Consider the following 1,063,106-nt stretch of genomic DNA (forward strand, 5'->3'; position numbering starts at 1 on the left):
AAATTTTCGAAAATACGGCGACTGAATTATACAGAAATGTACCTGTAGGAAAACTTTACGACCAGTTTGAAGTACCAACAAAAGAACGATCAGATCATCCAACGGAAGACACGCAAACGCGGTATAAACGGGAAAAAATATTGCTCTCAATTCGAGAGCAAATATAGTCAGGCGAGCAGTCGGCTCGAGCGTGCTTTACCTCCAATTAGCATCTCTCTTAATGACGATCACCGAGTTATACTCGCGCTCGCGTTACGTTCACCAACATACTTTCTCGTCTACCGTTCTCTTATGTACACATACTCTGTCCACGGTACATTACGCGCGACACATACGTTCTCGCAAATACGTTCGTTAGTAGAGGCGGTGGAACAGCGAAACGGCGACGGAGAGACGGGGAAGGGATCTATAAAAAAACTCCTTTCCCCTACTCGTACCCTCGCCCTCCCCATCGTAACCATTCTCCCTTTCGAAAACGCGTAACGAATGCAAGCAACGTGCACCCCGCTGCACTCTCGTTCGCCCTTCTGCTCTGTATATTTCTCCTGGATCCCCCTCCACGCATCAATCCCCACTAAGTCGCGGGTATCGCTTTATTTTTATCGTCGACCGGTCGGAAGGTAGGTGGCGTACGCTCACCACGCCCCTTTCCTTTCCGTCCCGCCAATCGGTCCCCGCTCGACCGGCCATTTTGGTCCATGCGGAGGCTGCGCGTTCGTTTCCCCTCTTTGTCTTCCCGCTGCACACGGTGTGACCTTCGGAGCGTGTGTGGGTGCGACGGAGGGAAGGATGCCGCGCTCGCGTGCTCGTTTAAAGCCGAAAACAGAGTGGTGGGGCGCGGAACGAACGAGGCGATCGGTGAACAGACTCGAAGCTCGTCAGTGTTTAGTGTTTCACCGAAATTTTTCGGAATTTCCGGACGCGAGATCGGTACGAAGGATCTCGGTCCTCGTTGAGACTCGTTTCGAAGGATACGGGAGATAATCAGGCGTGATAACGTTCCTCGATCGAGGAACGCGTGCTCGTTCGAAAAGCAGGAGAAGGCAGATCGGTTCTCCCTCTTCCGGTAAACGGAGCACGGAAGCTTCCCGAGAGGGTGAAGGAAGTCGAGTAAGCGGGTGGCTGAGTGGGAGGAACTCTCCGAAGGCAAAAGTAGCATAGAGATCTTGGAAACCGGGGCTGTTCCAGAAGCATCCTCCGAGCTAACCTTCATTTTTATCGAAGAGTCCGCGTAACGTCACCATTAAAATTCTTTGCCAGTGTTCCAACGGAGAGTCAAAGAGGGGTGAGAGGAGCCAGTTGGAGGACGGACCACAAGTCTGCACACCTATTCGTCCTATCTCTCTCTCACTCTGGTTGTTCTCCTTCCAAAGTTTCGTCCAGCTGCTGGCACGTCGGTGTTGCCCGCAAAAAGGACAGGCGTGCGTCCATCGGGAGAGAAAGAGGTTGGTCGCGACATCGGTAGGGTAAAGAAGGTTCGCGATATACCCTCCGTGGCTGGAATTCTTCCTTCTTTCTCGGACATCGCCGCTCCCTGGATTCTTCGTGTGTGTTCCTTGAGGGCAGAGGTAGGGGAAGCAGGATGGAAGGAGAGTAGGGACGCGAAATCGAGGAATACGCGAGTTCGTGCTCGCGTGTACGAAGCGAGGCGAGGCGACGCGTCGCGACGAGCATCCTGGGGATCAAGGGTTCGCGTATGTGTGCGTCGCTCGAGGGTGGGGATCCGAAGAAGGTAGGAGGACGAGTCGGGAGGACGAAGGCAGCGCTATCGAGTGGCGGTACCAGGAAGCAACCGCCGTCGTTCGTCGTCACCGGCGTCCCCGAGAGAGAGAGAAGAGTCCGCCGCCGACAGAGTATCCGAGATATCGCTGCTCTCGCCGCGAGATACATATGGACCCAAAGTGGCCAAAGTGAGTTTCACGCAACGATATCCGGTTCTGCGGTTCGCGTTCCGTCGCCGTCGAGACCACCACGAGATCCTGGTTGCCTTCAATCTCGACGGCAGCTACCCTTTAATCACGACAGCTAGCCAGGGTTGCGCGAACGAGTCTGATCGGTTTCAACGAACGATTTACGCGCGTCTCGCGTGTGTCACGACTGGGATTTTTCTAAAGGAACGAACTGCAAACTCGCGAGTGAACGACCGCCAGGCGAATTCCGGAAGCTGCGCTACCGTTTGCCAATTAACGACCCAGCAAACACCACGGACGGATATCGGGAGCAGAGGAGAAAGAACGGCAATCGGGGATTGAACAGGTAAGAGAACGGCTTGATAAGTTGATCAATTTCCTACCGATGATTCTCTTTGATATTTTTGGATTGGTCGATGAGATTAAATTTCATATAATATTAATATTTACACCCTGCGAAACGTCGGAATGATTTTCTTATAGAACACGGTTCAAAACTTTAATCTTATCGTTGAAAAATCAAACAATTGCATTCTGATTAATTGCAATTATAGGACTTTTACTCCTGCGTCATTTATCACGTTAATATTTTACGACAAATTAATTCTCTGCAGACCGATTATCTGCGTAGAATCTCTTGAAGTTTCGAGATTTTGAAAAATTGTTGACACACAGTGAACGCCGGAACATCTTGTAAATGTTTGTATATTCGTGCGTACAAATTCTTGTAAGACCGAGGACGAATCGTGTTTGATAACATTCCGTCGATCGGGCCATTGTAAGATGTCGGAAATACGAGAATCGGAATTTACTACTGTTTTTTTTTTTTTTGATTAAATTAACATTTGCCGTACTATAAGTAAACTGAAATATTTTGAAAATCAGAGGCATATTACAATGCAACCTTCCAATTATGTCTGCGTGATGTAAATATTATCGTTTAAGAATGATCGTGAACTAGTAAGCGAGAGCGAAAGCATTACCGAATGTTAAATTCATAAAATTGGTTACAAGAACGAAATCCAATTTGTAAGATACAAGGTGTTTATTATGCAAAATTAGGTATAGCTCTGCTTCGAACCGTGACACGCCCAAACGACGCGTTCGGACCCACTGAACGAAACTCGTTGCATTCTATTTCTGAAATAAAATATCATTTTTAGAATTTAGCAGGCGTTCGAACAACTATCAACGCTATTACTTATCCAGATTCCTTGCGTTATAATTTTTCTAACGATTTTGTACGTTTGAATTAGGTACTTATCACTAGAACCAACCCCTTACCTATAATTTTATTGAATTATAATTTTAAGGATCAACAATCCTTGCGTATTACTTATGAAAGTTCCAATCCAATTCGAAAATATTTCCTAACGCCTTCGCATTATCCGAAAGAATATCAGGGCTTATTAGTAGCCGTAGGTTTGTCGACCGATTAAAATAACGGAACGATAGAAATGGTTTGCGTAGGCTAAACGAGATCCTTTCATCCATCCCAAACGAATCATGGTAGCGAAACGTAGGCTCGTTCTGTTAATTGCGGCCAATTAACGAAACTGCCCTTCTCTCTTTCCCCGCGCGTTTTTAACGCCTTTCGGAGTCCATTCACGAACCGATGTCCGATTCTTTCGGAACCGAGCGAACACTCTGCGAAGCACCGGTAAACCATCGTACATATTTATCCGAATAACGCAACGTCATCTCCGCTAATCGTCATGAAAAGTACGCGCCTCCTTTTTGATAAAGACAGCCACCGCTTGTGGAAACGTAGAGCGTGCCGCGTGCGAAACACATCAATCTTTGTAATGATTTTTTCTACTAAAGTTATCTGAACCTTTGAAATCGCTAACGTCTTCTTGCTTCTCTATCAACCTTTCAACATCGCAGTATAATCCTTGGAGTAAAGCGTTCTCCTATCGAATAGCAAAATTTTCAGTGGAACAAACTTGAAAACGGTATGCAATTTCATGTTTAATCAGCTGAGACGGAGAGGAGACGGTGTCTATTTCGCGACGCGTGGGTATGCGATCCTCTGGGTATACGGTTGATTATTTTTGCGGTTTTCTCGTCCTTTTTACGGGACACTTGGCGCGTAGCGATGTTGGCCAAGTTTTTCGTGGCGAGAAGTGGCCGACGACGGGGGGTTTGCCGATATACGTCCCGTGTCCAGGCACCGAACGGACTGACGGACAAACGGACAATGAGAACGAGGAATGCCCCGCAGAGCCAGACATGAAGACGTCACTCAGAAACGGTAACGGCCAGGATGGGGTCAGGTTCGACCTGACCGTTCCGTGTTGCCTTCGCCTCGGAACCAGCTGCGTTCTCGAGCGAGTCGAGTGAGTCAGCGGCGAACCTGGCAGACCGTCCGTCGGACTTCCACGAGATACCTTTTCTGAAAATTTCTATGGAAACCTATGCTCGATCGAGCAACGACACTCTTCGTGCAACCGATAATGCCAAATCAAATATTTCCATACGGAGTGATACGCCTGCAAGTTGGCGGAACGAACGAAACTCGCTAAGATTTCTAGAAAAACTAGCAACGTAGGACGAATCATCGTTTTATCCCGTCGCTGCTTCGTAAAGTGGTCGTAAATTAAGTTGGCCGTCGGTGGGTCATGATTTACAAGCGATGACATCTTGGCCTATAGTCTGCATCGAGGATGCGCTATGGCACGTGTGGATATTTTCATTGATGTAATCGTGAGCCTCGGCGAAGTAGAAACTCCGAAAAAACTGCCTTGAAATATTTTCGGTCGGAATAGAAAGTTTTCTTCCATGAATAATTTAATTTGAACGCGTCGAACTGCTTTATTGGGAATTGTAGATAATAGGAACTACGAAATATGTTCGATACGTCGACTCGTAACCGTTCCTAAGGAAATCCCAGCTTCTTGACGAGTAGAATAAGCAAAGAATCTTCAGACTAGCCAAGTAGATCGGTTTCAAGAAGCAGGCACCTGTACGCGGCTGATGGGAGCATCCGAAAGGTTTGCAAATAGCTTTGGGTTGTTTCTCATTTTGGTCGATGATGAAAGGACGACAAACGGCTATATCCTTTGGATGGTACAGCAGCCTAGGTATACATCAGTCGAGCCTGCGTACTACGAAACACCATGGGACCTCAGGCCACAACAGAGACCCCCCGGTTTGACTAATAATCAGCCTCATTGTCGTCTTGAAAAACAGCCCTCCGCTTCCTGGGACCGAAACTCCACCCCCTCTTGCTTCCCAACGAACTGTCCTCGATAGTTTTCACTTCTTGCACACCATCCCCGCCACTTTTCTTCCACGACACCAATTAGTGGTTTCGTTGAAGCTCGCCGGGGGGTTCCGGTTATCCGGCAAAAGGTGCCAGGCGGAATTGGCTGCCTCGAAAACACCTGGACGCGGCACGTCGTTCGTTCTCCTGTTCCCGAACGGGCTTCAAACTCGTGCCAGAACTGGATTCGCGAAATAAAATGGACCCTCTAATCAGCGACGATATTCGGGACTCGCTCGACCGTGATAAAGCCACGAAATCAAAGAGAATTTGTCACTGGTTCGATGAAAAAACCGTTGTGACTGGTACAAATCATTATTAACGACCGGCATTGTGCCGCGATCGGCGTTATTCGTTTCGTTTGATATATAGCTTCGAGTCGATCCGAGTTAACAAATTGAAAGGTTCGGATAAATATTCTAACGCGAATATTCATCAACTCGAGCGCGTCGAGTTCGCGAAAAGAAACAGCGTCAATTAGGAGAACAAATTAGTTGTTTGCTCGGAAGCGGGGTCGACGCGAAATAGCCGCTGGTGTATCGAGCTGGTGAAAGGACTTTCGTGAGTTCTACGAGTTAGGAAAAGGTCAAATAAGATCGCGTTTAAACGAAGGTACTCGGTACTCCAGCGCACGGAGTAACGACAAGGATCGATTAGCCTTTCAATCGCGATTCGTGGCTTCCGGATACAAAAGTTGCTATCTTCTTCGAAGCTAATCGCTAGCCGCAATATTTTCGCAAGGCGTTGATACTGGAAGCAACGCGAATTACCCTCGAAAGCGACGACTTTCGTTCGAAAACATAATCCACACCGTGAAAGTCATGAAGCGATGAAAAATCGATTAGAATGACCCGACTCCTAATCATCCGGGAGTAGAAATAATTCGAGCAAAGAGCGGAGTGGCGCGGCGTCGATTTCGTGGATCGTCCTACGAATTCTGTCCGGTGTCGGTTCTCGTCCCGGTCGGTTTATAATAAGGCGCTATATGGAGGCTTGTGCAGGTGTAAGGAGGTGTCCCGGCACCTTAAGGCTTCCAGTAGGGTCGAACGGAGCGGCATATTTCATCCATTGTCGCCCCTCAACTCCGGCGGCGGCACTTTTCAACTTTTTATAGAGATTTTTATACCGCTATATCTATACCGTTCTACGCTGTCGAGATGCGCTCGAACGGACAGAGACGAGGATAAAAAAACGTATAACGATAGAGAAAGAGGTGAACAGAAGTAGGAGGAGGGTTTGCCACATCGCGCGGCTCTGAATATGAATATAATAATGAGAACGGGTTTCGTTGTCGTTCCGCTTCTCCGCTCTCCGTCCTTCGACCGCTTCTTCTTCTCCTCTCACGAGCTAGTCTCCGTTTATTTCGACCTTATATATATACCGATCTAGAAACACGTGCAATAGCAATAATAACAATAACAAATCGTCTCCTATCGAATTTAATTCTGTTCAACCGCCTTCTTCTGATACGAGCCGATTCTTGTCGGATTCCGCCACTCCTCATTGCACCAATGAATTAATAAAACAATGGCGATTGTATTCCGCGGACGTAGGTTGTTTCTTTCAGAAAATGCTCAATTAGTGATTACAATTATCGAGATATACGTGGTGCGGATTTAATAAATTTTCTGTCGCTCGAAACCGTGGGATAATATGACTGATATCGCATGGTTAATAGGATTGTGTTTCATTGAAACCTTGAAAGGTGCTATCGTAATTACTGTTAAAACTGATACTTCCTTTGGGAGTACGTAGCCTTCGAGCGTATCTATGAAAATCGTGCGGTTAATTTTTCGATTAAGAGCGCTCTATATACGGCTCGTTCGCGAACTTAGGATACATAGGTGCAGAATGATGCACGCGTGAAAGAGGATAAACACGTGCGAATATAAGATAGAAATTGGATACGTTCCACAAAGTTACACGGACGCGTGGGTTAAATGAATTTCAACCGATTAACCGATACCGGTAACCGAACCAGGAACGAAGGCAACCGCGACCGCAGCGTTGAAACCGAACTCGCTACCGAAACCATCCTCCCCGAGGCAACTAATCGTAATCATGCCCGGCAGATTGTAAAAACCACGGGGAATCCTTTCTTCCACGCTTCTCGGCTGCAGCAGTCACGGATTGCGTGTATCAAGCGATAGTGACGATAGAGGGAGTGAAGGAGAGAGAAGGTAACGCGTATCAAAGGTAAATAAGAAGGGGATAGAAATGAAGAAAGTACGGATTCAGAGAATGATAAGAAGAAAGAGAGAAGATTCAAGGAATGTTGTACACAAAGGTGTTGAGGTGGATAGCCGCGTGTACGCGAGAACGAAGAAAACGTCCTGAGAAAGGAAAAAAGGGAAGAAATGAGAGAAAAAGAGGTAGGAGGGAGGTGGAACCTTTCGCATCGGTGGGTGCGTGTAGCCAGATATCGATATATTACGCGAGCAGAGTGGTGTGCGTGCAAAAGGGTGAAAAGAAGGGACATATTTTATATTTATGGGTATTTGCCGCTACTGTGCTCTCGCGCCGGCGGCTTGTGGCACAGAGTTAACCGGCCTCTCTTTCTCTCTTTTTCTCTTGATTTCTCTGACCATGGCCTCTGTCCAGTGCTCCTATAGAAGCTTCCTTGTTCGTTCTACCCAACCGACCATCGTCGTATACCCAGGCGTTCCTCTCCGTCCGACACTTTGGTCGGCAATACGGGACGCACAACACAACCGGCGGCCAGACCATGTGTCATCTCCCATGCCATCCCATATTCCGTTCCTACCATGATATGCTCAAGGCTCGTTCCACGCTCACGTTGGATATCCTTTATGGGTGTGCGCGTTTGTCCCACATCTATATATAGACGCGGGGTGCTGCAACGGGGTACAGCCAACATCATAAGAACTCGAAAGACCAAAGATTTTTGGTCGACTTATCGAACTTGAGCTTACTCGACCTCGCCTGACTCGACGCGAACATAATTAGATGGGTGAAATAGTATTGAAGTAGAAAAGAATAAAAATTTATTCCAACTGCTAATACTTTATCGATGGATCACGCTATCAATGTCAAATCGAATGTATTACCATCTGTTACCAAGGATGCAAAACACCTGTCAGTCTGAGCGTAGAAAATATTATTAATCCCATTGCATATTTTATCCACCACAAATGACTCTGTCGATTTAAATGGACAAACTAAAATTTTCTCGATAAATTCTGAAACTCCTGTGTACACATAGGGAAACAGAAATGGAGATTGAACGGAAAGAGAATCGTAGCCGTTCGCGAAGCAAGGACAGATTTTTGTCTGAACATCTGTCCGTCCCTTTCATTTCTGATATCTCGATTCTCGCTAAAGCGACAAGGTATCCGCGTCGCATAACTTGCAAATTTCGAAGCTGACAATTCGATTGGATGCGAAGAGTGTCGTGGAAGAAGATAATCGAGCGAGTTTGCCGGTTCGAAGCGAAACGCGGTGCCGGCGCGGCGTTATTAGTTTCGACGGACAGGTAGTTTTTGTGGCTGGAATTCCGGAATACGGGACGGCTGGAAAGTGATTTACGTTTACGTTAATTTTCGAGCTGGAAGGCGAGGCAAGGTGAGAGAAGACGAACAGATAGAACGATTTCCTACGAGGACTGTACAGTTTGTTGGAATCATCGCCGCCACCTTCGTTCCTCTTCGCTCTCCTTTTTATTTCCACCGACCCTCTTCGTTCCACCGTCCACAGCCAACTTTTTACTTTTTTTCAATGCGTTTGCCGAAGAATTTACGAGCGTGGTTTGTGACTCGGGCCACCGGGTGCCTCATCCCTTAATTAAGGATTGTGCCACCGATTTGCCGTCCCTTTCGCGAATACGTCTCTTCTTCGCTGATCCTGGCCATGCCGATGACCTTGACCCTTGGGCTGAACCGAACCCGACCACCTTAACCCCTTAGCCCATCTCCATTTTGACCTCATAAAAAATCATTTGGAAACTTCGAAACGAATTATTTGTACAAGCTCTCTTGCGAAGTTAAGACGATGAAAGTATTTGCCCTCACTTTGAAAGATCTCGTCGAACAGAAAAACAGAAGAGAAAAGAAAATTCTGGCGGAAAAATTAATCGTTCCCGGTTGTTTCCGGTGCGTTCGCGCGTGAAACTCTTTCTCCCCTTACGATTCGACTCGTCGCGAATTATATCGCGGTTTCTTCGCCGGGTGTCTATCAACGGGAGCGAAAGAAAAAACGAGCAGAGAGAAACGAAGCGCAAGAAAGCGAGGTGGAGAGATCGTGTCGAGCACATTGCGTGGATCCTTAATGCAAAGCGACTATGGGCGACGAACCGTGAGCACCCCGTCTAATGCCTTCTAAAAGCATCCTCCGAAACCCGACGAGAGGAGAGCTGAAACGAGGTTGAAGCAGAAGCGGAGGCGGTGGCTTGGACCGGAGGAAATACGAGCAGCATTAACGTAGCGAACAGATTGAAAGAAAAGAGCGGGGCGAAGGTAGAAAGAACTCGAGGAAACCTGGCTCACCATTTCTCGCGATCACCGAAGAAAGAAAGTGGAGCAATGAAAATGGACGAAGATGATCTTTTCACCGCCGAAATATTAAAAATGCTTTATAGTTTTACTTCCAAACAGGCCAAATTCTACTGTTGAAAGGGTTAAACGATCGACGCAAAACACAACGCCCCCCGACCATTACGAATCGTTTTCTTTGGGAGTGGCTGAGCATTGTATCTTTTGCTTTTCAACGCAACCCGGTGCACCAAAGACCCGGAGAGGAGCAAAGCTAACGGTGTCGGACGTTCCGGAGCTACCGGATCGATAGAACGAGCTAATAAAGGAGTCACGCGTTCATCGCTGGCCCGTTTAATTAAACGACTCGGTAATACTGCTTCGGTGCCGGTGAAATAAATCAACATCTTTACGGCTTTGCGTTAGGCCAAGACCCGTACCTGCGTTAAAATATCGTTCACTTGTAATTATGAAACGCATCCGTTACGATCATTCCTTCTTTTTTCTCTCTCGTATTCATCAGCCGAGCGGTTGACTCGTTTTTTTAAGTATCGTTTCAATCGCGTTGACGAGCATTTGTCGAGTGGCTGGACGATTAACAGATAAACCGGATAGTAACATTTCTAGTCTATCTGGTCGCGATAAGCGCGACAGGAGAAAAAAATCAAGCGAAACGAAACGAGACTCGCGATTACGATCGAACGTTGCCCGTGGGACATCTGTCAGGGATCAAATGGAATTTCAAACTGTTTTCTTCGCGCAATAAACATCCGAGACATCCTAGAAGCTCAATTATCAGCGACTATGCAAAGTACAGAGCATCTTACTGAATCGTGTTTTCGAAAAAGAAACCTACGGAGGTCTGCGACCTCGGGCGGTGCAGAATCCCGCCCATAGTTGCGGTCGTTCCTGGCCGCGTTTTCGTGAAAATACCGGGACGTGAAAACGTTCGACGAAGCGTTAAGTGATGCAAAGTACAAAAAGGTGCATTGGTTCCATCTGCAAGGGGAAAAAGGGGACAGCGTGTCCTTCGAAATGAGGGAGAGAGGGAGCTAAGTAGAAGGCTAGCACCACAGGCGTCGGTCGTCAAGGGACGCAAGCTCTTCTAGATTGGATCTCCCTTCGAGTTTACATCGTTTTCCCACTAAAGGAACCGCAAAAACCTTCGTAATCTCGGCTGGTTTGTTCCGAGGATTCCGCGAGAAAGAGCACACTCTTTTCAACGCTTCTTCTACCTACCGCAACCTTTCAACCATTTTCTCGATACTCTTGGAAAAATTCTAAACGATCATTTACCATGAAATCGCTCGATTTATATCGTTTTGAAAGCAGAAGGCATAATTCTGGTGTACATTACAACAATTAGCAATTTTAATGTCTACGGAATTAGCGGTGCACCGCTTATCGCGCGTCGTGCTCGAGCAAGCTTAGAGAGTTAAAAAGATTCGTGTCCCCCGCCCCCCGAGGAACGTTCATCCACGAGGCTATTTCCCCATCAGCTTTCGAGAAACGAGACTCTCCCGGACAGGTTGACGCTTGAGATGGAATCTGCGTGTACGAGGGACGCCCGCAGAATGTATTCTACGTGTCGCCGGTGTCAAATGGTTAAAAGACTCGAGACACGCCTCGTCCGTGGAACACGATTGCTAGAGGGACCCTGGTCTCCGCTCTACCCTGACAGCCTTCGACTTCCGTCCTCTCATAAAACTATCGTGAAAAATAGAAGGAGAAGAAAAAGAAGTCGAAAAGTTTCAGAGGGTGGACCTGCACCCTTCACGAAAATTTTCGACTCTGTTCGCGTTGGATATAACCATCTGGACAGGTGGATCCTGGAACATTGTGAACTTTCAACGATCCTAACGTATCCGTAGCGTTTACAAGTCTCGCGTCACCGACGTGTCACTGTTTGCCTTTCCCTTTGCCTCGTCCTTTCGTTTCTTTCCTCGACTTTGTCATTTTTCAATCCAGAATACCGTACCGCGTTTTCGTGTACAGGGGGTATCGTGTTTCGCATTGATATTTACAGTAAAATATCGAAGCCGAAAGTTAGATAGGAAATTGAAGACGAGAGGAAAGGCGTTAACGAGTTTGCAACAAATTGGCGAGTGGAGGAGTCGCGATAGGGAGATGAATCTCGGGGGGTTGACGTTGCGGCCTATTTTCACGGTCGGTGGCAGCCGGCCCCCATTGTATCCCCGTACCGCGTACGGCGTTCGGCGTTTATGGGGTATTTGCGGGGGGCTTCCTGCGCGCAAAGATTAGCACTCCCAATGGGATTAAACGGCCCTTTTCTCTCCGGCGAATATCGCGCCACGTGTGTGCATGCCCGTCGAAACAGAAAGAAAACGCCGACTGAAAACGGTCCTTCCTACGGTCATGGGGTTCTTCGACGCCCCCTTAGGGATTTCTATCTCTCTATGTAGTTAATCACTGGCAAACGACTCGTTTATTGGTTCCAAGTTACCTAATACTCTCCAGTTCCAACCCCTGCCGTTAATAGAATACCGAGATTTTATCTAGAAATAGGACCGCGAAGATATCCGCGGATATATCTACTTCTTGAACCCTCATGCGAGTAATTGATTCTCTTTATCCGGATTCACGGACAAAGCTCGGAGAATTTTTCGATTTTATGATCCTTTTGCAGTTTAATTAATAAACCTTTAATACAGACCTTTGTGATATTTTTTCATTAGAACGTAAACAGTTCAGGGTACAGAGGATTGATTGATGCGCTTTATTTATCGATGATATACGAGATATCTGGTTGTCGCAACAAGTGCACGAAGGATTAATATACGAGCGAGAAAAGATCCACGCGTCCGGTTCTCACGAAGTAAAGGTCGAACTGGACAATGAACCTGAGGGCGTACGATTTATAGTCCTGCTAGAACGATGAATGGAAACCGAATGGATGCCCACCCTCTTTACTACGTCACAAGTTTTACCCCCAGAAACGGCGTCGAATTAATTTATATTTCCTGCTTAAGGTGGCGAGTCACCCCTCGATCAGGTGTCTCTCGGCTCGTTCCTCGTAGGAATCCATTTAAACAAGCGTAAAGTTATTCAGATTATCGAGTCGAACCTATGTCATTCCACTTCTCGTCCACTCTTATCTACCATCGTTCGCGGTCTGAGCTTTCATTCATAGGAATCTTAATCGGTCCGAGGAATTTCAATCTAAAAACTAACTGTTTTCATCTTCTTCCAACTCACCGAGGAACGGTGTTCCTCTCAGAACGTTTCAATTAACGCGCTACAAGTGGTATCTGCAATAATTTTCTTTAACGAAATCGTGCCAGACTTTTCGTGCTTCCGAATCGAACCCTTGATGTTACAATAGCCTGATCCTCATAAATCTTCGCAACGAAGGCATCAAACGTTTCACAAAACGGTTTCAGTGCATTTTCGTCGAATTTCCGATGCGTCCTATTAACAAAGGCATTGTCTCGTTGGAGGCTTAACGGTTCGCAAGTAGGGACAACAGCACAATCGAGTTCGATTTGACGAAGGATCGCGTTGGATATGTGTCAAGGTTCCGTCTTGGTTTTGTCCAGCGAACGAGTTTCCGCGAAAATGTCATCGGTCTAGGGGATTTTCGGTACTCATAAATTAACTGGCGTCGCGAAAGCATGTGCAGCAACCAGGGCGGACGTAACAACAGAGAATGCCAATTACCGCAAGTCATTGACGTTCTAATGGGGTTCTCCTGGTGGTAGAGAGGAAGGATTAACCGTTTGTCGAATACCATCGATTTCGATCCTCCTATTGGTTCGAAAGCTACGTACCAACCACCCCTCTATTCATAGGGCGGTGTAGCAAGGATCGCAGAGAGATTACGCTCGGGTTTTTCGGATTACTCGCTCGATATCTCCAGTTTCCACGCTTCCCTGCTTTCGCAAATTTCTCATGCCTTTGTTTTCCAAACCGAACGCTCGATTATAATTTACAATTCTTATTGTAAATAATTATTTACAACAGTTAGCGAGAAATTCGCAAACTCCCCCGAGTATTTGATTCTTCATTTTGAGATCTAGCCCTAGATCTCTGTTCGATGTTAATATTTTTTTGAACGATCTCTGGGGGGAGAGAATGAAATCTCGCGGTGAATAACAGGATTTTCCACGTTAATGACCTATCGTTTCTAAACGGATCAGATGAACATCTGTGAGACGTCTAACGCATCGAAGGAACTACGAGGGTTAAGGCTCGTATTGCTTCCCGATTATCCTGATTAAAGCTTAAGGGTGTAGTCTAGGTGGCCAATTCTAAAGTCACTTTGGTGAATTAAAACAATGGGGATAAACGAATTCGCAATACTCGTATCTTCCACGAACGCCTATTCACTATTTAACTAATGGAATAACGAGAACTAATATTCTTTAGAAACGTTCGTAAAAATCGTGCGTTTCGGTTTACACAAAACGGAAGTGATCGAGACGAACGTTTAACTTCCTTTATCCGCGCAGTCTGTGATTTTCTCGAAAAGGGTCGAGATCGAAATTTACCGTGAGATCGCCCAGCGGGTGATCCGACGCGATGTTCCTCGCACCTACGTATCTGGGAGCACCTGTGTTCACAGAGAAAGAAAGCTCGAGACGGTGGGTCACGAAGGCCCCGGAAAAGGAAATTCGCCTGGCCGACTGGCAACGTTACACGGCCGCGTATACGCAGAGGCGCAAGGCGAACAACAAACATCAAAATGGAGAAGACGAAAGGCCAGGACACGGTCGCGTTTTCAACGCTAGCATAGATGCAACAATAGAGACTTCGATCCTCGGATCGAGGCGGGCACAATGCCTCGCTGACGTGTTTATATAGCTGCAGAGAAGAGCGAGAGGCATAGGCGAAGATACACGTATACAAGGGGGGACCGTGTAATTTAGTTATAGATCAGTTTGTTACAATTTGGCGTTTCGTTTGTACCGCTCCCTGTAAACTCTGTTTACCCAGGCCCCGATGATCGACGAGTAAACGTAGTTTGTTTAGGAACTTTGACCCCGTCGGTCCCCTTTCTGACACGGCTCGTCCTTTTTCATTCTGACCCGGACCTTCCTCCTATTATTTCTTTTTTTTTATTGTAAGCCTATGTTTCTTACGCATAAACTGTCCGTCGGTTGTTCCTTGCGTAATTTTCATTGATACGAAAATAGTAACGAATAGTTCGCTTCGGATAAATTAACACGTTCGCTACTAGGATCTGAGAAGGAAATCTTTCACCACAGCCCCAGGTGTTTTTTGTTAGAATTTGTCCTTAATTGACATAGGTCTTTAGTATTACGCCTTCTTAATTAATATTTTTAATTTGAATATTTTCCCGCGGTTTTGAATATTTGAAAAGTGACACGACAACATAATAATGGCTTTTTAAAAATAAATCTTTAATTAAAATAAAGAGAAGGCACCGAATTAATTTGTACACCTATTAATTATCTCTAGACCAAGGACATCCTACATCTATTTTATTGTTTTTAGCTCAACAATACTGTTCATTTCCAAATTTGTTGCAATACGTTATTATAAACTGATAAAAAACACGCACCGTACATCTGCGGCGGCGGGCTCAAAACTATTCGTACAGTGGGTCACAAAATTATTCGCTCACCTTTTAAAACAGAATACCTAATTTGAAACTGGATCAAATAACTTGAGGTTTCTCGAGAAGCTATATAAATAAATTTACTAAGATATTTGTTTTTGTCGTTTTAAAAAATTACAATTTGTCGAAATCGGGAAAGAGATAGTAAAAGGCAATTTTTTAACTTTTTCACGTAAGCGTACAATGAAAATTTCATCGAGATCGGTTAATGCTCTTAGAAGTTACAAGTAATTAAAATTTTTGAAAATCGCGACTTTTCGTCTAACAATAAGAACATGAAAAGTCGCGATTTTCGGAAATTTTAATTACTTATTGGAGCGAAACTCCGCTATTAAACGACAGATCGGTATTTTTATGCCTGTTTAACTGAAAATCTAGATTATTAACTTTGACCATTCTTTGCAAGCCGATCGCAGTGGTCACTGTGAGTGTTTATACAGAATAAAATCAGAGATCGGTGATATCCTCGAGGAATGGTCACAGAAACCGATACCTATGTTAAGTCTATGAGAGAAATCGGAATTACGCTATAAACTAAAAAAGTTAAAAACTTGCCTTTTACTATTCCTTTCCCGATTTCGACAAATTGTAATTTTTTAAAACGACAAAAGCAGATATCTATAGGTTCTCGAGAAACTTCAAGTCATTTGTGTTTTAAACAGCATGCGAATACTTTCGGCGGTAGTAGCGAACGTGTTAACTAATTAACAGAGATTCTAGTTCGAGTCTAGTGTTCCACGATCGATGGATCATTCTTAGGATCCTTGAAACGGCGTATCTGGGAACGAAGTTCGCATAATAGCGAGCAAAGGCTGCAGGTTAAGGATCCTCAAAGGAGCGCGGCTATTCAAAGGGAGCAACGATACTCGAAGGATCGTCAGCGAGAAGCTTTAACCCTTATTGGAAGAAGATGCGTTTGTTCTGTTAGAGCTAGCTGGTCGGACAATATTTTACTCGTGTATTTGGAAGCAAATAGGTGTGTACATGGTAGGTCGCGTTAATCCGATCGAGATCTCGAGGAAATCTTTGCTTTTGCCAATTAGCCTGTAGTAGTTCGAGCAGAGAGGAAGAAGAGAGGCAGATAGGACAGTAGGGAACCGTAACGTAGCGTGATGGAGAAACGAGAAAGAGAAGGAAGGATGGAAAGCGATGAAGGATGAAAGAAAGCGGAGGCAAGGCTGTTCTTGGTGACTGCACGCCAGGAGAGAGGAGAACCCAGTTTAACGCGGGCTTTAACCAATTCAATTCATAGGCTCGGGTTAAGCCAGGATTTGTGGCTTAGCACTGATGGTGTTTGCTACCACCACGAGAGATTTAACTGTTTCTGCGGCAGACCGTCCTCGGACCGCTGCGCTGCCCAGGTAGATCTATGTGTTATACGTACGCGAACTCGGACACGAAACCATCGGTTTTCCACTGACAAACGTAACGAACTGCAACCTGTTTCCTTTGGTTAATCGTCGCTCGAGAATTAAGACTATCTTTTGGCATGAACACGCCGCCGGAAACCTCCCTTGGGCTACCATCGGGCGAGAACACGAATCCTCTAGTCGCGCCTTCTTAAGCCGATCGAATATTAAATAATTTCTATATAATAATGAAACTCGTTAAGCGAAGATGCCGGAAATCGATACGCGCATCGGTTTAAAATTTTATGTTACATAACGATCCCAGTCGATGGTTTTTATCAAGTTTCGTAAGTTTCGAAAAGAAGGAAAGTTGCGGTGAAAGTTTAACGTATAAAAGGAAAAGCGGGGTACTCTCACGAGTATAAACCGAGGAAGTGGACTGAAAAATGCATTTGTCAAGCGTTAATCAGAAGGGTAGTCTCAAAGGTTCGCGGTTTGATCGCAATGGCGGAACGTATCGAGGAGAAAAATATTCGTGCCATGCCGTCGCGATGGGACCTCGTCGAGGAGGAAGACGCGGTTAAAAGCGGAGCTTGGTAGAAGCAAAGCAAAGCGAGGAGAAAAGAAGAGAAGAGAAGCGATGGTTGGAAAGGACGGCGTGGGGTGGGGCGCGGTACGATGTGCCGTGGCACGCCAGTAAATATGTGCTGCCATGGCACACATATGTATCCGCACATAGCAGCCCAGTTGGGCCTCTAATGATGATCTACGGTTAGCTACCGCGCACAGCTTCTATAAACCTCCTAATTTCTCCTCTATAAATTCGTCGAGGAAGGCCTGGACCCCTTCCTTCTCTTCTACCGCGTGGCTTTCTCGTGGTTTTTACCCTCCACGAGTTCGGTTCCGACGCGACCGATCGTTCCCATCTCTCTTTCCCACAAGCCTCCACCTCTCGTAAATACGCGACTGTATTTAACGTCCTACCGGGCCCTGCCATGCCGTCTCCTCTGCGTTACCTTCTATCCGCGAACCGTCTATGCAGCAGCGCGGATCATTTATTATTTACCGTCATCCCGTATGCGTCGTCCCGAAGACACCCAGCGAAAAGGAAAAGATCCTTGGGGTCCAACAAAAGCGTGAAGAATCGTGGTCTCAGAAAACATGACCTTACCATTGCCTTTATTTTTCATCGAAACTCATTGTCACTTTCGACGATTGACGAAAGGATATCCGCGTTGGAATTTAAAGCGCGAATATATAGGCGAGGATATTCGGAAACGATCGGAAGAAATCCACGTGTTTGTAAACCGGTTGCACGAATGCTATCGGAATTTGAGTGAAAGTAATGAAGTGGATGAAGCGTCGGACACGATTGTGAACAACCGAGTCTAGATGCAAGGTGCTTCCGATAGAACTATAAAAGCTGATCGAGCGTTAATGAATATCTTCATCCGGCGAATGACGTTCTTCGGCTAATAACGATTTTATTGGTCGTCAATTTTACTTCTACCGTTCTTCATGTGAATGAATTCAACGATGCTCTATGTCGAACGTACAAATATTCTAATATTAATCATGAGTCAGATGATGAATTTCGAATGGTTTTCATCGCCTCGAAGTTTATCAAGTTTCGCACAGTGCGAAAGATAAAAAAGAAAAAAAAAATCGCGCAGCGAGTAAAGGTAATTTCGGTGGCAAGGTGGTAGTCCAGGTTGTTTTCTAGTCGCGACAATTCTGTAAAGAATTATTAGGGGCGCGGGGTGTTAAAGGATCAAATAGAGGCCTGCAGTACCTAAGAAATTAGTTTTCTTACCGTAATCATCGTGGCCGTAAAAGTTTTGAAACGAGGTAAAGTCGATTGCGAGGAAAACTCTGGCTACCGTAATATAACTTTTTATTGCCACCGCCGGACTGGCTGATTTTTCAGCAAGAAAACCAATACATAATAAAGTTCCTTGGACACCGTATTTCTACCGTAACGAGTCTTTTCACGTTCAAAGAGAAAGGTAGAAAGAAAGAAAGAAAAGAATACGAGGCTGACGCGCAAGCGCTTTACGTCAACGGTGACTCGATTACGCGACGTGACTCGGGACAGGCATCATCTAGAAACTGAAATTTCGATACGAGACCGTCGACAAAGTACGAGCCCTTCTGGTCCAGGAGGGCTCGAAGGGCGAATAGGGAAGCTGGAGGAGGGAAAACATCAGGGCGGAGCCTGAACACAGGAGGAGGAATAAAACGCGCAAACTCGATACACGCCTCTCTTCTTCTGCTTTGCTCGAAAGAGCAAACTACCCCATCCGGTTTTCCTCTTTTCACCTTTATATAGATTTTTTACCTAGTCGACCCTTCCCCACGTTTCGCCAGGCTTGCGCAAACTTGCTACGCAATCTCTCTCTCTCTCTTTACTCGTCTACGCTTATTTATTTTTCCCGACGCGATCAACCTTACGGATCGATTGTAATCGAACATTTAGGAAAGTGTCTTTATCGATACTAACCAAGTACGTGTACGAGATCGGATCAAGTTTAATATTCACATTTACGAATGTGATGATAAGTCAATTCTAATAATCAAAAGCTGTTCGAAACTATTCTATCAAATTCGAACTTCCTTACGATATACTTGCATCTTATCGCTACGGATGTTTCAGTTATTATTTTCACCCATTATATCCTATTGTTCTAAAAAAATTATGTATACATATCATTTGTGGTTACTGATCTATAATACGATACGGTAGTTAATCGCTTCTGAAAAATTGTGCTTTCTTACCATGCAGTGTCAAACGATGGCGTTGTGTTATTTGAAGATCAAGAGGCCGGGTCGATGACTATTCTTCCAGTAATCCAATATGAGATACATATCCAATATCCGGGTATATTCCAATTGCACACACACACACACACAATCACAACACAACATTATTGCGAATTTATTAACAGATATATACGGAAAACTTCGGAGCGCGGAGGACGTTGACACTAACGGGCGGCCATCTTGGATTTTTCGCAACTTCGTTACTTCGAAAATCACGCGTCCCACCTACCACCCCTTCGACTCACAATGGACTGAACCCACTTCGGTTCGCTGTTCCAATTTACACAATTATTGTATTTCGTCGTATTTTATCGTTAATGACGCGTTTCAGGATCCGTTGTTCGCGTAAGAAATGCAAAATTGACGCGTTGATAAAAAAATATTCATATGTAATCGGTTCATAATACGTAATCGGACGATCGCGAGGAGTGGGTGGATGCGCCCATTATGCTCTGATAGATTTTTGCATCTAATCAATATATATCGATGAATTCATGAAAATTATACCTATCACCGTATTCGTTGATCTTTCACGTTCTTTCAGATGGTAATGGGTGTATCGAAATCGTAATAATTCCAGTAAAAATAGTAAAACTCACGGAACCGAACATTTGCTGTGTAAACTAAATGCGCGGCGAGCAATGACTAACGATTTGGCGCCAATATGTCACGTTTTTTGAATTGTTACTTGGAAAAACGATAGTCTTTTTTGCAAGAATTTAAAAACTACTAAAGCATAATTAATTATACGCATACATGATAAAACTATTTTTCCTATAGTATAATTTTTTACTAATTTATTGTTCTATTAGAAGCAGTAATTTACTTGTTAAAAAATATTTTGAACGTTCACTGAATTAGTCCATTGCGCATCAAGTATATTCGCTCGAAAGAAGTTATTTATGAGGAAGTAATTGACGTTCACCGTTTCATCATTAATTTTACCGTAAATTACGCGCGTATTAATCGTGACAAATTTATGAACAACTGATTTTCATGGAAAGGAAGCTTTTAAGAAGGTTCGAACGCGTGTCAGAGATGCTGACAGGTCACAGATCCTCAGGTATACAAGGTATTAGCTATGTGAATTCTCCAAGACCGGTCACCGACACCCTGTAATGTTTACCGTGGTTAGTTAATACCCGGAAGGGCGTTAACAGACAATGCTCCGTTGAATAGCCAGCCGTTTAGGGTTTTTCCAAAGAGAGGTACTTCTGGGACACTGACCGCAGTCTCCCGCAAATCGCAATACTTTTGTGTTGTCCAAGCTTTAAAGAACAATAGGGAGAAAAGAAAGGGTCTATGTAAAGTGTTATTAATTCCTTGATTAGGGCATGCCTGTAGCACAGGTAGAAAACAATAGGGTCTACGTGATCGCTAGCGTTTTCTTAGACAATACATTGAAAAATTATTTTTCAAAATCTACACTACAGGGTTTTTACGTTTAAAAACCGGCTTAGTAGTTTTGTTGTAAATGGAATATTTTTATGCCATGAAATTCCGTCAGACTGTTTAGCTGTAGAAAGAACCTAACATACACGCATACCTCAATCATCCGCAGAATTATCGCGCGATATTTTCTGTATTGCGATGGTTCAGGTATGCAGAAGTAACCATAACATGTGCATCGAGACACGTGTGATGCCCATGCAACTCGTTGCACGAGAGTTCACTATCTCTCACTCAATTTGAGCCTCATCCGGCGTAAGCGGATCGACCAGGCTGGCCTTTTAACGTCGGGATAGTCTCGCCTCTCCAGGCTGTAGAGCATAGACGCCTATAACAAACATTATCCGCCATAATGCCCCCGTGTAAACATACCTACCAACGTGCATCGTCTCCTCTCCTCTCCTCTCCTCTCTACTCTCATCGTGCCATCTTTTTTCCGGACACGTCGCATCTTTGTCCGTTCGTGGTCCGTCGACCGGATAAAAACTTGGATGGTTTGTTTAGCCATTTAGCGTCTAGCGGGAAGTTAAGTTTTTCGGATAAGCCTCCTTTTTAGCATGGTACCCACTTCCCGTTTTTTCCTTCCGGTTTAGCACGCGCCACTACCCTCTTGTTGATTCGCGTCTCAACTTTATACAATTTACTCTGCTGTTAATCTATTTCGAACTTCCAGACAATGTTAACACCTCCCTATCGTATTGTAATCTAATGGGTACTAGAAATTGCAAGATCCTCCCACTCATAAGTGACACAATAGTCAAGGTGTTAATTCGTTTTAGATAATAATAAATGATATTAAAGAGTTTATTTAGATATTTAAATTAGAGATTCCTTATAGATTGATAAAAAAATTTAGCATTGACAAGTTTTTCGAATCTTCATTGGTCGAACGTTGTTCAGTCGTGAAAAGGGTCACCCACGGGTGGCCATTCATACGACTACCCCCCACTTCTAACAGACCCACTGTGAAATCCCCACCCCCGTTTTGGGGAAGGGACCGAGGTAGGGCCTGGAAAACTATTTAGGGATGCCACGGTGGGGGTAGGTCACAGTTTGACCGAATCCCTGCACGAAGCATGAGGTATTGGTGCAGGGTACCACCGGGATCTTTGTTGTAACGTGCGTTAGTACGGCATTAGAGACGGAACGTGCATCCCGGTAGTGCGCTAAAAAGAAAAAAAATTTTTTTTTTCTCTCGACTATTTCGGAGTGCGATTTGCTTTGATTGCAAGCAATACCAAAGACTGAAGGAATATATCTGTGATCGAGTGCTGTGATATACACGTGAAAATGAGACACTTATAGTTTGCAATTTGGATTTATACGAGTGAATGTCTGAGCATTTTGGATATTCTCCCTCATCGTGCAATTTGGTGAGTGACTAGAGTAACAACCCATTTTTTGAAAAATGCAAACCATCTCGCGAAAACAGTTTTTCAGATTGAAAATCATATGAAAAAGAAAAATGGGGATATACGCGTGTTTATCCCGCAGAGAAGCGTCATTCGCAACAATACAGGCGGTTTCTTTCGTGTTGACATCCATTGTGACAAGATTTTTCGGTCACAAAAAAAATGCTAATTTCTCCGTTGTACCTAAAGCGTGTCAACGAGAAGCGTTACCTTTCGTGTCTCACGTTCACGCGCCTTGTACAATGTATCTTGGAACACGAAAGAAAAGTCTAAGCGAATGTTTCCATTGTTGAGAAAAAGTTAGAAATAGAGAAAATTCTGTCCGTAGGAAATTCGAAGGGTCGGTTTGCGGCAATAAAGAGGAATGAGGGGGTAATTACCCCTTTCGGTCGTTCGTCGCTATAACCAATGGTCACTGCAGACATCCAAGCTTACGTTCATTTTAAAAATGGCCGATGTCGATTTTACGCGTAGTCCTAAGTTGTCGATCATTAAACGCCACGTCATAATTGACCTTGCCGTAAAGTAATCAAGCGTAACGGGGTTACGATAATGGTTACAGGTGCCGGAGTACAAAGGGTACGATCATAGAGGAGAAGGCAACGCGACAGTGTCGTCGGCGGAGCAGGCGTCAAAAGTGTCGGAGGTCAACAGGAAGCTATTCTCGCAGTCGAGCGAGAACAATCATCGGGAGGAGAACAGCTGGTGGGCGGCGGAGGCGGGCGTAGGTCAAGAGATAAGGGAGCGTGATAAGGGCGCAGCGGTGGCGGGTGAGCTGGCTTGCCTCGCGGATTACATGGCGGGGTACTTGAAGGCGGCGGGCGCCACTTGCGCCCCGACCGGAAGTCCTCAGTACCATCCCCACAGTCATCCGGCGATGGGTGTTGGTACTCACCCCCATCCACATTCTCACCCGCACCCGGGGGCACCTCACCCCGGGCTACCTTCACCCTTCGCCCTCGCTACTCACGGTCATCCGCATCCCCATCCACTGGAGCACGGACTCGCGGCTTTTCCGCAAGGTTAGTCTAAAAACCATTAGTACAACTTTTCTTTTTTCTTTCACATTTCAACCCTTTCACCGAGTACAGCTTAGACTGGATGTCCTTTTTCTGTATGATAAAACATGCGTCTATTAATTTTCTTTTATAATGCTAATAATTAGTCACGAAGTAACGTTGCAGATTATCCTTTTCTTGTCGTATAAATCATTTAAGGCTTACGATGGATAAGGTTGCAAAGGGTAGCGACAGTTTCATGTAAGTGGAAGTGTTGAGGAGAAATCGTGAGGTGGCGGTAGCTGTCGCTGGAGGATCTTTGTTGAAAATTTATTGTTCCTCGTTGTTATACTTTTCATACTTTAATCTGATTAACGAATAAATATAAGATCAATAATTTATATTTAATAACAGCACATAATAAAGTAGAGTGGAAACGTTTATCACTGATTCGACTGTTTAATGAGAACATACATATTTCACATGGATTAAGCAAAACGAACGTAAGCGTTTAAGTTCTCTTTGAATTGTTTCTTCTTCAAGTTTCTGTAGATGTTTAAAGGAAAATATTCTATCAATCACGAGTGAAAGCTTGATAGGATTAAATGGTGATTCGATTGATTTATTTGAAAGTCGTTAATACAAACGTGTAAGCTTTCGATCTAATTGTTTAGGGATGATGTACGTCTCTTATATTTCATGAATTACTACACGATACGTTATCTCTGTTGTTAAAGTATTTGCCTTGTCCGCCATACTAGCTCTTATTGATTGTCATGCAAATCGATGCATCGACTGAAGCCATACCAAGTCGAAGCAAACCCGGGGCTTCTTAACTATAGTCAGCCTGTATCATTCTCTGGCAGGCGTTCCAGTGCATTTCTTCTTCTCGATGTTACCTTCGCAGAATTTTTTTTCACTTCAAAATTCCTCATACATAATGAAACTATTTAGAATATCAGAAAACTTTTTTTAGCATCTAAAAATATTCAATTTTTCACATTGTTTTTGTAATACTACAAGGTGTGTCCTCAAAAATTTGAGCCCCTGATTAGTCGTTGCGATATCTGTCCGGTAATATGAATTATAAATAGTATTACTACATTCTTTGCATAGCTTTGCATATTTATTACTAAATATCTGTTTTCGCGAAACAACAAAATATGTTCATTATCCTTGAGACGCTGAAACATCTGCGAACTTTAAAACTTGCAGCAAAAAAAAACCAATGTTAGTTGTAGCAGCTGGTGTATCGGTTGAAAACAAATTAAATTCATAGGAAATTACTCGGAATTACTGTGGTAATTGACCGTATAACTTTTCAAGCGCTCAGACTTCAGTATTCGCAAAGGGAGAGAATGGGAAGTTAGAAGATAGAGAGAAGTATCGATGGGAAGGAGTAGAAATATTTTATTATTTTCTTCTTCTTTCACGCTTTCGTGCACACGTTCGTGCACACGTCAAAATCATACGTGTCGAAGCGTGGTACGCGTATCTTTCCTTTCTTCGTCGGTTTTCGCGGTTTGAAAAGGTCCGGGAGAAAGAGAAGGAAGAAAAAGGTGAAAGAGCGTAGAGAGAGAGAGTGGAGTAGTTGCAAGAGGGTGTAGGAGGAAGGGGCTGGAATGCCCCAGCGAAGAAGAGTAGAGAGAACCATGAGAGTAAGCCGCTTATCAGGGTGGCAGCAGGCAGTATAGGTCCAACCAACGCAGATAGGTGGGTTTCCATGGAAACACGGATCTGTCCGTTGGGTCCCTACGTACCCACGTCCAGCCGTCTATCCGTTGTAGGCGTATCCGCTACACGAAAAGCCGTGGAACGAGAGAGGAACGAATCGAGTGTTTCTCTGCCTCCAGCAAGAGGCAGCCCCGGAGGATGGAAGAGTCCTGGATACGAAACGCAACACGCGAGACAGCGAGGAAAGATCAAGCCGGTGAACGGGGATCTTGCTTTTATCGTTCGTTTACCGAGTAAACGCGATGCTCTCCTAGCCTCGTTCGTTGAATTTCAATTATTTCTACTTTTATCCAAGTCCACCCGACGACGCTTTTATTCCTGGGAATATACGATGTTTTAACCCCTCGTCTTAGTTCGTAAGTTCGCGCGAAAGCTGACGTATCGCGTCGCGTGCGAGTAAAGAGATAGTCCGTGTCGACTGTCGCGAGTGATTCGTCCCGTCGTACGTCAGTATTTATTTTATTACACAACCCTCGGGACGCGCTTGGCGCTGGCAAGAGAAAAAAACAGAAAGGTCGTAGGTTTGGACGAAGGGTGCGAGAAAAGATAGGAAGGGGTGCGGAATACGTTGTCGTTAACGCGACCGAGGTTTCTCCCCGATGTTCAGGGACACTGGCAGCAGCCAGCGGGTAGGTATATACGTGGGAATCGCGTCACATGCCTCTCCCTTTTACTCGTTCGACGACTACTATTTGTTGTCACAGAGAAATTGCCCGTCCACTTAACTTCCTCCGCCTCCCGGTGGGATCGCGATGCGTAAACAGACATCCACGCCTTTGATTTTTATTTCATATCGGGGGACAGACGAAGGGTAACACAGTAATTACCCGGACAACTGTTTCTTCTCGATTATGCTCCTCTTTCCATTCAGCGCATTTACTGGCATGTTAATAACCGTACTCTGGTGTTGATAATTAAGAACCGAACGCAAAAAAGTATTACACTAGCTGTTGGGAAAGATAATTGGAATCGGCTCTTAATTAGAGGACCGGTAATCGGCGCCATAAATTTCATCAAAAAATAACGAAAGAAAGAAAATTCTGACTAAAATGAGGGAGGTTAATAATTTGAAATTATTAAACTTATTAGTCGAATAAAACTTTTCAATAGTTCTTTAAGGTAAAATTGATTTTAAACATTTATAGTCGGATAAAGGCGGCGGGGTCGTTTGTCAGAAGGGAAGTTGTCGGTTCGATAGAATTCCAATCACTCAATTAGGCGTCAGGTTAAGGGTGGCACGTGCTACCGCACGTGTGCTCATCGTCGTTACCAAGTGGCCACAAAATATCGGGCCAAACAAGCACGCGCGAAAGCACCAGGGAGAAATCTTAGTCGAAATCGCAATAGGAACGACTCGGACCGATCGACGTGCGACGCGTGTCACGAGTAAATTGAGTAGGTGGGCTGTGTCCTCGAAAGAGGGATCCAAATACAGGTCCGCTCCCTAATTGCAGGATAAACACTCGACTCTGAGTGAAATATCACGTAAGATATCGATACTTTAACCTCTTTCCTGCCGTTCGCTCTCATTTTTCTCCAACTTGTTTCCATCCGCTGTGAGAAACGTTTAATTTCTTTTTCATCGAGGTACATCCTTTGAAAAAGGTTGCGCGTTTGATTTCTGATTCTTGTATCCTATTTGTGATACAATTTGCAGCTTTTAGAGGTAGTAGCTATGTTACACAAGGTGGGTGGATCAGGGGCCATCGAAGAGGAAGCGAAGGAAAAAGGCGTCGGTTAGAGGACGGTAACACGAAGCTTATCCGATTATTGTCCCCGGATGTGTGTATTGGTATTTCGTTACTTACTTATGTTCCTCTTTGCTAGATTACCAGGCAAGAACGGATAGATTCGAAGGCCATACGAGTTTCTCTCGGCTCGTTCTGTGTCACAAATTCGTACAGTTTTTACCGATGCACCTGCTTCCTTCTCAAATTCACAGTTTTTTTCGTTAGTTTAGTCCATTGTCTGAAAAAGAAATCTCGAAATATTCAGGATTCTTTAAAAAGGTATTCACTGGGTTATATTAGGGATTAAATGAGTTATATAAACTATGTGCGTGAGTCTATCGATCTCACCTTGACCGGATAAGGATTCGAAAAATAATTTATCGAGTCGTTTCGAGCGGCACTTGCAACAGCCACAAAAATGCATTGGTTAGGAGCATTCTTGTCATCGATTGGCAATGTACTCGCGGTTTTATGCAGCAATTTCATCGGAGGTCAAGCTGTAAACGCAAAGTCGACCGAAATGTTTTCGTAGCTGATGGCCTTTTAGAATTCCCTGTCCCATCGACAGCGGCACGTGCTATCATCCCACGGTTTCCCCATGAATAATCCGTCCCTCCGCCTACGTTCTTCGCCGTCTACCAGCCTATTCGCGTTTTAGCTTTTAATTAATTTTCGATTTTCTTCGCGAATATCGTCATCCTTGATCTTTGTCGCTGGCAGCTCGACTACCGTCGGCCTCTTGTATTCTATGAATACAGAAGTAACCCGAGTTTTCTCTTGCAAAACCCCGATTATTCTTCAACTTCACGGTATTACTATGGAAAAAGTAATTTATGATTCAATCTATGCGACTCGAGCGTTTCGATGAATGGTGAGAATTAATTTATCGCGTAATTACGACTGCTTTTTATATCCCGACTCACACGGTAATTGCTATTAATTTGTATCTTTTAATTCGACGAGCTACTCGAATTAAAATTCCTTCGCGTTATCTCAGTTATTTATTATTCGAGACTGCAACAAACGTTGCGAGGCGGCTGTACACGTTGCTCAGGCAATATATCACCGCCAGCACATTTTTAGATCGCTGTGTAGATAAATAAGCACCAGTCGTATAATTCATACTGCAGAAACTCTGCGTTAAAGATTTAGTATGACGATTGATTAACCCTTACAATCCAATACTTTCCACAATCAACAGAAATTTCGTTTACACTTTTTCCAGTTTTGTACTAACAATACGATTGCATCGCAATCAATTAATCCCTTCTATCATCTTGCCTTAAAGGCGCCACTTGGACGAGAACTCGAACGAAAGAAATAAGCCAGTGTGAAATTTCGTTAGCAGTCCATTGACTTTCAGAGATTCCATTCCAGTCGGTAGGTCGAAACACGAAAGCCCGCTCGCGGAAGGGAGATAGGGAAGAATCCAATAAACAGAAAACGAATTTGCTATTAGGGTCGCGTCTGATCTCGTTGCGGGCCAATGAGGCAAAGCAACCCTTATATCAACCCCCGGTTTCGTCTCGCGCTGACGATAATAAATCGAATCATACTTCAGGACTCAGCGGGTGTTTGCCGTCCCATTAGGGGTTGCTTAGCTGTAGCCGACTTTTTCGTCGAATCGACGCATACGAATTGATCGTTCCCTTTGTTTGAAAACTTTTTATGAAAAGTTTCAAGACTAGAACCACTATTTATAAAAATTTGTTGAAATTACTGTTGAAACCCTTATTGGAATCTACAAGAGAAACTTGTCCCGAAACCGTAATCGTTTCTCAGTAGGTCATCGCTTGAATCGTGAACAGTTATTTCTAGAACGCAACGGTTCGAATGGGTGACCGGCGATTCTCGAAAATCTGCTGGTATCGCAGAATTCGAGCAAACGAAGGGCTTTTCCTCGCGCCCACTCGACGCGGACCTGGTGGAAGCAGCCGGAAGACCATAATCGGAATTCCATTGTCTCGTTCGTTGGATAAGGGCCTGGCTTTCACAGGGGCCGATGTATAGCCGGCAAAGGCAGTCGTTAACGGTAGCGCCAACGCCCACTCGACAATCAAGCATCCTCTCTCGCATGGATCCTCCTCTCGTGTTCCTCTTTCCTTTCCCTGCTCGCAGCCACCGTACCCACCGCGTAACACTCAAGATACGGATCATAGATTCAATGATCGCGGGCGTGCCGTGGCCGACGGTAGCCGAGCAGCGTGGAATTTTACATTGTGCCAGGCTGCAATCTGCCTGGAGGATCTCTACCTGGGCTATACCACGCCGATAGCCCACTCGACCAGTTCGTTAGCCAACGATCGGACGTATGCATCATCGTCATCGTCGTCATCCTTTGCCTCCGCGTTCTTTCTTACCTACCGTTCTTAGCTTCGAGGGAACCGTTTCAGAAGCCACCACAAGAGATACGACTCGATACGAAGATGGAGGACGATCGTGACTCTCGCGGACCACTCCTCTCTCTCTCTCTCTCTTTCAATTTCAATACGTTTCATCGACGATTGTACTGCTGCTTCTTTTTACCTTTTTCCAATCAGTTATCTTCATAATTGTCATTTTTAACACTGTTCCATGGACAGAGGGATTTGAAAGAAGGAGAAGTAATATATAAGAATCGTACAATGTCTTCTATGTTCGGTTGCTTTCTCCTCTCCTCGTAAACCACTCTGGTTGCTTTTAATTCCTCTCCCTTCTTCTTCTTTCTTCGCCTTTCTTGCTGCTCCTGTTTGCTCGCTGAACCTACACGTCGCTTTCTCTTTTTATATCATATCCTGGGGACTCGATCGACTCGCCGTCTTGGAACAACGGTGAACAAAGGTCGGGATAAACTCCTGAGTTTATCCGCGAGGAAAGTGTCTCGTTCGAGAATTTTTCCTCTCCATAATCGCATGATTCATCGGATCTTAATCAACTCAATTATTAACTTCAAACGCATAACAGTCGTTCGAAACACAAACGTATGATTCGTGTATTTCTTATTTACATCGATCGCATACGCGACTAAATGCGTTAAGATACTCCTGTTTCATGGATCGCGTAGCAGCGAAACGTTCAGGCTGGTATCCACCATTCCTTTCGCGACTTTACGATCGAGCTTCCAACCGGGAGACACTGGCGAGGCGCAGTTTTCCAGGCTCTTCTTTTTATTGGTCGGAGCATTGTACGTTGGCGTGTTGGATAGCAGCATCGTTTCCAGAGGCAGCTGGGAACGAACCGCGACTTTGGTCCTCTGGATGGTCGTGTATTCCGGGGTGTACCCCTCCTCACCCTGCGCCGACTCTTTCTCTCTTCCTCTCGCTCCATCGTTCTGGCTTGTCCCCCGGTTCTCCTACCTTCCCTCCACCCACCCCCTGTGACCCCCCTCATAAGCGGATTACGTGGGTCCCGAAACGAGCCAAGCGAGGCTCGATGGCACGAGGAAGGTAGAGGAGGGTGTGGGTCATAGTGGGGAACTGTTCAAAATTACGCTATCGCGACCTCGCAACGCTTACACCCCTCTATACCACCCCCTTTTCCATCCTCTGTTCCGATGCCTTACCCTTCTCGAGTCGAACCAGGACTTCGACTCGTCTTCCTCCTTTCGACTGGCACGTTTTCGATGCGTCTTTCTTGCAACAGACCCTCGAGAACATCCTTCGAATGGTGCCGAAATAAAAAGCTTGCGGCTTTGATTATTCTTTGTTTTAATTTCGCTTTGCTTATTTCGTGTTTCAGGAATGAATCAGCGCAAACAGCGCCGCGAGAGGACAACGTTTACCAGAGCGCAATTGGACGTTCTCGAGGGACTTTTCACGAAAACGAGGTATCCCGATATCTTTATGCGAGAGGAGGTCGCATTGAAGATTAATCTGCCCGAATCACGAGTTCAGGTAAATGGATTTTCATTTCGAAGCATTCTCGAGGGTCAAAACACGATCGTGCTCTATTTCTCTCCCTCGATACTTTACTCTATTTTCTATCGATATTCCTGAAAAACGTAACGCTGCTGCGGCGTGGTTCGGCGGTAGCGGGGTAGCGAAAAGGGTGGCTATCGGTGAATGTATCGTCGAAATCAATTTCGCGGATTCGAGAAGCTCGTGGTATGTAATATGTAGAGGGAGTCGCAATCTCGACGGACGACGGTGACGAGTAAGAGAGAAAGAGAGAAAGAGGGAAGAAGGAGAGCAGAGTTTCGTGCTTCGGCAAGCGTGTACGAGATTTAAGGTATTTACACAACTCGGTGTCGCGCTCCGCGTCCCTCCGCTTTCGCCATTGTTCCCAGCTCCTGGCTATACATTGATAGATGCGTCGACGAGCTCGTTGACGCTTTTATTGCGGTCCTCGTAACATCTTTATTTCGTCCCGGGGTGTCCCGAAGTCACGATCGTGACGAGAATTTTCAACTCCGCGAATCCCCTACCAGTATCGTAATCCTCTATCAGCCAGGACGCGTTCTTCGCTCAACGATGGGAACGCGAAATCAGACTTCGTATACGTCCGCATTGATTGCAAGAGCAGTTTCTTATTAACACTTTAACTGGGTTACCTTGGTTAACCCGTAGTCGACGGAGTAGTCGTTTTATAATAGAGCCTCTCATGGTCGTACCAGGTATCCAGTGTTAATCTGCTGAAAATCGTCGAAGCAGTTTGAAAGTTAAAAGGACGGTACAGTAAAACTCCATTAATTTCCATGTCCCTCTTGAACGGTACACCTCTCAGAAGTAGTACCTTGAAAAAACCTGTCAGCTATAACATGCAATAAAGTTATCAGCCCCTCGCCGGCTTTCAACGCGTCCGAAGACCAGTGGCTTGAAATTTTCAACGGATAGCGCGTGTCTAAGCGGTATTTAAGCTAAACGGACAGAAATAGCGCGAACAAACCGAGACACCTCGTGGTAGATGATGGTCGATCGTTGTCGCCATCGCGGAGAATATAGGACAAAGCGAGGAAATTCCGCCCAACGGAGTTTCCACGCGAAGTTAAGCCTCCCTTCTCGGTGAATGGAGGCGCAACTGCAAAAGGGTACAACACACGTACGTATAGCACACGTGTGCACGTTGCGATGTACATTGTAGAGGCGTACCCACGTGAACGAATAATATGAACCGAGGGGGTGCAGGGAGCGACACGGGGGGATACGTGGATCTAAAAGTTTCCAAGGGAGAAGGAGAGGGCAGAGGTGTGTGTGTGTATAGGTAGGTGGAACACAGAAGCACGATGTATAAAGCACAACATATATAGTTGATTTGTTCCTGGATTATAGCCCTTCGTTCTATCTCGCTCGCGAGTTTCTATACGCGAGAGAACGACACAGCTGCGCGCGATGTTTGCTACGTTTCAATGCGCCAGCTCGTTCGTTCGTCGTTTACGATCGAGGAACGCGTCGAAACGTTATTTCTTTGATAGAGAAAAAGATTGGAGAAAGAAAAAATAGGCACGAGAAAGTCGGCAATATCGACCAAGAAAAGCCATCCAATGTTTTCTTCGCGAACAGGTTTGCCACGCATATTTATTCCACTTGAATTCTTCTCGACGACAAACTCGATTACCCCTAAACGCACGCGTATCTGGATTCATAAACGGCGTATAAATTATCCCAATCGATATCGTCAACGTTCTCGTACGGATAAAATTGAAGATATTGTTACGAGACTGAATCGATTCTTATCGATCGTGAAATAAGCGCTGCACGGTTACTTTTGACCCGCGACTGACAATCGTGTCACCCATATATAGGAATCCATCACTCATATTATTAGGAATTCTTTGACCTACCTAATTGGAAATACTCGTATTAGATACTTGAAATTATGGACAAAAATATAATGAAGTATTTTAAAGATAACATACATAAGATTTGTGAAGACAAAAGTAATACTTAATGAAATTTTCAACGGCTTTAGCGTGGCAGTCAAAGCGTTAAACTATGTCTTAGCACTTTGACACCTCGAAACGGCAAACATTCAGTCCGTTTGCATTCTACGTCCCTGTGGACTCGTGTCGTGTATAGAAAGATCTCGCGCGAGATCGTATTAATAGTGCAAATAAGAAAATATATTGATCATAACGAAACGTCAACGCAGCTGCTGCAACCCGTGGCCAATGGGTTGGTTTTCCGCGTCGGACGCCAACCAGATGGTGATGCAATTTACACCTAGCCATCGATACACACGAGTAAAACTCGCTGTGGTCGCCCCCGGGGGTTTCCGGATGGCACCACGGCCCGTTTGGTTGGTTTTTGGGGTAGCTACCACCTCGGCTTGTGTGTTGTTCCTCACGGGGGGTGTCGTTGTGCAAACACTGAACTGTAATGGGCGTTTTCTCTCTCTTTCTCTTCAGGATCGTTCCTCTTTTGCGGTTGACACGCAATATTCGCGCTTCACGCGTTTACGATCTTCGCACCCCGTCCTCGAGTGATCTGTTTGCAAAGCGACGATTTGCCTATCGGTTCGAGAGCAAGGAAACTGAGCAAACGTGTAATAGTTGCAAATCGATCGCTAAACTTTGATACCTACGATTTCGGCTCGACTCGGTTTTGTCGTTAATTCTCAGATTTCGTCGCGCGTATATCTACGTGGTAAGCCGTGACTTTTTAATCCCTTCGACGAGATCACGCTTCATCGCATTTGGAAAGAGTTTTACCCGCGTCGAGTGCTCGCGCCGTTCCTCTTTCGTTGTCGATTCGACCGACCAATACGAGATTCATACCGACTGAAAATCCCGTCTATATTCGCTTGGACGATTCGCGCTCTTCGCAACAACTGTTACAATGCCGTCGATAATAACAACAATGAGTACGGGTCTTGCTTTTAAAGGCAGGCATAGATTCATAGGATCGCACCCCTGGCCACATTGTGTGCCGGGATTACAGAGGATCCGCGAGGGGGAGTGAAAGGCCTCGGCCGGGGGATGCTTTTTGTCCTTCTTCTGTCCCTCGTTCGTGAAGGATGAGAGAAAGAGAGAGAATGAGAGAGAGAAAAATGATGGTTCCTTGCTCGTGTTTGTTGTTACGTTCGCGTTACGACACGGACGGCGTTCTTGGTGCGGGTAACCCCATAGATAACCCGCGGGAACAGACGCTACACGAGCGCGCACCACACACGGTTGGAAAGCGGGTCTAGTCGCTACGCTGGGCTCTGTGATTCGCGCATGCGTTAACAACAGATCCCTAGGGACACACCGACACACGGGCAAGAGGCGTGCTCCTATACGAAACCCTCTGAACCATCTCCCCCTCTCTCGGCTTCGTTGTTATTGTTGCGATTTAATGAAATGTTACGGTCGTCCGCCCGCGATTACTTTCCCATTGCACCGATTAACTCCCCATTGGCTGCGTCCCTCCTGACGGGACACCACCTTTTCTTCTCGACGATCCCTCGGGCGATGCTTTTTCCGCGAAACCTCGCTACCTTCCCCGCCAAAGACTCCTCTCCGCGTTGCTAATTACTTTACTAAAGCTGACCGATCTTTCGTTTGCCGCGCAGGTATGGTTCAAGAACCGTCGAGCAAAGTGCAGACAACAACTGCAACAACAGCAGCAGCAGCAACAGCAACAACAGCAAACCTCGCCGTCGAAAGGGTCGCCGAGATCGAGCCAGGCGCAAAGCAACGGGAACAACGGAAGCAAAATGTCGAGCAGCACGTCCGCGACGCCCAGCAGACGCTCTTCGCCGGTTTCTCCACCACGCGGCAAAGAAGCACCGGGCCCCAATTCGCCTCTGCTGTCGACAACGTCAACGTACCCGCGTCTCGGTGTGACGCCGACCGGCGGAAGCGGCGCGAACAGCGCCCTTACAACCCCGTCGCCGCCGTTGACCCCAGGTTCCAGCCAGCTACCGCCGTCCTCTTATCCGCCCCCCATGAACCAGATTCATCACGGCGAGTATGGTTTCGCTTGGAGTTCAGCGTCGCCCGGCTCGGTGAACCCGAGCCAATGTTACGCCGGGCAGACCTACAACGCCTACCAGAACCCGTACACCAACGGCGATTATTATCAGACCCAGATCTCGCACATGCACCACAGCCCGCAAGGGAACTACCATCACCCGCAGTATCATCACAACATGACGCTAACATCCTCGATGTCACACCTGACCAGCCATCATCTGAATCCAACAGGTACGAACGATATGGCCACATCCCCGTCCGACTCGGACGGCTACATATTGCCCGATCAAAAGTACCAAACGATGGTATAGCGGTCCACCAGGTCCTCCGGGATCTTTCAGCGTGGCCAGGAGAGCACAACCGCGGCCGGATCCTCCGCGGCTTACAACTGGCGTTTGTCCTCCGCGCCATCGTGCCCCGAGATCAGCGGTAGCATCGATTCCGACGATAATTGAGTTGGCATACAAACTCGGACGCTTTTCGTATCGGTTCGACGAGAAATTTTTTAGTGAACTGTGCAAGGATTCCAGATTCTCTGAGATGAAACAGCGAATCGTGTGGCGTTTAATTCCGCCAATGTTCGTAGACATTGCTCTTTGCGCGGTAACGATTGATATAATCGATGGTAACCGATTATTTCTTATGGATAACGTGCAACGCATCGTTCGATGAAATGTTCGCGATTTCAAGTTTCGTACGGTGAACATAGGTGATCAATTCCCGGTGAAACATTCAAATCGAGAACTATTTTATGTCGCAGGATAGGCGGTTCGAGAACGCGTCGTAAATAAAGAGCGTTTAGAGGATTAATAAACAGTTTCTTCTTTGTTCACGGCACGTTTCTCGTTCGTCTTGATCGCCTCCAACGCGATGCATTCACGCTCGATCTGAAAACACGTAAATACGAAGGGAAACATTTAGTAAGCATTTTCAATTGAAAAGATAAAAAAAAAATTAAAAAACATTTCGCATTTCACGACTAGTTTCGGGTGATTCGTCGACGAACGATTTGATCCGAGTGCTATTATTTAGCGAAAAATTCCTTTCCTTTTGCTTTCATTTAGAATTGACGCGCGACAATGCTTTCCCGTATTTCTGTTTTCTTTTCAGTCTTCCCTTCCATTCGATTCGCAATTATTTCGCGATCTCTCCGCGAAAAGGGTCCGGTGATAGGTGACGTCGCGCCGCGATCGATCACGATACAGTCACCACCGTGACCGACTTCCTGTCTCACAGATATCGCTTCGATCGAACCTAAAAGACAATCGAAAAAGAAAAGAGAAAAGGTGTAGGTATTCGACAAGCGTAGTCGTTCAAACGACCATATATAACCCGTCCAACGAGACGAGTCGGTAAACGCACGCAAATTCGCGTGTTCGATGCAGGGCCGACACGCAATTATTTTCAGTTCTTCAAACGCTTCGTTCAACGTCTATTTATCGTGGGTCGGCCCTGCGTCGTGCACGCGAATTTAAATGCATTCACTGATTCGTCTCTTTGAACGGACTATAGTATCAACCGCGAGGGTGCATTATTTCTTCCTTCTTTCTCATTTTTTCTTGGTCGTCGGTGGTCAACGAATTTTAGTTTCTGAAAAATGAAGAGACTCGTCGATGATACAAAGCTTGATCGTACAATTTTATCCACGAGAATCCGCGAGTAATTATCCGTTTTACGACGTTTCAATTTAATTTTCCTGAAAGCGGATCGACGAGTACTCATCACTGCCGTCATTAATTTTAGTATTATCGTTACGATCTTTATTCTTACGATTAACACTGTAATTGATAATCATTCATATCAAGTACGGCCAGTAGCCGGACGATTGTGTAAATAGCGAAAGCAAAACAGTGTGTTTGTACGAATGCGTGAGAACTGAATGATCCACGAGCCATTTTGGCGAAACCGCGATCAACAACGTGGTGAATTCTTCCTGAAAGATTGCGCGGACGAGTTACAACGTTCTCGGACGCTCCATACACCACGAATATTCTTTCTTTCTTCCTTTCTTTCGTGGCGGGGTATCAAGCTTTGCTCGTGTCGCGACTTAATCCGCGGGCAAAATAATAATTTCGGCAGCAGCTTTCGAACGAAACCAGTTTCGCTATCTTAATATGAGTGTTCGGGTAAAACGGATTGCAAAGGAAAGCAGCGTGTCGAAGGACGTAATACGTAATCGTGAGTGTATATTTCGTGTATACAACCCTAATGTATATTATTGTGGATTAGAGAATAAACTCAAGTTCAAGATATCAGTAACGTAAACGATAGCAAATGATCGTGTAAACCGTAATGATTATTGTGCGCACATAGACGTTAAGCTACTTTGTAATAATATGACGCAAAAAATGTACATAATTATCATAACTTGTAAGATACACGATTGGATTCTATCATGTGAGAAGAAGATCTTCCTACGTCAAAAATAAAACATCGCATATTATTAATAAATCAGTTTGTCCATTCATTGTTTTTTTCTTCTTTCGTTTTTAGTTCACCGAAATGTATCAAATGGAAACAATTATTAATTTTCAGATGAAGCCTAATTAACGGGAACGTTGAAACGTTATTGAACTCGTCTTATTTCGTTTCGGCGAAATAACGAGGCTTATATTGTAGATCGTGGCCTGCTATTAAATCACATTGATGTTCGCAAGATCACGCCGCCGCAGGCTGTAATTTTGCTAATGCACTCGAAATTAATTAACATTAAAGCGTCCCATTATTCGAGGGCGGTCTCGCGTATCGATCTCGAACCGTTAAAAGCCATATTAATTACAGACTCGTGGTCACCGTAATCGCTGGCTGCAATTTGCGTACGTGCTTTCCTTGCTTCGCGTTATCCTGTTTTCCGCGAAATTAAAAAACATTTCACGAGTAAAATGAACGAACCAATTTACATCAACGTTTCACGCTTTTTTCCCTTCCTCTTGTTCCAATTTGTAGCGTACTCTTCCAGATAATTAAAGGAATCATTATACCTGAATTGGAACTTTTCTCGCTGACATTTGACTACGTCTCATCGACGAGTTCGCTGATACGCCTCTTTTCTCCCTACTTCTTCTTCTTCTCTATTTCGCAGCATAACCGTCCCCCTCTAACTGCGCGTCCTTATCTCAAACTTTATGCTTCCGATCAAAACGCGTAATTAGTAATTAGCGGATGCACGAGTTTCTCTGCAGCACCGTTTGTTATTGCAAAGTGTTCCCTTTGATACGATCGAGCCCGGCTCTTAGTACAGAAAGGGGAGATGTTAGACAGATATAGAGGACCATCAAGTTCCACGACGGTCCATTAAAGGATCTATAACACAGGTGTACAAGGACATTGCCGTATGCGTGCGTCGGTGTTCGCCGGTGGTTGATAGAGAAGGGTAACGATGACGATGGCGATGGAGATGGTGGTGGGAACGGCGTATCTCCGCAAATGGCCTAAACTCGAGGGGCAAAGAACCCCGTGCAGCAGTCGAAGGCAGCACCGGGCCCGCTTGTGCCAGGCTAATTGGACAGATCAGGTACCTGTCTACCTTTTGACGGCGTAATCCGGCATCCTTTCTAACTCATCAAATTAACGGGCTATAACAAATCGGTCCGGGTCCAACCTAAGTACCTCTACGGGTCCTTTGATGACCCTTCTCGCATAATCGCCGCGCAAATCCTACTCGCGAGTTTCTCTCTTTAAAAGAGGATCCCGTCGATTCGCAGGCAATGCGTACACCAAACGAATTATCCGTATACACCGACTCAAATCCACCGAAAGTTTTCTTGAGCCTCTTACCGGCTACCGGATAGCGTACCAGAAAGCTAGACCGCAAATAATACCACCGATAAAACGATCCTTTAATTTACCTCGTTCAACGATCCTACGCCGGAGATAGGGTTTAGAAGAAGGAACAGTAGGAGCGTTGAAGATTTAAAGCAATATAGATTCTTTTCCCCTTTCAAATAAGTACGGTACAGGTGGATCTGACTTGTTCCATCACGGTTCTTTAGCAAAGCGTTCGCTCGTGTTCACGATTTAAAACGAGGGAGATAAGACACGAGTAATTAACGTTGATTTATGATGTTTCATTCGCTATCAGAGGGAAGAAGAGACGTTTAACGATGCTCGTGAACAAGGTTGGTTTAGCACGATACCTCCTCGAGATATCCCGACGACATTTTAGACGGGTTTGCGAGTGTCAACCGTTCACTTTCATCGTGGCGAAGACAATGGCCTTGAACTTGGCCGAGTGCTGCGGCGAAGAGTTAAAATCGGCTTGCGTTTAGCCGGATCCCATTATAACAACTCGGAGCCGGCCGTAAGCTTCATGGCTTGGTTCCGCTCACTGTGTCACCGGGCTAAGCCCCGACTTACCTACCTATCCTTGCCAACCTCTCGCTCTCTTACCCCTTTTCCTACAGTCTCCCTGTCTATGCCGGTTTAATACTCGCATTATGCCTTACCGATTTGCCACACCTACCGAAAAACTCGTCGGACGATCGTCGCACGGAAGCGTTTCCGAATATCGGAGGCTTCACCAGAATTTCTATCCGGTGTTACTTGGGACACCCTCGAACAGATTTGAAGGATAACGATTATGGTACTGTTTTCATTCAACAGATTTTTCAGCATTTGATATTTTTGAAACACAGGAGGCAAAGGGGAAATACGTTCACTGCAATTTATGTCTACGTTCCAGTTGATCCAGAATGACAAGAGAGGAAAAAAAGTCCATGTGACCTCCATTTTATTGTTTACGCGCATTAGATTTTTCACCTGCGCCTCGTTCTCGCGTCGAAACATCGACGAAGTAAATCATGCCATTATGCAGGTAGCTCGCGAAAAGTTTCCCGCTAAATATCCGACAACTTCATTTACAGGTGCCTTGTCGTATTTCAGTCGCTCCTGGGTGTCGAGTGACGGCGAACCGTATAAATAATGCACCGATGAGAATCGGTTTAATAATTTCGCGCGAATTTATTCATTAATTCGAATATCTCTCGCTGCGACAAATACTTGGACGACTTGAAAATCCCTGCACGGATTTTCCATGGAAAACGGTTGCGATTATCACGATTTCTCGTGAAATTAAGTGTAATAAATGGTGAGTTCAGAATTTTTTCGGTAATACTGCAAGCATATTCCTCGGCGTAATTATACCACCGATAGAAAGTTAATTTATGCGTACTGAAACGAAGGATCGAAGTATCGGAGCGGAGATTTAGCAACGCGAAGAGGATAAAGTTGGCCGATGAAATTTTCGCGAACGCCTGGAAGGGAATTCTTTCTCGATTGGCAATATCCGTAACGAGAGAGAATGGCGAAGGGAGTGGTGGATGATCGAAAGAATGGAAAGACGAGGGGGTAGGTGTAGAAGAGGGTTAGAAGGAGGGTCGGGGAGGATCGGGCTGGGATCAAAGAGGCCAGCTCGCGCTCCCGTAACTAGATTTCCCGTTCCCACTTTGAGGATTGCTTAATGCTCTATAAGCGGCCGTTTTAAACTCAATGAAATCGAATCAGCGACGAATCGAGATCGCGCCGCGCTGCAAATTCAATTGGAGACAGTTCTGCTAGTTGCTTCGCGTCCCGACTTCTACGCGCTTTGATCTTTTTCCACGCGTTCGAATCGGTCCGCGAGTTAGCGAGATATTCCTGATGCGTCATACTTTAATCGACCCAGCTATCGTTTTAATTAGCGCGATTGCTGACGCCAGTCGCCACGCACTCTAATTTGCATACGTCTCTTGTTGTGCTCCCACCTTGACGATCGATTGAGTTTCTTACTTGTTTTCCTCCTGTTCTCTTCGTATCATAAAATACACCTTTTTACAAACTGCATAATAACATTACGATGATCATATTTATGTTTTCTATAACTCATAATTTGTCATCTCTTTATCCTTTCGTACTTTGTTTCTATAATAAGAATAATAAGTCCGCGCTACATACATATGCAGTTATATAAAATTAATCTCCTAATACTTTCTGTGAAAAGCTCTTGCGATAACTTAGTGTAATGACGTTGCGTTGACAATCAACAGATTATGAAGCATCATAGCGATGAATAGGATAGTTGATAGCTTTAATGTGTTATTTGGCTGAAAATTGAAGCGACGCATCCAGGAGGAAGAAAATTCACCCGGGTCTTCCGCAACGATTCCTTTCAATGCAGTTCTCGATTTCTATGCTCGATGAATTCTCGAAAGTAGGAAGTCGATTCGCGCAACAAAGTCGAGGCTGGGAGGATCTTTTTTAACCTCTAGTCGCGGCTCTTTCGACCCAATTACGATCGGCGATCAGGCAGAGGGATCAGAAGCTCCGGCAGGAAGTCAAGGGGCGCGAACGCATTGTTAAGCTCCCTCTGTCCAAACATTCGGCTCGGCTCACGAGTAACCAACACACCTATTTCCCTTGTCTATTCGTCTCCCTCTATTTCCTCTTTCTCTACACGCCTTTCTCTCGTTCTCTGATCGTGCCACCCTCGGTAGCCAGCGCGAGAACCGTCCGCAGGTAATCCTAAAAAATGGACCGTCGGTTTCCGCCGCCATAGGCTATACAGCACACGTGGAGATTCCTTCGTCACTCATTCACACACGCACAGACGGACAGCCCAGAGCCACCAGTTCCTGTCGACTTCCTACTCGAGAAAAGATATCTATGAGACGAACGTTCGATATCGTTGGACAGAAACCATTCAGCCGGATAAAATGATATACGAGCTGCTAATTAATCGCGCGCCGTAAATCACGATAATGATCTTTTAACGATTTCGAGGGAGGATAGCTACTGATCTTTCAACGCTCGTAATTAACCCTTTCGCTACGGAAGATAGGAAAACAATTACTCGACAGTAATTTCTTCATTTTTTGCTGTCATTTATCTACATCATTCTTTTTATTATCTAAACGATGTACATGAAAGTAGACACGACGAATAATACGGCACAAAGCACCGGATTAGCCGAGCTGTAGAGGCAAAGGGTTAAACGCTTTCGTTTCCGCAAAAATATCCTACCCAAAAACGTATCTTCAGCTTTGCCGGAGAAATTACCAGGGTCGTTCAATATTTTCGCTGTTTTTTAAGAGCGCAAAGTCGAGCGAGAAGTTCGCGTCGGCGGAATATCTCTGGAAAAGGTACTTCACCCTCCAGCGAGCGAACCTTTCCCATTTTAAAGAACCCGGGGGCAGTTCTCGGCGCAGCTAGCAGAAAGGACCGTGTACGTGTAACGCGGTTGCACGGGAGAGGAGAGAGGAGAGAAGAGAGAAAATAAAAATGGAAAGAGTCTTTGGAAGCAAACGAGAGACAGAGAAAAGAGGGAAAAGATCAAAGATGGAGGGAGAGAGAAGAGAACTCTTCTCGGGCAAAGGATCTTCCCGTGCACGAGAAGAGAGAGCCGGGAGAGAGGGTCCTATAAATAATTAGCGAGGAGTCGCTCTCCGCTCGGCGGGCGTAAGCCGCTTACAACCCCCGTTCACCCTGCTCCTCGCCGAGCACCCACTATTCCCCGTAGCCCGTAGCCCCTTGCTCTCGCTTAGACTACCTTCCCTCGGTTCTCCACCGCCCGATTGCTCGCGACCACCACCCTCTGCCTCCTCCACCTCCACCTTTGCTTCTTCTCCCGGTGCTCCCTCAGTTTCTCTCCGCAACCGTAGATATTCCGGCCAGCCTCCCTTCTCGCCCTTCAACCTGCCAACCCTTCGTCAAGGGCTACCGTTTCTTCGACCTCTGTCCCGCAACAACATACTTGCGATGTTTGAAAAAATCAAACCGCTTCAATTATGGGAAGGTTTACGAATTTCAACCACTTAAGCATACTTTAACCCCCTTAAAGATGCGCCTCACGAATTGGTCGAAACCGTCCAGTCCGATTTCAGCAAGATAAGCAGAACTCCTGAATAAAACTCGAGCCGGATACACGGAGCAGCTTTGAAATTCCAACGACGTCGTTATTTAGTTCGAGTATCATTTCACCGATTCGGTAAGTAGAAATTAAGTTGCTTCGCGACATTACGAATCCTGACGAGATAATTGAGGATCACATGAATTTTCAAATAATTAACAAAGTTGCAGGGGTCCGGTGCGGTTCGTGTAATCCGAAGAAAGATGAAATTAAACAACGTATGCGAGGTAGAGTTAAGCGGACGCGAACACGAACTTTCATCAACCTCATAAAACTATCTTATCCCAACTCGAACATAATTTGGGTCAAAGTTGACCCTGCCACGGCGACGGACGCGGTAAAAACGAAGCCTTAGAACGCGACGATACACGGGGGTCTGAAAAAAAAATCGCGCGGTGATGATTGAACGTTGAAGAGCACCGATCCATTTTGCAGGCTACCGTCCAGATTTCCCGAGGGATTTGAGCGCGGCGCAGGGAAAACGGCAGAGCCAAAGGGAAGAGTGCGGGCTTCGGCTATTAGCGATCACAAATAGGCTATTACGAGGCCATTAATACAGCGTAGCGATGAGACAGACGCCGGTTCGGTTCGTTCGAAACACGAATCGCGGATAGCAGACTTCCATCAAAACCCCTGGCGATCTTTCTTCCACCCTCTTTCTCCTCCTCGTGCCATCTCGTTTCCAGCTACCCTCCACGGACCTCGCTGCTTCTCTGTTTTTACCAGCGACCGGTGGTGTAGGGTTTCCACGGCCCCAGAGACCGGTAATCCGAGATTCACTTTGTGCGTAAGGTCTGCGTGCACGTAAAGTCGTCACGGCGTAAGGGCGTATGCACGCGCGTCGCGACGCCCTGCTGTCCTCGTCTCTGTCTCGCGGTTCGTGGCTCGATCAGTGTACAGGATATCAAGTAAACGGTACGATAGAAAAACCACGAGTCGACAAGTGGGAAACAACGAGAGGATCGACGGTCTTAGAAAAATTCGTTCGAGTGGCGAACGGGAAGTTAATTCAAAGCAAATAAATGGGGAAAATGGGGAGTGGGAAAACGTCGAAAGGAGCAACGGACGAGGCAGGAATAAACGTAAGCTCGGCTAATCGACTAGGCAGCCACGGAGAGGTTGTGCCACGTGCCGACCGGCAAACGTTCCAACTCGCTGGCAAACGCCGCGACGTTGTTAGCCCAGTTAGTCAACATTGCCGCCTCCGATGTTAAGCCGATCCGTTGTAGCGGCGACCGACCAACTCGTCCCTGACGTCTGTCTACCGTCTACCTCCTGCCCTTCCTCAGCTACGCGGTTGCTTTCGAACATCAACCGAGCACACAAACGATTAACAGTAGATCTGCTCAACTGGCAACTCCCGGGCAACGAGTAGGGCAATCGTACCTTTCTTTCGTAACTCGAACGATTTTTGACTCTCGTCGACGCGTTAATCGTTTGACGTCTTCTCTCCGTTACGATTAACAGAATTAGTACAAATTATTAGCTGTACACCGTGGAAACGGCTCGTGTATTATAAAGCCTTTAACCCGTTTCAAAGCGCAGTAGGTTGAGTTCGGTTTGCCTCTCTTCCGTCTAATCATCCATTCACGCAGAAACAATCCTGCCGGTGCAGTGGAGGAAGAGTAGCAGCAAACGCGTGCCGCTCATTAGTATCGATTAACGGATTCGCAAACGATAAACCTACATCGCGAACGTTGCGATTAATAGTTTCTCTGATTCCTCCAGAGTTCCAGGACTTCCTGTACTTTTCGAAAATTTGTTATAAAAAAATCACGTACGATTCGATTCCTTTCTTTTTCACAAGTGGGCGACAGTGGGCGTCGTCTTAAAAATCGACCATAGTATGGGAGTGAAAGGAAGAAGGAAGAAAAGCTGGACGACGAGTCAGTGTCGCTTTGTTCGAAGGAAATCTTTCGCGTCCGGCGGAATGCCGGATTCTTCGGACAATGCAAGGAAGGAAGCGAGCGGAGGAGGTAGGAGCAGGTAGGTGAACGAGCAAAACGACCGGTGCAATCGTGTCTATGGACCGGCACCGACAGAACCGATCAAAAACTCGTTAGTCCCGCTTCGGCTTCCGAGATAATAAATGTGGGAACTTGGATTGCACCTTCGGAACACCCACTTCTTCGACCTTTATTCGGGTCCTCTTCCTGCCTCCGGTGTTACGCGATTTACGACCTACGCGTGAACCGGAACAACCCTGGATGCCAGGTCCATTAACATTTCGGGCTTCGTTTCTGAGGTATAAGAGATTAACTGTCCAGCTTCCGGCGCGTCCTTGAACATACAAATAGTTTGATTGTACATCGAGAGTTGAACTATTCTTGTTACACTTTCCATTTTCTTCTCCCCCTTATAAGAAGGAAACAGTGAACCGACGATCGGTGCGGTCTGCTGTCGAACTGGCTCGGGAGTATCCGTATTTTGACAGAGAAGAAAGTCTCTGATAGATCGAGGACTCGAGTGACTGTCGAGAATCAATTTCTTAGCGGTCGATCGTTATCTCGATTCCCGTGAGTATTACGCGGCAGAATTACGTGAATGGGCCGGGGGATTGGGGCCTCCGCGGGGGCCCCGTTCGAGGACCGTCCATTGTTTGGGAGAAATCGAATTACAAGAGGACGTCGATCGACCAGAGTAACGTAGCCGTGACTCGATTTCAATTTCTCCGATACAACACATTTTACCCTCGTTATCTCGCGTTCCAATAGCCGCGCGTTTCTTTTCCCGTGGATCTCCCGTGGAAGCACCTGCCGGACGAATCGTGACGGTGAATAGTTCCCGTGGGGTCGTCGAAGATGACCCGGCAAAAGCGGTCTCTCGCAGAAGAATAAAAGCGACACGTCGAATCCACTCGAGGATCCACCTGAACATGACTTTTCCTCTCTCGTGCCGATTCTATCTACGTTTACGCGATCAATCACTATCAATGGCGTTCGTTGTCGCGCGAGGATTCCATGAGGTCGTATAACGTGCGTAATGGAGTTCGTTCGTGTCGGTTCGGTCGATCGAATTTACATTACGACGGATGAATTCGAACGGTAGTCGAACGACGAAAGCACACGGTAGAGATCACCGATAAAGGATCCCTGGGATGATAATCCACGGGCATGGATTAACGACCACCGAAAGATCGATGGAATCCAATTAACATCGGTACACTGTGCGGGAAGGAACGTGTCTTCCGATCGGGAAAAATCCTCGGGGATGGTCGTTTCGATCGCAGACGTAGACCACGACGACGGCGATAATACCTCCCAGTAACCTCGAGACGTGTGTGACCCCGGGTAATTCATTGACTTAGTAACTCGGTGACTTTCACCGGTGATTTACACGAAAGCTTCATAAGCGGCTTGCCTCAGTTTCAAATTCCATACTCCCTCCCTCTCTCTCTCGCGCCGTCCCTCTCTGTTCTCGTCAATGAGCTTCTACCCTACACGAGACAGAAAGGGGAGGGGGGCTATTCGAAGTGGCGAAACGAGAAGAAAGCTAGAGGGAGAACGATAGGAGAGAGCATACCGAGTGATAGAGAAACATAGAAGAGGGAAATAGGGATGGGAGGGAGAGAAAGATAAGAGGAACGAGGGGTAGGAAACGTAGCTACGTAGCAAAGGTTATTTGCACCGAGTTGTCTTTTTTTTCAGTGCTTTTTGTTCGAACGGTTTGTCGAACGGCTCAGCCGGCTGATCTTCGGGATGATGAGCATGAACTACATTCTATATAAAGGCACGGGAGTATTTTAAGCCTCGTTCGAATGCGCTTTCGCGGTGTGCCACGTATCGATCGTTTAACCAGACTCAACCCCCTAGGAATCTCCAGCCTGTTCGCAGATTTTTTCAAACGATCTGGAATCTTATCGCGGATCTTGTCACCGCGCAGACAACGATCGAGCCGCGTTACAATATCCTCGCAGACGGGACACCTGCGTTTTTTAACAGAATCGAGACCAGACCACGAGTAATCCCCGCTTGTTACCGCTTGTTTCGTTCGGTGACGCGTGCAATAATCCTCGAGCGGTGCGTTGCGCTAATTAAGATCGACACGGCGAGTGCGCGAGATAACGAAGGCGCAAACGTTTACCCGTGTCGGTGGAAACGTTCAGAGATGAGGACGACGGATAAAATACCTTTACCTTGAATCTTGAAACACCGTCGAAAGGCGTATTTTTGGCGTTGCTCTACAAAATGATTTCGATGCGTCGGTGATAGGTTCCGGCGGCCTCAGCCACGTCAAAATACAATGTCTCGAAACGTCGTACCGGTCAGAGACGAGGAAAAAAAGAATCTTTGGAGGTCCGAAGGAGCGAACGAGCGAGTTAGCGCGTGTCACGTGCCGCTGACTCGCGCGACAAGTCAATTGGTCAATGAGGAAAATTGGCTAAGAGTTCATGAATGGGCCGGCGTGAATAAAGTGGCTGCATGTTAGTATAGGTTTATGGAAGCAAGCCGGTTTTAGCTACGCTAATAGCATAGTAATGCTGGCTGATCTTTTCGAAATCCCGTAAGAGCATTAACCGCTCGCACGTGAGCAAGTTAAATTGCTATGTTGTGGGTATACGCCCGGCTATGTAGCTATCACCTGGCTACAGGGTGTAACGAAAGGAGGAGAGTATCGTGGTCGGGAATCGACGCTTCCAAAGTAGCATAACGACGCCTGTCGAGAAACGGGTTCCTTTTTATTCTCTCCTCTAACCAGATTATAACCGCGAACGTTTCAAAGACGGACTCGACGAGAGGCTGAACAGACTAGCGAATGCCAAGTCGAACGAATCGTATCTCTTATCGAAAGCGACTTCATCGAATCAAATTCGTAACAATTTTGTCGAAAATGTAGTACAGCATTTGCACGATCGTTGAATCGGTAAACATCCCCGAGAGGAAACAAGTACCCTGCCCGTTCATTTTCTCGTAATCTATTCGCGCTTCTTCCTGGAATAGGCCGAAGAGGAATCATGGAGAAAGGAAAGTGAGCGGGAGAGGGGGAGGTGGGAGGGAGGAGGAAGAAGAAGAGAAGACCGGACTGGAATATATTTTTAGAGACGGACTGTACGTAACGCGGTGGTGAGCAAGCGTTGCCATCGCGGCTGGTAAGGTTGGTTCGCCTTCTCGATTCCAATTGGATCCCCACCGTGTCTCCTCATTGCCGAAGGTACCTCCCTAACCACGCCGACTTTTCACGAGCAGACGCGGTTCGGCATCGTTCGCTGCTTCGTCTCTCTTCGTCTTTACCCAACCGTGATTGCCTCTCTCGCTCGTCTTCCCCCTCTACTTTTTCGAGGGACCAGTTTCACTCGTCGACTGTAACCCCCTCGCCCTATCTCGCTTAGTCCTTCTCACCGCGCAAACGCGACCACGTCTCTGTCTCGCTCTCTCACGGCCTGACCAAGTTTTCCATCTCGTTCCGTTCGCGTACAGTCCGTCCTGGCTGCACCAATGGCTAAATCCCCACTCCTTCCCCGGTCGATCCCTTCCAGCCTCGAAATACCTCCCCTCGGCCCCTCCCCTCGAGCGAGCGGCGGTCCGGTCACCCGCGGCGAGAGCCGAGCGAGCAACCGAACGAGCGACCGTGCGCCCCCCTCGCGCATAACCCCTCGGCCAAGAGAGCGATCCGTAACAACTAAAGTTCTCGTGAAAAGTTGAGCCGGGCTCTCCTACGCCCTCCTGCTATAATAGCCGCGCTCGCTCGCTGCTCTCTCTACCTACCTAGTCTATCCCTGTCCATCTGTCCCGGGTCTGTCCCACATCCCGCATACGGAACGCCAGCCGACACGCCGCCGGAGCGCAGCTAGAGGGAAAGAGACAGACCGACTGACGGGACGGAGCGGAACGGCGGCGACCCACGGAGAAACGCGGTGTTAGAGTGAGAGGCTCAGAGGGAGACAGGAGGGTGATAGAGTGAGAAGGAGAGAGGAACGCGGCCGGATTAGGGAATAGAATAGTCATTATCGGTCTACATATCCGTGATATACTCTATCGGGCGTCCTCGTAGTGCAAAACGACGTGGCGCAGTAGCGACGAACGTGTGTGCCCCGTGCGACCCAACGACACCACCGACACCACCGACCGCATCACTGGATACACCTAACCTTTGTTTTCACCACCCTGTCGAACGCCACCGCCGGCACCGGTTCCATTTCGCCCATTCCTACCAGCCAGGATTGCACCGCACCGCACGAAACGAACAGCTCCGAGGAACATTCTACCCGCGAAACACGGGTAAGTACTTTTTTATTTATTTTTATAGTCCCTCCCGTCGAATATGTCGGAAGATCCACGGTGGTCTTCCTTGCGGGTGTGCGTTTCGTGACTGTCAGTTGTCGACGCGCGAGCTGTCCCTCTGATTTGTTTACGGCTCGTCGCGGATATATCGCGCGTATAAATCGTCGATCCGCGTGCTGAAGTTTTCAGCCAGGTTTAGAAGAAGATCCTGTTCAGAGATCGTTTCCGGTTTTCTTCCAACGGCTGGTCTAAGCATCGATAAAGATAGCTGAAACTGGCTGGACACGATTTACGTTCGAAAAACCTTGGGGAAAATATATCCTAAGCTTAGAAGATTTTCGTGATGTGTCAAAACATAAAAATCGAGAAAAAGTTTGGAGAATTCGAAGCTGATTAACGCGAACGTGGAATCCACCAGCGACGCATCTATCGATCCAATGTTTACCCGTTTCGTAACAGTGACTGGGCTTCCCTTGGCGGCTACATCGGAATCTCGTGATTTACGAGCAACCAGAATTCGCTGAAGCAACCGTTCTACGCGCGTACTTGGAGAAAATTGCAATTTCTTTCGTATGAAAAACAGTTCCTTTCGGAGAAACCTCTCTGCTATCCACGGTATCAATTTTTATTGAACACCGAATAGTCGGTATCTACGATTACTTTGTCGTGGTAAACGGGAAAAAATCGGGCCGTGCGAGTAGGAAGGGGAGACCCGACCAAACGAATCAACCAAATTCGGACGCTGCGGTGCGCGAAAACCTCGAAAATGCCGGCGTTTAATCGGCAAAGCGTACGCGGAAGCTTTCATCCAGCCAAAGAGGGAATATAAATTTGTGAGCGACCATACAGCTCCGAATACGCGTCGCAATATTCCCAAAAACCAAGAGAATTGTATTTTTTTTGCATTTCCCTTGCCTAGGATCACGAAAAAAAGTTCAACGAATTACAGTCGATTCGGAAATATCCACGTTTCGTTTCATAGCCGAACATAGAGAATCGAAACGGGTGCAATATTTCATAGGAAATTGAATGCGTTTCGTTTGTTGCTTTTCAAAGTAAACGACTCGAGAACTGGCTCGGTCTTCCGGCGTATATTGCAGCGACATAATGCGCGGAATTGAGGAGAGAAATTAATCCCGCGCGCGTTTTATTAATTATATTCGTGGGCGAGAGCTTTTTGTCAGGCCATCGACGAATCTTTGTTGTCACTCATCGGCTAAATAACCGCTCGACTCGCTTTCGGGAAAATTTTAATCCGCTCGTATTTCTTCCCCGCGTCAACGTTTTTATCGAGCCGCTCATGAAGTCGAGTGGAAAAAAGAATGGTTGTCGATACGACCGCCGGACATCCTCGAGATCGTCGATTTCGATGGTAAAACGACTGTATACCACCGATTCAATTTCAAATTTAAACTCTTCGTTTATCGTCTCGTTACAGTATTTCTTCCGTTTCGCGTTAATTAACGCGTCGACTGACCGCAGTAGAAATGGACGCGTATAGTCAGACGTATTCTACTTATTTACTCGCCCGGAACATTAATCTCAATATAAGAATATACTGAAAGAAACAACGATTTTGGAGGAAACTCGAATAACATTGAATGCAAAGGAATTTTCGCGGGAAGGTCGATTCGCGGCTGTGATTTTAGAACGAGGAGATTCGGCTCGAAAACGCCGGTGCCACGGCAGCGTGCCGGGAGAGTTGGCCAGCAGGATTTCCACGGAAATAATCTGCTTACGGTAATCTTCTTGGCTTGCCTCCCTCCCGGTTAAGGTCCGCCTTCCACGAGGAGGACCTTCGTCTCCTCGTCGCGTGTACGCGGTGGAGCGTCCTCGACGGGAGCGGAGAACGCCTCGAATCCTAGTCGGTGCCGGGATTTCGTACGTTTCGCGGAAACTCCATGCTTCCGTTTCATCGTTCGTTTTCAAACAGACCCTTATCGCAGTGTAATTGCCGGAATTGGCGAATTCAAACGCCTCCTAATCGGACAGTGTGTAATTCCTCGTGGAAGGAAGACCTCGAGTACCGAGTAAAACGTCGAAAAGTAATCGAGTTTCACGAGCTTCTGCGATTTTACTGTTTCGACACCCGATCGCGCGTGTATCGCTACTAAAATGGAACGAGTGTCGGAGGACAGGCGACGGTGGAACGACTCGCCTATCGTTTGAAAATTTCGAGGAAATTGGCTGGCAGGAATCGAGTGAGTTTCGTCGGTCGATCGTCGGTGTGGTTTTAGAGTAAAAGGGAGAGAATGAAAGCTGGAGAAGAAAGGAGACGGAAGAGAACTCGAAGAAAAGAAGAAGGCTCATCCCTGTCAGGAGGAGGGTACTGCAACCCTATTGGAATCTTTTTTTCTTCCAGCCAAGAATAAAAACTAACTACCCAAGTGAGAGAACAACCCTCGAAGATGGGTATATACGTACATATATACGTGTCTAGTTCGTAGCATTTCCACGGGAATTAAGTTTTACGCTCAATGAACGCGCAACAACGGCATCCCTCCGGCTAAATTGCATTCAATGCGAAGAGAACGTTTCCTCGTGACTACGCGGATGCCACCTCTTAAAGAAGGTATTCAAACCTACGAGATCCTGCTCTACCAGACGGTTCGCGGACAGCTTTTGTTCCGTGAAAAAGTCCACCCTCGACTTTGCGCCACCCAGACGCGACCTTCTTTCGACGAAATGGACGCGTTCCTATCCATTCGATCAATTCGATGCATCGCTGCTTCGACGCCACGTGACGCGTAAAGGTTTATTAATATTCATAGACGTCGACAAAATATGACCAGTTTAAAATATCGAGATACTTTGCGACAACCGGCAAGATGTAGGGAGGGAGTAGAATCGAGTACTTGATAAAATCGATTAATACCCTGCAAGAAGTTTCCGACTTTTCCCGGTACCATCGGCGCCCGGTACTCTCCTCTTCACGCACAGACTGTTCTACGTACGGGTACACGTCCATTGTAGACGCCAGGGAGCGACAGAGTGCTCTCCAGGAACAATGCGGTTGTGTGCAAACACTCGTGGAAACAATGCGCGGCCGGAACTTAACTTTCCACGTTGGCTTCGCCAGAGTCGCTCTCTCTCCTCGTGCACCACCGAATACAACTTTCCGGGAAATTATACCGCAGTCTACCTCGAAACTATCATCGAGAACTAGAGAATTCTATGGAAACCCGTCTGCTTTTCAAATACAAATCTTGCGTTCGTGTCGTGCCAAACATAGGGTTTTCCACTGCGTCGGTCAGCGTAATCGGCGATCTCTATCTCGTTGCAATCGAATTCGGAAAAACAACAATGAAAGCGTAGAGGCAGTATTGGTTCGTTCGATTCATAGATTGATGCACGCATCGACGAGTATCAGCGTATCAAATTCTTAAGCGCGAACGAGCGGGTGGTGCGCAATAATGGAGATTTAACAGTCATTAGGGACAACGTGCCGTTATATACGTGGATTGGTAACACAAAGTGTTTGTAGTAGGGCCAGATCGAATCGAAGGGCGAGGGTGGAAGCGCGGAATGGTCGGTAGTTGTAGCGGGAGATCGATTCATCGGGGGTGGAAAAGGCAGGCTTTCTCTTGGTCTTCCTCTCGCTTCTCGTATCTCTCTCTTTACGTTGTACAGCAGGCTCGTAGACTGCTCGAGGGCCCTCGAGGACCAATCGAGTGGCGACTTGGGCATTTTGTCCACACTTGGCGGCCCTGTAACAAGTGCATTGTCCTGTGCGCTGAACTGCACAAAAATAAAGAAACCTCTCTTGCCCGGCAAAGAGGTTCCTAGAGAATTCCTCACCCCGATTTCACAGCGGTCTTTTAATATCGCACCAGTGTAAATAAGTGCGCCAGCCACAAAGTCCTTCTCCTTCGTTCAACTACCCTTTTTGTTTCGAAAAGCACCCACCTATCCTCTGCCGCAGACCTCGAGATCAATTCATGATTCACGTTCTCGCGTGAACAATCTTCAGGTACTTAACTTTGCGGCTTCCGAAACGGCACACGTTAAGGTTTTAAAGTTTCTAGGCATTTCTTGAAAATTTCGCTGTTCGCCATTCGTTTGCGCGTTTTTCAGCCTCCACACCCAGCCGGTTGGCTTGTAACGAGTGCTTTGTGGCCAGCGTAAAGCGCAAGAGTGCACAAAGGTATAGGAGATTCGCGCCTGACTTGCTTCACGAGGACCCTCGACAGCGTAGCCGCCCTTTTCTTCGTTGGCCTTCTTTTCATAGCCAGCCAAATTTTAATATAGCCAGATCGGCTGAGGAGGCGTCACGGGGAAGCCTCGCGTTTTATGGATTCTCTTTCATCGGTCTGGAACTTCATTTCGCGGCAAGGATCCTCGGCGAAGATCGTAATTAAACGAGAAAATCATCACCGTTCCGTATTGTTTCGAGCTACCCGAGTCTCCTCGATTCTCTTCCTTTTTCGAAAATATCACCGAAGAGTACGGTGTACACCATGAAAATCGAGCACCAGTCGAGAGGATGTTTCATTCGTATCCGCGAGAAGGAACTTTCGCTCGAGTGCTCCGAGAAGTGCCCTTCTTTCATCAGGGAACTCGTGGTTCCGCTACACAGAAGCCATCGAAACGGAACAATGCTTTATTAAAGCGGGTTTATCGATGCGAAATTTCATTATGCGCAAGCGAACCCCGTTCGAAACGAGACCCACGAGCGTACCGCAATATTGCATCGGGAATGCAAATGAAAGTTGCGCTTCAAACTTTCGTCTCAGCTTGCGCGTTCGCGCGCTTCTTTGTCTCGCCTCGCTACCGATTGAGGTTCAATTATACGCCATTCTTTTCAAAGTTATCCGACAATTGTCAGTGTCGAAAACTAATTAAAACTGTTTAGCGTTTCCATTATTTTGTCCGTCCTCTGCAGATCGCGAATCGTATCGGAAATAAACGGCCACCTTCTGCGCGGCTGTCGTCATTCGATTGTTTTTCACGTCGCACATGTTAATTAACAACCGCTTAGCTGGTTTTAATCCGAAACATATGCCAAGCGGTGACCTCCCTTGCCCCTTTTGCCTCTAAGTACCGAAACGATATTCCCTTGGAACGACGACGGCGACGACGACGACTTGGAGGACGTCGCAGATGCGAAACGGGAGGGCAAATAAATTAATAAGGCCAGGTTGCGAAGGTGCGAGATCGAAAGCCGAGCGGTACCGGGCTCCGATAGAACGACGACGTTCTTGACTTTGTAATCGGAGAGGATAAAACGCGGCTTAAGCAGCGGCTAAAACGTAAAACGGAAAGGCTGACTCGACCGACGCGTCCAAGATCGGGCCCTTTTTCGAGCCGCTTCTCGGTTTTCGAGAGGACACGACGCGTTTTCGGAATTAACCACCTCGTTGTTCGTCTACGTGACGAAGCAACGGCTTCGAAGAGTGTCCGGGGAGTCGTGTTGCATCTTCTTCGGATTATCCGGCGACCAAGCCAGCTGCCAACCGCACCAACCTCGATCTTACATCCCCATCTTCCGCGATCGGTTTCGATATTCGTACGCAGGGAACTTTCCGTTAGCCGTGACTTCCGTTCCGTGCTTGGTGTCGCGTTGCGATTCTTCTAAGACAATCGTCGCGTCGGCCGAGAGGAAAATTACCACGTCATTCATCGAGTTAAGAATGTAAAAACGTTTGGCTTGGACTTTAAACTTTGAACCAGAGAAGTAGTAAACAAGTTGTGGGTCCAAAGTGTTCGAGCTTGAATATTAACGTGCAAACAACGGTCGACGTCGATCGCCAACTGACGCGTTTAAGTAGTGTAGGTAACCCGTGAGACAGAGATCATTCTGAAACTCGAAATTTGGCATCGATAAAATTGTTTGGAAATGCGCACGATGGAGTATCTAACCGGTACATTTGAATTTGAATTACAGAAGCAGAAGCGGGTAATTCGGTGGAGCGGAGGAGTTTCGCGTAGAGGCGGCCGCGAGGCGCGGGGGGGTGGTCGTGGTGGGGGCCGAGGGGGTGGTGATGTGGCCGAACAGCCTGGGCGGTACTTCCGGTTGCAGCGGGGGCGCCGGCGCCACCGATCTCGGGGGCCTCGCCGCCTCCACCACCTCGGCCTCCGATCTTTTCGGGCCCGCCGCATTCGGCGCGTCCGCGGCCGGGCCCTACGGTGCCCTTAAAACCAACCCTTACGTCAGTGCCCTTGGTATGCCACCGATCGAGGCTCTTCACACCACCATAGGCTACCCCGGTTGTACTCCTGCTGGTGAGTCCTACTACTGTGAGTGCCGTTCGTTATTTTATACTAATATTACTATCTCTATAAAAGAATATGTCTGTGATTTATTAAAAGTTTATTATAGTATATTAGAAATGTTGTTAAAGGTAATCCAAGAAAGCAACGAAGGGAACGAACGACGTTCACTCGGGCACAGTTGGACGTTCTCGAGGGACTTTTCTCGAAGACGAAATACCCCGACATTTTCATGCGGGAGGAGGTGGCAATGAAGATCAATCTCCCGGAATCGAGAGTGCAGGTATGTCGAAGCAACGTTTCTGTGTTGTTAAGAACGAAGGGTGCGTTAGCGAGAAAATAATAAATCTCAAATCGTGTTATACTTCAAAACAAATCTGTAGAAATGTATCAATTTCAAGGGTAAACCCCATCGAAGCTACCAACGCAAGTCTCAATTCCATTGCTAGTTAATGGTGTCTCGTTACCTAGGGGTAGCACTGTCGGCACGCGTAGACAGCATCGATTTACTGGACGTTCGTGTTTCCTGTGCCCCGACTGTTAACCGAGTTAGTAGTTCACCCTGTAAATACGAGAACCGTCGCTGTCCAGTATCAGCTTCTCGTTGAAAACTGTTCGATAAATTCCTGCGCTCGAGAATCTTTCTCAATACGAGCCGGTGTAGCTTCGAAAGAGGAAAGAACCGTGGCGATTCGTGGAATCGTTAACTTCCGACACTGTCACGAACGACTTCGTGTCGTCCGAATCGACTTTCGAAGCCGACAGGCAGCAAGAACGTGCCCGTGCATATTCCACCCTCATCAGAAGCGGAAAGGGCGCACCGCATCCGCAATTGCGGACCAGCGCACCTGGTCTCGGTCCTGTAAATGAATTGAATGGGTCCAACCAGACCCATAGTCTTCTGCACGTTCGTTGTCGACTGCAAAACCGGAGACTTCTTCTCTGTGATCGTGTTCTTTGACCCCTGTGCTGCTTTTCAATCAGCAGAATATAATGTATCGGTCAACACGACTAAGTTTCTTTTAATTCGATGCTACGAGAAGATGAGAATCATTTTCTGGATATTTATTTACCAGATATTCAGAAGTGATTTCACAAGCGATACTCGCGATCGGTAGCGTGTATACATATTTCAGCAGGTTGAAGATAGAGAATTCGTATTGAGTAAATAGAAATATAGAGCGGGGGTAGCAGCTTCAGTGGAAGAACGCGGGTTGCTCGTGTCGTTCCCCAGAAAATCCGTAGAAACCCAAGCTCACCTCTCCGCTTCTAACATTGATCGCGCAGGGCTTCTCTAGGCTCCTCTCCCTCTCCTCTTTGCTCTCACCTCACCTACAACCACTCTCCTCTCACTCTCTCGCCCTCTTGCCTCTTTATTCTCTATCTTCGTTCTTCCAATCGTTTGCTTCTCTCGCGTCCTTCTCCAGAGGTCGTTCTCGCGTTCTGGAAATCTAGCAGGGCGAACAGTGGATCGAAGGACGAGACAAGTTCGTCGGATGGCTTTGTAAAAATTTCAAATCAATTCTGGCAAAATAATTTGCTCTAGTTGTCGATGGCCGATCTGTTTGCTTTCCCGGTGATTTTGTCACGAACCAGTCGGATGCGAGGAGGTTTCCGTTCGCGTTACCGAAGCAGGCTTCATTGGTAATTGATAGTTGCGCCGGCGGTGCATTCCCTTATAATTGGCTATTACGCCAGCTTTGTGAAAAGCTTTGTACCGTTTCGTGCTCGTTTCTCCGAACAACCTCGCGTTTGATCGCAAAAACATGATTCGAAACCTGCGTAATTATTTTCTCCTTTTGTAGATTATACGTTTTTCGCGTGACTTTACACGGAGAACGATTTCTTCCCCATGTTTTATTCAATAATTGTGCCTGTGCGTAGGTGTGGTTCAAAAACCGCAGAGCTAAATGCAGGCAACAGCAGAAGCAGCAGCAACAGCAACAGGACAAGGCACCGAGGTCGAAGAAACCCTCGGGGAATCCGACCAACAATCCGCCCTCTGGAAAAAGTCCTTCGATTGCTACCACGCCCACGCCTGCCGCCGCGGTGCCTGCCACAACACCCCTGTAAATATCCATTAATATCTAGTTTTCACAGATAAACTTTGCCTTTAAGTCGTAATCTCTTTGCTTTAGATCATATTTCTAAAAAATTAGTATTTTCCAAGCGATAAACGACCCGACTATAACACCGTTCTCATTCTCTAACAAGTCCTTGTTCAAGGATTAAGTTCTGTTTAAAAAATCTCGTTAACAACAGTGCATAATCGTACAAGATATCAATCTATTAACATTCATTTTTTATAGTTGTAACTTGTGTGTGTAGAAGCGGAGGTACAGGTGGTTCAGCAGCCAGCTCGCCAGCTCTTCTCCGGGATTCCCCTCAGTACAAACCAGCGGGAAGCCTGCTTCTGGCAGCCAGTACGACCCCTCCGAGCGTAAGTTACCGACCGCGAACTCGTTTACCATCCGTCGATAAGAATGTCTGACCGTATTGCTTGGATTTCTCGTACAGTTAGGTGGAACGGTGTACAGTAGCGGCGGCAGCAGCAGTAGTATTTGGAGCCCAGCTGTGACGGAAAGCGGCGGGGGATTCCCGGGTGACCATCAGAGGTTAGCGTGGACAACAACCAGTTCCCAGCAGCAGTGCTACCAAAACTATTCTTCTTATTACACCAACATGGATTATCTGTCTCCCGCAACGCATCAACTGAACGTTGTGGTAAGCTCGGTTTCTCATTGCGCGCCAAAGTTGAAATTAGCTGTTCGTAAAACCGATACAGTGAAATCTCTCTAGTTGTCCCTTTGTTGCTCTGCTGACAGTGTCCATCGGTTTCGTTCTACGCCTATGTATTTTTCTAATCTAACTCTTTGATGAGAGTTAGAGTTTGGTAGTTTATAATAAAGCACTATAATTTTTTTAATATTAATTTTTTTACCTACGGATTTTTTATACATATTTACCAAACACGATATAATTTCGGTCATATTTACTTATTTTATGTACAAGGGAACATCCCCAATGCGAATTTTTTTTTCGTTCATATAGTCAAAATTATGTCATGTTTGGTCTCATTATCAGAAAATTTGTAGCAATATGTTAAAACAATTTATATGCAGAAAAATCTAAAAATAAGAAACTTAAACTGTTAATTTCTCAGCTGTTTCGGCTCTCATGCTATCCTTCTCTTTTACGTAAATCTTGTGTACCCTGCCCATATTGTCCACTTTCGCTTCTCAACTTACGGACAATTAGAGAGAATTTACTGTAAAGAGAAACGTCATACATGTGTTTTATCGACAGGATGGAGGAGGCAGCGGTTTGGACAATTCGTGGAGCAAAACGAGGGACGAGAGCGCATCGTCTTGGTTTTACAACAGCGCCGGTTGGGGCGATCGAAAGTGAACCTAAGAGTCTCGCTGATTGATGCAAAACATCAAGACTTTGGTACATATCATCGACAATAGATAAACGAACTCTGTGTCGCTGATTAAGCGACGTGAAACGCGGCCAAAGACAGTCTTCTTCGCGTTAATAGACATATCGTTACATTGCGAGCGTCGAGCTTCCGAATTCTTCGTTGCGTGATCATCGGGTGCGATATCCATTTTCTTGCGTTTGACGGAATCACGTAGCGAAATACTTTTCCTTATTTGTTTCGGGGATACAACTGCGATCAGCGCGATGTTTCGACGTGTTTCAAAGAGAAAAGTACCTATTTTATTTTTCAATCAAACTATAAAAACGTTGCTCGTTTCAGCCTTGAGAACTCTCGATAACCCCGTTGTTTAATAATCACAAATTTGTTTATCACTTATTTTGATTTGCAGCGAAATAGGTAAACACTCGACGCGTTTGATTTAGTTTCCCTTCGTTTATCGAAACGTGCAATCTGATTAGTTGTCGCGAAATGTTCACTTATTACTACACTAGTCATCCCGATGAAAATATTTCTGAAAGATAAACGATTTAAGACGGGAGCAGAATAAATTCGTGCATTTCGCGTTACGTTGCTTCGTCTTTTTCCGTGTGATACCGTTCGTATTCGTTACGGTAAACGTTCGTTATTGTCACGAATTTCTTTTGTAATTAATACACTGTGAAGAATCGATCGTTCGCCAAGAGGGCAGGCGACTTATTAATACCACTGATGTATATAATATAAATAGTCCTGCGTCGTTCGGAGAAATCAATGTAGTTAGCTGGAATTTGCAGGAAGCAACGAGAGAAACTGTAGATCCTTTTTGCTATCTTCGTTAAAAACATCCCAGCAAAACTTATGTACGTATACACAGGGTGATTCAAGAATAAATTATCGCGATTTGTGTTATTTTAAGAGTAGGAATATATATTTTTCTTCCTGTGTTCTTGTAGCACCTAAGGTATAGAACGATGGAGATTAATTCCTGAATCATCCTGTATACGAGGACAAGCTGATCATTTATGTACATATGTACCATTTTTCGGACGTATCTTCTGAACTGGTAAAATATTCAAGAAAACACTTCGATATTTGTTTTATCAATTGTAACGGACATTGATTCGATACCTTTGAGAATTATCCTTTCATCGTAATCCAAATTACCAGGGTATAGCTATCGAATTGAGGACTGTATTCGATCGGAACCGAAAAACGTCGATTAATCCTTTATATTTGTGGACCTGTACATAGGAAATACTCGCATCCGTGCTCGGGATGGGGTGTTTAGTTCCTCTTTTCATCGAACGAAATAATCATCGACATCTCCACGGACGCGAAACTTTGATTCAGCATACGTAATAGAAGAGACGAGGTGAAACATCAATATGTAAAGTGAGAAAAAGTATATAGTATAAATGTAGGGATGTAAGTAACGTGACTGTTTAGATTGTTATTATAAAATGCTATCGATAACGATACTACGACTATCGAGGGAGAGAACAACGACGACGTACGTGTCATAAGATATATGAAATAATATATTAAATTTGAATTGTAATCCTTGTCAACTTTTTCCCTCCCGAAAGATCCGAAACATTAAGAAACGCGTAGAGTTAGTAAATTTCAAAAATTCAAATTTTGCGCGCTTATCCGTGGGCGTGAACCCCGTCTGGAGGGGTCTCTAATATGGAGAACTACCCAAGTGTTACACTCACTTATTAATGAAACTTTGCCAGCTTTGCCAGCTAATTGTTTAAAAGATATTAACAAATACAGTTAGTTACTCCTTACATTCTGAAGTATGACAAACTCACACATACAACTCGCAATTTAGAGATCCACGGTTCAAATCCTTGGTTCCCAACATTTTTTTTTTTAATGATAATTTGTCTCTTTTTGAATAACTATTACATAAAAATTATCAATAAAAAAAAAAAAAAAAAATTGTTGGGAATCAAGGATTTGAACCGAGGACCCTTAGATTGCGAATCGTGTGTTTAACCACGCAGCGGGTCCATGACTCGGAATCTGAAGGTCCTCGGTTCAAATCCTTGGTTCCCAATAATTTTTTTTTTTTTTTATGATAATTTTTATGTAATAGTTATTCAGAAAGAGACAAATTATCATTAAAAAAAAAATTTTGGGAACCAAGGAGTTTGTCATACTTCAAAATGTAAGGAGTAACTAACTGTAATTGTTAATATCTTTTAAACAATTAGCTGTCTGCCCCCAAAAAGGGGTATAGGCATGTTCAGCTCGACGAGCTCTACAAGCTGGCAAAGTTTCATTAATAAGTGAGTGTAACACTTGGGTAGTTCCCCTAACTATATCGCCAAATCCGCGACGTTTGCAGCGAACGCGGTAATCGCAATTAATCGGAACTTCGTTTATTGACCTGGTTAGCAACAATAAATATCTACAATCGGTAAATTTATAGGGGAGTCCAGATTCAGGTGCCCTCTGGCGAGGACAGCCTGACGAAGGAGGTCGGTTGCGACCGTGAACCCTCGGCGAGCAGGGGTCGCTCCGAAGCGGCGTGGGTTAGCGGCCTTCAGTATCGCGCGTCGTTTCGTGGTGTTCGGTTCGTTCGTTCTCGTTCCTCGTGCAAGTGTGTTCATTTCTTTTGGCAAGCATCGAATCGAAGGGAATAGAATGACAGCGACGTGAAGCGTTTGGAGAAACGGGATCGTCTTTCTCTCGCTTTCACCCCTCGAGTGATTTTCGTAGCTGCGCGTTTCATCCCCTTTTGGACAGTGTCGTAAAGGATGCGGCGGCTCGAACTAGCCACGCTTATTCTCATCTGCATTCGTGAGTACACCATACACGCAAACCGATTCTTTTTCCCATGGTTTTCTTAGCCGGCTGCTCTTGGGTGCAATGAATCATGGGAACGGAGAAAAAGGAAGGCACGGAAAGAGGGATGCTATTATAGACGGAAACATCGCTCCGTCTCTCGGTCGTCGATTCGTTCACCCTCACGGTTCTTCAACGAACCTCCGCGCCTCTGTTTCCTTTCTTCTTTCACCGGCTGTGCTATAATTACGGTTAATTGGGCCTGACTGCTGCGACTACGAGACAAACGACCGCTTTCGATAATTTGCCTCTTCCATTCCCCAATCTATGTGTCGTAACGTTCAATCGACAGGTTTATGCGAGATTTTCTTTCCTTCCCAATTGCTTGCTACTTTCTAGACCACTTGAATATCTGGTTATTGCCTTTTTATCGATGTATCGCTCGATAATTTCGCATCCCTCGATGAGCCCCTTTCACCAGACTTGCTGGAAATCAAGTTGAAGCTCAGCCACGTTTATTCGACATCTTATATTCCAGCTTATTTGAAATATTTAAAGATGCAACAAATAATTTGGACAATTTTCACTTTGAAACTGATCTCAAGCACAACCTAGACTTGTTTGTCCGAGGATTTTTATTTATTATAAATAAATCTGGCTTTCGTTAATGAACCGTTCGATAATTTCGCGTCTTTCGATAAGCCTCTTATTCGGCAGACAAGATTACTCGAGAGTTTTTGTTTAATTTGCGTTTAATTGGTTGTAACTTTCTAAGCTGCTTGAATATTTATAAAGCAATAGTCGTTTTCGTTAATGTATCGTTCGATAATATCGCGTTCTTCGGTCAGGTATCTCGTTCGGTAGATTCCGAAACCAGTCGAGGCCCAACCCAGACGAGTTTTTTCATAAATTTGTTTTTAATTAGTTGTAATCTTCTAGGCTTCTTATGAATATTTATACGAAATACATTGCCATTTTCATTAACACATCATTAGATAATTTCATATCCTTCGATCTGCTCCGAAACCGACCTAGGCCCGAATTAGACACGTTTAATTAAACTCTCTTTTATTTATCTCTAATTGATTCCAGCTTTCTAAACCGCATAAATATTCATCCCCTTTACCATACTCCTCGATAAAGTAATTCAAGCCCAATTTTATCTTTTTGAACGATTATCTTTCACATCGCTACACCTTTCGCTAACTTGGCATTGCTGAATTCTCCCATTAAACAGACTCCGAAAACATCTATAAATCAATCAAATCCCCTGTGAGGGCTATCGAACGTCACATTGTCTCACTGCCAGAGTCGTATCGATGACCCTTTATCGCGATCGTCGAATCCTTTGAACCGTTCCAAAAATAAAAGAAGAAAAAAAAATGAAAAAGGAAAGGGAGGCTCATAGCTCCAATTTGCTGTCGGCCGAATCGGTCGTGCCGATCTCACGTGCACCGCTACGAAATTCGACTTCGGCATCGACGACGATGTTTCCAATAGCGGTGGCTGGTGGTGGTGATGCTGGCGATGGGTGGTTCGGGTGGAGGCTATGGCCTCTCTTCGCTGCCTGTGGATGCCGGCCGGCAACCCGGTGCTTCTCTTTCTCTCTCCTTTTGCCTCTCGAAGAGAAGAGAACCGGTTCGATAGCCATGCACACCTAGAAAGCGAATATACGCAGACTCGCGACGGTAAAGGGGGGCCATATTACGTATCCACCTACCTAATATCGACGGTAAGGTCGTATATGCGGCTACACGTGTAATTAGTAGTTCTACCTGCAGGGAGAGTAGAAATTGGTCGGCAAGGAATCTCTCCGGAACGTTTATTTATAACAAAATATAAAACGAGAACAAGTGTTTCCTATCAGATTCAGAATTTCTCGAGGGAAAGCAACTGGTTGGGTATCCTACTCGAATCAGATCCCGCGATTTATAATCTGGAGTAACCCGGTTGCAAAGCATCTTTCAGTTTTATTTTATTTATGAAATACAGCGTAATCGAAAGCGATGGTCGATGGATGGGTCAGAGTATTATCCCCTTTCCCAGCTTTGGCTCCACTTTTCCTTTCTCCGCCTGTTGCCCCACCGGCCACTTGGCTATTCATCTTGGTCCGGTGCTCCTAATTACACGTCTCGGGTTACGGATGAGAACGACCCGTCCCGTCGCGCCGTTCGGAGACGTCCTGTGCCCTGAAAAGGGGTACCAGTACACTCTGGTACTTTTTTTTCCACGTTGCTTCTTCCTCTCTCCTTCTCTCTCTTCCTCTCTCGCTGTAGGTTCTTTTTTACACTGGTTGCCACTAAAGGCCCTTTGTCCGTGGGCCGGCGTGCGCGGCTATTTTATACGCCGAATGTTATTCAGCCCCGGAGTTGCTCGGTGTGTGCAACCTCTTTCTCCGTTTTTTCTCTTTCTCTGTTTAACTCTTGCTCCGCGTAGCTGGTACACAGTACACAACGCGACGAAGACGCGGGTACGAGGGGTGCGGAGGGTCGAGGAGGTACCAAGAAAAATTGTATTAGCCCTTTGATCCCTTCGCTGGGTGGAACGGCTCGAAAAAGAGAGGGAATAAAAGCGGAGGCCACGCGTAATGCGGCTATTTACGCATAAAGAGCGAAAACGACGCGCGTGTTTTCCACGGAGCCACCGTGATACACACCGTGCCAGGACAGGTCACGCTCGCTTCGCTTCCTTCTGCGCGCCCCTTATCAAAGCTCCTATTCTCCTTCTTTCACCTCGCACCGCGATTCGCCGACGTTTTACGTTTTGCGTTTTCGTCACGGAAATTGTAATCGCTCTGCAGCTTCTTTTGTCGAAGCATCCGGCTAAGGAACGAACGGCTTAGGCGATTAAACAACAGGGTTTTCGTCAAAATTTAGTGTTCTATATAAAAAAGAACTACTCAAGAAATTTAGTCGATAGAACTCGTTTGAAAGGGTATGTCACCTGCTCGCTCGTAAATATTTGAAAGCCATCACCTGCGCTCGGCACGCATAGCGTTTATCGTCGAATATCCAAAAGTATTTATGGTATTTTCCCATGAAATAAACAAACAGATAAATATAGCAGGAAACGTCGAAGGCTCGTAAACGCGATAATCGCAAAAGAGTTCGAGAACGGTCACGGCGAACAGATAGACGGTATCGTTGTTTGATACCGAAATTTCCGTTCCCCGGCAGGAAATGGCTCATCTCTCGTTGCTTCTTTCTTTCTATTTTCCATCGAATTCGACGATGGATCGCGTGGGTCGTCTGAAAGAGCATAAAACGCTTGGCCGCGAACGAAAGCAGCGTTTGATGACCCGCGTGCAACGCAAGAGACGCGGATAATGTGCATATTTCGAGAGGCGACGAGCAGCTACCGATAGGCTTTCTTTGAAATTTGCTCGCGCGTTCTCATTATACCGTGCGAGACTGCTGGAATGCGCCGCGCCGAGGCCGCTCGATCGGCCTTTTCCGTTCGACGAAATCCCTTTGATTCCTTCACGTGAATGCCACCCTCGCCCTGTTCCCTGTATCCCTATTTCCATCGCGTTGCTCTCTCGATTTTTCAATTTTTTACACGAGTACCTCTCTATCGCTTTTCTACGTAGCGAGGTGTTTCCTTTTCTAAATTTACCAATCGTCCCTCTGTGAAAATTTTCATTCCTCCCACGTGAATGCTTCCGTTTGTTTCAATGCTTTTAATTTTTTTACAGTACGAACAGTTCTTAAGAACGTCACGTAAGAAACTTTACTTTTAACGACTCGCCATAGAGAATTTGAAGCGCGAGGGTAGCGATAATTTCGCGGTGTCCTCGCTTTTGTATTTATTACCGCGAAGCGCGTCAGAGTGGCGTCACATTTTTTTTTTCCTCGCTGTCAAAAGGGCGTCGGTACTCTAATTCTCGTCAAGTCTGATCCTCGCACTTCCCATCCCTTCGGTGTTTTCTTTTCCCTCTTCCTTGGCCACCTCTCCTTTCTCCATCATCATCATCTTCTTCGTCTTCTGCTTTGCCTCTTCTTCTTTTTTCCACGGTTTTTTCCCCTCCCCTCTCCTTTTTTTTTCCTTAAATAAGACCACGACTTACTCGCGTCTTGTCTCGACGCCCCGGTACGAAGAAAGGAGGCTCTCAGCGCGCATTCAGAATCGTGAAAAACGTCGTCCCGAGAGTGTGAATTTCACGGTGCTAGGGAGCGTCTGGAAGGCGGCACTGCGGACACAATTTGCGACGGCGTCGTGCAACGCCGCCGGTGGCCAGGACCCCGTGAAAATATTACGCAGACTCCGCGATGCCACGCTGAATTTTCTTCCTTTCAACGGCGTACAAACACGGTCCGCCGCGACTTTTGTACCGCGTCGCGAGTAAATCATGTCCGCGTAGCTCCCTGGCCGCGAGCCGCGATGCACCCTATGAATTATGTATCCGTGTGCATTAAACTCTCCGTGAACAGTCTCTAGTTTTTTCCCCTGACCCATCTTGCAGATGATTTTTCTTCGGTACGGAGAATGTTTAGGCGGTTTTGCTGTTATAACGCGGACGATCGACGCGCTTGTAGAAGCATTTGTAAAAAGAAGATTGCGATGTATTAGGAAGTGGCAGGTATCGTCGAGTAGTCGACGGGAAAGGCATTCGGCTAATGATTTTTCGGTTTTAACGAGCGAGTCGTTAGCGTGAGAGGTTCTCTGTGTAACGAAAGCGGTAACGAAAAGATTTCGACGCGTAACGAGGCGAGTTCCGCTCGTTGGGATAGAAGTTTGCCTCCTTTATCCTCGGCTCGTCGAGAGATTGCGCGTCGCGAATAATAACGTTGTCCAACAACCAATTCCTCCTTCGATATATGTACACTTTTCATAGGGTTCTATGCGCTGATTGTTTAAAAAGGAGAATTTATTCGAACGCGAAAAATGAGATGAAAAGTTGAAACTTGTTAGACGGTGTAATTAAACGTGAATAACTGCTACCGCGAAGTCTCTTCTTTCTCTTTCGAAAAAGAGGGACCTCTTAGTGCTAGCCGAGAAGAAAATAGCCTCGTTCGCTGCGCGCTTTGAAGTTCACCGGAAGCGGATCAACCGTGGAAGAAAAAGGGACGACCTTTGCGATGCGCTCCGTGGTTTACGAGTCGAACACCGTTGAAAATCATCTCGCGCGTGTCTCTGCGAAAGCGTGGACGTATCGCTGGCTAGCATCGCACACGCACGGAAATGCAGCGACGCACGGAAGCCGAAAAGTCGAGCCGTGCCGAGCCGAACCGCTTGTGTAAACGCCGTAAAGCAGCGCGAGCAGCTGCACACCCGTCCGACCCAACGAGACGTTTGCTTCGGGGAGGAAAGTAATCTCGAGAGTAGGTCGTAAAAGCGATCGTTGTTTACCCCGACGGGGAGGTTTCCAGGATCGTGGACCAACGATCGTGCGTTTTCTTTTTTTAGGATTCGGTTGCCCCTCGCGGATAAACCAAAGCATCGACGAAGAACCGTCCTGTGTTGTCTCTTCTTCGGCTGGTGCGGTCTGTGTACACAGTATTTGAAAGAGGGAGGGAAATCGGCTCATTACGTTCACGATCCGCTAGTGAACTTTTATTGCCGCTACCTAGCAGACCCGGGGAGAATTGAAGTTATATCAGATGATAGATTATAGTAATAAATGTGATGATTCTTCCTTGATCTTCGTGTGGTTATTTCAATGGGATAGTCGAGATTTTTAGGATAAAATTAGTATGAAACATAACTACATTTTAATGATAAAGAAGGAAATAGAGGTGAAATTTTACTGAGAATTACGATGTCGGTCGGTGGAACAGGCAGTGTCGTAAATTACAGGTTCCTTCGGGGCCATGTTTCTCTCACCGCAGAGTCTTAAGGGTTAATTTTCAGCCAGAGCGAGATAATGACAGGGTGTGCAAAGGACACGGTTGAAATTTGAAAACGATGGAAAGATCCGGTCGTCGGAGCGGAGGGTTTACCTGACCCGCCTGACCAGGCCCCCGAGCGAAGGTAAATAAAAGAGCGCAAAGGCCCGCCTGGGATAGATTTATGGCCAGGTATTATGGATTCGAACGGTCGTGGTTAACGGTTCAAATATGCGGCGCTACGAATCGTATGGGATTCGGGGTATCGCGAGGAAGGCGTGAAAATCGTTTCGAAATAGAAAGAGAGGTAACCTATATGGAACCTCGATTACTGGAACACCTCGTACATTTGACACTGACGGTGAAAGAGTTAATCCAAGCACAATGGTGTTTGCAAAATCGGTGGCGGTGGTTGTACGGTTTCGAATCGCGAGTCGATTTTCGCGTCGCGCTTTTCACTCGCTCTTTTTTGCGAGGCGCAGAAGCGGACCGAAAAAAATATGCTCAGGCAGATGATTCTTGTTGCAGCCTTTTTTTCCATCCCTCTTTCTCTGTGTATCTGTACGTTCTTCTCTGGCCGCGCGCGTCGAGCATGCTCGTACAATGTGGTTCGTTTAATTTGCACAGACGACTATTTGCAGCTCGTTCCCGGCGTTTGTTCGACAAAGTCGCGGGTACGTGAGCTTTTCCGCATACGTGCCGCTGCGAATCGCGAACGGGCGATTACAAAATAGCCAGACTGCTCGCTTTATCTCGACGGAATGTAACTTAAAGCGTTTCTGAATTCTCCGTTGATTCGTGTTGCGCGTGTCTGCCTTTGTTTCCAACTGCGAAGGTATTCACTCGTAAAGGGGTACTGTGAACGAAGCGGATTAATCAATTAACGCGTTACCTGCCTCGACGGTTTCAGGTGACATTCTTGATAAATAATTCATCCGTTAGTTACTTCCATTTTCTAAAGGGAAATAATTGTGGCTGAACATTAATTCAGTCTATCCTGAATACGACGACGTATATATACGGTGCTTGCAACGGAATGGTTATTGTATACGTTCTAATCTCTGTTCCGTCAAAGGATTACGTTAATAAGCGCACCTTACCAAGATAAACGCTGCTTTCGATCAAATTTACGATCGCTATACCTAAGCGAAATGGAAGTACAGAAACGTGAACGCGACTCTCCATGGAAAACACCTGCCGTACATTTCACGAATATCGTTCGCGGATTCTCGCTTCCCTTTGCTTTCCTTTTTTTTTTGCATTTTTTTTCCTTTTTTTACTTCCTCGACGAATCGTCGATATTCACGGCAATCGGTAAATTGTGCGGAATTACTCCAGGGAGATACATCTACGTTTGTACCTGGAAAACTGTGGGGAAGAGCTATCGCGAATCGATGTAAAATCGCGAGTGAAACGGTAAAAAAAAAAAATTGCATTAAACGGTGCATCGCGAAACAAGGAACATCGTGTCAAAGGAAGATTTTTATATCCACGGAAATCAAAGGATCTCGGTAACAATACTATTGTTTCGTGCTAATTATCAATCGGCTTAATGAGGCCTTCGATCCTGTTAGGACACATTTTAAACCGCTCCCTCGACGCTGTTTATCGCTTGATTGTATCAAACCCCTAATAATTAGTGGATTTTTAATCACGAACCGCTGACAGCCGTCTCGTTTCTCGTAATGTGTAATAAAATCAGGGGTGTTGGACTGGAAATTTCGAGATAAAATCGATGCGATGACAACCCTTTGTATCGTCGGATCTCTGTCTCCTGTAATTTGATATCAAACAGTCCGGATTTACAGTGAGCGTAATATATATTCTAACATAAAAAGTGGTTTCATTGTATCGTCTAACGTTTGATCGATTTGTTTGCACAGTGGCAGCGGTGTTCGGCCAGGATGGTGACCTTTATTTCTCGGTGAGCCCTGGAGAGCATACGGTCGTCGAGGGATCTCCAGTTCGTCTGAGATGCGAGGCGCAGCCGAGTTCCCAGGTCAAGTACTCGTGGAAAATCGACGGCCAACCGCTTGCACCGAGTCCACGGCGACACCAGCAGGGCGGAGACCTTCGTATCACTAGGGTCAACCGTATCCTCGACAGTGGAAACTTTGCTTGTGTAGCCACTCACGAGGAAACTGGATACTCCATCGAGAGTTCGCCTACCAAAATCGACATTCAATGTAAGTTACTTTTTTCTCATTTTACTTAGCGAATAAAAACTTTCATAACGAAATTGGTTTTCGGATCGAATGGCGAAGCGACGTACAATATGTATTGCAGAATACATGCACGTAACAGAATAATTACGCTTAAACTACCAATTAATTAGCGTTAAAATTTCCGAATGTCCTTAATGATCTGTTAACGGGATACGCGATTACTTTAGTAAATCGTTATCGAATAAAAAAGTTCAATCGTCTAGTTGACGCGTTTTATCGCGCGACACACGGTGGGTTTTTTTTAACGAGCGCGTACAGCAGCATTTAATTAATAACGCCCTCGACGAATGAGACCATCGAGAGATTATCGCGTAGCCGTGAAGAGAGGTCGGGAGCGGTCCCGGGTGTTCGTCGGCGACCGGCGTCGAAACCGACAAACCGATATAATCCTGCGTTCACGCTCGCGTTGGTTAATCGACAAAGTGCGTGAGCTTGCGGCTACGAGAGGACAGTTTCTGCGAGAGCGTCGCCCGAGGGAGTCGAAGCGACGCCAGGATAGATCTCTGGCTACGTTATTCTCACGGCACTTTTTAATCGCCCTTTCTCCGCAAAAGCGCAGATCAAACGTTTGCTGCGCAAAAATTACACGAGTCGAACTAAAGAGAGACAAACGAAACCGAACGGGGAACGAACGAGAAGGGAATCGAGAGTAGGGTGATGATATTGAAAACAGAAGGGATACGAGATGAAAATTATACAGAAAACGTTTTATTTTTTTTTAAATAAATAATGTTAGCAGGGAAACAAATAAAGGGTTGATAGGTTAACAGGAAAATAAAAATTCAACGGTGAATTTCGCCAGTTGTTTCGACGTATTCGCTGCGCCACCCCTTCCATGCCCCACCCCAATTATTCGCCAAAGCGACATTAATTAAGCAAGATAATTTGCTGTTGAACCGAGCTGCCCAATATGGCGTCCGTCGATGACTGCTGGTCTCCGCGCAGCCCGTTCGTTTTAATGATTCGAAAACGTTGAAGGGTTTCCGGCTACGAGAACGTAAATTCCACGACGACGATGACGACGATCTCGACGTCGAGACGAGTCGAGCGGGACCGAGAGTGAGAGTAAGACGAAAAGAAACAGAACGGAAAACGAAGAGGAAGAGGAGTGAAAAATATATAATGTTACCCGCGAGTTGGTACCACTTTTTCCCTCCGTTTTCTATTTGTAAAACGCAACAAAATGGGTGCTTTCCGCTGGCAGGACGAAGGGGAACGAATTAAAGGGACGAAATAAATGTACGCGCCAGCCAGGGTGGGGTGAGGAGGCGCGGATCGAATGAATAATGAAGAAATTTGCAAAAAAAATACAAGGAAAATAATGAAAGTACATATTATTAAATCGGGGAAACGTCGAGGACGGACGAAGAAGAGAGAAATAGTGTTGAAACGTTGGTCGCTGTTGCACGGGGGTTGTGCAGGGTGTATAAGGGTGGTGGGAAAAAAAAGAGAGAGAGAGAAACAACGTCAGGGCGTCGTTAGCGGCCCAGCACCTCGTTATCATGTATCGTTTCGTAATTATTATTACACGCTGCTGCCAACCCGGTGAAGTGCACCGAGCCACGAGTACATTTAGCGCGTGCTTAATACCCGTCGCCTGGCTCGATTCCTTTTGATAATTGCGATAAATATAATAATGATAATGACGATGGAACGTTTTCTTCGGGCCCGCCATCCACGCCGGGAGACGTTTTCCTGCCTCTTTCGCGTCGAATGAATTTTCGTCTAGTCGCCGTCTTTCTCATCGTCGCGTAATTCCGTCGAACTGAACGACCCTTTTCATATTTCCGATTCCTCCGATGCACTCTCCAACCGGGAAAACCACTTCCCACGGATAAAATGCCTATAACTTGTCTAACGTTTACTTCTGTTTCTCGTTTGATTAATTAAATCGCGTCTGGAAACTCACGAGATATCGATCTTTGCGTGTTGAATATCGATGGGGCGGTTTCAACGCATGCGATTCCACGAGTTTGATTTTAGTTTCAATTATGACATCACACATGTGAGTTCACTGACTAATTAAATGGAATTTAATATGGAAAATTTTGCGAATATTTAGAATATGTGTGGTATGTTGTTGCCACGCATTTGCGAATAAAACGGTTCCGTGAATATTTCCGCTCTGACGACGACGATGACGACGATATTAGAGAGTCGTTTTCAAGCTGTTTCGTTGAAATTTTAACAATTCCGAGCGATAAAGTTGGTCGGGACATCTTGTGTGTTTTGGAAGCGCATTCGTTTCAGTTAATCCTTTAGACACGCTTTAATTCCCGAAATCTCTCTGTGCATAGCGTATCCAGGTGCATTTTAATCCCATTAAATGGAACGTCCACGCGTATTTCCGAAATTCTAGCAGACATGTTTTTACAGAACAACGAAAATATGTTTTCCAGTTTCCACGGATTTTCGCGATCGTTGTTTACTATCTACTCACTATCATTTATTGTTATTCAGGAAAATGCCCTTATTAGTTTAATTTAAATTAGTAGCGCCGATAATCAAGTGAATGAAATATATGAAATTCGAGGAAAAGGATATTTATTTCCCATTTGCATTTTCCAGAACAGAAAATACGCAATTGAACGGACGGATTCCGAAAGAATTTCGCGATATCGAAAAGCGCGACGTCGGGGCGCGAACCCCGTGTTTTCAACCCTCGAAAGGTCGAGCGTCTGACGAGTGATCTCTCGAACACGCCTGGCGATGACGAGCTGGCCCGCCGCGCCGTGAATATTCCGCGCGTACCTCGCCGTGAAAACCATCCCTTTCCCTCTTTTAATTTCCAACCCCTCGGCTCGCGGCCACAGACCGGCCTACGAGGGTACGGAGGCGAACGGGGGGTAATAACACGCAGAGGAGGATCCTTTGTCCAAATAAAAAAATAACATCTCGCTTCGCGAGCGAGGAAGAGCTTGCTACTACCGCTGCTGTTGGTGCTGCTGCCACCGTTGCTGCTGCTACGATACGCGACAATGGATAGGAAGTTGTTCAGCCCCGAGCTACGAGAACGGAAAAGGGGGTTGAGAACGGCAGAGGGACGAACGACGGACTTACTAGTGGGGCTTGAATTCTTGCCAACGTATATCGTCGACTTTACACGAGATCCTATCTGATTTATACGACGCGTACGTAGAATCAAATGTTTTCAAGCAACATTAACCCTTTTCATATAAAAAATGTTTGCCTACGGTCTAGAAAAGCCATTGTTTATATATTGGAAAACCGAATGCATGCTGTACAAAAATTTAATATGTAACGCAGCTTTTCATTCTCATACAATGAACAATACACAATTCACGAGAGAACAATATGAAACTTTTCGCGTTTATATTATTTCATATAAACAATATGGTACGCATAAATAAATAAAATATATGTAGCATTTGGAAAATACGCAGTGTGTGGAGAAGCAGAAAATATATGGAGAGAGGAAATATTTGATGGAAACGTATATCTATTTAACTTATCTAAATCATATGTTGGCTCAGCAAAGAGTCTGCTTTGCTCTCCAAAGGTTAATAGCTTCAGATGTCACTGCTATCATGCTGTGCCCACCAGTTTGCCCGTGGGCATGGCTCATTCAGGCTTGCTCTATAGGCAGTTGCCCCGTCTCGCGAGCGTCTAAAGAGGGAGATCCCGCTATATTTTCGCGCAGATGTCGTTGAACGATGAAAAACATCCTAGCTGATTAATCTCTCCACTCGAGTGTCCGATGATTCGCGAAATTGAACGATTTAAAGGCTCGAGGAGCGAAAGTGTTAACGCGATTCGAGTAGACGAGTGGATAATGGGATCGAAAAGTGTCTGAAGCCAGCGTGAAAAATCTCTTGCCTCTGTCTCTTTAACTTGTAATGGGTCTACGACGGCGACTAACGACCGCGGGAAAGGTTCACGTTCTCGTCGCTCCTCGTTTACCATCTTCACCGGCGTAACGTCGTTCCCGGCCGGCAATTAGACCGCTCGCATTATACCTGCCTCCACAATAAGCCATCGTTCCGCCCGGAATCTCATTTCCTCCGACGTGAAAACGCCACTTTTTTCGATGAGCCACCGTTGCTCTCGGTCGACCGTCTCATCGCGCTCTCGCCAGACCGCGAACGATTCTCGCCGCGCGATATAAGGTTTATCTCTGTCGCCGGTTAATCGGTCGCTTTGAGAGTTCACCGTTCCACACGTTCATCCACCATCATTCTTCGCGTTAATTGCGACATTTTAATTGGCCGCTTGATGAGTTTCAATCGTACCAGCTGCGATTGTTTCTCTCTCGGAAGTTAATGAACTTTCCCTCGCCGCGGGACAACACACAAGGCCGCGTCTCGCCAATTTCGAAATTGCAACGTCTAACACGATTTGATGACATATGCAACGATCTAATAGAATTCCCTGTCACGTACAGCAACTTTAACGAACCCGACTAATTTGTATGTTTACGGTACGGAAAAAATGTTGATTGCACGATAAAGAAGATGATAAAGAAGGCCTCGTCGCGTATCCGCATTCTTACTTCGCTTTTGAACCGTACGGGCCAGTCGGTCGGTCGACCGCATAATGCGAGGCCAAATGGCAATTAGGCTTCCTGCATTGTACGCCACAACAATGCCTGTTTTTCAGCGGGTCCGCATTGACGGGAAGAACGCGCGTGCAGAGACTCCCTCCACTAAATACCACGATGAATTTACCGCTTCGCGTCAGGGGTGTGCCGTGATCCAGATTCGTCGGCATATTAATGACACCTGGACGATAAATCATAACGCGCGAGCTACGTTCAACGGCCGATGGGTTCGAAGGAGAAAGGGGGTGAATCGAGCGAATTAGGGGCCAGCACGATGAATCAAAATCGATGTTTATCAAATTTTATCGTTTCAATTAGATCGTAGAAATTGTAATTGATTGATAATCATCTCTACTCTTACAACGCGTTGAAAGCTCTGGTAAGCTTCCTACCGAAACTTTAAAACTTTAACAATCGTGCCCACGTTGTGTTCGTTCGCTAATAACTTTCACCCCTTTCCTGAGCAAATGTTTATCTCAGCCGTCTCTATTCGCAATATTCCGCCGGTGACGGCGAAAAAGAAAGCGAAGAAAGAAGGAAAGAAAAACACGGCGACACGGTGTAGCTTGAAATTATATCCCCTTTAAAGGTAGGAAATCCACGAGATCTCGAGGCAAGCCAACCATAGGGATTCTCTCTCGTTTTTTCCTTGTCCCGGACCTCTCTTTTTTACTCTTGCTCTCCCGGTCGGTCGCGCGCAGGTGGAGAACTCAATTCAGGGAGGGTTTGCTTGCATTTTCATTGTCTCGCCTCCGTGCGGGCTGCACGTCGCCGTCGCCGCCGCCGTCGTCGTCGTCGTCGTCGTCGACGTTGACGTTGTTGGCCCGTCACCAAAGAGAGAGAGTATGAGTGTGAGAGTGAGCGAGAAGGAGACGAGGGAAGAAGAAAAAAGGTAGAAGGAGGAGGGTAGAAAAAGGAAGAGTAAGGGAAGGTGGAGAAGCAGAGGGAAAAGGAGAAGAGGGCGGGGGTAAGCTAATCGTTGAACGTGCAGCCCTGGGCGGCTGCATTTTTTAAAAACACTACCACGAATACTCATCGCGAAACGAGTGCCACGAGAAACTCTTGCTTCACCCTGTCCCACTCTACCCTTCGATCCTTCCATTTTTTTCTTTCCTCCTCCCTCGAGCTCGAGGTGTATCTCGCTAGCTGTGCCTGTGCATTGTGCCGAATGAATTGCGTGAGCGTGTGCAATGCTTCGCGCCCGTGTCGTGCCTGCCTCTTGGGCTACTCTAGGGTCACCGTAGAAAAACCGAGTAAAATGCATACTGCCTTCGTTCAATTCATACTTTCAGCCTGTTTTAGTGTTTCATGTCGCTTTTCTCAACGTTTTCTATACCTTCCTAACCGAACACTGTCCCTTGCAACCAGGTTGTTGCACGCGGGCACTTCTTTTCTTTTTAATTAGAGCTTGCTCAGACTTTTTGTACATCGATACAAATACTGTAAGTTCATGGCTCGTGAATTTTAGTGCTCGCGTATGTTAAAAGAGAGAAAAAAAAAGAAATTTGTGCATGATATAAAAAAAGCATGCGGATAAAACGTCCTCCGTCCCCCAGGGGAATCGAGGCCGTTGGCCGACGTCAGCGTAATATGAAAAATATATTTCGCCGTGTCCCGTGAAATAACCAATTCCACGTGCTCGGCATTTCCCCATCCGGTTTTCAACATGGCTGTCCATTTCCAACCGTGGAAAATCCGGTTTGACGGTATTCGCGACGGTTCCCTCCGCGCCGTTTACATTGAACGGCCGAGCCTCGAGCAAGGAAATAAAACGGTCGCGCGTCGATTTTGCAGGTGGTTTTCCCGAGTGGAAGCCGTTAATTTTCTTTCTCTCTCTTTTTTTCTGTTCCTGTGTGGATGTGTATGGCATCGAGCTTCGAACCAGCTACGCAACGTTTCGTCGTGTTCTTTTTTTTTTGCAAGAGACGGCTCGTCGTTTTCGTATATATTCGACGGATGAACAGGTGTCTCTTTCTCCGTCGTGACGCGAGCCAACCGACGCTTAAATTGCTTGTACGTAGCAGCTTTTCTCCTTGCGAGTTGCACAACTAATTAGGGAAAAACGCGCAAGGTTAATTAGTAAGGAGCGTAATTAATGGGAAGGCCGGGATCTTGCGTGTTCATCGGTCTGATTCCCGCTTATAGGGTGGTTCTCTCATTTCCCTCGCGCTTTTTCTTTTTTCTTTCTTCTCCATGTATCTGTCCTTCTTCCTTTTCTTCCACCAGCTTTCTTTTTCTTCTGTTTCTCCCAGACCCACCCACACGTCGCATCCGTCTCCCTATCGTCAGCTCCTGCTTTTGGTCCAGCGCTCCTTTTTTTCATTTTTTTTTTTATTTTCATGCACAACTCTCTTTTCGCTGTGCTATTAGTCGCGTTCATTTGGCACGAGGAATGATTACTCCGGGGCTCCCCCGGTTAAAACGCCTTACCGTGCACACTTGGCCCCGATTGTTCGCCTCGATGACGGTAATTTGACAGACAGGGGTTGGCTGGCGTGCGCGAGACAAAAGTCGCGCGAAACAAGTCGACCGGGAACGTTTCGAAAGCGTCGGGGAAATCGCGAGACTACGAATCAAACTCTCCTCTATTTATTTCGAGTGTTGCGCTTTCAACGCTCGATGCAACAAAATTTAGCCACGCGACGCGTTTCCAAATTTGCCAGATCATTTTCGACCTTCCAGATACTCTCAACTGACTTTCAGCTCAAAAGCAATTCGAGAGCTTTGTACGACAAGTTGTCAGACACGATACGTTTTAAAATCAGTACAAATCAAACGAACGCTGATATTACTCCGATACCGAAGTAGCTCTCACAATACGTTTACGAGCGGACTTTAATTAAAAATCTATTGTTCAAAAGGTTGAAGCTATTTCTACGCTGCAAGCTGGTAATTGTAAGGCAAACACGGCAGCGGGTTTTCGAGAGAATCTCAACTCGCCACGATGAAGCATCGAGCCATGTTATTTGCCAAGTAAACGTTGCCGGTACATTTGAGCGCGTGTAAATCAATAAAACAAACTGTATACAGGTGTACGCTTTATCGGCCCTTTCAAATTAGCCAGCGATCTCGTTGCTTCAATGGAAACGATCAAAAGTTACGCACGGCGCGTAAGATCCAGAGAGAAGTTTAAACGAACTGAATAGAAAAAATCTAACACGGATAAAAAATCGTTCGATGAAGTCGCGTATCAGAGTGGTGGGTGTATTTCTGCGTCGACTGGCAGATACGCGACACTATTTTCAACAATTTTATCCGCCGCCAACGCGACACTCGCTCGGAGGAACGAACTGGCAAGAGCACGCTCGAATCGATGCTCTTGCAACGGCGCGACGCGATGCGACGCGACGCTTCACGTCGTCTGGATTTTTCTATCATCTCCACCCCCGTTTTGTTTATCCCTTCCGATTCCCGTGAGAAGTGATGCTCGTTGTAATTGCAATATACGCCAGCCGCGGTGGGATTTCGTTTGAGAATAGCCGTTCGCTGTTAACGCCTCCCTGACCTTTTCGGAATCGGTCAAAAGGTTAGCCAGATTGGTCGAAAAATAATATCCGCTATTTTCCCTCGTATCTGTCTTTTTCTTTCGTTACTACCTGGCAACAGACGATTCTATTTCATACCATAGGATCGTTCTTTCACCTGTCGCTGACTTCTCGCGTATCGTTACATACGTGTATGTGACATAAGAAGCGTAAAGGGTTAATGTTTGTTGGGAAAAGGGAAAAAAGGAAAACAGAAAAAAATGGAATCGTTGCCCGGAGGATATGTAGAGGAGTATACTCGAAAGGTTACACGCGTCTAACGTGAGAGCCGGCTACGCGAAACATCGATCGTCGCAACGCGCGCATTGTTTGGCTCAATTTCACGCGAGCCCGCTAGCTCGCTAGCGGGCGTTCGACCCTCGAACTCGAGCACGGGCTGGGGACGGAAGTGATCTCGCCGTTTCTGATTTTCAGTCGCGACAATGGTCGCTTTTGTTCGACGATCTGGCATCGCGTTCCTGTCGGGATCCGCTCGGGAAAAAGGGGTGTCGAACCGCCTCGCCTCGACTCGTCTCGACAGCGCGAGCGTAAATCATTCGTCAAGGCGACGCGTCCAATTTAAAATCGAAACTCGAGTTCAGAGGACACCGCTATTATCGATGTCCTCGTTTTCCTTCTTTCGTTTCGCGTTGTTTTTATCTCGCACGGATGCTGTTGCATCGCGACGGAATCTCTTTTCATCTTTCGTATCGGGATAGACGACTTTTAAGAAGAAACCGGACAGATATTAAAAAAAGAACGTTGTGCAGTCACGTGATTTTTCTGCCGTCCCCAGGAGTTTTTCCACGGCAGGAGAAAAAAAAGCGGTAACATCGACGACGCATTAAACGCGACAGCCGATAAGGAACGGCTGCATTTTCAAGCGATCTGAACGCAAATGGATCGTTCGCGATCACTCCCTTTCGCCACAGTCGAGTAACGGTTGCAGGGCCACTGGGAGAGAGAGAGGAGATACGTCTCGTAATGATAGCAGAGGCTGTATCTGTGTGCCCGTTAATTCCCAAGGATCGAGATGCATCCATCAGCGAGTGATCTGCATCCATCGATGGATTCGTCGCACCGGCGAAATTAATGGCCTTCAAAACGCCATTCTGAGCTTTCCTCGGTTACACCGTGCAGCTTACACCTCCACGAAACGCATCTCAATGAACACATTGGTCATCCAACGTAGATAATAAAATCTACAAATAGGGGTAGACTAAAGTTACTTATATATTTATTTTTCCAGGGCGAAATCCGCTAATAAGCTTTAAGTATTGCTCGCCTAGGTAACCCTTGACTTTCAGATGACGGCTGACATCACCCTCATCTCGAGCAGGTTTGACGGTTCGAAAATAATTACCCCGTGCGTCTACCTCCCTGTCTTTTCGTCGATGCTCCCCTTGGAAACTAGCGTCGCCTCTCTCGTCGCATGGTTTTTGTATTCCTTCTGGGGTGGTTTCGAGGATTGGCACTCGGGGCACGTTCGCAATACACTCGCACCCCTTGCCCTCTCTCACCTCGCTTCCTTCTTCGCTGTTTCTCCCGAAATTAGATAATTCAAGAACGGTTCGAAGACTGTTGTTGCTTCTTTTTTTTTCTTCCAAGGAACGAGTCTAAGTTAAACGGTTTATTTCACCGACAGGTGGAACGTTCGAGCGAACATCTAAAGTTATCTCGTCAAATAAATATGTCACTGTCGAACCGTTCAAATTAAATATTTCCAGTATCCTGTCATCCGTTCTAAACGCTTTCGAACAACAACCAACTGTTACGGGTCTTCCTATCGACGGATATCGAGTATTGGAAGCACCGAAACGCTCTTGCATTTTTTATGACACCTCGTAAAGAAGACCAGATAAATTCTCTTTATGGTTTAGAAGCGTTCGAATACACCCTGTCCGTAGATACGATATCGGGCGTAGTCGATGACGAACAGCCTGGATTACCATGGGTAATAAAACTGGAGGAGTACAGTCGGTCCGTTTGCTTTCCGGAGGAACAGAATCCTCCGTACAAATCGTCGTACAAGAGATACTGATAACGCGTGAATTGTACCCGGCTCCCTCCGGAACACCTTCGAGAAGACGAAATGTAAATACCGTAAGACCTGTCTATGTGTTCGCAAGTTGGAACCAACTACGAGCTTAATAGACCCGGCTTAGACTAAAATATGGATTCGTGTTTACTCTTAACTCTTTGTGGAACGGCGTGTAATGGTATAAATATGAGAAAAATACAGAAATAAAGAAAATATCGCAATGGTATCGTAAAATGATAAATGGAAACAAATAACGAGCAGGAAAATGTTTAATCGTCCAACAATGAGAAGCACGAACAGACTATATTTCGAGGGTTACACGATCGATGTATAATGTATAAACAGCTTTGAAAGTCGAAGCACGGTGAAATAATTGCGAGGCGAAAAGTAACGAGGCGGAGACTCGTTCGTTAGTAAGTTCGTTCCTAAAAATCTCTTCCTATCGTCCGTCGCGTTCCCCTCGCTTTTTTCCATTAACAGAGCCACCCCCCGTATATCCCGCGAATCGAATCGAGTCGAATCGAATCGAATCGAATAGAATCGAGCCGCATCGAACTCGGCGACACGGAATTATCGAGCGAGAATCGATTTCGCTCGTTAACAACGCGACTCGGACGTCCGTGAATCTCTCCGCTCAATTAAAACGCTCCGCGTCTACGTCGATGAATCGCGGATAATTAACATTAAACGTTCTTTTCATGTCGCCGCTACGTCTCGATCTCTCGTTTCACCTCGAACAATAGTCGAGTTCATCGTTAACCCTTTTGCCACCTTCCTCTTTCACACGAAAAATCGTCTACTGTATACGAAACAGTAGTTGGAGATTCCGATTTATTCAATATTTTCATTGTTATAATGCTTTCCATACTCTACACCGTATCTTCTGCCGTCAAACCAACATTCCCTTATTTTCAAAGAGAACAATTAAATCGTGTATCCATTAAAATTTATTCCTTCTGAGAGCGAATCGTCGTGTCCCGGAAATAAAGATAGACACAAGGGTGTTCTCCTTTTTTTTTTTATCTCTGTTCGTCTCTTGTTCGTCGGGATAGACGAGAATTTTTGGAGCGAGGAAAAATTCCCGTTGGGTCAGGCTCGCCGTATTTCCCGAAACGAAGAACAGACTCGGCGACCCAGAGCTGGCAGACGAGGGCGGATAGGTACGGTTCTGGAGAGCCATAAAACTTTATGGTGCGTTTGCATCGACCGACCCTCCCTTCCCTTACCCTGCCTTACTACCATCCCCATGGCAACGACCGACCCCCGAACAGAACCACCCTGCATCCTTCTCTCCCTTTCTATCGCGATGTCTCTCTGTCTTTTCTCTTTCCAACTAACGCACTCACCCTCGATTCTCTTTCTTCGTCTTTTAGATAGGTGCTCGCAAGGGCACGTCAGCCTTTTCCTTCTCTCTCTACTTCTTCCCTTTCTATCCCTTGACACTATGTGCCACGGCTGATTCGAGCGGTAGAACGAAAAATCAGATGCTTATTCGGCTGATGAAAATCCAGGAAACTATTAATATGTTCACTGTGTTATCTGACGTACAGACCTTGTATTTTATTCATATCTACACATATGTACGATAGACATAAAAGCAAAAGTAACTTCATACAGTTGAGTTTACTTTTTTCGAATGAGATTTCTATAGTATTTTGCGAATGTACGAACCTTCATTCATGTTCACACTCGTTTCTTTTAGAGGGATCATTTCACACTCCACCTTTTTCTCTTCGTCGTACACTCAGCCTGTTACTCGTTAACACAGATCACCCGTTTGAACGAAATTTCGTTCATGATTTTAAATACTTGCTCTCTCTCTGAAATCGCCTGTACATCCTATGCTGCTCCTATTTTACTCCGTTTTACGGTTATATCCTTTACCGTAACACCGCACACGATGGCGATACGGTGTCTGCGATCATCTACGCTCCCAGTTAGCTTCCTCCTCGCAGTTTGCTTGGATCTTCACGATCCTGCTTGCACACATTCGATAGCGTGTAGACAACGTATTTCCTCCGCTTATCTTGCCTCGGCCGTGTCGCTATCGTTTCGAGTTCCACGAAAGAAGAATGCCGCGAGCGATACGGTTCAAGAGGAAACAAGATCAAAGGAAATCCTAACTGGAGATTTGTTTATTTTGAAAGCAATCGCTTATGACGATTTCCTGGCGATATTTACTGGCAACGTGTGTGCATAGGAATGTATACTTAGGCGACCATTTGCTTACGACACTGGGTCAGCGATTGGAGCACTGCAGATAATCACCACGTAAGGCCGGATCCACACTATCGGTTCGGTCACGGTCCGGTCTCGGTCCGCTCGCGGTCCAGTAAAATATAGTACAATGTAAATCTATGAGCGTATTCATACTATGCTTCCGCTCCAGCTCCAGTCCCGGTCCGGTCTCGATCACTCACGAAAAATATTTTCCGGGAGCGTGACTGTGTTCTCTCGTTTGAAACGCTTCATCTTGTATGTACATTTCCACCTTGTCTTTGTAGATTGTTCACATGATTTGTCTCAATTCTTTTCGCAATTTAAGATCGATTATTTTTAATAATATTATGCAGAATGCATGTCGTTAAAATAATTGTAGTGGCATTTTCAGGATCAGCTATGAGTCTTCTACAATAAACCCTGAAGGTTTGTGATAAAATCCCAAATGCACACTCGACTAAATTTCCTCCTCTGCAAAATCGATAATTAAATATTCTTTTTTTAATATCTCCTATACTTTTTGATCCTAGATAAGGCCGCATTAAATATTTCTTTAATGGAAATGATTCATCACCTAATATCACATAAGGTGCTATTGTATTTGTTCCTGACAGCGGAGAATCCTCGGGAACATTCAATTTGCAACTTTGTAAACTTTTTCCAAAAGCAGAGTTCACGAAAATGCCACCATCATTATTTTTTTCATATGAACCTATATCTACAGTAGTAAATTTATAATTTGCATCTACTAATGCCCAAAGTACAATCGAAAAAGACTTTATAATTGACTATTATAAATCGAGAGCTGCTCGAAAGTAGCAGTATGAGTACGATAAGATTTTACCGGACCGAGAACGGACTGTGACCGAACCGATAGTGTGGATATTCAGTGGGTGATTATATTATTATGAACATGTAGGAGGCCAAGACCGGGTCGCGGGAAAACAAAATGAGTCTTTTTACGAGAAAAGAAAAATAGTTTATTAAAATGATTCTCGCTACGAACGAGGACGAGGGCGAAGTCTAACTAACTGCGGACCGTCGCGATTTCTTTTTTTTATATGGGTTACCCCACCGCGATACTGCGACCCTCTTTTTTCGTTCTCGAAAGATCCGTAGATGTCTCGCCAAAAATCGTTAAAATAATCGCGTTACATTGTCTCGTAGAAACCGTAAGGGTACGTTTATGTTGGAGCGTCGATAAACGATAAGAGCAATGATAATAGCTGCGAAAAGATATCTCTGGTTTGTTTATAATAAGACAACTTCATAACGATAGAAGCGACGATAAACAAATACCTATCCATAATTTTTGCTATTATTCATAACGAAATTGACAATGAACATTGAAAAATTAATCAGCGAAGTGTTTATTAGATCCTAATCTCCCATAATTTATCTAAGATCAATCTGTTGTGATGATCACTACTTCTCTGATCCCATAATAGGGATCTAATAAACACTTCGCTGATTAATTTTTCAATGTTCATTGTCAATTTGCTTTCAGGTCGCCCACATGGTACATTTTGAAGATCAAAATCGCCAGATCGGAATTTCTCAAACCATCGACGTACTGTGCATTCATTAATTACATCTTTGCCAAACACTTCATTGACACTTCGAGCTGTTTGCGCTGTATTAGTTCCACGATGGAATTTATATTCGAAAATAACGCGAATTTTTTATTTATCCATGGTTTAGAGAATTTAATCTACAAAAGGCAGTTCGACAGATAATCACAAACCGAAACGTGCTTCTGAAAGTGAAATCAAAGTGAAATAATAGAGATATCAAGTGTCGAACTTAGTACTTTAGGTAATCGGACGTTTCATATTTAATGACCTAATAATTTGAAGAAAACTTTGCGATAATCGCCTATCTCTTTCCTATCATTCATTTTACGGCGTTCGAGCTACTTTCATTCATTCTCGAATAAAGAATTCCAAGAAAAATCGTACGAAAATCGTGCATCCCCTTCGTTTGCGTGTCGCCCTCCTTTTCTAAGCCGTCGAGCAAGTTACAAAGGCACCGGCACAGCGAAGAATTTTTTCGACCAGATGACGGATCAACTTTCACGCTGTCTATACAAAGATAGTTCGCTACTTACGACAATGCTTCTCGGAGTTACGCGAACATCCAGCGCAATGCTTTTTTTACCGGTTGTTTTATCTGATCTCTCGGCGCTTCGAGCTGTCTGGAGTTTTTTTTTTTTTATTTTTTCTTCTATCGCTACCTCGCTAGAGACACGGAACGCCGTATTCTTTTTTTATAGGCTTCCTGGAACTTGTTTCTTTCTGTTTCCATTGATAAGCTCCGGCGCTTAAAGGGTATAGGCATTTACAGAGCGTTTCTTTACGCGTAAAGAGGATATTTCAAAGGGAAATCTTTCTTAAGGAGAAAATACCAGAGAGCGTCGACTGGAGGTAATAATATAAGTAATTTTAGACGAAGAATGTCTTTTGAAGCTGTTAGGGTTTTTGGAATAAGCGTGAATAAGTGCGACACAATAAACTTTGTAGATTGATAGCCATAAATATTATATGTTTAAACAAAAAAGATTTATGATTAGTAGAAGCATTGAGAATTAGAATAAAAGAATGTATCGTAGAACAAAAGACGACTGTGTTTCCGAATGGTCCCACCAAAATTGAGAACTCAGATTCGGTATATAACCTAAATTGACTTCAAGAAACCGATTAAAGTTGGTTTTAGAGCTGGATGTCGAGATATCGTGATAAGGTTAGATTAGGTTAGGTTAGGTTCTGTGTATGCGCAGTATTGAATAGCGCATACGTAGTCCCAAAATTGTACAAAAATTTCTTATTACGATATCTCAAAAACGGTAAGACATCCAGCTCAGAAACCAGTTTTAATCGGTTTCTGGTAGTCAGTTTAGGTTAAATACCAAACCTGAGTTCTCAATTTTGGTGGGGCCATTCGGAAATTATACAAAATTGTACCACGATATCTCAAAAACGATAAAACATCCAGCTCTGAAACCAATTTTAATCGGTTTCTGGTAGTCAATTTAGGTTGTATACCGAACCTGAGTTCTCAATTTTGGTGAGGCCATTTGGAAACTATACAAAATTGTACCACGATATCTCAAAAACGATAAAACATCCAGCTCTGAAACCAATTTTAATCGGTTTCTGGTAGTCAATTTAGGTTATATACCGAACCTGAGTTCCCAATTTTGGCGGGGCATTTCGGAAATTATACAAAATTGTACAAAATTGTACCATGATATCTCAAAAACGGTAAAACAACCAGTTCTGAAACCAATTTTAATCGGTTTCTGGTAGTCAATTTAGGTTATATACCGAACCTGAGTTCTCAATTTTGGTGAGGCCATTTGGAAACTTATCCCCAAAAAGATATAAGATAGAACTTACGATTAATAGATGCATTGAGAATTAGAACAAAAGAATGATTGGAATGTATCATAGAACAAAAGACATACAGAATAGTGCGCGCAAGTCCTCCCAAGAGGGCATTCTGCGCTAATGAATAATCGTGATGATTAGATCCAACAGAAGTGTCGAAGCTCGGGCTTCACGCAACGATGGATTCTTTTCTGTGATTTCATAAAGAACTCGTTACTCGTGAGAGCCTGTTGCTGACTAAAATTTGACAATAGCTTTCCGAAAGGACTCGATATCTTAAGAGAAAAGAAACGAAATCGCTCGGAAGCGTTTTAGAGCCGTCGCTAGTTTGGACGTCGGTCCATCGGGGGTTCCCCGCAACGTGTCTGAAAACGAGTATAGACCGCGGCGGTGTCTCTGGCCGACACTCCTGTCGACGAATTAGCTCGCCTACCCTTTCATCTCTTTCCACCTCTGTTCCTCCCAACGGCCCGTTTTCTCTCGACTCTCTTTGCTCTTTCTCGCTTTTTTTTTTCGCGCCGTTCGCGAGGCTAACGTCCCTCGAGCGAAAGAACGAAGCTCGCCAGGTTCCTCGACGCGACCGTAATCCGCTAATAATTCAACAGAAGCTAGGCGGTCGGCTCGTTCCTTCCTCTCACCCACTCGTCCCGAAGCACGGCATGCGCTTCGGTGTTCTCTTTCTCTCGACCAAAGGTTTCCAGAGAAAACCGCGGTTTGTTTGCGCGTCTAGGATAAACACTGGCCTCTGTAGGAAGCACGGAATCGCTCCGGGAGAGACGCGTCACGCGAAAAACAGGACCCCGTCCTTTTTACCCTGATGTTGCTGCTTTCCTTCTCGCCGTTTCTCTCTTCACTGTCTGCTTCTATCCAACAGCTGCCGTCCGTCACCCCTTTGGCGGCATTCTTTCATGTGCTTTTCGGTTTACAATGTACGTAAACGATCTCCAAGGGGAGTGTGCTTTGTCTTTTTCGAGGGATATTAGATTTGAAACGGGACGCTTTTAGCTTCTCGGCCGATGCCCCTTTAGCGGGAATCGTTTCACAATTCGCTGAGGAAAATTATTCTTTCCGTTTTTATGTAACAACGTCGGCCTTTACAACGCGCACATTCAGTATAGAAGTACATATAGAAGGGTTTCGTTGTTCCCGTATAACCCTCGGGAGCTGCCTCGTTTACGCGCAGATCCGTGGAAAAATTTAATTCGAGTGGACCGTGATTTTGAAGGTCCCAGACAACCCCAGGTGAACTTAGGGGTGCTTGTCGAGAACACGGTCGGTATGACAGTCCTGCCTGCTTTACCAGTCCCAGTGACTACAGATGTAGAAGACTGGACATGCCTTTGTTTTCGTGGGGACATGATTTATGGGGTCCCAGACGCCCCCAGTCGGGATTAGATCTGCATGCAGAGAGCACAGCCAGTATGATAACTGGGGGAGGGTGGCGGGGGAGTGGCAGATTCCTAGCGACTAAAACCCCACGGCGACCGACACTGGCGCTAAAGGAGGGCTCTGGGGCCTTATGTATATTACTCCGGGGCCCTCCACGCCTGCCATATTGGTACCCATCTGGGTACCTAGCACGTGGCTGACACTGGGGGTCGCACCCTGTGCCGGCTTTTACTTGAGCCGCGTGCAAAGGCGTTTGGAGCCCCCACTCCCTCGCCGGGGGCCCTGTTGGCCCCACCAGGTTTGGTGGTGAAACTGTCATATCTAGTGTTAAGAGAAGGGCTGAATCAACCGCTCCTTGCTGCTCCACTTGTTGCTGTAATATGGAAAGGATGAGCTCGAGACATTTACTGACAATGAGTCATAGGGTATAGTTTTTGATATCGAAGCAATCTGGTATTACCAGTAAAATGCGTTAGACTGCTGTAGTGCGAAGTGTTTCACATTTTTATATTTTAAATTAAATAAGTCAGTTCCTTTTTTCAAAATGAGTATTTATCAATGCGTATAAAGTAAGTACAAGTTTATCAAACAATTATTTTAATAATTTTTCAGTCTTGTGCTAATTTTGAGAGATTTATACACCGAGAGGGAATTATATGAATAATTAAATTCTTCTTGGCTGGAATTGTGTAATTTACTCGTATTCTTAATCCTTTTGCTGTCGAAAGGATTAAACTCGGCTAAAATCGAGCCATTGCTGCGATCTTTTCACGCCCACCCACTAAGTACGCGGTTCAATATCGGTTCCAGATCGATCGCATTGCCATTTTTTTGTTCCTTTCCTCGCGGAAGAAAAGCCACTTCCGCCGTTTGTTTCCACAGCTGTTTTTCAGTCGCCCGAGGCTTTGCCATGGTAAAAACCCTCGAACTCGTAAACTATTGTTTCAGCCTCGATCCACGTTCGTTTTCTTTGGAAAAACCGTGTCTTTTGCGGGCTTCAGAACTTCTCTTTCACACAGCAAATTCTTTGATTGAAATTTTAACGCAAGTAGCGAGGGCCGTAGTGAGTTAACTTGGAGTTGGTCGAGAAGGCCTCTTCGAAAGCGATCACTTTTGCCGGTTGCTCTCCCGACTTTTCTCTTAACTTGACTGCTCCCTTTGACGCGTTCTCTCCTTTCGCGGCGGTTGGCTCGCGCTTTACAAGACGGAAATCGAGCGTGCAAACGGCTTCTCGTCCGATTTCCGTCGAACGCTCGATTAAGAATGGAACGAACGACGGCTTCTCCGTTCACAGGAAATCAAAATCAAAGCGCGAAAGTCGCCTAGGTGATCGGATCGTTAATCCAGCTCGTTGATCCGTGATGCGAACCGAGTCTCCGTTGGTTTACCACGATAAACACCGGTATAGAAGGTGCCGACGCTTTATTTTACTCTTCGAACAGACAAGTTCCTTTCAAATTTAATATTTCCAGATATTTTCGAGATACTTAAGATCGATGAGGATTCTCGTTGTGTATCGGGTTCCCCGATAATTAAGGGCTCGTCGTCTCAGAGTCACGCTCGAGTAATCCCGATGCGATTAATGTTTCCGGTACGAAGCCGGCACGAAGAAAAATTGTTCGATAATTATCGCGTAACGCGTCTCTACTAATTCGGTCGTGTCTGGCCACGGATCGACTTAAACCACTGTGCATCGTGTCTGGGTGGTCCGTGTGGTGGCGTACGAGACTCCCCCGGAAGATTACACGCATCTGTCGACGAGTTCTCGATCCGTTTCTGATCTCCCCCTCGGAAAAAGGAATATCGCGTTACATCCGACCAGGGCCAGACGGCTCGTTAGTACTCGACCAAGCTTTTTATTCCCCCGGGACAGAGCTCTTTTGATTTTCAACTATTTTCTCTCCTAAACGTTCTTGGAAATCGTTCAATGCGAATTTGGCCCCCTCCGGGATGCACGGATCGATAAGCAAAGAAGCTTAACCGTTGTTGAGCGCCATTGATTATCGCGTAACAATCAGGGACGTTACTCCGTAATACTTTTTTCATTTTCTTCCTCGTCTCGAATCTCGAACCGTAGAATCCACGAAAATTGTTTGGCGATCGTTCCGTCAAAGACGAGCCCGTGTTGCCGTTAGCGAAGGAAGTTCGGCGAGCCGGAAGAAGAAAGGGTCGAAGATTTCAGGGTCGAGCTTCGATCCAAGGTTGAGGCCTTCAGTGGGAGAGTTAGGTTGTTCTGGAGCTCGGCTCTGCTCGGCATGACACGGCACGCACGCGCTTTATTCTTCGCTGTTTACACGAAAGTTAATCTCGACTGGTTGGTTAGTGGATGCTGCAAGGAGCGAGAAGAAACGACGACGTTGGTGGGGATGCGGTTGGACGTTAGCTTCGTACACGATGATAATAATAAACGTTCCTCTCTCCCTCTCTGCTCCGGCAAGCTTCTCGCTCACGCCCTGTCGGCGGCGTCTTTGATCTTTCGCTTCGTTTGTGCATTTAAACACGGCTTTCCGAGTAGCGGAAAGAGAGGAACGGTGCTCGAAAAGGAGAGGGACAGGGAAAAGCCCGTAAAACGAGGAGAGAAAGAGGGAGAAAAAGCTAGTCGAGTGGTCGGGCAAAATCTCGTGGAGACCTCAGAGACGCAAAGTGAGTTTCGCGATTACAAACGAGCCCTTCTTGCGAACCTCGCCTCTTTTCGCCTCGCCTTCGTCGTCTTCATCTCTCTTACCATTATAACATCTTGTCCGACCGTTTGTCTCGTTTCTTCCTTGCCTCTTTCTCAAACCTTTATATCCATTCGCGATCTTTTACTTTTTTCTTCTTTTCCTTCCGAGCTTCCGAGCTTTGTCACTCTTTATTGTCGCATTGTACGCCGACAACGCGCGACAGCCCTCGAATATCTACCTTCTCGAGGATAACTCCTCGAGATTAATGCCCCTTAATGGACTCAATGCCGGAGAAGAGGGCGCGGACATTTTAACGCCGCCCTTTAATCCGCCCAGCCACAAGGCCCTGTTACTCCGCAAGTGGAAAGGGTAGAGGAAACAGAAAAGCGAAATCGTTGTATCGACAACGAAATGTGTTTTCGATACTCTTCTTCCTTGTTTGTCAGGGTTCTGTTCTTCTGTTTCTAAACATCCTTCTGGCGAGATTTCACTTTAACCCCCTCTCTTTTTTGTACCTATTATACGTCATTCTACTCAAGGGAAACGCTATTTGAATAACACCTTATTAGATCTTCAAATGGGTCTACATTTCGCTTTCTCAAAAAGTCGCGAAAGGAAAAGTGACAATGAAAGACATACTGAAAATAGTCAACTGGGCACTCGAAAGAAATTTATGTTGGGACCTCCAGCAACTTGTTTATTTGTAATAAAAGAGGCCAGTTATGCTTGTGACTGTGTCACAGATGCATACACTTGGATAAGATTTTATACATTAGTAAGAAAGTTTTTTGAGAATATCTCGGAAACTTGTAACTTACGCCAAAAACGACAATCATATATTCGTATTCAGCACATCAAAACGAGAAGAATGACGTATGACAAGTGCTAAAAGCTTCGGGGGTTAACGTAAAATTCAGCCATTCAGCATAGTGAATTATTAAAAATGATGGATTTTATTTTACGCAGAATCCGGCCTTAAAATGTTTCCAGCATATTATAAAATATACCCCGCACAATCTTCGTTGCTATCTAACGAAAAAGAAAGCGAGTGGATGGAACCACGTGCATTAACGGGGAAAGATTAATTCGCAAAGTAATCAGCTCGTAGTCACGGTGGTAGAAGGGATGGGTTGATCTCGAACGCGGATGGATCGTCGTCGCATTTCCCCGAGAAACTATAGAAAAGCTTAGCCTCTCGACGCGTCTCGTCTCGCCTCCGCTCGGCTCGAGTCGAGTTCGACGCGATAAAAAAAGCCGTCGACGGCAGAAGCGTCGTCGCGGGTAAAAGTAAAAGGATTGGACAGGCTGCGCGGGACCAGTCGGCTGTTAATAATGCCACCTCGGGGATGCGTTGCTCGAAGTAGTCGTCTCCATTTCACGGGTAACCAGGCATCCATGTAAAGTAAATTCCGTTCTCCCTCGTTTCTTCTTTTTTTTCCCTCATTTTTCTTTATTCGGTCATCGCGGTCTGCGTCCTTTTTCTCTGTGAATCCGTGCGTCGATCGGGGTGGTTCGAAAATCAAAGAAAAACCTATTGGAAATTAAAGAATCGAAACGATATACCCGCTAACGACGTGCAATCCTTTTCCTTTGTGAAGGCATTCGGCGTTTGATGAATAATTTTCATAACGCGAGATTCGTGTTTGATCGAAATACGATTGATTCGAAAGTCGAGACCTGTAATCGTGAAAGAGTGCTCCGTTTGGAAGATATCGGGGGAATCTATGGGAAACGGAAGGGAGAAATTACGTTTTCCGGCCCCGAGGAGGATGAACGATCGATGCAGTCGAAGGACTAAGGGTAACGAGTTAAATTAACGAAGGAAGCCTTATCGCGATCATGGTCTCCGGTAAACTGTCCGTAAGTTGCCCCCGATATCTGTCTCGAATTTCCTTACTCCCTGGGATCAATTCGTTATTGGCTCCTTCGTTGAAAGCTTACCCGTCTGCGGTTTCTGCCTTTGGAAATCTCAGCTCCTTCTGAATCTGCTGCTTGTCGAAGGTTACTTTCAAGTGGTTACCGCGATATGAAAAGGTACTCGTCCTATAAATTGTGCTTCGTCGAATAAGATCCTGGGCCAAGAATACGAAAGTAAGTCTGATCGATTTCTAGCAGGCTCATAGACTCGTCCGGAAGAAGCAGTTTAGGGAAGAAATTGAACGAATAAGAGTGAAACGAGTTGGTTAATTAGTTGTGAATCTTGCGATAGTTCTCAAACACCGAATTTCTTTTAACTCGACCACGCTCAAGAGTTATGTATATAAAGAAAAATCGATTTCCGAATTGGAATACAGGATTATATGTCCGATTGGGGGATTCCATCGTCGAGGAACGCAATGGAAAGCGCGATTACAGAGCGGAATTCCAAAACGGGGAAAGAGCATTCGTAGAACAATGGGAGGGAAAGCAATTGCCGACGAGCCGAAGACGAAGAAGGAGAAGAAGAACGAGGAGGACGAATCAGAGAGTGGAAGTTACTCGCCCTCTCTGAGAATGTCAAATCGATTCCATCCTCGTTCCTTTTTGTTCAAGAAGGATCGAGCGGCCTGGAAGAGAGCACGTAACGTAGCGAAGGAATCGGCCTTCCGAAACCCACGGATTTAATCGAATCGAATAAAACATCGTGGTCGATCTCGTCTGTCCTTCTCTTTTCTTCTTCTTCTTCTTCTCTTTCTTCTTCTTCTTCTTCTTCTGATCCTTTTCCTTTCCATTCTTTTTGCTCGTTTCTTGCGCGTTCGATTCGTCCTGCATCCACGACAGGACGACGTTCGATTCTCGAAGAAGAAGAAGGAGTAAAAAGGAAGGAGTACCCTCGGCGACGACTTTCGACGATGTCCTCCGGTTTGCGCGGAACAAACGCTCCGGGGCGTTCTTCTTCCTCCTTTTTTCTTAATTTACCCAGACTTTGTTGAAAGACGTCGGCAAATAACTTCGGCCGCGTTTTAAGGATTCATGAACCACCGGAGCCTTCTGCCTTTCTCGCAGCGACGTTTTTTTTTCGAGGAAAGGACGAACGTATATACTCACAGGATTCCCTTCGGCTCTCCTGGCTGTCGACTTTTTGTCCCTTCCGAACGACCTTGCTCTTAAAAATGATCCTTCTAGATCCAACCGCTGGATCCTGTTCTTACGGTCTGCTGTTATTTACTGGACAGCTTCTATGGTGCGGATCGCTGTTTTTTATTTGAGAGAAGGGTGTCTGCGAGACATCGTAAGGGTTTGGCAGAGTCGAATTAAAAAACTGAACACGTTACTAATTCCAAATGGAAATTGCAGATTTTGTAAAAAAGATACGGCAAATTAACGAGTTAGCGATGTCTCGCTACGTAGACGAGACGGGTAGTGGTCGAAATTCACCCTCTAAAAGTATTTACCAATATCGGATAAAATTTATACACATATCCGCGCGAGTGCAGAACGGCGCGGGGCGGCGCGGCGTGGCGGCGTCGGAGACCGTTAAATTATTCGCAAGACCGTAGCCTAATCGATCCGCGGGAATTTCTGTTTCAGGGATCAGCGAGGCGAGCGTGCAGTTGCAACAACCGAAGCTACCCTCGGCGGTCCGTGTCGGGGGCGAGGTTGAACTTCGATGTCACGTCGATGGATCTGGAGACATGAAATATGAGTGGTTCAAGTTAGTTACATAATTTGCTGCTATTTACCAGCGCGTTCTGAACTAACCCCGGGCCGACGATCGTTCGTGGAAAAGCCGCAGCTCGAAGGGGACGTTTCCAACCCCGAGCTTCGAACTAACTTTATCCTTCGCGTAACTGACACCCGTCGTTTACGTAACTACCCTTGAATTATCCAGCGACGTTTTCCTTTACCCCTCGTCGTCATGATTTTCACCTTTTGCCCCTGCCTCGCGTTCAACCCTCGTCGAGGGTGCGTCGAAAGTTACGCGAAATTCATTTCGCTTAGATTTAGATTTTGCCTATGAAAATAAAAAATCGCACACCTGTTCCACGCGATTCAGTATAGAAACGTTGAAACATTATTCGCAGAAACCTTGAGCCGGTAGTTAGAAGCGATCGAATCGAGATCAAGAAGAAGAAGCTACACGTGCACCGAGCCATTCCCGAAGACAGCGGAATGTACAGTTGCCTAGCGAAGAACGAGGCTGGATCTTCACCGAAAATGGAAAGCTACCCTCTTATCGTTTCTGGTAACGACACGGCAACGATAAAGGTCGTTCCTAGGAACCTGATCGCGAAACGAGGAGAACCGGCTGCGCTTCATTGCGTCTTCGAAGACGCGGATTCTGTTCAGTGGTACTTCAAGGACATCGGCCCGTTGGAAAGCGACGACGAGAGAACTGTCTTCGAGAATGGAACTCTGCTGATACACTCGGCCGAGCACAGGGACCAAGGTTTCTATTCCTGTCGAGGGGAAAGGGGAGACAGTAGCGTTGCTTACACAGTTGATCTTCAAATAGCTTGTAAGAGAATATCTCGAGTAATTTACATAAAGTAATTTCGTGGCAATAACAAAGCTGTCGAACAAAAATCGTTTATTACAGATTTAATGAACCTGTCCGCGGCTTCGTTCGAGCCCGTTCTACCGAACCAAGTGGCCGTGGTTGGAGAAGAACAGGAACTCCAAGTGAGCTGCTTAGAACCCTCCGGTCTTCCAGCCCCCAAGGTCTATTGGAGAGATCCCAAGGGACACATTATAAGCGATTCCGGGCCGGTGCGCGTTCAGGATAACACGCTTATCATCGCGAAAGCACGGATAGGCGAAGACGACGGGAACTATACCTGCGTTGCCGAGAATATGGCCGGGGAGACCGATATGGTTGCTCAAGTGCTCATCTCCAGTAAGCTTACTTCCTTAACTTTTATCCATTGTGTATACTATCCAACGATACGTTTACCTTCAACCGAACGCGCATATTTGCAGCACCACCGACTCTGATAAGTTCGCCGGAGAGTCTGAACGTGATGGAAGGTGATTCCGTGACGTTGACGTGTTCGTACTCGGGCATGGAACCGCCCGTGACCCACGTGCGCTGGCTGAAGGACGGGGAAGGTTTGAAAGAGAGCGGCGGACCGACGAGACACCGGGTGACCGACCAGTACGGCAACGTGACCCTGCATTTCAAGAGCGTCGAGCTGTCTGACAAAGGTAGCTACACGTGCGAGATATCGACGAAAGGTTTCCCTTCGATATACTCCGAGCGGGCTACACTGACGGTCGAAGAGAAGCTCAAGTTCTCGCCGCAACCGGTGGACAAGCGGCTGGAGCTTGGCTCGACGGCCAAAGTGCCTTGCAAGTCTCAGGGTGCCACTAATCCGACGGTGAAGTGGATCAAGGAAGGGACCGGTGAGGAATTCCCGAAGCACGTGCAAGATATCAATGGAACTCTCCACTTCAATGGCGTCCTCGAGGAGGACAAGGGTCGCTACACGTGTATAGCCAGCAACGCCCAGGGATCGATCAACCATACGATCAGCATCGACGTAGTCAGTAAGTGAAAACTCCTATCGCGTCTGATAACTGCCTCCTCGATTGCCATTTAAGAAAATAAAAAAAAAGGAATAGATTTGTGGGTATTTAGTTGAGGAGAAGAAAGGATTTCGTCTTTTCGGATGCCTTTAGTTCGAGCTGGGGACCGCTAGATGGCGGCGAGACATGATCGGTGACAGTGTTCTCGCAAGCGGTCGAAAGTGTCTGGGGCAGGAATCGTGTCTGACAGACGATCTCTCCCCTCTCCTACAGATTAATCATTTTGCAATCGTTTCTCCTTACAGTCGCACCGAAATTCACTATTCAGCCTCAGAACCCAACGGAAGCGATCGAGGGGTACCCAGTAATGTTGCACTGTGCCGCGGAGGGCGATCCTAAACCCACGATCCAATGGGACAGGGACTCTCGTATGAACAATTTGAATAACTCCCGCTTCGAGGTGCTAGGAAACGGAAGTCTGTACATCAAGGAAGTGTACCTGGGCGACGAGGGCAAGTACGGCTGCACAGCGGGCAACAGCGGCGGTCTGAAAAGGGAAGAGGTTCAATTGAACGTGAAAGGTGAGTACCTAGTTCCTGCGGTTTGTCTTCCGTTCCCGTAAAGGCAAATAGACAGGGAAATTCGATTTTCAGCCGGCGACACGTACAGATTCGACATGGATCCGGAAGTCGGGGACGACGGATCGATGATGACGAAGACGGTCACGATCACTCTGAGCGCAGCCGCAGCCTACATGGTCCTCGTGGTCGGTCTGATGCTGTACTGTCGTTACCGAAGACGTCGCAGGAAGCAGCAGTACCTCCAAGAGCAGGCTGAAGGTATCTATCCGCTTCGATCGCTCCACGAAAGCGTTTCAGACTACGATTCCGTTCTAACCGGCTCCAAATAACACGCTTACCATCGCGCAGAGAAACTCGAGAACGGGGAGGTGCAGGAGGAACAGACCGAGCTGAAAGAGACCGGCAACAGCAAGATGAACTCCAGCGCCGTGAAGAAAAAGGAGAACCGCGATTCCCATAACAAGAGCGACGGCGCGGACACCGCGCAAAGTCAGAGCAGCAATCAGTCGAAGAAGTCCAAGTCGAACTACGACAAGATCGCCGTGTCTCGGGGTAACTTGAAGGAATTGAAGCCTCTCGGTCGCGGTGAGTTCGGCGAGATTTACGCGACCAAGTACCAGGTGGACGGCGACAAGGAAAGCCTGGTGATGGTGAAGAGCTTGACCAATACCAAGGACGAGATGGCTCTGCAAGAATTTAAACGCCACCTGGATCTCCTGCACAAACTGAACCACGAGAACGTTGTGAAACTGATAGGTCTGTGTCGCGAAGAGGAACCCGATTACATGATCCTCGAATACACCGACTGGGGCGATCTGAAGCAATTCTTGATCGCTTCTCGCAAGGACAACAACTCGAGCCCGACCCAGGAAACGAAAGCTCCCCGTGCACCTCAATTGTCTGTCGCGCAGATCCTTTCTCTGTCGAACCAGGCGGCGAAAGGGTTGAAACACCTGGCGGACACTCGTTTGGTACACAAAGACATAGCCGCCCGAAACTGCCTGATCGCCAGTAACCTGACGATCAAGATCTCGTTGCCGTGCATGACCAAAGAGCCCTACCAACAGGAGTACACGAAACACCGGAACCAAGTGATCCCTCTTAGATGGCTGCCCTACGAGGCGGTCTACGAGGACGAGTACTCGACCAAGAGCGACGTCTACTCGTTCTCCTGTCTCGTATGGGAGATGTTCCATCAGGGCGAGTTACCGTTCAACAAGATGAACGACGAGTCCGTGTTGATCGCGTTGAAATCTCAGACACTCGCGTGGAAGCCTCACAAAGCTGCACCTCCTGCCTTGCAGGAGCTTCAGGTTCAGTGTTGGGCAAACGATCCACGAGACAGACCCACCTTCGACGAGGTCGTATTGAAAATAGGTGAAATCGTGGTCGACAGTTGCCTGTAGGTTGCTCGAACAACGCCAACGAGGCTCTAAAATCCGGATACACTGAGACAGGAGTAATTATTCGTTTGCGTAATGACGTTTAACAACGATAAACGGTTGGATAAATGTCATGGTTCGATCTCGCAACGATTACTAGTGTTACAGTAATTCGGTCGCGTCCATTAGGTCGGTAAGGATTATAATTTATTTCTAACTGAAGAAACATCCGCTCCAACGACTATGAACGTCGGATTAACGTAAGGATACACGGTACGGATCCAGTACACGCTACAATATTATACGACTAACGCAATATTATAGTCTATCTATTATCAGTGTAACGATATATATTAGGAATATGCAAAAGTTTTAGTCGTTTATTTTCGTCCGTTCTTATTCTCGATTTCTTTTCTATGAAACCAAATTTTCAATGTTCTTCGATGGATCTTTATTCAAATTTGAAAAGACTAAAACTTTTGCATACGCTTAATTATATTGGGTATATATCGATCACCGCACATCGAATACTCGTTAAGAACACCGCTACATAAATATATATTGTCGTCACGGCAAGAGATCGCAAGCTACGAAAGTATCAAGACCATATCAACGTTGAACGAACGACAAGTTTTTATAACCGCCTAATTCACGTCTGCCCTCGTTGTATTCCGTTAAGGTCTAAGGCTTAAGAATTATTTATATAGCGTACACGTTTGCGTCTGACACGTAACACATATAAATATATAAATATATATATATGTATAATATACAGGGTGTCCGATAGATTTCTTAACCACTTTACTAGTAACTGTCTGTGATTAGACGCTTCGACAAAGTTTCTAAGGAAAGTTGTTGGACACCCTGTAGATAGACGTGTGGGTGTACAGGGTGAATCGTGTAGTCGAAACGACGAGAATTTTTAACCCTTCGAGGACAGTGCAAGCACCTTGGACGTGTCGATACAATTACTATGTCTGTGATTTAATTTGATTATTGGATGGAAATTGAGAAAGAATTGAATGCTGAAAGGGTTACGAGCTCGGAAATCGTTTCGCACCGCTTGGCTCACCTTGTCCACGTACAAGAAATTAAAAGAAGAAGAGGAGGAATGAACGAAAGAACGAAGGAAATAAAGGCAGGAGCGATTGCTCGAAGAGGAGAAATAAAACGGTCTTGTATATACCGTGGGTATTCGTTATAAGTACAATCGCGAGATTCAAGTTTAATTATCCCGATGGATCGGTATGCTATTCTTCTGATTATCTTTGCTACACGAACAAGGCTGAAAGAAGATCGAAATTCTATATCGAGCACTACCTTAGAGCCTATTTTTGCATTCGGGGATGAATAGATTAAGAATCAGTCGTGTCGAACGTCCTCGAAACTGGACGATTCGACAGTCCATATCACGAAATTCGTACAACGAAGCCAATTTTGTTTCGTTTATTTTCATTTCGTACGATTTTTGTTTTCTTCATTGGACTTTCCATTTCGAGTTAGACAAGAGCTCGAAGGTTACAAAAGAACCCATTACAGAATCATAGAGAGATTATAGATCACGGTTAATCAAGAGCATTAAATATGCTGATACGATGACTATCATAGCTCACGCGAGGAAATACGTACACGTACAGAGCTGTCAACGTCGAAACGCAGGAGCAATTACTCCCAGAATTGGAAAAAGGAAAATGTTTAACACTCTGATTGCCACGTTAACGCGTTGGAAATTAATTTTATTCACAAATTACCTCCAGAGAGCAATTACTCTAAACTTCTTAAAAGTCTCATCAAATGGTAATTTTGTTTTTGATAAAATTAATTTGTTTTCGATGGTGTTTTGATAGAAATTCATCTGTCTGTGAAATGTGTAATGTGGCAGTCAGTGTTAATTGCAGTACCAAGTATCAGGATGTTGAAAAATGTGAAAGAAGATCGATCAGTATTCAAAGTATTCCTCAGCTCTGCACACGTATACGCATATAAAATATATAATGTATCATATACGCATCTAGATGTACGAGACGCTAAGGTAAACACTGCCAACGAGTAATCTCTGTAACGTTAAAGGTTCTCATAATCATAGCAAATATGACCATTCCCTAATTTAATGTACACCCCCTCCTTCGTCGTATCGAAGGCACCGTGAGAAGAGATCGAAGCTTTTGGCTATCGATTTCTTTTCCACTACGAGCCTACACATTTTGCAAGAATCCCGAACGTTGTCGTCGATTTTTCGAAATTATTTCTTTCTTTTCTAACTTTTCTCTGGAAAGGATGATCCAACGATCAAAAAGGGGTTAACACGAACTTGAAACACGAGAGAATAATTGATAGGGGGGATCGATCGACGAGCAACGTTCGCTTGCAAACGTCCTGAATGTTCAGATGCTTCCTAAATGTTCGCAGTAATAGGCCAAGGAATATTCTTGTAATATAAAGTACGTTAGGAACATACCTTGCAGCCACTTCGCTGACATTTCGTAAATCATTATTCAATTCTGACGAGTTCTGACTGTGTGCTCTCATATCATTCGCCGATCGAATCTATCCGGTGTTGCGATTGTCAACCCTTAAGTAATTATTAAACTCTTCCCTCGTGAATTATTTTCCTCCAGTGATTCAGTATTTTATATTTAGTTATCGATCACTCGAACGACAGGAGTATAAAACTTTAGTCTTATAAAGTCTTGAATTTTGTAATTTATGTCTGATATATTAATGAAAATTTCATTATTCTATGGATTGGATTTATTTCACGGTGTTTACGAGGCAAGGGGTTTAAAGAGGAGAACAAAGGGTTGGCAGAACACCCAGACTGAAAAAAAAGAAAAGAAAAGAAAAGGTGTTTTTTAACAAAGCGACCTATTATATACGTCTGATGTCTAGTCATACACGGTGGGAACGATATAAGCGAGCAGCGAACGCAAGATCCATTTTTAAAACGAAAAGAAAACGACCTCTCACATCCCTACGCGTTTTTGTAATCGATTTCTTTTTTACAGTATTTTGTAAATATTTGTACTTTTTTATCTACATCGTACTTACGAATCTTTGAAATAGTATGTGCTACGATTAAATAAAGGTGGACAAAAATGAAGATGTTTGTAATACTTACCCTCTAACGCGTACATTCCTGTTTCCTGTTGCGTCGTATCACATTTAATCTAATTATAATAATTAGATAATTAGGTTCGCCTGAGCCCGTAATATCGGGTTCTCGCACATCCCTATAATTATATTTTATTTCACATCGCATAATCTGCACCAAAGAAGGAGAAGAAGCACTGGAAAAGGACTGCAAAGGTTGAATAATGGCAACTGGAACAATAGCAGTCTGAAATGATGAAACATCGTCGTATTACCTAATCAAATTTATTTTTACTTAATATTTCGTGGTACAGTCTATGTCTATTACGATATATAAAATAACGTAGTCGTCGAATGTAAATAGGTAAAACGAAAGAACCGTTCTCGTAAACGCCGACTGAACAAGCGCGGCCGGAAAAGAAAATAAGTCGAGTCAGAGGCAGTCGTACTGTGATTATTAAATACTTTATGTATATTTATATTTATATATATATTTATATATATATTTCCGTATATGTATAGGAAATCAACGTGTATACGAAGAGAAAAACCGATAAACGCAGTTCGACGCGAAGAGTATGTTTTTTAGTAATATTTATATATTTATATATAAAGTCTAATGAATTACTTAATCCGTTACTTAGTACTTAATTCATTAATATAGTAGCAGCCTCACTCTCTAAATAGTACTAAATATAATAATGGTATTAATGCGGTAATTATCGTTAATATAGATTATTAACATTACAAATAATCATCGTCAGAATCGTATAATAAACAATAGTACAAGGTGTTTTTTCTGCTTTTAGTGGTTTCTTCTTTTTTCTTTTTTTGTTATTTTCTTTAAATGTTATCATATAAGTAATAATCACAATAGCGTATTCTGAAAAATAGATCAGGGTCCCGTGGGCAGAGAGCGGAGCACTTTGTCATTCCTCAAATCCATTCCCTTCAAAATATTCTCAACATTGAGACATCTTTTTTCAAATAAATCATATTCACGAGCGATCGTACCTTTTCCAATTTACCGATACATAAAAAGAATTTTCTGGTATCATTGAGAACCTTTTTAAAATCTATCGAAGAGAGAAAAACAAATCTCAAATCGAAGTTTTTGTTCCAGAAAAAAAAGAAAAGACTTTGAAATTCATCCTCGTATTTTCTCCCCTCACCGTGTGTACTTTTCCCTTCGACAAGCTCGGTTTTCCTCTTTTCAAACCTTTCGTTTTTCACTTTTCGATCATGTCTCTGCCGCTCTGCCTAGGGAACCCACTATAACAGGGCACTATGAACAGCAGTCTGCTGGCTAAGTGACTTTCCGAATCTACAATCGCTCCTCTTCATTCTCTCACCCTCGCTCGCCACCCTCTCATTCTATCTCACACTCTCCCTTTCTCTCTATCTTCCTCGATTAATCCTTATTCTCCATCTTTCGTATCCATTCTCCACGAGCTTTCTCTCCGGCTCGCTCTCCCTTCCTCGTCATACCCCGCATCCGGTTCTTCGCTAAGTTTTCACCGAGCTTTACTTCCCTCGCGAGAATCCTGTTCTTCCCTTTTCTTTTTTCTTTAATAGCGAACTATGTCAGGCATAACAGACGCAATACGGTAATGGAAAGGAGTCTTTTTTTCTCTCTGGCTTTCTCTTAGCTCTTTCTTTATGGCAAAGCAAGTGTCGCGAGACGAAAATGTCTTTGTCGTTATCGATCACGACACCGTCGCTACAGATTTCTTTCTTCTACCCTCTGGACCATCGTTTTCTTGCCGCGTAAATTTCAAGGTTTACAAGTTTGTAAGTACATAGGAGCAAAAATCGTATTTTCGAAGGTAAGACAAGGAAGCGGGAAAGCGAGCCATTCATCTCGGAATTGCACAAAAGCACTCGCCGCCAGCATGCTTCTCCTATGTCAGCATTCACACTACGTGTCAGCCGATAGTAAATCACTACAGTACCTTTTTTTCGCGTTATGATATTTTTTTTTTTTTTACTTTACTTTTTTAATTATCATTATCATTATTATTATTTTTTTTTTAAATTTGTTCGTTAATATTAGACGTGCCGTGTCTCTACCGTCAGCCTACTGCGAAAAAAACACTACTTATCTCTCGTTCTTTCATCATTTTCCATTCCTTTCTCTCTTTCGTTCTTTCGTTCTTTCATTCGTTCATCGATCACTCTCCTCTGCGTTTATAAAGAGTATTATTATAATATAATTATCGGCAATAATATACCGTCGGTATTAATGCAGTTATTATTAGTATTATTAATATTATCATTAATTATTATTCATCCTCCCGGTTACTATATATTCTTTTTTTAAAAATCGATTACGACCCCTCTTGCGGCGAACCTCGTGCCGAGAAGCGCCTTGAACAAATGGAATTTCTCGCGGCATTGGAACGTCGCGTGAAAAAATTTCTCTTTCTCATTTCTCCCATACATTCTGATTCGCATTCTCTCTTCGTCTCGAATCGCGCAAGAGCGAAAGGCCCTTTTCGTTCCCTTTCCTCCTCGAATCGTGACTCCGTTCGTTCCATCGAGAAGAAGAAAATCAGATATTTCTGTCCCTTTGCGTCGCGGCCGTTTTAGGTAGCCCGTTTTTTTTTTTTTTTTTTCGCCGTACTAAAGAACCGGGAAGAAAAAGTTTACAAGACAGGGGAGAGTTTGCAAGAATTACGCGACTGAACGACTAAAAATTACGCCGCTTAGTTCCTTGTATAATTGACAGTGGATGTGCTCGGCCGAGCAAAGGGACAGAAATGTCAGCGCGGATAAAAAAGGGAGGCGAATTAGTCGAGATTGAACGGAGAGCAAGTTCGGCTGTTTCGTGACGGACGAGGACGTAAATTCTACGATATTTCACGAGTTACGCGAACACGCTCCAAAAAGGAACCGCAGTGTCGTTAACAAAGCGCTACGAGTATCGACTAATCGGCCTCGATTTTTCTTCATTCTTTTTTACAGGTTGATCAAACGGGCCAGAGTCGCATATTTCGAAGGATTTTTCCACAAAGCTCTTGCTCTTTCGTACTTTGTTACTTTCATTCGCATACTCTCTTTCTCTCACGCACACACATACACGTACGCACACACAGTTTCGCGGTTTATTTTGTTGAAAGGGTGGCGACACGTTCACCCCCTCTTGGTATGCCGCGCGCACACCCCTTGGCCGAATTTCTTCTTTTGTTTCTCTATCAGTTACAGTAAAAAATAGCGTAAACGGCACTGTATTAGGAAGAAGCAAAATACGTGTTACGTTCTCGTTACTTTGTCGTTGATAATAAATACCTATATAGTGTCCTTCGTTTTCTTTCTTTTTTTTTTCCCTTTCTTTCTTTCATCCTTTTTAAAAATCACCATCCGGCATTATCGCGATCTTTTATTACTTCCCTTTCATTTTTTTTTTTTCTTTAGTTAACAGTATGATTATTACTTGGTAGTTATCGGTAATTATTAATTAGCGTTAGATGCGGTAATCAGCGCAACGAACGAGAACCCGACAGTCGTAGTGAAACATATTTCATTCTTTTTACGGGGGTGGATTTCGTGCGTAGAAGAACCTAGGGCTCTCGTTCTTTTACTTAAATCCCGTTTCTTTCTCTTTTTCATTCACACTCTATCTTCTTCTCTGGCAAAACCAAGAGGAAACAAGAAGAAGAGAAAAGAAACGAATGTTCCGCGTACAATGTCAGACTATTTTATACGTGTATACGCATTCTCTCTCGCTCTCTCATTCCTCTCATCTAAATCGCTAACTTTTCTCGCTCGTGTTCTGTTTCTTTTTGTTTCTCACTTAATTACAAAGCGCGAAAAAGAGCGGTTCCGATCGTTCCGCGATCCTATCGATCGGTTTACCTCGCACTCTTAACAATTTCCCCGAACGATGTCACTCGTCCAAGGATTTACACGAAATATTGATCGACGGATCGCGAAACGATCGACACCGGAACCCTTTTTCAGCGATGGCTCAACGCTAGTAGTTAAATTTTTCATAACTTTAGGTACTAATGTGTTTCATCTTTATCATTCTTCCCCCCTTCGCTTACAATTTCGTACAACGTTTGCCTATCATGTAAAACTATGACGTCTAAAATGTGTTCGAATTAACGCTAGATCCTCGATATTAATAATCAAGATCGGATAAATTAATAGTCGTTAATAACCGTGTATGTATCCAACTAGGCTAGACTTCGACGGAAAAATATATTTATAAAAAGTTATAATATTAATATACGTTTCAAGCGTTCTATATATATATATTTTTTATTTATATTTATATTTATTTATATATTTATATATTTATATATATACCGTTTGCTAATCCTCTACTTATGTCTAAGCTTTCATCGTCAAATCTCTTCTCCCATACATGCTTGCGTTCTCTAATCGGAGACGTTCCCTATCAAAACGTGGACGCTCCGAGTTTCTACCTAATTTTTTTTTTTTTATCAATTTATAATCGTAATAATAACTGGCTAAACTTTTCCACGCTCAAGCACACGCGCATTCTCTCTCGTTTCCACCTTCTATATTTTCTTCCTTCTTCGCTTCATCTCGTGCTCTACCTTTAGAAATGTACAGACCCCAAAAAGGAAAATCAAAAAAAAAGAAGATTTCGGGCTCTTCTAAGCGATTGAAATGAAATAATGCATGAAAATCATCGCGTCCCGCTTCTCGCGACGCATCGACAACGGAAACTTTTTTTTGGGAAAGGTTTCTCCCTCGAATTCATTCAATCAACCATCATTGGAAGAAAAAAAGAAACAAAAATTCGCTCACGCAATAAACGACTCTGCGAATCAATCTTCTTTTTTCTTTGTTTTTTTTTTTTTTTGTATTTTGGATGGAATCCGTTCCTTATTGGCTTTTTCTTAAACAACACGAACGCGCGAGAGCTTCTTTGAACACGTTTAACATCGTCGAATTCTCCCTCCCCCGTTTTGTCCCTTTTTAACTTTTATTACAAGTATTATCAACGTTCGTTTTAATAATATTAAGATTATAGAATTCTGACCTCTTTACCACAATTTTCCCACCCTTATTTCCATTAACTTTGTCCCATGTTTTTATTGTTCCAAGCTGCTATCGTTTCGAAAAATATCTCTCGCAGCCTTTCATGCATTACTTGATTCCAACGTTCTCCGTTTCCCTCGATTTTTCGTTCGATCGTTTGAAATCGATCTGACCCCTTCGTTTACACCCCCGTTTCTTGCGGTTAAAAGTACGAAAAATAGCAAGTTTAATCTCGCAATGAACACATAAAATGGAGGTAAGTATTATTAGCCCCTTGCCTATAACGTTGAGCGGCATTCGCGTTTTATATTATACTCTAAAATAAATGCTATTCGTGGCGTAATTAAATTTTTAATTAAAATTCCAAATGCTGTTAGCGACGCCGACGGTTTCCAAAGAAAAATTATGTACAGTATTTCAGATATTCCCGTCGGCTCTCGCGTTTAAGCAACGAATTAGGACTGGGTTAGGTTTGTCCCGTTGCTATTAATAATAATTCTAGCGCGCTCAAGTGGAATAAAAATCGCCAGGCCAAGGGGTTAATTGTACAAAGGGGGCAGTAAACGTGTAAAGGATAAAAATTCGAAAAGGGGGCGTGAACGAAGGGTAAAAGAACTGCTGTGTTCGTTCTGAGGCCGTTTCATTGCCTTCGAACCTTTTCATGCGGTTCGATTTTGTGCGAGGGGCCCTTCAACCATCCCTAAACGTATTGTGCGCCTCTTCAATTATCATCATCATCATCATCATCATCATCACAATGACCAACGGGTGTGTCTAGTTTACGAGTAATATCTTTGGTATCGTGCCTGAGTCTTCCATTCGCGAAAAAGATCACGTAACAGGGATGTTTCAGTTGAACCTTAACCGGAATAAAACGCGAATCTCGTTTTCGTCGTATCAAACTTAGAAAAACGTTCGTACCTCGTCGAACGACGCGAGAAAGCAAGCCGTTAAAAATACGCTACCTACACCGGAGGTACATACAATCGGATATTTTTCTTTTCATTTTTTCTTTTTTTTTTTTGCAAACGACCAGAACAATGTCGGCTCGATTATACATGGCAGCTTTGAAACGTGTGAAATTTCCACGCCTTCAGTCTATACGCGTGTTCTATGTGTGTGGGTTCAATGTCTCTGTGTGTGTGCGTGTACGTGTAAATCGAGTTCCCTTCTATCGTCAAACTGTCGCTTCGCAAGTTGAATGCCAGATTTCTTCTACCCTCTTTTATTCAAATTTTAATGACACTTTTTCTTTCTCCTAAACCTTCCTGACAATTTTCAAACTCGCAGGAGCCCTTCATGGCGATTTTTTCGAAACCTGCATTCGTGGCTCGCGAAACCGGAGATAATTCTGTTCGAAGGAACGCGACGAATATTTGTACTGTGTCGACAAAGGAAACCACGTTCGATGCCGATCTAATTGTTACTCTAAGAACGGATAGAGGGACCCGCCCCTTTCGGGGAATCTTTTCAGTCTTACCGTTTCAAGGGGATCAGTGTGATAAGGGCGGGCCTTCGTTTTTCGATTCAGAACATCGATCTATCGATCGAGTAACCGATGAAATCGGTAACAACACTCTGCCAACCGATGGGTTAACGATAAATTTGAAATGAACGTTTCTTGTTATTCAGCTTTTAAGTACCCGGATACGGTTGGCAAAGTGATCAGGAAAAATCTAGCGACAAGCGTACCTGTCCGTTTGTTGTGTATACTCGGTGTATCGTGTGCGTGTCGAACAGGAAAAATAAAAAGAAAAAAAAAATAGAGTCATTCAGGTGTGCATCCCTCTTGCTGTGCACCGTCTCTTCATCTCGCTTTCTCAACCCTCTTTCTCTGAACGCCTAGAAAAACACCTCGTGTCATATAGTATATATCACATACGCGTTACTTCTAAACACACTGAAATAAGAAGCACTTTAAGATAGATGTCTACGTGTACCATCGGGCCCAAGATCTCTTAGATGGACTGATTTTTCTTTCCATTATCTCCCATCTGCCGCTCATATAACTTTTAAACCGTTGTATATGTTATTTTATCTTTTTTTTTTCTTTGTATATACGTATTATTTACATACAAGCCTCGTGTGCTTTCGCTCCTCTCTTTCTTCTTTCCTTCTCTTTCTCTCCTCTCTCTTCATGTTCCTTCGTCGAAGGAAGTCTCTCTCCTTGCTCTCCTCTCGTATATGTGCAGCCGATGAAATGCGCGTTTCCGAAAGGTACGACAAAAACTTAGGAATACTCTCGACGGTATCTGAACTGTTTCTCTCGGACCGCGGGTAAGAGAGTCTTGTTTTTCGATCAACCGAGCCATCCCCAAAAGGCAACGTGGCGATCTCCGCGATCGGTACAGGGTGCAACGATCGTGTCCCTACGGTCACGGTGTCTAGTCCGATAATAAATACACACGCATACACAAGTTTTCACCTTCCTCTATTTATCCGTTTCCTCGTCGACGAGCGAAATTTCCTCGTTACCTCGATCGAGCAAGACACCCAGATTCATCCGTTAACGCAAATTTCAAGAGGCACGCGATAGTATTACGCGAACAATAATGGCACTGTCGATCACTCGCGTTAAATATTACAACATTAGAAAAATCGCAAGTCGAGTCCGACGATAGTCTCTTTTAATTGACTTCACGAGAAGAAACCTTGCCGTAATACTATAGACGCGCTTTATTTTTCGGGAGGGAACGATCGATTTAAAAAATCGACGGAGATCGCGACGTCGCTGGTTATCCTGGCGAATTCTCTGATCGTAGAAACGCGGGAGAATTCTTCCATGTTATCCTCCCGTCGGTCGGGACTCTCGTCGCGCCGTAGACGACACCTGACCGTGTGAAATGCAACGAAAACGAGGACTGTAAGCGAACGTAACGCAAGGAACTGGCAACGAAACGGAAAAATTCGGGAACGTGTTAGAACGTGCCGCGCGCGTCTCGGGATATCGAATCGCGCGCGTTTAATTACAAAGGATCGCAACGAGCAGTAGGACCGTAGAACGGTGTCCCGGCTGCTGGCGTCGCGTAACAAGAAGCAGAGTACGACGGCGGCGGTGAGGAGGCCGACACCGACGACGACGACGACTATGACCGATAAATGAAACTGCAGGGCGGTGTTGGCGGCGGCGGTGAACCACCGCTCATGGCGATCGGTACGAGGGTGGGCGAAGGTGACGAGGAGGGAGGTGACGGAGAACTGGACGAAACGCTTGAGGGCGGCGTAGGTGATTCTAGCGCCCTCGGGCCCGCGAGCTCGCGATTCGACTGTCCTCCGGACGTCACAGCGCGACTACTCCTTCCCGCTGTCGTCGCGTTGTGCCGATTGCGTGCTGGCCGTCCTAAGCTCCGGTGACGGCCACCTCCCTCCTCGCTCGTTTCTCAGAGATAAACCTTCTTCACGCTACGGGTGGTCGCGAACCCGTCGTTGCGCCGATACGCGTCGCCCTGGTGGGACCGTAAGGTACCGAAATTATCCCTCGGACCACGGAACCCGTAACCGTCTGGAAATTGGAACAGCGTTTCCGTCGGTGTTGGTGGTGGTTTCCGCATCGTGCCCTTCGGGGAGTGTGACTTTGGAGGCTGGGGAACCAACACCGGCTCCGCGTACGTCACTTCCTCCTGAGGCAACAATTTTGGCTCTGGCGCTAACCTGCTGTAACGTAGAACCAGGGGTTGGTAAAAGTTACGACATTTATACACTTTCTACGATACTATGTCTTTTAAGCTAATCAAAAATTTAATGTTATCGTCGTATCGATTCCTTGCACGTTGCATAAGGTTACAGGATGGATTTTCTACTTTCATCCGTTAGAAATTCATGAATATTCGTAATCTAGTTACAAGTGACAGACATTTTAATCTATATCGGTTTCGATTACGGTTTCTATATTGGTTCTAGAATCAAGATTCGTATCAATTTTATAACGACTGAAATCATTACATATTACAGATGGGAATTATTACTATTTCAGGTTCCATGTATCTGTTCCATATACAGGGTGTTAAAAAATACCTTGAAGATCTGTATACCGCTGCATAGATCACGAAAAATCGAAGCGAAAAGTTCTGCAGCATTTTTCGATGGGATCACTAGTTTAGCCACATTTCGTTGTTGAAAATTGACCAATCAGCGCGCAGCTTGAGTGGTAAGACCCGCGGAGTAGGGGACGCTTACGCATGCGCTGAGAGTCTTGCCACTCAAGCTGCGCGCTGATTGGTCAATTTTCAACATCGAAATGTGGCTAAACTACTGATCCCATCGAAAAATGCTAGAGAACTTTTCGCTTCGATTTTTTGTGATCTATCCAGCGGTGTAGAGGTCTTCAGGGTATTTTATAACCATTTCATATAGAACCATTTCAACCCGTGTTTGAAAAAAAAAAAAACGAATTTCATCGAGACGTCGATGAGGAACCCCTTTTCGGTTTACTTTGATGGAAACTCACCTGTTCACGTTTTGTCGTTGCTCGAAATATTCGTACTCCGTGTCTGGGTATGGCAGATTGTCGTCCTCGTCCTTTCTGCACTTTCGGCCACACAGATAACCTGCCACGAAACCGACCAGCAAAGCTGCCAATGCACCAGCCACCACAGCCATTACAAGAGTTTCAACGGAGTACTGCGGCGGCGGTGAGTCTGCCGCGGACACTTCTGGACCTGTACCGATTGATCGTTTCACCAGTGAAATGCATGCACAGGGTGTCTGAGAAACAACCTTAGTCGTACGAAACGATCAACATACCTGAATTATCCTGTTCCTCGTCGTGCATGATGTTGATGATCTCTCCTCCGGGACTGTCTTTGTTGGGGATCATCGAGTCCTGGGGGAATTTATTCTGGTTCGCAGAGATGGCACCGACGCTACCCGTTTCCTTGCTCAGACTTTTGCTCGGGGGGCAAGAAGCGTGCAAACCAGTCGCGACGCTCTGAAGGAATCTGCTCGCATCGGTGGCTGCTGGTCCGACCAGGGCCCTGCACTTGCCCTCCACCTTGTCCCAAGCACAGTAGGGATCCTGTAAGGCCACGCACTCGCCGCACGACAAGATCCTGTCGCTGTAGCACCGGTGCAGCCTGAGGGCCTGTACCTGACTATCGGCTATCACGACCAGCCGGCCATCCTCCAAACCATCTCCAGCTTGAGATGCTCTCACCACTTTGATACCGCGCACCGGCACCGTCGGAGGAAACGCCTGTATCTCCTCGATCACCACCGGGCTGACCTTCAGATGAGTGTCAGCTGACTCTGCGTTTATCGCTTTGATCACCTTCCCGTTGTCGGTGCCGATGAACAACACGTCGTATGTTTTACCACCTGGCGTCTTCACCTGGGGATCCACAGCAATCTGCGTGAATCTGTAACTGAAAGCGCCAAGAAATCGTTAGGGAATCGTTTTCCATCGCAATCTGAGGAGGTAATAACTTGTCGCTAAGAGTAAACAGTGGGCGCGTAGCGTATGCCCGCAAGGAACAGGGCGTACAATCGAATCGAGCCCCCGGTGACCTGGTCTCCAAGTTTGACCACCGTACTAGTTATTTCATTAAGTAACGTCGCTCAAGCCCGCGAGTATAAAGCGTGTTTGTTAATCAGTAACGAGCCTCTGTTACTACTACCTTGAGTTTCAATACTTTAATCGACTGTGGACCTTTCTCCGTTGACCCAGCCTACTTACGAAAACTCGATAGAAATTCAAGTAACTTCGACAATACACGACCGACTTTGCACAGTGAAATTCAGAGCTTATAATGGCGATGATATTTGTTGTTACAAACAGTTTGCAATAAGTGTTCCAACTTACTGGAAGCTGGTGCGGATGACTATGGGCTGCCCGAAGAAGCTCGGCACCAGCTCGTCCATGAGGGAGTGCGTATGGATAAAGTTGAGGGTCAGGTCAGGCAATGCGTGAGAGTCGTTTACGCACTGTCCGGGTCTCGGTTCGGGTACCTTGCCGCTCTGCACGGGTAACCAGTTCGAGTTGATGGCGCTCTGCTCCTTGAAGTTACCCTTGAACGCGTCGGTGATGTCCTGCAAGGAGAATGCGCAAACAGCCGATCCGCTGATGCTGTTCACCGGTGTGGTGAACGTTCCGTATATCAGCTGGGCCGACGTATTGCCGTACTGACCCGATATCAGTTCCGTCGTTGATTCTGCAAATAATGCATGCCTCGTGATTTCGAGGCTCTTTTGTCTGCGTGGCCTCGTTCGCTCCGTACCAACGGACGTTTACGAGCTAACCCGTTGGGAGCATATATTTCCCAGCATCTCTCTCTTTCTCTCGAACGTGTTCCAGAGCGCCATAACGCTTAATACGCTCGCTCGATTCGAACACGCTCGTTCGCGAGCGGAACGAGACGAGACCAGAGATGTATGCTGACGGCAAACGATGAACTCGACGAATGTGTATACTTACGTATTTCATTGAAGTAGAAAGGAAAGTCTCCGGTGACGGAGCAATTGAGACGAGACTTTAGGAACGAGGTCCATCTGTTGCGGTATCGATGCGGACCACCACGGTCGTATTTACACACCCTCGCCACGCGAGAATAGACGGTCTGCAAAGAGAAATAGTATCGGTGAGAGAACTGTCACTTCGATCGACCAGTTAACCCTTTGGCTGTAACGAAGCTTAAGTAAAAATCGATCCTATGCAATTATTAGCAGGAAAAGGGTTAGAATTTATAATTAGACCATAATCACACAGTGCTGTCCGTCGGAGTAACGCGTAAAATGTTGCAAACCACACGGAGTGTAACTGAAACGTAGAGAATGTTATTACCAGATAAAACTTAATAATGCACTGTACATTAAACCGTAGTTTATGGTCGGGGTCGTGAGTTTTATGCGTGCCACCGTGTACTTGCAAGGAAAAAAAAGCAGAAATTCTTCCTTTGAATACAGAATCCTGGACAGCACTGGATTGAAGCATTGAAAATTGATCGGTTAGGTACTTACCTTGCCGCAATTGATATATTCCACGGCGGTCTCCCTGAAGAAGAAATAGACAAAGTCTCCCTGGGCCATGGAGCTGACAAAGTTCGGCGCTGCAATTAGAATGCGCAGGCATTACAACGTCGCTATTGCTATTACGTACGCGGTAAACAGGCGGTCGTAAAGTGGCCTTATGAATAAACGAACGTGGTAACTGGCCAGAGGAGCAGAATGGACGAGCTGCAATAAAGTGCAGAGATAACGTTCCACTGTAGCTGGGGAAATAAAGACGTTCCTTAGGAATTCAGCATCTTGATACGAAGGTAGGTCGATTTCTCGACGCATTCGAGAGGATAATCCTCGCTCGAATGGTTGGAACGATCGTGCGGCATGCGTTGTCGTTAGAATCAATCTTGCAAACGAGTCGCGTAAGAATATACGCGAGAACCCTTTTATTTTCTCGGTTATTCGAACGCGGTCGCAGTGAAACGACACGGTTCGCCTTCACCCTCTCCGCCCCTGTCTCACAATTTTTCTCTTCGTTTCCCCTTGTCCTCGTTGCACTGCTTGGCGGACACGAACGCGCGATAAAGTGGGAAAACTTTATCGATTTATTAACTTGACAGGGTTTTCATAAGCTTCTTAGGATTCATAAAGTAATATTAATCTCCCACGCCACATAGGTATATCCGACCGACCTGCCGTGCTCCAACTCATAAATTTTCTCCCGTTCTTCTCCTCTCTCCACTCTTTTCGTTTCTCCTCCAATTCCATCACGTCATCCGACTGTCTTTTCTTTCACGCCGCGTTTAACCGTGTCTCTATCCGAGACAAACTGCCAGGAATTTGTACAGGCCTAACGCAGTGACGAGAAAGTTTTAACGCCGCTTTAAAATTGTATAACCCGTGTCTACGGTTCGGTCGTCAAAGCGTTAATCAAGAGATACGCGCGAAAATTCAAGGAAAACGAGCGATGATAATAAAGATCGAAGCGGAGAAAGTTAATTGGAAAAGCGAAGCTTCGAGGGCAATCAGCGTATCGATTTGGTATTAGACGAATTACCCAGACGCATCAACGCGGAGATTTGCGGGTGATAGTCGCGGTTCGCGATCGGCTTTGTCACGATTTTTCGCGGTGGTGTGTTTCGGTTTGTTTCGTTGGTAACAAACGGCAGATAGAGGAAACAGAGGAGGGAGAAAGAGACGAGCAGAGAGAGAATTGAATTTTCAACGAACCGAGGGAAAATCAATATTATCCAGCGGCCAGAGAAACTTGATTAGCGTTCGTACATCGTTCAATTAAAATGTTCTAGCGAACGAGGGAAGCCCTGGAACAAGGCGACGTGTTCGGTTTATTGGGCTCTTTTGTGGGCTTGAGGTGATCTCGTAAAAATTTCCCGTTTCTTCGCGTCATCCCTCGGTAACCAAACTATAATTCTTTCTCGACGGTGGCTGGCTCGAATAAAAATTCGACCTTTCGACGAATTCGCAAGGGAGCCATAACTCGCACAACTCTTCGTCTTAATACAGGCTCTATCATGATACGTGGGAATAACAAATAAGAAGGCTGACTATTTCCTGCCTTTTATTAACCAATCTGGTATTTTAACGTTGCTTTTATTCTCTGTCACGCTTTTTAACGCTGTGACGATCGCAAGGTTAAATTCAATTTTTAAGGAAACAAGCACCATTAGCGGAAATAGAATCCGAAATCTCTGCATTCGCAGTCAGATCTTATCCATTACAGCATCGCTAACTCGCAATCGTATATACCTACTTTCACGACCCCTTTTATTGCCTAAGGGACCTCCTGATCCAACAATGTTAGAGATAAGAAAACACAAAAGCTCTCATAACAATGTACGATGTCGATGAAGTGCAAAGGGTTAATAATAACAATCGAGAAGGAGAAAAGGCTTTCAGGCAGAGTCGTTGAACCGTCGGACAGGTCGTTCTTTTATACGGATTAAAATTTCCCATCGTCGGTGGGTACACAGGAGACGTATGTAGCATATTTCGTGGTGAACGAGGGTGGAGACGCAGTGTGCTGCTTTGTCATTACACGGATATGGAGGGGAGGTCGTGGAGTAATCTCCGCGCGGCCGTAGTCTGCGAAATCCACGTACACGCACGGTTAATCTCGGAATTACAGCGTGTGGATTAAAGCCGGTGTGCGCAGGGTCGTTGCCGCGGCCGATCGCGACATTTCTGAGTAATTTCTCGCCCCGTGGCTCGGGGCCAGGGATTTTCAAAGTCGAGCCAGCCTCCAGAACTTCTCGTGTAAATACCGAATCGAACTGTCGCTCCAACTTTCGCGAGCCCCTGGCGAATATTGCGAACCCCGCTCTGTTCAAAGTCTCTTTATGTTCCGGGGATGTAGATATCCGCGCATGTACGCGTGGCACGCATCGTTTGCATAAATAGCGAGTAAACGTTTTCGAGATACACGACCGCGAATAGTAAAAGTAAGGTTGAAATCTAAGCGCAGGGGAGAGCGGGGACAAAAGTAACATTGTAGATAACTCGAAATCTATTATAGCTATTATCGTAAATTTTTGATATACAAAAGTACACACAAATATGTTTTAGCAACATAGATAGGAAATTAATATATTAGGTAGTGTCACACCCTAAAGTAACTTCTTTTTGTGTCCTAAAATTGAAATATAAATATTTCTTAGGCAAGTGCTTATGCTTTCTTTTAATCTTTGATTTGACTCGTTTCAATGTAATTAAGCGTCTCGTTAATGAAACTTTGTAATGTAAACCCAAAAACATAGTCGAGCACGTTTGTAACATCGGTAGTCGGGGTCGGTTGTAACGTTTCTGGTAACCAAAAATATAAAAAATATTATTTTTTTGTTTATATGAAATCCTACAATACGAGAAAACAAAATGAAAAATATGGGTGCCATGTAGTGAATACAAAGATTGGGCACATGAAACTAAAACGTTCCTTGTATTTTCTGCAGTTGCGATACCGAATAATTGACTAAAAATTTTGCCTTTTTTCATTTATTATTATATTTTAAAACAATAAATATTTTAGTTTTGTAAAGATAGATTAATTCCATGCAGTGTTACAATCTTAACACTTTCCCCGGTCTTCATTTTTGATTAATAACTTGAATATTATTTGTTATTATTGAATATTTGTAAACTGCTACAACTATGTAAGGTTTAGGTATAAAGATTTTTTTGTGAGTGTAATAGTTTTTGCTTGATAGAAGTTCAAAGTTAAATGTTACATTTGTCCCCGTTTTCCCCTACGTAATTCAGAAACAACTTATCTTCGGTAAAATTGTTTGTAATAAAACACTTTTGGGATAACTACGAATGGAACGTTTCGTGAATTTTTTCCCTCCGTTTCATCTATAGCGAATGAAAAGTTCTCCCCTATCGTTGATAGCAGGGGGTCGGCCAATATATGGAACGATAAATTTCCACTACCAAAAACACTTGGGCTGTTTACTCTGCATACTGGTCGGGACCGCACAACCCTTATTTCAATTTTTAATCGCGCGTTAACATCGACGTTTCTGGCTTCGATTCATCATCGCGACCCTTATCGTATCGTTTTCCAATAAGATGATTTAGGTTCTAAATGTTAGGGGACGCTCTCCGACCGCTTTTAATTTCAAAAAAGGTTTCGGGGATAACACGGTTTATATATCTAGGTGAGTCAGGCGGAAATTAATTTGATAAAGTAATCGGTATTGCGCTTACCATTCAGGCTCTTCGAGTCGTACTGCTCAGTTTGCAGGGGTTCCCTGTAGATGATGGGATCCATCCCCGCGAAATCTGCCACTGTACCGGTGTAAAGCTCCCCGTCTACGTAGACGAAGGTGCTGTTGTGACGTGGGTCGTAGGGACACCTTGCCTGTCCACCCTTCTCCTTCAACATCGTGTAATTGCCTGGCTGCACCGCGTAATCGCGACACATTGGCTTGAACGCGTTCGTCGCGCACACCAGCAACGTGCTCGTATCTGTCTTCACGAGAATGCGAATGTAATTTTGACAGTTTTCCTCGGGCGTGCCCTTAACCAGGCACATTTTTACGTCGCTGTCGGTCGAGTACCAAGTCAGCCTCTGCTGCTCGGTTAAGTCGGTCAGGCTCAGGTTGTGCACAAGATTTCTGAAATAAGAAAAAGAAAACTCTCTAATCGATGCATTCGTTCTTAAGTGAGAGGCACACGTGAGTAGACACTGTTCAAAATAGAATAACTTGAAATAACTTGAGGTTTTTTGAGAAGTTATAAAAATTAATTCACTAAAATATGTACTTTTGTTGAAATCGTGAAAAAAAAATAGTGAATAATAATTTTTTAACTTTTTTATGTAAGTCTATAATAAAAATTTCATCGAGATCGGTTAACGCATTTAAAAGTTATGAGTAGGGGAAGGGCGGGTAGCCCCGGACACTTGAATAAAATACAAAAAAAACATAGAAGCAATCAATTTTAATCAAATTTCTCTTTCAGGTAATAAATATAAGGTCTTTTTGATTCATTATATCTTAAAAAAAAAAACATATTTCTTAAATAACTTTAGAACAACAAGCAATAAACTGGAACCCCTGTTTTTACTCGGCCGAAAAAATGGCGGGTAGCCCCGGACACTTGAATAAAATGCAAAAAAAAACATAGAATCAATCAATTTTAATCAAATTTCTCTTTCAGGTAATAAATATAGGGTCTATCTGATTCATTATATCACAAAAAAAACATATTTCTTAAATAACTTTAAGACAACAAGCAATAAACTGGAACCTCTGTTTTTACTCATTCGAAAAAAGGCGAGTAGCCCCGGATACCTTCAGCGAAACTAAAATTTATATAATGACCTAATTTGCTTGGTGTGCATACAATTACTGGTTTGCAATTGTTTTTTAAGCACAAAAGCCATGTTGTCATATGTCATTTGTATTTCTATATGACGTAACAATAAAGATATAAAAATGTCCGGGGCTACCCGCCTTTCCCCTAATTAAAATTTCCGAAAATCGTCACTAGTTCCGTTATATAGACTCAATTTTCATTATAAAAAGGTTGAAAAATTGACATTCACTATATTTTTTCGCGATTTCAACAAATTGTAATTTTTTAAAACGAAGAAAATTTTAGTGAATTAATTTTTGTAGTTTCTCAAAGAACCTCGAGTTATTTAGTCCAATTTTAACCGAGCTATTTTGAACAGTATCTACTCACTTTTGCCTCTCACTGTATTTCTCTTTGATATTCACTCAACTACTTTGAATCAGCATCCCGACGCTCGCTCTGTTTCCCGACTTTCCCAAATATTTCTCCCGTTCGATCTACAATCTTTTTCCACCGAAGGATACTATGTACCGATCTCGCATTAATCACCGTGCCACCGTCCTTTTACTTTGTGCCCGTTATCGCCGGAATCGATCGGTTCTCCAGGAAACGCGGCACAGTTCCGTCGCGTCGCATCGAATCGACGGCAAAAACGTCGATCGAAAGACCGTGAGCAACGGAACCGCGGAGAACTCGAACACGAATCGTTTATTACAAACGGAGTAGGATTTATGAGGCGCGAGATTAATATTCCGAGAAAAGGAGAAAAGGAAAGAGAGAAATTTTCTAGATATCAAGCAGACTTTGGGACTTGAGACTCTCGACTTGCCGGATTGGCAAAACAAGAACTTGACAATTTTTGTTCTGTCAATTTGTATTGATGGAAGTTCGAAGGGACTTTATTTTTCTTCTATTTCTCCCTTTTTTCGACCTAAATATTCCGTGGAAACCCGCTTCAGGTTTCTCATTGCATATCGTGTTTTAATTACGAATTTCGTCTCCTCCATTCCGTATCAGAAACTTTTACAAAGTTCCTCGGCAGGAAGTCGCACTTACCCGCTGTGCCTGGGATTCGAAGGCTCGTAAAATAAAGCGTACAAAGAAGTTTCTAAATAAAGTTCGACGATCTCATTAACAGCGAAGAACAGCGTTCCGTAGCCGCTCTCGGCATTCATAGCCAGCAAGGAGGAAAGTAGAAATCGAGGGAGAAGGACAAGAGAAGGAAAAAAGAGAATAAGGAAGAAGAAGAAAATCTGTAGAAACTAGCTTTATCCAGGAAAATACTAGCCGTGTTTATTGTCGAATAACGGCCTCACTGTCAGTGAATATCAAATGGCTGCTTTCATCACATAAAAAGATCGTAAAATAGCACTTATGTCGCATCGATTTCAAACTTAAACTTTGATGATAAGGTTGTCAGTTACAGCAAGCAACGGATTAGAATGAAATTCGCCAATTTTCTTTGGATTTTAATTAACGATTACTACTGTTAATTATGTACCTATATTTGTTACATTATTCGGAACAATACACATCGAAAGAAGCTCGGTCTTCTATTGCAATACGCCGATCGCGAAAGCGGGCTCTCGAACCCGACTAGCAAAGAAGAAAGAGTAGAAGAAGAGGAAGAAGAAGAAGCAGCGGTCCTTTAATTAAAGCACTCGCTCAAAATGAATCTTCTATTTACCTTCCGCCGACCAGAAGATAGTTCCCGTCCCGTAGCATCAGCCGAAAGTAGTCTGTGTGCGTCTCGTTCCCCGTAAACCTGAACACATCTTCCGCACCTGGAAAAGAAAAGCAGAGGAACGCTCAGTTGGTTTTCCTTTCATCGTTCAAGGAGTTTGAGAAAAGAGGATCATCTTATTCGTCTAATTAGCTCGATAGCCATTCATCGTCCTTCCTCTTCGCGACAAACAACGATCGACGACCAAACACATTTAACGGATTAAAACTATCGTTTCTTGCGATATTGTTCGATATTATGCATGCAGAATCGTTCATTTCAAATCCGTCTCTTCTCGTTCGGTCCGGCCGGGAAAATTGCAATCAAGCCGTTTAGTCGATTCGGATGAAAAAAAGTTTGCTTAAATAAAACCTTTTGTCGCGTCCGCTTTGCAGACGGCTCGTTCTGGTCGCGCGAAATCGCGCGATTTCACGCGAGCCATCCAACCGGCGAGAACTGGTCGACTCGAAAGCGCTTCAGAGAACAAGCGCCACTGCTCCGAATAATTATCGATTTGACCGTGCAAAGCGTTCGACCGCGGTGAAAAGCAGTCAGAAGCAGACGCCGTAAATACGGCTGTAACGTTTCCACGTGGAAAACGTTTAATAACCGGCCATTTGATTCGAGCCGGTAGCCCAGAGCGATTTCGTTCTGATTTTCCTATCCAGAATCATTCCCCTACCCCTGTAACGTTCCCTCCGCTCTCCAGGGATTTCCTGTCCGGCCAGGACAAACGTAACGTGGGTCAACGTGACGTTAATTCGTTTCCAACGCAAGACGTATGATCCTTCGATAATGGTTCGCCTACCATTCAACGGTATTCCGCGACCCAAATTGCATACGCGAGACACCAGATACGGATCATCGATATCGACTGGTGTCCAAGGGTCGCGTTAATTGCACCCCAGACGTTACATGTTTCGGGCAACCGATAGATAATCGTCGCGCGCATTTCGTGACATTGTCCCCTTTGTTACACGACCGTCTCTATCGGATTGTCCCATTAAATAATGGGAATATACCGGGAATTCGGTGGCATAGCGATCGAATAGTTTGGATTTAAACTAAAGTAGCAATTAATTAAAAGAATATTGATTTATCGTTTGATACTCCTGTGGCAAACGTCTTGAATGAGGTCTCGCGGAGGATGTCCTCCCATAACGGCCCCCCTTTGGCGTAGCATCCGTTCATTGTTACCGTCGATGCTATTGCGTGCTTATCTCCGACCTAAATTGCGACCATCGGATAGGAGGGACCGGTCAGCGACATTGACTGACGTCGAAACACGGAAACAGCTCGATAATTATGCCGTTGGTAGCAGGATTAGAATCTCCTTTGGATAATTTCGATCGGATATCGTCGCTCGAGGAATATCCTGAGCCATTTAATAAACTGCTGTTAAACTTCTCTCGATTACCATTATACTTGCTTACGTAACCGTGATTCTTTACGAGGCGATAATCATCCTAACGCGGTGATTAAGACTTTCACGGCGCAACGGGGAATATCGTTCGAAAACTCGTCTAGCGAAACGAGCTGCCATCGTTTTCCAAGAGGACGACGTGGGAGGAGTCGAGGAAGGCGAGCAGCGAAAGAATCGATCGATCAGCCGAAGGGCAAAGGGGACCTTTGAAACTAATAGATAGGTAATTAGCGGATAATGAAGTAGCTTCCTGACGAGTGAAAAAGTGACCAATCATGGAGGGAGACAGATTCATTACCGATCGATCGGGCCTCTTTGTTCTTCCAAGACCAGGCTCGGAAGAAAACTTATCAAGCTTATCGATGCGTTAACGCGTTGTTTAAATTCAATTTTACACCCCTACTCAACTTCATCCCCTAAATTATTCGATTTGACGAGCATTTATCTCGAGAGGAGCGTCGCACAAACGATCGGTAACCGAGTAAAAAACACGAGTTTGTCGGATGAAAAATGATAGAACGCGTAAATACGCGTCTTTGCAAACGAAATAGCAGTTTGAAAAGGATAGAGAGCTACGGTTTCGAGGTACGTTCGGTCAATATTTCATGGTATCTCGAGCGAACGAGCGGGCGCGCGTTAGGCCGTCGCGGCGCCCGCGTCGGTGCGGGATTGTTCGTCGACCGCTAAAAAATTGACCGAAGTGAATTTATCTGGTGGAGCGTAGCGAGGAGGTGGAGGTTAGGCCACAAATCACGTATATAAGTTTCCCGAGGCGGTATGCCGTGCCGTGAAAGGGAGGCCCCGCGTATTCGGAAATATTGAACGCGTCCAAAGTTACGGCTCGCCCGTCAAACTTTGCCGATCGAACTTTCGGACGATCGTTCCACCATCGGCCATCCTCGTCGGCTCCTCCGAACGTCGGCTGGACCTCTATCAGAGACTGCCAACGATCAACAATATAATCACGGTGTCGCGTCGAGTAGAAAATTAACCCTACAGCGTCGATGAATGCGTTAAGCAAACGTAGTGGTGTCCAATAACGTATTTCGAATTGAAAAGAAACTTGTACATACAGTTGCATTTACCAGGCGGGACACAATTGGTCTACGGATAAGAACGCAGGATGAATGAATAAAAAGAGAGAAGTCAACACTTATCTCCGATCTGATCGTTTGCCAAGCAAGGGTACGCGCCATTGGCCATCAAGGGTTCTCGTAGCCGTTTCCGGAAGTGGATTACCTTCGGCGTGGCGGTTCGCCGCACGAGTGGATCCACACGAGACCCGGTTTACACACAAGAAGGAGGGGAGGAAAGAGGGTTAAGGAGAACGGGATATGGAAGAAGAGAGTGGCGTTATGTCGAGCGAAAGTCATTAAAGTTTCGCACGTGCCGGGGTGACGGTACGGCCAGCAACGACCCTAGGCCATTATTTTTTAACGGCCCCCCTGCAGCTACCTACTACCATCTCTCGGTTACCTACACACGAGCGCACCTTCACACGTACGCATACCGGGTAGAAGCGTGGTCTTCGACCCGCGGTTAAACCATGACTAATGAACGAGCCCATCAACCCGACCGACCCTTTGCCGCTGCTTTCATTGCGGTCAAAACCGCGCGAAAAAAATAATTCCGCTAGCGGTTTCGAATACAATGCCGCATGATCCACGTATCGTTATGGGGAATTCGATCATTCGATGATAAGGAGAATTTTTAATACTGTCTAGATTTCCATTTAATTTATAAAGTATTCATTCCAAAAATGGAAGAACAGCGAGTTGAAACTCACTATTTGAAGGATTATTAAAAGGAGAGGAATGTGTGATAAAAATGTGAGACTCGTTTTATCATCCATGCGCGAGCTACGTCACCTCTGGTAATTTAACTTTTAATTAAATTAGCCGGTCGTTGGTGTTCCACGTACACGGGTTTTCACGCGAACCTCGAATTTCTTTGACGAAAGCTGTCGCTGGAAATAGAGACGGTCGAGGAGAATTCTAAAAAATTATCCTACCGTGGAACGGTCACAGTGTTCTCGGCCAGTCATGCGAGCGTCCCCCGGCGACGCGCGGCGTCGCGTTACCAGAGCCTGCTGGGTGCACTTCAATTTCGTTGGGACAACACGTGTTTCCTTGGCTAAGGTACTTCTCGGAGAAAGAAAGAAAGGGCGAACAAGACAGGAAAGTGGACGGGGAGGAAACGGAAGTTGACAAGACAGAATGCAGGAGAGAAGAACAAATCTGACGGCGTTTCTCAAAGGTAATCGGGAAGGAAATTTTTGTCCCTCCCTCGGTGAAAACTGTGTTTGAGCGAGAAATTGCGCGAAGATTAAATTATTCGCAAAACGAAGGGTACGTCGTCGAGTTTCACGGTCAATCAACCGAGCAACAATAGAAACGCGGGTGCAGGATGTTTTATAATTAAATTTCCTTGACACGTTGCTTTTCATCGGTCGTAAAGATCAATCCTTCGATGCGATGAAATTTAATTAAACAAGAAGGAATGATTTATTCTCTTGCTTTCGAGCAGAAATACGACAGATTAGCCGAATCGGATGAAAACGATTCGATCTCGACGATGCAAACTGTTAGCCCGCTTAGGATACGTCCTACTCGATGCACAAGCACAGAATGCATCGAAGGACACGGTACGTCGACGCTGTCGAGCACGTAATTCCATTCTAAGGGATGGACTAAGGGATGAGAAGGGCATAGAGAAGAGCCAAACGTTATCGGAAGAACCTAACGATCCGATTCTGCCACAATACTGTTACCCTGTCGAAGACGTTCCCCGAGCGTTCTCTAGCCTCGTATTTACCTTTTATTTTCCCTCCCTCGTTTTTATCCCCCGCCTACCCTCCGCCGAGTTTACATCGCTAACGAGGGACACCAATCGAACTGTCTCGTTCGTGAATCGACTGGACTCGAACCTCTTTCCCTTTATCGAACCGTTGGCTGCCTTTTAAATCCGTTCCAATACCATGCGACTCTATCAGCGTCTGTCGCGAGCATTTTTCTAAACGTAACGTCCATCTTCTTCGATTTATTCAATTGTCAGTAAAGCTGTATGAAAGCAACTCGATTTTTATTTACAGCCAACGTTGCGTTCATACTTTATTACGTTTCCTTATTTATCGTATTTCTCGTATCTGTGAAACGACGAGATAGAACGGCACACCACGGAGCATTAACAAAAACCATTCGGATGATAGAGTCGATTTCCTGACGATCGTCGGGAAAATGGAAGCGGACCGGCTAGAGTTTCGTACCGGAATAGCATCGGAAGAAATGTGGAGGCTGCCATGGTAGCCGCCAGGGAGTACCTAAAAACGTACCGTACCGTAAAATGGCGGAACTTCGGTTGACGGGTTTGACCCTGGCATTTATCGCGTCGGTGCACATTTTCGGAACGTGTGTGTATGCTTTCGGTTCAGCTTCCAATGGGGAGAGATAGGTCGCGAAGAAAACGAGATCATCCGTCCTGGGAGCAGCTCGATCGTTAGCGCGACCCCTCGATGTATCTGCATTGTCACCCCGATAATGGGTTTCGATCGTGAACCCGATTGCCGCGGCTCTCGACGATCGAACCTACCTCTAGCACGCTCTACCTGGATAGACGAGTTTAAAGTGGAACGAACGAACGTTTTGCTATACTTGGACGACGTTCTTACCGATTGGAAAAGTGTAAATTGCATTTCAAAGTCCATCGCTTTACCAGTTGTTCTTCGTTTTCTATCCGCCCGTATACACGATGCTCGCTACCGTCTAACTTATTTCTTATCGCGTATCATCGATCAACGTTCTTACACCGTCACGATAGGGACAGGAATGGCAAGGGTAGCTACGAAGCTCGGCCAGGCGCTAAAATACGTGAACGTTTTCCTCTCGAAGCACCTCGATAATTTTTAAACGTCCAAGAGACGGCTTCGCAAGACGGTACCCGGGCGCCGCTGGCGAAACTGGGTCGGCTCTGAATAGTCTCCTTTCAAGAGATAGCTACGTAGAATATAGCGATTCCAACGCGGTGAACGTTCCAAGCAACGCATCCGAGAAGTTTCCGGCGAACGAACCACCTGGCATCCTTCGATTTTCCACCTTCGTAACGCCCCCTCGCAAAGGATCGTCTAAATAAATTAAAATCGTCCGATAGAAAGTGGGTCAATGGTCGAGCAGGGAATCGAGTGCAGCTAACAGCACAAAGAGGAGAGTTAACAAGAAAGATGCGATCGTGCGAAACAAAAGGCGAAGAGAAAGAGAGACGGAGGAAGCGGTTATTCGCGCGAGGAAAACATCGTTAGCTCATCGCCGTTGGTCATTCGCAAAGTTACACGAGCTTCTAACAAGTAGCCTGCCACAAGCAGCTGCAGAATTTCTGATTGAAAGTGGAGATCGAAGCACGGCCGAGTTATCCAAGTTTCATAGAAAGTGGGTGATCTTCAATTAGAAAGGAGGCAGCGAAATAAAGAAAGGTTGGATATCGAGGAAAAGCTGGATGCAGAGTTTGCCGACCGTGTCGAGGATAAGAGCAACTTCGAGTGACCTAGTTAACCCCGCTACATCGAGGATTTCGGTACAACAGAGGCATCCTTATCGGCTTCGATAAGTCAAGGATGAACGGGGCTCGTGTCTCGGTTGACGCGACGGGAAGCGTTTACGAGAATGCACAGGCTTGCGATATCGTTAACGCCGAATCAGCTTGGAAGCTTCAATCGACTCGTGGCTTGGCTAAGTGGATTTCTCGCGTCGATACGTTCGCGTTACATCGTATCGCACTTTCCTCCGTTCAATCGACACTCGGTTCAATTGAATCGTTTCGCAGAAATCCTCGGCCTCCTGACTTCTTGCTGTCGAACGAAAATAAACGTTTGTGCAAACATTTTCGTCGAACGTTAAGATTTAAATCGATATGCCACGCGTGATATTTTGCGATATTTTTACGACGTAAAATCGCGTAGAACGAGATGAAAACGACTTACCAATGGAATTTTATCCCGCGTTTAAGGCACCGAGTCTGATAACTGATGGATTAACAAGAATTTTCCGTCGTTTTAATGACGCCGGTTCGACGGCACGAACCTCGACCACGATTCGCAATAATTGGCGGACCACAGCCGTGAATCGTTCGCGAAACTGCATCGTCGTTGCCGCGTATAGCGTGCGGACTAACACAAATTCGGGATTAATCATTCAGGCCGAAATGGGCGCGCGGTCACGAATTTGCTTACGGTGGATCGAAGCGATTCTATCCAATACTCTTCATCTTCTCCCTCTGTTTCTTCCGATCGTAATTACTATCTATTCCCACCGTATTACGCTGCTTTTAATCTCTCTCCGTTTATTCGTGAACGAAAAAAAAAGGGATGAAATGATTTTCTATCGGGAAAGATTAAAAAGTGCGCGCATGTAACACGATCAACCGATAACATCGAAAACACATTAACGTCCCCATTCGCAGAAAGGTTATTAATTTGGTATCGGACGCTAAATAAAATGAACGCACTGGCGACTATTCGGATGAATAAATCTGAATATGATTAAGAGGGAACAGGCTAATTCGTCTGCTACAACGTAATAATTTATGGAGATCGTTTCACCGCAAGTTTACACGGTGTTCGTAGGAAAGCCACGTAACGTCGAAGGGAAACGCGTAATCCCCGTCTAAAGCAAATTCTACTCGTCGGTAGCTACGTGAAATCAAGCCGATTATCGCGAACCGCGTCGTTAATTTACGAGAAAACCAGTGATTTGGAATGAAACGCGTTAAAATGGACAGAGCAGAGATGTGGCGGTACAGCCACCGGTTGTCACCAAAGGGCAACTCGCGTTAAATAATAAACGCAATTATAAAAAGTGGTGCACGATTGCAAGGAAATATCCAAGCGTCGCGAACTTCGACGCCGTTAACGATCGCGGCAGCGTATTCTTAATTTGATCCGCGGTTCGAGAAGCATTTCATTCGTTTTTCCTCGTGTGCTCGAGAGACTTTATTTCAATTTTCTCGGCCGTTATCGGAGGCGTCGCGTTGCGCACGGAAAACCGGAAACGAGCTCGTTTCGCGTTTCGCGTTTCGTACCGTACCGTTCCGTTCCGTTTCGCGCCACCGCAGACCGTTTGCCTCCGTTTCGACGATAATGAATTTATGGCGACCGCACGGAACGTTCTGCTTGTTATCGAACTTTACTAAAATACCCGTAACGCGACTCGATTTTAGCGCGAAACGGGGCGGAAAGAAAAAGAAGAAAATCCCGGTCAGCTTTTTTCGAACGAACCAAAAACAATTGAGTATTCTTTGAAACAATAGCACTATGCTATTAATCCTCATACAAATCGTTAGGCGTCTCAGCAGCAAAGTTGTAAAAAAGCAATTTATTTCTCACCTTGGAGGTATTTTATCCAGGTGTTGGTACGACGGAAAATGGCCTCGATGTCGAGCTATTTATGGGACGCTTTGTTCCGAAGGAGAGGCGAACGCGGTCTGGAAGCATCGGAAAATCGAGCAAACATCGTCGCGAGAAGAAGGTGGACGATCAATCAAGCGTTAATCGACGAAACGACGCGAGGTGACGCGAGTTTTCGAATTCCCGCGTGTGATGGTAAACTTCAAGCTTGGATAACGAACGGCTCCCTGACGGGGTATCGATCGTCATCCGTCGTCATTCACCGGCACGTCTTTTCGAAGCCGAGGCCGAATGGGATCTCGCTTTAATTAATCAAGCCACCGAAGGTCTCGTTAAAGCGACGGCACAAAGTCCATTAACCTTTGCGCGTGTTAAATAGCTAACCCCTTCCTTTTAAATACTTCTCTCCAAAGAGTACCTTTTCCCCGAATTTCCCATTTCTTTCATTCGCTACTTTTCGACTTTAATCCGACACGAATTTCTCGTTGCAAAATAATCTCAATGACACTCTTGAAGTTTCTATCAACAAGAATAAATTATAATCGTTCGATCCAGGAAAATAAAAATCAGACTTGAGCGAAGCGTAGGAGGATGAGAAGACACATACCAGCTGTGCGGATGAATTCCGTTTCCATTCACGAGAGATGTATAGGCGCTAGGGATGTACGGGTACCCGATATTACGGATTCGGGCGGGCTCGGGCGGGCGGCCGATACATGCGTGCAGTCGGGTACAGTCGGGCTGATTCGGACGAGCTTCCGCGCGCCGCGGCCTAATTCTTACGTACTCCTTACCACTGTTTTATGTGGAGTTTTGGAATAAGATAATTTTTATATGGAAACATAATACTTTAATTTATTTGTAATGAATTTCATTCCATGCCACCTGTATGTTCATTTTATACAAAACAGATTTTGAACACGAGAGTTGTCGCGTCCCGCGGAAGCTCGTCCGAATCAGCCCAACTGAACCCGACTGAACCCGAAACAGTCGGGCTACCCAACTGCACGCATCGGACGCCCGCCCGACCCCGCCCGATGTTTCCCGAACCGACCCGACTAGTCGGGCCGCACATCCCTAATAGACGCAGAAGGTGCAATCAGGCAAACCGTGGTGACGCGAGGAGGAATCTTGTTTCGCGAGGAAGATATCGCGTGACCTTTACTCTGCTTGTCTCCAACCCATTCGCTCCGTGTATACTGCGCGGCCTCTGTTATGCGACCGTTGAATTTCAATTCGAGGAAATTTCAAGCGAACCCACCCCTGTAGACGTTGCGCCGCGGTGTACGCGACGCGAAATCCTGATCGTCGAGCAATTAGTGGGGCTCGGTAACCGATTCTGCTTACGATTCCTGACGAGCCACCACCGGCTTTCAGGGGATTCGCAAGGGAACACCGAAATTGATTCCACGCAGCACCGGCTGTCTCCGGCGTTCGTTAAAAAAGACCAGCCTTGAATTTTTTCCCGAGGATGCTCTGACGCGTGGAGGATAATTGTGTTTCCAGTTTCACGATGCTTAACAGGCAAGATTCTTTGGACAGGGGATGTTACGATCTCACCCTTTAATTAATTTCTTCAGTCTGATAATGGACCCAGGCAGTTGTAAAACGAGACGCTCTTTTCTTCGTCGAATCAGTTTATGTAGCGATGAGGTGTAGTTCGATTTTGCGATATAAACGATTTAAGTCTGTTCGACTTCCGGGCTGGCCCGTTTTAAACCTTACACGAGGCGAACGCGAACGTGTCGACAGCTCGAAGCGAGAATATTTTCTCTAGCGTCGCTGACACGACCGACAAAGTACATACTCGGAAAATAGAGAAGCAGTTCCATATTTTCCCGGGGAAATCACGAAAAATCAAGATCTCGCGATCCGTTTACGTAGCACGCGCCGAGACTGTCGTAGAATTTTCTCCGGGAACAAAGGGAAAACGGAGAATTTTACTGCGAAAATATCGCCGAGTCGAGGTTGTTCAGAGAGGAAAGGAGGCCGTGAAATAAAAGTATCGCGGGATCGAAAGAAGTGACCCCGACCGATACACGGATTTGTTTTATACCTCGTATTTCGTTATGTTTTATGGCCGTTTCAGTGGTCGACTGATAACGTAAAACGGTCGTATAAAGTTCTCCCTCTTCTGACAGGAGGGCGGGAAAGCCGCATACGGAAAGAAAATTCACACCGGCGGGAATAACACGCGACAGAAATTCCTCGATTATCGTTACGTTCCTCGCTGGTGTAGATAATTCCACCGGAGGGAGGAAAAAAATTCCTGGTAATTCGAGCTTAATTTAATAAGAGTCCTCCTCGTGGTTGCTGAAATAAAATGCAAATGCGCAGTCGATACACAGGCTGGCTGGAACATCTAAGAGGGTGCGCACCTGAATATTCCGAGAACTATCAAGATAACTAACAATGTTCCATGGGAAAAGTTGTTTGAAAAGTACAACTTGATAACGAGAGCCATTTTTATCGGGGAAGTAAGGGTAGGGATATTGCGAGAGTACTAGAAACCGAATAAAAATTCAGTTTGCTCAACGAGTGTATTAGGCGCTCAATTAACTACAGTGGTACCTCGGTATACGACCTTAATCCGTTCCTGATGTTCCCATAAGAAGTAATGTAAAAATGATTAATCCGGAATAAAAAAATTCCTATTCATATTATACCTACATTAATGGGATTGTAAAATAATTTAAACACTGTTTGTCATGAACAGCATTTAAACGATTTCCTAGAAGTTTATAAAAAATATTCACTAGTTTATTTAACATAAATGTAACCTAATGATAGATTCTAAATTAACAAACCAAATGGAATAAACTTTATTGCCTCCTGTTCTTACTTGTATGATCAGTCAGTTAATAATACATCAACTCCGAATATAATTGATTCTTAATTTAATTTTTCCTCAGAGATAATTATTTAAAAAAGATGCAAAATTCAAACAAAAAATGTATGTCGTATATCGAATAAAATTTGTCACGTCCAAACAGGACGTATTCCGAATTGGACGTATTCCAAAGCAGACGTATACCGAGGTACCGCTGTACTTCTTTTGCTATATTTTTACTTGCAAAACGCGCAACTATACAATCGCGTACAAATTTTAGCAAATTTCTCGTTCATAAATTACAGTAGGTCGAGCAACTTTAAACCTTCCTTGCACCGGTCTTTTCATAGAAACATTTATCAATATCTCGTTTACATCGCAAAATATTCAGATGTAGCCCATTAGACGTCTCAGGCTGTACATCCTGGCCGAAGAAATTCTCTATTCACGGTGGCTCCGTCTGTTTCCCATCCAGGAAACACGGGATAAACTGGCTCCCTATGCAGATGCAATTGAGCGTCCGCTGCAGGGAGCCATCGTTCCATGAAAATGCTCTTTTACTCTCTGTTTAGCTCCTTAAATTTTCTTCAACGATAGCGAAAATCGCGCGATATCGTTCGAATCGGGAGAAATTCGTGACGAGTCGAAGATTTGCTCGGCAAACGATATCGCGCGATGAAATATAGAAAGGGATGGAATATCGCGAAGGGATGCTTAAACGAGGGGGCCAATAAAACGGCTAAAAGCCGTGCAAACAGCTGGCAAATCAAATATCGAGGGAAACGCGATTATTTGCGAGTGCAACCGCGGTGGCAAACGCGATTCACCGACTGGATACGCGTCTAGGACGAGGTGGTTGCCGGGTTTTCACCTGGCGGAAGATATATACGCGCGGATCAACCGCCGGAAGCGGTCTCGCGAACCTCCAGATAGAACGGTCGCGCTTACTCGCTCGACGACGCGTTGATTTAACGCGACTGCGGTTGCGGATGCGTCGACGTTGCACCTTTCTATGTATCTTCCGTCGCGATCAAAGGGAACACCGCTTCTGGTGATACGGTATTGTCTTCTCATTGTGTCGCTCGTTTGGGTCCGCCCCGTGACAGAATGAACGACTGATTCTTCTTTTGTGTACCTACGTGGCAACAACGAAACCGCGCAAAATATGTGATACGTTCGCGAAGATCAATTCCTTTTCTAAAAAAATTTGATGTATTACCTGTTGTATACCGAATCATTCTTTATCGTACTTAAATAGCCTGGTTTTCTCATCATATTGGGTTCGCAAGAAAGTAATTTCGGTTTTCACAGACAGATAACAATATGTTCTTTTTTTAATGACGTCTGAGGATGTTCTGATTTTTCCGTTTATTTTAGAAGTCAATTGCACGTAATTTTGTTTATAAGTAGATGTTTAATATTAATTTTAACATGGAGCGTAAAAACGAATATTTTCGACATATTTGCTTTTTTATTTTTATAAAGGAAAAAAAGCTGCTGAGGCTCACAAAGAGATATGTGAAGTTATGGCGTTGATTGCTTAACAGAACTATCGAAGTTGATGATGACCAGATCAAAGCCATAATTGCATCAAATCGTCATGTAACTGTACGAGAGATTGCAGAGAGATGAAATGTATCACACACAACTATTGAAAATCACTTAAAATATTTCATACTTACTTTCTTGCCGACCCGATATTATCATACACCGAATTATTCACTATTGTACTTAGATAGTCCGGCTTTCTCATCGTATTATAAGTCAACCTTTAACAACAAATATCCCAAGTCTTTCTTCCTACTCCTAATGATTCAACCGAACTAGTTATCTTCAAACCTCGACCTCATGACCTCATTTTTCCTATTTTTTCGATTCTATAAAATACCCAGCACTTTTCCCTCCGCGTCAGATTTTTCCGAACCTACTTCTGTCACGACTAATATTGTACCTAAGAAACTTCGCTTGTATTTCATTTTGTGATTAAAATAAACATCGTGAGTGGAACACAACATACCGTACGAAAACGATAACAATTTCAGGCTTGCCGGGTTAAAGAATGAACTTTTCATGCGCGCCAACTTAATAAACGCGACGTCGAGTCGGAGAGCAAAGGTCGTGCGTCGCATCCCGCTATTGTACGTACCATTCCCAATTGCCATCCATGGCTCGTCTAATTGTCCCCTATCTCCGCGCCCTCGGAGAATACACGATCACTTACGTAACCATGCGCGCTCATCCTCGAGGGATCGCGAGCCCGATTCTTCTTCTTCTCCCGTCTCCGGTTGGAAATTTTAATTGGAGCTCGTCGTCTTTTCAAACGAACCAAGGCGGAGTATCTTCTTTTTTTTTTCCCGCCGTTGTCGCGATTATCGGTCGTGAGTTTCAACGCGGCGGGCCGGGTAGATTGGCTGGGATCGCAAATCGCGTAATGGCGCGACCGAGCCACCTCCTGGGATCCGTACTATTGAAGGATCTATAGACGCTCTAATTGGCTTCGGTTCCCCGTGGTCCAACAGGATAATTCGCGTATTCCTGTCGCGTGTACCGTTCCGATTATAAATTCGCCTCTTTTCTCGCTGTTCCTTGCTTCGTTTCACTCCGGCCCTCTTAACAAACGATCCCCAAGAGGTGAAATTTTTATTTGTACCGTTACAACGCGTAGACAATCGAACGAACATCGTTTCGTTTTCTCTTAGCAAATTCCTTAGGATCTCGCGAACCAGCCGAAAGTACCCCCGCAATTTCCAGGAATACTCTCACCCTCCGCGCAGGATGAAGCTGTTGACGATTAATTTACGGCGTGGAAGCAAGACGATCGCGGGAAGCGATAATACCGGATCCCGATGCGTCACGAGACAAGAGTAACTCGCGTGCAATTAACGCTTCGATCGTTTCACCAGGCTAGCTGGCTGGCTGGCTGGCTGGCTGGCTTTTTGTTGAAAAACGCGACGAGATTTACGACGCTTATTTCGGGCCGTTACACTCGGCTCGCTTCGACAACGAGAGAAATTTTTGCTCGGGTCGCGAGAAAGAGTAAAAGGCCGGGACAGCGACGCGGATTAATTGGCCGGCTAATACGGAATAACGCGTCGGGGGCCGATTCATAGAGCAACGCCGAGCTCTACGCGATAAATTAACAACAAGAATTATTATTGGCTGGAATAACCTGGCGATGGTCCGCTGGCGAACGCGATATCGCGCGATCGAGTTTGAAAACCATCGCATAATTTACTAACGGCGTTAAATTAACCGGGATAGACGATGACTGGCTAGGGACCGATAAAAACCAATCCCCCGGCCCTTCGAACCCTCCGCGTGCTTGCGTTTTCAACAAATTGCCATTCGTTTCGATCCCGTGCTTTCTCTATCTCTGCTGGGAATTCGGTAACGAATAAATGCTTCGATTAATTAAGAGTTTAGACGGTGTCTAAACTTATGCTTCGCTTTCTTTCTTCCCATTTCATGGATTTATTCCATGGAAGCGACGACGCACCAAGTGTGTCAAACGAGAAATGGCGATTCGGTATTCAGGACAGAGCGGAGCGGAGAGGCGTAGGCGTTTCGAGCGGTCAGAAAGCATCGAGTCGCGTGCGACGATAGGCTTGGCAACATCATCGATCGCGTCAAACGGTAATGCGGGCTAATGTACGCTCGGTGCACGCTAATGTACGAGGGGGAGGGCAAATTAAGGAGCTGATAAGCCTTATCGATCGAGGGGTCGCGTGCACGCGCCAACGGGACGTCGTTGTTGTGCCAGGTCGGTTCGAGGGAGCGAGAGAGAAATATACGTATGCGTGTAGGTGGTTGCCTTCTCGCATTCCGGAACCAAATGGCCCCGAATCCACGGAAGTTGCATCGTCTTGAAAATTAACGACCAGACGGAAAAAGAGTATAGCCGGTGTCGAAATATACTGCGGTACTTGAGATGGATAGAATTTTCGACTTTTTTCCTCGGTCTTTCCCTATCGCTGTATACGTGTGCATGTAGATATGCAATTTGTTGTTATGTACAGAGAACAACTCTGGTCGATTCTGAATTCTCCGACACGACGCGACGGGTCGGCGCGGCGCGGCGCGGGTGCGGTGCACTCTCTTGAAATTGCATCGGAATACACGGTGGACGCGGTGGGAATAAATGGAAAACTCGGCCGCCTAGAAATCCACGAAATTCGTTTTCCAGCCTGGACGTAGTTTGTTCCCGGTGGCTGGCTCCGCGGGAGCAATCCGAAACGCGAAATCTCCATGGGATTTTCTTAACCGAACGAGAGACTCGTCTTTCCGTGAAACAAATGTTGCCGGTTGAAACGTGTAAGTAACGCGAATAAAAGGAATTTAGTTCGACGATTCGTTTCTGCGACGAGACACGAAATGGAAATACCTTTTTTTAAGCAACGACAGAAACATAGAATTTCAGTTAGCTGACGTGCAGGTATTTCTCTCACGGCGCGTTGAGTTATAGCGACTCGATTTTTGAGAAACGAGCGTGTTCCAGGCTCCTCGATCAGGATTTTTTCGAGCGACACCGTGAAATCGTTGAAGCAGGCTCGCTCGTGCGGAATTAACCCGCCGCTAGCCGTGTCTGCGCAGCCAGGGTACAGAGACTCGGTATCGTTTCTTCGGCAGTGACGGTGATTGATGAGGCGAGGCTCGTCTCGTCTCGTTGCGAGCGAGCAGGAAAAATAAAGCCTTCGATCGTATCCGCCCGATTATCCCCGGCGACAATTTGACGTGTCGCGAGAAAAACTTGCCCGTCGATAATTGAGCGGCTGCCGTTCCAGCTGACACCGACCGACCGACTGATCGTTGCAGGGATTTACAAGGAAATCGTTCGTCGATGTCGCGACGAATCGGCACCATCGTTTCTTTTTTTTTTTTCGAATAATTATTTCAAATAATTAAATAAAGTGAACAACAACTATAAAAGCATCTGCGAGCGACCTGGTGCGATAAAAGCCAAATGAATTTTCAGCGTTGCGCTCGCGTTGAGCGGCGTTCTCGAGAAATAAGAGTATCAGGGAAAAGTTAAAGCGTAATCTGGACGCGTGTCGTCCTGCTGGAAGAGGCCGGCGTGTATCTGCCTTTTCGCGAAAACGTTTAAGCGTCGAAACGAACCCAACTGTGCACGATAATTTTCAGCATTTACTCGAGAATCTAGCGTGTCTCCATGGGACGGAACGAAGCGGCAGACGCAGCTGCTTCTAGAGTGCACCGTGCTTGGTGAATCAAGCGTGACTGTTTTCTCGAGAAGGTAATCGGAGTTGGAACGAGTTCGAGGAGAACACACCGTGTACACGCTGTGATAAACAGCAAACGCGACAAATACCTTCGGGACGATTATTCGTTGCGCCAGCCACTTATACGCTCGTTTATATCTTTTGTTTCTACCGTCTCTTCTCGGCGTTGCTCATTCACGCTCGAATGATTTTCGAGATAACGACCAGTCACGATTAATAGTGAAATATTAAATTAACGCTTTTGTCACCATCTTCCTTCCGTTCCGCACGCGTGTTTTATTTTCACTATCCTTCCTTTCATTCTCTTCCCGACGCTTCTCCTCGCTTTGTCACGCAAATATCGCGTGACACTTCCGTATCTTCTAACAAACATCGCACCAGTTCTTCAGGGTGTGTGCTCGATGAAATCCTCGCTAGTCGCTGACGAGTTCGTTCATAAAGATTCATCCGTCACCATGCCGCTATCGCTTGTATTTTTTAATCAATCACAGCGTCGTCGACGCGATAGAACTGTCTTTAACAGTAGATTTATCAAAGGGAGTCAAAATGACTTGTTTGGCATTTCTTATAATTATTATTCATTTTCAGTACATTTCGTTTTCTAAAATTTTCTATGACTTTTTGTAAAATATGCAAATAACTAAGCCTGTAAAACAGTTTTCCGAGATGAGTCATTTTTGACCCCCACAGAACGTAGGTAAACTTGTGATTTTTGCAGTTTCTTATATTATTTTTGTATTAAGTATATTAAGTATATTATATTAATTATATTAAGTATATTTTCGTACATCTACACTGTACAAAATTACCATAAGAGACATAATGACTTATTAATAATGTTGTAATACTTATCGTTAATAATGACTTATTAATTTGAAAAACAAGTCATTTTGATCCCTCCGGTAAATCGCCGGTTGTTCTAGTGTTAAACGAATATTATCCCCGCTAGCTCATTCGCGGAAAAATCAACCCTCTTGGGACCAAGTTCATCGGAACACAATTTGTATAATACACTTATCTATCTTACAGATAAGACAATTGTCCGGAGCAATTACCCTGATGCCTGTTTCTGGGATAGAGAACAACGACCGACGCTAATTGATCGTCAAACATGGTGGTAACAGATCTGGCTCGATTCGAAGCTCGATAATCGTTTCATCTTCGCGTGTGCAAATTGTATCGTTCGATCGAACATCGATTTCCTTCGTTTCCGCGTTTGTATCGGTTTCGGGAACGAGACCGGATGGTTTCCGCACCCACGCTACGGCAGAAATATTCCTGAAATGGGAAACGTCGACACGCGGCTTTAATTGCCTTTTCCCCGGCGAGGCATCAAATTCACGTCCAGCACTGTTCGGTCCAATTTTCGCGGTGGCAATCTTAACATCGAGATTAAACCGAACGGTGAATATAACCAGGTGCCGCTCGATCAAACGGGCACACCTGCAACGCGACACACTCGATATTTTCATCCCGGATTTCTTGCTATCGGCTCGACCCTACTCACCGTCCTGATATTTTATCGAAAATCGCCCGCGACACCGATTCGGCCGACTTTTAACTTCGACACTTTTTCAACCCCTAATCTTTGGATCTCGCCGAGACGTTAGCTCTGGTAAAGCTAAATTTTCTTCTACATCTCTGAACACTTTAAAGCAGGGGCGGGCAATTGTTTTGACTCGGGGGTTACTTTGTGGAAGCAGAGCTTTTAAAATGATTGCATTCATTAGTTAACTTTGCATTTCAGAGAGGTATTTATAAATGGTAGCATAAAAAATCAATGTATTGACGTGGAAAATACGAGACGAATCTTCGGTCGCGCACGGGAAGGAAATCTCGATTCAAGGCGGATTTTTCTGACTGTCTTGGCGAGCCACGAAAAAACTCTTAGCTATTTGCCCAGCCCTGCTTTAAAGTGATATCGATTGAAAGGCCCATTGGCCGAGTAAACGGTGGCCGGAAGGCAGGTAGGCTGTCGTGACAGGCATCATTGCGTGCGTTCGTTCGTCGTCAAAGTATCAGAACATCGAATCCGCTCGCGAGTTATACGCTGGTTGCTCGACGCCTGCCACTTGTTGATGCGAACAATCGCTAGCAAACGATTAGGTGCACTTTCTGTCGAACACGCACGCAATCGTACCAGCGACACTTTCCTTAGATAGCGATAGTCTGTGTCGCTTTAAGATACATCCTTTTAACGAGTCCTATACTCGCATCTAAGGTAATCGTAAACTTAGATCTAGATTACAGTTTCGCAGAAACGCGCTAAAAGGTAATGAATTTTAATTTCCAGGAACAATTTTCTACTCGTTTCATCAGAGGTAAATATCAAGTTCCACCGTCAATTCATTTTCCGGGTTGAAAGAGGAAAGCGAGGTCCGCTTTCAGCTCGCAAATACTCGTGGCTAACGCGAAGTCGGCCCAAAAACAAGATTTTTTCAGCGAAATAAGAAGAATGGCGGAAAGAAGAAGAAAGAAGGAAAGAAAGATAGAACAAGCAATCGTCTCGGTTCTCGGCGCCCGAAGGAAACGCTCTTCCGGAAAGCGTGGACGCAAACAAAGTCCCTTCAAAGCTCTCTCGTACGAGTCGAATGCGAACGCAAAGAGACAAAGGGTGCACTAGGCAAACATCCTTTGCGGATCGAGCTACTACTGTTCTCGAGAATAAAAAAAGGAAGAAAACGAGACTGAGTGTTAGGAACGGAGCCGCGAAGGTGAAAAGGAACGGGTCGAGGAGCGGCGTGGATGTCGCGCCGGATGTTCCTTGGAACAGGCAAATTTTCCATGAAACGCGATCAATTCCCGTCGCTAAGGTAAATGTTTTTGTCAATCGTGGAGCGAAAACGAACGGATTTCAGGAGAGCAGAAAGTTTTATAGAAAAACATCGAAGTAGAGTGGAGAGGCAGTGGTAACGCAATCTCTTTGAGAAAAGAATGACTCGTTCGGTCGTATCACGGAACTCGAGGAGAGATTTTTACGCTCTCTTTGGAGGATCCTGAAAAAGCCTCTGGTAGAAGCCGCGCTTCGGTTAGAAACTTTCTTCCGCTTGAGAAACTTTCCAATCCGGCCGACAACGTTTTCCACGATGTCCGAAACCGCGGGCGACGAGGAAGGGTAGGAAGAACCGACGCGACGGTGTGCCCGGGTCCAAAGACAGCCGGAAGCGGATGGCTCTGCTCGTCGGGGGAGGGGAAAAAAATTGATATTCCGTCGAGGCTGTCGCGTCTACGCACGAATCCGCTTTTCATCTAACCACGGAAAACGCACCCCTCTTCGCGCGTGTTGTCGCTGTACTCCTCGTTACGGGTCTCCCTTTTCAACCCTCGTCCCTCCTCGCAATCGTCGTCGTCCTCCCTCTCGTCTCACGATTGCCGTGTTTCGCGATTCGCAATTTACTCGAGTTCACGCAAAACGAGAGTCCCGCGTAGCACGTACCAGTGCCCTTTCCTCCCTTTCCTCCCTTCGCACCCCTCGAGTTTCGCGTACGCTGGTAATAATCGAACCTCGGACGACGACGTTTCGAGTGTCTGTCACCGATTTCTGCTTACGAAGCTGGCAAATGGAATTCGGAGGGAGCTGTTGATCGGTAATTTACAGGCACGAGCTTGGAAATTAAATGAGAACTCGGAAAAATCAGAATATCAGGTGTACCTAACGAACGTGGAGTCGCGTTTCGTGTTTGAAATAACAAGTAAAATATGGGAATAAAGTAAATTGCTCTTTTCTGTTTGCCGTGCTTTACCAGCAGAAATCCTCACCGGAGCAATTAACAATTATTCCTCCACTATCTATCAGAGATATATATTTTCTAAATCATCGCATCGAGCGTTAATCCAATTTCTCGGTCCAGGAAACTCGGAATTTCTGATCGCAACTAATTGCACGATATCAACTGGCGCGTTTCATCGTTTCACGATTCGTTGCCCGATTTTCCCGGTTTTTTTATACGACGAACCGATCCTGATCCTCGTTCACGGATCGCACTCTCCACGATTCTACGACTCCACGAATGCGAAACGGTGGTGCGTTCGATGCAGTCAACAAATTATCCCCGGAGCAATAAAAGCCTGCAAAGGAGCGGAACACTGCGAACGTCTTTACGGTCCATGATTCATGCTCCCGCGGAGCCGTAAAACGTTGCTACGCGTACAAGAAGAGACGGCTGCGACGCGCATGCAGAGATCGTCTTCCAGAGAATCGTCGAAAGTGCTTAACGACCGGCGGCATTTCCGACCGTTAACTCCTGTTAAAATGACGCATCTTCCAGGATGGTTTACGTCGCCCTCCCTTCGGTGTGCTTTGTCGTCTAATTTAGAAAGAGCCGCGGCAACGTCTGCGCCGACCAGATCAATGACGCACTTGTTAACCCTTTTACTACACCACTTGTCTTTGAAAAGCTTCCAAGTTTGAATATGAAATTATCGGATTATTCGTATTATTTCTTAAATTTCCCTAATTCCTCGAAATCAAAATCGTTTTTCTTACCTTCGTACGTTTCGCAAAAAATACGTCGCTCGTGACAATAAAGCAACCCCGTTCGATATGAAACGAGGGGAGGGAAAAAAGTAAGAAAAGAAAATGCAATTGGCGGGCAATCGCGCGTACAACGTTGGTGGTTTTATTTCGGATCCAGGACGAGGATAACGATCGCGGAAGTCGCGTCAGCCGTGAATCCAGAATCCTGGCGCGGTGGAGGGAAGAAGAAAGAGGAAAGGGAACAGGAAAAAGATAATCAGCCGCATAAAAATGCATCGAACGAACGCGTAAGTGGCCCGATGCTGAATACTTAAGCGCGACCGATGGTTCCGGAGGGTGGTGGAGCTAGCAAGCCATAATTTACGGCCAAGTTCGCCGTTGTAAGGAGCGTGCATACGTGTGTGTACGTGAGCGAAAAGAGAAAAAAACGAGGCAAAAATCGATCCTCGTAAATCGTAGCAGGAACGTCAGTAACACGTGTTACAAGGCTCGCGGTATAACGCCCGTCGATTACATAAGCCTCGTTTCGACCACGGAACCTGGACGCTTGGAAAACTATAGCCGAACGATCCTATCGCGCGTTCCTCTCGCGAATAGTCGCGTTTCCTCGGCACACGATTCGCTAACCCAACAAATTGAAACTTGCTCGTTTCGTCCACTTCGCTTCTCGCGACTCTGGTCGCGTGCAAAATTCATATTACAGGCAAAGAACAGGGGACGATTAAGTGGCACGTCGTTGATTGAAACGGGGAGTACGTTGAAAAGGCGCTAAAAGCCACCGGCCTGTGTGCACATATTGAAATACGCGGCCCTGTATCGTTATTTTCTTAACACACTCACCATCGGCGCAAATTTACGGTGTGACCAGCGATTTTACCTAACGTGACCACCTTGAATTATCCCGTTGTTAGCTGACCGATTGAATTTTTTCCCCTTTGAATAACATGCTTCGAGGAGGCCTTCAAAATGATTATATTACCTGTGTTCTTTCTTAGACTACTAACAACAGTGGTCACGTTAAGTGCTTCCTCTATTTCGTAAAGAAGGGAAGAAAGAATAATGTTCGAGTACATTCAGGATTCGTTTGTCAAAATTGTTCGATACCGAAAGGGTTAAAGGGAACATCATGATGGGGGAAGGAAAAAAAAACAAGAGATAAAATGGAGCAGGGCGGAGAAAGAGACAGTTCGAGTAGACACTAAATAATCTAGATAACGGAAGGACGGTCCTAAATTCCTGCAGATTTGTACAGGCGTACCGACTGATTAGATTGGCTGAAAGATTGCAGCAAAGCCCGAGGGGAGGTATATGAAGAAAGGAAGGAAGGAAGGAAGGAAAGGGATGAGAGTAGATGGAAGGAGTCTCCGGTGAATTTTCGGTTTCTTCTTCGTTCAAGTCGGCTTCCCCTAGCGTGCGGCTCGCACGGACGACGTTTTGATTAGCCTCGAGCCTTCGCTGGTTCGCATCGATCGGGACCGTGTACTTGGCAAGAGTCCTAGAAAACGGGGTTGCGACAGGTGAACGCTCGTCTGCCGCATCCCCCGTCACCTACACACTTCCCCGTCCCTCTTTTTTGCATCGTCTGGCCAGTTTGCCTAGCGACGCGAACCGCCTCGGTCCTCCCTTAAATAAAAAAACAGGAAACGGACACTGGCCTCTACCTCGATCGGAATCAATCTTTTAAACGAATTCCCAAAGAGGACGGATGTATTATGGATAGAATGGCTCGGACGAAACGGACGAATTCACCTTGTAACCTTTGTAACCTGTGGTAACCTAACCCCGTGAACGTGTACTTTTGAAAATAAAAATTCGAAACCCATTATTTTGATGGGTGTGGTTCTATTGTTAAAGTTTCCGAGCGATAAGAGGATAACAAGTGTAAAAGCGGTAGTTTCAGGTAATCCCATTTGCGAAGCAAGTACGATGTAAAAAGGCTGAGTTTGATTTATAGTCTGGAATAGAAATTGATAAAAACGATTGGTCATCCGACGATTTCTGGTGGAAAAGCTCGAGTATACGGGGGACAACGAGGCGATACAACGAGGGGATACAATGGCGACGCGGACGCACGAAGGGGGCTTATAAAAGCGATTTAAATAAGTTATACGAGCCGGCGTGCAGTTTCACTCGGTCAATTTTCCGGATGAGACAGGAGCCGTGGAGAGGAGAGACGACTGACGTGGAAACAAAGGGGAAACGCAAAGGGAAGTTTTGCGTCGAGTGCAGAAGCGTGTTTTATCTTCGAAATCGGATTTAAAAGCGGCGCCCGTTCAATGTTCCGCGCCAACGAAAAATTTTTCATTCTGCCTCTGATTTTGCGTGTTTCAAACGACCGATTCTTGACATCGGATCGTCTCGTAAAGGTAGAACAGATTTTTTTTTTTCCGCTCTCCAGAGATTTACGATACATCCGTCCGATCGTTTGAACATCAGATAGAATGGATTCATTGTAAACCTGGTCTACAGATTTCAGCAAGTGAAATCGCAGTTGCACAACGCACACGTTGTGTTTCTTTTTATCAAGAGTCTCGTTCGGATTGCAGGTAGATGGATGAACAATTCAGAAACGCAGCCGTACAAGGGTTCAAGTACTCGCTACACTTTATAAGGTGAAATTGGCGAAATAAAAGTAGGTAGCTTGTTGGAAAAAGACTATCCCCGGGCTAAATGTTCTTCCCTTTACAAGCAGAGGGGGTGAAAACCATCTCGACATAAATTTTCTCTCTCCTTCTATTGTTTCGTTAGTCGCCGAGCCTGCGACGACTGGGCAAGGTGGATAAAAGTTGAGAAGGAAACGAGCAGAAAGAGAATCACGGTTCTTGAAATAAGATGAAAAGCGATCGTGTCGCTGGGGAGTTTTCTTCGAGAGGCCGTTTCGCGTAAAGCATCGTTCCGGTTACGGAGTTGACGTTGGCTCTCGTTGAAAGCCATTTAGATAATAAAATGCAGTTGCACGGTGATAAGACACGGGTCGTTTGTTTACGGGCTCGTTCGCGGACCCTCTGTTCGCCACCCGCGCACGGCCGACAGTTTTATTCACACCGGGAAAACGACCGTGCCTGTTTACAACGCGATGGAATCCTTAAAACGGTTTACGTATCCGTACCAACGATCTCGAGAAACTTGCACGCGATGCCTTTACTACCCGCGGGCCAGACCGTTTCTATTTCTATTTCTATTTCATAGCTCGTTCCGACCCCACCGTACCAAACTTCACGCGATCTTTCGGAACCGACGAGTTAAAGGGTTACGCCTAGTTGGAATCGGGAAAATCACGTAATTTTCAAGATTTTTTTTTGCCGTCCTGATAAATATTTATTACTAGCTGACCCCACAGACGTTGTCCTGTTCAAATTTCAATAAATTTGTTTGTGATCGCTTTGTGAATTTGTGAAAAGCTATTGGAAATGTGTAAGCAAAGTAAAAATGAGAAAAAAACGTATTTCTGAGTGATCATTGTATCATTGTAGTAAATTGGATATTCAATTTGAGGAGGGGTACATTCAGAAGTACGCCAATGGGAAATTTTACATTTGTTCTTTTCCAGGACCGTAACTAACAAAACAAAAAAAGAATTACGCATATCCATCATTCGAATCGTGAGTTATGGTCTAGTTCTATGGTTTAGTTCATACAAAAATCCCATAGAAAAAAGCATTTCCATTTTTTCCTGAATTTTCCATTTTTCCGGGCAACTTTTCCAATTTTTCTTTCCCTAAAAACAGCATTTAATTTTTATTTATATAGATAGAAGATAGAAGATGAAGTGAAAGATACTATCGAAAAATACATATTTTAAAGTAGTTTGAAGATTTTCTCAAAAGTAAAATGTTAAAAATGAGGGAAAAACAGCTCTTCTCGTGGAACGCCCTTTACTTGCGGTGGCCACGATATCTTCCAAACCGCTTATTTGAAATCAAAACTAAAGAAGATTGAGTTAGTATATTGTACTGTTAAGGGCCTGACAGAAGGGTTTTGCGAAATTTTGACTTTTACCAAAATAACAACAATTTTACTGAAATGGTAAAATTTTGTTTTCTTTGCTATAAATAAAGAATTTTTCAAGGGAATTAAAAATCTTTCGTTCAAGCCCTTAACAATACAATATACTAACTCAATCTTCTTTGGTTTTGTCATTATCCTTCTTGTCAAATCACTGTTTAACATTTTACTTTTAAAAAAAGCTTAAAACTACTTTAAAACATGTATCTTTCGATGGTATATTTCACTTCATAGTAAATATTTATTAGGAAAATAAAATCTTGAAAATTATACGTAACCCTTTAACGGATTCTTCTTTATTTAACACAAAATACACGCAACGAATTTAAAAGAACAAATATTTCTTACTAATCTACCCATCAACCGTTTCCCCTCCGAAGAAAAGCCATTTCGAGTCTTGGTATTCGCGAAGGAAACGTCTGAGAAACACCGGACATCAAGCTAATCAGTTATCAGATAACGATAACGAGAGTTGTCCATTAGCTTGCAACTTTCTCGGACGGTCTATTCCCTGGTCGACAGTCTGTTAAAAGCCGCGTCGGTTTTTCCACTGTCCGCGGAAAACTAATTCTCCGTTCGCGTAATATCCTGCACCATCTTACCGCCTCTGCAGGGAAACAGGAACGGGAACGGGAACGAGAAGGTTTTTACGTCCGTGATGTATGTTCGGCTGGGAACCGTGGACGGCTAATTTCCTGTAGCTTGAAACTCGACGGTGATTCAGTTAAGCCGGGAATGACGGACCGTGGAAGACGATAGCCAAGTCTTTTGTGACCCGTACTAACGTTTCACCGTACAGATATCATAGTTAGATAATTTCAAGCCAGCGCAAAGTTCGATTAGTTCATTTCTATCTGCCGCCTAAGGCGGAGTAATTTGGCGCAAACTATTAGGAGGACGAAACAATTGTCTGGATCCCGACGGACCTGAACCGATCGAGGCCAGTGTTCGACAGCCGATCGATCGGAAATTACGGAAAAACGAGCCACGTAGCCGCTTGGAATCCGCCGCAATCTCGACTCTTTCTTCTTTTTATATTGGATCGACCCAGCTTTTGTCGTTCGGACAACTCCCCGAGCGGCAGCGTGCTAGCCGTGTACGATTTACTCGCGAACGAATTTTCAGCAGCAAGGCGGAGGATCCGGGGGAGGCCGATTAATTCCAATTCGAAAATTTATGCCGGTTCGCTCGAGGCGAGTAATCCCTCTATTTACCGTTGCCTCCTCGTTGCTGATCAAGAGCCAAAGAAAAACAGGAAACGGAGAATACGTTAGGCGAAATTGATTAATGCGCGGAGATAAAAGCATCCTGGGTTTATTGGTGGAAATTTATCAAAAACACGTGTAGACACCGGAAATCAAAAGTTAAATGTTAACTGTTAACCGCGTCTTGACGAATAAACTCGCGCGTTATTTTTATATCATCCCGCCTGTTCGATTCTCGTTTCGTTCGATAAATATTCGCGCCTAAAGCAGCGTGCGAGCTCGAAACACGCGTGTACCGTACCGCCGCCTATTTACAGCTCGCTTCGTTAACTCTGTTTGCTGGAAATTCGGGCCTACCGATTGCGTTCACGCTCACGATCATTCTCGTGGCGTTTGACAAACGTGGCGAGAATCGATTAACAGGATGGGGGAAGAGAGCGTCGAGTTTGCGTGGCAAAGTCTCTTCTAATCGAAAGTACGAAGCAACGATAATTAGAAGCCAGTGGAACAATACTGACACACGACCTCGTTATGAAGATTATGCGAACGGTAATTACAACATTCTCGGAAATTTTCCCTCTAAAATTGAAAAAACATACGATGATAAGGTTAATTCTCATCGTGCCAGACGTTACTTAAGCTAAATACAACGGGCGTATCTTTCTCTTTATCTGAAATTGACTGGAACTCGTCTTTAATCTGCAATTAACGCAAAGCGTCCAGGCTTAGGAGTGCTCCATCCACGAAAGGTTTGAACAATTCTCCATGGATGATGAAACGCTTTGCCATTCGTGAAGAAGATCCACGCGACAAACGTGCCGTCGAAAGAGAAACGTCCCTGTCCCAATTCGCAAATTGGATCTCGAGGAATTACGACGGCCACGGGAACGACTAGCCCACTTTTGCCAGTTAGACGGCTACCTTCCTCCTCTGGGGATCGTTTCGCGACGAAACGTTGAGCAATGAACCACCTGGAAGCCTCTAACAGCATGATATTCAAGAACATTGCCCCCTTTGCGTCCATTTCGACTAGGAGATATTCCCATCGAACGGCGTTATCACAGATTTCGATGTTTTATAAAGGAGATTCCAACCCCTCGTTTGTCGTTCGATACGTTAGTCGCGTGTCTTCGTGGTTGCTTGTACGAGATTGGAGAAGAAACAAGCTCAGGGGAGAATAATGTCAACCCAATTCGTAAATTGGATCCGTAGGTCAACGGAAACCCTTAGGCCAGCTTCGATCGTGGTTCTAACAGGCAACGAAGACTTTCTACGATTCAAAGCCGAGAATTTTGACCTAATATCTCGAATTTATATCTAAATTAAATGCGATGGGTTACGTAACCATTACCGTTTCTCAAATTTTAACGAGCTTCGAGTTATAAATTCACGTTAAAAGCGAACACAGCGCGCAACGATTCCTAAAAATTTACAACGCGCTCGTTTAATTTAATAAATCGGAACGATGGCTTGCTCCCAAAGTGACACCCTTAAATTTTAACGAGATTCTGCACACTGATAAATCACCCTATTACGAATTCTCCGGTGTAACAACCTATGCGATCGTTGAAAATCTATTACCCCTTACAGTGGCCCGGTGTAATCAAAGTAGAAGGAACCTTTCCACCAGCCGAAATGTCTGATTTGTCAAGAGCAGCCGGTGCACCAAAACTCCCGTAAGAAGTAAAACTGACTTTCATTAAAGTTTCGACTTGAAATTGATATAGAGTAAGTGCTACTTCCGCGGTACGTTTACGTCGTCGAATCGTATCAGACTTTTCCATCTGTCGAGCAGCTTGATACTTTGGGAGTGGTTCTGTTCGTTGGCGAAGAAACAGAATCGAGTACCAGCCAGGGTCAGTGTCAACTGGACCGTTCAAGGATGAAGATTCAGAGGAGATTTTCCGCGAAAGTCTTTGAGAAAGATGGCCCGTACAGCGACGTTCGAGGGTCACGTAAACCTTAGGGGTCGTTTCTGAGTGGCGTGCCAGCAGAAGGAAGGAAGAAAGGAAGGAAGGTTCGGACCGACGCGACGCGACGCGACGGGGGTGGCGCAAAAGGGGTGCCGATCAATAACACGCCGCGTCGCGGCGCTACTGTCGCTGCTCCGATTACCGTTCCTATAGTGTTGCGCGTATCTCTTCGTACGTGCACGTACAAGTACGTGGCTGCTCTTCGAAGAGACTTCTCCTTTAAAAGGCACGTAGTAACACGCTGGGGAACCTATTTTCCCCTAGCTTGAAATTGGAAGGGTAAAATCTAAGTGGCTAGGGAGAAGGAAGCTGCCCGTGGAAACGCGAATGAATTTATTAATGCTTTCCTCGGTCAGTTGTATCCAGAGCTTTGATATCCTTCGACACCGTTTCTCGTGCTGTTATATCGCAGCAAATTCTCGATCGAACAGTGATTCCCTAGATCGTCGGTAACCAGGTATCGGTTGCTTCAATTTTTTAACGAAAGTCGATTGTTGCCGAGCACCGAAACTACCCTAATCGCGTTACCCTATCGCTAGGAGAATAATTCGATTTCGAAGTGGCGAGCAGAGGCGACAGCGGTAGGTGCGCATTATTTTTCTCGCAAATAATCGATCGTCGTTCATACCGGCCTGCAAACAAGCCTCGAAAATTCAATTTCGAATTTTTCCACTCACCCCTCGGGTATTCCCTGTTCGTCCGGCGAGTAATATCGCTTCCGATTGCCACGGACAACGTTCTCTCGGCTGTTTTCGTACGTTCGTTCCGAGACCTGTAACCGACCGTCGGGTATTCCTGACCCGTTTCCGTTGCTCATTTCGTTCGAGAAATTACGAGGGAAACTTGTTCCGCTCAATTTTCCGCCTCGTACGTCGAGAAGTCATCGTACGAAATTCCTCCACCTTGCTGGGAATTCGTTGGAAACACACATGTTAGAGTAATCCAAAACATAACTCAGCAGTAGAGAACAAATTGTTTTTCTTTTTTTCACGGATAAAATTATAAATTGCAGGAACAGAACGCTTCTTTCCTCGAACTTGCCGCATAATCCTGTTCAGAAGCCTCCGTTCCGTTAGCAGGGACGTTAGCCCCCCGAAATTACCCTATTCAATGGGGGTGGTATAACGCTGCAGGAAAATCGTCAAGGATTCGTCCTAATCCGCGGCAGGCCAAGCTCGGCTCCCCAAATTGCATAATCAATATCTCCTGATTGCGACATTCTTAGTCCTCGCTCCAACTCTCACGATCAAAGGCGCTACGAGCACCACCGTCAACGCACCGATGACTTCCGGTTATCGGGGACACATTAGAGGATGGAAATTCACAACGGTCCAGAGGACTGAACGCACGATCAACGAGGATTTTCAATGTCAATCGTTTCATGGACATTTATTTTCTTCACAAGGCCTTTTGTGTTTTAACGTAAATCATAATTAAGTCAATTAAAATGAAATTCAAGAAATTGTAAATAGTATAATATGCAAGTAAACGAATTGTAAAGGCTACTGTTACAAAACGGTTGCATAACTTTCATTATATCGCAACGAATGATAATACAATTTATTTGTACTGATAATATTTCTTTGCAATTGTCAGTAAACCCTATTATGCTTTTTTCCCTGCTCTCCTTTCTTTACCGTTCAAAACGAAGCTCCATTCGGTGTCTTAATTAGCGTGGAAAAGCGTTACAATGAATTTCAGCGAAATTATTTCGATTCCATGGGAAAAGAGGAAAAATGTTTCTCGTACCGTGTAATAAATCGCATCGTTTGCTCTCGCTAACGCGATTAATTATTTTTACGCGTTAATTTTCCCGTGACAAACCGCGTTTCCACCACCAGACATGGAATGACGGAACTCTACGCTCGTAACTCGAAAGGTGCCCCTATATAATTAACAACGTTAATACCCTCGATTGAGCGACGAACCGTTCGCAGTCGCGTTATTTTCTCGATTACGTAGCAACAACTTGCGAGTAACGATATTTATGAACGTGAAATATGCAACATTTAACCTGCCACTTTTTCCATGTCGAGCACGAAACGTTCTTGATGGATGAAATAATAGAATTATACGGCTAATTATGTATTAATCGCGGAATAATTTCCAGCCTGATATTTCAATTTCGCGTTTAACGCTGCTATCTTGTCTTTCGTATTAATTATTGTATTGTCGCTAATTATTGTTTGCGATCCTTTTCGTGTATTTCATAAAGATCATAATAACCCCCCAGTGATCCGTGTTCGTTATTCTTTGCAGCGTGCTCCGTTTACTCGCGTCTCTTGCGTTTCATTGAAACTCTGCATTTAGATATTTCTGTTTGATACATCGCACGCCTTGTATCCTGCTGCCTTATTCAGTGGCAATCTTCCTTGAGAGGGAGAGAGGGGCCTATATATTTCAACGACTCAAAGGGTCCTCTTGAACTACCGAAATTTCCTCGAGGCAACGTTACGCGTCTCGGTTCGATGGGATTCATAAAGCAGAAGCGTCTCGTTACCCATGTATACGGTACCATAAATAATTCGATCGGTAGACAGGCCGAGAAAAGGGGACATACAACTCTGTGAATAAATTTCCTTGACAAACAACTCGTTCCCTTCCGCGTATTTTTAATAATTGTAACTGCTTCGACGAAAGTGCAACTTTATAAATGCTCGCGCTTGAAAATTTCTACTTTCGACCACGTATGTCGTCGAGGCGATGCTAATGGAGCGTGAAGTGATAAATGATAAAACGATATCGAGCGAACGTCGTTTCCCTGCTTCCAAGACAGACGAATATCGACAAGAATTCAAAAACTAACAACTGGGACGAATCGACTGACGCGTCGAAGATGAAAATCCTCGCGCTATTTTCGAGAAGATCATCCAAGAAGACTCCGTCTCGTTGGTTTGACAAATCGAAAGTCTCGTTTCCAGTCTGTTGAATCCACTTGCGAACGTCAAGCAGAAGGCAATATTTGTACAATTGATACGCAACAGCTTAATATCTCTTCGAAGGGGATTAGTTTCGCCGAACCCTTTTTCTAACAGCGAAGAGGGTTAAAAGGAGGGTTAAAAGCATCGACCAATCCTGCGGAGCGGAGTGCGTTTCCTCGAGGATTCTTGTCTGAGGAGGCTAAAAGTATGACCGCACACGGAAAACAGCGATGCTCGAGTTACCTACACATATCGTTTGACGTGTCAGGACGTTCTAAATCGTTACAAACCATTTACAAGGGGGGTTATACGATCCAGTCTGCGTTAACGACAGCCGGGTAAAATGGTTGGTAGAAACGAGCCAGCAGAGACTAGGAAGCGTGCAAATGAATATACATTGCTTTCGTGACGCGCGACGTCCCCGTGTACCGTCGTAATATAAATTTCGACACGGAACCGACGAGAGGCGTCCACGAGGAACGTTACCCCGACATTATTTCACTTTGTCCTCGAACCGCGGCTTCCTACACTCGAATTAGAGTTAATTAAAATACGAGAGCCACGTGTCGTTAACGCTACCGATAAAATCTCTACGTGCACATGCATATAACTCTCTCTCTCTCTATGTATACACGCCCACGCATCGAGTGTAACTGCAGAAATCGTTAATCGTTACGTAAAAGGGATACTGCGAAAACGAGCTATTCCATCGTCCATCCTACGCTAATCGCTAAGAGGATTAATACCATTCGCACCCAGGTATCGTTGCAGTGAAAAGCGTTCGATGGAGATACGATGACTCGACGTTCGCCGTTCGAAAGTTCTCTGGCATTTCTGCTATTCGAGATTGCGTGTCGAGAATTCTTAACAGTAAACGTACCGAGATTTAATATATACCCATTTGTACCGCAACCGATCAAATGACCTGTAGTAGTAAATGACGATAGGTTACACGTGTTTATCGAATTTAACAAATAAAAATATAAATAAATGATGTAAAATTAATTGTATACAGTGTGTATACACTTATTTCCTAAATTATTAAAAATACAAGAAATTGCTTTGGTGGTCATTGCATGGTAAGAGGGGGCAACATTTTGACGTAGACGAATCTTTTTTTGCATTGTTATTTTCAAAAATATAATGGTCAAGTTTGGTTTTTTAAATGGAACTATGTATTTTTCTTTCCATCATTTGATAGTGTTTTTGAAGTCGAACTACACTTGATTTTCATTTGTCTTCGAGATATTACGCTAACAAATGTAAAAAAGCGATAACATTTTATGCGAATTTTCTAATGAAAAGTTTACAACCGGTTGTGGTACGTTTAGTGTCAGGTATGCGTTTTAATTTTAACCAATGTAACGATACACGTGATACTGATTGTACGTGAAATACTTTTCAGTATTTCGTAGCGGAGTCTGATAGAAAATCGAAAGAAAGTTTCCAAGACTCGCAGCGGTGCTTCGAAGGCAGGAACGAGCTCGGTCGATGTTTATTCGATCGTCATTCTTATTTCGCGTATTATGCATTCCGCTCGCACGAGGTAAATCTCTTTGAGAAGCGTAGTGGAAATTGGAGAAATCTCGAGATGCTCGGCAGCGTCGTCGTACCGGCAAGTTTCCCCGGTTCGATGGAAAACTTGGGAATCGACGCGCGCCAAGCCCAGCATCCAGCATCCAGCATCCAGCATCGAGTATCGAGGAAAACTTCTTCCCACGGAATTTTCGAAAGCCCCGCGCTCGCCGCCCCAGGGACCGCGTAAATTTTCCAACTTCGCACCAGAATCGAATATAACCGAATAACCCAGTCACGCCGTTTGATCTCGAGAAATTCGAAGATAATTCCCTCAGCGACACGACCTGGCCCCTGTTCTATCCCCGGGAATCTCACCGAGAACCGATATTCTCCTACTCGCCTTCTTATTCCTCTTCCACCTCTGCCGTATCTTCGAATCTTATCGCGATTCTCTATGAAAATCTCTCCCGGAAATCGACTTTTCCCAACGCGATGGAAAAATACGATGCGACTATTGTTTCTCATTCTTTCCATCGACATACCAAAAAACCATTAATTGGTTACCCCCGAAAATCCTTGTTTACAACGTCAGAATTTTTCCTCTTCTCGTATAAGAGGCGTTGTACTTTGAAATAAATCCGAATGAAAGCGGAGATCAATTACGGGAAACTGGCGCGAGAGGAGAGGGTAAAACGGATTGAATCGCGTGCAAGGACACAGCATCGCGTTTGTCAACGTTTGGCAGCGTACCAGCTTCGTTCGGCCATCTTCGTTACCGTCAGTTCCTCGCTGTTTGCTGCATTTTTTACGATAATTGGCCGTGTCCCGGCCAAACGGATGCTCCACCGATAGAGGAAACTTGCAGCATCGTGTACTGCTCCTGCCCGGTTAAATTGAAAAAGGTCTCGAGATCTCGCAGAATCCGACGACCAGTATTTCCTATCGACTTACAAATCGGACGGGATGCACCGATTAACGTCGATTATCCAACTAATCGTCGGCGGGGCAGAAATTCCTGATGAATATCGAGATTTCTCGACGACTCTTCTCTCGGATCAGAAATTGAAATTTATACGATAAATATTCAATTTGCTGGCAGATGTTTTCGTTTTCTTTTTCAAAAACCTGATGCTTGTCCAGGCGATGTAAGAAGATGAGGCTGTGTTTCCGAATGGCCCCGCCAAAATTGAGAACTCAGATTTGGTATATAACCTAAATTAACTACAAAAAACCAATTAAAGTTGGTTTCAGAGCTGAATGTTTTACCGTTTTCGAGATATCGTGGTAAGGTTAGGTTAGATTAGGTTAGGTACTGTGTATGCACAGTATGGAATAGCGCATAGAGGGAAGTTACCAATATCGTACTAGTCTCCTAAATCGTACCACATTCAAATTTCGCTTAATGTTGAATAGCGGCACCAGCTAGCAACATCTTTTATAAGCTAAAACATATATATTCCTACAAATCAATGTACAATAGCTGTTCTAACAAATTTGAAAGAGCAGGTCAGCCTGATGTAAAATTTTAATCATGTTGCGCAGCGCTGTCTCTTTTAAAAATAATTTAATGATATTTCTTTTTACACACATATAAGCCTACATTTTTATGTACATGCGCCAATTTTCAAATCATGTTAAAACTCACTTTTAAATTAAATAAAACAAAATTATAAAAGAGCCTTCGAGTAGTCTAAATTGTACTGCGGCGTAGTTTTCCGAATCGTATCAGTGCGAATTAAGCAATTGATCAATATTTTAGATATTTCTTTTAGATTATAGCTATGTTAAAAAGAAAGTACGGACAGTGAAGTGCAAAAAACATGAATATAACAATAAAAAATACGGCTTCAACTAGTGCATCTGCAAATATTTCTGTATCGCTTAATGAAGAGGAATGGTTCTGCAGTTTGTGTGAAAGTTCAACTTGAAAATATAATACAATGTTTAAGGGTACATGAGGCCCGTGCAGGCGTGTCCTCAATGTTAAATAAAATCAATTTATTATTTATAATTCAGAGATAGGATTTTGGAAACCAACCAGTACGATCTAGGATACCGGTTGCTAAAATCGTACCTTTGTATCATTTTTTTACTAATGCATATAAGACATAATAACTGCTTTCAAAATGCAATTAACGTTGTCCACAGATTATTTAAATGATATTTTATAAAATTCTCAAACAGACATACCACAGCTTCATATTATGCATAATATCTTAAGTGGTACGATTTTGGCAACTTCCCCATACGTAGTCCCAAAATTGTACAAAAATTTCTTACCACGATATCTGAAAAACGGTAAGACATCCAGCTCTGAAAGCAATTTTAATCGGTTTCTGGTAGTAAACTTAGGTTATATACCGAATCTGAGTTCTCAATTTTGTTAGGGCCATTCGGAAACTTATCCGAAGATGATAGTATTACAGTTGTTTACATTTAACTAAATTTAGATGATGCTTTACGACGAAGCTTGGATCACCGATGTCGAAAATCACGGTAGCGAAACGGGGAAGAATTTCCATGTAACACGCTGCTAAAAATATTCTCGGTGTGTATAGAAGAGGGTAGCATCTCTCAAGAACAATCTCTCGGTCGTTTCTTCGCGTGCTAGCAGGTCGTAAAAGTTTTCAATTTCCCTTCTCTCGCTACTTCACGTTACAGCTGGTGCTTTTCTTTTCATCCACTTCGAATCCTTACTTCTTACATTTTTCTTTCCCCTCCCTCTCCCTTTCTCTCTTCTCTTGTGTTTGCCAACGAGACGCCGCCGTTGTTCCATTCTTTCTCTCTCGAATTACATTGTAAGTCCGAAGACCTTGGAAAGATCGTGTCGCAGGAAATCGGGCTGTGTCAAGAAGAAGAGCAACCCCGAGTCACCCTCTTACTTTCTCCACCGTTATTTCCTTCCCTCGGTCCGTTTCGTTGCTCCGGCTCCTCTTCAAACCGTTATCCGATGTCTCTCGAAACCGTTTCCTCGACCGAAACGATACCTCGTTCAGCGGCAAATGGCGGGGCAACTCCGTAGCTGGAGAACCTTTGCAAATTTCCACGTCTCCATCGAGCCGCACCGTTTCTTTCGACCAAACCTCGAAGAGGATGGTATTATTAAGTAAATAAGAGGACATTCTTGGCGTCGATGGACTCTGTCCAACGAACGCGAACTCGTCGTAACAATGGGATCGGTTTCGATACGCGTTCGCCGATTGTTTGCCAATTATTCGCAGGCCCATTAGCCGAACGCGAGTGCATTTGTTAGTCGGTCGAGCGTGCAGCTGCAGCCGGAAAGATTAAACTCGTTCGAAGTCGCCGGATCACGTTCCCCGGGCGTACGTAGCTTGAAACTCAATTTAACAAACGCCAGGCGACGTTTCCAGGACAGTAACAGCGTTTCCGCGAACCTCTTCGCCGAACCGTCTCTTACACCCCTTGTCCTCGCGACTCACGAGATTGGAAAAACTTCCATCTAGCCCATCTTCCTTTTCTCTCAGGCCCCCGCGCGCGAATGGTAAATTACGACACCGTATGCGGCGATAGAGAAAGGAAAGAGAAACATTCCGCGTGAAATAAAGGCTTCTAGAACGTCAGAATGACGCGAAATGTTTCCATTTCGGCTGCCTCCTCTTCGTTGAGAAAATCATGCCCGTTCAGTTGGTGGTAAAAAAATTCTCGCCAACGCAGCTGTCGAAATTGAAATGATTTTAAATCCTATCGGAGGAAGACGATGTTGAAGGAAAATTTCATGGATTGGCAAGAACGAGCTCTCTTGATGGAAGAAGAGAGCAAAGTCTCCGGTTGCACCGAGACGTCCGTGAAAGGAAAAGGCTTCGCGATTCGCTTCTTTTTGAAATAAAGAGAATATTTCCCGTCGAGCGTTACAGAGAAGCTTTCGAGGGAGGTTCGCCAGACTCCCAAGGGTTTCTATCTTTCCTTGCGAAAAGGGCGAAATTATCTTTACGAAAACGAGAATGTCTGGCTTTCTAATATCTTTGTCCGTTCATGGATTATTCGAGGATTCGGGCAAACTAGAATAGACACGGGAAAACGAGTTGAAACTCTGACGATGTTCGAGAGATCGATCGATGTCCACGAGATTCTGAACGATAGTTCTCACCGGTTCGAATTTACAACGAGCACCGTTAAATTAGTACGAAATTCGATTATATCACGATACACCGCTGCAAAGGCTCTACATCAATATTTATTTATTCGAACACGCGAAACACGGTACGAGATTTGGCGAGCCACCGTGATCGCCGCAGCCCTCACACCTCGGATAAATAATCGATCATATACAAATCATTTTTGCACCAGGAAAATCCCCGATTATCGACATTACCGGATCGACGCTCGAATTTAACGGCTCGTTATTTACAACTGGATTATCGGGATACTCGGATCGTTTTCGACGCGGGGAAAAAGGAAGGACGCGTTAATTTTCGAATTGTATACATTATGGAGTTAATTCCATGTGAATGATAGGCGCTTCCGTTGTGTGTTGTTGTCAACGACAGCGACAGAGAACAACCTCATACCCTGGTTGTTTGGGAAAATTTCCATCCGCCCAACGATATAATAAATCGATACTCGATGAAAAATAAATTGCAACGTTAAAAATCATCGCAAACAACTGGACGCTGACTCGATTACAATTACAAATTACAAAACCGTCTGGCAGTTTCTTCAGCCATCGCTGTTCGTTTAATTCGAAGAAAAGGTTTCTTTGCCACGCGATAGCGAACACCAAGCAAAATAGGGGGTTGGAAAAAACGAGCTGGAAGAACTGCCGGTGAAAAGCTTTGCATTAGCAGCCATGGAAAAAGCGGTTTCCTAGCAGGCTAGCAAACCCCGCTGCTGTTCGTCGATTCCCGAGTTGGTGTACATGGCCATTCGTTGAATTACTTCCACCGACGTAAAAACATCAATTCCCCGAAGTTACGCTAATGCTCTTGCAACTGAATAAAGGGGGCTACATTCGCGAATCTTCGAGGGTGCGATCGATTCACGCAGTCCTCTTTTGTACGCACAGTTTTCTCTCCCTGTATCCGTTTACTCTCTATACGCGCCGTTCTATACAACTTTTCCCGATGGTAATGCGAGAAAGAGTTGAAAATTTCGTCTCGGTTTAATCATCTGCAAATCCCAAACGAGAGTTTTCCAGTATTTCCAAGTATTTAATAGGGGCATTTCTAATTAAGTAAAGAAGTAGCTTAATTGATGGACCGGATCAGAAAGCAAAAAGCCACGACGACGCGACCGTCGGTTCTGTCGCGGAGTTGTGAAATTGTTGGCGAGTTTCGAGGTACGTAAAAGGGGTCAGCAGACGGTGGAAAGTTGAGGATCGTTCGAGGGCGAATCGAGAAGAGAATCGCACGTAGGATAAGTACGATCGATCGTAAACGTAATCCTAAACGTACGAAACTTGCGGTGTCGCCTGGCACGTCTAACCACGCCGCCTTCTCTCGATTCTCGGCGTCTTGATTGGATTCGTCTTCTTCATCCGATCAGTTTACCAGCTTTCACGAGTGTACGCGTATCCGTCGGTGTACCAGTGTAGGTGGGTGTCACGAGTTCAGGATGTCGTCAAACTTCCTGGCGTCGTACAAATTGACTCCGCCACGGATCCTCAGGAATTCGGTTAATTCCGGATGAAAGAGTATTCCGCGTGCACCAGTAAACCTTTCGTTGCCCTCGTTTCCTTCGAGAACTGCATCAAACGACTCGACAGTGTTCTTCTTACCGATCCGATGAAGATTTTACGAAACGATCGACGAACGGTAAACTGTAACGTCGATGTTTACGTCTAACTTTCATGTTTCCTCGCGCCTCTATTTCATTACTCGATCCCGGAAACGAGCTTCCGTTTTACAGGCCAGACTAACTTTCCGACGAATTGTGAACGCGTTCGCTGCTGCGGTAACTACTCCGATTTTGTTTGCATCAACGCGTTTTAGATTTTAAACGACCAATTAACTCTTTGACAGTCCCTGGTCGTCGAATTAGGACCACTAGAAATTTTCAACATTTTTCGTAAAATTAAAAGGCCTGTTTAAATTGTAATGATATAATTAATTAGCTACTAACATAATACACTACTACTGTACATAACACTATTAATACGTGTTAATAATTCGTATTTCCACCATTTGATGACAGCTTTATTATATGCTTTTTATATCTTCGTTATTTTCCCAAATATCTGTCATTTTTGTTTCCAACTCAGATAATATGGTGCTTGGAGAGTTGTAAAGAAGTCTTTTGTAATTTTATTTTCGTCACAATAGTAACAAATCTATTGCGATGATTTAGTAATAATTTGAATGACCTAAGACAATCTTCCATATATGACATACTATTATAGCCATAAAAGTGAAATTTTCATACGTGGTCCTAATTCGATGGCCAGGGACTGTAGAAGCACATATGCGTCCATAATTTTTTCCTTGTGTATCTTAATCATAATCAAATAAAAGTTATCAATGCATATTACCAATTACACGCCATATATTATCAGATTATAACGACGTGATAAAACAATGAAAAAAGAAATGCCAAATAAAAAAGAGAAATGATAAATACTATTGACTGAATTCTTATTTTGTACACACAGAACGTTTGAGCCTGGAGTACTCAGCAGTCGAAGGATTAAAAAGAAAAACGGAGGAGAATCGAAGAGAAAGTCGCGTCTTAAAATAATAAAGGACAATGTTATAAAAGCACTTTTTATCGACTTTCAACGACCAATAAATAATGTGCAATGCTACTCAACAAACAGCGTTGCTCCAGTTTCTCTCTTCTCCCGGTTCTCCTCCACCTTGTAACCACTCTTTCTCGACCCTCCTTAATCTCCCTCCCGTTTTGTTTATTCGCATCATTTATCAACTTCCCTCCGTGACAGAAAAAACACCTCAGTCGGAGAGCGTTGGAAGCGAACGAGACGCGAGAAGGGTGAAGAGGAGGGTGGTATGCACTCGCGTCTCGTCGGTGGTGGTTGGAAAAACGATGCAAAAGAAATTTCTTTTTTTTTTTTTCTTTTTCTACCAGAGTCGGTCGAGGCCAACCGTGTATACCAGCCAGAGGTTTTACCGTTCCCGGCTCTTTGCCTTCTCCATTTTCCTCTGTCCCACGGCATTAATAGAACCCGACGGTAGAATCGACGCGTCTGTGCCGATGGAACCTAATTTAACGAATACCTGCGCAACACCACCCTCTACTCTCACCCTCTCCTTCTCCACGGATGCTACGCGACTAGTCGTTGCTTTTTACGCGTTGCAACGCAATGCTTTTTCATCCGAAAACCCGGCCTTTCGCTCTTTCTCTACAAGTATTTCGTGGTTCTGCAGACGGATTCTATTGGTACCGATCTTCGTCTTCTACTAATGAGATAGCAGTGAACTTATTGTCGGATTTAGCGCTGGTGAGGCGAAAACGAATGATGGTTCGATTTGAATTGAGTGAAGATTATCAGTAGATATATAAAGACAAATGAACCTAGAAACATGAAATTCGGGTAGTGTATTCCTCTAAGAAGGGATTTTTAGAGATTCGACCCTTAAGAGTGTAAAAGGGGTTAAAATCTATTTATACGATAACTCAGGATTTTGTTCTAATCAACCTCTAAAAGCGCCAATCTAGATTCAGGGGTGAAAGTAATTATTTAAATTACGGACGGCACCTCCGATTTCGATGATTTTTAAATATGTTATAGAAATCAATATTTTGAACAACTTTTTTCTATACATATAACTGCCTTAGTTTTTGAAATACCAGAGATTGATCACTAAAAAACAGAATTCAAATTCTAGAAGTTTTTATTTATGAGCGGGCGAAGCCGCAACGGGGATGCTAGTCTTTGTATAAATGGTTACAACCCGAACCGGCTAGACTATGGACAACTAAATTACGATAAAATTTCGACTAAATGACTAAAGTAGGACCGACACATGACGACTGACCCCTTCGTAAGATTCTCCCCCCGATTTTCGACCTTGGGGCGGGGGTTCAGAAAAGCCCTTTTCACTCCATGACCTGGGAGAGGACCAGGTCTGAAGGACTTCGACGCGTCACCATGACCCTATTGTGGGGGTTTGTGAGCAGAGTGTGGCGCTCCAGGCGCCTTGGGCCTTTCCTATGATGGCCGTAAGATGTCGCGCGTGTAAGTCCATCCTTTCTCGCAAGCGGTCCATCACGGGCCTAGAACCCAGGCGTCTGGGTCAGGGACCGTCCACGTCAGCCCCACTGACGAGTTCTAATGAACGGCTCCCAAGATGAAATGCCATAATTTTTCCGCCGGCATCCTACTATCGTAAATTATCTTAACCTAAACTAAACGTATACGTACAGGGTCATCCTCTCGCTACGCTACCCGAAAGAAAGTGCCGCCACAATAGAATGTAGAAGTCGAAATCCTATTTCTATCATCACTTACTTGACGGAGGTGGCCTCTGCAGCGAAGACGGCTGTGTGCGAGAAAATGTGTTAAGAAAATATTCTGTTTTCCGCAGCGTTTAAATGGGACTCTTCTACTCATTAGACACATTTTCACGCACACAGCCGTCTTCGCTGCAGGGGTCAAGTAAGCGATGACAGAAATGGGACGTCGATTTCTACATTCTATTGTGGCGGCACTTCCTTTCGAGTAGCATAGCGACAGGATCACCCTAACTGTTATAATTGTGATAACTAACAAGGGACATTACCCAATCGACACACGCCGATTTTGATGCCCTTTGAGTATGATATAGAACTCAAAAAAATATTTGACACTGTAGGCGAGATAAGCTGCGTCTCGAGTATCGTCTACGCATAGCCTCTTGATGGTGACAGGCCATATATTTTGTAGATTGGCCGCGCGTAGTGCGTAGCGAATTGGTCGAGCGCTTCGGAAGGCACGTGGAGACGTTCGACAGTCAGTCGAACCAGAACGTTCAAGGAATAAAGATCAAAAATACAACCCTCGTCTTTTTGTCCTACAGCTTCAGAAGTGGGATCGTGCATCTTTTTGCCATTTTCTGAACGTTCATTATTGTTTGTGTCGTTGTAACAGTCACGGTTTCGTTTTGTCGTTTCCGGAAGCTTTGTGCGGACTGCTATCGGCGAAATTGATTTGAATTGGATATGTTCGACTCATTTAAATTTGGACTTGTGTGAACATTGAAGTGTTTGAACATTGAAGTTTTGAATTGAGGTGGTTGTAACTGAATTGTGACTTTGTGTTTTGACTTCCTGCGGTGATTTGGATATTTACTAGTCGCCATGGGTGAAGACCGCGTGCCATTTCTGAATTCGTGCACAGTGCAACAGTTGAAAGAGTTTGCAAAGCGGGTGGGCCTTCATACAAGTGGTTCGAAGGCCGAGTTGATTGCTAGACTTGCTGTCATTGATGAGGCTTCTTGGAAAGCGATACCAGAGGGTACCGGCCGGTCGGCTGGTCTATCAAGGTTGGAGGATGCGCCCGAATCAGCGGTATTTGTGTTGCCGGAAAATCGAGGTGAATCTTTTCTGCCGAGTAATGTGGATTCGGCAAGGCACCACCGGGATGTGGCCGGCGGTGAACGCAGTGATATGTCGGAATTAACGCGCCGCGAACTAGAGTTGTTGCGGCGGGAAAAAGAGGTGCTCGAGCGTGAGGTGAGAATGTTGCGAGGAAGCGTGGACGTTGCTACCCCCGTGACAAGTGCTGGAAGTCGGGTTTCGACGATCGGAATACGTGCGATCGCTGATCTTTTGCCGGACTTTAGTGGAGAAAAGGATGTGTTCCAAAATTGGAGGACCCAGCTTGAACTTCTTCGCACGACGTATAATATCGATGAACTATCAATGAAAGTGTTGATCTGTTTGAAAGTTAAGGGAAAGGCTCAGGCCTGGTTTCATTCGCGACCGGCGCATCTACAACTCGGAGTTGCTGAGTTGCTTGAGAGCATGGATCGCATGTTTAATCAGCGTCCAAATAAATTGAAGCTACGTAAAGACTTTGAGAGGCGTAAGTGGCAGCCAAACGAATCTTTTGCGGATTACTTTCATGCGAAAGCGATATTGGGAAATAAAGTGCCAATTGATGATGACGAACTTGTTGATTACGCTGTTGATGGCGTGCCAGATGTTCGTTTACGTAACCAGGCTCGTTTGCAACGTTTCAAGACACCGGAAGACCTGTTGGAAGGGTTCGAGAATTTGTCACTTGGCCCTGAACCGAGGGAATACGAATGCCGACGGGAGGAGAAGAAGGACAGTACGGAGAAGAAGGACAGTACAAAACCGTCTACGAGAGGAGCGGCTGTGTCGACGCGTCGCGATAATGGTGTACGGTGTTATAATTGTTCGGAGACAGGTCATTTTTCGAGTGCGTGTCCACGACCAGCGACGCGGGAAAGAGGGTCATGCTTTGGATGCGGCAGTACACAGCATAGGATTCGAGATTGTCCGAAGGGATCACCAAAACCACCAGCCTTAGGAAACACGACCAACATGGTTGAGGCGGATACGAAGATTGCTCCGTACGTAGTATCGTTGTCATACGCAGTGGCGGATGGACTTGGTAATGTTTGCACTTCTAATGTTGTCGCGATGATAGATTCGGGTTCTCCTATTAGTCTAATCAAGGAGGATTTTGTTCCTCTTCGCGCGCGAAAACCCATTGCTGAGAATAGTAACACGTTTTACGGCATCAACGGATCAAAATTAAATGTTTTGGCGTTATTCCCTACTGATTGTACTGTTAATGATGTTTCGTTAAATCTTAACTTTTATGTAGTACCCGAGGGCACGATGAATTGTGTCGCATTGTTGGGAAGAGATTTTATGGCGTCCCCTCATATTTCTTTATCGTTAAAAGAGACCGCAGTAGTATCTGAGGTAAATTGTAATCCTGTAGAGGAACACGAGCCAGCCGGTATGCTGAATGAAATTTTTCTTATTGATTGTGATGATGAAAAAGCAAGTGACGATCAGAATTTGAATATTAATCAACGAATCAGTCACAGTGTGTCCGAAAAACTTCGAGATTTGTTCACGGAAGAATATTTGAATAATAAACGCGTAGATCCTGCTCCGGATAATGTGGAGATGGTGATCAGTCTAAAACACGATCAGCCCATTAGCTTTCGACCGCGTAGACTAGCGTTTTCGGATAAAGAAAAGTTAAAAATTGTTTTGGATCAATTGCTGAAGGATAAAGTTATTCGGCCAAGCAACTCGCCGTATGCAAGTCCAATTGTTCTCGTTCGGAAAAAGAATGGTGAATTGCGGTTGTGCGTCGATTATAGGGAAATCAACAAGATCACAATCAAAGACAATTTTCCAACCCCACTTATTGATGATCATTTGGATCGTCTACGTGACAAGCGTTACTTTAGTTGTCTGGATTTGAAGAATGGCTTTCATCATGTGCGTGTCAATGAACAGAGTGTGAAGTTTACGTCCTTTGTGACCCCGCTTGGGCAGTTTGAATACATTAGGATGCCCTTCGGCTTGACGAATGCTCCACGCGTATTTCAGCGTTTTGTGAACTCGATATTTGCGGAATTGTTGCGGCAGAATAAGATACTGTTATACCTTGATGATATCCTTATTGCCACGGAAGATATCGAAGAACACTTTTGTATATTGCGAGAAGTGTTTGGACATGCGTCGCGTCACGGATTGCGCTTTAGGTTGGATAAATGTTCATTCTTGTTCGAGGAGATCACGTATCTTGGGTATGTGATTTGTAAAGACGGGATACGTCCTGGTAAGGATACGGCGGAAGCAGTTTTAAATTACCCTATGCCGCGGAACTCTAAAGAAGCTCATAGATTTGTTTGTCTGGCGAGTTATTTCCGTCGTTTTATCAAAAATTTTTCTAACATTGCAAAGCCTTTGTATGATTTAGTTAAGAAAAATGTCGAATTTCGGTTTGGTCCTGAAGAGTTGTCCGCGTTTGAGACATTGAAAACTTGTTTAGCGTCGCGACCGATTTTGGTAATCTATTCGCCGAAACTCGTGACAGAGTTACATTGCGACGCCAGCTCTAGTGGTTTTGGAGCTATTTTGATGCAAAAGCAATTAGATGGACTGCTCAAACCAGTATTTTATTTTAGTAAACGGACTACAGAGACAGAGTCTAAGTATCATAGCTTTGAGTTAGAGTGTTTAGCTGTAGTGTACGCTATTCAAAGATTTCATATTTATTTGTTTGGTATTCGGTTTAAGATTCTCACAGACTGTGATAGTTTTCGCTTGACGCTCGGTAAGCATAATGTTAATCCTCGCATCTCGAGATGGGCTCTATTTTTGCAGGCCTATGACTATACTATTGAACATCGACCAGGCACGAAAATGTCTCATGTCGATGCACTCAGTCGATGCCATGGAATACTTGTACTGGAAAGTAATAGTTTTGAACGAATTTTGTCGGTGAAACAGGACAAAGATGAGGGAATTATAAAAATTCGAGATCGGTTAGAAAACGAGGAGGATAAGTATTTTGAATTGCGTGATGGACTAGTCTATCGTAAGACGAAAAACCGAAAGCTATTGTTTTATGTGCCAGAATGTTTGGAAGATAATGTCATCCGTACTTGTCATGATGATATTGGACATGTAGGAATTGATAAAGTAGTAGATAATATAAGTCGTGTGTATTGGTTTCCGAGGCTTCGCGAGAAGGTAAGGGAGTACATTGCCAATTGTTTGAAGTGTATTGAGTTCTCGCCGACTAGTGGTAGACGCGAGGGATATTTGTACAGTTTACCGAAAGGGGATATACCTTTTCAGACGGTCCATATCGACCATTATGGACCACTTGAAAAATCTGGTCATGGGTTCAAGCATATTTTGTCAGTTGTCGATGGGTTTACCAAATTCACGCGATTGTATCCTTGTCGGTCTACAACCGCTGATGAAGCGATAAAGAGTTTGAGTGATTATTTTCGGTCGTATAGTAAGCCGAAACGTTTGATAAGTGATCGCGGAAGTTGTTTCACCTCTGCCAAGTTTGCGTCTTTTGTTGAAGAGTGGGCTATCGAGCATGTATTGGTCGCTGTAGGTACGCCTCGTGCAAACGGCCAAGTTGAAAGGTTTAATCGAACTATTACGCCAATGCTGTCGAAATTGATCGAATCCCCAAATAAGTGGAGTTACGCGCTGGCTCCTGTGGAGTATGCTTTAAACAATACGTTGTGTAGATCCACAGGTAGTACACCTAGTGAATTGTTGTTTGGAGTTGTACAATCCGGAAAGTCCAACGACCGGCTGCGTGAACTTCTTCAATCGTTGTCAACGGAAGAGCGAGATCTTCCTTCGATTAGAGACGCCGCTTGTGTAGCTATTTCGAAGATACAGGAGGAAAATTCGCGGTGTTATAATGTAAAGCGAAAGCCTCCCACTGTCTATAAAGAAGGTGACTATGTTGTGATTAAGAATTACGATACAACGCCAGGGGTGAATAAAAAACTTATTCCCAAATACAAGGGACCTTATGTGGTGAAACGCGTACTGGATTTTGATCGATATATTGTTTCTGATATCGACGGATTCCAATTGACTCAGATTCCATATACTGGAACTATAAGTGTGGACCAGATGAAACTGTGGGATGCGAAATAGTGTAAATGTAGAGAAGTGTTTGTTTTGTTTTATTGCGATTTTATATTTCTTGTGTTTTTTTTTTCTTTCTTCTCTTTTGTGTGTATTTCTTGTTTCATGTGTGTTTTTTTTTATTTAGTATATGCGTGTGATATTTAGTATAAATTGCGTTTTAATCTTGCGTTTTATGTTTTTTTGTATGAGTTGACCGGGACGGTCATATTGTCAGGATGGCCGAGACTGTAGGCGAGATAAGCTGCGTCTCGAGTATCGTCTACGCATAGCCTCTTGATGGTGACAGGCCATATATTTTGTAGATTGGCCGCGCGTAGTGCGTAGCGAATTGGTCGAGCGCTTCGGAAGGCACGTGGAGACGTTCGACAGTCAGTCGAACCAGAACGTTCAAGGAATAAAGATCAAAAATACAACCCTCGTCTTTTTGTCCTACAACACGTATTTTTTTCTATCGGCAATCATCCATGCTGAAGGGATGAAAATAGCCCTCAAAGTTGGGGTTGCAAAACATATTTTCTTGAATATCTCAGGAACTATTAGGTGTAGGCGAAAAATTAAAAATGAAATTTGTGTGTTTTAGAACAGCAAATTTTTCTATGTATCCACCTTTTTGATAAATTTATTTGTTTAAAAAATATATTGAAAAATAATCTATTTTTGTCATTTTTTTCACCCCTTCAGCATGGACGATTGCCGATAAAAAAAAATACGTGTCAAATATTTTTTTCAGTTCTATATCATACTCAAAGGGCATCAAAATCGGCGTGTGTCGATTGGGTAATGTCCCTTGTAAGCTTAATACTTGAAGATGTCCACTATCCTACATTATTTCATTTTACCGTTCTTTCGATTTCCATCCCCGGAAACACTGGTTTTCACGGTTAACGGAGCTTTGCACGAAAGATTGGGTCACGATACATGGATTCTGCAAAAAAATCTTGGCGCAAGCCGGTGTAAATACCCAGACGACTCGCAAATTCCAAGTGATCCGTGGAGAATCAGCAGCAGCAGCGATCGCGAGTTCGAGGGGTACCTCGTGTTGCCAAGAAAATCCTCGAGCTTTCGCAAAGCCTTGGGGAATTTCAGCCCCCAAAAACCTTGACAGCTGTTACGCTCTTCTTTTCCGCGTGTATAGAAAGATCTCGGCTTCTCTGTTCGAGAGAACGACAGCCTCGTTGACAACCGACGTTTCGTTTCATACAGTCTTTCGAACCGTTATTTCGCTCAAAAATTGAATGTTACCTTTATTGCGTTTATATCGAATGTACTACACGAACCATTTCACTGTTTTACTAAAATATGAAAATTCAGTTGGATTGAATAAATTCAATAAACAACAATAATTTTCAAAAAAAAAACTAACCCAGAAGTAGAAGATACGCATTACTAAACACGGCTTCAAGTAGTGCATCTGCAAGAGGAGTTTCTGTGAAAAAGTTCAACTTGAAAATATGATACAATGTTTAAGATGTTCCATTTGGGTACACGAGGCTTGTCAAAAAACACAAAACGTTATTATTGTCCTCGATGTTAAATAAAATCAATTTATTATTTATAACTCAGAGATAGATACGATTTTGGAAACCAACCAAATCGTACCTTTGTATCATTTTTTTACTAATGCATGTAAAATATAACAACTGTTTTCATAATGCAGTTAACATTGTCCACAGAAAATTTAAATGATATTTTATAAAATTACTCAGCTAAATTCTCAAACAGACATACCAGAGACATACCGTGCTTCACATTATGCATAATATCTTAACTGGTACGATTTTGGCAACTTTCCCCTGGTTAATTTTCAGTTGAAAAGCGTTCGGCCGCAAAGGATTAAATTACTAAACATTCACGTTTTAACTACGTTTTCGACCAATTCAACAAATTCCCGACAAAAAGGTTCAACATCAATTTTAACATCCATTTGTAAACCGTTGTACACCAGAATGACCCACTTTCAAGAGTCTGTAATCTGTGCAACAGCATCAGCGAGAAAATAGATCTTTCGCTGCACAATTTCAGTGAACCTTTTTCCAAACATTTTCCTTTAACGATTATTTATGCTGATAGCACACGTTAAAGACTCCGCGGAGTGCTACTTAAATAACCCGATTTTCTTTTCGACGCTACAAAAACGGCGAAAAAACCACTGTATCTCAACAAAGGAGTGAAATATTTATTCCCGGAATGATTTATCAGATCGAATTAGGCGAATTCGTCGCTAGAAGCTTAACCGTTGAAGCTTGCACGGGTCAAGCACGAAGATACGTTACATTTACGGCGAATTAAGTCTCCAGAGAGGTTTAAAAGGTTGCCAGCTATTGTTTGCTAGCGAGTGTACACGAGTGAAACGCGAGGAACAGGGAGGCAGGATAAAGAGAAGAGTCAAGAGAGATCGCCGATACGTGGTTAAACGACGCGAAGGTGTCTCGTAAAGGTATTTATTATCGGCGCGATTCGCTTGGAAACGTTCTCTTGCCGATCGTATTCGGCCAAGAATTGCCGTTAAAGCAGCGCGCTATGGTCGGTATAAAAAATAACAAATGGTCGTGGCGCGAAAACCGAGCATCAAAATTGCCCATCGTGGGTACCCGGAGAACGGGTAATCCTCGAATCCTCTAAGGACGAATCTGTTCGAACTCGGTGCTTAGATACGAGAAGGATCGGACATTTTTCAAGAATTAAAGAAGATTCTATTGAATCGGCTATGTACAAATTTGATCGAGTGTATTATTCCGTGAAAGCATCAGCGTCTGGCTCTTTGAACGAGCGGATGAATAGACGAGAAGCAAATTGGTACGTGTAGAAGGCAGTCGTTTGGATATTAGGCTCGCAAAGAAGGACTGACTCTATTCGCGGCTTGAATAGCTCAATTGATTAAAGCGATCGTCCGGCGAACGAGAGGGCAAATCCCTGCGCGGGTAAACCGAATAGCCCATTCTACTTCTTCCTGCGCAGGAATCCTCCTTTAGCGTTTCGACGGGAACAGTTTCGAGGAATTAGATTGGCGAGCAAAGGAGATCGTCGAAGAGAACGAAAGAAGCAACCCTCTTTTCTCTTCCTCTTCGTCGATGACGAGACACACAGGGTGTCGCGAAAAGACGTTCTTTTTTTATTAATAATAAAATGTCTATTGTTTAGTCTAAAACGACGAAGTTCATATGGATTCGTTGGTCGTGAGAGAGTTAGAACATAGAAAGAGGAACAAAAATTAGAAGAAGGATTTTTAAATCGCGATCGAGTGTAACGCGAGGCTTGAGCGAAAAAAAAAAGAAAGAGAGAGATCGTGGTTGAAAAACTCACGACCGGAAGCGGAGGGTGAACATTGTTTCCTGGCCGTGCATTCGTCGCGCTCTTTCGAGGCCTTAATTACCATGGGCTCGTTGCGCCGCTGCGAGGGAAAAAAAAAAATTCTTAAGAGCCGTTGAGAAATGCCACCGGGACAAAAATAGGCCACGTCCCTTTCGAGAAACCTTTTCTTTTCACCTGCCTGCAAGCCAAGAGTTCGTGGTTACGGGTTGCTCGGCTGCATCGCCGCCGGTTACATTTTCGACGTACATCCAGACCTATCAACTTTCTTCCTTCTTTCCTTTCTTCCATCATCCGGACAGATTCGAACATGACGATAAAACGATGGATGGTGTTCGGTGAATTGAATGAAATTATGCAATCGATGTGATTTCACTTTGGAAAGGATAACACGTTCAGTGCAATGCGTTGCACGAAAAAGGGGATGGAACCCTTAACGATTCTTCTCGAGACCAAGAGACAAAGAGGTCGATTTCGGAAAGCAGGAAGCAGGAAAACACGGGGACGACACCGAAGCACGCGAAAGTTTCCCCTCATCCGACACGCTAAGTTGCACGACAGAGTTTGCCAGTGTTCTATTCGATTTTCGCGACTTACGAGTAAACAGGCAAGTTTCTTCGAAACTCGTTTCGAAACGGTTCGTCGCGGCCCTCGTGTCTTGGTCAAAAGACTTTTCGATTTCCCTCGCCATAGGGAGATAAGAATTTTCACCGTTCACGATGTACATTTATTTCGAACCACCCTGTAGAAGGTGGAGGGATGAAACGAGGGGTCCGTGTGAGGGAGCGTAGGTGTACGCGTTGCCTGATACGAGGGTATCGAAGAAGGTATAGCTGAAGTTTCGCCACGGATAATATCGAAGCTGGTTAAAGGAACACGGGCGTGCTCTCCCGAGGGACGCTCGCCGCCTCTCGGAGAACGCTTCTCGAATACAAAGAGAGCGAAACGGGTTCGAAACGATCAGCCATCTCTTTCCACCGATCTCGTCCGTTCCTAAATGAGTTTCCTTGGTTCGGAAAAAGGGAAGAGATCGCGATACTAGCAAGTTTTCATTTAACCGGTTAAACGGCACATTTTTCGATCGAAAACGCTCCCTAACCGAATACCGACAAATTGCGAGTCGAATAAAGTGAAACGAGATAGGCTTTCCATCCTTCGAAATCGGCCATTTGATAGGTAACTACCTAGAAGCCACCCCCTCCCTCCAGCTATTGTACCGGCAGCTTGCGGACATCCTGTGAGGCGGTGTTGGCAAACTAGAAATTACGGCAGAAGGAAGTTACGCGATTTTAAAAGCCACAGAGCGGAGGTGGGGCTAGATAGATAGGGGCGATAGCTATCTTGGCTGACAGTTTCGGTTCATTGCTGTCACGTAAACAACCCCGCGCCATCGCGGAGGCCGCTTGCATGTCCGTGTAAAATTATCGTAAGAATCGCATGACCGACCGGCTGTGCAACGAAACTCACGAATCAGCGAGCTTTGAATTTTTCCAGCGACCTCGCGAAACGCGCTTGCACGGTTCCAAGACAAATGTCCCCGTCGGCCAAGTTTTGCCTTTTTTTCGGACGATTTCATGATTTCCAACACGCTTCAACGTCTCACGATTGCGTTATTTTATATCAGGGAATTTCTAAGCATCCAGTTGCAAAGATCCGACACCTTTATTCGATCATTGACTAATTGAACTCATCCATCTTGAATACGTTCGCGAGCACCGGGAAAGAAATTGAAAAGTTTTCAGCAAGTGAAATCAAGGAGATCGATACCGATCGGTTTTATCTTTTCGCACCTCTGAACGAGAGCGAGGCATTAAATTTCGAGCTATCGTAGCGAGGAATCCGGTTGATTAAAACAGAAAATACCCCCCGAGGAGGGCAAGAATCAATTCTTCTTTCTACGTCGGACCAGCGGCGAACTTTGCGGTAATTAATTTCCCCGCGTGTTGCCGTGTACCGGTGAAAAAGTAATCTACATTCGACCCGATGGAAAGTTGGACGTCGTTCTCGTGACTGTGAACGGAACGATTAACCGAGAAAGAAAAGGAACGGTGTCAATGGTGGAGGAACACGAACCGCGCACACCGAGGTATTCTTCGCGAATCGATCGGTTCCGCGACCTAATGCATTCACGTTGGATCGGGACGCAGACGTTTTAACCGCTAACTCAAACTTTCCTGACAATTTCGACGAGCCGCTTTCAAAGTTTCACGACCGCTTCGCCTCGCGTTCTCTTCCATCACCGCCAAAGGTAACCGTACGTTCACGTTCATGGTAAATTTCGATTTCGTACCTTCCCTACCACGCTTTTCTAACATTTTCCGCTCCAACGATTCCTTCTTCACCTTTAATGCAAATAGGTAATTTACAACGATGCATTTCGCAACCTCGATGACCAGCTAGCATAATACCCTGGTAACGTTCCGTTCCCCGATGACGCGAAAATTCGCGGCAAGTTTCCGCCAAGTTTCCACCGCCCGAGGGAAATTCGATTAACGCGACCGACTGTACGCCGGTAATTGACAGAAAGAGCCGCGACTCGGCTGAAAGTTACGGCTGAAATTTCGCAAACAAGGCCAAACGACGCGAGGACGAGGAAATCTGTCGAGATACACGCTGTTTCGAAGATATTCGAACGCACCGGGGAGAAAAAGATCATTTGCAAACTCTATTAGATTACGCTTCGACTTCGCGCACCGTTCGTACGCTTCTTCCAGCTCGCTTTTATTTCCTTCTCGAGGGTTCGACGTGGCTTTATTCGATCGTATCGAGCTAGGCAAATTGTCCTGCTTGCTTTTACATATTTTTTTTAAATACGCGTTCGAAAAAGGTGCGCGACGGTCTCGCGCGGGATTAATATTCATGTAATCAGAGCGTCCTGCTGCTAATTGCCTTATTCTCCGATATTAATTCCCCCACGGTTTTGCCGTGCGAAAGGAAAGAGAAGCGGATAAATCGAACGCTTGTGTATCGTATAGTATTTCGCTGTTACATGAAAATATTTTTGAACATTCTGAAAATTTGTCTACGACTCGCTTGAAATTCAATCACGCTCCTAAGACTGTTCGAGCGATAATGTAGGTACGCGTGTGTTTCGTGTATTTTCGCTTCCTGCCGCCGCGTCGCTATTTTTGATCAAAGGGTGATAATTGAAAAGGTTTTTTCTTTCTCGCAAATCCATCAGGCGAGAGGGAAAGAGAGATAGCCTTTGCCGGTTGAGCATTTTAACTGATGAATCCCCTTGCGATGTTGCGGATGGAAATAGTTGGCCCAGATTCAGCTGTAACCGCTCCACGGTAGATTATTAATTTTTCTCTCGACGCAGAAAGGATTCCCTCTTCCTCTCTCTCTCTCTCTGTCTGCTTCAACCCCTCTCGCAGCCAGCCGTCTGCTTACCCTTCCCTTCTCTACCCTTTTTTTTTTTTTTGCTTCTGTCGTTTCATCCATCGGCCTGCCTGTCCCTTTCGCGATGTCTATTTGATTTCACGAAATGGAAAATTGTAACCGTGCACGTATGTAGCAGGAACCGACAGACGGTTCACACGCTCGCCTTTTATCCCAATTTTTCTTTCCCTCCTTCGTTCCTCCGAATATTTTCACCGGATCGACACGATTCGTACCGCGCTATTTTCCTTTGTGCCCTTTCGATTTGCTCGCCGGAGTAACGCTAATTCGGTTTCATCCGGGAAATTATGTTTATTAGTGGAACGATAGAATAAATTCGGGTAAGGGTCGTTTTCTAAATCGCTGAGACTACGATAGGCAAGTCGGACCTCTCTGCAGGATACTCGAGAGCCAGATATAAATTTCCTCGATTAGAAGTTACTATTACGACACGGCATGCAAAGCCATCGTAATGTTTAACCCAGTTACGAGCGACGAACGATTAATAGCGACTAATTAAGAAGGCCGCTACCCCGGCTCGTCTAACCGGTATATAACGCCAAGGGGTTAATCAGAGTCTTGTAAACAGCCGACTGGCCGCTTATAATCCCGATTATTCACCGTTGTCCCCGTCGCTATCTGGCCCGTTTAAACGCCACCAAGTCCCGGTTAACCCCTTGCTATTATATCGCCGATATCGGCCAACTTTCCTAAACTATGGAACGCATAGTTTAAAACAGACGTTTAGAGGTTGCGTAAATTGTACTTGAAACGATCCTCTGGTAAATTATGGACGCGACGGTCAATAAAACGATTCGTTGAATTTAAAATTCAATTGCTTTTGTTAACGCTATCGATACACAAGGTTTACGAGGCAGCTGTTATAAATGATTGTTTTTGCACTGAGTGCAGGTTGGTTTTTTTTCATGATTGAAATATGAGAAAAGCCAACGAACAACCTGTTTTCCCGATGTATAATTTCATGATTGCAGCGTACACGCTGTATGCGTTCGCGACGCAACGTAAACTCGATTAATAATTAAGCGAATCAACTGTTAATAAATTTGCCCGTTTAATGCACGCCCGTACCGCGGCCCGTTGTATTTCACCCATTATCCGGGTCTTCCTGTTCGGAGCATAGTTAATGTCGCTCGTAGATATACCAGGCTTCCGGGCATTGCGTCTCCTTTTCCCAACGACCGAACCAATCACGATCACCGCTGCAAACAGCTAATTTGCTTGAGTGCTAATGATATCATCGCGAAAACAGCGACACTCTCGAACGCAAGATACGCCTCGATTCACAAGCACGTTGTTTCTCGTTGAAATTCTCATATTCCTCGTGGGAGTGCCAAAAAATATACAGATAAAGATCGGAAAGGATCTTCATCATTTTACAAACTGATGTATCATTTTCCAGCAACGAAGCGATTCGAAAAATTGCACGTTCGATAAGCCTGTTTAAGCCTCAAAACGGCTAACGACCGGTTCCCTTTCCGCCAAAACTTTTACAATCAACCCCGTTCCACGGTTACTACTTCGGGATCGTTCGTGAAAATGGGTCGAAACGAATTTCTTGAAACACCAGTTCGTTCCGGCAGAGAATATCGAACAGCGACGCTCGGTATAGAGGGCCCGTTTCCATGGCGCAACGTTGAAAACGGCGAACATAAAATTGCCTTTCGAAATTAGCATATTTATCGGGCTATTATTGGCGAAAAGAAAGAAGAAAAAAAAACTATTACCAAGGCAACGATAGAACAATTGACACGAAGGCTTTGGTGCGGCGAGCTTCCAGCGGGCTCGATCGACCGATCGAAATCGTTCTCGCGCGATTAATTCGATCGCGGTGCAATTTCGATCGGCCAAAGGGTGAATGAAACCGGGTCACGAACGATTTTCTTTCCGTTCCATCGGCCAGTCGGCCAAACGTTCCCTCTATGCGAGTGTTCGAAATTTGTTTTCGAGCCTGCGACAAAAATACAAGCCACCACCAACGGGGGGGAAAAAAAAGTTACACCAGCCCGGAAAATTGCGTTCAGTTAGAGTCCATGTACAGTAGAGGCCAAAAGTATCTCACTCGTCCATACTTTTTAATTATAAAATTTGATAGAGAATAAATATTTTAAATGTGTCTCCAATAAAAATATATAAAATCTTTCAACTCTGCGATATTGTATCATTGTAAAAAATAAATGGTTCTTATCTATTTGGTGTTTGGAACGATGGGTAAATACTTTTGGGCGATAGTGTATCTGGTTTTCCCTTTTGGTACACTGGATTCGTTTTTTCGTGACCCCTTCCATCGCGAATGGTTCAAAGCCCGTTGGATGAACGTTTTCTGTCGAGTTGCTGTTCGACGGTGGCCAACGAAACGAGAAACAATTCGTTTCGATTCCACTCTCGTCCGCCCACGCATTTCTCGCCGTTTCACGCTTTCCTCTCTGTGACTTTGCATCGCGTAAAAAAAAAAAAAAAATTCCCGCTACAAATCGATAGATCGGTTTATTCTTCTATTCTGACCATCACAATTGTTTTATTTTCACCTGTCCATCGATTCGTGAATTGGATGTTGGTTTATAAAGAGGTCAAACTCGCTACACCGATCGTCGCGTTAAACGTAATTAATTCATTCGATCGGCTACTAATTGTCATTAAAATTTTACACTTTTCGAAGCGCGTGTAATTTATCCGAATATTGTACGATACGACATACATAACTTTAAAAGAGAAGAAAAAGAGAGAGGGAAAAAGCAAACAAAATAAGCTATTAATGCCTTTTTGTAGCAGGATTCAGTGTTCTGCGATCAAAGCTCCAATTCTCGTTGAGCAAAGAGACAAAAGAACGAAACGAGCAAGCGAATTGAAAAAACCCGGTCGGGGTCGTATTTAGGCTTAGCAGAGCGTTCTTTCAGCTTGCGGTTTTAAAAGGGTCCCAGCAGAGAGGGTTCCAGGAGGTCTCGACCTCGTTTCCACGACATTTTCGTGTCTCGTGTAACGCGGTTGGTTGGCTGCCGTTTGGCCATATGGTAGACCAGTTTGACCCAAATGGTGAAGCAACCGTCCTCCTTATCTTAGCCTGTTCCTGACACCAAAGAGAGACGTACGGGCGGATGAAGATGTCGGAAGACTCGAAAGAAAGCAGAAAAACAACTGCTGCGTGGGTGGAGTTTGAAGTTAAAGAGCAAATCCACCATCGTTTCACGACCGATGAAGAAAGGGGCATTATTTTTCAATGAAAAGTCTCTGCGGGAGAAGTACGTGAAATAAATTCGATACACCCACGTCGCACGTGGTTGTTGCACCCTACCCTCCGCATACGCTAAACTCGTTTTACCACGATGCAACCCGATCGCGCGTTTACTTCCTTCCTCTTTGAACTTGTCTCTACGTCGGTGTGTGCTCGTGGGTACCGCAGCAGCGTTCGTTCGCTATTCAGACAGAGGAAGGTAGGATCGTCTTCCGCACCGTCAAGTGGAAACAGAAAGCTACGCGAAGAGAAGCGAAGAGAAGCGAAGAGAAAAGAAGAAAAGATGAGAGGCGCAACCGTGTCTGTCTAGAAGGGAACAACGGATGGGGCGGAACACGTCGTCGGGTTGCATAAGAGTTCACTCTCGAATGCGGTAATTGTATTGATTTGTAATCCACCAGGAATCCCACGATCCTACCAATCCCAGTAGCTCTGGCCTAGACGTTTTCAATCGTATTCACGAGCGTTCCATTGGAAACGCCATGTCAAACCCTTCGTTACGTAATGCACACTTTTTGTACTCGCGATACGCACGATTAACGGATTTCATTGACAGTCGAAATTCAATGGGAGACCTAATTTTATCGTTTGAATAGTTTGAAAAATGAACAGGTTGCGTTGCAAAAGAGCAGAGGCAGCTATGCGGTAGGTATCCCGAGTCTGCTCACTTTTGTTCCAAGTTCAAACGACCGATGAAAATTCTGTAAAAATCTGTCCCAACCGATGAAAATATTCCGCAATAACGAAAGTTACGGGAAAATTCATCCGCTCGGTAAAAGTATTCCCCTCCTGGAATTAGTTTAGATTCCAGGACGGAAGAATCTCAAACTTTTTATAAACGTTAAGAGGAGGAGGAGCGCAATGACGTCGCGGTACGATGAATTCCGGCTTCAGAGCCAAGCGACCGCGGAAAAGCTCCACGCCTAGCGCTGAAAAAAGAGACTTCTCAACGAACCGTTCGGCCCGGAAATCCTGGAAAACTCTTCGCGAACGTTACAATTTCATATTCCCAACGAACTAGCCGTGGAATCGTCGTCTTACGCGCCGCCGACCGTGAAGCGTAAAACGCTCGAGGAAAGAAGAACCGACCCGGGAAAACAGCGTATCGAAGCCTATCAAGCAACCAGTGTTAAGCTCTTCAACATCGGCTTCCTCCTTTATCACGGTCGCGCTATCAATTTATCTTGCTTCAATTTAACGTGTCATAGAACCACTGACGGACAATAGGATAAAATTACCCTTTGCGGTGACCAAAGATTTCCCAAAATGTTGCTGACATCATCGCCACCCGTTGTAAACTAAATTGCTGCGTTGGCTGTACGATAAAGCAATTGACTGGTAACAGCGAGTATAAACGAGCTGTTGGAGTTCGCGCAGACAGAAACATATGTTTCGAGTGGATTCGACTCCTGGTGCAAAGGAAGCCATTTAAAATTAACCATTTTATTACGTTCGTCGACATGCGGGCGGATATTGGTTAGAGTTGCTTGAGATCGTTAACCACCGTGAACGGTGCAAACATTTCGGGAATGTGTTCCGGGGAAACGAATTTTCTGCTAAACGAGGGAAACTATGAATCGTCTGGTAAACCCTTGTTCACTCGGAAACACAACGGCTCGTTATTTCGCTGAACAATTTTTCACCATCGATCAAGTAATTTACAAAATCTAAACTCGATAGGGACAAATAACTAGGCGGACGGTGATGGTCTGCAGAACCATGCCCGATGTCGCCGGAGTTAGATTTTAAGCTTATTGTTTAGGATTAGGGTGTGAATGAAAGAGAGAGAGACTGGTGACGAGGGTGCTCGTAGCAGAAAAAGCAGGCAGTGTGGATTGAACAGCCAAGGAGAGCGAAACAGAGTAGAATGGCGATGAAGCGTGTAACATTTCGTGATTAGCATAGTATATCATAGTTTATTTTATTTATCAGAAAACCTTCCAATCCCACATTAGTGCATCTATTTTGAGACAGCCTGTATTTCGTTTCAACCTTTACAACGGTGTCGGTTCCGATGCGATTTAACGCTGATCCCGTTTAACGAGCTTCCGGTAAACGAAGGAAATTCGCGTCAACGATGAAAACGTTTGGTAATCTAGGATCTCCGTCCATCTTGTCGCCCTTTCCCCGAATAAACGTCGCGTCCCGACGAACAGCGAGCTGAATTTTTCGCTCGTTTTCTGTTCCTCCGGGGAAGAAAAGTTTCGAAACTTGAATCTCGAGTATACCCGCGTAGCATCGATCAGAACGAAGCAGTTGAATCGATATGGTTTTTGTTGGAGAACAGAAGCAAAGGAAACGAGAGCCAACCTTAACATCCGAATCGCGTGTTCTGAACTTATTTAACACTGCAACGAGTCTGCCTCTTGCAGATTGTCATTTGGACGTTTCTTCGTAGTAGTTTGCAAGAATCGACAAGAAAAATGTCCTCTGTCCTCGCTATTTGTTGTCGACAAAGCTTCGGAAACGAAAACGATATCACGAAAGCACAGCCTTCGGTAATTTAATTTTAATTCCTCAAACGTTGTAATGAATTTTCAATGCTCAATAATCTATTTTGCATTTGTGTCACAAACTTTATGCGATAAAAACTAGAGAAATGTTGCTATTCAAAAATCATAGAAAACTTTGGTATCACCGTATAGGGATGTCGCAGACGAGAGAATGGCGTAGGCGATGGTGGACGTCGTCGACGTCGTCGACGTCCGTGAATAAGTATGACAGTGAACTTTATTATGCACGTCGAAGCCCGAGCAGGGCTGTCACGCGAGTTGGGATAACGGCGGTAGCGACACGCGAGCCTATTTCAATGGTAATAAGCCGGCGACCAATCATTGAGTATGCTAAATATGTATATGCACGCTAGAGAGGGAGAGAGAGCACGTCTCTCTTCAACTCTCTTGTTCCTCTCTGTCGGAATAGAGACGTGCCAATCAATTAGCGACGTAGCTTGCCTCTCGATGCTTGCAGCGGAAGCAGATGCTCGGCAGAGGACCAATGGGATTGACGGAAACCGCGGTTGCATTCTAAACAGTCGCCGATGTCTCCGCGGAATTACGCTACGCCACGACTGCGTCTCTAAAATCACGATGCGATACGTCATATGGATTTTGGCACGCCCATTTCACTTTACGCTCTTCGGTTTCAACGAGTCCTGCGTCAGCGAAAAAATCAGTGGTGTAGGATTAGTCAGGATCCGAATAAATTCCAAGTCTTTGATTATACATTTTCTGGATACATGTGAAAAAAGGTGGCACGGCTCGTTGAAGTGCAAACCGTTCGGTTTCGTTTCGGTTTGCACCCCCCAAAACTCAGGGGTACTGGCCGTTGCACAGTGGCGAATTTGCCCGAAACCGTGAACAAAATTAATATTTTAAAATGTGAGGTAAATTAATGAATAAATTACAATTATTACAATTGTGGAAGGATAATATACTTTTGTAATGAAAAATATAGTATTTTTATATAGTGCGACTTTAAAGTTACGTTTAAATTGTTAATTAGAATAGCATATCTTTTCTTATACGTGTAATATTAAAAAAATGAAAAGAAATGCACAATATAATACATTGATATATACAAAACAGGTAATATTTACTGATAAATATTCTTTCCCGTTCATCTTCTACTTCTTCTTCTTCTTCCTCTTCTTCTTAATATTTTTCATTTAAAAAGTACAGTATTATCCTTCCACAATTGTAATATTGTAATTTATTTCTTAAATTACCTCACATTTTAAAATATTAATTTTGTCTACGATTTCGGGCAAATTCGCCACTGTGCGTCGTTGTCCACGACCGAAAAGCGACAAACTACAGGCCCAGACACATGGACCTCGTGCCGTCATGGCCTCCAAATGCCATTAAGAGCCTACAGTGGCAAAACGAAAATGACATCGACTGTCGGAGCGTCGCGAAAGACGCGTGCAACGCGCGCCCCCTGTTCTCAACAAATTACTCGTACACCCTTAGAGGCGCTCTCTCATAATGGAACCTCTAAATCTCGAGACAATTCCTCGCCGTTTTCCGCTCGTTACGGCTTCGTTTCAGATAACAAGACCGTTATCTGTAAACAGACAGCGGGCGAGACCCGCAGGAGCTTCATCCCCCATAAAGATTCGTCAGCTTAAAATCTTGGCCTAATTAGTGGCACTCCCTTAGCTTAGCTTTGTACTCTCTCTTACGAGATGCGAATGCCGCTTTAGACAGGCTTGCCAAACTTGCCTTGTATGTGGGTCTCGGTTCATTTCGAGGGACGCATAAGGGTAGAGGCGGAGGCGAAGGAGCAAGTAACACAGGGAGAAGAGCTAGGTGGCGGATAGGTGGGTGCTAATTATCAAGATCTCTCTCCCTATCGTTGGCAAAGTTGGCTGCAGAGAACCGATTACGCTGGGACGTGAGTATAACTAACGGCCATTATTGTCGTGCAACTAGCTACCCTCTTTACGTGTATCGTCCCTCGACCCGACACCGTTCTCACGCGTAAAACCAGAACCGCGGCCTAGTTTCTCCTTCTTATTAACGCTTACGTCGCGGACGACGCATATATTCGACGTTGAATATCAGCTTGTTAATTGTAACAGCAGGAGGGTGCGTTAGACTACCCGTCACCGCGTGAAATTAATATCGTGGGATAATCGTTATAATTAGATGGATGGAAATTACGAACGCGAGATATTCTCAGATTATTCTTTTGTAATTTTCAACAATAAATAGACACGTTTCAGACGCGAAAGCGAGCATAAAGTTACGAGAGACATAGATTCCATGAAACGCGAGGCCGTCAAAGTGTTAATCACCTAGAGAACAACCGTCTGCTCGACAACAGGTAACAGCCACGGATGATACCGATGTTAGACGCTCGAAATAACCAGAGCTCGAGTTTCGAAACTTCGCTTCGGTCTGATCTACGTAGCTAATTTCCAGAAGCTAACGTTCCCGTCAGCCTCGCGTAGATCTGACATAGCTTCCGGGTTTCCGCTCGATAATGAGGCGGCGTTTGCATTTCTAAAGAATATTGCGCCCTGCCACGCCATTATAATGCTGCGTTTACAAGATTTTCATTAACGACGATTTTACCAAGGTTTCCCGATTTTTCTTAACCATTCGATTGAAATTTCACAATTTTAGTGAGAAATTCAACAATGAAAACAGCATTTTGTCTCAGACACCGTATTCTTTTATTTTCTAGTGTAAAGGGAGAAGAAGAAGAAGTTGGCACGAAGAGGAAATGAATTCACGGAGGCGAAACGGTCGATTCTCGCGGAATGCACGCAATTTTTAATCAAAGAGACTTTCCGCGAGCGATGTCGTTCGCTTTGGCGTCGACTGAAAACAGCCAAGAGTACCGCCAACGAAATAATAACATCATGGGTTCAGCGATAAAGGAAGAAGAAGAAAAAAGAAAGACTGCTCGAAAGGCAGTAACGCGACAGGAGGAAATAAAGCGAGGCCCATTTACGTCCGTGGAAAGCGCGACAACAAGAATGAGCGATGAAAAAAGGAAGAGAAAACGAGAGTGAGAGGGAGTAGACGAACGGGGAGCTGGAAAGGGATAAAATTAATTTTAAAAAACGTTACCCATGAGCCATTGCAGCAGGGTGCAACGCCGGGTCCCCCGTTTGTTCCAGCAGGTAATAAACGCTGCTTTCATCCGCGAGATGTTGTGAAGTTATTGTCCCACCTCTTCCTTCATCCCCCGTTCTTCCGTTACTCTGCTAGCCGTATAGCAAACCTAACTCCCGTTCCTTTCTTCCTTGATCTCGTCTCGGATGCTTCTCGCCTCTGTATACACGGGATTCGCAAAAATGATTTACGGTCTCCTCGGATCCTCTGCTTCGTTCCGCTCTGCTTCCCGATGTGTGTACGTGTGCGGGTGGCATAGTCTCGACGAGCAGGATTGCGATCTGAATGGGTTACACACGACGCGGCGACGCGACGCTTTACAGGCCGCGTAATACGAGAATTTATCGCGCGTATTACGTGCAAGCAAGCGTTGTTCGCGCGAGTTGCTCGCGAGACCAACGTCTTTTATTATCGGCTAGAAAACTGCTCTTGTGTATCGGCTCTCGGCTATCCTGGCTTTTGTCAGCGTTTTCGAGTGTTCACCCCCGGTGATCAATGTTATTCCCTTGGCTTCCGACGACGACGCCGTATTTCCTCTACCGTTACCGAGATACCAACCCCACTCATCCCCCTCGACAGATTTTGCCGAGGCAAGGATGTGTATTGTGCACTATGCACCACGTAGTCGCGGGGAATCGAGTGGACCAGCGAACTTTTGCCTCGATTATTTTCAATGCTCTTCTGGTGAGTCTAGCAACGCCGTTACTCGTTCCTTTGACGTCAGAAACCATTAACCCCTTTGCTCGCCTTGTAATATCGCGTCACGCTTGTATATAAACGACGTGTACCGTTTAAGGTTATTTTATTTAAAAAAAAAAGGGCGGAATAAATTGAATGCTGGTAACGAACGCGTCGAGCTAATTATCTGTAATGAACATTCTAAGGGTGAAATTTGCTGGCAAGCGAAAAGGAAACATAATTGGAGTAACCGATGCTCGAGGTGGTAGTCGGAAACGCAAGGAGGCAGGTCGCAAATTATGGATCGCTGTCCGACGATGGCTAGAGGTCCGCTCTTGCAAACTGAAATACCTCGGTAAACCAAGTTCACAATCAACGAGCGAAGGCATCCGTGGCAAAGCCACCATAGGAAAACTGAATACCGAACGGCAAGCCCCAGCGCTGCCCTGTCGTTCCTTCTTCCTCCCCTTTCAGCTCCGACGTCCATGACCTGTCCCTATATCCGGTTCCTTTGACACAAACATAATCTCTTCTGTCCTTTCCTTGTTAACGGGCTTCAACGACGGAAACCAGGTACCTTTGTTCCTCGAGACTGAGCACACAAATCTCGCGAAACGATTGCCGTAGACGTTTTTGGGATAATTGAATGGGAGGAAGGGAAAAGTATGCAACCCGGTGGAAACGGGAAATACACTGCCGACGACTCTGGTAGCGATTAATTAGAAGTAACTCAAACACGAGACATCGCGTTTAAAAGGAGAATAAGGAGAACGGTGTCACAGGGATGATAAAAGCGAAAAGGGAGAACTCGACTCGGGTATGCTCTAGAATCAGAGTACGAGCGACGAGACACGAATCGATAAAATTCGTTTCCACGTTATCGTAAAGTTCGATCTGCGATTATTTTCGAATAATCCTGGCAGCATTACTTCCGGTGAAGTGGCTACGAGGGAATATTCAGAGGATTAGGATGTCTGACAAGCACAGGTCACTCGTACGCCAATCTGCAAGCGTATATAAGCGGCGAGTAGCGAATGGCTTTCGAAGCTTATCGTATCCGGCCTTCCATCCGAAAAGTTCCGCTATAAATATAAAAGAACCAGCTATCCTCTTTCGATACATCCTCCTTCTTGACCGGAAATGGAAGATGGAAAAATATTTCACGGCTTTCCGGGGCTATCAGGATCCAATTCCACGCGTGTATCGAACCTACTTTTCCTTGAATGTTATCGCATCGATATTACCAGTGAATCGGTCACTCCCTCGACAGAGGGGGAAATTCTTTGAATAGGACAAAGGGTGGAGGGTAATGCCAGGGTAATTTACATCAGTTCGTCGATGACCAAATGGAATTGCGGACGTTTGAGTGGCGGAGAAATGACATTAAGCGTTTATGCAAGCCGTTGAGCGCCGTTAATATCCACGCGGTGGCTCTTTCTCCCGCTGTTAAACATTCGTCTCGCGCGTCGACTCGCGTCGAAGGTAATAACACGGCAGCTGCAGTTGCAAGCTCGTACAATAATTCTCGTCGTGGCATTACAGCCGCTCGTTTTTAAAGCATCGTCCCGACGAACACCATATTTCCATCTTCCTTCGCACATTGCGCACCGCCGACACCCTTCCCCAACCTTCTCGCCACTGTTACACCCTTTTCTTTCTCTTCTTTTCGCCAGTTCCCCAGCTTTTTCTCTTTTTCCTCCTCTTTTTTTTTGTCAACCTCTTTCATTGCGTCAAGTATTTCACACCGACTGGCAGTAACACGCCTCGGCGTGCTAGAAATCGCCGCAAATATTGCGTTATAAAGCACGCACTTGTCCGACTTTCTACCGTTCCTGTCCACTAACTTTCAGCTAATCGTCATTTGAACTTTTAAAAGCTTCTTTTACAATCGGATAAGAATTATTTTATTCGACGCGGTGATTCTTTAGGATGTGACGTGGGTGGATAATGATTGCTAATGTAGGCGTTTAGTGGAAGGGGAAGGCGGTGAGTCTCCCCGGACACCCTTAGCTCGGGTCGGCGACCGCCAGGTGGCGACGGGATTGAGTCTGTTCTCGCTAGTGGTCCCCCGGCATGAGTTCCAAAAATCGGGGTTATAGGCGTCTGGGGCAGGGATCGTCTGTCGTCAGCTCCACTGACGAGTTTGGCAGTAACAAATAATAACGTTTATTATTAACGCGCTGATGGTGCGATGCGTATGTAGTGCTCGTGGCGACTGTCCGGTACCTTCTGCCGTTTTTCCGTTGAAATAAAACGGTCGTCCAAGGGAAATAACCGTCTGCCTTCAAGGAGTAGCTTCGTTACCCTTGGCGCTTAGCTATTCCTCCGACCGAACCGAGGTTTTCGCAATCGTCACTTTTATTGCCAGCCCTCGAGTCCTTGAAAATATAAAGGCCCAGAAAACCTTTTCCCAAAAACGGCACAATTCCTTATTGAACAGCAAATGGAATTTGTAGAATAAATGCACTTACGTAAAAGCATTGGTGCACTGACATACAGATGCATGGAGCAGCGATATTTGTACTTCGAATATCGTTCTGCGAAGCTCGATCGCTATTAGTTACGTTTGTACACAATAACGTCAGTATCGCCTTAAGGACTTCAGCTTCGAAACAGAACCGTGCCTTGCGAAAGCGGCTCCTTCATCGTCAAGCCTTTATGCCACTATGCTATGCAGCTGACCTGGACAACTCGATGCCCTTAAGGCAATTACGTTGGTTTGCTACGGGCAGGTAAACCAAGTTTCTAAGGACAATAGCCGCGCGTTACGCACCATCGGACGGTTAGAAAGAAAACTAACCGAGGAAAACAATAAACAGTGTTTCTATTTCTCTGACAACTTCTGACGTGACGTGCTACCTGTTCAAAATGAGTTCAAAAGCATTGGTTTTGCAACCACTAACGAACAGGGCAACTGAAAATGTTGTGAATCGAAGCTCTGAAACACACAACGCCCTGGAAAGCTTTGATTAGCGTCAAAGCGACCTCGTTATCGAATCTGGCAACGAGGTGTTCTTTCTTTCGAAAACGATGCGATGCCCTCGTTTACGAGCAACGCTTTGAAAATGAAACCGAGTACCCTTGAAATTACAATCGCGGGGCAACCGTAGAAAAAAAAGGCGAATATGGAGCAGCGTGAAAAAAAAAGAAAACACTGTTTACACAGAGAGCGCAATCGAAAGAGCAACGAACCGCAGCCATTTTTTCGCGCACGTCTACTCTTTATTCAACGCGAACGGGAAGTGGTTAAAACGTTCGAAAAAGCTTAAATCAAATCCAGGCGATGAAAAAATATCAACGAGAACGAGCGATTCGATCTTGCTAACCTAGTAACCGGAACAAGACAAGTTGATTCGTCATTCGGCTAACCAACATTCATTACACGATGACATATTACGTTGTTGCATATCAGATGGCCGATTTCGAAACACACTAAGCCCGACACGATTCGATGACGTAAAGATATCGTCCAATACCACTCGCAGTATCGATTTGACGTTTCAGCATCGTTGAAAACGACTATTAACTGCTACGCTATGTAAAATGTCACGCGACGGTATATTGAAGATTCTCGAGAGGACCGAATGCAGAATTAAATCCCATCTCATAATATTTACCACAGCATGTAATTTATATCTCCTTCAATCGTGACCATACTGCTTTCCAAACTGTTCACCATTGTATGCACGGATATATCAGCGTATACCGTGGGTTGTAATACCTTCACCGTTTGCCTCGATCGACCCGAATTTTCCCGTACGGTCAACTTCGTGAGCGTGGCGAAATTCCAAGGTAGATAACGATCGGTTGGCTCGTGGAACAGCTATCGTCCTAATTAGCGGCTCATTGTTCGCGTCCGTGATCAAAGCGTCGCCACGGCAGAAGATCCCTCGACTGTTGTACGATCCGTGTGTGTCAGGGTCGTCTTCATCCTCGCAAAGGGATAACCTTCGTTCCGACTCGAATGCACCTCGAACTAGTTCAAGTTATTCCGAACGTTTTATCATACCGCGTCGGGAAACATTCTCGTTCGATAGGCAAACGGGGTTTGACGTTCGATAATAATGAATCGAACGATAATAATGAAACGCTCTATAAGAGGAGAAAATCGTGAGCGGAGGGAACAAGCGCGAAGTAGAAGGGGGTGTCGGGGGAGGTAAACGACAGAGCCGCGGTATGCAATCACGACGGTAATGAGAGCTGTTAATTATGAAATCCCATAATTAAATTAAATGTACTCGTCTACGTGTCGTGCGTGGCACTTTTGGCGGTCGTAAAACCGGCGATAATTTGTACCTAAAACGAGTTACGTGTTGTCGTTTCGCCGGCGGAACCAACGACCGCAGCCGGTAGAGAGTTGGACGAAACGAGCGACATTGTTTCTATTGTTAAATCGCAGGAATCAATGCGCCGTCATACGTTGCGCGTGTAATTAATGCTATATTAATTCCTCTGTTGACCTCCTCGATTGGTCCCGATTGGTTGCGATCGGTGATGGATAGAGGATCGATGTAAAACGTCCGGTGGATGACTCGTGTAAGAGATGATTCGATGGAGTGTAGCCAATTCGCTTTTGTACTTCCAGTGGGTCACAAAATTATTCGCTCACCGTTTAAAACAGAATATTTAATTTAAAATTGAACCAAGTGACTTAAGGTTTATTGAGAAGCTATAAAAATTAATTTACTTGTGTTGTTTTAAAAAATTACAATTTGTTGAAACCATGAGAAAAAATAGTGAAGGGTAATTTTTCAACTTCTTTATGCGAGCTTTCGTTGATTCAAATAAGCTATGTGTATGCTGAAAATTTCATCGAAATTTCATAAAATATCACCGAGAAGTTACAAGTAATTAAAATGTTCGAGAATCGCAACTTTTCGTCTAAGAATATAACTACTCACGTTCTTAGATGAAAAGTCACGATTTTCAGAAATTTTAATTACTTGTAACTTCTCAGTTCTTAACTATGACCATATAATCACATATCAAATACGTTAATTGCGAAGGTACTGCTTTATGAATAGGTACCATGTATGTATCTAAATGGGTATGCGCTCGTATAATATAATAATAATATTTTAAATTTTCATTACAGACTCAAATAAAAAAGTTAAAAAATTGCCTCTTGCTATTTTTTCCCGATTTCGACAAATTGTAATTTTTTAAACCGACAAAAGCACATATCTCAATATGTAAATTAATTTGTATAGCTTCTCGAGAAACCTCACGTCATTTGATCCAATTTTAAATGAAGTATTCTGTTTTAAAAGTTGTGCGAATAATTTTATGACCCACTGTATATTCGAGGATAAGGTATAAAAGAGGAAGGTAAACGTTTTAATAATGTTGAAAAAACTTCTAATTCACGGAAGGTGAAGTTGGAATGGCCAGGTAACGTTTCAAAGTTAAACGTTTCCAGCTTCGTGTATATAGCTACATAGCTACACTTTTGCCAGGCAAATCAGATACATTCAAAAGCAGGAACAGCAGTAGCAACACGCGAAATGTTATCCAACTCGGCTGTTTATCGTCGACACTACGCTTTCACCGTTTATTTCGCAATGACGTTCCGCGAATTCTAACCACCAGATAACCGTGTGAACTCGAGATAAAGCGTCGTCGAGCCGCTTGTTCACGTTCCAGCGAATTGTGTCGGTATTTAGTCGACTCGTTGACATTATACAGTTGGAACTCGATGAATCGAGACGTCTACGAATTCCCTAGCTCGATTCGCGTTTCTTCGTATTCCTTTGGGTAGAAACTTTTCCTCTGATCGTCGCGTCGCACGAAAAGCGGTTCGAACCGTTTTAACCGTAATTCCCTTGGTTCGAAGGGAAAGAAGGGAGGCTCGTTGTTATACTGGATTCTTTTACCCGCAGTATTTGACGGGATAATAAATTCTCATCTTCTTAATGACGGTCCCCTCCGATTTTTGTCTCGTGTGTCACAACACCGCACCCTGCCGCACAATTATTCTCGGAGCCGCCACGCCCTCACTTTACCGCCACGATCGCTATCCACTGCTTTAATTCTCGCGATATGCTTCAAAACGAAATATCGCCAAGGGAAAAAGTTATTTTTTAACCCTTTCATCCCTAAAAATTTGACTCAGAAAAATATCAAAACTCGAACTGCGATGACGAAAATATTTTATTATTGCTCTAAATCAATTAAAAAGAAAAGGTTTCCAGTTACCACGAATGTAGTTTAAATTGATTTTTATAAACTTTTATTATTCTTTTGCAGATATACGCGAAATAAATATTCTAACACACGCGAGCTTTTCTCTTACGTGTATTTTTATTTATATTTTATTTTTTATTTTTCATTTTTGTTACGGCACAATCCATTTATGCATTTTTCCACCGCGTGAAAAACGTAAAAATACACAGGGAACGAATACCTACTTCGCGCAAATTGAAGGATGAATGTATGTTAAAATATATAGGTATTACTTTCGGAGCGAACGTGTGACGAAATCGTTTATCAGCGACATACTAAAGCATATCAGGGATGAAATGGTTAATTATGTTTGTAATGGTGTTGATAGAGGGAACGACTTTCACCGAAGAACATCGTGTGAATTTCTTCGTCAAAGATAGACGCGTTGTCGCAACCGTTACTGATTCGACGACCAGCCGACGATGTTCGATCGTATCGAATCAATTAATTTTATCGAACGAACATTCGTGTCTGCTACCGACGGCAATCTACCTAAATGAAAATCGATTCGTTCTCCATTACGGGGTAAGTAGCGACGAGAAAACGAGGAAAGACGGTGGAGGAAGAGGAAGCGAGGGAAACGATCCAAGTCGAGAATACAACAATACCTATTAAGACGACCATCGTGACCGACCGCAAGCAATCTTCTTGGACAGGCAACGATTTCAAGGACCCACCCCAACGTTCGTTGCGTTTCACCATTGCACCTGACGTTATAATCGAACCTTTTCGATTTGTATTCCAGCCTGCTACTGGAGACACGATTGTTCAGGACAAAGAAACCTTCCAGACGCACAAGACTCGTGGAATTCTTACAATGTAGCGATATTTCCATTCGATGTAGAAAATAAAATGTCTATCGCGTTTCCAATTAACCCTCTGATCGATCGCGTAGTTACTATCTAGAATCCTGCATAGTGCTTTCAGAAAAATGTAGGCTACCCTGAAACCTGGATAGGTCACAAGAGCCTATAAGAAGTTAGCCCCCCACTTGTAAAATTCATAAAATTTGGCAATTGTGCTGACTTGTGCTGCGAATATTAAAATTGTAATATGAAAAATACGATGGAAAAGGGAAAAAAATTATTTTTTAGGCCAGCCTTCCACTTTCCTTGTATTTTAATTTTTCCAATTGTGCTAAATTGTACTAACATTGCCAAATTTTATGAATTTTACAAGTGGGGGCTAACTCCTAGTAGGCGTCACTTTATTCAAAAAGGAAAAAATGAAAGGGATATCCCGAATAGTTCCACCCTGAAAATTCCCATAAATCAAAATTCAGTGGAATTAAGGGCGAATTCGTCCGTGAACCCTTGGCTCCCTGTCATTACGTATGCCGAATACGCGAAACTTCATGGAACCGTAACGGAACGAATAAACTTTGAATATCTTCTATATATGTACCATTCATAGGTACACACGAGCATGTACATACATACGTATGTATGTATTCAAATCGCAGGAAACCAATATATTCCCGTTCCACGCGAGTCTCAGCCAAGAGTACAAGAATAACGACGAGGGATCGGTCGACACTGAAATATAAAGACGTAAATAAAAGGGCGCAAAAGAAACGTATGCCGTCAGCTGTCCAGAATTTCTCGAACCAAAATTAGACGTCGACGTATGTACATCGTGGGAAAAAAGTAACGTCTACGCCCTTCGATTACTCAATGTCGCGATTAACTAGCAAGTAACGAATAGCAAAATTTTTATAGGTATTTTTTTAAAATATTTCTTAAGGGGTTACGTCTAATTGGGATCGGAAAAATGTAATTTTCAAGATTTTTTTTTGCCGTCCTAATAAATATTTACTATGAAGTGAAATATACCATTAAAGTAGTTTTAAGATTCTTTTAAAAGTGAAATGTTAAACAATGAGGGAACGCTCGTAGAACGCCCTTTTCTTGAGATCACTTGCGATGGCCAAGATATCTTCGAAACCGCTTATTTGAAATCAAAACCAAAGAAGATAGAGTTATTACATTGTATTGTTAAGGGCCTGAACGAAGGGTTTAGCGAAATTTTAATTTTCACCAAAATGACAACAATTTTACATTTTACTGAAAAATCTGGTTCTTAAAGTGGTCAATTTTGTTTTCTTTGCGATAAAAATAATTTTTTTTAACGGAATTAAAAATCCTTCGTTCAGGCCCTTAACAATACAGTATACTAACTCAATCTTCTTTGGTTTTGTCATTATCCTTCTTGTCAAATCATTATTTAACATTTTACTTTTAAAAAAATCTCAAAACTACTTTAAAACGTGTATTTTTCAATTAGGACGGCAGAAAAAATCTTGAAAATTACCCGATCCCAACTAGTCGTAACCTCTTAAAGGATCATACAAAGATTTACCGTGCTTTGTATAAATACCTTGACATTCGCGCGTGTGTATTTCATTGCTGAAGAGTATTTTCAGCGGTCGTTATACTCGCTCGTCACGACCGTCAACATTCTTTCGCGACGCGCGTGCTATTACTTTTATTCGCGCGAAACGGCGCGACGGCCGAAAATAGTACTTGCAGTGAATACTGCTCCATACCTACGAGACGTTAACGAACTGTTAGGGCGTTTCCCTGACTTTTATGTCGCGAGGCTGAATTCACGAGACTTTTTCTTTAATTCATAATTCAATTTTTTACTCCTCCTTTAGAAACAGATGTTCGTTAGTTACAACGTATCAAAATAACTAACACCGCAAGAAATAATCGCAATAATGAAGTGGAAACGAAGTTAAAGTACCATCAGGATCATTATGAGAGGTCGGCAGAGTTGAAGATTTTACTTGTAAATTAATAAACATGGAGTAATTCGAAATTCCAAAATTGTCTACAAGCCAGTCGACTGTCTCTTTCGTAACTTTAACTGTTTCACGTAAAGCAAACTAATGTAGCCAGAGAACGAGATGTTTCCTGTAGTTCGCTTCTCCTCCGCTCGTTTCTCCATTTCCTCTGCTTCGTTGCGATTCATAGCAATTACAACAAATTAGCCAAATTACCCGCACAACCGACCCGGTAGCCAGTGTTTCAAGGTAAACGAAGACCTTACCTACGAATAACAATTTCGGATTAAGCGGAGGGCCAAAGAAAATGAAAGCTTGCCTCGCGAACTAAGATTTTCGAAAATATATAACGTGGAATATTATGTTATGCTTAGCGAAACGAAAGCGTTAGTTAGCTAGGAATTCTCGAATTAAAGATGTTTCATTCAATCCAAAGGAGAACCTTAGAAATACTCTGTTCACGAAAGGTTAATAAAGAATGGGTAATTAGAAAGACAGCTTTTCGAAAGTCAAACAAGGGTGAAAGGAAATTTAAATCGACTCCGTTCTGAAAGGGTAAAGCGAAATGGCCGTTTAACGAAGATCCGGCACAGTTTCAGCCGCGTCGTTTCCCTATGTCAATCAATTTTCGCAGCTTAATTGCTCTAATTACGTCTCACCCTACCTTTCGATTAATCCACCATCGTGTTGCCTCCTACGTTTCGATCTAGCACCTGGAAAACTACCGGTAAACATCCCGAATCCCTGGACCAAGCAGGGAAAAAAGAAAAATCATTCTTTCCAGCAATGTAAGCTTCCTCGAAATCCTCTCGTTTCTGATTCCAATCTCTGGAAAAAGCTCGGGTCACCGGATAACAACGGGGAAAACCTGATCTTGATGCATCGACGAACAGAAAGAGAGAAAAAAAAAAACACAAGAGAAGAAAGCAAAAATCGACAGGTTGTCTTCCATCGACGAGTAAAATCCTCGTGAATCCTCTCGCTTATCGATCCTCCGGCTGTATTCTAGGTCGCACCTCTTCTTACGGATAACAACGGAAATGCAAATGGTCGTTCCATTCCGGACGAACAAGTCCCGGCGAGTCTGCGGCACCGGAAACGCGAGCTTCATCCCCGTAACGAAATATGTCCGCGCCATTATTCGAAATCATTCCACGATTCCGGACGGAATCGTTTCTTCCGCGATGTAATCGTATTCCACAAGTCGGAGGTACACGCTCCTACTTTCATTACCGTACGCGTCTGAATACGAAATACTTCTCGGCTTTCATTGGATCCGTCTCCTCCTTTGTCTTCCGCTTTTCCTCGACCGACCAGACGTCACAGCGTCATAGTTTGTCCGTGGAATAATATTTTTATCTTCAGCTGCAATAGCTGTTCCTTGGAAAACTGAAACTCGGAATTAACGTTCCGCAGAGCAGAGTCTATTTTTAGAGACTTTCATAGCGGAAGGGTTAATTCCATCCGTGGACCGCCGACTGCTTCTCGTAATTACCTTCTAGCCGATGTTATCGCCTTTACTGCTGGCCAAGTACAAACAGGGAGAGCATCCTTGCGCGAATTGTCCTCTTTCGAAGCACGCTCCCCGACTCTTTTTACAGGTCTTAGCCGAGATAAGAAACAACGACCGAATTGACCCTCTTGCCCGACATTCGAGCGGTAAAAAAAGGCATGAAAGATAATCGCGACTTCTAAAAACACGATGCACTCACGGTATTACCTACGCAAGTATACGAGACTTCGGATCGTTGCTTTTTAACCCTGGAATACTACAGGGGGATGCTGCGTTTTCTACTCGTTTTTGTATCAGCTGTTACGATTTATTTGTGATTTTCATAAAGTCTGTTTGTGCCCTGACTGTCAACAAACTACCTCTGTTATTTACTTTTTAGTTAATAATGATTTCAATTTAGAGCTCTTAAATCAATAAACAATATTTACCTGCAAAAGAGTTAATTTTTTTCATTTTAGATGTATTTCTCTCTTGAGTTAAATTATTTAAGGGATTGTTTTAGGGTTAAAACGATGAGCTCAAAAATCGGAATTATATTATTTTAAAAGCTCATAAATAGCTCCTAATTCTGCCGCAAAAAACGATTCAATATTTTTATTATTAAGTCGACGTCGACTCAGCCCCCCCACTGAAATGTTTAAATTCCTGTTTAGTTTGACGAGCTCAAAATTTTTAATTTGCGAAATATGAAAGCTCATAAATAGCTCATAATTTCCATGTATGTGTTTTTTTATTTTTGCAAGGTGGGGGGGCTAGCTCGACAGACGTGAATAGGACGTATACCAAACCAACCTGTTCCATAAGAAGTAATGTAAAAAAGAAATCCTATTGATATTATACCTACATTAATGGGGTTGTAAAATAATTTAAACACTGTTTGTGTCATGAACAGCATTTAAACGATTTCCTAGAAGTTTATACAAAATATTCGCTAGTTTAATTAACATAATTAATTTGTAAAATATAAACGTAACTTAATGAGAGATTCTAAATTAACAAACCAAATGGAATAAATTTTATTGCCTCCTGTTTTGCGGTTGTAGTTTGTTATATGATATGATAATACATCAACTCCGAATATAATTGATTATTAATTTAATGTTTCCTCTGAGATAATTATTTTAAAATGACACAAAATTCGCACATAAAATTTTTGTCACGTCCCTAGAGGACGTATTCCAATGATACCACTGTATTCTAGGGTTAAAGAAGGAAGCGCTCGTTTTAGGACCCTCTCACAGTATTGTTTAAATAAATAACAACCTCATTTCATCGAAACAACTTGTTACCTACAATGGTAAAAATCCTGCCGTTCAAGGGATACAATGAACTTCCATAACCAACAGAAGGGATGATTGAAGCAAGAATGACAGTGGCATAGGGAATAGCCTTATGAACGCAAAGAATCCGAGATTCCCCTATTTTTCTCCGGATTCCTCGAATACCGGGCGTCGTTTAAAGGCAAAAATCCAAGCAACCATCGGACGCGAAATAAACTCGACTGAAATCGACGGTGAAACCGAATAATCACCCTTCCGTCTGTTCGTGGAAACGTGGTTTTCGGCGCAGTAATCCGCCAGGTGAAATTAAATGAAGGGGTTGGCGTGAAAAGCGAAAGAGAGTGACCAGCCGTCGAGCAGGCTGGTATCTTCTTAATTCGTTCCAACGTCCCTAGCCGCTTCGCGGCTTCATCCACCCTCTCCGTTTCCCTCTCTTCCTAGCGCTCGCGCGTAATTACATTCCCGATGATGTTATCAGTTTTATTGCCAGAGCTGAATGGTCGGGGCTGACCGGAGGGTGTATTCCACACCGAAGGGAGAGGACAAGGACCAAAGGTATCGCGGTGATAGGGAGTAACGGAGAAGAACTAAGAGGGGGTTGAAAACGTACCCCAGAGAGAGAGAGAGAGAGAGAGAGAGAGAGAGAGAGAGAGAGAGGAAGGGAGCACGACATCTACCGTTGCCACGAGGAAATTTGACTTTCAGATTGGGGTTGCGCGAGCCAACGGACAAAGAGGAAGGGGGCGAGCACGAGGTGCCCTAGCAAGAGTCGTTGTGTGTGCCAAGTCGGCGTTCGTGTGTCGGGGGGATGAGAATGTACGCTAGAAAAGGGGGAGGTGATTCAGCACGATAGGGATGGGAGTACTGCACTCGGGTCGTTAGAGCTCCTAATGAGACCTCCGTCCTCTCTCTCCTCTCCTTCCCCTTTCTGCTTCAGCTTCTCTTCCTCGTCTCCGCTAGTTTCTCGCTCCCTTACCCCTTATCCGGTAACCCCTTCTTCGGACTTCATCTACCCACCTCCTGCCTCTTCACCTTCCACGTTCCAGTTTCGTGTCTTCCACTCGCGTACCCTTCTTCCTAGGCATCTTTAACCCCTTTGTACTTATGGATATTTCCCGCCACCACGATGCGTGCTAGTACAAAGTATCATTATTTTGAGAAATTATGCACGTGGCAGGGCGGTATAATATCTTAACTGAATAGATATAACAAAATTCACACCCCTCTGAAAAAAGAAACTTCCTTCTGTATACCGGTGTAGCAGAAGCGAATTTCAGCGTTAAAAGGCTAAAAGGGTCGTTCTTGTTTCACGAAGGGCGCCCTTACCCCCGCGTCACGACACCGGAAGCGAGCCACTCAACGGGATTAACGAAAGAAAACGAGCACGGGTTATACCGAGCGAATCTTTCCTTTAATTTGTCGGGCGAACGCAACCCTTGGGCATAATCATTAGGTTGTTGCATACCAAATGACGGACTTTGGAACAAAGAAAGTCTGACACGATTTGATAACATAAAATTACTATAAAACAGCGCTTATGGGACCAATCTGGAGCTCAATACAATTAAAGAAATTCCGCGGTTTCACATGCACGCACACGTAGAAATGGAATATTTTCTTCGTCGCGTGACGTCTTTGCTCGAGGCAAACGCCACGTCGGTCCTGTTAACGCGCCGGGGGGTACTCGTGCTGAAAAGGGGTGACTGTCCCCGTTTACCCTCCATCCTCGTTTAACCGAGGGCACCTGTTTCGCCACTATCGTAACGCGATTAATGAAGATATCCCGATAACCTTTATTGCCTCCCCCCTTCAGGCCGAGTTAATGCGTCAGAAGCACCCCCTCTGAGAGGTCAGATAAGTCGAGATCGCAGCAAAGCTGCGTAGCCTCTCGCGGCTTGTAATTACAGGTGGGAGAGGGTGTGATAGGCACGCGTCGTGTCCCGTTGCAACGTGCGCTATGCACTCGTAGTAATTAATCTGTCGCCCGGATTATCTGTTGTCGGAATAATAGGAGGCTGGCGGTTCGCGGACATTGATAGGGCCAGGGATAATTAAACCAAGGATGTAAGACGTCGCGATCCGATGTACAATATTATAACAGCTGGCTGCACGTGTCGAACGCTTGAAAAAGGCCCGAAAATGATTTCGCTCTATTTTAATCCAGATTTTCATAGGTGAAAGATGATCGTGGAAAGTTTGAACCATTAAACAGACAGGATGGTAACGTTCCTCTAATTGTTACAGAGAAAAAGCTAGCATCGAGTTCCCGGGGATCCTGTTCCTCTCTGTAATCGACGCGGGGTCAAAGTACTCCGTAATTGTAGATCGACCGGTAGGAGAATAATCCTCGTTGAAAAATCCGAGGCATCGACCACGGATTCGTTTGTATAAATACCAGCCGGAAGCTGGAAGCGGAGAGAACAATCGGGTCATCGAGCATCAAGTCCAGGGCGGTCGGTGGCTCGATTGGATATTGAAATTTCGAGATCGATTTAATTCGCGATACTGTAAATAGTCGAGGGGATTTTCGTGACAATCTCCCGTGAACGAAATCTCCTCGTTTCATAACGGAATCTTTCTTATTGCCATGCCAGACCCGATTCCACGACGGAGAGAGAGTTTAATCGTGTATCGGCACAACCAATTTGTTCGCTAGATTAATTTCTAACGATGTTCGTATAGCCGAAGCAAACACGATGGCGCGGCCAAAAGCACGACTGTAATATCTGTGTTTCATTTTCGATTATACAGCAAACCGTGCTACCCTACCACCATTGCCTATACCACCGAAATAGTTCGTTGCGTTTCAATATTCAGCCGGAAACCAGCTGAACGCTATGCACCCGGAAACCGATTTCGATGGACAAGGTATAATCGACCAACATCCTGCTATCCCGAAGACGTCCTTCTATTTACCTCTGGAAGACATCAATCTAAAATACAATTTCGTGGAATTTTCTGGAACAAAGCGTATCTGAGCGATAACACAAGGGATCACGAATGTAATAATTTCATAGAATTATTATAGTAGAGGGAAATTGAATTTAATTAATAGGTAACATAATTACGATATAATCAATACAATCAATACAATCTTGTCCCGCTTTTAGTTCCAATTACACCGCTAAGTCAATTTTACATAAAATGTATTAATTTCACCACAATATTGGCCCGGATAGATTGTTAATATGTACTCGTGTTTGTAAATTTCATGTAAACACATATTCGTCACAGAATACACGCTGTTTTGTAATAATTACTACGTTGTATAATTTACATCAATTTAAACGCCGAGTACATTATTGTTCGAATGCTATCATGAGCCTGTGTACATACTTCCTTCTTCCTTTATCCATTCATCGTACGTGAGGAGGAAGCAAAGCGAGAAAACTTTCAATGCGATTCGATGAAACGAAATTTGTCCTTTTTCCCTTCGATAAGGTTCACGATAACGTTTGCTTTCTTTCTGATTCTTTTTCTTTCATTGTCACGGACAATTGCTGTCAATTGGGGACGGTAATCGTCCAGCCGAATGTGTGCCAACCACTTAAAGAATTAAACTTTGAATCGTATTGTACGATTGCTCTTGTGCCACGGTATGTACCGTGAATAAAAGTACCAAGCTACGCCTTCAAATACAAAGCGAAACAAGTTCGAAAACCTTTCTAACGTCCAGTTTGCAATTCGAATCTATCGGTCTCGATCGATTTCCCATTTCTACGGTGACCAAATATGTAGTACTACATACTACTGTTTGCTCGTGGAAATTGTAACTATTCGTCTGTTTACCGAATCTGTCTCGCTCCAGTGTTTTCGCAGAAAGATGGCCGAAGGAATCGCAGCGAACTGCGCTCGATTCTCGATATTTTTAAGTAGAAAAACAGAAATACATCTCGTAGCTTATATAAACTAGGCCGTCATCCGTTTCGTGGATGACATACTGGAGCGAAGCGATTGATTAGCAGTAAAAATTGCTTTAACAGAGTTGGGACACAATATGGGGTTAAAAGTAGTGTTTAATTAGTGTTTAATTAGTAGTGATCTCTGATTTTATTGTAGTCGCCGAGGTATCCGAAATACTTCGCATATGAATTCTATGACTAATTTTTAGCAAAAATGATTCTATTCACTTCTCCCGAATTCTCAACGGTTCTTGAAATATCGGGGTAATTAGTTGCTAAAGAATAAATTACATTGTTGTAACTAGGCAAGGTAAATTGATCTTTAGCAACTTGGCTGGGATTAGAAAAAAATTGATGATTTTCAGTTCGTTAATTGTCATCATTGACAGTTGTGAAAAACAATATGGAGAACTACAACTGGGAACGAGAGCTTCGACGGAGGATTGAGTTATGCATTGCACAAGGCGGTGGTCACATTGAGCACCTTTAACCCTAATCACTCACTAGGGGCCTGAAAGACCCCAATATCAACTTCAGAAATCTTTTTCTCAAAATATGATGTCTCTAGATGATAAAAATAAAATTTCAACCAAAGGTAATCAAAATTGAAAAAGTTATGAATTTTTGAATGAGAAAGTGGTCTTCTCTAATTTTTAAACTATCAGAACTTTTCTCAAATCTCCAATTATCTCAAAAATGTTTCAAGTCAAAATCTTCGGTACACCGAGTTACAGAACGGTCGAAAGTTGCTCAGGGTCCGTATGACCCCGTGTAAGGAATATGTGACTTTTTAGAGGTGTGAGTGATTAGGGTTAATAATTACACTGTCATTACGCTTTTATTAAAATAAACCACATTTTTTTCTATGCCCTCTAGTCATAACAGTGTAATTTACTCTTTAGCAACTACCCATACGACCTGGCAACTTCAAACCCCGATATTTCAAGAACCGTTGGCAATTCGAGAAACATGAATAGAATTATTTTTGCTTAAAATTAGTCATATAATTCATATACGAAGTGACCACCGTGATCGGCTTGCAAAGAATGGTCAAAATTGATAATCGAGTTTCTCAGTTAAAAAGTCACCAAAAAATCCCTATAGCCGTTTAATAACGGAGCTTCGCTCCAATCATAGTAAAACGGTAAAAAGTGGTTTCTGTTCGCTATCACAGAAACCGTGACTAATATACTTAACACCTCCCTTATCCCGGTTTTTTTCATTTTTTCGTGACAGCTACTCGGAAAAGCTCGCTTTTCCATGCCGGTTAAAGGAATGCTCAAGTGTTTCGTTTTAGATAGAGGCGTTGGTCGGCATCAAAGCGGAAAATCGAGGTCAGGAGGCGTCGTACGAACGTCGCCTGGTGAAAATTACAGGGACAAAAGGCAGAAGCGTGTTGAGTACCGGCCATTAAGAGTGTATATCTGAAAATGCGCTGAAGAAGCGGTCGCGAAGTTGGACACCGGTAACGCGACGGTAAAAAGGTCCGCGATATTTAGCTCCGTCGCGTCGAGATAAATCTTCTGGAGAGAAAGAGACGGTAGAAAGAGCATTTGAGTTCCGTGGAAGCGGCGACGCGTCATGAAATTACGAAACAAAACAAGAAGTAAAAAGCTAGCCGAGAGGAGGGCGCGAACGAGCAAGAGCGTTTCTTTGACGCAGGCGAAGCCATTAACGAGCGCGTTCGTACACGCTGACGCGCGTGCCACTAACGCGTTTATCGACTTATTAAATTGTCCCTCCATTTTGCTTTCGACACAGACTCTGCCTCACTTTTTGTTGTCGCCCGTTGTTTAGAATACTTCACTGGGGGGTTTACGACGCGAACGAGATGCGACATTGCTGTTTTTAACGCCCTCCGCGGTTCATTTTTATCCCTCGCCGCGTCGCGTCGCGGCCATTCTTTTTAAACTACGTCTTCGCGTTTTACTTTACAAACGATTATCCATTTTATCTTCGTTAATTATTACAATTCGTTACCGTTACAAAATACCGTTTCCTATGGTAAATTTAATCTTTTATATTCCAAAGTTATCACCCCGGTGTATAAAGTACACCGGAAATGATTATTAGAAGGAATGCAAGTAGGACTTTACGATGGGGTGGTAGAAATTCAGTAAAAGGGTGGCGTTGAATTCGCAAATGAAGAAAAAAGCAATGGCAAATAGCGTGGGTAGTAGAGGGAGGATAAGCGAAGAGGTTGCGACGACGTCCCTTTTCGGTTTCAAGAAAGATTCGAATTAAAATGCTAGCAGTGGCGTACACGCGGCGACGAATGCTAATGAGCTTGAGCACGCCACGGGCCTAGTAAATATTAATTACGAAATTAATAATCTCCGCTGGACGGAGACGATGCTTCTGGGACGGCTTTCCTTTGCGAGAATTTACGCGGCACACGTTCAAAGTATTTAACGGAAAAGTTATTTTCTTTGCTTTCTTCCGGACGCTGGACGACCGCTTCTATGTTTAACTTTCTACTTCAACCATCAGACATGCATTTTTAGTTAATAAACGAGACTCGTTTCAACCCTGATTTTCTCGTCGTTTACGTTGTCAAAACGGATTAGAATTTTGGTATTATAAAACGAAATTGTCAGTTTAGGAAAACGGAAAGATTAGATAAATTATCTTTTAATTTACATACGAACAACGTTGGATAACACGACTATTTTCGCGGTGCTAGTCAACTTGTTAAACAACATTGTAACGCTTCGAAATCGTTGACACAAACGATACAATCGTGAAATCCTTTTAACATTATGAACACGAGTCTGCTGCATTAATTATTTATTCAACGTAACAGCGGCGATGAACATTAGCGATATGCCGGCCACGTTTACGTAATACCTGCATCAAGCGAATATAAACGATCTTCCTGTGGGAGTTGTTGAATAAGAACGTGTTTCCTCGCCAACTCGAATCTTTATCAAATAAACTCTCTAAACGTATCTCGCAAATGGAACGATTATACAGATAAAAAAAAGCTTTAACAGGTACCTAATTTCCCATCTAATGACTGACTATGTTCAGCGAGAAATCGATTACCTTGCAATCAGTTACGACGGTATATTCTCGTAAATTATCGAGTTCCATCTCTGTCTGTCTGTCGGCACCTAGTGGCCTAGTGACATCGAAAAGGAAATAATGTATTAACGGGAATGCTATTCGCTGGCTGGGTTGGTTTGCAAGACAAAACGGTCGGCCAACGAAAGGTAACGTTTTCGTCGAGGTCTTTCGTGCCAATTATAGCGAAGCGTCGCCTGACGGAAATTACTTCGTTAAACCCCCCCCCTGCCGGTGTTCTTTCGCGCAGGAAATTCACGCCATAGACCGAGGCGAAAAATAATTAAAACTGTTCGTTGTGCTTTTGGCCGGCCATTCTCTATACTTCGTTATCGTGGAAATACGTATACCGATCGCAGAAAATTGATGGAGGCATCGTGATAACACAGATAGGAAGACAACGTTCGAGGGACGAACAAAGGGATGGAAGTTTTGGGAAAAATTGTTGTTATTCTATGGTCGCATAACAAAGCACAAAAGTATGGGCCAGGGTTTTCAGCTTTGATGTTCCAGGAATTTCATTGTTATTCAATCGAAGCGAAATATTTTAAATTCGATTAATCTTCTCGTGCGAAACAGATGCGTTCTTTTTTTCCCCATTTTTTTTTCCCGGAGAACCCCGTGATAAATTAATTGACACAGGTACACGTGTACGAGCGATTAAAAATAATCAAAGGCACACAACGGAAGCGAAAACGATCGACGACCGATCAAATTTTCGCGGGACAGAGCAGGAGGTTACGCGACAACGGATTTTCACGCTTTTACATCCTGCCTGTGAATTTCATTTCACGCGTAACGCAGACAGATCGCGTTTTATTTTTACCATGTTTCGACGAAAAAATAGCGGAAACAAAGGCAAACATTGTTCGTTACGGTTATTTTATACCCCGCCACTCTATCGATTCGATTCTTGCTTTATTATCGTTGCATTAATGCGTCTACTCTTCTGCATACGAGAATCAAAGGGTGATTGCACAAAAATTCGACTGATTTAATAATTCAAATACTGCAAAATTCTGCTCGTAACCACGGCGATGATGCCAGGAATTGTTTTCATTTTACCGAGTGAAATTCTTCTACTCCATACTCGTCGCCTGCTACTTATACTACCTATTCTTCGTTTCTCTAAAATAGCATCCCCTATTGCCCTAATGGTTGCCACACGATCCCCCCTGGTTTCATTGACCGACGACAGCCTTTCATCGATCGATCCAATTTGAAAAGGGCCTCGATCGAATTGTGCTACGCGGTGTCCGAGAGCGGTACCTGGACACAGTTACATCGTTGAATTTCCCAGCGGTCGCGACGTGCTACGCTATATAACAGAGGCTTTGGTTACGAAGGGTGACGCACACTAACACTGACGCGGCAGGCATTGTCAGGTCGCGGTGTACATGCATATTCACACGAGGACATGGTGCCACACCCTGCAACAGAGGATTTACACACGTACGCAACGCCATGGCCACTGCGTTGCACCACCATGCGGTCTGACCGAGGCAGATGCATTGGCTGAGAGAAGGAAAAGAGAGGGAATGCTTATGCCGCATCCAGTGTTGAGAGCTGAGAGAGAGAGAGAGAGATAGCTCTCTCCACACGCGGAAACTTTGCGGTGGAGTTAAGCTCCGCCGTTTGCTGTTTACCATTCGCCGGGACATACGAAATTCATCTGTCGTGACCACACGCATCGACGCCGATCGATATACGGCCGGCGATTTTCGAAATCGTGCCTCCTACATTCCCTTACCTACGTTTCCACCGTGTTTCAACTCTGTTTCAACGTGTACAGACCCCGGGCTATGTACAATCGTAAAAATTCCTCCCCTGCAAATACAACTAGAATACGTCGAGTAAAATGTTTACCCGCGGAGCTTCGTTTCATTACTTTTCAAGCGGTTACTGAATTAAATACAGTACTCGTAAAAAGGTAGGTAGTTGAAAATTGAGCAGACCGGAAAGAAAATTAAAACCGACGGAAATAAATGTAATTACGCGATGTTTACGTTATTAATAAGTAAAAATTCATGGTAGAAAAGGAAATTTTTGTAAACGAATTAAGATTGACTCGGTCATAGACTATGTGGACCGGAAGCAAGGGTAGACGAGGGAGGGAATAAAGAACGTCGGGGCTGGGACGATTTTTCGCTCGACGTTCTTCAAACTCGAAAAGTTACGGAATTAGGTCAGCCGAGTCGAAAAAGAAGGACAAACAAGGGTGCGAGGCGATTGGAAGAGGGCGTCGCAGCTGCTTCTAGCAACATCCTGCGGTAAACTTGTACAGCTGCAGCTGCATTCGGCAAACTTTCGCGTATTTCATCTCGTTCCTTCTTCGGTCATTGATCCTTTCCACGGTTTCGTCGCTTTTCTTCGGTGCAATCTCGCCTGATCAAGAGGAATATTTCGTGGGATCGAGCACGGTATTCGAGGAAAGGGGGAAGAGATCTTGGAAACACAGAGGATCGTTGGCTATCCTTCGTGGTCGCGTGTTCTGTCCCGAATGAATGTCGACCTTTCAGTTAGGGGTGACTGCTCTCGTACGCAAATACAGGACGGATATAGTAGAGATCCCGAGATTCAAACTCCCGTATTCCCGCTCGTTCCCTGAGAAATCGAATTCCAGTAGCCGCGCTCTTATCACCCATCGATTTCCACCTAAAAGCTTTCGATTCGGAAGCGAAAGGAATAGGAAGGAAAAAGAAAATCAGCTGAATCACTACGGGAAATGTTTTAATTTTCTATCTTTAAGCTTTTTAGAAATCCCAAACAGTGAAATTATAAGAAAAATTTTTTGAATTTGTGATGACAGCATCGCAAATAAGAAAATTATTTGACAAGGTTCAACGATTCATTCGAAATCTGAGAAAAATTTGAAACTCGTCAATCAAATTTCATTTCACGATTCAATGAATTTACCGGCAAATATTTATGGAAGCTATGGAAACGCGATCAATGCCGTCGTGTCAAAATGTCACTCAAAAACAACAGCATTTTGTCTTCGATTTGATAACCAGTGGCAAGAAAATTGTCCAAACCGACACGCGTCCAGTTAATTACCATTATAGCCCACAATTTCGCATGTTATTTACACAAAGGTTTGTAACGCTCGGCACGATTCAACGATTTTTAAATCTACGTGTAATTATCCGGAGCAATGTAACGATATCCCGTAACCAATTCCGTAATTGCCCATTTCTCTAATTTAATTATTAATCGAGCCGCATATTACGCGTTATATTTCCACCTAAATTGTTATCGAACCAGCTGGAATATGTTAGCATCAAATGCAGTTAAAATATCCATCGTTCTATTAAATTCAACTCGCAAATTGACATTAATCGAAGAACCAGATTTATCGCATCACAGAATCATTTAAAGAATATTTATTCAAACGAATCGTATTTTCTAAACTATCAAAATAATTAGTGTTCTATGAAATCCAATTGGAACATTTAGAATTAATCAAAGTCTAGCGTATGGTAGAAACTAATAAAGAATTTTCATCGAAATCAAGGATACCTCTTTGAAGCGAGAATATTATTTTTCGCTAATAATTAGTAACGTCGAAACAAGGGTCGAGCGTCGGTAATTAGCTGGCAGTGTAATCGAATTATTAATCGAACCACGATACGTGCTCGGTCTGGCTTGAACCGGGCGGGGGAGTCAGCCAACGCGACGATCGAATATCTCTACGCTTGTTGCTGTATCGACAGGGACACAGGTAAAAAACCATTGACGCGTAACTCGGTCGTACAAGCTCTGGCACACTTCGTTACGCCTAGTTGAATCGCGTGTACGTGGTCCTGCTGCCTCTGCCGATATAATGAAACGACACGTTCGTCGATGCGCGATAACAATTCGTCGAAATAGAGATAATTGAACTCTGATTTACGCGACCCTGACAACGCTACAGTATTTCCTTCGCAAAACTGTAGGTAGAAATTCGCTTTGTCCAGGCAGAAAGATATCCTTTTCGGAATATTATTCTTGCTGATTTGAGAACTCGCAAGCGTTAAGTATGACTTACACTTAGAGGGTAGAAAGGCAACCATTTACAGAGGCAATACCGTGTTATTCCAGCAATATTTTACAAACAGGAGAAAAACTGGAGAAAAAAAAAGAAAGAGAGATATCGAAGAACGCGTGGGACAGAGATGAAAATAGTGGGAGAAGCAAGAGGGTCGTGTTAAGGCAAACAGAAAAATGGAGGGAAAAGAAAGCTAAGGGACGGGGGAGAGCGTCGTGGCAAAAAGGGTAGAATAAAAGGCGACGGGGTTACTGAGGCTCGCGCGTTCATTTTCAAAAGTAGGTGGAATAAGTCAGCGACGCGAACGTGCTTGAAAAAGGTAGGGGAAAGTACGGCAAAGGGTTCCGTGTTTCTCGTCTTTCTTCTCGGGCTGAAAGGACCAGCTAGTTGCACGCGAGCAGAGACAATCGTTCGAAACAACATTATTACGACCGATCGATAGAGGAAACCTTTGCCGCCATTCGGACTCCATTTTTCACTATTTCGAAATCTCGAAATCCAGAGAAAAATGAAAATAACGATGCTTGTAATCCGCTCGAGTTCAACAGGCCGATTTTAAAGCCACGGCTCATGTACAAAAAATGCTGAGCACCAAACAGGTAAAATTAAAAATTAAAAATTAAAAATTTACTAGAGGATTCGAAACGCAGAAGAAATCCACATTGTTTGCGAAAGGTAAAACGCTGTAACGTTATGAAATATTAAGGTGTTTGAATGAATTAATAATTTGTTTCAACAGAAGATACTCATAAATGTGTAGTTGACAGAAAGAAAGAAATATCGTTAATTTATTTGAAATAAAATTAGCTTGGTAATCAAAATGCTAACATCCAGGTGAAACGTAATTCTCGTTTCACGTAGCCAGACCACCTTACGTTTTCATTCATTTACGTTCAGAGTTCATAATAAAATTTGGCAAACAGGTTTTAATTAGTGGAAAACCTTCGTAAAAGGAATTTTGCATATAGAGCAGTAGCGGAAAAATGATAAAAATTAGATTAAAAATTCAATTTCAATTTTTACGGATTTCTATAATATAGAAGTTAAAATATTTTTTCATTAAAATTATGTTACAGTATCAATCTTGATATTTGCTAAGCACACCTAATCAGTCGCTTGACTTCCAGGAAAGATAACGTAAAATGTATCACTAATCAAAGTATGATTGTTGTATTTATTTTGCTTATCATAAAGATTCAAAAGACCATGAAATGTACGCAAGCGTAAGTAAAAATTCGGAGTATTCTATACATTTACAAGCGTTAATTAGAGGATTCATCGCCGCGAAACGTGTCTTGCTCGAACGAACTGAGCTTTATCGGTCTTAAAACTGGTCGGGAGGACGTTTTCTCGTAAAACCCCTTGGGAAACATAAAACCGTGAAAAAATAATTTCAGAGAGATCGGTATGAACCGGTGGGGTCCACTGACTACGGCTCGATTAACCCGCGAGCAGAGTCCTTGCTGGTAAGTACACGCTCAACACTTTTATCCGGTCCGCTTAAACGTGTTATCTTTACTTTGAAGGAAAAATTGTATAATTAGAGTAAAAGTAACGTCGTTTCTCTTTACCCGACCATCCGCGTTTCTTCGCATGTAACCGTTGTATCGAAAGAACGATATTAATTTCAATTTAATAAAAGATGGGTGCATAACAAGGAAGGCAGGAATAAAATTGATTTTTAAATTTTTCTTTTAATTGCTTGCAACGAGCTAATTATCTCCTGCATCAAAATTGATTTTCGAAACCAAAGAAATTCAGCATTCAGCTAATTTTTATTTTTACAGACAATTCCGTACAAGTTCCATCGAAGCATCCACGTTTGAACGGTGCGAAAAGAAGAAAACTATGGTACTCGGTGGTTCCATGAGGATGTTCCATTCGGAGAAACAAGTCCGAGTGTTTCGAAGCATTAAATTCTCGGAACGGTCGAGCCACAGGGCGAGAATTATTTTTATCCCTTGGCGAAACGTCCGGGCGAATATAAAGCTAGGTACGCAGGAAAGTTAATTAAGTTTCATTATGTCTTTGAAAATCGGCCAGCGGTGGATGGAAAGAGCTCCATGGGAACGGTTTTCGTGAAATTGCTTCGCGTGCCACCGCGATTAATCTCATCCTCTGTTACGTGTGCTACCACACAGAACGGACAAACTGTCCCGTGGATCGAATTAAAAAATTATCCGTCTGTGGCCGTGTCTTGACTCGGAGAATTATTCAGCGCACGAATTTGCCGTGACGGAACCGATTTTTCAGCAAATTTCTCCGCTCTGTGGCTCGGCGTCGCACCCGAACCCACCCATCCACCCAACCCTCCACCTAGATATTTGTAAACTCGAGTGCATCTGGAATATAAAATCTCGGGAATAGGGGAGGAACGCGACTCGCGGAATCACTTTTACCCGCGAATTCAGGTAACGTACTCTGAAACGTAATATATGTTTATACGGCATACACAGCCGCCCACTTTGCTCGCGTGGTGCGCATGACGTGGATAAGCAAGTCGATGGAACTGTCGATTATTGTTCCGTTTTTCATCCAAGTCACATACGAAATTCTCGTCACTCCGTCGCGATTCTCACAGACGCGGCACGAGTAAAGAGACACGATTTTCAGGGAGAAATTCGCGAGACCGTCCGCACGGTCGGTCACGGTCTTCTAAATGAAAAGAATCGTTCACCGCAATTTACCCTGTCGAACCATCGATAAATCTACCAATTTCCTAGCATCTTTTTTAGGTCGTGGAAGGTCTATTAAAATCGTTCCATAGACCGTTTCCGCCAACGGGTTCGACGAGTCTCGGCGTGTTTGAAAAGCGCGTACAAGCGAACAAGGGCGAATCAGTTCGGTCGCGATGCAGGCCGAGTGAAATCCAATCGACACTGACAACACCAAACTCAAATATTTAAACAGAGTATCGCGTGGTTCCAACCTCCCTTAAAAATGCCATTAATCCGTGTTTAACTTCGATTAATTTACCGAACGGTCTATTTCACTTTTTTTTTCCATTTTATTTTTAATCAAGGTTGATTTGTTCGGTGTAAAATGAAAAGAAAAACGATACGTGCCGACCATAAATTCGAGCGCAACTGCATAATTAACCGAAGGATTAAGTGGCTCGCCGGCGAGAAAATATGAAAATTCTCCAATAAATAAGAGCATGCGAATCGAATAAGGTGCGACGGTTAGCCGATGAAAAAAGGAAATAAAAACACGGTAACAGGTTAATGAAGGGAAATTCAAATTTCACCGTGGCAGGCTCGTTAATAGTGATTTAAAGACAGTGTGTAACCAAAGGACTGGCAGAGCCCGGTCCGTTGGCCCTACTTGCTGCTCTCGGCCCTTGCCAAATATTTACACCGACCCTAACACGCCTGACGTCGTGAACTAATACCTTAGCCTGTAATTAGCGCACGCCGCGCTCCGGAGACTGATAATTATGCATCGAGGCGGTGCAACCACGTCGTTTCGTGTACAACGATCGAACCCTCCGGTACGTAACCGCCATTAACGATACATCGGAGTCGCCGCGACAGCCTGGCCCGCCATTCTTTGAAACCACGGAAGAAAAAGTAAGAAAAGAGAAAAAAAAAGTGGGTTGCTTTGTGGAAACGTTACTTTTTCTTAAAAATCCTTATGCATTTCATTCGATTCGTCTGTAAATTGTAGGAGTAAAGGAAAACGAAGAAAGAGGTTCTTGAAAAATCTCTGCGCTCCAATTCTGGAACGAAGCTCCGCTGGGAACGCGATTCTTCATTCGAATATCAGCTCTTTTTTTTATATATATATATATGTATATTGATATGCAACGTGAAAGCTCACCGACGCGAATCGTTCGCGTGTGCACGATACGGGCGATAAATTTTCACGGAAATATTGGTGAACGTCAATCTCGCTTGCCAAAACTCGGTCAGAAAATAAAATGCAAAGAGTCGGGGGAATGGGTAGCATATTGTCGGTATTTAGAATAGGAAAAAAGAATTGAAAAATTTCCGAGTTTATTTAGAACCTGAAATGCATGCACCGTCGATCGAACGACAAACCATCGATTGTTTTACGGTTAAACAATGATTACATAGTACTTACTTACTTAATATCTATGGAAAATCTTGAAAACTTCGGGAAAAAAATCTACACCTGCGTCTATAAGGTTTCTATCGAAAAAGAGATGTTCGTTGGCAAACAAAAGCGCGGAGAAGCCGATTCTCGATTCTGATTCGAGAATTCGTCCTCGAGGGATTTTCCAGGGGACAATACGAAGTTCCTTGGACGGGGAAAACGCGGGGACGAGAAGGAGAAAATTCGGGAACGATTTGGCACCGAGGCTGGCCTGGTTTCGTTCGACTTTCGATTGTCCTCGTCGCCGATGGCAAAGCTCCTCGTGAAAGACAAAAGGGGATGAGGGATGCTGGTCGAACTTGCACTCTTTTTTCTCTCTTTCTTCTTCTTCTCCTTCTTCTCTCCCCCTTTTTTTTTACCTGCCTCTTTCTTTTCCGCAAAGCGTCCAAACGGATCGCGAACCAATAAGTCAGGTTTCCAGCTCGAGTATATAGCTACAAAGTGAAACTTATGTTCCGGCTTTGTTCGCGGATCGAACCACTCGAAACGAAGGGTTAAAGGTTACGAGTAAAAACGAGGGAATTTCGTGGAACATTGGAAACGTTTGTCGACTAAGGTAACGGACGATGCCCGTTGGACGCAATTTCTAAAATTGCCGATAAAACAAACGCTTACGTTCACGTTCAACCGGTGAATAGACGTGTCTGTTCGTAACGATGACTCGTCGACGGAATAACTGATTGAATCGCGATATCAGTCCTCTCGTCGCGTCGACGGCAGTTGCTCGTTTAACGCCATGCACGATGAAATACTGCCGGGATTTTGTTCGTCAAGTCAAGATGCATTCGCGAAACTGTGCCGTCAAATTGAATTGCAACCTGTCGGCGAATTAACGCAATCACCAATTGCTTTTGAAATACTGTTTCTTTTCTCGATACCAGCTGAATACAATTCGTTTGCTTTGTGAATGAAATAGAATTTGGTTTATTGCGAATCAAACTTTTCCAACAAATTCAACTATGCAGCTCGCGATGCACTATGAGGCAAGGGAACAATGAATATATGTAACGCGCATGGCGCATGGGAATAATTTCAAATACGGAAATACTCGTCGGTGAAAAAAATGTGCCGAAAAATTCTCTAACGTGAAACACGAACGCGTCTAACACAGATAGGAGAATGACTATTTCTCCGAAACGTTTGCAGAGCGTTGGTTAATTATGCACTTGTACATGCACCGAAGAGCGGTCGTTGTACGCTGTCAGTTTTCTAAAGTTATTCGACGTAATAAATCAAAGCCGTAGCGGGAGAGGAGAGCCAACAATATTTTAATCCTTTGTGCCAGCGAGTGAACGCTCGAATTCGTCCGCGATAATTTCGAGGAAAAATAACCGCGAAAAAAAAAGTCGCGACCAATTCCATGTCGACGGACCAACGTGCAATTAAATCGCGTTTCGTGTTCGTTCCCCGACGTTTTTTTTCAAAGTTTCTCGAAACGAATGAATTCCCATTTCTGGACAAAGGGAACAGAAGAATAATTAATAATTCCAGAATTAGACGTGCATCAATCGTACCAGGCAGAGATGCTGCTAATTTTTTGTTCATTCAATTTCGTTAAATCATACGTTTTAATCGAGTTTATTCGCGACCACACGGGGGAACGATTCACTGTTTGAAACCGTAGAAATTTAACAATTTTCAATAGTTTTCAATTACAAGTGACATTGAAAACAATTGAAGCGGATTACCGAATACCCGCCGCGTCGTTGAAAAGGCATGCAACTCGAATCGCTTCGAAAAGCAGTTTTCAAACTTTCCGATTTTTAGCAAATTCTCAATCGATGCGGTAGAGATCAACCGTCCATCGGTAATTAACCGGCTAACTCGTTAAATTGACCTTCCACTATCGCCATCAATTTTTATTAAAGCGACCACGTTTTAAGGCACCCTTTCCGTCTTTTCCTCGCGGATCGATGAACCCTTTCAACCCAAAGGGCGAGCTACGTAAAAAGGAGGGCCAAGAGCAGAAGGAGCGGAATGAAAAAGAAGGAAGAGACGGTCAGTCGCAAGGGTAGGAAAAAAAAAAAAGGAAAGATGGGACAAACAGAGGGAAAAAGGGCAGCTAAGAAGACGGTCGTAAGAGGCGCACGTGCCCAGACAGCGCGGCGCAGATGCGACGTTCTTAAAGCGTTAAGTACACGCCACTATTTTTCCCTGGGATTAAAGTCGGAAACGAAGGAGAATCGCGGTGAGAAGAAAAAAATAGGTACGGGTACGAGAAACGTAGGATTTCGCCAGAGAATAGCCGGGAAAGCCCTTGTTGCGCACTATATTTTTATTAGCGAGCCCGACTCTGGACCGGACTGACTTTCTCGCTGGTACGCGTTGCTAATTTCCCAAATAACTGCAAAGTACTGGTTTAGAGAACGGAAAAGCAACATTTTAAACGTGCGGCTACGTGAAATAACGTCGCGTCGCGTTTGATTTCGGCAGACTTTAAATTTAACAGCGAGGACAGCTCTTAAAATTCCACCGAGCGATTAATCGTACAGCACTGGATTCGAGGAATTACCGACCTGTGTTTATTTTTTTTATTCTTTTTCGGCACGCCACCGTGGAACTGCACAAAATACGAATTGTCGCGACATCCGTGAAAATTACGGTAATAACATGGACGCATTTTTTTTTAATCCTTTGAAAGTGCATGAACCCACGTTGCCCGCGTTTCCCTGTACACGTTTCAAGATACGGGAAAATATTATACGACTTAACCTAAACAAAAAAATATTTTCCGCATACGCAGCTTTGTGCTTGCAAGTTTTACGCCCTCAAATGGAAACATTAATAATTTCGCGCATACGAGAATATTGCAAGTTTATTTCAGCTTCCCGGTCGCGTGTCTTTGCAGGAAAACTTGTGCGTAAATAAAGATCGCAATCGTTCGCAAGAAAGTGATCTTTGCAGTGTTGGTAAGCGGTGGAAACTGGCATTGTCGATTTTCCAAGGGAGCGAATAATCGTCTACCGAATCGATCCATAGAAACGAACAAAGCCCCGGCTCACACGCAAACTATTCGAGTACATACTCCGGCATATACAATTCGCGAATATGCGCATACCCCTATGAAAACTATGCTCGCTCGCTTTCCAATTAAGGAGTCATTGTTCCCCACCCGGGGAAGGTTCGCGGTCATGGCGTTCTTGAAGAGCATCGTGCGTGAAGAAAACGATAGCGGCTCCTCTTCCGCTTATCCCGTTGCTCGTACAATTTGCATGATGAGGCAGTAAAGCCGGATTGGGCCGGCTCCTCCTAACAGCGGACCCTTCTTCTCCCTTTTCTCCATTCCCTTTCGCCCATCTATCCAACGCGATTCGCTAACAGTTTCGTCTTTTTTTCCCCGCTCCTCTCTTTGCTTATCCCTCTACGGAAGCATAGTTTTTCCATAATCTCTTTGAACCGTTCCACGCGGCGCGACGGAAGAGATAGAGACGGATACGTACGTGTTCGAGGAGCGACGAGAAAATCGTGAGAAAACGACAAAATTCTATCGTCTCCGAGCACGAACGGGTAGCAACGACTAGGTATTGGAAATCGACCGACCGACGGAAGAATGGATGGAGAGGCTCGTTAATACAACGAGGCTAAGCGAGCGACCTTTCATCTGCGATAATTACAACGGCGCGGCGTCTTAATTACACCGTGGCCCGATCGAGCGAGTCGACGAAATCGAACGGCGAAACAAGCTCTCGATACGCGAGAAGAAATCTGTTAACGTACCGGAGAAATTAACGCGCGTTTACTATCAGCCTCGCGCAGACGGGTAATACAGGTAGCGGGTAAGTAGTACGAGTCAGAGATAACTCAGCCGCTATCTTTCGCCATCCGTCTTCCGAGGGTTAAAAAAGAATTACTTTTAACACGATAGAGATCCCTCTGTCCTCTCGCGAAACGTCCAACTTTAACCCCCCGAAAATGTACCCAACTCGACTCGACTCCGAAAAAAAAGGAGGACGAAAGAGCAGCGAACCCTAGTACAGAGGGAGTACAAATGGATCGTTGCTTAACACAATTTCGCGCGCAAAGGTCAGCGCGTAAAAGAGAGGAGAGGACGCGATGCGAAATATAATGCATCGTTCGAAGGGTGAGAATTAGTAGAATTTCGCATTAAGTCCACTTCGCGCGCTGCTAGAGTATATGACTATCGCAATACGTCAATCTTGCCCGGCTAAGCTCGCTGACAATTAATTCGACCATTTACTGCAGCAATATGAACCAAGCTTTAGGAATCAGCCGTCGGAAAAGAAAGTAACGCAAGACTCGTGGACCAAGGGGATCAGCATGGAGTGCTACCCCGTGGTAGATTAAATTAAGTGGATTACTAAAAGGGAGATGCACGAATTCTATCGATCCTCCGACGCCCTGCCGACGAATATACACGGCTGATCCAACAGCACGACAGGGAGAAACGGCAATATTAGAAATGGCAATCGAGCATCCTGGCTATCAACTACTACCACCACACCGCCCAACCTTTGTCCGGTATTATTCGGTGACCGTGTGCCTTCGAGTCACGCCAGAATGGACGTGGAACGATGACACCTCGAAATGCCACGGTCTACGCGAATTTTCCCGATAGCCGCGTGCTTTCGCGTCGCCTTGGCACGCAGCTAGAGGATCATCCTTCATTCTACCAACAGGAGAGACAGAATTCGCGCGAATCTGTTTCAATAATGGTATTCGACGCTTCCAATTCGGTTTGGCACACAGTCGCATCTTTGGCTCGTGAAACTATACGCCTATTTCTATGGTGCTGACAATGTCGGGAAATGTGACGAATCGAACGTGTAACGTAGCGTCTTGTATCCAGACAACCCTTGGGTCCGGAGGTGTTGGTTAACGATACCCCATCCGATATTGACCTCCCTAATGGAAAATATTGCTTCGTTCTAATTGGCTATCAAGTAACTTTCCTTTCTGTTATCAAACGACTTCATAAATTTCAGTCAGAATTCGTTTGGAAGCGTCGCGTTTCGCGATTGGCTATTTAAATGCAACAACCTAACACGTCGAGGCTGCAGTAGTTTTCTCAAAGGACCTAACACGGTTGATAAATTCGCCCACGACACTCTTGTCCGCGTTACTCTCGGCTCCTGACTGGAGCCAAGACGGTCAAAACAATCGCGTAACTTTCTAACAGCCGTTACGTTGGAAAAGTTCGAAATCATAAGAAAGTTTGTCCGCCAAAAGGAGAAGTGCTCCCAGCATCTGACGAATCGACGCTCCAATGACTCGATCCTTCCAGCAACCCTCCCTCACCACTACCACTACCACCACTCTATACGACATTGTATTAAGAATAAAGAAACAAAGTATGGGAGTAAGGTAACAAGCTTTAACACAAAGATGCACCTGATAAATTCTTTACCACGATAGAGGGTATCATCCTGCACGATTCAGTCTGCAGACCGAACAAAAGAGATCGAGACAAAGCGAACGCGAGGAACAGTGGGACGGGGAGGGTGGAAAAGGAAAAAACCTATGACCCCCAAAAATGTTTCTGAGTCGTCTGAGTCGTCTGAGTCGATGGCATCATCGTCGTTGCTTGTGCATAACTTCGTGCTCTGTTGGCTGTGCCAGCAGTCGGCAAGGTATTGATCGGCTGAACCCGCGAGGACCACATGGCGACTCGAGGTTCGTGCGACTTCGTGCGAAATCGCCACCCTTCGTGGCTAACATGGCGCCCGTAGGCGGTCACGTGGTCGCCACCCCCCTCGCACACACGACAACCCACCATCACCGACACACGCACAAGGCGCACTCGACCACCGCAAGGGATATATGATGCAGCCACCAATTCCTCTCCCTCTGCTACTCGTTTTCTCGCTCTTTCCCTCTACCCTCTGTCTCACCGGTGCCGGCTCCTCTTCGGGCACGGGCTTTAAATATTAGCACAGGTTCAATGATATTACAACCGAAATTCTAGTCGCGATAACGAGAAAACCTGGCCTGGCTTCGTTCGTACCTCCTGCGAGATTGGAAAAATTGAAAAAGAAATTTTCATTTGCCATTGTAAACACGAAGCGACGATTCATAACCGTCGTCGTTCTCGGATTTTAACAATTTTTAAGGCTGACTTCGAAGAGGGTCGAAACGTCGCTTGACGAAACAAACGAGCTATTTCTCCGTCTGATCTTTCACCGACTTGACCACTTTTATTCCAAGAATAATTTTTCTCGGACCTGCCAGACCGATGAACGTACTCTCCAAAGTTTTGCCGGTATTTTGAAACATCTGTCGTTCGTGTCACACGGTTCGTTTCTTTTCTAACAAACCCCCGAGTGTCGTAGCGGCTACGTTCTCGGCTGGTTTTTCTTTGGTAACCATCTTTTTCCCGTAGTTTTACCCCCGCAAGCTAGCTACTCTTACATTGCCTACGATTTTTAGGCGGAGCGTGTAGGTCGTTCGTACAACTGTTTAACGTGTTCGCCAACTCTTTTCAGGAAGAAACGAGCCAACTTTTAACCGCTTCCCGAAAACTTTGGCTTAATTAACGAGAGAAGAAAAAAGGTAAGAAAAGAGGTTGCAAATGTTTGACTCGCCTAAGTTGATTTCTTCGGCAACGGCTACGTAACAACGTATTTTATGCGAACATTACCATGCTATCACGGTGAAAGCACAAGTATCCTAAGAAAACAACCGACGTTATTTTATTAGGTCGTTCGGACCGTTCTATAGGATTTTGACTTCGCCAGTTTCGAGGAAGATTGTGTGTTCAGTTGGCTAAGAACACCGATTGTTTTCATTGCTATATTACTCGATCGTTTAATTTCGATTATTATTAAGCATTTCCTCTAGAAATAATTATTTAATCATGAAAATCCATGATCTATATTTAATTTTTAGTCCCCTAGTGAAACTAAATTCACCGGTAATTTGACAGGTGATTGACAAGAATAATTAAATTACTTCGTCAATGGTATAAATAATATTTTTAAAGGTCAATAAAGGTATAAAATAGATATAATTTACTTCAATTTCGGTAGAAACCTCGAAATTCAACAGAACGAGCTTATATGTTTTTCTGATACTTAAAATATTCATTATTCGAGTAGTTGAGGAAAAAATCCTATGGTAAAGGGTTGAATAACGTCTTCGTACACGATCGAGTTTCCCTCGGAACGCGATAAACTAATTCGATATCTGGTTGCGCGTCTTTTTCCTCGCCAACTCTCGTTTTACGTGCCTTTTGTCTGCTCCAGCAGAGATGCACACGAGAGAACGGTCGATCGTACGTGTATCGGACATCTCAAGCCACGATATTAGGAGAAAGCAGCATCGGAGGTAGACGGAGAGAACGAGAGAGACGATAAGAGAGAAGAGGCAGAAATGCAGACACACGCTCGCATACAAACACATCGAAAAGAAGAAGAAGAAGAAGAAAAAGAAGGGATGGTATGAACAGAGAGAGAGAAAGTCGTTTCCGAGAGCCAACGGTGGCCGACTCCAAGTACCCTCCGGACACCCTCCATTTGTCCCTAGCATTCCCTCCCTTGGCCTTCCGCTATCTCACCACTGACGCATCATCCTGCAGAACAGAAGGGAGACGAAGAAAGGGACGGAGAAAGGACGATCGATCTTCCATGGATGCCATTCGTACCTAGGACCGATTGAAAAGCTTCTGATTCGTGACTCGAGGCGAGAAATCCTGATTCGGTTAACGGCGGCTGGCACGCTCGACATCAGCTACGAAGCTGATTTTTAAATGCTCCACTAGGACTTTGCTCGTTACCAAAGCAATTTGTAATTCTTCTCGAACACGTTTCGAATCGCGTTCGATAATACAAATTTCTACTAGGAATCGTGAAAAACCCACTAGGAGGCTGACTATTTCACGTGTTCCAAACTACGTGACGTGGAAAAGGTGAGGCGAAAAACATGAGAGGGAAACGAAACGTAGCTTCAACTCGATTTAGAAATGATCGGATGGAAAATAAAGCGGTTTAGAGGAACGCTTGCCGGATGACCTCGTTTTCTTCCCCTTCATCCGGTTATTTATGTATCTTTCAATTTTCAACGATACAAAATTTAAGACCTCGCTCATTCTTGTTACCTGCCTTTTATCGCGGTATTCGCAACAAACAAAATAGTAAAAATAAAATAAAAAATAAAAAATTCTTGAATATTTTTTCGACATCCACTACCGATGATGACCATCGGTCATAAATCGAAGGATCGTCTCTGGAGTATCGTTCAAGATTACGTCGTGGGTTGTCGAGCGAATCGAGGAGGAAATTAATAACAGGAGCTGTATGCGTATGTACGAAACTGGCGTTCCTGGAGAAGGATCGTGTACACAGAGCTCGTGAGTAGACAGGATACGCGACACGGTGTCGCATCCTGTGGGATACTCGAGAGACCGATCGATCTCGCAGGACACGAGTCACTGCTCTGCGGCAATGACCGCTGGACAGCCTCGACCATATTTTACTTCACTGATAATCGTTATCAACGAAATCTGACAGAACTTTTTATTCGATTACCATCGAAATTTATAGAAAAAATATATAACGATTTTTGTAAAAACAAACCGCTGTATTATACTAGGATTACGAATACTTAACGAGGTAATCTTTGGGAAATGAGGTAGTTTTGAAAATCGCTAAAAGTTTCTTTCAAATGCAATTATCTACGGTGTTACATAATTCTGGCAATTATTCCCAAACGTATGCGGCATTCGAACAGGCTCATTTTAGAGGATCTCTTAAATTTACGACAAACCGGGGAACGATTTTCGGCGCTGTCGAAGTTAATTACCGTAGTACGCGGGTTGCGGTTTTCTATGAAATTTCCATGAAATTCGCAGACCAAGACTACCCATGGAGCGCGCACAGCAAGCTCTTTCCGGGTTAATGGGAGAGTTCCATTAACGGTCCGTAGGAAATCGTAATGGAAAAATTATTATCCAATAAATACCTTCCTACCGAGCATAATTTTACCTTGTGTGAGACACGGGGTTAACGACGATATCATTCAACTACGTAATCAAAGTGTTCCCTAAAAATTTACCAATTTCAACGTTCAATAAGCTCTTAAAACCGCTTCCATTCCCTAATTAACGCATGAAAGAAAAAAAAATTGGATAAGCCCTTTCGATTTCAAGGGAAAAACTCGAAAAATATGTTCAACGAATTTTCCTCTACCCAGCCTTGTTTCGATCAGATGCACCACGATTTGACTTGGAGGAGAAAAACGTATTTGTAGGGCGAATAAAATTCATCGATCGAACGGTAGACGACGATAATCGTCGTTATTTCGCGTAAACTTTTCACCTAGCGACCGATGGAAAAGCTTTTAAAGATCTTTTAACGATATCTTCGAAGAGGGAGCATGAAAGGGAAGTTGGATAGAAAGAAAGAAGAGGAAAAGGCGGTGGACAGTGCGCGGCGAAGGGAAAAGCATCGAACCGACTAGACAGAAGCTGCAAGTTTAGAAACGCAATAGAAAGAGAAACGAGGCGAGATGGAAGGTGGACCAGCCACTCGTATTGATCCACCAGATACGCTCGATTAAACCGCAAATTGCTACGGATTGGCGTAAGTTACAACCTACTGAGACTACTAATACCAAGCACCGTGCTTTCGTGATGCAGACCGGAAGTTCCCTGATAACCACGCTGTCTGAGGTTCGACCGGTCCTCACAAACAGGACGCTATTCGACCATTCCTCCTTTTCAAAGATTCCATCTGCCTGTTTGCGTGCCTTTCGATACGCTACAAACTACAAGATTTTAATCACCAAAAAGATTATATCATCGGCAGAAATCTTCGGGTACTTTGAAGAAAAGCCGTGTACAATCCCGCAAGAAGGTCGCACGGTCAATGAAAAATTCACTTCGAAACTCGATTAAGAACGAGTCGAGCAAAAGTCTGCGAAACTAAAGAAGCGTGTCAACCGATCTGTATATCCCGGTGCAGAAGTGGAAAGAGAAAAGACAACGGCGAGCGTACATTCAGCAATTACGTCAGAGAAAAATCGCGAGGAAAAATCAACAATGGAGAAAAACCAGTGTAATCGAGTTTGCGAAACTTGTTCTCCAAGCGACGAGATGTCACGTACGTTTTTCTCCATTTTCCTCTTTTTTTTTTCCTTTCTTCCTTCTATCTTTTCTACTTAGTTTCTCTCTGCTCTTAATCTTTCCAATTTCATCCTCGATGGCATCGTTTCGCCTTCCTCTTAATACCTCCACACGCTCTAATTCGTTGCAAAGAAACGCGAAAGATGCATCCGGTACGTTTATTCGCCGAGAAATGTTTTTTTTCCCCCGATCTTTGATGGACTGAATCGATTCGAAGCGATGCTGATTCAATTTGAAAACGTCGATTCTTTCGCGGCAAACTCCCTTTGCCACGTAAGTTCCAGAGATACGTTTTCTCTTGCACCGACGATGCAATTCGCTTCATCGAGTTTACCGTATCGCGGATATTTTCTAGAGAAACAACAACCTGATAATCCCCGTACGAGAATCGACTCTATAAACGATCGATGAAGAAGACTTGTTTACGACATAAACCATACTTTGCTGTTCCACCACATTACATGATAAACAAGGGAATAAATTCGTGCGGTAAAAGTGTGAAATGCCTGCAATTCGACGATTTTTCAAATTTTACAGCCGAGTTTCTTAAGAACGAAACAGGATCGAGTATTCTGTAATAGTAGCAATGCATCTTACATCAATTACCTCTTTTTATTTCAGTGAGATATTGTTCTATTTACTTGGAGGGTGGTTAGATTTGATTGGCGAATGCGCAGCGACCTTCGCATTAAACTAGACCGTACTACTAATGGCCCTTTCGTTCCACCCCGTTCGAGGGTGAGTTTCTCTCCCCAGGACTACGGCAGCCTCTACCCTGCTGCTACTGCTGCTTTTGAACCCAAATTGATTGGACTGTGAATCGTCCGGTTTGAATTATTCATACTTATCCGTCGATAAACCAATTTCTGTAGCGGACAAATCGAGGAGGAAAAGATCGGGTCGTCGCATCGTGCGACGCACGGACGACCAGCGTCGAGGAAAGAGCAGAATATGATGAATGTCAACGACGACGGTCGAATGAAAAGAAGAAGAAAAAAAAGGGCAAGTTTTAACCCCTTGTTTTATCGCGTCCAAATGCGGCACTGTAAATCAAATTTTAATTCAAACTCTGAATATACCGAATAAAGGGTGATGAAATAAAGCGATCGAAAGCAAAGACAGGTCAGTTAACTTTTGCGAAGGTAAGGATCATCGGACGATCCACGACACCATTTAATTTTATCATTCGATCCAATGACGCGGAAGATGGCTTCGAGAAGGAAAATAGACGGCTTTTCACGGCTGCTCCTATAGCTTTATCGTGCCACGATGACTCGAAGCGTCATAGGGAAAAAGAAAGAAAAAAAAAAAACGACGTTAACCGTCTCGTTAAACTCCTTTCCCGGGTTCCCTGGTTATCGACACTCCGTCGCCTTCCAGACGGGGGGCCTTTTAATTTGTAGGTTAAGGACACGCGAATAATTAGGCACGAGCCATCGCTTCCGATCTAATTACCCCCGGTACGATAAAACGAGCTCCATGCAGCGGTAATAGAATCGAGAGGACGAGCTCGAAACGGACGAGGAAATTATATTAACGCGTCGAAACTGTTGAGAAAGTTCGTTTTGGAGCGATCGCCGGGGCGGACGACGAGTCGATACAACTTTTCCCGACCACCTTCGCCGGGTCTCGATATTAAAAAAGAATCGGTCGAGAGGATAATAAAATCGGCAACTAATCGTGCCTGGCGAAGAATCGTTGAGAAATGACGCGAAAGCAATTCCATTCCAAGTTTTCGCGAAGGCAATCGCCTACCTCGAGTCAACACCGACGATAAGAGGACACTTTTGCCTTGTACACTCGAACGAAGAAAACCGCTTCCTTTCCCCGACGGAGCCTGCCGCTTTTGACCTTTTGCTTTTTCCCCGGGATCGGGTATAGCGAAAGGGGGAATCTCAACTCGACAAAAGATTCATGAACCCCTCTCGGCAATGCCAGTACGCTACTTATTCTATCGTCGAGTACACCACTCGAGGTTCACAAAAAAATGCGGGAGCGGTATGTACACGCGAACGATCCTCAAAGAGAAATCTTAAAAAGGGCCGACCCGGCTACCCTTCGTCTCCTATCGAATCAATCATTTCCAGCCTCGCGAGCTTCTACACCTACGCCAATTGTTTGGCATTAATACTTGCTGGATTCGCGTTCTTCAGCCTGTATTAAAATTCCATCAATAAGGGAGGGCTTTCGTGTAACCAGACGTCGATTCATCCTCGATGGGGTGTACATTGTACACGGGGAGTGCCTACCTCTTTAAATGCCACCAGTTTGTTATCACCCACTCGCAAATGTTTGGAGAAGAATCGAATAAAGGAAATACGACAATTTTTACAAACTTTCGCGAGCAAAGAATCCGCAAAGGGGATCTTTGCTTTCTCCTAATCTCTATTTGCTCGTCGGGGAGCAGTTAGGCGAAGGTTGCAAAAGTGGAGTAACTTTTCACGGGTTCTCAGGCAGGTGGCAGAGTCAATTGACACGATTCCCAGTAATTTTAGCCAGTGGTTAGAACCGAGGTCGGTCAGGTTATACGTGCCGGGGTCGCGTACACAGTGCTGCTGAAACTAATCATAATGTATCCTCATCGGTCGAGGGGGAGGGTCGCGCTGTGATTGGTCCGTTGCGGTATTCCTCGCTGCCAGATAAAGTTACCGTAATATGGATTAACTGGCCGCTACAGCCCATATTCCGATCCGACGCTCGCATTCGGCTGCAATGTAGTAATGAACTGGTAACCGGTGCTATTATCAACCGCACCGAATCCCGCACGATGTCTTTTAATACCGCGATGCTCGCATAAACGCGTAAACGATGTATTGGCCGATCGATCAAGCAATGTAACGCGAGTGCATCCGACGGACCAGTTGGAAATCCATCGTCTCGATCCTCCGCAGAGCTCGTATAACCGGGGTAACTGGATGCCCGTTGGGCAATAGCCATATGCCACGACGGCATTGCTTTCCCAAATAACTGGCTAATTAAGAAATTGTCAAATTCACGATGCAATCACCCGCGATACGAGTGACATAGGGGTGAACGCGTTAATTGAAATTCCATCTCGCGCGCCGAAGATGACTTTGATACAACCTGTGTCGGCTGTTCAGAATTTTTTGTCTCGTTGGTCGATAACGTTTCTTACAAACATTACCATTCTATTCGCTATAGTCTCGATATATATATACATTCCTGTCGCGTACGTGGGAGGGGCACGTGAATTTCATCGTTAAAACGGTTCAGCCACGCCGAAAAATTTCGTGCTCCATCGCGAGCAAACGTCAACCGATCGATCGGCATCGTTACGCTTATTTATCGCCAAGGGTCGTGATTTACATTTCGAGAAGGTTAACCCTTTGAGGTCGTACTCGCCCAAGGCATGAATACCCTGCTGGTTGAAATGATTTTGCACGGAACTCGGCTAATTATAAATTCGTGATAAAGGAAAATTAATGTTGACTCGGACTAACAAATGTTCAGAACGGTATCGTGACGTATAATAGTACCTGGCGTACTCTCGCGATCCCTCGAATATCATCGAGTTTTGACGTTTTAATTTTCGTGATTAATATTCGATTTTCATCCATCGATCATATTTCTCTCTTTCGATTTACATAAACGAGCAAATTTATTATATCTTTCCGGACCGTTGGCCTGGTCACGTAAAAACCATCGACGAACGGCGATATTTCAAACGAATTCGACGTCGAATCGTGTACTTCATGAGTGGCGTTGACGATCGTCCACGTACTGACTTTCAGTTAAAAAAATAAAAAAAAAAAAAAACGTAAAATATCTGCGAGCTTTTCGAACATCGTAAATCAAGCGTCGAATAGCGCGGCGCCAGCGGGGACGCGACGAGTTTAAAAATCGAAACCGCGGCGCCGAACGGAACGCGTTCGAGCTCGAAATCGGCCATCTCGACGAGCGTTACTTGTTACGGATAAAAGGGAAATCGTTGGCCTGAAACCGTCGCCGTTCCAATCTTCGATCGATCGATTACAACGCGGAAGCATTCGCGTGCACGAAAGCTGATTTGGGATAAAGACTGATAATCGCAAAAATGAAAAAGTTTCTCAGCGTGTGACTACTGACGTTGATAAAGCAACGAGTTACAGCATCGAGAAACAAATAGGAAATTATTGTGAAAGTTTTAACGATCGTTTTGCGAACACTACGCAAGAGAAGTGGAAATGAAAAGGTTAAAAACGAGTGACTCTCCGAGAGCCAGCGTAAAGAGGATTTAATTGGCAGGTAATTGGCTAACGATATTGCCGTATCTCTCCAAGTTCGGACCAAATAAAAGTAAGCATTAGCGGGCCGTGGAATCGCAATAAACAACCGTGGAAAATGCACCGTCAGCAAAGAGAAGGGAAAAGTCTCCCTCCCCTCTGTCTCGTGGCGATATGCCCCCCATAACGGCAATATGCATTTCCCGGTGATTACAATTTCGACTCTGCACCGTGGTGGTTTTCCCTGCCGTAGAATTAGCAGAAATTCTGGCTCGGTGAGCAAAACAGTACCGTTGCCGCAACGGCACTGCCGTATTAATAACACGTGCTTCCTGTAATTTCAATTTTATGTCACGAGTCCTGTTTCCACCGATATTGGAAAATAATATAGAAACGAAATTTGTAATTACCTAATCATCTACCCGAATGTCTACACCTCGTTAAAATATCATTAATATTTCTTACACACGTGGTGCCTCTTGTCCATATTTTTCATACTTTTCCTATTTTTATCAGAACGTCTTTTATCATCGATGGGAAAGAGAAAGAGGAGAAAGAACGCGTTTGAACAGCTGAAAATTCCATAGGTGAAGTAGAATACTGGAGAGAGAAACGCTTAGCGAGTAGACCCTAGTCTATCATTCGATCCTCTCGAGTCACGAAGCTTTTTACACGGCGAGCACACTATGTGTGTCACGAGGCATGCGATGGAACGATGCACTCGCTTCGTGGCAATTTATTTCGCTAAAATATCCAAGCATCGCTAGAAAGAATGATGGATGTTGGGCCGGGGCTACGAAACGCGCTGGGTGCCGTTAAGGTCGAGTGGCTCGAATGTGGGCCACTTTGTACCCTTTCGCGATTCTCCTCTTCTCGATACACACCACGGCCTTGACAACAGCGCATCGTATCAGCGAAATCTTTTGCAATCCCTCCCATCCAAGATACCGCCGATCGATCGTTAATTCTCTCATCACGTCGGTACATTTTAATTTGTCACGATCCGACTAGCGTTTCTTTTAGCAGACAAAGGGAGACGAGAGGCAACGTAATTAACGCGTCGACTACCACGGGAGTCGTTAAAGATTGATTTGTAGCGAGCAAGTGCTTCAAAATATTTACTGCCTTTACATTCCAACGCGGATCGCGAACCATAGATAATCGATACGCGTTCGCGAAACGAACTTCGTTTTTCCACGAAGCTCGATTTAATCATTTAAACGGGACACACGATGGTCGATAGCTTTATATATTCTTTCCTAGTATCGATGTAAGGGGAAGTTGTCTCTGATTAGGGTTTACAGTCACCATGTTGCACACAGAGCTCCCCTAAGGGTGAAATAATATCGAGCGGGGGGGAAGGTCCATGACCCTGCACCCCGTGCAACTTCCGTTCCACATTATTGTTCGAGTGTTTCCACCAGTGTTAAGCGAGAAAATAGAAAAGTAAAATGGTACTCGTATCTTGTGAATAATTTCTACCCTTATCCGATCGGCGAGCACCGTTCGCGCTCGATCCATAAAACGAGAATAAACGTTTCTAAATAAAGACTCGAGGAGAATAATCCAACTCTGTACGTTGAAGTCTTTCGAGCAGAGATTCGCGATTGTTATGTTTCTGCCAGCATCGCTCGGCCGTCGACCTTGTTTCGCGGACAAGAAACACCACGCAACAGACCCAAGAGGTATGTATGTAGTATCATGCAATGAATAAACATGTAACACTCACCCAGCTGGACGTACATCTTCGGCCTGATGTTTTCCTGCCACGCTGCAAGGACGAGGCTGACGGTGGCGACGACGCACCAGCAGGATAACACCGGGTGCATCCTCGTATCCAAGATGGTACGCCTCATCTTCTCTCGGCTGGTTCGAGCGACGCCGAAAACGTGCCAGGATTCGTAGTCTTCTCCGAGAGCGGATCACGCAAAGAAAGAACCTCGGGTTAACTCACGAATAATCGCACCAATCACCGGCACTCTTTACTTTTTTATTTCTAATTTTTATTCCCCGTCAAGCACAGACTTCGACGTGAAAACGGAAGGAGAAAGGACGTGTTTCTATCACACTCTCTTTTCCCTCCCTTTCGCTCCACTCACTGCAGTAGAACGTGCGAGGGTGCCGCAGTCACGTGCAGCGTGTTCCTCGTCGTTGTCGCAGTCGTTGTCCTCCAGCTCTGCTCACGCATGTTTCCTTGCGGACAACCGGCTTCCTGACCGCGCACATCCACGGCACCGAAGCTGGCGTGCGAGCACGCACCTCGACGTGTTCGAAAAACCGGCGAAAAGAAGCGGAAGAAAAATCGGCGAACTTTGGAAGCGAGAGAGAAAACGCGAGTATATACGCGATCGAGGTAGGACAACGACTCGGCGAACACGTGTGTATGTATGCGTGTGTCTCTCTCTCTCTCTCTCTCTCTCTCGGTACACTGTGCCAGTCTCACTTGTCCGTTAAAGGGACTACGCAAACGACACGACCCGCACCCAAGGACGGTCGCCGATACACTGGCGGCGCGCAGCACCCCGACAGGTGACGCGTCCCCCCACCAGACTGCGCGCCAGTCGCCGTACGGAGAGTCGGAGCGCGCAATCGCGATTCACGCACCTATATCGAAAGAGGATCGCGTGTGCGTACACTTGCGCGCACTCTGGTACACGCACACCTACGTATATCTCTTATGCACGTGGATTGGAGCAAGAGGCGCCGCCGGTACACGGGATAAGGGCCACTGGATGGAAAAAGGGGAAGGAAATCGAGAGGAGAGAAGGGACGCGGTACACGCAGGAGACACCGGGCAAGCGTCGATTTTCAACCCCGCCACCCCCGCGACACGATCACGCCGACGTCCTCGGCGTCGTTGGTATCTCGTCGATTCTACTGCAGCGCCGCCAATCTGCAACGAGAAAAAGGGATGCTAGAGTTTGTTATTTGTCCGAGGAACAATAGATTTTTTTTTTTTTTTTTTTTTTCGGAAACGACGTCGACCATCGATGCCGATGTCCCGATTAACTCTTTGAAGCTAAAAATGTCCGACCTTTTTGATACCTAAATATGCATGATGGGATGTTTTTTGTACCACCTCGAGAAATTAAAATTACTTGACACAGAGGTTTATGTTCAGACCCATCTACTTCAACAGCTCACTGTGTTCACCAATGTGTTTTAATCGATACCATTGATTAATGGGTGGGGCTGTTTATGTCCTAATTAATTCATTCATTCATTAAATGTTCTTTTCAACGTTCTATTTCTCTATTAATTATAATGAACCTAATTTGTTAAATATAAGAATAAAATTTCTCTGCAACATGGGTCTTTTTATTCTCTAAAATTCCGTGCCTCAAAGAGTTAAACGAACGATTGTTTCTTACTAAGGGAACACAAAGAACTTGCAGTCGTACGAAAGGATTAATTATGAATGCGGTATTCGAATGTAAGCAAAACATGAAACGTAACGTTGCTTGCTCTTTCTTCGGATCGTTCGATGATATGTACACGTTTCTTGACCCGAATTTCAGTGGAATTTCAATTTGCACTAGCATGGATTTTAGCACGCTTTATTTGCGCAAGGGCGCTGAGAGAGCGTAATAAACGTGTGGCTAACGATCACCTCGTTACGTTGCTCTGGTATACAAAGTTTTGCGAATGTTCGCGGAAAGATGACCTCTCTCCCGTTGGGTAACATCAAAACGCCGTGTTTATTTAATAAAGGCTCCCATCGACGTTCCTACGCGCTGATGATTTCCATCGGCGTTTTCATTTCAGAGGGAAAAAAGATTATCCGGTGCAATCAAGCCGCGTTTAAATTATTCCTTCGCGCACGGTAAAATTATCAAATACCATGGGAATTGGTCGAGACACGTGAAATTTTACGCCGCGCTAAATAAACGATCGCTAATATTTTTAACGATTATTACGATCGTGAAAAATGTTGCGCTGCCCGTAACGTACGATCAATTCGAATGAAAATTCTGTATTTTTATTTTCAGTAACCGACAGTAACTGTGTCATTCGTTGAACAACGTAAAACCTTTATTAAAATATGTATACGAAACATCAAAGAAAAATGTGTGTAATTTAGAATCAGGAACTTTATAGTTATATTTCTTTCACTTACATTTTCAAATGGAACTTTTGAATGGAAAAAAAAAAGGAACGCCGCTACACACGACAATCAATTTTGTGCCAACGATACGAATGAAAAATCATGGTCGATTTTTCCACAGAAAGTTTGGAACCAGCGACAGGATAACGACGTTATCCGAACACCGGTGGTGCCTGTTCGGCAAATTTTCCCTGTAGTTATCTGTATGCGGCAGTCGTTGCGACGTCGCCGACGTTGACGCTGTTCATTAATTTGCTGAATTAAAAGTAGCCAGAGCGTACATCGAACCCCTAATTCCTAGGCGCATGATTGGTCGTGTGCGAGTAACGGGGAGTGCATCGTGGCCAGATTTCGACGCGTTTGTACGATGCCAACCCTATCTACAAATACGTGTGTATCGCGTATATGTGTACGATGCTTTGCTACGTGCTCGCCTTTAAACGTTATTCGGTTGGAACGGTCAGCGATGCGAGAGAATAATGGACAATCGGACGCGACCAATGAAATATTAACGAAAACAAAAAGGAGGACGGGAAGCTTTTGCTGACGGCCGAGTAACCGTAACGACTTCTCGTTATAACTTCACTGTACATTTTCTGCAGATAAAAAAACTTAATCCCCCGTGGCTGTCTCTCGTAATCTCCTGATATCACGTACACCATCAGTCAAAAGTATGAAATCTTTTTCGAAATCCATTTTACAACACACAATAGATGAAATAGCGTGGGCGCAACCAATTTCTTGCAGGAACTTGGAGTAAAGAATAATTGATATAAAACACATAGAGCGGGGTCGGTAGTGTGGGAGTTATAAGCGGACTATCGCGCCCCAGGCGCCTTGGGCCTCTTTCCCGTGATGGCCGCAAGGTGTCGCACGTGTAACTCCATCCTTTCTCGCAAGCGGTCCATCACGGGTCTAGAACCCAGGTGTCTGGGACAGGGACCACCCACGTCAGGCCCACAGTTCCCGAGACGAAACGCCATTATTTTTCCACCGGCATCCTACAGTAGTAACGCGTTAAATATCTCAAAACATTGAATAGATATTAACATAAATTTTGGATATGTAATGAAAAATGATAATGTCCTAACAGCATAGATACGCAATAGACGTGTACATAATGAAGAACTAACGTTTCGATACCTTGAAGTGATCTTACTGATTTAAAATTGTAATATCAATACATACTCCCTTTGTAATTGCGTGGTTGTTCTTTTTCTTAATCTTTCATTTGATCTTTTTTTAAGTAATATTGATCGTTACTTAGCAATTTTATGAGACACATTCGTCAAAATTTATAATTTCAGTTGAAAACAGACGGGGTCGATTGTAACATTAGCAGCTGGCGTCGATTATAACGTTTTTAATGACCAAGCAGATAAAGAATGTTACTTTCTTCTTTAAATGGAACCATATACCGTAAGCATACCAAATGAAAAATGGGTGCAATTTATTGAATGTAAGCATTAGGCTCAGGAAGCCAAAATGTTTCCTATATTTACTACGATTATTATATCGAATAATTGGTTACAAATTTAAATTTATTTCGTTTATTATTTAAATTTTAGTTTTGTACAGTTAAATTTGTGTTACAACCGACCCGGGGTCAGGGGTGATTCTAACACCTTCTCCGGTCTCCGTGTTTTATTAATAACTTGGATATTGTCATAGAACGAAACTGCTACGACTTAATAATGTCAGGTAACTATATAGGATTTTGATATAAAGAGTTTTGTTGTAATTGTAACAGTTTTTTTAATCGTGTTTTAAAGAGGAAGTGTTATTTCCCGCCGCGCCGGTCTACCCCCGCGTATTAGTAACCAATTTCCCAAGCTCTTCGGTAAAACGATTCGAACGCGTGTCGTTGAATCGTTCGGGCGCGAATTGGAAAAGGCGAAGCACACTTTACATGCCACGTCGAACAAGCTTTTATTTCTCGACGGTTTTTATTTAAAAGCCGTGCAGCATACGCTACACCGATCAAAGAAGATACAAGAAGGAAGAAAGAAAGGAAGACTTTCCCCGAAGGGGGTTAGGAAAGGGTGTACTTCAAGGATCCCGTCGAAGGGTGCGATAGATACACTTGCAAAATCGTCCCACGAGACCGACATGTCTCTGTCCAAGTCGACGTTTCTTCCGTTGAACGTTACGCTTTCCATGAAAGCATCGGTGACAAGGGCGAAAGACAAGGGATGAAACCGATCGATAATTGAACGAGCGAAGAAATCTTCATGGTAAAAAATGCAATTACGTTGAATAGGATAAACGAAGACAAAGCGTCGACGAAAGAAAGAATTTTTGGTTCTCCGTAAATCCAATTTAGCTACGAATTAGTAATACAGAGACTCCATTATCCGAACTAATTGACCACCACGGGTGCGCGAACTGGAACGCTCATGCATTTTTTAGAACACGTATTACCATGATGCAAACGAGAAACAATAAAATTAACCAGTGACTTCGTTTGATTTCTGGATCTTACATTATTCAGGTGCTAAATCAAATAAATCCCATCATCCTAATAATAATTTCAAAAGACTTTTGCAAGACGCAATCCTAAGTTGATTCTCGTTTAAGGTGGATTCCTTGAAAGTTGCGCGTCCGAATTCCTATCGAATCGGTCGAGATTAATCCGCGTTTCTATCGTTGGCATAGGAAATGTAGGTTAAAAAAGTAAAAACCCATAAAATCGTCCTGAGGGAGTGCTTTCGTAAGAGTCGATTTTCGGCAGGGTGAACACATCCACACATATTCGCGGATAGAGTGGTAGTTATAGGAGGCAAGGGAAAGAGAGTGCAGGCAGTCTGTCGGTGTTCCCAGAAAAGGAAGGGCAGTTGGGAGGAGAGGAGAAGGAAGTAGGGGATCGATAGCCGAACAACGGGGAAAATCCCGATGGAGAACGCGTGGAAAACGCGGATACGTTGCTCTGGCACTCGTCACGAACCGATGAGAGAGGGCAAAAGTCGTGGCAGCCGGTCGAGCGATCGAAGGGCGTGGAACAAAACCCAATTAAGTCCGTCCAAGTCCAACTTCCGCCAGGCCGTTACATGAAAAACATTTTCTGGGTGAAACTGGTTAGGCCATTTAAGCTGAGTTCGCGTATACCCGCGTCCAGCTACCCTCGTTGAATACCGGCTTAAAACGAGCGAAAAAAAAAAGAAAAAATAAAGGAAGGAACGAAACAAAACAAAAAGGAAAAAATCTGGCACCGGAAAAACGTTTTCTGGATGGTTAGGCTCGTTCGAAACCTACGGAACGGAGTTCGCGTACCACTGGAGAATCCAACGTGGAAAAAGGAAATAGAAAAAAAGAAAAAGGTCGAATCAGACTGAAAAATCTATTGTTTCGATCCAACTGTGTGAAACATTTAAACGGAATTAAAATTCCACGTTTTCTTGTTCTTTGTTCCAACATCGAAAGCCCTCTTTTACCTTCTATAATATTTCAATTATCGTTCGACAGCACGTTCAGAGAGAACCACTGCCACGGGAATTTATGCAGCAGCATTTATATGTAAAATACATTCAGCGTGAATTATAAGCGTCCAATGGTCGTTTAAAATTTCCACGAAAATGTGTTTAACCGATCGGGGACGAAATGTACAAGTAGGTTAACAAATTTTGAATTTTGATCGAGTCTTTCAGTGATATCGTTGCAACGAACAACAGATATTATTGGAGGACCGCGATTCCGTTGTACAAGCAACATAGACGATCCGTCAAAGCTTCGTGAAAGCTTGTTTAACGTTGTACAATATTTACGTCGTTTTACTTATTGTCAAATATGTATGTTCCAGCAAAACGTATGAAAGCTTTTTTCCACGGAGTATATAACAGTGACCCAGAAGAAAGGGATCCGCCGCGAGATGTGCAAAGAGCTCCACACGCTCGTTTTCGACCGCACAAACGCTAAAGTAATCTCCCCTGTCACCTGTCGCTCTTCGACAAAATAGTTGATGAATCTTCGCTACGCGGAGAGGTTTTTATCGCCGCTATCCTCGGGGGATCCGGGCTAGGTATTCCTCCCGCTGCCCTTTTTCATTGCTCTCCCTCGTCATTGCGCTCCAAGGGTTCGACCTTCGATTAAAACGTGTCGATCTGAAGCGTTTTCGAACCATCCAATAGAATATTCCGCACGGATCCGTCTAACGTGACCGAGAAATACTTTCGCGATAATATTTGTTGCATTAATACTCCCACTAATGGAGTGCATATTAATTTGAACAACACCGGCGCCGATAAACAGAGTTTATTGATGACCGAGTAGAAAAGCTTCGACGATCGGTAAAACGAACTTTTCTCAAGCTTGTAATCAATCAACGAAAGACGGTGATAGATCGATCTCGATCTAGTTTATCGTACGCGTGAACTTCGAAACGCATCGAGTAAAGAAAGACAATGAACTGTCGAACGATGGAAAGACAGGAAGACGAACGGACTGCTCCTCGATAAATTAGATAAAAGCTTGAGAGTAAGTTGAACCGCTACGAGTATGCGTTGCGTGGAAACTTTTTCGTAGAATAACTACGACAAAGGATGAAAGTGGAAAAAGAAAAGGAAATCTTTCAAGCGGTGGATTCTTTAATAGATTGAAAAACTTTTTTCGCCCCTAAACTTCCTTGTTTCCGCGTAATCGAGCGGACCCCGGCTCAAAAGTACACTAATTAAGTCGTTTTGAATTAATCGTTGAGTAACGAGAGACGCTGGTTTTTTTGGGTCAAAGTGTTCTTTTTTAAATCAGACTTTTCCTACAGTTCACGGGGACGAAGATTTTCTGTACTTCAAAGATTTTGAAGACTGCGTCATGAAACCTGTGATTTAGCTATAGTAGGTATGAAGAAAAAAAGTTTAAGTAAACGAAGAAACGAGGGCAAACGAAACTTTTCTTTCAGCAACTTTAATGTTTTTGGGACGAACAGGAAATCTGAGTTAGTTACAGCTACACTGGTGGAATTAATTCTGGACACTTTGAATAAATATATTCAGAAAATGTATATTCTGCTATGCTAAATATTTTGATTGCAATCTATAATGTTTATACTTAATATTTTCACATGATTTCGTTTGTAAATGTTTAAAATTTTAATTTTAAAAAATCTAAACTGTATTGTTATTTCTGTTTTTGCGCCTGGCAACACGAAACGTCGCATGATGTGATTTTCTACCTCCTTTGATATGTTGAAATTGTAATTTTTATTGTATATTAAAAGTATGGCTGTAAATGGTCTTTTTACTGATATTCTTATATAAGCGACACCCTAAAATAAGAAAACAATGATTAGAATATAAAATATAAATGATTATACAAGAAATTGCTTTGGTGGTCATTGCATGGTAAGTGGGAGCAACATTTTGACGTAGATGAATTTTCTTTTGCATTATTATTTTCACAAATATAATGGCAAAGTTTGGTTTTTTAAATTATTTGATTTTCATTTGTTTTCGAGATATTGCGCTAATAAAGGAGATTTTTCACGGGAAAAATTCACTTCAGTGGAAAATATTAACAGGGGTCCTATTCGCGCGAGAAGTTCCGTTTGAAATGGATTCCACGGGCAGTCAGCGGGGCGGGCCCAAACTTCACTCAAACGACCCCTGCTGACATTTTCCACTGAAGACAATTTTTCCCGTGAAAAATCTCCAAAGTCAGCGCAATATCTCGAAAACAAATGAAAATCAAGTGTATGCAGGCAAGCTTAATGAATTCGACTTCAAAAACACTCGAAAGAAAAATATATAGTTCCATTTAAAAAACGAAACTTTGCCATTATATTTTTGAAAATAATAATGCAAAAAAAATTCATCTACGTCAAAATGTTGCCCCCTCTTACCATGCAATGATCACCAAAGCAATTTCTTGTATCTTTACTAATTTAGGAAATAATGGAGTGTTTCCAATTACGCGGGACACACTGTATGTAGATTAAATAATTTGAATAAATTAAATTTGAATTTAAGTAAAAATTTAAAAGTGTTCAGAATTAATTTCACTAGTGCATACGTCGTTAACAACTTCTCGGGTATTTCTATACATTGTAAAGTTACGAATATCCGTAGTTTAATGACACGTCAAAGTAATATAGTAATTGAAAAGCTGTAGAAAGTCCTATTCGAGCTGAGAAACACGCATGTAACATATCGTAAATCCCAACGGAGAGTTATACGTCATGTGTGTACCCTTGCGAAGATAGCCCCCGGATAATCTCCACGTCTATAGTTGCGTTCTGAGATTAGCATGGCCGCTAATTAGTCGGGGTATTACAGATTCGGGCTACTCGAATTGATCCGTCCGGTTTTATAGGTGTTGCCCTCTAAACACGTCAACGCTGCTTGTTACGCCAAATTGGATCCTGTCCTGCTTAAATTCACCCCGTCCTCGTCAATCACATCGACTAAGACGTAAAAATACTACGCCAAGTAATAATCGGTGCAACGAACTAACTCTCTCGTTGTTGCCCATATTTTGTCCATAGAGTAATTAATTCCCTTTTGGTCCGCGTTATCCTCTTAATGCCTGAATTATTAAACGTGATTTCGAAACGAGACAAGGTACGGAGTTTTCGTTGCACAGAAGGTATAATGAAAACTGAAGACAGAATTAGCAAGTACCGTGCTGAAGAATATTATCGCGGCTGGTAATTTTTTTAATGAAACCGTGTAATTAAATGCTGCAAGGGTTTGTTTAACTGGAAGATTTATTTTCGAGTAATGGGTTTCGAATCAGTTATCATTTGGAATTACAGCGAATACATTAATCGAGAGTACAAACGAAGAGAAGTTTATTCTCGGATCACCTATCATTCGAAATTGCAACGAGTACACTCATTGAAAATACAAACGAACGCGAATTTATTTTCAAAACACCCATCGCGAGAAATTACAACGAGTACACTCGTTGGAGGTGCAAATGAAGGGAAATAAATTACAAATTTCGAAAGTTACGTCCTACTATCGTGTGTACAGCGAGTTGACGATGAGTGTTAATTAATCAATTTGAAACGAGCAGTTTGTTTAAGAACAAAGTGGAAAATGGATCGTTCGAAAGGATACGAGACACGGTACGGAGCCGAACCGCGTGAAATCCATAAAACAAGCCTGCCATAAGGGAAGAAAAGAGGAAAGAAATCCTTTCTCAAGCGTTAGCGCGTGAGTGGCTCGCGTTCAGACGCGAGTTATGCTCGTGCAAAGTTCGCGCGCCTCTCTGTTCGGAGTGGAATAAGCGAGAAGGAAAGAAAGAAAGAAAGAAGCGGAAAACGAGCATGATTTGCGAGACAGGACAATTTCCGCTCGCGGAAACGTGTAACGCACGGAGAAGTTCTCGAACAGTTTCAAGAGAGATGGCGAGATAGACGAGGCCGAGGAAAGATCGACGAAAAGACTAGAAACGAAAGGAAGTTCGAGAGGTACGGTCGAAGAGGAAGAGGAAGAGGAAGAGGGTCGACTGGCAGGATGCTTGTTCGAGAGGGGAAAAAGCGCGCGTCTTAAAATTCTGAGAAATGGGTTAAGGAAGCTCCTCGAATCCACGGAATATAAATCATTTCCGACGGCAGTAATTCGATTCTCGCGCTTCTTCGAATCCCTCCTTGCTGCTTTTCCTCTTTCCCTTTGCCCTCTTTTTTATTCTCATTTCTACTACTCGACGAGCCAAGGGAATTATTCGACTCGCAGCAAATTTCCCCGATTTAGATGAATTTTATGAAAACTATCCGAACCAGTTACTCGATCAATCGGAATTTCCTTGAAATATTCTTAACGATTCGACCCGATAACTTGCCTTTCCGTGAAGATGTAGGTTCTCATCGAGGTAATAACTACATCCACGTAAACAGAGATAAATACGTAGAGGAAGCAATCGCCTCGAGGATTCGACGAATCTCGACTATCGATTTGTCCCAGTGACTTCGAAATGTCTTCGCGGAGCTAGAAGCGAAAGGAATTGTAAAAGGGGGTGGTAAAGAGAGAAAAGGGATTCGAGGGCGGCAGGGACCGTCGGAAATTTCAATTTGCCCTGGGTGACAAAATGGTTCGGGACGACGTTGCAACGCCACGCGGAATTTCTAACCGCACTTTTCCCTCTACGTGTTCGAACGCGAGAACGAGACGGAGAAGGACAAAAAAAAAGGAGAAATTGTGACCACCATGGTATGGTACACGATACACCCATCCACGGTGTTGAATGCACACACATGCATCTCGGTGAACGAAGCATCGGTCGACTTCCGTTGCACCGACTCGAAACTTCGTTACGTCGTTTCCGAGTTCCAACGGTGTTCCCTGGATTTCTACTCGATTTCTCTCCCCCTTTCCATTCCCTCGCCCCATCCCTTTTTCTTCCTTACAAGTACGCTTTTCAACCACCCCCGATCGCAACACCCCCATCTTCGCATTCCCCTTTCACGCGATCGACTTTCCATTCGAGAAGAAAAAGAATGTTTCCTCCGCGAAGCCGATTCAACCTTTCCAGTCCAAGTGGGGGTGGAATTGAATTTTAGCTCCGATACGTTCGAGCGATGATTTGCACGTGCAAATCCGTTTACGACGATTACAATGGCCGCCGCGCCGCGCCGGTAACAGATACGCGGGAACAAAAGGCAACTCTCGTATAAAAGCAAAACTCGTTGCAAGAGATGCTTGATGCAACGTGATTCTCTTTTTCCTTTGCTCTTTTATTTCTCCTTTTTCAAACGAGTTTGATCGAATACAATCGCAGATAGTATTAACTTCTCAACTGGATTCTAGAGAGATGCCGTGATTACATGAAATCTTATTGTATCGCTGCTTGTAATTTACCAGGAAAACGAGAAAAATTCTTTCTGTTCACCTTCTATTGGAACATAATAACATATCCATTAAACTCGTTCTTTTTACATTGACAAGGGGAACTACCCAAGTGTTACACTCACTTATTAATCAAACTTTGCCAGCTTGTAATTAGCAGACGGCTAATTGTTTAAAAGATATTAACAATTACAGTTAGTTACTCCTTATATTCTGAAGTATGACAAACTCACACATACAACTCGCAATCTGAAGGTCCTCGGTTCAAATCCTTGGTTCCCAACAATTTTTTTTTTTTTTTTAATGATAATTTGTCTCTTTTTGAATAACTATTACATAAAAATTATCATAAAAAAAAATAAAAATTTTTGGGAACCAAGGATTTGAACCGAGGACCTTTAGATTGCGAGTCATGTGTTTAACCACGGAGCGGATCCATGACTCGCAGTCTAAAGATCCTCGGTTCAAATCCTTGGTTCCCAAATTTTTTTTTTTTATGATAATTTTTATGTAATAGTTATTCAAAAAGAGACAAATTATCATTAAAAAAAAAAAAAATGTTGGTCGTCGTCAGCTCGACGAGCTCTACAAGCTGGCAAAGTTTCATTAATAAGTGAGTGTAACACTTGGATAGTTCTCCGTATGAGACGTGTTTCTTTCCGTGTATAATTAGTGTATGTAAAGACTGCAAGGCGAATCGTCCGAGAGAATAGAAAAAAACATGGTTCACGGAGCTTAATTTTAAAAAAGGATCATAGCAACCACGTTTCTAATAAACATAGACAAGGGTTTGCCAGACCTTTAGCCGTGAATCGAAACTTCCTGCCAACAGCAGAGATTCTCTGTGTTCTATGTCGGTAACAGTCTCGGTAGGAAAAAACGAAGGGAAGCTTACGTGTCGAGTCGGTAGAGAGATAAAAATAGAGAGATGTTCGAAACGAACGACGTCGTTGGCCGGAAACGTTCAACGCAGACTCGATTTTATACGCGCAATGTAGATCTACATGGCGATATATGAAATACAGTTAAGTTCTTTTAAAAATATAGCTACTTAAGAACCTTTAATTAGCAGCAAGATTGAAACCTCGCAGATTATCAACAAAATGCTTAACCCTTTGACTGCTGAGTACTCTAGGCTTGAACGTTCTGTGTGTTGTAGGAAAACTAGAAAACTAGATTAAGATATTTATTCCGCATCTTATAAAATGATGTAGCTCCTTCGACTGGCGAAGAACAAATGCCCTCAGCTTCCTCGGAAAATTCGTCGTGGCCCACCAACGAAACTTTTGAGTTCAGAGAAACGAATTGATCAGGCCTCTTATCAACCACCAACTATTTCGTCCTTCGTTTTACCACAGTGTATTTTTTATTCCATTTCATTTCTCAGTTTATTCTTTCATTTTTTTTTATTTTTTAATGTTTTGTCATATTATAATGTGATAAGATATGGTGTGTAATTAGTAATATGCGTTGATAATTTTTATTTGATTACAAGTAGGATATACAAGAAATAATCTATATATACGCAAATATGCGTCCACAGCTTTCACCGGACGCATATGTGCGTCCATAGCGGTGAAAGGGTTAAACAGAATCTTGAAACAAAGACGAATCGTATAAAATCGATTGAATTGCCGACGATCCGTATTTAACAGAAAATCCTTCGTTAACGAGGCTACTATCAAACGTCATCGATCGTTCCACGTTCCCAATGATAACGTTTCGATAAATGCGTGCGAATGTATCGTCGTTTCATGTCGAATTACGTGCGCGTAACCCATATACCAATACGAACAGGAATACGCGTATCACGGCTGCAGGAAGATTTATGTCGACCTATCTGCAGGAAATAAAAGCCTGGTCTGGGTATTAAACTTCGATTGGAACGATCAAGTAGGCGGTACGGGGGGTAAAAGAGGGGTACAGGTGGATGATTGTCGGTGACAAATTGACGGAACCGAAAATCAACGAACGTCGATGTGTAGAACGCTAATGCTTCGAAAGGACCAATTTCATCGGAGAGATTTGTAAATCGAACCCTTTCTCCCCCGAAAGATTGATTCGTGCTTACGAATTGATAGATACGTGTTTAGCTTCATTAACGATTCTTCAGGGAGGATTTTTTCTTTTATAGTGAGAAAAAATGACTTAATATTCATTTTATATTGATAGGAATTCAAAACGCAAAAGAAAATGGGGAAAATAATAAAAATGCACGAAAAACCATAACGTCCACATTTGTGCCCGTTGAGCGTTAATAGTAATTTATAAGTGAAATGATTTCATACAATCTAAATCTTATTAATCATAAATTTATCAATGGTGCCCACAACTTCTCGAGCTGATAAATTTCTATGCTCCAATGAAAACAGTTAGATCTTTGCGAACTTTTCACATCGCTATACATCTGGTTTTTCTGCACATGATCCCGTAAATCGCATGTGTTGCGTAGCAAACTTCTTTCGTATACACTTAGATTTTTTTACAAATAACGTAACTTTCTTTAGAAATTCGATGGAAAAACTTTTACCAGACTAGGTCATGCGACTCGTCACCCTAGCTATAATCTTTTCTTTTCGTCACCTGTTTTTGTAAAATTTTGTAAAATTCATTTATGTACATTAATGGCACTTGTCCCGTCAACTAAAATTAAAATAAAATAAATGTCCACGTATGTGGCCAAGGGCGTCAAGAGGTTAATTTTCAATTGCCTCTTTCTACCATATTCGTGGTTGTTTAATGTTAAACAAAGAGGGACTATAAAATTGTTTAAATATTACCCTGATCGGGGAACAGACTCGACTGCAAACGCAAAAATATATTTACCAAACATTTAGAAAACGCGGCAGGCCGTCACAAATAATTGTAGCTTAAATTAATAAAGAGGTGAAACATCAGTGACCATTCAACAACTCGAGTGCACATCAAAAATAAATTGAAATTGAATTCAAAAATTTTCCCTCTCCAGCCACGAGGTTATTCCAACAATTTTCCTGATTTATTTAAACAAAATTCGACTATTTTCGACCGATCATTCGTTCATGTCAAGAACAATATTCCGAGTCGCGGTGTTGTACAAGTGTACGGTGGTAAAATTAGTAGGAAACTTTCCTAAACGTATGAGAAGAAGTTCGCAAGCCTCTCTGCACTCCTACCCTCTCTCTCTCTCGTGCATTTGCTGTGTTTCCACAGCTATTTACGAACCTTCGAAGCACTTTGCTCGAATTAACCAGGAACACGCCTGGAGCGTAGCGAGAAAAACTTGGCAAGAAAATCCCGATGCATCCCGCAACACGTTACCTCTTAAACTGATCGAAAGTAGGCTCTTTGTTCCCGGTGTCGGATAAATTTTTACGTAACTTCCTGAAGTGACTGGATCTATCTAAAAGCGAGGTTCAAGAATGAACGGGCTCCCATGGAGAAAGGAACGCGTCCGGTCGAAGTCGGAGCGTGGAAAAAGGGCGTAGAGAATATCAGTATGGATGGAGGGTAAGAAAAGTGCATAGGGACGATCGTGAGTCATGGGACACCACATGTGCAATGGGAAGCACAGCTCGTAGGGAGGAGGAAGGACGAAGATATCGGTTCCCGATAAACCGCGTTTAGAAATGAGTAAATAGGGGAACTTTTTCTCGTACAAAATTTTGAAACAATCGTCCGACTATAAATAATAAAAGACTAAGGTGAGCATCGTGCTGGAGGATCGCGCGAAGCTGATGTACGCTCGGTCACGCGTCACACGGGAGCGGCTTCGAAATTTCTTAACGATGAATTATTCATCCGATCGAAAAAGGACTAGCTGGGGAAATAAAATTCTGGCAGGCAAGAAAATCGTTCCCTCGCTGAAAAGAAGATGATGTTCGTGTGATCGCGGACACGAGGAGGAGAGAAATGTTACAAAGGGGACCCACGCGCGACAGACGGTAGGCGCGGCCCTACGAAACCAAGAAAGAGAAGCCCGTACAGATAGAAGACGAGACCAGACCAGACGAAACGAGAGAAGATAGGTAACGAAGGAGGAGAAAGGAAACGCAGTCCAAGAGGCTGCAAAGCCGACGGTAAGCCGATATAAGCAGAGTCAATTTCCAGCGAGTGTTCGAGCGGGAGGAAAGGATTTTGCTTGCACGACGACGAAAAGGCAATATTCCGTTCCATGGCCGATCGAGAGCTGGTAGAACGAAAGGAGGAAGAAGGAAGAAAGAAGCGTGGTAGGAGAAAATAGGAGGAGGAGGAAGCACTACCTTTGTTCTTCGGGACTTACCTAGATACTTTTCAATAAAGTTACTTGGCACCCACCGGTCGCCACCACCGTCAAAACTTCTTCCTCCATTGGCAGAGAAATCGAAGGAGGGAAACGGTGGACCGTCTCCAAGTATAACGACCGATCGGTTCTGCGATTCTACCTCGACGAGAAGTATTTTCAGAAACGCGTTACGGTTATGCGCGATTTCGTATTCCTTGGATATCCGTGCCAGGGTATCATCCGGCCGCGACCATCGAAAACTGCGGTAACAGCTTCTGCATTCTTCGCGATCCCCGCTTCAACCCTTAAATATCTCGTTTGATTTCTTTCGAATTTAAGAAATGTTTTTTTTCTTGGCTGTTTTCGAAACAGCCTGTACAACGCGTGAAAGTTAGATGTATCGAGTGGTAACGAGTGCGGTACCGGACCGCCACAATAGTCGTCTCGAATTCTCCGCCGATCTTGCCGTATATCGGAGCATCGGGGATGTAGCTGACACCGAACGATCTCGTATTTCCTCCCAGAGAACGTTGAATATTTAAAAATTGTAATCCGCTGTTGGAGAAGCTGGCGCGATGCCTACGCTCTCTGCATTCCAGCTGAAAAATCGAATGCACTCGGTCGACCGAAATGCCGTGAAGAGGTCGCTAACGAGCAACTCCGGGAACACTGGAACCGAGACTGGTGCATGCAATCGTCGAAGATTATTTCGTCGTCGGAAAGTCAACGGAATTCCAACTTTCAAGCGCGAAATTCCGATCGTTTCCGACCCCAAACGCTTAGGCAGAGCGTGAACATTTTATCGAACAATAACGGAAGAACCGTCGACGAATAAAAACACTCGGAACGATTACACGATAGATATATCCTCGGAAACGTTTTTCGTTCAGCTGCGAGCATCGTGTACACGACCTTCTCGTCGTTCTTCAATTTTCAATGCCCGATCGTGAAAGCGGGACGCGTACCGAAAAATTCATCCGCGGAGAATATCGCGGCATTGTTGCGCGAGCACGCGCCCAACCTAATTTATCACGAAACGACGTATAAAATGTAATTTACCGGCGAAGATCATTTCGATATTAGAATATCGAGGGAACGCAGCTGTGATCGGCAGCGGAAGAAGGGCGTAAGATGAACAAACATTACAGAGAGTTTCAAACAAGATGCGAACTCCAAAAAGCGAAGGTTCCTGTCTCTTACGACAGCGAAGGTGTACAAGTCCCTCGTTCATTTATGCGATAGGACGTCTATTTTAGAATCAAATTAATAATTTTAATTTGTTTAGAATCTATGATGTTCATTGTCTGTTTTGAAACAGCTTGTATATCTAGAAAGAAGTAAACGCGCCTCGTATCCCTCAGCAGATACGATGCATTGTTGAATATTTAAAAATTCTAATATGGAAAAATCTCGGCGCATCGTTCGATGTTTCCAGAGCACCGTTCGACGAACGAGCGATCTCGCGGTGAAAGAGAAAAGAGGAGAAGACGAGGAAGAAGCAGATGCAGAAGAAGACGAAGCAGGGGCGTTTCGGTTTTCAGCCAGGCATCGAGGATGGAAATACGAGCGATGGTGGTTCTCTTGTAAATGCAACCTCGCCGAGAGAGAAAGAGAGAGATGGGGGAGAAGAGAGGAGAGGAGAAAAAAAAACACGAGTAAAAGAGAGAAGAAGAGGCTACCTTGTTGCGGCACGGTGCGCACAGCTTCTGCCTTGCATTCCGTGCATCCGTGCATCGCGGTGCATCGTGCAGATGCACTCGAGTAACGGATCCGTACACCGCGCCCTCGTTCAATGCACACGCCCCCGTACATACATACGGTTGCCATCGACTTTCCCGTCTGATTTTTGCTCGCTGCTTAACTTTTTCGAGCCTTTTCAATATCTTTTGCCGTCGCGGTACACACCAGCTTCTGCCCTCTATTTTCCCCCGACTTCTCTTCCCTACGCCCTATCTATCTTGTTTTCCTATACTCCTTTTCTTTTCGTTCGTACCACGATTTTAATCCTTTTAGTTCCGAACGATATCGCATAATGACGCGGCTGTTGGCTCTGACAGCGAGCTAATCCCTACTGGTCACGTATAATTAGTGAAATTAAACGTGGCCGGCATATCGAACCGACACGGCACGCCGGCGGAAGGGTTAATTACACACGGCGTTAATTTTTCGTTCGATAGGAAACACACGGAAAATGAATGATACCGCTCTCTGTGCCCCGGAGCCGCGTGGTAAATGGTACCAGGACCGTTGGAAATTCCCAGTAATTTTTACCCTTAATTATCTTTATTGAACAGGATGGATTCCGATCGATTCCGCTCTTTATTTACACGCCGTGAATTTTACCGGTGTACGTTTCACGCGATTGGGACACGAAACGATCTCTTCCGTTTACCATTTTATGCACGAGGAAACTGCATCGTCGCGGCAGGCGTTCTGTATTTCACAAAAGTGCGTTTCAATGTTTCTTCCCCCCCGATAAGAATTGCAGGTCACCCCTTTTCTGTCGCGTTAACACATATCAAGAACGTCCACGTAAACTCTTTCTACCCTCTCCGCTAGAAACCAAATTCTTCGATGCTTCTTTCTAATCTCAGAAGAGATTCCAGCTGGCGAATACATAAATAGATTTAACCTACGTAGAACGTGCACTGTATCATCGCGTTCGAGAAGCACTCGCATCGAAACGTACGACACCGAGGAGGAAATGGAAAATCCAAGTTGAAAAACGTAGATATCCCCTTTCTTCCGCGTAACAAGAAAAAGGAAGAAGAAAGAACAACATCACTCGATTCGACGAAAAGCCTGCCAACCGAGCAAAGTAGCACGCGTCGTATCGCGATACGAAGAACGACGCGACGCGTCCCGACGTACAGGCGCCTTCGTGTATACACTCGAGTCGCGACTCCGGGATACACACTGGAATAAATTGCACACGATATAACGACCGACTGCCAGATCATACACGGGCAATAAACATACAAATCTATTAACCGAAGGATACTTTGCCCTAGCCAAACACCCGACCAATAGATTTACAGTTGCTGATCAAATTATTAGAGACACTGGCATAAATTGATGATTTTACAGAAATATCATTAATTCTTAAATGAGAAACCGAGTTAAACGGAGTTTTTGTTATTTTTTTATGATGTGTTGATACTTGTGAAAGTTCTTAACTGGCCTGGAAATTCTTCGAAAATATCTGGAGATATTTATTATTAGTAATAAATGTTGATAGAAGTATGGGCTGGAAATAAAGCAATCAAAATGAATTGCTTAGAGGCAATAATTGCAGCAAAAGGCGGCGTTACGAAATACTAACATACATGTGTAAATATAATCTTTTAAACATATTTCTTTATTTTTATAAGTATTCTTTTGTATATTAATAGTGGAGAATTATTGATTAAAAACCTCAAAATTGTGGCTCTATTTCTACACAAACACGAAAACCCAATTTTTCATACCATGACTCTAATAATTTGAACACCCACTGTATGTCCGAACCCAACGCTATTCGCACCCTGTTCCCTTCCTTCGAAGACACGTTGTGCATCGAGACGCAACGAGTAAATTGAAGACAGGACGACGTCGGAAAACATTGGTCGAACGTCGATCAACTGGACAAGCTACACGGAAGTGATCCTTCGCGTAACCATTCCAACGTATCCGATTACCCGGGTACTTGTAACGTTGTTCGATCAATAGAAAAGAAAGGAGACACTCGGAGATACATTGACAAGTAACAAGCTAACAATGATCGCATACGCGAAGCAAATATACACTGCAAAGGACAAAGGAATTTCTTTCTGCCAGGGTTTCGATGTACAAAACGCAGGAAGGATCACCCTAAGCGTTAACTCAACATTTAACTTAAATTGCCCGGACATAAAGATTCGCGGGGCACGTGGCGCGATTTGCACGGATCGCAGGGTACGTGGAAAAGGGGGGCTCTAACAATTACCGGACGTTGCCAGTACACAAGGTGTACAGGATACACGTGGCGCAACAAACTTCGACATCACATTCCCTTCCCCGAGAAACTTATTCGTACAAATCTTCTTAGCTTTGGATTCCAAAGTTTCCCCGCAGCATACGCTCACCCCGAGCGTTCCCTCTGCCCTTCCCCTAACACCCCATCGAATCCCGGTTCTTTTCCCAAATAAATTCGGATCTTCTTTCCCGAATTCCGTGTACTTACGCGCGCTAAGTTATCGAGAAGCAGTCATAGCTCGTAACTCGTAATGTTGAAAGCAAAGTGAAAGAAACAGGGAAGAAAGACTCGATAAGAAGACTTCTACCCTTGGCTTTAACGCGAAATGAACGACGAAACGGATAACCGGTGGAGATTATATTATGCATCGTTAAGTACGGAGATAAGAAAAATAGCGGAGAAGAGCGCGGTGTTTAATTCGATCCCTTGTAAAGCGTTTGCACGATTTTCCTACGGGTCAGCAGGAGAGAATCGTACGAAGTCTGAGACTCGGATACCGAAACGATTGTGTGCGACTTTTCGCGCGATAAAGAACGTTTTAGAAGAGAAACTGGAGGAAAGAGCGAAACGCAAGGATATCGCGAGATTTTATTGAGACACATGAAACAGAGAAATGTATGGGTTGTTGCGGGGAAAGCGCACCGCCATCGTCATGGTTGCTGCTGGAAATCGTATCGCGGCACGATGAAATTCTAGCGAAAGCAGCAAGCTGGAAGGAATAAACGCGCGAGGGAGAAACGGAGATTCCGCGAGCGTCGTGTCGTATCCGGAAACGATAAATACAGCGTTAGGGGAAGGCAGGAGCCCTGCTTGCAACGTCTCGTTCACGGTGACGCACCTCTCGCGCAAAGGGCAACACATAATTACAGAGAGCGCTCGCGCAAAAGGAGTACGCTCATGGAATATACAGGCTGACTCATAACGCGAGATACATAATTGCATCGTTGGATGCAAGAAACTTTGAGAATCAACTTTGATACCAGCTCGTATTTAAGCTGAACGCGTTATGTGGTTATAAAAATTTCTTCTACCGTTTTCGTTTCCATCGTTGAAGTGGGTCGCGCGTGTTGTGATACACCCTGTAGAAGGTGTACGTGCACAAGGAGGGAAAAAACATCGGGGTGAATAGGTCTCAACGTACGCTCGGTGCTCCACAGATCTTTTGCACGAGCCTGCCCCACCCACCGCGCACTCTCGTTCCTTCTAATTTATTTAACGATAATATAATTAGTCATACGACGTTGAACATTTGAAATTTCAACGAGTTTTGAACGAGCTTCAGAGAAGAGCCAGTGAGAAGCAGGAAAAAACCGAGTTTTTCCGCGATTTCCTTTTTCTTTTTCTTTCAACGACTCGTTCCAGTTGGTCGGTTAAACCGCGCACCGTAAGTTTCAGCTAACTTTTCCACGAAATCTTGTCATTTTTCTACTCTTTCAACGAAATTTCAAGAAGCTATTTCGTTACGATTACGATACTTATTTTTTTATATATTCGGAATATAAAAATTTGCAGAGCTGGAACAGCAGCGATAAACATTTTCCAATTTTCGGCGAAAGTTGGAGGGTTGAAAGAATCAAGGGAAACAGGTAAACGTACGGTTGGGAAGATTTTATTGGCGAGAAGGACTGTGTACGTTGGTATCGTTAGGTAGGCGATGAATAAACCCATAACCGTAATCGGCTGGTTAGAATTTTATGGTTATAGCCAGCATATTTATGAAGTACGGGGAGTTAGGACTAAAGTTCAAGCTACGTGCAGGCGGGTCAACCGGAACGTAATCCCTGCAGCATCGTTCTCTGCGAATTTCAATAACGCGCGGGCGCGTATCGATACGAAGGAACCAGGCCAAACAGAGTAGGTACCATTTCAATCGATCGAAACGTTGCCGCAAACTCTGTGTATTTCTTCAAAGTCGTCCTTAGAAATTGAAAGAAGATATTCGCGAAACATTCGGAAATGTACCATTTGAAAAAATTTCATCCAAGTTACAAGGCGTTGAATAAATCGAACGATCGATCGAACGCGTGAGCCGACGAAGCAGAGAAAAGTGAACGGTTCGGTCGGTCCTATATCGCGTTTCGAAGCCAAACTATCGTAATTCTATGGGCAGAAATTAACGAAGCGACCGAATGGATACGGAATAATCCTGGCGGGGACGCAACGTGTGCCGTTCGAGATAAAGACCGGATCCTTTCTCGTTCACTGGGAAATACGGTAGGGAAGCCTTCACGGTGATTAAGCCGCGTCCGAAAGTACATACAGCGACGGTGGCTGCTCGCTCGGCTATTCGAAAGGACCAACGGGGGAATTCGGAACAGGGAACCAGCCGAAATATCGAGAAAATCGGTGTGCGGCTCAGCTCGTCTGCCTGAATTCTAACGTGTACATCCCTCTTTCTATTCCCCTTTTTCTTTTTCCGCTCCCTTTCATCCTCTCTCTGCACCGTATATACATATCCTCCTTTTCACCAAGACCGCCTTATCGGCAGGCATCTCTTTCGAAAATCGTTTGAAAGTCGATTTTCAAAGCTTTCGACTCGGCAACAATTTGCAAATTGAACAAGATACAATTCCCGTCGGTATCCGATACCGATATCGAGGCACCCAGTGTTTTCAGATGCTTTCGCCAACGAAAATATGACATGTCCACGAATATCTTCTGACCCGAACTATCCTGTTGGACTAGATTCGAGGAAAATCGCTTGGTATTCCTGCTCGAAACTCTTCTCCGGTATTCTCCGGTTAGAGCTTCTTCATCGATTTTTAGCTGGTGCACGGGAACCAGCTGTAAATTCACCAGGGTATCGTGATGCACGATCTAAGAACGCGATAAATCCTGTTACCGGTACCCGTGACTTTTCGTTTCTGCTCGTGTCGCGCCTTCGTACCGTGCAATTTCGATCCTTTAAAGCGACCTCTCCGCCCGAGTATATCCTTCCCTTTCCCCCTTTTCCTTTCGAAAAACGATCTCCGCACCTTGGACTGATATTAACGTCCAAAACTCGGCTTAGTTACCTTCCAAATTGCCGCGATTAATAAATATTCGATTTCGAAACGCGGAAATGTACGTTCACCGAGTGGTGTATTTCCTGTAATTTCTAAGGTGACAACGGTATCTCAATAGCTCGGAAATAAATCGAACGTATAGCAGAGACTTTCGTTGTCTCGGTTTTCCGGGCATGCATATTCTTCGATTTTCCCCGAGATACTCTTCGATCCAGGGCCTTCGACGCTTTGTAACTCGCCCGTTTGTTTGCCCGCGACAACAGGCGCGCTCTTCCTCTTCTACCCTCGTTTCCGGCTTTCCTTCTTTTTTTCCCCGTTCCGCTCGCCGCCCCTTTCCGCGGTCGTAACTTCATTCCTACGCGGAACAGGCAAATGTTATTTACGAGCAAAGCCGTCCTCGGTCGTCGACGACAGCGGAATCAGCGTTCTTGCTTCTCCTCCTTCGTTCCTCTGCTTCTTGGTCGTCGCAGTCGCATCTGGCCGACACGGCCGTAGGATTCCGATTGAAATTCCCTCTGTCCCAATCAAACTCCTATTTTCTGCGAGGCTCTTGTCGTTCGACCGGAATGGAAGTCAGCGCAGAATCGAAAAGTTGGAAGCCGTGGAAAAATGTAAACATTAAGCGAGGTGGTATTTCGTTTCTCTGACCAGACAAAGCGCGGTAACGAGAAGATAATTAGGAACTATCCGAGAAGATAATCGCGTAAACGGTGTTATTTTCCATCGATAGACAGGTGTGCGGGCAGATTCGTCCCAACAGACTCGTGGATCCGATTCTCCTGAGATCGCGCTCTCGGATCCCGACATCTCGCCTCGCGATATATTACTCCGTTGCAGTGTACGCGCGTGTATATATAGCTTATCAGAGGAGACTGAGGTCTCTCTCGAAAATGGATGCAATTCCAGGGGCGTACCGAGCGTTCCGCTCGCGTTTAGTCCTGCGATCTTCCACCCGGTCTGTACATATGTGTATACATACATAGACCTGGTCCAAACCTAATATCGTGTTTTGACCCCCCCTCACCGCCCCTTCCTTCCCTTTCGTTTCAGCCTCGCCTCACCCTCTAGCTGGCAGCGTAATCGTCCTCCTCATCCACTCGCCACCCCTGTCTCGCTTTTGTGCTTGCAGAGGACGACACCCACCGCCACTCCACCAACACACGAGTCTCGTGTTTACCGGCTGCGCTGCTGCGTATCGTACACACCGTCCCCGTGTGCACAGGGACAAAGTGTTAAAAAGCTCGTGTAACCGCAATGCGGATATCTCGCGTGCCTGTCGTCGCCGCGTACCTACACGGATCCCGATCACCGATCCTCGATCCGGTGCCCTTTTGTTTTCTTCAAATCCACGGGAACGATCGAACGCGAACACTTGGCGCACGCTGATTTTACCATTTTCCATTCGTTTCCATTCCTTTCACGTTCTCTTTAGACGATCTTCGTGGTACGCTCCTGCCGTGTCTCTTACCTGCTAGCCCGTACTCGAGAATGGGCTCTGCATTGTTACCTGCGACGGGGAGGTTAACGATGCTCGGGCGTTTTTGAAGAATGAAAATTTCACCGTTAACTTGCCGTAAAATCCGCAAATTCGCAAGACTGGCACGATCAGCCCCTAACCGAAGCGTGCACAAACAGGCGAATTCTCTGTTCGTCGTAAACCGAAAGCCCAGTTCTTTTCTAATTTCACCCCAACAGGCCGGGTGTAATCTTAATTTCAGAACGTTCCATCTACTGCTTTAATTACCTCTATCGATCTTCTTGACTAACGATAAGAGTACACAGAGTGAAAAAGAAAGTGTAAAGGGAGAAGGAAGGAAATCAACGAAATACGATGCAAATTCGCCTCTCTATATACCACGGGGTTAATTTCGAACGTCCAACGCGTTGAGATTCTGTCCTGGCAAGGTCTATGCCCGCAAGATTGGCAAGATAGGAAGGGGAGAAGTCAAGGAAAGGAATCGTCTTCGATTGATCGTGCGACCAAAGATGAAAACGACGTATCCCTGACCGGTCTCGAACGAGGGACTTTGATGGAACGACGAACACATTGATGCCGCATCCTCCGCGATACCTCTACCCCGAATCTAACAGAGTTTTTCTCGCGACAAAAAGAATTTTATCCGGCGGCAGACGGTTAACGCCAGTTTTACCAATCGATTCGCTCCTACGCGGCTGAATAGAAGCACTTTTTTACCAACCATCGAAATGGTTCCACGTGGGAAAAGCTTCTATAGCAACGATCGGTTCCACCTTTTTACCTTGATATATTCTTGCTTTTCACGTCACGATTTACAAGATGTTTGAAAAAACAGAAAAAAGAAAAACAATTATTATTATAAAAGAAGAATACTCTTTCGAAATGAATTCAAAATACGAAAGTGCACGAATCGACAGGAATACGGTCGTGTAAAAGGGAGGAGAACGAAATCCGAACGGTAATCTGATGGGTCCAGGTTGGAGGGGAAAAAAGCATAGAACGATCGGTACTTTGTATCCCTTTAAACCCGATTGAACGTAGAAGAAACACGAAAGAAGCTTCGGAAGAAGAGATGGAGAACAAACGGCTTAAGGTGGTGGCCACCCTCCAGTGTCTTGGCCTCCCCTTTGTCCGGGGAAGATCGCGTTATCGGTCGACAAAATATTGTTATCGTGCCGTAGCGATGGTTGAATCACTGATGCGAGAATACAGAGCACAAAGGGAGCGGTGCAAAAGGAAAGTCGATAATGATTGACCGGTGGCGAAGGTATACGTATATCGATGAGGAGCATCGGCGCGAACGGCAAAGCGAAACGGGTCGAGAAATCGTGGTGAAACGTGCTAGAATTCTCTGCCAACTCGCGACTATGTGCTGTGGGATTGCGACACGACCATTCCAGACTTTCCACGTAATCCAACTTCTACACCCCTCTCGACGTGTACGTCTTCGAGCGAGAAAAAAAAAGGCTATACGCGACAACCACCCTCGAACGAGCCACAGACACGTATCGAACGAATAATTTTATAGACCGCTAACGTATCGGGGAGAGTAAAGAAGACCATCCGCGATTACCTCTAACAAGAAACATCGTTCGATTGACACGCTTTGATTTCCATCCAACTTTAACGCGTTTACCGCCCCGCACTGAAAATGGGTATTTATTACGAGACCTATCGAAGCTCTAATTAAGAGCAGGAACAATTTTAATTAAAAATTTATTCATTTTGATAAAATTTATTAGCAAATTAATCTAATTTGCCACCTTGCAGTATTACTAAAAATAATATTTTTCTACCGTTTTCTTTTAATTATTCGAGTACGTGTAATTCGCGATGCCGGTCACCGATGACCCCGCGGCAAAATATGTTTCCTCCTCGAGGAAGCATGACCCGATTTCAGCCGACATCGCGTCAAATTAACGCGGTCAAACAGACTCCAAGTTACGTGTACAATTATCGCAAAGACAGAGAGAGTAACCGGCGAGGGAATCGGATGACACGTGTTTCGCTCGACTACGAGTTGCAACTTCGGAAACTGGATAGCTACGCGTTTAATTTAACGAAAGTACGTCGCGTAGAATCGTTGAAGCCACTCTGGAACCGTGCTTCCGGTGTGACTGAAGAATGCGCGACACTTTGGGCGCAGTTAGTTAACGTAACGCCGTTTATTCGTCGGTTGAACAGTTTCAGACTTAACCGTAGTTCCTCCGTTCTTCTTCCGAGATACCACGTTCCGTCGTTATTTTCACGCGAATGTGATACAATTTCATTTTCGAAACAAGCCGTTCCTTGGCAAGCAAATAAACGTGACCAGACATGAATTCGCCCAGAGAGATGGACGAGAGCAAACGTTCCACCGTTTCCGGGTATCAGAGAAACCGCTCGCGGTCGACCTCTTCCGGGCCCAATATCGATAACGAACATACGAGGAAAGCCTTGCACCGAAAACGAGGGTAAAGCTTCCAGATAAGACGAACGATATTCGAGAAAAACCTAGCTCCTTGTTACGAGACAACTCGGCTTTTAAGAAAACTTTCGAGGGGAGAAGAAAACGATCGAGAGGCTTGGTCGACACGATGGAAAAGCCGATACACGTTTCTACCCATTAATCTCTATCGGCACTGCTCGAAAACGGTTCTGTACAACACTTGCACCCAAAATCAATACCACCTTGCATCGTGTTCCCATCATTTAATCCTTTGCACCATAATTATTTTACTAGACCAGAGCTAGTAGGAAAATTGTACCCTTTGAACAGAACGCTAGGCATAGCTCGAGGCGAGCAACGTCACGAGTCATTAACACTTTAGCTTTATTTCTCCGATATTTATTATATAGTATTTTGCCTTATGCCCCAATCGTATGACTGCCGAGGCGTGGTTTAATTATGATTCGCTCTGGGCGGTGAAATAACTGCCCTGGAGGCATCCAATTGCCCAGGCCTCTACTATACTATGTACATCCTCTCTAACTATGTTTCCTCTATCAAAACTTTACGATAATGCGCAACGAACTAATAATACTTCTATCGAATTTTATTAATTTAAAGGTAGACTTTCGTTACGGCTACGAAACAACCGGTCATTAACCCAAGGATTAATATCTTCCTCTCGTAGTTTGATTTACAACTATCTATTAACCGAAACATCTGTCTCTACTGACGTTTGTTTTATCATCGAAATGTAGATTACTCTAAAAAAAGCAACTCGAGTTACAATGTATCCATTCACTGTTTCTGAGAATCGACTTAAATAATTGCACATGTACTACGCGGTGCTCGATTCAATGTGAACGACAGTGATTAACCCTTTGAATGCTACGAACACACATATGCGCCAGGTGAAACGCACATATGCGTCCATAGTTTGTCTCTTGTATATCATAATCAAATAAAAGCTATCAATGCATATTATTAATTACACGCCATGTGTTATCAGATTATAATGATGTGATAAAACAAATGAAATAAAAAAAAATTGATAAGTGTTATTGACTTAATTTTTCTTTCGTACACACAGAACGTTTAAGCCTAGAGTACTCCAAGGGACATTACCCAATCGACACACGCCGATTTTGATGCTCTTTGAATATGATATAGAACGAAAAAAAATATTTGACACGTATTTTTTTTTATCGACAATCGTCCATGCTGAAGGGGTGAAAATAGCCCTCAAAGTTGGGGGTTGCAAAACATATTTTCTTGAATATCTCAGGAACTATTAGGTGTAGGCGAAAAATTCAAAATGGAATTTGTGTGTTTTTGAGCAGCAAATTTTTCTATGTATAAATTTATTTGTTTAAAAAATATATTGAAAAATAATCTATTTCTGTCATTTTTTCACCCCTTCAGCATGGACGATTGACGATAAAAAAAAAATACGTGTCAAATATTTTTTTCAGTTCTATATCATACTCAAAGGGCATCGAAATCGGCGTGTTTCGATTGGGTAATGTCCCTTGTCAGTAGGCAAAGGGATAACACGAGAACATAGCGAGGACACAAAAATGTTGTCGATATATTCCTTCAATCAATAGTATAAAGTAGTTATCACCCCAAAGGCGATTTCGTAATGAGAGGGATCAAAAATACTGGAGGCTATCGGATCGGTTATACAGCGTCACGGTGATAAATAAGTGGAATGTTCTAAAAGTTTTAAGAGCAATTTCCTCCACCATTTATTCATCTACATTTGCTTGAAATACTTTTTACGTATAAATCATTTAGGTCGATATATTTCTACCAACGAGCATACACATTTTTATCAAAACTTAGTAAATTATAGAACAATTTAAACGGCATTTATGTATAATGAAACATCGTGTAAAAAGAAAAAAGTAAATTCCCAATTAGACACGGTGGCGTATTGGAGCAAATTGTCTGTCCTTAGTGCACGGTCTAAGAAAGCTTGTTAGGTTAGTGAAATGTGTGTTTGCTCGTTTCCCGACGAGAAAGCAACGATAACAAGAGCGCTCCGAAACGATTCTCGGTTAATGTCGCGACGTTAGGTTCGTCGACACCTTTTCGGGTATACCGTGTGCCTCTGCGTGCGCATACAAATATTTTATGCACGCGTAGATAGCCTTGGACCGTCCGAAAATTCGATGCCACCCCGTAATGAAGAGAATCGAATTGTGGCGTAAATTAGGCACACGCTTTCGGAATTTCCCTGTCGAAGGTGTTTCTCATTGGAATTATCGAGAATCGACTCATGAAAACCCGTCACGCGTCGAATGAATGAAAACTCGTTGGCATGCTCCATTCTTAATGCGATCCTCGTGTCGCTTCGAAATCAACCACTCCGAATAGACCGGAAACGAGGCTCCGTAGCTCCTTTTCAAAAGCTCCATCGAATAACGCGTTTATTTTGTTTTATTTAAAAATATACGAACGAGTCGAACGGGTATAAAATGCCCGTGAAATTTGTCCGTATCGAAATCGTCGATGTAACACTGCGATCGTCCAAGAGGGTAACGAACCCCGCGTCGGTTTTACGGAAAAACCGAGGCTCGACTCGGCACGGTATCGACGCAAGTAAACGATAACGTTCATTGTACTCACCGCAATGCAGTGACCTCCACGCTTGTATCATGCAGAGCTTCCCTCCTTCGTTGCTGCGAGACTCGTGAAACGGGGGTTGAACAAGGGCTGCTGCTGTCCGTGACAGGAACCACCGCATAACCAACAGTCACGTTTCTATCAGCACATCGGTTCGCAGAACGATCACTTTCTACACCGCACCACACGCGTCTGTGTCAAACGAACGCGACCAGCCACCGTTTACTTTATGATACAACACGAGCAGCCCGCAAGAAACGCGGAAACGAAAAAGTTTTTCGGCCTCGCAGGACCGCCGAATCGATGTGTGATGTTACACTTCCCAGCTGTCTTTTTTGATTCTGCGGATGTGCTCGCCGCTATCGCCATCTGACGGCGCTTGCGCCAACTCCCGTTTAAAATACCCCGCGAATATTCAAACTCTTGAAGGAGGTTGCGTATATAGTTATAAGTATTCTATCTGATTGTTTAAATATTTGCATCGGGATACAATGAAAACATTTATTCTAGAAATATATTGTATTTTACGGTGTAATTTATTTGTATATATATAGACTCGTTTCCGACAATATCATATAAGAACATAATTTATTGTAATCCTTACGGTATTTAATTATAGCATTAACGCTTAACCATTGTTAGGATATATATATATATAATTTCGCCATATTTTGTTAATAGTGAATAATCGCAAGAACTTAATCTACAAGCATTTTTTTTTGTTTGTTACATATTCACTTGTCGTAAGTGTCGTACAAATGCATACATCATTGTAATCGATATATTACAAGATACATGCTCTTATATTTACATACAAACTAAAGGGGAGATAAATCGCAAGTTAAATCGCGTATCTTTCTGTCAATACAGATTTATACACGAGTCGATAAATCGTGTCACATATTAAATAAGACGAAAAAATTAAGTCGCATTTTACCTGAAATTATAATGAAATCATTTTGCAACAGTGCTCTTAAAAATGATACATTAAAACACGATAATAAAGGCGCGATTATCCGGTAAAATACATGAACATAATCCAAGGATTGAATCGAAAAACAATTAAGTAAATATCGCGTGAAGCAGGTGACTAACAGACTAATGTTTCTACCCGACTACAATTTTGATTCAACAAGTGGAACAAAAATTCTACGGTCGTCAAAATAAAGTTACTCGATCAAAAATACATCAAAATAGATTATTCCATTTTAAATTACGTTTATAAACCATTTACATGTATATACGATACGAATGCTCGCCATAGTAACACGTGGAATACGCAAAATTCAAAGTAACCAGAATTTAAGGCCACAAAATTTGTCTCGTAATAATAATTATTTATTATCTAACGGGACGTATCTGTTTACAATAAAATAAGCTGTACAAACAGGATGGAATGTTTCGTTAGCTTTAAATGCTAAATACGTTTTTTTTGTTAGAATGCTTGTTACATTCTCGGAATAGTTATTATCGTACAAAGTAGGCATTTACAGGTAACGCTAATCACGGAATTTCCGGTTAGTTAACTTCGTGCGTTGTATAATATCACTTTCGATAAAGAAAAAATCTAATGTATTCATTCTTTCGTATATTGTCATATTGTACAATACATATGCAAGTTTCTTGTCTCTCATTTCTTTTATCTAATGCTATATACAATGAGCTAAGCACAGTATAATTTTCACTATCGATTCTCAGAAGAACGTACAAGAAGAATAGCTGTTGTTAAGGCAAAATTATTGTTTACATGTTACGTAAATAAACCACGTTAATTGTGTTTCTTACTCGGTTCAATTTGTGTATATTTTTAAATTAAACAACTTGTCTTTTATTTATAATAAAATAAAATTAATTAAATTACGTATTTTACAATGTCTCTGATTCTTCTTGCTACATCTTCTTACAATATAATTTCTTTTAAATAGTTTAAACAAATAAAATCACAACTTCGAAGAGATAATGCTACAATTTGACACAAGTTACGTAGCGTCATTGTATACATAACAATATTACAGATTTTGTTTCCACTGTACTAATGTGAATGTAGTCAAAATGTAACGCGTTTGAAACCCGTGACAAACGCAATGTAATATAATTTATACTGTTTTCTTTTTTTTTTTTTTTTTTTTAATGTTCTTTAATTGCGATTTAATTTTTTTCCTTTTGTAAACTCATCCATAAATTCCTTCCGTAACAAGGCATTTTTATCAACAGAGTAAGACAAGGAATTAATAGATTATGACCTTATCTTAAAGTTATTTACAATTAATATCAGATTAATATTTTTTTTTCTTCTGTAGTGAAAAACAAAGTTTTTCCCAAAGAACTGTTTTAAAAGTAAACAGTCAAAATATGAAATTACATTTAAAAAGTGAAGTGAATTAATAAATTGTAATTTATAAGTGTTCGAAGCAGGATTTGAGATTACTTCCAAAATGTTTTTTTATCATTAAATATACCTTATAATTTTAAAAGTGCATCATGCGTAAAATTGTTTTGAACTATTGATAGCGGCTAAGTAATATTTAAACTTTTTTTTTCTGATTTGTCTCAATATTGTAACTAGCAGTTAAAAGACATCTAAGCCTTCAGAGTGCAGAGAAAAGTTTATCCTGTTAAATAGTTTATCATATCAGACAGTATACATGATTGTGTATGTATATGTATGTATATATGTACATTATATTACAGATATCATCATGAAAAGGGGTATTTCGTGCTAATCCACTCCAGCAAAACCTTGAGAACCTTCAATTGCTTTTACCAATTTCTCCCTGAGTTGTTGATAACTTTCGTAAGGAGGAAGATCAATACGATTAAAACTGGAAAGGGAATATTGACCGTCAGATACATAGCAAAATCGTTTAGATATTTTTTCAACGATGTTTGTAAAATAAATCCGCTACACCTTCTGATCTACGTCATTTAATTAAAGTCAATTACTTACCAAGTGTGAGCTCTTGGATAATTGTCTGGTGTTCCCCACTTTTCAATTGTAAACAACTGTGGTCCATTGCTACCATAAAGTTCCTTAAAACCGTTCATCGGTACTCGAGACGTGCCAGTAACAAACTGTAAAAGCCTAGATCGCATTTCGTTGCTAAATGAAAGTACCACTCGCCAAAACCACTGAACAACAATATGATTTGCGTGATAGTCTCCTTTGTATAGCGTGTTCTGTTTCCAGTCTTTTACGTCAATATGTTGAATACCACACATCAGTAATTCGAGTTCGTGTTCGTCAAATATTTTTACCAATGTCGGCGGAATAAGAGCATTGAAACCTTCTAAGAATGCATTCATCTGTTCTTGTACTCTCGACACAAACCGCCACTGTATCACCAAACCAATATATTCGTCTTTATTTTCGTCTGTCAGCGATATATTAGCACCGTCTGGTTTAAGTTCTCTCTGAGAAGTATGACCAAAGCTTTCTTCGTCAACACAAAACGTCAATTCTAATTCACTAGGATCATTTTCTTTGATCCACAATAGCGAATTGTAATATTCGGAATCAACACTTTCCATGTCTTTTAAATCGATTGATTTACCCAACATCATTTTGTAAAATGGACGAATGAAAAATGCTGTTAAAAAAGAAAAATATTAGTTTCATTTATATCTGCAAATTACCAAGTACTTCATAATTTTAATAGAAAACAAATTTTACCATCTAACAGTTTTCCGTGATAAACAGCCATACCCGCTATTCGACCAATAAATTTGAAATAATTCAAGTGTTCCTCGTTACATACTCCCGAAAAAGGATTAATTTGCAGAGTATAATTATCCCTACGAACAATTTCGGTTATTATCGTCTGTTACTTCTTACACTTTACGAGCAAATAATAAATACACTTACGTAGCGGAATATTCAAACAATCCATAATAAGGATTGAACATTTCTTTAGACAAAAGGAAAAACCATTCTCGGGCTAGACCTCCGTAATCTAAGCCAACTTCCCCTTCAAACTCAACCCACAATTTTGTTTTCAATATTTCGACTCTGTTGACTGAACTAATTATACGGTAGGAATCTTCTAAAATGTATTTCGGCTAACTTTATTTTCAAACTTATTAGGAACATTGTTCTAAAAAACGAACAACATAATTATGATATTGTAACGATATTAGACTTCATTAAAATGATCATTCCATTGTATTTCGTACTTACAGGCTTTCTTAACTGGGATTTAAGATATTCGTATTTGCGTTTATAATCTCTTGAATATGGTACAGCCTGTATAAATACCATAAAATTATTCTGATATAGTTCTTGCAATGTATTATTTTAGCAAACGTAATTTTATATATTAGAAAATATCAGACTCACCGGTCCAGCAATTTGAGGATTAGACATACGAGGATCTTCCCATTGTGTTGTCCTCGTATCTATATACACAAAGATAAAATAATAATATAATAAAATTCAATACTTTGACGTGTTGTACAATTAAGAATTAACATAAACATACTATGATCAATGAAAAATATTCGTCCATCTGTGTGAACCCTCTCTTCCCAACCCTCAGGAAGAGGTCCAAGTTGATCTAAATCGCTTCGTGATGTCGTAGAAGGGGCAATGTGGTTAGGTATCGAACTTGGACGCCCCGTTCGAGGGTCGATCCATGTTGTTGTCCTTTCGTTATGATCAATGAAAAATACTCTACCATTCGGAGCTATCTGCATACCCCAACCAGGTGGTAATCCTTCGTCACTTGACACGGGAAGCGTCGGTTTTGGACTTTCAATCTAAATATCAAAGGATGATGAAGATTAAGATAAACGTTTTTAATTGTTCATACGAATATTGAGTGACTGTCAGATAACACTTTTTAACTAAGATCTCTACGCACTTGTTCGGACGATCGCCTAGACCCAGCGGGACTATCCACATTGTCGTCGCTCTGTAAACGTATTATTAACATATTTTACATCAAAATATAATTATGTATAAAATAAATACAAACTCGCATGATAATCACGCTCGTGTAATAATGTCAACTTATTGTGCAATAAGATGACTTACATCTTACGCACGTTCAACATTTGCCGATATATTAAGCGTTTACTGTTATATACTATTTGTAAAAATATTTTTAAGAAACAGAATTAAACAAACTCATGCAATATATCAGTTACAGAAATTTAAAATAAAATTCTAAATAAATATGCATATGAATTGTATTGCTGAAGGCATAGAAACCCTGTTAGCCAAATATTCCGGGAAAATAATCACATGCAAATGCATCGTGAATTTTCTGAAATATCAGTGCTAAGAAGCAAATATTTTTCTTTCGTTTTCAATATTGAACTTCACTGGTATAGTACGAACACGCATGTAAATGTAAATAAAAGCATTGAATAGAACTGAAAGTGAACATGTCTACGTGTTTGAGTACCTGGTCTTCACTTTCACTAAGGTAGCCACGTTGATCAACAGAATGTCCAGAGTCTGAAGAAGTATCCCCCATACCCCCTCCCCTATGATTCTCAATCTCATTATCTCTCGTTTCCGAATCTTCACCTTCCTCGCGGAGAACTTCACCATCCTTACACACACATGCACAAAATTGCTACATACTGCATGCTAAGTATTCTATTTGTTAAAAATTATCATATCTTTGAAATATTAGTATTTATCATTTTTTGTTTCTTTCACGATTCATGCATATCTAGCAATCAGTAAATCGTTAGTTACAATCATATTTTTCATTGCGACGTTACCGCATATTAACATAGGTATGTATAAAAAAGCATGTATATATCTGTAGTTGCCAAAATATAATACACTTATAAATATTGAGTAGGACTACGAATGTGTTCAATTGATTAGAGATTTTTTTTAACTATAACTTGTTAAATTCATTACACAACACACCTCAAGTCCTACACTTTTTGTGCGTGTGTGTGTATGCATCTATATACACACATACGTTTTACATATGGAATATAAATATTACTATAAAGATCAGATAATACACAGGGCACATATGTAAACAGAATATCATACTATAAAAGAATTAGTTACAATAACAAAATACATTCAAACTATTAAAAGTTAATGTACAAGAACTCTAATTATATAAGTCACATTTTTTCATTGTATTTATTGCAATTAAATGATTTAGCATTAGTATTACCTGATTAATTGAACTCCTGTGTCTGTTTTCTTCATCCGCGCTAATATGGAAACGTCGCTGAAATTCAGTTGCTGCTGTACTGAAATTTCTCTCAGATGTTGTATTTCCACTAGGTGAAGTAGTACTGTAAATATATTTTAGTATCTTACAAATATCAGTATTCACGTTCATAATTTATAGATACACGCAGTAGCCGCTCGACAATTGCCCGCTTTAGGAGCACTAAGAGAGAGCTTTTCTCAGAAACGGAGAATTATCAAGCGTCAATGACACGCGTGTTTGCTTCATATTGTTGTTTATCTGACAGTTATACATTCGGTGACTATCTAGAAGGCAGAGTGGGGTGCACGCGCATATGTGACTAATGCGTACAAATACGGCAAGTTTCTAACAGGGAATTACCTAGCGACTACTATCATTATGATTTGTTTTAAAAAGTATGTAATATGTTTTACATACGATTCTGTTGGACATTCCCATTGTGTAAATCTTGCTATATGATTAACATAATATGTTCTTCCATTTGCATCCTGTCTTTCTTCCCATCCTGGTGGTAGAGGTCTATTAAGGGCAACCTATAAAAATTGTTTAAAAATATTATTTATTATGAATATGATTTTTAAAATTTATCAATTTATCCATATTATATGTATGTACATCTGCAACCTGTTCCATTGGGCTATTATTTGGTTGTTGTACCATTTCCCACCCTCCTGAGTCAGTTGTAGCATCTCCATTATCATTGTCAACACTTGATGTATCAGAAATATATGCATGGTATACCTCCAATGTACCCTTCACTCTCGAACGCTGACTGGAATGATTACTAGCCATATCCTCGTAAGTTATTCATTTTGCATTTGCAAACAAAATATACAAAAGAAAATATTTTAATAAACTAAATAAAAAAACTGATATAATGCAAAATATTATAGCCTTCAGAACTCAAAACATTGCAGAGAAGTGCATGTGAAAATGATGGCAATAAAAGTTAATGAATAAATTAAGGATACAGATGCAGTTATCTAAGAATTCAAATTGCATAAAAATTCATAAACAAATCATTCTAAATTAGAAGCATATTAAAATACATATATAGCTCCAAGCATACATTATAACAGCACTTACCTACGGGGTCTTAGTAAATAACGTCTAGTAGGAATCGTACGACCTTCTTGTTCTTTAGGCAGGTTAATTAATGTTAATTCTATCATTCCAAGAAAATCATCCCTTGTCAATCTATTTTCATCAAAAACTTGTAATACTAATTTGTGATCAACAGGTTTAACCTGAGGATGAAAAGTAGCTATGTATTAAATCTCACATATATTTAATTCAATGTGTCACCAAAGTACATTATATTAATCTTACTCTAAATATAAACTCTTCCTCCCAAGTGGGATTCAAAGTTTTTTTCTTAGTTTTTGTGAGGGCAGAATCCACAGTTTGATCACCATTTATAGTATTTAAGTCAACACGTACATATGGATCGCTTGCACCAAAGATATCTTTCTTTGCTAATTGGTGTGCAGCGATCACTTTTAATCTCAGCTTGCTAGTAGCTTCATTCCTCTGTGCAAAACACAAAAACCCAAATATTATAATACAGTTAAATTGTGGTTATTAACCGAAACAATGACCATTTTATGATAGCGCATATCACTTTTTTTTATATAATATAAATTTATAAGAAAAGAACAGCTTCTTTTATGAATCATTGAAATGTCAAGTATTTTATTCAATTGTATGAGTAATTAGGTGATGATATTTTCCTGTCCGTTTTTGTGTATTTCACATAATAGAGGTACTTTTAATTATTTTATTACTTATTGATAAGATTGATTGGAGTTGCTCAAAAGGTAAACGTAATAAAAACAACTTGTATTGGAATTTTTAGTTAAATAAAAATCTACAACGTTAGCATAACAATCGTAAAATCAACAACTCTCTGGAAGTAACACCCTTTCTGAAGTCTATCAATCAAAAATCCAACCTGTACTTGTCAAACTGTCAAAATAGTTACGTACGGATTCTCCGTCAACTCCTGGCGGCGGATTATATCCGTAAACATGTTCTTCTGCCATTAACGTTATATGTAATCGATTTTTTTTTAATCGTCGACTGCTGTTTGTTACAATTTAGAGAAGTTCACAGTTTCTTATGTGCCATCAAGAAACCTATTTTGTCTTAACCCCTCTCCGTCACTATTGCATGAACGAAACGGATATGACATACTCCCGCTTAAAGATGGCTAACTTCCTTTCAAATATTTAAACATAACTAAAAATTTAACTCCTTCATTTTATCTACGTTCCAATCAAGAAACTTATCTTTATCCTCACGAAAATACTTGCCCTTTTATAAGACACGTTACTCTTGATTCTTTAAATTATATTAAGGACTATTAAAAAGGAACTTAAAGAAAAAAGTTGCATTTTACATTTAATGTTGAAATGAATAATATTCAATGCGCCTGCGAATATCTTTCCGAATTTTCCTAAATAAAAGTGTTTCGTCATTATACGCAATAAGTTGAGCGGCAATATCGAAATTACTTTTGATATAAGTAAAGTTGCTATTTAACATTACCATCATTTAACATGGAACAGTTAATGTGTGTAAAACATAATTTATGCGTTTTGGAATGTATTCTTAATGATTATCAAAACACTGTTTTAAGGGCTTTATATTAACAGACATATGAACATTACAACAATTGCATTTTAACGCTTACGAAGAAACATGATTATTCACATACCATAGGCTCTGTTAGCGAGACTCGTCCAGGTCTTGTATTAGCTTGTAGTACTCTAGATGCAGAACGATGCTGGCTGTTCCAGGTATAAGAACGATTCCTCTGAGGAGGTGATTCAACACCAGCATATATTGGGTAGGTCAAAGTACCTGGCATCTTATATTTTTAAATTCTGAGTACCTTCCACATTGATACAAATGTTCCTCACTATCGATTACATGTGTTTTAGTTTTGATATGTGATATTAATTAATAAACATAATTCCTAAACATAAAATAAGAATAGTTATTTTAAATTATGTTAATGCATTAAAACCAAATTCAAATAAATTTTGCAGCACTTTATGTATAATTGCATATGAATCTAACATTAAATGGAGTATCAATAAATAAAACTGATGTTATTATTCTTTGTTATATAACAACTATAATATAGATGAAAACATTACAATAGATACTTGATATTAAATAAATTAACGTTTTAAATATTTGTAACACAACATACAGTATTATTGGAATAATATTGTATATGAATACATACTAGTAACAATAAGATTTATGCAGAATCATTAAGCATCAATACAAGGTAACATAAAGTGTTAAACAAAATATGATTAATTGAATAAACACTTTTCAAGAAAACTTGGACAATTCACGATTAACTAATTATTCATATATATGATAATTTATATTGAAACTTTTAACAGAAAGAACATAATGCATGATCGTCCATAACTGAAAATCCACTTATTTCTGATGTGAACGTTAAATATAAAAATCTTTTGAGATAAGAAGTGCTTTAAATCATTAATATGATAACACGTACTTGTTCAACTACGAAATTAACTACTACATTGAAAGTTAGATAAACATACAAACAGGTAATTGTTCCATAAACTATAAATGATTCAAATAAAAGTCTATAGCAACGATTAAAAATAGAAATTACAAAGCTAATTATCTAACAAATAGTTTATAATGTATACTTATTAATGTTTCGAACAAGTATCGTTTCTTGATATAACCATATAATAGTATTACTTTGTGTTTTCATGATATGAAGATATTTAATTGATTATTTTATTCAACTTGCATTTGTTACATAGGTAGGGTGGCGCTCTTGAAGTTGTTAAATGTCAATCTTCGTCTGTTTCTGAGTAATTCGAAATCAGTACAAAAAAAATGTTCAATACTTGTATAGAAACTTCCGCTTCTAATACGTGAATACGTGACATATTGAACGTAACACGTATTCAAAATGTTAGTAAACATTCATTTGTGTTCGCAAATATGTATATGTTATTAATAATCAATATAAAATTTAAATAAAAATAGTCAAGCTTGTAAATAAAACACAAATATACTTTTAGATTTATTTTTATATATGATACAGGTTAAGTGGTAATAAATAAGTATTACTCCATCTTCATTATACTTGAATTTTTAAAATTGTTAAGATGTTAAGAAGACGAAATGTGAACATTAAAACTGTCAAGGAACTGGATGGATTTCCCAAGGTTCCTGAACCTTATGTTGATAAGACTGTAGTTGGAGGAACATGTAAGCTTTATGCTACATAATTTAATGTTTTGTTTATACTCAATAATAACATTTGATGTTTTTAATTTACAGTTTCCATATTTACCATATGTACTATTGCATATCTCATAATAGCTGAAACAAATTATTATCTTGATAGCAGATTGCAATTCAAATTTGAACCAGATACAGACATTGATGCAAAATTAAAAATAAACATTGACATAACTGTTGCTATGCCATGTGGTCGTATTGGTGCTGATGTTTTAGATTCAACAAATCAAAATATGGTAGGACATGAATCCTTAGAAGAAGAAGACACATGGTGGGAATTAACACAAGAACAGAGAGCTCATTTTGAAGCTTTGAAACATATGAATTCTTATTTAAGAGAAGAATATCATGCTATTCATGAACTATTATGGAAATCTAATCAAGTTACCTTATATAGTGAAATGCCAAAACGGTATGTGAATTATATTTAAACACTTATGGTTTTGTTTTAGAAATCCCATTTATATTATGATTATATATTTTTTAGAACTCATCAACCTTCGTATCCACCAAATGCGTGCCGTATCCATGGCACTTTAAATGTTAATAAAGTAGCTGGAAATTTTCATATAACAGCTGGAAAATCATTATCTATCCCCAGAGGACATATACATATTTCAGCATTCATGACTGATAGGGATTATAACTTCACTCATAGAATAAATAAGTTTTCATTTGGTGGGCCTAGCCCAGGTGTTGTTCATCCATTAGAAGGGGATGAAAAAATTGCTGATAACAGTAAGTTTATGTGACATATAGAAGGTGAATATGAGTTTTGTGAAATCTATTATTAATAAAAAAAAATTGTTTTTTTAGATATGATTTTATATCAGTATTTTGTAGAAATAGTTCCCACAGATATACAAACTTTACTAAGTACTTCTAAAACTTATCAGTATAGTGTAAAGGATCATCAAAGACCTATTGATCATCAAAAAGGATCTCATGGAATTCCCGGGATCTTTTTCAAGTATGATATGAGTGCACTTAAAATAAAAGTTACTCAACAACGCGATACAGTATCCCAGTTTTTAGTAAAATTGTGTGCTACAGTTGGAGGCATTTTTGTTACAAGTGGTAAGTACCTTTGTTTAAATAATTCGCGTTTTGTTGAAAATATTTTTAATACAACAAATTTTACAGGATTAGTAAAGAACATTGTTCAGTATTTTTGGTACATAGTATGCTGCAAGTTTCTAACGCCTAAAGAAAACAAAAATGACCAAATGTTTTCAACCCCAGTTGTTGGTACTAACTATCAAATACCTGGAACAATAAATCTATTAAATGTTCCAATACCAAATAACGTGGATATCATGTTTCAGGCTAAATAAAAGTAACTTTATTTTAAAATGAAAATGACAATGAATGATTTATTTGTAACAATTTTGTAAATAATAAATTAATAATAACAATTTTATATTTATGAATTATGGTTGTTTTTCTTAACAATTTGTATAATAGGTCTATTGCACTAATAATATTAATATTGTCAAAATTGTTTTGCGAATTTCTGGTTCCCCTAGTAGCAAATGGGAGAAGTAGCAGGTTCCCTCTCCTGTTAATTTCCTCCAATGAAATGGTTTATTAGAACAGAAAGTATAAGAAAGAAATGACAAGGAGATGAATGGCATGAATGGTAGTAGGAAAGTTTGATCGAACGATGACATTTTATTCACATTTATTAAATCAATGCATTAATGTTTTACGATATGCGTAGCAAAAGATTAGTCGACTGAAAATCTTCGCATGCGCTCGACCGAACTATTTAAGAGAACGAAATTTATTTCATTCTCAAATAAAATTAAGGAAACGTAAATTGTTTAGAAATGGCAGATATTAAACCAGATCATAAAGTTGAAGATACTGATAATTATGGAATGGGTAATAATGCGGAACCAAAAAATATGCAAGAATTGACAGAATATGTAAGTATAGGCCGATGTATTGTTGTGACATTTGTTATAACTCAATGTTACGATTTCTTGTTTATATTTTCATTTTTTATTTTTAGGTACAAACACTACTACAAAATATGCAGGGAAAATTTCAAACAATGTCAGATCAAATTCTTGGAAAAAATATCCTTTTTTAAGCCTTTTTTTACAAACATGCTTCCTTAAATAACCTCAAAAAATGTAATGGTTATGAACGCCGAAATGTTTATTTTATGAAAGTGAGAACTAATATATAGAAAAAAGAGGTTATTTAAGGAAATTTTATATTTACTTTAATATTTTTGTACTCGGAATGTTAATTATTATAACTATCCTTAATACAAAATACTAGATGAAATGGGAAACAGGATAGATGATCTAGAAAAGAACATCACAGACCTAATGACACAGGCTGGTGTAGAAGGAGGTGAAAAATGATCATATCTATTATAAGATTGATTTTGATACACAAACAAAAACATTTTTAATATTGGTTGATGCTATTGGTCAAGAATGATATCTAAAGGTTATTGATATGTACTTTTGGTTATAAAAGAAATAAATCACCTTTTTTGCAGTAAAGTAATCCAATCTAATCTACATTTTCTTTTTTCTTGTTAAATAAAAACAAGAGACATACTGTTAATTATACTTAATAATCATAGGCTTTGTTAAAAACTTCTGATACGCAGGAATTGGGGGTATTGCTTTAAATATAAATTTGCGTCGACCATCATGTTTAGAATGTGTTTGCAGTTTAATCTACAATTGTATAAAATATTAAATGGAATTAATGAAATATACATAATTACATAGATTTATGCCTGGTTCTCACAGGTTTATCTTCAATAGATTCAGAGTCTGTTTCTTCTGAACTCTCTTTATATTCCTCAATTTGTACAGATTCTGAAGAGTTGGTTTTTAAACTAGATTTTGCAGAATCCTATAAATAAATGTTCATTAATAATCATATATAATTATTACATATCAAGTTAAAATGAATACCTACCGTGGACCCGGTTGCACGGGTATCTAATTTCTGGGAAATGATGGGAGAAGAAGTAAAACGACTAGCCAAATTAGTTAGAGAATAAGCTTGTCTAAATGAAGTTCGTTCAACGGTAGCCAATCTTGCAACAGAATCCGGAACACGCATCACTTCACGAAATTCCTAAATTCAATCATTAAATCTATTAGTTTAAATAATAAAAATATCTGACGTATGTCATCCTCATAATACTAAACTAAATGTGGTAAGCAGAATAATATTTTACCCCATTCATACTTCCTCTCATTGTCTGAAAGTCCTGTGAGAAAAGTATCAGTATGATGCTAATTTAAAATCACCTATGAAACTTTAAAACTTACTTAATGCATAACAAAATTATATTTAATACGTCGGTAACATCTTACCTCTAGATCTTTAACTTCATCGATTTCAGTAACGTCTTGATAAGCTTTCGTCAATAACTCCAAAGCTTTTGCGTGAAAACTTAACTCGATAGCAACAAAATCTAACAGTAAGGTTTTTAAATCATGTAATTTCCTTTTTTCGAATGAATCAATTTGCTCCTCCAACCCCTTTACAACCCTTGAAACTTCGACGGAAGCTTTCATTAATTCCGATTCAGCTTGTGACTGTATTCATATTTAAGAATATAAAATACATTGCAAATCGTGAACAATTTAATATGAATATTAATATAAGGATACGATCATTTGTCTGTTTCTAGGATTTCTTTCTCTGAGCCTGTCCAGATGTCTTTTCCTAGTTAACTCTTTGTCTCGTGCCGCAAAGGTATTTTTTACGTCATCACGAGCATGTTTACAGATAGTTGCATATTGAGAAAGCGGAGCAATTATTTTTGCATCGAATCTTTGTACTTTGGCATCACTAATAACATAAAAAATTCTTTTTATTTACACATTTTCATGATTTAGCGAGACGAACGCGTACCTGTAGTCGCCTATCACCGAGAGAGTCGCTGAAAAGTTCGTCAATCCTGTAGAAAGTGATCGATTTATATTTTCCGAATGAGCGTAGGTCTGAATTACTTTTGCAATTTCATCGCCTTTATCGCGCAATCTGAAAGTATATTTACAAAGAAATAAAATAATCGATAGATAGGGGTACATATATCGGATTGCTGTTACCGACAAACCTTGCCGCTTTTCTTGCATATGCCGCAAACGTCACGCATAATTCTGCGAAATGTTTCTCCACGTTGGATATTCGATCCTGTACAAATTTCGCTTCTTGTTCCCTGACAAAAACGACAAAATAATGAACATAACGTTAAAACATACTTTCAGGTATTTTACAGCCGTGTAATCTGGAAATATTTACCATACACTGGTTTGGGATCTTGAACGTAACATCGTGTCATGTGTACGTATGCGTAGTTTTGCAATTTCTTTTTTTTTTTCTTAAATCTAAATCGATGTTCGTATGAAAGTGTACTGTTTCTACCGTTCCATTCGCGTGGACTGCCCCACTAAACAGTTTATCGTTGACAGGTGGTGTATTACGACCCGAAGGGAGGTCGATTTTAGTCTATACTAACCGGCCTTTGTCTACCTACCTGCGTAGTTAAGTAAAACTATAGTTTCTTTACACAATGTTTCGAAAGGAATATAGTTCTTTGACCCTTTGCCTGATGATTCATTTTCACGCGACTCCGTACATGCAATTGTTATAAGAACATATTCCAAGAATAGGAATGTGTATAATAAGGATTCAAAGAATGAAAAAAGCATTAAGAAAACTTAGTGTTTCGTCAATAAAATTTATAGCTTCTTTATTACAGCAAACGAATGACCTGCACCGCTACCGATACAAATTCCCGCGTAATCAAACGGAAGTGAAAGCTCTCCCGGAAATTTAACGTCTCTCGTATGACCGTTTCCGCAGTTTCCATGCTCGTTCCAACCCCAACACACAATCCTATCGTTCTCTGCAATATTAAACATATAATACATTAATATACACGTTGATTTTGAATCCTTTGATGAAAAGTAGTGGAACACCTGTTAAAGCAACGTTATGTTCTGAACCGACAGAAATCTGACGAATTTTCGACTCGTTTTCGCGCCACATAACCTTCCAAGTCGATGATCCTTCAAATTCTTTAACACCTAATTGTCCATACGTATTTCTACCCCATGAAAAAATTTGACCATCTAGAAATAAGTAAATTATCTTTAAAATAATACATGTTACCTATATAATAGATGTAAATTTGAATTACCACTTAATGCAACCGTATGCGACCAGCCACATTGGATCTCAGCCGGTGATTTAAACGGAACGTCTAATAGTTTTATTGGAAAGGATGTATTTGAGAGTATATCAGTATTTAAGCCTAATTGTCCATGTTTATTGTCACCGAAACCATAAAGATCCCCGTTTTCCTCTACTACAATAGTATGACGTTGACCACAGTTAACACTGTGCACATTTGTCAGAGTTGGAACTGTTTACGAAGCAGAATGAAACTCAGGCCATCATGGAAGAAAGGTTTCGTTTCGAAAATGTTTACCTTCTGTGAAAGTGTATGCGGCATTTAAAAGCGGTTCGTTCCTCGACCGACTTAGACCCAATTGTCCTCTATTACCTGCACCCGCTACCAGAACTTTATGATCCTCTGTTATTAGAGCAGTGTGCCTTAGGCCAAAGGAAATCCCTTTAACTTTTCGATCGATTAGAAGTTCAAAAGGTTCGTGCGTCCAACGAAGATTACTCAGGTGTTCCCCCAATTGTCCGAAACAATTCGACCCCCACAGAAATAAGGTGCCTTCTATTGTCAATGCCGCGGAGCAATCCCAGCCACATGCGATGTCCACGACAACCTTACCTTCAAGTTTATTACCTAGTTTTCGAAACGAAAGAACATCTTGCTGGGTAGAAAAACCTGCTTGACCTTTATTGTTCCAGCCGCAGGAATAAACGTTACCGTAATCGTCTAAAATTAGGGAGTGACCAGCACCGCCAACTATTTTACGTATTCTTCGAGGTTCTAACGAACATCTGGACAAATCAACTTCTTGGGGTAAAAGACATTCCTCCGAATGAATACCCTGTCCAAGTTGACCATGAGAATTGGCACCCTAAACAGCACATGATTTTTTTCTCTAAATGTAAACCTTATTTTGTCGAGTAATTTAAATTTATGATTACTCTCCACATTTTGAATGTTCCGCCAAGTCATGGAGTTTCTATTTGAATTTGATCTTATTGACTACGAGTTACATTTTATCAACTGTATCTAATTTATTTTGCAATTTATTGTGGATTTTAAATTATTAACGTGATTACATTCGAAAATAAAACGACTATATGTAAAATATAGAGTAAAAATGATTAGTACGTTACCCATGAAATTAAACGATAGCTCATCGTTATTTGTAGGTGTGCAAATTATTTCTTATAAAATGGTCGTATTTGATGTTTAAATAATATTTAAATAATAGAATTAAAAACATATCTACAACTTTAAGCTAGATAACTACGTATTAAAGTAAAGATTGAAAGACTCGCGAAACTGATAGGTTAACTTTTTGAGAATACGATGTATAGATGGCGGCAAACATGTTCATGTATACAATTTTTGTATTCAGTTTCTTTATTTAATTCATGAAAACATTGATTCTTTTATGGCGATGTGCAGAATTGTTATTTAGTTAACTATAGTAATTACAGTCATTAGATCAATCATTGATAGGACTTATACGATATGGAAGAACCTATCAAGTTTGATATCAAAGAGGTTAAGTCTGATCTTTCGCGCGCGATAAACGAATGTTCTCAACGTGGATTATTGCACACCACAAAATGGTTTGTACGCTTTTGAAATAAGAGTAAAAAGAAAATTGTTATTTTATTGCGGAGAGGGTATAAAAAGTAATTTTTATTTGTTTACAGGTTAGCAGAATTGAGTTATTCCTTAAAAGACGTCAAACCAAATGTTCATGACATTACCGCCGATGTTTATTTGCCGGATACAGAAGAAGAAGAGGATACGTATATTTTGGCAAAAACGTATTTCGATTTAAAAGAATATGATAGAGCGGCTTATTTTACCGAACAATGTAAAACTTCGAAAGTTAGATTTCTACATTTATATTCTCGCTACTTATCAGGCGAGAAGAAAAAGATTGATGACATGACTGTAGTGCCTCCGGATCCTTTGAAAAATGATAGTTTAAAATTGTTATGCGCGGATTTGAGGAAAGATCACTTGGATGATAAACTCGATGGTTTTGGTCTTTATCTCTTTGGTGTAACTTTGAAAAAATTACAACTTATCAGAGAAGCTATGGATGTGTTGGTCGAGGCAGTCCACAAACAACCAATGCATTGGGGATCATGGTTAGAATTAGCTTCTTTAATTATTGATAGAGAAAAACTGGAAAATCTATGTCTACCTGATCATTGGATGAAACACTTCTTTATGGCTCACATGTATTTAGAGTTGCAACTGATCGACGAAGGTTTAGCTTTATATTATGAATTACAGTCAATGGGGTTCAAGAAAAATGGATATGTGCTTGCTCAAACTGCAATTGCAGTACATTACAGGAGAGGTAGATCAGTTTCTAAATGATTGCAAATAGGATTCGTACCGTTATACTGAATTGGGATATTTTCATTTCAGATGTTGACAATGCGATAGAGACATTTAAAAGGATAATAAAAGAAGATCCTTACTGTTTAGATAATATGGATACATATTCTAATTTACTTTATGTAAAAGAAATGAAAGTTGAACTAGCATATTTAGCTCACAGAGCAACAGAAATAGATAAATACAGATTAGAAACATGTTGCATAGTAGGTAAGTTTCCTGTACCATCGAAAGCATCTAAATCGAAGACATTATGTTTCTATCTGGTAGAATTAATATTCTCTAGGAAATTACTATAGTTTAAGAGGAGATCATCAAAAGGCAGTGATGTATTTCCATAGGGCATTGAAATTAAATCCGCAGTATCTTTCGGCTTGGACGTTACTTGGTCATGAATTCATGGAGATGAAAAATACGAACGGTGCCATTCATAGCTATCGCCAAGCTATTGGTACGTAGTAAGAGAATTATCTTGAGTCAAGAGAAAATATTTATCTATTTAGCAATTCTTTTGTTTGTATAGAAGTGAATAAGCGCGATTACAGAGCATGGTATGGCTTGGGTCAAACATACGAAATTTTAAAAATGCCGTTTTATGCGCTCTACTATTATAAACAGGCTCAGCTTTTGAGGCCACATGATAGTAGAATGGTGCTAGCTTTAGGAGAAGCGTACGAAAAGCAAGATAAAATACAAGATGCGCTGAAGTGTTATTATAAAGCATGTAATGTTGGCGATATCGAGGGAATGGCACTGTTGAAACTAGCTACGTATGTATTGCAACTCAGGATTATTTAAGGTTTACAATTAAATACACGCTCGTATGCCTTATATTACAGATTGTATGAAAAGTTAGGTGAACATGATCATGCGGCAGCAGCTTATACCGATTTTGTGATGGATGAATTTAGAAATGCGGACAGGACCGATTTAAGTCACGCGTATAAGTATTTAACTCAGTATCACTTAAAACGAGAACAATTAGATCAGGCAAATCACTATGCCCAGAAATGTTTGCAATTTGATGAAACGAAGGAAGAAGCTAAAGCACTGTTGAGAACGATTGCTCAGAAAAGAGTAAAAGTTGAAGAAACTTCGATGGTGGTAATTGAGCACCGTTTAATGCATCTATGTAAGAAACGATCATTATCAGCGTATTTCTAATTTTACATCAATTACAGGTGGAAGATATGAATGAAACGGATCCCGTTATTGAACAAGGAGAAAGGCCAGATACCACACCAGGAAGTCAGTTATCACCGATGAACTTGTCATTCATGCCAACACCGTAAGATATGGGAACGATAGTGAATTGTTTTTCTCGCTTTGTACGTTGTATATATTTTTAATAAATGTTTAAAAATCAAATGATAAATTTCTTCATAACAAATTTTTATTCATGTTACTTTCTGTACAAACATGTGCTTTTATAAATGTATATTCTTTTTCTTTTTTTCTAGTATAACAATATCACCGGTAGTAGTTGTTCCTCAAAATATTATTTAAGATCTTCGAAGAACTAAGATTGACAGGTAAGTCCATAAATTCAGGATAGTCATAATAGAGATGTCTCATAGGCGAAGGTGCTGGCGGTACAATCGAACAGTTAGGACAATCGGGGTTTGGTCGTGGCACAATATAATGTTTGGAACTGTTACCGATGTAAGGCAATAACGGTGGATTCTGAGGTAATTCCGGAAAGCCAGGCGGAGGACGAGAACGCGTTCGAAAATTATTCGTATTATCCAATGAGTTCGTACGCGATCGTCCAATCACGATATCCATATCTGGGGTTGTTAACGCACGCTCGTCAAAACCAAGATCCGTCGACGACGATGATGTACTGGAACGTGATATTCGTTTACGTATAATTTTCGGCAATCCATCGTTGGAGTCTTCATTGTCTGCTACGTAATTCAATTCTTGTTCCACGTTTTTATCCTGAAAAAGAACAATAGCCTGTTAGACCAACGAACAAGAAATCATTACAACAGGAAAACAAAGTAGCAAACGTACCTTCATAATATTAAAGTGCAACCTGCGACTTGTACGTTTGTTGCAAAGTTTCGCGTCAATGGGAGTCATTTCAACATCATCGTCCGAAAATGCGCTGTCCGTTTGCGTGGCTATTTCTTTATATTTCACATCATTCCGTTTCGTTTCTTTATTCTTCGCCGTTGTCCTCGAAGTTCGCGATTCATGTTTACTCGGAGTGTCGTGCCGAGAGCTTCGTTTTTCTTCGCGAACTTTATTTCCACTCCTGCGTTCGCTTTCTTTCTCATTTTTATCTTCTTCGTGAGACACTTTCCTTCTTTTACTATCAATGCTAAAATCCGACGGTTGTTTCTTCTTATGCTCCTTCGCGTTACCCTCTGGCTTTTTCTTCGAATGAATCGCAACCGTGGAATTGGTCTTGTAATAAAGAAAATTATTCTGCATCGTTTTCTCGCGTTTGAAAGAGGACGATTTAACAAACGAGGAAGTAAACTCGTCCTCCGAGGAGGTGCATTGCTTTTGAAAGATCCGGGAAATTTCATCATCCACGGATGAATTGCTATCTTGCTCCTCGACGTTCATCTTCGAAGCTATATTTTCTTTGTTATTTTGAAATTGTTTTTCAGTCGCTCGATAATCCCGCGGTAGGTTCAGCGGGATATGCGTCTTGTCATAATGTAGCTCCTCCATTGATACATCCATAGGTTCTTCCGACGCCCTGTGCGACATAGTTCTATCGAGATTATCGTAATCTATCGACATGTTCATTGTCATTATGTTATTCGCGGTGCTCCATTGTTCACCAGAGGAATCAGAATCTTCTTCAGCAGTTACCATTTCGTCAGCGGATTCATCCTTGTCACGGCTTCTCTTTTCTTTCGAATTTTTCACACATGATACTGCGTCTTTTCTTTCATCCACCAAATCGCGATCAGACTTGGATCTACCAGACTTTTCCGAAGACTTGACACTGGTAGCTTCTCTCGGCGTCTTCTTTTCTTCACGCTCCTTTATTTTCTTCTCTTCTTTTTCTGCTTCATCGCGTTTGCTGCTCGGTTCTGCGGGCTTTTCGGACGCGATTGGTTTCGTGCTCGTTCCAAATATACAGAAACGTAAAAGATGCAGAGGGAAGAGAATGTATTTGATACCACTCTCGATGATGCCTCCGCTCATCGAATGAAGAACCTCGATCGATGGCATCATGTTTTCTTGTTTCGTTTTCAAATCTTTTCTTGGTATTTCTCGTGGGAACGGGCTGTACCGCTTATTGCTGGTCACGGTTTTCAACGAGTCTCGTACACTGGACGCCTCAGCTTCCTATTAAAATACCAATTTACACAATATTAGAATATTTCACGAAATACGTTTCTACAAACGTAATTTCGAACGCGTGGTTTTCAATAACAAGAGACACTCAGGCTAAGATTAAGTCTGCACGGGCGATTGTGGAAAATTAGAAAATATCGAGCATTGATTGTATGTATTGCATATGAGAAATTGTGATGAAATACGATTCGTGAATTTCGCTGGAACTCGGCGCAAGATAATCTTGTCAAAAGTGAACGTTTCATTCGAGCCGTGGATCGAGTTTATCGTTACGTAAATAATATTAAAATTCAGATAATTTGGAGAATATAATTAGCTTTGGTTTATCTATAATTGAATGACGTCACGGTGTGTGTACCAGACGGGGGACGTACTCTTCAAAGCACGTACTCTCTCTTCCAAACGATAAATATAATACTTGTGATTCACTTCGAAGGAAATTCTCGTGGCTGGATTTATCGCAAAACAAGCCAGTTCGAGCTAAGGTGCGATCATCGACGTTATCAATAAAACAATCACCTTTGATATCAGATCGCCGATCGTTCGTTACGTTCACTTTTCACCGTGTGTTTCTTTTTTATTTTCTCGTTCGCGAAAGCGTGTACTTACGTTATCGACTTCCGAGCACTGACGCCTGTTTCTTCTGCTTGTGCTTTTATTTTCCTTCGGCATGATTACTGACACTTCGCTCTTGCTATCACCACCGGACAGAAATACTCTGTCACTTTGAATCACTACTCGCTTTCTGGACACCGAGGAGTGTACGTTACACCTAGGAAATCACAAATGAAATGGAAATGCAGTGAACTGTGATTTTGTACGAAAGCCAGACAATGGTACCCCTGTATTATGATCGGTCGTTTGGTAAACGAAGAAAAAGAAACTTCGTGTTAGAACCTCAAAGGGACGAAGGGTAATTATCCCTTCTGACGACTATTGACCGTAGTGTTTTGTACTCTTACGCTTTCAGGTCAATTCGCTCCCTCGACACCTTACCGCTTATTATTAGACGCACGGGTTAGACCATGGTCTATCTGTTTTCATTTTTATTAAATAATCATTAATTTTATATTTTACACGGTTTACGTGTTTCAATTTTTATAAGACTAAATATCCGTCATCGAATGAGTGAAGTTAAGGAGGGAGTTTAAGATAAAGGGCATTGTACGTGCGACCTTTTCGATTGTACCTGCCATTATAATCTCTTCTTTTCTTTCGAGGAATTAGAATTGAAAATTGGGGTCGTTTAAAATTCCAGCTACATTGTTCTTGCAAGGTTTCCTTTTTTCGTGCAGTGAAATTGTCATGAAGAAAGTACAGCATGATGCATAATTTTAATGTCAAAAAGGGGGTATTTCGAGGATTTCGCAGTATTACAGAATTTTTCTCATGTACTTTGATGTGCTTGCGATGGTAAAATCTTAACGATTACAGAATACTGTTATAAGATGCAGGCTCACGCAAGCATGCAGGCACGCGAGAATGCACGCACGCTACCTACGCATTGCACGTGGCAATTGACAGCTGTGCACACCTGTATGCACACGAGCGTGAGCACGCAAGCATGCAGAGAGCTATTGCTTTATCATTTTACCACCTTACCATTCTTCATTATCTTTTAATTCATTCTATTGCAAAATTTCGTTTCAAGTATTCTATTCAAAGTGAAAATATCAAGAGATGGAATATTTCAATTAGCTACGTTGATAGAAAATGTGTTATGAGTCAACAATGTGTCACTTAAGTTTGTAATAGTAATATTATAGATTTGCTAAGTAGTAAGGAATATTTTTTTTTTAATACGTTTTTTTCCTTTACTCTGTTGTTTGATCTATCGGATTATAGCATAGAAGCAGACAGAGAGCCGCATATTATTCGTTCTATGATAGATCATACCTATCGCGCAACAAGATTTCGTTTGTACTGCGCATGCTTCGTCTGCGCAAGCGCAAAATGGCGCCGCGTAGTATACCCAGCGGTCTTATATTCTGTATACTCTTCGATCTTCGACGTTATCAGTTGTTTGAAGCAAGCTGCTTCTTTTATTATATATTTTTGTTCGCCGTGTATATGACCATGAAGATAGAAGTAAAACTAGAGGGCCTCCCTGAGCTGCGCGAAACAGGTATGTTTTCTCGTTGAACGAATAATAATGTTTCGATGGTGGTTTCTAAGGTCGCGCGCAATTCAACAGAGCATGGCCGCCATATTGACTATATTCTCCCAACCCAGCACCAAGGATGTTTGTGCGTGCCTGGCACGACTGCTGTTACATCGCGGTCGTTGCCGTCGTCATCGCTGTCGTTGTCATTCTCGTTGTCGTTGTTATTCCTGTTGTCATCGTCGACTTTGTTACTCTCGTTGAATTGTAATTGTCATTGACGGATTCGAGCGTCGTGTAATCCGCGACACAGTGTTAACATTTTTGATAGAATTGACACTTGCTGTCCGTAAGATATGTCAAATCAAATATGTCTAAAATGGAACAGTTTTTTAAACAACATCGCCACGAGCTTCGAAAGCCTTTGGGAAGAAGAAGGTCTGGTGGATGTGACATTGGCAAGCGATGGACAGTGTCTTACGGCGCATAAAGTGATTCTCTCGGCTAGCAGTCCTTTTTTCAAGAAAGTTTTCCAGGTTGACTTTCTACGTTATTTTCTTTTTTTAATTTCTTCGACCTTTTGACAATTGTCTCGCTGTCAATCAAAAGTCATTGTCAATCTATATTTAATTGATAAGACTTGATAGAGAGTTGTATAAAACAAATGTGTTGTACACTAGTTGAGGTTAACCTATTAACCAATGAGTTAACCTGCTAACCCATTATTCTAATCTCTATTGTTACAGACAAATCCCTGCCAACATCCTGTTATAATACTTCAAGATGTGCACTTCAGCGAATTGGAAGCGTTACTTATATTTATATATAAAGGGGAGGTAAATATAGAGCAGAAAAATTTACCAGCCCTGTTAAAAGCTGCAGAGACCTTGCAAATTCGTGGGCTTTCCGGGGGAGATATATTTGCTAAAGAATCGTATAAAAGATTAGCAGAACTAGAACAGGCAGTGGAAGAGAGTGTGGTAACAGCTAAGGAAGAAACTTCAAGAAAGAAACAGAAACTTAATAAACATCAAAATTCTATATTAGAATCAGCATTGACACCTAGAATATCACAGTTAGAAGGAACAGATGAGTCCACAACCAGTGATCAAGGTAAAAAAGAAGGGGATTATCCTCTTCCAAAGAACATGCTTCAAAATCCAATTTATCAGCGTTTGGAAATGAAAGTTAGTAACACTTGAGGATCTTTACATTATAGTAAATTGAATAGTAAACTAACAATTTAATTGATTATGTTTCAGATAGAACCAATAGAAACGGCAGTGGACAATTCTCAGAAACAGCCAGCAACAGATAAAGATCCAGCTGAAAGATTGGACACTGGTCAAAGCGATGGAAATCAAGGTTAGTGACAATTTCAAAATGAAGTTAGATTGGTATTTTATTTGCGTGTATTTTATGTGCTCTTCAACATTGCAAAATGTTATTGTTCATATGTGTTTTATGCAAGCATTACATCATAATGCTTATCCAATACCATTAAATGGTACTTGGTATTTCTATTTATGTTTAAATTGTTGTCAAAAGCAAACGAATGTGTATACAGATACAGTGCTCATTGAATTGTGCAAGAATTTCAACGGGTCAAGCTTATATCGTTAGGAAGCAGCAAATTTTTTCGATTTTTTTGCTCGACGTTATCCTCGACTGCTTTGTTACTGTAATTCAGTTAGCTTTGATCGTTGTTTCTTCGTTTATCGATATTGGTCTGGCAAGTATTTCTTTCATTTCTTTTGGTTTCGCTTGATGTTCTCAACGAATGGTTAGACGAGAGAGCTACATAGTTTGATATCTAGAGCCACTTGGCGCTGTACTTGTTCAATTGAATACACGCGATCCTGACTTCTAGTTAATCAAGATTATTGTAGACTTTTTTTTCTGTCGCGTTCAAATGCAAAACATATGCGTGCATGTGTGACATAGGAAAGAAATTCATTTGATACGCGATAGAGATCGATGGAATAAAAAAAAAAGATAATTAAATCTGATCGAGTTTTGCTTGATTGTTCGGTACGTTGCGAGTGTTGCGCGTCCAGGGGGATTCGTGTCTAAAGCAGGCTGTGCTCTGATGTGTGTGGCAGGGTCTGGGAACAGCCCTGCTGAAGACATTTCCGGTTTATCTGGGTTATCCGGCCTAACTGGATTCTCGGACGTGAAGCCGCTGCTGTACGCGTATCAGCAGCTACCTTACGCCGATCTTCTGCCAAGTCCGGAGATTATCTCAACCTGGGCATCCTCCCGACCGATGGATCATTTGGCCTGTGACCTTATGAAGATTCTCTTCACCCCGGAGGAGAGGATTCTTTGTAACGTGAACGGCAAGATGGGGAAACAGCAGTTCGATAGTAACAAAATACATTTGATAAGGGAAGTTCTGTTGCACTTTAGCGGTATTGCACCGAACAGCGTCGAATGGGAGGAGACGTGGAAAAATTGCGTGACTAAGATCGATACAAGCAATAGGGGTTTGAAAAGGTATCTGTTCCAAAGGCGGTCGGTTTACACTCAATGACTAGGGCGTTTCAGGTCAGGGGTCAAACGGAAACGTTTCCACTGGCTGGAATGAAGTCTTTCTTTCGCGACGATTCCTCGTTTCGATCTATCATAGATCGTGTTAGGATCGTGATGGAAATCGTTCTCGATGTTTCTCCGTATCCTTTCTTCTCTTGCTGAGCCGAACTGTTGAACGACGATCGCGAATTTTTTTCGTAGAGGAAATAGTATGACACAGATTATAAGAAAGATCGGACACTATTGGGGAATTCGCGCATAATATAATAGGACTTGAACTTAATGGACTTGACGCTTTTTCGAAGAATCGATAGATAGAACAGAGAGTTTCGATGTAAAGATCAGAATGTCTTTAAAGAAAGAGAGAGTAGGGAGACGGAGAGCGTTCCAGGCGTGGTCCAATTATCTATACGCTTCACGTTTTGCTTTCACGAGGCAAATGATCGTGCAACTTTAAATCCTTTCGTTTTTTCAAACGAGTCTAACATTGGTTTTTTCATTTTGGTATCGAAAGGTAAATCATTTTTTTCTTTTCTCTTGTACCTTGGGTCTCGTACTTTGAGCAACGTAACATTCCTTTCTATCGTTTCTTCACGATGTTCACGCGAATATGCACTTTCGTCGTAGACGATCCACAGTAACACGTGTATACTAATATTAAAACGCGATGTGTCGTAGAGGCACACGCGGGGTCTTTCTTACACTCGACGGCACGATAAGTATATACAGTTGCGTGCATAGATTCCTTCACCTGCCAGAGAGAAACTATCTATGTCTGTGACTGTACGGTCACCTGATCAACGTACGCGAGTAGCTAGATACATAGTTGTACGTGTAGATGCGTACGTGCAGACACCTGCAACGCACGCGATTAGACGTAGGGAAACGCGTGTTGCACGAAAAGACAACGCGTCCATCTGATCAGACATGTGCTTGCACATGATCACGACTTAACGCACAGGGTGTTAAGAAAGTAATAGTCATAGTTTACAGAGGTGAACTTTACCCCGGACCTTCGCCAGAGTTTCAAGAAATCTACACATAGGATCACCTAGAGTTACGAGACAAAGTTTATATGTATAGTTAGGTTTCTTTGCAGATATCTGTCTCTGCAAGTGATGGTTATTAATTACTTAACACCTTGTATATGTAAATGAGAAAAGGTAGCTGTTACGTTGAGAGTAGTAGCATAAGTTTAGGGATCCGTGGAACATAGGGGCACTTTAAATCGAACCCGAGATCCTTGAGTTCGTAGCTGGCTACGTTGTCCATTAATGTCTATGCCTAATTCCACGATTCCTCTTATCGGGTATCGGGGGTCCTAATCCCATGTAAGTTATGCTTGTAGAATATATTTAACGCGTGAACGCATCACGCGAAAGACACATTTGAAAAGTTTCTTTTCAACTGAACGAACAGATTTGTTTTACCTTGTTTGTTTGCCACCTCTTTCGTCGATTGATCTCGCGGAGAGCATGATACGCTTCGAATTGACTGTTCATTTGAATCAGATACGATTGTAGACGAAACACACACGCGACTGGTTGCAAATAAACCTATTTTACATTTTTAATCGTCTCGTCATTTCCCGGCGCTCTGTTCTCCCGTGTACGCCTTTGACTTACTTTTGTATCCCACTGGAAAATCGAACGAATAAACTTTGAGTATCCTGCCAATTCGTCGCATCCTTCATCCAAAGAAGACTCCTCGTCTATTTTTGCTCGAAAAGAAGACCCCTCATCCTGAAGATAGAAGATCCTGAATCTGCCATTCCTCGTCTGAACTCCTTCCACTTCCACGTCGAGTTTGATCGAACGAAGAAAATTTGAAGTCGCAGACTGGAATTACTTGCAGGATCTTCAAAGCCGAGCGCAACCGCGATCGCCGATGCTCGAGAGACATCGACGCCTTCGCCAGAGCCACGAGGATCGAGACCTCCGATAATCCTCGAACGAACTCCACCTTGGAACACCTCTCGAACCACAGAGGCACTTTATTCATCGAATCGTTCTTATTCGGAGCCAACGATGGATCAACAGGAATCTACAAACGTTTTGATGGAACAGGACTCCAGATTTCTCCGTTCCGTGTTTCCAACTTGTCCCGGAACTGCTGGCAGTTCAGACTTGCCGGAAGAGACAGTACAAGGTACTGCCGCGTATCCACCGTTTCCCTGTCCCTTCTGCGATAGGACGTACACGAGCTGGGGCTTCCGACGAAGACACATCAAAGCCGTCCACACGATTTCACCGTCGCTTAATTGCAAATGGTGTCTCCAGGTACGTACGTAAGATTAAGAATCTATAGGAAGCAGGATAAGGATATTGTTTAATAAGTTAATAATTTTTTTTCTAGGTTCTCCCTACGCATGCGGATTGGAGGCGCCATGTAATATTGGCACACAATCTTTCAGCTAAGGATGCTGATAATGGCCTGTTAATTTTAGGGGAAGCACACATGGTGCTCCAAAATGTGCGTCCCACACGGTTGCACGCCTTAGTTAATATAATTAAACAGAATTCTCAACAGAACAATAATCAGGATAATAATCCTCAGGCTGATAAAGATTGAGATTAATATTGGGTTGTGCAGTGGAGGACACTGTACAGGTTGTTTATTTGTTAATTAAATTTTCTATTAATCGGAACGCATCGAATTGCGTTTGTATTCGAACAAATTTATATTTTTATACGTTATTATAAAGGAGCATGCTGTCCTCGTTTTTTTGAAGAGTACAGAATGCTATTGCGAGTATTATAATTACCATAATTCCTCTGTGATTCGTAACGAACAAGAATATGGTTTATTGTTATCATTTTTTAAAATGTATATTCATATTGTATTGTATATACCGCTTTCATAGTCATTATCGACGGCCAGTATCGCGTTGCAGGGTGGAAAATATTTTTATCGTTGTACCGACTAAAATTTTATAAGACTAGTAATAAAAATGTTTATTATTATTGGTTGAGAATGTTGCGTTGCATATGGTACGAGAAATTGTAGGAACGGTTGGAAGGAAAGATGATTAGCCTCAGAGATGAAACTAGGGTGCTTTTTAACTCTTTATTCTTTAAAATTCTTGACAATCGTGCATCAGTCGGTTGAAACTTTTATAAATATTTAACTTCGTAAAAGTGAGAGGAGTTTCGTGCTTTGCAAATAAGTAGAACCGATCGTGCTGGGTGCACCTTTTCGATAATAATTCGATTTCATCGATGAATGTGAATTGCGTGCTATAAAAGGGGTACGGAAGCATCGTTTCGAATTCGAAATAGAAACTTGATCACTTTTAAGAGCACGACAGAATCGCGTATCGTCGTACTAATTATCAGGATGGTAACAGGAATCGTTTTCTCGTTTTGTCACAATTTTTTCGTAATCGTGCGAATGAAAATTTGACTGAATCTTAATCGAATGCTTATGTGACCGATATAAAAAGAGGACGATGAAATGCTGCGCGTCGGTAAGGAGCATTGCTAACTGTTCGAGAACATAGGGACGTCTTTGGAAATCTGATTCATCCGTGAAAAATTATTGTACATTGGACAAGAATTGCGGACATGACGGTCGCTCGAGGCGCAGATAGAAATTACAAAAGAAGCGTTGTATCGACGAGTCGTTCGTGTTCGTTTAGAAAAAGGAAAACCCAAAGAGAAAAGCACTAAAAAAATATACAATGTATGTACATATTTGTGGATAAAAAGAATCTCTCCGAGTCAGCAACGTTGGTGGATTTTGGGTATCAATCATTCAATTCGATCATACGAGTCGTGCATTTGTTTCCATCGGGACATCTACAGCAGGTATCTTTACAAGCTTCTCTTTCTCTTCTCCTCCTCCTCCTTTCTGTTTTATTCTTATGCGACATTCGCAATTCCAACTGGGTCCAGTTTTTCTGTCGTGGTTCGACACGTAAGAAGAGTTCTTTGGTTGTTTTGCCGAGTACCATCGTTCTAACAAATAAGTTTCCCTATTTTTCGGTACCGAAAACTTTCAAAAATTATTCGTATTGTATATTTCATTACCGGATTCTTAGTTGGTAATCGAAAGGAACGGGACACAGTTTCAACACGAATTGTGTTCGGAAGGAAACGTTCGTTGTTTACAATTCGGCGACGTAACCCTCGACAACGATTCCCGGAGCAATCTCCGCGGTGACACTCTCCGCAGTTGCTCTGCTTCGTTCACCCGTGTGGGCTCGATCTTCACCCCAAGCTCCTTCTTTCCCGTATTTCTCAGACATTCTTACCATCTCGTTTGGACTCCACTCGGCGGAGTCTCGGCGACTTCCTCCGCTTCTGTACACAACGTTCGACTCGTTTTCGCGGGTTCCACGGTATCCGGAACCTGGCAGTGGTGACGGGGAATAGCTATCGTAGACGGGGGTACGTTTCATCGACGCTCGATGGTGACTGGTTTTCCTCAGCATCGCCTGCAACAGAGCAACATCGACGTATCGTTTCAGGGGTGGTAGGTTGTTCAGATCTAACTCGATACCATATTTTTCGGGGATTGAACTTATTCATTTTCTCATACTGTAAGTGTAATAAAAATCAGTGCCTGATATTCTTAATAATCTGTATTATTCTGTGTCTGACTATACGTTGATATTTCTACTGTGGCAGACAGAGCATAAGTTGGCTGGGACAGTGAAAGTGAACGTACTCGGCGAGACACATTCTAATAACAATTATTCCGTATATCATCGTTCAATTTTTCAAAGTTTACAATTTGTTACTTGACGTTATTGCAACAAATTCCACGCACCTGAAAATTGAACGGTGGCTCGTCGTCGTCGTTACCGACATTGTTGTTCCTACGACCTATCATTTGCAATTCCTGTATCGGATTGACACTGAAAGGGGTAAAAGAGAAGGATTAGGGTAGTTTGTCGAACAATCGAGCGAGATACACTCGTAGGTAGTGTAATCGAACCGATTAACATTGCCGGCGTTTCTGTTAATTCTGTCCTCGAACTCCCATTCGTTGCTACCGGTGTCTACGTTGCTTTTACTTCGAGCGTCCGAACTGTAATTGTCGGTGCTACGCGTCGGGGGTGGTTGCGACTGATTGAACGGAATAGGCGGTGGCGGTGCGTGTTTTCTAGAGCGTATCGACCCAGTGCTATCGTAATTATTCTGAAAATACACACGGTCAGAGTATCGATTCCGAGGAGACGGAGAGAAGTTAAATAAACAGAGAGACGGGACGGACGAGTTAGGACAAATGTGGCCGATCGATGTCGTCGAACTTACTGAGCGAGGATTGTGAGCGTTAGCAGATGGTACGGGACTACGGTTGCTCGGAACTTGTTGATACCCGGCGTTACCCATTCTGCTTCGGGCTGATTCTTCCGGTGGACATCGGACCGAGATATTCGGGTCTCTGGAAAACGGAGTGTTGATCAGACTCTGTCCCTCGGCGCCTGAATTCGCCACTCGATGTGGCGAGTTCGTTGTTTGAACCTCGACGTCTGAAAAATGCAGAGCAATCCAATGGAGAGTGAGTTCTCTCCCGAGTGAGATAGTCGCCACTCGGCACAGGCAATCGAGATTTTTCTGTCTCAGTTTCTCTCGGACCGTCCTCGGAAGACCCAAACGCGCGCTTCTCTTAACCGTAAAACGATCGTACGCGAAAGCGGATTCTCGCGACGATAAACTTTTATTAAGTGACACTATACCCGGTGGGACACCTTGTTATTACGACTGAAAGAGAAAGAGAATCTGATGAAAATGCACCGAGTCGGACGAACTATACAGAGTGACGCGTGACAATTATACAAGCTGTCTCAAAGAAGAAAAAGTATGTTGAGACAGCCTGTATATCTCTAATCAGAGGCGCACTCTGTATCCATGATCGTCGGACTCGGATCGGATAAAGAAAAGAAAAGAAAAAGAAGAGCGAGAGACTTGATAGTGTAGGGTAAACGTATGTATGGAGTAAAAGAGTTGTATGTTCCTGAATATGAATAGTGGCGTACGATCGGGTATCGGTATCGATGCAGCTTCACGGGAATGAAACAAAATGTGATAGGCACCTCTGGTACGAGTGTTCCTGTTGGCCCAAGGCACCGTTTGTCTCCGTAATGGCGCGTCCCAGGCTTCGTGCTCATCGTCAGACGCCGATGACGCGGATCTGCGAGAACGTATTTCTCAGTTGACGCCACAAGCCTCCGCAGAAATTCTTAAGCGGCTTTTAAACTCGATAGAGACGGCACACACAACGAGAAAGGAGAGCGTGACTTGTTGTGCAAATTAAGAAAATAAAATTTTAAAAAAAGAAGAAGAAAAATACAACACGTGGAAGCGCGTGACAAAAGGACAAAGCAAGAAACGTCGATTATAACGACGCGTATACACACCACGGACTACACGAGGCTCTCTCTGTCGTTCAACCATTCTTTATTTTATTTCTTTTTTTTCTTTTAATATTCTATTCTTATTGGATAGAATAAGGATACACGGACACAAGACACGGAGAACTAACTACGCACACGATACGATATTCAAATGGTGAATGACGTCTAATGATGAGGATCGAAACTAATCAACGAATCAGGACGAGTGTCGTCTAAGTTTTCTTTCCGATCGATTCAGGCCCACTAGTGGACCTCTCTTTTTTTCTTTTTTTTTTTTACATCTACGACTAACTGAATAAAGACACTCACGATGGAAATCACGTAAAATCGACTCACCCCAGACCCATCCCCATGCTCGAATCCGGGATGGGTAACTCGTTATAAAAGTTGAAGGGTAACTTGTGCACTTCGGGTGGTCTCATGTGGCCTAAGTACACGGACGCGGAAACGTTTGGCTCCACCTTGTCTAAGGATATTTGATTATTCGTCTGCGTCAGACTTCCCACTATCGCTTGATTGAACAGATGAACCTGTTTAAGAGATTGGTATTAGAACGAATGTTAGATGTGTATCAAGGTTAACCCTTTCGCTACGACGGGCGACTGTAGTCGCTTTCCATAAGATACCATTGATGTACAGGGTGTCCCAGGGTGATTCTACATGAAAAAACAAATCGAAAATAAAGAAACAACTTTTTTCATTTGAGACTTCGTTCTCGAGAAAATTAGTTTTGAATTAGATGGATGGATCTCGATAGAAGTCATATGTCACTTATAAGTAGTACTAATATCATTAGTATCAACAATTACTTATTTCTACTTATGGATTTAGAGTGGATTTAAATGAAAATAAGACATGTAATTTAGTTACTAACTTACTTTATTAATGCAAAAATTGTTGGAAATGCTGCCTATTGTGCTACTAATTGTGATACTAATGATATTAGTACTACTTATAAGTGACTTATGACTTCTATCGAGATCCATCCATCGCTAAAACACGATTAGTCAAAACTGATTTTCTCGAAAACGAAGGCTCAAATGAAAAAATTTTTCTTTATTTTTGTTTTTTCATATAGAATCCCCCCTCCTCGGTTGTACTACCGATGCTGGGACATCATGTATAATACAACGGGCGACTATAGTCGCTCGCTCTCTTACACACTCTGTATCTCTCTCTGAACTTATAATTTCGATCTTCTCGTGTTTTCTCTGATTTGTTAAGAAATCATAAATCCCTCTTTTATGGGAAGTGTTTTTTCCCCCAAAAAACTGAAGGACAACGGTCCTCGCATAATTTTAGCGGCATCGTCACGGCAGACGAGCGTTACGAGCTCGTAGTAAAAGGGTTAAAGAGTATCGTACTCACTTGTTGCGAGAATTGCACGAGGTCTTGATACCGGGCTGCACGGTAACGTAGGAGGACTTGGAATATACTCTTCGATCTCCATTTGCTGCTGTAAAACTTCATCATGTCCATCATTTGCGGATCTATCGGGCCTTTCCCTAGTTGAGGCGCCATCTCCTTCCTCACTGCATGACCCCTGTATGCTGTATTTGATGAAATTACACATTTGGTCAGATAGTAATTTCGATGAAACGTTTACGGTACAGTAAAGAGTACGATGGAACACGTTCGATGAAAATCACTTGCTACTCTATTAGGCTCGTCAAAAATCAAATTCTTCTCTTTCCATTAATTACTATCCGTTCGTCCTACCTTTCTGAATCATTACCGCTGCCTGATCTTCCGACAGTTCCACCGACGCTTCTTTCTTCTTTATAGACGCTTTCTTCACTGAAACAATACCTGTTAAATTTCTCGTAACCAATGGAAAACGTACGAGCCATTCGATGGTAAAAAGAAAAGAAAAAGTGAGAGAAACGAAACGCATAATGTAACCGGCTCGTACCCAATGTTTTGTTCTTCTTCATAAATCGGTTTACCTACCGACTTCTTTCTTTACGGTCGACGTGATTTTCGATGCCATGCTTTTACGTGCTAAAAACGCCCTCATCATACATTGAACTTTTACTATCTTTTTCACCTGCGTTTCGTACAAACGCGACAGGTACTCCTCGTTGTAATACTTCAGAAACACTTTCGTTTTCCCTATCACCCAACCTTCCATTTTCAATCGGATCAATAATAATCGGCAGTTATCTTTCGTGATTTCGACGTTCTCGTCGAAATCGAACGCTAAGAATTGATATCTAAACATAAAAAGTAATACAGAATTATTGAAAAAGAACATCGATACTTGAGATACTCATTTACAACTTTTACTACCTTCGAAGAAATTCTGGAAAGCTTATTCTGTGCGGGTAGCCACGTTGCCTGGCTTTGGCAGTGTCGAGAATAGCCAACGCTCTGATTTGTTGCCTAACTACCTCGCGATAAAAGCCACGAGGTGCCCCCTCGAGATCCGATCTGATGCACCTGATAAAATGGATACCACCACTTCCGCTACCTGTCGATAGGTTCTTAAGGATTTCAAGGCTGGTGGATTTAAAGGTAGCCGCGGACGTTCTTATTTTCCGTGTCTGCGAGTATTGCCCTCGGGATGCGGTGTTATATCTCTGTTTGTAAAATAACAATCGCGAAGTGATCATATTTTTACGCTGTAATTCGTTCCCATTTCTTTTTTTTTCTACACCGTATTCGTTCTTCCTTTAGTACGAGAAGCAAGGGGTTAACGGAGGTGTAGAAGAGAGGAGAAAAAGGCGTTTCGCCTCGGGATCGTCTGTTAGATTCGTCAGTGTGGCTGACAACAGACGATCCCTGCCTCAGATATTTTTTTTTTTAGCACTATTCGGCTAAGGGGGCCCGGGCAGTGGGACTCATACCACCCAGAAGGGATGATACACCTGTCATACTGCAATTCGGAACTCCTATATATTCGAATTGCATGCGACCGCCAGCGAGAACACTGTCACCGATCATCTCTCGCCGCCATCTAGCGGTCCCCGACCCAAACTAAAGGCGTCCGGGGAGACGAAAGCCCCTCTCCCCCTCCACTAAACGCCTACAGAGGAGAAATGAAGAACCAGGCGTTTCTTACCTTCGGTTTCGCCGTTTCCTGCATAAGCGCGCCCCACTTTCCTTTGCTCGTCTTCTTATCAGCGACCTTCGGATGCTCGACGACGATGGTCAGGTTTCCGGTTTTCGTCAACTTGTTCGTGAACATTTCCTTCATGGTCTCGATGCTCGATTGCCTGAGCGTTTCGATCATTTCCGGCGGTATGAAGTCACGATTCTTCTCGGCCATTTCGCTAGCGTCGTAAATCAATTTGCCCGTGTAATGAGCTACGGTGAACTCGTGGGAGCTCGCTGCTTTTATGTAAACGTTCTCCGCTCGTTGTTCCAGTTTATTCATTATGTACTGATAATCGAGCATATGCTTCGACGCGTCGTCGATCACGCTGAATAAACCTCTGTCCTTGCTCATCAGATGATCTATCGCGTCCTTGTTGTCGTAAAAGTGTAAACGTTGAACGGGTATATCTTCTTCCTCTTGCTCTTGCTACGAACCAACGTCGTTGTTAGAATTCATTCGGATTTTTTACAGTTTCACCCTTCGAACACTTACCATTTCCCAGGCGAACACCCTTTGATTGTAATAACACTGCATCTGTTCGTTCATGGTGTTTACTATCAGCTGTTCCAATCGATTCACCGCGAAACACTCGAATCCAAACAGGTCCATCACGTTGATCACATATTTGTCTCCACTAAAAGATCAACACTGTTATCTGTTGTATTCGTAAAGATGACGAGTGCATCGGCAAACGATGACGAGAATATTTTTAACGAACGTTTCGCATGTGAACTCACAATAAAGTACGAGTGACCGTGAATTTATGATTGATGGTGTTTACTATCCAGTCAACTAATCTCTGGTAAATCGTGTTTGCTAGCACGTCCCTCGCCTCTTTCGCTTCGTCGCAGGTGTGCTTTTTACGCACCACGGCGCCACCGCTAATTATACAGTAATTTAGCAACGCCCAGACAAACTTCTTTTCGTCTAGATTCAGCAGTTGAGCCACTGTGGAGTACGAGCAAACGTTCGATTATTGATTTCGAATTATTTATTCCGTGTACTGTTCGGAGATCGTAAGTTGCCGTCCAATCAAATTCATTGACTTGCCTCTAGTCACACGTATTATGTTTATTGGCCGAGGCCCTTACATTCACAAATTTATCGCGTGACGAACGTCGTTAAGGACAGACATTGAAACAGAATGAGATGAAGCGATAGCGAGCGACGATTCGGACGCATTGACGTAGACGTAGATTCGGGGTTTATATTATTAAAAAAACTGGAGAGTTTTTACACTTTCCATAAATTTTGCATATGGAAATATGGAAATTTTACGCCTGTGCAACGTGACCGCTGACTTCTCAAGTTGCGGATTCCTAGAGGGGATGGAGCCAACGGCACAGTCGTTAAGTTTGTTGGTGCTCGGCAATTAACGATCTCCGAACAGTACATTAGCTCGTATACCTCTGTTAGCCGCGTCGTTGTTATCCATATCAGCCTCTCCGTTGTTACCTTCGACGAATCGAATCTCTCCCAAAGTCAAAATCGCCGCCATCACCTTCCATATCGTTTCACAATACTCATCCATCTCTAAGATTTTCAGATTCTCCTTCAGCTCATCGAACTTGACCACGTTCCCGCGTGGATCGTTCCTAACTTTAAACGATCGTTTCCTTTCCGTTCCCTTCTCGCTAATTCGAAGATACCTCATCCTTCTTCCGGCCGGTAGATTGTACTGTTTCAATTTGTTCATGGCGTCGAGACCGTCGTAAAAATAGTAGAACACGTGAAAATTCGATTGGTTTCTGTTGAGAACGTATTGAAAGCGTGACTAGCGTGTCGATTCGAGAAACTTACTAAATTAACCCTTTGCACTCGACAGGTTAACTAGATCGCATTTAAGGTTTGCATTAAGCTTACGGAAATAAGGCTAATAAAATTGGCAGAGTACTTTGAAGCTATTACCTTTCACTGGTTCCTCTGGAATCTAGAATAGAAGCAACGCAGGAAACTACAGTTCGGCTATTTCCTTAAAGCAAATAAAAGGACCTTCGAGTGCAAAGAGTTAAGAGTTTCACCCGCGATCTGGAAATCTAATTTCGTACAGGTGAATTACTAGTTTCAATTGTTCGAAATCAATCGATGGTCTGAGCAACGCGAACAGACATTCGAAAGATCTACCTGTCGCGAGTAGAAACACGCCACTTTTCCAGCTGATACAACCAAAATATGCCACCGGACGCTTTCCCAGACGATCCGTAGGTGGTTTGTATTTGCAACACGCATCTGGTTGAATTAGGATTTAACGGTGTCGCAGCGTTACTGAACGCGTGAAGCACCTTTATAGCTTTCATCAGCCTAGCACCGGTATCTTGCAGGCTCTGAAGTTCAACGAAACTCCTGTTCACGTGACGAATCGTTCGAGCGATGTTCCTTCAGCTTACCTTTCCCAGATACATCAGATGCTCTATGAGATACAACATGTTCGTCGTTTTTCCTGAATTACTCTCCCCGGCTAATAGGATGTGTTGAGGCTCTTCGTTGTGCAGCACGTCCTGAAAAGCGCTATCTCCTACCGAGAATATGTGAGGCGCGTTATCCGATCGAGATTTGCACTGATACTTCGTGTGATACTGCAAGAAAATGATAAACCTTAATTGACGTTATTCAAACCCTATCAACCTGAGGTGATAGAACGTGAAATTTCTCACATCAGACCCATAAATGTCCTGTTTCTCGTTCGGATTTAAAATCAACAGGATATCACCGATGAAACTATGGTAATAACCCTGCCGCAATCGTTCGTGCAGTTCGTCCAAAATCGTGTCCTCCGTGAGTGTCTCGAGTGCCGCGAGATCTTCCATAAACATAGGCTCCAGAGGATCCGTTTGATGGGTCTGAATCATAAAACAAAAAGCAGAGAGAGAGGTCGTACGTCCGGTAATAAAGATGTTTGTTTAAAATATTACCTTGAGGAAACCCTTTCGAACTATCACTTCCGGTCTCCTTTCCTGTCTACCTTTTGTACCCACGTCCATCATCAGTATCTTGATCTCTTTCGTCATCTAGAAACAATGTTGGTCGTTTGCCTCCTTATTATTTCGATTATTTCATTTTCTATGAAATTGTCATCAGTTACCAGAAAATCGTCCTCGGGTATGTCCGCTAGAAAAGGATGCTCGGCTATTTCCGCCATGTACGGTCTGTTTTCCGGATTCTTCTCGAGACATCTGAAAATCGTCAAGTCTTTCCTGCATCTTCTTTCAAACTTCTCGCAGCTTAGAACACTTACTCGGCAATGAAGTCGTTGAAATTTTGCGACCAATTCGAGGGTCTGTACAAATTTGGCGGGGGATTGCGAACGATTTGAAAGAGCGCTCTGGTTGGATGCATATCCTGAAACGGTGGTTTCCCGTCAGCTATCTCGATCGCGGTGATACCGACCGCCCAAACGTCTGCGCGGTTTCCATAACCGGCATCCGACGTGTTCCCTTTGCTCGCAGCCACTTCCGGTGCCATCCAACACGGCGATCCGATACACGTGTAACGTTTACCCATTTCACTTTGAACCATCCGCGACAATCCAAAATCGACCAGCTTCACTTCACCCTCCCTCGTCAGCACGATATTATTGCCACGTATGTCACGGTGCATCACGTTGTTCTCGTGCAGAAAGGCCATCGCCTGGTGATAGAAAACGATCGTTGATTCAGTCGTTTCGTCTATGGGGGTGAAGAGAATGAGAAACGGAAACGGAATCGGAATCGGATAGCAGGTTCGGTTAGGTTTTACGCTTTCCTCTAGACAGCGGTGGCTCGTTTTCTTCGCGAGCATTTATTTCGCGTGTAATTTGCCGGCATTAAACGTCACCGTGGCCTGATTTACCGCACGAGCGACCGTGGACGAATCGCTACTGGGACCATGGAACACGTACCAACGGGAACAAGAAGACGAAGGGAGGAAGGGGTTGTTGCGTGCACTTTACGAGAAAGGATGGCGAGACAGAGAGAAAGGGAGGAGATTCGAGAGGGCTAAGAACCCGGGAAGAAGCTATGCCCGTTACACGTGCTTGCAATCTTGTATAGAGTTCCAAAAGCAACTGTATCAAAATTTTTACCGTACCTCTTCGCACGACTCGAATACTCGAAGGAAGTTCGAGGGGGATCCCGGGTTCGCGAGGTTCCCACGGCAAGGATAATTAGCAGAACCCATCGATTTTACGCGATCCCATCGTTTTTGCCGCGGCGAGAAATCAAGCCGCGGGACCGCTACGATGCACCAACTGTACGGAACGGAAGGGAAACGGTGCACGATTCGAAACGGAAACGCGCGTTTTATCTTCGACACCGATGCGGGTTGCAGCGGCGTTTGACGAGCAAATGACACCCGTCCACTTCGCTGTCCAGTCGCAGTTTTTCCTTAATCGTTTCCTTTCTCTTTCTTACTTTTCCGCTGTTGTTTCTGTGGAATAGGATTACCTGGATCACTTCCCTCAAGATGAAACCTATATGCTCCTCGCGCATCTTCTTGTCCTTGGATAAGAGGCCGTGAACGAGGTCCATCACAGTTCCACCGTCGCAAAGCTGAAAATTATACAACGAAAACTGATAATTATCTGTTCCTCGTGTACGCGTGTCCAAGCATCGTATTGTAATTATAGTTCGTTAAAGTAATTTTCGATTTGCATTGCTTCTTCTCCTCGTCTTACCGACTGCTTGGCATTGCCCGTGAAATTGCGGAAGTAATCTAAATCGACTACCCGGAACGGAGGTCAATGTTCCCCGTGGTTTTATATAATTACTTGGCATCTCTACATCTTCATTTTACCGTTTCTATTTCTATCTCTTAACCCTTTCGCTGCCACGGTGGTCCCATGGGATCGGGACTTTTCATTTGGGCCATGGTGATCCATTAATTGTAAGAAAAATGTGCCATTGGCAAGATCGTACCGTTATTTTAATATATTTCGCAGTTCTTTGCCATTATAAAATTTTCAATATGAAATTTCTGGCCCACTGGCGCAAGTTCAAAAATTCAAATTTCGCATTTGTAGCGAAAGGCTTAACTGGAATCCGAATGTTTTAATAATTTTATTACTCTTTCGTCCTCATCGTACATATTTTCGATTGATCCCGAATGAATCGGAAGCATTCGGTACGAGCTTCGAGCAGACCCAGCAAGCACGCGATGCACTCCGGTGGATGCATTCTTTCGAGCCAAGGTGCATCGACTGCGGCACGAAAAGTTCGTCTACTGGCGAACAGTTTGTGTATACGTGCCCGTAAAACTTGCTCGTGATACGATATGAAATACCATCGGCGATAAATCTTTGCCACATTGTCGTTGCGTGTCGTTCCTCCTTTTACAACCCGCCTCTCGGCTTCCCTTTTTCTTCTCCGCGCTACTCTTACCTGCCCGAACGTTTGCACAGCTTTTTGCTGCAATCGATTGACTCGCGAAATCGTTACTTGCAGTTATCGTACACCTGTTTCTTTGTCGGGTTTCTTTGGTATCGAAGATCGATTCGTCAAATCACTCTATTAGCACCTTTGCGTTCTTAGATGTCAACTAATTGTTCCAACACTTTGGGATTCTTTGGGTTGAATGAGAATGGTTTAGAGAGAAACAGGAGCAAGTTTGGGAGATTGAGAGCTCGCACGCATTCGCGTTAAACGAAACATCGACGCTTTTGCTCGAGATAAGTAATAATATTTCGGGCTCACCGCGGAGGTCCACCCGTAAATTAGGTCCGCGACGTGCCGGGGCTCACCTGCGTACACGAACGAGTTTAATGATTGTTTAATGGCCGCGCGTGTCGTAAATTATCCGTGTATTCGACCGTCTCAAATGCTTGAAATTGCCTCCGGGTCCTGGCATGGCTACGTACAGCAACTCTTCCCTTCCACCTTGCCTTCCTTTTCTCTTTTTTTTTTTCTCTCTTTCTCCTCCTCCCTCCGCCCCCATTCTTCACAATCCCACACTCTTGTACCCTGTCTGTTCTCGATCTCGCAGCTTTTCTTTCTTTTTCTCTTCGAAGAATTACGATGTTAAAGGAGTGGCTGTTTTACGCATAGATTTCGAAACCGACGTTCAAACGTTCCATAAAATCGTCGATAGTTATGCCGATCGTGATAATGTTTAGATAATCGTCGAAATGTTTAGAGTCGACCTGGCTTATGTTCTCAGAAGATAATAAGATAATATGAATTCGAGCTTACCTCCATCACGAACCATATTTGATCGTACTCGGTCTTCTTGCCGGATCTCCTACGATAGATTCCATAAAAGTCTGGCAGATTAGGGTGGGTTGCGAAATCCCGAAGGACTTTGTATTCCTCGATGATCAGAGACTGCGATTCAGGTGTGAGCTTTTGCACCTTCACCGCAACCTTCTTGTTTCCTATAAAATGATGCCGGTATTATGGATGTCCTTTCGGTGGGGAAAGGGTATCGTACCTGCTTGCTGATCGATGGCTTCGTAGACGTCTCCACAGACTCCAGATCCTATGCACTCCCTGAGAAGGTAACGTTTTCCAGGGTCTTGAATACTATCCAGACGCTGTAAGGTATTTCTTCCTCGATCGTCGTAATTGTCATCGTCACCTCTGCTTCTTGACCGTCTCTGATCGGATCCACCCCTCCTGCCGTATCCGTATTCGCTCATCTTCGATCCTTTCAATCGCTACCTGAACATCGTTACACGTTTCATAAGTACTTCGAAATCGTTCATTCGATATGCAACAATCTAACAAACAAATACTTCGCTAACGTGAACAAACACGCGAGTCGCTGTAAAAATCGGGTGAAAACGAGAGGAAAAATTGTTATCGTTTCGAGTAGCGGAATAATTGGGTGTTCGATAGAAAGGAGACAGATATCTGTTGCGAAAGAGAAAAGAGCGTAAAGAAAGAAAAAGAGGAAAGAAAGCAGAATGGAGAAATAAAATTTAAACGATTCTGATTGAACCGGATCGAGGAAAAATAGATGAAAAACTCTCGAGGTTCTTTGTACTTCGCGATGGAAGGCTGATAACAAAAAGTTCATTAATTTTGTTCTCGTTTCCGGAACAGAGTGGATGGAGGCAGGGACACGAAGAGGTGGTCGACGTACGCTCTTAACGCTCGCGAGGAAAACCAGGACCTCTTTCCATCCGTTCGAACGTGGAGAGTAGAGAAGGTCGAGAATGACTCTTCGGAAGAGAATGCTCTACGGATTTTTTTACGAGAGGCCAGGTTCGGCCGGTCGAGGGCTTCACGGCACATCGGTACAAAGGTGAGTGCTAATTATATTCTTTCTCGAGTGCCGCGTGAACGAGTGGTAATCGCTAATTAGTAGCTAGGCTTCCTGAAAGCTTCTACGAGGGAAGCGTAAAGCCACCGGATCGTTCCGCTGGATATCCCGTTTCACTTTCGACAGATTCAAATTTATCAACTTTCTTATGGAACTAGCGTTTATCAGAAGCCAAGTTTTATTCCTGCTTTAGAAACGAACGATCGTATAAGTACAGACGAGAGTATTTATAACGCGTAGCTTCTATCGACTCGATCGTCAGGTAACACCGCGACGTGTGAGTACGACGGAACTTGCGGGATTTCTGTGGCTTTCCGTGTCGAACTTATCGGTGAACGAGGGAAAAAAATGCACGATAGAAAATGGACAAATTTATCGCGAACTAAGATAATTGAATATATCTCGGAGAATTATTAATTATTTTATTATAAAATGAAAGAAGAAGAATCGTTGGTTATAAAAATCAGAATCGATACGGCAAGCGCCAGTGGTATATTTCGTTTTACTATCCCGCGTCCCTGCTGGGTACTTGTAGGGCTGCGGAAACGCCGCAGGGTAACACATATCCCATTTATCGGATCCCACGGATTGCGTAAGAGTATTTAATGAGTTACGCGAGACCGTGGGTAACGGGTGGCTCGCTTAGCAGCTTTACCAAAGACACCAGCCGATCGATGAGGTTCTACTTTCGTAGACCTCTGACGAGGACCTCCTCATTTTCATTTGCAGTTGATAAGCTTCCTTGCCACGAAACCGTTCGCGCCAAGTGTCCTCGTTATTGGATCTTTAACAGCGTTCGTGCGATTTTTCGGCTAAACAACCCATCTTTAACATTTATCGAAGTGATTCTCTCTTAAAGTAATCTTCCCACGAAGCAATTCTAGCACCGAAGTTGTCTTTCATGAAGCAATTTTCACCCTGAAGTAATCTTCCCGCGACGAGAGAGTGATCCTTGATGAGATCTTCGTGAAAGATGCATAAACATGAGAACGAATCGAGAAAAACGCTTCGTCTTAGAGTCATACTCGTGTAAAATTCTGGAATCCTTTCTAATCCAATCGAAAAGAGACTTTCCCTCGATTATCGATCCCGAAGAAACGGAGTGGCTCGAATCCGCGGCCTCTGGTCTGCGAGAAAAGCCGTGGTGTGTCTGAAAAGGAAAAGAGAAGGGCGAGAAATGAGAGGATTCGCGTCGTTAGCCAATTCATTTATTCCCGGTGGGTCGGCGCTCGTCCGGCATAATCCGTCGATTTGTCGGCGCGGCGTGTCTCGTGTAATGCTGTTTCTTGCCGCTTGTAATCGAACAGGGAAAGGGTGAGGGAGAAAAAGAGAAAGAGAGAGAGAAAGGGTGACGCGTCACTGACTATATGTGAACGAAGGAAGGTAAGAAACTCAAGTTGATCCACGATGTCCACACGGTGCATCTCTTCTCTTCCCTTCTTTTCTCTTCTTTCTCTTCTGCCTTCTGCCTTCTGCTTCTGTTTCTGCATCTTCTTCCTTTTCCCGCTGGCGTTGAGCCGTGCAGGTTTATCGGTACGACAGGGCGTTAAATTATTGATGCCCGACCGCGCGTCGCGAGAAGACGAACGAGAAGAAAAGAGGGAGAAGAGCAGGGTGGTAAGGACGGGTCCCGTGATTTCAGAAAAACCTTTCCGTGCCACTCGGTCCATCGGTTCTTTCTCTTCGTCTTGGTTCCACTGTTGGCTCACTCTTGTCCTCTCTGTTTTCTTCTTCATCCTTGGCCTTGCTCGTCGCGTCTCGTCCAGGGTTCGAGCTCTTTAAAAGGGAAGAAGCGGGCGACGAAACGGTCGTTGTGGGAAAGTTTCGTCCGACAGAAGAAAACGAACGGACGTGGTGAAAGAAAAATCGAGCAGTAGCTCGTTTCTCTTATCTTCGATAAGACATCGCCCAGAGGGGACGGAAGAGGTGCGCGATGAGTTAGAAAGTTTCGAAATCGGTTGTGGGAAAGTTGATGTTCGTGGTTGGAGAACGGTCCCCGGGCCGGAATGTTAGCACCGCGAATCCCTGGGAAGAATCAACGGCGGTGGACGAGGAAGAAGAGGAAGAAAAAGAGTCGCAGTGGCCGAAAACGATCGGCAGCCGACCGGTTCGGACCGGTTGAAAAGGGTTCGACACTCGTTTCGCCGGAAAGTACGGTAAACTGGTGACAAGTGGTCTCGTTGGTGCCTCGAAACGCGCCTGTACGCCGGAAAAACTAGCAGGCGCACCATGTCCTTTCGATTCGGCCCTCGATGAAAAAGTTGCAAACTTGCGTTGCATCGATTAGCGGCCACGATATCGAACGTCCCTCTATCGATCGGCGTCGCGTCGCGGTCGGGTTGTAGAGACCGCGAGAGCTTTCCTCCTCTCTATTCGTCTTCTTGCACCACGGATATCTTTCTTTCAGCCGGTCTTTTTCCGAACGTTGCTGCTACCTTTTACAGATCGAAGATCGATCCTTTCGGCAGATAACAACGCGTTCTCTCCTCTGTTTGGCATTCCAAGGCGGAGGTGTCGCTGTTCTCGCGATCGATACGAAAAATCGCTCGTTCCACGCCGCTCGTACGTTATTTCCGTCAGCGGGTTAATCGATACCGAGAATCTCGCGGCTGTTCTTCTTCTTCGAAGCTCATGCAACATTTAACTTTCCGCTATATTCTTCTCCTGGACTGGCGCGGCTCTCGTCTCGCGACTGAACCGAGGCACTCGCGAGATCTTCTCCACTCCACCTTTGCTTTATTTCTTTCCCTCTTGTCTTACTACGATGTATACCGTTCTTTTTTTTCCTCTCCCCGTCTACCATCTCGTTGGAAATACCGATACGTCGGTAGAAACTACCGCGTGCTCGTCTCTTCGATCGTTCTTGCTCGATCGAGACACCTGCCTTGGATTTACCTCTGGTATCTCTAGACGAATCCTCCTGCCTTCTCTTCCTCTCTCTCCGTCGACGGATTTCTCTCTTTTTCCTTGCCCCCTGGCAAAACATACTGAAACACATGTTCCGGCACCTCCGTGACACGCACCGTGGAACGTAAAGCACCCCGCGGTATACACATCCTTTTTCTACTTCTTCCTCACAATTTTCCTCCATGTTTTTTCTTATCCCCTTCGTTCCTCCTTCTGTTTGCTCTTTTGTTTCATGGTTGTTAAGCGATACGAATGAATTTTTCTCACCTCCTTCACTGTGCACCATTGCGACTTACACGTATGGTAACAATTAAGTTATAGAGTAAAATAAAATAAACATTTTATCCGAATTGTATCGTTCGGTAGTTTGTTACGCGTCTTGTTCGTTTAGATAGATTTTTCACAAGGGGTTCCCGTCGATTCGCGTCATCGGTTTTCCAAGAGTCGACGGCGCCATAGAGAGAGAGATATATGTATAGGAGGTTCTGGCTTGTGTAACGTACGAAACGGAAGGGGTTTCACGAAAGGTGTGCAAAACACTTACTCGTAAGGGACAAGTAAGAGGAAGGGGTGGTTGGTGGTGGTGCTCTTAGCGTGGTTCGCGATGAAACTCACCTCTAATTAAAACGTCTGGCAGGTTGTGCAGGCCCTGCGGCGTCCACCCTCGCAATGTAAGAGCCGAGTTCTACGACGCTCGTGTAGGGCGGTAGTCACGATTGCGTCGAGGGGGTGCTACTGGGGAGGGGTGCTTGGCTTCCATGATCCAATAACGCCGACTTAATTAACTAACTGCTAACTCGCAAGCCTGTTAGCTCATTGATTTCGTTTCTCAGATCGTCGTTCAGCCTCTCTTTCTTTCTCTCTTTGTTCCCTTATCTTTTCTTCTTCTTCTCTTTCCTAATTGTATATTGGTACCGTTATTAGTGACGAAGTATTCTTCTCGAAGAAGAAAACATCAATAGACAAAGGGGAAAACATAGCAAGTTCCGATTTTCATTCTGATTCTCAACCATCCTCGCCGACTGTCATGTAAAGGGTTAATTAAGTTGAAATAAATCACCGTGATTCGTGTTAAACGCCATTGTTCCGCATTGGAGGAACTGGCGAACGTGTTGTGAATCGGGAATCGTCAAGGGTACGGGAATAATTGTCGTTCAGGTACAGGTATCTAGCGGTAAAAAGTGTCGCGTCGCGGTCCCGCTTCTAATCTCGTTGACCGGATCGATGCGCCTTGAAAAAGATCTCCCGAGGGTCGCGTGATAAATTAATGCGCTTTATCGCGGCTTCTTCAGGGTCATCCTGAAAGGGAACCGCGGTTAATGCGAATACGACGCGAAACGTTTCTTATTCTTCTTTGCGCGACAGTCCACACTTGAAATTAAAGGAAAATGGCATTATATTTACACGCGTCTGCGAGAGGAACGTAATGGTAATGTTTTGGATCACTGGTTATGATACTAAACGATAGACGGTATTGTGCGATAAAGATAAATAGGGTTGACTACTATAATATTAAAAAATGTTTGTAATAAAAAAAATAATAGCAACGCTTTGGATTATCGGTTATCGACATCGCGGCGAGCAGCGACCCGCGTAAAATACGATTACGAAAGTTCTCGTTCGATTTTGGTGCTAATCTAATCGGAATCCTAGTCACCGCGGTATAGTACGTAGAACCTAATTTGCTTTCGTTCGAATCGAATCGTTGAGCATTGAAGCGCGATGCTCTCGATCAGAGAAAGATAATTGTCCTCTGGGTTACCAATCTCCACAAAGAGACAGCACTTTCCTCATCGGCCGATTGAAAACGAAAGAGCCTCTCTTCGGATACAGAAGTCGATAGCGGTAGCATTTGAAACGCGAATTGAAAATGAACGCGTCAAGCATTCCTCTCCAGTGTTTCGCAATGCATCGTTGAAACGGGTCTTTTTGCTTGTTGGCACGTAAGCGGGATTGGCACAGATTTTTTTCCAAGGTTTTAACATGGGGACAATTTATCGTTCGATCGATAGAAAAAGAAGGTCGAACGAATCTATCGTGGCAAGGAATAATAGTATCGGAAAGGCTTCGGTCATCTGTAAATCTGTCTGAAAGAGTTACGCTCTCCCAGTGATTTCTGCGTAACAAGGGGTTGTGTTGTAATCGTTGCCTGCTCATCGATCTTCCCGCTATCAAACAACCCGTCAAAGGACGATGATGGCGCAAATAAATGGAACGTGATATGGTCGTAAGGAACTCTTTATTGTACGCGCAAATCAGTGAATTTGTATACAATCGCATCCATTCCGAATCATTTTCACATCGCACTGTTGCTTCTTCTAATAATACTGTGACGGAGGTGTTACAGTTGCTGTGAATATTCAAATTATCTACTAATTAAATAGATTATCCAACGTTATAAATAAATTACAGGCTCGCTTAATCTAGACGATTAAATTATATTACTCGCGCGGTTTCGAACAATTACGTCGATCGTTTTCTTCCGGAAAATCCGGTTGCCATCGCACGGACTCCCATATCGATAGCGCGCTAATTGTAAGCGCGAATAAAAAGTACGGTCACCGAATCGGTCCTTTTTTTTTAACCAGTCTTCTTCGGTGTTACAAAGTGCCCCGAATTGTTCCGAATTTGTTCACTTGCAAACGGTGATCCACTCTTCTACCGTGCAATTTTGACACTGCACGTAGCAACACCAGTGAAATTTGCATCTGCACATCTCGACGCGTCGTTGCCTGACCACGTTGTACCCTCTGCCGCAGCACAAGCTGCCGCATCCGTCGCCACCGGAACTGGTCTTGTTGCACCTGCGACCAGCGGTGCCAGGAATGTCCGCGCTGGGATCCCTTTCGCAGAAATTCGGCGATTTTTGGTAATAGAACAGCTGTTTAGCGAGATCGCGAGGCCTTCGCTTCCGTCCGCCACCGCGATGTTTCCTCTGCCTCTGTCGATCCGGCCTTCTTCTTCGCGAACCCCTCACTCGCGTCAATGGCGTTACGCTGCCGAGGTTGCTCTGGGCCACTAACACGGCGTTTCGGAAACGAACCTTCAAAGTTTTCCCAACCAGTCGGAAGTCAGGCGCCACCTTCCAGCAGGTCTTTAGCTCGCAGGAGCCGGACATGCCGTGACACTTGCAGCGCACCTGCATGTTGCTCGCCACCGCCTGCAATTTTCAAGCGAATGTAGCGTATTTCAAATGTCTCTTTTCCGCGCGGAGATCCGATTCTTCGGATCAACGAACGAACACGCGTGGAATGGTCAGAAAAGGGGCAGGAATAACGGCGGAGGAAGGGAAAGGGGGAAATTTCTTTTAAACAAAGAGGTGTCGCGTACAAAACAGTTAATGAGTCTACGGCTGGGTGGTCCAGCCCCGGGCTTCGTCTTAATAACGTCGAGGCGAGACCGAGCGTGGAGAGCCGCGTGGAGGAGAGGAACGGGCTCGCCTCTTCTCCTACTCCTCTCCAGCCCTTATTCAACGTTTTCTTTTATACTCTTTCTCTCTCCCGTGTTGCTTCTTTACCCGGTGTTCTAGCATCAACGTTAAAACGCGAAGAATCGAGGGAAAGGAAGAAAAACGTTCGAGGAAGATGGGTATATTGTCGCGGAATGAAATATTTATCGGGAGAAGGAGAGCAAGACTCGATGAAAACAAGGCTGTAAAAAGGAAGGCGAATGAAAGGGGAGATTAATCAAACGGCTTACCAAGCGACCAGCCTGATTGTTGTGGAGATTGACCGTCGACTGTATATCCCCGACCCTCTCGCGCGTGTCTAGGAACTGTCTCGAGAACTCCATGCCGTAGTCGAGGTTGTGAGAACATCCGCCCCACTTCCATTGCGTGCCCCTTGCCTTGGCAGGAGGCTTACCCTTGTAGCTGGACGGGTCGCATCCGCAGGAGAGCAGTCGTCCCATGCTGCACGCTCGTGCTACGCTGTGGGCCACCCCGGCTGCAGAGATCGCGAACGCGAACGCGGTTTCCCTGTAACCTGTCAGAAATCGAAACCTCTTTAGCCGTTCGTGTCGCTTTCGAAGAAGCCACCTGTTACCGCTACGGTAACGGAAGGAAGAAAGATGGAAGGGTAGCGATCGAGACGCGGGGACCGGTTAGCAAATTGCTGCTCGAAGAGTAATATACGCAACGGCGACAACGGCGATCGTCGATCGTTCCGAGCAACGAGAACGCGAAACAGCGGGACACCGTGGAGCCGAGCTTCCGTAGAAGGAGACTCGGTAGCGAGGATCGTTCGACGATTCGACCGACAGACAGCCATCAGACAAAGTTCAGAGGTAGATTATTCAGCCGTCCGTCAAAACAAAGCGTGGCCATCAACAGCGGCGGCCGGCGGGCATCTATTGACTGCATATATAAACGATCTCTCGGTGGGGTTCCCGTACACGCGATCCCAAACTCTAACCACCTTTCCCGCCAATTTTGCACCTACCGTCTTTAGTCGAAAGTTTAACGAGTCTCGAGCACAGTTGTCCCTTTCGATTTCCCACGATCGACGATTCGAACAAGCTCGTTAGCCACCCGGACGACAGAAAGTGTCGAATTTGAAGAGTAGAATTTGGAAATCCCTCGACCGGGGGAACAAAAGGGTTCAAGCTTGGACCAGTTCGATAAGTAATGCGACGTCAAACGCACTTTTTCTTCGCTACCTCCAAGGTCTGTTCGTCCCCGAAGCGTCGCGTCGCGTCGACTGGAGTCGGATTGACGGATGGTCGATCGTCAAACCGCAATGGTGGCTGTCAACTTACAAACGATACGACACACGGCTGTCCGCATCGGCATTGGAATACGCGCGGTTTCAACTGTCCCTTTCTCCTCTCGACTGCTCGACAATGCCCACACATTACTCTGCCTCCCGTTGCTACCTTCGAAAGAGCTACTCCAATCCACGAATACCGGGCGGTATTTGCAGTATTCATGAGAGACCGAGATACCGGGCAGAGACGACGCGCTAAAGGCACATTCGAAAGGATTTGTGGTATTCGTTCTCGACACCCGATGAGCCACCGGTGCTGTCGTCACGACGGCCCCTTTCGACAAGCATCCCTTTTGTTCTTTCCGTTTTCGGACCGTGTTCCCGAACGCGACTCGCGTCAACCTCCCGACGAAGAAATCGTCGTCCTTTCCAACGATTCTCCACAATTCACCGTCTCGTCGGGTTAGAAAGTTCCTCGAGGTTCTGTCTACTCTTAGACAGGACGTGGTAACGGTGGTACCGAGTCGCGTCTCGACGGATTTAACAGACAGGACGGATCCGTTTCAGCGAGAGAGATCAGACAGCCGGCGGTCGATTACGTCGCCCTTCGTCGATCGGAAGGAACCCGGACGACGTTAAAGACTCGACAGTGGCTCGATCGGTGGGTAAATTTTTTTTTGGGGAGATCGCTGTGTTTGATAGAAACGTCCCCGACGAGGAACGAGGATCGAGCGATCCTCGAGTCGAATTCTGTCGGACAAGATAGAACATTCGAAATATCGAATATTTCCTGTTTTATTTGATAAAAGAATAGCAACGCGCCGAGTGGAAGGAGGACCCCGGCTTTCAAGCGAAAACGGAACGAAAACGTCTCTTTATATGGGCTCGCGACGGGAGGGGCGGTTTGAAAGCTCGTGCTTTATACGGCTATTGGCAGCAACTGTTTTATAATGCAGATAACCATTCGAGGGCTGCAGCTACTGCAACTGCTGTTGCTGTTGCTGCAGTTCGGTGGTAAGAGGAGCACACCGGGGACTTCGTAATAAATCCTCCACCGGGAGTTGTACGTCTCTTCTGGTGGACAGTCGAGAGGAGAAAGGCTGTAGGTGGAACGAAGAAGAGGCGAAGGCTGAGGTGCACAGAGGACCATGAGCTGCCTCTTCTCTTTACTCTGTCCGGCTGTTGACGCAGGCACGCGGTGACGGATGGCGCACAGACTTTACCCTGCTACCCTGTGTCAAGCCCGAATCACTGTTTAGATAACTCAATAGATAGCGGTAGTTGGTACGAGGCTGGATACGTGTACAGGAGTACACGAAACTATTTAACCCTTTTCATTCTTTTCTACACTTTCACCGGTGAATCGAGCGAAAGAGAGAATCCTCCGTCTGCTTTCGAGCGAATCCCAGTTGTATTTACAAGCGCAAACACTGTCACCGCTGCTGGCGAACGAACGAACCTTGTATACCTTGACTCCGTGGGTAGTGGTTCGCGTTGTGTGGGCCTGTGGGACAGTCAGAAGGAAGACCGTTTCGTGTACATTTCATAATACATTAAGTCGTTTCGCCGTGGTTTAACGAATAACGCGGCAAAAGAGAGACGAGAGGGAAGTGAAGAATGAAGAAGGAAAGGAAGGAACGAGAGAAGACCGTGTCCAGAGAGATTTAACGATGCGCGTTCTCCTCGAGATACGTAGCAAGGCACGAATTTGACACGGTGGATTTCTCGAACGACCGCGTACCCTGCTCACCTGGCCACCGATGTCGTCTTTAAAAAGCTGGAACCGTTGGTAATGGTAAAGTACGGTCCGTTTCTCGGAAGCTGCTGCCCTCTGACTCCGGGCACGAATCTATTTTCACTTTCGGTCGCGTCGGATAATCAGCGGATCGACCTTTCGTTGAAAATCGGGACAAACGTTCGCCACGGTTTTCGCGGCCGGTTCGCTCGCTCGAAAGAAGTCGTGGAATCGACACCTCTTGTTGTCTGGTTTCGGCAAAATGAGCAACGGGGGAAAAGAAAAACGAAGGAAAAGAAAAGGTGTACCGATCCACGAAGGTAGATAACGAGAAGACAGACGCGGCGAGATCGTGGCCACGCAGGATGGAACTTAAGCTTTCAGGTCAGGTGCGCTCGATGTCGCGCTCTCGCGCACTCGTCCGGCACGATATATGTTTCCTCTTTCGACGCACGTACGCGCCACGACGAATTTATATGTCACACTGGAATAGGACAGTCGAAGGGGGCACTCTTCTTTTCTCGTCTGCTCGCATTCGTTCTATCTTGCTCCTTCGTTTTAACGTGGATTTGGGACAGGTTCTCGGAGCTGGCAGCGAGGAACGCTTAACCCCGTGTATTCTGATTTAAGGAAGCGCGCTCGTCTCTCGCCTACGCCGTTTCGTCGACGTCAACGACGTCGTAAAAGATTTCACCTTTCTCTCCCGTTTGCCCACTTCTCGATCCTCCGTGTCAGCGGCACACACCGCGACTTGCTTATGCCTAGAGGTGTGCGAGTACTCGAATTTCGAGTCGAACAATAATCGGTTTTGAAATCGACGAACTACTCGAAAAAATCGAACTACTCGAATATTCGAGCCCTCGTAAATCGAAGTTCCACAAGGGCTCGAATATTCGAGTAGTTCGATTTTTTCGAGTAGCTCGGCAAATTCAAGCGATCGACTCGGCTCGAACAATCGAAGCGAGTTCAGCTCGGCTTGTAAATTACGAGTACTCGCACACCTCTAATGCCCGCCTCTGCCCGCCCAATTATCAGCTGGCGAAATAATCTTTTTAATCCTATATCGCTCAAATTTTCAATATTTCAACTCCGTAACATTCGTCTATTAGATTACGCTCGAATATAAGTATAAATTTCGTGCTTCTCGTTTACCTCTCTGAAGAAGAACACTGCTCTGTTGAGTTCTACTGCTCGGCGTAAGGGACGAACAGTTCCACCTGTGCCACATGAATTGATGCTGACATTCGGATATCGCTATTTGCAGACCTTTAATCGCAGCCACCGTCACGTCCGGATTCCTGTGGCACAGCTCGCGTTGCTCCTTCGTCAGGCCTGGTATACCGTTGCACACCACGGCATTGCCGCTCACCCAATCGTCCACGGAGTTGCTCATTAAGCAGGTCGCGCTGTAAATCAAACGACATTTACCGATTAAACTACTCCCTTCGCTTGGAACGTTCCATTCGAGGATGGCTGATATCTCTCTCTCTGTTAAACGTTCGAATACTTTCAGTGATTGTGTAGCTTGCAGGGAATTCAGACGATTTCTCCGTAAATTTCTTAATTTCATACTACGTTCACGAATGATGTTATCGAATTGGTAATTTGCGATGGGATCTTTTGATCTGGCATAGTATAAATGTGATTTTAAAAGGCTTGAAAGGGATTTCTAATTGCTCGATAAGTTCTAAAAACGAATTGGTTGCAGTGCTTTCGCTCTCGTAAACTTGCATCCAGCCATCGAATCGTCTGCTTTTCTTTAGACTATTTTACGAGACTAAGGTCAAAGGTGCGATAACTTTCAAAGAGCGTTCGATCTCTTTCGTTCTGTGTTCCATCGCATCCTCGGCTTCGGTCGCTAACGCGTTACCCTTTTTCCAACCAGCCCCCTTTCGCATCGTGCCGATAACGCCATTCACGTCTCGGAAGAGTAGCTCTTAAAGCGCTATCTTAAGCGACAGCTTCTGCCTAATGGTGGCGCATTACGAGACACCGGGTGTTAATTAATTTCCAGATGGAAGAAGGTCAGAGAGGATTGCACCGAAGGGTGTACCGCAACGAAGGGTTGTTCCAAAAAAAGAGATAAAAGAGAAACACTCCATCGGGAGCGTACGTATCTTTGACAGGAAGAAGGATTTCGGTCGCGTAGCTAGTTTATTTCATTTTATTCGGTTCGTTCACGAAGTGGTCAATTTTTTTGCCAACGGTTCGTCTGGGTCTGGAACGATGTCAGAGGACGGGTGCAAGGTTCTCGGTGGGTCGCTGGTTATCTGCGGGTACAAATTAGCCGACGAGCTTCTCCTAAAGTAAAAGCTGTGTATAGCACCCGCGCGAACCAGGAAAAGAGAGAAAAGAGAGGAAAGGAGACGCGCAAAGGGACCTCGAGGAGCCGAGGAAAAAGAAGAAGAACTTATACAGGTTGCAGCAAAATTCATGATGTTGGATTGTCGCGAACGAATATTGGATTCGATGAAGCAAAGATATCGCAAAATACTACTTTTTCCAAGATAATTTGACGTTTAACGAAAGCTATCCATAATTACTGGAATCGTGTATTTCGTCAACAGTTATCTAATGTGTTATGAATTTTGCCGAAGCCTGTATATCGTCGAAAAGAAGGTGTCCCGTGAAACGTCGCGCTTCTACCCGTAGTGTGGGAAAGGACGGTGGAGGAGGAGCAAGATTTTAAGGGTCGCGAGGAAGGTTATTGAGGGCTCCCATTACCGATACACCGTTGCCACCGTCGCTATCTTTCGCGCTATTGATGATCTACGGGAAACAGATTAATGATCTTAACTCGGCGAAACAAATTACCGAAGACATCGGGTGTACCTGTGGCAGCCTGACCTGGTCGAAAGGATTCCTTCCTTTCGTTACCTTTCCCCTCCCCCGCTAGCTCCGTTCGTCGCATATCGGGCTTCTTTCGTCGCGGACACCTTTCTTCGTGAAAAACGAGCAGATCTCGTACGCGACGCAATGGAAATAATAAAAGGTAACGATACCAGGTTCGTATCTTTGGATCGTGTTCCCCGAACTCGTGGGAAATCGTCGAGCAAATCAAGAGGGTGAACTCGGCAACGCGCGAGACAGAGCGAGGAGGGAATAAGGACAGAGTGGCGTCCTGCATTTTTGCAATGATCCAAGGGGTCGCCGAAGAATCCAAGATGGCGGTAGCTGATGCACGTGTTTTATTTAACTTGTTCGCAAAGGGAAACGAGACGAGCAGAGGAGAAAGAGAGAATCACGGTACGGAATTTCGCATTTAATGGAGGTATACCCGCGGAGAGAGAACTCGTTACCAGAGACTCGCGAGAATTCCTGCGGTAGATATCGAATCGCTTCGGTTCTTTTATTTTCGCGCGAACCAACCTTCTCCGACTACTCTCGGTACCGTCTCGATATTCTGGATCGTCGATGAAAAGCATCGAAAAGACTTCCGCAAGTGAAATTTTTCGCGCGAACCAACGACAGTTCTATTATTCGACGAACCGTGATCGGTAGTCGAGTGTCGGGGTGCTAAGCGGTGGGTTGCGCCCCGTAAACTGGTTTATCGGAGCGTTACATCACGGGGCAGTTATTGGATGCGGTGATTCAATGCCGTTCCGTAAATACGCCGAAGAGCAAGCATGCTTGTATCTATACACGCGCGTTCGTGCATGTCGCTACGGTGTAAGTACTCTTCGGCCTCGTTCCCGGATGCTGTTTGCAATTATTTACGAGAAACCGCGTGGGCAGGAAGGAGAATAGGTCTGACGTTTGATCACGGTCGGACCAACGAGACGGCTCGACGAGCCGGCTCCTCTCCGAAGTGGTACACGCGTACTTAGCTACCTTCTATCACGAAGACACAACATTGTCACAGATAGTTGAGAATGTTTGTCGTTTCGCGTAGCGAGGACGAGAAGAGCGATTTGTATTCCTCGAAGCGGACCAACCGAAGAATTCCTCGCGATTCCTGGAACCGTGTTTTACTTCCGCGCGAGACCCCCGCCTTCCGGAAAACGTCACGATCTCTTCTGGTCCGTAGATTTCTCAAAATTCCATTTTCAGGCTTGAAATGATAGACAGATTATTATTAGAAATCTTTGAGCGTTAAACGAGAAGCGATGAGACGGCTTTCTCTACTTGCTTACTTAACTTCGGGGTAAGTCGAGGCTCCCTGAACATCCAGGGCATAAAAGAAGAAGAAACGTTTGTTCGCGCGAGAAAGAAGACGTCGAACGATCGTTCCATTGGCGAAAGGAAGATTCGATTAGAGCGTGCAACGCGTTCGACACAGTGCCCGGGCAAGATCGGGTACAGGCATAATGAAGATCGCAGCGGGATCGTTCGTTGTTCGTGCCGGCTGAAAGGGGCCCCTATTTGCACTTCGTCATTGTACTCTGGCTGGAAACCGTCGATACGGCCGCTCTGCCTCCACGAAACGTCTCTATTGACAGATTCTTTCCGGAATCGCAATAGGCGGAAAGGAGAAGTCGCGCGAAGTCGTCCTCGTAAATTATTCTCGACGAAATCAGACACGGACATGCTTTGTCTTTCTTAGCCTTTCTTTGTACGAGAATGATTTCAGATATCGGTTGCGATTTGTCGAGAATCGAGTCACCCTCCACGGTGTTCGAAGGCGTAAAGATTATTTTTCAAGGCCTAATTTGCCTCGTCTTCGCGATAGAACGTTCGGAATGGATGAATAAATATCCTTGATCAAAGAGGGCGAGACTAAACAAGACACGGCACGACACGAATCCCATCGCCTGATGCGGTGTTGCAATAACAAATCGAAAAGGATAAGATAAAAAGGTGAAGGAAGCTAAGGTCGGATGATATAAGTAGGTACGAATGATTTTACGATGCTGGCTTCGTAAATGTTTGCTGAAATTGAAGTTTCTTGTCTTACTAAATTATTGAGATGGTACGAATACTATGTTAGTGTGCGTATCGGGCTGTTTGAAATTGTTGAAAAGTGATTTGTACTTACCGACGATTCTCCAAGAGAATCAGCAAGAGGGCGATGGTGGGTCCGATTCTGATGGCGATCCTAGACGGTGGTCCTTCGTAGACGCGTCCTGATCGAGAAGGAGGCATCCTGTCATCGCCCCGAGGACGTCTCTTATTCTTTAGCGCGGTTTGCCCGCTTTAAAAAGAGTCGAGTGCGACCCCTCGTCCAAGGCTGCACACCCCTAGCACCCGAACGGAAGGACCCCTCGCTCGAGAGACCGGCGTGCCTCGTTTCTCTTTCTTTCTCTCCGTACGCTGTTCCTCCGCACGTTTTCCTTTCTTTTCTCCTGTTGTATGTTTTTTTTCTTTTCTTTCTTTCGAATCCCACACCTACCACTCTCTTCCTCTCCCGTCACTGGCGCGGTGCCTGTGATCAGCAGTCTGGCACGCGTCGAGGACTCCTCCTCGCCCCGGGCACCGGCGCTTCTGCTTTGACGTTCCGTACGATTCGAGAGCTTCCAGTTTCGTCGCTTCGAGGGGTCGCTCCGAAAAACTACCCCGTGACAATATCCTCGATGACGATCGAACGGTTCGTCGACCGACCGTCCTGGATACTATCAGCCACCTTTCTTCACCCTGCTACCGGAAGTTCCTTCCCTCTGCCACAAGGATTATAGCCTCTTGCGCGTTCTTCTTTGGAGATGAAAATACTGTCGGTACTCTTCGTCGGAAGATTCTAGTAGTTCTACGAGGTTACTTCACTGACACCGGTTCAGTTGTCACATCAGTTTGTCGCAATGGTTACCAAACGTGTCCCCGCAACCCCTTTCTCCGCGATGCGCGTGTCCCGTGGACATTCGACATCCCACGAGAGGAAAGAACACTTCCGAGTCCGAGAGAATAGACACGAGGCAGATTTTATCCACGGCCGACCACGAGAACGCGGTTCGATGAGGCATCCTTGTTCGCCGCTTCGTTTCTCAGCTTGCGCGGCATTCTGTCGACGCCGTTTGCAACCCTTCGCGTCCGCTGGTTGCCGTTCCGGCCGTCGCGTTTCCCCCGGTTCTGGTCCGCGACCGGTGTCGTCGGCCCACGAACGTCGTCCCGTACGTTCTCGCGAAGAAAGGAGAAGACCGATGCGATGGTGTACGCCGTACTTCCGGTGTGTGCACGCGTTCACAACGAAGTGTCAAGCTCAAATAAAAGAAAAGTCGCCCTCCGGGATCTCTTACTCCTCCCACGCACGCATCCCCCTCCTTTGGCGTTTGTGGTGTTCCTCTTCCACCGTTGCTCTTCTTCCGTCTCTTTTTCTCTCCGTATCTCTCCCTCTCTCTCTTTCTCTCTGTCAGACCGTCGGTCGCGTACCACCGCGGCTATCGTTTCGTTTCGTTTCGTTTCGTTTCGTTCGTGCAAACAGAGCCGGAACAGCAAACTTCCCGTGGCCGCGTCGTCGCGTCGTTACGCGTCGACGAGCGTCGCCGACACACCACCGAGCTGCGCGCACACGGCGCCGATACCAAAAGGGACGGCCGAGTAGCCTGCTTACCGATGCTTCCTCGAATTTCCGATCCACTGGGAACCGTGGCCGAGACGAAGAGGGCCGAACGAAAGGGGTGAGAAGAGCCGAAAGCGAAGAGAAAAGAAGCGAAGGAAAGGAAAGGAAAGGAGAGGAAAGGAATCGCGCGATGTCCGAAAGGGGATGAATCGAGATCGAAATCGGTGGAAGGGATGGTGGGGGAGAGGGAGAGAGAGAGAAAGAGAAAGCGAGAGGGATGCTCGACGCTGAGAATACGAGTGGACGGCGAGTGGACGGCAAGTGGACGACGCGTGGCCACGCACTATATCGTTAATCCCCGTGTTTCGTTATCCCGACACGCTACTGCGAGCCGAAGAAGAGATGGACAGAATCTGATGATTCCACCTCCGTTGAAGCTCGAGACGAGGAGCTGTCAGGGAGATCGGTCTGTCTATGATGAACTCGGTGCGCAGTGCGCGGCTACGGGGGCCCTCCTCGCCCTCCCATAGGGAGAGAAAGGAGAGATAGGGAGCGCGGTAGGCACCGAAGAAACCAACTACCCCCCCACCATAACCACCACCATCCGGACCACGACCACCACTACCCGACTACGACCGCCACCACCCTGAAAGATTGAAACCGACCAGACGAGGATGCACGATCGCGAGTTAAACTAGCAACGAAGAGACGGACCGAGACGGAGCGCTGAGAAAAGCAGAGCCAGAACCAGAGCCAGAGCCAGAGAGACCAACTGAGAGAGGCAGAGACACCACGAGAGAGAACCTATGGCCAGTTTCTGCATCTCCCTCTGTTTCCTCCCACTTCCGACCACCTTTTTCTTTCCAATTCTCCTTCCCTCTCTCTTCTTCGCCGTCTTTATCGGCCGTACGACCGTCTGAAAACGCCTCTTCGCGAACCAACAGGTATTTCGCGTCGACTCTTCAACTTTCCGCGGAGTTTCTCTGGTCGCAAGGTCGATCCTCGAAATTCTTCCTCTTCTTCTTTTTCTTCGGAAACGGATCCGTCGTAATTTACGACCTGATCGAACACGACCAACTCTGTATTACTTGCCCCTTCGGGGAAGGAAGGAAAGAAGAGGGAGACGGAACGGAACGGAACGGAAGGAAGGAAAGAAGAAAGGGAGGTTGCCCTTGATCACGTGGCAGGAAAAGTAGGAGGAGCGAACTTCCCCTACCTAGCATCCCCCAGAGGATGCTCAATCGGCATAATTGAGGTTTATCTCCGTTCCCTAACTCTGTTTTCCGCCTACTACTCGAGCCCGATTCTCCGTTCTCCTTCTATTTCGCTTCGTCTCCTCGTCTCTCCAACGTTGCTCGTTTCCGTAGAATTGTGCAGAAGCGCGCGCGCGAATACCGTCGAATCGAGCAAGGGTCGCGGTCTTGTCCTATCGCAGTTACTCTCGAACCGTTTCGAAACGATCGACCACCGCACCGGATCGCTTTCAACGCGCTTATCCGTTCAGTCCTCTTGCCCCGTTCAATCCCACGCAGCCAATTAGCCGAGCTTTCGGTGTAACGACCGACTCGCCAAGATCCCAAAGACCGTTTCGCGATTATCGAGGGTGGAACGCGTAAGCGTAAGGGAAACCGTACCGTTCCCCTTTCGATCCAAGTTTCCGTCCTCCATCCCCCTTGTCATCCAACTTCGGCTCTTTGTCCTTTTTTCATTTTCTGTCCTCTTGCTCGATCGGTCGAGCTCGGATTCATTGACGTGGTCGGTGAGTTGGCAATTAGTCGCAACGAGCCGGTACGCGCAGCCACGGGGCTACGGTTATAGCTTACCCCTGCCTGCTGCCACGTGGTCCAAGATCAAACGACATCCCGAATCAAAGCGAACTCGGTCGGGGTCTCCGGAGGAACGTCGGAGACGCGTCTCTTCGTTGATCATCGGATCGAAACGATGACGACGAACGAACGCGCAGGACTCGTTTGTCAGTGGCCATTAGAATTCACGTGCCAATGAACGAGAATGCGTCGCATTGCGTTACAGGGGTTCCAGGAGGATCGAACGTCGCGATTATCAGCCGGTTTTCTCCTTTTTCCAGCTTTAAAACAGGCACGCGGACCGATATCTTTCTTATTTATTCTTTTTCAAGTCGATGCGCGCGAGAACCGACGATTCTACGTTCCATTCGTTTGGTAGTGGACGCTCATTGCCGGGCCAGGTACCTCGATCCCGATAAGATCGTTCCTGCTTCCATCGGAGTTTCTCCCGTTTTCTTCGTTCCTCCTCGTTGCTCCTCTCTTTCCCCACGAATCGCTCTCCCTCTCCTTTTCAACGTGTACCCTCTGTCATCCTATCTGGGTGCATTACTTATCGGCCTATCCAGTGTCCTGACCATGATCTTGGCACGCGAGCACCGATACCATCGAACCACTCGATCATCCTATCGCCGTGCAATGCGCCCTCCTGCACTCCAGCTCGGAAGCCTAATTGGCCCGACGTTCGAAAAAAGGGGCTATGAAACTTTTATTTTCTCCTATCTCTTGTTGCCTTATTTTATTTTCCATTCGTCGCGTCGCGTGGAAAAACAGTGTAGATCACAATACCAGATTCTACACAGCAACTACATAGATTCTATCTATATACGTTCCCGACTCGATTTAACGCGCGCTTATAGACTCGAGTTTCCGAGAAAACTACCACCTTGCCTGGTGCACTCGACTGTTACCCCTCGGAAGGTATGAAAATCCCGATAAACGAATTATCTTTCAGCCGTAAAAGGGTATTACTTATTTATTCTCTTTCTCCTTTCTTTTCACTTGCTCGCATTGTTCGATCTGTTTTCTTTCACCGGACAAAAGTCGGAGCACACGAGTTTCATCTCGTCGATGAAAACGATCACGTACCGAGCGTGATAATCGATCGATCGTCCTCGAGACTCGTTTTCGCGGGACAACGGATCGATTTCGACGTTAATCGAGATGTCAAGCCGACCAAACAAGAAATCCCTAACGAGAAGCGTGGAAAAAGCTTCACGGTGCATCGATTCGTCCTGTAAATTGTACTCCATTCTTTCCTGCCCCGACGAAAGAGAGATTACTCGGCCGTTCGTCGAGAGAACCGTAGCAATTCGAACGATTCCGCTCACCATGGAAACTATGGTAGGCTGTGGGAGCCCAGCCCGTAGACGGAGAGACCTGTCCGGAATGTTTTAATAATATGCATTCCTGCTGGAACGTTGAAAGCGGCGCAGGGGTTGTATTGTGCCATCACCCAACCCCTTCGCTCCGCTTTCGTACAACTATGATATAATTAAGCAGGTATTTTCTTTTTTTCGGCACGAAAGAATGCGTCCTTGGGAACGACGGGTAACGCGATACACTTATGGAAGTAATATTAAAAAAAGAAAGGGAACAGGGTAGGAGGAAAGTCGAAGCGTTTTCGAGCCGTCCCACTTCCTACCGGCCCTCTTAAGGACCAACATTGTACTCCTCTTTGACGAACTCATCGGAGAGGACGAATTTACTTGTTGCCCGACAGGACCCGTCATTAACTATTATGTCGTAGACCGGCTGTGTCAAGTGAACGCAACACCCACCGCGTTCGAGAGATGAAAGAAAATGAGGAAGGTGCACGCACGTATCCGTCACGCCCCTCCATCCATTCACCGTGAACTCGATGCCTTGTTCTTCGCGATTATTTCGGTACAAGACGCGTACAACCATGAAAAGGGATCGGTACCACCGTAGAGAACGCACCGGAAAGGATACGAACAAATCTATAGAGGATGTTTGAAAAATTCTACTTCGAGTCTTCGAGTATCGTGTCATAGGGGAGAGTTGCCGAATTTGGACTGTCGCCTAGATTGGACCATCACCTTATATTACAAATAGATGTCGCAGTATAGGTAGTATATCTAACATTGATGTAAACTACGCTGATGCAACCTATACTGCGACATTTATTTGTTATAAGAGGTAATATAAGATGATGGCCCAATCTAGGCGACGCGACGGTCCAAATTCGGCAACTCTCCCCTACCTATTAACGCTCCCATCGAATTGCCCTGTTTGCTACTTTTCAAATCTACTCAAACGCTTAAAGGAGCGTCCATCGAGAGCATGTTTTTTTCTGAAAGAGAAGAATAGATATTTTGCAGCGACTATTGGAGGATGAGCAGCGAAACGGTCGAACAGATATCCGTTACAAAATGGTAACGCTCGATCGCACGATCAACGAGGAGATAGAATCCGAAGGCGGATGATCGGGCATCGTTTTCCGTTAAAAGCCACTTGTTGGAGTGCGCTCGGGCATGATCGATTTCCCGGCTAAAACGTAGCTCCCGGATAATCTGCTTTCGAGGATCATAGACGTTTACCGACTGTTTATTATTCGACGGGACGGGATTCGCCTTGCTCCTCGCGTCTCGCTGGAAAAGCAAGAAGAAACGCGTTTGTTCCGTGTGCTTTCGCGCGTATCCGGGCTCGCGCATCCGTGAAATGTCCCGACACTTCAAAGAAAATCCGAGCCAAGGGAACGAGTAGAAAACACCGGAAAAACATCGGCTACGTTTCTCGTAAAACGTTTCACTCGGGATTCTGTCGCGGACACAATGGGTGTCTCGATAGGGATGAGAGTGCTCGTTCATTGACAGAGGCCGATCCACCTTAAGTAATGACTTAAGAGGATAAAAGGATCTCGAGGAGATTTTGCTTTTCTTGGATGGTATAACGAGCTGCGTTTCTTCTTGGAAAACGATCAGATTCCAATAGATCGTTAATTAAATGGCGAAACGGAAGTATTTAAATTTTATCAATTAAAAATCCAAAGGATTTTGAAAGGATTAACACGAGCTGCTGCGAGCCATCGATAAGGGAGCATAAAATGGAAGAATCAGGAGATACTAAAAAGAAGAAGAAGAAAAGAAAAAGAAAAGTGAACATTCCAGGGTAGTCGTGGAGGGCAACGAATGGCGTATAGCTGAAAATAAGGAGCATCCAGGGATGAGGAATGGTTAGTCGAAGAGATAGAGGGAAGGCTAAAGAGGCGATGGGCCACCATGCTCGCCTATTATGGCAAAGGAGCCATGGGGATCCGAAGAGTGGCCCTCGACCAACGGCAATTGGAATAAATAAAGAGGGAAAATAAGATATATGCGCGTGGGTGTGGCGGCAGGCGGGACCCAGGCTCATTGCCACCTCCGAAGCTGTCGGATCTCACACTCCCTGTGGATCCGGCTATCTTCTCCTGCATATGTATACGGCTCTTTGGCTCGAGCCTATGGATCGAACCTTTCCTTTCCTTTCTCGACCCACGTCGCTTCGATTTTCAACAGCGCGTATTTTTAATTTCACGTTTCGACGGTAGGGCGGCTCTCATGCTGTGAATGTAGTTGAAACGAGTATATGACAGTAGAATCAGCCGTACTTAGCGAGACGATTACGAATGTAATACGAATTTAAAATGGTCGATATTTTTCATTCTACTCGTTCGTTAAGTACACTGTAGTTATACGCTGTTAAAATCGGACATTAATACTTTACACTGTTTAAAACCGAACAGTGTACGTATTATGTTAACTGATATATTCCTCCTCGTAATTGTCGGACACCCCAATGTGCTCGAAACTCTTGGCCCGAGTTGATTACGATCCTTTACGACCGGTAAATCACTCGATGTTTCTCCTCCTCCTTCGTCCTTTTTTCTTCCTCTTTATTCGCGAAACGTCACGATAACCCTAATCGTTGAAACCGGTAGTAAAACGATCGTTACTAGTCGCGACAAAGAAACCGCCACCTTCGAGAACAAACGAGCCAATAAAATCGTTTTATCGGTCTTCCCTTCCTTCCTTCCGTTTTACTCGACTTTCGTTGAGTATTTAACATACCGATTAAATGCAGACAACACTCCGCAGATACTGTGGAAAGTGTGGGTGGCAAGTTTATAAAACAGACAAGTGTATTAACAACTACGATATATTTATTTATGGTATAAAAATGTAGAAGAAATTAATTTAACGCTAAGTTAAGAAAGAAAGTATCGTATAAAAATGTTTGCGTCTAATTTCCTGACGCGAAGAAACGCGTTTCGTCTTCGAGATGGTAGCCTCTTCTTCCACCTCTCTCTGCGTGAGCCTTTTTTGATTCGCGACGAGCCACGAAGACAAGCGGATGGAAATTGATCGAACAAAGAAGTGTTAATTGCGTTATTATGGTCGAACAGCTTATCGAGGCTCCGTCCGTCTACCGAAACGATCGCGATGTTATCGGCTCCCATCGACCATTGTACGATTATTAAATACGATGATGCGGCTCTATTATCCTGGTATCGAGTCGATGCGATCGATTCGTGGATCAGAAAGATCGAGAGGATGCTCGTGATGGCGCGCGGTAGGTCCCTCGTACGTCCCACCCTTACGATGATTTCATCGCGGACAGATTTCTGTTGTCAGGTGATCCGTTATTCGAAGCATCAACGTCGAAACGCATCGACTGGCCTCTGTTGCCTTGTAAATACCAAAGTGCCTGCTTCTTACATTCACAATGTGATATAGAATTTATTCACTAACTAAGCTGATCAATTGATCGGCACATTAAAGATTTGAAAAGCTAGAAGTAGCGTAAGACTAATCGATTCCCAACACCACAGAGGAGTTGGCCTCTTGCAAAGTACGATCAGTTCCATTTATCGGAAATCGTTCATCTTCCGTTCGCTCGCAAGCAATCGCGTATTAAATTCTCTCAACCGGTCAGTCCCAGCATCGTCAGCGATAAATATAGTTACCAGCTAATAAACTTGCTTAATTATGTACACAAATTCGTGGATGTAGCGAGCGTAACGAAGCCGAGTTGGGCGGTGGTGGAAATGTCAGTGGCGAGAGAGATGAAAACAGGCGATAAAGGAAGGGGATAAAGCGAGACGGAGCGCAACGGCCAGCCGCACAAATGAGTATTTATGAGGCCGGCACGGCTCTATATTATGCCTCATTTCGCCGGAGGATCGATTAGCTCTAATCGAGATGTACAAACAAAACGTTAATAATAAACGTTCCTCGTTTCAGGTGCCCGCCGTCGCGTTGACTGGTTTCGCGAAAGGTGAACAGAGAGGAGACGAAGGGAGGAGAAGCAGCTAGAAAGAAATTAACCGGCTCCGCGGACCGAGCGTGTCCTTACGTACAGGTATGTGTTCCGCTTGTGTGCGCGCCCGAGTCTGCGACACGTGTTCCTCGCACGTGCTGCACGCACGTGTACGTGTACGTGAGCACGAGCGCGCCTCTCGCGATTAAACATCGATTAGTCCCCGATACGATGGAACGATCGAACGGTGAGATTCGCGAGAAACCGAACGACGTCCGATGAGAAACACTACTGACACGCAACCAGTTTCTCTGTTAGGTTATTCCATAATAAATGTCGATTTTCGAACGATATTTCCGGTGCTCGCCGCTAGATGGACACGCGTAAGTAATCTTCTCGCTAGTCCTCGCTCGGTAGTTCGTCACTGTACCCTGAAATAAGGACCATGATAGGATAATGGCTTAAATGGCTGGACGTTTTTAAGAAGAAAATTCTAAGAATTGAAAGGTATTTAACGAGACGGAAAAAAGGTAATAGGATTCGTGAAAGAAGTTGTTCGAAACCGATTCGAACAGTAAAACACACTCCGTTTCGCTTTAATAAATCCCTCGAGCAAGTCCCTTGGGACTCTACGGGTGGTTCGAGCGTCGAGGAATCGCGAACGATGGATAGGGCGAAGAAACCCGCGAGTCGTCGTCGTCTACGAACAGCGGGTGGTCTCCGGTTCGCTGAAAACGCGAAACAGGAACAACAACTTTGCGAACCATTTTATTACCAGCCGTTACTCGATAATGTTCAAGCAGCAATCGTAAAAATGATTAGACACTACGAATTTATTCATACGATATCTCTGCTTTTGTTTTCGAGTTGACTCAGATTCATCGGCATATTGAATTTGATCCCATCCTTAATTAAGACTTCACTGCTCGGAGATATGGACCGTCGTGTAAACAAATTGGAGGAGCTGAAACAATGACCGACTGTGTCTCGTAATCAGCTCGTGTGTTGTAAATAATTCGCGAATCTTCTCTGTCCCGAAAGTTCGACCGTAGATCCGCTGACGCGTGGATCGTTTTTCGACTCGTCTGGTCTTCGTCTGGGTTATTTCTGATTATCCCTTCCTATCAATTTTAAACAGCAAATCGATAGGTGAATTTTGCTACATTAGCAATCAAGGGTTAACAACGTTTCGCCGTGTATCGGCATGTTGCGGCGAATGGATTACTCCGCGGATCGGTCCAATCTGCGATTCGTCTCGGCCACGATGCTTGACCCTTTCCCACGCTACTGGCCGTTCGACGAGGGAAGAAATACTCTTCCAGGCTCTCATTAACCGCGTACAGAATCGTCGTAGTAATCTCGGCCTCGCGAAATGCTCGAGTTAACAAGCAGAAAATCGACGTTTCCCGCGAGAAAATCGAGCGATAACTCAATCCTCTGGCGCAGAGGTAAACAGAGATTTCGTAAGAGAAAAGAAAGACAACGCGATCGAGGGCACCTGTATGACGAAGCTGTTCTCGTGCGAGCGAGTTCGGAAACGCGGCGTGTAATGCAACCTTAAAGCTCACAATGAGTTGGCCACCTACGGACGCGGAGTCGGTGAAAGATGTTTCTCATTGTCTCCGTCTGCTGTGGGAACGAATTTTCGTCGAAATCCAACGAGATAAAGGATTTCATGAATGAAGAAGGTTGTAGATGTTCCTCGGATGGGATCCTTTCTATTTTTCTCGGTTTCTCTTTCACCTTCCCGGATCCTCCTCCCTGCTATCGTCTATTTTCTCTTTCACACGCGTTTGCGGCTTCCACGGAGCATCTTAGCGATCGGTTTCGAAAGGTGGAGCCTTTCTCCTCCTCGTCTCACCGCCCCCTTCCTCTCTTCGCTCTTTCTCTTTTCCACGCTCGCTACGGTCATTTCTTTTCTTCCCTTCTATCCACCGAAGCAGCATTATCTTATAATCGACCGAATGATTCTCCTGTCCGCTAGAATGGCACGACCTGCTGAGCACACGTTTCACTTCGTTAATGTCTGCCCGTGAGAGCGAATCCGCTCGATTTGATGACTTCTTTCTCCCGCAATCATGTTGGACGTCAACCGATGGAGCAACTTCTTCCGTTCCACGCGTTTTCACATGGTGTCCATCTCGAGCTCCGACTGTCACGGGGTTTCGGAAGTTGTCGCAATGTTCGTTCTGAAGGGAAAAAATTCGTAGGGGTGACTGGTTATCGGGGAAGCAGGGGAAGTCGAGAGGTGGTCAGTATCGATTTGCCTGGTACCCCGAACAATTCATTTTTGTATTCGTCTCACCTGATCGCAACGTGTGCGGTCCGTGACGTCATAATTCGGGGCCCCTTCGAGGCGTTCCGCCCCCTTAATGCGAGCCCCGACACCTCTCTCGACTCCGCGAGCCAGCACGCACTTTCCTCTTCTTCTCCTCCACCCCCTTACCCCGCGATTCTTCTTCTTATTCGCTTCGTCTCTTGCCGTTTCAACCGCGTCGAAGGGAAAAGGCAAGAAGACACGAGGGAAAGATGAACGAGGGTGAAGGAGGGACTAACCGCGGCGCGTTGCAGCCTCCTCCTCTCGCCTCTACCTTCTGTGCTCTGCAGCCTCTCGTACCCCTTTTCCCTTCTCGTAGTGACCGAGGATAGCTGGATGGTATATACACCTGGAAGGCGGCCAAGGGGGATATAATGGCTCGGTCGGACTTCACACGATGCCGACCGGTACGTCGGCCTCGAGGATGATGCGCGCCACGGACAGGGAGAGACGGGGACGAAACGTTCCTCGGACCTCCGGGGGAGGACTTTCGGTTTGATTTTGCGGAAGGATCGCTCGTATCTTCCATTCAGCTGCAAATCACTGGTGGCGAGTTTCAATAAAATTTGACGAACTCTGCGAAAGAGCATTGGGTGCCCCCGATTCACGAGGTGGGCGACGTGTGCGTGTCCCGCGACGGAACGCAGCAAGTGAAAATAGATGGAAGGTGGAGAGAAAAGAAGTAGAAGCGAGCGGAGAAGCTCGAGAGGAAGATTAGGGTACTCGAAGGCGTCGGAGAGAAGCGGAGGACAGTGGGGCATCTCGTGCAGAAGAGTCGGAGGGTGGGCACCGTTAGCCGGTTTTGTACGAGCAGCCTTCGCCGCTGTCAGCCCGCGGGGGCCTTATTTCAAGACCGTACCGAATCAGGCACGACAATCGCTCTAATATCCACACGAATGCCATGCCGGAGGCCCTCGTGTTCCAACAGGCCTTCCTTCTTCTTCTCTTCCTTTCTACTCTCTATCCATCTGTACTCTTCTGCTCGACCTAACTCACCACGAGTGAGAGATCTCTATTCTTTTTTTCTTGCTGTCGTTACAATTAATACTGGCGTACTAGATCAGTGAGAGATCGCTGAAAGAATCGTGAAACAATACGAAGCTTCAGGTTTTACCTGTATCCATTATATTCTCTTTGTCGGAAGAGAAAGAACGTTTTTCGATCAATGAAAAATCGAACGAACGATTAGCGATTGTTCGATGGAAACGAAACGATGGCCGGCGATAAGAAGAAACGATATACGATAACGAATCCATGGTCGGTGTACCGAACGCCAGGCAAGTATGCGGAAATGACGATTAGAGGACCGTAAAACGATTGGAAACCCAAGGGATACGCGAGTAAATAGAGGCAGGTTTCACGACAGGTTGGAAAGTAACGTTGAAAGTGTAGATAAGCCTCGAAGGGTATATATACACGAACGAATCCTAATCTCCGGTGGATGGCAATAAGGACGGCGAGGGTTTCTTTTACAATCGGCCCCGGGGGCCAATTAGATCCAAAGTTCTTAATCCGTTTATCAGCCGCGCCACGGTGCACGAGCCTCTTTCATCGGAACGGATAAAAGAGCTTTCGAGTTCCTCGCCGAAGATGCCTGAATCCAATCGCAATGGAATACCTGAGAACACAATTTATGCTTTAATCGACTCGCTCTTTCGAAACGGCAGACTTTTTCAATCTTCTTCGAAAAGAAGGATAAACGGACTGACTTCCACGGGTGTGATCGGAGATATCCGATAATTAACTCGTTACGGTCCTTTATCTTCAATCGAACGAAATGCATATCAAATATTACACTTTCGTTTTGAACAATCAGAAATAATTTTTTTTGGTGATTATTTTCATTAGTTTTAACAAAGGATACATTTTGTAGAAAATTAAGTGTGCCTAAAGTGGAAGAAAAATCCACGAATTTGAGCGAGGATATTTAGTCGATACGATCGTGCAGGCTCTGTGGAGGAACGAAGCCTTTGGATGGTGGCGCGGTACCACGGTATAATAACAGAGCACCCCAGCCCCGACTAGCTGATGACTTCATTGAACTGGTCCCGGTTGGCCCGCGGGTCCAGGACCTCCCTGAAACCGCCTGGAAATTATAACGCCGGCCTGCGGCCAGGTCCGCTTTTGATGCGGCCCAGACACGTTTCGAACATTTAGTGGATCCCTTCAGGCTTCCCTCGAACGGTCCCCAATCCTCCTCTTCTTTTCCCTAGCCTCGATACGTGTTTTTCGCGTCGCGCTTCCGCTTGTCACCACGCTTCCTCTCCCCGTTGCCACGCGTGCCCTGTTCCAGCTTCGGTTAATATAATAATGCGACGTATCGCGAGGGACACGAGCGTTTCATAAAGGAACGTTGGTCTATAAACTGGCGACTTACAAGCACGATCCGTTGAAATACAATCGCGAACACGCCCGCTCGTCTATCCGTGTTCCATAACCGGGGACGCGAACGTTGTTCCGTTCGCGGGATTCTTTCGGAACGGTCGTTGTTTTACATGGTTTAAATCGCCGGTCCGTGGACGATTCATCGTGCCAAAAGCTGTGAGAACGGCGCGGATAGACGTCGTGATCGGGTTTCGATCGTTGTAGGCCTCGTACGAGAAGAAAGCGGCAACGATCGCATAGCGGAAGAGGAACAAAGAGAACGGGCAAGGGACAAGTGGAGAACACGGGGCACGCGGAGTCGTTTAACCCGAACGGGTCAGCCAGGGTCGAGTTCCTCTTCCCTCTGTCCTTTCGATCGAGAACGTATCGATTCCTATGGGAAATAGAAAGTGGCCACGTGGTGCGTACGTTTAGTCTATGCGAAATTTACGAGCGAACCGCCTCGTAATTACCATTGTGGAAACTCGAAGAGAAGGCATCGAGGGACGCGGTGGAAAACGCAAGACAGCACGGCGAAGAGCGAAACTCAACCACTGCAGCTATTTTAGTTTAATTTAATTTTGCGTTTCAAAGAGGCGGAGGAAGAGAGAGCAGAAAAGAGAAAGATGAAAGCATCGAAGCATCTCGAGGCCAGTATGTACGAAAGACCCCGTGAGCGGCGTGTAATTGCTACGGAAGTTTAGCCGGGCATCTGTTTACCCAGTTGGATCGCGGCCTGTAAACGCCCATTTCGAGATCGTTCGAATCGGTTTCCATCTCGGCGCGAGCGCGCTTATTACCCGCGGAAACTGGCTGCCGATCGGTATCTGACTCGCATTAACGACGCTGCCACGACTGTTTCGAAACCGTTCGACACGGTGGCCTTCCATCCTTCGGTAATTAGGAACGAAACGTGAATCGTGTAATTATTAGTTTCGATATCTACTATATCTGAAAGTTATGCGGCTGGACGGTTCTCCTGGACGTTCTGATAAGGTGACTCGATGTCGAGATTGAAGATACCGTTGCTCGAGAGGACAAGCGAACGTAATTATCCGCGTTTAACAATTTCACTAGGTTTCCGTTCTTCTCCCTTAATTTACCTGAGGCAGCTGGATGCACGGTCCGAAGCTACCGTGGGTCGCCGTACGTCCGGCGCCGGCCTATCCAACGCGAAATTCTTGGTCGGAAGGTGGATGACGAGGAGGGGCAGAGGCGCAATAAATTGGCGAAACGTCAGGACGCATAAAAACAGCCGGATCCAGCTCGTCTCGCTGTTTCTTTGTCGTGGGACCGATGACACGGCATTGGTCCCCGGAGCAAACGCGGCTTTCGATTCCACCACTTGGTCACGAGGTCCCGCTTCGATCGTCTGAGACGCGGCCTTGCGAGATTCCCGGCAAAAACTGTTTGCGGTTCCCTTCCATTCTCTTCCTTCCTTTACCTCTCTGCTTCATCCCGATGTATCCTTTACAATGTGTTATGTCTCTTCGATTTCAATTCCGAATCCTTCATTTTATCTAGAACGTCCTACGAGTGATGTACGTTGTGAAAATGGTAAATTCTATTCGACTTCATTTTTGATAGCCTATAAACGGCAGAAGAGTCAAATGGTTCGGGGAACGATGCACGGCTCTATCGAAGCGGGTTCGTCACGCGTGCACGTCAGCGGGTCGATCATCTTCTTTTTTCCCCATCTCTCCTTCTTTCGATTCGTTCTCGTCATAATAGAAGAATCTGTTCGTCGCTGGCCGCTTTGGTCCGCCTCTATCGTTTCGAGGTGCACACCGGTGGCCGCCACCGGGCGGCACGCCGCTCGCTCTCGAGGTTCCCGGAGCAGGTTCTCAGGAATTCACGACTCATGCGACGACGACCGGGTGTCCGAGTGAAACGTATAATGGCATTTAACGAAGAGGAATCGTGGTAGCCGGGTCCGGCGAGCTTGCTCCAAATTGCTAGGTCAGGCTAATGTCGAAACGACGGCCGTGGACAGGGCCTGGTATTGTTCCGACACCCTTCTCCGTCACGATGGCTCGTGGGAACACGCCCGTTTCTTTTTTTTTCACTCTCCATTATCCTCTCGAGCACCCTCGCCTTGATATATTTTCCTTGCTCTTTTGGGAAAGAACCACCTTCTTTCTCGTTTCACCGTTTCGATCGGTAGACCGTGATTTTCATTTAGGAAAACTTTATCGAATCTTCTTGCGACGATGGGTTCTCGCGAATTAGCGTGTACCAGTGTCGGAGGAGGATGAAAAAGGGGGCGAGAAAAAAAGGATGAAAAAGAGGAGAAAAGGTGAAGAAGGTGGGCTAAAGGGAAGCTCTGCTCGTCTCTGAAAACTGGTCTGCTGGAGACGCGGTCTTAGCAGCAAAGAAGAGTCGAAGGAGCGGCATTCCCCGGTAATTAGTCTCACCCATAAATTACTGGCTATTCCGTGTCTGTGTTGGTCACAACTCGGTAACGTCCTCCTCCTCCTCCTTCTATCCTTCCGCTCGGTCTGCCGTCTATTTCCTTCGCAACTCTTTTTTTCGCATCTTTTCTCGTCCCTTCTTTCACATTTTACACGGTGCCCCTGGTACGGCACCTACGAAAATAAACGATCCACCTCGACGAATATTTGTCCGATCTTTACCCTGTCATCGTAGTCGTCGACGACGACGATCGAAGCGATCTAGGTGCCAGAAGGTCTGAGCCTATGGGAACGAGAAGGAACTCGTCTCTATCGTGGGTCCAACGTGGCTGGTCTTCTGATCCGGGAGGATCTCTCGGGACCGCCGAAGAGGCAGAGGATCCCGCTGCTAAATGAGCTGTAATACGGACCCCCGCTGACCCCCTTGCTTCTCACTCTTCTTTCGCCTTCTTCTTCCAGTCGGCCCGTTTTCCAGTCTGGTGGCCACCTCCTTCTTTCTCTCGAAACTACTTGCCCCCTCGGGTAGGATTCGGCGGTCATGATACGGCCACACCGGACGATTCCTTTTACCGTCACTCTTCCCGCTCCTTTTATCGTTTCTCGTCTTTCATCGTCGCTGTTATCGAATGAAATTCTTCGAGAATCTTTCCAATCGACGATTAACTAGCTGGATCGAAATCGAATTAAGTAGAGATGGAAATTCATTCGATAAGACTTTCGTATCGGTCGACGAATCTGTCGGATTACGTTCCCTCGAGCGCGAAACGGTTCTGGTCGCTTCTACGAAGTAACGGAGAACGGTCGTGACATCGAGACCGATCGCTCGGTCAACGAAGCAGTTGACCCGTGGCTCGGAGATACGAGCGGGCCGATCTGTCAATTAGGTCAACCGTTCTCCATGCTCGCTACCGGCGAACAGAGAAGCGGGGGGGGAAAAAGTGGAAGTACTCGGTAGGATTTATTTTCAGACGCTTACACCATTGTCATTGCCGTTTCGTTATCGTGCAGCCTGCGTTTGATATACGCAACGCGAAATGGATTTCGTTAGGGAATTGGAAGGATGGAAAGATAGCGGCGCGGTTGGAAGAAGCTGGTGCTCCCTCCGTGGGAGCCGTGGCGGCATGGCAGGTTACAAGAAGCAGAGAGGAGCCGAGAGGTTCTCGTTCTCGTAGGAGAAGTTAAAAGAGGAAAAGAGGGGCTCGGTTGCGTCTCGTTGCCGCCGAGTGGCGCTCACCTGCCTAGTCCGCAACAGTCTCGTACGGTTCGCTCCGACCAGGAGCCTCGTCGCCGATCACGGACCAACGATTCTCTTCTCTTCTCTTCTCCTCCATCCCCTACCATCGACCTCCTTCTTCGCTTTCCACCTCCGCAACCATCTCGCTAAGCCACGTGTCGTCAGCTTTTCGACCTACCCTCTATCCTTTCCTACCCTTTCCTTTCCATCACCTTTCACCTCCCTTCGCCCGTCCGCTTTGCCCTCTATCATCCCTCTGTCGTTTCGACGATAATCCAGGATAATTCGATCGAAATCGATCCTTTTCTTCGGTCGAGTGGTGCAGTGAAGGTGGTACAGGTGGTAAGGTGGTCTTGGAAGGAGAACAGAACAGAAGAAGCAAGAAAAGAAGAGAAGAAGAAGAAGAATGGTGGGGCTGCTGTCTTCTCTACTTCTTAGTACACTTTTCTGGTGGGGGTAAAGCAACACTCAAAGTTCGTGGTGACGTAGTTGTGGCAGGAACGCGACGCGTTTTTCTCCCAGGCCGGAAGAGACGATATCGTTGCTTCCTAGATTCGACAAAATCCTCGGCAACTTGTAGCGAGAGATAAAAGGGGAAGGTATCGAGAGTCGGAAGAAAGAGGTGGAAAGGCTATGAAACGGTAGGGGAAGTTTCAGAGTGGGGGTATATCTAGTTCAAGAGACCGGAAGCGGATGGTGTTCCGGATGTTTCTCGATTTAGTGATAACGAAGATACACGGTGCTTCCAAGAGCTTGCGAGAGTCAAAGCAAACCGAGAAATTTGATTGTTTTTCCATCGTTTGGTGTAACAGGCTGGAAAGAGAAGATGAGGATTCGACGAGTCCGATATTTGCATTTCACCGAAGCTCGTTCGCTTTGATTTCGAGACCGAAGAAGAAAGAAGAAGGCGTGGAGGAGGAGAAAGAGGAAGTAGAGGGCTGTAGCGACGCCGAAGAAGAAGAAGAAGAAGAAGAAGAGGAAGAAAAGGATCATGCTTCAGTGAAGTGTCGGCAGAAGCGAAGATACACGAGAAAGTAGTCGAGAGTGGACGGTCGAGGAGATCGGGTGCTCGATAAAGAAATTTCTCTCTCTCTTGAGATCGTGGAAAAAAGGATCTTTGAATATTCTTTAAAGAACACGTAGCAGTGATCTAAACGAGAGTGGCGTAATTTCACGGCGAGTTTCGTAGGTCAGGATTCGACAAGGTTCTTTCGTACGTCACAGAACGCGTTCGATTTCCTTTCGCGTTCTCGGTTGGAGAACACATCCGTCTTCCGGTATCCAGCGACACGAACGGCCGGGAAGGAAAGCAATTGTCTGAGGACTCGCACGGAGGGGCGGAGGGGATGGAGATGCGCCTCGTTCTCGTGGCGATCTGCCTCCTTCTCGTCACCCCCATCGCCGGCTCTTTCTGGTACGTAACGTTTACCATTACTTTTTTCATCTTCCGTTTTTAACACTACCACTACAAGCTCAGTCCAATTATCGAACTAACTTTGGTGGTAATTGAAATCAATTAAAATCGCTCCTTTCACGTTAGCGAGTAAACGAAAAGAAACTAGCAAAAACGGCGGTTGGCAATCAAAAACGTCACACTTTTACGTGGGTAATTACGTAGAAAATAATCGGTGTTTGAGCACCGGTAAACGTCGTTGCTCTACGAACGTGACGAACTAACGAGTGCTCCAGTTCCGAAGCACGTCATCTGGGTTATCAATTACGCGGCACGTTACCCACACGCGGAATGATTAATGATCCCATAAATCCACCTTTGGTAGTTGCTCGAGTTACCTCTCTGTCTCTCGTAGTAAGTAAGACTTGTCCAGAGATTTACGATTTCATTTCGATTCGCTTAAATTGCGCGGTTACCATTACCGGAAATTCTTCTTGACTGAAAATGCGCTTGGAATCCACTGACGGACCGTTCGAGGAGCCAAAGAAAAGGGGATGGATATCGAAAGGTGCCGTTTATTTTCAACATTATTTATTGCACCAGTCGTTCATCTTACATGTGGATTCGACAGCTGACTAACGAATGAAAAGAATACTTATTACAAGCGTAGAAAAGTGGAATTGAACACGAAAGGGTTGGCACACGGCGTGAATTCGTAACCATGTGACACGAGCTGTTCGTAACCGAGTTACGTATCTCGCGAGCTGGAACAGTAAAATATACGGTAGCTGGAGCGCGCGATGTGTACTCGAGTTTATTATGTAAATGTTTGGACGACGATATAGAGACCGTTATCGTCGTACCGCCATCCAAGGTTCCAGAGAGGAAAGCAGCTACTTTGCTGCTTCCTTTAAACCGCATTTTACTCTTCTCGTAATCAATCTTTGCGATTCTATCCTATTCCATCCCTTCCTCTGTAAATGTTCGACTCGAAGGGTATCATTTCCGCAGAGGGTGAAGGGTAGCCCTCGTCTATCTCCGTTTCTCCCTAAGGTCGAGTAAATATTTGTCAACGATTTAAAGGGGATTTCTGCGCGCACTCGACACTGTACCGTCGCACCTTGCTCGCTTACCTGTCCACACCGTCCACACGACCGAGTGTTTGATAAATACATTAGAAGGTTCGTGGTTTGTTTCGACGACAGGTATTTAACAGCTGTTTAAGTAGGTTCGGGGAACCTTTTTCCTCGTCAAGAGCCAGGTCCGCTCTCTTTTCACTTATTTTTCTTCTCGAACGTGTTTCGCTTTGATATTTCACGGACAATGCTTGCCACGATCTGCGTATAGGTTCGTCAAATCGGTCGCCTCTGGTGCTGCGAATTGGCGAACCGATTACTCGATCGAAACCGGATTCCCTTGATCGAGATTCCACGATTTCGTCGCGAGGAATACCATTCTATTCTCTCTTTCTTTCGATTCGTTTCACGGTAGCCAGGAGACACTCGGGCGAAGCTGAATCCAGCGAAGGACAAAGAGGACCGAGTGGAGGAGTAAAGAGGTAAAGAAGCGAGCGAGGACGGACAATGGTCTCGCTCGAAGCGTCACCCGTAAATCTCGTTGAGCGCGTATAATTTGTAAGTCGGCAGCAGCCCCGTTTCCTCTCTTCCCTCTTCGCCTTCTGTTTCCCGCTCGCGCGATTCCTCTTCGTCTCGCTGCCACGGACCCGCGAACCGTCTCGGCGCACAAAAATCGAGAGCAGTCCCCGAAGGACCCCGCGGTAGATTCGAATGCATTCTTGCGCCTCTCGCTCGCCTCTCTCTTCCTTCGGCCACGCTCGCATTCTTCCTCTCTCTGCGAACAAAGTGTCCGCTTCTGTCGTATTCGTTCGTTAATTTTCCATTTCCTGACCTACATTACTAATTACGGTCTCTGTTAAAAATTAATTAATCACGCGGACGAGTCTTTAGCGCGCAAGCGCGACAACCTAGACCAACGAGAAACGATCAAGTTCACCGTGTCTCGCTAATTATTCCCCACGAACGCGTCTCTACCTTCTGCCTTTCTCTTCGCCGCAGAAGCGGCCGAACCTGTCGGCCGTGTCGCAGGTGAAAAAGGTGTCTAGGTATCGAGCGATCGGCCACGGGTATCGTAACGACCAGTTTGCCGATAATGCGATAGCGTTCGGTCGGGTCGCAAAGTCGGCCAATGAGCCGCGCGGTGGGCAGTCCACAGCTACCTTCTCGCTGGTTGGACAACCCGATACTCCCACCCGATACACTCTATCTCACCTGGCCTCTCTCTTTCTTCAACCGTGCTTCTGTATAATCGTAATCATAAAAGGGCCCTGTGACACGAGCTCACCTGCTTCAACTTCGATCGCTGCAAAAGTCTGCGAATCTCTCCTGGTGATCGGGATCGCAATGTTTCGCAGCGTTCACTGCGTTCGTGTCATTTTGTAAATTAATTATTTATAGGTGAGATTGCTCCCTCTTTTCCTACGCCATTCCAGAAACTACGCCGTTCGGTGTATGAATGTTTGATCCCGATACCGGCCGTATTTCGGTCAGCCGCTGCTCGTAATGCTTATTTTCGTCGCGTACGTTACTCCAAGTTTCGCCGAGGATTAGTACCCTCTTGCGTGGCCGGTCGGTTTGTCTATTTGCGGCCGTAAAAGCTCGATCTTTTCGTTTGAGAAGGGATGTATGCACCGTTGGTAACACGGTGCCAACGTAAACACGGAAAATTCCTTCCCTTTGCAATCGTCAACGAAACTTCCGTCTTCTGATTTGCGATCTTGGAACAGGATAATCGTAAGATCATTTCAGAGACATTACTTAGGGGATAATCTGACATTAACTTGGAAGCCTGAAGGGTGCAATATAAACACCGTACAACTGGTTTCGTGGAGAACAACTGTAGTCGACAGGGTTAAAAGGTCCCGCAGGTTTTTTATTCAAGAGTTAAATGGCGAGCGGTGATTATCCGAAAAAAAGGAACACGTACGGTACGCAGGCTACGGTAATAGTTATCGAGGAACAAGAGCATTGTAGGTAGTTAACGCGGTTGGAACGCGTGTCCCGTACGAGCAAAAGCATGGAATCGATTTTCGTGGAATGTTAGGACGAGGGGGGCAAACGCGTTTCCCGACGCTAGACGTTCCCGACAGAAGAATTTCAAATTGTTTCGACGGCGCGTGCACGACGCAACCAGCTATGTATGGAATTTTAAGACCCCCCTTTCCAAAGCTTACTCTAATTTTATTAGTCCCTTTCCCGATTCGATCGGCTTTCATTAAGCGGCGTGCTTCGAATAATTCGTTAAACGCCAGTATGCTTAGCGGTATACGATTATCGGGAACCGGAAATAGTGTCGACTGTTCCTCGTTTTCTTTTCTTCTGTTGCTACGATCGAAAGGTTGGACGACAATCGCGCCACGAATTCCAGCAGCCTCCTCGGAAACGCAACCTAGACTCGGCTTGCACCCTGTAACCCTTGCCACCAATTTGTTCAGGCATTCTCGAGGCCAGTCGAATCGCCTTTCTTACGCGGGACGGTCCATCTCTCGCCGAATACAAGTATCGCTTCGGTTGCGCCATTCGAAGTTCCCATTCCGTTTCTACTGCGGCGACCAGTACGGAAATTCTGAAGCCTCGAGAAGCGAGGGGTATAATAAGAAATTATACTCGTGATTCGATGTCATCGATGTCAGCAATGACTTATAGATTAAGGGAACATATTTATCCCTCACGAGTTCTATGTTGTGACGTCCAACTTCCGTTTGCCTTTACTTTTTACTCGCACAATCCCTTCTATTTTTCTGCAGCATCGGATTCCTTTGCTCGATGGCTAAGGGTGCAAGCATTCGATCGGATTAGTCTTAATGTCCTTGAAGTCGAGGCTGCCAACTTCCGTCGTGTTTTCTTCCTATTCTCGAGGGTCTCGTTCGTACGGTGCGAGATATTCGAGGAATTCGCCGTTTGGTCCCAGGACCCCGTTCTTCTTCACCTCCTCCCGTACTTTCATCCCGCTCCTTCTTCTTCTTCTTCGTGGGTTCCTTTCGGCAGTCGGAGGACGATTCGTTCTCTCTTTCTGGCGTGTTTCACACGGGATTAGCTGGTCCTTTTCCAACTGCGCCTCGATTCGAACGCGTACAGAGAGCGACGAGGCGAGTGAGGCAAGCAACGTAGCTCTCTCGTCACTGTCTATCCGAGCAGACAGCGTGGAGCTGCCTTCGAGCAAAGTGAGTGCGTCTAATGAGGCAATAAATAAGTCGACCGCCCTAACCGGCCTTCTCCACGCTTTTCGTTCGCGACGACGTGTCCATCCTCCGGTTCCAGTTCTTTTCTTGCCTTCTTCGCAACCCCTTCTTCCTCTTCTTCTTCTTCTTCTTCTTCTTTCTACCTCGAAAGATCGACAGACCTCCTTCCCTGGCCTTTCTTCGATGTCCAAGAGACACCGAACGAACCGATTGTGTTCGTTATCTTCGGCTCGTTTGCTCGACTTTCTCTCGATTCTTTCTTTTCTCAACGCGTCGTGTTCGTTTCGAATCTTCGCTCCGTTCGCGTCGCGTCGCCTCGCGTCGGTTCCACAGGATCGGTTCGCGAAACCAACTTACTCGGAAACATTTACGGTTTCTTGACCACTCCAATTCCTCTCGCTGGAAACTGACCACGAGTCTTGCCAGGTTATTTATAGGCGAACGAATGATAGAAAACGAACCGACCGGACCGATCAGTCGAACGACGCGACGTGTTTCCATTAATAACGTCGTAACGTTATTCGCGTATCGAGCAACCACCAGATTTGAACGTTTATTTGAGTTGGATCGCTTAGCCGGTGCAGACGGTCGTTAACGAACCAGCGCAAATACTCTTTGCCTGTGATCCCTTTGAACCGCGGTAGGGTCGGAAGAGTAGGGCGGTAGAGAAGCCTCTGTTTTCATTTTTCATTTATCCCTTTCGAGTTTATCGCGATCGATTCACCGATCGGAATTCACAGAATCCTGACGATTTAACTCTTCGATGGTCGCGAGTTTCGGTCGAATTACCTTTTGACACTCAAAGTTGTCATACGTAGGAAGAGGTTGCTATGAGCAACCCGGACATGGAAAAGATGATATACAAGTTCGCGTCAAAAGCGACACTGGTGTCGAGGAATCGACTATTTTTAGGAGCACGCGTAAGAGTTGGTTCTTGGCTTGTCAGCACAACGATAAGGCGTTTGATGTACGCGGCTCGGCGAGAGTCGAGTGCCATAACTTTCGACTTCTTGGAAAGTACGTTTGTCCGCTGGTATCTGTGTCGATGGGCAGTGACAATGCTGACAGTGCTGACGAATCGCGAGTCACTGTCGCATTCCTCGCGGATTACGGTTATCGTGACGTAAGATTCTTGGAAAATTAATTTATTCCTTTGCTTTACGGATTTAACATTGGACGTTCCGTGGAAAGAAAAAAATGATTCAGAAAGTATTCTTATTCCGTGGAAGCGTGTCCGGTTCCGGTGACTCGAAGGTGGTGTTCTCCGTTATGGACCGTCGGGAACAAGGATCGAGTAAGAATATCGACGAGTCGAATGAAGTTCTTGCGCGTTGTTCCCTGCCAGCGAGTCCGATCGTCCCGTGAGACGTAACATGCGCCATATTTTGCTCGAGAACCAGAGCAACGTTTAAATCTTTTTCTTTTTTTTTTTTTTATCTTTCTCTCTCTCTGAAGGAACGAAGACCGCAACCGGCTTGATTCTGAACGTCTTTTAGCCTCGACTCTCGCGATCTCTCTCGCGATCGCGAGTTTCTCGAGAATTCCCCGTCGGACGTTCTTGTCCTCGCTGTTATAGTCGTCGTACGAAGCAGGAATCCTCGCCCAAATGACGATGTCACCGGTGCACCAGTCACTGTTACCCCGTATTACTTCTTCTTCTCGTTCTTCCTGCGGTTCGTGCGGAACGAAAAGCACCGGCAGCATCAGCGACGTATAGACGGGCGCGAGCGACCGTCCTTAACGGAATTATTTGCCATTAAGGTCGTTGCATTCCCGAGAGGCCGTCGTGTACGCGTCCTGGCATCCAACCGACGCAGAACTAATGATCTTAATTAACGTTTCGTAACCAAGTTCGCTCGGACTGTCCTTTTAGCAAGTCTCCTCCACTCTACGCGCTCCACTCGTCCTTCTTTTCGAAATTTTTTACTCCCAGCTCTTCTTCTTTTTCTTCTTCTTCTTCTTCTTCTTTCTGGTCTCGAAGGAGAAAACTCGCGGTTACCTTCGACTCCGTAATCCCTGTAGACCTTGCCTCGTCTTCGCCGCTCAATGGAGATTTAATTATCGTAATTCGCGATCATTTGTCCTGTTCGCGAGGTTTTTGATTCTCGACCAACGAGACGGCAGTTTGCCCTGGGGACTCGTTCGATAACCTTTTCGGTGCGGCGACAGTCAGTCTCGAAGCAGCATTCGTCTCTAATCGATTCGGTGCTCGTTTGTTTCAGGACCGTTGGAAATCAGGTGGTGATGGACCCGTTGCTCATCTGCAAGAAAACCAGGAGACTGAGGGGTAAGATGGCGGATATTTGCCGGAAAGAGCCGTCATTGTTGAAGGAGATCGCAAGAGGCGTGCAAGTTGGGACCAGAGAATGCCAATATCAATTCAGGAATCGACGATGGAATTGCACAACGATCAGGAGATCATTGAGGAAGATTTTGCTACGAGGTGAGTAGCGGCTTCAATCTCGTCTAATTTCGTTTTGATTTCGACGATGATCGAAGAGATTGATTGATTTTATATAAATCCTAAACGCTACTTACTGCTAATTGCTGCTACTTAAACTGCGGGACCCCCCGCGGTAATCAGCCTGCTCGATGTAACACTTTCGCGTGTTCGCAAGTTGAATATTGCGACACTGGTACACTTGTTGCAACAACTTTATTAGAAGAGAAAAAATGCTACCGATTCGAGATTAGGCGAACCAGATGTCGATTACACACTGCCTTTCAGGCGAGCGGTTCGATTCGTTACGATTAAATGCCGGCAATCGAACGGCACACCTTCGGAAGAAGTTGCTCCGCTTCGACGTTGATCGCTCTATTCGAGACAAATCGTATCGATGCTCGATCAGTGTTATTATATCTGATCTACCGTTCGTCATTATTTTCGAATTACGCTCGACGAGGTTGTCGCGGGCAATGGAAAGTTGCACGGACATCCTTTTTTCCTTTTCCTCCATTTGCTATTGCACAACAGTTGCTTTCAATAGCCATAGAAACAGTGCATGTTCACGGTATAACACTTTGTCAACCGGAAAGCAATTAATAAATATTCTGCTAGTAATTACTAAGAAATAACCAGTTAACCATTTGCAATCATAAATAGTCTTCTCTTAATAGTCTTCTCAACAGGATATTTTGCAAGATGTTTCGCTTAATATGTTTCAAGTAGATATCTGAAGAAGGGTTAAATAGAAAACGATAAGGTTGATTTGCATGAAAATAAAGTTGCCCGTGAGTGGAGCTATTTCGGTGAAGAGAGCCGCGTAAACGGTTGCGAATGTAAATGGAACAAATTGAAGGAGGGTCTCGAGCCTCGTGTCCGAAGAGAAATTCTCACGCGGTTGGGTTAGCGTTTTATTCGTGAACCGAGGAGAAGAGAGAACGTAGCTGTCCGCGTGGTTCGCTCAGTTAACCATCCGATGTATTAATTCCGGGTGATCGAGCACGACAACTAAATCGAAGACAGCGTGTCCAATAGGCCGAACTGCTCTCTAGGTTCCGCTATCAGATCGGTACCTTTTGGTAGCCTGACAGATTGACACTGTCCGTCGGATATTAGTGGCAATATGTTCCCTTAATTAAAGGCTTCATTGGCAAGGCGACCGATCCTTCGAACCGTTCCGTTTAGTCTCATCTCCTCCTTATTCGTCTCCTTCGTCTTCTTCGTCTTCTTTCAAAGATTATACCGTCGCGTCGATCCTATCGATCGTGATTCGTCGACGTCCCTGATCAACTTGTACGTACGGGACGCGTGGATTCCATCGTGGACGATCGATGATCGAATTATATCCGACACTGTCGACCATGCCTGACGATCGTTGTTCGACCGATCGAAGATTCCACCGACAGGATACATCGTTTTATACTCGATTCAACCTTCGACGTTCCATCAATGCAACGGGTACAATTTTAGCGCTACCAACGGCGCGTACAGGACGTCTGAAAAAGATTGGGCAAAAATGAAAACGATATTCAGATATCGATATGAAAAAGAGCACGAACTTACGAGACGACGCGGTAGTTAACTTCGAAAACGGGAACATCTTTATTCGCATGAATATGGAAGAAGGCATTGTGCGAGTACGCGCGTCTCGCCGAGGGTGGGCCAGAAGCTCGTATATTTCTTGTCGTAGACTTCCCAGGGCGAGCTGTCTTCGCCCGGGGGTCGCAGATAAATGACGACGTTCAGAATTGTCACCCGAAACGACCGGTTAACACATCGCCGCCCCTGTCATCGATCCGAACCGTCCAATAATGCACCCGGCAGCCAGGATTTATGTACCTGCCGTTCAACCTTTTCCAAACCTTCCTACCGTTCTGCGCCACAAACGACTTCATCGTTTCGAGGATCTAAAGGAAAATTCTACGGTATCCCGTGAATTTAGATCAGTGCAATTCGTCGAACGGGGGCAATTTAAATGGCAGATGGAAAATAGAGAAAGTAAATGAAATTTATGCAAACGCGTACTTTCGATGTTTCGAACGATGCTAGCTTTCAAGAAATTGCCGCGATAACGTCGGTAGCAGTGAAGGATCGTTAATTGCGAACGGTGTAACAGGTGACATGAACTTAACGATTTCACGACGAAGCATAATGTAATCGGACATTGTCGTCTTTACGACGAAAGTATCGTTTTTATAGGGTGAGTCGGGCTGGTAAGTGGCAGGTGGAACGCAAATTGGGTCCTCGTTGGTCCATCGTGTGCCGCAGTGGTTCTCCTAATTAGAAACTGTACAAGATCCTTTAAGCAGCATCGAAACTCGATTTTGTGAGTTCCAGCGTCCAAAGAGAACGTTAAGGAGGTATGCCTACCCAGAAGGCTCGGAAAAAAAGTTTTATGATAAATCCTTTGCTTCTTTTAAAAAGCACATTTTCACAAGATTCTAATAATTTATTCTTGTTACTTGGGCGTACTTGTTCCTTATCGAACGCTCGTAAATGTAAAAGTTTGATGTTAGTCGGTATTACGCGAAAGAAAGAATCACGGTGGGAGGTCGAGATTAACCGAGAAAGAAATAGAAAAAGAGAAAAATTCGTGGGAGCGTATCGAGGTAAGGTGGAACGGAGTAGGATCGAAAGGAAGCGAGGAAAAATTCCTAACGGGCACAAGCACATAGAGAAAAAGCGTGGTAGTAGGCAAAAGCCACGCTACCGTCGGCGCCTATCTTAATTCTCGATTGACGTTTATTTATCTGGCGACGTTTAATTTTTATGGGCGCGATCTGGCCGATAGGTTAGCCCCGCAGGTAGCTCCTGCTGTGTGGTCCGAAGAGAAGCACCGGAGGAGATTCGAGGTTAGACTGGTAGAACATTCGTGGACGAGCAGCACCTCTTAATTGAGGGGTGCCGCGTGTCGCGATAAGAGAAACACGGGCGTCAAAAACCCGTGGAAAGAGCTACCAAGAAAGGAAGAAGGGGAAACGAATGGAAAGGAGGAATTTATTGTCTTGCTAGGACTCGTTCATTCGTTGTTCCTTCAGGGTTATCCAACGTGGATTCCGAACGATCCCTACCGGATTCCCTTTGCTCGATATCTACACTCTTGCTCAAAAGTTAAACTTTTTCAATCCTCGATTAGCATGACTTATGCATTAAAAATGGATAAGTTTCCGAATGGTCCTAATTTTTGGACAATTTTGGGACTACGTATGCGCTATTCGATACTGAGCATGCGCTATTCAATACTGCGCGTGCGCTATTTAATACTGCGCGTGCGCTATTCGATACTGCGCATACACGGAACCCAACCTAACCTAACCTAACCTTACTACGATATCTCGAAAACGGTAAGACATCCAGCTCTGAAACCAACTTTAATCGATTTCTTGTAGTTAATTTAAATTATATACCGAACCTGAGTTCTCAATTCTGGTAGAGCAATTCGGAAACACAGCCTTAAAATTGTAACAGGATCAACTTTAAGCCTATATCTCGAATTTTTTTTCTATTCAACGTCTGGCAAGAATCTCATTCATTACGAGTGCGTATACATTCGTACGTCGTATTACCTCGAAAACATTCTTTTCGTCGACGTTTCTGGCCACTAACGAGGATGCTCACCTTGGCGCGTTAATAAACTCGCGTCTCGACTCGCGATTACTCCTCGTTTTCGCAACTCGGTTCCGCTCGCTTTCGATAATTGCTACGTAGAGATCTTTCTCGTCGGTTTCCGAAGGTGAACACGACATACTCGATTCGTCGATAACGATTAGCGGGTTCGATAGGGAGACAGGTATATCTTGATTCCCGGTAAAAACGTTTAATTTCTATTTTTATCGTGTTCAACTTAAAACGTAAGATATAAACGCACGCAATTTACTTATAAGACTGGTTGAACGTGAATAAAACACGTTCGGAGTTCCAAGTCCTTTCTTCGAGGTTCGCGACAAGCCGAAACGGGACGGGACGGGACGGGACGGGACAGGACAAGACGATAATGAGCGAGCTAAAAGCGATTTAGCGTCACGGCGCTAAGTGTTTTGTCGCCTCGCGAACTCGGTGCTAACTAATGCGGTTCGCAGAGGACCCGTATGCGTATCCCTCCTCCTCTCGCCTCTCACCTTTACCTTCTATCGACTTGTTCGTGAATTCGTCACCGCGTTCCTCCTCTGCTCGTTGAATTACCTCACACGTCGTTCGCCTTCTTTGCTCGTTTGGAAATTTTCCTTTGGCTCGTAAGGGTTAATAAACCAAAGGTGTACGTCAGCCACAGACGGTACAGTTCTTTTCCCGATTCCTCGAATTCTCGTGGACGTGACAGTTCGAACGGTAGAAGAATTTAAGCGTCAATAAGTTCCAGGATGTTCGGAAAGATTGCGTGGAATGCGATTGACACGGTGGGCCAAAATCACGGTGGGTCCGAACGAGAATATCTCGATGATTTATCCGTTGTACCACTCGAACGTAGAGAGTGGTGACTACGTAGTCGGCACCCTCGCCGCAGGAAACAACAATACACGAGCCATGAGCGACGATTATGGGGCAAGCGTGTCTTCCAGTTGAAAAGGGAAACCCCAATTTTTCTCGCTTCCAGCGACGAGCCAGCCATCGGCAGGAAGGAAATTGTCCGTGACTAAAGACGCCTCTGGTGTCTACTGTCAGCCAAGAACCCTTACTCTCCTCTTTCTTCCTCGTCATCGTCCACCATTCTTTCTACAGCGTCTTCACGCTTCTCCATTGTACCCCGAGTTTACCGGGGGTCGCATACCGATCCGCGTTCTCCATTCGAAACAACCGAGGAAATATTTTTCTAATCCCGGTTGTCACGCGAAACGGTTGCTGCTAATTTCTGAACAACGCGTTTGTTGACTTGCTAGGAAATCATTTACCAACGCGACGAAATTTACGGGGGGAAAAAGAAACAAAAACAAGGGGGTTTGCAGGCAGCGGAGTAACGGAGAAGAAGAGCATCGATACGCAGCCGGTATTCCGTACAAAGGATTGACAATAGCAAACAGTTTAATGTCCCGTACGTTTATTGTATCTCGGCTACCGTGGCTTTAACTCGCATCGCCGGGTAAAGTGGAAGGAGTGATGAAAGGAGGCAAGAGGGAAAGAAAGAGAAGGCCGAGAGGTACCAGAAGAGGAGAATCGGAACACCGGGACAGATCTGTTATTCTGTTAGACTCTGCCCGTTCCCCGGTGACATTTGAATGCTCGCTCGATTTTACATCGGCGAAGGGGAAGCCCGCAGGAAGAAGACTCGCCGGAGAAAACGAGGAGAACTTCTTTCCAGTATCCTTTGCGTTTACCATTCTCAGTCTTGGATTCTTGCTTTACTTTTCTTCTCAAATTTCCTTCGAACTCGTTACTAATTCCCTCTGCAACCTTTTCCTATGCAAGGGTGTGTACATATGTGTCCTCTAAGAAAGCGGGGGAAACGGAGCGAAGGAGAAACAGAAGGAACATATAGAAGAATCGCCGTAATTACCTTGGTATCTCGAAGTTGCAAGTTTGTTCAGTTGGCGACGTACGAAGAGGGATAAAGACGGAGAGAGAGAGAGGATACGAAGTAGAAATTCCAGCGAGAGAGGAGAATCCAGCAGTGATACCGAGCCGCTCAAAAATCTCGCGGAATCTCGGGAAAAGGCGAGTGGCCGTTGCCGCAATTGGTCATTGGGCGATTTTTGCCGGCATTCATGCGTCCGTTCTCGCTGTATTTATTGGAAAGGTTTCTCTGGTAGTATCTGCTATACACGGGGTTAACTAAACGCCGTATTCGACGCGCTATCTCCTTTCCTCTCATTTGATATTCTTCTCTTTATTTACGGGAACGGTGATGGCGATTTATCTTTTCCCCTTGCCACTGTCACGCTCTTTCTCTTTTCCACGAATCTTATCCGCAATTAGAGCGAACTCGACGAAACGACTGGTGTAACGCCGCGATTGGTTACCATCGATTCGAACTAGTTGGATTTACGGAGGCGAGCCGAGCCGATCTATTGCGCACGAATCGGCGCGGGGCATACAGCGCCGATAAATCGCGGGACGGTAAAACAAATCACTGGACGGGGACCGATCGATAGCATCTGGCCGCGTCGATCGACTTTGCCGGCGACATAATTCCTACAATGGCGGCATCGATGCACCGTCGCAAATTACACGCTTACATAATCCGATGGACCGATTAATCACACCGCGATTTACGAGGGATTTGTCGAGGACGCGGGAGCGCGCTAGCGGAGCTTCCATTCGGACGCGCAATTCCCTCGGATGATAATAAATCGGTCTATGATATCAAATTTTCTTCCACTACCAGGATACTAAATTATCCGAAAGTTTTCTGTTATTTACCAACGTTGGAGAAGCATCGTTGCGGTAATTTTCTATAAGGAAAACATGATTGCACGATCTTTCTGCCGAGTTATAGTCGGCGCGAGTAGCAAAAGGTTCGAAGATCCAAAGATCACGACTATTTATTTCATTGATCGTTTGTTGTATTTCATCGTGATCAATCGAAGACGCGCATACGTGTCCCGTTAAGCGAGCGATTCTTGTCGCAAAATGGGCAAACGATAGCCATACTCTGGCGAATGAATGCCTCTCGATGAGTCCTCGTCAGCTTGCATAATCGGCGAGCAAACAGATCGAGCAAAGACGTCGATCCAGGGAGCTTTCACGATTCTTCTTTCCTCCTCGCGGCGATCGTTGGGTGAACGAACCGCGTCTATCCTTCGTTTTCTAACAACGCAACAACACTATTTTCGGTGCAGCGAATCGCAACCGTTGCTTCGCGAGTAAACGCGAAAATCAGAAGCGACTTAACAGCAAGGGAGAACAGACGCGTTAAAGAAGAGAAGAAGGAAGAGAAAGAAGAAGAAGAAGAAGAAGAAGAAGACCACTCGCAATTAAACACGGCGTAAGTCTCGCTCCGAGGATAATGCCCCGGAATGCTGATAATTGGCTGAGCCGTCGGGACGACCCCAGAGACGATGGGTGCTCCGTGCACCTGGCTCTGGCATCGCACCGCACTGCAAGATCATCGGCTCGCGATCCCTCGTGTCTAATTGATTCCAAGTGATTTATATTACCTGCTGCCACGAACATTCTCCCCTCTCTACGTCACACGCTCCAATACGAACCGATTTCACTGCTTTATACGCGAGACGAATACTTTTTTAAGACCGATTCGAACACGACCGTATCGTATCCGTATCGTGCACGGAAAGAATGCTATATTTCTTCGAAATTGAAAATGAAAAAGATGTGTATACATGGATGTATTTGTTAAAAAGAAAGAGTTACACCTTCGAAGGCGATTGAAAAGAAGAGAAAGGTAATCCGGAAGCGGAAAGCAAGAAGGTAGATTGGGTTCAGGTGGAAAGATCGCGGAGCCGGCGCGGGTAGCCGGGCAAAAGGCAGCGGACGCAACACGCGGCGGGCATGGTTATACACGAGAGCTGGAAGACAGCAAACAGCCCCAGGGCCTTTCGCTCTCGAAGCCAGCACCGATATCAGATCGGCCGTATAAAACTATCGTATCGTTTAAATACGCACTGAAAGGTGAGGCGATGCATCGGAAGATACGCGGGCGGTGGCAGGCTACTTCTCTCGAGCTGCGTCCTCTCGTTCCGTCCGTCCGTTCGTTCGTCCGCGTGTCGATCCGTCGCGAAGATACCCGGTTGGAATCCATGGGAACCACGGCGAACCGAGCTTAACGCGTATAACCCCTTCCCAGGCTCGCGCCGCGACTCGCTCCCTCCGCTCTGCTTATTCATCTTCTTTCGCTACCCTATTCGTTTCCCCCTTTCGATCACTCTCTTTCTCTGGTTGTCTTAGAAATATTAGCTCGTCTCATAAATATCGTTGCTCGATTTCAAATAATTTGACGGAAGGCAACAAGTATCGCAAGCCCATTTCCTCCGCAATGTCCTCAAAGATCTCGATCCTCGATCCGCATTAGTATTCGCGGCTGGTTTTCGCTTAAACGTTCGAAAAGGATAATTGCCTGGCGGCGCGGAAACGCTTCGAGCGTTTCTTCGATTCGATCGCCGTCCGGCTCGACTCCATTCGACTCGACCGATCGCCGACAGATACGCTCTCGATACTTTGACCAGGATCGCCGATTCCCTTGGCTCGACGCACGCCCAAAGGAATCGGGTAATTGGAGCCGCATTCTCCGTTACGATTATAAGTTAATCCAAGGGTGTAACCGCTAGATTCTATCTTGTCGCGAATCGACCGATGCGCGAACTTTACAGAAGACGCGGTCTCTCGATGAAACGCGAACAAAAACTTATCCGGAGATTGCGCCAAGGTAGAGGAGAGGAGGGACACGCGGAAATAAGAAAAAAAAAAAAGGGGATCCAAGAGGATTTGCAAAACCCGGATGCTCGGGCAGGTGAGAGACAATGGGTGACAGGGAGACCCAGGACGGAGGCGGTGGTAATCCGCCGTTTTGAAAAGGGGTGGAACTCCGGCGTGCATTGTCCGCTTAATGATGGAGTGGAAACGTGACAGGTGAAACCGAATACACACGCCACCAAAATTCGACGTCCTAGCTCTTTCTCCATGGCTCCCAGAACCACGACGACCATCTTACCAACCCGACCAGTCTACCTCTTGAAACCCTCAACTTTCGAGACGTCCATCCATCGACGATTATGACATTTTCTGAGAGCCGTCGTTCCCGCTGATTCAGCGACCGGTCGATTTAACTCGCTTACCTAAATTACCTCCTTCGTAATTGCCTTGTTCGAGGGACGTCGAGTAATCCCGTTTCCTTCCTTTCGGCTCCCTTTAATTTACGGGTGCCAAGTGAAATCGCATCTAAATTTTCATCGTGTTTCAATGTCCGATACTTTCAGATACCAGGGAGACGGGTTTCGTGAACGCCATTACCGCGGCCGGAGTTACCTACGCGGTCACCAGGGCCTGCACCATGGGCCATCTGGTCGAGTGCTCTTGCGACAAGATGACACCGAAAGGTAAACAGCCTCGATTCCTTTTTATCTGATTCGCGAATCGATCTTGCGAACCATTGGAAATGCTCAGGTAATCGTCTGGGCAAACTGGCGCGTGCCATCGACATGGAGAAGAGTCTGCCTACGGAGGGTGACTGGGAATGGGGTGGATGCGGCGACAACGTGAAGTTTGGATTCAAAAAATCACGGGACTTCATGGACGCGCCTTATCGAAAACGCACCGACATCAAAACTCTGGTCAAGCTTCACAACAACAACGCTGGTCGCCTGGTAAACGCTCTTATCTTCTTTTCGCTGTTTCTTTTTTTCTTTTTAAAGAAACGCGTTTGGTTCGTGCGACAGGCTATCAGGAACTTTATGAGGACCGAGTGCAAGTGTCACGGACTGTCCGGATCGTGCACGGTTCGCACGTGTTGGCGGAAAATGCCCCCGTTCCGTGACGTTGGGAACAGGCTGAAAGAGTCGTTCGACGGAGCGGCAAAAGTGATACCGAGCAACGACGGGCACAGCTTCATCACAGAGGGCCCGACCATCAAGCCGCCCGACAGATTCGATCTGATTTACAGCGAGGACTCGCCCGACTTCTGCAAGCCGAACCGAAAGACGGGATCGTTAGGTACCCAGGGACGTCGTTGCAACTCCACCAGTCAAGGAGTAGACGGATGCGAGCTACTGTGCTGCGGCCGTGGCTACGACACCAGGATCGTCAAGGAGAAGATCAATTGCGAGTGTAGGTTCCGTTGGTGTTGCGAGGTCACCTGCAACACTTGTCTCGTCAAGAAGACCATCAACACTTGTCGTTAGCAATGATTGGCGCAATGGATTTTTAGGTAATTTCTGGTCCCCTCCCTGTTGTCAACGCGTGTTTTCCATCAGAGTATGTTTCATTTTTTAACCGTTTCGTTTCAGCCAGTCTATTTCTTTTCTTTTTCTATATTTCTGAAGATTCGTCCTCCCTTATCCTACCTTCCAGACTCTTATTCGATTACGCTGATCCTTCCCGGACCTGAACATCCTAAGAAAAGTGATTCGAATCCAGGTATTCTGTGGACTGACTGAAACGAAACGAGAGATTAATCTGGACCGCAAATGGTAAGAAATGTTCATCTTTCGACGTTTGATGATTTCGCGGTTAGGATAAGCGTTTGTAATATAGATATCGCGAATCGATTCTGAAAAAAGAAGGCTGCGTCTAGTTTTTGATTCGAGGAGCGATCATTGTCGTCGTTCGAAGCTTTCCAGGTATCTCCAGCTATTCGTTGAAGCGTTTCCGGTCGCGTTCGTCGCGCGTGGAACGTTCGTAGCTTTTCTCGCTTTTCGTCCAGTTTGTCGGCGAATTTTCTTTGCGCTTGCAAAATCTCTCCATGATTTTTTTTTTTTTATATTAATATTATTCTTTCTGTGTTTGTTTGTTTGTTTTTTTTTCTCTCTTGTAAATAAGACTGAATCGACGAAAGTTTATATTGTGCCAGAATAAAAAAGCGTGTACCCTCGGGCAAAATTCTCGTTGGTTACTTTCTATCGCGTTGATCGACCTTTGAGCTCGTTTGCAACGAGATCGCCGATTAATCACCGCCACCAGCTGTGACGTCTGTATCGGTTCAGACGTTTTTTTTCTGACCTCGATATTCGTCTTTGCGATCGATTGCAGGTAAGTGAAACGTTTCGTAATTAAACCCCTTCGTTAAGAACGCTTCAAACGAAAGTCGTACATCGTCGCTCGTTCAGGATACCAAAGGAGAACGGTCGATCTGCCGAACAGGGAAAGATGTTAGGAGGCCTCGTATATTACCGCGTCTTGTAGAACACAAGCTTTTAGCTGTAATTCGACCTTGTACATGGGAGAGGTCGCGCGAGCAATAAACAACCGGTGTCTACATCTCCTATAAAATAGTTTTACGGTTAAGGCCGGAGAGAGGAATTTCGCGTAACCATAAAGCCAGAAACGAAGAGGAACGCTCGCGCCGTATCGCGCGGCGCGTTCGCCGCGTTTCGGCGATAGCGGAAGCCATAAACTTCACCAAGAGAAATCTTTTTTTATCCCCTCTTTGACACGAGCTTCTTCGCTCGTCTCGCTTTCTTTGTCAGAGGTGAAAATTAACGCGGTCGGTTGGGTCCGGTATATTCGCTTTCAGAATTTTTCATCCTCCGGATCTCGTGTCGGCGTTAAGGGTCGCTTTTAACCCCTTCGTTGTAGCGTCCGTTGTCTAATAATCGTAAATCGATCGTTAAAACTCGCAGGAAACTTCTATTCTATTTCAGTTACGCCATTAATAATGATTAAAGAAGCCTCAAGAATGACGAAAGGAACAAAAGCTTGATTATTTCTAAAAAAAATTCAAGCGGACAAATAAAGAAATATCGGCGATAAAAAATTCTGGATGGAAAGAAAAAAGTAAGAACAACGATTTTTGATAATCATTAAACTCTTAATGTGCATGGCAAAAGTGGTTCGCAGGGGTCGGGTAAAAAAGTTTCGGCTCTTACACCCTTCGATTTAATAGGTTGACGCGGCGGAGAAGAGGTGTGCGCGCGAGAAGAGCTCGCGTAAAGGTCTCTTAATAGAGAGGTCGACCTCCACAGGGTAGAAAGGTGGTGAGCTGCAATTAGCCCCACCAGCCTGGTTGGACCGGACCGGACCGTCCGGACTCGATTAGCCCATGGCCAAGAGATTGGTCTGCTTTGGGCTGGCTGGGTGGTCCAACCGGGGTAATTTTCGGCTGCCGTCCACGTTCCCCTTTGAGGGAAAAATGGCCCCTCGAAATTGGACCCGAAGTTACCGAGCGCGTACCAGAAACCCGGCCCGTAACTCCTCGATCCCAGGACGCGTCCGCCATCTTTTCTTCTCCCTCTTCTCCTGGTTCTTCCCACGGGCGAAGGAAAGGCGAGAGGATCTTCCGGTGGTAATTCAATTTCGCCCGACAGACCCGATCCGTACCGGTTATTACGGGCTAATGAAAACATCGCCGCCACGGAGGATACCCGGGACCCATGGGAAGCGATGTTCGATTCGTTTATCGAGTCTCTCGATTACCGCATTAACTTGTTTATGAATTTTCTTTCTTCATTTTTTAAGAGAAGAGAGGATAAAGCTGGTACGCGTGAGAGAAACTCTCTGACGGAGAAGGATCGTTCGTTTGGCAACGCGTTCTTGGAACGATTAGACGCGGAACAATGGGGCCCGCAGAACGCACGTGAGTCGTGACGCGCGACAAAACCGCAAAACGCGAGCGTGATTAATCGTAGCTGCTCTGGAAAGAGAAAGAACAGTTCTTTCTTCGTTGCCTCGTTACCCTCCGACTGCTGGAGGAAACAACGATAAGGCACCGTGACTCGACGCGCGACCGACGAGCTTTTTTACAACGGGATCGTCGAAACGCTTGTTATCGAGGGAAGAAGGGCTCGAACGAATCGGCGAAACAAAGTTGCTCCTGGTACCGTGAGCTACCTATCGTTTCAAAAAATATCTTTACCTTTCAAAGACGCTTTCAGGTATCGGCACGATATCTAATTGGCAATCTTGCCTGGCTAATTCAATATCTCATTGTCAGTCGATATCCGCATACTTGCTACTTTCGTTATTAATTCTGAATTCCTACCGATGCGTGCATAGGTGGTAAGAGAGGAAAAGGGTTAAGAAAGATGGCAAGCAGCAAGTGTAGGTACAGAGGCAAGCAAGAAATCGAGGCGCCGGAGGTGGTCGGTCGTTCGAGCCGGCCGACGCCAATATTAATTAAACGATCCCATAAGCGCCTAACAAACTGGCTGTACGTTAGGCGGTTTATTGGGCTCGCCGAGCAGGACGTTAAAATGTTCCAATCTTAATTAGGTAGGTGTTTACAGGAGGATAATTCCACGGGCCTTAAGCCGGTGCACCGTTTACCGTTTCTACTGGACGCGGGCCACCGGCTACGAAGCTCCTCGTTGCTTCTCCTTCGGATATTCTTCGAAAAAGAATATATTCCTCTCGTGTCCTCTCCCTTTCGACGCTCTTCTTCGCCCTTTTTCTCCAATCCCAGCTACTCGAAGGACGAAGGACCGTGCCACGAGGTAGGTGGAGGAGGTCGTTGAAATCTTTACGGTTCTTCCAGCTTCTTGGAATTTCTTCGACCTCTTCTCTCTTCGTCTCGCTTCACCCTTCTTCCCTGGCATACTGGTCTTGCGTAATTAGCCGCATGTCCTTTTTTTTCCTCTCCCCCTGGTCCCCTGTGCGTTTCTCTGTCGAAAAAGCGACGGACGCGCCGGCAAGGGGCGAGTAATCTCCGCTCGGAATGCACGCTCTGGATAAGCTTCGTTCTTCGTTTCTCTTCCAGGTAATCTCGCCTTCTCCTTCGAAAGCATTGTTCTTCGCGACTGTGTACCTGCTAATTCCCGTCGATTCGTTTAGAGGCGTTTAGAAGCGGTTAGCGCGCGGTTACGACGCCATCTTCCGCGTTCCGCTCGGTCCGCGAAAGCTGGAAAATCCTGGAGCTGCTCGACCACCTTCGTTCCTCGATGCTTATCGCGACCGATCGGGGGGGCACGATTCGTTTCGCGAGTTGAATTTACGGGGAATTGCGGAAAATCAGTTAACGTTTCAGGAGGGATGGAAATTACCGTCCGGAGGGGCTCGTAATTTCCCTTCGGTCTGATGTTGATCGAGCCAAGTCGGGTCCGAGTGGAAACGAGTCGAGGCGTGTCGTAATTATCGGTCGCATAATATCGCTGGGTTTATTTTAAAGAATTTTTACGCTCGCGCGAGGAATTCCGTTTTATCTGCGAGCTACTCGAGCAAGTATGTTGCATCTGGTACCGTTTCGCCGCTCGCTTTCCGATTTATCGCCGACCAAAGACGAAATATAAATCGGATCGATGCATTTGCAAACTAGTCCCCAAGTTATTTCTTTCAACTATTTAACTTACCGCTCCTGTTCCCTCTTCCTCTTCTCGTTCAGCTGGGTCGCGACTTGAAAATCTCGATCGTTCCATCGGAAAACGCCCTCTCGTTCTCCGTAAACAGATGGCAGAGAAGGATTCAGCGAATCCGGAGGAAATCGCCGACCGCTTCGGTCCCGAAAAGGAGGAGCGGAACGAGGCTGGACGATAAATATCTCTGTGCAGTCGCGTTGCGAGCACACGACATTGTGGGCAATGGTCGTAAAGCGACGTGTTGCCAAGCCCTTCTCCTCATCCTCCTCTCTGCACAGACTCCGCCGTGTTTCCGATGCCAGATTATACGCGCTGGACCGTGACACCGACAACTTCATCCGCGGGGCGCCTCTGATTTATCCTTATTAATAAAACTTTAAAGTGCTGTTAACATGTGCCGGAGGGTGGCGGTGACGGCGAACGCGGCGCAGAGACCGAAGAGGAAGGAACTGGGCTATGGCTGGGCAAGTATTGCGCTCCGTAGGCGGCCGAAATTTCGATACACTCGCGTTTCGCTCGCAGTTGCAATGCTACCAAGCATACACGGACAAAGTACTGTATTTTTCTGGCAATTGAACTTCAACACCAGGAAGAGACAGAAAATAAGTCCAAAATACTGAAGTATTCTCACCCTAAGCCTATTAGCAAACATCGACCATAATGGGAGTTATTAAAATGTCTGTGATGGAACTTTAAGACCGATCGAAATCGTTTAAGAAAATCACATAAAATACGAGAGAGAAGGATTGGAAAAATATCGAGAGCAGAGAAGCTCTTTCGACTGGGTCGAAAGTTTCTCTGGCAAGCTGGAGCACGCATGGGCTCGCAGCAGGGTGTCCTGGTTCGCGAGGAGCGAGGGGCGAGAAGGATGGTCGTGGGGTCCGGAGGAATCGAGCAGCGCCTCGACGAGATATCAGGCATTATTAAAAGTACATAAACACCGCGAGGTAAAACGCGAATTATGGCCGTGGCTGGCTGTGAATTAAGAAGGGGCGACGACGGAACGATGAGAGTATCAGATAAACAGAGTCGTAGGGCTCACTTGCTACCTACCTCTTTCATTCCTCCTCTTAGAAGATTATCTCTCGTGCATAGAAAATTAAACTTAAGAAATAATTAAGGATTTAAACTTGAGAATCGTCCGCGACAAGTATTTACCTCCGGAGGTCTGCGCGCTCGATGGGTTAATAAGAAGTAGATGAAATCGCGAAGAAGGAAGAGAGAGACGGTAAGGGGGGAAGACACGAAGGAGTTTTCGAACAGAGGGATGGCAGAGCTCAGTCTAATGAAGCCGTTTTCGTGAACGGACCACCGTTGTCCCGCGTGTGGGAGCAAGAATCGTTCCTTTATCGCGAACGCTCGATCTGAGATCGACGTTCAACTCCGTATATCCGCTCGATCAGCCATCGATCCAGCGTGGAACTCGAACGTAATTCACGATCTCCCGTCGTCCGGTGGACCTCCTCGAGAACGATCCACTCCCGATGCCCTGCCGCGATTACGACTTTCATTTCATTTCAATTCCTGCTGCTTACTTAGACCCGATACTCGCGTTCAGCTAACAGCGCGTTAACTCCTTTGTCTTCTTTTTCATCGCGCTAGAACAGCTCTCGCCTTCCCTTTCGAGGCTCGTTAATCGCGAAACATTTTTCTCGCTCCCCAAAGCGGCGGTCGGTTATGAAAATTCACGAGGAACGGAGCGGCGCGGCGTGTCCCGTGCTTGTCCCCTTGGCTTTTGGCTCATGTCGCGCGTCCACCCACGATCAGGAGGATATGGATGCGAGCAGTTAGCCGGCGAGACGGGCCGCGACGCGGTTGAATCATCGCGAAATCTCGCGATAACGCGGCTATCCCTTGTCTTCATCTTCTTTCCTCGTTTCTTCTTAAACGAACCCGTTTCCCTGCTGTCGAGTATCGCGATTCACTCGAAATTGTCGTTACCGGGAATTGTAATTATGCCAGAAACTGCTATGTACATAGATCTCGCTCGTTAGATCGCAGAGAACAGCTTATGCCTAAGCAGTGATAATAAAAACGTCACGTTCCATAGCTATCTCCGTTGCTATACCTGTTTATAGTTGGAAAGTAACCGTAAGGCTATCGTGCCTTGCTACAGGTAGGTAGCTAATCCAGTTATTTACTTATCTATTTAGCCATTTATTTGCATAATACGAGCCGCTTTATAATTACAATGATCGATAGTAATAGGGAAGGAAAAAGGAAGAGTGGACTTGTCAGTAAGGCTATCTAACAGGCTTGTGTCTTACAATGTTGTTGGAGGTTCTTTCTTGTTTTCTTTTCACTTTCTTTTTATAGCGGTTGTTTTCAACCACTTTATTTTAAGTTTACACTTCAGTAGCGAGGGAAATTCTCGGTGACATCCGTGAGATTACTAATCTTCGCGATACCTTGAAATGTGTACACAAATGATTAAAGAAGAGACGGAAAGATCGCGCAGGTGCTCCGATGGGTCTAGCTGCAGCTAGAACGTTTATTGCACGAGGACCGATAGAAACGGTCCCTCCTCCGGACGTGTCGGTCCCATCCCATAAACGGCCCCGTTTTACGATCCCAACGGCGGTTTTCGCTGCACTTTTTGCCCGCTGACCGCTGCCTGAAAGCTTACCTACCGGTCAAAGAGGGGTTGAGGCGGACTGGACCCGGTCGAGAGGAAGCTTCTTCGTTGCTCGTCGCTCGCTCGATGGAACACCTACCGCGATAATTACGTGACATTTTGTTTTGCGACCGCAGGGGATTTTTTCCTCACCTCTGTTCCGTGCTCGCGCGTCGATCCAACGTTTCGAGGCAAACGTCGCACGGTTACCCGGCTCGCTCGTTTTAATTTCGTCTATATTACCCTTAAATTATCCCGGACGCCGACGTAGTATCCTAATTGTTATCGTTTCTGTCGGCAGAGGAAAATAAATTGTTATCGCGTCTATCCGAAAGAAATGGTAGACGGGAATTGTTGCGGTCGATTAACCTGGAATTATCGTGGCCGATTCGTGATTATCGGGAAATAACTCAATAAAGGGCCCGGTTTGATCGCGACTGCGTGGGTAGTCGATAAAATATCAATTTCGATAATGGCCGAAGAGATCGCGCGAGTAGCGAAATTCGACGATGGAGAGAGAGAGAGAAAGGTCAGAAGGAGTGGCGTGAGAAGAGAAGAGAGAAGGAGAATTTTGACGCCTTTCGTTCGTGGCGGCCTTGCGGTGTAATTACGAGCCTCGCGGAACACCGCGGTGGGTCCAATGTGGCCCTTTTGCCTTCGTTCCTCTCTTATTCTCTTTATCGCGTTCCACCGGTGCGGTGGTCCACGTTCAACTTCCCATTCAGCGCATTTCATATTTTCGGTATAAATAATTTGTTGTTTCGTAATATCCTCCATTTGCGGAGGATTCGCTACCCTCCATTCTTTCCTCTTCATTCCTCTTCCTGCCGATCGTACGTTTCTCGCGAACGGAAGAGCGAGGAGTCGCGAGATGGTTCGCCGTTCGATTTCGGTCGTTCATGCGTTCTCCGGAGTGAGAACAAAGAGGCAAGGATAGCCCCGGAGTCACCGATCCGAGCTGTGTATGCTAATTTACCAGGAATCCTTCTTCTTCTGCTTCTTCTGCTTCTGCTGGCGTAGCTGGTGCTGTCTCTCCTTCTTGCCTCGTCCAACGTCGGACAGAAGAATGAGTCCAGTCTTCGGATGACCAGGTGGTCCTCTCTTTGCGCGTACACACTCGAGTGCACTCCAGTTTTTCCCTCGCGTCTTCGTCCTTGCCGCCGATGATCCCAACGTCGAATCGAATCCTCCGTGTCCTGCCCGTATAATCTCGCTTTAGCTAAACAAACTCTTATTCTTCTTCTCCTTCACCTTCGTTCCTTCAACTTTGTGAGTCGGTCGTAAAAAAGGATCGGCTATCGAGGGGATCGACCTTCCGTTTTGACGCCTGAACCGATTCTGTTCGGTTGGTCGCAAGATATTTCCAATATCGTAAAACCATTAATTACCCAGGTGGACCTGGGTGTCGGTGTATCGGCGTATCGGCTTCGAAGCCCTTCTCCCCCTCTTCCTACGCTCTCGACTACTTAGGTGGCCGTAGCTGGCCGGGATGATGTATTTCGGCGTTTTTGCTCGACATTAATAATAACGTCTCTTGCTTCCCGACTGCTCGCTTCTCGACTCCGTGAAAGCACTCCCTTTCCTCTTCCTCGGTTCATTACCGGCCACTCTCGCTCCTCCTTCCTCTCGTCCCTCTTCGCGACCGCCTCGTGACTTTGTCGATTAGTCGCGTGTTTCTCCAGGCAAAGGGATTCGTTTTCCTGACGGTGTCTCGGACGATTCTCCATGCTACTCTCGGCCCGGCGGAAGAGGACGAGCCTCCACTGTAACCGCGTGGAAAATGGGACACGCGAGTGGATCCTGGGAATCCTGCGAGATTAGATTGCGGGTATCGCGGGAAGCGATAGAGAATATAAGGAGATACTTTTCACTAAATTCTTACAGTAGGTATACGTGAAATCAGCGGGGTGGTCAATTGGGAAGAATTAGCCGTAAAGGAGAAGAAACGAGGAGGATGGAGAAGGAGGCCAGGGTGGCGCGTTTCGCGAATTCCTGGTCGATGCCGTTCGAGTTGGACCTCTGAGAGGCATAGAAGAGGTAAAGATAAAGCTAGATAGGATAGGAATCTGGCTGTCGATGAACGCGTCTGAACACGGTGTACGGAGAATCGCGATCTCGTGCTTTCGTTCCCACAGTCGGCGGGGACGTGGATTCCGAAGGAGATTCCCTTTGCTCGTTCCGCGGAAGACGCGGTCGAAAGACGGTCGAGGGAAAGAGAAAGAGGTGTGTGTGCGCGCGCGCGTGCTAATTCGAGCAACAACAAGGGAAAGAGAGAAAGAGGGGATATCGGTGGAGCCGTATAACATGCCAAAACACCGATAATTCGACCGTGTGGTCCCGAACGTCAGCCGATATTCTTTCCCACGGATGGCCCTCGGTAAGGACGGACGACCAGATCCAGGACCACGGCCAAAGGGATTCCTGCCATTCCCCGGCAGCCTACGCTCCAGCGAACGCGTCCGCGGCCCACCTTCCTCCCAATCGCAAAAACGATAAATTAGTTGATTTACTCGCCCGTTTTTTATCGGGAATAACTCTTTGACCGGGGGAACCAGACCTCTTCGGCAGTGGAAGATTAGGGCAACAGGAAGCACGCCGTATACGTCTCCTTGCTCTTCCTCCTCTCCTCGTCGTTTCCTTTCTTCATCGAACTCCTTTCGAAGATAAGGTGTTGCCTTTCAACAGGTTCTGGACGCGAGCAATAAATTACACCTGTGTTGCAAACTTGATAGTAAAATAGGTGGAAGAATAATTGAGGAAAAATACAAGGTGATTCGACAGAGAGGAGAGAAAGAAGAGAAGGCTCGGTTAGAAGGATAAAATCGGGGCAGGAAGGCGGGCGAAACGGCACGCGGCGCGGCGCGTCGCGTCGTCGCCGATCACACGCGCGTGGCATCCCTGATGGGGTCCTGTTCACAGAGTGACGCGAGCCTCTGTGTCTCTCGGGGGCCCTCGATTGTCAACCTCGTGGACTGAATTTCGTATTCGTCGAGCATAATGAGCCAGATGCGAACGAGCCACTCGAAGAAGACGAATTCTCTCGCGAGACCGTGAGAGAACCGCTTCGCTTTTGCTCGTTTACCGTCTTTTTTCGTTAAACCATGCCGACCCGAGCCGTTTTTCGCGTCGCGCATTAAACGTATTCCCGATCCTGACAGCTTCCTCCTTCCTACCTCATTCTCTTTCTTATTCTCCCTCCCCCCCACCTGTTCCCCGCATATTTCTGATTGAATGAATTCGCGTTAAGACGTTTCTTTGGCCCCTTTCGAGGAGCGTTCTTGAATTAACCCTCGAACGATGGAATTTAAATTTAATTGTCATTCATTCAATTTCCAACTCTTCCAAGGTATTTGTAGAAAAATAAAAACTGTTAAATATCTATCAATGGTCCCACACTCTTTCGAGAGATAAGATGGTATCGTTTGACGGCAAGAGAAAATGGCACGCGTTGCTTTAGAAGCGACCGCTCGTAAACGCAGCGCCAACATTCGAAGAGCGAGTTTCTTCTTCTCGCGCCCGGCCCCCTAGAATTCTGAAACGTTCCCTGGCACGGAACGAGCTGCCCGCGCGTGACGGTATGCGTAATAATAGTAAAACTGAATGAATCCCAGCTCGGTCCGGTATATCTCGCCGGTTTTCGGGTCCGTCGTGTCCGTCGAGCTGAGGGGGGAAAAAGAGGCGACGAAAGCGGGTAAAAAGGCTGGCTGCTGAGGGAGGCGGTCGCGCTGCCGTTGCTCGAGTGACCGTGATGGAGACGAGGGGGTGGTCGGTTCAGATCAAAGCAGCCGCCGTGAGAAGTGGCCCGGCTGCTCGAGATTCTTGTCTGCCGGGATGCTGGGAGCCCCTCTCGCGGAGCTAAGAATTTGTTTTAGTATCACGGTGAACCTACCCCCTTCCTGCTGCCACCTGATTCCATCGCGCGCACGGCCCGTTGCCCGATCCTCCATCGAACCTACCGTCTCATTTTATTTTCCACCTGATCCGACTAGACCAGATTGCAAATTGACCGTAGAAAAATAATTAGTGGAAAAAAAGAAGAGGAGACGGAACCGTTGGTCCCAGGTGAAAGCACAGGATATCGATTCAGCCGGCGCAGAACTCGGCACGGAATGCGCTTACAAGTGAAAATGCCGATCGTTAGGAAAGAAGGAGACAGGCGGAGTGGAAGAGGGCAGAAGGAGCGTCGGAACCATTAGCGCGAATGCCTGTTCGTATGCGGTCAGAATCCTTTTATCCCGTACAGAGATTCCTGCGGGATTCCTTGGTTCGTTATCATCGCGTGCAGCACACGGCCAGGCCACGAAGTAAACGTAGGAGGAAGGAACGCGATGGGAAAGGACGGCGAGGAAGCAAAGGGAGAGAGTCGAACCAGTCTTATTCGAGGCACGGGCCTCCCACGATATTCGCCTGGCAAAGGAGTTATGAAGTCGTCCGGCTGGAGAACCAGTTGCTTGCTATATTTCGCCAGGCTTAGGCCCTCCTGCAACCCCCAACGCGTCGACGTAGCTTTACGCGCCACGACCCCGCGTCCTTCTGTCCACCACCGAACGAGCAATTCGTTCTGCAACGAAGAGAAAAGCACGGGAAGGGAATAGGAAATAGGATTCAAGAAATTCTCGTAAATCCATCAACTTCATAGTCGTCTTTATTTCTTCTCCTTACACATCCGTCTTTATAAATTACAAGAGTCGATTAAAAAACAAAAATAAAAAAAAAAAACACGTCTGCTGTGCGTACGAGTACCATAATCACCGTTTTCTCGAAACGAGAAAGAAGTCGAGCATCTAAAACACTGGGCTAACGATTTCTTCCAAGCCTGTAGGACAACGCCGCGCGTATCTGAGCATAAGGAACGCACGGAGAAGAGACGTATAAAAATAATTTACGAGCTCCAAACGCGGAGCGTCGGCTCCGTCTCAATTCGGCGTCGATAGTTTTATTTACAACGAGGTTTCTCTCGCGCGATATCAAAAAATAATATATATATATATTTATATAATTATAATCTATGTGTATATACAAGTACGCGAGCCGATAAGATCGGAATAAATAACGAATCTGATGAATCTCGCACGCGTGTAGTCGGTTAAGAAGAAGAAGAGGCACGCGGCGAGTTCGAAGCTCGTTGTTTCGAAGCGACAGAAAGAAGAATGTGAACGCATTCGCGAAAATAAAACAATTACCGTATGTACAATATTAAAAAAAAAAATAAAAAGAAGAATGAAAAGGTCAAACAACGACGTCGACCACGAAGATCCATCGATTTACGTCTATCGTCTTAAGGAGCTTACGATCGCGAACTGTCCAACAACGTTTCTCACCGTCTCAGTCTTCACATGGTCTCTCGATCGTTTCGCGTAATACTGGGAGACAAGGAAGACCCCGATCCAACGAGGCCCTCCGTCACGCGGCCGGTTAATCCGAACTGCGTAAAATCATTTCAAGTCGTATCGACTGTTTGGACTTGCATCGCGTCGATACAACATCAATACAAGGAAAATACAATCACCTTGATGCGTATAAGAGACTACGAACGCGTCCTTCGCCTGGAAGGAGGTAGGAGTCTCTTGATCGGAGGAAAAATAAGAGATCTACAGGCACGTGTGTATCGTCTTCTTGATTCGACAAAGTTGACACTTGACCTGGCAGCACCAGACGAAGGTGCAGGCGCATCTCTCGACGACCGTCACCTCCTGGGTTTTGTAGCCCCTGCCGCAACACATCAGGTCACATCCGTCGACACCGATGCTGGTGTCGTTGCACTGTCTACCATGGGTGCCCAGGATGCCGAGCTTTGGATTCTTCTCGCAAAACGGCGGCGAAGGCTCGAGGTAGACCAGATCCTTCGGACCGGGTGGCTTGTGCTCCGGGTTATAAGGTTTTAACTGGAAGTTGTACCGGTGTCGACGACCCAGACCCTCCCGGTGCCCGTGTACCGAGTTACTCGCCGAGTTGCTGACGATCGCGTTCCCGTTCCCTCGCACGCGATCCGAATTGCTCACCATCACCCTGGACGCGCCGTCGAATCGATCCTTCAGGTTGTCGCCGACCACGCGAAAGTTCGGCAACTTCATCCAGCAGGTCTTCACGGTACAGGAACCGGACATCCCGTGACACTTGCAGTCTTGACGCATCTCCGAGGACACGTGCTGGGGACACAACGGGAAAACGGATTATGACATCGTGCCGCCTCGTCGATTCTACGATACGGCGACCGTGATTCCTAGCGAATGAAATAAAAAAGAAAAGAATTGAAACTTACCGCTCTACCCGCTTCGTTGTTGTGCAGATTCATCTTCTCGCGGAGATTCCGTCCCCGTTCGCCGGTGTCGACGAATTCGCGGGAGAACTTGAAGCCGTAGCCGATGTTGTCGGAACAACCACCCCATTCCCAGTCCCTTACAGCGGATGGTGGTCGCGATTGGTGGGTATAGTCGCAGGAACACGACTGGATGCTGCCCTCGCTGCACGCTCGCGCGATGCTGTGAGTCACAGCCGCGCTGGTGATGGCGTAGATGAAGGCGGTCTCTCGACAACCTGCAACACCGTGCAAAAAAAGAAGAAAGCGTTAAGCTTTTTTTTATATAGTGAAAAAAATAATTTGTCAAACAGGAGAGATGTTTATTATTTGTAATTCTATATGGATTTAACGAGTTAACTGTGATAAATCTAATAGCAAGAAGAAAATGAAAGGACAGAGAAAACTTTTGCGGTGGCCGGTAACGTGGGAGGTGACGTCAGGGAAGAACGTCTCAATCCTTGGACTACCTGCGCGCGAGATCTGCTACGCGCAGGTGTGGAAGGAACCTGGGAGGACGTGCTGCAGCCTGGCCTGAGTAGAGAGAGGCCGAGACAGATAGAGAGAAAGGGAACACGACCTTAACCCCGAGTAGGCTGACCCGACAGCCACCTCGACCTTATCTGCATAAGGCGCAGGTGCCTGCCGGCACCTTTGCGACCAGCTAAAGCACCTTCGCGAGCCACTAAAGACAAGAGAGAGAGAGAGAGAGAAAGAAAGAGATTAAGGAGGGGTCGTTTCGCAAATTGCCACCTTTAAGCTACGTTCCCACGTGACGGTAAATCGGTCCTCTTACCGTCACGACGTTTGCTGCCATGACTTTCGGTGTCACGTGGAAGGATAATGGCAAGTTATCGCGTTCCACGGAGCGACAAACGGTATGATCGAGGGGACGGATGAGCCAGGTGAAAAAGCGTCGGTGGAGTAGCCTCGGAATGAGACGTCAAACCGAAGGGATAGGCCTGGAGCGGAGAGAAAAGAAAGCGGTGCAGCGGAGAGATAATCGACCGCGTCAAATTTCCAAGCGAGATCCAAATTCGTCACGAATGTTTTCCTCGTGAGTGCTGGCATCGCTGCCGGGTGGCAGGCGAAATGACGGAAGAAAGGAGCGAGACAGGGAAAGATGGAAAGAAAGAAACGATTTCCACCTAATCCCTGTCCAAGGTGAAGACCGGAGGCCAACGGTGGTCGACGGAAGCGACGCTTTCCAACCTCTGGGTAACCTGAGAGGAAGGAAGATTTACGCCGTTCCGCTCTGTTACGTTGTATCCTCGAAATTTCATCGGTTCCAGATATTATTCCTCATCATCTGGAACTGCCATGACCGAGAGGATTACACGGCCGGTTCGGAGCTTTCCTCTCGCGGATCATCGGAAACGAAGTTAACGTAGGATCGTTGGCGTTTCCTTGTTTGAAATGGTTCGAAAGAATTTTTCTCACGGAAACGATGAAAGGCCCGATGAAATCATCGCGACGTTCCGAGCACACATCACACGATCCTCGCGACTTTGAAGCGAAGCCGGACCCGTACACGATCATCTCCTTCGCTGAAGATTTTACGATCGTCAAACAGCCGGATGACGCAGAGATAAGGAACGTAACGAGAATACAGTTCTCGAGACGAAAAATCGTTATCGACGTGGACGCGAGTCGAGGAAAAGAAAAAGAAAGGAACAGAACCGAAGAAAAGCATAGGGATAATCTGGTGATGTATTGTTTGTCCTCGCAGACGGGGAACGCGCGACGACCGCTTACGACGCTTTGTCGTTTCCGCGCGCGATAAACGGTTTGACGTTCGCTTTATCGACTCGTGCAAATAGTACGGGCAAGGTGGAGGCGCAGCTCGTTGCCGCAAGACAAACACTCGGTCGCATCGTTGGGAAATTCCTTGCTCGCGTACCTGTTCCGCAAACCAAAGCGAAAAGTATTACAGTTAATACCGTTTGAAACATTCGGGAGACACCGCATCGAAAAAGAAAATATCCCCGACGTTTCTCACGCTGATAGATATACTTAGAAACGGTTTTAAGGTAGGAGTGCCTATTTGTATGTCACGTACGTTCTGAAATTCCAGAAAGATAAAAATCATCTGGAAATTGTCGATCCTCGAAAAACTGCATCCGACCGGTGGTCGAGCGCGTGTCTGCTGAATGCAAAATAGACTCGCTTCGAAATAAGGGGCAGAGGAGAGGCGGGTGCGAAAACGAGACCGCCATATAGGCCACGGTTCTGTTCGTGGTTCTGTCGGTGGCGGGAACCCGTAGCCCGAGCGTGGAAGCAAACAAGATGTAAAAATCACGGTCTGATGGGACGAGGCAAGGAGGAAGGATGCAGGAGGGCAGAGGCCCATTGGCTCGCGACTCACGTTTTCGCAAGAAATCGTGGCGTGCCGTCGACACATGTAGCCCATCATAGGCCGGGATTTATGGCGGCGTAACGCCGTGGCAAAAAGTCAACCTGGTCCTCCGTATAAGACGCGAGCCGCGCGTCGTGCGCCACCGTCCATCGATATCCAGCGAATTTATCCTTCTTAAACAATTATCAAATGTTACACACCGACTGATACACCAGTTTTTCCATACCGACCGCGTGCGTTGTTCGCTGACGAACCGTAGCCTCGCAGAATCCACGCGAAATCGAGGAAAAACGTGAACGCAGCAGCCGTGGGCTCGCGAGATTCGCAGTTTACCGAGCAATTAGCCTGAGGAACTTGGCTCCGCTTCCACGCGAGACGAACACGTTGAAACGGTGCTCGCGGTGTTGGAAAGGAGAGAAGATGGCCAGCTGAGAATGAAAGAGGAAGATGGGAAGGAACGAAAGCGAGGGTAGAGACCGATGCGGTAGGTGGCTGTTGGCGGCAAAATGATTACAGGCCGCGAACCTACTCACTACCAGCTATAATATCGAGTACAAACACCTCCAAAAGTATCGACCGGTTGGTTATTTTTCATCTTATGATTTTAGTCGAGAAGCGACGTTGTTGCAGCCAGGCAAATATTGAAATAAACGCTTGGAAGGAGAGAATGGATTAAGAAAAACCGATCGTTCGAGCGTGACGAAACGAATGGACATTAGCGAATCAAAGGGAGACGGGAGAAGAAAAGAACACGACGGGTAATCGTGTAATCGGGTAAGCCCGCATAATCCGGAAACGACCGTTTAGGTCGGCGCGCGACAACCAGTCTGCCAACGATCCCCTTCCACGATCTCCAAATACGACGAGTACGCGAGCGTATTACGGATCGACGATAGCGATCTGCGTTTCCCCTACAGAGCCCCCCCTCATCGCAGATCTAATCTACCCGCGGGATCGGTTCGACAAGACAAAAGATAGCAAGTTGGTAAGACGAACGAACAGAGGACGGAAGATAGAAACTGGTCCTCCTCGTTCAGCCAAGACGATCGCGAGGGGTGAAAGGTCGAGGCCCTCTTCGTCCGTACGTCGAGGAATTCCTCGTCGATGTCTCGTCTGTTTTCTACGTCAGGTAGAATCACACTCGAGCTCTCATCAACGCTTTACGAACATTATTCTATTTACATTATTGCCAGGAATGCACTTTGTGAATCTTAGTGGTTATTAGCATCAACCAGGAGCATAATCAATGGGGGTTGCACTCGTACAATTACTATATAGTGGGTGATCAAATTATTAGAGCCACGGTTTGAGAAATGAGTTTTTCGTGTTTTTGTAGAAAAGGTTTTTAAATACATTGAATAACTTTTAATTAATAATCCTCCACTAATAATATACAAAAAAGTACTTATGAAAATAAACCTTTTGCTGCAATTACTGTCTCAATTCATTTTGATTACTTTATTTCTGGCCCATACTTCTATCAAACGATCAACCAATGTACATTTATTACTAATAATAAATGTTCCCACAAATTTTCGATGGGGTTAAAGTCCGGAGAATTTCCAGGCCAGTCAAGAAGTTTCACTTTTTTAACTGTGTATCATAAAAAATAACAAAAATTCCGCTTAACTAGGTTTTCATTTAAGAAATCATCGATTTATGCGAATGGTTCTAATAATTTGATCACCCCCTGTAAGTATATGAACGAGCAAATGCCCGTATAATAATGATAACAATAATAATATTTTCTTTTAATTTCGAGACAAGCGATTGGAAATGAGAGATTACGCTTGATACGCAATGACCTAATACTCCAAAATGCAGAGTATGTATACAGGAGAAAAAGAGAGGCGTGTACTCGATGGTTTTAAACAGTTAGCACAGTATCGTCTAAAATTAGACCTTCCGAGGACTGGCGCTAAACGACCGGTCATCTAAAAATAGATTTTTCCATGCAAATACACATAAATTATCGGTTATTGCCTGAGTAATGAAGTTAACGCGTTGGGAAGAGGAAGTTCAGCCGCAAAAGGGTGCGGATGGGAAAGCAAGGGTTACACGAATTGCTGGTGAGAGCACCACGCGCGTGCGATCTCCTCCTCGTCTCTATTTTGTATCCCGTGATTCTTTTTTTTTTCGGTTTTACCAGCGCGATAAGTGGCCATATGGGGACACTGGACGCGACGAGGCGGGAGCGGGCCGAGCGAAAAAGCTCCTCTTACAATCGCCTGGACGAGATCTAAAAGAGCCGCAGGGGAGCCAGAAACTGGTACGAGAAGGTCCATTATCAGGTTGCAAAACATACATCTGGTCGGTGAGGGCACGTGCCCGGGGCCTTCGGACCAAGGGCACGCCCCTTTTAGATCCCCTCGTGCCTGTCCTCTAATGCAACCCCTGCTGCACACTCTTTCCCGACTTTCAATAATCTTCCGGCCTAACTGTAACAGGATCGGCAGCAAGATGTAACATTCTACGATCAATCTAAAAATCGTGGCCCTGAAAGCGTTCAATTGAAAAAAATAGAAACATACAGACAAAAGTTGACATCTAAAGCTTAATAATCTGTTCTAGCTGAGGGAAGAACGTTAGAGAAGCTTACGAATCAGTGACCGATTTACGATACGACAAATTATCGTGTAGAACTAACTAACCATGATCCAATTAGTCGTACTTTAATTATGCGGCCGAAAGGGATTGACGTTCTACGGTGCTTCACGAATCGATCGACTAACGATATTACCCAAGCTGAAACTCGAGCACGTCGCGTATAGTTTATTCGGCTGATCGTTTTGTTTACGATGACGTTATTAACGTAATCATCGAGAGACAACGTCTTTTCACCTTGATTATACTACGCGTTGGGATAAAAGCTCGTCTCGTTGTTGCGTCGTCGATTCGTATCGACAGATTGCACGTTCGCGATTTCGCGAGGACCCACGAGTGATGTCACCCTCTTCTCCCTTCCCTCTTCTCGATCCGCTATCGTTTCGTCTCTTTTCACGAAACTCGTCTCCTGTAAATCTCTATCGGGAATACCGGTTGTCGGAGACGACCATGGACAATGGGCTGTTCATTTTTTTTTTTTTTCAGAACGTGGAACGAGTCCACCTTATGGTCCGTTATATATCTGTACAGGTATACACGTATAAATCGTTTTATCGCGAATCTCCATTCCTCCGTGAGCAGCAGCTTTCGTTTGATGCGATCTCTCTGTTTTTCAACAGATTCGAATCATTTTTTCGATGTAGAAAAACAAATCAGCGAAACAGTAGAATATTTCGAAAGATAGAAAGAGGTAAACGTAAGAATTAGGTTCACCTAAAGTTGCGGATAGAAAGCATGAGAAAAGGTAGGAGGAAAGAGAAAGGAAAAATCTGATTGGCTCACCTCTGTCGACGATCTTTCCGAACAGATTTTTCCCACGCAGAAAATTCTTAGTGGAACAGTTCCATCGACGATTGCGAAACTGATGCTGGCACTCGGCGATCGCTTGGTTCGCACCCCTGGCCACCGCCATCAGCACTCCTGGGTTTTCCCTTGCCAGTCTTCGTTGCTTTCTCCTCAAGGTCGCGTACACCGTGGGATCCATGTGCAGGGATGCCGGAGACATCGGCAAAAAATTGTTCGGCTCTCCTGCCTTGGCGATTCCCCTGAGGAGAAGAAAAAAGATACGATCGAGATGGCTACTTCTAGCTCATTGGATGACCGTACGTTTCCTCGATACCCGGTCACGGTCTATTTACTAATTCTTAAATAAGAAAGCTTATTTTCCTAAAACAAAGGTCGGCCCTTATTTTCCTAGATCGTGGAGTCGAAGACCGGAGAAGGCGTTTGAGCCGAAACACTCGCTCGGATCCCGGCAGACGCGGCGCGAAAGACGCGTTTTCAAACACGCGTCGCGTCAGCGACGAGCTTTGACAGCGAAGGGCCACATTTTTGATCTGTTAAACGCGTTGCTTATCCGTCAATGTAGATACAGAGCGCGACGTGAAACAAACGGTGAAACTTTTCTCTTGCCGTTGGTACGCTCTATTAATAACAGATTTCCAATTACGTAAAGGGTTAAACGACAGGGGGAGGAAAAGGCGCGAGCCTCTGGTCGTTCGCTCGCACGAATTGGCATTTCTCCTGCGTTCGTCCGACGCTAATTTGGTTTACGCGTAAAAACGATACGGTTTGAAGCGCCTCGAGTAACAGCGGAAAGAGAAGAATAAAGAAAAAGGGAAGGTAGTAGGAGAAAAGAAAAGGGCAAGGAGACAGAGAAGAGAAAAGGAGCACACGGGAGAAGGATTAGTTCGAAAGACGAAACTGGTTCAACAGTTTCGGTCAACGGTAGCCAGGGTATATATATATATAAATCAAGCTGCCGCGCGAGTTCTGCCTGCGAAAGAATTCGCGTCTCGATCGATCGAGCGTCGCGCAGAAAAACGCTTAACAGCGCGCTCTGCTCGCGTCCCTTTCGTGGGAAGAACGTGCAAACTATACAGGAGAAACCGTCTGGGGATCGTGGCTTTCGGACCGATTCGAAATCCTCTTGCTCACGATCGCGTATTTTTTAACACTTTTACCGCCACCTTATCCATATTTGGATAGCGATCATTTTACGAGGGGCTAATTGCAAATCATTATATTGACACGGTAATTGAAACGACCGATGCAAAAAAAGGATAAATCCGCATTTTTATAGCGTAGCGCCGAGAAGGCCAGACTCGAACAGGAGACGGGTTAAACTATAACTACTCGATGGTTGAATGGAGCAGGGTCGAATCAAAAAATAGCTCGCGCTAGCAGGCATCGGATCGCTCGTCGTCGCGCACAATAAACAGCTAATCACTGTCGTTGGATCTCCGTCAACGGTCCGTTGTCAACGGAGCCTCGTGACGTCTAGCAGAGACAGGGAAGCAAGCAGCCAGGACCCGAAGGAGATCCTAAACGCGAAAAGCTAGCCAGCTGCGACCGAGATTTCCCGTTGACACTCTTTCCTGGCCGTGTAAATAAACCGAATTACGATGCGTCGCTCGTAAAAGCGTCGAGTTACGTTCCTTTACATTGGCCAGCAACAGAAACGTACTAACTGTATCTCGTTTACGGAGTAAGTTCCCTCGCTCGATAATTTCGAGGATCGTCGTTAGTTTCGTTTCGACCGGGCGTGTAAAATTTGGCGCGCTCCGTAACCGTGTTTGCGTCTGCGCGTTGCGGATGCAGGAAAATTTATAGGATGCATTCGATGAGCGGCGCATCGGACCGGTTAGGACGTGTCTATTGCTTGTAATTTACATCGGGGGAGAAAAGCTGAAAGATGATTCTCAAGGACTTGCCCTTTCCTTCTTCTTCTTCTTTTAAATCGTCCACGTGTTTCGTGCCACTACGACGAAAATAATTTATCGAGGGCTAATAGCGATCCCTTGCCAATTCGCGCGATTATCAGTGAATATAACTTTTTATCTTGAAACATGTAGCTTAGAGATAACGATTATTTGCACATTAAATTTCCCAATTTCAACTTACAAGTTATGCTTTCCAAATCGTTCGAGTGTTCAATCAGTGATCGATGTTGGTACAAGACCACCCAGAATCGTCGTATGTCGTTTCTTAACGCGATAAGTAATCCCCTATTACCGGGGAATATACGAGCGATTTTGCTCGCGATATCTAGCGGAGAAACCGCGACAAGCACCGTCGAACATAAATCCAGCCGAAAAGTCGCAATCTCCGAGTACGGCTTTCGCCGAGCGGCGATAAATTAATCCCGACCGCGAAATTCGATGGCAGCCCCGTCCGACGCGAATTTACCGTCGCATTAGATTAATTAATTCGTAGGTAATAATTACTCGACGTGCGTGGCCGTGTCTTAAATCAACGCGGTTGGAAAAGCCGTCCAAGAGCCGACTGATTTATCGCCGGCAGTTTATCGTTACGTGGATATTTCCGCGGCTATCTCTTTCGGTTGTTAAACGACCGCTCGCACACGTGTACACACGCGCGTTCTACCGTGCCCGGGACCATTATTTATTACCCGGCTAATGAAGTTAGCCATTATCTAATATCTATCCAACGTGTTTTCTTGTAGCCGCGGCATGCTACGCGCAGAAATCATTGGCGAATTGAAACGAATGGACCCGAAGGTTTATGATTAATGAATTAATAAGAAGCCGCGCACGGTCGTAGGTGCCACCGTTGGCTCGATAAGACTGCCTCTAGGAGACAGGTGTTAACGCGACTTGTAATTAACTGTCAAAGGTCGTGACGAGAATGCGAGAAACCCTACCGAGTCAACGAAATTACGATCTGTCGATTTTTTATTCTTTCAATCAAGGAAATCCACTAGATCTCTCGCGCTTATTTAAACGCGTCGAGTGCCATACTTCTGATTAATTAAATTTCCATTGGATAATAAAATAGAAATCACTTACCACCACATGGATCCTCTGCCACGATTCTTGTTCCTGGTGATCTCCGCGATGGACGCGTGGATCGCGACCGCGAGGGCGCCGATGATCACCCAGAGCCTCATCTTTCGTTCGCGATCGAGGTGGGGTTGTTCGCGTTTTCCTCTTTCCAGACTGTTCCTCGACGTTCTCCCCGGATACGATACACCACGCACACTGGATCGTCTCACTCACCGTGTTACGAACATCACACGATACTCTTCGCGTACGGTGTCGCGCACATAACGAGCGTCCACGCGTGTCTTTCAGAGACGTCTGACAGACAATAGTGACACTTGGAAGACGATTGACCGGGAACGACAGGCGGAGAGAACGAGTACAAGTTTAAATCATCGTCCTCGTGATAGGATGAACTAGATGTCCACTAAGATGGTCCGTATCGAAACGGAGCGGCGCGGCGCGTCGCGGTGGTAAAGAGTCAGCTGTCAAAAGCACGGGGGTCGCAAGAACCGTAATGCCGACAGGCCGTTGAGTGACTGTAGTTGGCAGAGCCGGAGCTGTCGACCTCGAGAGCCGGAAACTCACCCCCCGAAGGGCTTTTTTCGAGGGGTGGGTGTCACCCTTGCCGAGTTCTCGCCGAATCAGAGGTGGTGGGAGAGGCACGGTGCGGCCGGAGGATATACCTGGCAACCCTCCTCGACGTTTCGGTCCGTCGCGTCGCCTGGGTGGATAGCGGGCCGACAGGGACGCCGAGCGACCCGGTAAAATCGGTAAATCGGTAACCTTTACAATCCCGACCGTTTCCGTTTCCGTTTCCGTTTCCTTTCGAACGTTTCTCCGTACGATCCGGTCGCGTGGTAGCGAGTCGCACGACGCGGGCAATCGATCGACCGATCGAACGAACGTAAGAACGCACGAACAAGCAGCAAGCAGCGAAGGAACGAGCGTCGACCCAGTCGAGAGAACGCGCCAAGGGGAGAGACTCGTCGTTTCCTTCTCTTTCGCTGTGTCTCGGGGGGTACGGTACCGACTTGGAGAACCAATACCCTTCGACGGACAAGTATAGGCCTCGGCTAGCGACTGCACGCGCTCGTCCGCGGAAGAGCCGATCTCTCTTCAGTAGAGAGAACGGAACCTTCTCCCCTCTCCGCACCACTTCGCTCTTCTCGCCGTCTCGTTTCTTCTCCCCTCCTTGGACCAATCTTCTCGCTTCCTCTTCGCGCTTCCCTCGAAACCCTCTGTTCCTCTCTTCTCTTTTCTTCTCTTCTCTTCTCTTCTCTTCTCTTCTCTTTCCTCGATCATCTCTCTACTCACCGCTATTCTCTTCCTTTCCGTTTTCCTCGCTTCTTCGCTAGTCCATGCGACCAGCTTTCCTCCCCTCGGCCCACCGGAACCCCCCACGAACCGATCCAATCTCGCCCCGCCCCTCCGACCGTCCAGTCTCTGCCCTTTCTTTTTACACGCGCCGATTCTCGATCAACCTTCTTCCTTCCCCGTTTCGATTTTTATTCATACTCCCTTTTCGTTCCCCTCCCTCCGGAAATCTTGCCCCACACTCGATTTTCCTATTGCGAAGAAGAGGATCGAGCATTTCTGATAACTTCCTTTTTTGAGAGACGCGGCGGAACGTCGAAATCGATGAATGATTTACCTTGAGAATTGCTTTCATTCTATGATCGAAGCTGGTACAGGAAATGGAAGAAAGAACCCGCCACTTTCTGCCGAACGAGCATCTCTTCTCTGTTGATCGTAGACGAGCACGTGGTTTTCAAGGGGAAATAGTGGGCGGTCCCGGCGGATGCCACACCTCTCGGCATCCCCGCCACGTTTCTCGTGGTCATCGCGCAAGGAACTCTCGTCGATGCTCTCCCACTCTCTGGAAACCTACCCGGATATCGCTCTCTTTCTCTCTCCCCTCTCTTTCTCGCGTTTCATGCTTTTTCTTCGTCTCTCCTCCGTTTCTCTCGATCGTTCTAGCGTTTCACCTCTCTCCTCCTTTTTTTCCATTCATCCGCCGAGCGGCTCCTTCCTCGTTCCTCTTTCCCGCGCGCTCCTTTTCGTCGCGCCTCGTCCCTCGTCGGTGTCCGCTTTTCGACGCCGCGCCGCACCGTTTCCGTCTCCCTTCCTACGAACGTCGAGGGACGACGTCGCGGAGAATGCACGAATCGAAAGGTGGTGGTGCACATGCGTGTGTGGGAACTCGGCTCGGAATGCGGGAGTCGAAGCAGCCGTAGCCATGGAACCGCGCCGGGACGAGAAGCTTTTTCCTCTCGCGGCTGGCGAGATTCCGATTCCTCGCCGGCTGGAAAACCGCGAAATTCGAAGGCGTCTACGATCGCGAGGAGAAAATGAAAATTTTCGAATTTCAGAATGGCGAGAGAAAGGTAACGGGAGGTGGAGGAGGAGAGGAGAGGACGGTGGCGAACGCGAGGACGAGAAAAAGGGCAATTTAGCGGAGGCGTGTAAAAAGATCGGAGCGAGGGATATTCGGGAACGAGGTCAGGACAGTGGTCACGAGATCCCGGCGAAGAGTTACAGAGATTGATCGGCGTAAATCGTCGCCGCGACGAGAGCGCAATTACGTTTTTGTCGGCGCGCGTACGCTCGATCGCTGTCCTCGGGATCGCGCTTGAAAACTCGAGTAGAGAAAGACGCGAAGAGGTCGAGGAGTTTGCCTTCGGTTCTCCCGGGCAAAATCACGGGGGCAATTATACGCGAAGAATGCGAGCGTACGCTCCCGCAAAGCCTTTTCTCTCCCCGGCACCGCGCGTTCTTCTTTCGTTTGCCCACCGCTGACGGCTGAAAATTAATCGTCCTGCCGACGCGATAAAACCACGAGGAACGATGAAAAGTTTGCTCGATTCTTAGCCTTATTGTCTTCATAGCAAAATTCCGAAGAGGCATTATTACATTTAAGCTCTATATCTATAGAAAATTCGTATCAAGTTGAATATTTCGAATTCTTTCTTCGTCTAGAATCGAATCGATCATTCAGACGAGAGATCGGCTAAAGCTAACGCTCTTCTAATTGCCGCTAATGATCGGCAAGATGTTCTTTCGCGTTCCTTCGACGTCACGTCGAAATAATCACGTGAGGAATAAGTTGTTGGTAGGAGCAGGATCTGCCGAGAGGCAAGGGCTCGCGTGACGGACCGTGCGTCCGTCGATTACTCGCTCGGCTCGACGCTTACGGTAATGACTTAATGTCGACGAGTTCTACGATGTTGTACGACCGCGTTTTTCCACGTTCCACGGCAAAAATCGTCCGCTCGTTCCACGTACGTGGAGTACACACCTGATCCGAGAGCTTCGACGAAAATAAGCGTAGCCTGATGTCGTGGTAGTTCGGATTGGAGAATAAAAATAAGCGCAGCCTCGTTATCTCGCGCAGCCTGAATCTGGCGCGTGGCTTTTAGCGCAGATAACCCTTTCCTTTGGTAGACCGATTTATAGATGAACTTTTCCTGTCCTTCTCTTAGAATGGATCTCTCAGGACGTTCTACGAACGTTATCGGAGACTTAATCTACCGTAGGTTCTAGAAAAGTCAAACCGAAAAAGGCGAACTCGGTTCTAACGTTCGGAGCTAGAGGTGGGGCGTCGAACGGAAGATGGTGGTCCAGGCACAAGGAAACTAAACGAAAAGGAGAAGCGAGACCAGGCGAGATGGCTCGTAAATCTAAAGGCCCTGTTCAGAAGGAAGGAGGTTGAATAGGTGTAAATGAAGTTGCGGCCTCTGGCCCGCCGCAAATTCGACCGGACCACCCCGCATATTCTGTCTCCCGTGCGCGCGGCCACCATCTTCGAATCCCGCTCGCAAAACGTTTTGCAATCGTTCGCTTGCCCTCTTACCTCGATAACAATGTCCCCAGTTTTCTATTCGAAACGCGCACGGATTCGGTAAGACGTTTTCATTTCGAACCCTTAGCTCGGATAATCCGATTTCACAGTCGGCAATGGCGCGAGAGTACACGCGTGAAATCGATCTTTATCGAGAAAGATTTGCCACCGACACTGCCAGGCAGGTGGTTCCTTCCTCCACGAATCCTCTCCTTCGTGGAGGTCCCGAAACCCAACTGGCCGCCTTCCGCCAAGGGATGGATTAGCTTAATATAGGTTAACGTTCATCCTCATTAACTAACCGAATAAAGCGACAACAAAGGAAGGGGCTCGTTTTGTTTCGGATGATCCTACTCGGCTCCCTTTCAACAATTTTTCCAAAGCTTTTCAATCCTGTCTGTCCTCGCGAAAGATTATCGGGTATTACAGGAAACGTATACACGCGTCGTTCACGAAAAAGCTACAGTGAACTAATAGGGAGAAAAACCCGTTTTCTAAAACCAGTTATAAACAATAATCTGAAATTTAAATGGTCGCCATCACGGCAGCACGTCGATTCATTCTGTGTTCCGATAATTGATCCTTCGGATAACCGGTATTTGGATAATCGACGTTCTACTTTATTCTTATAGAAACGATCGGTGAGGAAAAAATTCGAAGGACTCCGTGTGGTTCGTTGGACCATAGAAAGAGAAGAAGTCCTCTTTCGCTTGAATTCCAAAGTCCGGTCGGCCGGATCAATGCAAAAACGCGAGCATCGTTGGTCGGACACACGGAATCGTCGAGCAGTTTCTCTCTGATTCAGCGAAAGGACTAGTGTATACAGCAGGATCGTTGGTAAGGTTTGAAATGGTTTCGGTGTGCGTGACGACCGTCTACGACCACCCGGGACACCTACCGGAGGATTTCTGGGCGGGGTGCGAACGCGTCGGAGGACATCAAAGAACCCCGCGAGAGCTAATTATTGTTTCTCGATGCCGGCCAAGCGGAACCGTGAACACGGTGGCGCCTGCACGATAGGCGCTGCCATTCTCACCCCCTCTCTTTCTCATTCCTCTCCTTCGTCTTCTTCTTCTTCTTCTTCTTCATCTTCTTCTTCATCTGGGTCCTCTGTTCCCAGCTACGGTCGTGGCAGTCAGCTTTCTTCGAACGATCGAGCCAACCGATGGAAAGAAGGATCAACCTCCTGCTTTCCCGAGCATTCCACCGGCCACCCTTAATTAAGAGAACGCCATTCGACTCACCGTCGATTATCCACGGTCCCACATTCCGAGATCTTACCAGGTCGACGTTCTTCGATCGATTCACTCGAGCTTCACGCAAATTTCATTGCGATTTCGTTGATTAGTGGTTGCGTGTTAAAATTTTCACGATCAGACTCTGGGTAGTAATTTTATTCTTCGCAAATATGATGTTTACATTTTTCTATTAATTGAGCTTTCGTGTACTTGGTACACGGTATCGTTTAAACATGAACGAGACCGCATTCCGGTGCTACGTTGAAAACAGAGATTTTACACTCCATAATTCCTAGCTATTGCTATTTAATCATGTTTACGATCGCATTAACGTTAGCAAACAACCTTTCACTCATATTTCTCTCCATAACACCTTCGCCCAATCATAGATCTACTCGCGTGTCGATACATTAATGTTCTTACAACTGGAAAGTGTTAAGCAGCCGATCAACTTGTAAATCAAAACAATATTCTAAAATCAATCAGGTTTCACTTATAATTATCGCACGCTCGATTAAACGAAACGTCGTCTCGTAGAATATTCCATGAAAAATGTAAAACTTGTACAGAGTTAGTCCGTTCTTTTTGCAAGGACGAAGAACCAGCAAGAAAAATGTTTCCAGGGAAAGTCGCAGACATTGGCGGATGAAAAGATTCGCCACGGAGTTCTGACCAGTGGCTAAGAAAGAACAGAAGAGGGCTGTTCGCGATCTTCCAAGGTGTTTCGTTCAACGAACGAAACGCCCCGTTTCTTGCCATCTTGCACCTTTTTCATCACCCCTCTCCCCTACCAGCCCGACGAATTCTGTTCCTCGCGGCGACTCGCGTTCAGCTTAATAAATACGTTAAGCCGAACGTGTGACTGTCCAAGCTTCGGGCTATAGCAGCGCGGACCTCTTCGACGAGAAAGAAAACGCGTGCCGAGTTGGCTTACCTGAAGAGGACCCATGGCCACCGACCAGACTCCCAAATGGAAAGAGAAAGAAAGAGTGAGAGTACCTGGAGCACACACCACCCATGGGGCTTGCACGCCGAATTATCCCTTCTGTTATGGGCAAACATTTATGTATTTATTGCCGGACAAACGGCTGGCATAATAACCTCACGGACGTGATCGATACGCGTTACTACCGCTTCGGCTCCTCCTCGCTCCAGGGACCCTACCGAGACCAAGAAAGAAAGAAAGAAAAAAAAAAGAAAGACCGTTCATGGATCATTCAGTCGTTTTTATTCTAACCTCGCTGCCACAGCGCTTTCGTTCTTCTCTGCTTTTTATCTTCTTCGTATTGCCAAAGTAAAAGTTCTTCTTTCGTCGATGTCCCAAAGGAATTCGTCAACTTTTCATCCTAATTTTATTGCCATCGCGTAGTTACCTTTTTATAGAATTATTCATCAAGGGGTTAAAGAGGGTGAAAATTGTCGAAAAAGCGTGGTGATCTGTTCGCGAATCGCGTAGCATCGAATAATATTCTCGAGGACTCGAATCGCCTGGAGGCCCCATCGTCAAACATAATGTTTTCATTAGGTCGCGATCATTATCTGGCCCGGGCGAACAAACGAGCGAATGCCAAGGGTGGTGATGGAAGGGGGCGCATAGCGCGGTCGTATTAAGACGAATGGTTCCTCCGGTCCGGTAATTAATTACGGCCTCCCCCAGTGTTACTAATATTAATTAATCCCGTTGTGCCAGCCAGCCAGAGAGTTGGCCCCAGCCTGGTTCCGTCCACGGGCCGTGCGACCCTCGCGATATTCCATTTCTTCCTTCGCGCCCCTCGTTCCTCATCTAAATTAAATATTAAGATAATGTCATTTGTTTGCGTACCTGCAAAAATGAGACAACCTTTTTGTTATTTGTACTTTCACCTACTCTACCTCTCAATCGTTGAACTTCTTTCGCCGAACGGGCCTTCGACCAGTAAATTCGTGAACACCGGTCCACTTGTTCCCTCTGCGAATCGACATTCGACACGCGTGCTCGCGCAATTATCCGGACGACGATACGATATGGAACAATAACGAGTCCTCGGGAACCGGTCGATAAATCTCGGGGCTCCCGTCGATCGACCACGTCCCTTCTCGTGAATCGTTCACCAAAGGGGAAAGAATAAGAGGAAGAGGAAGAAGGAGAAGAAAGAAGGGCGTAGCCGTGCCCGAAGGGAGAAAGAAATAGAGACGCGTCGACATCGCATTCTTCGCGTGACGGGACGCGTTAATATCGATCGTTCGATCCGCCAAGAAATGACGTATAGTCGAACGCAGCGGGCCTACCGATTCGCGGATGCAACCGGGGAAAAAACGTTTACGAGGCGGTGCGAACCGAACCGATCTCTCTGGAAAGATTGCGCTTCTTGTGCGAGGACGGTTCGCACGTGCCAGCGACGCGAGGCGACGCGACGCGTCGATCGTCTCTGTCAAGGGAACGGAAACGAACGGGTGCAGCACGTCACCGTGAGACACAGACGTCTTGCTTTCTATATACGCGACAGCCCAGCAGTCTTGAAAGGCAAAAATTATCGCACCCTGCCGATCGATCGAAGGTTCTTTATCTACCTGTTGCTTCGTTTCCACCATTTGCGAAGGAAATTTTTAATTTATCAAGCGTTAAGGTTTGAAATTTTTATTTTGAAAATCGTCTTCAAAATTTTTACTGCTCCTTTCAGCGAGTGTTCGTCGTCCGTTTCTCGGGGCAGAGCTCGATGAACGAAAACAGAGGGAAAAAAAGTAACGAACGCCGCCGTGGGCGCGCATTAATAAATCGGCGTGGACGCACGGGGCGTAGATCATCGTGTCGCGGGCCCAGGATCCACGCGGGGATCCATACGAGGTTCGGGATCCGGCGAAACAGAGAAGGAGGACGAAGGGACGAGGAGAGACGCTAGAGAACAGAGCAGATGAAGATGGAAGAAGAAACGGACGAGGGGTACGGAGGACAACTCTTCTTCTCCTCTTAATTGCCCCGATTAATTAGCCACCACGGTTTTCGCGAGGGCTAATGGCTGGTCGTACGTTTGAACGTGACCCCGTGGACACGCGGATATATACGTTTTAATAACGTTGCGTTAATCACGCGACACGCGAGGCGAATCGCGAGTGTGGAAGGATGCCTCGAGGCTCGAGGGGCTGTTTCTCCTCGACCCGTCGTCGCTTTCAACCGACCTCTCTCGACGAGCCAACCAACAATCGATTTCTCCAGCCCTCGACGAAATCTTGGATCACGAAGATCGTGATCGAGCCGCCGCTCCGATCGAACCACCCAGGATCGATCCATTAGCGCTCCGCGGGATGCGTTCCTCTCCCGTCATCGATATCTACGATTCCCACAGTGGGCCCCGGTGAGGGTCGAAGACCCCCTCGAAGCATCCGTTGATTTTTCGACCTGAGCTATCCACTTTATTCGAATAGAATATCGAAACTAATAGGATGCAGAAGTTCTCGGCTAATAGATGCCGAAACTCTCATTAGGCAATTCCCAAGTGATTACAAGACACACGGGTTCCTCGAACGATCTGACGCGCGACTCTGAATCACCGGTTTAGATTATCGTTCGTCACTTCCGCAAACTCGTTCGCACGGTCGGAACGTTTACACGAGAGTCGCCTTGACCAGTCATCTTCGTTAATGGTAATAAATGAATGACGCTTTCGATCGACCAGACTGCTCGACGAGCGATCGTGCCCGTTTCGACCGCGTTCACAGAAGGCGTCATCGGAATAGAAAGGTGAAAGAAAACGGGCTATCCGACAAAGATTGGCCACCCGCGAGAACCGTTGCCGTTAAAAGGCGCGTGAAAAATCGGAAATGCCCCGGGTACGTGGAATCCAAGGAACAAATAGGTGTAACTATGCTTCCTTCGCCACGGACGAGGTACGTCGACCCAACTGTTCTTCACGATTGTTCGAACCATTGGCCACCCGGAGGAGAGAGATCCACGCTACGTCTCGCGTCCACGAGGGTGCCAAGGCAATTTCAAGAATAAAGTTATTACAACGACGAGGGGACCAGTTGGCGAGTGCCAGGCCACGGTGTACACCGTTCCTCGCGAGTCCGCGACGAATCAACGACCGCCTTTGCGGTAGGTAAAATACTCGCGAGCGATCCCTGCTCCTCCCAAGAACTCGCCAGGATAATTAGGCGTCCTGTTGTAATTTCGGCGCGAAGAAACGCGCAAAACTTGTGCTCGACGGGCGGTTCTCTAGCGAGCCCTTGAAACCCGTGCCAAATCGTTAATAATCCCGGCTCCCTTGGACCGCGAAAAGAAAATCCAACTCGTGATCCGTGTTTGGCGAGTCATGAAACGGTGAAAAATAAAAGAAGAAAGAGAAATAGAAACGTCAGAGAGATCTGGAAGCTGTTTTTGTCGAAAGTCGTTCCCGTTCCCGGTGTCCGCGGCGACACTGGCATCGGTCCAGGGACGAATTCCGAATTAGCTATCCTCGGTGATTTTCCATTGAGACGTTCCTTTTCGGAGTGGATACGCGTACGCGTTGTGCTCCACCTTCGTGGCGTGCCTACAAATATTTCTTGAATTTGTCATAGCCAGGTGAGAAGGAGGAGGTGGAGGGGGCGAGTCCTTTCCCTTTGCACGACAGTCAGCCCGGATGCACGCTAGTTAAGAGCCGGTCAAAGGGGAGACTCAGCCTTCTTAAACTCGAGTTTAACCGATGACACCGGGTACGGCTGTGCGGAACCCTGCCGTCACCTACCTGGCCCATCAATGGGCAACCATGAACTAGTTGTCCCGTTCGTGTCGTCTCGGTGACAGTTTTAACGGGTCCATTCATTGGCGCACTCGAACTTACCGAGGGAGAGATACAGTAGTTGGAGTAAATAATGGAGATGCTTGTTCGTTAACGAGTTAATAGAATTGAAATTTCTTATCGTTTCCATTCTTTCTTTCACCGACTGTACTCGACTATAAAGTATCCAATTTTGGTAAATTAATCGATCGTCCGTGGATGTAATTTATCGAGTGATCCCAGACCGAGGTATCCCGAGTGTGGTCCGACCGTGGTATCGTTCGATTCAACCGCGACACGCCGATAAATTAATAGCGAAACGACGTTGATGAGGGGGACGATAACGATCGAATCTTGGTCCCATCCTCGTGCGAACGACCCGGTGGCAGACCGTTTCGCGAAATATCTCTCTGGCCAGTTGGAGTTGAGGTCCCATCGAAGACGCAACGGCGAGACAAAAGTATACCGAATAGAGGGGCGCGAGAAAGACGAACGAAAACAAAGTGAAAGAAAGATGATCCTTAAAAACAAGGGAGGAGGTGGAGAAAGAGAGAGAGTAGAAGAAGAGACGGAAAGGTGAAGAAGGGATACGACATTCCAGGTGCGCTGTAACCAATTTGTGAGCCGGACGATAGTGACAAATACACGATATTGCCATAACGTATCGTCGAGACACGACTATCGTTCGAATTAATAGTCACCGTCGCTGACTAATAGCCTCGTTAATTAACGATCCGCGGGGCCAGATTAGCCTAATCCAGCTTAATTTAGTGATCGTACCGCTCTGCTATCCACCTACCTGTCTCTCTAAGAACACCGTACGGACCTATTCTCCTTCCGTGCAGGTACAGTCCGTTTCACAACAGCGTACCCACGGTGTCTTGGTGAAAATTTATCTCGTACCGTACGATTTAACAATCTACAGCCTCGTCTCAGTTATCCCGAGCGAAAGCAGCGTGGCCGATCAACGATCCACCTCCCGAGATGGTAGCCGATCGCATCCTTCTTTCGTTTAACGCGACTCGACGTCCCCGAGATTGTGAAATCGAGACGGGCACCGAAGAAATCCGTAGCCTGGAAGCCGAAGGTATCCCGTGAAAACAAAGAAGACGATCGCGGCCCACTCTCGACCGTTTTTCCGCTCTGTCTGCGGCGACGACTAATCTCTGTCCCTCCTCTCCGGCTCTCGTATCTCGCGCGACAAGATTAATATACCGAGCGATTTAGTCAACGATCCTGGGGTTCGAGAAGAAGAAGAGGATAGAGTAGAAAGAAATCTTTCGGATCGACGCGACGCGTCAACAGGTTGGCCCGGAAAGTGGCACCCTCGATCGACTCGAGGGTTCGCACAACTCCCTCGAGGAGGCTCGACGACGGACTTATACGTTCAGAACGGAGTTGTTTAAGCGGTTGTACAAATAGAATACAAAGCGCCGTGCAAACAACGGCTAAAAGGTTTGAGTTGTAACGCGCTCGAACGCTCTTCACGCGGGCAAACAGTTATCGGGACTGTCGCGATCCGTCTTTGCCGCTCGCCCCCTCGCTCTTTCTCTCTTTCCTTTTCTTTTTCTCCTTTGCTTGTGACCATGTTCTACCATCGTTTCGCTGTACGGGCTACTATAAATTTCTGTTTGCTCTTACTACTTCGTGCCGTTCCCTTCGGGACGTGGAAATTCTTCTTTTCGAAACGCGCTGCTTCGTTTTATAACTCTCGGAACGCGTCGAAATATCATGCAACAAGAACTCCGTGAAACGCTTCGATCGAATGGTCTGAATGAAAAAAATATAATGAAATGGATGCACGGGAGAAAGGATGACGAGTAGAGAGGGAGAGGTATCATCGAGAAGGATCGAAAAATCATGGAGAGGCAAGGCCCGTGGCAAAACGCGCGTCCGATGTTCCATTATCGCCTAATTGGATGAAGATGCACATCCTTTTGTCCCTGGCAGAGACGAAAGCCACGAGTTTCGTGGTCTTGACCGGTTACAGGTGATTTGGTCTTTAGTGGGCATTAGCCAGGGGATCGGAGGCTCGGAGGACGGGTAACGACGAGTCGCGTTTAATTGTTTTGCCCCGGAGAGATAATTGGAGAGCAGCCAGTGGCTGTCGATTGGCCGTTAAGATGACTTAAGCATTCGCGGCGTTTAAGTGCTCCATTGTTGCACGACATCTTGCCGAAGTGACGGGCCTCTCGCAAGGGCGGAGGCGCCCTTTAAGTAAGAGTTAATCGCTACCAACCAACCCAACCCCCTTCTGACCCTTCTTTCTTCTCGCTTCTTCCCGCATCACGTGGCATTCTTACAAGGTCCTTTCCTTTCTCACGAATTCCTCGCGATCCTCTCTTTTTCATCTTCCTCTTCTCGCCGTAAGAAAATCGCGTACGCCATCGACGAGGGATCGTTTAACAATTAGATTAAGTATCCTTTGAGAAGCTGATCGTGACCGATCGATTCCAGATCGATCGGACAAATTGAAGAGGAGAAATGTTGTGACACAGGAGTTTCATAAACGACCAACGGCAACACGATTCGGACTCAACGACCCGTGAGAGCGTGAGATCGATTCGAGTGGTTCGATACGCGTCGATTATCGCCCGTTTGCTTACCGCGTATAATAGACGAAACGATCGTCGTCATCGATCATTCAACGACTCGATCCTCCTAGGCGCCGTTCTTCCTCTCGAGTACCAGAGAAATATTGTTATCGAATAGTTCATAAACCAACTGGTTTACCGCATTAGCTGCAAAACGGAAGGTGTTCCTTTGATTTATGTACACGTTAAGTATTCCGGAGGAATAACTTTCACCGTTAAAAAGATTAGATGCGATCGTCATAGCTTTTATTGCAGCCTCGGCCCTACGTGAAAGAAGATACACAGAGGGCCTCCCTTCTGCCGCGAATGTCTTCGATTTGCCTAAGCAAACGGAAGGGCCATAAACGCGTGCTTGGCCCTTTCGACCCGACATTAGCATCGCTATCGAGGAACCATCGGCCTGTGTGATTGCTTAATCCTGCGTAGCGCGGTCGAGCGCTCCTCCTGGGAACGAAATCCGGGCTTTCCAGTTGCTTCTCTGCTCTACCTCTCTCTTCTTCTCCCTTTCTCTTCCTCTTTTTTCACCAAATCCTTCCATCTCTGTTTCCCTACGCTAAATGTTTATCCTTGACGGTATCCATTCTTCTGTTTCCAGCGAAAAAATTCATCTACGATTTTAGAAGTTTCTATTTTTCAATTCTAAAAATGTTATAAGTATCATGATCGTTCTATCAGCTTGAACGGCTTCAGTTGGAAGCCGACCTTGCATCACGTTCCCTAGTCATTACCAGGTTTATGGATTTTCGTGGCCGAGCCGAAAGATCGTTAAAGTTATTTTCGGTGTACCGAGGCGCCGATTGCTGGTGGAATTTAAAGAGGACCTCCTCCACCTTCCGGTAAATATTTGCCAGCAACGTGGCCCGGAAAAACCGCACGTCTGTGTTCTCCGTGTCGTTCCTCAGGACCCGACGCTGGTGAGTGCACGGTAAATATAAAAGCCTTTGACCGAGTGAAATCAGTTTTCCACCGAAACAACCGGACGACTGATCCTCTTCGTCTGAAAACACTGACCATGGTCTTTTGTTTTCTTCCGAACCTCTCCTCACGAAATTATACGCATTATCTTTTAGCAGTGAGCGCAGATACAAAAAGATTGGACATGGAGGAGTTATGATTTTAGGGGATTCCAAACATCCCTAGATGAAATTCATTTGTATGTACCGAGCACAGCTGGTACGACAGTCTTGTCTTTTACCACACTTCACATTCGCAACTGAAGACACTATTTTTCTGGAAATCGGTCAACATCAGGACAAGACCGAAAAATTCATGTATTTTGGTAAATAAATCATTTTAGATAAGCAACCGAGTTATTATTTAATTCAGTGAATATCCTTTCCGAGTTATTTAAATAATTTACTTAATTTCATTTCTTTTCATTTATTTAGATAACATTCAAAAATTGATACTTCTTCAATAAATTATGAATATAACATATATACATAGAACTCAAACTTAATATCGTATAAAAAGTAAATAATCAATACAAATTTGCAGGATATTTACGCATAGAAGTTACAAAAATAATAAATTTAAATAAATACGACAATGATTTAGTTTTTAAATGGTTGCAAAATAAAAAATGGTAATTAAATTTTAATAGAAAGGTATAAAATTCGAGTAAGGGTAACTGGTTGCAGCAGCGGCGAAGCGGAACGTCACGGCTGATCGGGTATGACTGTCAACCGTTCGACCTAGGACCTAGAGCGAGGTGATAGCGTCATTCTAATCGCGACTGCCGAGGGATGCGGATCTACTTGTCAAACATATATATAGGTACCTTTAATTTATTTTCAGAGTTTATTTAATTAACTGTATTTATTTTCTTAGTTTATTGAATAAGCTTATAAGGGAAATAAAACTTATTATTTTATCCCTCTTTGTGGGCCAAGGACTATCCTTTCCAGTTATTTATTATTTTATCCCTTTTTTGGGCCAAGGCCGACCCTTCTCAGTTATTTGCTATTTTATCCGACTTCATGCGAACGGAAAGTGTGGCAGCGACTACAGATGCAAAAGACTGGACTTTGTCTTCGAGGGGTCATGATTTAAGGGGTCCCAGACACCCCCAGATGAGATTAGGTCTGATTGAGATGCAGAAAGCACAGCCGGTATGATAATCATGCCTGTTTTACTTGTCCATCTTTTGCCGCATCTCAGACTGACATCTGAAAAGACAATTTTCACTTTCTTTCACTCTACTTTTTTTTTTTAGAAATCAGTCAGAAGCAGCACAAGACTGAACAATTATTATAATAATTGTTTGACAAACTTGTATTCACTTCACGCAAATAAATCATTTTAAAAAAACAACCGGGTTATTGTTTTATTTAACCAATTTCATTTCTGAGTTATTTATCTAATGTCCGAAATTTCTTTTCTCAGTTATTTAATTGTCTTAAACCCTTCTATCATTTTAGTTATGCAATGTACTTAACCCTTTTCTTCAGTTATTTTGTATATACATCATTCAATAACTGTTTGATCTTTAATAAATTAGAAACATAATATACATGAAAACCAAAGCACAATAATTACTTCCCAATATGAGAAGCTTAACCCAGAACGAGGTACGACCTCCTCAGTCTTATAGCGACCGCCAAGGGGTGTGGATCAACATATACTTCTAATTTTCTATCGGAATTTATTTAATTTACTTTATTTTTTTTTTGCTTTAAAATAATCTCATCAAGGAGGAATGAAATTTATGATTTTATCCCCCTTCTGGGCTTCAGCTGACCACCCCTTTTATTTATTAATTGATCCTTCCTTCCTCACCTTCTCCAGTTATTTATTACTTTATCCCTCCTTACGAGCTAAAGTCCACCCTTTCCAGTTATTAATTATTTCATCTTCCTTTATGGGTCAAACCTACGCTTCGTAATTATTTATTATTTTATTTCTCTTTATGGGTCTCACGAGGCCCATCCTTCCCAGTTATTGTTTATCCTATTCCTACTCTTTATGGACAAAGGTCTACCTTTGCAGTTACTTATTTTCTTCATTCTTTTCATGGATCTCGCAGGGACTACCCCCAAATCACTGTATTCTTGTATCCTTTGTATCCCAGCCCTTACATCCCAGCATTTCTTATATTCCTGCATTCCTTACATCCCTGCATCCCTTACATCTTTGCATTTCTTATATCCCTCCATCCCTTATATCTTTGCATCTCATACATCCCTGCATCTCTTATATCGTTGCATCGCCCACATCTCCGCATCCTTTGTATGCCTGTAACCCATATATCTCTTACATCCCTGCATCTCTTGTATTCCTACACCACAAAAAGAACAATCGTGCGAAATTTAATTCAAATTTTCGCCGCCAGGGGGCGTGGTTGTTTCGAGAAAAATTTAGTTTAAATTTTGACCGCGAGGGGGCGCTAAATTTATTCGTCCTTTAGTTCCTTTTCTCGACACTAGATGGCGCTGTATTTTCGGAGAAATTTTAGTTCACATTTTGCCCGCCAGGGGGCGCAAAATTTATTTGTGATTTAGTTCCTTTTCTCGCCACTAGATGGCGCTGTATTTTCGGGGAAATTTTAGTTCAAATTTTGCCCGCCAGTGGGCGCTAAATTTATTCGTGATTTAGTTCCTTTTCTCACCACTAGATGGCGCTGTATTTTCGGAGAAATTTTAGTTCACATTTTGTCCGCCAGGGGGCGCAAAATTTATTCGTGATTTAGTTCCTTTTCTCGACACTAGATGGCGCTGTATTTTCGGAGAAATTTTAGTTCACATTTTGCCCGCCAGGGGGCGCTAAATTTATTCGTGATTTAGTTCCTTTTCTCGCCACTAGATGGCGCTGTATTTTCGGGGAAATTTTAGTTCAAATTTCGTCCACCAGGGGGCGCTAAATTTATTCGTGATTTAGTTCCTTTTCTCGCCACTAGATGGCGCTGTATTTTCGAGAAAATTTTAGTTCAAATTTTGCCAACCAGGGGGCGCTAAATTTATTCGTGCTTTAGTTCCTTTTCTCGCCACTAGAGGGCGCTGTTGCGGACACCGAAAGCGTCATTTCAAGGATGAAACTGATAAAGGGATGTAAGACACCGCAGATTGTAAGGAATGGAGTGTTTTAGGGGTGCATGGCTATAAGTGAAGCAGTGTTATAAGAGGAACAGACATTTGAGGGATATGGAGATGTAAAGGATTGAAGGGTATAAGGGATAAAAAGGTGTAAAGGGTAGAGGGATGTAATGCATACGGTGATGTGAGGGACGCAGGGATGAAAGGATGACAGAGGTGTAAAGGATGTAAGGATATAAAGAAGACAGAGATGTAAAGGATGCAGTGATATAAGGAATACTGGGATGAAAGGATGACAGAGGTGTAAAGGATGCAAGAATATAAAGAAGACAGAGATGTAAAGGATGCAGTGATGTAAGGAATACATGGATGTAAGGGATGCAGAGATGTAAGGAAAGCAGGGATGCACATGGGAGTAATAAAATCAACACGTTCGTCCTCCTAATGAGTTTATTCAATAATCTAAGAAGATAAATACAGTAAATTAAATGAACGCAGAAAATAAAATATAGATATATGTACGTTTACTAGGTAGATCTGCACCCTCGGCGGTCGCTATAAGACTGATGCTGTTTCACTTCGCTCTAGGTCGAACGGTTGATAACGGTGCCGCAGCCAGCTACCTTTACTCGAATCAGTGGCTGCAAATATATTTTTTTTTCTTTTACGTGGGGAAATCTTACATAAGACCCCCCACCGTCCATTGGGGGCGGGCAGCGGGGGAGTGTCAGATTCCTACTGACTAAAACCCCACGGCGACCAACACTGGCGCTAAACGAGGGCTCCGGTACTTTATGTGTATTACTCCGGAGCCCTCCACGCCTGGCACACAGGTGCCCATCTAGGGTGCCTAGCATGTAGCCGGCACCGGGGGTCGCACCCGGTATTGGCCTCTCCTCGGGCTGTGTGCAAAGGCGTCTGAAGTCCCCACTCCCGTCGCCAGCAGCCCTGACGACACCACCGGGTTTGGTGGTGAAGCCGTCATAATTAGTGTTGAAAAGGGTTGGATCAACCTCCCCTTGCTGCTCCTCTTATTGCTGTACTATGGCAAGGATCAGCCCGAGACTGAATGACGGGATATAGGCTTTGGTATTGAAGTAATCTACTATTACCATCAACGTGCGTTAGACTGTGGCAGTGCCAAGTATTTCGCATTTTTATACAATGATAGAGCAGATGGCGTTCGCCCTCAAGGCACAAATTTAAAACCCCTTCAAAAATCAGTGTCTCGAGATTACAGGGGTTTAACCATGTCCTTCTTCTTTTTATTGCTGTTGGCGCCTTCTATGTCATTATACTTTACCTTATTTTTATCCACCAAAATATAATGTATTTCGGTATTTCCCAAGATTATTATTTCGAATCTAAATTCTAAATTATTACTTGAAGGATTTACCGAGATATATAATTTAATGTTTCTTGTCCGTCGTTGGTAGACGAAAAGCGGGACGTTTTGAAATCGCGTGGTATGTCAAATAAAAGCGTAGGAGAAACAGAAGAGCTACATTTGTAACGAGCCTGTTCCACGCAGGTGCCCTGAAAGTAAAGCATACGCACAGGTACTCGTACGTATCCGATAATATTTGACTTGAACGAAAGAAAAGGAGGCGCGTCTGGTTTGTTCCTGTTCGAGTTCAAACAGACAGGCTTCCGCGGTCCTTACACCTCTTTCTCGCTTCTTTATCTTAATTCCTAAACAAAGGAAACGTCGAAAGAAGAAGGCACGATTCCTTATCTGATCCTCTTGTCACGTCTTGCCCACCCCCAGATTTGCTTCCGTGTTATTCTTTCGACCCTGCCACCTCGTTTTTACCTATCTCATCTTTCGAGAGCAAAGATTTTCTTTAAAATTCCAGAAAGACTAGGAAGAATGTTCCTTCGAATCCTCTTCAAGTTTCATTCAAATTTGAAATTTTTTATTTAGAACTCTTCGGCCCGCCTTAGGCCCATGCGCCAAAAATAAAAGCCCAAACGGATAAGACTAGACATCTATGAGGAGTTTTGAAAGGGTACAAGTTATAGAAACGAATTTACTTTACCAACAGTTGTTAAAATAACGTTACGTTTGTACCGACTGTGGATTATCCCGAGCACAATCGATAAAGCAGGATCCCAACTACCTTACCGATTGAAGGTAATGGTATACCATCATAAGATAGTCCCATTGATTTTACCGATTGTGTATAGATCATTTGAAATAGAATTCTTCTTTTGCATTATTTTCAAAATTATCATTTTAATAATTGTAAGTGTGTATAATAAAAGTGAAATGATTAACAAATATTGTGCTTTTGCATATTTGGTGTATATCAAAGGGACTGTACATTAATACTGCGATTTTACTGTTCTTTTATTCATCCCTTGGACAATAAAACGTGTGGAGAATTCTGCGATGGAAGCATTTTCCACGCGTCGAGGTAGGGCAACGACCTATATCCAAGCAGAACAATCTCTCCGCCTTCAGCTTCCGACCCTTCCTCCGGAGAATGATGGTAGTTTTACAACCCCCTTCTTGAATATCACGAAACTGCTAGGCCGAATCTTTCTTCGCCCCCTTGCGTTACACGCCCATAGAATCCTCATGGAGCGAACAAAGAAAAAAGCATTATATCAACGAGAAAACTTTGTAATCCTGTGCTTACCCTTTTTCTGGGTATCCAAATGGTAATTGACGAAGTATATCAAGTTTCTATGTTTCGAAAAGCAATTCAGCGGCTACCTTTATCATAATATATTACAATTTTTAATAGATGAGATCGGTAATTAGGAGATTCGATTCTTACTTCTCGTCCCATGAACTTGGAACTTATAATTATCACAAAATAACCAATTTCTGAGTAGAACGAAAGGTTCAGATCGATTATCTGTTGGAAAAAGCTGGCCTACAGTGAATCGAGATAAAAGGGAAAAAAGGGAAAGATGTGAGAAGCGGTGAACAGTTTGTTGTAGATGGATCGGTAGCCATCGGTCGGTGGAGGCGGGGTTGGTCTGGTTGCGAGAGTCGAGGAGGCGGCCACGTGGATCAATACCAAAGAGGGTGAAGCTGCCACCGCCACCATCCGCGAGTAGCAGTATGCTCGCGCCGCGGATACGCGCCGCACGCTCGAGCTTTCTCCACTCTTTCCAGTTCAACAGCGAGCCTTCGAACGACAACGTTCCGCGAACTCGAGCCGATCATCGACGTTTCCCTCCAATATCAACAAACCGTTCGTTCGAGGATTAAACCGATCAACCTTATCCACCTGGCCGCGAGAAAAGATGACACTCTGCCACGATCCCGAGGGAAAGTTCGAGGTCTCGCGCGTTCAACTTTCTCGGTGTTTGACCCTTGACTATATTTCCCACCGTCTGACACCTGTCAGGACCACTTTCGTGAAATCAAAACTTCTGCTTTTCCTTTCGTTTCCTTTTCTCTATGGTACAAATCTTGCACTTCGAGTTTGAACCCGTGTATAATTGACACGAAAGGGAGGAATGTTGTTTGCGTGGTTGGTCATGAAAACAATCTAGAAGATAAGAAGAATTTGGCCGGACTTTAATGTTTCCCTTATCTGATATCGGTAACGATAGACATTTGGTTAGATCGAGTCATTTTCTCACGAAAAATCTTGCCAATATTAAGATAGAGCTACAAAGAACTCGCTTTATTTTCTGTGCTGATAAGGGAGGGTATCGGCATTGTTGTTGCGGAGGGCGAAGCGGTCGATCGTTTGGTATTCCGATTAATAGCGGCAAGATGGAGATATAGAAAAGACAAGGGAGGGGCATATATTTGCGAAAATTCTTCAAATTCTTCTTAATCTCTCACCTCCTCCGGTATTCACTTGTCCCCCTGAACTCGTTCATAAATTCAATTCGTCTCGCTGAATTCTCACATTGTCCCGTTCTTTTTCGTTTCTGTTTGTAGCGTAGAAAGCAGTGCCCGTGGAGAATATGAAATGAGGTGGTAGTCGAGGGATATCGGTGTTTCCGATAGCGAGATCTCGCGGTTATTTCGATCGCGTGCGGGCATTCGCGCGGTGATGCAGGCTGCCTGATAGAACGTGATCGTTTGTCGGGGAAGAAACTTCGCGATCGAAGGAGGTTCGAGACTTCCTGTAAATCAGAAGGTGAGTAACCGATCTTCTTTGTTGTCTGTTTGTTGGGTCGTCGTTTGAATAACAACGATGAGAAAGAGAGACAAGGAAACATTGTCTACTTGGAGGATGAGAGAAAAATGGTTGATCGCCTGCTCGAGCGATTTCCCAAGTGATTGCTCTTCTATCCATGCTTGCATTAAAGTACTCTTTAAAACTGAAGGAGCAGCGATTCATCGTCGATTAAAATTCGTCTCGCGATTCGCGTTATTTTTACCGATGATCATCGAGCAATCGCGATAACGAGCGAACAGGTAAGGTAGCTCGTGATTGAATCGCAATTTCCCACTTTTCTCCGGTGATTACCAACCGTGAGAAGGAACGATGCAAATAAACACCTGGTTTCGCGCGCGTGCTGAATCGCTGTTTACCGGTTACCTCTGGTTTCGAATGGTTTCCGTCGGTTACACGGTATTTTTCGATCGAGGCCTCTCAGATAAATGTCGGGCGAAGTTTCTGCAGGTATAAGAACGACATAGTTACGACACACGCGGTCGACTCGGGCTGATTCGCCGACTACGCGACACGCGAGAGGTGTTCGTCGTGAATGAAGAACGCTGGCCCTCGGAAACGAACTGTTTGAAGGAAAGTTAGCAACCGGTTGCAAAGAGCAGGCAAACAAGCGGCAAGATATCAATTTCTCTGGGCAAACGTTTGCGGATTACGCGAGAATTGATTGCGCCTATTTGCTTAACACGCGTGGCGATGCTTACCGGCCTCGATTTTCTTCCCGCTCTGATCTGCCGATCTCCTGTGCCGAATAAAGGGATGATAGAAGGATATTGCAAGAAGATTTCGATCTTTAGTACAATTTTTGGAATCGTGGACCGATGTTGGACACTGAAATAAAATAAAACACCAGTTATTGCTTCAAATCTAAACATTCTTCGATATCGAACCGTTGATGATCAATTGTAGTCGAAACTCCAGTCGCCTTTGTTACATTAATCAGTTTAAAAAACGAGTGTGACTTGCATTTTTGGAAATCATTAAACCCTCTCCCTGCAATTATTAAATAAACAAAAAGAAATCTAAAAATATCACCAGAAGTAATTCAGTAACATTTCTTGATATATGTAAATGAAAAGCAACGATAATGATTTTATGGAGTCATGCGGCACAGAGTACACGTCATTTTCACTATCAGACACAAACCGGTGTTGACACAGTACGTCATTCCGACATAGCTAAGCAAATACAATTCAAGAAACATACAAACGAACAAACATTTGATACGTTTCAAAGATTTATAAAGTGGAATAATAAAAAAAATGGAAGAAATAATTGAATCTTCACTCGAGACTCTCATTCGATTCAATATTTCCTCCACAACATTCATATCTTCTTTTGGAGGCGGTTTCAATGATACGTAAACTTGAATAATGAAAAAGAAGAAAAAGCTACAAGTTTTATCGGCAGCCCGGTGGCCGAAACGAGGAGAGGAGGAAAAATCAAGCGGACAGAAGGTGAAATGAAAGTTCGTTTGAAGCGTTATCAGGCGTGTGTCGCGTCGTCCGGACAGCACAGGGCATCCTAATATTATCTGGGTGGAGTTTCGTTATCAACGTGGACGTGTAGGTAGCGTGTATTTACCGAGCAACCGTGGACGATAGGAGAGTCCAGCGAGCGGATTGCGCGATGACTGGACGGGTTGCCGTGCACGACTGCCAGCCGATTCCAGGATGGACGACCTTCGAAAGGCAAAGACCACTGTCAGTCAGCTGGTAAACAGTCGATCGGCGATCATCGCGGTGCTTAGACGTGCGTAAACGTGCGTGCGTGTAATCGAGTGACAAGCGCGACAGTGACGCGCTAGTGGGAACAGCCCTGTTCGTTTGCCAAAGAGCGTACAACGTGTGTATTCACGCCTACCGTTCAATTTGCTCGTTCGATCGTCTTCGCGACCATGAAGACCATCGTTGTTTGATCCATCGATCAGAGCGCAGGAACAACCCTGTCCGTTCGCCTCGAGGAGGTTTCGATCGAGGATGAATCGAAATAGCAAGTATGCCTCTGAAGATTTCGATAAAACCTCGATTCTGGAATTTATTTTTCTCTTTTTGCACTTTGAAATTAAATTTCTAAATTAAGATAAATTATTATTCCGTTCCCTCGGATTTTCTTCATTATTACCCTCTGGATTTTAAATCCTCTTGGCAGCATCGAGAAAAGAAAATCGTGGGTGGTGTTCGATTAATCTTTCCACTGCATTAGACGTGCATACACGACCTCGAAAATGAAGAAAATTAATTCAGAAAGTGTGAATAAAATGAACGCGATAAAGATTTTCTGCGAGGGTCAACATAAGGAGTCAACTCGTTCAGACAGCTTTCATTTATCCAGAGATTACGGGTGTACTTGAAACTTTTTAATAATTCATTTTTATTATCTAATATACTACAGGAGGTACAGAAGAGAAAGAAATGAAAGTTTTTAAAATTACCTTGTAACGATATTAGAACGAATTCAAAAAGACTGAGGTTTTATCTTCGACACGAACCACGAATAGGCTTTTTCGCTAACCAATAATTCGATCATGTTTCATGTATTTTTCATTGATTTATCGCTGACGTGCAATGAAAATGATCCAGACGCGTGATCATCTTATTACACGATGTTTGTTGTTGAAGCAGGAATTCAGGAGCAATCATGAAATAAGACATTCCTTTCGGTAACATCACGTGCAAACTGTTGATAAAAGTAAAAGACTAAACGATGTTGTACTTTAACCTTGCGACGTCATGCAATATAAATTAAAAAATGAATTATTATCTGAAGTGATTTCATATGCAATGGTTATCAATAGCGTTCGTTCGTAGTGTTCAACCATTTTCTCTGTTTTCACTAACGTAGGAACATGGTCTTCCATATGATCTCTGCTTATTCCTTTCTTTTTGCACAAATGATGAACGTGCCACTGACTTACAAATCGACGTTTATCTTTTATCGCTGTTATCTTGGCCTCCTTAAAGTCTGTTCGGTTGTTGCTTTCATTCTCGACAAGCGTTAACATGTCGAAATAAAGTAAAATTGAAAACTTAAAAATTCGTCCGCCTTTTTTATGTAATACCATGTGAAAAGGTTGTAGTAATTAAAAGCAGTCTGTACAGCAAACAAGTAGAGATAACAGGCGAGTGCTAAAATAAAAAAAAAAGAAGAGTCAAGTAATTAATAATTCAGAAGAGCTGAAAACAGTCTGATTTCATAGGAATCCTTAATATTTTTCTAACCAGAATATTGATTTTTCATTTTCAATCGATTCAGTAAATTGATTTATACTTGTAGCAACGAACGCTAATGTATCCTCTTGAATGCAAATGAAATCGCATAAATGACATAAAAGAAAAATAGTTGCAGCACAAAATACTATTTAACATTAACATAAACATGACGGTAATTACCATTATGAACAATTAATGTGTTGTGCACGTGCTGCTTCAAAACCTGCATAACTTCTATCATAGTTTTCCCAGTTTTCAAATCGTGGCTGACTCTATCTCACGCGTTACAATACTCTTGAAAATGATTTGCGTAACGCGTCGCATTGCGAAATTTTCCTCGCTTCTCGCCAACGCTAGAATAATTTCAATGTTAAACGGTGGCCCCTGATTTTCCTGGACAATGTCGGTCGCATGATTACGCGGTATCCGTGACAGATGGAGAAGAAGAGAAATTTTTGATAGCATTATTTTTAATTTAAAGAAGGCTGTAACGAAGGTGGATCGTCGGAATGTCAAGATCGCGACGAACGTCGAATGGTTCGGTCTGACCATCGGGATTACCAGTCGTCAAGTGGATAATTACCCCGTTATGATTATCTGCGCTCTACCTATACGCATGCTTTTACATAATAGAGGGCCCTGTCGCAGTGTCTATGAAGGGAGAGTGGCATAATAAACGAGGGGAAGACACGATAATTGTTTAATTGTCGGAGGTCACTCGGTGACCGTCAGAGGTATTCTTTGTTAAATCGTCGAAACATGAAAGAACATGAAAAGTTACTCATAAATTTACCGGTGCCAATTTAGTACTTTGAAATGAAAATTGCAAATGAATGTTCTGATAAAAACTTAAATGGCTATTGGAAGCTTTTCAAAACGGAGGACCGTTTCGTTGCTTATGCGGTTATACCCGATATGCATTTGCTCGCAGTATTTTGTACCAGCACACGAAATTTGTGGTGATCGTTAGGCCTGGGAGGTCGAACGGATGAGAACATTAACGAGCCACAACAACTTCGAATGAAAAAGTCCTTGTAATGCGGCATTTTTTGTAATTCGAGTCTAATCTATCGGTTTAGTCCGTGGCAAATTTCTGTCATCATTAAACGCGTAATTATCAAAGCAAACTTCTTTTGCAACCAATTAATTCATTAATGCGATAGAGATCGTATAGCCGTGGCACGTTTCGTTTCGTTTCAATCGCTTTCTGAATCTTTTCCATTGTAAGATAATAGGAACTAAAATGTGTATCAATGATAATCATTTCTAAAGTTAAGTGGATAATAATATTATAGTAATTATTAACCAACGTTACAAATTGACTTCAGTCAGGCATAAAGAAAGAAGGAGAATTTTTAATAATACTAAAAGCACTCTGGTAATTTGAATCAGCTAATTGAAGCTTTAGAATCGTTAATAATTCGTACTATAGTATACCCTAACTAGAAATGTCTGTATCTACTGCCTCTGACCAGCACGAACGCATTCACTGACAGTGAAAGTGGCCATGTGCAGTAAGACACGTTAAAAGCACTAATTAACCCCTTTGCCTATGATTTTTTCGATTAGTTGCGATTAGTATTTATTGGCGCAATTTTCAAAGAAATAAAGAAAAATGAAAAATAAAGCATTCAACGATCCTTGACTGAGCAAATTATAATTAGGATCAAACTGAAAATTCAGTTCAAATTTAACAGATTTGAACTGTAAGTTATTGTAGGGCAAGGGGTTAATTTTCAAATCGATACCTTACTCACATTACAGTTCGAAGATCCTCACGAACCACTCTGTATGTATTTCCATTTTACAATCAATACGTGACATGCGTTTAAGCGAAGTCTTGCATTCACGGAGAGCGCGAAATACGTTACGAATGTTCGCGATCGTGGAACGTCGACGTTTCACAATCTCGTCATGAAATTATCAACTATTATACATTGCGGGAAGGCCTGTATTCCATTGGAGAAACATTCCAGCATCGGAAGGAGGGATGCTTAAAGCAGCCATAAAATATGTTACGGTAAACACGGAATAACGAGGAGGCTTGCACAGCTGTTCCGATAACTAACGAGCTTCTCGTTTCCGTGGTTAACTCATTATTTTCATCGCAAAAATTCTCCCTATACCTCCGTTATATTATTTTTATTGTCGTTAACGATGAGATAACCGAAGAGTTTCCGAATCGTTTTGAATTAAACGAAAACAATAAGAATCGCTCGATTCTTCCTTGTTATTCTCTTTCGTCAATCGTGGTGTCGTTTCAAAATGACATCACGTACATTCCCTTTGGGCACGTTTTGCCCTCGCATTACTCCGGATTGTTCTTTCTTATGAAGCTAGAGTAACTTTATGATCTCCTGGAACGGAAGAACGATTCGAAATAAAACCCTCCGCCATTCCGCTCACCCTAAAAAACGACCGACACTCGAGCAATTGACTTTTCCTAGCGCGAACACGATTCACCTATAAATTTATCTGTCCCGAAGAATTATTATTATTATTCCGAACGCGGCGTCTGTGATCTTCATTAGCTCTGTACCGCTTTTGCTTTATCGCTAGAGACACATCTGCGTTCGGCGCAGAGCGAATCTGGTTTGTCGTAATAATCGTTCGTGTGATTATACACGTCGAGCGAATTGCACGCATCGCGTGCCGCTTGTTCGCGATCTTTATTCAAACGAATTATCACCTGCCTTAGAATTCAACGAAGCGAACGTTTCAGTTTTTCCCGTGGATCTGGTTAGCGGAGTTGAATCGCGAACAACGAGCGCTTCTTTGCGCGAACGGATGTCGCGAATTTTCACCTGGACCTATTGTCACGTGGAAACGATCCATTAGACACAGAGATCAACTAAATTGTTCTAATCGTCGGTGGTGATAGAAAGTAAAAGAAATAAAGAAGGAGACTGGTGCACGCGCCGCGGCACGAACAAAGTACACACTTCCTTTCGGCGAGGAAGTTTAATTATTATAAAATCGCGTGCGCGTCGCGCGGTAATCGCGAACGGACGAACCGAGTTATTTCACGATCCCACGCGGCGTTTTTCCTCCCAAACGTCTCCGTTTCAGCAAGCAATTTTGGGGGAACGATTTACATTTATTGGACACTTTACGCTCGAGCGTACTTAGTCAGCGTCGATGCTTCGTTAAAGTCGATGAGAAAAGCGCAGCCGTATTATCCGTCGAAATCATGGAACCGCTTCTCGATAAACGTCTAAAGTGAGGCTTGAGAAATTATTTCGTAAAGAAAACACGTGACTGCGAGCAGTCCAGGTTTGCGAAGATAGCAGTGATATCGAGATACTGATTTCATGAAATACTTGTATAACTCGTGGTTTCACCTGTGCGTTCAATTTATTTTCTAGACCGTGGATGCAGCCGGGTGTTGGACGCGGGGGTGGCGTGGCCCACACAGGTGGGACAGGTGACGACGAGGCTCCGAAAGATCCCGGTGTTCGGATCACTCATCAGTCTTACACCGAGAAAGACTACGAAGGTATCGACATTTATTTTTCTTTCTTTGTTTCTTCGATGACAGAGGAACGTTCGCTCTTTCACGATTACCTGTCACTTAAATCGGCCCTATATCTGTCCTCGCCTAGGTCAGCCGTATACACTCCTGAATCTGGCTTCGTTATTTGCTCAACAGAACGCACGGTGCTTCGAAAATCATTATTTCGTTCAGCCGTGTCGCTAGGTCACCTGTCCCGACTTGATCTTGAACTCTTCCAGCGAATCGAATCATACTTTACTTCGCTTTACTTTACTTCCGAAAGCAATGGTATATAAATTTAGTTAGCAACCTAATAAAATGATATTGGGAAAAGATCGTGGTTCTTCCTCTTTTTCTCTCTGTTACACGTCTGGGAGAGAGGATTTTTATTATCGATAATCATAGAGAAGTAGTGGAATATCGAATGGACGGAGACAGTGACGCTAACCCTCTTTCATCTGCTTCCAGGTCACAGAGCGCACACGGTGTACGTGGGCGTGCATCTGCCAGGAGAAAGGAGACATCGTCGTCACCACAAGCACCATCATTCCCAGCGTCAAACGTACACCACCGCCAAGGAAAATGTCGACAACGATAGACCGAGTGAGTTTCAACCAAATTCGATTTCTCTTCTTTCTTCGATCTTTTCGGGGATCGAAAAGCCCTCGATCGTCCAGACGTTTAATCCGCCAACCGAATCGTTGACGTCGTTTAATCGCGAAAGAGAAATTTCCTAGTTTCCATGGAGAAGAAAAACGGCGGATGATCGTCGAGCCGAGAATTGCGTGGCTCGTTGGAATCCTCGAGTTTCGAGTACCTTCTTGCCGCCGCGCCGCGCCGGTTTAAGCGGATCTCTTCGAGGCGACGCGAGACCGATTAACTGAGATTTTTCGTACAGAGGAGCAGCAACTCCACTCGAGCCTCGTGACCTACAACAGCGACATTTTTCTCGTTTCTATTCGCGGCGGTTATCGATCATGGGACGAGCGAGGAAAAGGGAAACAAGGAGAAGTTGAAACGTCCGGGCAGCGACCCATCTCGTCGGCAACGAGAGATGAGATTGCTTCTGCCGGCGAAATCGATCGATCGCTCCTCGAATTGTTGCTCGAATAGTTCGTTTCCCCGTCGAAACGATGGGCGTGGGATCCCATCTTGACGTTGCGTTCATTAGAAGGTAGCGAGTTCGAAAGTCGCAAACAGGAATCTTTTTCCTTTTAATTGATCAGCTGATCAAACGGAAAGGTTCTCTATTGCCAGCAAATAAAAAACGACCTTTCTGAATAAGAAGCAGTCGTTCAAAGTGTGATTCAGAATATTGTTTATCTTTGTTTCGTGAATTTTGTCAATTAATCAATTGGAGACAGATCTTCTATCTTATCGATCTGCAAACAGAACGATCGCTACAAATCATCGTTCGATTATCCTTTTCTTGGCTGATTCTTTTCGTTATATTAATTTCTTCGCAAGAATACAGAAACGTTTTATGGTGTGTTGTACTTTGAAGCGTTATCGAACGATACATGGCAGCCAGCCAACCACTTGTCACAACTTCTCCGGGTGTTCACCCTACTTCTAGCACACCGGGTACAGAAGGGTGACCGATATCGAGCTCCACCAAGGGTTTTCCGCCTTTTTCACCCTTCGTTTCCCTTAAATATCCTCTTTACTTTCATCCGTAGAGATAAACGTTCTATGGGAATGATCCCTAAAAAGAAGAGAATTTCAAATCGCAAGGTAGCGAATGGAAAGCTTTTGAATCGTTAATACATGTTACCGCCAGTCATTCTGTTTATTTCTACCTTAGTTCCAAGAATATCAACCGAATCGCCTCGGGCTGCATGATTAATACTTTATCGATTGAACGTTTGTTTAAATTTCAACGATCCTTGTAATTCTATAAATGCATCGATCGATGCAATTCTCCTATAGTAATTCGTTATAGTAATTAGGGTATTTTGCCAGAAATTGATCACTTTAGCAGGTGTTTGTTGTCTCGTTGCCGTTTCAGGACAATTGCTGGTGACTCGAAGGAGTCGACTATCTAGCATCTGCGATCCCGACGGCGAGATGATACGTAAGCCAGTCCATCTACGTACCAGAAATTTTCTCTATACTTTTTACCAAAACACACCGGAGACCATTCGTACGTGATACTAATTAGGGAAACTTAACGTGAAACCAATGTCATTACTATTTTTGCCAACAAACTCTTTCGGCACATGTTTGCCAAATCATTTAAACGCTTCGCGGAATATGCGCATAGCGATTACGTGAAAAATGAAAAATAAAATGTGTTAATTAAAGTAACACTTTTAATTACTTAATAGCAGTTTGTTCGGCGGATATATAATTCGAGACAATCTCTGTTTAACGTTCTGCTGCGATCGTGTTTCAGCAAGTTTAATATTTATAGAATCTTGAATACACGGCTACGTTTGATTACATCGTTTATCGTCGTTACATAAAATGCATCGTTGCATCTCACGCAGCGCGATGCATCAATCGATCGCGCGATTTATTCCCTGAAAATTCCTCGCGAAACGTTCCGTGAACGATTAATTCTTCTTGTTTAACCATACGAATGGTCTCGAAACGAGTATATTTCCAGATGCAATTTTTCAAACAGAAACGCAACTCGTCTCTATACCTTATCTGTCTCGATATTTTTCATTAGGCGTGTGCATGCGTCATCGATCATCGCAAGATTCGCACAATGTTCATTCCATCTGGCCGTTCGGGAGAACAGCTCTCCTCACGGCTCGACGTTTCATCCCCCTTTTGTTTCTCGAACTCTCTCGTATCCAAGCATCTAACGATATATGTGTATGCTCCGCCATTATTTGATGCTTCAACAGCTGGCGATAGATACTCCCCATCACGCTAAACACATTTAGAAAATGCACGAGCACGTAATGGAGTCGAATTTTGAACTTTTGTGATTTCAAAACACACAGGGTTTACAAGCGGCCAGGAAGGAGATCGAGTGTTTTTTATCTCGGTGTTTCACCACACAAATCCTCTCTTTCTGTGTTCTTTTGTATCGACATCTCGCGCGAATCCTTGACTCGTTGAATTCCGAAGGAAAGATGGAAAATAGATTTTCATTAGCTTCCTGAATCCATGCGGGGTTCAACGGGTTAAGCTTTCACCTGTTCGCGATGGAGGAAAGAGCGAAGTGTCTGCCTTTTCACAAATCAACGTCTGCGATTCCAGTTACACCGCCAGCCCAAAGGGTGCAGTTCATCCTGGGCGAGGAAGTCGGCGACGATGCCCACGAGTCCCATCCTCTCTTCTCCGAGATGGAGGAGCTCGTCAAGGATGGCGACGAGATGGAATGGAAGGAAACGGCCAGGTAATTTTACCGTCCACTTAGCTCGCAAACAACTCGATAGCACCACTTTGAGATCAATATCGAGTTTTCACTTATCATTGTATTTCATTCCCTTCGCTGAACTCCTTTTCCAGATGGATCAAATTCGAGGAAGACGTGGAGGAGGGTGGAAACAGATGGAGCAAACCCCACGTAGCGACTCTGTCGTTGCACTCGTTGTTCGAACTTAGGAGCCTGCTGTTAAATGGCACCGTGATGCTAGACATGGAGGCGAGCAGCCTCGAACAAATTGCCGATTTGGTTCTCGACAATATGATCAACAAGGGCTCGTTAGCCATTGAATCACGGGAGAAGGTAGTTTAGAAATTATCCCGAACAAATCTCGTCCTGAACAATCGATTCAATCGATAAACTTGTGCGTTCGTTAACGAAAAATCTTAAGTGAATTTCAAGGGTGTTTTCTTGGGTGCAGGTTAAGGAGGCTCTTCTAGTGAGGCATCGACACCAACACGAGAGGCGCAAAGACAACAACATGTCCAGGCTACCAATCATCAGATCGCTGGCTGAGATAGGGCGGAATCATTCCTCTTCAAAGAGTAAGTCTACCAAACATAATTAGATCATATTATTATATAAATATTTGGTCACTAACTCAACTCGAAGTTGAGTTAGGAACATGGTCGTATCGAGCAAAATACAACCCCTCAATTGTCCAGCACACTTATCCTTAATCTATTTTTTTTCTATTACCCCTTTTAGTTTTTTAATTTATTGTACCATTTTATTTTTATCAACTGCCCCATGTTTTATTAAGTTCTTTTTATTTATTTATCTTACCACTTGCCAAAAGTTCAACGGATGACACTGAAAGGGTGGAAGATGGCACACCGCGACCCACAGTCACCACGATCACACTAAACACGTGCGAAATGCTCGACATTTTCAGATGAAGACTGTTCATGTGGTTTGCATGCCTTGTTGACGTCAGATTTACAGGAGCGTCGCGTAGCCGTCGACGCGTACGCGCCCGCGGTCGCGCGCAGCAGTAGCTGTCCAAACTCGAACACCGCCCTTTTATCGAAAGAGGCGAAAGATCTAAAAGGGCCTTATCTACTGGTTCCAGGTATAATTTTAGGCCAGACGGCTAAGCAGCCTAAATCATCTTTGGGTTATGGTGCTTACGCAGCTTTCTAACATTTGCCCCACTAAAAATCTCTGTCCCAGTAATAACACCCCCATCACCGACAGTCAATTAATCCTAGAATACTATACCTGTATGTATATAATCCCATTAACACTATACTGGGAAACGGTATACTCCAAGTAATGTTAAGTAAAAGTAGGGTTTAAAGTTTACGTGGTTGAAGATTTATTAAAATGAAATCATTATTAACGCGTTGAACGCCAGGGGGGCAGGGCCCTAGGTGGCCGCCTAGTCTCCCTAGGCTCAGGGCCCCCATAAGACGATTTTACGTCTAAGAATGCAAAAAGAGTAATGTTTACAAGCTTTAATATTAATTTTATTAATTTATTTTGAGGTACCTTTTTTTATGTCATATATGTGAAGGGGCCCTTTTTCAGAGCTCGCCTTGGACCCCCGAAATCTCAGGGCCGGCCCTCACGGAGGTTACCGGTGATTGCCACCGCAAATTACACATTCTTGAATAATTAAAAGAAAACAATAGAAAAACATTGTTTTAAGTAATATTGCTATGCTACTAAAATTTGAAATTTGAAAATTAACTACTTCTCTTCTTAATAATTACAGCTTCGATACGTTCCGCAACAAATGCCGATTTTCACTGTTACGTTCAACGTGTTAACTAAATAGTAAATAACTTTTTTTCTATATTATAGTCTATTGACACACTACGGAAATTGCAAATAAATTAAAAATAAAAATTAATTTTCCTTATAAATCTTCTGAATTACATAAAATTTTTAATTGCAAATGAAAAATAAATCTTGAAACGCACTATCCCCCTGTAGTATTCTAGGGTTAAATGTATCGTAAGAGTTTAAGATACGTTTCTGTAGACTGTCGAATATTAAAAGAATCGCATTTTAAGCCCAAGGAACATGTGCTCCTCGAACTGATTACAAAATGATAACCAATTAAAAAGTTTTGTAACGACACGTGAGTTCTCGAAGAAGCTTAATAGTCGTGATAATAGATAAGACGGGTATTTCAAACAGATTAGTATCATCTGTTGAAATATTGTGGATAAAACGTAAATCTATATTGTACATACAGTAAATAGATCCTTATCAATTAATTCTAATTCTAAGATAACAAATTTATATCGACGTGCACTCAAAATTGAATAGTTCGCGTGATAATAAGAGTACAGATGATTAAATTGACACGTGTTTCTTGTTTCTCTGTCAGACGAATTTGGCATACCCCACGTGGTAGGATTCACAACGTGGTTCGCGATGTTTCAGCTAAAAGGTTAGATCGTCAGGTGGTTATTGTACCTCGAAATCTTACTGAATAACAAGCACAAATCCGTAATCTTACATATTCCTCTGTTTTTATTCTCTTCTTATCTTTATCACTGTCTTGTATATACTATCGAGTCAGACTCGTATCTCAAGTGTTATCGATTCAATCGTCACCTCATTTATTTTCATTCTTTTATAAACGTCTCGATGTTTAAAACTTGAATATTGCACGAAGTAACGATTATTCAATAAATATAATCTTACCAGATCGACGCGTTCGGCCAATAATCGATCATCACTACTGAAAACTCAAAGCAGCATCCGATATAAGAATCATATTTTATTCTATTTTATTATTTTTGATAGGATGAAATTTTCATTTTCTCGGAATAACGACGACTAATATCTGGAAGGTCAATAAATGACCGCGTTAAATAATAATATTCGAGTGCACGATCGTGAGAACGCGTAGGAGAACCTTTTTACGGTACTAATCACGAGGCATGATCTTACGCTGTAATTGTATAATATGCACGTGACTCAATGTGTACTTTGATTACTTGATACCGTACCGTACCTTGTACCGCTGACTGTCGCACACTTTTATAATCGACTAACATCTGTCTTTTCAGCATCCGAATTTCCCTTTTCACCTCACTTTGATCTAATTTGTTAGAACGTCGAACGAAGGTACCGGGTCGATTTCGTACGCCACTCTGTGAATTGCAACTCATTGCGCTCACAGGTGGAGCGAATGAAAACTGGTATACTTTCGTGCTAGGGCGATTACCCTCCACTTCGTCTCCTTCCTGTGTAAATAAATGGCTCCTCCTGGTGTATGTTTCATGCTCATTTTTAGTGGAGGAATCGAATTCCGCTCCGGCGATCGCCGGTGCAACAAGCCACGGCAGCGGGGCAGTGCTGAATGCCGGTAGCCGTTTCCTTGCCATACCCGGTAATCCCGGTAAAACTGCTATTATCTGCTTGCTTCTCTTCTCTTCTCTTAACACGTATAACAGGCCAGAAATCCTCTCGTCGACATAGATTTACTGTAGCAGCGATACGCTTGCACTATCCCGTATCCGCTAATACTCGGAACGTTCGAGGGAGTGAAAAGGAGATAAGTTCGGTTGTCTTTAAAATTCATCCTCGAGCGAATGTGTTAAATGTAACATTTCCTCGAACGTGAAAATCTCAACGACGAGAGTGTCGCGAGTTGCTCGAATCTTGAACGAAGAGCAAACGCTTCGAACGCGTTCCAGAAGCCTGACACGAGGTCGCTGAAAATAACAACGTGTATCGACCAACGATTATCCGGAGCAAGTAGAAACACGGAAAACAAAATCGCTTCTGTCGTCCATTGGTGCTGGTCAATCAATCGGAAAAATCTAATCCGCTCTTCCGAAGGACCGATCAACTCTTGACATTTAATAATTTAATGATAAAGGAGATAAACCTACCCTTTCGCTACAATTATATCAATCGAGAAATAACTCCATAAACTCTTCCGAACGTAAATTAATAAACGTCCTACAGATCGTTTCCTGAAGAAACGACTTTGCTCCACGTTATCCGACGAAAGGGTTAAACGGATCAAGTTGTAAGACTTCTCTAACAGTCCCGCGAGATTCCTGTTATCGGATTCCAGCAACTCGGAAACGCTTTCGACACGTGAACGAACGTGGGTCGGTGCTATCTAACTTTTAACGATCTCGGATAGCAGCGCGGTAATCGAGAGGAAAAACGTGTGTTCCTCTCGATTACGATGCCCACGCGATATCTATCCGCAAATTTACCTTGGAAAGACGCAGTAGGCGGTAAGCTAGATCTCTTTCAGGCCAAGAACCAGGCACCAATGGGATGGATCGAAGTCCAAGCAGCGTGTCAATTAGCAGAAACCACAGTTCGTCAGCTTTGGAGAACGGAGACGCGAATCACAGGGTTGGTAACTTCGATTCTTCTCCTGATGAAACTTACATTTCTTACTCGATGCATTTTCTTCGTTAGGCTAACATACACTTTATGAGGAAAATACCGGCAGGGGCTGAAGCGAGCAATATTCTCGTTGGAGAGGTGGATTTTTTAGATAAAACCCTGTCAGCGTTTATTCGGCTAAGCCAAGCGGGAATAATGGGCGATCTAACGGAAGTTCCAGTGCCAACAAGATTTATATTCGTCCTGTTGGGACCTACGGTAAGATTTACAACTCTATCCAGTTTTCGTTTCACTTCCGTTAACGCGTTAAACGTTGCCGATCAATGGAAAACTCTTTGACTTCAATTCCTTTCGCGAAGTAGTATCCCTGCTAGAGCAGCATCGATAAATTTCAAGCACTTCGAATCAAAATGCCAATCCTTCTTTCTGGTAATTAATGCTTTAACGAACCAATTGTCCATTGATTGCTTTGACTGTTCTCGAGAGGCCGATACTCGCTTCAATTTCTACTGGAAACTAATAGAAGCTTCGTTATCGTTAGCGAGATTCTACCAATTTCTCAACTTTCCGTTTCCGTTTCTCGTTTACTCGACGTTGCGAATCAGCCGATTATAGGCAATAAACCGTTCAGAGATTTTCAGATAATTAGATCATCGGTTCTAGCAATCTTCTTTTACGCGAAAATTGTTTCGGAACAGGGAGGAATCTCGGGTTTCCACGAAATCGGTCGTGCGATGGCCACGTTGATGTCCGATGAAGTTTTCCATGACGTGGCTTACAAAGCGAAGAATAGAAATCACTTGCTGGCTGGAATCGACGAGTTCCTGGACGCGGTCACGGTTCTACCTCCCGGGGAATGGGACCCTGCCATCAGGATAGAACCACCCGCAGCGATTCCTTCGCAGGTAAACTATCCTCCAGTGGCGGCTCGCGTATAGTTACTATGGACCTGTAACACCCTCTATTTCCACTTAATATTATCGATAACATTTAATACATTTAATGTTTATACTTGTACAATATATAATCCTTAAGCTTAATGTCAGTAGCCACCCCCTAGTTTATAAAAAAGATAGAAAAATCTTTGTATAGAACTGTGCGTTTCACAGTTCCAGCGGCGTGGTGTTTGCCCGTATGCGCATGCGCGCATAGGAAGCTGCGCGCATGCGCACATAGGAAGCTGCGCAGGAGAAAGAGCACTGCCGCTCCCGCAGTGCCGATTTTTTAAAACAAAGGCTACAAATTTTCTAGAGCAGCACCCCCATTAATTTTAGCTACGAGCCGCCACTGCTATCCTATTTACTATTCGGTTTCTCTAGGACGTAAGAAAACGGCCGAAAGAGGAGAAACCAAAAGAGGAATACGACGAAGAAGCGGACGAACAGAAACTGAGGGAAGAGTCAGGACTGTCGAGAACAGGAAGACTGTTCGGTGGTTTGGTCAATGATGTGAAGAGAAAGGCACCGTTTTACTTCTCCGATTTTAAAGACGCCTTGGCGATTCAATGCGTGGCCTCTTTCATTTTCCTCTACTTTGCCTGTCTATCGCCTATCATCACCTTCGGTGGCTTGCTAGGCGAAGCTACCGGCAAGAACATGGCCGCCATGGAGTCGCTGGTTTCCGGTTTCGTATGCGGTATCGGTTATGGATTTTTCTCGGGACAACCTCTGACCATTCTGGGTTCCACCGGACCTGTTTTGGTCTTCGAAACGATCGTCTACGAATTTTGCAAGTGGGTATTCGACTCTAAGCACGACGTTCCGGAGATACGAAATTTCATTATCATGGTTTTGGTAGAAAATCCGACTGGAATTACATGTCCTTCCGTTTCTGGATCGGCTCGTGGATAACCCTGATCCTGATCATTCTGGTTGCCATCGACGCCAGCGCCCTGGTGTGCTACATAACCCGATTCACGGAAGAAAACTTTGCCACCCTCATCGCGTTTATCTTCATTTATAAGGTAACGTTCCTCCTCGACCTTTCGAAAGAAATTCCTCTGGATAAGCACCAAATCAGTCAACTTCGGGCAGTTTAATTACGCAATTCTGTCCTTCTCGTACGAAACCGAGTTAATTGGATGGGACAGAACCGTGTGTGCTTCGCGAATTGCTCCATCAGCGGAATCGCCGGTATTTGGGTCACGAATCACGATATACCTGTGTCCGATCGAACCCGTCGGGCTTCGAGGGCGGAAAGAAACTTGGAAACTTCGATTGACCTCGATCTTGACAAGAAAAAAAAACAAATAATCGAATATACTTGGATTTATTAATTCTTAACTGGAACATTTGAACGTGACTTTATATAGAAACTTTCCATAGTTTCTGTTAACATTTTCACGAATCCTTTTTAGACTCTCGAACTCGTTTGTTTCAGGCTATCGAGAACGTACTATCGATAGGTAAAAAATACCCGATTAATACTCATGCCAACGACCCGTTCAGTTTCGAATGCTGGTGCAGGCCACCGAACGGCACTCTACCGTCTAGCTACGACAACGTCAATTGGACGGCATTGGATCCGAAAACATGCCAGGTTGATTTGATTACGTTAAAACTTTGAAAACTTTTCGATAAAGGGTTAATTATATCGTGAACCCTTTCAGAGCTACAACGGCACGCTTATAGGCGATGGTTGCAACCAACCGCACTACATACCCGATGTGTTCCTCATGTCAATTATACTCTTTATGGGCACATTCTTACTATCCGTCGAGCTGAAAGATTTCAAAAACGCTCTCTTCTTCCCATCAAAGGTACTTCTTTCGATTTTTATCTTCCAAGATTACCGATCGACTAATTAATCATATTTCGGACAGGTCAGACAGGTGGTCAGCGATTTCGCAGTAATAATCGCGATCTTCTCGATGAGCGCGCTCGATCACTTCGTCAACATCCCGACGCCGAAGTTGGAGGTACCTGTAGAATTTAAACCAACATTGGCCGATCGAGGATGGATGATCTGGCCGTTCCAAAGCAATCCCTGGTGGAGCGCCATCGTCGCCTGTCTACCCGCCCTCTTAGGCACTATATTAATCTTCATGGATCAGCAAATTACAGCGGTGATAGTGAACAGGAAAGAGAACAAACTGAAGGTAACCATACCTTTCTCTTCAAGATAATCTTTCCTATAGAAAATACGTGTAATATGATTTTCAGAAAGGATGCGGTTATCACTTGGACCTGTTCATTCTCGCGATACTGATAGAAATTTGCTCTGTAATGGGTCTGCCATGGTTCGTGGCAGCTACGGTGCTTTCTATAAACCACGTGAACTCTTTGAAGCTGGAATCCGAATGCGCTGCACCGGGAGAGAAACCGCAGTTTCTTGGCGTACGGGAACAACGCGTTACACATATATTGATCTTCTTGATGATCGGCTGTTCGGTGCTCTTGACGCCGATGTTGAAACACATACCGATGCCTGTACTCTTTGGCGTATTTCTCTACATGGGAGTCGCTTCCTTGAAGGGTCTACAGTTCTTCGACAGGATACTTATCATGCTGATGCCCGTCAAGTATCAACCGGACTACATGTTCCTCCGGCAGGTACCCTTGAAACGCGTCCATGTATTCACCGCGATACAACTGACCTGTTTGGCTGTTTTGTGGATCATCAAGTCTTTCAGCAGCACGTCCATTTTGTTCCCATTGATGGTAAGTCTACCAGGGCTGTAGATGATGTGTCTTTAAATTAATGCGTTTTCTTTCGCGTTAGCTCGTAGTTATGATCGGGATACGCAAGTCCCTGGACCTGCTGTTCACTCAACGAGAACTGAAGATCCTGGACGACGTGATGCCGGAGCCGAGCAAGAAGCACGCGGAAGATCTTCGCCAATTGGAGAGCGGCGAGGTTAGCACCGTCAGACGAATACTAAATGCCATCGTTTGCCGTAAATAACACACGGCGAGTGATCGCGTGGCGAACATCTGCCCCGTGGTCACGGTGACCGGATGCGACAGGATGACCGGAAACGCGGACAACGCGTGAACGACGGTCTCGGATATCACGGATCAGATGTTTATGGTTCTTTCGACATCTGAAATTTTACTAAGACATTGAAGAATCATAAATAAATCATCGCTTAACTGGAAATTATTGAAATAAAAATAGATGAATTCAACGAAGCGCGGCTTAACAAATCGATGGTTGTGAACTGTGAGCACACGTCAGTTCTTAGAATAGAAAAATTGAAACGCTATTTTCTAGATAAAAATTTACACTGAATATTAGTAAAGAAAGATGGAGGAGAACGCATCTGCTTCAGGGGAATGGATATTCGAAGCGAGCGCTGACCATGGCTTCGATTGACTGTGATTCGAAATACGATACACCGTGTAAAACATAACTTGACAATATTATATTCGTCGCTTCTCTTTGGCTAAGTCTAAATATAGAAAATTTTCTGTATACGAAGAACGACAACCGTCCTAATACCAGAGTGAAAATTTGTAATAGAAACGTGTCCCAGTAAAATTTCAGATGCCAGGACAACAGTAAAATTTAGTCATTTTCCACCTTTGCTACGAGTATCCTAGAAAATGATCCTCGACGTCGTCATTGTTCGATTCTCTTTCGAGCAAAGCAATAACGACGCAAGTGGCCCGTCAAATGTTAGCAATAATAAAGACCCTGTTTAGTTGATCGAATCTTGTTGTACAATAAATATGTTCCCTACGCGGCCACGGAAAACGATTTTCTCGTCTTTTAGTGCCAAATTACCCGAATCCAACCGTAGGCATTCGGTCCGACCAGTATTACATGTAAAAGTTACACAGGGTGACATAAGTGGCCACTGAAGGAGGTAAAAAATATTATTTTGTCAAGCAGTAAATCATTAATTACTGGAAAATAAATTCATTTTGTAATCTTTAAATAACATTTTTCGCTTCTTCCATGGTGTGTCATTTATGAATCACCTTGTACATAGTCGTCGAATAATAGCGTTTTGGATACGAAATTGTCTAAAAACACTTTCATAGATAAGCTTGTTTGTTGTACCGCAATTAAATCGACAATAGGTGGAAAGGAAAACACCATAACTATCGAGTACATTTATACAATTATAAAGTTCGAGTACCGTAATAGCGTTAATTTCTTCGGCCTAAGAGAAAGAGATTATTATTATTTTCTTTTCGATTTAACGTGACAACCCGCGCTAAATTATGACAGTGGCAATTAATTTGTCCATAATCCCGCGACACAGACATGTATGTACCGTTTCGATGTACCGTCGAATACTAAATTTATTGCCTACCATCGACGTATGAAAAATACATTGTTATTTAAGAACACACACAAATCTCTCTGTAATCCCAACTCTTCCTTGTGCAGCTCTCGATCGACACAGTACACGAGCCGAACACAATTTTATTCGCATAAAGAACGAAATAAAAATCGAATCAAATTCTTATTAACCTGTTAACCGATCCAAAAAGAACTCAGACTATACAGTTTTTGAGAGAGACAAAGAACGTAGAAAAAAACAAATTCCTAGAAAATAGAGGACGATCAGAAAAATTGATGAGGATGCCAGATGAGAAACGATTACCAGTGATCGTCGAATGCTGCGGCTCACATCGGTACGTGGCCACAAGTGCACGTCCATATAGTTTCTCAAGAATCAAAGTTTCTCAAATTATGCGTCTCTATAACCCCATCGCTAATAAAGATACACATATCATTAAACGCTGAACTTTCGATCTCTGGTGCACTGCGATGAACTCGTTGCGATTTCGAGCCATAATCGCATGGATTACTAACAGTATCACTGACACTTTAATTCCATAATCACGAAAAAAATAGAATAATCCGCATGACTGATCCATTTAAAGGAAAAAGGGAATTGCTTGTTCTATTTTTTTCGTTCCCTTAACCGATCGAAAAGCTTAAGTATCCAAATCGGTAGTGGTGAGAGTATCTGCTGAACTTGATGCATGGCTTGATTCGTATTTCTGAAAATTCTAATACAGTGGACGGTGAAACTGAGCGTATATGGTTTGTCCCTTAGGAACAGAACGAGTCTATGGGGTACGGGCCAGCTGGGAACATCCAGATTTCCTTGGCGAACGGGAATATCATGAAGATTCCGATGACGAGCATCAACATCAGCGAGGAGGTGAACAAGACGGGCATTTGGCAGCAGGTGAACGAAGGCAACGAGAAACCGAAACAGACCAAATTGATCAGGTAAGTGTTAGAATACACTTTTCTTCTCGTTAGAATCGAAATAAACAAAATTTCATTATTTTTCATTCAGCACGGGGAAACAAAAGAAACATTCGAAGAAGGAGAACTCGTTGATGGCTGACGAGACTACGAGGCTAACTACGATGACCGAAGAGGACGAGGATGACAGTGGGATCTCTATCAAGGTGACAAACGTAAATGACTCTAAATTCTAACCACCATCACCATCACCAAACCAAGTCACACAGCAAGAGCACCAATACACGGGCATGCAACATAAACCCTGTACGCTACTGTGAGTAAGATTATAAAAGGGGGCTGCACGGAACCCTTAAAATACGGCCGTCCTCGCAACAACGACTCCAGTTTACTTAACGCTATCTCGAACTTCCGGTTGTAATATAGAAGAAATATTCGACAACAGGTGGGAGATTTTTTTAAGGGTGATTCTAGGGGTCAAAATAAGACGAAAATCAAGAATGACGAAATAGCATTTGTGGCTTTGTTTTCTAGTAATTAACGTTTAAAAATTCGAGCAAAAGGCGCCTGAAATATGCAACCTGCCCAGCACCGACGACTGAACATCAGGTCAGCAGGGGTCGGTACAGTCATAAACAAGAATCGAAGCCGAATGCGACAGTACCGAGAAACAGAATACAGAATACTCGCTCAGGACCGAACAGTTGCTTATTACGAAATAGGTATGCTATTCGGCTTGACGAATGAGAAATCGTCCAACTTACGTCACTCGTAGAAACGAGTAAGAGATCCGAGGTAGCGGCAAACGGATCTCTCACTCATTTTCGTGCCTTCCACTTTGCGGACGACTTCAAACAAAGAAGAGGGGATAGCGAGTTGCTTATTTCGAAGCAGAGACCACTTGCTTATTTCGAGGCAATCCTGTAGCACGAGGTAGAGGTGTGCGAGTACTCGAATTTCGAGTCGAACAATGATCGGCCGGTCGAGCCGACTCGATCGCTTGAATTTGCCGAGCTACTCGAAATCGACGAACTACTCGAATATTCGAGCCCTCGTAAATCGAAGTTCCACAAGGGCTCGAATATTCGAGTAGTTCGATTCTTTCGAGTCGAGTGTTCGACTCGGCTCGAACAATCGAAGCAAGTTCAGCTCGGCTTGTAAATTACGAGTACTCGTACACCTCTAGCACGAGGTAAATTTCTATTATTCAATGATTTTTGGTTATGATTATACCGACCCCTGCTGACCTGACGTTCAGTCGTCGGTGCAGGGCAGGTTGCGGGTTTTAGGCGCTTTCTACTTTTTTACTTATTTTGATCCCTAGAATCACTCCTTAAAAAATCTCCCACCTGTTGTCGAACACCCTGTATATCTCCGACACGAAGGAAATGATCATTTTTGCATGGATCGTCACCAAAACCTGAACATCTAAATGTTAGTTTGCACTTTTCTAATTTTCTCGATGTGCATGTGTATTCCATTTTCGAGCGTGCCTCTCCGCTCACTAGTCAATATTATCTATCTTGATAAGGTAATTCACGTGTGATATAGTTTCGTATACCGTAACTAAGTTCAATTGGAACAAACATTTCCCATCGCGTTTGTATCTTATCTTTCCACAAAGCTATGCCACGAGTCTCGTACTCTGTCAGAATGTTTCAAACGTTTGTATTCAGTTGAAACGATTCTTCGAAGCGATTGTTAATCAGGAAAGTACATCTCTACTGACGTTGTGTAACTTCTGTATTGAATAAAAATGAAATTTTTCTATTGCCCGGAGACACGGAGGTACGGATTCGTCCTGAGCTATATATAAAACATTTGATTTGATCGTTTCAGGTAGACTTGATACGATCGAAGGAAAGCATCAGCCCGTTAACGATTAACGGCACTACCTCGGCCGAGACTTCCGTCTAACGAAAGCAACACGGTTCAAAGGAAACGAATCCTCGAGTCGTGAAACAATTCCAAGAATTTCCATTTCTTTTTTTTTTTCCATTGCGATTAATCAATACAGAGTATCTCTAAAGATATATATGTACGCTACGTTTAAATCTTTTTCAGATACCCTGTAGAGATAAATAATTATCAAATGATAAAGGATGCGTGCGGATTGTAACTGGAGATACACGAGGGACAATTAACTTTTTATTTCACGGTAAATGAAATCGGTTCGGTGTAATTAACGAGTGCTACTATCGTTGAATATCAAGGTGAAACCGACACACAACCTTTCATTCGATGAAAATAACGCACACCGTTGAAATTAAGATAGAGAACGATTGTATAGATTTAAGGTTCGATCGTCGTCGGATTGTCGAATCCTTAAGTCTACCGTTGTCAGTGTGCAATATTAACGTGTATTTATTAAATTTAGCTAATATAGAGTCTGTGACCATGATAGATACGCCAATGGAAACCCCCTTCGATATTTTCGACGTTTCCTTCGAGGGATGTTTTTTGTCGAGGAACTTTGAAACGCATAGAGAAATGCATCGAGAGGGTTGTTTGATATTTTCACGAATACTCGTATTAGGTAGACATTTCTTTGTCAGCTCGATTGCTTTCCATTCCTTTCTTTAGAAGGGTTAAAAAAAAAAGCTTTTGATACGTCAAATACCGGCCAGCAGTGACAATATTTATTATAAAGTATACAGAATGCCGATCACCCTGTATACAGCATCTTTTTTACGTAAGAACGACAGAGAAGATACGTTTATCAAAATGAAATTTACGGGGGAAAATTTGAACGCGGTGGGTAGTCAAGAACTTTTTCCTTTTTACCGAGAGAAAAATATTTAACGCGGTCCCTTGAAGGATGTCATTTTTTCGTTCGTTGAAAGTAAACGAAACGATCAGATTTTTATCGTACTGCAAGTCTTTCAGATAGAGAATGCAACGATTTGGATAGTTGAGGATCGTTGCGCAAACTAATTGTTATTTTTCTTCTCCACCGATTTCCTCGCCGAGACAGACTAACGGAGAAAGATCGGTGAGAGGAGATTAGCAGAGGATATTTGATACGATATTTTTCAGAGGACGCGTTATCGTGTTATTAGCTGTTGAAACAATTGTTCAGAGTTTTGTTCGTCGATGAACAAGTAAACGAGTCATTGTGTAATGCCAACGTGTCGTAGAATTGTATATTAATGATAAAGAGAAGAACGTGGTGAATTAACCCTTGGGGGGTGGAGTACCCGTTGGGGGTTGACAAGCCAGCAAGCGAACGGTATTCCGGTAGAGTGTATATATTTTCGATCTGCATATTTTTCGAGAATCGCTGACGCGTTGGTTGCGATTTTTTACCGAACATCGGAATTCACCATTTTAGCAGACCTAGCTTCGCGTACGATCAATTCTTCAATCCGGAATACCGTCGACAAGAACGAGGCTGTTAGCGAAGATGCAAAAACGTAGAACGTTAACCCTCGAATGGTGGAAATTTTACGTATCGGAAAGATTGATGAAGAATCGAAACTCTGAGCAAAGACACGCCGTTCGAGGATTAATTTACTTTTAAACGTATTCGTTTGATTTTCATTGCGTCATAAAATAAGTGTGCGTTACGAATAAGTTTCATGACGATCCACGTAAATAAGAAAGTGACCACGTAATGTTTTATAGGATAATAGAAAATACTCGTATTTTAGACGCTTTAACATCCGTGATCACAAATAGTACGCGTACACGTGCGAAGAAACGAAGAAACTCAACAATGTTAATCAGCCACGATCATATAATTCGCTGCCATGCATGCAATCGATGTATTATTATTCCTCTTTGACGGAATTGCTGATAAATTCTGATTAAAAAGATAGAAGAAAGAAAGAAGTACGATACTGATCATCATACCGCTACATTTCATCCTTGTCAACTTACTTCCAATATATTTTAATACAGGGTATTCGACAACAGGTGGGAAAAATTTTAAAGGGTGATTCTAGGGATCAAAATAAGACGAAAATCAAGAATAACGAAATAGCGTTTGCGACTTTGTTTCCCAGTAATTTATGTTTAACAATTCGAGTTAAAAGCGCCTGAATACCTGCAACCCGCCCAGCACCGACGACTGAACGTCAGGTCAGCAGGGGTCGGTATAGTCATAATCAAAAATCGAAGCCGAATGCAGCAGTACCGAGAAACTGACCAGCACGAGGTAAGTTTCTACTATTCAACGATTCTTCGTTATGACTGTACCTTCCCCTGCTGACCTGACGTTCAATCGTCGGTGCTGGGCGGGTTGCAGGTTTCAGGCGCTTTTTACTCGAACTTTTAAACGTTAATTACTGGAAAACAAAGCCGCAAATGCTACTCCATTATTCTTGATTTTCGTCTTATTTTGATCCCTAGAATCACCCTTTAAAATTTTTCCCACGTGTTGTCGAACACCCTGTATAAAGGCGACCTTCTTGTTGCGTGGGTCTACGTGGGCAAACCCAAAGAATAACCGATGTGGCACTTACCGCACCAATAGGGTCGTATTTATGACTTGCCACTCAAACCGAGACGTATCTACTGAAAATCGGGAAATTTGTAAACGTTATATCTTGAAGACTAATTAAAATCGAGTGTATATATTAAAGCCTAATGAATTCGTCTTGAGAAGCACTATCACATGATCTGGAAAAAAATATATGGTTCCATTTAAAAAACAGAATTTAACCATCATAACTCCTAAACTAATAATGCTAAAGATTTTTCACTTCAGCTAAACATGGGCCCCATTTTACCATGCAATTTCCATATCAACAATTTTTTGTATCATTAATAGTTACGGAATAAGAACTCTGTGACAGTTGGGCAGAGACACCCTGTATGTGCACTTTCTAACATAGACAAATTTTCATTCTTTTTTCTTTTAACAGTCGGTTAAATTTTTCCTTCGCTAAAATGTTATTGTTCATTACAATTGCACGTGTAATTGCAATTACAGTCGATCGGTTCCGGTCCACCCATTTGAAACTGAATTAGAATCACCAAATACGTCGTCGTCGTACTGAGCACCTAAGAAAAAAAAAGAAGAAATAAAATAACAAGATCGATAATTATTGATTAGCTCACCGATTGAAAAAGGGTGTTGTCTAGAACAAAGTATCCAATGGCCGTGAACTTGATCTGCCGATGCAGCAACTGAAGCGAAAACAGTTTGAGCTAGAAGAATTTATACGAAATTACCAATTAGTATAAACATAAATAATTAAAGACGTTTACCTCGGTTCTCGCTTCTCTATCGATCGAATAATTCAGCAATGCATGCACGATACCACCGGTTCGTCCGATCTGAAACAAAATTTACCTAAAATCAGATTTACTTTATTCGGTATTTAACGTGCTTTTCTGTTTGACCGAATAAATAAATTCAAAGATAAGCTAACTGGCAATTTCTCGATTCTTCTTACCTCGTTCTCCAGTTTCGTCACTAGGGTGGTCAACAATCCGAGCGGATACAGAGTAAAGATTGTCCAAATCACGCTATTCAGTACAAGCGACGTATTCATCGTTACATTATCGACCATTAACGGCGCGAAAAAGAAATACACATCGTATAATAAATTGAAGAACAAGAAGGAAGTCCCGAGAAGAATGGGCAATGAATAAAACTGCGAAACTTGAACAGAAATATCGCAGAGGAGAGCGTGAATGCATCGGATGTTCAGAAGAGACTGAATCCCGGTACTGTTAATAAACACACGACGGCACCGATGCAAACAATTCGCGTCCCCGGTTCTATACACGTAAATATTTTGGATAATTTTGTTTAAGTTCGCGTACATTACGTGCAACACGATCAGCACGGAGTAATATTGAATAAAGACCCAGCTCACAAAACACATCGGACCAATAGTCGCCACCCACGAGATTGGGTGGCTATGAAATGTTACATAATCGCAAATTAGAAGAGCAAGAAATATTAGTAATTCGAATAAATAGATAGATAATAAAATAAAAACGATTCGTTTACGATTCACCGGTTCTCGGAGCCGATACAATTCCTCCAGGATTTCGACCAAACTGTTTCCAAACTTTACGAAAATCGATTGATTCACGCAATACCATAATAATATTATGAATGTAATTACACTGCCTAATACTGCTACAACAATTCCAATAACTGTGGTTACAATACTTCCGCTCACGTAATCTTCGCAATATAAGACCGGTATTGTGAAGTAATTCGATACGATGATCAAACAGGCGATTGATACGTTGTAACATGTTCCTAATTTGGTAGAAACGAAGTATAGAGTTCTTTTTTGATTCTTTTTCTTTCGACTGATAGTGATCACGGAGAATGTCGCCAGACCGATGAATTTGAAGTAAAATAAGGCGAATACAATTGCACGACACATATTTTTAGATAGATACTAAATGAAGAGAGAAACAAGTTGAGATATTATGAAACTTTTAAGCTGATGACATTCTAATTTGGTTGCCATCCGTGTAACAAAGTATATAACAACTCTACCGTTAACGATACAAAAAGTGAATGCAATAATTTCAATCCTTCCTTTGGTATCACGTATGGATAGCATCACATCGCGTGCTGTTGACTTTGCACGCAGCACTGCGTGATCGTTCAATGCTAATCGATTAAAAAATCCTGATATTAAAATAAAGCGATGGAAGCTTTCAGGATTCGGTAATAATCTGTAGTAAATTTTTTATTCAAAATATTTATACTTCTTGACACTTAAAAAATAACTATATAGTTCACATAAATCGCTATTTAACCGTACACTTCTCTTCTTCTTCTTCGAAAGATGCACGATAAATCTTATCGTAACTGCTTAAAAAGACATTGACCAACTAAAAATGTATAGGAAGTAAAGAAAGAAAATAGAAAATATTTATATAGGATGTTCGACAACAGGTAGGAGATCTATCTATGGGTGATTCTAGGGATCAAAATAAGGCGAAATAGCGTTTTGCGACTTCGTTTTCCAGTAATTAACGTTTAACAATTCGAGTAAAAAGCGCCTGAAACCTGCAATCTGCCCAGCATCGACGTCTAAACGTTAGGTCAGCAGGGGTGAATGCAGTCATAATCAAGAGTCATTGAATAGTAGAAATTTACCTCGTACTATTATTTTCTGGGTGCTGCAGCATTCGGCTTCGATTCTTAGTTATGACTGTACCGACCCCTGCTGACTTAACGTTCGGACGTCGGTGCCAGGCAGGTTGCAGGTGTTAGGCGCTTTTTACTCGAATCTTTGAATGTTAATTACTAGAAATCAAAGCCGCAAACGTGATTTCGCCATTCTTGATTTTGGTCTTATTTTGAGAATCACTCTCAAAAAATCTCACATCTGTTGTCGAACACCCTATATGTATGTACCTACACTTTACCACTTCCTAACATAGACGAATTTTCATTCTTTCTTCTTTTAACAGAAGGTTAAATTTTTCCTTCGCTAAAATGTTTTTGTTTATTACAATTGCACGTATGATTGCAATTACAGTCGATCGATTCCGGTCCACCCATTTGAAATTGAATTAGAATCACCAGATACGTCGTCGTCGTACTGAGCACCTAAGAAAAAAAAAGAATAGGAAATAAAATAATAAGAACGATAATGAACGATTAGCTCACCGATTGAAAAAGCGTGTTGTCTAGAACGAAATATCCCATGGCCGTGAACTTGATCTGCCGATGCAGCAACTGAAGCGAAAACAGTTTGAGCTAGAAGAAATTTTATAAAATTCACAATTAGTCTAACGATAAATAATCAAAGACGTTTACCTCAGTTCTCGCTTCTCTATCGATCGCATAATTCAGCAACCCGTCCACGATACCTTTGGTTCGTTCGATCTGAAACAAAATTTACATGAAGTCAGATTTACTTTATTCGGTATTTAACGTGCTTTTCTGTTTGACCGATAAATAAATTCCAAGATAAGCTAACGTGAAAACAATTTCCTGGCAATTTTTCGATTCTTCTTACCTCGTTCTCCAGTTTTGTGACTCTGGTCGTCAACAATCCGAGCGGATAGAGAAGGAAGATTGTCCAAATCACGTTATTTAGTACAATCGACGTTTCCATGATTACATTATCGACCATTAACGGTTGGAAAATGTAGTACACACTGTATGACAAAGAGATCAACAAGAGGAATGTCCCCAGAAGAATGGGCAATGAGTAAAACTGCGAAACTTGAGCAGAAATATCGCAGAGGTGAGCGTGAATGCATCGGAGGTTCAAAAGAGACTGAATCCCGGTACTGTTAATAAAGACACGACTGCTACGATGCAAACAATTCGCGGCATCGGTTCTATGCACGTAAATATTTAGGATAATTTTGTTTAAGTTCGCATACATTACGTGCAACACGATCAGCACGGAGTAATATTGAATGAAGACCCAGCTCACAAGACTCATTGGAACAATAGTCGCCATCCACGAGATTAGGTGGCTATGATATGCTACATAATCGCTAATTACAAGAGCAAGAAGTAATACTAATTCGAATAAATAGATAGATAGTAAAATAAAAACGATTCGTTTCCGATTCACCGGTTTTCGAAGCCGATCCAATTCCTCCAGGATTTCGACCAAACTGTTTCCAAACTTTACGAAAATCGATTGATTCGCGCAATAACATAATAAAATTATGAATGTAATTACAGTGCCTAATACTCCGTGAGCAATTCCAATAACTGTAGCTACAATCGTTTCGTTCGCGTAATCTTCGTAATATAAGATCGATATTGTGAAGTAATTCGATGCGACGATGAAACAGGCGATTGATACGTTGTAACATGTTCCTAATTTGCTCGAAACGAATAGAGTTCTCTTTTTAAGCTTTTTCTTTCTACTGATAGTGATCACGGAGAATGTCGCCAGACCGATGAATTTGAAGAAAAATAAGGCGAATACAATTGCACGACACATATTTTTAGGTAGATACTAATTGAAGAGAGAAACAAGTTGAGAGATTATGAAACTTTTAAGCTGATGACATTCCAATTTGGTTGCCATTCGGGTAACAAATTATATACCAACTCTACCGTTAACGATACAAAAATGAATGCAATATTTTCAATCCTTCCTTTTGTATCACGTATGGAAAGCATCACATCGCGTGCTGATGACTTTGCACGCAACACAGCGTGAACGTTCAATGCTAATCGAACATTAAATCCTGGTATTGAAATAAAGCGATGGAGGCTTTGAAGATTCTGTAATAATCTGTAATACATTTTTTATTCAAAATATTTATACTTCTTGACAATTAAAAAGTAATCTTATAATAACTACTTAAAAAGACATTGATCAACTAAAAATGTATAGGAAGTAAAGAAAGAAAATAGAAGATTTATACAGGGTGTTCGACAACAGATGGGAGATTCTAGGGATCATAATAAGACGAAAATCAAGAATGACGAAATGGCGTTTGCGGCTTTGTTTTCCAGTAATTACCGTTTAAAAATACGAGAAAAAGCGCCTATAACCTGCAACCTGCCTGGCACCGATGACTAAATGTTCGGTCAGCAGGGGTCGGTACAGTCATAACCAAGAATCATTGAATAGTAGAAATTTACCTCGTGCTATTTTGTTCCTCGGTATTGCAGCATTTGGATTCGATACTTGGTTATGACTGTACCGACCCCTGCTGATCTGACGTTCAGTCGTCGGTGTCAGGCGGGTTGCCGGTTTTAGGCGCTTTTTGCTCGAATTGTAAAACGATAATTACGAGAAAACAAAGACGCAAACGCTATTTCGTCTTATTTTGATCCCTAGAATCACCCCTAAAAAGATCTCCCACCTTTTGTCGAACACCCTGTATGTACACTTTACCACTTTCTAACATAGACGAATTTCCATTCTTTGTTCTTTTAACACACGGTTAAATTTTTCCTTCGCTAAAATGTTAATGTTCATTACAATTGCACGTGTGATTGCAATTACAGTCGATCGGTTCCGGTCCACCCATTTGAAACTGAATTAGAATCACCAAATACGTCGTCATTGTACTGAGCACCTAAGAAAAAAAAGAAGAAATAAAATAACAAGAACAATGATCATTGATTAGCTCACCGATTGAAAAAGCGTGTTGTCTAGAACAAAGTATCCAATGGCCGTGAACTTGATCTGCCGATGCAGCAACTGAAGCGAAAACAGTTTGAGCTAGAAGAAATTTTACAAAATTATCAATTAGTATAACAATAAATAATCAAAGACGTTTACCTCGGTTCTCGCTTCTCTGTCGATCGCATAATTCAGCAACGCGTGCACGATACCCCCGGTTCGTTCGATCTGAAACAAAATTTACATGAAGTCAGATTTACTTTATTCGGTATTTAACGTGCTTTTCTGTTTGACCGATAAATAAATTCCAAAATAAGCTAACGTGAAAACAATTTCCTGGCAATTTTTCGATTCTTCTTACCTCGTTCTCCAGTTTCGTCACTCTGGTGGTCAACAATCCGAGCGGATACAGAAGAAAGATTACCCAAACCACGGTATTTAGTACAATCGACGTTTTCATGATTACATTATCGACCATGAACGGTTCGAAAAAGTAATACACATTGTATAACAAAGAGATGAACAAGAGGAATGTCCCCAGAAGAATGGGCAATGAGTAAAACTGCGAAACTTGTGCGGAAATATCGCAGAGGAGAGCGTGAATGCATCGGAGGTTCAGAAGAGACTGAATCCCGGTACTGTTAATAAACACACGACGGCACCGATGCAAACAATTCGCGTCTCCGGTTCTATACACATAAATATTTTGGATAATTTTGTTTAAGTTCGCGTACATTGAGTGCAACACGATTAGGACGGAGTAATATTGAATGAAGACCCAGCTCACAAGACCCATTGGAACAATAGTCCCTATCCACGAGATTGGTTGGCTATAAAATGCTACATAATCGCTAATTACAAGAGCAAGAAATATTAATAATTCGAATAAATAGATAGATAATAAAATAAAAACGATTCGTTTCCGATTCACCGGTTCTCGCAGCCGATACAATTCCTCCAGGATTTCGACCATACTGTTTCCAAACTTTACGAAGATCGATTGATTCACGCAATACCATAATACAATTATGAATGTAATTACACTGCCTAATATTCCTTCAGCAATTTCAATAGCTGTAGTTACAATCGTTTTGTTCAGATATTCTTCGTAATATATGACCGGTATTGTGAAGTAATTCGATGCGATGATCAAACAGGCGATTGATACATTGTAACATGTTCCTAATTTGGTCGAAACGAAGTATAAAGTTCTCTTTTGATGCTTTTTCTTTCGATTGATAGTGATCACGGAGAATGTCGCCAGACCGATGAATTTGAAGAAAAATAAGACGCATACAATTGCACGACACATATTGTTAGGTAGGTACTAAATGAAGAGAGAACCAAGTTGAGAGACTATGAAACTTTTAAGCTAATGACAATTTAACAAACTATATACCAACTCTACCCTTAACGATACAAAAAGTGAATGCAACAATTTCAATCGGAATCTTCCTTTTGTATCGCATATGGAAAGCTTCATTAAATATTAATTTGCATCAGAAACGCTGTTGACTTTGCACGCAATACTGTGTGAACGTTCAATGTTAATCGAATAAAAATTCCTGATATTGAAATAAACCGATGGAAGCTTTGAAGATTCTGTAATAATCTGTAGTAAATTTTTTATTGAAAATATTTATACTTATTGACACTTAAAAGTAACCTTATAGTTAACATAAATCGTTATTTAACCGTATACTTTTCTTCTTGTTCTTCTTCGAAAGATGCACGATAGGTCTTATCGTAACTACTTAAAAAGACATTGATTAACTAAAATGTATAGGAAGTAAAGAAAGAAAATAGAAATTATTTATATATATTTTTCTGTTTTCAATGCACTTTAAAGGCATGTTGAAACGAAACGAAACAAAACGAAAACAAAGAACACAAGTAGGCTTCTTTGTCAGTGGACAAAGAAAGTATTTGCAATTTGTTTTTATTAACAACATCACCTTTTACAGTGTTATTTCTGCGACAAGTGTTTACAAAAGTACATTTATATCGTTTATGTCGTACATGTCGTGCTTAACTTAAGCGTAGACCGACTTTAAAAAAGCATCGGTTAACAGAAGTAGACGATTATTGTGCCTTACACCATGAAGAGATATGGAATCTAAATAAATATGCGGTTTAGTTTTTAACTCTTTTTGCCCGTATAAAAGTGTAATTTATAAGTTATGCTGCGACAATTCTTCACCTTCAAGACTTTTCATCCTAACAGATTTATATAAGACATGTTTTCCAATCTCAATACTCTCTTCAAATTACATAAAAATCTATCGACAAATCTAATAATATTTTTTAGCCGAAATTCATTCCAAGTTTGTTATATTTCTAATTTGTACAATTCCTTTTCGAATCAATTCAATCTAATTATGCCTTTAAAGTGCGATGAAAACATTTATAATCAAAACAACGGCCCATTAAATTCCAATAGTGTTTTGAAATCGCCGCTTCAAAACAATAAAGTTTGCCGTTCATCGTATCTACCCCAACATCGCAACTTTGATCTTTGTATATAGAGTATTGCAGTTTTCCTTTCTTTTTTTTACTTACATATATAAATATATACAGTTGGTATCTGTTACTAATGAAGTAGACAAATTTTATGTTAAACAACAAAGACATTTATATGGTGTTCGTAATTATCTTTCTGTTTTGGTGGTGCCTAACGACGCGGAAGGAATGGTGACCGTAAAAGAAACGTGACACAGAATAAAGGAAATAATTATGGTATCTAGTTTAAATTCTAAGTGCTCTATAATTAACTGATTTTTTTTTCCCTTCTTAACATGTCTGACAACAGAGTGAAGACTTATCGTTTATATCACGGGCTTCTTAGTTACAAGTATTGCAAGGAAAATGTATTAGAAGTCCCATTGAATGAAATATAGCATCAGAATTTGTCCAAGTGTGAAAAAGCGAATTGTTGTTTTTCTTTCTTGTTTTCTTCAGCTTCAAGACACTCGTATCGTGTAATGTACCACATTAGTACAGAAGAAAATAAAGATTTTCACATTGTCAGATACAAAAGATCACTATGTTACTTGGCCTCTGACTCTTTTGGAGTCTCGCTCCTTGTAGGCACTTCTGATTTAGCTTCGATAGCTGCATCGGTATCCGGTTGACTACCGCTATCATCCGCAGGCGAACCCTCTGATATGGCTGCATCTGTAATTTTGTTTTCTGAAATTATTGCGATTAAAATTGCATTCGAACTGCTACAGTGATGAATCACTATTTACCTGGACATGCAGGATCCGATATTAGGGAATATACTTTTTCTTCTGGCATATCCTTCGTCAATTCTTTGAAATGAACCACTTGGTCCGAAAATGATTGCCAAAACGATTGACCTTCGGGTATGGTAAACATAGCCTGCGTTTTGTTCAGTGAAAAAAAAAATATATAAACGATACAGCTTTATACAAATGGATTTGTGTATATGTACCAAATTATATTTACATCACACACCTATTAATGAAATGTAATTACCTTGAATTTGTTGTATATATGCTCAGCCTTTTGTCTAATTTGTTCTGCTTTTTGTTTGAAAATAGTCTGCAAACATAATTAAAAAAAAAACAGATATAAAAACGTAATTGTAGGCTACATATATGTACACGCCAATGACAATAAAAAATAATACCTCCTCCTCCTCGTTTAATTTCCAATCAGCTAAATTACCAATATATCGTCGCAACTGGAAATATTAACAGAAAAAATATATCATAATCAATAAATAATAAATAGTAATAACTCAATCCATGCTTCCTACCCTTTTGACGGTTTCCACGATATGTGGATGTTTTTTTAACATCAAAGGATCTATTGGTAGCGATAACATGTCATCCATTGCTTGCAAACACTTATCCGGATTTGCTCGATCCAATCCAAGATTGGACTTAATTTGAGCATCCAACTGTAAAAGTTGCGATTCTATACGAAGCCATCTGGAATTAATATTCATAATGAAAAATGTACAATCTTATCGAATGAATTCTTTTCCTATTACCTTAATTTATTTGTCTTGCGATGAAGAGCTCCATCTTTCGCTAACAATCGCTTTTCCTCGTCTGGAACGTGTATATTGAAATCTAAACAATCTTTTACTTGTTCTGGTAAAATTTCACCACTTTCCAATTGTGCTTTCAGTTTCATAGCATTTCTAGCTGTAGACCATTCCCATTGTTCTCGAGCTTTATCACTCTCGAAAGACTTTGGCTTATCCATATCCAACTTAATTCCAACATATTCACCAGCGAATGTTAATGCCAATAGGAATCGTCCCGCCGTGTCTGAGGACGTGGTACTGGATACTACGGTACCTTCCAATATGGGTCCTTCACCTAAATTATTTTTTTCTGTGAAATAAATCATACTTAAATCCTAACAATATAATTTTAACTACAGTTTGATCGCTTAATTACGGATTCTGGCAGCGGGAAAAAGTAGACACCTAAAACGGTTCAATACTAAGCGGTCGAGCTATACATAAATTACCCCTCGATACTCACTTTCCAAAGCAGCTCTCTTTTTATGAACCGCACTAGGTGTTGCTTGGTCACTGGTATCTTCGATCTTAACTTTAGGGCGACCCCTTGCATGTTCTGCAACACGAGTGAAATACATAATGAGTAGAAATTGAATACAAGCCTTCGTTCGAGTAATATTATTTGTAATACCATTCTTTTCTGTAGTGTTATCTGTTTCCTCTGAACTTGAAAAATCAGCGAATCGTTTAGGTTTAATTTTCCGTCCACTACGGCTAACAACTTCTTTTGGCGAATCCTCTCCTTGAGAGTCAGCACCAGTGTCCTGTTTCGAAGTGTCGCTCGTAGATGCGGATAAAGATTTTGCTTTTCCACGCCGTTTCTTTACCTCAGGTGTATCCTAATTATTTGGAATCTTTTAATTTTATGTATGTACAATAAATTACGTTTTTACAATGATATGCTTATACAGTTGTAAGGAATAATCGCACAAACTATTTAGCCTCTAAAAATGTCTGTCGGCAATTCCTAAATTACTATCGGAGTGCTCGAATCAATAATTGCCTCCTTCAACAATATTGTTGTGGTGAGCAAAAACTCCTAATAAAACCTTATACATCTGCATAGAGAAATACACATATATCTTATGCATGTACATATATATCAAAACATAAGTATATTACAGGGTTATTGGCAGAAGAAAGGGTTTTCCTTTTCATAGATTTCTTTTTCTCTTCTTCATCGATAACTAGGGATCCAGATTCGAGATCACTGTCTGCAGCACTAACTGTTGGTATATTCGTCCCAGTATCACCTGCTCTTGTTCCATCCACAATACCAGCTTCTTCATTAATGTAATAAACATTAAAAATTAGTGTGCTTATATACTCGTATGAAATACCACGTAAATGATCGTTATGTTTACCTTTAAGATCACTGAGATTTGCTGCTTTGTTTCTATCATTTTTAAGCTCTTGTTCTAATTGTATCAAACCTTCATGAAAATACTTTCTTCTGAGGGGTTTACCAAATTTTGCTTTATTCTCTGTGTACGTATACAGTTCTTCCACTTTACATACAGCACTGCAATAAAATGTTTAAATTTATGATAAATTTAAAATTAACCTTTCACTTAATTATAATTTATCGATTAATATTACTCACGTTTCTCCTGTGCCATAGAAATAAACACTGTATTTTGAATTCTTCGAATTCGGATCAATCACTTTTTCAACCTAAAATGGTATTAATGAAGAACATCTTACAATGCAATTTTTTATTTTAAGAAAGTAAAAAATTATTGTTGTTATTATGAATGATCGTTACTACAAATCTTGCAGAACTGATAAAAATATTTATCAAATTTCCAACTGTGCTTACTTTGGCTGGCCACGGTGGATAACCTCGAACTTTCGCAAATACTTTGTCACCCGCGAAAAACTTCTTCTGAAGCTTTACCATGTCGGCGGCAAGTTTTTACAAGTACAGGATCAAGCGACAAACGCTATCTTCCTACTTACTATGCGCAACTGATAGTATGACCGATTAATCTTTAAGAAACATCGAACAAAACATCATCAAAGCCACCATTTGCACGATACAATATCGAAAACACGCAGAATAAGACGCTGCGCGCCAATTCACGAGTCTTTGGTTACGAACGCTCATGAACTTAAAATTATGTAGATTCAAAACTTTTAATAATAAAATAAAACGTACAGCTGGTTATTTTTCATTGTAATGAACACCCACGCGTAAATTATTTTGTACGCTATAAGTATTCACTTCGTTGTATCTTTAAATTAGCAATCAGAAAAAAGGAATTCCTTCTACATATAATAAAAATTGATTCCGAGGCGATTTGCGTAACATATAACGTTGGCAATACCGATCATGATAACGTTTGTTATTTTATATAGTCTTTGCGAACACGTAAAGGAATTACAATTGAGTGGAATCGTTTTGTCTGTCAGATATTTTAATGTTGATACGGTATTTGTTTTAAAGAAACTTAATATTATTTTGCGAATACGTACGATGTTACTATTGATGTCAAATTTATTATTTCAAGATTCTCAAGCACAAAACTCGACAAATTTACTACTTAAGGTGTGAGTATGTTTCTTTTAATTTGCTTACAATATATTCTATGAAACTTTTCATTTTACGATTTTTCATTATTTGCAGTATGGTTTAAAGTACTTTATACGTATTTCCAGTATATAATAACTATAAGGATCTCAGTTTTTTCCAGTAATTATGTGGAACTATCTTGTTGTCATTGCTGTTGTGTACTGTCTAAATTCAGATCGTTTTTTATCTTGTACAAAAAATATATAGACAATAAAGAATATACCTAGTTATTGAATTTATTGTTATTTACATTATTTAAATCATTTTTTCGCTTAACAAAGCATAATTGGTGGCTGTTAGTATATTAGTAAATTTTATCCTGTATTTACTTCTCTGTATTTAATGGTACTTATATCATGTATATGTATTAATTGCGTATTTTGATAATATTTAAGCAGTTTTATAAGAAATCATTATGTATGTTTTATAATTATATATGTGTTATGCATAATAAACAGATGAACAAAGCCCACATATGGCAGTAATATATGTTAGTATATCTAAAGATGCCACTTCTTAAGGACCAACGCTTCTGTTGAAGTGTTTGAGTTCAAGAGGCCTGCTAGGGCACAATGAAAGCCATTGTATCAATTACATTCATCTTACTACTATATGGGATAAACTCAATACCCATTAATGCTGTTAGAATATGTGCTAGCAGGAAGAAGAATATTGATAATCTTCCTTTAAAACAAAATGCACTTAGTGTACCTGAAAATATACCCAACAACAGTAATGTGGTTCATACCATAGTAAGTTTTCAATATATGGTATATTAAACAATTTCCATTTATAAATAAATTGATCATTGAAAGAATTAAATAATCATATTTTTACAGAAGGATAATGATATTAAATTTGAAGAATGTACCAATTTCTGTCATGCATTATGGCAAGAAGATAAGACTGCAAATGGAACAGAAATTATCATTTTATCTCAAGGTATGTTAATGTTGTTTTTTACTTAATCAATTATTATGTATTTATTGCTACAATATTTAATGTCTAACAGGTTGTTGGAAACAGTCTGGTGAACAAAAATGTGAAACTTCAGAATGTATTGCTTTCCAACGCTCTACTAAAGCATTAAACAACACAAAGTTCTGTTGTTGCCATGGAGACTATTGTAATCTTAATATTAATAGCACCAATATTTTGTATTCTGATAACAAATTACAGAGCTCTGCCTCTACAGAAAACAATCAACCAAGTAAATTCAATAAATGTTATATAAAAACATTTCATATTAATTATACAAATGTTTCATAACATTTTGCATGTAAAATTTTACAGCAACTGAATATTTGGAACAACCAGATTCTGGAAGATGGATCCTCATTATAACAAGTGTTCTGCTATGCATGTTTTTAGTAATATCTATTGTAGTATTGATGGTGTATCGTGTATACCATACAAATATGTTAGCAAGATTAGGGAAACCACTTCCCTATTCTGATCAGTTTATCGATAGTACAGCCCTGAGAACTGGTACTTATACAGTAGATCATTTGAAACTTACAGCAATTGTAGGTATGTTCTTCAATGATTGCATTGTGGATGTACAATAAAAGTAAATATTTTTAATTGTTTACCATACCTGTATATTTCAGGACAAGGACGTTATGGATCTGTATGGCAAGGTAGTATGGGAGATCAAGATGTTGCTGTAAAAATATTTCCTTCTCATTATCGTAATTATTTTCAAAATGAACGAGATACTTATTGTCTTCCTTTTATGGAACACCCATCTCTATTAAGTTACTATGGTTAATATTAATAACAATTAATATGTTAATTAGTTTTATGATTTATTAAAATATAATACTAAATGACAATCATAATTCTTTAGGTGTAGACGAGAGGGTTAGTATGGAAGGCAGTGTTGAATACCTGTTGGTACTTAGCTTTGCACCAGGTGGTACTTTAACAGATTTCTTAAGAACTCATATAATTGATTGGAGTACGTTTTGCAAGATGGGTCTGTCTATGGTAAAAGGACTTGCTTACTTACATACTGACATACACAAAGGTGGTAAGTAAAATAAATTAAAAAATGTAGAATATTTTTAAAAAATTTTGTAATGAATACGTGGATTTTCCAGATAAATTCAAGCCGTGCATTGCACACAGAGATATCAATTCCAGAAATATATTAATCAAAGCTGATGGTACTTGCTGCATATGTGATTTAGGATTGGCAGTTCAAATATCCGGTTCTAAATACTACTCGAATGGTGAAGAGCAACATGCTGAATTAAAATCAATTAATGATGTAAGGCAATAATTCAATCGTGTAAATTGTTTAATTTTCAAAATAATTTACAGCATTATTTTACTAATTAAATTAGGTCGGCACTTTAAGATACATGGCACCGGAAATATTGGAGGGTGCTGTGAATTTACGAGATTGTGAAAGTTCTTTAAAACAAATAGATGTTTATGCGATGGGTTTAGTATTATGGGAACTGGTTTCAAGATGTTCAGATATTTATATGCCAGGATCAGAAGTACCTCCATATAGACAACCATATGAGAAAGAAATCGGTCTTCATCCCACTTTTGAACAGATGCAAGTGTTAGTTTCTCGTAACAAAGCAAGGCCGTTACTAGAGGGTAATTTAGTAGACAAACCTGGGGTACGGTTGATTAAAGAAACTATGGAAGACTGTTGGGACGCGGATGCAGAGGCTCGATTAACTGCTTTATGTATAGAAGAACGTCTTTCAGAGTTACAGTCTCATCGTGGTAAATATCTTCGTACAAATAATAACATGGCGACCTACTATTACAATCTCGAAGGAAAATAATTTATAAATTTTTAGTGACTGTGCACTTTGCCGATGGAAGTCCAATGGTAAATTCCCATTGCACTTTAGTGCCTTCAACTACAAACAGCCTTTACAGTGAATCTTCCCATCACGATAATGTTCACGTCGTTCAACAAACATCGCACACGGTGCAGGACACTTCAAGCAACGAAGGTGGTTTTGTTGAAAATTTAGTAACTCTATCACCTTCTGAAAGTATTGTCCACGAGCATAGTTGTAAGTACTTTATTATTGTCGTTGCGTTATTGATTCGGATATCAATTAAGTTTCAATTAACATATAATGTACCTTTATATTTTAGTTAAAAATTCAAACGAAGTAGCAATATATAACCATACTCAAACACTTCAACCTTATCAAGGTCGAAATCCCTGTATGGAAAGAAATCTAATGTTACAGTCAGATTCGTTTGAAGATCTAGGATGTAATGGTAATGTACTTGTTGACAAATCTATGAAACATGCATGCAACGATCAATACAGAATTGTATCAGAAGCGCAAGGACTCGTTTCTCATGATTATTTGAGTCAGCATACAACGCAATTAACGCAATTAAGACCGGCAACACCCATACCGTATGTTCAAAACGTTATTTCGGACGATGGTACATCATCGTATGGTAAACGAAAGCAAACGAATATGCATGAAATCTGTCCTCAAGAAAGTCCTAGGAAAAAGTTGTTTGGATGGTCTAACTTTAAGAAACTTTTGGTTAATAAAAAAATGTATCCATACAATAAGTATCAAATAGATCGAGAAGATTCCAAATCTAATTTACTAACAAAACAGAACGTGCAGATCAAAACCGTAGAAACAAACGTAACGATATCTCCAGGAGGAAAGTATGTAAACGGTATTATCAATAAGACACCTACTTTTCCCTCTTCATTGGACAAGAACGATAAGAATGCTATACAAATTGGAAAACAGAACTTTGATAATGAAAGTAATGCAAATTCTAGACCATCCACCTTGCCTCTTGTAAATTTAAAAAATGAGAAAAGTAAGAATATCAGTAGACAGGAAAGTATTGACAAGTTCAACGAGGTTTTTAACGTTGGGTCTAATGTGAATATATTAAAAGATCCTCACATGAGAATAAAAACACCAGGAGACTTGCCACCTTCTGTAAGAAAAGTTCGTGGCCGTGGACAATCAACTGCTAGATTCTCCCTCTACGATGATCGGATGATGTGCAATATTTTAAGTGAGGAAGATGACAGAAATGATAAAACTATTTGGAATTCAGTACCCCTTGGTATGGATCTTGGAGACAGCGATGACAAACATTCACCAGATAAATTTAGTACCAAAAACGTTACTTGCTTTTAATCGAATCTAATATTAATATATTTGTAAAACTTTTTAGAAATAAGCATAAACATGGCTGTAGTATAACTTCAGCTTCAATATATACGTATGTACAGAAGAAAAATACAAAGACAGATTTTATACTCTTAACAGAAATTCATTATAGAAATGCAATTATTAAGAGAAATAACATTAAAAAACAGAAAAACAAAATATACTCAATATTATTAAGATATAAAACGGGGTGTTCAATAATTGGTATTAATTATTTCATGTTTGTTAACACATTTTTGTGTTTAAAAAATCTTCGGACCTTAAAGTATCGAAAAATTATAATGAAACAGAATAATACTCGTAAATGTTATATCAGTGTTGGCGTCAATGTTTCATACATTCAAGTTAGTAACAAAAATTTATTAGAAATGTATTTTGATAAATCTAATAGTACACGGCGATTTACATTATCTACAAATATTTAAATTAAATTTTGCTGGTTTGATGAATTATGTGCAATTGTTTAAAAACAATCAATGTTGATTCATTTATCAAAGCATAGATTTGAAAAATCTGTTCTTAACATGAAAACTTGTTTTTAGTAATTAGAATTTGTTCCCTTGCTATAAGTTAAATAAAGATACCATTAAAATTGAGTTACATGCTTTAGAGCATAGGGAGAGGAATTATAGAATTATTTAAACAATAGCTGGTTTAATGATTGATTTAAAGTTCTAATTAAATATATTTGAACATGTAATAAGTTTTATAGGAAGGCAAAGTATACTCTAATTGATATGTAGAAGTGTGCATTGGATACAATAATTAATATTAAAGTAACTTAAACATATTTGTTATAAGTTACATAATACTTGTACTTTCCAGCCCCATAAGCTCAATGTAAATATTTGTAGCATACAAACATTTTAATGTGTGAAGTAAATCAGCTTGTTATGTTTTATTTTATCAAAATTATAATACTCTTATATTCATAATATGCTCTATTTATATTAAGATAAATATTATCATAAACTTAATATGAAGAAAATAATGAAATATACAAAGTGAACCAATTATTATCACTTAATTTTTTCTGAAATTACATATAAAGTACAACACAAATTTTTAAATAAAATTTGCTTGCAGCAACTGTTTCAAAGATGGGGTCTAAATAAGAAATTATTTAAAGAATGATACAAGATTAAAAAGATGAATTTTTATAAACATTTATTTTACAAATTTTTAGCAAAAGAATCTACCAATAAAATTTGTAGTTATTCGTTTTTTTGTACAAATTTTCTGAAATGATTATGGTGTTAATAATCATTGGCCCATCTTGTACAATTACGTGATACATAATAAACATTTTCTCTAAAATCATTTGTTGTTTAATTTTTACATCCTATATAATAAATAAGTATTAAAAATTGTGGTTATGGTTATAGTTCATCATCATTCATCATGTCCATGGTACTGCATGTACTGAATTCGTGAATCGCGCATTAAACCATTAAATGATATTTATTTAATAACGTGTGTTAAAAAAATAGTCATTATGTCAATGATAATATCTTTAAAACATAATATTAAGTTAAGTCCACTGTTGACTCAAAGTTCATACATTTGGAAGGTAAAAATTTTGGCCTTATTAATTTTAACCTCATCTATACTATTAAAAATACATGCATGTAATTAATATACTTTGTTATTTATTAAAACAAATAGAATTTACGACAGTCATCGTCGCATTCCAAATATGCAGAACACACACGGTTGGAAAAAATTCGAAACATTGGTATATCAGCTCACATTGATTCTGGGAAAACCACCTTGACAGAACGTATATTATATTATACTGGAAGAATAGAGAAAATGCACGAAGTAAGCAAAATATGATCTGAACATATAATGTGCTACTATTTAAAATATTTAAATACATAGTTGCTTTTCTGCTTTATTGTTATAACGCATAATAGGTGAGAGGTAAAGATAATGTTGGAGCAACAATGGATAGTATGGAATTAGAAAGACAAAGAGGCATTACGATTCAATCTGCTGCAACTTATACCATGTGGAAAGATCATAATATCAATATCATTGACACTCCTGGTCACGTTGACTTCACTGTAGAAGTAGAAAGAGCTTTACGTGTTTTAGATGGAGCTGTACTAGTATTATGTGCAGTTGGTGGTGTTCAATCACAATCAATCACTGTAGATCGACAAATGAAAAGGTATAAAGTACCCTGTTTAGCATTTATTAATAAACTAGATAGGTTGGGAGCTAATCATCGCAGAACTTTGGAACAATTGCAAGGAAAATTAAGACACAATGCTGCGTTTGTACAGTTGCCAATTGGCTTAGAAAGTAATAATAAAGGAATAATAGATTTAATTTATCAAAAGGCTTTGTATTTTGAAGGAAATTTTGGTGAAATTGTAAGAGAAGATGAAATTCCAGCAAATATGAGAAGTGGTATGACTTATTAAATGCAGATGCTTTATTTATTATTATAAATATTGTATCATTTTGGTTGACTCATAAATTTATATTTTCATATATAGAAGCACAAGATAAAAGGCAAGAATTAATTGAGAAATTGAGTAATGTTGATGAGAAACTTGGAGATATGTATTTAAACGAGGCAAAAGTACTTGAAACAGACATAAAAGATGCCATCAGAAGAACGTGCATAAGTAGAAATTTTACACCAGTATTCGTTGGAACTGCTTTAAAGAATAGAGGTGTCCAACCGCTATTAGACGGAGTTGTGGACTATTTACCAAATCCTGGAGAAGTAGAAAACTATGCTCTTAAACAGAATGAGTAAATTTTAATTACATTTCTATGTTTCTGAATCCAATTATTTATTGTTGATTGAATGATGAAAATAATCAATTTGTTATTTGTAGAGATGAAACTGTTAATATCCTATTAAATTCTGAAAGAAGCAATCAATATCCATTTGTTGGATTGGCATTTAAATTAGAAGCTGGCCGATTTGGTCAGCTCACCTACTTCCGTTGTTATCAAGGAATGTTGAAGAAAGGGGAACATTTATACAACGTGAGAACACGGAAAAAGGTATGTCTAATTGTTGAAAACGTATACTTAAGTTGTGAAACGTGTGTACGAATGTAATATTTTACAGGTTCGAGTTCAGAAGTTAGTAAGACTTCACTCAAATCAAATGGAAGATGTAACAGAAGTTTATGCCGGCGATATTTTCGCTTTGTTTGGTATCGATTGCGCATCGGGTGATACATTTGTTAGCAATGCTAATGTAGAGTTGTCAATGGAATCTATTTATGTTCCCGAGCCTGTGGTATCAATGTCCATTCAAGTAAAGGATACAAAATTGAGAGACAGTTTCGCGAAAGGTATCGCACGATTTACCAAAGAAGATCCTACATTCAGACATTATTATGATAGAGATAACAAGGTAAATTTGATAAATTAAAAAATATAGATGCAATGTACATATACGTTATGTTTGAAAATAATATGAAAAAAATTTGATGTAACACGCTTTAGGAATCTCTAGTTTCTGGAATGGGAGAGCTGCACTTGGAAATTTATGCTCAGAGGCTTGAACGTGAATATAATTGTCCTGTGATTCTTGGAAAACCAAAAGTTTCTTTCCGCGAAACATTACACTCGCCTTATGAATTTGATTTTCTTCATAAAAAGCAAACAGGAGGAGCTGGGCAATATGCTCGAATTGTTGGAGTATTAGAGGTAAAAATTTACTTCAACGAAGATATATAATAACTTCTATTAAATATATCTAATATCTAATATATATGAAAATATATTATATTTCAGCCTTTGCCACCTGAACAGAATACTGAAATTATATTCAAAGACGAAACGGTGGGAACAAATGTTCCAAAACAGTATATTCCTGGTGTAGAAAGAGGCTTTAGAGCTATGTGCGAAAAAGGGTACTACAGTGGTCATAAATTGGCAGGTGTTAAGTTCAGACTAATTGATGGTATGCATCATTGTGTTGATTCTTCGGAACTTGCGTTCTGTTTAGCCGCGCAAGGTGTGATGAAGGAAGCGTTCAATAATGCACCTTGGTATCTATTAGAACCGGTTATGTTAGTCGAAGTAACTGTCCCAGTAGATTATCAGGTAAAAATACATTCTGGGTACACGATAGTGCTGCAAATAGTATCTTGCGTTAATCTAAATTTCGTTTTTTATATAGGGAGTAGTTGTAGCCCAATTAACTAAACGACATGGTCTTGTAAACGATACAGACGTCAATGAAGGATGGTCTGTTTTAAAGGCAGAAGTTCCATTGAATAATATGTTCGGTTACATAGGTGAATTGAGATCTACTACTCAAGGAAAAGGAGAATTCACCATGGAATATGCGCGTTACACGCCTTGTATACCAGAAGTAGAAGAACAAATAGTAAGGGAATACCGAATAGCAAATAATCTGGAGAGTGTAGCGCAAAAGTCGAAAAATTAATGACTTTAAAACTACTAATTTAGGAATTATTTTGACTCGTTACGTGATGTATGAAATGAATGTGATGATGAACGTGAAACGATCGAATGTAAAAAGTAAGATATAATAAAAAGTAATTTATACGATATACGAATAATGTTAAAATTGAAAAATTCCTAAGCCTCGTCAGTGTTAAATCGTAAAATTAATTAAAAGTAACATGCAAGAAGTAATAATAAGTACTTATTTACTTATGAAGCAACTACTATAAATTCCAAATTTCGACTACGATTGCGATTGCGATTCTCGAACCTTAAATCGAACGCGTGTCTCGAAGTTGTTCTTTGCCTCGTCAGTGTTAAATCGAAAAATTAATTAAAAGTAACATGTAAGAAGTAATAATAAGTACTTATTTACTTATGAAGCAACTACTATAAATTCCAAATTTCGACTACGATTGCGATTGCGATTCTCGAACCTTAAATCGAACGCGTGTCTCGAAGTTGTTCTTTGTCTCGTCAGTGTTAAATAGAAAAATTAATTAAAAGTAACATGCAAGAAGTAATAATAAGTAACTTACTTACTTATGAAGCAACTACTACAAATTCCAAATTTCGACTACGATTGCGATTGCGATTCTCGAACCTTAAATCGAACGCGTGTCTCGAAGTTGTTTTTTGCCTCGTCAGTGTTAAATAGAAAAATTAATTAAAAGTAACATGCAAGAAGTAATAATAAGTACTTATTTACTTATGAAGCAACTACTATAAATTCTAAATTTCGACTGCGATTGCGACTGCGATTCTCGAACCTTAAATCGAAAAATCAATTAAAAGTAACATGCGAGAAGTAATAAGTAACTTACTTATGAAGCAACTACTACAAATTCCAAATTTCGACTACGATTGCGATTGCGATTCTCGAACCTTAAATCGAACGCGTGTATCTCGAAGTTGTTTTTTAAAATGGCGTTCCCTCGATGGGTAGCGCTGCAGTCGCATATGCATCCATGCGCGCTTTGCCGAAGTTCCTCGATCAGTAGCGCAGTAGCGCAGGAGCAAGTATAGGGTGGAGTTGGTGAGTGTCGAGTTTCTCGTAACATCTCGCCTCGTCGTCTTAAAAGACGAGTGGCTGGTAACGCCAAAGAGGATATTTGTGTCGTGCTTCCGCGTATACGTGCCCAAAAAATGTAATATGGCGATGGTCGCGTCGAACATGAGCGGCCACATACAGAAGCAGCTCACCCGAAGTCTTGAGCGAATCCTGGAGGAAGCACACTTGAGCGGTGAACTGAAGCTTAGCGGTCGAAAGCTTAAGGATTTTCCAAAAGTCGGAAAACCGGGATCCAGCAAATACAATCTTCAGGACACGGTCTTTGCCGGTGAGTCTTTCGCATAAGATATTCCTTTCCTTGACATTCCGATTCTAATCTACATTTAATTCTTTCATTTGCTACTCCATAAAAGACAAAAGAAACGTCATAGCGTTCTAATCTCGCCACGACGTTTCACGCGATACCAGATTGAAATTCTTTCGGAGTTAACCTCGAACACTCGTGTTTATGTCATATTCACGCGTGTGTGTCGCGCCGAATGTTATCCTGCGAACGTACACACCGCACGCTATACTTCTCGATTGTACCTATGCATCGATTTCATTCATCAATCGAGACATTTTGCGTTCGAAAGAAAAAAGAAAAATAATAGTTACTCCAAGATACCGTATGGTTTTCGAATAAGACAAATCACGATTCTTTCGCGGTTTACATGCATCAAAGTGTTACATAATAGAAGCCCATCTGTATTTACGGTGCAACGCACCAGGCTCATGATTTCTCGAAGCAGTAAAGGTGCGACGTATGGACAGGAAACAGGATGGCGAAGAGGTGAAGTAATAAAAAGTCTAAATACACAGTGACAGCTGCACGGCTATATACCGAGGAATGCAGTTTCCACCTAACGTCGAGTATTATTTTCAATTCTCAAATCACCGTGGTATTAATAGTTTACCAATTCTAAATCAATTCATCGGCATTATTTACAGAGGCACCTAGCCAAAAGAATGCAGCGCATAAAGTATCGTACTGTCCGCAGATGTTTGCGAGATGTTATCACGACACACCCGGTGTTTCCTGTTACCGCGATAACCGTGCATTCGACAGCGCTTGAACCACCGTCAACTGTTACGTGCGCAGAAGCGTAAGGAGGCTCCAACTTTGAAGACTGTCAATAATCTTGTCAAGTTCAAATAAGCGTGAACCGTCTGTTAATCAGCAGACTATTCGCTAGAAACTTTTTCAACGTTTTCACTTTGTGTCATTTCTTATCACTGTCGCGATAAGAGCCTGGCGTTCTATAGCGGGCGCCACCCCCGCTATGTTTTTAAAACCGTCCGTTGTTACGCGAGGAAGTACCACGCGACAGGAAATAATAACCGCGATCATCGTTCGTTATCGACGATAACCATTGAAAGAATATCGCAGCGAAAATCCTTATCATTTATGATTCAACCCAGATAGTATCGAGCTATCTGTGTCAGGACTGCACCCTTCGAGAGCGAGTTATCTCTCGCGGTGCATCGATTACACGATATCGTTTGCAAACACGATACAGAGCTATAAGCCAAGACGAGAGCTTAGAATAATCATGAAACATCGTCGAGAATCGGTGCACGTACCTCGACGCAAAGGAATTATTCGTCGTTGCTCAGGTGTATTTTAATCACGACTCCATCATGATTACTCGGCTCGTGCCAAAGGAACAAATAATTATGACGTTTCGTCGGTGCACCGATGGCTTATCGATTTTCGATGGCGATTCTTTTGCCGAACGAAAGGGAACGAGGCAATTTCGGCCTCGGCGTCGTTCGACAGCCGAGGGATGAGCCAGCGAAAGGGAACTTTTGTTACAATTTCGCCCTCGAGTATTATCGAGGCGATGCTCGTCGTGTTTTCTTACGAAGAGCTTGTACGAGGACGACAGAAGGGGACGTAACTTCATTAAGGAACCCCAGGTCAGTTCATGCCACGAGGGACGAATAGAGCGACGAATCTATGACACGCAAATAGAGCAGCGCGACGCATAGAGGACAACGAGGAGAACGTCGAGAATGAAAATTACGCGACCCTGTCTGCTCGCTATCTAAATTCTCATTTATTTATTTTTATGGAATAAACCATTGCATTGAATTCAATTGTTTTCCTCTTTTCATTCAACTACTTTCCTAGTTTTCCGTTCGCTTTGATATGCGTCGAGTAGACATCGAGAAAAAGGTCTGCCTATTGTCTCCGAATGTATATACGCAACCTCGAGTCGATCGATGAGGAAACAAAACGGTGCAAGGAAATAGGTTGGATACGTAGACAGGCTAGCTAAACGATTACTAGTCGTGGACAAATTGTTTCCTTCTAGTCGATTCAATGCAGACCGCTAACGAGTGTGTATCGCTGATTACTATAGCTTTTATAATTGCTATAACGTCAGCATCCCTTAAGATTCGCGCTCGTTAGGACGGCAGTGGAATCGCGTTAAATAGCAAGGGAAGCAGGGTATACCATTTCTAGCAACGGGGAAAAAAGCTTCTTATCGATTATGTCACGGTGCACTGGGCGCTTTCTTCGAGCAAGGGAAGAGAGAGAAGAAGAAAAGGGTGAGATCCTTTTATTCTTCTTTCTAACCCTCGTCTTTGTTCTCCGTTTCCGATGCATTACCTCGGCTCTGCTTCTCAGAAACGGAATATTTTCGCTGTACATTCAAATTAGTATCCTTAGGTAACGGTACCCGTGGTTCTTTCGAGACGTTGGCTCCGTTTCACGCGAAACATCTTCGCTGGTTATGACATTCCGGGCATTAGTTATAATGTGTCTAACGGCACGTGTTGCGCAAGAGGAACATACATATTCCAGATGCGTTTGTTAACCCTCGGACGATGAGTCAGCGAGACTCTTTTCATAGCGTTTCTCAGGAAACGCGAAGGGTTAATGTTAGTCCGTTGACGATTCGACCGGACGAGACCGGATCGACCTGGAGCGATTCGGGAAGAGGACGCCTTTCTTCTTCTCCCGACCGGTTCTCCTCGTAAGACACCTGTCGCGAACTCGGTCGTGATCGCGCGGAGGTAAGAAAGCCACGTGGAACGGAACGAGCGAAAGAAAAAGAAAGCTTCCACAGTGAATTCCTCGCTTCTTTTCATTACTCGCAATTTCTCGACCGGTCGCTGCTCGTAAGGGTGCAAAGTACCGTTTCCAAGGGGGGATAAAGCACGGATCTACGCGAGGAAAAGAAAACGTCGAGGGAAGAGTAGCCGGCATGGTTATGGGAGAGTCCCATGCAATGGGACTGGGTCTGAGCTAAAGATAGAGATACAGCAGCTGCCAGAGGCAGGGGTGCCAACAGGTCGATACTCCATAACGCGTTATATCGTTCGCCTTGCCTCCTCCTAGCTGCTGTTCGCTTATCTCCGCCAAAGGAGCACTCCTCCTAGATGAAGTCTTCTCGAGCGAGGGAAAACCGAGCGCTGCGACATGAAAACTTATTCGAGCAAAGTTGAACCAACGTATCTTGTTTTATGAAAATTCTTCTGCAGAATAACAGATGTTATTCGAGCAATCTGTCGTTCGACAAATCTGTCGTTGGTAAACCCAACGCGATTTGCGGCGCTTGATGCATCTTTGCATTCTCGTGTCTCTGGTCCGCGACTAGAGATCATATCGCACACGCTTCGAGAGTACTCGATGAACGTTCGCGATAGCTAGTATCTTTGTATCACCCGTGTCCTCGAGTTACCTCCTGTCTTTAGCTTATGCATCAACGTTCGTGATAAACGGCGAGGGCTTCTGACTTTTCCAGCGAAACCTCTTCTAGATAAAACTTACAACACTTATCTATAAATCTAGTTAAGATAAGTCTAGGTGTTAATCAGTTAATCGACACCTAATACGAATGTTCGTCGAGTATGAGATTGCCAGTAAAAGGAGACATTAATTAAACTCGTAGCGCCACGGTTTAGAACCTGAGGCGCTAATTAGCGACGGAAAAGCATCCGCGAACGAGGCAGGCGAAAGTAGTCGCGCGTAAGATGGAAGAAGATAGCTTCTTTGAAAATGCATCGTTTTGAAAATGCAACGGCGAGGAGTGTCGCGCGTGCAAGGGAACGTGTTAGTGCTGGTTTCGTTGGCGAGTTATAATTAGCAGTATCACAGGGCCGTCCTAAGCAGACCAACCGAGCCCACTCTACATTTTTAACAGTCCGCTAGTCGGGTCAACTTTGATCTAAATTATTTCACGTTGAAATTGGAGCAAACCCGTTCGAGCTCCGCCTCGAGGGTACCGATATAATTTTCTTTTAATTATTCGATCGTATTCGTGGTCAGCGGTGACCCGCGCCGACAGTCGACGTGTTAATCGACTGCCCCACGGTTCACCGTTACGACACCCTGACGTATCCTGTTCGGTAACCGCTGAAATTCGAGAGGGCTTTCACGGTCGCGACCTTTGTCGAGCGTGTCGAACGATCGGGTTCCCCGGGTGTCCCCGTCTCGCGTTCCACCAGTTCGCGAACTGGGTCACTCCGAAAACGATCAGCATCGGTTTGCCGATTCCCGCAAGACGCAAGCTCGACCCGTGAAACGTTCGTTCCAAGATAATCCGAGATGAACACCGGCGTCGAGTGCTCTGCAAACGTTATCGCGTCGAGGGTGCCGCGCGATATTAGAAAACGGCATGCCGAAGCGGAGCGGAGTGTACACCCTGTTACACGGCAACTCGACAGCGAAAGAAGCTTCGCCCGTGTTTGCCTGTTTCTGCCTACGCTGACTTCAACGTTCAACTGCCTCGAGAAATGGGTCAATTGTCTTTTTGTTTCCTACTGTCTTGAACTCTCGCATCCCTTAATTGATTCGTGGGTTGGATTGCAGTTTCCCGGGTAATTAATCTCGACTATTTTATCGGATAAATCAAGGTCGGAGAAGACGATAGGAAGTGTCCCGAGGTCGATATCACGTGGCGTTACAAAGTTATGGCCATTTTAAAAAATCACAATTTTCCAAAAATTTTCTGATTTTCTGGCCTAACCTAACCTAACCTAACCTTAACTAAACTAAGCCATTGGGTTAGGTTAGGTTAGGTTAGGCCAGAAAATCAGAAAATTTTTGGAAAATTGTGATTTAACTATACTAAGCTATTGGGTTAGGTTAGGTTAGGTTATTTTTTGGATTCAAAATTATCGGAAACTGCAATCTAACCGATTCGTGTGACAAGAAATTTTTGAATAAAAAATTAATTTGTTGGAATGACAAAAAAGGACAGAATTCTCGATCGACCGTCTTATCTTGGCACGATGGTCTCCCGTCGCGTTTTATCCGTCGATAAATTCTAGCCGCATTGCGGATATGAAACGCGTCTCGTTTCAACGTGTATTCGACTTCTTTCGTGAATACTTAAACGAACGGGCGTAATTTTCTTAGCGAGCTGTAAAAGTAAACGCGATCGATAACGCTCGGACAGGAAGAACGGGAAAGATTTTTCGTTAGAAAGCGACTAGCCGATGCGTATCAACATTCGAGACAGGTAGAAGAAAGGGACGGTCGCTAATTATCGTTCCAGGTAATCTGATTTGTCAGTTCGTGCACGCGTCTTACGTGGCACGGGTTGAAATTACCCGTCGACAGATACAGTTATTAGCAACGTGTTACGATTCCGGTACGACTTTCATTGCTATGAAACAATCGAATTCATCAATAGTTTCAACAACTTTTAATTGAAAACTCTCCGATGAATTGTTTTGAAAATTTTCAACAGCCATGTACCGAATGCCCGTCGCAGCTGTCTTACTGGAGCTACCGTTATAGATGGCTAATGAACGTAATTAAGTTGTTCATGGGTCGTCGTACGATAAGCTGACCGCGCTAGTTGTATAAGATAATTTAGCGAGGTTTGCATAGTAAATTCCTCGATGCAACCGGTCAACATAGAAACAAGTAGCGAACGCGAACTTTTAAAGAGAACGATGACGAAATATGGCCATGGTCAAATTAATGACCAGATCCACCTCCAGTCGTATGATTTAATGAAAATGACACGCTTATTTCTACGTATTTCTTGGCTGCTTTTTTACGTTACTAGTCACGAATCGTAAAAATATAAAAAGAAATATTTTTTTCCTCTTCATCTCTCTGAAAGACGGTATTTTCATGATTTTTTCCGCGGTACTTCATATCTTCTAGACAGTAGACGAGCCTTTTCTTTTTTTTTTTTTAATTTTCCCTGCTTTTTCCGCGAAACCGTTTTTCTTCTCCCAGACGGATCGGCTAAATCCTCGTGCTCGGCTTTGTTTGCGTGTCACGCTTTGGCTCTACTGCTTTTCTACTCGCGAACGCTCTCATTCCTTTTCCATTGGAACCTTTGAACCGTCTCCAAACGATCGGGTGCTTTTATACCTGTCGCGGCTGCTCGACTCCCCCGCAGCAACCCTAATCCATTCCTTCTTCCCTTTTCTTCCGAATCTTTCGCGGTAACCGCCAACTTGTCTAACGTTTTACCGTACTCGTTTAATCTCTTTGATTCTGCTAATGCACCGGTTTTTTCTTTACCTGCAGAAAATCACAGACGCTCGCTGCTAAACGGCTGGTTACATCTGATCAAAGCCAGTTTTTCTATCGATTCAACCGCGAATACCTTTCCTCGGAACGCACGCGTTTGCGTACCTTTCTCGTAAACTTCGCTCATGAGCGGGAATTGCGAGCGCGGATAATTAGTAGGCCGTCGGGCGATTAAGGTTAACCGAATCTGTATCTGCGTGGCTTCAATTCGAAGACACAGGTCGAATAATTCGCGTGAAAACAAATCCACGACCGCCGCGTTTAACATCGTTCTCGTTAGTCATTCTCGTTAGCCGAGTCATTGAATGCCAGCGAGGAAACTTTACGTGTTTTACCCACGATGCTGAAGCGGAAACAGTTGTGGGTAGAGCGACCGAAATAGAAGTGTGACATTCATTTCCTTTTTCGAAATATTTAATCAAATTAATGTCATTGTCCCGTAGCATTCGAGCTTACAGTCGCGATATTTAAAAACAGATACTTAAATGATGAGCATATCGATTCATCGACGATGACATTGTATAAAAGACACGAAGACAGGAGCATGTCATTCGGTCTAATGTCTCGGGGAACTAACTACGGACATATTCAGGGCTTTTGTTTCGTGGTTACGCAGCATGGTTACGGACAAAGGGAGTCCACGGTGCGATCGAGCCTGGCCCTTTTGCAGCCACCTTGAAATACCTTAGATTTTTGAGACTAATTTTTGTCTATTTTATTGTTCCGATTCGGATATAAAAATTCACTGAAATTCTTAGCCCTTTGACTGCTATGGACGCACAGGGTGTCCCAGAAAGAGTGTTAGTCCTTTAAGGGGGTGGTAGCTAGGGTGATGTTTGAAGCTTCGTTTTTGAATTATTAAGGAAAAACACTGGCCATTTTTATTAATTATACACCATGTATTATCAGATTATAATCATCTGATAAAACAATGGGAAAATAAATTGAGAAATATAGAGAAATAAAAAAAGAAAAATTATGTGTTATTTCGTGCACACAGAACGTTTAAGACTTCAAATTTTTAGATCCTACTAGATGCGTACTTTAGCTAACGAGAAATTTAAAATACCGATTAAAATTTTTTACCTAAACACGTACTACCCTTAGTAGTAAGAGCACACGAAATTTCAACTCGATCAGTCGAATAGTTACTGAAGAAAAAGGTACCGAAATGAGAAGCATTTTTACAAAATTTTGCTTCTATCAATTCATACGTCGAACCCAACTTTGCGAGTATGTATTTTTCCCCCACTTATGATACCCGAAAAATTGTTTCAATTATAAATTCTGATTCCGAATAAAAAGATTTTCTGACCCAACGAAATGCCCACTGCCCTCGAGATTCGAAGAGTTGAAACGTAACGAAAGGGTTACTAGAGACCAAACCCAGCAGGATAGAGTTAGTCATCCAACATCGATCATCGCGAGCCTGGTGCATTCGACGTGTTTGCATGAATTAAACTCGCGAGGAAACGTAGTAGGGACAGAAGGTAGGATAAAGAAGGTAGTATCGTGCAGCCGGTTTCCCTAGTCCTGCCGTCCGACCATGACAAGCTGCCAGCCAGTGCGTACGAACAGTGCGTGGTATTGTGCGTGCCGCGTGTTCAAGCGTGCCAGTACGCGTGCACGCCCTTCGTCTGCGTGCAATCACGCTTCGCGAACAAGCTACGCTTTTTCCATGACATTTCGATGTTTGCGTCACCGTCGCTTTCCTCCTTCTGTCGTCCCCCTGGAAGCATAGCTTTTCAGATCGGACCTTAGTCGGCAATTAGAAGGAATATTACAAATTGCAGCGAACGGGTTAAAGGGGTTGAGGGTGAAACGGGAACGATCGATATTTTTCACGAAGCCGTGCAAACTTGTTCAGCTGGTTGCGAAAAAAAGAGAGAGCCTCCTTTTCTTCCCCAGCGACTGGGCTTTCAATTATCGCAGCATCACGGAAGAGCAAATCCGTTTCCTCTCTCGCATCGGCTAGGAAAAGCACAGCTTCCTTCCTCTTCTCTTTCCCTGGCGAACTCGAACCACCAGTTTCCAGACCGCCGCCGCTCCAGGCAGCATCCTTGACCCAAAAACTAATATCCGAGGTGGAAAAAAGCGAGCGACCTGGGCGACGTCGAGGCGAACTCGTCGAAAGGTGCACAGGGTGTAACGAGAGCGTCTAGCAACGAGAGCATGCTCGATAACGAGACGAAAGATCGCGTTACAGCCACCTAACCCACCTAACATTCGAACCCGAGTGTATATTTTTCTGCGTAGACCTCGGTGCGATCGAATTCGATGCAGTTTCTTGCTCAATAATGCAACTCGTATATCGATTCGAGTTTCTTTCTTCCGTAAAATTGCTTGGAAACATATTTAATCGTTCGATTATATTTAATCCATGGCGTCGGTCATCGATAACCCTTAATGGCAATCAAGGTTCATGGCTCTTCGATGCTGTCCATCGAGTTCGATCGAGTATGCGAGTCGTGTTCGCACTCGCGTCCTCGTCGCCGGAAGTGGTAGCGGTCTCTTACAAAAGTACCGGAGTCGTACGACGTTCTTTCTTCCTCCTTTGGCTCGCGTTCCTTCTGCTTTTCGTTCTCTCCACCGTTTTTCTCCTTTTCGCCTTTGACGGGATCCCTCGAATGACACTGACGATGGTAGCCATCGGTTCAAGGACGAACAGCGACGAAGAAGCGTATCCAGTCGGTGCAGGATTCTTCTTTTTACCATCTTTCCCTTCTTATTTTCTCTTTTCGCAATGACTCGTTCGACGGTGTATTTGGAAAAAAATAAATTCGAAGTAGGCGTGCAAAGTGTCACGCTGGTTGCGACATCGTTTCACGGTGGACAAGAGAAAAATAATACGGACAAGCGTATACGAGCAATGGTAACACATTCTTCCAGTCGATCGTTAATCGTGTTGGCGTTTAATAACGTATCTAGAGTGGAATTAAATCGGTTTGCTGATCGCGTAGCTCGTTAGGAGAATTCCTAATACCTTGTTACCGATCGTTAAGGGCGTTCGTTGGCCGCTGGATGATTTTATTTTCCAGCAGGAAAGCTTACCGAGAAAGCGAGGGTGTGCGCCGTTCATGGGACACCTTGCGCTCTCGGCACAGCCAACCCCCTGAAACGATATCTGCTATGGGGACGTTATCGATCGGGCAAACCCTCTGTTTCCACGGTTTCACGTCAGCCCTTATGCGACCTCTTACAACCCCATATATCCCGGCAACGATAACTTAACGTAGTTACAGTATTTTCTCTCCGCGATTCGTACCGTATCCTGTTTCAGCCGTACGGACGTTCTTCGTTCTCGATCAAAAAATTACGGTCAATGTTCCAATTAGGAAACGGACCTCGCTTTCGCTGCTTTTCCATTTTGCACGCCTGGTCGTTGACCGTCCACGCTTTGTATCGGCGATAGTAGCCGCACGCGTTTCGTGACGCGACACGCCCAAACAACACCGGTACACGTTTCGTCGACGTGAATTTATGTAAAAGGCCGCGGAATGACCGCGGGCGTTTTGATTCAGACGAAAGCGATCCTCGAAGATTCTTGAAATTCAAGAATTTCGAATTTCCACTGATGTTTCTACGGCTATGCGAACCTGGCACCCGACTTTGAAAAAGCTAATTTTTTTTTACGGGAAATAATAGTATTTTGTTTGTAGCTTTATCAATTGATAAATAAAAATAATTGAACAAATGACTCGCACCTGATATTGAGATATCTCAAATTCACTTGGCCCGTGTTGATAGTTTGTAGTTGAATAGTTTAAAAGTTATAAGCAATTTATACGTCTATAAGAGCGATGCTTTCTTGAGTTATAAAATTTGTACACATTTAATTGTCTGCGTATTTATTTAATTATCAACTACAAAGGGAAATCACTACAAACAACTATAAATGATGCTAAAAAACACGGTCCAAGCGAATTTGAAATATCTCAATATCAGGTGCGAATGATTTTTTTACTAAACTATTGTTACTATAATCAACTACAAACAAAATACTATCATTTTCCGTAAAAAAAATTGTCTTTTCAAAGTCGGGTATCAGGTCCACAGCCGTTTCATCCGATTTCAAACGATCGTTAGTTCATCCCTCTACGAAAGAGCGTACTATTGCAATCAGATATAAAGAGTAATTCTATATAGAATGTTTTGTTGCAGTTGAACATTGTTCGTTCAGACAGTTTTCCCTGGAGCCGACTTGGCAGGCAAATTAACATGGAGATTACGAGGCGGACATTTTCCGCTCGTAGCATCGCATATACGTTCAGCTCTTTATAATTGTACGGACCGTCTTTCCGGAGTTATTGTCTTGCTAATATGCATAAGCAAGCGAGCGAACGGGCGCGCGATAAAAATGCAAACTCTTGCCTCGATCGACGGGATTTAATATTCCTCGTGTGTCTTGTTATTAGCTCGGAAGAAGGATTCAACGCGGATCGGTCGATCCGTGGCGCCTGTCCGTCTGCATAATTGTATTTATGGCGAAAACGCGAGACCCGAACAATACAGACAACGGGGAAAACGCAGACAATAAGACCACGCCCAAACTCCGGCGAATGTCACCGAGAAGTTTGTTGAACGTCACCGCGAATCCATAGCATATCGCGTATGGTATCGATCCCTCGTGTTGCTTGGACCTCGACCTTGGTCCTTGGAACTGGCGTCGACCCTTCCTGAAACACCCTATACCTAACCTAACCCATCGCCATGGGTTAATAACCGCTTCGAGTATCATTTGAAATAGAAATATCTATTTGCGAGACAGAGTTCGAATCCTCGTTGTACGATTTTCAGGTGTAAAACACCTTAGGAAAACTTTTTTTCTCGAAGTCCAATACCTTTCGATATCAGGGGTATTCGATTGCGCCAGTTCTTTAGAAAATATTTTATAATTTCATCGGACGCGATCCGGGAAACGATGACACAAAGCACGAACACAGGGGTTGCTATTTTCGTCTGCATCGTAGGAATACGAACGGGCCGACGCCCTTGCTCGACGATTATGCGATCGACCGTGTACCAATGGTTCCACGTTTTGCCTTCCACCCCCATGGACTCGTTCCCATTACCAGCGTGGGCGTGCACGAGGGAAACGCGACCGTTCCTCGATAAATAGCTGGCTTTCGAGGAATAACACTTGCAAATTATCCGGATAGAAAGATAACGAGCCACGGTTCGTTTCGGGAACAGTACCGACTAACCTTGTTCACGATCGATTGGCAATTTCCGTTTCGATCCTGTAAACTCGACCTTGGAAATTGAATTTCCGACGAACCGGAAATCAGGAATTAACGATTCGCTCTATATACAGAACCGTTTCTGGGACAGTTGGGAAAGTTCTTGTATTTGCAGGTGAATTGCCTCGTAACAAATAAAATTCGAACAAATGAGTATTTCGATCGATACACTGACAATGAGAGTTGGGAAAGTTTGAACGAGGGTGAAGTGTTGGTTAACCAGCTCCCGGAGGAATCGAAAACACACGGAGTGTAGTTATTGATCAGAAAGAAGGTTCGAAGGAAACAGGGATAGCAGCTAAGCCGCCCTTATCCTTCTCCTCGGTTCCGAGTCTGTACACGCACGTGACCGTCGCGCACCCCATTCATAAGAACCCCCCGACGAATTCGAACAGCACCCTAAAACAAGCGGAGTTCAGCTACGAGAATCCTGGCTACCCTCTCGAATTTATCGTGAACTTTCTTTCTTATTGTAGATCTCTCGAAGAATCGTTTCGCCGAATTACCGGAAGAGGTGACGGAATTTCCCTTCCTCGAGAAGCTGCACCTCTACCACAATGCGATAAGAATAATACCGGAAACCGTGGCGATGCTTCAGTCACTCAACTACCTCGATCTTAGGTCGGTAACGAATGGAAGAAAGTTATGCTCGTTTGGATCGTTGATGCGGGTCGTCGAAATTAACGAGCTTCCTACTATGTTTTCTTCGTAGTCGGAACCAATTGACGTCTCTACCTCGGGAGATATGCAGGCTACCGTTGCAAACGTTACTCGTCGCTCACAATAGGTTAGCGTCGTTGCCGGATGAATTGGGCAGAATGTCGGCGCTGGCCGAGCTGGACGCAGGATGCAACGAAATCACGAATCTGCCACCACGGATGGGCGATCTCGCCAGGCTTAGGTCACTGGACTTGAGGAGCAACATGCTCGTGCACCTGCCTATAGGTGGGTTCCTTTCTTGCTAAGTTACACTCACTTATTAATGAAACTTTGCCAGCTTGTAGAGCTCGTCGAGCCCCCTTTTGGGGGCAGACGGCTAATTGTTTAAAAGATATTAACAATTACAGTTAGTTACTCCTTACATTCCGAAGTATCACAAACTCATACATACAACTCGCAATCTAGAGATCCACGGTTCAAATCCTTGGTCCCCAACATTTTCTTTTTTTTTTTTAATGATAATTTGTCTCTTTTTGAATAACTATTACATAAAATTTATCATAAAAAAAAAAAAATTTTTGGGAACTAAGGATTTGAACCGAGGACCTTCAGATTGCGAGTCATGGATCCGCTCCGTGGTTAAACACATGACTCGCAATCTAAAGGTCCTCGGTTCAAATCCTTGGTTCTCTCTCTTTTTTTTTTTAAATGATAATTTGTCTCTTTTTGAATAACTAAAATTCTATATTCTATTTTGACTAATTTTAATTATTAATAGCTTTTAAACAATTAGCCGTCTGCTCACAGAACGGGGTATAGTCGTGTTCAGCTCGACGAGCTCTACAAGCTGGCAAAGTTTCATTAATAAGTGAGTGTAACACTTGGGTAGTTCTCCGTATAAGTAATCCACGAGAACCGACCGAACGATTCTTTAATCCTTCCGCGACTAATTAAAACTGTTCCCCCGATAGAACTGACGTACCTGAGACTCGTGAAGCTGGATATCAGCGGCAACCGCATATCCGTGCTTCCGAACGAGATGAGGAAGATGAAGAGTCTGGTCGACTTTCGGCTGTCCGACAATCCTCTGACCTCGCCACCTGCCTCGGTGAGCTGAAGCTGCTCCACCTTCGGGGTTCTAACGAAACGTTCGATTACACAGGTAGATGTTCGAATTGTTCGCAGTTATGCATTCGCGGGCGAACGCACATCTTCAAATACTTGGAGAGACAGGCGGCGAAACACGAGAGGGCTAGGGGGGGACGGGCGAGGAAAACGCCTCTGGATGTGAGAGGTCACGCGACATTGGACACGAGGGCCCATAGACGGCACAACGTGGACAGCGGTTACAGCACCAGCGACGGCCTCGACAAACGTTGGTCCCAAGAAATTCACAGCGCGGTTAGTTTCCTATTCCTGCTTCTAGCCTTATCCTTTTCACTTCGCTTCGTTTACTTCTACTTTTCTTCCTGGCTCTACGGCAAGGTTTTCGGCTATGATGAAGACTTCTCGGATCCTTACCTGTAGATAAGTTTTCATCTCGAGTAGAAACCATTCCCTATCCACGAGAATTTCCCTTCTCATTTTCTTCCGATCTCGGGGCTGGTCCGAACAGTTGTATAGAATGAGTGCAAAATAAATAAACGTTTCTGAAACGCACGCATCCGAGCAAGCACCCCCAACCACACCGGTCGACGATTTCTCGTAGTACCTCCTGGTGGACACGTTTTTGCGCGCAGGTGCACGACGGTGAGATTCGGGGACTCTGGCGACAAGAATGCTCGCCCCTTTCGATTACCCTGCCACACGAGAACAGCGTGAACGGATCCTGCAGCGGAACGTCGACGCCTAGCACCATCTCACCTGGCGAACACGCGTCTCTCGAGGACGAGCTTGGAAAGGTAAGCTTTCCGCGAAGAAAACATACGATAAATCCTCTTCCCCGCTTGGGATTCTAACCGAAGCGTAACGAAACGATCATCTCCAGACTCGCGTGTGATACAATTTCTATATTTAGCGAGTGAATAGAAGACCCTCGACAGCGATATCCGTGTTGTCGCGAGACAGCGACGAGCTTGGCCGTCGTTCAAGCCTCGTTGAATGACCTTAACCCATTGAAAGAACTCGCTGGCAACGGCTCCCGCGATTAACGCGCGAAGCATCCGACGCGACCCGACGCGTTCACCTTTCCCTCGAAAATCTGTCTCCTTTTTATCTTCTCTTTCCTTACGCAACTCTGTTGTTATCGTTATTGCCGCAGGCGATGATACTGCACGATCAGTTGGAAAAGAGGAGACTGGAGAGGAGCACCTCGGAGAACGGCGCCGACGTCAGAAGACCGATGACCTCTGGCCTCTATCACGCGTCAATTACGCCACCCGGGTAAGCGAGCTGTTAATAAACCGATGAGAGAATTCACCGTGCACTTGCCTTCTTTCCGTGCTTAAAAACACACTCATTATTTCCCCCTCTGTTAATTGTTCCGTTCTCTTTCACAGTCCTTTAGAATCCGCTCACCTGAATCAAACGTCATCGATATCGACGAACACGCAATCGGTACAACCCATACAAACGTCCGCCGCGAACTCTACTTCCTTGTTGAACGGGGATGAAAAGAGGCCGCTGAATCACATTCAGACGTACAGGTACGTTATTCTCTATAGATCTCGGTATCCGTGAATTCGATGTTTCATCGTTTCCTAACTTTCAGAGAGTACAAAGAGGCGTTGAGACAACAGAGGGCCAACGAAGGGCCCAGCGTGTACAGGCCTCGAGAACAGGTAACACCGCCAGGCAACGAATCGCAGAACAACGAGACCGATCCGCAGATGAACAAGGACGCAGTCGGTCTGACCGGCAAGCAAATCTTCAACGAAGAGAACGCGAACAAGAGACCGGTACAGAAAGTAACTCCCTCGCGTATCAATTATCAAAACACGCCCATCATCAATGGTAGTAATAACGAGTACAATAACAAGAACGGCAAGTACTTGGAGCAGCCGTACAAGAAGCCCAGCTCGCCGATCAAAACTTCCACGAGCATTCTGTCGTCGAGTACCAGTCCCGGTCACGCGCCTAGACTAGTCAAGACTGCCGTCGGTTACGTGGATGGTAAACATTCATTGAATTCCCAGTGATTCTACTATATTTGGTATTTTTTAAATACGCTGCTTTCGTTAGGTAACAAGAGCCCTAGTAAAAATGGTGGGAGTCCAAAGTCACCCAGGTCGGTTACTTGGAACAGCAACGTGCCAGAGAAGTACTCGTTCACCATGAGAAGAGAATTCGAACGCGCCAAGGAGGAGGCTGATTTAATTGAACAGCTTCGAAACGTGAGTATCCGGTGTTTGAGTTGTAATATGAAGTTGTGGCTAAACTCAGAGTATCATTTCAGCATATAGAAACAAGGTTGAAGATGGCTCTTCCGGAGGACCTCGCCCCCGCGTTAACTGACGGAGTCGTTTTGTGCCATCTGGCGAATCATGTGAGACCTCGATCGGTAGCAAGTATCCACGTTCCTTCGCCAGCTGTTGTGAGTGACTTTTATTTTTTATATCTCATTTTATTCCTTTCAAATGAATCTAGAAATAAAGTTTGGTGTTCTTAATTGATAGCCCAAGTTGACGATGGCAAGATGCAGGCGTAACGTGGACAACTTTCTCGAGGCGTGTCGAAAGATTGGCGTCGATGAGGTAAGAAGAAATGCACTATTACATCCTGTTATTATTTCTTTTTAGAGAGCCTTCGTGCTTTGTCTCTCAATCGAGCGTGAACGCTTCGACGTGAAAGAATATTACACGTTTTCCTCTTCTGTTTTTGAACCGTACTCGGTATAGACTTTTGCGAACGTTCGTGCTCGTTCGTCGTTGAACTCGAAATGATTCGAGATGAAAAATGGGAAATGATAGATCTGTGTACGATCGACGACAAAACGACAGAATTGTGACTAACGCTTCGTCGGCAGCCGGTACGTTTGTCCATGACGTTTCCAACAACTACACTAGTCAGTCCCCGATTTCGATTCAGTCGCGAGGGTGATCGTACTTTTTTACATTCTTCTTGCGAATCGTATACTCGAGGAATGGAGCGAAGAGGAGCTTTAGTTGCATGCGCCTAGATTCGTGTCTGCTTTTGTGTCGCTCGTTGCTTCGTCTGAACGTGTTCGTCCCCTTTTTTCCCCTCCAATAATATCCTGATTGCGCTCTGCTCTTTTCAAATTTTTCGCCACGAGTTCTAAGCTTGACCCGAAGAAGTCAAATATACTACATAACGTTTCAGCTCAATTCCACGATCCCAAGATCCCACGTTTCAAGTCGGGTTAAACGTTCGCGTCGAAGATCACACGTAGCTTATCGTTGACGTCGAGGAAGGTGTGGCGATGGTGTGCTTTAAAGGGGAAAGCGGGCGGCACAAAACGTGTTCAGAACAAGCAACGACGGTGGTAGAGACTTGGGACTGAGTAGTATCGTTGTTGGTGTTGCAGGAGGTGTTAATGGACGCGGACGCAATCATGGACGTGGGTTACATGGACGCGTACGGGCTGGAGGCTCTGGCGCGTCTCGTCTCCGCTCTCCTCCTTCTCCGTGACGAAGGAGAGAAAGATAACGAAGAATCGGCCCCAGGTTCATCCCATACGATTCAGGATCGCGTTTTGTCCGCGATGCTTTTCGCCACATTCCTAACGTCCCTCGTTCTACTCTATCTATTCCCCGTTCCCGATTGAAATGAGCGACCAAGACGAGAACGCACCAGAGTGCGATACGATGGGGACGAACGACGCTCGCAACAGAAAAAACACCATCGAAGATCAGATAACCACGATATACGAGGATCGATCAAATATCAATTCAGATGTAGTATCCATTAACATCTATGCATTTTACCATTGAATCGTGGATTTAACGAGGGCGTAGAAATTCCATTTCATCAAAATTATTCCGAGGTTTCGTTTATATTTGATCGATCCTCCTACTCGAACAGCACGTATTCTCTCATCTGCCGATTAGCGTTCGATCACTGATCGGTGATGCTGGCCGAGTCGTCGAGTCGCTCGATTGAAAAATAGAAAACTGCGCGACGCTCTTCTCGCGCTCTCGTACGCTATTTAGTACTTCTAGAGCGGCACGATATTTTTTACAAAGTTCCTTTTGTTTTTTCCTTTCCGCTCGCCTTCTGCTTTGTCGAGTGTCGCGCAGCGTCGTGCCATTCGTGCTGAGAATCATCGAGTCGTTTTTGAGTAAATCTTAAAAGACACGGTTTCTTTTTTATTTAAGTAATTCAGCAAGTCATTCAGACGGGGCTTCATTGAGCTAACGCAGTTTTGTTTAGACTTTTTTCTTTCCAGAAAAATATATCGTTTCGTACCCTTAAGATAAACTCGATGATCGTTCGCATCGAGTTAATCGTTATCAAAAGCATCTGAATAGTTCCTTTTCATTTGTATTCCTTCGTTGGAAAAATGAAGATACTTTGGAATTTATTTAACCCCTTCGATAAGCGTTTCTTCGTAAGCTACAGAGCTTTGCTTATACACTCGCGTGCATAGATGATTGCGTTTAATTAAAAAAACAGGGGAAGAAGATGGTTCGGTTGAATTGCAGTTTCCCGGGTAATTGATCTCGATTATTTTATCGGATAAATCAAGGTCGGAGAAGACGATAGGAAGTGTCCCGAGGTCGATATCACGTGGCGTTACAAAGTTATGGCCATTTTAAAAAATCACAATTTTTTTAAAATTTTTCGATAATTTTGAATCCAAAAAATAACCTAACCTAACCTAACCCAACTTATCAGCTAGAATAGCTAGCCTTTTAATTAGCTTAGCTTAGTTCTCCGCAGCTAGAAAAGCTAGTCTAACTTAGCTTAGCTTAGTTCTCTTCAGCTAGAGTTTCTAATTTAGATTAGCTTAGTTTTCCTCAGCTAGAAAAGCTAGTCTAACTTAGCTTAGCTTAGTTCTCTTCAGCTAGCATAGTTAGTGTCTAACTTAGCTTAGTTCTCCTCAGCTAGAACAGTTAGTCTCTGCCTTAGCTTAGCTCTTCTCTTAGAGAATAGATAGCTTCTCCTTAAGTTAGCTCAGCTTAAATTGATAGAATAGATTAGTTTCTTCTCGAGTGAGAGTTAGCTAGATACTGCCTATTCATTTGACGCAATGGCGCAAAAATGTTTCAAATTTTTGGAAAATTGTGATTTTCTAAAACAGCCATAACTTTGTAACGCCATGTGACATCGACCTCGGGACACTTCCTATCGTCTTCTCCGTACTTGATTTATCCGATAAAATAGTCGAGATCAATTACCCGAGAAACTGCAATCTAACCGATGGTTCCTCAAAGAAAAGTCATCTATGCACAACGATTTGATTAGAACAAGGCTGTAGCTTTATAACAGGGTTGTTCGTTTCTCTGGCTCTATATTTATAGCGCTTCTAGGTTTCTCTTTTCGCGCGGTAGCCCGAAAGAAACGCTTAAAAGCCAGCGAACAAAAGTATTCGTATAGTGTTTAAGAAGTATCAGAAGGCAGCTTGGTCGTACATTTTAGTCCGCTTAGTCCGTAGGAATCGCTACGTAGTTTGTCATGTAAGTAATTCCGTTCTTTTTCTCTGTTTTTCTATCGTATTTATCCGAGAACTCGAGGAAACTTAGCTCGCCTCGAGTTTCCGATTGTTCTCGCGCGACGCAAGAGAACGCGAAATCAAATAGGCGTAATCAAAGCACGCTCGCATATCAAAAATCGAATCGCCTGTGTATTGTACGTACTTTGAATCGTTCGTTCGAATCGCTAAATAGTTATGATCGAAGCGAATCTGTCGAAGAAATAGTATTTTACTACCGCAAATGGATGGTGGTTGAAAGTCGAGATAGTTGGTGTCCAATATTCGTACGAGAAAGTACACTGCCATTATTCTCAAGTACTGTCTTTAAGTTAAACGAAAATTTCTTAACAGGGATACTAATTCGACAGAGTATAGGATATTCTTTTTTTCTTAATTCAATTTTGTTATTTCGAATTTTCTCGACTAGTATTGAGGCATCATCTAGTGTCGTAGATGGCGGAGTTCAAAACGAGATAAAAACAAAATGAGAAAATGAATCATCGTGTAATACCTCGGATGGGTAGTATTTTTTTAACGTTCGACCAATGAAAATCGCCTACGGCTCTTTCAGGATTGATGGGTCTGTGATAGGTAGCCTTCGAGTACTTACAGGATTCGCAAACAAGGTGCTAGAAATCTCTTTCGTTTCAAAGATTTCCTATTTTGGTACGTAGCTATCGAACACGCACATTCGAACATCAAAGAGAACCTCGATTCGTATACAAATACCTGTATGAAATTTCTTTTTCCTGTTCACGAGTTCTCACAAACAGTATTGCGTGTCCCTTCCTGACGAAACTGCGGCAGACGATCAAACGAATTTTCTTTTTCCCTTTTCTCTGTCTCTCTTTCTATATCTCTCTATTTCTTGTACAAGAAAAATAATAGTTTTCGTTAGGAGGGAACGAACACATAAAACGAGAGCACTGATACTTCACCGACCAAGCAATTCGGTCGTAGCCTAAGATAATCTACATATTTTCGTATAATCGCGATTCGAGAAGGAAACGCGTGTACTAAACCCGCGTTGTATCGTTTAGAACTTAACTTATTCTACGCATGTATATTCGTACGATTTAAGGATCATTGCCTACATGATAAGGATTCGAGGAGGAACCGATTTTCGCTTCCAAATTTCGCTCCACATTTAAACACGACAGACTTTAAGATTCTTCCATAAATTCGTGGTATTTTCATATCGATCGCTCGGTTAAATTTCTCTTCTCCGAAACTGTGCACGAATTTATGGGACCGTCTAATATTTTCTCCATGACAGTTCGGACGGTGCCAAACACGTCGCACATCGGATCGTTCTTCTAGCAACAACCATTTAGAAAAGATGTAGCGAACGTGGCCAAAATATACAATCTCCTGAATTGATTGAAAACGCACAAAGGAATTTTCACGGGATTCTATCGCTATCGGTCTACAATAGTTGCATAGAAATTTTTCTTCTATATACAATATAACACAATGTTGATTCTTTTTATAAAAAAGTTACTTTCACTCGTAACACAACCAACGAACACAAATGGCTATACTCACGAGTACAATAACGCGGAAAGATTGAAAAGAATGCAAGGTGAATATTCTCACTTCCAAGAACTTCAGTTCATTAGATTTCATTGTTGCATTCGATCCGCGGCGAAAGGTTGATTAATTTCTAGTCCTCGTAAGGTTTAAGATCTTCTAGTCAACTGGAATTGTTTTCTCTTACCTTATTCTCTCCACTAATTTATTACAACGCATTTCGTGTACGACAGTGACTTAATTTTTCGCTTCTCTGTAATTACTCTTCCGTCTTGACGACGATAATTCGTTTGTCGTATCAACATCGTACCATAAGTATCTCTGACAAGTCTGAAAGACACTGAAACGTCGCGACGATCGGGTCAGTATTATTTTCTATTACGATCGTGCAAGACGTCTGGTCTAATTAACCCCTTGCCTTACGATTTTCAATACGTTTAATTGGAGTCTTAATGAAAACTTGGCTATTCCATAGGTACAGTTTGATTTGGGGCGATAATTTGAGACACGATGTTATAAGGCAACGGGTTCGTCGCAACCGTAAAGACTGTACTTTTGTTTTATTAATTTATCTTCTTGTTCTAATGTCTTCTTGTGCTCTGCCGCAGCGTTTTTCTTATTATTTTACCGGTTATCTCTTCCATAATAAACTGCGTTCATTAACACCTCGATTGTCAAAGTGAAAAGGAACATGTGTAGTCAGACACACTGAAATTCTAATTCATGGCAATCGGTGTGTTAAAAGACGCAGGTATGAAGAAACCGAACATCAGATCATTCCGTTCTGTTTAGCTTATGTAATTGTATAATTTTTTTAACTAACATGAAAAGAAAGAGAAAAAGCGTATATATATATAAAAATAGGTATATATATATATAGATAGATTATATTATATATATTATTATATTGTATTATATCATACTGTATTGTATGAACACAGATATATAATACGTTGAAGCTACAATTTCTCTTTGGTAGTTTTCTTTGTTTTATATTTTTGTTTTGAAAATTGTACGTAAGCTAACTTATCGCTAAATTAAGAGCTTTAAATCGATAGCTTTTTTCGAAACTCGGTGCTTCATTTTTATCGTATCTTGTTGTTTTCTAAGCTTAGAAAGAGAGAAACGCGTTTCGTTCATCAGGTGTCGAAAGGCAATCGTTTTGAAAATAAAAATTTTCATTTTCTACGCCATTTGAACGATACTGCTGCTATTATCGATTGCTTTAAACATCGTACTTTGTAACATCGACTGTACGACTAATCTAGCGATTGTAATACTATTTCCACTGATAATAAAATATTCTTTTGGTAAAAATCATGCCACTATACGAGGGATTCCCAATGATACTAATTACCGTATAACTTTAATTGAGAGAGAACATCGAATGCTCAATACCGCTGCGTTAATAACAATCAAATTAACGAAGCATGCACGTGTACCTATCATTTTCAGAATCTCGTGTGCTGTGCTAGCGACGTCCTGGAAGGAGGTCGAGGAGTTGTTCGAGTAGCGGTCACGGTATCAGAACTGCTGAGGTTCCATCAGTCACGCTCACCGTTGCAGACCTCGTCCTCTTCGAACGTGCCGAATCACGTGCCAGCTTAGCGCCAGACAATATAATTACCACGATACACTTCGATTAAGAAAGAAACAAACGAACGCTGCCACGTTTTCCTCAGTGATAGTAGTAAAAAAAAAAAAAAATTGAGGAAGAATGGATCCGCGAGCAGCTTTCCTCTGTCGGAGGTCGCGAGTATACTGGCGTGCAAAGATGCCTTCGCTCGGTAGGGGAAGCGACGAGTCGAGCCGAATTGTGGCGAACTCGACCGAGCGCGTCGAGACGAGTAGTGGGGGTCTGCGCTTGGTTAGAGGAAGCGACGGGGCGGGCCGAATTGTGCCGAACCCGACCGAGCGCGTCGAGACGAATAGTGGGGGTCAGCGCTCGGTTAGGGATAGCGACGGGACGGGCCGAATTGTGCCGAACCCGACCGAGCGCGTCGAGACGAGTAGTGGGAGGTCTACGCTCCGCTCCGATCCGAGGGAACCCATCTATGCACGCGGCTGTACTAGTAGCTTCAAGCGTTTTGATGTGACTCTGTTTCGTGTACATCTTCGATTAATTTACCTTGCAATAAGAAACGATCCGAAGCACGATAGAAGCCTCGTGCAAGAGTTAATCGAAGACACGATACAATTTTCTATTTACTATACGAGTTCAGGTATTTCGAGACGGTCAAGTCTTAGATCATGCGACTCGATTATATGTACCAAAACTTTTGTATCGGAAAGACAACGTATCTTTGTACGGAAAGAAAGAGTAGCGTAATGTAATTAGGTTAAAATCATAGCTGAGTTCGAATTGAAGAAGAGTGGCTACGTAGCGCGAACAGGACGGTTATAAACAGTTAATAAATATCGGGGAGACTTTCTCGTGGCAATGAAAAAAGTTCCTACTCGCGTGTAACTGCTGTGGTTTTTTATTTCTTAGATGTAAGGTATACTTAGACGTATGATGTAAGAATCAAAACGCCTGTAAATCGGGCGATTCAGACTAGTTATTTCCTCTTCGCAATCGTTCGAAAGCATTATCTCCGTCAAGATAATTGTTTTTAACGATCGAGAGGTTAAAGCAACGTCAAACTTTTATTATTAGGTCACTTCATAAATCTTTAGGCTTGTTTTTAATAAATTCCAATTGTCCTATTGTTTAGAAATATCGATAAATGATTAATGAAATTAGTTTTTATTTTAATAAATTTTAAATTAGCTGATTTATTAGAATGACTGTATTGATACCATCTTCGATGATATTATGATTTATGAAATGACCCGACACGATGTGTTCACACTTATAGGATTCTCGAACTTTTTTCGTTGTTCTGTCATCTACAATCCTTACGAAATGTCTCCCGTATCTATTAACAGCCGTATATCCGTGCATTACAACTGTCTGTTCAACGAGACGAGTCAATAAACGTATACAAATGTGTTCGAAGCAAGCCTGACTCACAGTATAAACCTCGAAGAACTGAAAACAACTGTGCTCCGGCCCTGCGTATGAATTTGTAAACATTTACTACCTCGTCTCGTTGAACGGATTAAGTCACGAGGTGCTTCGATATCGTAACGCGAAACAATAATTGATCAACTAAAATCAAAAAATTTCTGCGTTCGATTGGAACGAAGCTGTCGAGATTCTTTCGACGTTCAAATATCCTGCAATTAATCTATTATATTCCCGTGTATTGATTATCGTAACATCGAGCATGCATGTGCCATCGAGAATCAAAATCTGTTGTTCGTTCGTTCCAAGATAATTCTAATAATTTTATTTTTCCTCTCGAAGGGAAGAAGATAAATTCCCGTTTTTAGTCTCGAAACAACGCGCGCTATCCGCAGCGGGCAAGATAGATTTCTACTCGAAATGATCAATAAGTTAGGTATTTTATCAATTTTTCTGCATATTTCAGTTTCGAACGACGCGTATTCGGATATCGAGCTGTTCTTTACCGTCGAATGATCGATTCCAAGTGTACTGCCAAGATTTAGTAATAATTCCCGAAACGATAACCCCGAATAGTTAGGTGCTAAGCGCAATATCGTTAATTGTAATTTTCTGTATCGTCGCGAACTTCGGTTTTCATTATCCCACCCCCAATCCCCCTTTAACACTTTGACTGCCGTGTCTGCTTTGATTTATTTTTAACAGATATTTCATTCTTTCCGTTGGTCATACTTTCAAGTACTTAGCTAGATTACGTACGATCGGGTAAGTAAGAAAGTTCCTCGTGAAATACACGGATGGTGTGTGGCAGTCAATGTGTTAACCCTTTCGCTGCGAACGACGTATATATATACGTGCTCGAGAATTAATTGTTAATTATAAAGGGCATATTATAAACGGCCATCCATCGAGATGCCAAACGAATTGATATCGATCCACAATAGAAAGAAATCTTTTGTAAGAACATTCAAGTAAGCAGCAAGTCAATTATGTATCGAGTCTCAGCGGTAGATTTAAGACTATAAAACTATAAAGAAGGGAATGTTGCAGTGAAAGGGTTATGAAAGTGATCATGTATAAAAAGGAAGACGAAGGATCTCATGCGTAGTGATCGGTGAGGAATCGAGCGTTTTGAGTTTTCGGTGTCTCGTTGATCGCAATTTTCTTTTCTTGAAAAATTGTTTTAGAAAAAAAAGAGGTAATTAATTAAATGATTAATTCTGAAAAGGTCGACGAGACACCGATCCTGGAGGATCATACCGTATGTTCATATTTATGGTGCCAAAGATTGTATGCATTATTTTTTCTCTATCTCTCTAGATAAGCAACAGCATTTTGGAAATTCATTTTTTAAAAATGACCATCCATTTCCCTTATGCAGATTGTAGCCGATCCAGACTACAATCTACACGAGGGGACAGACTGGACCGAGTAGGGTGTCATTTATTTATCTTCTGTCACATTTATTTTATTCGATCAGCACTTATTGTTTATAGGTATAGGCGAAATTTTGTAACGTTCGCTCAAAACATTGCGTTCGTGCATTTTCGAAAGGAAATTCGCTGCTAGAACGACTGGCCATCGCTTGGAACGTCTCGATCGACATTTCTTTTCGCAGTATTAAGTAAACTATCCCACCGATGAGAAAAAGAATCTTTTAAAAATTATCCTTAATTCTCTGCACTGGTATAATTAGCGCAAATCAATAAGGATACTTCCGAAAAATCAGCTAATGAGTTTATTACAAGGGCAAAGGGTTAATATACCGAAAATTTATGTTTATCGAAATCAGATCGACTCGTTTCAAACGCTTTGATCGCTCGATCGATACCTAAAATACACCGCACGTAATACATTTAAAGATTAACGGATACAGTGTATAAAATAAATCGAGAAGATCATCGTATATCTGAGTTTACTTTTCTGAAATATCTAAAACCTTCCAAAAATTCCACATTTTACCAAATCCAGGAAGTGGCACTCGTAATACTTTTTCTCCTAATTATGTTCTCCTGATACAAAATTTTGATTTCGATTTCGTAAAGTAATAAAAACTTAATATTCTTTAATTTTACTCGAAAATCGTAGAGCAGAAAATCAAATTTTTCGAATTCCCAACTAAATGGAGAGGATCGTTCAATTTCCATAAGACTATCAAATACAGCGATCTCAGCTGCAGGTCCGAGGATACTCGTTCGAAGAAGCCTGCCGATCGCGCGGAATCCACGCTCTCCACGTCGCGGATAGAAGCGGTGGAAACGTCGTGGGTGGACCGCGATAGGCGGAGTTGTAAGCTCGAGAAAACTCCATTTTGTTCGAGGAAGGCGGTCTCTCGATGTTCCACCTTCCCCTCTACCAGGTGTTACCCACCTTGCCACACGATCTCCTCCAGGTGGAGGGAACTCGAACGCGAACATTGCCGAACAGGAGTTCGCGATACGCGTGTGCTCGCTGCTGTCCGCTTCTCGTCTCTCTACTTGTCGTCGCGTACCGCCTTTCTCACCTGTTCCACTCTCACGTCGGCAGATTAATCGCAATCGTGTGAACAGTGCCGTATCACTCGAACAACCGTACCGATCGGTGAACCATGAAAAGTGACGTTTAAGTGAACTGTCAGCTATTAGAATGGAAGATTGCAATAATCGAGTGAACAAGGATGATAAATTGAAATGTGGAAGGTAACCACTGTTGATTTTCTAAGAAACTATGGATCAATTGTAGGAATTGAAGATGCAGCGATCGAGTGAAGAATCTTGAATACCTTTCCTGAACTCGATCGAATTACTCTTATCAAAGACACTGCAACGATCCTACGAGCAAGAAACGACTGATCAATGACACGGAATCAACGTTACGCCAGTAAATTCCTCGTGAAGTAACCTCGGCAAGTAAACAATAGAAAAACCGTCATCGAAGGATTATCCGCGGCTCGAACACAAGTTCATTGATATTTCCAAGTAACGCGACACAGGTCGATACGTAGACGAGTGTATCGATCGGTGTTAGTCGATCAGACGAGTATAAACCTCGCGTTCGTTCAGTTTGCAATGATACGTGCCGCTGATAACGATAACGCGCGAGCATCGCCCGGTAGATCCGTGAAAGGACATCGACTAGCAAGTCGAAACAAGCGAATCGATCGAACGAATCGCGTTGATCGATCGATACGATTCGATCCGCAACTTAATTAAAAGTTACTTGAGATAATTTCGCGGATAAACATCGGGTTTCCGGTGTGACGCGGCAACAACAGCCAGTTTCATTGAAAAGACCGGCAGATAAGGAAATATCGTGCCGAGATATCGGTCGGAGGTGGTGGTATAGATCGAGAAACTGTATCGATCGTGCGGCAAATGCTACTCGGACTTTGGTTCCCTCAGAGAAACTCGACGACGCGTTTTCGAACACGAAAACGAGCGATATTCCGTGTCACGTTGGACTTGGCTTGAAAATTAGACCGTTGATGAAGAAACGGTACAAATTATTCGTGGACAATTGGTTGATTACGCGCTACGCGATGCGAAAGATGAAGAGGATGGTGCGATTCGAGTGCGTACTGTGAGAAAACGCGCGTTTTTCCTACTCTGGCTTCTTCGTCTACTTTCGTTTCGATCCGTTTCTGGCTCGATAAAACTATGGATCTTAGTACGACGCCGAGAAGAGCGACGGACGGAGTTGGTGATCTTCAAAAAACCAGGGTTGCCAAGAGTGTCTTCAGCATTAGGAGTCTGGTTGACGTCGAGGAGGCGGAACTTCCGGTGACTGGGATCGAGGATACTGACAGAACTCAAAGTGAGTTTATCACATTCAATCTATTTTGTTTCCGCGAAAGGCTGGGTTTCAATTTGGAATTTTAAATTGTATACAGTTTGTATATCATTGACAGTAAAAATTCCCAAAGTTTCTTATCGCGGTTCAATGATCCTGCTTGATACCATCGATGATACCTGTTTGCTATAATACACGCTTTCGAACTAATACTTTTATATCGGCTCGTTTAAATATATATTTCTAATTAATTTCAGGCGTATCAAAACACATGACACATGTATTAATCGCAGAGAACACTTAATTACATCGCTTAATTTATCAAAAATAAGATATATACTGATAACAGCCAACAATTGGATACAATTCATCAAATATAATTAATCGTATCGATCAACGTGATAACGATTAAGTACATTTGCAAAGAGACAAGTAATCATTATGTAGAATCGCGAGTAGAGTAATTAATTAGGTAGATCTCTTAAAACGAGTTAACCTTTATCGGAATGGGATCAATATTTTTTTGCATTATCAATTAGAGGAGGATAGTAATGAACGTGTTAATAAGTGTATCATTGAATCGGTCCCACTATCATCAACGACAATAAAACGTTACCGAACGATTCTCCTTCGGGACGATCCGGATCAGAAGGATCATCAAAAATCGATCCGTGCGATCGCGATTTCCACGAACAGATCGAGCCCCTGTTCCGACATTCCACGATCGAGAAACGCCAGTTCGAGCAAACTTTTTTGCGATCGTGTGCCTTTTGTGCACGGCTGCTTCGGCAAGGAACAACCAGTCCTTGTAGAGCAATCGAGTCAATTAAGGCTCACTTATGCTCGGTAAATTGCGATAAGACGACGATTAAGTTGAAATTAGTTCCCTGGCCCCCCTCCGTGGATCCGGCAAAAAGTGTATCAATGTCGTTATTGCCGACACGTATCGAAGCTAAATTAATACCCGTTCCCGATCCTGCCAATTAAACGTAACGCGAAACGAGCAGCCTTTCTTTGCGCGATCCTCGCAACGGGTTCGCGGTCCTCGATCCTCTTCATACTAAATTCAAAAATTATAATCATCTCTAACTTTGCTACAAGTATTACTATTTTTCTCTAGCATTCTGCATTTCGCGACGATCGCAAAAACCTGGAACGCGACCCGGCCGAGTTTCTATTGTACATTAGTTGGTCGATATGCAAAACAGGCGAGCAACCATCGACGATAACTCGCATTACTAGACTTTCCTCTCGGAAAATAAATAGCAAATTACCATTTAGCCGGCGGCGATAAACCGAAACGAGCTAGAACGATAACGGAATCTCATTCTGCGGGCATAGCGTATCACCTCGTTATCGGGTAATTAACAAAATAGCACGGTGATTAACAAATTACGTACGCGGGCTCGTCCCTCCTGCATATTGATACGCGTGATCACCTTCGTTTCTATCTGACCGATCGGTGCTAATCCACTGCGGACTAATCTCACTCGGTTCGATTTTGTTCGATTCGACCGAACCGAACGGAACCGCATAAATAATCGGAAACCTCAAGGAAGACACGCAATTACCAAAGCGATGGTAAAATAATTGTACTAACAAAGTACTAGCTAATCGTTCTGAAATTACGAGCTCGTTATCTGAAACATACTACCTTACGTTATCTACTCTTTATTTTGTTTTCGTTCTTTACTTTTTACGTACTTAGTTGCGAGCATGTTCGAAAAATAAAATTACCAGTGTTTAAACTCTAACGTAAGTATCTCTTATTATTTACAATGAGTGAACATTCCTCATAAGTTACACTGGTGGAATTAATTCTGGACACTTTGAATAAAAATATTCTTCATTTCATATTTCTGCTACGCTAAATTGATAATGTAATATTTTTATTGTGATCTATAATGTTTATATTTAATATTTTCACATGATTTAGTTTGTAAATGATTGAAAATTTTAATTAAGAAAAATCTAAAGTGTGCTGTTATTTTTGTTTCTGCACCTGGCAACACGAAACGTCGCATGAAAGAATATCCAACGAAATATTAATTTCTTTCTATCTCCCTTGACGTGTTGCAATTGTAATTATTATTGTATATTAAAAGTATGACTGTAAATAGTCTTTTCCCTGATTTTTTATATAAGCTTCGCTTTAAAATTAGAAAACAATGATTGGAATATAAAATATAAATGATTATATATTAAATAATTTGAATAAATGCGAAAAGTGTCCAGAATTAATTCCACTAGTGTATTTACATCTTGAAGAGTTCGTCGTGTTTACTCCAGAGCAGTTGAATCGAAGGGTAAATTCTCGCCAATGAGACGCATCGCGTCTATTGGCTTGAACGAAGAAGGGTCGTCGGATAGAGGGTGGTTTCTATCGTCGAATTCGACCACCCTCCAAAAAGAAATGGCGATGGACGCTCGTTCATGGATTACCCTGAAAGTCTTGACAAAGCAGCCCTTAATTTCAACCATTTCCCTATTTGCCGAGATTTAAAATGTCGCGAAGGGTAGGGAGATGGAAAGCTTCCGGTGTCGGGAACGACAACTACGGTGGCGAGTGTTAACAACGGGCGAGTTGATTGCGAAAAGCAAGGAATGCCCTTCTCTGAATAACTCGCGCGCCGCCAAAGCCATAAATAACCGGTGCTGCAGTTTTACGCGTGCGTACACGATAGAGGAGCGTGGAACCCGGTGATTGGTCGGCTCGGTAGAACCCCTGCTAATTGTGTTTTATTAGCCGACGAGCATCCGCGATCCTCGCTAACTAACTAACCTCCTAAACGACATTGTTATTAAGAGTCCTTACACTGTACCTAACAGACCTACACAGACGTTCGCGTGCGTAGACACGGTGCTCCCTAACCTTTCTCCGTTGCGCCTCGTTAAGGGCTGTTACCACGCTACGCCTCGAGAATCTCCGCTTCCATCGACCACCGTGAACCGGTAAATGTACCAAACCTTTGTCGAATTAACGAGGCCGTGATACTCTTTGACGAAAAAAATAAAATAATAATAATAAAACTGAGAACGATTAGAAATCGTACGATTGACGAAAGGGGAAGAAAAGTCGAAGGGGGCGGAGACGAATTCGTCGATTTCTTTTTCGTAGTGCCGCTGGCAGGAGGCCGTGCAGAAGAGGAGAAGGAGAATGAAGAGGAGGAGAAGGAGCGTAAAAGGGGCGAGGGCAAGTCTTATTACGGCGAAGCAGAGTCGGGCATGCTGGTGCAATCAAATAAATTAGCCGGAATTACGCGACTCGCGAACCGATGCTAGTGTAGGCGCTCGCCACTCGTCCTCGACCACCAATTAGCAGAGCTTTATCCTGCTCGCGAGCCTCGGGCATATTTCACCCAGGGCCAGTTTTACCCTATCGCTTTCCGAGAAATTCGTTCCTCCTCTCCGACTCTCAAGTTTGATCGTCGTGAGTTTTCGACGCGTGGCCGGCCACCATTTTCGGCTAATTTTCAACAGTCGATTTCGTTTATGTTGATTAACGGGGCGTGTACACTTAGAAAGGCTAAAAACAGGTCTATTCTTGTGACTTCTTTAAGAGTAAATTATACGATTTTTATCAAACGGCATTTTTGCAAAGTTATACGTATGCAAAAATTCTTTCCATCGTGTAATTTTCTTTCGATATGCGGCATACACGTTCTTGCATTACAGACTGTAAATTCCTGTTTCTTTTTGCTCGTACCGTTTTACTATCGAGTAAGATGGATAAGCTCCTCCCTCCTCCGTGTATTCTTTTTCTGTTCGTTCTATTTTACAATCGAGTATTAGCCGAGTAATGCGCTTTAATGGGCCACGTTCGGAGAATGGATGAACATAGCGTTCAGGTTCGCGTTCACAGACCAACTCGTTCAATTAATCCCTTCGTGAGCACAGCATCCGCCTGTGCTCGGAATTAATGGCGTCGTTTCATTTGAAGGAAGAGAGTTTTTCCTTTGACCGAGCCAATTCCGAGGCTGCGGAGACTTCGACGCCCGCTTAGGACGCGACGCGCCGCGCGAACCATAACTGGTCCGCGGTATTTGAAAAATTTTTTAATTCACCATGAATTAAATAATCACGTATCTTCGATACCCAATATGGCATAATAACAGCGCGATCGATTTTATACTATTTAAAAAGAAGAATCGAAACGAACAGAAGGACGAGGTACGTGATGGAAATGTCGGTAATTTACGAGGAAGGAGGGCAAGTTTAGGTCGAAGGCTGGGTGAAATCGAGAGTGAAACAGAGGGGATGAAGGGACCGGTTGCGAGTGAAACGAAGCTAGCGAAACAAGGGCGTCGGAGTCGTAGTTGGCGGGAGGGTTAATTGGATGGAGTGTTTGAGCTTGCAATTAGCGATTAGCAATTACCCGCTATCGAAATGGATGCTCAAAGAGTGGCGGTCGGTTCGAGAGGGGTGAGAGGATTCGGAAGAGGGCTGTCTCGAACCGACGGAGCGATTAATGAGCCAATCGGCTAATAACGCGTCACGCAAGAATACGCGGTAACCGTTTTGCTTCGCGATGCGTTGCCGTTATTATCGACGAACCTAGGACGGTGCCATTTGCAACGTCCCCGATCCCACGAGGATTCTCTTAGCCGCTTGCTTCGTTACTGTACACAATTTTTTTCGATTTATAAGGATCACCTGTTAACCCGACGGGGTTAATTGTTCCCCGAACACCGGCGTCATGTGTCGTGCGGTAAACGAGAGGGTACGATTTCACCCCTCGATCCGACCGATTATCCTCTTCTTCTTTTCTCCAATGAGAAACGATTCTTCTCAGGGCGTTTACGCATGTATGCGTGCGAGAGAAGAGAAAAGAAAGACGAGGAAAGGTGGTACGGTGTATGCAACCCCTTTCGATCAATTAGGGCTAATAAATGGCGTCCACGGCGGGGTCGTTCACGATGGCGACGGTCGGCTGAGAGCGAAGGGAAAATATTATTCGAAAGGGCCCCGTCAGCTCTGTGGGTTTATGCTATTAAAAATGTAAATATCTGCCGGCGGCTCGTTATCGGATGTAAATATGGCGGCAGGTCGAAACCAGATGGGCCCAGGGTTAGATATCCAGCTCCTTTGTTTCGTTATTTATTGGAATGTGGGCCACGGCTATAGAAAACCCACACGCAGAGGCGAACGTGTACAGGAACCGTACTCGTTTCTCCTTCGACCCGGCCTTCTAAACGTTTCAATCTATCGCTTGCATTCGAGGGATAACGTGTCCTCGGGCTAACGCCAATTAAACAATAGGATTCTCTTGCGAATCGCTCCAATTTCTCACGCGCTCTTTCTGCAAATTCGAAATGCAAGGGTAGCTCGCGTTAAATTCCGAGACGAAGGAATCTCGTCAACCGAGATTCAGAAACGCCGGCGCTTTCCCTCTCCTCGCTTTTTCAACCACCCCAGTTTTGATATACGACTCAATAAAACGAGACCCAAGGCGGGTCCCGAGTAAATATCAAACGTAGAGTGTTCACCTCGTTAGCTTGTTCTCCGGCTCGCAGAATGCATCGGCAGAGAAAACGAGAAGAAAAAGGAAGAAAATTAAAAAGTAGGCAAATCGTATTTTTCCTTTAGCTGTAAAGTCTTTCTATTATCAGTTCTGTCACATTAATATTAAACTCTCGTTAAAGAATAGGTCAGGAATAGAAAACAACATTACTTGTTTTTGCTTCAATTAACAGTATATTTTTAGATATACGCTAAATGATTCTCGAAGGCTCCGTAAAATTGCTCGAGATACCAGTTAGTTTATTTTTCTATGTATTTTGCATAACTTAGCGTCACGCGCGGAAATAATAAATTACGATATCTGCCTTAATGAAATACGACAAGGAATTAAACAGCTTACTCTTGATACCTTGCTGCGAGTCGACATTGCCCGCACCAAGTTGCTACAATGAAAGCATATAATACAAGTTACAGCAATATTCTTATCAGATCTCGTTGTGGGACGAGATTGCTTAGATTATCGGCAGGTGCGTGCCTTAATGACCGGTGAAATTACACCCGTAATTACAGACGGTCTAAAAATACCCGTAGAACGACACGATCCTCTGTAAAGATACCACGAAAAGTGTCGTTTTCAAAATATGATAATACCTTTCACGATACTGCAACCGTCGATTATGCGTCGCGCGTTTCTAATTAAACATTACCTGTTTTATCATAGCTATAAGAATTAATGTTTCTTGTAAGACTATCCGTGTTACAGCATTACATTGAAAAATTAATCCTCGATGTCCTTAACATTCACTTAACCAAGCCGCTTGTTTAACTTAGCAATTCGAAGAGCAAATTAAAGCATCGGATTAGAGGATCAATGCCGTCTTTTTAAGGGAGGCCTATTTTTACTGTCACAGTCATCGCGATAAAGAAGCCCGCGGAAAGCGTGTGCCGATCGATTTTCTGGCAAGATCTTTTTGCTGTACGCCGACACGCTTCGGCAGACCGAAGAGATTACGCTTCTTTCACCTGTTTTGCGACTGAAATATCGGATGCGCTCGTGGCTCCTTTGAATCGTTTCTTTCCTTCGATTCAATCTCCTCTCATCCGGTCGAACGGCAATGTTTGCATTTTTTTCGACAACGAAATTTTCTTTCCTCCTTTGCCAAAGTGAAAAAGTTCCGGGAGGATCTTGCTCGAAGCGTATTCAGCGCCTAGGCGACAACTTCTTCGACTCGTCAACCCATTAGACTCGCTTTACCGCGTAGATAAATTGAGCTAAAGAAATGGACTAATTTATGGTCTTAAGAAGGCAAAGTGGTCGTTACCGCGATCACGATAACGTACGGACAATGTTGCTGACACATGTTGTCCGAGTGCTTGGTTAATTCATCCGGTATCTGATTGCGCATGAAACGCTCAGACTCTTGACGCGATCATTTCGAACGAGCTTCGGTGATTTTAATCAAAAATTAACCCTTCAGCTACGTCTTCGGGAAGAAACATTATACTTAACGGAGGGTGAATGTATGTTCTTCCAGGTGGTTGAAGGCTACTTTGAAAATGAAGCCCTGGATCGCAAAGTGATATAAAGGACTTTTCAATGGTTGTGTTTCCGAATAGTCCCTCCAAAATTGAGAACTCAGGTTCGGTATATAACTTAGATTAACTACAAGAAACCGATTAAAGTTGGTTTCAGAACTGGATGTCTTACCTTTTTCGAGATACCGTGGTAAGGTTAGGTTAAGTTAGGTTCCGTGTATGCGCAATATCGAATGGCGCATGCGTAGACCCAATATTGTACCAAAATTTGTTACCACGATATCTCAAAAACGGTAAGACATTCAGTTCTGAAACCAACTTTAATCGGTTTCTTGTCACCAATTTAGATTATATACCAAACCTGAGTTCTCAATTTTGGGGAGGCCATTCGGAAACATTCCTTTCCAATTTCTCCTCACAATAAGAGAAGAAAACTTGCACGGTGTGCATTTGTTTTGAGACAGCCTGTATACGGCACACGTAGCTAAATGGTTAATCGCGTAGAATAGAGAAACGTTGCAGGTGTTGTTGTCCGGTCGGAAGGCAGCGTAGCAAGACGTTGCCACTCGTTTTATACGATCTCCGGTTCTCTTGGTCGCTCTGCCAATCTGTGTTCTCGGCTAACAGTTCTTTGCCGTTGCTCGTCACCGTCGTGCTCGTCATTAGTTCCGCGCCACGAACGAAGCATTCATCGCGGCGTCCTTCCACGACCGGCCGTTTCCCCGTCAGCCAACGCGACAAACAATGGGCCAGAAAAGGGTTCGCCTTGGACGAACGATCGCTCAAGAATGAAATTATTTCGATGGGGAGGAAGGAGACGCGAGGCGCCGGTAACCAGGTGTTTTCCGGTGAACGACTTTTCCTCGATACCTTTCCGTGATTTAGAAATCACTCTCTCTGTTTCGAGATACTCTTCGTGGCATGCACCCCTGTTAATACCAAGAATTCGTCCGGAAGGTCGGCGACGCACGGGTGACTTGGAAATCGCTTCTCTCCGTCTTCAGATTCATCTGCAGAGTCTGGGATTTAGAATCCATTAAGAAACACGAGTTTAACACGATCGTCGATTCGGACGCGTAGGGGGCTAAGGGTCGGAGAGGATGCTTGGAATGCCGATCGTTCGTCGGTGGCACAGGACAAGCATTCCTGGCGACAGTGGCCAGCGAGCAAAGTGTTTTCCATAAATTCGGTTAAGATAGCTGGCCCACCACGAAGCTGTCCCGCTATTCGTGCCCCGATAACACGGATCCCTCTGCTGACGAATCGCCAAGCAATTCAATCTACTTATCACCAGTGACGAGTCCTTTCTCCTATCAAAGGGATGCTTAAAATTCGATGGATCATCGAACAAAAGTATGTTTGTCAGCTCGCGATCACCGATATACCCGCGTTAAAACGTTGAAAAGTCACGTGGCCTGGCGAAGCCATTAGCTAGTACGGTCCTGATCGGTTAAGAGCAGCCACCCTTTCTTTCCCTTTCCCTTTCCTGTTTTCTTTTTCTTTTTTTTTTTCTACCAAGGTATTCCGCTATCTGCCAGACGGGTGCACGCACCAGCAATGAAGAGGCACTTACGATTAGACCTTTCGAAGGTCCACTTACGCGATGGTCCACTAAAAGTTGGCGCTGCTCGTAAATCGACCCGAACGCGAGCATTTCCTTGAAGAATTTTTCTGTCGGCCGTCTAGACGACTCACCGACAGCCTACCAGATAAAACGAGCTTCGATTTCTCTTCGCGACTACGGAATCCTGTGTATCGGATTAAGCGAAACACGGTTCGCTTAAATTCGTGCCCGGTCAGCTCGCCGCGTTATTCGTCGAGATACTAAATTAATAGATAACCAATAGCGAACGATTAACATTTTTGAATACCTAACAAAGTTATACGGCGAAGTGAAATTCAGGATTAAGTAATCATCCTGATTGACTGTCGAAGACTAGCCGACGATATCTCTAAGATGTTAATCCAATGCGAGAAACGAACGCATTGTAAAACAAACGACGGGGTCGTTTACCTGCGCGAATCGCTCTCGCCAGGCCATTACGGCACTTTGGCCGCTGGACGAAAGGTTTGATTTATACTCATTTTAGCGGACAATCGCGGTTGACGAGAATCATGGATCACCCCGGTTCTTTGGCCCGTATATTAAGATTCCTAATGACGATATCGTGGAAGCCGGTTAATACGGTTGTGTCCCTGCCACGGTGCTTAATGGATTCTCAGAACTTAGCTTGCATGATTAATTTTGCATCGATGGACCGGGAAGAAATGGTGAAACAACTTTTGCCGTTGTTTTCAACTCGACATTCTCCGCGTTGTTTCAGTTCGTTCACCCATGGTTTCACTAAAGTATCCCGGAAGACGCGTAGCGCAAAATGGTAAAGACTTTTCAATTTGGAAAGATTCTTGTTATAGGGAAATGGTAGGTTCTGAAAAATCGTACGAATAAGCGTTACCTGTACCAGGATAGATACGATTACAAGGGTACACGCAAACAAGACAAACGCAAACTAATTATCAATAACTGGGAACAGCCAGAGAGATGCGTCTCGCGTTGATTAGTCTGTGTTATTACCCGAATACCCGAGTAACTCCGTATCCTCCAATAAAACGGTTAATTATCGTCCGAGCTTCGGAACGTTTCATTAGTTACTCGCGCGTATTTCATGCATTTAACGAAAGAAAGGCTAGACAATTTTTATAGCTCGTTTTATGCGTTTCGAGACCAATCATGCTCTTAACGAGTGTTTGGGTGGTCATTGAAAAATGATCGATCGAAAATTCACGTGGATGTACGATAAATTTGAATTATTACAAAGTATTAAAGGGAAAGGGTAATAATTGCTCGAGGATCGTTCGAATTTCATTCGACTTCAGCGTCGATAAATCGGTTCGGCCACACGGTTCGGTAAAAATGAGAACTTTATTCGGTAGCAACGCGAAACGCCTGCTTTTTTCTCGGCCCCGGATACGTGACACGCTGTTCACAATTTCGGGTTTAACGAACGATACGACCGAGAAGCAACGAGAAACCGATCGAACCGATCAATTACGAGCAATTACACGACCGATCGGTCGAGCATCGAATAAATATTTCAGAATTCCATTCTTACGCGTTACGAGCTCGCATACCGTTCGATCCCGGCCCGCAGACGCCGCGACGCGGACCGAGCTCGCTACTTTTTCTTTCCGATCGGCACGATAATTATCGCGATTGCCACCGCTCCATACTTGCCACGCGAATTTTCTCGTATTCGGGTCAGATTCTCTCTTTCTGACTGCGCAATGAAAAACAGGCCACGATTGGAAACGAGTAGACAAGGAGATGAAAAGGAAATGGAAAAACACGAACGTTTTAGACGGAGTAAAAAGCTGAAACAATGAGTGGAACGAGTAAGCATTACTCTAGGAAAATTCATTTGATATACGTAACGACTGGCAATAAAGATTCTACGATGTAAGAAGCTTATTCGTCTGCTCGAACATTCCACGATCATTATTCTAACAGTCTAATAATCACGGAATAGAGCAGTATTTTCGTTATGATTAAAGAGACGACGACGCGTTATACGAGTTTAACCGTGAACAGTGGCATGGTATCGTAAAAGCGAGCTGCAGCCACGGTTACACGTGTTTCCCCGAAGCTACAGATAAAGTAAAAGGCCATAAAGTACCCGGCGTTTCGATTAACGAAAGGCGTAGATAAAATGTGGTAACTCAGTGAATGGGTGGAGCACGATGCGTACGAGTCATGCGTGTGTGGGTATACATGGTGTTTCACGATACGAGATCTCTTTGTTATTCGAAACGAGACAATTAACCCCTTGACATATGAATAAAACGGAATTTGATGGGTCCGAAAAATACTATTTAATTTGGCTCAATTGAACAGTTATGTGCGAGCTTAGAAACAGAAGATTTTATTTTGAAATTTGCATTCGGGGTCACCGGTGACCGGCATCGCAAATTACACGCACTCTAATAATTAAAAGAAAACGATAGAAAAATATTATTTTCAATAGTATTGTTATTATACTAATAATGTAAGGTACCAAATTAAAAGCTTGACATCTGAAATTTGAAAATTAATTATTCCTATTCTTGATAATTAGAGCTTTAATACGTCTCGTAAGAAGTGCCCATTTTCACTGCGACTCAAGGTGTTAATGGACAATAATTAAGTAACATTAGAAAATAATAAATTAGTAGTTCTGTAAAGTATGAAACATTTGCAAGACGTCAAAGTCTACAGTGGCATATGAAATAAATGACGTTTCCCAAACGACATTGTATGTCAGGGGGTTAAAAAATAATGTAAAAGTGAAATTTGTACACCGTTAGATTCTTTATCGAAAGCAGAAAATTTGTTGCTATTTTTTAAAACTCTTTTTTTATATCAAATCAACAGTTTAAGTGTTGTTTCATGAGACACTTATCTTGAAACATCTTGTAAAAGCACGTACGAGGGCGTGTAAATAGGAACGTACCCAGGAAAATCAAAGTGTCGCCTAATTACCGCAGCCCGGCTGATAATTACGAAACGCGCGATCCAAAGAGGGAACGACGAGCAATTAGGAAAAATATTACAAGTTTTACGAGTGCATATATAATTCACATATTGTACGACGGAATGAGCGGTGATTTTCTTTCTGTCCCTTTTTCAAGCGGTCTTATTTGTTCTCCTTTTTTCCAGCGAGACTGGACCATATTTCCCGAATCGTCGCGTAAATACTAATGTATTTATGATCCAGACTCGTTAATCGCTTCTTTTTCAGTTAAGTTTATTACACGGGATCGCTTCAGCGGCTAATATAAGTCGAACGCTTTCGTATCTATTTTCTCCGGGAGAACGAGTTAATTAAACTGCTCGGGACACGAGGCAACGAGCATCGTAGAGGCATAAAACGAGCGACAGCGGTGCCTAAAATCGATGAAAAATGGATCGATCGTATACTGTGACCGGTTGAAAACTCGACCACTCGATTAACTCTGTTTCTATGGAATGAAAAAGCAGGGCGCACGCCTTGACACGATAAACCGTGTCAAATTTGTCGGAATTTATTAAGCGTGCGTGTTTATCAATTCGGTTGAATTGAGCCGCGTTGTTTAAAAAGTCTGGAAATTGAAATTTCCAATGTGCATAGAGTTGTTAATACATCGTTAAAATCGAATAAACATGTCCCGCGGTGACATTCTCGAACTAAATGGTATGATTTGTAACTGTATGAATATTGAGCGGATCACTATTCAAAAGTCTTATGAAATTTGCTAAAATTCACGTATTAAGAAAATAGGCCACCTTGGACGGCCGAAATTCATATGTAAAATCAATATGTAAAACAATTCATTTGTTTCACACGTGTTCAAGAGTAAAAAGCAATTTCTTTTTTTATATTTTTATTACAACATGTTGGACTTAGGACACCGATTTCATCGGCGTTGTGGGGATCTCGAATATCGTTTGTCCTAGAACAATAAACTATAGACTGTCATTATCTGCATACTAAAAACTACAGAAATACATACGGAAATTTCAAAATACACATTTTTGTAAAAATGGTGAGCATTTGAAGAAACAGTTTAATTTTCAACCGAGAAATTTTGAACGAAAATGGCTATAATAAAAAAACTATTCGACTTATTGGAAAATCCGTATGTACTTTTATAGAGTAATATATAAAGAAGATTTTCTCAAAATTTGAATTAAATCGGACCGATAGTTATTGAGAGTTTGTGTAAAACAAACTCTTTCAAACAGAATTTCCATTGCGTTTACCATTTTTTAGGAAAAGAATCACAAACTTACATATGAATTGCGGTCATTCAAGGTGGCCTATTCCCTTAAAGCGGGTTTATAATAACCTCCTAATGGCTATTATCAAGGCGCGATCAGCGACTTTGCTCGTTACGTTAATTCAATCTATCGCATTCGATACCTTCCTTGCGAACATCTTAGCTAATTGCGCGGAACGTTTCGATCCTAGCTTGACGACATTCAGATTTCTTAATACAAAGAAAGAAAGACTGAAAGTTAATTTACCGATTCCTTTTTTCTAATTGCACCGCCATTTATGAATTACCGAAGTAAATGCGCCGATACGAGGAAATATCGTGCAGGATAATTATCAGTTCCTGTAATATCGTTAGTCAAGTTGACTTTGGACAGAAAGTGAAGCTTTTCACGGAAGTCAATTCGCTAAACGCTATCGGCGAAGGTAAATCAAAGCAGCTTCCGTATCTGGGCTAATCGGGTCGCGTGCTTTATTTCATTTCATTTAACGCGAATATAATGCCGCTTGGTACGATCCCATTGTGTGTTTTTCTAATGCGACCGTGTCACGAAAGTCTCGCGTAAAAATGTCGATGGTTGCGCACGATAGCGGGACCCGGTAATGACTAGCAGCGAGCGAATAAATTTAATCGTCCCGGTTACAGCAATTACGAATGTTTTATACAAAAAGCCCGTGTCGTCGAAGATTTCGCGTGATCATCATAACATCTTCATCGTGGTCGATCGTCGACTCGTCTAAGATCAGAGATAAACCGTCCGCGAGTGGTAAAATTTGAAAGGTTGGATTCTCGTTCGTTTTTCGCGTTTCATTCAAATCGAATCCTCGCGTGATAAATCGATTTCAATCGTTCGAAAAAGCGTTCTCGATCCTTTCGAGTTAGCCTCGGATGGAGTAAAAGTAGAATCACGGAAGAATCGTGGCGACCACGCGAAGATAACGTGTCTCGGAAAGGCGGTATAATTCAATTCGTGGCCGGTCGGTTGGTTCGGGGTATAAAGCGGGTGCAGAGGGCGGTCGAACAAGTGGAGGCAAATGAGATCCCGTTAAATTTGAGTTTAGTAAGTTAGCGTAAAGTTGGCGGAACTCCGTGGCCCGTCACGCGGTGCACCAAGCACCGAACACCGAGCAACGAGCACCGAGCAGTCGGCGATAGCGTACACGCGGTGTAATTGCAATTAGCATATATCACATTGGCGTGGCTCGAGCAGAGAGGGCGAACGCACGCGAACAACCATTGGCGTAACCATCGATCGTTTCACGGCGACTAATGTTACACACGCGAAAACCAAACCTCTCGTCGAATGACTGCGCGTTTTCACGTGAGTCACAATGTTTCCACAAATGCGGCCTTTCCTCGCGAAGTGAAAGCAGGGCGACTGAGTCACCGTGTTCTTGACTAGTTAGATTCAATCTGGATCGCAACTAAAAACCTATCGGCCGAAACCGGGTGGTACTTCTCCCACTCGCCGACAGAGGGATCCGCGGTACCAACTTTCTCGCTAGCGCTCGTGCACCTAACTATCCAAACGCGGATAATTCAGCGAGTTTATGCGATATTGCTTGCGCGATGAAGCACAAGCACGGATATAAGCGCGTTTGGACGATGCAATAGCATCGAATGTGGAAAAAGTCGCGGTTAAGATCTGCGCGCGCTGTAAAATCGCGTGGACGTGTGGCTAATTTATAGCGGGGTGACTTGATTAGCGCAACGTTGCGGTACAAAGAGGAGATTTCACGTGTACGGTGTAAAATCATGCCGGTTGACGTTTACGGGCGTACGTGTTTAACGTTGTTGCTCGCAAAAAAAAAGAAATATATGAACGAACGAGGGAAAAAAGGGAAGGAGTAAAAGACGGATAAGGCATCGCCATTTCGCGTGACAGTGCAACGAAGATCAGCTTATCGTGGCAACACTGTATGCTAACCCGCGCGGCCATCTTCGATGGCAATTACAATTAACAGCAAAACAGGGATGTCGTAAAATGCAATTAAATATTATTACCTTTCCTCTAATGGTCGCCTGGGCCGTGAACGCGAGCCATATGTTTTCTCGAACGTATCGACGAATATACTGTCTGTCATTAACAATCCGTTAACCTGCGCATCAACGCGAATCGGATGCCTCGTTTCGATCAACGGTTTTCTAAAGAAGCCGTCGTTAAATAGTTTGTTACGCGATTTCATTCTGCTTCGCCTTTATTCGCAAATATTCCTGTTCACAATTTTCTTCGATTTCGCGGCAAACGAACGGCGAGGAGAAAGAAGAAGAAAGGAAAGTGGATGTTGCGAGCTGTCGTCGGTCGGTTAATTGGAGAAATTTGTTAACTTTCCAAGAAAATTAAACTTTTGCACGAATTTTAAGACTCTAAATAATTTCTCGATACGTTGGTCCGCGAGATCGAAACATTCCTGCAGCGAAGAATAAAGAAGAGAGAAAAATAAATAGGCCTGGGCGTCACGCTTTCTTCTCAACACATTCTATATACCGAAGTGTTTTGTCGGCGTGTCGAATCAACGTCACTGGTCGCGTTAATGTCTTCACTTTTGTTCCTCCACGTCCATGAAAGACCCCGGTCTTCTTTCAACAACGTTCGGCTTCGTCTACACGAGATCAAGGGACACCTATCTCTGACGAAACAGCCATCAAACTCTGGTAACTCGCCCGAAAAATTCACGCTATTATCCAACCCGGTCTTTTCTTTACCTTTTTCAAACCCATCGGCACCTTTTTAAGGAAGATCGATTAAATATCGAACAAGATTTATCGCTTCGTCGCTTCGATGGGGGATCTAGGGGGCTCTTTAATGAGACTCGACGAAAATTGCTGTTCGAATGGCGATGTTGACGTTGAAAAGACTGTCCTTGATCGATAATTCGGTGACGAATATTATAATTGTAATCCAATAACGCAACGGATCGGTTGATAGCCTTTTTTCGTGCCGAAAAACGATTCGATTAACGTCGAGGCGGGGTAAATCAACGTTGACTTTATCGTTCGCGGTGATCGGGCGGACAGGTAAAATTCACGAAACCAAGAGAGGCGTGTGCTTGTTATTTCCGTAGTCGTCGTACCACCACCTCGTCGATTCGTTCGACCATGTTACAACACGAGCCTTCGATTTCGTGACGTACACCAATTTCCGGTATCGCTTTCTCTCTGCTTCGGTGCTCGACCGAACGAGTCATGGACCTTTCTAGCTCGCACGCATTTTTCCGGGGCTTTTGCTTCGAAGACGAGGAAAAAATGTAGGTGCAATTTTCTTTTTCGAAAATAACCTCGGAAGGCTACTTTTCAGTCTTCGCGATCGAACGAAGCGCAAGGGAACGATCGCGAACAGTGCAGAAAATGAAAGAGCAAATAAAAGGCAGGCAAAGCGAGCAGACGGAACGAAAGGAGAAGGAAAGGGCAGAGATGCTGAACAGTGCTCATTGGACGGTTGCATTTTATGCGCTGGACCGGCCCCTCCTGTAATTGGTCGCCACTCAATTGCCGCTCATTAGGTAACTGCCTGTTTTTTGCGCCGACTGCGACTACGGCCAGCAATAAAGCTCCAAGAAAAGAAAAAATGCATTTATCCTCTTTCCCGCTGACCTTTGTCGTCTCTCCATACTTTGTTCCGTAATAACGAGCCACTACCCCCTCGCTGCAGGGGAGACCGGGTATGGTTGTCACGCGGGTTGGTTGTCGCAATTGTTATAAAAATGAAATTAAACAATAGAAACGACTGATAACCCACGGCAACGCGTGGGCATATTGTTGCCTCCCCCTCGTGATCGTTCAGTTCGCTGTAGATTAGTATCAAGACAAGTAGATCGTTAATTTTTATACACTTGAAGTAAATTATTGCAATATCTTTTCCGTTAGGTAAGTGTATTGGTTTCTTAGTTTCGATTTAGTTTCTTAGTATCTGCAATAATTGATAAGTTTGCTACAACTACTTTTAATTTATTTCTAATGATTTAGAATACTTAATTTTATTATAAATATTTTAAAATTTAATTTTATATTTAATATTGTTTAGGATTCATAATCAATACAAAGAGTTACAGTTTTAATTTTTTTTTTTTAATATTTTTAATTGTAAGTTTAATTTCAGGACTGTATAGTTTCTTAGTTTCATTATTATTTTGTGTTCGAATTTCAGAATGGAACTTTAAATACAAAAGATTTTTATAAAGTATGTGATAACATTAATAATAAAATTGTTACTTTTTCAACTGAATTGATTTTTTCTTAATAAATTTGGTTATTTATATGTGTGACAACCAATAATTACTAAAGATAATGTGAATTAATTCACAATCTTATTGATAATATTCATAAAACTAATTTCTTTTATAAACATAGCAGTACCTAGTTTATATTAAACTATAAAAATAAAAAATAAAAATAAAAAAATGTGACAACCATACCCGGTCTCTCCTGTCGACCCTTCAGCGTTAAAAAATTTCACCGATGACGATGACAAAGTTTACTTAAAAAAATTTCTTGCAATACCGAACGTGTCAGACCGGCTAACGCTGTTCTTTCAACGTTAATTTACAAAACGTGGTTGGCTAGAGATTTTCATGATGCGAGACCGATTTACCAAGGGTTTCGCTGACCTCCCTGAAAGTCGCAAATCGTCCTTTGGCCCCACGGTTAACGACGAGGACGAACGACGAAGAAGAGGAAAACACAGGGAACAGGAATCAGAGACCGGAAACCGCGGCCAACTAATTTCACCATATAAAAAGAGGGCCGGAGCAGACGTAGTGTTCGAAGGTAGACAAAGAACCGCCGACCTGTCTTCTCACTAACGATCCAACCTCGTCGTCATTCTGTACGCGAACGGATGGCTGTGTGGTCGCTAGGAAACGCGAAAAATTAGCTAAAGCCGAAGATTAAATCCCCTTTTCTATGCTTACTATCTATCCATTTTCTCGCCGTATTATCAAACATAATCACTGGCGCGTAGGCATAATATCGAGGATATTTAGTTTCGCTACAGCTAATCTGATTTTTTCAAAGTATAATAGTAGCAGGAAAAAGTTGGACTGAATCCTGCACCATAGATCATGCAACGTGTAATATTCCCTGGGCATCGAAAAGCAAGGTTTCTTCTCGCGGAAGAAAGGCGCGCGAATTAATTGCTTCCATACCCGATGGATCGTATTTTACAGATAGATACAACCTTCCAATCCAGCAATCTTCTAGCCTCCTTGTTACAGATTGACACGGTCTGCTCGTAACTGAACTTACACGCTATCCTGATTGGCTATAAACGATCATTACCGAAGGAGAAGGTTACGGCGTGCCCTTTGTGACCACCGGCTGCTCGATAACGCAACATCCTTTGTTACTTTTGCGACGTGGAGGTGCGAGAGGGATGTCGTTAATGTTTGGAAATTTATTTAACCTTGCTCGTTCATATTTTACGCGTTCGGATGTGCCGTGTGTATCGTATAAATCATCCTGAACGTTTATTCTTGATATTATCGTCCCTGATATAATCCACGCGAGCATTACAGGAAAATTGAAAAAAGAACGGGTTGTATCTTCGAGCAAAACGAGTAACAGATAAGTTCCTCATCCATCATTGTAAGCATCGAAACCAGTAAATTTCCAGTCGAAAGACGGACACGATCGACAGGAAGATAAATAACAATTTTTAACACGAATCGATATAAATGTGTCGCATAGTTAACGAAGTAGAACGGTTAAAAAAATGTTCGACCCAGTCTGGAACGTGAGAAGAGAGTGATAGAGTAAAGAAATGGGGAGAGAGGGGCGGAGGAAGCAACAAGAGACGTCAGGTTCCTGTTAATAACCGTTATGGATGAGATGTATAGCAAGCTACATAATTACAGGTTTGGATACATTGCTTACTGGCCGGTGCACCCGAGCACGCCCTCTGTTCTCCTTCATTAAGACTCCCGAGGACGGTAGCCGCCTGTTACTCCTCCAGTTTTATCCTCTCCTCTCTTTCCTTCCTTCCCAGTTCCTTCTCTCTTTGCTTTTTAACGCCACCAACGAACGATTCGTCTGTCAGAGGAACTCGCCTCTTTCCACGCGTTTAGAACATTTTCGATCAACCTATTCCATAATTCCTCGGGAAAGAAAAACCGGCGAGCGAAACCGATTACCCGGACGGCATTCTAACGGAAACGACGATTATCCGAACGCTGTTCATCCGGTAAGAGCTGATTACCGCGAAGAAAGAAAGTAATTTGTCCGAATAGAATAACGGGCGAGAGGATGTTTATCGAGGTTGAATTTCGATAACAATTGGCGCAAGTTGATGACTTTAACAGATTTAACGTGCAGAGGGATCTAACCCGATCGGATCCGAAACGGATCCGTAAATTTTCGACGAGCGAATAAAGGACGAGAGAAGGAAGCGAGTCTGCCTATTAATAAGAAACGGCCGCGGCGTTTTCCATGCGGGATCGGATCGATTACCGATCTGGCCCCGGGTTGGTTATACCCCGGCAGACCTTAACTCCCCATCTTCTCTGTCCACCCTTTTATTCCTACTTTTCTCGTTCCCTCAGCTCGTAGGACTATCATTTGTTAAGCTGGACAGCTTAGCCCCGTCATTACGAGCAATCACACTTGATTATTTTTGTCTACAGAGTTGTACGACTTATATATGCGTCTTCGGTAAATGATCGTCCCTCGGTTAGGAGCGAACGAGCGAGGGATCACGGCCGGAACGCGATCGAACGTTCCGGCCCTCGATTTCCGTTTGATTGCAGGGGAATCTGACTGATTTCGAGCGCATGCGCGTGCAAATTCAAATTGGGGAATTAGACGCGGTTCGAGGAACAAAATCAACCCGTCATCTCGATATCCCTTTCCTTTTCCTCTCATTTTGATTTCTCTTTTTCGCAGTCCGCGATCTCTTATCGTAACCGCGTGCTCGTTTATCACGCTATCCTTCAGCATACTTAACATTACAAATAGGGTAACGTTAACTAAAAATTATGTAGTTGAATTGTAAGAGCGATTATTTATCAGCTTGTAAATTATTTATCAGCTTACGAAACGGGAACGACGTAACCGAAACGAGAATATTTTCTATCGCCGAAAGCGCTTCGAGCGCACAAAATGCCTTTGCATGATTATCGCGCCGTAAAATATAATTAGCGTTATCGTCCGGCAATAGGTATATCGTCGGTATGGCGCAGATAACGCTCGGGCTGTTTCGCGACGCGAAACGAGCAAGCGCACGAGGTTTAGCGCCCTCTTATCCTCGTTCCCTACCCGCGGTGAAAATCCAATCGCGCTTCGTTTTATCAGCGATCAATTTGATGGAAAATAAAGATCAAGGATCACCGAGAGGACAAACGTTTCTTAGAATTTCCCAGACCGCAAAAGGGTTAGTCGTGAATATTTGAAAACAGACGAGAAGTTAAACTTATTAAAAAGTCGGGATAAGCATAGCCACTGATCGATCGACAATGAGACACGCATCGAGAGCAATCTGGCTTCTATCAGACGAATAAAACACTGTCCCATCGTGGTGGCGGTTAACCTGCCGTGAAATTGCTAGGAGTCGGACTGACGCCAAGCGAATTCGCATAGTCACTATCGGCTCGTCTTCGAACCGGTACACGTACACGATACACGTTCAGACCCCAAAGGATCCGACATATAGAACCTCCGTGTTTGTTTAAGAACCATACCGATACTCTACCTTTTCTCCGCCCCCTACACCTCTCTCTTCCCCTCTGTTAAATTAGATCGCAATCAAGATTCTTTTCAACTAAATTATCCTTCGAACGATCTGGCATTTTTTTCGCGGCCGTCCTAGTTCTTCACCGTTTCAATTCCACTCCTCGATCCGTCGCTTCGTTTCAGAAAAAGAAAATTCTTTCCAACCCCTTCCGGGTAACTCTGATACGTTTCAAGTTTGAAAATCATAAAAATACGAACACGCGATTTAGCACCCTTAGACTCTTAGCAATCACAATCGTTTCTTTAGAACACGGAGGACCACGAATCGAAATTTTCTGTGAGATTCCATAATATTATGGTTCTTTGAATTATTTTTAAAGTCTATAAGGTACGATTGGATAGAGTGGAAAAGGGTTTCTCTTTACTGGAAAACATTGATCGTGGTATATGCGTGCCAGCCAGTCACCTGTTACCAGCTCGGTTGATTCGTAGAATCGAACGTTGAAATTAATTCGGTTTGCAAGCTGATAGCTTGTTAAATGGGAAGAGAGAGAACAAAGAAGGAAAGGACTTGTCAAGTCTCGTTACTAAAGAATGAATTACGTTAGGCGAAAAAGAAATGAAAATACGAAAAGTTTTATAACACCTCGTGTGTTCTGCCCTGTTAGCCTGGCAAGGTATCCTTATTATCCGCGAGATACGATACACGCCCATCAATTTGCATTTCCATTCGACAATTCGCTACGTTATCGTAGCCAATGGTAAGATGGCAACGATCATCGGGAATCGAAAGATCGTAATCGCATCTCGCGCCTGTAGAAACGGTTTGACCACAGGCCGACAGTTCTATCTTCTGGCCGTGGCATTATCTCGCGGCTTTGAACCGTGCAACGATACTCTTAAACGGTGGATTGGTTGTGCATGCAAACGGAATCATACAGGTAGGTACTACAGAGGGCTGTTAGGCCAATGAAAGTTCAAAGGAGCGCGTTCAATTCTGTTTTCTTGCCGCGAACCCGCGCCATCGTTCTACGTAATCTCTGCCTTGCGGTTTTGCTCGCCCGATCGTTTTCTTCCTTCACGCGGACAACGACTTGTTGTTGGTTTAGCGATATTATCGATAATTTGACAATCGACCACCACTTTGACCGCTATCGACACTTCCAATGCCCTGCTACCTTCCCACCTCGTCGTCGCTTTTTATCTTTAACGAGTCTAATTTGCTGTTACACAGGATGGGACACCAGTCTCGTCCAATGTAAATATTTGCATCCCGGCGCTATTATTTTTAGAAATATCAGGGAATATTGCAACGTTCAATTCAAGACGAAAACAAGAGTAACGAGATTAACTCGATATACAGGGTGTTAAAAAATATCCTGAGAACCTCTACACCGCTGGATAGATCATGAAAAATCGAAGCGAAAAGTTCTGTAGCATTTTTCGATGGGATCAGTAGTTTAGCCACATTTCGTTGTTGAAAATTGAAAAATTGACCAATCAGCGCGCAGCTTTAGTGGCAAGACTCGCGGAGTAGGGGGCTAGCCTCCTCTGCGCCTGCGCCGAGCGTCTTGCCACTCAAGCTGCGCGCTGATTGGTCAAACTTTTCAATTTTCAACAACGAAATGTGGCTAAACTACTGATCCCATCGAAAAATGCTACAGAACTTTTCGCTTCGATTTTTCGTGATCTATCCAGCGATATAGAGGTCTTCAGCGTATTTTTTAACACCCTGTATAGTTGATTTGTCTCGGGGCTATTCTTGCTGAAATACCAATACGAAATTAAAAAATAAAAGAAAAGCTCGAGAAGAGGTGCAGCTGTGCGCGATTCTTCTTCCTGTTAAACAAACAGGCTCGAGCCGCGTTCTTTGGCAAACCGCAGAGCACTTCCTTCGATCGCTTAACGAGATCCTCGGCTCTGCATCGATCGTGCTAGTTCGCACCGATTCCTCGTCGATTTTTTCGCCGAAACACGACCGCAACTTCTTCGCTGGCTCGTCGATTCGAAATAAATCAGCCAGCTATTCTCGGACGGGAATAAAACGAGATCGCGTTCGAGAAGACGAAGAAAAGAAAATTATTCGATAATTCAGTGAGAGGAGAGACGCGCTGCCTTTAAGAGTACTGTTTCCTTCCATTGGTGTTTAAATAAATACTTTTCCGAAGTCGTAAATCTACGTGGCCCATCTTTTAAGATTAAGAAACAATTACGAACAAGTGAAAAACGTTAGGGTAGATGGTATCTGTCGACGGGAAGGTACAAGTTAAAACCATTTCCCTTTCGTTCTGGCAAGCGTACCGAGTAAAAAGTCCACTTTCGCTAAGACAAAACACGGAAGAGTGGATTTTCTAGTCGGCAAAGATACGGGATGATTCGATAGTAAATAAGCGACGGAATTTCGGGGGAGTGGGGGCAGGGTAAATTCAAAGGATCCGGTTATTTTCGATAGCAGGTCGTTGCAGCAAGTCATTGGTTGCGCTCTGGAACAACTAACATCGAGATTCAAAGGCTTTTGTAGTTTGTCGACGGCCTTTCAAGAACGACCAAGGTGTAGATTAACCAATCAAACGGGTGTTGCTACCTCACAATGGTCGACTTAATGACTGTTAGTCGGATCCTTTATCGATCGTCCGATCTGATCAATGATCCGCTTTTTCTTTCATTTTCTACGTCATTCTCGGCTTCTTCTTTCGCTACTAACTTCTTTCCTTTCGTTTTTCTTTTTTCTTTATTATTCCGCTTACGGGTACCGTAGCTTTCTCCATTGGTAGCTTCACGATATCTATATCAGAATTCGATCCCCCTCCGGACAATGACAGTGCAATACGCCGCGGTGGAATCTGTTTATAGAGGGTTGTGAATAATGCAGTGGCAACAATATCATTAAGCGTTAATTTGAAATTATGCGACAGACATTGGTGTTCACAAGGGGAGACGGTCGACGGTAGGAAAAATTTTCAAGTACCTAAGTCTACTGTTTATTCGACACGGTGATTGCAACTTGGTGATAAATAAGAAAAAGCGTCGCTAATTGAGCCAAGCATGAAACTCGAAAACACGCGTTTTTCCGCGGTAACTCGAGGAAAGTATTCCGTAGGAAAAAGTTCGAGTAAAGTCGAGTCATTTAAACAACCCGCCTGCTTGCTTCGCAAAAAACTCTTATATTTAATTAACCAGTCACGATACCCTGGGCACCCACGCGTACTTGCTCGGAGGTCTTCGAGTTCGAATTAACTTCGGACTTTCTTACACCTCCGGAGAGGATCGTCGGGCGTATACGAGTAGAAGAGGAAAGAAGCGATGACGATGAAGCTCCGGCTGTGGCAACCTGGAGAACTCATCCGGCCGATGATTCGGCGTAATGGGGTAGCGCCGTAGGGGGCGTGGTCCTTGCTAATGACATCATCGTGACGCAATCGTTTCCTTTCAGTCATTGTGTACCCAGACACGGCAAGAAACAACACCGTGAAAACAAGATCACAATGGTCGATGGATCGTGGCCGTGGACGCCGACACGATACCCGTGAGACTCTGTTTCTTCTTCTTCTCCTCGTACGAACTGACACTCTTTCTGATACATACAAGCTTTCTCCCTCTTCGCATAATACGAAACTTTGCCACTCTTAATCGTTTAATCAAATCTATTATAGACTTAGAGAAAGGGTTGACCCGTTACCTTATAACGCGGGAACTTCGCTTCAGAAAGGAATCGATGAGATTGCTATAGCGAATCGCTTAATTAAAATATCATCGAACTCGAGAGAGATCCTTGCTCTTAAGGTCCAGCTGATCCGAATCTTAATTTCCGCCTTTGCTTTACCAAACAACTGCGATAATTTATCGTTTGTAACCGGTAAGATTGAGCGATAACGCGTTCAATAACGTTCAAACGTTGGACGGATCACGTGAACCGCCAGGAGGAACGAAAGTAGCTCGGGGGATAATTATTTGTAGCCGTGGTTAAACCGTATGTAATTTCGAGAGTCGGTAGCAGCAATCGATCATCGAGATCAGATACACGGAGCCACGAAAGGATAGCGGACCCTGGTCTCGATCGAGGAGGAGGAGCTACGTGAAACTGAAGATAAGCTCGCCGCATGGGGTACTCGTAATTATCGAGACAAGAACGGTCAATGATCTTTTCGAAGCAACTCGTTTCGCCCCGTCATCGATATCGCGCCACTAATTGTAAGATTCCGGATGTCGTGCGTTTTAACCGAGCCCTAGAATCGAGATCTAAACGAAATCTTCGACACGATCCGTTTGCTAATTTCCCTGTCGTAACGAAAACGATCCATCCGATTCGATCTATCTCCTTATATAAACCTTTCTCCAGACAGTACTAGACTGATCCCCTTTTCTTATCATTTTTTATCATCGAACGTCCATCTATTAACCACGATCAGGATCAGAAGGAAAGTGTCCGGTTGCCATTTTAACTTGCTCTCAAACATCGTGTCTCTCCCCTCTCTATCCATCTGAAATGGTACCCGAACAAGCTCAAGACTCTCAGGGCTGGAGAAGCAGGTGAGAGAAGAGTCTAGGTGTACCAGGATGAAGAAACGGAGGAAGAGACAAGGGGAAGGCGTAGCCATGGTAGAGCGTCGATTGGCGCCGCTACGCTCGTCCCTGGTTGGTCGAGCGAGAACAGTCGAGGCGGGTCGCGAATCGAAGGCGGCCGTTTCAAAACGACCGGTTCACCCAACGATCCACGGCAAGGTGGACGGGTAACCAGCACGAACCATTCGAAAGTGCTGGGGAAACAGTGGGGGTAGTCACCTTGCCGTCTCTTCCATCCAGGCTAACCGAGCGATGAAACGGCCCCACACACCGGTTCGCGCAGCCGCAGCGTACGCCTCTCTCTAGACCAAAGTTTTCTCTGGTGCGCGTCGATCCTTTATCATTTTTACGCTTTCCTTTTTTCTATTTGCACCCCAGTCGCTACGAGTCTGATGTGCTCTTTCGTTCGGACCCGATTTTTCCGTACGACCGCGTCCGTCCATGTTTTCCGTCGACTCTGGTGAACGAATGCGAGGTGCGTGATCCTCAAGAAACTGTTCAGAAATATCAGTGTCCCCATAGTTTGAGATCTGTGATCGAGGAGAGTAAGCGAGGTGGTCAGCCTCGTCCGGAACAATCCTGTCGACGAATCAAGGTTGGTAAAACGTGGAAATTCATCTATTCTTTGTTTCTATATTTCACCGTCACGTACAGTGACGTTTTTATGGTGTTCCTAGCGATTACATTCTGCATATCTTACATTTCACCATTGACCGTATCATGATTAATTGTGATGTGGTGATTTGAGCGGATAGGGTTCGAGCAAATAGAAAAAGCTGGGTACATTATGCATACTTTGCCTTAATGATTATACATTACGCATATTTTGTCTTTAACGACTAAGCAAATTGTAGTCAACTATGATTTATTATCCAAGTTTGCCATTGCTTCAATGTTAAAGCATTTCAGAGAAGTTGAAAAAGCATTATGTAAATTTTGCGTTTAACTTCGGCGCAAATTGTGATTAATTATGGTCCAAGTTTACTACTACTGTTGCAATATCGAGACAACGATGTACGATCAGAGAAATTGTAATTGCTTGTAATTGATGCAATTTAAGATTTGTAAGAATCATTAGTAGGGGGGAATCAGTAAGTCTCTAATTATCCGAATGTCCCAATTATAGTTTTATTATACTTCATTCCGATCAGTTCAGAATTTACGCTTTTTTTATTGGTATCACGGATTGTACAATGTTGCCGAACGTAAACCGCGTGAAATGCGATTAACGCAATTTTACACGTCCGAGGTTTATTGCGACACGTCTGTCGTTAACATACCTCTTGCTTTTATAGCTCAATAACTCTGTGTTGCAAACTGCCAGCCCTCCTTGATCCAGAAACTATTTGACGCGACCAATACGTGCCTAACTACTCCACCTTTTCTACCTTCCAGACTGACACAGCTGAACGACATAAAAAAAGTGAGCAAATTTTACTCTGCGATGATTGAAACGATGCATAAACAGTTAACGCAATCGATGTCATGTTCTATGAGTGGAGACAAGCATTATAAATGTAATTAATTATATTGCCATAAAGAATGAGCAAAGAGAAAGGCTTATTCCCTAGCCGTCGGATCTGATGCTTTACAGAATGCTTAATAAACTCTGTAATCTCAAACAAGAAATCTCAAATCCATTATTTTGACAGACTTCACTGAATACATTTTTCTGATGCAAGATAATCAGAAATCAAATAGAAAATAAATTAATATTCTTTTTCTTCTGTCAAATTTCAAGGACTATGGATTAGTTGACGATAATCAAATGAAATAAATTTGCAATTTTTTGGCACGAGTCTTTAGCCTCGCTAGTTGATGAGTAACGCGTTCTTTGGCACGTTCTCCGAGGATGCTTCTTCTTTCCCTCTTTTCTCCTGCGTGTCTCTGCCCCCCTTCCACCCCCTGTCCTTTCGGGAAGCTGATAGAGACCAGCTTTCTCGGCTCGTCCCATTAGCGTAATGGCTCTTGCTGTATAGTCTTCGCATTTAACCCGCCGAATTCTCGTTCATCTTTTCACCGAGGCATAATTCCTTTCTAATTCCTCCTCTTCCCCTTTAACTTTGCATATATTTTAACCGTCGCGTAAAACTCTCGATTCACCGCCCTCTTCTTTTTTCATTTTTCGAATCTACATCGTTCTTCGGCATAAATTTTCCTCTCGATTCAAGGATCCTTATCTACTTCTCTGGACATCCGTCCGGATACCTTCGACAAGGTGGTAAACAATACGAAGCACGATTCGAAGATATTTTTTGGTCGATTATCGCGAAAACAATAACTTCGACGAGTGACTGTACACAGTTTTCAGTGTACTAAAGTATAAGTTCCCGATACCGAGGGCAGGTTTTAATAAGAGAAGGATTGAGAGCTCCTCGTACCTGCACTACCACGAACCGGTGGGCTCTTTCACTGTCGCGGGACGAGTAGATAGCAACAATAAATAACTTGTCCCTCTGCTGGCTAAAAGCATCCTACCGATCCTCCTGGTGGCCACCTCCACTCCGGAGAACTCTGCTTATCGCCCCCCTTGTCCTTCTGCGTTTACCGCGATACCAATTTTCGCATCCTCTCCCTTCCACCCGCACCAGGTCCGAAAGAAACGTCAAACCTTCTAAAACTGTTTCACTTTCAAACTCGCCATTAACCCGATCGAATTGCATACATTTTTCTCATTTAATAATTGCCTCGACTGGCTATGACTCGAACAGTGTCAGGGAAAGCTTGATTAAATTTTTTTCACTTCGCTCCAGCAGATAATTCGCGTTCGCTTATTAATCAGGAAACGACAATATTCCCAATGTATAATTGCAAATTATGGTTCCCGATAAACACCTCCAAAAAATCGATCGTATTAATCCAGCAACGATAATAATCATTAAGGCTTACTCAGGATAATTACCGGTGACGATAACGTACCACTACCACAGATACGATTATAATTGTATCTTGCGAAGCGGATATTGTGCGAATCCGCGAAACGAACGATAATTTCCGAACCGCATATATATACGTCTTAGAGAACCTATTATTATTTTCAAACGGTATAACAGCTATTCGTCGAATTAATTTCATCCACGATGGAAAAGAAATTTATATTGAAAGTTCTAATAATTTAACTACTGGAAGTTCGAGACAACCCCTCATCTTAACAGTTTCAAATGAATTTAAATAAAAGTATAACAGCAATATGAAATTTCAGCGACAGATTACAGAGAGTTACACGGTAGTGGCTTAACGATTCAATTTACGACCGGCCTGAATATTAGATTTCCGCTGGAAAATGTGGTTTCTCGATATTGAGAAAGAGACCACAGAAAGGGAAAAAAAGGAAATAAGGTAACGCTTGCGATACGGTATTCCGAGAGACAGACGGAAAATAAAGCAACTGGAGCGGAATAGAAAAGCGAACGGAGCGAGAGAAAAAAAGATTAACGGGGGTTGTAAAAAGTTTACAGCCACGGTGACCGCCCTATTATTTAGAGGGATGATTCTTTCGTTCTCTGTTCACCTCCGAAGGGTCTTTGTTCCTTTCGTTCGAGCTTTCTCGCCGTTCCATCTCTATCGTTCGCGTAGCGACGAAACGCGCGCATTGAACTTAACAACAGGCTATCGATAACTGCCACTTACCAGGCTGCGTCACTTCCGGTTCCCTCGGATCGACCACTACCGTTTTACGAGTTTACAGTCCAGCAATCCTGTCCCGGGCCCTTCTTTGTCGACCGTGCACGCCGACAAACTCCGCTCCTCCGAGTCGATCCACCGTTCAGACCTGAAAATTAAATAAAATTGTATTACAATGATTATTCGATAGTTGCGATACTATTGCACCGCGATATTGTAATAATTTCAATACTGCAATAATTCGAGGTTTGCGAAAATTACGACGGTGTTGCAACCTGCTATTGTCATTTCTTTCGATATTGCAATAATATCGAATTGCGATATTATTGCAATTGCACCTTTTGTATTAACGCGTTGAATCGCTAGCGACCGGCACCGCTTGAATAATTAAAAGAAAAAACAATTAGTTTAAATAATTTTGTAAAATAGCAAATAGAAAGCTTGAAATTTAAAAATTAACTTTTTTTATTCTCTTTCGTTCTTCTTTTTCTATTCATTTTCACCGTGTCATTCAACGTGTTAAAGCATCGGTTTTGCAACGACGACAAGTTAACAGATTTTCGAAGATGCACGTGAGAACGAGTTCCTGTTAACCCTATCGACATTCTGGCCACGACACAAACTCGTAATTGTTGCGGTCGATGAACGAAGTACTACGCGGTATATGATGAAGAAAAAAAAAAGATAAAAAAGGAACAGTGATCGTTGGAGCATGACGAACAGCTTTATAGTGGCGTGAATTATTTACTCTCGCTGTTTTTCTACCGAATTATTATACGCTGTGAGCGCAACGCATAAAATCGTCGATAAGTTTTGCGAACGAGCCAACGGGGCACGGTTAATTGGAGCATAAACTTATTAAACTTACGGGGCCTGAGCGTGCACGAATCACGTATACGTTTATAATTGTTCGGCGAAAGGAATTGCTCGTTATCGTCAATCGTCGAATCGAAGAATGAAGTGAAAAAAAAAATAGAAAAGATTTTCTTCCAAGCGTGAACGAATTTCGTGCGAAACTAATCGGAGAATATTGTCTAAGGATGTAAAAAAAACTGGAGAACGGTCTCTTGATTTGCGTTTCGAGCAACCGAGAGAAACGGATATCGTGTTTACCTTAAGCAACGATTCAGGTGATTAATTGTCGATTAACTGATCTCTAAACAGAATAAGTCGATCGATCGGATTTTCGAACCTGTATCGAAACAACCAATCACCGCCGTGAATGACTAACTCTTTGCGGTCTAATTAATCCACTATCCCAATTAAGTGCTATTACCCTGAATATCTGTTAAATATCTACAGTATCTCCACGATATCTAAGAAACTGGAAAGTCTTTCTATCAAACAGAATATCTCAAAAGATTCGCCACGTTATTTCCCGTTCTAACTCTCTCCTGCCGTCGTGTTTGTTACAATGTTTCAAATAAGATCCACTACAGAGAATAAATAAAATCCAATTACACGGTGTACAATTTTCGCGATCCCACCGATAGTATCGCAACACCTGCCCCAATTCGTTTCTTCCTGTCGCCTCGAATAATTTCTGCAAAATTGCCTTCGATTCTAACCACTCTAATTTCTCCGTCATCTTAGAATACCGTGACGAAGCGACTCTGCGTCTCGCTTAATCGGCCGCAAATTTCTTACTATTATAGTTCCGACCAAGCATCTGCTGAGAACTATACGGAGGAAGAACAAAGCGACGTACAGGTGAGAAGCACAGGTTGTTACGGTTTCTCGTTGCAAACGAACAGGCTGCTTTCGTTGACAGCGTCTTCGAGGCGACCGAAAACGATGCAGGTTCCGTTTTGTTAACCGTCCGTCGCGTCCAGCTGCGGAAAAAGCGACGGGGACATGCGGGCGCTATCTTCCTTCTTCCTACAATTGTACACGTAAAGCTATGTACCGGGTGATTCGAAAGCAGCGTGGTTTTTAAACGATATCTTTGAAGAGCAGATATTTCTTTGGAGTATTAATATTTTTAATGACGGTAAATTTGTGTAATTATTTCAATGTCGAGAGGTTTTTGTACAAAATGAAGTATTCTTAAGAATCTGAGAAAATTTGTTAGATTGTTTCTGAAACACTCTATATATACAGGTACGTACGTGTCGGTAAGCGTTACCGGCAGCTTGATGGAATACTCAATTAGACGCGTGTTCGCGTCCGTACCCCTATTCGAGGTAATTAATAGCGCGAGTCGCTGAAAAATGCCTGCTTTCAGCTGCCACAGGCCGCCTAGTTGCAGATTACCGGTTATTAAATAAATTATCTTGAACAACGCGTCTCTGTGTGTGCCTGCGTGTCAATCGTGTGGTAGCCAGAGCTATTCGGACGGGTATTATTGAAAACTGGTAATGTCGTTAGACGATAACCATAATCCCGGCGTTCGTTACGACACGTTTGTCTTTTATCGATTACTTTGCATAAATTGCTGCGAAACCCGACATCGAAGAGACACCGTTTCACGTCCACATCGTTAGAACGTAACGTCAGTTGGTGCCAACCGAGCGGTGTCGATCGTGTACCGAGTCGAAGCTTGGAAAATGATGAGAGCCAGGCTCGCGGTTACTCGACAAATTGCTTTATGACAACGCTCGAATCCGCCGTCGCTTCATACGTCGGTATCTCGTAAAGTCGTGTTAATTTTAGCCGGTCGAACAGGCTCGCGAGTTTGGGTCTCGTTTACGAAAGAGGAAAAGGAGGGAAAGAATATCGAGTCCTATGATCGATCGCGCGATGATCGCGTTAATTAAAAGCGCCAATTAAATTTTTATTTCAACATTCTTTCGTCAATTAAATTAAATCAAACACGCTAAACGACGTTGATAATTAGCCTCGAGTAAATTGCGGGCATAACGAGTTTCCTCTTTGTACGAGCGATTTCAAGAGCCAGCGAGGATATCAAGAGGCATTAAGGAAATTTAGATAAGTTCGCGAACAACGCTAGGAGCGAAACGATGGAAGAAGGAGATGAGGGAACGAGGCGAAATCGCTAAACGAAATCACGAAAGTTGGTCGTAAGAAGATGCGAAACGGTAGAGACAGCTGATATACAGGGGATAGGCAGGGCAAAGGCTTGGACCAGGGGTTGTCATTAACTGGGAGCTCAACCGAGAGATAACCACTACCTGCCACCATACCGGCGCTCATTTTCCTCGCTACCCCCCCTCTGTATTCAGCGTTGTTGGCCGCTCGCAACTTGCTCCGGCACATTACAAAAAGCACGTGAGCTCGCTGCTGGCTATTTATTTCCGAATGGTGCATATCACTTTTCATAATGGGGCCCGCGAAATTAAAAGTATGCCCTCAGGCATCGAATCGTGCACGCATACCGTTGCATATCGTATATAACCCTCGCGAGACCGATACGCGCCCTTTCCCTTTTCTTCTTCCTTCTTCTACATTGTGAATCTTCGTCGAACCCTCGGGCTATCGATAGGTATAACATATTACCCGACGATGACAAAAATATTTAATAATCCTTAAAAATGATTGACCGATCTAATTTCTTTCTATCGTCGCAGTCAACACATAAATCGGTAATTTTATCCGCAACAAGTTAACGATCGTTCTTGCAAGCATTATTCAGAATTAGCCGATGAACTGAAATGAAGTTGTACGTCAAGTTGACAATTATGTATCCTTAAATGAATCATCGTTAATTCAATTCACGTTCCCGATAGCGGTTCCAATTCACGGGCTCGCTCAACACCTTAGTAACGAAGAAATGATTTTCTAACGCCTCGTTTTCCATACCCGTTTACGCCCAACGTTGGTATAAAAACACACGGCTGCTTTACCCGTTTCAACCGCGTCATTATTTGCAATTATCTTTGGTAACGTATGCTAATTTTCTTATTATGTCCGCAACAGTCTATTGAACGACACAGAAATCCGTGCATGCAAATGGTGGAGACTGTAAAAAACGTGTGTTCGCGAATGCCTGCCGTTCCATTGGAGCGAGCGAGATTATCGTTTTCCAATGTTGAATATGTAAATATGCATCGATCGTTAAGCGGCTCGATGAAAACAAGCTGCCGGTGTGTTAAACCGAGGCCGAGAGCTAATTCACACGTGCCAGTTTCCCGCGGGTTACACCTACCGTAAGCGAGCGTATATTTAATTGTACGAGGTGCCGATAGACGAACCTTACCAACACCGAGATGGATAATTTCTAATTAACCGAGCGAAGAAGCGCGCGAAAAATACCATCGGTTGCATCTCCCCGCGGATAATCAGCCGACGTAATTGCCATCGAATGAGACGCGATATCGCCGATATCGCCTACGTGTACCGGCCGAACCGACTTTCTTATCGCTTCCGCGTACATTCACGCGAGAAAATGGATCGATTCGCAGAAGAAAAGGATGAAATCGGCCAACTATCGAGGTCTTTTTATCTACTTGAAAAAGAGAAGATGGTCTAGCGTCTTTCTACTTGTAATTAGAGGTCTGCGAGTACTCGATTTATTCGAGTAGCTCGAATTTCGCGTCAAGCAATGATTGGTCGAGCCGAGTCGAGCGCTTGAATTTGCCGAGCTACTTGAAAAAATCGAGCTAAAATTCGAAGATACCGCTCACACCCTCGAGTGACCCACGCCGAGCACCTCGACTTTTGATTAGAGGTGTGCGAATACTCGATTTATTCGAGTACTCGAATTTCGAGTCGTACAATGATCGGTCGGTCGAGCCGAGCCGATCGCTTGAATTTGCCGAGCTACTCGAAATCGACGAACTACTCGAATATTCGAGCCCTCGTAAATCGAAGTTTCGCAAGGGCTCGAATATTCGAGTAGTTCGATTTTTTCGAGTAGCTCGCTTTTATATCAAACAATTCGTCGGTTTCGAGTAGGTCGGCAAATTCAAGCGCTCGACTCAGCTTGTAAATTACGAGTACTCGCACCCCTCTACTTGTAACCGACCGATAATAAACTTAACGCAAATTGAAAAGCAGTCCTTCAAAATTCCCCAATGATCAAACTTGTAGAACCTTGAAAGAAAGAAAACAGAGAATTTAAAATACTCCTTGCTCGGGTTGGATAACGCGATTAAAGGTATCGCAAGTTTTGTCGAGCGAGCGTTCCGCTGGACGTCTTCATCAAGGAACTACCAATCAGGATGTGTTGCCGTGGACAAAAACCGGACGATCCATCTAAAGAAAGGGGCAAACCAACGACAAGGGTAGCTAAGGGATTGAAAAGAACGAGTAAGAAAGGGCAAGAGAGAAATGTTGTAAAGAGGAAGACGTGGCTGGAAAGCTCTTAATGGGACCGTAGGCAAGACGAGGATCGAAGTAACGGCGTAGCATCGGACAGGGAACAATTACCGCAAAACGATGGGACGCGACGCGACGCGACGCTACGGCGAAGGCCGATCATACGGCTCGTTCGAGTGGAAATCGAAGCGTACGAAAGAGTAGCAAGAAATCTTAGGCTACGTCAGCTTGTCATCGCCGATGGTGCTCGCCTCCCTCTTTAATTCATGAAGCGAGAGCAAAAGTCGATAGACACCAGGATCGAAAGGCAAGAGATCTCGACGGTTGATCGGCAACCTCGATAATCTTCCAGCTTTTCTTGCCCCCTTTGACGAGCGTAGTTGGGGAATCGCCGCGGCCTACGATCTCCTATAAGGTTCCGACACGGAGGAAGAAGAAACTTTAGCCGATTCCTCGAAGCTTGCCACGGTTAGGTCGAACACCTGTGCGGACTTTTATGGAGGCCTTCCCACCCTGGCAAACGATAGGAAAAAGAAATCGTTCGTGAGCTGAGTGTCGCTAGAAATGATGCATTAAGTGCTTTCGTCGCTCACCAGAGAGACTCGTAAAAACCGCGATCCAGCGATCGAATCGAAAAATATTTTCATAGAAAAATTCTTTCCTTTATTCTGGATATTTCACGATCAGATATTAATAAACAATAATCATTTTAAAACAAAGAGACTGCTTCTTCGAACAGTATTCTTCACTCGAGACGAGCTGCACCGGTGTGCAGCGATGCGTTCAAACGCGGAATGGAAAAATAATGTCGGGGACAAAGTGCCCTTACTTAGTGTGAAACAGCGATAAGTCGTAAAAGCGTGCTCCGTACACGACTGCGTTACGAAAGATAGATTCTTCAGGTGCGTAATTCGGAAAATGACTTCATTATCAGTGGCATCGTCCGCGACACAGATTCTTTGTATATTTTTTCCAAAAGTTGACATCTCTACAATACCTCGGTGTCAAAAGGAAGACGCGAAAGGCCATGAAATTGTTAACGAAAAGAAAGGAAGGAAAAAGGAAGAAACATTCGTGGCACGTTTCAAGCAGCCATAGAAAACAGCAACTTTCTATTTCGATGCCCATCCAGTGGTTAGACGGTCGTTTGGTCGGCATCAGCCGGAGAATTCGTTGACCACCCATCGGCTATCGTGGTTTCCGCTGTCGCGATCGGAACGTTGTTCCCCCGGGGATCCAGAGAATTGACTCGTCGCGTGTGGATTCTTTCGTGAAAAGAAAAAAGAGGCAGGAGAGAGAAGAAACAAGCGCATAAGAAGAGACCGGCGGCTTTATGTTAAACGGATTAGACAGCGGAATGCGTTGTCTCGATGAATTGCTCCCGTATGGCCGCTAAACGATCACGTTCCGAGAACGTCAAGCAGGAATGTCAAGATACGGAGAATCGTGCTTCACGACCTGGATTATAAACTTCTCTTGGATTTAATTGCCCGCGAGGCTTGCTCGCTCGAAACGCGACGTCGATCGCGTTAATTAGAAAATAAAATAACGCAACGTCGGGCCAGATTGCTTTGTGCCGGAGTGATTGCGTGCCGCATGACTAACTACGAAAAAGTAATCAAATAAAGAGTCTGACAATTTGCAAGGTGAACGCGTGTATTCTCACACCGATGGATTTTTATTGTCGGACAAGTTGTCGACAGGCCGGTCAATTAGACGGTTGCAAGTTTCCAGGGTGCACCCGGTGAAAAATGTCTTCTTACGAGCGGGCGCGTGGCTCCGCAGCGTGCGCCAATCTCAGATAACATCTAAAAGGTTCTCGATCCTAATTCGAAGCCGAGACTTCCACGAGACCTTATTTGTATTTCGTACCCGAGCCGACATTCCGCGTCAGAGATAACATCCGATTATCCTATAGGGTGGCACATAATCGTCGCGACACACGCCGCAGGGCGCAACACCTGTAAAGTGTCGGTGTACCTTTTGCGATTCGCTTCAAATAAATTAATAACTCGGACGTTTCAATTGTAATCGTTCAACGATGACGCTGAAATATTTCAAAGAGGTAAAGTATCTGCTCCATTCAAGGACCTCCCCTCGTAGGGAGGAATTCGAAGGGGCATCAAAGGATCCTCCTAGAAATGGTCAAAGAGACCATTCCGCGCGAGGAAGTGGACAAATTCGAAGTACAGGAGACTGATCGAGTTGAATTCCTCCGCAACGGTGGTCGGTACGGGGGAAAAAAGATTCGAAGCGGCGTTTTGACCGCCACTGTCGAAGGACACGCGGGTATCTGTAGTCGAGAGTGGTCCTGAGGACTCGGATTAATCGGGGACAAGGCAAGCACATTACCGCGCGCCTCCAGATAGCAGTAGGATAGCGCCACGAAAACCACCGTGAAACTCCGAGAACCCGACACCCGGCTTCGTTGAAAGCCCGTGGTAGAGCGGGCCCCCGGCTTCTTGGCAAGAGGAAGAGAACAACGGACGGATAGAAAGAGATAGGTAGTAAATTGGTCCCAGGGACTACACCGAATCTGTGACGGGTTAATCCTCCCGGCTTCCACGAACCAGGAGAGAAGAAGTTGCCCGCGGGAGAAGATTAAAGAAAAGGAACTGCGGCCCACAGAGATGGAATTGGAATCGGAAACTTCTACCGTTGGGAATTTTTGCGACCAACGGACCATTTCTACGGATCACGATCTCTCGCCGACGGACCGACGAAACAACGTTGCTTTCTTGCCTAAGGACACATTTTCGATAAACGAATCGTCAAGAACGTCGACTTGGAATTTCAGCCGGTTAATTGCTGCGACGATCGGAGGGATGATTCGGAGATTGCTCGCAAGGGAATGGTAAGAGTTGCTCGTCCAGACTATGTTTATTCGAAAGAGCATGAAACGAGAAGTTTATGGTGCAATTTTTCAGTGCCATTGGCAACGGGTTCGAAAGTTATGGGACTTTGAAATTTTCATCTTAATTCGTGCCTTTGTCACTTTTACACTTAATTTTCACTTCATATTTCGATTTCTCATGTTTTCTAATCATTTGCACCTAAAAATATGAAAAATGGCATCCAAAAATTGCACCATAAACTCCTCTTTTCATGCTCTTTCGAATCCACTTTTGACCATTCCCTTGTCAGATACCAAGGTGATGGGTTACCGATCTCCAAATGATGGAAATGAAAAAAAACATCGTGGGAAAGCGTAGAGAAAAGAAGAAAATAGTAAAGCCGTAAGATCTCGGTGGCATAATTGCCGCAATACTAATCGCGGATATCTTCTTATTGTTAAACTTTACGGAGGGCTATAGCGGATATCCTGCATTGTACGGTTAACGACGATTCACGGCTACCTCGACTAATTATTCTGGTGTCGCGGGACCTCGCGTAGAATGTAAGGGGTCGCGGCAGGTTGTCGCCTCGATGCGCTTGGCAGGCTTTCGGAACGCGATTAAAAGGACGCATGTCGTCGCAAACGATGACAACGAAGACGACTACGACGACGAAGGCGATCCTTATCGAGCCGGCAATTGCGCTAGTGGTACTCTTCCTGAATCTACACGAGGATCTCGACACTGCCTGCTGAACAATAGACGTTCAGCCACCTGATGAAGCTATAATAGTTGCAAACCTGACGAAACGATCGACAAAAACATTGCAGTCGTATCCCATAATTAATCTATTATAATTAACAGAAAATAATGTCAAACGAACAAAGTCGGCTCGATGAGAAGAGAAATGGGATAATAATCAAGGTGGCAGCGAGTCGAGTACCGCCCCCGCACTAATGCGCTTTAATTGTGACCCTCTCCAACCCCTCCTCCTCTGTCGAACGCTTTGCCAGCGCGCGATACACGCGAGAGAGAGAAGGTGTACGCGCACGAGATGCACACACGAACGCGAAACTCGGTTGAGCGATTGTGACATCGGCTTAAGATAAGTGCAATTACGGAAATTGAATAATAATTGCAGGCCTCGGTCACCCTTCTCCCTTCTCTTTCCCTACCGTTCGTCGCGACCAGTTCAAGGGAATGAAAAAAAAAAAAGAAAAAAGTCTAATAACCCTGCTCGCCTCGCTAGACGCCAGGCGACGCTCCTCTGGCCTATCCGACGATCTCCTTAATTAGAATTCCGTTGGAAAGGCGAAAACAATGGCGAGGCAAGCTACGATAAGTCGCGAAACAGAGGTTTAAACACTCGATTTACAAACGACGTTGATGATTACTTCGTAAACCCCCTCCCTCTTAAGGGACAAGGGCAATGATCCATGGCATGAATTTCAGAATTCACGCTTGTTAAAGTAACCAGATATCCCTGAAACGATCTTGATGCTGTTGCGAGTGTTCTGTGCACAATACACGGTTACTCGCTGCGCGTATGATCGATGACTAGATAAAGTATCGACGGTGGTAGAGTAAATCGGTCCTTAACCGTCGCGCATAAATCAAACAAGTTGATTCACGATGGAAAAGAAACGAGGCTGACGATGTATACGACATAACGATGCGTAAGTGGATTTGGAAAACCGGTAGAAAACCAGATTACCACTTTCCCCTTCCACCCTTTTTTTCTTTTCCAACTCTCGCAACACCGCGTGGACTCTTTAATGAAGTGGCTCTCTGCTCGTCCGATAATTTACGAGCTCGTATTAATTACGGAAATATCAACTGCGAAAGTCGATTGATTTTACCACGAACGATCCATCGGGTATCATAATATTGGTAAATATAAAAGAAGCGGGGATACTTTTTGAAAAACGCATCACGCTTTGTGGCGTGACTGATTTAGGTAGCCATCGCGGTACGCAAAAACTCGTTAAAATCTGAATGGAGCAGCTGAGATGTTGCATCGACGCATTTTGCTAGCCGGTTGGTTATAAAGTTTTCAATTTCTTTTGTTGGCCAGAGAAGAGATCGAGTTAATGGGAGGAAAGAGAGGTCGGTACGCGAACAGGGATGCCGGCGTTCATCGGCAACGTACAAGCTGAAATTTGCCAGGCCGCTTGCCGCTTCCAAAAAGCTGCCTCATTTCTTGATTACACCGTCGGGTATACGCGTTCGACAATTATGCAAAACAGCCGTCCTTTTATTCGCGCCCCGCTGCACCGTCCCGTTGCAACGCTGTTATTATTCTCTCTCGGGGAGAACAAAAAACCCAGCGACGAATAACGTACTTCCGCCACGGAACTATAATAATTCCTCGTGACGCCCGGTTTCAACGCGCGCGGCAACAAACGAGACTGCCATCCTGGAATGGCCACATCATGCTTTTAAGCGGCCACCTTTATATCCACCTCCGGTTAACGCAATAAAATCTATCTTCCTTCGAAAAAAAACGTGTACAGTGATGGAATGAAAAAAAGGCCTATCGCTGAATTGATCTAACGAATAGAGAAAATGAAATTCGCAGCGAATCTTCTCTGCCACGAAACGGTATATGTATTGTTAAAAGTGTTTGGACAACGTTTGAAACAGAATACGTCATTTAAAATTGAACCAAATGACTTGAGGTTTTTCCAGAAGTTGTACAAATTAATTTACTAAGATATGTGCTTTTGTCGTTTTAAAAAATGACAATTTGTGAAAGAAAAAAATAGTGAACGGTAATTTTTCATCTTTTTTATGTGAGTCTATAATGATAATTTAAAATATTTTGTCTTTTGTGTGACTTGAGGTTTTTAGAGAAATTATACAAATTAATTTACTAAGATATGTGCTTTTGTAGTTTTAAAAAATTGCAATTTGTTGAAATTGTGAAAGAAAAAAATAGTGAAGGGAATTTTTAATTTTTTGTATGTGAGCCTATAATGAAAATTTAAAATATTTTGCCTTTCGTAGATTTCATCGAAGTTACAAGTAATTAAAATTTCCGAAAATCGCGATTTTTTTAAAAACGTGACTGGTTATCTTCTTTTTACACTCACTGTATCTACTTACATCATTTTGTAGACGTCGAAACAGCGTACTACCACGCTGGCGACGCGTTTCCGGCTAAGAAAATGTTAGAATGTTCATGGATTCTATATCGTTATGCAATCTGTTGCGGCAGTTAATGCGATTAAAAAGGCATTACGATTACGTTCAATTATTAACAATTACACGGACGGCAAGAAAAAACGTAATTACCCGCCATTAATCAACAATACTGTGGTCGCTTCTTTGCGAACCTCTTTATATATACATATATATACATACACCTGTTTTCGTTCTGTGTTTTTGTCTTTGTTCCTTGTTCTTTTTCAAACCTATCTTCCCACTAACCGTTCACGACGATTACCTTATAATTCGCGAATACCGCGAAATGTTTACATTGTGGAAAATAACCGAGGAAAACATAGCGGACAAGGACGAAGATAATGCTGAAAGATAGTAGTTATTTGTACATCTGTAATTATAAAAGTAGTTTAACTCAAAAATTAGAAAACATTGAATATATCGTTATTTATCGCTGCAGGAAAAGGAACGATAAAAAGTGCAAAGATATCGGTTTAATTTATGGTCATGCAAAAGTCGAGGTATAGTTTTTTAGATCATAATTACGTTTATCGTTTAAGTGGGGACGGAATAAATCTTTCTTGATGAAATACAAATTAATCAACGAATAGTAAATTAAATCAGAATGACGTAAATGAGCCTAGCCTCAAATACAATCTAGCAATTCTGTTTCTTTTAAAGAGGAATGTGCAAATTTATTGATATCGGCTAGATTAGTTGCAAGTCAGTAAAAAGCGAGATAGAAATTATGCAATCACACAAGAAAACGATCGCGTAGAAAAATGATCACGTAAATCGAGGAATATTTTAAATGAATAACTCGATGTTATTAATTTAAATCATTCATCAGAGAGTCTGGTACCAATTAACCATGATCGGTTAGATAATATACATCAGGCAATCTGAAATTTATCGTAAGAATTACAAATAATTATGTTTCCATTAAACTTTTTCAACGCCTCGTACAAGAACAATTTTCCACGCGCGACGGCCGTGATACGCCGAGTGTGGAGGCACAGCAACGATGCAATTTAGTAATTAATGCTAACATTGCGGATAATTAACTGCCGTAGATAATTGTAATTGTACTTAAGTCCTGTCGGCTGCAACTGTACTAGCAGAGAAAGAGGGAGAAAAAAAAAATGAGGGAACAGAGGTTGCCCATTGTCGAATGCATCCTCTGTCATCCTGGTCGTCATCGTCCACAGCACTGCCCTCGTTTTTTTTTTTTTTTTGTTTTTCGAGCAAGCATGTGTCTGTTCTAACAATAACAGCCGACAAAAAGAAAATACTATTAATTTATTTTGTAATCATAGAAGGTTCAATGAACCTAACCGATCGCAAAACGAAAACAGGAAAGCATATCGGCAATTTATGACGAGGCAAGTACGTGTTCCCGTGGCTCTGCGTATTTAGATGTAGATTAGGATGCGTGCAATTACGTTAGTGCGCTGGTAAATTGCACATCGGTGGCCAACGTGATTTATCGTGTGTACCACACGGCTTTCAGGATCTGCTTAATGATCGTTTGCTGATCACTATCGACGATCGACCGACAGAACGCTGTTCGGTTCGTCGAATCGACCTAGACTACGGACTTTCGATTAGCTCAAAGGATAAACCAATAGAGACACTCGTACCTACTGTTAAGCATCGAATAAAGAGAGACACTTTTTGTTTAACTATTCAAATTAGGACCCTTATCTCGTGAATTTATGTAACACGACGAATGCCATGTCACCCATATCTGAATGATACTTGAATTGTCAAAGGAAGCCATTATCTATATTATTAGGAATTTGGTTAATTATCTAATTAGAAATATTTTTATTAGGTATTTGAAATAACGGACAATGGAAATAAAATATTCGGAAAATAATAAATAAAATTTTTAAAAAATAACAATATTATCTAAGGAAATTTTCAATAGCGTTTACCTGACAGTCAACGTGTTAATATGGACATTGTTTTGTAACGGAACGACTTACAAAATTGCAAGCGAGTATCAAATTGGATAAACCCAACGTAAATTTTTCTCCACGGATTAAGAGGTACCTCTGGGTTTTTAAATGATCGATGATCGATCAATTTTCTACGCTTGATTGATTCTGCGAACATTAAATCGTTAATCAACGTTCTGCAACAAATAAAGTAATCTGCAAATTGCAATCGCTTCGAGCTGTTATTTTATCGTGTTTAAAGGCAAAAAAATACTGGCATTAATGTTACGACGTAATACACTTTAGATAGTAACTAAGAAACTTAATTATCTTTAAAGTAATACTGAATGTATTAAAGTGTATTAACATGTAAATATCGCTTTTTATCAGTCGACTTCGAGGAAACGCTATTTAAAAACTAACTTCAAGATAATTAACTCACTAACGTTTTAAACGCTTCATAAATAATGCATCCGAGTGACGGTCGAACGTATGTAGGCACAATTTGATTAATCAACTTTAAATCAATTGCACAATTCAAAAAACGTGCTAGGATTTAATTGCAGAAAAGAACTTTTTCAAACATATTACGCCGTATTAGTTGTTAGACTACGTAATTATCTACTAAAAAGATTTATGCTTACAGCCTTCTATACATATTATCAATTAGGTTGAGAAATCACATTTCGGTAAGAGGATTAATCGTTACGCTGATTCAGCTGGTGAGAAATTTCATCCATTAGCACCTTAATTGAACGTTATAATTGAACGGTCGTTGACAGTAAGCTCGTGTAATTAAGCAAGAGCAATCGTCACGTACAAGATTTCGATGCTCGAATTCGAAGCGCGTTTGTTCCGTTAATTCGAAAGCTGTCGTTCGCGCGCGTTCGACGCGTATCGAAATAAGAAAAAGATTAGTTCCTGCCGACTTAATTACACGTGTTACGATCGGGTTGAAGATAATTCCCACAGTAGGTAAGGCACGTAACTAATACCGAGTTAATACGAAAGCGAATATTAGCGAGCCAGGCAAGCGGTTCTCTCTATCCTTTTACTCGCCTCGGCTCGCTTCTCATCTCGCTTTCGCGATCTTTCAAAATCCCTCCACGCGAGCCGGCTCATTGTTCCAGTCATTATCGGGACGTTTATACGGGCTAATTAATTCAGCTGGGAAAAATTTAAACACCTGTGCGGGCGTAACCTGCATCCGGAAGGTAAATATCACGAGAGAGGGTCGAGGAAGAAGCGAAGGAGGAGCTTGAGGTATCGCGTGAGCAGCTTGCGGCCACAAAGGATCGCCGATAATTCGTAATTGCTTGTTATTATCGTGCCGAGAAATCGAACACGTCCATCCGTCGCTGGATCCTTGTCGCAGGATGCATTGACGCGTCTATTAACGAGAATTTGCAAGTATGATTCGATGCAGAAACACCTTCCTCGATGTAACGAACTCATGGCTCACGTTGATGTCTCGATTCCACGATTCTTACAGTATCAACCCATCTCTCCATCCGGAACAACCACCTCTTCCCATACGCTTCATTGTAATATCATACGTACGGAGGACAGGAACTTACGTGTACAGTGGTTCCTTTGGTATACAACCTTAATCCGTTCCTGATGTTTGGACTTATACCAAACCAACCTTTCCCATAAGAAGTAATATAAAAATGAATAATCCGTCCTCATGAAAAAGAAACTCCTATTGATATTATACCTACATTAATGGGGTTGTAAAATAATTTAAACACTGTTTGTCATGAACAGCATTTAAACGATTTCCTAGAAGTTTATACAAAATATTCACTAGTTTATTGAACATACTTAATTTGTAAAATATAAATGTATCCTATTGATAGATTCTAAATTAACAAACTAAATGGAATATACTTTATTGCCTCCTGTTTTGCGGTTGTAGTTTGTTATATGATATCCTTACTTGTATGATCAGTCAGTAATATAATTGATTATTAATTAAATTTTTCCTCTGAGATAATTATTTAAAAGAAGTCGTATACCGAGGTACCACTGTATTGTAAATACTTTAACTCCGATCGAGCCTTGGGTTAATTTATCATCGCGAGGAAAGACTTGCGGATACCAAAGGGCTTCCGAATATTAAGGATCGTACTTGAAAATGTCGAAACTCTGGTGCAATGCTTTTCACGCTACAACGTAAGTAACTCTGTTAATCGATTCGCGTGAGAAACGATCGCGAGTCTTACTTATCTCGGCATGTAAAATCGTGGAAAATTCTCGAGACCTAGGTAACGCAAGATCATCGTTCCAATACACAGTAGTTTGCAGCACTGTACGTCGACTTGGCCATTATAACACGTCCGCGAGAAACGCAAGCGGCCTCAATGAGTCGGCTAATTAGTTTATTACGTCGAGCTAATTTGTATGCTCATAAATCGCGATCTTATAATACATGAAACGCGTAATGTGCTTGACCAATATGCGTGCACGTACATTATCGTTCAAAAGTCTAAGGGCACTTGTTAAACACAGAAATCGTATGTGAAAGATGATGAAGTATTTAAAAGTGGAGCAATGGAAGCTGTGAAAATTCTTATTTTAAATCACGCGCTTCGAAAGTGAGATCTCAGCTACAGTGGCTCGGAAAAGTATTCGGACACTCTTTAAAACAGAATACCTCATTTAAAATTGGACCAAATTACTTGAGGTTTTTTGAGAAGGTATACAAATTAATTTACTAAGATATGTGCTTTTGTCGTTTTAAAAAATTACAATTTGTTGAAATCGTGAAGGGTAATTTTTCAACTTTTTTATGTGAGCCTGTATTTAAAATTTAAAATATGTCTTTCGTAGATTCAAATAAGTTATGTGTATGCACATAAAAAAATTGAAAAATTACCCTTTACTATTTTCTTTCACGATTTCAACAAATTGTAATTTTTTAAAACGACAAAAGATACAAATTTATCATACAATTTATTAAGTAATTAAAATTTCCGTAAATCACATCTTTTCGTCTAGGAACGTGACTAGTTCCGTTCTTGAACTATTTTAAATTTTCATTATAGACTCATATAAAAAAGTTGAAAAATTACCATTCACTACTTTTTTTCACGATTTCAACAAATTGTAATTTTTTAAAACGATGAAAATACATATCTTAGTAAATTAATTTGTATAACTTCTCGAAAAATCTCAAATCATTTGGTCCAATTTTAAATAAGGTATTCTGTTTTGAAGTGTCCGAATACTTTTCCGAGTCACTGTAGTTCTTAAGATCGCGACAAGCGTCCAATGACTTTTGAGAGGTAATGTACACAATGACTATAACATAGACACGGTACTGTGCAAATATGACAGAAATGACTAGCAGATATTGAAGCCGCTCTCTCGGAAGTCGTTCCATTCGAGGCATCTAATCGAGCGTGACGCATCTAATCGAGTATTCACGATACACTGTAACACCACGAAACGTATACTCGAAGATGAAATAAATTAACGTCGTAGATTTTCAATACCCGACGAGTCAATTAACGCGACCGGCAATCATCGCGTTATTTCTCACGCAAGATTATTCCGGCGAATAAAACACACCCTCGGCATCGCGACAGAATAAAAGTCGTCGAAAAGGTGAAACGCGTTTCGGTCCCGAGGAAAAAGAACAGCCATACGCTTAGCCTTTTCTCGACTGGCCAGGAACGAACAGTCGCTTCCTCCCGCCGTGAAATTACAGTGTTTACGCGAAATTAGATTTCGGTTTCGGTAATTTTCAGTTAATAACGAAGCGAAACCGGCCAACGAAACGAACGAGCATTAAGTGCGGCTTCGAACCCATTAATGCTATTATAATGTAAAAGGCTACCTACGTAACACGAAGAACCGAGCTGCGTGCACGATACTGTGCGTACGTATACCGTATTCCACGGCAAAAGGCAAGAAAAATGGAAGAAAAAGAAAAACTTTCCGTCGGGCTTAGATCTCCCTTATCGTTCGCATTACGTCCCAGGCTACCAACATTATAAACTCATTTCCGATAAATCGGCTCTCCGTTAAAAACAGCTGCTAATAAACCCTGCTCCGAACCGCTCTACCCTTTCCTCTACCTTTTTTTCATTCCACTCTCTAGTTCTTCCTTCGTAACGAGATTAAATTCATTATAAACTCTCGTTTGAACGGAATTTTAGAGAAACAATGAAAGACATTTCTAATCGAAGAATTAAACCTTCGAGGATATTCGATAGAAGTGTAATAGAAATTTGAAAGAAACCGGAAGGGTTAGTAAACCGTAGGAATTGGAGGGAAGCGATTAGAGATGGCAGGAAGGGATCGTTTCGCGCGAGTAAAATACCTTTGCAAATTGCGGAGAGAAATTATCAGTAGCAACTTGTAAGCACAAGGTAGAATCGGTTCGTTCGGTATGCCGAGGTATCGATCGCGCGTGAAAATGATTCTGGTCGTTACAAGCAAATCGAGTGCTGTTACACGATCACTCACAGCATCGAACGTGCCGAAGTGTGGGCTTGTAGGGATCATTAATGCAGCAAGGTCGGTGAAAGGAATGATAGCTCTGTCCTCTTCTGTATCCCTGTTCCGTGTCTCTGTACCTGGACGCTGGTGCATACGATCGAAACTGACTGAACGATCTCGATACGTAACCAGTATTCATAAAAGATATTAATAAATGGAAGAAAAATTTTGCTAATAAGTATGTCAAAGAATCTACAGATGTGTCAGGTACACGATTCTTTATAGGAACTTTCAACGTTTGTTTATTATTCCGCACAACCACGACCTGTCTGCAATGTTTCCCGTCACACGCTTCAAATAATTTGCACAGGCTGTTTCAAGAAAGATGTACAACGCTAGAAGAAAGCGCGGCTGTGTTTCCGAATGGCTCCAGTAAAATTGAGAACTCAAGTTCGGTATATAATCTAAATTGACTACAAGAAACCGATTACAGTTGGTTTCAAAGCTGGATGTCTTTCCGTTTTCGAGATAGCGTGGTAAGGTTAGGTTAGGATAGGTTAGGTTCTGTGTATGCGCAGTATCGAATAGCGCACATGTAGTCCCAAAATTGTACAAAAATTTCTTACCACGATATCTCAAAAACGGTAGAACATCCAGCTCTGAAACCAATTTTAATCGGTTTCTGGTAGTGAATTTAGGTTATATACGGAACCTGAGTTCTCAATTTTGGTGGTGCCATTCGGAAACTTACCCGAAAGCGCAAAATCCTTTTCCTTCAGAATTGAAGTTAAGGAGCTTTCGCGCATCCTTTTTAACACGACCTGTATATTACGTCAGTGCGTGCGAATGTCTGATTCTAGTTCTATGAAGGCAGAGTGGCTGTCGTTGATGTAAAGTGAACGGGTCAGGACGTTTGCAATTTTCATCGCTGATTTCTACCTTGCCATGCTATTTTTCGCGTCTGCGCTGAGGCTAACAGGTCGTAACATTAATTTCCCTAGTAATTAGACGAGCTTGATGCAATCGCGCCGCACTCATTTCCTGTCGAAAAGTGCCATTACATCGATTTCAATTACGTTACTGCTAACCCAGTTAATCTACAAATAATATCGTCTTTCTGGTCGCAGATCATTCAACACGAGGTGGAGGCGGAGGAGGAGGAGGAGGTGGTGGTGAGCAGGCTGTCCCGCAGACGAGTCCTGCGAGCAGCACGAGTAGCTCGAGCCAGGTGAATCAGGTGAGCGTACAACAGGTGAGCCAGCAAGCTCGGCAACAATCGGTGCCGCCACCTACAACGACGACACCTCAATCCACTCAAATGGGAATCTCTACGGAAGAGGTGAGGGCAGCCGAGGAGGAGAGCAACCACCCTAGAGCTGCGCCGACCAGTCCTGAAAGCGAAGCCGAGGTCGACGACTTTGCCCCGAAAAGGAAGCAACGGAGATATAGAACTACCTTTACAAGCTTCCAACTAGAGGAACTCGAGAAAGCTTTCTCGAGAACTCATTATCCCGACGTGTTCACCAGGTAAGTCCTAAGCAATTCTCGTTACTCTCGTTACGTATCCTATATGTGTACTTACGCGTTCGAAAACACTAGCGTGATTAAAGTTTCAAACACGGAACGATCATCGATCGTCGGACGCGTTATCAGGATCATCCTTCTTCGTCGAGAGTGATAGGAAGCTCGTGCACCTCTAGTCTAGACGATAGAGGAGGTGTCTAGTCGCGTTTGTCAGGTTCCAAGCTTCCCGTGTAACGGAATCAAGATACAGCAGAAACTCAACCGAGCCGGCTATTAGTTTCTATCTGGCCGAAATATTTCGTGACCGAGCTTCTCTCCGCTTTCGTACGGGGAATCTTTTGTAAGAGACGCTGATGGTTGGTACGCAAATTCCCTTTTTACCGCGTCAAAACGATGATTTCGCGTTATTAAGTTCCCGGCTGTCGGATCCAGTTGAGAGTAACATGCCGCCAACGGGGTGTAGCGTAATCTATAAGGCTAGACATTTTTTATTTCTTTCTTTCCCCGTTCCTTCCTTCGTGCCACGGAACACGCGGTAGGTAACTAATAGCGGTGTAATCGTTCGTAATAGGTCCGGTCCTACAGCCACGGTGTATGGGTTCTCGTAATTAACGAACCTTGGGGGACAAAAACAGGTACACCGTATGGTGCACCATTGATAAAATGAAAATTCATTAACAATTCTTTGGTAAACTATGCAACGAAAATGAAAATCCTTCGGGAGCAGAAAATATTCGGCAGACGCAGCATAGGGACACTTGGAGCAAAAACTTTAAGGGCTATCTCATTATGGTCGTGCCAGACGGACGAGTGGTCCCCGTCTTATCGAAAAATTCAAAGTCCGGGCTCGCGTTTCGAGATAAAGCCTAATGTCCATGGTATCCCATCCACCTGAAATCCGTAGCTGCCTCGACCTGACCAACTTCCATCCGTTCCTTAGGTTCTTATTTTAATTTTTGCAATTTCCAAACAGCAGCCTGACTTTTGCCAGCAATTTCATAGTAATCTACCGTTTCCTTAGTACGGATCATTTCCTTTCCCCGTCCACTCGCTGTTTTCATACAAATTAATCCCTTCTCCTGATCCCCCGTGTTCCTTCCCGCTTCGTTCTCTCGTGTTGCTGTATTAATTTCACACTAATTGGATTTTATGGTCGCTTAGGTTTATTGACTAGCTGACCGAGAGAGAGAGAAAGAGAGAGAGAGAGAAAGTAAGCCTTGCCCGATCTCGATGCATATTCATTAGCTGCTTTTACGGAAGAGTGCGTACACACGATCGGTTCGATCGAAATTTATTTCAGATACATTCCTAGCGACACTCGAAATTCCGAATTCGTATCACTGTTTCAACTTGGATTTTACTCAACGAGCAATGTTACTCGCGCGGATCTTTAAATCTAAAAGAAAGGGTTAAATAGCGATCGGTCGACCATCTAATTTCCTCGATCGAACGAACCGAAGAGATTCGTACGATGGAACATCGAGATACGCGCGGATGTTGGTAAGCTTTCGAACGTATCCACTTACTTTTACGAGCTCTTAAGATCTAATTTAGATTAAAATCGTGTGGCTCGAGCTACCGGGCCTCGACTAATCATCCGACCAAACTCTTACCCACCAAGAATACTCCTCCCTGTTACTTATCATCTTTTTTCCCCATCAATTTTTCTCTTTTTATTCCTCCACTCGCGTTCCCCTTTTGTTTTTACATGCCGATGGATAGATTCTAACCAGGAGAGACGATAAAAGAGAAAGAAACGCTACGCAGCGTTTTACGTATAAAATTTATCGCTCGTTCGAGAGTTAACCGCTTCGAAAGATCCACCTGTTTGAAAGGGCAGAACACGATTCCCGGTAAATCATTCCGAAGAATACCTTTATATCCGTGGGGTGGGTCGGTGGTGAGTTTAATAAGGATGATTGTTTCCAGTGATCCGTGGAACGGAACCAGTTCCACGGACCTCTTCTACTCGCTACTCTCTCGATCCTGTCCTTCTTCGCATCGTCCAAACGGCATCTCCCTTGTCCTTACCTGATTCTATCCTCTCTATCCCGGTCTTGTAACTTCTCCTGTCATTAATCGACCGACGACGAGTCATGCTCTCGATTAGAAACGCCGCCAGGCTTTCTTCGATCCGTTATACTCGCCTCTTAGCAAATGAGATTAGCGCTCTCGAAAATCACAGCACGCATCCGGACGTCCTCTAATTTTCGCTCTTTCTCTTCTCGTTAATCTCGTTACACGCCCGTATCCTAATCGGATGCAATTTCATTTTTTCCTTTTCTCTTATTAACAATCACAGAAATTGGACCCCGATTTTTTCATAAAAGACTCGAGAAAAATATCGACTTTAAGCTTGATGAAAATAAACCGATTCCTGTTTAGATCAAAACAAATCGTGTAAAAAGAGAATGAAACTTTTTCCTGGACCGTGTTAAATCAAAATCGGTGTATTTGGTCGGTGGTGTGTACCTCGAACGTGCGAAAGGTTCAGCGAAAAGGAGAGCAGAAGAAGAAGGAACGATAAAGATTCGATCGACGACAGTATAGCGAATCGGTAATCGCCTCTTCACGGAGTACGCGTGTTAAACACGCATTTCGCACACATTACACGATCAGCTACCGACTTTGCTCTCTTCTCTCTCCTTCCATCAACATCCAACCGATTAACCCTTTCGCTGCTAACATCGTCTATAGCCATCGGCTACTAATTCTGACTAGGCACAGTCGTGTTCGAATAAACACAATATCCTTCGAGCGTATATAATTAATTACGAATACATAATAAATCTTGATTATTTTCCCTTAACTTCTAGTTCACACGACACGTTTCGATTTTCCTAAGATCTCGTGGTTTCCGCTATCACGATCACCGGCAAATTAATTTCCGCTCGGGGGTCTCTTCTAGGGAAAGCATCATCTCTCGACGATATCGTCGAAATGGTTCGTAATGCCGTGTCATTCCAGCGGTAATTGCCGTTTCGAACGCAACGCGTTCTAGCCAACACACAGTCGCGAGACGTATGATTTATACCGAGATTAATGGCAAATTCCAAGGGTTGTTCCGTTGACCAACCCGATCGTTAGTGCCAAGATGGATTGCAACGCATTATGCACGGATATTACCTCGTAGCTACCAGCTTTTCTATCGTCTTACTTCTCTCGCCCGGATCTGGCACGGTCGCGTCGCGTCGCGAACCAAACGAAAGGATACGCTTCGCGATTCTACGAAAACCTTTCGAATCGACAACACCTAACGTTGATTTTCCTTCGATTCGATTCGATTCGAAATTTCCACGAATCCGAGGAGCTGCTCGAGCCGGCACGACGACGATTCCGAGCTTGGTAAACAATAATAATTAACGTTGCGCCACAAGGGACAATCACGAACTCGACGGTGCGCGGTGACTGGCTCGGTTCGACCTCCGAGGTTAATTAGATAATGTAATTGTCCGGCAATTACTCGAATTACTCGCGCGCCAAGCCTCTCTTTCCTACTACACCGTCACACCACACTGTATTGTACCGTATACACACAATAATCCTTGTCTATCCTTCTTTGTTTCTCGATTTACCTTGATCGCACACGCTATTATTCTGTTCTTCGTTCGATCCGCCGAGGATTTACGCAAACAACCGATTCGTAAAAGCCACGCTAATAGATCACCGTTCTATTTATTCGCGGTTTAATTGAACGAGAAAATATGGATTATACATATTCCTCGCGTCGAGCAATCGTTACTTCTAATACTTTATTTCTTTTCGTAACATTGATTCGTTATACGCGTTAGAAAAAACAACATGAAACCTTAATGAGGCGAAACAAGAAATCCAGTAACGAGTACTGGCAAGCAAGCTGATAAAGAAAAAAAAAAGAAAAATAAAAAAAACCTGTACAAGAAAAGCACGATCCTTGGCATTAACGAGGAGGAACGACGCGTAAGCGTCACGATGGAATCGATGTTTTAGAACGATCGGCGGATTCGATCTCTGACGAGCAGAAGCAATAGGAAGTAACAGGACAAGAGTCGAGAAGAAAATCACATGGTATCCAGATAAATCTTTAAAGACAGTTTCCTTGAAAGCGAATAAGCGAGACCCGTGGAACAACTTTATCTCCGAACAATTTCGACTTATTCCTTCATCTAAATTCAAATCCCTTTCGAGTTGCACTGTCCGTTTTCGAATAACTTCATTTAATAAATAACACGTTTGCAACGAGTAATACTATATCCACTAATAACCTGTATATATACTGTCATATCTATTTATAACCTGCAGTTGAAGTATGTCAGTAAAATACTGTTACCTCTTCTGATACAGGCTTTCTCAGAAAAGATGTGCACCGTAGAAAAATAGAAATCTTCTGGGATAAAAGAAAAGCGAATGCCTAATTTACAAAATGATAAAGCATTCTTCAAGAAGATTTCAGTTTTCACGTTGCATACCATTCTTGGAGATCTCCTCTGTATATTCCGATCTTCTCACGGGAAGAAGCAAACGTTTTTACGATACAAATGTCCCTGACGTCACTCGCGAGCTCGTTGGGCTCAATGATGGACGAGTCGGTGAAAAAAATGACGCGGCAATAAATCGTAGCGAGGATGAAAGAAATTGCACAAGATTCATCGCGGTGGCTCGCATGTTCGTCAAATGAAATAGTAGAAACTAATTTAGCTAGGTGCATAGACAGAGTGTACGCAACTAGCACATTTCCCATGGCAAGGACACATCGAACAACGGGAGGGGAGAAAGGGGGTAGAGGTAATAATAACGATACGGGAATCGAGGGTAAGCAAGTCGCGGCAGTGAACGGCGGGTGTAATTAGGGACGGCCGTCTAACCGCGAAATTTCGTGATCTTATTAAATCCAGAAGGACGCTCGTGAGTGTGGCGAAGAAAAAGGGAAAGGCTAAATTATTATTACTCGGCCAGGCCAAGGTGCTCGCTCCGATCTCGAGCATTCCTCGACATCCCGTCGAGACGACGCGACGATTTCATCGCCGATCTTCGACAACTTCTATGAATTATTTCCTTCGCGATTACCTTCTTTAGATTTCGATGAAAATTTGTTTTATGCAAATTACGTACAGTAGAATCCTATATAACGTGGATGAATTCGCGTTATAAGGAATCGCGCAGTACGATCATTTTTTTCGTATAACGCGAATAACATCTAAGGTAACATGTTTGGAATGATTATTGCTGTGCCAACTTTTAGCAAACAGAATGGTTTTAAAAAAAAAAAGTGACGTATATACAGCACGATTTAATTCAATTATTATTCTTGCAATTAATGTAAAATATAAAGGAAGAAAAAGAAAATTTTCTAAATATTTCTAAAGAAAATCTTTCAATAAATCAGGGTATTCAGTAATTCAAGGAAGCGGAGTGAACGACTGCATTCCCTGCAAAAAACTAAGATATATATGTGTTTTCAATTAAATTCGATCAATCAGAACACAATTACCTCAACGATACGTTCGTGTGTATCGATGGATATTTGAAATCGAAGCCAGTTTTTACAAATCATTTTATTCCTTTATTCAATATTACCAGATCTCCTGTTCAGTATATTTCTTAAACTTTCGATTCCATATTGAAAATATTTAGCTGTATTATCAATAAACTTTCTCGTCTTGGAAATATTTAAAAAGTAACGATCTCATAATTCATAAGGCAACACCTGAGCATTATTTCCTCATTATACGAGGAATCCTGTTATATGAAAACAATGGTTGCAATATTTTTGGCGCATTGTAGAGGAGTCTACTGTAATAAAATCAAAATCGAGAAGTGACTAATAAACGAAAAGGGTTCAACGCTTGCATTACTGTAGAAACAAAAGTGACACGAAAGCGAATGCAATCGGGAAAAATCTGTGTAATTTCAAATAAGCAGTCGCTGTAACTCTGTAGTCTTTGAATCGCAGCTAAACGCGAGATGATTGAAGCGATGATGATTGGAGGAAGCAGAAACAAGTAGCATAACAGCTTCTGTGCTCGCGCGATGTAATCACCAAGATTTTCTTGCGATTTCGAGGAACATCTGGGTAATTTGCGTGTGAGATCAGAAAGCCCGTGGGCCATTTACCAAGCGACGAGATCCCTTTTTACCTCGAACGTCGATGTGTAATAATCGGTCGATCCTTTTTTCGAGCCGCAAAAACGTCAGAAATCGAGAAACGTAACGCTTCCGGTATTCGTTCCTCCTTCCTTCGGGACGTTATTCGAAGAGAACAACTTATAATTTCGTGCTGACGTTAAATTTAATATTAATTATCTAGGATATTTCGAATATCTCCGCGAAACATGGTTTTAACCTGTATACTTTTTAATAAACACGAAGCAACGAGATACTATCTGCTCGTATACCAATTGAATAATTATGGAAATGTTACGGCGCTGTTGCACACCTGTGTCACGTCAATATTCATGCATAGCAATGATACTGATAAGTCGATTACGTCGAAAGACGTAATGCAATTAATTGACATCTCACCAACGTTCTAATTAAGTTAATGAACGTGCAATTATTTCTGTCGCTTGGAATTCTTGATTTCTTAACGCTTACGTTCACACTCAACTTGTTCCCGTACCTTTTTTTTCATCGCAAATCTAATCGTTCTCGTCAGACTAACTAAATAAGACAGTAATATTATTGCTCAGTTAAAATAGTTGCCTTCGGAATCAAACTGGAGCTGGTGTTTTAAATAGAAATTCAATATGTAATTATTTTTGTCCTATACTCGCAATGATATAATGATGGTATAATAAGATAATTATGTACTTCTACTTCTGAGTATACCTAATCGTCTGAATCTTTTTTCTTTACAGAGAGGAACTCGCCATGAAGATCGGTCTTACGGAAGCACGCATACAGGTTAGCACAATCGAACAATATCGAAATTATTATTGCAAACAGAAAAGAAAATTACATATTCTAATGGCTGTTTACGGGAAGCGATAAGAAAACGATTCGTTTTAACGAAAAGAGTTAAACTCTGCCCCCCTCCTTAAGAGGAAAGACTATTCGGCAAACGAAACGCGTCCGTCGAGAGTTGGCTGCACGAACAGCTGGCTAATTCGCTCAATTAGTTTAATTTATTCCCGGTATTTACTCGCTTTTTCCCTTCCCTTTGGCCACTCGTTCGCCTCTTACTTCGCCACCTCCTCTTTTCTCGTTGGTAAAACGCCTCTATCCTACGCGTGTCTCCGTCTCTTTTTCTCTTTGCCACGAAGGTCCTCGCTCGCCACTTTTCATTATACTTGCAAATCCATCGCGAATCGACGATTTATCCGAACGTTAAAGCTGTTATATACGAGCGTACACGCGACGAGAATTACTGTTTAAACGAATGACACGGGTACGATCGCTCAACCGACTTAATCATTTTTTGGAATCCTCACGAATACACGCGTGCACGTACAGGTTCACGCAATCTTATAGAAAATGTTCCTTTTCTCAACGAGACGCAAATCGTTTCGTGACAATTCAATCATCCTGCATTCGAAAAGATACGCGAATTATCAGAGAAATCAGACGAGATTAATCCCACTTCTTCGTGTAACAACTTTGATCCACGTACAAAATCGAATTAATTTCTATCCTATCGTGAAATATAATCGTTGAACAGGGAGGGATTCGTTCGGGGTGAGTGCTGATGAAATGTAGAAAAACGGAGAAAGAGAGATACGCGGCGTTTGCGTAATTAATGCAGCACGATTAAGCACGAAACGACTAGGTTCCGGCGGCGGATCGTGGTTGGGGTTTTGTTTTAAAAGCCGCAAGTCGGATGTTTAGCTCCCTGCTGGGGGCAATCCTGCTCACCGTGGGGGGTCCTGCCATCCGACCCCCCACACCCCGTCACCTTTAACTTCTCGTACGCGTAGCAACGAGTTTGCATATTCCGCAGTGGGTCTGACCGATCCTTCGATCCGCTCGCCTCTCCTATACATCGGGATTTTGGAATTGCAACAGGAGCTTTGACGCTCGGTTATATTACAAATTATACAAGGTATCCCAACGGAGGTTCTCCATGTTAAAACAAACCGAAAACTTCTTTATCACTTTACACTTGCGCGCATCTACCTATCGGTTAAATCTTAGATATTTGAAAAACGATCAAAAGAAAACCGATTTCATCAGGCGTGTATAGGTATCGATGATCTCACGAGTCACGAAATGCCTTCCTCCCGTTGGACAGTCGATCGAATCGATCATCGAACCGCACAGTCATCTCGAAATCTTACCTCTTCCTTCGTCTATGCAACGACCGGGCTGCATCATCTTCGATTATGTCGGGAGTGTCTACATCTCCGGGCGGTACTTTTGACTTCCTACCCGCTAACTCAAGAATCCCGTAACGCGGAACGAAAGTCCAATTAAGAGGGTAATCGAGAATCTTCAAATACACGGCATAATATTCTCAAAGAGGGTAGGTTATTGTCGAAAAGTGAGCCTTGTGGGCTCTGCCGTTCCCAAGCTTTTGCTTATTCCGGCGGTGGTAAAGGGCGCAAATTGCGCTGGAGATAAATCTACACCCCAGCAGCCACCACCCTCCAAGTGGCGCCGGGTTTGGATAAACTGTCCACTCATGGACTTGACAATCATCGTTTTCGGGTACGGAAGACCCAACACTTGACTCGTCGACGTAAGGAATGTAAAGAATGTGGGTTAGCCTTGCGCCCGTTCAAAGAGGGTGGGCTATTGTTATTGTCGAAAGTGAACTAAGCTTGTTGCGTATATCGGCGGTGTTAAAGAGTGCAAATTGCGCTAAAAATAAATCCACACCCCAGGTGGCGCAGGGTTGGTCAAATTTCACTGATGGGCTTCAAAGAGGATCGTGAATACGCTTTACTTCCCCGTGACACAACGTTGGGCTGCACGAGCTAAGGGTAACACACGACAGACAAACAAACATCCGGCGAATAAATTGCTTATCAAAAAGTTTTATCAAACGCGTGTCCAAGTTTGCAGTTGTCGAACGAATCGAGTCGTTCTAGTCGCTTCCTGTCACGAGGAGATACGCGAAGAAGAATTCGTCCGAGAGGAACCATCCAGAAGACTTTCGACTAGGTAAACGTCGAATCTTCGTCGTATCACGACACGAAATCGACTTAACAACCGCGACGGCAAGATCGTGGAATAAAACTCGGTTAAAGAAACGAAGGGAAAAAGGAAGTAGAAGAGGGAGGAGAAGTTCCGTTGAACTGATTAGAGCTGGAGTCTTCGAGGAAGCTCCGCGATGGAATGTGCTTGAATGATCGACGCATCACGAACGACTTTCGTTTCGATTACCAATTGTCTGAACGATGATACTCGGAGCCTTTCGTTGCAACATCGGCCTTTTTTTTCTTTAAAACGAAACCCTTTCTACAAACAATCCCGTGAAATTCTTCGAAGCACTTACGGTAAAATATGGGTCAATCTTCCTCGAGCCTATATCCATCCTGTTACAGAAGCTACTTTGGAATCTCATCGAAGCTTACAATTTCGTTCGAAAGGGAAATGTAGGCCAAGAGAGAATAGCGGCTAACGATTTTACGATGGCTAATATTTCATAAATTTTCGAGAAGAAACGCAAAGGTTCACAGGTAGGCGGACGAAGAAAAATGAAGGAGAAAGAAAGGGAGAAAAGAACTGCCTCTGGCTGGCAGTGATCTTTGGTTACCTTTCAACGTTACCAATAATAATACACCACGTTTGTTTCCTGAAAAAGGGAGGATACGTCACTTTAACCGGAATTCGCACTTCCACGGTTGGCCAACAACTTCCAACGAACGAAATACTATTTGCCTTCCGACCCCGGAATCGAACGGATAGTTTCCTGAAAACGGACTCGAAATCGATTCCTGAATCGCTGCTCAAGTTTTTTCTTCCTCGAACCGTATTCTCGCCTTTCGCGAGAAAAACCATCGTTTCATGCTTCTACTTTCAAACAGAAAACCACCCCCTTCCTCTCATGTTTCAGATACCTTGTATAGAAAGTTCCGAATGAAAGGGCGCGCGTAAATATAGAAATCCAGGAAGAAAATGAGAGAATAAAAACGTGTAAAAATGTTTGGTTACAGGTCTGGTTTCAGAATCGACGGGCCAAGTGGCGGAAACAGGAGAAGGTCGGGCCGCAGGCGCATCCGTACAATCCGTACTTGGGCTCAGGTGCACCACCACCGTCGGCGGTCGTAGCGCCGACCTTGCCGAACCCTTTTGCCCACCTGGGCACGTTCGCCCTACGGAAACCGTTCGACGCGTTTCGTTACCCACCTCTGGGTCACGGACCGGTCCTTCCCGGTAGTTACACCGCTCATCCCTATCATCGGGCACCGCCACCTTTGTTGCCACCTGGAATGCCTCTGCCTTACACGTCGGCCGCATCCTTCCAGAGCCTCTTGGCGAACATATCAGCCGCTCAGAGGCCAAAATTGGTGCGTGGCTCGCCGCCACCTCCGCCCCCGCCACCGCCAGCGCCTGCGATCAATCTGCCGCATCCACCGGTTCCACCGCCTCCGCCTCCACCGACGGCAAGTTCGCCGCAAGGTTCGCCAACCGGCAGCGTCGGCCTGCCGGACATCGACAGGCGGACCAACAGCATCGCTTCCCTCAGACTCAAGGCCAGGGAATACGAGCTTCACCTCGAGATGCTTCGCAAGAACGGCGATCTGATCAGCTGAAGAGGTTCGCGCGTACAAATACTTAAATATTTCCTCCCACGTAGATCCTCGCGATCGGTGCTTACGATTTTAACACAAACGACGTGCCCGTACCTCGACGTCGATTCTACGTTTCTCGACCTGGCTATCGATATCAATACGCCCACGCCTCGACGTCGACGTCGACGTCGACTCGGGGTATTACCTCGTAACTAGAAACCTCCCGATCGTTGTTTACGATTCTACCCTCCGTGTGTGTCTACCTCGCCACCTCGATCGCCATCTCTTGCCGCCATTTCCTTGGAACGCGATCATACCCAGACGCACACACCTCTCCTGTCCGCGCTTTCGCGTGTATCGTGCAAGATACCAGCCAAAGAACTTACTACCAAGTGGGCGGACATATTGTATACATTAATTAGGTGTACACCGCGAAGGAAGGTTGAAACGATAGGTATTCTTGTTTCTGTGATCGCACGTGCCTTTGTTACTCAATCGTAATCTTAAGAAACGTCGATCGTTTCGAATTGCATAATGGCCGATCTCTAAATACTCGAGACGATAATCGTTGACCGAACGTAACTTCGAGATACCTTCCATCGTCTCGTCGATTCGCTATCTCTCATGCAATCCGATAACATTCGACAAAAATCCAGGCAACGGAAATGATTCCTACGAACGAGATCAGGCGGATTCGTAGCTCGCGTCTGCGTTGACAATTCGGACGATCGTTCGGAGAACTTTCGTTAGTTCGAGTTTCCTGACGGTCGTTGGTATTGTCATTGCTCTTTAGCGTGGATCGCGAGCCAACGGATCAACTTTTACGACGTCGTTCGTTTTAGAAATGAACCTAACCGTATACCTGTTCATGTACAAACGAGTTTCTTCAACCTTCCTCTTTATTCTCATATACACGACGTCGACCATGCGCTCGAACGACAAATAACAGATAGAATAAGATGCTTATTTTTCGTGTAAAATACTGTATATAATTTACAGTACCGATGGAACGCCACCGGTGGATTACGATTCGCGGGAATGCATTTCAAATTTACAGTGACTCACATATTTGTTCGAACGGTAATGATATTTACGTGTACAGAATAATTATGTTTCATTGGTGATTACACAAACGTTGTACTAAATATGATGCTTCTTTGTTGACGCGCAATTTTAATTATTTACAAGAATGCGAACCAAACATGTGAGTCACTGTGCACGTGAAGATTCGTTAAACGTTTCCTACAAACGTAGAATATGCTGAATTTATGATTCGTGAGAAACGCGTTTCCTGAATTTTCACGAGATTTGAGAGATAATTCGCGAGATAACGTTCAGGAACCAAGATTTGTTTATAGCGAATTTTAAAGTAATTTTTTAGGTAAACATCATCGAAAGATGTCCGTCCAGAAGAGAATCTTGGCATCGCGACCACAAGTAATTGTTATCCGACGACGATCGATGTTACACGGTGTGGATAAATTAAAATGATTTGTTTTTTATAAAATTAAAAAAGGATTTTCTACGTCGCGGTCATGACCGTTCGATAATCGTTCGAAAACAACGCGTAATTTGTTTTACTTTTACACGAGCCATCATAGGCGTTTTAGATAAGGGAAACAGAAAGTACTATTTATAATTATTATAATTCTTGAATGTTCGACATTACGATAAGTTTTACGACTGTAATAAGCACGTTCTTAGCTCGTAAGTTGCTACCCCTGTAAATAATCAACTACGTATGCGTAACGTCTTGCATTTGTTTCATTTACGTCAGTTGCATACCGCATGACACGTTGGCGCAATTTTTTTCTTTTTGTTTTTCGAAAATTTTCTCCCACGAAATCGCGCCAACAGCAATTACAAGGAAGCATACGTTATGATCTCGAGAAGATTAGCGTAAGAGGCAAATTAACGCTTTGTCTGTCATTCATCAACAATCCTTAGGGAACTTTTATTTCTGATAAAAATCTAATCTATCATTCTAACGACACTCGTTTCGTTCCAATACTTAACGAATATTATTGATACATCGTTTCTCATAACGCAAGAGTGACAGTCGAGGTGTTGAAGTTGTAACTTTTAATTAAGGATCTCGAAAAAAGAAGAAAAAAAAAAAGCGGAGCAAACGCAACTTCGTCGACCATCGACGTTCATTATTGTACTTATACGCTCATTCCATCCCCTTTTCCCTTTTTTTTTTGCGACGAATAAATCACTATGACAAGAAAGTGAAAGAGAGAGGGCGAAAAAAAGAGAACAAGAAAACGAACGGCCTTTTTCATTATCATACGAACCCTTTCTATCTTCGATTATTACGAGAGATACACGGTAGAAATATTAATTTACAGGCTCGTCAACTTCCTGAAAAGAAGAAGAATCGAAGGAAAAAGAATAAAATAAGAAAAGGTGTGCCATTAACTGGCACATATATTATACACTGCTGGTGCGGAGTTTTCAAGAGGTTTCAAGTCTTTGCTCGACTTGACTTATGACAAGTAATTCGCGGTCGGGCACGCCCGTCGACGAGTTATTTAAATATTTTACAGTTTAATGGAGTCTCGGGGCCATTAATGCGCGTCAGCTAATTAGCGGCGTCTTGAACGCCTGGTTGGCTCGCTTACTCGCTTGCTGCAACCCCATCGGAGTGTTAACGATCCTCGAGGTTGATAAATCGAACGATTACCGACAAAACGATCCGCCGATCAAAACTGACGCGGTCTTAAAGTGTTCACGAACCGCGACCGTTCCTTCTTACACGCCACCACCACCGCAAAGGGTTAAGTAATATCGCGAACTCGATTGGAACTAAACGCGTAATGGACGCGCTTTAATCACACCTTCTCTGCACACCGTAACGTTCGATCGACTCGTTACGATCTAATTTCCTGAAAATATTACCTGCTGCGATATCTACTTGCCAGCTATAACCATCTCGTTTCCTCCTCTTCTTACTACTTTTCCATAGAACTAACATTCTCCTCTTTTCATTCCCTTTTTCTTTTTTTAAATGTAGAGCAAGAAGCGATGAACTTTGCGACTTTCTAATTATAATTTAACAAAAAGTTCCTTAATTACTTTCTTTTAAACCTAGTTACCGATCTCTAGCGCTGAAAGGACGAAGATTAAAGCAATCTGTTGAAAGATTTCACCGTAGGCATTTGCTAAAGCGATAATTGGAAAATCGACGGTAATCGATGAAAATTTTCACGAGAGAGTGGTTGAAAGCTGGAGAGAGGGAGAGGAGGAGGAGGAGGAAGAATATAGGCGTGTCTGAGTGGTGATGAACGCGTCGATCTGTGGATCTGGCACGATCGAGATGCAGACCACGCAGCCAGTCGATCCCGAATTCATCGTGTCCGCTTGGCCATTAGCAAATTACTACGGTGTAAACAGTATCGGCCCGGTGCCTGCGGGTACCTTCGGCTAAGTGCAACGTTCTACGTGTGCATACGTAGATGTTTATATAATACATCGATCGGTTGGATAGCGGAGAAAGCGAGTTAGTTAGTAACCGATCATTACGACGACGTTTTACACCGGCTCTAGCCACCTAATAACTGTCTACATCGGAACGAATTTAGCGATCGGTAGCAACCGGCTTCCAAACCGGCTACCATCTAAAAAAAAAAAGATCTGGAAGAGTTCCGTGAAGAATGCTGCTCTCGAAACAGTGATTTGTTCGACACAAATTTGCAAGCCGACATTAATATTTCGCGCTCCATTTATCCTGCACGGTAGATACTGAAATTGGTCAATGAATCCAGTCTCACTCCGGTAGAGTGTGTATAATTTTCTGGACCGGTGTGTCGGTCATTAAATTTTCATTTGTTTTTGTCTAATGGACACGCCACAGAAATTAATGGCCGATACTAAACAATAAAATAATCAAGTAAATTGCACCTGTTGAAGGATTTTAGGACCACCGTCGAGCAAAACGAACGGGGAATTTTCGAAAAAGAAGACACTGGTGTAATTGTTTCAGATTTTTCTATCGAACAAGTTCGTCGAATAAGAAATCCTCGGGAGCCGCTATATTCATCTCCTTTTAAATCCTCCTCCTTTTTTACCGCGTCCTCTCACGCGCAGCACGCGTAAAGTTTTATCCAGTTAACAATCCCTAATTGCAGGGTTTCCTGTAACTAACTCGGTTAACGTGGAGGCCCCCACGATGATTCTCCACCGTTACCTATCATCGCGATGGATGCAGATTAAACAGCCCCTTAATCTCAGCCTCTCTGCAAGCTCGCTCGAAACTTCTTCGACGCAGACCTCCCTCGCGCTCTCTTCTTTAATAGGGTCTAACGATAGGGAAACCGAACAGTTTACGACAAAATCGTCCATCTTCCAGCGGAGATCCGCGCGAAATTTTATACTAATCGATGATAACCGTATCGTCCGACGATTATGTCTCTTCAATTTTCTAATTAGATTAGCGGTTAAGTGTCGAAAGATTTAAATCGTGCCAATCGAGAAATTAAACCTTCGATCGATATTAAAATATACGAGTGATAAATAGTCTTTCTTTTGGAATTTCCTGCCGGATCGATCGAAACTTCTTTCGAACGATTGTACCTCCTCGGAGGGTTTAAAAGAGAGGAAGACAGAAGATGTACGGGAGAAGGAGAGACGAGAAAAATGAAGAAGACAACGACGAGGACGTCGACGAAATCGACGGTGGGTGAAGAGGGAGGAACGGCGAGACTCGGAGATGAGGGATGTACGGCGTGACGGTCTAATTGAGGCCTTCTTGATTGCATTTACACCGCTGCACGGCCTCCTGTATCCCAGGTATTCGGTATCAGTCTTCTGCAACGGATCCACCTGGTATTTCGCCCCGGCTACTCTTCCTCCTCTCTTTCGTCTCCTGCCTTTTTCGATACGTCTGATATTTTAGTTTCCCGTTCATAAATACAGAAATACTAAACGAGCTGTCCACGTTTACCAGAATATAAAACGAGTGTTCATAAAAATCCTGAAAAATTTTCAAACGCGTGCATCTCGATGAAATCGAACGATCTCAACGAAAGTTGAATTAAAACCTCGAGAAACAAAGACGCACCGTTTGAAAATCGGGCAAGGAGAAGAGAAAGAAAAAGGAAGATGGGAAGTTTTCGGAGGTTTACTGGCAGAATCTTCGAAGCATGGCATAAAACGCGCCAACGCTGCCATTAGTTACTGGCACGGTCGCGGAATGCTATCCAACCGGAGCCTTATTAAGCCCATTACCTCTTAATTTATTTCCTTATTTGAGAAAAAAAAGCACGCGACCACGAACATGCTGGCAGCGAGAAGTAACGATATAATTCCGGGCCGAGAGTTTCGTGGCATTTGCATTGGATCGGTGGATACGTAACCCCGCGGTGTGTCTACACGATTAAAGTTGCAGCCCGGTAAGTAATGAACGCCCACGATTATCCTTTCATGACTCCTTTCCTTCATAAATGACTGAAACTACCGAGTCCCGATACACGTATACAATGGCGAACGGTGTTGTTATTAGCCGTTCTGCGAGGAAGTAACAACAGCCAGCTCGTATGCAAACCTGTGGTCACGATATTGCTTGTGGTTTACGTATTCTCTATGAGAAAATACACGTTTCGTTGATGCGTCCTAGGGAGAAAACTACTCTGCAGCTATGTGCTTCTCGAAACGACGCTGATTTTTCTAAGCTACCTTATCTAGGTAAAACGAACCGTGTAGAAAATTCGGAAGCAAGAACGAACGAGCAAACAGATAAATATTCAAAGACCCAGCGAGAGGAACAGCAGCAGGTTGTGGTTTACGCCCTCGGTGGGAAAGATTGCTAGCTGAACAGAACTCGCGTACCACGTCCTTGTTTGCAATTCGCCGCGTGGTGTAGTCGTTATTAGCGTAAAGGGCCGAGTTAGCCGCAATCGCGATGGTAATTTGCGCGTTTGCCCGTCACTGCCGCCAAGTGGAATTGCGGTGTCGCGTTACCTTACGTGATAATGCGACGCACCATAAATCTACCCTCGATGCGGTATACGTACTGTACGTATGGACGGGGTAATAACGTGAGAGAGGCGAACGTGTCCACCGGACGCACTCGAGTTCTCCACTTGCTAGGAATGCAGCTGTGTAACCAGCGGATGATTCGACAGATTTTTCCTTCTTGCTTATTGGTTATAGTTTTCCACGAATTTCAGCCTGACGACCGAGTGTTTTCTACCGGGACAACTCTTCTTCTGAAAATATCGCGGTTTATCTATCTTCAACTCCACGTATCCAGGGAGCAATATTTTTTCTTCCCAAGCTGTTTTCAAATGTACGTTCAATCATGTAACTCATCGTTCGGCAGGTCAGCCGGAGAATTCGGGTGATTGTTCGTCGGTGGCTTCTTGAAATTAAGCGTCATTGTTTAAGAGTGAATTCATCTTGATTGTCGATGAGTAATGTCCCGCGGCAGCTACCCAGAGTGGCACGAGGATGGATCACGGCCATACACACAGGAGTCCTCGTGACTTCGAATCTGACTTCGAGTCTCCCTTGGCTGTAATGGTTACAGCTGAGGATTGTGGAGAGAGGATAGAGGGGAAGGTGAGGGATCGGGACTAAGAAGAACTGCCCCACCGGCACGTGAGAGCTCTTTAACGAGCATCATCAATAACGCGTACCGACGTTGAAGAGGAAACAAAAAGAAGCTTTCGAAAGAGAGTCACGGACGCTGGACAGCCGCGACTCGCCTTCGCTATAGATCCTGGTAAATGGTGTTAATTAGTAAATTTGATTTAAGCCGAAACGAAGCGACCGAATAGGCGGACAACCGTTCACCGAGGATGATGTACGACCTACGCGAATTACTCGTCGGATAGCTTTCCCTCTGGAATCTCGACTTCTCGTCGAGCCACCGAAACGATCGACGATCAACAACAAACGACGACCTTGCTACGTTGCGATTCTTTGCTCGTTTCTTCGTACAAGATCAAGATTACAAGGTCGCTAGAGGAAGAAGTTAACAGCACATATACGCTTTATCCTTTTGGAGAATTTTCAACGAGCTTACAATGTATTACCCACTTTTACGAGCCATGAATTAAGACGAATCAGAAGAGCGTAAGGTAAGCACGTGATTCGAGGCGGTGTACACCTGCAGAAAATTGAACCGATGCTTTTACTCGACGATGATGGTTCGTGGGACGGTCGGTTGAATTTTGATAATGACGCGTTTGCCACCGTAGGGGAACGCCGAGAAACCGGGAGACAGAAAGGGATAGAGGGGAGAAAGATCGGCTCGAAGGGAGAGGAGATGGCCCGTTAATCGACGGGCATTATCTCAATCACGTAAAACGGCAAAATTGCATTTACCTTTTTAAATGAATATTTGGCGGGAGACGCGCCGCAGCCGCCCGCTAAGTTAATTTACCAAGGAATGCCAGGTAACGCCCTGTTCAACCTACCAGCCGGCTGGACAAGTATTGTCCCGCCCTTCCGTTCAACCCTAAAACGCGTAGTCCGCGTTTTGTCTTAAAATCGAATTTCGAAAGAAGAAATTCTTTCCGATTGCCATCGAAAAGGAAAAATAAACGAACACTCTCCAGTAAAATTCCTTTCACCATTGACATCGAGTCGTAATCGACGCTTTCTCGCGACGATTTTACCAAACTGGTCGGAACGATCGAGATCGACGAAACCGTGGTTGGCTCGTTCGGAATGATGAGCAGCTCGAGTGTAAACCGGGCGAGGTGGGGCTAACAGATTCTTTGGGTCCTGCGTGATCCAGCCTGCTCGGTATCTCGGTATCTGATAATTGAAGCGGTAATTACGCGATGATTAACAGAGATGGCTCCCGCGCATCATACCTCCTACGGATCGTTCTCCTTCTCTTTCTCTGGTACGCATCTACCTTCTTTCTCTCTCTTCTCCCCTCGGAGGCCCTTCAATCAGAACCGCTCGCCCAGATCAGAGATCGAAGATAAGTTTGCGCGCGAGCACCCTCTTCCTTCTTTCACTCTACTCGCTCCATTTCTTTGCAATCTTTTTCTCTAGTCAACCATTTCACGGCTTACGATTCTCGATCGCGCGGAAGGAAAATAAATTTCCTTATAAATTGAACGTAGGAAGAATTAGAAAGGAAAATTCATTGCTCGAACGCGAACGTAGATTGGTACAAAGTATCTTTAAAGGTGCACAAAGCAGGTAAGAACGGAATTGGTTAAGCGATCGGGCGTGGCCGCGAGTCGACCGGTCGAGCAACCCCTAAACATTCAGTTAATTAGAGCTCTCTCCATTCTCCTCGTTCCTTACACCGTTCGACTCTGCCCGTCTCCGTTGCTCTTCCTCTCGGAGGGAACCCGTGGCCCTCCTAATAATGCGGACCAACCGTAATGAGGAGTAAACTAATTATTGGATGCCAGTTGGGCAGGACGATATTTCACGTTCTCGCTGACAGGCAGCCGATCAGGAGCAACAAGGATACAGAACCGCAGCGGGACGGGGCAGAGTGCTCGTAAACACAATTCGAAACGATGCCTAAGCTCTCAATCACATTTTTCTTTTTTTTTTTAAATTCCCTATGGTGCTTCGCGTCAATCACATCAACTACGATGATTCTAATACGATTTTTTAAAACTTGTCTTTGCTTATGTCTTTGGAAGAAAGCTTGTCAGCGACGAGATTCTGGTCGCAACGACGCGCGGCGCTCGGTCGTTGGTTTCGAATGAAATATCGCGCGGAACGAAGCGAATAGGTCGGTCTAATAGGAATAAACAATGTTATGAATTTAAACAGCCCAGCTTGGCGCCACCATAACCCTATATTATCAAATTACGGGGGCTTGTATAGTGCCCCGCGAGGTGCACGCCTCGCGCGACCAGGATGCGTCGTAAAGTCGGATATTAACGGTAGGAACCCACGTTCCACTCCTCTTGTCCTTTTAGATCCTATTCGCGATGCACCGCGGGGGGGTGGAAGAGGGGGGCGGTTCGTTCCAACCCGAACCCTCGATCACAATAAACAATTACGAAACGAGGATTTTTCGAAAATTTTAAACCGAACCAGTCGACCGAAACGAGTTCCAACGTAATTGATGCCTCTCTCACCCTTCTCTTTCGTACTTCACGCGAAACGTTTAACGCGACGTTTGATTTTCGATTAGCAGCTACGCGATACAAGTTTGATAACTGTAAGAAAATACAACCTACGAGTACTCCTGTCACAATTCGAATTTTATGCTACTATCGCGCCAGAAAAAAATGATAGAACGTCTACCGGTTGTTGCAAAAGCGCTGCTCGCAGGGGTTAATCACGGCCCGAATGATTATCCGACGCGTGTACATGTATCCATTAACAACGACAGGATGAAACTCTTATTAGACGGGTTATTAAGGTAAAGTGAATTATATTGCTCGATTTACGACGCAGCACGCTTAGCCGAATTTCTCGATCGGTCGTATTTCACGGTAATTAACCGGCGGGAGGATTCTTCGGAATCCCCGTCGAAAGGGCGCTGGTGGAAGCCTCGTATTCGTCGAATATTAAAGAGACCCTCTGAAACCTACCACTTTATGAATACGAAATGAGGGCGCGTTCGAGAGAGCAACGACGGGCGGACGCTCGAGTTCGACTACACTTGCGGGAAAAGTCCTTGGTTTCGTAATAAATTGGGACGGAATCGTAAAGAAGAAACAGCATCGAGAGAAGGAAGGAGGATAGAACGGAGCCAGGACCGTGAAACACACTGGCTGACGATCGTTAAAGAATAAAGAATGGTAATATTATGCCTCGCGGATGCTCCATCGGGCAGAGAACATCGTTTCGAGACGTCCTGCACGGTTTGCCCCTCGACGGTTTCTTCCGAGCGAAAGGCGTGGAAACTACTAAGTAAATTCATCGATTAGTCCCTGCGGAGGATAGATTAATTTACCAGGGAACTCTGTGAGAATTTTCGAACGATTTTTCGACAACTGTTTTCCTTTACCCTAGTCACGGAGGTCAGTTTACCGCTAACTCCTCGACTCGCTTCGTCTCGAACCAACCGACCGGACACGCCCTACAAACGGACCCCGGTGGTGGGCCCCCTCGATGAGAATTTTAATTTAATTAAGATAGACTCGTTATTAAGACCCACGTCCAACCGGGAGATTAAAATTCCTTCGTGATTGGGGAAGATCGTAAGTCATTCACAGAGGAGCTCGAGCTATAAAGAAAGGCAATGCTACAAAATGGCCAATTTGAAAAATGAATGAAAGAACAAAGGAAACGATCCAATCTATTTAATTATAAAAACAAATTCAAATTTTCCTAATAATGCAAATGAGTCTCGTTCGACGTTGTACAGGAATTCCAATGGTATTTTCTCATAAATAAAAAAGAACATAAAACCGTTCGAGAAAGATATTCTTAAGCATTCGAGAGAGCGTTTAAGAGTGTCTCGTCGTCGGTCGATCACCGGAGTCGTAATCGCAATCGTGTTACGGTGCTTGTCGTTCGTTGAACACGGCAAATACGAAACGTCAGTTTCGTGACAGCGGCAACATACTATCCGTTGTTGTGTACGATTGTGACCGCGATTCTCGACAAACGAAACGCACGATTAATTGAATGCCTCACGGCCACGCGAGATCCGCGTGGGCGGATCGTTGAACAACCAATTCGCGTTTCCCTCGCGCTCTCTCGGTAAGCGCAATTATTAACACGAACGCCCAGCTGTTCTCTAATGAACACGTCAAACGTGAATTTTCACTCGGCTAACGCGATCAGGAAATCGTGAATTTCAGTGGAGTCGCCCGAAGGAGTTCGTGTGATTCGTGACGTCTCTATCCGAGCAGAAGCTTTCAGAAATTTCACGTTAGCCAACAGGTGGCAAACGAAGGAAGATCATCGTCGCGTTTAAGCAATTCCAGCTTGATCGCTTACTTCGTTCGCTCGTTAACGAGCCAAACTTTCCTCTTCCCTTTTCCCGACCTCTAATTTACCGAAGTGCCCTCGTTTCCGGTCGAAAAACAAGGGATCGTTTCAACGATCCACCGTAGTTCTATTTTCACCTTCGATTCCAACGATATTTTTCGGGAAAAGTTCTGAACCCGTTGGAATGTCTCGCGGAGAGTCGAAAATGGCCGATACTAAGGGTACGGTGACTCTGATACTCCGAAACTGTTGTTATTTATGTGTTTGCTGAGGCGACACGGCGTGTGGGTGTCGAAGCCCGGTGAGCGCCACAGGAGCTCGTGGGCAACGTGCCGCGTGTGTCCGTGGACGAGTACCGGCACACTGTTCTTCGAAATAATCTCCTATTGGGAGTCTGACCAAACCTGTCCCTCAATTGAATTTAATCGATGATTTATTTGAATATACGTAATTGGTATCCTAATCGATTTCACGGCATTTGTATTGGTTTCAAGAAGAAGCTCAAAGTGCTGCGCCTAAGTCATTTGTATTTCAATCATTTTTCACCAAACAATTGATAGATTATGGAAATTATATTTTCTCTTTCTTATCTCAAAAGACCTGTTCAAGCTGAACGATCTATCCTTAAATCCGAACACGCCATTCGCGAGTTGGAAACGAGCCACAGGAAAGCGTGGCCGCGTTAACGCCACGTTCAGCGTGACGAGGCGTGTATCTTTGAATGGCCCGAGTCTCAAGCAGTGAAGGAAAAAGCGAATCGTGAATCACTGGACGAATTTGCAAGAGGCATCGCGTTCGCTTTGCAGGGGCGTGCATTTGAATAAGAACGACAGTCGTGCATCAGGAAGGCCGCAGCGGAAGGGGGCAGAGGAATAATAGGAAGGGTGGCTACGAGGGATACTCGAGTGACATCGTACCCGCAAACTACCACCGTCCCCTTTATATTCAAAAACATAAGCTCGCAAAGTTATTGGCCCATTCGGACCTCCTGCCTTCGCCGGACACCGTCCCGTTTCTCATTCGCGTGTCCTATAGCGTTACTTTGTGCCCTCCAATCCCACCCTTCTCTTCCTATCTTTCACCTCTCTTTCTTTCATTCTTCCCTCCTCTGTTTCCATTACGCTACTTGCGCTACGAATTTTTGCAGATTTGCTTGTCCGTTTTATTAGATATGACAGTCTAACAGAATTAAGGGAAAAATTATTGATCTCGCTTGGAAAAGTTTTATTCGCCCCTCGTATTGGCACCAAATCGTTTCGATCGAATAGATTATTACTCCCGAATGTAATTTCAAATGTATCGCGATTGTAAATCGACGACGGAAGTCGCGGCTCGAATCGATTCCTCTGCGTTTATTAATGGAATCACCGTACGATTAATATCATAAACAAGTGTTACGGAACACGACTCGAAATTGCTTTTAAATACCCAGCAGGAGCGCGGCCGTGTTCCCTTGGGCGGCCTTGGTAATTGCGCTCCTTCAAAATGTTTGCCTCGAAAATCGAAGCGGTCACGATAGAAACGCGGTATCGTTTCGCTGTTATCACCGCATGTGGCTCAACCACATCTGTCTTCGTTCGGTTTGTTTCTTTATTTCGGTCGTTTGATGCGTATGAACCGGTAATTATGAAAATGACTCGAGTCATTTGTAATACCGTCCATAAATATTATGACACTTGCAATTTCGGTCAAATGTATGTTATTTCAGCTGAATTATTCAATATAATATTAACATGAACACGTTTTTGCCTTCAATCATTTCTTACTTACGTGCCAAGTTTTTAATTTAATTTAATCGTATTGGCTTAAGTGATGAGTAATCAATAAAAAAAATCGTTCGAAATGAATTATCCTCCAAGGCCAGACGCATCTTTGGAAACGTTTGATTTGAAATTCAATCTCCAAGAGAAAGATGCATCGGTTCCAACGGATTTCTAAATTCCCGACTAGAGCAAGAATTCGCTTGGCTACCGAATAACGTGGAATATTCAAGATATTTGAAATATTCGCAACGGAGGAATAACTTAAAAATATTTATTAATGCAAGAACAATAGTCTCCTATACTCCTAGAATCAACAAAAATAAATTTCCTGCGTATTTTATTATTCTCTACCCTTGCAAACTACTTTTCGCGTGTTTGGAAACATCCTGTATAGAATGGGTATCGCCAAAGAAGGTAGGTTGGAGAAGAGTTCCAGGAGAGTAAATGACAGGCCCCGCTGACCGCCCCGGGCCCAAGAGATGATTATTTTGATTAATTTCTCCCGTCATTCGGTAGCCGAATCGTGCCGCCCGATACATTCGTGGAACACGATTCGCTTCTAATTCCGTGGTAATTGAAATCTATGCGAAATCTCGCGCAGAAAAGATGCGGCAAAAACGTCGCCACTTATTCGAATGAAAATAATTGATGAAAGGTACATACCTGACGACGTTACCGCTTGGCTCCACCGAGGATTCTGTACGACGAATCTCGTGTCTGGGTAATTCTGATCTAATCCTCCGATCCACCGGTGATTTCGGCTATCTTCCATAATCGAGCGGACCCGCCTTGCGCCAACCGAACCGAACACTGTAATGAGGTGGAATTAAGAGGAGACGTGACCTTCGCTAATCTATTAATTCATATACGCGGAGTTGTAGTCGACAGAAACGAGTTTCTGTCGCTACTTCTATCGCGCTGTGTTTTCTTGTCTTTTAGTTTTCTTGTTGACACGGATTAACACGTTCGCTGCCGTGTTATCCACGTCTGGATGACACACGACTTCCCACGCGAGTTAATCACCCCGTTTTATGAGAATTAATAAATTCTATTAATAAAGTCCTTACCTTTAGGATAGAGCAAATATTCGTCCTTTCTTCGTTTAACTTCAACTCTAAAGTATTCCATCTTCAGAAATACCATCTGAAAAAAAGAGAAAGTACAATTAAAACGAGTAGTGTAAGATTTTGAAAGGATAAATGAAACGGCATAGAAACATCAGACTGTTCCCATAGAGAAAGAGAAAAAGTTGAAAAGAATAAACGCGTATCAATTCGCAGCTACTTGTACGAACGATTCGATCATTTTCTACGCGTTAGCTACTCGAGGTTTGATAATCGTTCACGGTATAATTAATGAAAACGAATAGCAACAATTACGACCCGGTTCTAGACGGGGTTCGCGATATCGATCAAATTCACGAAAGCCGGTCGGCGAAGAAAATTGCTCACATTTCTTAGGATAGGGTTGCAGAGAGCAAGATGCATATTTCGTTTTTCGAAACCGGCGAGCATCAAGCTCGTGGGCCCTGAAGAGCAACAACGAAGAACGGACAGCGGATCCAGCGCTGACGCTCATTACGATGATTGGCAGATTCAATTAACGAGCAGCCGGGCTCCAGCACGGCGGGGTCGCCTCGGCTTAACCCCGGCTAAATATTATTAATAATAATCAGCTCATTACCGGCTCCATTAATTATCCGCCTGTATATACGGGTTATACTGCCTCCAGGAGCGCGCTAGATTCCAGGAGATTCGAACGATATTCCCGATAATCGATACAAAATATAATACATTCAAACTTTTTCGTCTTCTTTTACCCGCCATTTGAATCGCCTTCCAAAAGCGAATGTACCATTTTCTTTCAACTTTATCTCTTTAACTCTTTGCGGATAATCGACACATATGTGTGCCCAAATATAATTGTTAATAGTAATTTATAATTCCGTCCATAATCTTGATACAAAACATAGCTATAAACAGGACATATTTACTTTAAATTAATAATACTCTGTGCAAGTTTAAAAATGCTCCATTCCCAAAGAGTTAAATTTCTTTTCAATTAAAAAACGCTTAATTTTTTCAATATATAACCCCGTTTAACAAGAACTATAGACATCTTATAAAATTCATTTTCGTTAACGCTCAGTGAATATATTTCGGTTTCTTTTATCTTTCCTTTTCCGATTGTGAAAGCTATTATCACATATAAGAAAAGGAGAACCCGGGAACAACGAGTCGGCGTAAATTCCAAAAGCGTTTTATACGAGCAGCCTGGATATTGCCTTAAACGGCAGAAGGAAGGAGAAGAGAAAGTAGAATATTAATCCATTTAACAAACTCATTATCGATGAGATATATCGAACGTTTACCGTGCGCGTCGGCGGCGTGAACGTGCTCCTCCTATCCTGAAGGAACCCCGGTAATATTAGCGGGTTGGCACCCCTGCGGCTTGATTTACGGGCACGCACTAACGAGCCTTGGTCTGCGTCGAACGCGAAGAGGTGGTGCAGCCCGGTGCAGCAGCCCGATTCTCCAGCCAGGATGCGCCACCATCAACGGTGTCGCTCAAATTTATTCAGCGATTAAATAGATCTTTCAAAATCATTTGTAGACTCTTCTGTCGCGATGCTATTGTCTCTTCACTGTTTCGTATAGCTGCTTGATTGAAATTCTTTGTGACAAATAAAGATCCTGCACCATTTTATAATCGATGCCTTCGTCTTCGTAGATAGAGTACTTCACTTCAGGGGCGCGCAGTTTTAATTTCCAGCACCGCCATGTTTTCGAACGCTCCGTAACAGCGCCTATGTTCACAACGATGAATGCGCTGAAAAGAAAAGGATAGTCGAAAGGTTCGAATTCGATAATATATCGAACGGTTTAAAAGTTCGAAACGATCGGACATTGTCGGCCCCCGAGGGCTGATTGGTCCGTATTTGGCTGTAATTAAGGCACCGGCGGCGGCCATTAGCGACCGCGAAAACGAACAACATTGTTCCGCAAGACGAAAGGCTTGCCGTGTGCCGTTCGACACGTATATCAAATTACGCAAAGACCTAACCTTATCCCTCTTCGTTTCTTTCCACGTATCGTTTGCTCTGCTTGTTACACGTTTGTAACAAAAAAATTCAACAGCAATGTGTCTCCGTTTGCTCACCTGTCTGTCCCTTTTGCAGCTGTTATGGCGGGATAACCTAACCCACGAGAGCACGCCGTTTGTCAAAAAGTACAGCTCGCGTAAAAAGTTGGCGTTAGTTTGCACAGAGGGCACTCGTGGCTGACAGATCAGAACGCAAGCAACAATACCGTCCGACTCTGGTAATTGGCGCTATGGGCACCCGGTGGGAGCGTTTGACGGCAGAACGAGTTGGGACGCCGATACAGGATGAAGAGATTTACAATGTTCCCGGCCGTAAAATAATCAATAAAATCTGTGCAATGTAAAGAAACGGACGTGCGGCAGTGATTTAGTATGCGGAGCGCCGGCTATTCTCTCCTTCCTCCGACTGCTTTTCTGAGTTATTCTTAACGCATACGATTGCCTTGTCAGACTATCGTTTCGAAATCGACTAAAGCAACGTTCTAATCGCGTTATTAGAAATGAATCGATACATATCGATACATCGATACGTTAAATAATTATTCTTTATTTTTCGCCAAACACTTCCTGTATACAATGCTACATGTAATTTGCAATACAAAATGGAGGAGGTAACCATGGTTCGGTAATCAAGTCGTATGGGCGGATTCAGTGTGGGTAGAGCTTTAGGTTTTCGATGGGAAACATAGCGAATCGCCGCAGGGTTTGCAGCAGGAGCCGACTATGGTGACGAATTTACGAGCTCCTTACGAAGCTGCCCTGTTCGAGCATAGCAAGCAATAAGGTACGAGGCCAGAGGATATTCGAAACAATCGACCGAGAGGCCAGGACCTATCTCCACGCGAAATCCCTCCAATCAAATTTAAAAAGTGATTTACGACAGATCGCGTATCGACCTTCGTCTTTTCGTTGCTAATCGCGTTCATTTTACTTCCTGGTAGACGATTCTTTCAGGAAAACACTAGCACACCTATACGCTTCTTTTTATTCGCGCCATTTTTATACGTGATAACGCGGAATGTAAAATAACCAAAGTATTTGAAATATTTGAGGGGAAAAAATGAAAAAGAAAAAAGGAAATAGTATCACTTACAAGATAGGAAGGCAGGAAAGAATGCGGAGAATGTATCTTTTCCAAAAGCTTAAACGGACGAAGATTTCTTTTTGCCGAGTAGACGTCTTCTCGCGAAGTAATTATCCAAGATGGCGTCGCCGTTGATTTAGTTCTGTGTCATGGCGCTACCTGTCGGATAGCGCACCTTACGTTCAAATCAAGCCCGCGAAAATTCTTTTAAACCAGGCCTGAGCAACATCTTTCCCGCTGTCGTCACGCAATCCCCTCTACTACCCGATTCCCCCACTACTAATACCCTCTCACCGTGAGTCCTACATATGTATAGACTCCTAGTTCCCCTCTTCTCTCACGCTCCGCATGAGCATAGACAGCGTCGAAGTGGGGGAAGAAGAGGCATGCGGCTCGCCAGGCGCAAGTCGCTCAGGCCTGTTTTAAACAATAAGAAATTTTCAAACTAATCTTTGCCACTGTCGTTGAACGTTGGATTTTTGAAAGTGGATGTAGCCTTCTTATAAAGTGGATTGTCCCCCTAAATACCAGACAAGAGCTGTGAATGTATCAAAATTAAAGGAAATAATAAAAATTTGATAATTAGTTTACCGTCTCCCATTTCACAAGAGCTCGTTCTTGCTCGAATTTCGCGAATTCTCGTGCGTCGTGAATTGTCGTCAGTATTTTCCAAGCAACAAGTATCAGGAAACCAATGATTACAGTACTGGCCACTAAGCCAATAGCAACACCTAGGTTATAAACATTAAAATATATCTATCGCTATATAATTATGTATGTTTCTTTTACTGTGATGTAATTACCAACGACGTTAAGAGGCTTGGGACACGTTTTCTCTTTCTCAGCAAGAATATTGAATATTTTTATGTCGCCTCCAGTACCACCCCTATAATATTCATACTTGAATGCAAACGTGCAGCCTGCATCATCTTGCGTTCGACAAACATGAGCTCCAGTCTCTTGATCTTTTACAGGATCTTCTGTGATCTTTTCCACCTGTTTGTCAATTTAAAAAGGTTCTTCAAAAAATTGTATCTTTGCTGAGAGAAGCAAATATCGAAAATGTTTCTTACAATATCAATCTGATGCAAACATTGATCGCATTTTCCATTTCCAGCAAAAGACCCAGAATTATACGCCATGCATTCCACGCATTTTTTCAACTCTTCGCAACGTTGTCCAGGACACGTCTGAAAAATCAATTAATATCAACAATTAATAAATTGAAATGATTTTCAGTTTCGTGATGGAAATAGGAGATTTCTCACCGGGCACTCTTCGCAGTACTGTCCGGAATATCGAATATTGTCCTTTTCGTGACAGTGGCATATACCACAGATGCAATCACCGCGTCCACTGCAAATGTCCACGGTTTCGCTATTATCTGGTATACACGTGGTGTTCGTCTCTTTGCAATCGCACGTCTCACCACCCCATCCTGGCAGGCAATTGCAAGAACCGCACTCGCACTTGCCCCGCCCGCCGCAAACCTTAAATACGAGAATAGCATCGCATAATTCATCCACAGTTTTACGGAATAAGCTTATCTCAAATGTACGCTCACCAATCCTCCGCTTCGTTTGCAAGAGAAATTATCACACTCGCAGTATTTCCCATAGAAAAGTTCTTGCGGATTTGGACGCTTCGCGCAATCGCACACGCCGCACTTGCAGTCTCCGTGGCCAGTACAAATTTCATTGGTCTCGTTGTCAGGTTTACAATCAGCCATCGCAGCTGCGCTCTCGACTCCGCCCGCTTCGTCTCCCTCGCATTCGCACTGCTTCCCGTAAAAACCATCGTTGCAAGAGCATAGACCGCAAATCAGAGTGCCATTTCCTTTGCAATCTTCCGAAACAACCTCGTACCCCTACGTTATCATTCGATACGTGTGAGAAAAATCAAACTACAGCCATGGGTCCTGCGTGTCCCATGCAACGAGGAACGTGTTAATCGTAACGGGAAGCTGCTTATTCGATTATTCTTACCGGATGTCCCGGCCGATCACACGGACAATCGCATATAATGCTCAGGTCGATCGTCAGACTCTCGTTTATGCCTCTCGGTTTTATCTGCATGGTTTGCTGCCACTCGCTGGAATTCGCTGGACATTCGACCGCCTACGTTCGACAAAAGCATTTAATACCCCTCGTGATGTTGAATTTTATGGGTCTCGTTTGTCCCGACAAACTTAAGCGATTATGAATCTTCGATATACATATAAAATTACCCGCAACACCACTTCGAATTCGACGATGTTACCCACTCGTAATCCTCCGCATTCCCTTCGTTCCTTCAATTCGCCGTTTTCTTCCAAACATCGAGAGAAGTATTTAATATCGATCATTTTCGGAGCATCGTCCGTCATCGTTATAGTGTTTACCAGTTTCTGCAAGGATCGTCAACAATCGTGCATGATTATTCCTGATTAATATTTTAAAGATTTCATAAATTGGTTACGTTATACCTTGTACTCCCCGCTGACTAAGGCGACTACGTTTTGAGAATTATGCTCGAGCATTCCGATGGAAGAACCTTTGATTCGTTTACTCAATAATTGATACGTCACGTTCATCTTGCTTGGAACCGCGAAAAATATGTTCATATTGTGCTCACGTACTACCTTGTTAATCTGTTCTCAAGCGTAAACAAATAATGATGAGTGCAAAATTTCCATCATTGTCATTGTATGAAATAATAAAAGCAATTGTATACTTGAGCGACGGACGGATAATCTTGTAGAAGCGAATACGTATAAAATCCATCCTTGTCCAGGTGACAAAGACAGTCGTTGGGCTCGATGATTCCTGCTACCTGAAACACAATAGTTTCCGTTTCAGAGAAATTCTTTGAAAGTAAAGTTACTGTTTTTTTACGCACTCTGCCGTCCCCGGCGATATGAAAGCCGGCATCCGTAGAAAAGACGATAAGATGTCGGGCATTCTGTCGCCAACCGATTTCCTTAGTACAAACCATCACCTGCATCATTGCGTCCAGACCACCCTCTGGTGCGTCAAGATTGCCGGATACTGGCGCCTCTTGTACCCGGTTCTGTCTCGAAAAATCGTCGAACGGTATTAATATTATATGTACATCAGCATTGGCGAATATAATAATTTTGATCACTGCTAAAGAATAAATTACTTTGAATAGAGCAACGTTCTCGGTTAAAGGCATCTGATTCTTGTAACCATAAGGCGGTGCGCATGGTTGTTTGGTTCTCAAGACACACGGTGATTTTAGCCTGTAAAAACGTTAAGTTAAATAGAAAAATTAATGACATTATTTAAAATTGTAAATCAAAATTTCAAAGTACTTGTCTGGCTGTGTACTGGTCATCGGCAGTACTACTTTATCGACAAAACTACCGAATCCTAAACGAAAGTTCGAAGTGAGTTTCCGCATTGCCTCTGCCAGTCGAAATCCTAATTCTGATAATCGATCTCTATAGGACTCCATGGATGCTGATAAGTCCATCAGGTAATACAAGTCCACTGGATAATCCTCTGCTTGACTATACCTCAGGCTCAAGTGATACTCTTCGCCTATAAATTCAATATAATGTTCAATAGATTGTTGAGATAATTGTCAAGAAAATTGTCGAGATAATTTTATGAAAATCGTGAGATGGTACTTTCCTCGTCTGAGCCTTAATTTGACTTTTTGAGGCTGAATTTGAAGAGGAACCTTGCCCTTGGTCGACGATAATGGGCGATTTTCAAGTACGAGCATCGAACTCGTCTCATCTATCACGTCGGTTTCTCGACACCAGAGATTACCTTCCTTTAAAAATTTTTCTCTGCTGACACAGCGCACCAGGGAACCAGTGGCATTCTGGTTGGACACCTGAGTGAACAAACAGTAAATTAGTAGATTCTTAATTGATCTATTAATGTGTTTTCTCAGAAATAATTAATAATAAATATAATGATTACCGTTGTAGAGCACCAAACACATCGAGGAGTCTGTAGACAATTCCCGCAAGTCTGTTGAGATGCGCAAAGAATCTCCGCGTCTTTGTGTTCGCAAAGAACCAATGTATACAACAAACTCGAAAAAAGTAACACCGTACAAAATATCATTGTTTCGTTCTTTATGCCAATTTTTGTTTAAAACGAGCGAAGCGCCACAGTACTGGCAACATTGAAGGATATTGTGGCATCCCACGGAAATGACTCCGAGATAAAACGACACGGTGCGTCATTAGGTAACTATTTTCACTCATCAAGTTCTTATGATTCAAGCAAAGGCGATCGTTTAAAAAATTCCGTTTTCGATATACATGTAATTGCAACACAAACGTACACTTGTAATGCTATTCTTAATGTAAATTTGTCCTTAGTAATATTACTTTCATTAACGAGTAATTGTAAGAAATGAATAATATGTTTTAAATTGCATTTGCCTCTTGTCTAAGAAAAAATGTTTGACCTTCTATATACTTTTTTCTAATAATGCACAAGTAATAATAGTTTAATAATGTTACAATAACGTCAAATTCTTACTTTGCTAGACAATAAATTGTAATGCAGCGACATCTTTCAGCGACCATAAACAATGACGCAGGAAGTAAGTACCATCGTATGATAAATACGTAGTTCCGAAAATCATTATTTAAGGTCGTAGAGTGCGCACCAGAACAGCGGGTCAACCCCCTGTGGCTCGGGGGGATTAGAATACGGCCACGGTATCCCCTGCCTGTCGTAAGAGGCGACTAAAAGGGGTCACACAGACACGTGCACGCACACACATACGTACACACACATACACACCGATTCGGACAAAAGATGAGCTGACTCTAAAAGTATGGATTGAGTAAGATTTAAAAGTATGGACAAGTATGAGTCACGAAATTTTAAAATGCGCGGGGTTTGGTGCTGGCGGGGCTGTCAGCACATCCCCGAAGGCGCGTGGCCGATAGCGTTCGTTGGGCGATATGGGGACAGATAAGTCCCCAAAAGCGCCGGCCCCTTTAGGGGCGAAATTAGGGAGATGGAGAACAGCGAGTAAAAATGTCGATATTTCAGAACGTGAGAAACAAAACCCCATTAGTTGATATATCTATTCTATTCCCTCGTCTGTGGAAGCACCTAGTAATGAAAATTCGGTAGTAGTCAGTAATCACATCAGTCTGTCTTCGAATGATAATGGAACAGGACGGGGTATTTCAATATGTGAGGGTGATGGTAATACAGGTTTCGAAGGTCGGTACGATTCCCACTGTCGGTAAAGGCGTGCTCCTTTTACCTTTACCTTACCTTCACCGCTATCTCGTCGGTGACCGTACGTAGAGAGCACAACTAGATTTTATTTATAAAATTTTATCCCTCTTTATAGGCCAAGACCCATCCCTTTCAGTTATTAATTATTTTCTTCTTCTGTATGGCCCAAGACCCACGCTCCCTAACTATTTATTATCCTACTCCTCTCTATGGACTAACGAGGGGAACTACCCAAGTGTTCCGCTCACTTATTAATGAAACTTTGCCACATTGTAGAACTCGTCGCCCTGAACACGCCTATACCCCCTTTTGGGGGCAGACGGCTAATTGTTTAAAAGATATTAACAATTAAAGTTAGTTACCCCTTACATTGAGCAGCATGACAAACTAACACATACAAATGCTTAGCTCTGCGGTAAAACGCTTGACTCGCAATCTAGTTGTCTACGGTTCAAGTCCATGATTCACAACTTCTTTTCTCTTTTTTCGTTTTAATGATAATTTGTCTCTTTTTGAATAACTATTACAACTGTGCTATAATCATTGCATTTATTAATAATTAATTACATGTGCTGAAATTTTTTTGGAATTTAAGTTATCTTTTCTATCCAATACGTACATTAACACCCTTACCGCATTCAAAATTCGATATATCGATAGTTGGATCGATTAATCGATATTTTCGATATATCAATAGTTGGATCGATTAATCGATATTTTCGATATATCGATATTTTCGATATATCGATAGTTGGATCGATTAATCGATATTTTCGATATATCGATATTTTCGATATATCGATAGTTGGATCGATTAATCGATATTTTCGATATATCGATAGTTGGATCGATTAATCGATATTTTCGATATATCGATAGTTGGATCGATTAATCGATATTTTCGATATATCGATATTTTCGATATATCGATAGTTGGATCGATTAATCGATATTTTCGATATATCGATATTTTCGATATATCGATAGTTGGATCGATTAATCGATATTTTCGATATATCGATATTTTCGATATATCGATAGTTGGATCGATTAATCGATATTTTCGATATATCGATATTTTCGATATATCGATAGTTGAATCGATTAATCGATATTTTCGATATATCGATATTTTCGATATATCGATAGTTGGATCGATTAATCGATATTTTCGATATATCGATAGTTGGATCGATTAATCGATATTTTCGATATATCGATATTTTCGATATATCGATATTTTCGATATATCGATATTTTCGATATATCGATAGTTGGATCGATTAATCGATATTTTCGATATATCGATAGTTGGATCGATTAATCGATATTTTCGATTAATCGATATTTTCGATATATCGATAGTTGGATCGATTAATCGATATTTTCGATATATCGATAGTTGGATCGATTAATCGATATTTTCGAGATATCGATATTTTCGATATATCGATAGTTGGATCGATTAATCGATATTTTCGATATATCGATAGTTGAATCGATTAATCGATATTTTCGATATATCGATATTTTCGATATATCGATATTTTCGATATATCGATAGTTGGATCGATTAATCGATTAATCGATATTTTCGATATATCGATAGTTGGATCGATTAATCGATATTTTCGATTAATCGATATTTTCGATATATCGATAGTTGGATCGATTAATCGATATTTTCGATATATCGATATTTTCGATATATCGATAGTTGGATCGATTAATCGATATTTTCGATATATCGATAGTTGGATCGATTAATCGATATTTTCGATATATCGATATTTTCGATATATCGATAGTTGGATCGATTAATCGATATTTTCGATATATCGATAGTTGGATCGATTAATCGATATTTTCGATATATCGATATTTTCGATATATCGATATTTTCGATATATCGATATTTTCGATATATCGATAGTTGAATCGATTAATCGATATTTTCGATTAATCGATATTTTCGATTAATCGATATTTTCGATATATCGATAGTTGGATCGATTAATCGATATTTTCGAGATATCGATATTTTCGATATATCGATAGTTGGATCGATTAATCGATATTTTCGATATATCGATAGTTGAATCGATTAATCGATATTTTCGATATATCGATATTTTCGATATATCGATAGTTGGATCGATTAATCGATATTTTCGATATATCGATATTTTCGATATATCGATAGTTGGATCGATTAATCGATATTTTCGATATATAGATAGTTGGATCGATTAATCGATATTTTCCATATATCGATAGTTGAATCGATTAATCGATATTTTCGATATATCGATATTTTCGATATATCGATAGTTGGATCGATTAATCGATATTTTCGATATATCGATATTTTCGATATATCGATAGTTGGATCGATTAATCGATATTTTCGATTAATCGATATTTTCGATTAATCGATATTTTCGATATATCGATAGTTGGATCGATTAATCGATATTTTCGATATATCGATATTTTCGATATATCGATAGTTGGATCGATTAATCGATATTTTCGATATATCGATATTTTCGATTAATCGATATTTTCGATATATCGATAGTTGGATCGATTAATCGATATTTTCGATATATCGATATTTTCGATATATCGATAGTTGGATCGATTAATCGATATTTTCGATATATCGATAGTTGGATCGATTAATCGATATTTTCGATATATCGATATTTTCGATATATCGATAGTTGGATCGATTAATCGATATTTTCGATATATCGATAGTTGGATCGATTAATCGATATTTTCGATTAATCGATATTTTCGATATATCGATAGTTGGATCGATTAATCGATATTTTCGATATATCGATAGTCGGATCGATTAATCGATATTTTCGATATATCGATATTTTCGATATATCGATAGTTGGATCGATTAATCGATATTTTCGATATATCGATAGTCGGATCGATTAATCGATATTTTCGATATATCGATATTTTCGATATATCGATATTTTCGATATATCGATAGTTGGATCGATTAATCGATATTTTCGATTAATCGATATTTTCGATATATCGATAGTCGGATCGATTAATCGATATTTTCGATATATCGATAGTTGGATCGATTAATCGATATTTTCGATATATCGATATTTTCGATATATCGATATTTTCGATATATCGATAGTTGGATCGATTAATCGATATTTTCGATTAATCGATATTTTCGATATATCGATAGTTGGATCGATTAATCGATATTTTCGATATATCGATAGTTGGTTCGATTAATCGATATTTTCGATATATCGATATTTTCGATATATCGATAGTTGGATTGATTAATCGATATTTTCGATATATCGATATTTTCGAGATATCGATATTTTCGATATATCGATAGTTGGATCGATTAATCGATATTTTCGATTAATCGATATTTTCGATATATCGATAGTTGGATCGATTAATCGATATTTTCGATATATCGATAGTTGGTTCGATTAATCGATATTTTCGATATATCGATATTTTCGATATATCGATAGTTGGATCGATTAATCGATATTTTCGATATATCGATAGTTGGATCGATTAATCGATATTTTCGATATATCGATAGTTGGATCGATTAATCGATATTTTCGATATATCGATAGTTGGATCGATTAATCGATATTTTCGATATATCGATATTTTCGATTAATCGATATTTTCGATATATCGATAGTTGGATCGATTAATCGATATTTTCGATATATCGATATTTTCGATATATCGATAGTTGGATCGATTAATCGATATTTTCGATATATCGATAGTTGAATCGATTAATCGATATTTTCGATATATCGATATTTTCGATATATCGATAGTTGGATCGATTAATCGATATGTTCGATATATCGATAGTTGGATCGATTAATCGATATTTTCGATTAATCGATATTTTCGATATATCGATAGTTGGATCGATTAATCGATATTTTCGATTAATCGATATTTTCGATATATCGATAGTTGGATCGATTAATCGATATTTTCGAGATATCGATATTTTCGATATATCGATAGTTGGATCGATTAATCGATATTTTCGATATATCGATAGTTGAATCGATTAATCGATATTTTCGATATATCGATATTTTCGATATATCGATAGTTGGATCGATTAATCGATATTTTCGATATATCGATAGTTGAATCGATTAATCGATATTTTCGATATATCGATAGTTTCGATTAATCGATATATCGAAAATATCGATTAATCGATCTTTCGATGTATCGATAGTTGGATCGATTAATCGATATTTTCGATATATCGATAGTTGAATCGATTAATCGATATTTTCGATATATCGATATTTTCGATATATCGATATTTTCGATATATCGATATTTTCGATATATCGATAGTTGGATCGATTAATCGATATTTTCGATATATCGATAGTTGGTTCGATTAATCGATATTTTCGATATATCGATATTTTCGATATATCGATATTTTCGATATATCGATAGTTGAATCGATTAATCGATATTTTCGATATATCGATATTTTCGATATATCGATAGTTGGATCGATTAATCGATATTTTCGATATATCGATATTTTCGATTAATCGATCCAACTATCGATATATCGAAAATATCGATATATCGAAAATATCGATTAATCGATCCAACTATCGATATATCGAAAATATCGATATATCGAAAATATCGATATATCGAAAATATCGATATATCGAAAATATCGATTAATCGATCCAACTATCGATATATCGAAAATATCGATTAATCGATCCAACTATCGATATATCGAAAATATCGATATATCGAAAATATCGATATATCGAAAATATCGATATATCGAAAATATCGATATATCGAAAATATCGATTAATCGATCCAACTATCGATATATCGAAAATATCGATTAATCGATCCAACTATCGATATATCGAAAATATCGATTAATCGAAAATATCGATTAATCGATCCAACTATCGATATATCGAAAATATCGATTAATCGGTTCAACTATCGATATATCGAAAATATCGATTAATCGATCCAACTATCGATATATCGAAAATATCGATATATCGAAAATATCGATTAATCGATTCAACTATCGATATATCGAAAATATCGATTAATCGATCCAACTATCGATATATCGAAAATATCGATATATCGAAAATATCGATTAATCGATCCAACTATCGATATATCGAAAATATCGATTAATCGAAAATATCGATTAATCGATCCAACTATCGATATATTGAAAATATCGATTAATCGAAAATATCGATTAATCGATCCAACTATCGATATATCGAAAATATCGATTAATCGAAAATATCGATATATCGAAAATATCGATTAATCGATCCAACTATCGATATATCGAAAATATCGATTAATCGAAAATATCGATTAATCGAAAATATCGATTAATCGATCCAGCTATCGATATATCGAAAATATCGATTAATCGATTAATCGATCCAACTATCGATATATCGAAAATATCGATTATTGGAAATATCGATATATCGAAAATATCGATTAATCGATCCAACTATCGATATATCGAAAATATCGATTAATCGATCCAACTATCGATACATCGAAAATATCGATATATCCAACTATCGATATATCGAAAATATCGATTAATCGATCCAACTATCGATATATCGAAAATATCGATTAATCGATCCAACTATCGATATATCGAAAATATCGATTAATCGAAAATATCGATTAATCGATTCAACTATCGATATATCGAAAATATCGATATATCGAAAATATCGATATATCGAAAATATCGATATATCGAAAATATCGATTAATCGATCCAACTATCGATATATCGAAAATATCGATTAATCGATCCAACTATCGATATATCGAAAATATCGATTAATCGATCCAACTATCGATATATCGAAAATATCGATATATCGAAAATATCGATTAATCGATTCAACTATCGATATATCGAAAATATCGATTAATCGATCCAACTATCGATATATCGAAAATATCGATTAATCGAAAATATCGATATATCGAAAATATCGATTAATCGATTAATCGATCCAACTATCGATATATCGAAAATATCGATTATTGGAAATATCGATATATCGAAAATATCGATTAATCGATCCATCTATCGATATATCTAAAATATCGATATATCGAAAATATCGATATATCGAAAATATCGATTAATCGATTCAACTATCGATATATCGAAAATATCGATTAATCGATCCAACTATCGATATATCGAAAATATCGATATATCGAAAATATCGATTAATCGATTCAACTATCGATATATCGAAAATATCGATATATCGAAAATATCGATTAATCGAACCAACTATCGATATATCGAAAATATCGATTAATCGATCCAACTATCGATATATCGAAAATATCGATTAATCGATCCAACTATCGATATATCGAAAATATCGATTAATCGATTCAACTATCGATATATCGAAAATATCGATTAATCGAAAATATCGATATATCGAATTTTGAATGCGGTAAGGGTGTTAATGTACGTATTGGATAGAAAAGACATCTTAAATTCCAAAAAAATTTCAGCACATTTAATTAATTATTTATAAATGCAATGATTATAGCACAGTTGTAATAGTTATTCAAAAAGAGACAAATTATCATTAAAAAGAAAAAAGAAAAAAAAAGTTGTGGATCATGGACTTGAACCGTAGACAACTATATTGCGTGTCAAGCGTTTTACCGCGGAGCTAAGCATTTGTATGTGTTAGTTTGTCATGCTTCTCAATGTAAGGGGTAACTAACTTTAATTGTTAATATCTTTTAAACAATTAGCCGTCTGCCCCCATAAGGGGGTATAGGCGTGTTCAGGCCGACGAGCTCTACAAGGTGGCAAAGTTTCATTAATAAGTGAGCGTAACACTTGGGTAGTTCTCCTCGTAAGGCCTCCCTTGGCAGATGTTTATCTACCACCAAATCACTGTATCTCCGTATTCCTTGTATCCGTGTATCATTATAGCACTGCATCCCTCACACCATTGCCTTCCTTACAGCTTCGTATGCTTTACATCCCTGAATTTTTTATGTCCCTGCATCCTTTATATTTCTTCATCCCTTACATCTCTGCATCTCTTACACCACTGCATCCCCAACCAGTCTATGCCTTACATCTCTGGATCCCTTACTGCCCCTGCATCACCAACATCTATAAGTCCTTTATATCCCTGTATCCATTATATTTCCCTATCCCTTATATTCCTACAACCCTTATAATAAATATAATAATATATTATAAAAACTGGTTCGAGTAAAGGTAAGTAAAGGTAAGTAAAGGTAAGTTGGTTCCCTTTTTATTCGCCAGAGGGCGCTGTTTCGATATTGAAAATTTAGTTCAAATTTTTGCTGCTAGAGGGCCAGAAATTTTGCGAAATTTAGTTCCTTTCTTCGCCGCCAGAGGACGCTGATTCGACATCGAAATTTTAGTTCAGATTTTTGCCGCTAGGGGGCGCTATTTTCGAAAATTTCGCGAAATTCTCGAAAAATTCCTGGCCCTCTTGCAGCAAAAATGCAAACTAAAATTTTCAAGTCGAAACAGCGCCCTCCGGCGGCGAAAAAAGGAACTAAATTTATACAAATTCGCAGGCCTTATAGTCGCATAAATTTCAACTTAGTTTCAGGGAGGTACTGGGATGTATGGAATGCAGGAATATAAGTGCTACAAGGATGTAAGGGATACAGGCATGTAAGGGATGCAGAAATGTAAGGGATGTTGGGATGTAAAGATGGCAGGAATGTGAGGAATGCAGAGATGTAAGGGATGCAGCGATGTAAAGGATACAGGAATGTAAGAGACGCCGTGATATAAGGGATGTGGAGATATAAGGGATGAAGGGATGCAGAGATGTAAGGGATGCAGGAATGTGTGAGAAGCTGTGATGTAAGGGATGCTGGGATGTAAGGAATAAAGATATGTAAGGGAGTAATAAAATCAACACGTTCAGTCTCCTAATGCGTTTATTCAATAAGTTAGGAAGATAAATACAGCAAACTAAACGAGCGCAGAAAATAAAATAAGGGAAAGTACAGGTTTTGACTGTACCAACCCCTGCTGACCTGACGTTCAGTCGTCGGGGCTGGGCGGATTGCAGGTTTAAGGCGCTTTTACTCGAATTTTTAAACGTTAATTACTGGAAAATAAAGCCGCAAACGCTATTTCGTTATTCTTGATTTTCGTCTTATTTTGACCCCTAGAATCACCCCTTAAAATTTTGCCCACCTGTTGTCGAACACCCTGTATAAATTACTTCGGAGCCTTCGACGCCTGGCATACTGGTGACCAACTCGAGCATCTAGCATGTGGTCGACACCGGGGGTCACACCCGGCGCCGGCCCCTCCTCGGGCCGCGTGCAATGGCGTTTGGAGCCCCCATTTTAGAGAAACTTTGCAATGTATTTATTGATAAGGAATAGAAACAAATACTCTACAAATGCACCAAATTTATATAAGGTATATCAATTAATATATTCTTTTTTAACTAATCTTTTTTATTAAAAACAGTATATGTTACATAATATTTTAAGACATACATATTTCAATAAAGAAAACTATATATATAAACATAACTATAATTGTACTTTGACAAAGGTAAATATTTATTTTTACCATTCATTCGCTTAATATAACTAATATTGAAATAATAATTGTTAAAGTATCAACATCATTTACCTAAGTTTAATACTTAAAATTAATCAGTGTATTAGACTTATTTATCATCATTATCATTTAAAAATGCTGCATTATCGTATTGATGCATTTTAGCTTTCTTGTTTTCATTTCCAATCTCAGAGTTAGAAATGGTATTATTTCTTGTATCAGGTGTAATCCTTTTAGAATTTTTTGTACTATAGTCGGTTAATTTTTCAGAATTATGCTTCTTAGATACTTTCCTTCTTTTTGTTATGTTTGAAGATGTTTCTGTAGAAAAACTTGAAATATTATATCCAATATAAAATAAGTATTGAGTTTAAAGTGTAATAATTTGTGTTTTTAATATGATAAAATAATAAAACTTGATACCAGATGCTTGTAACTTTTTGCGGAAAAGTACTTCAAAATTAGAAGACATGCTTGGAGGGCTTTGAACATTGTGTATTAATCCTTGGAAAGTATTTCTTCTACTTGCAAAAAATATTTCATTTTCTGTTGCACTTTGCAACCCCTCAACTATATCATTCGCATGTTGATTTATAATTAAATCATCACTTGAATGTTTCTCCTAAAAATTAATATAATATATATTTTTATAGAAAAAAAAATAGTTAACTGTAAATTAAGTACTTAATGATAATAGCTCTGTTTGTTACATTACCTTATTACAACATGGTAGATATAGCTTCATATTAGCTAGTATGTGAGAAAAGGTATTGAATCTGTGTGCCAACATAGCTAGAAATTGGACAAACAATATAAAAACGAATGCAATAATAAAAAGACATCCAATTGGTTCTAAATGCATATAATTTCTATTTACATGTACCTGAAAAATCATGTAATTTATTATAATAAATAACAAATAAAAATATTAATAACATGTTTCATATTAATAAGAGAAAACTTACTTCGTAATTTTCAACATAAGAGATATTGTACTCAATAGCAAAAGGCCATTGAAGATACAGAGTATTTTTATTAAGTTGCAATAAAAAAATTGCTACCACAAATAGTGTATTTATCATAAAAAATTTTACGAGACTGTGATTACGTATACGTATCAAACCTTTAGCAATTTCTTTCTACAAACAAAATTTAATATTTAAAAAAATGGTAGTTAAATTTATTAACTTGAATAATTTATATTTTAAAACTCATACTTCTTTTTTCGGATCTTTTTCAATAGGATGTAAATACTTTTGAATTAGCAGTGTCCAAAATTCTTCTTCTAACGTGGGAAGAAAGTCTACTGTCCCATATTTTAAACGTTCATCTTGCAGCCAATGAGGATTTATCAAATAATTCGAATATTCGTGAGGCTGATTAAAATGTATTTCTTTTAAAACTTCACTTTCAGAATCTGTGCTTGCATTTGAATTTTCTGTAACTGCTGATTGTTCATCGAATGGTTTATTTCCTTCCACTTTTTTCTCTTCAACGATTTCCTCTGTTGTATTGTTAAGTTTGTAGTTGCTAGACATAAAATTTGATTAAAATAAAGATTACAGTATATGCTTTATTTTTCATTGTGATAATATTTTTTCAGTAACTTAATACCTTTCTATCTGTTTTAAACGAATGTTAATTTCATTTATAGAGTTATAAATAGCTGTTAAATATTTCTCTTCTTTTTCTGAACTTTTGTAAGTACTAAAGTTACATTTGAATAATTTACTTAAGGAAAATTTGGATTCATTGTCAGTATTTTCATTGTCCTGTTCAGATTGTGATTTATTTGTCATATTTTGTTGCTGTGTCTATAACAAAAAGTTTGTAATATTTGGATTATACTAAAAACTATTATAATTAACAAGCATAAGTAAAACAATAAGACAACATTACCTGTTGCACTTTAGACTCTCTGGTACCCCACGTAATATTATGAAGGTTGAAGATAGCAAAAATGATGAGTAACATATACATTGATGGTACAGTAATATAATAAAAGATTGCATTAGGTAGACATGATATTTCTTTTGGATGGAGAAAAGCTGCCAATATAAACTGACTGATTACAACAAAAAACAGAACAGTATTAGGTGCAAAATATCCATCTGCTGCTATTTGAATCATTATTCCAACCATTACAATAATCATTACTAAACCATATATAAGAGTGATAGCCTCAGCTACTATGAGCTGTAAAAATATGAACGAAGAGATAAATATTTATTGATAACTATTTGAATTTTTATAATTGTAGTAATTTGAACAATTACCTGAATGCGTACATCGAAAAAGAAACAGACAAACAAAAAAACAACAATTGGAATCAGATTATACCAGAAACTTGACCAGTTATCGATTTGAAAAGAAGTAACAAATGCACCAGATATCATTAAATAAATAAAAGATGGTCCTATAATGGTGCTACCTACACAAAAATAATAACACGTAACATTTGAATAAAGATATACATGTAGTTTTTTCATCATTGAACATAATATAAGAACAATGATTTAAACAAAGTTATGAAAGTTAATTACCTGTTAAAATCCACTGATAAACTATGTACAATAATGATATGTTATCGTTTGCTTTTCTGGTTTCCTTTGAAGTATTTAATAAATCAAAGGTATTAGCCATAGTTGATGGAATCCATCGTCGACGTTGAACATAAAATTCATTAAATGATTCTGGAGCATGTGTATAAGCCTCGCCAGCTGCACAATATTCTACCTAATTATTAATAAAAAATAATATTTCTATAAATTTAGATTAAAAATATCATGAATAAAATTTCGTATTTTTGCAATTTAAATTTTCGTACTTTACTACCAGCTTGTAAAAGCAATGTACAAAGCCATCTATCTTCTCCTTGATCATACTGGATATAGTGTTTGGGTTCTGTTGATTTAGTTGCATATTTTGCTAAGACATTATTTTGCATTAAAGCTTTTGCTCTAAAAAGGGAAAAACAACCTGGACTACAGAGAACAGAACCTGTTACATGTTCTGTTGATTTTTGAAGCCAGTGTCCAATTGCGTATTCAAATTTTTGAAACCAAATAACAGGACCTGTATATAACATGTATTATCTTTAGTAATAACTTTACATCTTTTACACGTCAAAGCATTTACAGAATTACCTTTTCCTACTGGATGTATTCTTCCACAAACTGCACCTAAGTCCTTATTTTTGTTCATTAAGTCTAATAATGATTTAACAGCTTTTGGATGAAAATCAATGTCTCCATCCAGTGTTAAAATATAAGTATTTTCTGCTATTAATTCCTTAGTATCAACATCTATTGATGAACCCATTAAGCGATAACCAAGAAGATAATACATATACATGACCTAAAGTAATTCAGTGATTAACATGAAATAAAAAGTACTGTTAATTGTTCTAATACTAATATCAGTAAATATACCTGGCTCCATCGTTTTCTATGTCTTATTTTGTTCTTATCCTTAAGATGTACAGTCAAGTCTGTTTTTCCAGGTAACTTCCAAATTAGCTGACCACCATAAGGTGTTGGACATTTAATTGGTGGTAAAGAAGGCATGTCAAGATTTTTTATATTTTCTTTTATAGTTTCCACAAACGTGGCTACATATTGATTTATTTGTGTTTCATTTTCATTGTGATCACAAGATCCTGAACAGCCATGCATGCAACAGAATGCATCATCAAAGAATATATGTGCTGGAAACAACAATTTATATTTAATTTTATTATATACTTATTTACATTAATAAGTTTACAAAAATTTAATTGTAAACATTATTTACTTTCAAGTTCGTAATAATCTCGGATTGCAATTTTATAATATTTTTGTGTAACTTTCATAGCACATTGATCTCTGTCCAGTCTTAAGATACTTCCAATCAATTCATTCATTTCGTCCTTGTCTTCATGCCACATAGTTGCACAAGCATAAATTTGAGTAATACAAGCATTTTGTTTATTATTTGTATTGTCTTTAGAGCTACCAATCTGAAAAAATTTTTATTTTAAAATTAACATTAGTAAAAACAAACAAAAATAAAAAAAATTCTCATGGTAAAAAGAATATAAAACCTCAAATTCTTCATTGGAGTTTGATAATACTTTTTCTTTAATAATACCATAACTTTCATGTCTCCTCTTATTTAATCCTATAAATTGGTCAATCATAAGTGAATCATAAGTTCGATTATAAAAGATCTTATCTGCAGCAGCAAGTTTTTCATTTTCGCCTAGCCAGAGTTGTATTGTGATCCAAATTTGTGATAACCACCATGATATCCAACACCAAACACGCCAATTAAACAGAAATTCTGAGATATTATCATATTTAGGCTCTTTTAAAAATAGATAATCTGGTATAAACTTATGGAAAACACATGTATCCCTTTCTCTCACAATACAGAGCACCGTTATTAAAAGTATAGTTCCTGGAGTAACTAAGCTGATTGGGAAAGCAAAGCCAAACTTATGCATTTGAGTTTTGTATGCAAATTTTGCTGTAATAATATAAACAATGTTTAATATAATAAGAATTGAAATTGAAATTTGTAATTTTCATTTTGGCAATATATACATTTCTGTTTTACCTGCTTCATATGTGAGAAAAACACAGAAAGTTTGCAACAAAAAGGCACCTAAAGGAGCAGAAGTATATGCAGTCAAATAAGCTACTTCAGTGTTGTTATTAATATGAAAGGTATTTGAAGTGGAAATTAGTGAAATTCCATACTCTCTTTCCCACATAAAAAATTCGTGAATTTCAATATTCTTAAAAGCTGAAATCACAGCAGCACTTAAAATAAAAATTAAGCTTCGCCAGAATGCTATATATCCTTGTAATATATGATAATTATTTTTCAAATCCACTTTTGTTGTTACTAACATCGCAATGAAACCTAAAATATTGAGTATATTATAAGAAAGCTATGTATAAAATAGATTATTATTACTATATAACTTAAAAGTAATTATATATTTATAATTATTCAAAAATTTATTATTACCACAAGTGTAGTGAGATATATAATTGCCCCACCACCGACAAGAAGATAACACAAGAGCTGTAGGAAGAATCCAAATCAAAGGATCATACGACTTATAATTTAAAAATGACTGTAAAAATAGTCCACAACCTTGGGCAAGTAATGCTAAAATATTACATGCTAATACTAATATAAACATTTTACTTGTAATTGGATACCTCTCACTTTGAGAAAATAAATCTGTAATAGAGAAACATAATGAAAATATTTTTTTTATAATGTAATTTGTTAATAAATTCACTTACTTAATAAGGCAGGAATGAAGAAAATACAGTTGGAAATTGCAGCAGCATCAATGGAATTAATTTGTGGAAAACAGTAAAAAATTAAAACTGCTAAGCCACTTGAATGAATTGTTTCCAGAAAAAAAAGAAGTGCCATACTTTGTTTTTTGGGCATTTTTACTTTTTTTTTAAAGAGATAATACCAAATTGCATACATCATGGTAAAACATTCTGGTATAAGAAACATAAAAATGATATGCCATGTCCAAATTACCCTGCCTCTTATAGAGTTCTGTACCAACAAGTCCTCCTCGTATCCTAAAATATAAAATATTATACATTTCTTATAGAAATTATACAATAAGATATTCTTTTATATGAATGTTATTTATACATTACTTCTATAATAATCACAAAACTTTGTAGATTTTTCCTCTTGAAGTTGTGACACAGCAAAAAGAACTATTAATTTAGCAATTAAAGCACTACACAAGACAGTGCAGAAAAGGATGCCATATATAAGTATTTTAATAATGCGTATTAAATTATCTAAAAATTTCTTAGTGTGCATTGATTCGCTCTTCTTTTTAATTGGGATACAATTAAATGCATCCCATGGAAGGGGTTCTTCTGGAGAACTAAAATTAAATAATTGTCATAAAGTTAAATAATCACTTATAATATTCACAAAAATAAAAGAAAATAGACGTTAATAAAAAATGAAATTCTCTTACTTATTTTGCGTTGTATTTTCATCTTCAGGTTCAAAGAAAGGATCGTTATAATTTTGAAAGTGAATAAACGAAGGTGTATTTAAAGCTTCTCCTTCGAGCTTTGACATGTTGGGAAAGAAAAATGATAACGAAAAGTTTCATCGATTCCCGAAATTTTCATCGGTGTATTAAGTAATATCGATAAAACTGATAAGATTTCTACCTTGTCGAAAATATTATCTCGTATTTACAGAAGCAGAAAATAGGAACATGTATGATTAGGAAATAAAAATAGTTTCTAAAACATCGTTCAGTTTTCTTTAAGCCTTTTAAATAATTAAGAAATGCCTGATTGCTACAAACAATGCAATTTTATGTTGTTTATTGTTGTTACAATTCTTCATAAGAAAAAGACCATATTAATCATTTAATATTATTTTTAAAATAGGTATAAATTTGTCAGTAGAAATATAATACAATCATATATCATAAAGAAACATTACAACTATAACAGCTTCTTTTCAGAAAAACATTCTGATACTACGAATATATATTTAAACAAAATTTGAAATTTACCGCTGTTTGAAATCGAAGTCGATGTCGAAGTCGAAGTCGAAATCGAAGTCGAATCCTGAATCGTAACATTCGATAAGAAATAATCGATAATGAATGATCTCGGAGCACCTTTCACAAGATAGATTCCTATCTGTGAACTACGCATTGTACTTGATTTGTCAATAATCGAGGATAAAATTAAATGCCGGATTAATTTGTTCGGCATAATTGAAATAAGTTGAAAAAGAAAAAGGAAGAGTTCAGGAACAATGTGGCGTGTCCCGAAATTGGTTTTTCGGGCCGAAGCCCTCCTTGTTCGGATGAAAGTATTAATACCGAAGACTGAAATGGTTTAACCGAAGAATACATTTCTCAAGTACTTCTCAGTACTATTCCAAAAAATAAACACGTCTTCTTCGGGGGTGAAGATCTGCCCGGTAATTCGTTTTTTCAAAAATGGCATCACAGAGTCAAAATGACACGAATGTAAGTTCAACTATTTCACCGGCAAATGGATCATCCGGATCATCGACGACCATGTCGGTCTGCACCACGAAGATGCAGTCATTGGATTCAACACCATCCTCTCAACCTTATCAACATTCATCGCCATCGTTATCACCATCACCATCACCGTCGCCGTCGCCGTCGTTGATGCAGCAACAGCAACATCAACAAATTCTGCAATCTAACAATGTAGAGGCAATTGACAAGAACTCTTCCAATACATTAAAAGTATGTTGTCATACAGACTTATTTCAGATTTTTTTATTTTGTTTATTAATTACACTATATATTAAACTAAATATTTACCGATAGTAATTGTAAACTTTACTTACAGCGCAATCCAAAAATGGAACTAAGCAAAACTGATTTATTAATATTATTAGGACATCTTGAAGGAGAATTACAGGCAAGAGATATTGTAATAGCAGTATTAAAGGTAATTTGTCTTTCTTAATTGATGTAATTAATCAAGAATAACGTAAAAATGCAAATAACATAGAATGTTATTCAAATGAAATGTACCTTTATGTTTGTTTTATAGTCAGAGAAATTGAAACACCTGTTAAGTACTAAATATTTGAGTGGAACTTTAGATCCACATGCTGCACTTGCTCGTGATGTAGTATTAGTAGGTGGTGTAAGCGAACACGAACCAAATCAAATAGATAAACAGGTTGCTACTTTAGAGGCACTCGTAACCCAACAAAGACGTATGCAATCTAAAATGACCAAAATTCTCAAAGAAGCTGAGCTTAGACATAGAGCAGTACGTACTGATTTTAATTAATCAAGTAAATATTTGAATGTTTTCTAAATCGTTACCAATTCTCCTTCAGGTTATTAAAGAACTGGAGGAAGAAAAACGAAAACACGAACACGACACCGCGCAGGGTGATGATATAACGTACGGGCTGGAAAAAGAGAGAACACGTTTGAAAAAAGAATTAGAATTAGAGAAACAAGAAAAAAAAAGACTGGAATTAGAAATAAAGAAAGCAAGCGATACTTTGGAGGAAGAAAAAACACGGCAAAAGCAAATAGTACTTCTTCTATTGGCCGAACGTAAAAAAATAATTATGAAATATATAGAAGAAAGGAAGAGGTCGGAAGATTTGGCGCAGATATTAAGCGAAGAAAAAATAAGAGTCGATTCTATGGCTGAAGGACTGGAAGAGGAAAGTAAGAAGTCGTTGCAAATGGAGGCAGAATTAGAGAAACAACTTGCACAATTTGATATGGAGAGGCAGCAATATAGGCAAGCTTTAGCAAAAGAGGAAAAAAGGGTTAAGGATCTCGAGTTAGAATTAGATAAACTTAAAAGTGAAATGGACATGTGGAAAGAGTCTCAAACACGAGGTTCTCCAAGGGGTGTGGGTACAATTCCACCACCACCTCCAGCAAAACCAGCTAACTTAATTGCTATGCCTACGGTTAGGCCCGCTAGTGCTCCACAGACAAGTATGTTATGTGTAAAAAACAAATATAATATTTTATAAAACAAATGATATTTACTTTGTTAAGCACCAATAGCAAATCATTGATAACATTGTTTTAATATAATATAATGATTATATTTTGTATGCAGTTAGAAGCACAGTACTGGGCACTGAGACACCAATGGTTAGTAGTAAAGTCGTTCAACCCACTGCCACGGTATCTAGTGTTCCTGTCAGCGGTCCAAGTAAGAACAGCACGTCCTACTCTAAAGTTGAAATACGATTTAAACAATTAAAATATTTCGGATATATCTTCTCTAAGAGAATATTTATGTCGCATGACAGCGGATGAATTAACAAATTACATTTTGACAATTAAATGAAAACTAAATGGTAAATGTAGTTCTTACTCATAAGCATGTTGTAATACTAAACGTCAGTACTGATTAGTACTGATTTATAATAATACAAATTTAATGATTTTATTTATATTACTATAAGAAATAAAAATTGCTTACTCTTCATTTGGAATTAATAATATATATTGTGTTTTAAAATACTGATTCGTATACTTAAGTTAGATTATCTATTTTTATGTAAAATAAATTATTTTAGTTTTTTAATTAAAAAAAAAATGAAATGTGTAATATATAATACTTCTATTATAGCTACTGGGATTGCTAGGTCAGTAACTCCTGGACAGGCATTACGCGGGGTCTCGTACACGTCCAATATTACGTCTTCTAGTGGAGAAAGTGCAACTTCTGAAACCCAGGTAAATTATCCTCATTTTCCTCCTCATTCTACTTTAATCTAGGTATATTATACATTACGTATTTATGCATACATTTATTGTAAAGATTTCTTTTTCATAATATAGCTTTAATAATATTAAAATTTCTTGTATGTATTATTTCGATATTTTATGTTAACTTTTTAATATATTATCATTTCTTATGCACCAAATTTATACACGCACTTTAAAAAGGGTTTTACAAATAATTTGATAATAAATGTATACAGATGAACAACGTATACAGATATATTTTTAATAATTGTACTATATAAAAATTCGTAGAACTTATTTTGAATATAACTTTGAAAAATACTAAACCAGTATATAAATATACTGTTCAGTATGTATCAATATATTGATACTATTTTAATAATTGGCAATCAATTTTATTTTCATAACAAACCAATAAAGCAGTGAATTATGTAGGATTTTCATTATGCTTAAACATACCAATTGAAATAATCATACAAATGGTACTTTAAGCATGCCGCATATTATTTATTATTACGATAAGTGTTTTAAAAACTGATTGAAAAAAAAGTTTATTAAATGAAACAGTAATGTTCGATACTTTACATACACGCCATAATCACATATGATTTTCTAGTCTTACATTTTATTAAATGTTGAATGCTATATAGAATATTTTTATTGCATGATAATAATAAATATAAATATACTGCATTATCTCTTTTAAGTAAGCACAATTACTGTGCTTTTTTAACTTTTCTTACTATGTTTAATAGATCATTGTAACAAAGAAAAACTGCTTTGGGGTAAAACTGGTTTCTTCTTTATTTTAATACGTGGGTATGTTACCGATTATACTTATTGTAATAATACGTCAAATGCAATAAGTATAATCGCTGAGTTAAAAAGAAAAAAATCGATGTATATATTTCAAAATGATAGTACGTTATAATCATAAAATACGTTCTATATTTTTATACAAACTATACAGATAAAATGTAAAATGCATGAGGTAATATTAAAAGTTTTTTAAATAAAAATAAATTATAAATATATGCAACATGCACCCATTTTTTTAGATGTATGTATTTTCAATTTGACATATATCTTTTAATTAATATGATGTTTTAGAATATATAAATATTATATATTATATACTGGGTGCTAATGCATATAGTAAAATTTATTTCATGGTGTACAGTTATATGTTTTATGTCATCATTTATTCAAATACAAAATCTCATCCTTTTAGTTTTGATTATACACACACAATTTTCATTATTTGTAATATACTGATTATACTACACTGTATTATTTTATATAAGTTAGTACACCATCAAATTTTAAACCTAAATTGTATTACGCTATTCTTATTTTGTACATAAGATTACTATTTAGTATGTACATTGATTATTTCCTTAATTAAAAATTGTATGCCACTCACTTTTGAGCCTTATTTACAAATTTTCCCTGCTTGCCCTCCTAATTGCAACCTTTATATTTGCTACCGCTGCTAACTTTACATGGTTTGGTTGTTTATCTGTTATTTTTCCAAGCTGTGTGATGTACTATTCTAACAAAGATAGTAGAACTTCTATACAATCCATTAGAGTAGAAAATTACAATTCTTTTAATTAAGTTTGCTATTATTGGTCTTTCTTGTTCATCAACAAAAATTTATCCTACTTTTTTATTTCAATGATTTCTCCTGCTACATTGCTATCAAAATACAAGTTCTCATAATATCGCTGTTACCAAAAATGAAATCAACACACCAAACATCGTCAGACGAAAATAATAAGCTTTGATTCTCATTTTAAACACATTCGTTGTTTCTTTGCTTTAGACTGGTGATTTGGTATAATACTTTCCTTTACCTTATTGTATTTTAAATGCAGCAAACAATATCTACACGTACCCATGGCGGTGTGATGTTTGAAAAGGGATAGCCTGATGGTTAAATCGGTTCTCCTGTCTATTCATTCCTCAGGCTGTAGAGAAACGTGTGGTTGTACCTGCTCCTGTAAATCCTGGAGGCACGGTAAAACTTATACCGTCAACGCAAACTGCAGGAAAGCTTGGTTTTAATGTTGGCTCTGGTTCGGCGGTTCAAGCATCTGGTATGCTGCCATCGAAAAAGCCACCGATATCTCGCGGTGTTCCTCCTCCAGTGCCACCAAATAAACCAGTAGTACCGCCTAAAAAGGAAGCTGCTTATCTTAGGAGGACTGAATCATCGCAAGCAACTCAGGATACTGTGAAACTTGGTAAACAAGCTGCGCCACATCCTGCAGCTGGATCTACTGCTCCTCAAGTACAACAGGCAATAGCTGCTCTTACTCAAGCCTCCGATGAAGAGGTTAGTAATGTAGCTCCCTTGTCCTGTTTGTCCAGAATTTCATTTTAATATCATACATTCTTGTATTATTAACGTCAACCATATTAACAGTTTCATCGGGTACTTAAGAAAGTATTACACTGCAACGTTGTACGTGATTTCTCAACCGAGTTTATTGCTCCTATTCATATTCAAAGAGTTCTTGAACAACTTTGTTGGGTAGCCGATGAATCAACATAGTAAATATATCTCTTCTTGATCTTTCTTTCACACGCAATTCAGAGCTGGTGAATATGATTTCAGACGAAACCACGTTGATTTAACAGCGAATAGAAAAAAAAAGTAAGCATTACTAACATTTAAGAAAGTCTGAAATAAGCCGTGTAACGTGATTAGAACACGGTGGCGTTGCGTGTTTGGAACTACACAACGGGGGATTCTCGATAACCAACGTTTCTGAATCAACGAAAGAAACGTACGTGCCCGAACAACATTGTTCATCGATTGATTTTACTTCGCGTATACCATAAGATACCCTTAAAACGATATCGCTAGATCTCGTAAGGATCTGAAGGATCCATTGTAGCGATATACAACCGGCGACAACATCAACAACTGGAGAACAATGCTTGTAATATTGTACTATAGACCGAGTGATTCGATCGATAAACGGATCATTTAAACTATTTAAGGTAGACACTGTAGATTCCGTAGTTTATTATCCGCGATCTTTCCGAATTACGTTAAAGTCATTAGATAAAATTAATGTCGTTGTAACGTGCTACTCGTAAGAAGGAACGATACTGTTGTCAACAGTGGACGTGAATAATAAATGTTTATGCAACAGGGAGCTAGATCGTGTAATATGTTTTAATTTAAACAAATAAACAGAAAAAAATACAGGATTACATTATAGGTAGGGAAAGATACGTAAGGGTCATTTAACGTTAAACACCATTCTTTAGTTCTTTTCAAAAATAGTTGAATGTTGAAGATTTTAATTCTTAACGCTTTCCCTTATGTTACTCGGAATATGTATATGACTATCGAATTACATTTCTCATGGAAAATTAGTTTAAGAATGTTTCATTGAAATACAAGGAATCGTATGAATTCTTTTGATACAATTGATTGACTTAATGTGAGATGGCCCAATAATACATGCTAACCACTGCCTTGCCTGACGTAATTGCGTGCATAACATACAAACGATATACTGATATTATATCAATACGCATTTCGATGAAATTTCAATGTTTCGAAACCTGTCGATTGCTCCTGAGAATATGCATTTCAAGTATCGCTATGAAAAACCGCTGTTTATCCCGACAATACTTACACGCAAAGTAGTATCATTGTGAAATTAACGCGACCACATAGTATTCACGTTGATGGCTCTCGTACCTACCGACAAAGATACTGCAAAATAAAATCGAAACATAGATGGTAATTTATTTTCTACGTCGTTTCTATGAATATGTCATTGATTTGAAGATAATTCCCGCGACGATGGGCCAGTCAAACAATGAATGTTGAATAATAAGTGATAGATCTGCAGTGTTCCGTAAGATGTGTTATATATCAGGGGAACGAGTGATTTCTGAATCAAAATAATAGGAAGAAATGTTCTTAATATTTTTATATGACATATCGTTCGTCGACAATTTCCTATTTATTACTCTTGTATACGTTTGGATGGATATATACATATACAATATACTTCAACGATTTTCAGCGATTTAATAAAACTCATAAAATATTTAAAAAAAAAGTATTGCAAACGGTGATCACGTGAAGATATTAAGAACGATTTTTCGGCTTGGAAATCCTTCACCCACCGAGTACAGTGCATCTTACGAAATTCCAGTACAAATTTCGTTCCCACAATGCAGAGTTTATAACAAGGACATGAATAAAATTATTCGTTTGTACACAGTTTCTCTTGTATAAATCATAAGTGGATGGAATTACAATACGTTCTCATAAACATATGAAACGATGTACACAAGAAAAAAAAAAAGAAGAAAAGAGTATCGAGTTATTTAAATATGTATCTTATCTCTCTCTCTTTCCTTTCGTATGCGACCGTGATTTCATGAAACGTGCGAAGATACAATTTAACTTGCAGCATGCGCACCGATTGTCTTTTCGCGAATTTTTAGATACGGTTTATTCGATTCGAAATTTATTTTTATTTTCCTTTTTTGAGAATGTTCGAGCCGAATACTTGAATAACATTATGCTCCGTTTCGCAAGGAACACGCGCAATCTCCCCCGATTTCCTCACTCTTTGGGAATACTGTAGAAGATTGAAAAGATTCGTGTAAAAAGTTCGTTGACCAAATTGAACACTAACGCGTTCGCCGTCGTGTTCCTCAGTACCCCCTAAAATTAGGGTGTCTCCAATAACCAGCGCTTCCAATATAATAGACAAAATTTTAATTAAAAAATTAATTATGTCTGACTACAAGCGTCCACTTCTCCTGCGGCACTCGATCTACTTATATTATCACGTGTCGTTCTAAACACAGTCATTTCTACTGCGCCGGCGAACGCATTATTTATTGTTTATTTTTTGCATTCTTCTTACAAAATTATAGAAAACATTTTACAAGAAGACAAACAGGAAATTCGTTTCATCCTCGCGGAGTAATTAGAAAACTCGGGAGAGCGTCCAGGTTAGAAGGGCAATTAAAACGGAAGGGTAATAAGAAAGTGTCTCGTTTACCTCTGACGCGAAAAGATCAAGTAGGAAAAAAAAGAGGTGTCTCGAGGAGTAAAAACGAAGATGAAGAAACTTAAAGACAGCAAATTAAAAAGGAAGATTATACTCGACTTGTACGCACACCATCTTGGTACGGTTGAAAAAAAAATGAAAAAAAGGTGTCTCGGTACTGAAGAGAAGAGAAAGCATTGCAGATAGCATCGGGTCACATAGGAAGAAGATGACCAGGTAGCGCGAGGGTTACAAGGGAACGACGTAGAGGAGGACAGAAATAGGAAGCAGAGAGGAAGAGAGAAGGTGAGAATGGGTGGGTGTAGATGGGGTCTGAGGATGGTAAAAGGTAAGCAGCTCGTATAGCGCCTGCGCTAGGTTCGCCCGGCGTGTCCTAACAGAGGGCAATGCAAGCGGGTAACAGGGGTTAGGGGACGAAGAGGAACGGGTTAACATCAGAGGGAGGATCAACTCTTAACGAGGAAGCGAGGTAGCGAACGGTATGTGAGAGTAACTGAGATCGTTTAATACAGTTGGAAAGGTGAATGGAAGAGAGGAATAGAGATAGCTAAACCGTGACAGTCGATGGACAAAGAAGCGAGGGATCGAGATCCTTGCGCGGTATGAGGTTTGCATGCCTAACGGACGGTACCTCAGTATCGTCCTACGTTTCGTTCGCGACGCGACCCTTCTCTCTTCACCAACGTCATCCGCGAATGCACCGGTGTATATTGTTGTTGTTTACCGGCTCCCTCGTATATCCCCGGTCAGTGAACACGGTGGAGAATAAAAGAACTTCGGCGTTGCGGGTGATGTGTACCGTTTGTCGTATTCTTGGTCCGTTTTTGTAAAAAAAAAAAAAAAAAGAAGAAGAAAGAATAGAAAAAGGAATACGAACATAAGTGATTCTTGACAGAGGAGATTATTCGGATAATTCGACCCACTTACGTACGTATAAGTTTTTTCGATTCGATAGATCATTGATTGATTACTATCGTTGTCGTTTCTATTATCTGTGTACATAGCGAGGGATTTAAGGCGATATTAAGAATTAGCGATAAGCGATACCGTGTAAGCAATATCTCGACTGGTTATCAATTGAATACATTTTCTTTTTTTATTTTTAAGTAATCTAGGATAAGGATTTTAATTTGTATCGGCATTTTCGCGCGTTATTCACGTTGATCTTAGTAAGCCGAGGTGATATATGATTTGGACGGTGATAATAATTGATAAGTACAATCGTAGTGAATTTAAATATTCTTATTGATTATACGAAAAGAATGATTCAATTTCCTTTTTCTTTATAATTTATGAATGAATCATTGTTTCGTTGAATTGACTCTTTTTTTATCGTTTGTTATTAATCCCAGTTTCATTGAACTTTGATTTATTAGATTGATATTTATACTACGAATTTTACATGTATATATCGTGAGAATGTTGTACATGATGAAATTGATAAGATAACAAATGCGGCATATTCCTCAATCACGAAACGCATAAAGAATCTTATTTTTTTTGGAATTTCCAAACGTCATTGATATTAATAACATCAAACGCGTAGGAAAATTAAAAATGTACCGCTGAATTATAAGAATATACGATATCAGAGTAAATCAGTTTTCAAATCCATTAACCAACCCTTGTTTCCTTTTTCTGATTCAAACTAATTCATTGGCATTATTTCAAAGTATAGAGTGGATGAAAATTACCTCCTTCGAAACATCGAAAAGGGATTTATTAAAGCGGAAGATCGTGTCCACCGGAAGTTCCGATTTATAATTAGGGCAATATCGACTTCGAAGCATGCAGTACGATTTCCTCTCATTCGTGCGTAAATGCTCGAGGAATTGATCGAAAATTAACAGAATAATGAGTTTTTCGTATTTCCAATCATTCGGAATCTATAATTTTTGTACAATGAATTTCTATAGAAAAAAGCATCGTTCAATGGAGTAGTGAACGTGTCAAAGATTTAGAAATTTAAGTTCATTTTTTTGTTTAATTGTTGACCTATTTTTCGTGACACCACCAGTGGTGACGTAAACAACGGTTTAAACGCTAAAACAATATAACACCGTCGGAACAATATAATTATGACTGTGATTAATTAAACATAAAGAAAAGGTAGTTCCCATGGTCGACATTGCGTTGTATCTCACGATAGAAGAAACACACTTCTCCATAGTGTGCCTCTTCAACGTCACGCACGCCAGAACCTATAAAATCCACAAAACACGCTTCCGAGTTCCGGTTTCCACGCCGCCAAACTAAATTCATTTTTTCTTTCTTTCTTTCTTTCTTTCTTTCTACGTTACATTATTCGAGCTGGTTCGCTAAGGTGAAAGCCGTGGTTACAGATTAATAACGTAAGATGTATTACTGTACTCGACGAAGATAGGATGAATTAGCATTCGAAGACGTAACATTTTACGTTCCTGAGAAATGAGCAGAATTGTTACCGTGTATTACGTAGAAAATATCATGCTCGTTGGGAAAACGAGAGATTATTTTCTTTCTGGTAACCATCCAGAGAAGACAAACCACCCTTCTACTTTGTAATCATTTTTCTCTAACTTCTGAGATTAATATTTCAAACATATTTTACTTAAAATTCTCTTTTTCATTTTGTGCCGTTTCAAATGTTGAGATCCCAATTGAAAAAATAGAATTCTATTTCAAAAGAAAAGGGGTAGAATTGACCTTGAAATATTCAAAGATTCATCCATAATAAAATCATTTCTATTGTATCTTCTTATGTCTCCACGAATAACGCAATATTCGCTAATTCCATAAAACATGTGACCAAGGGTAACAATTAAGACCACCCTCGTGGGTTTTGACACAATGGTCCACTAATCCTCCGCGTCCAATTAGTCCCGCAACGTATTTTTTTTTCTTCCAGTGAATATAATATTTCATAAGGATCCTAAGAAGAATAATCCTCATTATTTTATGATTACGTCCGTAATGGATAATCGTGGCAGCGGGTGCGATAGCATCTCAACAGGCTGTTCAGAAAGTACCAGGAGCAGCACGTGTGTTTGTAATTTCACTTATGTCATAGCTTCTTCGCCGGTATCACGCGAGAAAACGAGAGGACAATCAGCGTTTCTCTGCTATGAAAGAGAGGTCGTGGAAGTGTACATACAATCGCATGTGCGAAGAGAAGGCAAGTGTCCTGTGAGGTCGTAGGTAAGCCGACGTACGTACAGGTTCGCTGTTCTCCCGGCGAAAGTGGCCTCGTCTTCCGGATCAACGGCCGTTCAATAAATCCTACAAGTCGCTCGTTTCGCTTCCGTCTCCAGCGATGATGACACGCAACTCGATGAGTCCATTAAACTCTAGTTTCGTCTTCGCAACTTTCGGTTCTTTTCATTTTTACGAAAATATTCATCACCGCCGAAAAATTCATTTTTCAAGAGATATTTCTTAAATACAATACCGTGGTAATGTATTTCAGCTAAATGTGGTTATTAATAACCCGGGAAATTGGTCGGCTCGAATGCTCCTTGATTACCGCGGTAAAAGCAATCTTAAACCGTCAATTGTTTATCATTAGGAAAATGACAAGTCTCTTTTTCCTCTCATCAACGTTAATCACAGTGGCGTTGAACGTTTCAACATTTTTCATTTTTTCGAAGGAATAATTTTGGTCTGAAATTATACAGGGTGGTGTCAGAAATATTCTTAACTGATGGATATTGTTGGTCGGCTAGTTTTTCTATTAAATTTAAATACCGATGGATTGCAAGAGAAACGCATCTTTGATGGGGATCGTCTTGCGGAAGGCTCGCAATTCGTCTCGACATGACTCAATATCGGTTGCTAGTCGGTTCGCCGCTTTCTAAGATCTCTTGCCACGAGGACGGCAATCAGATTCCGTTCTGAGATATCTGACGATCTTCCCCGATGGTAAAGGCGTCGGTGAGTGGCCCCAAATGACCTTTCTTCTACAGTTGAGATCGTTAAACGCGGGCGGATACTCGTCGGCTTAGGGTCATCCTAGGACACGATAGCCGCGATACCGAACCGCGGTAGGAGTCTTATGCACTTCCGCTTCTCTCCCGCAGTGTTGAGTCTGGCTTCCCGTCACCGTCGCAGCGACCGAAAGTCTTCCACTATACACGTATGTGTACGACATATATATATTAGTGAACAGGATGTTTCATAAGGTGCTGCTCTATTACGATCCGACGTTCAACATTTCCTCAATTGAAAAACCAAATTGCCTCCTCTTGGGGTTCTTGTGTCTTATTTCTGACAAGAAACAGAACTGACGTTAAATAGCCATAATTCAAATTTCAAAGAGGAAAAGAAATTGATGAAATATTGAAAAATAATTAAAATTCTTCTCTAATAATTTATGTATAATAATTAATCAACGTTCTCTGTACCATCACAAGTGTGCTATGTTCTTTCGCATCACCGGAAGAATCAAGATTTATCGAGATGAAAGGAAGAAGAAGACACGAAGGAAAATAATTTAGTGCGAAAGGATTATAGCACCAAAAGTCAGTCACGAAGGGAACAACCAGTTACTATAGAACTCTCCCAGAATGAATACAATGCTTTACGTAAGATGGTACGCACACATGGGAAAATCTTCAAAAAACACGATGTTTCTTTAACGAAGTTCGTAATAACTTAAAGCACAGCATAGAATGTTAGAAATTTTATAAAGAGAGAGGATATTTAAAATTTGGCGACCAAAGTTTGTATACTTTTCACCTGAGAAACTGAGTTTCCTAGGTGGTTCTCCCTAAAAAAAAGAAAAAGGTTGCTACAGCGAAAAGGTTAAAGAGTACGTTTCCTTTGCTACAATGATAAATAGAAAGGGGAACTTCTCGTTTTACACTATAACAAACTGCTTCGAAAAATGTCACGGCTGATTCACATAATTAACTTCGCAATTATTCGCCTCGACGAAGCCGAACGAATGATAGGAAGAGAAGATCTTGTTTGTTTCAATTTCACAAATGATTCAGAACAATAGATCCAACAGAAACTTCTACATCGTTGGAAGATTAATAATAATCAACTTAAACATTGCAAACCCATTTTCATAAATAGGGGTATCAGTTGATCTTCTATTAAAGATAAATGAAGACAATTTTTCCATCCCTCTTTCCCATAGGACAATTATAGTTGCGCCACTGTCATAAATTATTAACAATTTAAAAGATGATTTATATAATTGCTCAGTTACAGTAACGTAGCAATTGAAGATAAATAGAAGAATTCCCTCATTTCGTAATAATATTTGACAAACCGTCACAAATCTTAATCTAATGATTGAGCAACCGATAGAAAAGTTGACTCTAAATTCGAACCGGTAATCCATCGTGCAAGTTCGTTGCAAGAGAGTCATTAAATGATTTCAACATCTTGATAAGATAATCGAGCACAACCTCTCAGACTGACGTGGTTAAGACAGTTAACTGTGATACAAGTTTTTTTCTAATACAAGATTAATAGGTATAGAAGGGATACTACAGACAGACTGGATCATAGAAAATGTATAGAATGATTTGCATTTATCATTGCCTTCAAACTATTCGAATAATGATTCTCGTTTAACCAGACAGTTCCATCCTTGTAAGCGATGCACGAACTTGTCGGTTCTACTTTCTCGATTGAATTTCATCGGGAAAAGTGATCTGTTTCTCGTAGCACGCAGCTTGCATTCGCGATAATATCAAGCAACACGATTCATTGGATTGTTAGTCGAACGCGATGCTCCATGCTATTTTGTTAGATTTTGATCAGTGACCAGTGCTGCGAGTAATTAGGAAGCAAAGGAAGGATAATAATTTTAAATAGCATTAAAATTATTATTATTATTCGAGATAGCGAATTGGAGCATTAGAAAATAACTGAAGTATATTTTGATTTACACTTTTATAAAATGAGAAAAAGAAAGATCGAACACCTTGATGAAAGTACATACTATTTTGTTAGATTTTGGTCAGTGACCAGTGCTGCGAGTAATTAGGAAGCAAAGGAAGGATAATAATTTTAAATAGCATTAAAATTATTATTATTCGAGATAGCAAATTGGAGCATTAGAAACTGAAGTATATTTTGATTTACACTTTTATAAAATGAGAAAAAGAAAGATCGAACACCTTGATGAAAGTATCTTTGACACATAACGAGAAGGGAAATCTGGCAAGGATCATCAAAGAATAATTAGTCGAGCTGATGTAATTAGCTTTCGTCGGTTCGGTTGTTCAATTTTCACGATTATCCGACAGATTCTCGGCCGACTTTCCCGTGTATCTTTTGGTAACTAAGGACGATACTTGGCTTGTTCGGTGTCGTTCGAGAAACTAGAAGGTTACCGGTTACTCCTGAAATAATTGCCTCCTTTGAATTAGCATTACAAAAGAGGAAGGCGGTACGTATGCGAGTACGCGCTCGTTAAGACGGCAAGTTTTGTTTCACTATCTGCCGGCTATTGTTTCAACATCGCCTATCCGCCTAGGCCCGGTACAACGAAGCTGCTTCCCTTCTCCGAAGTTGCAAGCCTTCGGTACCGATTACTGGAAATTCGAAATACCCCCACCATCTTAATATCCCATCGCGTCGAAACAACCGAATCTCTATACGTGGATCTCGTTGAAGTTTCGTGAAATTATGGTAATTAGAGATTACATTGGAGGCAACGTAATCGTTGCGAGACCGTGGACTCGATCCATAATCAGCTGAATCTCTTCGCTATGGAAAGCCTTCGTAGATTCTAAGGAAGATTTTTATTTATGGAAGAAATTGCAACCAGTCTTCAATTGTATGCACATTTCATTTTACATGAATAACGTACTACTCGATAGCGTTCGGATTAAATCGAAAATCCGCTTAAAACAAGCGGTTGCGAACAAACCACGAATCTCTCTTAATTCAATCGATCATCTTTGTTCGAATCGCCGCAAAAACCGCGGCTGGTTGTTCGCGGGAAAGCATAAAAATCCTCGCGGAAAGGGGATTCAACCCTCTCCCGGAACAATCGGAGATTTGTCAGCCGGCTGCGTCGGATAAAACGCGTTCGTTATCCGCGAGAACAATTGTCTGCCTCTCTGTTCGTGGAAATGAAAATTCATTAAATCGTCGGCGATTTTTGTCACGGTCGTAGACCGATCGTTGAACAGGAAAAATCAATCAACGAGAGAGAACGAGGATATTTGAAGATAAATATCGAGGGACAAAGAAATTTTGTCGTAATGATATCGAGCAAAAGGAGCAATTGAGACCGGGATAGAGTGAAAGTAACGTCATTATAATACTCATCACGGTCTGTCCAAAGGATTAACCATAAATTGCGAGTCGCATCAAATGCCAACCGGCAAACTTAATGACTACCGTAATCATTTTGAAAGTCCGGTGAATCGTTGAACCGTGAGAATGAACAAGATTATTCTCTACCGTTCTTCAGGGTTACGTCATCAAACGAGGACTGATGGAACGGCATTTGTTCTTCCTACAACGAGCCAAGCAACGATGTCCGATTGAATGTCAACGAGCCAGGGACACTGGCCTCTGATAGAGTACACGCTGGTTTCAGCTATTTAGCTTTAGCCGGTAATGGAAACCCCATTACCACGGCCAAGGGATTTGATTAGGATAATCGATTTCACGGGTAATCACGGGTTACGTTTCCCGCAGTGAATCCTGATGCTGTTTTATCGCGATCTAACGTTTTCTTCGTTAAGCCACCGATAGATCATTCGTCGGTGATGTTTATTGGTATCGTTTATACGGATGATAAACGTGGGAAATGGCACTTTCCGTTTAGATCGTCATGAAAGGACAACGAGATTACAGATAAATAGTTTTATTTCTTCTTCTTTTTTTATCATTACGAAGATGTCCCACAATCCATATCCGGATGATTTATTTATGCGATATTAATGGAAAGTTGGGTAAATTTATAAACACTTCGATTTCATTTATATTATTATTATTATTTTTATTATTTATTTATTTAATGAGCTGGTGGTACTCTTTACGTAAGAAAAGAAGAACATAAGACCTCCGAGGGGGGCCTTTTATATTTAATTTATATTTAATTCCGTGATTAATTTTGTATAATTTATGTTTGTTATAGAATCATGCACAGGGATACTTCGAGAATGGTTTACCTTGAATTAATCATATTTTTATGTAAGTATTAGAAAATGATTTAATAGAATCTTGAAGACACAGTGTTCTCATTCTTTAACATAGATATTATTCAAAGAATTTGTTTCTTTCAATTCATATGTGCTAGTCATCAAACGTTAAAGAAAGAAATCAGTCTAATAATTAAACGAGAAAACGCAAAATTATTCTCAGAATTTGATGTTTACGTGCTATTGAATTTTTCAGGTTCAATGGTTACTTTTATGCCTAGCAACTGTGAAACAGAGGTGACTATTACGACTACTAATTTCCACTAAAAGATGATAGAAATGTTTAGTATTATCTTTTCTTTATTTTTACTACGACTTTGTAGAGTAACTAATTAATCGTAATTAATTTTCTATCATTTAGAAAAGTGATCGAATAGATATGATAAAGAAATTTTTGTTCACCAGTTGCTTTCCTTTTCTAGTTAGAAAATAGCAATAGAAAAGCAAGTCTGCCGAAGTTCCTATCAGAATTGGATGTGGGGAGCGTAGAAACATCATTAGAAAACGAGGAATCGTTGAAGAAGATTGTTAAAAGACTAGCACCGGAGAAGAATGGCGAGTACCAAATTTATCAAGGTTCCAACGCTAAATTACTAACCGCCGAAATTAACTATTTAACCCTCTTCTGTCTTTCTAAAGTACTTTCTTTCGCCTTTCTTTCCTAGTCTTCTTCGGCAATGCGGATCTTCTCAAGGAATGGCTCAAAGGAGCGGGTATTATTAATAATATCGTACAAGTACTACATTAGCCGCTTTCTCTTTCAGCTTCCTATCTCTAAAATAAAGCGCATGCATTCTATATGTATCCTTTTTTCCTTTACATAGGTGTGACAACTGATCCAGTAATAGATTAGAAAATTGATCTCGTTCGATCAGCGAAAAGAAATTTTTTTTTGCAATTCAATTTGCACGAAAATTACAGTACCTCTATTATTTTGCTTTCGAACTATCATTCTACACGTATATTATTACCAGAAAATCATTGTACGATCGCGAAAGATTGAAGCGTCGAGAAGATTTTAAGACGAGAAGTAACGTAACAGGAACGTCTTTTCCCTTAGGCGTAACAGGCCAGCCTGGAGTCGACTTTCCAGCTCTCACGACAATTCCCGTCACATCGTTCAGCTGTCGCGGACTGAAAGGTGGTTACTACGCGGACTTGGAGACAAATTGTCAAGTAAGCGATTAATTGCTCGATACGTATCTCGATGCAACGTAATTCCTTGAATCAAATCGCGAGATTCAACGTCGCGACAACGTATCTGGTTGCGCAATAAGATAATTGGTCGCCACGATGAACGGGGATGTTCTATCGCGAGAAAATCTAGCAAATTTTTCAATCAGGATTATCGTCTTTCCTTTCAGGTATTCCACATCTGCGACAATGGCCGCAAGATATCATTTCTCTGTCCGAACGGTACCATCTTTCAACAGTCGCAGTTGATTTGCGATTGGTGGTTCAAGGTGGACTGCAGTAAATCTGCGGAGCTTTACGAGCAGAGCAGCGAGGAGTTAGAGGAGGAACGAAGACGAGCCGAATCGCGAAAATCGAAATTGGATTATCAACAATCGATAGAGAACGGTGGACAGCAGGATTACTACGACGTTCAGAATCTCAGTTACGATGGTAGACAGAATGGAAGAGTGAAAACGTACGAGCAACCACCGAAAGAAAATCAAGTGCAGTCTAATAGGGAGAGAATTAAATCATCCCGACACTTTGATTCCGGCAACGATTTCAGTCAAGAATCCAACGTTCCACGAGATGGTAATCAATTTTACGGTCCCAATGGATTCCACTCGGGTCAAAGACAACAATTCAATCAATTCACGAGAAACACCGAGGAGGGGAATGTTAATAGACACCCGACGACGAGCCAGGACTATTATAACACCCCTAAGAAAGCGCAAAATTATCACGTTACTAGTAGAAACTCGAATAACCAGCGCGACGAGAAGGGAGCACTGAAGAGATTGAAATTCAAGAGTTCTACCAGAGTTAATTCTGCTCCTACAGTTTCGCAGAGAGTCACACCAGCTTACACCGAATCGACTACGTTCCGTGCTGGAAATACAACCCCGGTAAAAGAATCTCAACAGGTCGCTGAAAGTGCAGCGTTCGTTGGTAATCGTGGAAATCGGTTTAACGAAAACACTGGCAATTCTCATCAGTATTACTATCAAGTATACTCCAACCGTGATTCTAGCACAAGAAATTACGAATCTACGACGACCTGGAGACAAGAGAACGATCATTATCCGACGCAGAGGAATGATTTTCAATCTTTTGTTACCACGTCTGTTCCTTATGAAACGACTCAATATGTGACTAGTACTCCACCCCCGTGCAATGACGACATCACCACGGAAACAACCGTGGCAACAAGTCCATCCACGTTCTCCGACACTCAATCAACGACAGAGCCATTTTTCCTGGCTAATAGTAATTACGATTATCGATCGAGCCAGGGCACCACTGCGAGTCGCAGCACCTTCGTCAGTTATTACGATAACAGTAGAGCGACTAATGAGAACATTAATACAGGGACGATCCCATCGACGACTCGTTCGTACATAACCACAGACACTTACCGTCAGAATACAGCGACTCCGAGTTCTTCTTACCAAAGATTCACTAGCAGTCCATTTGTAACTTCACCCACAGCCTCGGTTCGCGGTAGCAACTTTGGGCGCAGCACCGAGTCCCCTGTAACAAGAAACACCATAGACAATCAGTATAATAAATTGGAAGGGGATTCGAAACTCTCCAGCAAGAATCCCTCCACGGTTTCGCCAGGGTACAGGCAGAATTTCATCAGCACAACCACAGAGAAACCTTACAGAACTACGGTTTATCAGGCAAACGCAGTTACCGAAAGGGACCTGAGTCCTTATGACAGAAGCTTTACTTACAAACAGGGTAAAGTGATGTCCACTCTGGGCCCGTATGTACCGTTCACCAGGAACTATGTTACCAGTAATGCTACCACGTTGAAGCCCACTCCGTACACTCCTACAGTACCTGCATACACTTCGGCTAAGACCCTGGTACCAAAGCTGAAGTATCCTGCCCCGACCACCCTGAGCAAGATCAAACCAAGTCCACGTTTCTCCGAGAGGGAGCACGCGTTGAGTATGTTGAACTCCTTGAAGAATCTGGAACAGAAAGTGCCGAGTTTGTCAGAAACGTTGAGAGTCGATGAGAAGACCTCCAACGTGTCTTCCCCTCCAGCTCCTTCGACGTTGCACTCTTTGGCTCTGTATTTCTCTACAGCCGCTGAGAATTTCGAATCCAACGAAACTACCGATCCGTCTATTGTTTTCGACGAGGAGATAGAGAAGTCTGTGATCTCGAAAAAGAGTAATGGAACTGTGAAAGTACCAGCAGGACTACTTACCCCGAACACCATCAGCTCTTACGTTGAGTTGTTTAAATTAAACGATTCATTGGACAACGATAATCAAACGACTGAAGATCGTTTGGATAATGCTAGTGTTTATGGGGAGGATTACAATGATGATTTAGAATTGCAGCAAAGTGGAGGATCCCTGGACGAGCTTCGAAAGTCGAATAGCACCAGGCTTAGAGAATTGGCACAGGTCTTCACTCATGCTCTGTCAGCTTACCTGGTGGACCCAGATTCGTTTAAAAGGGTGCTCACTGAGATTAGACCCACTGAACCACCCTCGACTACTGAACAATGGAGGACGACTACTGCTCACTCTGTCACTGATCAGGACGAGGTCCTAGATTTCTCTGATGATAACGACATCAGGCAAAAATTGACTACTGATTATTCGACTACCTTTGAACCACCTACTACGATTCAGGATAATGTTTATGATTCCTTCAGCACGTTACCAAGTACTTATTACACTAGTCCTAGGACATTTATTCAAGACGTCTATGAAACTGCCACGAACCCTCCAACTGATGGCTATTTCGAGACCTCTGCGCCTCCAACGGAGGGCACCTTCTCTGCAGATCATCCTAGTTCTTTGTATACTACTGACTCGAGTATATTCTATAGTCAAAACAATGTTGTTTCACCAGTGACGGACAATTACGTTCCTTCCGATGAAAATCAGAGTCGAGTCGGTGGTTTTCAAAATAATAGCGTTACAATCACCACTGAACCATACGGGAACAAACAATCGTTCGTTACCACACCTCTGAACGATAATCATCTAGTTTCACCTACTTCGTCTTCGCCATCGGTATTTGTGCACATGGTTACCCATAACTGGAACAGGAAGTCGACCAGCAAGAAACCTGAACAACAATTAACTCCTCCGTTATTTGAAACTCATGCAGAGACAGTTCGTAGAGATAACGAGAGAATATCTACTTCTATAAATCCGGAAAGTTATTCGAGCACACCAATGACTGTACACACTGTACGTTCTACGAGCATTAATCAGGCAGTGGTGACTAATCAGCCTTACAGAAGCTCGCATCATAAGTCATTGATATCCGAGCCAAAATCTGTCTTTCCTACTTCAAGATCCAGTTATATGAAATTCCGAAATATTTATAATCGACTGGACGATCAAATTACAGAGAGACCAACGACAGCCAGAGTGACGGAGCCCATAACGACCACCTACACTCCTGAGACGACACCCTGTGCAAACGATGATTCCACTGATTCGTTTGAATCACTGAACGAAGAATCGAAATTATTGAACAACGATCATTGGACATCTTCACCAGCGGTCACTCGACTTTGGGAGACCTCGGTGTTCGTCGATCCTCAGAGAATCAATCATGGTTTGGAGTCTGATTTAGGCACCACCATCCCAGCGGATAGTTCCACTGGTAGTCAAGAGAGGCTGGATTACGAAGGTACTTCTCTTCAGGAAGACGTATCTGGAAGTTCAGAGGAATCATTCTTAGAGGAGGATCTACCCCTGACGCAAAGATTATCCAGGGACAAGGATTCACCTACAACCTTCTCTTTGCTTCCAACTTCCTTCACGCAAAATACGGTCACACCTAAGCCATTAATTACCACAAGGTCCAGTATCACCACCACCATAACTTCTTCCATCACGTCCACTAATTCCCTGCCTCAGGAGAGTCTCGTCACTTCCGCCTTACCATCCACTGTTGGGTTAAATGCAAACGGTACAGAGAATGAAATTGCTGAGAAATTGTTTGGGAAATTGAATGTTTCCAGTACCAATACCTTGATGAGGGTGATGAAGCAGGCTGATAATAACGAAACAGTCAGGCAATTGGTCCTCTTGCTGGTACAGCATTGTACTGATCTGACGAACAAGACGATGCAGAAGGAGAAGGAAGAACTGTTGAATACGCTTCTTAAACTACCTGTGAACGAGTTTGCGTCCGACGAGTCGAAGAATATCGTGGCTGAGATCAATCATCTCAGCTTACCTGCGGTTAGGCCAACCAATCAGCCGAGGAGCTCGATGGCCACGGAACCCCCGGTGACCACCTTCAGGAGTAGAAAGAGTCGTAAATTTCGTACGACCACAGAACATTCAGTGAATGTTGTGAGGAGATCGGAGACGTCTGAAGGGAACAATTCGTTACAGGAAGATGAGACTTCGGTGTCGGATAGCAGGGCGTTGGAACTTCTTCGCTCGTTGTACACGATAGCCACGAAGTGGGGCTGAAATGATAGGATATGGTGTGTTGTGTCGACGGGGTCGAGATGAATCTCTTTTGAAAGGTGTCCTATTTAAACGAACAATTATCGCCGTTTGTCCAAAATCAATTGATCTTTCGATTCTTCGGAAGTTTCCTCTGAAATCTTTAAACGTTTTAAAAAGTAATAATTAGAATAAGTAATCGAAATTTTAAATGAAATTGTAAATGCTGAGAAATCTAATTTTCTTAAAAGACTTGATTAATTGATATTGGACAAAATTTAAATGTACCAAAATAGAAATTAACACGTTCGCTACTATTTCATTTTATTTTGTATACTTCAAATCATATTAAAATTAAAGTTTATTGTCTAATTTAAAAGATTATAATCTGATGTTATGTAATTTTATTTTTTAAAAAAGGTCCAATTTTCGATTGGGTACTGGTAGCGAATGTGTTAATTAATAAACTAGATGATCGTTCACGTGGGTGATGGAAACGTAACACTTAATTATTGGAAGAATAATACCTTGAATTTCAATTTATAAGCACGAAATCTTTTAAGCTTGTACGCACAAAGTGACGAAACGACTACCGATCAATTTCATTTGGGTCACGTACTGTATAACATACGTGCATAATGAAATTCTTTGGAATTCTTTCGTTAAACTGTAAATTATACGTATGTACTTATAATTGCACCTGATTGTAACAGTATTATATTCCATATATTTACGTACACTGTATTATAATCGTTGTACATCGTTAAATAACTTAGGATTTTGATGTTTAGATTTAATTAATTATCTCCGTGGGAGATATAAAACGTATGTATACAGGGTGTTCGATTACAGGTGGGCATCCATTGAGAGGATGATAGCTGGGGTGATTCTGAATAACTTTTTAGTGAAAGAAAAAGTTGTTCAAAATCACCCCAGCTACCACCCTTTCAAAGAATGCCCACCTGTAACCGACCACCCTGTATGTGTACAATGGTCTATGGTTATTCCTTGACGAGGAAAAAAGTGGCAAAGTTACACTATAAACTTAAATCGCTTGAAATTGCTTTTCAATTTTGGTGCTGGTTTATTTCTTCGCGCTCGGGCGTCTTAAAAAGAAATGAATATTATAATTCAAACGGTACATCTAAAAGACCCTTGTACCATTTATAAGTTCAAACTTAAAATTTTTATTTTCAATATAAAACCAGGAAGTATTATAAAATCAGTTAACTCTGAGCACTCACGCTTTTTATTATTTCTGTTAATTAAGAATGCTTTAATTAAAAGTTAACAAATTAACACCGTCCACGCTCTTATTAATTGTATCCTTATCCAAAACCAAAAAAAATCACATTGCCGCCCGATATTTAATTTGGCACGATAGATATTATCGACATTATGTAAAATACATTTGTACAGAATGTGAATAAATAAAAAAGGGTTTTGTTAATGTTTACTGCCATCTCGTTTTCTCTCCATCCTTACCAGACACCTGAAATCTAACGAGACTATATCGAGTATTATATTGAAACGAATGAAATCATTTTCACGTAAGTATTCGTCGCTCATACAGCGATATAAGTAATCTGTGTTTTGGTTAAAGATTTCGGTTCGCTGCTCAACCATACGTGCTGTTCGATCCAATCCAGGTAAGAGTGTATCGCAGTGTAAACACCTGGAACTGAACTACCACAACTTTGTCCAAAAGCAGTGATTCCTATCACACTGTCCCCTTTCTCGGTTAACATTAATAAAGGCCCTCCGCTGTCACCTTGACAAGCGTCCGCTCTTCTGGTACTGTTAGGATCCATAGCGCAGATCAAATTCTCGTCGATGCCACGAGGTAATTTCAGGAATCCGGTATACTGTTCGGCGCATTCTTCTCTGTCCACGAGGCTGTAACATAAAAAAAAAAGAAGATGTAGCGTATTAAAAATATTATTAAAATTTTTAACCACGATACCTTAGACTAGGAGTTCTCATCAGTTTAACAGAATTCTCGGTATCGAAACTTGTAGCTCCCCATCCGATCACCACCAAAGGTGTCCTCGAAGTGATACTCATGGAATCTAAGGATCTGGTTTCGAGACAGATAGGTTTAACCGTATTCGAAACTTGTACCCTGGTCTTCAACTTCAAAATAGCCACGTCGTTATAATTCATACTGCGTTTGTATTCTGGATGGGATATTATATCACTGATGGGGATACGTTGCACATTTGTCGCTGAGCTTTTTATGTCTTCGCTTCCCAGTCGTATCTGCAATAATATACTTGTGTTAATTTATTTATAAAAATTGATCCTTGATAGGTGGGCCACAGGAAAAATTGCAGTAAAGTAAATGTATCATAATGAAACCTACTTCGACAGGTACTTTTTCGTTCACATTGTTAACGCAATGTGCAGCAGTTAGCACGTGTTGAGAGGATATTAAACTACCTCCGCAACTATATCTGATGGGTGACGGATCTTCTTCCAGATTATCGTTCTCGTATCCAAGTGCTACCATATATGGAAACTCGCCAGACTGGGCTTGGATACCTCCAAATATATGAAAAGACAAATCGTCTGGCTTCTTGTTGTCTATTGTTATATTAATGTCGTATTGTTGGCAGGCTGAAAGTTGCAGTAAGCAATAAAATAAACTCGCAAATCTCCTTCGATAAATAAACATGACGCGAGTCTACTTGAAGGATATGCATTGACATGATTGATAGCTTTTAAACGATCGTCAGGAAAACAACTCGAAAGGACATGTATTTTTTTATTATTAAAACGTAGGCGTGCCTTATATTTAAACGTTCTACATACCAAAAGAAAGGTCAACCATTTGGATTTTAAATTCGCTCATGCAAATGTGAGCAGTTTTTATCATGTGATTATCATACATTATCAAAAAATATTTCTTGCTTTGATTTTATTTAAATTTATTAAAATATTATGTATTGTTATGATATGAAATTATCCTAAAAATAATAAGAACGTTTCCCATACCTCGTATTAAAATTACAAAAAAAAGGATCTGCGAAAGACTTTAAAATAAATTTCCTTACGATCAGCTAATAACGACGATCGCCAGACTCCAATCAGCTGTTTACACACGTACAATCATAATTTCTCGAACGCGCGTGATTCTTTTTTAACACGGCATACGAGCAAGACAATTATGTCATAAATAACTGTAAATTTTCACGTTACAAGCGTTTTAATCTTCGGCTCCTTTAAAAATAGCCGGAGGATACAAAACTTCCGTATTCAACTTCGAATAAGAAAGAGAAAGATTCTTCGAGTAGATCCGCCTTTGGGATATTGATTATGCAGAGATAATGATTCAGAGATGTAATCAACGATCGAACGATGCATCTTTGATTTATACAGAAAAAAATGACGTACCAACGTCGGCTGGACGACGGGCTATTTTATCGGTGATATTTACGGGGCAACAAACGATCTCTGTGAAATCCTCGAAACCGCATCTTCCCGAGGAATCCGAGGTCCTCCTCCCTAGCTCCACTTCTGCCATTCTGACCGAACAATCGGGTAATCTTTTGCACACTCCTGGGTTACCATTTTCCAACGTGCACTGGCTGCCTTCTGCAGGAACAATAAGAAAGAGACGTGTTACACTTCAACAAACGGTGTTTGCACCAAAAGAAGGGGGAAAAAAGAAAATCAAATCGGAGCCTCGTTTTGCGCGGACAAGATTATTCGTGGAAGAAACTGAAATTCATCGCTATGCTACACGTATGACGTCACTCACGTATATTATACGTATTTTATCCTGCTTGCGGAATAACGAATTCGCAGGAAGGAGATGTTACTCGCGGATGAACCGCGACACACGCAAAAGAATCGTAATTCCGCGTGTCGTTTCGCGAAAATAAGGTCCCCGAGTAAAAGTAAGAAAAATGTACAGACAACGTTTCCATCGTCGATTCGGATAAGACCCGAGGGTCCAGAATCTCGATGGAGATTGATAATTCTAAGAAGAAGAGCAAGTTATTTACCGTACAGATCTTCTTCTATCGCGGACACTATGAGAACGATGGAGAATTTGACGAGGATGAATGATAAAAGAGCGTTGCACATCTCAAAGAGACGACGAAGGTGAGACGAACAGAGTAAGGAAAACAGGCGGGCGGTATAAAGCAATCCGCGTGGCGTGCAGTTCAAGACTAAACTGGCGGTCAACAAGCTAGAATGATGCGACCAATCAGATAGAAGGGAAAGAACCGTAGAAAGATTCACTCTCGTCGCTTATAATCTCTCTGTTTAGAAGACGAGACAAAAGCAACAGGGAAAAAAAATATTAATTCCACGTAAAATGGTACCGTCCGGTATACTCTGCATACTATCTCATTAACCCTTTGACGCGTTATATTCTCAATCTTGTAAGAAATATGAAATCAATTTGAAAATTGATATAAGTATAGTTTGAGATATAATCTCTCTGTTGAGAAGACGAGACAAAAGCAAAAGGGAAAAAAAATATTAATTCCACGTAAAATGGTACCGTCCGGTATACTCTGCATACTATCTTATTAACCCTTTGACGCGTTATATTCTCAATCTTGTAAGAAATATGAAATCAATTTGAAAATTGATGTAAGTATAGTTTAGTTTGAGATATAGTCAATTTTATGTAAATTTGAAATAATATTGAATAAATATTTGATTTAATATTTTAGGCACGTGTATGTTTAAATTAGAATCGCGATGAATTTTTTATGCACATAAGAATGATAGTAATTAGTAATTGACATTAATTCCATCCTGCTCTACTATTAATTAAGATAATTGACAGAGAATCAACGTCAAATTAGACAGTGGTTAATCTCGGTCCGAATGAAATTCTTACATAATGTTATGTTAGAGAAAATTACAAGGCTCTTATAATAGCCGTTGACGTAATCATTAAACTAAATATTATTATTTCATAGGCATTCGATCGACGTTTCAACAGTATTCGATGCGATCGATGAATCAATATTGAACAAAGTTTAGTATAATAAGCATTTTCAATTGAAGTTCAAGAGCCTCGCTTATCTAATTATACAAATCATTATAGATTTTAGATGTTTTATGAGAATGATGAAAAAATTCGGTTTCTGTATATTTTGTTAAATCTGTTTGAAAAAGGAAAAAAATGGAAATCCATCGAACAGAATGGAAGTCAGGTCATCCTCGGATGACCGTGAACGATAAGCATTTATTTCTGTAACAAAAGGCAAGTCTCTGTAAAAAGGTTTTACCAATACTTCCTTCCTGTTCGTAGTTTCTTTTGTATTTTATAAAAGTGATTTTTCCATAGAATCCTGTTTACTTGGCCACCTACTCGATCTTTAAAAATATTTCATTCTTTTTTAATGGCTTGAATTTATATCGAGAAGAGAAACATTGGTCGTTAAACTCGCCAAATTTTACGATAATTCATCTCAGGGTTTCTCCATAAAAATAGAATTCCAGGCTTCATCGGTAGACGACATTGGCCTAAATATCTCCCTTAAGATGCAACCGAATAAAAATAACTAAGTTCCCTCGACATGTATTGAAAATCATACGACTCGTATCAAGAACGAGAAAATTCCTGGCAATTTATTATTTTTCATACGATCCTTTTACTTTCCGGAACGGCTACCGTTTCACGATTCCCGGTGAATCTCTAAGCGTGCGCTTAACATATGCATGCGCGTATACATCTCGAGTACATTTCGTTTCGGCAAAAATATTTCACTCGCGGTTGAAACTCGCAGGAATCGCGAAACAGAAGGAAAACAAAGATAAAGAAAAAAAATAAATAAATGAAGGAAAGAAGAACAGAGAGAGATCGGTTAAAAAACGAGGAAGAGAGAGGTACGAGAACGAGAGCGAGAAAGAGAGCAGTTTTACACGCGTTCGCATTCAGTCTGCCCGCGGCGTTCGTGCCAGTCGTATTCCGTTGCTTCTTTCTCATTTTACAGCTTCCTTGCTATCCGTGCAGTTTCCTTCAGAATCGAAAATAATAATCGAAATCGAACGTGCGAAACGCGATTGATCACCGCACCTCCAACTCCATTGATAAGGATAACGATGCGCTTAAGAGTACGCGAGACCGTCATTGCGAAAAGGATGATAGGTAAGAATAATTGATTTTCTTTCCATCGAAATACAATCTATCGGAAACGTTTAAATTCCTCGAGTGATTAGATTCTTAGAAAAAAAATACCTCGTTTTGCTGTTAAGAAAGGTTGAAGTGAAAGTAACACGATCGTAGGCCTTGATCGAGTTGCCGAAATATAGTGTATCGGATTTTATTCAGAGCATTGTTTAATAGAGATACAGTAATTTCAGAAAGAATTCTGTACGTCGTTGAAATTGCAGACTGCGATGCGTGCTAGTAGTAACGCAAAGTAGAGTACTAAGAGATTAAATAGAAATGTGTCTGACTACACGTATCCCTTTCTACTGTGACGGTCAACGCGTTAATGCAATCAAATCATTAACAAGCGAATGAGAATATGGAATAACACTTTTGTTACAACAATAATGTAAGGTATCGCGCTAAAGGATTAATGTATTTCCAGTGTGTCGGTAAGCAAGTTAAATGGCAAGCACGCGAACTTCACAACCGCGAAAACTTAGAAATATTTAATCATCCTTACTGATAATTGGATGAGTTTTCTATTTTAACGTGACGGTCAAAAGTAGACCATGAATCGATGTAAAACTTTCCTTGAAAATCCTTCTTTGATAATATTCAAATTCGCGTATCAGTTTTAGCGAAGGAAGTCGTTGTTTTACATAGAAGATTCCAAGAAAATCCGTCCAGCTAGTGTTAGAACTGCGAAAAAATCTCGCTTAGAAATTACCATTGTTTATAGAAGCAAATGCATGTTTGACGTTGTAATTAAGACCCGTCGGATGGTTCGTTACCGTCTTAACGAATTAACGCGTAGAACTTCCGAGACGTGTGTTGGATGTTTTAATGTTCCGTTAACGTTTACTATCCGAAGCAAGGACAGGGCAATTTATTGCTTCAATGATATGATCGTCGCGCTAAATTGGGTACATTGCTGGTAGTTCTAATTAACGGCTCTCGGTAATGTATGCAGATTGTTTATCTAGTCGAGGAAAAACTTGTCTACCATCGATTAATTAAAACGTTCTGGTTCATTTGAAACGGGTCGGTACATTATGTCGTTGGCATTGATACGGGTTACGTAATAATCTTCTTTAACGGCAAAAACGTTAACCGTGTTACAGCTTTCGCGTGGGTGTAATCGTGAACTTGCACAGCTCGTAAATCGGATTCGAATGACGATCATGAAACGGAATTATAATCCTTCATCCGGTCGTTTCGCGTTAAAGACGTTCTAATTAAGGATTAGTCCAAGTCCAATTCGCGCGTTCGAGTCTAACATCTCTTAATTCTAATTGTTTGACAATTGCGATAGATAAAAATTGAAGAGAAGAAATTTTTTTATTACCAGAATTTGAATAACGATCGACGGAGGAGAATTCTCAAATGGATGAGTCTACAAAGGCAGCGGGTAGTGAGAAGAAGCCATCAGCTTATTTGAAAGTGACTAATTACCCTTCTAATGGTAACGATCTAGCGAAAATTCCTAAACGAAAGCTCTCGGTATTTTATCGATCATTCGATTTGATCGCACCGAGCGATCAGGATAAAGAAACAGAAACGATCGAATTTCGGCGAACATCCAGCAGCCCCTCCGTTCGGATCGAGAGGAGCCAAGATTCGGAGAACAATGAAATCACTCAAACAAGTTCTTACAAGAAAGCTTTCATCGATAATTGTCGTTCATTAATGGACAGTGATAAAGGATTGAGTAATTCTTCACCTGATCGACTCAGTGAAAAATGTTTGAATAATAATGAAATTTCTACGCCATCCGCATCTTCGACGTCGTTTAAACTACCCCAAGTCAGAGAAGGCACGATCGTCAATAATTATAATGTAATAACCGAAACTGCGATCGGGAAACATAAATTGAACAATAATGGAAATCGCAAATCTAAAGTAAGCTGTATAAGAGATGCTTAAATTTTTCTGATAACTCTTAACGGCCTGATATAAGTATCTTGATTATATACAGGGTGCTCGACAATAGGTAGGAGATTTTTTAAGGGGTGATTCTAGGGATCAAAATAAGAAGAAAATCAGGAATGATGAAATAGCGTTTGCGGCTTTGTTTTCCAGTAATTAACATTTAATTGTAATTCAGTAATTAAACGTTAATTACTGAAATACAAAGCCGCAAACGCTATTTCGACATTCTTAATTTTCGTCTTATTTTGATCCCTAGAATCACCCCTTAAAAAATCTCCCACCTGTTGTCAAATACCCTGTATATTTTCGTCGAGACCTTATTTTCATGATAAATTCGGAACTTTGATATGGTAATGAAACAAATTGTTTTCGTTTGAAACGTTTGCTGCACCGAAAATATTTTCCTTCAAGATACTCCGTAGACGATGAAGAAGAGATCTCATGGGATGATTCCAGAAATTGAATCATCTAGTAAAGATGAAATTCTGTGCGATACATTTTAATAAATGTATCCTCTCAAATTTAAGGAATTTACCGGAAATATCAAACTATAAATCTAAGTTTCGTTTCAATTTCTATAATCATTCCTAACGATGACTGATTAAGTAACAGTCCACATTCATCATTCTCCTGGAGGTTTATAATTAGCCACGATCGTTGGACCGTTAAGAGTTAAAAATAATTTCCTTTTTTCTCCTCTTAATGATAATTTTCTTCTTACCAGAGCACCGTTGATAGTGTCGCGATCGATTCTTCCGATTGTCGTCCTTCGACCGACGTCCAATCGAAGAAGAAACAAGATAACGATGAGCGAATCTCCTCGGCGATCAATCCTGTCCTTGAAAATCCACCGGAAACGCATCCAGCCCGGCCTCGCTGGAGCAACACCGGTAAATTCGTCGAAGCACAGAGTTTGTAAAAACCTAAAAATACAATAAAATGTATATTTGTTGGAGATCTATCCTATGGTTCGCAGATCTGGTTAAGATCAAAGATTCGGAATATCCCCGCTCGTTTGTGAACGCGTCGAGTGCTGGTCGTCTCGGAAAATATACATCAGTCGATGCCGAAATGTCGAGTCACGAGGATAGCTCGAACGGTTCGGATAGCGAGGACGATTCGATCGGAACAAGAAGCAGCATGCAAGCGGCTTCAACGCGAAACGATGACAAAAACGAGGGATCAAGATCGAAGAAGAGCAGCATCCTCTCGCACACCTCGGCCTGTTTTTCAATTGGTGAACCCACCGGGGAACCGGATTCGATCGATGATCGGAATACCGAGAAAACGGAGGATCTTGAAGAGATTGACACGAAACGAGCGAAGCGACAAGTTGGTAATCCTTCAAATACATCATATCTATCCTTAAAATGAATCAAAACCGAAAAGAAAAGTGTTACAGTTTTGTTATAGCAATTTGTATACCTCTAATTAATCCAATTTTTTTAATTTCAATATAGCATCAATCACTAATGAATTTTTCAAACAAAAAATTGGATCGATTGGAAGGTTTATTTTTATATTTTGCATACCAAGGCCGTAATCCTCTTCTTTTAGATTAATCTTGATTTGTGCAAGTGGTAGTCCAGTGATTAGTTATGAAATCTCAATTCCACTGATGCTCGTTGAACATACTTTGATCCGTGACAGTCGATCCTCGGGCTTGCATATTAACAGTTTCCGCTTCTAAAGTTAATCTTATCTAAGAAAAAAGGAAATGATAAATGTATTGGTGTTTGCGATGCAAACCTTCCAATATTGTCAGACATTCTAAATGTTATACGTACCTTGAATCGTTACCGTGCCACACGCCTTCGACTACATCTGGCGATCTATTCCGTCCGATAGGAAAAATAATATTTTCTCTGAAAGCTTGAAGAAACCGTCCAGAATATATATATATATACCATCGGGGAAATTGGACATAAAGCATTAGAAGGCATCGGGGAAAATTTTCCTTTCGTTTTCTTTTAGATCGCGTAATGAGATATTTATAGAGACCGAATACCGATGATATACTGTGTATTTAAGAAAAAATTATCCCCTCAAATTTCGTGCGTTCCTTTCGACGCTAGAGATTCTTCGCTGTGAGAAGATCCTTATCCGAGGGCGACAGCGAACGATATCACCGTGCAAGACGACACTGCAGATGCATCAGGCAAGAATTGTTCGATGAGAAAGAAGAATTTTCAGCTTTTCCAAGTTTCACCGACGGCAGGTTACGGATAATGGGATTGTCCAACTTGAAAGACGCCGACAGTCTGTACAGGTAAACACATTAATTAGGATCAAATGAAAATTTCAATTACTCAAATTTCTTATTCTATTTCCAGGGAAAGTTTGTCGGAAAACGAGCTCGAAGTAAGTTACAGGAAATGTAGCACGTTATTTTCTTTCATACAAAGCTTGAATTCTAAACGTGGATCTTTTTTAATTGCAGCTTAAATATATCGCGTTTTCGATAGGACTTAGTACTGATAGGATCACCTTGCATCGAAGAATGGCACTGTCGCTTCGTCAACGGGATCAATCCGAAAGAAATTTCACGGATGAGATACAGAAGATGCAAGAAGATATACAGGCATGTATATTCATTTTTCTTCTATTAACAATCACTTGATCGATATTGATTATGGATTTCTGATCACAGGAACTATCGCCACTATGTACAGATAGGGACTCGATAGACAGGGTTGAAAAGGTCCGTCGTCGGTTAGACACAGTTGCACGATGCGCTCATGGGGTATCTTGTGCTGCTGAGACACTTGGGGCTGTGTACCAAGAGCACAGAATCTCTAGAGCAGTTTTTATAGCTGATAAGTATCTTCAGATACTGCGCACTAGATGCGAAAATCTGGCTGCAGAAATTATGGAGACCAAGTAAGATTTTGCATAAGTACAAGTTTGCAATGTCTTCTATTGTAATACTGAAAAAGAAAATAAAATAAAATCTGTTAATATGTAATATTTTTTAGGAGAATCTTGTTGAAGAATAATATTGTAATAGAAGAGAATTCAGGAGAAGTTGGTGATGATCTACCCAAAATAAGATACAGGAACGGAGTACCATTTAATAACAGAACAATGGTTCAAATATTAACATAATATATCAGGAAATGCATACAGATAGCAATAACTTCTTCTTGATTATGTTTGTTTACAGATAGCTAGAAGAAGAGCAAGCATTGCAACAATTTCGCGACCACTATCTTCGCAAGATATGACAAAGGCAATATCTTTTATCTATCCATTTTTTTTCTCTCAATATTAAAAACTTTTATTCAAAGTAATGGTTTAAATATTAATGCGTTATTTTTGACTCGTCTTGTATTCAGGAAGGTCCACGGCAACGCAATTCGGTTTCCGGAAGAATGACCTTAAGAAGACCATCGTTATGCTCTGAAACGCAAAGCTGGGAGAGTGAAAAATTAAATCGAACAGAGTTCGTAGTATTTTTTTAAAATCTTTATAACGAAAGATATACTTAGAATGAAATGAAGAATAAATAAATTTATTCTGAATTGCAGCAGTTCAAACAGTGTTGCTGAATTACGAGACATTTCTGAGCAAACCGAGTCAAGGAGAAATTCTGCGGAAGAGAATAATAATCTTTTAAGAAATGACCAAAGCGATATCACCGATACCATCAATTGTAACATTATTACTGATGTAGAGGCTGAAGATCGAATGATTAATAAACAGAATTCATTCGTAGAATCCGATGTGACCAAAACTGTTGAGGAACAATTAACATTATGGTAATTAGTTTGAACAACTATGTGAATATAAAAAAAAAGTTACAAAAGGGTCTTTAATACTTATTAAACTTCCTGTTTCAGCATACAGATGGGCGAACTATTACCTAGAAATTTTGAAACATGGGGGCTAATGATATGGTCCCTGTTGGTCTTCGTTCTAGGATATTATGCAAGACAGATTACTTCGTGTTGATGTATGTGGCAGACTGTCCTAACTTTGTAATACACTGTAAAGTTTCAATAGGAAAAGTGGAAAATTAGTGTTTCTTTGTTATGGTGTTACAGTATTAAATAGTTCATCCAAGTGTAATGTTATTTACCAAAACATGCTATAATAAACAATCTGATTTATAAATATATCGCGTTTAATCTTTTATTTTTTATATATTACAAATTATCCACTGTCCCGATACAAACGAGCGAATTATTTTTATTATAATAACGTAATGAAAGAATACTTGAGCAGTAGGTTGAGTATATTTGTGGTGATTCTGTTTCAGGTACTAGATTTGATGAGTTACTGAAAAATAATGAAATAACATTCAAATACAATTCCATATTAATGGCATATCGAAGTTATAAATGTAAGAATTACCTATTAACAGTCTTAATGTGGTCATGCGTAGGCCATAAACGAATAGTGCCATCCAGACTTCCACTAGCAATATACTGTCCATCAAAACTCCAATCTAAATTCATAACTGTATCTTCGTGGCCTTTAAGCTCAGTTAACAATGCGTTAGTCGCCAAATCCCAAACAAAAATAGATTTGTCATCGCCTAAAGAAATAAAGCTATAATCAGTATTACATCATTATGTTACTCGTATTAACTGAACATTAAGGCAAATTATCATACCAGCAGCTGCCAAATACTTTCCATCTGGACTAAAAGCTAAACTGTAAATTGTCGACTGTGGCCCAATGTATACCCTTAATAAATTTCCATCGTCTTTATCCCACAACCTCACGGTCTTATCGGCCGATCCAGTTGCCAAATACCTCGCGTTTGGATGAAATTTTACACACTATGAGAAAACACGTTATGAAACTATATGAAATCAAAAAATAATTAGAAAATAGATATCAGTAGAAGATCTCAAAGAAATATGTAAAATATCATCCTTAAGTGTCTGTATGTTCAAAAGTGCATAATATGTTTATTTCTGTTACAATACATACATTTATATCTAAAAAGTGACCAGCAAATATACGCAATGGAAATATTCTATCTAAAGACCATAATTTCGCAGTTCTGTCATGAGAACCTGTTGCTACATACAGATTGAATACACTAAGGTCCATGCACCATATAGGATAATTGTGACCACTGTAACAAAATTTCTGAATGATAATAGTTTTACATTAAACAGTATTGAGATAAAATTTATATGGATATACCTGTAAATTGCGGCGCATGTGTAATCGTTAAGTCTCCATGCCCTCATATCCTTATCACTAGATACGGAAAGTAAAATTTCTGATTCTGGAATAAACCTTAAATCGTGAACAATATCGGTATGTCCTCTAAGTATCACTGCCCCTCCTTCAGTCCTTGAAATATACAATCTTATATTCTACCTGTTATTTATCTTAGAAAGTTATTTACAAGATTATAAAAACTTACGTTCCGTCAGTTGTTTCATAATATTTATCTAAAAATGGACTATCGGAAGCAAACGAAAAGGAAGGTTCTTCGTACTTTGGCTTAATTAATACTGTTTCATTTATACCCCATAATCTAATTTCTGTAGTACTAAATCCTACTGCTAATTTATCCATACTTGGTGGGATTACACCACTACTTGCACTGTAAGGATAAATGTTTCATATAATTCCTATTATTCCCCAATTTTTCACTACATATAATTTATTTTCAAATTACTTTTCAATAGCGTTATTCACTGCAAATATTCGTAGTGGTTGATGCGCATTATTTCGTATTAATCTTATTGCTTCTTGCAATTCTCTCATTTCACGGTCAGCTCCAGTACCTGATGGTTGCTCTACATATCCATTAATTCCTGTTTCACAACGCGAACTCGTTTCATCGCATCCGTCTGTATCCGTTTCAAGTACCTCCATTTTCTTAATTATTGTCACATGCGTGTTTATAATCTAAATAAAAGAAAATTTTATGTTATGAACCTAAATTAAGACATTCATGTGCTTCTGTAACAAGGCTAACTCTTCCTTATTACCTGCATTAATATAATGTGTCCGTGTTTTGAAAGAAATTGTTGAAGACATAAATGAGCAACATCTGACATATCCACTTTGTACTTCCTAGTTCTAAATGAATTTACCAAAGGTCTCAACTCAATATCCTGCACTGAAAATACACTGGATAATTCTTCTAAGAAGTCTTTTTCTGTTTCACTAATGAATTCATTTTGATGAGATTTCAAAAACTGAATTGCTGCTTGTCTGTTACCAGCATGTAGCATCTCTAGATACAAGTGACAAAATATAGGGTATAAAAGCCCTTTTAATTCCATTTTCAACTTATCATCGAGTATAATATTTACCCACATCTTTAATCTGGAAAAACACATCATTTCCAAAAAACAAATTAATGGAAGTAACAGTATACATTATATTACAGTAACAGTAAAGAAATATAACAAGAATTAGTAGATATACCGTTGATACGCTTGATCTGCAGCAGCAACATCGATGCTAATGGCACTGAAAATAATAGAGTTATCTTGAGATGTAGCACAAGCAGCAGTAGCATTCAAAGTCATCTCATCACTAGTTCGGCAATGTACCTGATTGCCTCTGCAGAAAATGTCGCTAGTCTGTAATTAATATTTAAAAGTTAAATAAAGGTTATGTCATATTTATATATTTTATTTTAATTACAATGAAATGTGTTGAATAAAAATAAGGACGTAACCTGCCTGATAATGACGTCGTTTCAAATATGATTCAATTGTAGCATTAATCAATTCACTTTTTAAACGTTTCATCTTTTTGAAATTACACCTTGGTTATATTCGGAAGATTTCAAAGATCCCACCATAAGAAAGATGTCAAATGACCAAAATCATTAAAAATACATAATTTCAACAATTATTTAAGATATGAATAACAGGTACATATTATTGATGTTTTGTCAACAATTAATAAAAACGACAATGAGTTTGAATAACCGCTAAAGGATATATGTATATTTCCATCGGTGTGTTAAACTAAGATTTGAATGAAATTTCAACCAGTCACATTCAACATACTGTTTTCGTCACGAATTTTTTCTTTTAAATTTTTATACTTTATACAATCTTATTTGCAATATACAAAATATAAACAAATAGTTGCCGCTCGTCGGTCATTCTGAAAATCTGAAGACAAGAATCATACCTTTTCTCTAGAACATTTTTCGTTGTTCTTGAATTACTAGATAAGTTTTAAATTACTTGTAAACATAAAATTAGTTTTTATTAGCAAATAATATAAAGTCAAAGTAGTATGTTTTTCATACAACATGTAAAACTTAAGTGGTAACTAATACCTATAAAGATATTTAATATTCCAACAATTTTAACTAGGAATATACATATAAAGGTTATCCTTTCGCTGCGCAAAGCGTAACAAAACTTTTCAAATAATTTTAAATTTCCTGTAGTATAGAACAAAAGGAATATGAAAACAGCTCGACAAAAGAAAGCAAGAAGACATTTAGGCTTTTTCATTAACAATTTCAAGTTTAGACCACCGTTTCAAGTTCTTATTGATGGGACATTTGCATTTGCTGCTCTGGAGGTTTGTTTAAGCTATTTTATTTAAATATATAATATGAATAATTAATGATGGAATATACGAAAGAGTTATTTGTTGCATTGATACCTTTTTGTACCCTTTTTTTAGAATAAATTTAACATACAAGACCAGTTATCAAAGTATTTTCAATCTGAAATGAAACTATTAACTACACCATGTATCATTTTGGAAACAGAGAAGCTAGGCTCCTTTTCAAAGGCAGTTAGCGGTGCTATGCAGATAGTGAAACAATATCCAATACATAAATGTGGACATGAAAAGAATCCAATAACTGGTATAAAATGTTTACAAACAATGGTTAAAAGAAACAATGAATCTAGGTATGGAAGCACTCATTATTTAAGTACAAGTAAATACCAGAAGGATATAATTTATATTATTTTAATGTATCATAGGTACATTGTAGCTACTCAAGATAGAGAACTCCAAGATATTTTGAGAAAAGTTCCAGGTGTTCCCATACTATATCTACATGGTAAAGCACCAACTTTAGAAGCACCTTCACAAGCAAATCGTGAATATGCAGAAAAAAGTCATAAAGAGTTAGGAATGACTGCGTGGGAGAAAGATAATATCAAAACATTAAAAGAAGCAGCTGGTATGACAGAACAAACAGAAATAAGATTAAAGAAGAAAAAGAGGAAAGGTGGGCCAAATCCACTTAGTTGTTTAAAGAAGAAAAAGAAACCACAGACAGAGACTGTGAGAAACATTACAGCAAAACAATCTAATAAAGTTCAGAAAAGAAAGAAAAAGAAAATAGCACCACATATTAAAGAAGTATTAGTAGCTGAAATAAAAAAATAAGCAAATTGAAAAACATATATGTTCTCATAATTAACATATATGTTTTAAAAATCTTTGTATATAAACCAAATATTGAAATTTATGCAAATAAATCTTATTTTTATTTATAATACAATTGTCTGTTCTCAATTCGTAAAATTAAAGTAATTGTATTATGGTATACTTATATAAGCTTATCCCTAAATATCAGAAAATGTGTTAATGCTTTTATATTTACGAAATGTTCATTATAAAATTGTTTACAAAATTTTTATACGATGTTTACTACGAAAAAACGTGTATACTTATTCAAATTACCATATTTCGAAATATTTTACCTTTCATATTTCTTTACATTATGAAAATACTCATTATTTAAAATAGAATCAATTATATTTATTTAACAAAGTACGAAAAATAAGTAAATGGAATCACTTCCTAAGGGAGACATACAATGTTCTTTAAATATATTACATTATCACTACAACATCTAGTCATATAATGAACACGTCGTAAATTTGGAATTAGGAACTTTAAAACTTTCTGTATATCGAAACATAAAATGAACATAAGTGCGTGTAAACTTCGTATTATTTACATCCTTTTTGTAAATATGCATGTATCATACGACATAAAGTAATACTTAAACAAAGGATAAATCTTAATCAAAATATGTCCAGGCATAGTACTATACATATAAATTAGGTACATAAAAAACTTGGAACTTAGTACTATGCACATCATAAAATTTGACATACAACTTATTATTAATTTTAAAGTATTTATTTTTTCATAGTAAGAAATATAGAGTATCTTGCTTTATTACATTACAGTTAAAGATATACCAGGATAAGTAAAACTATGTTTCAGCTAGAGGTAAAATAAAATAACATTGGAGAGAAATACTTCAAAATATACTCACAGTACTGAAACACAAAATTTAGGAGAGATATCTCTCTTAAAGGAGTCATTAAAGCTTACAAATTAAGATTGGAAGCTCTAATTAAAATTTTAGTACTACTTCATCTTCATGCGTATGAAAAGTTTAATGTGTATCATACAATATGTCATAAAATGCACCATTAATAGATTCTTTAATACAAAGTCAGCATTTAGAAGAATGAAGAAAGTGTACTTTAAACACTAATTTACACATGAAAATTCCATGTAATATTTGTTTTGTATGTAAGAATGTTGTATGAATTCAACTTAAAAAAGAAAAAAAAAAAATATCAAAATATAATAATATCAAGTCATGAGAGTGAATTTCGATAAATAAAGTAAAACTGTTAATGATAAATAAGCACTATTTTCATATATGAGAATTACTGCCAGTCTTAACATGTAGACAGGGTCAATATTTTCTTGAAACTAAATTATCTTTTAAACAAAACGAATATAAAATCTGACGTTATTTAATCAATGTGTTCTTTCTATTCCATACGTATTTGACATCAAGGATGTTGGTTTAAAAGTGCGCGTGCAGCCATAGTTAACATTTTCATACGTCGAATAGAACTATGATTTGGATTAGCCGCTATAAAAGCGGTTAATTGATTTTGTAAAGTTATTAATACAGTACCCATATGCTCTCGTGTTACCGGATCAGTGGGATCTAAATTTAATATTGCCTCTTCAAGCCACCTGTTGAAAAATTGAATAACGAAACAGATTGTTAAATATAGTTATACATTTTCAGAGAGTTCTTAATTACCTATGCTTAAGCTCTGTACGATGTCCTAAATCTGCTGATAATTGCTGTACAAGTGAAAGAATTACAGGTTGCGGTAAAATACACCTTGAACCCTGGCCTTGCCCTACGGGACAAGAAAATACTCTTGCGGGTTCCGTTCTTTCACAAACTAGCACTACCAAACCTAAGTCACTAGCACTTAAGGCTTGTTGAAAGGCAGCGTTTAACTGTCCTCTTTGAAGCAGAGACATAACTCGAGCCTGAGCATCGGCAACTGCAGGTACTGGTATAGCAGGTGTTGTAGCACGTGAACTATAAATCAAATTAATTTTATTTATTATCAGTTTTATACATTTTATTTACATGCACTTACCGTGCATTCGAAATTTCAGTCAGTTGTTGATTTAAATTATCTCTAATAGCATCACGAATGGTACGTATCGTTCCATCATGTAAAGCATTTAAACCTCTGTTCAATTCCGTTTGTAATTCTTCGCGAACTAATGCAGATAATGCTTCGCTTTGCTTTTCATTTCGTTGTTGGTATTGTTTGTTTGCAATTACCTCAACATTTTGAAGATCTATAAAACGAAAAAAGGGACGTTTTATATAAAATCGCATATTGAGATTTTATTTACAAGGTATTAGCCTATCTTACATTCGCGAGTACCCCTGATAAAGGCATCTTGAACTTGTTTAAACATCGTTTGACAAGCTTTTTCCATGCCAGGTAAAAGAACATTCGTAAAGGCTTCTTTAAACGCTGTATCTAACGCTGGTTTTGCTGCATTCGCAGCTGTCAAAGCGAGCGTATCTTTTACCTGAGCACTATTTATTAATTCTGTCAAATTTTCTTTCAAAAGTTCGTCCATTCTATCTGCATCTAATCTCAGTTGATGTTTCAATGGTTCTACCGTATTTTCGATGACCCGTGGTAAGGTGGTTTCAATTTTATCTTTAATCGTTGTTTCAAGCGTATTAAGGAACTCGTGTTGTCGAGCCATTTGACCGTATAACGTTTGTTCTAACGTTGCGTTCTGCTGTTGAGAAGCTCTTGCTAAAGCAGATTCAACTCGTGTCGAAATTGGTGTTTCTTGCCTCAGTCTAGTTACTTCAGCGCGTAATTCTCTCAGTTCTTGTCGCTGATCTTGAATCGTTTCCAAAATAGATTCTAATTTATTTATCAGTTCGAGCGCATTCAAGTCATTTGTTGTTTGCCAATTATTTTCAGCATCTCTTTCGGTATGCGTCGTCGATTTTGATTCGTCTTTTAATTTTTTTCTTTTCTCCTCTTCGTTCGTGAATCCATCAGTCTCTTGCATCGTATGCCTACTTACGTCTTTTAACAGTACCATTGGAAGATTAGGCCAATCTTCATCAGCGGTATTGGTAGCTTCCGGTTTACTTTCAGTTTCCGGTTCTTCGTCCGGTTTTGTAAGCGATAGGATTTCTCTTACCTCCCTGGACGGGCTACTACCACTGCTAGCAGGGGCTTGTTCTTCTAATTCGCTTGTAGCTAATGGAGGATCTGTTGCATTTAGAGCTTGCACTGCTTGCGCAAGAGACGGACTAACCGATAACACTTTGCCAAAGTCAGGACTGTTAGGACGTGAATCTAATTCATTGTTCTCTTTTTTAGCGGGTGAACTAAACGCATCGGGTGTCATTAGATTCAAACCAGCAGTATGATTTGTTGCCGCTTCAATCGTAGCTGATAGCGAACGATCTTCTTCACAATTTTCTCCTGAAATTCCATTGTGATTAACGGTTCCAATATCTGGTAATTCTTCGCTATAGTCCAATGAATCAGCGTGAGTCAGCGTGTCCATGAGGCAGTTACCACTCACTTGTGAGGCAGGTTTAAAAGCAATATGACACTCTTGTAATGACTTTGGTTGGACTAGGTACATTCGGATAACAAGTTGTTCCTCGATCTCTTCCTCGCCGGGACATAAATCTTCTAACGATTCACCGGTAGGACGTATTTTACGCAAACCAGCGTCGACAATTCCAAAACTCAATATCGGGTACGGAAGAAGGAACTCTGATATTGTACTTACAGATGCCAACGCCTCTCCGCTATCTTTTGTAAGACTTAATATGTAGAGAACTTTATTGTATATATCTGATAAAAGAAGGTAACCAGCACTAAGATCTAAGCCTGCTTTCAATATTGGTAGTTTGCCAGTAGAAGGTGTCGGAGCAAATTTGATGGTTTGCAAACAAGACCATAATTCACAAGACCAGATTTTTAATTCTGTATTATTGTCACATCCAGTTACAGCAAACCGCCAAAACTGAACACTATAAAACAAAAGTGAAAAAATTATGATTAATTTACTTTGACGGTAAAAGGGATTCAATAGTATTTTTTTTATAAGGTTTCTTACTCAGGTTGGTACGTTTTATGGTCATCTAGGAAAAATAAACAAGAGATAGGTCGTCCATCGTGCGGCCTCCATTGATGCAAACATTGGGGTTGCGATTGATTACCATGAGAATTGGTATGTAAGTAAACTTGAAAGAACTTCACCTCTCCATCAAAACTAGCTGTGGCTAAAGCTGTGCCATCTGGACTTAAAGTTGCTTCGATGATTGTATCAGAATGCTGATCAATTTCCAGCATGCCTCCATTTTCCTTTACAGCTGGATCAGTTGCCTATCATTCAAATAGTTTGATATTTTGTTCATTTTATATGGATTTTATAATCTGTAAGTAAGGTACACCATTCACCTCTATTGCTCTGAATCTGGATGTAACGGTATTAACTGACCACAACTCTACTTTGGAACCACGGGTTAGAATTAAAAGTTTTGAAACATCATCTCCGTCAGATGGTACATCTTCAGGAATATACGGACACCATATCACACGATGACTGGTACCAGTTATATCTTCTGCATCTACTTGCAACAATAAACTACACAAAAGTTCAGATGGTGTTGATTCAATGGTATGTATAAAAAGGTTTCCCAGATAGTCAACACATGCTAAAATGGCATTTGAAATATGCGCAAAAGCCAAGTCTTGTATTGCTGCTCTCATTCCTCTCAATAGTGCTCTTTGTTCCAATTCCTTGTATACAACTCTTACCATACCTCCTCCATTACTAACTACATAAATAATTTCAAGGTAGTACATTTTAAAATCATAAAATATTTATAATTCTAATTCAAATTTAGATACCTTTTATTCCATAAGCTAAATACTTTCCAGACATATGAACAGCCAGTAACTGTCCTGCATAGAAATTATGTTCCCATGTAAAATCAACAATATTTTTTAGCTTCACCTTTGAACTACCATGGTTGTGTCCCCCAGGTGAGGGAATAATGGTAACATATTTGCTATATAATTCTACTGAATGTTGATCCTCTTGTCCATTAAACTCTCTATAAGTATAAAATGATTAATAAAATCTTACATAAATTTCTCACTTAAGAAGAAGTAATATAAAATACAATGAAATGACTCTGTTATTTCTAAAAACTTAAGAAAATTGCAAAGAGGTATAGGAGGAACCATAGCTGCAAATTTTTATTTTCATATCGTTTACAATAATTTACGTGAAAGAAAAACAACACGCAAAAATATATCAAAATTATCAATGAAAATTTTTGCAATGCACAGTTGCAAAACAGGTAAGTTTTTTAATGAGTGCTTACACTGTTTGCTGATAGTGAAGATGCCTTAGGTTATCCTCTCCCGTTTTTATCATTTTGCTGATAGCTGCTGCGTAACCTAAAAAAATGCTAAAGTTAATGGAATTTTGTACGATAAGCGTACCGGAATTCGGATTATTCTAACCTTAGCCGGTGGCACGCCTGATAAAATGATATTTTGTCGATCTTACCTATTGTACATATATTTGCCGGATTGTGAATGCGTTTTTATGACGCGCTGCCTATTTTAATGAATGACGGATGTATTATCGGTTCATTTAGAAGAGTGAATAACGTGATTCACGGACATAATTCACTGAAATTATGAAAAGAGAAATGTCAGGCAGCCATCAGCCACTTGTCAGAAAAACGAACCGGAAGTATACCGGCGATACTTTGTATATTTCACGCTATGAGGCGCTTCGCACGATCTTCTCGACCGGTAACGATATTATCTTCCTTATTTTAAAAACTTTTGTTTTTAACTCAAATGAAATTATTACAATCTAAAATTAAAAAGAAAGAAGACAACATCGTTACCGATACCGATTAATTGTAAAAGAGCGATGATTTACAAATTTAAAACATTAAATAAGTAAAATCTTGAAAAACAAATAAACTACAAACAAATTCTTCAATTTACAATCGCAAATGTTTAAAATATTCATAAAAGAAACTGAAAATTGCCAATTATAGTTATTGTTTACTGTAATTGGCCTTCAGCCACTTTTTATTAAGAATATTAATGAAACGCCTAAACAATTATTAAACTGATATACCATAAGTGCCATTTTACGGCACTTTTATGCACCGACAAGAAACTATTAAACTAAAACGTTCATCGTAGACATTGGACACTTACATAATTAAAATGATTGTTTTTTATTTTATTTACTCGGCGAATGTCCAAAGCGGGCGCGTAATATGGTAATTCAATGGACGTCTTCCGCATAGATTAAATGGAAACTTGGAAGAGATCGAATATCGTAATGTACACTTTATTTCGTATAATACACTATAATAGACAGGCTTTTCTTCTTCCTATATGTGGATATCTTTTGGAAAATGGCAGTAGTGCTCAAACGTACGCAAGACCCAGTTAAAAGTGGCAGTAAATTCATCCAATACGAACATCATTGAAACGTCTTAACGATTACAATCCACAATTCGTGTTCGAAATCATTACGATGCAATGTTAATTTATTTTAGGGCGATCAAAATTTGCAAAAAGAACGAACAGAGAATTAAACTAAAAAGAAAAAAAAATGGCAAAGAAATGGTCCCCTATTTCAATAGAGACTTCCGTTGGAAGAAATCTAAAAATGCAAATAAAAAGGCGTCTGTCGAGGGGATGAGAGGTCATGGAAATGCAATCGAGCAGAAATTATAATTTCACCTTCTGTTACGTTTTAATCTTGCACGAGGAATATCCGTTACCATCGATCGCCAAGACATTTTTATTTCATCATTAAAAATAACAACGTTCTTTCGTCAACTTGTTGCTTTTCTTCTATCTGTCACGGAATTAAGTGCGCTTAGTAAGAAAAAGAAAGGAATAATTGACGAGCACTATTGTCGATCTTGATACGTGTTCATTTTCTATACAGGGTGAGCTGTTTTAACGCTTAAATGGACATGTACACTCAGTCCCATCGAAGTTGTCGCAGCCGCGGCGTGAATGCGTTAGCGCGCCAACTTCACTGCGACAACTTCGATGGGACTGAGTGTACAAAAGAAAACACTTGAGTATTGGTAAATCTATGGGAAAAAGATGTTAATATATCAAAGTGCATCTGGTTAATCGTCAAAACAGATTACCCTGTATCAGTGCCGTAACGAGGGTATGAAGCGCCTGTGGCAAGTGTCTAACTTGCGCCTCGCCGTAATCTAATAATGACAAAAAAAATTTTACAATAATGTATTTGTCAAAGTATGAATAAATAATCTATGACGAAAAACGGCCAGTGACAGTCGGTGTTGAATCACGCAAAGTAGAATGGTCAAGTAAAATAAAAAACACGCGCAACTCTCAACCAGTGGCGCCTTTTCGCCCCGCTCTCGTTACGGCACTGCCCTGTATATCGCGCGTACATTGATTAAAAATTCGAACAGAAGTTGTTCTTTGAATCAAGGGTTCGAAATTTCCTTACGGTTTCTCACTATTATCGTGCACCTTTTCATTTTTCTATTCTTTTTTCTTTTTTTTGATTGGGTCTTTTCTTTATACCATAACGTTATACAATGAGAAGCACACTGAGACACTGCGCCAATCCAATAGAAAAACAATATTTGTAATTATTGTGCCGATAGTATTCACAGATTCTGGACGAAGGGAGCACGACCATGTCCAATTAAATGTTCTCCGTCATGCTACCTCGTCCGATTTTTACGCTAATGGATAACGACTTAACGATTAAGACCTTAACACGGGTTGTATTCATTATACATAAGCGTAATATTTCGATTCGTCTAACGAGAGCAACTATATGTATCATATATAGTCGATCGTATAATCGCTAAAGGGAAGTATGCGTATATTTTTGTAAAGGGAAACGAGAATTTTTACGAAATCGTTATTATCAATTCCTACATGGTAAAACGATCTAAATACATGCTTGAAAATATTGACTCGTGAATGCTTGCATTTAGAACGCTCTTTCTCTATCACGGATATTATTTATTCTTTTGTTTTGGGCGAGATATATTGCATTTATTTCGAACAAACGAATCGGAAAGGTAATTAACACGTTGACTGTTTAATTTAGAAAAAAAGGAAAGAATTTGAAATAGTAAATGGAAGCGTTTCTAACAATAAACTTTGATACTCTCTATTTTGTCAACGCGTTGAAAGATAATTGGTACGCCCTTTATACAGAAAATGTTACATCGCTGGCTGAATTGAAACATTACACAAAGCTAAATGGTCATCGTTGCTAGAAGATAAGATTTATGATCATTTTATATTGTTACATGGATTTTCAACTGTGTGATGGTCCCTGCGGGATGTTGCTCAGAATCGTACTTCTTTGTTACACATTGTTCATACAAAAGCATGGGGGTGAAACAGACACATCTGCGACGGGATGATAAAAGAATCATCTTTTCAGAAGCGTGCTGCTCGATATTGCTACAAAGATTTATCAAGATACATTTACCATTCGTTACGAGCTCCATCGAATTGACATTTCGGATAAGTGTGAAATAAACGCTATTTGAAAGGAAAACGAATCAACTTATACATAATACGTAATTGCATTCTATGATCGTTTAATTCTAACGTCGGACGGAAAATTTGAAAAATGCTCATTCTATTGTTTTCGTTTTCTGTAACAAAGAACGGATGAAAGAAAAATATGGAAAATTGTAGTAAGCGTTTATAGCAGCTAACTGTGAAATGCGTGCTGAATGCAGTGAGAGAAGAATTCTACGAAAAATTCTGTAAATTCGGTACCGCAATACTGATCGTGCTTGACACGTTGGCTGAATTGATTTCCATTAAACTTTACAATATCTACTACGAGTTCATTTCTACTTCTCTATCAATACAATACATGACATACGAGATCTGCCTTCTATTAATAATTCACGATCGCAAAAGCGTGAATTTGTTAATTGTAGTGATGTTACGAATGGCCAACGTGTAAAAGGGAACAATAAATAAAAGAACAGAAATTTAATAAATCTGGAATCGAATGTAAAGCGTACGCATAATTTTCGTCACTTCTGATTTTGCGATTCATACGAAAGACAAATCAACAACTAAACCTTGCAGCGTACTATTTTTATAGCAACGCTGTATCACTACTGATATGCTCACAACGTATATTGCTCTGGCTTAGTAGAGCCACCGAATAAATAAATAAATAAATAAATAAATAAATAAATAAATAAATAAATAAATAAACCAATCGTACGTGATTTACATCTAAGCGGTTACGACTAAGCTTTCGTACAAAAATCCTAACGTTAAGAGAGGAAAGTAGAAGATCTTTGATGTTGGACGGAGTCGTGCAAAAAAGAGGATCGATCTGAATTGTTTCGTGCGCCGTTCGTTTCTTTTTACAAAAGTAAATGATTTGCAAGACTAGTCAAGGATACACAGATCAACGGATATATCAAAGACATAATAATAAAGTAACATACAACAGAGATACGCGTTTAATCCTTAATCAATATAAAAATTAAAGTTTTCATCATAATGATCCGTTTATCCTCGAGTTATCCTGCCGTTCTTATCGAGGAAACGAAACTCTTGCGATATCGCTACAAGTGTTGTGCGAAGAAAAGAAAAATAAATAGAGAAGTTATTATTACATTTAAATAGAAGATAAAATTACCTAAGAAATTATTCTCTTTTGCATGATACCGTACAATCCGTCGTGTCGGTGTAATTATACGCTCGACTTCGATACAGGCTTGTACTTGCGTATTTAAAGCGGTAGACTCAAGCCACGGATTTCGAGAAACGACAAAGAAACTTCGTCACGGGCGCTATTTCAGCATTATACAAAACGATCCATTAATTTTAATCCCCGCATCGAGCTACGCGAAAGCACGAAGACCGACGAGCCTACCGCTGATCCTAACTCTAAGACGAACGATGCTTTTTTTTATTATTATTATTATTATTATTATTATTATTATTATTATTCTCAAAAAATACTGTACACAAGAATACCTAAGTTACGTTGAAGCTCGCCCATCGCGATCGAACGAGCACCCAAGCTACCCAAGCTCAAGTACGACCGAACTGATGATACGCTTCCGTTTCCGTCTTTAATCAAGAGAAGGTAAAACATACGGGACTATGTTTGGATAGGAGAAACCAAGGTTACTTATTTCCCTCGGTTCCGATTTTAAAGTGTATTCGAGTTCACCTCTTTAAGAAACGGAAGAAGCCACGACCCTTTTCTGGCGGAGGTGCCATCAACATTGGTACTTGATTTTTATGCGTTATATGAATCTGAAACAGAGAACTGTATAAATTAGTATTTTTAATAATATTCTACTCGAGATACGAGCGACGTACAGTGCACGGTCCTTGCATCCATGGTTCACCATCGATTTGCATTGGAAAACGTTTGCCGGTGGTGATTGTGACGCTGCTGCATTGAGCCAGTCTTCTACCAGAATGACGAAGTCCTGTTTTCACTTGACCCATGTGCAAACAGTTCTCTAAACCAATTACCTCTATGAGATTGTCCCCGATATCTGTAAATATATCGATCACTCCACGTTTCTTCTTATCGGGTTTGAAATTATTCGGGTGAGTACCTTGTATCGCAGCCGTGAGATCGACAGAGTTAAAACTACTGGTGCTGAGCTCTTTGTCCGGTCGTTTCTTTCGTTTGCCAAGGCGATGCCTCGTGTGATGTTCACCCCAGAGATTCGAGCCTCCGTGAGTGAAAGGAATGTTCAGTAACGCGACTCCTTGAAGAGACGGGCCGTGAGCTAAGTCTAATGGAGTACCGTCGCACTGTAAAGAAAAACCGATTGATATAATTAAGAGAATATACACCAGTTTTGATTTCGACGTACAATGATTTCGAGATCTTCGTGAAGATTTTTACAGCTGGCAGCAAATTGTTCCGTGGTCGCGTACTCGAAGTACCAAAGTTTGTTCTTCATCCTGCTATTAAATTTCTCAGGATTCTTCTCCCTTTCCATATGGAATTTCACGCAAATCGCTGCGTCCACACCCACAGAGAAGTAATTATTTATAATATTGTACGGTATACTGTCTTGGTTCGGTTTCTTCTCGTCCTTCTGATCCAGCACTTCTATCTGCCAGCGATCCATCATCACCGTTGTTGCTTTCTCTATTTTCTGTAAATCATTTCATGACACAATATTGTATATGTACATTTAACATTAATGCTTCTACTTAAATTTATTTACTTTTAGAACTTTGTGGATAGCTTCACCCTCGTAACCACCGCCCCATCGCAAACACCTCGCTAGATCGTTGCCAGTACCCAGTGGTATGACACCGACAGCAGGTTGATGTTCGAACTGAACGCGATCTAAAGTTCAATAAAACGTTCTTTTATAAATTGATTTATCGAAATCTACCCTCCTCGAATCGTTAAGCGTACCCATTGTTTCCAGAACCCAGCCGACGGTACCATCGCCACCGCAACAGATCACCTTGAAGTTCTCCACGTCCTTGAACATCTGCAGACCCTGCATGGGTCCACCCACGGCTAAATTATGAACCTGACGTGGGTTCAAGATGTATTGAAACTTCCTTAACATGCGTTCCCCTTGCCTTCCTCCGGATTTTGGATTGATGAACACTAGGAGTGGTACCGTCTCAGGTGGTGGTGTGATTTGAAAGGACATCGCCGGTTGTTGGCTGGTAGCGCTAACAGATGTTAAAAATCCGCTCTGTTGATAGAAAAATATAATTTTTGAAAATAAAATTGCTATTTTGGTTAATGCCATTCTGAGCTCATTTTTCTTACAGAGCTGACGGTGGACGATTCTTGCCCATGTTTGCTCCCTCTTTTACTATCCCTGGATAATGATCTTTGCCTGTCCAGGACGACTGGACAAATTGCTGTTGGTGGAAGGATATGGACCGCGTGTTCACCGAGCGTGCACTCTGCTCTCACTTGTGACACGCATCTGTTGTGCAACTGTACAATCATATGATTTAAAACAGGATTGTCACGTAGTAACGATAATCACGGTTGGTCATAGATAACTTACAGTCAATTGACACCATCTGCAATGCAAACCAGTGATACCGTTGTAACTCTTGATAGTCTTTCTACATTTAGAACATTTGCCATGGCAATTGCCTTCGACCCAATGATGCACCATCGTCTGTGACGTTTTCTTGCTCTTCACGTAGGTGGCTATACAAGAGGCTGGCGCCCTTTGAACGCACCTTTCGTGGACCGTATACTTACAAACTGTAATTAAAAATAATCATCGTTTACTTAGCATTGTCGTTAAGATAGACCAGGAAAAGAATCGTTTGTTCGTTTAGGGATGAATTAAAAGTACCGTTTTGCTCGATAAACATCGAAGAGAATATTCTACGATTAAAATTCTTGTTCTACCACTGCAGAATCTCAACGATGAGATAACGTAAGGGAATTAATCCTATGCAAAATGTGTATTTGTAAAGATAGATAGAGGAAGCAACGAAGAGACTGCGATATCAAGGAGCTCGACGATACTTACAAACACAACAAAGACCTTTCTTGCCGAGACCGACTAACATATTCAAACAGAGATTGCAGTAGGCGGGTTTGCTAAAGTGTTTCAGCCTCCAGAGATGGTTCCCGTCCTCCTTTACGTGAGAATCCAGACCCAAAAGTACCAGCAACGGTATCGTCGTCAGACCACCCCTTTTCCACTCCTCCAAAGATACCGTGCCATCCGCGTCGTAGTCTATTTCTATCATCATGTCTTGCAGTATCTATAAATATATCGTTCATCAATTTCTCCATCTCTTTGGTTGTGTAAGCAAAGAGACTCGCGATGATATCATATATTTCTCCCGAAAAAGATACATAGAATTTCTTTCAATTTTCAATGTTACATAAAAATAATACTACCTAACGGGATGATAAAGCGTCGAATTCGTAGTCGAATAATGTAGATGCAAGGAGAAATCGTTGATATTCCAACTCACCGGTTTCAATTCCGAGACGTCCCATCCGAGATATTCAGCGACATTCATCATCTGATTGACGATGCAGTCCATCTCCTAGGGACACGTGATAATGATATTAAATGCGGGGATACGATAGATAAGGTATTCGAATCGATCTATCTCGTTTCGCTGACACACTTTCGCGTCCTGTTGCTACTCCTATCTGAATCTAATTTACCAATCTCATCGAATGCAAATATTGCAAAATCGTTCGCTAATTTCATGGATTAAAGTTCTAATCGAGACCAGCGATTTCATTATTTCCAGACTTCCTGCTACTCTTTCGCTGATTCTCAATCAAGCGTACGGTTCCTCGAGTTACATTTAATCTAGCTTTCAATTTCACCTTCCTCGATTTCTCCCATTGACGAGGAACGATGAAGTAATTAAAACAAGAGGGGCGGAGTGTGAAAAGAGATGCTCTTTTTTACTCACGTTGGTATCAAGAACACCGTTCCCATCCGTATCGTACAACCGGAACATGACTGGAAAGAAAGGAAGGGAAATGAATTAATGCGGGTCGAAATTGGCGTGCAACAAGTTGCAACAGACTTGCTAGAACAGCTTGAGAAAGGCATTGTCGAGAATCATTGTGGACACGCGAATCTAAATGCTGCAATCAGGATTATTCGTTCGTCGTCTGCAGTCACCGTTCAAACGTTCAAATTGGAAAGACAGATTGAAATTCTGACACGTTGCAATTATTAATTACTCACATTCAAGTTTGTCTTCCGGCCTACCAGCCTCCAGCAGGGAAAGATAGCACACGATATCTTTGAGGCTGACTTTAACCGAATGAACGTCTATCGTGCTCTGCTTTCTAACCAAATGTCTCATTTCTGTAAATTGAAGAAAAATGATCTGTAATAAAATTTTCAAAGGAGGGCGTTTAAAGGAGAGCGTTCGAAATTTTCTATTTTATTTTACAAGATATCCGTTAGGGGAACTTGTTGCTCCGAGCCAATACTAGTCTACGTTATTATTATTGCAGGAACTCCATATCGGCGGAGATTTGATCATAAATTTCTCGATCAACACCTCGGAGAGAAAAGTTGTTTCTCAAGAGAAAAGAGGGTAAAGTTTGAGATATTATTTTTAGAATTACAACGAAACGAGCTTTCGTCAATCGCGTTTAAGAGGCTCTACAAAGGTACCTGTTGCTTCTCTAACGATTTACTAGCCAACTATCGATGCACCTACACGAGTAATACTCTAATTATAACGATCGGGTGTTCCGGCACGTGCACCGTCATCTGATAGACGACGAATATTCTTAGAACGATATTTGTAAGCAGACGTCTGATGTGTGCATCGTAATTTCGTACGATTCGTAAGCAAATCAGCTGGACGCTCCAACTTGTAACAAACATTTGTTCCACAAGCGAGTTTCTCGCTGAAAGCATTCGTTCCGACACTTGATACCTTCGTGTTAGACGAACTGAAGCATAGACAAACAAACAATTAGTAATACACGATAATTAAAGGAGATGCAGTTGAATTTTCGCTGGTAAGAAAACGTGACTCCGCGACCATCGTAGTCTATATTCTCCAGTGCCGTTTTACGATTCTCCGGACACGTAACATCCGAGGAGGTAAGGAGAAAAAAAAGAAAGAGGGAAAGAAGGATAAAACGACTGGTCACGAGGGAAATAAAGCCGGCCGATCAATCGTTGAAGGAGAACGATTTATCTTTGGTACGAGCAACAATGCCGAAACAAATTCACCGAGTATTCTATTACTCTCCAGCGGTCCATTTTGTCTGTTCCGTGATTTCTCGACGGCGTTGTCACGATTTATTTCACGGGCTGTCCAAACGAGCCGCAAAATCTTGTTTCCGGAAACTGGCAGGGGATCGTTATTTTCCTTTGCGATATCGTTTCATTTTCTATTTGATATGTCACAGGCGAACCGCGTGGGAGAAGAGCGAAAACGATACCGTTCGATGTATTTTATTTCGTTTCACGGTAAATTAGGTATATGTAAGTGAAAAGCTGATTAAAAAATAATTGGAACACGGTAAGCTCGAATAAATTGTTTTTCCGACGAGCAAGAACCGTGGAAACGAATCCGATCGATCATCGGGCAGCGTACTTTTATTCAAAAGCCGAGCGCAATTTATTTCGCGGTGGCATCAAGCAACAGGATCACTGAGAACAATTAATTCAATTGAAACCATCGATGCTCACCGGATGACACGATTGATTGCTTCGCCGACGATCGAGTGTTACGAATAAACGAAAAATGTTGAATTATTCCACGATATGTTTCGCGCCAGTTTCTATTCCTCTCTGTAGAATCATCCCTTATTACTAACCGAGAGTACACCACTTTGAAAAGAATTATATTCCCAAGAGTGGTTCTAATTAACTCTATCAAGGGATTTCGTTGATTCTGTTGTTTGTACGGCAAATATTGGCCAATCGTGGCGAGTGTTGCTGACGCGAGTGTTGATGACATTTAATAAATTTTCCATTGCAAACGCACTGACTCGAGAGTTTCGAAATTTACCAATAAAATTTCACTGTTTCCGTTGATGATTCAATTTGCATTTAACCAGTTAACTGCAGAGTTTAGTTTTGAAAACTCCTCGCGAGCAAAGACGTGTATACACGTCGACCGCAGGGTAAATGCTTCTATTATAAATTGTTCGAAAAAAGTAAAGCAAAAGGAGAAAGGATTACATTTTTATTCTATACAAAATTAACAATACATTGTTGAAAAGATTATTATTTTTAAAAACTGAAAAATTGTCAAAAAGTAATAAAATTCATAAACAAAAAATTAAAGAAAGAAAAATAATTTTAAGAAATCAAAGTATACGAAACAATTCGGAGAATACCAGATGCGTTGAGTAAAATAGTTAATACATTGTATGGGGAATATCCGATATACCAAAGAGAATAATCAAACTTTTTTGTATAAAATACATAGCAGTTTTATTGGTAATATAAATTAAAAATGTCACCAAATGACATTTTTATTTCATCTTATTGAAATTTCGAGTTTTTATTGTCAAGAGTGCAGTTAACTGGTTAAACCGGTAGATCAACAGGAAAAAATTTTCATTTCTTTGAATTGCGAAGCATATTCGTGCGGATATAAAAATGTCCACTGACTCAGAGAAATTACCGCTATATTATAAACACCTGCACCTATCTCTCACCTTCTTTCAGCAGCGCACCAGATACGTTCGGTGGACAAATTCCACGATTCTTGAGTACCATTTTTAAGTGGCGTTGCCAGTAATCGACAGTCTTGGAGAACAGGAAGATAGTAAAATGAAGGACCGAAGATTGTTCGATGGATTTCGATCGACAGATGCCTCGATCGGCGATTGTTATTCTCTAGTACACGAGGACGGCACTTGTTGCTTTTCGCGTGACTAGGGAGATACTGAGAGCTTTAAGCAAGAAGAGTCGCGATGTACTCTACCCGAGACGTTATTTATACCGGATGATACCGGATCGCGTTATTTCGGGTATCGAACCAACACGCAAACTCGTCGGGGAACAGCGGGACAATCAAACGATGACGACGTTTCGGGAGGGCCAGGGTAAACGAAGACATCGTCTGACGTTCATCTTATTTTAGAAAATCATCTTTCAGGTCTTTGAAGTTTCACGATTTCGTCACCAACGATAGCCCCAGCCTTCAGAATTTTGTAAATAGCCGATCCAAATTTGCCCAGGTTGCCTCAAGGTGTCGTGACATTTAGCAAAGATCAACTCGTCAATTTTCGAATGGATAGACTTCCTGGATTGGGAAAGTGACAGAGGTCTAAACATTTGAATGTAATCAAAGCATTAAAGGTTGATCTTTATTACAGCTATCTGTCGCCTCGCGTGCGCAATATTTCAGAGATCTTCCCTTATTTATCAAGCTTTAGAGAAGCATTTGCGACCGTTGCACGTAAAACTCGACGGACCGTACTGGCTCGTATGTTTCCGATCGGTGCTGCACGTTTCCGGTCCGAAGCGTTATAATTCAACCGCGTTTACGACCACGTAGCCGCACGTGGTCCCGTGGATAATGCATCATCGTAAAAACCGACGGAGGTAGGAACGAAGCCCTTATCGTATCGAGAGTAATGCTATTCCTCTGGAAAAGAAGATTCCCAGCCATTCTCGTAGCTCGCATAAATTTTTCTAACCGGCAAAGGGTATCCCAGTGTCGCATCCTTCGTCTCGCCTCGTTCCTCGGCATCTCGGCCAACGACGTGGCAGTATTTTCAGGCTCGGTTTAACGATACACAAATTCGCCGGACCCGCGACGATTCCATCAGTATGGAAATTACCCGGAGAGATCCTCGCGGCTGAATTGAAATTCTACTTCGAAACTGGCGCGGTAATATCGCGGCGTTCACGGCTATCGAGAAATTTATCATCCCTTCCTTTTTCTAGCTTGCAGCCTCACGCAAGGGGATTCGAGGAGTATTATCCTGTTTCAGAAAGTTTCCATTTTAAAGCCGGCGCAGTGTATCTATTACGTGTACAAATTAATTCGATGCCTTTTCTTTATTTTAATTAATGATTTATTTTTAAAGAGCTATAGTAATTCCAATTATTGAAATAATCTTTATTGTTATTATCTCGTCTTGTCACTTTTCAAATGTTCAAAACCGCGAGAAGATATTCAAATTAAAAATAGGCACCGAATTAATTTGTACACCTAATATTTTTCTTTTTCTTTTGTTTTTTGTTAGTCTGGTATTTTTCAATTAAAAGTGCTGTATATTAATAAATTTTTCCCTCAATCGATGGCTACGATCTAATATCTTGGTAAAGATTCTCAAGATTAAACGGTGTAACGCAGAGAAATGGTTTCCTTCTAAAACGCAGCAAAAAACGTGACGTTTACAAGGGAAATAATTTTTTGCCAAGTACCATACGGTGGTACATGCGTCAAAAGTTTTTGTACTGTTATTCGGTGACGTAGGAAAAAATCGATTAAGACATCATCAAGCCACCGTAGACGCGTCCATTAAGTCGTACACGTTTCACCGGGTTTTACGATGTTGGTCCGCCCGTTTTATGGCATCGATTTGTTTGCCGATCTATATGTCGCGTCTCGTCGTAAAGAATTCTACGACGATCATACGGAGAGTTATGTTACGATCATCCCGCGACGTTTTGTCGTTTGCTAGAGATAGCCTATTGTCCTGGTATTATTCGCTTTACCTAAGCCCGGATGTTTATCGACATCATTCCACGTCATCTATCATTATGTTCCTACGGGTAAAAACAATTTATACTTCCTCCAGACGCGAGGCTAGCTGCAGCAGCGAGAATTCACATTAAACGCGTGATGTTTAAGAGAATTTCATCTGGAATATTAGAAAAGTTTTTCAACTGACCTACTCGGATTTTAATCGAAAAATCTCTGACGTAAGCGATTTCGAATTGGATATTCTCTAATGGATTAAGCTAACAATAAAAATAAATATTAAATTTTATCCTAGCTTTCTGTTAAAAGGAAAAATATTTCAATCCGTCTAGTAACTACGTTAGCCGATTCCACCCTGAGTATTGGCAATATCTGAATCGATATCGATGGCACTCGATACTTATGTACTATCCACGATATCTACTATATACATACTAGAATATCCGTCGAAGGATCCCCTGAAGAGCACACAGATTGGTAGACGCGTCGTTAATATCGAGAACTCAACCTACCTTCCAATTTCCCGTTGTTGACGAGCAGCGAATTGTTCGACTTCCTGGACGAATTCCGTGACATTTGGCTGTGGCTGGGGCTGCTGTCCGTGCTCTTCTTCTCCAGCACGTCGTGGCAGCTGTACGATGTGTGCTGTATCGTCAGTATGGGATGAACGCTTCCTTGAAGACCGATGAAACAAGAGGATATTGCCAAGTGACCGATCGAATGACCGAACGAAAGACGGAGGAGCATTCTGATTTATCGGCTATCCGATTCTCGATTTACTGACAGAAAGCAACGTTCCTAATGGACGCCTGAGGAGGGTCCACCTTGTTTGTGACCGCTTTTGTCCGCGATCAGGATCAATCAGATACACGAGTCGACGGTAAATCGACACTTGGATTTCGTGGGATGACCAAAGAAAATTCAAGCTGAGTTAACCGAGGGGCGAATTAAACGAACTATGGAAACTGATAGCGCGGATAGTGTTACCTTCCATGTGGAGGAAGATATTTATATTGGTTTATATTGGTCAAATAAATGGCACGAAATATTGACCTCGGTTTTGGCAATCGTCAACTTACTTCAACGAACCGCTGTTCTGTGCTTTTTTTCGAAGCCGCAGTTTCGATTACTATTCGCTATCCATCGGTAGAGAACAATGGGACTCTTTTGATGGACAGTGCAATCGCGAGGATAAAAAATTGACACCTTCGACGATTCGTGGCGAGATAATATCACCGAACGAAACCAGTAATCATTCCCCGTTGACCCATTTTGTATGGTCGATCGATTTTTCTCTGTATCGAAACATCGAAATCTAGGCTTTTAGAGATTCGTTATCGGCGAACAGATTTAAGAACGTTGCTCCGTCAGTGATATCGTTCCGAACATTTGTTTGTTAATTTAATTGAAATAAAAATAATGTATACGGTTCCATCTGAATTGAAACACACAGTGTACGCAGCTGCGACCATTTCGGTCGCATTAACCCCTTTTCACCACGGGTGGAAGTTAATATCGCATAATATCGCTGCAAATCCAGTGCTCGTGAAAAGATGATTCTGCATGTTCACGTGCATGGATATTGCGTTTACACTGTAAATACCTTTATCAAAGACCTAAATTTATCGCCGAAGGGCGTTCTAAATGAAGCCCTCCCTCCTCCACGTTTCAAGGATTAAGCTGCCACGTATGGCTTCACATTGGTGAAATTAAAAAAATTCATACGGCTAATGGAGTGGCGAACGCGTTAACAAAAGGAAAGGTCGGAGTTCAAGGGATGAATGATAATGACTTGGAAACGATCCAAGGTGGTATACCTGTACGAGGTTTGCTGGATGCTTCGCTTTCCGTTCTATGGTGTCCCAAAGCTTGGAGCTTCTCTGTGAGACCATGAATCTTATCAGCTAAGGAAGAACCACCGTGGCTTTCTGATGATGTTCCTCCGGGTAGACCAGTGCTGTTCACGTTGCTGCTGGATGTTGTATGAGATGTAATCGCGGCACAGGCGGTGGTCGACGATAACACAGCCATCTCCTAAAATAAACATTTCATTTTGTTAAACTTTTTCCTAAGTTTCGTTTAAAACAAAAAAGAAAAAGTACCTTAAAAGCCTTTCCATCGACTCCACGTGGCACCCTTTTGATGAACGAGAGAAAAAGGTGTCGCGAGAGTTCGTCAGGAGCTGCAACCTCGAGATAGGTGTCCAGAAATTTTCGAAATCCTTCATAATCGATATCCTGGAACGAAATATATGATTCATCAGTTGCACGAACGCAACGCTGTCGTCGTAACAGGATTTCAATTCGTAATAATCATGTTGTTCCAGCTGCAACTTCCATGAAAATTCGAGCGGATGATCAACAACGAAGCGTAGCCATCGGTAAATACGACGTAAGTTGATTATTTATGGTAACCTATTTGGAAACAGCGAGCCGTTTATTGGGCAACCGGATCGATGGTACTTAATTTAATTTAATCGTTCTCCCTGGGATCTGTTCCTGAAGCTTATTACGTACGAATTTATATTTAGCCCTTGTTGATAGGACGAGGTGAAAGAAATAGCAAAACGTGTCGAAATTGTTATTACAATATCGATACATTCCTAATTCCAATTTTTCAATTTTCAAATCGCAATCCATCGAAATTGCTATGATAGATCCTTCGAGTTTAATATTAATGACTCGAGGGACTGGATATCGGTAATTACGAACTCTTCGCGGATTATTCCGGACCCATGGGAAATGATATCGATAACGCTGACCTATTGAACCTGCTGTCGACGATACTGGACTCTTGGGACCTAATTACGACAATCTCAGACTTCTACGCTCTGGAAGTTTCAGAATCATAAGGACTATTTCAGATATTTTTAACACTAGATTGCCGGACAAATAGATCCGTCAAAATAAGTATAGCACATATGGATTTTTGGAACTAAGGAGTGGGAGGGAAAGGAATTAGTATTTGTATACATTTCATAATTCTATTAAAAACCAACATATGTTTTAAAAAAAATTATTTAAGTAAATGAGTCAAATTGACTCGCTCTTCCAAATCTTCCAAATTTTTGATATTTAGAATAGAATCACAAATTTGTAAGGGGGTAGTTTCATCCCCCAACTCTGTTCATTGTGAAAAAAAGGAGTTTATTAGTAATTTACTTGAATTATATTTTTACAAAGTTCTCAAATTTTTGGAATTACATTGCATATCCCTTGTTAATCAACCTAATCCATTGCTTTCCAAAACGCGAGACGAACGTGTATTAACTTGATAATAACAATGGCCGTCGTGTAATCAGCAATGCTGAACAGTTTGCTCGGACTAGCCAGACCACATCAGATCAACGCCTATTGTGTACGGATTATGCGGTGATCTAAATCTCGTTAACGCGTAAGCCTCGCCCATAACAAAGATGGAACATCGTTTTCGAACGAAACGGCTGTACGATCTGTCCGTTTCCGCTTCATCGTACGAGAAATTTTCGATCGAAAGATTAGGAATATTAAAGAGATTATCCCTTTGAAATTGCATTTGACGAAGGATTCGATTAAAGATTTTGAACGCCGATGATGCTACGCGATGCTGAAATGAAATTTCAGGGTTCAGGTGCTCCGGCACCTGGTTAACGAAGTAATTGCACTAATTGGCTCGATATTTCCCTCTGCTGGCATACCTGTTGATCAAAAGCCTGGAACATTGTAATATTACTCGAGAAACTTGTAACATTGCGATACAGTTACCGAACGAACGAAACTATTTTAATTTAAAAACAATTTCCCCTTTCGGAACTGAATACTTACAACAAATTGATTTTAAGGAGTTAATCCCCTTTTCAAGTGGAATATTTGTTTCGAATATTTTTTGGGTATATTATAAGCGTAGATGCTTTATTACAGAGTTACTCCTTGCTGTTAATTAATTGGCTTTCCACTAACAACGTTTCGCTTTGCGCGCACGCACGTGGATATTTAACATAATCGATAATGAGAGGCGCCTTCAAGCAAATTCCCGCGAAATTAATTAGCATTCATTAGTTGTCGTTCATGAATATCAATTAAACATGCTGGGCTGATTTAGTCAGTGTTTAGAGGAAACCCTTTGAATAGCTCCTTTGAATCGTTACAAATAATTAATTGTTCTAAAACAAGTTTATTATCTACACAAATGACAATATCCTAGTTTATAAGGATAAATTTCCTATTATTATTAATTACAATATGGGATCAAGAGAAGAGAAAATTATATAGCCTCGAGTAACGAACCACTGCTGCATTTAAAATCTCATGGTATTTAGGATAAAAACTCTGATTGACCTCAGCTTTCTTCGAATCAAGCGCAAAAGTTAATGAGGAAACAAGCTAACTGAAAGTCTCTAATGACCAACCCAGTTTCGTGTTTTATTTGACGAGGGACTCGTTTGAGAAAGACGTTTATCGATGTTCCTGCACCAAGGACGAGGGCGTTGCCTTTTACCCTTTTTTTTTTTTCATTCTTTTTTCTTCGCTCCTGTGGAACCCCAGCGCCACGGACGATAAAGCTAGAATGGCCACAAAGCGAAAGGGTGCAGATACTTGATCGTCAGCGGACCGATAACCAAACGGGTTCATTTTAACCCTATCACTACTACGCGTCATTTGCAACGTAACGGCTGTTTATATACCACGTCCGACTATTGTTTCCATATACTAAAGTAGACTATAGACTGTTTATTGCCAGACACTGTCCGAGCTATAAATGCACGCTTATGACACCAAGTAGCCATTTAACAATGGTATATTGCCAGCTAGCTACGTCGTAACGAAAGGGTTCAAGCGAAGGATTACCATGAAAGAAGCAATTTCAGTTTTATTAGCCAGTAACCAACTCGAATTCGTAGACGCGATCGATGTACCTTGAAAAGGTCATTCCGAAGATATAAAATTCTCTTCAGACTCTTTTATCCATTGATAAGCATTTAACCCTTTCAAGCGAACTATTCGTTTATCTTACCGAAGCTTCCACCGCAATCCTCTCAAGAAAACAAGAGAATAGGAGAAGGCATCTCAAGAAAGGTGTCTGGAGAAATTTAAAGAACAGAGAAATTCGAGAAAGAGAAACGTACTCTTTCATCGAACTTAAACGAAATAATAGAATCCTTCTAGTCAGTCGCGGATCGAGTGTATCCCGGCTTATCCCTGATACGACGGTACGAATGTCCCGGAAACTGGGTCACGCTCGTTGGTCGAAGGAATATCCGCATGAATGAGACAGGACACGGCCATTAAGCTTTGGGAAGAGACAGACAGTGGAGGGGGGATTCGCGAAGGGTGGTGGGACGAGGAACGGGGGTGGCTTTGAAGGGAGATAGAAACGAGGTCGTTCTCAATGGTCACGTAAGGGAGTGTTGGTGACGTCAGCGGGCCGATGACATCATCGAGAGGTCGTCATAACCCCGATAAGGTTGACGGTTATATGGGTCAAAGAAGGAAAAAGGATACCATTGTTGAATCGTGTAGACTTGATATTTTCAAATGTCATCCTCCTTGTCATTTCGACGTTCATTATTATACGTGAAACGGTAATATAATAATTCGAATATTAAAAGATGATCAAAGTGTTGTTGCAAAGAGAATTTTATAATTTTATTCATTCCGTACGGATATATTTGCTGAACCGAATGTATCTTTGTTCCGACGTTAATGAATTCATTAATGGGAGCCTTTGATATTGCGAACATTTGGAGTGAACGGTGAAAAAGTTGAAATAATTAATCTTATCAAAGCGTTAAATCCACGTTAAGCTGGAATCTCTCTAAATACAATGACAGAGGAATAATTAACAAAAGTTCATAGAAATTTGAATCCCCCATCTGCAACGTTTTTCATTTTATTCGCGTTTTGATGGTACGCGAAAAATAAAACAGACTGGGTACGCAAAAATATGCGGACGCACGGTTTATTTTTCCACGCGATATCCATGAACCGTTGTCTTTTATTTTTTCAAACGAATTCCGCGCGAGTAGGTGGGTAATCAGTTTTGAAAATCGAAAACAATGGAGGGAAGAAAGCTTTCATTCACCTGCGGCTACGAAACCTGCTCAAAGCTAACTCACCACCTGTTTACACGTATTATACGAAGCACACAGGCTCGATCATTCGATACGGGGGTGGAGCAGAGTGTCAACAATTCAGGTGCCAGGAATAACTCGATTGTCCATGTAACTGGCTATAAGGAGACCTTAAAGGTTGCCTGTCCCGAAGGTGGGTTGGTTTCAATTAAACCTCTTATGGAGAGGATCCACACCTTGCTCAAACATAATAAGCTTTTCACCTTCTACCAGCCTGAGACAGGCTTTCTAACTGCGTTGTTACGAGTTTCCTTCTCCTCTAAGGAGCATCCTTTATATTCTGTTCGGAGGACCGGTACGTGTACCATTTCTAGCTCGTAATTATGTTAGCTAACAAAGGAGATTCAGTTCTGTTGTATGTACAGAGATATCAATCGCTGTCTTGTCAGATTGAATTAATAATTCAAATTATCTGAAGTATAGTCACGTTTCTATATTAGTTTTTTTTTTCTTTATCATCCTATTTGATTTATTATTCGCATTATCTTCGGATCGATGAACGTGCTCTAGAACAATTCCAATACGAACGTGATAACGAGCCGAACTCCTGCTGTTCCATTTACGATCGAATCAATAAGCTCTATCCCCTGCTATATTTTCATTTTAAAACGAGCATCCTATTGTCGCAGAGAGAAATTTCGAATCACGCGTCGAATCGACAGAATCGTAAAATTCGGTGCACGTTTCGTGGGTCTGGGTCACGATTGACCTATTCGCCATCGTTCGAGGGTTAACAGTAGTTTTTTATTTTATTTTTTTACGATCGAATGGCAAGTAGATCGGTGCTATTGCAAGGAGAAAAGGAAGCGAACCTCGTCTCTCGCCAGTTCAATATCGTCCTGCACGGAAACGGTCGAGACACTCTTGGACAGCTATTAAATTTCGAACTCGATTGTCTTCGAAATGACGCGGCTTGAATAAAAAAGCAAGCCGGCTTTGCCCGGCGATTAAACCGAGGAAAATTAAACGGCCGTTCGACGGGCAAGTTCGTGAAGAGATCGAACGAAAAAGAACGGTGAAAAGGTAACGAGGAAAAGGCGAAAAGATGAAAGTTAGACTCGAGGTGTGTTTCGAGAGATAAGTTCACTCGACGCGAAACTAAATCCAGAGACAGATCAAACATTGCTTTCCCGTTGCGTTTAAAAACCACTGGATTCGAAGATCGATGCGTTGACAGACGAGTAACAGTCTAAACCATATTTTAGATTGATTAAAACAAATATAGACACCATTTGCGAGTGTTGCTTCCAGCCGTTTAGAAACGTTCAAATAAACTGAAATCGAAGGGAGAGCTTCGGACCAAGAATAGTCTGTATATCAGAATTTAAAAAGCTCGCTACGTAAAGCTCCAACGTTAAATCTGTCTGCAAGATGCTCTAGACAGACTCTAGAATGCTGCGTTCGTAGTACACTGTTAATTTTCGTTAACAGTTCTCATGGTGAAATGCGTCAAAGAAAGGATGAAAATTAATTGATATTTTTATTTCCAATTGTCATGTCGTGGGTATAGACCAGTGATCATCAAAGGGGTCGATATAATATAATTAGGGGTGGATCCGATCTAGAATAATGCTATTCGATCACAAATTTATTGACAGCAACACTATACGATTTTCGTTTGGAATGCCATTTGTAATTACAATATTCTCAACTTTTTTTTATAGAGGTGATCGATAAGAGAATCAGCAAATTTTTCGGGGTCAATGATTAAAAAAGTTTGACAGTCCCTGGTATAGACGAAGGATGTTTAATATTAATAATTTTCGAAGGTTAACGAAGGAAACTTACGTAAGCAGCAAGCAACCTCGTCAGAAAACCCGGATGCTGGATGAATGCGTGCGTGGAATAGTGCGTACTACAGCATATAACCGTCACGAAAGAAACAAACAGAGAAGCCCCTCTATTTTCGGAACATCAGCCGGTCCACTGTATATTTAGATGATACGTACCCGTCTATCATGCTCGGTACGAACGCGTGTGCCTACGCAACTATTCCCTTTCGAGTGACGCACTCGAGTAAGGGTGCCACTGACCTCCTCAATAAACAATGCACAGGAAACATGAATAACGTTTCATTGTTTTCTTTTTTTCCATTTCTTTAAATTTAATCCGTTCGTTCCGGGTGGTGCACATATGTGTACACACGCGTAATCCGATGATACACGTTGCTACCATATTCCTTCACTTTTCCCTCGGCGACAGAAAATTTCAACCCTTTAACGACCTTTAGATTTTAGCTGGTTGTAAATATATAACTAAGTGTACAGAAATGGTGTTTGAAATATTATGGAAGCTTATATGGGATATAATTTTCCACGAACGTGAGGTATCTTGCTGTAATCTTTGGTAGACCAAGCTAAACCGCTACCCATGGTGAGCGATAGCAACAATCGCGGTGGATTACTGGAATTTACCACATGGTATGCCGGCAATGAGTATTGATTAGCATTCGATATCCCACGGAAAATTTGACGCGAGATCAAACACATTGATCCAGCCGTTGGGATTAGCGGGATAAATTATTTTTACGTCGAACCGAGATTTTCTTCTTTCCTAATTAAACTTTCCATTCCGAAACGAGCTGTCGTCCTAAAGCAAACATTATCACAGCGAAAGGTAACGTGTATTTTCGAATATTCTCCGGTAACTAAAGATTAAACTCGTTAAAAAGCTGCATCTCAAACGTAGCGGAGAGTTCTGTGTGTCAGTAGCTCAACAAATACTCCTCCACCCTTAAGTCGTTGTAACGACCAGCAACCCGTTCAACTTCAGCCATTTTAATTGCTTCCTCCGACTTCATTTCTCTCCTCTGTACGGAATATTACGCTGAACGAGACACGGTTTTACTTTTCAGCCCATTTGTACGACTGTAAAATACGACGAGACTGGGGACACGTTCGATAAAACTGGAAGAATATCGGTTCACCGACCGGGATCAACGTGGATTCACGGTCTGAAAACTACCACGTCATTGTTCCCATGGTAACTGGATCGGGGTGAAACCGTGACGTCACTAGCTGCAGCTCAGGGTGACGAAGGTCGGTGCACCCGTTGCTGCATCTGGTGTGCATCTGGGCAATGACGTCACTGCATCGTTTCTTCTCGACAGCAATGCACGCGACCGTGCACGATCGATACTCGAAAATGTCATTTCAAATTTCCGATTCTACCCTGACATTTTTCAACGAGGCGAACAAAGGTCGAAGAATATTTATAATTAATAAAACGTGAAAATTGAAAATTTTGTATACCTCATGTTTTCTTTTTTTTGAGAAAATTACCAGACAAAGGGTTGGTAATAAGCATCCCCTTTTCGGTTTCAAGGCGATTGATTTACGGATTCCTGCCGATCAACCATTATTCGCAGGTTTTTTACGACCGACAAACGGTCCTAAATTCTTCGTCCGCCACTTCGAATTGTCCCGTACACTCGGCAGTCGATTTTTCATAAAATGAAGTTTGGCGCCACTCCAGAAAAACATCGTTTTCCACAGGGAATCTGTTTATTTACGTACGCGCAGCAGCGACGCAGCGTGAACGTATTCAAGATACATTTTCTTGCTTTTCATTAAACGCTTTTCGCACGCTGCGCGTTCGCTCGACGTTTTCCTCGCGACTGAAAGTCGTTGTCGTGGAGAAGCAATCAACGAAAGGATCCTCTTATTTTAATTTCGTAGCAGCACTTTAGTCGCGCCACTTCCATTCAATTCATTTGTTCTTACCGTCGATATAAAAGAGGAAGTTCAGTTCGCGATGAAAGAAATGAATTCGTTGAGACTTCGCGATCAGCAGAAGAATCGGACTGTTTCCAATTAGCGAATAAAATCTCGTTCTGATTCTGCGATTTATTCAGATTTTCTATGACCGATGCATGGATATTTCGAAACTTTTCTCGAATCATTTACACCATTTCAGGAAATTCAAAGGAGAAAATCATTAGATTACTTGGTGTCGTAACAGTTTCATAGGAAAAGAGGATCATTACGGCTGACCTACTTCTTCGTGCAGTACTTTTCTCGATATTTCAGTGTTTTTGGTCGATCTTGTTGTTCGATACTTTAATTGTTTTGCAAAGAAGAATTTCTATCCATTTATTCCAGATAAATGAGAATCAATCGAAAGTTAGAGAAAGGCATTCGTGAGTATTATGTAAGGAAACGTAGAAAGTCTAGAATGATTTCATGACAGAAAAGTATGATAAACTGACATTTATGATATATCAATTTAAAGCTTAAAATCTGAATAAAAATCTGCAATTGCGTTCGTTAAAAATTATTTCTTTCATTGCTCGCACAACGAAGTCGTAACGAAAGGGCCAAAAGGGAGGGCCGGGCCACTTCGAAACAGGATAAAGGAAAAAGATTAAGTTTTCGTCTTAAAAGCAGTGCTTCTAGCTTGCAAATATTTTCTTCGCGATCCGGTAGGAACTCGGTAGTACGGACGTATGCAAACAGGTAACGAAGACAGAGCAAGATAAACAGGCGGTTAGAAAGAGAAAGAAAGAAGACAGAGAGGAAAGAGCTGCTGTTACATCGCGGAATTGCACAGTAAATTTTGCTGAAGAGATTCTTCGAAAAACCCCTTCAATTTCTTTACTGCAGTAAAAAGAAAAATTTGCTTAGCCTGCATTTTTTCCTCGAAATGGCTACTGTAATCCCGTTTATATTTATTGGGTTATTCGAGATATTCGTCGAGTTTGCAATTATCATCTCCATTGCATTTTTAATTACAGTGAATACCTGATTTAAACTTGGACCAAAAGACTTGAGGATTTTCGAGAAGCTATACAAATTAATTTACTAATATATGTGCTTCTGTCGTTTTAAAAAATTACAATTTGTCGAAATCGGGAAAAAAATAGTAAAAGGCAATTTTTGAACTTTTTTATTTGAGCCTGTAATTAAAATTTAAAATATGACATTTGTAAATTTAAATATGTTATTTGCTGAAAATTTCATCGAGACGGGTCAGTGCAAATTTTAATCACAGGCTGAAATAAAAAAGTTGAAAAATTGCCTTTTACTATTTTTTCCCCGATTTCGACAAATTGTAATTTTTGAAAACGACAGAAGCACATAATCTTATTAATTAATAAGATTAATACTTTTGCACGACACTACAATTACGAGCAATACAACCGCACGAATTTCTGATAACCCCATAAAGATTTTATTTTCGTGTCACCATCAAACTTTCCTACGAACAATCCAATATTTCATCTCCTTTTTTTATTTCCCATACTCGGTATATCATACATATTGAACGAGTTTATATTATACCTCCGAAGCAGAAAGTTGCTCGTAACGATGGTCACCGTGTTCCTGGAATATCGTGAGACGTTTCGCTGCGACTGCACTTTCGTCGATGCGAAATTTTCACGGTTGACGCATTGCCGCCGGGACAATGCGAATGCTCAAACGGGTTTCTCTTTCAATACGAATCCCATTTATTCTTTCTTGCGATCATTTGAAATTTTATGGGAGTTCAGAGGGGCAGAATTAATAGAGGAGAATAATTAACGAGTGTTATCGTGAAAACCATATGTCAGCTTTGAATACGTGCTAGACGTATTCAGCTATGGCTTTTTATAGATCTCTGACGTTGATTTCCGGAAGCCTTAATTGAATTTTTTTACGCCAAACTCGAGCGTAAAAATTTCATATTCCCGAAGCTATGAAATTATCAAACGAGTATATCGATGTAATTCGAGATTCAAACGCGATTCAATTTCCCGGAAATTCGCAAACAAAAGTATTGAATATCAATCGTTATCCGCGGCCTTTGTTGCACTCGAGTCCTGGTTCAATTATTATGTTATTACAGAAGCAAGAGAGAAATTCATCGGAGAGTTCGCGGAACCGCGATTTACGCATCCTTTATTTGCAATTTCCATAATTCACGCATCCTCTCTGTCATCTCGTTATTTTCCTACTTCATATTTGCAAACCTCAACGAGAAACGCTCTACTGATCACTGTACCCGCTTGTCCCGTTTATTCGACCTTTTATCATTTTTGCCAGCTGTCCAACCAGAGTTTACCCAGTTCGTTAACGTGAAATTCGCGAACGAATCGACATTCCATATAACCCTATTACGGGATATTTTTCGTCTGGTCGCAGAATTTCGCGGAAAATTTTCCCATTTGAATATCCTGAACGAAACTTGACGAGTTCAAAAGCTAAAGTTTTACACATTTAAAATATTGATATTCCTTTTGAATAACACATAGTACTTGCGACCTAGTTCCTTAGAAAATTTAATCACCTTTTAAGAAGTCTGGTTATAAGGAATAATTACTTGTTTCGTATTGAATGGTTGATTTCGAAGCGTTCAAAGTCGAATATGATTTCATGACATAAAAGTATCACAAAATAGCGCTTACGATACATCAATTTAAAGTTTAAAGTTTGATAAAGATACCTCTATAAATGATTCATGAATATTATTAATACAAAATGGTCGATCCTGCGTCGATACCGGAGGAGCATCAGAAGGCGTCTACTCTGAACGCTTCTTCTTTTCATTTTCAGAAGCAACATAAGCTATCGCGATATACTTCATCGAGCGTGAATAACTTGATATCAGTGGCCATAATCGTTTGCGAAACGCTATGAAACGAGCCGAGGGAAGTGTAATATCCGTCGGCTGTTCATGTTCTGCCGGCGAGAAGTTGTTCCTTACAGGAAGAGGCTTTTGCATGTCCGAAGGTGATGTATGATTCCCTGCTCGCCTCGGCTTTCAACTTCACAACAACGTCCTTGCTTTTTCTCCTTGGCGACCATTTCATTTATACTCGATGAATAAAAAATACATGGTAATTTCCCTGATAGAAACGACGCTTCGTTTCGTTTGAAACAACTCGCGATCTTGAACGCTACTACTCTTGCGTCTGACCATTCATCGGTATACACCACTTGCCAGCCAAGCGCAAGTTTCGCGAACTTAGAAATAGGATCGTAAACATTTATGACAGTTTGCAAATACCAGCAACAAGATTTTTCACCAACTTCACGAGTCTCCTCCCGGGAAAGTCTCCTCGAATTTCCTCTTCGAAACTTCTAATATCTATGTCTTTGCTTGGCAAGTAGTTTCGGTAAAGGTACGGTCAGACGAGGGTTATTCAGCTTACTATCTCGTCCATAAACAGCAAAATATTTTCTTACTACGAGCTTTTTATATTAACAAAATAAACACACTAGGGGAAAATCAATAAATAATCTGAAATGTCCTTTCACTGAATCTCAACTTGAAACAAGTAGTACGTGTCAAGCTATAGTCAGACGCCCGCCAATACCGTCGCGCTCTCATCGATGGCACGCTGTCCCCGGTTCCCGGAGGCGTCGATAAATTATACGCGTACCGGAAGTGGAGCATATCGCGCGGTCAGAGCACTTTGCGTCATCCCTGTTCATCGTCGACGAAATTAATCGCGCGGCGAACCAACCAGCTACCGGATCCCCGAAAAAGATATACGTTATATAGGTACAATCCGGTCAATCCACCTTCGATAGGGTCCCTAGCACGATGACGCGTTCGCCTCCCTCCATCTCTCCCCTCTTCGTCGCATCCATGACGACCCTCTCTTTCTCGAATGCGTCACAGATGACGTCACTAGTAACTAGGCAACCGCACCCTTGCGGTCCACGAACACCCGCTTTTTCCTACCTTTCCCTCCCACCCTCCCCGTGTCCTTCGGCCTTTCATCCTCAAGGACGAACCTGGAGGACAGCCTCCTCGGAGAGTAAAAAAAAAAAGTCCCTCCCTATCGTGTATACTACAATTTTTTCGTTTTTAATAATTCATCGTGTCGGGTGTTTATTAATGCACGTTAAGTGCCATCCTGAAAATGGACGTCGCTGGTTAGACGCATCCCATGGAAAATTCACACGATGATGGATGGTTGATTTTCAAATTTCAACTTTTAGTTTGATACTACGTGTGTCGTATTATTCGAAAATTATGAGGGTCCGAAAAAATTCACTCTCTACAATTTAATATCGAATCAAGATAGCACGCCAGATTTCATTGCGACGATTGTATAAGATTATCCAAATTGAGTGTCGCATCTTCAAATTGAAATAAAACGCAAAGTAAGTGATTTTTGTATGGTTTATTTATTTTAACACAAAGTCTACTGTGTGACATTAATTATCAAAGAGAATATTATTCAAATGTCCTCCTTGGCTTTTTTCAGAGCCTGAAGCGTTTCACCCAATTTCCTATTATATTTTCATAGAACTGGAATTAAATTTCATCAATAGCGACTGTGATTTTGTTGCTCAGCTCGTCAATAGTCTTATGGAAAATTTACTTTCCATAAACCCCATAAAAAAATCGAATGGTGTTAAATCACCCGATCTTGGTGGCAATTGGTGTCTCCTCCTCATAATTAATGTCATAAAATAGATTTCGTATTAAAATAAAGTAACCATACAAAAATCAAACACTGCGTTTTATTTCAATCTGAAGATGTGACACTCAATTTGGATAACTCTATAATAAGCATAATAAGCAGTATAATGTAACATTATACATTAGAAATGTTAACGCAACGTGATATCAATCTTTTTCAAATAAAATTGCAACTGCACCTCTCGTTCCATTCATTTTTAACCACGTCGTGGATGAAACACGTTAGTTGTCACATAACAGTACGTCCTGTCGTTAAATCACAGGGAATATCGTTCGCGTCGATCGAATTCAGTTCATTCTCTTTTCTTTTTTTATTCTATTATTCTTGTTTCGCGATACAACGACGGGATTGCGATTACATCATCGGAAACGATACACCGTGATCGTAATTCTAGATGATATACGGCGATAGGCGATGCGCGTTCAAACTCTGAAGAGAACCGTTCTCGACGAGAATATCGCGTTCGCGTCTCGATATAGAACCTCTTCTTTCACCGTTCATCCTTCTTGTTTATCCTTGCCTACGCCCTGCTGTAGGCAACTGTTTCCACACTGGAAAATTCCTCGAAGGGTGGTCGAAACCCTCCCGAGATACGCGTACCTGTTTCACGAATATTCCTCTCTGTTCTCTTTCGTCGTCGTCGTCGCCTCGGAACAGAAAACAGAGGCTCCGAACACGAAATTCACCGGGACTCATGTTGCAAATTGCTTTCGTTAATGGTAATGTTTTATGCATAAGCTGGCGACGATACTTGGTTACACCGACGATATTCTATTGAGGCAGCGAGAATATCGAATACGAATGATTTTTACGCGATCACTGGTTATCGTTAAAGAGTCTGCGTCCGACAGAAGAAAAGAGAAATGTTTTTAATAAAATTTACAAAATTACTTATCCTTCGCGATATAGACACGACACATCAACGCGTGTTTCGTTAACGAGGCGAATCTTCCAGCATGAAAGGACATAATGTACGCTTGATAGATCGATATAGATATATATATATATATATATAAGAACAACAGCAGGGTGAAATAGCGTTTAATCGACGCGAAAGAGGGGCACAGAGAAATGGAGCAGAAGAAGGTCAGAGTAAGGGTCAAGAGCGGATATTTATTCTTCGCAAGAAATAAACCGTCTTAACGTAGGAATTTAACGCCACGCGTCTGATCGACATCTTTGCGAACCATCCATGGAAAATTAACGAGTGTAAGCTAATTAGATATCCATCGCGGTTATAATTAGAAGCTTGTGTACTTTCGGTGAATTAAAATTCCGGTAGATTTCAACGGAAGTCGAATAAGGAAGGGATAAGCTGCCACTTGAATAGGTCAGCTTTAAAAGCGCCGGTTTATTTCCCAGGCGAAAGGTATGCCAATCGTGGAATTACACCAATTCCGAGTCACGAGAACTTCCAGTTCCGCGTTATTACGTTTCCTTAGGACAATGGAATCGCGCCTTGAAACTTCACTCCAGGGAAATGATACGATAGCACGCATTCGAGTTTTCGAGGCGACGCAACCGATGGTTTATCTTTTTAAATTTGATCTACATTTCGTTGTACACCACGGGTCGGGGAAAACCGCGAAAAGAAAGCAATTGAAAAAATTCAGTCGAGCTCGAAGAGAAAAACATAGCGGAATATAAAGTCCAGGGAAATGAGGCGCGTTCCGAGAAACGAGGGAAACTTTTTCAAACGTGAGGTGAAAAATCAGAAAAATTAAATATAAAAACTTTCGTCCAAATGAGGGTACTTATTAAATTACATTTTTAATAAGGTTGCGCAAAGGGTATACTGTAATCCAATCAACAACAAACCGACTTCTTCTCGTGCTAAACTACTAATAATTTAATAAACAACAAATTCAACTTGGTCTCGTTTCACGCTGAAACTCTAACAACATCTAAGCGAAGATAAAGTACACGAACTCTCGGGCAAACTGATATAATCAATCAAACGGGACACCTTCAAACAACATCGTTTCCTATCACTTTAACCTTTTCTCACTAATTCAAACTGGACGATGGAAGTCACAGTAAACATTCGACCAATTGACCCGTGGCTGCTTCCTGGTCTAACCGGAAACGAACCTTTCCTCTTGATCATTCGGTCAATTAATTTTCTTAAGGAAGAAAGCTACTCTGGAAGACTCGAGCGATCGATTGACTCGAAGAGCGATTTTCTTGGAAAGATCATCCAAGATAAGCATTTCTTCTTAAAATACGGACAACTATCTTTCGGCGAGTACGCGAAATAAGCAAAACAGTTGTTTCCAGAAGCTGCGAACGCAGGCCTGTCTCGTTTTCGCGCGATTTTTCACACGATTGGTCTGGCGTGTGGCCAAAACAGAAACAGCGTTTCACGAACGATTAGTCAGAATCTTTCCGGCGTTTCGGCGAATCATTGCGGCCGAATATTTCCAGGCTAACCTCCAACAACTCGATTCTACCGCAATTATCGGCTCGATTCGTTTCCAATTGCTTTTCGATCAGGACGAATTTCCAAGTTTTCCTAGGTGGCAATTTTCCCGCCGAAATTCGCCCGTCCTTTGGCCACAGAAATTGAAAATCGTCAATTTAATCCTCTGATCTGATATTCGTTAATTAGACAAATTATGTAATGCCTGAAATTACTCGAATTATCGAATTCGAATACGATCGCGACTAGAAATCGATAGAAACTCCTTTCCAAGCGCTTCACACCTTGTACATGCCAGATTCGCGGTCCCTTTGTTCACGAAAATTGGATCCCCGATGCCCAACCTTTGCGTTCTGACGTTGCACGTCGAGCAAAAAGCCGTCGAGTGTGGTAACTTTTGTTCCTCGATTCTCTCGTTTCAGCGAAAACGAGATTTCGGCTCGTCGATTATCTTTCATCGATCTAGTTTTGTTACTACTCTTTTCATTTCTATTCGACGCTGTTGATTGTCCACTCCTGGGTTAGCAATTCTTTTTTTCCTCTTTTTTTTTCAAAGGAACAGTGTGTTTTATTTGTCGATCTATTCGAGTGTTTTTGAAAAGCTTTCGTCCTCTGAAAGAGAACGGTTTGTTAATTATGAAACTACATCGAGACTCTGAAAAGGCAACGATATTTTTGCCACGAAACAGCTTTAGAACTGTCTTGACTTTATTTTTTGTTCGCAGCAAACGAGACGAGTGGTTCTACTACGCGAGAAGAAGTTGGTCGCGATGGAAAAGCTGATTTGCCGTGTTCAACGGCGTGAACGACGCGAGCTGTAAGCTGCTTTGCCAGCCAACAGAGTTTCGATAGAGCCACTCGTAATTCCCTGGGGAATCATTATCGATGCGCAGAATGGTAGCGGTCGCTATGGTCGATATTCCGAACGGGCGTTTTCTGCATATCTGGCTGGTTAATGGCGGAAATATGCGAGCAAACGAGCCAACACAAACGGATCGTGCGATCACGACTTAACTCCTTGCTCCGTCAACCTAATTACGAGTTCTCCGATGAACATTCTTGCTCGAATCACCGTCCGTTCCTGATTTTCTAATCGGTACTTCGAATTTCTCGCTCCCTTCCCGATTCCCGATGTGAACCAAACGATGGAATAATTCAATTTTAACGAACCAATATCCGGCTTTCACCGATTTATCTCACGCGAGACGATTTTAACTTCATTTTTCAATCGTAGAAAATAAAGTTTCGAAAAATCCTAAGAATACGTCCGTCGACAACTTTTTCGCGAGGAAACTTTTCGGAAAGCGATCGGAATCAATATTCTGTTCGACGTCTCTTCACCTACGATAAACAACTTGTCCCGAGCCAGAAGTTAAACGAATTTCGGACTCTTTGAACGAGCGACATTCGTTCCCATGCTGTCGCGTCGATTTCAGGATGAAACTGGAAACGACGTGCACCGTCGTACTTATACGGACGCAGTTGCACACAGACACATAAATCGTGTGGTATAAACTCGCAATAACTCGCACCTGTTCACGTGGATCCAGACGTATTCCCACTGTAATAGCCACAGAAATAGTTTGCAGTTTTATGGGACGCACACCTCTCCAAGATGGTAAATACTTTCGGTTTATGTGCACGTATATTCCACGCTTATCGATTTTCGAATGTTCATTTTATAAGACGAAGATTTTGAAATTTTCTAGAAAACTTACCCCGTCCGGATGGTATTTCGGCGCACCACTGGGCGTTGTGTTTGATCCGCAGAATTCAGTGAGAACATCCTGTAGCTTTCGCGTGGAATCTGAAACAATGAAGTTTCAAAATGACTTTCTGCAGTGACAGTTTCCTGTTTACCCACATAGAGAGCACAATTTCAGGAGAAATCTCACGATTATTTCCGGGATCTCGGTAGAAAGTAGAGTGAAATTGTGAAAGAAATAGTGAAAAGTCTGCTTGCAATCGAAGCTAACGATTGTTCGATTTCTTCGAAATTACAAGTTTCGAGCATTCCAATTAGAAATTACAATTTCTCGGATCTACGAATTCCTAGTATTCCAATTAGAATACACAGTTATCCCGATTCTCCGCAAATCCAAGATACAAAACTCGATTATCCAAATTCTCAGCATTCTAATCAGAATCTCCAGCTGCTCCGTTTCTCCTGAGCGAATCTAACATCGAAATTGCTACAAAAAAATCTACTCGATAATCCGTGATCTGGAAAGCGGGAAAATCGTCACGTCTGCGCGTCCGTTTCTCGTAAAACCGGCTCCATTTCATCAACGATAATCCTCGGAAACCAAAAATCGTCTTTACCCATAAAATACACTCTGTCGAAGCTTTACTAGAGTGTCAATAATTCGCGGTATCGCTGGAAGCGATAATTAAAGTGATATTGCTCAATTCGTCGAGTAGCTATCGGTGCGAAACGTATCCCGGCGGAAAAAAGGAGATAGAAGGAAAGGAAAGGTGCACTTTGCTCGATTTATTGCCGGCTCGTTTATAAGGAAGAAAATTGCAAGAAGAAGAGGCAGGAGAGAAGGATAGAAGACAATCGATTCGTGATTCAGTTGTTTGCAGAGGAAACAACGCCGATAAATTGACTAATAATAGGAGACCATTGGCCTAATCTACCAGACTCGACGTCATAATGCACTTAACCGATAGGATATTTTCGGCCGGAGACTATTTTCAAGACGATTGACGAGAACGATGATGGATCATGCTCGTGCAACGTTGATTAACTGTTCTCGACAAAAATTGGAAATACGAATCATATTTTTTTTTTGAAGATCAAAGTAAAAACGAATCATAGATTTTTGGTACGCTCGAGCTGAGATTTCCACAGAAATTTAATTAACACGTTGAACGCAACTGTGAAATGGGGCATTTTTTGTGGAACGTATTAAAGCTCTAATTATTAAGAATAGTAATAATTAAAATAATGTTTTTCTATTGTTTTCTTTTAATTATTCAGACGTGTGTATCCCCATGGCGTTCAACGTGTTAATTAGACAAACTAGTACCACGAATAAAAATTTCTCCAGAAGGTGGTAATTATAAATAATTAAGTTTTTGTTAATGTATGGAATTAAACTGGCGAGGTACGAGGCTGCAGTAGAAAGTAGCGAACATAGTCAGACAGAATTCAATGCATACTACTTAAACGTCGCGTCGATTCGAAACATTGAAAGATTCATGAGGTATTGAATACGGCTAGGTAGCAAGACATTTCACCGAATAATACTTGGAACAGAGTATTAATGAAGCGGTGGGGAAAATACATCGGTGCGCGGAATTACGTAAGGGAGAGACGTTTTCGAAATTTCGTAGTTTATCCGAGACATAGTCACGCGTTTCGTCGCGACCAGAATAAATCTCGTTTTCCCTCAGACGACGTCATTCGAATTTACATAACTCCATAAACAATGAGCACGTCGTTTCATGGCTTTCCCTCGACATCTCTACCCTATTAGTCACGGGGGGATGTATTAAAATCATTAAAAGTAAAAGAGAGACGTTCTTAGAAGACTCTTATATCCTCGTTATCTGGCAGAAAATCTTATTATGCAAGAGTTTCCTCGAATCGATCACAACGAGTATCGTGATCATTAATTAAAAACGGTAAACCTTATTGTCTCTCTTCTGTTGATAAATGAGGTGCCGTGTAATTAGAAGACTTGAATTTTATCGTCGGTTATTAATCTCCTTCCACTACTGTATTTCATTAATAATTCTTTAAATTATAAGTAAAACGATCAAAAATGCATTCAAAGGATTAACGATTCACGTAACATCGTTACGAACCATCTGCTCGATGATTTATTTATTTCCGACACTTGTTTCTGCTCGACTTCCATTCGAAGGTGGAACAGTAGGTGCTTCACTTTTTACTTACAAGCTGCCAAGTCCTGGAGCTGTTGAAATTCCGCCGGTGAGAGCTTATCCCAGTGAAAGGCCATCCTTACTTCTGGTCTCTATCTCCCGCAGGACGAACGCCCAGTTGCTGAACGTTGAAAGTCGTCACCTGTCGACAAAAAGATATCCTCGTGTTAGAAAAAGCTTTTCCTTGTTTAGGGAAACGTTTCCACGTGGTACCATGAAAATTTTGTTCCAGCAAAACACGACACGAGTAAAATACTTCAAATCTCCTACAGTCGCTCATTCTAGTTTATAACGTTGCTAATGGGTTAATTTACACGTTCAGCATGTGCGTGGGTCTCCATGAAAATTTTACGATGAATTTTCAAGCTTCTTCGTTAGCGCACGAGAAGATACTTGCTTGAAATAAAAAAATTTTAATTAAGAATTTACTATGAACAACGATAGGGTTCCCGAGTACATTAATTAGAAACTACCTAATGTAATTTACTTCGCAATCGAAAGAACCTTTAAAACGAAATTACATTAGGCTGTACATTCATCTTCATTAAAGAGTCCACGTTCGTTAATTTTGTTGCTTCGTTATAAACTCACAATCAACGCAACTTCCTCGAATTTTATTTATATGAAATTTTCCTCCTGCTAAAAAACAATGTATGAAAATGCATAGTTCCATGCACCTCATTAAGCGCATAATCCGAGGAGATTGCTCGTCCAGCGTCAACAATTAACCAGCAAACATCGTCATTCGTTCGGCAAATGATTTATCGAGCGAACCGCGTGTACCAGTTTTCATTTCAAACTTTTTCATCCTAAAAACCCGATAATTCACGCATCGGAGATCAAAGGAAATCGATCAGCCAACAAAATCTTTCAAAAACATTCGTCGATGCAGACTTTGTGCCTGTTCTTTTTCATTTACTCCGCTTCTGACTTTTATTTTCCAAGCTTTATCTATAGAATCGGTAGCGAGAGATCTCGCTAACGGGATATCCGTTTTGCTTTCGCTGAAAAATTTCCACCGTTTTCTCTGGTATTTCGACGAAATGGGCCGAATCTCGTCTGTCGAATGATTTCTGACGACGATCGCGAGTACCGGAAACTAGGAACCTTGAATTTCGAGGAAAGAGATCTTACGAAGTGAAATATGTAGCGCGATCGTTGGGTGTCAAAGAGGAAATGGCACTCCCGGAATAAGATAGCGAGAGTTGTAGAGGAAGTGGAAGTTCGCAGGTTCACAGAAGAGGAGCGTTCTAAGGTTTCTCTTTTTGATGAAAAAATTTCTTTACGAAATTCGAACAGGATAATTTCGAAACGAAGAAAGCGTTAAACAGTGTAGGAAAGTAGTGCGGTTTTTCAGGTTTCCTACAGGAATTCCCTCGGAAGTGCAATTGTATTTTCTTCGAAAGCGTTAAGGAGAAGAAGAATGCTTCGGAAGTTGGAAACATTGGGTCGACACGCGGCAAGATCCGAGCAGGAAATTACAGGGAGGAAAATATTCCGAAAGTTCTCGCGTTTCGTGGGAAACACGGAAGTTTATCAGGGAATTCGAGGGAACGTAGATGTGGAACACGGAACAGTTTGTTACTCTTATCGTAAAGTTTTTCTCACTCGATCAAGAAACGTGTGAAATAAAATATTCTCCACATTTTTGGCGGAGTTTCGAGGAAATAATGAGCAAAGATACGAGCAACACCAAGTAGAAAAATATTTAGAGTTACATTGATACATATAGATCGAAGCTTTTAAATCATTGGCCTACATAAAAGTACCAAAAACTTTGTAGATTAATAAATCCAAATGATTAAGTATTTCACTACGAGTGAAATATCGTTTGTAGGAGAAAGTTCTTGAAAGAAAGGAACGTTCCTTGCAGCTGTTTGAAACATACTTGCACTAGGAAGAAAGTGGAAATGATGAGATCAAAAGGATCGATGGAGATCATTATACACTTTGATTCCATTTAATTATTGTATTTTAGTTGATTATTGGTTCGTGAAATTGAACGGGAAATTTTTAATCGAGTCGAACCAGGTGATGCTCTTCCCTCTTTCGTTTCCGGAAACTTTAAACTTTTTTTTTTATTTCATTCTCCGGAGAAGTAGAGTAATTTGAAAAACTTTTTATTCCAAATGCTAATGTCAGGTGATATCGTTCCCCGCGAAAGTTCGAACAACTATTAACTTATGATAATTTCTCCTCTGATCGATACGCCTGGAAGACGAAAAATCCAATTTTAGTTTATACATTTATTTTCACACGATACTCGATCGTATGATCCGAGAAAATTACGCGCTTTCTATCTCTCTACGAACAAAACACGTGGAACCTTTCCAGAAACGCAATTCCCTAATTGGTCATTAGTAAACGATTATCTTCTAATTGGTTTCAGTTTCAATGTATTAGCTTTATTTTGGTAACCACCCTCCGTCGCTTACGTCACATCCGTCCCTTTGTTCTCGGATGACTATTTCAGTAGCATTATAAGTTAACAAACGACAGAACAAAGGAGACTTCGATGTCGTTAATTGACGAATACCACGAAAATGATGAAAATGGAACAAAGAAGAATTTCTCGGAAGAAACAAGAGGTTTCTGTAAGATACAACCTCGGTTCGATGTCACTGTCACCTAGACGAAGACGATACATCATCCTGGTAATAGAAAATCCGTGGACGTTTTCCATCGTTGGATCGATGCTGTCGAAACAAATGCTGGTACGAAGCTTTGAAGCGGAATATTCAATTCTTCCATCGATTAACTCCCAACAATGTTACTTTATCACGGTACCACTGTTATTTTTTATTCTACCGTAGACCAGGAAGCGATAAGTCCATTTTACAAATTTTCAAGCCTAGCTTGTATGAAAAGGGTTCCACGTGGTTCTCAAAGGGTTAATGCTGGTCATATTCTTTCGAGGTCCAAGCTAATGTATTCTTCTTCTTCCGTCGGCACAAAGGTCGTATTAATTCGTTAGATTAGAGGGAATAACGAAGTTAACCCAGATACCAGCTTACACGACTGGACTTACTCTTCCACGATAATGCAATGCTAAGGTCGTTGATAACTAATTGCAATTATGTTCACGTCATGTAAATTAAGGGACACGCATTCCGGTTCCATAATGCATCGCGCAATATCCTCAACTGCGTTGATTTCACGGCTAAAATATTTCAATCGTACCGCACAATTTTCACTGCATTGTACGACAATTTCTCCAATTTTCGGTCAAGTTGATTGCATAAACGAGCCCGTTGTAAACTTCACTTTCAACAATTTCTATAGCAATTACGGTAGAACCGTTCCTCTTGTTTCGCGTAACGTTAAATTGAAGGGAAAAAAGAAATCGAATGGATGTTACTTTGGAAGATAAACGACTGTCTGAAGGGAACAATTACCTTCTATAAATAAACACGACAGGGAACGTGTAATTTAATTATTGTTTCCCCTAATGGAACTCTGTTGCTTCGTAGAAACTGTACTAATTATTCGCGCACGCCGCTGGTTGTCGCAATTATTTAAATTAGTCGAGTTAAGTGTTGACCAAATATGCGTTTCGCTAAATGGATATTATCGTACGTTTGTTTGTTGTTTTCCAATTATCTCCGCTCAAATTGATCTCAGCGTTATTACGCAATTACTATGAAAAATTTACCAACACTCTGAGTAAATTAAATTTGTGGAAATTCATGGTTTAATTCGTTCCAGCCACCTCGCGTGTTGCCGGCCACTAAAAATTGTTATCCGTAACATCGGCTTATTAATTACTCTCATATCCTTAATTTTCGGTAAACTCGTTACATTAAAAAAAATATTTCAATTTTCGATGGAAACTTGTTTGTAACGAAGGGTAATCGACAAATTGCAATTAGTTTAAGGAAATAAAGTGAAACGGGTTTCATCGATAGAGGAATCATTACACAAAGTGCCCACTGCGTCCAAAGTTCTATTGTTGCTAAATGGTCTCTCGACACAAGTATCTTGGCACTCCAATTAAAGTAGAGAGTGCAGCGATCAAACAAACTAGCTTCTCCGTCAATTTCTCGCTTTTCTGATGAGGCTAATCATCATTAGACCAAGATACTGATTAAAATATTACTGTACAAACCTCGGAATGATGGGAAATAACGAGTTAAATAAGAGTTCGGGGGAAAAAAATCAGCTTACTACTTGTTTCTCGGTAACAGGACCGTGGTATCGTCATTCGCATCAACAGGAAGCACTTCGAAAGCTCGAGGAGCACTATGCGATAGGTAATGGCCGTTAATAAACTGCTATTAGTCGGATTAACGAAGACGCGATATCACCTGAGGCGTTGTTCCATGATTACGAACCTGACGGAGTAATGTGCTGGCTGCTCGATAACAAAGATTCACTGTTTCGACTCTGTTGCCGGAACAATCGAATAACCATGAATGATTCCGCGCTCGAACACCTTCTATAGAACCGTTCTATGGGTCTACGGGTGCCATTGTAAGGTAAATGCAGAAAATCCTACCCAACGGACAAAGGTTTTATCCGGGAAATGCAGCGAAGGAGTAAGGGCTGATAAAGGGATGGACTCCCTGCTAGTAGAATGAAATTAAAATTTGCTGGATTAGGGAAAAATCCATTAGGCTCTTTTTCCCTTGGTTAACATTGTTCTATTGTACGATAAAGAAGAGAAGCGGAAATGTAAATGTGAAACGTTGTAAAATGTAAAATTTCGAGCTTTGAAATCTGATAAAATATGTAAATTCGTGGTAGAAATGAACTCTCCATCCCGTATGTGCATCGAATAATAAAATGTACGAAAAGTGAACATATAAAATGGTAAGCTTCTGTACGGAAGATTAGACTTTATATATCGTCCGATCGTCCAACGAGAGAGAATATAAAAATGTACTCATACTTCGAAGATATTCGATTCGTCAGCAGATATCTCTCCGTTGCTTCGATTTTAATACAAACTTCTGTTTTTTCCAATAACGAATCACTCGCGAAAATTTTTCAAAGCGACGAATCATACGGAAAACTCCGTAAAAATGATCTTCCAATGAATTACCATTGAAATAATTAAAACCGTCACTTGGAAAGTCCTGTCTACGGGATGAAACAAAGCCGAGATCGAGGGAAAGAAAGCAATCAAATAAAAGGCAGCGGTGATAATAAACAAGTTGGAAAACGATATGAAAAAGCGTGGCAGAGTGAAAGAGGAGAGGTAGCAGGATTAACAACAGATGAAAGAGAAACAGTCCGATGAACTGAACGAATAAATGAGAGCAGAAAAGGCAACTGAAAGAAGTAGGATGGTGAAAGGTGACTGCGGAGCGGGATAGCGAGCATTTAATTAAAAACGAAGGGCGTGAGCCTCTCTTGGATGTCGTCAGAGCGAACGTACGAGAACGAGTGGAATTTATTTACCAGCGTGAAAGTTCCAATGCACGATCCACGAACAAATTTCAGCCGAGACGTTATTCGGCTCGTTTCAAGTGCTAGCACGTTGCCAAAATGTGTGCAGATGGATCGCTATTACGGAATGAAATGAAAAATTTGTCCGATCGAGATGAAAAGAAAAAGGAAGATCATTTTTTTTTCTTTTTATAGCCGAATGGATAGAAAATTTAATCTAGATAAGAATTTATGCAAAATTTAATATCTCGCGCCGATTTTCAAAATTATTATCATTTCACGAATCGTTCGTTTCAATGTTGCGATTCGTGAAAATTCCGCGAGTGTAGCCACGATTTATCACCATAGCGAAAATACTTCTCAGCTATAAGCCGTCTCTTTTCGCAGAACAAAAATTCGATGATGCATAACACGACGGGCAATAACTAACGCGAATCTGAAATTCAAATAGGACTACGTGATCGCAATTCGAGTATCATGGTAGTTGGTGGTTGCATTAGAGATTTCTTGTTGTCCGGTCTTTGACGAAACGGAGGCTCGCTCATTTTTAAAGCGTTCCGCGTGAACGCTTTTGAAATTGAAATAACAAATTCGCCAGGGGATGAACGCCGCCGGTGATACTCTTTATTCCATCGTCGAACACGATTTCCCGCAATAAATTTATTTTCCAGCTGTCATAAAGCAAAAGGGAAAGTCATCCTTTCAAAGTTCCCGAGAAAATAATTTCTCGTCCATTTAATATATCCACGCGTCGTTAAAAACGAACGATTCCTAACTCTATCACTCTGCTTTTGATACAAACTGTTTCGACAATTACAACTTTGTCTGAAACATAATTCTGATAGCCGTGAAACAATCGCGTTGCCGTTGGAAATTTAATTTAGTGGAATAATTAAAAGCTAAGTAAGAAATTACGGTACTGATGCAAAACAGATAATTTAAAAAAAATTAATCCTTAATATTCTTGTCATCAGTTAAATACAACTCTCCTACTGTGATATTTAACGTCAACTTGAAAACCCCATAACATTCAATCTTATACAGTGGGTGATTAAATTATTAGAGCCACAATTTTAAGGTTTCTACATTGTGTAACTTTTAATCAATAATTTTCTACTATTAATATTCAAAAAAATACTTATAAAAATAAAGAAATACATTTAAAAGATCTTTTAAATTGAATTCTTTTCAGTGTACTTTCGATTTTGATTGCTTTATTTTTGGCCCATACTTTTATCAGATGTTCAATTGATTAACATTCATTATTGATAGTAAATGTTCCCACAAATTTTCGATAAGATTGAGGTCCAGAGAATTTCCAGGCCAATCAAGAACTTTCACTTTTTCAACCGTGTATCATAAGTTTACAAGCATTAATACACCATAAAAAAGTAACAAAAACTCTGTTTAACTCGGTTTTCATTTAAGAATGAATCATTTTTATGTAAAATCATCAATTTATGCGAGTGGCTCTAATAATTTGATCACCCACTTGCACTCACAGCAAGTAGTATAGTCAACGCTTGGTCAGACGTAACCTGCGCGGCTGACCATATACGCGCTATACTACTTGTTTGAAGTATTCGAGCACATTTTCCGCCTGAATCTTTACAGGTAATTAAAAGAACATTATTTCTGGGTCAAAAGAGATCCAGGAGCGTTAAAAAGACATCGATAAAAGACAAGTGGTAAGAACAAAAAAGGGGAACGCAAAGGAAGACCAACGCTTATATAACAATTTCCTTCGTTATCTGGAAAGGCTGGTTGCTTGGAGAAACGAGAAAATATCATCGTAACATCTCGCGCTGTCTTTTTCACGCGAAATCTTTTTAACCGACGAGCTGCCGGAAGTCTCGTTATGCATCGAGCCGGCAACATCAAAGGCACTCCGGTTGATAAAGGTGTGGGAGAGGGTTTAAGGAAGATCCGTGAGGGGCAAAGGATGCCTTTGCAGCGGCGGAGGGTGAGGATGCCAGGAAGGAATCAATACGTACTAACCGTCTGGAACGCGTTTCCAACCGGCATCTAACCGTGACAAAATCAAGGACTCGCTTTTCCATGCGATCCTTCCTTTCTCTTTCCGATTCCACTTTCCTGGAAATCACTTTGCGGACTGGTTACGTTGTAAATTGTTAATCTGCAACGGTAGAGAAATCCATGCTCTTTTCCAAACTTCAAAGATTTTCGTTTCGACATCTAAATAAGCGAAATTATAGAGCGAATGCTAATGTAGGCGACAGGTCATTTGGGTCTTAAGAGTTAGAGAATATTCGAAAATTACGTGGATTGATTAAATTTTACTATTGATTATCGTGTTATTAAATATAATAAGCGGCGATAAAGAACGTGTTAAATTAAAAATTTAGAAAATTCTTGGATTTTATATATTCAACCGAAACATTCCTGGCTATGAAATATTGTCGGAGATGAAAAAGAGCTTTCTGAAGTGCACGAGAATTTTCTCAAGGGTTCTGTTATACGACACACTCTCGAGGGTCTGAATATTTTCTCAAATAGTACAAGCTCTCGCCCGGCCTCCGTGAATAGACGTGCTTTAAAACTGAGACTATGCAGACTTTAGGTTCGAAATTTTAAATCCTCTTCGCGAAGGAACACATTTTCAACTTTCTTCCCCGAGCTCGTATTTTCGATGGCTTCTCCCCTCGAATCTTTCCAATCAGTCGTTATCCTCGTTATACGTTTAAAAACGAGTAAAAAGGGGAATTTCAAAAATGGTTGCAATATTTTTTATAACGAAGAGAGATCGACGTGGTTATTGTTGACCGCGTTTCCGCAAACACGTCAATCCGTGCGGAAATGGATGGCAATTAATAAAAAAAAAAAAGAAAATAATAAATCATAGGATGAAACAATCGCATACAATTTCTGTCTTTGGTTTGTTCTATCGTTTATTTATATTTTATCAGAAAAATGAATGGAAAACTTTCATCACCGAGGACCATCGTAGCGAGCAACGTGTGAAAGAATACTTGTCGCGTCTGACACGTTTCCCATATCAGAATACAGATACAAATTGAGGGCATTCCTTTTCGCGTCCGTACCGTGATCTTCATTTTATCGCAACCTTCGCGAACGTCCGTGAGATTTAGAAATATCGCCGCGAATGTATCGTTGTTGTCGAACAAACGTGAACGAATTACGATGTTGATGCAACGAATACCGGTGGATCCTTGGCGCCGGATATCGTCAGGCAACACGTATCCAAGTTCCAAGAATGATAATACCACGGAATCGATTCTCGGTTTGAGACAATGCAGCGAGGTATCATCGCAAACGTAGCTGTACGAAATAATACGGCTTAAGCTTTAACCCTTGAACACCGGAATCTGGGTCAATCGGGACCCTAACTTACAAAACGTATACAAGGATATTAATCTAAGGCTAAATGTATCATTTCTAAAGGAGCATTGTAAAATTTGGAAAATGAAAATAATATGCAATACAAAATTGAATTAAAATTGGGGCTCTCTCCATGGTCCGTCGTCCGAGGGTTTACTTTTCAAGTTGTAAACGACTATTCGAGAGCCAACTATGAAATTTAACGTAAATAAAAATATAAAAACCCAATGTTGGAGTATATCAACTGTTACACTACTTGAACAATACGTTTTCATAAAATCGTTTCATTGTTTCACTATTACAACATCAGTAGTGAATCGAGGACGCATTAATACCGAAGTGTGCTGTTCGACTGACGTCTATTTGATCTGTCATTCGCTGTTGCAACGAATTATTAACCATGATGACCGGTTTTTAATTGGATAACCGATCAAACGGAACGTGTTGAATGAACAAACAGAAACGACAATCGGGGGAATGCGACGTGTCACCGGATATTGAAATAGGATATTTAGTTATAATAATTGAAAACGACAATTGTATTGTTGAAAAATTAACAGTTTTAGATTTCGTTGTGTTTTAAGATACATACTTTGTTTTATCTCTTTCCACGAGCTTATAGTTTGATAAGAGTTCTGAGCGATAGTGTGCGAAGTGAAAAATGTATCGAGAAGTGGTGATATAATTCACAGTCGAAAGATATCGTTCACGTTCCTCTGCGAGTGCAGAATCGAAAAAGGAGCTCGATATTCAATGCTTGTACCTTCTCCCTTAACCTTTACAGCTGCCTTCGATTGCGCATTGTTCGCATTCGTCGCACCCCGTCCATTCTTTACGACAGAATCTAATCAAAATTTTTTCCAACACTAGCTACCTTACGAAAGTGTCAATTTTCCACCTCCGAAGGTAGCTGAAAATGATCAACATTCATAAAACTACTATATACAAAGAATAGAAAATTCATGAAATTAAAGTTTCGGAGAAAATATGGTAATTCGAATGAATTTTCCAAGCGGAAATATCTCATTTCTCATAGACGATCGATATAAGAAGAATGGATCGCGAAAGATAAAGAAGCGTGTACGCGCGAGCTCCATTTTTCGAGCTTATTGCCAGCGGACGCGAGCCGAAAGGCGAATCAGCGCCGAGGAAATTTACGATCTCCCAGCCGTAAAGCGATTTAACGTTGCTCGAACGTTGATACTTTCTTTTTTCCCACGAAAGGTCCACCGTGGAATTAGGTGAAGTATATAGAGAGGTTCCTACTATAATCAGGAGGAACGATAAGGGTTGAATGTGGGTCGAGGGAGGTAGGGAAAGCTCCTTCCAACCCGTTCGATGTCCTAATCTAGAGAACTTGCTCGATTTAGAGAGACTACTCGATGAAATGTTACATTTGAATCGAATGAAATTCAATGAAATATTCTTGTAACACTCGGTGTGACAATATTTTCATAAGATTTTATTGAACAGTGTAAATTACAGTGAACTCGAACGATGTACTTCAAATTTCCGTATAAATTATACTCTCTTCGCGTTTTAATGGACTGCAATTAGTAGCGTAAAGACAAGTTCAAAGACGCACCCCCCGCATGCATTAGCGAAATCCTCCATGGTCGTTCAAAGTTTCAGGAACTCGTTAACACTCTGACTAGCACTGTAGAATTACCCACGTCTAACGTTATTCGAGATAACACGGATTATTAACAATATCAAATAATCATTCTTCAACTAAGAATAGAGATTACAGAAACGATTAAAAGCGGCTATTTCCAAACTTGTCAAGAATATCGACTTAATCGCTCATCGAATTCTCATTAATCAACCCTAACGATGACCACCTCTCAAGCCCAGCTTACACTTATCTTTTTTATCTAAACGGTGCGAACGATTTTCTTCGGATTCCAGTTAGTCGATCCGTTTATCGCCGCGAATGTTTCTAACCGGTCTAGAGTTTCAATCTTCAGCGGGCAAATGGGAAATCACGAGGGACCTCGTCCAAAATTGGCCAATGGTAGAGAAAGACAAAAAAAAATAGGAAATCGTGGTACACGACAATAGGAGAAAGAAGGCGAAGAACGTACGACGAGGATGAAGGGATACAGATAAGGGATGTTCAGAAAGGAAGTAGATATTCGGCTGGGACGCGTTTATCTCCACGAGGAAACTTCTTTTCTCACCCTCTCCTCTCTGCTTTTCTCGCGTCGAGTTAAACCAAGCACGTTCGATCTAATGTTTTCATCTGTTCCTTTTCGTCTCGTCTCCTCTCGTCTCGTCTCTACGAGACTAGACTGTGAGAACATTTCGAATCTAGTCGAACAAAGAGGGCCTCGAAAATTAAATGATTCTGTACTGCCGTTAACAATTGCAATTGTGTAGCTGTTGCGAAATAGTATTTAAAATTTTATCAGTGAATCGAGAGCTAGCTAGGGAAAATTTCGAAGCAGGGGATGTTGTAACTGGTAATTCTGTAGGAACTCTGGAATATAATCCCATGTAATATCTTTTTGGGGTAGGAAAAGAAATATGATAAAATAACGAGAGCTATAAATTTCACGAGATATGCGGAAACGAACCTATGGTTTTTAATGAAGATTAAAAAAGCAAGGTTGAATTACGAAAGAGAGAAACATCGTCATTTCTGAAAGTAGTTTTACGTCATCGTTCACGGTTCGGGATCTTCCGTTTTGTTAGGTCCAAAAATATTTCGCTGCTCTATTTACCCTCAATTTACTGTTTTACGTCGATCGTTAGTCGTGTACGTAAGTAAACGCGAAACTTCTCTTGCGCGCAATCGGCGTCAGGTCTTCCGTGAATATTGCCATTGTTTATACACCATTGTTCCTGTGCGTGTGTTCGTAACACAAAAGCTGCATCACGGGGAAACCGTTATTGTGTTCTAATCAAACGGTTGCTCGGCTGCTCGCGTCTCGACGTTTTGTAACGTGACTCGATTTTCTGTGCATCATTGGCAAAAACTCGAATTCCTACATGACTGACATTTTCGAAAATTACTCTCCGAATGATATTCTCGTAAAACAATGGCTTATCATTAGACCGTTCGGAACAGTTGATAATTTATCAAAAGAGAGAAAATAATTTTCCCTTTTTAAAATGCTATTTCCACGTGCATACACGTAAGCAGAATATAAAAAAAAACCGCGATCACGTAACATCGTCGATCAACTGGATTTACAACATTTTTCATTTTCCTGCTTTCTCGCGATATCGGCCGGCTCTTCCTGCTATCCGGACGCAAAATGGATTTATGAAAATGTCTGCGCGGATATATTTACGAATTATCCTCGCCGAGATAAATAGCTCGCGAAAGATAAATTCATGCAAGGGGAAAAAATAATATCTCAGGGAAATTTCTTCGAAATTCTTCGAAAATCGTTGCATTAAATTCGGATTCGGAGATGTTCGTTTCGCGTCCTCGAAGGCGCGAATCCGAATTCCGGAAGCGGTCGGTCGTCGACGTTAATTCCGGGCTGGACCGATTATTATGCGGCTGTTTCGTGAAATATCGCCGGCCCACGGTGTATCATTTAGCTCGTGGCACGTCCGAACGAACGCAATTAGCGAGATTTATAATTCTCCTTCGGGATTGTTTATCCGCGATGCTGGGAATAAAATGATGTACCGTTCGGGTCGGCTCTCCATCATCTAATTGGACAGCATGAATATCGCCGACGACCCGTATGCGTGATATTACAACGTGGCTGACTCGTTAACGCTTTAGATGAAAATAACCGGAGGATCATTCGTTACGATCTTCGGGGAAACAGCAATTTTTCTAATTATCAAAGTTATGGAAACTTCATCCCCGTTGGATATTAACCTTCTGACCTAATCCTGCCACTTAGATATCGCTATAACACCTACGACGATCTCAAACGCTGATAATATAATTTATTCAGAACATCGTACGACGTGTTTGCCCATCCTTAATGACACGAGAGAGGACGCGTCGGTGGTGGAAACGTGTCCATGAAATCCGAGAACATCAAACTAGGCGCATCAAGCAGGCTAAACACAGGGAAACTGAATCGACTCGAGAAATCACGGGCCTGTCTGACACGTACACGTCATTCCCCTCATCATCGTGTATGCATATGTATGCTTCTCTTCGGGAACACGCATCAACGCGGTCTGTCGATGGCGTAAACACGTCCGAAATTTCGAGCTACAAGTGCAACGAAGCGACTTTCCGAATTTGGTCATTCGATCCCGACGCCCATCATGCGCGATTCTTTGTTGTTTGCTTCGAGAAAAGAACCTTTTTCCCAAGATTCAACGAGGGAGACGTTGGAACGTTGAGAACCATGAAAGGACAAACGTCGACGGAGCTTCATACGCAATTCATCGAGGTTTGGCACGGATCCAACATGAATTTTCATCGTTTCCAACCACGTAATGATGTGAAGTACTGGAGCTTTTGGTCCAGTGATATTTGCAATTGGTGTTCTAAACGAATTCTCTCGGTAATTATGACTAATCATATCGATGGTTATTGCTTTAACCCTTTTTTTTTCCTTTTTATCGATAACTCACCCACCGCATTGGTAAAATAATTTTTAATCTCACCTTGAAATAATCACTTTTTATCACTGATGGTGGTAAACATGGAAATTTTGTGTAAATCTAATCATTTCACGCTACAAAATATCCGCTCTATAGAAAATTATAGTGGCATGCTCGAGGCAGCGAGCGTCTAGCCGAGGGTTTCGTACAATTTCGAAACAGAATGACCTATTCCCAACAGCAAGCTCAAACATTCTGGCTCATAATCCTTCACGAAGCACAGCAAACCTGATTAATATTTAAACGGAAACCACGAGCAGCGTGTTGCGGCCGAATGAATGATTAATCGTAGTTAGATACGACTCGGAACAATGAGAGTCAAAGAAAATTAATTAAAAGGGCCACAGAGGGATTGTACAAACAGGTGTAATTAGAAGGGGGAACGGGATAAAAAAGGTTCTTTTCATGGAATACGTTTTCCTAGTCGCGTGAGACGAGATTTTGCTTCTCCTTAGCTTTTCTAAGGAATACTTTCTTTCAGAATTTTCTTTTCGACGATTCCTGTAGCTTTTGTCGTGGGGAAACAATGACACCGGAGAGTGAATAGACGGTAATTTTCATAAAACAATAATATTTTCATTGGAACCTGAATTCTGCGTCCATGGAAACTGAGATGAAGATAATTTGAATTTTTTCCCTGACGTCTCATTTATTATACAATGACCGATGATAAAAATGAGTGTCAGAATGGGTAATTTCTTAAGAGGAAACGAGCAAGAAACCGTATTCAGAGGTGAAATTAAACAAGCTCTAACATTTGGTACCCTGAAATCGTTCTATATGCTAAACAGATCACTGAATAAATATCGTTAACATACAATGCCGTGAAAAGATGCGTCGCGGAGATATAAATTAAAAAGAAAGGTTAATAAATTCATACGAAATTTCTGCGGACGAAGGAGGTAGCTCGCGTGTCGAAAGGCTTTCAATTATTAATAGATTGTAGCTATATTTCTTGGCTCATTCTTCTCGAGAAAAGCGAGCGTGAAGAAAAAGTACTAGACGATAAATCGAAGGGAAATGTTTGTTACTTTCTGAAACAAAACGAGATCGAACGACAACTTGAATTTTCTTTCAATTCCCATCGTTTCGTGCATTCGACTGGCAAATCTCGGCCGCGGTAGAATAATGCTACCGAGCCAGAAACACGTGAATACGTGATGCAAATTTAAGGAAACGCTCGTGGTGTTCGCGTATGACGGGGCCGTTTTAAAGAGCCAATTAAAAAGCGCGGACGAAATCTAACAGAGTTGCAAACTTGAACGTGCAGCCTAAGAGAGGCTGTGAAAGGGTCGTAATTCTTCGCGGTTTAACGAGCATGGCCAGAAGCGAAATTTCAAAAGCTTCAGCTCATAATGAACCTGCGCGCGCTGAAATTGCCATTCCTCCCGCGGAACGCGACTACCGACCAATTTGCTTAAAGAACCGTCGTTAGAACACAGAGTTCCTGAAAATATCCGTGAGCTTCAAAGTTACGTTCTACCTCGTGACAATCGCTTTTAACTGCGGGGCAACTTGCTGCTTTCAATTTGAATTGCAGTGAGTTCAGTCAAAGCTCAAAGGGTGACCCGCGAGTCGCCGACTTTGCGGACGGATTTCACGGAATTTAGGGTACAAGGCGGAGGGTACAATTTCTAAGTACACCGTGCGTCGCCGACTTTCCGGACGGATCTTTGGTATCTATAGGGAAGCACAGAAACTCGGTCACTGAAAGAAGATCTTCTAAGTTTCCTGTCTGCTCGAGAAAGGCAGGAAATGAAACAGAAAGCCACGAATCCAAGTACGTCGCGAACTCTTTCGACAAGTTTCTGTATATCTATAAGAAAAGGATAGTACGTGTAACTGAGCGAATACCGAAAGAAAATCTTTTAAGTTTCCTGTCTCATCTATTCGAAGAGAAAGAAAAAGGAACCTCCGAGTTCTATATTATGCTGAGCATTCTACTTTCCTCAGGAAAGTCAATATCGAGGAAAATAATGTTTAAATTTCAATTCAGACGACTCATTCTCCATTATCATTGGATTTATTCGTCTGGAAAAATCTCATTTGTCTATAGAATGATACTTCTAAACGACGTATAGTTATTTCTTTCCATAGCAATTGCTGTGTTGTAATGATTAATCGAAGTTCAGCAGGAAAAGCTGATTCACTTTCAATCAATGAATATTCTTGTTGGCGTAACGGCGTGACTTACAGCTCGTTAGGAACTTGTTCGTATCATGTTCGAGATTGGCTTGCGTGAAGTTTGATTGCTTTCGAAGTTCTCTATACCATGGTATACATGTTGGTATCGTGGAAAATCAGCTGCGAACAGGCATTCCATTTCTTCCATTTAAATCAATACGATCTTGCCGAACGATGTTACATCGTACTCGAGGCGTAAACGAACGGAATATGAAAACCTGGAAAATCCTTGAAGCTCAAAGTTTAAAGTCGTTTTAACGGTAAATCGTGTTACCATAAACGGACATAGATTAAACACGTAGCAAGTTTTACGATATAATCTCCCGAGTGTACCGCTGCGCGACGTTTATGCATTTTGTCGTATACCCCTAGGACTTTACTTCGTAATAAACTACACAAGTGCTGTCCAAGTTAAACTTCAGGGCTTAGCAACCTTCTCCGATTCTGTCTCCGTCAGTATTGTGAAGGAACCATGAATTCTGTTGGGTTTTACCGGAAGGATGCATAGCGTGTACGATGCCTACTTAAAATAAGACAAGATGGTTTCGAATCCTGACGATTCAAATTGTAAATAAATATTTGAAAGTTAAAAATGTTGAAATTTCATTTTACAATGAATTCTAGGGTACAGAGTATAGATCCTATCGGACGCACGGTACAAGAATGAAAATATTACTTTCCAATAACGTTCGATTACATAATCCTCTATAGATATAATGTATAACGTGTCAATGGATTGATACAAGGTCCCGAAGCGTTCGAAGTCTGTGTCAAACGATAGAGGAGATATGACATGGGGACCGCATTATTAGCGACAGGAAGCACAGGTTACATCCTCAACCCAAATCCCCGTGGAAGTTTCGTCACTCGATGCTGGGAGCTCGTTAAAGTGACGCGACCTATCTCTGGTATGAGACTTTCGGGCGATTGCATTAGTTACTATACGGCGAGCAACGATAGGGGAAGGTACGCGGTGTTCGCCCGATCGAATTATATCGTCACAGCTCGAATGACTCGAATCTCTGGCGAGAATTAACGCGTCGTGCACCGCTTCGCGAGATTTTAGTTTTCGAAGCTCTAACCAGAATCGTTTCGTTTCGAGCCGATTCGTTCACGCGAATCCTCCGCAAACTTTCCTCCAGCTTATCACTTCGTTTGAAACTTTTCGGCTAATCAGTGGAACGAGCAAACGATGCGGAGAAACAACGTTAGCGGAAAAACTACGACACAGCTTTGTTTCTAACAGGTTGATAAAACGAGAAGTTGAAACGAAAAGGATTTTCTTTTTCTATCGATAAATTTTTCCCGAATTCTATTAAACTCGAGGGAAACTTGAATGCAGTTTCATTAGTTATCCGAAGTTTACCTGAAGCATCGTTTAAACAATGGAATGCCTCTTTATTAGCAGCGCGCAACGGAGACAAGTATCGATAAGCTCGAACGGAGACCGCTACAACGCGTTAATTGTTGCATGATAATTAATTACGGTCAACGTAATCATAGCAGCACCGATGTGGTTCCCTGCAACCGTTACCTCTGGAAAATCAAGCATTCAACCGGAGAAATTTCAGCCGCATTTGCGGCTCGTAATGCAGAATTGAACGTGTTGTAATGTTCGATTTAATCTCGATACGTTTGCGGCTGACGTTGCAAATGAATTTAATTAAAATTTCCCTTTAATCCATTCCTACAGCAATTACGTCTATTTTAAGAGAGAGAAGTTTCTGTAGATAGTAACCGAGGCTATTACGCGATTAGCATAACCAATGCGGATCGTAACACGGAATTAACGTTTTCCTCGTAGGGTGATGAGATGCACTTAAACAGTTTACGGTTACCACTGCCATCGACGAAATTACGTAAAGTTATCAGAGTTTCCTATAACTGTTCACTCGGTAGAATTAAAGTGTCCTCCCACAGCAACTAAGGGTTTCAAGTTTTCAACGAGATTTTTAAGTATTTCGAAAGAGGACAAAGATTCCCGTTATTGAATGGTAATGTTCGATCCCGCGGGATAAACTTCGCATTGGCTACAACAAATCGAAGCCATCGGGAGAAGCCGACTTATCGAGAAAAATTTGATTCAACTGCAAAATAGTTTTCAACTTTCATTTCGTCCAAGACCGCAGGAATTCTGGAAACCGTAGAAGAAGAGAAGAATCGATGTCCCGGTGAAAATAATTCTCAACGCTTCTTCTCTTGGGATTATTCCGACGGTCTATGGCATTTGTTTCTAATTCAACGAAGTAAGTTACTTTTAAATGGAGAAAGAAGTTGAGAAATTTGCTTAAGAGATCTGTCGTTCGTGTAAGGGCGGAGGTAAACGGGCGACAACGAGCAGAAGTAAGGAGGAGAATAATAAGGAAGTGGGAACAGACGGAGGAAGTAGGCGGTAAACATCCACGCATCAATTCCAATAACCGTAACTCGACGATTCCCTTCCATCGCCGTAACGCGTTTCATCCCATCGGCCGATATCCTCGTAACTCGTCAACACACCGCTCTTCCGAGTAAATTTCCTCGCAAATCCACTTGTATCCATTTATCCCCGCCCCCTCAACGATATCCATATCGCGTCCCACGCGATGTAAAACGATCGATCAAGATTTCCTCGAACGCGAATGGCCAAGGAGACGAGTATCACCAAGAAATGATACGCTTCTGCTTCCGACTAAATGTATCCTTCGATCATAGCTACTCGATTTATAGGGTTCATCGCTTCTGATCCTCCTTATCAATAAGGGGTTAGACCACTTTTCAATTTTGAAAAAATTGAAATTTTTTTTTGTTTAAAAGATGCTTAATTTCTTAAAAATGATATGGCAAGAGATTATGGGTGGAAAAAATCTCTAAGTACTCGAATTTCGAATTCTGGCGCAGCAGACCAGGAGGGACTGCATTTTTCAAACTGGGCGGACTCATAAATTAAACAGATCATCACCAATCGATTAAAAAATTTAACAGTATATTCAAAATTAAATTCTCTATCGAACTACATAGGATTTTTTCATTATATTGCATAGTTCTTTTGTTATAAATAATTTTCTGGCGATTTTTTTCTTGAAAAATACACCAATTTTGCAAAAATCAATATATCAAAAAAATCCTACGTAGCTGTTCTCATATATAATCGAAAATATTTTGGTTTTTTATCCCAAGTTAAAAATTAAAGGAGCTGCTGGTCCGGCCGTTTAGCCCAACAATGCTGCAGAGCCCATATTTTGATTTGAATTACTATACAAAAATTAATTTTTAAAGTTTATTAGTTGTAAAATGAAGGCAAGCTTTTTTCTTATTAAATTCCCAAAATATGCCTATTTTTTCTTGCTCTAAGGCCTAACCCCTTAAACTAACGAAATTGAGGAGAATAACAGAGATCGTAGTGGCAACAAATAATTTTTTAATTCTGAAAATTACTTCTAATCTTATCTAGCGTTCTGGGTATCTGCATAAAGGCGAAGAGTGGCTTGCAATCGACGATGAAACGTCGCCGAGGTGGAGTGGCCGGTCTGAGTGGCCACTTAAAATCTTACGGTGACGGAAGCTTCGTACCGTCTCCGTAAATCGAATAAAATTATCTCTTCGAGACCCGGTGACAGAGGGAATTTTTGAACAAGGAATGGGGAAGCTTGCGACTTCGACAAGAAATCGAATTGTACGACCGAGAAATCGATCCAAGACGAAACTAATTGTAAATTATCTCTACTTGTTTAATTTCAATCTTGAAACGAGTGTTAGAGAGAATCGGAGTAAACCGCGAATGATATATAAATCCGCGTATCAAAATTCCATCGACGTGACATCGTTCGTCAACGTGTTAATAACCGCAATCGAATGTATATTCCAGTCTATCAGCATCAAATACGCTTAGTTGATGGCGCACAATCGAGCCAGCCAAGGGAATCAATAAAATGTCGCACAATGTATTTTCCCAATCCAGCGGGCGCAATTTAAGTACCACCATTGTCGAGCAACTGGCCGCGTTGCAGCATACAAATGCGAATCAAACGTTTTGGCTTGATTTACAATTAGGCACAACCGGTTCACCCTCGCCGATCGATCGTTCTACGAACGTGAAACACCGAGTACGATTAACCCGCTCGAAAGATATCGAATCGGTGTTTGATTGTACCGTGATTATGGCGTGACCGGATCGTCTGTATAAATCATGCTTCATTGTGGCACAACGACCAGACGATATTTCATAAGTGAACGATTGTTGGTGTGCACGAATTTGATCGCTTGTAGCGTGATCCAAGAGGGTGAAACGCAATCGGGAAGAAAATACTGATAAAATTGGAAATATTTAGCCGAAGAACTTGTATTTATTTCCCGTTACATGACTGTCCTATCGATAAAAATTTGCTGAGAAATCGTTCGAGAGGCAGAGCACAGTTCATTTTGCAATTTCTTCCTTCGTTATTTATCTCTGTCGACGGTGCAATGTCTGAAAATACGAAAGGCAGTGCACGTGGGATACGATAAAATTAACTTTCGAACTAATATCTTGGCAACCGACGACTTAGATCGCTGGAGGACCGAGGAAAATACAGCTTATTGCGGTACTCGCAAGTGTAACTGTACAACGACGCGCTTTAAAGATGTTATGAGATAAACTTCCGCGATAAATGACTAACAGAGGCACGATATCAGACCGGTTTTTGGCACGGGTATTTGCGAACCTATTCCACTTCAGTTATGATAACATTTTCTAGCGTCAAAAAACATAGTGAATTGTATTTACACTGTTCCAAGTTTATTTTCGAGACTGATGAATTTTCATGAAAATCAAGAACGCTCGAAATTGTAACACCTTGGTGACTTTATAATAATTGTGATACAAAATTGAAATATTGATTTGATTAAAATATCCAACAAAAAAAAAAAGAAATTCTATCCACATCGTTTCGAACGCTCGGCGGGCTTTAAAAACTGCAGAATTTCATCAGGAATTCAATTTATTTTTTTGGGCGACGAGATTCCGTGGAATTTAACGCGACGAAAGGAACGTGAGAAATGTTTTGGGAATTGAACCGTTTCGGATCGAGACATGTGCAGGGAAAGACACGCGTTCGATTCGTCGATCAAAAGGTTCGATCGTTTTCAACGCCTACATACGTCTCGAGATAACAGGAGGGGAATACAGCTGCAACGACGACGAATAAACACGATACAGGGAAACGGGCGAATAACGTGTCTGGCAAGGTTTCAAAAGAAAAATCTACGCGATGCAATCAGAACCCTTAAAGTTGTACGAGACAATCGATCGATAAATACCTATATTGCCTTTACCGCAAAATTTATTGTCAATTTCTGAACAAATGAATCGTAACGTTTCGATTCTTCCCGCTTTACGATAGATAAAATAGAGATATTTTATGGAAAGTAATAAGAAACGCATTGTCTGACTTATGGCTGACCTATACTGGTCCTCGTCTGACCTATCACTGATCTATACTACTTACTCCGTAAAAAAGCGGTAAGGCGCGAAATGAATACATTTTTCGGAATAAAAAGGCATAAAACAATATTACAAATTAGTCTATATTATAATATTAATCATAATTTATACTTAAACACTGCTGTAACTAGAATTTTTATCTGAAGGATGTTACATTATCTAGTGTTTTGTGTTGCTTAATTCCAACACAATTTTTATTTACAATTTCACAAAAATAAAAACTTCATTCGACTAAAATATACAGTGAGAGGCAAAATAGAATACCTCGGTTAAAATTGGACTAAATACCTTGAAGTTTTTTAAGAAACTATTAAAATTAGAATTTGTGGAAATCGTGAAAAAAAATAGTGAATGGCAATTTTTCAACTTTTGTGAAAAACATGACTAGTTTCGTTCTTAGATGAAAAGTCGCGATTTTCGGAAATTTTAATTACTTATAACTTTTAAATTTACGTTGATTGATCTCGATGAAATTTTCAGCATACACATAATTTATCTGAATCTGCAAAAGACATATTTTAAATTTTCATTATAGACACACATAAAAGAGTTGAAAAATTACCATTCACTATTTTTTTATACGATTTCAACAAATTGTAATTTTTTAAGTGAATTAATTTTAATAGCTTCTTTTAATAGTCCAATTTTAACCGAGGTGTTCTATTTTGAACAGTGTCTACTCACTTCTGCCTCTCACTGTATATTCCCAATAAGAATTTATAAACTAACAAATCTGTCCGCTTATTTCTCTTAACGACACAAGTTGTCCTGGTGTGTTCTACACAATTAGCATTAATCTCACGGACAACCACCAGGGTAACTTTAAACATAGTTGAAGTTCCATTAAAGTTAAGGTCAGCTTGATCGCCGGTGTCCACCGGTTGACACGTTCGGACACGCGTAACAAGCTGAAAGTTAGCAGGACAGAACAGGCGACGACAGTGAGTTGGCTCGCAACGCTGCTTTCTACAGGTGGTCGGTTGGCATTCACGATGTCAATGGCTCGTGCTCGAATATACCCGCGACAGCCTCGTTACGAAACTCTTGGCAAGAGACCGCGTGATATCCGAAACAGCCTGGCAAAAAGTTCGTGGCGCCGCGTTAACGATTCGAACTCTAACGAAATTTCAGGCGACCGTATAAGGGAAAAAGGCAACGAGGGAAAGTTCGCAATTTTCGCTCGGAAACGTTTGCTTCGACTTTCATTAAAGCAGCAATCAATTTTCAAACCGATCACCGATTCCATGGAAAAACGCTGGAAAATTGCAGATCAATATTCGAAAGGAGAAAGAATAAAGAAAAATTCGCGATTGCCACTGGGGTAGCAATCAATGTTCGAACTCGATTAACAATTCCGACGAGATACGGCAGAAAATTCGAGGAAAATATTTAAGAGAGAGAGGAATAAACAGCGAGGAGGTTGCTTGATTCCCGAATAAAGTGATGTCACACGAAGAAATGTTTATTTTGAATATAGAAGGGATTTCGTTCTCCGCCGGGGTAACGATCAATGTTCAGACTGATCAGGGGGATTAAAGGACGTAAGATCGTTGCAAAACAAACACAACATCGTGGCTGGACTGACATCGATCACGAAACAGTAGCTCGTTCATTCGAGCCGCAAATTAAACCAGCTCCGTCTACGAAACGTCGATCGGACGTCTTCTTTCCGTTCGCAAATAAACATCGACGGGATTTCGAATAAATCTCAGGGGGTGGAGCGATAGAAAAAGATTCCGAAAATAAAAATGACCATGTTGCAGATGTATACGCGAATTCCAAATGAAAAGATAAATTGTTAATTAAGCACGGAACGGTTGTTTGAAACTTTCTTCGTTCCACCATCGACGTAATTCCATGTTCACGATGGTTCTTGGTCACGAGTCCTGTTTTCGCACGTTGAACACATGGAAAAGGGATGAAAACGGGCGACACAAGCCGAACTTGCGTGTCGCTATGGTAACCAACCTACGTTGGTTGACCTTCGCTAGGGGATGATGTTGAGGGAAAACAGTGGAAAAGAGAAAATAGGGAAAAAAGTGTGACAAAGGGAGAAAGACGTGGAAGGAACAAAGGGGACGGAGAAATTGAGGGCAATGTTGAAAAACTTCTTTACAGCTCCAACAGGAAATTTTCAACTACCCTCCGTTCCCGGAGGCTTTGTTAACCACCTTGGATGGCATTTAGAAAATAATAATTGCTTCTGAAATAATATTGCTTTCGATATAAAAGAAGGAAATTAACGGTACGAATGCGGAAATTGGAAATGACAGGGAAGATACACAGGGAATGGAAGCAACGAGCGTACAAAAGCTACCAATAGGATTTACGAGAAATAAAAAAGAGAAAAGAGGATATGCAGTGAAAGATTGAAGATCCACGTAAAGATTGCTTTGAAGACGACAGCATAACAGGCGACTCAAAGGATTAGCAACGTTGGAAAAGTACATAAAATTTTTATACGACTTTTGTTGCTCTCTTTTCTGTCCTCTTAAGTCTTTGATCCCTCCGGCTAGACTTCCGTCAAGCTTCTGATTAATCGCGAAGCGGCTTCCGGTTGACAAGAATCTTATCGTGACGCTTGGATTACATCATCTAATTATCAGAGCAATTTTTACCATTTTAATTACCAGTTTATGGAACGACGAGGGGTAGAAAGCGTCGCTGAGAAATTTTGATGATTTCGAAAGATCAAAAGTGAAACTGCAAATGAGAAATTATTCTCGAAACGAAGAAAAGGTGGACGTTCTATACAAGTTGGTCGACCAACGTGGCACGATAATTTAACGGGAACAAACGCCCGTAACTTCGAAGTCAGTCGTCACCTCCGTTTCCCATGAATTTCGTTTTATCGCAAAACGCTCGTAAAATCGCTAAAATTAGCTAACATAGTATCACGCTCCTTTCGAGCGTCTACATTTATTCCTGTTCCCGGTAGCCCGGCGATATAACCATGGCAATGTTCGGAATAGAAACAATATCGTCATACGGAAATTGGGGTAAGGAAGGAAAGGGATTTTAGTGCGTATGCTTCTTCGATGATTTAGGGGAAGAAAAACAGGGGAGCGAATCAACAACCTGTTGGAACGTATCAGGACGTTTCATAAATCTTCGCGTCTGTTTAGGTAAATTTTATTCAACGGAAAACGAGAAACATCGCGTCCCTTTTTCCTTTTTCTAATATTGGAATCTTAAAGAATCTTGGATTTCAAGAAATAAATTAATCGGATACCTTAAACTTCCTTCCTAATATCTTCATCTGCTATTCGAAAATTAATATTTACAAAATTTTACGTCGAATTATTTTTGCAAGGATGGTATAATTACTAAAAAAAATATTGGATGGCTGAACTGCGCGGGGATTCGTTAAAACGAACGGGAACGAAAAACTTTTCCTCCTCGACGTTCAAACTTCTTTCAAGAGGAAAAGACGACAGGAACTAGTTTCAAACAAAGTTACCTCAAAACGGAAGTGCACGTACAAAAAGGAAGGATGTTACTTTTCCGACGATAATGCATTCGAAACCGCGAAATCCTGTCTTTCTTAAGGAAAAAAGAATATTGTACCATAATTTCTTGCTTACTCGTAAGCTTTGTTTTTAAATCTAACTATTCTTTAAAGTTGTTATTGTGTTATTTCCTATCATTGTAGGATTTACCTTTTTAAATATATATATATATATATATATATGTATATATAGATGCGTATTTGCTGGATTCGGAAGGTCGAAGGTCAAAAGGATCTCACCCGAAGGATCAGAGATAGATATCGAAAGCGCGACCTCGATAAGACTTGAGGCGCATAAACCAGAAAGGAATAGCGGAAGTTACAAGTGGAGATTTATCGAGTGTCTGTTTCGTTTGATTTCCGAATCGAACACTTATTGGGTTCAGAAATCCGTTTGTAAAAGTCCTACGTTTCCTCAACATATTTTAACCTTTTGTAACATAATTCTATCAATTTTCAAAACAAAAAAATACATAATGAATAATTGTTTTTAATTTAAAAAATTTAATCAAGGATACTGCACATTTGCAACATTTTTTAAAAGTGTGATTTTCATTAGATAATTTCATTTATAATGAAGTGTGCAACTTATGGTTGGAAAAAATACTATTTGCAATAAAATACAACAAAAGGTTATGAACCGTACTTTCTGCACTTGAGAATCTGTCATGTGGTCGCATTTTTATCGACGCAGTTTACTTAAGAATCCACGAAAATTGTTACCGGTAAATACACGAAACAAGTAAAAATGGCACAAATTATCGTAAACGAATTCGCATATTAAATGAAAGAAATAATAAAAGAGAATTATTCAAACTCACCATTTCTGCATCATCCCGTCGTTGACGCTTCGGCGCGTCCCTTACGTTTCCGGCATCGTCCTGGACCAGTGTCGCTTCCGTTGGGATGCAAAGTGCAGTTGCAGTTTCACACGACAAAGTAAATGTCAAGTTCTCGTCACACCAATCGTTGACAATCGTTCTGAAAACTGATATAAAGTAATCGGAGCACACGATATTCGAACTCGACAGACGACCACAATTACCGATCCGCACACGCGTGAGGCGCGAGACCGACTGGCCATCTGGTACGGTCTCAGACCGTCGCGCCGGCGCAGGCGCCACCTGTTCTCCCGACTCCATGCATCGCCAGTGACTACAAATCCAACAAGACTGGACTGGTTTTGAATTTGTGCTTCGAGAACGAACGCCATCTGTTCCATCCTGGTATAAAAAGCAGGAACACTTCGCGCTGTAACAAAATTTAGCAGAAATGAAATAAATTGATTAAAATGGTATTTGTGTTTCACGTTCTGAAATAGCAATGTAGGTTAAAATCTCATTTTCGCGAGCTGCTCCTAATCCTAAAGATTAGGTAAAACAACAGGGAAGCAGAACTAATTTTGAATAGAACTCAGCATGAACTCTAAAAACAGATAAAACCGTTATGATACTGATAAAAATGCAATAATGTTCAAGAAATTGTTGATATAATGGGAAAGTAATTCAGATTTTGCTGTTCCAATTTCATTGTGAATTCGTGGGGGGCAAAAATTTTCAACTCGCGTATTTTTGAAGAAAACGCCAAATTAATGCCAAAAATCAGGAATCTAGATATCCCTTCGAATTGTCTTTCTGTTTTTTGTACTTTTAACACCCGAAAAATAATTTAATTTTAATATTTTAAGGTAATTTAATCTCACCTGTTGCAGACGCGTGCCAAACGGACGAAGCTTCGAAGAAGAATGACGTACTGTGTCACACTTCGCGCACTTAATCTATAACGACGAATCTGATTGGTCGAAACAGAGGACGCCGAGATGGGACGACTAATCACAGCCACTGATAGAAAATAAAAATTGCTTCAAAACTTTAATACTAATTGTAACGGAACGTTCATATAATAAATACCAAAGAAAAAATCGAATAATGTACATAATAAAAATAAGTAATAGAAGGGAATTGAAGAATGGATGGAAATTTTAATTCAGAAATAAATAACCTTAATTAAGTTGAAAAAGCTAAATCATTTTTTAAAGTACGAATTATAAATAGAAAGCTTTTAAATTATTGTACATTACTATGGAACAACATCAATAATTTACAAGCAATCGTGTTTATTTAGGCCAATTTTAGAAAATTAAGTACATTATAATCGATTTTCAATAGGTACATCATTAATTTTATCGTTGTCCGTTCAAAGTCGCAATTCACTCGCACCTTCTATAAATTTAAAAATTAATTACATTACTAATTTTATTTAAATGAATCTACTAACGAACAAAAATATAAAACGTGACTAGTGAATCATGTAGTAATATGTACGTGCAAAGAAATATAACGCAGGAATGAAAGTAGATATAATGAATATACCAGGTAGTATTGGCTTGAAACAGAAATTACAATTTTATCAAATTATTCCAATATATATTAAATAAACAGAAAAAATATTACTCTTAAATATTATATAGATTACTTTTGCATATGTGAAACGTATTAAAAAAAAACATTTTTGATCAAATAAAGCTTAAAATACTAACAAGCACAAAAAATGATGTTTTATACATTCTTTGTATTAAATTATTTATATAATTATCTATTCGTTTTGCATGACATCTTTTTTTAAAATTATTTGGTACTTTTCTCCCAACATAACTGTTTACTTTGTACATATAATAATGAAACATTACGAAGACAATAATTAAATTTGGTGGAACATGTGAAATAACAATTTGTGTTAAGCACGAAACACTTATGCACATTGAGATATCTATAGCTAAATGGAAGTTCTGTAAATTCGGGATAATTAACTAAATAGATATGTTAGAAAACATATTTGTATAATAAATATCATTTTTTTCCTGTCATTTTACATTTGAAGATAAACAGTTTTTTATATTAGGAACAATGATAAGAGAATCCACATACTGCAAAGCTACATAGAATAATAAAACATTTAAATGCCACAATTATCATCAATACGCAATAGAAACATCTGTTGTGGTTTTATTAAAATAAAATTACTCAGGAATGATTTATAAAGAAACGATACAAAATTTATATCATATCCTATCGTAAGGTGATTGCAAAACATGATTCTCTTCCACGTTGTTTCACCAACTTAAAATGCTTCTGTCAGTTTAAAATATATCTTTCTTAACAATAGTACGTGTTTCGAACCTCGATGAATTTCTGTTTATGAAGTACAAAGTGTGTAAAAAAAGTCTTTTTCCATCGTTCCGCGAGTCTGTAAACTCTTCAACAAGAAACATGTACAGACTTTTTCTACATTTGTCATTCAATTTAGTCTAAATACATAACACATGAAAAACATTACAGAGACACCATGTCATGATTTTGTATTTGGTATTGCATTTCTCTCGAATCATTATAAAAGATTGAAATTGTTCTTGATTGCACAAATACATAGGGATGATTATGAAAGACCGTGGTTCGTTTCACCGAAACAAATGTTACACCTAAGCAAAAGTCTTTTGCATTTCGTCCACATAATTCCTTACATAAGATATGAAATCTACCAATGCAGCAGACATCGATTTGTCTACGAGTTTCTGTGGAATCCAGCCTTTTAAATTTGTATTAATAATCCACGTGAATCGGCAACTATTTGCTTGGCCAAGCAGCTCTTCCGCCGCCCAACAACTTATATTGTTTTCGGCTCTTAAATAAGAAAGTACAAAACATTTTTGACACAAGTCAAGAGATATTTTATATGACATAAGTTATTTTTAATCTTACCTAACATATTTATTACGATGTTGTACGGGGAAAGGCACCGATGTACCACTGCTAATATAATAATTACCGTACTGTGTACGATGTCTTAAAATAACGAAATCCCGAGCGCTAATAGTACCTCCGCCTTGAGGACCCGTTGCTTGGTAAATAATATCCGTATCCTCGTCTATATGCTAATGAAAAAAATTTCGTGAAAATAAATTATTTTAATTATTCTACTGTCACGTGCAACTCTTAGGCTCTCCCTAGACTAAAATAAGCCCATGTTCCACATATTAAAAAAACAAAATGTTACCAGTAATTTTTTCGATTCAACAACAAGTTTATTCCACGTCGGTAACGATTCAATGTCGTTGAATAATTGATCGGCAAGTACACTAGCAGGAGCCTCTACAAGTCCCTGTAAAAAGGGTATTAAATTATCCCGACATAATATGAAAACGAAACTCAGAACATTGAAAACTTACTACTATTTTAAAAATTTTCCCATCTATTTTAGGATGGTGCATATAAAATATAATATCACCGTTCGACAATATACTTTCGATCTGCCAATCTGTAGACAGTAATAAATCATGACAATTCTGTACCAACACGTTGGCTTTCCTCTTGTAGTCCTCTACCTAAATACAATTAAAAATTCTCGTCCATTTAAAGCACCCTCATAAACAATTAAGATTCGGGTGTACCATTTCTGGTGTGAGTCTCGGCAAAGGCTTCGAACCGAATGCTTCGTTCGCTCTCGCGCTTCCTGGTCTTCTTGAACTTTCGTCCTCGTGATCAGAGTGATCCGGTGAATCCATAGGGGTGAAAAATGTTCCCGTAGGTGGTTCGATGCTTGTATACTGGCGTGTCTCCGACGTGACGCCTCGTAAAAGCGGTTCTCTTTCGCTATTAGCGAAATCTAAAATCAGTATCAAACTTCTATTCATGATTGGAAAACAAAATGATTCTTTCTTTATAAAAAGCAATAATGTATCGTACGCCTAAGCCAATTTCTAGCATGCGTTTCTTGAGGTAACACGCGAATGTCGAAGAACCAAGCTTCCACCCAAGGCAATACGAAGGACGTAAGGATAAGAAGAACTTGAAATACTGGTTGACTGCATGTTGACCACTAGGGAAAAAGAGAATCATAACATAAGTGTTTCACTATCGAAATTCAATTTGTCAAACGTAGGAATGGAAACTTACATCGAAAAGAAATACTTTAGCGATTAAGAAGGCACAGGTCGTGGCAGTCGTCAACTAAAACAAATATCGTACCTCTTTTATAAAAACATAAACGGTACTAGAATATTCTGACGAAATTTTACCACTTACAGCTACGATGACCCAATGGTCCAAACGAAGCAACGCGTAGAAGAGCAACAACACCGTGAACCTGCAAATCGCTGCCATCTGAGAAGATGAAATCCGTAAAATCTCTCTGTTCACGTGGAACACGATGAAACAATTATCACGAATCGAGCGTGTTAACACGAATAATTACCTGATTAATCGTAATCGTATACACTTACCACTATATCGAACAAAGAAGTCTTTATGTGATAGTGGACTACTTGGTTCATGAAAGCCGATTCCAAGCTCTCGCCAGCGATCTAAAAATCATGATTACGATTAAGTACGAATACAATCGAAGATCGTTGAGGCGAAGGTGGACAGGATTATTTACCATCGTGCAAATCAGCCACATAAGAAATGTGAGCAGAATGTCGAAGGTGACGAAGAGGCAAAAGAAACGTCTGACGTTCGACATCCTCCCGTTTTGCATTGCGCCCGCGATAAGATCCTCGCTAAGAATGATATCCGGGGTTCGAGTTATACTTTGCTGAGTGTACGAGCTCCTCTGGGAGTTGAGAGAACCGGTCAACAGTGTCTCAGCTGCCGCTCTAATTTGCCTCTCGTCCTCTGCCATTCTACCAGCCTGCCTTTGATATCTGCGACGCCGATGGCCTGAAAAAATAAGAATTCAACACGGTTGGTAATTGCTATACGAAGATCGGTAGAGTTAGGTTACATGGACAATACTTATTGTTATGAAAACACACCAATTATCGCAAGTTTTTTTTCCTTTTCTTTTTCTGTTTTTTGACGCTGGAAACGATTGCATTGTGCCCGCGACGTTTCGCTATCTTAACCCTTAATGGTTAATACTACTATTAATATTAGGATTAGCAATTTTCTTTCTTTTTTTTTTTTTAAATATCTACATATCTACCGCGTACTTGATACGCGATAATAATAATAAATCAAAGATCTTACATTTTCAATGTTTCGGGATGACCTGGACACAGGGGTTGCATGTCGAATATTACTATATATCTATATGATAAAATACGGCTACGTCAATTTACGAGTAGATTAATTTTTGTACGACATATTTTAACAAAGAACACGAATTATAAAATTATCGCAAACACTTTTACAGGAATAACTGAAATGGGTTGATAAGGAAAATGGAAAAGTGGAATTTTTATAGCCGCAGTGCATAAGAGAAACATTTGAATGAATTCGATTTGTGTGAAAAGTGATTGTGTTTACATTCATAGATAAAAGCGTTAGATGTGTGTGCACTGATAAATGATCGATCAGTGTTACTAACGTACGAACAAAAAAAATGATCCAGCTTTTATATCTAAATAAGTAAAGAATATATTATCAAACAGGCGTAGATCACTTTATTGATGAATATAACATTAAAAAAAAAATCATTTTAACGATTAATTACAGACATTAAAGACAGGAATTTTATTGAGTCACATTTAATGAATTCTTTCGTTCAATTGATATACATCGTTTATTATAAATATAAAATAATAATGTTTTTTTTTATACAAGAGGAATGTATAAAGTGTATGGATCACAACAGCTGATACGGTCGATGGCCTAAACTCCTATACCAGTTTTTCGAAATACAGCCATTATAAAGTGAATCGTAGTCTTCTAGATCAGTGTATTCATATCGATATTTATAAGAATGATCTAATATAAATTAGAAAAATCAATGATAATGCGCTGATAACGATAGACCTCTCCTAGGATATCCGTTCAATTGACAGTAATGACATATTCTAACCTCAAATACAACCGAGATGCTTTCCATCTATTCAACATTAAAGACCGTTAATCTGTTGTACCATATCTTGAAGTAATTTTGTGGAAGACACCTTCAAATGGAATACATGTTTGTGTACATCGATAAGTATTAAACACAAAGGAGTTCGATCATAATAAAAAAGAACAAAGGTGCAGTGAATTGATGACTTTTGTTTACCGTTTAGCTCCTACGAATCCTCATAAATCCAATTGTGTTGGTAAAGAGCGAATTGTCAGTATATCGCACTCACGCATCATCCCGGGAGGAGCGATATTCAAAAAGATTCTTAATTTTCAATAGCACCACAAATATCACAATCGTTGAATGTAACAGGAATAAATATAAAGAAAATGCAGCTATGCATCTGCACGAGTTTCGAGTAAATTTTGCCTAGGAATGACGGTAGCGCCATACGAGAGAGCTGTGCATCGTGCCGTCTTCTTTACCGACAGTCTCACCTATGTTAATTTATTCGTAATATAAACATATCTGCGAATCGTATGTCCAAATGGGTACCAGATTAACATTCTGTGGGTCAGATGGAATAAAACGAGTACCCAGGAGATGATGTACAACCTCCAGTTAGAAAAAATTTGAGAACTACGATTTCGTTCATTTTTCACTCGCAAAAAACGTCAAAAACGTAAAACAGACCACAAATAAAGTTTCTCATTTTTGCTGTAGGGCGCAGTTCATTCGCAGCTCGTGTATGTGAAGCGGCCTCGACGCTTGCACCGTATTAAAATATTATATTAAATTGTGTGTTAGGTATCAAAAGTACAAAAAACAGAAGACAAAGTTGAAGAGAAGACCGGAGTCATAATTTCTGACATCATTTCCACATTGTCTTCAGAAATGCGTAAGCTGAAAATTTATACCCTATTTTGCCTACATAGATACGAATTAAAACAACATATTTCTCATTTATTCTGCTTTTATGATGATAATTTATTAAATACCATTAATATCTTATGTATTTTTCTGTCTTATTCCCTATATTTTGGTGCTTTAAATTGAAAAAAGTAATCTTCACTTTATTACAATATGGCGTCAATAGTTTTCAATTAACCTTTTCCTTATTTTAGTATTAAAGTTTCGAAGCAATTTGAAGTTTCTATCAATGGCTGTGATTGGTCGTCTGTTATGGCGTCTTCCCATTTAGACCAATCAAATTCATCGTTGAAAGGGTTGGTGCGCTGAGTGTGGTGGAGTGCGTCATTTCTCTTCGAAGCTTCGTCCGTTTGGCACGTGTCTGCAACAGGTAAGATTAAATTATCTTGAAATATTAAATTAAATTGTCGATCGGGTGTTGAAAGTCCAAAAAACAGAAAGAAACATCGAAGAGAAGTCTGAATTCTTGATCTTCGACATTAATTCGGCGTTGTCTTCACAAATACATGAGTTGAAAATTTTTGCTCTCGCCGCGAATGTACAATAAGAGTGGAGCTGCAGAATCTGAATAATTTTCTCTTTTATATCGTTAAGTTCCTAAACATTATCGAATGTTTTTCATATTGTTTCACACAATTTGCTGTTTTTAATTTAATAACGTCTTTTCTTCAGCATCGTAATATTGTTTCTGTTTAGAGGTGTTCGTGTACTTGCTTAGGTATCGGCCGATAGCAGAATATACCGAACATTGCCGAGTGTTGCCGAAGTGCCGACCGGTCTACGATGGGAAGGAAGGTCTCGCCATTGCTCTCTCGAGCGTCGAAGCGAGAAGACGTGTGGTGGTCGTGCTCCCGTATAAGCAATACAAAAGTATGCATAGTCTACTAAATAATTTGCATAAATTATCGACTTCGATCGTTTATTTATTTGTTGGTTAAATTTAATTTGCATAAATTTTTATTTTTTATTTGTTACAGATATTCATTTGATTTCAAAAAGGCGCCATGGGATACGACACCATTGATATTGGTTCGAAATATAATTTTGTAAAGGGTATATAATATAATTGGTAACGTTTTAATGCTTTTTTTTGAGTCATTGTTAAGGTTAAGCATGTTTGATATTGGTATCAAGGTCAAGGAAAAAAAGAATAGAGAAATTTTCTTTTGATCAATTAATAGAAAAAGAATAATTAATTTTTCATTTTATTAAATAATTTCAACTAATAATTTAATACGTGTGTTTTAAATTAGAACAAAATTGAAACAACGTGTATTCTACTGCAGATGATTGCTTTTCTTCAACAATTATTTAATTATATTTTCATTATTTTAAACAATTTGTTTTTATTAAATCATAGTAATTATATTATAATATACAGCTTTTGATGCAAGTTTAAATTAAAACAGAATCACGTTATTAAATCACATGCTGTTTAAGCATGGTTAATTATTGGACTTTGCTTATTGAAAAGAATTAGATAATTTATAAATCATGCCGTGATAGAATTTCCAACAATGTGTAGTATGCTTACAATCTTAACAACAAAAATCCTCTACTTTAATACAATAGTCTATTATCATTATTACAAACTGATGTTCTATCGATGTAATATTCATTGAAATAATTATCAACAATTATTTAAAACATTTCATTTCAATCTAGGATCAATATTCAGCTTTAACAATATTTGTGGTCGTCGAATATATTTCACGAACATAGATATTTTCATTTACAAGCCATTAATAACAGTATTTCCATTACGAATGCTCAGTTAGAAGAATGTTGTTTTGTTTTCTATATTTCCACCCATCCCCAACCTCCTCACTAATCTTTTCTTCCAGGAATTGTTGTGGCCGCGCGCAAGGCGGTCGGTAGAGTCAATGTTTGTACGAACATATTTCCAATGTTTTGATTTTTTCAAGGGTGAACTGGCCCTGAATAGAGTTGCGTTTGTACAGTTAGGAATCACGCGAAAGTAGAGTCAGTGTTTGCTGCGTATTATAAAATATTTTATAGAGCATCGCGGCTCTGATTTTTCTTTTTCCATCGTGAAAGTAGAGTCTATAATTGTTCGCCGGAAATTATCCACGGTCGCGTTAGTATTTTTATTTTTAATTTTTTTTTTAATTGCTCGATATATCCGGAATTAGAGTCAAAGCACCACTGAAGAGGAGTCTTGGGCGTTGCTCCATAAGGAAAGAGTGTTAGTATCTTATTACTTTATTTAATTAATTTTAACTGAAATAGAATAATTTACAATTTCAATACTTGATAATTGAGATTTCTTTTTAATTGCTAATATTTTATAAAATTCAATTTCATATATAATTTTATTAGAATAAAAATTGATAACTTGCAAAATTAACCGTAATTCTTTTTTGTTTTGTTACAGATGAATTTTTTGATTTTGCCAAGTTTCTGGATATCCTGATGATGGGTTTCTTCACGACTTCCGTCTTGGTTGTTGGACGGCAAGGAAAGAGTGTAAGTATCTTATTACTTCACTTAATTGCTTTTTATTAAAATAGAATAATTTATAATTTCAACACTTGATAATTGAGATTTCTTTTTAATTGCTAATATTTTATAAAATTCAATTTCATATATTATTTTATTAGAATAAAAATTGATAATTTTCAAAATTAACCGTAATTCTTCTTTTTTTGTTACAGATGAATTTCTTCACGACTTCCGTCTTCACCTTGACTTGACTGTCGGAAGAAGAGTATATCTGCGAACGGTGAGTCGCATGTTTTATGGTTCCTCTGGTGCCCAATCATGTCGAAGGACGAATGGTCCGAATCGACACGGGCTACCGGTTGTATACGTGATTAGCAAGCACAGTGACCATGGGTATGATTATACTCATGTGTAGTAATATTTTTATTGTTTCATTTAATTTAGTTCAGGCTAGGTCTTCTTGTACATCGCGTTTTAATATTATTTCCATTCCACATATTCCAATAGTTATTTGTGAAATACATGAATGCTCTTAAATGTTCTTAAATGTTCTTAAATGTGGAATATGAAATATTTTAATACCGAAACAATTTTATTTAGTTTGTCTGTAATAGAGAAGTCAAATACTATCTGACTTAGTTATTGCGAAAGTTCAAAGCAATATAATATTGATAGTAATATGTATACTGGATATACATATTAATGATGCTATTACATTGATTTAATTACATTTTGTATATTATAAATTCAAATATAATTTTAGAATTTTTTACGAGTAGTAAAATTTCATTCATTCAATACCGAAGATTAAGTTATTTACACGTTCATGAAAAAATGAACAATTTATGTGCAAGAAGACAATTCGTGACGGGTAGATTTCCAACTCAGAGTGATTTATTTCAACACATTTTGCGTATTCTTGAAAATTTACTCTGAGGAGGGAGTCGCCCGAGGATGTTTTATTAATTTTCACAATAAATTCTTGTTTCATTGGAAAGAATTCATAATTAGAGACAACAAATTCTATTTTATTAAAATTTTGCATTTCTTAAATTAGTGTTGCGAAAAATTTCCAGCGCGAGAGTAAATATGACGATGCACTAACTAGTATTCGGTGGGAATCCTTTTGGTTTTTAAACTCAATCCAATGTATTATTTAATTAATCAAATTAGTTACAAGGATTCCGCGGCATAAGACCGTGAACACCATCTCTGGGAGATATACCCATGCATTACTAGGCCTTTGCAGGCGCAGTTTTAGAATACGGAACATATGAAAATATGTTACCATATTCTAAACTGTAGTCTTTTGTCTATACTATGGGCGTCCGTCAATCTGACACCGTTGGATGCAACGTGTTGGACGGGCGGGTAGCGCTCTTAGCGAAGGGGTGCACTCTGTCCTGGCGTTACGACGTCCAGGCGGGGTGGGTGGTATGTAGCGTCTGGCGTAAGACTAGGGGGCGTGAGACCCTTCGTTGCCAGCTGATATTAGCAGTGCACCATGTTTGCGTCATAGTTGCTCTATTTTTTTTTTTTCAGTACTTGTTCTTAAAGCTTTATATTTACAAAGTCGAGTCACTTTTATTAAATTAAAATAGTGAAATATTAGCCCGTTAGATGTTTATGTACTAATCATGTTTGTAGATCAGGATTTTCAGATTTAACCCCTTCCGTGTTCATTGCCAAAGCCCATTCACGTGCCCAGGTGCTACTTGGATGGGTAGAGGCAATGGGCACGATGACCTAGTTCATAAGAATAATAATTAATAAGCGGCTGGCATTGTGTTAGTATATCGTGCACGACGTAATCTCCACATATGGTGTGTGTGTTTTTAGGCTGTGGGATTGCGTCGGTTTAATAACTTTTTCATTTACTTTTAATTTGAAATAATATTTTATTCAACAAGATGTACGATGAACGTATAAACCAAATACTATTGTTATCATTACTATTACCATGATTATTACCATTACTATGAAGTATTCTATATCAAAGTAGTTAATAAAATTTTGTAATTATCATTATACGCAATGATTGCTAGCCTTGCCAGACGATTTCAGTGAAAAATGGTACGTACCGTAGAGTGTGATGTGAGATGAAACTCGGGTGACGGAGGCGTCCCGGGACGTTCTCCCTAGTTTAGGCTCTTGCGCCCGGGTGGAGTGTATGGGGGTCGTGGAATGAATTTTTGTGAGAATGTGATTTTGCCTTTTTTAAATATAGCGTTAGGTAGGTAGGTAGTATACCTTCTGGTGTGTGTGATAGATTGTAAGTAGATAGGGCCGGGACAGGTTGTCACAGTCTCTTGGTCGGGTAGGCGCGATTTCGCGTGATCAACCTGTACCTGGAATATATTTGAAGAATTGACGATACGATCGATACGAACGGAGTATGCCGTTCGCCTTCTATCTATCTGTACAATTTTTCAAATTTTTGGCGACTTCATAAGTCGTCATACGCGGTCGCGATGGCACGAAACGCACAAGTTCTGCTCGAGCACGGCACGTGTGCACGAACAACGACTTATATAAAGCCCTTTTTCGTCCACGTGTCAATTAGAGTTTCGTGATTTTTCTTTTTTGTTGATTGTTTTTTTTTTTGTTTTACGAATTTGCAAGTCTCGAGCTTTAGATATAAGTTTCAGGTGGGTGGACCGCCCGAAGAAAGAAAAGGCTATATGCCGAAGCGCCCCGACAAACTGTCTTTCAAGAGGGGAACTACTAATGATTTCGCATCCTTTTGCAAAGAAGGATGGGAAATCATTATCGTTACTACTTTGTCACTGTGCTTGCCTGTAGTTGTAGTTTTGTAATTGCAGGAGAAGAGGGGGCCCGTGACCCCCATGATTTTGGGCAAATCGCGTTTTCAATTTAGTGTTGCGAATATTGACCACGGTTCAATTTAGTGTTGTGATTGAATATCGTTCACGGTTCAATTTAATGTTACGTATGCATGATTATTGCGATTTTTATTTAGTGTTGCGAACTTTAAATATCGTGTTTCTTTCTTGCATTGCTTTAAAATAGAATTTAACTTTTCAATGTTGATTGCTTTAAGATTTTTGAGAGTTTTGCTTTTTAATGTTCATTGCTTTAGTGTTGCGAGTAAAAAATTCACGGTTTGAGAATCCCCCCTTTTTGCATTTTAATTGCATGTCTATTAAAGATAGCGTTGCGAATGATATTAGCGCGATTGTTTCCCAGTGTTGCGACTTATAAATACGCGATTGCTTTGCATTAGTTTATAGAGTTCCCTGCTAATTAGTGTTGCGGTAATGAATATTCGCGTTTTGCATTAGAAATGCCCAAGAACGATCCAGTGGAGTTGCCATGGTCCATAAGGCAGCTATGGACCAGCTGCCGTGATACACCTTGGATTGGCTGTACCCCTTTTTTAGATTAGCGTTGCCTCTTACAAAATTCGGTAGATTTGAGTAGTGTTGCGTTACAGTTCGCGTTTTCTCTTTTTTTCTTTTTTTCAGCTTAGCGTTGCGCATAATGGAGCAGCCTTCACGCGTACGCTTTTGTACATATTATATAATTAATGAAATTAGTGTTGCGAGCAAAAAATTCACGGTTTGAGAATCCCCCTTTTCTGCATTTTAATTGCATGTCTGTTAAAGATAGTGTTGCGAATGACATTAGCGCGATTGTTTCCCAGTGTTGCGACTTATAAATACGCGATTGCTTTGCATTAGTTTATAGAGTTCCCTCCTAATTAGTGTTGCGCTAATGAATATTCGCGTTTTGCTTAGAAATTCCCAAGAATGATCCAGTGGAGTTGCCATGGTCCATAAGGCAGCTATGGACCAGCTGCCGTGATACACCTTGGATTGGCTGTACCCCTTTTTTAGATTAGCGTTGCCTTTTACAAAATTCGGTAGATTTGAGTAGTGTTGCGTTACAGTTCGCGTTTTCTCTTTTTTTCTTTTTTTCAGCTTAGTGTTGCGCATAATGGAGCAGCCTTCACGCGTACGCTTTTGTACATATTATATAATTAATGAAATTAGTGTTGCGAATGAATTCGCGATTGTTATTAAATTTTTTACTTTTTTGCATTTATTAAATTAGTGGAAGTAACTATGACTCACATTCGGTGGGAGTCCTTTTAAGGATTCCGCGGCTTGAGACCGTGAACACCATCTCTGGGAGATATACCCATGCATTACTAGGCCTTTGCAGGCGCAGTTTTAGAATACGGAACATATGAAAATATGTTACCATATTCTAAACTGTAGTCCTTTTGTCTATACTATGGGCGTCCGTCAATCTGACACCGTTGGATGCAACGTGTTGGACGGGCGGGTAGCGCTCTTAGCGAAGGGGTGCACTCTGTCCTGGCGTTACGACGTCCAGGCGGGGTGGGTGGTATGTAGCGTCTGGCGTAAGACTAGGGGGCGTGAGACCCTTCGTTGCCAGCCGATGTTTTGTCATAGTTCAGAATGTTTGCAATTTTGAAATTAGTGTTGCGTGTGATTTCGGTTTGTTTTATAGGGTTTGCTTAGGGATTGCTCTTATGGGCAGTCAAACTTTTCTTTTCAGGTTCCCCTGTACCCTCCCTCCCACTGCTCCGCCCCCATTCTTTTTTCTTCCCTTTTTTTAATTATGAAAATTTTGAGCATTCGGTTGTCGGAAATACTGTTAAATAATATATGAATTTATTGTTTTCAGAATATTATTAAATACGATAAAGTTTTAAATAGTACTTTATTCAAAGTTTTATTTAAAATGGAAATTCATTTTATTTTTTAGTGATTGGTGATAATTTATTTCAAGGAATATTTGTTCATTCGAGATAGCTTATTAAATTTTAATTCTACTTTATTTAAACAAAAGTAGTGGATAATTGTTGTTCGAGTTGTTCACTTTTAATTTTTGATCGCGATGTTTCGTTTCAAGCTTACAGAGAAGCTAATTAAATTACTTTTATAAATTTTCAAATTCTTTACCTGAAAAGCAAAGTCCACTCGCGATTTTCTTTTCAGTTTTTCCATTTACAATAAATTTGCATTGAAAGGTGTATTGAATAATATGATGCAATAAAGTCAAGTAGAGTCATGGTTGTATGTACGTATATTGCAGTAAAAGATAGTTGTTTCAATTAAAATATCGTGTATTGTTTGTTAACAAATGAATGAATATCAGATACTATAAAATGAAAAATAATTAATCGTTTTAAATCAAATCGCTTATTCAGTGACGATATATTTTTCTAAATCTTTTTATTTTCTTTATTTTGGTACTGAAATAAAGAATTGAATTGATGTTCCTTCTTTTCATTGGAAATGAGTCATTAACAATGACTCTAATTTTTTTGAATTTTGTGTACTAATGCATCTTCTTTCTAGCTATTAAACTTTTTGTCTTGATATGGATTTAATTAATAAGTTTCTGTTGCAGAGAAATATCTCAGGACGTATTTTGGTAATTAATCCTTTTTAGTTTGTTTCAAGAAGTATTCTGGTATTAAGGTAATACGAGTCTTATTATTTTCGGAAATTGTATCTCATCCTTTTCCGAATGTTTCAACAATTATTCTCGTATTAAGGTAATATGCGTCTTATTATTTTTGAAACTTGTATCTAATCCTTTTTAGTCTATTTCAGAAAATATTTTAGTATTAAGGTAATACGAATATTATTATTTTTGCAAATTGTATCTAATCTTTCATAGTTTATTTCAGAAAGCATTCTGGTGAGGACAACAAAATCAAGAAATTCATTGTATTTATTTATGTATATCCCTTTAAATTTTTATATAAACACGTTGTAAGTTTATGGTTTTGTAGGGTGACTTTATGGTCATTAAGATATAATCATTAAACACTGCAGTGTTTAATTTGGAAGCGTTAGATTTAAGTGAATTTTTAATAGAATTACGAGCGCTCGTATAGATAAGTATTCTTAGTAATATAAGTATGTAGGACAAATATGCAATTGCATATTATCAATTACAGATCTGTAATTAAAGTAAAAAAAAATGTTGAGGTTGAATTGAAAAATAAAGATATTAGTAGATAAGTAGATAGGTAGGTAGTGAATAAAAATAATGCTCCTTTTGTTGTTCGTTTGCACAACCGTCGAAAACGTTTTGCAAATAAGCATCAGGAGGATGATGTTATTATTATAAATAAAAAAATTAATTTTTTGCATAAATGGAGGGTGGATGGGATGAGGTAGGGCGGGTCTCCACCCGCAGCAACCTCCCCGTGGTGAGACCTGGGCAATCGTTATTATTTGATGACTAATTAATAACTGTATCATTATTTCTATGGTACATTTATTAATTATGCAGCAAATAATACGAGCGAATTGGCTGCGAAATTTATGTTTTTTTTCTTCTATTTAATCTCTCTTATATTTTTTTCAGAAACTAGGCTTTTGAGATTTTGAACTGTACCACATTGCAAATACAATTTTACGGAAAGAAAATTAATAATAATGAATGCATGGTCAGTATTGTTTAATTATATATTGGTCTAACTAAAAGCAAGTTTCTGTTTGGCCTAATTTGCGATGAAACGTGGACTGTTTTACCGACGTGGAATTCGGAGTTCGATCTCGATGCAGTATGATAACTGAGCTGGCGCTTAAATCAGTTTCTTTTTTTATCAAACATGGGCTGTTTTATCGACGCGGAATTCAGAATTCGGCCTTGACACTTGCTTGAAATTTTTATTAATTTTAATACAGTTATTTGTTTCATTATATTGATACAAAAGATCTTATGAATTTTCAATTTAAGTTTAAAAATGGTTTTGGTTCCATTACTTCGGACAGATGGCTGTAGTATTTCATGACTCGTCAAAGTGTCGTTTTTGTAATTATCGATTTTAATGATTTAAGAGTACTGTGATGTAATTACTTTTCTTGTAGCGTGATCACAGAACGTTCTATTAATGCCAATTACGCACAAAAGTTGCTAGTTTTTCAGAAAAATGAAATTTTCTGTTAATTTTACTGCTTTTGGGTAGATAGCGCTAGTAGTACCATTTTCAGAGCACATGATATAAATTTAAAAAACAAAAATAATACCCACACAAAGTTTCTAACAGTAGTATATTTTTTTTTTATTACATTTTAATTAAAAATACTAGAATAAATTTTTTTAACAATAGTAAAATAAATAGGATAAATTTCTTTAATAACACTAAAATAAATAGGATAAATTTCTTTAATAACAGTAGAAAAAATAAAATAAATATACAATTTAATGGCAGTGCATTGGTTGTGTCACCAAGATCATTGTTTTAGTCCTTTGAGAAACTGATAGACAAAGCTGAAATCCTTTTTCTCAAAACCATGAGCCATAAGAGCTCTATAGATCTGGTGAGCCAAAGAACCTAATGGAATACTAACTTCCGCTTTAGTTGCAGCAGTCTGTACCAATCCTAAATCCTTCGCAATCAAAGCTGTACCAAAACCACCCTGCAAATGAAACATTAATTCCTCTAGTTCGTGTGACTCGATTGTTTAAACAAATAAACTACGATCGACTACCTTATAATCGTTAGAGCTTGGAACATTGTCAAGTATACCGGGGACAGGGTTATACAACTCGGAAGACCAACATCTGCCCGAACTGGAGTTAACAATATCAGCCAGAACCTTTGGATCTAAACCGAGCCTGTAACGCGATTAATTTAATGAGGCGATTATATTTATCTCGTATTACCATGTCTGTCACGTATTACTTTTGTCCAAGATTGAACGCTTCAGCTGTACCGATCATGCTAACCGCCAAAAGCATGTTATTGCATAATTTTGCAGCCTGACCCATTCCAACGTCACCACAGTGCACCACTCTGGTTCCCATGAATTTCAAGAATGGCTCTGCAACTTGGAAATTTTCTTTCGATCCTCCCACCATAAACGTCAATGTACCATCTTTCGCTGCGTTTACACCTATTCAACAAACATTACTTTCGTAATAAAAATCATTTTGTTTTTAGTGATTATCGGTACCTCCAGACACTGGACTGTCTATGAAACGAGTTCCAGACTTCTCAGCCTCCTTGGCTAACGTTTGGGACACGAATGGATCTATAGTGCTGCTATCGATCAAAAGGGTATCCTTTTTTGCTGAACTGAAAGCACGAAGAAGAAGAGACTGAAGCACGTCTTAACTGATAATTTGATTGATAACACCAGTAGACGCCCCAGGAACCCTGAAGCCACTTGTTTACCTCAACAGGCCATTTTTAACGTTGTACACATCGAGAACATTTTGATTAGACGGCAACATTGAAACGACCACCTCGACGTCTTCTGCTAGCTCAGCAGGGTTCGAGGCTTTGTCTGCGCCAGCTTTCGTGAAATTCGACACAGCTGACTCGTTAACATCGTACACGACCAATTTGTATCCCTATTGTATCGGGAATGAAGCAAGTTCGATTTTAGAGGATCGTCGGATTAATTTTGTTAATCAAGTTACCTTTCTTAGGAGATTTCTTGCCATGTGACTACCCATGTTACCCAGACCGACGAAACCGACTCGCGAGAATCGTTTTTTTCCTGGAACACCAGAAACAAAACTACCCGTGCCAGCACGGACAATAAAATTCGACGACAAGCTCATTTTCGAAAATGTTCCACGCGATTCACCGAAGGAAACTAGAAATTTTTTAGTCTTGCGACGCGCGTACAATCACGAAGGCCGAGGAACTTGCTGATTAACGCTCACGTCACTCGGTACATTTGACAACGAAAGAGTACATCGACACGCGTTCCTTAACACTGTAGAAAGACTGTCTTATTCAAATCGATGCAAATTAAAATCTTTTCGGGTATGTAATGCTCGTTAGACAACTCGAATCGAAACTGAATCGAACTTGACGACACACTAGTCTTGTTTACCACTTAAGTTCATGTGTTATCGTACTCGTGTTCATGAATTCCACGGTATTGGCTAATTTTTATCGGCTAGATAAATTTTGTTAATTTTATTCGAACCGTCTCGTCTACTCTTGATCTGCAGGAATGTTGTTATTAATAAACAATACTGTATATAACGATGTTTTCTTAAGCAATAAAAGATATCGGAATTCAGTGATAAATTAAAAAATTCTCGAGGGCAACGTTTACGAGAGAGCAAGGAGATCGTATCGTGTATGATGTATTGCACATCGTCAAACGAAACTCGTTAGTTTTTATTACTCGCTGTAATTAAAGAGACTCTGAAGAATAGCAATTTTCGTATCACTTGAAGAATCATTACTGTTAGACATTCAAATTATTTAATACACTTAAGAAGAAAAGTACACAGGGTAAGGAAACATAAAAACAACAGAGACAACATTGGCTAACGATAAGAGCGAAAGTTGTCTGCTCGATTATCTTCGTTTCCCTAATCGCATGCTTGATTAATGATTCAGGCATCGCCAATTAAGCAATAACGAGACGAAAACATAACACTCGAAACTGGGCTAGTGAATTACATTTGATGTGTCAACTAAGAATTATAATTCTGTTTACACAGGCTTCTTTATCCTCACCCTTATCTGCTGGCAAACTGTACCTTGAACAATTATGTTTATGTACACATGACGGCTTAAATTGCACGTATAAACGTGTCCTACAACCTGTCTATACACCTGCTCCTACGATCCACCCCCTTTTCGTCCAAAGTCGAACGGATTCCCATTTCTAGACGGGATATCCTTGGCTTAGGTGGTGCATATTGGCTCCAAGTTTTTCGTCAAAAAGCAGCAATCGAGTGCTTTCATTTTTATAATTATCCGAGTTTCAAAATTTATAGTGTCGGTCATGGGAAGTATGGTATAAAAGACGAGTGACGTCATTGTTACATTTTCAAAGATTACGTGATTCATCATGAAAGTGTATTCATCGTTTCACACTCTCCCTTTATTTTTCTTTACGGTGATGGCTAAGAGGAACGATATATTCGTGTCTGAATACGAATCCTGGATTTCGAATGACGATTTCACGACGATAATTAAATTGTCGTTTCCTCTCTCGAAGTGCTGCAACATTTTCTTAAGCGGTTAGTAAGAGGAGATACATTTTTTATCATTCATTCCTATGGAAACACATCGAGTGTCTGTTTTGGAATTGTATTCAGATTCGATCGAAGATTTGGAAGCACTATTCAGTCAATTCAGAAGTATCTATCCACACGAGTACCTCTTGAAACGGAACGAATGTGACGGCTACTTTTTGCTCGGATCGAGTGACAACGAAATCATGCAATCCATATCAAAGTGATATTGAAAATGATATTGTATTATTCAAATCAGTGTTGGGTGAAGTTAAAATTTTTCATTTTTTTTTTTTGACAGGATGTCGTCGTTGCAGACGAAAAAGGAAATTTTGATTATCGTGAATAATAATGTTTCTGGTGATTCAAATATATTCGATGGTTCTATGTACGAAGATGCGAATGTAAATATAGTTTCTTTGTCCGGGATATGGAAATTATCAGAGAATTACTTGAAACCTCGAGTATTTACCAAACTCGAAAGGTAATTAAATTAAAAACAATTTATAAAGACGACTGTCGAACAAAGTTTTTACTTTTAAAAAAGGTACGAAGAAATGGTGCACGATTATAATAAAATCGATTTCCAAGGCAAAGAAATTCAAGTTTGCAGCATATACAGACCACCCATGACTTATTTTAATCGTACGATTAATAAAACAATCGACGGTTCGGAAGTCGAAGTTTTCATAATGGATGATGGTAAATTGCAGTGCCGGAATCGCTCGGCATCGCGTCGAAGCGTATTTGAGACAATATTACAGCAAATAAAACCACAGTTTCTTAACGGGCACCTTTTTAACATATATTGTTTACATTAAACAGGACACAACGACGCGACAGTGACGAACTTTTTTATTATTTTCACAAAAACCCGGTGACCGTTCCAACGACTCGACGCGATGTTATTTGAATTTCAAACAAAATCATTGTAGACGATTAACTCTCTGCGTTTTTTTGTAAAAAAGATTTGGAAAGGGACGGTATCGAAATGCAATTGTTCTTGATCATGGCAGAGAAACTAAATTTCACCTGGACGATAAGAAAACCAAAAGGAAACTATAGGTATGGCAGACGAATCAACGAAACAGTATGGCAAGGTGGTATGATAGAAATGTTGCGTAATAAACAGGTACAATAATATTATCAAAATTATAATGAAATAAATGAAACTAATTGATTTATAATATACATTCCAGGTAGACATGGCATTTGCTAGTATTTGGTTAACGTACGATCAGCATGCATTTATTAATTTATCAGAAGCTTGGTACCAAGTGTACCTACATTTCTTGGTACCTCGTCCACGTCGAACGACGAGCTTTTGGGCACTAACTAGACCATTTTCAGAAAACGTTTGGTACCTATTAGTATCTGCAATATTCTTGCACAGTATTTACACCTGGGCCCGTGCTTGGCTCGATCCAAAATTTCCAAAACGTAAGCAGAAAATGTGTATCGACAATTTCTTTTTTCTAAACCTTTGCCAATTTCAAATGTTCGCCTGAACTGGACGTAACAACGGCCATTTCGATCCGTGTCTTTCAGGGTTCCGAAATTTCCTAATTACTCTGACGGACCTAATTGGCTGTTTGCTGAGCAGCTCGGTGCCGAAAACTATGGCGAACAACAAACTACAGATACTTCTCTGGCAGACCGCTGGCTGGTTAATAATTACCGCTTATTGCAGCAGCCTCGCCGCCTGGCTCTCTAGTTCTGAATACGAGTCTAGGTATTTACTTATGTAATACATCGGAAACGTTATCGACGCAGCTAATTATCAGGAAGAAAGCAAAAAATTCAGCGTTCTTTGCTGTTTTTAGAATCGATACCATCGAACAGTTTCTCGATTCGAATTTACGCTGGGGAGAGATGGGACAACCGCCGCCGTTCCGTGATTACTTCGATCTCACGGTAGATTTCCTAAACTTATCGATTAAGATTAAAAGTAATCAAATAAACCACTTGAGTAATGGTTCGATAAAGCCCGAACAAAAGAAAACGAATATACTCGATTCTTGTAGGATCCATACGCGTCACAACTTCCAAGTAAATACATTAATATAGAAAACAACACGCAAGTGCAGGCGTTAATTAAAGAGGGCAATTTCGCGATAATAGGAAGGATCGTAGACACGAGCTTCTTTCCGGATGACTATCTAACCAACGACGATGTTAAGGTATACTTAATGAAATACCGAGTTTCATTCAAGATAAATACTTAATGTAATTCTATCATAGAATTACAGGATGATGAGGCACTCGGTGGGTCACTATTACGCTGCGTTTGCTGTTCAACCGTGGCTTTTGAGACCCATAAATAGGGTAAATTCTCCAGGCATTAGTACAAACACGTATTATCGTTATCCAAAGCGATTTGTCACGTACAGTAAAATCTTATCTGAACTTTATGTCACCTCATGAGCTATTATCATCGAAAACATTGTCGAACATTAGTCTAACAAGGAATGGTTTTTAGGTGTCCGCCTCCGATTGTTTTGATTTTTGGATATGTTTTAAAGGACCGACAAATTGGGAAGGCAGAACCTTTCAAGAAAGTGCAAAGTGCACGAATGATGGTTCGAAGAACTATATACGCACATATGATTAATTGTCTACTGTTTGTTAAGTGTGTAATAACTATCACTTTTTTATGCATCCACTGATCTGTTTCATGGCGTTAATATCGATTTTGAGTCATATGATATAACTCATGCTCGGCCGACAGAACTTTCTTGGTCATCTGATATATAGCTTGTAGTGTGACAAAAATAAGAGAAAGAAACAGATAAAAAATCGTTGCAAGAAAGTAACTGTATGTCATGTTTGGTATGACCGCGACCCGACGTATGCAAAAATGTAAGAGGCAAACATAGTATATAATACATTAATGAATTCAGAAACATATTTATGTTCGTTTTTGTTATTATGTAAATTGTGATTACTTTTAAAATAATATTATAAACAATTTTTTGTTATAAACATATAATTTTTTACAAAATTTATGACCAGCTGTTATATGTTCATAAAAAGCATGAAACTTTTCCTTAAAAAGTTTTCTTCTATCTGTGATAGTTCCCGAGATAGCTTATTGTAGCCGAAACTTTAGGGGGTCGTTTCACTTACTAAATATGAAAACGGGCCAAAATAAAAAAACACGTATACCTTATTTTTCGGTCTTTTAAAACATATCCAAAAATCAAAACAATCGGAGGCGGACATCTAAAAACCCTTCCTTGTAAGTTATATGTATAAGGAGAACTCTGAAAGTTTTGAGAATCATAGCATTAAAATTTTCGTATACTCGCAGCTGATTATTTACCATGAAATTGCCAGATGAGAAAGCGCACTGATAAAAACATCCAAATCTCAACGTTCGTGACATATCTGGCCAACTCCTCGCAGGAAGTTCGCGTTGCCTATATTTTTTCGTTTTTGTTGTAGATAATAATGTGGCTGAAGGAAACTGGAATCACTATCTGGCATTTACGCAACGTCATTCGCAGACGGGACAACTATAACCTTCGCGAAGTTCGCTTGGAGCATGACGGATATGATGGAAGCGTACAGGTGCTCGGATTGACTCCTCTCGGTGCTGGATTTTCGTTGCTCCTCGTCGGTTTATCGATAGCGACGTTTGTATTTTATTTGGAACTTAAACATGCCGCGAAATCGACCTCTGTCCGTGTGATTCTTCGAGATATCGATAATAAACGGAAGTGCAAGAGGCCAAAGTGAAAGACACTCTGACAAACTCGACTAACTTGATTTCCATAGGAAAGATGATTGTTTTCGTGGGTTCAAATTGAATTTTTAAGTTCATCTGATGTACCGTAGCGTTGAGATAACATAAATATTTAAAAGGTCAATCGTTATTGCAAAATAAAATCGTTTACAAGGATCTGAATTTTCAATTTAAAATATACTATCCAAAAATCATTATTCCGAATCTGCCGTCTGATCTAAGTCTGAAGGTCGCCTGAACAATTTTATTTAGAAAGTGATTAACACAGTCCAAGAGTCAAGCAATCATTAACTCAGCAGCCATGTTAACTTCCTACGTAGCATACTGATAATAATATCAGATCGTTACGCGAATGGTAATGACATCCCATTGACTGCGGGATGGAAATATACCTCGCCAGCAGATTAAATGACGCTTGCACTAAGTCAGTCAGTCAGTTAGCCACTGTGCACCGCTTATCACGGCTCGTGGAAGGCTTCTTTCTCGTCGAACAGATTAAACTTGAAACAAGTGATAAGTGTCAAAGGAATCTTTTAAATTACTTAAAAATTTGAATCAGTGAATTAAAAATACCAAAGTATCAAAGTCACGGATAAGTGACAGCAACTATCAAGTGTAATTTTTCACCAAACGTTGAAAGTTCAAATTGGATTTTATCATATTTGAATACTATACGCATATCAAAAAGTATTATAAGCGACGAGTTTTTATGTCAGCAGATTTTGCTTCGCGACAAACAATGGCAAAAAAGAAACATATCGATGAACGTGAGTGTCTTTTTGTAAGATACTCAATTCATTATGATTTCTGTATATAAAGTAAGATTAATCTAATTGTTGAAATAGTTCAACCAGCAACGGTGGACGAACATTTCAAACTGATCCTAGAAGATAGATCGGTCATCGACTCGAAATTCGTAAAAGTAACACCGGACGACCTCCCAGAATGGTTCGACGAAAGGTTATTTAAATTGTAAGTATAAAAAAGCAGCTAGATCCGTGAAATTCGATAATGTACATATGACCTGAAATTTCAAGTGACTCACGAACGTTCCAATTTTAGAGGTCAGGAATATTACCAGGAAAATTTGCTAGGATTCGCGACTGCACATTTAGCAGGGCTAATTGCGATATTGGCCGTTCCAGATATTCTAGAGGTAATCACGTCGTTATCAGTTATAGTTTCTCATAAAGTTCTTCAACCAAACTCAACTCGATGGCTGTGAACAATATTGTGCAATTGGTACAATCTTATGAGCCAGGTGAAGTGCTGAGTTGTTCCTTGAAGAGGTGTCCCGCATATTAGTGTTACATCCTGTGTACCCTTATTGTTAAATGTAGGCTTCTGCCAGCTATTAACCCTCAGTTTTGGAGGAACTCAGGGAGGAACCTGAGAGGGTCTAACATTCCCCTGTTCTTTTAACTAAAAAACACTTGAACGAATGAATGTCCACAGGTGCTCCGGTACACGAGGCAGAGCAACACCGTCTGCTTATCCTTCAAGCGATTCTCGGAGACGTTGCTGCTCATTTACGAGTTATTCAATGCCGACATGCTCGACCCGAATTCAAAGTGAGTTTTCAGAACGCATTCCGTGTTGACGATAAATATAATTGGTTACCTCTGTGCGTTTAAGGTGGTTCAAAGCGTTGAACGCGATACGATGGAAACACGCGAATGCCAGCAAGAGACGGATTCTGCAGGGTCTTAATGGCATCTACCAGAAGGATATGGCGATCACGCAGTTTGGCTTCATAGGGTTTGTCTTCGTGTGCCCTGAACACGTGGGACTGGCACATGGAACACAGGAGCAACGAATGGGCTTCGATCATTTCTGGCGCGTCACCGGTCATCTGTTGGGCATAGAGGATCGGTAATCAAGTGTGTGGAAATCGATAACCAGTAATCTTTATTTCTATTTTAATGACATTTTTTAATCATTCAGAATAAACATCTGCAGAAGAACAGTATTAGAAACAACGGAAGTATGCAAAAAGATCGCAAAGGAGATACTTGTGAAACATATGGAGGATCCGGATCCAGAATTTCTGAAATTGGCATCGAATGCTATAAATGGCATGTGGTATGCCGATGTGTCGATGAACGTACCAGCATTTTTTGATCTCACCTACAAACTGACAGGACTGAAATGTTAGTTTATCTTCTATTTGAAATTTCTAATCGCTTTACGCGAAGTTAAATGGACTTGTCTGTTTTAGATAAAGAACCTCACGGATGGTACTCTTATTACAATATGAAACGACGTGAATGGTTATTATACTTGTGCAGTAAGTGACTTAATATCGTCTCCTGCGGTTTGCTTAGAAACCACAGGACGAATATCGTTTTATTTTTCAATTAAGAGTAGATTATAAATTGACAGACTCTATTTTCCAGATGTTCCTTATATCGGTAAAGTTACTCGGGTCATTTTTAATTATACACTGATAGTAACTTATTGGTTCCTCAAGAACTATCCTATAGCTGCTTGGATAGCATTTGGGAAAAAGAATTCACAGCTTTGCCCATATCCAAAAATACAGTAATCTAATTTTCATATAAGTTGAATTAAAATTAGATTAACAATAAGATCGGTAAAAGTAAACATTTTAAATGAATGGATTATTTCCCGCGTATTTCTGAATTATGAAATATGATAAAGACTCGGCTTACCTTACGTCGATACTAATGAAATCATACGACGTAATCAATGTTAATAATTCCGATCACTAGAGTTCGCTCGATGTCTTGTAACAAATAAATTAATTATTCGAATGTAATTCAAAGCTGATTGAAAATTTTACAAGTTTAAGACTGATGGATTAATTTGGAAAAAGTAGATCGATCCTTACGAAGTCTGCATATCGAAATCCAAAGGTTTTAGAAATCTTAAAATAAAGGTAAATACTATTATATATTAATCAATGTAAGGAGAGGAGCGTAGATATTCATGAAATGGTGCAATGCCTTTTCATTCTAGAAATCCATCATCAATTTCCCAGTCGTTTCCGAATTAAACGCTTTCAAGCTATTTCCTCCTCCGCAGACGGTCGGTGGCCATCAAAAAATTGGCCATTCTATCTGGTGGCGAGGCTACCTCGATATCCCTTTCCCTGTCCAGCACCAACGATAATTATCAGTCGCAATTTGTCTGGCACTGTTCCCCGCCGTTCTACTCCACCCACGAACACTGCTCGAATCTCCGTTGGTTGCTTGCGTTCGTCCATTCGGCCTGCCATTATCGGATCTTTTTCGATGGCCAACGGCGTCCTTCCCCACCTTTTCGCCGCAGGATCGGCAGGATCATTTTTTACGCGACTCGCGTGATTCCATGTTCGCCAACATCTTCGATGCGAGCTGGTTAGGAGAGATTCTCGCGTGAGAAGCGAGCAAAGGTTCCGCACACCTTCGCACACAACGTCTAGGATACACAATACCACCGCAAAACCAACACACCTACGTATGATCGCGGTACGTGCACGAGGAAACGTACATACACACACCTGCTCGCTTAAGGTGCGTATTCACCGGTAAACGGTTCATGAATACTTCTCGCAAACATTTTGCAATATTAGTAATCTTTTCAGGTACGCTACCCTTTATTTAAATGTGTAAGCATGGGCACTAGGGCTCGATACTCGAACAGGTGCCCGTGCGTCGCCGACTTTCCGGACGAATCCTTGATATCTATCTGGAGAACACGCGATTCGTAGAAGGAAGAATTCGCGAGCTGTTTGCGAACACCGGTGGAGACGCACCTTTACATACACGTAGGAACGAAGGCGTATGTAACACGGTTCCCGAGTACATAATACACAGCCATATATCCTTCTGTCCCGTAGCTACTCTCCCTCGACCCTGTCGCCTCTCTTCACGGTTCCTCTCCTCGTTCCTTGGCTCACACCGGCCCTTGCTTTCCTCTCCGTCCCTCTTTCGCATCGCCGCAGCCAGAGGTGATCTCCCCTCTCGTCGTGCATCGCGGCGTCGGGTCCTCCTCGTTCCCTCTTTGCCGGCTTGCCACGACCTAAACGAGATGACTCGTCGCGAGAGGACAGAGGAGCGGCGTCAGAGGAGACGCTGCTGCTGCTGCTGGGTGCTGCCGTTACCGCTGCTGAAGAAGGAAGACGAGAAACCCGGGAAAGAAGGAGGGGAATAGGTATCAGAGGCCGTCCAACAGCGGAGAAAGAAGATGGCCCTGCGGCCCTCGTGTTGCACAAAGAGATCCGCGCGTCCGCCTCCTAAAGCTCGATCCATACTCGGTTAAAGCCCGTTGCGGACGAATGATTTTTGCCGAATTCCTGCAATCTTCTCGTGATATCGCAACGATTGCAATGATTACAATTCGATGATAAACGTACCGGAGCTGAGCGTAACCCCTTCCCTTTGAAATCGTTTTACCGCCTGTAATTCGGCTGGATTTCGCCAGGGATATCGATACGCGACGTCTACGCGTAATGGCCGCAAATGGATTACCCTGTAGGCAGACGTAAGGTACGAGCGAGAGTGCAATGATTCCAAGCAGTTCAACGTTTGAATACACAGAAAGAGAGTTCTACGAGTCGAGTAATCAACGCAGATTCCATTTGTCTCTGTACGCTTCGCTCGTTACGTCACCGCCACCTTTCATACGCGTACCTACACCACGATCTCTTGTAAAGTAGATGAAATATCGCCGTGCATCGTATCGCGATATTACTCGTTATCGATATACGCGCGAGCGATGCGAATGATCTCTAGGTGACATACGACAGCGACGCGAGAACACATCGTAATTTCGCATAGCTGCCCTACATTTTTCCTGGAACAATGAATTTTTCGTAAATATGAATTTGTTTCGCGATTCATTGGCGAACCATATGGAAATTTCAAGACTCAGCCGTCTCGAAACTAGGAAGAGAGACTCGGCTAGTGTGTCAAGGTTACAAATAAATACGCGTCGCTGCAGAAAGGGATCAATCTTCGTTAATCTTTCACGCGATTCGCGCGTTACGCAACCCACGGTTGTATATTACATCTGTATTTGCATCTTTGCACGGGTACAGGTCTCGCGGTATTGAATGTCTCAATGCCTACTCGATTCTCGAAAATATTTGTCTTCCGTTCAGCCATGAATACCGTATTTACGACCCCCGCGAACGCCGCGAGTTTCCTCTTTACGTGTGCAGCCATAGAAAAATACTCGAGCGAGTATTCGAGACGCGCGCATGCATAAATCATAGATCTTCCATTCTTCCACCACGATCCTACTTACTTTCTTACTCAGTTTAACCCTTCTGGTTTTTTTCAAATTCAACCTTAATATTTTCGTCATTTTAGAGCCAATTCTTGTTTCAATTCACGAGTCAGCTTGATTCGAGTGACAGTCGAAGCGTTCAATAATTTTTTCAATAAAAACTTGTTATCATTCGTGCGCTCCTTTCTGTAATACCAAGAACCGTATCGTCATTCGTTTTGATTACTCTAACAAGGGTTAAAATTAGAAAGATTACTAGGAGACTGGTCGAGTCTGGTGCAGAAGCTATTATACCAGACATTATCTCGCAGGTGTGTGTAGCGAGTAAGAAGAAGAGGAGCGACAGAAATTCACGTAGCCCGGTAAGACGAGAACGTTCCCTGGTCGTTTAAGCTTTCGCGAGTCGCGTTGATAGCCAGAGGCATTGCGTACGATCTCCGCGGCATGGCACGGCACGGCGTATCGCATCCACTCGGACGACGCGCCTTTTTTCCCTTCCTCTTCTCGTTCCTGGCCTCTTCCTCACCGCCTTGCCGTCTCCCGGTCCCGCTACTAACCCCTTCCATCCTCTTCACCATCCAACATAGCTCCCTCTTTTCCCTTTCACCCTCGCAACGTGTCTCCTCAGCTCCCCCCTTTTCCTTTTCTTCTTTCTTTACGCGTCGTGGTTCGCGAGGTACGCGACCGAACGAACGAACGAACCAAACGACTCCGACTCCTCTCTTTCTCTGGATGGGAAACGACTGTCCGATACTTTCGAGCCGGCGCAACGACGAGAAACGCGACAAAATGCGACCACCGCACGAAACAGGTACTCGGTGGCTCGATTAATTTTATACCGTTTACCGATTCGCTACGCCGACGTCGAGTCGTCGACGACTTCCCTCCGCAATGCTGAAGATTTTGTCATTTTAGACACATTCGAGCGTTCGAGATGAAGATTTCCATTATAATAGATATGCAAATGAAGAATCGATGGTGATTACCGATTCAACGGTTAATTGACGGATAGTCGCTAATTACCTAGGACGACGAGGTTAGACGAGTTGAGTTTACGCGTTAGTACTCGTTACCGCTTGTTACGTAATCAAAATAATATGAATGTATTTCAGTAACACAGACAGTTCGTTGATCTTCGGTGTACTCTATTAATATATCAGGAAGAAATTCTTGGCTACTTAGAAGTCGCATCGTCGAGCGTACCACGGCGTTCCGTATCTTCCCCATCGGCGTAAGTATTTCCGTGTGTTGTGTTAACGGATATCGGAGAAACGAGACGGAGTTTAACCAGAAAGGGAACGGCTTTTCTCTTTCTTCGGATAAGAAAACGAGCGTCCGCCAATGCTTTCGAGTCGGCGCAACGCATCGCGACGACGACGACGACGACGACGACGGAGGACGACGACGACAAAGTGCGAGCAGTTGTAATGAGTTTCCTCGAAGTCCCTCTATTTCCAAGATTACATCGGAAGAGAGATACAGTTGAATTCGTACGCGTCAGCTTTTTCTTCGTTTGCTCCTACTTTGCCGTCTGCTACCGCCAGATGTAAATAAGGAAACGCGTTACTACGCGACGGAACTAATTACATGTTATGATAGCTGAACGTGAATAATGCATAATACTGCCGCAGAACGTGGCAGTGAATCCTGTTGCGAAATTCGCCTCGCTTCGGTAGCTGATCGATTTCTTATAAAAACTACCACCGCGTTGCCCATAATATTTCTGTCAAATAATGCTCCAAAATTAATGACTTTTGTTTTTTTTTTTCCTCGAAAATAGCTCGACACACCGAAGAAGGGAATTGAAGAATCGAAAATTGATACTATTCGTGAAAGAATGAAGCCGAATGGAAAGGTAGACACCCGGTGGATCGGAAGGGGCTGTTCCCGAGCCAATTAACGTAGTTACAGGGAGCAGAGTTCGAGTACACTGGATGTTTTTATTACGATTACGACAAGAAGGTAACGAGGTAACTGCATCAATCTTATTCGCAGTTATCCGTAACAATAATCAACTTATGTTCGGAAGGAAGGAAGGAAGGAAGTAAAGTGGAAGTTTCACTTTGCTTTTCTTAAGAGCTACGTAAATATTTTCATCGATATCGAGGTTAACGAATGCAATTATACACGTGTCTCCTGTGAGAATCATTTCAACCTTTCGATATATTTGATTTAAACGGACATTGAACTAGTTTTAACTCGTTAATATTGTCAGCTATTGTTTGAAACCAGGCAAAGGATAATGAATTAGAAGACACCCGTTAGAAACCCTCGATTCTTCTTCCGGAGTTCGCACAAAAGAGCACTAGGCGAAAGCGAAATCAGCAGCAACGTAACTTTTAACGTAGGTATACTCCGGAGAAAATGCAGATTTTATAAATTAGAATGTTCTATCACCTAGTAACGATCGTTAATCAATTTTTCTTGATTATCACCGTGTAATAGAAAGTTCGTAGCACCCTGTATAATCGATGAAACGAACCCTTCGTGAATTCGTCGCTTGAGTCATAGCCAGAAAAATAGCAGGGTGCATCCAAATGATACTAACGATGTATGTTCTCTACACTCTGTTGCGGCTTTTCAAGCGATTCGAGCGTACTCGAACTTGAAATTTTATTCGAAAGCCAGAAGTCTTGAGAGTCTTGATCAAGACTTTCAAGACCTATCGAAACCTTACAAACTCAAGACCTGTCAAGACTCACGATTCACGACTTAAGACGTTCCAAGTGATTCGAATCCACATAGTATTGAAAAACTTTGGAGCGTAATCGACGATGGTAAAAAAGCAGAATATGTAAATTACATGGTACGTAAGAGAAAATGAAATAATTTGTTTCACAGTATTTGCATAAACGTTCGCAATTTATTCATCTTTAATAACACGTGTCGTTAATTACAGATTTGCAATTATGCGTAACGATACAACTCTTTCAAGAAAGTTAAAGTAGCTGATCGTCGTTAAACGTGAAAACGTAGTTGCACGATCGTTGCATGATCATTGGAGTGTTTGAAAATCCATCGGACACCCGTTAGAGGTTGTAGCGAGGGGAGGCGGGCCAGGTGGTCCGTCGGTGCGAATATCCATTATAGATTCGGCGGAGTGTAGCTGTCGTACGATCCGACTCATTTTCCGTGTATTCGTGCGGCGTATATTTCTGGCATCGATGAGAGAGAAGCAACCGGGTACCGGGTATAGGGTACGTTTCTGTATTGGTAACGATTCCCTTGGTGTTTGTGTTGCTGCCGGAGCCGGAGCCGGAGTCGGAGGTACTGGGGTTAGTTCGCGAGGGCGCCTGTGTCGGCGCTCGCGGCGCCACCGGTTCATTCCGCCATCGGCGCCCGCGACGTACGGACGTGAAATAACGCGAGCACGACGATTCGTTTGGGCGGACAACGTGAAGTTTAACGAACACAAAACAATTCAATCGCTATCGATAGACGGTCGTACGTTCATAGAAAGAAACAAGCACGCGTTGACGCGCGAGTGAATCCGTAGAGAAATAAATAAATAGTCGGCTTCGACAATAACGAAATTGCATAAGTGGTTCGTAGCGTGATTCACGGGTATAACTTGTGTGAAATTAGTGCGACGAAGAGTCTTCAGTGATAGTATAATATGTATAAAATCGAGATATAGAGCGAGAGAGCGTGAGAGAGTGAGAGAGAAAGAGATAGGGCATCGATTGTCCTTTGTGCGATCGTCGTTTAACGGCTTCTCGTTTCTTCGGGACGCCACCAACCCGGGAGGGACACGAACGGAGCCGATACAATATTTTTCCTCTGTTCCGTGCCTTTCTTCAGTTCGGTTCCGGGGCCCGAAATTGCCAGTTCTACGCCGTGTTTTACCTGCGCGTCCCTCACGCATACAACCGAAGGTCTTCTGTCGAAGGTCTCGTCCCGTGTGTTGGGAGACGTGGAATGATATTACAATTTCGTCGAATCGAAGGTGCAGCCAGGCTGGTTAGGCGCGACGTGACACGCGAACGGAGTATTTGACAACGGTAGGTAAGAGAACTACGGGTGAGCATCGACGAGAACCAAGCCGCTCTTTTAGACACGGGAATAATAAAATATTTATTTATTTGTGAAACACGCGAGTTTGTTTCGTTGTTCGTTCGTTTGATAAGTGGTGCCGGGGGGGAAAAAAACGCAACGGGGGGGGGGATCGTTGATACGTCAGCTTGTGACAGACGGTTGTGCATCGGTGAATAAGGAAATCGATAGATCGTAAATCGATAGGTGAGGTCGTTAGTGTTCCTTCGATCTTATTCGATACTGTGCTCGTCTGATTCTGTTGTACGATCGGGAAAAGTGCAAGGAAGATTCACGGTTGTTAAATACGACACACGAGGAGCAACGAAATTCATTAGGTAAGATACGATAATTCATGCACCACAATTAACAATGAACGTTAGGTTATCCCCGTAAATAATGTCATTGATCGGCTTCGAGGATTTTGAATTTTTTAACCCCTTGGGGACGATGCACGCATGTGTCCAAACATAATTGTCATAGTAATTTATAATTAATACACATTGCGTTATATTTTTGATAGAAAACACGGCTCGAAGTGTAAAAACTAAGATTTATAATGTATTCTTTGAAGAATGGGATTATTATTTTTTTTATTTTAAATTAATAATATTCTGTGCAAGGTTAGGAACGCTTCGTCCCTAAAGGGTTAATGAAAATTTAACAGAGTGTAAAAAATCATAGAAAAATAGTGAACTGAGAGAAACTATTTATGGGATAACCTAATAGTGCCAATAAAAAACGTGAAACTTGTTGAACTATTATCTAAATATAAGAATGATTACTATTGCCCATAAACAATATTTTATTGGAGTCAAGAAAATTTTAAAAAATCTTTGAAATAGTAGTCTGGACGTGTTTCTTGGAGTACCGAATTCCATTGTCCGATTCGTCGATCGCGTTCGAAACATCTGAGAGATTAGCATCGATGACGCTTGTGTTCGTTGCGATTAACGGTTGTCATTCTCCTCCGAAGAACACTCGAAATTTCTGGTTAAAAACGAACCGGGCATCGGTATTTCGTGAACATCTTTCGGAAGGTACCGTGGAATCGAAGGGTAGAGACAAAGAGATGTAAAGGTTGGGATTGAAAACGTGGGTCTTCGGTTCGGAGGATCGTGGAAACGTTGGAGCGTTCTGAACGCGATGCAACGGTGACGCAATTTTCGTGCAGGTGCAATTACCACGAGCAATCACGGGTTAACGTCAGCAAAATCGAGAGCCGTCGTCGTAACGGGTCTTCGTTGGTTTCGCGAGCGCGAACGCCGTTTTACCGTTAACGACCTAAATCGACGCGAAGAAACGAGATATATACGCGCCGTTTCGCGACTTCTCGCAGAGAGAGCACTTCTTTTCTTTGCGTCGAGTGCCGCTCCACTGGAGACCACCGACTGGACCTCGTTCCTACCGAGATTCTACTCTTTTCCACGCTTTTTCAGAATTTCGATGGAACACTTATGTTCAACGATATTTCGTTTGAAATCTTCGAAACGCCCATCGTTAGACTTCTATCCGTTTCGGAGCAGGGAAACGGCTATAGATTTAAATTCCGCAGGGTCAATTTGGACCTTAAATAACGGATCACTCGTCGGTGATATATTTTCGAGTGTTGCGAGCGTTCGAAGTAGCGAGGAAACGTGGCGGATCGGATTTTGAACAGAAATTGGCAGGTGTTCGCGAAACGTTCTAAATTTGTAACCAAATTTGCTGCCACGAGATCGGTTCGAGGAATTATATGTACATCGAATTGTACGTGTCTTTATCGATGGATAGGTAACCGTGTAGATAGCGAGGGAAGGAGGGGAGGATCGGTCAAACGATAACGCAACGGAAGGACGTACAAACCGAGATATAGTCTCTCATTCGGCCATGCTTAGCCGCGTTCTGGTTTTCTAGCAAAATTCCGGCCTCCGCGTCGTAATCTCGGCTCGGTTGCACCTTACGTCGATGACAAATAGATCGATAACGTTCGAGAAACAGTTATCCCGACACTCGATTGCCTTTTCACGCAGACGCTTCATTTCCGCGTTTCTTCTCACCGATCTGCCGATCTTTTCGAGCGTAACTTTGTGGTGAATCTTTCTTTCTTCTCTACGATCGGATACCAATCTCTATTGAACAAAGAAACACAAATTTCTCGTTTCTATTTTACATATATACATACAGAAATTTTTTTCCTTTAGTTATTCGTTAACGATCACTGTTAGATTCAGTGTTCGGGTATCAAGAAAAATGCTAAGCGTTGACGGTCAGAAGTATATTTCGGACAGAACGATCTCCCTTGGTCATTCAAGCTGTGTCGTGGCTGATTCTTTCGATCAGCCTACCTGGCTCGCTCGTGTACGTCCGGTTTTCAGTTTATTGCTGATCTTTGAACGCAGCTGAACGAAAAAGTAAATTCGTCGAGTCTCCTCGCTTTAAAATAGTTCTTAGTTCACGTGGAAACGTAGATTCACTCTTCGTCTTAATATTATATTAATTACCTACATAAGATAGCAAGTGCAAAGCATAACGCACGGTTGTTTTTATCTTCGATACGTGGCACCGATGACCCACGTATTAAAACCAGATACACACATGCGCGTGTTTTGTCTCTTTTTATCGAACTCGTTGAATTGATTCATTAGATATCGAGAGTTAGCCTAGTTATCGGTAAAATTTTCGCGTTCACCGTTGAGACGATAATGGTATCCGTTGGAAGATGATAAAGAGACAAAGAGGGCGTATTTTCCGTGCAAGGATCGATAGTCTTACGAAATCGAAACGTGACTAATGACGGAAGAGACGACGGTGTCGCCGTTGCTCGATCAACGTATGTAAGTCAGCGTTCGCATACGTGTACGGTTTAAATGGTCTTGCCAGCTGATAATTGGTTGCACGACAATTGCACAGAAACGTGGAAACATTAGATTCAGCGAATGTAAACGACGCGTTAACCCTTCAACGTTGATGAATCTCGTGACTAACCGGCGTAATCCGTGGAGCGCAATTAGCATACATGAATAAAGAATCTATGAATCCTTTAAGTCGGTTACCGAACGCCTCGTGAATGAATAAATGTTTGTCACCCAACTGGCCGTGTAATCTGAACTTTGCTATGGAATTCAATCGATTCGTGGAAATATCGCTAATCCCTGGCTGGCGATGATAAATTTTCTCAAAGTCGTTAGTTTCGGGGCAATTCAATTACCGAGAGGACTTATAATCACCGTTAGGGAATCGAGTATTCGTATCTAGAGATACGTTTCAGAAGATTTCACCGTTTTAGATAAATAGCTCGTCGCGTCGACCTTGTTTCATCGCTTGGCCCAGTAGTCGATACGAAAATGCGGCTCGTAACTGTGTTTCGCCAACCACGCGCAGTTTCCTCGAATAACACATCTCGGGAAAGATTGTTGGCTCGCGATCTTCTCGTTAAATCGATTCGCCTATGACGTGTGAAAGTAAGAAAAAGAAGAAAGGATACACCGTTCACTTGGAGCAGCCTTTTAACAGCTCTCTCTCTTTCAGCTGCCTCCGATCGTTGGAATTCGTTTTCGATTGGTAAAAAGACAGAAACGATAGATTAGCATGTACATTAATACCCCGTTAAGTATCGCCATTTGAAGCCGCGGCGCGACACTTATCCGGGGATAACTTTACGTCGTTTAAACGAACATTTACTGGAATTCTTCTAACGCAGAATGTATCGCGGATATACGGGAGCGACTGTTGCCGTTTAAACGCCCAGGTATCGAGCATAATTTTCTATCTGCCTACGACGCCCCGTAAATTGATCGAGGTTACATGTCGAGCGTATTTCGTTATACGAAGGGAAAAAGACTGGCGTATATACGGTTGGAACGATTCTCAGCCGCTTATTACGGACGGGGCTTCGTGTTCGGTCACGCAACGCGGCCTCGTGGTATCGTGGGACTCGGCTGTCGAATGAACTCGTTTTGCGAACAGAGAAAGACCGAGGGCTGCCGGTGGTGTGCGGCGGTGCTTGTGTCCACGTTTTCGATGGAAATCGATCGTCCTAGTCGTCGTTGAAAAACGTTCAACGTTCGCGCTCGCTACGACGAGGAGACGTTACGTGCTAGCTCGACCTTTTCCCCGAGCCTCTTATACAGAGCCTTCGTTCCAGGGGTGGCAAAAAGGGTCTCTCTCCATCTCCCTCTCTCTCTCTCTCTCTCTCTCTATCTCACCCTGGCCTCCTACCGACTCCTTTTTACCCCTCTTTTTCTCGAACGTGGCGCCTCCCTTTTCTTTCTATCTTCTCTCGTTTTCCCTCCTCTTTTCGCTCGCTAGCTCGCTTCCTTTCTCCGCTTTTCGTATCGTACTCTTTCTCTTTCCATCGGATGTCGGTCCGTCCCTGTCACAGTTCTCGTTCTTTGTCGCGCGCGGCTAACTCGCTCGCACGACGACGACGACGACGACGACAACGACGACGACGAGGAACGAACGAACGGGGCGAGTTCCCGAAATAATCGTGCGTATCGATCCTCACGCGGGGCGTGCAGGGTGAATTTATTCTCGTGCACGGGGAGAACGAGAGACTCGTACAAGCTCGCCTCGTTACTTAATCGTTCCGCGTTAGAAACGAAGGGTATTATAGCGTTGGAAACTATATAGCGAACCCGTCTACTCCCGCTCTCGTTTGCCCGCGAACTCTATATAACGCCCTCTTTGCCGATGACACACGCGCGAAACAACGCTTCGTGCAAGATATTCGGGATAATTGCACAGCTGCAAATAAATCGTACGCATCGTTTTCCTATGCGAAACGATGGAATACGCGTGTTGTGCATGCGTGGATTCTTTATATTTTTAACCCTAAAGTGGGCGAGTACGGTCGAACAGACCGACACGATAATTAACGTTAAATATTTTACTTGTTATTCAATCAATAGATGATTATTTTGGTGCAAGAATTATCATTTTCTATTGGTTAGGTAGTAGAACCAGACGGTTCGGTTTGGAAACCGCTGGCGCATCTGTGAAGTGTTATTTTTCCTCTCCACGAGACAAAGGCATTATCGTTCCTCGATATTCGTGGCAGCACCGGTCGTTAGATCCGCTTCGGAGCTGCTCCTCGTGACACACGGAAACGCGTCTGCTCTCCTCTCGTCCGTTTCCGTGTCGTGTTCCTCGCGAACGTGCCGTGTTTCTCCGACCAAACTGTATCCTAGAAGCGGCAGTGATCGTTTTAACGAAAACCTCTAGCCTCCTCGTGTGTCTGCATTCTGGCGCGAAGTCAGAACAGTGTGTACGTGCTGAAAATCCGGACTTTTTACCGTAAACCACTGTGAAAACTAGAAATCGCGTTGTCCCGAGATCGGATTTAGTTCCCGCGATATTTGTAACGCAATGTCGCGACAGTAAGAGCCGCGATTTATCGTCAGGTGAAAAGATAAGACGAAACGGAAAGGCGCGAGCCTAGAATTTCCTCGGCGCCCGGTGAATCAGACGAGAATTCGCGTGTTTACGCGAAAGTCGTTAAGAAACGCGATCCGCTTCGTCTGACGACTGGCTTTCCTTATTTTTCTATCCATCTGTATCGCGTGGTAACGAGCACAGACCCCCGTTGGATCCTTAGTCGATTCGATTTTTTCTTTTTTTTTCTTCTTGTCGTGGCGTCGCGGCGCAGAGAAGAACCCTTGCGCGTTTTTTTCGCGGGACATTGTTCGCGGCGCGCGTTTTGTCCGCACGTCAGCCATCACGGTGTATTGTATTCATTGTTTAGAGGCCGTTGGAGCTCTCTCGGCCGAGAAGACGAAGAGAAGGGCAGCAGCAGCAGCGGCAGCGGCAGCAGTAACACAGCTAAGCTAAGGCTCGTCGTAACGGAGTCCGGAGGAAAGGAAAACTCACCGTTCGCCGGCTTATAGACGGCGCTCGGCTTTCTTTCTTCTTTTTCTCTCGGCTTCCCCGTCTCTCCCCCCTCCCTCCCTTTCACCGGTCTCTCTTTCGGGGTTTGCACGAAATCGCGTGTCGCCGCTACCCGTACCGCGTAGAAATGTCGCCTCCTTCTGATCGCGACGTTCCGTGATCGCAGCTGTTCCTCCTTTTTATGCGGTTCCTCGGGAAATTCGATTTCTGTGCAAACCAGTGAAATCAAGAAGAAAACCACGGGCACAACGAGACGAGAAACTCGAACAACAACGTCGTACGAGTTGGCGAAAAAGGAAGAGCAGAGAGGGCAGAAGTGATAGAGAGAATCGTCACCGGCGAGAAAGTGAGACAGAGAGATCGTGTTTGCCGTAGAGGGAGAGAGAGAAGAATAATCAAAGTGGGAATACAAAGAGAGGGCAGTGAGAGAGGCTGGTTGTGCTATACAGATACACATGGATAGAGAAACTCGCGTGTGTAGAGACGTACGTACGGCCCACTCGGAGTAGGACAAAGGGCAAGTGCGAGACAGAGACGCGATAAAGGACGGAGAAGAGAAAACTGGAAAGGATGCGTCCGATTCGCCAGTGATCGAACGTGGGTCTCTTTTGGTGCGTGGGTGAAAGAGTAGTGTGTGGAGAAAATTGACGGAAGAAGAGGAAGGAAAAGCGGCGAACGGGTGGACGCTCACTTCCGGCGGACGACAACAAAGGTACAGAGAACAATTTCATTTATCAAATTAGTAGTACACTCAGGGTAGAGTCGCTTATGTCGTACTGGTCGTTAAAAAATCACGTATTAATCATTCGGGCGACTCTCCCCGTGAGTCAACTTTCAAATAAATAATACGAAAGTCGTCCTTGACAATCAGCTGGTTAGATTAGATTAAGTTTACGTCACGCGAAACTAGAGCAATTGATGGCGGGAGTTGCTTACGGTATTCGTAACTTTGCGTTCAAGTTATAAATGCCTGTCCCCCATGTAAAATGTATCAGCACGGTGCAAATTAGCAAAGTTGCTTTCCGAGCGTGCCGCTACAGGGAATTCAAATTAGGAAAGCATTTACATCGTTTAAAGCGATTACTTCCGAACGTGAATGCAGATTTCGGTAATGACGCGTTTAACGGTTAATTATGACGTATTTCGTTATTCCACCGGTTTCGTAATTATTTATCGTTACATTAATGGAGATTTCATAGGAAACGAGCCTACGACTCGATTAATCGATATTGAATTACCAAACAATCATCGAGATTTATGATCGGAGATGATGTCTCCGATTTTTAATCGAAGCACAACGTAACGAAAGGTTTAAGGAAATCTCAGGGGGAAAATTCGAATTTGATCCTCTCGTTCAAACGAATTCTTGCGTAGAGAAACGCGCTCGTAAAAGCTCGAGTTACAACGACGAGGCTATCGTACAGAGAATAGTTACACGGTTACGAGAGATTCAAAAGTTTTCCGTTTACCGTTAGTAATCCTCAGGACCGCCTCCGTTAGGGTCGTTCTCGACGTCGAGTGACCGTAGGCAGTTTTAGTATGTGCCATTAGACTGTGCGATCCGTAGACCCGGGTATTTCAGACCGATAAAATCCCGAAGGAAATAGCAGGTTATTTAACCGGTGAAATAATCGTTTTTAAACAAGCGTCTACTTCATTCCCGGCTTCAAATCTCTGCTTCGTTTATACCTCCGTAGAGTTGTACCAGTCGCTCTCTGTTTAATTAAATAATTCGTGTTATTAGCCGTAATTTTTGAACTATAATAACCGGTGTAAACTATTTTGATGAATACGCTGAAACGTTAGACGTTTCGGTCGAAAAGCGATTTAAATGACAATGACCCGGCAGAGTCAAGTCCTTTGCTCGCTGTACTCCGACCGCTACTCGTTCTCGCTATTATGTTAATGAGACGTATTGTCGGTAATCATGGCGGTACATCTTCGTTCTTTCGTTTAGCGAACGTTTGTCTCCTCACGATTCTTCGATTCGACTAATCTTGTCTTTGTAAACAGCTCGAGTAGTTAGGTCTTCTAAGTGCAATGCTTGGTACTCAATTATTCAGAGTTAAAAATTACATAGAATGTTATATAATTATCTTAGCACTATTCTATGTTATACATCCCCGCAATAAAACGAGTGGTACACCCATCGAACTTCGAATCACAGGTATCTATTTCCCGCGAAAAAAGGAAAAAAAAAAACAGGAAAAAGCGGGTGTGTAACGTGTTTCACGAAATTCGTTTTGTTTGCAGCGATGCCATTCATTCTTTCTCTCTTTTTTTTTGTTCCATATTTATTGCGTAATGCTTGAAATTTTTGTTACGGCCCGTAGTCACGTTGGTCGTTACACGGTAGCGCCGGTTCGAAAATCCCCGATTATATCGACGTCGTTATTCACGACGACACGCGACAGTTGCGTTGCCGCTCGTTACGTCTCCGTGTATCCATGGTTTTTAGAAATTTCGAATTTCCAACCGTTTCACACGTTTCCCTCTTATTTTCCTAAAGTAGATTTTCTTAATTACGCCAACACCCGATTTTCTGCAATCTACGTATCATAGAAATTTCGAAAAAAAAAAAAAAATTGATCCCTGTACGAATATTTTCTACGTCCAACGGTATCTCTCTGTTTGCACGTATATTTTCCGATCTGTTCCGCAAGGGCCGAGCGTGCACTTTTTATTTCCGGCGCGTTTAAAAACAGTACGAACGTGCTGACGGTGCGCGAACTTTTTCACGCAACGAAGAATAAATTGGCGCGGCCGAATGATTGCGCGAACCCTGTTCCTAGAACACGAGCTGTCGAGGAAAAATTTCTACCCGCATCCACGAAGGCGAACTATAGGAAGAGCCGAGTGTGTCACACTCGCAGTACCCTTCGTGATAATCGAATTCTCGTAACGGTTAACGATGTCTATCGATTCATTACGACATTAGATGTCGCCCCTCGCACAGAAAGGGGAGAAACGCGTTTACACCGAAGCTGTCGCGTGATCGATACCAGCCCGACCGATCAACTACCCTGTTATGCACAGCCTGTTTGACGTGCCCTAAAAAACTATAGGATCATCCACGAAACGCTTCATAATTTATAATACCAATTTATCCTTTCAATTTTCCTATGCCAATGCAATTGCATATGCACCGTTGCAGAATGCACTCCGCAAGATTTCTCGCTCGTTTCCAATAATCGCGAGTCTGGTGTTCACTTAAAATAATGATTATTCGATGCATTTATTGCATTGACCTTGCCGCTGGTACGACACGGTTCGAGATATCGCTGACGGATATTACACGGTACAATGGAACAATAGGGCGACGAGTGTGAGATCGTGATCGTGCACGTACGTAAAGGTATAATAAACGAGAATGTATTTAGCAACGCGCGACTCTACGGTTCGAATCACGGCGATACGTATACACGTGAGTTTGGTGAAACGTGGATGACGATGGTGAGCGGGTGGGCGTGTTGGGTCACTGGTCGGGGTGACAATGTTGCGCCGTTAAAGGGTGAGAAAGAGAAACGGACAGAAGGAACAATGGAATCCAGAATTATTAATGCACGGTTTAATTAATCGCTTGAAAAGTACGACCGTTAACGTCCTTACGCCGACCGTAATCTATTTTGATTAAGATTAATTAATCAATTATACGGTGAATTACTAAGTCTTGGTCCGCGAGACGATTGTGAATTATTTTTACATTTCATCGGGGAAAATCTCGTCCTTTATTCCATGGTAACAAACCAAAATGATATAATTTTTTACGCTTCCTAAGGATTACTGGATAGAAAAGTAATAAAGGTTTTCCATTCGATTCGTTTTTCACGATAACGATGCATCGTGCTCGCGGAATCCGTTTCGTGCACGAACACGACAAGTTTTTTTCGTTCTTGATGAGACGAGAAACGAGCGAACAGGAAGTCAAAGTGCAGTTAACGTGAGTAATTAACGTACACTCGTTTCTCGACATTTTAGCCGTTGCATCAAGTATTTTTCCTTTCGTGTCCGTGATGTTTTGCTTGCATTATTTTGCTATCTTATCGATACAATTAATAAAGTTGAGATTTCATTTAAAAGATTCAACAGCAACTTTGTCGAATAATAAGCAAGCATGAGTTGCGATATACGTTTCTTTATCGGTGTATCTTTGCTCAGTCTTCGTAGAGTGAGGTCTCAATTATTCGAATGAATATTATAATTAGAATAACGTCAGGTGGTGTGAAAATAATTATTTCGAAAATGAGAAGAGAGTGATTGTCTTAAAATTTTTTTGGGGAGACTGCTTGTAACTATACTATCATTTCAGAAATAATATAAAGAATAAGAAAGTATAGAGATAAAGATAATAAGTAATATACACATAATGTGTGTGATGAATTATATTTTAACATGTAAACCTAGTTATCCAGCCACTCTTATAATCAATTAATTCGGATAATCAACCTTCTACTGTATCATAACGTCCGACGTAACGAAGCCGGAGCTTAGAGATCGCGCTGTTTATCTAATTATCATATAATCTCTATAATACCGGTCACGCGATCGAAAGGAACAATTTAATTCGCTCAACCTGTGTAATTATCGGCGAACCTCGAAACTGGAGCGATTTAATTTCTCCGCCTGTGTCGAGACGGATGAAGCCGATAACGGAGTCGTCCGTTTGTTGTTCAAAAGTGATACACGCATTAGATTACGCGGCAGCTAGGCCAACACCTTAGATACACCTTGTTGTTTGTTCCCTTTGGCCATTTCTTAGATGCTTATTTGCGCGTGCAAAAGGTGATACTCGTGATTCTCTGCGTCAAGAAACACTGTCACTCCATAATTACTCTTTAACATTAGAATTATCAAACCAGTCAAAATGACTGGCTTCAAGCTTCTCATTTTAAATTATAAATTTTATCGAAATATTTTTCTTGAAACGTATATTGGCTGTTGTCGAGATAGAGAATGGATGAATCTTGCGGCTAGGTTTCTTTACGAATGTTCGTATCAAAGAATCACCTCTGTAAACCACGAGCATTACTTTTTGTTCACCCTGTAGGTACCTGCTCGCACGCGATTCCATATAAGAAGGTCGATGGTAACGCCTAACGTGCCTCCTGAAACTCGATACATGTGTGGCACGGATTCATGCCACACGAGCGGACACACGCACGCACTTACACGATCCCGTAAATGTTCTTGCCTTGCGTCTTTGTACGAAGCTCAATCACGCGCGCGCATACATACACGCGCGCACACATCGAGATCCTAGTTCGCTGGCAGCTGCTTGGAAAAAAGAAACCCCAAAGCCGCCCTTTTGCGGCCCTCCCAAAAGATATCCTGGCCCTCCGTGCTGCTATTCAAGCTTCGAAAACGGAAGAATACGAGGAGCGTTTGTCTTGGCGCTCCGCTCCGTTTCGAAGCGTGACAGCCGGATATTGGTAACCGACGAATGCGTGCTAGCCTACGGAAACCTCCGGAAGATCGTGAAACTCTGGAAAATCGAAGCTTTCTCCCTGCATTCGAGGCTCTTTTTTTAAGATTGAAAGTAATCCTTGTTTCGGAGCATTCTTGTTGCTGCAAGTTTTGCCGCTCGATAACGGCGGAAAAGGATCGAGAGCGAAAGCGTAACCGCAAAGCAAGCTGGAACTGTGTACAGCCGTGGTTTCGCGGATCGTTTCGTAGATAAAATACGGCTGAGGACGTAGCGAATGTAAAGAAAAGAAAAATCAAGCAGGGACCGACGTTAATTACGACATATCAAGCGTTGAACCAACGAGACTGACTAATGCTGCTATTCAGAATTTCTACGTTGTATCGGGGCATCTCGCGGTTCTTCTCCCATTGAAACAGCTCTCCGTTTTTCCTGTTCTCATTTTATTCGACCAGCCCCCTTGTTATTGATTAATGTATTCGGTATTCCGGATCAACGATGCGCCGGCTTTTCGCTTTATGTACTCCGTTTCCGCTTCGCCTGCCCCCTTCTTCTTCTCTCAATCTTATCGATTGTTTTACTCTTAACTGGCCATTATCTTCTTCCATGCTACGTTTCCTTCGCTTTGTCTCGCTTTTAACCGGCTTATTGCTTCGAACGACACGGTGTTAATTTCGCGATTAGCGTTTGAGATTATCCATCAGAAACAGAGTTTTCTCGTTTTCATTCAGAATTCTGCGCTCTCCGATGCGTTTCCATCGCTCTTCGTCCAAGTTAATCTAATTACCCTATTGAAGGGTTGCGGTACATCGCTGAGCAAACTGTTCACACTCGAACCTCGCTGTTATCTTATCAAACTTCTCTTCTGACACATAAATTCCACCGGCGATCATTGATCGGCAGCTTATCTCGTCGGTTCTTACGAATCGGTCCCCGGTGTCCTCGTGGTTGGAAGGTTCTCCCTTTTGGTGACACGGTGGGGGCGGCTTGGCAAACTTTCGATCCGTACAACGTGGTCGGTGTTGGATATCATCGTTCTCGGCTCGGAGTCAGCTCGTCCGCGGTACTCTGGAGTCTTCTGTTCGGTCGGCTTGTAAAAACTCAGGCATTTCGCTCGGGTTCTTGGTCGTTGCGCGAGGGACCAAGCGGACGAGAACGTGCGCGCGAGAAAGCAAGAGAGGAACATCGACTCGGTGAGTAGATGACGACGCAGTCCTGATCTCTCCTCTTCTTCTTCATCTTCGTCTTCTTCTTCTTCTTCTTCTTCTTCTTATCCGACTGTCTTTCTCATCGTGGGACTCATCTCTTTCTCGCGCTCGCACCGGGTTTCTGCTCTTCACTCGTTCTGTAATCTGTACGGCACGGAGGGCCGCGATTGGACCGCGGGAGGGGTCGTTGTGGGAAGGGACGAGGTACGAGCGAAAGATCGAGGAAGACAGACCGGGATCCGTGGAGCGAGGAAAAGGGACGCTTTGGATGACGGCAGAAGAGGTGGAGGAGGAGGAGGTGGAGGTAGAGGATAGCGAGGGAGGGAGGGAGGGTGTTACCGTCGCATTTCAGAGAGGACTTTAGCGCTCTGGATGGAGGTAGACTAGCTTGGTGAGCTGAAGAGACAGAGAAAGAGTTACGCGAAAGGCTAAAGACGAAGTAGGAGAGATTGAAGTTAGCGTACAACCGAGGGAGAAAGAAGAAAGGTGGAAGAGAGAAACGTGGCAAGAGGGATCCACAGAACCGACACGTCTCTCTGGCTATGCTGTGTATGCCGGCAGGCTACCCTGCTTCGCATTGCCTCCATCTTTCTCTCGCGTGTTCCTGTTCGCGTTCCAGGTTCGTCGTCGTTCCTCTTTCTCTCTCTCTCTTTCACGCGCGCGTTCTATCCGTTACTCTCTCTTTCTCTCTCTCTCTTTCTCTTTCTACCGCTCGTGCCGTTCTCGTTCGATCTCTGTCGGTCGTCGCTTGCCTCTGGTCTCTCCTGGTTCCTCTCCTCGTGCTCGTTCGTTCAATACTCTGTGAGAGAGTGAGGTAGGGGGTTTGGGAGGAGACGGTTACGAGGGGAGGTAGAGGCCAGAGGAAGAGAAGCGGCAGCTCTCTCGCGCAAAACCCGACGGACTCACGGAACACGATTCCATCGTTGGTTGGTGGGCTACGGATGGTTTGTTCGCACGATCGAAACCAGCCCGGCCAAAGGAGAGCCAACAGCGAGGATTGGGAGGAACGGGAGGAACGGGTGGCTAGCTAGCTGATACGGAATGGAACCGCGATCCCTCGAAACGCGGGCTATCGTTTCTAAATAGTTGACAAGCTCGCCAACCAACGGCTAATGTGCTTTCTAGGTCGATGGCCTGTCACATAGGACACTTGCCGCACCAATGTGCCCCGATTATCTTATGATATGTACCTGCGTTCTTTACCTCTGCATTCAACGGGACAACAATTCGCGTATCGAAATAACGTTACACAGTTTATCGCTGGAACACCCTGTATATCTACGCGTACATCGAGACCATTGTTCGATAGATACGTCCTCTGTATCGTCGCCAGGACTGTCGCGTTCGCCACCGTGAAAAAGAGAATGCAATCCATTCTACGACTCGTCCGGCACGGTTCCACGGTTCCACCAACCTCGATGATGTATCGTTAAACAAAAAGCACTCGCTCGTGTTTGTATACGGAAGTACCTTAACGGAGAACTACGGTACCGGTGAACACAGGCCGAGTTCAGTCAAGTAACCAGCGTAAAGTCGTTGCTTCGTCTACTACCTGTCGGTCTTTCTCCTTCCTTTCATTCTTTTCTCTCGTTTCTCTCGACGTACGCTGGCAATCGCTATAAACGCGTGTACACTTATCCGGCATACCTCCGCGTATCCATATACACTACTGTTCAAAAGCTGATCACTTGTATCATATGCATAATTGTATCAATTAACAGGTGTGACGCGAATCCAAGTTGTATCTACGTATACCGAGATACGCCGCATTCGCAGTGAATAATTATTTCTTTGAAAATTGTTTAACTCTTCCATTAACGAAGATGACCATACAATTGTTCGTTTCTTAAGGACAACCGATAAAGTCGCAATGATATTATCTTAATTATTAGAAATAAGTGTTTATTTCATTCCGCGTACGATGAAATACTTTTGAGAGGGTGTATGTATGTTCACACATTTACCTATCCGAGAGTCGTGACCTCCGGTGATCGATACAGAGTGCCGCTCATTTGCCACGAGCTGGAACGACTACTACTACTCTTGCTCTCTTTCTCTCTTTCCTTAAACCAAGCGAGCATCTCCCTCTCTCTTTATATCTTTGCTTCTCTCGCCCTCTTTTGCGGGCGGTGACGATCTTCCTACCGACACTCGAGGAATAATTAGGACGGGTTCTCGTTGTTAGCATGGAGATTCGTCGGCGAGGTTCACTTTCTCTCGCTCGCACCACGATTTTCCTCTTTTCGTCCTCGTTCAGGTAACAGAGTTGATGTAGTCTCGTACAGAAGAGGGCAAAGAAGAGAGAGAAAAAAAGAAAAAGAAAAGGGAACCCGGAGTCCCAGAAGGAACGACGAAAAGACAAAACGACAGAAAGATGGTCGGATGGTAAGGTGAAAGAGGAGGAGAGATATAAAGAGATGGAAGGGGTAAGATCGTACCGAGTTTCGGATAAAATTCAGCGTGCGGTCGAACCCGTTCTCTCCTCTTTGTCTCTCCTTTCTGGCCAAGCATCCTCGTTACCCCATCGGTTTCTCTCTATAGACCTGCTGCTATCCTCGACTCTCTTCATCGCATCGTAAAACGCGTTGCTCTTCGTGGCAAAAGGGACTTGTGTGCACTCGTTCCTTCACCTCGGTCTCGGCAGCGTGCGTTTTTTTCCAACTCGTTTCTCAGGTATTCCGCCGCTCTTAACGGCCGACTCCGACTCGAGAGAAGAGCGGAGAGAGCTCCAGGAGAAACGTTCCTCGCCTCTCCTTCCCCCTATTAATTTTCCGCAATTCGTTTTGTTCCCGGCGACCATCCGTGAGAAACGTTATCGTTATCCATTTCTCGCTAACTCTTCGTATTCTTCCATTTCGAATCCGATCGATCGATCGATGATTAGCAATAGCAGAGATTGGAAAGAAGAAAAGAAAACGCGTTGGCTGCTGTTTGTTTCTTCGAAATGCTTGGAACGTTGCTCGCGACCAGTATAAACGGTCATCAGAACGATTGTACGGAACTCGTATCCGCGAAACGAGAATTATATCTTACGAGCAACACGCAACGAGTTTCCTTGACTCGTTGTTTGATAGCGTCGTATAAACGCGGCGCCGTTTATGAACCATGGCTTGTGCAAGGTCGCCAGCATCCTCTGGCTCGATCTCGTCGACCATCGTTCCGCGCGAGATACGTTTAATCGAGGATTAATTGTCGGTGAACCGTGTCTTCGCGAGCCGTTCGATTCTGTCGGTATAATATTGATCTCTGTGAAAATTGAAAATTCCGATGCTACCTGCTGGCTCCAAGTCATAATTGAAACGAATAAAAACAGGGTATTTTATCACTGCATTCGGTAGCTGATTCATTGGTACACGGTTGCTCAAGAGCGAGAACCGTTAGCCGGTAGTGCAACAAGAATCAAGTTCATTGTTATCGAGAGATTGATCGATCGTCCGTTCAAGGATCGAGGATCGCGATTATTACTGTTAATCGCGAAAATACCACCCCCTCACGAGAGAGAAGGCAACGATCGAGCTCGTACGTTTCGGATAAAAAGCTCGATACCGAACGAGCGTGGAATTCCGTCGGTGCGCAAGATAATCTGCCTCTCGCGAGATTTATAGCGCGATATCGCGAATTTATTACCGGTGTCGTCGATTATGCACACTCGCGCGTAAAATGGTAAAACGGTAGGAAAATGGTAGAAGAAGCGGGTCAGCGGACGATACGAAACGGCATCTGATAAACGAGCGGGAACGAGGAAGAAGAGGGGAAGAGAGATCGTTTCGGAGCGTAAGAAAACGAGGTGAAATGAAAAAGGTGGGGGACATCCGGATGCGATGCTCCAGAAAGCAGCTACCACGGGTCCTCCCTCGATTGTCCATGCAAAAGACGTTTGTCGCAAGATCGTTCCACTATCCCCGCCATCTTGTTAAATTATTCCACTCATATCTATCATTTATATCGAGTGTCATGTATAACCGATGGTACAAGCAAAAATAAGGTGATCATTTTTCCATAAATTCATTTTGATTCGTGTTGATTGAACGAAAATATTTATCACCGAAAGGGTTAAGAATCAATGACGGAATGACAAAAGAAAAGGAGCTAAGAAGAAACTCGAGCGTGGTGGTGGCATTCGTGGCTCGTTCTTCGAGGCTGCATAATACAGCGTCGTAATGAAGTGCTGCTTATAAATAGTTAAACGATCACGAGGCTCAACTTCATTCATAAATCGTGAATCGTATTTCATATACTACGATCGTTCATTAACGCGTTGGGGGTCACCGGTGATATTAATATTATCAAATTGAAATATTACATTAATAAGATAAGAATAGTTTTAAAACAATCTTATTCCACTGTAATGGTCATTGTGTTATTTTTTTTTTTTTTAACGATCCCCAACGGTGTGCCGTTATGTAAATTGAGCATGTTTGCCGTAACAATTAACAACGTTTTATAATTGGACACTTCAGTTTTCCTAAACGTTAATTAGTTTTATTTACCTTTGCTCTCCGCGCGATAATTCCGGCGCGAGGATCCCGGGAGGGCATTAAATCGCGAATTTCACTGGGAAACGCGTTCATGGAAAAGTGACCAACTCTCGTTGCGTCGACTGGAAGATGGAGTTTTGTTATTACACCAATCGGTGGCTCGTAAATCCCGTACACGGTGATTCACGATTATAGATGTATCGTAAATCATTGGTGGTCAACACGGAATTTTCAAATTACCGTACATGTATATAATCGCGACACGGTGCCAACGATATTTTAACACAGATATAGTAGTTTACAAATTTTTGTTGCTTTTTTTCTCGTTAATTACACTCGTGAAAGAATCAGAAATTTCATTTGGAATGGAACTACAGTCTATCGCAGTTGCCAGAATCACGGTGCAGATCTATGGGGTGCGTTTCGCGATTGGAAAACCAGTCGAAATAAGAATTTTCGCGAATTTATTGTCCGCGACAAATGATTGGTACCTCCCGATTTGATTCTCGAGATATCCTGGCGTTACGTGAAAATCTCCACGATGACGTTACGTCGCGTGCTATCCTGCAAAGTTGTAAATCATTCGAACAATGAACTCGACCAGTAAACGTCCCACCTGGATGTAATTTATTTCCATAGAAGAACGATAATTAGTCGCGATGCAAACGTTTCGTCATGGAACTGTATCGTTTGTGATTTTTCTCGTACAAGATCGAGGGCGGATTGGTTAGCCTGTGTATCGATTTATCATTGTGGCTAGGCGAAAGGGAACAATTCGTAGGAAACATTCATCATCTCCCGTTGCCTTTCGATAGATTGCACCGATACCGACGGTGATGAATGTTTAGGTATCGATGCGAATAATTTGATTCGCAGAGGCGACGAATTAATTAATGAGCGTGTTGAGATACTTAACTCACTTTAGTGCGGGTCACGTTTCTACGAGTTTTCTCGGACAAACTGGATTTCGAAAGGCCAAGGTTGCTATTATAATTCATACCCACAAAATGTTTAGAAAAAGAAGGATGTATTCTGAGAAAATTGCAATATTAAAAAAGGAAAACGAAGAATAGCAGCGATTAGCAGAACGAATGATATAAGAAAATAATCGCGGTTAAGCTCTTGCTCGTCGGGTAAAAAACGATCTTTAATTATCGACCAAATTTGTCTGTGCGACGCGACACTGTTCGAGGACCACCCTGCCTCGAATTCCACGAGCCGTTTCCCCCTTAGCTTTTGGACAACCGATAGGAACACTTATCGCGTTCGTGCCGGTATGACCCAAGTTAGGTATGTACCCTGCTCCAGCTGCTCGAGAGAATACGAAGAATATCTCCTTTCTTCGTCTCCTCTTTCCTTCGCAATGCCCATTCTCGTTGCTTTACACATAGTCCGTCTTTCTTCCTCCGCCTCGCTCGTATGTTTACTCGTCGTTACCATCGTCGGGTCGTCGCCGCTTCTGTTCCTGCAGTGGCTCTTTATACTCCACCACACACATTCGTGAGAATGTGTACACACTCGCGCGATGCACGCTCGACCGCATTCGGATTAGTGTACATATGACTTTAACGACGAATGGTCGGGCGCGAGGTGTGCGCGTGTGCGTGAACTGCACGCGTGCATTGTGCAGATGCACTTAACCAGAGAAAGAGAGAGAGGAAAATGCGTTTAGCGAGGGCACGCGCGTTTCGCCTCTACATATGCTCGTCGATGTTTGGTCGTTTCGTGTACACAGGGAGTAATGGTAATTAGCGTGAAATCGCACAATTGATTTTTTCTGAAAATTTCATAGATTTATTTGTTTCATAAGCGATCAGTTACGATTCAAACAGTTTCTATTAAGGATTCGTTATTGGACGCTCAAATATTTACTACCACATTAGGTATTTACTTTGAATTCGCGTTTTACCAACAAATTAAAAGGCACACGCTAAAGTAGGTATGCGTTTGAAAGGGTACACAGTTGGTATCGCGAATCACGGACATGTGACACTCACAGGTCTATCAGAAGATCGTATCGTCTGACTTTACATGTTCTCCTACCTAGAAAGTCATCTCTCATCGCGGTCGAGCTTCGGTACACGTATCCACATATGTACATGCGCATACGTTTCGCTTGTATCACCCATGTATACGTATCTCGTGTGGTTGGTACAGCCTGTACACCGAACTGTGTCGGTACGAATCAGAGGAGAGGGAGAGAGAGAGAGAACGAGAGAAGGAGGGGTGGACAGGTATTACACGTGTTGCGAGGTGGAATTTTTTTAACGTATCGGGGCAGAAATGAACTTTCTCTTTATTGATTCGGATGGTCACTCGATAATTTTCAGTTTTTTATTATCCATGCTGAGAGAGATAAGTAAAAATACGAAAAATGATGCGGGAGGAAGAGTTTGCTAGATTTCTAAGACCTTTGGAGGAGTGGAGCAATCTTTCTCTCTAGGGACAAGTAACACGGTGGAAGGATGATCGACCTTGGGCAAGGTGATCTGAGATCGATCGCTGCGAGTTCCAATCCTGTAGAATGACGTAGGTGGAGGAGGTCGATGGAAATTTGCGAGTTTTCTTGCCAGTTTTTTTGCGGTTCGTCTGGTTTCAGCCGTGTTATGCGTTCCTTCGCATTCCTTTTTTTTTCCTTCTGACGTTACTCGATTCACACCCGTGACAATCGATTTCTTTTAACCAAAAAATCTCTTCCACCTGTAATCAAACGAATTTCTAATCCGTATTCAAGATCCAATGACAAATCGAGGGTACTTTGCGCCTAGGATTCAGCTAGATTGCTATAATCAATCAGAATCACCTTTGATCCGAGCGGTATTGCGTTTAATGAGAGAGGTAGCAGAGAGAGAGAAGGGAAATTCCAATTAAAAAGAATATATTTTGCGCGTATTTCACGCCAGTTTAAACGGCAGGCTGTCCGCGTTGCATAACAATAACAGCCTCCAATTTTATAGTATAGATTTTGCTTATTTTTTTTTTTTATTCCAGCCATTCGTTACGCAATGGTGTACCGCGTGACGTAAAGTACCGTGTTACAAGAGACATTTAAATCGTGATGTATCGCGTCGCTGCGAATCGGTATCGCGACACGCAATATACACAAACACAATGAAGAATCTTATCGGTCGTGTCCGCGCACTCGGGCACCGGACACGCAAGCTACGTCACTGTTTTCAAGTCTGAGCAAAATTTGCTATCGGTCAAATAACAGATCGTGCCTGGTGGATGGATTACCGATCATTTCGAACGATTTTATCAAAGTTATCAAGGATTTGGCAAGATTAAAATTTTCTAATGATCTGTAATTATTCAATGATCGAGTCAGTTGTAAATCTCCAACACTATCGGCCGTCGCTAGTTTCGAAGACTAATGCTCTCTTCGTCGAGCATTTCGAAAGCAGAATTCCACGAGTGGAGTTGATCGGTACCCCTACCGTTTTACCTGCGTCCAGGTTAACCCGAGTACCCTAAGGGTTAATTATACCGCCGCTAGGGGGAAAATATTTCATCATCCATCGTGGAATATCCCTTCGCGTAGAAGACCCACCTACCGGTGCTCAGATCCTCGCTGAGGTGACTATACGGTGACCGTTGTTGCTTTGAAACTCGGTTCGCCGAAGGGCAACGTGATTCATGATTGCCAACGATGATTCACAGCGGCATCGTGACGTTTCCTCGTTCGGACGCGTAGAAACGTAGCGGATGGTGAGAGGAAATGTCGTTGTGCTCCTTTTCCTTCGTGGCAGATCCTCGTCGATGATCGTGCAAGACGGTTCTAAAGGATATTCGCTCTTAACCATTATTCATAGGACACTTAAAGAAAATCAAGTTTCACTCTGATTTACTTGACTTGCAACCAAATCTCATCATTATTTATAAATCAGAAAATATTTTACTTGGTTCCAGTGGAAGTGATTTTGAAATTACCGAATAACTTGGTTATTTTCCAGAAAATTTTAATATAAAACTGAAATTTTCATTCATATCAATTATGATTTGTTTTCAGTTTTGCAAAGAATAATAGTTTCACTTAGAAACGTAACGTTCTCAAAGGTTCAGAGATGTTCGCCGTCTGAGAGCATCGTTAACCTCCTATTTTAACGCAGTGATTCACTCGGTGATCGTGGAAAATTAGAGGAAACTTGTGTACGGCAATTTGCACCGACAATCGTAAAAAATAAAGAATGGAAACAACGACCGAATTCCATGGTTGATGCGTAAAACAGCTGGTGCCTTGTACGGAAGCAATGTTTCTTCTCGTTTGCCTTTAATTGTCGCCTTCTTGTAATCTACACGATAATTAACCGGACCCTAAGCGCACCACGTCCTTCTCTATTTCTACGCGCCGCTTTACTTTTCTGGCTTGACGCTCGCTATTTTCGCCTAGGCTTTCGGTTTTCTGCACAGTTGTAGGTTGGACGTTGGCCCAGAATTTCGATAACACGCCCGACGAATAAATCCGAGTTCGACTCGGTGTCGTGTTACGAAAGAATTTCTCACGGTGAATCTTGAAGAATTGGCACGCTTCGATCGTTATTCGACGATCGGAATCGCGTAAAATTGCGTATCCAGAAAAGAAAAACGCGAACGTTAAATGTAACATACATTTCCAAGAGCGAAACGACGAGAGGAAAACGCGATCGTTAGAGTGAACCAGCTAGCTTACTTAACGATCATTTTATTTTCAAACGTTGCTTTCACCTGTCGCTATTAACTTCGATGATGTTTCCAGCGTTGCTTAACGAGCGCGATATAGCAAATATTGATTCGTATATTTCATTTTGCTTCCAATTCAACCATTAGCTGGGTACAAAGGTAACCAGTTGTTTTTAAGTTACAAATACTTGTTAGCTTTATAGATTTACTTTTGATTTACTATACTAACTACTTCTGACGTTAGTATCCCTCGACCGACAATTATATTCAACCTTTACTATCAAAAGGGTTAATAACTCGTGTCAGAGAGCCTGTGCTGCTTTTACACGCACGACTCCTGGCTTTATCCTTTCACGGCATAATTCAATTAGTTGTCCCGTCTAATTTCACAAAATTAATAATAAACGACCGGTTGCCAATATTTGAAGTACGCGGGTGCATGCAGGCATCGAAGTCGAAACAAAGGTTAATGACGTCTTCATGCAAAGAGCAAACGATACGAGGAGACGGTGTACGAAAAGCAAAACGCGGGGTAATGAAATTACAGTAAATAAGGAAGAAAGAGATGGAAAGAGGAGCCGGTGTGCGAGCAATGCGCGCCACGGGTCCTGGGTAATTTCGCTCGAAATTGGCGAGAGTCCCTGGCCAAGTATCGTTCGGAAGCCATTTTCGCGTTGCTTCGTTTCGTCGTCTCTTTGGCATCTCCTTTTGGTCCGCGTCTATCTACCCGTCTCTCTCGCTCTCTTTCAAACCATCCTGCCTCTCCTTACGCGCCGACCTTTTTCCATCTTTCTCACTCTCTTCCCAGTATCTCTGTCGGCTTTCGGAGCCGGACTGCAGGTGTCTGCATGCGCGGATCTCTATCTTTCTCTGTCGCCTTGTGTTTCCCAAAGCATTCGCGACCGTGCAAAAGAGGATAGATAAACAAGGATGGAGCGAGACGGTGTCCTATGGTGAAAGGAGGAAGGGTTGGAGAGAGCGAGAGCGAGAGGGGTTGTTGGAGGCGCTTCGGGCAAAAACGTAGCACGGCGATGGTGTCGTTGCTCGTGGACCGTGGCCGAAGAACGCCGAGTCGACTCGACTACGACTCTCTCGCTCTCGTCTCTTCTCCTCAACCCTTCGTACGCCTTCGTTTTTCCTGCTCTCCCGAGCAAAAGGGGAAAAAAAGCCGAGCCGAGCCGAAGAACCCGCCGCCGAACGTTATCCCGACTCTTGAGACAGTCGGGTGAAAACGCCATGCCGAACCGGGATGAATCGAAATTCGACCATTCCACCCTAACTCGAGATTCAGGGGGTGAAACCACCCTCGATATCCACCATCCCGGAATAGTAACTCTGAAACGACTTGGTCGAAGTGGAGCGAATATGAAAATAAGAGTAAACGATGATTTTCGATGGAAAATTTCATTCGACATCGAGCGGGTTGAAGGTGTTTCCAGGCTCGAAGGTTGTCGTAAACAAAGGTGTTCAATGCTGTTTTCCTTAAAATGGTAGATTCGTGATAAACGTCGAACTTCTCTGTGAGGTCGTGGCTAAAGAATGCTGCCTCGACTCGTTCTCCTCCTCCTGCTGTTCCTGTTCCTCTTTCTCGTCGTTCTCTTTGCTCCTCGTATTATATCGTCGAGCCGGGGCTACCGACAAGAACCAGAAACGCGAGCCGAAAAACCGTTCCAGTCTTGTCCTCTGGTCGTTTCCTAAAACCCGATTTCGTTCCCCTAATCGTTTCCAGCTGCCCAATAAACGAGGAACAGGTGAAAAGTGGAAAAAGGCATTTCCGATAAAAGCCGGTGTTCTTGAAATTATTCAAGAAACAAAATTCATCGACAAAGCCGTGATTTATGAACCTTGGCTGGGGGGGGAATATTTCAAGCAGAGCTTCTTTTGTGAGAGAAACGAGGACACAAAGTGTCTTTTATCGAGCTGGAACATCCTCTCCCTTTTTACTTCTTTTTTCTATTTTACTCCTTCGATTTTTCTCGATGAATCGACATTATCACGCGAGTGTGGTGTTAACTTTCTTGAACTCCGTGTACGAAACTCTGGAATTTTGGTATTAGTTGCAAATAGGACGGTGCATAATCATTTCTAACTGTTTTCGGTAATGATACATCACAAAAAGAGGAAGTTTCATAATTCTCTCATTTCTATTCATCGTTTAATCGTTTTATTTAGTTTGAGACACGTTAATGCCACGGTTTCACGACATCGAGGCCTCTCAAAGCCTACTATTTCGCTAATTCCACCATACCGTAGTTACGTAATTACACATCGGTTACACGTCGCGTTTAATTATGGTTACGGGACATAGGCGCATATACGCGTATGAAAGATCGAAGAAAATGGTTTTTCATCGGGTGAAAAGCGAGGCGAGCCGGATATGTCGAGTTGAGTACGCTTCCTTTGTGAATCGAATTATCTCCCGCGATACGAATAATTGCGTTTTCCTACCGTATACACAACACGTTTATAACCCTCTGCGTAACCATTATCAAACATATCGCTCAATTAATATCACGATGTCTTAATAATTTGCACAATCTCTTTCCCTCGGTACGCCTAATTGCAACGTCAGTTAACGGATCCTGTCTCTCGCGTCTGCTACAGTTCCGCTTCCTCTCCTAAGACATGATTAATGCCACCTTACGGATATACCATAGCTGATACGTTTTACCTAGACCGCGAATGTCGATCCATTATGCGGTGAAAGAAAATTATTCCGCTCCGTTTGCGAGCTATCATTTCAATAAATTCAAAGCTAATTAAGACATGTTAGAAGTATCATTTTTTCGAATACCTCCATCGATGAAATTCCTCGCGAATTTGATAAATTCGTGTTATCGATCGATCCTCGTCTGACTATCGTCAGGCACGTGATCGAGGCAAGGTAAGGCAAGGTAAAGCAAGCGAAGGCAAGGCAGGCTCGCATAATTTTTACGGTTCGTCGAGGGAGCCAGCCAGTCACGCAGACCAGAATGACGACAACCGGGTCTGGGTTCGCCATTATCCAAGCATTCGCGAAGAAACCGTACCACCGGCCATCAGACACACCCTGTATCTCAAGAACTCCCCTTATTCAGAGTCTGTGGAGTTATAGCGAGCGGGGAACTATATCGGTATCCTAGCGTGCGTTCAAACTGAGATCAATAAAGCGTTCCTTTATAGACTTCACTACACACGCTGTGTACAAGCTTGGCCAACTCTCCCTCTACCCGTTCGTTCGTTCGTTCGTTCGTTGAACGTTCTCTTTCTGGCTCTCGTTCGTGCACACACGTAAAGAGTCAGCTTCTGCCACCTCCCTGAAATCGCCACCCTCCCCTTTTCGTAGCTTCAAAGCGCAGCACTGGCCTGCTGCTGCTGCTGCTGCTGCTACATAGCAACCCCTCACCCGCCATCCTTCGAACCCTGCGCTGCTGGCAACTACCAAGCCATAAATAACCGAATGACCCACCGCGAATAAGAGGCGACATCGCGAGCAACTGCGATCCGAAGAGTTCGTACGATCAAATTGAAAGAATCATCCCTTTTCAAGATTCCCAATGAAGCCCACGGTCGACGAGTAGGCAAGTCTGTTTAATATTTTCGTTAGATATGGAAATAAGAGAACGTCGATTGAATATGTCAAGTGTACTAAAGCAAAGTTACCTTACTATATAAGGGATCCTTTACAATCGTTCCTCTTTCTTTAAGTCAATGCGTAGCCGTATACCGTTCTCTTCGTTCGCGTTCTGGAAATACACGCTAGTTACCCGAGGCTAGATTTACTTTCGGATCAGCAATCGTACAGAATCGGAATGTCGGTGAGCAGTGACTCGTGATCAATAAGGGACTTTGCTGCTGTTCGTTGCACCGAGGGGACAACTTGAATCGATCGAGTGCTCGATATAAAGAGAGAGAGGGGGAGGTTCGTGTAAGCCGTCTCGGACGATTCTTTTTCGACGTTTTCCACGATCGTCAGCCATCTTCCGATCGGCATTATGCTGCACCGGGAGTACGTAAAACGGTCGACTTGTCGATAGAAGGAATCGATTGCTGGACGTTCGACTCGTTGGTAGATGCCCTACCAGCTTGCAAGTCACCTGTAATTGCTGCCGTGAGTTTACTTCGGTTAAATGATTCAAAGAAATGAAGGAAAAACGAAATTAGCAATTAGCCGGAAAATCGAATAACGTTTGAAATATTTCACATTGATAATTATCAATATAGAAATCCTAATTTAAGCGAAACGTTTCGTTTCGAAAGGCACACCGTTCTCTTGTTCATTGAGCAGTAAATTTATTTGTAAAGTCGAGTCGAAGTTTCAGACGAGTCGGTACACTTTCCTCGACGCTGATTGGAGGTGCACGAAGGCACCGTTTCTGTAAATAACTAACATTTGCATCGTTCGCGGTTAGCCGCAACGATCTCGCGATCGTCTCTGCGAGCTGTTGGGAACCCTTCGTTTTAACGCCATCGCTGTGCACCTGTCTCTCCAGTTCTTCTCTTCTCCTTCTTTCAAACCTGGCGTGGACAGCCGGTTACTCATTTATATATTTCCTTCAACAAATTTTATTCAACGTTTTCACGGTGCTGGACTTTCAACACTTTTTTATCCGAATTTTAAATCCATCGCTCACGAGAGAAAGAATGTTATCTCTTAATTGCGTTTATGTAACGATGCACAGTTACAGAACGTAGGTATGTAACCTTTGAGAAATGGAGCGAATTTAGCGGGATTCCAGTAATTTTTGCTTGATTGCTCGTGGTCCGACATTAGAAGAGGCCAAAGGCGAGCTGGCGAGCATTCGAGACCGATTTCATCCGTCTCGTGGGACGTTGCCAGCGTGATACGCTCGAATTACCCGCGGTGTATTTCGTTTCTTACCCGCGAACAAAAAGCGTGCTCGGCTTCGGCCAGCTCGACTTATTTCGCAAGCGTATCACGCGTGCGACGCCGTAAGAAACGCACTTTCGATACCTAGACTCGCGTTCAACTCGCTGTAAAAGAGAAACGTTCGTGCTTCGCGAGCATAATCGTTTACTTTGTTCTATGAGAATGGCGTTGTTTCGTCCCTTCCAATATCGTAACGTTCGCAGAAAAAGAAATCTATAGAGACATTGTGCTGTTTTATCGCCGTTAATCTGCCTGATATCTCTTCATTGATAGCGCGTTTTCAATATCAAACCGACGGTATTCAAAGTTTCATCGGGTAGTTTTTATTCGGGTTACTCGAAGAATATATTCATAGAGCGGAATATTATATGCGCGGGGATTAAATTTGTCTGAGAACAAACTAGGAAAGTAATTGCACTGGAAAGGGGTTGGAAGGTGTGACACCTATTTCGTTCCATAGTCGTGTTAGGAATAACGCCTGGCACAGTAGCATTCATGGAGTCTGACGAGTTGTGTGTCTTTGACCCTTGCAAGCTTTGACCATGACACGATATAAACGAACCGACAGTGAGCGCTTATTATTGTGTCATGAAGGTTCGTGTGACGCGTTAGAACGATGCCGATGTCGTTGTTGCTACGAAATGCCACCTAGATTCTGCCATGAATTGATGTAACTAAAGAAGGAATGCGTCCGATTTCTCGGTGAACAGGTAGAAAAATAACCGAGATGCAGCGAAAATATCGAAGGAATTGTCATTTTTATTTTAGACACAATTTCATTTCAATCTGTTTCATGAAACGTATAAAACAAAAAGCGGCGAGTGAAAAAGGTGTATATTTTAAAGGAAATCATGACGTTTTATAGCAAACTGAACGAGCGACAGCTTGCGCTCATTACGAATTAATAATTCATTCACGATGGCCCCTTATTGTATTGGAAAGTAATTGTCGCGGCTGAAACAAAAGCGCGATTCGTTTTTGCACACAATTATCCAACTGTTTCAATCCGTTTATGATCGTACGAGCACTCGTCGCGTTAGAATGAAATAAAAGTATTCTTTATCACTGATAACGCGAGAAATATTCTAAGAGTCTTCTTCTTTCTTGAATATACACGTCATCCACGGCTTGTTCATACACCTCAATCATTCTTACAATCGTTCCTTAAATTTTCCTCGCAAAATAGCTTCTGTTCCCTTAGGAAGATCGCGTATTTTGTTTCCTAATTAACAGCTGTCGTAGAGGTGATAAAGGAGTGTTGGAAGGGTTGAAAACTGTGCCGGGATGTGGTTAAACCTTTAAATTGGGGTTTCTTGCAGGCGAGCAAGCCTGATATACAGTAGAACGGTGGAACGTGGGCCACGATAAAAATAAATTACGCGATATTTCTTTCCCGCTCTTCTCCGCGGGGACATTACATAGTATGTACGTGTATGTGTACATATATACATATAACTAACGGGGGTGGATTTCTCGGGTAACAAATTCTTTATCACCAGGGCATTGTCGTACGTTTTATTTCGGTGTCACTGGAGCAAATCAATGGGCGAACATTAAAAACGACGCCACGAGGGAAATGGCAAAGGGTCGTCCATAAATTTCTGTTTACCCGATTCGTGAAATATTCTGGCAGTTTTTGATATACCGTCATGACCGAGATCATACATAGGAAATCATTAGCTATCAATGTAGAAACGAACGGGAGTCGTCGTGTTTTTTCTTCGAATTTTCGCGGTACGCAATTTAAATTAATATTCGATCAGGAAAAAAGTGGTCGCGGTTGCGAGTGCTTCGTAGACTCGAGAAAAGCACTTGCTGGTAATTACACGCGGAAATTTGCGATACAGGAGGGGAAAAAAAAATAAACGAAGAAGAGGCGCGTTTATTCGGGTAAAGTAGGGTAAGAGTTGGAAGGCGGAGCAATTACTCAATCGCGTCGAAAATTGATCGCGCGAATGCGTCGGCTGTTTATCAGCTTTTTAATGAGACGCTTCCATGCCGCGTTCCGATTACTTTATTGCCAGCATTATCATATATTAATATGGCTAGCTAACGATCGGAAAATAAATCGACGGCTACGCGATTATGCGCTCATGAAAGTGATCTAAGCGCGGGGTAGGTATGCTTGCGCACGCGTGCGAAACCTGATTGCTCGGACTGAACAACAAACGATTTGACCGATATTATACGATGATGATGTATGCGTGTAGCATAACTATGATTACACGTGTACGATCATATTCATTCATAGTAAGTCGAATACTCGTGAAACGGAAATGATATACATACATATGTACATATATTGCGGGGACAATCGATTCGTGCCACCGCTTTGTGCGATACTCGATCAAATATAAACGAGCCTCCTCGCAAACATCATCATTTTGGTCGATATACATCATCGGGTCGAAGAATAAATTTTTCAGGGAAAATGGGTTAGAAATCTTTTGTAAAATATCGATAACAATATCAGTTCGAAACTCTTCAGATCATTATCCTCGGTGTTTCGTCTCGGTCCATACCATCGACGTCGCATCTTCCTCGACAGCAAGTTTCGCTACTGTCCAACATTTTCTCGTACTAATTAGCGGGGCTCCTTTATCTGAAGCATCGAAAGTTTCGGTGCTCTTGACAACCGAAGAGACTTCCGTTGGAACAACGACTCGTCTTGAGTGATCGGTACGATTATGACCATATCTCTTAAAGGTCCATCCATACATTGATAGATCAAGCAGGGGTTAAACTTTTGTCGTTATTTTAGTTCGTATCCTCGGTTTCTCCCGAAGTAATCGGAAATAATGACGAAACTCTATTGATCGGTGGTTCGACGATGCAGTCGCGTTCGAAACTCTGTCCACGCTCGAGTCGTCGATGTATAAATGGACCTTAAGCTTGCGTTCCATCCCCCGATATACCAATTCCACCCAGGCCGCTTCGCGATGGAACGTGAACTCGGCTCCGAGCCTTTCTCGTGTCTCATACACGCCAAGCAGAACGCGAGCGAGGATCGGTTAGAGTTGAAGAGGAGGAGCGACTCGGTAAAAGTGTGAGAGAGAGAGAGAGATAGTAAGAAAGAAAAAGAGCTGGATCGCGGGAAAGGAGCGAGAGAGCAATAGAGGCCAGGGAAACCGTCGAGCAGGAGGAACCGGGCCGTGGAGCGTATACAGACGCGAGAAAAAGAGGTGCTCTGACACACATATACACACAGATACTTGGACAGAGAGAACGGAGGACGCAGAACGAGAACCGATGCGGCTGTCGCGATGAAGAAGAGTGGACGGGGGCAGGGAAGAGCGAGAGAGATATGCGAGCGCGGGTTGGGTTGGTGGAGTGTCAGAGAACGAACCCGGACGGCGCTGATAGAAAGAGAGAAGCTGAAGTGATCCAGGCGGTCGGTAGGATAGTGGAAAAGAGAGGGTAGTCGTTAAAGGAGAAAGACCGCAGAAGGGAAGGACGAGGAACGAAGAACGAAGCGGGATCCGAGAGAACCGGGCGTAAAGCGAGAGAGGATCGAGTAGTACGTGCACCGAACGAAGAAACCTCGTGAAAGAGGGATCGAGGGCGTGAGAGAGAAAGAAATACAGAGAGAACCGGAGGGACACGGCCAGATAGAACTCCGAGCCTCGAAGAGTAGTAGCGCGTGCTCGCAAACTCAGCCCAGCACCTCTCGCACCGTGTGTCTCTCCCCGCACCCCTTCTTCGCTCTCCCTTTGCCGCCCACCAACGACTGCTTCGCTCCTATCCTCTCTACTATACAGGGTGACCCAGCCAACCTGCCATCAATCGGTCAAAAGGGGATGATTTCTAGTATAAAAATGAATTCAAAGTAGATAGTAACATTTTCGCATACGAGGCCTAGTTTTGGAGAAAAACCGCTTTGAAAATCGGTCAAGTACGCGGCTACCAGCTGGTAAGTCTTGTAGAAACGACAGGAAGCAAGTAATCTTATTATCCATGTGCGTGAACGCAAACGCACATGCAAAATGTGAAAACTTTATTCCGCATCTCTGACTTGCGTTCACTCGAGGAATCATCCCCTGCTCGTTAGTGTTTACCACGATGGCTGAGACACCCTATATACGTTCTTTCGTCTCTCAGCCCCGCTACGCGTCGTCCGCTTAACCAACCTCGTCCCACCTCCCCTCCTCCTCCGCTTCTATCTCGGTCCGCTACGCTTCTCCCGGTCCACCCACCGACCCACGAAACCGCTCGTTCCCGCGCCGACTCACCCCACGGTACACCGGCGCGGCGGCTCTTTCCCTATTACCCGCCTCTGCACCTTTCTCTCTCATCCTTCGTTTACGCGTCTTCTTTCCCTGTGCCAGAGAGAAAGAGTCCCTTCCTCTTCGCTTCTTCCAACCGATTCTCCCCTGGCTCTCTTACCTACCCTTCAAATCGCGACCTCTCTCCGTGTCACCGTTCCGATACGTTTTCGCGCGACCGTAAATCGCGACGTTTAATAGAAGAACTAGAAATCGCGTTGCGATGACATTGGATTTCGATGCGCAGGGGGTGCATCGTTGATGCACTGGATTTTGCATCGTCGTATTAACCCTTTCTATGAACCCACTCTCATAATCAACGGCACGTATGCTCATCTTCCACATACCATGGGTATCTTGTTCGTTGTCGTTACGCGTCTGTGTGTCGGTCGCGTCGCGCGCCTCCAGCCAGCGCCGCGACGGCTAGAACGACGAGCTTTATATTATCGTCGCTCCCGGCGATGCCGCGCGTAGCACGGGAAACCAGTAGCGGTAGCGACCGCCTGGATATCCTCTCCTCGCATAGCAGAGGTAAACGGGGGTTAGAGAGGGAAGAGAGAACGAGGCGAGTCTGGAATTTTGCGCAGCTCTGCGGGTCTCGATGGCTGGGAATATGGGTATTATCGGTGGGATGCTTTTTGAAAGCTGTGGCTCGTTTGGCCCTCCTTTCGCCTCCACCTCCACCTCCTCATCCTCGTACTACTACTACTACTACTCTTCTGGCCTGCTCTGCTCCGCTCTTCTAGAAGGTTGTAATTATTTACACGCGCGCGAGCGTGTGTATGTGTAGGCGTGTTACGCGGTTCCGTAGCTCCATACAAAAGTAACGCTGTCGGGCATGCGGCAAATCGACGCTTCGCTGAATCGAGAATCGACCCCGTGGGTGTGCGTGTGTATGCACGCTCGCGCTTCGCTAAACGAGATTTGATGGGCGCAGAGGAAGAAGGCGTGTAATATCGTTTCTTTTTTCGAAAATGAGATCACGACACCGTCTCGTTTCTTCGTCACTGACAGTGGCAAAAGTTGAAAAAAAAATTGAAGATTTTTCAGACGGAGCAATTACGACGCGAATGTAATGCAGCGGGGTTAAGATGCGCTCCAGGAGACATAGCCGAATTGACCAGGGTACTTTAGGAAACCTTAAAATCGCGGGACATACCGGGGAAACTATAAATAAGGCAAAGCACGTTTCCACACAGTCACACGCATAGTCGTACGCGTGTGTAGACGTTTGTGTAGCATGTGTGGAGAGGCGAACGCTAATTGTGGAAATTACTCTCGCTCGGAGGTTTCGAGTACTTTTGAAAGCGTTCCGCGGGAAGGCGGCGCTAAACGCAAACGCCGCAAACGTTAAATAGGAGTTCGGTTTGAACGCGATTCACTGACAGCCGGATTTAGCGAAGAGTTACGCGTTGCACTCGTTTTTCTTCGTTTAACTCGCCACGGTTATATGATTTTTACTCTGCTCGGTTAAACGTGCACTTTCGAGCTTCGTTTCTCGTTTGATTTCACTGGAGAAGCGTAGAAAACGTCGCGAACCGTGAACGAGCCTACTGTGCTCGCTTCTTGGGAACGTGTCAGACTGTCTTCTTATTGTATCCTTATCAATGAAAGGAAATAGGTCATACGTAAGTTGCACGCGTTAGATAACGCGAAATTCTCATGTGTGAAGATTAAATGCGTGGACCGTATTCGGTTGTACTCAGGATCTCTTCGGGATCACACGATCGAATTAGTTTATCAGATGTTTCTCGATGGATACTTAACACGTTACCGCGTTTCAACTCGCGATAACGGTTTTCCATGCTTCGTTTGTTGCGTGTAAATCAGCCGTTCCGTGGCCACGTATAATTTGTACGTTATACGCTCGATGCTGCTCGGCAACCCTTTCTATGACTACCGCTTCATCGTCGACGTGCACATACTACACACGCATCCACCGAGAACCCCTTCTTTAGCTGACAGTACTACCTACCTCGTTATCGTCTGTACGAGAAGGCACGATTGATGTCGCGTTTCATGCACCAACGATCGTTTATAATTCTCGATCGATGCTGAATGGTTTTACGTGGATAAGAATTACAGAATCTTTCTTTAATTTTCTCTAATCTTGATTTCTTTTAATTACAGGTGACGTTTACGATGACAAGGAGTCGGGTGAACAGAAGCGAATGAATGAACTACACGTCGTATTACCAGGTATTTACATTTCAAAATAGTATTTCTAAGTTTTAACGTGTTTCAAATCTACGATTCAGTAATTCTATGTAAGCGGCAATTTCTCGTTCCCATCGTTTTCTCTATTTTTATCCGTTATACCGTAAAATAAACCTCCCGTATAAACGTGAATTATCCACAATAGGCAGCAACTATTATATTTTCTCCGGTTATAAAGTTTCTCGCCTTGTTTTCACCTTCTCTTTAACTCTGAATCGTGTTTTCCGCGTTCGAAACGAGAATAATAGTACGTAGCCGCGTATTACGTTTCACACACGCGTCGAACTCCCATGAGTCGAATAATTTGTCGCGCGATGACGTCAGCGGACAGTTGTGTCTCTTAGGCGGCACCAAGGTGGCGTACCTGTGTATTTGTGATCGCCAGAGTGTGCGCATGCTGCACCTTGCGCATGGAAATACCTGATCGAGGAGAGGGTGCTCGCCAACTCGTTGGAATGAGTCAACCCAATGCGTTTCTTCAACGACTCTGCTCGTTCTTCGTTGCGTTGATCGAACGTTTCACCTTTTTCTCCTTCTCTCTTACACCTTAGTACGCTTTCATTAGTCTCCCTATCTTTGGCGCGTGTGCTCGAGGCATAGCTCGTACGCTTACTAACTTTCAGCCTCGGCTTTAAATTATAATATAACACTAAGGTCGAAGCCTAGGATTTCGTAGAAATCGATGCACACATTTCTAGAGAATTATCTCGATACTTTTTTCAATCGCATTTATGAAGAAGATAAGACGGTCTAAGTAGGAAATTAAACGACCAGGAGGGAGAGGCGTAAAGTATTTTATGGTTACTGTAAATTTTATCGGTTTATATCTGTACTGTCTTCGTTAGTCGTATTAATACAAGGTGATCTCCGACCGAGAGTGTGCGAAAGCGGCGCACCGTGGTATTTTAATGAACGTATATTGCGCTCGTTTCCGCGATACCATGATTAATAAAATCGCTCGAATCGTTTCGTTAAACCCGTTGCTTGGATCTCGGATGGTTCGATTGATCGTGCGAACTCTAGTCAGTTACTATTTCATCATAACGATTTTATTGCATCGATCTTGTAGGTACTTCTCTACGTAAGAAATTTAAATGCACCACTTTTTTACTAACCCCTTGATCTTACCGTATCGAATGATCTTAATCATTCTTATTTCTGTTACTTTTGTTTCACTTCCTACATAACATAAATCTCATTTCTGTTTACCTTTTTCGTCCCCGCTCTTATCTGCGTCCGTGTAGCGCACTCGAAGGATTTTAAAATTCGCGCCCCGTGCGCGTCACCGTCCAACTGGACGCGACGTGAATCGGTAACTCGGCTTCTTTTTCGAATATGTATTCCAGGATGAGATAAAAGCCGAAAGCATGAGTCACGACGGTTCTTCACGGCGATTCTTAGCCTCGGGGTAAATCCGGTATTACCGCTTTGCGTAACGATACCAGGATCGCGTTTTCGGCTGTCGTTCGATCGAATTTTCAAATGTCATTCAACTGGATTTGATTTCGATCCTCGTCCGTTTTCGAATAGTCGAAGAAAGGATAATACGATGGCTAATTTAAAAGGTAGAAGCAAGACTAGCATAACGTTAGAAGGTGTATGGGGAATGGAGGCAAAGCAGAGCGGAATCGCGTTGCGGACGCATGAAACGGTGTTAGCTGCGCACGCCACCGTCTCCGCCGGAAATTATGCCAGCTACTCCGTTTCTCTAGGTTCGGTGTAAACGAACCGAGGTAACGCCGGCCGGCCAACGTCGACTCCGACCATAGCAGTGCGGAACACGCCCCCAGGAACTGCGTTTCTCGTGGGCGACGGCCTGAAATATCGAGCGCCTTGGCCACGTACTTACATACATACATCCATACACACACGCGAAAAACGATGGAACCCGACTGTCCGGACAGAAAGAGAGAACCAGCCGTGTTCGGTTGGCAGCGGCTTCGAAAACGAGAAGGAAACAGGCAATCGGACAGGTTCGACGGGGAAGAAGGAATGATCGAGAGAGACTGAAAGAAAGAGAGAGAGAGAGATAAAGTAAAGGGAGAAGAGAAGAGAAGAGAGGGACAGCTTTCAAAGGGATAATTTTCTATCCTTCTGTGTCCCTCCTTTTGGTTAGGGAAAATCTCCAGCCGGAATATACTTTCCCGTTAACTCTGCACGACGCCTCTTGTAAGGGGAGAATCTGAAAACTACGTTTTAACGTTTACTCGATTCTGTGGTTGCCTGCCTGCTTGCCTGGCTTGCTCGCTCGCTTGCCTACCTGCTGACGAGCGTTTCTTGCGAAACGGTACGCAGTTTCAGCGCGACGAGTCGCCGCGACTGTGGACGCGCCGAACCGACTCGGTTTTGTCTTCGCGATAAATACCAAGTAGGATTAGAAGCCGCTTTCTTTTTCTTTTCTTTGTCTGCGGCCGTATGGTGAGTGTCGTTTAACCCTTCTCCTTTTATCTTGGCCCACGTGGATTTCGTTCGGTTTTGGACGAAGCACAGTGTTCTTCGGACTGTCAGAAAAATCGACAGGGAAATACTTCAAATACAACGTAATTGAATAATTATCGAAATCGAGCTACTCATTATCGTTTATCGGTAAGGTTACGTGGACGAAGCTCGTAGAGATCCGAAATCAGAAAGTTTCTTTTAAACGGCACGATCACGTACACGCGCGTAACATGGTCACGAAGTTTCGTGCAGAGATGAAAAGGGGTGGTTGGTGGACGGCGGCTTAGAGCACGGGAGAAAATTAGATGCCGGTAGAAAAGAGGGAAGAAAAACAACGGGTCGTGAAGTTTCGAGGGATAATTTTCCGCCTTCCTTGCCTGCAGGCTACGCGACGAGAAAATCTCGATCCTGAGCGTGCTCGGTGCTTGCACGCGCAGCTTTTATAGTTTCTTAGCGTGGAAAACGTTTTGCCGTTCAACGTAGGTTGACGCATCTATTATGGAACCACGGAACACACAGGGTATTAGTCTCGTTTTGTCAGCAATTTAATCACCGTCCGACGAAAACCTGTTATTAAAGGGTTATTAAGTTACAACATGTAACATTTACTCGATTACTCTTTGGCAAATGCGAGAGGCAATCTGCAATTTAGAAAAACAGTGATTATAGTTATTGATTGAGAACAAAAAATCACTTATTAAACAAAGATAAGAGTGATAAAAATTTCGTTCAACAGAGCTCGTTTCTTCTGATTTTAGTTTCGCCGCATTATTACTCGTGGTTAAGGGCGAGTTGCGTTAAGAACTCGGCATGAATTTTGATTTTAACATTTCCACCAGCAGATTTAACGCTAACGAGTCGGCTGAAAATTACACCAGCCAATTCACCTTTTATTCTACCCGCTTCACGCATTATTAACGCAAAGTTACAGATCGCGCGAATTTTTGCACGTTTCTGCATTGCGAGCTTCGAATTCGTGGGATAGCTTTGAATTTTAGAGAATTCTACTGTTCCCAGGGAAGAATTTCCAGGAGAAATATCTGTGACTTCGACAAATATTTCTATATATTCGCGACTTCAATAATTCCCTTTCGCGTCACCACTACGATATTATAAATCAAAATCCTTGCGGATTTCGTTCATTTCAAAGCGAATAATCGACGCGTAACTTCTGTATAACTATCCCGGCTCCTCCGAATCCTGCTCATCCGTGTTGGAGCCCTCTTTCGTCGAAGAGGGCAGCCTTAAAGCAGTAATTCGGCGGTGGAGAATGCAAAAGACGAGTCACGGCGCAGCGAGGAAGACGCGATAAAAGAAAAAGGCGACGATCCGCGAAAAGGAAAAAGATATCCGCGCGTAGATCGAGAAAGACCGAGCGAGAGAGAGATGGGAAAGGAGAAGAAGGAGAATAATTCGATGCAGACGAAAGAGAAGAAGAAGAGGACGATTCTTTTGAGCCTCAGCCAAGTTTTGTGGCCTGTTGGCCGGCTCGTGGAATCCAGTCGCAAGCGATTTCTCGTCTCTGCGCCTTTTAACCGTGCTACGTGTCGTGTTTGTGTGTACACGTGCAAGCATATGCTTGAGAAAGAGACGGAAAGGTAGGAGAGGGAGAGACGTAAGCAAGGAGAGGATGCAAGGTGCAGGAAAGAGAGAGAGAGAGAGAGAGAGAGGAATGGAGAAAATCGTACACGTTTATTACACGCTGTCCCTTGGATCGCGCTACAGCCGCTGGCAAGACGTTCCATTAACGTTGCTCGGTACCTACGCAATTATTATACTTCCTCGTGTCAGTGTTGTTTAATCGCCACACCATTTTCGAACACCATTCCCCGATATATGTATTTTCGATTGAAAATCAAATCTGCATCCCTGCAATACGCTGATCCACGCGTTATCGCTTGTTATCTGTCGTTATTGTTACTTGCTTTTGTATTCTTGAAAAATATTTTATTTTTTATTTTTATGCAATTCAATTTTACATTCAACCGTGTATTCAACAGTTTCAATCGAAAATTGACGAAGTGATCACTTGATATCTCTTGTTATTGTTACTTGTTTTTATATTTTTGTTTCTCGTATAAAAAGTTCACATTCATCTATTGTTGACTATTGTGTTTGACAAGTATCAGAAGCAGTTTCTTCTTTTTTTTTCAAAATTTTATACCATTAGATAATTTGTCTATTTTTTTTAAATTTCTTACATTTGAATGATATTGATCAATTAGTAATTATCTATCCATCTGAGAAAGCATCAAGAGGTCTTCTTCCATTCTTCTCTTTATTCTTCCTCGGAACATCTCGCTTTCTTTTAAAATATCCTCTTTAAGCATAAAGACACGCGATGTGAAAGTCTATGCCCTTTAAGCGCCGAAGTTTCATCAATGAAAACAGTGAACACGGTAAAGGCAGAAAAAAAACCGGTTTCAGGAAGCTCGTAAAAAAAAAGCTCATAAAAACCATGTCATTCTCGTGTCTCGAGCGAGCCGGCGATAGAAGGAGAGAAAAAAAGTGGACGCCACGAAGCGCCGAGAGATCATATGAAGAAACCGGTTAAAAAAACAATGTTCTCGATATTGGCGTAGCCTTAGAACCATTGTCGTAAGTATCCAATTATTTTCGAATATTCTGCCTGAATCTTTCATTCCTCCGAGGCGCTTCGAAAAAGGAACGATTCTTTCCGAGGCGATGCCTATGTATGCAGAAATGATGTATCGTAACTTTGAAAACAATGCGATACACGCGTCTCTCTTACTCTCACGTTCCATTCTCAATTCTAATACAGTGGTTAGTCGAGCGAGTTCTGATCAGATAACATCGCTCGATTCCCGGAACAATTACTTTCCTCGTTAATTGTTGCGCGAACCTGGAGGCTGCGTTTCTTTAAACCTCGACCCGGGGGAAGATTTTCCTTTGGGAATTTGTAAAATTTCCCAATTTCGGGGGTCTAATCGACGAAATTTATTCGACGCAAAATAAAAATTTCGGTCAGTCTCGATGACTTTTGTATCTTCATAGCCGGAAAGAAATGATTGAGATGTTACGTTTGGGAGTTTCGAGCAACTCCGGCAACTCGTTCAACTTTGATCGCGTATATTTTGCACGTCGAACTGTGCGCAACCAGGTCGCAGGCAGCAGAGAAGCGTGGCTCGTTGAATAATGCAGGTCGGCTGGAAATTCATTCAGGAAATCGGCACGTATCTCGTAACACAATAGGTCGGGAACGGCACGAGGGCGAGAAATCGTCGATCGAGCGCGACTCACGGACAGACAAAAAAGCGACGAAAGAATGGCGGACAATGCGGAAACGCCGCGCCGGCAGCCGGGATAGTCGAAGCTTAAGTGCAGCTGCAGTTTAGCGGCGGAGTACGCGAGCAGTCGGTCTCGTAATCGCGCGAGCGTGTCTCCGTACTCGCGTGGACGGATTCGTGAAACGTCGAACACGTTGCGTGCTCTTCTCGCAATGAGCTTTTCGAAGAAACCTGCCATTTCGATGACGCGTGTCGTTTCGTATTCTTATCTTGAAATATTTGGATAGCTTCAATTGCAATGTGTCATACGTTACTCATTTTCACCGCGATTGTTATACCGCCTTTAAAAGTTGAATGAAAAATAAATTTCAAATGTTCGGAATCGTCTTGTAATAAGATGGCGAGCCTGGAACGGGTTAAAGGAAACTTATGCCGCAGCGGGAAAGCCCCGTTCCACGGTAGCGTGCTTGCTGGCTCGTCTACCATGTAATCTCTGGAATATCTGCATTTCGCGCTGGAAGAAAAGTTACAACGGTAATCGCGGTTTTCTGCTCGCGTGCACGGTATTTACGAGTTTCTTGCGCAAGGGAAACACCACTCGCCTCCGGTCGATCCTCGATATATTAATTACACCTGTATGCACTTCTCGCGCACGACAGTTTGTTCTGTTTGAACGACAGTTATTGCATCTTTTAACGTTATCCGTTGAAAGCATTGCATGTAAGTAGGGTTTGTAAACTATTATTAAGGGTTCAACATTATTTTTTTTCTGAAACACAACAAATATTGCGGTCCGTTAATAGAAACTATCCTTCGTCTTGTACCTTGACAGTTTGACTAGTATTCAAAGCACATGAATTAAAATTATTCCCACCTCCGACCACGGTATAATAAATGAATATTGAAAGTCCCACTGTAGTTAGATTCTCAAAATTTTTAAACACGTTCACGTAATCGTTCACCTGTCCTTATCGATCTATCTTATCACTTGATTTTGTCGATATCGATGAAATCGCGCTGTCAGGAAATAGTCATTCAGTCGAGAATACCGATGAACAAAACAACGTATAAAATCATCGTATCCACTGAATTACGTGGTGAATTAATGTACAATTCCGTGGCGTTTACGTATCGTGAATTCCTCGGACTCGTCTTGGAAGAAGGAACGTTCAAACGATCGGGCATCGTGAATTAATCGGTCCAAGCCGAGTAAAAGAACTCTTCCGCGGTGGAACGCGGTTGCATTTGTATGCAAATCCGCTGTTTCCATTATCATTCACTGTCAACGATTAGAGAGGCGTGCAACGGCGAGAAAGTACGCGGCGAGCGTGTCCGTTCGCCATCGGGAAACGATTCTGCTTCTCTCCTCTTCGCCTCTTCTCCTCGTTTACGTGCAGCGTATGGAAAAGGAACATCAAGGTAAAATTTGTTAAAGATATCGCGCCGATTTTTTTTCTGCTTGTATTTCCACGTACGCAAGAATAATCCTGGCTCGTTCGTGGTCAGTTTCCTCGCGAGTCAGCTCGAAATTATTCCAACGGATCGGAGTAGGCGAGATAACGAGCGGTGTGCCCCGTTGACGTCATTCTCGTTCGCTGACATCAGCTGCGCTTGTGAACAGGTACGTGACGTATTGTTGATCGATTTGGACCACGTTAACCATCACACGGGAATATTCACCCTAATTTCGTTGATTTAGTTCGCATTTTGCGATTATCATTTTCCTTTCAACGAGTAAGCCTTTCAGATAGCACAGACGTGATTCACGATGCAATGTTCAATAGATGAAACTTTTTCTTCTGCCACGTAGCGCAGAATGTCGTATTTGCAAGAGATCGTAGATAACACTCGATGCAGAAGTAAAATACAGTTTAACAAAAACAGCTTGGTCAGTTTTTCCATTCATTCACAACACGCATCCATTTAGATCGTTCAGCGCATCGAAACTGTGAATCGTGTTTTCTAATCCAGCTCCATTAAACGTTTTCGTGTTTTTTAGAAATCGTTTGGTACATCGCGTACGATTTGAAATCGTGTTGAACACGATTGGGGCGCAGGTAAACATACAAACATTCGATTCAGGTGAATCAAACGTTCGTTCGAACGAAATAGCATGTATTTTACACGCGACGAATGAAACAGTGTATACCTATACAATATAATACACTATAACAATGAGATCTTTCCTTTTAGGATCACAACAATGAACGTAAAAATGTTAATTTCAAAAGGCGTGCATGTAATTAGGAAATTTTTGTCTGTGTTCGCGTTTCCAGTAATTGGAACCGGCACGAAGGAAAATACTAGCGACTATACTCTTTTTCCTTGAGCTCCTCTCATTCTTTTCCTCGAAGCGCCAGGTTATTTTTACGAGGGTGTTTCTAGCGAGTTAAGCGTGTTTACAAGCTGGATAGTTGCTCCTCGGAGCGTAGGGCTTCTCGTCGCAACGGTTTACCATGCGAACGAATAGGTTTCAATGAATTATCGTGTGAACATTGATGAACACATTATTCATCTCTTCGTTTTGCCATTTCTTACATAAATACGAAAATATCAGAAAAAACGCTCGTTTCGCGTCGGTATGAAAATTTAGAGAAATGTATTTCAGTGTTTTTCAAAGAAGGCTGCTCTATAATTTCCCCGGGAAAAACAGAAATTTATTCAAGCAAACAACGTTTGTTTCCGGATTAAACGGGGATAATACGAGTAGAACTTTTCTAGCATGAATTTATTCTCGTACTCTCGTCGTATATAATAATTGTTCACGCACGATCATTTACGTTCGTTTAATTTGTTTATTCGACGCCGAGGACAACAGGTGTATGTGTACAAATCGCGGAAGTGATTTATATAAGTTGTACAAATATAACGTCGGTGGTGTTCCGTAAATTTACATTTATTTAATATCGAATACATCGACGAGAAATCTGCATATTAATATTTACCCACGGCATCCAAGCTCACTCGACTGTTTTATTACGTGGCCATTAATAAACGGTCGCGATGTTAAAGAATTTAGTGATATCGGTAATGGAGATATTGTAATTTGAAGCGGATCGATGGAACCGCCACTGTGTGCTTTCATTGTCGCTTTTCTGCAAAATATTTTTGTTTTTCATCTCTCTGTTCCTTCTTTTTTTTTTTTATTTCCGTAAATTAATCGTCACACTACGTTCACGTTATTCGTACAATTTGTGTCGAATATCTCGCGTTAAATAATACCGTTTTATTTGGAAAAAATAACGGTCCATCGCGAGTATAAAGAATTCTTTCGCATATGTATTTTTTTGCAATATGGCGAAAGGATCGAACGGAAGGGAAGGATTCCAGGTTTCTTTTTCCATCAGCGTTCTTTCCTCGCTTCCGGAATACAGGACTCGCTTCGACGAGTCCGTGTTACGCCTGGTGATCACCTCTCGACGACGACGAGGACGAATCATCGTGAATGTTTGGAATTCAGACGGTAATCGATTCGCGGCCAAAAGAGAAAAGAAAATGGAACCGTCCTTTTAATCGTCCTCTTCTCGAGCACCCTCACCCTTTCCGATAATAACTCTTCGCTCTTGGGATCCTCGTTTCTTCCATCGATCAGCCAAAGGTGTCTGATTTTTTCACACTGGATTATCATTCTATGAGTAATCCTGCTTTATCGTCTCGGATAGGAAGTTGAGTGGAGGTCGGAAAATCGCGTAGATCTTTTGTCGTATGGTACGTTCGAATGGAATCATCTCGGTGTTGATTTTAAAGGAGCATGACGTCAGTGATCCAGCGTGGGCCGACCTCTCTCTTTCTGCGGCTGGTTCGATCGTGGAACGAGGACTGGCCTGGCAAAGCCTCCGGCCAGCTGTCGCCTTGCGATCCTTTCCATATAACGATCCTTTCCTTCGCTCTCGACATTTTTCATATAGACTCTGTCGACTTTCTACCGACTGGAAGGAACAGAGATAAAGGGAGAGAGAGAAAGAGAGAAACGACACGACACGGCGTGTGCCGTAACGAATTTTAGTCGAGCGCATCTCGTGCTCCTGCGGACGTGGCCGGAAAGAGAAGCAAGGATTTGCTATGATATCGTGAATCAGAGATCTGCCGGGGAATCGTAGCTGCTTCATGGTAACGGGCTTTCTTACCATTCAGGTACAAGCGATTCGTTTCTTTATTTTTTCTCTTCTTTGGAAGAATGAGATAGTTTTGTTTCTTTATTCTTACAAGGGAAGTAAAATCAGAAATTATTGTAACGCTCGGCTTTCTGAAATAAGGAAGAAACTCGTGCTTGAAATTTGTTAAGGTGATAATTGATAACTGTGCGCCTTAACATTTCATCTCAGCTAAATAAATAAATACATTAGGAACTAGGTAAACTGAGTCGCATAATGATAGAACGCGGTAACTTTGTAATTACATTCTCTACCGGTGTGTATATTCCACTGTGTGTAGAAGATATACCGCGGTTTTATCGACTTCCTCTGCAATGTACGCTGAAAAAGACTTTACTGTAATTGCTCGAAATACAAGCGCCATCGCTGCTTGTGTAAAGGGCTCTCTCTAAACATCGGTTCGTACTCGAAGTCTTCGCTTATACCTGCTTCACGTGCTAATTTCTTCCTGGTCTACGCGCCTAATGATATCGTTCGACACTATCAATTATCGTCTCTCCGTGGATTTCTCGTAGCCAAACCGAGGAAAGAGCAAAGGTTCGATCTGCTCGTGACCCTTTGCTTTTTCATCGATCACTTTGTCTATCGTTCGCTTGAAACTTACCGAGAAACGACTGGAAGGGTTAGTTATTTCTCACAGACAATTAACGAAAAGTTGGTACGGCATGCTCGCAGAAGGGTCGGTGCGCGCGCCAAGAGTTTTGCCAACGAAAAAAAGAGTCGCACTATCGACCCGACCTGTGTTCGATATTTAGGACGAGGCTGACCGGCTGCTGCCAAATTTTTTTCTTCCTTCTACCGTCAGTAAATTTCCGGGTAAACGTCGCTGCGACGCACACAACCAACCCCGTTTATCCTTTCGCGAAATTGTATATCAAACGGATGTATAAGCTGTCCTCAAACGTGCCAGGGTATTCTGTGAAAAACATGTCAACTCTGTTTAGATTCCTCGATCAATTAATTTTCTTCTACAAAGCATAGAAGTGATAAAGGAGTTCACGAAGATCGATGCTTCGTTTCTCAAATCATCCTAGAGAGCTCGATTCTCGCGCAGATATTCATCGGCAGGTGCAACAGCGACAAATTAATTAATGGTTTGGGTGACCGTAATTAAGCTTAATTAGTCAGACCCGTTGCTAGCCGTGTTTATACAATGCCAAAGTATCGAGGCAATCGGCAAGCTGAAAGGTAGCATTATCGTCCGGCATATCGATGAGGCCACAACTAATTTTTCGTTCTGTTACCATCGAACAACTCAGCGCAGGATAATTCGCTTGATTAGGAAGCTTCAATTACTCTTCGTTTCGATTACCGCTTAATTACGCACCGCTGTCCCTTTGGGATATTGTTCGTCTACTATTGTCCAACCTATATATAGGTAAGTAAAACCATGAACCGTTCTACTTACAGTGTATTTCTATAGATAAATGAATTGTATCAACGAGGGTTCTTCTTGTCTCGGTTACTCATTTATATCGAATTCGTGCTGGTCACTGGTGATTCTTATATCATTAAACGGGTTAAACAACAGAGAACCGGAACAACACGGGCTGATCGATTGTTTCAGGATGCAAAATCGTTACGTAAGCAGAGAAACAGAAGAGTTGTCGAGAGTTGTACAAATTATTTTGGGATCTGCGACGTGGTTCACCGCGGCAAAGTTTGCGCGAGAATACCAAAGTGTCAAAGTCTTCTCGTGTTTGGTTTCTCCGACGGGCAAAGGAAGAGAACACTAATTATTTAGGATAACAAAAGAAATGCTTAGATTCGAAGAGCAAGCTGTCGCATAGAATAAAATCTTTGCTAATAGGATAGGATGTACACATCCGATTGATCGACGTTCTAATTTGGTATTTCCACTCGATTAGATCCGATCGCTATCGTCAGATGCCATTCAACCGGTATTCTATTTCTATTGCGGCTGGGCAGGATAGTATTCGACGCCGCGAATAGAATACACAACGTCGATAGGGAAATCGAGATACCTTAAATAAGTTAGAAGGGTTCCCAGTTAGGATCGATCGATAGACCACGGGTTCGAGACACAGCCGAAAACGCAGCCGACTATCAACGGAACGGAAACGGAGCGAGGACCCATTTCGTTTCACGAAAATAATCGTCGTAGACCCCTTTTGATCGAGTTTATTTCCCTGCCTCGAGATGTCCCAGGAAATACGAATGATCTTCACAAATTTCTATAGGAACTCTTTAAAAATAATTCAGAGAATTGAGAGATGACCATTCTATTTCTTGCATCTCGATTCAAATTATTCTGAAAGCTATAGAGAACTATTCAAATACTTCGTAGACGAGTAGAATGGCAACTAAACGTTACGAAAATGGTGGCTGATCGATCTTTTCTTCTACCATGTTCCCGTCTCTGTCTGTTCGTTGCCTCTCGCTTTCAGCCTCATCCGCTGGCCGTGTAATTCGTATTCGACGGCAGTTGTATCCCGGATCGCCTGCAGCTCCAACGAAACGAACGAACGTGAACGTGTCCCTGTGTGTTGCCAGCACGTCGGATAGTTAGTCGATGATGTCGGACGGCTAATGCGCCGGAGGAAGTATCGACGTATCCGCTCTCCATCGCGAGCCCCTTGCACGTGTTTTCCACTACCCCTGGGTTCTTGCAATTTTAGAAGCGTGTGCAATGCTGGATGGTGGTTCCCGTGTCGTCTGGATGGCTGTGGTTGCCATCCACTCTCTCTCTCTCTCTCTCTCTCTCTTTGTATCGAGATCGACGACGAAACCGATGAGACTCGACGACGAGAGACGCGGGGATGCTTTGGAACACATTGGGGGAGGCTTTGTTTCAACGGCGTCGTTCAGCCAGACGGGTTTTCACGATACACCCTTTGCTCGTTGCTAGATTATATAGATTTTAGGCGTGTACGTAGAGTTTCGAAGGAGGAGGCTATTTAAAACGATTCAGTCATTGGCTTTTTATCGTTATCCTAATCGATTGATAAATGCAGCGATAATTTATTCTCAAGCTGTTGATATTTCTATCCAGCATAGACCATTTAACGATCCGTTGCTCTCGACGAATTAGTGGAACGAATTAAAAATACAGCGACAGGGGATCGAGCTGAGTTTGCCGCAAGTAGCGCGTATCGATCCTCCTCGGGGAAAGGCAGGGTGAAAATAGTTTTTCCTCGTCTCGACGCGAGTGGCAGTTTGACAGAGCACACCGGTGATATCTCCCGATGCGAATATTCACGACGAACTCGTCGTCGTGGTCGTTTATGCACCTAGAACTTACCACACATCGCTGGACCTGCACCGACCGATGCATCCTCTCGGTCTTTGACCTCGTTGCATCGAGACGGAACGGTGATAATAGATCCAGTCAAACGATTAGCTCATCGCCGATCTGAAACCTGATGCATTATGTTGAGCCTGGTCCAGATTAAGAATTATTTGAAAATTTATGTAATTTTCTATCGTCTTATCGAACTGCTGCATTTATTCAAATGCTGCAATGCAATTTAGTTTGCATTTTTGGTACCCTTCTTTAAAACTTAGAACAAAGGATGTCCAAACAGAGAATCCCCAGTAAGCTTAAAGCAATTTTCACACTTTGTGCGACGATTCTTATGTACATAAAGCAGATTCGAGCTCGAAAATAGCCGTGGATGAAGGAAATCGGTTGGCCGATTGAATCGAGCGCGTTAAGAATCGTTTTCATCGCGGTCGGATGGACGGAGAGGGCAGGCTGCTGGCTAGGAGGTATCGATCGCGGTGCGGCCTCCAATTTCACGCGATACCAAAGGCAGATAGCAGCGTGGCGAGGCGAAGAGAAGGGAAACGCTCGGTGGACGTGCTCAAAACGCCGTTTAGGAGCCTTAAACCCGGCATGGCTCGGCCTGGCCCCACCCCTGCATCTATCCAGTTCGCCAAACGTCGCTTGTTTTTGTTCGCGCGTTGCACCATGCCCCGAAACCCCCTCGATCGTACACGTATAGAACGTACACACGTACACAAAACGGGCTGTATACAGAGCTCGCGTGGAACAGCCAGCAGAGGACGAGCGAGCGATCTACGTGTCCCGACGCAGTGGCAGGACCCTCGTCGTCGCGGTCGTCAGCAAACCGGGGGGAGGTTGGGACACGGCAGGGGTTTGAAGGGGCCACGACAATGCCCCACCCCGTGTTCCGCTATCGATCTGTCGCAACGAAAGTCGAGATACCGGTCTGAAAGTATCAGCTGGACGGATAAGCCTGAATTATATTCCGTTGCTACACTGACTCTTCTCGTTTTGCCGGCCATCCCAGAGACAACTTTGAAATTGCACGCCATCGAATTGCTTGGGAGATTGCAACCTGCACGTTGCATTCGTGGGGGTGGAAGCGATAAATGATCGTTTGAAGGCGTTTGAGGGATGGTTGTAAGGACAGAGATTGCAGCTCTAATTATTAAGTTAATTTTCAAATTTCAAATTCAAACTCGCCCAAATCGACTGGAGCGTTATTTCGTGTCAGTGTGTCACAAAAAGAAATATTCTATAGACGGCGTCGGTTCTGGAAACCTCGAAACGAGGCTACCGTTTTCAGCGAGGCCGGATGATCGGAATGATCGTCGAGGCTGGTTGAAAGCATTGAAAACGTAATCGAGCGCCGTGGCGGAGAGACAGCGCGCAAAGCCGACAGCTGTACGAGTCCAGGCGTACAGCAAAGCGTGTAGGACGTTATGGAATCGACTTTCACAAGCAAAACACGTCCCTAGAGAACCTACATACGTTCACGCGTGAACAAACCAGGGCCTCGAGCGAGAACACACAGCGTATGCATGCACGTTCGATTCTTTTTTGGTTCACAGACACTGACATTTCTGCTTTTGCGCGAAGACTAGGCGCGATAAATACGTGCACCGATGGCATTTCGCGTTTCTTCTTCTCCGGCGAAAGTTCAGTAGCTTCGTTTATTCGTGGCGAGTTTTATTAGAAGAATTAACTTTGTTATGATTCCATGGTGAGGCAGGAAGTTTGTTTGATCCGTTAACTACAGGAAGACGAGTTAACTCGTCATTCAAGAGATCGATGATTCGGAACGTTAATTTGATCATTAATTTGTTAACTTCTTCGAAGAAATTTGAATTAGATGTAATGCAGGGATAAAATTTTAAAATCGTTTGATAACAGCTTGTTTCGAAGTCGAAAGAAAACTCGTGGAAAGAGAAAGAAAAAAAGGAAAACAAAGCAAAGGCTCGAGGATGAAAGAGAGAGTGAATGAAAATGGAAAGGGTAGACTTTCCGCAACTACACTTTATTCTTACAATTTCTTCGAGAACTGTTTGGCTTGCCTAAGCGTCGCACGCGAACTTGTTACCCTATGTACGGTACATAATATGAAGTTGGCCAAACTAATGCCAAAACTTCAGCCTGTGGACGCGAACGAACTCGCGTGTCTGCTGTACACGCGAATTTCAGGTTTCATTTGCAGAGGAAAAATTTCGTCAGGCAAAGTAATTAAATCATGGCCTGCAGAGAAATCAACTCATAAACGTTTCCAATTGCCATTTAATACCGTTCCATCGTGTGAAATATGATTCAATAAATTTTTTATCGTTACGGTGGTTAAAAATACCGTTATTAATTTTTACTCGCGGAAATACTTTTTTTAGAAAAATTCAACGCATTAAGTTTTTCACTTAATATCTTACATATGTAACCAAAAATTTTAAAAAGAAATCTGAAGAGAAACTTAACAGTTTACATTTGCATAATTTCTTTGTAGCAAAAGGAATAACAGAAAATGTGGGTTGTCCCTTTCGTTCATTTTATCTCGAGAATCTTTCCGAATGTAAACGTACGTACGTTTTTAATCCTTCATATCCGTATGTTTCTTTTTTTTTCTCTGCTGTTATATTAGTTTCATGATAAAACCATGCGAGTCAACTCGGACGTAATTACGTTCGCCGCGATATGTTTTTAATTCCATGGCATACGGGGCACCGCGTAGCCAGCGTCGTAACTCCATTACTATTAATTTGCGTGATTTTTCGTATCGGATTATACGCTGGCAACGGAGTTCGCGAACGTCACGAAAATCCATAGCAATCGGATAACACCCGCATCCTCCGACGCGATCCGACGCATTCGCGTTCCAACTCTGCGCGTGTTTCACCCGCACGCGTCATTAATTTAATTATACACTAATTTGTGAAATACCGACAGCTCCTTTTCCACCCTGTACTTCATCGTGCCAGGCATTAGTCCCGAACGGAGTCATTCGTTACTCGAGTATATTAATCTTTTGCACTTTTTCGACAGTCTTCGAACAGTAACACTGATTTATTTTGAAATTCCCTAAAATGTAAAAATTTTAATGGCAGCACTTGAGAGCAATCGATATTTAATCGTTTGAAACGCGCTAAGCCGGAGATTCGAGGAGAAGCGTATCTGCGATCTGGAACGCTGCTCGGGACTCGTCTTCGATCGTTCTACCCTATCCAGGTAACCGATTGCGTCACGACGCTTGAAATACGTTCAGCCGATTACATAGAAGTCGAGTGGAATCCGTCCCTAGCCGGAAGACAAAGAAGGCTGCTTCCAGAGCCCTCGATCCATGAAAACTCGAGACCCGTGTTCAAGGCCTGCGTATATGGAACGACTTCTAATCGCTCGCGACCCAGCCATCGATAAAATAGTGGACGTAACAAAATGGTGAAATCGTGTCTTTTTCGATGAGAAGAAAGTTTCTTTTTACCTACAGGTCTTCTGTAGACGAATGGAGATTTTTCAATAATACCGAACGTTCGGCGATCCATTTTAATGGACTTATTGATTTATTCAATCGACACATAATACGAGCTTCAATATTTTAGTTATAAAAAATACTAATTATACCTCTTTATTTCACTTCTAAATGATATAACAAACATACGATCATTAACACTGCCTCGTTTGAATTCATTAACTCGTTCATTTATCAATTAGCAACTCAGAGGTAGTATGAAAAATGAATGTGTATTAGCAATGCAAAGTAACCAATGACGATTAAACTTTCACAATTTGACACGCGTTTACCAACTAACTTATACTCTCAATAAGAGTGTTAATAACCATTAATGAGATTATCGGTTGCAGTATTATTGCTTGAATCGGTTCGAATTGCCTTTTCTAGAAATGTACGATGTAGTACGCGCGTGTACAATCGTTTCGACCAATCGATCGATCGATCGATCCTCTCCTTTCTCTCGATGGAAAATGTGGGACAACGGTGTGCGTTTACGGCGAAAAAGAGAGGGAGGGAACCCATATACAAAGGGGAGAGAAAGGATGGCGAAAGACGTGTCTCGGGGCCGAGAAGGGCAACAACGGTCTGATTTATAGGCAATACCGTCCAGCCGTTTTCACTGCGTAACTTCCGCCGGTTTCGTTCCATCTTGACACGCTGGAAGAGGAGTTTCCGGCTTTTAATCGACCGACCGATTCCTACCGCCTCGTTTCCTCCCTGTTGCTCTGTCCTTTGTGAAACGTGGAAGATATCGAATTCTTTTCAATCCTTTCGCGAATAGAACTTAGACGATTTTCGAGCAAAATATAATTTAACTGCTAGCGAAATATCACGAGTTTCATATTATAAATATTGTATCCTCGGGGAGACAAAGAATGTCGGTGTGGAGAAAAGGCGAAGCGTAAACGGAGCTCTCGATCGTTCTCTGCGACACGAGCGAAATGTGGGCCGTGTGACTCTTGAGAACTGGAACGTGCGTACAGGTGCGAAACCTCGTCGCGTTTTAAATCCGCAGCCCACACGGCTTTTCCTTCGAGTCTTCGAGGTCCGTTCATTCTTTTTCCTTTTTTTTCTTTTCATTTAATCGATTCGTTGAATTTTCAAGCGCCGCTGGCTTCGCCGTCTTTAGCCACGCTCGCTCGATTCCTGCCCGATAATTATTTTTAATTGCTGACCGATGATGATATACCTCTCCAGCTGGTCTCTCCTCTATCCTTGCCCGTTCCATGAGCCTCGTATTCCAACAAAATTCAATCCATCAACGACGCTGTTCCGTTCTGTTACCGTTTGATCGCGATGAGAGCTGCAGTTCTCTCGTAATCGCTTTTCTTCTATTCTCCAATGAGATACGTTCAAAGATAACAACGCTATTTTTCGCTGAAATGATTCCTAATTAACCATTTAAATCTTCGTCGACGACTTTCGATTCTCAAGTCCTTGGCAAAGAAAATCTTTTTATATTCCTATGAAATTCATTCCGTGTCCAGCGCCTTAACCGGAACAGGCTACCGCAAGAACTCAACCGTGCAGAAAAATCTGTGCAGCCATCAATTTCGTTCCTCCTCTCTTTTTTTTTTAACCATAACTTGGAAACAAAGTTGCCCGACAAAGAGCCGTAACTATAGAGGGGAAAATAAGAAGAAGAAGAAGGAGGAATAGAGAGGTAGAGGAAGGTAAGGCGTTGTTGTTTCGCGAAAATGGTCGATTAAAACTTTGAGGTCGGCCATTAGCCTTCACCCACATTGCTCAATCGCGAGCACTCGAGACGATTACGCCAAGACGTGTCCGATTGCTGCTAGAAGGTGTTGCTCGTCGAATTAATTCGTACTTATTACGGTGATTGCTTAAGCACCTCGATAATATCGTATTCTTGACAGGCGAATCGTTGCTCACCCTTTTAAAAGATGCAGTTACAAAAAGGATCATCATTCATCTCTTAACAAAATTCCAAAAATGCCACGTGGCAATCAGTTACAGCCGACCTTGGTAACGAAAACAAAAAAGAGAGAAACAAGTTTACAAAATCAAGGAAAATCGAGGCGGGAACACCGAATCGAGGCTCGAAAAGCCACTCTCGAGGAAGACACTGACCCAGATACTCGTATACATGGGGAAGGTCGTGTGTAAACACACATGTACACGCATCAGACCTATATATACTCATACATACGTTCGGATGAATAACGTAGCTGTAGTGCAGTCGTGTACGAACGTACATTTACACACGGTACGTACGTATAGGTGCCTCCACTCACACAATGGTCAGGCACATAAAATAGAGGGGTTATGTATTTTCTTCGGTCTCTCGCTCACGAGAGCCCATTTGCTTGCCTCTTACCTCTATGTATTCGTGCGTTTCCCATTTACGTACACGTGTAGGTGAACACACGCGTATCCTCTTTCCCTACTCGTCGATTACGTGTACGTATCTTTGTGTGTGCCAGCGTGTACCCTCGTAGCATAAGCCGCAGCGATGGGCTCAACACGCTTGCGAAATGTATTGAATTGTTTTGCGTTTTGTTCGATGGAGTGGATCGTGTCGAAATTTTTTATGGGAGACGAATTGCATCGATGATTTAGAATAGATGCAATCGTAGAATAGCTCAGATGGGTATTTTTTCATTTAATGTAGGTATAATTTAATTACAATTTTAAATGATTTATTTGTGGATTGATTTAGCACAGTTTACATCCTGCGATTTTGTTTGTAGATGGAAAAATTGCACGAAAAATGAAGGAAACTAGCAACACCCACCGCTAGGTGAAAGTACATGGTCACAGGTACACGTGCACGGGCGCATTTACATACGGTCCTTTAATAGGCACACGTGCGCGACGGTGTGCGTAAGTCGGCCTTTACATTTATGAATGGAATTGTAGTAGTGACGGCCGCTCCACGTACGTGCGTAAAGTTATATTGATGACTCAGCCTCTGTCTCTCGTTGCACTCGCGCGATGCATTACACTCATTCTCCCCGGGAACGTTGAACCAACCCCCCCTCGGGGGGGCATTCTCCCCCCACCCTTATGCATCTTTGTTTTCCTCTTTCCTGCAACAGCCTTATTTATCTTCTATTTTCCCTTGTATTGCAATTCCTTTTGAAAGAACCATTACAGAATTAATTTTTTTATTTTATCGTCTGTAAACGAATTCTAATTATTATTATACAAAATTATTAACCCTTAATTTAGTTACGCTGTTTAGTATCACTAATTTCATTGATACCACAATAGATTAATCGAAATCGGAACACTCTGTACACGGTGCATCGGAGTTGGACGACGTTGGATAAAGTTACAAGAGCATCAAATTACTGTGAACATTGATTACACTTGTTGCATAGAAATTACAGTTGAAACTTTAGGGAGAGTAAGTTTGCGTATGTTATAACGGATTGGCTGATTGACCTGAGCTATCTCATTTTTCAAATTCTATTTTTTTACTTGGAATATAAATATTATTTCGATGGTCCATCGATTTTACTTCCACGACAAAATCGATGATAGGAATATTTTTACGAATAATTCTCCGGGCGACAATTCACCTAGCTGAACTCCCCAAATTGCCATTCGCAGAAAAAGCGGCCGTTCGAAAGACTAATTGCATAAATGCACGTTTGAATCCCGTTCGAGAACAAACTACTTTCGTTCATTTTTCTCGACGCGTGTACACTGCCGGCAAAAAGTTTGCTTCTGCATACGTTATCCTTTAATCTTTTGTCAATTTTTTGCAAATAATAACATCTTACCGCTGTTAATATAATCGACAGATTGCTCAGATTTGAAACATTAGAATTATTCAAGATTTTCACCAAGAAAATTAACTATAGAGTGTCTTGAAGCTGCCTAAGTTAATTAAAATTGATGATTTTTAAATTTCCATTGAAAAACTTTCTAGTAGGGTATCTTAAAATTTGTAAAATTAATTATTTTGTTTAGAAAATACACTAATTCATCGTTTACACAATGATTTAAAACTTTTGTCTGGTAATGTATACCCGCGGCCACGCATTATCGTATTTTTCACGTAACGCGTTCGTCTAGAGCAGAACCGAGTCGGATTTGCATATTGTATGAATAATGCATAATGCCTGTAACAGTAACAAACGCCTTAAATTACCGTAACACTCGAATGTACTAGATAACTGATACTAATAACAATTAATCCCTCCTATACTTTCTTCTCGTTTTGATGACTCTGCGAATTATCTCACGTTCCATGGAATAAAGTACTGGGGTCAATTAACCCTTCCAGATTCTATGTATAGAAAAATAACCTTGGATCAATTTGCATGTATCCTTGATCGTGCCTTTTTATTTCTCTTTTCAATGAACACAAGTTTTTCGTCATCTGTAACTCGTTACTCTAGGTCAGTTATTTCGACGTGGTTATCTATGAAAGATAAGAGCACGGCTCGTTTAATTAACGACGGTCTGATAACCTTCGTCGTCGAAATCTTCGATCCATGCGATACGAAGCGTGGATTATTCTCAATGGCGAGAAGTCGAGGCAAAAGGAGGGGCCAATTAATTAAACAACCGCATCGGTTCGATATTTTTCCTCGTCTAGACGCGATCGAACTCGTACCGCAGCCTCGACGTGTCCCGGATCGCCGTTTCAATTAACGCAAATGAGTTAGTTCAGTGATTTGATTAGCAGAGTACTCGAGTTCCTATTGCTCATCCTCGCGATATGAACTCGTGTGACAAGAATATATCCTACAAATGCCTTGTTTCATTTTCTCTTCTTCATTTTATGTTTCTTATTTATATATTACTCGGATAAATAAACTATAAATAAATTTGTAGAATTATAAGCTCAAGAGGAATTAGAATGAGAATAATTTCTAACGGAGCAACATTTATATCAGGGCATTCGTGTTTCCTCGTTTCCGTGTAATTCACATACGGCACGAAATGACTCGCTCGTAAAGGTGTTTAATAACCACGCTTCACATTTAAATTTCTCTGTATCCGTGTGCGGCAGGAGATGTACAGTGTGTCGTCGGTGTCGGCCACTTTCGAATCGAGCCGACAACGAAGTGCTGCAAAATCCATCGTGATCCTCGTTGAAGGGTTCCGGAAGCGTGAATCGCGAACGTGTGTTTGCGAAATTCCCAGGGATTTCTTGTCGGTCGTCGTCGTCGCGCGAGAAATTAGAGCCCTTTCGCGTAAATTCGTTACGTGACGGTACATCGCGTTCCAATCTCCAACCTCTAGTATACTAATTTGGTTAATGCGACAAAATTTGGATCGTATCCAGACCTCGCTATTGCCTGTCCTTGTCGACACGCTCGCACGGTTTGTCGTTTGATTCAAAAACACACGAGACATAGACGCTGCATTTTCAGACTTCAAATTTCCAAAATAGCAAAATAGGGTCTTAGAAATTTGTTCCTTTCTCAATTCATTCCTCGCACTATGCTTTTCTATAGATATCAAGAATTCCTCCAGAAAGTCGGCGACGAATTGATACGAACTTTATCAATGATTATCTTAATCGTGTTAATTACAGCCTGTGTGTATTGTGATATGTTATATCTCTGAAACGTTCCCTCTTATCGCACGATATCTATAAAAAATCGTCGGTATTTTTGGTAGAAAATTTGAACGGTTTTTTGAAACGTAGACGACAGACGCCGTGGATAGAGTAATATTGATTTCGTATTAACGAACGCCGATACGCGGACGTTCTCCCGTTTGTTGCGCGACGACCATAGCTGGCCTTCGACAAATATTACCCTCGCTCGTTTCCACTTCGAAATCAATTTACTCGTTTTGCGGTATTACTTTCGTCGGTGGATGATGGAGGAAAGGAAGGAAAGAGAGAATATGTATCGTCGCGTCGATACGCCAGGGGTTTGGGCAGGATTTCGTGTTTCGAAGGCTGTTAACGAGCCGTAAGTTCGGGACTAGAATTTGAAGGACCGCAGACGAGATGTTTAGTGGAGATCCAATTGGAAAAATAATATACATTCTTAAGAATATTAAAATGTGAAAATGTGATGATCGCATGGTAAATATCGCGGCAACAGGATTAAGAACCAAGACGGTATAATGAGATTCTCGGAACGATAAATTGCAAAATACAGGAACGTACGTGTAATAAACCAGCGGCAAACGATTCGGTCAATATGCAAATACGAGTGAGATTTTCATAATGGCCGGTCTGTTTGCATCCTAATTGCCCGCGTAGTTATCGATGTAAGAAGTTCTTGTTCGACGACGATATTAACGGAGACCCGTATTTCTCTGTTTCAGGTGTGATGGAGCCTCGTGGAGCCGGCTTTTACTATGAGCTGAGGCCTCGTAATTAATCGTGAGTACCTTGCTCTTCCTCTCATCAAATAATCCCGTTTTCTCTTTTTCCTTCGTGCTAAGCATTTAAAGCGTTTCACTACAGCGAGGGTAACCGATGATACAATCCGATACTTGGAAGAAATAAGACTGTTAATTCGTAAAAATACAACTGTTTCCCTAACGTGACTTTTCGACAATTGAACGAAGGTGTTAAAAGGGTTATGTTTAATTACATTCAAGCGACAAGTTCGAGGATCCATTTAAAAAAGAACGTTACTTTCTCCACGTTGTTTGCTCGACGTTTATTTACCGAGGGAGATTTTACGAAACGTCGTTGCACGTTTTATTATGGAAGGTTTAAACGAGATGGGGGAGTCAAGGTCCCTGGGTCCCATGGATCCAAGTTCACATGGATCGCAAACGTCCAACTAAACAGCCTTTCTCTTTACCCTTGAATTATGTAGCATTGAACTGTACCGTGTAATTAACGGCGGTACACCGCGGCATTGGTCGAACAATACGACTAGATTCTCGACTATTTCGCTCTCGAACAGTTCCGTTATCGCCTCGACTAGTAGAAACTTTATATTCCAAGAGATTTTGTCGAATGAATTTGGACATTACCACCTCCCTCTCTAAATGTCGCGCCGCGAGTCTCAAACCGCGACACTTACAGAGGCAATTATTATATCAAAGAATGAAAAATCAATTTCCAATATAATTTCGCCATTTAAAATCAAGGTACGTACAACAAGCTAATGCAATCGTGCAAAGTGAATGCATTTACCAATCGCAAAAAACCTGCCAGCACTTCAAAGGCTGGCGCAGGCTTTGCTCTTAAAAGAAAAAGAAAAGCGACCGTTTCCGATCTGCCCGTCGTTCGATCGTTCATAATCGCAGGTAACCCGCGCCGCACACAGGTGACTGTTCGACAAAACCGAGGAGAGGAACACATACACCGTGGAAGCGTACGAAAGTCCCTGTTAGCGACGTTCCACGTCCTATAGCATCCATATAACCGTCGTATTCGTGGCTGTTAGGGGGTTGGGGGATGCGAACAGAGATAGATGCTACGATAGGTAAACGATAGAGAAAGACAGTGCTAGAACGTAGGAGAGAGAGAAGTCGAGGGATGGTTTTGCTCTGGTGGCTCTGTATTGATTGCTACTCCTCCTCCACCACCTCCTGCGACCATATCTCTCGTTCTCTCTTTTTCCGCGTTGGATCTCGCCTTGCTTGCTCTCCTCGTTCCCAGTACAGGGTGCTCCTGCTAAACTGATACACTTCTGTTATTTCGTAACCATCGATGGTCGACAAAATTGCACGGTGAAATAGGAAGAATGTTTTTGCGAAAACTAGTGTCTTTATTACCTTATTGCGTTAAGGGTGCATCACCCTTACCTGAAGCTCCAATTGTGTAGAATTATTATAGCAAAGTAGCGATAGGTACAGGGAAATTTTCAGAGGAAATTATCATTCATATTAAGATTTCTTTAATTTACCTAATTTAGAGATACTTGGATTTATTTCATTAGTTATTTAATTATCAGTTTAACTCGGACACCCTGTATATTTCTCCTTCTACGCGTACCTGTCTTTTTCCCCTCTCTCCCATCGTTTTTCTGTCCGCTCGTCTATCTCTCTCTCTTTCACCCCGACGTCTACACGTTACCCCGTATACGGTGCCGTTCGTTTGTCCCTCTGTTTCCTCCCCCATTCCTCGTGGGTCGCAACGCAAGCGTCGGCTCTGCTCCGCTCCGCTCCGCTTCGCTCAGCGAAACCATCAAGATCCGTGGTCCTCGTTCCCGTCGCGTATATGTATATCCTCCAACCCCCGAAGCCGGCGGCCAAGTCCGCCTGTAATTGACGCGGATGCGAGAGCAGCGAACCGGAGGCTGCGAAAGCGGAAGCGTACAAGAATTGATTCGGACTATGGATACGATAGGCTCCTTCTACGTTGATGTTTCAGACAAAATTAACTCATTTATGATCGTACATTTCATAGGATATATGACTCTCGCAATTCTATTGTCCTTTTTCTATGCGAAGAACTGTTGATTGATTTATAGGGTTATACTACTGAAAATCATTCATAGATACATTAAAATCATCGGTAATATTTTATTTATTTCATTGTTTATTTATATTTATCTATAATTTAGTTCATAAAATACACAGAGGATGGAATAACCTGATTTCACTACTTGATAAACATTTTAAGTAGTAAAATCAGATATTAGTCAGACATACCGGGTTTATTTTCAAATTCATTTTTCTAGTAAACGAAACTTCCTACGTCGAAAATTTATTCTCTAAATTTTACTTATATAAGGTCATAAAATATCCCTCAACCCGCGTTTACCATCTCCGATTCCGAAATTATGAAAAAAGTCCGATCGAATTCGTGTATGAATTTAACTTTGAAATACTAAAGACTCAAGTTACCTACGTGTACTCGGTAGTAGCTTCGTTATCAGACAAATTGAAGTCACTATACGGATCTGTTCTAAGTTAAACAAAGATTCAAGACTCCCCACGGTAATCGGTCATCTATTGGAAAACGATATTGTGTCAACACACATACTTGTGCACGCGTATATACGTTTGATATATTTCCCCGTTACTCGATTTACCCTCCTGTTTCATCTCGTTCCTCATTTTTATCCGCGAATATACTACAGTCGTATGAATACTTAACGGAATTGTATTTAGCCAGGCTAAGATCGGTCATAATTTAACGTGGACGGCAGAAGGTAACGTTTCTTGACAGCAGCCACCTCTAAATTGACACCTGTCAACGTCACCTGGCCGGAACGAGTATTCTAGTCGCGTGTGCATCGATGACACTATGAAACAATATCGTTCTACTCCTATTGATTGATCGTGTTTGCCTATCGTCGGCCTCTCTCGTCCACGTTGTCGCAGATTTTTTCGGTAATTATTAGTGGCGTTTTATTTTTTTTTCCGTCGCGGAAAAATTTTGAATCGTTTTTCAGCGAATCAGCGAGAAATAGAACGATGCTTTTGAAAGTGATTAATGCGAATCGTCGCGTTTCATCGATGATGGAACATTGACAAAGTTATACCAGTGGTTTAATTTTACAATGTTATATATTGGTTATTTGTTTTTTTATTGTGGAATGATAGTATAAAAATTCCAATAAAAGGGTTCATTGAAATTACTATATCAACGTATCGTTTCACGAAACGGTTTGACGCGAGCAAAGGATAGAAATCGACAAATAAACGTGGTCTTGATTAAACGATTGATATATACAAATAAAGTACAAATCATTATGCAAATAACCGAGGATGGAGTTTATCGGGTGCAACGGTAAAATAATATTCACTTTGTGCCCGCGTATCGAGGGTATAAAATTTTAATGGGTATAAAATCATTAACAAACGAATACGTATTGTTCTCACCCGTGAAATTTATCTCTCTCTCCTATGAATGAAACACATTACACGCTATATTTTTCCCAATTATTGTTTGTCTTTCAAAATATTTATTTTACTGTATAAAAATAAACGATTTGCGTTCGTTGTTTGATTCAATGTTTATTTAAAAAATTTTACATACAATAGAAGAGGACTTTAGTTAAATTAACTGAAAAGAATATTTTTTTTTGCAATCTTCTCTAACAAAAATGATCAAAGATTATGATGCACCGAGGTATCGTCTTTGAACCAGGAAAACTTTCATAGTCCTGTCTGGGTCACTATGCTCGCTTGGCAATAACCGATAAACTTTTCACGTAGCAAAAGTAAAAAAGGAAAAGAGCAGCTTTTCGTTCCTCTTCTTGCCATGTGTTCAGCAAGATATACGGAGACACGAGCCCTGTATCTATTGTATTTCCATATTATTGTTGCACGCTAGCCCAGTCACATTCGTGGCAAGCTTCATTTTTCTTTCCACCCTCTTTTGCCTGAGCATTCTGTTGGTTCTCCAAACCGTTTGAATACAAATTTTGGCATTAACTCTTCCTCAGAGTTTCACGAACCTCGCTTTGTTCTTTAAAAAATGCTATTTAAAATGATATAATCTTTTGATAAGAGCACCTTATCTTTTTCTAAGTTTCATTTTATGTAATTGCTGAAACAAAGAAGCTTTGTGCTAACTACTCGTGGGTACAAGAAATTCATTGCTTAACTATCAAACAGATGGTCAGAAGAAGTTAATACATTTGTCTTCTTTATCATTGATTTTACTACTTCCAAATGATACTATTAATAGCGTGCTACGTGGATGTTGAATTTTATGTGAAATCGAAAAATTTCAAGTCTCTGTAACAATTTTTCTTCTCTTTCCTCGCGTGTTCTCGTAACGGCAGGTATTTCCAGCTCGAAGAAGCGTGACACCGGTCGAGAAATCGATGCTCCTAGCTGCTGGGTCGGCTCTTCTTCTTCTCGAAACCTTCTCCTCTGTCTCCGTCTCTCTCGCAGACCGTAGTCTCTTCTTCGTTCTTATTCGTCGTCGTCTCCTCTGGCCAATTTACGAGCACCTCGGAGTAGCCGCGTGGCTGAAAAGCGGCTACCATTGCGCCTGGACGGACCCTCTCTTTCTCGATATTCCTCCCGGCTGCCGGGAATTCGACGCTCGTACACGCTCCGCGACTTTGCTATTCCTCTCACGGAACGAGCATCCGTGGAATATCGCGGACCCCTCGGAGAGTCGAATTTTTAGCAATTGAAAGGTACGGGGAGCGGAAATCGAATAGTCTTCTAAATACTCGAATATTAACCCTTCAAATCCTGAGGGTGAAAATTTGAAATAGACGGCGCGTAATGGAAAAATCTCGATTAAACACTGAATTAATATGAAAGCGTAAGACCGAGGAGGAGGAGCGAGTAGGTACAGCAAGCGTGTATATGATAATATAACGGTGCCAGTGGCTGTGCGGTGTCTAGCCTAGTAGCACCAGCCTAACCTGACTCAACGTTGTATTATATTTATACAACAGCTGGCTGTGAAGGTAGGGGGAGTGTGCCAGTCAGCTGATTGAAGCGCTGGAGGGGAAACGTTGAGAGGGGAGAACGACCTTTATTTAAAGCGCTCGAGGAAGCCTTTCTTCGACTGGTAAACAGTCATCGAATGAACATGCGAGACACCGAGACGTGCTTACGTATGCGCGTGACTGAAATATTAACCGTGGATTTTTATGTCTCCCTTCTCTTTCACTCTTTCGATATCAAGTATAAAATAGAAAGAGGAAGAAGACGCGTAGCCGCGTCGAGGTATTAGCATAATTAACTGGAATCCAAACGATTACGTAGACTCGACGCTTTTCTTTCCCCTGCTACAAACGCGTTGCCATGTATTTTTTTTCTCCGAACAACATATTGCGACCTTATTCTTTCCGAGAACTCGATGTTTCGAGCGGGAAACGAGGACACCAGCGATGCCTCCGCGAGTGGCACGATTTCCAATCGTTCACGTAATATGTTGCAATTTTGTCAATTCACTTTTCTTTGCAAACTTGTTTCCCTCTAGAAAGAGGTGCAATTTTTATGTACGATTAAATCTGAAATACATGTACCGTCGACATGAAATGTGTCGAAAACTAATAGATGGTTCGAATATTCAAACCGATTTCCCCGAATTTCCAGCTGGTCGCACGCAGCCCACCCTAATCGCATCTGAAACCACCCACGCGTCCCGTAAAATCGATTCCGTCCTTAAAATCTTGATAACACATATCCGCCCTGTAAACTCACCCCCTAATCAGCGACCCTCGTTCATCGCAACCCCCTAAGATGGTCCGCGCTAGCCAGAGCTGTATTACTCGGTTTCCCTCTGGATTTCTCCCTTCTGTCACGTGGTACCATCAGTTTTCCCGAAAAAAAAAAATGTTCACCACCCTCCTTGTTCTTCTTCTTCGTCCCTTACGTAGCGAACCGTCTTGTACCGTCTATCCACAGCATGGAAAGTTAACGGATCTAACGAAACGCTGATGCACGTTTTCAGGGGACTGGCATGGAGAAGGAGAACTCCGCATCGGGCGGAGGTGGCGGGGGCGGTGGAGGTGGCGGAGGAGGCGAAGCAGCGGCCACGGCGACTCCAGGCGCCACCTCCGCCTCCGAGAAACTCCAGGCGGACCAGGCCAATCCGTTGCTCGATCCGACTGCGCTGTTCGGCGGTAAGCCAATTTTTCTTCCCTTTTTTTACTCTCTCTCTCGCTCTCTACCCTTTTCTGCTTTTCTACCCTTATTTTGCTTCCTCTTGCGTACACCAACATGAAACTGTGCATGCTAGAACGTACGAACTTTTTAGCGTAACAGATACAGCTGATGGACAACGGTAACGAAGATATTAATTATAATTATTTAACACGGTGGAAATTTTCAGCAATTTTAAATTACGTAAATAGGTATTTCAAGGTTTTAGTGTTGTACAGAAGTAAAATTCAACGAAACTTCTCAAAGTTTCAGACCTTGAACAACCATTGACCTCAGTTTACGTGTAAACCACCTTGTACATTCAGCAGCTGTTCTTTCAGCAAGCCTCTCGTTTCCTGTTCGCGTTCACCCAAGACTCCTTCTAACGCTATTTTTTTCAAAGAAGTCGAAGCCCAACGTACTTATATATATATATTGTACATGTTCTTAGTGATGGAGCTCGAGAACGAAGTGCACTGTTCAGCCACTTACTTTAATTAGCACTACTTGCACGTTTGCAATCGAGCCCTTCAGTTGGTTAGCCTTTTCTACAACGATTCGAGGATCCTTCTGACGTTGTTCTCCTTTTTTCTCGGGCGTTGCTCGAACGATCAGACGACACAGTCCGCGATACACGCCGGTTTAAACCGTATTTCATTCGAGTATTTACTTTAAGCGATTTCATAGCGAACCGCCGCCAGCTTCTCGAGGACTACGTTAAGTTTCTAGATTCATCGCGGTGCTATTAACTAATTAAAGTTGGCGGTGTTATATCGCTCGGTCGTCTTCATTAACGGTATTTAACTTGACAATGTCAACCAGACGCGATTAAAATAACAGTTTTTCAGTCAGGCGTTTCAATTGCAATGCATTGCATTTCGATGCACCTCTGACACCGGGTAAAGGTTAAATGGCATTCCGAATGATTACTCGTTATTTTCTATTTCTACTATTGAGAAACAGTTCCTTCTCTCTAGCCGATAGTCGAGAGCCCAATTATAGCCCGAAGTAAATCAGACACCGCGATTTTTCGTACGGTGCCAATCGATACCCTGACTACATTTTCTTTCACGCTTCGATTGCACCAATCAAACCGATCTTGGAACATTCCCGATACATCCACCACTCGACACGTTAATTACTGAATCAGCATAGACGTTCGAATTACTCTCCTCCTTTCCCGATACCAGTATTTCCTTCTTCCTCGATCATCGACCATGAATCTCGAGTAATAATAAAGCAAGGATTCGAACCGATCTTTCTCCAATTATAGCTCCGGGGAAAAAAAGTAGCCGAAGATCGTAGAGAAGCACAGATATCCTGGCATCCGTTCGAATGGAAACGAGAACATCGTAGTCAGGGGTTGGCTCGTCTCTTCGGCCCAGAAAGGTTGTCTTCTCGGACTCTTCCATCGTTCTGAATGGGATTTCGTTTATTTCGTTGCCTCACCTCTGACCTCTCGCGTTCTCTCTGCCTCTCTTCCAGAACTGGTCGTATCTCTGTTCTGTCTTTTCAAGCGAAGCCTCTCCAGAGTGTTCTTTCTCTGTCTGGCTCGAAGAGTCGGGTTAAATTCGTGGCGCTTTGGGGACGCAAGAACGGACAGACACGACGAAACGTTTTCTCCGACCATCCCTCTCGGCATCATCCCCTTTTCGGTATCTCTTTTTCTCTTTCTCTCGCTGCAGCTCCTCTGCCACGATCTATCCTGTCTTTCTCTCCCTCTCTCCCTCTCTTTCTCTTTCTCTCGCTCTCCGCTGGTTCTGTATATTTATTGATTGCCACCTCACCTCGCCTACCATGGCCTCGGTCTGCGGCAGTTTCCCCTTCCTTCAACGAGTCCCTCGTCCCAGGCTCGTTCTGCAGCAAGCAGCACCAGCAACGAACGCGCCAGCATCGTGCTATGCCACCAAGAGAATCCTCTTTCCTTCTCTTTTCCTCTATCCTTCGCCGCTACGTTCATCTTCCTTTCTGTCTCTCCGTTTCGCTCGTTTGCCTCGTTCCTGACTAACTCCCTGTCCCGTTTCTCTGTTCACCATTTTCTACCCTCCTCTTTGTTCCTCCTTTTATCTCTGTTTCACTTTGTCGGAGAGAAACAGCCTCTCGCGCTTTTGCCTCCTACGCTCGATACAAACTCGTTGGACGAGGCAGAGTTTTCGTTTGAAACTACCCCGCAGGGGTGAGCACCGTGGCCCCGACACCAAAGCTACCTTCTTCCACCGATACAGCATCACTTTTCTATCGTTTGTTCTACGATTTTCTTTCCTTCTCTCCCGGATTTTTCGGCGAACTCGCGAGTTATCGTATAGAATTGATTTCATTTCAAAATTAAGCTGATTCAGGTAGATACTTGACGCTTTCAAATTAGAATAACGAGTACATTATTTGTTAAACCTGTTTATTTTCTTTTCATCATTGTCCGAACTGTGAACAGAGATTATTTTCTCGAGCAAAATCGAGAAACGTCTCAACGATGAAAGAAAGAAAATAAAAAAAAACATCCAGCCTCTCCGGATCTCGTTTATAACGTCGCGTTGTGCGTTGGACTCTCCCAGCGAAGTGGCGCTTCTATTTCCCGCGAACGACGCGTGGGACGACGAGGTTCGCAGCTTTCGTTTGAAGCTCCCCAGCTTCTTTTCCCTCGTCAACGTCATCTGTGTCATCGTCATTACCCATGCCTGACAGAACAACGCGCGCTCAGCCTGCGTATCTCGTTGCGTTTTCCGAGAAACCCGTCGATGAAATCTTAAGGAAGCATTCGATATAATTTTTCAAGACAAACAGACAATTTTTCTTTTTACTTCTTTTCGATTTCTAATTCCACGACGAAAACTTCGTCTTCTCCAGTGCACCGAGTTTTTGTTTGAAAGTGTTGTCGGGTAGTTTCTTCCGTCTTTACTTCCGTTTCCTTTTGCAACAACATCGTTATGCGTTATGGTGAAAGAACGCGCTCGAGAAAGTGGATGAAACGTCAACTTGGAAACAAATTTTTCTTGACAATTCTTCAGTGTTTCTCGAATTTATTTACGAAATAATTAGAATGTTCGAATGAAATTTAGCGTCTGAATAGCAGATGTTGAATTTTATTTCACCGACGACCGTGAACGGAGTTGAAAAATTCTCTCCTCGACTCGGGAAGCTCTATCGTGTTTCCAACGTTTCCTGAACGTTGTATCGCGTTTTACGGTCGCGGTCGAACCACGCAATTCCCGCTAGAGCCTCGTAATCGCCTCAAAGTTTCCATCGGAGGCGACGCATCGTTGAAACTGCTTCGCCGTTTGAACCGGAGTCGAGCGTGGGCGAGAGCGTACGCGTAAGCAGACCGAATCGAGCGTGACATTTGGTCAGCGTTCACAAGGGACACGCTCGTATACGCCGAGTCACGAACAGTGTGTGTACTCTTAAAAATGATCAACTGTAAAGTGTATTGTAAAAGAGAATAGACGATAGTAGTAAAGGTCAGTGTAGCAATAATTTTGATATAATAATTTTTAATGAAATTCGTAATAACAAAATTAAAATGAAGTATTTTTGATTGCACAGTTGTAGAAATTTCCGTAGACGCTCGACACGATCTTTTATGTAGAAGTGTGAGTAAATGGCGACCCACGCGTGGCCGTCACTTTCGTGCGAGTAACTGCTCGCTCTCATCCTCCTCTTCTACCCTCTTCGTCCGGTTTCCCCTTCGTTTTCTCTCGAACATCGTCGACATACTCGTTTGCTACTCTAATTTTCTTCCCTGAGCTTTTCCTCGTTTTGCAAGTCCGTACGTACACGCGGATCGTCTGTTTTTCACGTTTCATATGAATTCGCCTTTCTCCCGATGTTGCGCGTTTCGAATGCTTTTATTTACACCAGCAGAGAGTTTCTTCGTTAATTTCTTCTTTAGTTCTCTTCAATGGAAATTCATATTCCCGGGGCCATGTTTTTTGCCTGTTTCTCCCACGTCGACATGTTTTTACCATCGTGCCTTTTTTCCTTTTCTTTCATCCCTCTTCTCCTAGTTTTTACAATTTTTCACACACCTTCCCTTTCGTTTCACTTTCGTTCGCCTGTCCCCTTTTTCGCTCTCTCATTTTCTCCCTTCTCTCACTTCAGCCTTTAATTATCCTTTATTATCCACCACGGTGAACTGCGATGAAAATTTGAACGTTCCTATTTTCTCTTTGATTTTTCCTTTTTCAATTTTCTGAATCTTTCACTTTTGACCCTATTATAATTTTCTCCTCGTTTTTCGAATCCTCCAATTGTCGACTCGGCCTCATTTTCTTAAGCGCCCTCGCCATTTCTCACCTTTTTATTTCTCTACGCCCTTCTCCCTCCGTTCTCGCGAAATTTCAACCCCTCATTCCACTTACCAAGATCCTTTCTCCCTCGGTTCCAGCCATGTAACGTGTGCGGCTTGATAAATGCGTTAGGCGTGCCACGAATTCGATATAACAGCCATTCGAAAGATGTTCGATAAGAAAAAGACACTTGGTACGGTAATAACGAAAGAAAGGATAAGTTAGAAACTATTTTTTGTCATCCCGCTCTTTGTATTACTAAAGTGAAAGAAATTTGAAACGTTGTTGGAATGTACGTTTTATTTCTAAAAAGTGAACAGAATTAATAGCAGTACAGTAATACGTCATTTGAAAGAATCACATTAATTCAGGATAAACGTTGCACCGTCCTCCCGGTGCATAAATAGCGGTGTGCAAAAAACAAAATATCAATCGAATCTGGGCTGGATGCGGGCAAGCTTGCAGCCCTTTTAAACATTGAACCGTTGAATTATGGAGCGCGGTAATCCGCCGGAAGTTTCTCTTCGTGGGGAGATTACGTAGGTAAGAGCGATTCGCGATGGTCTGCCTCGGATGCGAGCTGCATAATGCAGCCTGTGACTTCGGAAACGTTAACTCGGCTTTCCCTCGATACTTCAGGATCTTGGTCATACCAGGAATAGCTTCTTCCCTTAGTTGACATAAAATGAAAATTCGTTAGATTTCCTAACTGGACTAGATTAATCCACGCTTTCCATCGACTATCTATCCTTTGATCTTCCCTCGCGCAAACGAACCCCCTGTACAATTATCGCCACGCATCCGTCGGTCGTATAGCTGCACACTATGTGTACACGAACAGTTTCACCATTAGCCACGTTAAACATAATTCACGGTCTCCCGTAGCCGCTGGATGAATCCACAATTACCACGAGCGACCAGCCCTTTATTACTTCGTCAAGCTGATCCTATGTTTATAACGAACTTAGCCGACGTCTTGGCTCGATTACGTCGAAAGAACGGAGCTTGTCGTCCGCGCGACGTCGCTTCGTTAACGAGAAATTAATTAGCACCGAAGAAGACCGGGGTTTTAGACACCGATCCCTCCCTCTTCGGCTCGATATCCGGTTCTTATATGCGTTCGGCGACGATTTCGCGGCGGTTAGAGGGAAACCGAAGTAACCAGCCAGAGAGGGAAGAAGGTTCGAGTAGACCGGGTCTCTTCTCGGTGCTTTGGTCGTCGCGTAAACGAAATTAAAGCGATTTGGAGGCGAGCCAGCCATCGCATCGCGGCGGCGACGGTCGCGCGCGCGCCAACCCTCGAGGCATTCCGATCCCTCGATCGATCCTCTTCCTCGAGGGACAGGATACACACGTACGCTCTCCAGTCTCCACGAGGCAAGGCTGAATCACGATTGGCCGGTTATAAGCGGAAACGTCGACGTTAAGGTGCGAAACGTACGGAGGGGTTGCAGGCAAACGGGTGGGATCTTGTCGATACACGTTTCGCCTATACGTGTCTTCGAATGATTCTCAGCAACGATGAGACAGTCTGTTAGTTATCAAGATATGTATTTAAAATGATTCAAATGACGATACGATCTTAGCAGAAGCTTTTTTAATGCAATCATTTCAAGGCCCGATGGTCAAGGTGATATAAAGGTTCAACAGTTTTATTTGTATCACGCGTTGAATACGATAAACGAATATACGGTCGTGTTAAATCTTGGATCTTTCATTCCGTCGCCTTTCCAAGCCGTAAGATTCGCGTCGTTTCGTGCCACGCCGTTGGTCCGAGCTATTTTCTTCTCGGCACGTTCCTCTCGTCGAGACTGCGAGAGAGATAAAGAGAATAAGAAGAAAAAAAATGAAAGATTCCCGGTCGTATATCCCTAAAATAGCAGCTGGAAGTTACGTTACCCTGTTCCGCAATAGTTTCTCCCTTGTTACTTTCGCAGACTATCGTAGAATTTAGCGAAACTTCAAGGTAACGTTTAATTAGCTACACTAACGAGAGGGTAAGAATCGAACGCGAAATACGACACGAGGATCGTCGCATCGAACGTCATCAATTAATAAGTACCGTTTCATTGAAATCAGCGTTACGTTTGCTCGCACAGAGGAATCGTACGAAAGGCATTATACATTAAAAGGAGCGAAATCAGGGACAATCCCGATTTCCGTCGTGGCGAGCTAAAGCAAGAGCCATTCGTAATTCCCGGCCCCTTTCCGTCGCGTTCTCATCATCCCCCCGTGCCATGGGTTATATACGCGTCTCTCTCCCTCTGCCTCGGTGGGAAACCCTCTCTGGCCTAGCTCCAACCCCCACTGGCCAGAACGGCGATCGATTTAATAACACGGCCATTTTCCTGGCTCACGGACCGAACACATTCTCCGTGACGACGCTCCTACGATCTGCACCGTGTTCTCTCCTGCATAGCTTGTTTAGTTTCTCTTCCCTGTTCGCTCGCTCGCTGATTTCGCTCATACAACAGAGATTTGTTGTTCGTCGAGGGTGGTCGTCGATTGAAGACCCACCACCATCGTACCGTGCAATCTCGTTATCCGACGGATTCAGCTTGCTCGCTGCTTTCTGTTTCGAGTTCAAATTCTACATCTCGAAGAGCTTTTTCTGAAAATTTTTCTTGGATTCTTAATTAGGTTACTTATTTAAGTGTAGATTATAACGATTGATTTGCCTGGAAAACGAACACGACCGGTATCGATGTTATATCCGATAAAAAAAGAGGGAAATAAATCGCGGTCGCCACGGCAGATGGCTTTTATACTGGCCTGGCCTGACCGGCTGAATCTGTCTTGGAATAAATATCAACTTGCATATACGCGTGATTCCAGCTCCCAATAACCGGTCACTCTACGCGGCAGACGTTTATTGCGCGATTTTAACGATTTTAACGCCGGAGAGCTTTCGGCGTGGTCATCGATTAGCGGAAAAACAATGCTCGTCCCGGCGGGGGTGGGTCCTTTATTAAGGTCCTCGGAAAAACAGGAAATTAGCGACGCGTCGCGACTGTCGCTTCCACTCGTCTAGGACGAGTTCAACATTTATTTTCACCTATGAATTTAAACAGAATTTTCAAAAATGAACTGCTTTAATCCTCTCGTTCTTTGCTCGGTTACTTGAATAATGAATTGCTATTAAAGCGTCTACGTTAAAGAGGAAAGCACGAAATACATAGGTTCACCCCGGTTAGCCTCATTAGGGAAAGAAATTTGTGACTGTATTAAAAGTTGATCGAAAAGGTAGATAATTTGCGCAATTATTTATTGACGAACCTATCATTCGCGATTAAACAGAAATTATTGTTCCACTTATGGGTTCTTCTTCTTCATTTATACAAGATGGTACAGGACTTTTTGAATGATTCTTTGAATTTGTGGTTTTTGAGACAGCCTGTAGACGCAGCTAGAGCACATTATGCAGCTGCTCAGTCGGTGAAGTAGTGGTATAAGCGAGTCGAGGGTTCAACGACCGGTATAAATTAAAGCGCCGCTTGGATTTCAATGCCACGGCCTTGCTCAAGGCCACGGTACTCGTAGAAAATCAACGGTACATTTGCTCTCGTGTTTGCAACAATATAAATTATACAAATAAACGAAGGAACGGATGGTGAGCAAATTTTCGATCGATTATCCTATCGAACCGCGAGAACGATTTCGATCGAAGCCTGGGTTGAAGCTGATACTTTTCTTCAATAATTTTGTCTATTCAGTTCCTATAACCAATTGAAACGATTGTCACGGTAATCCGTCGTTCATCGTTGAATCGATAACCCTTTGGTTTACTTAGCAATTCGCTATTTTCAATTTTTGTCCTGCACTGGTTGCCATCGTAGTCCGAAGCGGTACATTATCATAACGAGTTTCTCGGGTTGTTCAACAGTTTTATTTCGCTTGCATTTCGTTCTGGTTGCGCCGCGAACCAACCCGAAGACGCGACTTAACGCTTTAATTATTTGCCCGGCTCGATAACACCGTTCACTGGTCTCCTGATAATCCTAATTAACGGCGTAACGAAGACGGTTTAATTGGTGGTACGCGTTCACAGGCAGCGTTAATTGTTATTGCGGGGAAACGGTATCATCGTCAAGATCTGTTCGAATCTTGTGTCGACAACGATGTGTATATTCTATTTGATTCGCGCGGTTGGAACGCATCTCGGCCACCTGGATGGATCGATTTCATAAAACAAAGAAATCGTTTCAAAATTATTTATCAACCTGTATATTCATTTTTGTGAAATTAATTATTGCCATAGTTGATTAATTGATAGATTCGTGTATATTATCATTGTTCATTGCGGAAAGAAAACAGATAGAGGAGGCTGGCTATCAGACACGTGTAATTGAACGTCGACGATTCGGTTTTGATTGCAGCATATTGGCCTCGGGGCGACAGCGCAGCTTCGTCGCTTTTTGGTGGAATGCCGGGTGGATATGGGTTGGGAGCCCATCATTTGCCATCGGCTTATGCCATTCTCGGCCGAGGAGGTTCTGCTCCTGGTTTCGGAGGCCACACGCCAGCCTCTGCGCCACCACCACCCCCGTACTCCCACAGCAGCCTCGGCACCCTCAGCGTGGCTGCCAGTCAAGCTGCTAGTTTAGGTAAATTATCGTTTCTAACTTTCATCGATGTTTCTAATATAAAGCAAACTGGTTGCTAAGCGACGATTTATCGCAATATTAACGAAAACAAAAATCTAACGAATGATTGCAGGAATCAATCCTGCCAGTGCAGCATGGTGGACGATGGCCTCGCACTTAGCGGCACAGGACTACCTCGCTAGGTTACAAGGAGCGGCAGGACTCTCCGGATTTCCGCCTGGTGCCGAAAGCCTGCTGCCACCTTATCCTGCCTCTCTACTTAATCCCCCGTCCCTATCGTCTCACAAGTCCAGTAAGTGTAAGTATAACAAAAAAAAATTTCTTATTCTAATCAGCCAAGTGAGAAAAGCCTGGAAATTCGTACGTTTCGTTAAAAGAAATCGGATCGGTTCCCTCGATTGGCTGAATAAAAACGGATAGCCCGTAAAGTTTAAGGAAGTTTCCGTGACGATTTTCTTAACCAGCTAAATTCTGTTACGGCAAACCAAAAGCTAAGTCAAGCAAGAGTCACAAGACGACCCCGGCCAGCAGCGGTAGCTCGACGACGCCGAGCATGACAAGCAGCAGTTTGCCGGTGTCGACTCAAGCACCACCGGTCACGTCCTCTCATCACAGTACCCCGGTCAGCAGCACGCAAAATTCGCAAACGAACGTCGTCAGGTACGAGATTCTTCGTGTATGTGTGTGTGTGTGCAACCTCGTTAAATCGATTTCTTTCTTTTTTATTTTGTTTTCTTTTTTGGTCCATTATTTTTAACAGACGCCTGGCGTCCTCAGTGCACTTACATTTTGCCATTAATTATTTTTCCACGCTTTCCGATACTTGCAGTTCTGCGAAAGAGGGCAGGTGAGAGATTGTTAAGAATAAACGAACAAAACATATATATATATATATAAAATACACAGAACGAAATAAAATGAACCGAAACAGAGATGCTCCAACAACGAGATATCGATTTTTGTTGTTCGCTATTTCACCGGGTGAATTCATCCGTTACTCGTTCATTTAACTTTCATACGGTGCTCGTGTAACCGTGTAATTTCGTTGTTATGATTGCTCGATGGCCCTTAACGTAGGCGTCGTTTTAAACAATTTGTCCCTTTAACTAGTCCACCAGTCGCTGTATTTAATGTTCCGCGCGATTTTAAAAAATATATACAAAAACATACGCGTTCCGCTGTACGTCAACCCTTCGAGGACGTGGAATTAATTTGACGTTTTCCATGAATTCTTCAAAGGGTTGATAGAGATTTGAAATGCAATCGATTGAACTGTATAAATCATTTTATTTAGCGATCCTAGCAGTATATTGGGAGGTGTCCGATTACCTCCTGACACAGAGATCATCAAGTACACGTCGAGTATAGTCGGTCCGAAGGTTCCTGGGACAACGAACCGCGGAAGGAAGAAGACCATATCCTTGGACACGCCAAGTGTGAGTGTACACCCACCACCTAATGTACCTGCTCTTTCTGCTCATCAGACAAACACGACGACCACGTCGTTGATGATGGAACCGAGAAAATACAATCGCACGGCGGTAATTATCGTTTCTGTTTCGTGTACTTCCTTGGATATCGCTTTTCACTCCCTTTCGAATGTACATAATTTGCATAATTTTTCAGTAATATAATTGACGACTTCGTATCGCATATCATTAGGCGTACCAATAAGTAATTCATTAATTATCAAAAATATATATATGCCTGTTTAATTATCTGTTGTTCGTATAAAGAAATATGTCGAAACATCGTAACGTTTTCTCGTTGAACGTTCTTGCAGACCGAGTCGAACGACTACAGGGAGCCCGTTGATCGTGTAGAAGTGATCAAATTGCCAGCACACTCGACCAATGGTTCCGTTCTACCGGCGCCAACGTCTTACACGACCACCACCAATGCTAATAGCACCAGCGATTCGGATGCGCCGTTGAATCTCTCCCTGAAACCGTCGACGACGAGCGGTAGCTCGCCGATTTCTGGTAGTCAACCGCTCAGTCAGCTCAGTAATTTAAGTCAGTCGTTGCTTGCCTCCGACCGAACGTGTAAGTGTACTTTAAACAAGAGCGATGGTTTATCGAACTCTTAATTTTCTTCGTTTCATCGAGAATCGCGTTTATTTTTCGAACGACAGCAAGACGAAAGCCGGGACCGAAACCTCGAAGGGTGCCGCAAAATTCGGTACCGGTGCCGGCGTCGCCGAGTCCCTCGTTGGCGCAGCTGTTCGCCGCCGCGGATTCGCCTCAGCGACCGAGCAGCGGAAGCGAGGAGAGCGAGAGCGCGAGTACGACCCATCACAAGGATGGTCGACCAAGGAACCTGGGTCGCGGTGTGTCCAAGCCGAAGAAGAACACCGTTGCCTCGTTACTAGCTCAAAGCAGAGCCCTGGGGATTAAACCTACGCCCACGTTGGACCCTAGCGTGCCATTGTCTCACCAGGTCTCGCTATTGAGGTCGAATATTCTGGCTGCGCAGCTGCACGCCACCGCCACGGGTCAAGGTGACGACAAGAATCAGGTAAAGTTTGTCTTCGACACGATCCTTTTCAATCTGAAGATGGTGCTGTTCAATGGAATCGGAGAATCGTTGATCTTTGAATTCTAAGAGCGATTGTATCTTCTCCATAGACAGCATTCTCTATTCCGTTCTATTTCATTTGCAAATTTAGTATCTTCCTTCCTTTTTGTTATTCAATTTTATTTTGAAATTATTTGGTTTCGTTGAAAACCGCAAAAAGGAGAGGCCGCAGAAGAGGATCCGAACGACTGTCAGTCGATTAGCTTTGCTTTTTTACACTTATGATTTTCCACTAAAACCATGCTCCCTATATAGCGATCTTTGCAGGAGAAGATGAAGAACAAGCTGCTGGAGGCGTCCGGTGAAGAGAGCAACATGGACGTGACCAGCGAGAGCGGAAGTAACACGGATGTTGTGACGGACACTGACGACGACAACGTGGACGGTGTATCCAGCGCGAAGAGGAGAAAGGTGAAACCCAGCGAGAGGGATCTACAGGTTCCTCTGGAGCGTGGCTGGAAACGGGAGACTGTCATCAAGGGATTAGGGAAGTCGGGAGTGATAAAGGGTGACGTGTCTTATTACAGCCCTTGCGGAAAGACGTTCAGGAGCAGTCCGGATTTGGCGAAGGTTAGTGTCTCCGGGACACTTTGAAACAGTAAATTGGACTGGATTCAGGCTTTAACCCTTTCCAAGCACGATCAACTAACGTCTTAGAAAAGAAAAATCATATATCAGATTAGATTATTATGAAGAATTTTCTTTTTTTAATGACGAGTGTTCTCAACGATTTTCAGTTTTTGGAGCAACAGAATCCACCAGAGCTGACGACCGCAAACTTTTCCTTCTCCTCCCGTCCTCTGGTGGGCGAGTTCCTCCAGCCGACAATGGGCTTAGCGGAGGCGGAATTCGTTAGGTTGGGCGCGCAGGAAGTGGCGAGAAGATTGGAAGAGCTCAGAGCCGCGGGTGGTTTCAGGGACGCGAGAACAAACAATCAGTATGAAAGGGAGAAGCTCGCGTACGCGAAGAAACTCGCCAAGGAAGAAGCACAACGGCACAAGGAGCAAGCCAGGTAAGTTGATCAGTCTATCCTGATGTTCAAATTCATTTTCTAATCCCCTTATATGTCGTAATTCATCAGAGTTCAAGCAGCATTCTTACAATACTTTTATGTCATAGATTTTTACATTGTTGCAGGCTGATCAAGGAACAAGAAAAGTCAGAGAGGCAGGAAGCAGTGAGGCGAGAACGGGAGATTCGAAATCAACAGTTGCTCGAGGTAAGTTGACGCTCTTCTATCGCCGTATTATTTCCTTTTCACGTTTTGTCTCGATTCTCGTTGTTTCATTCACAAGGAATCTATTCTTTTACTCTATTTGGGATACCTATTACATTATTTTTTTTTTTGAAATTATTTTTTTGTATTTTGTCCACCTGTCGTGCGTGTCGCATGCTCTCTGTGTGTGTCGTATTTATATTATACATATATATATATATCATTATCTATATCTATATACGTATATAATGTATATACATCTATTTGTACATTTTATATATACATATATACATATATACATATACTCTTCAAGTGGATATTCTTGTAACCAGAAACTTTTTTATATACTCGCATATGTGAACCTTCCAACCTTTATGAAAGCACCCATTACGAATCCGAGAACCAACCAACGAAAACGTCCCAGGACACACGAAAACCAAAACCCTTTGAACCACCCCCATAGACAACCAAGAATCGCTAGCAATAGTGACAGGAGAACCCAAGCATGTCCTCCTTAAAAAAAAAAAAGATCTCTTTCTCCGAATGACACCACCCGAGCCTCTCACCCTTAGCTCCGCAAATTTTTAGTTTTGTGTACGTTCTTTTTTTTTCGTTTCCATCCTTCGTCAGTGAATCGAACTTGTTTTTTAGTCGTGTAACGGAGATCGTTTTTTGTGGCTGCATCTCGCTTCCGGGTCCTCCACTCGGCGAGAACCGACCCGAAAATCATTTGGATTTCTCAATGAGAATTCTAATGAATCGTGCAGCTTTCATAGAGAGAGAATGATGAGAGAATGGATGAATAAGGAGAGAAAGGAAATAAATTGTTGGAAAGAGAAATCGGGACCTAAGATGATGTCGATGTATCACACTTATCCTAAAGTGAACCAATGATGCTATTTTTCCAAATGATTATTCATTGGTTTATTGTGTCCCGGGGCATCGACGTCACCCATGGTTTTCAAGCTTTGTTGATAAAAAAGTAATAATGAAAATTCTATTTGCTCGAGATGTGTATAGTGATAGTGTGTGTAATGCGCGGTTGCTTTTTTTGTGTGTGTACGCTGTGTAGACAGTCACAAGAGTATAGATCGGTTATTGTTCGTGGCATAGTTATGTCCTCCGCCTGATTTCCATAGATTGACGGCGAATGATCTTGTGAAAACATAGATTGATCGATTTAGAAATCGCACAGAGATTAGATATTTGCTCTTCGAGGAGAAATCTACCTCCGTGGCTCTTTGCATCTTGAACAGAACTTGGCGTTTTCGATCGTACGCTCTTCGAATTCTTCTTAAAACCAGATACCATCTTCTGATCTTAAGAAAAATCTTCAAAACTTTTTCTGGTTTACGCTAAACGAATCGTAGAGCGCACGATTTTGAAAACAGATAAAGTGAAATAGACGGGTTTCGTCCGGAAAACTTCTCGCGACGATAAACAGCAAGAGAAATCCTACTTTATGATCTCGATGAAGATTTTTCAACGATCCTCGAGGATTTTTCCGTGACGAGAATGATTCGGCGAAGTAGATAACGCGAGCGTAGAAAACTTTAATAGTCCATCCGTTGTGATAGTTGTCCAAAGTTACCCGATACAGTACGGAAACGTCCCTTCGTCCAAATAAGACACATACCGATCCTCCACCGACAACCCTTTATTTTCACTCACTGTCACTCGTGTTCGCTCATTCATCCCCTCGCATTCACTTGCATCCACCCTCACACGCACTTGTACATCACATAAACGCGAACCACCCGTCCAGCCATGTTTTTGAAAAACATACACGCAACAACACAGGCCGTGCAGGGTGAGACGTTAGAGGGAAGAACGTCAATGGAGATGAAAAAAAAAAAAAAGAAAGAAAGGAAAATGATAGTGAAAAATGTAGATGTAAATGTTTGGTTGGTAAAACTAGACTGGGACGTGCGAAAATAGGGATGCCCATTTACTCTCGTATAATCGATCTTAATCGATCTTCATTCGTCATGAACAAACAGGGTTTCACTCTGTGCTTCAGAACACATAACTTTCTTTGTTATCTCACGTAACGAACGGTTCACGAGTAATTTAAAATAGTCGGATTAGATAACCGAGCTTGTAAAAGATAATAGGATAGATGAATTAGTAGCGGTGTATCACAGTTCTGTGTTTCGAGCCCCTCCCCATAGTTTGTTCTTGTTGCAACTTTCAGTTCGTAACGAAGCTCGAAAAAGGCTCAGCCTATCCTCTAGACAGAGTGACCACGCTACATACCCAACCACCTATCACAACCACCACCATCACCACCACAACCACTCTCCACCCAAGCTCTAAGCAATTCTCGAACGTCCTCCTCGAACGAAGGACGAGACGCGGTAATGAGCGAAGGGTGTCACTCGCGCACGACCATCACCCGACACGTAACGAAACGTCGATTAACACGATCGATTATTGGGCATCCCTAAACCTACAAACGCAGGGTCGAAAGCGGCTAGCGTTCACGATCAAGCAGAAAATGAAGATCATCCAAGAGATCGAACGCGGTAAGAGCAAGAGCGACGTGGCGCGCGAGCTGGGTCTGGCTAGCAGTACGGTGGCCACCATATGGAAGAATCGTGAGAGCATCGCTGAGAGCTGGAGGAACCGCGACATGATGCAACAGCACACCGATCGCGAAGAGGAGACGAAAAAATCCACCACGTCGAATTTGGTCTCCGTTACGTCCTTGGTGACCAACACGGTGCTAAGCACCACCAGCACCACCAACAGCAACAATAACACCGGCTTGCCGGCCGTCGTTGTGACACCACCCCAGGTGCAAGTGGTACCATCGCTGCCACCGCCACCGGCACCTCTCTCATTGACGACAACCGCCTCCACGACGCTCGTGCCGTCCTCGCAACCGACGCTGCCATCCACAACAATCTCCAGCACGTCGTCCACCGGCACCACAACCACCACCACCGCCGCCGCCAACAACCTCAGCATGGACAATACCCAGCAGGCCCAGACCCAGACGCAAAGTCAGGAGCTTCTGGAGGTAAGATGTCGTATGACCGCCTCCCTCTCGACTTCATCCCCCTACGATTCCACTCACCCCGAACCCCTTCGATGTTTTCTCGATTTCCTGTCGCTTTGTCGGATCGCCGCGAGTTCTCCTTTTTTTTCGGGGGGGTTATATAGCTATCGTCGTTGGGAGGATGTTGATCGAGGAGTGCTTTATCGAGGAGATTGAGCTTCGAATGTGAGCGATGCTAGGTGGATACGGAAGTTTAGAATGTTAGGAAGTAATTGATTGAAAGGTTCGATACGAGTAGGCTTCTTCTGGTGAACATTCTAAAATTCCTTCCATCCGCTATCGATTTATATTTCAAGCTGAATTTTATTTAAAAAGCACTCCTCAGGGATTTAAATTCTCCTGGTTAGCATCCTTTTCTGGACAAGATTCGTAGATTCAGCCCAGCTCCGGATAGTGCTTCGGATAGTGAAATTCTTTCTACGACGAAGACGTATCTCGAGGGTGTTCTTTTATTCCTCCCCCCATGCAAAATACATTTAGATGGGAGTAATTTACTCCGTTCAACACAATAAACTTGCTCGTTTCGAAGAATTTCGTTTAACGAAGACACCTTCCAGCCTTATGGATCTTTCTGCGAATCCTTTGTCCATTAGCTGGATCCGTCGATTAATTGCTTCCAAGGAATCTACTGTCTCACCTTTGCCTTCACAATCGATCTTCCATCGCGAGAAGCGCACTCTACGATCCTACATCGTCATTAAACCCTCCCCCTCTTCATCGACTTCATGTTCACTAACGAACGTTACTGTCGTCCTTGCGATTCGTTGGTACCCCACATGCTCTTGTCTCTTCCCATATCCCCTCACTTCTATATTTTCATCCGATTCCGACACGGGGATCGTGAGACGAAGGAGCTGTCGAGGTAAGACTACGATTGCCTGGTTTTCTATATTCCCCTTCAACCCTTTTTTCATTTAATTGTTATCTTTTTCTTATTTCTGTGATCAAAACCGTGTTACCCCCGACTCCTGTTTCATCCATCGCTATAAATTACAACCTTTACCCCGGCATCGGTAGATTAAGATTCACGAGACGACCCCAGAGGTAAGATAATATTCGTCTCGTCATTCTTCTTCTTTTTTTTTTCTTTTTTTTTTGTAATTTTTCGGTGTGCGTGACCATTGTACAAGAAACATAGGTATTTCTATTAACGTTTCGTTACACATCCTCTTTTCAGTTGATTTATTTTCCTCTATCCGCGAGACTGTAATGATTTCTCTTGGTTCTGTTTCGAATTAATACCTCAGATCAGGTTTTTTTTTCTGTCTTTCGTTTCTTCCTGGTAGTCGCTCTGCATTAATCTCGGAACGATCGGCTCATCTCGGTTCTTCGACAAATGTTTTTCCGCGAAACATCTTCCGTTTCTTAAGGAAATACTTGTTAACGATAGCTCGAGGTACGAACGATACACGAGCACCAGTAGTTCGCCACATTAACACCTTTGCGCATCACGTAGCGATCGAATGGACGAGGACACGCCACACGATACACACACGTAGGATCCAGGCACACAGAGCGATAACAGTGTAGTCCCTGCTGGCATACGTCGAATTCAGTTCGTTTTTCCTTTCTCTTTCGTTTCTTTTTTTTTTTTTTTAACTCCAAAATTGTAAAATCATAACGCGGAAAAGATTTATCTAACGGTAGCTTTCATACTTGGTGATTGATCTTTAATTAAATTTTCCTACGAAAGAAATTATATCAATTTTTATACGAATTTCTGGATTATTTTTGTGTCCGGAAAATCATACTCTTCCCTCGTAAGAAATTCAGGAAATTCGAGCAACGACGTGACTATATTCTGTTCGAAATCCATGAAAAACACACGAATAACAAACTTTTCCACGTACACAAATATATCGTAGAATACCTAGCGAATTTACGAAGATATAAACGACTATTGCAATGCTATCCTGTGCCTAGCTTCTCCTGTCACTATATACAAAGAAATAACAGCTAGCTACATGATTATTTCCAGCATGGCGATATTTCTTCATTTTTTTTTTTTTTCAAATTTTCACGCGTTCTACCCGAGTATCAAGTACCGCTTCCCAAGCAAATCAAACGCTTTTCTTTATCCTCTCGCTCTGTTCTCTTCCTGTTCCCGTTTTCTTTTTTAATTTTTCATTTAGTTTCTATTCTCGAGACCGAGAAACACATGTTATTATTATTATTATTGTTATGTATTTTAATATACCGCTAAGATCGCAGCTGGTTTAACCCTCGAAAGGAAATGGCGTTAAATCATTTTTGACCCATAAATGAATTTTCATTATACACGCTTTGAATTTAGACTTTTATAAAATATTACCTTATAGTATCTATTGTATAAAGAAGAAAGGAATGTGTTAAACAAATTTGAATCACTTAACACATGGGTGAAAAGTGAGCGAGTATCAGCTGGGCGAGGGTTAATCATGATTCTGTACTCGTACAGATCAGCACACTCTAATTAACAAAGACACCGTTTCATTATTATTATCATCATCAGCTTCAACCGATCTGATATTTTCCACACTGATCATACAATCACAACGATAATATGTGCATAACATAAGGCGAGTATATTTGCTTGGCTCCTGCATGATATTCTCTTCATCTTCTTTTTTCCATTCTATACATAATTTTTATGAATCGCTTCGTAACATTTTTTCTCTTTATCTCTATTGTTACTCTCGAATTCTAAACGATGTCTTTTTTACCATATGTATAAAGAAAGAAATATGCTGCTGGTTTCCACGTATTTATATAAATATTCTATATTATACGTATACATATTTTTCTATTAAATATATCGTACACTTTTTTATATATGTATATTTCTCGTGTTGTCTATATTTACTCTGGTAGTTGGTGAGAAAGCTTTTCAGTTGCAGTTCCACGATTTTTCTCTCTTAACAATTTTTAACTGTTTCCCCCTTTGTCCATTTTTTTCGAAGATTCACAATTCACGCGTCGTCGATTTGTTCTACACTTTGCTTGGCTGCTTTAATCTGTTCCCTTTTTTCTCTCTCTCTTTCTTTCTCTCGACGTTATGTCTGTATTATATACACGTTTTTTAATTCACGAGATTTTCTACGATAGCATGCCTATCTTTCTTCGTTTTGGGATACATGGTGGAGGGGATGAGTTTCTGCAACTTGAAAACACTTGTTTTTTGGTTTTAATGTACACGTGCTCTTCTCGTTCTTTGTTGTGTCGTTTCGTCGATCGAATCGCGAACTAAGAAGACACGTTTCGATTGTTATATTGTTCGTTTAATTAATTAAAGAAGCCTTAGGTTTGCGCGTTTTTCCCTTAACGAACATGTTTTCACTGAAGATATTGAAAATCGTTTAGCCGAATTAGACTTAGAGATCGTAGAATAATGCTTACATTTCTGTTTCCTGTGGACACCGTGTAGGCTTCGAATCGCGGATAAATATTAAATTGAATTTGAATGATTTTTACGTTTCTCACGTTTTTTCCCTTCACGAACACGCTTTTGCCGAAGATGTTAAAATTAGATATAAAGATCCTAGAATAATGCTTATACATGTTCGCTTTATACATGGTAGCCTTCGAATCGCGAAAGAAAAGTAGAATCTTCCTCGCGAAGAAAATTTCAGAGCGCTGAGAAGGGAAACCGGTCAGGAAAAATAATAGAATTTTTTGTATATATTGTTTTATTCAGCTTTTATTTATTAATTGATTTAGTAGATCTTCGATCGTTACACGACGATAAAGCTGTGTGCTGAATGGAAATGAATAAAATAATTATCAATTATTCAAAATACAATTTAAGCTCGGAGACTCTAAAGTCCCCAATTTTAAATCCAGAAATCAGGATCTGGAATTCCTGATTTTCAAATCCTTTTTCTATAAACATTTATCTAACAACGTTTGGAAAATAATCACAGCTTTATTTATCATGGAATCGAAAACAACGAGCGCGATTTAGAAAAACAGCAACGCGAAAATATCGAGGCTCCCTTGTGTCGAACGATAGCAATTTTTTAGTGGGAAAAAAAAACAGAAAGATCATTGTGTAAGCTTTTCATGATCAATTTGAAAAATAAAACAAAAAAACAATTATGACGGATGAGAGTGACGTGTGTATATGGCGTGTGCGCAGGCTCGGAAAAAACGGCAGGAAGAGGTGGAGAAGATACGACTGGAAGAGCAACAACGGAAGCAACAGGTAAATCCTAAAATCGTTGTTACACGCCGTATGCTTTCTATTTCTCTCTGTCTGGTACAATTTGTTGTATGAACTCTGTTTTACATTATACGACCCGCCATCCCCCTCTGGCCCTCGTCGAAACATAAAAATCTCGTCGTCTCTCGGCGAAATATTATTCTGCGATAAAACAACTTCCGCCTCGTTATTTAATTTTTTATCTTTCTCGGTGCAATTAAGCAACACCTGTTGTCTCTTCAATGCGACACAAATTGCAATTTATTTAATCGTATAATTACTAAAGAATGCTTTCAAGCTTCTTCTCTTTTTTATGTCAAAGAATTGTCCATTAATATTCTGAATTTTTATCGTATTATACTTGGTATTATGAGATTATACTTTTAACGTTGGTTGCTGTTATTAATTAACTCTTAAGAATGAAATAATTACGATGTACTTGGGTTAGTCTGAAAGTTTTGAGAATCGTAGCCAAAATATCAATCCTTTTATTATTATGTTACACTATTTAACAACTTCTCAAAACTTTTGGCATGCAACCATGTACGATATAATGTCCATTTGTTATATTCCTCTCGTTCGATAGCGAACCCCATGAATTCCCAACTTCGTTAGTAGTTGTTTAAAACGATAACGAATCTGGGTAACTGACCACGAGTATTTTCTGTGATTTCTCAGGAACGAGAACTAAAGCGGCAACAAGCAGTCATGCTGAAGGAACAGGTGAGTGCAATCGTTTCCGATCCATCGGATTATTTCCTCCTTTTCTTCCGACTGTCATTGGCTGTAGAAACTTAGAAACGGTGTGCGTGTGTGTGTTATCTTTCGTAGATATTTAGCCATCGTTTCATTTTGATCTTCGCATCGCTTACAGTTCATCTCGTTATACTAATCAGCCGCGAGAATCATTCAAACGTTCAGCTGATCACTTGTCTTCATTTATATTTTACATTCATTTAGCTTCTGTATTTGATATCAGGAAATTTAGTTAGCCTTAGTTTTGCTCGATTTTTTTATCCTCGTTCGCGTTTCATCGTGAGTTTTCGTGCGAAAAAGCTACACGACGGTGAGGAGATCCAAAAAATTGATAATTAGACTTTCTGAAATTTTTAATATCATTTCGATAGACTTTGCTAATGGGCGCTTGTTAATCTTGCAAGTAATTCCACGCGATTACCAATCCATTGCTAATTGCAAATCATTTTGTGTTTTTAATTTATAAACGTAGATCTCTCGGTTTACTTTGATTCCATTTAATTTTTGTGACACGGTTGTGAGTTTGGTCTTGACGTAGCAATAGCGTGTATAGAGTAGAATTCTTGCGAACAGAATTTTTGTTACAATTTTCAAAAGAAACAGAAAAAAAAAAATAGAAAAATATTCCTTCGAAGCTCTAAAATATAAAAATGATTTCTCTCTCGTTCGTCCTTTCGCGTCCCGTTTCTGTGACGCGATTCAATGACAGGCGAAATCTAGAAAGTGAGAGCGATATGCTGTTTAGTTTTTGATCGTGTAGAAGTAGTTTGAGCACTGGTGGACTGTGGATGTGTTTTGTGCCGCAGATGTACATGCAGGAGCTCACCAAGCAGCGCGAGATGCTCTACACCGTCGAGCTGGTATGTCTCATACCCAAATCTAAGTTTAATAAAAAATGAACCAAGACTCACTAAAACAAAATAAAACGGAATTTATCGAATTTCCCAAACTTTCGATTCGCCTATTTCATCGTCTTCTCCGTCGATCAAGTCGATGAAGGATCGACCGAATCCTCAAAATTCAATTTCCTGACGATCCCGAGAAGCAGAATACATCTTCGGGGGTTCATCGATCATTGATTAGAAACGATCGACAACGAGAAACTATGGAAATTGAGCGAGTCGAAAGTTGTGTTATCAAAGTTCGGTTGTGAACCGATAGTTGAAACTAATCTGCACCCGTCAGCTTCGTCGATTTCTCGTAGATCGATACGTTTATTTCAGAATTTCGTACGAGCAATCGACGATCGCTGCGTTCGTTTACACATTTATCCACGCGAGCAACATTAACAGATACATATACTGAGTGTTTCAGAAATGAAATTTTCCAACATGTTTGATAAATCATTCTGAATGAGAATTCGGATTCGGAACGATCTACCGAACTTGTAGAAAATTTGGAACACCCTGTGTATATTCGCTTTCCGAAGAATCCACGTTCACTAACCAGTCCCTCGGTGACAATGCAACAACCATGTCTCTTGTTCAGTCATTCGCATACAGCGTAGGCGCTTTATTCCACGCTTTTCGTTCACGCCTTCGAAAATGTCCGTGTCTCTCCCAGAAATATTAGTAGCTTAAGATATAGAAATAAATAAAATCTGGTGTCACTGTGCGGACGTCGATGCACAATCTGAAACATTGCACAGTGTGGTTGCGTAAATAACAGTTGCACGGTGTTTCAAATAAAAGAAGTCGATCCTTTTTTTTTTTTTTTTTTTTTATTTTTATTGTATCGGGTTGTAGCCTTTTCTGGAACGGTCGTAGAGTTTGTCGTAGCCCGTGCGTGTCAAAAGTTCTGCTTTTCAACGGGATTTACGAGATTTCTTTGTCGATGCTGCTGCATGAACATTGTCCACGATCTTTTCGTTTCGTCTCGTTGAAACTTTTCGACTGTGTTTAGGAGAGGGAGAGAAGGAGACAGCATATGGCGTTGGTACGTGCCCTGGAGAACCGTCGAAAGATGGAAGAAAGGGAGAAAAAGCGTCTCGAAGCTAGGGCCGAACGAATCGCGACGAAAGAGAAACGAGCGGAACAAAGAAAAATGGAGATGGAACTGATCGAACAGATCAGGAAACCTGTGGAAGACATGGAACTAACAGGTATACATTTTTATGAAAATCCTTTTCCTATTTTTTACAACATTCCATGACACCTTGTTTTATCTGCTTACAGACCACAGACCACTGCCAGAAATAAAACGAATACCTGGACTGAAATTGTCCGGCCAAGCTTTCGCGGACATCGTTATGGTTTTCGAGTTTCTGCATAATTTCGGCGAAACTTTAGGCTTTGGTGAGCCTCTGTCTATTATCCCTTACCCTATAAATTCCTCAGGAATTTTAAATCACTATTCGCTTTTGATATTCTAGATATGGACTCGCTGCCGAGTCTAAAGAGTCTCCAGTTAGCTCTGCTCAACGACGAGGAAGCGGAAGAAGAGATGCTGTCGGTGATGACCCACTTGCTGGTGTGCGCTATCGAGGACCCAGGTATCCCTCAGCCCGCTAGACACACGACGGGATTAGGGCAAAGCCTACGACAGGCTGACATAACGCACGCAAACATCAGCGAGGTGTTACGAATCTATTTGTACGCGAACGCAACCGGCGAGGTGAAAGCGTTGACCGGTGTCTGTCTTGAACGAGAACGCGACAAGAAGTTCGCCGATCATCATCAGAACGGCGGTGACTACGCTTCGACCTGTTCAGGAAAGAACGCTCAGTTCTACGAACACTTACACAACAACGAAACGTGGAGGATGTCCGAGAGGTTGAGGGACAAGCCGTTTTTGGCACTGAATCCAACGCACAAGGCGCAGATGCTCGCGTTCCTCTGCAACGAGTTGTTGCAGAACAAGGCTGTGATCAGGCAGATCGAAGGAAGCTTAGAAACGGTGGCGCAACTCAGGAAAGAAAGATTCGTATTGGACACGAAGATCAGAAAGTAAGTATTCTTTTGTATGTATCGAAGAGGTTGGACGTGAGATTGATGTTTTTAAATGATCTTGCGTAGGCTCAGACAATTGCACAGTCGAAAGGTGCGTATGGAAGCAGTCGGCGTGATCGTGAACAAGACTGGAGACACGATTACCATCGAGAAGAAGGAAGTTGACGAGGAAGGTAACACGACGTCGACGGCAGTGGGTACGACGCCTACTCCTGACGAGATTCATCACGAGGACGAGGTTGAAGACATGTCTGAGAACGAGAGCGAAGGGACTCAGCCTGAAGAGGTAGGATTTTATAATAGATATTCAATTAACACTTTGACTGCCACGCTAAAACCATTGAAAATTCCATTAGGTATTACTTTTGTCTTCACAAATCTTATGTATATTATTTATATTATTTACATTATATTAACTAACTCAAAGAATTTCTAATAATATGAGTGATGGATTCCTGTTGAAATTCAAGCATCATTCATATATGGGTTACGTGGCGCTAAAAGTGTTAAAATGACCCCACGTCTGTTGCGCGAAGGTTATTACGTTAATTGAAAAAATTGATTGTACAGGAGGAGGACAAGAATCTATCCGGCGAGGAACTTGGGAAAAAGTTGGACAAACTGTTGAAGCAATCGGAAGAACAGCTACAGAAATTGAACAGCTCTTCGAAGCAACTTCGAGCGCACATATTTGGCCAGGACAGGTACTGGAGAAGGTACTGGGAGCTGGCCTGCGCTGGTGGTATCTTCGTCGAGGCCATGGAGAGTGCTGAACCGGAGATCCTGGACCTGCAAGCCGAACTGGACGAAAAGTACAAAAACATGCCAACGGAGGAGGCGAAATCAGAGACGAAACAGGAGGACACTAAGTCGAATGCTGAGAATCGGGAGAACGAGGCTCCGAATGACGTTAAGGAAGAAAAGAAGTACAACTCGAGCGAACAAGAAGAAGATGTGAAACCGTTGTTGGATAAAACGAAATCCGAAATTGACGACGTTAATTGCAAGAAAGAACCTGTGCAAAATTGTGGTTCCGATAATTCGACGAACGTGAAAGAAGAGAAGAAGGTCGACGTGGATGGTTCGATGGCTGATGCGAAGACAAACGTCACTTCCGAAGAAATTAAACAAGAAACAGAGGTTGTTAGTATGGACGTGGATGTGAAAGAGGATACGAAGAAAGAAAACGAAGAGATGGACGAAGAAATGAAGCCAGCTGTGAAGATGATGGAGGATAAAATCGTCGAGACGATTCCAAATGGCGACAAATACAATCATGTTAACAATCTTCATAATGGCAAGGAATTGAACGGCACATTTATTTCCAGTAAGTATTTTCGAATTTATTTTACTAACTTGTCATTTACGTAATTTGCTATTTATTTCTTTATCGATAAATTATAGATTGCAGCAACGAATTCAATTGGTTTTCAATTTTACCTCGAGAAACTTGCGACACTCCAGGACCGAGTACCAAGCAGATATTTGGAATAGCTGAACCCACCGAGCTGAGAATACCAGTGTTCCCTCCGCCGGCTAGTCCAAATTACGACAGGTGCGATAGTCCAGCACCTTTGATTTTGACCCAGGACGAAGCAGTTCAGCTCGAGTATCTCAAAGTACACGGTCTACCTCCTCCAGGGGAAGCTAAACCAGTACCAAAGGGTATGTTAACAACTTCAAAACTTGATTATCGTTAATCAAGCTTGCGGATCGATCATTAACTCGTGTCACTTATAATCCGAGCAGATTTACGATACGGTTGGTGGAGAATAACAGACGTCGACACGTTTCAAGAACTGTTGGAGCACCTTCATTCTCGCGGTGTCCGCGAGAAGGAACTGAAACGTACAACATGGGCGACCATGGAATCCTTCCTAGCCGTGACAGGTAGAATCAACGTGGACCCTGGCAACGTATCCGCCACCGAACTGAAATCCACACCCGACGATCCTGATACACCGATCCCGCAACCGGACAACCCGGTAACATGGAGCGAGCAGGTCGCGTTACGGGTGGACGCGCAACTTTTGGAGCAGGTCGAGGCTCTCGAGGACAAAGTCGCGAACGCCAGCATGCAGGTCAAAGGCTGGAAACTTCCTCCGCGGGCTGGCACCGAGGAGGCCGAGGAGATTGAGAAATTGAACGAAATGGAGAAAGTGAGCGCTGTCGAGCAAGCGCGGCAAAGGTTACTGTCTTTGGAGGCAGCGATAGAGAGGAGATACTTGAAACCACCGTTAGGCGTTTGGTAAGATTATAAACCATGGCATCTTATAGGAGATAGGGTACAGCGAGGAATATTCAAAGATTAATGAGATATTTTTCATTTTTATTGAATTTACAGTACGGGCGATCCAAATTTAGCGGCTCTGAAAGCTGAACAGGCGGCTGCGGCTAACGCAAACTCGAGTAATTCGGATCAGAGCAATCAGGCGCCGGTGCCGCAGGAGGAAACAACTCCGAGAGGTCTGAACAACTGGAGAGAGGCAACAGCTCGTGCACACACGTCGGCTCAGCTCGCCATGGCACTGTACATGCTGGAGGCCAGCATCGCCTGGGACAAGAGCATCATGAAGGCTGTGAGTCTAACACCAGCTAGAAACTCGGTCTGCGTCAAGCTACGAAACCGCTGCGTCTCACTCAAAGCTACCACTCAGTACAATCAGCTATTGACTACTTCTCAGGCCTCTGTGGGTATTCGCACTAACTTTACTAACCGAAACTTCTCCTCTACCTCACACTCTGAAAGCTCTTTTTCTTCTATCCTTCCTATACAGAGTGTCTGTTTTAACATTATACAGGATTTTTCAGTCGTTTACAATAATGTAATAAAAGAGTATTATCTTCTCTTTTAATTACATCATTACGGATGATTGAAGATCGTACGAATTGTTAGAACGAATATCCTGTATATAGTGAACCACAGAGAGCATATCGCTTTCGATGATGATGACTGGCAAAACGTTCCTTCAAAAAGTGTCTAAAGTTAAACGAAATGCTCTTCGCGTGGCACCTTCCATGATGGTATATTCCAATGGAACGTCATAATAAAGGGAATGATGTGCGAATAATGCGGCAATCGATAAACGTTTTAACAAATTAATTGACTAACAACATTAATGGAATTTAAATGGTGGTTAGAGTTTAACGTAACGGTAGCATGCAACAGAATATGCCGCTTATCGTCTACTAATCTTTTTTTTTTTTTCAACGCTTTGTATTTTCCTTTTTTGTAGGGTGATTATCATTTTAATGCTACCCCATTCAATTTCATTTTTAATTATACTTTGAGCGATAACACGAGAACTAAGTATGCACGATTAAATATAAATTCCATTCCGTTTATTAAATATACCCTTGATCCTTAAGCTTTTATCCTCTATTTATTAATATACTTTGCATATTAACATTTATTGCATCGATGGTACATTTTTATTTTTAACGCTTGTGTGACAACGCTAGATCGTTAACACTTTGACGGTCGCTAGAATCTTTATAACATTAATTACAAAAAGGTGAGGTCGTCAAAGTGTTAGGATTAATTTGCTTCAATTATCGACTGAATTTTAAGACGGAAAGTTTTTCTTTCTCTGTTACAGAATTGTCAGTTCTGTCACAGTGGAGATAACGAAGACAAGCTGCTACTGTGTGATGGTTGTGACCGCGGCTATCATACTTACTGTTTCCGTCCAAAAATGGAAAACATTCCTGATGGTGACTGGTAAGCTGTTTGTATTATGAAACAAACCGGACAATTCCGAAGAATACTATTCTATTTTAATTAAACAATTACGAATCCTGTTTCAGGTATTGTCACGAGTGCATGAACAAAGCAACAGGGGAACGAAATTGTTTGGTATGCGGAAAGAGGGTTGGCAAAAATTTAGTGCTATGTGAACTCTGTCCACGGGCTTATCATACCGACTGCCATAATCCTGTTATGCCAAAAGTGAGTAGCTTATTCAATGAAAATATCTTTTCTATTAACATATGTAGATTAAAAATTGTAATATAATATACATCTTTTGAAGTTTCAACCCTTCCTCTCAAATATTCTCAGTTGTATAATATATTCAAATAACTTTACTATACTTCCAGATGCCAAGGGGAAAATGGTATTGTTCTAATTGCCACAGTAAACAACCAAAGAAGAGAAATAGTAGTCGAAGGAGTCATACCAAAGGGGGAGGCACCAGAGAAAGTGAAAGTTCTGATCATCCACCAGCTAGGTGATTACGTTAACAAAAACAAAAAACCAAACAAACATTGTCAACTCGCTGACTTAAAACAACGTATCTTAACGAAGTAACAGTAGATAAAGCAAATAATCTACGAAACAAAATGACTCAATAACATTCAACGAGAACGTGTAAAAAAAAAAAATAATCCATTTCCGATCGAATATGAAAACATAAAACTGCTTTAAAAAAAAAAACCCAAAAAAACAAAAAAAATACGAATGAACATAGACAAAGTACACTGCTTCTAAATGCGATTATTATTATCATACCGACTTACATCCTCGGCCCGTGTCAAAATACACTCGTCGATCATTGTTGTAAGGAAGTATTCGCATCATACAGGGTGTTCCACGATAGGTATATAAATAAATAAAGCTTCTACATGATATAAAGAAAAAAAAAAAAAAAGCAATCGTCGATAGGTTCGTCTTCGAGCGATTATTTTCTACCACCTGCGAATGATATTGTTGTCGGGTCCCCTCCTGGTCGGGGGACACCCTGTACTACTTTGTACAGCGTGTTACGATCATCGACTAAAACTAATGGGGAACGGGTAATTTAGATTGCTCGAAACTTGAACAAATGACCGAGCAAACCGGCGAGAGAGAATATATAAAACAGCGAGACTAAAATAAAAAGTAATATAGACAGGAAAGACAGAGAGAGTCAGAATGATGAAAAATATGATAAATGTTCCGATCGAGAAACAACGCGTGTGTGTGTGTAATAAATGTGCGTGGTATAATAACTTCGTCTCGAGCGGAGAAAGTAGAGAAAAAAAAAAAAAAAATAAAAATAAATCACGCTCTCGAGTCTTTATCGTCCAGAAGCTTTATAAAAATGACGGACAATACCTCCTGCGAAAAAGCGAAAGCTAAAATGGTGCAAATAATTTCTGTTGTTTTGCGTCGCAGTCCAACGCCGTCAACGGCATCGAACACGCACGTAGAGGACGTCAGTTCATCGGAACCGGCAACACCTACAGCCTCGCCGAGGAAGGAGGGCAACAATAGGACACTGACGAAGAAACAACAACGAGAGCTGGCTCCTTGTAAGGTGCTACTCGAACAGTTGGAGCAACAGGACGAGGCCTGGCCGTTCCTTTTGCCGGTGAACACCAAACAGTTTCCTACCTACAAGAAAATTATTAAAACACCCATGGATCTCAGTACGATCAAGAAGAAATTGCAGGACTCCGTGTAAGTTACACGCGTACACCGTCGACAGCTAGATTAATTGAACGTACATTCGATTCTATTTAGAAATGCCTCTTTCCCTAAAAAAAAACAAGTATAAAAAATCATCTATGATCTCTAGAACGCCTCTAACTTGATCGTCAAAGCTTCAAATCTGAAATGCCAAAATATAAAAATAAAAAAAAATAAAATTGGAATTATGAACATGTTCCAAAGAAGTGCTTCTCGATACACAGGTACAAGTCTCGCGATGAGTTTTGCGCCGATGTCAGACAGATGTTCATCAACTGCGAGGTATTCAACGAGGACGACAGTCCTGTGGGGAAGGCTGGACACGGGATGCGCAGTTTCTTCGAAATGCGTTGGACCGAGATTACCGGCGCACCACCTCCACATCCGCAAACGCATAGCTGAGGTTCGGTTCGTTCTCGTAACACATGCAACAGTTTTGCCCACTTCTATTACTAGGAGTATAGTGGCTCTTGGATAAATCACTGAGAGAATTCCGTTGAAGAGACTCGAAATGAAACAAGATCGAGACAACCCCCGTATCTCTCTCGTGCACGTTTGTTGGCCTCGTTCTAGCGGCTAACCGGACGACTTCGAAATCTAATAGTAATTAATAATAAATGAAAAGGAAATAAAATGAGATAGAAACTACGTAATAATGCGGGTAACATCCATCGTGCGCGTCGTTACGAGCGTTTCTTTTTCTCTTCGTTCGCCTCCACTTCCTGTAATATCTTCTTTATTTTTCGTTTCTCGCCCGTAATCGACGCTCGCGCGGAAAAATTCCTCGCATTCTTTAAACAAATATACACACGGTAAACCTTTACACACAGATAGACACGCTAATAATACTCGAGAACGGTACGATGAATATTTTCAACGGCTTCGTACTTCTTCTTTCCAATTTTTACCGACGAACTTTACGTTCAACGATCATTCTAATAGTCGGAAGTCGGAGTTTAATCTTGTTAAGGATAATCGTGTACGTAGGGTAAAGGAGGCACCGGAAGCTGCCGTAAACACACACACACACACACACACACACACACACACACACACACAGAGATTTTAACGTGGTAGAGATTAAACGTTTGTGATTCGGGGAGCTTCTTTAAGAAATCGACGCGATTTTATTAATTGTGTTTCAACCGTTGTTTCGCATCTTATTCGTTCATAAGTCTTCGACCTCATCCACCACCTCCCCTTCGAATTAATTAATTATGATGATAAATGAAAAATGCAGATGGTCACTGTACTTACCAAGTAAAGTTTTGCCTAAGCGAACACGAGATGTAATTTGCGATTGTATCATACAGGCTTAGTGCCGACACGTCGGCAAAAGAAATATTTTGCAAAAATAATGAATGTGAAGGAAACAAAATGCAGAGGTATACATATATAAATATATAAATATAAATATAAATGTATAAATATGAATATAGTGTACATGTATACTATATAGATAGTCACGTCACAACGCGAACATTCAAACCATTCACACACCGCGAACATCTTTGCCCGTTATTAAAGAAGAAAAATAAAAACGTCAGCACGATAATAAGGGGTAACCATTTGCTGTAGAGTAAGATAAAACAGAATGACATACGAAGTCAATCTTCCAATTAAGGACGGAGTTGATGCCATTCCACGGATTCATTACTCTTCGTTTCTCTTCTTTTCTTTTTCGTTTATTCGCTTGACTATTTTATTTATTTATGTTCGAACCATGATCGAGCAGAAAGGAATGATCCCAGCTAGATAGATATGATCGATAACTCAACGTGAATCTTGAGTAAAAAAAAAAAAAAAGAAGTAAAGAAAAGAATCTAAATGCATGTAAGCTTGGAATGTTCTGTAATTAGAAACGAGGGGAATATGTGTTTATAAGTTTAAGATTAATTATTATTCTATGTCGAAAGTGAATTTCCTAGCAAACAATATTTGCAATTAACAAAATTATTAAACAGATATCTGTTAAAAATTTGAGTATGTACATGTACATATATATGTATTCCTAAATCTTTTAATTATTTAATAATTTTGTGTGAACAATTTCCTACACACTTTCTCTCGTTCATGCAATGAAATTCTAGTTTTTAGCGTGTTTAATTAAACGCTGTATCATCAACGTTACATTGGAATTCGAATATATCATGTTTTTCAAAGCAATATCTATGAAATTCAATTTTATTGCGTGCTCTTCGTGTACGTTGAATGGCAGATTCGCTTTTTAACGACGAACTCGCGAATAATCGAGGCAAGGTGGACAGGCCAATGAAAATTTCGTATTTTTCGTTTCTCGAAATTAAAGGAACAATGGAGTTTTAATCCCTGACGGATGCGTAGGTGGTATGTAAAGAATTTCGTCGAATTTTATCCGCGTCCGAGTTCCAAGCGATAGGATCTCGTTTGTTTGATTGTTCGAAATAGCACACGCGACGTTTTTTAATGCGATGTTCGATTTCGATATAGGATTATAAGCAATTGTGTAATAATCTGACGCAAGTTCACCCTGTGGGGTTGACGATGATATTCGACTGTAAGGCATAACTTTTTAAACCGAACGAAATATTCTATGTATATCGTGCGTCAGGGCTGTTGTTAGAAACCATTCTGTCACGTATGGATGATGGTAATTGATAATTAGGATGGTGGTGTCGGTAGTGATTCTTTGGATAAATATAAGCCGCGGTACCTTCGTAAGTGTGACCATCGCTCGACGATTAAGGAAAAAGAAACGATTTGAAAACGCAGATAAAAAAACGTTAACGAAATATCTTGTTTTTTATGTAATTGATGTACATTATTGCTCGTAATAGCGTTTAGCTATGTAATAACGAAAGAATTCAAGTGGATATTGGGAGCGAATGAGAGGGAGAGAGAAAGTTGAGCGGGAGAGATTTCAATGGTTCGGCCGTAGTGATATGTGCTAAACATTCGTAGTATGTAAAAGTATTAGCTAGATTATAAAAATGCCGCGTGAAAACGATTACGATGTAAAAGATGAATTTGAGAGAATTGTGCGGGGTGCGGCTTGCCGACACGAAACGGATGTACCGTCGTCCTGGCGTCGATCCAAGAACGAATCGGATCGGTAAGATCGTAACGAGTAAAAGCGCGTGTATTTTTTCATTAGAATTCATCTTCTATCATTTTACAAATACACGAAATTATAGTGGTTCATTTTATTATATTAGTAAACTGTACATATATACGAGATACATTTTCTTCTTTATTTATATTTTCTGCGAAAAAGTACACTTTTGCTTACTTCCTCTATTCGCTCAGTGACAATCGTTAGTTTTCATAATGATAGATAACGGGTTATATATATATATATGTGTTAATTATGGTTTTGATACGAAGCGCAATGTCGGGGCATTTCACGATCTTACTGAACGTTCTTTGGATACACGTCGACACGAGCGTACTATGTGAGAAACCATTATACGTGTACGTAAAAATTTCTGCACCGCCTTGCACCCTCGTATAATATTATAATCGATGCGTTAGACATCTCATACATTCAGACACACCACCACCAACAAGAACAAGAACAAGAACAAATAATTTTTTAAGATTCAATTATTATTTAAATAGTACAGTTACATTGTTAGTATGAATAACGACGCTTTTTATACGAATTTTAGTTTTTAACGTCGATCTTATGATATATTATATGGTATAATGATAATGACAATGGTAATAACAATAACGATAAATGATATCGATAATGGAAATACAGATTATTAAAGAGAAATGGAAAAAAATGCGCAAATGAGAAAGAGAGATGAGAGAGTGAGAGATAGTGAGAATGAGAGCGAGAGAAAGATTAACGAAAGAAAGATAAAAAGTGAACGTGAGCGTGTGTTTAAGTTAGATGATTGTCTATAGTATAAACGAAGGCATGCGTTAGGTATGCCTCGATGCTATTTAAACAGACTTAATTAATGTATTGCAAATGAATTAATAAAGTGTAAGCGAAGCGTGTATCTGTACAGTGAAATTATTATTTTTTCTCTGTTTATTTGAATCGCTCGATATTTAACGATATCTTTTCTCTTTTTTTAATTTCATATTAGAATTTTATAGAATTTTATCGATTTCGTAATATTTCTTTATATGTAATGTTTCTGATTATCATTTCACTAGCGAGAGCAAAACTTACACGCATTTCAAATTTACCGCCAAAGACGGCCATATTGGTATTCCTACTTTCTCACTCCGGAGTATTATTTTATCTCTATCCACGGTGGACTGTGAACTTGTATTTGTGCGTACATGTCGCATGACTTTAGATATACCTATTATTCGTACCGGTAGAGAGGTTAAAAACGCTTTGACGTACTTGATGTTCCTACTTTTGCATTTATTGTTCGCACGTATATCGTACGTTAACTTATAAAACAGCATGCGATGACGACTCTTAGCCACGTTCGAAGATCTGGCAGTAAGTAAATTTTTGAAGTACTCTTTGATTCCATTGGCAACAGCGTACAACGTCAACGAGCTCCAATGAAAACTCACAAAACAAAAGACAAGTTGTAGGAATAACTTCGCTGGATATTTTAACCCCGAAGTATTACTCGATCAGTGTCATTTAATTATTGGTTATCAGAGCGTTGAAGCACAGTGTATCGTTCGATTATAGTTTACGTCATTCTACGAAATGACTATGCAAACAGTACTATTAAATGACATCATTACTCGATATGTATTAAGATTGTATATATTTTAATTGAAAGTATACATAAAAAATTTAAACATTAAAATATATATTATTCCCAATGTCCTTAATTATTAATATATGTATTTAATATTATATATAGATTTATTATTTATTATTCGATGACTTTTAAAGAATTTATACCTCGTATTATTTTATTAATATTGCCATATATTTTTCAGGAATTTTACAACGTTTGCAACCACACAAATACAATGCTTCCAATAATCTACGAGTATTCTTGCGAAACGAGGCGAGCTTTGTACCGAAGCGAGTGCTTATCGTGAAAAAATTGTCGCGATACTATTTTGAAAAATTGCGAGAACCAGATTTAAATGAGGAAGAGTTGAAAGTAAAATTAGAGGAAAGAGGATCTGATTATGATTTAATGTTGGCTAGTCATATTGCAACCAATGCTGTGAAAAATGAAGTAATTGAACATTTGAAGAAAATGAATATAGAGTATAGAGTAGTAAACAGGTATACTTTCATTGAATTATATATTCATTTAATTAATCATTAAATTTTATTAAATGAATGTATTTCTATTGCAGGGAAAATCTTAATCCGGAGAATTTCGTTTGGGCCGATTTAATTCTTCCGATCGGCGGCGATGGCACATTTTTATTAGCATCAAATTTAATATTTGATAATAAAAAACCTATAATAGGCATTAATTCATTCCCGGAGAGATCCGAGGGTTTTCTAATGTTACCGCCCAAATATACCAAAAGGATACCGGAAATTTTTGAAATGTTAAGAGCTGGTCATTATAATGTATTAATGAGACGAAGGATTAGAACAACAATTATGGGTGATAATATCTGGGATCCTCCATTTCACGCGCATGAAAAAGGTCGTGTTACAGGTTGCGAAAAGTAATACAATTAAATGCAATTCTTATGATTTTTATTTTTACATGTTACATGGGTGTATATTGCAAAATATTTTTTAATACTTGCAGATTTTATACAGAAGATTTACAGAAAGGAGCACCAAATAATTTACCAAAAGAAAGACGTTTACCGTGGTTAGCGCTAAACGAAGTAAGTTCCCCTCTATTTAAGCAACTTTGTGTATCATTATATAGTTCAACATTTTATATGTTTAACAGGTTTTTATAGCCGAGACACTATCGGCTAGAACAAGTTCCTTGTTTATAAAGCCAGACAATGAACCAGAGTTTCACTTGGTGAAAAGTTCTGGATTGTGTGTCAGCACAGGAACAGGATCGACGTCCTGGTATAAATCTATAAATAGTGTTAATTCACTAGTAGTACAAGAGATACTGAATCTTGTAGATGAGAAAAAACAATTTAGCAGTGAGGAAATTGACAAAATTTGTTCCACTTTTAATAGCAGTTTGCATGTTGATGCTGGTACGTATACATAAATAATTTATTAAATATTTAAAATCTTTGTATATTGTTTTACAGTAGAGGTACGAATGGAGAGTATAAATTTTTGTGTATATTTCAGAGGAATTAAAATTATGTTACGCTATAAGGGATATGATAGTAACCGATGTTTGGCCCATACCAAAGTCCATGCAACCACGTGGGTTGTGTAACAAATTAGTAGTAAGGTCACAGTGCTATGATGCAGGGTTAGTTGTCGATGGTGGTATAGCGATACCGTTTAATTCTGGAACTAAAGCAGTATTGGAAGTCCATCCCGAAGATTCTTTACGGGCATTAATTCTTCCGTCTTGAAAAGTTTGCTATCAGCGGAGCAATTAATTTAGATTAAGGCGTAATAAAGGGTAACCGTTTCTAATATATAGGAACTATACTTTTGTACATCACAATCTTTTATAACTTCTGAAAGGGCATATAATTTAATTTACTACGATTTTATTAAAACAGACGTTGCATAGATATACACTATATTTATGCGTGTAATCTGGTATGGAAGATAATAATTTTAAATAACAAATAGAATACTGTAATAATGTATTCAACAAGAATAAAAATGAAGGTTATAATTTTTAATTCTTTCCTTGTTAATACATAGCATGATTATAAATACTTAATAAGCTCTGCATATTCGAAGTCTTATTTTCATGTTTTTTAATTCTAAATCAACCCGCGCTGTGAAAGTAGCACACAAGCGCCATTTGGTGACAATCGACAGTACTAATTAAGCAAAAACCGTGACTACAGATATAAAAGTACTGAACATGCCTTTGTTCTTCAGAAGTTATGAATTTTGGGGTCTCAGAAACTCCCAGATGTTAGATCTGCATGCAGAGAGCACAGCTGGTATAATCGTTCCTGTTTTACCAGTCCCTCTTTTACCGCATCTCGCACCGACAACAGATACGACACAATTTTGACTCCCTTTGACCCTATTTCTTATAAATTATTTAAAACTATTTCTTTTTTCTTTATATTAATAGTTTACCATATGAATAAGGATACCATAGAATTTTAAGAATTATTGAAATTAGGTGGTATATATATCGTTATAATATATTTTTTTACTGACAGTGAATGTGCTATCACTTATTATTTTCTAAGATGTGTGTATGTGAACTATTGTAAACAAAGTGTAATTTAATAATATAATAATGTAAAGTACATTTTTTTGTAGGAAAATAAAAGAATACTAAAGCTTTTAAAATTTAAAACATTTTATTATAAACCTCGATCAAGTTAATAACTTTTATACATAATGCATACTTACAATTATGATAATAAACAGGTACAGCATTTACGACTATTTCTTTTAATATAAAAATAGTATTTCTATAAACCAGTTTACTCCAAATGTTATTGCCATTTATATATTAATTTTCTTACGTTATTTACATTAAAGTCTATTAAATCAAGATTCACTAAATATTAGAAAAGTAAAAATAACATTTCAGTTTCTTTACACCTTATCTTATATATATATATATATATAAAGCGCAAAGACGTCCGTCCGTGTCACTTTTCAATGTCGGTATGCAGATTATCAAACGTGCTTCGGGGTCCCTAGCACCCCAAGGTGATATCATGTCGATATACCGAGAGCGCCACAGATACACTGGGGTCCCTGACACCCCAGATGTCATAATGCCGTTATGCAAACAGTGTCAGCGGTGCTTCGGGGTTCCTGAAACCCCAAGATGATATATCGGTATGCAGCGATAGTTACTGGTGCATCGGGGTCCTTGGCACCCCAGATGCTATACTATTGATATGCAAAGATACTCATCAGCTTTCTGGGTCCTTAATACCCCAATATGATATCAGGTCGGTATGCAGAGGGCATCATTGGCGCAGCGGGGTCCTTAATACTCCCGGAAGAAATCAGGGCTGTATGAAGAGGGCACAAAAAGAATAATCATTGTCCTCTAATTTTGTTCCAGAATTTATGTAATTTACTTCATTTATTTTTTTTTGCTTATTAAATAAGCTCATCGAAGGTGAATAACATTTATGATTATATCCCTCGTCTAGGTCTCAGCCGAGGACCCCATTTATTTTACTTTTTCTAGTTATTTATATAATTTTATTCCTCATTATAGGCCAAGGCCATCTCTGTACTCCTTGCATCCCGGCATTCTTTTCATCCCTACATTTATTTCATCACTACATTCTTTTCAACCCTACATTCTTTTCATCCCTACATTCTTATCATCTCTACATTCTTTTCATCCCTACACTCTTTTCATCCCTATATTCTTTTTATCCCTACATTCCTTTCATCCCTACATTCTTTCATCCTTACACTCTTTACATCCCTACACTCTTTACATTCCTACACTCTTTTCATCCCTAGATTCCTTTCATCCCTACATCCTTTTCATCCCTACATTCTTTTCATCCTTACATTCTTTTCATCCTTACATTCTTTCCATCCTTACATTCTTTCCATCCCTACATTCTTATCATCCCTACATTCTTTTCATTCCTACATTCTCCTCATCCCTACATTCCTTTCATCCCTGCATCCCTTATATCCCTGCAAACATTATAATAAATATATTATAAAGGCTGCTTCGAGTAAAGGTAAGTAAAGGTAAGTATTTGCGCGAAATTTTGCAAAATTTAGTTCTTTTTCTCGCCACCAGAGGGCGCTGATTCGACATCGACATTTTAGTTCACATTTTTGCCGCTAGAGGGCCAGAAACAGAACAAAATTTAGTTCCTTTTTCCAAAACCAGAGGGCGCTGATTCGACATCGAAATTTCAGTTCAAATTTTTGCCGCTAGGGGGCGCTGTTTTTCGCAATGTTTTCGCGAAAATCTCGAAAAATAGCGCCCCCTAGCGGCAAAAATGCGAACTAAAATTTCGATGTTGAATCAGCGCCCTCTGGTTTTGGAAAAAGGAACTAAATTTTGCTCTATTTTTGGCCCTCTAGCGGCAAAAATGTGAACTAAAATTTCGATGTTGAATCAGCGCCCTCTGGTTTTGGAAAAAGGAACTAAATTTTGCTCTATTTTTGGCCCTCTAGCGGCAAAAATGTGAACTAAAATTTCGATGTTGAATCAGCGCCCTCTGGTTTTGGAAAAAGGAACTAAATTTTGCTCTATTTTTGGCCCTCTAGCGGCAAAAATGTGAACTAAAATTTCGATGTTGAATCAGCGCCCTCTGGTTTTGGAAAAAGGAACTAAATTTTGCTCTATTTTTGGCCCTCTAGCGGCAAAAATGTGAACTAAAATTTCGATGTTGAATCAGCGCCCTCTGGTTTTGGAAAAAGGAACTAAATTTTGCTCTATTTTTGGCCCTCTAGCGGCAAAAATGTGAACTAAAATTTCGATGTTGAATCAGCGCCCTCTGGTTTTGGAAAAAGGAACTAAATTTTGCTCTATTTTTGGCCCTCTAGCGGCAAAAATGTGAACTAAAATTTCGATGTCGAATCAGCGCCCTCTGGCGGCGAGAACGGGAACTAAATTTATATGTAGATATGTAAGGGATGTAGACATTTAAGGGATGTAGAGATGTATGGGATGTAGAGATGTAAGGGATTTAGAGATGTAGGGGATGTAGAGATGTAAGGAATGCAGGGATATAAGGGATGAAGAGATGAAAAGAATGTAGGGATGAAAAGAATGAAGGGATAAAAGAAATGTAGGGATGAAAAGAATGTAGGAATGAAAAGAGTGTAGGGATGAAAAGAATGTAGGGATGAAAAGAGTGTAGGGATGAAAGGAACGTAGGGATGAAAAGAATGCAGGAATATAGGGGATGCGGAGATATAAGGGATACAGAGGTGTAAGGGATGCAGTGATAAAGGGTTGGGCCTCATAAGGACCTCAAAGCCAAGGAAATAATAAATAACTGAGAAGGATGAGCCGAGGCCCATGTAGAGGGATAAAATAATAAATGACTTGTGAGGGTGGTTCCCGCAAGGACTGAAAAGATGAATAAAATAATAAATAAAAGGATAAAATAATAGGGAAGGCACACAGATGTAATAGAATCAACGCGTTCATGCTCCTAATGAGTTTATTCAACAAAGTAAGAAGATAATACAGCAAATGTAATGAACGCAGAAAATAAAATAAGGGTACACATACGTAAATATGTATGTTTCACAATTAGATCCGCACCCCTCGGCGGTCGCTATAAGACTGAGGAGGTTTCACTTCTCTCTACGGTTGACAATGGTGGTCAATTGGCTCTGGCGTTCCCATTCGCCGTTGCAGCGAGCTACCTGTAGTTAAATTACAGTGGCTGTAAATATATATTTTTTTTTTTACGTGGGGAAATCTTGCATAAAACCCCCACCGTCCCTTGGGGGAAGACGGCAGGGGGTGTCAGGTTCCTACTGACTAAAACCCCACGGCGACCGACACTGGCGCTAAAGGAGGGCTCTAGAACCTTATGTGTATCACTCTGGAGCCCTCCGCGCCTGGCACACAGGTGCCCATCTCGGATGCTTATCATGTGGCCGACACCGAGGGTCGCACCCGGTGCCTGCCTCTCCTCGGACCACGTGCAAGGGCATTTGGAGCCCCCACTCCCGACGCCATTCGCTTTCGATAACGGTAGCAACTACGTAAATTAATACCAAAGTGCCTCCTATGAATTAGGCATAATGACTGCTAGCTCGAGTGTCATGCTCAATGGTGTGGATACCTTTCCCACCGTTGGCTTTGACCGCCATTTTCCCTAAAGGGTCGCCGAGCGGGATCGAGGGTGTACTACAAGTGACAGATGTCGCTGACATTTACTTTCAGTCGGTGGATATAATCAACGGTCGTTTATGACGTCATAACTTACCGGCAGATACGCAACAACATTTATTTTCAGTTGCTGTTTGTTAACAATTTGTTATTGAGATATCTGACCATTGAATCTTATAAAACAAATCAGGAGCAACTTTTGGGTACCATAATATCTTTGTAAAAAGATGCTTTCCTATCTATTTTTCAGATCAATTCTTATTAAATGTAATATTTGCGACTAGAGCAATTTTATAAGATACAAATTATTAAGAAACATTAATATTCCACGCTAATATTACTTCGGTGATGCTACCATAAAATAAACCTAATTTACCGATGAATCTTCTATATTACCGGTACACTACACTAGAGCCAGCTTCCATGGAATCATTCTGCACGAAAATCTCAGCAAAGAAACATTTAATATACCTTTATTTATATTCCAAAGTTCCAGATGAAATTGTCTTAATCATTTTATTAAATAAATACATTCGAAAGAGTTGACGGAACACAGATATCTCGTTGCCTCTTTGACTAACGTCGTATCCCACCATTACTGTCAGTCAAGGAGTTTTTGTAGCTAGACGAGAACGAGAGGGCAGTGCAGTTTGGTGCGGCTGTGTGGCACCCGTGCAGTTCCGAGCTTTTCCTCTGGCGTGGATTTTTTCCCTGTTCGTGGCTGGTTGTTGTTGTTCTCGAGGAAAGTCGTAAATAAATTGTACGGCGTAAACGTGTCCAGGCGTCCACGATTTTCCGCGATCATACCGACACAAAAGACCGCGCGGATGTGTCGTTAGTGTTACACGTGTTCTTTACGTTCGTCGCAGTGTTTTGTGAAGAAGAGAGGCCAAGATACATACGCGGAACTTGGACTGAGAGACGGTGGGAAAGAGAAGAAAGACGACGAAGAAGAAGGAAGAAGCAGAAGATGAGCAAGACGTGCGCCCGCTGCGAGAAAACGGTCTACCCGATCGAGGAGCTCAAGTGCCTCGACAAGGTACTGTTACACATATATCCGACCAAATTTTCAGATTCATGTCTCTCCCAAGATTCATCGTTCGTTAACGATTTAATCGAACGATTCCGTCAGAGGATCAATATCTCGCAGAAAATTCTCTTTCACTTAATCTCCATTCCGTTAAACCTCAAGGTTAGTAAGTATCGTCCTACGGTAGACCGAACTGACTGATTTTATTTCATCTCGCTCAAGTTTCGCCGTGAAAAGTTTTACGATTATGTACAATTGTACGATTCCATAGTTAGAAGGTAAAAGATCGTAAGTCACATGTTTTTATTTCAAATATAATACCGTTTAAATTCGATACCGTGCGAAGTGTCTTATAAATATACAGTGTGTACATAGTCGACTCGATGAGAGAAACAATATCTGTATTTAAATGTCAATTAAATTTTTGCAAAATGTCATATTTTTATTTTAAAACCCCTATATTATTGCGCAAAGTGAACTTTGTTCAACGCTTTTAAATATAATAAATCTTGATACAAATACCAGAGATAAGATCTTTCACCGATACCATGATTATTTATCTCTACATTAAAATAAAAGAATGAAATTTAATCGGTGTATATGTTGTCGGCAATATATGAAAAGCAGTCTAAGCAATGTTGATCTATATCCTAATACAAACAATATTAATTTCCCCCAAATTAAAATTTTAATTTTACCAAATTATAGAATAATTATTTTACAAAATCCTTAGAATGTCTAGGAAAAAAATATACATATAATATAAAAATAATTCGGATATTTCATACTTTACCCAAAATCTCCAGGCAGAAGTATTATAACGCACCCTGTACATGAAGTTGTTTCATTGCGCAGACTAATTAATGGGTTCAATGAAATATCTTCGGGCACATCCTATTCTTAATGTTATCGTTCGTTGTGAGAACGGCTGGGGATTTTTTTGCCAACAGATCGTAGGATGTACCGTTCTCGTTTAGTTCCGCTTACTTGGAGGCGTCCTGTTCCATTCGGCATAATTGTCTGTCGTTTCGTCCGTCCACGCCAGCGTACAAGATACGCTCTGTTCTCCGGCCTCCGCTCCAGCTACGTTTTTCCCTCGGAGACGCTGCTTCTTTGTAACGTATTCTATCGTTTCCCGTTCGACTCGTTCCTAATTAACGTCGCTCTCGGTAATTAATACCGATAAGAGTATTCGCCGTGCATGTAGATATCTGCAAAGGACCGAGGGGATTGGAATTTTTCCGGTCAGGTGGAAATTATTATTTCTGCTATTCACAAACAATGGAACTACCGACTTTTAAGTCAGAAATAACGTAGGAAATTAAATAGATTAAGGATGAAACAGGTCGGATGGTGCAATAAAGCAGGAGGTGATTCCGTAAGCAAAAATAAATTGAAGAGAAAAGAATAAAAGTAGCTTAATAAAATTTATAATTTAAAATAGGAAACTTGAAACCAGTCATTTGCAATAGCAATTAGTAATAATTAGATGATAAGTATTTGGGTAAGAGGGAAGAATCGCTGCAACTCCGTATCCAGTGCACCTGCAAATCGGTGCATCCTCGGTGCATCCGCTCTCGAGCGAACCACTCGATTTTCAAGCCGGCGATCGTTCGCCACGGTATTATAGACAGAAATACATACCAGTCACGATTTATTTAACGCTCGTCCCGAGTTAACGAGCCTTAAATCACGTAGGCGGCATTCTAACGCCGGAAAACGAACAGGCTGCCCAACAGGCAGAAGAGAACCTCGGCCTCCTAAATTTGGACGTATCGAGATACGCGATCTCCACGTTGCTTTCCTCTTTCCAAATTCTCTTTCCAGCCTGGTTAATATATTTTTAGTTATATAGTTTAATATATGTTTAGTTTTCGGTTAGTTAATAATTTACTCGGTTCGCTCTAAAAGTAACGCAAGCTTTCGAAGAATCGAAAGAAAGGAATCCGTTAGAGGAAATCTTTTTTTCTAATTCCTCTAATTACAATTTACGTTAATCGTAGATTCCCAATTGAGGCAGATGGTAAAAAAGATGAATAAGTGAAGCAAGAGTGAAACGTGGAACGATTTCAATTCGAGCCTGGTCGAAGGCGAACCACTAGAATCGGATATACCGCGAATAATTATTTCTCTGTAAGATTATAGTCCGTTATCGTGCTCGCTGATTTTTCTCCTCTCTCTTTCTGGTCCCTCCGCATATCTTGTCTTCTCGTTGCCAGCTCGTTGTACCGTTCCTGTGAATGGCACGTACAGAGCCTCCTTTCTCTCTTTGTCTTTCTCTCACTGCCATCGCTGCTCTCCTTTTATCCGGCAGCCTCTGTTGCACTGTAAGGAAGCTCGAGCCGCCAGGCTCTGGACCATTTAACTCTTCTATTAACAACCAAAATGTTTATCATTCTTTTAAAATCCAAGTACTCTGTAAAACGACCATAAAAATAAGGGCTTCTCAAACTTTTCCCCTCAGCCTCCTTTACCCGAGCAAAATTCTATTTTTGCGTACTTCGTCCCGCTGCCGAATACGCTAAAGTGTACACGAAACAGCGTCTTGTTTCAATTTACACGACCCGCATACGCGCCAGACGCATCCTGCTGTTGCGGCAATTAATCCACGTCCCATTAACCGTAGAGGAACCGCTTAACAGTTCTTCTCTTTTTTCTCTCTTAACCACCCTCGGCATTGTTCGTGTACTTTTTAAGCGCGTGGCTATTAAATTAAGACGTGGTCCGCGGAGAGAAATAAACAGTATCCGTTTCCCTCTGGAGGAAAATTCAGAAGTTAAAGAGGGAGGATGGAAATTCTGATGGGGCTATGATGGTTCCACTCTGATGGATCTGATTCTTTGATAGAGTTAGGTGAAATTGTAATCGAATTCCAGGCTACACGTTGCGTGGGTCTGGCATACGATTGCAACAGGTGGGAGTCATTCGCAACCTGTTGCGCCTACACCGTGGCTCAAAAATACGTCCACCGAGCTAACGAACATACGTTTGTTCTTGTATTCGTAACAATTGAAACACATATGTGTTTCATTTGCACAGTCCGCAACATTTCCTTAAATGGAAACTTTCTATCGTTCCGCTTTTTCATTCGTTCGAAATCGAATTCAATTACGTTAGAATTCAATTGGATAACGTGAAATTTTTTTTAATTCAATCATTCGGTTTGCAGTATTGTATTATTAATAAGATATTAATGGCATTCGGTATTCGCTTTCTGTTCCTGTTTTGTAATCACTTGATTAAATTGAATTCGTGGTTCCGGTCACTGACCACCGTGACAGTCAACGCGTTACCCGAGACTCGTGGAACCTAATAATGTATTTTCTCTTTAATCCTCTAATGCATCTAATCACCTCGAGGTTAAAGTATAAATTTCTGAAAAACCTCGCATGTAAATACCTTCGAAAATTCCTGCGAGGCTATGGCCGATCACGTTCCATAGCGAGGTGAGGAAATTTCGAAGGAACAATCCTTTTACTTTCCAGGATCGTCCGTTGGAAATTTCTATTATGTCGACGACGCGATACGGCATCCGCTCGTTTCCCACTGATCGTTGCGAAAACGGGAATAATTCCGCACGAGTAACAATTACTAGACACCTTTTACCAGGAAAAAAAAGGACGCAACGAATGATAACGGAGTTGCGGAGAAACGTAAGGAATTAAAGGGATCCTCGTCGGATGTTGGTTGCCGCGGGATTAACGCGTGCTTCTCGACGCGTTTGATATTTAGAGAATCGCAAAGGTCATCCACGGGATCATTCGGCTGTCATTACAGGACGAGCGACTCTATTGATACTTTCACTTTCGACGAACGTTACCACGATTCGAGTGCGCGATACAATTCCCTCGCGCACTTTTACCAACGCTGATCTAATTTCACACGGCGCCACTTTCTTCGCCGGCCTCGAGCTGGCGAACTGTGCCTACCGTTCTGATACAGGTTGTCTCAAAAACAAATGTACACCGGCCTTTCCTAGGGAGAAATACAGAATGATACTATTACTGCAAATTACTGCAGTTATGAGTTATCGTGCATTCGGTGTTCTCCCTTTCCTATGTTGCAATTTTCCTCAAGAGTTTTAAAAAATACCTTGAAGACCTCTACACCGCTGGATAGATCACGAAAAATCGAAGTGAAAAGCTCTGTAGCATTTTTCGATGGGATCAGTAGTTTAGCCACATTTCGTTGTTGAAAATTGACCAATCAGCGCGTAGCTTGGGTGACTAGAGTAAAGGAGTAGGAGACTAGCCTCCTCTGCGCCGATGAGCTGCGCCGCTGAGCGTCGCGCATGCGCATACGCATGCGCAGTCATACTCAGTTGTTTCAATTTACTAAACGGTTTGATAAATTGTACATATACCATTTTCGTCTGTATCCTGTAATAAAGATTGATATCGAATATATCCAAAAAACCATAAAATTGCTGTCTTTACAATAGCAAAGAACGTTTGTATTATTGAAATAATTAATTAATTCCGTTTCCACTAGACTCTCGGCGCATGCGCAAGCGCAGCGGAGGAGGCTAGTCAATTTTTCAATTTTCAACAACGAAATGCGGCGAAACTACTGATCCCATCGAAAAATGCTAGAGAACTTTTCACTTCGATTTTTCGTGATCTATCCAACGGTGTAGAGGTCTTCAGGGTATTTTTTAACACCCTGTGAGTATCTATTTTGAAGTATCCTCTACACAGATATCGCGTTCATTATTTAACAAACGAGATTACGCGGACGATTGTTGCCATCGGCACAATCGCTCGCGATTGTGTAACGCCGGTGATGCTTCACCTGTTTTGGAGAACTGTTCATTCACCGTTTAAATGATCAAAAGAGGCTTTTAATAGTATCGGTCCTTGTGCCATTTCTATAGAAAATAATAGCGTAAAAATCGCCGCAAGCATTGTGGAAATAACGAAACAAAGGAGAGGAAGATTAATCGATCGGAATTCTTCACCGGAGATATCCAAATTCGTCGCGAAATATAAGTAAAAGTTCGATGACCATATTTGAGATTTCGCGTAACATTTACGGCTACCATAAGCAAAGTTTCTTGCGAAACAAGGCTCCGACTTCGACGGGGAACATTCCAAAAAGCGGCGAAAGTGCTCCTGGTAACGTTACATCGCGCGGTTCGTAAATATTGTCTCCGTGTAATCCAGATACAAACATCGTAATTGAGTAATCGAGTTGAATCACGCGTAACACCGGTTGCAAGTACGCAATTTTTCGATGAGAAACTTCATTGCCCAAACCCGCGTGGATCTCTTTTTGCCGTCGTTTTTACGGGCCGGATACTCGGAGCTCGATGTTTCAATCACGAATATCCGTGATCGATGATCGAAGAAGAAGAAGCAACAAAATTAGAACCAGTCTCCTGATGCTTATGCCTTTATCGTGTATGCAAAACGTATGCAAATTTCGCGATACCCATGTCAGAAGAAATTGAAATGCTCTAAACATTCGAGATACTTAAAATGATAATAAATATCGGGAAAGTTAATTTGGAAGATAAGACGACGATACGTTTAAATAATTGTAATTATAACTTCTACTGAGATAATCGGCCTTTAAAATTGCAACGATGCAACTTCTAGTTTCCAGCCTTAAACGGTTTAACGATGCAAGGACATCGATGCGAGGCACCTTAATCAATCAAGAGGAGATCGTTTTCGCGAGGGAAAAAGGAATCGAAGAAGAAGCAGCAGAGAAAAATAAAAACAGCCACCGGTGTAGCAGTTGGAGAATCGGCAAGAGTAGATTGGCAAGCGAGGCACGTTTTGATTTCTAGACGATGCAGGGTCGTCAGTGTCAGTCCGTGAGTCGAGTGCACGGAATGCAACGTCGAACGAATGCAACGGTACCTTATTTGTATCGTGCCGGCAATGTTAATCGCGCGACGAACACGCTACGAGGACCCGTACACCACGTGTCGCCTGTTGGCTCTCGTTCTTTCAATTTAGTTGCAATTAGTTAGCCGCGATTAGCGGTAATTACCCTGCTCCCGCTTTCGAATCAACCGAGAAACAGTTGGCTACTTGCTACAACCGGCAGAAAAATCTTGCTTATTCGATTACTCGGCTCTTCGAATGAATTCGTTTTGATATCGGCGCGCTGGGTATATTTAGAAAGTCGCTGGCAATATTGCTCAACTATCGGTGTAATTGCCTTTTTATCGAATAAGAGTGTTACGTGGTAAAATGCTATGAATAACTGCAAGAGATACGGAGCGGATACTGAAGAGAAAATGATATTATTTTTTATTTTTTAATCGAACCGAGTTGTTATGACATTGTAGCGGTCATCGGAGAAGCTCGCGACATATTCAAAGATACTGGGAACAAAGAGCATCCGGTGTACAATTCGAAATTGACGAGAGAAAATGCGTCGAAGAAGATGTAATAAGCGAGAGACAACGCATTCGCCACGACGAATAATTATAACCCTTTGTTGACCGCGATCAACGTTGACTCACATGATCGTGACTCATTTCTCTCTTTCCGGGTGAACACGAAGAGAGAGAAGCCTTCTTCATCTCCTGCGACTCGTTCTCCTTTCGATCGACCTTATTCGACATACGTCGACAGCCTTGCCAATTATCCCAGCAGAGACGTACGACTAGGACGGCCTTCGGTTATCTCTGGGTCAGCTGAGAAACGCGAGATCGATGCTACACGATCACTTTGTAGCACGTTTATTAGCGTTACGCTGTTAACAGGCCAAGGAGCCGAGCCGAACCGCATCAAAGATAATTAAACCGACGAGAGAAACTTTGCTGATGGAAAGCTTCGAATTTATCGCGCTAATCGCACAGTTGTTATACTGTTGCAATATTCAAATACAGGGTGTTAAAAAATACCCTGAAGACCTCTGCATCGTTGGATAGATCGCGAAAAATCGAAGCGGAAACTATTGATCCCATCGAAAAATGCTACAGAACTTTTCCCTTCGCTTTCGATAATAATAATAATAATAGGTTTAGGTTAGGGTTAGGGTTAGGTTTATGGGACCCGGGGATATAACAATAACCTATTATTGTTAAATGGCACTCTAATATGCATGGGACCCATATTTTTTAACACCTTGTATAATGGAAAGCAATAATTGCGTCTATGGACAAGATACCTACTCGAAAGTGTCGCCTGGATAACATTGCATCTCTGAGCGCATCGGTTGCATTTCTGAGCGCACTTTCTAGGTTCGAAATGCACGGGTATGCGTTAGGATGACGGCCTTCGGATATCTCTGGGTCAGTTGGGAAACCCGCAATCGATGGGACACGATCACTTTATGACACGGAGCTTTGCTCGTGATCGGAATTGCTAATGCCGTTCTCTTGGAACAGCTGTTAGCGTTCCGAGATGTTTCCTTGAGATCGATCGTGATCCAAAAGCAAAGTCCTAATTATAATCTGAACGATTCTGCGTAGTCGAGATATCGTTAATATTCTCGTTTTATTTGTTGACCCGATTGATGATCTGCGGTATTAAACGATTGGGTATCTCTCGGTTATCGGGCGATAAAAACGAACTTAATCCGTGTAAGTTAGGTCAGAGTGCATCCTCGGCGACACACGATAAATCGTCGGTACAAAACACAATGATAGGATAACCGTGCACTCGCGTTATCGTAAGATGCTACCGATGAGTAACAATGAAACAAAGGAGCCTGCGATTAGATCGCTTTTGTTTCGCGAAACAACGGAACTCGCAGTTTTTCTTCTGCGTGGGTGAGAATATCGCGATTCGGCACGGTTTCAAACGTGCATAGATATGTTTTGGAAAATAATTTTCAATCGTTTCGTTTGTTACAGGTATGGCACAAACAGTGCTTCAAATGTCAGGGTTGCGGAATGATCCTCAACATGAGGACGTACAAGGGTTTCAACAAACAGCCATATTGTGAAGCGTAAGTAAAATAAATGATATTTTTTAATTTAGATATCAATTCGCTGCGACGATTGATTCGTGGGAACAGAGTATTCTAATTGAAATTTCTGGGTTGGTTTTAGCTGACTACAAACAAGAGTTATCTTACATTCTCCACAGAATTCGCTTGCCTTGCAGTTTGCTAATTTATTAACTGTCACGACTAAGAAAGAGTAGAAACTTGAAAAACGAAAGATAAATTACAAAAAGATCGTAAATTTATAAGTCACTCGATTACGTTAATTACAAGATAAGAAAGATTTCGAGTTACCTACACTTTCTCCCTTCATTTGACCCATATATGGAGATAATTAAAGCCTCGAGCGAGCATAAATGGTAATAAGTTCGGTAATAACGAACAACTCTGATCGAAATATTAATGGGAAGAGTACGAAGATTTTATCTTATCTATTGATTAACGAGCCTATCGGTACACAACGAGATTACCTGGTAACCGGTTATCAGTTTTCTCATTTTTGCACAAATACCATCGGTGGAATAATTAGTGGAACGTTGTGGTGCAAAATTATAATCAGCGTTTGGTAACCTGTTAATTACAGAAACACGATCTACCCGACGATTCTCGATGCTGTTTCTTATAAGTGATAATTTTCTACATCTTTCCAAGCATAAATTTCATTCTTTTTATTTAACGCGATATTCAGAGAGAATTTCTTCGCGCGTTCGATAACTATTAACATTCACAAATTATCGTCTTATGATACCTTGAAATTGATTTCGAGTTCCGTTCAATTTCGTATCACTGACGTATATTAAAATAAATCTATGCTGAGGGGAAGGCCGAGGAGAGAGCGTGCAAGATTAAACGCTTTTTCGTGATTACTTCCCCACACTACTTCTACTGATTAATTTAATATTTGTGAAAGGCTTCGTTTCAAAAAATTAATTCTTCAGAATTCCTGACTGTGTTTCGATATAAATTCAGGTATCTTTATTTTGCAAATTTTGTTTGTTTCTGTTAGAAGTTTCACGATTAAATTGAAAATTTATTATTCGAATATTTTGTTATTTCCATTATCCGTTTTTTCAAATACCTAATAATATAGATAACGGCTTCCTTTGAGAATTCAAGTGTCACCCAGATATGGGTGTTAATCAGATTTCCTTAGCCCGTTTATTCGGCGTTGGAATAGGGACATCGATTTCCCATCGTATGACGAGTTAATTTACGATCGAGATCGATTTATCGAGGTTCGAGCGATCGGCACGAAGCGTTTTACCGTAAAGCAGACCCATCGGTGACTCGCGGAGTATTCAGATTGAGCATCTGCGATGACGAAATCTTTCCACAACGCGTTTCGAATCCACGTTTCTCCGCTCTCGCGAATTTATCTGCTGCGTGACCGGCTCGCAATTCCTTCGGACTGGAATGCAAAATTGTTTCAAACGATAAATTAACAATTTATAAAGCGTCGATCCCGGTTCAAACTGTTATCGATCAAAATTAAAATTGCAATCAACCGTGTTGCATTTTTCAAATCGCACCAGCATCTGCTTCGTTGCACTAAAAAAGAGTCACGCTACGAGAGAACAGTGCTCATTAAACTGTTCTGCATCTCCGTCATCTGTTCGAGCTAAGAACAACTGTACATCGTCCTTGTTTCTGTACGAAAGAATATCGATGCATCATCGATCTCTTATGGATTAAAGCAGATGCTGTTACAATTATTTCATGATTGGGGTCAATGTATGCCCAGCCAATTGACCTTCATTCATTTCTAATGCTTCTTTTTTAAATAATATAATAATTTTACTAAACGAGGGTTATTTCTTTAAAATTTTATTTATTATCCGAATATTTTGTTATTTTCATTATCCGTTATTTCAAATACCTAATTAGATAAGTAACCAAATTCCTAATAATATAGATAACGGCTTCCTTTGAGAATTCAAGTGTCACCCAAATATGGTATTCTTTGGTATTAATTTTCTAATGTAGAGGGATTCACATTTACCCAGAGTTCTTTTTTCCAACTGCAAAGGATTAATTGGTGAAATTTCGCAGTTCGAGTTTCGTATTCCGCGGTAGCAAGCAGCCAAGTGCATGTGTCAGCAATGCGTGTCGAATCAGACGATGAACTGAATAAGCAAAGCAGAGAACACATGTGAGTCGTGAGATTCATTCATTCGTCTGGTAGTCTATCCCCTTACTGCTGCCCATCCCTCGCCATCATTTCCCTTGCTCTTTATCTTCCCCCTTTCTCTTCATCGTTCATTTAATTTTTATGAGCCCGTATATATACGCGTTGTCTGCTGGACGACCTCCTTCGTACACGTCTCGTTCACCCCGGCTTGACCCATCGGTGGGTCACAAACTGAATTTCTCAGAGGCGATCTGTGTCACCCGGAAATCGAATTCATATCAACGGTTTAACATTTTTAATTTACTTTACTTTACTTTAATTTTCCCCGATTCGGAAAAAAGGGATGCATTTTTACATCCCGTTTACTTTGGGTACTTTTACTCTCCGCTTTTGAGCAACGAACATTTTCGGCCACGCGCGCTTTTCGAATCTCATTCTCTTTTGCATTTTACAATTTTTTGCTTGAGCTGTGTGTCCCCTTTTAGTCGCCTTTTACGACAGGCAGGAGTTACCGAGGCCTTATTCTAATCCCCCAGAGCCACAGGGGTCCATTTTTAATTTCTACTATGAAAATTAACCCTTCAACAGCAAACTTAGAAAACAAGGATATTGATCTAAAGTTAAAATTGGGGCTCTCTCCATGGTCCGCCATCCGAGAGTTATTTATTAACACTAGAACTACCGACGTTTGATGCACATTAATTACTAAGCTAAAAATAATACAGAAAATTAAATAAATACGGAATGAAACATAATTCAAGCAAAAATACCCTGATAAAATTTATAGTTTAAAATAAGAAACTGGAAAGCGGTTATTTTAACCCCTTTGGTAGTTCTAGTGTTAAGGATTGCCTTATAAATATTGGAGATTATTTTTTAAAGACTCGATATGTTATTTCCAGTTCCCAATAAAATTTCTAATAAATTTTCATCGAATTTTCAAGGTATTCGTGAATATCGGTTTGCGGAGCATCGAAGCGAACGAACCGTTCATCGTCCAACAGATGTTTCCCACGTCGTTGACCCGCGAAAACGATTTGAATTAAGCAAAACGGTTCCCTGGTGGATGGTACTGTTGCTTATATAAATGCGTGCGAACACTTGTTCCGGGTTCTGTTGTTGAGCGACGCGAGCTGAATTAAACAGACTTATCGTATGGCTAAAGGTAACACGTGTTCGGAGCCACTTTTGTTCCATCGATTCTACCCTTTCATTCTACACTTGTCTTACCGTTCACTATTTTCATTATCGTCTTTCAATATCACGGTACTTTGGTGACTATTCATTTTTCTCGTCGTTCATTAATTGAATAATTTAGTCATTAACGATGTGTTTCGCAACGGCGACGTATTCAATTAAACGTTTCAACGATGATTTGTCATTGTTTTTTTTTTTCGAAAAAAGACGACAGCTGGAAATAACGGTTCGAAGGATGACACTAAATTTACCACATTCTTAGTCACGAAAGAATTTCTGCGTTTTTAAATTTCATAAATTACCCGATTTCTCAGCCGTCGATGATGAATCATTTTTCACGATTCTCCACTATCGCGTCCCGACCGAATTTTATCCAGCCTCAGGGAAATGATGTCATCGTTGGATCGTCGTTGGGTTCACCACGAATGAGTCACTTCCTTTCGACTCGTTTTTCCCTATTTAGAAGAGCCTATTTTACAACGCGGATTTCACCTCTTTCGCACTCTCCATAATTACAAATTCTTAATCTACCCTAGTAGCACAAAATATTGAATACATATTTATGCAATATTGAAAAGAGATTGAATCTCTTTTTCATATTTAAATATACATACAATATTTGTTCTAGATTCGGAAAGACATATTTTTTTTCGAATATTTATAAAATATTTATTCTAGATTCAGAAAGACATATTTTTTTTCGAATATTTATAAAATATTTATTCTAGATTCAGAAAGACATATTTTTTTTCGAATATTTATAAAATATTTATTCTAGATTCAGAAAGACATATTTTTTTTCGAATATTTATAAAATATTTATTCTACATTCAGAAAGACATATTTTTTTCAAATATTTATAAAATATTTATTTTATGTCACGGAAAAATATTTATTTCCTAATATAAAATAAATATTAATTTAATATTGGAAACAGTATATTGTTTGCTAAGTGAAAAATAAATATTCATTTAATATTAGAAAAAAAATATTTTTTTTCGAATGTACAAAAAATATTTAATTTCTATTAGACATGAAATATTGGTTTCTACTCTCTTTTCACATCACTGCGTGACGTAATAATAATTGATAATCGATCGTTTGCGTTGGTTAGCAACAAGGCAATAATTTACGATTCTGTATTGTTACCGACGCCAATTTTCAACGTGCTGTGATACAGTGAGGATACAGGAAAATAATATATTGTTATTAAAACATTCATTTTATTAGCTGCAGAGAAGGTAAGTACATTTATGTATGTAATACCTATTTTTATTTCATGCTCTTAAAGTTTTCCGTATAACATTCAATTTGCAGTTACACAAATTTTAAAAATGTCTGAGAAACGTTATAAAAAATATAAATTTATAAAGAATCAAATAGCTTCTATCCAGAATCGGAGTCTAGACACAATAGAGGAATCTAGAATTATGCCAACTAATTCACCAGCAATCGCCAATCCTATACCTTTCAATCTAAATCAATCATTTGATCTTCAGATTATAAATAAACAAAATATAGAAACAAATTGTAATACTGCAAATAATCAACCTACCGACCTGACGAATTTAAAATTACTTAGTTTTTTAAAAACATGGTCCGTCGAAAATAAAATTAATCACTCTCAACTGAGTAATTTATTAAAGGGTTTGAAGGATATTTTTCCAGAATATGAACTTCCACGCGATGCTCGCACTCTGTTAAAAACTAAACGATCATCAAATATTGTGTCAGTCTTAAGCAAAACGAAGACAATAGCTCAGTACACATATTTTGGTATAAAAGAGTATCTATTAACGTTGCTACAAAATGAAAATGTATTTACTGAACTAAAAGAAACACTTATGTTTCGATTAATTTTTAATATCGATGGCATTCCGATTTCAAAAAGTTCGAACAAACAGTTTTGGCCCATTTTATGCAAATTAATATTAAACAATTGTACGGTGTCTCCTTTTCCGATAGCAATATATTATGGTAATGCAAAACCGAATTCCTTGGTTGATTACTTAAATGATTTTATACGTGAATTAAATGATATTTTAGAGCATGGATTATTTTACAATAATACTTATTTTAAAGTAGATGTTATATGCTTTACGTGTGATGCACCTGCAAGAGCATTTTTAAAAAATATTAAGGGACATACAGGTCGCAATAGCTGTGAAAGATGTACAGAAGAAGGTACATATTATAAAAAACGAATTATCTATGAAAACCATAATGCTAGTGCTCGGACACATTTTGATTTTGAACATTTCCGCGACATGAACCACCATCAAAACGATGAAAGGATACCTTTATTAAATATAATTAAATTAGATATAATAAAACATTTTGCTTTAGATTATATGCATTTATGCTGTTTAGGAGTCATGAAGAAATTACTTGGTCATTGGTGTAAGATAGAGTTTAGATTACAACAGAGAAACAAATTATCTGAAAGAATGGTTTCTGCTGCAAAATATTTACCAAGTGAATTTAATCGTAAATCACGACCCATATCGGAACTACCTAGATACAAAGCTACGGAGTTTCGTTTATTTCTCTTGTATTTGGGGCCAATTGTTTTGAAGGGAGTTCTTCCAAATGAGCATTATAAGCATTTTTTATTATTTCACGCAGCTATTAGAATTTTGCTACATAATAAATTACGTTTAAACGTAGAGTGGCTAAACAAAGCTCGAGAAATGCTAATTTTATTTGTAAATAATTCTTCTGCTTTGTATGGTAGAGAATTTTGTATATATAATGTTCATAATTTAGTGCACATTACAGACGATGTCGAAAATTTAAACTATTCTTTGGAGGAATTAAGTTGCTTCCCTTTTGAAAATTACTTGGGAAAGCTAATAAGCATGCTACGTAGATGGAATAAACCATTGGCACAAATAACAAAAAGGTTATCGGAAAATGGAGCACCTACAGTCATAAAAAATGTTAACGAAATAATTGTTAAAGTACAAAATAATAAAAAAAAAGTACAACTTCCTTATTTTGATTTAAAAGCTTATGGGTTTCGTGATTGTTATATTTTTGTAACGAATGATTATGTCCTGCAAATCACAAACATATTAGAAAATAAAATAGTTGGCAAATTATCAACAAAATTAGAAACTTTTTACAAATACCCTGTCGAATCCAAAATAATAGGAATATTTAAATTTAATAATTTCACAGATGAAATTATTTCATTTGGTCTGAATGAAATTGCGCATAAAGCATTTATAGTTAAATACCACTCGTACTTTGTAGCATATGAACTGCTCCATTTATATAATTAATTAGGTAGTATTTTATTATTAGTCATTAATTTATCAGTTATTATTATTGATTACTTTTTCTTCTTGAACGTTAAGTACACATACACACATATACACTTCTTCTGTTCCAAAACACTCTTATTGGTATAGGATTAATCCCAAAATTTTTTAGATGTCATCCAAAAAAGCATATCCAATTACACAAAAGCGACGTGCAATTATGTATGATTCCGATTCTGCGAGTGAAAGCTCAGAAATTAATCAGCCTAATACAGAAGCACCAAGTAAGTAGAAAAAAATGCCACTTATGTTAAATCTTACTATACACGTAAAAAAATCATAATAAATTAATATTAATACACATAAACGAAATAATAATAATAATAATAATAATAATAATATTTTGTGTCGTTGTACAGATACAAATATTATAACGTTAAGTAAAGAACCATTGGCATTGTTAAATCGTCAATATGTTGAACTGAAATATGACATTAAACAAATTTTAAATAAATTAGAATCTATCGAAAGACTATTAAATAACGTAGCAGTTACCGGAAGTAATTCTGGAACTGTGGATGGCGAAAAGTCTTTTTTAGACCAATTGCCACTGGCATCCGTTACCGAAATGAATAATTTTGATACTATGATCTCAGAAAGCTCTGAGAAATTTAACTTACTGGTTTGTATTCCTAAAAATCTATATCGATAAAATCATGATGCTGCATTTTTACAATAATAACGTCTTTTAATTTTCATCAAATAAATGACATACTTTTCAGGTACAATTACTATATTTAGTTGGCGGAGATACGAATAAAAAAATAATATATAACATGCTTCACAAACTAATGACGAACGAAGCAGCAACGTTTTATTCGGGACAGGGAAGAAAAAAAAAATTATCTTTTATTCATTTAAAATTATATGATGCTGTAACTGGTAAGTACTTATCATTTTTACGTTTGGTTATAATATATATAATATATAACTGATTTTATTTTTTATTTCACAGTAGCAACAAGAAGAAGGCAAGCGTCCATTACGGATGTTGAAATCAAACAAACAATATCTTTATTTTTGGCGACAGCTCAGTCAAGATTAAAATAATCTATTTAAAAAATGTTTACAATGTACACAATACAAAAATGTACACAAAATGTATACAATAAAATATAATGTACTATGCTTAATTGGAATAAAGGATTTTCATTTTCAGTTAAAATATTATTTTTCTAATCAAATTTTATCAGTTCAAATTAATTATATCATGTTTGATATGATTTGAACACTTTATAAGCTTAAAAAGTAAAACTCATAACAACAAATCTATATGGCTGATTGAGAAAGTACGTTATCCAGTAATCGGTAAGTCCCGAGATCGAATCCGGTCAATACTAATAAAAATTTCTGAAGTGGAATAATTGTTTGAGAGATTAGTAATGCACAATAAGGCATAAGAGTGTAATCTCAGACAACACGCGTGCAATTTAAAACGTTTTAATTTTATTCTTAAATTTTTTTTAGATTTCAAATAACTATTTAATATTATTTAAATATCTATTGAATATTATTTAAATATCTATTTAATATTAGTTAAATATCTATTGAATATTATTTAAATATCTATTTAATATTATTTAAATATCTATTGAATATTATTTAAATATCTATTTAATATTATTTAAATATCTATTGAATATTATTTAAATATCTATTTAATATTATTTAATTATTCAATTCATATTTTTCAAATATCCGTCTTACATTTTTTAAATATCTATTTTATATCCTATGAATATTTGGGTTATATTTTCTAAACATTTATTTTACATTTCTTATACATGTATACAATATTCAGATCCAATATTTTTTTCATGTTAAAAAGTGTGGCTTAAAAAATATTTGTTCAATATTAAAAAAAAACATTTATCCAATGTTTTTGTGCTACTAGGGTAGGCTTCTTACTCTAGAAATATTCCAGTTTAAAATACCGTCGAGGAAAAATGTGACTGGAGTGTAAAACGAGACACGACCAGCCACTGAGAACAAAACGAAACCCGAGAAGCGTAAAACAGTAATTGTTACACGTTTGCACGTGTCTCGCGGTGGATTTTAATTAAATTACCATCGAATATTAATAAATTGCCAGGTTTCAATTTTTATAGAGAATTTGTACCTAAATCGTACTAACAAAAATCACGAATGTGAAAGAGAATTTTCCAAGCTGAGTCGAAAGGCAGTTTCTGATGTGAGAACCGCACCGACGAAGAAAAGGACCGGAAGTGTGGCCGTCTGTCGCTCGCACAGTTTTAACTTGCAGCAATTTAACAGCTAGTGGTAAAAGGGGTGGCCAGCGTACCGTGACCCGACTGCACGGCTATGGTGAACCGACCTTGTCCCACAATGCACCTCTATAGGCGGTTCTTACCCGTCATTTTACAACCCCTTCTTAACCCTATCCCTTTTTTCCCGTTTACAAAGAAAATAAAGTTACCCAGTTGGATCAGCGTCTAAAGTTGTTACAATCTTTCAACCGAACGACGTATTTCACCGATATTAATTAACAAGCCTTTCCACCATAATTCCACAAGAATTTCTCTCGTCTAGAGAACCGCATACCGTCTTAATTACGCTAATCAACGCCCCTCTAGTCGCGACTACTTCCTAGTGTCGTGTCGCATATTCCACGGGCAATTAGTCGACGTTTCAATTGCTGCGTTCGATTCGATACATTTCAGTTCGACGTCTTTACCAAAGGCGAAGAAGAGGGACGAGATAAAAAGTGAGAATCTTGTTTCGGCCTTCGTTGGAATTCGAGTAATGCGGTCGAAGTAAGGTTTCGTTCGGTCGGTAGGACGACCCGGCTACTTTCGAAGCCCATTCGCGACTCGACCGCGGTTACGGAATCCAATAAGACCAGTCTCGGAAAATTTTCCTCGTCGATGGAAAAAATGGAGGCTTAAAAATGTAGAAATGTTGCTAATAATAAACGAGAGAAATTGGAAGCTCGAAATATTCAAGAAGAAAGTTCGACTCTCCGGACGACGCTATGAACACCCTGACAAAAACTGAAATTCACAATTTGGAAGTCTGAAGAATCCGAAGAATAAAAGTCGAATTTCGAGCAATGTTATTCAGGAGGAATATTTTAAAGTCAAAAATGGCTCCATGGTTAAAGGATAAAAAAGAAAGGAACTGTATACCGCGAGGAGAAAACAAGGGCCACACCGTCGCGCTGAAATGTCACGGATGTCGCAATGCAACCGTTCGCGTCAGCGAGTTGCATCCCGCCGAATGGCAGCGGGGAATTTTATGCAAATGCGAATAGTGACGCGAGGCCAGGAAATATCTTACTCGTTAAATAGCCCGGTAATGTGAATCGGCCCGACAAAAGGCTCCAAAGTTACACTTATGTGTTCGTATACAACGCATAACGACGCGTTACGTAATCTGGCTGGCACAATTACCACGGTAGACAACGTTATGGGCGCCGTACATGGAAAACAAACTCGTGACACAAATCTCGATTACGCTCGTGGCGCGAGGTGTGCGCCTCACCTTTGCGTCTCTAATCCTTTAACCATGGACGATGAAAATGAATTACAATTAAAAATAGCGTAATTGAATTTGCTGCTTCAGAATTTCCAAAGATTCAGAATGAATAATTAATAATTGATAATTATTCGAAATCTAGAGAAGCAATCGCCTAGATAGCGAACGAACCGAGTGATTCATAAAACGATCGAATATAATTTATTCACGCGTGCTAATGCAATGACTAATCGTCGAGTTGCTGGTCGCTCGTGAACGGTGTCGCGGATACACTTGAACCCTCGTCGCATTCTTATGCGGTTTTGCATGCGATACTTATCAAATAGAAACAGGCAGAAGGGAAATTCAATGAGCCGCAATCAAAGCGTAACTTACGATCAATTTATCACCCTGTATAAATAATAATCAATTTTCATACGAGACAGAGAGACCAGCACGTTCGTTTCGATTGTTCGAAATGTTCCTATTACGAATGATATGGAAGCGCAAATTTCTTCCTCCTGGAAATATTGTATATTGTTATGTATTCACTGATAGAACATATCAATACAAGCTGTTTACAAGATGCGATAGCGAACACGTGATTTATCAAATCGCAGTGCACGTGCACGTGCACGGAAAGGTGGAGCGAGAGACTACTCTTTAATAGCGTAAGAAGATTTCTAAAGTTACAACACATTCGCGTTTATTTGAATAATTCTTTTGAAATGAAAAATCAGATTTTTAGAAATTGTATTATTTTAAAGAAACGCTATTGCACGTGTGTACCGTGTAGAAACGATGCTATCTTTGAGTGATCCATGACTCCGAGGATCTATAAATCTACCACGATGGAATGGAGCCTTCAGTCGAGTCGAGGTCTCCTGTTAGATCTTTATCCTTCGTTTCGCTTACGTAAATGATCGCATATAGGTCAAGTTGAATATTTCCATTTTTAGATATCTTAGGTGCTACTCCTTAACACATCCACCATTCTTGTATTCATAATTCTCAAAATGATATATTAACAAAGTTGCAACGTTCCGCGAAAATTGTACTCGTGTATCTTATCACTATTTGCCACGTTTCAACGTGATATATCGTCACATGTGTACGCCACGCGTGTTTAAAAATAAAACTGTTTAAACACTCTATAATGCATTCATTATTTCACACCATTATCGTAACTGGTTTACAGATTTTCCTGTATTATCTTTATTTGCACATTTTGCATAATTCACGCGTTCTAAACAATTTATTCCACTTTGTTACACCTACCATATAATTTCTGTGCTCTGGTATGTTGTAAACGTTGAGGGAAAAGAAATCTTTCCAGATAATCTCAGAACGAAAATGTTGAATATAGAATTGAAAAATCAATATTTTTATTTTACCAGTAGAATCGACTTCTCACGTGGATCGAGCACGCGTGTACCTCGATCTCGATCTCGGTAGAGACTCGTATCGATTCGATCGAACGTTCTGTTCTGCAAAACGTTTCTATCCCGACCCGTTCGCAATCGGCCCATTAGCCGTTGCACAGATTATCCAGTTAGCGATATCAATTGCGACTCCTTTCTTACTTTCCTTCTCGTTCGATCGAAGAATCGTAGAATTAAACGAAAAACCGACACGATTCCGTTCGCGATTCTGATATAAATGCTCGGTTTCCTCGTCACGCCGTCTGAGCTTTCGAACAAATTTTTCTCACCGCAACTACAGCTGATCGGGAGAGTGTAATTACCTCTGTATTGTTGAGAACGCTCTTTTTTCTTCCTCTAAAGCGTATGCGCATTGATTACGCGTTTATCAAGTCGTCTCGCCTGCATTTCCTCTGTTAATTAATATGCCGCACCTCAGACAACGACCTTATAATTCCATTCCTACCCGATCTCCGCTACGTGTAACGCGCGTTATGCCATTGTGCAACGATAAATCGCGCTTTTATTTCCTCGTTGCGTAGAGAAGAGTCGTGGAAAGTTCAAGTTTGCATTTTTCATACCGTTAAATTTCATCAATATAAATCTTTCCTCTTTCTGAAATCCATCTTCAAATCCAGGATAGTATGTTAAATTATTATATAATTCATTGCTACATTACGCACAGTGTTGCATTGTTACACGGATCAGTGAATTCAAATTGAATGCAGAAAGAAAGTATGCAAGTATAACGAGGAAAGATATATAGCGCATCTGTTCTGCATTCATTCTGGCAGTTCTCGAATGATCGTGCAACACGTGAAATAATAAAAATAAATAAATTTTCTTTTAATGGGTTAATTATAACGGTTGACGCATCCATGTTCTCTTTATTCATAATGGTATCATTATCAAAGGATGTTCGCGATAAACGTCGGCGTCGTCGACCGCTTGTCGTTTCCCTCGAAACTTTTATCCACCAGGATTTCCATATTTTCTTCACGCAGGAAATGCTCGATGAAGAATCTCTCGAAAGGTTCGCAACGCGCGTTAGATGGCATGCGAGATCGTTATCCGTTTCCAAGATACTCCTCCGGCGATAAATTAAATTAACCAGTGGTATTGGCTTAACGCGTCGGTGCACCAGGAATTTGACACGTAATTAAGTTGAAATCGTTAGGATATCTCGGTTATCGGCGTCTCTGTACTCTCTAACGTTAATTAAATCAACGTATGTATTTTGAAAATTGACAAAACTTCAACGTAAAGTCGTTTCACCTCGATCGCGGAAGGCGAACCGGCTCGTTTGGAATTAGCGATTTATATACCGGAAACGTTCGCTCTTATTTGCCGGCGGTAATCAATTGCGTCACGGTATCGTTTCCAGACACATACCGAAGGCAAAGGCCACCACAATGGCGGAGACACCGGAACTAAAACGCATCGCGGAGAACACGAAGATCCAAAGTAACGTCAAGTACCACGCGGAGTTCGAGAAGGCAAAGGGCAAGTTCACCCAAGTGGCCGATGATCCGGAGACACTGAGAATCAAGCAGAACAGCAAGATCATCTCGAACGTTGCGTACCATGGGGAACTTCAGAAGAAGGCGATCATGGAGCAGAAGAGGACGATGACCGGCGAGAACGGTGAACAAATTGGTAAGTCAAAGGTTATCCTCTCGTTTCACGCGTGCCCTTTTACAGTTCCTTGTACAGAACCGTCTTGCTTTGTCGTTTCTAAATGTTTGGCGTTCGCACGGTGCACCAGGTGAACGGAAGTTATTGGAATATTGATATCAGAAATGTGCTAACATCCTACGATAGAAGTATCTAACAATTCCAACCTAATCGATCCTACTAACAAGGGGAACTACCCGAGTGTTACACTCACTTATTAATGAAACTTTGCCAGCTTGTATACCCTCTTTTGGGGGCAGACGGCTAATTGTTTAAAAGATATTAATAATTACAGTTAGTTACTCCTTACATTCTGAAGTATGACAAACTCACACATACAACTCGCAATCTATAGATCCACGGTTCAAATCCTTGGTTCACAACATAATTTTTTTTTTAATGATAATTGGTCTCTTTTTGAATAACTATTACATAAAAATTATCATAAAAAAAAAAAAAATTTTTGGGAACCAAGGATTTGAACCGAGGACCTTCAGATTGCGAGTCATGGATCCGCTCCGTGGTTAATCACATGACTCGCAATCTAAAGGTCCTCGGTTCAAATCCTTGATTCCCATATTTTTTTTAAAATGATAATTTGTCTCTTTTTGAATAACTAAAATTCTATATTCTATTTTGACTAACTTTAATTATTAATATCTTTTAAACAATTAGCTGTCTGCCCACAAAATGGGGTACATTTTACGAGGTCTACAAGCTGGCAAAGTTTCATTAATAAGTGAGTGTAACACTTGGGTAGTTCTCCGTATAAGCTCGAATAAAACAAACCATCATTTTCCTCTTCCTAAACGTAACAATAGTATTTCACAGAGAAAAGGTGTCGGTACAAATTGCTTTTCGCTTTCACCTAAACCACAGACGATAAATAACGAAGCTTCCCTAGATTTTGAAACGATCTTAAAATAGCGGCTAGATAAAGAATTTCTAGAGTATCTACGAGCGATGCTGCGGACATTGTCGAGAAGAATATCGCCATGCTTTGTGTATTGTTGAATTTAGAGTACGTAGAGTACACGGACGGTACAATCGCGCCTACATCGGGCGTGAACGCGAACCCACCGGTCGCGAGAACTGCGAATTCCCCGGTGCAAAGGACACCAGGTAGGATCGCCGATTACGATCCCCTTAGCGAGGCGAGGCCGAGCCCTTATTCCGCCAGGCAAGCGGCCACTACTGTCATTTATACGAGCGACAAGGGACCAGGTGAGTAATTATCCATTTTACCCGAAAAATTTTACTCTTCTTCACCCCAGTCAGTGTCTTAAAAATAAGAAGACTTTGGTGAACTTAGACACCTCTGATATGTTTCTGATAGAAACGAACGCATCGCGTGGAATCGTTTCATTTTTGTGCAAAAATGTAATATGTAACCGGGAAAGCTGTTAACGGTGGCTGGTCAGAAAGTATTTCTGTTTTGTGCGAACGCGTGTTGCATTTGTTCTGTTACCAACTCACCGACCACGTCAATTCACTGGTAACCACTTCCGATTTCTTATCCATTCACCATTTTATGTTGTATGGAACCTAGATATTCTGTTAACACGTTGAACGCCATCGGGGTCATCGGTGACCGGCTTCGCAATTTACACATGCCTGAATAATTGAAAGAAAACAATAGAAAAACATTATTTTAATGAAATGGCAAATAGAATGAATTATTATTATTCTTACTAATTAGAGCTTTAATACCTCCCACAAAAAATGTCCAATTTATAGCGTTCAACGTGTTAATCACTGGTGTTGAACAACACAAACTATTCCATCAATTTTATAAATGTTCTTTGGAAATAATTTCAGTAACGAATCCACCTACTAGAAAGATTGGCTCGGTGGCAGATATTGACCCTGTGAACGAATACTATGGATCGTTGACGCCAGCCACGAACAACAATCACGTTCCACAGCATCAACCTCCTCCACCACCGCCAGCTAATGTTGGAGTAAGTATTCCGAATGTCTACATATGGTAGAAAGAATTCTAAGAGACCATCTATTCGATTCTATCGTATTTCCATGGAGAATGATTAAAGAAAATCCTTATGATTCTATTTGCAGAGAGTGTACAGAGCAATGTACGACTACGAGGCGCAGGACCTCGACGAGGTGAGCTTCTGCGACGGCGATCTGATCGTCAACTGCACGGCAATCGACGAAGGTTGGATGACGGGGCTGGTTGAACGTACAGGACGACACGGCATGTTGCCCGCGAACTATGTCGAGCCGGCGCAAATTTAAAATGCTTTCTTCCATACCCTGCCTGCGCGCCGTCGTCGTGTTCGTTTCACCTCGACTTTGTCTGTTCGGTGGTCAGGCCACTTTTCATCGAAACGCTTCGAACGAAGAAAGTGGCGCAAAAGGAAAAAGCGACACACTCGAAGAACTCGATCTAACCCAGAGAACTTCTCGGAGAGAAAAGAAAGGAAGAGACGACGAACGATTCTTTCCCTTCCATCGCGTGCAATTGATGAAAAAAAGAATGTCGTTTCAACCGGTTCGCTACTTCGTCCAAAGATTTATATTTCAAAATAGCAATCAAATTTTTGTTTTAATGATAATTAGAAACAGGGATTGTTTTGTTTGCGTTTGAATATTGGCGATCGTAGCGAAAGGGTTGAACGAACAGGATGGATCGACGAGAAATTCTTCGTTATCTCGGTACACGGTAATTTCGGTACCGGCAACGATGGATTTAATGAAATTCGAACTTATTATAAACTTCCACACCGAGTGAGTGCCTTGCATCGTTTCGCATTTAAGCAACTAGAAAGTAATTCCAAGTTGGGACCAAATTCTACTTCACCTCTTCCACGAGGAATATATTCACTATCCTTCCACTGATAACAGTTTTTATGAATCTATCGATCAAACATAGCACACCATTCCGTTGCTTCGACAATTCCACGAAGTTGTCTTGATAGTATGATAACAAGGACTGGAAGGTTCGACATTCGTCTTTATTGAAATATTATTATTTTCATTTTAATATAAGCATCTGTAGCATGGATCTTCTTTAACTTGTAAGAACACAGTGTTATTTTTTAGACAGAAATTTTCTTTTACATTCATATGTTCTTTTCTTTTTAATTAGAAATACTCTTTCAGTCTTTGTTCATCTTCTTGTTGGTGAACTCTTGAAGTTCATTACAATATTTATTTGTAAAACTGAATAGTGCTTCCAGTATCTTGAATGTTAGGCTCGAACAGTATATCCAACGCATACACGTCTATTTTATATAATTGTGATTTTTAAAGGAGAAAATAACGATGTGCCTTACACGCGTGTTCACCTTTAATTAGGACAATCTTGTGTCGTGATTTAGAAAAATGAATATACACACGGCGTTCGCGGAATAATCGTGAAAGCGAGTCTAGTTAGGATAACACGACGAGGGAATGTAATATCGTTGATAAGAAAGTTTTCTTGCCTAGTTGCGAAAGAAAGTAACGAAAAGCATCGTTGGGAACCTTGATTGCCCCCTCTTTAAAGTTAATTAACGACATTAATCAACATTTACCTAATAGCTGTTAAGTTTTATCACGCGAGATTCGTTTAAATAATATGTTTCTTCGACTTTCTACGATCCTTTCAGTGCTGAAAATTATTACAATTCCTGCATAATAGAAAAAGAAGTTAATCATATTTGAAGATGCTCTTGCAATTAGCAACTCGTATTAATTGAGACTATGAAATTGATTAAGAAGCATAGTTTGGAAGATATATTTTTAAACGATCTGCTTTCTTAATTTCATACACATTTTCGTAAATAGAACAGTACTGAAAGGATTCGATAGCTTTTATAATATTCAATATGAAATATTTCTTCGCGATTGTCTCGATCATCTCGATAATTTTATACCCGCTCGATGTCCAATTAATGTACAGATAATATAGTGATCGCGGAAAAATTAATCGAGATCGTCGGATCGCTATTGCGAAGTATCTGAATTCTCTTATTCGAGTCATCCAGGTGTAATTCATCACCCTTTTTATATTTTTGGTAACTACAATTATAATTGAAAGTTTATCCGGTAGAAATTGATTGTTAAAATTAAAATTATTACCTGTCGAGATTTTTTTACACCTAGAGGCCTGAATTCATAAGGAACTGGACCGTGAAAGTTTTAAGAGAATTTAAACGAACCCTTCCTGTTATATTCTTCTATATTCTGTGAAAAAAAAAAAGAAATTTTGATCGGTTAAAAATCTGTGGTTCCTCGGATATCGTATCTGAATACATTGCATTTACCTGAGATGTGTGAACAGTTCTATTGCGAAAGGGCTGAGGATAATAAATAGTAATGTTGTTACGTGAAGCATTCACGCGACGTCGTAGTTCGACTTCGTGATAAAACCGCGAGAAGATATATTCATATTTTTGGAAACATGTTAGCATTATTATTATTATTATATTATTAATATTATTTCTCCTCTTTTTGTAATTATTAGAACCGCCAATAAGAATTTACGACTCACAATTGTGAAACATACAGAAATATATGTTAGCGTTGTTTAAACAGATAATATTATATTATGATTAACAGATCATAAACAATATGTTATGGAAATTCTTGCTTTCTAGTTATTATTATCCTTTCCTTGGTACTCTTCAGCGAAGGGGGTACAATTAATTCAAGTATAAAAAATGCACATTTATTGAGTGACATAAGTACAGTAAAAGGATAATGGTTTTAAAAGACCGATATCGCGACTGTTAAATGCAAATTTTTCATTTGGGTCCATATCAAACAGACTTGGGCAAAATTTCTCGACGTTTGAAAATTTCTTCCATTATTTATTTAATTAATACATAGGACCAGCACAAGGTTTAATGAATTCTGTGCGAAAATTCATGCAATGATACACAGAATCGAATTTGAGAATCTTGGAAAAATCCACGCTAATAATGCCCAACTCTGACACGAAGTATCTCGTGATTAATTTTCTTCCTGGAAAATTTCAACACTACGTGCCGTTCTTAATCTTAGCAATTTTCTATCATTTTCTTTACCTCATCGTCCCTCAACCGCTGGGATTTCTCTCACGATATTATTACAAAGGAATATGTATTGTTACATTGCAAATTTATTATCTGGGTGAAAATGAAAAGCTTCTTTTATTCAAAAGCAAAATCAGAAGATATCGCGTCGATATTCTAGCGTTTAACGTAATTTCAATCACTCACAAAATTGTACGAATTTCTCGAAAAGCAAAACAACACTCCATATAAAAGCTATTCGAAACACGTAGCAGTCTTGCAACATTACGAGACACAAAAGCAACGAAACGGTTCCGGCAAAAATGCGCGAAATTAGATTAAAATTTCATCTATGGACCTCGCTATCTATTCAAATAGCGAAACATTTGTTCCCCTGAACTTTGGAATGTATTATAAATTTACAAGATTCTTGCTAAAAAATTTCTTTAATTTCATTTGCATTAAATGCTCGAAGCGGCTGTTCTCGATTTTCTATCGAATTTCGATGAACAATCGTCAGACTTTTATTCTTTATCAATACTCTAACGATTTGGCTATCATTTGCACGTCTGACAAAGGAAAATATATCCTTAAAAAATTTGCTAAATATTTTTTCGTATATCGTTTGGTGGAGTGTTAACCGGTTGATTATCTCTACGCGAGTGTCTGTTCAGATACGTTGAGATTGTGGATTCATTGGCACAAAGGAAAGCCTTTTTGGGTGATGAGCAGGTACGATACAAGCTGAATTTCACGGTAATTGGCAAAAGGTAAGAGATCCTGTGTGTACGTGGGAATGTAATGCAGAAGAGAATATGCCTACACAGCGATACAGCATCGATATTTAATTGAATGATCGTGAAAATTATCCAAGAGAAGCTAATTAGATATAAGAAACACATTTGAACCTAATGAAAAATGGAATGGTACCATGAATTTTATGAATCATAGGAAGAACAGAATAATTCTAAATTCTGTTAAATCATACCTTCTTAAAAAACATATGTAGAATATATAATATAAATAGTAAAAAAGAAGAAACCAATCGCAATCATGGTTGTTAACCCTTTCGCTCCGGCAGTGTGCTCCGTCGGAGTGGCACCGCTGTACGCGCCATCGGTACCGCCGAATAGCGCCACTGAACAGAGCTCTGCGCCGCAAAGTGTGCATGTTGCGCTTAGGTAAACTGGTGTTCGGAAACCTTGAAAACTTAACAGCTTCTATCCAATTTCTTCTAATGATTCAAGGAAGATTTCCTGTTACGTTGTACTTTTGTACAATGCCGTCTATAGGCGACGCTCGTACACACAGGTCGTCGCGCGGATGCCGTCTATAGGCGACGCTCGTACACACAGGTCATCGCGCGGATGCCGTCTATAGGCGACGCTCGTACACACAGATCGTCACACGGATGTCGTCTATAGACGACGCTCGTAGCGAAAGGGTTAATTATCTGGAAGCTCGAAACAAAATGAATTTTTCTTTTTTTTGGGGAATGTAACTGGTTGGATTTGTCCAAAACCTGTATACGATAAATCTAAAAATTGATAAAGATCTATAAAACAGAGAGCTAGAAAAGAAAGGCCTTGAAAATAGCCTCAATTATTACAAATTTTGCGCAAACTATCGGACTCAAATCTACGTCCTGCTATTTAAATTTTCTATTTCTTACATTATCTCAATCAATTCCTCTTTCTTCTCTCTCGTCTCTTTAAATAGAAATTAATATAAAAATTACCATAATCTTACTAAAGTGTCACAGCAGAGACGGCCGTACCAAGGATCAATGTCTCAATTCATCATTTCAAATTGCCATTGTTAATTCAATGCTAGTCAGGATTTCCTTTCTCTTCGTTTCCTGATTATTTGGCTAGATAGAAGAATTTCAAAGGAAAGGTAGAAAATAAATGAAATTAATAGAAAAATCTATGAAACAGACTACTTCGAATATCCATCGAGCGTTTGACGCTGTGTAGGTGTCGCAGAGGAGACGCCTGGCGTCGCGTCCTCTTCGTCCTGATCGAGAAAACCAATGCTCTTCGTTTCGGGCGTCGTGCGATGAAGGGTCTGCGTGCTGGCAGTGTCTCTTAACGTAGCGTGATCTGTCCTTTGTTTCTCTTTCTTTTCTCGGTTTAAATAACATATAATATGTTTATACGCGTGTACGTGGCTGCTAATATCCGGCCAGGTCGGCGAACGTCTGATCCATCTCGTCGGCGATCGCTTTGTACTTACAGCGCTCGTTTACCACCACGTCTGCAACGCAAAAAAGGAAGGGAACAAGGTATTAGTCGGATGTGGTGTTAGAGAGATTGACGTAACCAGGGGTCAGGGTGGGCTTGACCATTCCGAAACGAGGACCGGTCCCTCTTGACAAAAATAAAGGCTATAATAAAATTAAACAACACCGGTGAAGCAATAAGACCTGGCCCCCACCTTAGAAAAAATCCTAGTTACGTCAATTAGATGCCCAATTAACAGTACCACCTGAATTAGTTTGATTAGAAAGAGAGAGAGTGTTATTTCGATTCAGTCGATGGAGTCTTGGTTGATTCAACTTAAGGTTTAACGTGGGTACAGTAAATGTTTGATGACTATTTCATTAGTTGATTAGTGATCAGGTCTCAGGAAGAATGCAGAACGCAGGGTGGTTCTGGAAAAAAGAAACTTTGCTGTAATTTCTTTGTAACTTTATTTCAACTCATAAATACCTAAATGATTTTTAATAATACAGTATCGTAGTATGGTTGTCGACATACAAGTAATAGAAAAAGATAAGACCGTTTTTGATTTCTGTATAGGGTTCAATCTTTTATTCGCCTGGTTTACAAACAAATCGACGATGCGATTACTTACCGAAACAACAGGTGAATCATTGCGAAAGGAAGAAAATAGAAAATTATGTGCTGTTTAAAAAAAGGAAAAGATAAACAGAAATGATATAGGCGAGAGAAGCTGGAAAATAAGGGTTGTTTGTCGACGAATTAAAAAGAAAAGAAAAGAAAGGAAATTGATTAGGAACGCGGAACGTAGTTCGATACGATAAATTACACGTAAATAACAAATTGGCTAAATTTGTTTTTGAACCATGATTTTTTACGCATATCTGGTTTAGCGTTTCTTGGTGACATTGAATGCCCAATTAACTTGGACAGCCGATGGACACGTACGATCGCCGACTATCAATTAATTCTTCTCGATCAACTCGGTGAAGGTGAGGTCCAGGTCGTCGCAGATGTATTTGTACTTTTCCTTCTCGTGTACAAGCTCGTCTGAAATGAAAACGGTGTATATTAGAATAATTCAAAATTAATATACCGATTGTACCACTGTTATCCTTAACAAATGAGATTTCGTAGAATCCCTTCACCGTTTTGTATTAAAAAATGAATATGATTCGTCGATGAAAATGTTCGTTCTTTAACTCCTTACGTGAAATCAAAAATAAAAGAAATATATAACTCTTTTAATGTCTAACCACGAACTGATATTTTTACTGCGAAAAAACCACCCTTAGAATTCTAAATTTTCCTCTCCAAAAATTCCGTGTAAGGAGTGAAAGTGAAAAATGCAAAAATGATGTAAAAGAAATAGAAAAATGATTTTTCGCAAGTAGAAGAGCTGTTAGAAGTTTAGCAGCCAAGTAAGTGGGTTAAGGAAGCTCGCAAGTAACTTACGGATTACGCGTGTTAAGAGCAAGCGAGATTGTGAGAAAGGTATCTGTATGATATATATATTTTTTTGGTCGAAGAAGCGTTAGAGGGGTTGGTTAGTGGCTCGTTAGACTCCATAGAGTTCCATGAATGCCTGATCCAAGCCATCTCCGATCTCCTTGTATTTCTCCTTCTCAGCCACCATTTCATCTGCAAGCATTCTCAATGTTATTCGAAGAACGTTCGTACTCTCTTCGATAGACTGTCTTACTCCTGTTCGAGTAGATTTAGCAAGATTTAAGCATTGAATATGGTTAATCTGTATCAGTATAAGCTGTCAAGGATCTTTGAAGCGTGTGGACAGGAAGCGGAGTTTGAAGCAGATTGATAGTTTTGGGGGGCTGATGAGTGGAAGCCTTTGTTTAGTTCTGATGAATTAAATTGATGTGTCTGTGCGTTATGATATTGTTCGAGTTATGATGAAATGAATATTTTTTTGAACGAAAAATAAAATGGTTTTTAAATACCTTTCATCGTACAGATTTAGTTCCTAGACTAGATTTATTCATTTCTAGACTAATTACTAAATCCTGAAATTTTTCTAATCAGTGATTCGAAAGAATTGAGGGAGCATAAAATAGAAAAATATTCTGAAAATACAAATTCAAATACAATTTCTTGGTATCTTCAAAAATAATAAAGATACATGGTCTGATCCTATGTAAACTAAAAGGGGAAAGGGGTCATGCAAAGCAAAAGGACTCTGAAGGAATTCTCGTAAAAATAGCATAGAAAAAATATACAAGCAAAGTGTACTCACCATTTTTCTTTGATACGTACCCCACTGATGGTCTTCCGGTACATCTTGTGGGGCATGCAACAGCTATACGCACACTCACGCATACACACAACACACAGAGCTCTCTAACACATCTTGGCAGCGTGTGTTATCGCGTAGACACAACGGAGTTAACAAATCCAGGATTAATTATTAGACGAAAAAACAAAACACGCAACAACAAAAACAAACACGCAGTAGTTTTTTTTTTTCAAAATTAAAATATATATTATAAACAGTTTTATAATAATAGCAATATATATATAATAATAATCATTATCATTACAATGATATTAGTGTTATTTTATCGTTCCATTCGTTTTTTGTATTAATATTAAGTAAATTAATAAACTAAAAAACTCTCAAGTGTAAACCCAAGTGATTTGAGTGTTTCCTATTTTTCAATAGTTTTTCGTTTTCCTCTCGCGGCATTCGTCGGGAAAAACGGGAATAACAAAAAATTTTCATAAATCGTTATTAACGGCGTAGGACACGTGGACTCCTAATTATTGTGCTTTCTTAATTTCTTGTAATCACACTATCTATATCTCTCTCTCTCGCATACTTACACACTTTATATACCTTTCTCTCTGTCTCTATCACTCGATTAATCGTAATAATTAATTTCCATTCGGAGGAGGATACGTATGTCTCTCTTCGGGTGTCTTTCAATAATCTCGCCTTTATCGAACCAGAAAAATTTCATGAAATTTTGCGAAGTGCTCAAGAAAACTCATCGTTTCTCGATGTTAAATAAATATTGCACAAAAGCATGCTTGGAATGTTGTGAAAGACCAGCAAGATCCTTTACTTGGAAAAATACCCAAAAGAGGACAATGTTGCAAGGATAATCGCTACAGGGACGAAACGCGTCTATTATCAGGCAGTTTGCACGCCTCGTCTCGATTCGGGCCGCGTTTTACAGCAATAAAGAGGAGAGATGTTTCGCGCGATATCAAACTATAATTCATCCAACGAGACGAGGCATTAAATGCGTATAAATTCACTCGAAGCAGGCTCGGATCAGAGTACACAAACCACGACCGAAACGTTTGAAGAACTGGAAACAACTGAGCTCCGACCCTGCGTGGAACTTATGAATTTGTAAACATATCCTGACTCGTCTCGTTGGACGGATTATAATGCAAGACGAAGGTACATCGCGAAATGAAAGTCCTTTGTCCCTTTCTTTCCTCCCTTCTTTTTTATTTTTTTTTTTTTTTTAATTTAAGCGACGAATATGTGGAGGCACGATTGGTAAACGTTGAATGAACGCAAAACACGTGTTTCGCTCGTTCGCATTCAATTGCTGCGTTTATTTTGGTGCAGGTTCACCTCTTAGGAATATTCTCCTGAATTAACCCTTTAATTATGGAAGCATGTGTTTTAATTAACTACACTCTTTCTTTTAAATCGTCGAGGATTAGTTGGAATTTTGGATTTCAGGAGCTTTCTTCCTTGAAAGGGTTCTCCGTCTGGCAGTGAGCGTTTGAGATTATCACGAATCAGCAAACGAGCGTGGAAGAGGGTAGAAAATATTATTTGTCTGGCGAACACACGATGTTATTATTTTAAAGCCTGTTTCCTACGTCCTTTATTCGCTGGATTAGTAATTGAAAAGTCACTTTCGTTAATCATCGATCCAATTAACACCTTCACAGCCGACGAATTCGAAAGATTAAAAGAACGCGATAAAAATCATTGAAGTTTTAATAAATAATTCCTATCAATCCTATAAATGTTATTTGATTATCCAACTTTCGATTCGTGAAAGGGTTAACAATATAATCGAACATGGTATTACCATCGAAGGCTATGAAATTGTTAAAAGTGTCCACAATACCAAACGGCATTACAAAAAGTAAAAAAGAATAAAGGAAAAAAAGAACACAATTATTTCCAGACGTCAAACAGAAAACTTCAAAATATAAAGAGAAACAAAAAAAAAGAGAAAAGAAAATACAAGACTTGTCGTTCCTTTGATAAAACCGCACACCAATCCTACCTTTCTACCACCCTCTTCGTCATTATCTTCTCCGTCGATCTACGCTTTTATATATATATCTCTCTCTCTTCAATTTAACGCGTTTTAGAACACATGCATGCAAGAAACACACGTATACACGCACACAGGCGATAAAGAAGCGCTGAAAATTGGGCGCTTGGTTTGATGGAGCGTTTACAATGGGAGATATGAGTTGTCTAGCCTAAAAAGAGACCGCGCGATTGTTGTATTCATTTTTTTTTTCCGGTTGTTGTCCGTTAAATGTTAATGGTGTGCACCACAACAACACACAAGAAAAGCGCTCGAGTTGAACAGCGTTTTCAGCTTTTTCTGTTTTTTTTTTTATTTCTATTATCATCCCTCCCCAGCTCTTATCATCTATATCTCCTCGACACGTTTGCGTGCCTATCATTTTTCCTCCCTTTTATTCTTTTCTACGTTGTCTTTTTGTCGCTGCTGTTGTTGTTCTACTCCGAAACGTATTTTCATTCGAATTTCGTGGTGTATATGCTTTTGTTATATCGCGTTTCGTGTATCTGTCCGCCCACGAGACGCGATCTACATGTTCTGGATGTCATGCAGGGTGGCCTCCATCTCCTCCTGGAGCAATTTGTTTTTCTCTCTCTCAGCGGCAAGGTCGTCTGGAAAGATTACTGGTTAGAGGGAGGCTGTACACCGCGTAATCAGCCACTATCGACTCTTGTCGAGGGTTCGAAAGAGACCACGACAGGGTAACGTAAGATACATGGCACACGCCAAGAACTCCTTGCTTTTTTATAGGTCATCGTGTTTGATGCTGTTAGGGTATTTCATTTTGAACACTGGGTTTTTGATTTTTTTTTTTCTGGTTTGGTGAGCGACAGACGTGATCTTCTCGTAGGGAGAAAAAGAAATCATTGATTTTGAAAATTATTATCTTGAGGAGTATTAAAAGGAGATCGATGTTTTGTTCTGTTTCTTCCTAGAGAATAGAAATGTGGATGAATTGTTGAAAATAAAATTTACATCTGAACCAATTCTGAAATGACTGTCGTGCAGAATTTTGTTAATACACAAGCGCACTCAGAGCAAACGGGGTTGTAAATTCAAAACAAGGTATGTTACGATTGTAAAACGGTGATGAACGAATTTCTGATTAAATAGTCTTACTTTTCAATAATCTGCTCCCTTTGCAAATCTCTCTCTCTTTCTTTCTTAATCTAACGAATATCTCTAATGCTAGAATCAAACTGAGCTAAAGTAGTTAATGAAAGAATATGAAATAAATTTCTGGATGTTTAATAAATTGAAGGTCTCCATTAAAATAATTCGCGAACGATGGTACGCGAAACGAATAAAAATGCCTGATGAATACGCACCTTCGAGCCTGTCGACCTCCTTCTGCAATTTCTGCACGGATCTCTCCGCGAACTCAGCGCGAGCTTCGGCCTATGATAACAGGAAGAAGACGTGTAAATATTTAAAAATCATTATACGTAATCATGTGATTTGTCGTCGATTTTAAAATTTCTACGTACACAGAGCAATTTCGTGCACAATTTGGACGTAATTTACAGAGGCATATTACGCATATGTAAATCAAGTTCAAATTCAAATGAAATAATAATTCATTGACTTTCCTTTAATATTCTTTTAAAATCGACGGGTTCAATCTAAGTATTAGTGAAACTCCACTCCATGCCATTATTTTATATTCAACGAATAATTTAGTAGATAATAATATTAGTCAATTATAAACACAAGTATAGTCTCTATCGTTAATTGAATTTTAAACACATGAAATGGAACGCTCAAACACGCTCGTACCTTATTACGTGAAATTACTCGACACAGATATCCTTTCATGGTTCATGGACCATTTAATTAATCGAATCAGACCGTTAACAAAGTTTCCTTCCCGTGATTATACTCGCATTGGTACTTATGCGTAATATTATGTAAAATTGATGTGTGACTGAAGAATAGAAAGAATAGTGTATAGTAAAAAGAGGAAAATACCGGTGCAAAAAGAACAATGTGTCCGATTGATGTACAAATAACAAAGCAAAATATGTATAAGTGAAAAATAAAATAAAATCGTGATGTTACAAAATACGTGTATAACGAAAGAGAAAGTAGACTGATTCTATGAAAAATTTGTACAGAAACTTTCATAATAAAAATTTCCTCGAAGTTCCTACTTCCGGTTCGATCATCGCTTACCTCTTTCAATTGACTATCCAGAATCTTCACCTGTCCCACGAAAGTCTCCTCTCTTTGCGTCGCCTGTGTTTAGTCAAGCGTAAAAAAAAAAGAGAAAAAGACGAGCTTTCGTTAGGTTTGCAAACTTAAATAAAAAAGATACATTCAAAGAAAGAAAAATGGAGAAAGGGGTCGGTGATGTACGAGCTGTTAATGATTTTTAAGTGAGAAGAAAAACGACGGATGTAATTTTCGCGACGACAAATCACACACACTCTTTGCAAACTGATTAGATGCAAATGAAAATACACTGTCAAAGGATCTGTACCTCCTTTAGACGAGAGGTAAGGGTCTTAATTTGGTTCTTGTACTCCTCCTCGCGCTGGTTGGCCTATGGGTTCAAGCAAGGTGCGAAGATTATTCGAATGTTCAGAGAAATTTTTCACGTGTTCATCCATCAAGTCCCGTGTTCACGCTTTTATTACTCCTTTAACCACGCTCGTTCCTCTCTTTTACAACGAGTGACACGAGCAAAAACCCTGCTGTCGCCAACTGATTTCGAATCACCGTGAAAAATCACCGGGACTATTTCACGCGTCGCTAGAGACGCGTTTTTCTTCCTTCGATTTCGTCTCGTCATACTACTTTCGCGACACGCGATTTTCTTCAAGATTCTTCTGAAGATTTCGCGACGAACAAATCGAGACGTCAACGCGACTGCCGCTTCAATTATTCAACCCTTTGATGACTCGAACATACAGTTGATGAAAAGTTAAAGGGAAATTGAACTAAAAATTTTCTTTCATCGCGACAACAGAGTGGAAATTTTTTAAAAGAAAAAGGTAACGCGTATTTGTCGCGGTTCTTACGAGAAATGAATTCGAAAGGGAAAAGAGAAAGTGAACAGGTATATATATATATATTTCGAGATTTTATAGGTACTTTTTGTACTGCAAATCGTTCCAGATACTTACCTTCTCCTCAGAGACCTCGAGGGACTTCAAGTTGTTGCCAACCACGCGCAGTTCCTCTTCAAGTTCGACGATCTTCCTGTAAAACGAGGCAATGGTTAGCAATGGACGGAGATCGTACTTTCGATTCCTACCTGAAGTGTTTTCTTTATTTATTTTTGGGACGATGAACAGCTGGTCGTTTTTATTTTATTGTGATATTAATTAAACTCGATAAATTAAGAAGTTATTAGAGACTTGGGTGTAAGAGAATAATTTTATTTAAAAGGTGAATTTTTGTAGAGGGCTACTAAAATAGAACAATCTTTAGGAAACTAATACAAAATGGAATAATTTTCAAATAATTTAGTAAAGATATTGATAGACGAATTATTATAATTAATTATAATCGGTAATTGAACAAATTTATCTTGACCAGCGTTCATTTTTGTTAAACAAGCGTAAAAGTTGAAGGATGAAAAACGGAAGGAACAATTCATGCACAAACTGAACCACCTACCCTTCCGAAAGTTCAGCCTTCTCTTCGGCACGCTCGAGATCCTGTTCCATCATGACTAGTTTTCTGGCAACCTGTGATCAACAGCCACACGTGTCATGCGACAAAGCAAGGATGTAAGGGCTTACAACGAAAGAAATTTAAAAAAAAAAATGAAAAAGAATATGTATGTTATGAACGCATGCAAAACATCTTCTCCATCCTCGGTCGATCTGCACGTCTTCTGCTACGTAATTTGAAATTCGATGAAATGAACATTCCTAAAAACCTGTTCTCTCATCCAACAGAATGAAACGAATCGGTAAACATACAAATATAAAACAAGGTAAAATCATATTAAAGATCACTTTTATTAACGTTTCATTCTGTTGGATAAAGAATGACGGAGGAGATCTCAGTCAAGAATCAAAAGTAATCTCGGAATTTTAAATAATAAATTTTCTAAGTACATAAAATTATTTTATGACTCAGATTTCCCCTTTGCATAAATGAATTTAAAAAAAAAGGTTATAAAACTAGCAACAACCCTAAAGGGTTCGCAAAAGAAAACGATGGCAAACTGAAAAAAGAAACACACATAACAGAAAACGAGTGTTAGATGACACTTTCACACGTGGTTCAGTTATCGTCAGTAACGAACAGGTAACACACGATGGGTGTGTGTATCGTGCCCTGGTGACGCGACAGGTGATTACAATGTGTGACGGAGAAAGGGGAAAGAAACTCGCTTGCGGGCAATCGATTTGGTTAATGCTCAAAAAAGGATGCCTGCTGTTTAAAAACGGATGCTTACGACTCTCCGGCCTCGGCACGTTCTTCAGCACGTTCTAGATCGGCCTCAACCATGGCCAATTTACGGGCGACCTGTATAAACCACACATACACACGGTTTCACCTTATGTTCCCTTCTGACAACCCACCCTAAGTTGTACACACGGTGTCCCATAATGACATAAATCGCTTCTGATTGAATTTCAGCACTTGGAAACAATTCAAATAGTTAAGTAGAAAATAAGAATTATTAAAAATAATTTTTCAAATAATAATCGTTTGAATATTTATATAAACCAAATTTGATATAAGTGGAAAATAAGGAAAAATAAAGAATATTTCTCAAGTGATAAATCCATCTCAAAAATAATTCCATTTATTATGAGACTCCTTGTATACCTCAATCTCTTTTGTTTCTTTGGCTCGCCGACATCTGGGCCAAGATCGACGATCTCTGGTCGTCGATCCACGGCCAAGATCGGTGATTTCGCGATGACTTTGCTCTACGACTGAAAATCTTTGCCCCTGGAAGACGTTCTACTTCCTTTTGCGTCTGTTCAGCTTCCTTTTCCATCGCTCGACTAACCGGTCTTTACTACGGTTTTTACAACGTTCGAACCTGGTCACGATGATTAGAAAGAAATTTGGATTCGAGCACCGTTCGAAGATGATTCAGAGGAAATATTCGTTTTGCAAAACATTTCGCACGATTAATCCGACGTTCTATTTTCAAATAAATCTGGCACGACGTACCGCGGGCTCGGACATTATTATTTCAAAAGAGAAACGCCCACTATCCTTGACCAAGTGAAACGAATTCGAAGAAGCCAGAGAGACGGAACGACGAAGCTACTTAAATCAGTTTTATTCCTTCGCAAATATTCTCTAGCTACTCGTCCCGCTCGGTTAAAGGGTTAATAATATTCCGGGATCTACCGTGCGTCCCATTCGCGATGGAATCGTAAATATCGAGGCAACGGAATACCAACTGCGAAGAGAATCGAAAGAATTTATTTTAATAAAATATTCTAATAATTTTTTTATTCAACTCTGTTAGAGTAAAAGGGGTCACCCATTGTATAAACCGATAAGTTTCGTGAACGACACCGAAAACGGAACAATACCATTTCGTGACCAGTTGCCGAGCACGTTCGGACAATCTCCATCGAGCAAACTTCCAGTCGTAGAACGCGTTTCGTGAGGAAAAGAAGCGAACCGATAAGAACGGAAGCGAGAAATGCTCGGTTCGCGCTCGTCGATCGGCACGAATCGATGCAACACACACGAACCGTTCAGGCCACCGTAGAGATCGAAGGTAAAATAAAAGTTCGATCAACAGATCGCTGCTGGAATGTACCTTTCGTTCGTCTCTACGACGACCTTTAGTTCTACGCATGCAATCACTCTCTCTATCGTGTGTAAACGTGACGCAACCCTTGAGCAAAGATGATTAGCAAAGATATGAAATAAATTTTGTTTAACCCTTCCACGGAAAACGATGAACATTCATACTAATATTAATGAGGTAAATTTAGACGGAATTCCTGGTTCGACCAGGGATTTGCGTAACGCTTAGACATTTCAAGAACTGGAGGGTCAACGATAAGCGATTACTGTCGTTAAGAGAAAACGGAAAGAACGAATAATCGTGACACTCGGTTAGCCTCGCCTCTCGTTGCTCTCGAGCTTCTGTAATAATCGTTAGGATGTAGTTAGATAGTGTTAGGATAAGCGAAGAGACTTTGTATGAATTAGAAAACACTCTGACACGGTGTCACTGCAATCAAATTGTTAATGAACTGCAAACAATTGTTAGTCGTCATACTCGGTGTTAACGTGATTCCTGGTGATATTTTTTTTTGTAACTTTGCTCGTTAAGGGGATAGGACACGTTGCTAGGTGGAAATTACAACGATGATTTCCTCTGTTGGACACGGTTTACACCTGAAAACCTTAACAGGTTTGCTGTCGCTTAATATTTGCAACAGGAAACTTGTGTTAAGTATTTTTATTTGACGAGAGAATTAACACTAGAACTACAAAAGGGGTAAAAATGAGTGGTTTCCAGTTTGTTACTTTAAATTATAAATTTTATCGAGGTGATTTTGTTGTAATGTTATGCTGGCTGTTATCAAGCTAAAGAATGAATGTATATATTAAATTATGCTTCATTTTTTATATACTTAATAATCTACATTATTTTCAACTTAAAAATAAGTGTGCAGCAAACGTCGGTAGTTCTAGTGTTAATGATCCTTGCAACTTCCACGCAGCCACGCGACAACCACCTACCATAACAGATGGACGGATTTTCATAGCTACGATTACGTTCCGAATTCCAGAGCTAAGACGATTAAAAAATGAAAAGGGAGGTGGTTCTTTGGACAAAAGCAGCACCATTTCATCGCGACGAGACTCGAACGATAATCTCGTTCGTATCACAACACAGAGTGTAAAACCATATACATTATTTGCGATGCCAGTTTCCGGTTTTACGAACCGAAACAACACGCGGACCCAACAACCACGTCCACCCTGATTCGCGGCATGATTTTGCTAAACTAAATCTTTATTTTAGAAACTGGCACTTGAAACTTATTTGTCGTTTTTACTCCAACAAACACTTCTTATTTTCTTTCTTTTTTTTTTGGAAATCACAGATTAAATCGCGGTCAAAACACGTGACACTGATGTTACATATCCGTACATGTATCACCACTATTTTCTTTTTTCTTTTTTTTTTTCGTTATTCCCGAACTTCTCTCTTTTTTTATTGTAAAAGTCGCGAGGAGAGCCACTGCACTTCTCTTACCCGTTTGTTAATCACTTTTCTACTCGATGTAATCACAGACGACCGATCTGATATCATTTTCAAAACACTTTTATCGAACTAAAACCATCAACTCTTTTTTTTTTTTCTATTATCAAATTTTTCTAGAGGCAATATTTCTTAATCGGGAACGCGTTAGAAATTCGAAGAAAGGATCGATCGATAAATCGAACGATTGATTTTTGATTAACTCGAAAGAGAGACAGGTATGGTGTACCGTGGCAGGTGTCACGGTGGTATTTCGAGCACACAAAGAGAAGACAGAGAGTTACGGGGTTAGGCACTATCTCGACTATCAACTAGGAACCATCGTCATCGTTATTATCATCGTTATTTTTATCATGATCATCGTCACTGCAGCCATCACGCTTGACAGTCGTGGGCTCGCGAACCTCATCGTATTTCTTGTCAGCTTCTTCAGCGAGGAACCTGGCCTCCTTCAGCTGATTTTCGAGGGCGTCCATGCGCTCTTCATCGGCCAAGCTGCGATTCTCGAGAATCTTGCGGGCTCTTTAATAATTACCACAAAGAATCGGGATTAACATACTTCGCGAATAAATAAATCGATCGAGATGATGAATTTCTATGTTACATTATCGCCGTACTCGTCCTGCGAGGACGAGAATTCGATGGGGAACTGGTCGACCGCTCTGCTCACCTGCTACCTGCTCGAAACCTGATTCCTGGAAGGATTTTACCTGCAACAACGAATTTCTGATCCACCCTGACAAACCTAAGTTTTCTTAAGAAATTTGGGAAACTTCTATTCTCGTTTTTGCATTCGAAGTTCGACAGAAAAAGGGCAAGGTAATCGGGGAAAATTTATGAAAGGAACCACGGTCCGTCAGAATGGCTAGAAATTCACTGTCGAAGGGACAGAAAAGATTTTCTTTTCAGTTTCGCTGGTACATGACCCACCTCCTCGTATTTTTTGTCCGCCTCCTCGGCGATCACTTTAGCGTGTGCTAGTTGCTGCTCCAACAAGGATACCCGGTCATCTTCCATATTGGTACGGTTTTCGAGTGCCTTGCGTATCCTAGCGATCGATTATCATTCGATTTTTAGCTTCGATTTGATCGCCGTTGAAAGAAAGATCATCGACATACCCGAAAGAATACGTTTCGCGACCCTACTACAATTACCTTCATTTTTCAAACACCATTATCCTTTCATCATTTTTTCAAACAAATAATCTACTTTGGACTTTTATACGAATTGAAAAAGTAATAATAATTGATACTATTTAAATCCCTCTCGTAGAAAATTAATTTCTATAGTTTTTTAAATAAATTTCTTCCAAAACGAATAAAAGTATAATTCTTCAACAGCATGTAACTTGTGCAATATCTGCGAACTCTCCGCTCTTATCACGCTCGTACCACGACAAAGTACCGCAAACGTGTTATCATCTTATCAAACCGCGATATGATCTATCCGCCATTTCAATGCGTTCGCGATCCAATTCAACGCAGAGATCTAGATTCGTTGTGGAACTTGAGAATCACTACTTCGACGATCGATAAATCGTTATCGAGACAAACAACAATCGAGCGGAGAATTCCGGGAAAGTAATCTCGAAGTTCTTTCAACGTCGAAAGGTTAGTCCTATCGATAACGCAATGTTCTTTAAACGTCAATTGATGATCGAGAGAAAGAGCGAGCAGTATGATCAATACACGTCATTTCTTCTAAAGATAAATCTCATTGATCATTGCATTCGATTAACTATATCGTATAAGGATTTATAGCTATCTAGGAATTCCAAAATTTTTAATTCTTCATACTTTCGTTAAATACGATACTTTGTATCAAAATTGTGCAAAAGTTGACAAATTGAAACGAGCATTTATAGGTGTCAATAATAGTAAACAAGTTAACTACACGATTTCCTGATACGTGGTAACGATTGAACACCCACTTCATGAAATTACTATAATAACTGCTCTGTCGGCTATCTTACGCTTCCGCGATACCTGTAATTACGCCTGCGAGCATGTTCGATCGTTAGATAAATAGAATTCGTTCAGCTTTGCATTCGGTGCACTATTAATTGTGAAACATTACAATGCAGTATTGTACGAACGTTTATAAATAGAACTGAATGGGTAATGCGTATTTTTTGGGGCTGCTCGCTCTTTCGACTCCATTTCTATGAATATCATTGTTAATTTTGAGCATCGTACGACTTTTGTTAAGGAAAAATTCATTATTGTAAAGGAATTTTGACATTCTTTATGAAAATGAAATAATTTTTGATTCTAATAATCTATGATAGTTGGTGTGACTTACACTTCCTTTACAATAACTTGATCCATCAAATAGAATAAATAACAGCCCCTATTACCTCTAAAGAAACTTTCCTCAATAAAATTCCTTTTCATTCACCCCTTTTTTTCCATGAAAGATTACACGTCCAACGATTTCAACCCGATCCGGTCATTATGAATCAAACTTTCACTGAATCGATAAAATCGTACACAAGAAAGGCTATTATCTTCCCCATTGAGAAATACAGCAGCCTCTTTTATAAATATCCGTTCAACGATGCAATTTAACGTACTTTCGCGTGGAGGATAGCGTGACGGATATTTATAAGATTTGCGTGGACGTACGATGCTCGTCATCCAGAGGAAACGTATAAAAATTTGGTGCATCTTTTACCGTTCGCTCTCATCTGCAGCCTGCGACGCCTCTGCTAATTTAGCAGTGGCGGTAGCCAGGCGTTCCTCGGATCTCTCGAGATCCTCCTCCAACAATTGGATACGACGATTCAGAGCGGCTACTTCGGACTCGGCCTGTAACAAAAAGCAGAAAATAATTTTAGTATGATAAAAATAACACTATTCATGATCTAAATTCTCTACGTTGAGTAACTGCAATTACTCTTAACAGTGCAGGGAATCAAAGTGATTGCAATCGCGAAACGACGTGTTTAAAATGAAACAGAAAGAAATTAAGATTCATAGGAAATAAAATAGGAGAGCGAATCAAGGTCTTCGCTTCGCTCGCATATCAATGACCTATGCTTCCTCGAGAGTCTCGCGTGCTTATTGCATCAACCGATTTAATTGAACAGATCACCAATTTTCGCAGCATCTGCTCTGTGCGCTCTGTTCTCGAAAGAGGAACGTTTGTCACGATCGTAAACAGCAGTTAAACATGCGTATTCGTATTCAATTAAAAGCACGGCTTAACGCGACGCGGATCGAATATGTCTTGCGTGAAACCCGATTCCGAATAATCTCGGTTAATTAAATTCATACGGGTTTCTATTCCACACTATGACGTGATCTCATGGAAGAACGACCATGCTTTCTTTACAGATCTAACTATTATTCGTTCATAGAATTTCTGTATAACAAACCGAAGGATGTAGCTAATGAATTTTGATGATAACAACTTAATTAGGCGTACACTGCATGGAATCGAGGATTTTTGTAATTAGGCTGCGTCTTAATCGCTGTATCTTTGTTGGAAATAATGATGATTAACTAGTTATTTATAATGATTATGTACCACCATTTAATTTGAACCGATAACAGCTGATTGCGGCGAAATGCTACTTTCATGTTTGTTTTGTTTAATTACGGTGATAATATCATGTACTTTTGTGTTATCAAACAAAACTTATCAAATCAGCCATTTGAAATGCGACGAGTTAAAAATTTCATATTTTCAAATGAGAACGAAGGAAATGAATGAAAATAAAGATAAAAATGATCCACGAAACGCAAGGGTTAATCGAATGATTCCTTAATTAAGACACGGAATTGAAAGTGGTCGTAAAAAATAGTCTCGTGGATGAGTTACGTCAAACGAAACGAAACGAACCGTGCGCCTTTACAAATGTAAATTACTTAACGCTCGATTACGCGTGTATTCGTACACTCGGCAATTCCAGGCCCTTGTCCTCGTTACCAGCTGCACCTGCGCCGATTGTGTACCGAGCGGATAAATCCTAATTCATCGCGCGAGTACTATGCTTTCATGCACGTGGTGCTCTTCATCAACCACGCATCAACTTCGCATCCGGATAATTCGACACGCCCGCGTTCTTGCTCGCGCGATGACGCGCGAAAAACGATCGCTAAGCACTCTCCACGATGACTAATTCGATGATGATTATCTTGTATAGCGGTGAAATACTTTCAACGCATTTTTTGTCGTCTCATAATCAAAAGTTTATCATTCGGTAGCTAAATTAAATGAATCGATGGAATCATACGATTGATGTATATCATATAACTGGCCTAAACACAACTCTAAATTTTGATAAGATAGATAAACATGTCATTAAGGAAAATTAAATTGGTACCGGAAGTGGAAGTATTTCAAAGATTCCAAGGTCAGTTTCATTTTTTCAAATGGAACTGTATATTTTTGAAAATGTCTATTGGTACATTTTATCATGCTCTACAAAAAAGTGTTAAGGTACTTGGGTCGAAAATTAATTAGTTCAAAAGTTATCTTAGGGAGATGAAGGTCTCTCCCTAAGATAACTATTGAACTAATCAATTTTCGACCCAAATACCTCGACACTTTTTTGTAGAGGATAAAAAGACGCTTCGATTGACAGCAAAAGAAATACATATCTCCAAAAAAATTTTTTTTATTCTCTGGAACATTCTAACTCATCATACGCTATACTTTCGGTCCCGTGTCTTCGTCACGATCAATTACCATATATCAATCGTACAATGTATTTAGAGGAAATCGACACGCCCACGCATACTGGCGAACAGGTAATGTTGGTAAGTATGCCAAACTTCCGGTAACGATCACCCTCCGTTGCCTCCACTGCGTTCCGTTAATTCGACACGATATACAACTATCGTTCGTGAATTATTCGACGAATCTTACTATCAGAAATTTCGGAGAAATTCGATGTACGTAAGTTGACACTCTTTCTCTTAACCAAGATAAAATAGATAAGACAAAGTTCGTGAATTTTCGACAATGTCATTGCAAACAGTGTTATTAAGAGCGAAGCAACAATTTACATCGAAACGTGACGATATTTAAATGTTTATTAATAAATCTGCCCTCGGTATGGGGGCAATCGATGATCCATTATGTAAACTGTTCAATAGACGGCCACGTGCTGTGTCGTACGTAAGATCACTTTCACGGTTCGCGCTAAATCTGTCTCTGCCTCGGAAATCAATGAACCGAACACGTCTGCGAGCCGTGGGTGAATCGTTACTGGAAACAATGTGAACGATACGGGACGTATCGTCGGTTATCATCTGGTTCTATTAGACGAAAGAGTAGGAAGAAAAAAGTAGATCATAGAACGGCAGTACACTTCATTGCTCGGTGACAAAAGCTTGTTAGTGAAGCTTCAATGAGCTTCTATCCATTGGCCTTTTAGGACGCATGTAACCACCATAAAGGTACACTGCATCCACGGGATACAGTGACATTTTTCTGAATTATTGCCAAGGTTGAAAAATCGTTGGGTAATCGGTAGGAAAATGGTTTCTGTTGGTGGCTGCCGATAATCTGATGGTATTCTGATTCCAATAAATTAATCTTAACCCATTTGCTACCACGATCCCCAAATGGGGATTTGAATATATATATAAAATTATATTAAATAAAATGTTGAATAAAAATTTGGCAGTTAATGGGTTAAAACAATTACCACTGGATCGCTACGAGATTATCTGAACGGTATCGCGTATTTACCATCATCGTCTACGTTTTTTCCCCCAACAAACTCATTCCATAAAATGGCACGCAATGCGCTAAGAACCGTCTCGGTTACTTCATTAATCGATAATTTCTCGGTAGCTTGCCACCGTAGACGAACAGGATATTAAAGTCTACGACAAGGTTTCCTAGACACCGGGGGTTAAAAAGGTCCCGAGAAAAAAAATAAATTTCGGTATCAACCTTGAGTCGCCTTTAAAATGTCACTCGTGTAAATAACAGCGACGATGCGTAGAAATGGTCGGCAAAATACGTTGTTCTAAAAAAGGAACAACAATTTCGGATGCGTAAGCACGCCTCGACGCATCGTCATCGTACTCGAATTTCCCTAGGACAGACGTTCGACGTCAGAATTTCAACGATTCGCATATTAGTGTCCTTGTACTTTTATTATAATAAAATAAACGTAAATAAAATTAAAATTTTCAACGATTATTCAAATATTAGGATTAACCCTCCAACTCTTTCATTCTTCAACGATTTTCGTTGAATAACCCTAGGTATCGAGGGTGTTTGTTCTAGCTCATATTCGATAGGATTAGGGTAGGCAAGTACGCACCAAAGTCAAACTAACGGGGTTTGAAAATCTTTAAGCTATTACTAACATTGGCATAATTAGGATTTTTTCTAGGGGATATAGATTTTTCTATTGCAAGGCGATAATTCTAACAATAAAATTGCATTCAGAAATCAATGCACGATCAATTGCATCGGCAATCCGTCTGTTTCTATGTGAACGTACACAAACGTCAGTCAACGTTAGAGCACGAGCGAAACGTTAGACCCCGGTTAATTCAGCGGTAGTTTATTAATTGGCCTAACTAGCCATACAACATTTTCAAATGCACGGGAGGATCGTTGGCGACCGTGAGGGTAGCAAGGTGAGTTTTCAAGCCGGTCCTCGTTGTATCAAGAATGTCTCGAGTGCGAGTGGAGTCGGTGTGTCCCTTCTATACACTCCTGCTTGCCCTCTCCAGAGCCGCAACCCACCAGCCTGACGACGATGTGCCTGACACTATACGGATCGATCCTATAACCGTGTGGACGCCGGCTACGTTGTTTTATACGATCATCGAAACGAGATTTCCTTCCAATTTCTCTATCGACCCACCGCCAGCTTTTCGAAACTAACGAGGGACGCGTTCGATCCGTCCGTCCCTTTCCTTCAACGCTATATACCCTCTCGCGATGCGATCGATGCTTTTCCAAACGAATCCCATGAAGTTGAGCACCATATTTCCGGTAAAGACAAGCCGCGAAATGTATAGTATGTGTTCGCGATGAAATTAACCGCACAAACGACCGAATCGCGAAACGACCATTGTTACCTCACCGAATGTACCGATTTTCAGCGATCGAATTTTTACTCGAGAGTATTTCGACGAAATTCACCTTCCCTCGTCCTTCGTTTCTGTTCCTGTCTAAGCGCCATGAAGGAATCAAACGAACATACGAAATACCGTACAGGTTATACGGGAATAAAATCAAAGTAACCGGGATAAAAGAGACTGAAAGAGAAAACTATCCTCGACGAGTATATTGTACTTATCGAGCAAGATGTTCGTGCACGGGGAAAACGAAGGTGGTCATGAAGCAACTTCTCACTCACTTCCTCGCGTCGTATCACTTCCACCTGCAGCCGCTTCTGATATTCCTCGCACTCGTCTTTGTACTTTTCCATTTCCTCCTTGGTTTGCCTCATCTTCTTCTTCAGCACGTCGAGAAGGGTGCCCTGCACTTGCGTCGACATGCTGCTAGAATCCGCGTGTGTAGCGTTCTCTCACTTTGTTACAAAAACGCCGCGATTACGTGTTTCGGACGCGGATCGAGCTGGAACTCGGACGACAGACGAAAATGTCGAGAATACGAGATAACCGGTAAACACGACGTACGAGAATTAAGTATGTCGTGGTACGAAAGGTAACCGGTACCCGTACGAGAGATAGAGTTTCGTAGACTCTGAGCTGTCGTGTACTGGCGACCACTGGCTGCTGTTGACTGGAAAGCAAGATGGCTGCCCCCGGCCTGGACGCGCATGCGCACTACCATTGTCCGCGCGTCAAATAGTCCCTTGCCCTTAACGATGCGCAATCAACGATATTTTGTCAAAACAATGAAACAATTAAACACGACATAATCATTGTTCGAATGATTTTCGTACGATTATGAATGGGGTTACGGTGATTGAGTTTAATGACTGTATGGTTTCCTTTTTACTATCCTGACCGCGTTACGAAGCTTGATGCGCACGCCAAGTATCGCTACGCCGATTGACGTGTCGTCGCGCGCAAAGCCCCGGAAATACCGCGCCCGTCCCGAGCGCGCCCAGTCATTCGAATGGACGCTGGACAATTCATACGTTGTTTCGCTTTTTCTGCTTTTCCATCCGCATCCGAGGGTCGATTCGCCACGACGATGATAATGTTCGATTACAAATGCAATCTTCCCTCCATTAATTGTTTCCCATAACGAATTTCTCAATGTTATTGTCTACGAATAAATAAGATGGACGGGTGATGCGTAAATCTGAATAAAAATTGAGTTCAATGGCATAACCGTTATAGGGGATTAAACGGTAAGCTTTAATGATAAAGAAAGTATCAAAGATGAAAACTGTCATTACCATATGCAAACCTTTAATACCAGGATATTAAAGTTGACACGGACTTTAAATGTAGACTGAGATACCTTTTATTAAAGTAAAAGCACCATCAAAAAGATATGACGCAAGCGTAATATTACCTGTCCCTATATAAGTGTACATTATAGTTAAATAAAATTTAATTCTAAACGTAATAATTGCTAATGTTATTAGTGTATCTTGTAAACGTATGGTATTAAAAATACTATACGTATTCTTGCGCACCTACATTTACGCCGACCGCAGCTCCACCTAGCGGCCAATGTTCCTACTTAAATTTAAACTGTATGCAAAGCCCGGGTTAACGTCGAATTAAGAACAATCAACGAAACTTGAATGCAATTCCAAGACAGCAGTCTAAGTTGCATCAGTTATGCGAATAATGTCGGTACAGAGGGCACCACAATGATTCGCGAAAAATCACTGAATGTGACACGTAAATATCCTAGATAACCGGTAACGGGGTTAATCTGTTTGAAAGGTCAACAGACGACGTAAAACGTGTTTCAAATTCGTATGCAATACGGTATGAACATGCGGCAATGGTGTTACATGCCGTATCGTCGTCGGTTTAAATGGTCGTAATAAAGCGGATTTGTGGGAGCACGTTCCGGGAGCAAGGCTTACGCAATGCCCTCTTGGAGTGCCGAATAAAAGACCTCTGGATCGGTGTACAGCCGTCACGTATTTTTAGAATGTTGACGAGTGTTACTCGTGTTTAGTTAACGTACACGTCAGCGGCGACAGTGCCGGGTGGAGTTTATTATTAAAAAGCTTTATCGAAATCTAAGGAATTTCCGAGAAAAAGTGAAGGAACTGAAAACATACGGTCGTTATGTTACTTTTGAGCCGAAGTGTACGGATAATCGGTGAACTGATAATACTTCCAACTTTGGAAGTGTTGCAATAACTTGCACAGGCACGTCATGTATAACCAAAAGGCGGGGCTTATTCCAAAAATGAATAAGTGAAAACGCACGTCGATGCACACTGACGCATAGGTTAATAATTAACAGAATATACGGGCTTTGAAACACTTGAATACTATTTATCGTGACGGGCAAAAGAATCACGCTTAGCCCATTGTCTTCGTTCAGTAACCCTAACAATAAGTGTTCTTTGTCGGCCGATCGTGGATCGTTAAGCCTCCGTAAAAGAAGTCCATTGCAGCTAGAAGTGCTCATAATGGTCGCTTAATTATTATTACACGGTCGCGACGAGTAATGTATTATTCATTGAACGCGCGATAACGCGAGCCGATTTCGATTTCCAGTTGGCAACGAGAAATTAAGGTCTTTAATCAGGCCTTTCTCTAATCAGTATTCTGGGACGGCCCAGTAATTTTCCAGAATGAATGTATAGAAAAAAAGAGCGTCTAATTAAAATAAAGAAATTAACAAAGACGCATGTTTTTATGCCTTCGATTGTAAGCAACATGTGATTTAATGATTCGTAACGTCATCGCGGGTAACCGCTAAGATCACCTAACCTAACTACGAGTATTTTTATCCGTTCTCCTCCATATAAGGTATCGAATTCATGAAGATCACCTCGTCCAAAGGAACGACGGTAAACTGAAGAAAGGAACGTCAGATAAGTTAAGTATCACGGATAACCCGTATTCGAGAGAGAAAGCGAGATTTCGATCGATAATTGCTTTTCTTTATCGAGGGACCTCATGACCCTTGAGAATCTACTCTGACCGACGTCAAAGTGCGCCAAGGTCACGTCATGCGGTGACCTTGCGTCATACAATACGGCTATGTATGTAACCCGGGTGCATCACTGATGTATCATGCGATACTGACCCGTTTCAACTGGTTCCCCATGATATTCTGCAATTCGTTCCTTATCAGACTGAATTTCATCATCGTGTCGCTGGAGAATATGGAACATCCAAAGGCCAATCCGGGATAATCGGCGCATCTTCGTTTTCGTCTTTCTCTTTCGGCCTGTACCTCGGCCCGTTCGCTTGGACATCTCAACTTAGCAAGTTCGGCAAGTTCCGGATCCTCCTCGACGTTCGTCGACTCGTCGTCGGAGTTGCCGTCACCTCGAGCCCTCGCGACCGCGTGCTCAGGCTCCGGTGATGTTTCTTTGCTTCTAATAACGATAGATTCGTCTCCGCATATTTTCTTCCCACGTGCTCTCGATCGAGGCTTGTCCGACGGTTTGATCTCGTAGCTGTCAAAGCTCTCCTTTTCGTTTCTTTCACGTACGGACTGTTCGCGTCGTTCGTCGATTACGTCCAGGCTACACTGCGCGAGCCTCTGTCGGACGTCCTCGTCTCTGTCATCGTTCTCGAGATTATTCTTTAAATTGTTCGCGTCTTCGTTGGTGGTTGCGTCTTTAGCGGGTATCGTTGCCGTCGGATCGCGTAGCCACCTCGCGCCGACGATCGTGGGTATTGTCACCGCCTGGGAACAGTCCGTATCAATGACATTGCTCTTTTCCTCGAGCCTCGGTGACGTTGCAGTAGTTGGTTGCTCGTTGTTAGCGATCGTCGTCTCTTTAACGATATCAGCAGGGCCACACTGCGCGGGTCCTCTGCTGGAAGCGTCGAGACGTCGGCGCGTAGCGTGTCGCGGATGATGCTGATGACCGCGACGTCTCGTGGTCGATGTAAGAGCTGGCTCCATACTACGCTATCCAGCTGCCAACCCTTTACCAATCTCCTTTGTACCACTATGTTTTTTTTTTTTTTTTAACGTGCTCTAAGCACCACCGTTACTACCACCGCACAAGGCACACCGCCATCTTGTCTGTCACTGTTCGTAACACGTTTCTCACCGCGCCACGCATACGTCCTTCTGACTATCCGTGTGTTGCGGCCGCACACATACCCTGGCAACAGCGAAACGCATGCACGAGAGGAGACACGCTGGTCTCCGCTCTCTGCACCGTCCTGGTCTGATTTCTATCTTGCTTTCTCTCTCTCTGTCCTTGTCTATTCCTCTATACGCGATTCAGGTTACCCCCCACCAACTCATCCTATACACCGACTCGAAGTTTGCCGAGCACCGCCGTACGAACGAAGCGGAAGCTGCGCGTACTAACGCTCGACTGGGCGCTCACTTCGCGGGGAATCCGACTCGTTCATCGTGGCGCGCATGCGCACTCGATCGACGCGGCATCTTACGGTCGGTAAACGTCACCGCACCGTCGGTAACAACACGATTACTGATAAGACTTTCGGCTTTACGAGTGTTCAGAAATAGTCTGGTTTATCTTGTAAATTAAATATTTTTTACTCTTCCCTCTCGAAATATTTGTTCAATGAATCATCTGATTTCCTTGTACATTCACCAAGTTTAAACTGTAAATCATCCGATAGGATAATGTACTTAAAAACAATTCGAAATATAAGATTTATAAGGGAAATATGTATCAACGGTTGACGAATAAATTATTAAAAATGAATAAATACAATCAATGACTTACGTTTTGTAACGCCTTGTCCTTCTCCTCCAGCTTAGCATTGACCTGCATGAGGGCCTCTTGAGTTTGATCGAGTTCATTTTCAATGGTTTGGATCTTTTTCTGCAGGGCACGAGCCTCTTCCTCCGCCTTTACGAAAAAAAAAAAAACAATTATTATATTAATAATTATGTTCAACTATTCTTGAAGAAATAACCAGAACGTTTATTTTTAAATTTCATGGCGTATCAAATGGATACCAAGACTCCAGATCTATAATTAAATTTTTTGAACGATCGCCAATTCAACATTAAATTTTTATTACAAGCCGGTGATTTCACCGCTATTTTTATTCTATCTTTTATTACCTCTTTTTTATTGACCCGTTTATCTACTAAATATAATGAGCCTAGATCTTTTGAAATTCATCAATTACCTTTTCAGCTCGCGCGTTCGCATCGCGAGCTTGCTGTTCGCAGAGCAACGCGCGATCCATCGCGTTGTCCTTCTCCAGCTTCATACCCTGCATCTTCTTCTTGATCGCGTCCATGGCTGCGGTTTCGTTTCTTCACTCGTCCACGAGAAAATAAAGGGAAACTTATCTGTAACAACAACATAACATTTTCTCATGCAAACTTATCTTCATCGACTTTTTAATTTTTTTTCCCCCTCTTTCTATACGGGGAATGCGATCAATTCACAAGGAAGTCAACGATCCGAATGTTCCAAGATTTCAATGACCGTGAGACGATCTATGGACTCAATTAACCGCGACCTATGTTAATTATTATTTGTTTTTCTTTCCGCTTTACGTGCCATTTCCTAGATACGATAATTGCCGTGGAAATTCCGTGGATCGTTCGAAAGGATTCGTGAATGTTCCCTATGCGGGCAGCATGCATCGAAGTATAATTAGCGAACGACCGGATATCCTATTTATAGAGGCAGGTTCTTGCTCAAGATGGCCCGGGCTCTGTACCCCTGTCCGTATATATAAAATCAAACGTCTTTGCTCGCGCCTCTTCTCTTCCTCTCTCGTGACGTCACATGCTCAGGTATGCGATCCTCCAGGACGAACCGAGGCGAAACGAAAGGATCCTTCGTTTTATGCGCTCGTTTTACCGTGCCGCGATACGGCGAGGAGCAGGATAGCCACGAACGGGTTAATTTTCTTCAGGGTAACATTCCAGCCATTGTTTTTGTCGATGCTGGATGATTTTATACAGGGAGGTACAATCTTGATACGTAAAAGAGAAATTGAAGAAATCATTTTTCTTTTAACTCTTTGACAGCTCAATTTGAAATGCACGTTGCATTCGTGTTACTGGATGGATCGCTGCATCCGTGCCGTTGCTAACCACCGCTCAAGATTTCTGACTCGCCGGTAATCAGAGATGGTGAGCAAGCAACGAAAGTACAACGGAATTCCAACGACTTCGAAGAAACAGAAATTCTAGACACAATCTTACCACTGAAATTATATTACTTTGTATCATCAGCTTCTACCGTTACTCTATGAACTTCGAACCCTTTTTAAATGAAATTTAATATTTCAAGGAGCGCTGTATTTGCTTAAGAAATACTGATGGCTTTTTGGAATATTTATATTTAAGGATGTTAATTGAATTCCGGGGTATACGATGAAAAACGTCGATGGAAGTATGGAAAATCACGGATTACGTGGTCGAAATAACATCGGTTGAAAAATAAGCGGAGCTGCCGGATTCTGAGCCGCGCGTATCAGAAGAGGGTTATTTTTACCCGCAAGTGGAGAGGGTGGTATCGTCGCTAGCCGAACCTTTTCGGGTTACGTGTGGCTGAGTTTCGTTACTCCATTCGGTTCGGTGTCTTGTTACGCTGCAAAGATCCTCCTTCTCTATGAACAAATATTATTGCGAATAACAATCTATAAATGTACGAGTTGAACGACATCCTTTTGAATTTTCTCCGAGCGGTGTCGGAAATTGGAACACTAATTTTGGCACGATTGAGAAACTAAATTTCTTCGAAACCATGTCGAGCCACAAATTATTCTCCGTTTTACGTCCTTCAACCTATCGCGATTTCCAAATAAAACATTACCATGTAATGGTACAAAGTCTGTTCTAGGATGATCAGATGCCTCGTTGTTCCTCGATTGTTTGCGAACAACGCTGAAGATACCGCGATATTTTCATTCGTTTGCTACGGGAATCGGTTATCAGTAAGCATTCTGAATAACACCGTCTACGGTATCGGTACTGTTCGTAAGAGAAATTCCTTTCGTCTACGTAGCGAGGCAAAGAGATCGGTAGTCTGGGACAATGTTGTCACAGCGGTTACGCGTGAATGCCTGAAATTTTTCATGAGTCACAACTTTTCTGACAGTATTTCGTTGTGCCTTCGATTACTCGACGATCAAGTGCTGCGGGCCTGGACTTACGAAACCACCGTCGAAATTCGCATAACGACAGGTCGAGTCGTTTTTCAGAATCGTCATCCTGGAATGCGGGCTGTTTCGGCAACGTTACGGCTACCGTTACAGAACAAGCGACTGAAATCCTTAGGAAAGAACTTTTAACGATCCTATGAGTTAGAAACAGATCAGAGTACGAGACGATAGAAATTGCTCGAATTTATCAGCTCCTCTTGATCTCCGAAGCAAATCTCGGTCTACCTGCCAGATGAACCAGAACGCAGAGGTTCAATAAGCACTATGCATTTAGAACGTAGAATTTAAAATACTTAAGAAAGGAAAGCTTTCGGTGATTCAATTAGTGGGAAGTGGATCAAATTTGAAACTACAGAGTCTGATTCCTTGCGAAGGAGATCATCTAGGTGAGAGACTAAGTGGAATGCAAGGAGTTCCAGCGCTATTCGATAGTATGAGATACTTATAAAAGAAGAACCTTGGATGATCAATGCTCGAGACACTTGGAATTTACCCGTTCCTTTGATATCCAAAATCAAATCCAGGTTTACCATCCGGAGCAACCGTAGCGAATCGAATCCTTGTTCCCTGGTCAACGGAAAGTTCAACCCTCTTCACTTCGCTGTCCACGAAAAACACCTCTCGATCACGTCACTTTCCTTCACTCACTCGTGGAGTCCTGCGAGCGGACTCGGTGAAACGGCACGAGACCAGTGGAGGCGACCGACGTTACGGACGAGAGGAAAAAGAAATGTATGCACATGTTTACTCACGGGGTAGGTATTCAGGTTCGTTCGTCGTCCGGGATGCGTTTGACTCGCTGGCTAAGTCTCGACTGGTCGGTTGAAAGCTTCGGTTACGGTCGCGTTCGTGGCTCCCACCTTTTCGCAGCTCGGAATCGTAAAAGACGACGGTGACGTTGTACGGCAGGAGGCGATTCTCTCCCTACCATTGGTTCACAGTGCCCCGATCAGAGTTTTCTACGTACGGGCCTGTGAAAACGTACACCGTCGCGAAATTTATCTTTAGAATCGGCGACGCTTCGACGCCGATCAACAGGACCCGGCTATTTTCATGTCCACTGGAGATCTGGTTAACCAACGTGTCCGCGAGAGACAATGGGCTCTTCTTTGGCTCCATTCTTGGGATTGTAGGATTCGTCTGGATTGGTGAGGGATGTTTCTGCTTGCTGGAAGAGGTTCGAAGAAAGCGTTGAATGATTTATGAGAGAATTTTCAGTGCAGAGGAAAAATAATGTGAAAAGAGACCACGAATATTAAGCATCATTAACATGGGATTACATGGTACAATTCTTTTGAATCGTTAGAAAGTAATCGTAATTTGATAGAGAAAGTAAAACAGCTTTACACAAGATCAGAAAAAAAAAGAAATTCACAGAGGATTACGATCTCGATTCCTTGATCTAATTTCCAATCTGTTCGTCCAGTTACCAAGATCAAAGTCATCGAGATTGTAACAAGGTTACCGAATACGTATATGCTCTCCAATCGTATCAAAATCGCAAAACGTGACAATTTAATATTCCAGAGAGAACAAGATTTTCTATTAATTTAAATAAATTGCATATGTAAATTACAGGTTTAAAAGAAATGTACGTCCAGTAGGAAAGACTCAATATTAGGTGGAGGTAATTTTGGCATTCGGGTTACAGGCATCTCACTCGATCTCCTTGAGTCAACTCGTGTCATGGTCAATTCGCAATGAGTCGTACAACGCTTTTAGCCTTCTCGCTTGCGCAATTTATTTCGAGATTTATCGAACAATTCGAGCGTTTTCCAAATTACAATGTCAATCTCGTTCAAAGTAAATCGTTGCTCTATTAAATCTTTCCCAACTGGATATGGACATTCTATTTTTCATTTTTAATTAATATAAATTGTCAAAAATTTTCCTCGACAACCTGTTCACGCGCGAAATTCTTTGCGTAAGATCGGTCGTCATATCCCATACGATCATCGGTCTGATTCACTACCATAAAAGGAAAAAGTAGGTAAGGGTCCCAGCGGAGCCTTGACTCATATACCGTTCATTCGAGTGTACGTTTACAAGCTCGCTTTTTAAACATCGATCACATTCTAAAAGTTAATTAATATGACGTCATAGACGAGTTATCTTATGGGAGTTCGTGTCATATATGGAAAGGGGTGGAATTCGATCGATCATAGATTTAATTTTCCTTGATCTTACATCACCTCCAGATTATTATAGCATTCATGTGATTAATAAGAAAAGGGATCCTTGAGATAATAATTAGGATGCTTATTATAACGCAGTTCGTCATTATTTAATCGTGTGTCCTTAATCAGTACTTACCTTATGCAGGATATATTGCACCGACGAGGTCGAAGCACCTTCTGTCCTAATTCTACTTCATCGACATAAGGCTTTATAAGTAAGTTGAGTCACCTTCTCATTAGGCCCCTGCTTTGTCATACGTTTTCATTTCTTCCATAGAACTGACCAACAAAATTTAACGTAAACAAAAAAAAAATTATAAACAAGGATCTAGTTGGTCTCTTCGAGCAAAAATACAAGTTTAATTGTGATCTAACTTTTCGATCCAAATTCTGTCTTCAGAAATGTATTAACAATCTGTGAATTTGATATCAATTGATCATAATTAAAACTTAATGAGATTAAATATACAAAAGTGTGAAGTTACCTTTAGTTCTATCTGATAAAATTAAGCAAGTGTGCAGGGGATGTCCAGGTAGTTGTTGGTTTTGTGTGATAAGGAAGGTGAGGACAATAACTGAAATCAATGACGAAGTCTATTAATCAAACGAATCTTCGATTCAGAAATGTATTAACAATCTGTAAATTTGATATCAATGATCATAATTAAAATTTAATGAGATTAATATACAAAATTGTGAAGTTACCTTTAGTTCTATTTGATAAAATTAAGCAAGTGTGCAGGGGATGTCCAGGTAGTTGTTGGTTTTGTGTGATAAGGAAGGTGAGGACAATAACTGAAATCAATGACGAAGTCTATTAAACAAACGAATCTTCCATTATTTATTAATATACATGACTTACTATTTACCCTTTGTTATTATACGATGGAGGATTGGATGTGATTCAGTCGAGAAATCGTGTTTGCAAACTTTATTATTACAACAATTATTGCCAGGAAGATCTGCTCCAAAGAGCAGAGCTAAATCTTTCGAGAAACAGACACGCGATTTCGGACGATCGTCCTGCGATAAATAAATAGAACGCAACAATAATTTATTCACCCTTATCGTACATCGCTGCGATCGTGCGAGCAACATGAGGTATCGGAATCCAGAGTGGAATCCCGAAGGAAATGCAATTGGTGCACGATCGAGCGTGCGATATAAATGCATTGGTGTACACGATGAAGTCCGACATCTACATATGTGTACAGATTTATATATAATATATTATATATATATGTATGAACATACATACACATGTACACAAGGTGAATCGTACAATTGAAACGAGTTGCAACTCTTATTTCGTTGAAAATTCGAAAAAAGAATGATGCAAGTTGCATTCTTTAAAAGTGCAACGATGCAACGAAAAAGTGCAACCTCTTGTATTGGATGTTGCATTTTCTATGCATCGATTTTCTTTAAAATTGCAATGATGCAGTGATATTAATTTGCATCTGTTTAATTTATTGCACCCTTGGAGAAAAAATGATGGACTCAATTTTCTTGATCATTTTGTTTGTTTAATTCTCAACGAAATTGGAGTAAGAGACTGTCTCAACTGTATGACTCACACTCTATATTGATTTTTTAATTTTTTTTATACATGCACGTAATATCATTTGATAAATATATACAGCAGTGATACACAATCCTGCGAACGTCGCGAGAGTCACTTGAATGAGTTCAAGTGCAGCGAGTTCTCGCAAATTGACGTTGATCGCGATTTCATCTCGATTACGAGCCACATCGATACTTCGCGATGTTTCACCAAACGAAATTTCACCCTTTATTTCGCGATATTTTCTACAGATCGTTTCGATCCAGCAGCCATTTAACGCGTCGAATACCATTCTCTATTATTCCATGTAAAAGCGAGACAAAAGTTTCAATTTCAAGAGCTACAGTTTTCTTTTAAATTATTTGATAAATTTTAGAGTCCTCAGCATTAGACGCGTTAAAGTTCATTAGAATCAATGGCTCGGATTAAAATTAAACTAAACGAAATATCTTCTATTTCTTCCACGAGAAAAAAATTATTTAGAATAATTTGATTTATGTTCTTAATTCAAATAATTTCATTTGTCAATAATCCACGATTATTATGCTAATCAGATGAAAAAGAAATTTTTAATAAAGACCCACGTTTTTAAATCGAACAAGCATGCAGAATTCTTTGATTGGACGATTGGAAACGAATTGAACATGCTGACATGATATTAATGTTCTAATAAGTGTACAAAGTGTACATTGTACACGCATAGCTAAGAAGTGAATAGCAATAATGCGTTAAGGACGGGAAAAATAATAAAAAAAAGAAGAGAATTCAAGGCGATGATGCCTATTGGTAAACGTATCGACGAGTTTCGCTGCGAGATTTCACGATACGCGAAATTATGAAAAAGAAGAATATACGTACGCGGTTTCTCCGGAGAAACAGTCTTAGAAATATCATGCGTTTACCAAGCGTTGCTTATGTTCGAGACAGAATCAGAATCCCACGAAGGGAAACTGAACATTCCTGGCGGTGCACGGCAGAGAAATAATAGAAAAATAAATAATTAAATTGTCTAGCATCGATTCGAGACGATTCGATCGCTTTCCACGATCACTTTCTTAATTTTTCCGGAAGAAAAATTGAAAATGTCCGGGGGAAAGCGACGGATATTAATTAAATGGTCGTCTCGATTCGACCTGTTATTTGTTAATATAAGGTGTTCCAATAATATCACTTTATAATATTTCTGTTAAGAAAAAAATCTAATTTTATAATTGAAAATGCTATAATAAAATAGGAGAAAATAAAGTTAAAATTAAAATAATTCCCTCTCTTTTTTCAAATGGAAAATTCTGAACGATGAGAAGACAGTGGGAGGCCGCGTGAGATATTTTCGGAACACCCTATAAATACGCCAATAACGCGCGTTCGCTTATATGCCTATGTCTGTTGAACTTACATCAACGTCCTAATGAATTTTCACGTAAATTCCGAGGGGGTGGAAGGGTTTCTAAATGCGCCAACTGCAAGGGTTCACAGGCTCCGCAGTCAACTCTCTCTTTCTCTCTCTCGTGCACACAAATTTTCGTTTCGTACTTTTTTCTTTGTATACAATTATCTTCGTTTCGCTTGACTACAGGTGGGTCTGAAATGGGTGCAAATAAAGAAACCAGGATAAGAAAAAAATGTCGATAAAAAAAAAAAAGAAATTAAAAATAAAGTGCGCCGAGGGTGGAGGGTCTACTTTTCCCAATAATCGATCGATCATTTTCAATAACATAAAAAAAAGTTATTAACACACAAACATTCGTACATACATACACAGAACAAAGAAATAAAAATCAAACGCATAGAATTACCCTCGTGACAACTATAACAGAAACAGTCGTAAGAATAATAGTAACTGCTTTATTTAAATAATATCAATAATCATGGTGATAGTAATAATGATAATGATAATAATCAGAATATTATGTATCGCCTGAAAATCTCGGTTAAGTTTGACAAGTTTCGTTTCGAACAATACAATCGAACGATCTTTCGTATTTCATTGAATGTCGATGTGTATTTTCGTGTATCCAGAAATGGAACGGTTGCAGGAATATCCCTAGGGATTTCACCACGTGAGACTAAAGTAGAAATACACTTCGACCCGAGGAAGCAATTAAAAATAGCCACAGGATGCTTTAGTTTCATTTAAAGTAGAATACCTTGTACAACCGATCCATTCTTCTTCGTTAACCCTTTAATAGTGCACTTATACCTAAAGTCATTTTTATAAAAAAAAAAAAAAAAGGAAAATAGAATTAAATTCGTGTCTAGTTTAATTAAAGGGTTAATTAGTCTAATAATCTGGTCCAACTTCACTAGCGCATACATTACCGTGTATATTTGACAAATTCCCAATGGCACGTTGATTCCACTAATAAATTATTAACAATTTAGAAACTTAATATAATCCTGCGAAAAATTTAACGAATACTGTTGAGTATACACTTTTGACGATCGAAACGTAACAGCTCGCAATTTTACACTCGAACCGATTTCTTCGACCTCTTTCCTCGCGAAATCGCGACGGATTCTCCTCGAAAATATTCGAGGAATATTTAAATATTTCATCCTGCCAACACGTTTGCACACGAGATTACAAAATTACACGAGAAGATCGCATATATCGTACACATATTGCTTTTCGTGAATTCTCTAAAACGCAAAGCTTCATCTTTCCCTTCGAACGATTGAACGAAACCGCGGTACAACGACGAAAAGGATAAACGAATTCTTAACGCAGTTAGTTAAGTAGACACTTAGACGCAAGGCTGATCTACAGTCACGAGAGGATTAAGATTGAAATTCTTCGATTATCTCATTTTTAATCGACGTTGCAATATAGTATCGTACAACGATCGAGGATATGATACACGATAAAAACGATTTCTTTTTTCTTCTTAAATATCAAAGGAATAATTCTTTCGGATGCTCTCACGCGATCACAGATCTCCTTGTCGACGATCCTGAATCTTGATTTCTTTAAAAACACATATGGACACACGCGTGTTACGTGATATGTAACGTACAGTGTAAAATTCTCTGAAAATTCTATTTTAAAAAGATCCTTCAATATCATGGAAATAATATACTAAATTTATTAATTATCACTTGGTTACTTTGCCTCAGCATAAATAAGTACCTCACGAGTATAATAGATTCACTAATATGAATACTTTCCATTAAGAAATTATCATTACATTAAACGATATGCTAAGCATAACATTATTCCTGTCTCCGTGTGCCCAAAACGCGATTATTTCTAAGAAATTTCAACGATTCTACGACATCGATTTCATCGTTTCTTCTCACAGCTCCCGGCGTTGGATGCTTAACACCCTTTGCATGTTCCTCATCATCGAAATGCGGTTCATACTGGCGCGTTTGAAACTCGTTCTCACTTGAGTGTACATCGGAAGGGACGATCTCTGTTCCACATCCTTCGCGTTGCCGTTCGTTCGTCTCTGAATTTGAGCACAGAAAATATATCAGTTCTCTGATTTATAAACGAGCATCGTTTTATCCTCTTTCTAATGGAAACATATTCGATGAACGGATGACTAGATTCGATTCTCTGTAAGTATCTTGTCGAGATGATGCTTCGAATTGAAAGCGATTTGTTAGGCGAAGATCGAGGGTAAGTATGTGCTTGTAAAAGAACACACAAACGGAACGAGAACAATGAAGAACACAAAGTTTGATTAACCGAGTTAATTAAGGACACAGATTAACACCTTTCGATCAGAGAGAAATTAACAACAGATTTTCTAGTAGACAGAAAGATTAACTATAAGTAATTTCCTCTTCGATCGAAAAGTGTCAACACTAATTGTGGTTTAAGTACACAAATTAACACATAAGCGACGGATCTTCGACAATTAACGTCCAAAGAAATGAATTTTTATCTGTTTTTTAATACGATTTCCTCGATCCTGATTCGATTTCATCTTAATCCTCCCTGAACACCTAATCGGAGAATGCTTCGAGTGCAAGCATTGAAATCACCCGCAAAATTCGAACGTACTTGCGATATGTTTGTTAAAAAAATATCACACTTTCAAGATCGCTAATAAACACGGGGTACCGTCCTTCCGTATAATGGCTACGATTTAACAATAATGATAATACACATGGTACTCCGTGGAAGAGTATCGAGTTAACAAAGCTACGAGTTTCAAGCTTCTTCCTTCTTTCTTCCCTCGGCTCGCGTGATCTGCGTCCGTGATCGAATTTCGATCGATTTAACCTTTGAAACGGAGAGTAAAGACGGTAGAAATTGACCAAAATTTATGAAAGTAAGTAAAATTTTAATAGACGATTGCTATAAGTCCTGAGAAATAAAAATTATGACAAGAAAGTTGCAAAAGAAGTAGATGAAGCTGAGGTAGTCCACAAAAATATTAGGAACAAAATTGATAGATGATACTTCAAGTAAACACCTGTTTGTCTATTAAAATTTTTCTTGCAAGAGAAACTATAAATTTGGTCATTTTTTTACCATTATCTTCTATCGTTTTCTTGTTGCAAATCTTTGGATAATTCTTACTCATTAAATGATCATACTGAATTAATTTGTACTGGATTACTCATTAAATTTGTACTGAATTTGTAATTCGTTTAGAAATGATTATCGAAACGCATTTATGGAGCGGTTTGAAAAATTCATTGCACTTGTATCTTCTCATAATTTCCTCCAAGTTTCAATGGTTAAATGAATCAGAAAAAGAAGACGTAATGAAATTAAAGTATAGAAAGCAAATGACCTAATTAAAGCAGGTAATAAAAATAAACTTTTTTTAAATTAAGAACACGGATCGATCACCGAGATGCGACTAGATTTGATAACCACCGTTTCCTAAATACAATATATCGACTGTCGAAAGCGCTTCATCGAGGACAATATAATTATATGTATGTCTGTGTGTGTATGTATGTACGTGTAATTGAACAACATTTTGGTTTTTCAAAACGTTCACGATAACTTTCACGCCTATAATCAGCAACGCGTTTACATATTTCTTTGCTCTGCGACTACTGTATATATGTATATATAAATTTTTATTTCATTCATATATACAAGGTGTTAAAAAATACCCCGAAGACTTCTACACCGCTGGATAGATCATGAAAAATCGAAGTGAGAAGTTCAATTTTTCAATTTTCAACAACGAATTATGGCTAAACTACTGATCCCATCGAAAAATGCTACAGAACTTTCCACTTCGATTTTTCGTTATCTATCCACCGGTGTAGAGGTCTTCAGGGTATTTTTTAACACCCTGCATATGTACGTACACGGTACCCATCAGAATTCCGTCAATCACTCTTGTTTATCGTACCACGTATAATACAATTTGCGCCAGCTGTTATATTTATAACATATGTCAGGGTGGCTAATGGATTCTGAACAATTCGAAACTTGTGAAATTTTCAGAAGTGTCAAACTTCAATTTAACTCATTTGCAAAATGGTACTTAAGTGAGATAATGACCCTAGAAAATTACCTATGAAATTAAATTTGAAAATTTGGAACAATTAACCACCATGACTACTGGAAATTTCAATCATTATATCTTCCAAGAATGTTACAATTTTGAGTAATGGTTTTCCCAATTACAGGCAGAATAGTTATTCATTACACGTACAATAAGCTTTCATGATTCTACCATTTTCATGATATACCTATTCAGAATTGATTCAAGAATTCAAAGGCCACTTTGATATATGCGGTATACACGTTTCATTTATATGTGTACATATGTATAGGTATATGTATAATTACGTACAGAAGACAGAGAGAACGTGAGACACATATAGATACATGTACACGATTGTTAGCTATATTATCGTAATAAAAACGTGACTGATGGTTGCACCCTAACTGGGATCGTAATTATTTACATCTATCTTCCATTCTTTTACACCTTTTCCCTTCGTCCACGATCCCTCTTAATAACGCGTACAATTAGCCGATAATAACAAGAGGTAATCGTTAATTACGATAAGAGGTAACGAGTGAATAAATAGTCTACGACCTTTCGTGTCGTGTAATTGAAACCTGAACGACTTCGTAAATGCCGATGATTCGATGACGATTGTTTCACACCGAGAGGGAGAATTCAAAGAATAAGATAAGAAATACACCAGGGCCGGCCCGCGGTTTATAAAAACTCGCGATTGAAACTAATAAAAAATTATCTTCGGTCATCAATAAGCCAAGACCGATTTACATCTCTGGCTATTCTTTTAATAGAAAGCGAAGTAGCAAACTCAATCAATTTTGATGACGCAATCAAAGATTTTGCGGCGAAAAAAGCGAGAAAAATTATGTAATATTCATTTTACAAAAAATATATTGTAATAAATAATTCCTTATTATGAAATTTAAGTATAGGATTTTAATGTGTATTCCGGCTCCACAAAATTTTTGAATCAGGCCCCGCAAAAGATCACGCCGGCCCTGAAATACACGATGTCGAAATAAAAATTATTTAAAAAAAGGAAAATTCACTCCTCGAAGTGTATGAATCCTGAACGAGTGTCGAGTATTATAGTCCACTAATACTGTAATAGGCCGAGTTTTATCACGATGTACGAGCTTCTTGGCCTTTGCCATTCATTCTTTCGCTGTTAATCGCGTGCGTACCTGAAGTGATAGCTCACCACGCATATAATTAACCCTTTGTACTCGTGGTAGCTTGAACTCAGTATATCAGACCCTAATAAATACTTCTAAGTACCCTTTGTATAAAATATAAAAAAAGAAATGAACGCAATTCTTAAGTTTTCAAGATTTTGCTACTAACTTTTGAATAAACAATGACACCTCCTTTTAATTAACAGAACATCACCCCTACTGTCATTGTCAATTTTTAATATCACAGAAAAAAATATTATAAAACTTAAATAAAATAATATCACATAACATCACTATGATAACTGAGAATAGACACACGAGTGGAAAGGGTTAATAAATATTCGATAATTAATACTCGATAAACTCTTGAATCGAGACGAATCTTATACTTAAAATGTATTATTTAAGTACAGGCTTGAGTATAATACAACTGCACAATGAAGCACATAAAAATGCAAAATAAAAGGAATGATTAATTTGTATGGTTAATATAATTAATCGAGACTCGTCTCGATTCGTGACCAAGTCACCCATTAATCCCTTTTTCCACACTCAGCATCAGTGATTTTCGCTGATTGCCCTAATTATTCTTTTATCTTTCTGATTTTATTCGAAGATTCGTCGCTACGATGGGGCAGGCCACATCCAAACTGACGACGGAAGTTAGAGGGACGAGTTGTGCATTCACTCTTGCTGCAGTATCTCCTGATTTGAGGAAATAGAGAAACCGTTCAGACAGTCTAATCTCATCGCACAGAACGTTCCAAAGCGTTTCGTTCACCAAGAAAAAAATTTTCTTCGTGAGATAATAATAAGTCAGAAGCCTTTTTGCAAGAATAATTATTACCTGCCTGTACACTAAAATTTATAAATAATAAAAGAATTTGAGGAACGCAATTGCAACCTTTCATTATCGGTCCAACCTTCTGTCTAAAAATGGAAATCAAGCTATATTTAAAAAAAAAAAAAAAAAAGATGTTTCTGCACCGGGAGAATCGTTTGAAATGCTTCGCTAGAGCCGAAGAATTCTCGTCGCGGGAACGATACTGGGTTAATATGGAATTACCTCGGCATTCTTTCGCGTGTTGCAAGCCTCTGACTCTCGTTTACTTATTCAAAAATGCACGCACTGGCAAACGCGAGAAATTACGCTGATTCGGGCTGTGCTCCTTCCAAGTTCTACGATGCGAACACATGCAGAAATTCGAGGATGCACTCGACCTTTCGTAACGAGGACAGAAAAGCGATTCGACAAACTTTTCATTGATTTTCACTCGAATCACATTTATCGAATCACCCATCTGTCCACCATCTCATGCAACTTCCTCCAAAAACTTCTTCACGAAAAATCAAAGACAAAGTCAAAGAACAATCGCTGAAGCATCGAACTATAATAGAATCAATGCAAAATGCTCAAAGAAAGTCTCAAACTTTTCATGCACCCTCTTCAAACGATCCTCGAGGAATCGTACAATGGAATCATCGCTTTGGAACGTTCAGTGCGTCACTGAATCGGCGGTTCTTCATGAATTCCGACACAACATGGACAGAGAAAAAGGCTAGACGATTGTATACCGACAAGAGTTCACCGTTCATCAGACTTTCCCGTCTAAGAGGACGACACGTTTCGTCGTCTGGGGGCTGTTTATTAGTTACAAAAACCCTCGGCCACTCGGAGAAACACTTACACGGTCCGATCGATCGGTTACGTATTATTTCATACACTTACCAGCTTGCAGAATCGTTCGACAAAGGTACCGTCGCGATCGTGAACCTGACTGAAATCTTATAACATAGGTCAAGGTGATATTTCAAGAGAATGGGTAATCTTCTTTTCATACAGGATCGTTCAAAACTCTATAGGACAATATGGAAATAATAAAGGAACCGAAGGTTGCTTATCATTTAACTGACTGAATGAACAGCATGGACACGTGTGAGGACACATATAGCAAGCAATGTTGAATGACAAGAAGGGAATTCACATTTCAGGACGGTACCTCTTCGAGTAACCGATCGTTTAATACTACGATTACCAACTTACCATTTCGGTGGTGAGACTGGCTAACGCCTCTTCCACGGTGGCCGCGATCCTCCCTCCGTCGTCGTGACGTTGGCTACCCCTGATCGGTGTCGTCGGGCAACCTAAAATTATCGTTAATCGTCATAGTGCTAGGATCAGCTCGGCCATTCGGTCACAGGAGGCCCGATACGCGTTTGCCTAGCGTGTACAGTGTTCTATAGAATAGAAATGTTTTAATCAAGTGGCTCGAGAGGACCATCCGAACGCATTGCATTCTTTGCTCATAAAAGCTTTATATACAAGGTGCACGTGATGCTTACAAGTGGTTCGTGACGTTTTTTTGAGTAGAGTGGTCCATTCGAGATGTCGGAGTTTCATCAAGACACATTCAACCCTTTTGGTAGCTAATAATTTTGATGAACACGATTTTAATTTCTATCCCAATTGTTAGTACTTTGCCTAATTACAGATAGCACCGAAAGGGTTAACAAGAAGAGGAAATAAAGCGTGCATCCTACTAATTGACAGTCTACAAGGTGTAAAGAAGCTATGTGTGACTAACTTGATAAGGCAGTGTGTAGCAAATAGAATGAAAATAGAGAATAGAATTGAAACTTATCTCGAAACGCATCGGTTCATCGACGATGCTCGTCGTTGGTTACGTTTCATTCGAAGGAACAATTAGAGAATAATTAGAGAACGTGTAACATAGGGGATTCAATGAGAGAGCGAGATTCTCGTGTTTTTGTAATGCTCGCTTTATTGTCGTTCCCGTTATCGAGAAGAAAATGTATTTTCGAGTGTTTTGACAAGATTGTTGGGTCACCTAGACAGGGCTAAGAAATGTTCGTTTCGATTGTACTTGTCAAAGAACAATTAATTGAGCGTACTGTAATTAAAGCAACGAAGGTGCTCGTCGATCTTTCATCAAACTCTCTTCAATTTCAATTATCTCTGTTCGTTGCATCGAGAATTTTTAAGACAACCACCTTCGTACGCGACAGAAACAAGTATAGTGTTATTTGTTCATGTATAGTTGAAGGATTTAAGAGCATTTTCTTATATTATAACATCCTCGACATGTTACTTAAAAACACATAGACGATAAGAGTCAATTTAGGCACTGAGTTTCTCTAATGCACATTACGTCCATTATTCCAAGTTCAAACTATCGCACGGATTCACTCGATCGACACAATCTGACAAACAAATAAATATTTACCTAATCACAACACATATCCCTCGTACAAACTAACGTTATCACAAAGTAAATCATCATAGTGAAATGATCAATCTGAATTTGCTCTAAATCCACTAACTTTCTTGATTAAGTATGACGGTATCGTTAGTATACAGAATGCGATCAATGGTTAGGTACTTAATCGTTTTGTGTTAGTGAGTCACGATTACAGGATTTCGATACTTATATGTATAAGTATGCGGAATGCATTCGAACCAGCAAACTAACTACGGCATAAGCTACGTTATCTCTTTTTACACACTTAATTACAAAGGAGGATATACTCTTCTTAATAAACAACAGATGATTATATTTCCCTCTACGTACAAACGGTTTAATAACCCTCAGTGCTTTCCAACTACACGGATTACGATGGTACGATGACTGAGAAACGATGTTCTCGCTCGCTACCTTACATCGTGGCACGTTAATCAGACTTCCGGTTGCTGGCGTAAGCGTCACGTTGATCGCCCGGTTCCCCGATACACTCGAAAAGAGATTTAGCAACAAGTTTCATTTACATTATTATCTTCATCCTGTTAGTAAAATTAATTACCAGGCAATAAATTTTCATTACGTCCTCGTTTTATACCAAGAAACCTAATTATCGTTTACCTAAGAACAATTGATTTCTCGTAGAAAATGATCCCTTTCATACTTATCATCGTATACTAGAAATTTCAGAAGCGATGTTGTATTTTACAGTGTCTCTACCGTAAGCAGCAGTGTTATAACCCGTGCGTCGCCGACCGTACGGCGACTCGAAGGCGACAGGGATGCACTATGCGACGTGTCGATTAATTAAGCAGGGATGCCTCTCGTCGGTTCGACGAAGTATTATTTAAAATTAGTAATTAATCCCAATTACACCCTTCACCAACATGAAATAAATCAACAGAGCAATCAACGAGACGATCACGCCGGACGCAAATCCTTTCGTTATAATTGTCGAAGAATAATCGAAGGAAGGGATCCTCGAGGCGCGTAAAAGGACCCTTCAGGAGTTGTAGTAGATACAGAGCGCGTAGGGGAACTTACCTGCGTCACCGCTGCTGGAGCTTTCGGTAAAGGACGGAGTTCCCTCTGTCCAGGTGGGCGTCGAACCTTCCGCGCTGCCCGCCGGTGGTGTCCATGTCAAACCACCCCCACCTCGACTACTTCCGCCACTTTCGACGCTCAACGACGACTTTGTTTCCCTACCACCGCTGCCGCTTCCGCTACCACTGCTTTCTAAGTGGACGTCGGATATGCTGAAACATCGATCAACCGTCAATTTATTAATTTTCTCTGTAAATGTAAAATCGTTCGAATTGATTCACTTACCTCACAGCGTCGTGATAAGTCTTCGTAAGAGTGACGTGGTGAGGGACCCTGTTCTGCTTGGACTGAGGGGTGCTCAGGCTACTCGTTAAGACGGTGGCCATAGCACCGTGTTGAAGATGACCACCGGAAGCCAGAGTTTGGTCGTTTGAGCGCACTGCATCGTCAAAGGGCGGGGGCGGGGTGGAACAGGTGGAAGGAAGGGTGCCACCTACAAAAAGCGCACTACAATTAGCCCTAATGAACACGATATGTGCTTGCTTCGTCGTCGGGGACTCTAAAGGGTTCACTCGTTAGCGGAGGACGGACCTTGCTAGACACCCGAAATTCAATGTTAACGAACAAATTAATAAGAAATCTTATTCGTGAAGTAATCGTTTAGATTTACCGCGTTAGGAAAAGTAGATCTAAAGATCATCATTAGGGGTTCGGGTATTACACTAAGCAATTCTAATATTTTTAAACTACACACACACAGTGTCTAGTTGCTATTTTTTATTACGCAAACTATAATACTAGAAACTCGTCGAAGTGTACTGTTGGTGATCTAGATCGTTTCGACGGGGGATAGGGATAAATATCGTTAGAAACAGATCTAGCACTTCCTATTGAAGTCAGTCCGAATAAGCCATTCTAATACCACATCTAACAACAATCTACTTGCGGTGTCTACTGAGGCGCGCAAACAGCAAAACTACATAGGCCAGCCATCTCATCACAAAGCAAACATGGTTCTAAAAAAGGTATTTTGCATTGTAACGAGTACACTCGTGTGAACGTCCCTTTATTTGTGGTACAGAGAGCACACCATACAGACACACCGATAAAGTTCTCATAGAATAGATGTAGAATTCAATTCCTTAATTAACGTTGCTAGATCTTACAAAATCTTTCGTCGAACCCTATTTCGTAAATACTTGTTTCGGTTCAAACGTGTCGCATCCTATTCTCTGTCGTATACAGAATAGAACAGATCGCTACGCATGCAGGAATACAGTTTCGAATCCGAGATAAATCAAACCAAATCCTTAGGAACTACTGTTATTACAGAAAATCGTGGAACTTCTGCGTGCCGAGTGTTTCGTGGTTCCGAAAAGTACCTCATCGATGCCATAAAATCGACGTTTCATAGGCATCGCAGAAGAAGAAACGAAAATGAAACACAATTAACGATATCAAGTGCACCCATCAATTACTTGTAGAAAATACTTAACACTGAACTAGCAACTTCTTATTTTTCACAGAAGTAAATACAACGGGGTAGAGAGATCGTTAAGAAAATAGATTTACAAACTGACACACACGTGAGATCGAGTAATGAGATGGAAGAGAACAGAGAATAGTGTCGTGTATTTGCGCATGCAGGAAAGAAATATTCATTTTCCAAACTCCAGGCTCTTCTTCTACGTGGTACGACTTCCATTTCATTTATTTTCGAAGGAAAATCTTTGGTCCCTCTGGATTCGTCAGAAAAATTGAAGGCACGTTAAAATTTCTGTGGAGATTTGTCGTAGCCATGCAAGAAGGAGGTGTTGGCTTCTGGAACGCTAGACGAAGCGACAGGTTTCAATATCTTAGATTTTTCATTACTCTTCTTCCTTATTTCTTCCAAAAATTCCGTATTCAATCTGGCACGATTGATAAATACGTCGTCGGACTTGGAAGGTTTTGATAGCGTAGACTTTTCACTGACTTTCCTCGAATCAATTTCCATTGCAGAATAAACAGCCTCGGCGCTCTTGCACTTTGTCGCAGTTCTTTCATCGACCTTCGTGACCAAGAAGAGTCTCTTATCAGTTTTAAGAACGACCTGATGATCCGTGTTCCCTTGCGCCCTTACATCACTGGTGGACTTTGTCAGACGTTCGCCAGTATTCCCATAACTGGTAGCCAAAGAGGTTTCTCCGCGAGTCTCTTTCCTCTTAAAATCATCGACCTTCCTCCGAAGCCTGACGTCGTCCATTTTTCTAATTGCACCAAGGGTTTGCATCTTCGATGACGGTTCAGGAGCGAGTTTCTTCCTCCTCCTAGCAGACTTCTCTTTGATCTTCCTCAACAATTTACTGTCCCTCCTACGCTCACTGAGCTTCAGCACATCGATCTTCTTTCCTCCGTTCTTCTCCTGTTTGCGAATGCATTTATCCACCCTAGAACCTTCGAACCTCGTCTTATCATCCGCGAGCTTCTTCTCGCGATCTGGCTCGGAGCGTCGAGTCAAAGTGGTGATGGTATTGATCGAGGCTTCCAGTTCCTTCTGTTTCCTCTTCACCCTCTCGTAATAAGTCTCCGAGTGTTTCTTATCCTTCCTGGACATCTTGTAATTCATCAACTCGGGCCTAGACTGGGGGTTCAGGAAGTAGGTGAACTTGGCCAAGTTATGAGCTCTTAAATTCTCAGCTGTCTGTTCTTCCAGATTCTTAGCAGTATCCTGATCAACGTTGCTCCTTTCTCGAGGATGTTTGAAGTTACCTCGTTCGGGCCTGAACGGGTACGGACTGGTCCTGATCACGTAGGAACCGTTCACCTTCTCCACGCTCACGAACTCCTCTTCCTCTCCGTACATATTCTCAGTCCAGTCGGTCCAACGATTAACAGGTCTTTCCTTTTCCTGGATACTTTGGAAGGCTCTAGGATTCTTCGACAGATTGTCGTATCGCGGTGGTAGATAGACTGGGGTCGACGCAGAGGCATGCAACACGCTGGCGTTGGTAGCGATGGATGTACGATGAGTGATTGTAAAGTTAGAGTTACGATAGTTAGCTGTGTTAGCGATCGCGGTGTTTGAGGTGGTCGCAGCGACGATAGAGGTAGAGTTAGTAGCCCGTCCGGGAAGAGCAGAGACGGTAGAAGTAGAAATGTAATCGGGTGAAGAAGGAGGATGGTGATGGTGGTGCAGGATGCTCGAATTTTCATGCAAGCGGTATCTCGTGATTATGGCTGCTTCGTCACCTCGGCTGGATGTGATCGAGGACGTCGATAGGGTGGCCGTTGTTCCGGGGCCACGGTGTTCCTCGGAGGACCTCGTGGTCCTCGATTGACCGGTGCCTCTCGGTGGAACAGGGGGCGGAATCTTGCCGGAGGGTACTAGATTCGGAATCGGTGGACTGGCGGCTGTTCGGCCCTTCAGGACGGCTGGATATGTTGTGACCTTGGCCGTCGGGGTCGGCTGGACTGGTTGCTCTTGATGAGGAGGAGCCGGAACGGCGGCCAAGGTCAACGGAGGTGGGCTCACCGTGCCAGCGGCGAAGTTAACCGGGGTAGAAGTGGCGATCGGCGCGGAACTGGTCGACATCACGGTGCTGCTCGTGCTGATCGCAGGGTCTGTCGGGCTCACTGCTTTGCGCCCGGGGTCGTTCGACGTCGAGGGGGTCGCGCGGTTCGTGCAGCAACGACGGTGACGGGGTTAACAGAGAGAGATAGAGAGAGAGACAGAAAGACGGGGCAGAGTGAAACAGACAAGCTGGATGAGAAGAGGTCGCATGACAAACGAGCTGGTGAAACGTTGCTTCCGAATCAGGAATCAAGTATTTACAAGGAACATTTTTCTTTAATCATTTGACGAATTGAAAAATTCTGAAGCAACGTTGCATCGCTCGCCAGATATCAAACATTAACACCTAATAAGTAGAGCAACGGGTGACAATGATCAAGACTGATTTATAGTGACAATGATCGAATCGATAGTGTCTGTAGACACCAGTCTAAAACCGAATATCAATATTCCTATAGCTATCTCACTCGTTGTCTGATCATTCGAAAATCTTAATTGAAACTTAATGAAACTTTCTTTCTCAAGATAGATCACGAAAGATACAGTAGGAAAGTAAGTGATCGTATGAGACTCACCAGCCTTCGTGGGTGACGTAGCATGCATTGTCGAAGTTCCGGTTGTCGGCACCGCTAAACCACCATACAACACCATGTACCATTACCGTATCACCATGTGCGCGACTCTCGATCGGACAGAGAAACTTTCGCGAGCATTTCATTTTATTTCAAACGCATCTCGTTGTCTTCGGCATGATTTGTAGATGAAAATGGAAAAGGTGAGAACATTTTTGTCGATAGCAAAGTCTCTCTGTCCAGTCACGGTTCGAGGATGTCTCGAAATAAAACAGGGATCCGAGTAAGGGACGTTCGAGGCAAACTGAGGGATTCAATGGTCGGAATGCAGGCATTCGACTGACATTCACGATAGAAAGCTGTATACGTTCTCTGAATCCGCGAACGGATTTCGAGAGGTGTCTGAATGGTTATTGGCAGCTGTAGATAAAACTACATCTCACGCCAGAATCCGATTATATTTTTTTTTCCTGTACTCTCGTCAATTCATAGAAAAAATCTTGAATTCTAATCACGAATAAATGTCATTAAATTTAACCCTCCTACTGTGTCTGAATTTTGTAATTAACGTAGGAGGATGAATTGCTCGCAAAATTTAATTAATCAAATTTTGTTTAATATCAACTGAATCGAATGCCTTGTACGTTCTGAAGAACGTTAAAGGAGAATTCGATTCAGTTGAATCGGCACGTTTTAGCGGACAAGATAGCGGATCCACTTATCGATACGAAACACGTCATTCGCACGTGAAAGCACGCCCGTTTGATTTTCGTTAAAGCGACAAGGTGTACCTTGGTTCTGGGAGATGCTCGCCGACGGGATGATTCAGAAGGGATATTTGGTGCCACGATGGATCGGGATGACGGTGAACGTTTTGGCAACGGGGAACGTGGGAATGCCGCATCTAACTTTACTGCACTGATCGCTGTGCCTGGCTACACACGTGAAATTCAGCGCAAAGCCAATAATAGAATCGTCAAATTTGTCGTTTCGATCATCCGCACCGATTTTCGGAACAAAAATCATAATGATCCTTTTTTATTATACCAGATATCTATCTTGCATTAACAGAGGATCGTACGTTAATCGATTAATTTTCTTCCAAAAATCGGTGAATTTCAGGTCACATGAGACCGCGTGAAGCGTACGAAAAGTATCCAGTAACAGAGATTCGAACAGTGTTCGATAAATAAATAAAATGTCCAAACTCACCGGTAGAATCGAAGTCTCCATCGAGGGGCCTAAGCGGCCTGGTTATGCTTTTCCTCTTCGACGGGGAATGTTTCAACGCTGAAACACAAATCATCGTGGAGTTAGATATTTTCTTTCCTGCCCGTGATTGGAACACCAAGAGGATTGACATCGATGTACTTATGGAAATCGGAACGATTAATTGGAAAAATTTCAGATCAATGCCTATCGAGGGGTATCAAACGAGTTAACGCTACAAAAGCTGACGTCAGTACCGTAGCAAGTGGTTAGATTATGCGTGAAACATTGGTTAGTTTGTTTTGAAAAAGTTTATCACCTGCAACATTGTTGTGAAACGCGTTCACGCGTCGCTACTTTATGCGATACTCTATTTTTGTACCGTATTTGTTGCAATTAGTACGGGAGGTTTCTCAGAGAAGATCATTGTATAGAGCTTCTTAACCCTTTTTGAAAATCTTTATCAAAGTGTTCATTAGAGAATTTGATATATTAACACTTTGACTGCCATCCATTAAGTATTACTTTTGTATATTATTTATATTTTTATCCATAATTTCAATTAAATAAGTCAAAGAATTCCTAATAATATGAGTGATGGATTCCTATTGAAATTCAAACGTCACCCATGGGTGCCGTGGGGCTCAAAGTGTTAATAGCACTCATTGATATTTCCATAAAAATCCAATTACCTCCTTCTAACTCGTATATGCTTACCTTTCTGCTATGACACCTAAAAAGGTTAATCGTTCTAATTCTAAATTAGACGTTCCCTGAGAAACCTTCTACAAATTGATCCTTGCTACGGCACTACTTGCCACGACTAGATCTAACAGTTCTCCTTCACCGTTTTGGAGCTACGCTTCTTTGATTTCTCTACTTTATCAAAAGGAAGAGTACTGTGAACTGTAACTACTGCGAACGAGGCTCACCTCACGATCTAATCGTCTCGATCGCGTTTCAAACGTATCCTAATTGTAAGAATTTAACACGTTCACTGCCCTGATTAAGATTTATTTAAGGTGCTTCAACTTTTAAACGTTATATTCAATTTCGAAAGGCGGTGAACGCGTTAAGAAGAATGATTAATCAAGCCGAAAACACCGAAAGCTTTCTATGCCCCTCGCGCATCGGTCAGATCGAGCGAGAGAGTCGTCGTCTAATTCGAGTTATACGATCGTGTGTGTCATTCGTGGATACGCTACTTTTCAATGTATGTACATGCCTCGGGTCAAATATGTATCATACAATTGAATTACGTACGTATAATGGACATCAAAGACTCGTCGTCTTTGGAGAAACGAAAATTCTCTGCAGCATATCTTTCTTTTTCTTTTTTTTTTTCTTACGTTTCTGTTATATTAATTCGCTGCATGATGTTCAGGTCTGATTAGAAACCGGACAACAAGGTTAACAAACCGTGTCTCGAGATTGCAACGGATCTGTGAAAAATATTCTGTCACTAGGCAGGGAAAACGAACAGAGTTTTAACGCATGTAACCAGGCGTTCTGCTTGTTGAAACGGATTTACATCGTTTTATTCTTGGAGGGTTTAACCCTTTAAGGGCGACGAACCCTTGTATTTACAGACGGTCGTGTAAAAGTTTCTATTTTCATAGCTTCTGAAGATTTCTCTCGAGATTTCCAACAGTGGAAAATTTTCAAACGAGGTTCGTTTTTCCTGCCTTCTTACAGATTATACAATTTTGGGCGTGCGGTTGGTCACTGCTTCCAACATCGGGCTGAAAAATCAATCGTGGCTAAAAAACGAGGATAAAAAACATCTTGGCTATGTGTATATATTCTAGACAAAAATATTCCCAAGCGAAAAATTCTGTGCGGTTCGAGGCTGAAAATTCAGACGCGACTGTATATTGGTTCTTCTCGAGAGAAGGCTGACCTAGATCCACGTAAAATATAAAAAATTGAAAAATAAAAAAAGAAAAAGAACGAGGGTCATCGATTAAAGTGGGCTGGTTATGTGTACTTGAAAAATCGTGAACGTGTCGAAGCTTAAGAGGAGAAAGAGAAAAAAGAGAGGCAAGTGTGTACGTGTGAAAATGATTGAACGAAAGAAGAGAATCTGAACCAGGCATACGGACAAGAAAGACATTGCAGAAGCAGTAGAACGGTGAAAAGAAATTTCTTTTTTCTTTTTTTATTTTCTTTGATTCGTTACAGTTTCACGCTTTTATATTTTTGCTGATCGCTCAAGGGATTTGTTACGAGAAAATATGGGACCGTTTTATTGAAATTTATGGTGGACCATTGATCGTTAATAATAAAATTATAATTACGTTACTGTTAAAAAAAATTAAAATGTCCCATACTTTTGAGGGAGAGTGTAAATTTATCTTCCAGTGTAAATTTATCCTTCGAGCGTGTCCAGCAAAAATATTCGCGTTAAATATAAGAAACGGGAAATGCAAACATCTAGAATTACATATGCATGAGGAAACGTTTGTGACCATACTTCAGAAGTGTATAAAAATATAGGTAGAAAGTTGAAATAGAAAATACAAATGGAGATAAGATAATCAAAGAAGCGTTGCAAGATGAAACAGTCGGATGCAATGTTTTCTATTCGACAAAGAAATGTTTCATCTGAAAAAAGAAAAGGTAACAAAGAACACGAGTAAAATACTTGGATGATCAAACACGTGAAATCAAACAAGAGGAAGAAAACGAATTCAGACAAACATTACAATGTAAATTATAAGCACATCTTTTGATAATATTTTAACATTCAAGGAATAACAATTCAAAGATTAGTTGATTGAAAAACGAAACACTGTAAGGAAGCATGTTTGCACTTGCTACCTTTCCTACTTACTTTATCGTGTATTATTTTATATCTAGTGTAATTACTATACAAAAGAAGGGAAATATTGGTTTCACATGCCACAGGACAGACACAGAAATTATTTATACAAAAAACAGATGATTTGTATCTGGTGTTTTAAATTTCTGAATAAAAATAGCAAGAGATTGTATTTAAGAAAAACAAAAAATTATCTTGACAGTACAAAACGAAGAAATAATTAAAAAAATCCTTTCACGCACTCAGAAACAATATTATTTAAAAAAAATAAAACGAAATCTGTTTGCAATAAAATGCACCCTATCACAGGATCAAAGAGAATAAAAAACAGCAACCAAAAAAATCAAACTAGCAAAAAGGTTGAAGACAGTTCAGGACACGAGGGATTAACAAGCAGAAACGATCATATATATGTATAAAAGAGAAAGAAAACAGACAAACATACGTACAATCATACAAAATGAACAGACAGACGAACAGACAGACAAAGTTACCTATGTAGCTGGTGACGAGGTTACGGAATTTGCGATGATTCCCCTTAATCTCAGGCAGGTCCACTTTTGGTATTCGATTTTCAAGTTTTCGATCGGTAGCAGGTCAGATCAGGTCATTTGGGGTTGACACGGAAAGAAGTGCACGGGACACAAAAACATCAACATTTAGCTAACTTCGTACTTCAACATCTCTCGGTATATGTACCGGATATTTATTAAAAAACGATCGATATCGATCATAGGGACTGCCGAGAATAAATAGCAACACAAAGAAAAGCAGGGTGTACGTTCTTGGTTTTAATATTTTCCTTTGAATAGAGAGAGAGAAGCAGTACTTAACCCTTGAATGGCGGAGCTGGGTCAACGTTGAATTAATGAATGATAATAAGGTCAAATTTTAGAAATTTTATAATATTTTAGTTACGATTGACCCAGCCATAGCTTTCCAGGGTTAAAAATCAAAAATGAACAAAAAACATGTAGTTATTATCATCAAGTACCATTTTGATTCTGTAAATGATAAAGGGTGTGTGTGAGTTATTCCATCCTACGAATTGTTTTTTTTTTTCTTTAAACTGAGAGGATTTTACGGGATTCTAATCACGATTATTCGAACAAATACCAGTTTCGAAGAGGTTTTTTTTTTTAAATTTAACGTTCCCCTTAATCCATCAACCGGTGACCTAGATATTTAACTCGTAAAAAACATGCTTGTTACTTCAAACGGTAACTCGTTAGTTTCGCCAACACGGATTCGGAATAATAATATATTTTTTCCACGATCTGGAATTCCATGCAGCATATCAGAACCGAATCAAATATTAATTTAACTTTGATCGAGTTTTAAAGCGACTCCTAACTGGTCGACACGCATCCTGCAAACGAGGCGATTTTCAGAATCTTAATGAAATATATTTAAATTAAACAGCAGTTTTTCCTCGATTCGTTCGAATAATCCAGATACCATTCTATAAAATAAATATCTAGCCTGAAAGAAATACACAAGTATAACTGAAGAAAGAAAACTTTCTTTCATAATTTGGAGAAGAAAGCAAGTCGATTGATCGTCTCGATGATCTTTCTGATCGATCAGAGAATCGTTAATTTGGTGATCGCATCGCAAAAGTCCACGCGATAGATATAGAGGTAGAGAAATATTAGAAAGAAAGAAACAAAATGGAAAATTATAATTAGCAATCGAAACCTTAAGTATCGATGCCCTGAAGTATCAGAAGGTTATCAATAATTTCGTTAGGAATTGAACGAATATTGATACCTTTGTAAAGTACCAAAGGGTTATCGATAATTTTATTATGTACGAGAGGAGTATAGGTATAATTATCGAATAGAAACTATATTGCTAGTCATAATGAATGATCACGGAAGAACGTTACATAATTGATAAGCTATCAATACTTCTCCACCTCTAGGCAGACGGTCGATTAGAACCCAAACGAACACAAACAACAAACACATCGCACGATACGCTATTTAAGACAGTACATAAAGTGTTAACGCGACGATAGTGCAGAAAAGAAATGAAAGAAAAGAGAAGAAACCAAGGTAAATGATCCCATAAATGATGTCCATGGCTACGACAAAGGGGAAGGTGAAGAGTTACAGTGGATGATATGGTACTTTGATAGTAACGAATAGCAGTAGCGTTAACAATAGTGATAACGGTGATAGTGATAACAGTAGCGGGTAACGTATCGATTCGTAAAACTTCGAGAAAGATGAAGAAAAAGAAAACGAATGATGGTAAATGTACGGGTAGGCTTTGTAAATGAAATGAAGTTGTAAACAGCGAAAATGTTTATTGCAAAATATATAAATATGTACATTGGTGTCCACGTTGAGCCGATAGCTGAATATTTTCACAATAAAACGAACGTGTGTCTACTTCTACTATCTTTCTCTCCCACACTCCCTTTCTCCCTCTCTTTTAATCTTTCTCTCTCTCTCTCTCTCTCTGACACATCCAAGCTGTATATACTAACTAGTTTTGCCAAAATATACTGAATTATTACAAGTCTTAAGGACTTCTCTACAATCGATAATAGATCGCACAAAATCACCGATTTCATTGTCTGCAGACTGGAAGTATATCGTTCAAAATCATTTTTATCTTAACGAATCAGATAAATGAATTTCATGCGATCTATAACATTCTTTCGATAACAAACTCCGAGATTACTCACTGATTGCTCTCGCGTGTTTCGTAAAATAAAGAGAAACCTCTTGAATCACGAGCAAACTACTCCGTATACTATTTAGGAACACGTGAAACACGATAGTTATACAAAAACTTTGGCACGTTGACATGTACACTATCGGTGAAAAATTTCAGACCACTAATTTTTAACACTTCAGATTTATCATGAGGGGGTTGAAAATTTATTCCTTTATTTAAAAAAAAAGTGAAACTTTCAATAGCACTAATATTATATCGATTACACAAGGTAGCAAATGGAATATTTTAATTGAAAATTGGGACAATTGTATAATGAATCACTAATTAAAATCGTGAATTAACCCTTCTTTAGATTAGAGGGCCATAGCAACCCCCACATTTTTAAACCACCTATGCTTTAATGCCCGTCAATATGATTATCTGAAAATTTCAATAATAACCGATAGTGTATATGTATGTATATGTTAAAGATTAAGGAACTTCGATAATGCAAATCTGACGAAAATCACTCGATATGGCAAAATAGTGTGCTCAGGGACGGCTACGTGTACACATGGAACTGCATTTACAGTAATGCGTGTTTTTTCCACAGAAACCTTACACCTATTATCAATACCCCTTATTTATGCATGATTCAGGTTTAACCAACTACTTGTGTGTTTCTTTCGAATATGCATCGATGTGCGTTTAGCAGAAATCACTCAGTGTGTCGCGACATTATTTGTTTCGATGCATAAAATACTCAGCTACGTATGTGGACACCAGTGGACTGGTCATTTTGTGCTCGTTAATGGGAACAATGGATCTACTAGTCTCAAGATGTATCGAAAATGAAATGTAAATGGAACTGATGAGATCGAATTTCAAACGAAAAGACAAATGGAACGAAAGAAACAAAACAAAATGTAATGAAATTAAAAAAAAGAAGAATGCTAAAATACATGTGCCGTGTTAGCGATTAGTTACACCAATACAAAACCCAAAAGTGACCAAATGACATTCAATAAAACCCAGGATATATTATCGATAGCGTTGATTATAATAAAGGAAATCTGCAGGTATCCGAAAAAATCGAAGTCTTTGATAGATTTTCTATTTGTATCAGGTGTCAGATCAACCCCATGCCTTGCAACGATTTCCAAATCAGAGAAAATGGTAAAATTTTAATTTACATTAAAATTGCCAAAGAGAAATTATGGGTTTCGGTTATCTTTGTCAATCTCAGCATTCTAGCTAGTAAAATCGTAAGGTAAGGGGTCAATTGTGCGATCAGAAGGAAAATTTCGTGGGAATCTACATGGTTTTCGGATATCCGCAAAGGATTTCATCGCATTCTCTGCAGTCACTTAATTACCTTAAGTCACTATCACGATTATTAGAATCTTTCTGGACGGCTAAAATTTGTCTGTTGATAAATCGTATGATGGATAAAACAAATTGGGTTCGATTTCGCTTCGAACACCGGTAAAAATGAAAATAAACGAACGATATGCCTAATCGAAATTTCGATCGGTCGACTTCCGATCTTGATAAATGGATCAACAAGATTCTGGATTTACATAATCGAATAATCCGCTTATAATACGATATTGATTTTTTTTTTTAATCATGCAACGCGTGATCAATGGAACATCACCGAATCGGATAAATGATTTGGAATACGTTCAGTGATATGAGATTATAACAAGGAAGCTAAAAAATATATATATGTAGCTCTAGCTTATGGCTTACAGCTCTATCCAAAATGGAATCTTAAGATCATCGTTACTTAGCTACTTAATTATAAATGGCAGAATCATGCGCGTAATTATATAAGTACCGTACTTTTTTTGAGCATTTCTTTTACCCTTGCAATTTAATGCTTCCAAACTCTCCTCCACCCCCATTATTCCTACAGTTTAAAATATGTTTCAAAGATTTCCTTTCTTTTCTTTTTCTTGTAAAAGATACTATGCGATAACATTGAATTTTTTTAATAGTTCAATCACAGTAATTGATGCTATTACTATAAACAGAAATGTATGATTAATCACGAATCATCTAGCGGATAAAAATACTTGTCGTTATAGAACTACTCTACTTAAAGCCTATCAATTTTCTTGTACTTTATGCTTATACGAGATAATATCCATATACCGATTGGCAATACTAGACGAAATTATCAGTCGTGATTATTCAACTCAAAATGAGAACACTTGAAGTAACTGATCGAAGAAAAATGTCGCTTACAAATTAGGAATGAGCCTTGCTCAGTGTTAACATTGAGGTCAAATTTGTTAAAAGAGGCTGATTAGGATGGTACTTACGTGACGGTATCTTCTTGAATACTGTCTTAGCCATGAAATCTTGAAAACGCTGCGCGTAAAAACCTGGCCGATGCACTGACACGGTGTCCTGTAAACATACGAAACCGTTCCATATTTTTAATTCACGCGCCAATAATAGCAAAAAGAAATAATATTCGCTATCGATGATCGCCGTGACGACACAATAAATCGGATAATATAGAAGAAAAATATTTGAATGCTACTTACACCATCGTGTATCATTGATTTCCATGTATGCTCGAGCTTTTTCTTGAGCCTGTAACTTTGCAAAATATCAATGATACCAAGGAAGAGTAACAGGCGTTCACCGCGAGCGTTGCGAGCAGGAATACCACCTGGACTGCTAGGAATACGAATGCAATTAAAATACGTCATTGAAGCATTCGTTTAATATAGAACTTGTCGGAAGAATGAAACGAAAACACGATACTCACGGTACATCGTCCTCCTCGTCTATCGGCTCGCTTTCAGCCTGAATACTCTCCATAGCGGTACTGTGCGCAACCAACCTTTGTCGGTTTATGCTTCGTGATCGATTCAAAGCACTGGCTCCTATTCTGTCCTCTCTGTCACGCTCTCTTTCAGCCTGAATGAATCCCGCACTCTCACCTCCAACTTCACCAACTTCTTCTTCCGCGCTCGCCGATAATCTCTGTTCCTGCTGCAACGTAAACATTACACTTCAGGGTTTTTCATTCAACTATAACCTTCCCGTACACCGTTCGATAATATATTTACCGCTTTTTCTCTCGCAGCCTGATCAAGGTTGTGAATACCAACGAGCAACGAATAATCCATGATTTTAAAGCTTTCCAACACCCGACAATCTCTCTGTATAGTTTTAACCAACGCGTTGTAAGTATCCGCTTCCAAAAAGATCCCTTCCGGATGGTGCTCCATGAAATCCAAATCCTTATACGTCGGAGAGGATTTGGATCTCTCTGATTTTGATGCCTGTATATCGAGGATATATTTAATTAAAATTCTAAGAGATAGTATTTGTAGTACTTTTAAAGGTGTTATATACCTTTCTTTTATACGTCGATCCTTTCAAATCATATTTCTGATGAAGTTTCACCGCCGACGGCAGAAGATTATTCATGGCGACTAATCTAACATTTTTACTATTACACCGATAGCAATACAACCCGAAGAACTTTGGCAATAACGTTCTTGGATTTTGATTTAAATTCTATGGAAGATAAAAGAATCATCTGTTGAATCACCTGTTTCGAGAAGTTAATACAGAGAACTGAAATACGGAAGTTTAGCTCACCATGTAATATCCCGGAAGAAGCGTTTGCAGAAACTCTCCTTCCTTGTGTTGTACAGTCTTTATGATAAACTCATCATCATCTGTTAGATAAAAGATACTTCCACTAGCTCCGGGGTTCGATAATTCGCGCAACGGAGCGCTACACATCGACATCTGAATATCGAAACGATGCGATTAGATAAAACAGCGTTACAAATAGAACTGAAATCATTTCGTTACGGCAGTACTCACTAAAAAGTCGTCAGGTTGAATGCCAAAGAGATCTCGGAAGTAACGAAATGCAATGGGTGCGTAATTCTTGAACTTAAACTCGGAGAAATGATGAGCAGGAGTATGGTTTGATCCCTCGCTCGGAAAATTCGTCGTCTCTACGGTCATGAAATCTTGCATCAACAAATCACGTTCCGGTTTGCTCGCCAAACCACCGACAGCATGCTGTATCCCCAATTGTATGGATCCCATGATTTGTGTCGTTTGGATCTGAACAACAACAAATCCAATAGAATGATAAGAAATAGTGAAAACTCGTAATCTTCTTCTGTAATCTTATCATTATCCTATGTTTTTAACGTGCAAAGAAATACAACAACCTTTTCTCATTTTATATGTTTCACCTTTTTGTACGTGATTTCACCTCCCACTCCAACTCTTCTGTGTCCGATCTTCCTCTCTCGCTCTGACTTGTTCCTCGACACCCCCGCAGGGGTTTTCGGTCCACCGGGGCCATGTTGTATTACGGAACCCTGTAAGAAATACCATACAATTATGGTATATCGTTCTGTAATTAAGTAATTAAGCTGCAACGATTCGGCACGCGATACCAAATCAGAATTACTTGATTCGAATTCACTTTGCCGCCCATAATTTTATACTATCACGAACACTTTAATATCAAATTTTACCAAACTTTAATCTCTTCCTCGATCAGACACCGTTTCGAATGCTCGACTAGACAACAAACACGAGAGGATGCACCGAAAGACTACACGGCTGTGCGTCATTCAAATGAATAATTACACAACTATTCTTGTCTCGCATAGTTCGCACGATGCATCTCGTTGCATTGCCCGTCTTATCTATAACGCTGGCCAACGAACAATGCATCGAACGAATCGTTCCCGCGCATTTTTCCTAGAAAGTCTCGTCTATATCGCGCTAGACCTGATTCGCGATAAAACGACCGACTAATCGATCCAGGTAACGTATAATCACGGTCTTCGTCACGAGATATGTCAATATAGATTAATTAACGCGTGTGAAATAAAAATAGAAATGATTTCATTAACAACGGCATTCGGTTGCAATTTGAATGGTAGAAGAGGAATCGATACCACGCGCCCTATATCGACTCATCAAACGATCGATCAAAGACAAATACGGACGCGATAAATCGTCGACATTCTAACGGTGATTCTTTTTTTATTTAAATAATTTCCTATCTGGCGAAGCTACCTCTTTTTAATTTAACTTCTACATCAGTATTGCTCTCGAAGTTTACACAGTGTTTTCTATCAGTTTAATTTGATCGCTATCTTATCTCTGTAATAACTTTCGAAGCGGTGAACCTGTAAGACGCAAATGGTGCGTCATAGATCTCGGACGTGATAAAAGCAACGGCAAAGTCTAATGCATACGTGCATTACATAAATAATAAGGATGATCTTTTATGTAACGTTCAATTAAAGGTCGAGGAAGGATTCAAACGTGTAAATTTTTATTTAACATCTACATGTAACTTGAAATTATTAATAAATATTTTATAAAATGTCTTAGGAAATTCGCAAAAAAAGAGCGATACAATCCCCGAGAAATTCTATAAATTTTTATAAAATGTGTTAGAAAATTCGCAAAAAAAGAGCGATAGAATTTATCCCCGAGAAATTCTATAAAATTTTATAAAATGTGTTAGAAAATTCGCAAAGTAATATATGAAAACGGAAGGGCGATAGAATTATCCTCGAGAATTTTGATAGTGCCTACGTAAATGTGTTCCTTGGTTATCTCTTATTCTTGCGACAAGTCAGAAACTGTGCAAGCGTAAATATTAACATTTCCATGCACACATAAAAGGACAATTGACTTTCCTCGAGTGTGTACGATCAATGAAACATGTAAGGAATTTCTTTCTACTTACGTCAAACGCTGTCACCTTATCCCCTGTAGATTTATCTGTAACATATCGGAAAGAACATATTTGTTACATGAAATAAGGTCACGTAACAGTCGGCTCGACTGACGACGATGTTACCTTACTAACGAAAGTTTCGTTTCTAATAGGAGCATATTCGGCGATAAGGGGATAAAAGAAAAACTGAAAAATTCGCATGCTTAAACGATTCGATGCACATTCCGGGAAAAAGATGAGAAAGTGGAACGTTAACCGAGTTCAAAAACGAAAGTTCTGCACACGCTGATTGCAATGGACTCGCTATTGACACATGTAAGTCTCGGGGTACCGTTACCGACAGGTTAACTGTACGAAAAGCTTCAGCCCTTGCACGAGGATTATTTCATTCAATTCTCCGCGTAAACTTTCACCGCGACGTTAAAAATCCTCAAGGTTCATTCACGTTCGGGCTGTTATTTTCGTGACAGTTGATTCACTAATGGAGCAGAGGGAGACAGAAAGAAAAGAAAGGGAACGATTCACCCTATAGCATCAATTAATCCAATTCAGGAACAAAGGAGATGAAAAAGTTGAAAGAAAATAATAATATTTCTCTTAGAATTTTACAATACTGTCGCTACAGGATTGAAAGGGGCGACACCCATCAGCTGTCAAATCGCGAAGTGGATTAACGAAGTAACCCCGAGCGAGCGTACACTTCGTTATCCGATTCTCGACTTAATCGACGTGGGGACATAACGCGGGCATGCGGAAGCGAAACGAGAATCCGATCGGCTACAATCGATCGATCACGCCTATTTTTCCGTCACACGAATCGTGACATCGGGAGAGACCGATCAGTCGCGTCTTTTATAGGTTAGGTTGCTGACACCTTGTCGGTAGTCGAGGATTCGGTATGCGAATAAAGGGCTACTCACTGTCCTCGTCCGTGGACTGTTCCGGCCTGAGATGATCCTCCGTGACCTGTGCCGGCCCAGTGAAACTTGTCTCGACCACCTCGATCACGTCCACATTGTCGCCCGAAGCCATTTTGTACGTGTGCGTGCCTTCTTTCGATCCAACGAGTACACTGACTCACGTACGACCACGACGACGACGATCTTCCTGACAGTTTCGCAAAGGCGCTTCCTTTGTCGTCGCTTTGCACGGCAGCATCTTTCGAGTTCGTGAAACACGACGGACACTTAGGGCGACGCGTACGTAACGCGCACTCCCTCGCGATACATTTTCTTCTTTTTCACTCGCGCGTAAATCGGTTCTCGTTACGATACAGAGAGAAAATAATGAAACTTCGATTCTATGTACACGGCCTCCAAAGGCTCTCCAGCTCCGGGCTGAGAACACCCACGAACCTCGAGAGCGCCTCCGGCCTCCCTGCTATTCGTCTATTGACCGGACGCCATCTTGCCCTCGATTCGATCGCCACCTAGCGGCGGATATCCTCAACTATATACCACACCGTAGGGACGCGTTTCCATTATAATCGCGTTTAATTTTAACGCCTTATTGCGCACGCTTTTTATCGAACGTTTCGATTATCGTTAACTATGCTCTTTAGTTGAAATTATGAGTAATGGGAACGAACGGACGATTTCTAAGAACACATCAAACGCTCGTTTCTTTTAAAGGATGTATTTACCTACAGTAGATCTGCAGATTCAAACGGTGCTCTTCCACCGGAAGATCATGAACATGACTCGATGACCGTATCCGGCTTGAAATAGATATTGTATCATGAACCACGATAAAAGCAAACGTAGAAAAGCAATGACGAAACGCTATGTTATATAAATAACAATGTAAATTTTGCTTCAACGGCTCTTTTGTCAATGAACTGTCGCATTTATAGTATTGGAGTCTATAATTAAACGCTCGTGCAATTTGCATAAATAAATTGAATGGATAAGCTTGTTTATATATGTTCAGTTTAATTTGCACATCACTTGCCCTCGGGAGAGACTAGGGAGAGATTAGGGAGAGCCTAGAGAGAAACAAACCCAGAATCTCTTGCCAGTTTGTGCAAATTACACGAGTGTAAACCAAGCTTAAGTAATTAACATTAAAATGCACGAGTGTTGTCATGAGTGATATGCAATGCATGACACGTTTTGTTCAAGTGAACTTAGCAATAGATATTATTCATGAAGTTGACTATGTCAGGCGATGAATCCGTAAATTACAAGTCGTTTTAAAATTAATTAGTGCACCTTTCGACGTCTCCTTCAGCGATGCAGGTAAAAGTAAGACCACGGGTCCTCTATAAATAAATCTCACGTGTACTTTTATCGATGGATTCTTGAAATACATTTCAGTTATATCATGGTTAAATTTAAGTGGCCTGCTGACAGGATTCAGTTGCAAAGAGCGATCTTACTGAGCATCATCGGTTTAATTTCATGCGGAATAATCAGGGGTCACCGGAAATATGAGCAAGAGGTTACTATTTTTCTTAATTTTCAATAACGCAAATTTAATCCCGTGGACAAATTATAGATCTACAAGTGTAGATGAATAATTAGTTCAGTTTCGGAAAAAATGCATACCAAACAGAATAGTCGGTATCGTACGGATCTAACGTGGTTATGAATCATCGTTCGATTTAATTGTTGGCAAGCAGTGCTATCCGAATGACTGGCTCTAACACTGCGTGTCATTAATTCATCGCGTCGACTCCGTTCATTAGGGAACACATTGATCGTGTAAAGTGTTTCGTATAAAAGGTTTCGCTTAATGCTTTCGCGGTCAGACGGTCGGGATTTATAGCGGTCAATGTACAATTAATTATCATTCTGTTCGATGAAACCTCGGAGACTTCTTCTCTACGTTCTCTATGTATTTTCCTCGTTCCACGTGCTTCTGACTCGTGTAAAATCTAACGCCCCGTCGTACCTTGCACCGCTGATCCGTGTTCAGATATCGGATGTTTATATCACGCGATGCGCTGTGCGTATTCAAACAGCGATTTATGCATCCTTCTCGTCCGATCGGTAATTAATAATATCTAACAATATAGATAACGGTACGATCGACATTTTCTTCGTTTACACGTGGAAGAAAATTTGACTGTATGCGCTTTCAAACAGCACTGCTAGCCATTTGGATAAAATTCGGTCAATGGGAGTTTAATGATAAAATACTCTTCTCGCATTAGATAAAGCATAATTACAACTCGAATTAATTAACGATGCAGACACATTTGCAACGTCCACCTCGAGGTTGTTATCAATCTCATCGATTTCACTTCGTTTCTCAGATTTTTCCTCGTCTGTGTTCGAGTTACTCTGTAGAAAAATCAACTATCCCGATGCAAACTCTGAGTATATTAATCGTCCTTTACCGCTACGGATCCCGCTAAACCTCGATGCCGGAAAGATCGCGAAATCGTTAGATCGAAATGAAACGCGTGCACCGACGAATATAACAGAGACCATTTCTTACGGCCGGCTAAATGGCAAGTATGCGAATTAAAGCGAGGAACACGATAATGCTCGCGTACCAGCGGCAAGAAAAAGCAAACAGAAGAAAAGGGAAGAGAGAAGGAACGAGCGTGGAGAACGTTTCCTGTGCCCTCGATCGAACGTGTTCCTGTCTGTTTCTCGCATTAGAATCTGTACATCTAACAAATGAGCCGTTTTCTCTGAATGAACTCCGGGTATTTCGTGATGATTTTGATGGTTCACAGTTACGAAGTAGGTTATTTGTTTCAGATACTATAATATCAAAGATCTAATCCAGTCTTTGACCTAAATCATCGAAGGTGGTTTGATCTTTGTTATGCAATGCAGCCTAAAAAGATTCAATAAATGGATACCGAAATCAATTTTAAAATATTCCCCGATAGACCTAGATACCTGATTATCAATCCACTTAATTTTTCCTTGAATTTCCTAATTCAATTCCATTGATGGTTTCCTGGAAGTATTTCATTCCTCTATCATCTTAAAACGTTTACGGAATGATAGAGGATGTTATCGTATCGTTCGGTGTGATTATTAAGTCTTCAATGCCTAATCAACGGTGACCTTAATTAGTTCGATAAAAGGATTACATACCAAAGGCGGTTTGGTCCGGGAATCCCAAGGGGTGGCTTGAAAAGCAGGCCGATTGTCACGCAACGCCGCCTCCGAGCGCGTCTTAAAAACAGGAAACTTTAATTACTCCGGTGAAACGAGCCTCGCGTTCTTGCGATACCGAACGGCCTAACCTTGTAACTCTTTTCCCTCTTTCTCGCCGAAGGTGGCTGCATACATGAGCTCGTTGGAGTATCGACAAGCGAAGGAGGCCAGCCATGATTACAGCGTGAAGAAGATGAAGAGGAACCAACAACTAGCAGCGCTCGACGATGCTCCTCCATCTTCTGACCGATCTGCAAGATGAAGAGATGACAGTTTTGGTGCTGTTCGATTGAATAAAAATTCAGAAAATTAATATAATCGGGTAGTTATTATTGTTTCCAGATGATGATCGTGATAAGGAGGTCGCGAAGATAAATTTCATTAAATTCTTCGAAAGATTTTGAAAAATTATCGGTAAAACAAGCAAATTTTTTATAATTATCCTTTAAATATAAAAAGAAACAAGAAAATTCAGAGAATCCTAGATTCCATAAAGTTTGCTTTGTATTTGTTCGCCAGACGTTTACGAAAAGAATTGATCTCTTCTCTTAACAAGATTCTTCTGTCTACAACAGGTGTTTTGAAAGATACCGCGTATCTTTCAATTTGTTACGAAAAGAACAAGTAAATTCCTTAGATACTCTTCTCCTTCTTGTAGCACAATGCGTCGAGATTTCAACGAAAACAATAGTTTCACAGGAACTTCGATCGGTTTCAACGAGTATCCAACGATCAGATATCGCGATATCGTAAGGTCAGGGTGGACATGATATTTCCTGTATCGGGCACAACAAAGGAACAAAGCCGACGTCAAAGCACGCGAAGCGTGTAAATTGAGAGAAATGACCACCTTTCGTTGATAGATAAACGACTGCATCGGGAACAAAGCTTTTTACATAATTCCGCGTCGAAAAGTCGAACCGTCCGAGTTACACTGAAATTATTAAAGCTAATTAATATTCTGAGTTCCGAGATTCGATGCTCCGGACAGAGACGAATGTTGTTTTCGGTTTAATTTGAAGGCAAAGCGAACGCCGATGGATCAATAGCACCGATGGTTGCGTTATAGTTTCCGTTCTGCGTGCAACGGGAACTTATCTGGACTGACGTGCGCAGTTAAGCGAATTTTTAATTGCCTTACGATACATAAGTACGCCTATAATTTATGATACCATGAGTTACCGTACTCTCAGCCATATTTTGCAAAGGAATCTCGATAAGCAACGGCGAGAGAGGTTGTCGAAATCGTCATTTTCTATCAAGGTTGCAGAGAAAGCACCCGCGATTTCAACGATCACCGAAACTTTCGATTATGAAACAGGTAATTTGACAATGAGAAATCGAAAGTCTCGCGTTCGTTGCGAGAACGCGAAATGTTCTCCGATTTTCGCGAACGGAAGAGAATCGTTTAATTGGTAAAATCGTGAGCGTGAATCCGAGAAATCTTTGACAGCCTGTTAACTGGATAATTACACAATTAACACAATTTCTTTCCTCTACTGTGTAACACGGTAATAGTATACACCTTTTTGCCTCGTATTATCAGGCACAAATAACCTGATGTTTGATTTTCCTTGACAAATGCTCGACGCGACAAACATCGCGCTAAGGAAGCTAAAAAACAAACGATTAAAAGCGATTCATCAAGATTATTATCAAATTCGTTTATACAAGTTCTAATACGACAATTAACATCTGCCGATTGATCGGGCCGAAATAATTTCATATCTCAACTCGATGATATGTTGGTACTTAGTCGGTTTACATAAGAGATAAAATTGTTTGTGAACAATCAGCCAGTACACGAAGCCAGCCTGGGGGGACTGCGATGAAAATGAACCGAGTTTCGTCAGTTTGACTAATTAAATCATTTATGATCACGCATCGTTAGTTCATCTCGTATATATCGCGAAAGTTGAACGGTGTTGTACGGAAGAGAGTTGAATTTAAAAAAAGTGATTTCTCATCGTGTCAATTATCAGTTACAGAGACGATTAAAAGTGCGCTCATAATGCCGCATAATCATAGAATCAGTGTAATTACCGTGTCAGACAAACATACTGACGGCGATAGGAATAATTTCAGTTACACAACAGGCGAAGCTGTAAAGAAGAAACCAGCAGACTTCGAGACAGCGATCGCAACCGCCGGTTATGGAAAATTTCAGTATCTTCTTCTTTTGACGATTATTCCCGTTTCATGGTCGAACAGCATCGACACGGCGAGTGTGGCCATTATTCTTCCCTCTGCAGAATGCGATCTGCAAATGACGTTGTTTCAAAAGGGCGTCTTGAACGCAATCATTTTCGTGGGTGCGTGTGATCATTCGCCACCTTCGTTCCTTTTTTTTCAATTGAATTTATTCAACTCTTCCAGGGATGGTTTCCAGCGGTTATCTATGGGGTTACGTAGCCGACGTTCGAGGAAGAAAAGTCGTCTTCATGTACGGCTATTTAGCTGATGGTATCTGCAATATCCTCTGCGGTTTCTCGCAGAATTTTTGGACGCTAGCTTTCTTCAAGTTCCTCAGCGGTTTTATGTTGGTGTTTAATCGCAGTGCAAGGAAGCGACGATCAATTTCAAATGTTGAAAAATAATTTCTTTTTAGAATAAGTGGCCCGCATGCATCGATTCTTGCTTATTGCTCAGAATTCTACGGGGTGAAGGAACGAGTTAGAATTCCACTCGTCATTGGTTTCTCCATTACTTTTGGAAACACTGTGGCAGCAGGTAATATACACACGAATTCTTTCGTCATCGAATTAGGACCACTAGAAATTTTCAGCATTTTTCATTTTCTATAAAATTAATTTTCGTATTTGTATCCTTTCCGGCATGTTTCTTATCATATGCATTTTATCTTCTGTATTTTCCCAAATATCTGTAATTTTTGTTTTCAACTCAGATAATCTGGTGCATGGAGAGTTATAAACAAGTCTTTTGAGTAGGCTCCAAACAAACACTCGCAATCGCCCACATAATTTTATTTTCACCATAATTTTAACAAATCTACTGCTATGTATACCTAATAATTTGAATGTCTAAAGACAATCTTCCATATATGACATAACATTCTAAAAGTGAAATTTTTGTACGTGGTCCTAATTCGATGACCAGGGACTGTATTCACATTTCTAATCTTCAGCCCTTGCCTGGCTCGTCATCCCTCAAACTTGGTCCATCGTCCTTTGGGACGGTGTTTTCGTCTACAATTCCTGGAGACTTTACCTGTCGCTCTGTGGAGTGCCAAGTTTGATCGGCCTCGTTTGTCTCTCCCGATTCCCGGAGAGTCCAAAGTTTTTGATGTCACAGGGTCGTAGGGAAGAGGCGTTGGAAGTTTTCAAGAAGATTTACAGAGTAAATTCAGGCAAACCCGCGGATGAATTTCCGGTAAGCGATCTTTACTCTAATTTTCAAGCATAAACTGTGATCTATTTTCGAATAGCAATGTTTATTGTTTATATTCAAGATACAATTGTTAGAGGACGAGACTTGTAAGAAATCGGCGAATAATGAAGAGCAAGATGGCAAGCTTAAAAAAAGAGTGATATTTTTTCATCCATATCTACTTCGACTCCTTTCGGTAACGACCATGCAATTTGGATCGATGTGGGTGTAAGTGTGTTATTTCGTTCAGATAATTACGAACTAATTATAAACTCGTGACATTAAAAAGCAATTAAAGTATTACTTATCTTCTTTTTAATCCAGACAAGGAGGATCATTTTTTAAGAAAGTTATTTTTCGTTTTGCAGAACAAACACTCTGCGCATGTGGCAGCCACAACTTTTCGCGATGATGGATGATTTCGATTCCCACGATCATAATTCAACAATGGGAAAACAATATACATTTTGCGAAATTTTGGATCTTTCTTCCGCCGGGAATGAAATTTCGATAACCACCGCGGATGGAGCAGACTGTGTAAACGTGAACCAATCCATGACTCAAAGAACACAATCGTTTGTTATATTTTCCTATATTTATTATAATTTATTATATTCCAGTCAGTCGTCAATGAAACAGTTTACATGAACACTGCCATTTCATCCCTCTTCGGATGCGCCTGCCTGCTGGTCGCGAGCCTTATGCTAAATATCTTGAATCATAAAATCTTACTGTGTAAGTATTCTTATCTGTGACGTAAGCAAAATAATATTCTCTCGATTTCACGCCAGGTTTCTCGCTTATCGGTCAAACGGTTTAATCGCTGAGTTATCTATTCCATTTGGAAGAATGATTTACAATATTTATTCTGCAGATATCTGTTATGGAGTATCGTTCTGCTGCATAGTGTGTTTATATTGGTCAACCAACGCACTGTTAACATTGATACTCACTGGCATGACCGTCGGATTTACAAACACTACTTTAAGTACCATCATCGGTGCGACTGTTATCCTCTTTCCAACTTCATTAAGGTTCACTCACGATGAATTAAAAAATTACCTAACTTAGGATTTATTAAATGACCTGAATAATGATTTTCCTTTGAAAAAAAAAAAACAGGGCAATCGCAGTTAGCTTGGCGATGATGGTAGGAAGAATCGGGACCATCGTTGGTAATCTTCTGTTCCCAGTTCTTCTCTCCTATGGATGTCTGGTACCCATGATCCAACTTGCACTCTTCACCTTACGTAAGTCTCCCAACGTCCATTATCTATCAGCAAGCGGTACATCGTAATCTCTTTCTGTCGCAGTTTGCATCGTTTTAACGTGGTTGCTTCCGCTGTACAAGGAGAAGTCGAAGAAATAAGGGACACGTGGATTGCGCGAGAGTTGTCGAAAGGATTTTTTAGTAATTGCGATTATAGCGCGTCTTAATCATTTACTATGGCAATGAACGCGTTCTAGTTTTGATTAAGAGCTATCGGAAGAATGGCAGAATGATTTTCTGTAAAGACGCCAAGGTAGAAGCAAACGAGGAGATTCATCGAAGCAAGAAAGCACGCGTTGAAAGAGCAACGCAAGAACTGCTGGTGTTACACAATGCCGAGGCACAGGTGGATACTTCCGGTCGGCCCACTGTTCACGGTCACATTTTCAACCGAAGAGGATCGATCGCGATCGAGAACGATGGATCGAGACTGTTCGAGGACGCGAGTCCGAAGATGTAAACCAGCGTGTGGATACAATAATATACTATATGCATAGAAGATGCACGGGGCCTTGGGTTTCACTTTCGACACATCCTGGAGAGCCCTCCAGCCTTCACCCACATGCTCGTTCTCCTCGATCCCGTATACACACCTTCGGTTTGGCTCTTTCGTGTGGACGCGACTTTATCTCGTACCCAGAATCTCGACACCTTCGCGGCGGCCACGCTGATCGAGTAATTACGCGTGTCCATAAGAAACTCGTACGCGTATTACAATGAGAGAAAGTCAAGGCGCCTCGATCATTGCGTTATACCGTTCTTTCATACAGACGTATTCATAATGCTTTCGATGAAGACGTTCTACAGTGAGAAGCAAAATGGAATACCTCGGTTAGAATTGGATTAAATAACTTGAGGCTTTTTGAGATGCTATAAAAATTAATTCGCTAAAATATGGATTTCAAGAACCACGTTCTTAGATGAAAAGTCGCGATTTAAGGAAATTTTAATTACTTATAATTTTTTAATGCGTTGATCAATCTCGATGAAATTTTTAGCATACACCTAACTTATCTGAATCTACGAAAAACATATTTTAAATTTTCATTCACTATTTTTTTTCACGATTTCAACAAATTGTAATTTTTTAAAACGATGAAAATACATATTTTAGTGAATTAATTTTTATAGCTTCTGAAAAAACCTCAAGTTATTTAGTCCAATTTTAACCGAGGTATTCTATTTTGAATAGTGTTTTGCCCCTCATTGTATTAATTATGTAATAGCGAAAAATTAATTAATATACTTTGCGTTTCGTGTAATTTCAAAGCAAACCATGTTAAGTAACATGGAAAGTATGCGTCCTTTATAAAGAACCTTTGTGTTCCATCGCGAATCCATGCAAAAACCATGGTGGCGCCTAACACGGCATTCCGAATAAATTGCTGAAGGAAAGTACGCGTGCAACGGTTCAAGAAAAACCGTCTTGCCATTGCCTTTACGTTTTTCCCTCGTTCGCAATGCGGTTAATTACCTTTTCATTGCCACAATCCTAGAAACTAAACGTTAATTGATAAGAATTTGTATCTTCAACTTTTTACCGGTCGATAAAATCGAATAAACAAGGTGTTACAAACTGTTTTCAATTAAACTGCAATTAATCCTGTCCCTTTCTTCTGCATCGTCAGTCGGATGCAAAACAATGACGTTTCTCCGGTGCGATTCGCCATAGGAATCAAGAGACGGCAAAGAAGGAACGAGGAAGAAATAAAACGGGGAGGCCGGGTGTCTTCTCGTGAGAGCGATCTCGTCAGTCAGTTTTCTAATAATTCTTTACGGACACGAAGACGTCGTATCGCGATTTCACGGCCGCTATTCGCTCGATCGTTCTTCCTCGAGAGAAATATAAAACGGACCCCGTGGGTACGGCCGACACCAGTCAGTCACATCGGAATCGTTTCACCCTGATACTGTTACCTTTTTCCACGAAATTCACGAATCACGGATACCATCTCTCTTTTATTCTTCTTCCACTCTACATTTCAATCGACTATTCAATTTCTTCTAATTAATGAAAATATCAGTGTTAAACGATCAAGTTCAAGCTTCTGGCAGACCACCCATAGGGCGACCCTTTCATTCATTCGTCGCGTCTTCAGGGAAAGAAATGCAATAAACTTGACAATTTCTCTTCGAAACAGTAGAAAAACGACAGGAAAGGTGTAAAACGACCTCCCATTGTTCGAACCATCATTTTTAGTACCATCTTTACCCTTTAATTTATAGTACCGCCGGATAGCTATAAGATTTTCGAATCTTCCTTCCGGTTTCAAAATAATATCCTCTTCAAAATACAAGGACTTCGAACAAAGCGATGAAATCGAAAGATAAAAATTCATTCGATAAGGGGTTTCTTCAATTTTTCTTCAATGTTTTTCATTGGGTGTGTGGTTTCTCCAGACGGTAAGCTCTTGCAAGGGTTAATTAGCATCAGATAGTTTTTCTCATTCAGCGGGTTGGTGGTCGAAGTCAGCGACGATTGCAAACCGCTCGAAATCGATTTGCCAGTGGTCAAAGTGGTTGCACAGAATTAACAGGACGAGTCATTGGTCGTTTCAATGGCTGAACAGTTCAGTAACCGGATGTTCGCTCGTACCCTTGAAAATCCATTTTCTTTAATGAATGCTGCTAATTGAATTTCGCACACTTTCGCGAAAAGCAAATCGGCAGAATTTTATCGAATGATTAGAATACATTTTCAAGGCGCTCTCCGAAGGAGGCTGCATCCAACTTACCCAGATATAACTCTTACGCGGTATGCGCACTCCGATGCATCGCATTACTTTTCATTTATGCACCTACCTATGTAAATGAGAGTATTATCTGGAAGTATCTACCGCTAGGTCGGATCCGCTATGCCTATGGAACACCGTGTGACTCTGCTCCTTACCGTTCTTGTTCAATTCTTTATTCCTCGTATTCCTTTCAACCCGACGTTTCCTTGTTCGCCTACCGTTGCTCCCTCGCGATCATGACCTCTTCCTGATCCTTGTCTTTCGTGGTTCCTGCTTGTGCTTTCCCTTCCCTGTGCACGCTACCAAAGCAACTCACCTCTTTGACTTTTATTTTCCTACCGGTCGACTTTCCTCTTCTTCGCTTCCGACGATCGCGAACGCGTCGTGTTTGCACGCTGTTTACACGCGCGCGGAAATCGTATAAGACGTGTGATTTTATTAGATAATACTCGATTTCCGGGGCGTCACCTTTGAATCTTACAACATTCAAACTTAACACCTTGATAGTTGATTACTTAGATGTAATCGATTTAGTATTCAATATTTGACACCCTGTATGTTTAACATTAAAGAGAAGATCGAGGATAATTCTTTGCACTTATCGAGATTCCCGGTCGCGGACGCGCAACTTCCGGTGACAATGACGAGGCAATCGGCGCGACAGGTCCTCGAAGACCACACCGACGAGCAACCAAGTGACGGACAAGCCTGCGAGCAAACCGTCACCCTGAAGAAACGACTCAATCCACGGATAAAATGTCGTCGCGATAACAAATCGAAAAAGGAATCTCGAAAGAGTTTTTCAACTCGATCGTTTCTCTCACGGTTTCCTTGCCTCGGAACCGCTAATCCTTTCGGACGTTCTCCTCAGCTTTTGATCGAAAGGGTAAGAAGAAACTGGCCGACCGAGGAGATCGATTATAAAGTCGACAACAATGCTGGGAATCGAGATAAGAGACGCGAAATAAATGCAACATTTTTCTCCAGACGATTATCGACTCCTTTCGAAGCGTCATTTCGCTTCGGTTACGCGTGTCCGGCATTGTCAGCATCGAATGCTAGAAACACAAAGGATTCAGCGAACCAACGGGCACCGATAGCACGAGATCAGCTGCTATTCAATGAAAGATATCATTGTCGATGTTAATGCGTCTTTGACCGTTCGATCGGTTGCTATTCCAAACATAACAAGTTACTTTTGCGATTTACTTCTTGCTGCTATTGTCTAGGGATAAACTAACGGCTTGCAAAATTGCTTCCACCGATTTGTTCGTACGATATTAGTATAACATACGGTTCCATTGAAATTCTACAAAGTCAAGGGGATAAAATAGGTCGGAAGCAAGAAGAATCAACGTCCTTGATTATCAGGACACAGGATTCGCATCAGGAGACGCCCTGGATAAGTTGAATTCGAGATAGCTAGCTGTTTTGCATAATCACGTTCGTTAATCGATTATTCACGAGTAGCTTTGCAACGGGTCAACGACAACGGTGGACAGGCGTGAACGATCGAATTCTTCGTGGGAAGCATCCGTTGTACCATGATGTGGACGTTGAAGTCTATACAGTTACACGGAGGTACTCGAACGGTAGCACACGAACAGCTACTCGAAAAAGATCCAAAAAGTACTTTCTAGAAAAGGAAATACTTTACGGAATAATGCTCTGTAAAGATATTTATTGAACTCTGTCATTCCTGTAATCAAATATCCCGAAGAAACATCCTCATTTTTCTCATAGTAATTTAATTTCGAATTAAAATAACGCGTTTTATCGATGAATGTAAATGGTACTTTGTACAGTCGTACATTACACTATGTAATTTATACATAAACGTCTTCCTGTACAGGTGTATATGATTACCAATGAAAAAGACAATTATCGATCGTTCGCACGATGCCAGAGCAACCGTTTAATACCGTTCAATGTTCCTCCATCATCTTTTTACCCGATTCGATTCAGATCGTGTCTCGCAGTTTTGCGTCCCGGACGATCAATGAACGCGTTTTCCAGTTATGCTTGATAGACGTCCGTGATAATTAACGCGTTGCATTATCGATAGGAAAATTAATAGGAAATTGCATATCACCGAGCACCGGTGTAAGAAGATTGAAGATGCGATACCGGTTGCAACGTGGCAATCTTTTGAGAAGCTGCTTAATTATGTTATTCTATGCAAAATTTCCCAGTGACCTTTAATTAATTCGACAAAATTGATTTGTGATCTAAGAAGAGGATTAACCGGGGGGGTCGAGCTAGTTTTCGCGCGAACAACCGACAAGGTAAAACTGGACTGAACTCGGTAATTAACTCGTTCGACTGGCGTCTGGTAAGTCAAACGTAAGTTCGTACATTTGAATATCTTCTAACCTGCTGCCGGCTCGTTCCGCTATAATTTACACCGTTGGATTACGATCTTCGCGTGGTCGCAAAACATTTCCCGGTATTATTTGAATTTCTATTTTGCTTAGCATACGCAACGCTCGAACAGGCTCGGAACAACTGGAAAATCGGGACATCAACGTTCCTCTATCTTCAAACGAGAAAAGTCGTCGAGTAGGTACTCGACTGCAATCTCCGGCTGTCACTCTGTCGTATCTACAGTAATAATCGTTACAGACACGATCTCTCCATTGTATCGCGCTTAACGATCAGCTGGTAATCGCTTCGAATCGTTTGAAATATCTACATAGAAATTACTCTTCAAAATTACTATATTCCAAATATTTTCATCCAAAATAAATTAGAGAAATAAAGACTCGTCGCTGAAGTTGAATGAAGAAAAAAAAGGATTGTACGCCACTTATGTCACCGGTGATATTTGGTTAACTGTACAGAATCGTCGTCACAAGCGATCCCCTAATTGCTTCGAACAGCTCGTCGACCGGTCGGTCGTGCATTGCCGGCTTTTTCTCATCGCGGAGACGCAACGGACGACAAACGAGACACGCGAATCCGACCGGGCGATTTACTTAATTACAGGGAACACCGTTAACGTCCAAGTACCGCTCGTCAACTTTCAATGTCGACCGGTGTCCAGGACCGTCGCAGCCTCTACCCTCCGCGAAATTTACGAGGCACGCTTAGAATTTCCGCGCTCCTTCCTGGCATCGTTCCTCGTTCTCCAGCGGACGCCACCGACTGGAAGCAAGTGTACAGTTAGAGCGGAAAGTAGATTTCACCAGCTCCGAATGGCCATCAAAGAGCCATGGAGCAAACAGGGAAAAGAATTTTCGACAAGGTCAGAAATTCTATGAAGCGTTAGACCAGTGCCAACCCTCGAGTGTTAATTAGATGGATCTCTAACGAAGAATTAATCGTGCGGAACGTTAACGAAAGGAGACGACGACCTTTCATTTCTTTGTCCCCGTGTTTCTGGTTCTGTTAAGCTAGGTGCCGATTGTGCGGAATACAACCGTGAGAAGAAAGAAACGTTATACCTGTTTAGAGAGGACTTTGTCGAGCACCGGCTGACTAGATTTAGATACTATCCACTCGCTGAGCGGGTTAATTGTCGAGCGTTGACCACTTCACTACCAACCGCTTGATACTTCTTTCTTTCTACCGAGAAAAATACCATCCGTGGAATCCGAAGAATTTCCTATTTCATTTCCAGACACGTTTCGCACTTAACGAGTGTATCCAATCTTGGATTCGAATAAATCAAGTACACGCGTTGCTTTTCGAAAATATCAAGGTTTATTCTTGAACCGTGACAGAATTTTGTCATTCATCCCTAATGATCTAGTAAAAAAAAATCCTTTGTCCATTTGGCAAAGGAACTTTGTCCTTTGACTCTTTTGACTCCAACTTCTTCCTTATTTAACCCTTTCAATACAGCGAAAAAATCAGTTCGAGTGATTATCTCCTCCAGGTGATTATTATCAAGATGAAATAACTTTTCTGCCTGAAAGGCTGAACGTCTTAGAGCAATGATGTTACAAGGTTCATTGATGGGACATCAAATTTTACAGACTGGGGCAGCATATACCCCGTCCGGTGTGAAAGGGTTGAGGAAGATCCTAATGGAGATATGACGCAACGATCATTAAGGAACACGTTAAACTGAATCAATTATTAAAATAATAAAGTTTCAAGTTCTGAAACGCTCCCTTTCAACGCTCTATGCAAATTAAATTTCCACGCAATCAGCAATGGAATCAGCAGGTTGACGATACACTAACAGACAATGAAAGAAACGCTACGATCCGTTGACGATACACGAGTACAGACGTTCCAGAATATCGAATCATCCTACGTTGTTAATACAGCGAAGTACAAGCACGATTGTTCGTGGTATCCGCACGGATCCGATTGGATCTACAGATAAGCTGTGGAGGGTTAATTGAAGAGCACGTACGTCGAACACCTTCGACCCGACGACCCATTCGATGACACGATCGTCGCTTCATTAAAAACCATCCTTCCCTTAATGATCCGTTTAATCAATGATGAAGTTGTACACGCGAAAGAACCAGTTTTCATCTTGGAATTGTCATATTTTTTTTCTCAAACACGTCTGTCTAGTTCGCTAAAGACTGTTAACGAGCCGGTTCGAAAAGTAACCAGGAAAGAATATCATTCATCGTGGCAAGGTGAATCTTCCTTCTGATACGACGATCATTGTCAGAGTTCGTCACGCTCGTGTGTCGAAGACCTTCGACCTGATGACCCCCTCTGGATGACATCATAATTCCTTTACGGGACACTGCCGCTTTGTACGATGCTTTCGGATGACATAAACATGAAAGAAGTGTGCGATGAAGATGCTTCAAGCAGGTAGAGTCACTACCGTAAGAAAGTATACGATGGACAAAATAGGCGATGAATGACATAATCATGAAAGAAGTATGAAGATTCTTAAAGCAAGTCGAGTAACTACCGTAAAAAAGTATTTTGTACGGAACAGGTAATTTGCTTTGTTTGCTGGATGCATCTTGGCTTAAGTGTAATTTAATTACCTGAAGATTCTTTTTTGAGTTTCTTTCTTTTTCTTTTTTGTTAAGAAGATTTTATGAAGGAGATTGTATCTATACCGATATTACAATGTTTTTAATATCTCAATAACACTTTGATTGTTCAAAATACTGTTGTAGCAAAAAACGAGTTATTAAGCGGAAACAATTTGTCGGTAGTGATCAACGAATTCGTTTTGTCTGGCTGATCTTGACAGTCGAATGACCACGAATTATGGGAGCGTGAGATGACCGCTGGTAAATAATGCCAATAGAAACAAGTTATAACCTTCGTTGTAAGAGCTGTGTTACGCTGGCGTCATACAATTGAACCGCAACGATACCGATCATTTTGCGGATCAGCGACTCTTACGAAATCGACTGGAAATAAGAGGTTTCATCGCAAAAACAGCCTTCGATTGACTACTCTTCAATAATAAAGAATACTCTAAAATATTCTCTGTAAAGCATACAAAGTAGCTAAGAAACTAAATATTCAATTTCTAATTAACACGTTGAACGCCACAGTGAAATTGAACATTTTTTGTGGGACGTATTAAAGTCCTAATTACTAAGAATAGTAATAATTAATTTTCAAATTTCAAGCTTTCTATTTGCCATTTTACATTATTTGTACTATAGCAATATTACTTAAAATAATGTTTTTCTATTGTTTTCTTTTAATTATTCAGACGTGTGTCAGGTGGGGCAGGTCACCGGCGACCCCCATGGTGTTCAACGTGTTAATTAGATTTCAAAAACGAAGCTGCAAATTTTAATTCTCCTGATTTCTTTTTAAATGAGACTTCTCTAATTTTTGCGATCTACAATCTTTTCCAAACACCCGGTATATCTTGCGAGTAATGAAAGGGATAAACGATCTTACGCTAATTGCATTCGATAAACCGCACCGATGTCTCGTGTTTTCTTTTTTCTACAACTTCTGCCTAGTGGCCGGTCGATCGACTCCGTCAAACCGAGCTGTAATTAACGATTTGCTGTAAAGGTACGCGAGGCGAATTATCGATTCAGGTAATCGATATCCGCGGAATCGATACGGTACTAGGATGTACGCAGACTGAACACCGGGGGTCGAAGGTTGACGGCAAGTACGTTTTCTATTTATTGGACTGTTTTATGCAAGCTCGATCGATCGATCGATGCATCCTTAATCGATATCAGCCCAACATCGAGCATGAATTTCAGTGGAATTTTTCTTTGTCATGATCGATCCACGATAAAACGATCCACAAATAATTTCATACGATACTTTGACTGAAATCTATACCCGAGCTAACTCGCAATTACTGTCAATAATTGATCAGTTCGAAAGCGATACATAGTGGTTTCCAATATAACTAGTTTCCATCGTTTTATATTAATATTAAACGTTTGCGCTTCATAGGACACGTAACAGATTTCAGAAAGATAACTTACTATTTCTATAATATAATATACCTCCATTAAAAGTGACAGGAAATGATCTCATAAGCGTGTTCGATGAATGCTGCTCACCATCGATAATCCCTTTAATTAACTGGAATAGCGAGTATAACTGGTAATAAATTATACTTGTCAATTAAACCGTAATCTTCTAATCAAAGGACTAATCTGATTGTTAAAAACGTTCTCGAAAATGAACATGCGACGGACTATCGTGCCATTTTTGGGAAAAGGTTTTCCCCTCGAAGGCAGAGGGTTATTTCCCCCCTTCCAATTTTCCTTTGGACAATTGTTTAATTTCGACAGAGAAACGGCAGAAGATACCGGACAGTCGCCACGAGCGCTATGCACGCATTGCACCATCAGCGTTTTAGTAACAAACGTTATTAGCCAACCCGCATCTAATTGTAAGATTGAAAATCTTGGGAAGGGTGCTAAAGCATTTAGACTTTCCGTCATTTTTGTACAGGCCAAACGGTAAGAATTATAGAAAAAATTCTTGTGCCATTGTGTTTAGTGGATCAAAATCTCAACGAATTGCCGAAATTTTTTTTTTGCCACTTCCGGTCTAATCGGGGTTGGCTTTAGAACGAATCTCGCTCTACTTTTACCTAACTATTTGTTATCAGTGTTTGAATCCTTACGCACCCACGTCACATCCTAAAAACATCCGAATCTCGTTAGTTCAGCCAGGCTCACAATTGGCTCTGGAAATTGTTGCTTGAGTAACTGACCGATTTAAGGATCGACAGAAAATACCAGCGTTTCGTAACTGTATTCCCGACTTTCGATGCGTTTTGCAACACGGCAAGAAGTTCCGATGGATCTCTCAGTTTCGCGGAAGCTTTTGCAACGATCGGTGCATCCCAAAGCCTCGTTCTACATTAATGCAATTAACACGCGGACCGGGGAAAACAACAAAGCCGTTCGGAGATGAGAGACGATCGAACCGTGACAACGAACGACCGTGAAATCGGTTCGACTCTCCCACGAATGGGACGAGAGATCGGTAAAGATCGGTTGTACCGATCCTGGATCCTCTGACAACCACGAACGACTTCATTGTTGCGATTCCTTGCTATCTTCGAGAAAGGCCCGATACTCTAAAGTGGTCAAAGACGTGGAATAATTTACGGCACATTGTATTTAACCTGTTCGCTTCTTCCCCCGTCATTAGTACGGTTTTCGTTACATAAACATGTTTCCACGTGTACGCCCACGCGTCGCGTTCCCGGTGTCACCGTGAATTCACGTGAAAAGAAAACGTGACGTGCGAACGAGGCTTAAGCCACCCACGCTTCGCGATGGAACAATGGTCGAGTGACACGGTAACAGGACCGGCGCACAGGACAACGCACCGTGTAGCATAAAACGGCGTGACGGAAGCTTGAAAATGCAGTTTAGAAGGGCGTGCGATGGAAAGGCACGATCGTTGATCCTCGAGGAGGATCGATTTCTCGACGTGGCGAGGATCGCGTGACCGTACCCTCCCCCGTCCATTACCCAGCTCTTTTATCCAATCGGTCAGCTATTGCCTCCCTTGGTTCCACCATCGTCTGGATTTAACCAGGGAAAACGACGTAACGGTGAATCCTTCGTGTCCGTCAAGGAAATATGGATTTCATTCGTCCCTTATTCGAGCCCTTCGACGAATCAACTCGAAGGATGTAATTCTATGTAGACCGTAAGATAAAGAATCGTTTTCATCGTAACGCGGTTCACCTGTTACGTTTTGTAACGTAAACGACGTAACGGTGAAATTCTCATGCCCGTGCGAAAGAAATATATACCTTAATTATTCCCCGTTTGATAAGTTTAACGAGCACCTCGCGCGAGATTCATCCCCGCGGATTTTTATCTGATTCGCTTATCGAGGAAAGTAGACGGTGGCCTGTTTCTCACTCGCATTGTTTCGAACGCGCTCGCTCGAAATGATTTAACGGTATCAACAGCCAGACAGAGACTGCCGGTTCCTTTTTCGTACCATTCTTCCGGAGCAAATGGAACAGCGAAAAATATAATTTAAAATCACACCGAGAAGTGTTAAATACACGTAGGGTACACAGGATCTTTTAAACTTATTTTAAGAGGAATCGTGGGAGCAAAGATAACAGCAGACTGGCATTGATGTAATGGACAAGGTAGCCAACTACAACCAGGAAGAGACGAGGCATTCGATTCTCGGTACTGGCACTCCCTATTTTTCACACAATTCCTACAATTATGATATTGGTACTTCATGCTTAGGTGATGTACACGTACGCGGGGCCGATACTTCGGACCCAATAATAAGAGGAATAGTGGGTGGAAGGATAACATCAGACCGGCCGAGGTGCAGTCAACAAAGTAGCCAACCTACAACGCGGAAGATCAGCTTTCGATAACTCCTAGCGTACCGACAACTCTTATTTTTCAATCTTCAACAAAATCTGCTCTCAAATGATTCCATGTTTCTTCCAGTCCGTGTTTTACGAGGCCGTTTCGTATAGAAATTCTACAGACCGGAAGCTTAATAGCGGAACGAGTCAAAGTAGGTATAGTTTATGCAAAGCGGGGTCAGACAGGGCTACGCGTGGTTAATGAGCTGTTAAGAGACGAATGGACGAGCAGCATCCGCGGCAAGTGGATCGAACTTCTCCGTAGACTAACCGCTTCAGGAAGGATCAGGCAACAGAAGCGCGGCTCACCGAACACGTCGGTTCAACTCCCTCGACTTTCGAAGCTAACCTTCCAGCTGCTCCCGTCTATTATCCTTGTCCGCCAGGACGCCGTAACCGCACGTTGTTCAACATCCTTTCTGGCTTCCACGTCGTCGTTGATTGCCCTAGCCGAGGGATTTTTGGCCGACTAACGCGCCGCGAACGAACGAGCCGGATCCCTTCAAAGTGAATTTTAAACCTCCTCCGCTTGTTCCGGATCTCAGGTTCAATAGGCCGTTTGGAATGTTAATTAGCTTGGCAATTAAGTAACGTGGAGTTACCAGAGTATTCATTCTGTAACACTTTTCTCGAAGGATTCTACGAATAAATGAATTTTCAATCTAAAAAAGTGTCATAAATCAGTCATCCTGTCTTCCATATTCCTGATTAGTTTCAAATAAAACATCAACTCCCTCGCAAAGAATGCTGATCCTAAAGAATATCAGACACCCTACAATTTGCGCAAAGTCCAAGGAGCAGAGGTGAAAAAGTTGGGCCGTGGCAGCGATGGTTTTCGAAAGGAATTCCTTCGGTGAACGGATAATGACTGAAAACGGTTTCTAAACGACAGAGTCGAATGGTGAAACGGATTAAGTCCGCGACTTGTATACGAGGTCCGAGAAGACATTGACGATCCTTCCGTTGTTTCGTCCCGTTCCAACTCGGCCAGAAGGAAATACCTGCTCCAGATTGCGTGGCGCGAAAAAAAGCTGACGTTTACGAGGAAGCGATTGTCGGTTCGAGAACGCTAGCGAGACGTTATCCTTGGCTCGCGTGCTGCCCGGAAGAGTTATTACGCTGGTTTCTATGGGGCAAAATTAAACGTGAAAACAGCACGCATCGCAATAAAGCCAGGATGGATGGGATCGCGTAACGTAACTCACCTGTAATTTCGGCCTCACGTTTCTACGCGTTGCGGTAGGCAAACGAGGCCACGCGTGAACCAGCGCCCTGCCATGAGAAGTCTCATTGACAGTGACACAGCAGCGCCGTTTGAACAATTGAAACCCTGACCTGCTACGAAGCTACAGAAATTACTAAATACCTGACTCGTTACGGGTAATTGTTTGTGTACGCAGTCGTTGAATGGCGTGCACCGTGTTTCCATTCGCTCGATTGCGAATAAAATTAGTTTAGGTTAAGATAATTTACGATTTGCAACACGTTTCCTCTCCCAGGTCGTGGAGTAAGAAGGGCTTTTTGAAAACCCTCCCTAAGATCGAAAATCGGGGGTGGTCGAGGACCTTACGAACGGGTCAGTCTTGATGTGTCGTTTGTATTTTACAAGGAGAGGGCGCGATCGATGGAAAACGGATTTTCCTGAAACTGCAGTATTTGAAGATGTCTCCAAATTTAATTTGGCAAAGCAGTAGCGCCTTTTTTTCGTAGCTTAGTTGTTTAGTCGTAATTTAATCTTCACTTAATTCGTTTCCGCCTCACCATCCTCAAATCCCACATAATATTATCGATCAAAGTTGCGAATGGGAAGACCTCGGGATTTTCAACATTAATTTCTATTATTTGACGCGATCCACTAATAACGCGTTTAACTAATTAACCACCGTAATTATCAAATTCCTTACGTAACGTTAAACATCCAAGAACGAAGTTAAACAGAAGCACACGAAGCGTTTCATGCGTCGTCGAGCCCAAAAGTTCGCACACCGAGGAACAATAGTTGCGGACTGCACCGAAGTGCAGTAACTGTTGCATTATGCACCTCGAGATGCAACGCGGCTATCGTGGGTTTCGATCGACCTCTCCCGCTAGAAACTACTTTTTAACACCCGATGCACTGACTGCTAATAATGGTGACAAAAAAATGGAAGCAACAAGGCTGGAAGACGACACGAGACACAGGTAAAATAAGGAATTATCTCATCGCCGCGTGTAACGATGGAACAGGATTCTGGCCGCGTGTTCGTCGCGGATAATTTGGCGCGGACAAAGGTTGGAAGTGAAACAAAGCAGAAGAACAGTTGAACTTTACTGCTGGGATTGCGCCTTCTTCTTTTTTATTCTATGACCGCGGTTCTCACGACAATTGCTCTTGCTTCGGATTAGAAATTCTTCAGCTGATGATAGTTTTACCGAAAGGAATTGTTAATTACTCATTTGAACCCTTATCGGTTCGGGTAATTAAAAGAAGAAACAGGAAGATAAACTTCGAATAACTGCATTCCGTTTGCAATTCGGAACTTAAATTTCAAATGTTCTATAGTAAATTAAGTAGACAATACTGAAGACTCTGAGTTGGTTCCAAGTGGGAACATTTTCTAATAAAATTGTATTATTTATTTCACGACCACACTCATTTTTAAGTAAACTAACAGTCATATATTTTTTTCCAACTCATAACAATTCATGCAACAGAGGATTAATAAGTAGTTTCAGCGTGTCTGACTACACACGTCCAATTCTACTGTGACAGTCAACGTCAATAAACCGCATTATCCTCCGCCGCGCTATATACGACTACTTCCACTGTGGAAATCAATCAGTTGGTTAGATACAATCACAGGAAATTATTTCCCCGAGATATTGAAACATCGTGGGATTGTTTTGACGACGAAGGAACGTGTCGATTCAAGATTCGCATTCAGAGGAAACTTAACCATATAATCATACGATAATGTTCACATACATTTTCCTTTCAGTGAATTTTCCTTTTAATTCGCTAATTGGCGTGCTCTATAAGTTCGCATAGCATATCAAATTTTATAGCTGCAAATAGAAGAGCATTTCCAGGGAGCAACGTTAATCGAGACGAGATTTATCAGTCTGTTTGACTTGTAAATTCGATTCACTTGCACTTCGATTTCTGTTTCCTTCTGTTTTTCTTAACATACTCACACACATGGTTGTAGCTTGATATTCTCTATACCAGACGCGATTCAGAATCGAAGAACTGGATGAACTTTCGATTCGAGACAACGTCTTGATCACGGCGAGCTCGGTCGAGTTACAGGCCGATCTTCGTTCGGCTCGTTTGACCCTTGCCCGTGAAATCATCCGTACTATAATAATTTATTGCTACCAGCCCGGTGTTGCTGGCCGGTAGGCGCCTTCGTTCTTCTCAATCTAGATCGCGCAGGAAGAAGCGATGTTTCTCCAGTCAGCCCTGGGAATCGAACCCGGAACCTCGCTCCTTTCTTTTTCCCTCCTGCTATCTTCCTTCGAACGTGAAACTGCCCTGTGAGTTATCCGGCCAACCATTTCTCCTTCTTCCTCTTCTTCCATTTCGCTGGATGCGTTTTCCGTTACGCGAATCCCATCGAAATTGGTCTTCATACATGGTAGCTCTGTTTTGTACTTCTCCAGTTACGATTGAGATACAGAAATAGGAGAGAAAAATAAATTTTCCAGCGAATATAACCGAGTATTTCTGTTTTCGTGTTTCCAGTGCATCGAGGGAATAAGAAGAAATCAACTGGCGCGATCCATTCGCATTTCTTTCGACTAGCCGACATTTAACATTCTAAGTCCGACAGTTTCTATGCTCATCGGTAATTAATCTTACCGTAACGATGAGCTAGCGTTTCCAAACGAAACAAGAGCACCGCGATTGGAATGAAACACAGTTAAATGTTTGATGAATCATGCGTTTTTCATCCTGCCACTGGTGTACGCATTACCCTCGTTAGATGCTGAGATTTTTCAGGATATCCATACGAAGAGCATCGTTTGTCATCGTGTTTTCGCTCCGTTGCCATTGTCGCACCATATAGATACCCGTATCATTAATTTCTCATCAAATTCCGATGATTAAGATCGCTTCTCTGTTTCGATAATAGAGTATTGAGATTGAAGATGTTCTACTGTATTTCAACGAGTTCTCGTAAAAATAGGAAAGATACATCGAGGCATAAATTCAGATGAAAACGATAGTGCCGGTTGAACGGGTCGAACTCTCACACCATCGTTCAACGTTATTCCTTTCGCGAAATTGCCTGCTGCGAGGAAGCTCCCATCGACAATTTCGTCAATTTCTATGGGTACCCGTACCGTTAGACGAAAGCAAACGTTTCACGGAAACGATGATCGTAAACGGTAGTCCTTTCCCGTTTCCTAAGCTCGCACTGATCAATTTGTAACAGTATCAACGATTCATCCTTTTCCCGGAGGATATTATTCTAATTAACACGAGCAAGCTCGTAAACGAGTATTTCCTCTGGTGTTGCTGTCCAAATAAATTATCCACCCAATCATAGCCCACTTAGGTGATTCTATCTCCTAATGAGATTATTACATGGACAAGCAACAGATTGAGAAATAAAAGTTGCCTCGTAATCGTGCAACACGTCGGTATCAATTATATCCTTTCGTTTCCTCGTGCTGCGCGAAACTAATGACGCGTAGGTCCTCGGTAACGTAACCAGTGCAATTAACAGGGATCCTTCGGCATGGGAAAAATCATCATCGCCGAAAGAAACTATCTCGAAATTATCCTTCTTTTATATCGCGCTTATTCTTTTTCTTTCTTTCGCTTCTTCAATGCCAGTTCGACGATTTCCCTGCAGAGGATGCGCTGGGTGCCGTTAGGCAAGTGCGAAACGGAATCTTCGCGGAAACGCTCCTCGAAGCGACATTAGTTCCTCACGAACAATGACCCTTTTTGCTATTCCTGGAAACGCGCACCAAGTTTCCATGCTTTGGGAACTAGAGTGTCAGGGAGGGAGATCCAAAATTCTAATTATCCAAGTAAAATTCTCTGGAATTTAATTTGACTCAGATATCTCGGGGAGGATGGAAAAGTGAATCGAAATAATTCAGGAATACAAAAAAAAATCGGCGCTCTGGAATGTTGCGCTCCGATTGGCCGTCGAAGCAGAGGGCTCTCGGATTGGCCCTGGACACGTTTCCCCACCTTCGCCTGGAAATTCACTTTTTACAGGCGTTATTACAAAACTGACTGGCATCTCCTAGACCATGTCATTACGGCTTAGTACTCCACACGGCGAGGATCCTCTCACGAGTACCCACCTCCACCACCATCACCACACCACCTCCACCTCCACCACCACCATCACCATCATCATCTCCACCACCGTCGTCACCACTTCTACCAAGCACCAAGCTCTTCCTCCACCAGCACCACCACCACCTTGGTAACCTCTTCTATTTCTACTACTCTTCGTCGTCGTCCTCCTCCTCCTCAACTTCCCACCTTTCGCAGCCGTGGAAGACGAGCAGCCACGCGCGGATATCCTGGCAGAGTGTTACGGAGAACGGAGAACAGTGGCACAGAAGGCTGGTTGCTCCATTTTCGTGTATCGCGTGCAAAGGAAAGCCGTCTCGTTCTCTCTTCTCTCGCATTCTCGATCGGCCCTACAGTCAGTCAACTTCGATCTGACTTTCGATTAAGCCGATCGGGACGCAGATCGATCGGAAGTTGAATAAGAACGGATAATCCGAAAGGGAAGATAATAATAATAGAAGAAGGAAGAAACGTTCGTCGCGCTCGAGGTGTCTGTCGTTTCTTCTTCCTAAGTGGAAGTGGATCCCGGTCGTGTGACGAGATCAGACAGTGGAAACGGACCGTTCGTAACACGGACCAACAGAAAACCGGTGGTGAACGGGTTTCACGCGGCTATTTTGTATCGGGATAACGACCGTCGAGACGTCCTATTACGTAGAAACGCTTTCGTTTTCGATAAAGAGAAACAGAGAGAGATATATATATAAAGAACAGTGAACACTGGTGTAATTCGTGAGAGACACTGTCCCAGTGAGTTTCCAGGCACTGGTTGCGGAAGGGTTCGAGGGCGAACGAGGGTCGTGCAGGGTCCGTGGAACCGAGCTGCGCGTCATGGCTGCCACGAGGATTGACTGGAAGATTAGATTGTAAGTGATTACTTTTTATTACTTCGCTCTAGTTGCTTTAGGGGACGGTCGCGGAGCGTCATCAACGGTGCACCCGCTAACTTTCTGCAGAAAGTTCGAATAATAATTTGAAAAGAACTTACACCGAAATAAATTATTTTCAACACTGGGAACCAGCGATATAAATTAATTACAACCGGGTAATTAAAAAAGAAAAGAAGCACATTGAAAAGAAAACCTGAGTAATTACAGCAAGGATTTTATTGAAGATCGTTTCTTCCGTTAGCAAGGGGATTTCAATGAAAGTAACGCGCGACTGCGCGATGAGATCGCAGAAAGACATCGTTCAGGCAAGGTTGAAAGCGCCTTAAAAGCCCAGAACCGGTGACTTGAATTGAATCTCATAACGGGAAGATTGTATCTTCAGCGTTATTGTATTCGAAAGAAAGCATCAATTATTATTTACAACGACACGAAAACGACTCGGTCTCTTGGAAGATCCGAGTCCTAGGGAAACAGATAGAGACAAGATACACGATGTTTCGCAGTGCTTCACGGTCGATGATTCCGTCTCTAATCGATTATGTATTTTTCATCCTTTCCGCGTGATCGAACTGTTTCGTACCGGTTGAGCAGATCGTGAAGATCGAACGAAAGCATTCGAATAGATGATATATATTTTTTTTTCTGATAAATAAAGAACAATCAACTGCAAACACTTTCCTAGTCAATATATAATAGTATGCAACTATTACGACATCGTTCATTTTTCAAATTTAATACCAAGTCTAAGCATAAATTTTCAACTGATTTACTTCATTCAAGATAAATGATGACATTATTCACGGAATGATTCAGTATTTCATGAAACATCAAACTCTATTAGATGCACCGTGTGCCCTCTGTAAAACGACACGTACACACGTCATTTTCCCTCATTATACAAAAAAAAGGGGTCTTCATCCACCGGTACATAATGAATGCATAAATAATCAGGGAAGGGAACGCGCTAGAAAAACACGCATAAATCTTTGATTATATTCGCGAGCAACCGCTTCGATTGGATAATAATTAGGTAATTATTATCGGCGAACGCTAGATGGTGTAATAAGTGGATCACGGAAACGATCGTTATCGAAAGGCAAGGGAAAAACTATCGATCGTAGCTCTGGCCTTGATCCGTTGATCGATCGTCGTCGATCGAAGCGTCGACCAATCAAACGGGACATTAACCACAACGCTGTGGAAGATCGAACGCTGGTTTGCATGGTATCGCGATCGGAAACGATCACGGATAGATCCAGCCGATCTAGCGGTGCGTGTGTCTACCTATAAATTATATCCACTCGGAGGGAAGCTGCGTGCTGCCCTGTAAGCCGGGTAATTAAAACGAACCTACGTGCATGTACGAAAGTGTGATACGCCTTGGGAAATTGAATCGTTAGTGTCTTGTAATCGCGCCTGATACTCTATGAGACTTGATTGAAATCCTTGTTTCTACGTTGGTTAACCGTGCGATTAGATGTTGATTGATTTGTTAATTGAGAATTAACACGCTGACTGCCATGGTACTTTTCAGGATTCCGGTGTAAAAAGCTGATTTAATTTAATCATATTATATTATTAAAAACTCCTATATAGAATGTGTTTTATTGAAAAAAAAAATCTTGCGAATTATCTTTTAGTTGGCTTGTATTATTTTTGAACTTGCACCACTAGGCCACAATATAAATTTCATATTAAAAATTTTATAATGGCAAATAACTGCGAAATATATTAAAATAACAGTACAATCAGTTTAAACAAATTCATGGCCCAAATGAAAAGACAAGCACCGGTCCCATGGTACCACCGTGGTAGCGAAAGGGTTAATAAATTTTCTGTTCATGTAAGCTAATAATGATTTTTTGTTCTCTTCTCTGTGGCTATCTATTCATATTTACACTGATAGACTACGAATTTCCTCGTAGCTGCACAAATATGGCAAGTAAACAAATTATGAGATAACTCGTAGTTGGCAGTCAACGTGTTAACAGGTTTAATAATTTGGCAATTTCAACGAGCGCATCGCAAATGATACAGTTTTCTAATCGTAGTACCTTCGATCAACACATCGTCCATTAGAAATTACAAATCATACTTCAGTGTAATTGAGCATGCATGCAAATCTCTCGACTACCTGTTACCGCAACATTGCATACGTTAAAAAGGGAAATCTCTTCCACGAACGCGTAGATGCATAGATGTGCATGATGCATGCACGGGTTATCTGAGATCATAATGCACCCTAGCACGATCGACACGCGAGCACTATCGAAGGGACAGAGATCCTTCCAGCGGCGATTCCAGTACCCGCCTAAACTTTCAAATGGTCAAGTACTCGAATATAACCCAGGAAGTTTCCACCTTGGGAATCATCGTTCGTCACGCGAATATGAAACTCCAGAAAGAGGAATCTTACAGATCATCAGAAACTTTAATATATTTTTCTCGATTAAACAAGTTTTCATCGTTCATCGGACGAGTACGAAGTGGAAGAAAAAGAAAACGCCTATCTGATCCTCCAAATCAACGAACAGCTCGATATAATCCAGGAAATTTGCCGATTACGCGTTACTGGAACGTTGTATACGTCGTGTCGAGAATCTTCGTCATTCATCATGCTTGTATGGAAGTTATCTCGAATCGTGATGCACCGTAGTACGGTCGTGTACTTACGCAGCCCGATACGCGAGCTCTATCGTACGTATAACGTAACATGCGCAGAGATAGGAAGACGAAGCGACGAATACACTAGGTCCGTGGTGTGTGGTTAATTTACAGCTAGTTCTTCAGCTTGTATCCTCCTAGTATCTCGATCCCAGTATCTCTGTCTATGACGTGCCTGTCAACCGGCGCGGGATCGTAATCCCGGAAGCGTAGCCGAGGATCGGTTCACGATCACAAGTTACAATCGATCCGCTCTTCCGCTCGTTAATTGATCTCGCTAAAATTCCTTCGAGTCTGATCAGGCTTCTCTTTATTTCAATTTCAACCATCCCTCTTAATCGATCAAACGGATTTACAATTGAAGGAAGAAAAAAGAATCTTGCATTCCATGCTGATGTAATTTCCTCAAGTTTTATGAGATTCGAAATGAGAACACGCGTTGAATTCGTTAGAAATAAGAAAATTTTTCGAATCCTTCAACTAGTCGGACACGGAAGCATCGAGTGTGGATCGTGGAATGCTGCCGTGGCTTTTACGAGCTACCTGTTCGATAAATATCGACGGCCGATAGTCATCTGGTGTAAACTCTAATTTCTACCGCGTTGCATCGTGTCCTCCGGACGAAGACATTCGAGTTTCGCTCGTGCACTGATGAAATAATCAGCACCTGTCGTAAATTGATGAGAAACCAGTTGACGTTTTATTCATTCTCTTGTTATAATTTACGTTTGTTTATTTATTCTCTTATCGAGAAACGCGTCTCGGGTATCGAATTAAACTTGATTTATATCTTGAAACATCGAGGAGCTATATTTATTCTGTTCATTTTTCATTTCCTCGTCTATTCAATGATTTCCATAGTTTCCAAGGTGATATTCTTACCGGAGTTTCAGTGAAAATATTTTTTGGAACTGTTCATTATTTCCGGCACGACGATTTTCATCCTCCTTCCTGTGGCTTTTGTTTCCATCGACACGATTTCTGTGTTCCGGACGATTAGTTTGTCGTTCGATAGCGCTTTTTGTTCAGATATTTACGAGGGAGGGAAAAAAAGCAGAGCAAAAAAATGGGAGAACGAAAGGATGAGATTTCGATCGGCTTCCATCTCGATTGGCACCCACCGCAACGATAACTTGCTTGTATTTCTTTCGTCCGGTCGTGACACGCCGTTTGTGCGTTTTGTCATGCCACGATGAAATCATTCTTAAAATAGCCGATCAGTAATTGAAATTGATTTTCTCACGGTTACAGGTGATAGGCGTGAAAAGTGACATTGATCGCATCAATCACTGGATAAATAAGCCAGGATGCTTATTGCAAGGATTATTATTAATTCGAGGATGTTAATTTAATTTCCTCATCCAGAAAAGATTTTACATCGTCTAGCATTGCCATTGTTTCTGGAAGAACAGTTTCTTCAGGGTTTCCGGCTCCTCTCTCTCGATGCTAAATGGACAAGGCCAAGAATCAGAGAGAAAGAGGAAAACTAGCTAGGAATCTTAAGTGGCAGTTGAAACGTGTATTTATAGGTCGGTTTTGCCTTGCAATTCCGCCGGCAAAATGTGCAAATCTTGACCGATCACCGTTTTACGTTATTCCCATCGGTTGCATCCGTACAAACACCGCTACCATCTTCCTCGTCTGTTGCCTGCCAGCTTAAGAAACAGCTCGGTCGCTTCTCTTCCAAAGAATTAAGATATCTTCTGGAAAACAATAGTAATCAGCTGGCTTGTCGTGCAATCAGTGCATTCCACGGTCAGATTCTTCAGGTTTTATGCAATCGCCGAGTTGAAGAACCTTTTTGCAAAGAGATTTTGCGGATGAATAGCGTAAAATTGCAATCAATTAACAAATGGCAAGAATTCTTCGATCTGAATATAGAGAGGACAATTTCTAAGTGCCGTGCGTCGCCGACCTTCCGGACGGATCCTCGATTATCTACACGAGCATGAGTTAGGCGAAATAATTTCCAATTCCTATAATCTAATTGCAAGTCAATTTTCAGTATGACAGTAAACGCGTTAAATTTCCGCGTGGCGAATAACGCATCCACTTTGGATCGTGTTCGTGTTGGCAATTTAAAGATATTGCCACTTGGCTCGATGCGATGTCTCGAGTGCAGCAGGTCTATCTGGCCATGAAGAATGGCTGGACGATGCACTTCCCGTAATATCGAATATCGGGATAAGCAGCGTATCGCTGCCCGGGACAAATGTGTATCCCGGCCCACGCTGGAATCACCGGCGACCACTCCTTCGTCGCTGGATCGTTTCGAGAGGCGAAGATCGTAATAAATCGACAGCAATGGATCTTGGCGCACAGGTGGACGTAAATTGATATGCATAACGGGGGAACGATCGCCGAACGTGACCGGACATCGGCGTATTACGAGTTCCACCTTATGACCCACGCGAGGCGGGTGCACTGGTCCAGTGAAATTGACGTCGGAGATCGTGACTCCTCGTCGGCGTGGTTGTCAACTAATTTATCGGGTTCACGATGATTCATTGCGCTTGTTACCAGCCTCTCCGCCCTTACAATTGATCGCGACAGCCGGTGACCTTTGATTTTTCAATGTGTATAAAAATAAAAAAATGAATTCCTAATATCTTTCACCGTACCAGATACGGTTTATTTCACCGCGCGTTACCGGAGGATTAAGCAGTTGTTTTCCATGAAACTAGCGGTACAATCGTTGCAACTATTACAGAATGATCAAGTGAATCATTAATCCTTCGAACGCCCGGCAATTGCTCGGTAAATAAGCCTGGGGATCCGAAGGAATTGCTCGGCTCCGAGTCCTTCGGGGGATAAAACGCGTTATTGTCACGCATGATCGTCGGATAGGTACGCGTGGTACATTAGGAAAAAATGGCGCGAATCGCTCGAGGTTTATCCTAAGGCCATCCACGTACCGTATCGCCTGGATACTCGAACGTTTCCGGTAATGATTCCGCCGTAGGAGGATTCCAGCACGACGCGACGCGCAGCATCGGTTGAGCGTGGAAAACGCGGTTAATTTGCTTCGTTGCATCCCGGCCGAGGATCGATCGCGTTCCCGACGTGCTTGTCGATTTCGTCGAGCCGATCGTCCGTTTATTGGGATCCTTTCGGCTGCTATTCGTAGCCGAGATAGATTGCCACTGTGGAAGAGAAATTCTGGAACGACGTGAACCGACGAACCGAGCGTTGAACCGGGAAAATCGCGGCTAATTTCCTTCGCTTCATCGATCGAATTCTTTGGATTGATCTTTGAATTTCATCGAGCACCGTTTGATTAACGGAACGGTTTAGAGAAAGGTGGATTCTTTGATGGATATTTCAGTGAGATAAGGAACAGACGTTCAGCGAAGTGTGTAATTTATTTTAAGAAGCTTGGATTACCGTAACGCGTTCTTTTGCTGATTATTTCGGATCATCGAGAGCGCAGAATGAGAAAAGAATCTCTGACTGAGAGCAGAGTGACACGTTTCGTCGTCTGTCATCCGTGGATGAGAGTGAAAAGTACCGTAACACTGGCTTTCGACTAGACACGAAATTTCACGTGGCTCTATTATAGTGCTCAACTAGCCGAGACACTGGCTGTGCCGTTAAATTCTACCAGGGCGACAAAATTCACTATGGCCAGTGTGATCACGATTAGATAAGACCCATTGGCTTGTTAAGCCGGCCAGACAATGTTCTCCAACGAGATCGAGTGTAATTAGTGAACTCTCTCTTATTGTTGAGGAAATTGAACAGAGGCGAAATATCGGTTAAACGTTATAATTTAACGTTGTTAACATGTTTATAAAAATTACCTCAGAATGTGAAAATTAATTTCAAAAAATGGCACCGTTCTCCAACGAGATCAAATGTAATTAATGAACTCTCTCTTATTGTTGGGGAAATTGAACAGAGGCGAAATATCGGTTAAACGTTATTATAAAAATTACTTCAGAATGTGAAAATTAATTTCAAAAAATGGCACGAGGTTGAAAATTCTTGCGCCTCGATTTTATAGAAAATGAAAGGAACGAAAGAGTTAACAGTAAAACTAAAGTTTCCCCCATAGCCGAAACTGTCGCCTGAACCATTTACGAGCTGTTACGATAAAACGCATCCGATTATGTCACGCCTACGTAACGCACGAGTTCGGTGTAAACGAACGAAACTTCTTAATTAACACATAACCGCTCGTAACCACGATGCTCGCCACGTGCACCTTGTAAATGAAGATAATGACGAGCGTTCCCGCCAATCTGATAAGCGTTTAATTACGCAAACAAGTCATCATCTCATCCCCGTTTCCTTTTTTTATTATTATTCTCTCTCCTCAATTCATTTGTCATTCTCTTCCCTCTGTTTTCCTTTCAATGCTTCGCACTTTGAAATAGCCACGTGAATGACACTTCGCGTAATTGCTTAGAACGGTGAATTTATCTTGATGCGTATATAGGGTAGAAAAACCGACAAAGGAATGTAATCTACTTTGCATAGAATAAAACGTACTTTTCATTTCTTTTATTACTGCTTATTCACTGTCTTGCTAATAAAATTGAACGAAGTGAGAGAGCATTTTCATGTTCGCCATTTAATGATTCTTCTTTCAAGATTATCTCAGTTAATTTAAAAATGCTTTGCAATTAATATCTTTATGAAAGAATAATAATAACGTTATCGCAGATGGAAGTTTTTAAAGATGTAACTGTCAGAGAATAAGCTAACCAAACTAATGGGAAATACCAAAGATATTCATTCGTAATCCCTGTTATGAAATATTAATTGCTTTGAAATTAATCTTTAAGGGCTAATAAAATTTTACGATCGGAAATAAACTTTTCCAATACCTTTAATCCACTCTGTTTCTAAGTTCAATTGCGAAAGAAACCTATAACAATAAGACTTCACTAGCCCTATTAGAAACCCAGCAGGCTTCTTCGAGTAACGAACGATTACGTTCCTTTAACCCTTTCTTGCAATCAGGAAGATGTTACCTCGCAGTCGAACTCGGGGCTCATCCTCGGCGTTCGGTATGGAAAAATCGTTCAAAGACTCCGCTACGATAATCATCGGCGATTCTAGTCGGTGTGGTAATTTCGAAATGGCCGAGAGAAAGAGTATGCAACCGAACAAAAGGGGAAAAATGGGAGAACGCGCGTGCAGGGAGGAATGGTAAGAGAAGAAGAAAGATAACACGGAAGCAGAGATAGAGAGTAAAGGAGCAACCGAGGGCTGCTTCCTGGACTGATTCCAGGTAGCCTGGAATACCTGGAAACCGACGGTGGTTGGATAATAGGAAAACAGTCTTCGTCTTTTTCTCTCTTTCGTTTTGCCTTCAGAACGCAAGACACTTTCGTAAGCATAAAACCAGCCTCCAGTTTCCGCTTCCTGCGATGATCCGACTCTGCTTACCATTTCGTGATTTTCCTTATTTCTTGCGCCCCTCGACCTGATCTCCGCGCCGACATCGACCAGATGATCTTGCACGAGCTCTCCGTGTCGAAGATCGGCCGATCAGATTAAAGGAATCGATCTCGAATTCCATGGAAACACGAAGCACGTGAAGGCTCAGGTATTTCTAGAGGACATGGGGGAGCTCGATACATCTGAACGCGATTACAGGCAATTTAGAGTTGCAGGGATAATTAAAATTACTCTGACGCTTTCGCCGAGCTTCTTCAGCTACGAATGCCATTTTGCTTTCCTTCCAAGCGTCGATTACACGTGTAATCGTTACACAGCAACTTTGAGGACGATGACTATCGAGTCGCTTAAGGTTACACGGTACTTGTTAGAAGCGATCACTGGAGGAAAATGAGATATTAAAAATTAAGGGTTGTTGGGTAGTCGAGTTTACGTTGGAAAATGGAACAATTACAGTACTCGCATAAATTGATGAATTTACATAAAAACGATTAATTCTTTCAAATGAATTAAACGTAATTAAACGGAGTTTTTGTTATTTTTTAATGACATATTGAACAGTTGAAAAAAGTGAAAGTTCTTGACTGGCCTGGTTAACATAGGACTAGTCAGGTTCTTAAGTGAAAAGTCACGATTTTCAGAAATTTTAATTACTTGTAACTTCTAATTTTCTAATTCTAATTTCTAATTTTCAGTATACACATAACTTATCTGAATTTACGAAAGACATATTTGAAAAATTACCTTTCACTATTTTCTTTCAAATTAATTTTACTATCTTAGCAAATTAATTTGTATAACTTCTCAAAAAACCTCAAGTCATTTGCTCCAATTTTAAATGACGTATTCTGTTTTAAAGAGTGTTTCCAATCTTTTTGACGATAGTGTACGTAAATTATTTTTATAAGTATTTTCTTGTATATTAATAGTGGAAAATTTCAATGTAAAAACCTTAAAATTGTGTCTCTATTTCTACACAGACACGAAAAACCTATTTTTCATACCCTGGTTCTAATAATTTAATCACCCACTGTACTTTGGAAATTCCTACCTTTCTAAAGGAATGATTACTCCTGCTCATTAGATAGAATAACTGAGTTTTATGAGAAGCTTTTCTAAAATACCGGAAGACTTCTTCCTGGGATCATCCCTTCGAGCCGCTTCGATCGTCCTTTTCGTTCATCCGAAGTACTTACGAGACCAACGCCGCGAAGGAACATCTTTTACGAGGGTCGACCTCCTCGATTCGTTCGCTTTCGCTTCTTGGCAGGAGGTTAGACATTTCCCCTGGAAAACCGCTCGTTAAAAGGCAAACGATCGGCCATCGTTCTCACTGTTATTTTCCACCGAGTAATCCGCGTCCCGCCGCCTCGATCATCACGAATAAACCGTTCACCACCCCCGGTCGCTTCTATTCCTTCAAATTTTACGACTACTCTTTCGCTGATTCCTATATTGTTTTTCCCCCGTTGTAAACGAGCCCCTTCGACTTCCTGATTGCACGTGTGCGAGTTACGACCAGGTTGGTGGAATAATTGAAAGAAGAAAAGACGAGGAAGCGGTCTGGTATTTTACTTGAAACGATCGAGGGGTTAGTTATGGAACTTTCGAATATTGCTTATAAACATTGGTCGTTGAAAGGCGCCATGCTGGGTGAATTAAGACCCATATCCATGAAATACACCTAAGAATTCATATCCCAGCGATTAAGGGTTGATGAATTCTATCGATGGAAAATAAAACGAGGGGAAAGAGTTGAGAGAAGGGAGGAAGCGATTGAAAGCGCGATGGGAATCTAGTTTCGCGGTTTCCACTCTTACTCGATAAGAATCGACGAATTTTTCGCCGGATACGAAACACAACACGTTCCCGTTACGGATTTACTACAAGCTCGCACGCCCCCGCGTACTCTAACGAACCATCGATCCTTTGTTCGACGGGAGAAATGTTTAATTTATGAAATTTCACGGTCGCACGAGCGCATCCCAACCCTGTTAACATCCGTGCATCAGTCTCTATTGAATTTTCCCTTACGGAACGCGAGTACCGCTTTGACACGCGGCATAAAAGAGAACGGTGAAACGTAACGGGACGATATATGAATCTATAATAGATTCCAGTGATTGTAAATTTTTTAGGCCACGCATGAAAAGGCAACATGGGATATATTTTAAAAGAAATTCCATTCTGTTTCAATGGAAATTCCATCGATGAGATGTGGCTGATTGATAAAGATATCGCAGGGAGGGAAATACTCTCTTTTTCTTTTCACAAATTTTCATAAATTTCTATAAATAGAACATTAACAGTCGAGATAAAAGCAAATGGGACTCTATCGAGTGTATCGCAACTGATAAACATAATACTAGGAAGAGGGATGGATAGTTTATGAATAGCAATTTACTATACATTGTAAGTATTACCTAGTATTACTGCTATTACGGTAAAGAAGCGAAATAACATAGAACGAGTTTATTCTGTGATTCACGCACCGTAGGATCGGGGTCTGCTTGCTCGTAAAGAACAATGCTGGAATCTTAATAGAGACATTCTCCGGTTCGAAAAGCTTGCTGGTGCCATCGTAGCTCGTTAAGAGACGACGATTAACACGAGATTCAGAATTATTTCAGGAAATTTCTATGGTCGAGAAAAGTTACCCGATCGAAGATGAAAATTTATTCGAGCCTGGAATAACGTATAAGGATAGATCGTAATGTTAATCCCGAACGAGCCACAATTTCTTCTTCAATGAGATTAGAGAGACGCTTCGAAAGGTTTCTTTCGACGAAATGGAAATTTCTTGTAATACCAGTAGTCGGGGCTTAAATTTAACGCGTTCCGAAAGATTAAACTCGCGTGGATCGATTCGTCGCGACCGGCATTCGTTTCGGTTATTACGGAAACTCCGCGTGAATCTCGCCTCGGGTTATTCTCGCCTTCTTCCGGATATTTTCATCTTCTTAACCATACGTCTCGACACGAGATGGGAAACTCGAGAGGCGAGATTCTTCGAAAATTTCCATCGCGATCGCTATGAAACCGAAGATGTTGAAAATTTTGTCGAAACGTGGTCTTTGTTTTAATTTTTGTCTTATCACTTAATGACTTATCAACGCGTTATCGTTTCTATCTGCCTTCCGCATCGACGTTCGATAATGCACTTCCTCGGCGCACCTTTCGCAAATAATTAAGATTTTTGTCCGGAGAAACGGCGATAAATCGCGCTCCTATCAATTATCGGACTCACGGCGCGAGATACGGGCAATCGCGTTTATCTTCCGGAGGAAATCATTCGAGCGTAATTAAGACCTTTGTTCCCGGCGAGGAAGTGCATTAACAAAAATAGAGATCCGTGGAAGGATAAATATGTCAAGTTCAAAAATTCTATCTTATATGCACCAGGGTTCTTAATATTATTTTTATCAAACTTTGTATCAAAGGGTTAATCCCGTTTAATAAATAAATAAATAAATTTCAAATATCCAGGAAGTGTTAGCTTTAGAAAGCTTCCCATGGATCGATGTTTCTCGCGTGTTTAGCCTCGCTTGAGAACCGAAATTCCGTTAAACTCTGGTGCATTATTCAAATTTCCCTGGAACCCTTCGAAGAACAACTGGGAAGGTACAAGCATGGATAACGTCGATTCGTCTTGGGGCAACGTGACACGGAAATCGTCGAGCGCGTCTTAAAGAAGAGGAATAATAAGGATCACGAGGATCCTGGTGGCAGGGAAGGATGGATCGTGGGTAGAACGGGACGAAGGTGGAAAAACCGTCGCTCGGCATGCAAATACGAAAGTGAGAGGGCCCGAACTGCATAAAACGAGCCGGGCGAGAGTGTTTCCTGTTCGCGGCCACCGAGAGAAACGGTGGGTGGCGAGGCCTGTCCTGAACCGTTAAGGTCAACGTACAAACACAAATTCCATCGTCTTAATAAATAATATTGAATTTTTAACATTTCTTCAAGATCCTTTAGTGTTAACCTTAGTGTTTCTCATGTCCGCGTTCATTTTTAAGAAAACGTCAGCCTTATCGTTGAGTTGTATCACTGAAAAAAGCAAGAGATTCTTAGAGAAGTTCTGCTATTCGAGTTCCCTCGTGACGCATTCGCAATGTCAAGGTTGGCCGGTTCACTTGCAAGGGGAAAAGACGTGGACCGTTCACTTCGATCCGCGGCCGTCATCGGCCAGCAGCTGGTGTTTCACGTCGAGGCGCAAGGTCGTTCCGTTACCTCGCGAGATTTCGAGGTCGTCTACGTCCTCGTCCCAGAAAGCAGCAGGGATGAGGATACGTTTATCTCGACGAGGATGAACCTGCTCCTCTGGTAACAGCATTCGCCTGATACCTGACAAGTTTACCGCGGTTCGTTTCGCGGCTCATGCAGTCAGCTGAACTTAGATAGTCTTTCTTCGTGAAACGTACATTTCAACTCTTCCTAGTTCAATATACTCCCCACTGAGAGTTGAACAGATTATTTTCTATCAATTTCATCGGAAGTTTCGCGCCTTTCAACGATGTCCAACGACTAATAGGACCGTGTCTTTGATCCTCCAAGAGATCTTTTCTAACGACAGTCCGTCTCTCCAGCCAATTTCTCGAGTCGCAGAAGTGCAAGCTCGTTATTTGCCAGCCACACCTGGCGAAACCAACCAGTCAGCCATCAGCGTTGATCGAGAAAGTCGGCTATCTTGGAAAAGAATTCGCTAACAATGGCGGTGGGCAAGGTCGATCCGTTAGTGGCTGGTTGCAAGGTCAGTCGTGACTCGATCCTGGGAGGAACGCGTCGTTAACGCGGAGGTTCGCTGTTAACGGGCAAAACCGAGAGGCTAACAGTATCCCTGCTATCAGGATCGCGGTTAATTTCACCTGGCGATTCGATTGATAGGGTGGCCCTCCGGCTAGCTAGGCCAATCTATCCCGTACAAATAACACCTACAGCACCGGTCAAAAGCAGGTGTGTACACCTTGCAATCCCGGCATTCGTCCCGTGTTCGATGTGCACGGAAGGAAATAAATATAGAGTGCAGAGGAGAGAAACGTGTTCTCAAGGTTGTACACTTCAGCTAAATGAATATCCTGTCGATCAATCTTTGAATTATCAATAAATGGTGCATGCTGGACTCTGTCTATTTATCCTCCGACCTTCGTCATTGGTCGGAAATCATCTAAGATTTCCAGTCCCATGGATTCCATAAGATCCCATGGGATTTATGAAGGTGGACTTAACCGATAAGGACTATAATTTGAAATTTAGGATTCCAGAACCTCCAGAGGTATTTCACACAATTTCTGCTGACGGTGATGATCGATAATGAAATTCAGAAGATGCTCAGCCACTTTTTAGCCCGACTGTAGATAGAGAGTGGAATTGTTTGAGCGAATGGTGGCAGGCCGTGGGCGATGCATTCATTAGCTCGGTTTACGGGCCAATAACAGAGAGCGAGCTGAGACGGCACAGTAACAACGTGTCAGTCGTTCTAACGGGTTTCCTTCTTTTACTTCTTCTTTGGCTTCCACTTCTTCTTCCTTCCCAGCGTCCTCCGCTTCTTCTTCATCTTTTTCCCTGCTACTCCTCCCCTTGGGCTGTTACAGCTAACCGACATTTTCGCTATTTCGTTCGCGTTACGCGTCCGGGAAGCGGCCCACTGACTCGGTTCCCGGTACCGATTTTTCGGTGAACCCATTAGAAGACGCTACAGCCTCGTTCAACGATATCTCCATTAAGCTTCGTCGACTTTAATCGATAACGGAGTTGAACGATGACAATAATAAATAAAATACACCGCGATCGATAGTCGCTGTTCGATCTACGGGCGAATAGGAAGTATCAATCGCGACGAATCGTCAACAGTATCGAACAATGGAGTCACGGGTCGTGACGCGATTACGAAGCGTGATTAACGACGAGCTAGCACGTTAACCAGAATCTTATCCCCTCGATACCATGATGCAGCGAACCTCTTTCACCATTGTCCAAGGTCAGTGATCTTGACCTCACAGTTGACAAGTGATCCGACGCAACTGGTCGAAACGTTAGACAAACGTTCCTTTACAAATGCGTTTCGTTGCAAGAGAGATCTATCGCTCGATGACTCGAACATTGCAAATAGGAATCGTCTTGGACTCGAACCTTCCAAGATCCTTTTGAAGAAAAAAGTAGACGATGACTTTGTAGAAGTTTCCCGAATAGAATTAAAAGGTGCTTAACAAATGAACATTTGGAACATCGTTTTAATAACGTCCGCAATTTTTTTCCTGCCACGTTCAACAAAGAGGCAGAATACTCGGTCTCTGCTTGCTCGTTGCCTTTGCAACCGGCAATTTCCAGGCAGAACCGGCGCTGACCATCGCGTTAATTGTCTCTTGGAACTAAATACACTCTCTTGTCTTAATAAATTGAATTACCCTGTTTTGACATCAAATTCCAGGGAGGAATTGAATCCTTTATTGTCGTATTCCGTTTTGCTCTCTTGGTTGAAATTTTTGGAACAGCCGTATAGTACATTGGGTTCCGGGTAAAAAAAAAAAGAGGATGGTGGAGTTGAATTGATCAACGTTACTCGTCCCACAATTCCGAATAACGAACAATCGCGTAAGCCGGTGCGTGAGAATGAAACTCGCATTGTTTTATCGCGCCTTTTCCGTTGCCCGCCGCCGCTGAATGTCATCGACCATGAGAAACGACGACGCGTTTCTGTTTTCCGCTCTGAATCGCGCGCCTCGCTCGGTGTCGCGACAACGAGGAAACGTTCGATGAAATATTAGTTTGACGATCCCCGAACGCATTATTGAATCAATGACTGCCGTGGGCGTCATCGCCGTCACGCTACAACTGATTATTTATATAAAACGTGAAATCATTAAAGTGTTGATAACTGTTATCAATGTGTGTCACAGCATACATTGAGATTTCTCCTGTGACACTTAACGCATTCCTGAGATTTTCAAAGAAATTAAGGCTTTTTGGTTTTGGAATTTCAAGAGATACCGATGGACTAAATTGAAGGTGTTCCTGGGCAATAGAGTGGAAAGATTTCTAAGATAAACAAGCTGTTGCACGTTTTGTTCGTTTAAACGATTTCCCAGGGAAAACGGGATCCATGCGAAATGATAGAGATGCACCACTAATTGGTGATTATTTCGTTCATTAGTTCCTTGCTAATTACCACCGCGGTATAATTAATCTTTCAGACAGACTGTGACCAAAAAAATATCCATATTGTAAGATGATCCAGATCTACGTTACCTGATTTACTGTCCCGGTATAGATAAAATAATTTCAGTCGCATTTACTATAATTTATAATTGTAACGATTTCAATGAACCGTACCGGTATCGAATAACCCCTGATAACTCGGGTAAAGAGGTAAGAATCGTGCAATTACGACAGGTGTAACGTGTTATTGTACCGTTTTGAACACCTGTGATTTCCAGGCGGTAATCATCTATCCAGTTCACGACCGAGGATTACGATTAAGATTAAGATATTAGAAGTTTTAATGATCTGTAATAAAAGTTGATCATTTTACTCGTCCAATAAGAAGTCCATAGAAAATCAATTGATATGAAATCAGTGTCGAAGGGTTAAACCACGGTGCATACTAAATCTCGTAATTACCACGTGTCACTAAAAAGAATACTAACGAGCATCCTCCGATACCCCGTTACTTTTACCATCCAGTCCCCATCAATCCTATTGAATTCCGCGGTTTAATTGCACGTTCCCTCGAAGAGAATGTTTTGCATACTGCAGGAAAGAACAGCGACATCACGTTAACATGCCGGGCGCCGTGGCAGTCGCGTGTTTTGTTCGCCGCAAAAGCGATTCGCGTTCTCCGGCTGATCTCCGGGTGAACAGTATCCCGGGCTTTTTCTCGGCGAACACAGCCCGCGGCCGTGTAGTACAAATTATTCGATATCGAAGCTGTCAAGAGGCGAGTGGTGTGTGGACAAGAAAGAAAGAAGATCCCGAGAGCGGTACAACCGGCCCGAAGACGGGTAAGAAACACGCTCATGAGACGTTCATGAGAGTGCGAACGATTTTTTTTCCAGCGAATCACCGGTGTTCGCATACGTGGGCAGATATCTCGCGCGTGCTTCTTGTCTAGGACCATTACGGAATATAAGTTAAATTATGATTACGATTTCAACGTAATCGGAAAAGTAATCGAACCTTCTTATACAAACGCGTTTGAGAAACAAGACGGATCGAAGGCAATTTAGAAAATATCCCCGGTAAATCCGATTTCTGGGTGGTACCGCGTTCCAACAGAGTCACGATTCTCGATCCAACGAAACACGAACAATGAGAAGACAGCTGGAGAAGCCGGCGAATATTATCGACTGGTAATTGCACGCTCCGTGGAATAATGCTTGCAAGCCGAGCCTCTGATAGCCTGTTTATCGTGATTTACTATCTCTCCTTCAATGCCATTTTTCGTCTTTAAAGGGGGTTTATGTTCCTTATTCGAACACACGGATAATGAAATTTTATCGAAATTAAGGTGAATAATTTGGACTTGGTAAAAAGTTTGCAGCGTTAAAATTCATATTTTAATCAATTTAAGAGAAATGAATCGATGAAAATTTTAATTTTTATATTGATTTGCAACGCGTGCCACTTGCGCGATACATTATTCAAATATGCGGTGCCATTTTCAATATTTCCTCGATATATCATCGGGACACGTACTAAGATCGCAGTCTGTCATCGGACACGGTCAATTAAATTTGCCGAAGGTCGTGGCGATCGAACCAGTCGTTCCACTGGGAAATAATAAACGTTGGTAACGCCTAACAGCTGGTGTCCTCCTAACGGTCAATGACAATTAGAAGAATTTCAAACAATTGAACGATCATTGCAAAAAACGCGATTCGTACAAAGTTGTTTCGTATAAAATGGCAGAAAATTCGAATTTGCTTTTACCTAGCATCGTACGAGGAGCCAAAGGCAAAAAGGAAGAAACAGGAGAAGAAGGAGAGTGACGGCGTGCCGCGGAGCAAGGATAACGGTCCGTTCCATGTGGCGCCCCGAGTAAATGTCCTCGGTTATTCTCTCATTATACCTGGTGGCTGTACATTGCGTCGATCTGACAGTGATTATTCGCCAGCTAAGAACCGTGGCGATCGTAAAAATGAAGATCTCTCTTCGAAACCCATCGATCTTCCATACAATCTCTGAATAAACAGTCGGCGATGCCCCAATGCCGATTAAAATCACAAAGGTAACGGAACGAAGCGACTGTCCTCATTGACAAAGATTTATGAATATTATCCTATGAAAATTCGAGCGACATACATAGAGTAATATAGAGTGGAAAATATTGAAGAAATTGAAAATTGATAAATCCCGTCGCGTTGGATAGCGCCATTTTCACGGTGCCAACGAACGCGTTAACATTTTCAATCGACTTTACCGTTACTCTCAAATGTCAGCGAGCCCCGGCTTCGAAACCAGAATTTATCAAATCATTTTCAAAGTATGCATATCGACAAGCTGTTTCATTTCACGCTCGCGTAGATCTAACAAGAAAGGTAACAAGTCTGCGACGAATGAAACTCATCGCGTAACCAGGATAGCATCCTTTAATTAACCATCATCAATTCTGTTTGCGCCTCGTAGCGCCTTCTAAACCGAACGTAATAACGATCCTTTGACAAGCGATTCGACCATTTTCACCCCGTCTAACAGGGTGTACAGGCCGATTTTACGAGCACGTTGCTCGTCAGTGTAACCAGGGGGATGATTTACGAACACCCGGTGTGCAAAGCAACGAGAAACGCTCGGGAGTGAAAGAAGACGTAGCGAAATTACCTTTCATTAAAGTAAATAAATAAATAATAATAACGAAGCGATAAATAACGAGCTCGCATGAAAGCGCGAGCATATTTTATAAAACTCTACCTTATGGACGATTATAGTTGTTAATAGAAATTTTATAATAGTAATTAAACAACTTCTCTCCCGTAGCTTATCTACAGATTTATCTGAGGATCTTGAAAAAAATCCTGAATGTCGAAGTTAAAATTGGTTCGGTGTCGAATCTGATAGACGGCGAATGTGAAACGAGCGAAGGTGCTCGCACGTGTCCGTTACGTCACGCGTGTAACATCGATTGCTTTCTTCGTCGATGCTTTTCCAGTCGATGCCGAGGAAGCCATCGACGTTTCCTCGATGGAATTCCAGAGCGTGTGCAAGCACGACAGCGTGGAGGACGAGGTGGAGGACTAGTCGAAGACGAGGCCATTGTTCTTCCGCGTCGCCTCGTTTCCTCGTCGTTGCGGTCGATCGCTCGGGATTAAATTTCTTGGCCGGTCATGCGACCAAGTAAATATACATTTCTTCTTATGTCTTTCTCTTCTTTTTACCCTTTCTCCACGCTCTTCTTCTTCTTCTTCGTTAACTTCATCATAAGCTGTATCTTTAATCGACGCTTGAATCTGACGAGCGAGAAATGGTCTCAATTTCAGATCGGTTAAATGAGCCTGATAAACTATGCATCCAAGAAGCTTTTTCTTCGTCTTCCCTGCATATCACGCGTTTCTGCTTTTTCATCCCATCGTCGAGCGGTATTCTGGCAGCGGAACGGAATTCCGTACGAAGATCGGTGATCAAAGAAGAAGGACAAGGTTGATACACAGCCTTGAGAATTTTTATCGTCGGGATGTTTAAACCGGTACAAGGAGTACAATCCGTAACTTAGCAATTTTATGCATTTGCATTTCCCTGATCAAGCGTCAGCTCTTCAAGCTATTCAAATAAGGATAATAAAGTCGTTCTTCCGGCAACAGTTCCGTGATATTCTCCATAAAATAACAGTTTCTTTATCGTAGTAGAATTCAAAATAAAGCGGAAATACCTTAGAAGCAGTGATCAAGTCCGCGAATACACCGATTCCTTAATTTATCTCGTAAAGTAACATTTCCATGAAGTCTCGTAGAAGAAGCAGATTGCTACTATTCCTCGGAAACTGGTCGTCAAGCTCGACAAGGCACATCCAGCTATTACCGTAACACCGTGTCTTCCCGTTGATAACTCGCCACGACGGAGGTTCGATCTATCGATCGTCGCGATAAGGGATCCGGTCCTTTTCCTATCGATTCACAACCGATTTGCGGAACCCCGATCGACGGTCATTTGCGGGCATACACATTGGGCAAGAATGTTGCTTGCCGACACATCTTGCCGCGAGGTCCTTGCTAACTTGCGATAACGGTTCGTTAACCCTTTCGCACTACACGAAGTATAGGTACGTTCGTGGAAACGGATCGTTGATGCAAGAAAATGGTGAAAAGAGAAGAGAAGCCACAGGCAACGATAAGCTAGTGAAGAGACCACCTAGGAAGCTCGCTGGGTGCCGAGTCTTATCAGACTGGAAAATATGACAGAAATGAACTCGTCTCTGTAACGAGGGAAAACAGCTCTAACGATGGAAGAAAATTCGTCTGGACGTGGCGCGGAGATTAATTTTCCTCGTGCTCGTCACGGGAGAAAAGTCGACTGTGTCGTGGAAAGCGAGATATCAGATGAGAAAGTTACCGATGAACATCAGTCAAAAACTGTTTCAAGAAACACTACCCTCCGACTACTGCGATTTCGGAGTCATGTTTGACTAACACCGATATTTCACTAATACATATTACTGTACCGAGCTGTACCAAACAGACAATCGCCCGAGGTCGAGAATTTCATCGATATAATATTAGAAAATGATTAATTTTAGATTACGTTAGAATTTTCATTGTGGATCACGGGAAAATGAAAATCTCCTGAATTGTAAGAAAAATTGTACAGATTCTATCTGGTTACTTCTTGCTTCTGCATTGTATGTTCTAGTTTTGTGGAGATATTCTTCGCCGATCATCACTTCACGTGATGGGTTAAATCGATCACCGACAAGTATCGAATCCCATGAAAATCGATTATTTACGTTCCCTTCGAATTTAAATCGTCTGGCCTGGCAAAGGCCGTTCCAGAAGCCGTCGAACTTGACGGAAGACTCCGACGAGGATTAAAACGAACAGGACGAGTCGGTCGAGTGACTAAGCCGACGACTCGCTGCTAATTACTATAGGATACTGATATCGAGTTAATTAACGAAAATAGGTGGCGATATCCGAGTGGTTTTCCCGTGAATGGCGAGCCGAGGAATTCGCAGGACGCGCCCTGACTTTGTCCCGCTATAACAGCCGGTAGCTAGGTGACGCGTGTATCCTGAATACTCGGTGAAGGTTTCAGGATGCATATAGAAGGCAATAGGAGAGGACGAAACGCGTTTAGCGGCTGCTGTTGCTGCTACCCGTTACCTAGTTATCCTAGCCCGCGGTTACGAGGATCGCGTTACGACCAGTCCCGTGTCTCATCAGACATCCTGCTGGTTGCTCTCGATCCGAGGATCCACCGATCAAAAATACGACCACATCGGATAGATGGAAAAATCGACTCTACGGGTACACCTGACGGGTTCTGCATGAAATTACGGCATTACGCAACGCGTCGGAACGTTTGTTCTACTAATCTTCGGACAGGTTTGCCTTCCTGCCTTACGGAATTTAGCCAGGGATCAATGGAGCTTTGAAATTTGCGTTATTTCAGAAATTTATAACTGGAATACGCGGTTCTTCCCTCGGATTCTAATGTACGAAACGGACCTCTCCGTTGTTTACGATCCTTAGGTTTATCAGTTAATTTAGATTCCCGAGATTCTGCTTTTTACTTTGGAAACTTCTGCTATCTCAGAAATTTAATCAACTGGAATATGGAATTTTTCTTTCCATTCCGATAAACGATGACACATGATTTTTTTGTTTCATCAATTTATACATCCTTGGACTTGAAAACTTACTATCTTTAGCTTACTGTTTAGATGCTTGAGATTCTTTTCCTTGTTTCTAATTTTGCAAACATTCTGAAATAGAAGTTGCAGGACTATGAATATCATGAAAAGTTTCACTTTGAGTTCTCGACCACTTTTCTCGGCCGTGATAATTTATCATCGTTTGCCCGCGGGCCGATAATCTTAAGGGTATCGACGTTTGCTCTTAGAAGCATATAATTTTCAGGCGAACTCTTACGGAAGCAAATTCCCCGACGTAGCGGTATAATTTTGCCACCGGATGAATAATCGACAATTAGATCGCTTAATCCACGCAATCCATAAAAGTTTTCACCTTCTTTCGATACTGATATTAATTATTATAAATCAATGTTTATTTATACATCTTCCTGAATTGAATTCGACAAAAGGAAAAAGATGTTCGTCGCAGCAGATCAAACACGGTTTAACGAGACCCGACTGGTGTACACCAATTTAATCCGAATCGATAATCCCCGGGGAATCTTCAGATTATTCACGAGAATCTCATAAATCTCCTTTGCTTATCGATTAATCGTACCAGCCTGATTGCTGGTAATTAGAATTTAGTTACGATCCTTATCCAAGCCGCCGACTTAATTGATCTGTCTTTGCATTTTAGATTCGCCGCGAGTTATTCGTTCGCTAATTAATTTCGATCGATGTGTGGGTAAGGGTACGGTGATTGTTCGCCGAAGGAATTTCACAAAGCTCACCGACTTCGATATTCAAAGCGAGAGGACACGATGGGTATCGAGAGATCCGTGGTATTTTATAGACCGTCGCGAATAAATGTTTCGTTACGTCCAACAGAGCAAACAAGTGGCCGGAGGAATTCTATCTGGCGGGAAACAATGCGACTTTCAACGATTCGGCGAACGAAAATCGTGCCAATTCCAAATTATTCTATGTTAGATAACTGTTCGTTGCGTTCCAAGGACATTATTTAACCTTGCTCCAATTCTAATGGATATTAGGCACAAATTAAAGGCTATCCGCCAGTCGAATAAGTAAGTCAATTAAATTAAATTAAATTTTATGTAGAATTTTTCAATAAATCAAAGTCCTAATTTCTTAGTGCTAGATTTATTCTAAGAAATCCAGCGATCGTTCAATTCTCAGTCGATCTAGATCGCCAGCAGTGCGATAGCCTGACTGCTGAAAAACGACTGGTTCGAGGGGAATCGAGTGTCGTCCACGTTTCGATTAATCGCACGGATCTCGCTCGAGGGAGCAGTCAGAGTTGGCAAAGAACGAAAGCACACGGTCATCGAGGGAATCGATTTCAAGAGGATCGCGCTTCGAGTAACGGCCAACAATTTGCCAATTGATTAACCGCGTTTCTTCCCAACTTCTTTCAATCGGAATTTCGAGCCCCGAGGTGATTCTGTTCGCTCTACATTTTCTGGCAAGTCTCACGACACGCTCCGGCAATTTGCCGAAGAATCGAGCCGATTATCGTGTACCTTTGTTTCAAAGGTAAATCCTCTAGTCTTATATACAAGCGTGAGAAACAATTTTATCTGTGACTTTTCTTTCCATACTTTTCATTGATCAAGAATGAAAGATGATATCGCGTTCGTGCATGGCTCCGATATCGCAGAAGACGTTCCAGCTGATGGACGTTTATTAATCAACGCGATAAATGATTAAACGTGATTCAATTTCTACGCGATTTCCTTATTTCGTCGAGCTACCCTCTTGAAACTTTTTCCTCTTTTCGTTGCCCTTTAGCCACCTCGTCTATTAATCAATTTTCTGATTAATTAACAACCGGTGCCTATCTCTGTTGAAACCCCTTGTTCCATGCATGCCGTTCTATCAACTATTTTTCGTCCTTGACCAACGCCGTGAGAAAACCTGCACCCTCTTTGCACCCATCTCGAGTTCAATGCACCTTGTTTATGATTGATTCAAGAAGATCGAATGGTGTTCGACGGAAAATGGATCGTCTATCCGATGATTTCATTTACGTCTCGTCATAGTTAACCATCGTACAACGATGAAATATACAGAAAATTTATTTATCCCTTCTCAGTATTCGTTCTACGATGACTCAGACTGTATTTGATCATTTAAGCCTGCGTTCTCGACATCGTTACACCAATTTCACGTAATATTCCTGCAAGTAGTATTTTCCAAGAGCAGCTGATTTGGTGTTACGCTAAAGATCGCGAAGCGAACCGATCCGGTCGGTCGGATCGTAAAGCGGCCGGTAAGTCTGTGCCTTCACGGATCCGAGAAGATGGTTTTACACGAATCGACGGCAATCGAGAGTCGGGGAAAATACTCGCTGAGAATTGCTACAATTCCCTTCTGCAACTATCAATTTCCCTGCAAACGGGCATCGGTGCGTTTCGTTTCGTTTTGTTCGCGGAGCGGAGGGAAGCGCATCCAAGCCGTGCGAATCGATCAGGCGTCTCCGTACCGTTAGAAGCGTGCCTTTTCCTCCTCGCCGATGCACCTGCGTCGATCGTTAAACGCAAAATCGCATCCATAACGTTTGAATCCCGATCTGAGATCGCGCTGCGAACGTCTTCTTAATCGACCGTTTACCGTTGCCAGAGGAAAACCTTGAGGCTTCAACTTTTCCACGTCACTTTCTGCGCAATCTCATCTCGCCAATAGACTGATACGATTAAAATTACTAATGGATTTTCCAAATTGGGGATTTAAAAAGAAAATTATAAATCTTCCTTTGAGCGACTTGAAACGTGGTCAGAAATATGGTGCTCTGGGAAAACGGTTGAATAGCATTGTTCGTAATTTATTGCCTGGTGATAAATTATTCCCCTGGCACGTGGATCGCTCGTTACCGTTTCAACCACGTATGGTAAACGCTCATTAGTCTGAAAGTAACGCGTGCGCGCCTGCATCGAGCCGCGTTTTCCGTTAACGACTACCTCGGCTCGGTTCTTTGTAATCCTCTCGACCGACCGGAAACGCGGCAACGCGAAAATGAAGCATCTAAGGTGCGGCGATAGCCGGTTGTTTCGTTAAACGAGTAACTCCTTTTGTTCCATCGAATAATCCTGTAATTAGTATTATCTAGGATACTTGCTACGGTCTCTAGGTCAAATTCAATCTTCAATTATACTCCCTGCGATCGTTGGATAATTTAAATTTCATTTTAGATCCTCTCTCGTTTCGGTGTTAACTGATTTACCCTGATGTTGCAAACCAATTGATTTCCCGATTAGAAGAAACGAATTTCGAAAGGATCGACAATGAAATTCGGTATCTGGGTTTACGAAATACCGTCGCGGGAGAAGATAAACGGCTACCGTGCAAGCCCCAAAATCATCCAACTGAGATTCGTTATTAATGGTCATTTCGCTCGGTAGATCATTGGCTGATCTCGCGATCGCACAGTAGATAGAGCCGTGCATTGTTCAGACGGTCGGTTTCCTGCGTAACAAGGCACGAACGAAAGTACGGCAAATTACGTTCACCACACGGCAACAAAGAGAAGAAGAAGAAGTAGAAGGAGGAGGTGGATGAGAAAGGAGATCGAGAAGAACGAACGATGCTACGAAACGTCCAGGCTAGATTTATCGTTGCGTAGATGCCGATGATGTAGATTAAAATAAACAGTTATAATATCCCGATCCTTGGCGTAACTCGTGGAAAACCGAGAGGCAGTGCGAGGAGGAAGGGTTAAAAAAATGCGAGCAGATAGATACAACGCGAAATGAGATAACCGAGCGATCTAACGTGGCTCTGACCTATTTCCCAGCTGATGTTAACCCAGGCCAAGATCGTTCCTTTATCACGCTGAATTCAATGGAGAGCGAATTTTCTCCTGGCACTTAATCGCGAGACGATCAACGATCATCATGATACTTTCCTTCGTGATTCTAATTACCTTACATTACCTCCCATGGGGGTTAGCTGTACTAACTTGAAATTTCTAATCAAATTGTTTCTATGGAAGCATGGGGAGGGTACTTACGTGGATTAAAAAGTGAAATTATATACTTGCACTCAATTTGCATACTTGATAAAACAGTGTCAATGTTAAACTTGTTTATACAGTGACTCACGAAATTAATCAAAATATAGGGACTGATTATAGATCAATAATTTGATCAATAATTTAAGTTATCTTAATAAAAAGAAAAGAAATATTAGTCGTATTTCAAGAAAACTAGGAACATTGTTATTATGTGATCAATTTCGTGAATCACTGTATATTATAGACACTTTGACAAGTATAACCCTTTGACTGCTGAGGATTCTAGACTTAAATGTTCTGTATGTACAAAATAAGAATCAAGACAATAATACTTATTACTTTTTTTGAAATTCTATTTCATTTCTCAGTTTATCTTTTCATTTCTTTTTCTTTTTCAGTGTTTTGTCATATAATGTGACGACATATGGTGTGTAATTAGTAATACGCGTTGATAATTTTTATTCAACACGTTGAATGCCATGGGTGTCACCGGTCCCATAATTAAGAAAACGATAGAATAATAATGTGAAGTGCCAAATTAATAACTTGACATTTGAAATTTGAAAATTAACGATTCCTATTCTTAGAGCTTTAATACGTCTCGTAAGAAATGTCCATTTTCACTGCTGCAGTCAACGCATGGTCGACGCATATGTGCGTCCACAGCAATCAAAAGATTAATATATCAGGTATCACTGAACCAATCGAACGTAACACAATAATTATCATGAATTACCATAAAGATGCAATGGCTCAATCTAATAACGAGGCAAATTAAAATATCCACAAAGTGGCACCTGCGCCTATTACTCCACCTTTCTACAACACCATGAAAAGCATCGTTCACCATCGTTCCAATCATGCTACTTTTGATACGCACGCTCGAGCGTACAAAATTGACTAGCCTCGCACCGCTACATCAGGCCGGAATATATTTCCCTGCTATTTTTCGCGATTCATTAGATAAACAACGTTGAAAAGCGGTCGTATCAATTAGCCTGCAGGCTGTAAGATCTTCAGAGGTGACGGAGCGTTTTATCTAATAAAAGGTAGCTCGGTTAAATTTATGACCAGTGCAACGTATACGGCCAAACATCCAAGCAATATCGCTGGTTTAATTAGTAAAAATTTGACGCGTCGAAGCAACACCTGCTTAAGTGGCGCCATTTATCTCCAGCTGGCTATCGGAGCGGTTTTACGCGCATACCAGCCTCCGGACTAAATTAGAGGAATCTCCCGTTAAGTATCAACACCGGGTACATTGGTTTAATGCGTACAGAAAAGAGGAAGAAACTTTATACTAACAGAGATAAAATTTCGAGAATTTTATTCGAATGTTTAAAAATGAAATTTACGCGAAGCTGATCATCCGGAGGCTGACGTTCGCGTAATAGAGTCTGATAATTGAATTCGTGGACGCGAAGGAATTTATTAAAAAAAGGAGAGAGAAGAACCGGAAAAGAAGAACGATCGAGGCACTTTGTGAGAAACCGAGAAACGTCATTTACGATTTCAGAAGAAGCTATTATATCGTGCGAGTTGACAAGAAATCCGCGATCGAAAGAAACTCACGGCTCGCGAGCTGTGCAACAAAAAACTTTAGATTTCATAGCACGTGACTGTATAATAATCACGACGTCTGAGCGAGAAGAAATTAATGAACCGATAATCATCGCGATACGTGTGCGCCCGATCGTTTCCTCTCAGCTGATTGATCAAATAAATTTCCACGAACGCGTACTAGATAATTTCTTGCGCGATTTTTGTTTCTATCCCGCCTCGAAACGCTCATTTACCGGGAATGCACGCCGATTCTTGGAACGATGAACTTGTTCGTCAGTGATTTTAGACTGATTTCAAGCGTGCAAATTTTATGAAATTGTTTGGAAAGATTGATAATTGAATGGTCAGGTGAAATTTGTTCAACGTGCTCGTGAGTCAATTGCAAAAATGTCTCAATTACTGTTTTCAAATATTCTTATGATTTAGGAGGATAGATTGATTGTATAATACCTACAGAACGAAGATATTCTGTTAACAGTTATCTCGCGAGCAAGTAATTATTCAAGATCATCCTTAGTTAGGTATACAAATTGCTTAGCGATAAAGCGTTAAGCATTAACACGTTCGCTGTTACAGGGAAAATATCTACGTTTAGTACGGCGCATTATGTTAATGATTACAAATGTTATCGTCGTTTGATTTTCCAATTTAATCCTTCAGTTTCTCATTGTAATTTATAGGGGCGATATTAACGTCCCAGTGTCATAAACTACATTTTTCATAAAATAAGGAAATATAAATGGGACGTTGATTTCGAATGTATCGATATTGAAAATTTTCATTTCCTTTTTAATGACTCGGTTATACTAAATTGGCAGTACTGGTCGCTAATCACCCCATTGACTGAAATATTCCTGTCGTTTATCTCACCTCTTGTAAATTATCGTCTACCTCGACTCAGATCGAGTGTAGTACCACTGAGAAAATGAATGAATTTTTCCAGTTAATGTTTCAATTTGCTATCTAGAATTGCCACTCCAACTCGAATGGCTCCCATATCTCGTTTGCTGTTTTCCTTTCTTTTAATTGCTTGATTAAACCGAGTGTAACCCAGATCTAAACCAGTCCATAAACACAAGATGTAATGTCTGAACCGATCCACTGAATCAACCGACCAATTCACCACGTTATTGTAAGATAACGAGTATCACAGCGGACTCGAGATGATAACAGTTCCTCCCGCGGTGCACGCTCTAATCCCGCGTAATTTATGTAACATGTAAATCGAAGGTTTAATGCCGATTCAAGGCAAGGCAACCGTTTCCTCGCGAGTCTAAGCAACTTTAAAGGTCCGCAACCACGCGTGACCAAACATTCTCTTCCGCGCTCGTCTCCGGCTCCGCATGAATTTATCGACGCCCGGAATTCATTCTAGAAGCCGTTGTTAGCCAATAAAATCGCTCGGTTATCGAAGAATTCATCGAACGATCGATACCCGCGATCGCGCTGCTAATCGTCCGTGATCCATTTTTCAACGCTTTCGATGTCTGCTTGAATTTATCTGTCTCTACTCTGTCGGATACCGATTAGAATTCGAAAAAGAACGTAAAATTCCGAAAGTCATGGATTTTTCCTGCGACTCAGAACAAGTAATCGTTTCTTTTTGAAATAACAGTAATAGAAAGTCTACCGAGTGGCAACGAGATTTACATTCTTACAAATTCCACCCAGGAATCGTAATGGCTACTTAGAAGAAGGAATTGCAAAAACTTTCTGTCCGCCTTTGAAGATCCACAAAAAAGTAGCTATATTCAATGAAAAAAAAAGGAAAAGGAACCTGGCAATTACTAGACACGGCATTCCATCAGAACTTCCAACAGATTTCCGCGAATCGTTCCGACCAATTGCCCGAAGATCCATCGTTGAACATGTAGAGCAACGTTTACGTGGCCAAGGAAACCCGGGTAACAGGACGATTCTTACAATAGAAGGCGAAGAAGGCGCACGCCTTGTGTGCCGCACGAGCAGGAAGACGTTGATTTGCCTTTTCTTTGCAAAACGAGTAGAAATCGAGTGACACGGGAAGTCCATGCATCCGGCGGCTATATAAATGTAATATGGTAGTCGTTATCGGCAACCCTATGAATCTTCTCCTTCTAGTTTCTTACTCATCCTTATTTTATTAACCGCGGCAGAGCTTTTGAGAAACGGCTGATAATTAACCAGGTAGGCTTCGGATGATCTTCGAGTACAAAACGTTCAGGAAGAGTCAAGAAAGGATATTTAATAAAGACCCACCTCAGCATCATTACCGTTGGTTAATAATACGCTCTTATTTTAATTTATCAGGAAGAAAATTCAACATCAGTTTGTATTTCAACAAACATGCTGCTCTGAAATCTCGAATGAAAGCTGATTCGTGTAAGAAATTAAGCAGAACACGGGTTACTTAATCGATTAAGTTGCTAGTTAAGCTAGTTTAATCAAAGACAGACGTATCAAGCACATAAATCTTAACGATACCTCGTACCACGAGAATTGCGATCGAGTTGCGAACAAGTTTTTGCTACCTCCTCATTAATATCTCATCCTTGCCGATTTCGATACCTCTTTGGCATGTTATATTGACTCTTGTCATCGGTCATTGATAACGATTGCGTCACACGTCTCAATTTTGCCTAATGAATTACTTATCAATTTTCTACTAATTTTAGAACGATAGCTTGGAACACCTCGTATATTACCCATTATTTCTTTTCCCTGGATCGTCGATGTTGCAGCATAATAATTATCGCGAACGGTGCATTAGGGTAATCTCGTTTCGCATCGAACCGAGTTAAAAGCAACGGTAACGGGTCTCGTGTATCATTCGTCCCTCTTCACCCCCTGTTCAACATTTTCCCTCGTTACTATCTGAATCACGCTCAGATATTTTTTCGTCTGTCGATCCTCGTTCGCGTTTTATTTCATTCTTTCGACGTAAGAACACGAGTGATAAAGAAGCAACAAGTAGACGTTTCTCGTTTTAATAAACAAGACACACCGGGTAAGAGGAAAATTGAATTCCACCGGGTTTCGATCATCATCATCCCCTTCATCCTGTCTTGATCGATAAAATCGCCGGGAAAATTACCGCGTGAAATCACGTTCGCAAGAAATATGAACTTTGTGCGCTCGTATAACTTGTTCACGGTCCGTTGACCAGCCGAACTCGTCTTCCGTAAACGAGGTCAGCGTCGTTTCGCGACCATCTTTAAACGCGAATGCAGATGATAAGTTCGCGTAATCGTTACTCCGTACCTCCTTGTAAATCCTTCGAATTTATGCGAGTAATCGTCGAATTCTATTTAGGCGTAGCCAGCGTTTAATCTCGAGAGAAGAATGCAACAGAAATGATCTCAGATCTTAGGATCTTCTGAACAGTTACAGTGGTACCTCGGTATACGGAATACGACATAAATTTTTTCTGTGAATTTTGTGTCATTTTTAATTAATTATTTCGGAGGAAAAATTAAATTAATAATCAATTATATTCGGAGTTGATGTAAAGATATCGTATAACACATAAAGTTTATTTCATTTGGTTTGTTAATTTAGAATCTATAATTAGGTTTCATTTATGTTAAATAAACTAGTGAATATTCTTTATAAATTTCTAGGAAATCGTTTAAATGTTGTTCATGACATAAACAGTGTTTAGATTGTAAAGTTCAAACATCAGAACCGGATTAAGGTCGTATATCGAGGTACCACTGTACTTTGCTATTTTATTAACCCTTCGAAGATGATAAGTTAGATTATATCTGATCTTAAAATTAAAAAATACCAGTTAGTCCCCCGGTTAACCCGAGGAGTATAATCGCTAATTCAATTTGATGACGAATAAGATTAAGGTCATCGTGATCGGCGAACGGTAGCCTCAAAGGTCGCAAGTTAATCCTAGATCGCTATTAACTTGTAATGATGCAACTACCTGTGTTGTACCGTCAACGACCCCGGTAAACGCTTCGAAATAGCGGCACCGCGTCGATCTACGTACAGATGAATACGTGTTGCCGATCGACGGATCGATGACCTTGAGCGATCGCACCTTGGATCGATCCTCGAAGAAAGTGCCGTTGCTCGACGCTTTCGTCCTCGATATTCATGTTGTATGCAAGAATTCGCGATGCACGCCATCGTTTATTTATTCGATTCATTCTGAAAGGTAAAACTTGCACCAACTGCATTCCTGTTTCCGAAAAAGGAAATATTTCGAAGCGAAGGCAAGTGCATTTCGCGAAACGCGATGATGAACTATAAAAGTGAACGGTATCAAAGGTTCCTGGAAGAACACCTTTTATCGTCATTATGGTACTTGCTACAGGTTTCAACCAATATCATCGATATCGCAATCGTAAAACTTTGTGCTTCCAGGTAATAATTACCGATATTACAGCCTTGTTTCTCCCGCAGTAAATTCTCCAATATGTTGAATGATTGGTGATGTACCGGACAGGTACAAGTGCAAGTATAATTTCTCTCTAACATCCTGATCGAGTACAATGCAGAAAAAGAAGGTCGATCCATTAAGTAATATCAATAACACGTCAGGAAAGAATCATCGCCGTGTACGCTCCATTTATCCCAGCGCACCTAGTGTCGATCAGATGCATCCTCGGTGCATCCTCGGTGCATTAACTGCAATCCAGCTAACGACTCGCTAAATCGTCAATAACGCCTGGAACATCCTGTCGACGCGTTCGATATATCGTACGATGTCTATCTCCTCGTAGATGGATCGAACTTGATCCATGCCGCGTATACCCGTCCGGAGTTAACATTCGAGGCAACGATGAATCAATCACCCGTTCATCGCCATTCGTTCACCCGGTTTCCGACTCGGGACGAGGCAGGGAAAACGCGAAAAATCCGATTACACGAGCCGCTCTTCCATTTAATTAATACGCCGCGCCGAGTACGGTGCCTGTTGCGTTGCGGGATGTTACCTGGTCGAGTGCATCTTCATTAAGCGATCCCCATCGCGTATGAATCACGATAATCGCGGGATAGACTGCACCCTGCACCATATTCGTCGGTTCTCTTCTATCTTTATTCCTTTCCCGGATCCAACGAATTTGCATCTAACTGCAATTAAGTACCGCGCGCTCGCCCCCCCGGGGACTCGGGAGATAAACGTTCTATCTCGTGAGAGAAATCCTGGATGCTGTTTTCTCCAGGATTTTAAGGTTTTTTTCATTTGCATTTAGGTTCTTTGGATTTGCGTTGCAAGGATAAAGCAGGAATTTTTGAAGAAAATTTATAGGTTCGATAATAGAGACGAGCGAGAAAGCAAATTGAACTGAACGATCATCGTGTTTCTGGTTAGTGGTATTTCTAACAGTACTTAAGACCTCGATTCCACCGACCGTAATTAAATCAGAGTACGAAAAATGTTAAATCCATAGTAATCTATCGAGACAGGAAGGCCAAATGGAACAGCATCGCGTTGAACGCGAAACAGCGATGCACGCGAAAAGATTGAAAAGCGGAAGTGGTGATCTATCGATCCAACCGGTGTATCAAACGACGCGAACGCGAATCGTTTAAATATTCAACCGTGCGAAATCCGGTAACCCATAAAAAGTTCATGTATCGTGATTAATCATTCATTTAATTAGCAAGATGAACGAGACGTTAGATTTGCCTGGTACGCTATGAATAATTCTATAAATCGCGTGCGATATGAAACATTAAAGTCACACCGGGGCCAAACACCGGCTTATTTAATCACAATATCGTGATTTAATGCCTCGAACAGCATTTATTAACGAGTTCCTTTTTATATTCTTCAAACTTTGAAAACCGACTATGTACGATTTGTATCTTACACGATTTCTTAGACGACGCATTACATTTTCGAATAAACGACAAGCAATATTTTATAAAGTACACGGATTTTACTGGTGTGGAAGGTAGTGGTATGCAAATAAATGGGACGAGTAAACAGATAAATAAAAAGAGACCTTGCAAGGTACGTGCTTTGCTTAATCAAATGTCACGGACTTGGACGAAAACGTGGATCGTCACTTTGGTGCATGATCCAAGTTTTCTAACGACTCGGTGATTGGCTGGTAGCCGGTGTCGCAGCAAGAGCAGACGATTCTCAGCGGACGGTGGTTAACCGCAAATCACGGATTGTTGGCCAGAGAGCACGTACCTTATAGCTACGTATTACCGTGCATAAACGCTGGGAAATATGAATTTATGTCGTCGGTTCGAGCTCGACTAGTTTTTTCCGTTCTACAGCTGACCGGCAAGAAATTTATGTAATCGCTCGTTTCCCCTAGGGATCGCGCGGGTGGATTTATCGCGATAGTTACCTAGATTCAAAGGTTGAATTCCATTTTCTTTCTACCTCATCAAAGATCGTTCTTGTTTCTTAAATTCTTCATTCTCACAGAAAAGTTGGAACGCTGAGAATCGAGGTGGGAATTGATTAAGAACGGTAAAAGAGCCTCGCTTCCCGTTCGCAGCCGAGTAATTAACATCCACAAAAAAGTGTGCAATTTTTCGTGATAAAAATTTCGGGAATGCGTTTTCAAACAGTTTATCGACTAACTTCTCCGAGTTTCCTGAGAATCTATAGAAATGATTTGAACTGACAGCTCGTTTCATCCGTCAATCAATATCCAGCGCGAGAGATTAATAGGTTCGAGCAATGTTTTAAAGAAATTGACGTCAACGCGAAAAAAGCCGTCGGATGAGTTTGTAAAAAGGAAAAACAAAATCGCTCATTAGTATATAAGAAGCAGCAAGTAATTTGCACAGAAACTTGATAAGCAAGCGTCCTCGCAATCTGACTTTCAAATTGCTAACTGTACGATATCTGAACTTTAGTTTCCTTGAAACGGAGCGGATCGCTCGCGGTTAGGAACGGCCGTGCAATTACGAACGTTTGTCCCGCGACGCGGATTCACGGATGTTCCTAGATTTTCCGGCGTGCCTGAGGCGACTGAAAACCTTCCAAGTCACCCGCTACCTGACGCCAACTAACGGAATTGAAAGACGATCGTCCCTCGATCTACCTTCCCAGTCACCTTCTTCCTCCACCTCGTCCTAGCCACTCTTTTGCTTCATTTCGCTCCGCAACGACGTAATTTCCGAGGGAAGAAGAAATTACCGGTCGAGGTGAACTCGGTCGAGACTCGAAGAGGAACGCGGTTTCTCCGGGAGCGAGATTTTCAGACTATCAGATGCAAAGTGGAGAAAATTACGTTCAGACTCGAATGCTCATTTTTGAGGATTAAAACACACGTTGCTGGAATGATTATAGCGTTCTAACAGCCTTGTTTTATTACCATCTAATGCTTCGTATATTTTATAGTAAATATACACATTTGCTGGGTAATGTATGCAGATGCTGATTTGATAAGTAAATGTATTCACCAGCAATGAAATTACGGATTTATCAGTAAAAGTAGACGTTTATATTGTTCCATAATACAAACGAGTTGGATAAACGATTAACACGATTCAATCTGCCTACGCATCGACGAAGAGCTAGAAGTCCGCGTGCAAGTTTGACTCGCGTGTTGCCCGCTCGACCCGGTGCGATGATTAACGGCCATCCTGATCCGCGAGCTCGTCCCACGCCTAACACCTTCCGTTCCATTTAGCCAGACCGGCAACCGGCGAACAATAATAATTAACCGGAGCGAACGGGACGATTTGTTGGCGTAACGCAAACAAGATAACCGTACGAAATCATTTTAACGAGATCTGAACCTTCGTTCCTGCGATTGAAAAGATTAAAGAAAATTTCTGAGTGGACTTCCCTTCCTCCGAGAGAAAAGTCACCTAACTTTTCTTCGGTGAAAATCGTGCAACTAACCCGGTCTCGCGGACGATCTATCGCGTGAGACGGAGGAACCGCAAAGGGTTAAAGCGGACGAGATCGATGTCAAAGAAACAGGACCCGTTACAGCGTAGAAAGGAAGTCGATGAAGTGCGACCGATGGAAGAAGGGCGGGGAGACAGCGGCTGTTAAAAGAAGAAGAAGAAGAAGGAGGAGGAAGTCGAGAAAGGTGGAAGAACGAATTCATCGGTTCTATGAGAACAGAGCTGACACGGATCGCAACGCGTTAAGTCTACCAGCTTGATGCCTCGAAGATCGAGCCTGCTCTTCTAGATCCTGCTGCATCTCGCAGGAGCGTGACTCATCTCGAATCTTCTTCTTCCTTTATACGCGTGGAAAGATCCCACGGGAACTTGTAAACACGGCGAACATTGTTCCTTTTCGGTCTAAAGAGTCTCCGCTTACGAGCGGTTTCGTATGCGGCCCGCGCGGTCCGCGCTGACGGATCGACGAGCATTCCCTCGATGCACCGCCGCGATTAGGCCAAGTCACGCGTGGCAATGATCCGATTATGGTTTCCCGCGATTCTATCCGGCCCCGTTGTCCTTCGTTATTATCGCGAATCCGAGGCCTGTTACCGCGCGAACGGACGTGCACGCCGCGAGTCTGCACGTTTCTTCTCGGGACACTCGAGGAATCACGTAGGGACCGGGTCCTTCGGGAAACGCGCGCATGGAATAACTTACAACGTCTCTCTCACGCTCTTGCGACATCATTGTAATAATAATTTCCTCTGTTGCAGATACGCGATCGTCTGGTTGCTGACGATGAACACTCTTCGATGTCAGGTAAACGCAATTAGGAAACATTATTAATTATCCATCGAACTGGGTATTCACCGTAGAAATTTTCAAGGCGACGAATCACGAGAATGCGGATGGCGACGGAAACGCGGATGACTCGGTGTTGGACGAGACGACCGAGGATTACTGGGCCGGAAGCGGATCCGGACCTGAAGAAGACGATGGTCTTCGTAACGAGACCAGAGAAGCGTTGACGCACGAAGCTAGCGATCACGATGCTGTGAGTAGTTTTAACGAAAATTAATTGATAAATGTTGGGATTATTTGGATGTAATAATTGAAGACAATCAGGTCCAGTTTCGATGGCTGGACAGGTGTAGGCGAGGGATGAGAGGAACGGAGACGGGATAGGTACATTCACCTAGGCCATCTGACCGATCATAGCTAGTCTAATGACTTTCGACACCCTAACCACGCGACCGTTAATCATCGCATGAGTGCTCGTATCACGAAGGAGACTGGAGACGGGAATCGTCGGCTTGAAAGGAACGCGCCGCGCCGTCCGCGGACGTCGAGTCGCGTTTACGATGACACGCACTGCGTTTAGAAACGGATTTAACCGGCACGTTGATTACCAACATTACGAGTAAAATTGGAGGAAAAGAAGAGGAATCTAGAGCGATTATACTGTTGCGTTTGTGGAAGGAAATGAGATGTTGCAACAGCTTCTAAGAGCAGAGTAGCTCTGAGGTTCTAGATATTGGAATATCTTGATAATTTATAGAGTATAACAGTTTATCTGGGCTTGTGGAGCATGCGACGTGGAAATCCTGTAGTTAAAACGTCAAAGTATCAAAAAGGAGAAATCAAAAATCTCTTTCTGCGAGCAGAGCTACATTTTACAAACGTTTCTCCAAAGGATATCTTTCGAAGAACCTCTAAGAGCATCCTTCGTTTCTCTATAAAGCCAACGAAACGATCCTCTAACTACTCTAGTAGCCCGTAAACGCTCGCTGCAGCCCTTTAACCGAGTTCCAGAAATGGCTGAAAGGTGGAATCCGTGAAAAGCAATAATTCCCGAACACGTTCGGTGCAAATAAAACGCGAGAACCGGCGAACGTTACGTGTCAGAGACGAGGAGGACAAGCTGGGAAGAGGATCCGTTCGAAGGCTGGCAAGAAGAAGCTATGTAAGAGCCGAGTTACAGGAAGAAAGGAAGCAAAAAGAGGCGAGAAACGAACGGACGAACGAAGAGGAGCATGTAACGACACGATTGTTTCCACTTGTACCGCGGCATATGGAGGCTGTTTGCTAGCTTTTTTGCTCTGACCAACGTTTACCACCAACCACGTGCCTTCTCTATTGCATGACCCACCGGAGTGGCTGACCACCTATCAGGGTACAGTGGCAGAAAATCGCGAGAGCAACCAACTTGTTTTTCTCTCTTACACTTGTTCGTCTCTATTATCCTTGCGGTAATTGCGGATGATGAATGAACATTGTTGATCTTCGTTTTCGTTTGATGAGATCGGACGGGGATGAGATAGAGATGTCTTTAAGAGCGTGATCGAAGAATTTCTTGTCGTGGTATCATTGCTTCGAGGGACGCGTAGTTATTGGTCATTCGATGAAATAAAAGTATCGGAGAAATTGCACTCTTGGCATGTCGATTTGAAGCTGAAAGTTTGATGAAAATATATAAACACAAGATGATTGGTTATTCGATGCAGAATATAATTATTCATCTCGATGCAAACAAGCCTGCTTTTAAAAACTTGATCGGCTGCGATCGAAGATGGAACGCGTTCTAAAGTAAGTGCTCGTGCATCGAGAGAAATCGAAGCAAGAAGATTCCTCCGGCGAGTTGCATCGGTACGACATGCGAAACCGTGTATTATCCCGACACGAGTGCACCGGCTGCACTTTCGAGCAGAAACGAGCTCGTAAAGCGTTAGTCACGCGCCCGATTGTGGCGTCCTTTTTTCACCTTTCTTTCGCCGCTTCGTCCTTTTCCCTTTGAAATCACCTTTGAAATTCCTTTGAAAAAATGCAGCTTATTAACGGAGCTTAAATTTGTAATTTTAATTAATAATTCTGTTTGCTTTCTGCAAAGGTGGTGTACGTAGGGGACGGTGCTGCCTACGTTCCAGTTCCTTCGTTGAAAGGACGACCCTTGAGCCCGAATTTGCAAGCTCTTCAGACTCTTCAGGGTCTGCAAGGACTGGCCGGAGGCGGTGGTACGGGGGTGGTCGGCGACGACGATTGGAAGAGACATCCGGAAACTTGGGATCGCGAGCATAGGAGGTACAGGCCAAACACCACTCGAGTTCAACGTAAGTATTCGCGAGTACTCTACAAGCCGAGCTGATTGTTCGGGCCGAGTCGAGCGCTTGAATATTGCCGAATTACTCAAAATCGAAAAAATCGAACTACTCGAATATTCGAGCTGAAAGAAGTTTTACGAGGGCTCGAATATTCGAGTAGCTCGCTTTTGTTTCAAACAGTTCGTCGACTTCGAGTAATTCGGCAATATTCAAACGCTCGACTCCTTCACCTAATCTTTTCAGCTGTCTTCGTTTGAACGAACAGAAACAAAAGCGTTCGGATAAATATCATTGTTTCGCCAGCTGTCACACTAAAAGATCATCGATATCCAAGTTCCCCGGTTCAGTTATCGTTGCAACAAGAAAGCGAACGCTTTCACCCTCGAACACCGTTACCAGCGTTATTATCTCTGCGGCCCGCAACGGGCAGGAAACGTTCGAGTCTCGTTGATCGATTGATCCAAAGGCTGGACCAACAAGTCCCGACACTCTGCCATTGAGGACGCGATGGATGGCGAATGGCTACCGTTAGAGTGGACGCAATTAAAACGGTGTTGGAAAGTCGTGTGGCGTACTCAACAGTGTACCTTCAACGCCTCTCGATCACCACTATCCGTGTCTGAATCTCTCTGTTCGACTCTCTTCTGGAACGCAGTTCCTCCCTCGAGGAATCGATGACCCGTGTCGACCGTAATTCTCCAAATTGCACAGCTGCGAAATGTTTTCCCGAATAAATCGAACCTCCGCGCTCTGTGATCGAACAACCGAGCTGCGTTGATTGTAAATGTATAATAAGAAATCAAGGACAGGGGGCAGGAGAAACGAGTTAACTCAAAGACTAGACAATTTATACGAAAGTGTACGAGGAGCGTTCGTGTTTGTCGATGATGAATTCAACGCGTTCTCGAGAGACGAGGTTCTGTACGTTCAATGAAGTCGTAAAGTCCTTCTCTGCGGGGTATAGAAGGCCACCCGCGGTATCGTCAATTACGCGAAAGAAGGCCCATTAGGTTTAATGTACCCTCCTCTGCACGCTCGATTCTACGACCTCGGGCCTCAGCTTCGTTTCATTTCTTTTTCGCCTTCTTCTTCTCTTCGTCATCATTTCCCACCTCTTCCGTCAGCTTTCTTCTTTATTCCCGTTTATTATTCGTTTGGATAAATAAAATTATTTAAAAAATAACGCGTACGAAAATGTACCTGCTATTCAATTAATAAACTATACATATAAGACAAGAGGAAATTAGGAACGAATTAAAGGGTTCGCGGATCGGCTGATCGTGATCGTGATTTCACGTCAAAAGAAACAAGATCACGCGAGTAATTAGAGAAACGATTCTTGACGGTGAGCAATCGTCTTCATGGAATAATCGCAAGAAGAAGAAGAAGCTTGATACTCGAACGGCTATTCCTATAATCGACTCTTAACCATCGGCCATCAGTTATCGTTTCTTTGTTCCGTTTTGTTCGCTATAATCCACCATCCCGCGCGTTTCCATGTAATGAGATTTAAATGGAAGTTGTTTGAGCTTTGACTAATCTTCCCTGTTTCGCTGATATACTTAAGCCTCGGCACGCTTTGTTCGCCACGAAGTTGTTATTACAACTGTACGAAATGATTTGGGATTGACTGTGAGAAAGCCGCTTTTCGAATCTTGCAAATTATTTAGCGCAGGCGTTAATGGGAAGAAAAATCGCGGACGAAAAGGCGAGTGAAAAATTCAGCTGGAGTACTCGAGCGAGTATCGGTCGTTGCGCAACCAGCTCCATTGTCTACGCTCGGACGTTTTACCGGCCGATGAACACAAAGCACGTATCCGCAATTGTAATAAGAGTGCGTGCATACCTCGAAAATACGCGTGCAACGCGTGTGTGCATCAGCACGCGCTAAACAGATAGAGTAACGAAGAGAGAGAGAAGAGAGGAGCGTAGTGCAACGAAATGTTGTATCATCGAGACTTACCCGAAGTGTGACTATCGCCAGTCTCCATCAAACGCCGTACATCTTCCACACTCCCGCTGGATTACGTCGTTTACGATGGAAACGGCTCCTTACCACGAAGAGCGCCTATAAGGGGACTCGGCTCGCTGCTTTACTTTCACTCGTCATCGGCGACCGGTTTTCCGCTGCTTTCCACCCGCCGGATGCCCGATTTTCCGACAATTTCGACACCGAAACGTCGCGGTTCCATCCTGAAGTCAACAAAATATCAAGTTGATTAGCAAAAGATCCCTGCTTAATTAACTCTCGCACGACGGACCATGAAGAGAGGCTGAATTTTAGTCTAATTTCGCAATTAATTTAAAAATCATACAGACTCCAATTCGGTAAAAATGAAAGAATTGCAATCTTGTTACAGATATCGAAGCGGAGTGCCAGGACGATTACATGAAGATCAGGATCGGTTTCAACGGCTCTTTCGCGGGGCTACTTTACTCGGCAGGTAAGAACCGCGAATCCTTCAGAAATTAACATCACGGACGAGCAAGGTGTACGTGATCCAGCATTCGTATTAAAAGTACGTGCTATCACGTCTGCGACCTCGCGATTCGAGAGCTCGCAATCATCTCGTCGTACACAACGGTCGAACTGTTACACGCTGACGAGCTAATAGTAGAAATTATCGCGAGATGATCTTTCCAAGCCCACCGACAAAGAATTTTCCTTTTTCCATGACGAGATCTCTTGCCGGTCTCCAGCATGGTCAAACTGTGTGCTTCCGTTATTTTGAAACAGGCACAACGCGTTGCTTCTCTCTGCACGCGATGCACCTGGAAATAGCTCGTTCTTCTTCACTATCGTTGTGATTTCAAACTATTCTCCTCTACGGATGCATCTCCGAGGAACAAACGATCGTTGTTCCTGATGCTCCTCTTCGAGTTCCTTCAAGAGCAATCGTATGTACATTGCCGACAATAAGTCACCGGACACAATTTAAAATCAGAATACTCTTTTTAAAATTGGAGCAAATTGGACTCGAGGTTTCTCGAGAAACTATACAAATTAATTTACTAATACGGAAAACTACCCAAGTGTTACACCCACTTATTAATGAAACTTTGCCAGCTTGTAGAGCTCGTCGAGCTGAACATGCCTATACCCCGTTTTGTGGACAGACGGCTAATTGTTTAAAAGATATTAATAATTAAAGTTAGTCAAAATAGAATATAGAATTTTAGTTTAGAATTATATAGAATTTTAGTTATTCAAAAAAAGACAAATTATCATTAAAAAAAAAAAAAAAAAATCATGGGAACCGTGGATTTGAACCGAGGACCTTTAGATTGCGAGTCATGTGTCTAACTACGGAGCGGATCCAGGACTCGCAATCTGAAGGTCCTCGGTTCAAATCCTTGGTTCCCAACAATTTTTTTTTTTTTTTTATGATAATTTTTATGTAACAGTTATTCAAAAAGAGACAAATTATCATTCAAAATAAAAATAATGTTGAGAACCAAGGATTTGAACCGTGGATCTCCAATTATAAAAAGAGTATTCTGTTTTAAAGAGTGATTTATAGACGGCAGTGTATATAGACACATTGTTCAGATAGAACATAGCAGAACTCAATTTGCTACCATGATACAGACTATTCTTGACAAGTATCCTTTTGTCATTTTTATCAGAGCTCTACAAGAATGAAAGATCATTGTTTCAATGAACCTCCTCGACTAGATAATTACCAAGCATTTTCCTCAAATGATAATCATAAGTAAGCTTTCATAGCTGAACGATCGTTGATAAAGCACGATCAATTTTAATTGCAGGCTACTCTTACGATCCCGACTGCATGTACGTTAACGGAACCGGCCGCGATTACTACGAGTTCTACATTCAGTTGAATCGGTGCGGCACCCTTGGCGAGAACACTCATCATCAGGACAGCAGAAAGAATCCTACGGTAGGTAAAACGACCAGCTTCCGACCGAATAATCCGGCCTTGTTCGTTACCAACTCAGCGTGAGTACCGGCTTCTTTTGACAAGGAATAATAATGATTAACATCTATGAAAAAAAAAATCTGTCTATCCCACGTATGGCCTTTAGAGATCGTCCACCTTCCAACTCGTGTCTCGCGACTCGACGTATTAATACGCGCCGGATCGTCAAGGCACCGCCGATGCTAATAATTCTGTTACCTGAAGCTTATGATTTATTAAACGCTCGTGAACGTTCCGTGATTTATATCGGTATTCAGAAACCCACCCCCGTACGTCTCAACTGCAATCAGTCGAGATTGAGGGAAGATGAAGCCCTTCGTTGATACATTTCAGATGAAATATTTTTTAACCCTTTGAAGATCTCTCATCCGACATCCTATCATTCTAATAATACGTTAAATTGAGTCGACACGTTACAGAGAGGTCAAATATATTTCTAAAGCTTCGTGGGAAGAGCTAGAGTAGAATAGATATTTATAAGTTTCATTTTTTTTTCTCATTCCAGAAAAACCTAATGTGGAACACCGTCACGGTGCAATACAACCCGTTGATCGAAGAAGAATTCGACGAACATTTCAAGGTGACTTGCGAGTATGGTTACGATTTCTGGAAGACCGTCACCTTTCCGTTCCTGGACGTCGAGTAAGTGAAACGAAAGCAAAGTGAAAATAGAGAACCTTTGAAAATAGAGAATCTACTTTGAGCTTTGTTCAGCATCGCTCGTGATCCCGATGTAGATGAGAACGGTATCATAATGTTGATCATGAATATCGTCGTTCCGCTACCAGATAACGGGTAGCTGGTTCTTCCAGAAGCCTTAACGCGGATATCTTCTTCCAGAGTGGCGACGGGAAATCCCGTAGTGTTCACCCTGCAGCCACCGGAGTGCTACATGGAAATCAGATACGGTTACGGGACCACTGGAACTAGAGTGGCTGGACCAGTTCGCGTCGGCGATCCTCTGACTCTCATTATCTACATGCGCAGCAAATACGGTACGCGGACGTAGATGCACGCATTTTCGCTTCACGCTCGTACACTTCTCGTCTCCCAAGAGTCCCGAGGCCTAATCGCATGGCGCTTAACGTAACATCTGCCCGGCGTTATTCGAAGGAATAACGGGACGAATAGAGTTACTCTTTTAGAGAAACCAAAATTAGTCCACCAGAGAGTTTCTCCTGATGCTTTTAATCCAAGCTTCACATTTAGAAAAGTTAGATTCATTTCTTGCCCATCAGATGGCTTCGACATCGTCGTCAACGACTGCTACGCGCACAACGGCGGAAACAAACGGATCCAGCTGATCGATCAATACGGATGTCCCGTGGACGATAAACTGATCAGCAGATTCCGTGGATCCTGGTCAGAAAGCGGACTCTTCGAGACCCAAGTGTTCGCTTACATGAAGACGTTCAGGTTCACCGGTTCGCCGGCTCTCTACATCGAGTGCGACGTTAGAATGTGCCACGGTAGATGTCCGGTGAGTAAAATAATTGTAACGATCGCTCTTTCAGAGATGGTTAAGCGACATTATTATTATATGTAATTGCAGAGTCAACCATGCCACTGGAGGAACGCCAAAAACGTGGCGAAACGTTCGTTGCCAGAAATCGGTGGTCCCTCAACACCTGCTACCAGTTTATCAGAGAACGTGAATCTCTTCCAATCGCTGCGCGTGCTTCAGGAAGGCGAAGCGGATACTGAGTTCTTCCAAAATTCCACCACTGCTTATCGAAGCGGTAAATTTATATCTTTCTCAGCTGCTCAGCTCGATAAGTCCTTCATTTATTAGCCAACCCGTTAAAATTGAAAATCTTGATCATTTAGTGGATCAAAATCTCAACGAATTGTCGAACAAATTTTCGTTTTTTGCCACTGACCGGAAAAAGCTGGAAAATTTTCTTTTTTTTCTATATTTTTCATTTCGATCGCTTTATTTTATAGGTCCCAGCGAATCTTCGGGCGACAGAGTATGCCTGAGATCAACGGTCCTCAGCACGATCATAGGAATCGGATGCGGCTTCCTTTGCATCATGGCAGGCACGATATTGGCCATGTGTTCGCGGATGCGACGACAGGCCAGGGAGAAGCTCTTATCCGACAGTATAAGTTACATGACCCACAAGGGTAGAATCAATTAAACGCAGCCTCCCCGAACGTACAAGCGAGTTTCTCTGTTTTCTTCTTCTGCCCGATGCTTCCACCGGTACCAGATTATCCGGGGAATCACCGAAGACATTTTCTCTGTCGATAAATGCGATACGACGCGGACTCCATCGATACCTTTTAAAATCGATTGATCGGATGATCTTCAAAATTACGCGTTCAAAGTTTAATTTTAAAAACAGACTATGGAGACAGGATCGTACCGATCGCACGATCGATGAATAATTATGGTTTTCGCGTGAATGATTCACCGTCGAGGAAGTAGGAATCTTTGAAGATCGAACTCTCGACAATGCTACTCGCTATCCTCTTTCCTTTTCCTCTCGTCGCGGATAAACCTCGTTTATCGTACGCACAAACGAGTTGCTGCCCGTCGATAATAATGATTCAACCGCGAATTTAGAAGTCGAGGATTTTGCCACGGTCTCGGTGTCGGGTGCACGATCGAGGAAAAAGCGTAATTCGAAAAATGCGAAAGCAGGTAAAGTTCGAATTCTTTGATTTTTCGTTCGTGCAAACGCTGCTACGCCGGATCGAAACGAATAGATACATAGGCCACTGATGAGATTCAGAGTACATTTAAGTATGGCTAATAACGTTACTCGCCATATTCAGGAACGAGAAAATTAACATTGCCTCGAGTTGCAGCTGAGCAAACAATCAATCGTATCCAATTTGCAAACTGATAAAACTTTCGGGAAAGGTTTACAAATCTTCACCTTCTTACATCTCTGATGTCGAATTATAAACGACAACATTTATTTTTGATATTTCGAAAGGTTTGCAGCTGCATTCTCGAGAAACAATTGAACCTCGATCGACTGACACGTTTTTTTTACCTTAAGTTTCTGAATGTTTGCGAATAATGCATTATCGTATGATATAGATATCGCTATTATAATAAACAGCTCTACAGTATCTAGGTTTATACTCATATGCATATGGTATATAACGCAGCGTCCAAATGTGTCTTCTAACGTTTAATTCTTTTTTTTTTTTTAATTTGTTTCGAGAAGCAGGAGTATCGCAGGAATTGCAACGAGCGCGAACGGCCAGTGAGGATTAAATAATATTTTGCGAGATCACCCCGTGCGTATCGGGGGAGCCAAAGAAACGTAGCTCAGCTCTCGTCTTAATATTTAACGACGGAATTTCGCGGTTCCCGCGCGAACGTCCTTTCGCCAACCAGTGAAATATTAATTTCCCCTCCTGGTCGTTCCGAAATTATTTCTACGTTCTCGTCAAGATCGAACGCCGTAGACATTTTCGTTATTCTATTTTTTTTTTTTTTCCAAATACTTCGCTCTCAAACGACAGATAGCAACAACATCCACCTGCTCGATCGAATTACTTGTAAATATAGTACGGTACGATACATGATATTTATAATTAAGCTCGAGTGTATCAAGGTTTCCAATAAACATTAGAAAGAGAATTAGAAATCTGTTATTTCCCTTTTTGTACGTGTAATAATAAATGAACGAAGAGAAAACGATTTTATTTCATTCGACCTCCACCTTTTCCATTGATCGTTTACAGGAAGGGAAAAACTAGCGTGACGAAAGGGGAGCCTACCTGGTCGATTTTGAAAAATTCGACGGGTCCTGGGACCACAATGGTCGAGGCACGGAACGAATCGTGTTTTCCAAACAACGTATCCTTCACCGATGTTTCGACGTCGATCTCAAAGATCGCCGCAAATGGCTCGGCTACGGTGAAAAGTGAAAATCTACGCAATATCTCATCCGCAAAATGGACCCGGAGACCGCCATTTATTCCTCGATCCTTTCTGGATAACGAAAGAAAAATGCGATAGATCGTCCACCTCTTCGAAGACCTACACATTTCTTCGACAAAAGATTGAAGAAATAAATAAATTGAACGTAACGTTTTTAACGAATTATGAAACGGGGCAATTAAATTCTACGTTGGTGATAAAAATAATTAAAGGTATCTTTGGTGGACTTTTATCAGAAAAGGGTCAAAGCGGAACTGGAGTTTGCAGCCAGATAAAAGGCAGCTCGAGCACAGTAACGAACTGTCTTTCGACGGCGAGCACGCGGCAATTAATCAAGCCGCAATAAATTAATTGCCGGCTGGGCAGGAATTAATTGCCACCCGGGCAATAATTATGGCTAACGCAGAAATAATTATCGTCCGCTATGGCAACGCGTCGATCTTCAGCCTCAACAGTTATGTTAGGAACCTGCATTTATATAAAACTACAAAATTAATCGGTTATTTGTCAATATGACTTAAGTACTTCTCGATATGCAATTATTTCGCGGAGTCCGTAGCAGTGATTCAACAATTATCAATCATTCTCTCAGCAGGAATCGTTGAGTTACGAATCGAATTATTAAAATATATTTTATTTTCATTCGAAACCCCTGGAAATTCTATATTTCTCATTTTATATTAGTGCGCGCTTCAGAAACAGTACTCCTTTCGCTATCTGGTGGTAAGCGGCGAAAGTAGTTCAAATTCGCTTTCATTAATTCCCGCCATTCACTGCTAGATGGCTGTACCATTTCAATTCCCGCAAAAAGCATATTCTGTTTTTTTATTTTAACGCATTAGTAGATCTATTTATTCATAAAATATGTCGTAAGCCTCAGTAGAATAACAGAATTGCAGATTCTATCAAAAACCACAATTTTCTATTTCATTGTTTTCGCTGCACATTGCCAGATAGCGCTAGTAGTGTGATTTTGAAACGCTCATTAATATAAAATTAAAAAAACATAAAAATAAGATTCAAACAGAAATTATATTGAAACACACAAGAACCAAAAGTACATTATTCAAAAATAATTCTCCACAGTTTCACTGCCTGTCTTTGCACGAAATTAATTTAAGAATATTTGTTTAATCTTATTCTCCACGGTATTAAAATCAATTCGAACGGAATCAACGAAGGTTTACGCTGAATTCTCTTGCGTCTCGAACCGTTTACGTCAAATATTAAATATGAATTTTATAAAAGGAGAAACTCGCTTGGAAGAATTTTTATATCTCCTCGGTTCGAGCAAGATTCAACCAAAAATGCACCTTTTGCCAGATAAATGGCGACTTTGAATACCCTGGAGCAACGCCTCAATATTTCAATCCTTCATGGTATCTCGCCGCGTATTCGAGCGTGTACTCCTGGACGTGGAACTTCCGGTCGGAGAAACGCATCGTCGAGGGCGCAGCAAGGGAAAGCCGAAGAGATATCAAAATGAAATCTGCTGAGCTAATAAATATTCGGTTATCATGGTTAATCGAGTTATCGTGCGATGCGAAGCGGCCAGGCGGTTTTGCCAGCTACCGAACGACCGAACCAAGAAAATCCAAGTAAAAGAATCGAATATTCTCTATAAATTTAAATTTTTAAACCGCAAATCGACGCGAAAGTGTCCAAAGAATTGGCACTTTTGTTTATTTATTTATTTCCTTTTTTATACGGGATAAAACTTACAATAATCGTCACTAGATTTCCAGATTTGGTAATATGCTAATTGTGTTCAAGTAGACTAACAAGTTGAATTTTAAATAAAGTGATCCGGAGAAGAAATCAATACATTGACAATAATGCTTCGCTAGATAACATATGCGGTTAATAGGATCAGAGAAAATTAAATTGGCGTTATAATAACACGGATAAAACAGAGTTTTCTGAGCAGGAATCGAGTTACGAATCGAATTTAATTTGAAACCCCTGGAAATTCTATATTTTTACGAGTGATACGAGACGTCCTGTTTGGGCCGTTAATTAACTTATAAATATAGAGATATTTCTATATTTATATTGAATCTTCGTAGTATCTTCACCAGCCTGAACAGATAATTTCGCGAATATCCGAACGGGTAATCGAGCTTCTAAAATTTCTAGCTTCTTCAAGTGCGCTTCCTAATCCTATTACAAAACGAGACACAGGATTACGATGCATTATTTCACGAACATCTCTGTACTGGTTCTGAAACGCAGTTGGGTATCATCGTATATCTGCATTGGTGCAGCAAAGTATGCGTGCACGCGTGTGCACTTAATAAAGTAGAGGTGTGGAGTTCCGCGATAGCGGCTCGCGGAAGTTATGTCCGACCGGAATCGCTGTTAGGTTTCTGTGCGGCAACGTTTGCTGAATTATCGTTGGCTAAAGGCAGCAAATAACCTCGCGACGCGGCCCGTGTCCTTCCCTAACCGTTCGCGATTTCAACCGACGATTATCTACGATTTTTATCAATTCTTTCCATCGAATTAGAAAAATTCAGGATCGTTTTTTCGATTAAATCGTTTCATTAAGCCGACAAGTTTCCAGTTTCTGATCTATGATCCAAAGGAGGAAGGTGGTTAGATAAAGTCTGATAGATGCTCCGGGCCAATTTCTTCCGTGACTTATCTGCGAATATAACTCAAGGACTCTCGCGTGATTTCGCATGATTACCGGTGCACGATAATGAGAACGTCTTGGAGAAAAATACGCCCGAGGATTCGAGTGATTCTCCTTTAATATTTCACCTAGAAGAACTAATCGCGATAGTTAACGATATTTCGCTGAGAAACATCGATTTCCAAAACTAGATCATCCGGTGTTAACTCCAATTTTCCATTACATCACGAATTAATCCAGCCGTTGGTCCCGCTCGAAAATCATAATCGCAAATCAACTGGAAAGGCAAATATTTAATCTTCTAAACGAGCACACGGTACGACACGAAATCGTACTCCGTTCTCGTTCAAACACGGGATATAATTAAAATTCAGCCAGATCAACCTAACCGATTCGACATAGGATCGAGGGTATCGGGTCGATGAATGAGAATGGCCGGTTACGAATTGCAGAGGTGCATCGGAGGTTCAAGTTGTCGGGTGCAACTAAGCGGAACCATCCTCTTCGAGGATACTAACGAGCGTGTGGACGCTCGTTAAGGCGAGAATGCGAGGTAGCGCTAACGAAATTTACGAAGCCGACTGGCGGGTAACGAGTTCGGGCTTCTTGGCCGCGTTTCGCCAACCTGCGACCAACGAGACTCTTAATCCCGCCATCTCAGGATTCGCGGGGAGGAAACGGGGACGAGGAATGCAGCATTTGCCCTCGATGAAAGATTTACTTCCACCAGAGGCTCTAAAATCAACACCACCGAAAGATTTCAAAGATTCATTTCAGAGAATTTATAATGATTTCCACTTGGAATTAGAATTCTTTGAAAAATCGTTTCAACAAGCGGTGCGAATGGATTCTCCGAGCGTGATCGTCATCGGTCGAAGCCACCCCCACCCTTTAATTCCCATAAACGACAATTGCCATCGAAGGAAGCCGTAAAAGCTTTTGCGCTCGCGTTCGCCGGCAAGCTGGACAGATACAATCCCGCTAGGATTCGATCGGATTAGCATAGGTTTCCGCGTTCTCTCGTGGAAAAGCCCCGTCGCGAAGCCGGAATTACTCGACGATAAATTCTGTACCGGCGACGAAACGCGTGAACCGATATAACGATCGAACGAGAATCAACGACTAATTTCCTAAACAACTAAGCCAGAAGATGTCCTCGATAACGATGCAGAAGTTCGTTAGATAATCATCTCGTTGCTGATGAAAGGCATTTAATTATCGTCGACGTCGAAAATTAGCCGCGTCACGAATCTTTCACAATTATTCCAGTTATTGGAGGAACGATAGGCAGCCGAGTGAAAGCCGGCCATCAAATTGGATCTGTATCGATCAAGATCTTTCGATCCGAACGAGACAAGGAAGTTAATGTTTACGTGTCACGGATCGATGTTGACGCACTTTTAACTTGAGCCAACGTACGATTTACGAGCTGACATATCCTTTTTCCTTTTTTCCTCTCCCGACCGGCCGTCCTATCCGTTGAAAGATCGGCCCATAATGAGGCTTAACGATCGCCTGAGAGCACGTTGACGCGCTCCCGAGGCTTCTCTCACGAACCCGACGAAAAATGAATACGTGATTCACGGCGCGCATGCACGCCACGCTTTTCGAGGGAGAAAAACCGGTGTGCAAGAGAATCGATATTCTCGCAGCCAAAGTACACCTCTCCTTGTACGCGTCGAACGTCTGCATCCCGGCTTTTCTTTCCTTTTCCTATTTTTCTTCGTCTTCCTTCGGCTAAGAATACCGGGACGCGATTGGAAACTACACCAGGGATAAATAGGCGTGAGAATAACCATCAGAGAAATTGGCAAGAAAAAATTGGCCCCCGATCGCGGCACGATTAACGAATACCGAGGGAAATTATTCAAATCATTACCCCTTCCCTCTTCCTGGCCGGTAATTCCGCGGCAACGATGAAATTGGATAGATAAGCCTGTGCTATGTCCCGAATGGCTATTGTTACAACGGCGTATTACCGTAATAGCTGCGATCATAGCGTCGTTGGCTCGCGCAATTGATTTATCCACCGACCGCGAAACGATCGCAAATCGGCCACGGAACGCAGCGTTCCGAGGGTGGAACGACAAGAAGTAAACGCGTCGCGCGGCGATGTGCAAGGAACGAGGGATGAACGCGTGAGAGAAAGAGGGTAGATCGAATTGGCCGAGACAAACGCGCGAGGAAAGCGGCGGAGTTTCGGGGCGATGAAAAATAGACGAAACGAAGAAGGTACCTGGATGGAAGAGAAGCTAAAGGTGGTAGGAGCTAACACAGCCGGATCGCCTAAGAGCAGATAGAGGAATCAGAAAGAACAGGCGGAACGTGCTGGGGACGAGAAAACGAGTGGTGTCTTGGTAAGAGAGACAAGGAGAATCTCGAAAGGCAACGCGATAAAAGGCTGGGTGGGGATAAATCGAGTAGCGAGCAGGAAGAAGACGAACAGCGTCTGACTAAAAAGGACAAGCGTACAAGGGGGCAGCGTACTGGATCACCGGCGAGCAGATAGAGGAGCCCAGAGGTAAAACGGAGAACGTTTCGTCCAGGTGGAAGGAAGAGGAGGTGGTATGCCGAAGAGAGAGGGTTACCCCGTAGGTATAAACACGAAGAGACTGGAGGTTCCGCGGTTCCGACAAAGTGGGGATGAACGATGAAACGGTGTACGTTGAAGAGAGACGAGACGACAGGGTGTTGGAGGCAAAAAGAGGAAGGAGAAGGTGGGTAACGAAGGGGGAAAAGCAGGTTCTGGGTTACCTATCAGCAGTTCACGTTCCACCGAGTGGTGGAAGGTTGGGCGGTACGGGTTCCCTTGGTTCTCGCAACAGCCGGCAGATGTCGAGTAGTCTCGTCCCTAGACAGGGTCTTCACCCCTGAAAAGGTCAACTCAGGGGCGTAGCGGTGGTAGAATCGACGCCCAGTAACGCCCATCGTCGACCCTCCCGCCGCTTCCTCGCCGCAGACGGTTCGCGGCAACCAACTGGACAACCAGCCCCGGCCTGGATCCACAGCGTCGCACAACGGTTCCGTTGAAACCCGCGTCTAGCAGCGCCGTGCAGCACTCCACCGTTCCACCGATCGTCGTCTGGGACATCGTGTCTTCGTCTATCCCTTCGGTATATCCGCCATTCCGACTCCTTGGCCTCGGTTTTCGCCTCGGTTTTCCTGGCCGTTGGCCGAGTTTCGTGCGCGTTCCCGTTTGCCCATCGGATCGACCACCGTGGCGCACAACCCGGTTTATCCCTAGCTTCCCGTTTCTATCGACTTAACCAGGGCAACAGCAACGCGACAAAGTGAGAGTGCGATGGATTATGGACGTCTCCGGAAGATTTCCAGCAAGTACGACGGATCGGTGATGCCCAGAATCCTTCATTCGAAGGACACGGTTCGTTATCGGTACCACTGTCTGTTGGAGCAATGAACCGGTGGATCGGGGTGCATTGATTCTTAGTGTATTTTCATGTAAAAGACTGTTCAACGGGAGAAATGGAAGATAAACTGGAGAATTATCGTGGTACTCCGTTATGAACAGGACTGAACAGTGTCCGTCGGAAAGAGACTGGGGAAAGAGTACCTAGTGCTCGAGGAGTAGAAGAATACCGAAGACCTGTGTAATCATTTCGGAGTTTCTATCGAGAGAAGTGCGTTCGATCGGCTAATTTATGACACTATGCAACTAAAATGTCAGAGGTATCTCGTGAACGTTTCAACGTTGGTTAACGATCGGGCAGGTATCCTGCTCGAAGATGATGCTCCCTCCAGGCAACATTAAACGGACGGAATCCGTCAGGTAGGTGGCTCCGAGCGAACTCAAAGTCGTCGAATCAACGAGTAGATTAAAAAAGGAACAACAAATTCGAGAGTCCTTTCCTGTCGCCATGGGAAGGTTAAAGTCGGACAAGGCCTAACTTCTTCGTGGAAGAGATTCGACAGACCCGAGGTGAACTTCCACCAGGAAAAGAAAGAGAAGTTAAAGAAAAGATGTCAAACACTCCACCGACGTCGTCCATCGGTTTAGACTCGTCCGATCTCCACGAGATCAGACAGAATCACCTGGCGAGCCGGTTAGAGATCGACGAGTCCGAGAAACGGGACCAGGTGCGAGGGAATGACGGCAACGAGCCCGACAGCGATTGCGAAAGCGACACCAGCGAGGTGTTGAGCGTCGGTAGCGAACCGACGCCCACCAGCGTCGTTGGGATACGTGGTTGCGGTTCGGTCAGGTACGACCAGGAATCGGCTAGCAGTCGGTGCGACTTTCGCGACGAAGAGAACACCAGGATATCGGCGACACCATCGCCTTCTAGCTCAACGAGCTGCAACGATGCGTTTTATCAACGTACGAGTAATCATATCCCAGCACCCAGTCCACCGGCGTACAGTCAACCACCATCCTCGCCCACGGCATCCTCCGTCAGATCACCGGCTTCCTCTTCGGCCACCGCCTCGTCCCCGGGTCGTCCAGAGGCTATCCCGGACGTCATAGTGCCCAGGTATCAGTCCACTCATCCTCAGCACTTGTTACCACGATACTCGTCCAGGGAATCCGACATTTCCGACTACCCGACGCGAGTTCAACACGCTCTCGGTCACGAAATCGTGTACCCGACTGTCGAGAGGTTGCACCGCACCCCTATCAGCGTTCCCCTGGTCACGAGACTGTCCTTGTCACCACCGTCGGCCATGACGGTGACCGGTCTGCAAGCGACCACCCCTGTCCTTCACCCAACGGCCTGCCGAGATCCTCGGGAAACAGCCTCGTTGATGCCTCACCCTGGTCAACACCTGCACCACGTAAACAGCCACGTTCATCTGCACCAAACCTCCCAGGTGCAACACATACCCGCGAATTCGGTGCACCAACATCGTCTCTCGGTTAATAAGATCCTTCAAAGGGAACCCGGTAGCCCCGCTTCACCCGGGGCGAGGGAAGAAAACGGAAGAACCATACCGGCGGCCAATGGCGTGCAAAACAACGGCATCAACAACACCAATCATCACAACAATCATAATAATAACAATAACAATAACCTGCAACATCAGGCTAGTCTGAAGTTCAGTATAGATAATATTCTGAAGGCAGACTTCGGCAGAAGGATCACGGATCCTATTTCTTTGAAGAAATCCAGACCGAAGAAGGTTGCCTCGAGACCGATCGACCTGACGAAAGACTTTTTAGAATCGTCCTCGGAAACGTCGGAGAAGAGCAGCTCGGAGACGACCTCGACGACTAACGCGTCGCCTGGAGCCGTGTCGAGCGGGAATACTGCATCGAACGCAACCGGACCACCTGTGACCGATCCTGGCAAGCAGTTACCCTGGCCTGCCTGGGTCTACTGCACCAGGTACTCGGACCGGCCCTCCTCTGGTGAGTTTTGTCCAGTCTGAACTTTCCGAATTTCTATTTACCGGACTAAAATATAAAGAATTCTCGCGAAAGTTGAAATAATTCTATAATTGTTATGAAACAACATCGGTTGGCAAGTATCACAGATAAATTTCCACCGAATGGGAAATAATTGTTGCTCAAAGCAAAAGGTCAGTTAATATAATCAACGGTATATGTTTTCTATGCTCGTTCGTGATTCTCGTTCAATTTATATTCCCATGAAAGTTTACGAAGTACACCCAATGTTCGATCGATTTTTTCCCCGACAATATAAACTGTTAGATACGTTAATAGGCGATTGTCCAATAAGCTGGTTCCCTATTAGAACAGCTTAATGGACGTTCATCGACTTATAAATATCTGTACCCCGAAAGAATGATATTTCACGCCTCGAAAGAAATAGCTTCACCGGTTATTATGTAAGTAAAAGGCTCTCGCTCTGTCACGATTCCGACAATTTTATTCGGATTATCGGTTGCTTATAATTTTTTACGAGCAACGCTTCGCTAATTATCCCACGGTTCCTAGCAAAAATCCTCTCGTGATCATATTGTTCCCAGAAATAAAACCAGTTGGAACGTTGCACGATTTCGATTCGCCTTTCAGACGAACTGTCGATTTTAATCAGGATATTAATAATTCATCGAACGTATAAAAAGCGTGGAAAATGAAATCGACACGAGTGGGATAATTCGTGGCTCTTTTATGAAGACGTTATTGTGTCGCTTCTTTTTACAAAATAAGTATACAATATTACTTATTAGATGACGTCGAGTAGAAACTGATGTTTCAGTAACTCAATCAAATTCTTACGTAATCAAGAAAAGTTACAAGTGTCCCTCCGCTCGTGGACGATTGTTACATGAATATTCATCGAGCTTTTAGCGGCATTCCTATCAACCGTGAAATCGATAACCCCGTTCGAACTTCCTTCCTCGACACGGTTGATTAAAGATTTATTTTGTCTCCCGGGAACGTCTTATTGGTATTGTTTCCTTGGTTTCGTGCGGATGGACGATCCTTTGAAACGACATAGGAAAACGTGTAATTACTTTACCTAGCCGACCGAGTGCCAGCTTGATGAATGGTAGAAAACGTTCCTTCGTGTTACTCATATCTGATATACGCTCATTGTCAGGAAACAATTGTTAAGCACTCGTAGGAATAAGCTGCACTCTGCCCCATAAATCAACCGCGATACGCAACCAACTATATATTTTCGCGGCTTTTGTATGCGAACGACAATTTCCTATAGGTCATTCAGTTGTCGTATTCTTATGCAAACCGTCGGTAAATAATCGCACCCTATTAGATCTCGCTTTTCTCTGTTTTCGAGCATGTCACACCGTCTAGGTGTGCAGCTTTTACGATTAGGCCTCCACGTGTTCGTTGAAAAATTATTACCGGCTGCATATACGATCGCGTTAGAAAAGAATTCTGGATAACACGAGCGTTGCTTTAAGCGTCCTCTTACAAGCCTATTGTATTTTAATGGTTTCATGTAGCAGAGGAAAAGCCGTAATGGGAATGCCACGAATTTCTCACGGATCATTTTTTCTCCTTCTCCCGGACAAACGCGCTTTCGCTCGATCGTTGTTGGAAAACGATTTACGCCTCTCTGTATCGATGGATCTTCCGGGTGATGGTACTTTAATTTCTAGGCAAACGGGTGCCCTTGTCAAAGTATTTCGTCGTACCGGTCTTGTTGCGATCTCTTCGGGCGAAATGAAGTCGTACGCTTGCGGTGGAACACATAAAAGTGCTAAATTCCCGATTAATAACCGGTAGTCTTTTTCTTTTTAAACGGGGCCGGTTCCAGCCGCCGATGTCTAGCCGCGGACAAACGACAATATTGGATCGCGTTCCTATTATGTCTTTACAGCGCGTAATTTCGCGGTCGACAGATAAATAGTCCGTTGAAACGGCCACGATAAAGCTTAATCACTGTTATTGCACCGGTCGTGCGGCTCGTGATATCGCATGGCCGAGACCGGACCCGGTCGGGTACTCTTTTTGCGGGGAACTCGCGTGCGCTAATATCCGGCCAACGGGCATCATTGTCAGCCGTTCATTTCCGAGGAAACGGGAAACACCTGCGACATGCACCAACGAATTTCCCTCGATTTTGCGAAGGAAAATCGTCGTAAAACTTTCGACGATTTGTGGTCTTGTTGAATTAACGAATGGAAATATTCGACGCGGTGTTAATGATACTTTATCGGCGTTCGCGCAACAGAAATCGCCTCTTATCACCGGGATAATTCGTTATTAATCTCCGAAGGAAATTTCAGAGCAACGCCAAGGGGTTGCAACGAGCGAGCTCGAATTTTAGCCCGGGTCGTTCATTGCGAGCGCAATTACGAGGGCCGTTTCTCGTGACCACCGCGAGAATTATGCAACTCTTGCGTGGTCATACAAATTGTTTCGCGTACGCGTGCCTAGGAAGAACTGGCACGATCGCTCGAGACTCGATTATCGTTAATGCTTACTGGCTGGATCGCGTGCCGGGGCGTTTCAGCCTTCGAATACCTCTGCGACGAATCGCGGCGACAGAAATTCAGTCGTTAACCCCTTCGTTGTGATTTTCATAAAATTGAAATATTTTAAACGGGGACGCGTATTTTTCTTTTCCAACTGGAACGCTTATTTTTTCTAATCACTTTTCTGACCGTTTTGAAACTGACACGGTGTCTAAAGGGTTCTTAAAAGTCCCGCTAATGATCTTGTCCCGTAGGAATATATTCGTTACCACCTTGGACGCAGCCGGCAATAAAACGAGGGTATCGCGCGTTACATCCATTTACGGAAAGTTATGGTTAATTAGCTTTCCGGGCTGAGTATGTGTTACGCGTACGGACGATATTTCCATTGGCAAAAAAAAGTCGAGCGCGAAACTGTTGCTTGAAATGCATTCGCCAGCGAGAAAAACACGGCAAATTCGTTCGTGGCAGCCATGACTCGCGATAAATGGCCGATATTAGTAACGAACGCGACAACCGGGAAACCGTTCCGCCGTTCGACGATTTCTTAACGAGGAGAAAGGACTTCCACAGGCTGCCTTTGATTAGAACGGAAACTGTAACGCGTGAAGATCTTAATTGGACGCAAATATCTGAGATATGAGAAAGGAATCACGACTGCTCTTCATCGAGAAATCGAAGCTCTTTAAAAAGAATATCGTTAATTCCGAGTTTGATTCGTCATTTACGTTTTATCGATCTCCAAGGAATTTCCATCGATTTATAGGCGTATTATTTTTTTTCTAATCACTAGGCTATAATTATTTATCCGATGTTTTAATGACATTACCATTTATACGATTCAATAAAATCAATATATTATTTTCTATGATACGAGGTTTCAACTCCTATTACTTATCAGTTTAATTTCTCGACTGTTTTGAACAATTTTAGATACAGTGTTCAACTGCTCGGTTGACAGTTAAAAGAAGAAGGTTTCCGAAGAAAGGAAACGAGATCACGTTATTATTAGCTTCGTGCTCGCGAATAGGATCCATACGGTATTGCATAATTAAAGGAGCGATCGAAGCCGCGGGCGATCGTCCGATAAAAAGGCAGCACGAGCTATATGGTGATAAATCAAGCTTTAACGAAATGTTCGCTACGAAATAAAGAGACATTAATTTGCAGCCTTGTTTCTCAGTCGTCGCTCTCCCCTACTAGCTTCTCTTTCCCTTGTTCCGCTGATTGAACAAGACAAGCGTACGCGCACCGTCACTCGAAGATCGACTGTAGTTTTCGAATTCATCTTTTAACCCGTTAAATGGAAACGACAGGTCGTATGAATTTTCTGGGTCAAACTTGACATTGACGAACTAGAACCACCATTTATTCTTAACTACGCGCTTAAAATCTTAGCCATTTGGAAAGATATCTAATCTAATAGGAGATCACGAATTTAATTTATCAGATATGATTAATCTATAATTGTAGATCTCTAATTTATGAATAGAAGAGAAGACAAAGAAAATAAAATGCGGTCCTTCGAAACGTATTCCCAAATGAATCTCTGCGTTTCTGAATCACCCAGTATCCGATGGGTAATTTATTTAATTTATCAGATATAATTAATCTCTAATTTTAGATCTCTAATTTTTGAATAGAAGAGAAGACAAAGAAAATAAAATGCGGTCCTTGAAAACGTGTTCCCAAATGAATCTCTGCGTTTCTGAATTACCTAGTATCCGATGGGTACTTCATTTAATTAATCTATAATTTTAGATCTCTAATTTGTGAATAGAAGAGAAGACAAAGAAAATAAAATTCGATCCTTGAAAACGTATTCCCAATTGAATCTCTGCGTTTCTGAATTACCCAGTATCCGATGGGTACTTCATTTAATTAATCTATAATTTTAGATCTCTAATTTGTGAATAGAAGAGAAGACAAAGAAAATAAAATTCGATCCTTGAAAACGTATTCCCAATCGAATCTCTGCGTTTCTGAATCACCCAGTGCCCGATGGGTACGTGTGTGTATAAGCGAGCACCATATCGGGTAGCCTCGTGGGATCCATCGATCTTATTAAGGTTAAATCGAAGGTGCCTCCCGTTCTCCGCGGCTGAACACGATAACAAACCCTGCTAGAGGCACGCACCATCCGTGTATAATAGCGGTTGCTCGTATCCCTGTGTGGCCTAGAGGCGGCTACAGAAACCTATGAATGGCTTCCGTTCGTTCCAGATATCGTAAAGTGTATTTTCAGATCCAAGAATCGCCTGGAACGATCGTTTTCGTCTCGCGTCCTGCTACAAATGGCGGCATTGTATCGCCGGCACGTTCGCGGCACGCAGATTTGTTAAGACCGGTGAAACTCGTGGCTGACACGCGACAAGAAATCTCCGAGTGATAAATACCAGCAAGATTTATCGAGCCCGTTCGACAGTGTTTCGAGAAGTAACTGGTAGACCGCTAATGGTGGGCTTGTTTCTTTCAACGATCGTTCGTGATCGTAAAATTGTGTTATTACATATTTCCCCTGGATCGATTTCCAGTACAGGATCGATCAGGTTCATTCGATATCTATCCCTTATTTTCCTTTTCTTTTACCACTGCTACGAGACGGTGTAGAAAAACACACTTCATTTCTGACTTTTATTACCGTTGTTGATCATTATTGCCTTTGACTTTGTTTTTATCGAATTATTGAATTTTCTTTTTTCAAATAATATTTGCGTTTCATCGTAGCAATTAAGGGTTAATAAGCTTCGTTGAAAATCAATTCTTACGTCTTTATCGCGACCACGTTAAAACGATCTTTTAATAGACTGTCTATTGCGACAGGCGTCATTCGATGACGTTAACGACGCTAATTATCCAACTGTCAGAAATTCCTATCGATGTTGAACAGCGAAGGAAACGGCTTTTCCGACAACTTGGATTCTCCATCCTCTCCGTGTAGTCGTTAAAATAAAATCACTTCTAACGACGTATTAACGACTCCTGTAATTATCGTTCTTGTCTGATCGCCAGCGTATCATCACGCGTGCCTCGAGCTCCGTCTCTTTCCCTCTTTCCTTCGATAGTTAACCGTGGAAAATCGGTTCTACGATTCGACGCGAGACACGAAACAATCGAAACGAGCTGTTCCGGTTTTAGATTAACACCGTCCACCGCCCATCAACCAGAGAAACACCGTCGACGACAAACGGAAGCGTAATGACGCGACAAGTGTCTACACGAGCGAATAATTAAGCAGCTGCTACTCTATGACCGCGCCACGGACAACTCTATTGTCAACGGCAATTAGGTACGCGGACTATAGTTTACGAAACATCTACGGATGTTTGTCAAAGTGGCAAAATAGTGGTAAATACCGAGAATCCCCATTTTAATTCTGGTTGACCTCGTTAAATCGAGTCGTCAAAGTCATTACGTAGCTGTCATAATAACCGCTAAAATGTCGTTACGTTAATCCGAAGATACGAGCGATTATCGCGAAAGGAATCGGCTACACGGTGAACGATCTCGAGGTGGCTTTTCTTCGAGGAACGTTTTCGAGGCTGAACCAAGGTGAAACGGTCGCGTTCATTGGGCGATTAACAAGCCGGTGGATCGCACTGCGGGGGATCCACTTGCTGGTCCCAGAACGTTGCTTCACCTTTCAAATATCCCCTGACTTATGGGCGTAACGCGCCACGGAGGAAACTTTTACACGGTCAGTAAACCGATAACCACCGCCGCATTCCCTTCTCTCATTCTCTCGCGTTCGACGCGAATAATACACGCCCGCAGATTATCTGCCATTCCGCTTGATTGCGAAATAAGGATTTTAACCCTTTCGTTACGGGGCAGCTGATATCTGAAGTATTATTTTCTAATGAACGAAGAAATGGAAAGCTTTCGCGCTTCGTCGGTAGGAAGGATGGGACTTTGATGAATCAGGTTGCTGCTTTCTTTGACGATAATTTGAACGTAACAGCGTGAACGATGCGAGCGTAATATTGCGTAATTAATAACGCCACGTTTCGAGCGTCGAGTTTCGAAGCGTTTAACTTTTAAATTAATTGCCAGCGCGTACAGTGCTTGTTACTAGCGCGCTTTTCCGCAGTTAATAAACGACGGGATAAACTTGGCGATGCCGCTAATGAGAATCAAGCATGACGGACAGACAGTTTGTAGGCAGAACGCAACCGTCCTCCTGTACACCTGTGTTCGATCGACCGTTTAGAAATTGAATTCGTTGCCGATCGTTCGTCCTGCGAAGGTAACGGAGGAACCCCATTAGTGAAAGGAAGTCGTGGCTCGAGTCGATTCTCGGTCTGCGAAGAAAACAGCATCAGAATGTCTACGACACACGGAGGGATTACTTCACGTTGAAATAATATGGCGGTGGACGATTATCCCGGCTCGATTTTCTGCCATTAAATCAATTAAGTTCCTTTAACGAGCTACCGTTTTCTTTCGCCACGCTTTTCTTTGCCTCTTCGCGCAACCTCGAACCTTCTCGCGCTAGGTATTAGCAATCTCGACGATATTTACTTCGACGTACCATTCTCTCTCGAAGAATTTCAGATTGATCGTTTGTAAACGAAATCATTTGAAACAATCAAATTGCGGGGGATAAACAGACTGGAAAGGTATCATAATTCGTCTCTGTAGGACATTCATCATAGGGTCGATTGAGTTCGCAGAAACGGATCATGCGATAGATAATTATTTCCCGAGAACATTTCACCGATCGTTTCACGGTTAATAACGTTTCAACGCTGGACAACGAATCGAGAGAAGCGTAGGTGGCCCCCGGAAGGAAGTTGATCGTCATTCGTCTTTACGAGCATACGATTAAGCGTTAGCCGGGTACATCAATCTCTTCAGGGTCGAATGACCCAAAGCTCGGGCAAGTTGATTACCTCAGTGCTCTGAACCAGACGTTAACAAACTCGCTGAGAAAATTATTTTTTAAAGAAAACTGGATCCATAAGCGTCAAGGATGAAGCAAGCTTTTCTGTATCGATGGAAAATTGATGAAAATTATTGGGAAAAGTACAATGTTCTCGAGTATAATATTCGTATGTAGTATAGAGTGGCCCCTCGTGGTCACTGAAACGAATAAATCACAGCACGAGGAAGCGTTTAAGCGACGAATGCGGGCCGGAAGTGGACCTGTCGTCGACGGGAACGACACGATGAACGCCTCTTCTCGTCTGCTTCGAGCGTTTACTTGGGTGACGGGTGTAGGTGTATTATATGATCCCCGTTGAAAAGAGGGAAGAAGGGGAGGGCATGGGGAGCTTACAAGCATGTACGTGGGTGGGCCGCCTCGTGTCTCGGATTCTTCTGGCACGAGGGTACTCCCTTAAAGCGGCCGAGACACGTGGCACCGTTCACAGATTCGGTAAATTGTTAACGAGATTTTCTGTCCGGCCGACCCCATTTTTCGGCTGACGTCTGTATTATCGAGAATCCTCCAGAAACACGCTTTCACGTTTCAGGAAACTAACGGACATTTGTCAACAAACCTACAGTGGCTGATGATTTTACATAAATATCATTAATTCTTAAATGAAAACCGAGTTAAACGGAGTTTTTGTTATTTTTTTGTGAAAGTTCTTAATTGGCCTAGAAATTCTTCGGACCTCAACCTCATCAAAAAGTGGAAATATTTATTATTAGTAAGGAATGTCAATTGATTGAACGTTTGATAGAAGTATGGGCTAGAAATAAAGCAATCAAAATGAATCGCTTAAAATGCCGAAAAGAATTGAGGCAGTAATTGCAGCAAAAGGCGGCGTTACCTTCTTCATAATCTTTTAAATGTACTTGTTTATTTTTAGAAGTATTTTTTATAATGTAAAAACCTGAAAATTGTGGCTCTATTTCTACAGAAACACGAAAAAGCCCTAATAATTTGATCACCCACTGTAAACCACCTAAGACATACTAATCCAACTCGTTATTTTTATTTCGTTTAATTCTTCACGGCCATCGAGCCGCTAATTGTACCCTCGTTGGCGACGTCTATATTATTATTGACAATATAATAAAGAAGTCAGTCATCGATAACGAACGACACCATTACGAGGAAGATCAGAATATTTATCGAAGGAAGAGAACAACCGGTCTGACGACTTTCACGGAGTAGACGAGCAAAATCAAAAATGTAAGGTATAGCCGAAGGTCCTGTAGTTTCGTTACGTGAACGCTACAACCACGAGCACGAGGTGCACGTGTTGCGTGCGTATTGTTAACGAGATTGAGGAAATTGTTACATGGAAAAAGCAGCCGAAGATGATACAGAGACTCGATGCTGAGCGTTGTTCCCTGCACGCGACCGTGTATAACAATAAAATGTAATAACGAAGAGAAACATGTAATTCGATTCTATGGAAGCGTTGCTATCGAAAGGAAACAAGTATGTCTTTGAAACGTTTCAATGCAAAATTTAACCTCGGAATACGAAATGAAGATAAAAAATTTTGAAAAAGAAGAGTCTTTGAAAAGACTCGCAATACGAAAGCTTTAAACGAGCGCTGAAATCGATTTAGACGATGCTTTCCCTGGTGAAAATTAATTTCGAACGAGGATGATCCGATCGCGAGGAAATCGTCGAGCAAATGACGGATGATACTTGTCGCGGCGAACGAAAGGAACACTTTAATCGAAAGGAAAGCTGCAACCGGTCAGGTGAGTTCGCGGAAGGTGAGACAAAAAGTCGCTACGATCAAAAATATCCGTTCACGGTGATCGTTAGCCGGTAGTCGGGTGGAAATTTGTTACGAGAAAATATAGTGAGCGATTCGCGCAACCGCAAGTACCCCGGCCAATATCGGTGCATCTCGTGCACGCGCATTATGCACCGACCTCGACGCGCATCATTCTGCTACTCGATGATACCTGATTAGTTATGGTGTTTGTAGAATCAATCATTCCTATATCTTTTATTTGATAATTAGAAATTTCTGTATTAATACACTAGTGGAATTAATTCTGGACACTTTTAAATGTTTACTTAAATTTCGCATTTATTCAAATTATATTTTATATTCTAATTATTTTCTAATTTTAGGGCGTCGCTTATATAAAAAAATCGGTGAAAAGACCATTTACAATCATACTTTTAATATACAATAAAAATTACCATTTCAACATATCAAAGGAGGTAGATAAAAATTAAAATTTCATTGGATACCCTTTCACCCTATAACAATACAGTTTAGAAATTTTAAAATTAAAATTTTCAAACATTTACAAACCATATCATGTGAAAATATTAAGTATAAACATTATAGATTACAATAAAAATATTACGGTATCAATTTAGCATAACAGAATATTCATTTTCTGCGCAAATATGAAACAAAGAATATTTTTATTCAAAGTGTCCTGAATTAATTCCACCAGTGTATATTCAACCGCGGCAGAGAGGTCAGATGTTATTGCTCGTTTAGCTTGTTTTACAAAGTCTTAATGCAATAACGCATACGTTATCGCTGAATTAAGAAACATCTTTAGAAGTCGGTTAATTTAGCGTGAACTGTTGCGCACGTATCAGAAAATTAGGATCAGATGATTATGCATGTAACTTCATGAAAGTGGGTATACCGTCTACCTCGTTGACTTGTGTGAAAAAAACATGAATGAAAGTGTACGTAAACACGCGAATATTAATAAGAACGTAACTACGATTTCCTCCAAAATAACTGCTCAAGAAGGATACGATGATGAGCGATCGACCTCATCCGCTATTTCCAACGATTAGCACCGGATCGTCTTTGCTTTCTTTGTTCATTCGACACGTATCCTGGTTGCTACCTCGTTCACATACTTTATTATTTCCTTCTCTTTCCTAAACCCTTTTTCTACTTCCCCACCAGGGTAAAAGGCTACAAGCTCGTTCAATTTCTCAACTTCATTCGTTCCGGGAACGAATATTTGCCATTACGAGAGCGCAAATTAAGCCGAAGGATTCTTGTCGAACGAACCGTATGCCCCATTGTTCTCACCGGTGCAACGAGTTGTCTATTGTACACGGACAATTCGCTAAAAGAAAAAAGAAAAAAAAACAGAACGGAGCCCGAAAGAAAGCAAGGGAACGTGGATCGCGATAAAGAAGACACGGATGCGTTTTAATGCGCTCGTTTAACGTACACCTGTCCCCGTGTGTCCCGACAATCGGATAAAAGAACCGCGCACCGTTCGCGAACGTGATAATTAATTTTGACGATCGTCTTTCTTATACTATAATTTACCCGCACGATCATCGTCGTGGAAGGTTAATTGTTAAACCCATTAACCGAGTAACATTTAAAAACTCCTGGCAATTAACCTTAGAAAAGCTGAGTCGAGTACAACGGTCATAAAATATTGAAAATATGTTATTCTTCTAATTCAGAAAATTTTCAAAAATTTCTTTTTTATCAAATGACTACGTACAAGATTCTTAATACTTATGATCTCTGGTCGGCGTAGATAATCGTTCGTACATACGCAGCTATTATCTGATTAAAGGTACTACATAAAGTTAATTACTTTATCAAACTGTTAAGTAGAATCACGTTGTTCGAAGTCATTGCAGGCGTATCCATCTCTCTCTCTCCTTCGTTCGCGGATCGACAAAGCCGTGTTTCAATTACCGTCTTTTGCCTACCGTGCATTGAGATATTAAATGAAATCCATAAATTCATAGACACGTCTCGATTAATCACGCTGGCCACACGAGACCGTGGAAAGTTAATTACACCGGCGGCCAAACGAGCGAACCAGCCAACGAGCGAGCACGAAGCGACGCGTAAGTGCACGATTATTTCGCGATTATCTAATACGAATTATCTGTTGTACGATGCCACGCATCGCGGATTACACGATCGTCAAATTATAATTATTATGTTCGTCTCGGTGAGCCGATCAACGTCCATGAAGCTCGTTAGCTTTTAAAGAACTACGAGCAGGCGATAAGAGAAATTTGTGAAAAATTCTTAAACGCTAAACATTTTATAAAGAGCTCGTCGAATCGGTCGTTGAATTTTTACGCTAATCCGCAAACACGTGGACATATTTCGCGAAGGGATAATAAAATAATACGCGCGTTCGCGGCCGCGTTAACTTGGTCGGGGAAAATTTATTCGCTGTACCAAGGCGGAATCCTTCCTGCGATCGCGTAATTTATTTTATGACGCTTAATCACATGGCTAGCGCCGTTAATAAAACACTCGAACGGATAACTATGTTGAGGATCGAGCTTACAGTTTCCTTGCGCGCAAAGAATCATTAAATTACCAATGCTGATCGCTTCGAATCACAAAGGGTCAAGAACATTTTCACGCTATTCCTGGAATCTGTCTTTCAACCGCGAACGAAAGGAAATGCAATAAAGAGAAACGTTTGAGTGGAAAATAGAAGCACCCTAGAGAAAACACCCTATTAACGTCATCGAAGGGGGCGCGTCCGGATGGATCCACCCTGACGGTTTATTCGCCAAAGCCCTTCGACCCACCCTCGATATTAATTACCAATTCATCCCCGTTAACCCTCGAAATAACGTCAGTGCTTAGGGCGACTACTAATCGCTCGAAGAAGGAGAGAGTGGACGGTAAAGTTCGAGCTGGGAACGTTTAACGGATATCTGACGAGTTCATTAATAATCGCCGGTAGATAGGTGGATGGATATAGCTCTTCAGGTATTCATGTGCTTAATTGATTCTCTTATGTAATTACAAGGATCCCTTTCCTCGTCTTGCTGTGCTATACACTGTATTCATCCTAACGATATCCATTACTTTTTCCATAATTTTAATATTAAAAATTGCCAAAATTCTTTTTCTTCGATAAACGATTACCATTATCTCCATTTTTAAAAACAAAGTTGGAATCATATTTTGAATAGAAATAAATTCGATGAGTGAAACGATAATTTTGGATTTTGACACTTCGAGTTAACACGAATTTCGTTTATTATTTCTAAATTATATCGGCAAATACAGCCATCATTCACGTTTAACACGATACGACTGTTTCGCGTGACGATACATATGTTTTCTCGTTGAAAATGTAATATTTTAGTTGGCAGAGAATATGATAAACGTGTGTCGGTAAACAGATAATATTGATGAAGGTTAACTTGTTAACTGCCGCAGTGGAAACAGCCGTGTGTATTAAGACACGCTGTAATTACAGTTATTCAGAATACGATTGTTTCATTTTCCAATTTAACACGTTGAATGCCACTGCGAAAATGGACGTGTGTAATAAGACACATCACAATAACTGTTATTAACAATTCAATTTGTTTGTTTACGTTATTAGCGTAATTGTAATGACAGTTCTCTAGTTTTCTTAATTATTCACCGCGTTAACGACTTTCCACTTTAGCTGGAAATTTTAATTCAATTCTTTTTCTACCAATTGCCGTCGCGATTGTAAAACAATCCGTAGTTGTTGTCGGGGGTCACGCGTTTCTACCTCGACGACAGCTAAGACGACTGAAAGATGAGACAGCCGAATGCAAATATCGTGGCTGGTGGCATGCAACCCCTATGTAAACCCGAGCGATTCGACTGGCGAGGGAAAAAACGGGCTACACCCTCCGCCTGGCTCGGGTATGTTTGGAATTCGATTGACATTGTGCAGCGCGACACCGGCGAAGGGTTGTTTTAATGAATTTATACGATCGAAGGGGAAACTCACCCTGGGGCAGTCGAAAAACCGACCAACCAACCCGGTTGACAGGTCAGAAGATCAGAGAACTTGAAATTCTATCGACACACGTTGTTTCGAGTGTCGAAAGAATTCTCGACCGAGACTTATCAACCCCCTTGTTTCATAATATCAAATCGCAACTCCAAGTGTCCTTCATTATTTAACTTCTTTATTATAAGATGACACGATAAAAAGCAGTCTGTCGTAGAGAGGTATAAAGAAGTTATTGGAACAATAAAGTAAAAGTGACGAAATATACGAACGGTGGGGAAAATAAAAAATTGATCAGCACTATAACCGGGTTAGGCGGCCTGGAATAAGGTGCAGGTCGATGATCGACCTTTCGACGAACCAGTGGAATACTCGTATCGTGATACCCGCTTACGGGCATAAATATCCGGTTGTCTTTACGTAACCCTGAGACGTTCGCGTGATTATTTGGAGAGGATAAAATTGACGAGCGTTCGTTAAGAGTCTGCTACTCGAACGTAAATTAATCCCGTTTATATCCGATCCGAATGTTAAGGAAATTTGTTGGGTTGCTTTCGAAGAATCCGAGTATCGGGCATTGAACGAGCTAGGAATAATTTCTCGCATCGACACCTCGAGGATCCTCGATCGCGTCAGCCCGCTAATAAAGCAAACTCTTGGCGCCAATTAAATTTTTCCAACGAACAAACGAAATTTCATTATTCATAATCAGTTGCTTACAGCTCTCTTAAATACAGCTCGAAGGTAGTTAATTACGACCGGAATGGAAACCCTACTATTATCGCCACTCATGCACCGGTCTATTACATTTTTCCCCGTAAGAATAAGTGGAGCGAAGCCGAGCTAATTTGTCCCGAGTCAGGAACAACGATTTTCTCACGTTTTACGACAAACTCGCGATGATTAACGGTCGACCAAACGAATGGACCTGCCGTGTTTTTGCCAGACAACACGCTACGATTGTTTCTACTTTATTAACTCAATTGTCTATGTTTGCAATGATAAAGTGTTCGAAGAATAAAGGGTTCCGCTTGCTCGGAAGCTACCGAAAATTAATATCCTCGAATCATCCGAGTTACGATGATCGGCATCAGTCAGTTGCACGGATTATCGAGTTTAAACGGAGAGGAAGAGAATGGTGGGGATGCATATATCCGGTTGGCGGAGTAGAGAGATTAGTAAATCCACATTATTAGCTTTAATGAGCCGAGACGCCGACCGCCTTCTTGCCTACGGCGAGATGCCGGCAAGGTGTGTGGCGAAAGTCGGCTGCAGGGTGGCCTCTTCCAACTCCCAATCCGTCCCTCAATGCTATTCATCGATTTGACCATCGATTGATCGCCAATTTTCCTCTCCCCGTTACACAAGTTAACACTGTTCCAGACTACCGAGTGTAAACCATCCGCGGAATCTCCTTGCCTTCCTCTTTTACATTCAGAAAATTTGATACTTTAGCAACTTTGTTAGCCTCCCCCATAAATATACGGTTCGCGGAAGGAGTGAATTTTTCAAATATTCCCAGACCGTCCAGACTTTATCCCGACGTTCTCCTGTTACAAACGAAACGATGGGAGTTGTTTGCAAGGCAAGCATGACCGAGTCTCGTTAATTACGTCTACCCGATGATGGACAGCGTATCTCGTTCGTTGGATTTGAAAAGAAAACGAGACGATTCGTTCGGATAGCTTCGAGCACCGAAAAACTGTTCGACTACTGCGTGGGTGGAATATGCAATTCAGAGTCGGGTTGCAATAAAGTAATGAGCCTCTATAAATAGCGGCACGAAGCCGCACGAAGGGAACCAACCATACAGGGAACCGTGGAAGCATGGATGAAGCAGCTTGACCGCGAAAGTCAAGAACATAATCATAGACCACGATCAGCCGAGTTCCCTCCACGTTTCCTCGGCCTTCCTTCGCCTTCTTCCACCACTTGCTTTTCTGTCATTCCTTTTACGGCACTGTTGATTGTTCGTTGAATTAATTTGATGCATCGCGCGCACGTTGAATCGAACGTGTCGACAGTTTGCTTCGTGTTCCACCATCGATGATCGTGTGCATACGCGAATCGAGGGACTTTAACACTTGAAATACCACGGTAGAAAAAGACGTATGCGATCAAACGCGAATGCAATTATTCAGATTTTCTAATTTAAATTTTCCTCTCGGTTAGAATCTTCGATAATTTTCCTTTTTTTCTTTTCTAATGCTGGACATCAATGACCTCACAGTCCTCGACGGTTTAAAGCGAACGTTTGTCGAAGACAAGCTATAAAGTTCGAGCGAATGCTAATGAGTCAAGCATTAAGGCTCTAGGCGAACAATAAAACGTCGTTCAAGTTTCACAATTAGCGACGTCGGAAGACAGGTGAAACGAGAAGCAACGCCTCTTCGATGTACGCGTGAACCAGGCTTAATGTTTCTCCTCCTCGCTCGCAACCATTATCGGTCGATCATCCTGTATACGGATCTCGAGTCTTCATCGGCAAGAAACGTTCCGCGCATCCACTCGTTTGTATCACTTACACGGACTGTCGCCTCTTCGAAATGAACTTCAGCCCGCGACAAATTCTCGCGTATGATTTATATATCCTCGAAGATTTATTTCAGAAGAGTGCAGCGAACCATTCTGTTCATTTATTTTTTATCTTTGTTCGAAATCAATTTGGTTCCCTAATAAAGACCGAGCTCGGAGACGTTTTTCATCCATTCTTGTTGCTTCGACAACTATGTAATTTTATGTAATTTAACCTTCTTAAACAGCTACCATTTCAACGATATTTTCAACATTCTGAACGAGCCAGTTGCGGTCTGTTTTCACTGACGAGCCGTTTAGAGGGAACCTCGTAATCCTGGACTCGCGGGGAAACGATAAAAAGCTGTCGGTTCCAGGAGGACCCAGGTTCGATAGGCCGGTCGTAGCGATAATTGTCGGAGCCAAAACTGACAAGTAAACCGCTTCTCGAAACAACCGAGCACTGGTTTGGGTCGTTTTAAAAAAGCATTCGATACCCGAAGGGATGCCCGTAAGCAGGTTCAAGGAAGTCTCCAATGACAAAGGCCACTTTACGGCCGGCTCTTTTCCACTCTCTGTAACGTAACGAGTCTTTTCTCTTCAAGTACGCTCTTCGTGTTCCTCTTCGTGGTCGGGGGCTGCTCTCTCTAACGACCAGGTACACCAAGATATCGTGCTCGATAATGGTTACTTTGGACCCCGACCTTATATAACCTGTTGTCCCAGCTGAGACTCCGCCACGACGCACGCGTATCCAACCTACAACGGCGCTTTTTATCCCCCGCCTATCCCTCTGTCACTCTTTCGATCCCTCTACCATCGATCTACAGTGAAACGGGTTTCCTGTCTGCATCAGGAAAATCGAAACGCGATCACCGATCGATCCCAGGGTTCTAATCCTCCCCCGTGGCACGCGCAAGTCACCCTCAAAGTTTTGACAATCCCAAAGTCGCGGCACATTTTCAACCCTGACTTATTTATACTCAGAATTTTTCCCAGACGATTTACAATCCGATACCTTATATTATCCATGATTAACAGGTAAATTACACGTTCGGAAAAGTCGAGAATTTCCCTTCGTGTCAGGGATTTGAAACGCTGTGCGTTGATGGGAACGAGCAGAGGAAGCGTTTAATTGAAATAAAATGAAAGCAAGGTTAATTCCAAGGTACTTTTAGATTCCTTTTGGGACGTCGTTGAATCCACATTCCGCGTGTCTTAGCGGCGAGCTGATAGAGCGATTTTGTCCGGTGCTCGGTTCAAGTATAGGCTGTCCGTCGAGACTTAACCGAATGAAACCAGTCCACCGGCTGACAGTGCAAACAGACCCACAATTTTCTCAATGACCCTGGTACTTAACCAAAGTAACCGTTGGCAATAAAGGACCGCGAGCTGGCGATTAAGTCAAGTATCACCCCCGGGGGTCTCCTACGTAGTCACCCGTAGTACGGAAAGTGTAGTGAACCGGGTGCGTTCGATCGTCGACAGGGAAACGACGAAACGAGAATTCTTACTCGATAAACAATCTTGATCCCCTATTAAACGAACCTTATCGTGCTTTTTTACGTCGGATTAATGCCGTCGTTTGTGTACCACCTTCTCATCTGGTACCTTAACAAATTTTCGTGTTATTTTCTACTTGGATCTTTTCGATATCTGAAAGTTTCTTGAATAAATTCTTACAAGATTTTGTTTTAACAGAGGCTCGTTAATTTCCCACGTAAAACTATCGAAAACACTTTGACCCGGCTTTGATCGCGCGGGTAATTTAAACGAACCGGTTCTATCGGAGAAAGAGAAAGCGACCGTTAAGCGAAGGAAACAATCTTTATGAAAAAGAATCCCGCCCCGTACGATATCGATAACGTCCGATATCGATTTATGAATGATCCAACCGGTTTATCGGGATCGATGCGCGGGATACAGAGAGAGGAGATAAATTTTCTACGATCCTACACGACTTTTCCACGGATCCTCGGCTGTGTCATTATCGTAACGCCCGCGCTATTAATAAAACCCGCATAAATAGCCCGGATTTATACACGAAATAACTGGTTTAATGTCATTGTATCTGGCATAAATTATTGACCGGCGTGGAAACAGGTTCCGAGACGCGACGACTCCGTTCGTTCGAGATGAAACATCGACGTTGAAGCAAATCGTTTCCTGCTAATATGACAGACGAGTCAATCGCGGCCAATGAGAGCGAAAATACGACCGGCGAGCGATTCGCCAGCTGAACGCGCGTGGGTTCCGTAAAACGCGGCGAGCTAAACTAAACGCAAGCCTGGCTTATCGGTACTTTTAATACGTTTACACTCGACGACATTCCGTCGTTATTTCTGGCCGATTTGCACGCGTTTAGCAAGGAAAATGATTCGGGAAAATTTTCCGGGGAAAAATTATAGAGAAGCTGAAAAATTACAATTCTGCCAAATTATGGAGTTCTCGATGATTGCACAATTGCTCCCTTTGTAAAATTTGATTACAGATCTTAGCTTCGCCTATTCGTGGCATTAATCGCGCGATAAACATAGTCCCGAATGAAAGAAACGCTAAAAAGGCTGGCCAACATTAGTAATGAAAACATTAGCTTAATTAAACGTGATTACTATTGTTGGCAGTCACGGAAACACGGATTAGCTTAGCTAATCCGTTGATCTCGTTTCTGCGGCCAGTTCCTTTCATTACGCGCGCGGTTTTGATCTTGTCATTGATATACAGGGTGTTCTTTAGTAGATGAGATCTGCTTTCTGCTCTGGCTTAGTGTATAAAGTGTTTGCATACACGAGAGACACGAAAATAACGATACTAAAGTCTGTAAACATGTGTTCAATATGAACTATGATATATCTGCTTGCTTAATTGGTAACATATCATTTGAAAATTGATTACTATTCCTCTTCGTTAATTAAAATCAAACTCTCTATAGGTAAGTTTCTTTGAAACTTTGTCCTTTCAAAGGCTTAATGTATAAAATATTTGCATTAACGAGAGACATAAAAATACCGATACTAAAAAATCAATTACTTTTTTTTTTCGTCAATGAAAATCAAACTCTTTATAGGTAAATTTCTTTAAAACTTTGTTCTTTCAAAGGCTTAATGTATAAAATATTTGCATTAACGAGAGACATAAAAATACCGATACTAAAAAATCAATTACTTTTTTTCTTTGTCAATGAAAATCAAACTCTCTATAGATAAGTTTCTCTGAAACTTTGTCCTTTCAAAGGCTTAATGTATAAAATATTTGCATTAACGAGAGACACGAAAATAACAATACTAATGTAAATTAAACATATGTTTAATATGAACTATGATATATCTATTTGCTTAATTGATAACATTTAATTTGAAAATCGATTATTTTTCCTCTTCGTCAATGAAAATCAAACTCTTTATAGGTAAGTTTCTTTAAAACTTTGTTCTTTTAAAGGCTTAATGTATAAAATATTTGCATTAATGGGAGACACGAAAGTAACGATACTAAAGTCTGCAAACATATGAACTATGATACATCTACTTGCTTAATTGGTAACATATAATTTGAAAATCGATTATTTTTCTTCTTTGTCAATGAAAATCAAACTCTCTATAGATAAGTTTCTTTAAAACTTTGTTCTTTCAAAGGCTTAATGTATAAAATATTTGCATTAACGAGAGACACGAAAATAACGATACTAAAATAAATTAAACATATGTTCAATATGAACTATGACATATCTACTTCCTTAATTGGTAACATTTAATTTGAAAATCGATTACTTTTCTTCGTCAATGAAAATCAAACTCTCTATAGGTAAGTTTCTTTAAAACTCCTTTGAAAAGAACCCTACTGTTAAACGAATCGCGATACAACGAAACAAGCCGTCCCGTTTAATTACTCCGAAACACGCGACGTATTTAAAGTGAACGTACCGATCGGTCAATCAATTCCTTCGTGGACAAAGAGAGGGAGAAAGAGAAGGAAAATTCAAGCGTGTACACGTGGGTGTGCTCACGCACGTGTACACTGTCAACTCGATTAGGCAGATTCGCCAAACTCTCGGCTGACTAATAGCGAGAGTCATTAGATCGCGACGAAGCTTGGCATTCCTGACTCCGCGGCGCGTAATAAAGCGGCATGTCTACCACACGCACACGGCACTGTATCAGTGCATCCAAGCTCTGTGTGTATGCAAGAACACACGCGAGCGCTATGTGACGAAGCGTTTAATCAGTGAGTTCCTTCGAAATTCTCGCGAACAGCTGCGAAATCTTGCGCGAACCACGCCTCGAATCTCGTAATCTTTCAATTTTACACGATACAGGTGTTTTCCTTTATTTATCAACACCTCGACGAATCTTACGATTGTAATTATTCAAGGAATTTTAAATGAAATTAACAATCTCTGGTACGTACATCCTTGCGAAGGATACGTTGCCAGTCTCGTTAGTTTATGATGGATAATAGAGGAAAGCTAATGATGTTACATCAGTGGCTAAGAAAGCTGGCAACACCTGCGCAAGATCGTCGATCGCGTTTCAAACGAAAGCGTTTCTAATCAATTAAACGGAGGACAACTGGAGCGAGCGAGAAAAAGCTATAGCCCCGTCACGAGAAATTACGCGATACCCTGTGATTAATGAGGCCAAAGAATCGATGATATCCGATGCGGGCTTAGAGGGTGGTCCCTGATCAGACATGGTCGGTCGAGTCGAATCGATCGTCAAAAAATAATCGCAACTCTTTGAAAATTTATTTATTCGAGTTGTATTTAAAACGGAATGGTAGCTAGACACGGTGATCGACCTCCAGCGAAGCGGACCGTCCGAAAATTTATTCGAACGCGGACACGAATAACGTTAAAACGCTACTCGGCTCGTGTTTAGAGAGTAGTCCTCGACGTCGGTAAGTACCGGCCGGAATTCAGCCGGCTAGATTGAGAGATATTCCGGCCATCCACACAGAGGTGATGGTCAGTGCGTACGTATATAAGGGACCGGTTGTATGGTGTGCGACGGCTGCCGAGCGCGAGAGAACGAGAGGGAACGAGAGAATATACGAGGGAAATAAGATAGAGGGAGAGAGGAAGAGAGAAGTTTTTCTGGTGGGGATAGGCCTCTGCGTGCGGTCCCTTCTTCGACGGACCACCCAAGTAGACCGGCTTACGCCGACTATACACACACCTCCGTCCCTCTCTGTTCACCTACACCTCTTCATCTACGTGGCCAGCCTACACCTACACACCTGCCAACAACACACGACCGCCAGCTCACGTGCACACGCGTCTACGACTCGATCCAACGGACCGACACTCGCACGGAAACGATCCGCTGCCATTTATGAATGAACCGATACATCCGATCGTCTGGCTTCTTGATCCTTCCGCCGGATAATCGCGGCGAAAAAGGGGTCTTTCTAAAAGAAATTTTGAACGAACTCTTGGAAAGCAACGAGAGAAAGAATTTTAGATCCACTCGCGTTTAAATTAAACGGAATATTTGATCGTATCTAAAGCGTAACGCGAATGGATTTTTTAAATAATGTTTGTATACTGCGAGTCATTAAAATCGGTGATATGGAAGTAGACAAATGCGAAACGAATTAGCGAACCACGTGACGAACATCATTCGCGTTACAACGTACAGATTTCTACGGTGGAAAGTCATTTTCGGAGTACAACGACCGCTTTCTTGGAAGTAAACCGAGCAGCAGACGGTAAATCATTAGCGGTCGAATGGAAATTTCGTGCCGTCTCACGTGGGACTGGTCTTAACAGGTGTTACGCGATTTTATAACGTTCGAGAAGCTGCATACCCTGCCGGTAGTAACGTACGGGTTTTACACAAGTGACCCCATGGACCTCAACGCCGGAGGTCGTTGATGGGCGAACGTCGTCTACGAACGTCTCGAGCAAACCAATCGTCTTTTACAGGACGCAAAGTCATGTTGGATGTCTTTCTTACATTCAAGAACTTCATCTAATCCGAAATCTATTATCCTATCTAATCGTTTTATTCGTATTTCGCTAGCTTTCTTACGTCATAATCTCACCAAAACTACGCAACAAGAATAATATCACAAATCAATTTGACTCACCAAAAATTTGTCTTCTCCACCTCGTCCGGCGTCGTAGCTTCATCGTGTCACCTTTTATTTCACTCACTGACTCAAAATAAAGTTAAAAAATTTATAATAATACCGGTGCTCCGACACGCGACAATGACCGCGTATAGACAATAAACAACATGGCGGAAACGGCGGGAAAAGAGGGAAACTGCGTCTTTTTTCCGTAAATTGCAGCGCCGCCTAGCGATAGAATTTATAAACAAACCACGTCTTCGCGCCAAAAAGTTGGCAATTGTTCGTGACGTCACGCGGTAGTCGCGAAAAATTGAGTACGCGAAACGTTTCGTGTCGTACTGTGATTTATAACGGGAATAATATCGCGAGAGTGTTATCGGTACGACGCGAAGTGTTATACTGACCTATCCTTGTTATTCGAATCTCCGAGAGCCGAAGCCATCCCCAGAATCAAAACAAGTTCGTATAATATCGTGCGCGGAACCACGTTGCTCGTCTCGTGTAAACTATACCGACGAATAAATCGTTCTCGCGAAGTGTTGTAGTGAAAATTTTTACTGTACCGATTGCAGACACGTAATTATGAGACTGAGGGTCATCAATCGAAAGGTAAGAGAACGTATTAATTAATCTGTGATTAACCCTCTGATTACGTAACATGTATATGTATACGCCTCGTGTCACTATTGCAACAAAATGGCGGCGTACGAGAAGAAAACGATATTGCGTGTTATATTATTGAAGTTACTATACATTATGCTTACTGTCAGTTTGTTAATACTTATTTTGATATCGTTTATTTTAAAAATTTATGTCGAAATAGAGGTCTCCCTTCTCGTACACCACATTTTCCATAGAATCTAAGGAAAATCTAGCATGCAAGGTATCGAACGATTCGTTAGAATCCATTATTGTCTTACAACATTCGATAACCTATAATGGCGGCTTCTGCCGACAAAGAATATCGGGTTAACGCAATCTCACGAGGGTTTCTCTGCAACTGTTTAACGAATTCTCGTGCTCGAGTTAATTACACCGGTGAATTTGGTTGGTCCCGCGAAACGGCTGTCTCGCAAACCGAGGGGCGGGGACGAGGCGAGAACGTCGTCACGATAATGAGCCATTAAATGATTGTCGTAGCGAGGGAACGGTTTTATTATCTCGCGGTCGGCAAGATAAGCGGCTACCGACAAAGAGGCCGCGAATATCCTGCGACGAACACTTCATTACGAACGTTCGATTGCCCGAAAACGCCTCGAAGGCAATTAAAACCGGTCTTAATTTTAACCCGAGAAACGTTACTCCGCTTAATGACCGTCGCATTCGGGAACCGATATTATCCAAACCGATTCAATTTTCATTCGTCTCTGCGATCGCGAAACTATGAAACTTTTAAATTTTCTTAATTTTAACGTTAATTAATTAACTTTCATTAGATCTTTAAATTATTGATTGCAATTTTGATTGATAGCAAACGAGTTTCTGTTATATGATTTACGAAGACAGATTATCATATACTATCAATTAGTGGAGGGATAGCAGTCATTCCTAATCATTAATGATTACTGTCGTCATTAATTTCTGAAGGATTACGTTCAATTACGTTTCAATATTAATAAATTTTTATTGTATTTAATGACATATCACGAATCAGCCTTGAATAATAAATAATATGTAGAAAAGCACAGGTCTCAGGGAAAGTTTCTCTCATTACGACGTCGTCAGTCAAAAAGTTGCAAACTAAACCGGAAAATGAAAGGGTTGTAACGCGTGTCGTCAGCGAAACTCGCCCTTTCGTCGTCGTGGGAGTTCGTTGTTCGACAACAGCATCGTATCTATGCCTTCTAAACCGGCTTTCAACGGTGTTTAGAGGCACTCCGAATTTCCCTCGTCTCTTCCACGGATCCGTCCGCATGAATAATTAAGAGCCGGGAGGTTGCTTGACACGCACGTTCCCCGTATAAATCCGGTTCGCCGTTTAAAAAGCAACAGTCTGCCACGAATGAGAAACGCGTTTGCCGCGATATGACAAAGTATCCCGGTGTTTTCGCGTTTCGAGCTCGCGAAATCCCGCGTTTCCCGATCAAACTTTTGATACACCGAGAATTTCACGAAACGTCGATCGCATCCGTCGACCTGTCCCTTGCTTAACGCGCCGGACGATTTATCGTTCAGATGAAATCAAGTTGTTTCGATCCCCAGGGAGACAAGGTTCGCAATAATTAACGCTCGGCTGTATCGATGAAGAATCGTACAATTTGTTATAAAGTGCCGGTAGACACAGGTAGCAGCAAAGAAGTAGGATAGAGACGAGGTACGGTATGTTTTCTCAAGACGTTTTGTAATTTACCAATGATTTCTCGAGGATGGAATTCCAGCTACGAGGCTTTGAATAAATTTGTCAAGTTTGCCGGTGAGTTACGGTTCTGACCGAAGGTGTCGTTCTGTTCCGTCATCGTTTAAACATTGCCGGATATCGAGGAGGAATCTTAACGGGGTACTTGCAGCTCAAGGCGAGCCTCCTTCACCGGTAGCCTCTTTAAATAATTATCGTTAATCTACCAATATTTGCATTCCGTAATTCTTACGCAAATTCTTTGCGGGGAATAAATTAAACTTCTCCGTCGCGGTTAACGAAATTGAAAAGTGGAATAATTGCAATTATATCGTGTCTGACCGCACACGATCCTTTCCCGCTGCACCGTTCAACGTGCATTAATTTCTATCGCATCGAATTCATGCTCGAACAAGTAGATGATTTACAAAAGGGAGTCGGAGCGAATTCGAGGGAAAAACTTGAGGACTTCAAAAGAGTCGCGCGAAGGTCCGAGAAACGCGCCCGCCTTTGCCATTCGTCCGATCGTCCCGTTAATATCGCGAAATTAAAAGCCCATAATTTATGGGCCGTTTGAGGACCTGGTGCTATCCCCTGAATTATGGCTCCCTTAACTAGACTTGAGTTACGACGAGCCACACCGAGACCCGTCCTCCTTCGACTCTTCTGCTCTTTGACTCGTCCTTCTCTTCTTCTTTCACTCTTCTCCTCACAGCCTCTTCTTGCTTCGTTCGCCCTCTCTTTCGAGTTCGAAGTGCGCTCATCTCTCGTGGTTCTCGATTTTCACCCACCTATTTCCGTCGTGCAGCACCTTCGAAACCGGCGCGCCGCGGTTGCCTTTAAATCTCCGCTCGGTTTCTTCCTTTCTTTCACCCCTTTTTTCCTCGCTCCCGTCGCTCCTTTTATCGTTCGAAGAAGTAAGCCAGCCTGATTTCTAAAGGTGGATTTACGAGCTTTGCGAGCTGCATCGAATCCACCTCGAGCCCTTCAAAACGCGACACCCTGACGGATATTTTCGTTAATGAATGATCCTTAAACCGTTTCGTTACGGCTATCCTGGAGAAAAAATCCTTCAAAGTCCTAATTTTTGATTCGTTAATCAATCACGATACTCGGATTAATTACTCTCTGACTTCTTTCCTTTCCGGCTACCGAAAGATCGTAAATTTCCAACCTTCCACGTGCGACCACTCCCACGGTCCGTGCACCACGATGCACCTGATTCGTGAAGAAGGCACCGGACAGACTGCCTCCCTTTTCCACTTGCCTCTGCGTGAAAGCTTAGGTAGATTTATGGATTCACCGTTCGAATGACGTCTAATTATCGTACACGGTAAATCATACACCCTAGTAATTCGAAGGGAAAATTGATTCCCAGTGCATACTTCAGAGTTGAACTTTCCTCTAAATGATCCTCGAACATTCTTCTCTATCGTTCTTCAAATTTATAAACGCGCGACTTGTTTGAAAGAAAGGACAGCACCTGTTTCGAGGAAACGTTCCATTCTCTCGACTTCAGTGGTTATCGATATTAGCCGGCCTGTAGATCGATTTTTAACTACTATACTTAAACAAATGATTAGTCGATCAGTGGTTAGATGAAAAAGGACCAGATTAGTTAACAGATGACCGGAAATAATACTGTGGCGCTTTTGTATTTTCTTATTGCTACCATTGCTATTCTTAGAAAAATTTCTTTTTTTCCAACGATTCTGCCTCGAGATGATACTTTTCGTTTGATAATCGCAGGAGAAAGTTCCGAAGCAGACGGTTTCACTTCGATAATATTCCTAAGACTTCGCGAGGAGTTACGGCAATCGATCGATGATTACCGATATGGCCGGCTCTCGTGAATCAAGCACCTGTAGGTCAGACCCATTTATGACCGATTTACACAACGCGGAATACGCGGTTCGTTCCTTACAGTCCGTCTGCTAAACTGTGCCACGCTTTACTATTATATGAACCCGCCACCGGTTGAAACCCATATTCGAACGGAGAACTTTTGCAATTATTTTGTTGCAACTTTTTTTAACGACAAAGTTAAATCATCGAGACGATAAAGCCGTCAACTAGGAGCATTGGTCTTTCAACTCCACTGTACTTTCACTTAAGTGCTTTGAACAACTGTGCTAGTCAAAATTCATTATAAGAGCCCGCTAATCAGCTCGGAGCATTCGAGCGGATAAGAAATAGAATCGTAAAGTGTGGTAATACAGGGGTACAATTTTCCCTCCTCTGCCCCGTGTAATAACGATCGGAACGGTATCGAATGGCTATCGATGATCGAAGCCTATTTGACCGGTTCTCACGAACCCGGCACGTGTACTAGCAAACCATTTATGCTCCTTTCTACACGATGTACAGCTGTAGACACGCGTGTCTTACGTGCAGCCACGAAGAGGAACGAGAAAGGGAAAGAGGGAGAAAGATGGAGGAGAGTGTACGTGCTCGGTCTGTCATACATTAGAGTTAATTAAGTGTGTTTAATTAAACTCGTTGCTCCCCTTTCGTACCCCACCTCTTGTCACCGACTAGAGGTACTCCGCGCTTCCTCAACAACCACCTTCCTACTTACGGTTCCTTCCACGTCTCTCCCATTTTCTCTCCTTGCACTCCGATCAGTTTAGAAGTGTTAATGATTCCAGATACTACTGGAATTTCTCCCGATCGTTTCACCATTACCGGCAGGGCGTGCTCGTTTTCGGAACGAGACATCTAGGAAGCAAAGAAACGCGATATCTCATTCCCATAGAAAGAACTATCGTCAAAGAGGTATTCTAGATGTAGGAAGTACAAAGAAATTCATTTTTGAAGAAATTTGTCGATGGCAAAATTGAATTTTTACTCAAATTAATAAATCTTCCTTCTTGTAATTTACGATTATACGATTTTCTCGAGTTTGCGAGACGTTTATTAAGCAGTAGCTTATTTCATAATTATCCCCGTGAAATGGTCGTTTGACGGAGAAGAGCTGAAAGGTGGTGGACGCGTGGACACGCACGATCCACGCGGGCGCATTAAAGGTGGAAGCGTGCACCGGGCGAAGTTATGCGAGTCGCCGGCTATGTCGGACCATAAGCGAAGAGAGGCAATTGCCTTTTACACATCCTCGTTCCCATTTTTCCCCTCCCACCCCGCGAGAGTGGAACGGGTGCCATTACGTCTCCTAAGAATCGCTTTTCGCTCTTCTGTCCGCGGTTCTGTTCCACTCCGGCCGATTGTTAACGTACTGTACGTGCCAGCCGTTTCAGCTTCGCGGCTATCGATCGACAGTGCAATACCGCTTCTTCAGGAATGCCGTGCACAACCGAACGAGAAAAACGGCTAACTGTTAATCGCGATGCGCTACCGAGTGACAATATAATTCAATTCCAAGAAGCGCAGTCGACTCGATTTAACAGGAATCCTTACTTCCAATCGTTCGTTTCCTTTTACATTCGTCTACCACCGCGGTGGTAACTATCTGTAATTTCGTTCCTTTTCGATCGTTTGTTTACTTTTCACATTGCAAACATGTGTGATAATGTATTATAATATAATTTTTCTACATTGACTAATTGCTTTGGTAATTAGATACGCAGGATGTTGTATAATTTATAGGAACAATGTTGCAAGATCGAGTTTCCAGACAGTTGATTACTATATAGGGAGTGAAACGATATCGCTTCGAGGAAAATTCATTTAAGGCGGCAGACATTTCTATTTAATATTCTAGTCGTTAGCATAGAACCGTGTTAGGCTATTTCTCGCCGACATGTTACACGGTAATTTCTTGTATATTATGCGTAGTAAAAGTATATGTACCGTGTTAAATTCTGTGTTTGAACTTTTTATGCGGTGAAAGTATCATAATTTTCTGAGCTTCGTTCTTTCACTTTAATATCCTTTCGAATTAATAGGAATTAGTAACGCTGATAATTTCGTTAATACGGTATAATAATTTAAATCAGTGTCTATGTAACTAATCGTATATGTTGAAAACAAGTTAACTTCCGGTTGCTGCTTTTAATCATCTTAATCGGTTACCATGAAATCTGCTTTGCTACTACAGCAATTATCGTTTCGTTTCGCAAAAAGTGGGTTAAAAACTTGTTGAAAGCTTTCGATATTTATTCCATAAGAAATGTGGTTGTAAAGATGAAAACTGTGGCAAAAAATGATGTATTTATTAAAATAATTCCCGGTGGACAACTTCTAATTACGACAATGTTACACATCGTTAAGCCAGTTGCATTCGGTTTTGCGCGCGATCGTGTCTCCTCTTCCTTAATTACGCTTGTTTAATTATACCCGAGTCTTTATAAAGTTGCAACACAGGTAGTCGTTAATAAGAAATAAAATAATCCTCCGGTGTTCCGTTTACTATCCGCGAAGCATCGCCAAGTAAATGGCATTTAACAAGAAACAAATTGTTTCGCGTTTCTTCTTCCAAGGCGATTATTGCTCGTAATTATTGTTTGTTCGAATCGATTTCGCAAGCGAACGCACGCAAACGTTTAAGGGATCGAATGTATATATATCTGATTAAAAGAAGAAGAGAGAGGGCTCGTTAAAAGGTCTCTGAAAATATTTATCAGCGAAAGGAAACGTTAGCGAGATTTAGTGTGTCCTTGCGAAAGGCTGAAAGGGCGAACCGCGACCGATGGCCAGGTTAATCATCATTAAGGCGGAAACCTGGTGCTGGTACCGGCCACCCTCGGGATCCTGAGTAACGATCGCACCAGTACGCGTCGCATTAGGCCTCCTGTAAATACGCGAACTCCTCCAACACCATGCTTAATTCCCCTTCTGATTGCGAAATATCGTTTCTTCTTCTATATCTACGAAATCAAGTATCCTTTTCCATTCAGAATACATTACGGTTCGTTTAAAAAATATCTTGAATTTTATTGAATAATTTTGAATAAAAAGAATATGAATATAAAAGCCGACAGGTAAGAAATCAAGACGTTAAAAACCGAGACAGAGAGTCGAAATTTATACATCGCTACGTCGCGTCGATCATCTGTTGAAAAAAGGAACAGGTCGATAGATCTATCCAAGAAAAATATATATAATCTTGCCCGATACTCGATTCGTACGGGTCCCATCAGTGTCGGGCCACCGCGTAGAAGTATCCCGGCACCCTCGTGATTTCATCGACGCCAGTTAAAAAAGTGGCATCGACGCTGACGAGTCAATTCATCTCGTTCTACTGACCTGAAACGTGGATGACGTCAGTTTGTATCCGTGCGAGGGCCAGCCAGTTCCGATCTATTCGAGGCAACGATCATGGATCGTGAGTCACGTAGCTGGACCTAAACACTTCCAGCAACGAGCCCCATCATTTTCATACCAGCTGGATTATTCATTGTCCCGATAATATTTTGACGGGCCACGATCAAGAAGAATCGTATCAACGTTAACGTTACTCGATCCTGATCCATGATCCGTAGGCTGTTGACGAAACGCTTTCTAAAGAAATTTACTTTCTACTTTTTAAGAATACGAAAAATTTCCATAACTCCGAAATCCTTTAGTTAAAGCAAAGTTTAACGAAACGTTTGACCCGTTTGATGGCGGACAAGCAGGAAGAGGAAAATCAGGCACAGAGCGTGTCAGGAGAAAGAAGAAAAGGAGAAGAATAGCGGTGGTGCCCGGCAGTTGCTCTCGCGGCGTCCGTATCGAATGCTAATTAAACGGGTGTCGACTGTATCAAAATACCTAACGGCTGGGCGAGCGTTGGAGGGCTAGAGAGGAAGGATCGGTAGAGAAGGGCCACGGTATAGTTTTCGGGGAGCCGTGGAGCCTAATGTATGCCAGTGGGCTAGCACGGTGGTCTCGCGGCACCGTGTGGGTGGTCCACGTTCTCTTGCCAAGGCACTCCCCTATGCTACGGGCACTGCTATGTGCACTATATACCCTTTCTCTCTTCCTCTTTCAATTTCTATCTTTTCCCTCTATTCGTCTTTCGAATTTCTTCAAATTTTCCATTCGCATCATCTGCGATGGAATTACCCATTCAACGTGTATCTAATGCAAGAAACTCTGTGTAGCATAAAAATGTTAACTTATGTATACATCTGAATTAAGTAAGCGAGCGAGCGTTAAACGTGATCCTTTACTTACCGCCGGTGTAGGACACGCTTACTCGCCTACCGTGTACCCATCGAGCGAAGCGTACAGGAAGAGAAAGAAGCACTGGAAGAAGGGTTGCCGAAGACGAAGGTGGAGGCGCACGTGTGGTCGGCGACGTATCGCTCAATTGAGCGAACGGTCGGAAACCGGTCGCCGGGTTTCGGTCCGGCAAGACGACAGCCGAGTGTCACGCTGTTGCCGCGGCTGCTGCTTTGACTAATTTGCTCGGCCCTTTCGAATCCTCGATATTTCGTCCGATTATAGCTTCATCTTTTTCCCATTCGATCTTTTACGAAAAGATTTGCACCGCGAAGGAGATCGTTCGATGAATTGCATCCCTGTTCGGGGTGTTAATGGAAAATCCAAGAATAACCGTCGCTCGCGAGTGGCGTGGAAAGAAAAATTAGCAGCGAAAGGGAGAAAGACGAAGCGCGAAACGGCAAGAATAGTTTCGCGTGCGTAGGTCGTGGCAGGAAAGAAAGAAGCGACGCGAGGGAGGTGGAGAACGACGGAGATAACTGGGCTGGGTTTTATTAATACGCTTGAGGACAAATTAGCCAGTTGATTGCACGATTTAATTATAACCGTCTCCCTCGGTCTCTCGAGCCGCCTCGAAACCGACTCTGAACGATGAAGAGAAAGAGCCGGTGGGAATAAGCGAGATGGAAGAGCGAGCGTTCGCCGTGGCCCTGTCGAGCTACGGTATTAAAACGTCCACTTCTTTATTAACGGAACGAAGGAACGCGTTCCTTCTTCGTTCTTTTCCTCCGTGCACGCGTGAACGAAAGTACCGATCCCGCGTTATCGGGTTATCTCGTCGAGTCGGCCAAGGACCTCCAACGACGACGATCTAATTTTCAGATCGAGATAACCGTGAACCGCGACTCTTTTACGGACGTTCGAATCTTCCTTTCCTTTTCTGCTCGCCGACCAAAATGGCAAACGCGATTCTCTGCCGCTGATAAAACCCAGGGAACCGCTAGATCCAAGATAGTCCGTACGTTTGAATTTTCCAAATAAAAATATGGACAGGGTTTTGTTTCATGGGAAACGAAAATTGTTGGACAAAGTCTGTCCAGCTAGTCAGCAGTTTTATTCCCCCGGGGGTAGAAATAGACACGAAAACCGGCGATCTGCGTGCAGTCTGTTTGCCGAGCGAAGAAAACACGGTGGAGGGCACTCGATGCTAAAGGTCCCACTAGAAACCTTTCGTGGAGAACAAGTTCGTCCGTCCGTGTCTCGTGTTATTCCTTTTTCACGACTATACATAGTCGCTATTCATCGTTCGTATAACCCAGGGACCTACACGATGGGAGCCGTGCCTCGTAATGAAGACGTTTCTCTAGGTTAGGGGAAGTTTGACGTTTTTATGGGTCAGCCTTGGTTCTTCTTTTTTTCCGGCCCCCCCGTCCTCTCCATTTCTTTCTTTCTACGCCACTCTCGCTGCAGCCTATTCCTCATCATCGTTCCCTGGATCCTTTCCTCTTCTCTGGATCTCTCGCGTTCCTCGAAAGACCGGCCCCGAGATACTTCGCCCAGCTCCGTTATTCACGGCTCTATCATCTCACTAATTCCGTAATAGGAGGATTTTCGGCTTCGGACTCGGACCCGGGGCCTGGCAAGTTAACGACCCGGGCAGAGGGGCCACGGTGCAACGACCTTGCACCGCTGATGCATCCTCCGGATACGCGACAGGGACAAATCGCGTCTTCTTCGCTGTCTCACGAAGGAAGCGAGCGTGATTTGCACGACTGCTGTGGCCCCGTCTTGTTCTTTCTTACAGCCGAACAACTTTTATGGAATCGTTACTCGACGATTTTACGAGGCACCGCTGTCGAATATGCGCAACAATGAAAGTATACGACTTTGCATTTTGAATGATGCGTTTCGATACGCTTCGTCTAGCGATGACACCGAATATAGAGAATTCGTTTCGTGAACACGTTCGTCTAAAATGTTGCCGTTCCTCGTTTAACCTCTCTAGCTGTTCAGCCGAAGGTGGATAATGTCGCCTCGTTTCAGAGAATGCCTCGTTTCAGCCGCAAATCGCGATTTCGCGCGCATCAACGGCTCGCTTCTTGCGCCGGTGAAAAACCAACATGGGCGTGGATCGGTTTAATCGATGCTAGCAGGCCATCTCCGCGAATCTCCCTTTCTCTAACGAGATCGTTCCGAGATCCTCGAGGAAACTGTTCATCGTCAGATCGTCGACCGATCCTTTAACGAGCAGACGCTAATGGGCCGTTAATGTACGCTGAAATAAACTCTGCTCGTATTTTTGTATCGCCCTCACCGATCCGGTTGGATTTACTTCGGACGGAATTCCCTCGGTTCCGCCTCGGAATCCTCGGTAATTGATACGTTAAACGCATTAATACGATGCTATTGAGGATGATGCAGGTAATTGCTGGTAGCGTAGGTACCTAGGAAGAAGCGTTCCCCGTGTAAAACGCGTCCGTAACGTCGGAACGTAGCGCAATTAAACGGCGATGCTCGTAGATCATAAAGGTTGCATCAGTGGGTGAACTTGCGCGATGATTAATGCGATCTATTATGAATCGAGCGTTTTATTCACGGTTCGGTCGCGTCCCGTTACCGGGAATAATGATAGGAGCCACGCAGGCCCGCTAATAGAACGATGATTATTGACAATCATGGGAACGAGGATAATTAACGCTCTGATCTCTGCCGAGCGATAATGAAACGGCGCGTAATAAAGTAGACGTGTAAGGTGACTGATACCGGAATTGCTCGGAGATAAACAGATTCAAATTGATTCATGGAATTAGCGATAACTAGATTTCATCACCGATCCAAGCGAATTGCTATGATTTACGTTGAAGCGATTACACGCTTTTGATTTTATCTTTATTCAAGAGAATCGTTATAATTTTCGAAAGATTCCAAGCTGGATCGTTCTTTTGCAAACTGATTCACCATCGTCTCAGGATACTCGGACCACAACAAAAGGGTTAATTTCACCCTAACCAGCCATCGAGAAACAAAGAACCGTTGCGAAGGTGTTGAAACCGCGAAAATCGAGAACGTCCTTGATCCTGAAATAAAACGATCCACTTGGAGCGATGATGGTGGTCCTTGAGGTATAAAGGCAGCTCGTTTGAAAGGACGCTCATTTTATTGGTGTCGCTCGATCGAACGGGCCCTTAAAGTACTTGGTTGCTTTGTTCGTTAGCGCGACGCCCACAGAGGAACGGAAGAGGATCGAAGAGGATTCGAAAGCGTCCTGCTTATTTGAAGAAGAAGCTCGCGATTTCATTCGCGTGTCCCGGTGATCGCGTGTCAATCGAATTTCCTTGTTCCTCTCGTTATTTCCAAGGGGAAATAATGTGACGCAACGGGTCGTTTTTGTACCCAGATTGCGTAGCGGAGGTCGGCTACCGGCGATACACGCAAATCGTGGAATCGCTGTCGCGAAATAGCAGCTCCTCGTATCCACGGTTACATCGTATATCCCGTGGAGATGGGATTTTTCCGAGCGTAAAGCCGCGCGTACCAGCCCCATAAACCGAAAGATAAAGAGGAAGATAAATAGAGGGGCCGAAGTTAGGTGGACCTAACTCAAAATTTTGCGCGCAGCCTCGCAGCGGAAGCAGTTTTATGGAGATTGCATTCCTCCTCTGCTGAAAGATATTATTAAGAGGTCGAGAGTTGCCTCTAAGAGCACGCTCCTCTTCGTTGTTCACCGACATTTAAGTCAAGCTCGGAGCGAATGAGCGAGAGAGAGATAGAGGAAGGCGAAGGCAGTTCCAAGAGTTCGAACAGGCCAAGAAGAGAGTTATTCGTCTGGTGAACCAACGTTCCCTTTCCCTTCGACGACAGCTCTTTTTTCCCTCGTTTCAGCCTGCGTTACGAGGTACTTTGCGTATCAAGAGAACCTACTTGCCGGGACCTGGAGAGCCGGGATCTACGAGCCGCGCGACGACCCTGGGTCAGCTGTTCGTGAATCCGGCGAACGTCTGGTCAGCCTGGAAAAGAATTTATCTCGTCGAGGTCGCCGCGGCCTGTCAAACGACGACCCCGAGGACGTCTTAACTTCGACGCCCGTCGTTCGACCGCGTCCACCTCTGTTTGTTCTCGTCGATGAGTTAAGAGGCGAAGGCTACCGTTCGCGGCTACTGTCGCCATGAATTTACGTTGCACTCGACGAGCACCGGGTTTGTAAGATGAGAAACGTGTTCCACCGGGCAGACCAAACACACGCACACCCACCCACGCGACCTCGATTTGTCCGCGTTATTTCGAAGATCCTCCTCTGTTTTCGCGCAAACGAGCGACCCCTGCAACGAGATCCCGCGTGATTCTTGGAATATACTTTAATGGATTCGGTGCACCCTAACGCGGCCATAAAAGTCCCTTTAACGTGGTCACTGTAGCAAATTCTTCGAGGCGTCCCCGAAATTCCACGGGAATTCCTGCGACGACCGGTCACCTAATACTCGGCTAATCCGGCTGCTTTCGTACCGCGATCGACGAAAGAAGATTATCCTGCACAGCTTCGAATTTGTAGCTACCGAGCATTCAATATTGTTGCTACGTGCGATCTCGAATTATCCTGCCACGGCTCGACGAAAGCTCAGAGGTAGAAAGTGTAACCAGTCGGATCAGAGCTTCTCTGGTTACAGGAGTTCATCCTAACCGAACCCTTTTTATCTCTTCTTAATACTCGAGGGAATTAGGGAATGCTTTCGAAGAAGACGGGGGGAAGTTTGTTCGTTCCTCTGTGCATTCTGCGTGGAAATCGCGCCGTTGAAAACGCATCTGCGTGGCGGCAGCATGCGTGTGGTACCAAGCGGCGTGTGGCGCCGTGCGTTTGTGCGTTCATGCGTGTCTCTGCTCGTAATCGAGGCTGCTCCAATTTGAGAGCCGTACACACTGCGCTTCCGTCGACACGCGACACAATGTTAACCGGCATGCAAAGTCAATGTATGCCTGCTGCTGCCTCTATCAGCATGCGATACTTTCGTTTCAACCATTTAACCGTCATATTCGACGATGATTATCTCCGTTTTCTTCAACTCTTGCGTCGATAATTACGTGATAATTATTGCGAAGCAATCGTCCTTTTTTGGTTACTTTACATCCAATATTCGCTATTTCGCCAGGGAAACGTCGTCAGGCTCGGTGGTGCTCGAGAATAATTCTGCAAATGTTCCCGATAAATCTTGGGAGGTGGCGTCTGTCTTTCTGCTCCATATCGTTTCTCTCTTTCCCCGTTCCATCCTCCACGGCGAGGATCCGCGTATATTAAATTCACCGTGGCCTCATATGAGCCACGAAATGAAGCGATTTCGCGGGACCACGTGGAGCGGTAACGCGCTTCAATTAAGCGAGCACCGTCAGCGTTATTAATCCCGAATTAATTCGCCGCGACATCGTATAACATTTTCGCTCTGCTCCTCGTGCGTTCCATTCGGAGAAAGGAAGACGCAATGTCTTTCTAAATAAACGCGGTCTGATGCTGGAAATTGCTACAACTTGTAACTATTCGCGAAAGACTCTTCTTAGAGATTTGTCTTTAATTAATGGCTCGTGAAAATTAATACGAGCGACAGAATAGTATCCTATAAGAACTCGTAATCCACTCGAAAATGGAATACTCGTAGCCTTCTCATCCGCGAATAATCACTTTGGTTCTCGTGTAAATGTTCGTCTTCCCCGAACCGAGTATCGCGATCGTCGCAATTAATTCTCGCGCCACCGCGCGAGAGATCGAACATTACGATCACAATATATTTCGTTGTTCGAGGCAAAGGGTAGCGAGGGATAGGTCGGTTCGTTGGAAAGTTAGTAGGAAATGAAGATGCTCGAGCTGGGACCATTGGCTCTCCCGCAAAAAAGGTCTCGGCCGATGCAAGTGTGCCGTGTAACAGGAATAAAGATGATATAGAGGCATGCGTTATTGCTTTTCTTTTTATTCGAGGGACCGACAGTAGCCTGACTGTCAGATGCTGTGGCCCTTGTTGCAGGGGACATTATTTGATAGCGGATCCACGGGACGACGGTGTTGGTGGTCCACCATGGCGACTCGAAACAATGAATTTACTTCATAAATCTCAATTCAGCCGGCTCCACCGGCCAATTAAACTTAATCTCACCGACCACCGTCGTGGGGCCATTTGCCTAAGACGTATCGACGTCGGAGCCCGGCGGAGAGCATGTCTCGATACGACTTTATAATTGCTCTTTCCTACAAATGGCTGACAACGACGAATGTTTCGTCGTTCCGTGTCTCTCGGAATAACAGCCTCTGGACGAAATTGCGCTGAATTTTGAAAGAAACCTTCGCCGGATAGGGTGCGTTGACCTAAGTTACCCGAGCGTACAAGACTCTTTCAGCGATCCGTAAGACAATTGACGATCTTCTGACGGTCCCTCGGACACGTAACTCTCTCTTTCGATATTGTGCAACGTTTCTCCATCGAGTAGAGCAAAAAAGACGCATAATGGACGCAGGTACAGGGACATGCGTCGACCCAGTTTACGAGTACATCGACGTTACGTGGCTAATTAACTCGCCTGAATTCGCTCGGAAGGACGCGCTCTCGGTGGACGTTGATCACCGTGTTGGGGCAAGCTTTACAGATGTAAACCGACTCGTTGGCGAAACGTTTCGCAATTGGTGGCTCGGTTTCGGAAGATTCGGAGACCCGGTGGCGAAAAGTCGTTTCTAGGAAACCGCGTTCCTCGATTCCCTCTCATGGAAGCCGCCCTCGTATTCGCGAATCGTGGGATAACTCGTCAGCAACTTCTTCGACATGGAAATGAGAAACATGCTGATGACACGTGTTGCTCGAGCCCGCCTTCTGCTGGAATTTCGACGAAAACACGCAACAAAGTTACGACTTTTATTCAGAGTGCTGAGAATAAGCACTGCATATATTTTTAATGATAGGAAAATTTGCGTCCCGATTCTTTTTCCGAGTTTCTACTAGTTCGCAGCAAACCTTCAACTTAAGAACAGCATTTCTGTTCGTTTTGTAAAAATATATACTTAGGTCAAACTCTGTTCTAAATATTCAACACAAAGACCATTCGAAAATTATGCAAAGAATTATATCAGAGTAGTTCGAGAGCAAGTTTTCAGTCGCGTGGTATGCATTTCCGGAATGCACTGGAAATACACGGGGATACGTAGGCGAGGTTTGAAACGTAATGAAAGAAGAATCGTTTGAATGGTGTATGTAATTCGTGTGACGAGGATTCATGAGGGAAAAGCGCGACAGTAGCCCGCGGCGGGTGACGATAATTAATAGCTTAATTTCAACCTATCAGGAAGTCATTTCTCACGCGACCGCCGGCGACGCGCGTTTCAACCTCGCGGGAGCTGTCTTCTTCGCGATGCTTCGCTCGACCCTGAGGATACACCTTTCCAAAAGCAGGCATTGCTTTTCTCTCGAAATTCAGGAACCCTTTGAAATTCCTAACAAACTCTTATCTATAATGATAACTTTTTCGTAATTTATTTAATATTTTACACGATTCGTTGAATTCCACTTTCTGTATTCGAAGGGACCAGGCACGGGACGGTTAATATAGACATCGTTCCCTGGAGGTTGAAGGTAAAAAATCGATCGTGACACGAATTGGCTGGCAGGTAGGCGATTATCAAGGTGGAAGAGGTTTCCTCGGGTTATCTAATCGCGTAATACGTTAAACGAAATTCTTCAGCGAAACTGAACGGCACCGGTCGCGGTGCTTTTGGCAGGCTACGAAATTAAGATGTATCGTCGGAATCTGGTGCGGGTTAATTTGCATCCGTCGCGACGCCCACGCTACCTTCCGCCTCCGCGTTCGGAGCCCACCCGTCTGCGACCCAAGCACACCCATTCCTAGTCTATTCGATTGTTCAGGAAATTCTTTAAAACTTCGACGAGCCTCGAACGATCGTGCACGATCGTTGTTTTTCGCCTACTAAATTATTTCCTGTCAGCTTTTCTTCCGTCGGTTACAGCGTCGTGCCCAAAGTACACGTTGTCCTCGGAGTCATTAAACAACCATCCATTGGGGAATGATTTAAAGCTCGGCAAAGATGTTTGCAGCAACGGAAAGCTGCATGAGAGTCGCGTTAAAAGCGGACCGACTGTTCCCGCTTAAAAATAAACGCGCAGGACAGCGCGAATCCGTTCGGTAACAACCGGAAACTTCAACGCAAGAAGTGCACGTGTCATCGTCCAATTCGTGGCCGTGATTTTTGTCCGCGACACGGACGATCGCGATTAATTGGACTATCAATGTGATGCTTCGTGACGGATTTAAGAGAGGACGAATTTAAAGCGTGTACGACGTCCAACGAAACACGGCAGCCCGCGACAGAATTTTATTCCTCGTTTTTCATCGCGTGACGATGTCCACGTGGTTCGCCGCACTGCAAAGAAACCATAAATAACGCGATGAATTTCAAAGGATTAGAATTTCATCTTAATTATTTAATTACACCCAGGTTGGATCAATTTAACGCGTTAACTGCCACGGAAACGTATCGAGGAAAATATTAGATTTTGATGGGTACAATTATTCTCGTAGATCAACGATTGATTGATTATCGGATTAGCCACGTTGCGTTTCAATCGCGCATTAATTCGATGCGAGACGGAGGAAAGGCAAACATCGAACGAGATGTGCAATTAGAATTCAATCTGTTCGAGTGGCTACGACTGCCGTGGAATTTTCTTATTAGCGACGCAACGATTTGTTTATCCGTCTCATTAACGCGATTTTTAGATTAACGATGATGAGCGGGTTGTACGCCCGAAGCGATATTCCAAACGTGCGGACAGCAAGCTTAATTGAAACCTGACGCTTCTTTCATTCGAACTTCGTTTAATAACGACGATTACACGTCCGCGTACGTGTTCAGAATCCGTACGAATAAAATTCCATGAAACCGAACTGTCCGCTCGTTCGAATGACTCTACGTTGCATCAGAAGAATAATTTCGCGGAATGATGATTGATGCGCCGGGTTAATCTGTTCCACGACGGTGCGAAAGATCAATCTTGATAGTGATTTCGTGTAAATGCGATTCGTGCAAATTGCTCGGAACAACTCGTCGACTGTCTCGAACGAGAACTCGTGGATTTTTCTCAAACCATGTTAAATGATTCCCACCTATGTGGGTGAATGATATTTATAAATTAAATATCATTATCATCCTCCTGTCGAACCATATATTATAGCCATTGTAATTGAAAATTTCAAGAAATTCACCGTGACACAGAACCCCTCTAATCGTGTCTTTGCTGTCCAAGGGACGATTAACCCCCATGAATGCAATGTTCGCGATGGCAATTCGCGATCGAATGGTGGCAAGGATCGGGTGGGTTGATTTTATGGCGACCAATACACACGGATTCGTGTACATGGACTACGTAGGCGAGGATACGCGGCTGGCAATCCCCCCATACGTTATATTAACACATTAGGTTCGCTCGCGTGCCAAAACCCCGTAAGCCGTAAGTAACAATAAGTAAGAGCCATGACTCCCCTTTCGATGCTCGCGAGATGAGAATCAGAGAAGGGATTTTCATGGAGGGTTGTTTCGTTGTTTCATGTACACGTGTACCACATAATCAGCTACTCATTGTCAGTACGATTCGAAGTATTTAGAAAGAAATAAAATGATTGGAAATTTATTTTCAACCTGGGAGACGTGGCTAAAATTGTTTCGTTTCGCGCGAGTAAACGTGTCTCGGAGCAAAAGGCTGGAGAATTATTGTGTCGTGTTTTGAAATATACACTCGTCGTTGCATTTACTCGATGCAGCCGGCTAGCGCACCTGCCAACGATCTTGAGAGTCATTCAACTCCTTTTGCAACTCCTTTTAAACCGTACATCCTCTACGTGTAACTTTTATTAACGAAATCTTAAAAGATCGTAAAGTTCGTCTCGTGTTATTCATTTAAATGTTCCAGTACTTTATGATTCGATCGAGTTGATTTGTATTGGTCGCACGTAAAGGGACTTTCTATCGATGAAAGAGAAAATGAAAGACGGTTGAGAACCACTTTGACCACACGCACACTGCTCGGTGGCTCCAATTAAGCGGGCAACATTAATTTCAACCACCCGGTCCGACCCCGCGGTTATCTCCTTCTCTCGTGCACCCGTCGTTTAGTCGACCCTATCTTCGTCTCCTCTCTTTCTCTGTTCGTCTTTGCTACGCTTTCTCGTTCCCTCCGTTGCCCTCTGTGCTGGCCGTTTCAACTCTCGTTTTTCCGCACGCAAACACACGCGATCGACACCGGCGTGCCTGCATTTTTATCTTCGGCTAATAAGTGGACGCTAATAGTTGGCTGCAATTATCGTTAGGTAATCTCTTTTACATTGTAACTTGGATTCAGTGACGATCAGCAGCCTTGTTTCTTTATAAGATCAACAGTTTTTTACGGGTTACAGGGATTTTGAAATTTTCAAAGTGGATGGTTAACAGTAATTAATAGCTTAACTGTAATTTTGTTGCGTAAATTATTCTTTAAATTACTATCCGTACCTGGTACACTCTGTCTACCTACTCAACACCATTAATCCTTAGGTGAAATCTGAAAGAGAAAAAAAAAAGTGTGTAGCTCCGTTGGTCGCGGTTTACCATCGCGTTTCATTTTATTTCATTGTAAGTCATTTGTAACGAGAGAGTTCAAGCATCAAACCGTGTTCAGTTCTACTTCTACCGTAGTCGAGCTCAACCAGTTACCTTTTTCTCGCCCCGTTTCCTGACGACTCTTTTCCCAGCCCTCGTAAGTAAGCGGAATCGTTTGAATGGTGCTCTTAATAAGCGCAAAAAAGGCGAACGCGGTCTTTTATGTCAATTTGTTCGTACGTTTTCTCACTTGCCGTAGCAGGACCGTTCGCGGGAAACGGATCGTAAGAACGGCAAATTGTTCCAGCTAGGAAAAACGCTTTTCGCGATACGCCTTTTGCAGGTGTCCGTTCTTTTTCCCTCGGCTCGTACGACTCGCGAGAATCGTTTGTTGTTCCAACGAAACTTCTATATTTATCCATCGGTAAAACGAAAGCCTCGTATTTGTTTCCATTCCCGTATACTCCTCGTCCTCTCGTCTCGTTTCACCTTCTTTTTCTCGTCTCCTCCTCGTTCCCTGGTACCATCTTCTTCGTTCCTCTTACCGTTGATTTTCACTCGCGAACCTAACAGCCCAAGCTCGCTCGCTAATTCGTCTCGGTCTCGCGCGAGCTTCTGTACACAAGCATCAGAAGTGGTTTACTTTGCCACGGGATCGACTTCCTTGCCACACGCTTCGGTGTCTGCTGGCTGGAAAGAAGGGAAAACGAAAGGGTACGAGAGTGAAGGGCGGTGGTATTTTTGAGATCATCGCACGGGAGGTAAAAAGGAAGATCGCATCGTCGTTTGTCGCAGGAGGTTTCGTTAAAATTATACTACTAATTCGAAATAGCAAACTGAAATGTCTAATTCCTCCAAAATTATTCCGATAATTTGAAATAGCAAACTGAGGCGCGTCAGACATGTCTGTATCTACTGTTACACTATGCGTCGTCCTATTAATAATCGCGTTTCAAATAATAATTATCCATGGATTTAGACTGGCGAACGTTAGTCCGTCGAGGATGCTCGATCGATTGGTCTCCCAGTCTTTTCTATATTTCAGTATATGCATTTTCGTCTGATATATCGTAACCGTTTCACTTTCCCTTTAGTCAGATGCTGGCTTATCTGATCCTGCGTCGGGTCGATAGTATGGGAATGCGGTGCAATTAGTATCTCATTAGACAGTGCGACTGTTCTAATTCCTCAGTTTCGCATTAGAAACGTCATCCTGTCGTGGAACGTAACGTGACATTCCCCCTTTGACTTCTCGTCCCCTCTTTATCTCCTTCGCCCTTCCGAATTTCGCAAGCATTCGCCGAGGAACTCGGTGACTACCAAATTACTGCTTCTGACGTTGTACGAGCGGAATGACGGTCCGATCGAATGCCAACAATTAACGCGATACACTGTTAGAGAAATTTTGATAATTAATATACGCGAGTATCCATCGACAGATTTCTCAGATGCGACGTCCAAATGGCCGCTGTCCAAAGTGTTCATTGAAGTCCCTCTCGTAGGCGGCAGTCATTTTCTAATATTACGATTGAAAAGACAACTCGAACGTCTCAATTGATGGAGCAGTTCTCTGTGTTACGTTTCTATTTCTGCGGCTTAGCAAACCATTATGATGTTACACTTTCCTTGCTCCCTCTACGGTAGCTAAGAAACACGGATTCATAGATAGCGAACGGACGATAGTCGACTCCGACGCCTACCAGCTAGTAATTTGTAATTACAAACGTGCTTAAATGGCCGAACGACACGTGTAAACGTCACGTCCGAACGTTATGTTCGAGGGAATGACGAGGGAAATCTTTAATTGATTTGTCCGCGATTAATGTCGAGCCATGGAATTTGATCGTTCTTGCATTTAATTTCGATTTATGCCGCGATTCCACGCGTGTCGATTACCATAATAATCGCTTCTGCAGGCTCCCGTGTCCGGCGACTATTTTAAATCTCCTTCGGAAATGAATTAATCATTAGCGATGATTATCGAGGTTCGTTCGAATGAAATTAAAGTTTCTGCATTGTCTGCCACATTCTTGACCCTGTCAAATTTCCATTGAACCGAATCGTTACGAAAGTTTAATTGGAAACAGAGAACACGTGTCGGAATTACGAAACTTTCTAATTCTTTCTGGCCATTGTCTCGTTATTGGAGGTTGAATCGGCTTTTTTCATAGGCGAATACCAGGCTTAAAGTTCGAGATTGTTGGAAACGACGTTTATACCGTCGTGGGAACAGCTATCGGTCGACATTGAATGAACAGTTATTCATCGTTCCTGGAGAACAGTAATCGCTATCGATGATGGTTATTAATATCTGGCTAGATAAATCCATGATCGACGATACAGACGCGGTACGCATTATGAGTTATTGTTGGAAAGCCCTGGCCATGAATTACACGTGCCATTAAGTTGAAGGGATTGGTCGTGTTAAACAATAACAGTTTATCAAGTCGAAAACAGTCATTTGCTGGAACGTGTCTCGATGGTTAGCGCAATTTTTGCATTGCGAAAATTTTCATCGATAAAAGTCAAAAGCGCGTTAATAATTTCTGTAAGTTAAAATCATTCCATTCCATCCGTTTCTACACAGATCCTACAACCAGGAAAAGCATTAGAACTTCGTAACACCGTCTCGATACAAGAAACAAGCCACGAATGGCAATATTTTAGTGGTTTACCGAGACGTAACGACTAGCTCGCGTTAGAAACACGAGTTCCTTTATCCACCATCTTCCAGCTGAGAGATCAGACGATTCGATAAGGTTGAACGAGATCGATATTGGTACGATCGATGATCTGACCGATAAGCGTCGCAATTTAATGTAATAATTAATAAGAACGGTGAACGGAACGTAGGAACAAGTCGGCGACGGGATCGAAACAATATGTAACATCGAGTATGCAACCCGGTGAATTACGTTTCGCCATAGGTGCAGATACGACCCCGGTCGTCTCGCTTATCGCGTATCTTTGTTATCTCGCCGCGGGAACGATGAATATCGTGGCATGGCGACGAAAGATCAACGATCTGAATGCACGACCGCGGGCCCAATCAATTGCAATGATACCATCTATTTTTAACGCTCCGTATGCACGAGCAATGCACGATCCGTGTTTCAAAGACGACGAACAGTGATAAGGGTGATCGTTCGCGCTCGTTTATTAACCTTACGATTCATGCGGTGTGCCCCCACGTAATGAGCGGTGTTGAAACAACCATTCAGATTTGCTGGAGGATACTGATTTACCTCCGCTGGGTTACAGAACCGTGTTCTATCTGTTCGGTTTCACATGAAACCACCGTGAAACTTCGTTTATTTGCACTCTGTTTGAATTAATAAATCAAACGATCGCTCGATCACGCTTTGAAATCGTTTCTTTAGTTGGGGAATTTGAAGTTGGATTAAAATTCGCTTCGACGAGAATTAGCCGCACGCTTTTTTCTCCTGATTGGTTCGCGCCAGAATCGGAGCAGAACGCGACTTTCCCACGATTGACGAACGACTTCGAGCGGAATCGTTTAAAAATTCCTTTGTACTTTCAATTCTCCAGCGACACCGTTCAAAATTGATATCAATTGATATCCGTTCAATCGTCATCGCACGAGCTGAGATAATGAGAGAGGGTTGTCTGAAGCCGGCTTTGGAATGAAGTCATTAATCGTCCTCTCGAGTAATATACTATTTGCGAATTTCCATTTCTCGTTATCCGTGAACGCGCGCCACCTCGCCGGACATCTGGCCGCGTTAAAGAGCGAAATCGTTTGCACGATTCGAATCGTCATTTCCGCTGTTCGCGCCAACGAATCGTTCGCTCCGCGACCAAATTGGCAGGCTGCGATTGCAGGGATGTAATTACGCTACCTCTCGATCGTTCCGCGACCACGCTTCCGAATGAATTTTATTACATCGCGTGCGGAATGACGATTCAAGACGGTGAATTACAGCAGCAGCTACAAATTGGAAGATTCGAGCATGAAGTATATGTTTCATCGAATCTGTTCCGAGCGACTTTGTCTACCGATAGACAGTAACGAAGAGAAGGATGAATAGAGAAAGAGAAGGAAAACCGCGCCTTAATGGAAACGAGCTAACGACCCGTGGAAACGTAAACGCAGTCACGTACTCGCGGGTAACGATCGACGAGCGGCCAATCAATGGTCATTATTTATGGTTATGGGTACGGCTACGGACTATGGCTACTTTTCGTACGCTTCCATGGGTTCCGGCGGACACCTTAACGAGTGCTCGTGGAAAAATGCGAGCGGCCGCTTGTAATCAGGAGAACACGCTTTAAGATCGAATGAAATCGCAGCATCGATTCTCTGGATCAATAAAGTCCAGTCTCTCCTCGTCCCACGGTTCGCTCGATCCGCTCGAACGCTTCATTATTGTCGTTCACCCGCCCGGATTCGGCACGCACCGCCTTTTTCCTCGAGAATTTCGATGGAGTACTCGCATGCCTCGAATACCTTGTTTCCGTTAAGAAACTTCGCTTCCTTCGAGAATTATACCCACTTACGATTCGAGAAGGTGATATTTTATTTTCCAATTCGAATGGAAGTAAAGCGAAGCGTTCGTTCCACGGGAAGTGTGAACGAAGGCGGACGAAGCGAGCAAAATCGTAAATCATAATCGTCGCTGCGCGTTAATTGACGTTGGGGATGATAGGGTGGTCGCGATAAGAGTAACCTTCTTTTTTTCTTCTCCTTACCACGCGAGAACGGATAATTGATTATTATTAATGAAATGCTTGTCAACGATCATGCTTTTTTAACCGGTGTGTTTTTTCTTTTTTTGTTCTCAGGACGAAGTAAGTAACGAGCCACGACAGTTAGAAGGCCTTACGCTCGACAGCTAGGGCGACACTAATGACGAAAACGGCATCGGAGAACGTGAGCTTTTTCGAAGCCATTACATATCATACATGTATTTTACACCCTTCGAGTGTGGAAATACCTCCCACTGGTATCGATCCTTTGATCGATCGCGTTTCAACGTCCTTTCGTCTCGTTTTCAGCTAATTCTAAAATTCATATACAAGGTGTTTCTGGTAATAATCTTCCAACGATCCGATGAAACAATAAATTGTAATATTAAAATTCGGAAAAATTGAATCTTTTTGAGATCGGTTTCTCGTTAGCTACCGGCGCGAATGAAGCAGTCGAGTCTTGTCGAAGCCTTCGCGGAAACGAACGGGAAACACGACCATCTAAAGAGTGAAATGTCATTCGAGGAATAAAGACTTCTTCGTTCCCATTCACGGCTTTCCGTTCTGTTTTTACCGAGCGTTCAGAATGTCGTCGGAAAACAGGCGCGGAACCGTTGATTGCGTCCCCTGGATCCACCCTTGTTACATTACATTTTATTATATTTATAAATAAACGAAAGGTGGACCGAAACGAGCGGGGACTCTGTTGTCGCCGATAACGAGAACCGATTCGACGCGTCTCGAAACTGTCGATCGAGCGATCGAACCGCGATACCTTGAGGAGAAAGAGAGCTCGTAATTCTGGGGAATCGAGGATCGAGAACGATCGCGAAGAGAAGTCGGGAAGGCCGGTTGGTCGGCCGTGTCGACGCGTTTAGCCTCGTTTGTCCCCGAGTAATGGCCGTAGTCATAACTCAAACGACTCGGTGACGACTCAGTGTCGCTTCTACTCGCTTACAGAAGAGCGAGAGAACGAGCCTAGCTAGCCGGATAGATCGAATTCACGGAAACGACAGGTCGATCGAGTCTTCACTCGAACGATCGCGCAACCATCCGAGAAGAGACGATATCCGTTCCGATCGTTCGGAGCAGCTTCGATGAGAACGCGTCTTTCGAGAGCATCGTTCAGACACGCGTTATAACGAGTACCTGGATCTTACGCGACCCCTTTGTTACGCGATACGTACGTGAGTTTGTAGTTTTACTATTTCACAACCAAACGGATAGGTGCATTCAGCTTTTGTAACGGATGACAGTTCAATCAAGTTTTTCCACGGTATTTATCGATTCTTTTGTTCGTAATTGGTAAGGCGACGTGTAAATCACATAGACACTCGGGATAATTTTTATTTTTTTTATTTTTTATTTAGGGTTTTTTGTCACATCAACTACAAGGAGTAGGTAAAACTTACATTATCTGTTCTATCAGTTTGGTATCTTTTATAAATTTAAGTAAGTCCTGCATTTTACTGTTTTTTAAGTTGTCCTAGAGTGAAGATTCTAGTTTATGTTTGTTGCTGGAGTTTTTAATAATCTGTAGGAGAGAGTAATTCTAGAATGGCCAATTTTAATTATTGAGAAGCTTGTTCTCTTCTGAGTAGAGTGGGGGTCGTTTTCAGGTCCTCGAAAAAGTTGTCGGTTGTATTTTTAATATGGTTAGGAGCCTTTTGTTTCCACTCGTCTTCCCACTGGGTGTTCAGTTTATTTTTTATTTCCCTTGTCAGATCTACTAAGTGTAATTTGTCTTCATTAATTATCCTTTGAGAGTTTGCTCCTTAGTCAGCTATTTTTAATAATAAATTTCGAGAAGGGAAAATCTTGCGTACAACCCAATACGTCGTTCCAAGGCAACTGTTTATAGAATCCATCGACTTCCATCTTGGATAAAATCGAGCCATTCTCCGTTCTGTAGGGGCATTAGCCTTCGTTTCTAATGCCGTACCGCCGACAGAACAAACATCGGACCTCTTAAACACCTGCGTGCCGTTGCAAAAATACGCGTCTGTCTGCCTTTTAGATCGACTCCGCGACTCGAAGCTGTTCAGCTCGCGGGTTTTCTCGAGTATGATCCACCACCTGTCCCAGTTCGCTTGGACAGCTCCAGTTGCTTGTTCCCTGGGTATCGTTAATGAATTCTTAAGCTCGCGCGCCCCTCACGTCGCGGCTCCTCTGCTCGTTTCACGTTCGTCGATGTTTGCTGGCAGACGTAATTAAAAGGAACGTGACGGGCAAGTTTAGTGGCGCTTTAAGAACAGGCCGGATCGTTGCACGTACGTGGCACGACGCAATTCATAGTCGTACGACTTACTTCGCGCGACACGAGTCGATCTTTCGTCGATCGTCAGGAGCTATCGATGATCTAACTATCGGTTATCGCGAGACCGCGATCGCGCGCTTGTAATTATCGTGAAACGCGACGCATCGGTGGAATATTAAAATATGCATTTCTTCCATGGAAATTGCTCTCTAGATAAAACAACAGGAAGTATTTAAACGTAATCGCGTAACTTACTTTGAGCCATGCAAGTGAATCGCAAGGGACCGTCGACGATCCTGTAATTGGTCGCAAAGTCGTGTTCACGCAACCGTAATTATCGAGCAGGCGATAAATTTCTTCCTATGGGAATTGGGAAAAATAGAAGCTTCGAAGAATAATGTTTAATATGTAAAACGACTCATTTCACGCGATACCCTTCCATCTTTCATCGCTAATTCGTCGCGTAATCGTCGTAATTAATATTTGTTTAACGTATTCGGTATGAACAGGTGATTATCTTGAGAAACACTTTTCATTTACCTTGAGAAGGGGAAAAAAATATTCTGAAACGTTGTCCCAATGATTCGTGCCACTCGCTACGGTTGAGTTTTGCAAGAACGATCGGTAAATTTATGAGGACTTGATACCGGCCTGCCTCTTACTCTCGCTTCGAGGAATCTATTGAAAACGCTCTCCTTCCTTGGCAAACCTTTCGTGGACTGTCAAACGTGTCCAACAATTTTCTCGGTGTGTCCGATTGTGTCACGCGAACTGAACCGCACGAAAAAGGAGAGAAAGAAAAATCGATCGCAGTGGATGAAAAGAATTATTCAGAAATCTACATGCACTAGTGGAATTCATTCTGGACACTTAAATTTTTACTTAAATTTCGCATTTATTCAAATTATTGTTTTCTAATTTAATTAAAAACCATTTACAGCCATACTTTTAATATACAATAAAAATTACAATTTTAAAATATCAAAGGAGGTAGAAAAAAAATTAATGTTTCGTTGATGATAATCGTCGATATGACAATAATGAAAAGAATCACTTCTGATTAATTTTTTCTGGAAGAAAATTTCTGATAAAAGTTTCTCAGAAGAAGTGTCAAACATTTGTTTCGCATTCTTTCCATATTATGCAACATCCGTCAAGTTGATCGTTCTGCTGTTGGCGCAAGACAGTCTCAAGTGTTTTTTTTTTTCATAGGAATTCCCTGCCAATCCAGTGATTGTAACCATTTCTAACCGTATAGTCTCTCTCGTCGTTGGCTGGCATGCGAACGGTATCGGTGCAATTAAAAGCAACGTGACGCGCGAGTCAAGCAGAGAAATTGAAAGACATCGATCGTTCGATTTCCACGATTCATTGCGCAAATTCGACGCGTTTGAAAAAGAACGGCAAGAAGAAGATCGGTCGTTGGAGTCTATTGTTGCTAATCTCGAAGACGGAAAGGGAGGAAGCGATGGTTCGTACGAAACAGCGCGTCCTTCGGGGATAAAATGCTTTCCGCCGTATCGCCGGGATGACAGGACAATGATGAAGCGGTTCGATTGTCCTCGATCCGACGAGTTTTTCCGTCCGTTCAGTTACAACTGTTAAATTCTCGGCAAGAAACAAATAGCAATCGCTCCAAGTGTGTTTCTGCAAAACCGGAACAGACGTTCTTTCGCGAGGGTGAAAGAAACCGTGTTGAAGCGCGAATATCTCGTGGGGCGTTTTTAAAGAAATCTCCGGAATTTTATTAATATTTCTAAATTCAGATTCTTCGTTTTCGTGCGCGCAAATGAATTGGTAGGAATAGCGAAGACAGGTGACGAAGGCATTAAGCTGAACATTAATCAAGGACCGTAAGCCGATGAGGAAAGGACAGAGGAAACGTAACCAGCCACTGTCTGACGTCTAACTCAAGGATAGGTTGAGAGGAAATTAGTGTTCGTTCGTGGCCGCGCGTCCTCGGTATGCCTGGTACTTTCGGCGATGTTACTTGGCGGAGGTGAGAGAGGGCTGGGCGTCTTAGCGTTATTGGTTTTACCCTCGAGACGCGCAGAGAGGGGTTGCTCCTTAAATGGAAGCCGTGGAACGACAAGAGAGAAACTGGAAGGGTCGAGAAGTGGGTTCCTGAATGCCTCTTTCCTGCCACCGACAACCAGACTACTTCGCTTAAGTAATTAGACTGCCGACCGTTCGTTACCTCAGTCATTTCTGAAAGCTAGAACGAGAAACTTCCCCCGCGCCATGGCGGGTCACGTTGCTTTCTTCCTAATTCTTAGTCTTCCAGATATTTTTCTGGTGACTATAAATTTCAATATCAACGCTCAAATCCTACGTGTAAAACCTTGTTCGATCGCGTTAGTCGTACATCCTCCAGTCACCAGGAAGATCAAGCAACGCTAATACCAAGCATATTTGCGGCTCGAGTTCGCGCGAGTGTTAAGTCGGCGAATAAAGGATTTAACCGCGTATGATGAAGGACGGTGTTAACTGGCCGGACGCGAGGTTTTCGCGTAATATCCAGCCGGGCAGATCAGTGTGCCCGATAACACCGTTGTTGATCGTTACGATTTGATTTATTTGCAATTACGTCCGCGTTGCGAGCGACCCTCGCGGCATCGCGTTTATCCGGTGAATTATTAGCGTGCTCGAGCGACCGGCAGAGGAAAATCCGGGATCGTTCAGTTTCGTTTCGTTTCCGACTGAAACTATTGGAATTTATAAACAACCATTCGATTTTATAGCTTATAGATACCAATAATCCGTCCGGAAAGTCGGCGACGCACGGTACCTTTCTATTTTATATTCCATCTTGTTTCAAACTCTTACACAATTTCGCCAACAAAGAAAATTGTTGAATTATAAAAATTCTCATCAGACGAGTTAATTCAGTAACCGTTAGTAGTCTCACAAAAATGACTAATAATCTCTTTGCCGGTTTCACCCACGTTCTGCAAAGCTTGTACAGCTGAAGTAGCGAACAATAACGCGTTTGATTTACGATAAAGTCGTGTACGTTAAGACCGCGTATCGGTGTCTGAAGGACTCCTATCAGCTTCGAGGATAAATGAAAGAAGGATCCATGAACTATCCTTCGTCCTGGTGAGGCGTTTATATCGTTTGAAGCGAGAGAACTCCTCCCAGTTCGAATAGCTCTCTTGTTATTGAGAAGCGTATCCCTCCGTAGAACGCGTCTACGCGTAGTGACCGGTGAAGAAAGAAAAAGAAACACTTAAAAGACCGGCTAGACAATAAAAGTTGTCGTAAAGTTTGTCACTGCGTACACGATGCCGGTGGTTCGTTAATTTCTCAGATTTATCGGCGCGTAAACTTGCTGAATCAATGTCTCCCCCGCGGGCCACCGGTGAACATTATGAATCGTTACGTAAGGCTAATCTTCGTTGCTTCACGTATCTCCTTCGGGAAGTACGAGGGAACAATTTAGAAAGATGTCGGCTGGAATGGAAGTGCGTCCGTTCTGTATTTTATTGTTCCCTCGAGAAAAATCTTTGATCGACGTGCAATTCTCGCTGTATCCTTCCGTTTCTCTACCATTCGCGTATACTTTGTCTTCTATCGTCTCAGAATTTATACACGGAATTATATTTTAAGGATAAATTATTATTCTCCAATTTGAGCTGATTTTCATTGAATAAAACCGAGACGAAATGGCGTACACCACCCTTGCACCCATTTATGGCTTGTAGATCGACTTCCTTTCGCACGCAAATGACGAAATTTTAATGAAAACTTTGGCAGATAGCAGCTAATGTTAGGATCCCACCGTGTTGCAGGTCCACGTACGAGAAGGGTGAAGAGATCGGACAATCGGGGCAGCAGCGGCACCCCCGAAGAGAAACGTCCGAGAACAGCGTTCAGTGGCGAACAACTGGCCAGGTTGAAGAGGGAATTCGCGGAGAATCGGTATTTAACCGAACGAAGAAGACAACAGCTCTCGAGGGATCTGGGCTTGAACGAGGCCCAGATTAAGATCTGGTTTCAGAACAAGAGAGCGAAAATCAAGAAGGCAAGCGGGCAAAAGAATCCGCTCGCTCTTCAACTGATGGCACAGGGACTTTACAATCATTCGACGGTACCATTGACGAAGGAGGAGGAGGAACAGGCGGCGGAACTTCAAGCGAAATGATGACAGTCAAATGGTTAAGCTTTAATTCAGTTAACGAAATCATTTATACTTTAGGCTCTTGAAAATTTGAAGGAGAAATTTTCCTTTTTAATCTGATAATTTAATTTTTGATCGAATGAATTTCTAATTGATCGATGTTTCTCCTTCAAAGAAATCAAGATCATTATTGCATTTTCAAAGTCTTCGTCGTTTCATTTTCGTCGGGATACTATAAAATCTTACGGAAATTCCTAGTCACTCGTTTGTATTTCAATCGAAAGACTGGGACGTATATTTGAATAAGTATCTAGTGCCACCGATTGGACGTTTAACGACGGTTTAGTCGTCACAGAGCTTCCCCGTTCTATCCGGACGAAATAGACTCGCGGTCGGAAGAAAGTTGTTTAAAAAGTGGAAAAAGCTCGCGGGTTAACGGAGTCAAGAAAGGCGAATGATAGCGATCGTGCACGCGGTGATCGTACCACGATAACTATCATTCCTCGGTCGTCGTTTATGAGAAAAGACTTGTTTGTTAGCACGCGCGTTCCTAACGATGAATAATCTCGTATTTAACCGAGGATAAGAAGGAAAGAACCGTTTCGATCGTACGTCACGATAACAGCGTGATAATTCGTGTGAGTCAGGACGGAATGGGTTTGTACAGTGCCATTTTGTACAGTTTTCTTGCGATCATTTGAATCGAAAAACACACAGTCGTTCTCTAAAGGAACCAGTATTCAGAACAGAGAGAAAGAGAGAGAAATTTCACCAAGAAAGTGTGAGATGAGAGAGAGAGAAAATGTGAGATGAGAGAAAGAAAGGGAAAGAATGAAAATCTAGTTCTGTTTCTTTAATTTATTGTAAAAATGTAAGATATCGTACAATTGCGATGTGCAATAGAACCTATACATATATGTATGAAGAGAATAGAAAAGCTATGTATAGGTATACAGATATATATATATATAAATATAAAAGAAGAAGATCATCGTGTAAATAAAGCGCAACTTTAGCGAGAACGTCGTCTCGATAGACTGTTTAAAAGTAACTTAGTTATTTATTTACCTATGCTAATAAGGAAGGCTCGATACAGTATCGAGCGGTCCATACGTTGTAAGAATTATTTAAAAATCGAAATTAAATATTCCCACTATCACGAGCCACGTATCGACACGCTTTATTTTTCTCATCGACATCCATCCTCCTCAGCCAATGCTCCACACTGAATACATTGGAAACTCTCCTTGCCTTTCTTGTTCCGACCCTGGTACATAAAGACACCGACGACACGGTCCTTCAGATAAACAGCCGATTAAATAATTACCGGCGGACCGAATTATCCAGGTAATTAACGGGGCAGTCCTGTTCAGTGCAAACCAGATATACGATTTTTCTTCTTCCATCGTAGACTTTGCCATTGAAGATAACGAATCAAGTTAGCAATAAATTTTCCTGATTTTACAATTTCTTTGCTTATCAAGAGGCACAATGAAAATTCAAATCCTTTGAAAATTCTAATCTTCCTAATTGGAATTTACCCTGTTTGAAAAGTGAAGGGTCGAAGAGTGGAAATTCGAGATAATCTTAACGGCAAGTTAAACAGTACGAAAGTAGAATGAAATTGAAGAGAGATTCGATGAGAAGAGAGATGAAAGAGGAGAAGGTGATCGGGATCTCGGGAGACGTTAACGCGGTCGACCAATGGGTGCTGTGAAAGCGGTACTAGACGCGTGCTAATTAACACCGGGGGAAGGAAATCAATCGAGCCAGATGTTTATCGAAATACATCGTCGACAAGAGAGAAGGATCGAACGGAGTTAAACGGAATGAGGAGAGAGAAAGATGGTGGAGGCGATCGTTGTCCGGATAAAAGGTTCGGGGCGGGTCGATTGCCATTCAGCATTTGGCGCATGCTTCCACCCCCGAGCCGTATTTCAGGCTCGTGCAAACCCCATGAAAAGCCCCTCCTGCTGGCGCGATATCGATTGATTTACAGTCGAAAGGTGGCCATCGTTGATATCAAACCAGCCACGCCTACGTTATACCGTAAACGCGATGCGTGTGTTGCACGGTGAGCGGTGTCGGTTAACGCACTTTATACATCATTTAACCTTCGCCAGTGCCGTTTCACCGACCCTCCCGTCTCTCCCACGAACCTTTGCTAAATTCCTCCTGTACAATCCTGTCTCTCGCTGATACAAGATAGCCCGACGCGACACCAATACGCCCAGAGAGAAGCTTCTCATTCAGAAAAATAGAATCGAAAGGACAAAATTTGCGTAAATATTTCATCTGAAGCCTAAATGTGGCGAGGGCAATCAGCTGCAAAAATTCCGAATTCCTGAAAAGCTAAAATCCTGTCGAGTTTAAAGATCAACGGCAGATGTGATTGACAGAGATAAATAATTTCCTCCCGTACCCCGATTTTTCTTTTTCGAGAACGAAACGGTCGGACGCTGTCGTTGACCAGAGATCGTCCAGGGATGTCGAAGGTTCACCGTACCTCTGGTAAGTGATAGGCCGCATTAACGTACAAGACACACCGGCCAAAGAAACGGACACCGTGAATAATCAGCGACAATTATTTTTTACAAGAACTTCCGTCGAGGGACGGACAGAAGTTGGTTACCTGAACGATCCTACGATATTTCATCGTCTCAGTAGAAATAAAATCCAACGTTCGTCAACGAAGAATTCAGACACGAAATTGATGAGAACCTCGTTCGGACACGAGCTTCCTTTTTACCTTAATCGATGGCTAAGGTAGTTCAGTTAGGAAAAATCATTAAGTGCCTTAACCTCTGATTCTCTCCTATTTTTTCGCTCTGCCCGTTACCTATTCGCTTTTCAAATTCCGAAGTGTCGCTGTCCGGGTCCTTGAATGTTGAAACGCTTCGTATCAGATCCCACGGGGCCAGGCTGGATCAGATTCCACGACCCCTGTGAATCGTGGCATCGATCGACGCCGAGCTAAGTGTAAACGCACTCGCTACCGATCAGAGATGCAATGAAATTTATCTCGGGAGTTCAGCGAAACAGCAGCTTGACGTACGATCGGGATAACAGAAAGGAAGAATAAAATGATCGTGTTAATGTTATTCGTCGAGTCCCCGATCCGCATGGAAATCCTCGATCCTCGTTGCCTGGGTAATGCCCTGTACAACTCGTATTCCCGATTACTTACGGGTCCGAGAGTAACCCAACGGCCGATACGTCCCTGTCCAGATTAGAATCGCGCCGACTTGACAGACTCGCGCTTCTGTCTGTCCGTCGAGGCTCGTGGAGGCTCTCGGCTCGGGTCAAGCACACCAGATCCATAAAGACGATTCTCCCGCCTCCTTTGTCCCGGAATCTTAACAAATGAGATACAAGCGGAGAGAAAAGTCGGAAGGGGGCACGCGAAGAGTCAGCCCAGGCCAGACATTAACCCTGTGACCGACCCGTTCGACATTCCTGAGCAACCGTGCGTCTACTGTGACGCGAGACGGGGACCCGGGGCCAACCAGGAATTATGCATCCGTTCGTTCGACGGACGTTCCAGCAACCTGGAAACCCTCGGATAAAACGAATTCGGGACAGATGTTGGACTCAGATACGATTCCGTGTCATCGATTGAAACGTCGATGACACGCGGTAAATAAATGCGGGTCAGATCGCTGCCACTTCGTTTCCATTTCGTTCGAAACGTAATCTGATGATACCAGAATCTGGATGTACGCTTTCAGAAAACTCTGAGGGTTCTTATTAACATAGTAGATCAGATGAATGAAACGGACAGTCTAGGTCCAGTGAACCGGTACCGCTCTATCTCGCGCCATAAATCGCGGCGCTCAATAAACTAACGCGGAAGGGAATTATTGAGAGTCTGCTAATCAGTCGTAAATAACGTCGTAGAATTCGAGCGCGATAAGCGTGATGGAAAAAGGCGAAAATGGTTTATAGATAAGGAGACGCGTTATCAATCGACGTTGCACTTACTAATGGTTGCATACCTCTCGTCGCGTTCCTGGCGTACCATCGGTACACGCGTGCATCCGGTATCCGTATCTACCCTTCAACTTTCTCCTTACTCTTAGCTAAACGTTCATTTCCTATTTTCAATTCCGGTTTCTCCCATTCGTTTCGATGTTCCCCTTTTGTCCCTGGATTTCGTCCGCGACAGACGGGATTAAGAGAAGGATAATAACTGGTGGCGGCCGTGAGAGATCGGTAGACTGAGATCTTCAAGGATGATGGTGGTTAGTGAACGGGGCATTAGTCGTACGGTAGCCGATGCGGATGGATACGCTGGACGTCAGTGGGGAGCCAACGTGGAAAGCAGAGTCGGGAGATCTGATGGTGACGGGTATTAAAATTAATGGTCAGCCGTGTACGCTGACGTGTCACCTTATACCTCCATGCGTCATTTTGATTGACCAATAAATTATCCGGTGGAAGGTCTCGCGCGTGGTCGGGGCATCGGTGTTTCTCGCGGTTCTTTGCGAGTTCGGGGTAAAAGTCTGGTTGGTCGTGCAATTTGTTGGTCGCTTCTCGCCGCGAAACGAAGGCATATTTCTACGAGACGGGGAACACGATAACAATCTCGGCGGTGATTTTCAGGGAACGCGCGCGTAGATGGCCGTTGCAATGGACGCCGTTTATTCCGTAGTTAATAAAACGAAAGAAAGTTTAAGGAACCGAGACTAACGTGGATCCCGAAATCTGAAAATCGAGCAAGGACGACGATCCGCTGGCTGAACCAGCCGATGGACCTCGTACGCGTAAATTGCACGCTATAACGTAACCGAAAGCGAACGCTTTGAATACCAAATCGGTACATAAGAGCGCGAGGGACGTGTAGATTCAGGCGATAAAACAGGGCCATCCGCTTATTCCCCGTGGATTAAAGTTTGCTCCCAGCTTCTGGGCTAAGAAGGAAGGAACAATAACGAACTGGCTGTCTCGCGGATTTCCACGAAACAGCTCGAAGCTCGCTTTAATGGCTCAATCCGTATGTTCCGGCAACTCGATGTGTGGGCCAGCGGGTCGATGGTCCCCTCCTGAAATTTTCTTCTGCTCCCGATCCCCATGGAAGGCGCGTTACCGGCCACCGATGGAACAAAACTCGGCCTCTGCCTTGTTTTTAGTCGTAACAGAGGCCAAATGACCGGGACACGGCACTCTCATGCATGAATGCAACGTCAGCTGCCATCCCAGGATATGGCGAACTCTTCATTAACCGTGCAAAGGGTTACTGCTTGGCCCCGAGTCGAATCCTTTCTGACTGTCGATGGTCACCCCGGTCGGTAATAAAATTAAACCCGTAGTAAAGTTAAAATAGGTACGTAGAGGATCGTTTAGAAAATTAGATTCTGAATCAAATACCAGCGCATGCAGGCTGCTCGTTAAGTCGAACGTAAAATTTGATGGGACGCGAAAATACGTGAAAATTTATGTTTCCTTGAGCTACTTTCTGCGAGCTTCAAATCATGACCCAGATGATTGCAAATATTATAAAATCAAAAATAACTAAATGGAAGATAAATTATCCGAAATTTCAAGGGGAATTCATTGGAAACTTGAATGGTAACCTTAGTGATCTCCAGTGTGAATAGAGATCGATATTGGTAAGACGATCCTCGAACGTCGATGATCCGATCCCCGATTCGGTGACTTTAACGAAAATTAAGTGAGATAGGTCCGGACGAGCCGATGCTTTTTGACAGCGTCTTCGGCTCGACGAGAATCGTAGGATCGGTATTTAGTTTCCTAGTGTCATGTCTACCTTTACGCGTCCTCGCCTTCGGACAAGTCCGAACTCCAAACATGTCTGCCCGTGGACACATCTCGCGCGTCACAGCTCTATTCGATGATCGGAACCAGTTTTCAAACCTTAGGCCAAGTCGAGTCACTCCTTACCATTTTCGGAGAAGAACTGACTAAAAAGATTCGATTTCTGAAACCCTTGGAAATTTGATAAAACCTTGAGTGAACCGTAATTCTTCAAGGTCTCGATAAATCTTAAGATTCAAATAAAATTGATCAGGAATCAAAGAATCGCCACCGTTGGTACCATTCTTCTTTGAAATCACCAAAGAGGATTCCTTCTATTAACCATAAACTGGTGAACGTTTCAATGCCAATTACCGTAGGATCGGCATATGGTATTCGTGATCTCGATACAAATCTGGATCTCCTGGAAAAAATTCGCGTCTGATCGAGAAACGAGGAGGATCAAGGAGGAATTCCCGAATCCATGGTAGCCGATAGGTGGATGAGTCACCCAGCTTCTTGGATCAGAGCGAAGAAGGTAAAGAGCCGCGCAACAGAGGGGCAAACGAGAGAAAAACGATGACGAGAGAAGCTGAAGAGAACCTCCAAGTGGTGGGGACATGATGGTAGAGTGGTGGTACCGGGTGGAAAGAGTGGTAAGGGAGAGGTGGGATTCGAACCCCGGGACCACACACGACGCTCCACGCGTCTGCGACTCGGTTACATTGCTTAATTGTAAACGGCCCAGTGGTTCTCATGCTACAGCTCTTTTCCACGCTTAAACCGAGCATATTTTTCAATTGACTAGGAAGATTGAAATTTTGAAATAATTACACTGAGTGTAAAAAGTGGACACCGTTTAAAACAGAATACCTAATTTAAAATTGGACCAAATGACTTGAGGTCTTTTGAGAAGTTATACAAATTAATTTACTAAGATATGTGCCTTTGTCGTTTTAAAAAATTAAAATTTGTTGATATCGTGAAGGGTAATTTTTCATCTTTTTTATGGGAGCCTGTAATGAAAATTTAAAATATGTGTATGCTGAAAATTTTATCGAAATTGGTCAATGCACTTAGAAATTACAAGTAATTAAAGTTTCCGAAAATGGCAACTTTTCATCTAAGAACGTGACTAATTATGTTTGGTCCAATTTTAAATGAGATATTCTGTTTTAAACGATGTCCAAACACTTTTTACACTCACTGTATAAATATTGCAAATATTCTCTAACAGCATTCAATTTAGAAATCTATCATATACCCTTTTTTGATAAAATAATACAAAATAAATTGAAGACATCATATATGTGTAACGTAGGTAGTAAATGTGTCAAGGTGATAGATAAGTAAGAGGAGAAATTAAATGAAAAACACTGAACGAAAGGATTTTGATTTATTCAGAAAGTAATCAACGTGTTAAATTACTTAAACGAACATCGAGCAGATGTTTAACGAAGATTTTAATCATAACCGATGACGATGACGGTGAAAGAATTCGGGGGATTGATAGGGGTCGAACGGAAGCACTCGGGATGATTACGAACAAGAGTTTAGAAGGCTGATTTCTTATCTGCGACATCATTAATGCCATCGATTGTTCCCCACGACGCGGCGGTTCCAACTAATTAAAACCAGAATCTCATCGAGCTACTTCGTTCCTCTCTTTTACATCCTCGCTTCCGCCGCTCGTGTTGACCTCACCCTTTCTTCTGCTTTTCGGCATTCCTCAAACGCTGTAACCGTCCCTCATTCCCCTATGTCTACTGTCCAACTTAATAGGCTTACATAACGCTACCGAAAAACAAGCCAATAACACAGATTTTATTTTAATACGTTATCAAAGACAATTGTTGGAACCTTCCTTTAAAATACTTTATCGAAATTCACGTGCCTTTTGTCATTCTATAGTGATAGGCAGAAATAAGTGACTACTGTTTAAAATAGAATACCTCGGTTAAAATTGGATTAAATAACTTGAGGTTTTTTGAAGAGCTATAAAAATTAATTCACTAAAATATGTATTTTTATCGTTTTAAAAAATTACAATTTATTGAAATCGTGAAAAAAAATAGTGAATGGTAATTTTTCAACTTCTTTATGCGAGTTTATAATGAAAATTTAACGCATTTAAAAGTTATAAGTAATTAAAATTTCCGAAAATCGCAACTTTTCATCTAAGAACGTGAATTAATTTTTATAGCTTTTCAAAGTATTCTATTTTGAACAGTGGTCGTTTGTTTCTGCCTATCACTGTATATAACACCTAGGAAAAGTTTAAATAGTATTAAAATAATTGAAACATTTCATACTTTGCCCAAAAACACCAGGCATTCTATAAAATGCTTGATTTTCATACGTAACCATCAACATTCATATTTCCGATCTCAGTTCTGTTTATATTTCGCGCCCGCGGGTTTCCAATAATCCGCGGATGTACATAAGAACCCCCCGCGTCCATGCGTATCCTCAACAGTCGTCGCTGATACCGTGTTGTCGTGACAAGTGCTCTTCGTAAACGCATATCAATTTTAATCGTTCGTTCACCAAGTTTCTACCTTCTTGAACAATTAATTAGTAACTATCTGTATTAACGTGCTCGTTAAGCACTCGCGTAATTAAGAAGTTTCGCAAATCGGATCTCGACGCTTGTTCTAATAACCCAACCCTAACCTAACTTTCCGCGTAATGTACCGCGTAATTAGTGTTTCATAGTGCAAAATCGGGAATACATTCCTAGTGATATAATATTAGAAACATTTATTGAACTTTGGCGACATCAAACAGGGGACGATAAAACGTGAAAGTGCAAGGATGGAGCAGCCTGGCTTTGAATCGAGGAAAACTACGATGCTGTCTGTGTCTGATGCAACCCATAGATTACGGATTCGACACGCGAGCTTCGGTGAGTACTCTTTACAACCTTCTGTTTACTGTTTACTGTATGCGCTCCGCCAAAGGGCATTACCAAGATGGTAAACATGGCCGCTCGTACATTTTCACGTGCTTATCGCACCATCTCGCTTTCCTTCTTAACTATTTTAAGGTATTTAAAAAGAAAAGGGTGAAATTCGTGTTGCTTTTAACACGTTGAACGCCATGGGCGCCACCGGTGACCTGCTCCGCAATTTACACATGCCTGAGTAATTAAAAGAAAACTATAGATAAACATTATTTTAAGTAATATTGCAGTAATATTAAGATAGAAAGCTTGAAATTTGAAAATTAATTATTTATTTATTCGTTACTAAACGGGATTAACCCTTTCATACAAAGTTTAACAAATATAATATTGAGAACCTTCGTACATATAAGATACAACCGGTGTAAAAACAAAATGGTACTAGCTGCAATCAGCATATTACATCACTAGATGTTAAAATCATCTGGGTATCCGATCGGGTATACCACCCGACAAAAATAAAATTTTATTTTTATATTTAATTATAGGATTTTTAGTTAAATTACCTATATTTATAATTCATAGAGGATTATTAAAAGCTAATGTAGAAGTTCCTGTTTTTGGATCAATAATTTCAGTTGCAGTTTATTACGCTTGATAATTTTTTTCCAAAATTTTTTAGAAATAAGAAAATATTTTATTGAAATTGGATTATTAATAAGTATTATTTGAAGCATAAGTTGTTTTCGACAAATTCTGTTTTATTACTATTCTTATGAATTATTACCATTCTTAGTAATTAGCTTTAAACGTCCCACAAAAAATGCCCAATTTCACCGTGGCATTCAACGTGTTAAAAATAATTTCTCTCTTTTCATCTGCGTTTGAAAAATATATTATACTACACCTTAACGTTACAATAATTGCGAATATAATAAGTCTCTTAATTCGTGCACCATGACGTTGGTTATTCCAAACGAAATTAATGGTTGATGAAGAGAAAACGGGAAGGCGCCGGCGCCTAATCGTCGGGTACCGTCGACGCAGATTCGTCGGCGGCATGAACGGGCGTATCAAGAGGCTCGCGTTTTGATATCAGCCAGGGCGAATGCGTTCGGGGTGGTTAGTAGACCGCGTGTGACCGGAGGGCCACCCATGTAGCCGTTGTTCGCTCGCATCTATCATGGAGCCACCTTCTTTTCTCGGCAGCTTAAGCCCCAATAAAAGCCCCCGGTTCGGGCTGTGTCTCCGGATCGAGCAAAAAATCGGCCATTACCTCGCGAGTCTCTCGAGCGGAGCCCGATGGATCCCAGTTACTCGGACACCTATCCGTTGCGTTCGTTCCTTCTCCAAATACATGCCATCATTTTTCGTCCAACCTTTATCCGACGTCGGTGTTTAGAAAATTGATGCCGCTTTTGCGTGTCTCGTTTCGAAAATTGAATTATAATACGGTTTGAAAGTATTCGCTTGTAAAAAGATGATGATGATGTCAATAAGATACCGTCAAGGTAAAGGTCATTGACGTAGTAAAACTAGAATAGACGAAGGAAAGATACATAATAAAAAGAAAGGATATCTTTGAAATATTTCCATAGCGATTAATAATCAATGAGGGGATAAGAATTCAAGGCTCCCAACAATGTTAAATTTCACGGTGAACGGCACCGTATAAATCTACCTTATCATTTCACGCCTTATCTTAATGTCATCCAACGTTCGAGTCACACGAAACTCTCGTTCGTAGTGCGAATCGTTTAAATCTAGAAGATTCATAATTACTCGCGTTTAGTACAGACAAGGTTGGCCGCGTTTCGATTCAATCTAAAAGTAGCAACTCGAGAACCCGACTCTTTCGATGGAAATTAACGATGCACGCTAATCGTTAGCAGGTGTTTCTAGCATCGAGGTTTACTAGCTCGTTGCATACCGCTTCGAAAAAGGAATCGTCGCGCTTTTTGCCCCCACCCTCCCGCGGTGATCGTTACACTCGCGATATCGTTTCCGTTGGTGTCGAGATCGAATGGTAGCATCGGGGTTAATTAGCGCTCTGCTCGACACACAGACACACGTGCCACGAGGAGAACGCTCGTTAACCCAGATTTTCTCGATACACTATATATAGAGTGTCCCCGTGAAACGATCATTTCGATCGCGATTTCGCACCGAACGCGACGAGCCGATTTCTTCTTTCCGCGAACATCGACGGTCCGCGAATCAATACGATTTCTTCGCTCACATCGCGACGGTTTGTCTTAAATTGCACCGCGTCGTTTGCTTACTTAGAATCGTGATTCTTCGCGGCGATTCAGCGCGAGTTGCTTAATTCGGAGTGAAATTAAACGCCGCTCTGACGTCCGATGCAATTATCTGCTGGCCTTCTTCTGCTCAATTCGTCCCAGGCCAAATGCGACTGTACACGTGCGATGCCGGTGTTTATAGTTAATTCGGATTGAGTCATAAATGCAGAAAAATTGTGGATAACCGATGGTCCTTCTAATTGCATCAATCGCAGATCGTCTGAAAAATTTTGCAGATTTACTCTTACGAAATTCTCCCGTCGTTCAATTCAATTGCGAATTCTAATTTCAGCCAGTTTCACAACAGCATCTTGTGATGGTCGGTTTCTCAAGATCGCGATCTATCGATAATCGTAATCGATCCCACGGTATCTTTAGCTAGTGGCGCGTTGGCTCGTCCTATCGTCTGCTCGTCCGTTCATCGCTTAATTATTACGGGCGTGCACATAGTACGCGTTGCGATATCGCATAACCAGCGATTTGCGCCGACGGAATTTATCACCTCCGTAATTGGCAATCGTTTATCCGCGCAGAACCAGTACCACCGGCGTTGGTATCCGCGGATTATCATCCGACGCCGTGTCCGTCGATCCGATCGCCCGCCCTCTCCGGATACCTTCAATTCGGATCGTTAATTTGCCCGGCATTTACATTTTCAATTACCCGTCTCGGGCGGCGTGTTCGCGTGCGGGATCCGCTCCGTCGAAAACCATCACCGTCCCTCTCCACGACCTTTTCAACATGAAACTATGGAAAAACGAGGGAAAAGAGCCTCTATAATCGCCCGTATCGATCCATCGATTCTTCTTTTTCAATACTTATAACTTTTCATTATCTTGTCGACGTTTCGTAAACACTGCGGGTTCGATTCCTCGGTGCTCGTCAGATTTTCGAAAAGAAATCTGTATTGAATCGTTTAGCAAGATAGGTTACGACCACCTGAATACGCGTTTAGAAGAGCATCCTTCTTCCCACGGTGCATTTTACGATGCTCGATCTGACCGGCCGACATTCATGAGAATTTATTAACGTCCATTTTCTGTTTAATTACCGGCGTGCGGCATGCACTGGCGAGGCGTTCCTCGGAGGCCAAACGCGTTCCCCTCTTCGGCATCGTCCAAGTTATCGAGTCCGAAACCGCCCGCAGACAGGATCCGTGTTTGACACGGAAACGTCTTATTCCCCTGTCCTCGTCGATTATCGATCCCCAATTGCGAAGGAAATCACGAAGATCTTGTTAGATCTATCGTGAAATCGCTTTGTAACTTCTTCAAACTTTTGTCAAAGAACTGAAGTTACGTAGTGAACAATTACTTCCCATTTATTTATGCATTCGGTTAGTTGTTACTCAACGATTATGCCATCCGAATCTAATAGTAATGTATTCAGATCGACTAGGCGCATCTGTAAGTCAAATAAAAGGATCTAGGCTGCGTTTTCAGACGCATTCGCGTTCAAGATCGCCGCTAGATCTTCGTCATTTCCCAACGACTAGAATCCAGCATGAATTTCTAAAGAAATCTCCGCGAGATTAAGCCGTTAAGATGATGGTACACGTGTAGCGTGGCGTGTTTCAATAAAAACGCAAGGTCCTTTGCGTCCGCGAGGTTCGTTTCAAGGATCGTTCCGGTGGATAACGCGCGAGTTTAAGGAGTCGCGGAATTTTCTCGTTGCGAGTCGCGTCGGGGTCCAGGGACGACGAAAGAAGACGCAAAAGAACAAGGAAGATGAACATCCCGATAAGTTTCTTTTCGGGGTCCGAGCCGTCCGGCATTCCAGAGACCGTGGCCGGACACTTTCTTAATCGTGGCCCGTCCGTTTGCATGGAAACAATTCGGCTACCGACTTAGCTGACTCCAGTGACATTCCCAGCAGCTAGGAAGGAAGAAAAGAGAAGCGGCAGTGATCCATGGGACCCCATGGGTTCCACAGGGTTACGAACGGCCCCGTTCAACGTACACATACGAGCGTATGCGGGCCTTGGCACGGGGCCCAGTTGGGTGGTCCCATTCCGCTGACGCGTTCACAACACCCATCTCTCGCTATTATACCCCTTGGTGGCTCCCTTACTAAGGACCTTATTAAATATTGCTACACGCGAAATCTCATTCCATTACCTTCCAAGCCCAACCCCCTCTGTTCCCTGTTCTTCAACAACGGTATTCGCGGTCAGATTTAAAAGCCGGAATGCGTCGCCCTTTCGTGCCACTCGTTAGATACGCGTGAGAATTTTTCGCCTCCTTCGATCTCCTTCTTTCACTCCTCGTTCTCGTCTTATAAGCTTTCTTATTCGTCTCTTGGGTATCGTCGATCGTTTCATAAGAAACCGCGATGTGAAAAGGTGATTCACGAGGGCTGAGAAGTAGAATATCGATATTAATTTTTTTCGAGTAGAATTCTATAGCTTTTACGATTAAAATTCTCTTTCAACGATCGCGAAAAAATGATTGCAACCTTGTCCGGAGGAGACGTCGCAGAATTGACCGCCATGTTAGCCGGCGACCGTCGCGAATTAGGGGGTTGGCATTTCTTTCAAGGCGCCGCACGTTATCGCGCACCTGAACGAGCCTTAAGTACTACCGATTACAGGTAATAAAAGCGTTCGAGTGTCATCCGGAGAACGTACGGGCTGTTCCCGGACGCGGAACGACCGCAAGAAAACTCGGTGCGCTCGTCTCTTCTGCTCGTTTGATTGTCGCGTCTCTGCGCGGCGTGGCGTCGCGTACACGCACCCTGCATCACACGGCCGCTGCTTCTTTTAGCTCTGCAAAGGGTCAGACATGGAACGATGCGGTTCGTTTCACGGTGGCCCCGATCCGCCTTCCGCGAAGCCATTTTCATGCTCGAATGACGCGCACGTGTTTTCGTATTTTACAACGGGCTCACCGGCATGCCATCTCCGGACCTCTTGACAACATGCTTTTTCGGATTTTCGCGTTTCTTTCTCACACGGCCTCCGATTCGATCCGTTTCGCTACCGATTCTCTCATTCATCGGTTCTTCTCCTGGAATTCGGGCCACTTCTTTCTTCCCCTTGGAAGTGATTCAAAGAACAGCCTGAATTAGAAAATTTTATCTGTTTAGTTGTAGAATGAAATATTCTCAAAGAGAAGCATCTAAATTTCAACACCCTATCGATGCAGATAACAACGCGGTGCTTTTAAAGTTGAAACTCATTCACCGTCAGAAAGTACAATATTCTTACTGATTAATGACAAAGTTCAGAGCGTATACGACTGTTCCTTCCCTGATAAGAAGCACCCCCGAGACTATGTATTTGAGGTCGTGTCCCGGCATCGGTGACTCTGTAATGGGGTTAGATACGGTGGCCGCGTTGGCTAGGTTTCGCGCTCCACGCTATCGTGACCCAGCAACCATCGTGATAGATCATCCCGTCGGTTCCATAAACAATAACTTACACTTCACCGACCTGTAAAACGTGGACAGACCCCGTTCTCCCTGTACCGTGCCACCCCCCGTCGTAATACGTAACGCAATATCCGTAGAAATTGATATCGAACGAAGGGAAACTATTTTATTTTTATTACTGTAGAAAGAGAATTAATTTGCAATATTGTTTTCTCTTAGAGAGGAGAGAAAACAGTGATAAGTGACTGACTTTCTGCATCTCGAAGGATCACTATGTATTACGTCTTCTATGATCATTTGTTCGGAAAGCTCCGTAGGCATTCTCCCTGGTCCGCGTATGATTTATCTATCAAAGAAATTGATTTTCTCTGCTCGCTGCGCTTTTTTCCTCGCGATTTATCGCGCCGCCGCGAGAAGAATGGACCGGTCCGTATGATTTCTCGATGAAAATTCGAAGTACTCGCGGCCGCGGGTATCTATCATCGAGCGGGCTTGATTAATGATCGGCCAAACTGCGTGCGCGCGATTACCGCATCGCCTTCCACGAAAGGATGATTCCAGTCCCTTCGAGAACTCGCGGAAAATCTCGCGAGTCGATCGAAAAAATCTTTCAGATAAAATTAGTGAAATTATTTGTGCGTCTTAAGTGGAGGGTCGCTTCGGAACGATTTGACGTCCCTTATTTCACAGACGTCCGTCCGTGTACACGGCGGCTACTTTGCACCAGCGAATCCTCGCGATCCGTTACTAATTATAAGCACGACAGTGCAATCAGGAACAAAGAGTTTCTTGCCCGTTCCTCCCCGTGGAAGTCTCGTTTCTTCCCCGTTGCTCCGCGTCGCCCGGCTGTATCCGTACGAGGAGCTTGTACACACGTACACGCGGAATGACTTACGAGCCTTAGACTCGGTTCCTATACCGCCTTATAACTCAGAAACCGGCGATAAATCTGATTCACCGGGGTCCTTTTTACTTCCCCTTTCGTTTTCTCCATCTCTGTCTTTCGCTGTGCAACGCGCGAAAATAATAATCGCCATAAATTATCGACGGAAATCGCGCTGGTTTTGCACGATCTCCGCTCGATGCATCGCTAACGTTACCAGACGATGCTTTTCGACGTATTAAAACCCATCCCCCCGTGCACCGTCAACCGAACGAGCTTTAATGCTTTCGCTACAACGTTCCCTTTGAGGACGCGTTGATTGTTGCACGCTCCGCGATCGCCGCGACACGCATCGCCGGCAACGATTTATTGTCTCGCACCGTCCGGTAAATATAAACGTTTTGCACCGTTGATACGTTTTAGTTGGCTTCGGTGAAAATAACGTCGCGACAAATAATTTAGCCCTGATAGAATATAAAGGGATAATTTTGGAACATGATCGGAACGAGGAACGTTTTATGTATACTGCACTTTAAATCATTCCTTTCTTCGGTTTTGTTCTATCCGAACAATGATTAATCATTCGAGATGAAAAAGAATCGAGTTAAATTGAAATTATCCTCGTGTCTCAGCTGTTCACCATACGAGGGTTAAGTCGTGACGATTATGGATAGGTATCAAGATTTTTACGAGGTATAAATCGGAGGTCACGACGAATAAATGTTTGACCGTTATTAGGGGACAGTGAAAATTTGTAATTCCTACCGGATTATCATAAATTACGCTCGATTTAATTGGCTCATCGCGTCGCATCCTTTCACGGTGCTCCGTGAGATTATTGCACCGTGGACGCGGGTCTTGTTATTAATTAATATTTATGAGCCCGCTTAATGATGGTCAACGAACGATTCAACGAGCCGGCAAGAGTCTTCCTGGTATCCTCGAGACCCAGCCCTGTTCAAGTTCCACATCAAATTGTTAATTGTGCTGAGAGAGCTGTGGATACTTTTAAGAATCATTAGCTATATAAAACTCTGATTCACGATTGACTCTATCATTGTCGTTAATCAAATCACCGAATGCAGAATCGTTCGGATAAACGAGTAAATCCACTTTGCGGTTCGCGATCGTTTTCACGATGCGTAAGCAGTAGGCAAGGGAGAGAGAATAACCCTCGAGGGGTGGCATATTGTTCGGTAACCTCAAGATGAATCCACGGTGAACCCCACGGGCCGAACAAATCCCGACAAATGGCCGGAAAAGTAAGCGTTGTATCGTGATCCAACGTTATCGGGCCGGCCCCGTTCCGCTGGCAACAGTCGGCTTGCGGGGGTGCGAATTACCGATGGAAAGGTCGGATTCTGCGGACGAAAATGGTTTCTATCCCTTCCGATTCTTCGCGGGGGCTGAAAAGGGTCGCACCCTCCGCTGTTAACAGCCACGCGGGAGAAATGTTTGATTAAATAACCGCGTCGATGAATTGAAACGAGCGATGAAGTGCATGACTTCGCCCTTTCGAGGGGGTGCATCGCAATGAGAAATGTTCGAGGGACTTTTTCTTACCGATTTCTCGCGCGATTCTTTTATTTTATTTCGTCCCGTTGAATAAGAGCAGCAGAATCAACCAAGTATCATTTCCATCGAACTTCGAGCAGGGGTTCAGGACAGTTCGGGTAAAATTTTCCTATCATGACGTTGATTACTTTTCGAGGCTCCTCTTTGGCACGAGCATCTTCCCTCGGTTAAGAAGATGATTCGACTTTGCCGCTTTTTAATTAACTGCCTCGAAGAACCCCTTGACGCGAGACGAGGGTAACGTTTCGGGACTTGAAGACGGAAGCTTGTTTCCTCGCTCTTTCGAGGGAACATTCGAAACAATTTTCATTATACCCAACCGTGAGAAATGCGCGAAACAGCGCTGTATGAAAATTATTCTTTACAATGACGTGTATACCCTGTGACACGGTTAACAGGTGCTGTCAGAGAGATGAAGAAACAACAAAATGATCGGGTGAAAGCGTGAAAATCACGCGTAACGAGTCGCATAAGACGTAGCGAAACTTTAATTATCAAGGATTCGTTTAGAGTAACCACGTTAATTCGCATTCATGAAGAAGCATGGGACACGGAGTTAGCGAGAAAGTACCGCAAAATAAAATTGCACGCCACCCTTTGGACAGCAGGTCGTCGCATTTAACTTTAGCGACTCGCGGGAAACACTTTTTACGAGCGGTACGTGTCTATTAGTCTCATTACCAACCGAGCGGCGAGGGTGGCTGGTACGAGGAACGGTGTTGGGGTGGAAAACGACGCCACCCGTTATATTACCGGGTGTTACGCTCCACCCTCGACACCGAGCACGAATAAGTGAGTCGAAGGAGCAGCTTCTTTCTACCCCCATCCTCTTCTCCCCCTTCTTCGCCTTCTTATTTTTCCTTTCTCCTGTAGCTTCCCCTTTTTTCTTCTCGTTCGCGATACCCAACCCGAGCAGCGAGAGGCTTTATTCTCGCAAGCCATTAGTTTCATGATTAATTAACGGATCAGGTAAATCAATTTTCCTGTACAGACGTACGTCTTAGTCTTGCCGTTCTCGACCGGGCTCTTATTATCTTTCTTGGACTTTTAATTTTACTCGATGCGTTGTTTCGTTCGATTTTTCCTCCGATGGGTGGCGTAAAAAGCTTCTTAGATTACAGCAGCGTTTTTCACCTGCTTAGAGTGAAAAAGTAATTGCGTTGTCATCGGTTATTGTTAAAAATTTCTTAGATTACAAGCATCTCGGTAGGAGGAAAGATTTGTCAGCCGTTTTAAATCGTGTCGACGGGGTCGCGTGAACGAACGCGCGGAATTTCGAACGGGAGGGGTTGTCAACCCCCGTTTTTCGGCTTCCAACGGCGGGGTGAGAACGCGTCGGAACGCTCGCTGGATGTTTATTTAACTCGAAGTAATTTGATCAAAAATTTAATCAAGTCGGATTTTTGAGCGGCACCTGAAAGCGTGACGAATCGGTCACGCCGTGGCAATAAAACTCGAAAGAATTCTCTCTTCGTCTTTCTCTTTTCGCGTTCGACCGTCTCCTTTCCTCCGCTATCCTCTTCCTTCGTGAAATACTTTCGTCGTTTCTCGATTTCGCTCCCTGTTGAAACTTGCGCCGTTCGAGGTCAGAAAAAATTGTTTGACTTTCCAACGAGGGGGACCGGGAATCGGGCGAATTTATACGCGTTTAATTGTCGCGGCGCGTTGCGTGCAAAGCACCGCTCGATCAGAATGGCCCTCGATTATCCCTCGAGTATGCGTTTCATTTCGCATATCGAAACCGCGGAAATTTCTCTTCGAACGTCGCGTGACCGAGCATCGAGGAAAAATTGAACGAATTAAAAAGCGTCGCGTAAGGGAGGCGAGCGGTGAATCGAAAGAAACCATAAAAACTTTTTATCGTAAATCGAGCATTCGTACGAGCAGAAGGAACGCTCTGCTTTTCGCGTGTTAAGGCGAAAAGATAATGATTTTTTTCTCTCGCGCCATTGGTCAGACAGATAGCTAGGGGTCGTTTGATAAGGGTGCGAAACACCGGTCCTGCTGTGATAATTGCCCCGAACTATTTCAATCGACCTTCCCCCTCGCCCCGTAAAAACGTCACTGTTTTAAGAGGAAAGTCGAATCGTCCGGTGGCTAGGGGATGAAAAAGAATATTAGCATGCTGCTCGGCAAACCGGGCTTTCCACGAAGCCGTTCCTCGTGCCGGACAGTTTTTCGCGAGAAGCGAGCGAACGGGGATGGTAACGAGGAAGGAAGAAATTAAGCGAGGGGGAGCGTAAAAGTTGAAAGGACGCGGGTGAGAAAAGGGAGAGAAAGAAAGAAAAAGTCGGCGAAGGATTCGGCTCGATTACGGGCCGTATTCTTTTAATTACCAGAGTCCTTTGGGGCAACGAAACGAAACGAAACATTTCCCTTTTAATTGCACGCTCTCCGGCCTGTACATTCCACGATCGTTCTCTCAAAGAATTTAATTACCAGCGCGTATGGCAGCCAGGTATCCGCGCCCCGTCGCACACTCGGCCAGAATCCCAAGAAACGAGGAAAACATTCAGTGTGCCATCTTTTTTTACTGAAAATCTCAAATAAACAAATGCAAGACAGAAGTTTGTTTAGGAACCGACCTAGTATCATCACCGTTGTTTTTCATTTTCCTCTCTTTGCCGCGGTTTTTCTCACCCCCTTCTCGCGAGTGCACGCGTCCGCCAGCAGATCCACCTGTTTACCTGTTCGCCGAGCGTGTCTCGTTCCAGCCCCGGTTACACAGTAACAATGCGTGCCGTTACGATCGCGAACAGCACCTGTTCCGCGTAAGAATTCCGCGCCCCATTCGAGCCGTGCGAACGCGCATAAGATTTTCTATCCCGCTCGAACAGCACGACCAGGCTGGCGGGTGAAACCAGCTTGAGAAAAAGTTAATTGTTCCGGTAAAAGGTAAATTATCGCGGATCTACGACGAAATCCACTTACGGCTTTCAATTGAATCCGCGCGGGATACAAGTTTTTTCATCGAGTCGCGTCGACGCGCGAAACTCAAGAAAGTTGTCAGGAAGCGTGCAACCGAGCACGTTCGAACCGCTTGGTGTCTATGTAGAAAGAAGGAGAAAGATTCTTCATTACTCTTAAGATACTTTTGTAAACCGATAATTAAGAATTATCATAATTATCAGAATTAACCGGTCATCTTGAAAAAATTCTTATTTATTTCTTCAGCTTAAGAAAGTTTAGGTAAACAAGTATCTGGAAAGGATGTATACGTTTAGATCATCATAATCTTCCTCTCATTAGTTATCAACAATCGCAGATATCGCGAGCAGGCTCTTGTGTTGCAGACTGTACCAGTTGGAGCGGTCCACTTTGCGGCCGCGTAGCTGCAGAGGGGCGAGCAGGGAGGGCAATCGGTCACTGATTTGGTCAGATCCATAAGGAGCGTGCATAGCGAGGAGCATTAATGACCCGACAAGCATTCCTTGCCCAGATGCCCGATCCCCTCTCGTTTCGTCCCTTAGCAATCTTCGTCTCTCTCCGACCAGCTGATCACCTTCTCTTTTTCTCGTCTCGTTTCTTCTTCGTTTATCTCCCCTTGTAACGCGTTACCTCTCTTTCTTCCACGTCGATTCATCCAGCTCTCTTCATCTTTCTCTCCTTCCGTCCCGCTTCACGAGTCTCGCGCGATCGCGTTGGGTGGTCTCTCTACTCTTACCGACTCTCGGTCCCATATAGCCGAGAGACGTGCGCACGTTCTACCATGTTCGGGACCTTCACGACAGACGAACCGAATGCAAACCTTTATGCCCTTATACCTTTAACGCGAGACACTCACGCACCGTAGCTAGCCGTGCGACGAAATCGCGAGAGGAGACACACGCGTGGGAGGGCGAAGCGACCAGATGCGTCCTCTTCGAGGATTCTTTTCCGTTTTTCATCGAAATTCCTCGTCAATGACTCGAATTAGATATTTTGGAACCAGGAAGTGGAGCTTTTGCTGTTTGACCATCTTTTCACTTCATACACCCATGCTAAAATCAATTTTCTCACTTAAAGTACAGCCTCGTTAGAGCCTCTTGTTTGCATCGCGACGAAGCAGCTTTTGTTCGGAAGAAAAATCGCTTTATTGACGTACGCGGAGATCGCGGATCCAACAGGAATGTCTTTGTCCGTGAAATGTCACTTGCAGTTTAACGCTACACCCTTCGGCTCGTACCCCCTTCGGTTATCCGTACACCGGAACCAATCGCTTCGTCAAGGTGATCTTCGACAATGCATTACGCACTTTTCTCGCCTGTGACATTTATCGATACGAGGCCTCGCGTAAACCATCCCCGAGACCTTTGCGTCTTGGTACTTAAGAATAACCATTTTTACTTGGGGTATGTAAAAGTTAGCGTCTTCGATGTTTAAGTAACAACGCGAAGCATTTTATCGTTTTAAAATAGAAATTGATTACGGAGTATTAATAAAGAAAATTGCGTTATAAACGATGAAATCGGTTCGCTTAAAAATATTCTACAAAGTAGAGCGGCGTTAAATTGCAGAAAACGAAGTAAAATGGAAAGGAACATTCATCGCTTACGAGATCGGTTAGATTAATCGCGGGGTATCTTCTTTTTGACTGCTCTAAATCTTTCTCTGCTCTGGGGAAAAATAGAGCAAACATGCCGGATTGCTCGGTTGCTTCACTACTGTGTGCAGGCGAATTTTCATCGAGCCACTCTTCTCGAGCCGCTATTTCAGCTCGTTAGGATAACGAGGATCTAATGTCGCGTTCACAGCCCGGCCAATTACGCGTTACGGGCCGAGGAGCACATCTTTCGGCGGATCCGCATTGCGACCAGCTTGTCCGGAAACCAAGATAACCACCGACGGTCTAACTTTGTAATTAATTGAGAGAATTTTACTCAGTTTTTTCTATAGTTCGAGGATTTCAATTCTCAAATTATTTTCACTCTAGCACGTGCGTTTCAATTAAAATAAATAAATGTTAACGACAAATGGAAATGCAAAACCGAAAAGAAACTCGAGCTAGCTATTTACATTTTATCTAACCGCAATGCAAATGAACGCGTTATCATATCGCTTAGTAAAGATATGATAGTTTAATTTTACAATTTGACACCTCGCGTTAGTAGCACAATATTAACATTTATTCGAGACTGTTCCTTCTGTTTCTAATTATTCGGACGCAATGAATCTTGACCGTTCTCATCCGGATCGAAGAATCCGAATGTTAGCGAGAGAAAAAGGTGGTGCCTTTACGATATAACTCATACGCGGGCTCTTTCACGTCGTTCGGTAGGTGCCGCGATGAGAGACACGCGTTCACAAAGCCTCTTTCTCTGCTCGTACGAGGTGATCTATTGGCGGGACATCTGCCTCCGTGTCGTCATAGAGACGACGCATTTACGGGCAGCTAAGTGGCCTTTACCCGTGGTTCCCGAAAGCGACGCGATAAATTTCGCTTCGCCTTCTCGGCTTTCGCGGACCGCCTTTAATTTGACGGGCCGGCATGGCGCTCGTTACACTCGTTAGCAGCGAGAACCAGAGTAAACGTCGCGATCCCAAAGCTGTACACCCTAGAGTTCTCCTCGAGAGCAACCAGGAATCCATTTTCGATGATCCATCAAATGGCCAGGTAGCGAGAAATATTTCTTTGTCCTGTGCGTTTGAACGCAGGAACAAAGACAACGCGGTATAAAGATAGCATCTCTCAATTTCATTCGTTAATCGGCACAGAATAAGTCGTCAATAACGTGTCGTTTATTCAATTCGTCGGCTCGTTAGCCTCAATCAATTAATATCACTCGCACTGTCGACGCCCATAAACGCTGGTTCACGTGGCACCGGGATCGGTACCAGTTTCACCGGAAGTTACTCGAACTTTTCCATAGTGATATTGTAATAAACAAGCGGCAAAGGCGGCCATTAATCGCGGAGGATCGCAAGGTGGTCCCGAAGCGGGCAAGAAGGTGAAATTTAGTGAGCCACTGGCGGAAACGTAGAGACCCCTAATGGCCATTCCGATGACTATGCTCCTCGACCACACTGTTAACTCCCTTCTACCATCCCTCTTGTCTTCTCTCCTGCTTGTTGCACCCTCTCCTCCCTCCCGCCCCCTTTTTACCCTCCGCCCCGCTTCTAACTCGTTTTCTCCACCCTGCCCGTGCTCTTGCCGTATATGCAACGGCGTTCCAGCAATTACGCATCGCCGCAGTTAAATACAATGGCCAGGACAACGACTCTGTAATTTATCCCCGGTTTTCGCCCACCATCCGTGCGTTTGTTTCCAACGTTGCAAGAGAACAACGCTTTTCGCTTCCTCCCTCTCCCTCTCTCACTTCACCCGTAACCGCCACGTTTTCCCGCGCGAACAACCCCCCTGGCCAGCGTCGTCCACCGTTTAAATTAATGATAATTAATAATGGAGAATTGTATGGACCCTGTTCGTCAACGGTGAGTTACGAAGTTTCTGCGGGAAAGCTCTGAAGATTTATTAGGAATATTAGAATTAGGGGTGGTTTTAAAGGGAAGAGGTAGATTGGTATTTTCTGTGGCAAGTGTCATTTGATAAAATGACTAATTAGGAGTGGTTAGATACTAATTGAGAAGTTAAAAAATGGAATTGAAAACAGGGGAATAATAAAACGGACGTTTCAAGCAGGAAATATTGAATTCGCAGTACGAGGGTGCATCGTCCTTTCCGTTCAATAAAGAGTGCACGTTCGTGAAATCGAATTTACCTTCGCCCGGCGAAAATACCGTTGCGCGCAATTACGAGGGACAATGCAACGGACCCCCCGATAGAATTACCAATTAGGGATCGCCACGTTTAAATACAATGACCAGCAACAACGACTCTGTAATTTATCTACCGGTTTCGGCTACCGTTTGCCTGTAGCGCATCCTCGCAACCCCTGGATGCTGAAAGCTCGTTGCGGTCTTCGCGTTCAAATTAACGGCAATTAATAACGTTCCACGCGTTCTGTTTATTCGACAACAACCGTCGAATGTATAAATTCCAGGGTGTTGAATTTCGGAGGCAAAGAAACAGCGAGTCTATCGAGTGACGGTAGAAATATTTCTTTCAATGATAGCAAAGTTATTTATCGCGCGAGAGGCGTTAATCACGGGCTCGCAATTACCATTTCGTGGCAGAACAAATGATTTTCATTTGAAACGCGGCGTGACTAAAAGGGTAAACGGAACAAATTTCAACGCGCCGAGGGAAAAGGCCAGTTTCGTAAATCTGTTGGCGAACAGACACGTATGGCGGTGTCTAACAGGTGCAGATATCTTTTATCTAATGCCGATCGCTACCGCCATGTGAGCGAACGCGTTTAACCTAGTCGAGCACTGTCATTCTCGCCACGTTCCATTTGTCGGTCGCGCTCGAGATACCCGGTGTCTCGTTAATTTCGGATCAATTAGCGCGTCACGGTGTGTCACCGCGAACGAGGCGTACCGTACATCTGTGCCGTCCCTCTCCTCTGTTATTCGGCCATGGAAATTTTATTAATCACCTTGCTCGGCTTTCGAAACCTCGTTCACTCTTACAACTCCACCGAACGTTGTTAAGATGAAATTTGTTGAAACAAAGTGACTCGCCGCAATACGGTCTTGAATTACCAAGAGAAATCTTGCCCGTTTATATTCGAATCGAAATTTATGATCTCGGTAATTGTGGATTTGTATTAGCCCGAGTAAGCGATTTCTTATTTCTTTATATTCTCTATTATCGATACTCGTACCCGTAGAAGAAACTGTGCAAGGAATCCGAGGACAGGAACAGAAGGCATAAAGAGGGAACGTGTATTTTTCATTCGATTTAATCGGTGGCAACATGTAAGCAGGTTACATAGATTATATCGACCACATATTGTGAGACACTGGTATATACGGCATGCTGTCCAAGTCTGTCTACGTAATATACATGTACGTATAATACTCGTACAATAATTAGGAATATACAGTGTGAGATCGTTTCGTATTCACACGCGACGGTGCGCACTCCTACCTACACAAATAATAGAATCTTCGCGCGGCGATTAAACTTTATCTCGTATCATACATATACACATTTACGACCAGTCGTATTTACAATTATGTACAGAGGAAATAAATTAATTTAAGCGTCTAAATCGATAAGAATCGTACCCAGCTCGGCTACCACAGTTCGATCTACGTAGATATACATAATCGATAAATACATAAAGGATCAGTCTGCGATTCGCGTACGATCGTACAACTTTTCTATCTAGCCGGTTACGATTTAGGATCTAAACTAGGTAGAAAATTATTTGGTAATCGCTGAACGCAATTAGAGCGTTCGCGAACGATGAATATTGTCGTACAGCGTTTCAAATTGCTTCGAGAGCAAGTAATTTCTGTTGATCACTCCTGATCGCTGAGATCGCGACATCAAACAACGGAAAGACAAAGGAAATTTCAAGTTACCTTGACGATATTTTAATCTTTTCCAATAACAGCTTTGCTATCTAGCAATTACGGGTTTCTTCGAGCGCTAATTAAAGTCGATGAAACGATGTTGATTTCAAGGTAACCTGAAATGTCTCAATACTCGTTTGTCTTTCATGGTTAGTGCGAAGGATTTCCGGTATCAACTTCCTCTCCGTCCTCGTCCACCGGTACCGTCGAGTGATTGTACAGACCCTCTGCCATTAGCTGAAGAGCGAGCGGATTTTTCTGTCCGCTGGCCTTCTTGATTTTCGCTCGTTTGTTCTGGAACCAGATCTTGATCTGTGCCTCGTTCAGACCCAAGTCTCTGGACAGCTGTTGTCTTCTTCTCTCTGTGAGGTATCGATTTTCCGCGAATTCCCTCTTGAGTCGCGCCAGTTGCTCGGCGCTGAACGCGGTTCGAGGTCTCTTCTCTTCCGGTGTGCCACTCTTGCTTCCGCTCTGCGAGCGTTTCACTCTCCTCGTGCGGGGACCTGTAACAGGAACATCAGTTTCTTGTTAATTTCACTTTTTCACTCGGATTCTCCATTAAGCGAAAGAGAGCTAAGTTTCTTTGAAGCACAATTCCGCTATCTTTGGATCGGCTTATCCGCAATTGGTGCATTAAACACCGTGCCGCGTTTATCTGTCGCGATAATCGCGTTCCAATCGAGGCTCGCATTATTGCACCGCCAAATTTGGCGCCCGCCACGAGCGGAAAACTCTCGCCCGGTGCGCGTTCTCCGCGATGAATATTCATAAAGCAACGAAACATCGAATCGTGGTATCGCGGAGCGACAAGGGATCGACTCGGTTCCCCTAACCGGTCGCGAGACGAATGGTGAAAACGATCGACCGCGGGAACGAGATACGCACGAAAACACGGGTACATTTTTGAAACGGTCTCGTTCGGTGTCTAATGAATCGCCACCGAAATTCCTCGATCGAAATCACCGGTCTCCTCAAAGTGGCTGGAACTAGAGATCACTCGAGCCGAGAAATTCCATCCGCAGGATACTTGACCTAAAATTCCTTGATTAAGATCCTATCATCCGCCATCGATCCTCGAATACTGTTTAATTAACGGGAAGTCTACTGGTGAGAAGCGAAGGTTCGAATCAGGATTCGTCGTAATTAGTAACACGATTGTCTGTCGATAAGGTCGAGGATCATCCACGGCTACCTTAGGTGCAATGCCACGAGTATCTGGGTTACGATGATTGCAGAGGGTAGATGGTGGACGTAGGTTTAACGGAACGAAGTTCTGCGAACGGGTGCAGGTGGTATCCAACCGTTCATTCGTACGATTATACATAAACGCTCGGCGGATTGGTTGTTGTAATAGTTAAGATCGCAGAACAGAGGACGTTAAATCGAGAATTGGAACGATGCTACAGGAAACTGGTTGTTTCTTTATGGAATCTGATGCCGGAACGCAGGTACTCGGTGGCTGTAATTGGGTGAGCTTTATGCGGCCGGACGATTTTTCGATACCGTCTCGCGGTTGATTTACATAGAAACTGGTTTCCAGATGTAACGGTCGCCAAAGTTAATTGATTAAGCGGATACGGAGAAATAGTGGTACGAGAATCGCGAGCTATGGCTACCTGCTCGCGCAGCTCGACTTCCTTGATAACGCGATTAACTAAGATATATCTGTCCGCGTGATTCAGTTCCAGCGTACACGGTTGCGAATTAATTCTTACGTCCGCGAGACTGTTCCCGTAAATTGGCGTTATTATTTCTTTCTCGTATGGTAATTGAACGACAGACGGATTGAAATACCTACCGGAAGACGGTCTGTCCGAGTATCTGGTGCAATAAACCCAGGCCGGCCAAGGGCTCTGTCCGTTGATCGCAGATTGGTTCGTAGTGGAATTGCTTGCACTTCCGGAGTTGCTGTCCCCGCTCAAGGAGTCAGTGCCGATGGTGGAGGACGCGGAGCCCAAAGAAGGAGCTCCAGTAACGGAGCTTCCGGTTACGGAGCTCCTATTGCTGGCTAGACTCTCGAGGCTTCCGCTTCTGCTCAGGCCACTGTTCCTCTGAAGCGGCGATGTCAGTCCGCAATGAGTGGAAAACAGTTCTCTTTCTCTGTGCACCGAGAAACTCGGTTGAGGTCTCGTCGGAGATAATCTATTCGAGGATAGACTTAAATCCCGCGGAAGTGAGAGAGGACTGTGTCGTGGAATCGGAACTGGGATCGTCGTTGAGTGTCCGGTCACCAAGCTCGTTTGTTTCGGGGCTTTCGTACTGAGAATCGCCTCCCTGCCAAAATCTGGCCTCAGAATATTCACGACACTGAATCTCAACGGTGTCTCGATGTCCTCCTTACGATCTTGGGGTTGTTCTTGACGGGGCACCACGTGACTCTCCGGAGAACGCACTCGGTGATGATGATGGTGGTGGTGGTGATGGTGGCTGCCAATCCCCAATCGAAGACCGTATGCAGAATCCATCGTCACTAGTGCTACGCTCATTTTTCGATATTCTAAATACTGTTTCGTGCAATTCAATTGTCTGTCTCGATTGTTGACTAATGTGGTCTGATTTAGGAGGTTCTTAACCTTCTGTCATCATATTTGCACGATAACACGAGGTCACACCTGTCACTTGAGTCATTAATCAAAGATCACTGGCCAAAACACTGTTCAATAATGATCGCACGTGTGGCACTATACTTTCTTCACTGTATCGTCCATAAACACGAACGGTTTCTTAGCTTCGTGTGTCATCGAATTTTGATGGTTCCTTTCCCGCGCGATCCTGTTTGGTACCGTTCACGTGGTAGCTGGGTGAAATGGTGAAACGGTCCCTGTTTGCCAAAACGGTTCGACTCTGGATCGGCTCCAAGAGCGGGAAGTCTCCTTAGTATTGGCTTTTCTCGAGGTTTCCGAGGACTCGTGCGAGTGCTGTGACGGGTCTGACTGGCTGTCCATCCGTCGCTCAGTGATGTCTAAACTAGGGGACCTGTGGTCCCTACTTACCGCTTTCCCCTCCGCTCCCCTCGCCCCTTCACTCCTCCTACGCCCCAGCCTGGAGTGCAGTGCACTAGACACCCTCGATTGTATCTCTATTAACTCTTCAGTCACAGGCTCCGCCTACTGGCGTAAGGTTCACCCTACTCCCTTCTTCTGGATCGTCCCCACCATCGGTGCCACCGATAGTAGGGGGCTGGGGCTCGAGTTTACTACGATCGATGCCGTTGCATCGTTCCAGTCTCGTTTCGACAGTGCTCTGATTTTTGTCTTATTCGTATTCTCTTCTTCTTTGAAAATTTCGGCTTCGTAGAGGTACTTTTGCGAAATAAAATTAGGGAGGTTTCAAGAAGTCTATCTATATTAAGTTTATCTATCTATATTATTTGGTTACTTTAGATAATACTTCATCTTCAAATAGCTTTAGCACTTCTGAAGAATATAATGTCAATTTTAAATAAACTAAAAAACTTAAGTGATATTTTTACGTAACTTGAAGGTTTCAATCGAAAAAACATAGGTATCTGCCCCACTGCGAACGTCAGTGGAAGCATTAGCTTCTCCCCGCCCTGTTTCGCTTCCCCCACCATAGGTTCGCCCGACGTTCGCGCCCACACTCTTGCCCCTCCCCGCCAGACACCGCCCACTTTACCACCCCTCCCACTTTCCGATGCCCACTACTCCATACTTTTGTTCCTCCCCACTCTGATTACCATCCAGAGGCAGCTAATTCATTTCTTCGAGTCGACGAGCGGTGTCTCGTCGATGCGGCGCGGATTTTATCGTTCGACGTCGAAATCGCTTTATAGAAGAATTTACTCCGGCCATCCGGATCCTACCGTCTCACCTTCCATCACCTCCCCCTTTTTGGGTGGGGCTACGCGACAGTTAACGAACAAATGTATTATCCGTACTGCAGCAGATGCTAGTTCACAGCCTCCCTTCGGCATCCGTTCTCTCCCTTCTACCCCTGTTTCTCTTCTTCCTTCCTCGTTCATCACGTGACACGATTTACGATCGTTCAATCGTTGCCTCCTTCTGTGTTTGTTCGAAGCTGAACGCGCGTTGGTCGTTGTTTCGCTGAAGGGTTGAACCCTTGTTGCTCGTAGTGGAATATAGTTACTTTACAACTTACTTCCACGAACGCGATCATGTAAAAGTTAACGAAGGTTGTTATACTTTTAATTCCCTCGGAGTCTAACTGGGTAGTTACCTACTCTTGATGCCGGTAAGTGAACCGTGTCATTGAGGAAAGCTTGAATTGCTATGATTTTGTTTTGTGTTCATGGGCAGTCCGACTGTGCAATTAACGTCATTAGAAGCGACGACGACACACTCGGTCATTAACCACTGAAGAGAGAAAATTACAGCCATTAACCCTTTTAACGTCTAATCGCCAGAGATTCTCTTCTTTGGTGGAAACGTTATTTGCTCACGACATGAAAGGAACAAACCTATGCATTAGGAGCACGCGAGATTTACAAGGAGCCGTCGTTAAAATCGTGGCAATTAAAGCTGGTAATAGAAGCGATCAGCCGGCAAAGAGGTCACACGCAATGCGCTACGTGTCAAATTGCAATTAAAGAGGATCTCGCGTTTAAGCGCGAATCGAACCGCGAACGTTTGCCGATTAATTACCGTTCGTTGAACTTAAAAATTAAATGCTCGCTTTATACTTCTCGCGTGTACGTTCGATATTCGTACTTCTTCAAATTAGAGTATTCGTTTCGTGCAATGAACAAGTTAGTAAAAGCTATTTTCACTTTATCATATTCGCAACAATGTGCAGGATAATGATAGGTAATCACCGTTGAGATAATCATCGTAATCGTCGAAGCAAAGAAGTGTATCGTGAAAAGTTGATGGTTGTAACGTTTTTGCAACATTTTCTTCTGATCGTGAACCACCTGCTTCTTGGCGAACGCGTTCGAGCACGACACATTCGCAGCGACAGGTTTCAAAATTTCATTGCTAACCACGCACGACCAGATTGGCCGAGCATCGAACAGAAGGCGATTCTTTTGTTCCGCCAACGTAAGGACGGGAAAAGAAACGCGTGAGATCGTTGTTACGGTCTACGGTTTTATTAATGACCACACCTATGGGATACCAGCTGCCAGGGTGAACCACAAAGCGAGTCGTTAGTCGCTGGCTGGATTCGTGCAAGAACAATAATAGAGATAGCCCCTATAAATAACCATAACGTGTCTATCCATCAATAGAGGCACCGTCTGAAAGCGTAGCCGCATTCTATGCCACTTTCCAGCTACACCGGCATCGACAGGAGGGGATAGAGATCCTCTGGACTAGTTTTCAACACGGTCTTCCTTGCCTTCTAAAAACACGTATGGTAATGCACTGTTATTTGTCAGATAGAGATTGATCGTGATAAATCGATATAATAATCGGTCTAGGGTTTTCGCCGTGGGGGAAATTAAATTACACGCTGGAAATTGGTGTTCGTTTAAGGCAGCCAATTGGATTTACGCAATCAGTTACTGAAAGTCTGTAAAAATACGTTGATAAATTATGTTTTGTTTATGCGAGAGATATCGATATTGCAATCATTTTTATTCGGATACATTTCGAGCTGGCTTTTCATTTCCATTCGAAGAAACGTAATAACAAATATGGAAACACTTGAAAAAAGTTGATAGTTGTTTCTTGCTACCTTGCAACGTTACCTCCAACAGATTTCCAGATTAATTGCGAGAAAAACAAATCCGCTCGTTAATTCATTCGAACCGTAGCCATAATCTTATGCAAGAACGATACGTTGACACTGTCATTCATCTCTCTACCGATGGTCCTTCGAATGTATTCCAACAAGAATGACTCATCGTAGAGCGAACTCAGGTAATTCGTTCGTTAGGATAAGTAACCCCGAAGGAATCGCAGTCGAAAAGGGAGAACGCCTAGAGCGAGACCAATCGCGAGTCTTGTACGTCGGGGATTGATTGGGTTTTTCGTTGGGCATGAAAAAGGAAGAGCAGGACGCTGGATCTTGCCGCGACGATCATTATTCCCCGAACGCGATTTGTAAACGGGTTCTATTTATGGCACTGCAAACTCTATAATCAGCCGCCGCAGGGGCGACGACTTATTTAGAATAATTAATGCAGGTACGACCTCGCGAACCGGTTGTCAGCCAATCGAACGCCGCGCCAACTCCCACCACCAGCAGGACAGAGGGGAAGCGACGGGCGTGGCCGGGACTGACCACGCCCCTTAGGGCTCGATCCGCATGCAACCTCGCGTGCAAACTCTTCACTTTCCCCTCTGTTCCTCCCCCCTCTCTACCCACACTTTTTCGAGAGCCCCGCGATATTTTCTGGAGCAGAAGCCTGCGCGTAGCCATGCGCAACCGGGCGAGATATCGTGCTATCTTTTTCGTGATCTCCCTGGAACCCCGTGGTAGTTGTCGGGTTAAATTTTCAAATCACAGGGAGGATGATGTCGTGCTTTTCGTTGATACAGTGCGATGAAACTGATTATGATTAGCTTTAAATCGCAGTGACACGTCATCGTGGTGTGGTGTTGGAATTTTAAGTACACATCATTTGTTTCACCAGATATCATTTATGCTTCCTGTTTAAAGAATTTGAAATTTCTATTCGTATCTTTTTATTTCTGCTACAGTCTTCGAGATACTCGATACTCGTTCTCTCTTCACGGCACCTATCATTTGAAAAAAGAGAGACGTACATCAATTCGAGCCGAAAGTCGTATGCATAATCCAATTGGCGAACGTGTCTGCCAGTCTGGCAAACAATGTAGCGGGAATACAAAGGGAGAAGGGCGTCGATAATAAATGCGGCCGACGGGACGCGTGAATCCAGATAACTACACGATCAATCGGTTTGATTGCAAAGTATCCGACGGCCAGGGTTATACATCGACGAAAGTGCACCTCCCTCGCTTTCCCTAGTCTGCGGACACACCCCTGTGCTACGCGAGACACCATCGATGATTCCCCTAATCCCGTTTATAAACACTCGACGACCACTCCCACTACCCCTGCTTGCGAAGGGATGATGCGGCTGGCAGCCCTCGGCAACAACAACATTGCCGCTCGTTTTCACGGCCTGTTACGCGTCCCGTGATCGCCGGACTATATTTATACGCCGGCTGAGATAATGTACACCCGGTACATGCGAAGATAACCGCACCCTGGGGGATGCGGTATGCTGCTTATGAACCGTTCTAACACGATGGGGAACCGCAAAGTGTGCTGATTTATCGGCGGGCATGTGATAAACGAGAGGAGCATGTTCCACGTCCTTCGGGATCCTCTATCCCTCTACAAGGGATGTTACCCCCCGTAGAAAGTGGCTCTTTCAGAATAGGAATTTATTTAGAAAATTTATATTTCAATTTGGATTCGATGTAACAATTAGGTAACAGAGTTTTCCAGAGTATAAGTACAGCAGTATAGCCGGTATAAGAAACATAAACGCTCATCCTCATTGGTACCACTTTGTTTCACCGTTTTCTTTGCAAGAACCATCCAATAATAAGACCATTCGAATGCGTGCTATGTCGGATTTTTTATCCCCCTTCATATACGTACGTTGAATTTTTCTCGTTCCAAAGAAGAGGAAAGCAAGTAGAATCGCCTCGTCAGAGATGGTTTTTACCCATCCACCCCTATCCAACATTCTACCGTCTTGTCCCGAAAGCAAAAAGGGAAGAATAAGAGCGTGGCGCGAGCGGAGCGCAGGCTAACCCAACAGGAGAACCAATTACCGGGCAAACTTTTTACTCGGTGCCCGTTAATCACATTAATCCATTTAAGAGCGAGCGAACGGCCCGTGTATACATCGGAGCAGCGAGCTAAAAACGCACGAATACGCTCGGCACCGGGTGGCTCGCGGTGCCCGGACGGGGCCGATGTAAAATTGCTACGTGTTCTGCGTAATCCAGCACCTCGGACCGTCCGAATATGGCGTTAGCAGGGCTGGCTGGCATAAGAGAAACCACGATGCCTTCTATTCTAATGGTCTTGCTTTGTAACGAGCTCCGCTACGTTCGACCAGAAACGTTCGCCACAAGTTAAGTAGACGAGAGAAGCGTGCTGTGCCCGTTCGCTTCTGATTCCGATTGCGACCGATCGGTTCCTCGCGAACACCGCACCTGGTCGATCGCCTCGATATTCGCCGTTGCTAGGTCGTACATTTTAGAAAAAGATGTGACAGAAAAGAAAATTAGCCGATGAGGTTCAGCGAGTGTTGGCGCGGACCATGGCAACCCGGAGAACAGGTTTCCCGTGTAACAGTGGAAGCATTAAGCCCGGAAAGAAGTTCACGGTTATGGTAAGCCGAGACAAGGGAAGTTTCTCTCATACTCTCTTGAGAGAGATTCGAAGACTCGATTAATTCGCAATGGAAAAATCGACCTCTTCGTTTTATATTAATTATCAAGCAGCCCTATTTTCACGTTCGATTATCCCACCGATGTTAGAGGATTTTTTTAATTGATCCTCGTTTGATGGACGAACCATCTGGCGACCGTAGGTACAGTTAACGTTCATCAAACGTGCATTTCAAGCTAACATAAAAAGCACGTTAGCACGTTGGACGTCCGAGACGAATAATGTTCGGGGGGGAAAGAAAGGAGACGAGTCAGAGTCTGGAGACTCGCAATCCCTCGGATTAGTTTCGGTTGAAAACGAGGCGCAGGTGTCGTCGCGGTTCGAACAATCGCGAAATGGCGTCCATGTTTCGAAAACACAATTCGTTCCATCCGGATTGTTATCACCGGAAAAGGCAAGGTTTGTACCTGGAAAGCCCATCGATTTCGTCACGGTGACCCGGTGTCGTTGAGCCTAGTCATTTTTCCAGAAGACACGATTTTCTCCGCGTCTGCCCTTCGCCCTTAATTTTCACCGTGGAAAATACACTTTCACCCTTAACGAGATATTTCTCTCGATGATCCAAATGATAATCGATCACATTCCATTGCATAACGTTGCATATTTATGTTTTCTTCTAAGGGGACGTTTGACTTTTCTCCCTTTTCCTTTGGTTTTCGCTCCAAGGATGACCGACGTCTTTACAAAGGGAATCTATGTCGTATTGTGCATTGCGGTGAGAATTCTTACGGTTCAACGATCGAGAAAAGGTAGTCGAAAGAAGGGTTTGTTTATACTGGGACCTTACAGGGGGTCTCATTGTTCCCTGTGACCAATTGCACACCAGGAGGTCCTCGACTTAGGGAGCGCTCTTCTTTTTCATTCTGAATTGAAAATATTTCGAAGGTGGCACAGAGAAATAGTAGGATATCCGTCACTTTGTCTTTTGAATAAATTTTCTATCAGCCACATTCCAGACTCGTATGATTGAGTATCATTTCATTCAGCTTTCAAGGCTGATCTCCGGTTCCTCTAAATTCGTATCTTTCCGGTTATCGACGAAGGCGAAACACGTTCGAGCAACTGACTTTTCTTGCATCGAAAGTGCCATTTGGGATTTCTCTGGTCCAACAGGAAGGACGTGGGGCGCACTTAGAGTGGAAAATACTTTCAGGTAGCCGTTACAGGTAGGCTAGCTGTGGCTATCCTGGACGAGGGGGGTCCGTTATCCTGCCGAGATAATCTGATTTCCCGTGACTGAGATGTCAAAACTGTGTCGTCCTTGACAACTTGGTCCAACTGTCCCTCGTCTCAAATTTCGAGGAAACATGATTTGCTTCGCTACCAAAGAAATCAAAAATATTGCCTTACAGACGATCCTTTGTTCAATGACAAAGAATTTTTAATTTTTAAAAATTTTTCTTACGTTATATTTACCATTGCCCCTATAAGGGTTAATTAAATTGTTCATCAAAGACTTTAAAATGAAAAATCCGAAAGCACAAGGAAAACAGACAGTTGTATCTTAAGATCTACCTGTGATTCACGTTAATCCTCGGTTCCTGCTTTCCACCATCTCCGTGTTTATCCATCTTCGGATTATCCGGCTTAAAAAGTCACAAGTCGTGTTTACGTTTACCCGGTACCGATGGAAAAGCCGATGTTAGAATCGTCGAACATCTTCGAAACTGACTTTCCGACGGATCTTAAAAATAACACTCGATTTACCTGCCATTTGGATCAACAAAGTCTTCTTCGGAGAGAACCGTTATTATATTCCATAGAAACTGCTTTTTCCAAAAGATTGCAAATCTTTCCATGAAATTTTCCCGCGAGAACCGTGAAGGATCTGTAAATGGATCTGTTTTGACGTTGGGGTCGTAAAGGGTGACGAGGCGTGTTCGGAAAAACAGCGATCGCGCGTTTAGAAGGCGAGCAGGGACGAGCGTGTCGAAAGCGGGCGAACCCCGAGCAAACAGGATTTGCCGATTAACTTTCGAGGTAAGCATGAACCTCCGGTGATTCCTAACAACGCGGCACAGTAGGTCAGGGCCGACTTTTTGACATCGACGGCGAAGGAAATGTCGACCTCGTCTGGAACGAATCTCGCGGACAAACGTACACCTTGCAGAACGTTTCTGAAATCCGTGAAAAAGGATCGTTCACGGTGGTTTCCAACGCTAGGATGTTTTACAACGCTCGTTTACAACGGTCGGCCTTGTTCCGCGGCGTCGAAACATCCGCTTTGCGGTTCTGAACTTTTTAACCGGTCTCCTTTTCCGCGGCTCGGTAGGTTCAGTAATCTGAAAAGTGAAAATTACAAGCTGGCGATTAATGATCGATGCTGATGGCGAACTCGAGCAAACGAGCAAAGGAATATTTCATCGTAGCAGGCTGATGTTAAATGTAAAGCTCGGCCGTACGAGCGAAGGAGGCGCGATCAAGAGGAGCAAAAGTCTCGGCTCGCGTGTCGAGCAATATTCATCGTCGGTCACGATACAGCGGGCGGCCTGGCGATGCCATAATGCTGCATATACGAATAAACGGGGCCGCTTAATTGAAATAGCGAGCACCATTCGCGAGGAAGAGCGCTCGAAGAAATCGTAATTTCTGCCGTGTACGGCGTAAAACGAAGCAACCCGGAATACCGAGGCCGTGATTCAAGCATTGAAACGAGAAAAGAGAGAAAGAAGGAAGACGTATTACGCTGCGAGACGCTCGACAAGAAGAAATTGCCAAGTCTCGACAAACGGAAAAAAGAAAAACCAGAGCAAAAGGTACGAGAGAAGAGAGAAGAAGACACGTAAGAAACGGGACGATAAATCGAATCTTTCCATGTGAACAGGCGTCTACATGGTAGTTCTGGTTAAAAAGTTTTCTAAGAATTAAAGTTTCATCAAATTTTGAAATATTTGCTTGCGTTTGGTAATTCGGTGAAATGGCCCCGGGATACCATCTATGGTACTGAATTTGGAAATCCAAAGAAGGGTTAATGATGAATTTAGAGTAGCTACACAGTTTTGGAAGTTCGTTAACGGAAGAATGTGAGAAAGAAACTGGTTGCCTGGATCCTGGGAATAACGAGTTGAAGAGAGGATTGCGTCGGTAACAATGGCTCGCGGCCATCGGCACAGGTGACGACGCGTTAATGTCACTTCGCGATCCTGCTTCGTGTTCTGCAAACACACTGATGCTTGTTGAATACATTATTCCTCGCGAGCGTAGGCGTCCTGTCGGAACGTTCGACGAATGGCACCTATTGATTGTAGAACGTTTATGGTACGGTGCTTTGGAGTAGAACCGAGGAAACTTTTCAGCGCAAGTTTTCAATTTCGAAAGAAAATTACATTCAGACAAATTTTACTTAACGAATGTCCCTTGTAGTTTCAATGGTCATTGATCAATTTAATAGCCGGTACATACATTCTGTGACAAAATAAGGCTGTAATCATGTAAATAACTGTTCTTGCATTTCCTGTTAGTCCATCTATGACACCAATGAAAAATAAGACAATTGTAATGGAATTTTTAACAGTGTAATAAATCCTCTGCAATCTCCTTACCAATCGTAATGGAATAGGATGAGAAATAGAGGAATTATTCTTGATTTCTATCTTCTGGATTAAAATTCTAAATTTCGAGTCATGAAATATCGCATCAACGATTTTTCATTGACCAGCGAAACCGTTACTGTCGTGGTACGTATTAATTAAATTCGTAACCGTGCCGCGAAAAATGGTACCCTTAACAAACAAGGTGAAATTCGTGACACTTTAATGTCGCCTTGTTTGGCCATAATTCAAAAGGAAATCTCGAATGATCGCAAACGTGTTATTAAATTGACGTCGATTTCATACTTTCGCCAAAATTCTCAATAATTGGCCATTAATAATCGTTGCCTTTCGAAAAGTGTCTCCGACGACGCACCTGCAGTTTCCTCGTTACGCAGTTTGAAATATTGTCAAGCAGTTTCTGTTCACCGTCGTTTTCGCTATCAAAATATTCGTCCAACGTGCACGAAGCTCGTTGTAACGAAGGTTGATGTAATCAATCGTAATCGCGTGTTACACGGTTCGAAAATAGCCTCGGGAACGTGTTGGATCAGGGCTATTGTGCGTGTCGTCTAGTTCCGGCCGCGGGACCACCGATGAAACCCGTCATTACGCGTGCACTTTGAGATTTCATCCGGCAAACGAAAGGGATTGGCGAAATTGCCGGTGGCGGGCTCGAGACGGCCAAGATCGTCCGGGAAACGATGCGGGACGAAGGCTGCTCGTTGAGGTTTCAACTGTCACGACATCGAAATATTGCTTTCTGTCCGCAACCAGCAGCGCAATCGTGTGCCCGCTGGTGCACGCATAAATTGTAATCCGATCACTCGAATACCGCCGTGCTATTTATCCTTTCTCAGATTTTCGATATACTTTCAATATTTGCATACCGTTGCAATTTCGCAAGAACATTTCACGAATATCAGGCAAATTTAATCGTTGAAAATTTGGTACATTCTCATTTTCAAGTGGACCATGTGGACTTCTGAAAGTCTATCCCTCACAATCCTCTCCTTGTACAGCAAGACACTAACTATGTAGCTGTAACAAGGTGTAAAAAACAGGAACAACTCGTTCAGATCGCTTTGAGGGGACTTGGATGTAAAAGATCCTCTGGCAAATTCTAGAAAGAAATTGAAGAAGACTCTGTTATTAAGTTCTGACGACCGAAAAGCTCCCTGGTACCTTGACGAGACTTTAGAATCAATTTCGGCAAACCTTCTCCTCTAATGTCCGAAGGGTTGGATAAGTTTGGATCCTTCAGTTGAGAGCCACTCGTCGACGTGTGTGGTCCGTTCTGGCGGCGAGGTGCCGACACTCGAAGCTTCTCCCTCTCGTTGCTGGTCTTCTTCTTCTTCTTCTTCTTCTTTCTTCCTCGTCGCGTTTTTTCTTCTTTTCTCTCCTCTGCCCTTCATTGTTAGCCTCTCGCTGCGGCAGGGTCTCTCGGTTGCTCGCGAAGAAGGTTCGCCGGGTCGGTGGAGGAGAAACGATCCTCTTCGTTCGCTCCTCTTCGCGCTCTCGAGCCTCGTCCAGCTTCCTTTCCCTCCGTTCCTCGTCCTCCCTGTTCCTCGGCTTCGTTCCTCCTCGTCTGGCTCGCGCGAGCGCGTCATTATACACCGGCACGACGCTCGGCACGAATCTACTTTAGGATGCCTCCTCGTGTCCTCCTTCGACTTGTCCCGTAGGACATGCTACCCTCCTCGGACCTCCTCGCTGACTCGGCTTATTACCGGCTATCCCCTTAATCCTGTCCTTGTTCCACTCGTCAGGATCTGGCCGAGACGTCGGTACGCTCAGGTGCGCTCTCGTATCTCGACGAGTTCGAAGCAACGGCTCCTGGATCCAGCTAATCCGGCAACGAAAATCGCTGGCAAAACAAGACGGAAAGGATCCTTTCGTTTAACGACGAAACAGTGCGCCGTTATTCGGCTTCGAAATCAAATCTCCTCGGCTCGAATCGGATGATACAAGTCTCCCAGAGGTCTAGTTCCGAATCAGTCCCGCGGATCTTGGAACGAAAGCCAGCGGATTCTAGCCACTCCCGAGGGGGACGAGCGGGACGATTGGAAAAAGCGGGAGACAGGGACCTGGGATCCATATCTTCTTCGGCTTTGGTCTCTTCCCTTTTGTCGCGGTTCTTTGTGAGCTTGTCCAGCCGTCGTTACGTCACGCCGCTACGACGTCCCTCTAACAAGGCGCAGTTTTTACGGGCTCGCAACATAATTGGCCGTTCATTTGCATAGATTCGCGAAGGCGCACGAGGGTACGCGCTCTATGAGGAATCTGCATTGTCAGCTTCGTTAACGCGTTGACAGTGGACATGCTATGTCAGGCGAATTTAGTATTTCGAATCGCCGGCTTGAAAATTAATAATTTCAATTTCTAAACTTTCACGGCGGTGAATGGTGTTGGATAAACCTTAGATGCAAAGAAGGCAATGGAATTCGATAGGAGGATCAAAGGGATCGACGTCGATAACCAAGGGGCTGTCTTTCTCGGCGCGAAAGGCGACGTCGAACGTTCGCCAGTTTTCTCTCAACGAGCTACGAATCGAGTTAATATTTTCCGGGGATGCTGGATAAGGGTCGGCGGGGGGGAAGGGAAAACAAATCACGGCGCGTGTCTGGCATACCGGACCCTTCCTACGTCGCACCCTTATGTAAAATGCCTAAGTGGCTCTCCCGTCGACACGCAGCCGACGAAAATATTTGTCGTCGAATCATCCCGAGGTCAAATTGAATTCGTGTCTCCCCCTCCGATCGAGAAACATCCTGTCACTTTACGATCATAATTACATAATCGCACGAGGAAATCCGTCGAACAAAAGAAGATCCATCCCGCCATTTGCAATGGAAAAATTCTAACTGGTCTCGCTACTTCGCAAATGGATTCACAGAAAATTTTTCAAGCCAAATCGATGTTGCTATCCTTCTTTTTCCACCCTTTCTTCTCTAAACATATTCCTCCCGTCTGGAGGATCTCTCTGCAACTTGTTCGAAACGGACGCGTCCATAGATCCACTTCAAAATGAAAAATTCGTGTCTGCGTATCGATCGATGGTCAACCGCTGACCAGCGGCTTCGTTCAGGAAAAATGTTGCCTGTCAGAGAGACTTTTCGAAACTTCGGGCGGTCCTGTTCGGTTGGAAAAGAAGGAAGGGTTCCGTTGGCGCTCAGGTGTTCGGAGGCTCATTATATTCGTAATAAACGCACGGCAGGCGTCGTGGCCCGCAGCAACGGCAATTATCCAGATCGACGTAATGCCAGTGATTAAAAGAACCTAATGAGCTACCATTAGAATAGGCAGCCGGCTCGCGTTTTCTTGCTCGACAGCCTCGAAACTCCGGTAGCAGTAACACGCTGTTCAAGACGAGATATGCGGACGAACGAGTCCGCATAATTAACTTGAATCGTTCAGGTAGACTGATGTGGAACCATGTTGGTTCTTCGGCTTCGAAAGAATAGTTTGTGTTCGGAGTTTCGGCGAGGAAAGGGTTCACGAAAAATTAGAGAATAGAAATTAGTTATCGTTAATTTGAGAAATTTTTGCAAGTAACAATTCCGTCGGGGGGACGAAATCGTCTTGCTCCGTTGCTTCGTACTCGAGAACCAAGGGGGTTGAATATTCGTTATGGGTCGCGTGACGGGCCAGGGTCTCTGTAAGCCGTGTCGTCGGGGAGATTATGGTTTTCACACGACCACCCTCTTCTCTACGATCACCCTCTTTTCGGGGGTTGGACAGGATTCGCGAAATATACTTTGTCCGAAACGATCCTCCTTCGAATATTAGAAATAATAGAGTCCACGGAAATACTAATTAAATTATTTTGAATGAACTAGAAACTTTTTTTAAATTTCTTTTAACGCAATTGCCAGGGGCGTGGAAGGTTGAACATAGTAATTCGAGAGTGGTAGAATTTCTTCTCTCTAAGAGCGGCCCGATGCTTTCCCTCGTCCCGTGTAGTCGTAAAAAGCGAAACGAAAGAATCTACTCGGCGAGAGGTGGTGCTGCCGGGTGGTGCAGGTCGAGCTGCGCGAAATGGGCTCCACGAGTTCCTCCTGGCAGTGACGGCCTGACAAATCAAGCTGAAAATTGAATTCTGGGGGCGGCCGTGGCCTTGTGCTCGCCCTTATCCACCGTGTGGGTGTCTCCTCGTGTACGTGCAGACTACATTTACACAGCTCCTCGCCGGGTGTGAGTGGGCGCCCCTTTACGATTGTTTCTACCACCGCGGTATTCTTGCTCTCCTTTCGTTTCGCCGCTCCCTTCTTTCGACCATTAAATAATAAAATTCCCGTTGCTCGTCCCTCGTTCGCTTCTCTTTCTTCTTCTTGCTCCGTGTCTTCGCGGTTGAACTCGACTTGATTCTGTTGGAAGAAACGATGTTGGAAAGTTTTCAGATTAGAGGTGTAAAATTTCGGGATATTAAAATCAAGCTCCAACACTTCGCAAATACAAAATTCTCCGATTAGAAATAAATCCACACACTTTGTAGATCGCTAAGGTTTCGCTAACTGGAAGAGGGTGGAGGGTTAATCGCGCGTCAAGCCGTGCATTTTCTCGGCGCTATTTTCACAGAGGCGGTAGGCAAGCGGACACGTTACTGCACTCTTGACCACGAGGTTACGACCGAGCGGGTCGTTTGCTCGTTATTTCGTTCCGTGTGCAGGCGAATAAGGAACGTGATTTCGTAGCGGAGTAAAGAGCGGAGTGGCGTGAAACAGGGCGATAGACGAAGAAAGAACGATAGACGGAATCTCGTGTGAGAGAAGGAGGAGAAGAGAGTCGGGGGAGTCACGCGAACGATCACACGTGAGGCGTGCAGAAAAGCGTTTGCAGAAAACGTAGTCCGTGGGAGGAAATCGTAAAAGGGCCTCACAGACGGCACGAGTTAACTCGACAGTAGCGGATTAATGGCTAGAAAGATCCGAGACTCCCATTAGACGGTGAACACAATGCGGTTAACATTTTTGGACGGACCTCGAAGAGGTACCCTTATGGATATTCGAGGTATTCAGACTATCCCAGATGTTTTTCGATTAGCAGAATAATATGGCCACTTAAGCACGATTAAAAAATAGTATTTTTCAATAACAAAGACACATTTTTACCCTGCGCGCAGAGAAGAATACATAGAAAGCAACAAATCTGAAAATATTCAGTAGTACAAGTCAATAGATACTGGGACGAATAATCATTTCGCATTCCATTCGACGCAAAACATTTTTCCCGTCATTTTATTTATAATTCTAATTGTACTAATTAAGCAAACACGATTCGTGCTTCATTTGCTTCCTCGATTCGAACTGCACAGTGGCAGGCCAAGAATCACGTTTCGTTACGTTGTTTTTTCCTCGCGTTTCGCTAGCTACCTCTAGCTAGTTTAATTAACTTATTCATTCCGGCGCGTTACCCCTAATTAAACGTGAACTGTAACACCTCGGTGTGGCCGGGCAAAAGCCTTCATTGCGGTAAGTGAGATCCGATAAGACCGTGGAAGCGGGCTTTTAATGAATGGAGAACGCGTCTCACCTTTCGGCCCGGATCGAACCGAAGGAAAGCATATTCTCTCCTCGTATCGGACCAGCCCATCTCACGGGGATCGTTGCAACGGTCATGGATTTTTTTGCACGAATTGATTTCAGTCTGCCCCCCCTTGGCTTCGACCAGATGGAACGGTTTTCACGTTGCTCCTGTTTTCTGTCTCATTATCCGTTTACCCCTGTTCGCCAACTGGGAACAATGAATTCTTGGGAATCGGTTGATTTCCAGATGTAGAAATATTTTTTTATTTATTCCCCCTGTGAAGGAGGTGATTATTAATACATAGGTAATTAATATTTTCACTCCTATCTCTAATTCGCAAACGTTTCAATTTGTTTCAGAAGATTCACGGGTTGAAAGTAGATTGCAACCCCCTTGAAGACAGTCGGCTGGTCTTGGAGAATCGGCGGAGAGTCGGCCATGAAGGTGTCGAACTTCTCCACCTCGTTGTCGAGAAAGGGGGAAAGCTCGTTTGGCTCGTTCGACTTGGGCATGGAAGAAAGGTAAGAGGAAACAGTGTGGTTTGAAAAGGCGTGGAGAGAGGTGGTGGAAGGTAGAAGGGGCTTGCGAGGGAGCAAAAGAGGGGCTAAGAGAGGGTCAAAGGAAGAAAGACGGGTGTAAAAGGTACGACGAAGAGGCGGACATGGTATAGGCTTATTGATTCGACAGGGTTCGTCTACCTTCTCTCTTTCACTTATTCTCATCACCCTCTTTGTTCTCTCTTCTTCGCTTTCACTGTCTTCCTTCAGCCTCTGTTCGGCGTGAGCGTATGTTTATGCACGTTCGAGGAACACGTGTCAGAGGTTACGCAAACAGAATGATTGATACATTACCCGGCCGCTTGCCCTCTCGCCTTATCTTTTATTCCGTCCGGTGAATTGATTTCTTTCGAGGGGTAAGAGGACAACAAGGGTGGCTGCCGCGTGTAATGAATCTTTTCTTCCCCTTCCGCGACGATGAGCCTACGCGAATTGATTGCATTGATAATCAGCCATCGGTATTCCAGTCTGACAGAAACGCGAGTAATTTATTTAAAATAAATCAGAGAGATTCTAGATTTTTAGCTGATCGATCTCGTTTTTCGGAAAATTCGTATGGATACGCGTTTCACCTTCGATTGCCATTCGATCGGTCGCCGATAGAACGGATTGAATTACTCTTGATATTGCCATTCGACAGAGAATCGCAAAAAGAGAAAAACCAAAAAATCTGGATCCTCTGGCGACATTTGTTGGAACCGTTTGACCCTCTCGACAATCGATATCGGTTCCCATGGTGATACCCCGCTCGCGTACTTGTTACTCACATTGACCTTATATCACACCCTGCTTTGCACTATCATTCGATAAACGACCGTCTAGTGGTCAAACTTTGCAAAAATCCATGCGAGAACGCGCATTTTATAAAATTCTGAACGAAGAAGATAAAAGTATACCGGGCGTCGCCGACTTTCTTGAAGAGAATCTCCATTCCTATGGAATCTCCGCAAGAATGCTTTAGTTCCTTCACGTACTCCCCTATCTAGACAGCGTTTCGAGGGTTTCGAAACAAGAGGAACTCGCCTCTCCTCGTGTAAGCGTTAGCTCGCGATGTGACAGTCGGACGGACGGACGTGCAGCGTTTTGTTATTCAAATCGAGGCAAAGCGAAGCACGCGCGATATCTTTCCTCGATATCGGCTCGTCCCATCTAGTCCACGGTTTATTTTTGCCAAGCCAACCGATCTAAAGCTAAAGTAGCTACCGGTAGATCCTATTAAGAAGACAAGAAAAACGACGAACCAGAAACCCTTGGTTAAGTAGATTTCTCAAATTTCTCGCGTAATCGCAGGGCTCATTAACTCGCTGCCGCTTTTCGAACATCGACGGACAGTAGCTGGACAGTCGGATCCAGGCGAGCACGTGCGCTCCCACTTAGCCCTGTAAACATCGTCCGAAACAAGATCGCGGAATGTTCAAGTAACGTAGAACGAGCTGGTTCCCCGTTCGTCTATGCTACTTTCGCCTGTCCTGTTCCCGGTGCTCTTCTCTTGCCGTGGATTTTTCTCCTCGGTCCAGGGTAGAAGAGGTGCACACAGAGGAACCGTGTGTCGAGCTGGTCGTAGCCGACGACAGTGATGGACGCCCGTGCGGTTTGCTTCTCTATCACCGTGCTCTCGACGATGGCCGCTGAACACAAAGAAGAAGACGAGCACGACAACGGACGAGCAAGACGATCAGCAGCTCCACGGAAGGAGGAGGAGTTGGACTCGCGGTACGACGAACCAGATTGTGTGCACGAGGTACACGTCAGTCGTACTAACGACTACTTGCTCGCGAAAGAAAAAGAGGGAAACGGAGAGAGAGAGAGTAGAGGCGAGTGATGTTTTATTTAGTACTCGAATTCTTAAAAATACCGAACGCACCTTCGCTCGCCATCTCCCGCTTAGGTAGACGATCTTTTCGATCGGCGCTCTTCGAGGAAATTCAACTTGTACTTTCCCTCCCTCCTCGTTTTATTCCACTTCTTTCGCCGTGTTGTTGTTCGTCACCACGGTTAATTGAATCGCGTGGAGAGAGAATAAAACGGGCTTCGAGTCTTTTATTTTCGAATTCTTCGAGAAACTTGACACCTACATTTATTTATTTAATATTACCTAATTTCTTCGTGTAAAATATTTCATAATAAAATTGCATCGACGGAGCGATGTCTGTTAGTTTTCGCGAAGGCTGAGGACGATCGGAAGTCTGCCGATTCCTGTCGCGGTTTACCGATACAAGGTTCCCTGTTTCTGTTTCACACGATTCGATAGCAGCTGCGTCTGGTAACGACAGGTACGCCCACGCGTCGTTTCTTCCGTGGCGAATAAACACGTCCCGGTACAAAGTGGCCGGCGCGGCACGGCGTTTCTCACCAGGTTGGAAACGGTATCGCTTACGACTCGCCGAGGCGTGTATCGCGCCCGTTGAAAATGCAAATTTCGATGGAAAAGGAGAGGACGTTTGCCGATGGAGAGTGGCCGTCGGCGAGCGGCAAGAGGCATCACCGTCGGTTGATCGAACGTGCCACGGCATTTGTTGTCCTCGCTTAAAGGGACGGATAAAATCTTCCGCTACCCCTGTGCGCGCCACGGTGTCCCATAATCTCCCATAAACGAGCCTGGTTCGCCGTGACAGGCACCCTTTACCGGGCTGCTTCGGAGCCGGCATAAAATCCTAATCAACGACACCGAGAAAAAGACACACCGTTCCTCTTCGTCGCTCTTTATCTTCGTCTTCTCTCATCTCGTCTCGTCTCCTCCCGAGACTCATCTCTCCTCTTTCCGCCGAGCATTGTGCGTCTCCCCCGTTCTTTCACGGAGTGTCTCTCACCCTGGCGAAGGACGAGTCCCGCGGAGACGAACGAATAATGCCCGGGACCACCCATGCCTCGTTGACCGGGTACCAGGCAAAAAATACCGCGATGGAAATGCGGGGGAATTTGTCAGACGCGTGGAAAGCCGCGTGAAGCCGTGCTCGCCTCTTGAATAATAACCCTTTCGATGAAACGAGAGAGAATTCGTGTGAGAATTTAATCGTTTTATTGAAATTCCACGATTCAATGGAAGGTGGCGATGTTCGCGCATTTCCCTCTACGAAACGATCCTGCCACTGCTCTTTGATTTTCTTCGCGTGATCTCGAACGATTTACCGGATCGTCTACCGAGAAACCTGTACGCTTCCCTCGACGTCCCGTGTACAACAAAGTTCAAGTAGCAGCAAGTGTAATTTAGCTGTAGTTAGCATATCGAGCAACGTCCCCCGGAGGGAATAGCACGGAATTAAGATAAACGTCGGGAACAGAGGGACAGGAGAAATGATTAACGAGTGTAGCTGACCGTTTTTACCTTGCTTTCGTTTACCTCCTTCTTGTCTCTTCTTTCAACACCTGCGGGCAAGAAAAGCGGCCAGCTCGGGGGAACGGTTCGTTTAACATCGCCGCGAAATCCGACTGAAACCGCCACCACCTCGCCTCGTCGGTCCCGACGCCGCCGCTTTTTACCGCTATTAATTCAGATTGCGGTTCGTAAATTGCGGCTGACGATGGCGCAATACGGTTTCGCGGCGATTCGAAGGGGTTTCTTCCACGAGGAGGAACGTGGAGTTTCTCGCGCGCCGAACCCGCCGCATTCCGTGTCACGTTGGCGACGTAAACGCGCCGCTCGAGCGACAGAAAATTAGTGTCGCGGTCTGGAAAGCGCGATCTAATGAAATTAAACGAGTGGCGATTCCGCGAAAGAGAAATATTTCAATCGGTGCACGGAAAGGGAGAGAAGGGGTGGACCGGTCTCGTCGTAATTCCCACGTGTTTTCGATTCCACGGAGTCATCGTCAGGACCGGCCACTAATTCCAGAAGCCTCGAAAAAGCTGACTCGGATACGGTCACGGATCCACCATTGCCAACGTACAACACCTGCCACCTTTCTAGATTGAGATCATTTGCCGCAATTATGCGTCGGACGCGAGCTACGGCAAAAACCGTCCGCCCTGTTAATTACGTTTTCGAGGTGAAACGGTTCGTTCTGCTCGTCAAGTACAAACACCGAGAATATTGAATCGACGGTGTCAATTTTTCTTAGGAACGAAGAAGGATCATCGGGGTTCTTCGTTTTTAGAATCAATTTTCAAACTAATTAATTCGACTTATTCGAAAGATAAATGATCACGACTACGGTAATAAAGGTTGCCATTCTCACGTGTACGAGAAAAATCATTGCAATCACCTGGAATATGGACCATCCCGTGTCAGTGCTACCGACGACGGTACACTCAGCGTGGACTAATTAGCACGCCGGTGCATTAACGTCCGAATGAGTAATCATCGCGAGGCGAACCAGGCACAAACATCGGTCCGATCCTGTCGTAGATTGGACGAATACCAACCGTGGCTTGCATCTTTATTAATAACCCGCAACGACATTGACCGATCTGAAGAGCTCGCGTAATTACCATACGAGTTCTATCGTTCTTCATCGACGAAACCTCCGCGAATTCAATTCTATCATTTATCCGTGAATTTTTCAAATTTTCCATCATGAGAAAATTGCTTCCAACGTGCAAAGATAATGGTATTAATATTTTGTATTCACCTAGACTTCCTGCGAAACACCTGGTACCAGTACATTGTATAATTAGTTAATTGCTTCGTATTCTTTACAATACGTTCCGTAATGCACAAGGTAAATTAAATTACCCAGGTGTAATTAGAGCAATACAGTGAACGTTATCCTACACGATCATCATGAAAAATTGAAACATCACGTTTAAGGTATACCTACGAAGTCTCTCAATCGACGCAACAACGACGCGATGCAATTACCTGCAATTAATCGGTGCACGGAATTCCGTAGCCACTTATTAACATCTCTGTTGCGAGATTTATACAAGTATCAAGGATTATTATTATTATAATCAAGGTTGGATGGGAACTATGGACGCGTCTTTAATCGAGGGATAATTAAAACAGTAATTAAATTGCTTGTTACGTTCCATTGTTCTATTTGTATGCAATGTGTCGTGCATTAATTATAATTTGAAAATTGCTACTCTTACGAATAGGCTCGTTTTAAATATTAAATTGAAAAGGTTATAGGTGTCTTGATACAGATACGCTATCAAAGTATTAAAATCTTTTCTCTATATATGGTTTACCAGGGAGGAGGGGAAATTTATTAATAATCCTGCAGACTATACACCTGTCACAATGCTCACGATTGAATGTTCCTCGAATGTTAAGTGGAATGTATCGAGTTGTTCAATACCTTGGAAGAGAAGCATTGCTCAACCATTCATCTTGTAGGTTTCTGTTATTTTAGCCGACAGCCAGTGACGGGCATTTAATTCATTTCACTTCTCGACTTGTCTGTAGCGTTGTGTCAGTGAAACTCGAGAAACGTTTGAAGATGAATCTTTTTCGATACATTCAAAAGAGGTTAAAGCCCGGGTTACTCTGAAAGTTTTGAGAATCGCAGCCGATACGAATTTATACTCATGATTCAAAGGTTAAAGTTTTACGAAACTGACTATCTACCTGTAAACGAATCCAAAACAGTGGAGAACCGAACAGACTCTCGTCGTTCCTCGTTTAATCTCTCTTTTTCTCTTTGTACTCGTGTTTCATGCATCGAGCTAGAGTCAAAGGTGAACTGTTTACAGATCCACTAGCGATAGGCCGAGTCACGCGAGCTATGCAAACTGTACGCTAATGTCAATTAATATAATTGCATTCTTCGTAATAATCGAATTAACTGGAACCGTTTCTTTCTCCTCCTTCTCGTCGGTCACCATTGTTCCCGAATCTCGTTAACGTCGCTGAGATAACAATGATACAACATGCTCTAAATATGGTGACTCGTTAACCAAAGTATCGTTGATGAGAATTTCCCACGGTCCAAAGAAACACGCAAATCAAAGAGTTTGAACGATGAAACGAAAAGGTATTCTGGTGGATTCAAAATTCACAGCCACGAGCGTGACGATCGTACCGGTAATAATTATTCACCCGATGGGGGAGATATGTACGATTTGGGATGAGCTGTGCAAATACTGCGTGGGAGATAACAGGCGCGTCGAGAGCTACTCGCCTAAATTAACCCTCTATTAATCCGACAACTGGGGATGGGGATCGGTCGGTACATCGTAAATTATCAGCCACGACGAGCCACGGTTTTACTTCTGATACTCGGTACACGTGACTCGTCGACTTCCATTTTTATACCGTTTAATTGAATCCATTGTTTGTACAATGACCTTCGATCTAGCCTTCGTCTTTTATACTATTCTTCTCTAAGAGAAACTTTTAGTGGTTATAAATTAGATAATTCTGAAGATGTCTTTCAAACATCTGCCTTTAACTTCCAGAAAACCATTTGTGTATCTTGTTTGTAACACAAAGGATCGTGTATGAAAAATGAAAAAAAAAAGACTCTTCTTATCTTTGACTATGGGACGTGGAGACTGTAACACGTGCAAGGAACCAGTATTAGGGGGTGGTTCTCTAATTACGGGAATACAAATGAGCACGGCAGGCAGTCTGGTCGAATCGGAGGTAACGACCAGGGTATACACTAACGTCCAGAAGTATTCGCCCAGTCACGAAACTATCCGCTTCTCGTTTCTTCGTCCTCTCCTTTCAAAATCTTCCAAGAAAGGAAAGGAATTGTTATAAAAGTGGGCTGGAGTTGAAGAAAGTTTGCAAAGTAACATTCAAATTCAAAGCAGCATCATTGTGTCCATGCAGCATGGATCTGGGAATTAATTGCCCGGTTTAAAGGTCCGTGGATGAAAACGGCAAAGGTGGGCAAATACTTATGGTCGATAGTGTAGCTTCAGGAGTGGCTCGCGGCCTGGCGCGGCTTCCGACCTGGTGGGGATTACAAGACCCAAAGAGGAGGGGGCGCTGTTGGGTGCCCGGAGTAGGGTGCCGAGCGAAGTGGGGCGAGAGAAGAGGGCCCAACCGAGAGAGAGAGAGGAAAGGTCCGAAAGAGAGACGATCGGACGAGGTGGCGGGGAACCGACAGGGCCTGCTGCTGCCGATCCTGGACCACCCAAGTCGAAATTCACTATAGTTTGTTCGTCGCGGTTACGATGCTCGTTTTCAGTCTACCCTTGAGCTACCCTTCCTCTTCCTTCCATCCGAGCCGGCTCGATGATGTCTCTCCCTCCTCGTCTGTGGCCCGTTTCTCGCTGTTTCTTCTCTCGTCTCCAATCTCTCTCTGGCTGGTCGCAACTGTTCTCTTTTTTATTTTTTTCATCGTTTTCTCTTTCGCGCGTTCGTTCGCCAAACGAATCGACCCCGCCGCGCCAGCCGTGACATCCGACCGGCACCCGACGCCACGGCGCTCCGGAGAACGGGAAAAAGTCCGAGGGATTCGACACGCTCGTTTCGGATAGCGGCCCTTTGCCTCGCTGTGATAACGATTCCACCGAGGATACCGATCGACGATCGAAACTCGCCTCTGCAACTTGCCTCGGCAGGGCTTTTTATAGCACCCGACGATACTCCAGGCATCTGAGATATTGGGAAGAAGAATTCGATCGGCAACCGGGCTCACGGTTCATATCCATGCCAGAGTTGAATCGAAGCGATTCACTCTTACCACCTTGATTACAACGGAGTTAATTCGATAATTACGAATCGGGGGTGGAGAATTCTGATATCGTGCCAAGTATCCTGAATAACGAGTCGAGGCGTTAGGAATATTAAGTGAATGTACGAATTTTGTTTAATTAAATAATTAGAGAACGAAGGGGGAAAGTTCTGAAGATTGCTAACGTTACAGCAAGTATTCAATGTATTTATTAATTAGAATCACGATTGATATTGCTAAGATCGAGATCTCCGGCTTACACGAAAGAAAGACAGAAACTGGCTCTCGGATTGGCTCGATGGACAGCAAAGATAATCCGTAGCTGGTCCAGGACCCCCGCAGCCATCCGAAGCGTAACGCGGCAAGCAAAGTCACGGGATAAATCGGAGAAGTCACGGTGCAAGGGACTGTTTAACAAAAATCCTCGGCCGAAGCAACGAGTAATTACCCGTGGAAGGAGCAGAGATTCTGTGGCGTCGTTCGAAGCTCACGTACTTCTTTCTCTCTCTTGCGTGCGCTGAAATACGGTTATGGACGAATCGCGTGATTAATACGTACGGGTCGACACAGGTACGTACACACGTGCACGTGAAGGGTGCGTGCATGCACAGGGTGTCCCTTTCTATTTGACTTTTGCAAGTTCTCTGATTACCATTTTAGAAAATGTTTGAATCTTCTTCCATTGTATTACACATGGATTCTACATCCTGTTTTGCTATGCAAATTTGAAACTATAGATGGAGAATTGAAGTGTAATTTGAATACTTTTGATGCCTTCGGTATTTAAAAACCGAAGGGTGTCCCTTTCTATTTGACTTTTGTAAGTTCTGTGATTATCATTCTAGGAATTGTTTAAAATTTTTTCCATTATATTACACATGGATTTTACATTCTGTTTTGCTAAGCAAATTTGAAACTATAGATGGAGAATTGTATCTATTTTAATTATCTTGTGTGACTTGTAATTTGAATGGTATCATTCTTTCGATGCCTCCGGTTCTTGAATATCGAATAAATTCTTGAAATAGATCTGATTTATTACGGGACACCGTGTATAGGAGCGACGAAACGAGAATCCTCCTACCGGTGGGCAGCATTCGCGAGAGAGATATTTCATTCCTTGGCCTGCCGGTGTCTCTGTTTCGCCTGCCGTTCGCCAGGCCGCTTATCTTCGCGTCGTCGTCAGGCTGGTTGTCAGCCTTCGAGCTGGGCCCCGAATAGAGTGTCACCGGTAATCAACGGGCCCCGGGATCCGTGTAACCGAATACGGCCATTTCAGCCGGTATTCGCGAGTGCATGCAAATTGAACGGGACGGACGAGTCCCGGGAGGCGTTCGTTGCATCTCTCCGGAGACTATCAATTCAATTTCGTTCCAACTTTTTTCTTCGGTCAAGTGCATTTCAATTGATAAATGGTACCTTGAAACGGAACGATTTAAAAAATGGGGCCCTGTTTGTGATCAAATTTGACTGATATCTAGATGAATCATAAGTATGGATAATGGCAGGATTAGATAATTTTAGAAAATAAGATTCAACCTCACTAATGACCCTATTAAACAATCGCTCAGATCACCTTACAAATCACATCTTTCGCATCACTCTCGTTTCGTCCGAAACTAAATCACTCGGAGATTACATCAATCAAATTCGCCGAGTATATACCTGGATTACCTTGAACAAGTTACTCGAATAGCATGCAGGTAGCAAAGGCCGAGAGTGCCCATCGCTAGATCTCTTGATATTCCCGTGGGTCGCCGCGCAGGCTGCCGATGGTTGGCCGATCTCTTTCTCGTCCTCCTCGTCCCTCCTCTTTCTTTCTGGCATGTCTCGGCCGGACTCGAGGAGAGGAGAAAGGAACAGACCGAAATGGTAGGGGAAAAGGCCCAAGGGATCTAGAAGGCCCAGCCTCGCTCGCCAGTTCTCGGGCCTAGATCCTGGCCCCGTCACATCCAAAGCGCCGCCCATTTTTTTATTCCACCCCGTAGAAGAAGCTGAGCCCGGTTGCGAACAGCGCGGAATTCGCGGGCCCTACGATCCTGTCCCAACCCGTTCGAGATTCTACCGGTGGACATCTTTGGAATGCACGGACAGGGTACACCTTGTGGCCGGATTTTTCAACCGGACACGATAACCAACGGTTCGTAAAAAGAAACAAAAGCGATTAGCAGGCGAATTGAAATCGTTCGATCCATCGGGACAGGCCTGACGTGGCCGGGTTCGAGCTTTCCTGCTTTTTGCGGCTCCCAGCTTGATTGAATTCGTGAAAGGGTTGCAGGGATAGG

At 42.3% G+C, this 1,063,106-nt stretch overlaps 49 protein-coding genes and 6 long non-coding RNA genes across 167 annotated transcripts; 29 read left to right on the forward strand and 26 right to left on the reverse strand.

Moving 5' to 3' along the window:
• The first annotated feature begins 22,855 nt into the window (after positions 1-22,855).
• LOC114871770 (homeobox protein OTX2-like) lies at positions 22,856-37,090 on the forward strand. The gene is made up of 3 exons (XM_029178099.2): positions 22,856-23,313; positions 30,471-30,625; positions 34,221-37,090. The coding sequence occupies exons 1-3, from the start codon at positions 23,088-23,090 to the stop codon at positions 34,932-34,934; spliced, it is 1,095 nt and encodes a 364-aa protein (XP_029033932.1). The 5' UTR covers positions 22,856-23,087; the 3' UTR covers positions 34,935-37,090.
• Positions 37,091-54,692: 17,602 nt separating this feature from the next.
• LOC114871787 (homeobox protein OTX2-B-like) lies at positions 54,693-59,918 on the forward strand. Of its 2 annotated transcripts, none has more exons than XM_029178173.2 (6): positions 54,693-54,963; positions 55,068-55,219; positions 56,821-57,005; positions 57,265-57,376; positions 57,454-57,660; positions 58,243-59,918. In XM_029178173.2, the coding sequence occupies exons 1-6, from the start codon at positions 54,708-54,710 to the stop codon at positions 58,342-58,344; spliced, it is 1,014 nt and encodes a 337-aa protein (XP_029034006.1). In that variant the 5' UTR covers positions 54,693-54,707; the 3' UTR covers positions 58,345-59,918. The 2 variants fall into 2 exon arrangements, with proteins under 2 accessions (XP_029034006.1, XP_029034007.1); XM_029178174.2 differs by having other exon boundaries at positions 54,693-54,948.
• Positions 59,919-60,942: 1,024 nt separating this feature from the next.
• Positions 60,943-99,476, forward strand: LOC114871757 (inactive tyrosine-protein kinase 7-like). Its single transcript, XM_029178072.2, has 9 exons — positions 60,943-61,168; positions 68,862-69,164; positions 92,495-92,618; positions 92,989-93,422; positions 93,504-93,800; positions 93,884-94,450; positions 94,735-95,010; positions 95,083-95,268; positions 95,359-99,476. The coding sequence occupies exons 1-9, from the start codon at positions 61,126-61,128 to the stop codon at positions 96,414-96,416; spliced, it is 3,288 nt and encodes a 1,095-aa protein (XP_029033905.2). The 5' UTR covers positions 60,943-61,125; the 3' UTR covers positions 96,417-99,476.
• A 272-nt stretch (positions 99,477-99,748) lies between these two features.
• Positions 99,749-223,778, reverse strand: LOC114871758 (semaphorin-1A). Of its 2 annotated transcripts, none has more exons than XM_029178074.2 (9): positions 222,696-223,778; positions 117,928-118,024; positions 115,149-115,558; positions 111,447-111,535; positions 110,905-111,046; positions 110,293-110,641; positions 109,239-109,855; positions 108,943-109,153; positions 99,749-108,146 (listed from the first exon to the last, which is right to left on the reverse strand). In XM_029178074.2, the coding sequence occupies exons 1-9, from the start codon at positions 222,820-222,822 to the stop codon at positions 107,876-107,878; spliced, it is 2,313 nt and encodes a 770-aa protein (XP_029033907.1). In that variant the 5' UTR covers positions 222,823-223,778; the 3' UTR covers positions 99,749-107,875. The 2 variants fall into 2 exon arrangements, with proteins under 2 accessions (XP_029033907.1, XP_029033906.1); XM_029178073.2 differs by having other exon boundaries at positions 99,749-108,149.
• A 28,358-nt stretch (positions 223,779-252,136) lies between these two features.
• LOC114871792 (E3 ubiquitin-protein ligase Nedd-4) lies at positions 252,137-261,167 on the reverse strand. The gene is given in 17 exon segments (XM_029178200.2): positions 252,137-254,445; positions 254,571-255,210; positions 255,294-255,415; positions 255,486-255,672; positions 255,675-255,714; positions 255,798-255,863; positions 255,957-256,015; positions 256,099-256,375; positions 256,480-256,530; positions 257,026-257,175; positions 257,767-257,890; positions 258,226-258,341; positions 258,424-258,580; positions 258,895-259,055; positions 259,138-259,338; positions 260,525-260,785; positions 261,062-261,167. Coding segments are annotated over 16 exon segments (2,607 nt in total). The 5' UTR covers positions 260,678-260,785; positions 261,062-261,167; the 3' UTR covers positions 252,137-254,342.
• A 144-nt stretch (positions 261,168-261,311) lies between these two features.
• On the forward strand, positions 261,312-263,512 carry LOC114871798 (endoplasmic reticulum-Golgi intermediate compartment protein 2). Of its 2 annotated transcripts, XM_029178215.2 has the most exons (7): positions 261,312-261,401; positions 261,627-261,780; positions 261,914-262,080; positions 262,153-262,525; positions 262,601-262,851; positions 262,930-263,190; positions 263,257-263,512. In XM_029178215.2, exons 3-7 carry the CDS (start codon positions 261,978-261,980, stop codon positions 263,445-263,447), a joined length of 1,179 nt encoding a protein of 392 aa, XP_029034048.1. In that variant the 5' UTR covers positions 261,312-261,401; positions 261,627-261,780; positions 261,914-261,977; the 3' UTR covers positions 263,448-263,512. The 2 variants fall into 2 exon arrangements, with proteins under 2 accessions (XP_029034048.1, XP_029034049.1); XM_029178216.2 differs by lacking the exon at positions 261,627-261,780 and having other exon boundaries at positions 261,314-261,401.
• Positions 263,513-263,732: 220 nt separating this feature from the next.
• On the forward strand, positions 263,733-264,636 carry LOC114871805 (heat shock factor-binding protein 1). The gene is made up of 3 exons (XM_029178236.2): positions 263,733-264,041; positions 264,128-264,194; positions 264,400-264,636. The coding sequence occupies exons 1-3, from the start codon at positions 263,943-263,945 to the stop codon at positions 264,486-264,488; spliced, it is 255 nt and encodes an 84-aa protein (XP_029034069.1). The 5' UTR covers positions 263,733-263,942; the 3' UTR covers positions 264,489-264,636.
• A 55-nt stretch (positions 264,637-264,691) lies between these two features.
• LOC114871803 (protein FAM92A) lies at positions 264,692-266,559 on the reverse strand. 5 transcript variants are annotated; one of them, XM_029178228.2, is made up of 9 exons: positions 266,398-266,559; positions 266,213-266,314; positions 266,008-266,136; positions 265,764-265,944; positions 265,464-265,688; positions 265,325-265,357; positions 265,060-265,221; positions 264,886-264,993; positions 264,692-264,812 (listed from the first exon to the last, which is right to left on the reverse strand). In XM_029178228.2, exons 1-9 carry the CDS (start codon positions 266,427-266,429, stop codon positions 264,693-264,695), a joined length of 1,092 nt encoding a protein of 363 aa, XP_029034061.1. In that variant the 5' UTR covers positions 266,430-266,559; the 3' UTR covers position 264,692. The 5 variants fall into 5 exon arrangements, with proteins under 5 accessions (XP_029034061.1, XP_029034062.1, XP_029034066.1 ...); XM_029178229.2 differs by lacking the exon at positions 265,325-265,357; XM_029178233.2 differs by lacking the exon at positions 266,398-266,559 and having other exon boundaries at positions 266,008-266,122; positions 266,213-266,311.
• A 257-nt stretch (positions 266,560-266,816) lies between these two features.
• Positions 266,817-268,514, reverse strand: LOC114871801 (secretion-regulating guanine nucleotide exchange factor-like). Of its 3 annotated transcripts, none has more exons than XM_029178221.2 (6): positions 268,423-268,514; positions 268,004-268,157; positions 267,590-267,919; positions 267,299-267,523; positions 267,078-267,230; positions 266,817-267,004 (listed from the first exon to the last, which is right to left on the reverse strand). In XM_029178221.2, exons 1-6 carry the CDS (start codon positions 268,444-268,446, stop codon positions 266,838-266,840), a joined length of 1,053 nt encoding a protein of 350 aa, XP_029034054.2. In that variant the 5' UTR covers positions 268,447-268,514; the 3' UTR covers positions 266,817-266,837. The 3 variants fall into 3 exon arrangements, with proteins under 3 accessions (XP_029034054.2, XP_029034053.1, XP_029034052.2); XM_029178220.2 differs by having other exon boundaries at positions 267,590-267,592; positions 267,665-268,157; XM_029178219.2 differs by having other exon boundaries at positions 267,590-268,157.
• On the forward strand, positions 268,460-271,042 carry LOC114871795 (cell division cycle protein 23 homolog). Its single transcript, XM_029178207.2, has 7 exons — positions 268,460-268,884; positions 268,972-269,633; positions 269,705-269,884; positions 269,961-270,125; positions 270,198-270,444; positions 270,514-270,778; positions 270,856-271,042. The coding sequence occupies exons 1-7, from the start codon at positions 268,784-268,786 to the stop codon at positions 270,964-270,966; spliced, it is 1,731 nt and encodes a 576-aa protein (XP_029034040.1). The 5' UTR covers positions 268,460-268,783; the 3' UTR covers positions 270,967-271,042.
• Positions 271,043-271,055: 13 nt separating this feature from the next.
• Positions 271,056-274,579, reverse strand: LOC114871793 (myb-like protein X). Of its 3 annotated transcripts, none has more exons than XM_029178204.2 (3): positions 273,605-274,579; positions 271,691-272,986; positions 271,056-271,615 (listed from the first exon to the last, which is right to left on the reverse strand). In XM_029178204.2, the coding sequence occupies exons 1-3, from the start codon at positions 273,665-273,667 to the stop codon at positions 271,145-271,147; spliced, it is 1,830 nt and encodes a 609-aa protein (XP_029034037.2). In that variant the 5' UTR covers positions 273,668-274,579; the 3' UTR covers positions 271,056-271,144. The 3 variants fall into 3 exon arrangements, with proteins under 3 accessions (XP_029034037.2, XP_029034039.2, XP_029034038.2); XM_029178206.2 differs by lacking the exon at positions 273,605-274,579 and adding an exon at positions 273,515-273,585; XM_029178205.2 differs by lacking the exon at positions 273,605-274,579 and adding an exon at positions 273,181-273,285.
• A 581-nt stretch (positions 274,580-275,160) lies between these two features.
• On the forward strand, positions 275,161-280,591 carry LOC114871796 (protein bric-a-brac 2-like). Of its 2 annotated transcripts, XM_029178208.2 has the most exons (5): positions 275,169-275,632; positions 275,843-276,283; positions 276,359-276,461; positions 279,483-279,907; positions 279,984-280,591. In XM_029178208.2, the coding sequence occupies exons 1-5, from the start codon at positions 275,453-275,455 to the stop codon at positions 280,197-280,199; spliced, it is 1,365 nt and encodes a 454-aa protein (XP_029034041.1). In that variant the 5' UTR covers positions 275,169-275,452; the 3' UTR covers positions 280,200-280,591. The 2 variants fall into 2 exon arrangements, with proteins under 2 accessions (XP_046144352.1, XP_029034041.1); XM_046288396.1 differs by lacking the exons at positions 279,483-279,907; positions 279,984-280,591 and adding an exon at positions 277,199-279,201 and having other exon boundaries at positions 275,161-275,632.
• Positions 280,592-280,680: 89 nt separating this feature from the next.
• On the reverse strand, positions 280,681-297,918 carry LOC114871790 (neither inactivation nor afterpotential protein C). 8 transcript variants are annotated; one of them, XM_029178178.2, is made up of 24 exons: positions 297,842-297,918; positions 293,486-293,715; positions 293,248-293,429; positions 291,508-291,612; positions 290,322-290,713; positions 290,169-290,259; positions 289,999-290,094; positions 289,741-289,926; positions 289,474-289,662; positions 289,211-289,410; positions 288,494-288,834; positions 287,824-288,034; positions 287,579-287,720; positions 287,051-287,512; positions 286,279-286,568; positions 285,940-286,202; positions 285,709-285,786; positions 285,358-285,539; positions 284,326-284,519; positions 283,669-283,766; positions 282,887-283,104; positions 282,567-282,769; positions 282,399-282,486; positions 280,681-282,063 (listed from the first exon to the last, which is right to left on the reverse strand). In XM_029178178.2, exons 2-24 carry the CDS (start codon positions 293,691-293,693, stop codon positions 281,734-281,736), a joined length of 4,749 nt encoding a protein of 1,582 aa, XP_029034011.2. In that variant the 5' UTR covers positions 293,694-293,715; positions 297,842-297,918; the 3' UTR covers positions 280,681-281,733. The 8 variants fall into 8 exon arrangements, 5 of the variants coding, with proteins under 5 accessions (XP_029034011.2, XP_029034013.2, XP_046144351.1 ...); XM_029178180.2 differs by lacking the exon at positions 283,669-283,766 and having other exon boundaries at positions 282,887-283,016; XR_003788642.2 differs by lacking the exon at positions 280,681-282,063 and having other exon boundaries at positions 282,887-283,016.
• On the forward strand, positions 294,113-344,044 carry LOC114871802 (protein Wnt-6-like). 8 transcript variants are annotated; one of them, XM_029178226.2, is made up of 7 exons: positions 294,221-294,301; positions 317,140-317,257; positions 325,216-326,895; positions 333,355-333,575; positions 342,440-342,559; positions 342,627-342,826; positions 342,899-344,044. In XM_029178226.2, the coding sequence occupies exons 3-7, from the start codon at positions 326,828-326,830 to the stop codon at positions 343,358-343,360; spliced, it is 1,071 nt and encodes a 356-aa protein (XP_029034059.1). In that variant the 5' UTR covers positions 294,221-294,301; positions 317,140-317,257; positions 325,216-326,827; the 3' UTR covers positions 343,361-344,044. The 8 variants fall into 8 exon arrangements, with proteins under 8 accessions (XP_029034058.1, XP_029034055.1, XP_029034059.1 ...); XM_029178227.2 differs by having other exon boundaries at positions 326,294-326,895; XM_029178225.2 differs by lacking the exons at positions 317,140-317,257; positions 325,216-326,895 and having other exon boundaries at positions 294,113-294,301; positions 342,899-343,386; positions 343,466-344,044.
• Positions 299,521-308,783, reverse strand: LOC114871799 (protein Wnt-10a). Its single transcript, XM_029178218.2, has 4 exons — positions 308,640-308,783; positions 304,817-305,070; positions 300,926-301,209; positions 299,521-300,386 (listed from the first exon to the last, which is right to left on the reverse strand). The coding sequence occupies exons 1-4, from the start codon at positions 308,744-308,746 to the stop codon at positions 299,859-299,861; spliced, it is 1,173 nt and encodes a 390-aa protein (XP_029034051.1). The 5' UTR covers positions 308,747-308,783; the 3' UTR covers positions 299,521-299,858.
• A 10,766-nt stretch (positions 344,045-354,810) lies between the features above and the next one.
• Positions 354,811-365,255, reverse strand: LOC114871804 (protein Wnt-1). The gene is made up of 4 exons (XM_029178235.2): positions 365,146-365,255; positions 362,120-362,382; positions 356,341-356,615; positions 354,811-356,227 (listed from the first exon to the last, which is right to left on the reverse strand). Exons 1-4 carry the CDS (start codon positions 365,244-365,246, stop codon positions 355,670-355,672), a joined length of 1,197 nt encoding a protein of 398 aa, XP_029034068.1. The 5' UTR covers positions 365,247-365,255; the 3' UTR covers positions 354,811-355,669.
• An 18,635-nt stretch (positions 365,256-383,890) lies between these two features.
• LOC114871806 lies at positions 383,891-391,432 on the reverse strand. Its single transcript, XR_006830046.1, has 5 exons — positions 390,673-391,432; positions 389,096-389,268; positions 387,828-388,831; positions 386,408-387,750; positions 383,891-384,136 (listed from the first exon to the last, which is right to left on the reverse strand). It is a non-coding gene; the product is annotated as an uncharacterized LOC114871806 (long non-coding RNA).
• On the forward strand, positions 384,134-410,184 carry LOC114871791 (sodium bicarbonate cotransporter 3). 14 transcript variants are annotated; one of them, XM_029178194.2, is made up of 22 exons: positions 392,003-392,134; positions 392,281-392,411; positions 392,877-393,011; positions 395,622-395,760; positions 395,874-396,093; positions 396,212-396,335; positions 396,686-396,862; positions 398,129-398,191; positions 399,044-399,139; positions 400,022-400,125; positions 400,192-400,377; positions 400,818-401,024; positions 401,439-401,851; positions 401,917-402,082; positions 402,499-402,657; positions 402,728-402,877; positions 402,941-403,216; positions 403,281-403,778; positions 403,840-403,974; positions 406,133-406,311; positions 406,382-406,505; positions 408,130-410,184. In XM_029178194.2, the coding sequence occupies exons 1-22, from the start codon at positions 392,106-392,108 to the stop codon at positions 408,205-408,207; spliced, it is 3,789 nt and encodes a 1,262-aa protein (XP_029034027.1). In that variant the 5' UTR covers positions 392,003-392,105; the 3' UTR covers positions 408,208-410,184. The 14 variants fall into 14 exon arrangements, 13 of the variants coding, with proteins under 13 accessions (XP_046144499.1, XP_046144500.1, XP_046144498.1 ...); XM_046288543.1 differs by lacking the exons at positions 392,003-392,134; positions 398,129-398,191; positions 399,044-399,139 and adding exons at positions 384,134-384,852; positions 385,466-385,667 and having other exon boundaries at positions 408,130-410,181; XM_046288544.1 differs by lacking the exons at positions 392,003-392,134; positions 398,129-398,191; positions 399,044-399,139 and adding exons at positions 384,134-384,852; positions 385,471-385,667 and having other exon boundaries at positions 408,130-410,181.
• A 1,112-nt stretch (positions 410,185-411,296) lies between these two features.
• On the reverse strand, positions 411,297-411,877 carry LOC114871809. Its single transcript, XM_046288548.1, has 3 exons — positions 411,690-411,877; positions 411,502-411,570; positions 411,297-411,420 (listed from the first exon to the last, which is right to left on the reverse strand). The coding sequence occupies exons 1-3, from the start codon at positions 411,804-411,806 to the stop codon at positions 411,343-411,345; spliced, it is 264 nt and encodes an 87-aa protein (XP_046144504.1). The 5' UTR covers positions 411,807-411,877; the 3' UTR covers positions 411,297-411,342.
• Positions 411,878-412,985: 1,108 nt separating this feature from the next.
• On the reverse strand, positions 412,986-414,686 carry LOC123987628 (putative gustatory receptor 28a). Its single transcript, XM_046288455.1, has 4 exons — positions 414,234-414,686; positions 414,032-414,100; positions 413,882-413,950; positions 412,986-413,821 (listed from the first exon to the last, which is right to left on the reverse strand). The coding sequence occupies exons 1-4, from the start codon at positions 414,684-414,686 to the stop codon at positions 413,687-413,689; spliced, it is 726 nt and encodes a 241-aa protein (XP_046144411.1). The 3' UTR covers positions 412,986-413,686.
• Positions 414,687-415,944: 1,258 nt separating this feature from the next.
• LOC114871797 (putative gustatory receptor 28b) lies at positions 415,945-417,700 on the reverse strand. Of its 2 annotated transcripts, none has more exons than XM_046288547.1 (4): positions 416,680-417,700; positions 416,478-416,546; positions 416,328-416,396; positions 415,945-416,271 (listed from the first exon to the last, which is right to left on the reverse strand). In XM_046288547.1, the coding sequence occupies exons 1-4, from the start codon at positions 417,628-417,630 to the stop codon at positions 416,161-416,163; spliced, it is 1,200 nt and encodes a 399-aa protein (XP_046144503.1). In that variant the 5' UTR covers positions 417,631-417,700; the 3' UTR covers positions 415,945-416,160. The 2 variants fall into 2 exon arrangements, with proteins under 2 accessions (XP_046144503.1, XP_029034045.2); XM_029178212.2 differs by having other exon boundaries at positions 416,328-416,417.
• A 541-nt stretch (positions 417,701-418,241) lies between these two features.
• LOC114871763 (PC4 and SFRS1-interacting protein) lies at positions 418,242-422,433 on the reverse strand. 3 transcript variants are annotated; one of them, XM_029178088.2, is made up of 12 exons: positions 422,195-422,433; positions 421,979-422,049; positions 421,740-421,897; positions 421,498-421,658; positions 421,007-421,214; positions 420,839-420,931; positions 420,337-420,670; positions 420,100-420,274; positions 419,971-420,024; positions 419,817-419,882; positions 419,567-419,699; positions 418,242-419,507 (listed from the first exon to the last, which is right to left on the reverse strand). In XM_029178088.2, the coding sequence occupies exons 1-12, from the start codon at positions 422,273-422,275 to the stop codon at positions 419,365-419,367; spliced, it is 1,677 nt and encodes a 558-aa protein (XP_029033921.1). In that variant the 5' UTR covers positions 422,276-422,433; the 3' UTR covers positions 418,242-419,364. The 3 variants fall into 3 exon arrangements, with proteins under 3 accessions (XP_029033921.1, XP_029033919.1, XP_029033920.1); XM_029178086.2 differs by having other exon boundaries at positions 420,337-420,685; XM_029178087.2 differs by having other exon boundaries at positions 418,242-419,492; positions 420,337-420,685; positions 422,195-422,431.
• A 292-nt stretch (positions 422,434-422,725) lies between these two features.
• Positions 422,726-427,242, forward strand: LOC114871761 (bone morphogenetic protein receptor type-2). 2 transcript variants are annotated; one of them, XM_046288348.1, is made up of 12 exons: positions 422,726-422,925; positions 423,002-423,292; positions 423,406-423,699; positions 423,787-423,889; positions 423,960-424,157; positions 424,241-424,477; positions 424,558-424,713; positions 424,797-424,979; positions 425,050-425,219; positions 425,296-425,692; positions 425,770-425,991; positions 426,077-427,242. In XM_046288348.1, the coding sequence occupies exons 3-12, from the start codon at positions 423,520-423,522 to the stop codon at positions 427,105-427,107; spliced, it is 2,877 nt and encodes a 958-aa protein (XP_046144304.1). In that variant the 5' UTR covers positions 422,726-422,925; positions 423,002-423,292; positions 423,406-423,519; the 3' UTR covers positions 427,108-427,242. The 2 variants fall into 2 exon arrangements, with proteins under 2 accessions (XP_046144304.1, XP_029033916.1); XM_029178083.2 differs by lacking the exon at positions 423,002-423,292.
• A 1,298-nt stretch (positions 427,243-428,540) lies between these two features.
• LOC114871762 (elongation factor G, mitochondrial) lies at positions 428,541-431,690 on the forward strand. Its single transcript, XM_029178084.2, has 9 exons — positions 428,541-428,710; positions 428,806-428,961; positions 429,057-429,555; positions 429,645-429,906; positions 429,993-430,164; positions 430,232-430,522; positions 430,615-430,818; positions 430,906-431,217; positions 431,294-431,690. Exons 1-9 carry the CDS (start codon positions 428,636-428,638, stop codon positions 431,561-431,563), a joined length of 2,241 nt encoding a protein of 746 aa, XP_029033917.2. The 5' UTR covers positions 428,541-428,635; the 3' UTR covers positions 431,564-431,690.
• Positions 431,691-432,550: 860 nt separating this feature from the next.
• On the forward strand, positions 432,551-458,074 carry LOC114871764 (leucine-rich repeat and calponin homology domain-containing protein-like). 2 transcript variants are annotated; one of them, XM_029178091.2, is made up of 13 exons: positions 432,551-432,923; positions 444,856-445,000; positions 445,092-445,324; positions 446,011-446,147; positions 446,225-446,440; positions 446,779-446,940; positions 447,300-447,421; positions 447,538-447,684; positions 447,750-448,150; positions 448,220-448,371; positions 448,434-448,571; positions 448,654-448,731; positions 454,617-458,074. In XM_029178091.2, the coding sequence occupies exons 1-13, from the start codon at positions 432,737-432,739 to the stop codon at positions 454,767-454,769; spliced, it is 2,271 nt and encodes a 756-aa protein (XP_029033924.1). In that variant the 5' UTR covers positions 432,551-432,736; the 3' UTR covers positions 454,770-458,074. The 2 variants fall into 2 exon arrangements, with proteins under 2 accessions (XP_029033924.1, XP_029033922.1); XM_029178089.2 differs by lacking the exon at positions 454,617-458,074 and adding an exon at positions 449,523-454,034.
• LOC114871765 lies at positions 432,935-434,734 on the forward strand. Of its 2 annotated transcripts, none has more exons than XR_003788638.2 (2): positions 432,935-433,427; positions 433,586-434,734. It is a non-coding gene; the product is annotated as an uncharacterized LOC114871765 (long non-coding RNA). The 2 variants fall into 2 exon arrangements; XR_003788637.2 differs by having other exon boundaries at positions 433,636-434,734.
• A 499-nt stretch (positions 458,075-458,573) lies between the features above and the next one.
• Positions 458,574-520,629, forward strand: LOC114871767 (homeobox protein aristaless-like). Of its 3 annotated transcripts, none has more exons than XM_029178093.2 (4): positions 458,574-459,960; positions 507,298-507,697; positions 514,531-514,576; positions 517,768-520,629. In XM_029178093.2, exons 1-4 carry the CDS (start codon positions 459,804-459,806, stop codon positions 518,365-518,367), a joined length of 1,203 nt encoding a protein of 400 aa, XP_029033926.2. In that variant the 5' UTR covers positions 458,574-459,803; the 3' UTR covers positions 518,368-520,629. The 3 variants fall into 3 exon arrangements, with proteins under 3 accessions (XP_029033926.2, XP_029033928.2, XP_029033927.2); XM_029178095.2 differs by lacking the exon at positions 458,574-459,960 and adding an exon at positions 503,179-503,899 and having other exon boundaries at positions 517,768-520,628; XM_029178094.2 differs by lacking the exon at positions 458,574-459,960 and adding an exon at positions 507,029-507,149 and having other exon boundaries at positions 517,768-520,628.
• An 11,025-nt stretch (positions 520,630-531,654) lies between these two features.
• Positions 531,655-534,228, reverse strand: LOC114871768. The gene is made up of 4 exons (XR_003788639.2): positions 534,138-534,228; positions 533,350-533,807; positions 532,046-532,121; positions 531,655-531,788 (listed from the first exon to the last, which is right to left on the reverse strand). It is a non-coding gene; the product is annotated as an uncharacterized LOC114871768 (long non-coding RNA).
• Positions 534,229-534,607: 379 nt separating this feature from the next.
• Positions 534,608-539,342, reverse strand: LOC114871779 (integrin beta-PS-like). Its single transcript, XM_029178138.2, has 15 exons — positions 539,097-539,342; positions 538,800-539,007; positions 538,478-538,706; positions 538,306-538,405; positions 538,042-538,212; positions 537,877-537,975; positions 537,629-537,793; positions 537,392-537,550; positions 537,150-537,281; positions 536,729-537,031; positions 536,433-536,654; positions 536,238-536,354; positions 535,968-536,160; positions 535,756-535,895; positions 534,608-535,684 (listed from the first exon to the last, which is right to left on the reverse strand). Exons 1-15 carry the CDS (start codon positions 539,241-539,243, stop codon positions 535,610-535,612), a joined length of 2,460 nt encoding a protein of 819 aa, XP_029033971.1. The 5' UTR covers positions 539,244-539,342; the 3' UTR covers positions 534,608-535,609.
• Positions 539,343-548,951: 9,609 nt separating this feature from the next.
• On the reverse strand, positions 548,952-555,410 carry LOC114871760 (chitin synthase chs-2-like). The gene is made up of 19 exons (XM_029178082.2): positions 555,101-555,410; positions 554,766-555,004; positions 554,388-554,684; positions 554,104-554,322; positions 553,687-553,995; positions 553,172-553,596; positions 552,883-553,087; positions 552,522-552,796; positions 552,237-552,447; positions 551,918-552,165; positions 551,634-551,826; positions 551,367-551,521; positions 550,990-551,286; positions 550,705-550,904; positions 550,308-550,620; positions 550,056-550,229; positions 549,806-549,973; positions 549,514-549,712; positions 548,952-549,411 (listed from the first exon to the last, which is right to left on the reverse strand). The coding sequence occupies exons 1-19, from the start codon at positions 555,205-555,207 to the stop codon at positions 549,200-549,202; spliced, it is 4,446 nt and encodes a 1,481-aa protein (XP_029033915.2). The 5' UTR covers positions 555,208-555,410; the 3' UTR covers positions 548,952-549,199.
• Positions 555,411-555,678: 268 nt separating this feature from the next.
• LOC114871759 (CTTNBP2 N-terminal-like protein) lies at positions 555,679-561,531 on the forward strand. 4 transcript variants are annotated; one of them, XM_029178077.2, is made up of 8 exons: positions 555,681-556,369; positions 556,476-556,577; positions 556,683-556,907; positions 556,978-557,599; positions 557,727-557,822; positions 558,246-558,352; positions 560,334-560,702; positions 560,985-561,531. In XM_029178077.2, exons 1-8 carry the CDS (start codon positions 556,091-556,093, stop codon positions 560,997-560,999), a joined length of 1,815 nt encoding a protein of 604 aa, XP_029033910.1. In that variant the 5' UTR covers positions 555,681-556,090; the 3' UTR covers positions 561,000-561,531. The 4 variants fall into 4 exon arrangements, with proteins under 4 accessions (XP_029033909.2, XP_029033910.1, XP_029033912.2 ...); XM_029178076.2 differs by having other exon boundaries at positions 555,679-556,369; positions 560,334-561,531; XM_029178079.2 differs by lacking the exon at positions 560,985-561,531 and having other exon boundaries at positions 555,702-556,369; positions 560,242-560,420.
• A 9,899-nt stretch (positions 561,532-571,430) lies between these two features.
• On the forward strand, positions 571,431-578,246 carry LOC114871789 (mucin-3A-like). Its single transcript, XM_029178177.2, has 6 exons — positions 571,431-571,560; positions 571,765-571,805; positions 571,991-572,144; positions 572,234-572,281; positions 572,629-572,744; positions 572,933-578,246. Exons 1-6 carry the CDS (start codon positions 571,509-571,511, stop codon positions 577,205-577,207), a joined length of 4,686 nt encoding a protein of 1,561 aa, XP_029034010.2. The 5' UTR covers positions 571,431-571,508; the 3' UTR covers positions 577,208-578,246.
• A 168-nt stretch (positions 578,247-578,414) lies between these two features.
• Positions 578,415-583,619, reverse strand: LOC114871815 (serine protease snake-like). Of its 2 annotated transcripts, none has more exons than XM_029178267.2 (5): positions 583,389-583,619; positions 580,577-580,777; positions 579,546-579,799; positions 579,147-579,442; positions 578,415-579,079 (listed from the first exon to the last, which is right to left on the reverse strand). In XM_029178267.2, the coding sequence occupies exons 2-5, from the start codon at positions 580,704-580,706 to the stop codon at positions 578,749-578,751; spliced, it is 1,011 nt and encodes a 336-aa protein (XP_029034100.1). In that variant the 5' UTR covers positions 580,707-580,777; positions 583,389-583,619; the 3' UTR covers positions 578,415-578,748. The 2 variants fall into 2 exon arrangements, with proteins under 2 accessions (XP_029034100.1, XP_029034099.1); XM_029178266.2 differs by lacking the exon at positions 583,389-583,619 and adding an exon at positions 581,191-581,376.
• Positions 583,065-589,348, forward strand: LOC114871813. Of its 2 annotated transcripts, none has more exons than XM_029178261.2 (13): positions 583,065-583,298; positions 584,653-585,203; positions 585,958-586,123; positions 586,210-586,565; positions 587,309-587,502; positions 587,567-587,594; positions 587,674-587,814; positions 587,884-588,113; positions 588,209-588,320; positions 588,397-588,462; positions 588,569-588,675; positions 588,764-588,991; positions 589,073-589,348. In XM_029178261.2, exons 2-13 carry the CDS (start codon positions 584,688-584,690, stop codon positions 589,182-589,184), a joined length of 2,256 nt encoding a protein of 751 aa, XP_029034094.1. In that variant the 5' UTR covers positions 583,065-583,298; positions 584,653-584,687; the 3' UTR covers positions 589,185-589,348. The 2 variants fall into 2 exon arrangements, with proteins under 2 accessions (XP_029034094.1, XP_029034093.1); XM_029178260.2 differs by having other exon boundaries at positions 583,066-583,298; positions 588,761-588,991.
• LOC114871817 lies at positions 586,068-587,302 on the reverse strand. Its single transcript, XR_006830049.1, has 3 exons — positions 587,021-587,302; positions 586,766-586,935; positions 586,068-586,156 (listed from the first exon to the last, which is right to left on the reverse strand). It is a non-coding gene; the product is annotated as an uncharacterized LOC114871817 (long non-coding RNA).
• On the reverse strand, positions 589,339-591,981 carry LOC114871814 (TAF5-like RNA polymerase II p300/CBP-associated factor-associated factor 65 kDa subunit 5L). Of its 4 annotated transcripts, none has more exons than XM_029178263.2 (10): positions 591,889-591,981; positions 591,633-591,790; positions 591,191-591,530; positions 590,875-591,107; positions 590,617-590,799; positions 590,391-590,543; positions 590,172-590,319; positions 589,849-590,017; positions 589,587-589,770; positions 589,339-589,511 (listed from the first exon to the last, which is right to left on the reverse strand). In XM_029178263.2, the coding sequence occupies exons 2-10, from the start codon at positions 591,734-591,736 to the stop codon at positions 589,379-589,381; spliced, it is 1,647 nt and encodes a 548-aa protein (XP_029034096.1). In that variant the 5' UTR covers positions 591,737-591,790; positions 591,889-591,981; the 3' UTR covers positions 589,339-589,378. The 4 variants fall into 4 exon arrangements, with proteins under 4 accessions (XP_029034096.1, XP_029034095.1, XP_029034097.1 ...); XM_029178262.2 differs by having other exon boundaries at positions 591,893-591,971; XM_029178264.2 differs by lacking the exon at positions 591,889-591,981 and having other exon boundaries at positions 591,191-591,438; positions 591,522-591,530; positions 591,633-591,716.
• A 643-nt stretch (positions 591,982-592,624) lies between these two features.
• LOC114871816 (rRNA-processing protein UTP23 homolog) lies at positions 592,625-594,259 on the forward strand. The gene is made up of 3 exons (XM_029178268.2): positions 592,625-592,754; positions 592,860-593,092; positions 593,168-594,259. Exons 1-3 carry the CDS (start codon positions 592,635-592,637, stop codon positions 593,577-593,579), a joined length of 765 nt encoding a protein of 254 aa, XP_029034101.2. The 5' UTR covers positions 592,625-592,634; the 3' UTR covers positions 593,580-594,259.
• Positions 594,260-594,585: 326 nt separating this feature from the next.
• Positions 594,586-599,279, reverse strand: LOC114871812 (enhancer of mRNA-decapping protein 4). 2 transcript variants are annotated; one of them, XM_029178258.2, is made up of 9 exons: positions 599,106-599,279; positions 598,918-598,993; positions 598,439-598,644; positions 597,986-598,365; positions 597,642-597,910; positions 595,910-597,555; positions 595,625-595,832; positions 595,273-595,563; positions 594,586-595,202 (listed from the first exon to the last, which is right to left on the reverse strand). In XM_029178258.2, exons 2-9 carry the CDS (start codon positions 598,968-598,970, stop codon positions 595,013-595,015), a joined length of 3,243 nt encoding a protein of 1,080 aa, XP_029034091.1. In that variant the 5' UTR covers positions 598,971-598,993; positions 599,106-599,279; the 3' UTR covers positions 594,586-595,012. The 2 variants fall into 2 exon arrangements, with proteins under 2 accessions (XP_029034091.1, XP_046144516.1); XM_046288560.1 differs by having other exon boundaries at positions 599,060-599,279.
• Positions 599,280-601,855: 2,576 nt separating this feature from the next.
• Positions 601,856-658,135, reverse strand: LOC114871772 (diacylglycerol kinase 1). 3 transcript variants are annotated; one of them, XM_046288388.1, is made up of 20 exons: positions 658,106-658,135; positions 657,882-658,041; positions 632,589-632,717; positions 630,403-630,491; positions 613,846-613,980; positions 613,561-613,777; positions 612,256-612,417; positions 607,297-607,419; positions 607,016-607,065; positions 606,560-606,634; positions 606,106-606,343; positions 605,626-605,831; positions 605,379-605,552; positions 605,010-605,301; positions 604,813-604,937; positions 604,453-604,740; positions 604,189-604,390; positions 603,944-604,125; positions 603,792-603,877; positions 601,856-603,688 (listed from the first exon to the last, which is right to left on the reverse strand). In XM_046288388.1, the coding sequence occupies exons 3-20, from the start codon at positions 632,650-632,652 to the stop codon at positions 603,640-603,642; spliced, it is 2,757 nt and encodes a 918-aa protein (XP_046144344.1). In that variant the 5' UTR covers positions 632,653-632,717; positions 657,882-658,041; positions 658,106-658,135; the 3' UTR covers positions 601,856-603,639. The 3 variants fall into 3 exon arrangements, 2 of the variants coding, with proteins under 2 accessions (XP_046144344.1, XP_029033935.1); XR_003788641.2 differs by having other exon boundaries at positions 603,792-603,890; positions 657,882-658,123; XM_029178102.2 differs by having other exon boundaries at positions 601,856-603,890; positions 657,882-658,123.
• Positions 658,136-659,159: 1,024 nt separating this feature from the next.
• On the reverse strand, positions 659,160-664,328 carry LOC114881954 (steroidogenic acute regulatory protein-like). 2 transcript variants are annotated; one of them, XM_029198838.2, is made up of 12 exons: positions 664,096-664,328; positions 663,084-663,143; positions 662,494-662,774; positions 662,339-662,419; positions 662,142-662,219; positions 662,013-662,066; positions 661,803-661,935; positions 661,508-661,722; positions 661,286-661,441; positions 661,114-661,218; positions 660,819-660,991; positions 659,160-660,740 (listed from the first exon to the last, which is right to left on the reverse strand). In XM_029198838.2, the coding sequence occupies exons 3-12, from the start codon at positions 662,734-662,736 to the stop codon at positions 660,539-660,541; spliced, it is 1,440 nt and encodes a 479-aa protein (XP_029054671.1). In that variant the 5' UTR covers positions 662,737-662,774; positions 663,084-663,143; positions 664,096-664,328; the 3' UTR covers positions 659,160-660,538. The 2 variants fall into 2 exon arrangements, with proteins under 2 accessions (XP_029054671.1, XP_029054670.1); XM_029198837.2 differs by lacking the exon at positions 663,084-663,143.
• A 697-nt stretch (positions 664,329-665,025) lies between these two features.
• Positions 665,026-665,904, forward strand: LOC123988404. Its single transcript, XR_006830013.1, has 3 exons — positions 665,026-665,179; positions 665,528-665,679; positions 665,787-665,904. It is a non-coding gene; the product is annotated as an uncharacterized LOC123988404 (long non-coding RNA).
• Positions 665,905-674,421: 8,517 nt separating this feature from the next.
• LOC114880595 (3-hydroxyisobutyrate dehydrogenase, mitochondrial) lies at positions 674,422-676,144 on the reverse strand. Its single transcript, XM_029196759.2, has 6 exons — positions 675,709-676,144; positions 675,461-675,639; positions 675,240-675,361; positions 674,969-675,179; positions 674,775-674,901; positions 674,422-674,702 (listed from the first exon to the last, which is right to left on the reverse strand). Exons 1-6 carry the CDS (start codon positions 675,850-675,852, stop codon positions 674,517-674,519), a joined length of 969 nt encoding a protein of 322 aa, XP_029052592.2. The 5' UTR covers positions 675,853-676,144; the 3' UTR covers positions 674,422-674,516.
• Positions 676,145-676,859: 715 nt separating this feature from the next.
• Positions 676,860-681,172, forward strand: LOC114880596. 2 transcript variants are annotated; one of them, XM_029196760.2, is made up of 11 exons: positions 676,860-677,277; positions 677,356-677,494; positions 677,573-677,755; positions 677,819-677,973; positions 678,240-678,403; positions 678,471-678,711; positions 678,820-679,003; positions 679,095-679,185; positions 679,296-679,451; positions 679,513-679,596; positions 680,716-681,172. In XM_029196760.2, exons 1-11 carry the CDS (start codon positions 677,106-677,108, stop codon positions 681,007-681,009), a joined length of 1,863 nt encoding a protein of 620 aa, XP_029052593.1. In that variant the 5' UTR covers positions 676,860-677,105; the 3' UTR covers positions 681,010-681,172. The 2 variants fall into 2 exon arrangements, with proteins under 2 accessions (XP_029052593.1, XP_029052594.1); XM_029196761.2 differs by having other exon boundaries at positions 679,521-679,596; positions 680,716-680,777.
• An 83-nt stretch (positions 681,173-681,255) lies between these two features.
• Positions 681,256-683,948, forward strand: LOC114880597. The gene is made up of 8 exons (XM_029196762.2): positions 681,256-681,783; positions 681,862-681,988; positions 682,079-682,172; positions 682,472-682,587; positions 682,652-682,888; positions 682,961-683,166; positions 683,235-683,303; positions 683,413-683,948. The coding sequence occupies exons 1-8, from the start codon at positions 681,726-681,728 to the stop codon at positions 683,559-683,561; spliced, it is 1,056 nt and encodes a 351-aa protein (XP_029052595.1). The 5' UTR covers positions 681,256-681,725; the 3' UTR covers positions 683,562-683,948.
• A 3,270-nt stretch (positions 683,949-687,218) lies between these two features.
• Positions 687,219-688,680, forward strand: LOC123988401. Its single transcript, XR_006830006.1, has 3 exons — positions 687,219-687,284; positions 687,361-687,479; positions 688,029-688,680. It is a non-coding gene; the product is annotated as an uncharacterized LOC123988401 (long non-coding RNA).
• Positions 688,681-689,211: 531 nt separating this feature from the next.
• LOC114880598 (bromodomain adjacent to zinc finger domain protein 2B) lies at positions 689,212-785,367 on the forward strand. Of its 17 annotated transcripts, none has more exons than XM_029196767.2 (32): positions 689,212-689,445; positions 696,006-696,860; positions 723,178-723,246; positions 746,104-746,161; positions 752,111-752,282; positions 760,961-761,188; positions 761,301-761,486; positions 761,653-761,848; positions 762,018-762,035; positions 762,483-762,729; positions 762,972-763,233; positions 763,323-763,705; positions 764,021-764,335; positions 764,503-764,777; positions 764,903-764,984; positions 767,443-768,003; positions 772,157-772,222; positions 772,898-772,942; positions 773,782-773,835; positions 774,878-775,076; positions 775,150-775,269; positions 775,347-775,920; positions 775,990-776,209; positions 776,494-777,250; positions 777,328-777,588; positions 777,673-778,171; positions 778,268-778,613; positions 779,523-779,644; positions 779,731-779,872; positions 780,022-780,152; positions 781,079-781,363; positions 781,597-785,367. In XM_029196767.2, the coding sequence occupies exons 5-32, from the start codon at positions 752,120-752,122 to the stop codon at positions 781,772-781,774; spliced, it is 6,915 nt and encodes a 2,304-aa protein (XP_029052600.2). In that variant the 5' UTR covers positions 689,212-689,445; positions 696,006-696,860; positions 723,178-723,246; positions 746,104-746,161; positions 752,111-752,119; the 3' UTR covers positions 781,775-785,367. The 17 variants fall into 17 exon arrangements, with proteins under 17 accessions (XP_029052600.2, XP_029052596.2, XP_029052603.2 ...); XM_029196763.2 differs by lacking the exon at positions 689,212-689,445 and adding an exon at positions 689,506-690,618; XM_029196770.2 differs by lacking the exon at positions 689,212-689,445 and adding an exon at positions 689,506-690,618 and having other exon boundaries at positions 764,033-764,335.
• Positions 785,368-785,462: 95 nt separating this feature from the next.
• On the forward strand, positions 785,463-788,086 carry LOC114880599 (NAD kinase 2, mitochondrial-like). The gene is made up of 6 exons (XM_029196788.2): positions 785,463-785,819; positions 786,278-786,575; positions 786,650-786,973; positions 787,060-787,141; positions 787,210-787,474; positions 787,575-788,086. Exons 1-6 carry the CDS (start codon positions 785,786-785,788, stop codon positions 787,805-787,807), a joined length of 1,236 nt encoding a protein of 411 aa, XP_029052621.1. The 5' UTR covers positions 785,463-785,785; the 3' UTR covers positions 787,808-788,086.
• A 4,687-nt stretch (positions 788,087-792,773) lies between these two features.
• Positions 792,774-818,952, forward strand: LOC114878787 (LIM and SH3 domain protein Lasp). Of its 3 annotated transcripts, none has more exons than XM_029192969.2 (6): positions 792,774-793,252; positions 801,057-801,151; positions 814,076-814,347; positions 815,386-815,589; positions 816,184-816,326; positions 816,442-818,952. In XM_029192969.2, the coding sequence occupies exons 1-6, from the start codon at positions 793,184-793,186 to the stop codon at positions 816,619-816,621; spliced, it is 963 nt and encodes a 320-aa protein (XP_029048802.1). In that variant the 5' UTR covers positions 792,774-793,183; the 3' UTR covers positions 816,622-818,952. The 3 variants fall into 3 exon arrangements, with proteins under 3 accessions (XP_029048802.1, XP_029048805.1, XP_029048803.1); XM_029192970.2 differs by lacking the exon at positions 792,774-793,252 and adding an exon at positions 800,289-800,972; XM_029192972.2 differs by lacking the exon at positions 815,386-815,589 and having other exon boundaries at positions 792,777-793,252.
• On the forward strand, positions 805,490-808,907 carry LOC123988441. 3 transcript variants are annotated; one of them, XM_046288555.1, is made up of 5 exons: positions 805,490-805,714; positions 807,909-808,020; positions 808,156-808,418; positions 808,519-808,678; positions 808,752-808,907. In XM_046288555.1, the coding sequence occupies exons 2-5, from the start codon at positions 807,909-807,911 to the stop codon at positions 808,844-808,846; spliced, it is 630 nt and encodes a 209-aa protein (XP_046144511.1). In that variant the 5' UTR covers positions 805,490-805,714; the 3' UTR covers positions 808,847-808,907. The 3 variants fall into 3 exon arrangements, 1 of the variants encoding a protein (XP_046144511.1); XR_006830048.1 differs by lacking the exons at positions 808,519-808,678; positions 808,752-808,907 and having other exon boundaries at positions 805,791-808,020; positions 808,156-808,242; XR_006830047.1 differs by lacking the exons at positions 808,519-808,678; positions 808,752-808,907 and having other exon boundaries at positions 805,490-808,020; positions 808,156-808,242.
• A 1,861-nt stretch (positions 818,953-820,813) lies between the features above and the next one.
• Positions 820,814-848,204, reverse strand: LOC114878784 (tropomyosin Per a 7.0102). 18 transcript variants are annotated; one of them, XM_029192963.2, is made up of 10 exons: positions 848,061-848,198; positions 845,314-845,479; positions 844,902-845,027; positions 835,769-835,902; positions 833,500-833,617; positions 830,300-830,370; positions 829,014-829,089; positions 828,368-828,430; positions 827,217-827,286; positions 820,835-821,618 (listed from the first exon to the last, which is right to left on the reverse strand). In XM_029192963.2, exons 2-10 carry the CDS (start codon positions 845,425-845,427, stop codon positions 821,536-821,538), a joined length of 855 nt encoding a protein of 284 aa, XP_029048796.1. In that variant the 5' UTR covers positions 845,428-845,479; positions 848,061-848,198; the 3' UTR covers positions 820,835-821,535. The 18 variants fall into 18 exon arrangements, with proteins under 18 accessions (XP_029048792.1, XP_029048790.1, XP_029048796.1 ...); XM_046288558.1 differs by lacking the exons at positions 820,835-821,618; positions 828,368-828,430; positions 830,300-830,370; positions 833,500-833,617 and adding exons at positions 822,038-822,634; positions 828,061-828,123; positions 829,510-829,580; positions 834,026-834,143 and having other exon boundaries at positions 848,061-848,202; XM_029192962.2 differs by lacking the exons at positions 820,835-821,618; positions 830,300-830,370; positions 833,500-833,617 and adding exons at positions 822,038-822,634; positions 829,510-829,580; positions 834,026-834,143 and having other exon boundaries at positions 848,061-848,200.
• A 2,094-nt stretch (positions 848,205-850,298) lies between these two features.
• Positions 850,299-879,934, reverse strand: LOC114878788 (phosphatidylinositol 4-phosphate 5-kinase type-1 alpha-like). 12 transcript variants are annotated; one of them, XM_029192980.2, is made up of 18 exons: positions 879,464-879,933; positions 878,553-878,587; positions 877,033-877,161; positions 876,650-876,898; positions 876,419-876,571; positions 876,170-876,334; positions 875,881-876,096; positions 875,577-875,803; positions 875,350-875,485; positions 875,122-875,209; positions 870,622-870,684; positions 867,310-867,387; positions 866,101-866,154; positions 865,204-865,587; positions 862,258-862,465; positions 861,973-862,184; positions 859,716-859,816; positions 850,299-852,631 (listed from the first exon to the last, which is right to left on the reverse strand). In XM_029192980.2, exons 1-18 carry the CDS (start codon positions 879,573-879,575, stop codon positions 852,620-852,622), a joined length of 2,622 nt encoding a protein of 873 aa, XP_029048813.2. In that variant the 5' UTR covers positions 879,576-879,933; the 3' UTR covers positions 850,299-852,619. The 12 variants fall into 12 exon arrangements, with proteins under 12 accessions (XP_029048813.2, XP_029048808.2, XP_029048806.2 ...); XM_029192975.2 differs by lacking the exon at positions 850,299-852,631 and adding an exon at positions 852,879-854,498 and having other exon boundaries at positions 875,577-875,800; positions 879,464-879,934; XM_029192973.2 differs by lacking the exon at positions 850,299-852,631 and adding an exon at positions 852,879-854,498.
• A 4,291-nt stretch (positions 879,935-884,225) lies between these two features.
• Positions 884,226-887,452, forward strand: LOC114878769 (synaptic vesicle glycoprotein 2B-like). Its single transcript, XM_029192921.2, has 10 exons — positions 884,226-884,973; positions 885,038-885,200; positions 885,270-885,391; positions 885,807-886,051; positions 886,131-886,276; positions 886,417-886,585; positions 886,669-886,783; positions 886,923-887,082; positions 887,171-887,298; positions 887,362-887,452. The coding sequence occupies exons 1-10, from the start codon at positions 884,673-884,675 to the stop codon at positions 887,415-887,417; spliced, it is 1,605 nt and encodes a 534-aa protein (XP_029048754.2). The 5' UTR covers positions 884,226-884,672; the 3' UTR covers positions 887,418-887,452.
• Positions 887,453-904,255: 16,803 nt separating this feature from the next.
• On the forward strand, positions 904,256-949,867 carry LOC114878779. 2 transcript variants are annotated; one of them, XM_029192946.2, is made up of 11 exons: positions 904,256-904,997; positions 940,042-940,087; positions 940,155-940,322; positions 942,156-942,375; positions 944,727-944,810; positions 946,135-946,268; positions 946,813-946,949; positions 947,148-947,302; positions 947,546-947,787; positions 947,860-948,046; positions 948,252-949,867. In XM_029192946.2, the coding sequence occupies exons 1-11, from the start codon at positions 904,963-904,965 to the stop codon at positions 948,446-948,448; spliced, it is 1,605 nt and encodes a 534-aa protein (XP_029048779.1). In that variant the 5' UTR covers positions 904,256-904,962; the 3' UTR covers positions 948,449-949,867. The 2 variants fall into 2 exon arrangements, with proteins under 2 accessions (XP_029048779.1, XP_029048780.1); XM_029192947.2 differs by lacking the exon at positions 904,256-904,997 and adding an exon at positions 937,279-937,415.
• A 5,957-nt stretch (positions 949,868-955,824) lies between these two features.
• Positions 955,825-1,011,244, forward strand: LOC114878778 (segmentation polarity homeobox protein engrailed-like). Of its 4 annotated transcripts, none has more exons than XM_029192942.2 (3): positions 955,825-958,211; positions 1,003,819-1,003,824; positions 1,009,753-1,011,244. In XM_029192942.2, the coding sequence occupies exons 1-3, from the start codon at positions 956,825-956,827 to the stop codon at positions 1,010,121-1,010,123; spliced, it is 1,764 nt and encodes a 587-aa protein (XP_029048775.2). In that variant the 5' UTR covers positions 955,825-956,824; the 3' UTR covers positions 1,010,124-1,011,244. The 4 variants fall into 4 exon arrangements, 3 of the variants coding, with proteins under 3 accessions (XP_029048775.2, XP_029048777.2, XP_029048778.2); XM_029192944.2 differs by having other exon boundaries at positions 1,009,771-1,011,244; XR_006829994.1 differs by lacking the exon at positions 955,825-958,211 and adding an exon at positions 980,248-980,572 and having other exon boundaries at positions 1,009,771-1,009,848.
• Positions 1,011,245-1,034,686: 23,442 nt separating this feature from the next.
• LOC114878780 (homeobox protein engrailed-1a-like) lies at positions 1,034,687-1,038,223 on the reverse strand. Its single transcript, XM_029192948.2, has 2 exons — positions 1,037,084-1,038,223; positions 1,034,687-1,035,788 (listed from the first exon to the last, which is right to left on the reverse strand). The coding sequence occupies exons 1-2, from the start codon at positions 1,037,769-1,037,771 to the stop codon at positions 1,035,436-1,035,438; spliced, it is 1,041 nt and encodes a 346-aa protein (XP_029048781.2). The 5' UTR covers positions 1,037,772-1,038,223; the 3' UTR covers positions 1,034,687-1,035,435.
• Between the last annotated feature and the right edge of the window lie 24,883 nt (positions 1,038,224-1,063,106).

The sequence above is a fragment of the Osmia bicornis genome, chromosome 13 (genome assembly GCF_907164935.1).
Source record: "Osmia bicornis bicornis chromosome 13, iOsmBic2.1, whole genome shotgun sequence".
NCBI lineage: Eukaryota > Metazoa > Arthropoda > Insecta > Hymenoptera > Megachilidae > Osmia > Osmia bicornis.

Coding starts and splice junctions, on each gene's coding strand:
- LOC114871770 (XM_029178099.2), top strand. CDS start 23,088: ATGGCGGGGTACTTGAAGGCGGCGGGCGCCACTTGCGCCCCGACCGGA. Junction 23,314..30,470: donor ACTCGCGGCTTTTCCGCAAG/GTTAGTCTAAAA, acceptor TTCGTGTTTCAG/GAATGAATCAGCGCAAACAG. Junction 30,626..34,220: donor TGCCCGAATCACGAGTTCAG/GTAAATGGATTT, acceptor TTTGCCGCGCAG/GTATGGTTCAAGAACCGTCG.
- LOC114871787 (XM_029178173.2), top strand. CDS start 54,708: ATGTGGCCGAACAGCCTGGGCGGTACTTCCGGTTGCAGCGGGGGCGCC. Junction 55,220..56,820: donor TCCCGGAATCGAGAGTGCAG/GTATGTCGAAGC, acceptor GCCTGTGCGTAG/GTGTGGTTCAAAAACCGCAG. Junction 57,006..57,264: donor GTGCCTGCCACAACACCCCT/GTAAATATCCAT, acceptor TTGTGTGTGTAG/AAGCGGAGGTACAGGTGGTT.
- LOC114871757 (XM_029178072.2), top strand. CDS start 61,126: ATGCGGCGGCTCGAACTAGCCACGCTTATTCTCATCTGCATTC. Junction 92,619..92,988: donor ATGAAATATGAGTGGTTCAA/GTTAGTTACATA, acceptor CATTATTCGCAG/AAACCTTGAGCCGGTAGTTA. Junction 93,423..93,503: donor AGTTGATCTTCAAATAGCTT/GTAAGAGAATAT, acceptor CGTTTATTACAG/ATTTAATGAACCTGTCCGCG.
- LOC114871758 (XM_029178073.2), bottom strand. CDS start 222,822: ATGAGGCGTACCATCTTGGATACGAGGATGCACCCGGTGTTATCCTGC. Junction 111,536..115,148: donor CGACTCGAAGAGCCTGAATG/GTAAGCGCAATA, acceptor TTCTAATTGCAG/CGCCGAACTTTGTCAGCTCC. Junction 109,856..110,292: donor GTCATCCGCACCAGCTTCCA/GTAAGTTGGAAC, acceptor TGGCGCTTTCAG/TTACAGATTCACGCAGATTG.
- LOC114871798 (XM_029178215.2), top strand. CDS start 261,978: ATGTTAAGAAGACGAAATGTGAACATTAAAACTGTCAAGGAACTGGAT. Junction 262,526..262,600: donor TATAGTGAAATGCCAAAACG/GTATGTGAATTA, acceptor TATATTTTTTAG/AACTCATCAACCTTCGTATC. Junction 263,191..263,256: donor AGGCATTTTTGTTACAAGTG/GTAAGTACCTTT, acceptor CAAATTTTACAG/GATTAGTAAAGAACATTGTT.
- LOC114871805 (XM_029178236.2), top strand. CDS start 263,943: ATGGCAGATATTAAACCAGATCATAAAGTTGAAGATACTGATAATTAT. Junction 264,042..264,127: donor TGCAAGAATTGACAGAATAT/GTAAGTATAGGC, acceptor TTTTATTTTTAG/GTACAAACACTACTACAAAA. Junction 264,195..264,399: donor AGATCAAATTCTTGGAAAAA/ATATCCTTTTTT, acceptor AATACAAAATAC/TAGATGAAATGGGAAACAGG.
- LOC114871803 (XM_029178228.2), bottom strand. CDS start 266,429: ATGTTACGTTCAAGATCCCAAACCAGTGTATG. Junction 266,315..266,397: donor AGATCCCAAACCAGTGTATG/GTAAATATTTCC, acceptor CGTTTTTGTCAG/GGAACAAGAAGCGAAATTTG. Junction 266,137..266,212: donor TATGCAAGAAAAGCGGCAAG/GTTTGTCGGTAA, acceptor ATATACTTTCAG/ATTGCGCGATAAAGGCGATG.
- LOC114871801 (XM_029178219.2), bottom strand. CDS start 268,446: ATGAGCTATCGTTTAATTTCATGG. Junction 268,158..268,422: donor GCTATCGTTTAATTTCATGG/GTAACGTACTAA, acceptor TGTGCTGTTTAG/GGTGCCAATTCTCATGGTCA. Junction 267,231..267,298: donor GCATACGGTTGCATTAAGTG/GTAATTCAAATT, acceptor ACTTATTTCTAG/ATGGTCAAATTTTTTCATGG.
- LOC114871795 (XM_029178207.2), top strand. CDS start 268,784: ATGGAAGAACCTATCAAGTTTGATATCAAAGAGGTTAAGTCTGATCTT. Junction 269,885..269,960: donor AGAAACATGTTGCATAGTAG/GTAAGTTTCCTG, acceptor AATATTCTCTAG/GAAATTACTATAGTTTAAGA. Junction 270,779..270,855: donor TTGAAGAAACTTCGATGGTG/GTAATTGAGCAC, acceptor CATCAATTACAG/GTGGAAGATATGAATGAAAC.
- LOC114871793 (XM_029178204.2), bottom strand. CDS start 273,667: ATGCCGAAGGAAAATAAAAGCACAAGCAGAAGAAACAGGCGTCAGTGC. Junction 272,987..273,604: donor AGTGCTCGGAAGTCGATAAC/GTAAGTACACGC, acceptor GTATTTTAATAG/GAAGCTGAGGCGTCCAGTGT. Junction 271,616..271,690: donor TGCACTTTAATATTATGAAG/GTACGTTTGCTA, acceptor GTTCTTTTTCAG/GATAAAAACGTGGAACAAGA.
- LOC114871796 (XM_029178208.2), top strand. CDS start 275,453: ATGTCAAATCAAATATGTCTAAAATGGAACAGTTTTTTAAACAACATC. Junction 276,462..279,482: donor TCAAAGCGATGGAAATCAAG/GTTAGTGACAAT, acceptor AATTACTTGCAG/GATCTTCAAAGCCGAGCGCA. Junction 279,908..279,983: donor ATTGCAAATGGTGTCTCCAG/GTACGTACGTAA, acceptor TTTTTTTTCTAG/GTTCTCCCTACGCATGCGGA.
- LOC114871790 (XM_029178178.2), bottom strand. CDS start 293,693: ATGAGCGAATACGGATACGGCAGGAGGGGTGGATCCGATCAGAGACGG. Junction 291,613..293,247: donor AAATATGGTTCGTGATGGAG/GTAAGCTCGAAT, acceptor TATAATTTTCAG/CTTTGCGACGGTGGAACTGT. Junction 282,487..282,566: donor AACGCCGGCAATGTTAATCG/GTTCGATTACAC, acceptor TACCCCTTTCAG/TGTCAATCCGATACAGGAAT.
- LOC114871802 (XM_029178222.2), top strand. CDS start 294,213: ATGACTCTTCGGAAGAGAATGCTCTACGGATTTTTTTACGAGAGGCCA. Junction 294,302..333,354: donor CACGGCACATCGGTACAAAG/GTGAGTGCTAAT, acceptor CGTTTGTTTCAG/GACCGTTGGAAATCAGGTGG. Junction 342,827..342,898: donor ACAACAACGCTGGTCGCCTG/GTAAACGCTCTT, acceptor TTCGTGCGACAG/GCTATCAGGAACTTTATGAG.
- LOC114871799 (XM_029178218.2), bottom strand. CDS start 308,746: ATGCCTCCTTCTCGATCAGGACGCGTCTACGAAGGACCACCGTCTAGG. Junction 305,071..308,639: donor ATTCTCTTGGAGAATCGTCG/GTAAGTACAAAT, acceptor TTTGATTTACAG/CGCGACCTGCTTAATGAGCA. Junction 300,387..300,925: donor ACAATCAGGCTGGTCGCTTG/GTAAGCCGTTTG, acceptor TGAAAATTGCAG/GCGGTGGCGAGCAACATGCA.
- LOC114871804 (XM_029178235.2), bottom strand. CDS start 365,246: ATGAGGCTCTGGGTGATCATCGGCGCCCTCGCGGTCGCGATCCACGCG. Junction 362,383..365,145: donor GGCAGAGGATCCATGTGGTG/GTAAGTGATTTC, acceptor TCTTCTCCTCAG/GGGAATCGCCAAGGCAGGAG. Junction 356,616..362,119: donor CGGAAAGATCGTCGACAGAG/GTGAGCCAATCA, acceptor ACGGTGTTGCAG/GTTGTCGAGAGACCGCCTTC.
- LOC114871791 (XM_029178194.2), top strand. CDS start 392,106: ATGGAACCGCTTCTCGATAAACGTCTAAA. Junction 401,025..401,438: donor CCGCAGCGATTCCTTCGCAG/GTAAACTATCCT, acceptor CGGTTTCTCTAG/GACGTAAGAAAACGGCCGAA. Junction 403,975..406,132: donor GCCAATTGGAGAGCGGCGAG/GTTAGCACCGTC, acceptor TTTGTCCCTTAG/GAACAGAACGAGTCTATGGG.
- LOC114871809 (XM_046288548.1), bottom strand. CDS start 411,806: ATGGTCGATAATGTAACGATGAATACGTCGCTTGTACTGAATAGCGTG. Junction 411,571..411,689: donor TGACGAAACTGGAGAACGAG/GTAAGAAGAATC, acceptor ATTTTGTTTCAG/ATCGGACGAACCGGTGGTAT. Junction 411,421..411,501: donor ATAGAGAAGCGAGAACCGAG/GTAAACGTCTTT, acceptor TTTTCGCTTCAG/TTGCTGCATCGGCAGATCAA.
- LOC123987628 (XM_046288455.1), bottom strand. CDS start 414,686: ATGGCGACTATTGTTCCAATGAGTCTTGTGAGCTGGGTCTTCATTCAA. Junction 414,101..414,233: donor TCACAAAACTGGAGAACGAG/GTAAGAAGAATC, acceptor ATTTTGTTTCAG/ATCGAACGAACCAAAGGTAT. Junction 413,951..414,031: donor ATAGAGAAGCGAGAACTGAG/GTAAACGTCTTT, acceptor TTTTCGCTTCAG/TTGCTGCATCGGCAGATCAA.
- LOC114871797 (XM_029178212.2), bottom strand. CDS start 417,630: ATGTGTCGTGCAATTGTATGCGTCTTATTTTTCTTCAAATTCATCGGT. Junction 416,418..416,477: donor ACAGAGAAGCGAGAACCGAG/GTAAACGTCTTT, acceptor AATTTCTTCTAG/CTCAAACTGTTTTCGCTTCA. Junction 416,272..416,327: donor ACAACACGCTTTTTCAATCG/GTGAGCTAATCA, acceptor TTTTTTTCTTAG/GTGCTCAGTACAATGACGAC.
- LOC114871763 (XM_029178086.2), bottom strand. CDS start 422,275: ATGGTAAAGCTTCAGAAGAAGTTTTTCGCGGGTGACAAAGTATTTGCG. Junction 420,932..421,006: donor TAACACTACAGAAAAGAATG/GTATTACAAATA, acceptor CTCGTGTTGCAG/AACATGCAAGGGGTCGCCCT. Junction 419,508..419,566: donor ATCGGATCCTGCATGTCCAG/GTAAATAGTGAT, acceptor CAATAATTTCAG/AAAACAAAATTACAGATGCA.
- LOC114871761 (XM_046288348.1), top strand. CDS start 423,520: ATGAAAGCCATTGTATCAATTACATTCATCTTACTACTATATGGGATA. Junction 424,714..424,796: donor ATCTCTATTAAGTTACTATG/GTTAATATTAAT, acceptor ATAATTCTTTAG/GTGTAGACGAGAGGGTTAGT. Junction 425,693..425,769: donor AGAGTTACAGTCTCATCGTG/GTAAATATCTTC, acceptor ATAAATTTTTAG/TGACTGTGCACTTTGCCGAT.
- LOC114871762 (XM_029178084.2), top strand. CDS start 428,636: ATGTCAATGATAATATCTTTAAAACATAATATTAAGTTAAGTCCACTG. Junction 429,556..429,644: donor TCCAGCAAATATGAGAAGTG/GTATGACTTATT, acceptor TTTCATATATAG/AAGCACAAGATAAAAGGCAA. Junction 431,218..431,293: donor CTGTCCCAGTAGATTATCAG/GTAAAAATACAT, acceptor TTTTTTATATAG/GGAGTAGTTGTAGCCCAATT.
- LOC114871764 (XM_029178089.2), top strand. CDS start 432,737: ATGGCGATGGTCGCGTCGAACATGAGCGGCCACATACAGAAGCAGCTC. Junction 447,685..447,749: donor AATCACATTCAGACGTACAG/GTACGTTATTCT, acceptor CCTAACTTTCAG/AGAGTACAAAGAGGCGTTGA. Junction 448,572..448,653: donor ACGTTCCTTCGCCAGCTGTT/GTGAGTGACTTT, acceptor CTTAATTGATAG/CCCAAGTTGACGATGGCAAG.
- LOC114871767 (XM_029178093.2), top strand. CDS start 459,804: ATGGATCTTAGTACGACGCCGAGAAGAGCGACGGACGGAGTTGGTGAT. Junction 459,961..507,297: donor GGATACTGACAGAACTCAAA/GTGAGTTTATCA, acceptor TTCTGGTCGCAG/ATCATTCAACACGAGGTGGA. Junction 514,577..517,767: donor TTACGGAAGCACGCATACAG/GTTAGCACAATC, acceptor GTTTGGTTACAG/GTCTGGTTTCAGAATCGACG.
- LOC114871779 (XM_029178138.2), bottom strand. CDS start 539,243: ATGATATTTTGTACGGTGTTACTTTTTTCGAGTTTGTTGTATACATTG. Junction 537,282..537,391: donor AATTCGAAGTGGTGTTGCGG/GTAATTTTATAT, acceptor TGTCGAACGTAG/GCGGTCGAATGTCCAGCGAA. Junction 535,896..535,967: donor CAAGCCTCTTAACGTCGTTG/GTAATTACATCA, acceptor TTTATAACCTAG/GTGTTGCTATTGGCTTAGTG.
- LOC114871760 (XM_029178082.2), bottom strand. CDS start 555,207: ATGTCAAAGCTCGAAGGAGAAGCTTTAAATACACCTTCGTTTATTCAC. Junction 552,166..552,236: donor AATACATCCAGTAGGAAAAG/GTAATTCTGTAA, acceptor TGTTATATACAG/GTCCTGTTATTTGGTTTCAA. Junction 551,522..551,633: donor TTATCAGTGGATTTTAACAG/GTAATTAACTTT, acceptor ATTTTTGTGTAG/GTAGCACCATTATAGGACCA.
- LOC114871759 (XM_029178076.2), top strand. CDS start 556,091: ATGGCATCACAGAGTCAAAATGACACGAATGTAAGTTCAACTATTTCA. Junction 557,600..557,726: donor CGCTAGTGCTCCACAGACAA/GTATGTTATGTG, acceptor TTTTGTATGCAG/TTAGAAGCACAGTACTGGGC. Junction 557,823..558,245: donor TGTTCCTGTCAGCGGTCCAA/GTAAGAACAGCA, acceptor CTTCTATTATAG/CTACTGGGATTGCTAGGTCA.
- LOC114871789 (XM_029178177.2), top strand. CDS start 571,509: ATGCACAGGGATACTTCGAGAATGGTTTACCTTGAATTAATCATATTT. Junction 571,561..571,764: donor TGAATTAATCATATTTTTAT/GTAAGTATTAGA, acceptor TGAATTTTTCAG/GTTCAATGGTTACTTTTATG. Junction 571,806..571,990: donor CTAGCAACTGTGAAACAGAG/GTGACTATTACG, acceptor TTCCTTTTCTAG/TTAGAAAATAGCAATAGAAA.
- LOC114871815 (XM_029178266.2), bottom strand. CDS start 581,272: ATGTGCAACGCTCTTTTATCATTCATCCTCGTCAAATTCTCCATCGTT. Junction 579,800..580,576: donor CCGTCGTCCAGCCGACGTTG/GTACGTCATTTT, acceptor TGCAACTTTCAG/CCTGCCAACAATACGACATT. Junction 579,443..579,545: donor ACGAAAAAGTACCTGTCGAA/GTAGGTTTCATT, acceptor ATATTATTGCAG/ATACGACTGGGAAGCGAAGA.
- LOC114871813 (XM_029178260.2), top strand. CDS start 584,688: ATGGATGAGTCTACAAAGGCAGCGGGTAGTGAGAAGAAGCCATCAGCT. Junction 587,595..587,673: donor TGTCGGAAAACGAGCTCGAA/GTAAGTTACAGG, acceptor TTTTAATTGCAG/CTTAAATATATCGCGTTTTC. Junction 588,676..588,760: donor GAAAAATTAAATCGAACAGA/GTTCGTAGTATT, acceptor TCTGAATTGCAG/CAGTTCAAACAGTGTTGCTG.
- LOC114871814 (XM_029178262.2), bottom strand. CDS start 591,961: ATGAAACGTTTAAAAAGTGAATTGATTAATGCTACAATTGAATCATAT. Junction 590,800..590,874: donor GTGAATAACGCTATTGAAAA/GTAATTTGAAAA, acceptor TTATCCTTACAG/TGCAAGTAGTGGTGTAATCC. Junction 590,320..590,390: donor ACATGCGCCGCAATTTACAG/GTATATCCATAT, acceptor ATTTTGTTACAG/TGGTCACAATTATCCTATAT.
- LOC114871816 (XM_029178268.2), top strand. CDS start 592,635: ATGAAAACAGCTCGACAAAAGAAAGCAAGAAGACATTTAGGCTTTTTC. Junction 592,755..592,859: donor TTGCATTTGCTGCTCTGGAG/GTTTGTTTAAGC, acceptor CCCTTTTTTTAG/AATAAATTTAACATACAAGA. Junction 593,093..593,167: donor AAAAGAAACAATGAATCTAG/GTATGGAAGCAC, acceptor AATGTATCATAG/GTACATTGTAGCTACTCAAG.
- LOC114871812 (XM_029178258.2), bottom strand. CDS start 598,970: ATGATAAAAACGGGAGAGGATAACCTAAGGCATCTTCACTATCAGCAA. Junction 598,645..598,917: donor CTTCACTATCAGCAAACAGT/GTAAGCACTCAT, acceptor TTATACTTATAG/AGAGTTTAATGGACAAGAGG. Junction 595,833..595,909: donor TATCAGGGGTACTCGCGAAT/GTAAGATAGGCT, acceptor TTCGTTTTATAG/ATCTTCAAAATGTTGAGGTA.
- LOC114871772 (XM_046288388.1), bottom strand. CDS start 632,652: ATGGCCTTTCACTGGGATAAGCTCTCACCGGCGGAATTTCAACAGCTC. Junction 607,420..612,255: donor CAACAACGGGAAATTGGAAG/GTAGGTTGAGTT, acceptor TTCAATTTACAG/AAATGAGACATTTGGTTAGA. Junction 604,391..604,452: donor ACGAAGATCTCGAAATCATT/GTACGTCGAAAT, acceptor TTTTCTTTACAG/TGCGACGGTACTCCATTAGA.
- LOC114881954 (XM_029198837.2), bottom strand. CDS start 662,736: ATGGCAGAGGACGAGAGGCAAATTAGAGCGGCAGCTGAGACACTGTTG. Junction 662,220..662,338: donor CTTCTTTGTTCGATATAGTG/GTAAGTGTATAC, acceptor TCATCTTCTCAG/ATGGCAGCGATTTGCAGGTT. Junction 662,067..662,141: donor ACCATTGGGTCATCGTAGCT/GTAAGTGGTAAA, acceptor TATTTGTTTTAG/TTGACGACTGCCACGACCTG.
- LOC114880595 (XM_029196759.2), bottom strand. CDS start 675,852: ATGAGCTTGTCGTCGAATTTTATTGTCCGTGCTGGCACGGGTAGTTTT. Junction 675,640..675,708: donor CAAGAAATCTCCTAAGAAAG/GTAACTTGATTA, acceptor CCGATACAATAG/GGATACAAATTGGTCGTGTA. Junction 675,362..675,460: donor GTTAAAAATGGCCTGTTGAG/GTAAACAAGTGG, acceptor TCGTGCTTTCAG/TTCAGCAAAAAAGGATACCC.
- LOC114880596 (XM_029196760.2), top strand. CDS start 677,106: ATGAAAGTGTATTCATCGTTTCACACTCTCCCTTTATTTTTCTTTACG. Junction 677,756..677,818: donor GTATTTACCAAACTCGAAAG/GTAATTAAATTA, acceptor CTTTTAAAAAAG/GTACGAAGAAATGGTGCACG. Junction 678,712..678,819: donor CGATCCAAAATTTCCAAAAC/GTAAGCAGAAAA, acceptor CGTGTCTTTCAG/GGTTCCGAAATTTCCTAATT.
- LOC114880597 (XM_029196762.2), top strand. CDS start 681,726: ATGTCAGCAGATTTTGCTTCGCGACAAACAATGGCAAAAAAGAAACAT. Junction 681,989..682,078: donor GACGAAAGGTTATTTAAATT/GTAAGTATAAAA, acceptor TTCCAATTTTAG/AGGTCAGGAATATTACCAGG. Junction 683,304..683,412: donor ATGGTTATTATACTTGTGCA/GTAAGTGACTTA, acceptor TCTATTTTCCAG/ATGTTCCTTATATCGGTAAA.
- LOC114880598 (XM_029196767.2), top strand. CDS start 752,120: ATGGAGAAGGAGAACTCCGCATCGGGCGGAGGTGGCGGGGGCGGTGGA. Junction 761,189..761,300: donor CAGTCAAGCTGCTAGTTTAG/GTAAATTATCGT, acceptor GAATGATTGCAG/GAATCAATCCTGCCAGTGCA. Junction 775,077..775,149: donor GGAAGACATGGAACTAACAG/GTATACATTTTT, acceptor ATCTGCTTACAG/ACCACAGACCACTGCCAGAA.
- LOC114880599 (XM_029196788.2), top strand. CDS start 785,786: ATGACGACTCTTAGCCACGTTCGAAGATCTGGCA. Junction 786,576..786,649: donor GAGTATAGAGTAGTAAACAG/GTATACTTTCAT, acceptor TTTCTATTGCAG/GGAAAATCTTAATCCGGAGA. Junction 787,142..787,209: donor CGTGGTTAGCGCTAAACGAA/GTAAGTTCCCCT, acceptor TATGTTTAACAG/GTTTTTATAGCCGAGACACT.
- LOC114878787 (XM_029192969.2), top strand. CDS start 793,184: ATGAGCAAGACGTGCGCCCGCTGCGAGAAAACGGTCTACCCGATCGAG. Junction 793,253..801,056: donor AGCTCAAGTGCCTCGACAAG/GTACTGTTACAC, acceptor CGTTTGTTACAG/GTATGGCACAAACAGTGCTT. Junction 801,152..814,075: donor AAACAGCCATATTGTGAAGC/GTAAGTAAAATA, acceptor TATCGTTTCCAG/ACACATACCGAAGGCAAAGG.
- LOC123988441 (XM_046288555.1), top strand. CDS start 807,909: ATGTCATCCAAAAAAGCATATCCAATTACACAAAAGCGACGTGCAATT. Junction 808,419..808,518: donor CTGAGAAATTTAACTTACTG/GTTTGTATTCCT, acceptor CATACTTTTCAG/GTACAATTACTATATTTAGT. Junction 808,679..808,751: donor ATTATATGATGCTGTAACTG/GTAAGTACTTAT, acceptor TTTATTTCACAG/TAGCAACAAGAAGAAGGCAA.
- LOC114878784 (XM_029192954.2), bottom strand. CDS start 844,099: ATGGAGCCAGCTCTTACATCGACCACGAGACGTCGCGGTCATCAGCAT. Junction 829,090..829,509: donor AAGGCTGAACTTTCGGAAGG/GTAGGTGGTTCA, acceptor CTCGTTTTACAG/GAAGATCGTCGAACTTGAAG. Junction 827,287..828,060: donor TGGATAGTCAATTGAAAGAG/GTAAGCGATGAT, acceptor CTGTTATCATAG/GCCGAAGCTCGCGCTGAGTT.
- LOC114878788 (XM_029192973.2), bottom strand. CDS start 879,575: ATGGCTTCGGGCGACAATGTGGACGTGATCGAGGTGGTCGAGACAAGT. Junction 876,899..877,032: donor GTGAAATCACGTACAAAAAG/GTGAAACATATA, acceptor GTTGTTGTTCAG/ATCCAAACGACACAAATCAT. Junction 876,097..876,169: donor GATCGACGTATAAAAGAAAG/GTATATAACACC, acceptor CTCGATATACAG/GCATCAAAATCAGAGAGATC.
- LOC114878769 (XM_029192921.2), top strand. CDS start 884,673: ATGCCGCATAATCATAGAATCAGTGTAATTACCGTGTCAGACAAACAT. Junction 884,974..885,037: donor GAACGCAATCATTTTCGTGG/GTGCGTGTGATC, acceptor CAACTCTTCCAG/GGATGGTTTCCAGCGGTTAT. Junction 886,052..886,130: donor AACCCGCGGATGAATTTCCG/GTAAGCGATCTT, acceptor TTTATATTCAAG/ATACAATTGTTAGAGGACGA.
- LOC114878779 (XM_029192946.2), top strand. CDS start 904,963: ATGGCTGCCACGAGGATTGACTGGAAGATTAGATT. Junction 940,323..942,155: donor AAGCTAGCGATCACGATGCT/GTGAGTAGTTTT, acceptor CTTTCTGCAAAG/GTGGTGTACGTAGGGGACGG. Junction 947,788..947,859: donor TGTGCCACGGTAGATGTCCG/GTGAGTAAAATA, acceptor ATGTAATTGCAG/AGTCAACCATGCCACTGGAG.
- LOC114878778 (XM_029192942.2), top strand. CDS start 956,825: ATGTCAAACACTCCACCGACGTCGTCCATCGGTTTAGACTCGTCCGAT.
- LOC114878780 (XM_029192948.2), bottom strand. CDS start 1,037,771: ATGAGCGTAGCACTAGTGACGATGGATTCTGCATACGGTCTTCGATTG. Junction 1,035,789..1,037,083: donor CTCGGACAGACCGTCTTCCG/GTAGGTATTTCA, acceptor TTCCTGTTACAG/GTCCCCGCACGAGGAGAGTG.